This window comes from Eubalaena glacialis, chromosome 3 (genome assembly GCF_028564815.1).
Source record: "Eubalaena glacialis isolate mEubGla1 chromosome 3, mEubGla1.1.hap2.+ XY, whole genome shotgun sequence".
Lineage (NCBI taxonomy): Eukaryota > Metazoa > Chordata > Mammalia > Artiodactyla > Balaenidae > Eubalaena > Eubalaena glacialis.
In genome coordinates, this window is record NC_083718.1 from 167,836,718 (window position 1) to 168,896,722 (window position 1,060,005).

The 1,060,005-nt window shown below is 46.2% G+C and overlaps 8 protein-coding genes and 2 pseudogenes across 19 annotated transcripts; 3 read left to right on the top strand and 7 right to left on the bottom strand.

Moving 5' to 3' along the window:
• Nucleotides 1-57,350: 57,350 nt before the first annotated feature.
• Nucleotides 57,351-93,383, bottom strand: C3H1orf94 (chromosome 3 C1orf94 homolog). Its single transcript, XM_061184518.1, has 7 exons — nt 93,055-93,383; nt 75,634-76,331; nt 72,355-72,615; nt 71,117-71,292; nt 66,630-66,707; nt 62,835-63,031; nt 57,351-57,432 (listed from the first exon to the last, which is right to left on the bottom strand). The coding sequence occupies exons 1-7, from the start codon at nt 93,381-93,383 to the stop codon at nt 57,357-57,359; spliced, it is 1,815 nt and encodes a 604-aa protein (XP_061040501.1). The 3' UTR covers nt 57,351-57,356.
• Nucleotides 93,384-107,257: 13,874 nt separating this feature from the next.
• Nucleotides 107,258-769,067, top strand: CSMD2 (CUB and Sushi multiple domains 2). 6 transcript variants are annotated; one of them, XM_061184511.1, is made up of 71 exons: nt 107,258-107,571; nt 169,271-169,487; nt 224,705-224,817; nt 332,738-332,932; nt 355,071-355,278; nt 422,995-423,107; nt 437,154-437,231; nt 442,399-442,486; nt 443,186-443,310; nt 452,522-452,643; nt 467,612-467,715; nt 470,954-471,066; nt 487,357-487,539; nt 517,276-517,602; nt 521,532-521,726; nt 533,078-533,216; nt 534,130-534,317; nt 535,016-535,204; nt 535,398-535,514; nt 549,905-550,120; nt 551,567-551,755; nt 557,470-557,639; nt 565,503-565,659; nt 567,455-567,646; nt 572,626-572,752; nt 596,426-596,628; nt 601,929-602,120; nt 606,845-606,983; nt 610,705-610,892; nt 621,193-621,387; nt 622,395-622,511; nt 625,372-625,485; nt 633,231-633,326; nt 634,544-634,747; nt 635,150-635,274; nt 636,132-636,228; nt 637,343-637,447; nt 640,371-640,489; nt 640,995-641,064; nt 642,985-643,101; nt 645,977-646,186; nt 652,521-652,709; nt 656,339-656,516; nt 657,542-657,687; nt 667,606-667,686; nt 668,185-668,298; nt 689,623-689,811; nt 692,225-692,371; nt 695,074-695,262; nt 707,484-707,669; nt 708,486-708,680; nt 710,409-710,582; nt 712,196-712,369; nt 718,308-718,481; nt 721,599-721,787; nt 732,426-732,599; nt 736,734-736,916; nt 740,574-740,750; nt 741,963-742,142; nt 742,530-742,703; nt 745,246-745,419; nt 745,748-745,821; nt 748,621-748,732; nt 749,312-749,491; nt 756,683-756,748; nt 758,292-758,453; nt 759,967-760,079; nt 761,930-762,017; nt 763,426-763,564; nt 763,750-763,891; nt 766,876-769,067. In XM_061184511.1, exons 1-71 carry the CDS (start codon nt 107,376-107,378, stop codon nt 767,194-767,196), a joined length of 11,136 nt encoding a protein of 3,711 aa, XP_061040494.1. In that variant the 5' UTR covers nt 107,258-107,375; the 3' UTR covers nt 767,197-769,067. The 6 variants fall into 6 exon arrangements, with proteins under 6 accessions (XP_061040494.1, XP_061040495.1, XP_061040497.1 ...); XM_061184512.1 differs by having other exon boundaries at nt 756,686-756,748; XM_061184514.1 differs by having other exon boundaries at nt 763,750-763,965; nt 766,876-766,963.
• Nucleotides 404,201-404,776, bottom strand: HMGB4 (high mobility group box 4). The gene has a single exon (XM_061186828.1). It carries the CDS (start codon nt 404,774-404,776, stop codon nt 404,201-404,203), a length of 576 nt encoding a protein of 191 aa, XP_061042811.1.
• Nucleotides 430,749-432,348, bottom strand: LOC133089063 (60 kDa heat shock protein, mitochondrial-like; annotated as a pseudogene).
• A 22,895-nt stretch (nt 769,068-791,962) lies between the features above and the next one.
• ZSCAN20 (zinc finger and SCAN domain containing 20) lies at nt 791,963-816,429 on the bottom strand. Of its 2 annotated transcripts, XM_061186831.1 has the most exons (8): nt 816,391-816,429; nt 809,904-810,429; nt 804,573-804,759; nt 804,076-804,152; nt 803,714-803,798; nt 801,601-802,293; nt 793,937-794,365; nt 791,963-793,363 (listed from the first exon to the last, which is right to left on the bottom strand). In XM_061186831.1, exons 2-8 carry the CDS (start codon nt 810,318-810,320, stop codon nt 792,105-792,107), a joined length of 3,147 nt encoding a protein of 1,048 aa, XP_061042814.1. In that variant the 5' UTR covers nt 810,321-810,429; nt 816,391-816,429; the 3' UTR covers nt 791,963-792,104. The 2 variants fall into 2 exon arrangements, with proteins under 2 accessions (XP_061042814.1, XP_061042813.1); XM_061186830.1 differs by lacking the exon at nt 793,937-794,365.
• A 3,909-nt stretch (nt 816,430-820,338) lies between these two features.
• LOC133087222 (toll-like receptor 12) lies at nt 820,339-874,125 on the bottom strand. The gene is given in 11 exon segments (XM_061184027.1): nt 820,339-820,923; nt 821,600-821,816; nt 821,818-822,271; nt 822,274-822,486; nt 822,489-822,590; nt 822,593-822,976; nt 822,979-823,162; nt 823,164-823,531; nt 824,984-825,021; nt 864,994-865,692; nt 874,067-874,125. Coding segments are annotated over 11 exon segments (3,303 nt in total).
• Nucleotides 865,081-966,686, top strand: PHC2 (polyhomeotic homolog 2). Of its 3 annotated transcripts, XM_061184521.1 has the most exons (15): nt 865,081-865,103; nt 917,483-917,689; nt 920,343-920,501; nt 921,598-921,675; nt 922,070-922,234; nt 924,201-924,287; nt 925,409-925,721; nt 938,298-938,716; nt 938,987-939,152; nt 956,554-956,756; nt 958,459-958,588; nt 959,420-959,534; nt 960,608-960,749; nt 961,705-961,981; nt 965,254-966,686. In XM_061184521.1, the coding sequence occupies exons 2-15, from the start codon at nt 917,537-917,539 to the stop codon at nt 965,406-965,408; spliced, it is 2,562 nt and encodes an 853-aa protein (XP_061040504.1). In that variant the 5' UTR covers nt 865,081-865,103; nt 917,483-917,536; the 3' UTR covers nt 965,409-966,686. The 3 variants fall into 3 exon arrangements, with proteins under 3 accessions (XP_061040504.1, XP_061040503.1, XP_061040502.1); XM_061184520.1 differs by lacking the exons at nt 865,081-865,103; nt 917,483-917,689; nt 920,343-920,501; ... (4 more) ...; nt 938,298-938,716; nt 938,987-939,152 and adding an exon at nt 943,344-943,637; XM_061184519.1 differs by lacking the exons at nt 865,081-865,103; nt 917,483-917,689; nt 920,343-920,501; ... (4 more) ...; nt 938,298-938,716; nt 938,987-939,152 and adding an exon at nt 950,407-950,459.
• A 7,294-nt stretch (nt 966,687-973,980) lies between these two features.
• On the top strand, nt 973,981-977,964 carry A3GALT2 (alpha 1,3-galactosyltransferase 2). The gene is made up of 3 exons (XM_061186833.1): nt 973,981-974,048; nt 974,339-974,476; nt 977,334-977,964. Exons 1-3 carry the CDS (start codon nt 973,981-973,983, stop codon nt 977,962-977,964), a joined length of 837 nt encoding a protein of 278 aa, XP_061042816.1.
• Nucleotides 977,965-981,278: 3,314 nt separating this feature from the next.
• LOC133088771 (uncharacterized) lies at nt 981,279-982,110 on the bottom strand (annotated as a pseudogene).
• Nucleotides 982,111-982,742: 632 nt separating this feature from the next.
• Nucleotides 982,743-1,019,911, bottom strand: ZNF362 (zinc finger protein 362). 4 transcript variants are annotated; one of them, XM_061186834.1, is made up of 9 exons: nt 1,018,698-1,018,833; nt 1,005,433-1,005,558; nt 999,923-999,986; nt 999,519-999,765; nt 996,016-996,337; nt 995,072-995,296; nt 986,150-986,228; nt 985,875-986,033; nt 982,743-982,859 (listed from the first exon to the last, which is right to left on the bottom strand). In XM_061186834.1, the coding sequence occupies exons 2-9, from the start codon at nt 1,005,468-1,005,470 to the stop codon at nt 982,743-982,745; spliced, it is 1,251 nt and encodes a 416-aa protein (XP_061042817.1). In that variant the 5' UTR covers nt 1,005,471-1,005,558; nt 1,018,698-1,018,833. The 4 variants fall into 4 exon arrangements, with proteins under 4 accessions (XP_061042817.1, XP_061042818.1, XP_061042819.1 ...); XM_061186835.1 differs by lacking the exon at nt 1,018,698-1,018,833 and adding an exon at nt 1,010,050-1,010,095; XM_061186836.1 differs by lacking the exon at nt 1,018,698-1,018,833 and adding an exon at nt 1,005,703-1,005,741.
• Nucleotides 1,019,912-1,060,005: the final 40,094 nt, after the last annotated feature.

A 1,060,005-nucleotide genomic window follows, 5' to 3' on the forward strand; every position in this document is an offset into this window, starting at 1 on the left:
GACACAAATGAACTTATTTACAAAACAGACTCACAGACAAAGAAAACAAACTTATGCTTACCAAAGGGGAAAGGGAGGAGGGAAAAATTAGGAGTTTGAGATTAGCTGATACACATTATTATATATAAAATAGATAAACAACAAGGTCCTACTATATAGCATAGGGAACTATATTCAATATCTTGTAATAAACTATAATGGAAAAGAAAAAAAAAAGAACAGTAAGGATGTGTGAGGCCGGAGAGCTCAGAGCAGCAGTGGTCCCCATCAGCCTTTTACATCCTTTACTCCAAGGAAATCCCTTGACCGTGAGTTTTGGTGTCCTTGCTCTGAGATGGGATCAGTAATAGCTACCTCAAAGGGGTAGCTATTTATCTCAGGATAAAATGAGAGAACATTCTTGAAGCTAACTTTGTACTGAGAAACTTTAGAATCTTGGAGCAGGGGCAGGGTTTTCAGGTGCTGCCTTGTTGGGCATATTGATCAGCGTCACTTAAAAGGAGAATATTCAAAGGCTTTCTAGAAGAATGCAAGCTCCATGGAGCAGAAACTTTGTTTTATCCTTGCTGTGTGTCCAGTGCCTAGAACAGTGATGGCAAAGAGCAGGCACTCAAGACCCAAGGGAAGTAGTCAGTGAAAGCCACATGTTGTTACTTGTTATTAGTCAAGAATGAGAGAGACAGAAATCAAATGAGTCTGAGTTATTACTGCTGAAATCCTTTGCTCTCAGTTATAACAAAAGGGAAAAAAGGAAAGAAAAAGAAAAAAAGTGTTACTGAGTACAGTCAGGACTGTAATGAAATAGCTTGAACTTGTTTGGAGCTAATACAGGTTTTAGCACTTAGGAACCTTGTTCTTCTGAACTGTTATTTTGCCCCTTTCTCATCTCTCTGCCATTTGGACTCAATATATTTCCCAGCAGCAAGCCTTCCATATTACTTTTCTACCATGCTTCACTTCCCTCAGACAGACTCTGGGATTAACTTGGGCAATCCATTCTGTTCAGATGAGGGAACTCTTCATTTGGGCTGATGAATGTGGAAACACAGGTAAATTATTCACTCAGAATCAGTCACTCTTTGTGACCGTGGTGAGAATGCCGCAGCCCAGGCTCCAGCCTCTCCCCCTCCTTCCCTGGTTCCTGGTGCCTGGTAGTGGGGCTTCTCCAAAACTGTTCGGTCCTGAGAGCTGCCACTTTCCTCCTCAGTCAGTTCCCGAAGTGAAGCAATTCATGATTCATGGTAGTCATTGGGGTGTCTAGACATAACCCCAGGCACAAACCAGGAGCGACTACTGACTTGGGATGTGAGTCTGAGCTTCCTCAACGAGGTTCAGGTATGGATGAAATTGAGGAGGGAGGGAACAGGGTCTCAGAGGCCATCTGATTGCAGCCCCATCCTAAGCAGCCCTCAGTGTGAAAATGTCATGAGCCTCTGCCGCGATGTTTCTTCTGCAAAAAAAACTTCCCCCACCCTCACCCCTTTTTCGAGGCTTATTTCTTTCTCAAGGTTTAGCATGAGTACTGCCAGGAAGTCTTCCATGATCTCACTGAGTCAGAGGTCCTCCTGACTCTTGTGCTGGCCCCTCACACAGCCCTTAACTCACTATCTCTCCCTCTACACTGAGAGCTCCCCCATGGTGGGGACTTGTCTTATTCCTCTTTGATCTCTTGTGTCAAAAATAGGACCTATCACATAAGCATCAGTGAATTTGGGGGTTGAATAAAGGAAGCAACTTTCTGATGATCACACACCTGAGAAGTGGCAAAGCCAGGTATGAGAGTTAACTTGGAATTATAACAAACAATTCCCGATCTCAAGGCTAAAACAACATACATTTACTTTACACTCACATTGCATGTCATTAGCTGCAGGACAACTGTGTAGCTGCTCTATGTATCTTCTCATTCTGGGACCCAGGTGAAAGAAGCATCCCCTGTGTGGGATACACCCATTCTCAGGGCAGAGGGGAAGAGCAAGAAGCTGACACAAAGCACACACTTAGAGCTTTTGCTCAGACATATTATACGTCAAGTTTGCTTACATTACATTGGCCAAAGCAATGGCAAAGCCCAAAGTAGGTGGGCAGAGGAGACATACAGCCTTCCTTCAGGGAATATTTAAGTAGAATGAAACAGTCTACCACACCAGGACTATGTGACTCCAAAGTGGCCTGTCTTTGCTTTGCACCTGCCTTCTAGCTTAGAAGCCCCTCCTGAGGCTTGACCCTCAGGAAATAAGGAAAAGGGAGGGATCCAGATGTAGAGATGCAGGCTGGTCGTGAAGAATCATCATGACACCTTTCTGAAAAAGCTGTGTTTGTCTTCCATCTTTCTGAAAAATTGGCAACATTTACACCATCATAGCACAAGTAGAACCAAGACTTAAGTGTGACAACTTCCATAACTGATTTCATGCATTTTTGGCAATCCTAGCACATTTCATGGAATCATACGTTTTCTTTCTCCTCTGGGAACCATGTCCTTAAAACACAATGCTTATAGAAATAATAGGAAACACACACAACATAAGCTCAATTCTCTTCCCAAGTCTACATTTATGAACACCAAAATATAAAGTGATATAAAGAGCTGTACAGAGTTGATGCCTACAACTCAAGCCAAGATTATGACAATAACCCCCAACTGAGAGGTGACCTGTCTCCTCAGGGATATAGCCCTCACTTTCCTTCTTCCCTCAATGGTCTGCCTGTTTGTGACCCATGTGGTATCTGGGAGCCATTTTGACTCCCTAAGGAGCTGGGAAAAAGAAGAAAGTCAGAGAGGGACTAATGTCTATTTGCAAACTAGACTCTGACTAGTGACAGGCAACATGAAAAAAAATCTGGAGATATCACTCAAAAAATCCAGATTTCTGGACCCTAGAAAAATTGGAAGGTGAAGCAAGGTTAGCCTGCCTTCCCACACGGCAATGGTTGGCTAGTGCTGAGCAATGGTGCAGCTGAGCGATGGCTGCCCCTGTTAACTGGGACATAAGCTCTGGTCTCCAGATGGACAGAACCACACCCCAGTGTCTGAATGTGTAGTTACCTACACATTCTAGCTTGCTTCACTGTGTGAAGGTCACTGTATGACCCTGTGGGTACCTGTCATTTTCAACTCTTTATTTATTAAGTGCCTACTGTGGATGAAGGACTGTCCTAAATGCTATTTATTCTCCTTGTTCATTGACCTTCTCCACAAACAACGCAAAAGACTGACCCTTCTTTCCAAACTTCCCACTCAATTCAGTGCTGAGAGGGTCACATAATGACTTTGGGGCCAGGGTGACTGGTATCCCAAAGGTCCAGTGAATGGTCTTGTTTAGGCCGTTGATATCATTTACCTTTGGAGCATTCCTTATTAACTCATCCATGTTAACCCTCATTGTTCACATTTAGGATGATGTTAAACTTGCAAGAATACGGATTTTGAGTCAAATTAACCTGGACTCAAATTCTAGCTCCAAGTCATAAAATTCTCTGAGCCTGTTTCCTCATTTGTAAAATGGGCATATTAATTTGATCTTGATGGGTTGCTATGAGGATGGAATAAGTGAGATCATGTATGTAAAAAGCAGACCACGCATTATAAAATATTCAATAAGTTTTAGCTCCCTTTCAAAGTCCCATCCACTTTACAGCCTCACAAAATATGAATACCAGGTACAAGCAATAATTATACAGGGAGAACCTCAGCTAACATATATGAGTGGCAGTAGTCTCTCAAAGAGATAATGGAAAACTAGGTAGGTCCCTCTGTTTTAGGGAAGGAACGTGCTGTTGCCCATGGACACCATGCCCTATGACATGGCTTCCTGTGGACAGGCCAGTTCTGTTTGCACTGTGAAGGTGTTTTCTAATTTATTGTTTGTGTTTTTGTTTCTTACCATTGCACTTTGTTTTATGAAGTTGATTGGGCAGATGTTGTCCCATCTTACAGATACAGAAAGGTAAGTCTCAGGTGTTCTGGTTCTAGGTGTTCTAGTTCTAGTTCTAGGATTCTTGGTTGCAAAAGCCAAAAACCACTCAAGTTAGCTCTGGTTGAACAATCTAATGAACATGAGAGGCCTGGGCCCAGAGTACAGCTGAGTCTTGCAGGGACAGAAACTGGCCAATCAAGGACCCAGGCTGTTCTTCCTCTCAGCAGCCTCACAGTCCCTCTCATCTCTTTTTCTCTCTGAGTACTCAGCTTGCAGTCGGCCCAATATGACCACCAGCCTGACTCTACCCCTTGTCCTTTGAACTTATCAGCTTCCCACAGGCCAAGGTTGAGCTCCTCTCCTGGAGTCTGAGGTTCTTTCCCTGCCTCTGGGAATAGGATGCCAGGTAAAAGAAGACCCTGCAATGTATACTGCACCTGTTTTATGGGTTTTTCTGCCCTCTGGCCATTTTTCATAGTAGAATGGAGGAGTGGAAATACTCAAAGTAATAGTAACTTGGGATTTTCCAGAATTGATAAAGGAACATATTAACATGTGGGTAAACCCAGATAAATATTGACTATACAAATAATTATAATAATGTCTAATTTGGGATGTTAAAAAATACTGAACAGTAGTAGCCTTTAGTCAGGAGGAGAATAATTGTAGTAAAGTGAAATGTAGTTAAAATTCTTTGAATTATTTTGGTGGAAAGCATATATTTAATTTATTCCATTAAATATGCGTAATATAATTTCTAACATAACACTACAAGAACAAAAATAATATGTGTAACTTCTATACTATTTGAGGAATAATGAGTAAGTTTAGGGAGAATCAATCTAAAAAAAGGCAAAAAAGTAGAACAAAGTGGGAGAAGATAAAAGGACAAGACCAATGGAAAGCATAAAATAAAATGGAAAAATAAACTCCAACTCTACTGGTGATCCCAATAAAAATAAAATGACTAAATTTTCCAGTTAAAATTAAAAGGTTACCAGAATTTTTTAAATGTTACCAGAATAATAAAAGGTTACCAGAAAAAATAATGTCTTATATACTGTAATTAAGACAGAAAGTATACAGAAGTAAACAGAAAGATTAAAGCATAAAGATGGGGAAAGATACATCATTTAAATACTAAACAAAAGAAAGCTCATGGCTCTATTAGTATTATCTAATTTAAAAGACTTTAAAGTAAAAAGCTTTACTGGAGAGAGTTCCCTGGCAGTCCAGTGGTTAGAACTCTGTGCTCTCACTGCTGAGAGCCCAGGTTCAATCCCTGGTCAGGAACTAAGATCCCATAAGCTGTGTGGCACAGCCAAAAAAGCCCAAAAAACAAACAAACAAACAGAAAGCATTGCTAGAAATAATAGGAGTCACTAGATATTGATAAAAATTCAATTCACTAGGAAGATTTAAAAATTCTAAACTTGCATGTAATGTAGTGATATTATTTCAAAATAAATGAAACAAGAACTGATAGAACCACAAGGAGAGCTGATAAATCTGCCTTCATAATGGGAGATTTTAAAATATTCTCATAGTACAGTAACAAATAGACAAAGAAAGAAAAAATCAGTAGAGATATAGAAGATGTAAATGCAAAATTTAAAAGTTAGATCTAATCGAAATCTATAGTAACTGTTGGAGAATAATAATCTTCCCTCATAAATAAGGAACATTAAACAAAATCTGAATGAATTTCAAACAATTTGTATTGCATAGACTGTGTTTAATGACCATAATGCAATTAAGTTAGATAATAATAACAAATGAATAACTAGGAAAATCCATTTGAATATCAAAAATCACGTGTCTAAATAACTCATATGTCAAAAAGTAGAACACAATGGGAATTAGAAAGTACTTAGAACTAAATAATATTGAAAACACGAAATATAAAAACTTGTGGGATGCAGCTAAAATAGTACTTATAGGAAAATCTGTGTAGCAAAATGCTTATATTCATAAAGATTGAAAATTAATGAACTAAGCTTTTTCCAACTTAGTTAATTAGAAACAGAAAACAATAGAATAAACACAAAGACAGTAAAAGGGAGGAAATAATGAGAAAAACAAAGTTACTAAAATTAGAAATATGTGCAATAGTGATAATCAGCAAAGTCAAAAGTAAATGCTTCAAAAAGACTAAAATGATTATCAAATACCTGCCAGGGTTCTTAGAGAAATTAAAATTATGAGGTATAGAAGATGGCACACAATGCAGATGTAACAGAGAATAAAAAGGTAATAAGAAATTATTATGAACAACTTTATTGTAAACTAGAAAACATAGATAAAATAAGTACCTGGGAAAAATGCCTAAAGTTATTAAAAACAAAGGGATAATATGAAGAGTTCTGTAACAATTGAAGAAACCATCAGTAGTTTAAAATTGTTCTATTGCTGTATAGAAATACAGGGCCCAGAAGGTTGCACCCATAAGTTCTACCAAACATCAAAAAAGAGGTGATTCCAATATCACAGAAATTCTTTCAGAGACTATGAAAAGAGGGAACACTTCCCAACTCATTTTATAAGACTGGTATACTTTGATACCTAAATCTAAAATCTCAGGAGATGAAGAAAAGCATACAGTAAAATTTAACATCCATTGAGTTTTTTTAAAAATACACTATTGCAAGCTACATATAGAAGGAAACTTCCTTAAGCTGACATAAGATATTTACAACAACATTACAGCAAAGAGTATACTGAACAGTTAAAATTTTTAAAAATTCTCTTCAAAATTAAGAACAAGTAGGGTGCTTGCTGTCACTACTTGAATTCTATAAACTAGTTCTAAACAGTTCAGTAATACAAGAAAAAAATGGAAGTCATAAAGATTGGAAAGGAGTAAAGAAAGGTATCATTATTCATAAGTGTTAGATTATTGATGACAAATACCCAAAAGAATATGCAGATTACTCAAATTAAGATAATTTAATAAAGTTGATGGGTAGAAAATCAATATATATAGATGTTGAAATTTTTGTTTCTATACACAATATTAAATTGCAAAAAAAGTAAAATAAATCTAAAAAAATATACAAGACAAAAGTATACAATGTTATTAAAATATATTAAAGAAGATCTAAATTAATGGGTATAAATAATATCTAATTAAGTGGAGAAATATATCTTATTCATGAATAGAAGGAATCAAAATTATAAGAATATCAATGCAATACTATTCCTATTGCAATTCCAATAGGGTTACTTTTTTTTAACATCTTTATTGGAGTATAATTGCTTTACAATGTTGTGTTAGTTGCTGCTGTATAACAAAGTGAATCAGTTATACATATACATATATCCCCATATATCTTCCCTCTTGCGTCTACCTCCCTCCCACCCTCCCTATCCCATCCCTCTAGGTGGTCACAAAGCACCGAGCTGATCTCCCTCTGCTATGAGGCTGCTTCCCACTAGCTATCTATTTTACATTTGGTAGTGTATATATGTCCATGACACTCTCTCACTTTGTCCCAGCTTACCCTTCCCCCTCCCCGTATCCTCAACTCCATTCTCTAGTAGGACTGCATCTTTATTCCCGTCTTGCCCCTAGGTTCTTCATGACCTTTTTTTTTTTTTTAGATTCCATATATATGTGTTAGCATATATCAAATACCTGCCTGTTTTTCTCTTTCTGCCTTACTTCACTCTGTATGACAGACTCTAGGTCCATCCACCTCACTACAAATAACTCAATTTCGTTTCTTTTTATGGCTGAGTAATATTCCATTGTATATATGTGCCACAACTTCTTTATCCATTCATCTGTTGATGGACACTTAGGTTGCTTCCATGTCCTGGCTATTGTAAATAGAGCTGCAATGAACATTGTGGTACATGACTCTTTTTGAATTATGGTTTTCTCAGGGTATACGCCCAGTAGTGGGATTGCTGGGCTGTATGGTAGTTTTATTTTCAGTTTTTTAAGGAACCTCCATACTGCTCTCCATAGTGGCTGTATCAATTTACATTCCCACCAACAGTGCAAGAGGGTTCCCTTTTCTCCACACCCTCTCCAGCATGTATTGTTTCTAGATTTTTTGATGATGGCCATTCTGACCGGTGTGAAGTGATACCTCATTGTAGTTTTGATTTGCATTTCTCTAATGATTACTGATGTTGAACATCCTTTCATGTGTTTGTTGGCAATCTGTATATCTTCTCTGGAGAAATGTCTATTTAGGTCTTCTGCCCATTTTTGGATTGGATTATTTGTTTTTTTGATATTGAGCTGCATGAGCTGCTTGTATATTTTGGAGATTAATCCTTTGTCAGTTGCTTCATTTGCAAATATTTTCTCCCATTCTGAGGGTTGTCTTTTCATCTTGTTTATGTTTTCCTTTGTTGTGCAAAAGCTTTTAAGTTTCATTAGGTCCCATTTGTTTATTTTTGTTTTTATTTCCATTTCTCTAAGAGGTGGGTCAGAAGAGATCTTGCTGTGATTTATGTCATAGAGCATTCTTCCTATGTTTTCCTCTAAGAGTTTGATAGTGTCTGGCCTTACATTTAGGTCTCTAATCCATTTTGAGTTTATTTTTGTGTATGGTGTTAGTGAGTGTTCTAATTTCATTCTTTTACACGTAGCTGTCCAGTTTTCCCAGCACCACTTATTGAAGAGGCTGTCTTTTCTCCATTGTATATTCTTGCCTCCTTTGTCAAATATAAGGTGACCATATGTACGTGGATTTATCTCTGGGATTTTTATCCTGTTCCACTGATCTATATTTCTGTTTTTGTGCCAGTACCATACTGTCTTGACTACTGTAGCTTTGTAGTATAGTCTGAAGTCCGGGAGCCTGATTCCTCCAGCTCCGTTTTTCTTTCTCAAGATTGCTTTGGCTATTTGGGGTCTTTTGTGTTTCCATACAAATTGTGAAATTTTTTGTTCTAGTTCTGTGAAAAATGTCAGTGGTAGTTTGATAGGGATTGCACTGAATCTGTAGATTGCTTTGGGGAGTATAGTCATTTTCACAATGTTGATTCTTCCAATCCAAGAACATGGTATATCTCTCCATCTGTTTGTATCATCTTTAATTTATTTCATCAGTGTCTTATAGTTTTCTGCATACAGGTCTTTTGTCTCCTTAGGTAGGTTTATTCCTAGGTATTTTATTCTTTTTGTTGCAATGGTAAATGGGAGTGTTTCCTTAATTTCTCTTTCAGATTTTTCATCTTTAGTGTATAAGAATGCAAGAGATTTCTGTGCATTAATTTTGTATCCTGCTACTTTACCAGATTCATTGATTAGCTCTAGTAGTTTTATGGTAGCATCTTTAGGAATCTCTATGTATAGTATCATGTCATCTGCAAACAGTGATAGTTTTACTTCTTCTTTTCAGATTTGGATTCCTTTCATTTCTTTTTCTTCTCTGATTGCTCTCACTAATACTTCCAAGACTGTGTTGAATAATAGGGGTGAGAGTGGGCAACCTTGTCTTGCTCCTGATCTTAGTTGAAATGGTCTCAGTTTTTCACCATTGAGAACGATGTGGGCTGTGGGTTTGTCATATATGGCCTTTATTATGTTGTTCCCTCTATGCCTTCTTTCTAGAGGGTTTTTATCATAAATGGGTGTTGAATTTTGTCAAAAGCTTTTTCTGCATCTATCAAGATTATCATATGGTTTTTCTCCTTCAATTTGTTAGTATGGTTTATCACATTGATTGATTTGCATATACTGAAGAATCCTTCCATTCCTGGGATAAATCCCACTTGATCATGGTGTATGATCCTTTTAATGTGTTGTTGGTTTCTGTTTGCTAGTATTTTGTTGAGGATCTTTGCATCTATGTTCATCAGTGATATTGGCCTGAACTTTTTTTGTGACATCTTTTTCTGGTTTTGGTATAGGGTGATGGTGGCCTCGTAGAATGAGTTTGGGAGTGTTCCTCTGTCTGCTACATTTTGGAAGAGTTTGAGAAGGATAGGGTTTAGCTCTTCTCTAAATGTTTGATAGAATTCGCCTGTGAAGCCATCTGGTCCTGGATTTTGTTTGTTGGAAGATTTTTAATCACAGTTTCAATTTCAGTACTTGTGATTGTTCTGTTTATATTTTCTATTTCTTCCTGGTTCAGTGTCAGAAGGTTGTGCTCTTCTAAGAATTTGTCCATTTCTTCCAGGTTGTCCATTTTATTGGCATGGAGTTGCTTACAGTAGTCTCTTAGGATGCTTTGTATTTCTGTGGTGTCTGTTGTAACTTCTCCTTTTTCATTTCTAATTTTAATGATTTGAGTCCTCTCCCTCTTTTTCTTGATGAGTCTGGCTAATGGTTTATCAATTTTGTTTATCTTCTCAAAGAACCAGCGTCTAGTTTTATTGATCTCTGCTATCGTTTCCTTCATTTATTTTTCATTTATTTCTGATTTGGTCTTTATGATTTTTTTCCTTCTGCTAACTTTCGAGCTTTTTTGTTCTTCTTTCTCTAATTTCTTTACGTGTAAGGTTAGGTTGCTTATTTGAGATTTTTCTTGTTTCTTTTGGTACGGTTGTATTGCTATAAACTTCCCTCTTAGAACTGCATTTACTGCATGCCATAGTTTTTGGGTCGTCGTGTTTTCATTGTCATTTGTTTCTAGGTATTTTTTTGATTTCCTCTTTGATTTCTTCAGTGATCTCTTGGTTATTTAGTAGTGTATTGTTTAGCCTCCATGTGTTTGTATTTTTTACCGATTTTTTTCCTGTAATTGATATCTAATCTCATAGTGTTGTGATCGGAAAAGATACTTGATACGATTTCAATTTTCTTAAGTTTACAAAGGTTTGATTTGTCACTCAAGATATGATCTATGCTGGAGACTGTTCCATGAGCACCTGAGAAGAAAGTGTATTCTGTTGTTTTTGGATGGAATGTCCTATAAAAATCAATTAAGTCCATCTTGTTTAATGTATCATTTAAAGCTTGTGTTACCTTATTTATTTTCATTTTGGATGATCTGTCCATTAGTGACAGTGGGCTGTTAAAGTCCCCTGCTATGATTATGTTACTGTTGATTTCCCCTTTTATGGCTTTTAGCATTTGCCTTATGTATTGAGCTGCTCCTATGTTGGGTGCATAAATATTTACAATTGCTATATCTTCTTCTTTGATTGATCCCTTGATCATTATGTAGTGTCCTTCTTTGTCTCTTGTAATAGTCTTTGTTTTAAAGTCTATTTTTTCTTATATGAGAATTGCTACTCCAGCTTTCTTTTGATTTCTATTTGCATAGAATATCTTTTTCCAACCCCTCACTTTCAGTCTGTATGTGTCCCTAGGTCTGAAATGGGTCTCTTGTGGACAGCGTATATAAGGGTCTTGTTTTTGTATCCATTCAACCAATTTATGTCTTTTGGTTGGAGCATTTAATGCATTTACATTTAAGGTAGTTATCAATATGTATGTTCCTATTACCATTTTTTCATTGTTTTGGGTTTGTTATTGTATGTCTTTTCCTTCTCTTGTGTGTCCTGCCTAGACAAGTTCCTTTAGCATTTGTTGTAAAGTTAGTTTGATGGTGCTGAAGTCTCTTAGCTTTTGCTTGTCTGTAAAGGTTTTAATTTCTCCGTTGAATCTGAATGAGATCCTTGCTGGGTAAAGTAATCTTCATTGTAGGTTTTTCCCTTTGATCACTTTAAATATGTCCTGCCACTTTCTTCTGGCTTGCAGAGTTTCTGCTGAAAGATCAGCTGTTAACCTTATGGGGATTCCCTTGTATGTTATTTGTTGCTTTTCCCTTGCTGCTTTCAATATTTTTTCTTTGTATTTAATTTTTGATAGTTTGATTAATATGTGTCTTGGCATGTTTCTCCTTGGATTTATCCTGTATGGGATTCTGTGTGCTTCCTGGACTTGATTGACTATTTCCTTACCCATATTAGGGAAGTTTTCAACTATAATCTCTTCAAATATTTTCTCAGTCCCCCTTTTTTTTTCCTTCTTCTGGGACCCCTATAATTCGAATGTTGGTGTGTTTGATGTTGTCCCAGAGGTCTCTGAGACTGTTCTCAATTCTTTTTATCCTTTTTTCTTTATTCTGGTCTGCAGTAGTTATTTCCACTATTTTATCTTCCAGGTCACTTATCCGTTCTTCTGCCTCAGTTATTCTGCTATTGATTCCTTCTAGAGAATTTTCAATTTCATTTATTGTGTTGTTCATCATTGTTTGTTTGCTCTTTAGTTCTTCTAGGTCCTTGTTAAACGTTTCTTGTTTTTTCTCTATTCTATTTCCAAGAGTTTGGATATCTTTACTATCATTACTCTGAATTCCTTTTCAGGTAGACTGCCTATTTTCTCTTCATTTGTTTGGTCTGGTGGGTTTTTACATTGTTTCTTCATCTTCTTTGTATTTCTCTGTCTTCTCATTTTGCTTAACTTATTCACTTTGGGGTCTCCTTTTCACAGGCTGCAGGTTCGTAGTTCCCATTGTTTTTGGTTTCTGCCCCAAGAGGGTAAGGTTGGTTCAGTGGGTTGTGTAGGCTTCCTGGTGGAGTGGACTGGTGCCTGTGTTCTGGTGGATGAGGCTGGATCTTGTCTTTCTGGTGGGCAGGACCATGTCCAGTGGTGTGTTTTGGGGTGTCTGTGAACTTAGTATGATTTTAAGCAGCCTCTGTGCTAATGGGTGTGGTTTTGTTCCTGTCTTGCTAGTTGTTTGGCATAGAGTGTCCAGCACTGTAGCTTGCTTGTCATTGAGTGGAGCTGGGTCTTAGCATTGAGATAGAGATCTCTGGGAGCGCTTTCACCATTTGATGTTACATGGGTCCGAGGGATCTCTGGTGGACCAATGTCCTGAATTCGGCTCTGCCACCTCAGAGGCTCAGGCCTGGCGCCCAGCCGGAGCACCAAGACCCTGTCTGCCACACAGCCAGGTACGTGGGTTGTTTCTTGCCTTTTGTGAAGTCTGAGGTCTTCTGCCAGTGTTCACCAGTTGTTCTGTAGGAGTTGTTCCGCATGTAGATGTATTTTTGATGTATTTGTGGAGGAAGGTGATCTCCACGTCTTCCTCCCCCACCATCTTGAAGGTCCACCTGAGAAGTGTTTTTAAATGTGTTATTTCTCTTACAAGTTTTTGTGCAAACTTTGTGATTCTTTGCATTCAGGTTCTCCTCCTGCAGCCTGGCGGTCTCGCTCTGTGAATGCCTCCAATAGGGTTTTTCATGGAACTTGACAAGTTGATTCTAAAATTCATGTGAAAAACCAGAAGACAATCTTGTAAAGGAAAATTAGTGTGGCAGGTTTATTGTAACAGATAAAAAATGTGTTTTGAAATTATCATAATTATGTCCTTTTATTACAGGGACAAATAAATTGAACAGGACAATGGAACAAATTGGAGAGCCCAGTAACAGACCCACAAATATTTGGAAACTTGATATGTAAGAACTGGAATTGCAGGTGAGTAGGTAAAGGAAAGTCCTTTCCTTAAATCTTTTTGGGAGAATTATAGTCTTGCAGAAAAATTGTATGCTGAAATCTTGTCCCAAATAACATGCAAAAATCAATTCTAGATATATTACATATTTCGTATGAAAGGAGAAACTATAAAACTTTTAGAAAAATAATAGAAAATAATATCTACAAGACCTTAGAGTTGCAAAATATTTCTAAGACTCCAAAAGCACAAATCATAGAGGAAAATATAGATAAATTCAACTCATTGAAATTAAGTCTTTTTGTTTATTACGAGAGCCCATAAAGAAAAAAAAAATCACCAATTAGGAAAGCCTCAAAGGATTAGTATTCAGCATATATAAAGTAGTTCCATAAATCAATAAGGAATATTTTAAAACAGAAAAACCTCATAGAAAAATAGGCAAAGGCATGAGGAGTTAGTCACTTGACAGATGTGGAAACAAAAATGAACAACAGAGATCGGGTGCAAGATGGTGGAAGAGTAAGACGCGGAGATCACCTTCCTTCCCACAGATACAGTAGAAATACATCTACACGTGGAACTGCTCCTACAGAACACCCACTGAACGCTGGCAGAAGACGTCAGACCTCCCAAAAGGCAAGAAAATCCCCACGTACTTGGGTAGGGCAAAAGAAAAAAGAAAAAACAGAGACAAAAGAATAGGGACAGGACCTGCACCAGTGGGAGGTAGCTGTGAAGGAGAAAAGGTGTCCACACACTAGGAAGCCCCTTCGCGGGCAGAGACTGCGGGTGGCAGAGGGGGGAAGCTTCAGAGCCACGGAGGAGAGCGCAGCCACAGGGGTGCGGAGGGCAAAGCGGAGAGATTCCCTCACAGAGGCTCGGCGCCGAGCAGCACTCACCAGCCCGAGAGGCTTGTCTGCTCAGCCGCCGGGGCGGGCGGGGGCTGGGAGCTGAGGCTCGGGCTTCGGTGCTAGCCGGGAGGGAGTCCGGGAAAAAGACTGCAGCTGCCGAAGAGGCAAGAGACTTTTTCTTGCCTCTTTGTTTCCTGGTGCGCAAGGAGAGGGGATTCAGAGCGCCACTTAAACGAACTCCAGAGACGGGCGCGAGCCGCGGCTATCAGCGCGGACCCCAGAGACGGGCATGAGACGCTAAGGCTGCTGCTGCCGCCACCAAACAGCCTGTGGGCGAGCACAGGTCATTCTCCACGCCGCCTCTCCCGGGAGCCTGTGCAGCCCGCCACGGCCAGGCTCCCGTGATCCGGGGACAACTTCCCCGGGAGAGCGCACGGCGCGCCTCAGGCTGCTGCAACGTCACGCCGGCTTCTGCCGCCGCAGGCTCGCCCCGCCTCCTCCGTACCGCTCCCTCCCCCCGGCCTGACTGAGCCAGAGCCCCCGAATCAGCTGCTCCTTTAACCCCGTTCTGTCTGGGCGGGGAACAGACGCCCTCAGGCGACCTACACGCAGAGGCGGGTCCAAATCCAAAGCTGAACCCCGGGAGCTGTACGAAGAAGAGAAAGGGAAATCTCTCCCAGCAGCCTCAGAAGCAGCGGATTAAAGCTCCACAAACAACTTGATGTGCCTGCATCTGTTGAATACCTGAATAGACAACGAATCATCCCAAATTTAGGAGGTGGACTTTGGGAGCAGGTTATATTAATTTTTCCCCTTTTCCTTTTTTTGTGAGTGTATATGTGTATGCTTCTGGGTGAGATTTTGTCTGTATAGCTTTGCTCTCACCGTTAGTCCTAGGGTTAGGTCCGTCCGTTTTTTTTTTCTTTTTTTTTTTACTTAAAAAAAATTTTTTTTTCCCTAATAAATGTTTTCTTAATAATTTTTTCCTTATTTTCTATTTTTAAAAAATAAAAAAAATTTTTTAATAAGTTTTTTCATAGTTTTTATTTTAAAAAATTAAAAAATTTTTTTCTTAATAAATTTTTTTCTTAATAATTTTTTTCTTATTTTTTATTATAAAAAATTAATAAATCTATTTTTAAAAATTAAAAAATTTTTTTTCTTAATAAATTTATTCTTAATAATTTTTTTTCTTATTTTTTATTATAATAGCTTTATTTTATTTTATTTTATCCTCTTTCTTTCTATTTTTTCTCCCTTTTATTCTGAGCCGTGTGGATGAAAGGCTCTTGGTGCTCCAGCCAGGCATCAGGGCTGTGCCTCTGAGGTGGGAGAGCCAACTTCAGGACACTGGTCCACAAGAGACCTCCCAGCTCCACGTAATACAAAACGGCGAAAATCTCTCAGAGATCTCCATCGCAACATCAAGACCCAGCTTCACTCAACGACCAGCAAGCTACAGTGCTGGACACCCTATGCCAAACAACTAGCAAGACAGGAACACAGCCCCATCCATTAACAGAGAGGCTGCCTAAAATCATAATAAGGCCACAGACACCCCAAAACACACCACCAGACGGGGGCGTGCCCACCAGAAAGACAAGATCCAATCTCATCCACCAGGACACAGGCACTAGTCCCCTCCACCAGGAAGCCTACACAACCCACTGAACCAACCTTAGCCACTGGGGACAGATACCAAAAACAATGGGAACTACGAACCTGCAGCCTGTGAAAAGGAGACCCCAAACACAGTAAGATAAGCAAAATGAGAAGACAAAAAAACACACAGCAGGTGAAGGAGCAGGGTCAAAACACACCAGACCTAACAAATGAAGAGGAAATAGGCAGTCTACCTGAAAAAGAATTCAGAATAATGATAGTAAAGATGATCCAAAATCTTGGGAATAGAATAGACAAAATGCAAGAAACATTTAACAAGGACGTAGAAGAACTAAAGAGGAACCAAGCAACGATGAAAAACATAATAAATGAAATTAAAAATACTCTAGACAGGATCAATAGCAGAATAACTGAGACAGAAGAATGGATAAGTGACCTGGAAGATAAAATAGTGGAAATAACTACTGCAGACCAGAATAAAGAAAAAAGAATGAAAAGAACTGAGGACAGTCTCAGAGACCTCTGGGACAACATTAAACGCACCAACATTCGAATCATAGGGGTCCCAGAAGAAGAAGAGAAAAAGAAAGGGACTGAGAAAATATTTGAAGAGATTATAGTTGAAAACTTCCCTAATATGGGTAAGGAAATAGTTAATAAGTCCTGGAAGCACAGAGAGTCCCATACAGGATAAATCCAAGGAGAAACACACCAAGACACATATTAATCAAACTATCAAAAATTAAATATAAAGAAAACATATTAAAAGCAGCAAGGGAAAAACAACAAATAACACACAAGGGAATCCCCATAAGGTTAACAGCTGATCTTTCAGCAGAAACTCTGCAAGCCAGAAGGGAGTGGCAGGATATACTTAAAGTGATGAAGGAGAAAAACCTACAACCAAGGTTACTCTACCCAGCAAGGCTCTCATTCAGATTTGATGGAGAAATTAAAACCTTTACAGACAAGCAAAAGCTGAGAGAGTTCAGCACCACCAAACCAGCTTTACAACAAATGCTAAAGGAACTTCTCTAGGCAAGAAACACAAGAGAAGGAAAACACCTACAATAACAAACCCAAAACATTTAAGAAAATGGGAATAGGAAAATACATATTGATAATTACCTTAAATGTAAATGGATTAAATGCTCCCACCAAAAGACACAGACTGGCTGAATGGATACAAAAACAAGACCCATATATATGCTGTCTACAAGAGACCCACTTCAGACCTAGAGACACATACAGACTGAAAGTGAGGGGATGGAAAAAGATATTCCATGCAAATGGAAATCAAAAGAAAGCTGGAGTAGCAAGTCTCATATCAGACAAAATAGACTTTAAAATAAAGACTATTACAAGAGACAAAGAAGGACACTATATAATGATCAAGGGATCGATCCAAGAGGAAGGTATAACAATTGTAAATATTTATGCACCCAACATAGGAGCACCTCAATACAAAAGGCAAATACTAACAGCCATAAAAGGGGAAATCGACAGCAACACAATCATAGTAGGGGACTTTAACACCCCACTTTCACCAATGGACAGATCATCCAAAATGAAAATAAATAAGGAAACACAAGCTTTAAATTATAGGACATTCCACCCAAAAACAACAGAATACACATTTTTCTCAAGTGCTCATGGAACATTCTCCAGGATAGATCATATCTTGGGTCAGAAATCAAGCCTTGGTAAATTTTAAAAAATTGAAATCGTATCAAGTATCTTTTCCGACCACAACGCTATGAGACTAGATATCAATTACAGGAAAAGATCTGTAAAAAATACAAACACATGGAGGCTACACAATACACTACTTAATAACGAAGTGATCACTGAAGAAATCAAAGGGGAAATCAAAAAATACCTAGAAACAAATGACAATGGAGACACGACCACCCAAAACCTATGGGATGCAGCAAAAGCAGTTCTAAGTGGGAATTTTATAGCAATACAAGCCTACATCAAGAAACAGGAAACATCTCGAATAAACAACCTAACCTTGCACCTAAAGCAATTAGAGAAAGAAGAGCAAAAAAACCCCAAAGCTAGCAGAAGGAAAGAAATCATAAAGATCAGATCAGAAATAAATGAAAAAGAAATGAAGGACACAATAGCAAAAATCAATGAAACTAAAAGCTGGTTCTTTGAGAAGATAAACAAAATTGATAAACCATTAGCCAGACTCATCAAGAGAAAAAGAGAGAAGACTCAAATCAATAGAATTAGAAATGAAAAAGGAGAAGTAACCACTGACACCGCAGAAATACAAAGGATCATGAGAGATTACTACAAGCAACTCTATGCCAATAAAATGGACAACCTGGAAGAAATGGACAGATTCTTAGAAATGCACAACCTGCCGAGACTGAACCAGGAAGAAATAGAAAATATGAACAGACCAATCACAAGCACTGAAATTGAAACTGTGATTAAAAATCTTCCAACACACAAAAGCCCAGGACCAGATGGCTTCAGAGGCGAATTCTATCAAACATTTAGAGAAGAGCTAACACCTATCCTTCTCAAACTCTTCCAAAATATTGCAGAGGGAGGAACACTCCCAAACTCATTCTACGAGGCCACCATCACCCTGATACCAAAACCAGGCAAAGATGTCACAAAGAAAGAAAACTACAGGCCAATATCACTGATGAACATAGATGCAAAAATCCTCAACAAAATACTAGCTAACAGAATCCAACAGCACATTAAAAGGATTATACACCATGATCAAGTGGGGTTTATTCCAGGAATGCAAGGATTCTTCAATATACGCAAATCAATCAACGTGATACATCATATTAACAAATTGAAGGAGAAAAACCATATGATTATCTCAATAGATGCAGAGAAAGCTTTTGACAAAATTCAACACCCATTTATGATAAAAGCCCTGCAGAAAGTAGGCATAGAGGGAACCTTCCTCAACATAATAAAGGCCATATATGACAAACCCACAACCAACCTTGTCCTCAATGGTGAAAAACTGAAACCATTTCCACTAAGATCAGGAACAAGACAAGGTTGCCCACTCTCACCACTATTATTCAACATAGTTTTGGAAGTGTTAGCCACAGCAATCAGAGAAGAAAAAGAAATAAAAGGAATCCAAATCGGAAAAGAAGAAGTAAAGCTGTCACTGTTTGCAGATGACATGATACTATACATAGAGAATCCTAAAGATGCTACCAGAAAACTACTAGAGCTAATCAATGAATTTGGTAAAGTAGCAGGATACAAAATTAATGCACAGAAATCTCTTGCATTCCTATATACTAATGATGAAAAATCTGAAAGTGAAATTAAGAAAACACTCCCGTTTACCATTGCAACAAAAAGAATAAAATATCTAGGAATAAACCTACCTAAGGAGACAAAAGACCTGTATGCAGAAAATTATAGGACACTGATGAAAGAAATTAAAGATGATACAAATAGATGGAGAGATATACCATGTTCTTGGATTGGAAGAATCAACATTGTGAAAATGACTCTGCTACCCAAAGCAATCTACAGATTCAAAGCAATCCCTATCAAACTACCACTGGCATTTTTCACAGAACTAGAACAAAAAATTTCACAATTTGTATGGAAACACAAAAGACCCCGAATAGCCAAAGCAATCTTGAGAACGAAAAATGGAGCTGGAGGAATCAGGCTCCCTGACTTCAGACTATATTACAAAGCTACAGTAATCACAAAAGTACTGGCACAAAAACAGAAATATCGATCAATGGAACAGGATAGAAAGCCCAGAGATAAGCCCACGCACATATGGTCACCTTATCTTTGATAAAAGAGGCAAGCATATACAGTGGAGAAAAGACCGCCTCTTCAATAAGTGGTGCTGGGAAAATTGGACAGGTACATGTAAAAGTATGAAATTAGAACACTCCCTGACACCATACACAAAAATAAACTCAAAATGGATTAAAGACCTAAGTGTAAGGCCAGACACTATCAAACTCTTAGAGGAAAACCTAGGCAGAACACTCTATGACATAAATCACAGCAAGATCCTTTTTGACCCAGCTCCTAGAGAAATGGAAATAAAAACACAAATAAACAAATAGGACCTAATGAAACTTAAAAGCTTTTGCACAGCAAAGGAAACCATAAACAAGACCAAAAGACAACCCTCAGAATGGGAGAAAATATTTACAAATGAAGCAACTGACAAAGGATTAATCTCCAAGATTTACAAGCAGCTCATGCAGCTCAATAACAAAAAAACAAACAACCCAATCCAAAAATGGGCAGAAGACCTAAATAGACATTTCTCCAAAGAAGATATACAGATTGCCGACAGACACATGAAAGAAGGCTCAGCATCATTAATCATTAGAGAAATGCAAATCAAAACTACAATGAGGTATCATCTCACACCGGTCAGAATGGCCATCATCAAAAAATCTAGAAACAATAAATGCTGGAGAGGGTGTGGAGAAAAGGGAACACTCTTGCACTGTTGGTGGGAATGTAAATTGATACAGCCACTATGGAGAACAGTATGGAGGTTCCTTAAAAAACTAAAAATAGAACTACCATACGACCCAGCAATCCCACTACTGGGCATATACCCTGAGAAAACCATAATTCAGAAAGAGTCATGTACCAAAATATTCATTGCAGCTCTGTTTACAATAGCCAGGACATGGAAGCAACCTAGGTGTCCATCATCGGATGAATGGATAAAGAAGATGTGGCACATATATACAATGGAATATTACTCAGCCATAAAAAGAAATGAAATGGAGGTATTTGTAATGAGGTGGATGGAGTTAGAGTCTGTCATACAGAGTGAAGTAAGTCAGAAAGAGAAAAAGAAATACAGTATGCTAACACATATATATGGAATCTAAGGAAAAAAAAAAAAAAAGGTCATGAAGAACCTAGTGGCAAGACAGGAATAAAGACACAGACTTACTAGAGAATGGACTTGAGGATATGGGGAGGGGGAGGGGTGAGATGTGACAGGGTGAGAGAGTGTCATGGACATATATACACTACCAAATGTAAAATAGAGAGCTAGTGGGAAGCACCCGCATAGCACAGGGAGATCAGCTCGGTGCTTTGTGACCACCTAGTGGGGTGGGATAGGGAGGGTGGGAGGGAGGGAGATGCAAGAGGGAAGAGATATGGGAACATATGTATATGTATAACTGATTCACTTTGTTATAAAGCAGAAACTAACACACCATTGTAAAGCAATTATACTTCAATAAAGATGTTAAAAAAAATGAACAACATGAAAAAGCAGATGCTCAGTTTCATAAGGAATTAGAAAAAAATTCTAATCTTACACCCTTAAGACTTTCAAAAAGTGAAGTTAAGTTCTTTAAAAGATAGTTGACTCTTTAAATTAAAATTAATAACAACATATTACAGGATTTTTAATCCCATAAAAATGAAATGTATGTCATAAGTAACACAAAGAAAGGGAAAGGAAAAATAAAAACATACTGTTTATATTTGTTTCCTGGGGCTGCTATGTGGCTTAAACAATAGAAATGTATTGTCTCACAGTTCTGGAGGCTAGAAGTCCAAGACAAGGTGTCAGAGGATTGGTTCTTTCTGAAGCCTGTGAAGAAGACTCCATTCCATGCTTCCCTCTTGGATTCTGGTTGTTTGCTGGCAATCTTAGGCATTCTTGGCTTGTAGAAGCATTACTTTAATCTATGCTTTCATCTTCACATGTTGTCCTCCCTGTGTTCATAATGACTGTGTCCAAATTTTCCCCACTGGTCATACATACTAGATCAGGGACCCACTCTACTCCAGTATGACCTCTCCTTAACTAATTATACCTGAAACAACCTTATTTCCAAATAAGGTCACATACTGAGGTGGTGGGAGTTAGGAATTCAAGCTATGAATATGGGAGGAGGGCACAATTCAATCCATAACTGCTGCCCTCTGGAGCTCCCCAATTTGTATCTTTCTCACATGCAAAATACATTCACCCCATCCCAACATCTCCAAAAGTCTTAACCCATTCCAGCATCTAAGTCTAAAATCTCATTTAAATATCATCTAAATCAGTTATGGGTGAAATGGGATATGATTCATCCTGGGACAAAATTCTTCTCCATCTGTGAACCTATCATCTGTTTCCAAACTACAATGGAGGCACAGGCACAGGATAGACATTTCCATTCCAAAAGGATGAAATTGGAAGGAAAAAAAATATAGGGTCACGGGTCCCAATGAAGTCCAAACCCTAGCAGGGAAAATTCCATTAAATTTTATGACTTGAGACTAGTCAACACTCCTTTCTGGCCTGATGCTTTGCCCTTCAGACCCACCCTCCATCCTGGGTGGCAGCTTTGCCCCTGCTGTTTGGGCCTTTGGTGGTGGCAGTGGCAGCCTCGCTGGCCTCAGCATTTGTGGCTTTGTCCTTGAAGTAATTCTTCCTTCAGTTCATCCTATCACTGTCTCTTTCAGTCCAGGTCTGCAGTGTTTCTGTTGATAAAAAATTGTTAAAACTCATGTTAGCCTAACATGAAATCTGTGAAAGATCAAGTCATTAGACAAGACAGTCCTCCCATATCCTTCCTGAATAACTACATCTCTATTCCTGGATTCTGCTGAGATGGTTGATTGGATCCATGAGTCCCATGCCTAGTCTCTTTAGTCAATTGTTGTCCAGTCACACCCTTAGCTCCATTTCCAGAGCATCATATCTGGATAGGCTGAGATTCTTCCCAATTGTCAAGTGCTAGTTTGTTGTTGCCTATTAGTTCCTTCAATTTATTTCTCTCCACTCATAGCAAGGAGACAGGCTGCTTCACCTTCAACACTTTGCTTAGAAATTTCCTCACTAAATATCCAAGTTTATTACTTACAAGTGCTTCTCCAATTTTCAATAACATGACCTTCATTACTGTATGAGACCTCACCAAAAGCATCTTTAACATTCATATTTCTAGCAAAATTCTCTTCGTGATGCTATATGTACTCTCTAAGACAATAGAATCTTTCTCTTCAGCTCTCCTCTTTTCTTTCTGACCTCTCAGAATCTCCTTTAATATCCATATATATACTAACAGTCTCCTTAAGGCAATCAACCCACAATGTGGAAAGGTCATGTGTTATATATTACTTGAATCAGATGCAGTAAGTTAAAGAAGTATATTGTAAATCCCAGGGCATCCACTAAAAGATTTAAAAATACATGGAAACATAGTTAATAAGCCAAAGTGGAAATTAAATAGAACATTTTTTTAAAAACTCAATATAAAAGAAGGTAGGAAAAGGAGAAAAAGAAATAAAGAACATATGGGACAAATACAAAACAAATTGCAAGATGGTAAATTTAAACCCAACCATATTGTTAATTACATTAAGTGTGAATATTCTAGGCTCTCCAATTATAAGATAGAGATTGTCAGACTGGATTTAAAAAACAAAGCCTGGAGTGACATCAGCAATATGGAGGAATAGGAGGTTCCAGCCCTTGTCTCTCCACAAAAATGTCAATTTAATAGCCATCCACAGGTTAAAATACTTTATGAGAGCTCTGGAATCCAGGTGAGAGATTACAGCACCCCAGTGAAGCACAGAATGAGAAAAGATGCATTGAAAAGGGTAAGAACAATTTCACTGCACCCACATCACCCCTCCCCCAACTTGGTACAGAGCAGCACCAAGAGAGATCCCTTTGGCTCAAGAATTCTCCCATGAAATAGATAGCAAGTCCACGTGTGGAGCCCTGTGTCAGTCCTGCCCACCTGTAGACCCCATTTATGGTTTTACCTTGCCCATGGGCTCTGTCACCTGGCCCACCCAGAATCTCTGGCTACATTGACTGGTGAAGGGCTTTCCCTGCTGAAGCCATTCTGTAAAGACTGAAAGAAGTTACTCCCTCTTCAAATGTGCAGATACCAACAGAAGGCACCAAAGGGTAAAAATAAAGCATCAGTAATTTACCCTAAAGAAATGGACGTCTATCACTGACTGAGAATGAATTCAAAATAATCATCTTAAAGAAGCTCAATGAGCTACAGAGAACACAGACAACTAAATGAAACCCGGAAAATAATACATGAACAAAACGAGAAGTTCAAAAAGGAGATAGAAACCATTAAAGGAATCAAACAGAAATTTTGGAGCTGAAGAATATAATAACTGAACTGAAGCTCATTCAAGAGCTTCAACAACAGACTTAATCAAGTAGAAGAAAGAATCAGTGAATTCAAAGACAAGTCATTTGAAATTATCCAGTCAGAAGAACAAAACGAAATGAAAAAGAGTGAAGAAAGCCTATAAGAGTTATAGAACACCATCAAGATAACCAATGTATGCATTACGGAAGTCCCAGAAGGAGAAGAGGAAAAGAAAGGGGTAGAAAGCTTATTTAGAGAAACAATGGCTGAAAACTCCCCAAATCTGGGGAGGGAAATGGGCATCCAGGCCCATGAAACCTAAATGACTCCAAATATGTTGAACCTAAAGAAGTCTGCACTAAGATGCATTATAATTAAATTGTCAACAGTCAAAAATAAAGAGAGAAGTTTGAATGCAGCAAGGGAAAAGCAACTCATCACATACAAAGGGCTCCCCTCCATAAGATGATCGGCATATTTCTCAGAAGAAACGTTACAGGTCAGGAAAGAATGGGATACTATATTGTGCTAAAAGAAAAACCTGCAAAACAAGAATGCTAGACCCAGCAAAACTGTCTTTTTAAAATGTAGGAGATATAAAGACTTACCCAGACCAATAAAAACAGGAATTTTGTCACCACTACACCAGTCTTACAAGAAGTGGTAAGAATTCTTCAAGTTGAAATGAAAGGATACTAAACAGTAACATGAAAGTATAAATCTCATCAGTAAAGACAAATATATAGATGAATACAGAATAATGTAATACTGTATTGGTGGTGCACAAATCACTTTGAACTCAAGTATAAAAGATAAAAGACAAAAGTATTAAGAATAACTATAGCCACAACATTTATTAAAGGATACACAATATAAAAATCGTAGATTCTGACATCAATAACATAAAATGTCAGGGGGAGTAGAAGCATAGAGAGTTTTGCACGAATTGCTACAAATTGTTACAACTGAAGAGTTTTGGTATGTAATTGTTACCAGTTTAAAATAGACTGTTATAAGTATAGGAAGTTTCATGAAAACCGCATGGTAATCACAAAGAAAAAAACCTATAGTACATTTAAAAATAATAATAAAGATGAAAGAGCCAAGTATATCACTACAAAAAAAAAATCATATCACAAAGGAAGACAGCAAGAGAAGAGCAAAAGAACTACAAAACAGACAGAAAACAACCAACAAAATGGCAATAGTAAGGCCTAATCTATCAACAATTACTTTAAAAGAAAACGGATTAAACTCAACAATCAAGAAATATAGAGTGGCTGAACTAATTTTAAAAAAAGCAATATCCAACTATATGCTGTCTACAGCAGACTCACTATAGATTTCAGGACACACGTAACTAAAAGTGAAGGGATGGAAAGAGATATTCCATATAAATGACATCCAAAGAGAACAGAAGTGGCTATGTTTATATCAAAGAAAATAGTATTTAAGTCAAAAACTGTCATGAGAGACAAAGAAGGTAATTATCGATACATAGTGATGAAAGAGACAATTCAACAGGCAGGTATAACAATTATAAATATTTTTACACCCAATATCAGAGTGTCTAAATAAATAAAACAAACATTGACAGATCTGAAAGAAGAAAAAAAGTAGCAACACAGTAATAGTAAGAGACTGCAATGCCTCACATTCAATAATGGATAGATCGCCCAGATCAAAAAGCAATAAGGACACAGCAGATTTGTACAACACTATAGACCAAATAGGCCTAACAGACATAAACAGAGCATTCAACCCAACAGCAGCAGAGTACACATTCTTCTCAAGTGCACACAGAACATTCTACAAGATAGATCACATGCTAGGTCACAAAAGAACTCTTAACAAATTTAAGGGGATTGAGAGCATTCCAAATATCTTTCACAACCACAATGGTATAAAACTGGAAATCAATAAAAGAGGAAAATGGAAAAACTCACAAATACATGAAAAGTAAACAACACATTCTTGAGCAACCATTGTGTCAAAGAGAAATCAGAAAGAAAATTAGAAGATATCTTGAGACAAACAAAAATGAAAACACAACATATCAAAACTTGTGGGACAAAAAAAGCAGTGCTAAGAAGATTTATAGCAATAAAAACCTATATTCACAAAGAAGAAAGATCTCAAATCAACAATCTAACTTTACACTGCAAGGAACTAGAAAAATTAAAACAAACTAAGCCCAAAGTTACCACAAGGAAGGAAATAATTAAGATTAGAGCAGAAATAAATGAATAGAAAAAAAATAGAAAAATTGACAAAACTAAGTGTTGTTTTTTTTGAAAAGATAAAATCAACAAACATTAGGCAGACTAAGAAAGAGAGAGTACTCAAGTAAATAAAATCAGAAATAAAAGGAGAACTTAAACTGACACTACAAAATACAAAGGTCTAAGGAGGTAAAGACCTGTACTTGTAAAAGTATAAGACACTGATGAAAGAAATTGAACATGACACAAACATATGGAAAGGTATACTGTGTTCATTGATTAACATGATTAATATTGTTAAAATGACCATACTACCCAAGGCAATCTACAGATTCAATTCAACCCCTGTCAAAATACCAATGGCATTTGTCACAGAACTAGAACAATACTTCTAGAATTTGTATGGAAACACAGAAGACCCCAATAGCCAAAACAATCTTGAGAAAGAAGAACAAAGTTGGAGATATCATGCTCTGTGATTTCAAACTATACTACAAAGCTACAGTAATCAAAACAGTATGGGACTGGCACAAAAACAGACACACAGATCAATGGAACAGAATAGAGAGCCCAGAAGAGAACCCACACTTAGATGGGCAATTGTCTACAACAAAAGAGGCAAGAACATATAATGGGGAAAAGGCAACATCTTCAATAAATGATGTTGGGAGAACTGGATAGCTACAGGCAGTAAAACTGGACTACTCTCTCACACCATGAACAAAAATAAATTCAAAATGGATTAAAGACTTAAATGTTGTAATACCTGAAACCATAAAACTACTATAAGAAAAGAGAGGCAGTAAGCTCTTGACATCAGTCTTAGTATTTTTTTTTAAATATGTTTCCTCAGGCAAGGGAAACAAAAGCAAAAATTAACAAATGAGACTACATCTAACTAAAAACTATTTGCACAGTGAAGAAATCTATCAACAAAACTACTGAATGGAAGAAGATATTTGAAATGATATATCAGGTAAGGGGTTAATATCCAAAATATTAAAAGAGCTCATGCAACTCAATATTTTAAAAAATGCAACCCAATTAAAAAATAGGCAGAGGATCCGAATAGACATTTTTCCAAAGAAGACATACAGGTGGTCAATAAGCATATGAAAAGATGCTCAGCATCACTAATCATCACGGAAAGTCAAGTCAAAACTGCAATGAGATATCAGCTCTCACCTATCAGAATGGCTATTATCAAAAAGACAGCAAATAATGTGTTGGTGAGGATGTGGAAAAAAGGGGAACCCCCCTGCAGTGTTGGTGGGAATGTAAATTGGTGCCACCACTATGAAAAAAAGTATGGAGATGCCTCAAAAAATTAAAAATCAAACTACCACATGATCCAGGAATTCCATCCTGGGTATTTACCCAAAGAAAATAAAAACATTAATTACAAAATATACTTGCATCCCTATGTTCATTGCAGCATATTTATAGTAAGATATGGAAGCAACCTAAATGCCCATCAATAGATGAATGGATAAAGACAATTGAATATTACTCAGCCATAAAAGAGAATGAAATCTTGCCATTTGTGACAACATGGAGAGAACTGGAAGGTATTAAGCTAGTGAAATAAGTCAGACAGAGAAAGACAAATACTGCATGATTTCACTTATATGTGATATTAAAAAAATGAAACAAATGAACAAACATAACAAAACAGAAACAGAGTTATAGACACAGAGGACAAAACATGTCGTTGCCAGTAGGGAGGTATGTGGGGAGAGGAAGGAAATAGATGAGGGAGATTAAGAGGTACGAACTTCCAGTTGCAAAATAAATGAGCCACGGGTGTGAAGTATACAGTGTGGGGAATATAGTCAGTAACTATGTAATATCTTTGTATGGTGACCTGTGGTAACTAGACTTATTGTGGTGATCATTTTGAAATGTATAGAAATATCAAATCACTATGTTGTGCACCAGTAACTAACATATTGTTGTAGGTCAATTATACTTCAAAAACAAACAGACTCATAGAAAAAGGATCAGATTTTTGGTTACTGGAGATGGGGGTTAAGGGGGGTAGAATTGGATAAGGTAGTCAAAAGGTACAAACTTCCAGTTATAAGATAAATAAGTACTAAGGATATAATGTACAACATGATAAATATAGTTAACACTGCTGTATGTTATATATGAAAATCGCAAAGAGAGTAAATCCTAAGAGTTCTCATCACAAGGAAATTTTTTTTCTTCTATTTCTTTAATTTTGGATCTATGTGAGATGATGGATGTTCACTAAACTTATTGTGATGATCATTTCATGATGTATGTAAGTCAAATCATTATGCTATACACCTTAAATTTACACAGTGCTGTATGTCAATTATATCTCAGTAAAACTGGAAGAAATTAATCTTTAAAACACTGATGAAAGAAATTAAAGCAGACACAAATGAATGGAAAGATGTTCCACTATGTTCATGAATTGGGAGAATTAGTACTGTTAAAATATTTGTACTATCTGAAGTTATCAACAGATTCATTGCAATCTCTATCAAAATCCTAATGGCATTTTTTACAGCAATAGAAAAAACAATTCTAAAATTCGTATGGAATCACAAAAGACCCTGAGTAGCCAGAGCAATTTTGAGCAAGAAGAACAAAGTTGGAAGCATCACATTTCTTGATTTCAAAATATATTGCAAACCTACAGTAATCAAAACATTATGGTACTGACAGTAAAAACAGACATGGGGATGAACAAACACAATAGTGAACCCAGAAATAAACCCATACATGTACAAGGGTGCCAAGAATACACAATGGAGAAAGAACAGTCTTTACAAGAAATAGTGTTGGGAAAACTGGATAGCCACATGCAAAAGAATAAAATTCGACCCTCATCTTACACCAAACACAAAAATCAATTCAAAATGGATTAAACACTTAAATGTAAACCTGAAACCATAAGACTTGTAGAAGAAAACATAGCAAAAAGTCTTCTTGACATTGGTTTTGCCAACGATTTCTTGGCTATTACACCAACAGTGTAGGCAACAAAAGCAAAAATAGACAAGTGGGACTATATCAAACTAAAAAACTTCTGTACAGCAATGGAAACAATCGACAAAATGAAAAGGCAAACTGCAGAATGGAGAAAATATTTGCAAACCATATATCTGATAAAGAATTAATATTCAAAATATATAAGGAACTGCTACAACTAAATAGAAAAACCCCAAATAACCCAATTTGAAAATCAGCAAAGGAACTAAAGAGACATTTCTCTAAAGAAGACAGGTACATGTAAAAATGTGCTCAAAATTGCTAATCATCAGGAGAATGCAAATGAAAACTACAATGAGATATCATCTTACACCTGTTACTGTTAGGATGGCTATTATCAAAAATAATAATAATAATAAGTGTTGGTGAGAATGTAGAGTAAAGGGAATGCTTGGACATGGCTGATGGAAACATAAATTGGTGCAGCCACTATGGAAAACAGTATGGAGGCTTCTCAAAAAATTAAACATAGAAGTACCATATGATCTAGCAAGCTCAATTCTGGGTATATATCCAAAGGAATATATATACAATGAAATATTACAGTCATTAAAAAGAATGAAATAATGCCATTTGCAGCAACATGGATGGACCTAGAGATTATCATACTAAGTGAAGTAAGTCAGACAGAGAAAGACAAATATCATATGATATCACTTACATTCGGAATCTAAAAAAAAAAATGATACAAAAGAACTTATTTACAAAACAGACTCACTGACTTAGAGAACAAACTTATGGTTACTGAGGGGGAAGGGTTGGTGGGGAGGGAAAGACTGGGAGTTTGGGATTGACATGTACACACTACTATATTTAAATTAGATAACTAACAAGGACCTACTGTACAGCACAGGGAACTCTGCTCAATACTCTGTAATAACCTAATGGGAAAAGAATTTGAAAAAAGATAATACATGTATATGTATAACTGAATCACTTTGCTGTACGCCTGAAACTAACACAACATTGTTAATCAACTTTGCTTCAATATAAAATAAAAATTAAAAAAAAAAACAAAGGAATTGGAATCAGGATCTCAAAGAGCTATCTCTGCACTCCCATGTTCCTTGCAGCATTATTCACAATAATCAAGATTTGGAAGCAATCTAAATGTTTATTGACAAACAAATGGATAAATAAAATGATATATACATACAATGGAATATTATTCAGCCTTTAAAAAAGAAGAAAATCCTGCCGTTTTCCAACATGGATGGAGGGCATTATGCCAAGTGAAATAAGCCAGATACAGAAGGACAAATACTACATGATGCCACTTATATGAGAACTTTAAAATAGTCAAACTCATAGAAGCCAAAAGCGGAATGGTGGATGGCTTGGCTGGAGAGAAGGGAAACAGGGAGGTATTAGTCAGAGGGTACAGTTTAAGTTATGTAAGATTAATAAGTCCTAGAAATCTACTGTACAACATAGTGCCTATAGTTAACAATAATTATTAATTAATACTTGAAATTTTGCTAAGAGGGTAGATGTGTTCTTATCACAAAAAGAAAATAATAATAAATAGAGAGGAAACTTTTGGAGGTGATGGATATGTTTATGGCATAGATTGTAGTGATGGTTTCACAAATATATACTTATCTCTAAACTCATCAAGTTGTATATATTAAATATGTATGGCATTTTTTTAAAAATTATTTATTTATTTATTTATTTTTGGCTGTGTTAGGTCTTTGTTTCTGTGCGAGGGCTTTCTCTAATTGCGGCGAGCAGGGGCCACTCTTCATTGCAGTGCGCGGGCCTCTCACTATCGTAGCCTCTCCTGTTGCGAAGCACAGGCTCCAGACACGCAGGCTCAGTAGTTGTGGCTCACGGGCCTAGTTGCTTTGTGGCATGTGGGATCTTCCCAGACCATGGCTCGAACCCGTGTCCCCTGCATTGGCAGGCAGATTCTCAACCACTGCGCCACCAGGGAAGCCCGATGTATGGCATTTTTAATGTCAAGCATACATCAACAAATTGGTGTTTAGAAACAAAAAATTTTTAAAAATAAAAAGCAAAGCCCTATTATCTGCTGTCTATAAGAAACACAATTTAAACATAAAAACACAAGTAGGTTAAAAATAAAATGACAGAAAAAGATATACCATGTAAATGCTAAACATGAAACTTGAAGTAACTATACTGATATCAAAGTAGGCACACACAAAAATTATTACAAAATAAAAAGGATCATTTCACAAAGATAAAGGGAACATTAAACAAGGAGCCATAGCAATTTTAAATGTGCATGCACACAGTAACAGAGCTTCAAAATACATGAAACAAAAACTGACAGAACAGAAAGGAGAAATAGACAAATCCACAATTATATTTGGTGATTGAGAAAGTATCAATTATTTTCTCAATAACTGACAGAACAAATAGAAAAGCAGAAGGATATAGAATACTTGAACAATACTATCAAAAACCTGGAGATAATTGACATTTATAGAACATTCTTTCCAACAACAGCAGACCACACATTCTTTCAAGTGTACATGGATCTTTCACCAAGTTTTGACCATGTGCTAGACCATAAAACAAATCCTAACAAATTTAAAAGAATTGAAATCATATAGAGGATGTTCTCTGAATACAGGGAATTAAATGACAAGTTAGTAGTAAAAATATACCTGGAAAATCTGTAGACATTTGAAAATTGAAGCAACATTTCTAAATAATCCATATCAAAGAGGAAATCACAAGAGAAATTAGGAAGTATTTTGAGTTGAATGAAAACAAAAACAAAACATATCAAAATTTGTGAAATGAAGCTAAAAGAGTGCTTCAGGAAAAATGTATAATTTATATGCTTACATTAGAAAAGAAGAAAAGTCTAAAATCAGTTTTCTAAGCTTTCATCTTCAGAAAATAAAAAAGAATAACATATTAAGAACAAAGTAAGTAGAAGGAAAGAAATAATTAAGATAAGAACAGAAATTAATAAAATAGGAAGCAGACTGAAAATTGAGAAAATAGTAAAATCGGCAATATAATTGTTGATAAAACCATAGTGAGATTGATCAAGAAATAAAGAAGAAGGTACAAATTACCAATATCAGGAATGAAAGAGGGACCACCACTACATATCATGTAGGGAATATTGTTACCAACTTTATGCTAACAAATTCAATACTTTAGGTAAAATAGGCTAATTCCTTGAAAGACAAAATATACTATAGCTCACTTAAAAAGAAGCAAGGAATCTGAATAGTCTTATACCTATTAGTGAAATTGAATCCTTAAAGTCTTCCCCCAAAGAAAACACATGGTCCAGATGACTTTGAGTTCTATAAAATATTTAAGGGAAAAATAGTACTAGTTGTACACAAGACCTTTCAGAAAATAGAATAGGAGGAAACACTTTCCAAATAATGTTATGAGTCTGGAATTATCATGAACCAAAGCTAGACAAAGATATTAGAGGAAAAGCAAACTCTAAGCTAATATCCTTTGTGAACATAGACACAAAATCCTTAACAAAACATTAGCAAATTTAATCCTGCAATATATAAAAAGATAATACATCTTGACTAATTGGGGTTCATTCCAGGAAGGCAGTATTGGTTAACATTAAAAAAATCAATCAGTGTAATTCAGCATATTAACAGAATAAAAGAAAACAGAATAAAAGAAAAACCGTACTATCACCTCAATAGATAGAAAAAAGCATTTGAAATCTTCAAGACCTACTCATGATACAATCTCTCAGCAAACTAGGAATAAAAAGGAATTTTCTCAACCTGAAAAAGGACATCTGCAAAAAATACACTACAGAAAAAAAAAAACAAAAAAAACAACCCTAAATCAAACTTAGTAGTTAAAGACTAAATGTTTTACCTCCTAAATTGGGAAAAAGACAAAGAAGTCTATTATCACCATTTCTGTTCAACATTGTACTGGCAGTCCTAGGCAGTAGAAAATGACAGGAAGAGGATTTTAGAAGGCTCTAAGTAGAAAATTCTAAGCAACGTACCCAAAAATGTCACCAGTACTAATAAGCAAGTTTAGCAAGGTCAATATACAAAATATATTGTACTTATATATACTACCAGCTTTCAATTGGAAATTGGAATAAGCAAACCATGCCTTTTACAGTCATATCACAAAACATAAAATACTTAGGGATAAATTTAATAAAATATATTCAGACCTATACACTAAAAACTACAAAACAAAGACAGAAAGTGAAAAAGACTAAACAATGAAAAGATATATCATGTTCATGGATCAGGTCTCAATATTTTTATGATGTTTGTCAGTTTTCCCCAAACTGATCTATAGATTCAATGCAATCCCAATCAAAACGCTTGTAGGCTTTTATACAGAAATTGAAAAGGGGATTCTAAAATTTATATGAAAATGCAAAGGAACTGGAATAACAAAGACTATTTTAAAAAAGAAGAACAAATGGAGGACTTTTACACTGTCTGATTTCAAGATTTGATATAAAGCTGAATATAAAGGTACAGTAAGCAAGACAGGGAAATGTATTGATCAGTGGAATAGTATGGCAATAGATCCACATATATATGGTCAATTGATAGCACTGTATTAATTTTTCATTGCTGCTGTAACAAATTACCACCAACTTGGTGGCTTAAAACAATATGAATTTATTATTTTACAGTTCTGTAAATTAGCAATCTGGCACGGGTCCCACTGGGCTAAAGTCACTGTGTCAGCAAGGCTCTGTTCCTTCTAGAAGATCTAGAGGAGAATGTTTCCTTACCTTTTCCAGCTACTAGAGGCTGCCCTCAATCCTTGGGTTGTGGCCCCTTCCTCCATCTTCAAATTTAGCAATGGTGGGTCAAGTACTTTTCACATTTCATGCCTCTAACTTCTATTCTGCTTCCTTCTTCCATTTTTAAGGACCTCTGTGATTACATTGAGTCAAGCCAAGCAATCTGGGATAATCTCCCTATTTGAAGGTCACTCTATTAGCAACATATTCACCTAACATATTCTTATGTTAGGTTAGGACATGAACTTCTTTTGGGGGGAGGGGCATTATTCTTTCATAGACGCCAAGGTAATTCTATGGTGAAAGGGTAGTCTTTTCAACATATGGTGCTGGTACAATTGGATAGCCATACAGAAAAAAAATGAACCTTGACCATTACCTTACCCCACCCACAAATATTTTCTTGAAAAAGATCATATATCTAAGCATAAAAACTAAAACTATAAAAATTTTAGAGGAAAATCTTTATGATCTAAAGGATGGCAAAGATTTTTTAGGACACAAAAGATTCAAACTATAAAAACAAAATTGGCAAGTGGGTCTGCATAAATATTAAAAATCTCTGATCTTCCAAAGATGTTATTAAAAAGGTAAAAGCAAGTATCAGACTAAAAGAAAATATTCACATGTATGTATCTGACAAAGGGTTTGTATACAGAGTATATAAAGAATTCTTACAACTCAATAATAGAAAGACAAACAATAAAAAATGGGCAAATGATTTGAACAGACACTTCTCCAAAGAAGATATATGAATGAAAAATAAGTACATAAAAAATGCTGAATGTCATTAATCATCAGGAAAATAAAAATGAAAATCACAATGAGATACCTCTAGATATCCATTAGAATGGCTAAAACTAACAAGACTGATAATGCTAAGTGTTGACAAGGAAATGCAACAACAGAACTCTCATAGATTCCTGGTGGGAATGTAAAATGGTACAACCATTTTGGAAAACAGTTTGGAAGATTCTTATAATGTTAAAACTATATTTTCCATAAACTTAGCAATTCCACTTCTACATATTTATCTAAGAGACCTGAATACATTTGCCTGTACAAAGACTGATACTTAAATGTTCATAGTAGCTTTATTCATAATAGCTATTAATTAGGAACATCCCAAAGACCCTTCAGGAAAATTGTAGTATATTCATACATCAGTACAAATGAATAACTATTAAAAGCATCAACATGAATGAATAACATCGATTGAAAAAAAAAGAACAGATTGGAGTCCATATTTAAAGTGCATAAACATATATATCATCTACGTGCTTATGTATGTGGGAGAACTATAAAGAAAAGCAAGAGAATGACAAACATAAAATGCAATAAACTGGTTACCTCTGGGAGAGTTAGGAAGGAATATGGGTTTGCAGTGAGGCATGAAGAAGAAGTTAGAGGTGTTGGCAATACCCTACTTATGCTGAATGATGGTAACATACGTTTTTATTCTTCTTCTTTGGAAACATACATTATAATTATTCTTTTGTATGAATATAATATTTGTGAATATAAAATTTTAAAATCACATAGCATTTCAATGGCAGAACTGGAACTTGAACCCAAACCTCTTGACCCTTGAGACCCCTGAATCTATGGACCCTGAGCAGAATAGATCTTACCATCCTGCTTCCAGGTTGGAGTTGAATTTTGGGGTGGCAGGCAGTGCTGTAGCTGGCTGGGGAAACAGCCTTCACCCTGCCATTTCCATCATCCATGGATATTGTTACTATCATCTGCCTCTTCTCTCCATCAAATATCTCCTCTGAATACTAGGATGTTAGACAATAGATTAGATCCTACACAGGTTAGATCCCTGTCACATGGGGACTTTTCTAGTGGAAGTAATGGACAGTGAAGGTGCTGGCTACCAGCACATGTTCATTTTATCCTGAGGCAGCTGGGATCTCAGGGGCAAATTCTCCATAAGATGAGGAGCAGTCCACTGGGTTCCTTTCTAAAGCCACAATCAGAAAATCACCTCTGATACAAAGGTGCCATGTGCCACCCATCCTCCTGGATGGCATGAGAGACCCAACATCTATTACTCCTCCAGGGCTGTATCAAAATGCACATCCTTTACCTTGGACAGCCTGTTGGCTCTCTCCCATTAGCACATCTGCACCAATGAGATCAAATCTCTTTAGAGACTGTTCCTTCCTCCACTCATTAGTCCAACATTTATCAAGCACCTACCAATTGTAGGAGCTGTGTCAGTGGATGAGGTGCAAAGATGATGAAGCAGGCAAGGTATCTTCCCATAAAAAGTTTATAAAGGGAGAAAAAGATATATCAACATATAATTCCAACACACTAAGCTTGGTGCTAATTGAGTTTTGTGTAGAGGGAAAAGTAGCAAAATGTCAGAGGAGATGACATTTGAGATGGGGTTAAAAGGGGTAGGGATTTGCCAGAGAGAAGGGTGGAGGCAGAGACCCTCTGAGAAGGCGTGGAAGGTTCTGGGGTGCCCTGAAGAAACAAAGAGATTCCCACAACTGGAGCTTGGCTGTACATGGGAAGGCAGTGTGCACAAAAGCCTTTTAGGAGAGCTAGAGGGAACAAGAGTTTAGAGTTTAAGTTCTAGGCCAACTATTTTTATCCTGTGAGCCCCCAGAGAACTTTTGGGAGAATCATAAAGTTATGTGGAAGGAGTTCTCAAATTCTTAGGTGCACCAAATATTGCCTGTTGAATGAATAAAGACTGTAAATACATATGCTACTATTTTTAAATGTAAATAAATATTGCCATGATTTTTATAATTCAGAGGCACTTAATGGTCCTAGTATGTTTGGGCATTATGCATTTTCCCTTTTGACAGTGACCAAAAGTACAATCTCTGTCATGGGCTGAGGTGCAGGGAGGTGTTTAGAAACATTTTCGATGTGAAAGGTGGGGAGCAATGGTCCTCCTCACTGAAATCTGGGCATTCTCTGAGGCAATGAAGGGAAATGAGATAGTTTTAAGTAGGGGAAGGACAGAGTCAGGTTTCTGTTTTGGAAAGGTCACATTGGCCACCACAGAGGCAGTATGGATTACAGAAGGGAAGCCCCATTGGAGACAGAGCCATCAGTCTCTGGGGACTCTTGCAGAGATGGGATGAGAGATACAGGTGGTCTGAGCTAGACAGATGGTGGTGAAGATGGCAGAAAGAGGCATATTCAGGAGGCATTCAAAAGTCAGACTTGGGTTGCAGGAGGGATGAATAAGTGGAGCACCAAGGATTTTTAGGGCAGTAAAAATTCTCTGAATGATACCATAGTGATGGATACATGTCATTCTACATCTGTCCAAGTCCATAGAATGTACAACATCAAGAGTGAACTTTAGGTGATTACAATGTGTCAGTGTAGGTTCATCAATTGTAACAAATGCACCACTCTGGTGGGAGACATTAATAATGAAGAGGAGGTAGAGGGGAAATGAGAACTCTCTGTACTTTCCTCGCAATTTTTCTGCTCTTAAAAATTGTCTTAAAAAATTATAAATGTTTGGGGTTTCCCTGGTGGCGCAGTGGTTGAGAATCTGCCTGCTAATGCAGGGGACACGGGTTCGAGCCCTGGTCTGGGAAGATCCCACATGCCGCGGAGCAACTGGGCCCGTGAGCCACAGCTACTGAGCCTGCGCGTCTGGAGCCTGTGCTCCGCAACAAGAGAGGCCGTGATAGTGAAGAGGCCCGCGCACCGCGATGATGAGTGGCCCCCGCTTGCCGCAACTGGAGAAAGCCCTCGCACAGAAACGAAGACCCAACACAGCCAAAAATAAATATAAAAATAAAAATAAATAAATAAGACCCGGTGCAACCAAATAAATAAATAAATATTTTTAAAAAAATTATAAATGTTTAAAAGTCCAAATTGATGGAACTTAGTGACCAGCTGGATGTCAGAGGTGAAGGAAAGGAAGGAGTCCAGGATGGCTCCCTGTTTGCAGCTCTGATAGTTGCCGAGGCCATTCAACCAGGCTGCCTGCAATATCTCCTGTAATCCTATGATTAACCCCATTCTTGAGATGGCCTGGGCTTTGCATTTGGAAATCACAAAACTCTGCATTTAAAAAAAACAACAAAAAACAAGCATGAAATCTTGACCAAAAGTTTGAGACAGAAGGAGGCCAAAGGAATGAAGTATAAAAGTGTAGCTCCTGGGGCTTCCCTGGTGGTGCAGTGGTTGAGAATCTGCCTGCCAATGCAGGGGACACGGGTTCGAGCCCTGGTCTGGGAAGATCCCACATGCCGCGGAGCAACTGGTTCCGTGAGCCAAAACTACTGAGCCTGCGCGTCTGGAGCCTGTGCTCCGCAACAAGAGAGGCCGCGATAGTGAGAGGCCCGCGCACCGCAATGAAGAGTGGCACCCGCTTGCTGCAACTAGAGAAAGCCCTCGCACAGAAACTAAGACCCAACACAGCTAAAAATAAATAAATAAATAAATTTATTTAAAAAAAAAAAAAAAAAAAAGTGTAGCTCCTGACAAATCCTTCAGGGAGAGAAGAGACTGAATGACACAAGTTACTAAATACAGGTGAGTAGTCATTATCTGGGTCATGGCCCAACCAATAGAAAACATTCTGAGCCTAGAGGACAAGGCTTGTCTGTTAATCACTCCTGTTTGCTCATGGGAATGAATGCGCGGCTGCAGGGGAACAAGGAAGTAAGTGTTGAAGCTGGAACTTAGACTAAATCACGTGCACGAGGTTTCACAGCTGGCACCTGGTAGGGAGAGGATTCAAATAATAGTATCTAACATACACGGAATGCTTACTAGGTGTCCAAAACTGTTCTCAGTTCTTAACGCGTATGAATTCATTTCATAAACCCCTCAGCTCCCAGAAGTAGGTAACATTTTTATCCCCATTTTACAGATGAGAAAACTGAGGCTCACAGATGTGAGATAACCTATCCAAGATAGCACACTGATTTTATTTTTATGGTGGTAAGTGGGGGAAGCTAGGAATTAGACCCCGGCAACCTGGCACCAAAGCTTGCTCTCTTGGCCACTACTCAAAACGCTAGGTCTGTCTGTCCAACGCCAGATACTGTTTGAGACGCTATGCTTAACTACTGAGCCGCACTGCCCTGACACGGGAGAGAGTCCAGGTGTCAGAGGAGATGGTGATGCCAGTCCAAGTTCCAGGCAGTCAGAGGCCAGGAGGGGTGGGGTGGCACACGGGAGGTGCCTTTGCTCAGTGAGGTGGGTCTGGTGGACCTCTGGACCCAGAGGGCCTAGGATGGGGAGGGGGCAGCAGCAGGACTGATGGCCCCAGCCCACCCTGGACAAAGGCAGGTGAGGGATGGAGAGACTGCAAATTTCCACGGAGGCTGGAGCAAAGGCACGGTGGTGGGAGGGGCTAGGAGACCGGAGATGTCTAAGCTTGTTGAGATTCTATGAGGGCACTTCACAAGAATCAGGCTTTCTGGGTCTTGTGAAATTGATTTTATTTTTATGTCTTAAGTTTGTGCCAGGATGTTATTTCTCAGTTGAATTCCTTTGACTACTTCTATCTCCAAATTACACTCTCATCTTCCTCCTGTAGCTGTGCATTCATTTCCACGTGCAGACAGGGATGGCAAGCCGACAAGCCTTGCTTCCTGTAGGCGAAGCATGTTGTCTGCCTTTTGGCCATGACCCAGAAAAGGAGCGCTCCTGAGTCTAGTAACCTGTGTTAAGTCAGACTTCCTCCCTTAACCATCAGTCACCGGTTTTGCTTTTTCTTTCTTTCCTTTTTTTTTAAATTCCTATTTGCCTCATTAACCCTTCACTCCACAGTGCCTCTTTTTTTTTAACCCTCGAAGTTCAGTGACTATGAAAGTTTCAAAGTACACAGAGCACACGCCTTTGCTTCCTGCCTTTGGCCTCAGCTAACAGGCTCCATCTAAACTTCAGTGCCCTTGGGCAAGGCTACATCCCACTTAAGACTCCACTTTCCCTGGAGGCTCCTTCTGATAGAAGCAGCCTCAGGAACAAGCAGAGGGCAAAGGGGGTGGAGATGCACATTTACTGAGCCCCAGTTTTGTACCTGCTACACATACTGGGCATTCTCCAATTTAATACTCACATTTACTAGGTGCTGGACTCCATGCTAAGTGCTATGCAAAAACCACAGTGGTCTTTAAAAACACAAATCTAGGCCTGCCACCCTCCTCCTCAAAATCAGTCAAGGATTTCCCATTGCCCTTCGGATGGAGCTCAAAATGGGGTTCTTACCAAAGTCTACAAGGCATCTGCAGTCTGGTCCCTGAGGACATCTGTAGCCCCCTCCTCCCTCATCTGCTATCTTTAACTCTGCTAGTCATCGTTCAGCTCTCAGCTCAAAAGCCACAGTATATGGGAGAGAGGGGAGTACAGTGGTTTGGGGCATGACCTCTGCAGTGATGGGATGAGAGATACAGGTGGTCTGAGGATGGTCTGATGGCCTGGGCTTTGCATTTGGAAATCACAAAACTCTGCATTAAAAAAACCCAAAAAAACAGGCATGAAATCTTGACCAAAAGTTTGAGACAGAAGGAGACAAAAGGAATGAAGTATAAAAGTGTAGCTCCTGACAAATCCTTCAGGGAGAGAAGAGACTGAATGACACAAGTTACTAAGTACAGATGAGTAGTCATTATCTGGGTCATGGCCCAACCAGTAGGCCAAACTGCCTGGTTTCAAATCCCAGCTCTGGGCCTGATTGGCCCGGTTTGGATCAGGTGTCCATCTATAAGCCAATCACTGGCCAAGGGGATGGAACACCCAGTGCTGTTCCCTGGGACCTAGGAACGAAATCAATTTTCCTGAGAGCATGGTGGTCTGAGAGTAGGGGAGAGATGATTCACCAGAGCAAATCAAGAACTGTTGCCCCAAGAAGGGAAAGCAGATGCAGGAATAGAAATTGTCACTCGGTTGTCATGCTATGTTTTCCAGAATTTGGTCACTGTGTTCCTCCCTGATACTTGCCATATTCCTGTACCACTTGCGCTATTATTTAATTTGCATTATCACCACTCCCTTTTTGTACTCTCGGCCTTATTTTAAAATAAATTTATTTATATCACTGCTGTAAATGAAAAACGAGTATTACTTACCATAAATAGGAGGTAATCTTAAACTTTTTTTTTACAGTGAAAACAAAACAATGTTATTAAATTCCAACGAGAGACTGTGGCCTGCTAAAATGCTTTGAGATTGTGGCCTTGTTCTCTCTTTGTTAAAAAGAGAGATTATCAAGTCTTAGAGAGGTGTAAAGACATACTAACACCAAACTGAGCCTTTCTCCCTGATGTAATCAAAAAGCCTAAGAAAGCATTGAAAAGGAAATTACTTTCTCACTCTGTGATTCAATGTGATGTGATGCCATATCCATATAGCACTGAAAAGTCATTTTCCGTGCCACTTGCAACCATCTGGTAAACCCCTAATGCTCCCTGCCTGACACTTTAAGGAGCACTGTCTTGGAGTGTTTGAACTTGGTCAAAACTGTTGAATGAATGGCCAAAGAGAGTGAGATTGAGGACGAGTTGGCTAGTGGAGGGATTGGGAGGCGAAACAGCACATTTTATTCACAGAAAATTACCTCTTGGTCTGCTTGGTCCTTTCCAATGAGATATGAAAGGAATTAGTTCAAGTCATCTTGTTTCTCTCCTTGCTTCCTGCAGAGCTGCCTCTCCTCTGTGTCAGACACTGTCCTTCTAGGCTGGTGCCTACACCGTCTTTTCTATGAACAACCCCTCTTTTTGCCAGCCTCCATCCTGTACACCTCTTGTTCACTCATCCCCTTCACCGTGACAGTTCCCCCCACATATTCAGTCATTTCCACCTCCTAAATACTTCCTCAAATCTGTCCATTTCCGTTCTTCCCCGCTGCAATCACCACAGTTCAGACCACCATTACCTCCATTCTGGAAGAATACAGTCACCTCCTAACTCTCATTCTGCTTCTCCTTTTGCCCTAATTCCCCAATCCACTTTCCTATCATCCAGAGGGCTCTTTTTAGAAAGTGAATTGGAACGCTCATTCCCCTGCCTTAAGACTTCAATGGCTTATTGAGGTTCGAATAAAAGCTGTAGCAAGGCTTACCTGACTGGCATCTGGACCTGAGTCCACCTCACAGCTCACCTCATTCTCCTCACCTCCTCCATCCCTGCTTTGGAGATTTCTCATTTTTCCTAAGGTCCTGGATAAGAGGTTCCCTCTCCCTGGAGCCCTCTTCCCCACACTCTGCCCCTACTTCTCTCGCTGTTTCCTTTTCATCCTTCAGGAATGCCTTCTCTAGCCCCCAGTACAAACTATATCCCCTCATCATAGGGCTCCATTCTTTGCCCTTAAAGCGCTATTCACCATTTTAACTCTACATATTTGTGTGTGTGTTTGCTTGATGTCATTCTCCTCCATCAGACTAAAAGCTTCATAAGAGGAGGGAGCAGGTCTGTCTTTCTTATTCACGGATACATCCCCAACCATTAGCCCAGAGCCTGGCACTCATTCAAGTTTGTTAAAAAGCATAAATAAATACTTTCCATAAAGCAAATAATGTCCTTAATGTCTAAAATTGGCTAAGAGGGAAATGCATTGCATTAGAAGAAGAGAATTTTTAGGTTAAGCATTAAGTGTATTGAATACATTTAGTAAGAGGTTTGGTAGTGGATAAGGTATAATTATGTGGCTAAATATGCTTAGGGATGATTTGTGTTTTGTGTTTAGCTGGTGGAAAATTTTAAAATCTGTTAAGACAGGGAATTCAAGAAAACATGAAGAGTTCACTAAGGCATTGGACAAAACAGGCAGGTTAATTCAGAGGATGCTGTGTTTACCTCCTTGAGACCACAGGAGTGAAGTGAGCCACAGACATGGCTGGATTCCAAATAAGTAGAAAAGAGGACCTCAAAGCAAAGGCTCAACAATGTGGCCACCACTCCACTTGCTCTGCTCCTCCTGCTAATTACAACAGAAATGGAAAATCCTCCTTCAAATGGGACCGCTACAACAAGATGTCAAGCTAGCTCCGCCCTGAAGAGGAATTGGGTGGAAATAGGAGGGGTTTAGGGAGAGGATGAAACATGACAGCATATGGGGATGACACTGAGGGGTGATTAATAAAAGAATATACTGAGCCTTGAAATTGTCTTGAGGAGGTAATTTCTTGCATGTTTCTCCTGCAAGAATGTGGCAGCCAGTGTTAATATATTAAGGATTTGGGAAGCCACATTTCCTCCTCTGTCCTGCTCACCACTACTGCTGCCTGGAAGGGAACCCCACAGGGAGCCAGGCAAGGAAAAGCCAAGAGTCTCCACCAGTTTAAAACAAAAGTCAGATATCTTCTTCTTATTATGCTGATAAGGCCAACAGGACCGGCAGACATGAAATGGTGACAGGATGGGCGCCTATGTGGTCACTACATTCACACTGTCTGTGTATAGTCAGTGTATGATCCCCAGAACTCAGACATAAGATAACTCTTCATGAGTGCATCTGTTTAAAGTGTTAATTAGAGAGTAAGCTTTACTATCAGCACAGGGCCCTAACTAGGTAAAGCAGAGATGTGCTAGAACCAGCCCATACCAGCTTCCAAAAGTCAACTGTTAAATTTCCTGGAATTTTGTGAACCGGTTGTTAAGCACAGACGTTGTTAAAAATTCAATTCTCTAAACCTACAATTAAATACATTTTATTAAAAACAAAGATAACAAATACTCAGGACTCATATTATATATGGTGGAAATACCATATAAAGGTGTGCGATTACGATCTCTTCCCAATTCAGTGACATCACGTTGATGGCTTGACATCGGCCAAGGTGGGAGTATTTACACCCATGTAAATCAGAAAATGCTACAAATCAGGACTTGAATTATTGTTCTGTTGATTGTCTGGACTTAAGAAAGTGATGAAGAAAATGTCAATAATGCAGATTAAACTTAAAAGCCTGTCATGTCTGTAAATGTTGCATTGTGAATGGCGTAAAAATTGAGGAAATTTTCTTCCAGTATTTGAAAATGATTATCTGGTTCAGCAAAGCAGTTGCTCACATCGTTGATGAACGAATGGCGTTCCAGCATGCCCTTGTGGTTTCACTTTCATCTCACTCGTTAATGTAAAAGAAAATATCAGCCAGTATTCATGTCAGAACTACACCCATTCACCAAAGCTTCCTTAGGTTGGCTATAGATACAAGTGTTCAGCAAAAACGATGAAAGCATTCTATGAGAATCAATTGGCCCTATGGAATTTATGATAACTTGTGTTGTATATTAAATTATTTGCAAATTGTGTGAAACACATCCTTTATAGCAGTAGAATTTTAATAAATGTATGTACATATGTACAGTATATGTGTATCTTTTTGAGAGCTGGTTGTCAAATATTGACCAGTATACCACTTGGTACCTCCCAAATCAAAGCTGGGGACTGAGCATAACAGCACAAGAGGTCCACTGGGTTCTAATCAATGACATTGATAGTATTGCAAGAAATGCCAGTGGAAGGAAGCTGAACTTCACAAAGCCCCGAGAGGATCCAGCAAAGGGGAATTTCACTGTTGATCCTATCTTGTCCAAGCGAGAGGATACAGGCATTAGAATAACAAGCATTAGAGAATTGTTTTCTGCTGGGAAGAGCAAAGGTTTCATCAGATCTCACCGTTGTTTAGATCATGGTTTCTCAGCCTTGGCACTGTTTTGGACCAGATAATTCTTAGTTGTGGAGGGCTGTCCTGTGCATTGCAGGATGTTTAACAGCATCCCTGACCTCTTCCCACTAGGTGCCAGTAGCACCTCCCTAGTTGTGGCAACGAAAAATGTCCCTGGTTGAAAATCACCTGCTGAGATGAAATATCAATTTAATTCCATTCAACTCAACAAAGAGTTATTATCACCGGCTAAGCACAAGGCACTCTTCTAGGCACTGAGTCACCTGAGTGAACAAAATCTCTGTGAGAGATGCCAATCACCATGCCTCTGATGACCCACTGAGTTGATTTCTCCACCAGACTGCGAGCTCCTTGAGAACATCATTGTGTGTTATTTATCTCGGGGTCTCCAGTCTGTCTCAGCACAAGACCTGGCACCAAGGTCCTAAGTAAATGTGGAACTAGAGTGATGTGAACACCTGGGCTGCTTGAACAGACTGCCTACCTCTATAGCCCCACTCCTTTTTCCAGCACTGTGTTTTGGCTGAGCTGAGCTATTTTCTTTCCTCATGGTTCTCATGCCCTCTTTCTCTTCAAGATCTTCCTTAACTTGTTCCCTAGGTGTGTTGGTGTCCTATTGATGCATCACAAATTAATACACACGTAGCAACTTAAGATGGCACTTATTTATCATCTCATGATTTCCGTAGGTCAGAAGTCCAGGCTCTCTGCTCAGGTTCTCGTGAGTCTGAAATCCAAGTGTCAGATGGCTGCATTCTCATCAGACCTCATGGGTCTTCTTCCAAGCTCATTCAGGTGGTTATCAGAGCTCAGTTCCTTGTTGGCTATGCACTCAGGGTGTCACACTCAGCTCCAGGAGGCCTCTCTCCTGTCCCTGTCACATGGGCAACTCCATCTTCAAAGCCAGCCATGGAGAAGTTCTCACACGTCAAACACCTCACATGCTTCGAATCTCTCTGACTTTGATCTCTTTCTTCAAGAAGAGAATTGTCCCTTTGAAGGGCTCATGTGATGAGGTCAGGCTCACTGAGGATAAACTTCCTTTCTCAGTCAACTGTGCCACGTAACATAACCTAATCATGGAAGCAATATCCCATCCTATACACAGGTTCCTCCCACCTCGAGATAGAGGGGATTATACGAGGATGGGGTTCTTTGGGAATCATCTTAGAATTCTGTCCACTGCAGTTGGACTCCCCCAGCTCCCCTTCAACTTTACTACCCCAGCCCTCTTCCCTTTTGGATCTCTTAGCTTAGATGTCACTATTTGATAACAATAGTCATTTCTTTTTATGGAATTATTTCTAAAATCTGTACACCACCCTTTATATATATAGTTTATATATAGTTTTTTATTGAGTTTTCACAACAGCCACATGAAGTACATATTATTTTTATTCTCTGTATTTAGAGTTCCCTCTGCCTCACACTCTTCCAGATAATCTTCATGTTCATTCCTTTACTCCTTTCTGGTTTCCATTCAAACGTCACCTCCTCAGAGATGCCTTCCCTGATGGCTCTACCTAAAAATAGTTCATTGTAGAGTACCAACTAATAAATGCAGAAGGAATGACGGAATGAGAACATCACCATTTGGCAACCATCGTATTAGCTATTGATTCAGGCAAGAATCATCAGTGGAGCTAAAATTAGTGGGTAAAATTTTGTTGAGGAACAGGATAGCTATATAGGCTCAAAGTATCTCCCCACAAAATACTTATTAATTGTAAAGGAAAAATTAGAGCCATTATGATGGAGAAAGCTGGGAAACACCACCTTATCTAAATGATCAGAGTTAATATCACCAGCAATGTAATAATGCTACTGCACATGCCTCCTAACATGATGCACTGAGAGGATATGTTACTTCCGTGGTTTTCCTGTCTTACCAGATAGGCCCCAATGGAGGGATCACTAGCTTGGACTCTTCAAAAATGTCAAGACAAAGAAAAGCTGAGCAACTCTTCCCAATTAAAGGAGGTTAAAGAGACATGACAACTAAATGGAACATGTGACCCTGGATTTGGATCCTGGACCAGAAAAAGCAGCTTTTTTTTTTTTTTTTAGTATAAAGAACATGATTGGTACAACTGTTAAAAACGTAATAAGGTCTGCAAAAAAGATAATAGTATTAATTTCCTGATTTCAATAATTGTCTTGTGTGGCTGTGTAAAGAAAATGTGCTTGCTCTTAGAATATATACATTGAAGTATTTAGGGGTAAAAGGGGCTCCATATCTGCAACTTATTGTCAAATGGTTCTGAAAACAAATAATAAAATAAAATAAAATGGTAAAAGGTTAACAGTTAGGAGTCCTGAGGGAAAGGTATACTGGAGCTTCTTGTCAACTATTCTTGCAACTTCTATATATTTGAAATAATTTTAAAATAAAGTTTACCAAAAGAAAAGAAAATAGGATAAGAATAACTCACTTCCCCACTCTTCAACCCTTACTCTGTTTTACTTTTCTGCATGGCCCTTATCACCGCTGGTTATAACATGTATTTTATTTAATTTGACAACAACCATATGAAGTATGTACTATTACTGTTCCTTGCCTTTATAATTTCTTCTGCCTGGAAAGCTCTGTTCTCCAGGTCTCTGCATCTTACTGCATCTTACTCCCTTGCTGCCCTCCACTCAGATGCCTCTGATAAGAGTAGTAAGGTTCATTCCTTCCCTCACTATGCTGTAAACCCCATCAGAGCAGGGACCTGGTTTTGTTCATTGCTGATCCTCATATCTCTCAACAGGTCTTGGCACATGGTAGGTATTCAATAAACGTATGTTGAATAAAACACGTCCATTTTAGAGAAGAGATTTAGGAAGAGACTGTGAGTTTTGAATCCAGGCTTTGAATTCAAGTCAAGTGATTCTAGAACTGCTACTAAAGACTCTGTTTTCTGACTTCATTGTTCCAGGAAGCTCCCTAGCCTTCGTGTACTCCCCTCCTCTTGAGTGTGGGCTAGACCTTGTAACTCACTTCTAGTGAATAGAATATGACAAAATTACAGGCTGCCACTTCCATGATTAGGTTAGTGGACCCTTGCTGGCACTCTTTCTTGCCTTCTTGCTTGCTTTCTGTCTTTGTGAGATGTTCTATGGAAAGGTCGCTGTGGCAAGAAACCAAGGAAACCCCTGCAAGGAATTGAATCTTGCCAACAAACTCATGAATGCTCACTTTGGGGGTGGATCCTCCCCAGCTGAGCCTTCTGGTGAGATTGCAGCCCCAGCAGACACTTGGACTGTAGCCTGTAAGAGACGCTAAAGCAGAGGACTCAGCTAAGCCATGTCCACGTTCCTGACCCACAGAAACTGAGATAATAAGTGTTGTTGTTTTAAGCCACTACATTTTGGAGTAATTTGTTGCATAGCAATAGGAAATGAATACTTTGATCCTCTGTATCTCCACAACTATGTTCTACTCTTATAAAAAACTTTTTGTGTTATATTTACTTATATCTTCCACACTCCCCATCACCCACACCATAAGCTCTTTCTTCTTGGGCAGGGACTGTAATTAGTTTACCATTTTATCTAGGATTCATAGCATGGTGCCTGTCTCATATCTGGAGCTCAGTAAGTGATTGTCAAAAATTACTGAGGGGTCTCTCATTAGAAATAAATTTTAGTTGGGTTTATACATCAACCTAGGAATTTGGTCAGATCTAAGTGCCCTGATAATGTTCTTGAATTTGCAAAGCTCAGAAACAGAGTCTGAACTGTGGGCTCTTCACCATAGCTGTGTCCCCCATGAGGCCCCATCTGGGTGACCAGCTGGTCCCCTAGATGGCAATTCCATCTCAGCTTCTTTAACATGATAATTCTTGAAACCAGTGTTTGTAACACTAAACCACACTAGAGGACAAAGTGACCTGCCCATCCACCTGTTCTAATGAATATACTTTTAAACCGCTCAAGGAAAACCATTTCTCCTCCTTCCTTTACACCAAACAAAGATTTAGCTATAAAATTTCGGCTTAGAGTAATCACATCCTGAATCAATGGCTTATTTTTTGAGTTAAAAAAAAAAGAAAAAGATCCCTCTAGCATGCTCATTTTAATTTTAAAAATCCTCTTTTAAATGGTAGGGAGCCTTTTAATTCTCCACTCTGGCTTATAAAAAAATAATACATAGACAGAAATGTGTTATTAAAGCTATTTTTCTTGGCGTTCTGGTAATTTAATAAACTGCTGAAGCTAAGCCTTGAGACTTTATGAAGCAGAAAGAAGATGACTTGACTGTTGATTAATAGTTCCTGATCATCTCCCAAACAACCCCCTTGCTTCCTGGGGTGATTCTTGAAGGACAATGGGTGATTTCTGAAGAATGAAGATTTGGAGAAACATTGTGCAAAAATGTCTTGTCCAAGGAAACTTAATCTCTGGGATGACCCTCACATTCTTCTCTAAGACTTGGGGTGCTGGAGAACTGGTTGAGGTGAGTCTCAGAAGATAACTCTTGATGTGGTCACTTCCATATTTGACAACTTCAGAGCATTTCACCAACCTTGAAAAGTTTCCATGTCAAGGTCATTGCAGAATGTCTTAGTCTGCTGGGGTTGCCATAACAAATAATCATAAACTAGGTGGCTTGAACAACAGAAATTTATTTCTCATGGTTCTAGAGTCAGGGACCTCCAAGGTCAAGGTGCCAGCCAAGTAGGTTTCATTCTGAGGCCTATTCTCCTGACTTGTAGGGGGCCACCATCTGGCCATATGACCATGTGACCTCTTCTTTGTGTGCATGTGGAGAGGAAGAGCCAGCTCTCTGATGTCTCTTCTTTTAAGGGCACTAATCCCATCATGAGGGCCCCGCCCTCTTGATTGCATCTAACCCAAATTACCTCCCAAAGGCCTCATCTCCAAATACCTTCACATTGAGGACTAGGGATTCAACATATGGATTTGGTGGTTACACAAACATTCAGTCCATAACAGGAAGTGGGTACCAGTTATTAGGCCTTCATTACTTGGCTTCAAATCTACTCCTAATAATCCTTAAACTCTGCAAGCCACATTTCTGCTTTGCCTGCTGGATCTCTGTTTAGCTCTGTCAAGAAGGGGCACTGGAGGGAGACCCAAGGCTGGAGGAGGAAGAAGGGACTTGCTCATTCCTGTTTGGCTCCTATTCTGATCAGCATCACTGTAGCAATGACAATTTTGTTCAACAGCAGCAATTGCAGTCAGTTTACTATTTTTCCAATACTTGCAGAACCAGTCTCACTGTGCCTTCTTAGAATATCAACACCAGTAGTCTGATGCTTCCTTCTTAAAGGTCTGGCCTCCTACCCCCATGGAGCACCTTTTCTGGGCCCAGAGACACCAACACCAATAAAACAGTTCCTGTTCCCCAGATCCTCATGTCTGAGCTTCAGCTCCTCAAGGCTCCTCCTCCAGGCCTCTACATTTTAATAATTCCACCCTCTTCTCTTTGGATGGTAGCTGCTTTTTGCAGTTGCTACTTCTGTGTTACCCTTGGAACTCTTTTTTTTTTCCCCCCTTTCAGTTTTTCAATATAGATTTAACAATGATTTATTTATATTAAATTATTTCTGTTAAAGTAAGTAATGTGGTTCTGTCTCCTCCTGACTGAGAATGGGAACTTGGCCCCTTTCATTTGACAGAAAGATGCAATCCCCCAAAAGTAGATAGGCCACTCTTGCATTCTCTAGGCCTATTTCTCTCCCTGTAAATTGAAGCGAGTGGTAAATATGTTTCATGGGTGGAACTGACCCCACTAAGCCAATTTTTTCCTTTTCTTTCAGTAGCAGCTGGGCACTATGGTTGTGGAAGGAAGACCTTCCTTGTCGAAAAGCTTTTCTTTATAGGCAGCTCTGTGAGGGCAGAGAATAAGATTGTCCAACTATGTAACTCAGGACTTAATCCAATGCCTGGTGCAAGAGAGGCATTCAGTAAGTGCCTACTAAGTGATGAATAAATGGAAAGATGGATGGGTGAATGGATGAGGAATCATGAATGGATGGATGGATAAATGGATTGGTAGATGGAAGGATGATGTTAGCAAATCTCAAGAACGTCTAGTAGTAGAAAGAAGAAGGTCTTCTTGAAGGAATGGTGTTATTTCATTTTTGAGCATGTCACATAGGATTAGGTTTGGTTATGTGTGAAAGAAACCCAAAATAACAGTAGCTTTTCAAAGACGTTTGCTTTCCTCTCATGTCAACAAAGTCCAGGGACAGGAACTCCGGGGCTGGTCTGCCACCACCATGGTCATCAGAGGCTCAGCTTTCTCTCTTGTTGCTCCACCAACTTCATAATGTAGCTCCGATCTCCAGAAATCACACATAACACTTCTGCCTACATCCCATCTGGCCAGAACTAGGTAGCCTATTCTGGGTGGTCACATGCCAATCTGAAAACGGGAGTTCTATTACAAGGGGGGAAAGGGAAAAATGTATATTTGATGCCAACTGGAAATCCCTGTCATAGTGAGGAATGAACAACACAGAACTGAAGGAGGGAGCCTTGGAGGAGAACTTGAAGTCCGGGAGGAGTTGCTCCAGATGACACCCCTTTTCTGAAGGGCTACTTCCCCTCCTAGTCCTCAGCCCCTGCCTCCCACTTCTTCTTCCACCATGGCTTAATGCTGGAAAATGACCTAGAGGTCTTAGTTGCCTGAAAACTTAATAGTCATTAACCATGTGACGTGTGTTTCAACAAAGTTCATTCACTCTGGGCCGTGTTACTGGAAACAGGGAAGTGGGAGGAAAAAGGGGTAAGAATATTGATTTTGAGTCACTTACCACCTGACCTTAAATAAGTTACTTAATCACTCTGAACCTTAGTTTCTGCACGTGTAATAAATATATATATATCACAGGGTTATTATGAATGTTATTATTTTTTTAACATCTTTATTGGAGTATAATTGCTTTACAATGGTGTGTTAGTTGCTGCTGTATAACAAAGTGAATCAGCTATACATATACATATATCCCCATAACTCCTCCCTCTTGCGTCTCCCTCCCACCCTCCCTATCCCACTCCTCTAAGTGGTCACAAAGCACTGAGCTGATCTCCCTGTGTTATGTGGCTGCTTCCCACTAGCTATCTATTTTACGTTTGGTAGTGTATATATGTCCATGCCACTCTCTCACTTCATCCCAGCTTACCCTTCCCCCTCCCTGTGTCCTCAAGTCCATTCTCTACGTTTGCGTCTTTATTCCTGTCCTGCCCCTACATTAGATAATAAAGGTGATGTTTACAGCACAGTGCATGTTCCAGCATAAGTGCTCAATGACTAGTAGCTGTTTTTATTTTATTAAGTATTTCTGGGACCCAAAATTTTGCTACTCCTCAGTTTTGTCGCTTAAACCACGCATAGACTATCATTAGTTTTAAGATTTGCAAATAAAGTATGTTCTGAGGAAAGAGACTGGGGGTGGGGAGTGGGACTTGAAAACATATCAGATGAGAATTAGCTTCAGAGTCCAGGGAAGTTAAAAGAGCAGACGTCATTCATCTGGCAGTCTGAACTGGGGCGGGTGTCCTGCTCTCATATATCCCCTTAATAGACTCCTCACCTTTCGTAGTAACTATGAGTTAATGTCTCAGCATAAAGTGCAGGCACTATGTCTGTCTTGCTCATTACTGTATTTCTAAGCATAAGGTCCAATGCGAGTGTGCTGAATGGAGGGGAGAGTTGGTTGGAAGGAACACAGAGAAGAGATGGGGATTTTCAATCCCTTCCCAGACTTCGAGATCCCAGTTCTGAGTCCCAGTCCCCACCACTCTCTATCTGTTTCTGGAATTCTCTGAGAGGTGAACAGAGTCAGGAAGTGCAACGTTTTGGAAAGATTTGGGGCTTTAGCTCCAGCCCTCCCTTAAGTTTCCTCCTAAGGAATTTCTTAGGGAAAAAAATCCATAGAGGCTTCTGAGAGTCTGATTCTTAGACATCCCGGGACAGGGGCTTGGGCAGTGAGCTCCAGCTGTGTCCGAATGCAGCTCGGTACAGTTCAACAAACATTTTTGACACCCACTATGTGCCAGGCACCATACTAGATGGTGTTCTGCATGCCCTTTCTCATTTTGAAAATGAATGCTTATTTTTATTAAAGTAATACACACACATTTTAAAAGCCAAATAGTGCTATTCACAATAGCCAAAACATGGAAACAACCTAAATGTCCATCCGCAGGTGAATGGATAAAAAAGATGTGGTACATATATACAATGGAATACTACTCAGCCATAAAAAAGAATGAAATAAAGCCATTTGCAGCAAAATGGATGTAACTAGAGATTATCATACTAAGTGCAGTAAGTCAGAAAGAGAAAGACAAATACCATATGATATCACTCATGTGGAATCTAAAGTATGGCACAAATGAACCTGTCTGCAGAACGGAAACAGACTCACAGACATAGAGATCAGGCTTGTGGTTGCCAAGGGGGAGGCAGGTGGGGGAGGGAAGGACTGGGAGTTTGGGATTAGCAGATGCAATCTTATAAAGGATGGATAAATGACAAGGTCCTACTGTAGAGCACAGGGAACTATATTCAATATCCCGTGATAAACCATAATGAAAAAGAATGTTAAAAAAAAGAATGTCTATATGTGTATAACTGAGTCACTTTGCTGTACAGCAGAGATTGGCACAATATAGTAAATCAACTATACTGCAAAAAAAAAAAAAAGCCAAATAGTGCTAAAAGAGTCATAAACAAGGCAGCGAACCCCACACCTCCATCCCTCACAAACCAATCTTGCTTCTCATAGATAACTCTTTCAACTTTCTTGGCCCTTTAACTCTGGGATTAACCTCCAGAATTCCAGATAATTATGGGAATTCTGCTATCTCTCAAATCATCCATTTGGGATATCACCTACTGACTTTCTATTATGATAAAAGGATTTTAGCTCTATTCATATCCCTTTCTTCACCTCCATCCTCCCACTATAATTATCACACTAATTTTGGTTAAATCCATATTTGGGCATTTTACTATTATGATCACATAAATATTGTTCACTGCCAAGTTAATAACAATTGTTTCATTTCTTATTTGAATTTATAGCTAAATCTTCCCTCCCCCACCAACCATTATAAAACAATTCTCAACACAGTTTTTTCCACACAGTCAACTCTGTCAGAATAATCTGTCATTTTCTTTTTCTTTAGCCACTCCCCGCCCACTGCCCCCAGACACCTCCTATCTGAGGTCTCCAACTTCCTGCTCTATTCTGGACTGGTGGTGGTAGTGGCTTTTCAGGCTTTGCTTCAAGGTTCTTGAGCTAAGATCTTTTTTCATCACCCCAAGAGTTTCCTCGGCCTCCCTCCAACTGATGATACCTATTTTCTATATTCCATGTCTTCTGTCTTGGTTTACCCGCTTGCCTTCATGGGGCACAGAGCTTCCTGACAAAGGTGCAAGAAGGCAAATTTTTTGAGACTCTGCACATCTGAAAACATCTTCATTCTACCTTCACAGATAAGAGTTTAGTTTTCGAATTTTCCATTAAAAGCCATTTCCACTCAAAGCTGTGACAGCTTTGTCCCAGGATCTTCTAGGTTCCAATGTTACTGTTGAGAAATCTAACGCCATTCTCATTCATGAACATTTGTATCTGAGTGGGATTTTCTGAAAACCTTAGAATCTTGCCTTTATCCCTGATATGCTGTAATTTCATAATGATATGCCTTGATGGAGATCTTTTTCATTCATTTCTCTGAGCACGGGTCTGGACCACTCAATCTGGGGAATTTTCTTATGTTTTTCTATTGATACTTCCCTCCCCTCTCTTTTCACTGTTCTGCCTAGAACTCCTATTAGCCAGATATTTGGTCTCCTGGACTGAGCTTCTCATTTTCTTACCTTTTATCTCCTATAATCCATCCCTGTGTCTTTTAAAAATTCTCCTTTCCAGAAGATCTCTTTGATGTTAGCTTCCAACCCTTTCCACTGAAAAAATTAAATCAGCTATCACTGTTTTAATTTCAAAAGCACTTTTCTGTTTTGATTTTTTAAAATAATCATAAGGCATATTGTCTTATTTTTAAAATAGAGTGGCTTCTCTTAGCTCCCTGAGAATGTTATGCTCTCTCTTTTTAGTTCTTTTTTTACCTTTGTTTTCTGTTTTTGTTTTTTGGCCACGCTGCAGGGCTTGCAGGATCTCAGTTCCCTGGCCAGGGACTGAACCCAGGCCACAGCAGTGAAAGCCCAGAATCCTAACCATTAGGCCACCAGCGAACTCCCTTACCTTTGTTTTGATCTGTGTCTTTCTTGTTGGAGATTGTCCATTTACATTAAACATTAAGTCTTTAAAAGTTGATTGGAAGCTCCTTGTGAAAGGGCATAATCGTAGGGTAATTTTCATTGGTACCTCCAAGTGCCTTTGGGGCATTTCATTTTCTTCAGAGAACCCTCCAAATTCCTGCCTCTTGTGTAAAGTTTAGCTGCTGGCCTTGGGTGTGGATGTGTATTTCACTTAATGCCCATTTTCCATCAGTACCCTCATCTCCACAATCCTTATGCATGGTCTGTATGTTTCTCCAGAGAAAGTACCTCCTATCTCCTGTAGAACTGACTGTGGCCCCTGGCTTTGTGGGGCCAGGATAGGAGATACTTCTTATAACAGCCCCTTGCTTTCATCTCTCTTCAGCCCCATCTTCCATCCTCAGCATCCGGCACCCCCTGAGAACTTCAGGCTCTGCAGGGGAAAGTGGTTTGCTTCTTGTTGATTGGCAGGCATTTCAACGTGATCTTCCCCTCCTCTGCTAAGGCATTACCATTCCTCCACCACACTTCTGCCCTTTTATATAGCAGATGAAATTGCTGGCTTCTCCTAATTTCATTGAGAATGGAGTTCGTATAGATGTTTTTACTCTCCTTCTTACTTGGGGGTAAATTTCAAGAGAAAAGGGGCAGAAACATCTTCACCATCTTGAAACCACAAGTGTACATGAAGTATACATTAAGCCTCTATTAAGACTACATTATCCTTTAATCCTCAGAACTATTAACATTACCATTAGTAGAACTGAGGTTCAGAGAGGTTAAATTCTCTGCCCAACATCAGAGTTGGAAAGCGGCTAAGAACCCTTGTCTGGCCAAGGGCAACTCCCTTATTCTCTCCTGCCCCCAAGCACTCTGAGATCCAGAGAGGGTGGTAAACTATGGCCCAACCTGGGTTAATACCTAGAGGTACAACGTGAGGAAGCTCTTTGGGGAACAAAAGAGCTCCTGCATTGGTGAGAACTTCTAACCAGTGTCTCTCAGTCAGTGGAGAGTCTAGACTGTTAACCAAGGATATCAACAAGAAACACGATGTGCTAGAAGTGGGGTGAGCCTTGGGGAAAGGGGCTGAAGAACTCAGGGGGAAATCTTAGACTTAGACCATGGAGAAAGGAGAAGGCATAAGTCCTAAGAGAACTTGGGAGAGAAATTGGTTTCCAGGGACCCAGGAAGAAAGGCCAATTGTGTCACACTGTGAAGGCAAGAGAAATGCTCTTGTGAGCCCAGGACTTAAGCTCATCCCAAGACACTGGTGACTTACAGAGCCCTAGCCTCTCACTGCAATCAAGATTGGGCTCCTAACGTTCCCCAGACCTAGCCCTCACTGGCCTCAGCCAGGGTGGGCCCGAGCTTTCATGTGAGTAACAGGACTGGTAATACAGCAACTTAGAACTGACAATGTTGGTCCATCTGTATGTGCATGGCTCATTTTTTAGACCCAAGAGGAGGTCCTTACATTAAACCTCTGTTTAATTTCATCTTATGGTGGTTTGCCAGAGGATAGCACATGAGTTTCATTTCATAGACTGTCCCTGATCAGTGATGGCTGCCTGGACCACCATAGGGAGAATGATTCTGTGACTTTGTCCAGGCTCAGGGGATCAGCTGCTTAATGATGCCTGCCATGGGTGTCGACTAGGAGAATTACGGTATATGTGTATCACTGACTCAGGCCATCTCCTCTTCCCAGATTTGTGTTCTCCATTAATGTGATCAAGATGCTCTCAATGTCCTCATTAAAGTCATTGATAAAAGCTGACTGACAATGATCCAGGGACAGTGCCATTGGGGGGCAGTTCTGAGATTAACCTCTAGCTTGGCATGGATCTACAATGACTGGCTATAGTCTATCACATTCAGGATTATTTTTAGAATTGATTTTCAGGCCACTTTTTCCCATCTCATGTCCAAGAGAGACTTTTTCTGTAACCACCACCTGGATAGGGCAGAGCAGGATGCACTTCTTTTACATCAATTCCAGAGATGCATAAACTGGGCTATTGAGAAGTGAGTGGATCACAGAAGAGAAGAGGTAAGCCCTCAAGTGTATAATCCCTGGGATCCCTTATTTACAGAGCAGCCCTTGGAGGACCGTAGCCCGTGGTCTCTCTTCATGTCCTCGGTAAACTTTGAGCCTCATGGGGGAAAAAGGAGCAGTGAAGATCATGCAGAACATTACAGAAAGTAACAGGCACACTCCATTTCAAGCAGCTCATACTTTTATCAGAAAATACAAACTTTCTAAATTAAGTGTCTTACGTCTATTTTACCAACAACAACAAAAACAAAAATCACTCATGTTAGCTAAATACAGATGCATATGTGGATGAGCAAGTGAGTATGAATCCGAGGGGGGTGTGTGCAGTCTGTGCTGTGTGTGAGGGCTGGCTGTGTGTGTGTGTGTGTGTGTGTGTGTGTGTGTGTGAGTGTTGGTCCATGGATGCGTCTGGCCTTGCTGTTTTCTGTCTGTGACCCGGTCGGAACCTTGGCTTTCCAAACTTCATACCAAGCTGTTGCAGAATCCAGAATTCCAGAGCCCTTAGCCCTGCTCCAAGGGCTAAGGTAGGAGGAGGGAGATGAGAAGGAGATCTAAAAATTTATGCCATTCCCACTAGAGGAAAAATAGGGGCTGTTCATCAGGGGCCCACCGGATGTCGAGCCGAACCTGGAGGAGAAAGAAAATGACGTTGTGATAGAATTCCTGATGTCGGCAGAGATATTAGGGAAAGTAGTATATTAATTTTGCGGCTGTCAGAGACTGGGAAGATCATGACAGGCTTGGAAGCTGAAAGCTTTAGCAATAATGTAAAAAGTTTTGGCTCTGGGAAAATCAAATATTGAAATGATACAATTGGAAGACAATAAAGAGTTTCTTCTGCCACTTCCTTAGGTCAGGAAGGCCCTGGCAGCCTGTAGGGGCTCTTTCCACCCAGCCTATGCTCTCTCCATATCCAAGACCAAAGACTAGGGAGCCTCTCTGGATCTAAGCACCTTACCTGTGGGCCTGTAGCCCCTCTATCTGCCTTAGAGGACCCTGTGTGTCCCTCAGGAAATTCCACAACATCAGAGAACTCATAGCCACGTCCTAGGGTGAGATCTCAGAGTCCGGACAATCCCAGGGTTCCTGATCCCCTTCTCAGCACCAAGCTAGATCAGACCCTCCATTTCACACCAATCTGGCAAGTAAGCACTGAGGCATCCCTGACTGCCTGGAACTCTGCTAGACCCTCAGGGAAGGAAGTGCCGAGAAGATTTGAGCTTCACCCTCTGAGAGCAGAAAAATACACCCTTCTGCTTTTTCTCCCTGGCACACTGCTAATTCATACTTCAAAAGAGAGTTCAAAAGCCATCTCCTCTGTGAAGCCTTCGCCAACCTCTCCAGATGGAATCATTTACGCGCACTTGGGATTCTACTGCAATTTTCTTTCCCCATCTGCTAGGATACTTTGAATGAATGGAACAGAGCTCAAGACAAATTGCGGCAGAGCCAATGGCTAGATATGGTCTAATCCAGGGATTCTCAGTCACTTTTCAGCTGGGCCGAAGCATATTACAGAAGATGCTCACGTTCATGGCGCCCTCCGATGAATTGATGAAACAAAAAAAGGGGGGAGGGGAAGAAGCGATGGGAACAAACCAGTGCATTAATTTGTAATCCCTCAGCTGGTACGTGTATCTGTTGCTCACGCGAGCAGCCACGGACAAGCGAGGCTTTGGGTTGTTTGATCCCTTCTCACAAAAATAAACTTCATGAGAGCAGGGACACTGTTTGGACTGTTCACCATTTGACACTCAGCACTCAGGCCAGGACCTGGCACCAGGTAGGTGCCCAATAAGCCATTAATGTCAGTGGTAACCCCACCACTTTTTCAAAAATCATATTGGAAAAGAAACGATTAAAAGTGATGTTATTATAAGGACACTCTGAATTATACTCTGATTTATAAAATAAAGGCTGTAACCCATACTCGAGTATTTAATAATTACCGGTAACAAATGACTCATGACACACCTTGTATCTGATTGTCACACCCCACACATCTGAGCCCTTCCTGATGAGAAATTCTGATCAGATCAACTGCCAAGGGCACGGTCTAGTCAGGATGTAAACTAGAGGGCCAGGAAGAGAGGTAACCCATGTGGACTATAGTTATCCAGGAATGCTTCCTGGAGGAAGAGGAGGGGCTTAAACTGCCTCACGAGCATGGTGAACGGTCCTGGTTTGCCTGGGACAGTTTCTACGCTGTCCAGTAATAATTCCAGTGTAATTATCATTTGTGTTCTTTTTAACTCTCAGACTTATTGTTCTTTGGAAGGTACATGGTATTGTTATCCTGCCCTGATGGATGTATGCAAATGGACTTGGCAGAGGGCAGGAAGGGCTCCCCTCCTCCTTCCCTGAGAACACCGGGGCCACCTACTCCTTCCTCTCCCACCTCATACAGTTTAGTCTCTTGGTTCCTGACCCAGAGGAAGCACTGAGGCCCCTGGTCTCCCAGATTAAACTCTCCGCCTACGCCCTTGTATCCCTCCCCGACCCAGGCAGCCTCTCCTGGACCTTGTTGCATCCAGCACAGCTGGTAAACCTCAACACCACCCCTGTGCCCAGTGTTCTCTACATTCCATCCTAGAGTGCCCAGGTTTTCTTGCCATACTGTCATCCCTCCCTCTCTTCTCCTGGCTCCCTGACTCCACACTCTCCTGCTTTTCCTCCCACCCTTTAGATCGTTTGCTGGTGCCTCCCCATCTCCCCAACCCCTCTACATGTTGGAGACCCAGGGCTCAGTCCTTGGGCCTCCTCTCTTCTCTATGTACCTGTGCTCCTGGGCGATCTCATCCCACCCCATGCCTTTAAATATCATCTATATGCTAATGACTCCCAAATTTATATTATCAGCCACCACCTCTCCCCTGAGCCCCAGACTCAGATATCCACCTGCCTATCAACTGCGCCACGCAAGTGTCTAACGGGCATCTCAGATTTCACATATGCAAAACCAAACTCCTGATCAACAGATCCTTGTTCTCATCATCTGGACCCTAGTATTCTGGCATTGCCAATCATCTGGACACTCCAGTCAAAAACCTAGGAATCACGCTTGACTCCCCTCTTTTCCTCATTCCACATCCAACCATCATCAATTCCCATCAATTCTACCAAGAAAACAAATGCTCCACATCTTTTCTCTTACCTCCTTCCCATGGTCACTGCCCTAGTCTACGCCACCAGCACCTCTTGCTTGGATAGCTAAAAAGGCTCCCATCCTGGTCCCCTCCATCAGCTCTTACCCGTCAGCCCACTCTTCATATGTTGGTCAACACCATCTTCCTTACACGGAGAGTTAGAGCATTCATGGCCTCCCGCTGTTCTTCCTTCCCTCGCCTCCCAGGCCCTATCTAGTCCAGCCCTGCCACCTCTCCGATTTCAATTCTGCCCACTCTCTCTCCTCCACTCACTGTGCTCCAGCTACATTTCCCACCGCGGGGCCACTGCACTTTCAATTCTTTCTGCCCAGAGCGCTCATCACCCATATATACACATGGCTCATTCTCTCGTTTTGTTCAGATCTCGGCTCAAGAGAGGTCCCTTATTCCCTCCCCACTTATCCCTTGCACCTGACATGTATGATGTGTATTTACTTCCGTATTGTCTAGTTCTCCTTCTGGAATGACGGGAGTAAACACTTTGTCTTGTTCACTCCAGTAACCAGTGCCTAGAACAGTGCCAGGCACACAGAAGATGCAACAAACATTTTTTTGAATGAACGAATCATCCCTTTGGGGGACACGGGCCTGCACTCCTCGCCTCGTTTTTCCGACCTCGCTTTCCTGGTCTTTCCACCCTCTCAGGCCGCCATTGCACCCATCACTCTCCTCCTTCGCCCACGGTGTCCCCAGCTGGCTGCAAGCTCTCTCTCACTTCTGAGGCTGCTCCTTCCTCAGTCTCCTGCTCACTCCTTTTCCCCTCCTGCCCCTCTGAAGACAGCCGGAGACCAGGTCCCAGCCCTCGGCTCGCACTGCTCCCAATCGGTGCTTCCCCGACCGCTGACTGCTGAGAACTTGGGACCACGCGGCCTCCCAAGGACAGCAGGTTCTGGCTTCTGCAGTAACTCTCTCTTCCCTCGAGCCCAGAGTCACAGCGTGGAAGGGGCACGTCTGCTGGCCTGCAGGTAGGCTGTCTTCCCTCTGCAGTCTCATCTACTTTCACCTCCGGGGAGGTGAGAACCTCCCTTACAGACCCTGCAGTCACCTCCAGACTATGCCCTCTCTTCCCTCCTGTTTCTCTCCCCTCCGGCCCATCAATTCACTCCAACGTTCACAAATCTGCATGGGATCCCCAGGCCTACCAGTCAGAGCCTTTAATAATCCAAGCCCAGCCCCCCTTTTCCTATTTTCCACCTTGTTCAGGGATAAATCTAATACCTCAACCAGACGCCTTTATTCCGCAGGCCTCAAGCCCACCACGCACCTTCCCACCTGAGGGCCCTGTTCCCCCAGTCGCTGCTCGCTGGACCCTCCCCATCCTGCAGCTCTCAGTGTCCACCCAGCAGGGATCCTCCCTCCGTCCTCGGGACACTTGGATGGTCTTCACTTTGTCATGGCATTAACATCGTTGTGTCCCCTCTCATCCACTCTCATCTCTGAAGGGAGGAACCATGTCCTATTCATGGACGGTGCCCCACAGGCTAAATTCACCGTAACTATGTGAACTGACACAGCGCTTTCCAGGCTGCATTGGTGGAACACACCATGATATGCTCTACAAGAAGAGGGAAAAAAGGAGAGGAAGGAGGGAGGGAGGGAGGGAGGAAGGGAGGAAAGAAGGCAAGGAGGAAGGGAGGGGTGGAGGGAGGGAGGGAAGGAAAGAAGGGAGGGAGGGAAGGAAAGAAGAGAGGGAGGGAGGGAAGGAAGGAAGGAAAGAAGGGAGGGAGGGAGGGATGGAGGAAGGGAAAGAAAAAGAGAAAAAAAAGAAATAAGGGGTCATGGGTTTTATATTCAAATGACATTATCGACCAGCTTCTTGAATGTTCTCCATGAATCCTAGTAAATTAAATAATCTGCAAATTCCAACAGTTAAGAAATCTGTTTATCTTTGTTTCTACCTTTCTTTTCTCAAACAGATCTGACTATGGAAACCTCTTTCCAGCATTTATCCCTCGATCAAGGCATTCATGGGAAACACCGATTGAAAGGGTCCGAGTCCAGGACACCTGGCTGACACTACAGTGCGGGGCTGTGATGGGGAGGAAGGGAATCTGTGTCAGGTTGGGGAGTCTGGTCCTAATCCTGTAAAGGGAGGTTCTCAAACTGGAGCATACGTTCCCCGGGATGTGCCTGGGACACCTGGATTCTCAAGACTGACACAGCACCACCAGCCTTGCAGAGCATCAGTAATGAAGGTTTGGTGGGTGGGAATGAGCCGCTGCGTATTGTTACATTGAAACAACAAACACCAATTTCTTGCTGACCGGCATGAAAAGTCTGTATGGAACTGTCAGCTAAAATGTTGAGCTTGTGTTGGCTGTTGGCTGCTAAGCTCCTCTCCTCTGCTGTTTGGGGTATTTTGGGGGAAAAGTGTGAGCAGCCTGATAAGCAGTGAGAAGACCTTCAGCAAGGCAGTTGTGAACTCACTGGGTTGTTGGAGGAATTAGCCTGGCAAGGAGCTCAGGAGGCAGTAAGTGGGGGAAAGAGCTGTAAGAAGATTACCTGGCCGTGGCCTGCTGGAAACCAGGCAAATGGGGAAAGGCATACGCGTCCCACTCCACTACCTGCCACCTGCTATGGGTGGTGCGCTCATCCACTACTGACCATGCAGCTGCATTTCTGCACCAAGCTGAGGACCCCAGCCCCGACTGGGCCTGCCAAAGGCCCCCCCCCCACCAGGCCCAGATCAGGCTCACCTCCACATCCGCTCCACTCGGGACCCACAAGGCACAGGGTCTGCCCTCCCCACAGCCAAGGAATATATGTACCAAGAGAGCAGCAGTGAGGCCCAGCGTGCCCACTTCTCCTCTCTAGCAGCTTTCGGGATACGAGGTGAATTTCCAGTGTGGGCTGAGGACTCACCCATACGCCTGGGGGAAGGGGTACTGCAGCCCATCTCCTGCCATGGCGGAAGGGTCTCGGGGATTTCTGGCCAGCTTCTGAGGTGTCCTCTGAGGGTACGGATAGTTGGACTGGACGAAGGGGATGTAGCTCAGCAGGGGTGTGTAGGAAGAGCGGAAAATCTGCTGTCCCATCTGCTGTGGGTTGTATGGCGTCACCTGCAGGGCAGAGAGGAGACAGGGGCTAGAGGAGAGGACAGAGGTCCAGCAGAGCCCGCTGCCACTAAACTTCACAGTCCCCCAGCCCTGACCCTAACCTGAGCCCCCACCCCTCAGCCCCTGTGCCCCTCAGTCACTGTGGGGTGCATAGAAGGCAATGTGTTGGACGGGGAAGAAGCACAGGGCTCAGCTTCTATATGTGAGACTGGTAAGTTATTTAATTTATCTGAGTCTCAGTTTCCTTATCCATAAAATGGGCAAATGCTATCTCCATTGTATGGGGACTGAGTCAGCTGATATAAGTAGAGAGACTGGCACATAATAAATAGCAAAGGAATATTATTTCCATTCTCTTCTCTGTCCCCTGCCTTACCCTCAGTCCATAACCATCTCAAAAGCCCCTGGTTCATTTTTAAGTCTTTTACAATCTCAGTAAAGGTTGTTGGGATTTATACATCCCTGGCTTCTAGCTCAGGATCTCAGCAGACCCCAAGTCCAAGATAGCTCTGCCCAGTGGAAGTTCCTGTGATGGATGATGGAAATCTTCTGGGTCTGTACCACCCAATATGGTAGCCACCAGACACAAGTGTGGCTATTGAGCACTTGAAATGTGGCTAGTGGGACTGAATTTCAAATTTTACTTAGTTTTGATTTCAATGTAAATAGCCACACGTGGCTGGTGGTTATGGTACCGGGCAGTGTGAGTGAGGAGAAAGGCCAAATGGGGGCACTGGGATTCAGCCCAAACCCTAAGAAAAGTAGGAACTCATGGGGTTTCTGAGACCACCTGGATCAGACCCCCACCAAGAAGCAGGGCTCATACTATCTTGCCCCTGATGAGGCAGGAACCCCACCTGTCTTATTTACTGATTTATCCTTGGCCCTGAGATGGTGCCTGTCACACAATAGCTGCTCGATAAATATATGTTAAATGGATAAGTGCAAGAAAGAGAGAGAGAGGAGGAGGAGGGAGGAAAGAAGAGACTACTAAGTGTCAGCCTGAATATCTAAAATGACAGGGAGCTCATTACATCATGAGCACTGTATTCCACTACTGACAGCTCCAAATGTCTTGTGCGGAGACGACATCCATCCTCCTGTGCGTTTCGGTCAAAACTCGGGAAATTTCTGGATTTCCACTTTAATAGCAAGTCTGTAGTCCAAGCTGCTCAGGGGTTCAGCGTACTGACTTACCTTTCTCACCCTGCACACCCTTATCTAATTTAAAAAGATGACAAAGGCTAGCGCTTATGAAGTGATAACAAGGGTGTGCCAGGCCCTTCATGTGGATTCTCTCATTTAAACGCCAAACAGCCCTGTGAGGTAGGACCATTAGGATCCCCATTCTAGAGACGAGGAAACAGGTTCAGAGAAGTTAAGCAACTTGCTCAGTAAGTTGAGTTTTGTTGGGATCCCCAGTGTGGCAAGCCCAGAGCCCATGGCCCTGGACTGCACCGCTATGCGTGCTCCCTCTGGAAGCCTGAGCCCCTCCCTCCGGGCCCTCCCCATCTTTCCCCCAGTGGACAGGTAAGATCTGGTGACACTGGACACGGGCACCAAACCCCCAAGAGGGTGAGCTGAAGGTCAGAAAGTGCCGAGAGCTCACAGAGAGAACCCAGGAAGGCACCTCCCAAGACAGACACCCGAGGGTCAGCGTGGCAGAAAAAAAAAACCCTGGTTTTCACAGTGAGGGGACAGTCCTGGACCTGGGAGGAAACTGACATGAAAGAGAAGATACGGGTCCTAGAGCTTATACAGGCTTTATGCAAAACTGTATCCTAACTACATGTCACGGATAAAACGCATAAAACAGAGCTGGGTATAGGGCTCTGGAACCATCTCCAAGATATCCTCTTTGCTGACAAAAGCAATGATAGAGCAGTATGCCCTGAATGCCACATCTGTATAAAAATGCTTGTATAAATAGATATCACTGGAAGGATACCTAAGAAACCAATCACAGTGATTGCCTCTAAGACTTTAAAAATTTTGTACCAGGTTTTTCTATTACTGTTTCAAATATATGCATTTACATAACTTTGTCTAAAAGCATTCACTTTGGAGCTAGGTGGATGGAATCACTGCTCGTGGGATGGAGGGGATGAGACTGAGATTCTCTCAGCCTGACTGCCTCATCTCAACTTCATCTCAGGATGCAAAAGCTCCTACTGCTGAAAGCAGTCCTGGCCCACGTAACCTACACTTATGGACCCTTCTTTACCTTCTGGAACATTCTAACATCCTTCAGAGGTCAGAGGTCCAGTTTGCAGAGAAAGGGTAGGGCTCCCCGGGGAGAGAGGAGAGGCGGAGGAGTCTGTGGGTTTGAGTGTGGGTTTGATCTGTCCACCTGATTTTGGGGTTGCAAGGCCAGCCTGAGAATGTAGCCGGTCTTCAGCTCCCTTCCTCACACCCCCATCTCTGCCCCTAGATACTCAGAACCTCTGGAAGTGCTGTTTTGTGTTTTGTGTGTGTGTGCGTGGCATGCATGTCTATAACTGCATCTTTATTTGTGTCTGGGTGTGTGTTTGTATTTTTGTCTCTGCTGCTTTATTTTGATACCGTATTTTTGTGTGTCTGTATACAAGAGGCAGTAAGGCACAGTTATTGGGAACATGGACCCTGAAGCCAGGCGGCTCAAGGTCAAAACCCAATCTGCCATTGTGTTACTGTCAAGTAGATATTGACCACCGACCTATCCATGGGAGTAGAGGGTGCAGATTCAGCTAACAAAAATATATAACACCCAGTTAAATTTGAATTTCAGATAAACAGCAAGTTTTGTTTTGTTTTTTTAGTATAAGTATGGTCCATGTAGTATTTGGGGCATAGCTCTGCTAAAACGTTATTCACCATTTATCTGAAATTTAAATTTAGCTAGGTGTCTGGTATTTTAACTGACAAACTGACATGGAAGGGATATGACTCCCAGACCCACTGATGCTGGGCAGGCCATGTGATTTGCTTTGGCCCGTGGAAGGCAGGTGTACCTTATCACTTCCCAGCTCTGAGCTGAGCCCCTCAGAGACATTGGGTGTTTCTGCTCAGCCCTTCCGCCATCCAGCATGGCAGGAGCAAAAGTGACTGTGTCTTCAGCACAGGCCCAAAAGGGGGACACGTGAAACAAGCTTGAACCCAACCCCAGTCCTGCTCAGCCAACCTGCAGACCCGTGGGTAAAAAAATAAATATTTTATTGCTGAAAGCCTCTGAGACCTTGAGGCCATTTGTTGCCACAGTAAAAGCTAACTTATGTGTTAACTTTATAACTTTGGACAAATTATTTAATCTCTCTCAGTTTCCTCATCTCTAGTCTATAAGGTAGATTATAGGGTAGTTCTGAAGGTTAAATTAATGCGGGTAAGGCCCTTAGAGAAGGGCCTGGCACACAGTAAGGGCTCTGCAAGTGCCAGCTGGTATTATCACCTGGGGACACTGGTTTGGGTCCACACGCATGTTGGCGTTTCTGTCTGTACTCTGGGGTCAAGCACGGGCCGGAAAGTGTGGCTGGTGACCAGCTAGACAAAGACAAGGGAACAGACATCCTTCTGACCTGAAGGCCTTTGCGGAGCTGAGACAGAGGCGAGGAGGTCAGCTACTCACCTGTCGGGAGTAACACCCCAGCTGGGGGTGCAGGGTCTGTTGATAGGGCATCCTGGCCGCCCGCTGTGGGTACAGGCCCTGGGGAGAGAAGGGGGAGGCTCAGTGCTGTGGGGCGGTGGGCTCCCAGCCAGAGGACAGCAGCCACTCAACTCAGCTTCCAGCTCCCTTGCCTGGACCTCCAGACACGGTCAAGTCCGTCCCACCACACTACTGGCCAGACCCACCAGCTGCCTAGTCCAGCTGGAAACAGGTCGAGCCAGCACGCCTCACACCACCCAGGAAGCCCCTGGTTAGCAGGATTCACAGCCTTTTTGGTGAATATTTAAGGCAAGCGCTTTAGGAACCTGCCTGCCTCTTGAATTCCAGATCTGCCCCTTAGTGTCTGTGTGACCTTGGGCAAGTCACTTCACCTCTCGGAGCCCCTTTTCCCTTGTCTCTAAAAGTATGTGTGTTCAAGCCTGCAAAGCCTGTGAAGGTAGCCAGATTATCTTTGTTGCTGTCTATACCCCTTTCCTAAGTGCCTTTCCCCAAACCCCATTCCTGCCCCAAGACGTGAAGTACCCGTGTACGTCTGTGCGCATGTGTGTGCTAGCTTGCCTCCATGTTTATTTAAGCACATCTGCACGTGTGCTTCCATTTGTGTCTGCAGCTGTGTGTTTCTGTGTACAAATGTGCAACTATGAACCTAAGTGTACTAGTTTTGGTCTCTGCTGCTGTGCATCTCTCTGCCCACACATACACCTGTGTCTGTACCTGCTGATGAAGACTGACGTGAAGATAAATGAGTTAATCCATCTAAAGGGCTTAGAACGTGCAGCACGTAGTAAGGATTCTGCCACCGTCTCTCACTGCCACCCCCTGCCCCTGCTGCTCCCACCACTTGAAGAGGCTGCCTGGCAGTTCAGCCCGACGGGAAGTAGAAACTTTACTCACAACTCTGTCCGGGGTGCCCTTAGGTGTCCACGTGTACACACACACACACACACACAGCAGAACCGCCACTGTGGATGGGGTCAGCCCATGACCCCTCCAGTCCCAGGCTGCCTCTATCTGCCAATCCAGAGTTACCCCCTAAGATGCAGGTCAAAATCCAAAGCACCCCTCAGACCGTATATCTTCCCAGAAGATTCCATGCCCCAAGACGCTGCCTCCATCCTGGGCTCAGCTTGTGCCAATCGTCTAAGTGTTGATGGTTGATGCTGCCCTTGACGACTTCCTCAGAGCCCACAGGCTCCTCCTAAAAGGCTCCGAATCCCTGATGTGGGGTCCTGGGGAAGCCCCCCAGCTCTCTCAGCGCCCATCCCCCACGTCCCCGAGAGAGCACATCCTTTCAGGGCCCTCCTTGCTCTCTGCTCCCGTGCCCCTGCACTTGACCGTGGCCGGGCCTTTCCCACATCCACCACCCCCTTCACCTGAAACCAGTGCACCTGCTCGCCTTTCTCCAAGCCCTGCTGCCAGGGCAGCCCCACTCACCACCACGACCAGCCTGTGACCCCAGGCGTGGCCTGAACTGGGACAGAGGTGTCAGCTGGATGGAGCCGCCCTGCCTGTTCCCAGCCCCCAGTGGGCTCCAAGGCCGCGTTCTAAGTGTCCCTCCTCTGCTTCACTCCCTCCCCATCAGCGCTCAGCTCGGCTTTCCACAGCCAACTCCCCCAGGGCGCCGTCCTCCCCACGCCCGCCTAGGTGAGGCTACCCCTAGGATCCGTGACCCGCCTGTCCCTGCTCTGTCCCGGGGCGGATTTGCAGGAGATGATGCCATATTCATCAGTATGAGCCACACTGTATGACTTGAAGGAGATTTCTAGTTGTTCACATTGCAATTCTGTAAAATCACAAGCAAGGGTAAACACACATTCATTCCTCTTTGCTTGAGGCCACGGCCTCTTCCTACGTGCCCTCCCTCCTTAATCGGGAGCAGAGTTCCTTTGTGTCAAGCAGCCCAGGAGCCTCCGGAGTTCCCGGGTGCTGGGGACTTAGGCTTCCACGGCTCTGCGTCCGTCCACAGTGGAGCCCTGAGTAAATTGGATTTGGGACCTCATTTTTATTCCTAACACCGAGCAGGAAAAGAGGCTAGGAGAGACTGTTCCCCATTTCTCCTCTGTGTCTTCTCAAAGTCTGCTGAGCTCCCTGACACTGTTTCCTAGGAAGATCAGGGCTGAAAAGTAATAAAAACCAATATCTGTATCCTACTTGAGATTTTACAAAGCGCTTCCCCATGCATGGACTCCATTAACCTGACAACGGATTCACGTGTTTGCTGCTGCTGCTGTAATTATCATGAGGCCGTTTCATAGGTGAGGAGACCAGGGCTCAGAGCATTTGGCTAACTTGCCCAAGACCACACAGCTCGGAAGCAGCGCAATTCCCTTAAACCCAAGTCTGACGATTCTAAAACCTGCTTTCTTTTTATCATATCAGGCCCCTTGATCAGCCGACTTGAAGCCTGATGGCATTATGAGATCACGAGGAGCTGGGAGAAGGTAAATTACCCTGTCCCTTGTGACCACCTGGGAGTGTCAATGTGTACAGCCAACTTCAGCTGGGCCTATTCAGTGTCTAAACTGCTGCATAGGACCCAGGGGCCCTACCAGCCAGGGCCCTTCTGCCCAGAGGCCCAGGAAGCTCAGAGTCAGCCCTGTGATGCACACATCAGCATCTCTAAAGACAAAGGACTTCATGCTGGAAAAATACGTCCAAATCTCACCCACTCCAAAAGTCAAGTCAGAAGAAGTCAACGTAGCAGAGAGAAACTATCCCCTCTTTACAAAACAGACCATTGCAAATTAGCTTTACATGGTGAGCCCTGTGAGTGCATTTGAGAGTGAATCGGTTTACACCAAATAAAATTATGCAATTGTTTCTCTCTCAGGGGTGGGGGGCACACCATGCTGGCTTTTGATTTGTCCCTGACTTGTACTGGACTCCGAGCTTCCTAGTCATCTTGGAATCACCTCACCTGAGTCAAGGCCTATACTCAGTGTGAAGCAAGGGTTTTTTTTTTTTTTTTTTTTTAAATTACTTAAATGAATGAGAAAATAAATAAATACAGATGAGTGCATCAGGGATTAGGTGATAAACGACTGCACAGCGAGTGAGCAAGGGTGGAGGAACATCAGTGAAGGAGTTGGTGAATCAGTGAGGACGTGAACAGGGCATTTCTCTCGAGCCCTCTGCTAGGACAACATATCATAGACATGGGAGGGACGCACTTGGATTTTCCCGTGGATCATGCTTCCTTATGACGTCTCACCCCAGTGGTGGGATGTGAGGAGAGTGTGGCCACTTGCTCTGTTTAGCAGACAAGAAAAGGCTTGAAAACAAAACTTTGCAGAAGAAGAGAGAGACCATGCTAAACTCCTTTACTTTAGTTCCTGCTTAAGAATCAGGGGCTAAGCCTGGTGGGCCAGCTGAGAGGGGCTTTACGTGGAACAGAGAAGATCCACCGTCTGCGCAGGATGTCTAAGCTGTGAGGCCTGCCGCTCTGTTGTAAAGGAGGAGATGACACGTGGGACCGGAGGGTCAGGGGGAGGGGGAGGGGGAGGGGCACGGAGACAGGATGAGTCGATTTTCAGGTGGATTTCCTTCTCTCTTTGCCCTCTCCGGGCTTGGCCAGGCCAGGCTGGGGTAGCAGGTTGCCAGGAACCTGGCCCTTTCATACACCTGCACACCATTCTGGAAAGGAGCCACGGAGGAGACAGAAGACTGAGAAATCTTAGACACTGAGCACCTTTCCTGGAGGAAATGAGCCCTACCTGAAGGGACTATTTAAGCTCTTGGTTTAGACTATGGTTTAAACCAGAGTGAACATTTATTTGATTTTTTCTTCTATCTACCCAGTGGGTGGCAGCTCTTAAGGGAGATTAAGTTAAATAGACAAACTACAGAAACTACACTTTCCCTGAATAAATAAGTCTGTGAGTAAAATTTCCCACCCTGCAAGTGTCTCTCCAAGCCACTGTGTCTGGCCCCTCTTAGCTATGAGCCCAAGACCAAGAATGTGTGTCAAGCCATCTTAGCTGGTAGAAGCTAAGATTGCTGGGTTGTAGTTGAAATAAAACGGCCACATAATTTGTCATCTGCACCAGGACACTTGAGAGTGAAAGGGGGTGCAATTAATAATTATGCTGGGACAAAAGACCTAAACTGGGACTGTCCCAAGTAACCTAGGACACATGTCATCCAACTGTAAAGGAGGTGGTGGGAGACAAGGACTGTGCTATTATTCTCTCCTGGGAGCCCAAGTACTTCACAGGCCAAAAGTAGCCAAGCTCTGGAAGACACAGCACAGAGTGAACGGAAATTCAGACAAAGGAAAATGAGAAATATACACGCACAGGCATGTGCATGTGTGCACACGTGTACCGGGTCGTTGGTCTGATGTGGCCTCAATGAAAAAATTAACTAATGAGTCTGTGGCTCTTTGTGAATTAGGCTTCCTGCGAGCCAAGGCTCCTCCGTGGACACAGGCCCAGGACCCGCTCACTCACCTGGTACTGGGGGAAGGTGGAGGGATTCGTGAACACGGGCAGAAGTGGATAGTTCAGGTTGACCCAGAGCGGCTGGTTCACGGTCGCTGAGGTCAAGGTGGTGGCAAAGCGTGGGGTGAAGACATTCCCTGTGTACTTGAGGTTGTTCTTGTCAGCCCCCATCACAGGCGGGTTAACTGTAAGTCACAAGAGAGGTAGAGCGTTTCCGTGATTGAGGAAGGGAGAGGCCAGGACGCCCTCGGCCCCATGACTGCCTGAGGGGTTAATGTTCTCAGAGGTTAGGTCTTTTAAAAGCTCCCAGAGGGTTCTTCAACTTTTGGATGAATTTCCAACTCTAGGAAAACATCGTTAGTCCACACCTTGCCAATTCGGAAGGGGTGAAAATCCCAGCATGGTCTGGCATGGAGCATCTCTCTCCGTCATTCACTTCTAAGGAGGCAGTTTAGCAAGAGGATGCAATAAACCAGATTGCTGGGGCTGTATCTCACCGACTTACAAAACTACGTTCTTTCAAGTGCTTTAGAAAAATCCAGTTTGGTATAAACAATTGCTATGCCATTGGAAGTCATTCTTATCAAATTATTAAAGCAGCCCCCTGAGGACATGTACTTGGCAACAGTGAGGACCTGGTGCAGGTTGTTGTATGTACGTTGGAATCATTTTTTTAAAAATACTTTAAAATATTACGTAATTCAGTATGATAGGACCCAAAATTAGTCGGAATGAATGAGATGTGATTGAGTTGTTTTAGGATATGGATCCTGGATTCTTTCCTTCTACAATATGCTCTGTGGGCTTATACAGTCTGAGCTGGGGTGTCAGTTTCCCCTTATTGGCACATTTTTGGGGGGAAAGGCAGTTACACTAAAACAGTTGTAGAAGTATAAGGGAGAGAAAACCGGCACATGAATAATCTCAATGTAGAAATAATCTCAAAGAACGGATTTTTCTTTGGTTTGGGCCACTTGAGGGGATATAAGACATGCTGAGTCAAGGCTATATTCAAACTGACCACCAATAATGCCCATGTGACCCCTGAAAGTCAACTGCATTTCTCTAGCAATAGTATTCCCTGTAGGGGACACAGGAAATCATTTCCCCCATTTTATGGGACTAGGGAAAGACAGTAACTTGCCCATGGATGAGACAGCCCTTTGATGGCAGAGCCACTCCAGGGACATTTGAGGGTTTCTGAAATCCCTTCCTCTACAGATTTCCTCTGGTCAGGGTCAGCTTACGTTTCAGCTCTAGCCCGTCCACCTCCACTTTGCTGCGAAGCTTCAGCTGTCTGCTTGGGTTCTTGGTGGCCCCAAGGAACTCACAGAGCAGGTTCTTCTTGGCCGGCCAGGCAGGCTTCTTGGCTGGCAGGGCCATGGACATAGAGTCCATGGGGTCACTGCCACCCTCCTTATCACAGGTCTCCTTCCGTCTCTGGGACCACTGACTGAGAAAGAGGGTCTCTTGACCCTTGGTCAGCTGCTTGGCGCCAGGGTTCCGTTCTACAGCAGAAGGGAAACTGAGTCAATGACTCTGGAAGGCCAAGTGCTGGATGCGGGGAGCACTGTCTTGTAGACTAAGTGATGGGTCCTCCAGAGCACATCTGAGGCCCCAATCACTCTGGGCTCTATCTCCCAGCCAAGTTCAATCCAAGTTCAATCCCTGAAGGCTTCACTAACCAATGCCCATTATGGTCTCCCCATCCCATGCACACATGCATGCATTCATCCATTCTTATCTTCTTGCCTTCCATCTACCCACTCATCCTCCCTTCCATCCACCCATTCGTCCTTCCTTCCATAATTCCTTTCTTCCTTCCTTCCTTTCAAACTTCCTTCCTTCCAGTTACCTCCTTTTCTTATCTTCTTTTCTTTCTTTTCTTCCTTCCTCCCTCCTTCCCTGACTTCCTCCCTTCCTCCTTCCTTTCCTTCATTTCTACCTTTTTTCTTTCTTTTCTCCCTCTTTTTTCCCTCCCTTCCTTCCAACCCTCCATAGGTTGGAATACAAAGGTCTCAGATACAATGCTGACTTGGACACAGTTCCTGCCTTCAGGGAGCACCTGGCTTAGTGGGGGGACACAGATTCCTACAGAACACACGTCTGGTCCCTCACCATGGACTCTCCTCTTGCTAAATCGTCATGGCGATTTAGCACTCTCGTCAGCGCCAGGCTCTGACCTGAGTCCTGGGGACACTGCGATGAGTCAGAGCCAGACTTGGCCCTGCAGGAGCTCAAAACAAGGAGGAAGAGAGAGACAGACCCAGAAATAGCTCTGGGACAAGGCAGATGGGAACCATGAGGTGACAGAGGGACACCGTGGGAGAAGAAGGTGGCTAAGACAGCTTCTGTCTGAGAGGACCAGAGGGCTTCCAGAAGGAAGAGGGTCTTCAGCAAGGCCTTACACCAGGGGCTATGGGTGACTGTGGGCAAAGGCACAGAAGCATCGGAGAGACACAGTGAGGCAATGGATGTGGTCAGTGCCAGGCTCAGATCTTTCTCCAAACAGACCGAGTGTCCCCCTAGTGCTAGGACACGGTCTGGACCATCGTGGGACCCTCTACAGCACTGGTTTTCACCCATATTTCCTTTTGAGCAATGGAACTCTTTCTTCCAACAAAATTAAGTATGATGGGGGGAAAATACATATATATATATATATGTGTGTGTGTGTGTATATATTTAACTGCACATATATAATATATATACATATATAAATTTTTTAAGGCATTGCTTGGTTGAAGCAGGGAAGAGGGCCTTGTTCTCAACATCTTCACACCTTCCCCAGCCAGGAGGTCCTGGTCTCTATGGAGCTTGGCTGGGAAATGGCACTGGACACACAGCAGGCACCTCGGATCTTTCTGGTAGCGGCAGGACCAGAGGACCTGTGCCCAGTATTACCTGTTGGGAGTGGATGTCATCCCACCCACTCTTGGCCCATTAGCCCACTGGCCTTGGGGCTGAGTCTGGACAGGACAGGGCCTGACCTCTTAGTGCCATCCCAGCAAAGGAAAGAGCTGTTCTAGCCTGAGCCAATTTAGGAGAAAATGACATTTTTATCAAAACATGCCCCTAGAGTCTCTTCCAAGAGTTTGTCTGGTCGCGAGTGTAGCCCCCAGCCCCCTCCCCAGAGGCCCCACACCTGCCATCACACACATACACACCCAGCTGCCTGCAACATGCTTGCTGCTCGCTCATCTCCAAAGCTCCCTCTTCCAACGTCTGTGTACACAGACCCACGCACATTCCTGCCTGTTGTTCCTTTGGCTCACTCACACGCACACACAACTACACACAGAGAATGGACACACACAAACACATACACATGGTCACAATCAGATGCATCCACCCTGCATTTTCTCTAACGAATACACTCACACCCGCAAAGCTCTCCTTGGCACACCTTTGCCCACACACTTGTACACACATACACACACAAATGGTGGGAGGGTGGAGGGGACAGGACGGCCTCCAGCCCAGCACACTCATCCGACAGAGAGGCATCCACGCCTGTCTCCTGCAGAAGGAGGCGGGAGGAACGTCCCCTCCGCCAGGTAGGGCTCCATCCTCGCACGTGTACAGCCCATCGTCCCCAGAGTCCTCGGGCTCCTAGAGGCTGCCCAAGACCCAGAGTCCAGCGTACTGTCCACAGCTCAGAGCCCTTGGCCTTCCTCCAATGCTCCAGAGCACAGAATGTTCTTTAGGGTGACCGTGTTCCCATTTTCTTAGGAAGATGGATCTGGGCCCTCCCAACACAGGCATCTCTCCATTACCCGTCCATGCTCACAGCTTGGGGGGAATTTTTCTTTTGGTTTTCTCCTAGTGACTGTTGACAGCAGGCAAATGCCACTGCCATCAGTCTGCCTTCTTGGAACCATCCAGTCTGAGTGGCTGGATCGGAACAGGCACAAAATGCAGAATCCTGGGAGTGGGGCGGGGGAAACTTGGGAGGTGGCTGGATTTCCTGGGGAGGATGCGAACTCCTCAATTCAGGAGTGGGAATGCACTTTTCTAAAGCCCTGGAGTACCTGGGAACAAATCCCAGCCCCAGCAGTCTGCACTGCACCTGGAGAGTTTACACATTCACCCTCCTGCCCCACAGAGAGGGGACCAAGCCTCACGGTTGGAACAGGAGCTTCCATGAGAAGCCAATCAAATTTCCCTCCTATCCAGCTTAAAGTCTCCACACTGCACTTTCACCCTGGACCCAGCGAGGATAAACGTTTCCTTCAGTGTACTCTGGGTGCCTGTGGATTTAAAAGCCCAGTCACTTACCAAATGGGCCTCTCCCTCTTCCCAAACCACATTGGGTTCAGAGCCACTGTATCTGCTTCCAAGAGCTGTGCCCTGTATACGGGCATCCAGCAGAGGAGGCCTGTGGGGACTGAAAACAGCCCGTACCGGGGGACTGAGGCCACGTCGTCCTACTTTGCACAAAGACGTTGCATGTGCCTGATGCAGCCCGGTAAGTTGTTTCTTCCCCCGCGGGCCCATTCCCTAGCCCTGCTCCCAGCCCCACTCACCCATCAATTTGTGCCCCTCCACGGCAGGGTCAGCCTCGGGCTTGGAGCAGATCTTGGCAAACACTGGGAGCTGCTTCCTCTGAGCAGGGAGTTTGGGGGGCTTGTCGAGCTTGTCGAGAGGCGCTGGAGGAGGCGGGGGAGGCAGCAGCAGGAATGGGCCCAGCTCCGCGGGCTCCCCGGGTCCAGGGCCATTGAACATGCTGTTCTGCAGGAAGTCCTTGATGACCCTGGTCTCCTCCAACACCGTCTTGCTGTCGGGGGCCTTGGACGTTTCCGTGGACTTCAGTGGGAACTGAGCCAGGAGCTTGCTAATCTCCGAGTTGGAGGCCCCCAGGCTGTTGCCCCTGTCCTCTGTCCCCTTGGCACTCTTGACCTTGGCAGTACGCAGGGTGCCCGTGACCGTAGACATGGCAGAATTGCAGTCCTGCCGGCTGCCGATAACGGACACTGCCACCTTTGGCTCCAGAAGCTTGTCACCGGCAATGATGGAGGCTCCTGGGCGTTCACTGCTGCCTGCCACCAGCGAAGGCACAAGAAGGCAGGGAGCCGGCTGCCCGGGCCCCTTGAGGGAGCTGCTGGGCGCCTCCAGCTCCCCTGAGCTCTCTGTGACCAGGATGAGGTGATCTTTGGTGAGGCTCAAGAACTCCTGCTCCACCAGCAAGGAGATCTCATCTTTGCCACTGGTGAGCTCCAGAGGCCTGCAAACAGGTCAGAAAGACAGATGGCTTTAGTGCCAGCTCCCTGAGGGTGGCTGTGCAGCAGGGCACAGGCCCCAAGGAAAGGGGATGGAGGAAACGTGTCTCCAGGTGTGAGAAACCTATTGCTTTTTAAGAGAGAAAATGGGCCATCAGTGGACTCCAAGGGGTTTCTACACCACACCAGTGGGCATAGTACCGAGAGCTTGGTTCTGGGAATCGGGATGCCTGGGTCCTCTCCCAATACTACATCTTGCGGAGTGAGCTGAGCCTTAATTTCTCTCCACCTCTCCCTGTTCAGTCATGCTCAGGACCCGAAGCAATAAAAGATCAGCAGCACAGGGGACAGGACTGAGCCGACAGCTCTGAGCGTGGCGTCCAGAGGGCTGGGGCTGAGTCTTAGGAAGCCCCCAGATGCACTGTAGCATGGCAGAGTGAGAGCAGGGGACCTCAGGGCCTCACAGCCTGGCTCTGTCACTTCCCAGCTATGTGATCCTGGGCCCCTTGCTCAGCATCTTGGTCTCCTCCCTTGGTGAACACGAATATCATAGAGACACTTCAGACCATGTCTGGCACAGTAAGGGCAATACAAGTGTCAGCTAGTATGTCGACACTTCTGTCAGCCTGGCTGGGCCCCTGGTCCTGAAATCTGCACAGTGGTTCCATGGATGCCCGTGTCCACCTTGCCTGGGCATGGCCCTCTGACCAGAGCACAGACTGGGCCCCACTTCCTGGGAGCACCAACAATTTCTTGATCCCTGAACCGATTCACAAGCATCTCCCTGTATCCAAACACAGGCCTCTACCTGCACCTCAGACCCCGGGGGCTCCAGCCTGGACCCTTGATGGCCAGCACCAGCCTGATGGGGCCTGATGGTCCCATGGACTCTAGGCTCCTGATGGCTGGCTCTCTCCAGATGTGGGAGAGGGTAGCAATCCTGCTGGCCTGGTTTGTGGCCCAGCCTGCCACACCAGCATCCTTGGCAAGGGGGAAGCTTCCTCCCTGGCACTCCCAGGAGGACCATGGTCACCCAGCTTAGAACCATCTGCTATCCCTCCTGGATGGGTTCCCGTGAAGGGTGGATGAGGTGGCCTACACAGAGCATTCTGGAAACTGCTCAATGCTCTATCGCTGGTAGAAGGTGGTGAAAATGGCAAAAAAAGAGGCAGAGGGAAAAATTAAAGCTCCCTGTGACTGGAGCTCTGGGGAGGCCCTGCGCACATTCTTGCTCTGACAACCCATTCTGCGGGTTGAGTCAGCCCCGAAAATAATGTCTAGGGAATGCGCCCAGCAGGGACCGTCCTTCCTGGTAATGCTCTGTGTATGGGCACACGCACGTGGACACACACACACACGTGCAGTGCAGGCACAAAATGACTCAGTTATCACACGTAGAACCAGGGGACAGTCTCCACATCTGACGATCAGCCACTGCCTACTGTGCCAGGCATTAACTCCTTAGTTGCTGGGTCCTGATGAAGCCCAGAGGGTCCTGGAAAAGGTTTTGCGTAGCCAGGGCACTTGGGAAGCACAGGGAAGAGTTTAAAACTTGGGAGTTTGTCACTGTTCTAACGACCGAGGCAACCAATGCCTCCTGACCACCAGCCCACCGTGTGGCCTCCCCAGGCCTGGAGCCTGAGAGAGGTGCCAGGAAAAGCAGACTCCGGCCAAACAGACCGAGGTCAGGATCGGGCACCTCTGCGTATTTCACGTCAGATCCTGGAAACTCAGGGACTCCCCTGTGATGAGGGTATGACACCTGTGACATGGGTAGGACACTACAAGTGCCCAGACGCTGGGTGGGATGAGAACTTGGTGCAGTAACCCCTGTGCGGGCTCAGCATGGACACGCACCAAGGAAGCCCTGGGCACACGGTGGCTGTGAGTGGCAGTGGGAGCAGGCTGGCCCTGGAAGCTCCCGGAGGCCATCAAAGCCGTGTATGAGGCAAGGCGGTCCACTCTGTTCTCCCCCACTTTCCCTGCCCTCTCTCCTATTCCCATCCTTTCCTCCTTCTCACTCTAGACTCGGTCTATAAATTGGCCCCCCTCTCCTGCCGTGTCCCTGGGAACACCTGGAATAAAGACACTGCCAATCCATGGCCCCGAGTTATTGATCCCGTCTTCCTCTTCATCATCACCCTCAAAGGGAGCAGGGGAGTCTCGAGTCACAGAAACCAGATACTTGAGGGACCAGTTTTTGTCTCTCCCGTGCCTGCCCCAAAACTTGCAAAGCAAGTTATGTACCAACAGATCTTCTGAATTGGAAAGACTCACCACAATTATGTTATAATTTTTTTTTTTTTTTGGCCATGCTGTGCCAGGCTTGCGGGATCTTAGTTCCCTGACCAGGGATCGAACCCGGGTGCTCGGCAGTGAAAGCGCACAGTCCTAACCGCTGGACAGCCAGGGAATTCCTCAACTATGTTAATTTTTAAAAATTGGGATAATGGGATTGTGGTTATATTTAAACAACAACAAAAAGGGTCCTTTTATAGATACATACTAAAGTATTTACAGATAACATTATGTCTGGGATTGGCTTTAAACTTAATCTAGCAAGGGGAGGGAAAAGATGGGGGTGGGGGAATAGATAAAATAAGATTGCCCCTATGTTGGTCATGGCTAAGGCTGGGTAAGGGGTACATGGGTTCATCACATACTAGTTGTTCTATTTTTGTCTGTGTTTGGTTTCTCGTTTTTTTTTTTTCTAAAATAAAAATGTTCTATAATAGACGTACACACAAAAGTCTCACCACTGAATCCTTTAAAGTATCAGCTCCAAGGAGAAGTCAAAGCAGCTTCTAAAAGACCCACAGGGCCCGAGGTCCCTGTACCAAAAGCCACCCCACAGGCAGTCCCTTCTCAGCACCTGAGAGGATACTCCTCCCCCTCCCCAACACGGGAGCCAGGCTGGCAGAGAGGACCCAGCAGGGACTGAGTGTGAACCCCATTCATATTCCCCGGTCATTCTCCTCTGGACACATCACGGGGGTCACTGGGCCTCTTAGGAAGCTGGCATTCCCAGAAGGGGCAGGGCAGTGTCAAGAACAGAGGGGCCCACCCTGGCTGTGGGTCCCCCACGTGTCCCTGAAAGGCTGGCCCGGAGCACCTGGCCCTCCCCGAGACAGCCCCTACAAACTCCTATTTCCTTTGAATCTGCCATGAATCCACTACAGGCCAGACTGGAAGCCAGGCACCCATATATATGCTTGCATTTAATCCTCTCCACGTCCCTGGGCAATAGACAATATCATTCTCACTTTACAGATGGGAAAAGTGAGCCTGAAAGAGGTGAAGGACCTTGTCGCTGAGAAAGTGAAGAGACTGGTGTGAGGATGCTGCCGGGTCCGGCTGACTTCCTGACCTCCTCCTACCCCAACCCAGCCTCTTTTCCAGGGATAGTTCTCCAGCGAGGTCCACCCGGTCCCTGCTCCGTGGCTGGGCTTTGTTCCCCAACCTGAATGCAATCAGGGATATTGCTAGGATCATCCCATCACTCCAGCCTGTGGAGGATCATCACGGTGAATCCTGAGCCTGTCATCCATGGCATTAGCTGTCCTTGACAGCTCTGTGTCAGCTGCATGTCTGATGAGCATGCCTTCTGGGTCCCCCACCAATTTATGGACAGAAATGTTGAAGGCAAGAGAGTCCAGGGCTGAGTGTTAGGGCCATTGCTAGAAACCCTCCCCCTCCCAGTCTGACAGTAATCCTGGATCAACAGTTTGGGGGAATAAATCAATCCAGTCACTATCATCCCATCTCCGCTTCTCTAAGACAGCCTTTATTAAATACCTTGCTGCAATCAAGATTCAGCACACAATTACAAATCTCTGAGCAAGGGTCTCCCCTACCTGCCCTCTCCACCCCCAAGAAAACAAGATTCGTTTGCTCTTTTCTGTTCTAGAAAACTGCATGCCTGCAGAGCTCAGACATTCTTAGAACTTAGATCAAACCATTCCCCCACTTAAACCCTTATGTGAATTCTCACTACACATAGACTAAAAATCCAAACTCCTTTCTGACCCCCCAGGGCACCCCACAAAGTGGCCCTGTTACCCCCTCCTGCTTTGACTCCTCTTCTTCCAGCCACTCTGGTCTTATAAATATGCCTTGGCATGTCAAGTTCATTCCAACCCCAGGGCCTTTGCACCTCCTTTGGATGCTAGATCATCCCTTGACTGACTCTTACTAGGCACTCTACGCTCCATCAATCTGTTTATTTTCTTCCTAGTGTTTATCATCACCATCATGTAGTATTTTCTTATGTCTTCACTCCCTACAACAACTCATCCTCCCTGAAGGCAGGGACTGTATCTTGTTCACCGTGGAGGCCTCAGGACCTCGAGCAGTGTTGGGCACATACCTCCAGCTCGGTAAGGATTTGTTGAATAAATGAATAAACTGGCTCACGAACTTGTCTTTACCCTTGTGCGTTTCTTGAAACTCTTGAAATCAAGAGCTGTGTTGCCAAAGACTGCCCAGCTCCTTCAATGGTTGCAACCTGCCTGGATTTGATTCTATTTCTGGCCTTCCATCTCATGTCCCACCTTGGGCCTGGCACCCCTGTGAGCTGACCGGATGACACTGACCAGCCTGCTTGGCAAGGTCCTAAGAACTCTCAACCCCTGTAAGTCAGTCCCACGGCAGAACCCACACAGACCCTGCCCAGCTCTTAGCGACCACTTTGGGGCTCACAGATTTTTCCCTCTTCCAACAACTTTGCTGGGTTCCACATCGAGCCTGCCCGCCTGCATTTCCTGGTATCTATCTTTTTTCCTCTCTTCTTAAGAAGTTTTGCCGATGCTGGCACCTCTCCCGTGCTATTTGCTTTCTGCTTTGAGTTGGTAAAAAGCATAAAATCTGCCACAGACTCTATCACAGTGAATCATTCAGGGCCGTTAACCCAACTCCCGGGCGCTGACAAAGGAAGCTAGTCAGCATTTGTGCTGGGGCTCCAGCTGCTGCCACTACCTCTGCTTTGCCCACCTCCAGAAATGATAGGTGTCTGATGGCGACTCTGTACACGGGCACCACACATCATTTCTGCATTTGCAGTGTATAGAGTCGTATAAAAATAAAGGCTATTGACTGGCTGGCACCCCTTCCCAGAATAATGACTAAGCAAGCATGCTGTTAGCTCCCCGACCGCAGTTCTGTGTTCATGATAACACCGAGAAAAGATGAAAACTGCTATTCATCTGAGCCAAACAACAGAAAAATGCAAGCAGAGAATTGTTAGTGCTGGAAGAGGACACCAAAACAACTATTTTCTTCCCACCATGGCATTTCAGATTGATGACAAACACGGTACCCAGGCCCGGTGCCCAGGCAACATGGCTGGTTGAAGATCGAAGCAAGGGAAGGGCTCTGGCTCCATCGGGAGACTGACCTCCTGGCTGGGGGTGAGGCCGACTTCACGTGTCTGCGTGGGTGGGGCAGCAATGCAGAGCCGCTAAAAAGCTCAGCACCTGGAAGGAGGCAGAAACTGGATCCAAATTCCCACTGCTTAGTGGAGGCCAGCCCTCGAGCAAGCTGTCTAATATGTCTAAACCTCAGGTTCTAGTTCACAAAATCAGAAGGATGAGCATTTATGGAGAATGAACTAACCAGCCAGGCACTGTGCTAAATGCTTCCCATGCAAAACTCTCATTTTAATTCCCACAACAGCCCCAATGGGGTGCTGTGAGGACCGATTACGGTTTTGACCCTATGGTAGTTCCCACCCACCTTGGTTCAGTAACAAAGTGGAGATTTGGAAAGTGCTTGAGCATCAGGGCTTAACTTCTTGTTTCTCTTGGGACTCAGCAACCTCCACGTGGATGAACCCAGGAAAGTCTGCTGGAGGATAACACATCCCGTGGAGGAAAACCCCAAGGTCCTCAGCTGACTAGCCAGACCTGGGTGACTACAGACACTGCAGATGTGTGGGTGGGCACGAGGCACGCCCCGCCAAGCCCACCCGAGCCTCTCCCAGAAGAACCACCCAGCGGAACCCAGCCCAGGCTGCTCAACTACGGAAATGGGAGCTAAGTAGGAAGCTGTGGTGCTGAGCTGCTAAACTTTGAGGTGGTTTGTTACACAGTCTGCCCTTTGTATTCACAGGTTCGACACTGGTGGCTTCAACCGACTGTGGATGGAAAATACTGGGGAAAAAACTCCAGAAAGTTCCAGAAAGCAAAACTTGAATTTGCTGCACACTGGCAACTACTTACATAGCATTTACATTGTATTGTACAACTCTTTACATAGCATTTACGTTGTATGAGGTACTATAAGTAATCAGGAGATGATTTAAAGTATACGGGAGGATGTGTGTAGGTTATATGCAAATACGACACCATTTTATGTAAGGGACTTGAGCATCCGCAGATTTTGATATCCATGGACATTCTGAAACCAATCCCCTATAGATACTAAGGGACTATTGTCAGAGAGAGAGATACAGAGAGATACAGTTATCGCAGTTTTTAAATGAAGAAGCTAAAGTCACCATCCCCCGATTGGCCCCCATCCTCACTTGACCAAGGCTGGTGGACATTTCTGGGTCTTCCTGTCTGCATGGGGAACAGGGACCCATCTTCAATGCCCCTGGAGCATATGTCACAGCACCCAGGGTGGCCCCTGCCAAATGTGGAGGGAAGGGACACAGCCACCTCTGTCAAAGCTACCTGGTGTCTTCATCTTTCCTCTCCTCCAGAGCCAGGATTCACTGAACTGCCCTGGGTACACACACCATACAATGCACACACATACGCACCAACTTATGTGTGCACACACAGCAGTCACGTACGTGCACATATCCCAATGTGCACACACACACCCATGCACACACACATACCACAGCTGTGCACACACACAAATGCATATGCATACACACATAAAGCAAGCCATGTACACACACACACCAAGGCACATACACACACCCAGGCACACAGCTGTGCTACAGCCACACACACACACACGCTACAACCATGCCCACACACATACCACAGACGTGCACACACTCACACACGCAAACAACCACAGCATGTACACACACCTCACAACCGTGCACATACACCCAGGCACACACGCCCACACCACCACCGCCATAGCTTTGTAGAAACCCAGCAGGAAGAAAGAAAGGGGGAAGGAGGGCGGATTCCCCTATCTCCCAGCCTGAGGGGCCTGGGCCGACTGTTTTCAGTCTAGGGGGGGAAGGGGGCAGTTGAGAGAAACTGCAGATTCAGTCGCCATCCCAGGGCCCGTGCACCTGCGTCCCAAAGGTACCTGGAAAGCCACTGAGTTCCACCCGCTGGCCCTTCTCTGGGGGGGGGGGTGTGGTGGGCAGCGGGCCTTCAGAAAACCCTGATTCCCACCCCGCCGCTCCTCCGCTCTCCAGGCTGCGTGAGGATTAAGTGAGATGATGAATATAAAAGCGCGCGGTAAACTGTAAGGACGCTGTGCAAATGTTAGCGGCTCTGACGGAGAGATGTGAGGTGCCCAGAGGCCCGCTGACCCTTCGCAGCCCAGGGCCTGGCCGGCTGTGGGTGGGAAGCTGGGAAGTGGCTGAAGCTGCGGTCACCTGCACCGTGGGGATGCTGACATCGCCGGGGGTTAAGGGAGACGACACTGTGAAATCCCTCAGCTGCCCGAATGCCACGCCTGGGCTAGATGTTCATCTCATTTCTTAGCAAAGGCCTTCACACAGAGTAGAGTCCATTTTTACAATGTCCCTGGCATCCTCTTAGAACCCAAAAACGGTCGATCTCCTTCCTTCATGCTTTTTTTGGAACACCTCTTTCTCAAAGCGCTGTCCCTTTGAAGCCTAAGGTTCCATCATCTTTGACCCCCAAAGTATCAGAGAACTTCCTACAGATATGCACAGGAATCCCCTGTGGTGCTTGTTTCAAATGCAGATACCCTGGGCACTCCTGGGGAAATGGCAGTTCAGTTGGTCAAAAATGGGGCCCAGGCATCTACATTCTGAGCCAGGATCCCTCCTCCACCCTCTGCCCCCAGGCCTGCAGTTCTGGTACAAATGATGCACCTGAGGACACACATCCAGGTGTGAATTTCCCTTCAGACACTTCAGCTCCCCTCCCCACCCCTGCCTGTCCCTCAGGGCAGGTGGGACAGTCTTCTAAGACAGATTGGCAGGTGGAAGTGAGACCTTCCACTCTGCCCCCTCCCTGACCCTCTATCTGTCTGGAGGGGAGAGAAAGGAGTACACAGAGGCAGGCAGGGGTTGAGCCTCCGACTGGAAGGGCGGGGGGATGAAGGATTCAGTGAGCTGGGGAATGAGACAAGAAATACTGGGGAATAAATACAGCAATAAAGGAGCTTCAGCTGGGAGCTACAGAGTGATTCTTATTGTTCAAATTATCTTTAAAACTTTTCATTTGAATCTGTTTAATAAGAGGAGGCTTACCCTAAGGAAGAGGTATTTTTTTAAATGTGACTTGGGAGCTGAATTGGAAAGAACGTTGCAACAAAGATATTAAAAAGGGGATTAAACCAAACCACCGGTGGCCCATCTCTGCAGGCTCCTACAGCCTGCGACATGGCTCCCAAAACCATAAAATTAAATTAAAAAGGGGGACACGGGACGTGGGATGTTAATCATGATTCATCTTCCCTTCACCGCTCATGGCTCCCGGTGTTAAGCAGAAGGAGGAAGGGCTATTCTGAATGGCTCCTGGTGTAGGGAAAGAGCTCTGGTCTTAAAGCTTCACCAGGTCCCTATCCTTATTCTGCCCCCTCCAAGCTGGATGACTCTGGGCAAGTTGCCTAACTTCTCTGAGCCCCAGCTTCCTCATCTGTAAAATGGGAATAATATTGACCATCAACTGGGAAGGGTTGCTAAGACAATGTGATAAACAGAAAATTGAAATACAGAGCCTGGCACATATTAGGTGCTCAAGAAAATGTTAGTTCCCTTCTTAAGCTCAAGGCAGAAGGAGGAAAAGACCTTGCAATGTCTTGGCTTCCTGATATCCCGTCCCTACGTCACTCAATGCTTCCTCTGATGATTGTGACCTCTGGTTTGGATCCTGGCAACCTCTGGGCCTCACTCTCCTTGCAGTGGCATTTTTATGGTTCATCCATCATTCACTTACTCATTCATTCATACACACTGCATTGCCACTGAGTGCCAGGAACTCGGCTGGGCGCTGGGGAGACAATGATGAGTAAGACATGGCCCTTGCCCTTAAGAAGCCGTGGTCAGGTGGGGGAAGAAAGACTGTTGCCACCAGCAGCGTACAATACATGCCAGATGACCACCTCATCAGAAACCCTATGCCAGAATGGCGTTGACACATCCCACTGGGACTTTGTGTCCTCTCCTCTGGCCAACGGTCAACACAAGAGCTGGTTATAAACTGACTCTTCCATTCTATTACCTGCATATAAAGACCCCTACCATTGGGTCCTCAGAGCTAAGGAAGGATTTATCTCTCCTGATGATCTCTCCTGCTTTCTCTTCTTAGATGATATGAGTTATAGAAACTAACTGGTATATTCCCACTTTTTGCCCCAGCTGCCAAGAGTCTCAAAGCAACATGCTGGCCTCCACTGAATACTTTTCCTTAGCTTAGCTTTTCTGGTATATAAGTCTCCTCTCCCCATACCATTCTTGATTACTTAACTCTTGTCATTTTGTCCTTGATAGTAATGATAATAGGGTGATGATGAAGATGATGAACTTGAAGTCCTTATTTTCTGCCAGGTGCTGTATGAACTTTGCACACATTCTTTCATTAACCTCCACAACAGTCCTTTAGGGTGGTCACTATGACTTTTTCCATCTTTCAGATGAGGAGAATGGGGCACAGAAAGTTTGAGCAACTTGGTGACAGCTAGGAAGTATACTGGGATACTCTTTATTTTATTGTTATCTGAGCCACCTTTAAACTCTTAGGAAAGAGACGGGATATAATTGTTTATTTAAATTTTAAAAAAGGAACGTGGAAGAGGGAGGAAGGAGAAATGTTCAATGGGGTGAGCAGTGAAAATTTTACAGAATGATACACTAATTCCAGGTCTTTAAGGATGGGTAAGATTTCAGTAGACGGAGAGAGATGGAAGAAAGGCATTCCTGGTAGTGAAATAACCTGAGCAAAGGTAAGGGAATGTGAGCCTGCTTGTGGCGCATCCTGGTTTACAGAGAGTCTGGAGAAGAGCAGCCAGGTGTGCACCTAGAGATGTGGGTAGGGCCAACTACAGAGACTCTTTTCAAGACCAGGTCAGGGGGTTCAGAAGACAATGAGGAAGCCGTGGAAGATGCCTGAGCAGTGCTGTTGATGTGCTTCAGGAAGACGAAGCTGGTAAAGGGCGAAGGACATCCAAGAGGGAAAGGAACCAGGCACAGTAAGATGAGCCGATCTGAAAATGGCAGAAGAGAGACCTGCAGGGAAGCAAGGAATCAAAAACCATCATGAAGGCAACTGACAGATGTGTAAGGAGACTGGCGGAGAGAAGGGTCAAGGGCCTTGAACCTCTATCTGCAGCACTATTTGTGCACTAATTCACTTGACAACCGGGATGGAGGATGTATTGATGTCAACGTGATTGGGGTCATAGTAGTGGCTGAGACCCAGCCCTGGGAAGCTTAAGGGAAGGGGACACTTAAGTGTCCATGAGAAAAGGATTCCAACCTGGGCCCTGGGGTTTTCTGACATTCTAAAATGTCAAGGGATGTGAGGATGTGTTTCAGGCCAAAGGGTGTATGGCAGCTTCCCTCAGATTCTCAGAGAGGTTTGACCCCTCCAAGGGGAGAAAATGCTAGCCTGGAGTAAGCATTAGACTCCAAGGGTCTCCAGAACTGGCTTCTGCTCTAGGGCATCAGTTCGAGTTTCCACGTGTGAGTCTTGTCCTCATCACTCCCAACACTAGGTTTCAAGCTTTAAAAAAAATAAATTTTTTAATAAATAAAAGTGGGGATGTAGTCCAAGCAACTTTTCCAGAAAAGCAGGATTCATCCCATTTTTCCTGAGCTGGGTCTTGAGAAGAAAGCCTCCAGAAAGAGTCCTGTAAGCGCAGGGAAGGACGGGAAGCTCCCTGGGGTGATGGGAAATCGCGTGGGGGTGGATGAGAGCGGAAAGGTGGCTCTCTTACTGTTTTAATAACTGTAGCAACAAAGGACTGGTTTGTTGGGAGAACAGTTCAAACAAGGCAACACGTTGGGTTCCAAGTCCCAGTGGCTCTCCTGCCTGGGGGACTGGCCGATGGGTGCAAACAGTGAAAATTTAGTGGAGCAAGTGCAAAACAGCCCTCGTCCTTCATGCGACAGATAATACCTCAGAAGGCTGCCAGTCAGGAAATCATTTCTGTTTTTTAAATGCTTAAATGGATTTCCTTTCTTTCTGTAGACTTATCCTCCTACTTGGGTCTGGCTCAGGATGACCTTCCAGCTCGCCTCCCCCAGCCTCCTCCAGAAAGCCTTCCCTGAGCTCCAAGCCCAGGTCACATGTCCCCTCGGTGTGCTCCCACAGCACTGGCACTTCATCCGGACATTTATCCTAATATGTTGTGATCTGCCCTCCTCAAGACACTGAAGGTCCAGGTAGGAGCTCAGAGACTGTCCCCATCTTTTTCACCACTGTATTGCTTTCACACTTTGCCAGGCATGCACAATAAATATTTGTTGAACATCATTGCTGTCACATGGATCTGTGTCCGTCCCACCCACTAAACTGGTAGCTCTCAGAGAGATGGGCTTCTGTCCTACTTATCTCTGTATCCCTGGGACCCAGCACAGGGCCTGCCACCCAGAAGGCAACTGTGAATGTCTGTTGAATGAATCCATAAATGAGGGAATGAACAAATGCCATTTCACAGTCAGGGCAATGGAGTCAACAGCAAATCCAAAACCCCCATTCTAAGGCTGTGAAGTTTTAGCAACAGGGGGATTGAATGAATAGGTAATCCTAGAATATGAGTCAGTAAGTGGCTTTCCACAATTCTCTCAGCCCAAATTTAAGACTAATTAAAAGATAACTGAACAAGATTCTGGAGTTTAATTGACACTAGACAGAACTACTGATTTCTCCCCCATAGCCCATTTCTCCCCATTTCTTCCCCACCTCAACAAATGCACCACCGTCCAACCAGCGCTCAAGCCAAAAACCTCAATTCAGCTTTGATGTCTCTATCTGTGTGCCCCAAACCATCTGCAGGCTCTTTTGACTCCTCTCAAAATAGACGCCGAATCCCCCACTTTTTCCATTTTCACTGCAATCACTCTGGTCTAGCCACCATCACCATCGTGCTCATCTGGACTATTGTAGCATCCTCCCAGAGGTCTCCCAACTTGCTCTCTCACCTGTCTAACAAACCATCTCCACATAGCAGCTGGAGACATCTTTAAAAACTAGTGAATGGGGCTTCCCTGGTGGTGCAGTGGTTGAGAGTCTGCCTGTCAATGCAGGGGACACAGGTTCAAGCCCTGGTCTGGGAAGATCCCACATGCCACGGAGCAACTAGGCCCGTGAGCCACAACTACTGAGCCTGCGCGTCTGGAGCTTGTGCTCCACAACAAGAGAGGCCGCGATAGTGAGAGGCCCACGCACCGCGATGAAGGGTGGCCCCCCACTTGCCACAACTAGAGAAAGCCCTCGCACAGAAACGAAGACCCAACACAGCCAAAAATAAATAAATTTAAAAAATAATAATAATAATAAAAATAAAGGAATTCCTTTAAAAACAAAAAACAAAAACAAAACAAAACAAAAAAAAACTAGTGAATGTGATCGTGTTACACCCCCTTCCTAAAAACCTCCAAAGGTCTCCCATAACATGGAGAATCAAATGTGAACTCCCTACTGTGGTCCTCTAGGCCTTCTGAGACCTTGCCTGACTGTGTCTGGTATCACCCTGTGCCACGTCGCATCACTCACAACACCCCAGCCGCGTTGTCCCTCTCCAAACCCACTCACATCTCAGAGTCTCTGTGGTTTCTCTCCTTTCTGCCTGGACATCCTTCCTTAGATCTTCACCTGACTGGCTCCTTCTTGGCGTCCAGGTCTCAGCTCAAATGACCGCCTCTACTCAGAGAGTCCTTCCCTGACCACCCCGTCTAAAGGAGGTCCCCCTAGTACTTTAGTCAGTTTTATTTCCATCAGAGCACTCTCTGCTAGCTGAAATTATTTGGTTTATTTTTATGTGTTTATTATTGGTTTCTTCCAACTAGAATACCAGTTCTTTTCCCATTCTAAAGTTATCATACTCTTCTATTTACTTATTTTCTGTTTCTCTCCCCTACTTGAATGTAAGCTCTAGGAAGGCAGGACCTCATCTGGTTTACAGCTCTATTCCACTAGCTCTTAGCACAGAGCCAGGCACATAGTAGATGCTTAATAAATACTTGTTGAATGAATAAATGAATGAATGAATGAATGAATGAACTCAAAATGTGTCCATAGGCTGAAGTTGCCTTGTGGAGAAAAGTGAATGTGGTGTTAATTGCCATTAACAGGAATACAGAATATAGATGGGGAGAATCCAATCTGCTTGGATTGGATCACACCTGGATTATTGTACTTGGTTCTTGTTGCTGCACTGCCCCAGGGACCAGCAGTGTGGGCAAGAAACTGACCAAGGTGGTACATGAAGGGAAACTTAGAAAAACAGAGATACTCAGCTTGTGAAAACAAGAAATCCTAGGAGGAGTGTTGTTGCCATCTTTTAATATCTAAAGGGTTATTAAGAGGAAGGCGGGGATAGATTTGGTTTGGAGCCCTAAGGGCAGAATCCAGATCAATGGGTATTAGTTTGATAGAGACAGATTTCAGCACAGGAAGAAAATGGTTTTTTGACAGTCAGGGTTCATAGCAAAGGAAGGAGCTACCTTAGGAAGTGGTGAGCTCTGCATCTAAGAAAGTGTACAAGTGGATAACCACTTGGCAAGGATGTCGAGGAAGGGATTCAAGCAGCAGAAGATAGCCTTCAAGATCCCTTTCAAACTTGAAATGTCTGGGTTTCTATGATATATGGGGACAAAGCAAAAAAAAAAATCTGGCTAACAAGAGTTCTAGAGCTTACTTATCTACCTGCCCTGATAGCAGTTAGCATCTCCAAAACCCAAACTGGGTTTACAAAATTAAACAGTAGGCAGATTAGCTGAGAGGTTATCTTGTGGGCCTGAAGCCATCCCACAAATACGCTGGACAGCTCCCTGGATTTGAAATCTGTTATCTATGTGTTATCACTCAGAACTTGGGACTGCCGAATATTTTGACTCTCCAAAAAGATGCCTTAATTTCTAGGAGAAGGCAGCCAACTCTATCACGTAGTGGCTAAGATGGTCCTGGGTTTGTTTCCTGAAACTCCACCACTTCCTAACTGTAGGACCTCGGACAAAGAAATGAACCCCACCAAACCTGTTACCTCATCTGTAAAAAGGATCTGATTGAAAAATAGGGGAGGGAGGAATTGAAACAAGAATGGCCCAAAGTTAATAATTAATGAAGCTGATTGACAGACATTCATTATACTATTTTATGTGTTTGAACATTTGCATAACAAACAGTAAAAAGAGGGGGAGTTTAAAATAGTACCCACTTCATGTAATAATTGTAGGGCTTAAGGAAATCATCATCATCATTATTACAAGGAATTTTTACAAATCCTAGTTATTACCGGGAATGTTTAAATATCCCATTTAATCATCCCAACAACCCGATGAAATGCGTAGTAATCATCTCCACTTGGCAGATGAGGAAACTGAAGCTCACATAAATTAAACAAATCCCACAGCTGGCACAGGGCTGAAATGCGATCTGAAACCAGAGTTATCTGATTCCACTACTGCAGCTGCCTTTATTTCAAGAACAGCTCACTGTGTTCTACTTGGTTGATATCTGCACGATTATGATATCATTTATTCATCTAAGGCAATGGTTTCCTAGCTCTTTTCTCATAGCAGAACCCTTTTTTCAAATGCAGCCTTTACTCAGAACTTCAGTAAGTAAAAACCCATAAAAGCTGAACAGCTCTGGCTGATGTGGGGATCGGGACCCAGCAACAAGGACACTTGACCCCAGGGTTGCCCCTGAAGCACCCTAAGGTCTATGAGCATCATGTGAAAACCCCAGATTGAAGGCAACAAAAACAACAACCAAAACCCCTGAACCCTGAGAACTGCATTTAGGGACAGCCTCACTGGAATAATGTAGCTTTCAGTTTCCTGTCCCCATTACATTTGATCCTCATTATCAACTCTGAGATGGACAAGGCAGGGCATATCATTCTCCATTTGCAGATGAGAAAATTAAGGCCAAATGGAGTTAAGCGACTGGCCAAAGGTGTGCCAGTTCAGTTTTCGGCCAAGTGCAGACTGGAAGTAGAGTCTGTTTCCATTAACTCCGTGTGACCTGGCAGAGAGGGTGCAATCTACTGGAAATTGCCACTGACCCTTGGTCCACAAAGTGGCCAATCAGCTCCTTGGCCATTGAGAGCTGAGCAGAGCCCCACAGGCCCCCTCCAAGGCCCTGTCCCAGAGCAGATGGCAGTGGGCAGGGGAGAGGGTCTCAGTGCCACCGGAGGGCAGGACAGCAGGATTTTGGCTGTAGACGGGCCATTCCCATCCCAGCCGTGTACTGCTGAGCAGGGGGCAGGGTAGGCAATAACAGCCAAAGTGCCTTTCGCCTTCATGTATAGCAAGTAAATAAGCCCAAAAAGGGTCAGCATGGAGTGCAGAACTGGGGAGCAGTTACGCTTTGCCTTTCTTAGCTCTTGCGTAGAAATCCCTGAAACCAGACTCAGCTCATAATTGCCTGAAGGGTTCCCCCACTCCAGAGCATCTCTGAGCTGAGCTGGAGCATGTGTTGGAAGAGGCAACACTTAATTATCACTTAGTCTTTAATTAGCACTTAATTATTAACACTTAATCCATCTGTAAAATGGGGACGCGAATACCTGCCTCATAGGGACTCTGGGAGGATTAATTAATGTTTGCAGCCCACTTTGAAGATGCAAAGCAGTAAACAAGTGTTCAATGGTGGCATTAATAACTCGCCGGATTTACTCGCTTTTCCTAACAAGGTTCTTTCTTCTTCTCTGTTCCTCCCTCTCCTTTCTAATATTCGTCCCCAACAACATCTACCCAACTTTGCCCTGGTGGAGAAACTTTTAGCTCTGTGTTTCCCAGACACAGGATATCCCATCCAGGAAATGGGCTATTTACAGCCATCTTCCTGCACTTTAATTTTCTATTATGTCCTCTGAATATGTCAGTGCCTTCCCAGTAAATATTTTGATGTGCGCTCTCGCAGCGGCTTCTGTGGAGGCTGAATGGGACAGCTGCTCCCTGTATTAGGGAATTCCAGATGTGGTTTAAAACCATCAGACTCATCTGTGCCAATGCCTAGCCTTTGAGGGCGGCAGGGGAGAAGGATCTTCTAGTTGCCTCTGGGGAAAGCCACGGACTTCTAGCCTTCAGCCCTGGCTAGGGTGGTTTTTCAAGGTCCTCAGATCTACATTGGAGTTGCCAATGCCTTTAGACAAGAAATGTCCCCTGAGTGGGCTGGTACAGAGGCAGTAGAAATACAGCCTGGTCTGGCCCTTCACTCAGGTAACTTCAGGATCCCAATCAACGCTCCTACTGGACAGAGGACCATGGTGGGTGAAGGAAAAGTACACAGCCTTTAGGGTTTAGCCAGACTGAACAACAGGTCAAAACACTCCCCCAGAGGGTTAGACCTCATCTCCTCCCCCCTCCCTTGGGTCACGTAAGGGGACACTCACTCTTCTTGAAAGCTGAGGCCATTGTCTCTTGGGGTGCCAGCCATGGGGGCAGAGAGCTGCTCCTTGGAGGTCCTGGGCTGCAAGGCCTCGGGCAGGCCCTGAACTCTCTTCCAGATTTCATGGCAAGTCTTGTCTAAGCTGTCTTGGGGTGTGTCCTGGTGGATCCAGATGTACCTGGGGAATGGGCCCAGGGCGGAGGGGCGCTTGGCCACCAGGGCTGAGGACAAAGCCAGCCCATTCCCACTGGCCATCCTCTTCCTCTCTTTCCGGAAGCCCCTTTGTCCACCCAGGGCTCGAAGACAGGGGGACCGTCCACCACCACCCCTCATTCACCAGAAAGGGAGATGAGGATGGGGCAGAAGGAGGTCAGTTCTGTCTAGCTGTTGGTCCAGCAAGGTGACTATGTTCAGAGGCCTTCGATTTGTGCGTAAGTGATGGATGGAGGACAGCTTTCTTTTGGGGAGGGGGTACTTATTTTGATTTGTTTTTATTTGCTCTTTCTTGACTTTTGCCCCCCTCCCCTTCTCCCTTAGAAGAAAATATTTAAAAGTCAACAAAAACCAGTAGCTTAGTAACCGTAGAATCCCCCTGAGCTCAGGAACCAGGCACCTGGGGGGGCAGAATGACATCTGGGAACAGCTGCAAGGGGAGGGCTGGCTCTCCCCCCAGTCCCTGGCACTCTCCCGTTGCCACCGGCCCCTGACTCCTGGCAGCGCCCGGGGCTCAGCCCATCATCGCTCGCTAAGCCTGGGGGATGACCTGGTGAGGGCCTGGCACACTGCTAGGCACCGGGCTCCGGGATCCTGCCATCGGTTTCTCACTGGGCCTTCCCAGGGACCCCGCGCCCACCGAGAGCCAAGGGCCCCCGCCCGGCCGAGCCCCGCCTTGCTCGCCCCAACTCCCCCTCCAGTCCCCCTCTCCTGGCCGCTCCACCGCCCACAGGAACGGTCCCGAGTGCCCAGCGCCCGCCCCGGCGCCCCCAGCAGACACCTGCCACGGTCCCCTCCCTGGGCTGCGGGGTGGACCGGGGAAGGGTCCCAACGCCTTAAAAGGGCGCTGTCTCCGCGGGGGGCTGGGGCCGATTTGCAGGGCCGGTGGCTCCCACCCGCTTCCCGTCCAGCGCTGGAATTCCTCGCTGGGTTTCAAACGCAACGGCTCGGTGCGCGCGGCGCCCTGCGTTCGGTCTGTGCCCCAGGCCCTCCGGTGGGGTGGGGGCGGGGGCCAGAGGACCCCAGAGCGCTTTCCCCCATTAGAGGTCAAGGGCACCGTGCCCCGGCTCGCCCCGCCGCCGCGGGCTCCTCCGTACCCACCTGGATGCCTGCCGGTCCCTGCCCGGGGATCACTGATTTCACCCCTAACTGCCCTTTGACCAGGGCGCTTACCATGTGCCAAGCGCTCGGCTTTGAAGTTAGTACCGTTATGTATTATTGTTCTACATTTGAGGAAACCGAGTCTCAAAGTCCTAAAGGGGTGTGTCCAAGGCCCACTAGGAAGCGGGGAGCTGGGCTCCAAACCCAGGCACCCCAGGCTACCGATACAGACTGGTTTCTCCAGCTCTGGGCTCAGCGGTCCCCAGGGTGGGCGGAGGTGCCGAGAGAAGGTCTAAGCTAACTGCTTGCTGCTCAGTGGGCTCCGCCCCACACTGGAGGGGCTTCCTTAAACTCGGAACCAACATGGGACCTCCGTCTGCCCGGGACTCTCTGGCCCCAGGAGTCAATGGTTGTTCCTCCAGTGTTTCCCCAGTAAAGGATGATCAAGAGGACGGACGGGAAAGAAGAAAGAAGCCTGGACGCGAATAGACGAGATGGCAGCCTGTTCATGTAGGGTTGAACCCTGACACTGCCCCTTACTAGCTGTGTGACCCTAACAACTGTCTTCACTTCTCCCATCCTTCATTCATTCCCCAGATACTGATGAGCCCTCCTCTGTGCCGGTGAGTTGCGGGACAGTGAGAAAGCATGAAGGTGAGCGAAACTGGCATGGTCCCTGCTCTCATGGACCCTATATTCTCTCGTGGAGGGAGATAGATCGCCAAGTAGCAGAGCAAGTAAATAAGTAATAATTACAGATGAAATAAGGGCTCTGATGGAAACTAGCCAACAAAGTGAGGCAATGGGGAGAGAAGAGGTGGCAGCATCAGATGACCATGCAGGCAGCCCACTTAGAGTAGGTAAGGTAACATTGGAGATGAAGCAGAAGGATGAGAGGGATGCTTTTTTGTAAAATGGTGTTAAAAATTCTTAGGAAGGGGCTTCCCTGGTGGCGCAGTGGTTGAGAATCTGCCTGCCAATGCAGGGGACACGGGTTCGAGCCCTGGTCTGGGAAGATCCCACATGCCGCGGAGCAACTGGGCCCATGAGCCACAATTACTGAGCCTGCGTGTCTGGAGCCTGTGCTCCGCAACAAGAGAGGCCGCGACAGTGAGAGGCCCGCGCACCGCGATGAAGAGTGGCCCCTGCTTGCCGCAACTAGAGAAAAGCCCTCGCACAGAAACGAAGACCCAACACAGCCAAAAATAAATAAACAAATAAATAAAAAATTTAAAAAAAAATTATTAGGAAGATCACGTTTCCGGTACATAGTAGGCACTTCATAAATCTGTGTTGGATGAATTCATGGCATACTGTATGGAGTGCCTGGCATACCATAGGTGCCCAATACACAACCTTGCTCTTTACAGAGGGCCTGAGTTCCTGGAAATGTTGACTCTAAATTTTGAAATCCGAGCTGGATTCCCCTTTGATTTTCATTATAAAATTGAAGATGTGTTCCTTTGGGGAAAATTCTGAGGACCTAGACTGAATAAAATTATAGTTAAGAATGTAGAAAACCTTTTAAGATAGTGCATTTAAAAGGAAAAGTGATCACTTCTGATGAAATATTAATAGTTCTGAAAATGTCACTCAGTGTTTGTGCTGCTTGGCATTTGGTTGGCTAACACCTATGCTTAGAGCAGAACACCGACGACCCTGTACTGCCCAGGCCACAGGATTCTGGAAAGTTAGCCAGCTCACTCATTCCTTCTGTTCTTTCTTCCCTTCGGCAGGAGACTAGGCAACAGGGGCCAAGGACTGCAAAACAAAACAAAACAAAACACGAAATACACCAGGGATAGAGAACAAAGATAGGGGTGTGTTTCTTGGAACACAGAGCTGAGGTATCTAGAAGAGTCTGCAAAAAACTTAAGTGGCAAAAAGTATAGAGGTGTTTCAGAAAACTAAAAATAGAACTACCATATGACCCAGCAATTCCACTCCTGGATATATATCCAAAAAAACAAAAACACTAATTCAAAAAGATACATGCACCCTAATGTTCATAGCAGTATTATTTACAATTGCCAAGATATGGAAGCATCCTAGGTGTCCATCAACAGATGAATGGATAAAGAAGATATATATATATATATATATATATAATGGAATACTACTCAGCCATAAAAAAGAATGAAATTTTGCCATTTGCAGTAACATGGATGGACTTGGAAGGCATTTTGCTAAGTGAAATAAGTCAGAGGAAGAAAAATACTGTATGATATCTCTTATATGTGGAATCCAGAAAGCACAAATACAATGAACTAGTGAATATAACAAAAAAAGAAGCAAACTCAAAGATATAGAGAACAAACTAGTGGTTACCAGTGGGGAGATGGAAGGGGGGAGGGGCATTATAGGGGTAGAGGATTAAGAGATACAAACTATTAGGTATAAAATAAGCTATAATGGTCTATTATACAACACAGTGAATATAGCAAATACTTTATAATAACTATAAATGGAGTATAACTTTTAAAAATTGTGAATCACTATATTGTACTCCTGTAACTTATATAATATTATACATCAACTATGCTTTAATGAAAAATATGTAAGTGGAGTACTTAGAGCCAGTATAAACAAACCACATCTAATCTGGTAGCCACTAGCCACATGTGGCTATTTTAATTTTAATGTAAGTTATATTAAAATTTCAGTTCCTTAGTTACATTAGCCACATTTCAAGAACCACGTGTGGCTTGTGGCTACCATTTTGGACAGCACAGAGGACACTTTCATTATTGAAAAACACATAGACTCTAGAACCAGACTACCTGAGTTCAAATTCTGAGTTCATGTTTCCTGGCAATGTATCCTTATGCAAGTTGCTCTATGCCTTGGTGTATTAGCTTTCTAGAGCTGCCACAACCAAGTACCACAGACTGGGTGGCTTACTCAACAGAAATTTATTTCCTCACAGTTCTGGAGGCTAGAAGTCCAAGATCAAGGTGTTGGCAGGGTTGGTTCCTCCTGAGGTTCTCTCATCGGCTTATATACAGCTATCTTCTCCCTGTGTCTTCATACGGTCTTTGCTCTGTGCATATCTATGTCCTGATCTCCTCTTCTTATAAGAACACCAGTCATGTTGGGTTAGGACTCACCCTAAAGACCCGATTTTTACCTTAACCACTCTTTAAATGTCCTATCTCCAAATAGTACCTCACATTCTGAGGCACTAGGGGTTAAGACTTCAACATCTGAATTTGGAGGGACACCATGCAGCTCATAACACTTGGTCTCCTCCTCTGTAAAATGGGATGACAATAAAGAATATCTATTTTGTAGAATTATTGTAAATGTCCTATTACTACATAATTATTTAACAAATGGAAAGTCCCTAAAACAACACCTGGCACACAAGAGACACCTAAAAGTTCTGTATATTAGTTTCCTTGTTGATTACATTGAAGTGCATGCCACTGGAGTTTCTCAATAACAGCTTCTGTGCTACGTGTAGGGAGGGAGAACTTTAGCTGTACCGGGGAAATTTGCTTTGTGATGGAGGAATGGACTCGAATCATCAACTAAGCCTTTCTAGGCTTTGTCCGTTTTTTAGCACCAACCATGGCCAAAATTGTGCAAGGCACAGGGCTAGGAGATGAATAACACCTCTAGCCTACGCATTGTCACAGGAAGGGAGCAAAGCATTCCAGAAGTGCCTGCTACACAGCAGGTGTGGGAAAAACTGATATATTCTGTGCCCAGCACGTGAAATGGTGTCCAGGACCATTGGCTGCTTTGCTTCAAGCTCTAAAATAGGCAGGCACCGGGTTTCACTATTCTATCTTCAGCACCTGAACAGTGGGTTCAATTTGTGAACCCCTATTACCCTGAGCAGGTTGTTTCACCTCTTTATGCCTCAGTTTGCTCATCTGTGAAATAGGGATAATAAAATACTGACCTCATAGAATTGTTTTGTGGCAACTGAGATAATACACGAGCTGTGCTTTAGAATAGTGAGTCTGGCACATGCATCGTACCCAATGAATGTTAGCTATCATTATTTACGATTCTGGGATTCTTGCTTTTCTATTTGAAACCAGGAAAGCCTCAGGAGGAGACAACTCTCCCTACCTATTCTCCAGCCGAAGCCTCTCCTCACGTGGCTTCCATCACAGACACAAACACGGCTAGGATGGAGAACTCAGAAAGGTGGGCACGGCCTACGTTCTCTGGTGATTCACAGCTTACTCGTGGAGGCCCTGTCCATCCTCTAACATAGTTTCAACACCCAGCTCTCACCATAAATATCTCTTTTTGGCTGTAAAAGAAAATTGAAAGGTTTTTTTTGCCATTTTGCTTTTGCAAATTTTTGGTCATGAATAATTTATTTAATTTATGGTCAGCTATGATTTCTCACCAATCTTGGTGCCTACCTGGGAAATCTTGTGCGGTGAGAAAACTCCAACCTACCAATTGTTATCAGATGTAATGAAATTTTTATGACTACTAAATTCAACAGTTAATGAAGTTGACATAATGGCACATTTAGCATTTAATTAAATAGTTACTGATTTCAATGTTGCAGTTTTCTTCTTTGTATTGTGGAGCTAATAATAATAACACTTTCAGGCTTCAGACTTTTTGCAGGACCCTGAAAAGTACAGTGACATGATGCCTAAAGCGACATGTTGCCTAGAGTGGATTATGCCTAAAGGGTCAAACCGCCCAGAGGGAGCCCCATGCATAGGGAGACTGCAGGCAGGCTTCTTAAGGGACAAACCCCAGAACAGGAGGAAGAGAGGAGGGTGCAGCCATCTGTCACGTGAATGGGCCTCCCCTGGACGTTGTCCCAGGAACTGAACCTGACTTCAGAGCAGCCAGCCCTGGGAATTCCCTGGTGGTCCAGTGGTTAGGATTCTGGGCTTTCAGTGCCGGGGGCCTGGGTTCGATACCTGGTTGGGGAACTAAGATCCTGGAAGCCAAGCATCGAGGCCAAAAAAGAAAAAACAAAACAAAAACTAGAGTAGCCAGCCCTTTCCAGGACTTTGGAAAGGACACCAGAGGATTCTAGAAGCAAAGCTGTGGCTCTGGGATTCCTCTTTCCTGGCAGCACCATCAGCGATCCCTACCATTTCCACAGGGGATTTCATCCCTTATTATTGCCTCCAATCCTTGCCCATTTGTGAGGAGATTGTTAAGACCTTGGGCGGTGGCAGCAGACACACTTGAATTTGAATTCCTGCTCTGCTACTTACTGAAGGGTGGCTTTGCACATGCTCAGCTTCTCTGGCATTCCATCATCGGCAAAGGGATGGGAACACTAGACAGGTATGGAGGGGGAGAGTTTCAAAGGGGGACATCTATGGACGTTCTCAGCACAGTGCCTGGTGCACGGTGTGCCCTCCATAAAAGATACCGATTATTGTTGTTGTTATTAGCTATTAATGTAAAAACGGGGGCTGATGAGATCTCCATTTAAAGTTAGGGGAAAGGAAAGCCATAGTTGGCGGAGGAAAAGAATATGACTTGTCAGTGGTGGCCCAGTAAGGTGGCACCAGAGTTGGAATGCAATTGGTCTTCCGCTTCTGCCTTGGCCTTCCTGCCAGACCCCTGTCATGATAGGAGCCCCAAGAATCCCTGGAGAGGCTCTGTACGGGGTCCCTCTCAACTAGAAGCTTGGTGTTCTGCCCTTCCTTCCCTAACTTCCAGGCCTGGACGTTGGCCACCAGTATGCATTCATTTAAGATTTATACTAGAGATGATTTGAGGCAGCTTTCAGATTAAAAAGTAAAAATTACAGCATCGAAGGATAAAGCAAGAACTGACTCCATCTAAAGAAAGCAGAAAGAGTTGCTGCTTTCAGGTCCCTGAATTGGTCAGGAGGCATGGAGGTAATAAGGTAATAAAACTGGGTATCCCTGTTTGTCAGTTAAAGCAAAAACGGAAACATGTCGGAAGGCAGAGTTTTTATTTTCTGACAGCAGAGAATACACATCTTCATCTGCAGAGACAAGATGCTTCCTGGAAATAACCCCACGCATGAATTTATCATGAGTCCTTATATAATGGACACTGAGTGACATAGTGGGCAATATATTCAATTCTGTTTTCATAAAGACAGAAATGCCATTAAGCTGGTAGTTTCTCACATCAGGTTTCTCTGAAGACAGAGAACATAACATTAAATCATAACCCAGAGAAGGCATTTCTTTAAGGAATTCAGATAATGGAGTCTAGGAGAGACACCTTTGGGTCCATTCCACAAACATTACCGAGCACCTACTCAACCATCCATCTATCCATCCATCCATTCATCCAGCAAACATCTACTGAAGGCCCACCATGTACCAGGCACTCTGAATGGCACTGGTGAAGATTGCTTGTAAGAGCTGACGCCTGGACTGAGTTTTGAAGGACAAATAGGAGAAAACCAGACACAGAAGGAGGGGAGAGCGTTCCAGGCTGAGGGAGCAGCGTGCACAGAGGCCCAGGGGGAAGGGAGAGAGAAAGCACGGCTCATTTCAGGAGTGCAGGGGCCTCAGAATGGCTGGAGCGAGCGTGGTGGGTGGACAGTAGGGAGACAGGGGGCACAGGAGAGAGGGGCAGCCAGGGGCAGGAAGGGAGGGTCTAGCAGAGAACTTGGATTTCACTCTGTAGGCCATGGAGAAACATCCGGGGAAGGCAGGGAAGCTGTGAAATCAGGTTAGTGTTTTAAAAGAAAAGCGGCAAAAAGGAAGACATGTTGGATGGGACAAGAGCGGAGTTGGGGGCACCTGTTATGCGGCTGCTGTCAGAAACCCAGAAGAGAGATGTGGGGACCTGGCTAGGACCTGAGAGATGCGAAGGAGGCAGAATTTAGAGGACTTGGGAGCTGCCTGGATGTGGGGGCTGAGTGAGAGGGGAGGCCAGAATGATCCCCCAGGTTTCTGGCTCAGGAACTGGGTGGACGTGGAAACTGGTTCCTGAGATGGGGGACCGAGCAGAGGGGCAGGTTTTGGTGCCGGATCAGAAGTAGGTGAGTTCAGTTGTGAGCAGGCTGGGGCAGAGCATCCTGCAGGACATCTAAAAGCAGAGAATGCCAGACACCACACAGGCACTAGGGACTCAGGAGACCTCCAGGAGAAGATCTCTGCCGTAGGGAACTCCCCAGTCCACTGCGGGGGGAGCAAAAGAGAAAGCTGTCAATTACAGAGAGACTGGGGAATCGCAGAGCAGAGGTATGGTGCCCCTCCTGCCTGCCCTCCAGCACCCTGGACCGCTGGGAGCACTGCAGATTCTTCTTGCTGGGTCTACCTCCCTGCATTTGCCCACACTGCTTTCTTCCTGGAAGGTGCCACTTCTTACCTGCCCCTCTCCCCAGGCTGAGCTAGAAGCCCTTCTCATTTCCATAACATCCCGTAATTCTCCCAGAGTCATTATGCTTTGCTGTTTAACTCTTTTCTCAATAAACTATCCATAGCCTGAAGGCAAGGACCAACGGTCATGTCTTATTCTTCTTTATATTTGTTTCCTCAGCATAGCACAGAGCCTGGTGTGCAGATTAATGGGTTCAATACCATTGATTGTGGCTGCATTGTGGCTGCACAAATAAAAGAATGAGTGAGGAGTAAGCAAATGATACTGAAGAAAAAGCATGGAGGGGTGTACGAGGGTGTTGCTAGCTGCTGTAACACACCTCAATATTTTGGTGTCTTTTTGCTGTTAAAGGTTGTTTTTCACCTAACAGTCCAATTCAGGTGTCCCAAACTGGTGGGTGACTTTTCTCTACAGGGTGATTTGGGATCCAGGCTTCTTCCATCTCATGGCTCTGTCATCCCCTAGGGACCCCAAATGCTCTGTATCCAGCCAGCAAATGGAGGAATAAGGGTGGGAGGATTTTATGGGGTAAGCCTTGAAGTGACACACACACCACTTCGGCTTACATTCCTTGGGCTAGAACCCTTGTCTTATGGCTGCACCCAACTGCAAAGGGGGCTGGAAAGTGTAGTCCTGGCTAGGCAGCCACTTCTCAGTGATAAATCGGCACTATTGACATTTTTGGCCAAATAAACCTTTAGGGTGGAGGGGGGCTTCCCTGGGCATGTAAGGTGTTTAGCACCATCTCTACCCCCTAGATGCCAATAGCACCCTCCAGTGGTGACAACCAAAAATGTCTGTGGACACTGCCCAATGGCCCCTGGGGGCCAAATCACCCCTGGTGGAGAACCATTGCTCGATACAATGGAAGGGGAGGCGTACCGTTCTGATGTCCAGCTAGCTGGCCATGCTGCAAAGGGCATCTAACTAAGCAGAGGGTGTGTGTTGCGGGTGCTGGTTAGGAGAAGCTACCTGAAGGAGGTGACACTTGAACTGAGTGATTAGGAATCATCTCCTCTGCACAGTGAGAGAAGGAATGGTATTGCACTCAGAGGAAGCAGCGTGAGTGAAGGCGTAGGGGCTACGATAGCATAGCTGACTGGAGGAACTTCAAGTAGAGATGAGAGCCTAGCATAGCCCCTCTCCTGTGGATTATGGCCTCTGACAAGCAGACGAAACATTTGACCTCTTTTGCCACTGACTCGAGTTCTGTCCCTTTCTTTGTTTCACAAACACAGGATTTTCTGCAGGAAATGCTAGAATTCGATGGTCCCAGCATTTGGTAGCACTGGAGGAATGGTCCAGACTGTGGGCCCTTCTCACATCCCCCTCCTGGTTGTGGGGCTCCCACAGCCTCCCCCCAAGTTTGTCCTGGGCTTTTTCTTCCTGAACCGTTTCTGTCACCTTTCCTTGGGAAGCAGATCACTGTCATCTCTACGGTGACAGCCTTGCTCTTGGGAAATACTAGCTTCTGTCCCATCGCGTTCATCATTTTAAAATCCCCACCCTCCACTCAGACCCCAGGCTTTTCCTCTGGGCCCTCGCCTTTGCTCTGTAGCCCTTCTCTGCCGTCCTACTCAGCCCTCAGCCTCCATTTCTGCCCTCGTTACTAGAGCATCCATTTGCCGGCTCAGTTTCTCTCTCTCGGCTTCAGCAGGTTCTTTTATTTTCTTCTTAGGTCAGAATGAAACTTTCAGGGCATCAGGAGTGCAGCCCCTACTTGAATCAGGCCAAGTTCTCCAGAGCACCAGGCCTTGTTTTCTTTCTAAAACCAACTCTGATCTTATCTGGGTATTAGGCTTATCTTGGCGAGTCACCACACCACACTGGGCTTTTTGCAATGTGATACTGTGGAGAGACCTTGACCCATGGCTGCCTCTTGCTCCTGGGGAGACAGGAGTGGGTAGGCAGGGAGCCAGCTCTGGGGGCTGGGCTGAGAGTCACACTCTCCTAGGCTAGAGAGGGGAGGGCTATTATTATCTCTTGGACCCCTGCCTCTCCCTTGGCCTGCAAATGTTCAGGGTCCCCATCTCTGGTCTTCAGAGCCGTGCACCTTTTCAGACTACTTCTTGATAAAGCACTCACACTCCACGCAGCCTGATGGACATCTCTTTAGATCTATTTTCTGACTGTCATGCATTTCTTCTCTCTCTTCCCTCCATCTGTAAAGACCTCTCCTCCTGTTATGTGCTGAATTCTGTCCCTCCCTATGTCGAAGTCCTAACCTCTAGGACCTCAGAATGTGACTATATTTGGAGACAGGGCTATAAAGAGGTAATTAAGTTAAAACTAAATCTGTAAGGTGAGGCCTAACCCAGTATGACTGGTGTCCTTATAAGAAGAGGAAATTTGGACACAGACATGTACAGGGGGAAGACAATGTAAAGATGTAGGGAAAAGACATGCCGTCTACGAGTCAAGGAGAGCAAACTCAGAAGGAGCCAACCTTGTAGACACCTTGATCTTGGACTTCTAACTTCCAGAACCTTGAGACAATACATTTCTGTTGTTTCAGCCACACAGGTATGTGGTACTTTGTTATTTGTTATGGCGGCAGCCCTAGCAAATGAATACACCTTGTACTTCCCCCTTTTTAAGACTAAAATCCAATCTCCTCATCAGCCCCTAAAAGACCCTGCATGGTCTGGCTCTGGTCCCATCCCCTCCCTCATCTCTTAGGGGTCCCCTCTTATTCACCTTGACCCACACCCAGCCGCCTATCCCAGACCCCCTCCCTTTTCAGGGCCTTGCCCTTCCTTTTCCCAACTCTTTGCATGGCTGTTTAGCTTAATTTTCAATCCCACCTTCAAGGTCACCACGTCAGAGAGGCCTTCCCAGACCACCTATTTAAGGTATGCCCCGTGTGGCCCTTCTCACAGCAACTATGAACGTTTTCTTTATAGCATCTTTAATTAGTTACTTTATATATAATTGTTTATTTATCACCTGCCTTCATCAAGCCAGGGACAGTTCACTCAAGCGTATATATCTAGCACAGTGGCTGGCATGTAATGATGCTCAATTACTATTTGTTGAGTAAATCAATCTTCACCTCGTCAAAGTATCCAGGCTTCAGGGTCCAGCCCAAATCTTACTTCCCTCCTTAAATTGCCCTTATGATCCCCCAAGTCCAAGAAAAGCTTCCTGTCTTGATATGCCTTTGTTACTGTCTGTAACATGCCTTTTCCGTCCTGGCGATCAGCACTGCCTGGGCTGTGGGGGGGTTTCCATCTGTGCCCCGCATCCTCCCATGCAGGGCCGCACACTGTGCATCTCTGCATTGCCCACAGCACAGGCTGGCACAGGGCCCAGAACTCAGGAGGCCTCGGTAAGTATATGTGGACACAGACAGATCAGAGAGAGGGAGGAATGGTGGAGGAAGTGAGTAGCTGGGCCAGTGTCAGTTATTAAAAGGGTGTCCCTGCCCTCCACGGCCCCCAGGGAGAAGGATGACAAATGTCCCATTGCCGGGGAGGGTTCTGGGTAAACATCAGCTGTGGGTTGCAGCCACAGAGCAAAGTGCTGGGGCTGAGGAGGGAGTGGGGGAAGCCCACTGGCCTGGAGCCCCAGAATTACAGAGCAGCCCAGACTCCCTCCTGCCCAGCTGTGGGCTGCAGGGGAGGGCTCTGCCCGCTGGAGCTCGAGGACCCCTCTGGCAGGAGAGGGGAGAGGCCCAAGCTCATGAGCCAGGGCTTTCCCCCAGGGAAGATCCCACCAGCAGCACCCCCAAGGCTGCCACCCACCAATGGCCCAGCCAGCCCCTCCCTTCTCTCCAGCGCTGGCGGGAAGGCCAAGGCTTGGCTGGCTGAGCCCTCTCTTTTGGGGGCTGGGCCTGGACAATGGGAAGCGACAAGCCCCCTCCTCGCTGCTCCGGGGACATAAAGCAGGCCTTTCACTGTGGAGTTCTGGCCGTTTCGGTCGGTTCTTGGCACCCAGCGAGGCGGCGTCGGGAGGGGCGAGAAAGCCAGCCTGTTGGGGGTGGGGAAGGGGCCCGGCGATTCTGAGGACGCTCACCGGCCCGGGGCTACCGGGCTGGCTCCCCAGCTGCGGGATGAGCTCATACTGGGAAACCGGAACAACTTGAGGTGGAGGAGGGAGCCGGGCATCAAGGGAGCTGGGAGATCGGGAGATCGCGGCTCCGCACAGCAAGTTTTTCTTGGTGGGCAAGGACAAGCATCCACTCCTCCGGCCCTGTCCGCCGCCTTCCCCACTCCGGTCGTCAGCCCCATAGCCCTTTCCACGCTCTTTCCCGGAAATTCCCACCAACCGCGGGCCATTGCCCCCTGGGCTCGCAGACACTAGAGCTCCGGTTTGCCAACCCCCCTAAGCCCCTAGCGCAGCCTCTCCCGGGTGCCTCGGGCAAAGGGGAAGGGTGTTCACCCGCTAGTGCCTTTCCACCCCGCGTGCCGGGGGGACCTCCTCCCCAGGCCCTGCCCCTCCTGGTCCCCCCTTCCCCGCCCCGTAGCGTCTGTTCCCTCTCGCGGAGAGTTTGGCGTAGACAGCTAAGGAGCCATCGTGACTGACGGAGGAGCCTAGGAGAGACGAGACAGAGACGGCGACCGAGTGGGGGGTGGGAGATCGGGTGGGGACCGGCGCTGAGCCCTTGGGGCCTGGCGGCAGCGGCGGCGGGAAAGAAGTGGGAAGGGGCTCACGCCATTGGGAGAAACTCGTCTGGTTTGGGGCCAGGGCTGGGAGGAGGAGGGTAAGGATGAGAAGAAGCCGGGTCCGGTTATTTAATTTTGAGGATAAATTGCACAAGTAACTCTTGCACCGTTCCTCTACCAACCTCACTTCCCCTCCCCCACCGCAACGGACACAAGCACGCCTCCCTCCATCCCGAGATTTTGCCTTAGGGTAGGGGAAGGACAGAACGGAGCCAAACCCGCGGGTTCCCCCACCCCCGCCCCTCCCTCCCTCCCTCCAATTCTTAATCCTGGGTCTACGCACACACACCCTTCTCCTGGGATGGGGTAGGAGGCTGCTGCCACTGGGGCTGGTAAGCATCGCCCCACGCCCCAGATTGCAAGTTCAAAGCCACCACCCAAGATCAGCTCGTAAGAGCCGTGACTTGGGGAACCGCGTCCTTCTTTGGTTACCTTTTCCCAGACAGTATTCTAATTTCCAAACGTGGAAGAGGCGTGTGTGTACGTGTGTGTGTGTGCGCGCCTGTGAGTGTCTGTGTGTCAGTATCACTGTGTGTGTGTGCGCGTGTGTGTAAGGGGGAGGGTGTATTAATGGGTGATCTTATAAATGGAAACGAGAGAACTGAACTTAAAAGAAACTGGTCAATTGTAAAACAAACAGGAATAAACAACCCTTTAGATGTAATCTGTGGTTTGTCTGGAGGTGGAGGTGGCGCTGAAGAGGAACACCCGCCCCCTCCCAATATTTTCTCCTTTGCTGCGCCTCCACCCCCAGCATTTGGAGCAGCGGAGAAGCGGCTCCGGAGTGATTAATCCGGGGATAATTCACCCCCCCTCCGCCCCCCGGCGCGAACCCCCCGAAGCGGGATTGGAGCGAGTCATTTCCGAGAGCGCAGCGCGCCTCTCCCCGGCCGGGCGGACACTTGGTTCATTCCAGCCGCAGAAGCTCAGAGCTCCCGCGTACCGGGATTTTTTCCGAGCAGAAAAAAGCTCCAGAGCTCTCCTGACCTCCTTTCTCCTCCACTGCGAGGGAAGCCTCTCCCTCGGCGCTGCCGGCCGCGCCATGCCGCGCTCGCGGGGACGGAAGCAGGGGCGCTGCGGCTGCCCCGCGGGGAGGGCTCGCGCCGAAGCCGGGATTTCGGCGCTTGTGCCGGGCGCCGGGAGCCGCTGGGGCCGTCCGCCTCCGCCGCCGCCGACGCCGCCGCCGCCGCTGCTGCTGCTGCTGGGCTGGGGGCTGCTCAGCGCCTCAGCCGCCGCGGGTAAGTCCGGCCGCGCCGGGGAACCGGCGGCCGCCGCGCGCCCCACCCGAGTCCCGAGCCCACCCATCCACGACCCGGTCCCTGTCCCTTCCCCCCGCCCTCCGCCTTAACCTCCCGCCCTCCCAAACGCCCACCCTCCTGCTCAGCCTCGCCTCTGCCCCCTCTTTCCCCCCCACCCTCACCCGTCCTCCCCGCCACCCTCACCCTCACTGCTACCCACACCCCCAGCCGCAACTTGGCCGGATCCGGCCAGGGGGCCTGGGAGACAGACCATCCCCGCCCGGGGTTGCGGGGCTCCCGGACCGTGGCTTCAGTTTCTTCAGCCTCCCAGCCCCCAAGGTGCCAGGCTTTTCCCAGATAAACTTTCCTGGAGCCCTCCCCGCCTCCCGATCCTGGTTGGCACGCCCGTCCTGGGGGCTGGAGCGGAACGGCGCGCCCCCTCCCCATTTCCGCGTCTGCAGGGTCTGCCCTTCCCTGCCCCCGCCCATTTTTCTCGCAACTGAAGCCCGCGCCCCCGCCGGAGCCGCCCGGAGACTGCGGCCGCCATCCCCCTCCGCAAGTGTCCCCCTCCCTGGGCGCTCTGGGCTGGGAGGGGGGTCAGCTGGGCGGGGGTCCAGAGCACGCCGAGCTGGAGGACTCAGCTAGGGGCTGGAGGGTGCTGAGCGACGGGCAGGCGGGGGCGGGGGTTGCGCCCGGGGGCGGGGGAGGGAGTGTCGCCGCCAGGCCCCGCGCCGCCACATTGCCCTCGGTTTCCACTCCGCGCCAAAGTGCCCTTTCCCGCGCCCTGCTGCAGCCGAGCGCCGGGTCTGCGGCAGCGGCGGCGCGGGCGGCGGGACCTGCTCCCGGCGACCGAGTCGGGGAGGGGGACAGACCTGGAGGGTGTGGCGAGTCCCGGAACTTCGCCGATGTGTGGCTGCAGCTTGCGGACCGGGAAGGCACGCGGAGCTTGGAGAAAACCCAGTCCCCACTGGGAACCACTGGCCTCGACTGCTGCCCTCCCGCTTTACCCCCTGCACCCCTCCGAGGCTCAGCTCTAGCCACAGCCTAGAAAGTTCTGTGTCCCCGGGTGGGGACGGGTCCGACGGGCGATGCCTGGGGCCGCATTTTTATTTAGCCTGAAAGCTGACACCCACGGGGGGAGAAAACCCGTAACACCTGCTGCCCAGGTTTTGACTGAGAGCACCTCCGGCCTGGAGCTGTGTTGGGTTTTTTATTTACTTATTTATTTTGTTTTTTTTAAACCACCGATTGAACCGTTGAAGGCTTGGCCTCAGCCATCCGAGCGTCTAGGTGGTCCCTTTTTGGAAACTGCGACCCTTCCCTGGCGAGCTCTTCTGTCCACTCTGGGCTCCAGCATCTTGTGAGCCGGTCCCCGCAGACCGTGTCGCCAGCTCCTTAGCCGGGAATGTTAGGGCTGCTGGTCGGGAAGGGCTCCCTGAGCCAGCCCTAGCTCTCCCATCCCTACTTGACCGGACTTTCTCAGGTTCCCCTAAGAGTCATAGCGGCCGACACCCAGAGAGGGGCGCCCGCGGTGCGCGCGCCTAGGAGCTCAGGCCTCGCGCACACCCACACCCACCGGGTGGCTGCACGGTTCACAACAACGCCGCTGGTCACCAGACTTGCCACATGAGAGGTGGGGGTACCGCTGGTACCGGCTGTCAGGCCTCTCAGACGTGTGTCCAGGAGCGGCCCCTGCTCCGGCTTAGCAGACCTGAGATTGCCCCTAATATGATCCAGCTGGTTTTCTGGCTCGATTTGTCCCTGCCCCTTGGGCATGTCATGCCCCCAGGGAAAGAAGAAGGCCGACTACCGGAGCTTGCACACTGCTGGGCTGTGCTGGAATCCTGCCTTGGAGAGATCGGTTGGCTTGCAGCTCTTTGGTTGGCAGAGAAGTTGGGGGTGGGAGTGCTGAACGGCTTGGGGGAGGGGGTGCTTGCTCTCCGGTGGGCGTGCTCTGGCTTCCCATCCCGCATTTACATGTGGTGTTTGACCTTGCCAGCAGCAGAGATTTGGAAGTGGACTTGGTGACAGATGATGGCAGGATTTGGCACATTAGAGGGGGAAGCACATTTATTTTGTGTTCTCTTCACGCCGTTGACTTTAAAAGATGCTCAGGACTGCGCTGTCTCCCTTCCTTGGCCCAGTGATGACTGGATAAAATGAATATAGGATTTGAAAGGAGAAGCCTCCTTACCTGCCTTCAACTTGGACCCTCACCCCTTCCATCTGTGCCCTCACACTCCCCCCACCCCCAGCCTCCCTAGAGACCTTCCAGCAGTTACCTCTTCCCCCTAGATGATAGATCCATCACTCTCCTGTCTTTTGTTTTCCCTAAACAACTTAATCTCTAACATAAAACAAGCCAACCAGACTTCTTGGCCCTATTGACCTTTTAGCTCCCATCCCATCTTTCTTTCTCGTTTACAGGTTAACTCTCTTCAGACGAGTCTTGAACTCACCTTCTCTGCGACCATTCACTCCCTGCCGGCTGGCTTCTGTCCCCAGGACTGGAACTCTCTAGGAAAGATCACTGATGACCACCTTAATCGCCAAACCCATCTGCTTCCTCTTTCTTTCTCTTCCTTTACCTCTCTGAACTGTGAACACTTTGGATTACTTCTTTTAAAATTTCTCTTCCTTGGGCTTCCGGCACACTGTGCTTGGCTGATTTTTCTCCTACCTCTTGGCTGTTCCTTCCCAGTTTCTAATAGTAGCACTTATTCCCCTCTTGAAAGTCTGGCTTCCTGCAGTGTTCCATTCCTTATGCTTTTCCTCATTTCCTTTCACTCCTCCCTGGGTGAGCTCATCCAGGCCCATTTCTTCCACTACCACACTCTGAAGCTTCCAGACAGATCTCTCCTGCCAAGATGCTTCTCCCGATATATGTCTATTGGCTTCCTAGCCCACGGAAGCTCTGGATCTAGACAGCCCGTATAACAGGCTGACTCTTGGACATCTTCACATAGATGTTTCCCTTCCAAAGCAAACTCATTAGCTCTGCACCTAACCTCCAGTATCCTCCATGCAGGCTGGTGGTACTGGCAGCCTCCCAGTTACCTAGCTGGGAACCTTAGGATCATCCTCAACTCCTTCCTTATCAGGTGGCCATCAAGTTCTGTCAGGTTCATTCTCTCAAATGTTCTCAAACCTGGCTACTTTTCTCCGAATTAAGCAGCTCTGAGCATTGAAAAGACAGTTACGCTTCCCATTTCCTTAATAAGTAATTTAAAATAAAGGCAATATTAAACTGTAAGTATAAGGATTTTTATACTTACAGTTTAAAGTTCTGATTTTTCCCATGCTAACCACTTCATTGCTTTAAAAGAAATCAAATATCAAATTATTTTTAAAAAATTTCTCCCTGCTTTGCTTGTTTTCTGAGGCCTCTTAAAAACTGGAGCACTGACCATACCCAGTGTTTGATGACAGTACTAACTGAATTGTATTCAAAGTAGTTATTTATCTGCCTCATGTATTGAACTGTGAGCTTCCTGAGGGCAGGGACACTGCTTTATTTCTCTTGGCATCCCCAGCACCCAGCTCAGGACCTGGCATAGAATTGGTGGCTGATAGATGGTTGTTAAATCAGCAGATGATTTTTTTTTTTAATGAGCTCCTGACTGATTTATTTATTTTTTTACTTCATTTATTTATTTTTTGGCTGTGTTGGGTCTTCGTTTCTATGCGAGGACTTCCTCTAGTTGTGGCAAGCGGGGGCCACTCTTCATCGCGGTGCGCGGGCCTTTCACTGTTGCGGCCTCTCTTGTTGCGGGGCACAGGCTCCAGACGCGCAGGCTCAGTAGTTGTGGCTCACGGGCCTAGTTGCTCCGCAGCATGTGGGATCTTCCCAGACCAGGGCTCGAACCCGTGTCCCCTGCATTGGCAGGCAGATTCTCAACCACTGCACCACCAGGGAAGCCCCAGATGATTTTTTAAAATATTTTTTTCTTGGACAGTTTTCTAGAGGCTGATAAGCCTAGAACAAGAGTTTTAGGGATCGAAGAAGCCAGTTGGTTTGCAAAGGTAATGCGACAACAAAGCCACATGATCCCCAGTTGCTTTCCCTCCAGAACCAAATGTCACAGATTGGTAAGATAGCTCCTTAAGTTCTAGAACCAATGCAAGAACAAGCCCTAAGCATTACCCACCCCACACCCCACCCCCAGGAAATGCACCAATGTATGGATTTGAATTTCCATTTGCAATTGAGCTGTGGGTTTGTGGTTTTAAAAAAGAAACTGACCACAGCAGAGAGTGTTGACCATATCTTGGACTGGTGACAGGGTAGCTTTGTCGAAGGTGAGGCTAGAATGATGTGGAAAGGCACTGGAGAACCAGATTGCCAGGGCTCGGGCACTGCAAGGTTTGGGTGTGTACAGAAGAGTCCAGCAGGTGGCTTCAGCGACACCACCTTGCCTCATGTGTCTCATCTGCCTCTGTTTCATCATCATTGTCACGCCAGCAGGATTTAGGAACTCTGATGGCTCAGCAGAGCCAGATATTCCTTGTTGGAGAACTAGCTGATCTTCAGACCTCCCCAAGGCTCAGGCTGCCTTTCTGCAAAAGGGACAAGGCATCCCTGTGTTTTGGAAGGGATTAGAAATCAGAGATGCAACAGGCCCAGCACATACTATTGATTGTGCCCATTGAATGGAAGATGGGGTTGGAACAGGAACACTGAGGACAGAGGACTTGGCCAGGAAGTCTGTGTACCCTCCCAATATCTTCCTCCACTGCTCAGAAAGCTGTCTGGGTACCCAGGGGAGTGACACTAACAGCTGATGTCTGTTGAGTCCTCACCATGTGCTGACAGCAACCCAAGCACTTGCATGTATTAACTCGACCCTCACAGCAACCCAGTGAGGCCAGTAATATTATTCTCCCCATTTTATCCACAAAGAAATAGGGTCAGAGAGGACACATAACTTAGCCACACCACTAGTCAGCCAGAGATTGAACCCAGGCCTGCCTGACTCCAAATCCTTTACTGGTACCCACCCTGTTATCTGATTTCTAAGGAGACCCAGCTGGTGCTACCCCTGGAATCCTTCCACACAGGCTGCCTATCTCTGTCCTGCTTTTCCCACTGGGCTGTGCCCATCAGTTATGCTGTGATGCTTTTAGCACTTGAGCCTGGATCTCAACCTTCCAACTCCTCAAGCAGCCATGGTCCATCCATCTCCACCACAGCTCCTGGAGGGTGAATACAAAGCCGTCCTTGATTTGCTTCTAGTCTCAGGCACCAGTCTCGACTGAACTCTGCTGTGAACTCTCACAACCTGGGTTGTCAAACTCCTCGTATTGTAAAACTCTTCAGGACATATCGGGATTTCCTGTTTAATGAGACAATGTCTGCCTTTACTCCCTGAGGCTCTATGAACTTAGGCGAGCATTGTAGCCCAGATCACAGCACATAGCAGACACTCAATAAACACCCGTTGAAAGGATCAGAGGCAGGTTCTCTGGAGCCCAAGGTTCCCTTTCTCTATGACTGCCCTTTTGGACATTCCCAAGGCAAGGGGCTTGGAGGAGTGGGATGCGATGAAGGGGCATCCCCAGGTGGGAGGCGGCCCTATGTCCTTCTACATATTACTAACGATAGCTCTCCTTTACTGAGTGCTGGCCTAGTGCTTTATAGACATTCCTATTCAATTCTCACAACAATTCAGTTACTATAATATCACATTGGAAGAGACTGAGACTCAGAAATTAAACAATTTGGCCAAGATTATAGAGCAGATAGGAGAGGAGACAGGATTGAACCTCAGGGCTTCCTGACTCTAGGGCCTATCCTTTTAATTCGTGGAAAGCATCTGTCACAGTGCCGGACCTGTCGTTAGCATTCAGTGTATGTTAAACGCTGCCACTACCTCTACTGCTACTACTATTGTCCACTCGCTTTCTGCACCAGCCTCTTAGAATTGTAAGAGAAACAGTTCTCATCCTATGCCACTGTAAGATGCCACCAGATGCATCAGCAGGAGTCTTTCCTCTGCTCCTCCCACTGAAAGCACACTCCTTAGAACCCGGCGGACTCACCCACCTATCAGCCCATGTTAGTACACCTCTTCCTAGAGGGGTGAAGAGGGCGGACCCTCTAGCTCCCCCTAGAGGTTGGAGAGTGTCACTGACACTGCCTTCCTTGGGTTTCACTCTGAGTGGGATATGGCCTCCCAATCCCTCCTCTCTGTCTGCTACGGAGATTTTCCACCACAACAGGGGAACATCTGGGTGAACCTGAAAATGGAGGGTTACCTCAGAGTTTTCCACCTCACAGAGACAGTGTCTCAGGATTCATTGGCTTTGAATAGAATTCGGCTTCCCGTTGGGCCCACAGAAAGCAAAGGGTAGGCTATGCAATGTGGGTTTCTCAACTTGAAAATAGTGGTGTGGTTCTTAGAGCTCTTTCCTGGTTCTTGTAAGTTAAGAGAAACATGAAACTCATATTTATTTTCTTTCTGGATGTGGGAGCTCAACCCCCTGGGCTATCTTTTCATACCCCACCTTTAAAGATGAGATTCTTTTTTGGGGGGCCTGTACAAATTCAAGACATAATAAGAATTACATACTCTTTTTAGAGCATGCTTTTGATTCCCTATCAATAGATTAAGCATTTTGGAAGTTGTTTGAAAAAAAATAAAGATGAGATTCTGTATCTTTTTTTCCCTCCTCTTCCACCCCAATACACACTTAACTCTTAGATCTCTGGGGTCCTTTGGCTTTCTCATGTAGTTTCACATGACATGAAGAATGGTCGTGCCCTGTATACATTAAAAAATGAGAACTCTGGCCAAGCAGGAGATGGGAGGGGAGCGGGCAGGAGATGGGATGGGAGCGGATGGAATGGAATATGATGGGGTGGGATTGGAGAAACAGGATAATTTGAGATGGACTGAGGTGAAGTAGGAAGGAGTGAGTCGGTGTAGGATCAAGCATGGGTTGGGATGTATATTGGGATGGAACAGATGGAATGAATTGGGATGGACTGAGATGGGTGGTGGAATGAAATGGAATAGGATTGAGTAAAATATGATGGTTTGAGGTGGAATTGGGAGATATAGAGTGTTCGGGGGATTGACTGGGATAGGACGGAGTGAAGTGGGATAGGATTGGGTCAGAATGGATTGGGATGGGATGGGATGGGATGGGATAAGATGGGATGGGTGGAGTTGGGTTGGGGTAGAGTGGGACAATGGGGATATGGTAGAGTGGAGTGAATGAGTTGTGTTGGGATGGGGTGAGATGGGGGTGACTTAGGATGTATTGGGGTGGCTTAGGTTGGGTGAATTGGGAGGGGATACTGGGAGATGTAGTGGGATTATATAACCAATTGAGTGGGCACTGTGAGGAAATGGGAAATTAAGGAGGGTACCAGAAACAACCTAACCTGCTTCACCTTATTGTAGCATCTTCGTCTTCCTCCCCAGAACTCCTCAGTTCCTCATTTGCCTGAACTGTGAAATTTCTAGCAGATAGAAAGTCCCCATCAGCCGTTGGTTCCACACTGGTGTAGATTCTAAAATGCTGGTGGCTCCACTCTCTGCTATTAGGGGTCATTCTTCAGGGAGAAATTGGGAGTCCTGTGTGGCCACCACCATGAACCCTAGCAGAGAAATATGCCAGGCACAAGGCAGGAGCCCCAGTGCAGACCTTGTCAAGCCCAACATCAGAGAAGGGCACTGTGCCCACCCTGTAGCTAGCGGGGTGGCTGTACCCACAGAAAGCAAAGTTCTGGGTAGTGTAGGGGTTCACCTCTGTGGTCCCCTCTTTCGAGGAGTTTCCCCACTGGAAACTGCCTTTCACTTTCTACCTATTTGTTTCTTATTGTTGGAAAATTTTAAACTGAATTGAGCTCTAAGGAGATGTCAATTCTGCCCTTGAAAATCATCGTTATAAGGAACTCTTGTGATGCTAAAAGTAATGTCTGTGTAGTTAAATTACCGACAGCACCAAGATAACTCTTAGAAACTTATTTGAGAATCTCCCATGTGGTCTGGAGCAGAAAATAAGGGCTTATATTGCGGCACAAATAGCCTTCCTCCCTGCCCATGTCTCATTTATACTCAAGTGCAATTATAATCCAGAAACCTCAAAAAATTGTGCCCATCTTCTTGGTTTTCAAATAGGCAATAGAGTAAGGTCCATTATTAAGTAGCTACATCTATTTATTGATTGCAAGTAAGCAGGTGTGACAGTTGTAACTTGAAAGGGAGAAAGCAGAAACTTTGAAACAGACCATTTGAGATACAAGCGAATTATCAGAGAATGCGTAGGCATTTTGTGCAGAGTGATTGATAACCCTTTCTGAGATGAGCAAGTGTGGTAGAGTCGACTCAGGCCCCGGGAGGTTTGTCTGCGGTTGCTGCCTAACTCCCCACCCCAGCCTGAGTCTTACCACCTCCTGCCCTCATAACTCCTCCATCGCCATGTCAGGGGTAGGAGTCAAAGGTGGAGAGAGGCTCAGAGACTGGGTGAGGCTTGGTGATGGTGCATGGGGCTTCTGGCACATTACTTGGCAACAAAAAGGAGGTGAAAGTTTAATGATTTATTTTCAGTCCATGACCAACAAGGACCTACTGTATAGCACAAGGAACTGTGCTCAATATTCTATAATAACCTAAATGGGAAAAGAACTTGAAAGAGAATAGATACATGTATATGTATAACTGAGTCACTTTGCTGTACACCTGAAACTAACACAACATTGTTAATCAACTATACTCCAATATAAAATAAAAATTAAAAAATAAAATAAAATAAAATGTTCCTAGCATGAAAACTGCCCCTTCAAGGATGGCATCCCTCCCCCCAGGGACCTGTGTTGCCCTGCTCTCCTGGCCTTTGTCATTTGTGCAGTCCTAGAAGGGCTGAGCCATGGCAGATTCATAGCTGGAAGGAACACGTTCTGATATATTTGATATGTTCCTTAAAATTTGGCCTGAGAGTCAGGAAACTAGTCTTCCAGCCTTGGTCATGCCGCTACATCTCATTTCTTCTTCCTGGGCCTGACTTCCTTGCCTGTAAAGTGGAGATAATAATACCCACCTTGTCTATGTAATGCTGAACTTGGCATTATTTAATCAACGAAACAAAAAGGATCCAGAGATTTTAGAGTAGGTCACCAGTGTAAGCCCCATCCAATGGGAGATCCTGCCCAGTGGCCAGGCTGGCTTGGCATGCCAGGGATGCGAATCTCACTACCTTTGCAGACAGCCTGCCTGGCTATGCTTCAGGGCGCAGGGGTAGTGGATGAAGGAGGGTGAACTCACTCAGCTTCCTGGCCCTTATCCATTCTTACCCTCCAAGTGGCTGATCCTGAGAAACTGAAAGGGAGGACACGGACAATTCCCATCCACCGCCCATCAGACATCTGCTGTAGCCTCCTGCCTTCCCACCCACCCACCTACCCCGGGGCAGCATCACTGAGCTCAGGCTGGGGGAGGAGATTGCTAGGGCTTCATACTCACTAACACATCCATCCGGGGGACAAGAGTTGCCCCGAGGCCTTTTTAACTCTAGCAAGATGGAAATTCCCTGTGTTTGAGGACCACTGGGACTCACATCTCCTGTGACATTTTGTTCCAAGAAACATGGAAAGAGGAAAATGTAACAAGGATAGTTTTCCTGGTCATGTGGAAGGCACTGCTGGGTGTTTTTCTGGTTTCTGCTTTTTTCTTTTTTTTTCTTTGAGCATGACATGGAATTAACCTACCCTCAGATCATGACACTTTATGATCATCTATCTATGAAAGGCTCCTTTCTTGTTTTATTTTAAAAAATTTCCTTCCTTTATCCCCAATCCCAAGGCAATTGTTGCCTTCTCCCATCAGTACCCACTCTAATATATTTTATATATATCTTGAAATATGCATGGATCCTTATAAAATATGTAAGGTTGTTTTGTGTGCATATGTAAATTTACATAAATGATAGTGAACTATAAATTTCATCAAGTGTCTTTTTATTTACTTAGCACTATAGTTTATAGATCTAGCCCTGCTCCTTGTATGTGTCTAGTCCTTCACTGCATTATGAGTTGTGCATCCATCCCATTGTATATATCCACTGCCCCTGGGAATAAACCCCTGGCTTGTCTGTAACTCCTCCTGACTACACATGAAGTTCTGAAGAACATCCTTGTACATTCTCTCTTGGGACCCCGTGTAAGAATAACTCTGGGCTATACAGAGTGGAAGATGGGGATCCCTGAGTTAACATGTTGATTTTCTGTGATATGCCATAATATTTTCCAGAACAGCTGAGCTAGGGCTCATTTCCACCAAGAGTGCACCAGAGTTTCTGTCTCCCCATGTCATTACCAATACCTAATATTGTCCACCTTTCTAATTTTTGCCATTCTGATGAGTTTAAAGCGCCATCTCGTTGTTTTGTTTTATTTTGCATTTCTCTGATGACTACTAAGTTTGAGTATCTCTTATATGCTTGTTAGCTATTTGAGCTTCTCTTTTTGTGAATTGCCTAGTCATAGTCTTTTCCTATTTTTAAATTGGATTTCCTGTTTTAATTTAGAAAAATCTGGGTTTGATTTTCAGGAGTTCCTTTTATATTCCAGATATTGCCCTCTGTCAGTTTTAGAGATTACAGATAACTTCTCCCAATCTTTCGTCTGTCTGTTTTGTTTATGATGTCTTTCTTTGGACAGAGATGCTTCATTTTGAGGTAGTCAGATTCATCAATGTTTTGTGGAAGGCAGAAGTTGAGATATACGGGTGCCCTGATGAGCTAAGGGGCAGGGTGGGCTCCCAGGCCCACCTGAGCCCATCCTTCTCCAGGGCTGGCTCTCTGTATGGAGGGCTTTGAGCAGTCCCAAAGCCTTCCTGTCCATACTGGGACCCCAGTTCCTATAGGAGGTCTTTCTTCTGGCTCAAGGCACTGTGTTTTAGAAGGTGCCAGTTAAACTACAAATAAATTACTGGATGGGTGCCACACTTACAGAATGTGAGGGTTTACTTAGCCCTTCAGCAGGCGTTTATAGAGGGCCTGTGCTGGGCCAGAGCTCTCAGATGCATTGGGGACCATAGATGAGTTTCAAAGATAAGGGTACGTAAGAGAGACAACTGCCCACATATTCATAGCAGCATTAGTCATGATATCCAAAAGGCGCAAATAACCCAAGTGTCTATTGATGGATAAATGGATAAACAAAATGTGGCATCTACATACAGTGGAATATTATTCCACCTTAAAAAGGAAGGAGATTCTACATTCTACAACTTGGATAAGCCTTGAAGACATTATGTTAAGTGAAATAAGCCAGTCACAAAAGAACAAATACTGTATGGTTCCAGTTATATGAAGTACCCAGAGTAGTCAGATCCACGGAGACAGAAAGTGGAATGGTGGTCGCTGCGGCTGGGGGTTGGGGGATTGAAGGGAACGGGGGGTTGTTTTTTTAATGAATAGAGTTTCAGTTTTGCAAGATGAAAAGAGTTCTGGAGATGGATGGTGGTCATGGTTGCACAACAGTGTGAAGTACCTTAACGCCATTGAACTGTACACTGAAAAATGGTTAACGTGGTCACTTTTAGGTTATATATATTTTGCCACAGTTAGAAAAAAAGAGGGGTAACTATCCAGACTCCAGGGGTCAGGGAAGTCTCCTAGAGCAAGTGATGTTTAGGCTGAGACTCGCAGGATAGATAACAGAGAGCAGATGAAGAGAGGCAGCAGGGGGAAGGATTCCAACAATGGAAACATACCTGTATAGGCTCATGGTTGGGTGGAAGTGAGGCATGTTCAAGGTCTGGAAGTAGCTCAGTGTGACGAGTAAGGGCAATGAAGAGTCTAGAGGGTTTGGAGCAGGGGTGTGGCCCCATCAGCTTGGTTGGCTGGTGCAGGTCTTCAAGGAATGCGGTGATGATGAGGGCAGGGTGTGGACCAGGGCACTGCTGGGGAAGGCAGGTCTTGGTGCCCCTCGGGGAGAGGTCAGCAAGGAGGGGATGAGGGCGTCCTCTTCCTTCCTCATTTTTTTTACCCTGTTCCCCACCTTCCCAGAGAGGGTAAAACATCCACAGAACTGTCAAAAGTCCATGAAACCCATGTAATAACTTGTGGATTGTAAATCACAGTTTTGTTAATCCTGCCTCGGTAAGAACATCCCACAACTTTCTGCAAGAAAGAAAGTTCAAATAGTTAATCTACCTGCTCGGGGATGACTCCACAGGCCGTTTCAGCATCCCATCTCCTGGGGAGACCTGCTGTACTCTATCTTGTCCAGGTCGTGTGCGCCCCTCCACATTTGGTCATTCTGCGTCCCCTGGTCCACCTCCTCTCCTCTTCTGACCTGTCCAGTTATCTCCTGCCCCTTTCCTTTCCTGCTCCCTCCTTTCCCCAGTCCTGTTATTTTCCTGACACCAAGACTCTTCATTCTCATTGTAGAGTCATCCTTCCCCCACCCCCAGCCTTACCATCAGTTTAAGCCTCCTCCTGACCTTTGACCTTGTTGCCTCCACCCCCTCCTCACCTAGGACCTGCCCCCTCCATGGCCTTTCCTTTAGCCAGGCTTCAGCCCACCAGCTCTGTCAGCAAGGAGGATTTTCAAGGCTTTTAGCTGCTCCCATCTGCTTAGGACCAGTGGGGCTGGGTCCTTTGAACATTCACTGAGCACTCAGTGCAGTGGCCCTGGCCTGGGGGTCAGGGATACAAATACCATCTAAAACCAAGTGCCTTCCTCAAGGACAGTTACAGGCTCCTAAAGGCCCAGGGAACTCTGAGAATAGAGGAGGGGGAGGGGCAGCAGGGCAAGCTTCACCTAGGGGTGTAAGCAGGCTCTCCAAGAGTGAGCAGGCATCCTTTGGAGGAGGATAATATGGGGGTAGGAGGTCCTAGGTAGAGGGAGTGGCCTGGACAAAGGCTTGAGGCAGGAAGCTGTGTCGGGGGATGTCAAGTTTGCATGCCCCTCCATCAGCATCATTATCATGGAAGCTGGAATCGGTCCTTTAGGGAACACTCGGGAGATGCTGAGAGCTGTACTTTCCCCTCCCTAAACCTTGTGGCACTCCTAAGAAGGTGATGATTTTGCAGTTGAGGAAACAGATTTAGGGAGATTAAGTTACTCACCCAAGACTAGACAACAGGGAGGGAGAGAGCCTGGATTTAAACCTGGTCTGATTCTGGCACCCACAGGCTTAACAACCACTGTTGTACCCAGGTTTCTCAGTTACAAATGTAGATTCCCAGGCCCTCCCTGGATCTTCTGAATGGGAGTATCTCGGAGCAGGGTGTGGAAACTACATCCCTAATAAGTTCCTGTTATTATTATGCACATTAAGTCTGTCTAGGAACCTCTTAGGCAAACAGCTCCCCACGCCTGAAGGTGGAGCCCAGAGGAGATGGGCCTTCAGCCATCCACTCCTCTGCAATGACCGTGGCCTTGACCTCACCCAGGAGTCGACAGAGGAAGGGCTTCCTGCTCCCCCTCCCCACTCCTTTCCTCTCAGCTCTGCCCTGGTGGAGCTGGGACCCCGGAGGTGACCAGATTAGTGCTGCTGAGATTCAGTGGCCCCCAAGAAGAGGCTGGGGAAGCATACTAGCCCCACAGGCCTGCATCCCATACCTGAACTGCTCAGCACACCTAACAAAAGGCCTGTTGGTCAGGGTGGGCCTGACAGCTCTGAGCTCCTGATTTACCACGTCCTTCCACCAGGCCCTGATTTGTTAGGTGAGAAAGCAGGGCACTCAGGGGAGTCTTATCCTCAACTTCCTTGTGTACTAACTCCTATTATTCCAGATTTAATACTTGAAGAGCGGACGCAAAGCACTGAAGTGCCATTTTCCTGGGGCCTGTTGATGGGAGCCAGCTGTATTTTAGGACAGAGGCGAAGCAGGCAGGCTAAGGCGGGGTGGCCAGTCGTGGTCAGGGTCAGGGCAGACGGGGAGGGCTCCCAAGGGTGAGGCCAAGGCGTCCAGGTTTGTTCCTGGCTGGAGGAGGACTCAGCGGCCAGGGGAGGGGCTCTAGCCTAGTGGATGGACATTTAGGGAGTCTGTGGTCCCTGTGAGGAGCCAGGGACTCTGCAGAGAAACCGAGGCAAAGGGCCAGTTATGCAAATAAGGATGCTAAGACAGGAAGTACAGAAGTACAGAGACTCTGGGAGGCCAGAGGGTCGGGGGGAAGGGGGTGGAGGGGGTGATTCATTCATTCATTCATTTGGCCAAGTGTTTCTTGGGTTTCAGGAAATCGGGTAGGGACTATTAAATGAGTGCCCTGAGAGAGAAAGATTTCATGATCAGATGAATTTGGGAATCACTAGACCTCTGGTTTCCACAGTGTGGTCCAAGGCTTTGCCAGGAAGCTTCATAGAATTGCAGCTTCACTGTCCTGCCTGTAAAGGTCTATGTTTGCCTGGCTCTCAGCATGCAGCTCTCCTACCCCTTGTCCACATAAATCTGTGCCCCACTGACAAGCGTTTGGGTTCTTTTATTCACCGCTGTGTCCCCAGCACCTAGGACCATGCCTGGAGCATGGTAGACGCTCAGTCAGTATTGATTGAATGCATGAATGCTCACCAGGTGGTTGTCAGGTCCAACTGAACACCCTGGAAGCTGCTTTCTGAGCAGCAGAGACAATGCAGATTTCCTTTCTGTTTTCTGTTGCTGTATCAGATATAGCTGATGTTCTAAGGTGATGAATTGCTGAGAGGCTTGGGCAAGGGAGTGGTGGAAATTTTTGATGCAGAGCAATGGGATAGCTGCTTTGTGCCAGCCTGTGTTTCAGGAGGATCCTGATGTTGCTGGAATCTTTGAGTTGGAAGCCATTGTTAAAAGTCAGTTTTTTGAGAAGTGTTAGCTATTAACACCTTAGTAAAAAAAAATGAACTGATCAGTCTGGAGCGATTAGGGTCAGATAAGGTGGTAAAGGGTAAATTTGTGTGTATCTGGACCCACCCAATGTCCCCAGGCCTCAGATTTTGAACCTAGAAGTTAATCTGACCCGACCTTGTTCCTCTCTTTTCTCTTGATCCGGCTCTTGTTGGCCTCTCCCACTCAGCTCAGTCCTGGTGTGTCCTTCCTCTGGCTCTGTGCCACCCTGAACTACAGGCTCCATCTGGGACTGTTCTCATCTCTGGGGCAGCCTCACCCACTCATCCTCCCGAACAACCTTGTTTCCTACATCACAGAAAAATTGACACTGAAGGAAACAACTGCATGAACCTTGCCGCTGAATTTGGGTAGGAAAGCCCCAAGGATGCTGTGCCCTGCGCTACCCAGGAACGTTGCTGCTGTAATTGGCTAATTGGCGTCCCTGCTTCCCATTTCTCTAACCCCTCCCTCCTCTGTTTCCTTTCCATTAGCCCAGAAACACACTTTGTTTTCATCTTAAAAACACACTAAACACCACCCCTTCCTTGACTCTGCACCTGCTTTTGACTGTCACCCCGTCTCTCTCCTTCCTTTCCTGGTCTGGCTTCCTGAGAGAGTGTCTGCCAAGGTACTTCTCAACCCCTGTCATCTGGCTTCCACACACCCCACTCCGGCGGAAGTGCTCCAGCCCAGGGCACCACATGACTTCCTATTTTCCAAATCCAAGCCTCTCTCTCCGCTTCTAAACCTTTCTCGGTCTTTCCACAGCCTGCCTCTTGCCCTTCCATCTGCCTTCTCCCCTCTTCAGCATCTGACACTGCTCATCATTTCCTCCCATTAAAAATTTGCTGTCATATTGGTGTTCCCAAGCCTTAGCTGACCTCTCTTTTTATTCTACATTCATTTCTTCCCTTAGCTTTACGCCACTGTCCAAATGCTGATAATCTCCACATCCCACATTTAGGTGAAGACCTTGCCTCTGAACTCCAGAGCCACATACCACCCGGCCGATCCATGGCCCCGCACTCAGCATGCCATCTACTGAATTCTTCCTTTCTTTTGTCACCTGTGTCACGCCTCTTACCCCCAGCAGTCTCACCATCCCATATTCTTTTGTGTCTCACCTCCATGCATCTTCCTAAACCAGAAGCCTGGGCATCATCCTTGAATTCCACCCCTACCCATTCCCTTTCACTAATCAAATCTTGTGGATTCTACCTCCCAAATAGCTCTCCAGCCTCCCCACAGTCTCACTAGTGCTGCTGAGGCTCAGGCCTCAATCTTTGGTCCTGGACACTTGGGACCCAGCATTCTGGCCTTGACAGTGGCAACAGTTTTGTCTCCCACAGCCATTCTTGTCTTCCTCCAGTTGATGGTGCACGGTTCGGTAAGAGAGACACAGGAGAGCGGCTTTACTCTCTGGATGGAAGGGGAAGGATAAAACAAAGATCAGTGAGAAGTTGGCGTGCCTTGAAGAAGTAGCAAAGACTCTGAAGCTCTTGGGATAAGAGTGAGTCTTGGGAGGAGTTTAAGCTGATATGCCATGGACAGCTGTTCCTATCACCCCCTCCCTTCCAGGGTTCTGACTGATGGGTTGTAAGGACAAAGAATGTCAGTTGAGAGGAAGGGAAAGTACTGATTCATTTATTAATAGCTGGGCATGTGCCTGACACCCCTCGAGGCACTGGCCTTTGGTCCATCATGTTGGAGAGCATGGCTCAGGCCTGAGCCCAGTGGTGCCTTTCACGTCCCACTGTGAGGGTAAATCTTGGGAACTGAGCACTCAGGATCCTTGGCAGAATCAGGACTGGGAAAGGGTCTACAGCGTACACTCAACGCCCCCTTTCCCAGCCACCTCTCAGCATGAGAATGACGGGCTTGCTCTACGCACGGGTTTTAGGTAGGACAGGGGGCATCTGGTGGACATGCTTTGCCTTTTAGTCCAGTGCCCCTGCCCCCTGGTGGAAAGCGAGATCTCCCCTCCTCTGTGGGCTGAGACTGCGTGGTGAGAGGCAGGGGACCAGGCTCCTAAATGTCTCCCTCTCCCAACACAGCCCAACTTTGTTATGACTGGGGACAAGCTCCTGTTCTCCGAGTTCCTCCCAAGAAACTTGTATATCAAGGCACTGTTTCCACCAGTCTGCATTTATCGAAAGGGGCATGGATTCTTTTCCCCATTTTTATTCCTAAAAGAAATATGTAACTGCCAGTTGTTTCGGGTCTGTTGGCCCTGATCGGCTCTCTCCCCACATCCCACCCACCTCGAAGCAGTTACAGGGAAACTGTGCCACGGGGTCAGAACTAGTGCAGGAGACCCAGGCTTCCTTCCACTCTGCCCTCACACGGAGGCGGGCAAAGCCACATCCAACCTGTGGAAAGCCCCTCCTTCCTACCTTTCAGCTCTCTGTTCCAGAGCCCCAGGCCCCTTCCCACCTTCTCGTGGCCTCAGCCTTCCTTCGTTTCTCACACGTTGTCTGAGTTGACGCCCTGATTTCTTTTTTTTTTTTTAACATCTTTATTGGAGTATAATTGCTTTACAATGGTGTGTTAGTTTCTGCTTTATAACAAAGTGAATCATTTATACATATACATATATCCCCATATCTCCTCCCTCTTGCGCCTCCCTCCCTCCCACCCTATCCCACCCCTCTAGGTGGTCACAAAGCACCGAGCTGATCTCCCTGTGCTATGTGGCTGCTTCCCACTAGCTAGCTATTTTACGTTTGGTAGTGTATATATGTCCATGCCACTCTCTCACTTTGTCACAGCTTACCCTTCCCCCTCCCCATATCCTCAAGTCCATTCTCTAGTAGGTCTGTGTCTTTATTCCCGTCTTGCCCCTAGGTTCTTCATGACCCTTTTTTTTTCTTTTTTTCCTTAGATTCCATATATATGCGTTAGCATACTGTATTTGTTTTTCTCTTTCTGACTTACTTCACTCTGTATGACAATCTCTAGGTCCATCCACCTCACTACAAATAACTCAATTTCGTTTCTTTTTATGGCTGAGTAATATTCCATTGTATATGTGTGCCACATCTTCTTTATCCATTCATCCGATGATGGACACTTAGGTTGCTTCCATGTCCTGGCTATTGTAAATAGAGCTGCAATGAACATTTTGGTACATGACTCTTTTTGAATTATGGTTTTCTCCGGGTATGTGCCCAGTAGTGGGATTGCTGGGTTGTATGGTAGTTCTATTTTTAGTTTTTTAAGGGACCTCCATACTGTTCTCCATAGTGGCTGTATCAATTTACATTCCCACCAACAGTGCAAGAGTGTTCCCTTTTCTCCACACCCTCTCCAGCATTTGTTTCTAGATTTTTTGATGATGGCCATTCTGACTCCTGTGAGATGATATCTCATTGTAGTTTTGATTTGCATTTCTCTAATGATTAACATGGGTGGTTCTGATCTTCCGCCCTGGGAAAAGGCATCTTCTTGGGAACTCACTCTTACTCCCTTTACCTATGGTTGAGACACTCCCATTCATTCCCAAATGCACCTCATTGCATTTCTCCTTTCAAAGCAGCAGACAGTCCTGCCAAGGGACTAAGGTTTCTCAGGAGGCCATAGGCAGAGGGGCTGGGGAAAACAATATCCCTTAATTGTCAAGCCTGTGGGGCCCCCAGAGGGCCCCGGCTCCATCCCACCAATCAGAATGGACAAAGGGCAGCGTGACCTCACTGACTGGGACGAGTTCCAGCCCGAAGCAGACACTTGGCATTTATTTGCCTGGGCATTTTGATGGTGGATAAATGCAGTTTCTGTTAGGCTCTTTGAAGTATTGAAAGTAGCTCACAAACTCTCATTACTGCCTTTGAAGACCCTTAGGGGTCTGGGAACCCCAGGCAGGGCCCTGATCTTGTCCAGTGCCTCCTCTGCACCCTCCCTGCCACGCCTTTCTTCCCCTCTCAAATTTGGAACCAGACAGAGTGAAAAACAACAAGAGGAGTCAAATGGAGAGATCAAAATGTCAGCTCATTACTGATGGAGCTGGTTGGAGAATGTGGCTTTGGATATGCGGCCAAGGTGGCTTGTTAATACATCACTCTTGAATGGGAGAAACTTACCCACCCATTCAGGGGCAAAAGGGGACAACCTGGGGCCTCCCTCACAGGGGCCAAGCCTGCTGGACTAAGTTTAGGGAGGTGCGAGGTGGGTGGGGCTGAGCTGAGCTCGCCAAGTTCTCCCCCCCAACTCACTATTTAGACAAGTCACTCCCCTCCTGCAGGGGGCGAGAGTGAGGGGTCAGGGAGACCAGAGAAATATGTGTCTGCGGTACTTTGTCCTCTGGGGCATGGAGTGGGAATGTTCTCCCCTCTATGGAGTTGGGGCTTGGGCGAGCACGTGCTCTCCTACCTGGCCGTGTTGGATCTGGGCCAGCGCAGGTCAGCATCGCCTGCAGCTGAGGGGGGCAGGCATGCCTGTCCCATCCACCACCCTCCCACCCTGGAGGGATGGTTGGAGCCCCATCCACTTTGGGCGCAGCTATGGATGCCAGCCAGCCTTGGAGATTTCTCAAAGCCCTTACCTAGACCTAGACTAAGACATTGATCGTCTGGCCCGCTTATCTCTGTGACATATTTAAATAAGAAAATAAATCGTTCATTTTTCTTTTCCTTTCGTCGTCTCCTGGAACAGTAGATGGAGAATGTGCTTCATCCAGGTGAATTTTAGGAAATGGGACTGCTGTTTAAAATGCCTCTGCTCTGGAGTCAGACCTGATTCTCCTTGGTTAACTCCTTGATAGAAACTGATGTCAGATTAGGGCCAGGCACCATACATTTGCTTTGCAGATGAAGGACCAAAATTGAGTGGAATAATAGGTCCAAGGCAAGAGGAGCAGTTGGGGTATGATGGGGAAAGTTACTAGCCTAACAGTAGAAATACCACGACTTTTTCCTTTTCTCATCCTCCCTTCCCTTCCCCTCCCCTGCCCTTCCCTTCCGTCTTTTTTCCTTCCTTCCATGAATGCAGCCATCTGTGCATCCATTCAACCATGTTGTGTTGAGCTCCCACACTGTTCTGGACTCTGTGTGGGGTTCTGGTACCTAGAGGTGATGACATGTATAGTTTCTGTCCCCCCAGCCCCACCCCCTAAGCTTTCATTCTTTCTAATGTATCACCACTGGGGTGGACAGATAACTAAGCATAACTTAAATGTGATATGATGAGTACCACAATAGAGTTTAGCATGGGACTGGGATGGGGGTAATGGGAGGACAGAGGAAGGGCAGGAATCCAACCAGGGACCACTAGAGATAACTTCCTGGATAGATTTGAAGGTAGAGCTGACAGAGTCCAGTGGGAGTTGGTCTAGGGAAGACAGAGAAGAGTAACCTGTGGCTTCTTGACCTGGTAGCGATGTTGGTAATGGGCCGGAGGCCACTTCTTGGGGGTGATAGTGTGTCGCCTGGGTGGGATGTCTGTGTGATTCTGATTCTGTGTTGGGCATATCGCTGTACACAGTCACTGGGCAGCAAGACCCCACTGAGCTAGGTCGTAGAGTTATTCCCATTTTATAGAAATAGAAACTGAGGTTTGGAGGAATGAAATTACTTGTCCAAAGATCACATAGCGGGTAGAGGATGGAGCTGCGACCATTGCTACCACATAGCGCCACCCATGCGGAGTCTCTTGACAGTGTTTCTACAGCTGTTTCCGCCACAGCACACAACCCAGGATCCCTGGAGAGAGTCCAGCACTGGCACGATCACAAACTGTTTTTATAATAATAGTGGTGATAACATTATCTTCATGTCTGCAGTTCCTACTATGAGCCACTGTGCCAAGCATTTTATATACACTATCTAATATACATCTAACAACAGGCTTGTAAGATAAATGACATTATTACCCCCATTTTGCAGATGGGCAAACTGAGGCTCGGTGATGTTACTGATGGCTCAAGGTGATACACGGTAAATGTTGTAGCTAAATGAGAACCCAGAACTGTAGGACCCCAGAGCTCATGGTGTCGAGCAGCACATTATTCACTTCCCCCTCTGCAATTTCACACAAGAATGGAGGGAAGGGGCCGTTCTTGTCTTATTTCACTCCCTGCACATGTTCCTGCCACTTTCCAAGCCTCAGTTTCTTCATCTGTATTAAGGGGACAGTCATTCCTGCCTGCCTTGAACAGAGACGGTGGCAGGCTCACCAGGGCCTTGTAAAGGCCTATTTCATTGGACCTGTAAGACACTTGTAGCTGAAGGGCTCTCATCTCCTGAGGGCTGGGTGTCTGTCTGGGGAGAGACTGAGGGGGTGGAGAGGAGCCACTTGTGGGCCTCGGCTCCAAGGGTGAGTTCTCTGATCTGATCTGTCTGATATGATTGTTCAGATCCATCGTTTCTTGGATGTGGACACCAGATGTGGAAGGATAAGAACATCTTTGGCGGCAGATGGGACAGGTGGGACAGGATGACCCCTGTCTCTTCCCCAAAGGCCACGGCAGCACAAGGAAGGTGCAGAGAGGCTGCTCGGGGACACTTCAGGGCTCACACTAATGGGCCTGGCTCCGTGCACTGTTGCCGAGGTGGTCGGGTGCCATTCCTGCCTTGAGGAGCTCACATTGCTGTGGGGAGGCACGCGTGTAGCACGCAGTGCAGCGTGATGCCCGGAAACCCGGCAGGCATCCTCCACGCTTCCCTTTCTTGTTTCCTTCCCCCCACAGTCAAGCCATGAACCAACCCTGCTGGCTGCACCTTCAGAATACATCCAGGATCCACCCTCTCCTACCATTTCCATCCCAGCCCGGAGTCCGAGCTGGCATCTCCTTTGCCTGAACTCCTGCAGGCGCCCCCTCTGCGGGTTCCCTCCGTCCACTCTTGCCAGCCCAACAGCTGGAATGCTTTGAGCAGTGTCATCAGATCATTCATTCCTCTGTGCGGAACCCTCCAGTGGCTCCCATCACGGTCAGATATAAGTCAAAGTCCTTCCCACATTCTTGCCCCGGCTTCCTCCCTGACCTCATCTCCCCTGAGACTCTGCTCTGGCCAGTGGCTCCCCTGCTGTTTGTTAGACAAACTGGCCGTGGTTCAGTGGTCTTGGGCTCCCCAGATAGCCACAGGGCTCAGTCCATCGCTTTCATCAACTCCTGCTCAGATGTCACCTCCTTGGAGAGGCCTCCCTGATTCCCTTATCCTTTACTTATACGCTGCCTTAGGAGTCTTCATAGTCCTTTTAATTGCCTGACATATTGTATATGCATTTCCCCCCCATTTAGTGTGTCTCCGCAAGTAAGTTCCATGAGATCAAGGAGCTTGTCGGTTTTGTCCAACTCTAGAATAGTGTCTTAAACATAGTCGGGGCTCAGTGACTATTGGGTATTGAATGAATGAATATATAGAGAGAGAATCAAGGCTGACAGAAGCCCAGAAGATGGAGCAAACAACTCCATGTGTGGGTGGGTTGGTGGGGGGGGGTCACTGGGTGAGTGGATGGGGGTCACTGGGTGAGGTGACATGGGAGGTGGGACGTATAGGAGGTGCAGGCAATCTTCAGGGGAAGAAAGAGGGGATGCGATCCCAGGAAAAGCCCCCAGACCTCAAGGGGCTGGCTGTTGACAGGAGCGGAGGAGAAGTTCCCGTGGAGGGAGGACGCTTTGTGCTGTGGCTGAGGCCACGCATCCGGCTGGGAGCCGGGAGCGGGGCAGGTGGCAGAGGAGGGGAGAGTGGAGCCGCTCCCTGTGAAGTGATTATGAGCCCGGACTCTGGAGCCAGTCTGGCTGGATTCACATCCCAGCCCTGCAGGGAAATCTCTTAAGTCACCATTTGAGGTGCTATTAAATCATCTCACAGCATCTCAGAGCACAGCGCTGGGGTGTTCTCAGAAGCACAAGTTAGAGCCTCAGAGAGACCGAGGCTTCCGTCCTGGCCCTGCCTGGTCCTAGCCTGCATAAGAGACTGAATAACCTCTTTCGGCCTCAGTTCCCATCTCTAAAATGAGAACAATAGTCCCGAATTCACAAAACCTTTGTAACGATGCGGTGAGATGATGTACGTGAAGCACTTACCTAGGCCTGGCCTGGTACTTGGTGGTGGTTGCCAAGGCAACGAGCCTGCTGAATCCAGTGGGATCAGGAGCATTGGGAGAAAACTTGCTCCTTAAGTTCTTCGTGGGCCTCAGGTGTGCTCCAGATATTTGCTGGCCTGCGAGGGCCCACGCCTTCGCTCAGAGACCCTGCCTTCCAGCCCGCTCCTTCCTTCAGGTCCTTAGAGGACCATGCCCCCTCCTGCCTTTGGGCCTTTGCACGTACTGACTCCTCTGTCTGGACTCTTCCTGCCCCCTTTCACCTCATTAACCGAGGCTCATCTTGGCTCAAGGTTCACTTCCTCCTCTTGGACCCTCCATCTAGCTCATTTTCATAGAAGTGTGTCCCTTGCCCTTGGATAGCTTATCTTACGTAATGATTATACATTGATCATAGTCATTAATTTACTATTATCGCTCTCCTCATAGACCGTAGGCTTCAGGAGGGCAGGGACTGTGTCTGGCTTATCTCTGGACTATAGACAGTCCCTAGCAAATAGTAGGTTCTCAGTTCAGATGAGGAATGACTCAGGGAAGGTGGAAGGGAGACGCACAACTATAGCGACCTTGTCTTATTCTTATCCTGTTCTTCCCCAAACAAGACTGGGAAGACTGAGGGAGGCACCTTAGCCGTGAACCTCGCAGCATTAGGAGGGATCCCAGTTCTTTTAAAATTTACAACAACAACAATAATAAATAACACATACTCAGCGCTCTAGTCGCTATGCTAAGTACTCTGTAGACATTACTTCATTTAATTGAAACGTCATTATTATTGAGTGAGACAAGCAAGATGCCGAGAAGTGTGTATAATGTGATCCAATTTAAAAAAGATAAACAATGTCAATCCCCCACTCTATATGTAAATGTGTATACGGGAGTATGTAATTTTATGTTTGCATATGGTTTTACGAACAAGAGTAAAAATATGGAAAAATGCAAACTGGATTGTTAATATGCGTTACCTAGGGGTGTGTGTTGGCTAGTGGGTAGTTTGAGTGGGTGAGGTGGGGGAATGAGGGAGAAAAAGCCAAGGGAAAAAAGGGAAAGTAAAAAGTAAAATTGCACTTAAAAACTCAGTATGCATAATAAGATCATACTTAGGTATTCATGCAAGATTGTATATGAATGTGTATGTAAAAAGAAATAGAAAAATTGTTCCAGAAAGAAAAAAGTACTAGATGCCGGCAAGGGTGCAGTGTGGTGGGCACTTTCATAAACTGCTGGTGGGAGTGTAAATTGTTACAAACTTTCTGGAAAGCAACTCGGCAGTATATTACCAACAGCCTTAAAAATATATATATGTTTGGACTCAGTATTTCACTTCGAAGAATTTACCCTGAAGAAATAATCAGAGTTGCAGTCAACCATTTATGTGTAAAATGCATAGCATTCTTGGTATGAGAGGGAAAAATAGGAATGAACTAAATAGCCAACAATACGAGAAAGGTGAAACGAAATGTTATGTCAAAAGCTAAATTACAGTCTTATGACAGTCCTGTAGACAGGACGACTCTTAGCATCTCCATTTTACAGATGGAGGAAACAGAGGCTCAAGAAGGGGAAGCAAGTTGGCCTTAGTCACCGGCCAGTAAGTAGGTGGTGCAGCAAGATTCGAACCCCTATGCATTTGCAAAAACGTGAGAATTCCTGCCGTATGGGTAGGCTTGCCAACAAGGTGCATATCTGCTGTTCAAGTCCCTCCCCTGGAGGAAATTGTACAGTTCATTGCTCCAAACGCTTGACATCTTGAGCTGGGACCTGTTCAACCATAGCGTGTAGAGGGACCCCCAGAAGGATCATCAAAGTGACTTCACTTTCTTTTTTATTTATTTATTATTTATTTTTGGCCGCGTTGGGTCTTCGTCGCTGCGAGCAGGTTTCTCTATTTGCGGTGAGCGGGGGCTACTCTTCGCTGCGGTGCGCGGGCTTCTCATTGTGGTGGCTTCTCTGTGTTGCGGAGCACGGGCTCTAGGCGCACAGGCTTTTTAGTAGTTGTGGCACGCGGGCTCAGTAGTTGTGGCGCACCGGCTTAGTTGCTCCGTGGCACATGGGATCTTCCTGGACCAGGGCTCGAACCCGTGTCCCCTGCATTGGCAGGCGGATTCTTAACCACTGCACCACCAGGGAAGTCCTTCACTTTCTTTTTAACGAGATAATATACAGAAAGCCTTTAGTCAGCACCTGACGCAGAATTAGCACTCATTATAAACTCTAACTTGTAATTCACATCATCATTTTTCCTTGGTTAGAGAGGCAGTTAGGAAACTAGGTCTTTTTCTTCCTTGTCATTCTAATTTCTTCTCTCTGGGTTAGCTTGGAAATTGTCCTCTTAGTGGCAGCCCGTGGGAGCGTAAATAGTCAAAGCTTTGGAGTCAGATCTGGGTCTGAATTCTCGTATTGCCTCTCAGCAGCTGTGTGATTCCAGACAAATTATTTAACCTCTCTGAGCCTCAGTTTCTCCTCTGATCCTCTTTGCCTGACTCAGAGAATTGCAGTGAAGATGAAATTAGATGTCAAATAGCAAGTGCCTAACACAGTTCCTGCCTTGTAGAGGATGTTTATTAAATGTTAGGATGCTTGCCTTTCCAATTGGAAGGTATGTTCTTCAGCTGAAACCTTGCTGAGTGGCACTGCTTTGTGAATGGTTTTAGGCCAGGTTGGACCAGGCCAGAGCAAGATGTAAGCTGGGCCAGGGTTACAAACATTATGGCTGGAGCTTTAGAACCCCAGGCTAGAGTTCAAAGCGACGTGCAGGGTAGCAGGGAAAGGAACATGTGTTTACCTGGGCTCAGGATGGGCACTGGAGGTTGCAGGCAGGTTCTGAGTCTGACATTTTTGCTCTTGTTGGTACCTAGAGGTCACAGCTGATAAAAGTCCAGTGAGAGAGTCTGGCATGAAAGAAAGAGGAGGGATGTGACATTTGGATAAAGACTTGCTGTTGAGAGTGCTCGGATATGTCCTGGGTGAAAAGAACTTGTCAGGCCTTGAGGAAAGTAGCATGGTTTCAATCACTTTTTTTTCTTGTAAAGTCATTTGACTTTGGTTGACCCATTCTCTACACCTCCAGAGGCATAACAAGGTCCAGGCTATGGAGTGGAATGAAGAGATGCAGTTGATGAATGGATGAGTGGATGGACGAATGGATGGATGAATAGGATAGTAGGTGATGGTAGGTGGATGGGTGGATGAGATGGATAGCTAGATGGGATGGATGGGCATTTGGGATGGATGAATAGAGAGATGGGCTATTATATGGGGGTGGTGGATGAATGCATAGATGGCTAGGATGGAAAGATGAGGATTGACTGATAGGCTGGTAAAGTGGAAGGTGGAAGGATAGATGGGATAGATGGGCTGGGTGAATGGATTGGATGAATAAATGGAAAGATGAATGACTAAATGGAAGGATTGACTTGATAGATTATACAGATGAAATGTGATGGTTGAATGAAAAGATTGAGGGAATGGATGATGAATAGATTCATGGGATGGGTAGATTTAAGAGTGTTTGGATAGATGAATGGATAAAAGAAAGGACCCAAGGATGTGTGGATGGAAGGATGATTGGATAATGGTTGGATCAGGGTTTTTGTAATTTATTGTTCAAGCAAACCCATTTGGGGACTGTCTGGTTGAAGGTGGAGATACAGGCTGATGGGAGAATAAAATATCTTGGCTTCTTAGAGGGTCTGCCTGGGGATAGGAATCTGGACTCCTCTGCATCATTCTCTTATCAATTCCCATGACGTCCTTAGTGAAAACTCTGTATCGGGCCTAGAACACCAACACAGGCTATGTTCACATACCTCTGTGTCTCTTCTAATGCACACACAGAGTTTTATTGACTCTGACATGCAAGTACGAGATATGTCCACACTGGCGTTTACACTCATATGTAATTTGTAATGGAGATGGTCTGTTTGTTCTCTGCTGGAAACCAAATGGGATTCAATGGCTAACAGTCCACAGCACACCCAGTTGGGTGGGATGGGCCAACAAGAAGGAAAATCAAGTGGCCCAGGGGCCCTTGCCTTGTTCAATGGATGTGGGGTTTTATTCTTTGTTAAACGAGTAATTTATTTTGAAGGCCACCAGTTCAGCACAACAGAGTTTTTAGTTGTTCTTTATCAAAGCAAGCCGGGTGGCTAAAGATAAAACACAGAAGAGATCTCCCAGGTTCTCGGTTGGGGGTCTGAATAGTCTCTAGGATACAGTTACCCAAATAATCTACTTTTCCTCTTCTCCCAGCCATGCTGCTTACTTGCTCTTTCTCTTTGTTGTAATTTAATTAGTTATAACTACTTTTCAATCACTATAAAAGTAGTGTATGCTCAGGGCAAAAATTCAAACAGCATAGAAGGGCATTTGGTGAAAAAGGTCTTCTCCCCACCACAGGTCCCCTAGTCCCACTTATTCTAGAGATTTTCAAATTTATAAGTAGAAATATGACACAAACTCTTTGTATTGCACACAAATGGGATCATTCTAGGTATATCAAATATACTATCCTGTAGCATGCTTTTTCTCTTGACAATGTCTCTCATACATCTTTCTGGGTAGGCATATATTAATTCATCTCATTCTTATTAATGATTGCACAGTATTTCACAAATTACCATAAATGACTCAATCAGTCCCTTATTATTTAGGCTTTTTCTAGTTTTTGGCTCCCCCAAATAACACCACAATAAAATAGTTGTGTGTGTGTGTGAGAGAGTGAGAGAGAGAGTGATTTCAACATGAATGAACTAGTCTATAGAATGGATTTAGTGCCTCAATAGATATATGAATTTATGCTGATAAAACTGCTAAATTACATTAATTTAAATACTACAAATAGTATTGGAGAGTTCTTGGTTTCTCTACATCTTAGAGTGCATCAGAATCAGCTAGAGGGCTTGTAAAAGTACAGATTTCTGGGCCCAAGAGTTTTCTGATTCAGTAGATCTGAGATGGAGTATGTCTGGTGCAGTACTGAGAATTTGCATTTCCAACAAGTTCCCAGGTGATGCTAATGTGCTGGTCCAGGAACTACTGCTCTGTACCTTTCCAACAACTTTTAAAAACTTGCCAATCTGATATATATCAGATATCTGATTATTACATTTCTTTAATTATAAATGAAATTGATCATCTTTTCATGTTTCTAAGTTACTTTATCTCTTTTTGTGCAAATTGTCTGTTCATGGACTTTGCTCATCTTGCTAGTTTTCTATGGCATTGTTCATATTTTTTCTTATTGATTTATAAGAACTTTTTGCATATGAAGGACATTGGCTCTTTATCTGTAACAGTGTGGCAAGTCTTTTCCCCAGTTTGGAGTTTGTTTTTAGGTTCTGTGATTCCTTCCTTCCTTCCTTCCTTTCTTCCTTCCCTCCCTTCTTCCTTTCTTCCTTCCTCTCTTTCTCTTTTTTCTTTCTTTCCTTGTACATATAGAGGTTCTACATTTTTATGCAATCAGATTTGTCAATGTTCTGGCTTTCTACTTTTGTGTTATACTTAGAGAAAAGTCTTTCTCACTTAAAGATTATATAAAAGTTAACAATGAATATGTGTTAATGCTTGTTTTCTTACTTCTAATCTAAAATAGGGCAGCAAGTGTTACTATGGCAGTGTAGTAATTACTTAATTGAAAATGAAAATGTGAAGTCTTCACATTTCTGAATTAACCTGAAGGGATCTTTTCAGCCTCTTCATCCCTTGGGTCTGTAAGAGAGAAAAGAAACTCCCATTTGATGATTTCCTCCTCTTTTGGCTATTGCTGTGATGAGATGAGATTTAAAAAAAAAAAAAAGAGTTTGAAGTTTGAGGGCAAAGTGTGTAGGCTGTTTTCAGACAAACAGATGTTTCTAAAGTGATGGAGGCGCAGAGAAAACCATGGGGGCCACAAGCATGAGGTAGCAGAGCAAACAAAATCTCCCTCCCCTTCTGACAGTCTGGCTGCTTTCCTGTGAATCACTCCTGTCCCCGGGCATGCCTTCCTCCACTGAGCTGCAAGACTTCCCACTGGAAAAGAGGATCGGGAATGAGGGATTGTGAAACAGCCTTTTATACAATCTGTAATAATGTATGCATCGATAATCGTGGGCTGACTGAATTAATGGAACCATCATGATTTGGAAAGGATTGCCTTTTCTATTATTCACACAACTTCACATGCAGGGTTTTGGAACAAGGTTCTGGATGCTGAGACAACATCCTTAGCCAGCCACTGTACCAGCTTCAGAGGAACTGGCAGCCTAGTGGACAGCGAGACATGGTCACAAGTGATACTTGTAAAAAGGGAGAGAGGTGCTATTGGAAGGTGCTAGCTTGTACAAAGGCAGGAACCACGTCTTATCTATCATTCTGTCCCGGGACCTAGCACAGCACCTGACACGTAGGGGCTCAACCAATGTTTGATGACTGAATGAATAAGTTTGGGGGCAGAGAGGAGTGAGCAAAGAACTCTGCCCGGGGAGGTAACAAAGGAGGAGATATTTGAGTCTTAACAGGAGGAAGTGTTACAGAAAGAAGTGGGTAATAAGCAAGGTGGGTCTCTGTGGGTGCCACCCCCTGCTCAGCAGGGCTCGGGGTGAACTCTATAATGTCACGTGGCAGGGGTGAAGGCATAGACTTTATTGGGGAAAGGGAATGTTGACAGAGTCAGGGGGCCACAGTGCTGTGCCTGACATCAGTGGGGGTCTGTGTTCCAGAGGAGGGGGCCACCCTTGTCTGTTGCCCTTCCTCCTTACAGGCCAAGCACGTGAGCCACCTTATCAGTGAAGGGACAGGCTGCTTGGGAGTGGGCTGTTTATAAGATTTGTCCAGGAAGGCCGGCTGCCCTGCACCTGGGGAATTTGCAGCCTGTGGGAAGTTGGAGTCCCCCTTGTCCCTTGGGAAGCTGAGCTTGGATGCTCCTGGTCCCAGCTAGCTCATGGTTCAGGGGACCCCGAGTGAGCACCCAGAGATGCTGTCAGAAAATCCTGATGCTTGTGTCACATTGGGGAAGGGTATTCTGGGCTGAGAGGTGAGCTTGTGCAGAGACTGAGAGGTGCACCCTGGCCCATCTGAAAATCAGGACGGTTTAGGCCTGAAAGGGAATGAGCAGCTTGGTGATGGTGGGCTTCCTGGACCCACTTTTCCCTGTGCTGTGCTCGCTCACAGGGAGGCCCGGGCCGGGCAGCTATGGGTGGGGGCAGAGTGAGTCTGTGATTTCGCCTGCTCTTCACTTTCTGCCGTTCCTGGTGGTGGGCAGCCCCCTCCAAGCTGGGTGCTGGAGGAGGAGTGGTGGGAGAAGGTTCAGGATGCTGAGGCCAAGCCTAGTCTAGGCGCAGTCCTGGAGAGGGCAGGATGGAGACAGCCCCAGGCCAGGCCGGCCTGTGTAAATAACTTGCAAGATATAGTCACCCATTTGTTTATTTAAAAAAATTTAAGACATGACCTCCACCATCCCCCCGTCCCCCCCCACTGCCCCAATGGAGCAGGCAGAACTTTGATTCTGGGTCAAGTACTGCCACTACCACACAGCTGGCTGTGTCACCCAGGGCAAATTATTTCCTCTTTCTGCACCTCAGTTTCCTCATCTGTAAAGTGGGGTTATAATAGCCCCTGTCTCATAGGATGGTTGGGAAGGTGAAAGGGGAACGTGAGCTTGGAAAGACTCAGCACATGCAAGTGCTTACAGTGTTTGTTAACAAAAGCGGAGCATCCACTGGTGAGGTCAGAGGTAGGGGGACACTGGGGGAGGGGTGCAAAACTCTGGGCAGAAAAGGACAGGTGCCATATTGCAGATATGCATCTATTGAGCACCTACTATGTGCTGTATCTAGTGGGTAGGTACATAAAGGAGAATCAAACCACGCCTGTTCTTGGGTCCGAGGTAGGATGACATTTGTTTGTCTTTTACACCAGGAACCAAGCGCTGTGGATATGCAGAGGTGGGGCCCAGGGTGGGTCTCCTGGGGAGGTGGCCTTTGAAAACATTGCTTACTAAGAGTTGGAATGTGGCCTCTGTAGCCTGGAGTCATCAGAGAAGGCCTCTTGATAGAGGATCCTGTGAATGGATGGGAGGGTAGGAGATAGTCCAGAGGCAGGGAGGGCCTTGGGGGTAGAGGTGGGGCAGCGTGAGTCCTTAAAACCCTTTCTGTCTCTCCCCAGGGAAAATAGCTCCCTGGCTGCTCTGCCTGCTTCCCCACTGTGCCCATCTGTGTTCGTTCTTCACACAGCAGCCAGAGACAGATCCCAAAACATGCAGATCAGACTAGGTCACCCCCCCCCCCCGCCACGTGCACATAGTTAAAACCATCCTGAGTTGATCTGGCCTTGATCTACCCCATCTCATCTCCCACCACTCCTGCTGCCTTCTCTCCACCCAGGAGTGCTGTTACCTTGAAAACAGCAAGCTTGTTCCTGTCTTCAGGCATTTCTGCCTGCTCTTCCCTCTGCCTGGAATGCTCTCTCCCCAGATCTGCCATGGCTCACTCTTACTCCGCCTTCGGGTCTCTGCTCCCTGAGTGATGCCCTCAGAGGTGGACCACTGCAGATGAAGCTCCGCCCCACCACCTTCTTCATAGCGCTGATCATGCTCACTCTATCATTTGCTTACTGTTTACTTGCTTCCATCCGTCGTCTCCGCACTAGAAAACAAGCTGTGTGAGGATGCGCATGGGGAATTTGCACCGCCAGTGCCTACAGCGGGCTTGACACACAGCGCTCAATAAATACTTATCAATTGCATGAATGAAAGGCACAAGGGTGGGTGGAAGGGAAAAAGTGAGTGGTAATTAATGTTTATTGAGTTCCCAGTGCCTGGTGTTTCACATCCATAATCTCATTTAATCTTCCCAGCAGGCCCGTGAGGGAGCTATTATTATCCTTCCCTTACAGATGAAGGAGCTGAGGCTCAGAGAGGTTGAGCAGGGTGCCCAGTGTCACACAGCCAGCAAGTGGTAGAGTGGGGCTGTGAATTCAGGTCTGTCTGATCCCATAGGCTGAGCTCATCCTCACTGCTGTGTTGCGGGATGCTTGGTGTGTGCGTGCTGGGAGCGGGGAGTGGGCTCGAGTGGCCTTGGAAAGTGTGTGTGTCTGCGATAGTGGGGGGGCAGTGCAGATTAAATTGTAACTGTCATGGGCTCTTTTAAATTCCCCCATCCATGTATTCTCATCTATGTGTGTAAACACAATTTCACCAGACACACACAGCCCTCTGCCACTCACCAACACTGCACCAGATGGAAGAGACACACGGATTCTTCCAGAAGGCTACGGGGGTTCTGGTGGAGGGAGGGGGCCCACTGAGCCCTCCATCTGAGATGGTGGATAGACAGCCTGAGGGTGTGGGGTGTGCACCTGTATACCGAAGAGCCGTGTGCACGTGGTAGCAACATGTGAGCTCCGAGTCCAAAGACAACGTGGGAGAAAGGATATCCACACCCTGGCCTGAAGCAGAAGTGGGACCAGGGAGCGGCTGAGGTCGGCTGCTGAGAAGGTGATAAAACACTCCGCTTCCCCAGAGGGACGAACCAAGAGCCGCAGCCAAGGGCAAACTGAGGTAACGGCCGGCCAGCCAGGGCTGGGCAGAGGAGAGCCTGGGACCCAGAAGGCCCAGGAGGTGGGTGGAACGATGGCAACGCTCAGCCGTGCGAGGTCTCTTTAGAAGCTGGAGACCTCCCGCCCTGCAGCAGCCCCTTTCATTCCACGTCCACCCCTTGAACGACGGTCCCCCGAGACCCTCAACCTTTACTCCTCTGCTGCCCGTGCTCCGCACACTCGGCCCGGGCTGAGTTGCACACTTCAGTTCTCGGACTGTAAATCCTGCTGCTACTGCGTCTGAGCCCTGAGCCCAGCCCGGCTTAGCCCTCCTTCTTTCGGCTGCCCTATCAGCTCCTGACTTGGTCCCGAGAGTGGATGTTCCAAGACACAAATTCCCGGGTCCATCACAAGATGACCCGGCCAGTACCCTGCTGAGAACATACAGACCATCAAGAATGGGCTTCTCCCAAGTGCTGCCACCCTTCCTGCCTGTCCCCTGCACCTGCGGCCACTCCTCCCCTCCCCTCACTCCCTGGGGAAGAGGGGGGTCGCTCCTGCTGTCTCCACTTCCCAGACCTCTGATTCCACCCTTCTGTGTCTCTCACCTCTGGGAGTCGGCTCTTCTCTCCCCTCCACCGCTCCCATTTTATTTTTCTTCTCCACTGACTTTACTCTTTAAAATATGTTCAGAATAAAAAGGGGGCTGTCTTTGGGCCCTGAACTCCTCTGGCTACTGCCCTCTCCTTCTCCCATTTAAGGCCAAGCTGCTCCCAATGGCCACACTCAGTCTCCTGTTCTTCCCAATTAACTCGCGCAGGCCCTGTGTGTTCGGTGACGCTGACAGCCTTTGTCACGAGGCTGGGGACCCGTGGCTCCTCTTGGTTCCCAGTCCACATCCCTCTCTTTATTGTTGCCTTTTCTGCCCCTGATTTGGTCTCCCTGTGCGTTGTCTGTCTCTGTCACTTCCATCCTTTTTTGTCTTTTTCTCTCCTCTTCTTTCTCGCGCTCCCTCGCTGGGTCTGCCTTTGCGTCTTTTTTTCCATCTGCCCGTCTCTTTTCTGCCCGTTTTCCCTTTGAGTCTCTGGTTTTCTCTGTCATTGTCTTTCTGTCTTTCTACCTTTCACTGCGGTGTCGGGCCACAGATGGTGTCGGGCCATAGATGAAGGGGGTCCCAGTGGGTCCTGAGATGCCCTTTCAAGAGCCTCTCCTGGGGCCTGGACAGGAGCAACATAGGTCTGGCTGTTCTGGGGCCTGACACGGTGGCCCTCCTGGAGGCAGTGCCCTCCAGGCAGCAGTGGGGCGAGGAGAGAGTCCATCTCTGTGTGGCTCTGTGGAGGTGTGCACACGGCGGGGGCCTGGAGCGCTTCCATTTAGCGTAATTACATTCCTCCTGCTGACAGCTCCCACCATGGTCTCAATTGGACGTGACATTCTTATTAAATAACTTCACCAGTAACCAGTAATAATAACACAGTCCTTACTTGCTGACCTAAATTGCCCGATGCTATTTTGGTAAGCAGCAACGGTGCTGCAGGGCTTCTGCAGAATGGCCCGCCAGATCGCCACCAGCACCTACACACACATGCACACACATGTGTGCATGACTGGGGCTGGTGGGAAGTGTGCGTGCACCGCCTGGGCACAGCCTACATGCATGTGCCCGGGGGTGCCTGGGAGGGCTGCACCCCCTCTCCAAACCAGGGAGTCCTGGATGCCTGATGGCCCAACATCCCTGGCAAGGATGACTCTTCCTAGCCTGGTTGCCACAGAGTAGAGATTCAGCTTCCAAAGGATCTCCTGATTCTCTGTCCCTTTCCCTACCCTGCTCCAGCCTCTGTGCATTCATATCTTCCTTCCCCTGCCTCTGGATTCTTCTTCCCTCCCTTTTCCTCCAGGTGAAATTGTATTCATCCCTTAAGGCCCAGTGCTGATGTTACCTCTTCCGAGAAGCCATCTCTGATTCCACCATAGTGGCATTAATCACCCCCTGAGCTGTTCTCCTGCTTTACTGTGTCTGGTCTGGCACTATATTCAAGTTTGTTAGCTGAAGATAGAATTGTCCTTTGAGCAACAGACCATAATTTATTTAAAGGCCGGGATTGGGTCATAACCATCTCTGATGATGTACCCACCCACTCCCATAGCAGGGCTCCCTGAGTGTTTACTGAATGGAAGTGAATTCAGGTTTATGAGGAGAGGGGTACAGCTGGAAACGGAGAGGTAGTAGTGGTGGGTTTTTCCACAAAGATGAAACACTTGCAAGGCTCCTAGTCTTTGTTTTTATTTTCCATCCTGACAAAAAAAAAATGTGAGGTGTTCACTCTCGCAGAACAAATAGAACTGTGACTTCGGTTTCACAATTTACGGGGCTGATTTTGTCTGCTTTTGACAGTTCTGTCATGTTCCTGACAGTTACAATTTGGTTTCTCTCTGGGACCTCAGGATGATCAGTTGGGATGCCAAGCCTGCATTGATCCATTGAGGGAGCATATAGCCCCTTTGGGTTTCTCCCCATTCTGTGCTTATGAATTTGGAGTTCTGAGCAAGCCAGGGGAGGATGGATGGGGAGGACATAAGGCCATGTGAATGTGTGTGGGTGACTGTATGCTGGGGGAGGGGTGTCACACAGATCGTCTGACGCAGGTGGCATCGGAGGACGTGAGCAGTGCCCACCTGGACTTCCCCAGACCTCCTCCGCACAGCTGCTTAGTCTCCCAGAGGACTCCCCTGCCCTCCTGTGCCCTCTTCTTCCTCCCCAATCCACCCACGAGTCTGCAGTGTGTCTTCCAAACTTGACATGAGCTTTCAAACAGAGGGCTCATGGCTGATTTTTCTCTGGATCCTTGACATGCAACATGTGACCACAAAAAGCATCAATACATGTGCACTGAGTGCATGATGAATGGATGGATGGGTGAATGGATGGACGGGTGAATGGGTGAATGAATGAATGAGTGGTTCTGTCTTCTATAGCATGTTGTTTCCTTCCCTGACCTGAGCACGGAATGTTGATTCTGTCTTAGATTTGAATCCTAGGTCCCCTGCACACTAGCTGAGTGATTTTGGAAGGTTCTTTTGCCTTTGAGAAGCTGGTTTCCATCTATAATATCAATAACAGAATCCAAGCTTGCCTGGGTTGTTGTTGAGATGAAATGCACGAGGGGCCATATAGTGTGTAGAGGTTAAACTCATAGGCTCTGGACGCAAACTGCCTGGGCTCACATCCTCACTCAGCTACTTCCTGGCTGTGTGACCTCGGGCGGCTTAGCTTGTGCGCCTCAGCCTGCTCATCTGTGTACATGGGGTAACAGTGGTACCTACTTCTCAGGGACGTTGGGAAGATTATATGAGGCAAAGCATTCAAAGCAGGGCCCGGCATATAGCAAGTGCCCAGGACATGTGTGACAGAGCATCTTGGCTGAGTCACAGCTGAGATTCAGATATAAAAGCATTTAGGAATCAGGCTATACCCTTTCTAGTGGGACTCTCTGTCCCCTGCTCAGATGTCTCCTTACATCTCATGGAGCTTTTAGGGTGACTGGCCACACTGGTTTGTGTGGGGTTTAGGAATTTCATGAGAAAGAACTGGAATGCTGAGCACAGATGGGGTTTAGAGATATGTAGACCCCAGTGCAGTGGGAAGTGGGGAGCTCCATGAATATTAAAATGCTGGGTTAGATAAAGTGGCACCAGAGAGAACACTCACTGTGAATGAGTAAGGGACCAGACAGGGACCCGTAGCTTGAGGGTCAAGAGAAGGCAGGGGTTCTGGATCAAGGACAATCAAATACGTCTCCAGACGTTGCGGAATGTCCCCTGGGAGGCAAAATCACAAGCATCTGAGAACCACTGTTTTACTAGACCTTTAGAGGATGACAGCTCCCTCCCAGTTGGAAAGAGAAGTGAGGAGGGGAAGTCAGGAGGTGGGAAAAATAGAAAGGTTCCTTCCAGCTGCCTACGAGTGTTCACGCTCTTGCATATCCCAGAGCAGGGTGGGCCAGTGTCAACACATGGTTCTCAGCAGACCCTCAGCAGCAGTACTGAAGTTTCAGTGGCCCCCAAGGCAGTCAAGGGAGGGCACAGCAGCTAGGTGAGGACTGCAGGGTCCAGAGCAGTGGCTCTGCTTCCATGTGAGTTAGTGCCCTTGGAGAGTCCTTGAGCTCTGGTTCTCAGCCTTGGCTGCACATTGCTGGGGTCCCACTTGCAGATGTTCTAATTTGCATGGTCTGGGTGGGGGGCCTGGGCATTGATTAGGAGTCTACAAAGCTTCTCAAGTGCCACAGGGTTGAGAACCAGCCACTGTAAGCTAGGCTTTGCATCAGAATCACCTGGAAGCTTGTTAGAAATGCAGATTCTCAGGCCCCACCCAGCCCTATTGATTGCCCGAGTGGTTCGTACACACAAGAAAATTTGAGAAGCACCGACCTGGGGTATGAAAAGTGGGAGAACTGAGGACATTTCAGCCTGGCAAGTGGAGTCTATTGATTCAGCACCTTTAAGGAAAAGCAGTTACATCAAACTGGCAAGAGCTAGTGGGCGTAGTCTCCTTTCTTTTGCTGAACCAGAAGGGACCAGGGGCAGCAGACCCTTTAGTGGATGGGTCTTCCCCATCTCTCATACACTGGAAGCTGGTCTGGCTGCCTCCACAAGCCCAACCAAAAGAATTCCGCTCATCCCAGTCTGTTCTTGTCTTCCTTCTCCTTTTCTCTCTTTACCAAGAAGATTGATGGGTGCAGAACAGATGCCCCATCTCGCTGTCCCCATCTCCACATTCTTTCATTCATTCATCCATCAAATATTCATTGTGCATCTCCCATAAACCACATACTCTTCTAGACTCTGAGGATTCAGTGATAAACAAGAAAGAAAGAAAAAAAATTCCTGCCCACAGGGAGCTTGCCTGTCTGGTTATTTGCAGGCAATAAACAGATAAGTAAGTAAATATATAACATTAGGTTGAGTGGGGATAAGCTCTCTGAAGAAAAATAAAGCAGGGGAAGGGTGGTTGGAAAGGCCTCTCTGAGCATATGGAAGGGGGGGGGGCATTGCCTTTTTTTCTCTAGTTGGAAGGGGTGAAATTAGTCACCGATTGATGGCTGTCCTGCCTTCCTCGCTGTCCGTATAAATCTTACCCAAACTCCCAAGCCCCCCACCTTTTCTATATTATGGTAAAAAACATATAGCATAAAATTTACCATCTTAACCATTTGGAAAGTGTTCAGTACAGTAGTGTTAACCACCTTGTTATGCAGCAGATCTCTGAACTTGTTCATCTTGCAAAGTGAAGCTCTGTACCCATTGAACAGCAACTCCATTTTCCCCCCTTCCCCCAGCCCCTGGCAACCACCATTTTTAAGAGTTTGACTAATTTAGATACCTCATATAAGTGAAGTCTTGCAATATTTGTCTTTTTGTGGCTGGCTTATTTCACTTAGTATAATGTTCTCAAGGTTCATTCATATTGTAGCATATTACAGGAATTCCTTTTTAAGGCTGCATAATATTTCATTACATGTATATACCACATTTTATTTATCCATTCATCTCTTGCTGGACATTTAGGTTGATTACATTTCTTGGCTATTGTGAATAATGCTCCAATGAACATAGGTATGCAAATATCTCTTTGAGATTCTGATTTCAGTTCTTACCCAAAAGTAGGATTGCCAGATCTTATGGTAGTTCTATTTTTAATTTTTTGAGGAACCTCCATACTGTTTTCCATAGCAGCTGCACCACTTTGTGTTCTTACCAAGATTGCACAAGAGTTCCAATTTCTCCATACCATCACCAACACTTATTATCTTTTTTTTTTTTTTTTCCTAGTGGCCATGATGATGGTGTGAGGTGCTATCTTATTGTGGTATTGATTTGTACTTCCCTGATGATAAGTGATGTTGAGCATCTTTTCATATGTTTATTGGTAATTTGTATATCTTTGGAGAAATGGCTATTCCAGTCTTTTGCTCATTTTTTAAATGAGATTATTTGGTTTTAGGTTGCTGAGTTGTAGGAGTTCTTTATATATTGTGGATATTCATCCCTTGTCAAATACATGGTTTGCAGGTATTTTCTCCCATTCTGTAGGTTGCCATTTCACTCTGTTGGTTGTTTCCCTTGGTGTTCAGAAGTTTTAACATTTGATGTTGTCCCATTTGTCTATTTTTGCTTTTGTTATGTCCAGTAAATCACAGCCAAATCCAGTGTCATAAAGCTTTTTCCCTGCGTTTTCTTCTGGGAGTTTTATAGTTTCAGGTCTTACATTATATCTTTAATTCATATTGAGTTAATTTTTGTATATGGTATAAGGTTAGGGTCCAAAATCATCTTTTACATGAGGATATCCAGTTTTCCCAGCACCCTTTTGTCGAAGAGACTATCCTTTCCCCATTGTGTATCCTTGGCACCCCGGTTGAAAATCATTTGACTATATATGTGAGGGTTGAGTTTTGGGCTCCCTATTCTATTCCATTGGTCTATATGTCTGCCTTTATGCTAGTACCATACTGATTTGATTACTGTAACTTTGAAATGGGTTTGAAATCAGGATATGTGAAACTTCCAGTTTTATTTTTACATCTCACAATTTTGGGGGCGGGTATTTGGAGTCCTTTGAAATACTATATGTTTAAGGATATTTTCCCCTATTTTTGGCAAAAAAAAAAAAATACCACTGGGATTTTGATAGACATTGAATTGAATCTGTGGATTGCTTTGAGTAGTGTGGCCATTTTCACAATATTAAGTCTTCTAATTCATGAACATAGGATGTCTTTCTGTTTATTGTGTTTTCTTTAATTTCTTTCAGCAATGTTTTATAATTTTCAATGTGTAAGTCTTTTGCCTCTTTGGTTAAGTGTATTCCTAAGTACTTTATTTTTTGGAGTTATTGTAAATGAAATTATTTTCTTAATTTCCTTTTTGAATTATTTTTAATGTATAGAAACACAATTAATTTTCGTGTGTTGATTTTGTATACTGCAACTTTGCTGAATTTGTTTATTAGTTCTAACTGGTGTGTGTGTGTGTGTTTGAAGTCTTTAGGCTTTAGGCTTATGGTACATATGAGATTATGTCATCTGTGAACAGAGATAACTTTACTTCTTCCTTTCCAATTTGGATGCCTTTTATTTCATTTTCTTGCCTAATTGCTCTGGCTAGGATTTCCAGTACTATGTTGAATAGAAATGGTAAGAGAGGGTACCTTGCCTTGTTCCTGATCTTGGAGGGAAAGCTTTCAGTTTTTCTCCATTGAGTACGATGTTAGCTGTGGGTTTTTCATATATGCCTTTTATTGTGTTGATGTAGTCCTAGTTATGTGTGTGTTTTTATTATGAAATATTGAATTTTGTCAGTGCTTTTTCTGCATTAATTGAGATGATCGGGTTTTTTTTTTACCTTTGTTCTCTTAATGTGGTGTATTACCTTGATCAATTTTTGCATGTTCAACCATCCTTGTTTTCCAGAAATAAATCCCACTTGGTCATGGTATATAAACCTTTTAATGTGTTGTTGAATCCAGCTTGCTAGTATTTTGTTGAGCATTTTTGCATCAATATTTAGCAAGAATATAGGTCTGTAGTTTTCCTGTAGTATATTTGTCTGATTTTTATATCAGATCAAAATCATAATAGGGCCTCATAAAATGAGTTTGGAAGTATTCCCTCTTCTTTTTGGAAGAATTTGAGGAGGATTGGTGTTAATTCTTATTTGGTAGATAAGAGTGTTTGGTAGAATTCTCCAGTGAAGCCACTGGGTCTTGGGCTTTTCTTTGTTGAGAGGTTTGTTGATTACTGATTCAATCTCCTTACTAGTTATAGGTCTGTTTAGACTTTTTACTTCTTTATGATTCAGTCTTGGTAGCTGTTTGTTTCTAGAAATTTATTCCTTTTTTTCTAGGTTACCCAGTTTGCTGACATATAATTGTTAATAGAAGTTTCTTATGATCCTTTTTATCTCTGTGGCATCAGTTGTAATGTCTACTCTTTCATTTCTGATTTTTATTGAGTCTTCTCCCTTTTTTCTTAGTCTAGCTAAAGGTTTGACAATTTTGTTGACCTTTTCAAAAAAAAACCTCTTAGTTTTGTCAATTTTTTCTATTGTTTTTCTATTCCCTATTTTGTTTAATTATGTTTTAATCTTTATTATTTCCTCCTTCTGCTAACCTTGGGTTTAACTTGTTATTCTTTTTCTATTGCCTTGGGATATAAGTTATTTTGTTGATTTGACATCTTCTTTTTTAACGTAGGCATTTATTCCTAAAAACTTCCCTCTCATCAATACTGCTTTTGCTGCATCCCATAGTTTTGGTGTGTTGTGTTTTCATTCTCATTTGTTTCAAGATGCTTTCTAATTTCCCTTGTGATTCTTCTTTGACCCATTGGTTGTTCAGTGGTGTGTTGTTTAATTTCCATACGTTTGTGAATTTTCCAATTTTCCTCTTGCTGTTGATTTCTAGTTTCATTTCACTGTGGTCAGAAAAGGTACTCAGTATGATTTCAGTTTTCTTAAATTTGTTAAGACTTGTTTTGTGCCTAACATCTGATCTATCCTGGAGAATGTTCTGTGTGTGCTTGCAAAGAATATTTATTTTGCTGTTGTTGGGTGTGGTGTTCAGTATATGTTTGTTAGGCTTAATTGGTCTATAGTGTTGTAATTAAACACTTTCCTTGTTGAACTTCTTTCTGGTTGATCTATCCTTTATTGAAAGTGAGATATTGAAATCTCCTACTATTATTGTATTATTGTCTATTTCTCCCTTCAATTCTTTCAATGTTTGTTTCATGTATTTGGGTGCTCTGCTGGTAGGTGCATATATATTTATAATTATTATATCTTCCTGGTGAATTGACCCTTTTAATATTATATAATATCCTTTTTTGTGTGTCTTGTGACAGTCTTTCACTTAAAGGTTATTTTGTCTGATATAAGTATGGTCATTTCTGCTCTTTTTGGTTACCATTTGCATAGAATATCTTTTTCCATAGTTTCATTTTCAGCATATGTGTGTCCTTATATCTGAAGTGAGTCTCCTAGACAGCATATAGTTGGGTCTTGTTGTTTTCCACTCAGCCACTCTATATCTTTTGACTGGGGAGTTTAATCCATTTACATTTAAAGTAATTGCTGATAGAGAAGGACTTACTATTACCATTTTGTTAATTGTTTTCTGTATGTCCTGCAGTTATTTTGTCCCTCTTTTCCTCTCTCACTGCCTTCCTTTTGTTTCATTAATTCATTTGCAGTGATATGCTTTCATTCCTTTCTCATTTTCTTTTGTGGATCTTTTATAGGTAGTTACCATGGGGATAACATAAAATATCTTATAGTTAATACAATTTATTTTAAACTGATAACAACTTAACTTCAGTCACATACAAAAACTCTACTGCTTTACATCTCTGTCTTCAACTTTATGTTATCAATGTCACAAGTTATATTTATTTACATTTTGTATCCATTAACTTAGTTTTATAGTTTTATTTTTATGTTTATCTTTTAAATTCTATACCAGAATTTAACATGATTTTTTGTACCACCGCTACAGTATTACAGGATTCTTTATTTTCTATATATTTACCTTTGCCTGGAGCTTTATAATTTTGCACTGCTGTGTAGTGTTACTTTGTAGTGTCCTTTTTGTGTGTGTATTTACTGTGTAGTGTCCTTCCATTTCAACCTGAAGTACTCCCTTTAGCAATTCTTGTAAGGCAGTGGTGATGATCGCCTTCAGCTTTTTTTTTTAAATCTGGGAAGGTTCTTATTTCTTCTTCATTTTTGAAAGACAGTTCTGTCAGATATAGTATTCTTAGTTGGCAGGTTTTTTTTTTTTTCTTTCAGCACTTCGATTATACCTTCCCACTCCTTTCTGGCCTGCAAAGTTTCTGCTGATAAATCCACTGATAATCTTAGGAGCGCTGATAATCTTATGAGCTCCATTGTATGTGACAAGTTGATTTTTGTCTTGTTGCTTTCAAGATTGTCTCTTTCTTTGTCTTTGACTTTTGACAATTTGATTATAATCTTTCTCAGTGTGAGCCTTTTTGGGTTCATTCTAGTTGGAGTCTTTTGAGCTTCTTGAATTTGGATGTCCATCTCCTTCCTCAGAGTTGGGAATTTGTAGCCATTATTTCTTCAAATAAGCTGCCTGCCCCCTTTCTCTCTTCTCCTTCTAGGACTCCTATAATGCATATATTGGTCCAGTTGATGATGTCCCCTAAGTCCCTTCAGCCTTCTTCACTTTATTTTTTTCTTTTTTGTTCCTCTGACTTGATAATTTCAAATGACCTGTCTTTGAGTTCACTGATTATTTCTTCTACTTGACCAAGTCTGTTGTTGAAACCCTCTAGTAAATTTTTCAATTCAGTTATTGTGTTCTTTAGCTTCTTACTACAGAAATTTTGGTTCTTTTTTTAAAAAATACTTTCTGTCTCTTTGCTGATATTATTTTATTCATGCATCATTTTCCTGAGTTCGTTTAGTTGCCTATCTGTGTTCTCTTGTAGTGCATTGGACTTCTTTAAGATGATTATTCTGAATTCTTTGTCAGTAGTACATGGATCTCCATTTCTTCAAGTTCAGTTTCTGGAGATTTATTTTGTTCCTTTGACTGAGCCATGTTTCTCTGTTTCTCCATGTGCCTGTTTATTTTTTGCTGTGATTTGTGCATTTGAAAAAATAGTCACCTATCCTCATCTTTATGGACTGGCTTCATACAGGGGAAGACCTCCAACTAGCCTGGCTAGAGCCTCTGGAGGCAACTCAAACCTTCTCCAGGGATGTGTCTTCTCTGGGCTTGTGCCTGTAGTTTCTCAGAGAGGCTTGCTATTTTCTTTTGCAAGAGTTTGTAATTTCTTGCTCCCACTGGTATCTGTCTGTGTCTGCAGTTTCTCTGGTGCTGCAACAAGCACCAAGCTCTCTTGTTCTCTGTGGCTCCCAGGCATCTAAAGTATGCTAATTCCCTGTTTGCACTCCAGGTCAGACAAGACAGAAACCAGTTCCTTGGGCAGTTCTCTGAAAGTCTGGAGCATTGGACTTATGTTCCCTTCTTCTCTTTCCTCCCAAGCGAAAAGCTGCTGGTTGGGCTATTCTTCTTAGTCTTGCTGAGCTATGCTGGCTTGGGGCTGTTGTGGTTGGTGTGAAATGGCTTTTCTCACCTGTTTCAATGTGACTGTTCTTGAGTTTGAACTTGCCTGGGGTACTGTGACTTCTTAACAGGTTCCTGGAATTCTCATAAAGAGTTTTTGGGTCACATGCTGTTAAGTTGGCATCTCTGTGGGGAAGTGAAGTCCAGAGCTTCTTATTTTGCCATCTGGCTGATGTCATTCCTTAAGCCTCTTTTTAATGGCACCTCTTCCAGGCACCCTTCCCCACTGCCCACAGCAGAGGCCACAGGACTGTAAGGGGTGTGGGGGTACCAGGACCTTTCTCCTGTAAAGGCCATACTGTGCCACAGTAAATGCTCTCCCACCCAACAGTTGATCACGGAGCATATGATGGTTGAATATACGTGTGTTTCTGCTTTTCCTGACCAAGTGCAGTGTGCATGGTCTTCATACTGCAGGTGAACACGTGCTCTTAGCTTTTTCAGGGACAGATGTGTCTTGAGAGGATGTTGTATCGGTGGGATCTGTCAGGAGTCAGAGGTCCTGGGTCTCAGCTCCACCACCCCCAATCGATGTGACACTTCTGGTTTCTTTCTAGTCATGCATGATCAGAGTCACACGTCCCTCTTGGGGGGCACAAGGAGATGGGTACTTCTAGATCCTAAGAATCCACAGGGAAAGTGTCACCAGGAGGGTACAGGAAACAGGGGCAGAACAGGTTCTCCATCCTATGCTAAGAGACTGGAGCGAAGGGGTGACCCCGCCAGAGCAGAGCTTAGCTCACAGCAGTAAGGATGAAGCTGGCTTCCACCTCTACCTCCAGGTCCCTCTCTTTCTCCTTGCTATAAATTCTCTGTCCTTCCTTGTTACACATCTGCTTGCCAGCTGCCACTCAAGCAAGAGCATTGTCAGGGAAGGGTCAGGCTGTCTTGGAGAAGGCGCTAGTAAATATCCACTGAATTGGCTTGACTTCTGTTCTTCACATAGGCCCATGCTACTCCTCAAGCCAGTGTGTTTCCTGCCACAGATCCGCAGCACTGGGACCAAGTAGATTCTAGAGGCCCCGACCTACAGATAAGGGCCTCTAGAATCTCCTAGGGGCCTTACAGATTCTCCTATTAGAAGGCCGATCCATTCATTCAACATATACTTTTGATTTTTATCAAGGCCACACAGCCGATGGCCCTGGGAATTCCTGATACCATTTTAGTGTGCCCACAGGAGAAGGGATACAGCACTGGCAGGATTCTGGCAGCCCTAAAGTGTCTCCAGGACTCTCATCCACAGAACTCTGCAGAGCAGTCCTCTGGGACACCCTTTGAGTGACCTCAGGTGCTGAGTGTCTGTGGATGGGGCTTTCACTGGAGCATGGATGCTACTGGGACAGCAGGCAAATATATAGGCCGGGGCTGGGGCTGACCAGGTTGGAGGAGGCCCCGGGTGAATGAAGACCTCTAAGGCCAGCACTGGGCATCTGGGGAAACAGCCATAGCGATGTCTTTTTTTTTTTTAAACTTTGGGTTTATTTATTTATTTATTTATTTATTTATTTATTTATTTATTTATTTATGGCTGTGTTGGGTCTTCGTTTCTGTGCAAGGGCTTTCTCTAGTTGCGGCAAGTGGGGGCCACTCTTCATCGCGGTGCGCGGGCCTCTCACTATCGCGGCCTCTCTTGTTGCAGAGCACAGGCTCCAGACGCGCAGGGTCAGTAATTGTGGCTCACGGGCCCAGTTGCTTCGCGGCATGTGGGATCTTCCCAGACCAGGGCTCGAACCCGTGTCCCCTGCATTGGCAGGCAGATTCTCAACCACTGCGCCACCAGGGAAGCCCCATAGCGATGTCTTCTAAGCAGAAGTCTGAGGTCACTGGGGTGGGTTCTGAATCAGATGCTTCCACGTGACCAGCCTCATCATCCTGTTCACCTTGGTTTGCATGCGTATGGGTGAAGAGCAACAGTGGAGCTGTGATTTCCTTTTATAGAGATTTTAAGAGGAAATACATTTCTCTATTACTCCCTGACACAATTTTTACATTATCTGTCTCCCACTCAGATGTATTTTTCCCTCAGTTTATTCAAGCTCAGAGAAACAGAGAGAGAGAAGATATAAAAGAATTAATTAAAATAAAGTCTTCTAGGACAAGGTGTGTCATCCCTGTACTTCCTCTGGGGTGGGGGTGGGGTACAGGGCTGTAATAAAGTCGTGTCCAGCCAAGAGGAAAACTCCTTAGCTCTGGTCAGCTCTTTTAGACTTCCATGATACAGATGGCATATGGCCTGCCCCACCATCTTTCCCTCTTCTTTCCTTCCTCCTTCCATCCCCCTCTCCCATCCTCATTCTCTCTCTCTCTCCCGCTTTCCCTCTCTTTCATCCCAGTGCAGTGGTAGAGCATATACTTTCAGATCTCAACCTCAGGAGTCAGACAAACCTGTGTTTGAAAACCCGCTTAGTCATCTATTACTGTATATGTGAACTTGGGTGAGTTACTTAACCTAAACCTCATTTGCTAAACAAGGTAAAAAATAATACCCACCTCTTTGGTATGTGGTGAGGTTTGAAAGAAATAATGTGAGTAAGGAGCTCAGCATTGTGTGGGGCACATAGTCAGTGCTTGATAAATGATGGCTGAAATTCCTTCAGCCTTGTGCTTACTGACATTTGCTTCCTTTGGCAGCCCCGGGCTGGGCCCTCAAGAATGTGTTGGTGAAAAAGGCAGACTATGCTCTCTGCCCTCAAGGAGCTCAGTCTGGTGGGGAGGTGACCATAGGAGCAGTGGGCAGTGGCCCCTGGGAGGCCAATGGCATCCCATCGCCAGCTCTAATTCCACTGTGGGCTGGATCTGTGGGCTCTTCCACCCCAAACTGCTTTCAGACAGAGCTACTCCAGCTGGTTTGGCTTCCTGAGGCTTTAAGGAGTTGGGTTTATATGAGCTGTACATTTGTGAGTGCACTGGATTGTAGTTCATTCATCATTGAACATTCATTGCCTTACTCTGTGCCAGGCACTGTTCTAGGCACTTAGGGTGCATCAGTGAATAAAACAGGGACTTTGCTCTTGTGAAGTGAATGTTCTAGCAAGAGGAAATAGACAATAAACAATACACACAATATATAAGTAAACTAGTAGGATGCTATAGAGTGATACATGCTATGGGAGAAAGATTATATGAACAGGTGAGGGAGCTTGGAGGTGCTAGGGATGGAGGTGGGGAAGTGGGATATGATTTTCTAAAGAGTAGTCAGGGTAAACTCGTTGAGAAGGGAATGTTGAGCAAAGACTTAAAGGAAGAGAAGGGGTTTGCCTTATCTGGGGTAAAGAACTTTGCAAGAAGAAGGAAAAGCAAATGCATGGCAGCTTGTGGGAGGAACAGGAGGGAAGCAAGCATGGTTGGGGAGGGGTGAGTAAGACAGGGAATCTCTATGAGAACAGAGATTGTGTCCCCCTGTGCCTGGCAGGTGGTAGAAGTACAGTGAGTATTGGTTGAATGAATGAATTTTTACTGGCATCTAGGCTGGTCCAAGCTGCGCCAGGCCAGAACTAACCCATCATTAATTTTCTTGAACAGAGAGGGCTGACTTAAGCTCTCGGGTAGGAACAATTTTCAAATTACCAAAAAGAGCTCATATAAAATTCAAATGTGCAGTTGGGGGCATCAAAACACAAAGGCCTTTCCTTAGCATGTACAAAGAACAGCACATTGCTGAAGAGTGGAAAAAAACAAAATGAAATTACAGATGACCTTTGAATGCCTAATTTAAAGGAAAGTCTGCTGCGAAAGTCTCCATGAGTGAGCCTTTTGGATTCCCAGCAGATGTCCAGTCTGAAGCTGCCGGAGGAATGAGGGGGGTAGGTCATCTACAGAGGAAGAAGAGGCTGTACCCAACTGTTGGTGACCACATGTCACATCTTCCCTTCCTCTGGCTTTTAGGATGTCTGATTTTGTTTCTTACTCTGTAGCTCAAGTCTCCCCACCCTTCATCTCCAGAGAGGTAGTCTCCCACCTGTCCTACTTATTGGTTGCTGAGGATTCAGTGCTAGGAACATCTCAGGAATACACTCCTAAGGGACCACCCCCCTTTCCCTCACCCCAGCCCTCCTGTGGCAGACCACCTCTAGTGTGGCCTCTGGCTCTGTCTGGTCTAAGGCTGGAGGATGTTGTGTCAGGCATTCAGGACCTGAGTGGAGCTCCAGTGCTCTCTGCCCTCACCTCTGCCCCGTCAGCCCCTTACCCCAGCTCTCCCTCTCTCCCTCTGCTTCTTCATCTCACCAACTCCTTTCTTCCTTTCTCATCTTGGGCAGAAATCCTGGGAGAGGTTGGACAGGCATCTCAGTGGCCCAGGGTCAGGAGAAACAACAGTCCCTGAGGACATTAATGGTTCAGGACCATGGATAGGGCTCTTCTGCTCCAGGCAGCACCAACCGTTCACTTGGGTCAGCTGACTCAGGGCATCTATGTGAAGGTGACCTTGAGACCCCCTTTATAAGACGGAGGGGTGAGGGCCTTAGTGACTAAGGGACTTGACCATATTCCTTGCTATGAAGTGGCAAAGCAGAATTAAGAACCCAGGTTTTCAGATTCTTCCCATTTCACCATGTTAGGTTACCCCCCGCATTTTTTAATTAATTTTCACATCTGGGTCACATGAGACCAAAGGGCTTGAAGTTACCTCTGTCCCTTAGAGATGAGGCCAGTTCCACCATGGGTGTGTGTATTAGAAAATATAGCAGCCATGAGCTTTTGACGGATAAAGAAACAAATGAAAAGCAAAACAAAACAAAAGAAGCACAGATGACAACTGGACAAGCTAATCTATTTACTCATCAGATATTAACTGAGTGTCTATGAAATGCCAGATTCTGTGCTGGAGATTTAATAGTGAATCAGATGTGGTCCTTGCCATGATGAGGTGCTCTGGTGGTAGAGACAGAGACATAAGCTTGGTTTCTCAATTTCGCAATGCAAGCTTGGTTTTGACAATTCACTCCCATTTCCCAAGTTATTTTTTTTTCCTTCTGGGAAGTCCAATGTGTACAGAATTTCCCATGTGTCCTCTCTTCTGATGCCACACTGAGCCTCACCATAGTGGGCTGAACCCCAAAAAGGCAGGCAATAGGGCAGAAGCCTAGGAGTTTGAGCTGAGATGATTGACACTTAAGAAAAGGGCTCCCCAAGGCAACATTCTTTGTCTATCAGAGTGGTCTAGAAAGAGATAGGCATCTAGCCACTCCCCTCACCCCCCAAATCAATTATCACATTGGCCAAAATAGGCATCTAGCCACTCCCCTCACCCCCCAAATCAATCCACCCATCCATGGAGTAGTGGTTAAGGAGACAGGATATGACACAAGATTGCCTGGGGTTGAATCCTGTTTCCACCATTTATCAGCTGTCTGACCTTGGGCAGGTTACTTAACCTTCCTGGGCCTCAGTTTTCTTGCCTGTGATATGGGAATCATGATAGTACCTATCTAATACAGTTGTGGGGATGGAATGAGTTATTAGATGTAAAGTACATTAAGACAGCCCTTGGCACAGGAAAAAATGTTTAATGATCTATTATTATTAGACTAAGTCCATAAGGGCAGGGATAGTGCCTGGGACATAGTGAGTGCTCAATACTGATTTTTAAATGAATAAATGAATGAATTTGCTAAGACCTGAACTTCTGTGTGTCATTCCCTGTACTCAGCCCCATCCCTTGAACCAAAACCACAGCTCAAGTGTCTTCTCAGCTGAGGAGAACTCAGTGATATCTCCCTATGTTTGCTCTGAAAGACCCAGCCAGGAGCAGGACCAGCCCGGCAGAGGCACCTGTTCCCAGACACACCTGGCCTCTTCTCTTGGTGCTGATCCAGGGATGTAGCCCAACCCAAAGAGTGAGAAGCTCTGCCATCAGCAATGCAGAGATACCTCTGCTGGTCCAGGATTCCCTGTCAACATGATAAACAACCCCTGGCTGGTATGGGCTCAAAATGATGACAAAAGAGCTGCATCTGTATCGCCAGGCAGGGAAAATCATATTTGGTCCACTGTGGTGGCTTCTGTGTTCAGCATGTCCTGGAGAATCAGAGAGCCTGGAGTTAGAATTAGGAAGCTGAACAGCACGGGATTATTCCCACAGAGCAATTGGACGTGGCACAGGGACAGGCTTGCTGCCTTACCCCGTCTGCCATGCATTGTTTTGTGCCTTTGCTGCATGCATCCCCGGCTTGAGAGGAAGAAGGAGACCCTGCTTTGTTTCCTTGTCCCTGCGGCACAGCAACTGTGCTAAGCTCTTTTCAACAAATCCCAGGCTTTGCCGCTAGAGCTGGGTGCAGAGTGGAAACAGCACCGTAGCTTTGGAAGTGTGTCCCCAGGTGGTGTGTGAATCTTGTAGCCTGGCAGAGGGAGGGGCCTGAGCTTTGCTTTCACACAGATCTGTATTTGAATCCCAGCTCTTCCGCTGCTACCTGTTTGACCTTGAGCACGTTCTTAAGCCTTGAGGAGCTTTGGTTCTTCACCTGTAAAGCGGTGGAGGTGGGGGCATGACAGCCATTTCAAAGGGTCATTGCTAAATTCAGGGGGATGATGTTAGGGAAGCACGTGAATAAATGTTGGTCCCCTTCTTAGACCTGCCCAAAAACACCCGTCTTTCTGGCTGTGTTTGTATGTGCTCTCCGCTGTGCCCCTGGGATCCAACAGTGAGGTGTCCTCAAACCACTCAGCAAGTGGAGACACGGTTAGTAAGATGGGCCACGTCTGTCTGTCTTCTATACTCCATTGTGAACTCCTTGAGGGCATGGAGCATATTATACACAATCCGCCCCTCCCATTTCCCAACCCCCAATCCCACCCCCTGAGACCCGCACACACCCATGCCCACATACATAGAGCCTGGAACTAAGCAGCCCTCCCCAGACTTGCTGAATGAAAGCTTGAATTTGGCTTGGACCTCTGAGGTTCTGGGTAGAATCCAGGGCATCTCTAACTTGGATGGAGAAAGTTGCATCTTTATTTTCACTAATCTTCTACTGAAACCTAGCATTTCTTTGAATCATGAACATAAGCAACAAAGTATAGCAGTACTAGCAGTACCTGTGAATTTGTCACTGATAAGATCACAGGTATTTTCATAGAACATTACAGTAGTTGCAGCTATCTAGAAAGAACATTTGTGCTTTGAACTACAGTATTTTTCAGGCCCACTGCTAGATCTTGTTCATGATGCATTAATAAAGGAGCACCTATAATACTATATGACAAATTTTTGAAATATTTTGAAACCTATATTTCAGTATAATTGGTTTCCTTTGTAATTCTATGTATTTTGTTGTATGCATTTAAAAAGATCATTTGAGACGGCGTCACCAGGCTGCCAAAGGGGGCCATGGCACAACAAAGGTGAAGAACCCCTGGTCTAGGAGGTCTACGGGTGGGCTGCTTTGGCCTGCAAGTCCCCTAAAATAAATGAAAAAAGGTGGGAGGCTAGGTTCTTATGTATATGTGACTTTCCTTCTTAGTGGACATTTGGCAATGTCTGAAGACATTTTTGGTTGTCACAACTGGGAGGTGCTCCTTGGCACCCAGGGGTAGAGACCTGGGATGCTGCTAAACATCCTGATGCACAGGACAGCCCTCCCAACAAAGAATTGTCCTGCCCCAAATGTCAATAATGCTGAGTTGAGAAACCCTGGACACATTAATGGAAATTTCTCGGATTGTTAAGACTTCTAGGGAAAAAAAAATCAATGCACGTTTTCATTAGAAATACCTGTGATAATTCTCTCATCCAACACTGAATGCACATCTACAACATATACCAGGCATTGAGCACTAAGGTTACAGGGAGGAGTACGACCCTGGAGGAGCTCTGGGTCTGCAGTTCAGTAGGATGTGTGACCCAGTAGAGTTGCGTGCAAGGTGCAGCCATTATGCAGATCTCTACAGGGCACCTGTTGTCCCAGCAACATGCTGGGGCTGCGGATCAGCGTGAATGTGACAGAATCCACATGTCCCAGGGAACACAGACAATAAGTGATGCCATGATGTGTGCTGTGAGTGATGACAGAGGTGCAGGGCTCTGTGGGGACACACAGTGGGGTGTGTGTTTGGGTGTGTGTTGGGGTGAGGGGAGTACACCTTAGTGCAGTGGTCAGTAAGGTCTCCTGGGGGTGCTGAAGTTTCAGTTGAGACCTAAGAGATGAATAGGAGTTGGCCAGATCAGAGGATGAAGAAAGGATGCTTCAGTCAGAGGGAGCAGCAAGTTTGAAGACAGAGGGAGCAAGAGAGCACAGAGCATCAAAGGAACCAAACAGAGAGAGCCTGGCTTGGGCTGGAGTGTCACTTATGGGAAAGAGTGGCAAGAAGCAAAGCCTGGGAGAGGAGCAGTGGGTGGCTCAAGGGGGCGTCTTGTGTGCCATGTTTAGGACTGTGGGCTTTTCCCAGAGGAGCCATTGAAGGATTTTTAAGCAAGAGTGGCAGGCCAATTTTTGTTTGTTTGTTTGTTTTTTTGAGAGGGATAGATTGGGAGGGAAGAGGCATGGAATTTGGTGGATGGCTGTTGCAGTGACAGAGAGAGAGAGGGAGAAAGAGAGAGAGAAAACTTAGTAACTGCCCAGGAAACGAGGGGAGGCTCCTCAGAGGAGGTGCTGTATGAACTGAATCTGGAACAGTGAGTAAGCCTTCCTAGGTCGAGAAGGTAGGGGAAAGGCATTCCAGGCAATGGGCCAAGCATTGTACGGCCTGAAGGATCGTGGGGTGTTTGTAGGTTTGTAGATGATGAGCTCTTTGGTGTGACAAGCATAATGTGCAGGGGAGAGGGGCTAAGATGAGGCCCAGTGCCAGCATCTCTATGACCCTGGCTTCTGGTTCACAACTAAAGGGTGATTGCAGAGGCCAAAGATACTGTTTGGCCCCTGCTTCTCCCATCTGTCCAGACAAGGTGCCCCCGCAGAAGGCAGGCATAGAGATAAGCCACAATCCCATTGTAGAAGTGAGATGTACAGCGGGCTGCCTGTGTGCAGGTGAGATGTCTTTAGTGGGCGTGACTTACCCGGCATCTGCCACACTCCTCTGTGTTTCCTCTTAGGGCAGTCTCATTAATTGCATGCTTTCCACAAATCCATCTCTCCAACCCAGATTGCACTCCCACATTCCAGTCTACGGCCCTAATTGCTTTCTGGCCATCTCTGTCTGGATGTCCCACTGGCTTCTCCAACTAAATTTGTCCCAAACTGACCTTATCAGTCAATAAATATTTGCAGAATTGAATTGAATTTTCCTGCCAAACTTCTCAAAAGAGTTATCTCCTCAAAATTATCATTATTTGTAGACAACATGATTGTATACCTAAAACACCCAAGGGAATCAACTGAGAAATCTTTAGAATTAATAAGAGTTCAGAGACCCTGTTGGATGCCAGATGTATGTATAAAAATCAATAGGTTTTCTGTATATCAGTAATAACCAGCTAGAAAAAAAATAATGGGAAAAAATGTCATTCACTAGAGCAAGAAAAAGGGCATAAAATGTCTAGGAATAACCTTAACAAGATGTGACTGAGACCTATATAAAGAAAAGTACAAACCTTTACTGAAAGATTAGCTGGTATTTATTGATTACTTATAGTGTGTCAGGTACTATACTGAGTATTTAGCAATTTAGCAGATATTATCACATTAATCTGTACAACCATCCTAGAAGTGGTTGTTAATTTTAAAGATGTTGAAATGAGAGTTTGAAGAGTTTACGTAAATTGCCCACAAAGTATTAAGTGGCAGAACTGAAATTTGAACCGAAGCCTTTTTGTTTCCAAAACCCAAGCTTTTAACCTTTTCACGAAGCCACCTTCAGAATACGCCATACATACACAAATGGTAGGTTGGTAGGTGTCTTCTGGGTATTATAAAAAGATTAATTCGTTTCACTCATCCATTCATTCCAAAAATATCTATGGAGTGACTACTATGGGCAAGTATTGAGCTAGGTGCTAGAGATAAAACTATGAATGAAATCTCAAGGAGCCTATGGCTGGAGAAACCACATAAACATATCATTATGTCACCATTGGTGAAAGCAGTGATATTCACTGGTTCACTAAGTCATTCACTAAGGATGAGCAAACAAAGGAAGAAAACTTGCCATTATCTCGAGGGTTCCAAGAGGGCTCCCTGGAGGAGGCAACGAGTCTTAGTGTGCCTTGAGTCAGCTGGGTGAGGGAACTAGAGAGAGAGCATTCCAAGCACAGAGAGCTGGGTAGGCAATGAATATGCATGAATCATTCATTCAACCAACAACTCTTCTGGGAGCGTCTGCTGTGTGCCAGGTACAGGTCTGGGAGCTGGAGAGAGAGTAGAAACAAAATAGCTCCCCTGCTCTTATGGAGATAGCATTCTATCGGGGTAGGGGGGCACTGAAAATCAACAAGAAAATGGATGTCAGAGGATGCTCAGTGCTGTGGAAAAAATAAAGCAGGAACCTGGAGGGCTGGCGTGAGAGGAGGGAGGCTTGGATTTCATTTAGGGTGGGCTGTGAGGTGGTGTTACTTGACTCAGGCAGAAGGAAGTGAGGGAGTGGGTCACACAGCTCTTGGGGAAGAGCTTTCTGGGCTTGAGGTCGAGCAAGTGCAGGGTCCCAAGGCGGGCATGGGATGGGCTTAGGTATCATGACCCATCACAGGTATGAAGGGATGAGCGACAGGAGAGAAGGTCAGGGGCAGCGAGGTGTCCGTTCAGGTAGGGCTTCTGAGATGTGGCAAGGACTTCGGCTGCTGTGTTGAGTAGGATGAGAAGCCAGAAAGAAATCTTTCTAAACGTCAATGAAGGAAAAAAAATATTACCAAGAAAAAGACAGGTAAAGATGGCTGCCTGTAAAAACCAAACATTTCATTCTACATGAAAAATCTAAATGAAACAAAAGGCACACAACAGGTGAAAAACAACATTTTCAGCAAATATGACAAAAGAGTGAAATCCTGATTCTCTAAAGAGTTAGCACAAATTATTAAGAAAAATAGTAAGAACTCATGGCATATTTAAGAACATAAAATTTAGATACCTTTGTATGTCATCATAAAATTAAAAGGCCAAAACGACTACAAATGTATATGTAGCACATGTGATGCATAGAAGATATAAATATGTGACTCAGTGAGAAAAGATAAACACCACAGTGGAAAATGAGCCCAAAATTTCATCAGATAGTTCCTCAAGGGAGGAATTAAAGTTATTGAGGGCATCTTCTTTATCCATTCATCTGTCGATGGGCATTTAGGTTGCTTCCATGTCCTGGCTATTGTAAATAGTGCTGCAATGAACATTGGGGTGCATGTGTCTTTTTGAATTATGGTTTTCTCCGGGTATATGCCCAGTAGTGGGATTGCTGGGTCATATGGTAGTTTTATTTTTAGTTTTTTAAGGAACCTCCATACTGGATTATAACTTTCTCAACTCACTAACCAACATTTGATTCCCGGGAGACTTCCAAATGAGTCCGGGTTTCAACCCTGTCTAACCATCTCCAACAGCGCCTGCCACAGAGATCAGCCAGCCTCCTATGGACAGTACACCCCCCAGAAACCAAAGCTGGATGCAGTTACCACTTAAGTGAACACTCGGTCTGGGACTCTGGCCATGGAAAAGCATTTTCCACCACCCTGACCAGCATGCTGTCACCAGACCTTACTAAGAGGCCAGGTCTTACTTATAACAGAAAAAAATATCCAGAAACAATTTAAATGCTTGACAGTAGGAGAATGGTTGAGTAAATTCTAGTATAACCATATACTAGAATGTGGCGCGTCCATTTAAAATGCTGTTTATGAATTCAGTATCTTGGGGCGGGAGAGCTTATGTTGTCATGTTTACTGAATTGTTGCAACAGAAAACCGAGAAATGACCTGAACGGCCATCAGCAGGGGAGTGGTTGAATACATTGAGATATATCCAGGCTGTGGAATTTTACACATTTATATAAAAAAATCAGTTAGATATGGCTCTGCTGACCTGGAAGGTGTCCCCGATGTATTGTTAAATGAGAAAGCAGGTTGCAGAGAAATGAGTGCAACTAAAATTTCATTTTTTTAAAAAAATAATAAAAATTCTCCCGGAATGTGTCTTTGTTTGCATGAGAGATGAGAAGGTTGGAGAGGAGAGAGTTACCTGCCGGTTAACTTTGGTAGCTTTGGAGTGGGTAGAAGGGAGAGAGATTGGGGACCCGTTTGTCCTTATACATCTTTGTGTTGCATGTATGCATAGCCATGTATATTACAAGTAACATTGCCTTTTACAACTTAAAACTGAAGAATAATTTATTGAAAAAAGAGCCCACAAAATTATATATATAATATTATCTCAACGATGTGAAATATGCATGGAAAAATCTAGAAAAAAAAGAAAATATTAACATCGGTTGCCTCTGAGAGGAAGGCGAGATTGTAGTGTTTCCTCTTTTTTTAATTCTTGCCTGTATTTTCCAAATTTTCTGCAAGGAGGAAGATATATACATTACTGTTTAAAATATAATGGCCTCTACCTTCTCACCAGCCAATCTTGCCTTTACTTATTTACAGTCTGGGCTCTGTCCCCCGTGTCACATGCCACCTGTCTTTGCTGAAGTTCGTGTATCCATTCTGCAAATACTTATTGAATTCTCGGCACTGGGGATGCAACAGGAACCAGGACAGAGCTCCCACTCTCAGCATCCTTACTTCCAGAGGGACCATTTAGACATCAAACCGAGTGACCTCATCCCAGACCCTCACCTTAGCCTCCCTGTGGTGCTCATTGCACTGAGTCCCCTTCTCCTGTATGGAACTGCACTCTGGTTCTCCTCCCACCATTATGCCTGCCTTCCTGCCTCCTACTCTGTCACCTTTCTTGTCCCTGTACACGGAAAGTGTTCCCAGGGTCTCTGTTTAGAGCCCCCCTGATTTCTTTCCCCGCAGTACGAGATGCTGTTCATACCCAGGTTCTGAATCAGAAACTGCAAACCCACACAGCAGTTGGGATGCTGGGGGATGGTGGTGAATGTTGGGATCAGTGGTTGACCAGGACACGAATGAGGGTGGTCCTCAAGGCGTGACCCCTGTTGGGTCTATACTCCAGGATTGTTCTGTGCAGCCCTGTAGCACAGTATTGCCACGTGGAAGTATTTGCTTATGTCTGGGTCTATGATCCAGGCCCCAAGGCCCATCACAGGGTCTAACCTAGAGGAATGAATGAATGAATGAGTGAATGACATGGTGCAATGACATCACCAGACAGATTTCAGAGACATGAGTTGAGTAGATCTGGTGCCAGTGCCAGTGAGGTGAAGTTCAGGAACATGAACCAGGGGGCTCCTTTAAAAGTTGTGGAGATAGGAGCTTTATTTCCTTATTACTGTAGTTGAATATTTTTTCTGGGTTCTGAGCCACTTATGTCTTCCTTTATGAACTAACTTATTCAAGACCCTGTCCAGCTTTTTAATTATAGTGCTTGTTGTTTTCCTGCTGGTTAGTAATAGTTCTTTCTGTATTAACTGTTTTATTGATACTTTTCTACCTAACCTTTTTGTGTGCCTTTTGATTTTGTTTCTATTTTTGACCTACACATACTTTCTGTATAAACTATCAATCTTGTAGTATCTTCCACAGCTTTTACATTCAGAAAATCACAGTCAGATAATTATTTGTGTATATATTCTTCTAATTATTTTTTGACTTTTTAAAGAACTTAGTTTAGTATATGGTGTGAATTGACAAGATAACTTAATTCTTTTCTCAAGCAGTTAATTAGTTGACCTTGCAAAATGTTTTTCTTTTCTCACTGATTTTTAATGCTTGTATGTATTTTAATTTTTACGTCTATTTAAAGCTATTGCTATAATACTGTGTCATTTTCTACCTGTCCAGCCTTGGGCCACCTCCACACTATTTTCAAAGCATCATTCGGTGATTCTGTTTAGTATCTTGTAGAATGAGAATACTACAGTTTCTACCTTTTCAAAAAATATCCATTGTCTGCCACTGTCTGTTTCTTCCAGTTAAACTTAGGTACCCTTTTACTAAATTTAAAACAGGCTATTGGGCTTTTGATCAGAATTGCATTAAGCTTATAAATTAACTTTTCAAAAGGTTAATATTCCAAATTAACCTTTCAGAAGTTAGTCTTCCACTCAAGATTACATGTCTCTCCAATCATTCAAATTTTTTATCCCTCTCTAAATGTCATTTTTATACAGTGACTGCCCATTTCTTATTAAGTTTATTTCCATTTATTATACTCATTTTGTAGTTATCATAAATAAGACCTTTTTTCTTTATATTTTTATCTGTCACTTGCATATGGAAATGTCATTGATTTTGTATACTTATTTTGTGTTTGGCTGCTTTACTGAAATTTCTTATTAGTTCTAATAGCTTCCTAATTGATTCTCCTGGGTTTTCTGGGTATATTAATGTATCATCTGCAAACCATAATTTTGCTTGCTCCTTTCTCATTTCTTTTCTTGCATCGCATGGATTAGCTCTTCCAATAAAGCGGGAAATCTCAGAGGTGATAGTAGCATTTCTATCTCACTCCTGATCTTAATCAGGCATTTCACCGTAAGTGGGATGTAGGTTATTGTTTTAAAATAGATGCTCTATCATGCTAAGGAAATATTCTTTCTCCTACTTCCAAATGCTTATTTTAATCAGGGTTACATGTCTAATTTTATTAAATGCCCATTTAGCATTTATTCATAAGACCTTAGTTTTTTTTTTTTCTTCTTTAAATGCGATACTTTGTGTTATCCCTCTTTTCTGTTAAAAGAGATTTTTCAATATTAAAGTCATTTTAGAGATTAAGTGTCCTTTGTCAGTTAATCCCTAAAGTGGGCTTTAAAAAAATTAGTGTTGAGTCAATTTATCAGCATCATAGTTAAGGTGGATCTGAAGTGGACTGCTTACTTTTGAATCCCATCTCTGAGTAACGGGGTGACTTGGACCCTTTCCTTAATTTCTCTTTGCCTTAGTTCTTCATCTGTAAAAATGGAGGTGATATGAATAGTATGCACCTTCTAGGGCTGTTGTGAGGATTAAACAAGTTAATATATGTAAAGTTCTCAGAGGAGTGTCTAGCCAAACACTCACTAAATACAAGCACTATATTAAATTAATGAGAACTTACCATGTGTCTGGTACTGAGCTTGGGCTATGGATTTAAAGATGGGAAAACTCAAGTATGGTCTGTCTTCTCACAGAGCTTACAGCCTGGCAAGAAAACAGATACTTATGAATTAATCACATGGAAGCATGGACATTTGCTTCTATGATAAGTGCTACCAAGGAGAGGTGATGGTATCATGAGAGCATATAATAGGGGGTTTGAACTAGTCAAGGAGAGACAGTTGACTAGACATCTGAAAGAAAAATATGCCAAGGAGGGAGGGAAGAGTATTCTAGGAAGAGAGAACAGCATACCCAAAGGCCCTGTGGCTGTGCAGTGAGAGTGTGGCCAGTACAAAGGACTGAGAAGGGCGGGGTGTTTTTTTCTGACAGATATACATCTGTGGCACATATCACCGTGTAAATTTAAGACATACAGCATGATGGTTTGATTTATGTATATTGTGAAATGATTGCCACAATAGGCTCAGCTAACAACCATTATCTCATATAAAAACAATAAAAAGAAAAGAAGAAAGGAAGAAATGTTCTCTTTGTGATGAGAACTCTTAGGATCTACTCTCCGAACAACTTACCTGTATATCACACAGCAGTGTTAGCGATAGTCATCGTGTTGCGTGTTACATCACTAGTACTTATTTGTTTTACAAGTGGAAGTTTGTACCTTTTGACCACCTTCCTCCAATTCCCCTTCCCCACCCCCTGTCTCTGATAACCACAAGTCTGATCTGTTTTTCTTTGAGTTTGTTTTTGGGGTTTTTTTTGTTTGTTCAGGTTCCATGTATAAGTGATATCATACAGTATTTATCTTTTTTTCTCTGACTTATTTCACTTAGCATAATGCCTTCGAGGTCCATTCATGCTGTTGCAAATGGTAGGATTTCCTTGTTTTTTATGGCTGAATAATATTTGTGTGTGTGTGTGTGTGTATGTATCTCACAACTAATTTATCCATTCATCTATCGATGGACACTTAGGTTGTTTCCATGTCTTGTTTATTGTAAATAATGCTTCTATGAACATGGAGGTGCAGATATCTTTTCGAGTTAGTGTTTTTGTTACATTTGGATATATTCCCAGAAGTGGAATTGCTGGATCATGTGATAGTTCTATTCTTAATTTTTTGAGGATCCTCCATACTGTTTTCAACAGTGGCTGCACCAATTTACAATCCCACCAACAGTGCACAAGAGTTCCATTTTCTCTGCATCCCTGCCAGCATTTGTTATCTCTTGTCTTTTTGATGATGGCCATTCTAACAGGTATGAGGTTATATCTCATTGTGGTTTTAATTTGCATTTCCTTAATGACTAGCGATGTTGAGCATCTTTTCATGTACCTGTTGGCCTTTTATATATGTTCTTTGGAAAAATGTCTGTTCAAGTCCTTTAGAAGGGTGGGGTTTGGCTGGAAAGCTAGTGGACACAAGGGTAAGAGGTCACCAAGGGCCAAACCATGCAGAGACCCTCATAGGTCTACAAGTGATTTTTCCTTACTGAAGAGCAATGACAAGCTATGGGAGGTTTGATGTCAGTGGAGGAAAGGGGAGGCGACCTGATCAGATTGCTGTTTTGAAAAGACACCCCCAGCTGTAGTGTTGGCAAGGACCAGGGTAAACACAGTTGACCAGTTAGGAGGTAGTTTTTATGGCAGTCTGGGGGAGAGATGCTGTGGGGTCGAGGGAAGTAGAGACAGAGACAGGATGATCGGTTGTCCATGGGGCTGTGAAGGAGAGGAAAGTGTCAGGAAAGGGTGGGTGGAGGACATCACGAGCCTGAACGTCCCAAAGGAGGTGTCAGGTCTGGAGCTCAGAGAGAGGTCTGGCCCGAACTGTGAAGTTGTGAGTCATCAGTGCACAAGTGGGGAGGTCCTCTAGACCAGACAGAGAGGAGGAGAGGCCCCAACACTGAGCCTGGAAAGGAGCCAGAGAAAGCCATGGGAGGAAAGATGGAGAGTGAGCGGTATGGGAGGAAGCCGGGGACCAGGCTGCTCAAAGCATCATTGCATCTGCAGGGCACCAGGTAAACGAGCAGGCTCTCTGGCCCCTCCCAGGTGCTGTCCATCAGAATCTAAATGTCAGCCAGGTCCCCAGGCGCTGCTCATGTGCAGTGTAGTCTGAGATGCTCTGGCCTGGGAGGGGTGATTCCAGAAAGGAGGCAACAGTGTCAGAGGCAGCTGAGAGAGAGGTCTGTTAAAATGAGGACTGAACAATATCCGCTGGACCCATCGGTGACCTTAGACCTGTTTGGGTGGATTGACAGGACCAGAAGGCAGAACTGACGGGCTGGGAGTAAGGAAATAGAGACAGAAAGGACAGACAGATTGTGTTTTCTAAAACTTTGGCTGAGAAGGGGAAGAGAGAGACAAGGCCGGAGCGAGAAGAGAAGTGGAATGGGGAGTTGGTTTTTTAAGGAGAGTCTTGAGCACATTTAAAATGGGAAAGTTCCAGTGAAGAGGAAATGATTGAACACTTGGAACATACATAAGAGAGAAACGTATATAAGGTTCTTGAAGATTAGGGAGGGATGGGATCCAAAGGGCACATGGAGGGGATATGTTTAGATTGCAGGAGGGCTAGTTGGTCTGCAGGAGGAAGGAAGACCGTGTGGGGCAGGCTAGACGGATTTGGCATTGGGAAGACAACGGAATCCCCACTGATGGCTTTTATTCTCTATGGAGATGGGAAGAGGGGGCTGGGGCTGAGAAGAGGAGCCTGGAGGGTCAGGAGGCCGTGGAAAATGGAGAAAATTTGAAATCACCAGTCTGGCATTTAATGTTGTAAAGAGGAAGTTCCACCTGGTCTGCTGGCCTTTTAGTTCAAACTCGGAGCATTGTTTCCTACCTCACAGGGTTGTTCTAAGGCTTGAGTACAACGATGCCCATTTTATCACCTGGACAGCTCACGGCACAAGCAAGCTGGCACTCAGTGTGTCAGTCGCCCACCTTCCTTCCCTCTGCACCGAGCATGGGCTGGTCCAGAGGAAACACTTGGAAAAGGGGGTTCATGATCCTCTAACACACTGCTCCCATCTCTCTGGGAGATTCTCAGAGTTCTTCTGGCCGTACTGAACAGCTCCCTTTCTCTCTCCCAGGCCAGAACTGCACGTTCCAACTGCAGGGTCCCAATGGCACCGTGGAGAGCCCGGGGTTCCCGTATGGCTACCCCAATTACGCCAACTGCACGTGGACCATCACCGCGGAGGACCAGCACCGGATCCAGCTTGTGTTCCAGTCCTTCGCCCTGGAGGAGGACTTTGACGTCCTGTCGGTGTTTGATGGGCCACCCCAGCCAGAGAACCTGCGAACCAGGTATCACTCCCTCCTCCCCGTGGCCAGCAGCTGGGCCTGAGCCAAGCTTGCTGAGAGGAAGAACCAGGCAGGGTGCATTGTCATCAACACAGACCTCTGTTTTTATGAGGCCTGCCCTGAACTCCTCTGCTTTCTTTACCTTTCCCAGTTCCTTTCTCCTGCTTAGAAGTTCCCAGTAGGCAGGAGTTTTGGTAGGACATTTGGGAAGACTAGATAGAAAACATACAGAGCAATTCACGTCTTTCTATTACAACTGATTTCGCATGCATATGTGTGTATGTGTGCATATCTGTTGGTGTATATTCTTTGCACGCACAGAAATATATCCCTTGGACCCAGCAGATATGAACTGAAGGCTAGTAGCAACTATGTCTTGCATCCCCGACTTGAAAACCGTCAATACTTTGTTGGATTTTGCCTTGCATTTGCATGGCTTTGGCTGTGGGTACAGAATTGAGAATTTAGGGAAGTTTCTACTTTTTAAACCGCAGCACACTTGATAGAAGAGGAAACAATGGAGAGGACGAGGTTGCTTTCCCATGCTCCTGAGCTGCCTCCCAAGGGGAGAGTTCACATCAAGGAGGGAGACAGGGAGGAAGGCTCCCACCTCTGCAGGAAGAGCAGACTTTGGGGGGGGGGGCAAAGATCAAGGCCCCAGAGTCATAGCTCTCCAGGTTTTGTTGACCTGGTGGCCTGCCGTGCCTCCCTTGCAAGACTCGTCCTGGTCCTGCAAGATACGCTTTGGGCTCCCAGGGAGACAAAGGGTTAATGGCTTACCAGCCAAGCCCTGGGGACCCCGGGGTCCTCAAGGCTTTGTTTAAGATGCTCTTGGAGCAGAGTCACAGACAACATTCCCAGGACTGAGCCAGCCCTCTTCTTGCTTGCTCCCTGCCCTCTCAGGGCAGTGCAGAGGTGAGCTGCCATGTGTGCAGCTGGGATGGGCATCTGGGGCTCCCCTGACTAAGTGGTTCCTCTTAGACAAGACCAGGCTTGTCCGTCTGCCCTGGACATTCCACAGGGATTGGCACACAGTAGGTGTTCAGTGAAACTTGGGCGGAGGGACTGTAGTGCTCTTCACTTATTCATTCCGCAAATATTTCATGAGCACCTACTATGTTCCAGACACTGGCCTGCGTGCTGGGGATGCAGCAGTGAGCAAAACAAAGCTACTATCTTCAAGGAGGTGACATGCTAATTGGGAAGGGGGCAGGCCTCGACTTGAATATGTGAGTTTAGAGTTCAAGGACATCGGGGCTAGAGATATAAAGTTGGGAGCCTGGGACTGGTTAGTGCTTAAAACCAGGAGACTGGATGAGGTCACCATCAGATGTCGAGCTCCGGTGACCCCATCGGTGGGGCACCGGCGCAGACCCTTGAGGGATGTTGAAAGACAGAAAGTCAGATCAGGCCAGTGGGGCGGCTAGTTGGGGTGCAGATGACTGGAGGCCTATTCTGCGTCCTGAAGTTCTTCCAGCTCTCTTTTCTCTTCAGGCAGGGTCCACGCACGTGTGGTCAAAGCTCTATCTTCTGACGTTTGGGTTCTCTGGCTCTGAGAGTGAAGTGTGGAAGACCCCCAGAGGTGGGATGGCTCTGGCTGGGAAGGGTGGGGGTTCTGGGACCTAAGGAGGTGGTCCTGGCAGGGGGTCCCTGGATGTATTCCCAGCCAGGGCACAGCCCACTCTGGCCAACCAGCCGTGTCTGAGGAGAAGGCTCCTGGGATTTGTACCTCCGCAAGGTCATCCCTGCTCGGGCTCCTCATCCCTGTCATCTGCCTGATGTGCTCATTTTGGTTCATTTCAGAATTATATAGTTTTCCCATACAGCATTTCCACCTCCACGCTATCTGGGATCACGTCCACTTTCTTGTATCTGCTCCCGCGCATTTGCATTTTCTTTCTTTTTACTTATTTAGTCTTGCCAGAAGTTTGCCTATTTTATTGGTCTTTTAAAAGTCCCAACTCTAGGGCTATCAGTTTTATTCTTTTCCTGTTACCTGACTTGTTGACTTCTGCTTTTATCTTTATTCATTCTTCCCTCCCACTTACCTTGGGCTGGCGTTGCTCTTCTGCTGTTTCCATGAATTGAATTAGTTTCATTACCTCTTGTTTGATATTAAAATCATTGAGGCATTTTTCCCTAAGTACAACGTTGACCATATGCCATAAATTTTGATGGATAGTTGTTATTTTTAGAATAAATAATTCTAATTGCAGGCTCTAACTGCAGTTTTGTTCCTTCCTTGACTCTAGGGTTTTTTCCCTCAAAATTTCCAAGTAATATTTTTTTATACTTAAGAAGTTATTATCTAGTTGTACTGCACTATGTTCAGATTATGATTTCTATTTTGGAGAATTTGTTGCCTTTTTTTCTCAGTATAAGATCATTTTTGGTAAACGTTCTGAGTATTTGAAAAGAACATGTATTCTGTGGTGGAAGGGTGAACAAGGTCATGTTATTAGTATTGTTTAATTTTTCTAATTTCTTATTAATTGTCTAAGTGATTTTTGTCAAGGATGAGCAACTTACTGTTTTCACATTTTCACTATTATTTTTATCATTTTCTCCCTTTATTTCTAAGTTTTTACTTTATATATGTTGATGTTATTCTCTTCAGTATGTCAGTATTTGTAAACATCAGATCTTCAGAGTGAATTATAATTCTGCCAGTATAAAAGTTATATGTATCCCCCTTTTTTTGCCTTAAATTCTACTTTGATACTAGTTTTACCACTTTTATTATCTTTTAGGTTTGCATTTATCACCCATCTTTGCTAATTTCTCTATTTTTAATATTTCTATGTCATTGTTCTATATGTATAGTTTAGAGTTTTGTTTTTAAATCTTTCATGAGTTTTTATTCTTTAACAGAAAGGTTTAATTCACTCACAATTTTTGGTGATAACTGATGTATTTGTCCTTGTATAATATTTAATACTTTCTGTTTTTAAGCTTCCTTATATGATTTCCATTTCTCCATCTTTAAGCACAAGTGTTCTTTGCCTCGTCTCTGATTTTTATTCCACTAGTGGTTAAAGTTACTTCTTGAGAACACATTTTAGGCTATATTTCTCTGTCAGCATCCTGTCTAGTGAGCCTTTTTCTTAGTCAGGTCTCACCAGCACTGCATCTCGTAGAAATTCCTTAGTGTTTGTAGCATGTAGGTGTCTGTCTCTTTTTCCTAGTTTCCCACATGGACATATATAGTCTCTCTTTTTATATACCTCAGACTATTTCCATGACAGCTTGGGAGGTCAGGTTGAAGGTGCGTTTAACATGTTGCCTTGGCTCTCCATCTTGAACTGGAAATCTCTCTTAAGATTTTTATTCTTTTTTGATTTGCTGTCATGAATAGAATTATTTTTCATTATATTTTATTTTTGGATGATTCACTGCTAATATGTAGAAATACAATTGATGTTTGTATATTGATCTTGTATCCCGTGACCTGGCTGAGCTTCTTATTAATAGTTCTGATAGTTTTTAAAAAATATATGTGAATAAAAACAGTTTTTGTTCTTTTTCAATCTTGATGCCATTTATTTGTTTATGCTTAATTGCAGCGGATAGAATATTGACTATACTCAATATTCAATATAATATTGAATAGAAGTGGTGAGAGTGGACATCCTTACCTCTTTCTTGATCTTAAAATACTCAGTCTTTCACCATTAAGTGTGATGTTGGCTGTAGGTGTTTGGTAGATGTCCTTCTAATGAAGACGTTTAAGCAGAGGATTTTGGCGTGGTCTGGCTGCAGTGTGGAGAATGCGTTAGGGTAGGGGGCCAGACTGGTGACTGCCAGGCCAGGCAAGAGACGGAGGTAACCTGAGCTAGAATAATGAAGAGAGAAGATGGCGTGGGTTTGTATGATGTTATGGGACAGTGTGGTGCTTGGAATTAAGGGTGGGTTTATAGGGATTGTAGAGTGGGAGTATGAAAAAGGAAGGTGTGGAGGATGGCTCCGCATTGTCTGGCTTGGAAGCAGGAAACAAGCTAGGTCAGGCTGACGTGAATTGCAGTCTCCAGGAAAATGTGTTCTCATGGCATCCCAGGGTATTTTGTGCACTGATGTTTTTCTTCATTCATCTAGCAGAACAGGTAGGTCACCTCCTCTCACAGTGTTTTCCCGTGAGACAGGAGGGTACGGTGGTGACAGGCCAAGATTTATACCCAGCTGGCTTCTACATTTATTTGCGCCATGACCTGTGCAAGATTTGGCTTCTCTGAGACTCATCTATAAAACGGAGGTGACACTGACCCACCTCACAGGGCTGTGTGTATGAGCCGCCTCCTAGGATCCCCTGCTGCTCCATAAACATTATTTGCATCTTTGCTGGCCTTTTGCTCTTAGGAACTCAGACCGCTCTGGAGCGCTTTTATGCCTGTCTTGACGCTTCCTCTGTGGCCTGCCCATTAGACTCTTTAGATCTGGGAGCTGCAGATGTGGGGGACGGACATCCGAGAAGAGACTGGGCTCAGGGGAAGTCATTCGTTGTGGGTGGCATTGCTCATCCCACGGTAGCCCAGCAGTGGGGCCGGACTGACAAGAAGCCTGCAGTGGGGTTCTCTCTGCATCACTTGGGGCTTTCGTCTCAGACTTGACAGGCGTAAGTTTTGTAATTCTGCTCTTTGAGCATTTTAATGCATTTCTCTTTTCTTCCTTTACCTTCAGTCCTTTTCAATTTATTTATGGATACATTCCAGCAAAAGGCTGGAGTCACCTCCCCACCCCGATCCTCAGCCCTCTTTAAACTCATCTTTCTCCAGCTGCTAGCTCATGGGTGGTGGTGTGAGCAACAAGCTTCCCTCTTGGTTAGATTCTAAGCTCCTGGAGGCTGGGAGTCAAGCCTTCTACCACGTGTGGCTGTGGCTGAGCCATGCGGTGAAATATACATCTTGCACCTGCAAGGCATGAGTTCCAGCTCCTCGCTAGCTGCTTGGCGTAGACAGGTCACTTTGACTCTTATCCTCAGTATCTTCATCCATGAAGTGGATGTATCAGTATCTACCCCATAGGTTGGTTGGTAAGGATTACATTAAATAGTGTGTGTAAACTGCTTTGAACTGTAATGAGATATAAACAAAAAAAATACTTGTATGTTGGTAGAAAAAAAATTAGAAAACACAATTAAGCAAAAAGACACACACACACACACACACACACACACACACACAAACCCAATACATTTATATGACATGAGGTAGAGCAGTGGTTTTCAAATGAAGGTGATTTTGACCCCAAGGGGACATTTGGCAATGTCTGGAGACATTTTTGGTTGTCACAACTGGAGAGGGGCCCTGGCATCTAGTGGATCAAGGCCAGGGATGCTGCTAAGTGTCCTACCATGCACAAGACAGCTGCAACAAATGCCAATGGTGCTGAGGTTGAGAAATCCCGAGGTAGGTGATTAAGGGGGAGTTAAGGCCTTCAGCATCAGACATACCTGTGTGCTAATCCTACTTCTGTGTCAGTGACCTTGGACAAGTGAGTCAACCCATCTGAGCTTCAGTTTCCTCCTGTGCAAAATGGGGAGCTCTCAGTGATGCTATGTACTGACAGCTGCACCTGGCATCGTTAAAGAAGAGGTGCCAGTAGGCACACTGCACACGGCTTGTTCTATATGCAGATGCCATTCATCTCCCAACAACTCCCTTTCTCCACCAGGAGTTCACAGCCACCTTCTTGAGAGCATCTCGCATTTCATCTAGAGCTATTCATAAGCAGCAACATCCCAGGGTGCCAGAAGGCAGCGTTTGGCTGCTTGAAATTAAATTTACAATAGAAGCTGATCAGATTCTTCTCATAATGGATCAGGGTGGGAAATGGGAGTAGGAGCTGGTCCTGAAGGCTGGGGAGCCTGTAGGAGTTTGGAAATTAGCAAGAAAAGAACAAAGAGCCCCCCAGATAATGCAGTGTCAGCCCTGCCTGGATGAATTACTGAAACAATCCCCACATCTCTGCTTTTGCACAATTAGGTGGCCTTTCCGTGCTGGCAAACATCCTATTGCATTGCAGTTTAATGTGGGATGAAGCTTTCTAATGGAACGCGAGCAAACATAATCTATGGCGATGCTGCTAATAAACGACATCACTGTGTATTGGAGGGTTTATAGGGCACTGGTGATAACCGCACCAGTTAAGCACAGCTAAGCATCCCTTAATTGAGACATTTGGGCTCAAGTTATGGGAAACACTGCGACTGGTTCCCTCCATTGCTGGCAATACACATTTATCAGCCTAAGGTGGAATGCAGTTTTAGTCATTTGGGGCTGGTTGCAGATTTCACTCAACTGGCATTAGACACCTGTTTGGAAGTTGTAAAAAACCTACAAATTTGTCAGATTTACTGTCTTCTTATGACTGTGTATTGCAGCAGGGGCCCCTAAAGGACCTGCTTGTTGGATTCCTTAAAAAGTGTGCCTTACACCTCAATAGGATTGTCCTTGGAGGATCCTTTCCCCAGAGTGCCTTGAGAATGTGCTCTTGTGGTCAGGAGGTGGCTGGAAGGACCCATGGGGATGAGGGAGCATTCCTGTTTAGGATTGAAACAGAGGGAGGATACTAGAAAGGAAAAAGAAGTGATGACACCAAGCACCTCTTGTGGGCCAGCCACCGTGCTAGACATATTCATTCATTCATTCATTCATTCACTCATTGTCATGTATTCAACATTTATTGAATGCCTAGTGTTGGGGATACAACAGTTAACAAGACAGCCTCTGTTTTCAAGGAACTTATAGTCTTTTTAGGGAAACATAAATAAGCAGGTGAAGGTAGTCCAGGAGGCATGACTGAGGAACCTGACCTAGTCTTGGGGAGATATTTGTAGATGTTGATCTGTGGGCCTGGGATGCTGTCCCTCCATCTGCCCCTTTGCTTAGTTACCGCTCCCTCATTTTTTATATGTCAACTCACTTGCACTTTCTCACCCGGGGAATCCTCTGAGACACCCCTACTTCTCAACCTGGTCACACCCTCCTGTGATACCCCTGAGATTACTGTGCATCTGTCCTTCGTGGCTTTACGTGTGCGTGTGTGTGATTCTTGGATTTCTGCCCATCTCCCTCACAAGACTGTAGGCTCCTTGACTGTTTTATTCTCCACTGCATCTTCAGGGCCTGGCCCATAGGAGGCGCTCAACAAAATATTTATGGAATGAATGAATGAATGCTCTCTGGAGGAAGGGATCCCTGATAGGGCGTGGAAGGAGGGGCTGGGAGAGTGTTTCAAGCCAAGAGAATAGTGTGTGCGCAGGTCAGGGCAAAAGCGAGAGAAAGGCGAGGTGCAGGGGGCCCTGTATGCCATGCTGGGGAGCTCGCACGTATCTTAAGGGAAGTGCGGACACACCAAAAGGTCCTAAACAGGCATTAACACGTGTTATGTCATAATTCAACAACAGCCCCATGAGATGGGTAGTATTAATTTTCTTTGCAGAGGTTGAGTAAGCGGCTGAGGTCTCTTAGATACTAAGTGACTAGTGGAGGAGAAGACCATGGGTCTCCTAGAACCAGAAACCAGGCTTCCTTCTCCGGTCCAAAATGCCTTCTGACTGCTTGGGACTCATTTGCATTCACTCCATTTCGCTTTTAAAAAATTCATGCCATTTTCCTTTTCAAGCTGTTTCTTTAAAATGGTAAAAGTAATGGGAACTCAGTATTTTTTTAAAAAGTCAAGCAGTGCAGCAATGTATAGAGTGAAAAAACACAAGTTCCTCCTTCCCAGGCCCTTGTTCCAATTCGGCTCCCTGGAGGTAACCACTGTTAACAGTTTGGTGTGTGTCCAATTTCTTTTTAAATAAAGATTCATTAAACTGCCCATGAGGCTTATTGGGACATCCATCAGCCCTTTAAAAATTGTTCTGATGAATTAAGTGTAAACTAATTAGAAACATGGATTCAATTACCCTCGAAACACACAAGGGTTTAATAATTAATAGGAAGAGGGCTTGAGGCCAGAGGCATTATGGATTTTATTAAACCGCTAACATCTGAAAAGTAAATATGTTTGATTCATCCTAAATGCAGGCAAATTTGCCATCTGGAGGCAAACCTGTTGGTAGGAGCTTCGTATGTAATCGGGAAATTTATCTCTGATTAATAAGGAGTCAGCTGAAGTGTGCAGAGGCCAAGGCCTGCGGATGTAGCCGGACGGGGCTGCAGGGTCAGGGCAGCAGCCTGTCTTTCTGGGTTGCCGTAGTCGGCTTTGTTCATGACCTTTCCCCAGGCAAGCTTTGGGAGACCTGCAGAGATCCCCAGTGAGATCACTGACCCCTACTGTGGGCCCAGAGCATCTGGGGACAATACTGGGCCCAGAAACACTGTAGGACATTTGGGGGAACCATTCTGTTTATCCCCTGAACGATGAGTTCTGATGACTTAAATGGACATAGAGGAGGGTCAGGGGGTTGGAATAAATATTTACCTGTTGTGTGCCAAGAGCTTGATGTCCCACATCTCATTCAATCTTCACAGTTTTCCCAGACATAAGAATTATCACCTCCATCTTTATCGCGAGAAAATACTGAGTCTCCAAGAGGCTGCGTGCCTTGGGCGAGCTGTATTCAAACGCCCATTTTGACACAGGTCGGCCCAACCACACCAGGTCTGAAGGGGGCTGCAGAAGGGAGGGAGCAGGGTCTGCCCAGCTTGGGGCTCGGGAAGCCAACTGCAGTGACCCACGGGCGGCCATGTGCTCCATCATCTAATGCCAAAGAGTGGGTTTGGGCAGACGTGGTGGGGCAGGGGTTGGCAGCCGGTGATATACAAAGCCAGGTGGGCAGCAGTGTCGGGGTCCTGAGCGATCTCTCCCTTCACAGTGGGACCCTGTGGTTCAAGGTCAAAGTCAATTTTTGTGACAAAGCCTCACGTTGCTCATTCGCCAAGTCTGCCATTTAATAGCGGCCAAAATGTAAGGCCCCACGGAGCCTGAGTCTTGGGCCAAAAGGCTGTGTTGCCTACATCCCTCCCCATGATCGGTCCTGCCCACCGTGTCACCAGGTGTTGTCAAAGGTGCGACATTACCCCAGAATGGAGTTGGCTTCCCCTTGACTCTCATCTGCCCCTTTCTTGCAAGTGATGGCCGACAGGTGTGTTGCTGAGATAGGAGTGTATCCCTTTCTTTATCCTCGACTCATTCCCTGAACCTTTGGGGCAGCAGAAATCAAGGCGCAAGGGACCCTGGTAACCCAGGGATGTTGTCCTCAGGGTAGAGGCAGGTTTGGAACCTGTAATTTTAGCATTTATTCCAGTTGTCAGCAGAAATGGTACCCGAATAAACACCTCCCAAGTACTGAGCTCCTCGTTCCCTTAGAGTTTAAGTAAGTATAAAAGAAAACCAATATTCAGCTTTTAAGTGAACAGAGAGCCAAGTTACTGCTTCCTTGGGTGGGTCTGAGCTGCCACCAGCTGTGGTGCCAGGAAACAGGACTGGGGCAAGGAGACCTGGGTTCTGGCCCAGGTGTGGCCACTGGTGTACTTGTGACTGTCACCAAATCCCATCCCTTCTCAGGGCCAGCTGAATTTTCCTGATTTATAAACTGAGCACTTACATCTAGGAGAACTCCAAAGCTTCTTCCAGCTCTGAAATTGTGTGATTAAGTGTTGCTGGAGGTGTATGTAGAAGGGCTATAAAATACTCCTGATCTTCTTGGACTGTTTCTGCCATATTCAGGAACCGCTCTTGGCTTTTTCAACAATTTCCCCATTTGTCTTTGGCATAAGGGTTTATTTCCCAGTGGCCTGTTAAGCAGTGTGTCAGAGAAGGCTAACTGTCCACCATCATTCTTGCTTCTCTTCCGCAGGGCAGCGTTGTCTGTGGGAAGCAGCTGCCCAGCCTGGGTCAATATTTCTCAGCCTCCTTTGCATCGAGGTGGAGCTGTGTGACTTAGTGGTCAGTATAAAGTGAATGAAGTAATGTACACCCCTCCCAGGCATGGCCCAGAAAAGCTCCCTTGCAACCTGCGCCATCTCTTTCCCTGGAAACAGGAGATATAAGAAGCCTGGATGCCTGGTTGGCCATATGAAGTAGAAGCCACCCCCTCCCCCGACTGCTGCAGATTGACTGGATTTTACATAAGTGAGACACGAACTTGTATACACACTTGGACCTCTGAGAGTCCAGGGTTTGTCTATCACTGTAGCTAGTGCTTCCTTGGTTATTGCAAACTCCGAGTCTTGGCATTTAGGACCTAGATGTAGGTGAGGATTCTAGATAGCAGAGTCCATTAGCTTTCCAGACTTGACGCTTGTTTTTGTTTGCTTTTGGGGAGGTGAAGCTCCTGGACAGTCTGGCCCTGGTGCCTAAAAATTAGGCCATTGACCCATAAAGTACAATATTTTTTAAAGCAACTTTTTGTGTGTGTGTGTGTGCTCCTGACTTCTGGTGGATTCTTCTTGGCAACAAAACGTGGTTCTCATTATAATCCTTCTCTCTCACATCTCCTGCTGCCCCGGCTGAGCACACATGTGGGGTGGTGGTTAAGAGAGGGGCTTTGGAGCCAGCCTGCCTCTGCTTCTTACTTGCTGTGTGATGCTGAGGGAGTCACTTGTCTCTGAGAATCAGTTTCTATGTCAACAAAGTTGGGATTAGAGTAGTACCTACCCTGTAGGGAAGTTGTGAAGATTCAACTACCCTACAAGGCATAAAGTGTGTAGAAGATGTTAGACACACAGTAAGCACCGGGTAAATGTTAGTCATCTTGTCATTGCTTCCTCTCCAAAGCTCATCCCTTCCAAATCCCTCCACTGCCACCACTGTGGTCCAGGCTACCATCATCTTTTGCCTTGATTATCACAGCAGCCTCCTTCTTGGTTTCCCTGCTCTGGCCTTTGTCACCTTCAGTCTGTCCTTCATACCAGAGCTAGAGGGATCTTCTCTTTTTTTGTTTTTTAAAGAATAATCTTTTAAAATAAATAGAACTCGTTTGAGATTTATAGAGAAGTTATGAAGATGGGACAGAGAATTCCTATATAATACCCCTCACCGAGATTCCCCTATTCTTAACATCTTACATTGTATGGTACTTTTGTCACAATTAATGAACGACTATTGATTTATTATTATTAACTAAAGTCCATATTTTATTCAGATTTCCTCATTAATTAGTTATCGGTTTTTACCTAACATTCTTGTTCTGTTCTAGGATCGCATCCAGGAAACCACATAATGTTTAGTCCTTCTGCCTCCTTAGGCTCTTTTGACTGTGACAGTTTTGCAGGCTTCCCTTGTTTTTGATGATTGACAGTTTTGAGGAGTACTGGTCAGGTGTTGTGTTGAATGTCCTTCAGTTGGGATTTGTCTGATGTTCTTCTCATGATTAGACTGGAGTAATGTGTTTTCGAAGGAAGGTCACATTTTCATCACATCATCTCAAGGTTACATACCATCAACATGACTTGTCTCTGTTGATGTTGGCTTTGATCACCTGATTGAGTTCATGTATGTCAGGCTTCTCCACTGTAAAGTTACTGCCCACTCCATACTGTCCTCTTTGGAAGGAAGTCCCTATGTGTAGCTCACACCTACAGAGTAGAGAGTCATGCTTCATCTTGAGGGCAGAGTAGCTACATAAATTATTTGGAATTCTTCTGTAGGAGAGATCTATTTTCCTCTGCTTACTAATTTATTTATATCAGTGGATTCATGGATATTTATTTTATACTTTGGGTTAAAATTCAATACTAGTTTGTTTATTTTGTTGCTCAAACTGGAAAGCTTTGGCCACTGGGGACTCTTTTAGTTGGCTTCTCCTGTTTTCTTTGACAGTTCCCTAGCATTGTGAGCTTTTGTCATTGATGTTATTGTTGTGACTGTTATTGTTTCACCAGAGCTCTTTGGAGAAATGAGCTTTACATCCTTTAATTGGGAAATGGTGTTAGAAACCAAGATCTGGCCCTGGGTGTGCTCATTACTATTGAGGTATCATTGCTTCTAGGCCCTCTCAGCTGACAGAGCAAGGAAATATGTGTATGTATACTAACTCATGTGTATACACATATCTATAAATATTTTTATATGTATCATGTGTATCTGTGTTCAGCTAAACACGAGTTCATATTGAAGTCTCCAACTCTAATCCAGTACCACGTGGAACATTCTAGCCTCCTCCCCGTACTTAGCTGGAAACTTCCACTCCAACAGTGAGACACCTGGCTCCCACCATCTGCCATCCATTGACTGAATTGTTCAATTCCAGGATGTAGAGTGGTATCAGAATTGTTAACCCGTACCCCTTGGAAAATAACTTTTCAACTAGAGTACAGTGATCATGTGCAGTTGTTTTTGCCTTTAGCCTTACAGTTTCCACTCATCTGGAAAGTTACTTAGATAAGCACTATGAAGAACATACACATCAGGGAAAGAATGAAGTGCAAGGGGTGAGATTTCAATAGGATGGCCAAGGAAACTGTCACTAAGAAAGTGACTTTGGAGTAAAAAACCTGAAACAAGGTGAGTTTGGTGTCTCCACCTATCTTTAGTTGGCTTTATGACACCTGTTGTGTTGGGTTGTGTGTCTTACATGTGTTTCCTTTCTCAGGGCCCAGCAGGCTTTATTATGGAGATTTAAGGGAGTGGAAACATATATTCATTGGTAGCTTCAGATGACATGATAGACACCCAGGCACACATTATGGTATCTGTCTCCCAGAGCTGCACTGACTCAGGCCCCCAGGGTAATGTGATGAAGGCAGTGAAGACAGTGTAGACTGGTCTGGCTGGTGATGTCATAGCACCTCACATTGCCCTTGAGCATCATGGAGGCTGGCAGGGCAGTGTCTTCAATCCCACCCAAAGGTTTATATCAGCAGGCTCCTCTGCGCCTTGGAAGGTCTTCCCTGTCCCCTCCTGATTTGGTCTTCCCCATGACCATGGCCACTCATCCCTTAAGTAGTGGTGGTCTTATCAAGCAGCCTTATCAAGGAAGGAAGTGTATACCTTTGGCTCCACCTTTCCAATTTGATTATTTCATCCCAAAGGGCTCTCAACGAGTGATCCGGGGGCTTTGTGATCCCCTGGCCAATCGGTAGAGGCACATTCAACTTCTCTCGTCTTCAAAGTCCTGCAGCCACACCTCACAGACAAGGTGGATCTTAGGCTTATGTAACCCCTACACAGCAAAGGGGAAAGGTGACAGATTCTGGCTCCAAGAGTCCAACTGTATTTCAATCATAGCAGGAATACATCCCTGTCCACAGATAAATGCAGAAAGCCAGAAGGCTGTCAAGGCCCTGAGTAGGTGGAGGAATGAAGACCAGAGGAGTTCTTGCAAACCAAGGCAGGTTTGGAATCATCCACCTTTGAGTGCCTAGTAATGCTTCTCCCAACTCTGGTTGTTTAAGCTTCCCAGACACATTGTGTTATTTACTTCTCTCAACAATCCCCAAAGTGTCTTTTTTGGCCCCATTTTGCAGAGGAGAAAGCTGAGCTTCCGAATGGCAAATAAGTGCCATGTTAACAAGAAGTGGCCGAGTTCTCAGCTTTTTATCCCTGCTCTTTGTGAGTGTCCTCCAGCCATCTAGACCGCGATGCAGTGGGGAATGGGAGAAAGGCAGCCTGAACACAGAGCCATCCATCCTCAAGGGCCTCGGTGGAAGAGAGGGAAACTACCACAGATGTGATTCCTCTTCCACGGCTCCCTGCCCCCCACCGATATTGGAATTTACCTGAACTGGGGTAAAAAGGACAGAAGAATGGAATGACTGTCTTCTCTCTGCTGTGCTTCTCTCTCCAACATAAGCTAGGTGAAGACCTCGACATGACTAATTATTTGTAGAACCCCAAAGGAGCGGGTTCCTTCTATTTTGGAGTCTGTAGAAGTGTAAAGATTTTCTTTAATTAGATAGTGCCAGATAGATTTAATTAAAGCTTCAAACCTGCAATTTTCTTTGTTTGATTGGTCAGTTGGTGCTGATTGCCTGCAGTGATTATGAAGGGGGAAGTGGAGTTTTCAGTCTGGTGGCGATAAGAAGCAGACCGAGTCGACCCCTGGATACTTGGTTGTCAGAGTGGATTCTGAAAAGGTTTAAATTGCACAAATGTTTGCTAGCCAGTCGGATAAAAAATAAGGTCTCTAAATTCCATTTTTGTCTAAATCGTGCTCCTGGCTGATGTGCTTCTGTAGAAAAGTTCCCTTTCCCCTCCTTTCTCCGAACGTAATCACGCCCCTGAGATCAGGCAATAGTCTGTTATTTTTGTCTTTCTTTTATTTATTTATTTTACTTACTTAATTTATTTATTTATTTTTGGCTGTGTTGGGTCTTCGTTTCTGTGCGAGGGCTTTCTCTAGTTGCGGCGAGCGGGGGCCACTCTTCATCGCGGTGCGCGGGCCTCTCACTATCGCGGCCTCTCTTGTTGCGGAGCACAGGCTCCAGACGCGCAGGCTCAGTAGTTGTGGCTCACGGGCCCAGTTGCTCCGAGGCATGTGGGATCTTCCCAGACCAGGGCTCGAACCCGTGTCCCCTGCATTGGCAGACGGATTCTCAACCACTGCGCCACCAGGGAAGCCCCTTTGTCTTTCTTTTGTGAAATAATTGAAGCACACATTTGGGAGTGGCTCATAATGGCCTTTTGAGATTGCGGGAGCCCATGGAGGGTTGGGAGAGAAAGACAGTCTCTCATAATCTCAGTGTGAATTTAGGGAACTCAGAAGGGGTTTTGAAGTCAGACAGTCCCTGGGTTTGAATCTAGCCTGTGACCTTGGGTAAGTACCTTTTCTTTTTCCTCATCTGCAAAATGGGAGAGTTGTTGAGAAGAACAGATGAGCTGATGCATGCATATCTAGGCCCTGGCCTGCAATGGGCTCTCACTGAATGTCAGACCCTTCCCCTTCCTGTGCTCTGTCACCTCTTTGAAGTACCACCACAGAAGCTCCATGAGCTCAGGAGACCAGAGCCATCTTGCTCACCATTGCAAAATAGCCCCTGGTGCATTGTTTGTATATGGAGGGTCTCAACAAATATCTGTCCAGTGGACAAATGAATGAATGAATACCCTGTGTATTTAAGTCCCCCCCCCAAATAGGTGACACCAGTACAGGGTAGAAGAGGGGGCACCATTCATGAAACGCTGAGGAGACTTGGTCCCCATTGGACACAGTATGAAGAGTGAGGTGGGAGCTGCCTTTGGAGAGCATCAGTGGGAGAAACTGTTCTCTTTTCTTCTGAACTGGCCAAACCAGGCTGGGAGACTGAGTTTACTTCTCCTTTACACACTGGGAGGGGATGCTAAGGATGATTGTCACGACTGTTGCAGCATAAAAAATAGTTGGAGTTAAAAAAGCGAAACATGCTCTAGACTTGCTTGTGCATTATATATATCACTATGTAAGAACATATACACAGGTGAAAACGATTGGAGGGAAACACAACAGCATGCTAATAATATAGGTATTAGGATGCTTGATTATAGATTATTTTGTAATCTTTATTTAATTTTTTTTGGTAACATAGTGGTGTTATTTTTATAGTAAGAATGCATTTTCAATTAATACAAAGTTCAATGTAGAAGAAAAGGAAACAATTCTATTACTCTCCATGCATACCCACAGAGGGATATTGACAAACCAAAGTAGGTCCAAAGGAGAATGACCAAGGATAAAGAGGGATGTCATTTATATTGCAAGATGGAAGCTGAAGGACTCCAAGGTGTTTACTTGGAGGAAGAAGCTTAGGGAAATGATGGCTGTTGTCAAAGGCCTGGGGAAAGGACTCAAAAGCTGACACCAGATGGTGGCACTCAGGCTGTGACATGCAAGGGACAGGGGGAGCAAACTTCAGGTCACTTGGAACGCTGGTATCTATCTAGAAGTGGGGCTCCCTGCCTCAAGAGGCACTGAACTTCCAGCTTCTGCAAGAATCAGTGCAGAAGCTGAGGCTTCTAGGGCTGCCTCTCTCTGGGCCACAGATGCCTCACCTGTACAGTGGGGGCCATTGCTCTGTAGATCAGTGATGCTCTACCTGGGGACATGCCTCTCCCCAACCCAGACCCTTAGAGTGGGGGCAATGGTGTTGCATCTAATATTCTAGAAAGGAGCCGGAGGGGAGGTATACATGCAGTTTAAAAAGCATCTTCAGAATAACCATTCCTTTGATTTGTTTGTATTCACTTTATTTTGAAATTTTAAAGCACATTAAAGAAGGAAGTGATCATTTTATGTGGATCACAAGGGGTCCCAGAGTTTTCAAAGACTGACACACAGTGGTTTAGATGGGTGCTTCACAAACTTTAATGTGCATGCAAGTCGCCTGGGGTTTGGGGGAAAGTGCCAGTTCAGATTCTGCAGGTCTGGGGGGCGGGGAAGGGCAAGATTCTGCATCTCCCAGTGAGGATCCTGGTGATGCCAATGCTCCCGGCTCGTGGCCTGTTCAAGAGGGTCTCTGAGCCCTTCCCAGCAGCTCCTGGGGCCCTGGCTCCCTGGAACGGCAGAATATTGGTTGCTTACATACGAGTCCTTGGCCCATCCCTTACAGAGTCTGTTAAATGGAGAGGAACCAAATAAGAATGAAGACCCAGGCAGGAATGAATCCAGGCGGGACGTGAGAACTGTGTTTTAGTAGCGATAGAACTAGGCATTCATTGCTCAGATTTACATCTTTGGCACATGTTTTTGTCTGTGCCGATGGCTGCTGAATGTTTGCCAATAATGCTCTGTTGTCTTAATCCTGCCTTTATGGCTAAGGATGTGTGTTTCATTCTGATCGAGTGTAGAATTTGAGTAAACATGTATTTCTCAATATCTTCCCCTCTAATTGCAGGATTGTTTCTGGAGCCCGTGCCCTCACGCCAGCCTTCCCTGGCTGCCCGCCGTGCGCCCGGTGGGGGTGGGCCTGCTAATCCTCCAAAGTGCCTTCATTGCTGGCAGACGGAGCCAGCATGACTTTCTCCATGAATCTCCCTGGGCCTGATGGGCCTGCCAGTACCACTGATCACTGGTCCCTCAGAGCAGAGTCGTTTCACTCTGTTTCCAGGAATTTGTGACGTTCGTAACGTGATCTGGGGACCCAGGCACTCCGGTACCTCCTGTGCTGCTGTGCACCAGGCCCCCTGGCTAGTCCATGCCTGCTGGGCCCCAGCCTGCCTGAGCCCTAGCTCCCTACGCCGGGGCTGGACTCCACTTGGCTCTCACTAGCCCGCTTGTCCCAGTAGCTGGACTCTGCTCCGGACTCCTGACTCCACGTCAGACGGGGTCCCCAGGGCCCTGCCAGCCCCCAGGTCTCGAGCCTTCAGCCTCACTGCGCTTCCCCCTCCACCAGGCTGGTTGCTGAACCCCAAGCTTTGATTCTCCCTCACTCCCTGCCATCCTCTGTCCCTACCCTCTACTGATTTAGGGCGTATTTTATGATGCCAACAAGAAGGGAATGCGGAGGGAGAGGCAATTCCAAGGCAGAGAGTGGGAAGCAGGAGGGAACAAGCAAGGAAGAGAGTAGGAAAATCAAAAGCAGGCTTTGGGACAGTGGTTCCTGGTAGTAAAAAATAACAGTAAAATTATATCTGTATAATTTTGTATAAAACACACACATATCATGGACATAATGTGCCTGGCATTCTTCTAAGCCTGACAAGCAGCATGTCATTTCGTGCTCTCAACAGCCCCGTGAGGGCGGTATTATTATTATCCCTGTATTATGGATGGAGATTGGAGTAGTGGAGTAGGTCACGTAGCTAGTAAGCGACAGAGCTAGGATTTGGACCCAGATGGTCAGACTTCAGAGCTCATAGTCTTTTTTTTTTTTTTTTAATTTATTTATTTATTTATTTTTGGCTGTGTTGGGTCTTCGTTTCTGTGCGAGGGCTTTCTCTAGTTGAGGCAAGCGGGGGCCACTCTTCATCGCGGTGCGCGGGCCTCTCACTATCGCGGCCTCTCTTGTCGTGGAGCACAGGCTCAAGACGCACAGGCTCAATAGTTGTGGCTCACGGGCCTAGTCGCTCCGCAGCATGTGGGATCCTCCCAGACCAGGGCTCGAACCCGTGTCCCCTGCATTGGCAGGCAGACTCTCAACCACTGCGCCACCAGGGAAGCCCCAGAGCTCATAGTCTTAACCACTATGCAATATTGTCCCAAGTTCCTACTTTGGCAGGGTGGGGGTCATGGACCCCTCTGAACTCCTAGTGATAGTAATGGATTCTCCTCTCCCCCCGGGTACATACACACTCATTTAACAATGTGCATTTAATTTAATGGATGGACACATAAACCCCTTGGGGCCCACCTTTGAGCCCCAGGTTCAGAACTCCTGCTTTAGAGGCTGTGCACATGAATGTCAGTAATAATAACAGAAATTGATACTTTGTGAACATTTACTATGTTTTGGGCACAGTGCTAAAGGCTTTCTGGGAATTATCTCCTTTACTCTCCATAATAATTCCAGGAAGAATTTTCACCCCCATTATGCAGTAAAGAAAACTGAGATTTAGAGAGGCCGAGTCACCATCCCAGGCTCCAGCAGCTGGTAAGCCCCAGAGATGGACTTCAACCCAAGTCTGCTGACTCCAAAGCCAGTGCCCTGTACGCCCTGCAGCCGCCCTGCAGAGGGCTGGGCAGTGCCCTTGTACCCAGGCTGACCTAGACCCGCAGGAGAGAAATGGAGATTTTGGGGGATGGTTTCTAACAGGTGCTTCTTGGAGATTTTGACCCCAGCACAGGCCTGATGGCTTCTGTGCACATCCTGCAGAGTGCCCCCATCTTTGAGCGCAGGAAGACGGTGGGAGGAAAAGAAGGAAAGAGTTGGGGGACCCCAAGGCAGAACTGGGCACGGGAGAGAGGAGGGAGGTTTGTTCCGGGAAATCGAGAAGACACTCTCAGAGGGAAGAACATCAGGAGGGAGGAGAGAGGGAGGTCACGGGAAAGGGGAGGGTTTCGGGGAACGTCGTCTCGCAGAGCAGGGCTGGGGAATTGGTTTCTGCAGCCAATTTTTTTGCTTTGCTTTTCCACTGGCTGTCAGTTGTGGAGTCAGAGAAGGGGCTTAAAAACCAGCAGAAGCAAGGGTGGGACTGGGGGCCGTCAAGCAGGACAGGCCGCAGGTTCAAAAGCAGAGATTTAGAGGTTGCCCTTGGCTGCCCTCCCTTGCCCACTGCCCCACCCTCTGGGATGGGTCCTGATTCTCTGTTCTCATGCTCATGGTCATGCCGCCACCGTCCCTCCCTCTGCCCTCTCCTCCACCTTCCCTGTGCTCTGTGTCCCCTGTCTTCCGCATGGCTAGCTCAGGCCAGCTCAAACATATATCCTGAAGCACGGCCCCAGCAGGACTTCCTGGCTTCGACATTTTGAAGCATCCACATTAAGGTGACAGTGTCAGATGTACAGGCCACTCTTTTGTTACCAGGCTTGTGTGCCACAGACACCCTTGGTAGATGCCAATGACAGGTATTCCTTGGTAATAAAAATAGCTGAAGGGTTTAGGGTGTATTTTTAGGCTGGGTCCAAATGTCGCTGGCTGAAAATGCCATTGCAGAACCTCGGAGGGCCTGGTGGATGCTTTCTGGGTCAAGTCCCGAGCTACGGCCAGCTCCTGGGTCCCGGTGAGGTCAAAGGGCATGCTAGAAGGTGCTCTGGTTGATTTCAGATTCATCAAGGTCAGGCGTCGAGGGTCCTAAGAGGTACATCTGTGCTGCTTGAGTCCACACTGGAAGGGAGGCCAGCAAATTCTCCAGAAGGGGGTTTTGTCTGATCCTGGCCCCTGCTGTGGGGATCCTACACCCAGATATGGAGAGGCTTAGAGCAAGTCCCCTCACCCAGCTGAGCCAACAATCTCCTGTTGGGAAAATGGGGGTAATACTTGGGCTATGCATATGCATGGCAATCATAGTAACAGGTTGTAAGGCCTCCAAGAGGTCTGTGGGAACCAGAGCCGGAGTGTGTGTTCCTGTGCGTGTGATGGGGGCGCTCTGTGGCTGTGGTGAGTTATGGTGCCCAGGGATCAGTTTCACTCACCTGAGTTACACCCAAGGCTGCTCTTTCCTGAGCACTTGCTGGGTGCCAGGCAATGCTGTAAGCACTCTGCTTGTGTTAACTCTACATCTTACAATAACCCTAGGAAGCAGGTGTCCCCATTTTATAGATGAGGAAGCTGGGGCACAGGGACAGTAAGTGACTCATAAATGCTGGTGCTGGGAGTTGAACTCAGGCGGCCCCTGAGCCCCACTCTTAACAGTGAGATGGCACAGAATCTGTGAGTGGTGACCCTCAGTGCCCAGGAGAGCCCAGGGCCTTGTCTTCCTCTGTGAGAGCCTTGATGAGTGTCTGGATAACCCAAGGATGGGGCAGAGATGGAGGCCGCCTCGCTGCCACAGTGTCACCACTGATGTTTGGGGCTGGGTAACTCTTCATTGCGGGGGGTTGTCCTCCATGTGTTAGGGTATTTAACAGCACCCCTCTCCTGCTAGGAGCACCCCTCCCCCATTAGAGAAGCCAAAAAATGTCTTCAGACATTGCCAGATGTCCCTGGAGGGGACAAAATTGTCCCTGGCTGAGGCCCACTGCTCTAGGGGTCAGAGAAAGTGAGCTCTCTCTCTGTCCCAAGGTCTCTTCCATACCTGTAGGTTATGGTCTCTCGTGCAATTAGCTGCCTGCAGTCGTGGCCAAAAGCCGCTTTTCGGGCCCCTGGGGATGCAGGTGGGTGGGGTCTCTGTGCATCTCAGCTTCGAGGCGGAAGCCGGGGGTGGGGACACGAAGGTGAGGCCTGGCTGAGATGCGGGCCGGACAGTGACTGCTTCCCAAGCCTTCCTGGCCTTCTTTTCCTGTCCCATTAGCCAGATGCATGGCACTTCTGTTACTCCATTTCTGCAAAGAATCAATTGAAAAGATAAAAAATATGGCATCTGGAGAGTTTAAAATTAGCTTCTTACAAAATACAAAGTGGAAGAGAGAGGAACAAAATAGAAACAGGGAGCCCTGTGACTTGCACAAATCCTACATTTGTTGCCTGGGAGCTGAGCAGCGTGTCTTCCCATGAGAAGGAATTCTGGGACACGCAGGGGCGGGGTCCGTCCGCCGGGGAGCAGGGTCAGGAGCCACCCTTCGGAGCTCCCTCCAGGCCTCCCTCGCCTCCCCTCCTCCAGGGCCTCCCCATCCTCCGCCTCCAAGTCCTTCTCCTTCCCTTCCTTTGATACATAGGCTTTCATTACATAAATATATTCTAATTATAGAAAACTTGGAAAATGCAGACTATGATAAAGGAGAATTTTTAAAAAAATCAGCTGTCACGTTGCCACCCCAAAAAGAACCACTGATAACACCCCCATACGCTTAGACATTGAGCTGACCAAAATTAGATCATACTGTATATCCTATTTTATAACTGCTTTCATTTCTCCCCATTTAATTTGTCCTAGACCAATGGGAGGAATCCAGCCTCTCTGGGGTCCCCCTGCCCTCATCCTATCAGCGATGAGCTCCACGGCGCTCAGTGCTGCAGGGGCAGACGGGGATGAGAACGCCCCAGACACCCCCGGCCTCACCCCAACTCCCCCTGAGCCCTCCCAGGCTGGAAAGGGGCACAGGACCACTGATGGCCTGAGCATTGTCACTAGGCAGTGTCTTATCTTTGAAGACTTCCTGGAGGGACCCAAGCTGGGCTTCGAAGAATCAACTGGGAGGACGGGACAAGGCGGGGCATGCCAGGGAGAGGGAACAGCGTGAGCAGTGGCTGGGGGGAGGGACCAGCCCAGTCAGGTTTGCACGGATCTTGAGAAGTGAGGTTCAGAACTTACATGAAATAAGCGCTCTGTCCTGCCGAGCGCGTGGAGGATGAACAGTTCCTGGGTAACTCCCACCATCTGCTTCCAGGGTCCTTGGCGCATCAGTGTCTGGTCACCTCCATTTCTGTTTGCAGTGGCTACCTGGGTCCTCCCTGTGGTCTAGACGGCCTCGGTTATCTCCATCCTGCATCCGGGATCACACGTCTTTGCTGGCCTCTCCCAACCTCCTCTGGTCTCTTGACATCCTCCACCCTTGTCATCTTGGTGCACAGCCAGCGCCCACTTCATGGCGTGTGACCTGGGCTTGGAAAGGGCCCGCAATTGGTTTAACCTTCTGTTGTCACTGTTTTGAAACTCCTAATCATTTTTGAACCAGGGCCTGCATTTTTATTTTGCTTGGGGCCCCACGTGTTACGTGACTGGTCCTGCACTCAGTAGAAGGCGTCACTTCTCATTTTACTGAGGTCCTCTTAGAGGCCCCTCTGCCTCAGAGACCTGCCAGGTCCCTCTTCCTCTGAGGCCACCCTTCTCCCTGGCTCTCAGGGCCAGTCCCACTTGGACTGTTCCCCACTGATTGTCTCTCTGCACTCTCATTCGCCCCCTTCGTGGTCCTTCACTTCAGCCTGCACAGAGGCTGGGTTATTACCATTCTTCAAAAGCAAATTAAAAAATCCATCTTTTGCACACCTGCCTGCCCCTTCCTTCCCAAATGTCCTCATTCTCTCCTCCTTCCACTTCTAAACAGCCCCCTAAGAAATCTCTGTTCCCTTTGTCCATGTCTGTGTCATCTCCTGAAGTCTTGTTTCTGAGCCCCGCACCCCGTCACCTGCACAGCCTCTTTGCAGATATTCAAGCACCTGACCCAGGGGTCTTAGCTCACAGTGCCTGCCCTCTGAGGTATCACGTCTGTTGGGCCTGCCTGTCTGGTCCTCACCCTCAGCTCCTGGCACTCTGCGCTCTCCTGCCTTTCTTCTTTCCCTCTCTTCTCCATCTCATAGAGGTGGTGAGACCCAAGGGGTCCATTCCAGCCATGCCTGTAGCTTCTGGCAGCCCAGAGGTGAAGATGTGAAGATGCCCAATGGCCCGCCATGGTGGAGGGATGGAAGGGTGGGCGTGTGAACTAACACAGATGAGGTGGGACCAGCCAGGTGAGAGTCCAAAGGATGGTGGCTGATGAGGGTCCAGACCATAGGGCCATGGGACAGGGGGATTAGGAAAGCAAGAGACACCCCCCAGCCCTGGGTGTGTTGTGGTAACCACGGTAGTGGCTTCCACTGCCCCCACTGCCTGCCTTCACTCATTCCTTCATTCATTCCCCAAATAGTCACTGAGCACCTATTGGGGCCAGGCACCGAGGGCGCCGAGTAATGTGTTAATTATAATGGGCCATGTGGTCACCCCGCAGGGGTGAACAAGGCATTGGGAAAACAGTGGGGGAACAAAGCACACAGATTCCCATCTTGCCCAAATTTAGCCTGTAGTAGGAGAGATTATTAAGTAAACAAAGAAACAGACAAAGGGATTACAGCTTTCAGTAAGCTCTCTGATGGAAATAAATAGGATGCTAGCAGAGAGAGAGTGTGCCTGGGTGGGGGAGGGGCAGCACTGGTGTGAGTTTTCACAGAAGGACCCCCAGGGATCCGAAGGGTAGGGCGGGCAGAGCAGAAGGGAGAGGGTGCCAGGCAGAGGCACACATGGCAAAAGGCCCTGAAAGGCCCACTTGCCCATCCCAGCCACCGGGGCATAGCCATCGCTGGTCGTGGGAAGCACCTTGACTCCTGGTGATACTGACAGCTTCGTCCTTTTTCATGTGTAGCAGCGACCTGATGGCCACAATGTCACCAAGTACTTGAGCCCTCATGACTCAAGCAGGGCCCAGTCAGGCACATTACTCTGGCTGTCGCTCATTTCTTTGTGTCGTGCCTGACCTTCATGCTTCCGTTCCATGGGACGTAGCCAGGAGCCCAGTCTCCAGATTTGCAGGAACCTCAAATATGGGATGGGGTGGAAGTGGGGGTGGGGAGCTGGGTTTCATCGCTTGGGATGTTCACTGACCAGTGCCCAAGAGGCAGAAGGCTCTAAAGCTGGTCCAGGCTGGGGTTCCCCTCCCAAGGTTCAAAACAAGTCAAGATCTAAGGATGTAGCATCCAGTTTGTAAGACGCTTCCCGTCTGGCAGGGGGTGAAGTAAGAATGCAGTTCAGGGCTGGGGTGTGGGGAGCAGGGTCCTGTCTTCCGGGGGAGGGGGCTGACCAGAGCTTAGTAAGGCAGGATGAGTAGGGCTGAAGGCCAGTTGTGTGCCTTGGGAACCAGGGCGGAGTGGCCCTGCGGGCACGTGTGGCCCCCCAGGGCTGACACCCACCCCGATGCCTGCCGGCCTTCAGTTATAGCCCTAAACCCGGCCTCTCCCTGCCCCCTCGGCGGCCTCGGTGGGTACGGAGTCCCTCTGCTGCTGCGGGCCCTTTACATCTTTCCATCCTGATCCAGACTGGGGCCTGACAGCTAAATCCTTCTCTTTCCTGAGAGCACATCTTGGTTTATTTTTCTTCATAAATTCTGTTTGATGGCTGTAGGAATGTAGAGGATTTGTTTTTATATCATTATCATCATCATATTGACCCCTTCCTCTATGCCAGCATCCTGCTAAGTGCCTTCCCTATATTAACTCACTGAGTCATCACAAAGGTCTTCTGAGGGAGGTGCCATCATTCTCTCCATTTCTCAGGTGAGGAAATGAGGATTAGAGAAGGGATGTGACCTGCCTAGGGTCACACAGTGAGTAGATGACAGAGCCAGGGTCTGATTCAAGTGTGCGGGTGCTCTGCTTGGACCAGCTCCTATGTGATGGAGGACCCTGGGGAGGGGGCCTTTCTGCCCTCAGCACAAAGGCCATCCTTTGCCAAGGGGCACCTTGGAGTTCTCACTTCCCACTACAGCTGTGCCCACCTCTGCCCCTGATCAGGTGGCTATGCCTGGCTTCCCCTTCTCCCCCTCCTCCCACCTCTACACTGGGTCCCCCTCTGCTTTCAGGCCAGGAGAAGCCAAGCCTGCCGGACAGTCTGGGTTAAAGGAGGAAGTCAGAGGCCTCTCTGGCCAATGTCACTGCCAATCTAGAGCACGGCTCACCTCCTTGCCCAGCGCCCAGCTTGCCTGCCAGTGTTCAGATGTGTGGTGCTATAAAAAGCCAGGTAGTAATACGCAAATTGCCCTGATTATTTATGGCAAAGTTAGTAAATAAGCCTGAGAGACAAGGTGAGTTGTTGTTTTTACGATCTCTGCAGTCCTAGCAGGAAAATCTACGGTAAACAGAGCTCGGGTGAGCAGAGCCAGAGCCCATGGTTTAATAAACACAGCCTAATTACCAGGCACCAGGGACAAACAAGCGAGGGGGTTATGGAAGGGAGTCATGAGAAGCTGGCAGCCAGGGAGGAGGAGGTGGAGGGGGCGGAGGGCAGGAGTGGGCAGCTGGATCCTCTCTCAGGCCCAGCCTCTGAGCCACCTGCTGGGAGAGGGCGGGGACCTGGCCACAAATCACCATAATGGGCCGTTCGTGTTGCTATGGGTCCTGCCACAATGCCAGGAGCTGCTACTAAAGCTGCAGAAAAAATTGTCAGAATGAGACTGATGAGGGAGGCCCAGGGATGAGGGGTCCATGAGAGGGAGAAGGGATGCTTTCTGCTAGTCATCAGCCTGGTGCTGAGGATGGCATGGCTCGCTGGCCCATTACCCTGATCAGTTTTCAGCGCTGTTGCCTCTCTGTGGTGCCAGCCCTTGGGAAGCTGTGATCAGGATGGAGTCAGGGGGAGAGACGGGGCAGGGGGCCAGCAGCACTCAACAGACCTGAGCAGAGCAGGGAGGCAGGCAGCCAGGGGCACAATCAGAAGTCCTTTTTTGGACTTCCCTGGTAGCGCAGTGGTTAAGAATCCGCCTGCCAATGCAGGGGACACGGGTTCGAGCCCTGGTCCAGGAAGATCCCACATGCCGCGGAGCAACTAAGCCCGTGAGCCACAACTACTGAGCCTGAGCTCTAGAGCCCGCGAGCCACAACTACTGAGCCCACGTGCCACAACTACTGAAGCCCGCACGCCTAGAGCCTGTGCTCCGCAACGAAGAGTAGCCCCCGCTCACGGCAACTAGAGAAAGCCCGTGCGCAGCAGTGAAGACCCAACTCAGCCAAAAATAAATAAATAAATTAATTAAAAAAAAAAAAAAAAAAAGAAGTCCTTTTTGAGCATTTGCCCCCCACCCTCCCCATAGATCATGTGCTTAAGTATCCAGTGGGAGTGGAGGGAGACGCAGCAGAGCCAGTAGAGACCCCGACCATAGCTCAGTGGTTGGAGCTAAAGTCTCCAGGAGCAACCAACAAAGGAAGGCAGTTGGTGGATCAATACCCCAGCTTCCTCTCCCTTCAGGTATGACTACTGAGTTGCCTGTTCTACACCTACTCCCAGCATCCCGCAGTGGGACTCGCAATGACACCTTGTGTGACTAGCACCCCTTTATGGGATGCATTTCCTTTCCAACTCACTTCCCCTCTCCTTCACGGTGCTTCCTGGAATCAACTCACAAATAAACTCACTGGCACACGAATCCTTAAGCTAGCTCTTGCTTTTGTGGAAACCCGATCCAGGTGACTATAGCTACCAGGTGCTAAAAACTTTGATAGAAATAATTATAATAATAGCTATTGAGCACTTACAGTGTGCCAAGCACTATTCTAAACATTTTACCTATATTAACTCATTGAATCATCTGAACACTCTGTGAGAGAGATACCATTATTAATCCCCATTTGGCAAAGGGGAAAATGAGGCACAGAGATGTGAAGGCACCTGACCATGATCACACAGCTAGTTAGTAGCAGAGCCAGGATGCAAACCCAAGCACTGCTAGCTTTAGAGATTATTTTCTTAATCATCACACTAAACTGCAAGCCTCTCAAATATTCCCCAAGCACCTCTTTATTCCAGGCCTTAGGCTTGGATGTTGCAATCTAGAGATGAACCGGACACGGGTCCTGACCTTGGAGAGCTCAAAGCAGAAACATAAAGGAAATAGACAAGTCAGTGCAGTTTGGAGAGATGTGTCCAGAGCAAGGAGAGTTTAGAGGCAGAGCACCTGGAGGGATCAGGAAGGCACGACTAAGGAGGTGCCACTTGAGCCAAGTCTTAAAGAAGAAATTGGAATTGGAAAATGGCAGGGGATGAATGTGCAGGAAGAGTCCAGGCAGAGAGGATAGCAGGTATAAAGGGGCCAGCGTGTATACACCATGGCTATATTTGAGGAATCACTCGACCTTCTGTATGGCTGGAGTGCTGGGGGTGAGTTGGTTTTTTGCGTATTTGTTTATTGTTATTGTTGTTTGCGGTGGGGGCCGATGACTGATGGGAAAAGAGGCAGAAGCCAGATTGTGGAGGGTCCTGTCACCATGCCAGGGGGAGGGAGAGCTCCCCAGGGCTACGACTGTGTTTACAATGCTGCTTTTCCTTAGTGGGTGTTGAACACACAGTTGCTTATTATATTCTTCTCTGGACTTTCTTGTGTTTCTGAAAGATTCTTACTTTTAAATACGATTTAGAAAAATAAACGCAGTTAGGAGGTAAACAAACCCACATGGATAGACCAGAATCGGCGCCCTCTCCCTTCGGACACTCTAGCCCTGGGAAGGTATCCCAAGGTCTCATAAGCTTTCTTAGCACCAGAGCACACAATCAGAGTCAGCTTCGAGCTCCAGGAATGTTTGGCAACTACTTTTACAGTTTGGGTCTAGGGGTCAAGGACAAAAATTTACCCTTATCTGTCTTCAATGCAAGTCCTCTATATTAAGCCTCAGGGGACCTTTTGGATTTGGGTCTCCATCATACCAGTCATAAGTTGACCAGGGTGCCAGCTGTGTTCCCGTCCAAGACGTTAAAAATGATGGTGCTAAATTCAGTGTAGTACCCTGGATTGGATCTTGGAACAGAAGAAGTGGAAACACTGGTGAAATCCAAATAAAGGCTGTAGTTTATTCCTAGTAAAATGCCATTGTTCATCTCTTCATTTTGGCCAGTTCCATCGTTATGGAAGATGTTAACTTTAGGAGAAAGTGGATAAAAGGTATACGGGAACTCTCTGTACTATCTTTGCAACTTTTCTATTAACCTCAAATTACTCAAGTATCAGGACTTTATTTAAAAATTATGGTGGGGCTTCCCTGGTGGCGCAGTGGTTGAGAATCTGCCTGCCAATGCAGGGGACACGGGTTCGAGCCCTGGTCTGGGAAGATCCCACATGCCGCGGAGCAACTAGGCCCGTGAGCCACAACTACTGAGCCTGCGCGTCTGGAGCCTGTGCTCCGCCACAAGAGAGGCCGCGATAGTGAGAGGCCCGCGCACCGCGATGAAGAGTGGCCCCCGCTTGCCGCAACTAAAGAAAGCCCTAGCACAGAAACAAAGCCCCAACACAGCCAAAAATAAAAATAAATTAATTAATTAAAAAAAAAAAATTATGGTGGACAGGGCAGGACCAAGGGCTGGACTCCATTACAAAGCCCTGTTCCCAGTTGACATCTGGGCATGGTGGTTGAGCAGGTAAAGGATCTGTATTATTGTGGTGACGTCTAGCCCACCTTGCCTCTTCTTGTGCGTTTATGCCTTATTGAAAGCCAGGTACTCCATACCTGTCACATTTTCCTGAGTTTCCCACCTGGTAATTCTTTTCCAAAGGGAATGAAAGTGATGAGGTTGCGCTTGGAGAGAGCATGCCACTCGATCAAAAGGTTCATCCAAGGTTGCCTTGAAATGGCATGCTTTCTTGCCACGCTTTAAGAAGTTCATCTACTAAAGCTATATTTTCATCTGCCTTTTCAGAAATCTCTAGAGCAAGGCAGACCTTTCTTCCCCAAGGAAGAAAGATAGGAAGAGGACTTCAAGGGTGGCAGAGCCCAGCAATGAAAATGGACCCGTTGTGACCCTACGTGTACCACTACATTTTAACCTTCCTTGGAGATTTCTTGTCTCTGCTTTGCTCAAAGGGACCCAGGAAGGTGGACTAATGAGGAGTTAGTTACCCATGGAAGTGTCCCATTCTGACCTAGAGATAGTGGGGACCTTTCCGTCTTTCCTAGACAGGCGACATGGCAAATCATCCTCCCCTTATATTGTTCTAATTGTCCCTGCTGATTAATGAGGTCACTTAAGGTATCAATTATTATCCTGCCAAGAGAATGACTATTAGACTGAAACGAAGGCCCATGAACTTGCTTATTCTATTAAAAAATAAAGTAATGAAAGATGATTAATGGTGTGTGCCCAGAGAGGAGCCACAGGAAGGGGTGGGCAGGAGAGGAAGGTGGAAATGAACATTTTCTGATTAGGGGGCAAAAAAGGCTTTTGTTTAAAACTAGCTTCTGATTGACCCTCTTCCTTTCAACCCCACTGCTTGAGAGAGCCGTCTAGACTCAGTGTCCCCACTTCCTCCCTTCCTAGGCGTGGCTTCCCCACAGTAACCCAGTTGCAGTCTGACTGCTCCACCACACTGCTCTGGGAAAACTCACCACTGCCCTAATTGCCACATCCATCGACCCTCTGATCCTCCCTCATCAGACCCCTCAAAAGTGTTCGCTGCCTGTTGACCTTGTTCTTCTTGGAACACTTTCTTTTTCTAGCTTCTCTGACACCACCAACTCCTCACCCATTTATTCCATTTCACGTGGATTTACTGAGCATCTACTCTGAGCCAGGAACTGTGCTGGGCCCTGAACACATAAAGTTAACCAAGATGGACAAAGTCCTTGCTCTAAATGAAACTTACATTCAAGCCAAAGAAGATAGGCAATTAACAAATAAATACATATCAAGAAGCCATTCAGGGTTATGAGGAAATAGATGGAGTGACTGACGGAGGATGATGACAGGGTATGATCACATGGGAGGCGAGGCCAGTGGGAGCCTCTCTGTGGACAAGGTACCGCCATCACTTTCGCACATCAGTCCCTTAAATCCTGCCGCTGTCTCCAGGCTCCCATGGCTTCTTGTGTATCATCTCACTCTCCGTAGACTTGGGCGGAATCTTGGGGATTAAGGGATTGCTCTGGATCAGTCTCTGCTTTGCAAAGTGTGACACCAAAGATGACCAAAATGATGGCATCCAGTGGGTAAAACCCATTTCCAAATTTAAGCTGCCAGTTGACTTAAGTCTGAGCCTCCAGGCAAAGAGACAGAATTCAGGGATAAGGCAGCAGTTCCGAATCCAGGGCCATAGACTGTGATATGAATGGCACCCCTTGGAGTTGTTCTCCATGGTGGCCCTGGAAGCCACATGGAGTTAGAGAACCATACAGACACTGGCAGATAGAGCCTGAGAGATTCCCTGAACCCCCCGCAAAAGAATCCCAGGTAACCAAGCTGTCTCACTGCCCCTGTGGCTTCTTCCTCTCAGGTCTCTGGGTAAGGGCACAGGGAAGGGCTCTTTACTATCAACTACACACCTCTCTTGTTCGGATATGATAAGTCAGGTTGACCCCCCGCTGTTCACCACCGCCATCACCCATCACCTATGACCTGGCCTTCGGCGCTGTGCTTCATGCTGCACAGCTGTGGGTCCTGCTTGCCCTGTTTCCACATTCTAGCCTGGCCTGCGAACCCAGACTGAGCAGAGCCCCAGTCAGTCCCCTTGCTTGGAAGGGAATCTGCACAGTGCCTCCTGAAGGCCATGGTTCTGGAGGCTTCTGTGCATCCTGGTTCCCCGGAGCATGGGAAAACAGTGGACTTGGTACCCTGTGTGGCCTGGGCCTGGGCCTGGCCCTGCCCTCAACCATGTCCAAGGGGCATTACTGCCCAGGTCACAGGGATGGTGCCTGAGCTCTCGGCTTCCTATCCAGCAGCTGCTGGAGGAGGGTTTGCAGCAGGTGGTGACGATGATTGTTGTCATTCCTGGGTACAGATGCTGCACACTGGAAGTTCGGTCTCTAATATGGAGACCCTGACTCTTCATACCAGGTACCCTGCTCAGAACAGGCTCTGGTGGCCGAGAGGAAGGGCACGGTGGTGCAGGGCCAGGTCAGGTGGGCCACCCCGTTCTCTCAGTACAGCCTCCTTGCCCTCTTGCAGATATTTTCAGCATCTTGAGCCACCCAGATCTCACAGAGACCCCACCTGCTGTCGTCCCAGAGTGGCCTCAGCAGCTGCTAGAGGCTAGGTGGGCACAAGTCCTTAGGATGGAGAATCTCCAGGGAGAGACACTGCTGGCCACTCACTTATATTTGGACAGCCATTGTTTGTATCTCCCTGGTATGTGAGGAACAGGAAATGCAAAGCTCTTCCAGGTAATGCCAATCCTAGGATGGCACCGTCTCAGGGCCTAGGTAGGTCCCAGCTGTTCCATGGAGCCCCTTGAGGGGGTTCAGACTTTAAGGGCAACCTGGACGGAGAGAGAACAGCCTCCCTCCCCAAATGGGGGATGTCACTGGCCCGATTTGGGAGGGGGGTAGCTACAGAAGCAGCAGTCTTCTGGAACACGGTGGCCCCTCTTCCTCAAAGGCCCCCTTCCCCACTGCCATCCCACCACGCCCTCCTGACCCATGGTGCGGGGCGCTTCAGCCTCTGTCATGGAAGACCAAGCTGGGTTAGGGTTTTCCAGGATCCTGTAGGAGCAAATAAAGTCTGCACCTGAGCAGCCTCCAGAAAAATCCCCTCTCTCAGGGAGACTGGTAATTAAGTAGTCATGGCAAACATGTGAAGGAGGAACAGCTGGTGGTCTCCATTTGTTCTCCTGGCACTGGTTGGAGAATAATTTCCTAAATTACTCGTAAAGTTGGGTGTTGTCTTTCCTCCGCTCATGCCATCCCCTTTGCTTCAAATGACCTCCCTGTCCTCCCACTACCCTCCGTGTCCTTTGGATGATTGGCTAATAATTTATCTTTTCCATCAGCTCAGGCTGGTGGTGTTGAAATCCCCGGGCACATCTCTATCACTGCACTTACTGTGTTGCATTATCATTGTGTCTTCAGCGATAATAAAATTAGTTATTAACTCCTATTGTGCAGCTGGCACTGTTCTCTAATGCGAGCATAGTCCCAGGGAATCAAATGAATAAAATTCCCTGCTGTCATGGAGTTCACATGCTGGTGGGGAAAGGTGGACTTAATAATTAAGGCTTCATTAACTATATAATACGTCAGATGGTGATTTGTGTTATGGAGAAAATACTGGACAAAGATCAAAAGCCATGAAGTGGTGGTGGGGAGGGTTGCAATTTTAGATGGAGTGTTCACGGAAAGTCTCAGTGTAGAAGAGCGCAAAAACCTGAAGAAGATGAGGGAACCAGCCATGGACATGTCGGGGAAGAGATGGGGTAGTTGGGGAAAGCTGAGGGAACAGTAAGCGCAAAGGCCCTGAGGCAGAAACTTGCCAGATGTGTTCAAGGAACAGCAAGAGGCCATGATGGCTGGAGCGAGTGAGCAGGGGGAGACAAGTTCGTAATACAGAAAGAGGCAATGGAGTGGGAGTGGGTAGTGGTGTCAGAGGATTGCCCAAGGCCTTTAACTTGTTGTGAAATCAACTAGGGCACTTTTAGAAGAGTTCTAAGCAGAGAAGTGACACGATGGGACTTAAAATAATCATGCCACTGCCTTGTTGAGAATGATCTGTAGGAGGACAAGGGGGAAATGGGGAGACCAGTTGGAAGGTTATTGCAATAACTAGGGCAAGAGATGGATGTGCCCTAATCAAGGATGGATGGCAGTAATGAAGGTGATGAGAAGTGGCTGAAGTTTCAGATAAATTAATGTGAATGCCTCCTTTTGAGGGTGAACTCCTTGAAGGCCAGGTCCATGTCTTATAAATTTTTATCCTTAGAGCCAAGCATAGTACATGATGTATAATAGGGCACACAATTAATATTTGTTAAATGGATGATTGAGGAGAAATAATTTTTAAATGTTAATTGTGGGAATAAGTAAGACTCTGGTCTCTTTTTTGAACCTGTCAGATCATAGAGCAAATCCTGGGTAACATCCACCTAGATTTCCTGAGGTGATGTTGTAAAGAAGGCTGTTCATGGGTGTGCTGAACCAAGAAGTGTAAGGCTCAAACTCTGTCTATCTTTCTTGCTGAAGGATTTCTCAGAGCCTTTAATACAGTAATACTCAGGATCCCAACATTTCTTAGTTTGAGGTACCATTAAGTGCTTCAGTAATATTTCCACCGCGCTCCATGGGTAAAAGAAATACCTATCAGCTCCATTTATTAAGTAGTAAGGGCTGACTAGCTGAATAAGTACTTATATCCTAACAACTTTGTAGCTCTTTGAAAAAATAATCAATATAAATTGAAAGAAAAAAATCATATTTTTATTTCATCCTTAACTAATCACAAATACTTACTAATGGAATATGTGTACTTGTTGGGCTCTGCACAGCTTCTCAAACCTTGGAATCCGATTGGACACTACTACCCTCACATCCTGTTCTGTACTGATTGTCACACAACACCTACTTTATTTCACACCAACCACCAAACACCCAGGTCTGAAAAGAAATGATGTCATTTAATGGAATGTAGCTTCAAGTTGAAACTGGAGCTACTTCTAGCTAATACTCTGTGTGTCCAGTAGATATTGAATATCACAGTTTCCCTTGAAAATTTAACATATCCCTCAGTGCTCTTGTAAATTCCCTGCAGCGCCACAGGGTACCTCAGCACACAGTTTGGGAACAATGGTGCTACTTTGAGTGTAGCATTTTCCAAAATTATTTACGCATGTTCTTAGGCAAACCTATTAACATAACACTGGATAGTATTCCATGGATTGTGTTTTGGGAACTGTTGGCAGAGAGCAAAAAGAGGGAATACCCAGAACTCCCTGCTGCAGAACCAGAAGCTACAGTCCTATGGGAAATGCTCCTGGGTGTTGACAGTGTGTTGAGAGGATTTGCATTTCGAACATACAGTGCTACTCCCTTATTTTTAGACCTCAGCAGGTGGGCCTGCCATGACACCACACCTTGCTTCTAAAGCCTGCATGCATTCTAGAAAGTATATATGGTGATTTGGAGGCCTAGCATTGCTCCCATCCAACCAGATACTTAGGACAGATATCCTGGCCTCCGAAAAATAAATGGACATGGGCAGCTGAAAGCGGAGGTTTGTACAGCCAGTGAATGTTCTCTGGATAGAATGGAACATTTGAGAGAAGATCCTTTGGACTTAAGCTGGGGTTTTCCAGCAGATATCTGGCTAATGCCAGGTCACTCTCAGAAATGGGGGTTTATTACAAAGATCCCCAGATCTTGGGGCAGCACAAGAACCATCGCTACAGATTTTTGGTTATTGTGGGTTTCAGGGCTTCTGAGACCAGGAGTGTCAGTGCTCTTTTTTTTTTTTTAATTAATTAATTAATTTATTTTTGGTTAGGTTGGGTTTTTGTTGCTGCGCGCGGGCTTTCTCTAGTTGCGGTGCGCGGGCCTCTCGTTGCGGTGGCTTCTCTTGCTGCAGAGCACGGCCTCTAGGCGCACGGGCTTCAGAGGTTGTGGCTCGCGGGCTCAGTAGTTGTGGCTTGCGGGCTCTAGAGCTCAGGCTCAGTAGCTGTGGCGCACGGGCTTAGTTGCTCCGCAGCATGTGGGATCTTCCCAGACCGGGGCTTGAACCCGTGTCCCCTGCATTGGCAGGCGGATTCTTAACCACTGCACCACCAGGGAAGTCCCTGTCAGTGCTCTTATATCCAGTGTAGCAGCAGCATGATCTTCATGAGCTGCCTGCCATGGGCGTTTCATTTCCCAGAGTGTTTCATGGAATCCCAGCCCACAGGATGCTCTGAGAAAGAAAGGGTTTATGATATATATATATACTTAAAAGCACAGAAGGCCCGATTTTTCCAAGTTTCCTAGTTTTAAGAAGCTCTTGATTAAATGCAAATGGGAATTACCAGAGAGAACGTGTGTCTGTAGGGGTGTCTGTGTGTGTCTGTGTATTGTGTGTGATTATGACTAATGTCCATCAATTACCTGAAAATTACTAGATGATGCCTGTAGTGATAGTTCTGTTTTTAGCTTAATGGTTTATATATCTAACTAGTGGCTGCTGTCTGGAGTACGGCTGCTGGCAAATCAAAACACTATTTGCCAAGCCTGTCAGTGTGACAAATGTTGCTTACATTTACTCTTTTATTCCCAAGGTCAATTGACATGTCTTTTTTAAATATCACTGTTTGAAGTGCTAAGAGCCTTAAATGAGAGCCACTCAATAAAGGCCCAATTTGCTATATTACTGTTTATTCCTGGATAATTCTATACTCGTTGGGCTTTTTAAGATCGCAAGGAAGAGACATGCATGCATCACCCTCAGAAATGGGGATTTCTTACAAGGATCTCTAGATCTTGGGGCACTCTTCAGCCTTTTGGTGTCACTATGGGTTTCAGGGCTTCTGACACCCAGATCATCAGCAGCCTCCTGGCCAATGTAGCAATAGCCCAAGCTGTGACCTGCCTTCTCTGGGCATATCATTTCCTAGAGAGGGTTCCACACAACCCCGGCCCATATGCTGCTTTAAGACTAAAAGGGTTTATGATCAGATGTGTTGGGGAACTGTTATATAATCTATTCCTGCCTTGGAAGTTTGCTGTTAGCTTATTAAAAGCTCCCATAAGCACCTTGTTTTTTGTTTATTTTCGAAAAATCCTTGCTTCACTTTGTTTAACCCAGCATTTCCCATTTCTGTTTAACCACTGAACACCTAGAATATCCTTCGGAGAATAATCTAGTATTTGTACCTTGCAGAAGAATCTGGTTGTGTTTATTTGTCACCCTCTGTGTTGGATGTCCCCAAGATCACTCTTAGCTTAGGTTCAATGATTGACTGGAAGACTCACAGGATTCAGCATATAGTTGCACTCCTGGCTATGATTTATTAAAATGAAAGGATACAGAGCAAAACAACAAAGGAAAATTGTGTATGGGATGAAGTCCGGGGGGAGAAACCAGTCACAAGCTTCCAAGAGTCCTCTCCCAGTAGAGTCACACAGAATGTGCTTACTCCCCCCAGCAGTGAACTGTGACAAGTGAAATGTTACCACCCAAGGGAGCTCATTGGAGACTCAGTGCCCAGAGTTTTTCTTGGTGGCAGATTGCATGGGTACCCTCTGCCTGGCATGTACTAAAGTTCCAGATTCAGAGGGAAAGCAGGTGTTCAGTATAAACCATAGTGTTTGTACAAATATTTTAGGATACTCTTATCAGTTCCGGGAATGGTGGGGACCCTCCTGAAATCCATGATCCCAGATTCCAGCCAAGGGCCAACCTGGTAAATTGGCCTTGCAAACGACAACAGTCAAGGCTTTTTCTGTCTTTTGGAAGCTTGTGACTGCTTTCTCCCCCTGGACTTCATCCCATGCACAAGTTTTCTGTCGACTCTCTAATGGTTGAATATTCATTCATTCATTCTCTACATATTTGTCTTAATCAGCTCAGACTGCTATAACAAAAATTCCATAGACTGGGTGGCTTATAAACAACAGAGATTTATTTCCCATGTTTGGGTGCTGAAAGTCTAAGATCAGGGTGCCAGCACGGTGAGGATCTGGTGAGAGCTGTCTTCCGGGTCCCACACAGACTGCCACCTTCTCATCGTATCCTCATATGGTGGATGGAGAGCAGAGAGAGGAAGCAAGCTTTCTCATGACTCTCGTAAGGGCACTAATCCCATTCAACAGGGGTCCACCCTCCTGACCTCTTTGATTCCTAATTACCTCCCAAAGGCCCCACTTCCTAGTACCATTAACTCTGGGGAGAGTTGGATTTCAACATAGGAATTTTGGGGGGACATATGCAGTCCATAACAATATTCCATCGTATATGTGCTAGTGATGCAGAGAAGAAGTTAAACGTCCTTACCTTTGAGGGACTTACCATCAAGAAGGAAAGACAGATACATCACAAGTAATTCAATAAGAAAATCAATTCATTATGATTGGAATGCATATTATAAAGGAGAAATACTCTGTTATTGGAGGACGTTTATCAGGGATTTCCAAACTCTTTCCCAGAGGAAGTAACATTCAAACTGAGACCCCAGAAGCTAGTGGGAGATGGATAGGTGAGGTGGTGGCAGCCTGGGTGGCCAAGGGAGGGAGCAGTGCACACAGCCCTGGGGGCAGCGTATGCAAAGGCCCTGGGGTGGGAAGAAACATGGCACATTCAAGGGAAGTGTAAAGGCCCATGTGGGTGCAGGGAAGAGAGCAAAGGGGAGAGAGATGTGAGCGGAGGCAGAAAGGCAGGCCAAGTACTGCAAAGGCAAAGCCTTGAGCCACATCACCCAAGGGGTGGTCTGTCTCTGTCGTTCCCAGTCATCACGCCCTTAGAGCTGACCAGATCTCTGGTTTCACTTGAGGCCTAGAGCACCAGCCACAGCAGTACTCACGCAGGGACGACTCATTGTTCTGTCCCTATCTCAGAAGGCCACCATGTGCCTGGAAGATGCTCGAATAAAGCCTTACTCTTCCATCTGTCCTATCCTCCTGTTCCTCTAGACATCAGGAATCAGGATTTACACACACTCCAGTAATGGAGTCACTTCACTGTACTAATGGACTCCAAGGCTCCAGATCAGAGTTCGTGGAGATAAGAGTTTCATTCTGGTCTTTCCCATGGGTCCTCTGTCTAGTGGAAACAAAGCCATGTCCCAGTGAGCTCTGCCCACGGCTGTGACCTGTCTCTGAGGTTCAGCATCTGACACCCATTGGCACTCAATAAGTAACTGAGGAATTAAAATTGGATTGACCTTGAGAGGCAGCCTATTCCCTCCCCAAGCAGGTGTGACTGCCCACGTTCTTCTGTCTGTGGATGGACCCAAGTAGCTTCCCCGGAACCTCCGTCCTTGCGGTCCTGGTTCTCGCTCATCATTTCATGAGGACGTTGGTGTGTCAGGCATGGACTGTCAGGGATTTGAAGATGGTTCTCTCCTGACCAATTCTCTTTTACTTTCCATGCCCACTTCCTTCAACTGTTCCTCACCTGACAGAGTTCCTTCAAGGTCTCACCCCAACCCTTGTGCCTCAGAGCCCAGAGGCCCCAGCTTGGGAAGTTGGTAGTCAGTCAACTGAGAGCCTTGGAATTCTCAGACATGGGTACTATCTCCTGGAGTCAGAAGACTACCTTTTATTTTTACAGGTAGGAATATGCAAATGCTTCTCTTGGGTGGAAAAAGTGTCATATCATTGCATTTAAGAAAAATTTTGACCTAGAGCCCCCACTCATGAAGGTGAGAAATCCCATTTCAGCCGTTGTTGCAGTTCCCCCAAGCAAGTCTTTCACAGACTTCAGCATTTCAGGAGGGTCCCCCCGGTCTTCAGGCCACACTGGCCACTGCTGATATGCTCAAGGCCTCAGTGCTTCTTGCAGGTGGGCAGCACCAACTCAGCTGCATCTGGGCCAAACTTGGGTGGGGATGTACCATCCCTTTTGTGGACAGTCCAGCCTTGCCGGGTGCCCCATGGAGCAATTCCCCTCTAAGGGTCTCTCCCTTCCTCGGTCTCCACAAAGCAGGGAGGGTGCAGTTCTGAGCCTGGGGCAGTCTCACCTTCCCACCTGGGCTCACTGCTTCCTCTCCACCCTCCCTCCACTTCCCTCTGTCCCTTCTTCCTGATAGCCCCATTAAAAACCCCTCTTCTTCCTGGAGATGTTCAGAACAGGCTGCTTTTTCCTTGTATCTCACCCCGTTTCGTGGGTGTAGGGAGATGGCCAGAGTCAGTAAGTGTTACTTATACCATGTCCAGCTGTCTCCCCCTCCTGTTGTCTATCCTGGCAGCATCACGATGAACTGTGACACTGTGTGTCTGCCCCTGGAAATGACAGATAACCCTCCATTCATTCATTCAAAAATAAATACAAGTCTCCTACATACGAACATTCAAGTTGTGAACTTTCAAAGATGCGAATGTGCATTCGCATGTCCAGTAACGTAAGTTAGTTCGTGTGTCTGGTATACATTGTCACGTGCGTGCATCCTCTACAAGTGGTTGCGCTTTTGTGTACTTTACTGTACAGTACTGTATAGAGTACAGTAGTACAGTCTTTATTTCAAGCCCGGGATGTCTGGAAGCAAGCATAAAAGCAATGGTGATGTAGCTGGTACTGCTAAGAAGCGCCAGGAATTGGAGGCCCAGAGAAAGGACGAAGACAGACAAGAGGAAGAACTAACTGAAGAACCGAAGGGATTCATGATGCAGGAAATGGCAAGGGGATTTTCTTTATTTGAGGAGGCACTGTTAGTTTTTGAGCACAGCACCTGAACGTAGAACAGTACACGAAGGTTGCAGCAGCCGTTCAGAATGCAATCCAGTGCTACCGTGTCATCTATGACGAGAAAAAAAGGGCTACTACCCAGACATCACTGGATCATTTTTTCAAGAGGGTAGATAGAATTGAATCCAGAACCTGTGCCTTCAACGTCAGGCATGAGTGAAATTGCAGCTTGCCCTCCGTCTCCTATTGCTGACGATCCTTCAGCTCTACCATCTCCCACCTCCTCTCCCTCCTCCAGTCAGTAACTTCTTGCCTGTTCACTCGATGCCAGCCCCTGTATGCCAGCTGTTATACTGTACTACTGTACTTTTCAAGATACTGTACTGTAAGATTTAAAATGTTTGCTTTATTTTTTGTGTTTGTTTTTTATGTATTATTTGTGTGAAAAGTATTATAAATGTATTACAGTACAATACTATATAGCTGATTGTGTTAGTTGGGTACCTAGGCTAACTTTGTTGGACTTATGTACAAACTGGACTTACGAAAGCACTCCCCGAACGGAACTTGTTCATATGGAACTTAGTGTATGCAATGAATTGGACAAGGATGGGGAAAGCAAACATATCCACTGCTTTCATGGAGACCTGAACAAAATATTCACAAAAATAATAAAAATATTTACCCCAAAAAACATCTTATTAGGAAATGTGCTAAATACTAGCAATGAAAAAAAAAAGGATAATTGTCAGGATGGGCCATGTATGGCTGTGTGTATTAATCGCACAAATAATACAAATATTTTCTGATGCTTTGACATCTTGGGACTTTGCTGACCCAGGAGAGGCTGCCCCTCTCAGGGTTAGCAATTCTAAGACACAGCAAACTACTCTTCTGGGAGTGAGCCTTTTATATGCAAACCAACGAATTCAGAGCCCACCCACCTCCTTTACTGAGCTGTTACCTGTTAAGCCACCGTCCCCCTGCCCTAAGCACCCCAGGGTCAGATGTCAGACAACTACGGGGCAGTCGCCTGCTTACCCTGCCTCACCCATTCCTTCCCCTACTGCAACCCCAATTAAGGCTCTTGCTCACATTTTCCTCCTATGCCTTCTACATCCTGAGCAACCCTGGTGCTTCCCCGTGTGGCCCTGTGTGGCATGGTACGCTCCCTCCCCCACCTTTGGGAACTGTAACAAACTGTCTTTTCAATGGCAATTGCCTCCTCATCTGTTGCCCTCACCATTCCTGTATAGTAATAAAAATATACACTTTGGAACATTGTGGTAACAAACAACCCTCAAATCTCCAAGGCTTAACTCACTAAAAGTTTCTTTCTTGCCATACTACATGTTCAAAGGTGGTGTGCAGGGGTTGTCTGCTTAGTGGAATCACTCAGACACCCCGGCTGAGAGAGACCCAGAGTCACTGCAGGAGGGAAAAGGGAAGAGGGGAATTTGGCGAAAGGAACCCAGGCTCCTCGAGGCTCCCTCCTTGAAACAGCACACTTCGCTGCTACCCATTCATCCTTGGCAAAGCCAGTGCCATGGCCAGGCATGAGCTCAGCAAAGGTGGGGAGGGACTGTTCCACCAGTGTCTGAAAGGAAAGCTGGAGATACGTGAAGAGTAGCAGTGACCTGCACGGGGACCTTCGAGAATGCAAAATAGACAGACTAGTCTGGGAGGTCAGGAATGTACATTTCTGAAAATAATGTTGACATTTGTGAGGAGACTTGAATGATGAGAAGGGGTTAATCAAAGAGGTGGAGGGGATGTGAGAAAATGTTCTGAAGAGGAAACAGCATGTGCAAAGGCCCTGAGGGTGGGGGCTTGGCCAATTGAAGGAACTGAAACAGCAGTGTATCAAGGAGGAGGGTGGGAGAGAGGCGGGGAAGAGGATTTTATCGCTGACACTGTTTGGGGTGCAGACTCATGGTGATAATAAGTAGACTTTTCAAGTCTGCTTTATTATAGTTTTCAAGTTCTCCACAGGAAATACACCCCTTATTGCCTGCACTCTGGGCTGACTGCTGCCCCCACCCTTGACCAAAGAAGACTGGAGGGGCTGGAGCCAGGCAGGCTTTGTGGGCCTCCTTAGGGATTTTGGTTTTAATCGTAAGGACAGTTGGAAGCCATTGATGGATTCTGAACTGGGACAGTGAGAAATTTGGGGTCATGAGCATCACCAGTTTCCAAGACTCTGGGCTCCTCTGGGCAGGGAGACAAGCCAAAAAAAGGCTCTTGAAGAAGTGGAAAATCCAAGAAGCCTTGATAAAGCGAAAGAAGAGTATTAGCTTACATCTATGGCCATGCCATCTGTTTGCAAAAGCTGTTCTGCACACATTTTAGAGTCAACAAGAAGATAACCAACAGCAATAGGAACCTCTTGCCTTTCCTGCCATCATTTTACCCCATTTCTCTAATAAGTCTGGATTGCACTATTGAACAATACCTCACTCCTTTCAATATAGTATTTAGACTTGTCAGATAAAAGATGTGAAAATCTGAAAGTTTTATTCACTTATTCCGACATGCAACGTGATATCTCCTCCTGGCTTGTGGGGTCATCAACTTGTCTGAAATCAATTCAACAATAAGGAGTGGGTGAGGGAAGAGCAGGCCGCAGGGCAGAGGAATGATGCAAGTATCCAGATGGGGAGACTCAAGCTTGCCCACCCCCTCCAGCTTTAGCACCTTTGAGGAACCCTCCATGTTAGAATTTATCTCCCAAGCCTGGGAAAGAGCAGAGCAGTGGTAAATATCTGATTAGAGAAAATGCCTAGTAAGCTGCAATTCCATATATTGCAAGTGATAAAACTGTAATTGTTTGTTGACAGTGTACATTAGCTCTTTGCAGCTTGTGTCAATATAGTACCAAGAAACTAGGGTCTAGGAAGCTTTAATGGCAGCTCAAAAATATCGTGGAACTAGCTAGGGGAATAAAATCAACAAATTTTACTCATTGGGAAGAATGTCATTTCCAGAGACGACTTCAGGGGAGAAGTGGTCATGCCTTGGTGAGGTGTGAGATTTCTGCATGGATCTGTATGTTGTTGAGTGTCTGGGAAGGGCACCAAGGCATAATGCTGGTGCACATGGGTGAGAGGCAAGTTGCAGCTGCTGTGAACTGGGCCCGCTTGGGGGTAGAGACAAAAAGGGGATGGGGCCTGAAGTTCAGATCCAGATAGAGGTCTGAGCCCTTTGGGGATAATTTGGTATTTTGATATCAGGGTCCACTGGGATCCGCAGTCTGGCATTATCATACATGACTATCTGGGGGTGGAGAAGGATGTCTGGTGCATGGGCAAGTTGGTGGGAAACCAGTGAACAAGAGAGTGGTGGGCTGGGGGCCAGGGTTGTGGTTCTGGTGGTCAGCCATTTCCAGCAAGGACCCAGCCAAGGATGCACGTGTGTGTGTTTGGTGGTGGGTGGGGACATTGTTGGGGTTGAAATGAACAGGAGGCAGCTGAACGGAGGGACCCACCAAGAACCAAGTAGCAGCTCAAGGCTCAATCTAGGTAGACGGAGTTTATGTCAGATTTAATGGAGGACCGAGGTGCTGTCCAATAAAAATATAATGTGAGCCACATATATGATTTCTCAAAACTTTTAATTTTGAAATAATTATAGATCCACAGGAAGTTGTAAAGATAGTACAGAGATGTTCCATGTACCCTTCTCCCAGATTCCCCCAATGGGTACATCTAATGTAAGTACAGTACAACATCAAAACCAGGAAATAGACATTGGTGCAATGTGTGTGCGTACATCTATGTCATTTTATCATGTGTGGATTCAGGTCACCACCAGTGCAATCAAGACGCGGAATTGTTCCATCACCACAAAGATCTCCCTTGTGCTACTCCTTTATAATCACCCCAATCCCCTTCCTCTCACGAGACCTAACCCCTGGCAACCGCTCATCTGTTTTCCATCTCTTTAATATTGTCATTTCCAGAATGTTATATAAATGGAATCATCTGCTACGTTATCTTTTGAGATAAGCTTTTTTTTTTCACTAAGCGTAATAACCTAGAGATCCATCCCAGTTGTTATATGTATCAATAGCCCATTCGTTTTTTTTTTTTTTCGTTGTCATCATTGTTATATTTATTATTATTATTTTTTAAACATCTTTATTGAAGTATAATTGCTTTACAATGGTGTGTTAGTTTCTGCTTTATAACAAAGTGAATCAGTTATACATATACATATGTTCCCATATCTCTTCCCTCTTGCATCTCCCTCCCTCCCACCCTCCCTATCCCACCCCTCTAGGTGGTCACAAAGCACCGAGCTGATCTCCCTGTGCTATGCGGCTGCTTCCCACTAGCTATCTATTTTACATTTGGTAGTGTATATATGTCCATGACACTCTCTCACCCTGTCACATCTCACCCCTCCCCCTCCCCATATCCTCAAGTCCATTCTCTGGTAGGTCTGTGTCTTTATTCCCGTCTTGCCACTAGGTTCTTCATGACCTTTTTTTTTTTTTCCCTTAGATTCCATATATATGTGTTAGCATACTGTATTTCTTTTTCTCTTTCTGACTTACTTCACTCTGTATGACAGACTCTAACTCCATCCACCTCATTACAAATACCTCCATTTCATTTCTTTTTATGGCTGAGTAATATTCCATTGTATATATGTGCCACATCTTCTTTATCCATTCATCCGATGATGGACACCTAGGTTGCTTCCATGTCCTGGCTATTGTAAACAGAGCTGCAATGAATATTTTGGTACATGACTCTTTCTGAATTATGGTTTTCTCAGGGTATATGCCCAGTAGTGGGATTGCTGGGTCGTATGGTAGTTCTATTTTTAGTTTTTTAAGGAACCTCCGTACTGTTCTCCATAGTGGCTGTATCAATTTACATTCCCACCAACAGTGCAAGAGGGTTCCCTTTTCTCCACACCCTCTCCAGCATTTATTGTTTCTAGATTTTTTGATGATGGCCATTCTGACCGGTGTGAGATGATATCTCATTGTAGTTTTGATTTGCATTTCTCTAATGATTAATGATGTTGAGCATTCTTTCATGTGTCTGTTGGCAATCTGTATATCTTCTTTGGAGAAATGTCTGTTTAGGTCTTCTGCCCATTTTTGGATTGGGTTGTTTGTTTTTTTGTTATTGAGCTGCATGAGCTGCTTGTAAATCTTGGAGATTAATCCTTTGTCAGTTGCTTCATTTGCAAATATTTTCTCCCATTCTGAGGGTTGTCTTTTGGTCTTGTTTATGGTTTCCTTTGCTGTGCAAAAGCTTTTAAGTTTCATTAGGTCCCATTTGTTTATTTGTGTTTTTATTTCCATTTCTCTAGGAGGTGGGTCAAAAAGGATCTTGCTGTGATTTATGTCATAGAGTGTTCTGCCTATGTTTTCCTCTAAGAGTTTGATAGTGTCTGGCCTTACACTTAGGTCTTTAATCCATTTTGAGTTTATTTTTGTGTATGGTGTCAGGGAGTGTTCTAATTTCATACATTTACATGTACCTGTCCAATTTTCCCAGCACCACTTATTGAAGAGGCTGTCTTTTCTCCACTGTATATGCTTGCCTCCTTTATCAAAGATAAGGAGACCATATGTGCGTGGGCTTATCTCTGGGCTTTCTATCCTGTTCCATTGATCTATATTTCTGTTTTTGTGCCAGTACCAAACTGTCTTGATTACTGTAGCTTTGTAATATAGTCTGAAGTCAGGGAGCCTGATTCCTCCAGCTCCATTTTTCGTTCTCAAGATTGCTTTGGCTATTCGGGGTCTTTTGTGTTTCCATACAAATTGTGAAATTTTTGTTCTAGTTCTGTGAAAAATGCCAGTGGTAATTTGATAGGGATTGCATTGAATCTGTAGATTGCTTTGGGTAGTAGAGTCATTTTCACAATATTGATTCTTCCAATCCAAGAACATGGTATATGTCTCCATCTATTTGTATCATCTTTTATTTCTTTCATCAGTGTCCTATAATTTTCTGCATACAGGTCTTTTTTCTCCTTAGGTAGGTTTATTCCTAGATATTTTATTCTTTTTGTTGCAATGGTAAACGGGAGTGTTTTCTTAATTTCACTTTCAGATTTTTCATCATTAGTGTATAGGAATGCAAGAGATTTCTGTGCATTAATTCTGTATCCTGCTACTTTACCAAATTCATTGATTAGCTCTAGTAGTTTTCTGGTAGCATCTTTAGGATTCTCTATGTATAGTATCATGTCATCTGCAAACAGTGACAGCTTTACTTCTTCTTTTCCAATTTGGATTCATTTTATTTCTTTTTCTTCTCTGATTGCTGTGGCTAACACTTCCAAAACTATGTTGAATAATAGTGGTGAGAGTGGGCAACCTTGTCTTGTTCCTGATCCTAGTGGAAATGGTTTCAGTTTTTCACCATTGAGGACAATGTTGGCTGTGGGTTTGTCATATATAGCCTTTATTATGTTGAGGAAAGTTCCCTCTATGCCTACTTTCTGCAGGGCTTTTATCATAAATGGGTGATGAATTTTGTTGAAAGCTTTCTCTGCATCTATTGAGATGATCATATGGTTTTTCTCCTTCAATTTGTTAATATGATGTATCACGTTGATTGATTTGCGTATATTGAAGAATCCTTGCATTCCTGGAATAAACCCCACTTGATCATGGTGTATAATCCTTTTAATGTGCTGTTGGATTCTGTTTGCTAGTATTTTGTTGAGGATTTTTGCATCTATGTTCATCAGTGATATTGGCCTGTAGTTTTCTTTCTTTGTGACATCTTTGTCTGGTTTTGGTATCAGGGTGATGGTGGCCTCGTAGAATGAGTTGGGGAGTGTTCCTCTGCAATATTTTGGAAGAGTTTGAGAAGGACAGGTGTTAGCTCTTCTCTAAATGTTTGATAGAATTCGCCTGTGAAGCCATCTGGTCCTGGTCTTTTGTGTGTTGGAAGATTTTTAATCACAGTTTCAATTTCAGTGCTTGTGATTGGTCTGTTCATATTTTCTATTTCTTCCTGGTTCAGTCTCGGCAGGTTGTGCATTTCTAAGAATCTGTCCATTGCTTCCAGGTTGTCCATTTTATTGGCATAGAGTTGCATGTAGTAATCTCTCATGATCGTTTGTATTTCTGCAGTGTCAGTGGTTACTTCTCCTTTTTGATTTCTAATTCTATTGATTTGAGTCTTCTCCCTTTTTCTCTTGATGAGTCTGGCTAATGGTCTTTTTGTTTCTCTTCTCAAGAACCAGCTTTTAGTTTTATTGATCTTTGCTATCATTTCCTTCATTTCTTTTTCATTTATTTCTGATTTGATCTTTATGATTTCTGATCTTCTGCTAGCTTTGGGGTTTTTTTGTTCTTCTTTCTCTAATTGCTTTAGGTGCAAGGTTAGGTTGTTTACTCGAGATGTTTCCTGTTTCTTGATGTAGGCTTGTATTGCTATAAACTTCCCTCTTAGCACTGCTTTTGCTGCATCCCATAGGTTTTGGGTCGTCGTGTCTCCATTGTCATTTGTTTCTAGGTATTTTTTGATTTCCCCTTTGATTTCTTCAGTGATCACTTCGTTATTAAGTAGTGTATTGTGTAGCCTCCATGTGTTTGTATTTTTTACAGATCTTTTCCTGTAATTGATATCTAGTCTCATAGCGTTGTGGTCGGAAAAGATACTTGATACGATTTCAATTTTTTAAAATTTACCAAGGCTTGATTTCTGACCCAAGATATGATCTATCCTGGAGAATGTTCCATGAGCACTTGAGAAAAATGTGTATTCTGTTGTTTTTGGGTGGAATGTCCTATGAATATCAATTAAGTCCATCTTGTTTAATGTATCATTTAAAGCTTGTGTTTCCTTATTTATTTTCATTTTGGATGATCTGTCCATTGGTGAAAGTGGGGTGTTAAAGTCCCCTACTATGATTGTGTTGCTGTCGATTTCCCCTTTTATGGCTGTTAGTATTTGCCTTATGTATTGAGGTGCTCCTATGTTGGGTGCATAAATATTTACAATTGTTATACCTTCCTCTTGGATCGATCCCTTGATCATTATATAGTGTCCTTCTTTGTCTCTTGTAATAGTCTTTATTTTAAAGTCTATTTTGTCTGATATGAGAATTGCTACTCCAGCTTTCTTTTGATTTCCATTTGCATGGAATATCTTTTTCCATCCCCTCACTTTCAGTCTGTATGTGTCTCTAGGTCTGAAGTGGGTCTCTTGTAGACAGCATATATATGGGTCTTGTTTTTGTATCCATTCAGCCAGTCTGTGTCTTTTGGTGGGAGCATTTAATCCATTTACATTTAAGGTAATTATCGATATGTATGTTCCTATTCCCATTTTCTTAAATGTTTTGGGTTTGTTATTGTAGGTGTTTTCCTTCTCTTGTGTTTCTTGCCTAGAGAAGTTCCTTTAGCATTTGTTGTAAAGCTGGTTTGGTGGTGCTGAACTCTCTCAGCTTTTGCTTGTCTGTAAAGGTTTTAATTTCTCCATCAAATCTGAATGAGAGCCTTGCTGGGTAGAGTAACCTTGGTTGTAGGTTTTTCTCCTTCATCACTTTAAGTATATCCTGCCACTCCCTTCTGGCTTGCAGAGTTTCTGCTGAAAGATCAGCTGTTAACCTTATGGGGATTCCCTTGTGTGTTATTTGTTGTTTTTCCCTTGCTGCTTTTAATATGTTTTCTTTATATTTAATTTTTGATAGTTTGATTAATATGTGTCTTGGTGTGTTTCTCCTTGGATTTATCCTGTATGGGACTCTCTGTGCTTCCAGGACTTATTAACTATTTCCTTTCCCATATTAGGGAAGTTTTCAACTATAATCTCTTCAAATATTTTCTCAGTCCCTTTCTTTTTCTCTTCTTCTTCTGGGACCCCTATGATTCGAATGTTGGTGCGTTTAATGTTGTCCCAGAGGTCTCTGAGACTGTCCTCAGTTCTTTTCATTCTTTTTTCTTTATTCTGGTCTGCAGTAGTTATTTCCACTATTTTATCTTCCAGGTCACTTATCCGTTCTTCTGCCTCAGTTATTCTGCTATTGATCCCGTCTAGAGTATTTTTAATTTCATTTATTGTGTTTTTCATCGTTGCTTGGTTCCTCTTTAGTTCTTCTACGTCCTTGTTAAATGTTTCTTGCATTTTGTCTATTCTATTTCCAAGATTTTGGATCATCTTTACTATCATTATTCTGAATTCTTTTTCAGGTAGACTGCCTATTTCCTCTTCATTTGTTAGGTCTGGTGTGTTTTGACCCTGCTCCTTCACCTGCTGTGTGTTTTTTTGTCTTCTCATTTTGCTTATCTTACTGTGTTTGGGGTCTCCTTTTCACAGGCTGCAGGTTCGTAGTTCCCATTGTTTTTGGTATCTGTCCCCAGTGACTAAGGTTGGTTCAGTGGGTTGTGTAGGCTTCCTGGTGGAGGGGACTAGTGCCTGTGTTCTGGTGGATGAGGTTGGATCTTGTCTTTCTGGTGGGCACGTCCACGTCAGGTGGTGTGTTTTGGGGTGTCTGTGGCCTTATTATGATTTTAGGCAGCCTCTCTGTTAATGGATGGGGCTGTGTTCCTGTCTTGCTAGTTGTTTGGCATAGGGTGTCCAGCACTGTAGCTTGCTGGTCGTTGAGTGAAGCTGGGTCTTGATGTTGAGATGGAGATCTCTGAGAGATGTTCGCCATTTGGTATTACATGGAGCTGGGAGGTCTCTTGTGGACCAGTGTCCTGAAGTTGGCTCTCGCACCTCAGAGGCACAGCCCTGATGCCTGGCTGGAGCATCAAGAGCCTTTCATCCACACGGCTCAGAATAAAAGGGAGAAAAAATAGAAAGAAAGAAAGAAAGAGGATAAAATAAAATAAAATAAAGCTATTATAATAAAAAATAAGAAAAAAAATTATTAAGAATAAATTTATTAAGAAAAAAATTTTTTTCAATTTTTAAAAATAGATTTATTAATTTTTTATAATTAAAAATAAGAAAAAAAATTATTAAGAAAAAAATTTATTAAGAAAAAAAATTTTTTTAATAAAAAATATGAAAAAACTTATTAAAAAATTTTTTTAAATTTTTTAAAAATAGAAAATAAGGAAAAAATTATTAAGAAAACATTTATTAGGGGAAAAAAAAAAAAAAAAAAACGGCCAGACCTAACCCTAGGACTAACGGTGAGAGCAAAGCTATACAGACAAAATCTCACCCAGAAGCATACACATATACACTCACAAAAAAAGGAAAAGGGGAAAAATTAATATATCCTGCTCCCAAAGTCCACCTCCTAAATTTGGGATGATTCGTTGTCTATTCAGGTATTCAACAGATGCAGGCACATCAAGTTGTTTGTGGAGCTTTAATCCGCTGCTTCTGAGGCTGCTGGGAGAGATTTCCCTTTCTCTTCTTTGTTCGTACAGCTCCCGGGGTTCATCTTTGGATTTGGACCCGCCTCTGCATGTAGGTCCCCTGAGGGCGTCTGTTCCCCGCCCAGACAGAACGGGGTTAAAGGAGCAGCTGATTCGGGGGCTCTGGCTCAGTCAGGCCGGGGGTGCGGGGGGGGGGGGGGTGGGGGTGGGGAGGGAGCGGTACGGAGGAGGCGGGGCGAGCCTGCGGCGGCAGAAGTCGGCATGACGTTGCAGCAGCCTGAGGCGCGCCGTGCGCTCTCCCGGGGAAGTCCCCGGATCACGGGAGCCTGGCCGTGGCGGGCTGCACTGGCTCCCAGGAGGGGCGGTGTGGAGAGTGACCTGTGCTCGCACACAGGCTTTTTGGTGGCGGCAGCAGCAGCCTTAGCGTCTCATGCCCGTCTCTGGGGTCCGCGCTGATAGCCGCGGCTCGCGCCCGTCTCTGGAGTTCGTTTAAGCGGCGCTCTGAATCCCCTCTCCTTGCGCGCCGCAAAACAAAGAGGCAAGAAAAAGTCTCTTGCCTCTTCGGCAGCTGCAGACTTTTTCTCGGGCTCCCTCCCGGCTAGCTGTGGTGCGCTAGCCCCTTCAGGCTGTGTTCACGCCGCCAACCCCAGTCCTCTCCCTGGGATCCGACCGAAGCCCGCGCCTCAGCTCCCAGCCCCCGCCCGCCCTGGCGGGTGAGCAGACAAGCCTCTCGGGCTGGTGAGTGCTGCTCGGCGCCGAGCCTCTGTGCGGGAATCTCTCCACTTTGCCCTCCGCACCCCTGTGGCTGCGCTCTCCTCCGTGGCTCTGAAGCTTCCCCCCTCTGCCACCCGCAGTCTCTGCCCGCGAAGGGGCTTCCTAGTGTGTGGAAACCTTTCCTCCTTCACAGCTCCCTCCCACTGGTGCTGGTCCTGTCCCTATTCTTTTGTCTCTGTTATTTCTTTTTTCTTTTGCCCTACCCAAGTACGTGGGGATTTTCTTGCCTTTTGGGAGGTCTGACGTCTTCTGCCAGCGTTCAGTGGGTGTTCTGTAGGAGCAGTTCCACGTGTAGATGTATTTCTACTGTATCCGTGAGAAGGAAGGTGATCTCTGCGTCTTACTCTTCCGCCATCTTGCCTACCTGTTGCTATATTTATTAGTCCATTCGTTTTTATTAGTGAGTAGTATTCCATGGCATGGAGGTACTGCAGTTGGTTTAATTATTCACCTGTTTTAGGACATTTTTGTTGTTTTCAATTTGGGGCTATTCCACAAACAAACAAACAAGCAACGCTGCTCTGAACAATCATGTGCAGATTTTTGTGTGGACACCAGTTTTCATTTCTCTGGGACAAATGCCCAGGAGTGTGATTGCTGAGTTGTATGAGTAGTGTATGTGTAGTATTTTTTAAAAAGAAATTGTCCATTTTCCAGAATGTCTGTACCATTTTACACTCTACCAGCAACGTATGAAAGATCCAGTTGCTGTGCATCGTTGTCAGTCTTCGGTGTTGTCACTATTTTTATTTTTATCTGTTCTAATGGTGTGTAGTAATATCTCATAATGGTCTTAATTTCCCTTTCCCTAATGGCTAATGATGTTGAACATTTTTCTTGTGCTTATTTGCCATCCACATTATCCCCTTAGTGAAATGTCTTTTCATGTCTTTTGCCGATTTTCCAATTGGATTGTTAGCTCCTTGCCTTGTTCTCAGTCTTAGGAGAAAAGCATTCAGTCTTGCGCCATTAAGTGTGAGGTTAGCTATAGGATTTTTGTAGATGCTCTTTATCAAGTCAGGAAGTTTCCTTCTATTCTTAGTTTTATGAAAGTTTTATTTTTATTTTTGATTTTATATTGGAGTATGGTTGATTCACAATGTTGTGTTAGTTTCAGGTGTACAGAAAGGGATTTAGTTATACATATTCATATATTTATTCATTTTCAGATTCTTTTCCCATATAGGTTATTACAGAGTGTTGAGTACAGTTCCCTGTGCTATACAGTAGGTCCTTGTTAATTACCTATTTTACATATAGTAGTGTGTATATGCCAATCCCAACCTCCCAATTCATCCCTCCCCCTCACCTTTCCCCCTTGGCAACCACAAGCCCACCCTCTAAGTCTGTGAGTCTGTGAAAGTTTTTTGTTTAAATCAGGGATGAGTGTTGAATTTTGTCAAGTGCTTTTTCTGCATCAATTGATATGGTCATGTGATTTTTCTACTTTTGGCCTGTCAATATAGTGACAGGCCAATATAGTGGATTAGGATCTCCACAATATATCATCAGGGCTCTGTCTGTCTTCTCCCTGTTCAGCTTTGTCTATATCTATATGAGATATCATTTTCTCTAAAGCAGATGGATTTTCAAATATTGAACCAACCTTGCATCCTTTGAATTAGACCCCACTTGGTTATGGTGTATAATTATTTTTGTGTATTGCTGAATTCTCTTTGCTAATATTTTGTTAAGGCATTTTGTATTTATATTCTGTGGGATATTGGTCTTTAGTCTTCTTTATTTGTACTGTCTTTGGTTTTGGTATCAGGGTAATACCTCATAAAGTGAGTTTGGAAGTGCTCCTTCTTTCTCTGTTTTCTGGAAGAGATTGTAAAGAATTGGTGTAAATTCTTTATACACTTGGTAGAATTCTCTATTGAAACCTTCTGGGCCTGGGTATTTCTTTTGGGGGAGTTTTTTAATTACAAATTCAATTTCCTTAATAGCCATAGGGCTATTCAAATGATTTATTTCATAATGGGAAATTTATGGTAGTTTGTGTTTTTCAAGGAACTGGTCCATTTCATCTAATTTGTCAAATGTATGTGTGTAATTTGTGACATTTCCTTATTATCATTCTGATAACTACGGGCTTCATTTTCCCTAACCTTTGCCAACTCTGGATATTTGCCAATCTGAAAGATGAAAAATGAGTCCCGTGGGTTGAGTTTTCATTTTTTTTTTTTTTTGATATTAACTAGGTGGAGCATCTTTCTGTTTCTGTTCGTATGTATCCTTTGCTCTTTTCCTCCTTCCCTGTTTACCTTTTTCATATTAATTTTAAGTGTTCTTTATAGATTATGAATACTAACCCTCTTCCTGTCATATATAATACATAATCTTCCCAGTTTTCACTTTTTTCTTTATCTTTTTTACAGTTTTTTTTTTTTTGCTTTTAATTTTCATGTAATTAAATCAATCAATATTTTCCTTTAAGACATGTGGGGTTTCATGCTGCATCTGTCAGTACTCAATCAATTTCAAGAGATAGAACCCAAATCAAACTAGTTTAAGCAAAAAAAAAAAAAAAAAAGAAAAGAAAAGAAAAAAGGAAAAAGAAAAGAAAGAAGGAAGGAAGGAAGTGAAGAATGTTGGCTCATGTAACTGGATGCTACAGGGGTAGCTCTTTCTGCATGGCTGGATTAGGATCTCCACAATATATCATCAGGGCTCTGTCTCTCTTCTCACTGTTCAGCTTTGTCTATATCTATATGAGATATCATTTTCTCTAAAGCAGATAATCTCTGTGTAATGATAAAAAGAACTGCTGGCAGTTCTGAGCTTACATTCTAATGATTTAGAATCCCCAAATAAAGGACTCTCGAAGTCTGTATATCATATCCCATGGAAGGACTCAGAATGACTCTGCTTGGGTTATATGTCCTCCTCCCCCTTCTCCCTGCCTTGAACCAGTCCATAAAGATGAGAGATGTGCCATGATTGGTCATTTGCCCAGTTCTGTGGCTAGCGAGCAGGTGGGGTATCTGTCACAACCCCATACAACGATGGGCAGGTAGAAGCCAAAGGGGTTCTTTAAACATGTCACACTTAGAAAGACCTTTACCAGCGTAAGAGGATTTAAAATAGTTTGTTTCCTTCTAATATGTATGGTTTCAATATTTGACATATAAATTTTTTGCTCATGTGAGAAAGTGAGGGACATAGAGACAGAAAGACAGACACAAGGGTGGGAAGAGAAGATGGGGTGATGTAGGGATCCTTTGCTGGGTGTTTTGATACCTGAAGAGAAGATGGCCTTGAAACTTATTTGTTCCCCCCTTTTACAGTTTGATTACTTTTCCTTCTCTTTTCCTTCAGTTTATTCTGAGTTAACATAAATACTATAAGATTAGGATGGTGGGAAGGGCAAGGGCTTCACCTAGCACAGGGCTTTTCATGGTGGGCATTAGCAAATATCTGATTTAATTTGTTTGAACCCAGTACTCATGCCCTCCAGGGGATATCTGGGCATCCAGATATTATATAGCAATGGGAGGTACAGAGATGGATCCAGGAACACCACAGATATCCCAAACTACTTAAAAATGGAGGTAAAGGTACACTTTGAATTCCTCCCTGAGCCCTGCCGGGGGTGGGGGACGGTAGATAAGCCTCAGATAGCGGACAAAGGACAAAGGTGGACAGGAGCCTGGCCACCCCACCACCACCTTTGTGCACAATCACGTCACCTGTGGGGGCCACCATGTGTGGACACCCAGCAGAGGACAACTCCTTTCCTAAAATATGTTCCCAAGTGTTCAGTGAAAACTTCATTATTTTATCCTTTTAATATTAGAAGAATCTTTTAAAAATGACTCTCTTGTGCTAAAAACATATTATTTCAGGTTCAACAATTCCTTTTGTTTCACCCCTGTTTCTTTTTCTTTACTTAACTCACAGGGAAAAAACGTAAGCATTTTAATTTTAAAAGCACATACAATATGATCCCATTTGTATGACATTATTTCACTGAATATGATCTGAACTACTCATCCTTCCATCTCTTTGTACGTCAACTGTCAAGAACAATTATTTCTAGATTGTATTGGGTTTTTATTTTTTGGTTTCATCTTTTAAAAATAATAAGCACTTATCATTTCTATAAAAACAGTAGACCTGTTCCTTTTAGAGAATAAAGTCTATGATAAGAAGCATCCACATTCTGCTACTTAGAGTTGGATATATTTTCCTCTGTATGTGAATGAATATTGTCTATTGGTGATTATTCATTGTAAATTTGTGGCAAAGTCTACCCAGAGCCTCAAAGGACCTTAGCCAGAAAGGGAAGAGTCAGTGTTACTGAACCAAATGTGGGTCTGCTTGTCCACACGCAATAAAGGCAATCTACTGACAACAGGTTGTGGTTTATTGCAGGGTGCCAAGCAAGGAGTCCAGGTAGCTAGTGCTTAGAATGCCAAACTCCCTGAAGGCTTTCAGGGAAAGGTTTGTAAAGACAGGGTGAGGGAGGGGGGTTGTGGGGTAAGTGATCAGCTTGTGGACATTCTTCTGATTGTTTGGTGGTGAGGTAATCGGGAGTCAACATCATCAACCTTCTGGTTCCAACCGGTCTGGGGATCTATGTGCTGTGGGCAGCATCCAGTTAACTTCTTCCACCTGATGGGATTTTCAGCATCTGCAAAACAGCTCAAAGGACATGGCTCAGAATATTATCTGTAGCCCCTGAGGAGGAACTAAAGGTCCTTGACTTTGTTTAATGGCTAAGCTATTATTATTTTGTCTAGCTTGACTGTTTTCCTTTCTTTCTTCATTTTCTCACTTCTCTGATTAAATTTACTCTTTGGAACTCAGAGAAGGCCTAGGAGGCTACAGTTTTTCTATGGACAAGAGACAGGTGGAGGACATGGGGTGGGGGGAGTCTGTTCGGGGAAGGCCCCGTAGGGTCCTGCTTGGATACATCAGGAGAAGAAACTGGAGGAGGAGAAAGAGAAGAGCCATAAATGAGCAAGCCTCCAGGTCAGGGGTAGCCCATGGCTTCGGGGGAGTAGCCCCCCATATTTCTGTTATTGGTCTCCATCACCTTTGCTGGAAATTACTTTAACTTTGAACAGCTTGTATATGCCTGGCGTTTGACTTCTTTCATATCCTTCCCTGTGCCTAGATCAGCACCTTGCATCCAGCAGGTGCTCAATAAATGCTTAAGGCATGTTCAGTTCCCAAGGGGGTCATCCTCCCTCCATCTCACCTCTTTGTCTTTCAGGCTCACAGGCTTTCAGCTGCCGGCCACCGTCGTCAGCGCAGCCACCACCCTCTCTCTGCGCCTCATCAGTGACTACGCAGTCAGCGCACAGGGCTTCCATGCCAGCTACGAAGGTAGGTGCCTCGGCCCGGCCTCAGGAGCCTTATGTGTGAGGTTGTAATAGCTGCAGGCAGGGCTACGCTGCTCTTAGCTGCCGGGAAGGGCTTCTTCAGATTCAGAGCTTGTGCCTGTCCTAACAAGGCTGGTTACTAACCAGTAACTCAGTTACTTAAATTGCCCCTACTGCGTTGTTTCCAGGAAACTGAGACTTGAAATCGGAGCTGAGCTGCTGTCGTTTATGTTGAGGGCCTGGTAACATCTCCTTCTCTCCCCTTAACTGGGTTTTGTTGTGTTTTTATTTTTTAAATTCTGTTTTCTCTTGGGCTTCACTGTATTATAAGGTACCTTCGCTTGGTTTTGGAAATAAGGCAGATAGAAACCCTAAGTAAAAGACATAAAATAAGTAGCTGAAAAAATTTTTTGCTCACTATAGTGACTGCAAAGAGTCAGCTTTATATCATTCAGAGAAGAACAATCAATTTTTCCTTGATAGCACAGATTAGGGTTTCTTGGTTTGAGTTATGCAAATAATTTCCGCTTCTCTCAGCCTGTTTAAATATGGTGTTAGCATTCAAATTAACACTAATATCTTCAGATTATACACTATTATTATTATTAACTTTATTATGTTAGTTCAGAAGGTGGTACGTCTAGATCACTGTCATTTCCCTGGGAAATTTACATCTCATTAATAGGTAATTATGCTGCTCTTGGCTAAGACCCACACTGCTATTTTGTGTTGAGATCATTCATAGGCATATTTTAAGACTGTTAATGATAATTAATAACAATAATGACATAACACCCTAGTAAAGCATGCCAGTTATTTGAAAGCTTTCTTCCTCTTGCCTCTAAGAACGTAAAGAATAAGTGGTGCTTTCTTGAATGGAGCTATAGCAATATACAAATAGATACCACCTTTGTCTTGGCTAGGAGTATACCACAGAAAGAGGGCAAATCCTAACTCCCTCGGCAAAATTCACACCTGTTGGTAAGGGGTGTTTGGTGCTTTAACCTAAGCGATTGAGAGTTCCTGAGAAGGTCTCAGTTATTTTTAACTAAAGGTACTAAGAAGGCTCCAGAGAAAGTTTCACATGCCTTTAACTGGGGGCTTCTGACATAACTCCAGATTGCTTTAACTGAGGGCTTCTGAAAAGACCTACTTGTCTTTAAAGTGAAGTCTCCTGGGATAACCCAATTTCTTTGGAAAAAACAATCAGTTCCTCCCAAAAGCAAGCCTGTGATCTTGGTCATCCTGGTTCTGTCCTCAGCCTGGACCTTTGGCTCTGAACCCAAACTAAGTCTCTTTGAGTCTGAGCTACAACCTCTTGATTAAGTAAGAGAGGCCTCTTCAGAAGCTTCTTCCACAATATGTGGGCCTTGTGGGGACTGGCTGTGTTTGGGGATGGTGGGGGGAATGAGTCATTGACACTAGAGTTGGTGGCTGCAGAGATCCCAGGAGGGGCTGACACACAGCGGGACCCAGCTGGGCCCTAAAGCTGTCCTCATTTAGCAGACTTTGTGGATATTTGTCTGAGGCCTGGACTTTCATGAGGTTTTAGGAAAAATGTGTCCTGTTGATCCCTGACCACGTTGCCTGCTCTGGGAAACAATGCCAAGTGCTTCTCCATCAGGCAGAGCAGAGCTGAAGGTACATTCATAGAGCCTTGTAAAATCAGAGGTTCTAGCCTGGAATTCATGGGGAGGTCTACAGTAGGGCATCAAAGGTCTGCAAACCCCTTGTAATTAGAAACCACATTCTGAATGTATAAGGGTATATGTATTTTTTTCTTGAAAGGGTCTAGATCAGGGATCAATAAACTATGGCCCACCTGGCCAAATCCAGTTCCTGGCTTGTTTTCATAAATAAAGTTTTATTAGAACACAGCCAAGCCCATTTGCTGACATTGTCTATGACTGTTTACATGCACTACAAATTCAGAGTTGAGTTATTGCCACAGAGGCCACATGGCCTGCAAAATCGAAAATATTTACTATCTGGCCTTTTACAGAATAAGTTTGATGACCCCCGGTCTAGAGCTGTGCTATCCAATAACAGTAGCCTTTAACCACATGCCACTATTTATATTTACATTAATAAAAACTCAATCAAATTTAAAATTTCATTTCTCACTTGCACCAGCCTCTATCAAGTGTTCGGTAGCCACCTGTGGCTTGTGGCTACCATATTGGGCAGCACAGACAGAGAACATTTCATCATTGCAGAAAATCCTCCTAGACAGGGCTGAGCTCGGGCTTCCATCAGATTCACGAAGGGTCTGCGATTCACATGAGGTCATGAATCATTAAGATAAAGTGGAGGCCAGTGGGTCCCTCCTCCCTGCTGCCTGGCCCGGGGGTGGCAGCCCCGACAGGAGAAGGACCAATGGTACAGAAGGAAGGGCCCGCCCTCCATCAGCCACTTAATGGTGTCAGGTCTCTAAGTCATTGGCACTAAGAAGGGAAAGGCTCCAGGCAAGGCCCAGGCAAGCCCTGCATGGTGCAAACAGGTTGCTATAGCTGAATGACTCTCTCTGTAGTCACCTGGGCAGGGTTTCCGCCAGCACTGTGGTCTTCGTGGCTCTTGTGCTGCCTGGCAGAACGGCTCACAGGAGAGGCAGGTGCGGGGAAGCCAAGGCTGGGGCTATCACCAAACCCTGCCGATCTGACTCAGGACTGGACCACGGGGCAATTTGTGCATCTGGAAAAGTGTGAGTCGCACTGACTTTTGGGACACCCCCAGTGGAGGGGCCAGGAGGGGAGGTGGGAGGAATCAGCAGGGGCAGCCACTGCTGCGATGAACCATGTGATAGACTACATCCACAGCGGTCCTGGGCCCTCTTTCTCACTGGACTTCTCAACAAGACACAGGATGATCCCACATTTAGGGATATACTGATAAATTCTAGCTTCTTGGGCCTATAACTGAGTAGCTGGGTGACCTTGGGCAGATTTTTTCAAACTCTCTGGGCCCTGTTGGGGGGAAGGGGCGATCCAATGGTCAAAAAGACGATAAAGATTTGGCTCTCAGGGAAAGAAGTCAGCCCCTCCCTCCATTGCAGAGCCCACCTTAGTCACTAGGGCTGGACAGCAAGCAGACAGACAGACAGGCTCTGGAGAACTCCCCTCCCCCCAGCCCCGCAGCAGCCCGGGCTGACCCCGGTCAGGACAGCCCCCTCACATCCAGTCTTCTGGGTGTCACAGGACCTGTTTCTAAATGCCATCAGGGCCCCGCTCTTGCTAGCTCCCCTTGGCTGATGTCCCTGAAAGTCTGCTATCAAAGGGAGTCTCATCCTCCTCCACACTCCTTGGGAGAGTGAAAAGTGCAGATAAGGAACTGAACTGCTGCTCGGGATTTTGGAGAAAGGTGAAGTCAGATGAAGGGTGTCAGCTCAGAGCTGCTGCCGCTTCAAGGAAAAGATCAAAAAGGCCAATCGTCAAAGCCCGAGATGACAGGAGATGCTTGATTTGTAATCCCCGGAGGCAGGAGTGTGGGCTGCGGCCGTGGACAGGAGAGAAGGGGATCAACTTGTATTAAGCACTGACTGTATGCCAGGCACTTTACATACATTATCTCATTTAATCCCCGAGACAGCCCGGTGGACAGACGTTGCTATCTCCATCTTACAGATGCTGGAGCTGGAACTCAGGAGTTTTGTGTTCAGCTTTAAGGCTACTTGATGGCCAGGAGTTTTAACGTGACTTTTCTGGCTCTAAAGACTGTACTCTTCTCCTGCACTGCACACCCTGCAAAACTCCTGGAGGAAGGCAGAGACTGGTGACTCCCTCTCATGGGCAGGTAGATTGGAACTAAGTCAGAGGCAGGGTGGACACAAGAAGCCTGCCTTGGCTTCAGCGCCCCTCCCGGATGACTTGGGTCATCTCAGGGAATCAATAAGAGATATGTCCAGAGCCTCTCAGCTAGGGTTGCCAGATAAAATCTAGGATGCCCAGTTAATTTGATTTTTAAATTATTCCAGTTTTTTAAAATTTGAAAAAAACTTTAGTGTAAGTATACCCCAAATATTTCATGGGACATACTTTTACTAAAAAAAATTACCCGTTGTTTGTCTGAAATTCAAATTTAATGGAGTGTCCTGTACTTTTATTTGCTGCATCTGGCATCCTCATTCCCAGCACTGAATCCCCAGGAGCTCTGACCCCACTCATCTCCTCCTCCTCCTCTTCCTGACGCCCAGATCCGCCCCTGTCCTGCTCTGCCCAGCTCGGGCTGCCCACGCACTACAGAGGATCTAGGCTCACCTCTGCCCTTCCAGTGAGTGTCCATTTGACAGCTCTCTGAACGCCCACACACATGCAGAGAGACGCAGATCCATGTGCACTTGGGGTTACACTGTGTGTGTAGTTCTGTAGTCTGTAGTCTGTATTAATAAAAGCAGCCCTTCTTTGTTCTTCCTAATGAATATCAGTGAGGGAGCCATTGTGGTTTGCCTATACCACAATTATTTAACCAATCATGGGGACATTTGAGTGAAGGACATCTCTGTACATACAACTTTAACCCTCATCTAATTATCTTAGAATAAATTCTTGGAAGTGCAATTGCTGGGTCAAAGAGTGTGTCGATTTTTCATTTTATTACATAATTCCACGGTGTCTTTAGGAAGATTCTACTGGGGCACACCTCTACCAGCAGGGTGTAAGAGGGCCCATTCCCCCCCTTTACCTACATTGCGCACTGGGGAGTCTTAAGTCAGTTTCATTGATTAAAATGGGTGAGATGAAATCTCATTTGTGGTTATAATTTGCATCTCTCTGATGATCGGGAAGGTTGAGGACATGTCACCACTTTCTGGCCTTTAGTAGATCATTTTGTAAATTGCCTGTCCCTGTCTCTGCCTACTTTTCTTTTGGGGTGTTAGTATTTTTTTCTTATCCCTTTTGTAAGTGATTTTGCATATTAAGGCTATGAATATTACGAGTTTCCTTTTGATGTGCAGCAATTTTAATTTTTATGTCACAAATTTTTTAATATTAATTTTTCTTTGATAATCTACCTTTGATGTTATGCTTAGAAAGCCCTTTTCCATGCCAAGATCAGCTGGTCATTTAGATATTCCTCTCATTCTTTTAGCATTTTATTTTTCCATTTCACTTTTAAATCCCTCTGGAATTCAGCTATGTTTGTCTTGGTTTCGGTGACCCTGTCTCTGATTCTCCAACGTTCGCTGTGTCCTTCTGTCTGTCTTTCAACGTGTGGAAGCCTGTTACTTCCCCGGCCCCTGCACCGTGTCTCTCCCTGATGTTTCTAGTCTTGCTGCGTTTAGATGTTGTTTCTCCCACCCAAGCCCTTGGGCTTCATACCTTCTCCACACACGACTCTCAGAGATTGTATGGGATTGTTTCTGTCTCTGACAGGCTGATCAGCAGGTAAACAACAGTTGTAAGCAGATCAGAAATGTCAATTAGAGAAGAGTCTCTGCAGGTTTTAATGCCTAATCCTGGTTGCACCTTTTGCATTTTAGCAGCGTCAATCCTGAGCAGTCACTCTGACACTTTCGTGCAAGAGAGCCCATCTCTGACTGCTGGGTCTCAGTCTATTAGATCTATTTAATCATCTACATCTAAGAACAGGTATTTCTGTTTAGTTAAATCTAACTGTCATCTTGAGTTCTCACTCTCAAAAATATAAGAGGCTTCCTTAAAAATCAAAATCACTTATGATCCCCACATGGAATTTATTTTATTTATTTATTATTTTTTTAAGGGTTATTAATCTTTTTTTTTTAACGTCTTTATTGGAGTATAATTGCTTTACAATGGTGTGTTAGTTTCTGCTTTATAACAAAGTGAATCAGTTATACATATACATACGTTCCCATATCTCTTCCCTCTTTTTTTTTTTCTTTAATTGGACTTTATTTATTTTTTTAACATCTTTATTGGAGTATAATTGCTTTACAATGGTGTGTTAGTTTCTGCTTTATAACTAAGTGAATCAGTTATACATATACATATGTTCCCATATCTCTTCCCTCTTGCATCTCCCTCCCTCCCACCCTCCCTGTACCACCCCTCTAGGTGGTCACAAAGCACAGAGCTGATCTCCCTGTGCTATGTGGCTGCTTCCCACTAGCTATCTATTTTACGTTTGATCCCACATGGAATTTAGAAACATGAGGAACGCTTATTTTTGCAAACTCCCTCATCACCACAAGGGGAGAGGCTGCACAGTACAATGATTAAGACCTCAGGTTCTGGGTTCCAACGGATCTGGAATCAAATCCCATCTTTGCCACTCACTTGCTGTGTGACCTTGGGCAAGTTACTTCATTTCTCTGAGCTCTGGCCTTTGCATCTGTAAAATCAGGGTAAGAATAGTACTTCATAGAGTTGTGAAGGTTAAGGAGAGAACACACAAGTCACATGATGTGCTCAGCACAGAGACTGGCAGATTGTCAGTGCTTGATAAATGTCAGCTAATGAATGAAGTCACCCTCCTCCTAACCTCATCAGACTGGGATTATTTCAGGAGATGGAAGAATAGATATGTCTACTCCATAGGTCACAATCCCAGCCCCACCCCAGCCCGCTGGCTCCTGAGTTTGCTTAAAATTCTCAACCCAGTTGTTCGTGGTATGTCTGGGCTTACAAACAGACCATAACATCTGTGGGGAAGGAGCAGAGGAGACTCCATATTCGTGAGCTCCAGCACTGCCGGGGAGACTGCCCACCACATGGGGATGAGGTCGTGGGCCCTGTCCCCTGGTGGGCTGGAGCTGATGAGGCCCATGCCGGGAATTTAGTCTTTTCATGTCCTCTTCTCTTTGTATCAGAGATGTTGGCTTTAGGGCTAATGGTGCTAGTGACACGTCCAGCAGACCTTAGACTTTGGGGGTCATGGACTTGAAAGCTGTGACTGTCTCCAGACAGACATACACACACACACACACACACACAAACACTTTTCCATGTTATTTTTCATATAATTCAGATGCCCTGAAGCCCACCCATGAACCACTAGTCCACCTGAAAAACTGAGCCCAGAGAGGCAGGGATCACACATTAAGTGGGTGGTAGAGATTCTTTCACTCATTGAGCTGATATATATCGAGAGCCTACTGGGTGCAGTGCCTGATGTTTCAACCAAGTCCCATCCTCACCATCATGATTTCCTCCTCTACCCCTACCCACCTGCCCTCCCAAAGGGAACAGAACCGGGGAGGAAGAGCTCAGTTCAGTGCCGCATCTTGGTGAGTTTTTGCTCCCAGTGCAAGGTCAGTAATGTCACCTCCGCCTCTGGACCAGAGCATGGTGGGACAGCGTCAGACAGACACATCTGCGAGGGACAGATGGACAGAGGTGGAGCTCCCTGTTGTCATTCTATCAGGAGAGGCAGGCTTGGGACAGAGTGTGCTTTCCTGGCTTTTGGAGGGGGAAGTAGGGTAGAGGTGATCATGTCATGCAGGAAAATGGAGGTCCAGAAATGGACCCCCTCCTGGTTTTATTCCCTCCTGTAATTAGACCTGCTGATTTCCCTCTCCCGGCCTCTCAGACAATTTCCTCAATTTGAAAGAGTTCCCCAATTCAGGGACATTCTGCAGACATCTCAAAACTGGGCTAATGGAAGCTATTTGACCATATACATATATACACTGAATATGCAATTTGCACCATTCAGGCCACTCAGGCCAGAATGGCAGGCCTGGCGAGGCCTCCTTTGGGGGAGGGGGGAGGTGATGGATGTCCATTTCCTCTGCCTGGGAAGGGATGGTGTGTGCTTCCTGAATCAACCTGCTCCATTTCCGAGGGCTCTGCCTTGGGAGTTGGAGAACATTCCTTGTAATCAGTACGGTGGAGTAGCAAATTAATACACAGAGATGTGACATTTGAGACAAATTGGGCAGCACTTCTCCATAAGTGGGGAATCAGGATGAATTTCATATCACGTCCTCAATAATCCCACAAACAGTTCATCATGCATAGTGATATTTTCCCCCTTTGGGGAAGAATATTAACATAGCTTGAAGATGATATCATAGCAAATTCTAGTGCCCTGACCCTCGTCACCTCAGGGTGTCAGAAGACAGGGTGATGAAGGCAAAGGAGCATTTTCACGTGGCTGGATGACCTGTGGGTAAGGGGTACATCTGCTTTACTTCTCTGGCCCTGTTCATTCATTCATTCACTCATTCGCTCAACAAATATTTACTGCACACCTGCTCTACTCCAGGTCCCTAGGTAGACTTTGAGGAATATGAATGAATAAGAAGTGGCCTCCAGCTTCAAGGAGCTCTTAGACCTAAAATTGTTGGAGAGGAGCGCGTAGGAGCAGAGGAATGGGGTCCAGGAAGAGGTAGGTTCAACCCTGGCTAGCTATGACACCTTTCGCATCTCCCGACATCCCCGAGCTGATTTTGTGCAAAAGAGGAACTGCAGCACCCACCTCAATGGTTTTTAATGAGGGCTAGAGAGTTAATGGCTGGGAAGTGCCTGGTACAGAGTCTCTGTTCAAGAAACACCCATTCCTCGACCACATGGAGAAAATTACTCTCATGCCTGGTTGGGTGTCTGGAGATCAAGTCTGAGCCCTGCCATGTCCCCACTGTGTGACCTTGGAGAAGGCACTGAGCCTCTCAGCTCCCTCCTATGGGACATGGGATAATCATCTCTTCCTTTCAAGGGGGGAGTGAGCATTAGTGGTAAGGTACAGAAAGCACCTAGCATGACATTTGACACATAGTAGGCACTCAGTCAAAGGAAGCTCTTATAATAGGTGTGTTTTGTAGGAATGAAAAAAAAAAAATTCTTTCCTATGACAAAATCTTTGGTCAAGCCTTGTGGGTCTCCAAGAGCAAGGAATGTCACCTATTTTTTGTTTCTTCTGTCACTGCGGTACCTTAGTCCAGGGCTTGGTACACAGTAGGGACACTGCAATACTAGCCAGTGCTTGCCTCTCCTGACCTGGATCTTTGCTAGTCCATATAGGGCTTTTGTGCAAATTAGCACAAGTGGCCACCCTGAGGGGACACAGCCCTGTGAGCGTTCGGCTTAGTGCATGGAGTAGAGGCTGGGTTTTAACCACAGTCACCCACTGTCCAACGATAGAGTCAAAGAGTCATTAGAGGCAGGGTGCAAGGATCTTGGGGTGTTTTCACTTAAAACCCTCTAATTGGGGCTTCCCTGGTGGCACAGTGGTTAAGAATCGCCTGCCAATGCAGGGGACATGGGTTCAAGCCCTGGTCTGGGAAGATCCCCACATGCCTCAGAGCAACTAAGCCTGTGCGCTACAACTACTGAGCCTGTGCTCTAGAGCCCGCGAGCCACAACTACTGAGCCCACGCGCCTAGAGCCTGTGCTCCGCAACAAGAGAAGCCACCGCAATGAGAAGCCCACTCACTGCAACGAAGAGCAGCCCCCACTTGCTGCAACTAGAGAAAGCCCGCGTGCAGCAACGAAGACCCAACGCAGCCAAAAATAAATACATAAATAAATTTATAAAAAAAAACAAACCCTCTAATTACTTCCCAGATGGAGTACAAACTCCTTACCTGGCCATCAAAACTGGGCATCAGCCTCACCTCCACCCGCTTCCTCCTCCAGCCACACTGGCCTTTGTCTGGTCTTCAGGTACGCCACACTCTGTCTCTCCACCCATCCTTCAGACACGCTGAGTCCCTTCTTCTGAACCTTCCTCCCCCACCTGACCACTCTTCTCTGCCTCTTTGTTTCCTTCCAATCTCTGCTTAAACCAAATGAAGAGGCTGCCCCTGGTGCCCGATACTCCCTTTACTTTCCCTCTTAGTTCCCTGTGCATCTCCTCCAATTACATGCGTCCCTCGTGTATTTCCTGTTCCTTGTTTGCCTTCTCTCCTCCGGTATGTGCTCCCAGACAGTGGAGAGAACCAAGAGGAAAGCTCAGGGTCTGGAGGAAAAATCGACTCTCAGCTCAACCAGTTAGTAGCCAGTGTGGGACTTTGAGCAGGTCACTTAACCTCCTCTGACCTCCGCTGTCACAGGGACAATAATAATAATAATCCCTATTCTGTGGGATTATCACCGGGAACAAATGAGGTAACATGTGTCACGGGTTCCTAACGGTGCCTAGTGTGGAATAAACACTCAGAAAGCAGACGCATGGGCTCTTATGATCACTCTTCACAGCTGCGCCTAGCCCAGGAGCTGACGCATGGTAGATGCTCAGTAAATAATGATTGAATAAGTGAGTGGATAAGGGATCATTTCACCCAGTGTAATGGAAAGAGATTTGCTCAAGGTACCTGGGACCATATTCCATTGAATCCAAGATGTCCTCAGTTAAAAGATGCAGCTTTATTGGATGTACCACTAAGAAAAAAAAAAATGCTGCCGATTAAAGTATGACATGCCGTCGATTTTAAGATACATCCCAATTTCAAAGATATTAAAATATGGAAAAATGTGCTCCCTAGAACTGACGAAGTGTGGTGACTGCTTAATTGCTTCTGACTGCCCCTCACCTCGTTTGGGGTGGGCTCATCGCTCTGACCTCTTCTCCAACCCAGGGCTCCCTGGCCGTCAGGGCTCCTCTTTTTCATCATTCACGTGGTGGCTCTCACTGGATGTGTGATCACCTCTTAATTCGTTCTCTCGGCTCCAAGTCTCATTACTTTTCAATTTTCTGCATTGAACTCTATTTAACACCTATTAGCACAGGTCTTCAGCTGATAAACGACCTTCTCGGGGGAGGCAGCAAGATGCCCCAGTTTTGATCCTGTCTCTCGTATCTGTGCCCAAGGCAGGGGAGCCCATAGAACCCAAATAGGGGTCCCTCAGGACCCCTGCCAGCCCACGGCCAGCCCCTCCTATAATAGCTCCCAAGGCACTAGGAATACCACTGGATGGGGACCTGAATGTGATTTCTCCCACTTGGATGGGAGATGAGAGAGTCAGCCTTCGGCCACTGCTCTGGTCATGACTGTAGCTGGACACACTCACCTGTCTCCTTCCTGTGGACCTGGGTCAGGTGACCCCATCAGAGCTTCGTCCACTGACCCCCACCCTGGAGGTTCAGGGGACACACGTCCTTCTACCGTCTCTTCCTTGGGGGAAGTTATCTCCCAACCCATGAGCCGAGCATCAGTGGGGAGAGAAAGCTTCCAAGTAGAAGTATCAGATTGAATATTCCCATCCCACCTCTTCCCATTAATTGATAATTTGGGTGTGATTAGCCACTGTTTTGGATTATTCTTTCCAGCCCTTTCCTTCATTAGTGTGGATAATTTAGGGTTGAACCCATTGCCATTTCATTGGAACAGCAGGAGAGAAAAGCATTTAGGACGTTGGTGGGTTCTGATTTGGAGATTTGGTGGTGGACAGATCACCTCTACCCTTCCCCTTTCCACTCTGTTGAATGATGGGCACTGTTTCCCAGTTCTGTATCCTCATTCATGCCCTGGATCCCTGAGCCCAGGGCCTAAGAGATGAAGGAAACAAAGGGACCAGCTCACTGCATGACGTGTCCAGCAATGCAGTGGGAGCTTTGCAGACACTGACACACCCCCTGGTGAGCAAGGCCTCAAGAATCCCTGCTGTACAGAGAAGGAAGTGGAGACCCAGAGAGGTTAGTTACCTTGCCTGAGGTTACACAGCACCTAAGCGTCGTGCACAGTTTGAAAATCGGTTTGGTTCCAAAGCCCACCTCTTTCCACTAGGTGCTGCCTCCCCACATAAGTTACATATAGTTCTCCAAGCCTGCCCCTCCCACATCTCCCAACCCCACAGAAAGGAGGGGCCGTGGAGAGGCGGGGGGCCAGCCCTTGACGCTGGAGCACCTCCCAGGTCTGGCCATCCCCAGCCTGGCCTTGCTGAGGACCTTGTTGCTGCCCAAGACCCTGTCTTGTGGGTGATGGCTTTCCTTCCCTGCTTTTCAACCTTCCTTCCAGCTCTTCATGTCCTGCCCCTCCCTCAAGACCTTTATCCAGCAACAGTTTAGGAGTAATGCAGATTGGCCTTGGTAATGCATTAAATTACCAGGAGTTAGTCTTGTGAAGTGGAGGGGGGCAGAGGAATGGGCAAACCAAGCACGTTCCAGCCTCAGGGCCTCCGTACATTCTGTTCCCTTTGCCTGTACTGCTCTGCCCTGGTGGCCGCATAGCTGTCTCCGTCATGTTGTTCAGTTCTCTGCTTAAACGTTCCATATCAAAGAGGCCTTTCCTGATGACACTGTATAACACAGCCTCCCCACCCATCACTCCCTGTTACCCCCACCCCGACATATAATACAATTATTTGTCTATTTGCTTATTGTCTGTCTCCGCTGTCAGAATGTGAGTTTCCTGGGATCAGGGCCTTTGTCTCTTTTGCATTGTTATTGTTGTTCTCTGCTGAATCTTCAGTTCCTAGAACAGGATCTGACCCATATTAGGTGCTTGATAAATATTTGGTGAACGAATGAATGAATGAAATCAAAGGCCAGAAGAAAGAAAGAATGTATGTATTTGAGCACCTTCAAGAAATCCCAAGGGATGGAAATGTAAAGTACGAGAAGTGGGGGCAGCTGGAACAGCTGGAGCTGAGCTGGATGTGGATCGGGGGTCAGCTCATGCGGGGCCTGGGAGACCCTGGAAGGCATCTGGGCTTTATTCACAGAACCCGCCCATCACCAAAGGGTCTTAGGCAGGGAGGTGATGCAGTGAGATTTCTGCTTTAGAGATGGTGAGGAGGGCAGGGGGGGAGACTGGAAGCAAGGGAGCCAGTCACAGGCGGGGACCGTTGTCCAGCACAGAACGTGCTTGGACCTTTGTCAGCACCGGGGAGGGTGCCAGGACAAGGGGAGAGCTAGCCCAGGCTCACACCACACTGCACACATTCCCTGTGGATGGGTATCTAAGCTGCTGGGACAGAAGGAATGCCCCACACGTGGAGCAGCTTGGCTTGCCCAGTGGCTTAAACAAAAATATTTATGATATTCTTGTCTGTTCTATGGACATTTGTGATGTGACTGTAACCCACTGAACAAGCTCACCTTAAGAGTCCCAATGAATAGATGAATGTTCGAGTGCTGGGGTCTCTGGTGCTAAGTGATGTGGATGAAGCCCTTGAGATCACACTTGGAAATTTTGCAGAGGATTCAGAGCAGGGAGGAAGGGCAAATGCATTGGACAATGGGGACGGTAAGGAAGACAATGAAAGCTAACATCACTTCAGCTCTTACCAGGGGCCACGTACTCTTATAAGTGCCTTGCATTTTTTAAAAAAATTTATTTATTTTACTTATTTATTTTTGGCTGCATTGGGTCTTCGTTGCTGCGCTCAGGCTTTCTCTAGTTGCGGCTAGCGGGGGCTACTCTTCGTTGTGGTGCATGGGCTTCTCATTGCGGTGGCTTCTCTTGTTGCGGAGCATGGGCTCTAGGCACGCGGGCTTCAGTAGTTGTGGCTAGCGGGCTCTAGAGCGCAGGTTCAGTAGTCGTGGCGCATGGGCTTAGTTGCTCCGCAGCATGTGGGATCTTCCCGGACGAGGGCTCAAACCCGTGTCCCCTGCATTGGCAGGCAGATTCTTAACCACTGTGCCACCAGGGAAGCCCCAAGTGCCTTGCATTTTAACATTTAATCCTCACAACAATCCTGTGAGGTAGGCAATATTATTATCCCCATTTTGCTGATGAGGCACAGAGAGGTTAAGTAACTTGCTTGAGATCACACAACTAGTTAAGAGGTAGAATGTGGGTTTGAAACCAGGCATTTCAATTTCAGCCTGAAAAAAAGAATAAAATAGTTTCACACAGCTGGGACTACTGGATCAAAATAAAATATTCCACTACAGTAGAGAGCAATGCCAAGGTTTGTACTTTAAAGGATCTAACAAAAGGAAACGATGTGCTAATCTGACTATATTCAAATGTAAAAGTTCTGTACAATAAAAAACATCTAAAAATGGAAAGAAACACAATTGACTGTTGTATAATTTTATGCCAAATATGGCAGGAAGGGGTTAATCTCGATATTATGTAACCAGCCCATCTGAAGTGGTAAGAAAGCTATCTGGAGTTCACATCAGAGGAAATCGAGTCAGCAAGTAAATACACAGGAAAGCTATTCATAGAGTCAGCAAGTAAATACACAGGAAAGCTATTCGGTCTTGCTAGTAATGAAAGTAATGTCAATTAAAACAATGAAACTACACTTCATCCCTTGTCAGTTAGCTCTAAAAGCCTTGTGAGGACACGATACAGTGCTGGTGTGTTTGCAGAGAAACGGGCATGCTCACACGTTGCTGGTGGCGATGGAAGTTAGTCCTTTGGGAATCCAATTTGGCAACACGTGTCAAGAGTCATAAAGTACTCATGTCGTTTGACCCAGGGATTCCCCTCCTGGGATTATATCCTATGGAAATAATTCAACAGAAGAAGAAAGTTATATGCATGAAAGTGTTGATTTCAGCATTATTTATAATGATGAAAAATTGGAAACTGTAAAAATGTCCAACAATAGGGGAATGACTAGGAAAATTATGGTATATCTACCTAATGGATTTATGCAGCCATTTACAATTATAATAGCATTATTTAGCAATATGGAAAGATGTTTATGATATTATTTTTCAGTGAAAAAAGCAGAATGCAAAATTGTTTCCCCATATTTATTACAACCATGGAAACTAGGTCTTATGCAGACAGGGACTAGATGGAAATAAAAAAGGAAACAATTGATATGGGAGGGCAGTGAGATTGTGGGTGATTTTTTTAAAAAGTTCCTCCTTATGGCTGCTCTAGTGTTGATTGTGTGATAAAGAGCAAATAGGAGAAAATCCAAAATCAAAGAGTAAACCAAAATCAACAGCAGTGAAGTCCTGGCTTATGTGAAAACTACATAGAGGTTTCATCTGGCTGTGAGTGAGCTGAGCCCAATACCACATGGCTGGATGAAGAGAAATATGGATTCCCCGCATAATAAGGCAACGATCAAAGCAAGGTGTTTTTGAGGAGCAGGGACTGTATCTCCCATAAGACCCAGCACAGAGTAGGTGTTTGGGAGGAATGAATGAGAGAAGTAGTGATGATCCCACAAAGAAAAATTAAAGAGAAGACCTGGATGTGACTTGAGAATTTGCCACAGAAAAGACAAATAAATGTTTTTTTCTGGATTGCTCCAAAGAGCCGAGCAATGTCCAATGCCTAGATGTTAGAGGTAGGTGAATTTCAGCCAATAATCAAGAAGAAATTTGATGTAGCCTTAATTATCATTAAGTTGGAGTAGGCTGCCTTGTGAGGAAATGAGTTCCCCATCTCTGGAGGTGATCAAGCAAGGGTTTGATTGATCAAGGTCTGCCAGAGATGCCGTTAGCATACTTCTCAAACTAGTGTATGTACTGGATTTCATCAATTTAATAGTCCATCAATGGTAAGATGCACAGGAAACTTCAGAGACAGGTCCTGATGGTGGCCTGCACACTAGCTTGAGTCCCTAGTCCCCAGATGCATGCACACATGTTCTTTTCCTGATGAGGATTTTTTTGGTGTGAGCAGCCTGGCTAAATTGGATAGGTTGTTTTCCTAGATGCCTTCTAAAATTCTTGACAAATCTAAGAGTCACTAATTCAATGGCTCCGCGATTCTGTAACTCACTACTTGAAATCAACAACTCCCCTTCCATTAATTCGATTGACTTTGATTCCAAAGCATTTTCTAATCTCTCATTTTGTTCTTGGCCCTGCCAATCAAGTCCCATTGACGCTGAGACTGCAGTGATACAGGCGCTTGGCCAGCACCCCCCATCCCACAACCCTCTCCTAACCCACATTCCAGCACCTGTGGAACTGCGGCAGCCCTGTTTGATCCCAGAGCTGTGGGGGGCTTGAGAAGGCAGGAAACTTCCTGAGGCACAGGTAAGCCTAGACCCAGTGCCCATGGTGTCCGCTCATGCCTTTCACCTAGCTAATCCACCTGCTTCTGGAGGCAGGGGGAAAGCAGGAAGCAGCCAGGACAGTAGAATGAGCTTGCATCTTGGAACCAAATAATTCTTGGGTTAATCTACCATACACTGTGTTACCTGGGGAGTGCTTTACAATATCTCAGAGCCTCAATTGCCTCATCTGTAAAATGGAATGCATACGTGAGCACAGTGAGATAACAGCCATGCTCATCCGTAGCCAAGTCTGAAGGGGGTAGAGTTTGCTTCCTCCTCCAAGGCCCTTTCTTGTTCTGGGACCACATGTGACTCTTCTAAGGCTTCCCTGTCCATCTCAAATGGAGGGTGAGATGTGAGGAGATTTCTTTCCTGTCTTGGGAAATATGTCTGGGAGGCTGTGGTTTCAGTGACTCCACCCTTCACGAGCCGGGGAGAGTATTCTCTTTTCTGTGCTGCATACTCAGCTGTCTTGGACAACAGCACGGACTCTGCTGCGAGGCAGCACGTGGACTTGTTGGCTTCTGCCTGAGGCTTCTTGGGACACAGAGTATATTTCTTGGTTTCTCACTGTCTAATCAAGCACAAACAGGAGAAAATGTCCCAAACAGTGCAAAGGGAGAAAATGTCCCCAGTAGTGTAAAGGTTATGGAAAACCTAGCTTTTTGGTTCATCTATGTATCCATCCGTCCATCTATCCATAGATGGATGGAGTAGGTATCCATGCCTTGAATACATACTCTGAATGGGGCTTGGGAAGATACAGATGGGCAAGACCCAGTCCTTGACCTTGGACAATCATGATCTAGTTGGGGGAGACAGATAAGAAATCAAACGGCTGTGATGCGGTGTGATCACTGCCTGAGATGAGGGCCCGGGGCACGGTGGTTGCTTGCCTAGGCTCAAGGTGGGTTGCATACCACCACCTGCTGGCAAATCTCCAGGCTGAGTCAGCAGCACCCTCCATCCCCACACCCCAAGGTGAGAGTTTGCCTGGTGCATCTGAAGAACAGAGATGCTGGCCGTGTGGCCAGAGTAGAGCGAGTGGTGGGGAGAGGTAAGAGTTACTAAAGTCAGAGAGAAGAAGGGACCGGGTCAGGCACAGCTTCTACATGATGGGAAGGACTCAGCTTTTACCCTGAGCATGATGCAGCTCGCTGGCAGGCTCTGAGCAGAGGCTGGTCTGATCTGACCTACAAAGGAGGGCAAGGGTGGGGGCAGGGAAACTGGCAGGAGTCCGCTGCAGCGACGCAGGTGACAAACGAGGGGCCCTAGACAAGCGCAGTAGCAGTGGAGGGCATGAAAAGTGGGCCAGTTCCAGGTAGATTTTGCAGGTGGAGGCAACAGAGTCTGTTGACAGATTGGGTGTGGGGTGTTAGGGAGACAGCGTGGCTCTAGGGTTTTGGCCGGAGCCGCTGGCAGAGTGGAGCTGCCCTTAACCGAGACAGAGAAGCCCATGGGTGGACAGGCTTGGAGGGGCAGAGGTGGCGAGCTCTGTTGGGACTGTTAGGTGGGAGATGCCTGCCTGGCACCTGGAGGACCTGGTGGGTAGGCAGCTGGATGGAGAGAGCCTGTCTGCAGGTGTAAGTTGGAGCCTCCCCAGCATGTAGACAGTATTTAAAGCCATGAGGTTAGATGAGATGACTTTGAGAAGGAGTGGAGATAGAAAAGGGAGATTCTTTTTACTCCCCAAAACCGTATTTGCCCGTGATATTCAGAGAAGGCCCGTCACCCCTTTTTCCCAGGTGTGCCTCTGAGAACCAGTTATGTCTGTTTCCCGGTTCTTCCAGCGGCTGTAGCTTCAGTTCCTTCCAGAGGTCTAGGAGGGGGCAGGCCAGCTTGCAGAGCGCCGAGGACCGAGGACAGTATTGGCCTTGGCAAAGGACAGCTGGTCCCCGCCCTGAGGGATTTACTGGCACGCTCTGTATCTTCCAGAAGCAGGTGCCCAGCACCCAGCAGGAGCTCAGGAACTGTTGGCTGAGCAGAGAACGCAGGGTCTCGGGAGAGTGGGAGAGCTCGTGGGCTCTACCCTGAGGTCCAGGGAGAAACAAGAGGAGACCTGTGGTGCTGAGAAGACACCCCTCTGAGCATCAAGGCAGGCTGTGTGCGCGCCTGGGTGCTGGGGGGCTGGGGACAAAACAGACAGAGGATCGCCTGCAGCACGGGGAGAAGAAACTCATCTCTGCCTGGCGGGCACCTGCTGCCTGGGGAACTTTGGATTGAAAAATCTATAACGAGCATGACAGTGAATGATAATACTTGAAAGGAAGTCTGTGGCGTCTGCTTTCGAAGCCACGTTCCCCGGAATGCCGATCTGAGTTAGGCTGCTGAAGCTGTGCCTTTGGAGATGTCCCTGAATGCTCAGCCAGCTTGCTGGTGTGAGCCCGCCGAGAATAAGTAGTGAAGCTGTGGCTTGGGCTTGGTGTTGGGCTTTTTTTCTAAAGGCTAAACATTGGTTTACAGAAGTGAGGCATTTGGGACACATCACAGGTCGGGGCCCCAGGAAAGCAATGGCCATTCCTGGCTACAATGAAATGTACACAAGCTCAAGAGAGGCAGACGTGTCACCTTTATTCCCAAGCCCTGACAGCTATAATGAAAGAGCTGTTTGGGATTTGGCAATGGTTCACTGGCTTCGTTGATGGGGATTGTGCATTTTTGATGGAGAATCATGTATTCATTCAACAAATATGTATTGAGCACCGACTACGTGCTAGGCACAATTTGAAATTTTGGGCTTAAAGCAGTGAACAAAAGAAGTGCCCTTATGGAGCTTACATTCTAGAATATGGGGCAGATAATGGAGAAACTAAATGAGTAAAATATATAGTATATAGACGTTAATGAGTGCAAAGCAAACTAAAAAGAGAAAGGAGATAGGACAGGTCCAGGGTGGGGAGGTTATAATTTTAGACTGGGTAACCCAGGAAGCCTCCTTGAGAAGATGATAATTGTGTGAAAATCTGAAAGAGGGGAAGGAGTGAGCCAGAGGGATGTCTGGGGAGAGTGTTCCAGGCAGCGGGAAAGCAAGTGCAAAGGCCCTGGGGTAGGCCTGACATGTTCAGGGAACAGCAAGGAGTCAAGGGTGGCTGGAGGGGATGAGTGGGCATGAGATGAATAGGAGGAAGAATCAGAGAGGCCACAGATGCCATAGTCCCTGATAAATTGTTTTACAACTAGAAGAAAACTTTGAGCCTTGCCGCCTAAATTCCCAATTTTTCGGATGAGGAAACTGACCCCAGCCAGGCAAAGTGGTTTGTCCATTGTCTTTTTGTCAGGAGCTGACCTGATTCTCACACGCAGGTCCCCTGACATCCAGATTATTCCTTTTCATTCAACTCATTTCATCATTCAGAAAACGTTTATAGACATTTCATTCACAAGTAGAAATGAACAATACACAAAACTGGTGGAGTGGCCCCGAGAACTAGGATGGGGGAAGGATGGACTCTCACGAGAAGATGCTCATCAACTCTGTTTATATTTCCCATCCTGATGAAAGCATTAAAAAACATCACCCCAGAGCAGACGCCCAGCTTCCCAGGCTGATTTCTGGACTTTTGGAGTTTTGACTTTAGTTCACCTCTACCCACCTTTACATCTCAAAGTTATTAGGTGGAGTTATTAGACTAGGGCTCAGCCTCCAGTGGGAAAAGAAGTAAAGCCTGTAGTAATTTGATCAGGAATTACTGGCATAGTGCAAGGCGGTGGGAATTCACTGGCCATCCAAAGCAGCCTTCACCTGAGCCTCACGGAGCTCCCAGCTCAGTTGGGGGACAGGCCAGTAGTCACGCACAGTGACCAGCGCTGTGAGGGGGTTGATAGGGAGCTGTGGAGTTGTAGAGGATGGGTGTTGAGCCGGATTTAAGGTGGGTGGGTTAGAGAAGATCTCCTAGAGAAAGAAGAAACCCAAAGGACGAGGAGATGCCAGGCCTTCCCAGGGCAGAGGGAGACTTGTAAACAAATCAACGAGAGTCATGTGGCAGGCTCTGGCGGTTATCAGCCCGGATTCAGGTCCAGCTCCATTGCTTATGACCTTTGTGACCTTGGGGAAGTCATTGAACCTCTCTAAGCCTCACTTTCCTCATTTATAGAATGAGAATAACAATAGAACTTACCTTATGGACTTATTATGAGGATATAATAGGAGAACGCAGGAAAATGCTTATGTTACGTTACAAATGCTCAGTATATGGTATATATCATCATTATAATCCAGTATGGTAGGGTGGACCACAACTCCCTGCCTGGCCTCTGCTTCCTGGAGGTGGTGTCATCATAGCTGAGTCTTAAGAGAGAGAGCCAGTGAGTGGGGGAGGGGTGAAGGCATGGAGAGGAAGGCATTCCAGGCAGAAGGGGCAGCCTGAGCCAAGACTTGGAGGCCAAGGCCAGCACGGTGAGTGTGACTAAGTCCATGTGGTAAAATAATGAATTAATAATAATTAGAAGGGAAGGAAGGAGGTAAGATGATGCTGTAAAAAAGAGACAGGGTCGGGAGCATAGAGGCCTGTCTGAATGTTAGGGATCTGAATGTTGTCCTGTAGACAATGGCGAGCCATTGAAGAGCCCTTAGAAGGGAGGAAGAGGCATGATCAGATCACACGGGGCGGGTTGCAAGGGTTCAAAACAGGAAGTGGGGGGGTCCATCTAGGAAAACAATGCATTGGTCCAGGTGCGAGATGATGTGACCTGAGCTGGGATAATGGCAGTGGGGATAGGGATGGAGAGGAGGGATGGGAGTTGAGTCACATAGGAGTGAAATCAGCGGGACTTTATGTTTATTAAGTTTGGTGGGGGGGGGGGGGCGGGGAGACAATGAAAGAAAAGGAAGATCCAGAATATTCCAGGAGGTCGAGCAGTTTTAGGAAAGACACTCCGGATGGATTTAGGAGTTAACGAGTTTATATGTGTGTATTAGTCAGGGTTTTCCAGAGATGCCAAACCAATAGGAGACAGATGTATATTTCTTATGAGAAACTGGCTCACGTGATTATGGAAGCTGAGAAGTCCCAGGATCTGCCATCTGCAAGCTGGAGACCCAGGAAAGATGGTGTTGTGATTCAGTTTGAGTCCTAAGGCCTGAGAACCAGGGGAGCCGATGGTATAAATCCCAGTCTGAGATGTGATGTTCCAGCTCCAATAGTGAGGCAGGAAAGAAAGCTCATTCCTCCTTCCTCCACCTTTTTGGTGTATTCAGGCCCTCTGTGATTGGATGATGCCCACCCACAGTGGGAGGGCAATCTACCTTACTGAGTCCACTAATTCAAACGCTCATCCAGAAACACCCTCACAGACAAACCCAGAGATAATGTTTAATCTGGGCACCCCCATGACCAGTCAAGTTGACCCATAAAGTTAACCGTCACAGTGTGGTAGTCAGCACCGTGAAAGAGCACGAGGTCACCTGGGGGAGGCAGTCACAGTGGGGAGAGCAGGGGGCAGAGCTGGGAGCCCTGGGAGATACCCAGGGTAGGCAGAGGAAGAGGCTTACATGGAGGGACCATCGCTGAGGCCCTGGGAGAGCTGGGAGTCAGGTGCACGGATCCCAAGGGGTCAGGGCATTCGGGAGAAGGGAGAGCAGTAGTGGTCAATGCAGCTGAGTGTCCAGGAAGATCAAGACTGCACAATGTCTGCTGGACCTGGCTCTCGGGACATGGCTCCAGGGTGAGTGGGGTTAGCCATACAGGGCTCCCCCACCCCCAATGCAGGGAGCTGAAGCATGAAGGGGAGGTGAGGAAGGAGAGACGAGAGCGTCTTGGCACCTCTTTAGAGACGTTTGAATGATCAGGGGAGATGTCAAGCCAAGCCAGGTTCTGAGTCTGTTTGTCTCTGTTTTTACTATAGGAGAGACAAGAGTGGGCTTGAAAACTGAGAAGGAGCTTGCTGGAAGGGAGAGAAAGGGATGCTGAATGAAATCCTGTGTGGTTAGTTGAGAAAGATTTTTTTTTTGGTACCTAAACCTGTTGTTCTGCTTAGTTCTCCTGTTGAACAGGCCAGGGCGATGATCGAGCCCTGTGGCAGACCACTAGAGACTGCCTTCAGATGGATAAAAGTCACCTGACCAAATCTAGGTCATTTTCCTAGTACTGGCATTTCTCCATCTTGACTCACGGAGACTTCTGCCCATCCACCGTGCTCCAGCTGACAAAAGGCAGCACGAGTATAGGAGCTGGAGTCGTCCGGAAACCTGGATTACAGCCCCAGCCTGGCTCCTCACTAGAGCGACATGTTTGAATGAAACAGTTAACCTTTCAGGACCCGCATTCCCTCCTCTATGAACATGGGGTTAGTAGTAATACCTGCCATGCCTTTTTCACACGGTGCTTGGGAAAGTTAAACAGGGATCCTGTGGACAGACGCCTGGTAAAACGTCAAGTGCTGAGCACAGCTGTGGTTTTTATTTCTCACCTGTGCCCACTTGGAGTCTGAGCCACTGACTGGTAAGTGCAGAGAAGTGACAGCACAATTCAGAACCCTGATTTGGTTCTGCATGCTTTATAAAGCATAATCATTTGTTAGTTTAAGTGAGATCTCTAGGCTTTTTTAGAGTCAAACAATTTATATTCAAACTGCAGCTTGACAGCCAGACTTGGAGATGCTAGTCTTTTTATCAAGAGCACGTGTCTTGCTTTTACAGATTATAAAAGTATCACATGTTCATGGGAGAAAATGGGGGAATGCACAAAAGCACAAAGAAAATTACAAGTAACTATGATCTGACCCTCTAGATAGGACCACAATAAATATGTTGGTATTTATTCTTCCAGGCATTGTGTGTATATGTGAGCATAAAATTAGCATTTTTAATATATATAATATAGCTATATTGGTATAATTATTTAACCAATCCCTTGTGTTTAAATTGTTTCCACTTTTCCCCTCTGATAGATATTGCCGCAGTGAAAAATTTTTATACATAAATCATTGGGTGAATCCGATTATCTCCTTAGAATAAATCCATAAGGCCATGGCCATTTCAGAGACTTTTGGTAGACGGTTTCAAATTGCTTTCCGGAAAGATTTATGTTCTTGCCAGCAATGTATACCCAAGTCCTCACACCCTTCCCGACACTGAGTATTAACATGTTTAAACAGTGGTTCACCAGTTTGACAGGTAAAACATGGTTCACCAACAGGGGTTAGAGGAGGCCAGTCCTGAGGGGTCACCTGTATCCCAACAGCTGGAGGAATCGCAGCAGAGCTCCTGTTTTTTCAGGAGCTTGTTGTTTCATGGCCACTGCCTGGGCCTCTGGGCCTGCCACCCATTCACTGAGGACCGAGCCAGTGCATCTGTGCATTTGCCGCAGAGTGGGGCACTCCCAGGAGGCTGAGGTCAGACCTGATGGGGTAATAATGCTCAGGGGCATCTGAGTCCTGGAGAGAGAGAGAAGGCATTTCAGGTGGGGGACGGCCAGTCCCACGCATATCATCTTGGATGTACTTCCACATGGGCTCAGATGGTATGATGCTCTTTGGGGCTCCACCCATACTCCAGAATGCTCTGTTGTTCACGGAGCCTGGCATTTTCCGGACTAGAAGCAGACCTTCTGGGGGCAGTGGGCGTGCAGAGCGTTCAGAGTGCCCGTGCAGGAGGGAGGCTGGCCAGCTGGTTCCCTGGAGGGCGCTCACCCTCCTCCTCCTCCTCAGTGCTTCCTTGTTATCCCCTGGGGGCTTCCACTCTCCCACAGCTGGGGCAGTGCCCTGCTCCACCTATGAATGGTCACGTGTCCACCCTGGATGTGGCCGGAGGCCCAGGGGAGAAGAGGAGGCAAAGAGTAGAAACTTCCCGAGTTGGTACCCAAGAATGAACTGGGGCACATTCATCTATCCATCCCTCGAGCTGATAGTAGGAGAAAAATGAAAATGAACAGGACCGGGTCCTTTGGTGCCTCTAGGAACTCACAACCAAGTAAGATAGACAAGCTCGTAACAAGCACTCACAAACATGGGCATGAGTGGTGAGCCCAGAGCAGCTGGGCCTGAGGCTCTGGAGGCTCAGGCTGCTCACCGATCTTCTTCATCCATTATTTGCAATTTAGAAAACAATTCCTCTGGAAGCCAGTGTCGGATGGTGAACCAGAGTCAGGTAATAAGGACTGGGGTGGGATATGAGCAGCTGACCTATTGGCAGCCCTTGGCTGAAGCTCCTGGAATAATAAGAGCAGGTGTGAGTAGGGTCTGGCAGCCACAGAATTCCCCAGGTGCAGTGTAAAGGGTTTCCCTCCTAGGAGACAGGATATTAGGGAATCAGGTACAGGTGGCCTGGGAGGACTGCCCCAAAGTTGTCTGCTTTGGCTGGGAATCAGGATGGGCTCAGTGATGGACCAAGATGGGTTGGAGCCTAAAAGACAAAGAGCCACGTATGGGCTGACAGAAGGGTCTGGCAGAGAGGGCAGATGGATCGCACCTTGAATGCCAGTATCAGTCAATTCATGGTAGCTGCCAAGGACCATGTATGGAGGCCACATCTGGATTCACTGAGAAGAGTGCGGAGATCAGTTAGTGATGTCTGCATGGGAGTGGATGAGAGGAATGGTGACATGTATACTATTTTCGTCATACCTGATTTCAGGCATCACAGAAGATATTTCTGGATGCCAGAGAGGACAGTGTCATGATTTATGTTTGTCCCTGGGAAGAGGGGTGCATAGGCCCCACAGAAGTACAAATTCCAGGTGGCAGAGGAGCAGGAGCCATCCATGGAAGAAAGATTGTCTGAGCTTAGCATAGCATCAGGGTCCCAGCCTTGGTGACCAGATTCAAATAAGATTCCAGTCTTAGGGGAGCTGAAGCACCAGTCAGGGAAACTGAGGCAGGAGCCCAGTCATAACCAGGCCAGCCTGCTGAGGGCAAGGAAAGCTCCAGCTCAGTGGGCTCCCCTGGGCTTATGATATTGGGCCTGTGACCATATATGTAATTTGGACTCTACCTTCTAATGACCTCCCTGCTCTATTCAGGACTAAATCAGGACTTGGGCAAGATTGAGCCTGCAGGGGCTGCATGGGTTACATCTGATCACAAACATGTCATGAATCAGCCATATAGAGGGGAATTAGGGGGAGTCCTGGCAAGTGAGGTTTTAGGAGCATTGAAAAGCCTCCTTTTCTTCCCCAATGAAATCCTCTCCTGTGTCCTAAGCACTGTCTACATTTTCGCCATCGGAGGTGGTCCCATAAAATGTCCACTCTGGAAATGATCACATGACCCATCACTGTTCAGGAAGTGGATCCCTTACCTTCCCTCTGCCTCTTGGCCAAGGCAGAGAGGGCACCCCTAGCTGAAAGTGCTTCTGTCTGGACATGTTGTATTTTTCTGGGAAGATTTCTCCATCTCAGCTCTGATTAGTTTCCCTATTGAGAGATCGTTTTTCCCTAAACGGGGACTCGGCTCCTGTGTTGCCCATGTCAGTGGGAAAAGCCATTGATGGAAAGTGGTAGGAGATGGTGCTCCCTCGGCAGCCTCACCGTGTGCCCTGTCTTCGGTGGTAACTGGCAAATGACCAATAGCAGCAGGACCTGGGCTGCCCAGCCCAGCCCAGAAAGGATGGAGGCAGAAGTGTTTGCAGTAGAAGAGGAAGGGAGAGTGAGGATTGGCGAGTCGAGTCCAGAGCCAGACAGGAAACCCCACCTCAGAACAACACCATGCTCCCAGGTGCAGGAGAGAGTTGGAAATAACAGAATCGAATGGAATTAAGATGGTATTTGCCTAGGCCACAGGACTGCCTGGAACCTACCTTAGACCATCCCTTCCTGAAAAATCCTCTAGGGAAGCTCTATCCTTGATTCTAAGATATTGCCTTTCTACATTCCACCCAAAAGTTTAACCCTTCTGAAATCAAAACAAACCTTAAAACAATCAACCCATGCAATTCATGCTGTATTTTTCTTTTTTCTTTTTCCAAAAAAAAGCTCTAATTAAATTGACAGCTCATGTCATTACTGATGGCATGCTTGAATCAAGGAATTATGGTATATATGCAAAGAATGAAGCTGGCAAAGGAACCCTTGATTACTAGATAAAGCTGTGGTTCCAAATGCTCTTGTAAGCTGGCTGGATTCCAGTGAAACTGTCTTTAACCAGCTTAATTGCATGATTCTTTCAGTGGTCCATGAGAGAAAGCCAAGTCAAAGAAACTTGAACACGAAAGGGAATCTATTGGCTTAGGTTCCAAGGAAGTCCAAAAGATGGATGGCTTCAGGAATAGCTGGATCCAGTGATACTGGGACCCTCTTCATCTTTCAGCTCTGCTTTATATCTTTTATGTGGTGACAAAATGGCCCTGGGAGCTTTGGGCTTACACGATCCTGGAGAAACAGAGAGATCCTATTTCTCCCAACATCCATATGGAATCTATATGGAAAAACTGTTGTTGGCCATGCTTGGGTCATGTACCACCTCCAAGAGAAATCACAGTGGGCTGGGGATGAGATGCCATACTGGGGAGCCATATGTGGCTAGAAGACAGGCAGGGTGTTGTGATTTGATTGACAGTCTGCACAGAGCCACCTGGGATGGAAGCAGGGCAGTTCCTCAGTGGGAAGAGAGAAATGCTGGTCAGGTAAAAGCTGTAGCTGTCTACTCTTGGGTCAGCCTGAGGGCCTAGCACCAGAGCTCTGCCCCGCAAGTTTCATCTGAGACTTGCCTCTTAGCGCCTCTGTTTGAGAAAAGGCCAGTCTGGAATAGCCCATCAGAGTGACAGAGGACATGAAGAGGAAGAGGCAGAGGGTGGCATTGCTTTAGTGTCCTCCCAGGTCAGGGCTGCCACTGGGCGCATCCCCACAGAGGGGTCGTGAGTGTCTATACAGAAACAAAATAGCTGAAGAGGGTTAGGGCAGCCTAAGCCGAGCCGACAGGAAGGAAGAGGTAGAGGGGAGATTGCATCTTCCGTGAAGGTAATGCATGAGAATGCTTAGCCGGGTGCCTGGCACCCAGCACTCAATCAATAAATGGTAGCTATTATTATTACCCATTAGAGATCATCCCTCAGTGCCTGCAGTCTGGGCATGATGGATGCAGGCTGTGTTTGTGTAATGGGGATTATTTATTAGTCACCTTGTAAAAAGCAATGACAGAAAGGCACAAAACTATGTTACCACAGAGGGATCTTATCTCATGGAAATCAAAAGCTTCTGTTTTTTCCACTAGGAAACAAGAGCATTTGTTCTCAGAGATTAAATCCAATTCTTCCGTTGAGATGTCCAGGAGAAGGAGGGGATGTAATTCCCATAGATCTCAGCATTGCTTGTAGGATAATTCTCCTCCAGCCCCTAAGTACCTGGGAGGCTGTGTGTGTGTGTCTGGGGGGTTGGGGGCTGCGGGTTGGAGGGAATGGGAGTTGGAGAAGGGCGGGGACGTTGGTGTGCGGGGGCAGCAGTGTCCCTTGGAGACCACTTAGGCCTTGGCTCCAATTTTTCTACCTTTACAGGCTCAGGGCAAAGACCAGAGATGATGTTTACGGGACTCCGTTTCTTTTGGTTGGGGAGTCTGTGCCACCCTGCCCACTCCCCTTCCCTTTCACCCCCTCCCCAGCCACACCTGCCTTCAGCTGCCTCACTTTGGCCACTGCTAACCCTGGACCTATCTGACAAAATTGTGGCCCATTACCCATTGCCATCTAGTGACGTAGACAGTTTTAAAACTACTTAAACCAATTTTTAAATGGTTATATTTTCAGTGTACAGAGTTATTAGCAAGAGCGTATTTATGTGGCAATACCCATATAGCAATTCAGAGTGGCTACAAAGTCCCCATGCGTGAGATTAGGTCCTTTGCTAATTATTTGTTTGATAACAGCTCTGCCTAACAACAATTGAAGACCTAAAGACAGCCACTGTTCCCCAAAGAACATGGGGACATTTTAAATTTATGTGGCGAATAGAAGGAAGCATACAAATCACCTCTTATTAGCATGCAGGGAGACTCTGAGGCTGCTCTGAATAGAACATTTATTAAGCACTTACATTGCCTGGCACTTTTTGATCATTATCTTACTTCCCTCTCCAAACTCTCCTCTGTGGTATGTGCTATAGACTGTTGTTACCCCATTTTACTGATGAAGAAATTGAGGCACCAAGAGATTAATAGACTGGCAGAGTGTTGAAACCAGACAGTCTGACTTCAGAGTTGGTGCCCGCCACTGCCCTAAGACAGGGCCAGGTACGGAGGCACCTCATGGTTCATGTCTATTATCAACATCAAGGAGATATAGCAACATTATGAATACATATCAATTGTGCATTTTGTAATCGCACAAAGTTCCAACAATCTGAAACTAAAGCATTGTTAACATTTTGAGAGCATCATCCTGGACATCCAGCTACCTGGGGAGAAAACCAGCTAATGAGATGGCTGGAAAGAAAGAATTTTAGAAAAAAAAAAAAAAAACGAAATTGCTGTATTCTCTCCATTTTATTTTTATTTTTTGAAAATTTTACTTGAATTCAACAGATGGGAAAAATTAAAGAAAAATGGAAAGAATTGTTAAATTTCAAATAAATAGACATTAGTTCCTAAAATATTACCCCTAAAGAGAAGAACAGAGATTAAAGAACACGTTGAGATGTGACAGTCATTTTTACTATTATTTTTATTATTATTCTTTTTGCAATATTTGTTAACCCCCTGCCTTGAACAATGAGGAGGTTAGTGCATTTATACTTGTTCTCGTTTCTTCAACTTCCTGGGTCAGTTTTCTTAAAAAGTTATTTTACCTGGCAAAGTCTATAACATTTATATTCTGTTCTGTACAATCACTCTCACAAGTGTGTGATTTTACACAAAACCTTTATAAAAACTCCATATTTATAAAAGGGTTTAACACTCATCACCCATCTTCTGACCACCTATTTTATATTCCAGAGTTCTGTATTCTGATTGGTCTCTTGGTTTGCTGAAGTTCACTGTCAAGTACCTTTTCCAAGAAGGGCTCATGGGTGGCTGTAGTCTCTGAGTTCCTACATGCTCAAGAATGTCTGCTCGTTGTCTAAATACTTAGGTGATAAGTTCACTGGGTATACGATTCTTAAGCCATCATTCTCCTCAGAGCTCAATTAGATTGCTCTAAGGTTAACCAGACTTACTTCTCTATCGTTTGGCTTGGTTTTTCTGCCTGGATGCCTGTATGATTCATCATTTCTCCTTGAAATTGAGTAACTTCACCAGGTGATTACTATATATAAAAGTTTTGGACACGTCATGTGCCCTTTTGATCTTCAAATTCAGCTCTTTCTATTTCAGGATGGTTTTACTGATTATATCTTTGGATATTTTCCTCTATGGATATGTTGGATCACTTTTGCCTTTATTTCATATCTATGATCTTCTTTATAATCATATTAATATATTTGATGTTTTCCATTTATTTATTTTTTTAATTGACATATAGTTGAATTACAATGTTGTGTTAATTTCTGCTGTACAACAAAGTGATGCCGTTATACATATATATACACATTCTTTTTTATATTCTTTCCCATTATGGTTTATCTCAGGATATTGAATATAGTTCCCTGTGCTATGCAGTAGGGCCTTGTTGTTTATCCACTCTATATGTAATACTTTGCATCTGCTAACCCCAAACTCCCAGGCCACCCCTCCCCCACTTCCCCCTTGGCAACCACAAGTCTGTTCTCTGTGTCTGTGAATCTGATGTTTCTGTTTCACAGATAGGTTCACTTGTGTCATATTTTAGATTTCATATATAAGTGATATCATATGGTATTTGTCTTTCTCTTTCTGGCTTACTTCACTTAGTATGATAATCTCTAGTTCCGTCCATGTTGCTGCAAATGGCATTATTTTGTTCTTTTTTATGGCTGAGTAGTATTGCATTGTATATATGTACCACATATTCTTTATCCATTTATCTGTTGATGGACATTTAGGTTGTTTCCATGTATTGACTATTGTGAATAGTGCTGCTATGAACATAAGGATGCATGTATCTTTTCAAATTAGAGTTTTCTCTAGATATATGCCCAGGAGTGGGATTGCAGGATCATATGGCAATTCTATTTTTAGTTTTTTGAGGAACCTCCATACTATTTTCCATAGTGGCTGGTCCCATGTACATTCCCACCAACAGTGTAGGAGGGTTCCCTTTTCTCCACATCCTCTCCAGCATTTGTTATTTGTAGACTTTTTAATGATGACCATTCTGACTGGTGTAAGGTGGTACCTCATCGAAGCTTTGATTTGCATTTCTCTAATAATTAGTGATGTTGAGCATCTTTTCATGTGCCTGTTGGCCATCTGTATGTCTTCTTTGGAGAAGTGTCTATTTAGGTCTTCTGCCCATTTTTAGGTTGGGTTGTTTGTTTGTTTTTTTGTTGTTGAGATGTATGAGCTGTTTGTATATTTTGGAAATTAATCCCTTGTTGGTCACATCATTTGCAAATATTTTCTCCCATTCCATAGGTTGTCTTTTTGTTTTGTTTATGGTTTCCTTTGCTGCCATTTATTTATTTAATTTTCTCAAACTTGCCTGCCAAGTTCCTGGTTTGGGTTTTCAAACATGCTTGATTCATTCTTCCCCCTCCCCTTCCCCCTCCTTCCTCCCCTTCTCCCCCTTCCCCGTCCCCCTCTCCTTCCCCTTCCCACTCCTTCTTCTTCAATTGCTTTCATTACAATCTTTCTTTTTCTTTACCCTGCTCTGCAGGCTCACTTTCCATGTCTTTTGCTTATCTTACAATTTCCCTTTTAGATCCTTGAAACTCTTCATTGAATTCCTTCTTTAAAAAAATCTATAATTCTTTAAGACTAGAGAACCCTGCTTTTCTGAGCTCATATTGTTTCTTTTGATAATTCCTTCTGAGGTATATGTTTTCCATAGCCTTTCACTTCATTAACTCTTTCCCTTCTTGTTTATTTGGTGATTCCTACTTGTACTTCTCTGGATGGTTCCCTACTAATTATCTCTGTTTTTTGAATAGGACCAAATATTTGCTGAAGAAGAGTGTGCAGAACTCTTGGGCCTGGGAAGTGAGGGATTATGAACTGATCAGTTCTGCACTGCAGGTCAGGTTTTGTGGCTCAGATATCCTCTCAGTAAAGCCAGTATTTCTATTGACTCTGGGCCAAAAGTTCTCCGTGTGGTGGTCTAGTCTGGGGTTGGATTCCTCGCTCATTCTCTGCCTCGTTCTGCAGCCTCCCTAGGACAGGGGTGGGGCCATAGGTCATTAAGCAGAAAGGCAACAGAGTCTCTTCTTCAGCTCCTTCACCTCCTTTCCTGCCTCTAGTGCTGATGGGGTTCTCTACAGGACACTCCCAGTTCTCTCCTGGCTGGTCCATATTCAGACATCTTGCCACTCTCATCAAAATTTCATTGAAAAAGACTATTACAAGAGACAAAGAAGGACACTACATAATGATCAAGGGATCGATCCAAGAAGAAGATATAACAATTGTAAATATTTATGCACCCAACATAGGAGGACCTCATTACATAAGGCAAATACTAACAGCCATAAAAGGGGAAATCGACAGTAACACAATCATAGTAGGGGACTTTAACACCCCACTTTCACCAATGGACAGATCATCCAAAATGAAAATAAATAAGGAAACACAAGCTTTAAATGATACATTAAACAAGATGGACTTAATTGATATTCATAGGACATTCCATCCAAAAACAACAGAATACACATTCTTCTCAAGTGCTCATGGAACATTCTCCAGGATAGATCATATCTTGGGTCACAAATCAAGCCTTGGTAAATTTAAGAAAATTGAAATTGTATCAAGTATCTTTTCTGACCACAACGCTATGAGACTAGATATCAATTACAGGAAAAAATCGGTAAAAAATACAAACACATGGAGGCTACACAATACACTACTTAATAACCAAGAGATCACTGAAGAAATCAAAGGGGAAATCAAAAAATACCTAGAAACAAATGACAATGAAAACACGATGACCCAAAACCTATGGGATGCAGCAAAAACAGTTCTAAGGGGGAAGTTTATAGCAATACAATCCTACCTTAAGAAACAAGAAACATCTCAAATAAACAACCTAACCTTAGAGCTAAAGCAATTAGAGAAAGAAGAACAAAAAAACCCCAAAGTTAGCAGAAGGAAAGAAATCATAAAGATCAGATCAGAAATAAATGAAAAAGAAATGAAGGAAATGATAGCAAAGATCAATAAAACTAAAAGCTGCTTCTTTGAGAAGAGAAACAAAATTGATAAACCATTAGCCAGACTCATCAAGAAAAAAAGGGAGAAGACTCAACTCAATAGAATTAGAAATGAGAAAGGAGAAGTAACAACTGACACTGCAGAAATACAAAGGATCATGAGAGATTACTACAAGCAACTCTATGCCAATAAAATGGACAACCTGGAAGAAATGGACAAATTCTTAGAAATGCACAACCTGCCGAGACTGAACCAGGAAGAAATAGAAAATATAACAGACCAATCACAAGCACTGAAATTGAAACTGTGATTAAAAATCTTCCAACAAACAAAAGCGCAGGACCAGATGGCTTCACTGGCGAATTCTATCAAACATTTAGAGAAGAGCTAACACCTATCCTTCTCAAACTCTCCCAAAATATAGCAGAGGGAGGATCACTCCCAAACTCATTCTACGAGGCCACCATCACCCTGATACCAAAACCAGACAAAGATGTCACAAAGAAAGAAAACTACAGGCCAATATCACTGATGAACATAGATGCAAAAATCCTCAACAAAATACTAGCAAACAGAATCCAACAGCACATTAAAAGGATCATACACCATGATCAAGTGAGGTTTATCCCAGGAATGCAAGGATTCTTCAATATACACAAATCAATCAATGTGATACACCATATTAACAAATTGAAGGAGAACAACCATATGATCATCTCAATAGATGCAGAGCAAACTTTTGACAAAATTCAACACCCATTTATGATAAAAACCCTCCAGAAAGTAGGCATAGAGGGAACTTTCCTCAACATAATAAAGGCCATATGTGACAAACCCACAGCCAACATCATCCTCAATGGTGAAAAACTGAAACCATTTCCACTAAGATCAGGAACAAGACAAGGTTGCCCACTCTCACCACTATTATTCAACATACTTTTGGAAGTTTTAGCCACAGCAATCAGAGAAGAAAAAGAAATAAAAGGAATCCAAATTGGAAAAGAAGAAGTAAAGCTGTCACTGTTTGCAGATGACATGATACTATATGTAGAGAATCCTAAAGATGCTACCAGAAAACTACTAGAGCTAATCAATGAATTTGGAAAAGTAGCAGGATACAAAATTAATGCATAGAAATCTCTAGCATTCCTATACACTAATGATGAAAAATCTGAAAGTGAAATTAAGAAAACACTTCCATTTACCACTGCAACAAAAAGAATAAAATATCTAGGAATAAACCTACCTAAGGAGACAAAAGACCTGTATGCAGAAAATTATAAGACACTGATGAAAGAAATAAAAGATGATACAAACAGATGGAGAGATATAGCATGTTCTTGGATTGGAAGAATCAACATTGTGAAAATGACTCTACTACCCAAAGCAATCTACAGATTTAATGCAATCCCTATCAAACTACCACTGGCATTTTTCACAGAACTAGAACAAAAAATTCCACAATTTGTATGGAAACACAAAAGACCCCGAATAGCCAAAGCAATCTTGAGAAAGAAAAACGGAGCTGGAGGAATCAGGCTCCCTGACTTCAGACTATACTACAAAGCTACAGTAATCAGGACAGCATGGTACTGGCACAAAAACAGAAATATATATCTATGGAACAGGATAGAAAGCCCAGAGATAAACCCACGCACATATGGTCACCTTATCTTTGATAAAGGAGGCAAGAATATACAGTGGAGAAAAGACAGCCTCTTCAATAAGTGGTGCTGGGAAAACTAGACAGGTACATGTGAAAGTATGAAATCAGAACACTCCCTAACACCATACACAAAAATAAACTCAAAATGGATTAAAGACCTAAATGTAAGGCCAGACACTATCAAACTCTTAGAGGAAACCATAGGCAGAACACTCAGTGACATAAATCACAGCAAGATCCTTTTTGACCCACCTCCTAGAGAAATGAAAATAAAAACACAAATAAACAAATGGGACCTAATGAAACTTAAAAGCTTTTGCACAGCAAAGGAAACCATAAACAAGATGAAAAGACAACCCTCAGAATGGGAGAAAATATTTGCAAACGAAGCAACTGACAAAGGATTAATCTCCAAAATTTACAAGCAGCTCATGCAGCTCAATATCAAAAAAACAACCCAATCCAAAAATGGGCATTAGACCTAAATAGACATTTCTCCAAAGAAGATATACAGATTGCCAACAAACACATGAAAGAATGCTCAACATCATTAATCATAAGAGAAATGCAAATCAAAACTACAATGAGATATCATCTCACACCAGTCAGAATGACCATCATCAAAAAATCTAGAAACAATAAATGCTGAGAGGGTGTGGAGAAAAGGGAACCCTCTTGCACTGTTGGTGGGAATGTAAATTGATACAGCCACTATGGAGAACAGTATGGAGGTTCCTTAAAAAACTAAAAATAGAACTACCATACGACCCAGCAATCCCACTACTGGGCATATACCCTGAGAAAACCATAATTCAAAAAGAGTCATGTACCACAATGTTCATTGCAGCTCTATTTACAATAGCCAGGACATGGAAGCAACCTAAGTGTCCATCGACAGATGAATGGATAAAGAAGATGTGGCACATATATACAATGGAATATTACTCAGCCATAAAAAGAAACGAAATTGAGTTATTTGTAGTGGGGTGGATGGACCTAGAGTCTGTCATACAGAGTGAAGTAGGTCAGAAAGAGAAAAACAAATACCGTATGCTAACACATATATATGGAATCTAAGAAGAAACAAAAAAAAAGGTCATGAAGAACCTAGGGGTAAGACGGGAATAAAGACCCAGACCTACTAGAGAATGGACTTGAGGATATGGGGAGGGGGAAGTGTAAGCTGTGACAAAGTGAGAGAGTGGCATGGACATATATACACTACCAAACATAAAATAGATAGCTAGTGGGAAGCAGCCGCATAGCACAGGGAGATCAGCTCGGTGCTTTGTGTCTACCTAGAGGGGTGGGATAGGGAGGGTGGGAGGGAGGGAGATACAAGAGGGAGGAGATATGGGAACATATGTATATGTATAACTGATTCACTTTGTTATAAAGCAGAAACTAACACACCATTGTAGAGCAATTATACTGCAATAAAGATGTTAAAAAAAAAAAGTTCATTGAAGCCTTTCGGGGGCTGAGGTACGTGATTTTAGGGAAATCTGCATTTGGCTGAAGGTCTGAGGATGCTGTCAACATTCCCCCTCATTTATGTCAATATTCTGCAGTATGTGGCCAATATGCTTAATGGCGTGTGCTGGGGACCATTTCCTTGCCAAAGATGCAGCTTTTACTCCCCTATATTTTCGTCCTTTCTGTTGTCGTTATCAGTGGATTTCAGGAGAAATAAATGGCTTTCCTTGACATCTTTAAAAAGCAATCTTCTGTGGCATCATCGTTGAATGGTTGCACAGAATTCCACTCCGCCAATTAGCAACATTAAATTTACTACAATTCTCTGTTGAAGGACATTTATGTTTCCTTTTCTTCTTTATTTTTTCTTTGAATATAAACAATGCCATGATGCATATCCTTGGATATCTGTCCATTTGCCCTCATCCCACTGTAAAGAACTGGGAGAAAGCCTCAGAGAGGGTAAAGGGTTTGCCCAAGATCAAAAATCTAGTTAGTAGTGGACCTGCGAATGTAAGCCTAGCTGGGAGACCCCCATTTGAAGCTGTCCACCTGTCACAAGTCCGTGTCTCCTTTCATCCAGGAAAGACCCTTCCCACTGCCTGCCCTCTCACATTTCACTGTCTCCTCCAGCTCCACATTCTTGTAGATTTAACCCCTGTTCTCAGAGGGATTAACTGTAAGAAGATTTCTGTGCAGCTTTTCTCCTGGATTCACACAAAAGGACTTAGATAAGTCTTGGCTTATGGGGCCTTAATGGGGCATTAGGGGAGACTGGAGCATCTGGGGCCAGCTCTAACCAGAAGGAAGGATCAGGGAGGCTGGGGCATGCCTGGGGAGGGCCTTCCAAAGCCTCTTCTTCAGTGTCCTATTTAACGGCAGATTCTGGGAGTCTGGGCTGTTTATGTGATCCTGATATTTGGACTTTCTTAAATTGAGGATCGACTCTTTGGGGGCATTCACATGCAAATGACAAATAGTTGAGTACCTAACAGGTACCCAGGGCCAGCTTCATAGGCATGCCACCTGTCCATTGCAGGGGGCACAGCCCTTAGAAGGGTCTGAGTCTGGTTGAATACTCTGCTGTTGCCCTCTTGAAATTCTTAATCATGTTTGAACAAGGGACCCTACATTTTCACTTTGCACTGGACACTGATTATGTAGCTGGTCCTGCATGTGCCAGATACAGTACCAAGCTCTTGCATCTGGGTAGGCTGTCGTAGGAAGCAGCAGAGACCTGGATCTGAGAGCTGTTGGGTTGAGAGTCTTCAAATCCTGCAGGTTGAGAGCAGTAACGAGGCTAATGCAGCTGTGCAGATGGAGGAACACCTGGGCAAGGTGACAGTCCTCGAGCCCTGTAGCCGCAACTGGTCATATCGCAAAGAGCACCACTGGGTGGGTCTCAGGGCTGCACCAGCAGGGCAGATGAGATGCCTATTCTGCCTTCCCAGACCACAGCCTGCTGAAGGAGGCTGCTAGCACAGAAGTTGTTCATTAGGTTTTCACTCCATTTTTCTCCCATCACCAGTAGCAGCACCAAAGTGAAGGAGCCAGTTTTAATAATCGTGCAGACAAATCCCATTATTCCTACCTAACAGTGGCTGGAAGACAGTCTCCCTCTCGCTCCCCATCCAAGTCTCTCCCTTTCTCTATTTTCTTTCTTCTGTTTTATTAGCTGCACAAACAAAAAAAAAAGATTTTTATTACTCAAATGAGCTCTCAGCATGTCTGCTAATACACTCCTAATGGGTTTTAAGACTTAAAAGCAACAGCATGGATCACCATTTGCCTGCTCAGCAAGAATTTGCCGGTGGGAGGGCAGGATGAGGGAGGGGAGGAAGGCAGGGAACAGGAGATACCTCTGCTGGCCAGACCCACCATGCAAATGAGCTGGGACTCGGTCCCAACATATTAAATGGATCAGAGCAGTTTCTCGTTCACATGTGCAAATTAGATTAATCAGACTGGACTCCGAAAGAGGAGAATAATAATGCCGTTACTAAGGACACATGGGCACCCTCAGGGATGCATGGGAACTGGACTTGTACTGGAAGTCATCTTTGGGTGATGCGTCATGACCCAGCCATTCAGCTGGGTCCAAATCCATCATCTGATCCCCGCCTTGCCTTCCCACTGGGTCTGGCCTGCTCAGGCAGCTTCCAAGCCACCGATGAGCAGGAAATCCAACTCCAATTTCTTCACTGCCCGCTTGATGCCTAGGGCTGAGTGCTGCCCACAGGCCAGGCTTCAGAGATGCAGTGTGGTCTGAGGGTTCAGAGCATAAGACCCAGGGTCAGATGAGCTGGCACTGTCACTGGCCCACTGCATGACCTTGGGAGAGTGACTTGATCGCTCTGACTTCAGTTTCTGCAGGCGTTAAGGATAACTTCTTCCAAGCGTTGTTCTGTGAATTAAATGAGATAATATGTGCAAAGCACAGTGTCAGATGCAATAAATATTAGCTATGCTTTCCTTCCTCCCTCCCTCCCTCTCTCGCTTCCTTTTTCTTTTCTGATTCATGGAATCGGTTCCAGTTTTCTAAGTTGATTCATAAAACCGACTCCACGATTTCTCTAATTCAATCGTCCAGGGGAGGCTCACAAACCCTCCCACTCAGAGAGGGCACCTTTTGGAAACTGCCTGCCTGGAGCAGCCCCTAGGGTGGGTACCCCCTTTTCTAACAGTCTTTGCAAGCTTCTCTGTCCCCCTTCTCAGGGAGGGGAGGTGTGCTGGGCTCAGCCCTCTTGTCTGCCCAGCTCTCAGTTGCTGCGGGACGATTAGGAGCCACTGCCAATACATTCTGTGTGCTCACCGCCTGTTGTGCACAGACAGCTGATATGTACAGAATCCTCACATCTGTGCCAGGATCTGTGGGCAAAGAGATTTTTGTGGAAAAGCCACCAGCTAGGAGAGAGGAACTCAAAGCTTGACAGAATGTGGCTTCTTATCATCCGTCGACATTTTTTCATCCCTCTGTGCTGAATTTCATTTTGGTGGGCAGAGTGTGTCTGGATGGGGGCGGGAGGGAAGGGTGGCCACCTAGCCGGAGGGTGTGGTCCTTACACACTGCTCTGATGATCACTGGGCCCGAGCATCTGTCTGTGTTTATGGGCCATTTGTAATTCCTTTCCTGTGAATTTTCTGTGCGTTTCCTTTGCCTGTTTTCTTGGGTCATTTGGATTTCTTTTCCTTTTTCGTAATTTGCAGGAGCTCCCAATAATATTCAGGCATTCATTCTTTGTTTGTTATGTACATCATGCATATTTTCTTCCAGTTGACTGCTCGTCCGAACTTGGTCAGTTGTGTTTTTCACCATGCACATCACTCCGGTGACCTCAGCGAGGCGTGCACCGGCCCCAGGGTGGGCACAGTTGCAGATGGTTGGGTTCACACATGGGAATAAGAACTGTCGGGTGTACATCAACAGAAGAATCTAGATGGAGTGCTGCTCCAGGTGACTGGATTGTAACACAACTGGACTTTGGAATTTTTAAAGCACTGCTTTTCCTATTTGGAAAAAAGTCAGTTCCTTTCCCAGGTGACAAGGGAGCAGAGACAGAGTGAACTCTCACTGTCCTGCTGTACCTGGGAACCAAGTGAGAGCAAAATGATTAGCGAATAATCCAGGAGTGGGCGCTGGTGAGACAGCTGCCACATTTTCCTATTTCCTGAGAGCTAAGCTTCACCTCAGGGTTCTGGGGGACACAAAAGTTCTACATGGGCCTGAGATCAGGAGGCCAATTACAGAAGCAAAATCCCACAACATGAGGTGGGCAGTGGCTCTTGGTCCTAGATTGCCGGACTAGTAAGAAGTGACATCCAAAAGGACCAGGGCTCATGTCCTGGAGCCCAGTCCTGAAGCCACCAGCTCTGCCTGAATCAGCCACTTGGCAGCTGATGGTGACCACACAGCAGTCCTGCAGATGTGGGTTTAAAATGGACGATTCCAGCCTTGGTAACGCCAAAGCCACCCCCCACCCACCGCCATATGTATACAGCTTGGGGTGCTTATTCTGTGAGAAGCCAGGACAGCACAGAGGAGTCCGAGTATGAATTTTGAAGAAGTCCACCTGGATCCACGATGAGAACTTGCCATATTAGAGAATTTTTTTTCTCTTTCTCTTCGTCATCGGGAAACACATTTACCAGGCACCTATCGCGTTCAGGACCGATGGGAGCTCTTGGAAGTATCTCTTAAGTGCGTAAACCAGCCAGTTGATGTATCCAGTCCGTGAGGTGAGATTCCTGGGTGCATCAGTGTATGAGAAGTGGAAGTGGCTTTGGGGAAGAGGTTTCACGGTGAAGGGAGTTTGAATGAACCATGAACTAAATTCCTTTCTTCTGGTGACTATTTATAGAATATCCACCATGTGTTGGTTACTGGGTTGGGCTCTGGAGATATAATAAAAGAGAAAAACAGGTGCAATCCTTCTCTGGGTGGATCTTAAAGCAGACATTAATCAAAGAACTCATAAATACATGTACACGACAACTGTGGGAAGGACCACCGAGGCACAGCCCCGGTGCTGCGAGCAGGAGGCCAAGAGAACTGGCCTGGCGGGAGGTGGAGATGGCTGAGCCCAGAGCTGGAGGGAGATGGGGTTCAGCCGGGGCAGGGCGGGCGTTCCCAGCTCCGTGATGACACCCTCCCATCACTCATTCTCCCCTTCCTCCCGCTCACCTCCCCGCTTCCTTAACCCAAAGCACACCTACTGTATCCAGTTGGTCACACATCCTAATTATTCTGCCTCCCAACCATCCCTCGAACCTAACCCCCTTTTCATCTGCTCCCGCACTTTATATTCATCTTAATATCTCTCCCCCGATTTCCTCTAAGGATCTGCTCCCTGATGTACTGTCCTCCAGCATCTCCCTTCAGTTATTCACACATCCTGGAGGCAGGGATTTACCTCCATCCATTGGCAAAAGCCTTCTTCACGGAACATGTGTGTTATTCAGTTAATCGTTGCAAGTTGGTTATGCGCTAGACACTGAGAAGGCCATGGGACTTACTAGGAAGAAGGGGGTGGGTTTCCTGATATAAGGGGCTGGTGGAGGAGGCCTTTGCAAAGAGCGATGTTAAATGTTGCCGGTGCGGGCGGGGGTGGTGGTCCAGGGGCATGAGGGTCGAGAGAAGGCAACTTAGAGGAACGTCCAGGGCAGTGTTTCCTTATTTGTCAGGAATAAGAGCTAGATAACATGGGATTGTGAGGCAAGGGGAGGGAGTCCTCTTTCAAGAGGTTTGGTCTGTAAGAGGAGCAAGTGAGATGGCAGCTGGAGGAAGCAGAAGTAGTGAAGGAAAGAAGTGGTGGTGGGGACGCTGAGGATGCAAGAGTGTCTGGCTGGTAGGGAAGGGCCCAGAAGAAGCAGGATGGACAGAGGTGGCCGAGATGGGGTGGAGGGCCCAGGTCCAGGGGTTCAGCATGGACCGGGACAGGGAGGATTTTTCCGAGACAGGAGGCTAGCCGAAGTCAGCCATGTATGGGCCACTGTGATGGACAGAAGCAGAGTGAGGGAGGGAGAATCCCCCCGCCCAATTCTGCAAACCAAGTTTTGTTTTTTTTTTTTTTTTTAACATCTTTATTGGAGTATAATTGCTTTACAATGGTGTGTTAGTTTCTGCTTTATAACAAAGTGAATCAGTTATACATATACATATACATATGTTCCCATCTCTCTTCCCTCTTGCATCTCCCTCCCTCCCACCCTCCCTATCCCACCCCTCTAGGTGGTCACAAAGCACAGAGCTGATCTCCCTGTGCTATGCGGTTGCTTCCCACTGGCTATCTATTTTACGTTTGGTAGTGTATATATGTCCATGCCACTCTCTCACTTTATCACATCTTACCAAGTTCTTAAATGATAAAAGTAAATAGGTGGATATAATATTTTGCTGCGAATTTTTCAAGCAGTGCAGAAGTCTCCAAGGGAGAAAGAGTATCCCCCTTCACTAGCCCTCTCCCCCATTTGCCTCTCAGCGATTTTGCAGTTTGGTCTGTCATCTTCTAGATTCTTTTCTAAACACTTATGCCATTGTACATATAGCTAGATAGAGAGCTATACATCTACATAGGCACAGATGTACAGACACAGATATAGTTGTACTTTTTTATATAAATGGGACAGTACAAAATGTACTATGATGAAACTTTGCTCTTTTTTTCAGATGACATATGTCTTTAGAGCTCTTTCTACATTCATATTCATTCTTCTTGGCGGCTGTCAGGATTTCTGTGCCATGAGTTATGTATTTTACTGATGGACATTGAAGTTGCTTCAGTGACCTCTGTGAAAAGCAATGTTGCAGGGAGGGCTATTGTCCACGCGTGTTTTTGTGCATATGTAAGAATATCTATCGGATACAAAGCTAGAAGTGGAATTGCCCGGTCAAAGAGTCAGCAGGCTATCATTTTTATATCTTTAATTGTCTTCCCCAAAGCCATTCTAATTTACATTCCCACCAGCGACCTAAGTTGATTTCCCTACCTTCTCCCCACACCAGATTTTATCAGTCTTTTTCATTCTGCCCATCTGATTGTCAAATAGTGCTGTCTCATGGTGGTTTTGGTTTGCATTTTCCTGGTTATTAATCAGGTGCCTCTCTTCATATGCTTATCCTCCATTTGTATTTTTTTCCCCAGTGAGTTACCTGCTTGTATCTCCCGCCCATTTTTTTTTTCACATTGGGACTTTTACCTTTTTCTTATTTTGTGGAGATTTTAATATATTCTGGGCAAAACTCTTTTGTCCATTATACATGTTGTGACTCTTTTCTCCTATTTTTCTGTAACTTGTATTTTAACTTTTTTTGAGGCCCATTTTAGAGATGAAGAAACTGAATCAGAGAGATTTTAAATGACTTGCCCAGAGCTGTTTTCTGATTCCCAGTGTTCCTTCCACCAGGTCCAGAATTCCTCTGCAGAACAGCAAGGCTGTGTCCTCCTGGCTCCCATTCAGGAGGATTTGTAAAGTTGAACCCATAAAGTTTTATCAAGCTGCAGAGCTGGATGAGGGAGGGAGACCCATGGTGGTGGTCCTTGCTCAGGTCCACTCCACCTCCTTCATCTCCCTTCTATATTCCAATGGAAGAATTTCAGAGATTTACCAGCCCACAGCTCATAGTGGCTTAGGAACTGCTGGAGCCCAACAGGTTCTAGGTTAGTGTATCAAGGCCACCTGGAATAGGGCTGCCAGATTTTACAAATAAAAATAACAGGACACCCAATTAAGTTTGAATTGCAGATAAACAGCATGCTTTATTATGGCCCATGTGATATCCTAGTATATGTATGCCCCATACAATATTTACTTATACCAAAAATCCATTCACCTTTTATCTGAAGTCACACTTACCTGGGACATGTGTTTTATGTGGCAGCCTCACCTGGACGAGGTGGGAAAGGTCAGGGCACCTGAGGAGGCTCAGGATCCCTTCCCTATCCGCTAGCCTCAACCAAAGGGTGACACTTTTTTTTCTTTTTCATATTTTTTCCGTTACGTTTTATTACAGGATATTGAATAAAGTTCCCTGTGCTATACAGTAGAACCTTGTTGTTTATCCATTCGATATATAACAGTTTGCACTTGCTAGCTCCAAACTCCTAATCCTTCCCTCCCTCACCCCGCCCTTACCTTTGGCAACCACAAGTCTGTTCTCTATGTCTGTGAGTCTGTTTCTATTTTGTAGATAAGTTCATTTGTGCTATGATATCGTATGGTATTTGTCTTTCTCTTTCTGACTTACTTCGCTTAGTATGATAATCTCCAGGTCCATCCATGTAGCTGCAAATGGCATTATTTCATTCTTTTTATGGATGAGTAATATTCTAATATACCACATCTTTATCCATTCATCTGTCGATGGACATTTAGGTTGCTTCTATGTCTTGGCTATTGTAAATAGTGCTGCTGCTATGAACATGGGGTGCATGTATCTTTTCGAATTATAGTTTTCTCCGGATATATGTCTACGAGTGGGATGGCTGGATCATATGGCAACTCTGTTTTTAGTTTTTTAAGGAACCTCCATACTATTCTCCATAGTGGCTGCACCAATTTACATTCCCACCAACAGTGTGGGAGGGTTCCCTTTTCTCCACACCCTCTCCAGCATTTGTTATTTGTAAACTTTTTAACGATGACCATTCTGACCAGTGTGAGGTGGTACCTCATTGTAGTTTTGATTTGCATTTCTCTAATAAGTAACGATGTGGAGCATATTTTCATGTGCCTATTGGCTATCTGTATGTCTTCTTTGGAGAAATGTCTATTTAGGCCTTCTGCCCATTTTTTTTATTGCATTGTTTGTTTTTTGTTATTGAGTTGTATGAACTGTTTGTATATTTTGGAAATTAATCCCTCGTTGGTCACATCATTTGTAAATATTTTCTCCCATTCCGTAGGTCGTCTTTTCATTTCGTTTATGGTTTCCTTTGCTGTGCAAAAGCTTACAAGTTTGATTAGGTCCCACTTGTTTATTTTTGCTTTTATTTCTATTGCCTCGGAGACTGACCTAAGAAAACATTGGTACAATTTATGTCAGAGAATGTTTTGCAAAAGGCAACACTTTAATGTTTTTGACTTTTAGATTTAGAAATTTAAGGTACAAAGGGATCAGGTGACTTGGCAGAGCTGGGATTTGGATCAGACATTTCTGAGCGAAGAGCCCAGGACTTTTCCCACGTGCCCTGAATTTGGGGAGGCCAAGCCTCCTCTTTATGGCCTGTGACCATGAAGGGCAACAGAAGGTCCAGGAGCAGCAAAAGGTGTGAAGAGACAGACCAATTATAATATGGAGGGAACTGATGGAGAGAGAGTAATGTGTGTTTTCTACAAGACTCTCATTACCTTAAATGGAGTGAATCCACATTAATTCAAATTAAATAAGTATTTAATTGGCTCTGACTCCATTTCCAGAAGTGAGTTCACAGCCCATGTATGCATCTCTGGGCCTCTGATTTTTACATATTTTACACTTTTTTTTTATATAGCTTTTCTAAATTTCTTTAAAAATTACCTTTATTGAGATATAATTAACCTACAGTGAAATGCACTAATCTTAAGTGTACAACTGGATGAGTTTTGACAAGTTTGTGCACCTGTCTCACTAACCACCACAATCAGGACACAGATGTTTCCATCACCAGGAAAAGTTCCTCTATGTCTCTTCTTTAGTCATTCTCCTCCCTCCCCCAACCCCAGCTAACTGATCTGCTTTCTGCCACTTCAGATTAGATTTGTCTTTCCCGGAGTTTCATGTAAGAGAATGAGACAGTATAAGCACACAACATACATAGACTTTTTTGTCTGGCTTCTTTCAGTGTAATGATTTTGAGATTAATCTGTGTTGTTACCTGTATCGGTAGTTCATTCATTTTTACTGTTGAATAATAAACAGTTGTATTATTATACTGTAATTTGTTTATCCATTCACCTGTTGATGGCAATTTGGTTTGAGTTTTGAGCCATTATAAATAACTATGAGTGAATATTTGTATAGAAATCTTTGCATGTTTTCATTTCTCTTGGGTAAATACCTAGGAATGAAATTGCTAGGTCACTTGGAAGGAGTATGTTTAGCTTCATAAAGAATTGCTCAGCGGTTTCCCAAAGTAGTTGTACTGTTTTATATTCTCATCAGCCACATGTGATGGACATGACCTTGCTAAAAGTTGTTATTCTCAGTCTTTGAATTTTAACCATTCTAATAAGTGTGTAGTAGTATCTCACTGAGGCTTTAATTTGCACTTCCCCAATGGCCAGTGATGATAAACATCTTCTCTCATGTGTTTATTGGCCATTTGGATATTGTCTCTTCAAGGCTTCTGCTCATGTTTTAATTGAGTTGTTGAGTTGTTCATCTTAGGAGTGAGTCATAAGGCTTTATGTAGATATTCATAACACATATACATACATATAAAAATATACATATGTGTCTACATATAAATATATAATAAATATACAGAATGTATAATAAATATATCTAGAGAGTTGTCCACCACCATTGGTTGAAAAGACTATTAGATCATTTTTTAATTAAGATGCAACGTGATTAATTCCATACCAGCCCTTTAATTTTTTCACCCTTTTTTTTTTCAATCAACAAACATCTGTTGAGTTTCTTGCATTGTTTTAAGTGCCGAGCATCAGCAGTGAACAAGGTAGAACAAGACCCTGCTCTCATGGAGGTCCTGGTCTGGCGGAAGGAGACAGTCCACAATTTAACCAAAAATAATAATAGGGAACCAGGTACTAGAAAGAAAAAGAAAATAGGGTTTGGAAACAGAGAGCCGCAGGGCGTGCTGGAGTGAGACGGAGGCCCAAAGGATGGAGGGAACAGGGCCTAAGACCTCTGCAGGTGGGCATTTAAGAGAAAAGCCTCATTTCCAACACCCCTCCCCTCCATTGCCCCCTCAGCTTCTCAGAAGCCCCCTTAGGTCCCTCTGCAGAGTCCTGTGTCCCGTCAGAAGCTACATCAGGCCTCTTCCATGCCCCAGCTGCTCCAGCCACCGCTCACAAAGCTGCATCTTAAAGCAGTGATTTTGCTGCCCAGTCTGCTGGGAATGACCTTAGCAGATTTCACTCCTTCATCCATTTCTGTAACCCAAGGCCATGTATGAAGTACACTAAGTGAGCTTGGTACTGTGCTTAACCCTGGGGAGACAGAGATGAACGAATAAAGAGGAGAAGGTTGGAGAGTAGGCCCAAGTCACGGCTTCAGCAGGAGCCAGTTGAAGAAGAGTCTTAAATGCACGGAGAGCACTAGGTCTGTCCTCTGGAGCCAGGGGAGCTCCGTGAAACGGCTGAGGCAATGACTGCTCTTGCTGCTGTGCAGGTACCAGATTTGGGGTTTTGGAGGTGGAGGAAAATGGAGGCCTAGTAGGATTGAGCCTGGGAGGTGTTGCAATAGGCCAGGCAGGCCATGCTGCGGGTATGAATTAAAGCAGTGGAGATGGGGACGGGGAGAAAGACCCTAGGGTGACTCCGGGTCTCTGACTTGAACAGAGGGGGCTGGTGGTGCCATTGATTGTCTGAGGGGACACAGGAGGAAGATCGGGTTTGGAATGGGTGGCTGGGGTGATGAGGAGCTCATTCGGGGCCTGCTGGGAGTGAGGCACACCTGGTAGAAATGTCTAGAGCTTCATTGCACTTGAAGGTCTAAAGCTCAAGAAGGAGGTCTAGGCTGGAGGTCAAGCCTTGGGAGTCATCCACACAGAGATCATGGTTGATGCCAGAGGTGGATGAGATATTCCCAGGAGGCATCTAAATAATTACTTGCTCTGTGACAGCCTTTGCACCCATCACATTGCTAAATGCATAGTACAGAGGTTAAAACATTGGGTTCTGACACTCAACTCCTTTCATTCAAACCTCATTCCCACTTACCACCAACTCACTTCCTGTCTCTATACCTCCACTTCTTTGTCTACAAAAGGGTGGTAATAATAAATTCACCCTGTGGGGGTATTACATGGATGAAATTATTTAGAATGTGTATAGCACTTAGAATAGTGGTTTACTTTGTGATCAATAAATGTTAGTTAATTATAATGCCCTTTAATTCTCACAGGACACCTATAAAATAGGGATTATCATTCCCTATTTTACAGATAGGGGGATCCAGGGTCTGACAGGTTTATGCCCAAGGTCATGGAATCAGGAAGTGGAAGAACCAGGATTTGAACCCAGGTCTGCATAGTCCCAGAGTCTACCATGCAAGCCTGTCTCCCACGGTGGACAAAGACCTGGGCATTCTTTGGCTTCTTGAATAACTCAGCTCCTCTGGGCCTAGGAGTTCCGACACTTGGCTGAGTACTCATCACTGCTGTGCCATCAGCCATTGCCAGCTTCTTCTCGACCCCAGCCTGGGGCCGACAACCCAGCAGACCAGCCTGCAGGCCTTATGCATGCATGAGTAGGACACTGCCTTTCTTACCTCCTCCAGCTGCCCTCACTCTTTAGAATGCAGATCCCTCCCTCCTCTCCCAGGAAGCCTTCCCTGACCACTCCAGTTCCCAGGAGCCCTCCTCCTCTGAGCACCCTTAGCTCTGACAGCCCTGCCCATTCACTTGGGACTTGCACACACATGGTGCTGGACAACCTTTGGCATTTTGTGGCATGATGTTCCTCTTGTACCTATGATGCTGTGTCTGAGTCAGATGTTGTGTGTCCCCTACCTCAGCCTCAGAACAGAGGGAGAGAGGCGCCTTTGAGTTCGTGCTGCCGGAAGTCTGTTCTCCATGCCCAGTGGCCTGCGTTATGCTCCAGGTGCCCATTTGGAGAAGAGAGCTCATCAGGGGCCCTGGCTGAGAGAGCCTGGTGGCCTGTGGTTGCAGCCAAGAGAGCAGACTTGGAAGGACTTGAGGCTATTAGCAAATAAAGCACAGATAGAGGCCAGGAGTTCTGATAGGAGCCACAGGGTTAAGGAGCCGCCTGAGTCATGGTCCAGTGGGGAAGCAGGAAGGCAGCCAGCCCCGGGGAGGACCCTGAGAGCCAGCAGACCTGGGCTGGAAGCCTGGCTCTACTTACGTGCTCTATCACAAGACGCCCGACCTCCCTGAGCCTCAGTTTCCTCAACTGTAGAATGGGTATGACATTGATACAGCCCTTCCAGGGTTGCTGTGAGAACTCTGTGCAGTGCCATGGGGGTTACTTGTAGGTTTCCCTTCCCTTGCCCTGCCTCCCCAGGGAGGGGAGACGTCCTACAGAAGACAAACCTTTAGCAGTATTTGGGAGACAAGGAAGGAGGTGGATTGGGAGAGCAGAGGGAGGAGAGTATTGCTCAAGGGTATGAGCCTTGCAGGCCTGGAATTAGCTGTGTGGAGGGCGCTATGATTGGAGGGGTTAATAGGCATCCATACATAAAGAGGGAAGGAACTGGCTACTGTCAGTCTATAAATCCTCACTGGTGCCAGCTCTGGACTTGGCCTTGGGCTGGACTTGGGTGGTGCCAGGGTGAATGGGGTGCCACCTCTGCCCTCAAGGAGCTCCCTGGTGATGGGACAGTCAGGCTAAGTAATGGGGCATCTCCATTCAAGGTGTTAGGTGATGATCAGGGGGTGGGCCAAGACCACAGAGCTCAGGTGAAAGCGTGATTGCTTCTGCCTGGGCTTCTGTCAGCATTGATTGCTATGGCCTGGCAGCCTGTGGGTAGACTGAAACCCCAGTGTTCCCCTAAGGGTGCAGGTTGCGGTCAGAGAGACTGTATAAACTGGATGCTGAAAAGGCAGCATGGGTTTGTACCAGCAGGACTGAGCTGGGCAGTGCCCTGAGAACCTTGACCTCCAGCTGGGGAAACACAAGAGCACAAGATCTACGGGGAGCAGAGACTTTCACAAACATTATCCCACTCTACCACCCCTTAATGTACAGAGGATCCCTAATGTATCCCTCTTTTATCTGACGCCCAAAGAGGTCAAACTTACCTAGAGCTACACAGGGAACCAGTGGCACAACCAAGGTTCCCACTGGGGTCCTTCCGGCTCCACCAGCCTGATCTTTCCCACATGTCCCCTCCTGCCAGCCTCGTGCCTTCCCAACAGATGAGCCACTCCCACGCTTCTGCGAAGTCCTGCAGATGCAGCCACGTCCTGCCTTCTTCCAGAAGAGCCGGGGCAGCCATGGGACCTGGCCCATCCCAGTCCTTCCTGCCCTCCCCAGCTGCCAAATTAGTGGGCCTGGCATCGTGGACTCCAGTGCACGCTAGCGACTGCTCTCGCAGCTTCCTTCCCATCACACGTCCCCTAGAAAGCCTGGCCACCTCAGGCTATATTTAGCAGCAACTGTTTGGCAGGGAGGGATGGGGTGGATAGAGAGGGGAAGGAAAGCGAAGTCCGCAGCCTTGATCCCCACACTGAGAAGGGGGTGTCAGGCCAGCCTCTCCTCCATCACCTGCAGGTGCAGCCTCAATGCTGTAGCACTGGGGCTGCTGCACGTATTTGGCTCAAATATGATGGATGATGAGGTCCATGTAAAATAGCAGTTGAAATCTTCAACTTCAGACTTCTGTGTTCATCAAAACTGCCTTGTTTCATTGACAGGTTTTGTAATAAGTAAGCATCACACATTTGTATGTGTACGATAGTTTTATATTAATGTCATCTTTTTCATACACTGAGGTACTGTGCAAGGTTTCTTTTGAGAGGGGATTTGTTCCCTGAAAAAAAAGTTGGGACATCAGAAGCTTCACCCTTTAGTGCCTTGCTGCTCGGGGTGTGGTCCGTGGACCAGGAGCATGGGCCTCACTTGGGAGCTTGTTAAAATGCAGGATCTCGGGCCCCATCCCAGACTAAGTGGATTAGAACCTGCGCTTTAGAGGATCCACAGGCAAGTCCTCTGCTGTTTGAGAAGCACTGCCTTAGCATAAATCGGACTCACTGGGGGAGTTTGTGAAATGCAGACTCCCTGGCCTGGCTTCACGAGATTCTGATTCAGAACCAGGGCAGGGCCCAAGCAGTCTACCTGTTTCAGAGCATCCTGACCATGGTGCAAGCCCTCGATCTGCCCCCAGAGATGCTAATGTTCATGCTCTGCTAATAGCATCAGGAAGGCAGGCTGGCGAGCAAATACACAGAAACAAGCTTTCCTATGAAACTCCTTTCTTTCCTCCCAGGGACATTCTCCCTTGAGGTCCCTGACCCCAGGGGCAGTGGGATGGGTGACAGCCTCTACAAGCTCAGCCTGGGGGAAGACACACCTGTGACCCACAGCTTCACTCATTCTCACTTTGGCCTTGACCATGGAGACATTCTTCAGCTGCAGGGAGAGAAGGACTGAGACAGTGGACACTCTGGGGACCAGGCCTGTCCCCAAAAGGAGCAGCCATGGTCTTAGACCAGATCTGCAGACTCTTCCTAATCATATTCTACAGAACCACTCACCAGGGTGTTGATGCTGGTTCTTTCTTTCCTGCCTTTCCTGCCCTTCCTGCCCTGGCCTGACCTTCCTGCAGGGAAAAGTCTTCCCTGGGAGAGAGATATGTCCCAAGGTGAGTGGAAGGGAGGGGAGAGACAGGTGATCAGACAAACTGGATTATCCATATCCTGGAGGATGAAGCCCTAACAACTTCTTGGTACCTGCTAAGTGCATAAAAACACTGAATTTAAAAAAAAAAAAAAAAAAAAAAAAGGACCATCCCTCACCTGGATTGCTGTAGAAGGCTTCTAATGAGCCCTCAGCCCCCCGTCTCCCCTGCTTTAATTCATCCTTCTTAGGGCTCCCAGGCCCTGCCATTCCTTGCTCTGAGTCCTCTGTGGCTCCCTGGGACTCTCAGGGTCTGGTCCAAACGCCTCTGCAGGACTTACAGGGCCTTGTGACCTAGGCCCTGCCTGCTTCCCCAGCCTGAGCCTTTGCCTGACCCTCCACGTGTCCTATGCTCCACTTAGAATACTTTATGTCTGGTGTCTTGAGTGCACCATGCCCTCCGCGTCTCTCTGCCTGTGCACCGGCTGTTCCCTCTGCCAGGGACACCCTTTCCCCACCCACTAGCAAGTCTCCTACAACTCACCCCAGGAGCCATCTCATTGGTCCATCATTCATTCAGTTATTCAACAACAATTCAGTGAGTTCCTACCACGTGCCGTGCACCAAGCTACGGTCTGGGGTATAAACGACAACTAATTTAAAGTACTCACAGACCAATAGGCTTCGGGATAATCTCTCCTCACCCCCTACATGTTACTGATGAGGAAGTCGAGGCACAGACTGGTTCAAGAACCTGCTCAGGAGAAACAACTGGGAGGAAGGCTAGGGTTTGAACACAGAGTCTGTCTCAGAGCCCGAGGCTTGGGCACCCACCGTTGGGCAGCCCTGTTGCAAAGGCCTCTTCCCAATGTCACCCAGCTCCTCATCCCTCGTCATCCTGCTACCCCTTCCTCTGCCCTGGTCCTCCTCCCTGCTCCCAGCTCAGAGGATGGAACCACTGGTCATCCAGTAGCCCAGATCAGAAACCTGGAAGCCACCTTGGCCTCTGCCCTCCCCATCACCCGGTCCTGTCTGTCTGCCTCCTAAAATCTCTCTCTAGTGCCTGCCACCTCCTAGTCCAAGGTTCCCTCGTCTCTCACCTGGATGGTCGGTGCTTTCACTCTTGTACCCCTACAAGTCATTCTTTACAGAGAGCAACAGTTTCACAGCCAATCTGACCAGGTCACTCAACGTGGATCCCCATCTGCCTGGAGGCTCTTCTCATCCCTCACCCCACCCCCACCTCAGCCATGTCTAATTGTACTGATTCTTCAGCTCCCAACTCAAGAGTCATCGCCCCAGGGGGACCTATTCTGATCACCCATTCAGCTCAAGTACCTCTGCTTTCTGGATGGAACTGCCTCGCTTTATGATCACACACTTACGGGTGTCATTACTTTATTAACACCTGTCTCCTTCATGAGACCAAAAGCTCCAGGAGGACAGTCACCATGCTAGTTCTGGTCTTCACTCTGTACACAGCACCTGGCAGAGCCTGATGTTTAGTAGACATGCCAGAAATAGTTCATGAACAAATGATGGGGTTGCTGTAAGATCAGACCAGAGAGTGCATGTAAAAGCACGTGGTACAGTCCCTCGCATAAAACAGGCACTCAGTTATTAGCTAATACTAACTGCTGTTGTTGTTAGAACTAATCTTGAGCAAGCCTTACCTGATGCCCAAAGCAGGTGCAAATTGCAAATCACAGGGACGGTGGCTGCAAACAGCTGGAGAGGGATGATTAAGAGCCGAGGGTGGCAAAGAGCTGGAGTGTTGAACTGCAAACACCTGGGAGGAAGAGCTGCAAACAGCTGGAGGGGAGGCTGCAAATAACTGGGAAGCAGAACAGCATGGGGACAGGCACGCATGCGTGTGGGTGCGGCCCGCTCTCCCACACCTGCCGTCTGCCATTAGTACCCCGGCCCCTACACACACATCCGCCTCTCTCCTAAGAGAGGGGGCCGAGCCTCCATGGGGGTCTCTTATGAGCCTGCAAACAACTCCGGTGCACTGTCTGTGTCTGATCACCTGGGTGACTTCTTTCTTCCACTCCTGTGCCCGCCCCAGGCATGCCGCCCTCTCAGATACTTTGCAGGTGCCAGTTCCTCCCCTGAGCGGCCCTCACCCTATCCTTCAGATCCGAGTTCCAACATCACTTTATCGGAAGGACTGGATTGGGCTCTCCTTCTGCACCTTCCTCATTTCTTCTTCCTCAGTGAGAGCAGTGATTACTCTTCCTTCGTTTGCATATACCTGTGGGGTGCTCTGATTAAAGCGCATCTCCCCTACTAGGGCATAAGCTTCTAGAGAGCAGACGCCACGACTGTACTCACCACCTAGCCCCAAGCCTGGCACACAGTAGGTGCTCTTAACTCTGAGATGGGTGCAGGGATGGGTAGAGGGACTCAAGTGGTGGCTGAGAGGCGCCGGAGAGATCCTTGAAGGCAGGGCCAAAAAAAAAAAGCTATTTATTGAGTGCCTACGGTATACTTAGCCCTGGGATAAGTTGTCCCCTTCTCGTTAGGGCTGGGGATGCTTGTGTGTTTCTCCAGGGTGGCAGAAGCCCTCAATTCCCACCTCGTCTTGGCCACTGCTTCACTGAGGACCTGGCCTGATAGGAAATCTGTTGGGAAAGAACAAAATAGGCCCATGACTCTCTGCACTGACAGCCACCCTCCCTGCTTCAGACACAGCAAGGAAGGAACCAAGGACCCTAGGCCTCAGTTTCCCCATCTTTAAGAGAGGGATTTGGGCTCCTAGGTGATCCCTGAGGACTGTGCCAGGTGTGATAGTGTGAGTTGGGGACTGATTTCTCCGGGAGCTCCCTATATGTTCATCGTAGAACGAGCCAGGCCTTCCCAAGAGTCTCAGCCCCCAGACTCCAGACATGAAAGAGTCTGGCCACCAATGTCCACGGCCTCGGCCAGGAAAGGATCCACAGTGAAAGCTGTTCTGGCTCCAGGCCACATGTTCTATCCACTGAGTTGCCTACAAGAATCTCACAGATCCATAAAGCAGGCACAGAGCCCAGACTCAAGCAGGCACATAAACCCACTAAGAGACCCTAAGTAATAACCATACTCAACCATTAAAGCACTAGCTAGACGCTCTAAGCTGAAGCTCAGAGAGGCTAAGGAACTTGCTCAGTATCACACAGAGAGTAAGTCACAGGGCTGGGCTTTGGGCTGAGGCAGGTAAGCTCCAGAGCCCCTGCTCTTGACACCTGCACCGTAGTCTGAGACACCTAGACACACCCACTGCCAGACACACCAGCTCACAAAAGTACACACACATGTGAAACGCACACAGGCTTTTCCAGAGAAGCCAACAAAATGGCTCCCGCCTTCTTCCTCTTTCCTCTCCTGAAGCACACTGGGGCTCCGCTGGCTAGAAGCTCTGCACAAAGCCGGAAAGGGGCTCTCATTACCGGTAGGTTCCTCTCTCAGGTGGTTTGGCTTCCCCGGTCTCTCTGCCAGCCAGGTTGCAAATGAGGCTCGGGAAGCACTGAGCCTGCAGTTCCCTTGGATACAGGTACCCACAGTAGTGGGGGAAGGGGTAGGGCTATTTCTCAGCGGGTCCCTGGCCTGGCTTGACAGCTGCTTTGGATAGCAAGCGAAATACCTCCTTTATCTCTGCGCCATTAATTCAAAGATGCCTAGGGAACCTGTTAGGAAAAGAACAAAATCGGTCTGCTGACCCTCTGCACCGCCCTTCGCCCTTTCCTCCACCCTGCATCGGACACAGCCAGGGAGGGAACCTGGCGGCTGTGAGATGCCCGGGTCCTGCCGGGCACAGAATCTGACCTGCAGGGACCGGGGGTACTGGTGGGCAGGGGGAACCTGAGCAGGACTTAGAGGGGGCAGAGCAAACCAGCGGGAGGGATGGGAGCGTGGCAGACAGGTGCACAGAGCAATGGGCATGTGGGGACGAGGGCTGGGAGCTTCTAAAGCAGGTACGTACATGTCACGAGGGTGCAGCCAGGGAAGACGGGAGGGTGGGAGCAGCTGCTGTGGATCCTGCCTCCACTACTGACGGGCCGCGTGGCTTTGGGCGAGTTACTTACCTCCGTGCTTTAGTTCGCTCTCCTGTAAAATAGAGATGGCAGTGGTACTCACCCCTAAGGGTTGTGGAGAGGATTTAACGAGATAATCTTGCAAAGGGCTTAGGATGGCATGTCCTAAGCATGCAATGGATGTTAGCTCTTATTATGGTAATAAAGAGGGTGATGAGGATGCAGCTGGGAAAGGAGCGAGAGAAGGGACGGTGCCAGGGGCAAGGCTGCCTCTAAGCATCCTTGTATTACTCCAGCCACCCTGAGTTTCTTTAGTTCCTTAGATGACGTGCTGCCCTCTCTTGGCCTTTGCGTATGCTGTTCCCTCCACCTGAGCACTCTTCCCCGGTTCTTCTCTGGATTCGTTCCTACAGTGAGTGCTAAACAAGTATGTTGGAAATGAATGAAAGAACCACTGGTGTCAGATCTTGTCCTATCAAACCTGAGTGACTCTTGAAAACCAAGTTGGCACGTCTCTTAGCAGCTTGAAGACGTACTGAGACACTGAGTGTGATGTGGTCAAGAGCAGAGGCTGTAGACTCTGAATTCTCCTTCCTTAGTAGCTGCGTGACCTTGGGAAAGTCACTTAACCTTTCTCTTCCTGAAGTTCCTTATCCACAAACCGTTAGTAATAAGAGTCGTTGGGAGGACGAACAAGCTAATATACTAAAATTGCTTGGAACAGGGCTGGCCTAGAATGAGCTCTGAGTAAGCCTTGGTCATCTTGGACCAGACGTTCCACCCAACACCCCCTGCGCACATGGGGAATTGTGTCTGCCCCGTGTGGGTCCCTTTCCCTCTTCTGTTGACTGTTTTAGTAGGTTGTGGAAGCTGCTGTGATTTTCCTAATTTAATGTTGATATCCTTCTATGTCCAAACCAAAAACAAACAAAAAATGTATAAGGTTCAAAAAAGAGAAATGAAAGCCATGTTGGTTAGGACAGGGCAGGGTGTCTAATTTAAGCCCTGGTCAGTGGGACAGGGCTTGCCGGGCCCCATCTGGGTGGCTGGGCTTGCTGCTTCTGATGTAGCCCAGTCCTCAGCCCCACCTGGGCCCAGGACAGCCCTGTTCAGGCATCTCAGGCTGGCTGAGAAGGCTCAAAGCCACCAGATCATGGACGGGCTAGGTTGTCCTCGGCTGGATGCCCTGTGAATAAATGCCGATGGGGGGAGGGGGTGATGGGGGAGAGCCATGCCACCCCTCTCCTTGCTTCATGGCCCTCCATCTGACCTCAGTCTTTGTTTCTGGACTTCCTGATTCATCTGGTTTCTGGCTGAGGCTAACTGTCTCCTTCAGCTTGCTTGTCTGGGTCCCAATGTCCTGTAGCTCTCACCAGCCCCTTCCCCAGGGCTGGATTCGTTCTCTAGTCTTTCAGCAGCTAGCTCGGCCTCCTTCACATCTGGCAACTTCTCCACCCCAGATCACCCAAAAATCTGGCATGAATGCCTCCCCAGGTCAGATCTGGAAGCAGCACCAGTTCCCATGAAGGCAGGCATGCCTCTAAGCCACGCCTACAAAAGTTAGGACTCAGAATCAAGACCAAAAGCAAGGCATGGCCGACAAGGTCCGGCAGACAGGGTTGGTGCTCAGCTCTCAGGCCCCGCTCTCACCATGCTCCCTCTGCTGTCTGCATCCTGGCCACACTGGCCTTCCCTAAGTTTCTGGAATGCCCCCTGCTTCCTAGGGCCTTGGTAATGCTGCTTCCTCCACCTGGAGTGCTGTGCCGCTGCCACCCCCTCCTCTGCAGTCTCCTCTCATCCTGCTCCGAGCTCAAAGGTCACACCTCAGAGACACCCTCAAGACCACCACGACTAGGTACAGTCCCCCTGCTGCCCATTCCCATGGTTCCCAGAATCTGTTCTCCATCAACTTCATCATTGCTTATAATTATTAATTAATTAGCATTTTTATTGGATTAGTGTCTGTCTTCCCACTAGACTTCGTGGGAAGCCCCCTGAGGGTAAGGCCGATCTGCTTACTCACCCCAGAGCTTAGCCCGTGCTCGTCATCAACACACTTTCCTTGAGCCCCTGCTGTGCACCACTAGGCGTTGAGCTAGTTGCAGCGGGTACCGTGGTGAGCGAGACATGGGATAAATGGCAGGTGATCGGGGTGCTGGGGAAGCACAGCAGAGGCAACGCAGCAGAGAGGAAGGCCATGGGGAGGAGGGGATGTCTGCATTGAGACTTCCGGTCCACCATAATAGGTTCTGTTTCTTGAGCTCTTCTTCCATAGGGTCAGCCATGCTGGTGGGTTGGGTTGGGGAAGGGTGTTTCAGGCAGAAGAGCCAGCAGGAGCAAAGGCCTGGACGCCGGGAAGCGTGTAAATATGATCCACAGCTCAGTGGTCCTGTTGCTGCCAGGGGAGCAGGGGAAGGGGCTGAGAGGTGGATGGGGACCTGATTGGGGGGATTATGGTGGGTCATGGTGAGGGCAGGGAATCCAGCAGGAAGACAGCAGCATGCCACTGAAGGTTAAGTAGGGCAGACCTGAGTGATCACCCTAATGGAGGGGAGCCATAGAGGAGAGTTTGCTGGGTGATGATGGGGGTGTCTTTGAACAACCCAGTTGAGTCTCCTGCTTCCCCAGTCATCACTCACCACCCCATACTAACTGGGCCTGTTTGCTACTCTGCCCACTCCCTACCCAGCCCTACTACCAGATGGGTACTTCTAAGGGCAGGTCATTCCTGCCTCTTTACCCTCAGCACCCTGGGCGGGGCCTGACCTAGAGGAAGTAGAGGTATTTTCTTTCTTCTTCCTTTCTTTCTTACTAACTTCCTAACTCCTTTCCTCCTAATTCACTTCCTTACCTTCCTTCCTCCCTCTTTACCTCTTTCCTTGAATAATGGCTTGGGCTGTGAACTGATTTCTTTCCTGTTTCCCCTCCCCACCCTCCCCTCATCCCATCATCTGCCACCTCTTTGTTGGAAAAGTTCTGAACTCAGACATACTTGAAGAAGGTAAAGGGAGGGGCTAAAAGAACCAATGTCAATGGCACACCTTTTCTATGCCAAGAACCACACTAGGAACTTTACATGGATTACTTCATTTAATTGTTAAATCAACCCAAGGAGGTAGATATTAGTGTCTCCATCTTATAAATAAGAGTCAAAGCAGTTCAAAGCTGCCCAATGTCTCCTTATGGCAGAGCCAGAGGTTTCATCCAAAGAAAGGGTCTATAGTGATGGAACTTCAGGCTTTATAATGGGACAGTGGGAGAGAGCTTTTGGAGCAGGGAGACCTTCCCAGATCACTCACATCACGCCCCCGCTGTGATGCCTCTCCCTCTGCCTTGGGTCAGAGCAGGCCTGGTCTGAGCCTGGAGTAGACCATCAGCTCCCCTGGGTCAGAGGGTGCCCCAGACAGGACGAGCATCTAACTCAGGCAGAGCTGCAAAGGTGGTGTTGGAGCCAGAGTGGCAATGAGGCCAGAGGCCAGGACCCCAGAGATGCAGCACGGGGCTAAGGCTACACCTTACGCCAGGGATGCTCTGATGGGTCTTGAGACCCCCTTTTAGCATCCCCTCCATTTGGATCCATGTCACCATGTCCTCAGGCATCTCCTGCCCCTGCCCCTGTGCATGTCTCCATGCCCCAGTCACAGCCCTTGGCCAGGATAGATACGCTTTTGTTCTGGGCCTCACCACGGCTGGTGGAAACCCTGAGCCATCCACAGCCTGAGCTTCCTCTGAAAGTTAAATTAATACATTCTACTCAGGTGAGAAAGCGACCCTGGCCCCTTGGCTCGGCATCAAAGGGCCCGGAATTATCAGCAAGTTGCTTTTGAAAGAGTAGAGAAACGAAACATGGGAGGATATAACTTTTAATTTAAAATACCGTGCCCTCTGCATTTGGATGTCAGGAGGGATCTTGAGTGACATTTGCGGAGCTGCTGGGGTGAGCCTGTGAGGTCAAGCGTACTCATTAGCCATGCTTAGAGGCAGCTGCAGAGGGAGTAGAGAGTAAATCGGTTCCACCAGCCGGATTTCTCCCTATCAGGAGGGAAACAAAGCTGAGACTCACTTCAGCATCCCCTAGGCAGGGCCATGGCTAGGCACAGAGAGAGCATCTCCGGGGGCCATGGTGGAGCATCGGAAGGAGATCCAAATGGCTTCACAATCTCCTTGTCCCACTGGGAGGGGAGACCCCCAGATTGCTCCCTTAAAGATGGCACCTGTGTGGCATTGTTTCTGCTTAGAGCAAATCAGATTTTGGCTGCCAGGAATTTTACCAGGGGAGGAACCTGGATGACCAGACATTGTGGGGAATTCCCTAACCCATGACCCTCAGATATTTATGTAGCTGTGTGTGTGTGTGTGTGTGTGTACGTGTGTGTACTGTTGGGGGAGGCAGGATCCATAGATCTATTGAATTTCTTCAGATTCTCAAAGGGGTCCATTCATTTTTTTTTTCAAAACTATTCTTTCTCTTTTAATTGAAGTATATTTTTTTACAATAAAATGAACAAATCTTAAGTGTTCAATTCAATGAGTTTTTGACAATTCTATACACCCTTTTAACGACCACCCCAAACAAGAATTGAACATTTTTATCACCCCCAAAATTACCCTTATGCCCCTTTCTAGTCAATTCTCTTATGGCAGAATTTTTTATTGTGAAAGCCCCCAAACGTTCTTAAGAATGTCTTCTATTTTCTTTAATTGAAGTATAGTTGATTTACAATGTTGTGTTAGTTTCTGGTGTACAGCAAAGTGATTCAGTTTTATATAAATACATATATATATATTTCATATTCTTTTCCTTTATGGTTTATTATAGGATATTGAATATAGTTCCCTGTGCTATACAGTAGGACTTTATTATCTATCTATTTTATACATAGTAGTTTGAATCTGCTAATCCCAAACTCCTAATTTATCCCTCTCCCACCCCCTTTCACCTTCGGTAACCATAAGTTTGTTTTCTATGTTTGTGAGTCTATTTCTGTTTTATAAATAAGTTCATTTATATCATTAAAAATTTTTTTTCAACTGATAATACTACTTTATTTTTTAATTTTTATTTTATATTGGAGTATAGTTGATTAACAATGTTGTGTTAGTTTAGGTGTACAGCAAAGTGATTCAGTTATACATATACATTTATCTATTTTTTTCAAATTCTTTTCCCATTTAGGTTATTACAGAATATTGAGCAGTGTTTCCTGTGCTATACAGTAGGTCCTTGTTGGTGATCTGTTTTAAATATAGCAGTGTGTACATGTCAACCTCAAACTCCCAATCTATCCCTCCCCTACAACCTTACCCTCTGGTAACTATAAATTCGTTCTCTATGAGTCTGTTGCTGTTTTGTAAATAAGTTCATTTGTATCATTTTTTTAGATTCCGCATATAATCATATGATATTTGTCTTTCTCTGTCTGACTTTTTATTTTTAATGGCTGAGTAATATTCCATTGTATACATGCACCACATCTTCTTTATCCATTCATCTGTCAATGGCCATTTAGGTTGCTTCCATGTCTTGGCTATTGTAAACAATGCTGCAATGAACATTGGGGTGCATATTCTTTCAAACAATGTTTTTCTCCAGATATATGCCCAGGAGTGGGGTTGTCAGAACGGCCATCATCAAAAAATCTACAAACAGCAAATGCTGGAGAGGGTGTGGAGGAAAGGGAACCCTCCCAAACTGTTGGTAGGAACGTAAATTGGTATAGTCACTGTGGAGAACAGTATGGCGGTTCCTTAAGAAACTAAAAATAGAGCTACTATATCATTTTTTTTAGATTCTACATATAAGTGAGATACTATGATATTTGTCTTCCCTGAGTTACTTCATTTAGTATGATAATTTCTAGGTCCATCCATGTTGCTGCAAATGGCATTATTTTGTTCTTTTTTATGACTGAGTAGTATTCCATTGTATATATATACCACATCTTCTTTATCCATTAATTTGTCGATGGACATTTAGCTTGCTTCCATTTCTTGGCTATTGTAAATAATGCTGCAGTGAATGTTGAGGTGCATGTATCTTTTCCAATTAGAGTTTTCTCTGGATATATGCCCAGGAGTGGGATTGCTGGATCATATGGCAACCCTATTTTTAGTTTTTTGGGAAACCTCCATACTGTTTTCCATAGTGGCTGCACCAATTTACATTCCCACCAACACTATAGGAGGGTTCCCTTTTCTCCACACCCTCTCCAGCATTTATTATTTGTAGACATCTTAATGATGGCCATTCTGACTGGTGTGAGGTGATAACCTCATTGTAGTTTTGATTTGCATTTCTCTAATAATAAGCAGTGTTGAGCATCTTTTCAAGTGCCTGTTGGTGCTCTGTATGTCTTCTACGGAGAAATGTCTACTTAGATCTTCTGCCCATTTTTTGACTGGGTTTTTTTTGTTGTTGTTGTTATTGAGTTGTATGAGGTATTTGTATATTTTGGAAATTAATTCCTTGTCAGTCACATTATTTACAAATATTTTCTCCCATTCCATAGGTTGTCTTTTCATTTTGTTTATGGTTTCTTTTGCTGTGCAAAAGCTTATAAGTTTGCTTAGGTCCCATTTGTTTATTTTATTTTATTTCATTTTTTTAAACATCTTTATTGGAGTATAATTGCTTTACAATGGTGTGTTAGTTTCTGCTTTATAACAAAGTGAATCAGTTATACATATACATATGTCCCCATATCTCTTCCCTCTTGCATCTCCCTCCCTCCCACCCTCCCTATCCCGCCCCTCTAGGTGGTCACAAAGCACTGAGCTGATCTCCCTGTGCTATGCGGCTACTTCCCACTAGCTATCTATTTTACGTTTGGTAGTGTATTTATGTCCATGCCACTCTCTCACTTTGTCCCAGCTTACCCTTCCCTCTCCCCATATCCTCAAGTCCATCCTCTAGTAGGTCTGCATCTTTATTCCCGTCTCACCCCTATGTTCTTCATGACCTTTTTTTTAAATTTAGATTCCATATACATGGGTTAGCATACATTATTTGTTTTTCTCTTTCTGACTTACTTCACTCTGTATGACAGACTCCAGGTCCATCCACCTCACTACAAATAACTCAATTTCGTTTCTTTTTATGGCTGAGTAATATTCCATTGTACATATGTGCCACATCTTCTTTATCCATTCATCTGTTGATGGACACTTAGGTTGCTTCCATGTCCTGGCTATTGTAAATAGAGCTGCAATGAACATTTTGGTGCATGACTCTTTTTGAATTATGGTGTTCTCAGGGTATATGCCCAGTAGTGGGATTGCTGGGTCGTATGGTAGTTCTATTTTTAGTTTTTTAAGGATCCTCCATACTGTTCTCCATAGTGGCTGTATCAATTTACATTCCCACCAACAGTGCAAGAGGGTTCCCTTTTCTCCACACCCTCTCCAGCATTTATTGTTTGTAGATTTTTTGATGATGGCCATTCTGACCGGTGTGAGATGATATCTCATTGTAGTTTTGATTTGCATTTCTCTAATGATTAATGATGTTGAGCATTCTTTCATGTGTTTGTTGGCAATCTGTATATCTTCTTTGGAGAAATGTCTATTTAGGTCTTCTGCCCACTTTTGGATTGGGTTGTTTGTTTTTTTGATATTGAGCTGCATGATCTGCTTGTAAATTTTGGAGATTAATCCTTTGTCAGTTGCTTCATTTGCAAATATTTTCTCCCATTCTGAAGGTTGTCTTTTCGTCTTGTTTATGGTTTCCTTTGCTGTGCAAAAGCTTTTAAGTTTCATTAGGTCCCATTTGTTTATTTTTGTTTTTATTTCCATTTCTGTAGGAGGTGGGTCAAAAAGGATCTTGCTGTGATTTATGTCATAGAGTGTTCTGCCTATGGTTTCCTCTAAGAGTTTGATAGTGTCTGGCCTTACATTTAGGTCTTTAATCCATTTTGAGTTTCTTTTTGTGTATGGTGTTAGGGAGTGTTCTGATTTCATTCTTTTACATGTAGCTGTCCAGTTTTCCCAGCACCACTTATTGAAGAGGCTGTCTTTTCTCCACTGTATATTCTTTCCTCCTTTATCAAAGATAAGGTGACCATATGTGCATGGGTTTATCTCTGGGCTTTCTATCCTGTTCCATTGATCTATATTTCTGTTTCTGTGCCAGTACCATACTGTCTTGATTACTGTAGCTTTGTAGTTTAGTCTGAAGTTAGGGAGCCTGATTCCTCCAGCTCTGTTTTTCTTTCTCAAGATTGCTTTGGCTATTCGGGGTCTTTTGTGTTTCCATACAAATTGTGAAATTTTTTGTTCTAGTTCTGTGAAAAATGCCAGTGGTAGTTTGATAGGGATTGCATTGAATCTGTAGATTGCTTTGGGTAGTAGAGTCATTTTCACAATGTTGATTCTTCCAATCCAAGAACATGGTATATCTCTCCATCTATTTGTATCATCTTTAATTTCTTTCATCAGTGTCTTATAATTTTCTGCACACAGGTCTTTTGTCTCCTTAGGTAGGTTTATTCCTAGATATTTTATTCTTTTTGTTGCAGTGGTAAATGGGAGTGTTTTCTTAATTTCACTTTCAGATTTTTCATCATTAATATATAGGAATGCAAGAGATTTCTGTGCATTAATTTTTTATCCTGCTGCTTTACCAAATTCATTGATTAGCTCTAGTAGTTTTCTGGTAGCTTCTTTAGGGTTCTCTATGTATAGTATCATGTCATCTGCAAACAGTGACAGCTTTACTTTTTCTTTTGATTTGGATTCCTTTTATTTCTTTTTCTTCTCTGATTGCTGTGGCTAAAACTTCCAAAAGTATGTTGAATAATAGTGGTGAGAGTGGGCAACCTTGTCTTGTTCCTGATCTTAGTGGAAATGGTTTCAGTTTTTCACCATTGAGGACGATGTTGGCTGTGGGTTTGTCATATATGGCCTTTATTATGTTGAGGAAAGTTCCCTCTATGCCTACTTTCTGGAGGGTTTTTATCATAAATGGGTGTTGAATTTTGTTGAAAGCTTTCTCTGCATGTTTTATTTTTTGCTTTTATTTCTATTGCCTTCAGAGACTGACCTAAGAAAACATTACTATGATTTATATCTGAGAATGTTTTGCCTGTGTTCTCTTCCAGGAGTTTTTTGGTGTCATGTCTTCTATTTAAGTGTTTAAGCCATTTTGAGTTTATTTTTGTGTATGATGTGAAGGCATGTTCTAACTTCATTGATTTACATGTGGTTGTCCAGTTTTCCCAGCAACACTTACTGAAGAGACTGTGTTTTCCCCATTGTATATTCTTGCCTCCGTTGTCAAAGATTAATTGACCATAAATGTATGGGTTTATTTCTGGGCTCTCACTTCTGTTCCATTTATCCATATGTTTGATTTTGTGCCATTAGCATGCTGTTTTGATTACTGTAGCTTTGTAGTATTGTCTGAAGTATGGGAGGGTTATGCCTCCAGCTTTGTTCTTTTTCCTCAGGATTGCTTTGGCAATTCTGGGTCTTTTATGGTTTCATATAAATTTTAGAATTATTTGTTCTAGTTCTGTGAAAAGTGTCATAGGTAATTTGATAGGGATCACATTAAATCTGTAGCTTGCTTTGGGTAGTATGGCCATCTTAACAATATTAATTCTTCCAATCCAAGAGCATGAGATATCTTCCATTCCTTGGAATCACCTTCAATTTGCTTTATCAGTGTTTTATAGTTCTCAGCATATAAGTCTTTCACCTCCTTGGTTAGGTTTATTCCTAAGTATTTTATTTTTGTGATGCGATTTTAAAAGTGATTTTTTTTTTTACTTTCCCTTTCTGATATATCATTGTTAGTGTAAAGAAATGCAACAGATTTCTGTATGTTAATCTTGTATCATGCTACCTTGCTGATTTCATTTATCAGTTCTAGTAATTTTGGTGCAGAGTCTTTAGGGTTTTCTATATATAGTATTATGTCATCTGAATTTAATGACAATTTTACCTCTTCCCTTCCAACTTGGATATATTTTACTTCTTTTTCTCATCTGATTGCTGTGGCTAGGACTTCCAATACTATGTTGAATGGAAGTGGTAAGAGTGGGCATCCTTGTCTTGTTCCAGATTTTAGTGGGAAGGCTTTCAGCTTTTCACTGTTGAGTATTATGTTGACTGTGGGTTTGTCATAAATAGCTTTTATTATGTTGAGTTGTGTTCCCTCTATACCCACTTTGGTAAGATTTTTATCATGAGTGGACGTTGAATTTTATCTAATGCTTTTTCTGCATCTATTGAGATGATCATGTGGTTTTTGTCTTGTGTTGATGTCTTGTGTTTTCTTTTGTTGTCATTTATTTATTTTTAAAAAGTTTTATTAAGCAATTAATATGTACCTGGCATTGTTCTAGGCACTTGGGGTATAGCAGTGAACAGTTTGTTGATGTTCTAATCCAGGAGTATAAATTATAAATTACTATAAAATATAAATAGATCCAATAGTATAGAACAAATACATGACAGTACTTTGTTTGATGGGTCTTTGTGTCATGAAGGATAGAGCTTGGTAAGGAAAATGGAGAGGGACAGGCAATAGTCTAGAGACAAAAGCATGACCCTGAAACTATCAGGAGCCCTTGGTGGAGACAGTAAGTAGATTCCAGTCCATGTGAACTGTGTCCCTGGGTACACTGCACCTTACAGAACAGGTCTGGGTGTGAGCTGGTTGCCTCTGGAAGCCAGGTCCTCTGGTCATGAGGATGGACCCCGGAGAGACAGGGACCTCTCCTGAGCCTCCTTCCTGCACCTAGCCCCGTGCCAGGCCCCTGAAGGGAGGGGTAGAGCCTTCCCAGCGAGGGGCAGGCTGAGTGGAGCTCCATGCAGTGGAAAGCACCCAGCTTCAGAGTTCACTTGAGAGGTGAGCTGGGTGGACACATCAAGCACCTGATGTCGTGTGTGGCTCACGGTGGCTGCTTCATCCATAGAATGTCCTCCTCCCTTTGCTTATTAGGGATACTCACAGATAAAAAGCGTGCAAACATCCAAGTGCACTGGTGTGGAAGGGGCCGGGAAACTCTGGTCGTAAGAAGGTCACTCCTTAGAGAAGCTGCCTCTGCTCTCTGGGGTTCGGCGGCTTCACGTGCAATGTAGGAGTTAGGTTCTAAGAAGGGCCTGCGCTCCCTTCTGGCTCTCATGTTCATGCTCATACATTTGCCAGCATTTTCCTGAGAACTCCTTTGTGCTGAGCCCGGTGCCACGATGAACAACACTCAGCCCTGACCTTGGGATGTTCACAGTCCAGTAGATGAAACATGCAAGCCAAGCAGCTCTGCCACTGACCAGCCCCGTAACCTTGGGCAAGTTACTTCAACTGCCCTGGGGCTCAGTTTCCCCATCTGTAAAATGGGGAGTGTCAGAGTACCTTCTGGGGCTTTTGCAAGGATTAAACAAGTTACAACATACAAAGCACTTAGAACAGCATGCGGCAAAACCAGCTCCTCGGGGACAAGCAGACTGACGTGGTGATGTCTGTGTCCCTTGTGCCTGGCCCAGTGCCTGGCCTGGAGAAGCGTTTCCAGAAGAAAGGCAGAATGAACACACGTGGGAGGAATCTCTTCTGTGGGCCGGTTGTCCGTTCCCGGAGCCACGTGAGATTTGTGTGAGCCCATGTGACGCTCAGATAGCTCCTGCAGGCTGCTGTAAAGCTCTCACCAACACCTGTCCCTGCAAGCTTTCACACTGTGTATTTGAGCCTTTGATATACGGGGGATGCTTGCCAGGGGAGAGAAATGTTATTGGACATTTTTTGTGGTCGTAAAGATTACTTCTTGATGAAAACACACACAAAGAAAGACTTACAGGCCTCCCTTAAGGTAGGCAAATGAATGACGTGTGTTTACAGCATCCCAGCCATTGCTCTGGGCTGTCAGCTCCGCAGGGGCGGGGGCAGAGGAAGGGGACCAGAGGCCATGTGCAGGCAGGGGCAGTTCCCGCTAAAACTGCAGCAGCAGCTTTTTCTGAGCCATCCCTTGTCTCTCCTTGCTCCTCTCAGGTGGTCTAAGTTTCTCCTGTGGAAGACCCAGCCTTTTCTTTGAGGTCTGTCCGTGTCACTCCCCCTCCCTGAACTAGAGAGGACCTTGCACTGTGTGCCTCTGTCTGGAACACCCGGCCTGGGCTCTGGTATCCTGGGGGCTCAGACCCTCCCGCCGTGGGAGTCCTGTCTCCCGAGCCAGGTCCTAAGTCCCCGAGGGCAGGGTGCAGAGCCGCTCCTCTAAGGCTTCCTCCGACTCACGGAGCACAGTTCACCACCTGCATCAGGCTGGCTGAGGGCGGAGGGGAATTGCCTTCAGGTGCCTTTCCTCACCTCCTCACTGCACTTCTCCCAGCTGCCTCCTCTTCTGGCTGACCTGGGAGACGCTGGGGGCAGGAAGCTTGTCCCATTCAATCCCCACTCAGGGCCTGGGGCAGTCCGTGGAGTGCAGGAATGCCTGAATGAATGCCTGAATAATGAGGCTCTTCTTCAGCCTCCTTGCTGACCCCATCTCCCCCTTGGCCGGCCCCCCAGTGGGAAGGAATGTTCCCCCTCCTGGCTGGCTGCTCTGCTCCCTTCTCTGGGTCTGCTTCCTGCCTGGCTTGAGAGACCTTCGTGCAGCAGACACAGTGGTGCCCTTGCCTACGAAGATTGGGGCCATGCAAGGGAGCCCGGCAGTAGGCCCGGAGAATCTGGAGGCAGTCAGTGTGGCCAGAGTGGGGCCCGGTGGGGCTGGATTCTGGCTGGGCCTGGCCTGGAGTCTGGTTGAGGAGGGAGTTAGAGGCGGACAGGGCCTGGGTCAGGATGGGTGCCTGGGAGCTGAGACTGGGGATCAGAGGCCAAGATTGACTTAGAGCTGTGTACCCTTGGGTGGATGGCTTACCCTCTCTGTGCTGTGAGACGTATAATGGGGGAACAGTGAGGGCTGGGCCACACTCCCCCACCTTTTCTCAAGGCGAGTCAGTTCTCCCTGCACAGTTTAGCATGCAGAAGTCCCCAGGGAGTCCATTTCTGCAGCCACCCTCCGTCCATCCGCATCCCCTCCACCTTCCCTCCCCACTCCCACCCCCTACCCCCATCCCTGTCCCTGGCTGGGGAAGCCATAAGCGTTGCCAAACCATAAAAGTGGCCCTCAGAAACTTTAAAATGCTTTTACCTCCTAAGCAGCATGTTATTCTATACAGATCAGCTTCCCTAGGGAGTGTCAGTGATATAAACATAAATAGTGTAAATATTCGTCTCCTGGGCTGATGGCAGTATCAAGCTCTGATTTATTTTGTGAATTGTGCTGTCTCTCTCCAACCCACCTGAATCCTCTGAAAAAAAGTCCTTGGCATCTCTGTGAACAGTAGACTGTGCCTCTTTGGAAGTCCTCCAGGAGCAGGTCTTAGCACCAGCCCTCGAAGGCTCCCCGGGGCCCAGGAGGAGCCAGGCAGGAAGGTGAGGGGGGTCAGAGTTGGTCTCCTGGAGACACTCTCCCTCACTCATCCCCCAGCCATCCTGCTGAAGGCACTTGCACATCCCACTTGGCCTTCCCAAAGCTTCCGGAAAAGGCAAAGGAGCAGTCAGCCTCCCTGCCACTGGGTTCCACTGGGAAACCTCAGCTCTGTTCACATTTCACACGATGTGTCTCCCAGAGCTGCTGAAAGCTGGTGGCCCCGCTCTCACTCACGCATACGGTAGAAGGGACATCGGAATATGTCTGGCGTCACCCAAAAGCTGAAGTGATGGGGATCAGGCAAATGACCCAAGACAGGCATGCTGCTTCCAGGGGGCTGCAAAGCTTCCCGTCCGGGGGCTGCAGAGCTTCCCGTCCGGGAGCTGCCCCGTCAGGGCTGGCTGGGCGGCTGCTGCCTCCACGGGGCTGAAGGAAGGTCAGTCGTGAGTGTGCATGAGGCTGCTGACGCCAGCTCACCCACGCTCTCGGGGCCTTGGGAGCTCGGGGAGTCACCACGGACGTGGTCCAGGCAGGGCCTCCAGGGACACAAACGCTGTGCTCATCCACCGCATGTGAATCCTGAGTCACGCTGTCCAGGAAGGCGTCCTTGGGCCACTCCAGAAGCCTCGAAGAGATGCTCTTAACTGCCAGCCACTTCCCCAGAGTCCCTGCAGACACCCCAGGGGCCGCCATAATGATAACGGTGATCCTGATGATGATAACCGCACTCATTTCCAGAGTGTCTGTGCTGTGCCACGCCCGGTGCTAAGCTCCTCACACGCATTATCCCAGTGAATCCTCCCAGCAGCCCAATTATTACCATCCCAATTTTACTGATGAGGAAACTGAGGCTTAGTAAACCATGAATGATGCAGATGGGAAGTTCAGGAGGGAGGCAGCATGGGTTATGGAAAAAAGAACACACCTTTTGGAGTTAAACACATATGGATTAGAATCCAGAGTTTGCCACTTACCAGTTAAGTGGCCTGGCAAGTCACTTCCCGGCTCTGGGTTTCAGGGAGGCAGGAGAAAGCGGGTGGGCACATATGGGTCCGCCTCCCCAGGGTCTCAGCCCTGTACCCACACATGTGAGCTCCATCCCTACAGGCAGGGAAGAGCTTCACAGGAAGCCACCTCCCTCCTGGGAAAGTCCGGGCTGGCAGGAAGGGCTGCTCTGTCCAGTGGACACCTGCTCTTCCCTGCCAGGCAGGGCAGGAACTGGGAGTGTGCCAGGGGGCTTCTATAGAACTGCCCACTCCCAAGTGCCAGGCCTGAGCTCAGTCTCGGATGCCATCAGATGTCGCCTTGCGATTCTGCAAAGCTGGGTTCGCTTGCTGAGAGCAGAGACCAGGGGGAGATCTGGAATGATGGTCAGACGAATGACTGCAGACACAGGGATTCCCAAAGGAGGTTGTGTGGCAGCCTCACACAGGGGAGGTAGGAGGGAGGGAGCCCGGGGCGCCGTCTCTGCAACAAGGCTTGCCTTTGCCTAGAGAGCCTAGTGGCAAGAGCCAATCATTCCACCTTGCATCACCATCAGAAACATACACACGTGCTCATTCATTCACTCCTTCACCCATTCATTCATCTAAGGAGTCAGCAGAGCATAGTGGTTACCAGCAAAGAATTCTGAGTCGACGAGACCTGGCTTTGAATTTCTGCCTCTTGATGAATTCTTCATGCAATCTTGGGAAAGTCACTTAACTTCTCAGAACCTCAACTTTCTCATTTGTAAAACAGAAATGATACAGTATTACATGAGGATCAGATGACATAGTGTCATAAATCATTAGCACAGTGCCTGGCACCAGAAAATAATTCCAAATAATTCCAAAATATCTATCAATCGATTGATCTAATAGAAATAGGATGTAAACCTCAAATGTGAGCCATATATGTAATTTTAAGTTCTTAGTAGCTATCTTAAAACAATAAAAATAAACAAGTGAATTAAATCTAATAACATATTTTACTTAAGCTAACATATCCAAAATATTATTCTTTAAACATGTAATCATTGTAAAACATACTAATGATAATTTTACATTTTCCCTTTCATACTAAGTCTCTGAGATTGGGCATGTATTTTATACTTATAACACATCTTGATTTGGACCAGCTGCCTCGAAATGTGCACATTCCCCAGGGTGTGGTCCTGTTCTGTTCTTTCCTCTCCACATTCTTTCTCACATGACCTCACTGACTCCCACAGTTTCAATTATCACCTCTAAGTGAATGATGATGGGAGAGTCTGACAGGGAACAGACAGGATGTGCACAGAACATGCCAAGAAGGGCATACAACCAACAAGGGTAAGTGTTAGCAGAGGCCTAAGAAAGTAGCCTTAGCATGGTAAAGTCCTAACGGAAAATGGGTGAAATAGTTGTCATCACAAATATCAATGATCACAAGTATAGATTATCCTAATTACAAAACTGTCGTAAACTTAGCAGCCTAAAACAACACACATTCATTAACTCACAATTAATAATACTAACACAGTTATCATATAGGTCAGGAGGCTGGGCATGGGCTAACTGGATCCTCTGCTCAGGGTCTTAGAGGCTGCCCTCAAGTATTAGCTGGGCTGCATTCTCATCTGGAGGCTCGACTGAGGAGGAATTCCCCTCCAAGCTCATTCAGGTTGCTGGAAGACTTTGTTTCCTAGCAGCTCAATTACTGAGGACCCTCAGCTTTCTGCTGGATGCCACCCTCAGGTTCTGGAGGAAGCCCTGGGTCCTAGAGGCCACCTCCATTCCTTGTCACATGCGCTTCTCCAGTGTGGCCTTTTAGTTCATGAAGCTGCAAGGGGAGTCTCTATCTCCAGTCTGCTAATATGGCATAATCATGAGAGTGACATCCTGTCACCTTTTCCATGTTCTATTGTTAGAAGCAAGTCACAGGCTCCACCCACACTTAAGGCGATGGTATTACACAAAGATATGAACATCAGAAGGCAGGGAATTTGGGGGGATCACCTTGGGGTCCATCTGCCACATGGGATTTGTGAAAAACTGTAAAGATGAGTAACAAGAGTTCAAGGGGCTTAAGACACTCCTCTTCCCATTTAAGTTTTAAGTCAAAGAAAGAAGAGATGCAAAGATAACTTGCCAAATAGGAGTCAAGGAACCAGCTTTATTAATTTCTGGACAAGCTCCCCAAAGTGGGGGACTTGAGAGGGCTAGATTGGAGAATAAGGTGGAGTTGCCCATCTTTCTCTCAAAGAAAAGATAGGCAGGCTCAAGGGGCAAGGCTGGCCAGATTTACCCTCCCAGCCACACACAGGAAAGGTGGACCAGAAGGAGAGAATGGTGTGCTTTCCTTTAGAAGGCAGATTAAATCAGAGCAAACACAAGAGTCAGCCCTTTTGCTCTTGAAAATATGGCCTGATAAATACTGGGCTCTCAATAATCATTTGTGCTCCTCCTCTTTTCTTGAGGAGGAAGAAATAAGGGAGTAGGGAAAGAAGCCAGAAATGGCCTCTCCTTTATAGAAGGGAGGTAAGGACCTGCCCTCAATAAACATAAAAGGAATTTACAATTATGTTGAAGCAGGAAGAAGTGCCAGGCCCACAGCTAGGTAATAACTCCTAACATGTGCAGTGGACTTTGTAGTCTCCTGAACACTTTCGTGCTCACTGACCCACTGAATCTTGATAACAACAGTCAAGGCAGGGATTGTCATGCCCATTTTAGAAATGAGGAAGCTGAAAGTCTGAGTGATCACATGACCTCGCTGACCAGTTGCATGGCTGGTCCTTGAAGCCAAATTTTCTGGTTCTCCATCTAGTCCCCCTTCCACTGTCTATTATGCTGGCCACAGGATGAAGACAATGCAGAGCAACTCAACCTCTCTCTCACTTACATCTGCTGTTATTCTTTATATCCACCTAAGAGAAAGTTTAGCAAAGACTTAATTTCATAGCTGGAGAACAGCTAGGTGCCGAACCAGCATGGGTGCCCTCAGAATATGTCCCATCACATTTACCTTGCTTGTTACAGTTGGCCAGGGGTTGAGAAAATAACAGGTGTGCACGGTTCCCGTGCTTTAGCATCTAAGAATGCTCCAACGGGGTGGTCCTTCACCTGTGGTTTTCTGACCTCCTTGCAGAAAACCGTCCAAGGAAGACTTGGTATCCTCCTGAGTTTCTGTTATCCTAGAGGATGGAGCCCTTCAAACCAGCCCTCCTTCCTCTATCTGGAGTGTTTGTCCTGCTGCAAGGCTCTTGTTCACAGACTGGAGGTCTGAAAGTACAACAGGAATGAAGCAGAGTGTGACCTGGGATCTTCTCAGAGACCCATTGCCCCAAATGAGGCATTTTTAGCAGGTTGCTCTAAGCCAGTTGGCCCCAATATCCCTGGGCAGGCCCTATGGGATGTTTCTCCCAACTTGGAAGCCCTGACTTTCAGGTTAGTACCTGTGGCGGGGTGGAGGTTGGGGGGGATCACAAAGAGCTCATGCATTTTCCTCGAGATACCTCTAGAACACCTGTTGAGTGACGTTTATGGACCTTTGGCTAGGATCTGACCTGAGGAGTAGAAAGAGGAGGAAGTGGCATCACCACAGAAAGAAAAAGAAGTCTGTAGAGATAGCTACATGATGTAGGGAAAGGGGGCTGTGCACACCTGAACTTGTGAGTGCAGGTGTGCTGCCTGATTAAGCAAGAGTATACCTGGGTATGTTCACGCTAGGGTGAGTGAGCATCCTTTTGTGTGTAGATCCTTGAAATTCAAGTAGGGTATATTCTGAGAACTTGACATTCCCAAATCCTCAAGTATCTTTATAGGATATTTCCCCCCTTAAATTAGTAGAGTGTGTACTTGAAAAAAAAGTATTTTGATGACCTCTTCACATCTTTAATGATTCCATAACTAAAGACCAGAGCCATTTATAAAATATTAAAATTAATTCTCCACTAAAATAAACTCCCTTCTCCATTGCCTCCTATCATTACTCAACCAGCATTCATGCAGAGTTTAAGCAAAGCTTCTAAGCTGAAAGGAGATCATGATGAATGATAACGCCACGCCCCTATTAACTTTTGTGGCAAAGGGAAAACACTTTGCAGAACGTTTAACCTTTCCTGTGCTTAGAGGTCAGCCCATAGCCACAGGACTGCGTCTGCCACCCAGTGCTTTATGGAAATGTTAATGGGGCTCCCAGCTGTATTCCAAGAGCATTTCCATGGAGAATCCTGGGTTCCCTGGGCAAATTCTCACAATACTCAACTGCCTTTTGAGCAGTCACCAAAGTATTCATTCCCACTCAGTGAGCAATTTTTGCCCTGGCTGAAGCACTTGCTGAAATGATTTCATAAATCTTTTCCTTGTTTTCAAACACTCACAAATCAGAGCCACCATCAAATTCAACATCCACTCCTTAATTCACCCATGGCTTCTATTTTCTAGCTAAAACCCATTACTTCCTTAGACGCCTCACTTACTTTTCACTTCCATTACCACCTTGGGCAGTTGGCTTTATTTTGGGAAATGATTTTTCACAATAAAATAAAGATTTTCATCACTTCACAGGAATCGCTGCATAAACCCAAGAAGAGAACCCCAGAGAACCGGAGATGTCCACTAGTTAGCCAGGTCTGCCCACTAGACAAATGCCTCCCTCCTATGTGATTCAAATCTAAGCCTCAGTATCGTTAGGAATGGTGTCCTGGGTCAAAGTTCTCTTTATGGAGACTGAGTCTTCAAGGATTTGCAGCCCTAAGGCCAGAAAACTTCTATGGCTGTGGTTTAGATGTGCAGGTGGGACCAAGGTTGGCCTGGAGTTGAGGTCTTGAAGGTTTCATGGCTAGTGGGCTAGCTGGAGTCTGGGGTCAAGATGAGCGATCCAAGGTCCAACTCAATGGACCAGGGACTCCCTGGGAGTTCAGGAACCCTCGTAGGTTTCCTGTCCTATAAAACCCAGATCTTGAATCATTTCTTCCTGGAAGCCATCCCTGACCTCCCCCTGGCCTCTGCACAGCAGGATAGCTGCTTTCCTGAAGTTCATGCCGCTACTGCCATGCCTCGGCCATTGGGCCTGTGACTCTGTGCTGGGCTTACCTGCTGGCTTCTCTCTGTGTCCCCCATGAGACTGTGAACCCCTGAAGGCCAGAATTCTCTTCCATCCTCCTCAGCCCAACCTTCATTTTGCTGCTTCTCGGCCCATGGAGAGGATGCGTGCTTTTCATAGCTCCCTGCATTCAGGACCAGCTTCAGGGGTGTAAGGCCTGTGTGGTCACACAGGGCACCAGGGCCCCTTGTGTGGTTTCATGCTCCGCTGCTGCTATCTTGCAATTCATTTTTTTTTGAATTTTATTTTATTTATTTTTTAAACAGCAGGTTCTATTAGTTATCTATTTTATACATATTAGTGTATATATGTCAATCCCAATCTCCTAATTCATCCTCCCCCCCCCCACTTTCCCCCCTTGGTGTCCATGCGTTTGTTCTCTACTTCTGTGTCTCAACTTCTGCCCTGCAAACCAGTTAATCTGTACCATTTTTCTAGATTCCACATACATGCGTTAATATATGATATTTGTTTTTCTCTTTCTGACTTACTTCACTCTGTATGACAGTCTCTAGGTCCATCCACGTCTCCACAAATGACCCAATTTCGTTCCTTTTTATACCTGAGTAATAGTCCATTGTATATATGTACTACATCTTCTTTACCCATTCGTCTGTTGATGGGCATTTAGGTTGTTTCCATGAGCCGGCTATTGTAAATAGTGCTGCAAAGAACATTGTGGTGCATGTGTCTTTTTAAATTATGGTTTTCTCTGGGTATATGCCCAGTAGTGGGATTGCTAGGTCATATGGTAGTTATATTTTTAGTTTTTTAAGGAACCTCCATATTGTTCTCCATAGTGGCTGTATCAATTTACATTCCCATCAACAGTGCAAAAGTTCCCTTTTCTCCACACCCTCTCCAGCATTTGTTGTTTGTAGATTTTCTGATGATGCCCATTCTAACCGGTGTGAGGTGATACCGGTTTGATTTGTATTTCTTTAATAATGAGTGATGTTGAGCATCTTTTCATGTGCCTCTTGGCCATCTGTATGTCTTCTTTAGAGAGATGTCTATTTAGGTCTTCTGCCCAAGTTTTGATTGGATTGTTTTTTAATATTGAGCTGCATGAGCTGTTTATATATTTTGGAGATTAATCCTTTGTCTGTTGATTCGTTTGCAAATATTTTCTCCCATTCTGAGGGTTGTCTTTTCATCTTGTTTATGGTTTCCTTTGCTGTGCAGAAGCTTTTAAGTTTCATTAAGTCCCCTTTGTTTATTTTTGTTTTTATTTCCATTACTCTAGGAGGTGGGTCAAAAAAGATTTTGCTGTGATTTATGTCATAGAGTGTTCTTCCTATGTTTTCCTCTAAGAGTTTTATAGTGTCTGGTCTTATATTTAGATCTTTAATCCATTTTGAGTTTATTTTTGTGTATGGTGTTAGAAAGTGTTCTAATTTCATTCTTTTATATGTAGCTGTCCAGTTTTCCCAGCACCACTTATTGAAGAGACTCTCTTTTCTCCATTGTATATCCTTGCCTCCTTTGTCACAGATTGGTTTACCATAGGTGCGTGGGTTTATCTCTGGCTTTCGGTCCTGTTCCATTGATCTATATTTCTGTTTTTGTGCCAGTACCATATTGTTTTGATTACTGTAGCTTTGTTGTATAGTCTGAAATCAGGGAGTCTGATTCCTCCAGCTCCGTTTTTTTCCCTCAAGATTGCTTTGGCTGTCTCAAAAAATTTTAAGATTTTTTTGTTCTAGTTCTGTGAAAAATGCCATTGGTAATTTGATAGGGTTTGCATTGAATCTGTAGATTGCGTTGGGTAGTATAGTCATTTTCACAATATTGATTCTTCCAATCCAAGAACATGGTATATTTCTCCATCTGTTTGTGTCATCTTTGATTTCTTTCATCAGTGTCTTATAGTTTTCGGAGTACAGGTCTTTTACCTCCTTAGGTAGGTTTATACCTAGGTATTTTATTCTTTTTGTTGCAGTGGTGAATGGGACTGTTACCTTAATTTCTCTTTCTGATCTTGCATTCTTAGTGTATAGGAATGCAAGAGAATTCTGTGTATAACTTTTGTATTCTGCAACTTTAACAAATTCATTGGTGAGCTCTAGTAGTTTTCTGGTGGCATCTTTAGGATTCTCTATGTATAGTTTCATGTCATCTGCAAACAGTGACAGTTTTACTTCTTCTTTTCTAATTTGTATTCCTTTTATTTTTTTTTCTTCTCTCATTGCTGTGGCTAGGACTTCCAAAACTATGTTGAATAATAGTGGCGATAGTGGACATGCTTGTCTTGTTCCTACTCTTAGAGGAAATGCTTTCAGTTTTTCACCATTGACAATGATGTTGGCTGTGGGTTTGTCATATATGGCCTTTATTATGTTGAGGTAGGTTCCCTCTATGCCTACTTTCTGGAGAGTTTTTATCATAAATGGGTGTTGAATTTTGTCAGATTTTTCTGCATCTTTGAGATGATCATATGGTTTTTATTCTTCAATTTGTTAATATGGTGTATCACTTTGATTGATTTGTGTATACTGAAGAATCCTTGCATCCCTGGGATAAATCCCACTTTATCATAGTGTATGGTCCTTTTAATGTGTTGTTGGATTCCGTTTGCTAGTATTTTGTTGAGGATTTTTGCATCTATTTTCATCAGTGCTTTTGGTCTGTAATTTTCTTTTTTTGTAGTATCTCTGTCTGGCTTTGATATCAGGGTGATGGTGGCCTCATAGAATGAGTTTGGGAGTATTCCTTCCTCTGAAATTTTTTGGAAGAGTTTGAGAAGGATGGGTGTTAGCTCTTCTCTAAATGTTTGATAGAATTCACCTGTGAAGCCATCTGGTCCTGGACTTTTGTTTGTTGGAAGGTTTTTAATCACAGGTTCAATTTCATTACTTGTGATTGGTCTGTTCATATTTTCTATTTCTTCCTGGTTCAGTCTTGGAAGGTTATTCCTTTCTAAAAATTTGTCCATTTCTTCCAGGTTGTCCATTTTATTGACATAGAGTTGCTTGTAGCAGTCTCCTAGGATGCTTTGTATTTCTGTGGTGTCTGTTGTAACTTCTCTTTTTTCATTTCTAATTTTATTGATTTGAGTCCTCTCCCTCTTTTTCTTGATGAGTCTGGCTAAAGGTTTATCAATTTTGTTTATCTTCTCAAATAACCAGCTTTTAGTTTTACTGATCTTTGCTATGTTTTCTTAGTTTCTATTTCATTTATTTCTTCTCTGATCTTCATGATTTCTTTCCTTCCACTAACTTTGGGTTTTGTTTGTTCTTCTGTCTCTAGTTCCTTTAGGTGTAAGTTTAGATCGTTTATTTGAGAGTTTTCTTGTTTCTTGAGGTAGGATTATATTGCTATAAACTTCCCTCTCAGAACTGCTTTTGCTGCATCGCATAGGTTTTGGATCGTCGTGTTTTCATTGTCATTTGTCTCTAGGTATTTTTTGATTTCCTCTTTGATTTCTTCAGTGATCTCTTTGTTATTTAGTGATGTATTGTTTAGTCTCCATGTGTTTGTGGTTTTTACATATTTTTCCCTGTAATTGATTTCCAATCTCATAATGTTGTGGTCAGAAAAGATGCTTGATATGATTTCAATTTTCTTAAATTTACCAAGGCTTGATTTGTGACCGAAGATGTGATCTATCCTGGAGAATTTTCCATGTGCACTTGAGAAGAAAGTGTAATCTGCTGTTTTTGGGTGGAACAAAAATATCAATTTTAAATATCAATTAGATCTCTCTGGTCTATTGTGTCATTTAAAGCTTCTGTTTCCTTATTTATTTTCATTTTGGATGATCTGTCCATTGGTGTAAGTGAGGTGTTAAAGTCCTCCACTATTATTGTGTTATGGTTGATTTCCTCTTTTAGAGCTGTTAGCATTTGCCTTATGTATTGAGGTGCTCCTATGTTGGATGCATATACATTTATAATTGTTATATCTTCTTCTTGGCTTGATCTCTTGATCATTATGTAGTGTCCTTCCTTGTCTCTTGTAACATTCTTTATTTTAAAGTCTATTTTATCTGATATGAGTATTGCTACTCCAGCTTTCTTCTGATTTCCATTTGCATGGAATATCTTTTTCCATCCCCTCACTTTCAGTCTGTATGTGTCCCTAGGTCTGAAGTGGGTTTCTTGTAGACAGCATATATATGGGTCTTGTTTTTGTATACATTCAGTGATCCTGTGTCTTTTGGTTGGAGCATTTAATCCATTCACGTTTAAGGTAATTATCAATATGAATGTTCCTATTACCATGTTCTTAATTGTTACGGGTTTGTTTTTGTAGGTGCTTTTCTTCTCTTGTATTTCCCACTTAGACAAGTTCCTTTAGCACTTGTTTTAGAGCTGGTTTGGTGGTGCTGAATTCTCTTAGCTTTTGCTTGTCTGTAAATCTTTTGATTTCTCCATCAAATCTGAATGAGATCCTTGCCAGGTAGAGTAATCTTGGTTGTAGGTTCTTCCCTTTCCTCACTTTAAGTATGTCATGCGACTCCCTTCTGGCTTGTAGAGTTTCTGCTGAGAAATCAGCTGTTAACCTTATGGGAGTTCCTTTGTGTGTTATTTGTCATTTTTCCCTTGTTGCTTTTAATAAATTTTCTTTGTCTTTAATTTTTGTCAATTTGATTACTATGTATCTCGGCATGTTTCTCCTTGGGTTTATCCTGCCTGGGACTTTCTGTGCTTCTTGGACTTTGGTGGCCATTTCCTTTCCCATGTTAGGGAAGTTTTCAACTATAACCTCTTCAAATATTTTCTGGGGTCCTTTCTCTCTCTCTTCTTCTGGGACCCCTATAATGCGAATGTTTGTGCGTTTTATATTGTCCCAGAGGTCTCTTAGGCTGTCTGCATTTCTTTTCATTCTTTTTTCTTTATTCTGTTCTGTGGCAGTGAATTCCACCATTCTGTCTTCCAGATCACTTATCCGTTCTTCTGACTCAGTTATTCTGCTATTGATTCCTTCTAGTGTATTTTTCATTTCAGTTATTGTATTGTTCATCTCTGTTTGTTTGTTCTTTAATTCTTCTAGGTGTTTGTTAAACATTTCTTGCATCTTCTTGATCTTTGCCTTCATTCTTTTTCCAAGGTCCTGGATCATCTTCACTATCATTATTCTGAATTCTTTTTCTGGAAGGTTGCCTACCTCCACTTCATTTAGTTGTTTTTCTGGGGTTTTATCTTGTTCCTTCATCTGGTACATAGTCCACTGCCTTTTCATTTTGTCTGTCTTTCTATGAATGCGGTTTTCGTTCCACAGGCTGCAGAATTGTAGTTCTTCTTGCTTCTGCTGTCTGCCCTCTGGTGGATGAAGCTATCTAAGAGGCTTTTGCAAGCTTCCTGTTGGGAAGGACTGGTGGTGGGTAGAGCTGGGTGTTGCTCTGGTGGGCAGAGCTCAGTAAAACTTTAATCTGACTGCTGATGGATGGGGCTGGGTTCCCTCCCTGTTGGTTGTTTGGCCTGAGGCAACCCAACACTGGAGTCTACCCTGCTCTTTGATGGGGCTAATGGCGGACTCTGGGAGGGCTCACACCAAGGAGTACTTCCCAGAACTTCTGCTGCCAGTGTTCTTGTCCCCACAGTGAGCCACAGCCACCCCCAGCCTCTGCAGGAGACCCTCCAACACTAGCAGGTAGGTCTGGTTCAGTCTCCTGTGGGGTCACTGGTCTTTCCCCTGGATCCTGATGCACACAGTACTCTGTGTGTGCCCTCCAAGAGTGGAGTCTCTGTTTCCCCCACTCCTGTCGAAGTCCTGCAATCAAATCCCAATAGGCTTCAAAGTCTGATTCTCAAGGAATCCCTCCTTCCGTTGCCAGACCCCCAGGTTGGGAAGCCTGACGTGGGGCTCAGAACCTTCAGTCCAGTGGGTGGACTTCTGTGGTATAAGTGTTCTTCAGTTTGTGAGTCCCCCACCCAGTGGTTATGGGATTTGATTTTATTGTGATTGCGCCCCTCCTACCATCTCCTTGCAGCTTCTCCTTTGTCTTTGGATATGGGGTATCTTTTTTGGTGAGTTCCAGTGTCTTCCTGTTGATGATTGTTCAGCAGTTAGTTGTGACTCCAGTGCTCTCGCAAGAGGGAGTGAGCACACATCCTTCTACTCCGCCATCTTGAACCAGTCTTCTATCTTGCAATTCTTAACCATGCTTTGAACGAGGGGCTCTGTATTTTGCACTGGGCTTTGCACATTATGTAGCTGTTTGTGCACGCGTAATACACTGGTGACCAGGCAGTGGTTTTGGAGGGTTGGTATGCCTAGACATTAGATGAGAATCCCTAAGGGCAGGGACCACAGTTATCCAGCACTTTCTGACAGCACCCAGCATCGGCCTAGGCACAGGGGCATCCATACAATGGCCTTTACCCACTGGCCTTGGCTTGGGCAAGTTGAAAATGAGGAGAGGGTTCCCTGCACCCGAGGAGACTCTTTAATGAGAACCCTGGACCTACTCCTGAAGGTCATGTGTTTATGGCACTAAGCATGGAAGGCATTTGTCCTCTGGCATTATTTCAAAGCCAAACGGCAGTAAAGCCAGGGATGCTGGGCTCTGATGAGGCCTCACAGATCAGGTAGGATGCAACACCATATGCCTTTTTATCAGGCCTCGTCCCAAGAGGACTTGTAGGGGAAGCGGGGAGCAGGGGGGCCTGAGCTTCATGGTCAAGGGGCAGAGGATGAGTGGGGAGAAGAATTCTAGTTCCATCCTGGGTGACTTTGATTCAAGCCTATGAGATTTACCAAGCAGTTGCTTGCTAAATAGAGGTGACCAAGGGGGACAGAGGCAGTGCAGGTGCTGAGACCAAGCAGCAATCTGCCTCTACCTCTTGGAGGTTAAAGAATAATAGTTTCCTAAGCACTTTCCACGTGCCACTTGTGAAACTACTGAATGCTTACGTGAAAAAGTACAAGTTCTCATTCAACCCTCCACAATCCTATGAGGGAAGTGTTAGGAGTGTCGCTGTTTTCTAAATGAGGGAACGGATCCCAGAGAGATCTGATGACCTGTTCGTGGTCACCCAGCTTGTTAGGGGCAGAGCAAGGATGTAACCCAGACCTATCTGGTGCCGCAACTCACTGCCCCTCCCCCACCAGGGACTGGGAAGCCCCTGCTCTACATCAGTGGCCTCTGGGGTCCAGAGGAGGGGCTTTCATATGAGGGGAAAGGGTCGTACATCAGTCCCCCTGGGCAGGGCCAGAGGAGAGAGGAGGCTTGGGTCCCCATCCTCAGGAATAGAAACAGAAAAGCAGAAGTCTTGATGGGAGTGGGAGGTGTGAGTCCCAGAATTATCTCAAAAAGCCTCAGCACCTTGAGGATTCTAGAACCTTTGTCACTGCGCCACTCCAGTTGCTTAATTTTCCATCCAGCAGACGTTTCCAGAGAGCCTGACATGTGCCAGGCAAGTTTTACTAGGCACCATAAGTGTAGAAATTAAAAGATAAATTGCAAATATTTATGAGGTGCCGAGCTGCAGATGTGCCATGCAGTGGGAAAACACGCTGAAGTGGACGGTAGGTGTTCCGAGGAGGTGTGCTCAGAGCAGGGCTGCCAGACCCAGCCTGGGCGCAGTCAGGGAAGATGTCTCAGCCAGGTGACAGCTGATCACACACAAGGCAATGGCATTTAGAAGCCTGAACAGGAGTTTTCCAGGGTAAGGACGATGGAGGATGCCAGGGAAGGTGGACCAGGCAAAATGGGCAGCTCCAAGGTCAAAGGCACAGAGGATGGAGAGACCAGCGTCTGAGCGGGAACATCTTTGTGGTCCGTTGCCTACAGCTTGGGGTTGTAAAGCAAAGAGCACAGGAGAGGCCACAGAGGCAGGACACGGGCCCTGCGGAGGAGTTTGGCCTTTATCTTGAAGGTGCCCTTGAGGATAAGGGAAAAGTTCATCAAATGATGACACTACCCTTTCCCAGACGTGGCTCTCCCTCTCCCGGGAAGGCTTGGGTGCAGCACAGATTATTGGGCGAGGGACTCAATAAAGGGCGTTAAGGAAGAGAGTGATGTGGTCAGGGATACATTTGAGAGATCACTCTGGGAGCCACAGCGAGGAAGGCAGGAGGGCGGGATCTGGACTCTCACCCTGTGACAGCAGGATCTGGGCTCTCAGGTGGGTGGTCCCTGCCCTTTCTTCCTTCCTTCACTTATTCATTCATTCAGCGGATATTTACTGAGGGCCAGCTATGTGCCAGGCACTGCTCTAGTGCTAAGAATAGGAAGGAACGAATCAGAAACCTCTTCCCCAAGGAGCTTACATTCTAGAGAATATAAACTATCAAGTTAAATGACTACAGAATGTGTTAGATGGGGAGAGGTGGGGCGTGGTGTGGGGCTTGCGATTTTAAATAGGATGGTCAGGAAAGATCTCAGAGAAGCTGACATTTGAGGAAAGAGCTGTTGGAGGTGAGAGAGTGAACCTTCTGATCTTTGGGAGGAAGATGGTTCCAGGCAGAGGGAACTGCAGGTGCAAAGGCCCTGAGGCAGGAGCGGGGGGTGGGAGTAGAGCAGTAGAGAGGAGGGCAGATGAGGAAGAGTTTGTGTGGGACTTTGCAGGCCTTCCCAAGGACGTCGGCATTTACTCTGAGAGAGGAAGCTGTTGGAGCATTTGAGCAGAGGAGCGGTAATAAATTTATCACTGCAGGGTTGTTTGTAAATCAGATGTTTGTCAAGTGAATCCAGCTTAAAATCCCCTACGAGAACCCAGGCTGACCTAACAGTCCTTGCTTGGAGGCGGCTGGTTCCCACAGAGCAGGTGCATTTGCAGAGTCCTGCTTTTACCAAATTAAATCTTTATGTCCCCGCCCCCCGAACCCTTCTGGGAGAGAGAACCAGACCCTCAAATAGCAACACTGCCCACTTATAACACTCGCTCTTCCCCCCCCCACCCCACCCCCCGGGGACTGCTTCTAGGCAGATCAGCTCACCCTCATTAAAAGTGGATGAAGCCTGCAAGGAGGGGAGGAAACATGCAAAGAAGATGGCAATCACGAGAGTGAGGCTGCTGGGCCCTGCAGTCAGAGCTCCTGAACAAAAGAGCCTGAACGTTCTCTCTCTAGCTGAGCCCGCATGCACTTGCTGAATGCTCCCCATCCCAGCCTACATAGCTACGTACCATTTATTGGGCACTTACTATGTGCCAGGATCTGTGATAAGTACTTTACCTGATCTATCTCATTTAATTCTTTCAACACCCCTGAGTCTTAATAACTCTCATTTCACAGATGAGGCACCTGAGGATGAGAGAGGTGCAATAGATTTCTCAGAGCCACACAGCTCAACTGGAGCCTGGGTCTGTCTGACTCCAGAAGCCTGCTTGGAGCCACTTGTTCCAACTGTCACGGAAACATTGGCGGCCACTGCTTTCCAAACAGGAGAGGGCACACCAGGCCAGGAGACCCGATTCCCAGTGAACACAGCCGTCCAGCCCTCCACAGCATAATGGGACATCGGTGGCAGGCTGTGGGGAAGGGGCAGGGTTGGGGGCCAGGCTGGGCTTGAACCGGGGGAAGGGGCCAAGCTGGTGATCGTAATGAGGGTGCACAGCAACATAACTGCAGAGCCCCAAACGTCCCCTGATCTATCTGCAGGGGTCTGATCCAGTGGGTGGGACCAGGCAGAGGGGCACGCCAAGCCAGAGAGCTCTGGGTACTCTGTCTTTTGAAAGTAGGACTCCAGCTGGCCAGCAAGGGGTTGGCAGACCGTGATGCTCTCTGTCACATTGATGGGCTGGATTTAGTTCAAGGTCCAGTGCTAGCTGGGAATGGGAGAGAAGGACAGGAGATGAAGACAGAAACCCCGACCCAGGCTTGTCTGAGCCAACACAGAGATCAGAGAAAGGATGGGCGACATGGCCCACTCCAGACCCTGTCCCCCGTGGGCATGCGCCCTGGAGCACTGCCTCCCAATATCTTACTAATTCCAGAGTCGCCTTCAAACCAGATTTGTCCCCAATCTGGGGACGACTTCTAAACACCTATGCGTAGATTCTGCAAAACACCAAGAAAGAACTGCAAAACTCTCATTCTCCGGAAAGATCGTTAGCTGGGAGAGGAAGCGTCTGATTCTCGAGCTCAGAACGGTTGGCAGATGAGTTTCCATTTCCATGCAAAGTGATTGTGGCCCCCGGGCTCCCCCAGCACCCGGTGCAGGCTTCTGCTCCAGCCCCCCCCTCTTCTTCCTGTAATTATTTGCTTATACGTCTGTCTCCCCTACAAGGCCACGAGCCCCTGGAAGGCGGGGTCTGAGTCTGATCCATCGCCCTGTCCCTGATGCCTGGCACAGGCTGCTCCATGGAGTTATAAAATAAATTAATGAATAATTAGGAAGAAACGGCTGCCGGAGAGCTCCAAGGTTCCGAGCCAGTGGTCTGATAATGTCTGTGCGAGCGCAACGGGCTCCTGTGCATTTTATGTGTTGAATAATTGAGTGAGGGATGCCAGAGGCAGAGCAGACGTGAGATTTCTCGGACCTGACAAATGAAAGACAGTTTCAGTACACAGGAGGCGGGGGTGAGGTCGAGACCCCTCCTGGGGGTTCATCAGGAGGAAAGGGTAGGGTGAGGGGCACAGCTTCAGATGGAGGAAGTGGGCAGGAGATCCTGGCGCTGGGAGCACCAGGGACCACAGAAGGGGGCAGGGACAGGGCAGGTGGACCCTGAGACCCAGAGGGCTGCCGTCTTATGGTGACCAGTATTTGGAGAGGGGCTGGAAGTCCAGGTAGAAGATAAGACTTCATTAATTCATTCAACTTGTGTCCTCGGCGCTAGGACCCAGCAGTGAAAAGACGGTCGCTGCCCTTATGGAGGTTGACTTCTAGTGTGGATTCAGGTCAACAGGTAAATAATCGAATTTCAGAGTGGGATAAGCAGTGCACAGAAACAGGGCCAGGGAAAGAGAGCGGTGAGTTGAATTATTGTGGACAGACCAGTCCAAGAGGGCTTCTTCGAGGAGCTGACACTTGAGCGGACACCTGAGTGATGCCAATGCACCTGCTTTGGTGGCTCTGAGTTGGGCACGTTTGAGGAGCTGCCAGAAGGCCGCAGTGGCAGGAGACAGGGGCTCGGTGGGGAGGGAGGGGGCAGGTGACCAACTGTGCTGCTGTGTCCTGACCCAGGCTTTCCCGGGACATGGGGCTTTCTGTACTAAACCTGGTCCCAGGCAAACTGGGACTGAGCTGGTCACCTAGAGGTGGGACAGGAAAACAGAGAGGAGGGCGGGGGCCGGAACGTGCAAGGCTGCCGCCTCGGAGGCCGCGCTGAGGGGTTTGGGTTTTATTCTACGTTTGAGGGGAATGGAAGACAGCAGCTCCTTTTTGATGTAACAAGTACCTCTGAGTGCCTCCTCTGCGCCCGGGGCTGCTCTGAACAGTGAGCGGGGGTGCACACAGTCCTGCCTTCACGGATTTGGGGCTTTTGTGGTCTCTCACACCGGCAGTGAAGTCACTGTCGCCACACATTTTCTCTTTGGCATTTTCCAACTAAGCTTGAGATAAACAAAGGAAAACGTCTGTAGCGATCAGAGCAGGTGCTTTCCTTTTCCATCCAGATCACCAGGACACTATTTCCAGACATCATTTCATTGTTACAGAGAAGGAAGAGCATGTCATCTGATCTCACGCTGCAGCGCAGGTCACCTGAAAATCAAATCCAGGCTCACTTTGCACACCTGAGTTGGAAGGGCACAGGGCAGCTGGGAGATGGAGATAAGGGGACAGTTTCAGCACTGCCTGGTGAGGGCCGTGGTGGCTGTATGAGTGGGAAGCTGTCACACCAGCAACAGTGAACGTCTACTAAACACCAACTGTGTCTGCTTCCCATTGCCATGTCACAAACTGCCACAAGCAGAGCCACTTAGAACACATTTATCATCTCACAGTTTCCTGGGTCAGAAGTTTGGGCATGGCTCCACTGGGTTCTCTATTCAGGGTCTCACAAAGCTGGAAGCTAGGTGTCTGCTGAGGCTGGGGTCTTATCAGAGGCTTGGGGTCCTTGCTCCAGCTCACGTGACTGCGGGAAGATTTCATTTCCCTGCAGCTGTAGAGCCATGGATGCTTGCTTCTTTAAAATCAGCAGAAGAATTTCTGCTGCTTCAAGTCTCTGACCACCAAAGCCTCAGGCTCACCTGATTTGGTCAGGCCCACCCAGAAGATTTGTTTTTTTTTTAACTCAAAGTCAGCTGTTTTGGGTTTTAATTACATCTGCAAAAAAATCTTCCTTCACCTTTGCCAAATAACTCTGTCTAATCATGGGCATGACATCCCATCCTATTCGTGGGTTGTACCCACACCAAGGGGAGGGCGTTATGGAGGTGGGACTCAGAATTCTGCTTACCATACTAGCCATGTAAGAAGTGCTTTATACACATCAGTTCGTTTAATTCTCAGAACAATCGTATGAGATGGATACTGCTATTGGCCCCATTTTACAAATTAGTAATGTGAGGCAGAGAGAGGGTAAGTAAGAAGCCTGAGGTCCACAGCTAGGAGAAGCTGGTGCTTTGGCAAAGCACAGTGTCCTGGAGCCCGGATCCCTGTGGCAGTCAGGGAAGGAGGAGGGGAGGGGAGCCCGCCAAAGTTCCCATTGCTGTTTCTAAAACGTTGCCATGGAAACCCTGCATGAAGCATCACTTAAAGAGCTGTTTGATTATTTTTTCAGGGTGGCATCTGCAAGCACATAGCAGCAGCACCAACACACACACACACACTGTGGTTGAGTTCATGGGCCGAGTGGCAGCCACATGGCAGGAGGTCCGGAAGGTCCACTGATAACGGAATATGCTCATTGGCGTGATCAGGGCCTGGTGAGCGTCCCTGTTGCGGGGACCCAGATCTGGGGAACCATTCAGGTCCTGTTAGTTTTCACTGACTGTGTGCCCAGAGGGAGCCGTCTCCCAGTTGCTCCCTTCTCTCCTCCCACCAGGTCTACATTCCTGGCCCCATCCTGGCCACGTCCTTCCTGGGCCTTCTCATAGCAGCAGCCTTTTTTTTTTTTTTAAAGTTTTTTTTTTAACATCTTTATTGGAGTATAATTGCTTTACAACGGTGTGTTAGTTTCTGCTTTATAACAAGGTGAATCCGTTATACATATACATATGTCTCCATATCTCTTCCCTCTTGCGTCTGCCTCCCTCCCACCCTCCCTATCCCACCCCTCTAGGTGATCACCAAGCACCGAGCTGATCTCCCCGTGCCATGCGGCTCATAGCAGCAGTCTTGGTGCCTTGGCCCAACCAGGGAGAGGGTGAGGCCACTGTAGATCTCATGGAAGTCAAGCCCAGACAAGGGACTCAGGAAGGCTCCAAAGCTGCTCACTAAGCCCCTTTGAGGAGTTCAGCTCCCATCATGACACAGAAAGTCCTGGACACTAACTGATCTTGTCTCAAATCTTGAAGTGAGGGCTGGCCCAGCAGACCAAGGAGGCAGGAGGTCCAGCGTAATAATTATGTCGACAACTATGATCATAATGACTGCCAGCTAGTGTGACTTCTGCCAGGCCCCACACAAAGTGCTTTGTATCCATTGTGTCTAATTGCTCATTTGTCAGTTCATTCAACAAATATTTATCGCGCAATGGCTGTGCCAGGCTCTGGGTCTACACGTGTGACACGGTGAGACTTGGAGCTTATGTTCTCGTTCGGGGAGACAGACAATAAACAAAAGGGGAAAAATGACCCATTGCAGTAAGTGCCACAAAAAGGATTAAAATAGAACAGTGTTGGGGATTTCCCTGGCCGTCAAGTGGTTAGGACTCCATGCTTCCACTGCAAGGGGCACGGGTTCGATCCCTGGTCAGGGAACTAAGATCCCGCAGGCCGTGCGGCACGGCCAAAAAAAAAAAATAATAAAATAAATGAAAGGTTAAAGTAAATAAATAAATAGAATAGAATAGAATAGTTGGAGGGATGGCCCGGGGGCTTCTTTGATTTGTGTGGCGAGAGGAGGCCTCTCTGAGGAGGTGAAAGTTAAGCAGACATCAGAATAAAAGGCTGTGCCAGGGAGAAGGTACAGCTGATGCAAAGGCCCTGAGGCAGGAACTGGCTTGGTGAGCCTGAGGAACAGAAGGAAGGGCCGGTGTGTCTGGAACGCGGAGAGTAAGGAATAGAGGGCAGGAGCGGACGTTGGCCAAGGAGACTTTGTAGGTTCAGGTGAGGCGTATGGGTTTTATGTGAAGGGAGATGAAGTGCCTTTGAGGTATTTTCAGCAAGGCAGATGCATGCTCTTACTTGTGTTTTAAGAGATCACTCTGGCTGCTCCTCGAAGAATGGCTGTGTGGGCACAAGAGAGCAGTCAGAGGTCCAGTTAGTAGACGTCTGTGGGGACCGGGGAAAGGATGCTGATGGCTTGGACCATGGAGGCCGCACTGCAGCGGGAGAGAAGGACGTGCATTCCGGTGTGGTCAGCACCGCTAGCTGATGATTTGGATATGGGGGTGGAGAAAAGGATTCTGGACTACTCCTAGGCTTTGGGGGTGAGCAGCAGGGTAGATTCCATCCTCGTGAGAACTCTAAGGTACACTGTTAATCTGCATTTCATAAGTTAAAAAAGCAGGCCCACAATCACCTGACATCTGCCATAACATGGATGACCCTTGAGGACATTACGCTAAGTGATAAGAAGTAGTCAAATTGGGGCTTCCCTGGTGGCGCAGTGGTTAAGAATCCGCCTGCCAACGCAGGGGACACGGGTTCGAGCCCTGGTCCGGGAAGATCCCACATGCCGCGGAGCAACTGGGCCCGTGAGCCACAACTACTGAGCCTGCGCTCTAGAGCCCATGAGCCACAACTACTGAGCCTGCATGCCACAACTACTGAGCCCACGCGCCTAGAGCCCGTGCTCCGCAACGAGAGAAGCACTGCAATGAGAAGCTCGCGCACCACAACCAAGAGTAGCCCCCGCTCGCCGCAACTAGAGAAAGCCCGCGCACAGCAACGAAGACCCAATGTAGCCAAAAATAAATAAATAAATTAAAAAAAAAAAAAAAGAAGTAGTCAAATTCACAGAGGGAGAGAGTGGCAGTTGCCAGGGGCCAGGGGAAGAGGGGGTAGGGTCAGTGTTTAATGGTTATGGAGTTTTCTTTTCTCAAGATGAAGATGCTGTGGATGGACGCTGGTGAGGGCAGCGCAACGAGGTGAATGTACTGAATACCGCTGAGCTGTGCCTTAGAAAGGGTAACGATGGTAAATTTTATATTATGCGTATTTTCCACAATTTCAAAAAAAAGGAAAGCAGGCCCAGGATCACACTGTTAGTAGGAGGTCAAGCCAGGTTTTGAACTGGGCCCAGCAAACTCCACATGTGTTGAACTGCCCCCAGGGAGCACAGGGCCCCAGCCTGTGTGTGAGCTCACCTACCTCCCCAGCGCCAAGGTGAGGGTCACCCCACCGTGTGTGGGCACCAGGCGAGGATGCCAGCGCTACATGTGGCTGGTTGGGTGCCTACTTGTGGATGTCTGAATGGCGAGGGGAACAACAGAAAGCAGACCAAGTCTCAACACTTCATTTTGTCTAATAATCGTGTGTGTGTGTGTGTGTTTGTGTGTGTGTGTGTGTATTTTTTTCCCAAAGCAGCCCTTTAGAAACGATGATACTGATGCTGGTGGTGATGAAGATGACGATGACAATAACAAAATGATGAAAATGTCAGCTCCCACTCATGAACATATGTGTGCCATGCGCTTTCCATATAACGTTTTATCGATCCTCTCCATAACCTATGTGTGCACTTTCATTATCCCATTCTACAGATGAGAAGACTGAGGCTAAACGAGATTAAGAGACTCACCCAAAGCCGCCTGCCAGTCAGTGGGAGTGAAAATTCAAAGCTTGGCCTGTCTGTCTCCAGATGCCTTTCTAGTAAGGGCCCAGGTTAAATGAGGAGGCTAATTAAGAAGGTATAACTGTGCTGCTTCTCAGAGTTCTATTTTTTGGGCCAACCTGAAGGGACACAGATAATTATTTCCTGGAATGAGCATCTTCTGCACAGGCCCCAGGATCCTCCACACTCAGCCTCCTGCGTGGAAGCTGACCCCGCCTTTGCTTGGCGACAAGTCACAACAAGGCTGGGCCCACTCCCGCCCTGCCCCATTCAGACAGCACCTCACAGTGAAACAAGATAAAACAAAATTAAGCTGAGCTCCTAATTCACATTCCATCTCTGGCAGCTCCTTGATGATAAATAGTCTGGAATTGGAAATGAGGCAGGAGGGAGGCGGATGGCGATCTGGGCAGAGCAGCTCGGCAGACCGTTTCCACTTGGGATCACTCTCTCTGCTTCTTGGGGCAGCTAGGGAGGCAGGGTCTACAGCGGGGGTGAGCAGGCACCTTTTCCTCTTCCTTTAAAAAAATTATTATTTTTAATCATGATAAAATAGACATAACGAAGTCCACCATTTTCAAGTGTACATAACAGTGGCATCAAGTATATGCACGTTGTTCTACAACCACCACCAGATTCCATCCCTAGAATATGTTCATTTCCCCAGCTGAAACTGTACCCGTAAAATACTAACCCCCATTCCTCCCTCCCCCAGCCCCTGGCAACCACCCTTCCACCTTCTTTCTCTGTGAATTTGACTACTCTAGGGACCTCATATCAGTAGAATGTGCGCCGTTTGTCTTTTTGTGACTGGCTTGTTTCACTTAGCATGATGTCCTCAAGGTTCATCCATGTTATAGCATGCTACAGAATTTCCTTCCTTTTTAAGGCTGAGAAGTATTCCATTGTATGGATATACCACATTTGGTTTACCCATTCATCCATCGATGGACACTTGAGTTATTTCCACCTTTTGGCCAGTACGGATAATCCTGCTGTGAACATGCCTCCTCCTCTCCCACTCTAGGCTTGACCATAACTGTATAATCAGGGTATTGAGGTGGCCAGGTTAAGTCAGTGTCCCCCACAGGACTGCCACCCTGCACAGTGCCCCCATGTACCCCTCACCTCGCCTCACCAGATCTCACCCCAGGTCTTGCAGGTTTCCATAGCAACCCTATGTCAATCAGCTGTGAAAGGCAGTCAAGTGTAGTGGTTTGAGTCCCGGCTGTGTTACTTACCAGGTTGGTGACGTTGGACAAGTTCTTTTATTGTCTATGGCCTCAGTTTCTTCACCTATAGAGCTGGAATCATAGTAGGACCTACTTCACAGCTAAGAGGAGGGGTTGCAGAAAATGGTACTAGCCCTTATTGTGTGCCAGGCATCGTGCTAGTGCTCTGCATGGATTATCTGACCCCACAACTACCCTACGTGGCAGTTATCCCCTTAATTAAAGTTAGTGTAACTTTATCTATAAAGTTATCTGCTTTCTAGATGAGGAAACTGAGTCTCGGGGAGGTGGAGCCCTCGCCAGTAAGTGGTGATGCTGGGATTCTGAGCACTGGGGCTGCACTCTTGTCTGATAGCTTATCCTGCCTCCTGTGCCTGGAAGGCATCTAGCACAGGGTCTAGTCCACAGGAAGTAGCCAGCAAATGAGGACCAGTGTGATAAATTTTGGACATGGTCATAGCTGGCTCCTGGGTTGATGAAATCAACCTGTCTCCTCCAGGGAGCAGAGTTGGCTTTATCAGGCAAGGCCATTATTTGGCTTGGACATTTTGAACTTGGGGCTGGGCTGTCAGGTCTGCTCTGCTGGGCAAAAGCACTAGAGATCTATACCTGACCTCAGGGACCTGTGAATCCTATGATCCTGGGAAGAGGAGGATCCATGTGTTCCATCATTTCTCAAAAGGTTCCTGACCCCAGAGTGGTGAAGACCCACTTGGGTTCTAAGCCCATGGATCCCAGAAGGGGCCACAGGCTCTAAGGTTTATGAGCAGCAGAGATGATGTTATGCTGAGAGCTCAGAGGAGGCAAGCTCCTGGGTCAGCCAGGCTGCAGTCATCATGGAAACCTGGCAAGGCAGCACAGGCCACGGCTACAGGACAGACAGAACCAGCCAGGACCCAGGTCATGTGGGAGAAGCTGGTCCTGACTTTAAGGATGACCAGGTCAGAGCGCTGAGAATGGTCAGCCAGGCCACGGTAACTAAGAGACAGTCAGATTTCCATGGCCAGCAAATAGAAGCCCGTTTCCTACTCCTGTATCAGTCCTGGGCAGGTGTTCAGTTTGGTGGGGTGCCCTCGTCCACGTGGTAACTCAGGGATGAAGCCTTCTTCCATCTTGGAGCCTCAGCATCCCCTGCGGTCTGGATAACTGCATCCAGCCAATGTGGAAGGGCCTGGCGGAGGCTTTTGTGGGCCAAGCCTGGAAATGTCACCTATCACCTTTGCCCACGTTCTACTGGAAAGAACCCAACCGCAAGGAAGTCTGGAAAGTGTCATCTAGCTGTGCGACCAGAGAAGGGACAATGAATTTTGGTGGACAGCTAGCTTTTTTTGGTCACGTGCAGTCAACTGGATAAACATTTTCTGATGCCCGCTGCCTCAGGAAGTCTTTAAGGAACAGAAGCCCACTGAAGCAAACTCAGTAAAGAGGGGTTCATGATATGGGTACAGCAGACAGTCTCACAGAAAACCAGGTACGTGGAGGTTGCCATCCATCCACTCATTTATTCCTCTGTTCATTCTTAGAGTCATTCATTCAATGCAGAGTTTCTGAGTGTCTGCTCTGTGCTGGTCACTGTGCTATATGCTGGGATACAGAGATGGAAAATGTCAGATAAGGTCCCTGTTCTCACGGAACTTCCATAGGAAGTGGGGAGAAAAAAACAATTAAGAACACATAAAAAGATTACACATTGCAGCCAGTGCTCTGAAAGTCACATAAAGGATGGTGAGACAGAAGATAATTGAGGCTGGGTTAGGGGTCAGGACCTCTCCAAGGAGGTGGCATTTGAGCTGAGTTCTGACCGATGAACATGAATGAGCCATGCAAAGAGCAGAGGTCAGAGCACCTCTGGGCCAGGGAAAGCTGTGCAAAGGCCCTGGGGCAGAAAAGAGCTTGATCTGCTTGAGGATCATCCACCGCCACTCCGATCATGCTTATTCAAACCTCTAACTCTTATGTTCCACTGCTGTTCCTCTGTTTAATGCTTCTATAACTGGACCACCAAATTCAATGACTCAGTTTGTTCTCCTTTTGCCTCGAGCTCTCAGTGGCACTTCATGCTTTACTGGCCATGTTGTCATCTCAAGATCCTCCTGGGCACCATGGCTCCCTTGGCCCACCCATTCCTGTTCATACAGGTTTCTTGTTCTCTCTGCCTTTGCTATCATGGCCTCCCCACCAGCTGCGTGTGCTGCGTGTCTTCACAGAGGCCAGTGCCAAGCATGCAGGACTGTTTGCCTCCACGGAGGAGAAAGGGACGTTTGAGAAGAAGTGACATTTGAACTGAGTCTTAATAAGTGGAGTAGGATGAGATAGGAAGGACAGAAGAACGCTTCAGAGGAGGGGACAGCAAATGCAAAGGCCCTGGTGCATGAAGGGCCCTAAGAGGGAGGTCAGGGAAGGAGAGGTGACAATTCCAAAGGGGTCGGGGTGTGCATGGCTGAGGGGGGTGAGGGATGGAAATTGTGGGAGCAAAGACTGGACAGATTGCTGAGTCCTGACTAGGAAGGGCCCTGAGTGCCTTGCTGAGAAGTCGCCAGTTTGCTCCTCCAGCCTCCAGGAGCCGCAGGAAGCTTAAGGATGGTGACTGGATGTGTTTTCTAGGCAGGTGACAGTGGAAGCAGTGTGGGGGACTGGAGAGGGAGTGGGGGTGGCAGGGGACCTTCAGGGGAGGCTGGGCGGGTCAGCAGGAGAAGGCCTGGAACGAGGTCCATTCTTCCTGGCTGTCGGGCATGTGAAGTACGGCATAGTGCGCTGGCACAGAGCAGGCCCTCAGATGCCGTTGCCTCACCTCCCGATGGGGGCTGCGGTCTGGGGTGGGCTCTGGTAGCTTCTTAAATAAAAGAACATCATCTCCAGAGCGTCAGCATCATGAGGGCTGGGACGGTGCGCTCACTGTGGGACCGCCAGCACGCCACCTGCATGTGAAGACGTTGGTTGAATACATGAACGAATGAATGAATGAGCAGCTCTTACTGTAAGCCAGTGGGCCTTCTGGGCAGAGGACAGTGTGAGTGACAGGCTGCCCTAGTGTTTAGAGATTCTCGTCACTTTGCTCGAGGCTGGGCAGAGGGAACGGAGCCTGCTGCCGGAGCCTCCTCCAGCCCTAACCAATTGGCCGAAGGAAAAGAGGGTGGGAAGGTCAGAGGCAGGCAGGAGCGACTGTGGGTTCAGTTCAGACAGAGGACAAAGGAGTAGGAGAGGTTGGAGTCCTCAGGTGTCTAGAAAGACACTGGAGGCTCTGGGTAAAGCTGTGACCCCAGGCTGTAAGCAGTTGGAGCCAGAATTAAGAGCTTGTCTGTCTTTGGGGAGCAATCCCAGCGACAGAGCCGTCGGGTCCACAGCAGCTCTTGGGAGCCAGAGGGTGTTTCAGGCTCTCGGGGGCCTCTTGCCTCCATCCTTGCCAGAGTGGTGCAAAGGGACCGGGGCATGGCTCCGTCTCCACGCACATGCCCTGCGCCCCAGGGCCGGTCTGGAGGGGGTGCGGCTCTCTTGATTCCACACAGAGAGGGGTGGGGGCGGGCCAGTAGCTCCTGACTCCCGGGCCCTGGTTCCCTGGGGCCGTCAGCAGCCCTGGCTCTGCTGTAAATATCTAGTCTTGCCCAACTGTGCCAAGCATTGGGCCCCATCCCCACCAGGCTCTTCCACATAAGTACACATGACATATAAATACACGTAGATACATGTATATATACACACATGTACACACACGTACACAGGTACACAGGCATGCACATGTAACACCAACACAAAAGCTCGGCTATAGAAACCTGTGCCTCGGTGATACACACACACACACACACACACACACACACACACACCCCCCACAAATAGCGTGCTGGAGGAAATGTAAGTTCAGTGTTGCAGGAACAGCGGGTGTGAGGGGAAACGGTGGGGATAGAGGCAGGGGCCGGGCCAGCTTGTGGAGGACCTTGAGTGACATTCCAGGGATTTGAACCGACTTGTAAGAGACGGGGAGCCACCACAGGGCTTCCAGTGGGAAGCGCTGTGGTCCCAGGGGCTGTTGAGAGAATGCGTTGGACTGGGGCGAGTCTAAAGCGGGAGCAGTGAGGAGGAGGGGACCATCTCCAAGTCCCCAAGAAGGAGAGATGGGGGAGTGGCCCTGGGCGTTAGCAGCGGGACTGGGGGTGGGTCAGATAGGAGGGACGAAAGGAAGCCGACTCGAGAGACTGAGTGGGCTGGACGGACTCCAGGTCAGTGCCAGGATCTGGGAGCCCAGGGCACAGGTGGCTGGCGGCGAGGCCAGGAGTTGAGGTGGGCCGTGTGCAGCTGGAGGCATGTGTCAGGCTTCCGCAGGGAGCCACCCAGAGGTGCTGGGACTTGGGTCTGTGGTCAGCAGGAGGGTCTGGGCTGGGACTCTGAATCAGTCACACAAGGGACAAGAGCCTGAAACACACACGGGGGCTGGGTGCTCCTGCGTGTGTGCCCGCCCCTCTCCCTTCTCTGCCAAGACCACCCAGAACGCCTCTTCCAGGAAATGGCTCTGAGTTAGTCCTTCCCATCGTCCCTGAGGCTGGATGCCTAGGGCAGGTAGGGCGGCACAGGGCAGTGAGGAGAGGGGCAGAGAAGGGGCAGGGTCTTGGGCTGGTACCTGTCACCTCCTGGGCCTCTGTGTCACCTGCCTTTCTCATGTTGCTTTGGGGCTTAGTAGGACCATTTGCGAATTATTCTTATTAAGATCTAGGGGAGGCCTTTCAGACAGGAAGGCGCAGGCCCCTGCTGGCTCGGTAAAAGCCGTGTGGGTCCAAGTGATGCCCCCTGCCTGGGTGGCTTCCCGCGTTCCAGCTCCAGGGGCCCATCTGCTCTCTCCAGCTGCTACCCCGAGCTGCTTCTCTTTCTTACTGCTCCAGCATCTTCTCCCAGGGAGCTCGAGGGACTTATATACAACCATATCCCAAATTTATCGAGCATGTACTATGTGCCAGACACTGAGATAAGCCCTTTGCCTGGTTTATCTTACTTCATCCTCTCAACAGCTCTCTGAGCTGGGTGCAGTTATGACCCCCATTTTACTGGTGAGGAAACTGAGGTGCAGGAGGTGAAGGTAACTTGCTCATGAGGTAACAGAGTTGGGATTTGAACCCGGGCCATCTGTCTCCAGAGCCCCCTTTGCCAACCAGTGCACTCTGCTGCCTCTTCTGTCACAACTGCTAACCCCTGCCTAGGAGTGGCGTGGGCGAATTCAAACCCACGTCTGTGGGATGCCGGAGCCCTTCTCTGACCCGTGATGCTCTGTGCCTCCCGGACCCAGATACGCCTTTTGCCGCCCACCTCATAGACCACGGCTTGAGCCAACAGCTGCGTGGATCCCCTCCGGGGTCAGATCTGCATCCCCACCCCCGCATTTCATACTGTGCCTGGAATGACAAGAACTTAAATGCAGGTGCCAGGCAGGCCCCTGAGTGTAGGGGAGAGTGACACTGGCTTCCAAGAGGTGCTCTGGGTGCAGAAGTGGACTCCGGTGAGAGAGGGTCATCAGCCCAACAGAGGCTCTCCAGAAGGGGATCGTCATTTGGCTACATAAACATGGCTTGTTTACTGGTACATGTGGGCCTAGGTGTCGTGTCTGTTGTCATATGTGTAAATGCAAGAGCTCACACAGATGCATTCTGGAGGTCTGGTTTTACACGTGCATGTTTGTGTATGAGGATGTAAGTGCATGTGTGCACATGCGGGCGTGTGTGTGGGAAGGTGAGTATCAGAATGGATGGATTTGTGCATATTGGCTGTGAAAGTATGTTGTTGTGTGTTTCCATGTGAGAGAGTGTGAGGACCCCCAAGTAAGGAGCCTCCCTGGGCAGAGCCTGTCCTCCCTCCTGCCTCCTGACCCTGGAGGACCCTGGACCAATGGTCCCCGCCTGCACGGGGGCCTCCACGAAGCCTTTGGAGAGGTTGTTGGACTCAGACAGGAGTAAAAATAAACGGCCAAGCAAGAAGCCAGGCCTTTCTGTCTCCCCCCATTCCTGATTCTCAAGCTGCAAAATGTACACCAGGCACCATCTTTGGCCCCATTGGGGGACCTACAGGAAATGGAGCCTCGAAGCCAACTTCTCAGCCTCACCAACCCTTCCTCTGCCTCTTTGCTGGAATGCAGCAGCTAAGAAAGAAGGTGCAAGAGTCAGTCCCACTGGGCGTACCTCCCAGCTCTCCCAGCTCTAGTCATGTGAATGGAGAAGCTCACCGTCTCTGAGCCTCAGTTTCGTTATCTGTAAAATGGGGATAGTACCCACTTCACAGTGTTGTTATGGGGATTAAATGAGATAGGGTTCAACGAGGAGTTAGTCCATACAAGTGGTCAGTAAGTGATGGGGCTGATGCAGAAGAAGGAGGTGAGAACAAGGAGGATTTACAGAGATCCCATGGGGACTCAGATGCACCTTTTACTTAGGGTCTTTTGTAGTAACAGAATCCCCCATCCTTTGCAGAAGGTACGAGAAATAAGTGGATGATGGTGGCTGGAAGCCTCACTTCTCAGCTCCTCTGTAGGCCCCTCTGTCTAGTTTTTCTTAGAGAGCGGGAAGCCGAGGGGTCCGGAGCCTTTGGAATATTGTGCTTCTTCCCATGGGATGCGAGTTAAACTGTCTCTTGCCTTAAGAAGAGAGATGGCTGTGAGGTATGCTGGGGCTTCCTGGTCCTGGACAGGGGGCCACATGGAGGAAACAGGGGCTCTGGGGCTCCATGTCCACAGGGCTGGAGTTGGCAGGTGGGGTATCGCCATGGGCATCGCAAATGGCACACAGAGACAGCACTTCCCAGCTGGCCAGCAGGATGTAGGGGGGCTAACACTCAGCCTTGGGGAGGGAGCTACAGAGTCTGAGGGAAGTTGAGGGGAAAGCAAGCCAGTTACGCAGCGGTGGGGTAGCCCTAGCAAGAGATAGGATGACCTTTCTTATGGGCAGCCTCACCCAGGGTTAGGAGTCCCAGCCTCACGACAGGACCCCCAGCTGACGCAGGTCACTGCCTCCTCTTTGAGCCCCTTTGCTAGGATTGGTTCAGGATTCATGACTTCCTATCTGCAGCTGGGCAGGGCTGAGGACCAAAACTGGCTGGCCCTGGCCACAAGCCTTTGGAATTCCAGGTGCAGCAGGTCAGGGATCATTCTGCCCCAGCCAAGCAGAAACTGTGCCCTGCTATAAAAGTTGTCAGATGAAAAGGAAGAACCTACGCCTTTGCCCTTCTGTAACATAGGCTGCTCTTAACTGGAAGTGATATTGGCTTCTTTGGTAAGAAGTGATCCCAATCCCCAAAGCTACTGACCATCCCAGCCCACAGAAAAACAGATGTGCCAAAGGGAGATCACGTTTGTAAAAACAATGTGTGTTAACCTGGAAAGGTCCGCGTAAATGTCAACTATCATTGCTGTTGTTGTTTTATGATAATAATGATTAATAAGGAAAACAAAGCAACTCAGGTTTATCTTATCTAGAATCTAGCAATTCCCAAAGTGTGTTCCACAGAACAATTCAGAAGCTAATAGGTGTTTCTGAGGAAAAAAAATAAAAAAGGGAGAGGAGAGCTTCTATAGTCAATTTTGTGGAGATTCTGGTTGAAGCAAGGTTTAATAGGTTTCTCTCCTGCAGAACCTCTGAGATAAATTCGTAAGCATTTGTTTCTTCCAGAGAAGAGAATTTCTGCAGCATTTTCCAAAGTTCCTTGACCCACTGAATGCTTTTCTCGTGGAACTTATTTCTCAGCCTGTGTTTTATGGAATGTACTTTGGGAAACATTTCTAGGCGTCATTCTGCAATTAATCAAACTTAGCCCCAAATTGCATGGTTAGCTATTCTAAGCCTAACACTGACAGTATTTTTCTGTGCTGCCCCATAGGGTACCACTGATGCTCCATGCATTGGTCTGTCTCGACAAGGTGGAAAATCCCAGTGCTAGTGTGTGATGGGGGCAGGGAGGGCTGAACAGGGAACAGCGGGGCTCAGGGCTGCAGAGGTCACCAGAGGCTGCATCACAGGGGACCTTGTGCCAGCCTAAAGCTGTTCATCAGAGGGGCTAAGGCATAGCACAGTCTCCTGCAACAGGAGAGGGACAAGGGTGTGCAGGCTAACACCCGGACCTTCCCTTAGAGAGTTGACTGGGGGAAGGAGGAGGCCGCCCAGCTCACTGCTCCCCTGTAATCCTGCTGGACCCTAAACTTCCGCAGGCCCCACCCTGGGGGCTCTGAACTTTCCTCTCTGCAGCCTCTCTTCTGGTTCAGTGTTGAGTTCCTTAAAGCTGGGCTATCTCTCTCCTTGTCCTCTTCCCCTTTTCCCCAGAGAAACCCCCAGTTCCTTAAGAAGCTGAAGTTATTGATGGAGAGAATACTCCCCTCTGGAGCAGAGTTGATAAAATTAGCAAATGAAGATCCAGGATGCCCAGTTAAATTTGAATTTCAAATAACAAATACTTTTTAGTATAGGTATATCCCAAATGTTGCATGGGATATACTTATACTAAAAAAGAATTTGTGTTTCTCTGAAATTCAAATTTAACTGGGTGTCCTGGATTTTAACTGGCAACTCTATTCTGGGGCCTAGGATGTAACCTTTTCGGTTTTGCTTCTAAAGAATCTCAGGTGAGAGAGAGGAGGCCATGGGGCCCTATGGTTATGAAGCATCAAGGAGAATTCCCACTGAAAGCCCCTCTGTGGCCCCTGCTGGTGGGATGATGGATGTCTGTGCAGCCCCAGGTTGTCCAGGTGGGGGGATGGGGCCAACGAGGGGTCTGATTGGGTGTAGGTCAGGCGTGCTGTAGGCCTGGCAAGGAGAGGGACGGTGTGCAAGCCCAGAGCACTGCCTCCATGCTGGGAAACACAGGCCTTGAAGGTCAAGGTTACAGCCTGATAAGGACACAGGCGCTGAAGTCAAACAGCTCAAGTTTCAACACCGGCCCCGATCCCAACCAGCCGTGTGACACTGGGTCAGAGTAGCCTCATTGTTCCTCATTCCCCTGCCCCTGAAAGGGAACAGTCAGAGTACCTCGTGGCAGGGTAAGGTGAGATAGAAGAGTCCAGATAAAGTACTGAGCAGAGTGCCAAGCTCATATTAAACACCCAAAAGGTGACGATTATTATTATTGCAACTAGCTGCGTGACCCTTCAGCTCTCTAAATTCAGCTCTTTGGGGTAAAATGGGGTTCATAAATACCAACCTAAAGAGTAGCTCCGAACACTAGCATAAATTCTATTTTAATGGGAAAGATTGTGGACTGAACCTACGCACACAAGCCCTTCCCTGCAGCCAGCACAATGCCCACTGTCTCCAGGGCCACGTTGAAGGGGAAAGGAAATGTAAGTTTGGTCTCCATCCTCAGGTGCCAACTGCCTGTCTTCTTCCTGCCCGTCACCTGTCCAGGACTCTAACCTGTGCAGCCCACTCCCCTCACAGCCCCTTTCCTTCCTTGACTCCCAGGAAAACTGGTCTTTTCTTAGTTCTTTCTCTACTGTGGGAGATGGCGGGAGGTTCCTGAGAGTGTACACCTGGGATAAGTACGTAACTGAATAAACACGAATTCAGGGGTACCACACCGTGGCCCATGGGCTGGGAACCTGTTTTATAAGTAAAGCTTGGTTGGAACATGTATTGTCTAAGGCTGCTTTTGTAGCACAGCGGAAAAGCTGAATCACTGGGACAGAGACCATTAGGCAAGGCCAGAAGTATTTACTCTCTGGTTCTTTACAGAAAAAGGTTGCCAACCTTGCTTTACTTTGTTGCTCCCTATATATAATGCATATTTTTATATGCACATAGTATAAACTATATGTGTGTGTGTGTATATATGTGTGTATATATATATATGTGTGTGTGTGTGTGTGTATGTGTGTGTGTATATATATATATATATATATATATATATAAAACACATTCCATCAGGGTACTCCCTCCCTGCCAGGCATTAAATCAAACACAAGATAAAAAAAGAATATGTCATTTCTGCCCCTCAGGATAGACACCTAAACAAACAATTACAGGCAGACTTAGCTCCCGTTTGGAAGCTGGGGTATTGTAAATTAATGAACGATTGAATTGTAATGTCATATGATAAATGCAGGAATTGAAGTACAAGTAAAACCCTGACTTAAATCTGCAAGTGGGGTCCAAAAAATCCTGTCATGTAAAATGTGGGCCTGTGAGATTGCAAAATTAACCAAATGACCAGAGCAAGCCTGTGTAGTTAATGGGCTGGGAGTTCCAGGATTCTGGGAGCTGGTTGCCAATGACATTATACCTGAATTTACATTCTATCAGGATGTCTTCTCCTGGGGTTTTCCAGTTTATACAAGACGCTAAGGGTATCAAAGAGGGCTTCACAGAGGAAGTGGTGCAGGGGAAAGATTGGGGGAGCAGGAGATGAGGCAGAAAATGTCAGCAGGGGTCAGATCATAGAAAGATGGGGCTGCATGAACCTAAGACTGGATTAATCCTGACAGCAATAGGAGGGTTCTCATGGTTTTCTTTTTCTTCCCTTTTATTTATTGTGGTTGATCTTTCAAATCATTATTTATTCTTATATTCATCATGCAAAAGACCAGAGGTCTTTTGCCCACGCACCTTGGTGGTAGGGAACCTGCTTTGGCACGTGTGCTCCAGAGGGGGGAAAAGGGCAGGACCGTGGTGAATTTGCCATTGTAGAAAGCTCAGTCCAGCGTCAGTGCAGACAATGCATTGGAGGGCGCAGGGCCAGCGGCAGGGAGATCAGAGTTGGGTGCAGAGGTCCCAGAGAGAGATGATGAGGATCCTCAAATGAGAAGGAAGGAGAGGGCAAGAGTGATTTACGGAGGACAGCAACATCCCAGGGAGAAGCCAGGCTTGCTGCTCCCAGAAGTCAAAGCCCAGTAACAAGAAAGGCACTGGAAATTGAACAGTTCACAGCTCAGAGAGATAAGCCAACGGGGCTAATGGAATAACCTACATGAATAGGTGGTTCTCAGTTTCAGCTCTGCTTACAGTCACCCAGAGGAGCTGAGGCTCTCCCTCTGAAATTCTGATTCAGTAGGTTTGGGGACAGGTCTAGACATTGGTGTTTTTATAAAACTCCCCACATGACCCTGATGCTGAAGGTTGCAAAACTGCCAACGTGAGCCAAGAGAACAGGCTCACAGTGGAGAGCTGATGCCAGATGCTGGGCAGGAGGAGGCTTGGCAGGACAGGGCCCTGTGGACTCGTGGGTGGCATACGCCATCTGAGGTCCTGGCACCCCTGCCTTTGTTTGATTGACAGGTAGCAGGAAATGTACAGGACCAGGCTAAGGGTTGACTTGTCTGGTTGTCACCCCAAGTCATCCCCACAAGGAGAATGAGTGTGAGTCCCCTGTGAGGGTGTTTCAAGGTACACTAGTCACCGTGGACTCTGTGTGGAACGGTCAGTGCAAGCATGGCCTAGCGCAGGTGCAAAGTACATGGGCTCGGTAACCAGGCAGTGCTGTGGACACCCTGCTCTACCCCCAGTGAGCTACGGGGCCTTGGGTAATGCTCCAACGCCTCTGGCAATCACACTCATCTCAACGAGAGATAATAGCCCCTCTCTCAATGGGTTATTGGGAGGATTAAATAAAATCATTAAGTCACACAATAAACTCTTATCAAGGTATTATTATACATCAGGCACTGTTCTAGGCACTGTTCTAGAAACCGGGACACAGAAGGGGACAAAATAGATTAAAAAAAAATGTCTGTCTTCATGGAGCTTATATTGTAGCAGAGTGGGACAAACAATAAACAAATGAATGCATCAACTATATACTATGTCAGATGTAGATGCGAGAGGAAGTGGAGACAACAAGTATAGACAATTCTTTGGGGTGGAAATATATGCAAAGCACCTGACAATGGGGATGACACGTAGTAAGTGTGCAGTAAATTATGTTTACAAGGCCAAACAGCTAAAAGCAAGGGAGTTTTAAGGATTAACTAAGATAATGTGTGATGCAGAAGTGCCTAGCACAGCGTAGGTACTGAAAAAATAATGGATCTTATTCTTCGCTCCCCTGTCCATGCCCACTACCCCTCAAGTCACACACACACACATACACACACACGCCATCTCCCCTTTCCACGTTGAGGGCTGTGGAAGAAGAAATCTTTCTTCCTGCATCCTTTCTCCCAGCCACCCTGCCACTTTGTATCAATCATATGGCCATGGACATGAAACAAGTTACTTGATGGAAGATAAGAAATCAAAACATATGGAGGGTGCTTGTCCAGAGAGCATAAATGACTCTTCATTATAATATGGGAACTAAAGTCTCACATTAAAAATAAAAGAAGGTATTCTGTAGCTTTTGCTGCACTCCAGCCACAAAGGAGATCCATTGTCATACAGTCACTGAGAATATCTTGTTGATTGGCAAGAGCCGGGCTTTGTAGAAGGGACAGAATTCCCCACAGCTAATCTACAATGGAATTGTTCAATGTCAAGCACAGCTTTCATAATATTGTGCTGGGCTGCCTTGGATGTAAATATCCCACTCTTCATTTTGTAAGCAATCAAAGGGAAGTTTTATAGACGGGAGAGCATGAACGGTTATAATGTCTGTGCCAAAAAAAACACACGGGCAGAATCCAAAAATCAAAGAACGCTGTGCCTTAGAAAGTCTGGCTTTTGTGGCTTATCTCTGATTTCTGTCTGTCCAGCAAGTTGTGCATCAGACACATTACAAAAGACCAAACTTTAAATGTTGCCCTTGACACTATTAAAAAGTACAAGATTGGCAAATCAGACTGGAGAAGAAAGGACAGACAATTAAATCTGGACAATCAGGTAATCACCCTTCATTTTGTCTCAGTGTCTAGAATAATGAAGGGAGGAAGGGAACTCTTGGTCATTAAGTACCCACTATGTCCTGGGCACTGTCTCTGTCAGAAGCAGTATTGTATTCCAAAATTAAGAGTGCTGAACGATGGAGCCAGAAAGACCTAGATTCAGAACCTAGCTCTGCCATTTTCTAGCTCTGTGGCCTTAGGGAAGTTGCTTAAGCTCTCTGTGCCTCCATTTTTTTCATGTGTCAAATGAGGATAGTAGGTGTCGCACATGATTGTTTTGAGGATTAAGTAAAATAAATTTGTAGCCCAGGGCCCAAAACATACGAGGAACTCAATGGTGGGTATTATAAACCTAGCTTTATTTAATCTGTACAACAGTCCTGTTATGAGTTGAATTCTGTCCCAAAAAGATATGTTGAAGACCTAACCCCAGTACTTGCGGATATGACCTTATTTGGAGATAGGGCCTTTGAAAATGATGAAGTTAAGATGAGGCCATTAGAGTGTGTCCTAATCCAATATGATTGGTGTCCTTATAAAAAGGTGAAATTTGGACATAGAGACACAGAGGGAGAATGCCAGGTGAAGGTGAAGGATTGGACGGATGCATGGACAAGCCAAGGAACGTCAAAGATTGCTAAAAAAAAACTACCAGAGGCTAGGAAGAGACAAGGAAGGTTTCCCCTACAAGTTTCAGAGGGATCGTGACCCTGCCGACACCTTGATTTTAGACTTCTAGCCTCCACAACTGTGAGACAATAAATATCTGTTGTTTTAAGCCACCCAGTTTGTGGTACTTTGTTACAGCAGCCCTAGGAAACTAATACAATTCACCCTCTAACCCCATAGGAAGAAAAAGAAAGTATCCTCATTTTTAGATGAAGAACTGAAGTCCAGAGAGGTAAAGTTTATGGCTCAAGATCATTCAGCCAGAGGTGGATGAGCTGAGATTTGAATCCAGGCCTCTCTGAGCCCAGCGTCTGCCCTCTTTTCGTTCCCTGTGTGACCTCTCGGGAGCAAAGATAAAAAAGGAGGTGGGGTTGGAACTGAGACTCATCACACCCAGGTCCCAGTGGAGGTGCCAGGTCAGGGTGATCTGATTATGAGCACTCATTAAGTAAAAAGCAGTGAGCGTTTGAGAGTGACTTTTTAAAAAGAATCGGGTTTTATTTATAGTGATGTTCCAATCATTAATTTCAAAGGAAGAAAGCCCAAAGCAGAAACAGGTTCATTAAAAATTTGACATTAGTAATTTAATTAAATTGGGTCTTTGCGTCTCGTTGTGGAAAATGAAACGTTAGTTCTACACCAGTTCTCAGCCCATTTCCCCGGTTGGCTCCCTCCCCTCACCTTAGCTTGCTTTCTTCTCCAAATGTTTACCTGCCCTGCCCCTCCCACCCCCAACACTCACAAACGTACTCACATCGCAGTTTCTGCCTCCACTGTGGCCAGTAGTGCGGGATCGTGGGGAATGCCAAGGAACCCAGCACTGTGGGATCATGGGAAATGCCAAGGAACCCAGCACTGTGGGATCATGGGAAATGCCAAGGAAACCAACAGAGTGGGATCATGGGAAATGCCAAGGAAGCCAGCAGCATGGGATCGTGGGGAACGCCAAGGAAGCCAGCAGAGCGGGATCGTGGGGAATGCCAAGGAAGCCAGCAGCATGGGATCATGGGAAATGCCAAGGAAGCCAGCACTGTGGGATCATGGGAAATGCCGAGGAAGCCAGCAGCATGGGATCATGGGAAATGCCAAGGTATCCAGCAGCCCAAGGACTATTCTAAGCTAGGCTAATAGACAGGGTGATGGAAGTCAATCCTTTCATCTGGGTTATCTCACTTGTCAGAGGTAGAGAACGGGCCTGGAAGAGCTCTTCATCCCTTAAGATAGTTCTCCCACAAAAACATAAGGGCAGGGGCCCTTTTTGTCTAGTTCATTGCTGTATTACCAGCACAGAGTGCAGTAGGCCCACAATATATTTTCATTGTATGAAGGAATTAATGCATCAATGGGTAACCCTTCCAAATGACTAATTGATGAACACTCAAATATGTCCCTACAAGTGTCACACACAGTGTTAGGCTCCCAGGATACACCCAAGGACTGCATGGCCCTACAGTACAGTGGAAGGATACCATCTGCCATTTTTGAGCACCTACTCTGTGCTGGGCACTGTGCCAGCCATGCATCAGTTATTATCATAACCTCATCAACCACTAGATATTACTGTCCTCCTTTCTCAGTTGAGGAAACTAAGGCTCAGAGAGCTTACATGACTCAAGGCCACAGAGTAAGACAGTGACAGCACCTGGCTTCAGACCAGATCAAGCTAGTACCAAAGTCTGCCCTTTCCCTCTACAACAAGCTGTCTCCTCCTGGGAGGAGAGGAGAAGTGGGAGAGAAAGCCTTCTTTCTGAGGGCTCTGAGATCAGCAAGGCTGGCAAAGAGGGTCCTGGAAGACAGCAATATGGGCTGGAAGAGGGTACTGCAAGGGCCTGGGAAGCTCTCTAGAATCCAGGCTGGCCGTCTCCACTTCTTCATCTTTATTCCTCATCACTGCCACCCCTACCCTCTTATTCCAGGCTCTCTGATCTCTTAGGTTATCTCTGGCCTCAGGGCCTTTGCACATGATATTTCCTCTGCCTGGAACACACTTTGACCTAGGTAATTCTTACTAATCTCTCAGGGTTCAGCATAGACATCACCTCTCCCAAGAAGCCGGCTCTGACTACCCCCTGACTGGGTTTGTTCCCCTGCCTGGTCCCTATCTCATCATAACACTTAACATACCTTTAATCGTATGCATCTCCCAATGGACTGGGAACTTAGATTCACTTGTGTGGTACTCACTGTATCCAGGCTTTACATACCTCCACTCAATTCTCACAGTGACCCCAGAGGAAGGTACTACTGTGAACCGCCTCTTACAAAGGAGGAAACTGAGGCACAGAGAGGTTAAGAGACTAGCTCAAGGTCCCACAGGTAGTAAGCCATCAGGCTGGGATGCGAACCCAAGCACTGAGGCTCTCGGGTCTGTACTTTCCACCACCCTGCTCTATGGCCTCTCAGGGTTGGCCTCAATAAACCATCGCCAGATGAATTAATGGAGAGGTACTTGGATGGCAATCTGGACACGGCTGTGACCACTTGTCCTTGCCTTATGGGGAGGTGTGAAATGGTAGGAGGTGGGACCTTCTGGGCACAGGCAGTTCCAACTCTAGGAAGAAAGGCAGAGGGTAGGGGGAGCTGAGTCAGGTTGAACAAGTGACTCAGGCACAGAGGAGCTGCGCCCTCCCTTTCTCCCTCCTGATTGACGGGTCATGATGCTCACGCACCCTCACCAAGGCCATGTCCTCTGGATAATGAGTGCACACTGGCAGCTGGCCGTTATTGCTCTGGCTCAGGTGGCACACTCTACATCTTATTCTCTGGCTCCCCATTTTCCCCTTGAAACGGGTCAGTCTGATCAGAGCTCAGGTTCTTGTCTCCCTACCTCACTGCCTACTCCAGCACTAGTGACCCCTTCAACTCCCCCAAACCTGCTGGGCCAAAGTACAACTCTGGCTGCTGGGGAAGATACACATGAAAGAAAGGACATCGGGTTTAATGAGCACCTACTCCGTGCCACTGTCTGTGTCCCTTCCGTGGTGTTTATTGGGAAGGACTGTGGAGTCTGAGAGCAGAGCAACCAAACCCAAGAGATTAAAGTGATTTCCCTGGGGCATCTCGAGTGATGGGATGGATGTGTTACTGAACCAGGTTCGTTTTGCCCAACGCGCAGCAAGCCAAAGCGCTGAGGCGCCGGGGTTTGCAGCAAAGAGAGTGTTTATTCACAAAGCAGCCAAGCGAGGAGATGGGCGAACAAGTCTCAAATCGGCCTTCCCAAAGGCAAGGGGCTCAGGGTATTTGTGGGATAGAGACTAAAGCAGCAGTGTGGTCTGAGGCGTGGGGAGCTTGGGAAGCATGGGGAAAGGGGATTGGGAAAAGGTGCGGTAATCATCGCTCTGCTCAGGCGGAACTAAGCTGCGGGCCTCCATTTTGGGGGTGGGTGCTTAGCACCACCTGAGGGTGGAGTTTTTGGCCCTCTGACGTCAAAAGTCAACAAGCAGACGCTTGGCGCATGTCCAGTTAGAGCTAGTCTTAACTGGCTTAATTCGAACTAGACACAAGTTCCTGGAAAACAATTCAGGCAAACATCTTATTGTTCAGGCTCCGTGCCACTTGGAGGACATGCAAGTCTTTTGTAGCAACAGTTAAAACGACCTTGATTGGTGAAGGCAGGATACAGGTGAAATGGATTGAACTGACGCTTACCCACAGTTCAGACATACTTCACATCCAGGGCTACACATGAGAAAAAGCAGGAAACCTGGATGTCCAGGTATAAGTTGCGTGTGTGGCTCCTCCTGAACGTGTGACCCCTGCGAGTACTGAGGGGCCAGGCAGCCTTCAGGGGCAGCCCTGTCCTACGGAAGAAAGGAGGTCCGGGGAGGAGGGTCACCCAGGGAGGCGCTGCTCAGAGGCCGGGTGTCAGGGCTGGAGACCCGCTCACGGGCTGCGTGTCTCTCCTTCTCTTTACAGTTCTCCCCAGCCACACGTGTGGGAACCCCGGGCGGCTGCCCAACGGCGTCCAGCAGGGCTCAACCTTCAACCTCGGCGACAAGGTCCGCTACAGCTGCAACCCCGGCTTCTTCCTGGAGGGCCACGCCGTGCTTACCTGCCACGCTGGCTCTGAGAACAGTGCCACGTGGGACTTCCCGCTGCCCTCCTGCAGAGGTAGGTGGCCAGGGAGGGCCTGAGGGGTGGGCAGCACCTGGGAGGGTTGCTGCAGCTTCCAATGGGACCCAGTCTCCATCCACTCCAGCAGGGGGTGGGGTACCCATTATGGGGAGCCCATGTCTGGGGGCCACCAAGGGTCCTCAGGGTCCCCAGGTATTCTAGGGGCTTTTAGGCCTCACTGGACCTCCTAGTCCTCAGGTGTGCACTCCCTCAACCTGCTTCCCCTGCATCAACAAATTTATTTTTAGTTGGTCTGCCCTTCCCTCCTGCCCTCCTATCTCCGAAGATACGTCATTTCTCTTCCTGTTACCTATGTGTCTCCTGTGCACGGCTCTCTCCCAGCTGTTTTCCTATTGATCTCACCCTGGCAGTTATTCTTCTCTCTTTTCTATAAATTCAGCCTCTCTCCCTATATAATGGTGTCCTCCTCCCAGTCTTCAAATATGCTCAAAACCTCTTTACCCTAGCACTGCCCCCCAGGAAACCCCAACTTCCTTCAGTGCTACATCGGTCTCAGCCTCCCAGCTAGGGTAACCAACTTGTCCTGGTTTCCCTGGCACTTTCCCATTTCTTAGCTCCAAAAGTCCCGCATCCTGGAAACCCTCTCAGTCCCAGGCAAACTGAGACAGTTGGTCACCCCCTTCCCAGCCTATTTCTTATTGCCCCCGCATAATAATCAAGCTTATTTCAAAAATAATTTCCCATGCCTCTTATCTGATGATAAAAATAGCACATGATCATTTTAAGTGAGCTTAGAAAATACAGAAGAGAATAAAGAAGAAACAAAATTTACCTATTTTAACCACGATTTTCATATATTCCCTTCCCATCTTCTTCCTCTTTTTTTTAATTGAAGTATAGTTGATTTACAATGCTGTGTTAGTTTCAGGTGTACAGCAACGTGATACAGATATACATATATATATATATATTCTTTTTCAGATTATTTTCCATTATAGGTTATTACAAGATATTGAATATAGCTCTCTGTGCTATACAGTAGAACCTTGTTATTTATCTATTTTATATACAATAGTATATAAAATAGTATATTTTATATATACTATTTATACTATGTATATATATATTTGTATATAAAATAGTATATTTTAAAATATACTATTTTATTTATAATAGTATATATATCTGTTACTCCCAAGCTCCTAATTTATCCTCCCCCTGCCCCTGGCTTCCTCTTTGGTAACCATAAATTTGTTTTCTTTGTCTGTGAATCTGTTTCTGTTTTGTAAATAAGTTCATTTATATCATTTTTTTTAAGATTCTACATGTAAATGATGTATGGTATTTGTCTTCTCTGACTTACTTCACTTAGTGTGATAATCTTTAGGTCCATTCATGTTGCTGCAAATGGCATTATTTCATTCTTTTTGATGGCTCAGTAATATTCCAGTGTGTGTGTGTGTGTGTGTGTGTGTGTGTGTGTGTGTGTGTGTGTATAATATCTTCTTTATCCATTCATTTGTTGATGCACATTTAGGTTGCTTCCATGTCTTGCCTATGGTAAATACTGCTGTTATGAACATTGGGTGCATGTATCTTTTCGAGGTAGAGTTTTCCTCTTTTCTGGATATATGCCCAGGAGCAGGATTGCTGGATCATATGGCAACTCTATTTTTAGTTTTTTAAGGAACCTCCATACTGTTCTCCATAGTGGCTGTACCAATGTACATTCCCACCAACAGTGCAGGAGGGTTCCCTTATCTCCACATTTCCCTCCTCTCCAGCATTTATTATTTGTAGACTTTCTGCTAATGGCCATTCTGATTGGTGTGAGGTGGTACCTCCTTGTAGTTTTGATTTGCAATTCTCTAATAATTAGTGATGTTGAGCATCTTTTCATATGCCTGTTGGCCATCTGTATGTCTTCTTTGGAAAATGCCTATTTAGGTCTTCTGCCCATTTTTTGATTGGGTTGTGTTTTTGATATTGAGCTGTTTGTATATTTTGGAATTTAAGCCCTTGTTGGTCGCATTGTTTGCAAATATTTTCTCCCATTCTGTAGGTTGTCTTTTCATTTTGTTGATGGTTTCCTATAAGTTTGATTAGGTCCCATTTGTTTACTTTTGCTTTTATTTCTTTTGCCTTGGTGGACTGAGTGAAGAAAGCATTGGTACAATATATATCTGAGAATGTTTGCCTATGTTCTCTTCTAGGAGTTTTACAGTGTCATGTCTTCTATTTAAGTCTTTAAGCCGTTTTGAGTTTATTTTTGTGTGTGGTGTGAGGGAGTGTTCTAACTTCATTGATTTACATGTGGCTGTCCAGCTTTCCCAACACCATTTGCTGAAGAGACTGTTCTCCATTGTATGTTCTTGCCTCCTTTGTTGAAGATTAATTGACTGTAGGCATGTGGGTTTATTTCTGGGGTCTCTATTCTGTTCCATTGATCCATACGTCTGTTTTTGTGTGCAATACCATACTGTTTTGATTACTATAGCGTTATAGTATTGTCTGAAGTCTGGGAGGGTTATGCCTCGAGCTTTGTCTAATACATATTGCATACATGCATATATTGTGAATATATATATGATTGAGATTATAATACATGTAGATATTTTAACCACCTTATACAAACTGTGACATCATGAGAAGGGTTTCCTCATGCCACCAACAATGCCCAGCATCTTGAAAGCTCCACCCAGCCTTGTCTATCCTCATCTCCCACTTACTCCCCTGCAAACTGGCCTTTGCAGCAAATATTTTGCATCACGTTGCCAAGTCAGATGGGAATTGTTTTGGCCCTTATATTCCTCGATGTCTCAACAGGCTTTTGCATTCTTGACCACTCTTTCCTTCTTGAAACCCTCATCTTGAAATCCCATGGATCTCCGAACACCCAGGTATAAGTCTAGGAGGATTGTTTCAAGGAGTTGAGAAGTGATTGGAACAAGTAGCTCTCCTTGGGTTCAAGTTTAGAGGAAGGTTTTCTGTAATTACTATCAGAAGACTAGCTCGAGGAGAAGCAGCTCCCTCCTTCCACCATATGCTCACACCCATTTTACTGTCTACACGAGCAATGGAAAATACTTGGCACATAGATCCCTTTCTCTTCTACCATTCCCATGGGAGGCATAATTAATTGATCATAGCACCCTTCCTGCTTGAGTCCGGAGGCAACTGTGAATTCTTTCCAGACAGGTAAGCCACAAACAATCAATCTGAGTTGCCGCTTGATTCCGTGTTTGTTTAGCCCTCCTCACCCAATAGAATTGGCCTCAGCCTTGTTGGTCCTTTTTGATGGAGCCTGGGGAAGCTAGTCTCCTTTCTTGCCTTCCTAAGTCCCCTCCTCTCAGGCCCCCTTTCTAACATGGGATAACTTGGGACATGTCTCTCTTCATATGATTGATACCAGGAATGTCCAAACCAATCAGGTGAGACTTTGGCCCCTACACACAAGTGTGCGGCCCTGAGTGGCCTAACCGTGGTCTGAATCTGCTGTTTCCACTCTTCCTGATAGCACCTCTACCCACTCCCTACCCAGAGGATGTCACGGTTTAACACTCTGATCTTCCAAGGAGAGGCATCAGAGTTGTGACATGGTAATAGAATGTGAAACATGATAGTAAATGAAATTAAGTATTTAAGCTGTGAAACGGAAAACAGTTCTCGTTCTTTTTACAGAACTATAAATATCATACTTTTTTAATCAATATGGAAACTAAAGACAATTGTAGCCCAAATATCAGAGGCAGAGGGACTATCACCCTGTCCTCTGAAGTACAATTCACATCGGTATCCCATCTTTTTTTTTTTTTTTTTTAAACATCTTTATTGAAGTATAATTGCTTTACAATGGTGTGTTACTTTCTGCTTTATAACGAAGTGAATCAGTTATACATATACATATGTTCCCATATCCCTTCCCTCTTGCGTCTCCCTCCCTCCCACCCTCCCTATCCCACCCCTCTAGGTGGTCACAAAGCACCGAGCTGATCTCCCTGTGCTATGCGGCTGCTTCCCACTAGCTATCTATTTTACATTTGGTAGTGTATATATGTCCATGACACTCTCTCACCTTGTCACATCTCACCCCTCCCCCTCCCCATATCCTCAAGTCCATTCTCTAGTAGGTCTGTGTCTTTATTCCCGTCTTGCCACTAGGTTCTTCATGACCTTTTTTTTTTCCCTTAGATTCCATATATATGTGTTAGCATACTGTATTTCTTTTTCTCTTTCTGACTCACTTCACTCTGTATGACAAACTCTAACTCCATCCACCTCATTACAAATACCTCCATTTCATTTCTTTTTATGGCTGAGTAATATTCCATTGTATATATGTGCCACATCTTCTTTATCCATTCATCCGATGATGGACACCTAGGTTGCTTCCATGTCCTGGCTATTGTAAACAGAGCTGCAATGAATATTTTGGTACATGACTCTTTCTGAATTATGGTTTTCTCAGGGTATACGCCCAGTAGTGGGATTGCTGGGTCATATGGTAGTTCTATTTTTAGTTTTTTAAGGAACCTCCATACTGTTCTCCATAGTGGCTGTATCAATTTACATTCCCACCAACAGTGCAAGAGTGTTCCCTTTTCTCCACACCCTCTCCAGCATTTATTGTTTCTAGATTTTTTGATGATGGCCATTCTGACCGGTGTGAGATGATACCTCATTGTAGTTTTGATTTACATTTCTCTAATGATTAGTGATGTTGAGCATTCTTTCATGTGTCTGTTGGCAATCTGTATATCTTCTTTGGAGAAATGTCTATTTAGGTCTTCTGCCCATTTTTGGATTGGGTTGTTTGTTTTTTTGTTATTGAGCTGCATGAGCTGCTTGTAAATCTTGGAGATTAATCCTTTGTCAGTTGCTTCATTTGCAAATATTTTCTCCCATTCTGAGGGTTGTCTTTTGGTCTTGTTTATGGTATCCCATCTTAATGAGGTGGAAATCTACAATCCCTCCAAGTATTTTCAGGAATCTTTGTCAGCTCTAGCTTCCTTTGAACCTTGAACTCACTGCCATGCCTCACCTCCCTTGGTTCTGCTCTGCCAACCTAGGCTGAAAACTTGGCCCATTTTTCCTGACCCCCACCCCAAAACAAAAACAAAACCATTAACAAAGGTGTTTGCATGCAGCACAGCCTTTATTGGAGGTTTGTGGCAATGCAGGGACTTCACATCTCAACAATGCAAGTGGCTTGAAATGAAAATCAGAGCAGTCAGGAACCCCAGAGCCTTTCGGCCCCTCCCCCTAGAAGCTTCTCCCTGGCTTCTGTCTTGGCAAGCCCCCGGCTTCTCTGTGATGTGCGTTGCCCCCTCTCGTCTCACTCCAGCCTCCTCCACTTGGCTGCCTCTCGACCTCGGCCCCGTCTCAGGACTTCTGTCGACTTCTTAGGCACAAGAGCCCGGTTGCCCTTGGCTTTGCCATCTCCTTACAGGCTGATGTCTCCCTCCCCGACCCAAGCTCTTTAGGTATAGGGTGATATTGTCTCTAACATAGAGAGCTTTCACTTGGAAGAAACCCTGGGGCTGGCTGTTAAAATATCTTTTTTTGTTAACCCACTAGTCAAAGAGAAGATGAGGGCTGCCTCATGGAGGGCTTCCTTTGCCAGGTCAGACCATGGCCTCGCAATGCAGGGTCTGCACGTCCCGGCATGGGGGCAGCGAGGGCTGGCCTTTCAGTGGGTGGAGTGGGCTGGGGTGACAGTGCTCCCCCAGTGTTCACATCACAGCAGTAATTCATGGACGTGCAGAGCCTTTGGGGGCCACAGCTCTCTCCCAAGTCGCTCCTGATTCTCTCTCAACCTCTCAGATGACGATGATTCTTTCTTTCCCCACTTCTTCTCCACTGACTTTTCTCCTCCTCTTTCCCCTTAAAGCTAGAGGGCCCAGCATGGCCTCTTCTCTGGGAATTTCTTGCCTCTCTTGGAATTTCTCATCCACTCCGAGGCTTCTACTGTTTCTTGGGGACGACTCTTCAGTCTCTACCTCCAACCCTCCCTCTGTCCTGAGCTTCAGGCCCACAATGATATCAAACTCACCTGAAGCCCTCCCTGGAGGGTGCTTCAAATGCAGCACGCCCAGATCCTAACTCTTTCTGTTTTCCCAAACCTGCTCTTTTTGTTGCCTTCCCCAGCTCGGTGAAGAGTGTCACCATCCAAGGTGGCCAAGCCAGACACCACAGTGACATCTTTACACTCCTCACCCTACTTGCTCCCTGCACCCTTAGTCACCGTGACCTGGCAAATCCGTCTCTGCACTGACACTCCCCTCCACGCCTTTGCCGCTCTTCAGGGGTGATGGTCCCAGGCCCTCTCAGCTCTCGCCTGTCTCACTGCAAAGCGTCTCCAGTCACCCCACCACACACATCGCAATCCATTCTCCACTGCAGGAGTGAACCTCCTAAGACACAGATCTGACAGCATCACACGTTGCTCAGACTCCCGCCGGTGACTCTTTATCACTGACAGGGTCAAGTTCAGATTCCTTAGCATGGAGCACAAGGCCCTTCCGGAAGGAGTCCGAGGCCGACTTTCCTAAGTCCTCTCTAAGTAGCTTGCAATTAGCCACACCAAAAATGCTCCCTTCCAGAATGCACACACCAAGGAAGCCAGCCGAGCACGTGAAATCTTGCTTTCAGAAGGGCTTCGAGCCCCAGAGACTCTCCGGGGCCTGAGGGGCCTGAGACGAAGCTCTGCTCAAAACTGGGAGGGAACAAAATGCTGTCCCGCTCTCCGAGCCCCCAGGGCCCTCCACTCCCTGCGATTCGGGTCCGTTTCTCTGTTCTAATTCACCACATGCTGCAAGAATAGCATGAGAAGCATCCTCAATAATGTCTGTGATTTTCTGAAAGTGATTTTCCAAACTGCCCTTCCTTTGTAGGCTGAGCTGAAAGGAACAGAGAACGGTGCTCCCCGTGTGCCTCATGGTACCAGGAGCTGTGTTCATGCCAGGGTTAATGGGTTCAGACTCAGGGAGGATTAAACCTTTCTTTCTCTCGTGTAGAACTCTCAAGGGCTGGCATCTGTAAGTGGATAAACCGCATCCACTGGGCAGTGGTCCGTAAATCCTGTCCGTAAATACTTGCTGAGTGAACCGATGGCTGGATGGGTCTAATTCACCATCAGGATTATGTAGGCATACGAGCCCGAAAGGGAAATTACTGGCCTGGGTTCGCCAACCTGCCCGGCAGCTCGGAGTGACACGAGCTCTTTGAGTCCAAGGCTTCACAGAGCAGTTTGGAGGGTGGTACCTCTGCCTCAAACGCCACCTGCCTGGCTGAAAGGTGAGCTCAGTCTGGAGACACAGCCCAGACCAAGAGGGAATGGGGGCCATCTAGGGTCTGGGGGCAGAGCAGGTGCAAGTCTCACCTCGAAGGAGGCCCAGCCCAAGGCTACTAGTCTGTCAAGGCTTGGCCCAGGTGGCAGAGGGAAGAAGGCAAGGTCTCCCTTCACTTTGTGTCACTTTCGGCACCTTTTCAAAGGCAGAAGTCCCTGGGAGCCCTGAACCTTGTGGAACCTCTTTGATCCATAAGAAGGGAGACCATGTGGATTTCAGCAACAGGCCCCTGACTTGTGAGGGGCATTGACCCTAGATCAAAGAGGGCCGCATGGGGAAGGCATCGGGTTCAGATGCTCTGAGGGCTGAGAGGCAGGTGGTAGAGAGAAAGCATCCTGAACAAGAAAGACTTGGCCCCTGAGGTCCAAGCCCAACACTGCAGGCTGCCCCCAAACCCAGGGAGACAGGGATTTGGTCTGCAGCAGCTTGGGCGGCCAGTGCCCAGATGCATTGCAGATTTTTTGGCCCCAGGGAGAGGAACCTGTGAAATCTGAGACAGAAGCAGTGTCAGACATGGAAAGAGCATGGATTCAAACAGGCCTACATTCAACCCTAGCCATGCCAGCTCAGAGCTGTGGGTCACCGGCTAAACCCTTCTGAGTTTTAAAGCGGGGACATGAGTAGTGGCCTTAAAGGGTGATTGCTTGTTCATTCACTCAGGATTTAACACCTTTTGGTTGAGTACCTACTATGTGCCAGCCAGTCACTGACTCAGTCCTTATTTATTAACTGCCGTATTTATTAAGCGCCAGACATTGTTCTAGATGCAGAGAATTGCAGTGATGAATAAGTCAGACCAAGTTCCGTGATCTCAGGGCGTTTGCGTTTTAGCATCCTCAGGCAGAAAACAGGCAAAAAATCAAATAAACAAATTTCAGATCATAATAGGAACTATGAGGGAAATCAAGTAACTAATAACAAGGAAGGCTGCTTTAGAGGGAGCCGTCAGGAGGGGACTCTCTGAGGAGGTGGCATTTGAACTGAGTCCTGAATGACAAGGAGCCTGTTATGTGATGACCTGGGGAAGGGCATTCCCAGCAAAAGGAACAGCAGGTGTAAAGGCCCTGAGGTGGGAGAGAGCTTGTTAGAGGAACAGAAAACAGACCCACAGCGGTCAACGTAGAGTTGGGTGGGGCTGCGAGGGGAGTGGGTGGGGCTGTGGTGGAGCAGGACCAGAAGTGTGGGTTTGCTTCTAAATTCAGGAGGGAGCCGGGGAAGGCTTTTCAGCATTTTCTAAAATGATCACCCTGGATGCTAGAAGGGAGAGGGATTGTAGCTGGCAAGAGGCACAACTGGGAGGCCAGTTAGGAGGCAGCTATTGCAGGTGTGCAGGCTGGAGACGATGCATCTCGGTCAAGGGTGGCCGTGGTAGAGGTGGAGGGAAGGGGGTAAACTGGGGCCGTGGTTTAGGGGCACAGCCAACAGCCTTGCTGATGGAAGGCATGTAGGTGCTGATGGAACAAAGGGTCAGGGTTGACTCCTAGGCTCCTTCTGGAGTGCTGGCAGGGTGGGGATGCCAGTGACCAAGATGGGGACGACTGGGACATGGAGTAGGAAGTGTGTGCCCTAAATACAGTCACGAGAGCTCATTTTGTCCAGGTCAAGTTTGAGATGCCTGTGAGATCTCCAAGTAGGGGGTATCAGTTCTGTGGCTGGGGGTGGTTCCAAGCTAGAAAGAGATCAGGAGAGGGGTGAGAGACCCTGCGTGGCAATGGAGATAGCCAGGAGGGTCTGGGGACTGCATGCTGGGCCCCCTTGTGCTGTTCAAATTATACAACATACAGAAAGCACCAAATACCATGTCAGACAGTGTGGACCTTGAGTGATTCTAAGCCCAGGGACTTGGCATGGACCATGGCTCCCAGAGGGCATTCCTAACTACGGGGTCCCTCTACTACCACTGGGGTCACTAGTCCTTCTCCTGTCGCCTTTGCCATCACTGCTGTTACTATTACAGAACCAGAACCACGCAGAACATGGGCTCTGGAGTCCGATCACCTGTATTCAAATCCTGGCCTTGCCACTCACACCCACTAGCTGAGTGACTGTGGGTGTGAGTGCCCTTCTCTGTGCCCTGGTTTTCTCACCTGTGAATTACAATAACAATAGTACTTAACTCAGAAGGTGAAGTGAGGCTCCAGTTAATCAATGCTCCACTCACAGCGGAGGGCCTTGTTCACAGTGATGACTCAATGACAGTTAGCTGTCGTGATTCTCACAGCCACGGCCATCACTGGCCGGCATTTATCAAGCACTTAATGATATGCCCGACCTTGTGTTATCTAATTTAACCCTTACAAAACCCCCAGGAGGTTAAGATCTTACAGTGAGGGAACTGAGACCTGGTGAGGTGAGGTACTTTGCCTGTGGTCGCACAGCTAGAGGGTGATTCTGCCCAAGTCCATGTGCCTACCAGCCACAATCTTGGCCACTCCCGTCTACTGTAGACAAGGACGATGGCCTGTGACCCATGGCAGGAGGCTCATGATGGCACCGTTACTTCCAGAGCTCCTGCAGTTTGGTCCGGGACCCAACAACTTGGTCCCCTCATAGGTACATCCCCTGCACGGGTCCACCAGGCCAGGGACTGCCCCGTCTCCTGCGGTTTCCCTTTGACCCTCCTCTTTAACTTGTACCAGGAGCTCTTTAGGAGAGAAGCCCCAGGGAGAGGGCCTGAGGTGGTTCTGCTGGGCAGATGCCACTTTGGGGTGGAGGCCAGGGTCTGGAGGACCAGGGTCTCTTATGAAGAAACCTGACCCAAGTCTCACCCACCTCTACCTGAGCGTGGGTGGCGGGGTCCTAGGTGTGGAGACTGCACAAAGCCTCTGCCTCAGGCCTCTCAGGCAGAGAAGAGGGGGAGTGGGGGGAGGCTTCTCCCACCTGGAAAACCCCTCTCCAGGATCTGGGGCTTCCAGAAGCCCATGTCAAGACTGGCATTGCAGTGACCAAGGTCTGAGAGGCAGAGAAATAGGTGGATAATGGCATGGGTCTGGAGTCAGAGAGTTATGGATTCGAATCCTGGCTCCAACATTTAGTAGCCAGGTGACCGTGGGCAAGTTTTTAAACCTCTCTGAGCTTCAGTTTCCTCATCTGTAAAATGTGGGTGACATAACACCTATCTCTTTGAGCAGTTTGAGGATTAAATGAGAAAATGCAGGTACAGCATTTAGCACGATGCCTGGCCTGTAATGAAAGTGCAACAAAGAAGAGGTACATAGCCGAATACCATGTCCTGTTTACGTTCCTCCTCTCAGAAGGTCACCTCGGGGGAAGTATCTACGAAGAATTCTGGGGGTGGCGGAAATAGCAGTGCTCTCGGGCAATTGGCAATTTCTTAATTTTAAGAAGGGGTGTCCTTGATAAAGCCAAGGATAAAGGGGCAGAATCCTGGGGCCCCAGAAGAGGGGACTGATGAGGTTGAGCAGGGACACTGAGCTGCACAGTACAAGGAAAGGGGGAACACTGCTGGTGGCTTTGGGGCAGTGATGCCCTGGCTCTCTCAGCCTTGCACTTGAGTTGTAAGATGGTAGCTTCTCCCCAGTGGGGGGCCTATTGGAATTTTCCTTTCCTCAGAGGCTGAGTAGCCCTGGGGAGGGAGGATATGGATAGAACCCCAATGCCAAGGGCCCCAAAGCTTCTAGGCATCCAAGATTGTGCCCTGGAATTGGCCTGAAATGGTTGGGGGGGGGCGGGGAGGAATACAATGTAGGTTCCTCCATTCCTACCTGAAATTGGTGAGTCACTGGAGAGTTAACAGACATCAAAGGGAGCTGAGGGATAGTTCTCTAAAATTATAGTTAATTGAGGAAATTTCAGTGGAACTTAAAGACAATCATAAATAAAGTCATAAACTTGGAAAGGCAACTATCAGCATAACACACCTGCACCCAAGAATATACATGACTTAATAGCAATGGAGAATGCCCATCGCCACAGAAGGAGAAAGTGTAAATTAATATTTTAGGAGTGTGGTGTCAGCTGAAGGTTATATTTTATGACTCTGAAGTTGTAACCATGAAATATGATACCTTGTTTAAAGTGTGAGAAAACCTCCAAACAACTTTTACAGCATCTTCAATCAAAACAGAATGGTGCGGGAACAAGGGTGTCAAGGGAGCCTAAGAGGCAGGGAAGACTCCAACGGCAAAGGTGCCATCTTCAGAGTAGACAGGTGCCTCTGGCTAGGGGGTCTTAAGCTTCGAGTGCTCAGTTCTGGAAGTCATTGACTAAAATTGGGAAGTTTGACTGTCTCAGGATGGCTTACCAAACTGCTATCAAGCACGGAGTGTTACTGAGCCAAACCTGGGTCTGCTCGCCTGACGCACAGCAGAGCCAAACTACTGACACAGGATTGTGGTGAAGGAAAATACAGCGTTTATTGCAAGGCCAAGCAAAGAGAATGGGCAGCTCATGTTTAAAAGACCCGAACTCCCTGATGGCTTTCACGGAAGGGTTTTTAAAAGCAAGGTGAGGGAGAGGGTCACAGGGTGCCTGATCAGCTCGCGGACATTTCTTCTGATTGGTTGGTGGTGAGGTAATTGGGAGTCAACATCATCAACCTTCTGGTTCCAACAGATATGGGGTCTACATGCTGGTGGTCAGCATGCAGTTAACTTCTTTCACCTGGTGAGGGTTTTAGTCTCTGCAAAACAACACAAGGATATGCCTCAGGATATTGTCTATAGCCCTTGAGGAGGAACTAAAGGCCCTTGACTTTGTTTTATGGCCAAACTATTGTTATTTTGTCTTGCTTGACTCTTTTCCTTTGTTTCTGCATTTTTTCACTTTTCTAATTAAATGTACTCTTTGGAATTCGGGGAAGGCCTAGGACACTAAACCTTTTTTTTTTTTTTTAACATCTTTATTGGAGTATAATTGCTTTACAATAGTGTGTTAGTTTCTGCTTTATAACAAAGTGAACCAGCTATACATATACATATATCCCCATATCTCCTCCCTCTTGCATCTCCCTCCCACCCTCCATATCCCACCCCTCTAGGTGGTCACAGAGCACCGAGCTGATCTCCCTGTGCTATGCAGCTGCTTCCCACTAGATATCTATTTTACATTTGGTAGTGTATATATGTCCATGCCACTCTATCACTTCGTCCCAGCTTACCCTTCCCCCCTCCTTGTGTCCTCAAGTCCATTCTCTACATCTGCGTCTTTATTCCTGTCCTGCCCCTAGGTTCTTCAGAACCTTTTTTTTTTTTTAGATTCCATATATATGTGTTAGCATACGGTATTTGTTTTTCTCTTTCTGACTTACTTCACTATGTATGACAGACTCTAGGTCCATCCACCTCACTACAAAAACTCAGTTTCGTTTCTTTTTATGGCTGAGTAATATTCCATTGTACGTATGTGCCACATCTTCTTTATCCATTCATCTGTTAATGGACACTTAGGTTGCTTCCATATCCTGGCTATTGTAAATAGAGCTGCAATGAACATTGTGGTACATGACTCTTTTTTTTTTTTTTTATTGAGATGTAGCATACATTTTACTGAACCATTTTGAACCTTACTAGCTAACTTAGCTCTCAGCTAGATATACTTTTTTTTTTAAACATCTTTATTGGAGTATAACTGCCTTACAATGGTGTGTTAGTTTCTGCTGTATAACAAAGTGAATCAGCTATACATATACATACATCCCCATGTCTCCTCCCTGTTGCGTCTCTCTCCCACCCTCCCTATCCCACCCCTCTAGGTGGACACAAAGCACCAAGCTGATCTCCCTGTGCTATGCGGCTACTTCCCACTAGCTATCTATTTTACATTTGGTAGTGTATATATGTACATGCTGCTCTCTCACTTCGTCCCAGCTTACCCTTCCCCCTCCCTGTGTCCTCAAGTCCATTCTCTATGTCTCTGTCTTTATTCCTGTCCTGCCCGTAGGTTCTTCAAAACCATTTTTTTTGTTTTAGATTCCGTATATATGTGTTAGCATATGGTATTTGTTTTTCTCTCTCTGACTTACTTCACTCTGTATGACAGAGTCTAGGTCCATCCACCTCACTACAAATAACTCAATTTCATTTCTTTTTATGGCGAGTAATATTGCATTGTATATATGTGCCACATCTTCTTTATCCATTCATCTGTCAATGGACACTTAGGTCGCTTCCATGTCCTGGCTATTGTAAATAGAGCTGCAATGAACATTGTGGTACATGACTCTTTTTGAATTATGGTTTTCTCAGGATATATGCCCAGTAGTGGGATTGCTGGGTCATATGGTAGTTCTATTTTTAGTTTTTTGAGGAACCTCCATACTGTTCTCCATAGTGGCTGTATCAATTACATTCCCACCAACAGTGCAAGAGGGTTCACTTTTCTCCACACTCTCTCCAGCATTTATTGTTTGTAGATTTTTTCATGATGGCCATTCAAACTGGTGTGAGGTGATACCTCATTATAGTTTTGATTTGCATTTCTCTAATGATTAGTGATGTTGAGCATCCTTTCCTGTGTTTCTTGGCAATCCTATATCTTCTTTGGAGAAATGTCTATTTAGGTCTTCTGCCCATTTTTGGATTGGGTTGTTTGTTTTTTTTGATATTGATCTGCATGAGCTGCTTTGTAAATTTTGGAGATTACTCCTTTGTCAGTTGCTTCGTTTGCAAATATTTTCTCCCATTCTGAGGGTTGTCTTTTCATCTTGTTTATGGTTTCCTCTGCTGTGCAGAAGCTTTTGTTTCATTAGGTCCCATTTGTTTATTTTTGTTTTTATTTCCATTTCTCTAGGAGGTGGGTCAAAAAGGATCTTGCTCTGATTTATGTCATGGAGTGTTCTGCCTATGTTTTCCTCTAAGAGTTTTATAGTGTCTGGCATTACATTTAGGTCTTTAATCCATTTTGAGTTTATTTTTGTGTATGGTGTTAGGGAGTGTACTAATTTCATTCTTTTACATGTAGCTGTCCAGTTTTCCCAGCACCACTTATTGAAGAGGCTATCTTTTCTCCATTGTATATTCTTGCTTCCTTTATCAAAGATAAGGTGACCATATATGTGCGGGTTTATCTCTGGGCTTTCTATCCTGTTCCATAGATATATATTTCTGTTTTTGTGCCAGTATCATACTGTCTTGATTACTGTAACTTTGTAGTATAGTCTGAAGTCCGGGAGCCTGATTCTTTCAGTTCCGTTTTTCTTTCTCAAGATTGTTTTGGCTATTCGGGGTCTTTTGTGTTTCCATACAAATTGTGAAATTTTTTGTTCTAGTTCTGTGAAAAATGCCATTGGCCGTTTGATAGGGATTGTGTTGAATCTGTAGATTGCTTTGGGTAGTAGAGTCATTTTCACAATGTTGATTCTTCCAATCCAAGAACATGGTATATGTCTCCATCTGTTTGTACCATCTTTAATTTCTTTCATCAGTGTCTTATAGTTTTCTTCATACAGGTCTTTTGTCTCCTTAGGTAGGTTTATTCCTAGGTATTTTATTCTTTTTGTTGCAATGGTAAATGGGAGTGTTTCCTTAATTTCACTTTCAGATTTTTCATCATTAGTGTATAGGAATGCAAGAGATTTCTGTGCATTAATTTTGTATCCTGCTACTTTACCAAATTCATTGATTAGCTCTAGTAGTTTTCTGGTAGCCTCTTTAGGATTCTCTATGTATAGTATCATGTCATCTGCAAACAGTGGCAGTTTTACTTCTTCTTTTCCAATTTGGATTCCTTTTATTTCTTTTTCTTCTCTGATTGCTGTGGCTAAAACTCCCAAAACTATGTTGAATAATAGTGGTGAGAGTGGACAACCTTGTCTTGTTCCTGATCTTCAGGGAAATGGTTTCAGTTTTTCACCATTGAGAATGATGTTGGCTGTGGGTTTGTCATATACGGCCTTTACTATGTTGAGGTAAGTTCCCTCTATGCCTACTTTCTGGAGGGTTTTTATCATAAATGGGTGTTGAATTTTGTCGAAAGCTTTTTCTGCATCTATTGAGATGATCATATGGTTTTTCTCCTTCAATTTGTTAGTATGGTTTATCACATTGATTGATTTGCATATATTGAAGAATCCTTGTATTCCTGGGATAAACCCCACTTGATCATGGTGTATGATCCTTTTAATGTGCTGTTGGATTCTTTTTGCTAGTATTTTGTTGAGAATTTTTGCATCTATGTTCATCAGTGATTTTGACCTGTAGTTTTCTTTCTTTGTGACATCTTTGTCTGGTTTTGGTATCATGGTGGAGACTGATACCAAAGGAGGCTGATGGTGGAGGCTAAAGCTTTTTTAGAAAGAAGAGGTGGGGGATACTGGGGGTGGGAGGGGAAGGGTCTGTCCCTGGGAATATCCAACAGGGTCCTGCTTGGTTTCAAGAAGTGTGATGTAGTTGAGGAGACCACAGTCCTGTCCAGAGAGACTCAGCTGGAATCCTGAGTTGTCCACGTACTGCATCACCTTCTGAAAGCTACCTTCTGAACCTTTCTGAGCTTCAGTTTCCTGTTTCATTTATTTGTTCAACAGATATTTATTGGGTGCCTGCTATACACTAGGAAATGTGGTAACTGCTGGGGACAGAACAGACATGGCCCCTGCCCTCATGGACTTTACTGTCTAGACCTTAAATAAATTACTAAGTTGATCAATTGATTATGGGAAAGTATGTGGTGCTCTAAAAGTATATGATGGGGAGAAGGGGTATTCTGTTTCTGGAACGATCCTTGAGAAGCGACACTTAGACTGGGACCTAAAGGATAAGGAAGGGCCAGCCAGGCCCAAGGAGGTAGGGAAGAAGTTTTCAGAAAGAGAAAGTAGCACTTTCAAAGGTCCTTGGGCAGAGAGATGCTTGGTGCAACAGAAGAGCTGGGAGGAGGCTGGTTTGGTTACAGAAAGTGGGCAGGTAGAGGCTGGTATGAGGCGAGGCCCTATGAGGTCCTTGTCAGCCCCTGGATAGGATATTCTGAGTGACAGTGGAGCTGTCGAAGGTCCCTGCAGAAGGGCGTGGCCTTCATGCCTGTACTGTTTGGGATCACTCAGGCTTCTGTGTGAGGAATGGGTGTGCTGGGGCAGGAGGGATTCTTACACATAGGAGGGAGGCTTCATGGCTGGGCTTGGACCACAATGTGGCTTAGGGTAGAGCAGATGCAGTGAAGACAGGAGACCAAGAGCCGCTTAGAAGGACAGACAGGCTTTGGTCACTGTTGGGTGTGGGGTGCAGGAGGGGTTGAGGATGTCCCCCAGCTCTGGCATGAGGCATGGGGTGAATAGTGCTGACACCCTCCCTCCAAGACAGGAAACTGGAAGAAGGCTGCGTGTCGTGGGAGGAGAGGATGAGGACGGTCTTGGTCAGGGTGTGTTGGGAACGACATAAGATGGATACCTAGAAGGGTTTCTAGGACCAGGAACCAGGCAGGAGGCTGAGGAGTCGTTCTCTCTCCCCCAAGACCTGCTTCCCCTCCAGCCTTCCTTGCTGCTGTGTCATCATCTAGATGCGCAGACCGTGCGGACCGCGGGCCTGTTGGAGACCCCTGCACACATCGTGGCAGCTGGGGCTGGCTCAGGGTCCCTGTTCTCCTGACACTGCCCCCTCGCCTTTCCACTGAGGACTTCCCCTCTGCCCTCTACCCAACTGCCCCTTCTCAGCATCCTTTCAGGAGCCTCTGCTTCTGCCTGCTGCATGTTAAATGTCTTCTGTCCCCGGCCTTCTTCGCTCCCGTGGAGCCAGCTCCCTCTTCATCCTGCGCACTCCTGGCCTCTTGGTTTCTAGGCTCCAGGTCCTCTCTGCTGTGCTCCAGGCCCACCTGCCTATCCCTCTTGCACTCACATTCAGCCTGGGGGCGGGGAAGGGGTCATCACTGTCCCACGTCACTGTCATCATCAGCACTGTTACCCTGTTAGAGACCTCAGCATGCTCTTTCCCTCCTCCCCTTCTTCACAGCCCACTCCTGGGTGGTGGAGGCCACATCCTCTTGCTTCTCCCCCAGCCTCGTTCTTGAATCTCTTCTGTTCCTTCTCTTCCCTCCCACGGCCACGGGTTCAGGCTCTGACCTCGGGTACAGCCTCTTCACCATTCTCCTCACTGCTGTCTCCCCACTGGGCACACTCGCCACCCCCCAAACCACAGCATCCATCCATCACGTGGGGACCAGAGTCATCTTTCTAAAGCAGGCCTGGGCTTTCACTCCCTGCTGACAAACTGGCAAGTCTACCCGACACCTGCAGGGTAGAATCCATCCCTTTAGCAAGACCACCAAGGCCTTTCTGAGCTGACCACTACCTTCCTTTCCATGTCCACCCCACCACACACCTCTGCATCCTGCACCTTCATCTGGAGGAAGGCCGACCACTCCCCAAGCACGCCACACCCATTCGGACCCCCTTACCTCCAGATGCCCTGTTTCCTCTGCTGGGAGCCCCTTATTTTTCTCTCCCTCCAGCACACTCCTACTCCTTTTTCAAGGTCCAGGTTAAGTGTGTCTTCTTTGACCATGATTTTCGTAACCTTCAGTGCAGCCAAGCTGAAGCCACTGTGGCTAGGGGTGTAGACACTTCCACCTGCTGTAGACAGGGCCAACGTGGGACTATTGGGGCCGACAGGCCCAGTGCTCGCTGGGAGCGACATTGACAAATCTCCCGCTTGCTGGCTGGCTCCTGTAGCTTATCTCCCTGGTAATGGTCACGGTGAAGTTATTTACATCAGAAGGAGACAAACCCTTCCTTGAATGTCAAACTGCATAGGCTCCTGCCAGAGAGATACCCAGGGTGGAAATACCATGTGATTTGATACAACAAACAAATAGCACCGGCAAACTAGATTTAAAGCTAGGCAAGGCAATCTGCCTACCTTCCCTCCCTCCCTCCTTCACGGGGCCTGGGCACCTGGATTGGAGGTAGTGAAAGAGAAAGGGAGGAGGAGGAGGAGAATAGAACAGCAGCTCCTTTCCTTGGCATCCGAGGCCCCTCACAGCACAGCCCTTGCCTTCCCGCCCAGCCCAGCTCCACCATTTCTGCCTTGCTCTTTGAGTTCACACAATCCTGACCAAGTCCCTAAATGACGCTCTCACCCCTGCAGCTGCCTTGCTCTTGCCTTTCCTCTGCCCAGGACACCATTTCGCCTGATCCTACCGGGCAGTCAGCCCTCAGTTGAAGTGGATCCTGCCAGCTCAGCATTCAAAATGCAGTCAGTCACTGACTCCCTCTCACTGGTACCACCTGGTCCAGGCTACCATCATCTCTCTCCTGAATCATCACCATAGCCTCTACAAGCTCCTTGCTTCTGCCGTCTTCCTCTTTGGTCTGTTGTCTGCATAGCACCTCAAGGGATCCTGTTAATACACCAATCAGATCTTGTATCTGCTCAGAACCATCCACTGGCTTCTCATCTCACTCAAGTTAAAGCCCAAACCCTAACAGTAGCCTCAAAGGTCCTCCATGGGGCCTTGTCCCTGCCACTCTCCTCCTCACTCCCAGTGCTCCAGGCCCTCGGGTCTCTTGATGCTCTTCAACAGTGCCAGGCCTCTGCACACCATGGCCTTTGCATTTGCTGTTCCACCTGGAATGCAAATGTTCTGCCTGCTGCACATTAAATGTCTGTTGGGTGTGGGGTGCAGGAGGGGTTGAGGATGTCCCCCAGCTCTGGGAAAGTCCAGATAACCATCTGGCTTTCCCTCTCCCTCCTTCAGGTCTTGGCTCAGATGTCAGCTTCTCAGCGAGGCCTTCCCTGACCACCTTTCTGCAATGTCCATACCCCCACTTCCAGTGCAGAATACTCCCCATCCTCCTTCTGCATTTATCACCACCTCACTTACCATAGGGTTTACTTATTTATCTTGGGTATTGTCTGTTTCCCTCTGACTGGAATGTAAGCTCCATGAGGGTAGGGATTTTCTTTTGTTTTATTTGCTGACGAATCCCTAGCACCTAGAAAAGTGCCTGACACATAATAGGCACTCAGTAAACATTTGTTGAATGAATGAATGTTTCAACACAAATGTTGCCTCCTGTGTGAAGCCTTCCCTAAGTCCCATCTGCTCTCACTGTGCCTCGACACCTCGGTTATAACAATTCTGGGGAGCCACTGCGTGTGAGAAACACTTGGGCAGGGATGAAATCAAGCTTTTCATGATGTAGTGCTGGTCCTGGCCCAGTGTCTGGCACACAGTAGGTGCTCACTTAATGAGTGTGGGAGGGAAACGTTCATGAGTACCTACTGAGTGAGGCGCCTTCACTTCTGTGCTCGTACATACCAAGGAGCTGGCATTTAGAAATGGACTCATTCTCTTGAAATAGACCGTGACCCTGTAGAACGACATTCGTAAGAATAGTTCAGGGCCACTGAATAAACTCACTTTTATCTCCATCCCACACTGCTTCTGTTTATCCAACTGTCAGCTCCATCTCTCCACTGGGACATCCCCTGCACACACTCAGCCCTGGTGTCCAAAACTGAACCCTGGTTGCCTTCCACACCACAAGGTGCCCCCCTCCTGGGTTCCCTGCTGCAGGAAGTGGCAGCTTTCATCCATCCAGATGCTCGTAGCTGAAGCCTGGAATCCATCCCTCCAGACCACTAGTCCTGTAGATTCTACTTCCTAACTATCTCTCAAGCAGGTTCTCCCCCCACCCTCCCAGGGCGTTAGCTCAGATCACATCTGGCCTCACCTTGACTTTGGTGACTCTGCACTATCAAGGGCATCCTGCCCGCTCCCCCAGCTCAGACCTCGTCTATGCCACAGCCACAGTGGTCTTTCTAAGGTGCAAACTTAATCCTGTTTCCTCACTGCCTTTGATCCTCAAGATGAAGTGGAAAGAAAAGGAGAACTTGGCATCGGTTGGGCATCTAACACATGCTAGTCTCTGGCTAATGCTCGGTACTGTCACATTAATTATGCCATTCAGTTGTCATAAGAAACCATTCTACAGAGAAGCAGAATGAAGCTTAGAGAAATAAATCACCCAAGGTCCCATGGTTGGCAAACTGTGGAACCTGATTTCAAATCTACACCTTCCTGATCCTAAAATCCATTTTCTTTCCAATATGGTCCGCTGCTTCCAATCTTTTTTGGGCCCAGCACTCTCTGTCATGAGGCTCCTTCTACATTTCCAATACCATCGCCCATCATTCCTCTCTGTTCACTCTGTGTTAGGCCATCTAGAACTACTTATCTTAGATATGCCTTGTGCTTTTGGGCTTCCATGCTTATGACCTTTGGTTCTCTTTTCTCATAAATGCCTTTCCATTTCTTCTCTAATGATCTCCTAGTCATCCTTCAAAACCCAGCTCTAATGACACCTCCTCCATTAAGCTTTCCCAAATTGACTCACCCAAGCAAAGTAATGTACTGCTTTATCTCTGTCCTCAAAGTGTGAATTGTATTCCTGGGAGACAAGAATGTGTTGGTTAAGAGCATAGGCCCTGAAATCAGACTGTTGGGCTTAAAAATCCCAGCTCCTTTAATCACTATAAGCTGTGCCTTTGGCAAATAACTGAAACTCTTTGTGCCTTGGTTTCTTTACCTGTAAAATGGGAATAATACTTCGCAGGGTCATGAAACATGTAGAGTAGTTAGAATAGCACCTGGCACAGTGGAAGTGCTTAATAAGCAGTAGCTTTGATTGTTGTTACTCTACTGCCTCTGATACACATTTGAACCCTGATATTGCATTTTTCCTTTCTTTACAACTTAGTCCACATCTCTAATACAGCATATGCTAAGTGGATTACGATCGCTTACTTGCATACAAGCTCCAGGAGGGCAGGCTTAGGAAATTTGGATAACTTCCACTAAGTCACCCAGCTGGAAGCCATAGAGGAGGGATTCACACTGAGTCTGCAATAATTGAAAAGCCAGTGCTCTTAACTATTTTATGTCAGAGCATGTTCCTTGGATCATTGTTTCCGAATATCAAGTCTCAGCTGGGATTTAGGCTGGAGCAGTGACACTCCACCAGGATGTGCTGCAGGGATGAGTAAGATGTGGTCCCAGCCCTTGGGGATTCCCAGCAAGTTCAGAACCTAGAGTGGCAGACAGACATGTGACAGGTCATTCAAACAGTGCCAAGTACCATGTCTGAAGTTGGACAGTTTGCTCCAGGAGCACAGAGGAGAGATCCGTTACTAAAAGCTTGAGGAAATGAGGCTTTACCGAGAGGTGGCTTTGGAGTTGGGTCTCAAAGCATCAGAAGACTTGCTGTGGACAAGGGGCATCCCAGGCAGAGGGAGCGATGTGAGCAAAGCCTGGGAGGTCTGACCACGCACAGCACTAGAACAGAGCTGGCCTGAGCCCAAGGGGCAGGAGGGAAGATTGCAGAGGTCCGGCCAATCTATGACGGGCCTGGAATGCCCTTTGAGTTTTGCCCAAGGGAACAGTGCTGAGTTTTTGTTTTGTTCCCTCACATCTGAGGTGTACCAAGATCTGGTGGGAAAAAACATCCTGGTCACCACAGTCGTGACCGTGGAAATAACTGTGACAACTGATTTCTCCTTCCTTCCTGGTCGTTGCAGAACAGTGTGGTATAGTAGTTAAAAACGTGCTCCAAAGGGCACAGTTCACCCAACTCGTTAGCCTAGCTTGTTGGCTGTGTGACCTCAGGCAGGTTACATCACCTCCCTGTGCCTTGGTTTCCTCATCTGTTCATTGAGAACAGTAATAACTAAAATTCTCAGAACAGGGTCTGGCACGTGATAAGAGCTTTGGAAGTGCTTAGTATCATCGTTATGAGGCCAATTCAGACTAGGGTCTTGGGGCACCCTCTCTGCACGTCGTGTCCCAGGACCCTCCCTGCCTCTCGTGGGTGAAGCGCAGGGTGAGTACCAGGGCCTGGGAACCTGACCGCCTCACAGTGAGCCTCCTGTCTGTGTCCACAGCGGACGACGCATGCGGCGGAACCCTGCGGGGCCAGAGCGGCATCATCTCCAGCCCGCACTTCCCCTCGGAGTACCACAACAATGCCGACTGCACCTGGACCATCCTGGCCGAGCTGGGGGACACCATCGCCCTGGTCTTTATTGACTTCCAGCTGGAGGACGGTTACGACTTTCTGGAAGTCACGGGGACTGAAGGCTCCTCCCTCTGGTAAGCGTGCCTTTCCGCCCCCTCCCCTGTGCCCTGCAACTGTGGCTTACTGGGATGTGGTCCCCTCAGCGCCTGGACCTGCAGCTGAAGGCCCCTTTGCCACTTCCTCCACTCACTGCTGGAGAGCCTTCCTCTCATCGTAATGAGAAGTCACTGCGTATTTTTAGAGCTGGGGTAAATTTTTACAGTGATTTTGGTATCTGATTTGAAGCATGTCCTTGCTGAAGAATTACAGGATGGGCCTTGGTCGAGTAACTTGCAGTAAGACTAACAGTGTTCTGGTCTCAGGACATGGACAGGGTCTCAGTGAAATGATTTGAAATACTGTTCCATTTCTGGAAGCATCCAACAAAGGGACTAGAACCCTGAGTGGCAGTTGCTTTTCCCATCCCCAGGGCTCTGAGATGGGAGAGGCATTGTGTCTCGATTTCTGCGGGAAGAACTAGCCTGCTCCCTATCATTCTGGCTTTCCCACAAAGCGGGGCTTTTGTGAGGTGTACTCCGCTGCCATGGAGACCCGGTGTTGGCAGGTTCGGGGAGAGAGGGATGATGAGGGCTCACCAGCCTTAGTTGCTTGTGGTCTCCCAGAGACGTGCCCAAACTGAGGTCGGCTTTGGGAGTGTTTAGCTTCCTGTTTGGGTGACAAGCTGCGAGAGTGGTGGTGTGGCGTTGAGAACGTGTTCTTGTATTCTCCTGGTGGCTCTGTTATCAGGACAAGGGCACCACTGGGACCTGGGTCAGCACATCGGGAGCCAAGAGAAGGATGCACTTAGGTGTGCTTCTTTGTAGCCTTCGTTGCTGCGCGGTGCTGGGGAAAGCAGGGCTCGGTGCCTGGGACGGAGGCAGAGGAGGTGTCACCGAGGGCTCTGAGAGAAGCAGAAAGTGGTAGCTGTGAAAGTCAGGGGCAGATAGCGCCTCGGAAAGACAGACACGGTGGTCAGCGGGCTGGGGACGCAGGCGGAGACAGGGAGGAAGGGTGGGAGAGGAAGAAAACAGGTGTCCGCGGATATTGAACACCTCTTTTGTACCAGGTTTCGTGCTATGTTGTAGAACGCTAGTGGAGAAGGACATGGCCCTTTGAGGGTGAGAAAATCAGACAAACCCACAATAAGAGCCAAGTATGACTCTCTGAGAGGGATAAAGCGGTAACAGACTCCTGCCAAATATGGACTTAGAGCTTTGGGAACCGGGAATCTCAAATTTCCTGGTGTAGTGGAAGGCACACTGACCTGGGAGTCAGAAGACCTTGGTGTCATCAGCTCGTCGCGTGAACTTGGCCACGTCAGGTCATTTGCTACCCTGGATGGATGCGTTGAGAGGGACATCAGTGAGCTGATGACTAATTGCTGTGTGGAGGCTGGTCCAGGGCCAGTGGCTAGACATTTGGTGCTCAGAGTCGGGGTGGAACTCTAGATGACTCTTTACTGAACTGCACTCCCAGGGACCTGCCCAGCCTGAAGACCTTCTGTCCCCCTGCCTCTTTTTGTAAAATACCTATTTTTCTGATCATAAATGTAATACATATGCTCCTTATAGAAAACACGGAAAATATTAAAAGGTATAAGGAAATGAATAACAAGTATTAACATCTTGATGTATTCCCCTTTGGCCTTTTTGCTTTGCCTAGATCGAGCTAGCTGGCCATTTATATATATTTTAATATTACAAAATTAAGAACTTAAAATATATCAGTAGTTATGTACTTTTAACTTAACATTATATCATGAAAATTTTTTTCCTGTGTCATTACAGATGTCTCCAATGTATAATAGGTGTGATAATAGTATTTATTTAGTAAATAAACAGTATTTATTGAGCTTTTGTTATCAATATTCGGCAGGCTAATTCTAAACTCTTACAGCTATAATTTCATTTCGTCTTCTATGAAGTAGGTAGCATAATCTTCCTCCTTTTACAGATGAGGAAAACGAGGCCCAGAGAGGTTATGTCACTTGCTTGAAGTCACACAGGTAGTAAGGAGCAGAGCTAAGATTCAAGCCCAGGTTACTTGGACTTGAAAGCCCATCTTCTTAGCCAGTCAGCACAGTAGTCATGCTACGTTTGTGAAGGATTGTCGGCTGTGTGGCATTCCCTCGTGAGACTGACACAATTTACTCAATCAGATCTCTTGATAGATTGTTTCCAAGTTTTCACCTCTATAAACAGATACCAAGATGAATATCCTTGCCGGTTCCCTCTCTTCCAGCCCCAAGTCCTCTTCCACTCACTTGTTTGTCTGCGGGCCAAATGGTCTCCCACAGCTTCTGCCCCCCAGGTGTGGGTCTACATGGTTGTCCAAACTTCTGGAGTGAAGCAAATCTGAAAGATTATTCCTTTTCCTATTAAGTCACTCAGTGGGGAAGGAATTAAGCGGAGGAAATCGTTAAGGGAGTCATTCAGAACTCTTTGCTATAAGATTAAATTATAATTATTTACAGGGTTGATGCATCGCCAGGCAGGATGCATTTGTCGCTCTAATTTATACCTGCATAACAACTACGGATAAGCAAACTTGGAGGCTCAGGACGTATGTGCAAAGAACCTGCTCTTTCCCCAGCCCCTCTCCTTTATGTATCCCTGGATTCCTGTGAAAATGTGATGCTCCTGGTTTATAAGTACACTGCTTTTATCAGCATACGTTACGATTTTAGGCTGTTCTCTTGAGTTCTGCACCAAACATAGAAAGACAGCAAATCTTCTTAGAAAAGATGAATTTGAACAACTGGGCATCCTTTTATCTATTGAGAAAACAGAGACACCTTTGAGAGAAAAAAATCCACTATCTCCCTTATCGGGTAGCAGATTCGTGCTGATTCAGAAGAGGGTGGTGGCATAGACTGTCCCTGACTCAGTTTCCACACTCTCCTCCTACCCCGAAGGGGAATATAAACAGGAGAGTTTAAATTAGGGGTTCCTGTGGTTTGGATTTCATGGACTAGTAAAATTTCCAAACAATCGGGGAAGTATAGGGTTGATAATTTTTTATTTTGCCAAGTAAGGATATTAGAGAAAAACAAAAACAAAACCTGCCAACTCCTCAGAACATTATTTCATAAAACAAAGGACAATTCAAAGCCAAAAATACGGCAGGATATAATCAATTGCACTGACATAATGAAAGACGGGGGTGGGAGGAGTGTACATAATAGCGGCGTTTGCCCGTAACTATAAAGCCCTGTGATGTATATACATCAATCAGCGGATCGCTGCTTCCTGTTGCGCTTGTACATCACTGGCCTCTGGGAATCCGACCATACACGTTTTGAGCAGGAAAAGGTTGTTACTATGGTGAGCACTGAACCCTGTAACTCTGACATGCTGAGAGGGTCTCAAGCATCTTAGACTTACTCTCCCTCAAGTTAATTGCCTTTCTGTGTGTGCGATTGACCAGGAGCAAAAGCTGGGTTTGAACTGACTGAGAGTTACAATCCACATAGTAGATTTGGTATTACTCCCCCACTACACACATACGTACACACACACACCACACACACACACAGCCAAAGGACACACACCCCTCCAAGTCATCACCATGTACACATCACCATATACACATCACACATCACCATATACACATCACCATATACACATCACACATCACCATGTACACATCACCAGGTCAAACCCCCGGACATGTACATACTTCTAGTTCTAGTTCACCGAACTCAATTTAGGGGCCAGAGTTTCTCTCGCTGATCTTTCTCGGGGGTAGGCGGTGGTCTTTGTTCTGCTCTGACCCAGTCTTGGCAATGACCTTCAGGGAGCCCCATTCCTTCCCCTCCAATTCTAGGTAAATACTCTCACCACTGCTGCAGTTCCTCATGAGGTCCCTGGATTTTCAGAGGGCTGGGGCTGGAGGAATGCAGAAGACTCTTAAAACCCGGGGTTCTGGGTCCCTGGAGGGAATCAGGATTGTGTTATCGTAACGAGGAGAAATAATTGCCAGCCCATTACAGAGCCGGCCTCTCCATCAAGGAGAAAATCAGTGAGTTAAAGTCTACCCAGAATCTGTCCCCTTCTCCCTCTGCCTCATGCTGGACTCTCTCCATTGGAGTCTCACCAGACGCTTCCTCTGGGCTACAAGGAAGGAGAGGAAGCCAGACACTCCTCCAAGAACAGGGGTGAGGTCTGTGCAGCGTGTCCAGGATTAGGTGTCAAGCCTGCACCTTGGCATCTAACTGGGGAGATAGCAAGCTCGGGAGTCAGATGGACTTGGGCTCAAAACCCAGATCCACTTCTTAACAGTTGTGTAATCTCAGGATATTTACTAACCTCTCTGAACCTCAGTTTCCACATCTGAAAAATGGGGCTCATTTTACCAACCTACAAAGCATATGGAAAGGGATAAACATGCAAACTGGTGCCTGGTTTATAGTAGGAATAATAGTCCTGGGATGGGGACAAGAGGCAGGGGCTCACTCTTTGAGGGGAAAAGGGTAAGATGAGGCATCTCCAGCCACTCGGAGCCTCCCATGAGGCCATCTCCCAGCCTCCCAGCCCAGTGGCATCTTACCAGGCAGAAAGGCAGACACAGGCTGGTCACTCTGCCTGATCCAGCTCCCAGGGGAATTGCTGGTCACTCTGCCTGATCCAGCTCCCAGGGGAATTGCCTGGAAACCAGGTAAGGTAGACTGGCAGAGAGCCCCTGGGTCAGACTAGAGGATGCCCTTGCAAAGGTCAGAAGGTGGAGGGTGATTTTGTTGAAACCGTCTTCCCAGAGCTGCACTTTGTGAGTACATTGCGGGCAGCATCACCTCTTCTCTGCCTGGACCCAGCCCCAGGCTGGCCAATTAGCTGCTTTTTAGAAAAGCAGAGGAAGGTTCAACTCATTCAGCTACCAATGGCTACTCTGTGCAGGATTGGGAGGAGGGGCACTCCCCCGGAGCCAGGCACAGCCCCTGCCCTCAGGGGCCTGCAGATTTGGAGAGCAGGGGCAGAGAGTATGGAAAGGATATCCAGGAGAGCACTGCAGAGAGAGGGGAGGAACATCTCTGCCTGGGACCCGCTCGCTGTCTCTGACTGATGAGGATGCAGAGTTTGTAGGGCCTTCCTCCCTCCTTTGCTCCTTCTCTTCCGCTGTCTGCCCCCACCCCCTTGGCAATTTCCTCCTATAGCAGGGAGGGCAGGCAGGGCATGCCCTGCACTCAGAATTGAAGCCACCCTTTTCCTGGGGGCCAGCAGAAGTGCCAGCCACCGGCGTGTGTTTGTTGGGGTGTGTGTGGCTCCTTCCCACATCTGAGATTTCTGTGTAGAGCCCAGGACCACTCTCCCATCTTCTGTGGGTCAGTCTCTGCTGTGATTCCCAGCCTCTCTTCCTTGCTCCCTTCAATATACTTCAATTTTCATTCTTTGTTTCACTCCAGTCATTTGGGATCTGCTGCCCATTTTCTATGTGTCCACACCCCCAAGCCAAGACCCCCACAGACCTCTATGTGACAAACTTGCCTCCACCAAATATGTAAAGTAGGAAAAGGAAGGAGAACACACTGCAGGGCTTCAGAGGAGGACACTATCCTGGGGCGGGAGACCAGGGCCTCCAGGCGGGGCCTGCAGTTGAGTTGGGCCTTGAAGGGTGGGTACCATTTTGATATGGGAGATGGAGATGAGGGGGTGGGTGGGCATCATTCTAGGACTGCTGCCTGGGCCTCCTGGCCAATGTAAGAGCTCCCTTCCCTGATCTAGGAAGTGGTCCCAGGGATTCTCTGGTGAAGATTTTCTCCACCGTGCACCCACCCTGGGGCTCTGACATCTACCTCTGAGCCTTGGTGGCCCCTTCCACCTGGAGAAGAATAGAAGAAAGTCGACTCCACTGTCTGGAGTTCCCAGGTCCTGCCCCCAGGGCCACCCAGTAGACTTCAGCTGTTTTTTGAAAAGAGAACTTTCCTGGAAAGCAGGTTCAACCTACTCTCTGAATTCAACTTTGAGGGTGTTTCTTTACCTTGTTTCCCTTCATTTGTTTGCTTTTGTTTTTATAGGTGGGGATACAAAAACTCCCATCTACTTTATAGACACTCAGTTTGAAAATTTTGCTAGTAACATTTTATCCTCTTGGAAGATGAGTTTTAATTGTTAAGCATTTTACCCATGGAATTTGAGCCAACTAGAACCATTGGATCTCAATGACGTTTAACTAGATATTTCATTCAGGAGTCATTAGATTCAGATATAATTAGAATGAGAACAGCATACCAATGGGGATTTGTTAATAATAACTATTCACTTATTTATTCATTCACATATACTTTGTCAAACCATTGGTTTAGATCATTTTTGTTCTTTGTTACTTTTCCCCTATTTATTTTTGGTGATCATTTACTGCCAGCCTTCTATGAACTAGGCTCTGCTAGGTGCTAGGGAGACAAAGACACAGTCCCATCCCCAAGGAGTTATTTATTTACTCCACAAATGTTTATGTAATAGCCATTCACTTTACAGGACCCTGGAGCTCACAGTCAGGGCGAAGAGGCAACATATAATTAAGTGTTTTACAATCTTATGTGTTAGGTACTTTTCTAAGAGGTATACAGAAGTTCCCATAGGGGCTAAAAAAAGAAATGTAGTAGCTAGAATTCTTTTGGTTCAAGATGTAGAAACCCACCTCCAGCTGACTCAAGCTAGAAAGGGAATATGTTGTCTTCTGTAACTGAAAAGTCCAGGGACTGGCTACAAGCACTGCTGCATCAAGGTGTACAGATATCCACAACTGCAGATGTCCACAGTTGCTTCTCCCCCTCCCACAGCTTTGTTCTCCCGTGCGTTGGCTTCAGTCTGAGGCAAGCTTTACCCATGAAGTAGCAGAGGTGACTACCATGAGCTTCCTCCGTCCTCCTGGTTTAGCAATCCTAGCAGAAAGGAAGTGTGTTTTTCCTAATGGTTCCCCAAAAGCCCTCAGATGATTCTTGATTGGACCAGATTGGATCATGTGCTCCACCCTCAATATCAGTATAGCTAGAGAATGTTCTCATTGGCCACTCCCAGGTCACATGACTATCTGTCCTGCCCACACCTCTGACTGGGAGTGGAGAAGAGGTGGGTCACCAAAGGAACACAGGGTCACTGGGAAGATGGAAACAAAGGACGTCCTCTAAAAAAAGGTCTCAGTCTTCCGTCACGATGGAGGGGCTGCTGGGAGGACTCAGATAAATGAGTCCCAGAGGGCATGACTTTTGAGTTGAACTGAGGGGTGAGTAAAAGCTTGCCACTGGCATGGAGCAGGAAAGCCTTGGTGTGTTTGGAGCTTTGCAAGTGGGGGGTACAGGGTGCAAGAAAGCAAGGGCAGGATATGAGGCCTGAGATGAGCACAGGAAGAATATGGGTCATGAAGAACCTTGTCCCCATGTTCATAAGCTGGGAGAGGATTCCATAGACTGCAGAAAGCTATTGAAGTATTTTAAGCAGAGAAGTAACATAATCACACTGAATCTTAATTGGGTTCAACTAGGAGCCTCAGAAACCAGCTATAAAACTCTGTGACCCCTCAGGCAAGAGATCATCCAGCCCTGAATTATGGCAGTTGTAAAGGGATGGAGCAGAGGAGGTGACATCAGAAAACATCTCAGATATAGAATCAACTGCTTTGGGGGCTTCATTGGAAAGGAGGAATGAAGGCAGGGGAGGAGTCTGGAGTGAATCCCAAGTTTCTGGCTAGATGACTGTGGTAGGATCATTTACCAGAGGAACACAGTGGAAGGAGCAGTACTGAGGGACGGTGATGCTCGCTGGCTTCCCCAGCATGAAATGGGCACAGAGAGAGAAGTTAAGGCCATAGCAAGGAAGGAGATACAGGGACCCAGGTGCCCTTGGATACTGATACACAGTCTTTGGGATAACACTAGTGGAGATGGTCATGGGACAATCAATAGCTATGGCTGAAAAGTTTGGTATTTAAATAAATACTCTGGCAGGGCCTTGAGAAGTCATCTTCAGGATCAGCACCAGCATCATCTTCATCAAGAGTGTCTCCTTCAACATCTCCGTCAGCCTTACCATCTCCATCTTTACTGCCATCAGTTTTCCATCATAATTCATTCAAACAAACTACTTAAGCCCTTCTATTGTCTGACATTGAGCTTGGCACTGGGAATACAATGGTGGAGGAGACAGATTAAGCCCCTGTCTTTGTGGGACTTCTGGTCTACTTGGGGGAAACTGACATTAATAAAAGAATCACAAAATAAATGTAAAATACACTTGTGATAAGCACCATGGAGGAAATGAACAGGATGGGGAGTAATAGCAATGGAGACCTTATTAAGATAAAGGGGTCAGGGGAGGCCTCTCTGAGGGGGTAGGATCTAAGATTAAGACCTGACTACTGAGAAGGAGCCACCATGGGAGGAACTCAGGATCAACATTTCAGGCAGAGGGAATTGCACACGTAAAGGCCCATCGTCAGAATGCCCTATTTTCCTTTGAACTTCATACAGGGAAGTGGCGTAGGCCTATGCCTGTCCTCTGGGGTTTCAGACTGTTTGAATGCCAGGAGCAAGGCAGGGTCAAGGTCTCGGGCTGGCAGAGATGCTCAGGAAGCAGCTGAGCTGGCAAGGGGATGGGCCTATGCCAGCCAAGACTCAGAACCTCCTGCCTTCCTGTGGGTCTGTGACACCCTTGCTTCCTTCTCCTCTCCTGCCACATCATAATGCTTTAAGCCAGCCCAAGAAGCTGTTCTCTTCTCATGGAGCCCATGAAATTACATCTGTTGTCTCCATCAGGAGCCAGGCCATAAATAACCAGCCCTTTAAAATCTCATCTCCCGTATCGGAGATGGAAGTAGCATTACTGGCTCCACAGCCGAGCAGTGGGAAAGGATTAGTGCCCCAGCGTGCTGCTGGCAGAACAGGCCTGGAGAGCTGGGGAGCGAGGCTGGGGCTCCTGCACATGCCACAGGGTATCAACGTGACTTCCTTGTTTGCATCACTGAGAACTTGTTCTCAGGAAGAGAACACAAGCCGCAGCTGGAAGGGGCAGGAAGTGAGCCAGGGTTGTTCGCTGTCGGCACAGTGGCTCCTCTAGGGCTGGCGATTTGGCCAAGTTCTGTGTGTGGGAAGCTGAGGTCGGGCAGCTGGCCTGTACCCCGTGGGTCTGACTGCATGTAACAGGTTGGTAGTAAGTACGGCGTCTGCGTGGCGGCCCGTGCCAGGACCGTGAAGGGCACCAGACAGCAAGATGCTCTTGCCGCCCTCTCTTGAGGAGCTGCCAGATGCCTGATGGTGCCGCTAAGTCAGATGGAAGGAGCTGTCCTCTTCCAGAGGCCCATCATTCTGGCATGATCTGCCTTCCAGAATGATGTTAGTTCGTTCACAATATTCAAGGCCCCGGTCCTGGTCTCCTTCTTCGCACTTGGCCACAAATGTTTGTTCTACTCACTTTTGGCATCACCTAGCCCATGTTTCACGCTGGCTTTTGCCTGTCCCTTGCTCTTACAATCTCTTCTGGCTGCCTAAGACTGCCCTACCTCCCTGGTTGTAACCCTGAGCTTATATTTCTTTTAATCCCAGCTTCTCCTCATCCAATGGCTCGTGTGTGACACCCACAGCCTCACCAGGGAAGCAATATTCACAGAAAAAACTAGCATTTGACAATCTGATGAAATGGCAGATGGTCACTGTTAAGCTCAACAGATTCTGTCATTTGGGAAAGGAGAGGGCAGGCTTGGTTTGAAAAAAACGATGAGGCTTCAAGGAATAGTAGAACTCCAGTGTCCCTGAGAACTTCTCATCTACGTTCTTGGAAGAGTCGTCTATCTTGGCTGCCTCTAATTCTTCTGTCGCCAATGATTCCCACCTACTTCACCATGCCTTCTACCCCAAGCCTTGCCCTGAAGCCATTCCTATTAAGATCATCATGAGAGAACCAACCCCCACTCCAAACACTACCACTTCCAATGCCAAAGCCAAAAGATCGTCTTTAGGTCTCATCTTACTGGATACTTCTACATTCCTTTACGTTGTTGGTTATTTCTCCCTTTGGAACTTTCCTTTCTCTTCTTTTTCTTTCTCAAGCTACTGTCTGTGATTCTTCTTGACCTCTCTGACCATTCCTTCTCTGTCTTCTTTGATGACTCCAAGATTCTGCTCTTGCCTTACTGCTCTGTCCATTCCACACATTCTTCCTGGGGAAACTTATCTGCTCCTGTGGCTTCAGATAAACCACCTGTCTCTTTACAACTCTCAAATCTGGCTCCCTAGCCTGGCCTCCCCACTGAGTGTCAGACTGTGGAGCCAACTCTTGTTGGACAGCCCCACCTTGATGTCCCCCCAGTGTCTCCAACTCAACAGGTCCCAACTTCACTCATAATCGACGACTAAAATGGTCAGAGTTTGTCTCCTTTCTTAGTTTATGGCACCACCCTCTACCAAGTCATCCAAAACTCTGGGAGTCATCCCTGTTTAATCCCTCTCTCTCACCAGCCACATTCAATTAATTGCTAAATTCTCCCAATGTACCTCCTATAGCATATTTTGCAGTCTTTACTACCACTTCCCCAGTTCAGCCCATCATCTTTTCTTCTTTGTGGGTTGTAATAGCCTCCTTGCTGATTGCTCAGCTTCTCTGCGCTCTCTAATTCATCTTCCCCGCTGCTACCAGAATGGTTTAATTAAAATGCAGATCTGACATGCTAAGCCCCAGGCAAAAGCTTTCAATCATCTTCCATTGTCTACAGAATAAAATTCCAGCCCTTGATAGGCCCTTCTTGATCCAGCCCTTGCCTCCCACCCCAGCCTTTTCTCTTGCCACTTCCTTCTTTGAACTTCATTAACCCTAACACTCATTGGTATAACACCGCAAAGTTTTATTTCTCGCTCATGCTACACATTTATCATGGGAGTGGCTCTAATCCACATAGTCATGCAGGGGCGGGGGGTGGGGGGGTCGGGGGGCTGGTATCCAGGCTCTAGGATCTTATAGCTCCACCATCAAAGAGAGTAGAGAATCTAGCATGGGCTTTTCACTGTCCCAGCCCGGATATGATACATACCACTCCCACTCACATTTCATTGGCCAAAAGTAGTCACATGGTCCAGCCTAGCCATAAGGGAGACTGGAAACATGATAGCAGATGAATTGGTTGGCGAGCCAGTATCTCTGCCACACCTCACATTTCAGTAGACAAATGCCCTGGCTCCTGTCAAAGAATAGCTCCTCCCTTTATGCTCCAGCTCTCATCTTCTCCAAGGATTCCCTGCTAGAGACATCTCCTCTTTCTTGCACTCATCATTTTTCTCTTCCCTCTTAAACATTGCTTAATGTCAAAGAACATAGAGACATGTTCTAATATCTACCATCTTAAGTCAAAACAAAAACAGCACGCACCAAACTCCCCCATCGCTCAGCCCCATTCAGCTACAGCCTTGGGAAGATTGCCGGTGACCAGTGTCACTCCTCCATCTTCATCTGACTTGGCTTCTTGGGAACACAACCCTGGCCATCTGTCCTTAAACTAGTTCTTTCTCCTAGCTGACTTAAACCACGTAGCTAGCTGTCTATGGCCATTCCTTCTCTGTCTCGTTTGCTGTCTCCTCCACTGTTCAACCTCTGTCCACCCTTTACATGTGGACTGCCCAGGGGGCCCTGGGACCCTCCTCTTCTCCATTTACCCTCCCTCCCAGGTAATCTCAATGAATCACAGGTTGGCTTTCAAAATCATCTATACGCCAATGGCTCTCAATTTCAATGTCCAGCCCTAAGGGACCTTTTGGGCTCCATATGTATGGACAGGAATCTCAAAATCTTAACAGGATCTCAAAATGAACACTTCGAAGCAGACTTTTTTTTTTTTAATTGTGATAAAATAAGCGTAATGTAAAACTGACCATTTTAATCATGTTTCAGTGTACAATTCAGTGTCATTAAGTACATTCACATTGTTGTGCAACCAACACCACTATCCATCTGTAGAACTTTTTTCGCCTTCCCAAAGCAAAACTCAGTACTCATTAAACAATAACTCCCCGTCCACTCCCGTCCTCTGGTAACCACCATTCTACTTTCTATCTCTACGAATTTGACTACAAGTCATACAATACTTGTTCTTTTTGTGGTAGCATAATGTTTTCAAGGTTCATCCATATTACAGCATGTATCAGAATTTCATTCCCTTTTAAGGCTGAATAATATTCCACGGTCTGTATATACCACATTTTGTTTATTCATTCATCTGTCCATGGACATAGGACATGCCCTTCTCCCCCTAATCTCTCCTCTCCCAGCCCTCTCCACCTCTGTCTACTCCCCAGAAGAAGCTGCTCTGCCCATTCTATGCCACCAGCATCTGGCTGCTCAAGGGCCTTGTCTCCCAGCTTCTACCCCTGCTGTAGTCCGTTCTCCATACAGCAACTGGAGTGACTGACATTTACACATCACATCATGTCTCCCCTCTTTAAGGCTTTCCAGTGCCTTCCCATCACACTTAGAATAAAATCCTACAAGACTATGGGGTTACTGCCCACCTCTTTGACTTCCATCCTATCACCCACACCCACTCACTGCGCCCCAGCTCCACTCGCCTCCCTCCTGTCCCGTGGATGGGCTAAGCAGATTCCCTCCTGGGGCCTGCACTAGCTGTTCCCAGGGTTTAAGATCCTCTTCCTTCATAGTTAAAAAACAAACAAACAACAACAACAAAAAAAAAAAACCACAAGAAAAAACACAAAAAAGACCTGGCTGTTTTGAAATGCAGAGTTCCATTTAAATTCCCCTTCCTTAAAAAGGCTTACCCTGTCCATGCAACCTAAAGGAATCCCTCACTATCACAACATCTTGTTTTATTTTAGGTATTTGTCAATCCCTGATGTTTTCTGGCTTATTTATGCATTTGTCTTTTTTCTGTTCCCTCCCTTCCCCCCGCCACTGCCTGCAGAACCCTGAAAAGCTGCAAAGGCAGAGCTTGGCACTTAGTCGGTGTCCAAGACTGGCTTGTTGGGAGGAGAAACTTGCTTCCGCCTCACCAGTAACAGTGTCCTGGGGCTAATTGCAAAGGTTAACATGGAGCCTCTCCACCAAGTATTTTAAGTAATAACCTTCCTGGGGGACATTTGCAAATTAGCCCTGACTCTTGCTGATTACTCATCCTAAACTCAGTCTGATTAATAATTAATCAGCAAACTGCTTGGCCAGAGCAGGCTGATCAGTGCTAGAAAGGATCTTAAATTATGCAAGTCACTTGACCAGTCTTAAAAAAATAAAAAGCTCAGCAGTCGGCAGAACTGGAGAGGTTTGATTGCAACGTGAGCGAGGTTAAGTTTTCTCAGTTGTTTTCCCTTTTTGTCTTTTTTTTTTTTCCTTTTGACTAAGAAATCAATTAGGCTCGAACTTGCCACCTCAGAGAGAGACTGTGTAGCACAGAAATAGAAATGTGTTAAATATCACTCTTTTTTGTTCCTTCCCTTCAAAAGAGTTTGGGTCTGGGAGACAGAGGTTAAAATTAGCCAGTTTGTTAAGCAGATGCCTGTCTGGCACCTGATGTCAATTTCTGCAGCCGCGTCAGTTTCAGCTATCCCTTCACTTCCTCTGAGCGGCAGCACACAGGGCCTGGCAGGAAGGAGGAGAGAGGGTTGATGAGGACTACTCACTCCGCCTGCCCCTCCCTTGGGGCAGAATCAATCTGCCTGCAACCTGTGGCACCAGGAGTCCTTGTAGTGCTCTTTGCCTGCTGCCTACAAACCCCAGGGGGACAGGAAAAAAGGCAATCAGGGTGATGAACAGGCTCCCCACTGCAGGAGTGAGCCCGGTGACCGCCGGGGACCCCTTTTACCATCAGTCTGCAGCCTCCATCCTCCAAGGCTGGTCCTGCATGTCTTGCATGTGGCTTCATCTTTCTCCTCCAGATTCCTCTTCTGGTCACTGGTGCTATGGCCGAGGGGGAGATTCAGAGAAAGCAGAGCGATCCGTTGACGTTGCTCTCTGGGCCAGAGGAAAGCCAGGGATATAGGATTTAGAGCAGTTAGTGCAACCCCGATGCCCATTAGAACCAACACCCAGATCAACTAAGTCAGAATGCCCAGGTGTGGGAGCTGGGCATCAGTATTTGTTAAGCTCCCATGGGATCCCCATGTGCACTGAAGTGGGCGACCACAAACGGGTGGAGGGTAGGAAGCTTTGGGGAAAGAGATTATGAAGGACATCAAAGAATGAAGTAGGAAATGGGCTGATCAGGAGTTGACTGTCTTCCCCAGAAATAGAGGGACATCTGTCTGTCTTGTGATGGGCAGGGTGAGGGGAGAAGAGGTGGCCAGACACAGCAGCTTCCAGGAGCCCCACAGCCCTCAGTTCTACCCCCGATTAAAAAAAAATACCCTCTAGAACGCACCCCTTGTTTCCCAAATTGTGATGCACCAACCAACTCCCTGAATCAAAAAACTTGCCTAGAAGGCATTTGCGAATGCAGATTCCTAAGTCCTACCCCAGACTACTAACTCCAAAATTTCTGAGAATTGGGCCCAAATGCAGTGTTTGTAACTATTCTCTCAGGTGTTCTGAAGTAGATGAAAGTTTGAGGGCCACACTGGGCCTAAACAGAACTCTTGCCAGGGCAATAATAGGGTGGGGGTGGATTTTTGCCCATTAAGAAATGCTCCATCTTCTTATGAATGGCTCCGTTATCGAATTTCTTGGCATGGAAATTCCCAGCTATATATATACACACACCCGGGAATTTCCATATATATATATATTTTTTTTTTATAAATTTATTATTTTATTTATTTATTTTTGGCTGCATTGGGTCTTCACTGCTGCGCACGGACTTTCTCTAGTTGCGGCGAGCGGGGGCTACTCTTCGTTGCGGTGCGTGGGCTTCTCATTGCGGTGGCTTCTCTTGTTGTGGAGCACAGGCTCTAGGTGCGCGGGCTCAGTAGTTGTGGTACGTGTGCTTGGTAGTTGTGGCTCGCGGGCTCTAGAGCGCAGGCTCAGTAGTTGTGGCGCACGGGCTTAGTTGCTCCGCAGCATGTGGGATCTTCCCGGACCAGGGCTCGAGCCCGTGTCCCCTGCGTTGGCAGGCGGATTCTTAACCACTGCGCCACCAGGGAAGCCCCTCCTGGGTGATGTTTGACTTATATGTTTGGTTATGGTTTATGCACAAGGCCAGGTGAGCACATCTATTACCTAAAACAAAGCACACTGACTCTTAACCGACTTTATGAATTTATTTAACAAATGTTTTTGCCTGCCTGTTCTGTGCCGGGTTCTGTGATAAGCCCTGTGGTTACGATGCTGAACTAGAACGTCTCAACTCTCTGGCTTTGAAGTCTAGCCTCATCTTCTTATCTACCTGGTGGAGGCCCACACAAAGACTGTCTCCTTTGTGTGTGAAATCCTGAGATGTGATAGCATCTCTGCCTTCCCTCCCTACCCACCCACCCCTGGACTCCTGCTGTACTGGCACCAGCCACTTCTTCTCTAGCGTCCTTCTCCCAACATGAACTCTTGAAGAGCATGAACTTGCCCCAGCATCCCTGAATCCTCAGTGCTCAGCCGAAGTCCTGGCAACAGGCAGGCATCAAGGTTTGCTGACAGTTTGTTGAATAAATAGAGCCTCTGACATCTTAGAATCTCAGCACCCTCCTCAAAGCCCCATCTCGCCACACCAGAAAGAAAGGCAGGTAGCACTTTGTCCCACCTACCTGGTCTCAGAGTCCTTTGGCAACGGGACAGATATCACGATAAATCCAAAGGCAAATATCTCTTGATCGCCTCAATGAGCCAGTTGGTTCCTGTGCTGAATGACATCACATATATTGTCTCCTTGAATCTTCATCAGCATCTACAAGTTAGGTATCACATCTTGCAGAAGAAGACACTGAGCCTCAGAGGCTCAGCATCCTCTCCCCACATGCTCTCCTCTCCATCTGGGTTCTTCCCTTTCCATTCTCCGTGCACACCACTCTTGGGATAATTCCTTGCCCTTAGAGCAGGCTCTGGTGCTCTCTATCTGGCCCCTTCGAGCCTCTGATTATCTGCTCCCTCTTGCCGTAATATACCTTCAGGGGTATAATGATCTTTAAGAGCTACAGGGTGTCAGGCAGTGTACCAAGGGTTTCACATGCATTATTTCATTCAATCCCTATGAAACTCTTGTAAAGAATGTACCATCGTCCCTATTTTTCAGGTGGAAAAACTAAGACTCCAAGAGGTTAAGACACCTGTCAAAAGTCATACAGCTAGTAAGCACCTGAGCCAGGAGTTGGACGCCGCCCGCGCCAGACTCTAAATTCTGGTCTGCTGCCCGTCTCTTCTGCTCCTTGAGCTCTGATTCATTTCCTGCTCTGATCCCATCATTCAAGTGGCTTTTTGGGTCTCTCTCTTTTTTTTTTTAACATCTTTATTGGAGTATAATTGCTTTACAATGGTGTGTTAGTTTCTGCTTTATAACAAAGTGAATCAGTTATACATATACATATGTTCCCATATCTCTTCCCTCTTGCGTCTCCTTCCCTCCCACCCTCCCTATCCCACCCCTCTAGGTGGTCACAAACCACCGAGCTGATCTCCCTGTGCTATGCGGCTGCTTCCCACTAGCTATCTATTTTACATTTGGTAGTGTATATATGTCCATGCCACTCTCTTTTTGAGTCTTGGGTCCTCTCTTTCCTCCCTCTACAGGCCTGTAGAGTCAGTCCTGGGTCCCAGCCAGCAGAGGGCAGCCCCTACCCACTGTGCACTGCTGACGCCTCCAGGACTGCATCTCCCACTCAGTTCTCCTCATGTCCCAAGATATCCCAGTTGCAGCAAGTCCCTGGCTCTTGAGCTAAGCATTGAGTTTTCCCTAGAATTACACTGGAGTCCTGTTCTGTTCCTATGACAGGCCATTGAGACTTACAGGCTGCTTCCCATGGAGAAGGTGAGGGTAATGCGACTTCTGCCCAGTGCTTCTCCCCTCTCCCAGTTTTCCCTCCTGCATTCTATACTGCCAGCTCCATGAAGGAGATATGAAACCTCCTTGGAGGATGTTTGTGGCAGGTGGCCTGGAGAATGCTTGTCCAAAGGGCGTGTGGGCTGCTAACTTCCAAGCTGGGTGCTGAGTACCCCCAGCCCCATGCTGGGTCCCCAGTAGGCTTGATCCTTCTACTTGGATACCTGTTGCCCTTCCCCCATGATGCCACAGCTCCAGGTGTCCATGGCCCAAGTCAGGAGGTAGCAAGGGCTCAGCCTGTTCTACCTCCAGTTCTGGTCCCCGAGCCCAGATCTGCAGACCTGGCTGAGAGAGAGACCACGTATCAGGGTCTCCCCTTCAGCATCCCGGGAAAGATCCCCAGGACTCCCTGCTCACCCCTGAACCTCAAGAAAGGCAGAGTTGAGCAAGAGAAAGATCAGGGATTTAGGAGTCAATGTTGGGTTCAAATACCAGCTCTGCTGCCAATAAACCACGTGACCTCAGTTAACTTACCCTCTGGGGGCCTTGCATAGAATTACAAGAAACATTTGGCAAGAAAGACTGAACAGGCCCAGCTTCCCAGCCTTTAAATCCTGCTTGTGTCCTTCCTCTGACCTTGCATGGCTGAAGTACCTGGAAGGGCCTCCCTCCCTCTCCCCCACTCCTGGAGCCTCCCAGCAGGTGCTCCAAGCAGACAGCTGCACTGGCTCCCTTCAGAGATTCCAAGGTGTTGTGGGTCTCAGCCTCTGCAGCTGATTGGTCAGGGCGGCAGCTGCAGGCTGGCCCCCAGCGGGAGGCCACAGCAGGAGGTTGTCATGACCCTCTGTGCCAGGCAGCTCTGAGGTCCCAGGGCCATTTGGCAGGACCCTCAATGGCACGCAGAGACAGACAGGAATGAACAATACGGCTTTGACTCTCCCTCTGAGCGGGGTGCTCAGCTTTCTGAACTTCAGCGGCCCCAGTTTTATAAGGCAGGTGGCGGGTCCTCCCCACTCCCCCTTTTCCCCCGAGCCCGCTGGGAACCTGCGGCTTGTGCACAGAAACTTCCTAACTTTTCACGTATAAACGCAGCACCACTGACTCCCCTCCAGCAGGAGCCACCCCCTACAGTGATTTTTCTGGAACTGGGAGGGTTTGAAGAAAAGACAAGTGTTCTTGGTAGAGCGTCAACTACGTTCCAGGCATCTACACTCATTATTTCCTTCGCATTTTCAAGTAACTGTGAGAAACTGAGACTGAGCAAGGTCATGTGGCCAAGGTCACAGAGCTGGCAAGTCGCAGACTGAAGCCAGGGCCCTTTGCCTTCCAGCCTCTTGGTCTTTGTGCCTCTCTGGATTGAGGTGGGAATTCCAGCCGGGAAGAGACTTTGGGTGTCCTGGAAGGATGCCCCCAGGCCTACAGCCTCAGCTCCCACTCCTTCCCCCTGGTGTGGTCCTTGTCTTTTGAGCTGTGCTTGGTAGGAGCTTTGGGCGGGCTTCCCTGCTCACCAAGGCCTCAACTGCCACGTGCGGCCAGCTCCCTAGCGGACGCCCCATGAGCACAGGACAGACTGCCGGCAGCCTTCCCCTGCAGGAGAGCCCTGTCACTGCAGACAAATGGCCGTGTCATTCAGCCATGTCCTCCCCATTGCTGGTCTGTGGCCTGAGTTGTCCAGATAACTCTTTTCATTTGATGTTGTCTTTACGGCTGCCACAAAGGTCCCCGGGCAATGACAGCCTAGCCATTGCCCCAACCGAGAGGAGACGCAGGCAGGCCTGCTTCCTGACTTCTGTGTGCTGCCTGTTAGGCTCTCATAATCATCTGAATCTGTCAAGCTCCATCAAGTGACGTTTTTCACATAAAGGCAACTGTCCCCTAGGCCACGCTCTGAGCTGGGGATGGCATCCCGGATGCTGATGTGGCCTCCATCCTTCCACCAGCGATTTCATTCACAGTTGCCCATCTTCTCCCAACCCTTGTCCCACGATGCCCTTCTAAGCTCCCCTAAATCCCCCCAATCCCTCTGCTTGTAATTATCCTCCCCCAGCCCCTCCCCCGGCTCCCCCCTACCCCCCACCCCATGCCAGTGCCTTGGCAAGTAATTGCTTTCACAGGGAAGTTGACAAGTCTCTGGCGACTCCTAGCCCGGCTGGGAAAGATTCATTATTCTGTATCTGGAAATAACCAGGCCCATCAGCCCAGGGCTGAGATAACACCAGTGTAAAAGTTCTCTGTTCAGGGGAATTAATTAGGATTCCTTATTAAAGATCCAATTAGGCAAAAGGGCATTTTTATCTGTGATAGTCAGCTGCTCCTATTTTTCTAAAGCCATAACTCCAAGTTTAAAAAAAAAAAAAAAAAGGAGAAAACCAGGGGCTGTGTTTTCCTCTAAAACAATTCACTCTTTCAGTGTCAGTTATGTCTTCATCAGGATGTGAAAATAGATTTTCTCATTCAATTTGCAATGCTTTATGTCCTCAGAGTCTAGTAATGACTCCACTATATTCCTTTAGCAAGAACCACGGCCCCAGATGGGTATTTGGGGAGTGGGACATTTGGTTAGGATGGCTGCAAGAGAAACAGCGTTTTTTAGCAACCCAATTCACGGGCTGGCAGGAAATGCCGGCTCTGCCGCATTCTGTCCCTGCGACCTTGGGCCAGGCATTTAACCTCTCTAAGCTTCAGTCTCCTCTCTAAATCTATCTCCCAGGGTCAGGGAGAGGATTAGGAGTAAATTGGTGCAATATAATAAAGTGACTAAGAACCAGCTCTTGACCGGGATGACCTTTCATCACATGTAGAAGCCAGGAGTCCTTGGACCAGTTCACCTCTCTGAGCCTTGGTTTTCTCATCTGCAAAATGGGAGAGAAATCCCTCCTCCAAGGCTCTGGGAGGATTAAATGAGAATAGGTGAAGGCACCCTGCCTATGGAGGGCGCTTAATACATGTTTCTCAAACCTGAATCGACCCATTTTGTATTTCCCTCAAAGAAGCCCAGTGAGGATCCCTGGTAAGAGCTTTTCCTGCTCCCCACCCGGAAGAAATGGAGCTCATTTTGTCTTGGGTGGGGCTTGGGTGTTAAGTTCCCTGGCTGGTTCTAAAGTACACTGGGGCTGACACTTCGTGGCTCCCAGAGGAAGCAGTTCAGACAGGAGAGGGGTCACCTCTTGACCTCAGTGGTCGTCCTGCTTTACTCCCAGCCTGGGACCCAATGCCCAAAGTCCACCTGACCATATGATGTGGACACGCTCTGTGTAAACCCCACAGATATTTTATTTGCATTGTTGAAGAGAGCAGCCACAGCCTGTTTCTCCAGGGAAGAGAAGACTAGGAGGAATAACAGAATCTGAGGCTTCCAGAAAGTTCTGTAGAAAGCATGCTGTTGCCCTCCTGCTTCATTCCACGGATAAGGACACTGAGTCCCAGCATCACTCAGCAAGCACATCCCAGAGCCAGGGTGGAATCCAGGCTCTCCAAGTCTGATCCAGCCCTATTTCTACCACCTTTGGTATTTCCAGGCTCCCTACCACTGGGCCAGCGTTTGCCAGACTTCACACCATGTTCCTCTCCCGTCTGCCTGTCCTGACTCACTGCTGTGCCCCACCCAGTGCCTCAGTTTACCCCATAGAGGAGCCACTTTATCTTCTGTGTCCTCTTCTCACCTTTCCTTCATATTCTTTTGATCTCAACACCCCCTTTTAAAGTCCCTGCACCCTCTGACCCCACTCCTTCCACCATGACCCCTCTGCCCTTACCTCTTCCTACTCTCTTGTCCACTCCGGTAGCCACACTGGCTTCCTTGCTGTTCCCTAGACACCAGACATGCTCTTCCTATCTCAGGGCCTTTGCACATACTGTCCTTTCCACCTGGAACGCTGTTCCTCCCAGACATCACCTCACTTCCTCACCTCTTTCAGGTGTCACCTCTAAGGTCACATTCTCAGCGAGGACTTCCTGACCACCTATTTAAAAATTACAAGTGCCTCTTTCTATTCTTCAGTGTCTGTTTTTTTCTCAGCTGGATCCCCACACCTAAAAGAGGGCTGGCATTTGGGGGTTCCATCCCTGGAAGCTCTGATACTTAATAGGCATCATCCTCATTCTCCAGGTGAGGAAACTGAGGCACAGAGAGGTGGCAGGTGGCTTACTCCAGGTCACCGAGGGAGTTAGTGTCACAGGAGTGACTTGCTGGTTGATCTTAAAGCAACTGTAAAGGTAGTTGTGTTCTCAGGGTTATTTATGTCTGTCTATGTGCTTTGCCCGGGTCCTCAGGGTCTGACATCACTAAGCGATGCCCTTGAGCCTCACTGAGGCCTCCAAGAGGCAGCCCTGTTCAGGACACACATCCTGGAAACAAACCGTCCTGCTGCAGAAATGTGTTGCTAGAAGAGAACACAGCCTGGGCCGAGAATCAAGAAATCCTCTCCCCCTTGGCACTCCCCTCCTCGTTCCCCTATCCCCCCTGCCAATTCCCCCATCAAATAATTCCTGATAATGAAGTTAAGATGATTCATTGGTTTTCTGATGAGCGTGAATTCATCATCAAAATCTACATATTTCAATCCCCTGATATGTGCTCTCAGATTCCTAACCTGATTAATATGTAAAGTGCTTTATCCTGTGACTTAACAAGAGAAAATCCAGCTTGGTTTTAGGGGCCCGCATGGTTCCCAGCCTGTGGGGTTCTGGGGAGTGCCGGAGATGCTGCCGACTCCACCCTGGGGATGGTGCAAGGAGCTTAGCGGGGACTGGGTCAAGGTGCCAGCAGGCATCTCAGCTGAGAGGGTGCTGGTTGCCCAGGTCAGGCCCCGGAATGCAGAGCACTGCAGCCTCAGGCCCAAGGTCTCATCACCCAGAGAGCCCTGGCTGCAAAGTTGTTCAACATTCACGGGCCCACAGATTTGTAGGGGCTGGGAATAGCCCACACCCCATGTCTGGGAACCTGGGGGAGATGCAGCAGCCCCCTTCTGAGCCTTTCTGGAGGGGTAGCCAGTGTGCCCAGCCAACTTTCATCCGAGGCCGTCTAAGCCTGATCACGGTACCATGTCCCCAAGCCTCTCCGGAGGGCAGGCTCAGGCTCAACCAGCAGCCTTGAGCCTCCCTTCCACAGCCCCAGCCCCTGGAGCAGGCCCTGCTGCCGCTCAGTCTTGTCATGTCTGAGATGCCTTCCCTTTAAGATCCGGGTCCCAGCCTCTTTCGCCCTGCCCGCCAGGCATCCCCGCCCCTCCCCCACCAGCTTCTGCTGGGGGCCCAGACTGTACCAATTTCGCTCCTGCTTCCTTGGACTCAGACTGTGCCTCATACCCCCAGGTAGGGCCAGCCTGCCTGTCTCCACCACCCTCATCCCTGACCCACAAACCCATAGGCGCACCCCCACCCCACAGGGTCTCCTGCCAGGTGCTGTGGCCACCCATTTCATGAGATGCTGTTTGCCTAGAGTCAGACATGGATTCACACCTCAGCTCCAGGATTTGGGAAAGGGAGTTCACCTCTCGGAGGCTCTATTTCTTTAATTTTAAAATAAGGCTGTCAGCAGTAATAATTGATGCTGCTTAGCGCCGTTGTGAATTTCATATTAGCACTAAGCAGCATGTCTGGCATGTAGATAGCACTGGATTGAGTAGCAGCTGTCATTGTGATTCGTTTTTATAGCTGCTGACTGAGATGGACAGGTACGCCCACATTTCTGATGTGGAAACCGAAGCTCAGAGATGTTGAGGTCGGGATATGGTTGAGGGGAGCAAGGCAGCACCTCTTCTCCACAGAAGTACCTGGAGCCTTTGGGAGAAAAGGATTTGGGACCCTGCAGAAGATGGGAGTTCCCAAGAGGAGACCTGCCCTGTAAGAGATGGGGACCCAGTCAGTGACCTGGACACCCCAACAAGATGCTGGTCCCAGCAGTGGAAGGCCACTGCTTGGCACATCTGTGTCTGATGCTGGGAATCTTATGCCCCTGGAATCAGGGTATTGACCTAGTTTGGTTTTTCCCAAAAGCAGACCTGAGACAAAGGCTCAAGGGCAAGTAGTTTATTGGGAGGTGCAGATAACACCAGTCGAGGAGGTGGACATGATAGGGGAAGGGACAGTAGCCTATAAAGGATATGTGATCACACCAGGTATCACAGTAGGGGCCTGGGGCATAATCCCACAGGGATACTCTGGGAAACCCAGATCTGCAGAACCCAGGTCTTAGAATTATCCCACCCAAGGAGCCAGGGAGCTGGGGTATTTATACATCAATTCCCAAAAGTCATTGAATGAGGGCTGCTCCTGGGGGTTTAGTAGTGCCTGGTCCTTCCAGCCTACTGTGCACATGGACAAAGTGGCCTTGCATGGGGAAAAATGCCCTTGGGCACAGGGGTAGCTGTGCTGGCAGTTGGCAGTCAGCTGGCCCACTCTGAAAGACCCAGGATTATTGGCCAGACACTAACAGCACCTGCTGTTATTGGCGAGACACTATCAAAGGGCAGGGTAGAGGTGAACTGAAAGAGCTGAAACACTTGGTGCTTAGGCAGCTTTGTGGTGGGACCCAGCTCACTGGGCATGACCTTGGGGAAGGAGCATCTTCCCTTAAGCCTTGAGAAACCACTGAGACTTGGGCAAATCCACAGAAATCTGCAGAGGATACAGAGGCTCCGGTGAGCAGGTACAGGGGACAGCAGGACCCCATTATCCAAGTAGCCCCACTGCTGTGACACTAACCCCCCACCACTGTCAGACAACAGCGCTGGAGACCTCCCAGGACAGGAGGAGGGGGAGACCCCATATCAGGGTGTGTTTGGATCTCCTGCCCTTCCAGCAGGCTGCAGCCAGCAAGTAAGAGGACCCTTTCAGGGACCAGTATCAACCACCCGAGGGTCCTGAGAAAGGCTAGGCTGCCTGCTGGCTTGGCAATTAGCCATTGAGATTTGGAAAATCAGGCACATGAAACCTATTTTGGGGTCACAGAATTGTAAGTTCTGTGAATTTAGGTCACATACACATACACATTTATACAAACCAATTATTCACTGGGATGCAAGAATCTGCTGTCAACATTCAAATATTTTTGGAAAGTTTTGCTTTTTCCTGGCTGCACTTTTTTTTTTGAGTGAAGTCGTGCTTATTCCACAAGTTGGAGGCACCAGGGGTGAAGTCACAAAGAGCTCATGCATAGTTGAGCAGGGACGCCCACTTGGGGGCTTTATTTAGACACGCCCCAGCATTCACTTCATCATTTCTGGAACTACCATGAGAAGTTTCAGAACTCAGCCTGGAGAGCAGGAAAAGGGCTCAGAGTTCAAACACATCCATGACCCATTTAGTCTTCTAAAGTATGTGGGAGAGATCTCCTTCGTGCTTTACTTCCCCATCCTTCCTCCCCTCCCACCCTCTGGCTGGGAGGCTGCTGGACAGAGCCCAGGACTTGGAGTCAGATAAACGGAGTTCTACTGGGCAACCTTGGGCAGGGACTAATCTCTCCACGTTCCCTGCTGCCAAGCGGGTGTAATACTGCCAAAAATGGTGCTCAAGAGACAAGTGGAACATAGTAGATGCTCAGTAAGTGCTACTTTCCACCCCACTTTCTTCCTTATAAGTAATTTTAGTTCTCTCTTTGCTTTAATTCCTGTTCTTCCTGGCTCAGTCATCCAGGTTGTACCAAGCAGAGATGCGACCCAGGTGTTTCTATTGATGTGGGGAGCGGCTGGATGGTTAGTGTGATGATCCACTCAAGTCATAATAATGCATCACCAACTTATTGCACACCTACTGCTATACTAGGAACATTCCATTAATCATTTTTAAGGGATTGACATAAGCCCTCTCACCATCCCATTTGCTCTGATTCCTGTCTGCACTTGGTCATTCACCTCCTACAAATGCTCTGAAGTCTGTGCTTCGGGCCCAGAGATTCCAAATCCCCACTTTCTGCTTCAAAATCACCCAGCCAGCCTCAGCGGAAAAGAGTGAAAGCACAATTATTTTCCTGGTTTCCAGCAAAATAATTAGTTTTCCAGCAAAAACCATTAGTTTTTTTGTTTCCATTATAAACGTAACACATGGTCATTAAAGAAAATTTAGAAAATAGAGAAAATTTGATAAATAAAGAAACTCATGCATGAACATTTTGATGTATTTCCTTCTATTTTTTTTTCTAGTCATGGCTTTGTTTTGTTTTTCATTTAAAGATCTGTGTTCTGGGAGTTTATATATCTATCCTTTTTTGTTATTTACCAAAGCAATTCATGCTCATTGTGGAAAATGCAAAACATACCCAAGGGTACAGAATAAAATATTCGAGTCTTGTTTGTCAACCCCCTACCCGAAGTCTCCTCTCCTCCCCAGAGGCAAACATTATTAACAAATTTGGTATGTAGCTATGTAGACCTGTCTCTATGCATTTACACACACGCACGGGACATGGAGTTAAACATGTTATCCTACAACTTGTTTCTATTCTCTTAAGTGCACATATTAGATATTTTTCCATGTCAGTACCTATATCTACCTCATTATTTTTTAAACAATTGGCTAATAATTACCATTTTTCATCATTCCAAACAGTGCTACAGTTAACACCTTCATGCATATATCTCAGTGCACATCTTGGAGCATTTATAGGATAACTTCCTTAAAGTGGAATTTCTGAGTCAAAGTGTGTGTCTTTTTAATTTAGTTTCTGCCTAAGTATACTCCCCCAAAGCTGTGCCAACTTAATATTTCCATCAACCATGTATGAGACTGGCTATTTCCCTACATCCTTCCCAAATTAAAATTTTGTTATTTTTATCCTTCTTGATGGGTGAAAAATAGCAGTTCATTCTTTTGATTTCCATTCCTTTAATTATTAGTAATTGATCACCTTTTCATTTGTTTATGGTCATTTCTATTTTATTTTCTGAATTACCTCTTTATATTCTTTATCCATTTTTCTATTGGGTTGTATGTGTTTTTCCTATTGATTTTTAGGAGCTCTTTGTATATTTTGAATATTAAAACTATGTCTATATCTTAGTCTGTTCAGGCTGCTATAACAAAAATGCCACAGACTGGTGGCGTATAAACAGAAATTTATTTCTTACAGTTCTGGAGGCTGAGAAGTCCAAGATCAAAGTGCCAGCAGACTTTGTGTCTGGTAAAAGCTTGCTTCCTGGTTCGTAGTTGGCCATCTCCTTGCCGTGTCCTCACATGGTGGAAAGGGCAAGGGAGCTCTCTGTGGCCTCTTTTATAAGAGCACTGATCCCATTTATGAGGGGTCTACCCTCATGACCTTATGAACTATCAAGGACCCCCACCTCCAAATACCATGACATTGGGGGTTAGGTTTCAACATATGAAATTTGGGGGGGACACAGACATTCAGTCTATACCAGTTTGTCCTATATGTTGTAAAATTTTCCTCAGTAAGTAACTTGTCTTTCAGCTTTATTTTATTCTTCCTCATAGCAGACATTTTACATTTTTATCATCAAATCAGTTGTTCTTTTCCTTTGTGACTCCTGAGTTTTGTGTCTGGGCCAGGAATACTTCCCCACTTGGAGATTACAAAAAATAGTCTTCTCTGTTTCTTCTAGAACTCTCAGACTTTTATATTTTGAAGTCAGCTCTTTAATCTGCCTGAATTATATTTTGTGCCAGGTGTGAGATATAGATCTAACTTTTAGTTCCAAAAGAATAATGAATTGTTCCCAAACCTGTCCTTTCTGATTTGAAATGGCCCTTTTATCATAAACTAAGTTCATGTCTATCCATGGTTCTACATCTGGATTTTTTCTTCTATTTCATTTATCTGGTTTTCTACTTATGTGCCAGAATCCCATAGTTTCAATTACCATAGTTATATAGTAATTTTTGTTCTCTAGTAGGAAAAGTTCTCCCTCACTGTTCGTTTTAAAACATTTTATTGGCAATTTTTGTGCATTTACTTTTCCAGATAAATTTTAGAATAAGATTTTCAGATTTCTCGCAAGAAATTCCATTGTGATTTTGGTTAGAATTTCACTGAATTTGTAGGTTAATTTGGAAAGAACTGACATTTCTACAATAGTGAATATTCCTGTACAGGACCATGGTATGTCTCCCATTTTTCAGATCTTTGTTTACATTATTTAATAAAATTTTATAGTTTTCATCATTTAGGCCTAGTAAATTTCTTGTTAGGTTTATTCTTAGGTAGTTTTATAGCTTTTATTGTTATTGTGAAGAGTATCATTTTGCCATTGCATTTTCTAATTGTTTATTGCTTGTAAATAAGAGATCCATTGATTTTTGTACATTTCTTTTGTAATCAACAATCTTGTTGAACTCCCACATTAGCTCTAATAGTTTTAAAGTTGATTATTTCAGATTTTCTAGGTTAGAAAATCATATTAGCTGCAAGTAATGTGATTTTGCTTCTTCCTTTCCGATGTGTATGCTTTTTGTTCCCCTGGCTTCTTACATGGCTAATGCCTCCAGAACTGTATTCAAGAAGAATGGTAGGTTTGGCATCCCCATTATTTCTGCATAGGAGACACTTAAAGGCAAGCATAATTTTTTTCTAAATTCTTTATTACAGATCAACAAAAATAACAAAATTTCTAAAAATGATTATACTCCCACTTTGTATAAGGTTGATCAATCATGCATTATCCATATTAAGTAATGTTATTAATTTTTAAAATCTAGAGTGATTTAGAAGGGGCTGATGGAGATTGGAGGAGAAAGTGCCAAAAAATGGAACCCCACGTGGCTCTCTAGCACCATCGCTAGATGATGCCATATGTAATTTTGCATCCTGATTATGTTCCACTTGTAATGTTGGTATTTTCCTTATTATTATAAACCCTCGGCCCCCAAATATTCCATTAAACAGATATTCACAGCCATTCTTCTTTCTGTGAACATTTAGATCGTCTCCAATTGTTCATGTTATAAATATTGCTGTGAAGAATGTTGTAGTGTGTAAAGCGTTTTTTTTTTTTTTCTGAATTTATGGTGATTTCTTTAGGAGCGATTTCCAGAATGAATATTTTTTCAAGACTCTTGATTCTTATTGCCAAATTGCTTTCTAAAAGCATTCGATCATTTTGCACTGCCAACAGCCTTATGTGAATGTCTGAAGAAATGGGACTTTTAAAATTAAAGATTATGAAATATGTTGTAGAGGAAAGAGAATGTGCTGTGGAGTCAGAGAGCTGGGTTTGAATCCGGTTCCACCATTGACAAACTGGGTTAGATTATTTTTATATTTGCTATCTTTTTTTGTTTTGTTTTGATTTGATTTATTTACATTTTTATTGAAGTATAGTTCATGTACAATATTATGTAAGTTACAAGTATACACTATAGGAAAAGCTCTGTGAGCCTCAGTTTCCCTATCTGTAAAATAGGCAGCTAATCCTTTCTGCAGCCGTGCTGAAGGTTGAATGAGAAGAAATAGGTGATGGTGCTTGGCTCAAAGTAGCTATAAACATGTGAGAGTCCTTTTCCCTTTCTTTGGACTATTTTGAGAGGTTTTTCTTTTCTAACCAGCTTTGGAGGCTTCCCCTGCAAAACAGGCTGCAATTAGAGTGATTTCTGTCCCTTTCCATCTGCCAAGAGGGCAGTCCTTTCCTGCTGCAGGCCACTGGCCCCCACTGGAAGCCCCACCACCTCTTTTGTAAAAGAACTTCCTGTGGGCTGCCCACTGTGCCCCACTCTGTGGATGGACCATTCATGAGCCTCATGAACCTAGGGATGAGAAAGAGCAAAAAGGCCAGCATTCCCAATGGAAACAGTGGCCAGGGCCTTCCGGGGAGGGCATCGCTTCTCCCCTGAGTCCCTAACTGGATCCTCTCTTTCATGGGCATTGAGTCTGCTTGGCAGCAGGGCAGCTGTCATCTGCTGGCATCTCTTGGTTGCCAGGTCCTGCTAGTTCTACCTCCTAAATGTCTTTCCAATTTGTCCCTTTTATCGCAACACCAAGATCCCAACCTCGCTCAGGTGCTCTAACACCTGGAACACTGAGGCAGCCTCCCACTAGGCTCCAATATCTCCCCTCCCATCTGTCCTCTCTTCTGGCCAGTGTGGTCCTCACTGGCCTTGCCATTTCCTTGCTGCAAACCTTCAGTGGTTGCTGTTACCCTACAGAGTATAGTTCAAACTCTGAGCTCTTCATCCAGGGCCCTTCCAGCTGGCCGGCACTCCTGAGATGTGCATTCCACTCGTGCGTTTGTTTATTGAATGGGCTAACACTTTTCACACTCCTTACAGGCCCTTGGTGCTGTGCTAATAAGCACTTTATATGCATAATCTCTTTTAACCCTTTCCGTAACCCTGTGAGACAGGATTACTTTCATTCCCCTTTTACAAATGAGGAAACTGAGGCTCAGAAAGTTAACATAGGCTGCCCAAGGTGCCTCCGCTAGTAAGTAGTAGAGCTAAGTTCTCTGTCACTGGAGCCCCTGCCCCCATATGAAAGAAAGAAAGAAAATCCCAGTTTCTTTCATATGTTTTATACCTGAGACTTCCTATTAGACTAAACTGGTGGTATCTTCTCTATACTCATATTTGATAAGAAATAATTAGCAAAATTACAAAACTTGCCACTGACCAGGGGCTAGCATAAGAACCTGGCAAATTCTTGACCTCCTGAGTGCTCCAGGACTGACCACAACATGCCTACCTGGTTCCAACACCCCAATTCCTGCCTCCTCATGTGGTGTCCCATGCCCTGGCTAGTTACGGCTTCCCAAGAGGGATCTCTGCCTTTCTCTCTGGACCTTCCGTAGCCAGCCCTTACAGGGTGAATAGTGGGCACTCGATAACTGCGCTGAATTAAATTGGATTGAATTGAACCAAACTGAATTCAGAAGCAGATATTCTCCAGCAGTGGCTGGGATTTAAGTTCATTGCTGTCCTAATCATCCTGTGGTAGAGTACCACTGCCTCTTCCATAAGCCAGGCTAAGCACTTGGGTGTTTGAGGATAGTATACCTTAAGGGGTCTCTGTTTGGGCAGGGTAGATTTTTCTGCATAGAAGCCTGGTCTTCAGGGAGACCGGTCAGCCCAGGGGCCCTGGAAGGAGGAGGAGTTCCCAGGTTCCATGCCTGGAAATGTAGCTGAAGGATGTGGGAAAACGGAGAGGGGATGAGCCTAAAGAGGTAGAGGGAGGCCGGATTATTTGTATTTTATTCTGGGGACAATAGGGAGGCACTGAAAGGTTTATAGCAGGCGAATGACATGATCAGCTTTGCCTTTTTGAAAGACCACTCTGGCTGCTGCTGGAGAACAGGATGGAGGGATGGATGCAGGGACGGATCCAGGCTCAGACACAAGCTGCCCATTGTTGCAGTAGCCCAGGTGAGAAATGATGAGGCCTGAATAAACCCAGATGGTAACAGCGGAGACTGTATGGAGGGGTGGATTTAAGAGTCTGGAAGACCATACACACAGCATCACTTGGTTAGTGATCCAGTGAACCTGGGGGACTAATTAGGAGGAGGAAAAAAGGTGGCTCCCACTCTTGGTTTGCGTGGCAGGTGGATGGCAAGAGATGGTGAAGGGAGTGCTGGCGTGTTAAGCATTGGATGCCTACGGGCCGTCTAAGGTAGATGGATGTAAGGATCTGAAACTTGGGGGAGGGGCGTGGGTTGTAAATAGACTTTCGCGAGCCATCAGCACAAAATTGGGTACAAGGAAAGAACTCACACCTGGGAGAACTCACAGCAGGGAAAGAGAGTGGAGCCGAGATGACGAGGGGGCTCATGAGGGTAAGTACGTAAACTGTTCCAAGTGTGAGGACTCACTGGGGGCCCCGCTCCTCCAGAGGGCAGGTCTGGAGTTGGTTGCACAGATATGCAGCGTGTCCAGGAAAGGCCAGGGCGTTCTGTCATCCACTGCTCGACTGTGTTGGCCCTCCAGCTCCCGGCCTGGCCTGGAGTGTGCCCTCAATATCAATCTGCTTGGCTGACCCCTGGGCCCCTGCTTCTCTCCCTCTGAAGGGCTGATCCTCTCCCTTGGGCGATATGAAGATTATCAAAATAGCTTAAGCCCTGATCTACATGGCAGCACCTTTCCCAATCCCCTCCCACTTCCACATTCCAGATCCCAGAATACAGAGGGAAGGCCTCTGAATGAGAAAAGAGCAAGACTCCCTGAAAACAAGGCCTTGCTTCCCAGTTCAGAGGCATGTGTCCTCTGTGGGGCGTCTCACTCAGGGATCAGACAGATCGGCCCTTGAGTGTGGACCCCTGAGCAGCTTTGGAGAGTTCCCAAAGGTCTTAAGGCCTTCCAACTTCTCGGCACGTGGATACTGCCCGAACTAAACAAATAGAAGTTCCCAGATCCCACTCCCACTGAATGTGACTCAGTGGATTAGGGCTATGACCCAGAAATCTGCATTTTAAATACCCACCCTAGGCCATCTCGATGCAACAAGTCAGAGAGTACCTTTGAGAAATACTGACTTAGAAAGAGACAATTGTGAGGGGACCCAGCGTCTATCAACCACCCACCACTTGCCGCACTATTGGCATTTCACTCAGTCCTCACTACTCTCCAGTGAGGTAAATGCATCATTATCTTTGGTCCAGGAAATAACTGGAGATTTGGAGATGTTTAGCAACTTGCCCTAAGAAGCACAGCTGTTTACTAGAGTCAGAAGCGGAACCCCAGGTCTGTATGACTCCAAAGCCTTAGACACTTATGCTGCAGCACCTCCAGCATCCTGAGAGGAAAATGGCACCTATTTTCAGGTAGTTAAGTGTCCATCATAGGGAAGAAAGTTTAGCTAATTGGCAGAAACTGAAACAATGGGTAGTTGCAAGAGTCACACCTTGACTTGGTGCAAGATCTAATAGTTAGAAGAGAACAGCTTTCTGCGGGAGGACTGTTGGAGTTAAGCAGGTGCCGGACAAACACTAGTTGGAGGTGTCATAGTGGGGATTTATGGAGTCAGCTGCAGTGCAACTCTGAATCCCTTTCAAGCCTGTAGTGTCTAAGATACGGTACTTTGATGAGATGACTCCCTTGAGTTTGGTCCTCATGTTCTGCCTAGACTTATATTACTGTGTTTATGGCTGTGAAGGGAAGGAGTGGGAGGGAGGGGAGAAAGAAGTCAGCTAGTAGATCAAGGTATGAGGATTGAAAGAGCTAGGATCCTGAATCTTTTATCCCTCATCAAGTCATTTCTTAGTTAGGAGACAACTGAGAAAACATGCTGTATCCCCAGAGAGATGGGTGCCTGATTTCCTTATGGCTTAAGGAAGGGTATGCCTAGTGTAGACTTGTTCAGGCATGAAGGAGGAATCCTCCTTGAATCACACTTCAGATGACCAGGCAAGTTTTCACACGTGCCATGTGCACTAATGCCAGTCCAAGGCCTGGGTCTACAAAAGAATAACAGTCAAGAGAAAGGGAGATGTGTTTTATTCCTCTTTGGTCTGAACACTCTCAAGTGGGAAGAGTCGTGACATATAGGCAGCTTTATAGAGAGTATGAAATTGCAAGTGTTGTCCGTGGAACAGCCTGTCTTTTGAAGCTGTCTCATTAGACCATCCGTCTTCACCCAAGTCAGTTTCAGTGCTCCAGACTCAATTACCTCTGGCCACCCCATCCTCCATCTCCCCACCAAAGCTCTGCCATAGCCCTGTGGATACCGGTGCCCACATTTGATTTCCAGCCCTCCACTCCCCGGCTGTTTAATCTTAGGCAAGTCATTTAACCTCTTTGAGCCTCGTGCCCTGTTGGTGGTATTATAAATTGGCAGAACGTTTTCTGGGAAGGTAGTTTGACAGTACATAGTGATTAAAATGTAAAAAATGCATGCCACTTTTAGGACTTTATCTTGAGGAAATAGTGAGAGGTCTTTGTAAAATGGATACACAGGATGTTCCTTGCAGTGATGTTTATTATAGTGGGGAAAAGGAAATAGTATATTTCCAGCATTAATAGTTCCATAAACTGTGATACATGTGGCTGATAAAACATGTAGCAATTAATTTCAAAGAATGTTCAAAGAAATTGGAAAATGCTTAATATGATATTAAGTGAAAAAAAATCAACATACGAAACAATGTATATAGTATGAACTAACATTTTTACACACATACATATATAATAGTCACTAAAAAAAGCAGACAAGAAAAATAGTAGCACCATGAGCTCAGAATGGGGTGCTAATGTATTTTTTATGTTCTTTTGTGTTCTCTTAAAGTTTTACAACAAGTCTATGTTACTTTCTGGGTGCAGAAAAATCAGTAAAAGTTAAAATACATTTCGTTAGTTTCTACCACCTGCAGGATGAGGAACAAACTTCTTAGCAGAGGATTTTCATAATCTGACCCCATCCTAAAACAGCAGCTTCATCTTCTGCCACTTCTCCCCATTATCACCAGCTCCGCCCACCATTCCTCTGCCTTGCTTCAGCCACTGTAGCTACTTGCCATTCTGTAAATACATCATGACCGTGCATCCTGTCATGCCTTTATCCTTCCTGCATTCTCCATCTGGAATGACCTTCTCCACATTTTTCCAGAATCAATTCAAGTAATTTCCACCTCTTCCTTGACAGTTAATTATTTCCTGCTCTTTACCCCTGCAGAAATGTGTGTGTGTGTGTGTGTGTGTGTGTGTATAGATATAGATATAGACATAGATATTTTTAATAGTTACTTATTTAGTATCTGTCACCCCCACTTTCCCTTTATTCAAGATTTTGTGGGAACCCCAAGGAGGGAAGGCCAATTCTGTCTTGGACAGTGAGGAAAGCATTCAGAGGAGAAGATGTTTGATTTGGGTTCTTGAAGAATGAATAGGAGTTTGTCAGCTAGACAAAGGATGATAGACATCTCACACAATTCTAGAACCAGCTCCCAGCTGACAAGTTCTTGTACCTATTTCTAGCATAACCCTTATCTCACTACATAGTATGCTGCATAAGGATATGTGTGTCTCCCCAACCAGGCAGTAGGCCCTTGAAGGTAAAAAATGTGCCTTGTTTTCCTTGCAGTGTTCAACAGAGTGCCTGACATGTATTGGGCATCATAAAGACATTTTTTGTCCCAGAGTATGAAGGTCTGAAAGTACCAAACCCGTAATTACCTTTCTCCTTGTGTGAGTGCACATGGGCAAAGATCGTATTCTTGTCTCTTATCACTGGTTTCAAGTATGGACCCAGAGATGCTGAAAATACATACTCTATAAATTGTCTGCTGATTTGAACCAAACTGAAGAAGTTGCTCACTTGGTAGACATTAAGAGGATCTTATGCAACATTTGGACTTCATTTGAGTATAAAAATTTCACCAATATGGGCTTTGATTCCCTTTTAGACAACATGCCATGGTTTCAGAATGATGCCTTTGAAATAAATCCTGTTTGAGTAATGTTTCTCTTGGACTCATAAAATCTTTATGGCAATCTTTTCTCATCTGATAGACTATGAAAAGGAAGAGAGAGCCAGAACCACTGAGTGGGGAATACAGTATTTTCTCATATGTGGGTCACACACTTATTGGAAATAGTTTTAAAATGCAAATAAAATACAATACCAACAGCCATTAGCTATAAAAAAATCCTAGCTCTGTCCAAAGTGCTGAATCTGTGGGTACTCTCTGATTAAAAGTAGGTGGTATGGAAATTATGTATCCATTCAGATAGAAGGTTTGAATGTATTAAAAATCCAGTAATAGCCATACTAAGGATAAGAACACAAATACTGGCAGAAATAAAACACAAATGAACAGCTTAGTATCCCCAGCTGCAAAAAAAAAAAAAAAAAAAAGACAGAGACAGAGAAAAAATCAGTTGATAAAGCTGAGCTCTCAACTCAGTTATGCGAAGGAGCACTGACTTGGGAGGCATGCATTAATTCAACACACATTTTTCAAGTGCCTACTATATATTAGGCATTGTACTAAGACACTGAATGAGATAAATCGTAACCTTTGGTCTCCACGAGGTCACAGTTGGTGCTTGCTCAACCACTACCCAACTGTTGACCTTGGGCAATTTACTTAACCTTTCAAGGCTCAAAGCTCTCATTTAAAAATTTGGGAAAATAGGATCTCACAAGATTACTATGCAAATTAACTAACGTAATGTTTGCAAAGCACTTTGCCCAGAATTTAACATATCAAAGCTCTCAGTGAATGTTACATGTTAATATTATGTGTTACATTATGCTATGTTCTTTCTACCCATTATTTCAGGTATGCTCTCATTTACTGTGTACCAGTCATGTGGGATAGGTTTTAACAACCACTTTACACAGGTGAGGAAAATGAGGCTCAGAAGAATGGAGTTAGAAGAATTAGTCGCCCAAGTTCGTACCGTTGGTCAGTAGTGTGGACAGAATTCAGGGCCAACTCTTTTCACTCTAAAGCCAATACTCATAACTATGATGATGCCGATTAGAGCAGGACTTGAAAACAGACTGACTGTCCATATTAACAACCAAGGAAAAAGGCAAATTCTACCCTCATGTGGGCCTGCATTTTTGAAAGGAAAATTCTGAGAGAGTGGGTGGACACATGGCCTAGGTGCTTGTATGAATTTTAGATCAGGGACACTTGTGGGCTGATGGAGAAGGGAAGGATAAATCCTAGCACTCAGGAGAATGGGGCCAAACCCCAGAAACGCCAGAAGGTTTCACCAGGCTCCTAGCCCATGAGGGAACAGGAGTGGGGACCAGAGACTACAGCAGGCCAGTTAGGCAGACAGGCCACAAGTCAGTGGTATGGTTAACTACAAAGGCTGAATCCCACAGAACCCATGGCATCTTGGATTGGGGTGGGGAGTATGGGGGAGGAGAACAGACTATTTCCAGAATCCACTTGACTCGAGGACAAGGGGGTCATGATGAATTTTCTGCTAGAGACTCACTGGCACTGGGACAGGGTAGGTTGAAACAGAATATGTGGCTAAGCAAAGGCGGGCATCACAGAAGCCACTGTCTCACATACATTATTTGAACCTCCGGCTGAGATAAATCTGTGATTTGCTGCTCCGTGTCCCATGGAGCAGGGGGGCGGGGGATGGGGGAGAATGGGACTTCTGAATTAGTGACAGCACATTGCTTACCTTGGTGGTAACTATGTGCTTTTTTTTTTTTTTAGGCCAAGTACTTATGATTCAGTCCTACAGACTCCACATAAATATATATTCTCTTTGCTTTTCTCCCTGTGGGAGGGCAACATAGGGCTACAAAGCACAACAATACCACCCCCACCTTTCCCACAAAACTGCCCAATAAACAACGAATGCTATTTGGACTCCCTTGATTGAACTGGAAAGGTCACATCTCAGTCGTGTCTTTGGGGCTTGCTTTTCCCATTTGTGACAACGCTGGGCTGTCCTGGGGCCGCCCTAAGGTGCCCTTCCAGCCCTGACCTTCCGTGAGTGTCTTTTAAACACAGAGAGTCTGGCCAGTCCTCAGGCAGGTACATGGATCAATGAGGGCTCTGCATTGGATTGTGCTCCCAGGGCCTCCGTGTCTGCTGCCTTCCACCCCTGCTACCGCTGTCAGATCAATGGGGGGACCAGATGGCTGTGCTGTGTCATAACAATGGCTTCTTCGCAGGGACTTTTCTCAGTCCTTTTCGTTCAAGCTGTGGAGTCCAAGGGCAGCCGTGCCTCACACCCCAGCTCTCTGGGGAGGCCCATGTTGGCTTCTGATAAAGGTCAGCAGGGGTCTCTGGAATGGACCATGGGCGGCTCCCACTCACCTGTGATACCGGCTGTGGTGTCCCCGTTAGAGAGGAAGTGTGGCTGCTTCCATCTCGTGTACCAACGGGACCTGGCCTCATCTTCCACTGAAGCTGAAGGGAAGGCATGGAGTGTCAGAAAACAATGCAGGAGTTTCAGGTTGTTTCCAATGCCTCACTTTCATGCAGTAATGGCCTCATGGGGATGGCTCCTGGCTTAGGAATCCAAAGGGTTTACTGACTAAATACATGGGACAGAAAGTGCTGGAGAGCAACTCTCTCAGCTGTCATGGTCTACTCCCCTTCTCTCTGATTGTTAAGCAGTACACACAGTCCCCGATGGTCACTCCCATCCCTGAGTCTGCCTGACCTTCAGGCTTTAGGGACCAACTGACTGACTCCCAGTTTCCACATCTCTTGCCTTGAATTAGCAAGAGAGAGGATCTGGTTGGCCCAGCTCATGAGTCGAGTGTCAACTTCTTGTCCAATCAGCTGATACCAAGAAGGGGGGGGTGCTCAACTGGAACAGACATAGCCGCGGGAAGGAGCCCACCCCTTCGGCGGTGAGCTGGGGAGGGGGCAGCACGGCAGTCCTGAACAGAGAGCTCGGGCTGGGCACACAACCCAAGGCATATCTTCTACGTGGGTTTCACCGTTCCAGCTTCTCTTCGGTCTCCCTCAGGAGGTAATGGAGAAAACTACTTTTCTCATCTACCTCCTTGAGCAAAACAAAATCAGACCGACTAAGGGCCTGGCACTCTGTGAAGAGAACTTGAGAGCAATTTCACGGGACCCTCGCCACTACAATGTTGTCTATCTGGCTTTCACAGTCTACAAAGGGAAGCTCTGTAAATACCAGAGATTACTGTGATTACTGTGAATCCTCTAAGCAGCTTAATTCCCCCAATTCGCACAGTTGTAATGCCTTGGGATTTAGAGATATAATTAAGAACAGATGAGCCTCAAGAAGGTTGATGACAATGAGGGGGGGTTGCATGAAACAGCGGAGGGAATGTTGATGGGAGTTCCAGGACTTCATCTCCCTCAAGTGGTGGTGGAACGCGGCCTGGAGGGGGTCGGAGGCAGGAAGGACCTTGGTTACCGGCGTCCCTGGGCCCAGGAGTCCTTGCCTCCCAGTCTTCCAGAACTGGGGACACAAACTCCAAACTACTCAACCGCTTAGGACTAACCAGAGCTGATTCAGCCTTGGACTGTGGCGCTGAGGCCACTCTGAACAGCTGCCTGCTGCTGTGGGATGGGAGGGGCCCGACTGGCCACTTCTGACCCCTTTCCTCTCGGGCAGCCTTCTGCCCACACGTCAGCCTTGGCACAGGAGGGCTTTGGCTGCAGCACTGAGTCATTCCCCCCCACCCCTCCCTGGGCCCCTTTTAGTTTTTACTCATTTCTCGGTGTTTTTCTCTCTGACTTTACTACTTACTGAAAGGCACAGGAATACCAATAAGGCAATACTATGTTCTATTTGATCTGTCCACTGTGGCGAGCTGAATCTATAGTATTTGTCATGCCAAGAGTGTTTTGACTTTCCAAAAGGAAACAAGTGCTCTCCGAACCAGAGCCAAGCAAGCAGCTTAGACCCTTCCATGAGCAAAAGTCTGGCACCAGGGGAGTTCCAGGGCAAGCAATCACCATCAAAATGTGACTAGACTCGTTGAGGTTGAAGTCCTTGCAGCAAGGGGAGGGAAGGGGCTGTGATCCAACAGCTACCATGAGGGAGTAGAGTGAGGGTGCTGGAGCCAGCATGCCTGAGTTCTGCTCCTTGATAGCTGTGTGACCTCAGAGAAGTTGCTTAACCTCTCTGTACCTCCATCTTCTCTCCTGCAAACCAGGGACTCTAATAGAACCTGCCTCACGGGGCGGCTGTGTTAGATGAGTCTGTACGTGTGAGATACCCAGAACGGTGGCTGGCACACAGGAAGTGCTCGGAGGGGACTCTTCTGTCCCCCAGTGTTGCATAGGTGCCTTATACTGTGTCTCTTCCATTTTTTTTCTCACGATAACTGTGGGAAACAGATATTTATATTCCCATCATGCGAAAGAAGAAATTGGATCTAAGATGTTCAGAAAATTGCCCAGGGCCGGGTAGCTAGGAAGTGGCAGGGACAGATTTCGAAAGTGGAGATCTCCGGCTCCAAATCCTATGTTCTCTCTATTTCACCATCATAGCCAGTCCCCTTCATGGTCAGCCTGGCTTCCCATAGTCATACCCCTTCCCCTCCTGTCCCCTGCATCCCTCAGCACCCATTGCAGTTTCAGCGATGCTGGAATCACAGCACCACTTCGTAGCTTTGGCAACTCTCTGAGCCTCAATTTCTTTATTTCTGTAAATTGGCACAATAACAGGGCCTGTTGGGAAAGGGAACAGCAGCCCCTGAGGGCCAGAGACTGGCCTGATGCTGGGAGCTGGCCTGTCCCCCACACCTAGACTGCGGCATGTGAGCGCTGCACGACCGTGATGGATTAAGACAAAAACAAGACTACTTCGTAACCACATCTGAACTCAGACACAAGCAAGGACGTTACCGAAAGACAAGTGACCGGACATCCCCTCCCTCTTGGCTAACGTGAGTGACAGCCGCTTCTTTACCAATTCCAACTTTAGTCTTGCTTCATTCCTCCCACCTTCTAGATAAAAGTTATTAAGTACCCAATGGTAGAAGTATATTGACTTCCTGACAGCATCCAATCCAGAGCAAAGCTCCACTTCTTTGAACCTCCCCCAAATCACCAAATCAAACCTAATTCCTACAGTAAGTTCTTTCCAACCTCCTCTTACTGAGATGCCCCACAGTTCCCAGGGCTGTGCATTCTCCCTCATTGCCAAGAGCCAAAAATCCCAACTTTGTTCAACTACAGGTGGATTCCCGGTGGTCTTTGGCTGTGGTTTGTGGTTGGAGGTGGCAGGGGCAGGGGGAATTGACACTGCCTTCTGCTGATGCTTGGCGAGCATTAAATCAGGGCCAGGAACACAGTAAGCGCCCACTACATGCTAGTTATTAGCATGATATGTATTACCAAAAATATCTTCCTCCTTCGGACGGAGCTGGTGTGCACACGTACCTCTCACCAACCAGCACCTTCTTCTCTGAAATCCGTGCAGACACCCCCTTACGTTTGCCCCGGGCATGGCAGCACGCCCCTTTGCATTTTCTCACAGACCTTTACTCCACACTGCAGACCCCAAGCCCGTAAAAACCTTTATCACCCCTGACATCCGGGTGGAGGACATCCTCTCAGGGTGTTTAGACAGCATAAGGGGGGATGGCAGGAGGACCAGGTCGGCAGTGGAGTGACCATCAGGTGTCGGCAGGCCCCCTTCTGCTTCCTGGCAGAGCAGACGCTGTGCGAATGGACGCTCCCTCACCCACTCGCCGGAGCCGCGTGGGCCAGAGGAGCCGGGCTGGATTCTTCAGCGCAAGTGTACTCGCAGCTGCATCCACCAGGGGCAGCCCCAGGGACCGCAGAGTTCTTTCATGCCCACTGCTGCTAATTGCAGATAATGCATTAAAGATACAGAGCCGCATCTGTTCATTTCAACATGAGTATCGAGGAATTTACATGGTTCGTAATGACAGGGTGTGAGGGCGGGGAAACGCTTATTCTGCCTGCGGGCCAGAGGCACAGCTGTGAGCAGAGAGCTGGAGGTGTGATTTCTGGTGCCCAACAAATTCTCTGGGTGACAGCCAAGCCCTTCCTCGGAGGCGCCAAGGGAAAGATCCAGGTATTTCTCCGGAAATGCCAAACACAGAGTGTGTGTCTGGGCGCTCAGGAGGCCTCCTGGCCCAACTCTGCCTGTGTAGAGTTCCCGAGAGAGAGGAGGGAACCGACACTGCCAAGCCCGGGACGGGAGGAGCCTCTCCGGGTTCCATTGCTCATTTTCCAGCACCAAGCGCCTCGCCTAGAGTCTCAGTTCCTCATCTGCAAAATGGGGGTGTTTAAAGTTTCTGCCTCAAACACTACCTCAAACACTACCAGGCATGGCATAGATACATAAATAACAGTTTTCTATTATTATTTTACTGCATGTCAAGCATTGTGTTAGATTTTAAAGGTACCAGGATGAATAAGGCAAGGCACCTGCCCTCCTTCACTAGTCAAGACAAACACTAGTTAAGATGTGATATGAACGAGATGGTGATGTGATATGGGAGCACAGAGGAGGGTGGGAGGGTCCAAGAGGGCTTCCTGGAGGAAGGGAAACTTGACCTGTGTCTTGTCTGAAGGTGGAAGTTTACCAGACCTAAAAGGTAGGATGAGTTCAGCCTGGAGTAGCATGTGCAAAGGCCCTGAGGAGAGTATAGTGTTTCTGGGAGAAATACTGTAGGGCAGGACCTTAGGGTGGGTGTGTTAAGTATCTATTCCTGTGTAACAAATCATCCCAAAACTTATGGTTTGAAGCAACATTTATTATCTCACCTTGTCTGCGTGTTAGGAATCTGGGTGTGGCTTAGCTGGGTTCTCCAGGCTTAGAGTTTCTCACAGGGCTGCCATCAAGGGGTATTCCAGGGCTGTGATCATCTCAAAGCTCAGCTGGGGAAAAGGATTTTCTCCAAGCTTATTCAAAGGGTGTTTTGAAGGATTTTGAGTTCCTCAGTGCTGTTGACCAGAGGCTACCTCCGTTCCTTTCCATAGGGTAGCTTTCAACATGGCTGCTGGCTTCGTCAGAGCAACTCCGAGAGAGAGGAAGACCGGAGTCACAGTCTTTTATAACCTAATCTCAGAAGCGGCAGCCCGTCACTTATGCTGTATTCCCTGTGTTGGAAGTCACTAGGTCCAGCCCACACACCAGGGGAGGGGGCTGTACAAGGGTGTGAGTGCCAGGAGACAAAGAGCGTTTAGCCACTTCTGAAGCTGCCTACCGCCAACTGCCCTCCAGCCCCCAATGATTCATGTCCTTGCCACATGCGACACACAGTTACCCCTTCCCAAGGCCCCAAAAAGCCTCATCCCGTGAAAGCATCAGCTCAAAGTCCAGAATCTCACCATCTAAATCAAGTTCAAGTGTGGTTGAGGCTCTTGGGTGTAGTTCCTTGAGTACAGGTCCTAGAGTACTGTTACTCTGGATCAGTAGCTCTGCAAAACGAAACAGACAAGTTCTCTGTCCCCACACACCTGACATACAGTGGTGGGATAGGTACAGGGTAATGGCTCTAGACATTCTTACTCAAAAGGGGGGACAATGTGAGGCAGAAAAAAGTCCCTGGTCCATAACAGTTCTGAAATCTATCCAGGAATATATTGGAAGATTCTTGATTAGTTTTAAAATCTGGGAATAGTTAACTCCACCTTCTGAGTTCTTGGTTTCTCCCTCTGAGTCTTCCTTTTTTTTTTTTTTTTTTTTTTCCTTCATGAAAGGAAGTGCATGTTTGAAGCTGACTTTTCTTCAGCCTGCTTCCTGCTGAGAATATTGGGAGTCCAGTGACCTCTTTTTGTTTTTTACTGTCTCTGTCCTTTTTAGTCCAAGCTGACAGTGTTTCTTCTGATAATAGTTTTCTCCAAAACTTTGTGGGTCTTCTGTGAATTTCATTGAGAGTCACTCTCTTACACAAAAGCCACAACCACAGATTTCTTTGAACTAAACTTCTCTACCTTGGGCTTCTGCTAAGAAGGCCAAGGGACGATGCTCATATGCTTCCCAGAGGCCCTATTGTTTGATCTTGAGGATCTCTAAGGCCCACCCTAATCTCTTTAAAGGGCCTTTATGTGGTGGAATAATACTACAGTCCTTTGATCTTTCCTAGGTCTTAGCCAAAGGCTGCACAGTCACACCCTCAGCTTTATCTCCAGACCACCTTTTCTCGACACTGCTCAAAGCCATCTCTTAATTTTAGCATCCTTTGCTGTCTTGGGAGGCTGAGAACTTTCCAAACTATGAAGTCTGGCTCCTTTTCAACCACCTTTCCCTCCATTTATCTCTCTTCTCACATAAGCAGCAAGAAGAAACCAGCCAGTACCTTCAACCCTTTGCTTGGACACCTCCTTAGCTAGATCACAAAGTTGATTCGGTGCATGTCCTGCCTTCCACATCCCTGCAGACGACATTGTCGCTAAACTTTCTTCCACTGCATAACAAGGATCCCTTTCCTCCAGTTTCCAGTAACATGTTCTCACTTCCTTTGAGCCTTCACCAGCAACATCCTCAAAGTCCAGGTTTCTCAAACAAGGTCTTCAGAATACTCCCAGCCTCTACCCACTGCTGGTTCCAAAGACATCTCACTTTTTTAGATATTTTTCATGGCACTATCCCCCTCTTGATACCAAAATCTGTATTCATTATCTATTTCAGTTTGCAACAAATTATCCCAAACCTTAGCGCCATGAAACCACATCTATCACCTTAGTTGCTACGGGTCAGGAATCAGGTACGGCTTAGCCGGGCCTGTCATAAAGTTGCAATAAAGGTGTCCACTGGAGCTGGGGGGCGGTCTACTTCCAAGCTTACTCACGGTTGCTGGCAGGATTCAGGTCCTTGCCGGCTGTTTGAGGGCCTCAGTTCCTCGCTGGGCATTGGCCAGAAGCCACCCTCAATTCCTTGCCATGTGGGCCTCTCTACAGGGTGGCTTTCAACATGTCAGTTTGCTTTGAGCAAGCGAGAGAGAGAGAGAGAGAGAGAGAGGCAGAGAGAGTCTTTCATAGCCTAGTCCCTTCCGAAGAAGTGACATCCTATCACTTCGGCCCTATTCTGTGCATCAGAAGGAAGTCATTAGGTCCAGCCCACACTCAAAGGGAGGAATCACACAAGGGTGTGAATACCAGAAGACCTGGTTCACTGGGAGCCATTTCAGAAGCTGAGTGTGGGCGACAGTGCAACTCGCGAGGCAGCAATGGCCCGATTATCCTGTGTCAGACTCCCGTAGTGAGGGGCAACCACTGAAACGTTTCACTGCTGACGGGGAGGAGTCTTCACATATCGCTCAGCCAGCTGGAGCAGAGAAAGGACTGGAAAGGGAGCAAAAAGTAGGGGGAGCTGTTGCGAGGCAACTGTTACGAGGGGATGGCCACCCGGGAACGCTCAGTGCGTCACTGCTCATCCACCCAGAGGTCAAGGCCAGTCTGCAGGGTCACATGACCCCCTTTTGGCCTTTGGCCAAGCTCTTTCTCCTGCTTGAACTGCCTTTGTGTTGTTCTTTCCTTCTTTGCACCATCCCTTAGAGACCAGGGCAGGCACCCCCACCCACTGGGCACTTCTTACACATCAGACTTCATTTACAAGGATGTCCCAGACATTTCGTTTATCCTCCAGCACACCTGGAGGGCAGGTATTGTTTGTGGGCGTGTGATTAGAGGTGCATGACAAGACGCAGAGGTGCCAGGGCTTTGTGACTTCACCCTGATGACCTCACCCTGGCCAGGGGCCTGATCCTCGGTCTTATAGGCCCAGAAACGGAACATTTTTGTCCCCAGACATGCTTTAGTGGAGGCTGAAATCAACTCTAAGATCCCAGTGATGCTGTGTGGCCCAGATGCTAATCGATTGTTTGCAGCTGGGATCGACTTCTCCGTTGAGATTTGAGGGAAGCCCCAAAAATGAATAAACAAACAAACAAACAAATAAATACTTATTCCTTTGTCAAGTTCAGAATCAGTTGGCAGATGAAAGAGAAAGACAGATGAGGATCAGCCTTTCACCTTTATTACTGATGAACTGGTTGGAGAGCAGACCTGAACACACTTTGCAGCTGGGGTTGGCGGGGGAAGAGCAGGTCAGCCCTTCCTCTCTCTCAAAGTCACTAGGCAGATCAGTGATGCCTCCTCTTCAGAGTAAATGCCAGGGCTGCACGAGGAAAAAGAACTCCTCCGTGGTCCTGGGGCCAGCAGCATCAGTACCACCTGGGAACTTTTAGAAATGCAAATTATAGGCCCAACTCCCAGAAGAATTGAATCAAACTCTAGGGGTGGGGCCCAGCATTCTGTATCTTAATAAGGTCTGAGGTGATTCTAATGCAGCCTCAAAGTTGAGAACCACTGGTCTAGTGGGAGCTGCTCCACATGGAAATCTGAGGCCTGGGAAGCAGTGCGCCCCTGGAATATTTTGCCACCCGTGCCTGTCCTTCCCCCCATCTCTGGGAAAACAAATCACAGGGAGAGACGTTTCACAGCTTCCACATTTGATTTTTAGCTTACAGCTGCTCCCAGGAGGACCACGTGGAGGCTCCTGATTATCTCCCCTCCAAAAGGGAAGAAGGTCATGGATTTGGTATTCGCTAGCCTTGCCTCTTTCTCTTGCAGACCTGGGAGGCGCTAGCATCCCCTTCTTGACATTGGTAGTCTTTGAAGACTCTAGAATGACCATTAACCAGAAGTGGAAATGGAAGCACATGAATCCCCCTGCAGAAAAGCCTCTTTGGCTCCCATAGCCCTTAGGTTTCAAAATAAACTCCTTGCCAAGGCCTGTCCCTCTCCAACTGCATCTCAGCCACTCACTCACCCCTCCAGTCATTCTAGCCTCCCTCTGTCTAATATGCCAAGCTCACTCCTGCCTCAGGATCTTTGCACTTGCTGTCCTTCTACTTGAACAACTCTCCCCTAAGACCTTGGCAGGCCTGGCTCCCTCTTGTCCTTTAAATCAAAACCCAAATGTCATCTTCTCTGACCACCCATTTAAAGCGCCCTCAACCCCACTTGTCATTGTTTATCTCATTAGCCCGGTTTATTTTCTTCAGAGCACTTGACACTATCAAAAAATGACCTGGTGTGTTTATTTGTTGACTTGTTTATTTGTAAGAGATCAGGGGCCTCGCTGCCTCCCTGGTACTAGAACAGTTCCTGGTACATTGCAGGCTTAAGATTGACATGAATATTTGCTGAATAAATGAACACAGGAAAAGGCTCTGGGAGAGAAGGGTCAGAGTGGAGTGATTCAGGCATTAAGACAGCCATGGGCCCAAAGACTCAGCCTCCTTCTTCCCGAGGGCAGGGGCCCCTGAGCCCAGCCGAGTGGGTGTGCGTGGAATGCTGGTACCACACCAGGTTTTCTGCCTGCTTTTCCTCTCGCCCATTATCTTAGACCCAGGCTCCCCCTACTTCTCCTCCTCCTCCCCTCCTTCCCCCTTCACTGTCATTACATTACAGTCATTAGAAGCCAGCAGATTCACAACCTCCTGTCGGCTTTTTCATAAAGGACTGTTAATAGAGTTAGTTTTCAGCGGGGGCGCTGCAAACTGTTGTCAAAACTCTGACTTAGCCACCCACATCCACGTAATTAATCACAGAGGAAACCAGAAAAGAGTGGCATGAGGGCTGGGGTCCAGCTGTGTGTGGGCCCTCTTCCCGGAGGGGACTGTCATGTAACACACAGCCGCTGCCCACCAAGAGCCAGGCTGGAAACAAGACAGCCTCACTGGAACCACTGCAGAGTACAAGTCAGGATCTAATTAGCACTGGGGGGCGTCTGCCACCTTCCAGAGGTTGGTAGCAAAGGAAAAGAAATTAAACAGGTGGGGTAGAGGCTGGAGGGAGAAGGAAGGTTAAAGATGGTTTATTTTAAGATGATGAGGAAGCTGGCATTTGTTGAGTACTGTATTAGTTACCTATTGCTGTGTAGCCAATTACCACAAACTTGTTGGCTTAAAACAACACACGTTCGTTATCTCACCATTTCTCTGGGTCAGAATCCGGTAACAGCTTAGCTGGGTCCACCACTTGAGGTCTCACAAGGCTGCAATCAAGGTGTCAACCAGGGCTGAGTTCTCATGTGGAGGCTCAGCTGGGGAAGGACACACTTCCCCGCTTATGTGGTTGCTGCAGCACTTAGTTTCTTGTGTTTGTAGGACTGAGAGCTTCGGTGTTTTCCTGGCTGTTGGTCTGAGGCACCTTCAACTCCTAGAGATTCCCCACAGTTCCTTGCCACGTGGGCCTCCCCAGCTTGGCCACTTACTTCATCAAGCCAGCAGGAAGAATCTCTATAGAGCAAATCCACCAGCAAGATAGAGTTGTATATACCATGGTGTAATCACAGAGGAAATCACGTCCCATCTCCCCTGCCCTATTCTGTTGGTAAAAGGCAAGTCACAGGGGGACTTCTCTGGCGGTCCAGTGGTTAAGACTCCATGCTTCCACTACAGGGGGCGCAGGTTCGACCCCTGGTCGGGGAACTAAGATCCCGCATGCCGCGTGGCACGGCCAAAAAAGGAAAAAAAAAGGGAAGTCACAGATTCTGCCCACATTTAATGGGAGGGGGGTCGTACCAGGGTGTGAACACCAGGAGGGGGAAATCATAGGACAGCCGCCCTAGAGGGTCAACCACAGTACCTTTTATGTGCTAAGGACCGTGCCAAATGTTTTTGTGTGCGTTACATCATTTAATCACTAAAACAACCTGAGGGGCAGGCATCATCCCCTTTGCACAGATGAGAAACCTGAGACAGAGGAGCGAGAACTTACTTGCCCAAGGTCCTGCCAGTGATCAGAACCACTTGTGTCAGGACAGCAAGCTTACAGGCTGGAGAGTCAGCATCTTTACAGTGAGGAGCAAGGGCCCGAGGCCGCTGGGGAAGAGGATAGTGAGAGGGCTCTAGCTATGAGGCGTGAGACCAGGAGGGAAGATGGCTGTGGATTTCACGTTGAGAAAGAAGGAAACCGACAGTGCTTTGTTTGATGATCTCTATATTCTCAATGAAGCAGGAAATGAGGGTGTCTCCTGAGAGACTGGAGGTTGGGCTGGAGGGAAGCAGAGCCAAGTTGGAACAGCACCTGTGGGGAATGGGAGAGGGGGAACAGGAATCTGGCCAGCGTGAGCACAAGGTTGCCGAGGAGGATAAAGCTGCTTCCTCCATGAAGACTTTAGCAGTTGCCTTGGTAGGTGGTACTCGCTCCCACCCCCAGCTCTTTGTGCAGTCTACAGCCTCCTCAGGCCTTGTAGGGCGGTGGTTTATGCCCGTGTCCATCCCTCTCGTCAGGGCAGGAACCTAACGGTAGACTGCGTTGGGCCTCCTGGTACCCAGCACAGGGTCTGGCGCATGGGAGCCCTTCGTAAATGGCCTGATTCCAGACCCTGAATTTCTAAATCACTCCACTCTATTACCTCTCACCCCCTAAAGGCTGACCCAGTTCTAAAAGGCTATTCAAAAATAGGTATTTTTATTTTTGTTCCAAAAGTAAAATTTGAAACAACAGCAGGTTACAGAGATGCAGATCCCTCATGGAATAGGGGTTTAGAGCTGGAATTAAGGAATTCTGTTGCATGCAGAACCTGCTGACAAAAAAAGTAATTTTGCATTTTGGCCCAGGCTCTTTGATATCGAAAGTCAAGAGCCATTTCAAAATATTCCATATCAGTCTAGATTGGTATGAAACGTTGCCCACAGTGTATTATTGCCTGAAAAATACAGTTATAGTAGACGGAACAATCCCATTTGTATCAAATGACAAGTTTTGACTCATTTTAAGTGGCAGAAAACCGAACTCAAACTATCTTAGACAGAATCCAAAATGTGTGGGCTTATCTTCAATGGAAAGTTCAGGATGCCAAAGGGACTAACATTTTGGCCTGAGAATGAGGCAAATGGCTACCAACGGCCCCCGGGGCTGCATCCTCCCCTAGGATTCCTTACACAAGTCCTGAGATCCACTCTGATTGGACCAACTTGGGTCACATGACCGTCACTGAGCCAATCACTGTAGCCAGGGGGATTCCATCTGATCCAGCCTTGGTCAGGATGGAGTCGGTGTGCTGTGATCAGGAGGAAAAGGAGTGGAAGCCGGGGTGGTCAAACAGGCAACAAATGTCCACTCTGTGTGTTGTGCTTACGTCCACAGAAAAATGACCAGGCAGACGCCCACCAAAATGTCGAGAAAAGGGTTCTCTCCAAGTTATAGTACTTGGGGCTGAGTCAGACGCCTGTTTTTGTAAAATCAGCCCCATGCTTCATCCTAGTGACTAGACTAGGGACCACCACTGGAGTCTCATCCTGGCCCACTAATAGTATCTAAGCCTTGCTGGAGGACCAGTTCTGGAATCCCTGGAGACACTGAGTCCCCTAAGGCCCACCTAAACTCCAGTTTCCCAGCCTCTGCTGGGGCCTGAATTGGGAACCTGACCTGGACTCCAGGCCTTTTGCCCTCCTGGCGAGGAGGGTGGCAGGGCTGGCGTTTGCTCATTTCACTCTGAGTAGGGTCCTCCACCCTGGAGAACCACTTGGGACCAGGATGCTCCCACCCCCAGGACTCCTAGCTTCTTTACACCTGGAGATTCCCACCCCACCCTGCCTGCCCAAGCCAAGCCCGGTAAGTACGGACCACACACTCTCCAGACTCTTCTCCCAAAGCCAGCCCCTCCTGGGATCAGTTTCCAAACCCTGATCTCAGCTCCACCATGCCACTCACTTGTTGCCCAAAGTGGCAGCGATGGCCCCTCTAAGGCTACACACGAGACCAGGGACAGGCAGTACCGTTGAACGGCATTTTATTTCTAATTGGATCCATCAGCTGTGTCTGACTCAGTTTGTTTGAACCCTCTGCGCTGGTTCTTAGCCGACCCTTGGAGGCTCTTCTTCCTGGCATTACGGTAGATGCCCAGTTCCTCTTGGTACTTAGCTTTCAGGAGAGCTGCCCTTTGTTCATAGGGCTGCTTGTCGTTGTCTGTCATTGCTGACCACATCTTCCCCGAGGCCTTTGCCACCTGCACTACTGACCAGTTTGGATTCTCCCACTTGAGCTGGGCATAGTGGTCTTGGCAGAAGAGTAGGAAGGATGATGGAGGTCGTCTGGGTGCGTGGGGATCCCGCTTTCTCTTCTTCTTCTTCCTGCCAGAGTAATTCATCATCTCTTCCTGGTATCGGGCTTTGTCGAGCTTAGCCAGGGCTTCATATTTGGCCTTTTCGTGCTTTGAGATAGACCTCCATTTTTCCGAACACTTTCTAGAGAACTCTTTAAAGCCAAGGTAGGTATTTGGCTGCTGCTGCTTGCACTTGTTTCTGTAATTCAGCAAAAAGTGGATGTAAGAAGAGACATTTGCTTTGGGCTTTAGCTGGACTTCTTTTCCCATGTTCATAAGGTCATTTTATTTTCTGGATCTAATAACTCAGACAGCAGAGACTTTTGTCCGCCACACTCCAGGAGCAATTAGAAGGTGCTCTGCTGGCGGTGAATGTTTCTCTCTGTAAGAGCTGCAGGCAGGGGTCCGCCTTTTCAGTGGTGGTGGCATTGTTGGGTCAGAGGGGATTGTGACATCACTCACAAGCTGGCCACTCCAGGCCAGTGCTGGTGGCATTTGCATACAGGTGCTCTTATTGGTTGGCTACTTGGCGGCCAAATTTTGCTTCTCGTGAAAGACAATGGTTCATCCAGAGAAGGCTCTGGAGCAGTACCCCACCCCACCCCCCACCCCCGGAATGTTTTTCCTTGGTTTCCTGGAGGCAGTGGGCTTTGCTCAGTTGGGGAGCTTTCCATCCCTTGGATGTAGTAACAAGCCCCGGGGTCTGCCTTCCCCGCCGTACGGATGTAGTAACAAGCCCCGGGGTCTGCCTTCCCCGCCGTACGATTGTCAAGATGCTGCCTCATCCCTTCCAAAGACAGGTTGGAAATAATGAACACGAGGAGGCGGATGGCTCCAGAGCTGTCATGATAAAACGTGAAGTCTTTCTGTTTGCCTTGAACGGTGGCAGTTCATCCTGTACAAAGAGTTTAGTAGTAACTCTAAAAATAATCAGGTATGACAGCTGTGACTCGGTTCCTGTCAGGACAAAGTTGTCTAATTTAAAACCCAAGCCCTTGGCCTATATGTCTGAACTCTTCATTTCTCTGAGGAAATTGGGGGTGCGGTGGAGGTTAGGGAAGAAGGGAGGAGAACCTTAAGATTTTACTAATTACACCTGAGTCCATGAAAATGAGGCAGAATCCTTGGCCTATCAGGAGGGCCCCCTGCCTTTATCCCAGGGGTCCCCGTTTCTTGGGGCTAGAGCACAAAGCTCTAGCAGCTACACTCAAACTAGTCGGCCTCTGGCTTTTTGAGAAAAAAGTTGCAAATATTCCATCAGTCTTCCAACTGGAGGGAAAAGAAAAGAAAAGTGTCATTTGTTGACCTTTGGACATTGTGAAGTACTTGCTTACCTGGTCATGGAGTTGATACCACTCAGTGGTTAATGACAGAGCCAAGTCTACAGGACTGGAACACTGAGCCTCATTAGCATAAGATTAACCTGTTTAAGGTAAAACAGCCACTAACAGGTTGGATCTGGATTTGAACCGATTTGCCTGACTGGAGCCTCTGCTTCATCCCACCTGCACAGAACTGCTGCCTGGGGGCGCCTAGGATCCGGGTGCATGGCCTCAGCAGCTGAGATGAGCCTGACACTGAAACTTGCCTGAGGCTAGACCACGTTTTGATTTTGGGCCAAGGCCATTTCCAGGGCCCCACAACCGATTTCACCTTCCATCTTACATAAAAGAGAGATGGCTATTGACTAGAGTCTCCAATCCTGAATTCTAGTCCCAGCTCGCCATGAGGCGGCTGGGCTACCCAAGCCAGTCTCTTCCTTCCTGTAAGCCTATGATGTCTCATCTGTGAAATCAGCGATGCAGAATCAGTGTTCCACTGGCCAGGAAAGACCCTCCCGGTGACATGCTGTAGTTCTGTGGCTGGACTGGGGAGCCCGTGAGATACCAGATGCCAACTCAGGGAGTCCGGGCCAGTGGTGGGGGCAGAGAGGTCTGGCCAGTGGGAACAGTTTAATCTGGGGACACTTCTCAGCCTAGGGAGCTTTTTGCCACTCTGGTTCTTTGTCCCACGGTGGCCAGAGGTTGGCTCGTCTGTCCGTTGGACTTGAGCTGGGCTGCCAAGATGAATGAGACACAGCTCCTTCCTGAGGTAGAAGGCTGGGTTGTGAGGAAGAACTTGCCTAACATCCATACGTGATAATCAGCTTCAGCTCAGACTCACAAAACACCCAGCAGCTTATCTGTGCCTCTATTCACAACCTTCTACCCCCTCTCAGGATGATAAGATCCAGGAACATTAACTCCATGATAACCATCTGGAGCCTAGCAGATCGAGGAAGAGAAGACAGTTAAGGTGAAAGCTATGACAGTCCTTTGGTGTTGGGGCCACATTCCCGACTTGGCGGGGTGAAGCAGGGCACCCCTTTGTCTAGTGGAGCTGCGGGAGAAGTAAGTACACCGGACTTTCTAAATCGATGCTGTGTGCGCTGGCATCTGAGGTTTGCTCCTTTCCATCCTTCTCCAGCCTGCTCCCTGTCCTGGGAAGCTGACCCATATGGACCACATCAGTGGCTCCTATGCCCTCTGGCTTCCACTCCAGTTTGACCGATGGGGACCCCAACAGGAGATCAGGGAGGGAGGGAGGTGAGGTCAATGCAGTTACTCTTCTGGCTCCCTCCCCGCGGGGTTGCCTGGAGCTGGCTCCCCATCCCCAGACTGAAAGCCCCGGCTCCTCTTAAGGCATCGTCTGGAAATGACTGTCCTTCCAGGTTCCCTCTCCTTGTTCCCTCCTGCTGAGGGTGGTAAGAGCTCCACCTTTACTAGCCTCTGAGGATTCGGCTCTCCCTTGTGGCTTTCCAACACCTTGCTCATCCCTTTGTAAATAGCCTCTTTGTTAAACACTCCTCAAATTATTCTAATTTGAGTGGCCATCTGTTTCCTGCTGGGACCCTGACCAGTGTGCTGTGTTTCTAACCTTCCACCATGAACAGCGGAGGTGGATAAATAAAGCAAGTGTGGGCATCCATCCAAAGTAGAAGGGTATCGAGCTTCTGGAGGCCTGAGTGCTGGGCAGTCACACAGCCCAGAGGGGCCTGCAGGGGCCAGTGTGCCTGCCGGGCGGTGGCAGGACAAGGCCACGTGGCTTAGGAAGAAGTGTCTAATGTCCTTTGTACCATGAGATGACCTCCAGGGGTGCTGCTCTGGAGGTCCAGGTAGTAAATAGTGCAGGCTTTGTGGGCCATGCATTTTCTGTTACAAGTTCTCAGCTCTGCCATCGTAGCTCAAAACACAACACGTAAACGAAAGAGTGGCTGTACCCCAGTAAAACTTCACAAGCACAGGCGTTGGGTTGGGGCTCGTAAGCCTGCCCACCCCAGTCTAGAGATGTGAGTTCAGTATTTGCAAACTTTTGGATTGTAGTCTACAATAAGAAATGTATTTTACACCGTGACCCATTTATGCACGTGCACACTTCATAATAATAATTTATACAATGCCTAATGTGTGCCTCTCTTCTAAGCACTTCACCCGTATCAGCTCATCTAATCCTCGTGACAACCCTGTGTGGGGGGTGCGAGTTGGGGTGTGCTACTTTTATCCCCATTGTAAAGATAAGGTCTCTGAGCACATAAAGTTTTCAGAAACAAAAGTTTTACGAAACTTACCTACTATGTGTGTGATGTACTCTTTTCTTCTCCATTCTATGCTGTTATAGTCTCCTCTATTTTTTTCTTTAAAATGCACCCCACGGTCTGATCTTATGACCTGCGAATGGGTCACAATCCGTGGGTGGATTTGGAAAACACTGTTTAGGCAGGCTGGGATGGACCCCCCCCACCTCGGAGGTGGTGAGAGCCTCTTTCTCGGCAGCGATAACACCAACTGGACAAGCGACATCCTTATAGTGGAGGAAGGGGGCAGATACCACTGTAACCAAGGAATCAAAGCAAAGACTATCAGTAATAGGCCGTGCTGATATCACACCCCCCCCTTCAATGATGTGATAATAAGAGCATCTCACCCAGTGGTATTCTTCCCCCACATCCATAACCCTGGTCTAATCGTGAGAAAATATTAGACCAACCCAAATTAAAGGTCAGTCTACAAAATACTGACCAGTACAAAAGTCTCAAGGTCTTGAGAAAACAAGGAAAGCCTGAGAAGCCGACAGACTGGAGGAGACTCTGTAGACATGATGCCCCCGTGCAAGAGAAATGCTGGACTGGATCCTGGAGCAAAAAGGGGCCCTAGTGGGAAACCTGGGGAGATGCGATAAAGTCTTCCACTGAGCCAATATTAATGTACCAATGTGGTTTCTTAGTTTTGCTAGATGGATCATGGTTATGTAAGGTGCTAATATTAAGGGAAGCTAGGGGAGGGATATACAGGAAATTTCTATACTGTCTTTGCAATTCTGTGCTCATTTCAAAATAAGTTTTTTTAAATCTCCCCAGCTGATGGGAATGTGTACCCAGGATTGAGGCACCCCACTCTTAATCCTTCTCCAGGAATCCTAGGGCAAATTTTACCCTCAACTGTAGCAGCATATGCTCCTGGCATATCATCTGTCACAGTGTTTCTCAAGTTTGGGGGCAAGCATCAAATTCGGGGAAATTTTAAAAATCCCAGGCCATAACAACAACAACATGGAAAGCAGAAGTACGTGTCAGGGGCGCGTGGTAAATGCTGTGATGCTCTCTCCATCCCCCTGCTGCCCTTTCTCCTTTGGGGTGGGAATCAATGCTGCACTTGCCCTCTGAGTGAGGCCTCTGTGGCAGGTAGAATAATGGCTCCACGCAGATGTCCACATCCTAGGCCCCAAAGCCCATGAATATGTTACCTTACATGACAAAAGGAACTTCGCAGATATGATTATGTTAAGGATTTGGGGATGGGAAGATTATCCTGGACTATCCGAGTGGCGCTGATGTAATCACATGGGTCCATATCAGAGAAAGGCAGGAGTTTCAGAGTTAGAGACGGAGATGTGATGACAGATGCGGAGGGTCAGAGTCAGAGAGAGATTTGAAGATGCTCCACGGTTGGCTTTGAAGATACAGAAAGAGACCACAGGCCGAGAAATGAAGGTAACCACTAGAAGCCGGGAGAGGCAAGCCAACGGATTCACCCCTAGAGCCTCCGGAGAGAGTGCAGCCCCACAGATACCTTGACCTTGGCGCAGTGATACCCATTTTGGACTTCTAACCTCCAGAACTGTCAGATGATTAATCTGTGTTGTTTTACGCCACTAAATTTGCAGTAATTTGTGAAAGCAGCAATAGGAAATGAACACAGTGTCCTTCTCATCCAACTGGTGGTCTGTAACTATTCCTGTGCTGTTCTTAACCCCTGCTTGCGTTAACAAAGATGAGAAATGTATGCCGCCGCTTAATGGATGAGTTGAGGGAGTAGGGAGCATGATCTAGTCAATTTTACACACTTCACTCTCTCGCTGACCCATTAAGTCACTAATTCGCTCACTGGCTTACCAGTTAATTCACTCTTTTATTCTTTCAGTTCATTCACTCACTCACTCATCACTCATGTGCACACATGTGTGCTCGCACACACACACACACACACACACATTTCAACCAGTGGCTGAGTTGCTGGAGCATTGCGGCTGCTGCTTTAATGGCCATCGATAAGCAGTGTTTGAGGGATAGATGTGTCTCAGGATTGGTGGTGGTAGGAGGCATCTGAAATTTCCTGGAAGCCAGACCGGTGGGGAAGTCATGGTCAAAAGCAGAGCTAGGCTCTTTGGCATGGACCTCATGCCAAGAAATGTTACTCAGTCAAATATGACCATGATAGTTTAATAAAAATGATGATAATGCTTTAGGTAGATCACCCCCAGAAGCCTAGAGAGAGAGAGATTAATTTGTCCAGGGCAAATGAGAAATGCTGGATTGGATCCTGGAACAAAAACTGGGGAACGTTAGCAGAAAAACTGGGGAAATGTGAATAAGGTCTTCCATTGAGCTAATAGTACGGTACCAATGTTGATTTCTTAGTTTTGATACATGGACCATGGTCATGTAAGATGCTAATATTAGGGGAAGCTGGGGGAGGGGTATACAGGAAATTTCTGTACTGTCTTTGCAACTCTATTCTCATTTCACAGCAATGAGTGGCAGAGCCAGGCCTCAAACTCAGGTTGGTTTGACTCCAAAGTCTATGTGTTTAACCTCTACTGAGCGTCTAGGAACTCCCTTGGGGCCAAGGAGAAGGGGAAGCTGGCAAGGAACAAGGCCAAATACTGCAGGAGGAGAACAGGTGGAAAGAGAGAAGGTGTCTAAATCTCAACACTTACGGGGTTCTGGGGAGACTTTTCCCATCTGGGTTGATCCTGATTCCAGATGCATCTGGTGAAGTTATCCCCAGGTCATAAGATGCCCCGAATTCAGCATGTAGACTGACCTAGATGGCCCACTGAACCCCTCAGCAGGTACACACGGAGCCTGGGTCCAATCTCTTGGGCAGAGGCTAGCCAAAGCCAAGTACGGGGTCAGCACCTAGCCCAGTGGGCTAGTGAACAGGTGGACAGGAAATGGGACAGATGATCAGGTGTAAGAATAGGGTCAGCATGCGGGGGACCAGGCATACGTGTTTACCTTTGGCAGGTTGTGGCAGAGGGGGAGAGGATGAGAGCTAGAACAAGACCACCTCTGAGGAGATAACCCCCGCAGCCAGCTGTGGGTACCCCTCACGGGCCTTGACAAAGCCCATCCCTGACACCACAGAGTAGGAAGAGTGGCCCCTGATCTTTCTGTCCAAACCCCTGCCTCTTTCAACCACAGTGGACATCTTTTATCTGCCTGGAACCCCTCCCTTCTTTCGAGCCCATTCCTTCTTTGGGAAAACTGTCCCCAAAACCAGTCATGGAGTTCTAGTCAGGGCCCATGCCCTCGGCCCCAGGAGTGGACACAACCCCAGCTAGACTAATCAGAGGTTCCCAGTGAGCTTTTCCTAATTGAACCCAAGGGAAGAGATCTTCGTTTTCTCTCTGGAGGTGAAGCTGGGAGAGTGAATCAGGGAGCTGCTAAGTATGGCCACAGTCTCAGCCTCTAGCAGCACCATCTGCAATAGCGAGGATGAAGCCAGAGACAGAGCACAGCACAGATGGACCCAGAGACAGGGGCCTGTGGCATCTGAGTCCCTGGGTCTAGTCATCCCTGGGGCCAGCTACAGTGTGACTATGGCAGCCAATAATTTCTTCTCTACTCCACGCCGATTTAATCAGGATTTCCGCCACTTGAAACCACGAATATAAAACGTTAACTTAGATGTGCTGGGGGTGAGTGATATAAGACAGGAACTCTCCCCTCCCCCATTTCCAAGCCTTCCTTCCTGTCTCTTTCCTCTCCCCTCTGCTTGTGTTTGCTCCACCATACTAATGGCTGGGTCTCTGGTGTGTTGTTCAGGTGGCGTACAGACAGCACTGGCACGTGGTGGGCCCTCCTTAACAGCGAATGCTTCTTGAGCACCTGCTGTGTGCCAAGCCCTGTACTCAGAGCTTGTAAACCCATTATCTCACGTAAACCTCCTAGAGTTCTATGAGGTGCGTGCTGTTGTTATCCATATTAAATACATGGGGAGACCGAGGCACAAAGCAGGTCAGTTACCTGCCCAAAGTTAGACAGCTGGGAAGTGTAGAGCCGAGACTTGAACCCAGGCAGGTGCCTTCCAGGGCCCATGTGCTTAATCTCTGCCCCAGACTGCTTTGGATTCAGTAAATGTTAGACCCTTTGCCCACGGGTTTCCCTTGCTGCACGGAGCTATGACATGACCAAGAATGATGGCTGCTGTGTCTTGAAGCCTCAGCAGGAGTTTATGAGCATCACTGCGTCACCTTGAATCATCATAGTCACACTATGAGAGGCACACTGGGGAAAGAGAGGCTCAGAGAGGGAAAGCAACCTCCCCAGGTCACACAGCCCATGGTTGTGGAGGGAGGATGGGAATCCGGCTCCATCTGACTCTAGGATAGCTTCCTCACTGACCTTAGCAACCCCGATCCCCGAGACAGTTTAGCCCATCCATTCTCCAGCTGCCTGGGAGGTTCAGTCCCTCAGCCAGGGCTTCAGAGCTACTGAACCGTCAGGCGGGGCTGGCTAGCTGCCTCCTAGAGGGGGAGAGGGAACGTTGAGGATGCTCAAACTCAGAATGGCAGTCGAGTGGCAGGCAAAGGCTGGCGTGGGCGGCTCCTCGATAAGCCATCTGCAAACATTTCCTCTGGATGAGAAGTATTATCCAAATTTAATCCCCAGAGGCCTCTGCAAGGCATACATTGCCACCCTCCCTGGAATGGGGGCAGGTCCCTTCTCCGATTCCTGTTACAGTGATGGGCGGAAGCTGGGCAAGGCTGAGTAAGCACGAGCCAGTGGAGGCCAGGCTGGGGCTGCCTGAGGGCGGGAAGGAAGGTGGCTGCCAAGTGTACTGGCTATGCTGGGTGCCACAGAGTGCCCTGCCCTTTCACCCCTGCACTGTGCTCTCACCAGAGTGGATGCAGGCATCCTTATTTCCCCAGGGAAATGAGGCCACACTATTCTGGGGTCTCCTTAATCCCTGTGTTCTCTGGAGGCTAGGGTTCAAGGCACTGATAAGGTCCCATCTCCTCTCTTTCAGACCTAAGCAAGGGAGTAAAATAGTACACATTTGTGAGATACCTACTGTGTCAGGCACAGTCCTGGATACGTTATATGCAAGAGCACAGAATCCCATTGCACAGACGAAGAAACCGAAGCTCAGAGAATTCATAGCACATGCCCACATTTCACAGCTAGATGACAGTCAAGCCCAGATTCAAATACAGGGCTGTCTGATTTTAGAGACCTGGGCTTCAACCCTGACCTTCTTAAACCTATTGCCTCTGTAGGGGAGCAAGACAGGTGATGACCCTGACAGGTGGTGTCTCCACCTAGACGGAGACCTGAGCCAGTACGGGAAGAGGATCCAGGTAGCGTGTGAGCACACCTTGGTCACGAGGCTCCGAAGGCCAGCACCCTGTTCCTGGGTGAAGCCTGGTGGGGGTAGGCTTTGACATCTTCAGGCATGGGGACCATCAGGTCTGCAGGCTGGATCTCAGGTCTAATCTATGGCAACAGAGACTCGGGCTGAGGGCAGGGAACGGCCAGCTGAGGGCCCAGCAGCTGGTCAGGGCCCAGACTGCTCTTAGATTCTGTCCCAGTCAGACTGGAGCAGGACCTGGAGGAGGACGGATCTTATAAGAGTGATGGGGTGGGGGGCAGGAACAGAGGTGGAAGAGATGATGCTGGGACACCCTTTTCCCAAATCTCCCCTGGGAGGGCTAGGCCTGTGAGGCCTTCTGTCAGTCACTGTACGTGCACGGTCCCGTTAGCTGATTGGCCCAGCTTGGGTCACATGGCCACCCCACTCCATTCAGCTGTGGCTTGGTGTCACGAGGCTGCCCCTTCCCAGAGCTGTGTGTCAAGGGAGGGAGACTGATCTTCAGAGGCTTCTAGCACTCAGAAAAGAGTAGAACTGCCTGATAGTTAGGCCTGGAGACAGAAAAGGAGAGAGTTGGGCATCCCCTGAAAGGCTGTGGGGAAAACACCACAAGCCCCCTTGGCCAGAGCTTGGCCCCCAGCGCCAGTGCCCATCTCCAGACCCAGCCCCATTCACTTTAGCATCATGGGCACGGTCTCTCCACAGAGGCAGGACACCCCTCCCCCAGCAGCCCTGCCCGGTGAGTGGCTGAGCTGGGAATGGAAGGAACCAACACCCCAAGCCACTCCCCAGACCTTCTCACTGTGTTCCCCCCAACTCACAGCCCCAGGACATCGTGATACCACTCTCATCCCGACAGCAAACACAGCCAGGAGCTCTGTCCCTCAGCCCTCCCGGGCTCAGACACACGCTCTCCAGGGAGCAGTGCGTCTGGAGGACAAGCATGTACCTGATGTAGTTTGTGTGGGTTCCCTGGAGCTCACAATTAGCCGAGCAGGGAAGAATGATGATAATTTGTTGAGTCTATTGAGTTGCTTCTGGGACAGAGGGAACATTTGCCCACGTTGATTACCAGACTCCACCGTTGCTGCCCTGGGGCCATGTCACCACGAGAAGAGTTTCCCCAGAAGGTGCCAGCAGCTGCCCAGAGCATGGGGAGCACAGTGAGGGCTGAGGGCCCAAGGGGCTGGGGCAGCACATCTTCACGGGAGACCAAGACAAAACGCTGCGTGGCTTCCGAGCCCCTCCCCGCTGCCCCCAGGCTTCCCTGCTCACCTGCCTTTTCCTCTGCTTTCCCCACATATGCCCTCTGCTTCCTCCCGCAGGACCTCATTCATCCGTTCATTTATTTAAGTGTTCTTTCTTCCCGTGAGCAGTATTTCTCGAGCCTTTCCCATGTGTCAGGCACTCACAAGGTACTGAGGGAAGAACCGAACAAGAGGGGAACAGGTCCTGTCTTCAGGGAGCTCGCGGTTAGGTGGGGAAACAGATCCCTGCGCGATGCGGGATGAGACAAGCACTGGCTTGGACCAAGTGTAAGGACTCTTTGCAAGAGAAAAGGAGGTACCAGGGAGAAGCCCACCTGGCTTCCAGGAGCCAGTGTCTGTAAGACGACACAGGATGGATGAAAAGGAAGTCGCTAGAAGAAGGGTGGGGTGGGTCAAAGTGGACAGGGAGAGTTTGGCTGGGAGGTGAGTTCTTGATCTTTAGAAACATTCAGAACACACCTTGACTGACCATGTGTCCAGAATGCTGGAGCTGGGACTCGTGCATAGCCAGGCAGCAGACCTGGAAAGCCTCTGAAATTCTCAAATATGATGTTAAGACTGGCTGTTTCCCACTCTTCTGATCTCAAAGGGGATAGCATTAGAAAAGATGCCCCACTGTTGAAAGCAAGAGACTGTCATTTGCATGTTCGCTTATTCATTTTTTCATTCATTCATTCATTCACAAAGCGTGTGTCATAAAAGTGCTTTAACCATCTCCCCCCAAGCAGCTCCCTGGAGTGGCTGACACTCCCAGGCTTGATGGATCTTCCTGCCCGAGGCCCCGTGGCACTCAGTGCTGGCTGCCTGCGGGCTGTCTCCCTCCCCCACCCCCAATGCCTGTGCACTCCGTGCTCCCACCAGCTGAGCCTTGCACTTTCTGAGAATCGGATGGGTTCGTTGCCAACTCTCTCGATGCCAGTCATACTTGTTATTATAATTATGTGACTTAAATTAAACATCACATAAACTGATGAAATATGAGTGTGAAAGGAAGTATAGTTGCATCTCTGAAAACTAAATTGAATGCTTTGGCATGGTTCCATGAAGGAGACGCCCTAAAAAGAATTGCTTCCTAAATATTAGGTGTGAGTGAGTGAGAGAATGGCACGCCACTGAGCTGGTTCCATCTGGGAAGGGACGAGGTCTGTCTTGCCCACTGCTGCATCCCCAGTGCCTAGCGCAATGCTCGGTACATCGCAGGTACTCCATAATCATCTGTTGACTGGAGGAGCTGTGGCAGAATTGGAAATGGTGAGCGATGCATTATCGGTGGAGTTTATGCAAGATAGACAATGCAGAGAAGAAACCCACGGTCAAAGGGAAGACCTTGCTCCTGAGTTACATGGACTGGCAAAAAAAAAACATGTCCCTCCAAGTGTTTTTACATTATAATGGAGTGTTTAAGCTATGAGTGTATTCTTTTATCATTCCACACTTAGAAATTATTTTTTACCAACCGACTGCATCATGGGCAAGGCTTCTACGTTTGGCGTCAGTAAACTCTGTAAAGGGCAAGGTCAAGATTTTCAGCTTTGCAGGTTATACTTACTGTCACAACTACTCAGCTCTGCCTTTGTAACCTGAAAGCAGACAATATGTAAATGAGTGAGTACGGTGGTGACCCAGTGAAACTTTACTGACAAAAGAGACAGCACACTGTGGTTTGCCAAGCCCGGTTATATGGAACTGATTTGTTCTGTGTGCCAGTCACTGTGCTGTGTTGCTGGACACACAGAGACAAAGAAAATTCTGTCCCTGCGCTTCTGGAGCTCGCCTTCGAGTCAGGGAGGTGGTCATCAAGTCAAAAGATGATTACAGTTTTCTGTGCTCAGTACAGCAGTGGGGCATGTCCAAGGTGCAAAGCGGACACATGGAGGGCACTGCTCCTCCCACAGGGGCAGGGAGAGGGAGAGGTGGAGGAAAGGAGGCATTTTGTTAGGTTCATGGGATCAGTGATATTTTCCCAGGTAGCCAGGTCGGGCAGCAGGAAAAGGCATTCCAGGCAGAGGGAATAGCCTATGCAAAGGCATGGAGACATGAAAGTGCCTGGAGCTCAAAGTCGGTGTCACTGGAGAGGGAAGACATGAAAAAGCTTAGACTTTATCCTGGAGCCAGTGAACCTTTGCTGCTGGGTTTCCAGCAAGGCAATCACTTGAGCAAATGCCCGCACAGAGTATGGAAGATGGATGGAGGCCGAGGGCAGATCAGAAGGCTGTCTCTGTAGCGCGGGTGAGGAACGATGTGGTCGTGAGGTAAAGACCATGTGGCCACAGTTGGCCACGGGAGCGAAGGAATGGAAGGAGTTAAGGATGATGCCCGGGCGGGGCGGCTGGGAGGAGGGTGCACATCATGGGGAGAGAGAACACTAAGGGGCAGGAATGATGGGCGAGGGGAAGCTTTGGTTTGTTCAGAGCATAGAAAACAACCCCCAAAACATACAGTTAGGTAGCCAGGAGTTGCATCTTTGTAGGGTAGCTCAGGCCTCTCAGAACTGCCTCAGTACCTGGGGTGGGCAGGCACTGCTGGGAACCAGAACCTCGGGAAGCCAAAGGGCCTCTTTCCAAAGATAAGTCTAGAGGCCGGGGGGCTCCAGCAGCCCACAGCCAAAAGGGACTTGCACTCACCCCAGACATTCACCCAGTTCCTGGAAAATATGTAACATCACAGGTTTGTCTTGGGGAAAAGGGTTTTCCTCAATATAACAAGAGTCCTAGGCATTTGGCTAAAGAAAAACTGATATGGAAATCATTTGTGATGACTGGGTGTCAGGGCTGAGTCAATGAAGGCTCACTTCAGGGGTGAGAGGGAGCTTGGGCAGGGGAGCAGGAGTCAGCCTCCAATAAGGGCCTCGGTGTCCTTTGCTGCCACCACCCAGACATTTCCAGAAGGCTTTCCCTGATTGCATCATGGTGTTCTCTCCATTCCCCAGCGGGGAGAGCAGACAGCAGGTGGGAAGGGCAGAGGGCTTGGGAGTGGGGCGGCAAGCACCTCCTGTATGTCACTTTCTCCCCGGCCGGGTGGGTCGGGGGTGGAGGGGTGGTTTATGCTTGGCCCTGGAAGATTCTTCAAGCCTGAATCAGATCCAGGCTGTGCACATAACTTGGTTAAGAGATAAAGCCCACAGAAGGTGTGCTGGGAGCACAGAAGCCAGAGGCTATTGACCGAGGAGCTGCACAGAGAAGGAGACGGTGAAGCCGAACCTTGGAGATGACAGGCTTTGCAGGAACTGTTGTATCTAGGGAACCACAGTGAGAGTGGTACCCACTGGCAGGCACAGTACCTTGTACACAGTATGTGCTTGGTGAGTAAATGAATGAATGAAAGTTCCCCTGAGGATGTCCATTTTCAGGGATGCTGAGATTTAAACCAAGATCTCCTAATATTCCTCCCTCTCAGTTTAAAATTAGGCAGCAGTTCCTTGCAGATCACTATTGTCATCTTGTGGGGCGTGTCTCTCAGCACCCCAACATCCTGACTGTACGAGAAGCTTCTTAAGAAGAAATCCTATCCACACAGTCTGCTCTGAGCGCTCCTATTACTGAAAGCAGAGCTTAGAGCTTTCTGCAGAGGAACTCAAAGCCACTTTTTCCATAATCAACTACATGCATTAAAGGGAGTGATTTTTTTTTTTATTCTCCCCAAGCCAGATTCCATTAAGGAAGCCCCATTTAACGGAAGTCAATTTACTAAAAAGAAAAAAAAATGAGCATAATTGCTTAAATACATTTTATGTTGTACTGCGGCAGCAATTTCCTGGGCGAACTTGGAATTCCCCAGACCCCCCATAGTGAAGTTAATATGGACAGAAAGGTTTGAAGGGGAGAATCTCTCTTTGTGTTTCTCTTCTTTAATTATGATTCTAACAGGGAGCAAAATTAAAGAGGATCCTGGGGGGAGGAGGGAGGGAAAGTAAAGGAACAGGATGGAATTCAGCCTACACTGTTCCACTGCCTTCCCTGAGTACAGAGGCTCTATCTAGCATGAGTGGGATGGTTTGGGTTTGAATCCCACTTCTGCCACTTAATAGCTGTGTGACCTTGTGCAAGTTTCTTAACCTCTCTGTGCAGCCAGGTGGTGCAATGGGAAAAGGCATTATGAGCACGCAAAGGCAGAGAAGCACTAAAAAGCAGTGTGTGTTCCAGTTCACGTAGGTCTTCTGTTTGACTAGAGAATGGGGTGTGTGTGTGTGTGTGTCTGTCTGCAAGTCTGTGTGACGTGCTCAGAGAGGGAAAGCAGGCAAAAGTCAGACCAGGAAGCCTTCACTGGGGAGGTGGCATTTGATCAAAGGCTTTGAGGAAGTGAGAGGGTGAGCCAGGTGGCGGTCTGGGAGAAGACCCAGCCAGCAGGCAGAGAAACTGTCAAGTGCAAAGGCCCTGAGGCAGGAGCGGTCCTGGCCAGTTTTGAATAGCATGGAGACCCATGTGGCTAGAGCGTAAAGCATAAGTAGAGGAGGAGACAGGAGAGGTGAAGACACACTGGCTTTTTTAAGGCCTGTAGACCCTGGTATGGTCTTTGACTCTAAGGATTAGAGCCACTGAAGATTTGTTTTTAATTAACTCTTTAAAGTATAATTTACATAAAATAAAATTACCTATTTTATTTTATTTTTTTCTGCGTTGAGTCTTCGCTGCTGCACACGGGCGAGCGGAGGCTACTCTTCGTTGTGGCATGCGGGCTTCTCATTGTGGTGGCTTCTGTTGTTGCGGAGCACGGGCTCTAGGCGTGCGGGCTTCAGTAGTTGTGGCACACGGGCTCCAGAGCACAGACTCAGTAGTTGTGGCGCACGGGCTTAGTTGCTCCACGGCATGTGGGATCTTCCCAGACCATGGCTCGAACCCGTGTCCCCTGCATTGGCAGGCGGATTCTTAACCACTGCACCACCAGGGAAGTCCCTAAAATTACCCATTTTAAACATACAGTTCTGGGGGCTTTGACAAATGTGTATATGCCATATAACCACCATCTCATTCAAGATATAGAACATTTTCATCACCCCAGAAGGTTCCCCTGTGTTCCTTCCCAGGCAATCCCCACCTGTACCTCTCACCCCCAGCTTTGGCAACCACTGATGTGCTTTCTCTCACTGTAGATTAGTCTTTTCCAGAGTTTCATATAAAGGGATTCACACAGTATATACTCTTTTATCACTCAGCATAATGCTTTTGAGAATCATTCATGTTGTTGTGTGTACCAGTAGTTTGTTCTTTTTATTGGAGAGTTTTGAGTGAGGCATGATACCATCTCAATGGCAGAGTTTAATGTGATGCTTCCAACATTTAAGCCTCCCATTCTCTGATAGATGCCAAGAAAACTCTCAAATGCGCATTTATGTCCAAGGAGGCAGGAGTAGTGCAGAGTAAAGATGCACAGGGCCCTGAGTTTAAGCCTCGGGAATGAACAATCATCGTCAGGATTCCTGGGAGCAGGTGAACGTGTGGGAGAAATGGGAGGCAGAGGATGTCCCTTCGGGCTCCTCCAGCCTGTACCATTGGGGGTTAATGCAGATCCCAGGGCTGGAGAATACTGACTTTCTGACTTCTGGTTACAACCTTGATCATTACTCTCTTCCTGCCCTTGGGACCCCAGCATCCTCCCCTCGTTCCATTTTGCAATGAACAGCCCTTGGTTCTGAATTATTCAGGTAAATTCTCCCTATTTCTACTTCCCTTATGTAAATAGCCTCCAGGCTTTGTTATTGAGATAGAATTGAATTTGGCCTGGGGAAGAAAAAACCCACCATAGTGTTTGTGACTCCTTAGAAAACTTAAATGACTCTGCCTGTAATAAAGTATTTTAAATGGGGTCTGGTGAAATACAGTAATTGGTTTCTGTAATAGCTCTTACCCTAGCAATATGGGTGATATTCCTGGAGGTTGGTGTATATCAGCATTTTCATTATAGTAAAAACTCAGTTTTGCAGGGTGAGAAGCTCCTTGGTTAGTTCCTTTGTCTAATAGGCATTTATGGAGACCCACCATGCTGGATCTCTTCCTTTCACCCCTCCAGATCATCTCCCCTCCCTTGTCTACCCTGTTCCATGCTCAGGAAGACTTACTGGTGAGACTACATCAGTATGCTCCCTTGCCCTCTGGCTTCCAACTGGGCTAGATCCACAGAAGCATCAGCAGTAGATTGGAGGAGGGGAGGGGAGGGGAGGGGAGGGAGGGAGTGTGTCTTGCTCCCTCCTTGTGGGATTTTCACAAACTGGCTGTAGGCTCCACTGACTGAAGATCTGGGTCCTGCGTGGTGGCCCTTTCTATGCAACCCTCTCCTTCAGGGATAGCCATGTCCTCTCCAGGCCTGTGAGTGGAAACCAGACCCCTGTTAACAGCCTCAGGATACTGCCCCATCCCCAGTGGTGAAGAGGCCATTCGTTCAACTGGAATTATTCTCATATGACCGAGCCACCTATTTTCTGCTGGAACCCCGACACACCTGCTTTGTGTCAAGCATTGTGTTAGGTGCTTCGTACAAAGATGAAGAATGAAGATGATGGAGAATAACATAGCAGCTGCCATTTACCAAGAGCTTTCTATTTTCCGGAGACCGTGCTAAAGTCTTTTTTGTGTATTATCTCATTCAATCCCGGCAGCCCTTTGAGAGAGGGATTATTATCTTCATTTTACAGATAAAGTTACAGAGAATTTAAGTAATTTTCATAAGGTAACACAGCCGATCCCTCTAGAGTCCCAGCTTCTCCCCTCCCCAACCCACCCACCAGTCTGCACTGCCCTCTTTGAGGCATTATCCTAGGGAGACACACACCTAGGTAAATGAATTGTAATTTTAATAACATGCTGTGACATCACAGAGGAGGGGAAAGGAAAATTATGTTTATTGAGCTAATATGTGTCAGATACTGGGCTAGGTTCTTTGCCCGTAAGGCCTCTTACGTATTCCCACAGATTCTCCAGGCCGGTGTTGTTCCTCCATTTTCAGAAAGATCAACTAACTGGTCCCAGGTCACACTGGTAGGAAGTGGTGAAGCCTGGATCTGAACCCAAGTCCATGTGGCTTCAGAGCCGAGGAGAATAGGAAAGGCCTTCCTGGGGACATGGTATCTGAGGGCATCCCGAAGTCGTCTCAAGTGATATGGCTGGTGCAGGAGAGAGGGTTACGCGCGGGTACATTCCAGGCAGAAAAGGCAAAGGCACAGAAAAGGAGAAAGCTTGGAATGCTTCGATGTAAGCAGGGTGTCCAGGCGGGGTGGGAGCGGTGGTGCCAAAGGGGATCCATCAGGAGGTTTTGTCCCTGATTCAGACGCAGGGAGGAGGAGCCTAGAGATACTGGGCGTCGGCCCGCTGGAGGCTGTGGGGTTGAGGAGAGAAGGGCGAGGGGCTCCTGGGGTGCAGCACAGCAAGCAGAGCGAGAAGGGGCATCCAGGGCTTAGCCTGGGTGTGGCGGAGGGGCCGGCACTGAGCGGAGGCCCGTTCAAGCAGGGGGCAGTGTGGAAAGTTTGGAAAGCCAGTCTTGCGTGGGCACTGGGGAGCCATGGAAGGTTCTTGAGCTCTGAGCAACTCTAGGAGGAAAGATCTGATTGACCTGAAAGCTGGCTCAGGACACAGCTGGTCAAGAGGCTGGGGCAGTGCCTGGCGACGGTCGGGGATATCCTGGTTTCCCACCCACTGAGCCGGACTGGCTGAAAGCAGACAAGGCTAATCTAAGGGCGGAGAGGTGGCCCAGCAGTGGGGGCTGGCCTCTTGTGGAGGAGCAGAGACAGGGGCAGGGGCCAGAGAAGACCCAGCGCCTAGTTAGTGACCCCAGAACAGGCTCTCACACCTGGGAAGGGCCGTGCTGCCTGTAGGGGCTGCCTGAGCCCTTTCTCCTGACTCCTCAGAGTCCCTGAGGGGCTGGCTCGGGGTCGCTGAACCTCTGCCCGGGAGTGGGGGTGCTGAACCTCTGCTGGAGAGCTGGGCTGGTCCTCTGCTTGGGGGCTGGACCTTTGCGGGGAATCTGGATCTCTGCTGGGGGTGGGTATGTGGACATCTGCTGGGGTGACGGGCCTCTGCTGGGAGGGCTGGACCTCTCTCCTGGGCAGCTAGACCTCTGCTGAAGGTGGGGAAATAGGCCTCTGTTCCAGGCCGGAAGGATCGCCCCCTCCTCTCAGCAACTCAGTGGTGGGAAGAGCCCCCGGGGCAGCCAGCTCAAGCGGCCCAGGCTGCAGGCTACTGGCGGGCGGCCGGGCCAGCAAGACTTTCCCTTCTGCCAGGCCTGGGAGGAGGCCCCAGCCCACATGGGCAGTGGGGAGACTCCGGGTGCCCGGTCTCAGGCAGCTGTGGTCCCTGACCCCGTCTTCCTGTCCCCACAGGTTCACCGGAGCCAGCCTCCCGGCCCCCGTCATCAGCAGCAAAAACTGGCTGCGGCTGCACTTCACGTCGGACGGCAACCACCGGCAGCGCGGCTTCAGCGCCCAGTACCAAGGTAGGCGGGGCCGGGCTGCCCTGCTTCCCCGGGGTGGGGTGGGGTGGGGCGGCAGAGATGATGCCTGGGGCCATCTTGTCCCCGGACTGGGTCCGGTGTGTCTTCAGGGTACACTTGCCTCTGCTGTCCTGCTCTTATTTGCAGACTCAGAGGTCTGCATATCTGCATCTCTACATCTGCCATTGTGGTCTGTTGTCCAAAGGAGGACACTTCTCAAATTGTGTAGAATGGTGTACCCTGAGCTGCCCGTCTTCAGGCCAGGCCAATCATACTAGTTTATACCAAGGGCCTCCTGAGAGCCGGGCACTGTGCTAGGCTCTTGGTCAGCGTCATCTCACTTAATCTTCATCATTACCCTGTGACGTAAATACCATCACCATCCCCATCTGATGGACGAGAGAGCTGAGGCCCAGAGAAATTAAGGCAGTTTCCCAAGACCATCTGAACTCCTGCCTTTTGAATCCAGAGCCCACCGTCTTAACCAGCAGAGTTTAGCCTACCCTGGTATAAAGCGGGAGAGCTGCCCACATTTCAGCTCTCGTTCATTTCACGTAGAGCACAGACGTTTGACAAACGATAGGCAAAACAACTTGAGGGAACTCTCTAGCTTAGGTGCTCAAATCTGTGAAGAGCTGTCTGGGGGCAAGAGATCAGACCAAGAATGGCAGGTGGAAACTGCAGGTAAGCAGGTTTCTGCTCCAATCGTGAAGGATTTCCTAACCCCGCGAGCCGCCCATAAAAATGAGTGGGTTGACCCCGAGGCAGGGAGCTCTCCACGCCTAGAGGAGATCCCAAAATCCAATGGATGGGTGGGAGTAGGTGACAACATTCCTCTTCAACCTTGAGTTTGTTCAAAGTACACAAAATTTATCTACAGAGATAAACACCAAGGGTTGGCTTCAAAGTTGCGCATTAAGCCATTACTATCACCAATTACAAACTGAGGTTGGTTCTAATTGATTCAGTGTGAACTTGTATTGCACACCTATTAAGCAGAAGGCCCTATATAAGACCCTGGGGAAGAGAGTGGGCTGTGCTGTGAGTGAGAGAGTGTGCTATATTGGTATGCGTAGGACACAGGCCTGATGGAAGAGTGAGCTGTGATCACCACCTCACCGCCGAGGGTCAGGAGGGAGCACTGACTCCAGTGGAGGAGATGCTGGCAGCTTGTCCCTCCAAGCCTCACCTCGGAGGCTCTGAGCACACTGCCCCCGGGAGGTGGCCCCGGCAGAGTGGGGCCCCCCCAGGGCCAGGCTTTCAGGCTGGACACTGGGATAAAAGCAGCACTGGGAGTAGAAGCATTACCTGTAAAATCTGAATCTTTTATGAATAGCCTCATTTCCTTAGCCTTGGGTAGCAGGAGTCCCTTGAAATATTTTTAAAAATAAACAGGAAACCAACCTGGTCTGACAAGCCTGGCTCCGAGAACTTTCCTGGATACATTTTTTCCGCCGCTGAGGTTGGGCCTTTGTGGGAGTGAAGCACCTCTCTGGATCTTTCTGTTGTGTTTTCCAAAATAGGAAAGAAGAGGTGAACGTTATTGTTTCACCTGATTAAATAGGTGCCAGGTGTTTCTAATATTTCAAGTTTCTGAGGGCCCATTTGTCATGGTCATAGACTAGGGTTTTCTGCCAGACAACAGGCAATGAGGACCCAGGCCAGGCAGTCTCTAGGTGAGGAGCACACATCCGTTGCACACCTACTGTGCACCAGGCGCTGTACTAGGCAGTGTATGAGTGTTGCCCCATTCGATCCTCTCCACAGTGCAGCGGCGAATATGTTTTTAATTTCCATATTTCAGTTGAGGAAGTTGAGGTTCAGAGAGGTTGTGTAACTTGCCCGACATGCACAGATCACACAGCCTATACATGGTGAAGCTCGAATTCATTCGCAGGCCTATGTGAGTTTTTCTGCAAAATCACAGGGCCTTCTCATATGGTGCTTTGGGTGCCTCACTTTTCCTATTTGACTGGTATCTTTTAAACTTTGTTTTGTTAATCTCACCCCACCATAAAAAATACATTTTCCATCACAACCCAGGACACACATATATATCTGCAGAACTAAAAGGAAAATGTCACCAAGTGGTATTTACCCTTAGTAAGAGTGAGGCACCCTGAAAATTTCTTTTCCAATTTTTAATGTTAGTTGCAACCTCGAAATCAATTTCAAAGTCTGTAGCAGGGAACAACCCACAATCTGAAAAGCTGTTTTAGTTATGAACTTCTCAAAAGCAGGCCCCTTCTCATTCTCTCTCTGACCCCCGCCAAGACAGCCCAGAACAGGATTTGCACATTGGTGTGTGCCAGTGATTCTCTCTGGGTTTCAAGAACTTGGCATTTATTACTTCATTCAGACCTAACAGCAACTGTGTAAAGCAGGTACTACTATTAGCCCTATTTTACAGATGAGGAACGAGAGTTGCAGAGAGGGTAGGTATCTGGCTCAAGGTCTCCTCGATAGAATGTCGGAGTCTGAGTTTGAACCCCAGCCGTGTTCATCTGGATCTGGCGTCCTAATATACTGTGGTGTATACTGATTGTGTTAATACATGATTCTCCCCTGTGAACTTTCTCTCGTGTTTTCCAGACTTAGGGTATATAGTGCAAGGGTCTACAATAATCATTTGGAAACTCAGTTGGTAACTTTATAATGCAGGGTTTCTCAGCTTTCGCACAATTGACATCGTGGCCTGGATGATCCTCTGTTGTGGGAACCTGCCCCGTGCACTGCAGGATGTTTAGCGGCATCCCTGGCCTCTACCCACTAGATGCTAGATGCCAGCAACACGCACACACACACACACACACACACACACACACACACATACGACAACCAAAAAGTCTCCAGACTTTGCCAGATGTCCCCTGAGTGCAAAATCACCCCCGAATGAGAACCATTGCTCTAAAGGAGTGAAAACTTTGGAACCACTAAAGACCGTTCGAAGTTTTGCTGCTTGCAAGTTCAGTCCCAAAGGGTAGCAGAGAGAGGTTTCAGTCAGGGGTCTAGTAGGAGACAGGAGCATACTTATTGCATGGCTTTAACTGAAGAAGGTTTAGTGAAGGGTCCAATTACAGAGGTAAAGGTGAGATTAAAGGAACCCAGAGGGTTTCCTTTTAATGAGATTACCCAGAGAATGAATGACAGAGAGGCCTTTACCACACTAGGGAAAGGGCCAGGGGAGACAGGAGCAAGAGCTAGAGCCATTGAAGAGGGTCTGCCTGGCACAGCTGAGGAGCCTGACCACTGCCAACCTACACTGCAGAAGTGGGACCCAGGAATCTGTCACCAGTGCAGGACGAGGGACCTGGAAATATCACCAGTGCAGAAGGAGGGGGCCTGAGAGTCAGTAACCAGTGCAAGAGGAGGGGGCCTGGGAATCAGTAACCAGTGCAGAAGAGGGGGCCTGGGAATCAGTAACCAGTACAGGAGGGGGGCCCAGGAGTCAGTAACCAGTGCAGGAGAAGGGGGCCCAGGTATCTGTCACCAGTGCAAGAGGAGGGGGCCTGGGAATCAGTAACCAGTGCAGGAGGAGGGGGCCCCAGGAATCTGTAACCAGATCTTGCCCTTCTCCCTCCCTCACATCTGCTGTGCCTCCCATCTGCCAACCCAGTAGGAAACCAGCAACAAGAGGACAGTCTGCCCTATGCCCTGGGAGACTGACCAGTTTGACCAGTGGGCCCCCTTGTTCTGTAGCCGTCCACAGGGGTCCGGCTCTGGGGGCACAGAGCAGGGGGGAGAAGTTTAAAGAATGGACCTGGGGAGTCATCAGCACGGGATCAGCTTCACCCGCGCTCAGCTTTATGGCATTAGAGTCTCAAGGGATGTAGGGCACTTCAGAGCCAACAATTACCAACTCCTGATTATATCGATGGATGTTTTGTCCCAGAGAAACAAAAAATAAAATTAAAATAAATGAAATAAAATAAATCTAACTAACCTACAACACAGCACATTCCATTCCTGTCTCAATCCAGTCAGAATTTAGGGCTGTTCATGGCCAGACACAATTTTAACCAATACCACATGGTATCAGAGGATCTGAGTTCTAGGCTTGCTTTGCCTGGAGCTGGCTGTCGGAAGGTGGGCAATTGTATTTCATTTAACAAGCGTGTCCCATGTGACACTACCACGTGACAGCACAGAAAGATGAACACAACGAGGCCAGTCTCTGCTCTCAAGGAGAGCAGGTTCAAGAGAGGAACAGACATGAATCTACAACTTCTGTGCCGCATGAGAAGAGCTATAGTTGAGGCCTGATGAAGGGTTCTAAGACTGGAGATAAAGAAGCACTTCGTTTTGCTGGACACACTTAAGGAGAGCTGAAAAAGGGCAGTGACTTCGGTGTGAGTCTCAAAAAGATGCCAGACAGACAATGGAACGAAGCATTCCAGGTAGAGCTGAAGCAAGGTAGCGTGAAAGTGCTAAGTCTAAGGAACCACAAATATCTGTGTGTGTCTGGAGCACAGGTCAGCAAACTATAGCCTGCAGGCCAGACCTAGCACTCTGTCTGTTTTCATATGGTTCTTGAGCTAAAAATAGGTTTTACATGTTTAAATAGTTGGAGGAAAAAAATCGAAAGAAGAAGAATATTTCATAGCACATAAAAATTATATGAAATTCAAATTTCAGTGTCCATAAATAAAGGTTTCTTGGAACTCAGTTACACTCATTCATAGACAGATTGTCTACAACTGCTTCAGTGCTACCAGAGTTGGGTAATTCGCAACTGAGAGACGATGGGCCACAGCCGAGTATGTTTACTCACAGACCTTTTACAGAAAACATTTGCCGACCTAGAGCGAAGTCTGCAGTCCAAAGCAGTGAGGGGTAGCGGGTCATGAGGCCAGAAAGAGAGGTGGGGGTCTCGTTGTAAAAAGCTGCAGTAAAGCTGGGCTTGATTCCGTGGTGATGAGAGGTGATCAGAAGTTTTAACAAGAGGGGAGGTGTGATCATGTTTTCATTCTAGAAAAATCTTTGCTCTAGAATGAAACTAGTGGGAGACAGTTAAGAGTTTTGGAGAATGAGAGGATGATGAGGATCCAGAGTTTAGGCAGAGGCAGTGGAGAGGGAGAGGGGGAGACAGACCAGAGGAGACCTTTCCATGGCAAACCACCCTGGACTCAGGACTCGTCAGATTAGGGAGTGAGGGGGGATGGGGAAAGGAGATGAACGAGTCAGGGGTGAATCTTAGGTTTCTAGCTTGAGTGAGTACTATTCACCAAGGTAGTCTCTGGCACAGGGAGATGGGGGATGGATTTTGCTTGAGACACATTGATTCTGGGATATCAGGGATTGAGAGACCATCTAGTAAGTACTTGGCTATTCTGTCCATCTGTAACTCAGAGAAGAAAGGTCTAGTCTAGAGATAAAGACGTAAAAGATTCAAGGCAAAGTGGAGGCTGAGGCCGCCAATCCCCTCTTAGGGCACGAGTCCTCCCCATGTGTGTAATATGGGCCCAAGAGAGTGGGCTTTTAAAGTGGGTTCCTTGGAGGCCAAGGGGTTCTCCCAGCAGCTGTTTTGCTAGGGGCTGAGCAGGTGGGATTTCCACCCCAGCTTCAACCAGAGAATTCTCTCTTTGACCTATTTGTAGCAGGCATTTACCTAAGCAGATTAAAATAGGTTCCTGTACCTGGCAACCCCAGGACTTGAGCTTCTATAAGGTTCCTTCCGGTTTTGGAAGGCCACTGAGGTTGTATAATCCATCCCTCTGTCTCCAGGCGAGGAATATTTCCAGTCCTTCTCAGAGTGTTAATTGCTTTCTTGGTTGTTTTGTTTTTATTTTTTTAAGCCTAAAGGGATGACAGTGAGAAGAGGCTTTTTTTAAATGCCCCCAGTGGCCAGTGATCACAAAGGGGGAGGGGCTTCCCTGGCAGGGAGGATAGCACCCCTCACTATTGCTTTCCTCGTCTGTAGAGGGAATAATATTAACCCCACAGGGCTACTGGAAATTAAAGGAGCTCCTGGTAAAATATCTGATACGTGGCAGTCACTCAAGAAATAGAAACTTGAAGCTTCCTACCCCATCAGTCACCTTGGCCCCCTGTTTGTTATATGGGAAACCCTTGTGCAGTGAGAGCGAGCTGCCTGCTCTGGCTCCTTCTCACACATGTTCCCTTTGCTGCCACTCTGACCTGATGATCATCCTCTAGTGTCCGTCCCTCCCTTCAGCCAGATCCCAGCCTGGCCCCGCTGTGCCTTCTCACTGCCTCTCTTGGCAAGTCAACCCTGGTGACCAGGAGACCGGAAGATATTCTGCTTTCTAGAAGTCCTGTGCTGGGTCTCAATTGTCTGCCAAATAAACTTTTCCATTTGAGAACAATTTGCATTTACTGAGATGCTTGAGGCTTTTTACGGTAACAAGCTGAAGCTTCTGTTGTTCACATGAACATGTTGCATTCTTACTTGTGACTGATCCACAGTCCTGGGCCAGAGCAAAAATGCCTCAGGCATCCCATGGCCCAAGCTCTGACTCATCTGTCCTATTCTTGTTGGCCCTCTGAGCTGCCAGACCCCTTACCAGCCTCATTTCCAGGTTTGGGCCTCTGGGGGCCTCAGCACAAGTCTCAGGGGCCCAGGGCCGGCTCCCTACAAAGCCAAGCTCCTGAATTCAATCAAGAGGGAGCCTGGACTTCCCTGGCAGTCCAGTGGTTAAGACTTCACCTTCCAATGCAGGGGGTGTGGGTTCGATCCCTGGTCAGGGAGCTAAGATCCCACATGCCTCACGGCCAAAAAACCAAAACGTAAAACAGAAGCAATATTGTAACAAATTCAATAAAAACTTTTAAAAAAATGGTACACATCAGAAACAAACAAAAAATCTTAAAAAAAAAAAAAAAAAGAGTGGGCCTGAACTGAAAAGTGAGCGTGAACACATATGTGATGCCCCTCACCTCACCAGGCTTCAAGTGTAACCCCTTCCTTTTGCCAGAAATTAATTCAAAGCACATATTCTCTAACAGTGGGTCATTCATCCACTCAGTCATCAAACTCTTATTGGGAACCTTCTATGTGCCTGGCTCTGTGTCAGTCCCGGGATGCAGACATAGGAGCTCATGAGGCAAATGGCTAGAAGCAGACCTGCTGTTCCCGTGTAATGAGGGCTTCAGCAGAGGTCCGAATGAAGCCTGGAGAGGGCACTGATTACTCCCTGAGACGTAGACAGAGAGGCAGAGAGGAAGTAACCTCTGAGTGAGGCCTTCCAACAAGAGGTAGCCAAGCAGAAAAGAGGAGAAAGGATGTTCCAGGGAGAGAGGAAAAGTGTTGCAAAGGCAACTGAAACCAGTAACTGATGGCCATAGTGATTCCCTTAAACATCCTTCTTCCGGTTGTTTCCTCCAGCTGACTTCTGGGAAGTTGTTCGTGAAGACCGCTGCACAGCCCATTGTTAATAGCAAAGCATGTCCCTATTCTTTCTCAAATTCTTTTCCCATTTAGGTTATTACAGAATGTTGAACAGAGTTCCCTGTGCTATACAGTAGGGTTAGGGTTAGGGTTATAACTGAATCACTGTGCTGTACACCTGAAACTAGCACAACATTGCTAATCAACTATATTCCAATATAAAATAAAAATTTAAAAAAATAGCAAACACGGTCCTAGGAATTAGAACATGAGCCACCCCCGCCGCTGCCCCCCATCTACCATGCCGGGGTCCTTCTCTCCTTTAGCAATTCCAGCGGCACAGCGAGTTTTGCTGTGGTTAACCGAGAAACTGCACCAGCATCTCCCAGCAGAGCACTGCTTACCACCAGTTGGGTTGATGATTCCTTTCGCCACCGTATTTTAAAAATTGCCCAGCATGGTGCATAACCAGCTTCAGAGGAAGTTTGCGAAAATTTCTCAACTATCCGTTATCCTTCAACACCTGCATTCTTAGCAATGGTCATCGCCAGAGTTTTGAGTGTTCTTTTAATGATTTCTGTACCAATTTTTGGCTCTTCATTTAGCTGGATCAGTGAATCCAAGCCTGGAACGCACTGAAGCAAAGCATCCAGGTGACGCTTTTGTCAACAGCAGCTCTTGTAGCATTCAGAGCATCTGGGACTATTTCTTTTCATTCTCTTCCACGTCACTTGTCCTAGCAATCTTCAGCAGAGTTACTCCATCTGAAGTTTTGCCAGATGTTCATTTAGTTTTTCTTTTTCATGGTCACTGACAGTAGCATTCTAACTGCTCAGTGATTTCTTAACTATGTTTCTCAATTTCAGTATTGTCACCTTTTCCTTGCAAGAATGTGGCATCACCTTTGGTCACAATAACCTCTCCAATTTTTTCCTAGGTCATGAAGCAAAACCTCTTAAAGATTGAGGGTCCAACTCACTTTTCCAAATACCACACCATCAGTAGCACCGGCCTTGTTGGGTTCATTCTGTGACACCAAAACCTGGCGCTTGGGCTCTTATAACCCAAAGGCCAATTTTCATCCTATTCCAATTGAGTATACTGAGGGCATTTTCAACAATTATAACCAAAGACTTTCACTGGGCATTGGCAATTTCAAGAGTGGATACCAGAAACCATCAGTGTCCTGGAATCCCCATTTCTGAACTTTTGATGTATTATTCAAGCAGAGAGGTATGTAATCTTAGTCAACTTTTGTGCCTTCAGTTCCTAATTCATCATACAGTGTTTTCCTGTCCTCTATTGTAAGCACACCCTTTGAACCTTTGTGATTGCATCAGAAATGATGTTGCTGATTTCTGTCTCCATTTTTAGACATTGTGGCAAAATGAGCAGTCTCTTCGGGGTTTAGCGCAGGTTCGGGCTGCTTCCTTAGTTCAGCAGTTATAGCGTCAACACGCAGCCTCACACCATTCCTGGTTTCCACCGGATTAGCACCTTTGCTAATCTTCTTGAAGCCTTCCATGGCAATCAAGAGTGCCGGTGCAGTACCAGTGGTGGTGCCACCCCAGCCTCTTCATTTGTGTTGGCAGCATCCCGATCAAGTCTGGTGTGATAGTTTTATATTTATCTTTTAAGTCAGTTGACCTGGCAGCAGATACCTCACCTTTTGTTACTCTGAGGCATCTTCAGCTCTGTTCCGTAATCACTGTTCTTCCCACTGTTCTTCTCCGTAGTAAGGGCTTCCCCATCTGCTAGAAGGTCTGCAGCTTGAAGCATTAGGTCTTAGGCATCTGCACTGAACTTTATATCTTTGGCATGAATCTCAGTGAGATGAGGAGCCAGTGCGCCAGAACCTGGCTTTGTCCAGCAAAAGACAGTGAGTAATAAAAGCATTTCTGCAGGGCTGGTGACCAGGCAGCGAGGCAGGTCCTCAATGACAAGGGAAGGGCAGAGTGCAGGATGCACACCCAAGTTTGCGAAGTGGCAATCAGATTGCCATTTTTAAAAGATCACTGTCTGCAACATTTTTTAAGATGGGCCAGAGACAGTGAATCGGTGAACCAAAACCAAGCAAAAAAAAAAGGATGAGTTTAGGGCAGGGACGGCTTAGAACATTGAAAGAAGGATACACACTGGAGAAATTTTCTGAGGCTGAACGAACTGGATTTTGTGTGGATGTGGATGTGGGAGGACATGAAGGGATGGTCCAGACAGCAGGACAGCCAGGTGGTGGGGAAAGGCGAGTGATCAGGCTGAGTGCAGGGGCTCACTGTTGTGGAGGGAAGTCTGAATCCACTGGGATGAGAAGAGACCGTGGGTTCCATGCACTTCTTGGTTCCTAGAGCCATGGAGGCAGGTTAGGCCTCCCTCTCCTGTCTCCTCCACTAACAGGTCCTTGTCTCCCACTAGCTCAGCCCAATAACTGATGCTGCAGACTAGAGAGGCATTTATAGCGCCAGATTCTTCCAGCTAAATGTGTACCATGTGTTCCGCTAACCTTTACAACAGTGGGGAAATGTCTTGTAATTAACCAGAATATAAAGGATGAATGGAGCAGGCTGGCAGTCTCCTGTAGTCATTATCATTCAGAGGAGGTGAATGTAGCTACTAAGATTTCCGTCAACCAGTTAAAGCCAGCACTTTTCTCTTGGGAGTCCTGACTTTGTTCACATACAGTACAAACACATGTATAAGTGTGAATTATATTTGTATGTAAAGGTTTGTAGCCATGCATACACAGGGGTGTAAATGTATTCTTGTGGGTGCACTGGTTGTGGACACAGATGTGCATGCGTGCATGGATGTGTGGCGTGCATATGTGCGCCGGGGGTGTGCATTCAAGTGTAGCCAGGACCAAGGAGCCAGCCCCAGGCTCCACTTTTTCTCCACTGCGTCATTGGTTACAGAATCCTCTTTAGAGACCAGTGCTTCAGTGTAACACCATAGGTGCTACGCTAGTGGGCGCTCCGTGAATGAATGTTCAAACGAGAACAACTACACCTCAGAAATTCTCCAGGTCCTTGCTGTTTTGCCCTTGCTTTCTGCTTAGTTCTGTTAGCAGTGGGCTGTGGAGACCTAGAGAGAGAAGTGCCCTTGTTCTCTGACCCTTCACACCAGGTCTGCCCTGGTCTGTCCAGCTAGTTCTTCTACGAGCTCATTTCAAGGCTGATTTCCCATGGTGCTCCATCTTCCATGGTCACCCACCACGCACTTGGTCAGACTAAGACAAATTAGCTGTCTGTAATTCAGTGTGCGAGTCCTTCCCTGGGATTGCCAAAATACTGTGACCCCGGTATATGGAGGTGGTTTCTGGACACTAAGATCCCTGGCGATGTGGATATTGCCAAGTGGGTACCCCCCTAGCCAGGTCGCTTTCTGACCCATTCATCAGTTCTGGGGATGGCGTAGGCCAGCTGTAGGCTCCACCTCCCCAGAGCCTGGGCCAGCTGGGCCTGGACATACGTTTCTTGAGAGGTTGTGTTATTAGTGTGAGGAACCCCTGCCCACAGAGCTGTGGCCCCCGCATTTCCCAAGCTAACGTGGGGACCCACCAACAGCGTGGGTGACACAGCCTCTCAGACCTGGCTCAGAGGGGTAAACGGTCCCAAAGTTTGCATACAAGTTAAGGAGCCCCCTCTAGCTTTTCGGGTTCCTTCTCAACCAGTTCTTCTCACCACCTTAACAAACCCCATCCTGTGGTGAGTAGCAAGATGCAGAAGAGGAAGAACGGAATTAGTTCCTGCTGGGAGGCATCATGATGTCATCCAGTGACTATTAAGCACTGATGAGTCAGCTTAGACAGTCCTTCCTGGAGAGGACCGAGTAGACAGGATGGCCATAGACATTGGAAGGATTCCTTCTGGGGCCTGGAGATGGGGGAGGGGCAGGAGCCTCTTTCTCGATGCAACCTTGAGAAGAGAAGAAGAGGGCTTCCTCTTAACCACCCCCTCATATCCACCTGCATCTCACGGTCCCCCTTCAGCAGCTACAAGGAAAACCCAAGCAGTGTGTGCCCCTGGGAATGGCATCCTCGGGGCACTGACCCCCTTCCTCACCCCCTCCTCCAGCGGACACTAGAACCTGAACAAGGGGCTTGGGAAGACTCTGACTCACCTCCTCCTCCTCCGCCGGATGCCCTGAGCCATCTTCCCAGACCTGCCCTCAGATGGGCTGCACTGGGTCCTAGAGACCCCTCTCCTGATCCCTGCCCATTGGTGGGGCATCCGGGAGAAGAGCTGGAATTGTTCTCGCAGTGCTGGGACCATTCCTGTTCTCTTAGGGATGTTGAATCAGAGGACATTTTTCCCCCTGCCTCACCGTTATCAGCTAGGCTTGAATAATGCATGTTTCCCTATGAATACCCTCTGTTTGTTAATGGGCCCACGTTAGTGTTCATTGGAAATTTTCCTGCTGGATACTCATGGAGAGTAATGCACGTTTATAAAAGGGATTTGAATGCACGCTGGGAAGTGGTGACTCCGTGGAAGTAACTGAATTTTGTCAGGCATTCAGCTTAGACAGCAGCTTGCTGGGGGACCAACCTATGGGGAGCTTTTTGATACAGGCAGAGCAGGGATAGACAGGGGGTGGGGGAATACTCGGAGATGGTCCCCTTTGCACACCTGATCTCTGTGGGCTTTAGTTCTGGGGTTGACATGTTATCTCAAGTGCAGAGTGAATATCTGAGTCTCCAGGGGCTGAGCTGGGGAGGGGGCAGATGCTGAAGAAGGTTGACCATGCCCTTGGGATAACTTTGGGGACAGGTCACAAGAGAAGATGCTGAGGTCCCACCAAGAGCACAGCTGCCTCCTGGCTGTGTGACCTACAATAAATCACTTAAACCATTGTGAACCCCAATTTTGTTATCGATCAAGTAGGTATAATAACGACCGGTCAAGGTTGTTGAACATATATAAGGACCAAATGAAATGATTATTGAGGACCCGCTATGAACCAGGCACTATTCTAGGCATTGAGGACACAGCAATGAACAAAACAGACAAAAATTTCTGTCTTCGTGGAGCTTACATTGCAACGTAGGTGACAAAAATCACTAAGAAAATTATATGTATGCTAGAAAGTTAGGGATAAAGTGGGTAGGGGTTAGGGAGAGCTGGGGTTGGAGGTATAGTTTTAAGTGGAGTGGTCAGAGAAGGCCTGCAGTAGGAAGTGGTGTTCTCACAAAGGCTTCAAGGAGAAAAGGGAGCAAGTCATGAAGATAACTGGGAAAGAGCCTTCTAGGGAACTGGCAGGCTGAAGTGGGCATGTATTGTTGGAATATCAGGGGGGCCCATGTGGCTGGAGAAGAGTGACTGAGGTTGAAGATGGGGTCAGAGAGATCGCGGAGAGGGCCAATTGGTCTGGGCAGGCCCTTTTAAAGACTTTGGCTTTTACTATAGGAGAGTTGGGTTGCCCCTGAAGAGTTTTGAGGAGAGATGTAATTTGGTCTGACTTGTGTTTTAACAAGATCCTTCTGGATCTCGTGTTGAGAACAGATTAGATGGGGGCAAGTGTGGAAGATGGAAGGCCATGGCAACAAGGGGAGAAGTCTTGGAGATTTGGACCAGAGATGCAGATGTAGGAACTGCACTGGGGATATATTTGGAAGGGTTTGCTGATAGATCGTGTGTGGGTGTGAGAGAAAGAAAGGGGTCAGTGATGCTGATTTAAGTAAAGAACTTGTAAGGCCCTCAGCCCGGGGCTTGGCACATAGGAAGTGCTGGTCACAGTTGTTACCGCTGCTGGTTCCAGTAAGAGAGGGGCTGAGCCCCCCGGCAGGGGGTTCTGGGGCTGGACAGATAAACCAAGCCATATAACCAGAGACAGGATGAAGCCCTTGGCAACCAGCAGAATGCTTTGCAGCATAGGGTTACTCAGACCCAAAGGAGGTTGATGGATTCAGAGGAATAGCCTTTGGAATCGTGGAGTTCTGGCTCTGGGGCCCTTTGTACGCTATTTGGCCAAGTCCTGATGAGCTATGGACTAGACTTAGCGTTGGGATCAAAACCCAGTTCAGTCCATCAGACCATCCGCCAGTGACCTCCCGGACTCAGCTGCCCCTGCTCACAGTAGGTCAGCGGGTGTGGGCTGGGCTCGGCTAGGATGACGGGCTCTGCTCCTCGTGTTCCCACCCTCCCAGGACCAGCCATGTCTTCTCCCAACGATGGCAGAGATTCAAGTGGGCAAGCCTAATCTGGCAGGCACTTTTCAAATCTTTGGACACGTCAAGGCCTCCATAATGGCCAAACCCAAAGTCAAGGGGTGGAGGAAATATACTCCACCTCTTTAACAGGAAGGATTACAGTCACATTGCAACAGCTGTGGTTACAGCGAGGGTGACACCTTGGGGCCCTAATCCAATGTAACACACCTGGCCAGGGCTGGTTCAGAAATTGGCCAGGACTGGATCGGGAGGGGAGCAGAGCTGCAGAGGGCGGGCTGCGGGGCTTCGCATGTGGACCCTCGCTACCAGTTTGCAGGGAGATCACCCCGGAGAGCCAGCCTTGATAGCAGCTCCTTCTCCGTGTTTGAGACCCTGTTGCACTTGAACGCTACCCTTAGTATATCCCTGCCCAGAGGGGCTTCTGGCTTGGACCCACCATGGAATGTCCCAAGCTCAGAGAGGGATCATTCTGGAGGGACCCATCCCCAGTCCCATATGACAACTAAGCCTGATTTTCCTTTCACCTCTTCTCTAGTCAAGAAGCAAATTGAGTTGAAGTCTCGAGGCGTGAAGCTGATGCCCAGCAAAGATAACAGCCAGAAGACATCTGTGTGTAAGTGTCCGCCCGGCCAGGCCTCTCGCTCTAGGCCAGAACCGCAAGCGCTGTGACCGCGGGGAAGCCTGATGATGCTGCGCTGATGTCCCTTCAGCCCTGCTTCCCTCCGCCCGGGTCTGCGCGTGCGCACACACTAACCTGGTGCCCAGTGAGCAGCCCCGGGGCCTGCCCTTTGTCTTCTCGTGTTCCTCCTCCCGTTCCCCTCCTGCCTCTTCTTTCTCCCTCACTTCCCATTCTAACTGCAATCCAGGGAGTCATTACTGCTACATTTCTTTCTTTATTTTTCCTTTTGAATCACTTCCACCTGCTAAGACAATCCTTTTTCTGGCTCGTCTAGGAGTCAGTAGACTCCAGCTGGGATTTTGGAGGCTTCAAGTCCCTGATTCCAGCTCCGAAGGCAAGATTGGGGGAAGGGGAGAGAGGGGAATGCCTAGAACCTTCCACCAGGGTCCATGGACCTGGCTGGGCAAAAGGTGGACTACAGGTGGGGGTCCTGCTTCTTGAGCTGATGGGGCAGTGCCAGGGGCTCGCTGCTTGGACATGGGGCAGATTCTGTCCATGGAAACGTGTTCCTGCCATTGATGTTTGAAAGATCAAAAGGAGGATGTCCAATGCTGGGCAGTTGTCCGGAATGTCACTCCAGAAGCACCTGATCAGAGCCTGGGCTAAGGGGCTTTTGAGCTAGAGCATAGGAAGGCTTTCCCAAAGGTTCTGGGCCACTCCAGGAGGCTGGACTTGAAAGCAGAGCAGATTTTTCCAAGAAACGCTCCTTTTTCATTCTGGAGGTGGCGGCAGGGAGCCTCCCTTGGTCCCCCAAACACCTGGCCTTCTGGTCTACCTTCTGCCTCCCTTTGCCCTCTGCTTCTCATGCCCTTCTCTCTCTCCTTCCACTCGTCCTCCCTCTTTGCACTTTCCTCTCCTTCCTCCCCCCTCACCCTATCTGCTTCGCCCTCTTTTTCTCTCTGTCTCTGCTCCCTGCTGACCCTCTCCTTTCCTTGTTCACTTCCATGTGCTCCCTTCTCCTGAGGTGCTGGAAGTAATTGCTGGAGAGGGGCAGAGAGAGGCCATGGGTGGGTCCAGAGCTCCGTTCTGTGGGTGGCAGGGAGCAGCGGGGGGAGAGGCAGTTTGGTCCCAAGGCCGTGACGAAACTGAGCCTGGCTGTGGGTTTTCTCTGGTCTTTCAAGTCCTCCAATTGGAGACAGGCACCACTCCTTGCCTCTGGGAACCATTGTCTGGTCACCCTGCCACAAGGGGGCTGAATGGCAGAGGGCAGCCAGAAGGCCCTGCTTCTGTGCTTGACTAGGGAGTCAAAGGAAGGAGCAGAGGGTTAGGTCAGGGGTCTGCAGGGAAGGCTCGAGACATGGCCCGGGCCCTCACAGACTTTCCTTCTGCAGCCACAGGAAACCAGAGGAACCGAGGCAGGCACGATTCAACTTCAGAGTTTGCCCTGGGGCCACAGGCAAACTTTAAGGAAACTGCTCTGATTTGGGAGAGCACGTTTTTATCCCAGTTGTATCCTTAGGTAACTGTGTTACCCCAGGCCCTAACACCTCAGTTTCCCCATCTGTAGAATGGGGATGCAAAACCTTATCCTCCCTTTCTCCTTTGGATCTGAGTTGGGCCTTCTTGACCTAGGACTTCAGGAGGTCCATGAACTTTCTAGAAAATCACATGTGTTGTTGTGGGTGCGTTTTGGGGTGGAAGGGAAGGGTCTATGGTTTTCATTAGTTCTCAGAGGTACCAAAAACTCCCTCAGAAAGATGAAGAAACCGTATTTTAATAAAATTCAAAACCTCTTTGAAAAAATATACATTTCTCTACAACAAGGTACTGGTCTCCTTTCTGAGATTCCTTCAGGGAGGAATGGGTGTGTGACTCAAGCTGCCTCGGAGGCAGGTCACCAAATGTCTGCAGGGGTCTGGCCCATTGTGTTCTGCCCAGATTCCCTGTGGACAGATGTCCTGAACTTCAGGGGAGGAGTGGGCCACACTTACATCTCCTGGATCCTACTTACTGCCTTTACCAGTCTGTGGGCACCATGGGCCCCCGGCCATTGGTTCTGACCACCCATGTGTCTGTGGCTCCCTTCACTTTGGGTAGAAGGCATTGTCTTTCTGGGTGTGTTGCGGCTTCTTCCTCACCATAGGGACTGGGGCGAGGATCACCTTCCGGTGTCTTCGCCCTGCAGCCAAGAGCAAATTCATGCTACAAGCACAAGCGGCTGGTCTTGAATAGGCAGGGGAGGCTGGAACTCAGGAAAGAAAGGGGAAAAGCCTTTTGCCTCTGTAACTCCGACAGTAAACTGTTCACTGGGATTTGAGTTTGCTTGTTTCCGGGGAGCCTTGAAGGCTCATACGGGGATGCCGTCACCTGTTCGGTCCTCCCAGGAAGAGAGGGCACTGGGGGGGTATGAGCTGCTCACCACTGGGCTTGCAACTTCCTGGATGGCACCTGAGCCTCATTTCGGGCTGGCTGATTAAAGGGGACGCAGCAAGGTTTGCCATACACGTCAGGGGCTGCGGTTCGGTGGGTGGGCTTCGCCGTGGCCTCGGCTCTCCCGTCCAGCCACATCCTCATCGGTCAGCCTTCCTCTGTGCTACGCTGAGCAGTGTCAGCTCTGAACGAGAGAGCGAGAGAAGGAGGCAAGAATCTGCTGTGCAGTCTTAACACGCTGCGAGGTGGTGTGTGGTTCCCATGTGGTGGTAAGCGGGGCCTTTGGATGGGGGCGGTCGGGGCACAGGGTTGAGTAGGCAGGGCCTAAAGAAGGTGGGCGCTTAGCTCAGAAATCCTCAGTAGGGATGGATCACGATGAGGCTGGCTTGCCAACAGATGGACCCGCAGGTACAGCTCAGGGGTCCTCTCTCCCTCCTGCCCCTGGGGATCCTGGAAGCCCCAGTTTTCTCCTTCCTCCCGCCTGCTCGCAAAACACTGAGGCCCCAGGAGGCAGGGGCTTGCTCTGCTTTTGGAGATGGCGCTTCCATCTTATTAGCCGAGCCTGAAGGGTCCTGGACTGGGGGAATGTTGACGTAGCTTAGTTGAGGATGTGAAAGTTTCAGAAGTAGAGGTTTGGCAAGGAAGGGGATGGGAGTAGGGGACGAACGTCCAGTGGGAGCGACTGGCTTGAGCCTGGCGCTGTGGAATGTTGGAGAAAAGGAGGCTGCCCAAGAGGCCTTGTACTCGTCACCACACAACCAAGAGGGTAACCGGTCTCTGGCTTGAGCACTCAGTCTGTCCAAATGCCCAGGTTCCGTTGGCCAGCCATACCCGGGGCTCCCTGGAGATTTGGGCAGGTTTCTAACAGTAGAAATGAGCTTCAAACAGTTCTGAAATGAGACTAAATGAGTCAAAAATGGGATTCCCCACTGCTGCACTTCCATCAACTCACTTGCATCCTCACAGGTCGCTGGGCCAGGAAGTCCCCTGCCCCCTCTCCCCATGCCCTACTCTTCCACAAGCCCTGATGACTCTTTCTTTGCCACGTCCATTCCTGTCACTTCATGTCTGTCCACACTACCAGGCTCTTGTTGTCCTTTACCTGAATGAACACAAAACTTTCTAACTCATTTCACAGCAACTGGCCTCCCTCTGGGCAATCCAGATCTTACAGTGCCCTTTCCCACTCAGGACTCTTCCCATCGTCTTTAGGATCAGACTCGAGCCCCTTCAAAGTCTGACCTCTGAAACCTCACCTTCACTCCTCCATGTCACTCATACCCTCCCTCCTGTTCTGGCACACCGAACAACTTACAGTTCTGTTTCCATGTCTCCACCTTGCTCCCCGGGCCCATCTGTCTGCCTGAAATGCCATTTCTCTGTTATCATGTATCTAAATCCTACTATCTCAGTAGCTCCATGTCAAATGCTGCCTCCTCCAGGCAGCCTTCCATGCTTCTCTCAGCAATATGAGATGGGTCCTCTCTCTGAACCTCCCTGTAGCTGTGTCTTTCATCACCTCCCCGTTGTGGTTCTGTAGTTTCTTTCCATAGTTCATGTAACTCCTTGAGGACAGTGGAGTGGTCATATCTTATACCTGACATTGGCACTTCCCACTGTATCCAAATAGGGTCTTGTATACAGTAGGTGTTCAATTAATGCTTGTTATGTACCATGTGCAGGAATGAGTGGGTGAGTGAGTGAGTGATGGAGCACGTTGCTCATATTGTGGGACATTGACTGGGTGAGAGGGAAATGGGCCAACTCAGGGAACGTTGCTCCAGACTCCCCGTCATCCCTCGTCTAGAGGTCGTTGTCGGGATTGTGGGTTGGTGAGGGCTTGAGTGGAACTCTGGCTCCTGGTCATGGCCAAGGCCAGGACTCCAGAGGTGCGAGGGAGTTCTAGCCTCACAGCATCTCAAGAACAATGAACTGCAGGGGCCGGAGGGTTTCCACCTTCTCCACTGGAGACGGGAGAAAACTGACTTTGTGTGTATCCGCCGTCCTTTGACCAAGCTTCTCCTTTAACCTAGAGTACCGTGCACGTGGCTTTTAAAAACAGGACTCTGGTATTGGCGAACGTGAGGGCATCACAGCACCTGCCAGAGCTACCGCAGGGGCTACCTCGGTGCCCTCGGCCAGCGGCACGGGCGGGGGATGCTCTGGTTACCGCTTACTCTGCATTGAGAACTGTCCGGTGGGAAGAGGTTTCTCAGCAGAAATATCCGTGTTTGAGCTCAAGTCCCTGCTTTGAACTTCAGACTGCAGCTTTCTCTTACATTCTTTACCGTTTCTGACCACACATCCACCTTTTATTTAACTTTCTTTGAGTCATTTCTCCATTGGGGGCTGAGGTTGGGGGGCTCATCTCATCTAGAGCCGCCATCAGCAGATTGGAAGGGTGGGGAGGTCACCGGGGGCTGTGGACTGTCCACCTCTGGCCGCTGGTGTGGGATAAGGGAACGGGATGGCTGTCGGCTTGGGGTGCCTCTGAGCCCACATGCTCTTGATGAATTTCACTTGGACTTTGCTCCCAAAGGAATTTGTCAAAAGCAGCTCCCCATCTGCACACTCGGGAAACCCGAGCCCAGTAGACCCCAGCAACCCCACAGGCCCCAGCAGAGCAGGGCCTCTTTCTGTCTCTGCGTCCACCTCCCACCCTGCGACACTGCCCCGGCTGGTTTCTTCCTGTGATTATCCATCTCTGTATGTGCTGTTTTTTGCCTTGTAGTAACTCAGGTTGGTGTGTCCCAAGGGCATAATATGTGTCCAGACCCTGGCATACCTGAAAGGGGCAAAAGACTAGGCTCAGATTTCAGGTAAGATCTGTTTGGGAATGTTCTTATTGCAAGAAGGGTGGGATGGCCTGGTTGGGGGGAAGACAGGGACTGGCCTTCCTGGAGGTAGAGTGGAGAGGACCGTGTGGATACAGGATCACTTCCTGGAGAAGAGCTTTGGCCTTGAACATTCTCTCTTGGTCCAGTCCTGGGACTAGTACCCATACCTTAAGGGGGAAGGGAGGGCTGTAGACTGCCAGTGTCACCCAGCAGACCTATACCCAGGGTACAAAGGGCTGCCATCGTCAGGAATGACGTGCCAGCAGGCAGCTCACACCTCCGATAGTCTAGGACACCCTAGGGCCCCGAGACAGTGCATTTTGTAAAGTTTCTAACTATCAAGGCATCTTCTCATAATCCTTCACTTTCATGAAAGTTTATGGGTATCATCCACCCACTCTTAGCTGTCCTAATTGTCCTAATACTTATCTCAGAAGATTGCTCTTTCGCTCACAAATTCACCTTTTAACTCGATCCTAAAACCATTAAACGGTCCAAAAAAGAAGATGAAGAGCAGGTGTTCCTTCCAATGGAGATTTTAAGTGATAAACGGTGGCGCGGAGATGAAGGGCCAGAGGAGTAATAAAGTTCGGCATGGTGCTTCTTTGTGGACCTAGGAAGGACTCAGGGGGGACCTGGCAGGCCCAGGGGTGGAGCTCACAGATACGCCTTGTCTCCCAGGTTAGGATCCAGCGTCCAGTTCACCTGCAACGAGGGCTATGACCTGCAAGGGTCCAAGCGGATCACCTGTATGAAAGTCAGCGACATGTTTGCAGCCTGGAGTGACCACAGGCCGGTCTGCCGAGGTGAGGGTGCCCCTGGAAAGGGATGCAGGCCAGCAAGCTGGGCTGGGCATGGAGGACGGAGCCCAGCTCCTGAAACCTGAGTCCAGGCTCTCATCCAGACTGGCTCACCTCACTCTCACTGCTCCCCACACCTCAGACTCTGCACCCATTTACTAATGAACCCAACATATTTATTTAGCACCTCCTCTGTATCCAGGCCTATAGAGGAGCAGGAGGTAACAGAGATAACAGATAACAGAGATGGGGAAGAGAGGCACGGTCCCTGCCCTGCCTGCACCTGACAGTCTAGTCAAGGAGTCACACATGAGCAGGTTTCTGGCCCACCGCACCAAGATATCACAGCTGCACCTAGATGGGAAGGGAAGTCACTTTGTATCATGTCACCTTGAATCCTTCCATTACAGCACACAGACATCCCAAACCCTCCATCTCAGTGACCTCGTGTCTTTCCACATACTCAGCAAAAAACAGACCTGTCACTTCTGAAAGAATGCTCTGAGCTATGCAGGAGTAACAGGGACCATGACCTCAAAAGGCCTCTCTGTGGGATTCCTCTAACCTCACACCTGGACATCTTATTCTCGGGGGCCCTGCCATCCCAGGTTTCACAAGAACCAAGGCTGGGCTGGCCAAGTCCCCATCCCCCAAATAATCTTAAAATATGAGACCTGAGTGTATTTTTCCTTTGGGACAGGACAGCAGCTGCTTCTATGGTAGAGAAGCCCCTGGCCTCATGTCGCAGGGCACCACTAGACAGCTTTTCATGTCCTACACTGCATTCATCTCTCTTTTTCCATTGTTTGCACACATGACCAGGACTCAAGAGTTCTTGGTACAAGAGTAAGGAATCACTCTAGAGTTTGTAAACAAAGACAGCAATTGCCCTTTTGAGTGACCCTTTGGAAGAGAAGGTGTGCTGCCCACTAAAGTTACATTGCAGATCCTTCCAGTTTAAGAAGGAGATTCTTTGCCTCTCTCCAGGCACATGCATCAAGATGAAATTCATGCAGAGTAAGATGGGTCCAGGATAAAGAACTTAGATCACTGCTGCACTGAGGAAGGGGCGAGTTGGAGCTGAGACCCACTCCCTTTTTTTACTGTGTTGATAAGCGCTCTGGAAGAGGGTCATGAAAATCTCTCTCAAATAAGCCTTAGATTAATTCATTCTCACTCAACTTTGAGGTGGCCACTGTCCACAATTAATAATGTGCTTTGCATCCCCACTGATTTTAGTTATATTATTTCAAAGATTCCACTTAGCTAATATTTTTCTAAACAATCAAACAAAAGAAGAATTCTTGGGTATTACTCTCAGCTTTGCCACCAGCTGGCCATGGGTAATTGGGCAAAGCCCCTATCTTCCCCGGGCTTATTTTCTTACTGGTAAATGTAGATCATGGCTCCTACCCTACCCATCTTGTGTTAATGTGAGGGTCAAATGGAGTTGTAGATATGGAAACACTTTATGAATTGGGAAGTGCTGGACAAGAAGGCAAACATCCTTGTGCTAGAATATAAGCTCTATAGGGCAAGGACGTCTGTTTTGTTCACTGCCTTGAATAGGGCCAGGCACATAGTAGGTGCTCAATAGCATGTGTTGAATGGATGATTTAATACATGAATAATTGAATAGCACAACACTCCATTTCCGGGGGACCAAGACACCAGCTGAGTAGACAGGCATAGAATTATCAAGTCTGAGGACCAAGGCACCCTTTGCCTGTCTGTCATTTCAAAATTCCTTTTGAGGAGCCAGAACAAGGATGCCTTCAGGAGGTGGTGGGATCTGATCTCTCCCCAAGACCTTTTCATTGGAGGCAGGTTGTTCTCTTAGTAATGGTGGTTGTTTACATGAATAAGCCCAGGGTGGGGAAGGGCTGGTGTTTCAGAAGAAAGTTCGCAGTCAAGTAATGTGCTCGTCTTTTTCTCCAGACATGTTGTGTGCCCCAGTCAAGTCCCTCCAATGATTTTGACCCACTGGACTCTGCATTCTCTGTCACGCTATTGACTAAGCATCGGGCCGAGCTTTTTCACATCCATTTTCATCCCATCCTCTGCCCCTGGGAAGTGGGAGGGAAATCACGGAAAACAGAGCCAGACAGAATTGGGTACAAATCCAACCATCACCACTTTTTAGCTGGGTGTCCTTAGGCCTGTCTTTTCACCTCTGTGAATCTCTTTTCTTTCGATAAAAGGCAGTGATTATAGAACATTGCTTTATGACATTACTGCGAGAACTAGAGGAGACAGTGGACATGAAAGGCCTCATTTAGAAATGACCCCAGCGTATCTGTGAGGCTTGTGTGCAGCGTGTTTAGTTTAAACTGCTGAGCCCTGTCGGGATATAGCTTCCCCACGCCTCAGAGCGCACCCTCAGCCTCTAGTGGCCCCAGATCTTTTAGAAGCCTGTTTCCTCACTGTCCTGTCCAATCCTGTTGCAATCACACACCTTGGGAGGCCCACAGACTTTGATCTAGAGACCAACTCTACCTCCTGCTGGCTTGCTGGCCCTGGGCGGCTTCCTTCCTCTTTTTTAGCCACAGGACCCTCATTTGTGAACTGGGAAAACAAAACCTCCAGTGCCTAGTGATTGCCAAATTGAAACAAGCCATTTTATAGAAAGTGACCAGTGCTAGCTGTGGTTGAGAGGGGGCTCTAGGGCAGGTTCACCTTCCTGCCACTCTCTCCCTCTTTTTCCCTCTCCCAAGGTCATTGTGAGGGAGGAAGAGAAAAGCAAAGGTTGCTGGGTTTGGACTTGGATGATCTGTCCTGGACTTCCCCAAAGGCCAAGGGCTGAGTTAGATATTAAATTCAAGGGGGGTTCTTTAATTTTGGCAGTTTTGAAAGTTTTCCTTTTAAAACCTCTTATTTTTAATTAGTCAGAATTACTATTCTAATTGTGATCACAGTCTGAAAAGGATTCACCGCCACACACAGTGGTATTATTTTTCCTCTAATGCATTTAAAATATGATTTGATTTTAAACATTCATTTTCCACACAATTAATTCTACCAAAACATGGGACACGGCAAATGATAGGTTTTCAACAAATGTTTGAGGACAACCTGAATGAATCAGTGATTGAAATGCATGAACAACTGGGGACCGTGCCCTCATTTTGGAATTTGAAATTCGATATTCACAGGCCTTTTTTTTCTTCCCTTCCCACCAGAAGAAATAAGCTTCTCATTTAACTACTAGAAAATTTTGATCATCCAAAGGAATTGAGGACAGCATGAAACATTGTTATCCTGTTATACTAATTCTATTCAGGCCCAGATACAGGCAGTATAATATAGGGCTTGTCAAACTTACTTCACATAGGGAGCCCAATATTTTTTAAAAAGCTTTTGCAGAGGCCCCATAAATAAACTAGATGCCGTGGAGCGTCTCTCAATGAAGTAGGGGCAGGGGATTTGGAGCTGCCCCCTTCTCACCACTTCCAGCAGCCGCGAAGCCACCTCCAGGGAACCCCTGAGGTTCTGGGGAGCACGGTTTGTAAACCACTGATGGAGTGAAGAGGACCAAATTGACAACCAGGAGATCTGGTTTCTTGTGACCACAAATTGGTGTTGACAGAAGATAGGGATGGAGTACCAGCCCCAGATGAAATACAGTTACTGAGTCACAGAGTAGATCATCAACAGAAAGTCATACATTATTTTTCTTCCTAGAGTAAGAGCTTTTTTGGTAAATAGAACACCAGACTCAGGACTCAGAGACCTAAGTTCAAGTTCCAACCTTGCTAGTAACATACCATATGGCACAGGGCAAATTACTGAAATGCTCTGAATCTTCTCACTCATTCTCCTAAGGTGGGAGTGAAATGTGGGAAATATTGCACAATAAAGTTTAATTTAATGCCGTGAAAATTACAGGTGGCTGTCTTCCGTCTTGGGTCAGCTTCCTGGGCCTCCCCCTTAAACACTAATGTTGTTCAGAGTTTTGTCTTCATGTCCCTCCCCTCCTCTTTTCTCCACCCCCTCACCCCTACCCGCATCCCTCCCCCATGCTACCCCCACCTTCCTCTCCTCTCCTCTGTAGTTATTCTCCCCTGGGTGATGTACTGACTTCACTAGAATACATGCCCCATTGCTCCCTGAGCCCCTTACCTATACGTATGTACTAATGATAAAGTTCCCATTTATTAAGCTATTTATACTTGTATAAAGCAGTACAGTAAACATTTTTCATAATTTCTTTACAAGGAAAGAGGCAATATCCATGTTTTATGTTTACCTCAAGCTTGGAGTGGTCCGCCAACTTGCCCAAAGGCCCAAAGCTAATCTTTTGAACTGGGACTCCACCGCAGTCCAAAGGCTCTATCCTACTTCTACTTGAAAATTGCACCTGGACACCCATTTGGAGTAAATACACTAGATGGAACCACATAGAACAACCTCTCCTCCCCCCTGCCCCCACTTTTTGGTAACATTTATTTTGATCTAATTGTGAACTCACAGAAAATTGGCAGGAACTGTGCAAAGTATTATATGTTCTTTGCCCAGATTTAAACAACTACTTTTAGGGAGTTAATGGATAAGATAGATCAGTCGGAGAGGTAGGAGAAGAGCCAGAGGCATCATGGAAGCCAATGAATGTGAGTTGCACAGAGAGAGAAGGGTCAGCAGGGTCAGACACTTTAGAGAGGTCGAGTACAACAAAGACCGGAAAGCAGCCCCTGGGGTTAAGTGGCTCAGCTAAGTGGTGGATGTTTGAAATTGCCCCTGTAAGGAGCTGTCAAGGAAACGGAACAAAGACAAGAGAGAGGACTGACTTGGGCCAAAGCTTCCATTACAATGGCAAGCCACAAGTCTGTGGTGGTGCCATGGTTCTCCTGGCAGCCCCCGGGCACCCAGGATTAGGAATAGAGATGGTTAATCAAAGGCAGATAGGAGAGTGTTACGGGAGCTGCTGGTGAGGGTCTTGAGGTCCAGACTAGGTAGTGAGAGAAGAAGGGTCAGGAGGGGATGGAGAGATGGGGAGAAATGAGGGAGCCAGGGGTCTGGAGAGGTCTAGGATTTAGGAGAGCAGGTGGTGCATGGAGACCAAAGTCACTCTGCTGGATGCGTAGGCAGCAGGGAAAGGAATGGGGTGATGGAGTTTAAGATCTCACAGATGGACTCTCCTGGGTCCCAGAACAAAAGGCCCTGGGTGTGGCCATGGAGGTGGTTGACCTTGGGCAGGGGCACCTGATCTCAGGATGAGGCACTGACCTCTGAAAGGCGAAGGAGCCATCCCTCTGTTGGAACCGAAAGGAAGAAGATGAGCACATAAGCAGACGGGATTGCAGACTTGGGGGGTGAGAGAGAGGGCACGCCTGCCAAATGTCCTCTGTTCCACCAACAAAGACTGAAGCAAGGTCATCACCTGAGAGTAAGGGGAGGCAAGGGGAAAGGTGAGAGGTCCGAGGGACGTGCAGGAGGCATGAAAGGGTCTTTGAGCAGAGTGGGAGAGTGAGCTTAATAGGGCTAAATGGCAGAGTTGCTGGACAATATCCAGGACTTTTTGAGGTGGGTGATCATGAATTTATAGTGACACCAATCTTCCTACTCATGTGATTTTTCTCCAGCAAAGCTCTACTGCATGGGGGCAGGGCTAGAGAATGTAGGTGGAGAAGTTCATCCACAATGGATGTCTTTTGGGCAATCATTTAAAGGAAAAAGGAGCAAGGGACTTACGTGAATTTGCAAGAAAATGATCATAATGGTGGACCATGGGATGTAAGTTGGGTAAGGATGGAGGAGAAGACAGGGAGCTGATGGTGGGGAGAAAGTTGGTGTCAGTGGAGTGAGATACAGATGAAGGTCAAAGAAGACTTCCTCCAGGGGATTAGCAATTGTTCGTGGAACAAAACACTGGAGGGGAGGAGAAAGCTCTCCACTGCGGAGTGCGGCGGACCCAGGAGGGGGAGATGGGCTTCACTCACGGTAGGAGTTGGAGCAGGCAGTTCTGAAAGACGTTGCAGCTACAAGTCAGAGTTTGTTTGCCTTAGAATTGGTGGTCAGGAGGTGGTTCTAGAGAGAGAACTGTGGAAAGGGAAGGATGAGGAGGGAGGTCAGTAGTAGGAGAAGTGAGGGAAGCCAGCATGGAGCAGGATGGGAATAAGATTTGGGGAGAAGATACGAGCTTCCCTGGTGGCGCAGTGGTTGAGAATCCGCCTGCCAATGCAGGGGACACGGGTTCGAGCCCTGGTCTGGGAAGATCCCACATGCCGCGGAGCAACTAGGCCCGTGAGCCACAATTACTGAGCCTGCGCGTCTGGAGCCTGTGCTTCGCAACAAGAGAGACCGCGATAGTGAGAGGCCCGCGCACCGCGATGAAGAGTGGCCCCCGCTTGCCACAACTAGAGAAAGCTCGCACAGAAACAAAGACCCAACACGGCCATAAATAAATAAATAAAAATTTTTTTTAAAAATTAAAAAAAAAAAGATTTGGGGAGAAGATAGAAGACCAGAGGCACTTGCACCTGGAACAGTTCCCTTTCTGGTACCAAGTCGTTTTGATGCCAGAACTGGCTGTGGGTCTAAACGATGTCTCCCTAAAGTCCCCTGGAATAGTGCCCCTGTTATATGGTGTAATGATGTTCAGAGGAAGAATGGGACTTTGCAGCAGAGCTTGGGCATGGAAGGTCCTGGAAAAGTCTCCTGAAAGTTATCCAGCAAGGCATGTGATGGGAGAAGGCAAATAGAGAAACATAAATATGTGTTTATTCATTTATTCAGTCACTGTCTGAGCATCAACCATCTCCCCAGCCCTTGTGGGCCACAGCGATGATCTATCCATCTGTTGGTGGGATCGCAGCCAGCCGCTGAGAAGTCTGTCTGTCTGCAGACCCCCGACCTTACCCAGACAGCAGAGGAAAAAAGGAGCTGATGCTCCATTCTGAACCTATTTTTAGGTGCTCCATGCTAACTAGCTGCAGATTGTAATATTTTAATTAAACCCCTCTAAGCCCTTAAAGTGGTAAATACCTTTTTGACCTGTTCTCTCTAATTTACCTTCAGCACATTTCAACAAACTGCAAATACCATCTAATTCTAATTTTTGGAAACAAGTGCAGGATAAATTAAGTCTGAAGCCGAGGGCTTTTGGCAGCAAAACCTGAGTCTCCAGAATAGGTGTAAGGTAGTGCTGGTAGAGATTTGTCAGGATTCCCTGCAGGCCTAGCATTCTGAGTCCACAGGTCCTCTTTGCAAAGGTGGGCTGGGATCAGGGTTTTGGTTTTGAGTATCTTATTCTAATTTGTTTAGTGATGTTGTCAGTCTCAAGTGTGGGCATGGGAAAAAAATCCTGTAAAGAAACTTCAGGAAAGGTAGAATAAAGATCCCTGGCCTTGAGAAATCTTGGGGATAGTGAGATGGAATGAATGAGAGTTTGACAGTCCCAGCTCCCCTTTGTTAAATATTGACGATGTCCTGGATCCTTGGTGAGCCTTCATATCCAAAATCTCATAGAATTTCATCCTCGCCATGCCTCAGTGGGGCAATATCCCTAGTCCCATTTTACAGATGAAGTAGAATCAGAGAGGTTTTCTAACTTACCAGACTTAAATAAACAGCAAGTAGACTTAAAACCCAGAATGCCAAGCTGGTAAACCCCACAGCATGCTCTCTCCTCCCCATGCCGTGCTGGCTTCAGGCCCAGTTGTATCAAGTGGAATCAGTGATTGTCAGCGTTTCTCAGCCCAGAATTACAGGAGCAATCAGATGCACAGGAGGGGAGTGGGGGAGAGGGTTCCCCTAGGGCTTTGTTCAAACTTGATTCAACATTTGAGGTCAGGATGAGAAGATCCTTCAGGTGCCGGACTGGGGAGAGCCACCGAAAGGAACTTCCTCGCTGAAGGGGATAAGCCGTAGGAGCAATTCTGACCCCGGGTCTCTTGCACGTAACCCCTGACAACACTCACTCCACTCAGTTGTAACTGTTTTTCACATCTGTTCCCTCCACTTGCTGGTGGCCCTTCAGAGAAGAGGGATTGTGTCTTAGACATTTTTCTCTCCCCACCCTCTGCCTGGCCTGTTACTAGGCACTCAGTATATGTGGGAATGAATGAGCACAAGCATGAGTGTATGAAATGAGAAGAGATTAATTATGTCCAGAGCTGGGGAGCCTGCTTCCCCAGGCTCTCCTAGGAAGGGTTTCCTGGGAAAGGTTTATCACAGCCCTGTCCACACACGGAGAGGAGTTCTAGGATATTTTGCCCCATCAGAGGAAACCAGGTTTGACACCACTTTCATTTTATATACTTAGGCTAGTTGAGTTTGCTTGCTATTTCTTTACCGTTAGGCACTTTGCCTACAATTAAGATAAATTGCCACGTGGGCAGCAACAGAACAGGCTCGTAGAGCTCTTTATTAAAATAGCTGAGCGCTAACATTGACGAATGAAGGGGTTGGAACTAAAGAACATGTTTTTAAAGAAGGCAAACACCTAGATACAATGTAGTACCTTAACTGGTATCAATCACTACTTAATCTAATTAGTTTAGAAGCTATTTTAAAGAGCTTAATTAGATTAAGTTGTGATTGATAACACTTTATATCTACTTGAGGAGAGCACTTCTTCTAATTCACCTTGAATCTTCATGCTTCCAGTCAATAGCCTATTTGAGGCACGTGCTAAGTGTGGGGAAGTACTTTATTGTCCCTGAAATCACTCTGGGTGCCTGACACTGGGCTGAGCCAGGGGCCTCGGCAGAGTCCTTGGGTTCAGACATTCTGATACCTAGTGGGGTGGCCTTGACAAGGACACCATGAGATTCTACTTCAGGAGGCCTGAGAGCAAACGGGGGAATGCAGAAAAGTCAGCAGAGCAGGAGGAGAGCAGTTTAGCAGGCCCATAGGTACGTGGGGTCCACCTAGCTTGAGGTCAAGGTGTGTAGTAGCCCACACCCTCTTGGTAGAGATGTGCTGCTCGGTCACAGTGGAGTCAGGGTAGGGGGCTTGCTTAGCCTGACAGTAGAAGTTCATCGTTGCCTAGAGAGCAGCGGGTCAAGGCATGTGGGGCCTACTCTTCCCCCAGTGCTTGGGGAACTGTGACTTCCTTTGAGCCCGCTAAGAACCATGGGGGAAGGAAACAGGAAGTAGGAAGTTATATCTGGGGTGGGATGTACAGACTTCAGTCTCTTCTGGGCTGGGAGTGGGAGGTGGGGATGGGAACTCATCCTAACCTAAACTAAAATGCTTGCCTTCCATCTCCTGTCTGCAGCCCGTATGTGTGATGCCCACCTTCGAGGCCCCTCGGGCATCATCACCTCCCCTAATTTCCCCATTCAATATGACAACAACGCACACTGTGTGTGGATCATCACAGCACTCAACCCCGCCAAGGTAAGGCTCTTGGGGAGGATGGGGAGTGTCCTATGGGCAGGACTGGATTGGGGACAGTTGTTCTACCAGGGATTTCAAACCCAGAACTTGGTTGTGGTAGATTCTCTGCAGACAATTATTAAAAATTGTTTTTACTAAATACCAAGTAGATAAAAAGCATACTTGTAAAATATAAGATATAAAGAACATCAATACAACAAACACCTGTGTAGCCATCTCCCCACTCAAGAAAAAAAAAAAAAACATACAGATATCTTAGTGATGTGTGTCCCTCACTAACCCCATTCCATTCCCTATCCCTCAGGTCACCATTACCTTGATTGTGTGCTTTATTATTCCTCTGCTTTTCTTTATAGTTAGCACATAAGTGTGTATCCATAAAAATATTTAGTTTTCCAGCATTTGAACTTCATATAAATGTAATCATGTTGTATATAGCGTTAATCAAGTTCACTCAAAATTATGTCCTTAAGATTTATCTATGTTGTCATGTATCGTTTTGCACTGCTATATACATCTTTTCACATCTTTATTTCCCAGTTAGTATTTTTTTTCCTGTGAAGTGCCCTTTGTTCTCTAATAAATTTTATAAGTATCTTGCCAAGATCCACAAAATGACCTGTTGCAATCTTTATTTTAATTATACCAAAACTACAGATAAATTGGAGAACTTATATCTTTATGAGACCAAGTCTTCCAGTCCATTAATATGGTATATCTTTATTTACTTAGGGCTTCTTTAATGGCTTTCAGTAAACTTGTGTAATTTTTCCATTGTAAATCTTGTACAATTCTTAATATATTTATTCCTAGATATATTTGTTCTTGCTTTTATAAATCATATCTTTTAAGATTTTATTTTCTACCTATTTCTTGCATGGTGGTTAGAAATGCAATTCATTTTTATACTTTGATATTTGTATATAGCAACTATTCCATAATAATTTATCTGTGAATTCTTTGGAGTTTTCTACATAAGAGAGTTATCCTCTGCAAAGAATGATGGTTTTGTTTCCTCCTTTTCAATCTTATACCTTTTCTTCAACCTTTTTCTTGCCCCAATATTCTGCCTAGAATCTCCAGTGTAATGTCAAACCATTGTGATGATGGTAGGCACTTTTGCCATTGTTCAGTGTTAAACACAATGTTTTACTTCCTCACCATTAAGTATGATGTTTGCTGAAGTCTTTTTCTTAAATTTATAGTTCCTTTCTAATCCTAGTTTGCTAAGAGCTTTTATTGTGAATGGATGTTGACTTTTATTGAGCATCTTTCTATATCTATTGATATAATCGTATGATTTTCTCCTTTATTCTCCTGTGTGGTGAATTCCACTGGTTGATTTTTCTGATGTTAAACCAACCTTGCATTCCTGAGATAAACTCAACCTGGTCATTTAGTATTATCATTTTTAAACATGCCTTATTTGATTTATTAATATTTTGCATAGTGATTTTGCTTCTATTTTGTTATGTATTATATATATAACAAAATAGAATATATTATACACACACACACACACACATACACACATACATACATGCACATGCATACACACACACCCCTGCCAGATCTCTGTGTCAAAATATTGTTAACCTCATAAAATGATTTGGAGTTTTTCCTCTTTCTATCCTACCCTTGTTTTTGGTGTTCTACAGTTTCACTGTCATATGTCTAGTTGTGGATATTTTGGTCTTCATCCTATTTGATTTCATTAAGCTTCTTGAATCTATGGATTGCATCTTTCATCAGTTTGGGAAAATTTTTAGCCATTGTCATTTCGACTGTTGTCTCTCTTTATTCTCTCTCTTTTCTGCTTCTGGAACTCTGACAAGGCATGTTAATGTTCCTCACTCTATCTCCTTTGATTCTAACGTCTATCATTTTCTCTCATTCTGTTCAATAATTCTCTGTTCAGTTATTTCTAACCTCCGTTGAAGTCATTCACTGGAAATTTATTTTAATTTCAAATATTTTTAGTTTATGAAGTCCTATTTAGTTTTTTTTCAGGTGCTTTTTGAGCTAATTTTATGATCTCTTGCTCCTTACATATATTTAAGTTATTTAAATATGTTAAACACATTTATTTTGTATTCTGTGTCTATGAATCTCAGTATATGAAATCTTCGCAAGTTTCACTCTGTTGCCTGTTGTTTCTCACCTCTTGCCCCCAGAACCATGTTTCTTTCTTTGTTTTGTAACTTTTGACTATGTGGTTAGAATCATAAACTTTGTCTATGGGAATTCCTTGAGACCTGGGTAGAAGCTGGTGTGTTTGCTTCTGCTCGTTGCCTGGGGGCATTACCAGCCAGAAACCTCTTCAGACTAAATTCTCAGTATGAAGGTTTCAAACCACCCAAGTAATCTGAAGGCTGAAAACCCATGTGAAGACAGATTTAGCATGATGGAGTCTCAGGGGAAGTTTTCTGTTTGCTGTTCACTCAGTGTCAAGGTCTGAGATAAACAATAAGCCTCGAGATCTACCCAGAGGGTAGCAGTGCTGTATGAGAAGGAAGGTAGGCTTATTTCTAGTTCATCCTCACACTAAGGGTGCAGCCTTAACTAGCTCAGCTTTGTTCAGGGGTGTCATCTGAGACTCCCCAACTTTGGTGGACCCTGACCTTTGTCTCCTTCTCCCTCTTCTCCACAAGGCCCTGAAAACCAAAGCTCTACTTCACCAGTTTTTAAAAATGCACTCAAAGCCAAAGCCAGCTTCATGCTCTGAATCACATTTTGTATCTCTACATTCACTGGGTTTTAGACTCTAAGAATTCTTACTATACTAGTCTTCTCAGGCTTCCATAACAAAATATAATAGACTGGGTGGCTTTAACAAGAGACAATTATTTTCTCACAGTTCTAGAGGCTAGAAGTCTATGATCAAGGTGCCAGCAAATTTGGTTTCTGGTGAGGACTCTTCCCAGCTCATAGACGGCCTCCTTCTCACTGTGTCCTCACATGACCTTTCCTCTGTGCACATTCAGAGAGAAACTTTCTGGTATCTCCCCGCCTCTTTTGCGGACACCAAACCCATTGGATTAAGGCCCCACCCTTATTACTTCATTTAACCCTAATCACCTTCCTAAAGGCCCCATCTCCAAATACCATCACATTGAGGGTTAGGGTTTCAACATATGAATTTTAGGGGGATATAATTCAGTTCATAACACTTACTAACTTGTAAAAAGCTTTTTTTTTTTTCTTTTTAAATTTTACTCAACATTTTAAAATTGTTTGCTCAAGAGTGCCTAGGACCATAATACTTGGAACACTGGAAACAGATTTCCTCTGCAAGGCCTTTTACAAAGAAAGATTCATATTTTATCAAACCATTTGATGATGAACCTAGTCAATGGAGAAGGATGTTTCAGCCACATGGGGGTGGAAATGGAGGCTAAACCAGAAGGACCTACTACCATGAAGTTACTAAGTTGCTGACTAGAGGACTCTTTCTTGGGCATTGTTAAAAATGCTTATCTCTGTTTGCTTTTGAATCTTAAGGTGGGGTATGGGGGAAGTGTAGGTAAGGCGTGAGAATTTTCTGAGAAACAATTTGATTTGCCCTCAGAAGGCCTAGCCTTGACTGGTGTGTGGAGGTCAATGGCCCCATACTGGTCACTACCCCACATGCCCTGCAGGAGGTCACTCCAACCCGGGTTCCTGAAGCCAGCCCCTCTGAAGGACACTCCCTCAGAGTCAAGTTGTGCAGAAGGGTGATCTTAGCAGCTTCATGGGTTCTTACTGGGCTTCAGGTAGTGCTAGGGGAGCCCAGAAAGGCTGAAGGGAGTTCCTTACTGACACCACCCAGGAGGACAGCCAGGGAGCATACAATGCCGAAAGGAGGGTGTTAGAGTAGAAACTCAAAGTCTTAGACTGAAGACTCGGAGCTGCCTTCCTGCAAATAGCAGGGAAAATGCAGAGTGTGTTCCTACCCCTGTTCACTGGCCCACAGGAGAGATACAAGTGTGTCCAAGGACTGCTTGTCTGGTCACTTTGGGAACATCTCCTTCAGCAAAAATCACAGCCTCTCCAAGTTCACATTATGTTTTATGAGATGAGCATTTATTCGTTCATTGACCATGATATGCTCTCCGCCCTGCACAGGAGCATGCACATAGGAGAGAAGTCACATAAGTAAATGTAAAGCTAGAGTTTGGATAAGTGCTAATGGAGATGAGTCTAGAGTGCGATGGGAAAATCTAGGAAGGAGCCACTACCTGGAAGGTCAGGGAACTTTTCACAGAGGAGGTGACATTTGAACAGGGTCTTGAAGGATGAGTAGGCTTAGAAATCAATATTTCAGAGTGGATACATCTGCAGAGGCACCAAGGTTTGGAACAATCTCTTAGAACTGAAAATAATTCAACATGCCTATATCAAGATGAGGCTGGAAAGGTCAGCAAGATTTAGATCATGGTGAACACACATGCTTGGTAGAGAGGTTTGAGTTTTATCCTGAAACAGATTTTTAAGGGTAGAAGTGTTAGGCTGTTGGTAATAACAATAATAGCTATCTCTTATTGTATGCCTGTCATGTGCCAAGAACTGAGCTAGGCCTTCTGTGTAAATGACTTTCTTTCATTCTCTTCATAGCACAATTAATTAGGTTTTAAAAAGACCCATTTGATGGATGAAAAAACTGAATCGTGGACAGGTTGAAGGTTAAGAAACTTACTCATAGCTCATAACCAGGAAATAAGTGGCAGCCCTGAGATTTAAACCCAGTCTTCCTGGGTCTATTGCCCATGAACTTCAGTAGCTGTGCTGTGCTACTGGATGGAACAAGGTCTCAGAATAGATGGGAGGGGTTGGAAGTGGTAGCCCTGGGATCAGCCTTGGGAAGGATGAAGGCCACTCTTTCTTCTGAACCAGAGCAATAGGAGGAAGGTCTGAATTTTTGAAAGATTACTCTGGCATCAGTAGAGCTATTAGAGAGGGATACTGGGGGGAGTGAGACCAGTTAGGAGGCTGAAGCAGTTACCAAGTAAGAAATCTGGGGTCATCAACCAAGGCTTTGGAAACATGAAGGGGGAGACAGATTTAAGAGGAATTTAGGGAATGGGATGGGACTTGATGTCTGATTGGGTGTGAGATTGAGGGAGAAGGAGAGATCTCATTCAACATTGTGTCCCAAGTGACCACCGTAGTGCCTGGTATATAGTAGGCACTCAGTAAACATTTATTCAATGAACAAAAATAGATGATGACTCAGTGTTTTCTGACGTGGACCAATCGGTGGCTTTAAAAGGAAATACAAGAAGAGGAACAAGCTTGGCAGCAGTCAAGAGGGAAGCATGTGCATTTGAAGTGCCTGCATTTCATCCAATGACATTTGGATACACTGGTTGGAAACTGGATAAATCTGGGTTCAAGAGAGAGATTTGGGGGTCATTTCATCAACACACAGTTGAGAACAGAAGCGTAAGGAATGGATAACCCTTCTTGGAGAGAGCAAAGAGAATGAAAAGATTTAGAATGGATCTGGGAACACAATCCTTACAGATGAAGGAGATCCAGTGAAAGAAACAGAGAAGGAGCAGTCGACGTGGTAGGAGGGAAATCAAGCTGCAAAAGCAGGAAGAGTTTCCAACCAGGATACGTCTAATAATGGCAACACTGAGAAACGTCTCGTTGGAAAAGGACTGGAAAGAGACTGTTGGCTTTGGTCTTGGAAGAAGACCTTTCAGTGGAGCTTTGGGGGGCAGAAACAGCAGTGGGATGGGGGGGGTGAATGGATGGGGGGGGATGCTCAAGAGGCCAGGCATGTAGACAACCTTTTTGACTTCATTGTGAAGTGAGGGAAGGAGAAAGGGCACATGAGGGAGGTCGGGTGGACAGAAAGCTTTGGGCTACTTAGGGTGTTTGTTTAGGATATTGGGATTTTGAGCCCATTTGTAGGCTGTGGGCAAAACAAGCACAGAGAAAGAGAATGAAGATGTAGGAGAAAGAGGATGGTGAGTGAAGGATCTGGAGTGAGTGAGAGGCAAATTGGACTGAGAACGCAGGGGCTCCTTTCACAAAGAGCAGGTGAAGAAAAATGCTGTCATGAGAAGGAGCTGAGGGTTTTGCCCGCAGGAGTGTAGAGTAGGACTCCTTATAATCATGGAATGATTACGCATCCCTAGTACCTGTATGTGTGTGGGCATGAGGACCCTTCCTGCCATTTCATCCCCCTTGTAGGACCTCTCCTGGTTGAGCTTGAGAGGGAGCTGGGAATGTGTCAGTGACTAGGGCCTCCAAGGGCAATTGGAAGGTCCAAACAAGGCCCAAAAATGGTCTGACGTGGGAATGGCCGAGAACCTATGTCAAGATGGCAGCCTTGATTGAGCACCATGGGCTGTGCTGCTCTACACTGTGGGAACAAGAACTGACAGTCTCATTGCAGAGGCAGGTGAAGGGTATGTCTCTCCTCGATAAACTAAGAATAAAACAATTAAAACCACCTTGGTCCATCCTCCCGGAAGCATCCTCCCGGAAGCTGGGCAGATTCAGGGAAAAGAGAAAAGGCGGCTCAGAGCAAGTGATGCTGGCCTACTAGGTACACAGCTCTGCATTCTCCCTCTGATTGGGATGGTCTGGAGAAATGCGAGCCCCGCCTTGGCCAGATGGGCTATCTTAGTTTTTGTAGTCATTCTGCCCACAATAACATTTCCCAAATTTGGTCAATCCTCAGAAATACCTGGAGAAAGTTTAAAGACACAAATTCCAAAGCTCTTTCCTCAAAGATCTGATTCAGTGGGTCTGAGATGGGAACCTGGAACCTATATTTTTAAAGAGCATCCTGGTGGCTCTGACCAACCTGGCGTATGTGACAAATAACAACCCCCTTCCCTCCCAGCAAAGCACACGAGGCCCTCCTGCCCACCTCCCCTCAGGCAGCCCTGGCTTCAGCCACACTGAACTCCTGGTTCAGATACAGCTGGCCCTTTAAGAACTCTGTCCAGCACATCCTATCCCAGTGTGCCTTCCCTTCTCCTCCAGGCAAATCCCTACCCATCTTTGAGACACAGTTCAGATCCCTGCTCTTCAGAGAAGCCTTCCTACCTCCACCAGGTCTTAGTCCTGCCTCTGTTCCTCCAGCACTTCGTCAGCCCCTTCCGTTTGCATGCATGTTACATTGCACTGTGTCGGGAATCTCTTTCCTCCATAGCTCATGAGAGCCCCCAAAGCAGGAGTGGCATTTTGTTTATCTCTCCTGCAGTTAGCACAGTGGCCGGCACAGAGGAGGAGCTCAGCAGAGGTTTGAATACGTTACCAACTGACGGAAGAGACCTGTCTCTGCGTCAGGTAGCTCCTCAGGTATGGCCCCGCCCATTCTGGGCCCCAGAGCATCCTCCTGTTAGGACCGTTCAGCTCAGCCTCAGGAAAGATGTGGCTGATGAAATTTCCGTGGTCAGGACTGAAACCCAGACCTGAGTCGGTGCCCCCTACAGGCGCGCATCTGCCTTTCTTTCACAGCTTCTCAGTATGAACTCAAGACATATGAGTCAATTTGCATATGATCCTCGCTGGATTTGATCAGGACAGTTAATCCACCTGTGCTAGAGAAGAAGTAAAAGGCAGGCAGGAGAGAAAGAGAGATATGGGAGGGAGAGGGATGAGGATGCCAAGGAGAAGGAGGGGGCCTGGAAGGGAGGGGGAGAGGAAAGCACATTTTATGAACTTCAAAGCCAAAGATAACAGCGTTTTGATTATTCACTCCTTGGGGATTATCAGTGTCACTCTTCCCTTTGTAGATCCGAAGAACAGAGAAATAACTCTCCAGCCAGCAATCGCTCTCTCATGCAAATGTCAGGAACCCATGTGTTGGCCCTTTTGTTCACTCATTTATTCATTGAGCAAACATTCACTCTTGCACTCTCTGTGCTGCGCCCCATGCAAGATGCTGGCTGGTGATGAGAGAGGTTTTCCCTAAATGCCCCCACAGCTCATTCCTCACGACTGGGCGGCTCTAGAGGGACTCTTCCATGGCCTCCTCCAAGTCCTAACCCTGATCCCTTTCCTTTTTACAGTTGTTTTCAGTTCCCGGCGTATTTTGGCATTCCTCTTCCCCTAGAGCTAGCCGTGGCCTGTTCCCACACACCCTCCTCTATTCGTGAAGACAAGGCCTGCTCCCTCCTCTAGCCGGGATTTTGTGCCCCTCGCATTTGCCCCATCCCCGTTTTCCTCTGATTTCAGCACTCATCACACTGCGCTGTGTTTCGCATATACCCGTGTGTCTCCCCTTCTAGACTGTGAGGTCTCAGGGCAATGGCCATGTTTGTCTTCCTCTATTGCCTCTCCAAAGCCCAGCACCTGGCAAGGACGTATTAACTGTTGAGTGAATAATTGAATGAATGAATCCATCAACCAATGAGTGAATGAATGGATGAAGGGCTCACTACTCTCAGAGCCAGCAAAATTAAACCTGAGGTAGTGACCAAAGTTCCAGAACCTCTGAAAGTTCTCAATCTCTGCCCCTGGGCTTTCTTTCCCAACCTCCTCAAAAACCTTCCTTAAAGGTGCTGGAGGCCTCTCTGCTTGAACTCCTGAGGGTTCAGAGCAGCCCTTCCACCGGACTCCCCTCCTCCCCACCCCAAGAGCCAGTTCTCCAGCCCTGCCCTGGGTCCTCAGCAAGACCCAGGCAGGAGTCACCATGCAGGCCGTGCCCAGGGAAAGGGAGTTCCCTTCCTTTCATAGAGCTAATAGTCAGGCTGTCCGCAGCATTAGTATCCTGAGGCGGGGGGTTGGGGGAAGCCAAGGTCAGCCCTCAGGAGCTCAGAGAAGTGCTCTGAGGAGGAATAGGGAAGCAAGCCTGGAGCCGAGGGTTGTGGAGGGAGCTCTGACTCACTGGGAAGGGGCAGGGGCAGGCCATGGAAAGCCTAGGGTTTCCATGCCAAGAAGTGGAACTTTCTCCTGAGGCTCAAGAGTTGATAAACTTTTCTGTGGTGATGAAAGCCTTGCTTCAGAACCCATAGTCATTAGGTTCTGATTGGCTGTGAGTTGCAGAAAACTCCTCCACAGAAACTTAAACAAAACACTGATTATTTTCTCCATAACCCAAAGGTCCAGAAGTGAAGACTCCAGGGCTGGTTTAGTAGTTTTCTCAGTGTCTTGAGCACCTCCTATTTTTCCCTCTGCCATGCTTTGCATGTGGCTCTTGTCCTCATGATCACAAGAAGGCTGCTTCACCTCTGTCCTCACATTTGTATTCCAGGAAAGCAAGGAGAAAGGTGGGAAAATGCCCTGAGAACTCCTCAGCTCATGTCTCATTGCCCAGAATCCTGTCACTTCACTATCCTTAGCTCTGAGGTTAGCCAGGTATATTGCTACACTCCAAACAAAGCCAGCATTCTATTAAGAATGGGTAAATGGTGGGAGGAACATTGAGTGAACCACTATGTCTGTCACAGAGTCCCAATCATGAACTAGATCAAAAGGAACTGCTTTGGTTGGAGCAAGGCCCTGCCCACTCGGGCTCTTTTCCCACCTTTGTTTGTGCCCCCTTAGTACCTTTGTAGAACCCCGGGGTGCCTGGGAACTCAATTTGAAAACCATTGCTCTAGGCCAGAGGTCAGCAAACTTTCTGTAAGGAGCCAGATCATAAATATTGTACGCTTTGAGGACCGTGTGAGGTTTCTGTTGCACATTCCTCTTTGTAGTGGTTTATTTATTTTTTAACCCTTTAAAAAAGTAAGAACACTTCTTAACTCAAGGGGCCAAACAAAAAGAGGCCACAGGCCTGATTTGGCCCAAGGACCATAGTTATCCAACCCCAGCTCTAAGGGGTCGTGGGGCACAGAGTTTTTGGTACAGAGTGAAGGATGGGCAGCAGAGGCCAGAGCCCAGCTAGGAGGCAGTTATAGGAATGCGGTCATTGGACAAAACAATCTCAGTCTAGATCTCTTGGGACTCCAGCTTCCCAAAATATGCCTGAGAACTGTCAGATCCTCTGGAGCCTCAGTGAGACCTTGGGCACAGGCTGGCAGGACTGGAATCCCTGTCCTTCGGCTGGTCCTGGATGGTGCTCAGGAAGCAAGGAACGTCCTCTGGGCCCAGGGTGGGCACCCTCCATGGTCCCACTCCCACTGCCCACAATTCTCCGGAAAGGCGGCTGTGTGCTGAGGGGTACAGTCTCCAGGATTCCCTCCCCGACCCGCTCTCTGCAATGAACACAGACTCGGGCTCCCCTAAGCCCTCGTCCCACTCCTGGACCCTGGACCAGCCTCCTGGCAGGTCTCTCTGCCTGCAACCCTCCCTCCATGCCGAGTTATAGCTTCCCCCCATCTTCACCCTCAAATCCAGACTGCTTGCTCTGGCCTGCCAGGCAAAATGCAGACTCAGCCGTGCTGCTCTCCCCTCCCCGCTGACCCCTTGGCTGCCCTCCTTGCTCCTTGTTCCCCTGTTCACCGCTCAGAGCATCTCCGGGACGGAGCCCACACCCGTCTCCATCCTGCAGGTCCCTGCACACCCACCTCCTCCGTGCGGCCGCCTTTCATCTCTCCCTCCTTTGCCATCCTCCAATACTCACCATCTGCACTGTGCACTTGGTGTTTAGCTTCTGCTGTGAATAGTCAGGCAAGTGAGATAACTTATGGGAAGCAGCTAGCTCGGTGCTTGGCACAAGGCAGGTGCTCAGTAATTATGTCCTAGTGCAGGGTTTGTTTATTCATTTACCTAATGGGTGCAAATTGGGTGTCTGAGCTGTATATACACGTGCCTCTTTAATCATGCCTATTTCATGTGCTGCCACTCTCCCGCCTTAGAAAGACACTTTGCCAGCTTGATTTATCTGCATGTTAGTTAATGAATCATTATAGGATCCTGTCTTTAAAGAAAGGCCAAAGAGAAGAGTGAAAAAAAAAATGAAAGCACCAGTATATTGTGCACTGGGGGCCCATCCCAAAGCTTCAACATTGTGTTATGTTGTGCTGTCTGCTTGGTGTCATTAGCTCCCATGTTAGGGTCAGACACTCTAAAATGCAGCTCACATCAGTGGTGCTCTAATCACTGATGTGAATCATTTTATGGCTCTGGGTTCTGGCCTTCAAAGCAATGTTTTCCCATCATAGACATAGTCATCACATGCTCTGTCTTTTGGCGGTGGCTTCGTGAGTGGGGGCTGGCTGGAAGGGGTGACGGTGGTGAGAATGTACAGGCAGGACCCTGACTCCCTGCAGAGGCCCCTCGGTCTGCAGAAGGCACAACTGGCCTTGGAGTATTTTATGAGCAAGTGTTAGCTGAGCCGCTGGGATCCAGAAAAAGAGCTTAGGGAAGACTGAGAGGATAAGTCGTGGTCCCTACCTTGTGGACCGGAGACCTCCCTGGGATGCTATGAGGCAGTCGAGCACAGTGGTAAGGGCCTGGCCTCTGACTGCCTGATGAGTCCCAGTTCTACCACTTAGCTGTGTGATCTTAGGCGAGTCGCCTAATGTCTCTGTGCCTGGGCTTTCCCGTTTGTAAAATGGAGGTATTCATAGTGGCTGTTGTGAGTCTTACATGAGTTGATGTATGTAAAGCGCTCAGAACAGAGTCGAGTACATTATAGGTGTCGGCTCTTGTAGTGACAAAATCTCTCAAGAGAAGGTCAAAGGGAAGATCAAAAACTGTGATTAAGTGTCTCAAACAATCTCCTAGACCAGAGGTCGGCAAACTACCACCTTTGGGCCAAATCCAGTTCATTGTTTGTTTTCGTAAACTAAGCTTTATTGGAACACAGCCATGCCCATTCGTATACATATCAATGTACATGGATTATGGCTACATGGACGTATGAAGCTGTGGCTGCATTCATGCTACAACAGCAAAGGTGGGTCATTGCAACAGACATCATATGGGATGCACAGGGGCAAATATTTACTACCTGGCCCTTTACAGGAATAGTCTGCCGACCTTTGTTCTTGATGATAGCTCCTGTGAGGGGTCCAAGAGCCTGGCGATAAGTCCATGCTGGGGAGTCAGGAAAGGTCTGGAAAGCGTTCTCCCATTCAGCATTGTCTGAGCCCGTGGCATGTGCCTGGCACACCGACAGGCGCTGGTGGTTCAGAGGCCATGAGACCTGGCCCCTGCCCTCCAGGAAGTTCGTGGTGTAGTGGAAGACCAGGTAAACAGATCAGTCGCAGCGCAGCAGGTAAGTCCTGACACAGAGAGGAGAGGAAGGGCAATCAGGGAGCACTTGGACAAGGGCTCAAGGATGCGGAGACGTTGCTAGGGGAACCGGGGGTGGGGGAGGGGACTGTGCAAACCCGGGTCGTGAATGGGCCGATGTGAGGGGAGACCACACAGGCCCTGCGGTGGGAGGGCAGCGGGGAGCAGGTGCCGAGGGCGCCCCCTTGCGTACTGGGCTAGGAAATGGCGACATCGTTCTGTAGGGCAGAACTGGGGAGGGTAAGAGATGGGAAGGCGATTCCAGCCTAAGCAGATGGTGATGATGGGTCCTCAGGGAACATGGAGGCGAGCTTGCCTGCTCGGCGGGAAAACCAGAGGGGCTAAGGCTTCCCCACTCACTGTAGGTTGCTCACTGTAATCTGTGTCTATGTAGCCAACAAGGATTTTTATCAGTAGGGTCTAGTATTTTTGTCGAAACTATCTGAGAGCCCCAAGCAGGAATGCTTTCCTCACTCTACTTGCATACCACTGGCGATGGGCTGCTCACTACCTCTGAATGCAGTCCTTTTCATTGTGGGACAGTTCTGACAGTCACAGAGTGGGTTCTCAGTGCCTTGTCATCTCCACGTTTGCCCCTGGAGCCAGCCAGGGTTACTGCTGCTCCTGCCTCTGCCCCTGAGTCTCTCTTCTCCAAGGTCAGTACCCCCAGCTCCTCCATCCCCTGTTTTCTAATAGGCCCCAACTGCTGCCTGCTAAGGGCCCACATCCTCCCTCACCCACACTGTTGTACAGCCCAGACATCGGGCTGTTTTCCACCAGCCCTCAATGCTATTGCTCCTAAAACAGAAGTCTCATGCCATACATTTACTTACAACTCTTCCATGATTCCCCCTTGTCTTTAGGACAAAGCCTAAATCCTTAGCATGACAGACAGCCCTTCCTAACCTGGCTCCTCCCACTTCGCTGGCATCACCACCCTCTGCTTCCCTCTCAGTCAGACAACTCCAGATCTACTCGCCCCACCGCTCTGCCCCAGCACCTGCTTCTCCCTCTGCCTGGATCACTTTCCGTTCCTTCTCCATTTATCGGACCCCAGTCCATCTCCCAAACTCAGCCTGGGCTTCATTTCCTCCAGGAAGCCTCCTGCAGCCTCCTTCCAGCCAATGGCACCCGTCCTCCCTCCCGTCCACGCTCACGGCTTCTCGCTGTGAGTCCCGTGCCAGGCAGAGGGCACTGCACAGGCGGTACCGGGCTCAGGCACAAGTGCAGCAGCCGTGTCCTTCCGAGGCACCTGAAGGCACCCTGGGTTGAGGCTCTGCTGGGACGTTTGGTTTGGACAGAGGAAGCCTGCACCACTAGGAAAAACCATCCATGGGAATTCTCCACTCCTTGAGTGGCAGAATGGAAAACAAAGAAGCGCTTGCAGCCTCCCTACTGGGAGACTGAAGGTCTTTATCCGATTGAAACCAGCCTGAAACAGACAAAAAGAGGCCCAGATGAGATGTTAGGGGAGGGGACTCTGTGGGTTCTGTCTTCATGAACGGCACTGTCACCCACCACCCAACTGCCCAAGCCGGGAAGCTGCAGGTCTTCCCAGACTCCCTCTCTCCCTCAGTCCCCACATCCATCCAGTCACAAACCCTGAAGACTACAGGACCGTCTCTCTCGTGCGTCTCCACTGTGTGGCCCTCCTGTGTCGCTCACCTAACTGCCACTGAAGCCTCGAATCAGCCCCACCGGCCCTGGCCTCTGTCCTGCCACGTCAGTTTCCACACGAGCAGCCAGACCAATGGTCTTCTCCAACACCTAATTGTCCCCATTACCCACTGTTTAAAACTCTCCTGCCGCTCCTCCCTCAGGATAAAGCCCAGCTCTTTGGGGCAGGGGAGGCTATGAGGCCCTTTGGACCTCGCTCCAGGCAGATGTCTCAAGTTCTGGACCTTCTTGAGCCACTTCCTTGCACAGAAGGCCCATCCACATTGTCTCCCAGAGTGAGGCAGCTGACGGCTATGTTCAGTTTGTGGACCTGCATTGATAGACACTGACCACTCCGGAATGTTCCATCTCTGCCACAGCTTGGGCCTTGTGCGCTAGACCCCTGCCTCTCCCGTCATCCCCTTCTGACCCCGAAAGTCTTCCAGAGCCTTCAGAACTCTCAGACCACCACCCCCCCATCACAGCCTCCCCGCCTCCCCCCACCATAGGCTAGCGTCTGTCACCTGGGGTTGTGGTTATCAGTTTACTGTTCTGTCTCCCCGCTCACCCAGGGCAGGGACCGTGTCATGCTCACCATTGAAACCCTACCTCCTAGGCTGGCATGTGGTGTGAGTGCTTAGTAAATATTTGCAGCAGGCAGGACTAAAACAAGATAAAAGAATCTTGTCGAAAGCCCTTTCCTGGAACATTCATTTATTCAACAAATAAACAAACAAAGTGGATGGAGAAAAGCAGGCAGAGGAGAGGCCGAGGGAAATGTCTGCAGGTCCCTGAGGACCGCATAGCTAAGAGTCCACATGTGGCCTGAAAATCTGCCTCCAGTTCCGTGGGGATTTCTGTGCATTAAAGCATGAAGGAAGAGTCTCATCCTCTCACAGCTGGCCAGATGTGCCTGGTGTTGCCATGACAGCCTCCAGAATTGGCCAGATGTACCATGATCATCTTTGGAAAACATCAGGGGACCCCAGAGACTGTATGGCCCCAGAGAGAAAAAGTTCACACTCAAAAAGGTGGCATGGAAACGCTCAGTTTGGATTGAGGGTTGTGTGGGGTGGTGTCGTGGGCGCTCTGGGCATGGGGACATGAAGATCCTTGCTGTCTTCAAGGCCGTGGGAGTCTCTCCCGGCAGCCCCTGCCCTCTCCCTAACCCCTGCTCCCTCCCTAGGTGATCAAGCTGGCCTTCGAGGAGTTTGACCTGGAGAGGGGTTACGACACCCTGACGGTCGGGGACGGTGGTCAGGATGGGGACCAGAAGACGGTTCTCTACATGTGAGTGAAGTGGAGCACGTGGTGGGCAGGGCAGGAGCACGGGCACCTTGGCTGGGGGCGGGGAGATGGGCTTGTCGAGTCCTGCTTGGTCCCCCTGACCCTACCCCCTGCCACCATGCTATGACAAGGACAGGTGTCCTGCAGCACTGTCTCAGCAACAATCCTTCCGTCTCCCTCTGCTACTACCAAGGGAAACAGAGCACTGGGCCAGAGTCTCGCTAGGAAGTCACAGGGAAGGTGTACAGAAGGGGCAGCCTCTTAGGGAGCAGGGGAAATGGAGGTTTGGTGCGTGCGCCTGGAGCATTCCACTTGACTGTCTGCGTCTATGCAGACCCTGCTTCTGCCCCCAGGAGTTTTTCCTCAAGGCCACGTACACGTGTGGTGGTCTAAATTCAGACAGAGACAATGGAAGTGTTTTGCTAATTTCCCTCCACGCTCATAACTGTCTGGGAAAAGGATGGTTTCAGGGAATTGGGACCACATTTTCTGAGGCCAGAAAGGCTGGTTTGACATGGTCTAGTCACGGGAGAGGATGATGTCGGGCTGCGCTGGGTTCCATTACACTGGGTCTCAGCTCTTGGGGGCCATTTGGCTCCTCCTTCACCCACCATGATTAGCTTGACATGAATGCAGGAGAATGCTCCTGTTCAGGGTGTGTGGCCCAGCGTTAGAGAGATAGACAGGCCTGACCTCATCCACCTCCCCTGCCAAGAAGGAGGGGAGATTTCACATATGTTGGGCACCTACTATGTGCCCAGGCACTGTGATGGGAACGTTCACATCAGTTATCTCATTTAATTCCCACAGCAGCCCTGTGAGGAAGGTGCTATTATACCCATTTAACAGGTGGAGAAACTGAGGCCCAAAGGGTGCGAAGATGGTTGGTGGCAGAACCAGCACTTGAATTCATGTCTTTTGATATCCATCAAGGACAGCATCCCATGCCACACCCCCTCCCAACCACGCTAACACCCTCTGGTCTTAATGCTGAATTAAAAAATGGCCATTCTGTAATAGCTGGCTTGTCCAGGAGCTGTTCTGTTCTGGGTGCTTCTCATACCTCCCTCACATCTACCTGGAATATCCTATTAGGGCAGTTGAATAACATCACCTACCATGTCAGGTGACATGCCTGGGACTTGGGATCTCTCAAGAGAAAGGAGTGGAATGTCAGCCTGAAGGGCATCCTCCCTGCTGCCTACTCTCCACTGTATTAATCAGGGTTCTCCAAAGAAACAACCAATAGGATGTGTATATAAAAAAAGGGATTTATTATAAGGAATCATTTTGTGTGATAATGGGGACTGACAAGTCCCAAGATCCACAGGCTGAGTCAGCAAGCTGGGGACCCAGGAGAGCTGATGATGTAGTTCTAGAGCAAAGGCCAGCAGGCTCAAGACCCAGGAAGAGCTGATGTTCAGTTCAAGTTCAGGGTGGGAAAAAAGCACTGTCCTAGCTGGAAGTCAGGCAGGCAGAAAGAATTCTCTTTTACTTGGGAGAGAGTTAGCCTTTCTGTTCTATTCAGTTCTTCAACTGATTGGATGAGGCCCACCTTCATTGGGAAGGGCAATCTGTTTTACTCAGTCTTCCAATTTAAATGTTAATCTCATCCAGAAACACCCTCACAGAAACACCCAGAATTATGCTCGGTCAGATATCTGGGCACTTTGTGGCCCAATCAGGTTGACACATGAATTACCCATCATCCTCAACCCCTCCCCTCCTCTCTGTGTATCCCCATCACTCACCTGCCCTGGCATGCTGACCTGTGCGGTACATCAGCTCGATGTGTCCAAGAGGCCAGGATCCCACTCTGTCTCCCCCATGACCCCGTTGTGCTTTGTTATAGAGAGAACCGTAGAACAGCAGAGCTGAAACGACTCTGGGGGATCATACATTTCAACCCCTCATTTATATGGAGTGAAAAAGCTCCGAGAGACTCAACCATTTGCTCAAGGTCCCACAGCAAATGAATGGCAGATCCAGGGCTTGTAGCCAGGTCTCTGGACCAGTCTAGTCTGAGTGAGATCCCAACAAGTTCTGTAGCAGCCCAGGGGCTCTGCCACCACCCTCAGATCTCTTTAGGCCAACGTCAATTTCAAAACTTCAGGGAAACACATGCAAAATCGTTGGGTTCCTTAGTTGTCGTAATTGGGTCACACAGAGGAAGAGCAGAGGCCTTGGTCTTCACCCTTGCTCACCACCACCCTGGAGTCCATCCTTACTCATTACAGAACGTCAGAGCCCCCAGCCCAGGGATGTCACACGCACCAGGCTGGTGTATCCCGGGTGGGCTCTCCCCACTCCACCTGCACGGTACTCACAGAGTACCGATCACCTCTCTGCAGCCAACTCAACAGCCCTCCTCAAGCTTTGAGACCCCAGGGTAGAGCAGAGATTAGGGCCCATCAATCCAACCACCCCCTCACAACCCCCCACACCCCATCTGTGCTGGCAGTTTGTCTGGTCTCAGCAGAAAAAGGAAGCCAGGTCTCTTCTAGGAGCCCCAGGCTGTGCCGTGGACTTTGACTCTGCCGCTCCAGCAGGCTGACCTTGGGAAAGCCACTGCCCATTTTGCACCTCTGTCTTCTCATCTGTACAGTGGGCATAACACAACCTCTACCTCACTGGGCTACTGGGGACATTAAATAAGATAATGAAAGGGACATGGTCTGACTTGGGTAGGCGCCTGGTAAATGTGAGTTGAATCAGAATCCTCTCCATGCCTAAACTCTCTTCTTCAGAAAGAGCGTTGCCCAGGGTGGTGGCTGCGCTTTAAGCCTCACTTCTCATGCTGGAGTGGAAAGAGGTGCCTCATTAAAAGGACTGGCTGGGTTCCGACTGGGGAAATGGGTTTCTGTCTGTGTCTTTTCTGCAATACAGTTCACACGAAAGACAGGAGGTTGCAGGGGTGTAGACACCCCCTTGATTAGCTCTGGCTCCGGCCATCCCTCCCCTGTGCGAGTGAGGACACAGATCTCTCTTCCAAGCCCTGGAGTCTGGGCAGGGGAGTCGTGGCTGAGATGCAAGCTCTGCCTGTGGCCGGAGGGGAGTGGTCCTGAGTCTCCCAGCATGTGAGCACGTGCTGCCGGGCTCAGTGCCAGAAACACTGTGGGGCTCAGTGTCTGCCCGAGTGGGCCTGGCACCTAGATATTCCTTTAGATGTCATCAGTCACACCGTCATTCCCTTGGGGTGCCACAGTGGGGTGCACGCCTCTGAATCTCTCTCTCCTGACAGCCTGACAGGTACGTCGGTCCCAGATCTCATTGTCAGCACCAACCATCAAATGTGGCTCCTCTTCCAGACCGACAGCAGTGGCAGCTCCCTGGGCTTCAAGGCTTCTTACGAAGGTAACTGCTGTTGGGGAGCCAGTGAGTCAGACGCTTGGGGTCTGGTTTGGAGTCAACAAGCCCTGGGTTCGAATCCCGGCTCTGCCCTGCACTAGCTTCCTCTCCTTAGGCATGTTATTCAACTTCTCTGAGTCCCAGCCTCCTTCTTTGTCCAGTGGGTCTCCTGGGCTGTTTTGAGGATTTTCTGGGATCAATCACACACATCAGTTCCATCCTGGCTTCATACCTAGCTTGTGTAGACCTTTGAAAAGCCCCATCAACTTTCTGAGCCTTGCTTATTTTATAAGATCTTCAGACTGGAGACAGTAGCTTCCCAAGCTACCCTATTTGGGTGTCATAGTGATGAGTGACTATGTGCACAGGGCTAGGGACAGACACGCACCGTTGGTAACCTGAGGAGGATGCAGACGCGGGTGACCGGCGTCTCTTGGTGGGAACAGGCATTAAGGGAACGGCAAAGTCTGGGGTCCAAGAGATACCTTTACCGTCACCCCTCCATGCACTGCCAAGCCTCCTGATGACTGCTGGTGCAGACCCCACAGAAGGTGGAGAAGAGACCATCCCCCCGAGCATTTGTGAAGGCCCTGTTAGGTATCCGACCCTAGACCAGCACTGGGGGAACAGATGCATCAGGTCTAGACCCTTGCTGCAAGGGGCCTGCGCTAGCATGGTAAGACAGAGGAGAAAACAAACGAGCTATTATTAAAGCAAGATGATTGCAGCAAACAGAACCAACGGGAGCACAGAGAAGGGGCAGCCATCCTTTCTGGGGCATCGGGAAAAGCTTTATCGAGAAAGTGAGCTTTAAGTCTTTAAAATGACTAGAGAGACAGGCGGCAGTGGAGGGGGAGAGAAGGCATCCTTCCCCACCCCATTCGGAGACGTGATCATTCTACACGGGACTATTTAGGGTCCAAAGGACTCTCACTCTGCTCAGTGTGACTCACACCCCCAGTGGACCAAAGGCTCTTCCTGTACCAGGACCTGGATTCTGTCACCAAAGTGGGTACACAGGACATGTATTAGTGTCCTAGGGCTGCCCTAACAAAGCACCACAAACTGGATGGCTTCAACAACGGAAGTTTATTCTCTTACAGTTCTGGAGGCTAGAAGTCTGAACTCAAGGTGTCAGGAGGGCCACGCTCCCTCTGAGACTCTGGATAGACTCCTTCCTTGCTTCTTTCTAGCTCCTGGTGGTGGCCAACAATCCTTAGCTTGTAGCTGCATCATTCTCATCTCTGCCTCTGTGGTCGCACGTCCCCGTGTGTCTCTCTCCTCTTCTCATAGGACACCAGTCATGTTGGATTAAGGGCTCACCATCTTGACTTGATTTCGTCTGCAAAGACCCTATTTCCAAATAAGGTCACATGCACAGGGACCAGGGGTGAGGATTCAGCACATCTTTTTGGAGAATACGATTCAACTCATAACGGGAGGCTAGCCCTTATTTCCTGCAGGAACACTGTCAAACCATGATATGCCCACTGGGGTAAGGATGATGGATGTACTGTTCAAAGAGTAGGAAACATGCATCTAAGTGAGACAGGACAGCAGACAGAGAACACCTATTGGGTGACAACGTGCTGAGTTCAAATCCTGGTTCTGTCACTTTCCAGCTCCATGGTGAGTCAGGGAGCCTGTCTGGGGCTCTGTTTCTTCATCTGTGAAATGGAGATAATAATACACCTTCGGGCACAGGGCTTCTGTGAAGATTAAGTTTAGATAAAGAATGTGAAAATTAAAATGTTGCAAATTACAAGGTGATTAGTGAGTAGTGAGTGAGTACATAGGTAGTTAAATGAATGGGCTCTTCTGGCACATAGTTATATATACGCAGCTGTGAGGCAATGGAAAGAGCCCCAGATGAGAAATCAGGAGACCTTGATTCAGGCCCAAGCCCTGGCCCTCACTACTTTGGAAATGGGAATGGGTTTAGACTCAAAAGTTTCTAAGGTTTCCCCATTTCAGAACTTCTATGGATATTCAGCAGTGAATGTTTCCAGAAGTGGGGAGGAATGATTCTGTGCCATCCACATTCCCTAATCTTTCCATATCTTATTCATGGCTTGGATAAGACAAAAGTCACACGAGCTTGAGAGGGATGATGGTACAGCGGTCAGCAAACAGCGTGCAGAAAGATCTGGATGGAGTGGAGTAATTGGCTAAATTACCAGGATAAGATGAAGTTGGAATAAATATCAAGTCCTGTTTGAAGTTTCAAAAATATTAGCTACTAGAATTTATCCCAGGGAGTGAGTGTGGCTTTATTCTATTCTGATCAGGCATCAGAGAACTGGACATAGACGTGGGGACCTCAGCTTGAGATGGATAAGGAGAGGACTTAAAGTCAAGCGCAGTGAGCAAGGTTAACAGCCCACTAAATGTTTATTCAGGGGAAAGTGGACTCAGGGGAGACTTGAGAGCTGTGTCCAAATATTTGAAGGGCTGTTCTGTGGGAAAGAGGAATTAGGCTTGTTTGGTGTGATTTCATTGGAAAAGAAAGGGACATATCATTTGTTGAGAGCCTATTATGTGCCAGAAGCTGCGTGTTCATTGTCTCAGGGTTTTCAAACAGTGTCACACAAAGACCTGGGGTACCCTCGGGGAACACCAAGGTGGTGGGATAGGGGATGCCCAGCAGGGAGGCCTCTGACCCTGCCTCCATCTCCTCTTCTCCTCCTGTAAACCTTCTTCTAAGAGGGGATTTGTAGCTAAGCACGAGTTTGAAAAGTACCGCTTCATCTCATGCAGTGCTCACAGCTATGTGATGATGGCTGCTCTTCTGTAGAAGAGAAATCAGAGCCTCAGAGGGTAAGTGACCTGCCCAGGGCCACACAGAAATGTGGAACCTGGCAGAGTCAAGATTCGACCCTGGGTCTCTGTAGCTTGAAAGCCCATGATTTTCTCTTATACTGGGAGCCTCCCAAAGTTACAGAATTTCAATTCCTTATAAAATCTTTGTAGAAGCCAAAGCTTTGCCCCAGTCAAATGGGCATGAGCCCAGTCAAATAAGTCATGAGCCTGGGTTCCTTGTTACTAGAGATTGGGATTAGGTCATTTGGCCATTTCACTCAGCCAGTATTGATTAAACTCCTGTTATATGACCAGAACAAGGCTAGGTACTGAGGCGACAACAGAAGACAACATAGACTTGGCCTAAAAACATACGCTGTGTGACTGCTGGTCACAGACTAGGTGTGGGCCAGACTTCTCCTCGGAACCATGACAAAATAGGAAGAGAGAAGAGAGTCTGGACGTTTAGACCCCTCACTAACCCACAGGGGCTACACCGGTTCTGTGCACAGAGGCAGCAGCTTCTGTGAAGATAGAACAGACTCTGGAATTGGACCAGAGCTGATGAATCCCAGCTTGGCCCCAGCTGTGTGACCTTAGGCGAGTTATATGGTCTCTCTGAACCTCAGTTTCCCCACTCATAAAATGGAGGTAATAATGCCGACTATACTGCATTGCTGTGCAGTGTTATGAAATGAGATCATGAAGGCTCCTGGCACAGTGCCTGGCACAGAGGTGCTGTCCCCTGGGGGCTGAGAAAGTTCCGTGATGACCACTGCCCTCCACTCCGGGCTGTGCCCTCCTCTGCGGGCCACGTGGCTCCCTGCCTGTCCCCCAGGTGGCCCGTGGTTGCTCTGATAGCCCCAGTCCTAGGCCCCTGCCTCACCCTCACTCCCCAGACTGGCTGGGAAAGGAGGTGGTTCATGGTGGCCACTGTGTAAAATGTGAAGGCAGACGTGGCAGAAGACAGACCCTGGTCACCAAGGGCCTCAAGGCCTCATAAGGAGTTCACACTTTGTTCAGCGGGAAGAAGAGCCTGGGAAGGGTTAAATGTCAGGATGGGCCTGCCTTTCCCTTCTTGTCCTTCCACCTTTGACCTTTGTTTGAGGGTGACACCCACGGGTCTCACACCTTCATGGCGAGATGCCCTCTTCTGTGGAAGAGGTGGGTGGTCGAGTTCCCTGAGGCCCCGATATGACTGTGTCCTTTCCCATCTGCTCTGGACTTCTCTCCCTGCAGCCTTCTAGGTCCCCTCCACCCTCCTAGCTACTCCCCCTAAGCTCTTGCATGGCTCCCCACTATCCCCTCAGGGCAGGCACTTCTCAGGCTCTCCACTTTCATCCTCTTTTTCTAGAACCTTCCACCGTTGATCACATCTACTCCCATGACTTCAACCTCAGCCTGAACCCTGGTGACTTTCAGATCTACTCCCCACTTGCATGTCAGTCTAGCTGTGACACATCTTACGTAGCTTCCCCCTTGGACATCTCAAGCCCACGCCATCTGTCTTAGGTCTATTCTGGCTGCCATAACAAAATACTGTAGACTGGGACGCCTGAATAACAGGAATTTATTTTCTCGCGATTCTGAAGGTTAGAAGTTCAAGATCAGGGTTCTGGCTGATTCGGTTTCTGGTCCAGGCTGGCTTCAGATGGCTGCCAGATGTCTTTCTGGCTTGCAGATGGCTGTCCTCTCACTGTGTCCTCACGTGACCTTTTCTCGGTGTGTGCACATGGAGGGAGAAGAAGAGTGCGAGTGCGTTGTCTGTTCTTATAAGTACACTAATCCTATCAGATCAGGGCCCCACCCTAGGACTTCGTTTAACCTTTATTACTTCCTTAGAGGCCCCATCTCCAAATACAGCCACACTGGGGGTTAGGACTTCAACATCTGAATCTGGGAGAGACACAGACGTTCAGTGCATTAACACCATCCCAAACCAAGCTCTCCATCTCCAGCCCCACACCCCCTGCTCCCATGTCCCCATCCCAGTGAACAGCACCACCATCCACACCATCACTCGGCCTCATCTCCACCTCCTCCTTCTCCCTGTCCCACCTCTGACTCGGTCCCCAGATTCTGCCAGTTCTCCCTCTGCGGCGCCCCAGCTCCTCTGTCATTGACGTGGCTAGGCCCTCGTCACCTCTCACCTGATGACCACACAGTCCTCCTACCCAGCATCCCTGACTCCAGGCCCCTCCCCCAGCCCCACCCATCTGCCTCTTGCAGCTCAGTGATCTTCCTAGAATCCAAATCTGGCACAGTTCCCTGCTACTTAAAAAAAACAAAAAAAACACAAAACTTTAATGACAACTTCTCACTGCTTTCAGGATAAAACACAGTCATTCATGTGGCATCCAAGGCCCTCAATGATGATAATTCCAAGCCAAATTCTGGCTCCTATGAACCTATTCTAGGCAGATTACAGTTTATTAATCTATCTAGTCCTACAGGGCCTAGCCCAGTGCCTGGCACAATCGGGCACCCTTCCTCTACACCCTCTCAATGCCCTTTTGTCCCGCTTTACCACCTCCCGGCACTCAGGTGCCAAGAGCCCACATTCTTCACTGTCCCCATAGACTCTGGGGTCAGACAAACCCACTTTATAATCGAGTTCTGCCATTGGCTCTGTGTGTGATCTTCAGCCGATCCCTCCGCATCCCTGAGCCTGAGTTTTCTCATCTGTGAAGAAGGGCTGATAAACATTCATCTTACAGGGGTCTTGCGAGGATTCCGTGCAGTGAAGCCTCCAGCATGGGCCCTGGCATTTAGTAAACACTCAGTTTAAAAGCCTGATCCCCTCCCCTGTTCCCTAGTCCTGCAGCTCTTCTAACCTGCACTCATGGCCCAAAGCTTCAGAATTATCTCTACCCCCATCTTAGCCCTTCTTTTATCCCAGCTCCTGGGGAATTCCATGCAGGACAGACATCTTGGCTCAGGGATGGGAGGGTTGCCGGGATGCATGTGTTCCACAGGTGGCATGAGGCATTTGAGGGCAGAAACCCCCAGGCATACCTGGCCCCATCAGCATCAATACCCCCTCTGCCCCTGTTCAGGTAGAGAAAAGCTTCCTTAGGGCAGGCAGGTGACACTGCAGCATCATCACCGCACCCCCCCCGCCCCCCCGCCCATTAAAACTGTGAGCTCCTGAGTGGGAAAAGTTGAGGGATTTATTTCCCAGAAATACTTCTCATTATGCTTGTCACAATCCCAGGTCAGGGTGGGGGAGGGGCCTCCAGCTCTGTCAATATCTGAGTCTTTGGCACCTAGAAACTCAGGCCCCCTCCATGAGGGCAGCCAGCTGTAGGAAAGCATTCATATTTGCAATTGCTCTGCTTCCCAGCAGAATAAGAAATATTTAAGGAACAGGCAATTAGCACTTACCAGAAACATTATAAAATTACATACAACTTGCTAACAAGTTTTAGCATCAGTCTCAGAGTCTCTTCACTTCCTGACTTGGAGCCTGGAATCTGGTAGCCTAATGCTAAATCTCGGAGGCCGGCCTAAGGGAGGAAGGAGCTGGGACCCTCACCCTGGAGATATGGAGAAGCAGGGCAGTAGAGATCATGCAGAAAGGATGCCCAATAGTCCAGGGAACTTGTGTTGGAAATAAGGTCACCTGTGTATTCAACATCATCTAGGCCCCTATTATGTGTTACAGACACTGTTCAGACCACAAGGGGATACAAGGATAACAAGACAATCTGTGCCTTCACCCAAGTCTTAGTCTGTCTTCATTAGAGTCCAGGAAGTATGAGAAAATGGGGAAATATCAAGGAGAGGCAGCTAACCTTACTTGAGGGCATCAGGGAAGGCTCCCTGGAGGAGCTGGTGTCTGAAGCTAAGACTCGCTTATAAGCTGGAAAGGAGTTGGTCAACATCCCAGAGAGAACAGGTTGACTTAGAAAGCCTGATCCCCTAGGGTTGCCTAGGGTTGAAGCTAAAACTTCCACAGAATAAAGTTTGAGAGCAAGTAGGGGGAAGATGGCCAAGTCTAGCCTTCTGCAGGCGGTGCCTGCATCCCCTCTCCAGAACTGAACTCTGGTGGTGGCACCAGGAGGCCTCCTGAAGGAGATGGTGTTGGAGCTGAGCTTGAAAGGAGACCAAGGGCAGCAGCCTGGCATCCTGACTCTGCTCCTTTTTGGACCCTGCCTTTCCTCCAATCAGAGCGTCAAGCACATGGCCATTTTCAGCCTCCAGTCTGCAATTTTCAGGACCTCTGTCTCTTCTTACTTTATCCCCATAAGCTCAGAGGCCCAAACTTTCCAACTTCAACCAGGAATGACACCAGGCATGTTCCTAAGATGCTCACTGAGTTTCCATGATACCCTTAAAGCTTCCTCAGGCACTGGGACCTAGAGGTTTGCTAGATACAGGCAGCAGCTGTCCCTCTCAGGAAGGCCCAGTGGGACGCACGCTACACATGAGTCTTTCTTGGCCCCCGGGAGGCAGGGGTGCTAAGCAGCAAAGGATGCTGCACCTTTAAAATCTGGCAGGAAGTCATCTGTCAATGAGATATACTCTTTAAATACATGGGCTTTTGCAAATGGCAAGCTCCAGTTTGGGGCTGATACAGACAGCTTGGGGGCAACCTGGATGTCCTACATGTTTGTCGTCACCCCGTATTCACCATATTCACCCCTGTTTCCCAATCTCCTTCAGTCTGTGACACACCCATGACAGTGTCGTGGAGGAAAGGGATGGGAGGGAGGAAAGAGATGGGAGGGACAAATGTCACCCACTTCATCCACCCACATCTCCATCCCATTCGTGAAAATTGTGTGTAGAGAACGATGCACAGATTCCCAGAGATACATGTACAGCTGCCCTCTGTCTCTTGCCTGCTTGTGCCCTTCCCATCATCAGTAGAAAAGTGGAGTGGGATGTGGTTCCCAGGAAATCCATGAGATCCAGGCATGCCCAGAGGTTGTCTTAATGCACCAGAGATGTCCTGGTCACTCATTAGGAGTCTGTGCTGGATGAACAATTGGTCTGGAGGGCTCAGGATGCATAAGGCACTGGGCTTGGTTCTGGAGGTAGAAAGAGCAGAAGGGGTGGGACCCCCGGCTGTAAGGAGCTGATCCCGGCCCTTCATGGTCTCCCAGACCATCTCTTCAGCCTCATCTCCTTTCATCATCACATCCCACCACATTGAACTTCTAACTATATTCTCCAGAATTGAAAAAATAAATAAATAATAATTGTCCAAGGGGGCTGGGAGTGAGAGAGAGAGAGAGCTCCTAAGGCTGCCTGGGTGATTCAAGGGTACAGCCCCAAGGAAGCACTTGAGCTGACACCGAGAGATGATTCTTCGTCTAGTGGACAAGTGGGGGGTGTTCATGAGGAAGAGAGGACAGAGGGTACCAAGTTAGAGCCATGTGAGAGCCGGCTGGGCTCCGCCAACAATGGGCCAATAATGACCTTGAGGAAACACCTCCTGGTTACTGGTTACGTGCCACGTGCTGGACATTTTGATAGTTGTCTTATATACATAAACTCATTTAATCCTCAAAACAACCCTGCAAGGTAGCTGTTATTATTTCCATTTGTGTATTACAAGTGACAAAACTAAGACTCAGAGAGGATACGAAAGGTACCCAAGGTCTACTACTTAGTGTCAGAGCCAGGATACAGATCCAGGACTTTCTCAGAGTCTTCACCTTCGCACTGTTTTGCCCCCTGCAGGTGGCTCCGTTTTGTGGTGAATCTCAAGGTCGGAGATGGACAAAGAGGAGGCTGGGGTGGGAGGGGGTAGGCAAAGGTCCTGCCATGCCAAGGAGTTAGGGTTTTCATCTGTGGATTTTTGGGAAGCCATGGAAGAATCAATGATCAGGGCACACTAATGATCAGATGTTTGTTTCTGAGCGATCTCGTGCTGCTTTGCAGAATACGACAGAGTAGAGGGAAGGGGCAGGGGGACAGCTCTTGCCTAACGCCATGCCCAGGTGAGGAATTGAGAGGGGTGGACTTAGGCGGTGAGGGGAAGAATGGAGAGCAGAGGGTGCAGGGATGTCCGGGAGGAGGAGCCGCCAGGAGGTGGTTAGCGAGGGCTGTGATGGGGAGGGGAGGGCAGAATCCAAGCTGATTCCTGTGCCTGCCTGGGCAACCTCCATGAAGCCTTTTGCCTCCCCCAGCCCCAGCCCGAGACCGGAGCTGCTTCCCCTTCGCCCCCAGAGGTTGTGTTGTCAGGTACACACCCCGTCCCGGCCCCCATCAGTTACTCTGTAACTATCTCTAGAGCCACCTGACTGTGAGTTGTCCAAGGGCAGGGGCCCTGGGTCAGGCAGCTCTGTATCATTAGCACTGAGTGTGGCATTTGACACACTCCCCGTGCAACACATATCAGCTGTGCTCACACACCAAGCAGCGTGCTGTCTGTGCTCCAGACGCTGTGCTAAGCGATCAACAACACATAACTGACGCCTGCCTCCATAGGGCTTCCCTTCCAGTGGGTGGGGAGATGAGAAACGAGGAAGCCACCTGGCAGCCAGCGGGGCGCCAGTGGGGGCTGAGATGGTGAACCAGGTGGTCCCTGATGCCCCAACAGGCAGTAGACTCCAGGAGAGCAGAGATTTTTGCCCTTTTTTCCACCGCTATACGTGCAATGTCTAGAACAGGAACTAATGAAATGAGTAGAGGAATACTTACAATCGGTGCTACAAAGAAAAAGACCAGGGTGCCAAGAGAGCAAAGGAAAAGGGAAACATCTAAGAAGAGAGGTCAGGGAAAGCACCTTGAGGAGGTGACGTCTTAAGCTAAAGTCTGTAGCATGAGCAGTCGGCCATGTGACATTGGGGAGGAGAGGAAGCTGCAGCCCGGGGCTGAGGGAACAGTGAATCAGTGAAGGAACAAATGAAGTCACACCCGGTTGGAAAGGCAGCAAATCGTAGCCCATGGTCAGACTCTCCTCTCCCTCTACACGGCGCTGCCCTTCTTGGAGCACATCCAATGGTGAATTTATACAGACACGAGAAGCAGTTCCTTCTCTACAGACATTGTCATAAAAGAGGATTCCAATTTGGTATCACAAATTGAAAAACCTGGGGAGAAGACAGTAAGGTTGATCACAGACGATAGGAATAAAACAGCGGAGAAAGGGGAAAGCAAATATGCAGAGCCCAGTCGTGATGGAATTCTGAGGGTCTTTGAAGCACGCATCTTGTGTTCGCCAGCTTGCTTCTGGTCAGCAGAAGGAGGGAGAGAGAAAGATAAACACTTATAGAAGGGAATTCTATTAGGCCAGAAAACAGGAAGCTGCATGCATGATTTCCTCCAAGTCAGAATTTGGCTTATGGATTTGCAGTTCTGGGCCCTGATGTCAGATTTGGTCGGCACCTGGCCAGGAGGGTCAAGGTCACATGCCTTTTCAGGCAAGGCCATGGAGCCCAGGGAGTCCCCTTGCAGGAGGGCAAGGGGACTTGGTTCCCATGTGTCTCCAGCAGGGGTTGGCGCTGGGCTTGGAGGGAAGATCCAGACCAGGACAAGAGTGTCTGAGGGCCAGCCCCCAGCCCCCCTGCCTTCCTGAAGGGAGCTCTCAAACTCTCGAACCACCCTGCTCTGTTCTTCCTCTCCCCCCACCTGGTCCTGATTCCATGGTCTGCACATGCCCCTCTCCAACGCCTTGGACCTCTTTGCCAAGTGCGCCCTTAAACCTGACTTCCCCGAGGTCACCCCTACCCAGGAGCCCTCTCCAGCACTAGCAGCTCCTGTCTGCAGGCCCCGGGAACTTCACATTTGAGCGGTGGGCTCTCGCTCTCCAGCGCTGTTCCACCTACGTGCAAACCCTTCTCCTTTGACCTAGGCTGTCTCCACCTCTGCCACTCGCTACCCTCCTCAAGGATGTCGCCAGCCTCTTCCTCTCCACTCTGAGTCTCGCCATCACCTTGCCTCTCGTTTCTCAGCCTTCTCCCATCCTGTCAGTGCGGACCTTGCTCTCTGGCACCTCTGAAGCTTTCACTCCACCCACCTGCTCTGGGGCCCCTCGTCCCTTCCGCTCCCCCACCCGTTCCTCCCTCTACTCCATTCACCATCCTTCTCTTGGCCTCTCCATCCCCATCCCCTCCCCCTCCTCCTCTGTTCACTTCCTTCCTCCTTCAGCCTGAGACCCTTGCATCACACATCAGCCATTCCTTGAACAGTATCCTTGACTCCCTGCCCACCGCCCTGCCATTTCTCCACGTGCACGTGAACCAGGTTCTGAGGGATCTGGGACAAGTCACACAGCCCTGCTCGGTGGCAGCACCCCTGTAAATGAGCTGTCTCCACCCTCCGTGGAACCCAGGGTGCATGGCAGTCCTTCCAGCCATGATTCCTCTTCTCCAGGTGACTGTGGCAGACGTTCTTGTCAATGTCGCATCCTTTTCCCCACAACTGGTCCCTCACCTGCAGCAAACATCATGACATGCTCTCCTGCTCCACTAGGAAAGCAGAGCCTGTGTCATCACAAGATCTTCTTCGGCCTCCCGCTGTCCTACCTGAAAGCTCGCTGTGATCACCTCTTCCCTCTTCCCCCCATCACGAGGGAAGGGGAGCTTCCTGGGCTCTAAGGTGAGCCCCCCAGCGTGCGCTGGGCCCCGGCCTCCTGCTTCTCCATAGCCTCGTGCTGTCACTGCCCATTTCAGCTAACCAGTGTCTCTCATTCAGTTATATCCATTCATATTCTCTCTCTGTCTCTCTCTCTGCCCTCCCCTAGCATTTACTTATGGTCAAGTTTCTTCGACCTTAAAAAGCCTCTTCAGCTGCCCCCTCAAGGCCATATTCCTCATAAGTTGCCACCTGAATTCTCCCTATTGCTTCACTTCCAAGAAATGCCTTCTTTACGAGTCATCTACTCTTCCCAGATCGTCTTCCTCTTTTCCCGTCAGTGCCGGGCCGGCCCCATCATCACACTCAGTCTGCTGCCAGTATCCAGTGAGCTCCTTTCACTGACCTGCTTTCCAGTCCTTTCTAAACTTCCCTGCCACATTCGATGCTGTTGGTCTCCTTCCTGAAACTCATTCTCCTCTAAGCTTCTGGGGCTCCGCTCCCCGCAGGATCTTAGACTAGCCTTCTGCTGGTCCCTCCGGTGTCCCTAGCTGTTCTGTCCGGACTGATGTCTCCCCTTGGGTGGTCTCATTCTTCTCATGACCCTCTATGAGCTGAATCCAAATTCTGTATTTCTAGACCAGATTTTTCTCGTGGGCATAAGACCCACGTAGCCCCTTTCTACTAGGTATGTCCCCGTGGAGGTGCCGAGTGACCCTTCAGCCCTGCTTCTCCTCGTGCATCTGGTGAAGATGAAAGCACACCCGGTACCCAGGCCAAGCCCTGCAGTCATCGTAGCCCCTGCCTCCCCTTTATCCCCTGTCTGCTCACTCGCAGTGTGGCCTGTGGCTTCTTCCTGCTTTAGACCTCCCAAGTCCTCTGCCTCTCCCCATCCCCTCTGCCTGTGCTCAGTCCAGGATGCTGTCAAAACAGCTCCCAGATCATTGGGAGCCTCCCTCTAGAACGGAACCTCCATGGCGGCAGGGCCTGTGTCTGCCTTGTTCTCTGTCGCACCCACAGTGCCCAGCACAGTGGCTCATACTAAGGAGACACTCAAATGTTTGTTGAATGAATGAATGATCTCCCTGCCTCCAGAATTGCTGCCCCCAGACCGTTCTCCAGGCAGCAGTCAGGGTGACCTTTTAAAATCCACACTATGAAATGCCAAGTGGAATGAAACCCTTTCCTGAGCCCCCATTGCCTACACTCTGAAGTCCGGTCTCGTTACCAGGTCGAACAGGCCCTTTTGTGGGTTGGCCCTGCCTGCCTCTTCCAGCCTCGTCTCTCATCACCTGGTGGAAAGTACTCATGCTTGTGGAAAGGCAATGTGGCATGGTGGTGAAGAGCCCTGGAACCATACAACCTGGGTTTGGACCTCAGATTCACCATTTCCTGGCTCTGTGACCTTGGATAACTACATCACCTCTCTGTGCCTCAGTTTCCTCACCTTTAAAATGGAGATAATAGTACCTAGGTCACAGTTACTGTAAGGATGAAATGATTCACTATATGTAAAGTTCTCAGAGTGGCTGCCAGCACATAGTCAGTGCTAGAGTCATTAGTTCTATAACTAAAAGTTCGTTATGATCATAACGATTAGCTAGTTATCATCACTACTATCATTGCAGTCCTGCAAACAGCCTCTGAGACTCCGCATGGGCTCCTCCCCCACCTGAAGGATCCTTCCTCTCCTCTCCCTCCCACTGATGCCTTTCTCTTCTTCCCAGCTTTATTGAGATGTAATTAACATATAACATGGTGTAAATTTAAGGTGCACAATGTGTTGATTTGATATATGTATATATTGTGAAATGATGACCACAATAAGGTTAGTTAACGTACCCGTCACCTCACCTTACAGCTTGTGTGTGTGTAGGTGTTGAGAACTTTTAAGACCTACTCTCTTAGCAACTTCCAAATATACAATACACTGTCGGTAACCAGAGTCACCATGCTGTACATCATATACCCCTGACTTATTCATCTTATAACTGGAACTTTTTATCCTTTTACCACCTGCACCTATTTCCCCCACCCCACCCTTGGCAACCACCATTCTACTCTCTGTTTCTCTGAGTTCATTTTTTTTAGATTCCACATATAAGTGAGATCATACGGTATTTGTCTTTCTCTGTACAACTTATTTCACTTAGGATAATGCCCTCAAGTTTCATCCATGTCACAAATGGCAGGATTTCCTTCTTGTTTGTGGCTGAAAAATATTCCATTGTATGTGTGTGCCTCGTTTTCTTTACCTGTCCATCCATCAGTGGACATGTAAGTTGTTTCCATGGCTTGGCTGTTAGTAAATAATGCTGCAGTGAATCCTACATACTCCTTTCACCTGCTGGCTCCTACACAGACTTCAGGCCTCAGCTTAAACATCCTCCAAGAAGGCCTCCTCCAAGAAGCCTTCCCTGATGCCAGGGTTGGGATTGGGCTGAGATGAGAGAGACACTCCCCTTGGGCATAATTTTAAGGGAGGCACCAAAGAACTCAGTAATTAAATAATATTTTAATGTAGTATTGTTTAAAAACCAAGATTAATGCAAAATATCCATGATAAAAAAATAACATTTCAATAATGACAGACTCTGATGGCCAGGACTAGGGTGAGACAAGTGAGGTGAGCTGTGCAAGTGCTGGGTCGGGTCTGGTCTTTTTATTAAGTTCTGGTGTTTTTCTTCATGTTGGGTTTGATTTATATGCATCAATTTTGAGTTTCTAAAAACAAAATATTGCACTAAGATCGTATTTGTCTAGATGGCTGAGTTTTTGGTGCTCCCTAAGATTTTGTGTGCAAGGTTAGTGCCTCACTTCCTGCACCCTGTTTCCAGCCCCACCCTCCAAGTTTGAGTTCTCTTGCTCTTCCTGGGCGCATCCATGGCACAAATCACCCTGTGTCGTAAATACTTGCTTCCTTGTCAGGATTGTTCAGTCCTTGAGACCAGAGCCCACGTCCAGTCTCAAGTGTCTGGCACAGGGACTGGCACACAGTAGGTGCTCGTTATATGCTTCTGATCGCACTGACGGCAGGAGAAATTGGATGGGTGTGGAAACAGCCAGGCCTGCACAGCGGAGAGGGCTGGGCAGCTCCTTCCTCCGGCTCAGGATGCTCGTTCTCTGGAGCCGATCACACCTTCAGAGTGGCTGCTGTGGTCTAGGATGCAGGCAGGTGGACCCCACATTTACATCTTCTACAGCATGCTGGGGCCTCACCAGGACACCGTAAACCTGGCTCCTGTCCCAGGCAGTGAGCCCCAGCTCTGTCTTCAAACACCGGGTACCTCCTTCCAGGTCTCAGGGTGCCTGCAGGGACAGTCCTCGCCAGGGCCTCACGCCCCAGAGAGAACGTGTGTGGGGACACCGGAAGAAAGAGGGCCTTGCTACTCGCATCTGCAGGCTGACTTGTCCCGGGGCCCGTCTTCCGTTCCTCCCGATCCCCTGGGGCTCTGGGACCTGGAGCCAAGGGGCCACCTTCCTGGGAATGCCTCAGTGGCTGCCTTCCCCCAGCCCTGGCAGGAGAAGAGCCAGCTTCAGAGGAGGGTTGAGGTGTGCTTTCAGGCTGTGTGTAGAGGGACAGGCCAGGGGCACGTGTCAGCTGACCCGCCCTTGAGTCCTCAGGCCTGGTGTCTGCTCACACAGACCCCTCTTCTCCCCCGAACCCAAGGACTCTTGCTGTTTGACTTAGATCTCTCTCTGTCTTTCACACACACACACTCCCACAATCCCAGCCAAAGAAAGCCTTGTACTGCCAGTAGTAGGGAACCATGAATGTGACAGTCAGCAGCCCATCCATGTAAGGCGGCGGTACTCGGGGCTCACCTGACCAGCCCACAGGACCCAACAGCTGTGGTAAGAAAACTTTTGCAGAATCACCCATGTCAGGGCCATGCACAGCAACTTCGGGGACTATGGCTCCTGACAGCCCATAATGGTGCCTACGGAAAATGCAGGGTCCCTTTGGCCTGACAGTCCTGGGAAGGTGTCCAGAAACTTCCCCTTACTCCAGCCGCCTCTCTCCCGAATCATAGGACTCCTGCCGTCCTCACCTCACCATCTGTCACATCAGTCATGGCTCGCGTCCTTCCTGCAGGGTGCCTTCCTCTCTGGGAGCAGAGCTCCTCCTCCTCCCCCTCCCTCTCTCCTGCTTCTTCCTCCCCGCCTCCCTGCCCTTCATCTCTCACAGCACCAAGCACGGGGCTGGTGGAAGGGGGGGCAACTCCGGAGGAAACTCCGGGGACTTGGCCAGGACAGACTCCTTTCCTGGAACGTCGGGGTCCTGATTGACTCTGCCACGAGGCAGCCAGCCCATCATGCCCCCTGAGCCCAGACCCCCAGAGCTGTCTCAGGGAAGCCACTCCCTGTCTGATTCACCACTGTTGAATCAAATGAACTTTAAAGGCATACTTAATGAGTCATGTGTTTCATTTTACCTGCTCCTGTCTTAAATTGAATTAAAAATGTATCTTCGTGAAAGTGCTTCCATATCAGAAGGCAGTGAATATTGATTCTCACTTAATCTCTGGCTGGGGGAAAGGCAAGCAGCAAAGCGTCAGCGACCTTCTCATCTTGCGCTCGCCTTGGCTGCTCAGGAAGGGACTGAGCTCAAAATCTATCAAGTGACATGAGTAATCTGAATGCAAGTCAAGTCAGTAAAGATCTCTCCAAACTGTGAGCTTGTGAATTCCTAGGACAGGTGTCTCACAAAGAATGTAGACCCGCCTGCCCGGAATGAAAATATCCAAGCACCTGAAACACTCTGTGTGGACATAGAGTCCAGGCATTTGAGAGCAGGAGGGCCTGATCCTCCCAGGATGCTGTTTTAAACACGACCTTGCAGGGTTTCTCATCAAAAGCCCACCTGGGTCCCTCCGAGCCCAGCCTCGTGGCGGAGGTGCAGCATGGCCTTCAGCTCCGAGAGGCATGGAGTCACCATGTGTCTCTGTTTTCTCTTTTCCTGTCTTGCAGAGATCGAGCAGGGCAGTTGTGGAGATCCTGGCATACCTGCCTACGGCCGGAGGGAAGGCTCCTGGTTTCGCCACGGTGATACCCTCCAGTTTGAGTGCCAGCCGGCCTTTGAGCTGGTGGGGCAGAAGGCAATCACGTGCCAAAAGAATAACCAGTGGTCGGCTAAGAAGCCAGGCTGCGTGTGTAAGTGAGCGGGGAGGGGGCCGCTTCGGGGTCTCCACCGAGAGGCCAGGGGCCCATTTCCTAGGTAATCCGGACCCCATCCTTGGGAACCTCGTAGGTCGTAACCGTAGCTTCACTCTGGTTGGTTTCTTCTCCTTCTCAAAACGTCGCTGGCTGAGTCCTCATTTCTGGCAGTGACGTGGATCGTAGCACTGAGAATGATTGCTCTTGACATTTGGGGGCCTTCTTCAACGCCGTCTTACTCTCCCTGGTGACCCTTGAGAGCAACGTCAGACCCCGACATTTCCTCCTCACCCTTCTTGCTGTCATTGACGCCATATAGTCGAGCCAGGGCAGAAGGTGCTGGCGATTTCGTAAGACTGTAGACTCTGTGCCAGCCTTGGGGTACCATGAGACACCATGGCCTTGCGGGGATATATACAAAGTTTCATCAGATGCTTCCTCTTGCATTGGATTTAGGGAGGGATGGGGATCAAGCTGTCTTTGAATTGTTGATCTTTCAGAGGAAGGGTTGGAGTTGAGTGCTCTGTCCTCCGGAGATAACAAGGAATCCTTTCTTCCTTTCTCTGGGACGGTCTGACCTCACTTTCCGGCGCAAAGAATACTTTAAGTCCTGGCTCCCAGGGAAATTGGCAAGTGTAAGGGGACTGTGTATAGAGGAGCAAGCTTGGTCTTTGTTGAGAAATCAAAGGTTCTACCTCTCGGGGCTGTCACCTCTTCTTCTCCCAGCCCTTGCCACTGCCCCTCTCCGTCTCTTACAATCTGCTTCCCTCAGGGAAGGGCAGACAGACTGACCCTCTGATCTTTCTTGCCATCTCAGTGGGCTTCTCAGGGCCTTGGAGTGCTGCCTCATAGAGAGTGGTTGCCCCTTGGGGCCGGGGAGAGGAATGACATGGGAGACTATAAGGGAGTATCTGTGATGACAGAGAGTTTGGCATGTGAGTTGGTGAGTTGGGTCATACCACGGTAATTCTACTTTTCAAACAAAAAAATCACTTTGTGTAGTTGACAAAGCATTTTTGATGACTTGTGAGCTTATGTAAAAATTCTTGCAGAGGTTTAAAGATCAAATCGTTCTTAGATACACATTAAGCAAACCACCCTTATTGAAAAAAATAAAATTGCATGAAATTGGCTGCCCATCTCTGGCCCAAGGTGGTTAGATATGTGTACCCTGAAAGCCAAGGGGACCAGAGGGGCAAGGGAGGTTAACAGGGGGAAGCTCCAGGCAGGCAGGAACAAAGGGCCTGACAGTCTAGAAATGAGCCCAGGGCAGAGTGGGTGGGTGGAATGGAGTTCTACAGGGTGCTTCGGAGGCAGGGCCTCAGAAGGCAAAGGTCCAGTCTGTGGGAGTCCCAGGTAGTGTGGGTGTTCCATCTCTGAAATCCATCTAGGTGAAACAAGGCAGGGAGAACAGGAAAGGGTCAGGCCTCTGGGGCAGAGAGCTGGCAGGAGGGAAGTGTGTAGCAGAGCCAGCCAGCCACTTGGAACCAGGATGAAGTTCTCTGCCCCACAAGCTGAGAGATGCGGGGAGCGGAACGCTACTGGGGGTGTGGGGGGTCTGTCACTCAAGCCCTCCAGGAATTTACTTGACCCTTTGGCTCTTATAAGTAGTTTCAGGAAATCTTTCTAGAACCTTCTGTAAGTGCTGCTCAGCAGGCCCCTCGTTTCCAGGAGGAAGGCTGACAGGATGCTGGGCACTGCTTACAATCACCTGAGAGGAGATGAGGGCAGAGCAGTCCTGGAAGATACGGGGCGGTGCTCTCTGTGGTTTAAAATAAGGAAGAGGAGCCCCAGGCTTACTGATGAGAACCGTGAAGCAGGCACTCTGGGGGGCTAGGATGGCATTTCTTCTTCTGGATGATTCTGGGAGATGGGGGATGGTATCCCCAAGGTACTCCCATTACTTGGGCTTTTCTGCTCATTTGGGTGTAAGAGACACAGCTTGAGTCTCAGGGGTGCTGGCTTCAGTGGAGGAGGCCAGGGAGAGCCAGCTGGCCCCAGGCCTTTGCACCACAAGCAAGGTCACGAGTGAGTGCCATCTGTCAGCTCTCTACTGAGTACCCAGCCCCTAAGCTGATGCATCCCTAGGTCCTGGGCTTTGCCCTCAGGTGGTGAAAGATGGTACTAAGAAAATCCAGGCGCTCTGAGAGAACTTTGGATTCAACATCTGGGAGACCTGTGTCTTAGTCCCGGCTCAGTTTTGTGACTATGGCCAGGGCAACTTCTCTCTGGAGTTTGGTTTACTAATCTATCCGATGGGGTGGCACTCCCCAAATTCTAAGCCTCTATGATCGTATTTACAGAAAAAGACAACTATGACATGGATAGTCCTCACATTTTCCATAGTGAATACTTGGAAACCACTTTCTAAACTGGGTCATTTACAGAGCAGCTCATGCTTCAAGGGATAAAGTTAAAATTTGGCGATCTGCTTCTGATCCCAGATCAAATATATCATAGTGTGTGATGTGCAGAAAAGGGACAACATCTGTAAGCAGTTATAAAAATATAAAATAGTACAGTCAGCCTCTGTGTTTTATAATGTGGTCATAAATGTACATAGAAAAGCACCTCTAGCAAACGTTAGCTTAAGTGCCCTAAATTTTAGCACACATTAGTCACAATAAATATTAACACAATATTTAGCAAACAGTACTGTTCTTTCCTTCTGAGGGTTTAGAAGAGGATGGGGGGGATGTTTTGATGGCTCAAATTTCTTGGAACAGTTGTCCAAAAAGTGCACAGCAGTGCATTGTTCTTCTCTTGAAACATTTTCTTCAAAACAGTTCCTTACTCGGGAATTGCCTGCCGAGACTACACAAGTACACTGTTGCCTTCATGTTCCAAAACATTTTCTGTAGCAAGCAGGGACTTCAGAATCATTTCGTTGGCTTTCGAGCTGCCCTCACAGCAGTAGATGCTCAATAGATGGTCTTTTTTTCACTCGGTTTTAAAGAAGATGATGTTTCTTGCAGTGAAAAGCATTTTGAAAGACATCCAGTCTTGTGCATTGCAGGAGCCAGCTTCTCTCCTCTTACTCTCTCTTCTTCCTTGGCTAATTCACATCTCCAGGGATCACTGCTCCAAATAAGGTGGCACCAGTGCCACTTTCCATCCATTCAACAGTATTTACTGCATGTCTACCCCGTGCCAAGCGCCAGGCTTTGGAGTCAGAGCTCTTCGGGCTCTGCCTGGGGAACATGCTCAACCTGGGGTCCTGGTGAGAAAGCTCCCCGCAGGTTACACATACTCTTCACCTTCCTCACAGGGACATCGAGAGCCTGTCCACTTATTCCTCCACAACAAGAGATACAAGGGAAGGAAGATACAAATAACTCTGATGGTGGTTTGCACAACACTTGATGCTTTGTTGACAGGCTAGCAGAATACTTCACACTTCATAAGGAAGCCAGGAAACCAATTATCAGTCCATTAACAGCCACTTGCAGAAGAAGTTTCAAAACAGCCTTCACCAGAGAAACGCCAAGACTGCACAAATGCCAGCTTCCCTTCGCCATTTTGTAAACCACCACGAGAAGGTGTGAATCCTAATTGCTCAGTTCCTAATGTATATCGCATAGGTGTGAAATGGGAATATACTGAGATGTATACAGTGCGAGTTACAAATCAGCAGCCGAACCTTGAGAGACCAAGGGAGGGAGAAGTGGGTCCTCTGGGGCTCAAAGAAAATGTCACAGATGATACAGGGCTGGAGCTGGGCCTTGAAAGGTTGGGAGGTAAAGGAGGGTGCTTCACACAGGGATGCTACGGGAAATGGTCCTCTCCTAGCACACTCCTGTCTCTTGCTCCCTGTGTTCCTCCCCCTAACCATCCCTACGCTCTGGACACACACACACACACACACACACACACACAGGTTGCTGGACAGAGAAATGGATTGAGTCCTAGGGTCATCAGGATCCTCAACCTCAGCACTACTGACATTTGGGGCCAGATGATTCTTTTTTGTCGGGGGCAGTCTTGTGCATTGCAGGATGTTTTAGCAGCAGCCTTGTTCTCTACCCTCTAGAAGCCAGTAGCACACATACCCACCTCCCGCTGCCAGTTGTGACAACCAAAAATGTCTCCAGACGTTGCCATACATCCTCTGGGGGAAAAAGCCACCCAGGATGGAGAACCACCAGTCTAGGATAACCTAGTCTTGTCAACTTCTAAACACAATGAAATCTGTATATTTGCATTTTATGTTAGATCGTGATTAAAATCTATAGAATAGTGATAGTGAGGAAGTATGGGGTAAGGGAAGATGCCAGCATTTATTACATGTTTTATGTCATTGGGAAGATAGGCATCTTCCCTACAACGTTATGGAATATTTATTCTCTCATTTTTACAGATGAAAACAAAGCTCAAGGAGACAAGGTACATAGGCTCAGAGGTTATAGAACCATTAAATGATGGGCTGGAATTTGAACTATTAATTGACAGAGCAGGCTCCTACTCCAGATCCTGTACTCTCTCTATTGCACCAGACATCCAGAATCCAAGGGGTCATCTGCAGCAGGAGAAACAGGGAAGTCTTAGAACAACAAAATTCGTCCAGACTACAGAAACAAACTGTTGTCTGTGTTACCCCCATGAAGTAACAGAGATTGACAAGTGTGAAACAAATTCATGAAGGCTAGATCCATGACCCTTGTTGGGACTACATCAGTATTTGCACACCAATATGCAATATACTGGTGTCAAAGGCATTTCCTCATCCTTACTTTTTCTCATTCCTTCTACCCATCCATTTATCCATCCATTTTGATTTATTGAGCACCTGCTATGTACAGAGTCAGCTGCATAAGAGGGTATGGCTTTTTCTGGTAAAATTCTAAACTGGAGGGCCTCTGGGGATGATCGATCCTGCTCAGCTCGAAGTGGTGATCTCTTAGTGCCATGTTCTATATAATGTGCTGTAACTCCTTCAATAAGTATCTGGGGATTAAGGGCCACTACTCAACACAGGCTTTTGGTATATTCTAGTATTTTAAAAGTTTAAATGAATAAGATACTCTTAATTCATTTCCTTAATCATTTTCAAATTTGGCCATTCCTTTTTGATCCTTATGCATGTACACACATATTTCGTATGGTTTTAATCAAAGTGAATATACCGTCTCACATTCTGTCTCTTCAAGTTCACATTATATTGCATATCTTGCCATGCTACTACATGTCTTTTGTAGTTATCATTCTTCATACCTATGGAATATTATGTCTGGTGAGTGGACCATAACTTAGGCTACCAATTATGTTCAATTATTTTTATACAAGGCTATAATGAACATCCTCAAGTGTATGGCCTTTTTTATTTTTCTTCTCTTGAATTATTTTCTTAAGATAAGTTTCCAGGAATGACGTTGTTGGGCCAGAGTAGGAACATTTAAAAATACCTCTTGATGTATACTCCTAGGTTGCTCCCCAAAAATGTTGTGCCAGGTCATAATGTCAACAGCAAAAGCTTTAAGGTTAAAAATAAGATTCGTATAATACATGTCCTTCCCATCCAGAAATATGGCATAGATTTCTCTTGTGTTCATCTACTTCCCCTTTTCTAAATATAACAACTTTGTGGTTTTCTTCATATAGGTCACATATATCTCTTGTAACCTCTACCAGCATCGCCAAACCTCAAGTATTTGTGCGGCCTTTTAAAAATTGCTAGTTTAATAGGTATAAGTTGAATACATCCCTCCAGCACACCCTCGTCAACTTGCGCAAAGTGCCAAATGTTATGATAAGTGCTGCGAATGTAGAGACGAATTGAGCACAGCCCTTGACTTCAAAGAGCTCGGTCTAACATGAAGATAGAGATAATTATGTAAATTAAAGTGGGCTCTTGTGGTTCAAAATTTAGCTTTTCAACTAGAAAGCACTGGTGAATCAGATGCATTTAGAACCTGCCCCATGAAGATTCATTCTTTTATTTAACACATATCCATTGGGGGCCAGCGATGGGGCAGGCATCGTAGTGGGTGTGGAACAGGGAAGCAACAGCCCCTTTGCTCTTAGAGCATAGACTTAGGTCATCGCTATTAGAATAGTTGGGGCTCAAAGAGGGGAGGACAGATTTGAAGCCCTGCTGGGAAGGGAGCTACCCTAGTGGCAGTACTGGGTTCTGAGAAAAGCCAGGGGGTCTGGACCTCTGCAAAAGGAGGATGTTCATTGGATACACTGACACACATACACACACCTACACACACATGTGCACACACACATGCACAGTCTGCATACTTGATTTGCAGTGGTCCCTAAAGGGGTTGGCTGCTGCCGAACGTGGGTGAGTGAAAGAAGAGAGGTGGGGTCCATGGGAGTAGGGTCTGGAGAGACTGGTTGGTGCCCATGGCTGGAAGCATGCCCCTGTTGGAGCAAGAGGTATGCAAGTGGTGTCAGGATTTCCATTACAGGACCCTGGACAGAGACTCCAGTCCTGGCCTTTCTCCAGCTGGCCTGGGTCCAGTCCTGCCCAGCAAGGACATGGGGCATTTGCTATTTGTAACCCCCGTGTAACAACTGTCTGTCCTGACGTGTGGCTGCGAGAGTATCGTGTTGGTATTTTCCTTTCCAATTTGAAGGATCTTTCTATTTGATACACATATCTTCCCAATCTCTAGCTTTCTTTTTTCTTTCTTTTTGTTTTGCTATTTTACATTGTACAGTTCTTTTACATTTTTATATAGACAAATCTCTTGATATTTGTGATTTCTTTTCAAAGCTGACAAAGTTATCATTCTGCCACAGGTCTAAGAAACAGCTTGTTGTATTTTTAGTTATTTGTCAGTAATTTGATTTTTTTTTAAATATAATTTGTTAATCCATCTGGAGTTTATTTAGATGAATGCATGATATTGTCCAAACTATTACACAGTTTTCCAACACGATTTATTAAGTAATTCATTTTCCTTTTGATTTGAGGGAAATGAATTGTTCTATCACATTCTGAATCCTCAAATGTAGTTAAGTCTATTTCTTGACTCACCACTTTGTTCTGCTGCTAATTTCTATCTTAGCACCGGTGTTGAATAATTTTAATTGTTGTTTTATAATATGTTCTAATATCTGGCAGAGCTGGAAACTACTCCTTCCTCCCTTAATTATTTTCTCTTTCGGAATATTCATTGTTATTTTCATCTGTTTGCTCTTCAAGATTAATTTTAGAATCATTTTGTCATAGGAAAAAAAAATCCTGTTGGGATTTTATATGTGTGCTCCTATTAAACTATAAATTAACTTGAGGAAAATAGGCATTTTTATACTACACAGCCTTCCCATCTAGAAACATGGTGTGTCACTCTCTTTGTTCATCTACTTTCATTTTTCTAAATATAACAGCTTTGTGGTTTTCTTCACATAGGTCACATATGTCGCTTGCTAGCTGTATTTTTAAACAGGCAGGTGCTTTTTCACTCCCCTCCCACCTCAACCGCAATGCCCTGTGCACACCTGAAGCACGTCCCGTTTTCCCTCCTCTCTGTGGCTGAATCCTGGCGTTCCCCCTAAATATATAATCACAGATTTTCCAGGACAAGTGCAATTTCAAGCATCCTTTCCTTTATCCCAGAAAATATGATCACAATAGCTAGAGTCCTTGGAAATTGCCTCTTTCAAATGTTCAGAGCCAGAACTGGGATCCGCTGAGGTTTGAAGACGTCAGCCTCGGTGTGAGGGATAATATTCCTGGGAACTGCTTGTGATTGGGGCAGGGGCTGTGATCACAAGCGCGGTGTGAACTTCCTCCGCTGATGTAATGTTCTCCTCATTTCTCTGGGCTGCCTTAAAGGTCCCATGAACACACACGTGGCCCCGGGAGAGAAGCAGGGAACCTGGGGATTGCTTTGGTCCAAGTTTGTCAATTTCAGGTCCATTCCTGGAAATTGAAAGCCAGCGTGTGTAGTTCTGGGCCCCCTTCCTCTGTTACCCAGGCCCCCAGCACCTGGACCCTGAAGACGTGTGGTCTCACTGTGCTAGTGATGAGCAGAGCTGGGGGCGCCTGCTCTGTAGAAGGACCCCAGTAATCCAAAGGGGTCAGTTCCTTGAGCAGAAAGTCCTGATGATGGCACGAGCTGGGAAGCATCTCTATCTGCTCCTGCAGTGGGGAATGGGCACTGCAGTCATGGCTGCGAAGCCTACCAGGACCACAGGGGCGGCCTGGGAAAGGTAACCCAGAGTCGAGGGAGGCCGAGGCTCGGAGAACTAACCCTGAATGAAGGGATGGCTCACAAAGGGGCCTGCCAGCACTTCCAATCAGAATATCCAAGGAAGTAGAGTCAACACTTGTCCTACCAGGCCAGTGTGGGTCCTACATCGCTTGTTACCCTTATTCTTAAATAGGCAGATACTTGATGGGTGAAGGTGGCTTCTGGGTTGAATCAGGTCCTCACCCAGGGGAACAGGGTCTACCTGTGTAGGGTATCCCAGCCCCAGCAAGAGGCTGCAGTTTCATTAAGAGCTTTACTCACAGCAGGGACTGGAGAGGAAACCAGGAACCAGAACAGAAGCCCAGTCCCTGAGCTGGGGCACACGTGGTGGGCAGGGGTGGCAGGTGGGGAGGCTCCTGAAACTCTGTGGGCCTGTGGGTGTGCTGGGCCCCTCGCAAGCCCACCAAATGCTGACTGTATGAAACCAGACTCACATCTCAGCCCACTGGTTTGAGGGGACGGGACTTCCCCATGACTGTCAGGCGTGGCTGGGCTGGGCTCAGGATCTGGCTGTAAGAAGTGAGTCTGTGGAATAAAAGTGTTCAGTGTACCTGGGTAGGGTCTCATCAGGCAAAGACTGGATGTGAAGGGATGGCTCACAAAGGAGGCTACCAGCACATCCAAGGAAGCAGAGTCAACGCTTTTCCTACCACGCCAGTGTGGGTCACAAACAGCTCTTGTTACCTTTATTTTTAAATTGATACATTATGGGGGAAGGAGGTATCTTTGATGGCCCTGCCCAATACAAAATAGACCCAACCCAGCTAATCGTGAGAATCACTCATAGGCTTTTTAAAATACAGAATCGTGGTCTCATCCCCAGAAATTCTGATGCAGCAGGTCTGGGCTGGGGCCCAGGAATGATTGTTCTAAAGCCTTCCTAAGTGATCTAGATCAGATTAGTGAACCCCACTAATAGGGAGTACCTACTGTGTGCCCGTGGCTTGCAGGGGTGTTTGGGATCATTCCTGGGGGGCTTGGTCCCCTGACAAGATGGCAGCCTCTTCAGGCATGGGGCTAGGATGTACATGGTCATATATGTTGTGGTCATATGTTGTTGCTATGAGGCTGGCCAGGCTGAGGCTGCCATAACTCGGGTGGTTACGATGGTGGTGACCTTCTGGGGTCCAAGGAATGTTGACCTCAGTATTGATATCCTAGTGAGGCATGGGATGCAAAGCTCAGTACTGTGACATTACAACTCGATGTTGCGATTGCCTGCCTTTCATTTCTCTGAATGCAGCAAAATGTGGAGGGGAGGGGCTGCTATACACCCGACAGTCGGAAAAGGGAACTGGGAAAGGGATGGGCATAATTTTAACATGGTTCTTGTCTGCCAAGAGCTCATGGTCTAGTGAGTGTGACAAGCACATACTTTTATTATGAAGCAATCTTTGAATTACTGCAATTTATAGATGTGGCCACAGAGTGCTACTAGTAGGTAAGGAAGAAAAATTTATTCCAGTTGGAAGATTCTCAGAAGATTTCTTGGAGGATCATGGGCAAAATTTCAGCCCAGTCCAACCCAGGGATATATCCAGAACCAAACCGCAAAAACAGTCCGAAGGCCATATTCCTGTAGCTAGGAGTCCTGGTCCAAGGTATCTGGGGACCACAGCCACCTGGGTGGCCTGGGGGCTGGAAAGACTGACCAAGCTTTAGGGGTCTTACCCTGGGCTGTGACCTCTGCTTGAGGGCCGCTGGGGAATGGGCATACCTACCATTCTCACTTCAGCTTTCAGCTTTGGAATCAGAGCAAACAGGTTCTTTTCCCTTTATAAAATTTTCAGAGTTATGTGTATGCCAAGTGCATTCCCCATGCAGCAGCACAGACCGTGCCTTCTCCATGGTGCTCTGTGATGTCTGCTAAGAGAGCTATGGGGGAGACACAGCCTCTCTAGTCAGGGTCTGTTTTCACAGCTGCTGGCTCCGGGGCTGGGGCTCAAAGCTCTCGCAGTACCCTCCCCCGTCCTGTGAGCCTCTGGACGAACCTGTCATCTCACGTGGCCAGAAGTATATCCCCATCAGTACTGGGTGTTGTGGGTGTCCTCAGGCTCTGTGGTTCCCGGGGAAGGCACTGCTCGCCTTTTTCTAGGGGTTGGCTTTCAAGGAGAGCCTTGGGCTACCTCTCTTGGGGGAACAAAGACCCTTCCTCCAGTCCTATGTACAAAGGCAATCTGGGGGGTCTCAGGAGATGGGCTGAGTACAGGACTGCTCCCCTCGGCTACCTGGTTAACTCCCATCTTGCTCAGGGAGTCAGGTCAAGCTCCTGGTCTTGAAGGTAGCTCTCTCAGGCTAACTGTAAACTCCCCTGGATCATCGTGGATTCCCCTGGAAGGAAATCCAAACATACTCCCTTACGATCCAGGGGAACAGCCACTAAGTGTTCTTGTCCTGTCTGCAGTGGCTGGTGGTCTGCGGTCATGACTGGGCTTAGGGTGGCCAGGACCATGGATAGCACTAGAATGCCTGAGTGAAGAGGCTCTGCTGAGACAGCCTCAGAGGAGATGGTGGGGCTCTCCGAGGGGTCCCAGAAGCACCTTCTTAGCTTTTGGGAACGTAGTCTACACCCTTTCTTGAATTCCCCTGGCTAATAGGAAGTCTTGGGTTCTTGGGCTACATCATGCCCGCATACTTTTCTCGCCAGCTAATACCTGTGTCTGGCTGATGAAGTTAATTAAGAACAGTTGAAGCTAACCCCAGCCGAGGGCACAGAGGCCCACTGAGGTCTGCCCTGTGGCAAGGAGAGTCCCCATGAGTATCACTCAGAGATCCTGGGGGCTGGGCCCAGGCAGCTGTAGGACCTCACAGCAGTGAGAAGCGCTTTTAAGAAGCCTTTGCTTGGCACATGGAAAGACCGGTCATCAGGGCACCCATTACTCACCCCACAGGGCACAGCTCCTCAGAATTCCAGACAGAACTCAAGTCTGACAGAATAGCCAACACTCAAGTGTCAAGCTGTTCAGCTCCAGGCACCTCCGTGCAGCTGACAGAATACATCTCCTTTCCTAAGTCGGTCTTCCCAGAGAAGATGACACACGGAGTCTTAGCAGCCAAGCATTCATTCCCACAAAGGAGGCGTTTTGTCAGAATCCTCTGGGTTTGGAGTTATCTGCTCATCCACTGAGAAGAGGTACTGAGGACCAGAGTGCAAACCTTTCGATCTGGAGTCTTGCTTGGTTGAGGAATGGGCTACACTGGGGAGGGGTGAGGAGACCCCGCTCTGGCTGCCTCCTCAGGCTGGCTGAGACTCGGAGACATGCCGAGCAGAGGCCTGGGTGGAGACGTGGCCTCCAGCAGCAGCACTGAGACATGCCTCTCATTGCAAGTTCAACAAAGGTTGAATGTATAACGCCCGCGTGCCCAGGCACGGGGCTACACCCCATGCCTTCAGAAGCTTCAGCACAGTGAATCGTCACAACAAAGGTGTGATTTAGAAGTTATCAGTCTAAAGTTTCTGCATGTGGAAGTAGAAAGCAAGGTACAGAATGCTTCCCCCCACCTTCCCGCTCAAAACAGCAGGCAGACCCAAGTTTTCCAGGATTCACATCTGCTCCAGCTTTGGGGTGGCGGCTTGGTTTGGCTACATATACTTTCCAAAGAATTCATAGCCTGTTTTCAAGGTAAAAGCTGAGCCCCAAGAGTGTGGACTCAGTTCTTTCCCAGGAGTGGAGAGCAGGGATTTTTCTTCATGCTTTGTTCCATAAGGGACCAAAACTGTCCTTCGAGCTGGTGGCACGAGATCTTCAGCCAGCAGCTGTGGAGTATGTAAGATCCCAGCTCAGAGCCTGGCCTGGGCAAGGACCTCTGAGGAGGTCTGAAGAGGGTCTAAAGCCTAGGGTAAGCGCCAGGAGTGGTTTGGGTGGGCATTATTCCAGAGGTGTGGCAAAAGTCAATCATGACCTCAGGGTAATTCCAGGCAGCGGGTAATTCTCAGAGGTTGGCCTTTGCTGATAAGCAGTCAGTTTATACCAAGAACCTAGCAAGCCTCTAAGGGGGTACAAGGATCAGGGTCCAATCGCAGGAGACAAGAATTTAGCAATTGTTAGGCCTCTCCCAGTGAGCTTTGATTTAAGATTCCATTCCAGAAGGGGATTGGATTGTGAATGAGGCACTTGAGGCAGAAGCTACTTTCTCAGGATAAAGGATACTTTTGTGGAAGGGAAATAAAAAGACCACACGTGGAGTGACCATACATCCATACTTGCTTGGGACCCTCCCTGTTTACATCTTTTGTCCTAAGGTAATTGTTAGTGGTACCATCTTTCATTCTCAAAAGTGTCCCAATTTGGGCATTATATTATGTGGCCTCCCCAACCATGACCCAACAAACGTTATGCCAAGAAAGGCATTGAGCCACAGTTGAGTGCTTTGGATGCTGAGGGTGATCTCTGAGCCAAAGATCTAAGAGGGGCTGTAATGGACCCCTTCCTCCCTCTCCCCTCATCCCGTGCCCCTCTCCACTTGCTTACTTTTCCCAGACACACTGGCCCTCTTTCAGACCTTCAGACACGCTAAGCTTTCCTACCTCAATGCCTTTGACTTGAGGTTCACCATGTTGGAATGTTCCTCAGGAGGCTGGATCCTTCTCATCACCCCTAAACCTGTCACCTCCCCAGAGAGGCCTTCTCTAACTACCCTATCCAAAAGAGCTATCCTTCACTTTCTGATTTCTCCATATCCCATTTCATAAATATATTAGTCAACTTTTGCTGTGGCATCAACAGTGCAAAAATCTCAATGAATTGCAACAACAAATATTTATTTCTTACTTGCATCGCATGAGGGCTGTAGGTCAGTTGCAGCTCTGCAGGGCTCAGGGGAGCTCTACATAGCCTCTTATTCTAGATGTGCCTGCTTGGGCATGCCTATGCCGTGTCCACTCACCTCCCATGGGGTAAAGCAAGTGACAAGGCCAAGCGCAAAGTCAGTTGGGTGATCAAGAGGGCTCTGCCTAAAAGGAAGCAAGGCAAGGGCAGGGCGGGAAGGAATGATTGTGAATAAATAATACGCTCTAGCACAATAAGCTATGCTTATGTTATTTGTTGATTGTCTGATGCCCTCCTAGACTGTAAATTTCCTGAGGGCAAAACAGTATATGTCTTGTTCACTATTGTATCTATGGTGCCAATCAGATAACAAATTTTTAGTAAGTACTGGTTTCCTATTTTTGTTATAGTTATTACTAATCATATTAGTGTTGGAGTTATTAGGTAGACAAAGCCAACATGGTAGGGATAGGAGAGCCTCTGGTTTGGAAGACACTTGGCAACCCAGAGCCTACTAATGCAACATTTCATTCTTCAGCTCTCAGGCTGGTGGGGTTATAGCCAAGGGTGGCTTGGGTACTGCCTTAGTCCATTCGGGCTACTATAATAAAATACCACAGACTGGGTAGCTTATAAACCACAGAAATGTATTGCTCAGAGTTCTGGAGGCTAGAAGTCTGAGTTCAGGGTGCCAGCCTTGTTGGTAAAGGTCCTCTTCCAGGTCGCAGTCTTCTCCTTGTATCCTCACATGGCAGGAGGGGAGCAGATCTCTCTGGAGGCTCTTTTATAAAGCACTGATCCCATTTGTGAGGGCTCCACCCTCATTATTTAAGTAACTCCCGAAGGCCCCACCTACTAATACCATCACCTTTGAGCATTAGGATTTCAACATGTGAATTTGGGGGAATGCAAACATTCAGACCTCAGCAGGCACTGAGTGGGATGAGCCTGGTGTACAGACTCTATGGCTGCAGCTAGGAAGGATAAATGGAGGGGGGGACACACAGCACTCTACAGAAATGATGCATAACAGTTTTCCAGATGGAAAGGAGAGAACATTCTAGAAAGAAAAAATAGCCAGAGCAAGACCTGGCGTTAGCCTTGCACATTTGTAGGGCTGCAGTAATCTAATATAGCTGGAATGTCAGGGAGAGTTGGGAGGTGGAAAAATGATAAAAGAGTTTGGCAAGGGCCTTCAGTCTTTGCGGGTCTTTTTGTGCCCTTTTGAGAAGTTTAGGCTTTATCTTCTGTGCAACAGGGGGTCTTTATTTAAAGAGTTCCAAGCAAAGATGAAATATCATGAGAATTTGTGATTTACAAAATTCATTCTGGAGCCAATAGGTAGGATGGATTCAAAAGGAATGAGATTTAAAGACAGAAAACCAGATAGGCTATTGCAGTAGGAAGAGGGCCTTCACTTAACAGGGTGTGATGGGGATGTGACAAGTACAAGAGACACTGAAGAGATAGAATCAGCAGAAGTTAGTTACAGACTGGATTTGGGAGCAAGGGAAAAGAAGTTGATATATTTTGCTTAGGCAACTGGATATTGTCATTCATGGAGATAAGGAATGAAGGAGGCTTAGGAAAATAAAGAGATCAATTTTGGACATGCATTCAGGGTGCTGGTGGGATCTCCAGTAGAGATGTACATCAGACAGTTACATACCAAGTCTGAATGTGTGGGAGGGTCTGGGCTACCAGTATCATTTAGGAGGCAAGGGCATAAGGAAGAGTGGTGGGGAGCAGGAAGGGGCCAAGGGAAAGCCCATAACTGGGTGACGGCAGAGCTGATGCCAGGGAATGTTCCAGATGCAAGATTCTAGGAGAACCAGTTTTGGGAAAAAGGACTAGGAGTTCAGTTTTGGCCATATTTCATTTAATTTGCTCTGATAAAATCCAGACTCCTCCTGAGTCTAAAAGATCTTTGCCATCCTCTCCAACTCATGTCATGTTCCTAGCTCCATGGTTCACCTTGCTCCTGCGCTATTGGCCTCCCTTCTGTCCCTCACATACACCAAGCTCGCTCCCACCTCAGGGCCTTTGCACTTGCAGTTCCCTCCACCTGGAGTGATCTTCCCTTAGGACAGCTGGCCACATCTCAGAAGACGCCTCCTCAGATGGGCCATCACTGACCCCCTTATTGAAAGCAAGCACCCCCCCCATTCACTCTTTTCCCTTCACTCTGTCTTATGTTCTTTGCCACCTATTACAATGTAAACTTCATGCCAGCTGAGGACTTGCTGATCTGTCTGGTTGGTTGCCTCCCATATCTAGATTAGTGTTTGTCGCACAGCAGATGCTCCGTTAGTACGCCAGCTAGGTGGAGACATTCCAAGGCCATGCAAATGGGCCTGCACAGGAGACAGAAAGGAAGCATTTCAGGAATGGGGGAGGGCTCAGCTCTGTCGAATGCCCTGCTCACCTAACGCAGGGGGCCTGTGCTTTTGCCTGCCTGCGAGGTGGGGATGGAACAAAACAAAGAAACACAAAAACTTGACACAATTCATGGCTTTTCAATCAAATTACATCAAATATGAATTGAAGAGGACATGTTCCATGCTCAGGAAATATGTGGACAGCGTCATCCGTTTATGCCTGATGCTCCTTTTGGAATGTGTATGAGTTTCTAGAAGGCATCCTCAGTTCTCCTCAGAGAGAACCCAGCATTAACTTAATCTTGTTTATGATAAGGATGAGCCCGGCTGGGTGACCAGTTTCAGCCTCATGCATGTGACTTTGAAAACCTCGCCCAGCTTCCTCAGGCCCAAGGAAGTTAAATAATAACTCTCACCAGCTCCAGTGCCAGAGATGTTGAAATACCTCAGATGAAAACTACTGTACCCTGAGCTTCTGAGCAGAAAGAGGTGAAAGGAATTCATTAGTGGCTTTGTAAAGCCTCTGGCTCCAGCTCAGTTCTAGCATTCATCAGCAGAGCTACCTCAGTTTACTGGTTCAGAGATGCACAGTGAAGCAAGAACAATCTGATTGGGCCTCTCCTGCTTGGGTGAGCACTGCTGGAGAAAATCGCCCAACCAGGCAAATTGGTGCTGCTACAAATTCAAGGTCACCAGTCTCAATCAAGCCTGCCACAGTGCCCAGCATCTATCTGTGTTTCTTAAGTCAGTCTGTTCTCCTCTTCCCCATGGAAGCTATGCCAAGCATTCTCCACTCCCCCACCCCATCCTGGGAACAGCCCCCCTCCTCACCTTACCCTGGAGAATGACCTTGTCTCCCACCTGGCAGACGACGTCCTCAACTTCCAAATTCCAAAGACACCAAGCCTGCAGATCATCACCATCCCCATCCTTCCTCTCACCTTCCCACCTTTAATACCAGAGATGCTCACTCCTCTCTCCCGTCAAAAACCAATCCCCCTGTAGCTTATGCATCCCATTTTGGCTTTAGATCAGGTACCTTCGAACACCTTTAAACTAACAGTAAGAAATGCAGTGCAGCACACACTCACACACACACTCACACATGACTGAAACAGATTCACAAACAGTACTTACCTTTATGCCTATAATGCACTCAGTTATTTCCCATTCTCTTCCCTTTGTTTTTGTTTTTTTTCTTTTATTTTAGCATCCAGCCCATGACCCACCAGGTTGCTTTCGCGAAGAGTCACTGTTTCAAAAATTTTCCTATAGATTCCCCCTCGCCTCCCACCTTCTCAGGAATCTGTGCCTCATGTAATTCATCCTCTTTCTTCTGTCTCAGCCTCTCCCTTCTGCCACGTCCTTCCCATCACCATTTAAATTTCCCCAGGTCCCTCTTCTCTTAAAAGTAAAACTCTTTCTTCACACCTCCCACATCCTTCCCGTTCTTGAATACTCTCCTTCGCATCCAGACTCCTTTGACGGGATGTCTTTCCTTGCTGTGACCACTCCTCACTTCCCAGTCCTTTGTCACCCCATCCGTTCTGACCTCTGTGTCCACCACACCTGGAAACTGCTCTCACCGAGGTCACCAATGAGCCTCCTGTTGCTAAAACCCAATGGGTTTTACCCAGATGCTCCACTCTATTTCCGGACAGATAGCCCTTTCCTCCTTCTGGAAACCACTCTCTTGTTTTTCCTCCTACCTTCATCTGCTTTGTCTCCATCTACCCTGCCAGCTTCTCTCCATCCTCTTGCAAAGTTCCATGCTGTCTGTTTTTTCTTTGCCAACTTGATAGCCCTACTGTTTGAAGTTTTTGTTTTCTTATAATATTGTACATTTCCGCAATCTTTATTGACCAACTTTATTCACTTGTTAGTTGCCTCTTAATTACCTTAGCCCATACTTCTATATTGAGTGTTTATCTTTTTGTGGAATTGTAGTTCATCATATGTTAAACATAGTAAATATTTAATTGTAATATCTTGCAAATATTTCCTTTTCATTTAGTCCTCACTATTTACCTTTTATGGTGATATTTGAAATCCAGAAGTTTTTCATTTCTGTAACTTAAAATACTGTTTCCTTTATGATTCTAACCTTAGTGTAATGCTAAGTCCTTCCCCACCTCTGAGATTATACAAATATTCCTTATATTTTCTTCTAGTACTTCTATGGTATACTGAGTGAAATGTGGATCTAATTTTTTCATTCCGGATCCAAATGGTAGCCATTTGTCCAAGCATCCCTTATTGATCAATCAACCTTTACCCTGCTAATTTAAAAATCCCCCTTCATCATATATTACATTTTTGGATGTCTGTATCCTTTTCTGAACTTTCTTTTTTGGTTCCATTGAACTCGCCTTTGAAGTTGATACATTACAGATTTTATTATTGCAGCTTTATAATATGTTTTAATATCTGAGTTGACAAACCTCCCTGCCACTGGAAGAAAATCAGTATTGTGGTTGAGAGCTTGGGCTTTGGAACCAGCTTGACTGGGTTCATATCCCAGCCCCATCACTTACATGCCTGTGACTGTGGGCGGGTTACTTGAACACCCGGACTCAGCATCTGCATCTGTAAAATGGGGATAATAATAGTATCCACCTCAGAGGGCTGCTGTGAGGGTTGATGGGCTAAGACATATGACGTCTTGCAATGACAGCTAGCACCTCATATGCTGTTTTTCCTTGTCTCTCTCAACAGATCGATCTTATAGTTGTTTTAAGCGCCAGAAAAAAAATTCACTGTGGGCCTTGTCTGGAATTACGTTAAATTTTGCCTGGAATTACGTTAAATTTATACAATGATTTGAAGATAATTGTTATCTAACAATATGAACTCATCATCCAGGAAAAAAGTTTGTCTCTCATTTTTCAATTTTCTTTTCTGCCTATCAATAAAGTTTTGTTGATTTTATTATATAGGTCATGTTTGCTTATTGTTTTAGGGCTGAATTTGATTTGGTAGCACTTTACACATAAGATTTTTTTATACTGTGGATGTATTGATGTGTGAGTAGATGAGTGTGAATATGTGTATCATACATACTATCTTATGGGAATATTTGTATCAAGATTAATTAAATAGCATAGCTACTATAGCTTGCTTAAAATTTAAAAGCTCTGGCCCTAAAAATACCTATTCCCTAAATGTTTTCCAGTCTCCTCAGGTTTTTCTCTTCACACAATTTTTGTAATTTAAAATTTCCTGGGAAATTCTCCGTTTTGTGAATATTTCAATTTTATTAGTATGTTATACATACTATTCTTTTATAATTGGCTTATCTCCTTAATTTTATTATCCTGTCTCTATGTATATATCTTCCCTCTTTACTTCTTGAGTAGACCAATGAGAAGTTTCTCTTTTGCTGGTCTCTTCAGTTAACTTTTTTCTGCTTTTATCTTTATTAAGTTTATTCTCCCTTTTCTCCTTAATTTTCGTTAGTTATTCTCTTTGTCACTTTCTTAGTTTAAATGCTCATTTCACTTATTTCTTTTTTATTTAATAGTGAATAAGGCTATTAATTTTCTCTCAAATACAGCTTTGGCCTAGTATCATCATTGTTATGATAAGTAGTCTGTACTGACAGCCTTTGTTGCCTCTTTGAACTCAAGAACTTATTTAGGAAAGGGTTTTATAACTTTTTGGGTGATTAGGGGTTTTTCTTCATTCTTTTATTATTTTTTTAACATCTTTATTGGAGTATAATTGCTTTACAATGTTATGTTAGTTTCTGCTGTATAACAAGTGAATCAGCTATATGTATACATATATCCCCATACCCCTCCCTCTTGCACCTCCCTCCCACCCTCCCTATGCTGCCCCTCTAGGTGGTCACAAAGCTCCGAGCTGATCTCCCTGTGCTAAGCAGCTGCTTCCCACTAGCTATCTATTTTACATTTGGTAGTGTATATATGTCAATGCACCTCTCTCACTTCGTCCCAGCTTGCCCTTCCCTGTCCCCGTGTCCTCAGGTATATTCTCTACATCTGCGTCTTTATTCCTGTCCTGCCCCTAGGTTCATCAGAACCAATTTCTTTTAGATTCCACATATGTGTGTTAGCATACGGTATTTGTTCTCCTCTTTCTGACTTACTTAACTCTGTATGACAGACTCTAGTTCCATCCACCTCACTACAAATAACTCAATTTCATTGCTTTCTGTGGCTGAGTAATATTCCATTGTATATATGTGCCACATCTTCTTTATCCATTCATCTGTCGATGGACACTTAGGTTGCTTCAATGTCCTGGCCATTGTAAATAGAGCTGCAATGAACATTGTGGTACATGTCTCTTTTTGAATTATGTTTTTCTCAGGGTATATGCCCAGTAGTAGGACTGCTGGGGCATATGGTAGTTCTATTTTTAGTTTTTTAAGGAACCTCCATACTGTTCACCATAGTGATTGTATTAACTTACATTCCCACCAACAGTGCAAGAGGGTTCCCTTTCCTCCACACCCTCTTCAGCATTTATTGTTTGTAGATTTTTTGATGATGGCCATTCTGACTGGTATGAGGTGATACCTCATTGCAGTTCTGATTTGCATTTCTCTAATGATTAGTGATGTTGAACATCCTTTCATGTGTTTGTTGGCAATCTGTATATCTTCTTTGGAGAAATGTCTATCTGGTCTTCTGCCCATTTTTGGATTGGATTGTTTGTTTTCTTGATATTGAGCTGCATGAACTGCTTGTATATTTTGGAGATTAATCCTTTGTCAGTTGCTTCATTTGCAAATATTTTCTCCCATTCTGAGGGTTGTCTTTTCATCTTGTTTATGTTTTCCTTTGCTGTGCAAAAGCTTTTAAGTTTCATTAGGTCCCATTTGTTTATTTTTGTTTTTATTTCCATTTCTATAGGAGGTGGGTCAGAAAGGATCTTGCTGTGATTTATGTCATAGAGTGTTCTGCCTATGTTTTCCCCTAAGAGTTTTATAGTGTCTAACCTTACATTTAGGTCTTTAATCCATTTTGAGTTTATTTTTGTGTATGGTGTTAGGGAGTGTTCCTAATTTCATTCTTTTACATGTAGCTGTCCAGTTTTCCCAGCACCACTTATTGGAGAGGCTGTCTTTTCTCCACTGTATATTCTTGCCTCCTTTATCAAAAATAAGGTGACCATATGTGCGTGGGTTTATCTCTGGGCTTTCTATCCTGTTCCATTGCTCTATATTTCTGTTTTTGTGCCACTACCATACTGTCTTGATTACTGTAGTTTGTAGTATAGTCTGAAGTACAGGAGCCTGATTCCTCCAGTTCCGTTTTTCTTTCTCAAGATTGCTTTGACTATTCGGGGTCTTTTGTGTTTCCATACAAATTGTGAAATTTTTTGTTCTAGTTCTGTGAAAAATGCCATTGGTAGTTTGATAGGAATTGCTTTGAATCTGTAGATTGCTTTGGGTAGTATAGTCATTTTCACAATGTTGATTCTTCTAATCCAAGAACATGGTATATCTCTCCAACTGTTTGTATCATCTTTAATTTCTTTCATCAGTACCTTATAGTTTTCTGCATACAGGTCTTTTGTCTCCTTAGGTAGGTTTACACCTGGGTATTTTATTCTTTTTGTTGCAATGGTAAATGGTAGTGTTTCCTTAATTTCTCTTTCAGATTTTTCATTGTTAGTGTATAGGAATGCAAGAGATTTCTGTGCATTAATTTTGTATCCTGCTACTTTACCAAATTCATTGATTAGCTCTAGTAGTTTTCTGGTAGCTTCTTTAGGATTCTCTATGTATAGTATCATGTCATCTGCAAACAGTGACAGTTTTACTTCTTCTTTTCCAATTTGGATTCCTCTTATTTCTTTTTCTTCTCTGATTGCTGTGGCTATAACTTCCAAAAGTATGTTGAATAATAGTGGTGAGAGTGGGCAACCTTGTCTTGTTCCTGATCTTAGTGGAAATGGTTTCAGTTTTTCACCATTGAGAATGATGTTGGCTGTGGGTTTGTCATATATGGCCTTTATTATGTTGAGGTAAGTTCCCTCTATGCCTACTTTCTTGAGAGTTTTTATCATAAATCGGTGTTGAATTTTGTTGAAAGCTTTTTCTTCATATATTGAGATTATCATATGGTTTTTCTCCTTCAGTTTGTTAATATGGTGTATCACATTGATTGATTTGCATATATTGAAGAATCCTTGTATTTCTGGGATAAACCCCACTTGATCATGGTGTATGATCCATTTAATGTGCTGTTGGATTCTGTTTGCTAGTATTTTGTTGAGGATTTTTGCATCTATGTTCATCAGTCATATTGGTCTGTAGTTTTCTTTCTTTGTGACATCTTTGTCTGGTTTAGGTATCAGGGTGATGGTGGCCTTGTAGAATGAGTTTGGGAGTGTTCCTCCCTCTGCTATATTTTGGAGGAGTTTGAGAAGGATAGGTGTTAGCTCTTCTCTAAATGTTTGGTAGAATTCATCTGTGAAGCCATCTGATCCTGGCCGTTTGTTTGTTGGAAGGTTTTTAATCACAGTTTCAATTTCAGTGCTTGTGATTTGTCTGTTTATATTTTCTGTTTCTTACTGGTTCAGTCTCAGAACGTTGTGCTTTTCTAAGAATTTGTCCATTTCTTCCAGGTTGTCCATTTTATTGGCATATAGTTGCTTGTAGTAATCTCTAATGATCCTTTGTATTTCTGCAGTGTCGGTTGTTACTTCTCCATTTTCATTTCTAATTTTATGGATTTGAATCCTCTCCCTCTTTTTCTTGATGAGTCTGGCTAATGGTTTATCAACTTTGTTTATCTTCTCAAAGAACCAGCTTTTAGTTCCTGATCTTTGCTGTTGTTTCCTTCATTTCTTTTTCATTTATTTCTGATCTGACCTCTATTATTTCTTTCCTTCTGCTAACTTTGGGGTTTTATTGTTCTTTCTCTAATTGCTTTAGGTGTAAGGTTAGGTTGTTTATTTGAGATGTTTCTTTTTTCTTGAGGTAGGATTGTATTGCTATAAACTTCCCTCTTGGAACTGCTTTTGCTGCATCCCATAGGTTTTGGGTCGTCGCGTTTTCATTCTCATTTGTTTCTAGGTATTTTTAAATTTTCTCTTTGATTTCTTCAGTGATCTCTTGGTTATTTAGTAGTGTATTCTTTAGCCTCCATGTGTTTGTATTTCTTACAGTTTTTTTCCTGTAATTGATATCTAGTCTCATAGCATGTGTTCAGAAAAGATACTTGCTACGATTTCAATTTTCTTAAATTTACCAAGACTTGGTTTGTGACCCAAGATATGCTCTATCCTGGAGAATGTTCCATGAGCACTTGAGAAAAAAGTGTATCCTGTTGTTTTTGGATGGAATGTCCTATAAATATCAATTAAGTCCATCTTGTTTAATGTGTCATTTAAAGCTTGTGTTTCCTTATTTATTTTCATTTTGGTTGATCTGTCCATTGGTGAAAGTGGGGTGTTCAAGTCCCCTACTATTATTGTGTTACTGTTGATTTCCCCTTTTATGGCTGTTAGCATTTGCCTTATGTGTTGAGGTACTCCTATGTTGGGGGCATAAATATTTACAATTGCTATATCTTCTTCTTTGATTGATCCCTTGATCATTATGTAGTGTCCTTTGTCTCTTGTAATAGTCTTTATTTTAAAGTCTATTTTGTCTGATATGAGAATTGCTACTCGAGCTTTCTTTTGATTTCCATTTGTATGGAATATCTTTTTCCATCCCTTCATTTTCAGTCTGTATGTGTCCCTAGGTCTGAAGTGGGTCTCTTGTAGACAGCATATATACAGGTCTTGTTTCTGTATCCATTCAGCCAGTCTATGTCTTTTGGTGGGAGCATTTAATCCATTTACATTTAAGGTAATTATTGATATGTATGTTCCTATTACCGTTTTCTTAATTGTTTTGGGTTTGTTATTGTAGGTCGTTTCCTTCTCTTGTGTTTCCTGCCTAGAGAAGTTCCTTTAGCGCTTGTTGTAAAGCTGGTTTGGTGGTGCTGAATTCTCTTAGCTTTTGCTTGCCTGTAAAGGTTTTAATTTCTCTGTCAAATCTAAATGAGATCCTTGCTGGGTAGAGTAATCTTGGTTGTAGGTTTTTCCCTTTCATCACTGTAAATATGTCCTGCCACTCCCTTCTGTCTTGCAGAGTTTCTGTTGAAAGATCAGCTGTTAACCTTATGGGGATTCCCTTGTCTGTTATTTGTTTCTTTTCCCTTACTGCTTTTAGTATTTTTTCTTTGTATTTAATTTTTGATAGTTTGATTAATATGTGTCTTGGTGTGTTTCTCCTTGGATTTATCATGTATGGGACTCTCTGCACTTCCTGGACTTGATTGTCTATTTCCTTTCCCATATTAGGGAAGTTTTCAACTATAATCTCTTCAGATGTTTTCTCAGTCCCTTTTTTTTTTCTCTTCTTCTTCTGGGACCCCTATAATTTGAATGTTGGTGCATTTAATGTTGTCCCAGAGGTCTCTGAGACTGTCCTCAATTCTTTTCATTCTTTTCTCTTTATTGTGCTCTGTGGTAGTTATTTCCACTATTTTATCTTCCAGGTCACTTATCCATTCTTCTTCCTCAGTTATTCTGCTATTGATTCCTTCTAGAGAATTTTTAATTTCATTTATTGTTTTGTTCATCATTGTTTGTTTGCTCTTTAGTTTTTCTAGGTCCTGTTAAATGTTTCTTGTATTTTCTCCATTCTGTTTCCAAGATTTTGGATCATCTTGACTGTCATTACTCTGAAATCTTTTTCAGGTAGACTGGCTATTTCCTCTTCATTTGTTTGGTCTGGTGGGTTTTTACCTCGCTCCTTCGTCTGCTGCATAGTTCTCTGTCTTCTCATTTTGTTTAACTTACTGTGTTTGGGGTCTCCTTTTCGCAGGCTACAGGTTCGTAGTCATTCTTTTATTATTGATTTGTAGTTTATTTGCACTGTGAATAGAAAATGTGTCCCAACAGTTTTTGCTTTGTGGAGGAGTTTATGGAGAATTCTTTGTAGCCCAATATAGGGTCCATTTCTGTAATATTCCAAGGGCACTTGTGAAGAAGGTGGTGTTCCTTGTTTGAAGGTTACAGAGTTTCATATAACATATACACACTCACAGTATTTTACAGATCCACTTTATTTACTTTTGACTTCAGATTAGTATATTTTTCTCCAACTCTTACGTTTTTTTGGGTTTCTTAAATTTTATTTATTTATTTTTGGCTGCATTGGGTCTTCGTTGTTGCACATGGGCTTTCTTTAGTTGCGGCGAGCTGGGGCTACTCTTCGTTGCAGTGCACGGACTTCTCATTGTGGTGGTTTCTCTTGTTGCGGAGCATGGGCTCTAGGTGCACGGGCTTCAGTAGTTGTGGCTCACGGGCTCTAGAGCACAAGCTTAGTAGTTGTGGTGCATGGGCTTAGTTGCCCCGCGGGCATGTGGGATCTTCCTGGACCAGGGCTCAAACCCATGTCCCCTGCATTGGCAGGCGAATTCTTAACCACTGTGCTAAAATTAGTTTATTTTGTCTGTTTCAGCACTTTGGGGCCAAATGCTTCATAACTGTCATATCTTCATTTTGGAATGTGCACGTCATCCATTTTTTAAATGTCATCTTTGGATTTGAGATTTTGTTTTGTCTCATTGGGTCCCTAGTAACTGAATTACCATTTTGAAAGCACTGAAACTAGCAGTGACAACACCTGAGGAAAAGATAGTAAAAGAGGGTTTTTCAACAAAACTTTTATTTCTTACTCAAGGTCCTATTGAATAATAATCCAATATTATACACAGTAATGATACATCCATTTGGTAATGAGGTTTCCACCTTTATTATTTTTCAAAAGTCTGAACCATTTAAAGGCTTATCCAAGGTCAAAATCCATGAGCACAACGTGGTAACTGCTTCCAAAGGGAGAGCGTACCTCATCTTTCTCTTTTACCTGGGTGATTGATAGTGATGAGATCCAATCACAATACGTTTTGTTATCCTCATTTGGGACACCGAGAAGCAAATTCTATTCTCCAACAGAAACATTCTACTGTAATATGTAAACCTAATTTTCCAGAGTGAGAGAGATTAGACCTTTGTTGGACAATGCACACTCCCTTTTCCTGCCCTCATTGTAACAAGTCTGAATTATACATTGGGATAGAAAACTGAGCTTTACAGGGCCACATTTCTGTTCTATTAGTGTCAGTTTATCAGCTCCATCTCTTTCCAGGTGCAAGAAGAAATGTCTCTTGGTAGAAGTCCAGAGGACTCTTGGACTGAAAAAAAAGAATCATCAAGAGTCTGGTGTGATATTATAACATCCAAGGGTCTGATATTAGTATTAAAACTCCTTTTTTTGTGGCTTGCATTTGCCTTCACCAGTAGTTCTCAAACCCCGGCTGCACATCAGGATCACCCGGAAGCTTTTAGAACCTCTGATGCCCTGGGTGCACTCCACCAAATAAACAGGAATCTTTGGGGCGTGGGCATTGGTAAATTGTAACACTCTTCTAATCTGAAGTCTGAGCTATCTTGGCCCATTTCCTTATTCTTGACTATTCTGAGTCACTTTAAGTTGTGTGTCTTTTCCCAAAATGAGGGTTATATTTTTCTAAGACAGATAAACCTGTATACATTTACTATCATAAATGATGTTTTGTCTTTTTCCCCCTTTTTCAGCATCTTACTTTACATTTCCCCTCTTTATGATTCCTTGTTGTTTCCTTTGAATTCCATGTTTTTGCTAAATTGACTGCTTTGCTTTTTCCCCTTTGGTAATTTTGAAGATAAGCTACTTTATAGTCTATTACTAATTACACTTAACATCTTTAAAGACACACCCTAACCTATATTTCTCTAATTAACCACAGGAACTATATAACAGAATTTCTTACAAAATGAGGAAATTAGCATATCTCCTTGCTTCAACTTTATACTTTACATCAGAATAATCTGCAATATTTTACCCTGGGGTTTGGGCAGGAGTGATATCTTTTATTTTCTCTTCCAACAAATACTTGTTACACTTGCAGTCTGTTTTCTAACTATGTTTATAGCAATTATTTAGATTCTTTACTATATTGTTTATTTGCTTATCACCAATCTTTTTTCATTTTTTATTAAGCATAACTTTCTCATACTTGAGTTCTGCATTTTGATTCAACTCTTGGTTGGGTTGAAAACATCTTCACGTATTTCTTTAGTGTTGTATGGATAATATACTTTTTGAGGTCTTTGATACTGGAAGCGGTTTCTGTTGTCTTTGCTCTTTAACAATTTGGCTGGGTCATACTCTTTTCTACTCTAAATTATTTAGGGACAGATCTGTACTGTGTCTAAGAGACATACATTGAGGATCACAACATAGTATTTTTTCCATGTTCCCAGAGCTAACACAGGTATCCACCTATTTTTACAGACTTCGGTCAGTTCTTTTGGTTGGGACTTGGAACGGGATGGGGATGTGAGGCACGCGTAGCCATGTCACCATGTCTTCAGATGGTATCAACCATTAAATGCTCATTGATTCATTCAGCAAATATTGATTGAGCACCAACAATGTACCAGGCATTGTGGGAGCCATAGGGATTCAGAGAAATCAAACAGACAAGATTTCTGCCCTTGTGGAGTACATGTGTGTGTGCTGGGGAGAGGGAGGGACAGACCATAAACAAACCAGTGAACAAGGTAATTTTAGAGAGTGATAGGTAGAGCAGCCATATATAGCTGCTCAAAATGGTGCCCCTGGAGCTTTACAACATGGCAACTCTGGATAAAGGGTATAAAGAAAAAAATGTGACAGAGTGATGGAGTCGGGGTGGGGACTCAGGTGATGTCAATTAAATTCTCTGCAGCAAATCCGTTTGTTCTCATGCTTTCAGTGCCTTTGAAATCGTAGAGCTTTTCTTTGTCTTTGGTCCGCCTTGATGTTGTTCTGCTGGTAGACAGGCCATGTGGTTTTTCCCCTTCTGTCTTCAAGGTAGTGCTCTTTGTTGGTTTCAGATTCCTCATTATTTGTATTATGCTTCCAGCTGGACTACCACAAAGCCATAGATGGGATAGCTGTGTGGGGGCATCTGTGTCCAGCCTAGAACCTCCAGTTCAGGGCTGATATAATGCTTGGGGTTAACAGATGAATCTTTAACAGATTCTAGGAACACCCCCAAGAACTCCACTATTAGACTTAGTGAGCAGTACTGTTCTCATACTGGCAGACGGTGTTGCTGGGTGGCTAAGGGCTTGGCCCGTGGAGTCAGGTGGATTTGAATTTGCATGGACTTGCGTGGATTTGAACTCGCTGCTACCATCTACTGGCCGCGCAGCTCTGGCAAGCTACTTAATCTCTGTGTGCCGCAGTGTCTTCATTTTCAAATGGGGTTAATAACAGTACCTACCTCATGCCGTTATTGTGACAGTTAAATTGAGTAATTGATGAAAGTACTTAGAACAGTGCCTGTACTTAGTAAACGCCCAATAATATACAATGGTAATTACTATTATCTATACCTTGTGTTGCCTAAAAGCTTTTTCATGTCCTTCTCTCCCCTTGACTCAAACTTCCAATACTTATAAAATACAGAGATTATAGGGATGAGACTGAATGTGTCCTCGAGACCAGGTTCACTTTGCTGAATTTGATGGGAGGGCTTTGAGTAGCAGGTTGAAAAAGCAATACCTAATGCAGAAAAGGGGAAGGTGCGTAGTCAGGCAGAGGAGACGCTCAACGGAAGGAATCACCAATCCCTTTGTTTTGTGTTTTTTTTTTCTTTTGCAAACATGATTTTATTATTATTTTTCACCTTAGCTTCATTATAATTAATAAGTCAAATATTATACTTACTTTAATTTCAATATAATTAATACCAAACATCACTATAAATGTTATAAAGGCACTTAAATGTTTGTCCATATTCGTTTTTACCTTCTTTACAGTTTTATATATTAAAAAATGTTTCAATGAGCCTATATCATTTTTGCAGTCAGAAAAATTAAATATTGCTTTCATTTTGAAAAAATATCACCCCCAAACCTTTTACTCTAATACAATTTTTATTTGGGGGCTCATGTCCAGTCTTTACCCATATATAAGTAAATATTTAATAGCTATAATCCAAAGCATGCGTATAATTTTATGATGTACTGTTTTACTTTAAAATGTTTAACATTCTTCTTTCTACAGGGTCATATTTATCACTTTAATGATTGTGTTCAAACTGCACCACATTAAAGACTATAATTTACCTCGCATTATTGGGCTGACATGTAGGTTGTTCACATTTTTTCCTCTGTAATAAAATTATGTCACTATAAACATCTTCGTCCATGTGGCTCTTTTACTTTTTAATTAATTCCTAGAGATTACTGAGTCAGAATATTTGAATAGTGTTGTGGCTGCTGATAAGAATGCATACACTCCCTTCCAAAAGGATTGTATCAACTTTACTGTGCAACTGGCAATAAATACGTATGAGTTTTCATGAAGCCGCAACAGTATGGGTTGTTTATTTTTATTTTTTTTCTAGTGAAATGGACTGTGTTTTCATATTAATCCTATTTTCTCTCATATGAATCCTCTGAGCACACTCTTTGGTCATCTTGGTGATGTTCTTATACAATTATAAAAGCTCTAATTCAATATTGATAGTTGCCCTTTGGCATATTTGTTGCAATTTTTTTTCATTCTGTTATTTTTCTTTTTAATTTTGGTTTAGTGTTTGTTTGTTTGTTTTTCCATTTATAGCACTTTGCTTTGCCTCAGCCTTGTTCCAGGGTCTGTTAGTTACTGGCATGGAAAGGGTTTAAAATAAAGATTTTCAGAAGAGTCGATCCTTGGAATGCGTGCAGGGCCTCAAGATAAGGCGCTGTCACCTCTCTCCCCCAGTTTCTTCCAAAGCTTTGGGCTCTGAAAGATGGTGCCTACCTAGCACCTCCTTAGCATAGTTTTGTAGCTTCGAGGCTGGTAGAATCCCCAGGGGCACACCTATCATTTCCCCACTAAAAATGTTTAAAAGATAACAATGGACTTGGAATCTCTCCACCCTGGTTACCACCCAGGGGATCACCACCAGCTAAAAGGAGCCAGGCACTGGGACTACATTTAAGCTTGAATGGTGGTTTTTCTCCCCAACGCAAGGGACCGAGAAGCATGCAGACCCTGCCTGGGGTGGGCTCACCGAAACGGAGACAGGTCCAGGAGAGGACCAGCTCCACCTTGTCTGTGGCTTGCCAGAGGGACCCTTCCCAACACCACGTGTGGCATGGAACCCAGCATGTCTCCCACCTAGAGCTCAGAGCCCAGCCGGTCCAGCCCAGCCCTCATGTCACCCTTTCTCTCTGTTGCTCTTACACTAAGAAATGCCCCCCCGCCAGCCCTCAGGGGCCCAGGCACAATACCAGGGATGCTCACTGACCTCCCTGGCTCTTCTCTTGCAGTTTCCTGCTTCTTCAACTTCACCAGCCCCTCTGGGGTCGTCCTGTCACCTAACTACCCGGAGGACTACGGCAACCACCTTCACTGCGTCTGGCTTATCCTCGCGCGGCCCGAGAGCCGCATCCACCTGGCCTTCAATGACATTGATGTGGAGCCTCAGTTTGACTTCCTGGTCATCAAGGATGGGGCCACGGCTGAGGCCCCAGTCTTGGGCACCTTCTCGGGAAACCAACTCCCCTCCTCCATCACAAGCAGCGGCCACGTGGCCCGTCTTGAGTTCCAGACCGACCACTCCACGGGGAAGAGGGGCTTCAACATCACCTTTACTAGTGAGTCCAGCCTGTGTCCTCAGCTGACCATCCCTCTGGGGATGTCCAGTGGAGGGGGCGCCAGCAGAGGAGTGTTGATGTGGGTGGGCCAGTTCCAAAAGCCTTGCAGGGCTGCGGAGCCAGGCATGGGGCTCCAGCATGAAGGGAAAAGCAGAAAGCGTTCGTTTCTGTGGCATCGCTCGCTTTTGAGCATTTATTTCCTATGGATGTGCCATATAATGTGAAAGGAGCCTGGGACCTCATTTCTCCCTCCCACCCTCCCCCTCCTAGAAGGCCCAGTTAGAACCAGGAAGGGCCCAAGGGAGAGCAAGCCCTCCCCGTCCTCTTCTAGCTACTGACGCCTCTCTGATGTGCTCCCCCAAGTCCTTGGATGCCTACTCACTGCCGACTTCATGTATCCCCCGTGGGGCTGCTCACACTTTGCTTTGCCAGTTCCCATTCCCATAGTCAAATCAGAAACAGAAGTCTAGAGCAGTGTTTCTGTTTGGCTCTGAGACTCATTAGAGCCAACTCTCGGGGCATTTCCTCATGGCCCCTCTCAGCGCCACAGTCCCAAAGTTGTCACCTCCAGTTTTAACCCTTGGCCCCTTCTCTAGAAGCAAACTGAAGCTCAGCAGTGATTATTGTCGTTTCTGTGTCTCGGGGGTTGGGCGGGGCAGAAGCTTGGAGAGTAGAAACAGCAAGCAGCAAAGGTAGCAAGAGGTGCTGTTCGGGGCAGAACCAGCTACAGACCCGGTGAACTTGGCCAATGGCAGATCTTCAGAGCGGGCTGAGGCTGGGTCCGTCTGAGCAGATTAACTAGATCCTTTCCCAGAGGCCGCTTGTGAAATGCAAGTCCCCAGTTCAAGCTCCGCCCCACGCACCCAGCACACACGCAGCGCTTGTCCCTCTGGCACTTTCGGATAGAACTGATCTCCGCCCAGCCCCCCTCCCACCCTTGGCAGAGAGGTCTTGCTTCCTTGTTCCATCTATCCCCAGGGTCTAGTTGAGCTGAAGACAATAAGTGCCAAACAGGGGTCATTGGGGACCCCAGATTCCAAGCTAAAGCCCTTCCCTGATATTTCCCTCAACACCTTCTTCAGGATGCTGGACTTGATAGAAACAATCCATCTTCCCAGGGATGCCTCCTCCAGGGCACTCGTCTTCCCATCATCTGTGGGCAGGAGGAAGCAGAGCCCAGTTCTGTCTTCCCTAATCTTCCCAGTCTAGCACTGCAGCACTGGCTTTTAGTTTATCTGTCCTCATCCCTAATTTCCCATGATGTCATGAGCTCTGGAAAGATGGGGGTATGTATTAGTTATCTTTCTATGCCCTCTGCCCAGTGCAGGGTCTGGTGCATGGTGAGGATCAGTAAATGTTTATTGAATGGAAAGATCCATGAATGGCTAAATGCTCTTTCTTCCCTCCTGGGAAGTGGGAGTGGGAAAAAGAAGGGTAAGAGCTGTCCCAGGGAAGCCCATTTATCCAGGATGGGGAGGGCCGAAGACTCTACAGGTTCAAAGCAGGTGTGGATACACCGATGGAGGACCTGGGTCAAAAACAAATACTCATAGTCTCCAAGGAAAACCATATCCCAGTAGGTCCCCACTTTCCAGGACAGGAGCAAATGCCAAATCCTCAGGAGGAAGAGGCAGAAAGCAGCAAACCCGACCTGATGATCAAGCTCTTACCCAGCATTCCTCTCGAAGGTTCCTCCACCATTGTAAAAATGATACACATCTAATACATCAGTAGTCAAAAAACAGGGGCAGGTCAAGGAAGAAATGCTGACTACCACCCTAGATCCCCCCACCCAGAGATGATTCTTGCCAATATTTGGTGAACACTATTACAGACATTACAGATAATTTTCTGTGCATTTGTACAGATAGAGTGGGTTGGATAGGTAGCAATAACTTTTAAAAATCTGAGCCCCATCATAGACCTGATGAATCAAAATCTCTAAGGAGTGAGGCCCTAGAATCTACATTTTTTACAGGCTTCTGGGGTGATTCTGATGTAGCTAGTGAAACCACAGTCCATGGGCAAGTGTTTGGGAACTAGTGTAGTCTCCCCCGCAGGACGTGCATCTCCTCAGTCACGTCCCAACTGACGATCGTCTGGGAAGAGCTGGAATTTACCCAATGTCAGGGAGCTCACATCCCCCACAAAACAGCTCTCTCCACAGTTAGAGAGCACTCGGGGCTTCCCCTCATGATGACCTGAAATCTGTGTCCCTGTAACAAGGCTCAGGGATCCCGTTTCCACCCCCAGAGCTCCTTAGAGGAAACCTAGTCCTTCTTCCATGTGAGTATTTTGTTCAAAGATGAGAGTAGCTGCTCTTTACTGAGCACCTACTGTGGGAGCATCCTGCGGGCATCACTGCCAACCCCACAACAGAAACTTCCTAAGCTAAGATCTGTCCCTTTTCACCTGCCAGGAAACAGATTGAAAAGGTACATGGGTAGAACTGGGCAGTATTTAAATCCTTGACTTAGAGCATTTGCTTCAAGGTATTGGAAATAGCTCCATATCCCTGCTCAGTGTGTACACGTGTGTGTGTGTGTCTGTGTCTGTGTCTGTGTATCTGTGTGTCTGTGTGACTGATAGGGTTTTGAATAGACAAATGCCTGGACTTCTGGGCCCCAAGTGCCACTTTTCTTCCCACCCCATGTTTCTAAACGTGAGGGCAAGCTCATGGTCATAAGTTCCTAATGAGGAAAGGTTGGGAGACTGATGTCTGGGCTGACTTAAGCTTGCATTTCAGAGGGAAGGGGGTCGGGGCTCAGCTGGGATCATCCAGATCATCTCTGTGTCAGATGCTCCCTCAGCCCAGCTTCAGTAGGAAGGATCGCCAGGTTTGCTTCCAGCAAGATGATCTGACAGCCTCCAGGGCTGCTTCTGTTTCTGACTGTGCAAGTGTTTCAATCACTAGGGAATCTCAGAGGCCTCTAAAGTGGCCCACGCCCTTGCAGCCGTGGAGCCTGGTCTCCACTGGGAAGCCACCGTCCTTAAAACAGCAGGGATGCAAATAGGGCGTGGCCTCGGACTCGAGTGTGAGAACTGGGCACCGCTGTTGGAGGAAGGTTGGGAACAGGAAGAAGGAAGGGAACACAGACTTAAGGGGTACTGACCACCTGTCAGGTGTTTACCAAGCATTCGCCACTTGCAAATTCAAATCAACTTTCATGTTATTCCTATCTCAGAATGGCCCATTTTATAGGTTAGGAAACAGAGGCTCAGCAAGATTACATAAGTTGCCCAGAACCATGTAACTAATAAGAGGCAGAGCTTGATTAAACCCACAGGTGTTCTGACTCTTTCCTCCCGCCCCCCCGCCCCCCCGCCCCCCACCCCCCGCCATGGTATTATCAATTGCCTGGACAGAGTGAGAGGCAGCCTGACAAGGGGCAAGGAAATGAAGGGAATGGCTTCAGACAGGGTTAATTCCAGGGCACCTACTTTATGGTGCTTGGTATCTGTTAGTGTCACAGGATTTAGAGCCCTGTTCACCTGCAACATAAATGATCCCATAGCTGTCTGAAGGTAGGGACGCATGGAATGGATTTGACATTGAGGACACAGATCTGCTCCTTAACCATGTTGAGCGTCAGTTTCCTTATTTGTAAACTGGGGTAATAATACCTACGTCACAAAATCATTATTTGGTGTAAATGAGCCAACAGGAGAAACAGCCCCCTGCCTGATCTATAAATGTGCTTTAGAATGAAGTTGGATTAGGTGCTCAGGAAGGCAGGAGATCAAGTTTAACAAGTACCTGCTTTATGCCCAGTGTGGTTCTAGGGTATGTAGCTCTCCCCCCAGCATGCCAGGCTCTTGGGGAAGTGGGGGAGGTCTAGGATTGACCATGATAATGAAGCTTATTTTCTTTGGGGGTCTATCTGCACGCCAGCTCTGTCTAATCCCATCCCTGACCCTTATCCACACAGCTTTTCGACACAATGAGTGTCCAGATCCGGGCGTTCCAGTAAACGGCAAACGGTTTGGTGACAGCCTCCAGCTGGGAAGCTCCATCTCCTTCCTCTGCGATGAAGGCTTCCTCGGGACTCAGGGTTCAGAGACCATCACCTGCATCCTGAAGGAGGGCAGCGTGGTCTGGAACAGTGCCGTGCTGCGGTGTGAAGGTGCGTGCCTGCCGGGCCGGGGACCGGGGCTGTCAGCCAGAGAGGCTGAGGAGGGGGACCGAGTGGCCCAAACCCCAGTCGTCCTCTTCTCCCAGGACATGGGACCACCCTCTCGCCCTCACGCCGGAATGGCCGGGGCTTTACAGAACCACAGTGCACAGAAATTTGAATTATAACCAGAGATTAAACAGGAGAAACGCTGGTTCTAGACTGACAGGCATCGAAAACACCTCTTCTTTCAACTGGGAATGCTCTCAATATCACAGCCATTAGGAGCCCTGCTCGCAGCTCCTGCACAGGGGCTCCATCAGCCTGAAGCAGTGTTGGCAGAGCTGTGAGTTTGCATGTCTTTCAAGCTGCCTGCCACTCTTTCCTTCTCCACGTGCTAATATCCCCCAATTCCCTGGGACGTCTCCCAGGCTTGGCCTTGGTGTCCCTGTTAAATGCTGCCTTGATATCCTTGCAGTGAATCTCCAGGAGACTAGGGGCAGACCAGCCAGAAAAAAGACACAGCTTGAAGCAAGCACAGGGGTTGTTATGGTGTCTCCTCGGTCCTGCCTTGCCACGCAGACAGGTTTTAACTCAGTTTCAGAGACTAGCCATCTGGTCCCCCCAACTGCAGGCATGGAAAACACAAATTAAGCTTCTTAAGGGCAGGAATGATGTAAAACTTGTGCACCAAGCACAATGCCTGGCACAGAATAGGCCCTCGATAAATACTTGTGAATAATGGGTGGAAAGTGAGTCTCCCACAGACCCCTTGAAGGCAGTGACAGGGAGGCAAGGGCTGCAGTTCCCTGCTTCTGGGACCCAGAAAGCGCCTTCCTCTTACCTCACGTGATGGACAGAGGGTAGCGACCTAAGGGACCTCTCCATGCGCAGTCCCCAGACCCAAATCCGAGCACCCCGGCCAGCAAGGGGGAAGGACGGGAGAGCAGAGCAACGAGGGGGCGTGCCTCAGGGCGACCGCCGCCCCAGAGCTGACAGGCAGGGGGAGCGGGGAGGAGAGACCACCAAGGGCACAGGGCCCGAGGCAGAGAGGGTGGCGTCAAGGTGGGCCGTCAGTCAGAGGGACCTGGGCTGGAATCCTGGTGAGTCGCCTTTTTCTCTCCGAGCCTCTGGTTTGTTTGGGTTTTTTTCAGCTAAAAAAAAGTGGGGAGATGATAATAATATACACGTGTAAAGGGCACTTCCTGGCAGAGAGTGAGTTCCTAGCGTAAGTGTTAGCCATGCTCTTGCTGGTGTGTAAGCTCTGTGAGGTTAGGGAATCTTCCTTGGCCTCGTATCCCCACAGCTGGCATATTGTTTGATGCCTGCTAGATGCTCAGTCAATACTGGTTGATCAATCACTGAATGAATGAATGAATGAATGACCTTTTAACTAGGTTAGAGCCTCCTTCATGGCCACCAGAGCCCTGACTCTCACCAGACTGCCTTTTGTCTCCTCCCTGAAACTTACCCGCTGAGTCGCCGGGGCCAAGTGACTTGACTTCTCTGTGCCTCAGCTGCCCCATCTGTAAAGTGCAGTTCATAATGGGAGCCCCCTCACAGGGTGGTCGTGAGCAAGCACCACTCCTGGAGCAGTGCCTGGCAGAGAGGCAGTGCTCAGTCAGTGTTGGCTGTGAGCATGATATTCACCTGATTTTAACCATTCCTGACACCATCAGATGCATGTTGGTCCACTTCGGGGGATCATGGGGTGGGTTCATCCTTCCAGGTGGCTGCTCCAGTCGTGACACAAGCAGGCGTCTCCCTGCCCTCTACGGTCACCCAACCACGTCCACACAACTTCCTCTGCTGTTTTTACCCAGTAGAGCGAGCACTTTTGGAAACAGCATAAGCTTTGGTGTCAGGGAACCGTGAAACTCCTATCTTTGCCCCCTCCCAGTTGTGGACCCGATGGGTTGGGTAGCTCCCTCGGTGGCAGCAGGGGCGTAACCACGCGTGTCTGATGGGGTTGTTTGGGGGTGAGGCAGAGCCCAGGGTCTGGGGGCTTGTCGGTCAGTGGTCTCACCTTTCCTTCAAGCTGGGCCCCTCACTCTCCCTCATGCTCGTCAACCTCCTCTGACTTCTTTGTTTTTCCTCGTGGTCCATCTCATCCAGGACATCTTCCCTGCTGTCTCCCACTCACCTGATCTCTCCTTCCTCCTGGTTCCCTTGCTCTATGGGCCACCGCCGGACCACTCTATCAGATACTTGGTCTCACCATGACTACATTTTTCTTTACCAGTTCCACGAGTCTTGGCCCTATCTCCCAACCAAGACTATAGGACTTCTGGGGCAGAAGCCCAGGCCATGGTGCCCCTGAGCCTGCGGGGGCTCAGTCCCAGTGGAGTTGACCCCCCTCAGAGGGATCAGGACTTGGTAACTACAGAATCCTCCTCCCCACCCTCCACTTTCCTGAATCAGGTGCTCCTAGACCGTAGTTCTGCCGGTGGAGTGAGTGCATGTGCAAGAGAACTCGACCTTCATTAAAGGACCTTAAAGCGGTTCACTGTTTCATAGGCTGAGTCTTAATTTTGAAATTAGAGCTGTCTCATTCATTCTGTCCCTGGAGGGGAAAATGCTTAGGTTGGGGGACAGTGGACAACCAGAAATAAGGGGGCAGCCTGTTGGAGAGATGCTGACTTGGCACAAGGGGACACTGCTCAGTTTTCCTAGAATGATGGGCATTTGATACCAACCTGGTTTCCGGAGACCTGGGGAGCAGCAGATTAGAGGGCCAGAGTGAGAGCCGGACAGCACCTAGGGTGGCCAATTCTGGACTTGAAACCGTAGAGCAGACAGGGTAAGAAGCTCCTGGAATCTGGCCCCTCCTTGGCCCCTTTCCCTCCTGTGTTGAGCCTTGGAAGAACCCTGCTTTGTAATCAGCATCTTTGTCTTTCCATTTTTTCTAGTTTTGTTTTTGATTAAGTATCCCCACCTTGTGGACAATTAAATGTGGAAGCTAATGATCTTTTAAAAAATCTTTTAATATATGCTAAGAGCCTCTTAGCTTTTGAGAGGCTATAAAAGGACAAGGGAGAAAATGGCTTTTTCTCCTAAATTTAGAAAGAAGGATGATCATCTGGCTGATCTAAAGCAGAAGTCGGCAAACTTTTTCTTAAAGGGCTAGCTAGGAAGTGTTTTCAGCTTTGAGGGCCCTAAGATCTCCCCTCAACTCTGCCATCGTTATGCAAAAACAGCTTTGACAAAACAGAAATGAATGGGTCGGATTTGGCCCCTGGGCTGTAGTTTTCTGACCCCTGATCTACAGAACAGAGGACATAAGGGATCCATATGTTTAAAATCAGAAATTTCCTAAGAAAGACTTCCAAGTAGTGAAACAGCTACAAAGGAACGCACGGTTCTCACTCCGGCATTCATCTCTTCCTTGTCTCTTTTAAGGAAGAACGAACTAATTAGACATCACTATGGTAGGTGGTTTACAGGTGTCACCTCATTTCAGCCAGGTACCAGTCTAGGTAGCAGGTGTTGTTATTGTCCCATTAAAGCACAGAGAAGCTAAGTCACTTGCCCACGGTCCTCCCAGCTTGTAAGTGACAGAACCAGAATCCAAACCCAGGCTCTTGGCTACTCCGTTACTGCATTTTTCTTGAATTATATCACTAGAGAGAATATAATTTCAAACATATTTGTAAAAGACTTAAAAGCATCCACAAATAGGATGAAAAGCAGGTTTTCTACTTTCCATATCCCAGTAGAAAAGTAAAACAAAAGGAAACATATTGCCTATCACAAAAGACAAAGGAAATAGGACACCATGTGGAAGCATCAGAAATTGACAGCATAAAACAAAATGACAGCAGCAAGACAAACATATCAGTTATGATAATAAAGTAATTAAACTCCCTATTAGAAGACAAAGACTCTCAAACTGGGTTTAAAAAAATATGCTGTTTAAAAGAAATACATGGGAAAAAAGGAGATAAATTATCTACAGTGAGTATGTATTTTTATTTTTAAAGTAATACTTGGTAGTTGTAAAAAATGTAAACAATACACAAGTGCAATAAAGTTAAAGTGGAAATATTCATTTCCTAATCCCACTCCCCAGAGAAAAATGGCATAACACTTTGGTGTAAACACGTCCACATTTTTTTCTCTCTGTATGTAAAATAAATGTGTTATTTTTATAATTTTTAAAAAAAGTCTTCTAAAAAAGAAAGGTCAGTTCTCCCCACTCCCACAAGAGGAGTCTAAGTGATGGTGGTAGTTCATTTAGGCCTCTGAGGAAGAAGGGTAGTTACTGCGTTTCTAACATTATTTCATTTAATCTTCTTGTCACTCTTGTGAGAAAGATTATTATGCTCTATGCATGAGAAATCTGCAAACCAGCAAGGTGAATTGACTTGCCTGCGATTACCCAGCTAGTAATAATTGAGCACTTACTATGTGCTAAATACTAGGCCAAGTGCTTTACATACATTGTTCTATTACATCTTCATGACGACCCTACAGGGGAGGTACTCTTATGATCCTCACTTCACAGATAAGGAAACTGAAGCACAGAGTGGCTAAGTAACTTGACCAAGATCACCCAGCTAAGTGAACGGGAGAGTCAGGATTCAAATCCAGATATTTTGATACCAAATGATCACTTTGAACCACCAAATGCAGTCTGACTCCGAAGTTCATTCTCCTTTTGTTCTACCACAGTATGGTGGAGGGTAGGTGGTGAGAGGTATGGGGGGGGGGGTAGTGGGGAGGCAGCGCTGGAGGGAGTCAAGGAAAAAGCTTCCACTGCTTCTAGATATTCACACTGAGACCCCTCTGAGGGCAGTAGTTGGGGGGTGGGGGGGGCATTCCCGCGTCCACCCGTAGTGGTTAGAAATGGAGGCTCTGGAGCCAGATTGCCTGGGTTTAAATCCTGGCTCTGCTGCTTCCCTGCTGTGTGTTTCTGGACCAGTTACCTAAGCCCTCTGTACCTGTTTCCTCAACTAGAAAGTGAGGCTAACACCAGTACCCACCTTAAAGTTTGCTGTGAGGGTGAACATACAGGAAAAGCAGCAGCACACATCAATTAGCATGTGGCTTGTGAAGGCTCAGAGAGCACGAGTTCCCGGCATCACTCTATTCCATCACCACCCCCAACTGCCCTTCGCCTCGTACAACTATAGCATCCAAGGTCAGGAGAGGTGGATCCTCCCTCACAGGGGACACCAGCCCCTCATCAGAAGCCCAGCGCATTAGCCATCTCGTGCTGCCGTTAACAGCATACCACAAACTGGGTGACATAAACAGCAGAAATGTGTTTTCTCATGGTTCTGGATGCTGGAGGTCCAAGATCAAGGAGCCAGCAGGGTTGCTTTCTCCCGACACCTCTCTCCTTAGCTAGCAGATGGCCATCTTCTTGCTGTGTCCTCACATGGCCTTTTTCTCTGTGTACGTGCACTCCTGATGTTTCTCCTTCTTGTAAGGACACCGGTCCTTTTGGATTAAGTCCCACCCTTATGCCCTCATTTCACTGTCGTTATGTCCTTAAAGGCCCATCTCCAAAGCCAGTCACATGGGAGTTAAGGTTTCAACCTATGAATTTGAGGAGGCACACAATGCAGTATTTCGTTCCTTCCACAAACTATTTATTGAGCACCTACTCTGTGCCAGGCACTGGGATAAGGCACTGGGTACCTCTTTTGTCTTATTGCTGAAATCTTCTCCCTGTTCAAGGCAGGACCCTCTCCTCTTTTTTTGTCTTTTCCGTGTGTGTGTGTGTGTGTGTGTGTGTGTGTGTATCTATGTGTATATCCTTCTTTTCACCCTAACAATTTTAATGGAAAATTTCAAACAGAGAGAATAGTATAGCGAACCCCACGTACCCATCACCTGGCTTCAACAATTATAAACTCATGGCCTATTTCATTTCATTCATACCCTCTGCGTTACCAGTATCTCCCACCATTACCCTGCTCTGGGATTATTGTGAAGCAAATTTCAGGCATAATATTTCATGCACAACATTTTAGTGTATATTTCTAATGGATGAAAAGAACTCCTTAAAACAGAACCACCATGCTATTATCTTAAAATTATGAAAATAATTACTTAATACAATCAAGTTTCCATGATTATCTATCTAACCCTTTCTTTCATAGTATTTTTTAAAAAGTCAGAGCCCTAGGGAAGCTGATATGTCTCAACTCCTTTTTAATCTGTAGGTGTCTGCCCACCCTCTTGCGATATTTTTGTTGAGGAAGCCAGGTTGTTTATCCTGAGGAGTCTCCTGCAGTCTGAATTTTGGCGATTACGTCCCTAGGACGTTGTTCAACGTGATCCTCTCTCTCTTATATTTCCTTTAATTGGCAGTAAGGTCTAGAAGCCTAATCAGATTCAGGTTCTGGTGTTTGGCCAGAATATTTTATAGGCAGGGCTCTGTGCCTCTATCAGATGCATGTAATGTCTAGTTGTTTCTCTTTGGGTGATGTTAGGAGCCATCAGTTTTCATAGCCTAGAGATTACAAAATGGTAACATTCTATCTCTTCTTTTATAAGCTGGAATACGTACGGAAAACTTGCCCTGATCAACTATTTGGTTACCCTGAGGTATAGTTCATACAGGAAAGACAGGAGAAATACTTAATTATTTTCCTTTATTTACCAGTTTTCGTATTAATGGGTTGACTCTAACGTCTTCCAAAGTTGAACATTTTTTTAATATCATTACAATCCAAAGGATTGAAACATATTTTATGCATTTAAATCCATTGCAGTTATTACTGTAGTCAACGCTCAAATTGTCCCATTGGCCGGCGGGAGCCTTTTGAAATTGGCCCAACCTCATCTTGTACATTTTCTGTCCCTGACCTAAAATCAGCTGTTTCTCCAAGGAGTCCTGGTTCCTTTTAGTGAGAAATGATTTTCAGAATCTGGGCACTGGCTCTGCTTATTACTATTGAGTAGGTCCTTATTTCTAAGCCTTTTCAATGAACAGAGCTAAGAAATATTTTTTGAAAGATAAAATGCATCATGGGTTCATTTCATTTCAAATGTAAGAACATTTTTTCTTTTTCACTGAACTTCCTTGATGTCATACCTTTATCTTCTTTCACTCTTGCTGGTAATCCCAGTTCTCAACACCAACATAATTTCCCATTCCTTAATATACACCCAGGAGTCTCAAATTGTAATACCAGTACTACCAACAGCAATACGATTACTGAAAATCGTTTTTGTGTTTTTCCTTTCAATTCTTCTTGTCTGTACATCCTACTAGGGATGGACTATCAAATTACTGTGTTTTAAAATCTCTTTAACTGGTTTCTTCATGTATGATTATGCTACCAGCTGATACAGTATTATATTCATTTATTTTACACTGCTTTTTAGTTTTGAGAAATTGCTTATCAAATTTAAATCTTTTTTCATTAGGTAAAATATTTACATAGTTCCAAAGCTAAACCTCTAAAAGAAGGTATATTCTGAGAAAGTCTAACTTCTACCTCTATCCTCTCTACCCTGGCCCCTCCCTCCATCCATAGGTAATCTTTTGCATTTTGAGTTTGCCCTTTCATTGATTGTTAATATGAGAAAATATGTGTGTGTCTCCCACCCTTTTCTTAGATAAATGGAATCATTACCCTTGCTTTTACTGCTGTATCTTGCTTTTATTCACTTAATAAAATATTCTGGGGACCACTCCATGACATTATATAGAATATTCCTTATTCTTGTTTTATAGCTGCATAAATAGTCCATGTTGTTGATTGCCCCAATTCATTTAGTCAGCTCCCTATTGCTCAGCATTCTGGCTGTTTCCATTCTTTGGCTGTTATAAATAGTACTGCGTTATGTAGCCTGGTACATATATATGTCTTTGCATATTTTTGCCAGTGTATCTTTAGGATAGAGTTCTAGAAGTAGAGTTGCTGGGTGAGAGAATAAATGCCTATGAATTTTGCTGGATGCTACCAAATTTCCCTGCGTAGGGTTTGTGCTCTTTTGCATGTCCAGCAGGAGAGTACTAGAATTCCTGCTTTCCCTCGGCTTCACGAGTCATCAGACTTTTTGCATTTTCCCTACCTGATGGATGAGAAATAATTTCTCAGTATAGTTTTGATTTGTATTTATTTTCTCAGTAAGAGGGAGGTTGAGCATCGTCTCAAACGTTAAAGAGACACTGCACTTAGGAATCCTCCCCTCCTTCTCCCTGCCTGGCAACCACCACCCTGGGATATGAAGATTAACTAGAGAGAGTGAAGGACTGAATAAATGGAGAGGTTGTTTGCCAATCACCTGAGCAGAGAAGAGAGGAGCTAGCCAAAGTGATAAAACGACACAGCAGAGAAAGAAAACAAATGGTGGCCACCAAAGGAAAGATTTGAGTTTCCTTCTCTGGAAAGTTTAGATAGGGCTTTGTTGATGTATATGACTGAATAGAGAGTAGCCTTGTCAGGCAACGGTGACTCTGTGATCTATGGCTTCCTGCAAAGTGAGTGACAGCATCGGAGTCCAGCAACCAAAGAGGCTGGGCCTGTGCTGAATGGGAGCCAAGAAAGGATCCCCACTCTCTTCTGAGGCTCTGTGCCTGCCTGGGGACCCAGGCACATCGCAGCAGGCATGCCCCTCCCCACCTACAAGGTCTGGAAGAGTAGAGCAAAGTATTAGCAGTTTCAGTGCCATGGATGGATGGGTTTTGAAAACAGGTTACTCAGGAAATAACAATACCTGGAGGCAATTTATGCTTTCAATGTTTGATAGAGGTGCTATGTAATTTCTCAGTTTCTCCAAGCCTCAACTTACTGAAAATGGGATAATAATCCCCGCCTATAAAATCAGGATAATAATGGTTATATACCTTTTAATGTTGCAATTGTCACAAGGATAATCCACGTTAAGCCCAACACATAGTAAACTCGATAGCAGTGAGCTCATACCTATCAGCTGTGGTTGTCGTGCTATGATGTGCTGCAGGGGGATTTGGAGACAGAGGTCTTGAGGTTAAATCTCTGCTCTAACTTTATTAGCTCTTGATCTAGTCTATCAGCCTACTTAGCCTCAGTCTTCTCCTCTGTAAAATGGGGATAACTTCATAAATGCTGTGCACATTTAAAGGAGATAACACGTGGGATGGATTGGGTGGGATGGACTGGGAGATTGGGATTGACGTACGTACACTACTATGTATGAAGTAGATGGCTGGTGAGGGCCTAGTGTGTAGCACAGGGGGAAAAAAAAGAAGGTACAGTCTGTTTGCAGGACATATATTAAGTTAACCTTAAAAATGCATTCCAACATACATTAGGTGCAGACAAATACTGTTTGATTCCACTTATACGAAGTACCTAGAATAGTCAAAGTCATAGAGACAGAAAATACCTTCCTTAGTAGATGCCAGGGGTGGGAGGGTGGGGGGTGTGGGGAGGAGGCATGGGGGGTTAGTGTTTAATGGGGATAGAGTTTCAGTTTAGGAAGGTGAAAAATCCAGGAGATGGATGATGGTGAGAGTTGCACAACAGTGTGAATATACTTAGTGCCACTGAACTGAACAGTTAAATATGGTTAAAATAGTATGGTTTATATTGTGTGACTTTTACCACAATAAAAAAAATTGTTTTTAAATGATATAACACGTGTAAAGCAGGTAGCATCGTAAGTCATCAGTATGAGTTGTCTACTATTAACATCATTATTATTCTTTTGTCTTCTTTGTTAGTTAAACTTTCTAATATAATTTACTATTAAGAATGCTTGACAATTCTTTTAGATATTTTCAGGAAGGTTACAGAATTGAGAGAGGAAAGGTGTGGTACATTTGGCTATGTTTTATGAGACTGATTACTTGGGGAAATTTGCAAAAATTTGCAGAGATAGGAATGTTGGTAGTTCCTTATCCCCTTTCCTTTCCAGTCTTGTTCAGCGCATTTTGGGCATCTGGTAGCACCGCAGTAAGGGGATCCCAAGGAAGCAGAGTTTCTTTTAAAACGGGGATGCTGCTTAGAGGATGATCTCTGATTTTATGCTATCTTCCTAGGTCTGAATCCAAGTTCTACCACTTGCTAACCCTAGTTAGCAAGGGCTCGTTACTTAATCTCCATAAGGCTCCACTTTCTTAGCTGTAAAATGGAGTAAATAATAGCACTCGCCTCACAGGGTTTGTGTTTTGTGAAGATCAAACCTGATAGACATGTGAAGCTCAGCGTGTGACAGGGGCGGGCTCTCAGTCCATGGCCGTGGTGGTGACAGTGGCAGCTGCTTTGGTGCTGGTGGTGATTAATGGCCTCGTTATCAGTCTCGGGGAGGGAGGTGCCTAATCAGGGTGGGCGAGGTTAGACTGTACTAACAAACAACCCCAGAATCTCAGTGGCTTAAAAACAGGAGTTTCGCTCTCACACAGACTACTCAGGCTACATGTGTGACCTGGGGCACGGGGCTCTGCTCCTCAGGGTCACTTAGACGCCCAGGCTGATGGTACTTCCTTCTAGACTTTCACAGTCACAAGCTGCAGATCACACGCTGGCTCTTCATGTCCCCATGTGGACGTGACATGCATCACTTCCACCCTCGATTGATTGGTCAAGGCAGTCATGTGGCCTTGCCTACACGGACACAAAAGGGTGGACAATGAAATCCAACCATGTGGCCTGAAGGCAGAACACTGGAGCAGCTCTAATGACCACCACAGGGCCAAGGGTCTGGTTGCAGGAAGAGGCAGGAGTGATGGGAAAGATGGGAGAGAATGGAATGGGAAACTGAGGGATGGGAACATGGGCAGAGAGAGACCAGAAGACTGAGATAACAGGGTTTGCAAGCTCAGAGCCAGCGTGAGGGGTGCCTGAACCCTGGGGGTCTTGTGGCTTTACCTGCCGTGACTACGCTCATCCTTCCATCCACTCATTTATTCATTCAAGCAATGGTCACTGAGGGACACCCGTGTGCCAAGCACTAGGCTAAGGGCTGGGGGTTCCGGGTTGCATAAGACAAATTATACGGCCTCTGCCCTCAGGGAGCTCGCAGTGGAGCGGGCTGTGCGCTCCTGGGCCAGAGCACCGGGTGCCAGCTGTGCCAGGGTGGGCCGGGCTTATGCCTCTGCCAGAGGCCTGATGATTGAGTCAGGAACAAAGAGAGAACCAGTGTGACCCAAATATTAGTTGTACTTCAACACTTCTAGAATGGCAAAGGACTTTGTTTAAAGGATTCTTTTCATTCCTCCCCTCTGGCCCTTCATAAAACTCCAAGTGATATAACTGGACCGTAAAGGACCCAAAGGACAGAACTCACAGTTTATACAGTTGATGTAATTCTCCATAAAAACAAAAACAATACTTGCTGGCAGACACGTTTTATAGAGAGATTTTTTTGTTTATTTATTTGTCCCCCCAAGAAACCTGCTTCTCTCCCTTCTGTCCCCCCAGCTCCCTGCGGTGGTCATCTGACTTCGCCCAGTGGCACCATCCTGTCTCCGGGCTGGCCTGGCTTCTACAAGGATGCCCTGAGCTGTGCCTGGGTGATTGAAGCCCAGCCAGGCTACCCCATCAAAATCACCTTCGACAGGTACTTGTAACCACAACCCGGGGGTGGGGATGAGGAGTGATATCTCTGCAGTGGTGTGGGAGGGAAGCTGGGGTGGGTGATGGACCAGCACCGATGCTGGAATGTCAACAAGGTCAGAGGACACTCGAGTGGCTGCCCTGGGTGGGGTGGGGGCAGGCTGCACTGGCTTTGCCCTTGGCCTTGGTTCCATCTCAGTAGTGGGGTCTGTGATGTTTAGGAGACTATTAGTATCTGAGGAGCATAGCCCTGACATTTCCAGTGTGGGAAGGCGGTCTTCCTCACCTCTGACACAAATCCTGCTCGTATGCCCCACTTCTAACTCCCACCCTGGCTGTGCCCCTCGGGTGGGGGAAGTAGCCACCCAAGTATGAACACAAACTTCTTGTAGACAAAGCGTTTGTGGCCTAGAATAGCCGTTGCAAACTTTTCTGTGAAGGACCAGGTAGTAAATACTTTAGGTTTCATGGGACACTTGCTGATATCTGTCGCATAGTCTTTGCTTTTAAAAAAAAATACTGCTTTATAAATGTAAAAACCATTCTTAGCCCTTAGGCCATACAAGAACAGACTCTAGACCAGAATTGGCCCTGGGGCTGTAGTTTACTGACCCCTGGCCTAGAACATTCTGACTCCCATGAGGCTAGTCCCTGTGCCTCTAGGTCTGAAGATGGGTCACAGCCCAGGCCACAGAGAGGACTGGGAGAGCCGCATCCAACCACAGGAGGAGGAGGAGGAGGAGGGTTCAACACAGTAGGGAAGGTCCTCCCGCATCTCCAGTAAATGTGTGCAGATTATCCTAAAGTATCCCAGCCTGCCAAAATCCAGTCGTTCTGAAGCCCAGGTCAGGCAGGGCTTTTTGTCATTTGCAAATTAATGAAGTTTCTCAAGACGTCTTCATTTCCATCTTTGGCAGATTTAAAACTGAGGTCAACTATGACACTCTGGAAGTGCGAGATGGACGGACATACTCGGCGCCCTTGATCGGAGTTTACCATGGGACCCAGGTCCCCCAGTTCCTCATCAGCACCAGCAACTACCTCTACCTCCTCTTCTCTACCGACAAGAGTCACTCGGACATTGGCTTCCAGCTCCGCTATGAGAGTGAGTGTCGGGGCGTCAGTGACAGGGTCGGCCACATGGGGAAAGGACCAAGGGCTGAGCTCCTCCAGGAGGCCCCGCTCGGCTGCGTCCCCGTGGCGTTCTCAGTTAGGCTGTGCTCCTTGGGAGGTGCTTCATGTTCTCAACATCTCTCAGAGCTCAACTTTAGAAAGAATGGAAGGTCCCCCTCTGTGTGCAGATGACTGGGCGCCGCCATGCTGGGCACTCTGGGGACAGAGTGCTTGACAGATGGTGACGTTGAAGTGAGATGTCATCTCCTGCTCCCTCACCCTCTCTCATCACCTGCATTCATTGCTGGTGCCTCGATTGAAAGAGCTTGTTGATTCAATTCTTTGCAGACCACTCTAGTAACTTAGGGCCGAGAGCACCATGAGGAAGAGGGTCGTTTTCTTACCCGTGTTCGTATCCATAACCCTTAGCATGACGTCTAAGCCATAGGGCACACTTCACTGATGGTTACTGAATGAATGATGAACGCACAAATGATGAAGACAGCTTGTTCTCCCTGACAGATGGGTCTTCAGATACCCTCAGCAGATACTGACAGCCACATTTGAGGAGGGGGCAGATGACAACTCCAGCCTTCTCTCACTCAGGGCTCTCTCCCCCCTCCCTTTGTGAGTCAGCTGGGGTCCCTCTACGCTCACAGTGAGCTTCCAGCTGTGGGCTCTCTATTCCAGCTATAACACTGCAGTCAGACCACTGTCTGGATCCAGGGATCCCCGTCAATGGGCAGCGTCATGGGAATGACTTCTACGTGGGCGCCCTGGTGACCTTCAGCTGTGACTCGGGCTACACACTAAGCGACGGGGAGCCCCTGGAGTGTGAGCCCAACTTCCAGTGGAGCCGGGCCCTGCCCAGCTGTGAAGGTGAGACATACCAGCAGGGGGCGCTAAAGTAGAGGACTCCTTTCCTGCCCTGAAAACACAGGCACTGACCCCCTTGACCCTGTCAGTGAGGGTTGGAGGTTTGGACAAGATGGGGGCTGGGATCCCAGGGGGACTGTGGGGGAAGCTCCCTGCGCCGCTCCAGTCTTTCAGTGCCCACCTCCCTCCTCTCCAGCTCTCTGTGGTGGCTTCATTCAAGGCTCCAGTGGAACCATCTTGTCACCGGGGTTCCCTGATTTCTACCCCAACAACTTGAACTGCACCTGGATTATCGAAACATCGCATGGCAAGGGTAAGTGTTTAGGCCCATGGCAGGTATTGGGATGCAACATGGTCAGGGCCCCAAGGTCCCCAGGTCAAGATGACCTCAGTGGGGATCTCCCTCTCTAGTGACCTCTGGGCTTAGTCTGAATTTTTCTCACCAATCAGAAAGCTCCCAGAACCTTCCTATCTCTTTGAATCACAGAACTCATTCAACAAATATTTTTCAAACCTAAAATCTCCATTCTGGAAGAGATCTTAGAGATTACCAGCTCTCAAACCTACTTAATTCGGTCGGGAATCTTCTCCAAATCACTCCGCACAAGATGGCAACACACCTTCTGTCTAAACACCCCCCGTGGTGGAGAGGTGACCAACCCACTCAACAAAGGGGCACCTATTCTCATTTTCTGCTAGATCTGACCCCTCCTAATAACCTGAGACTGCGTTCCTTGTACTGAGCCCAGCCCTGGAGGAACATAGGCTGCCTCTGCTCCCTGTTCCTCACATCCAGCCTTCAGGTATTGTACGTGGCAATCCTCTTCTCACAGAACTCACACGGTTCCTCAGAGGAGTGTTTTCATATTCCTCACCAGGCTGGCCTCTTGTCCTACCTTCCCTGGCGTAAATGACCTTTGGGAGTCCCAAGTTCAAAGTAAGGGTGCTGACTACAAATAAACATTAACTAATATACTCTTTCACTCCACAAATATTGATTGAACTCCACCTATGCGGCAGACCCTGGGGCTGGGAATACACAGTAACCAGGCAGAGGTGGCTTCTACCCTCAGAAGCTTGCTCCGAAGTTCATCTAGAGTCAAGGTTCTTCTTTTTTTGTGTGTTTTTTTTTTAACATCTTTATTGGAGTATAATTGCTTTACAATGGTGTGTTAGTTTCTGCTTTATAACAAAGTGAATCAGTTATACATATACATATGTCCCCATATCTCTTCCCTCTTGCGTCTCCCTCCCTCCCACCCTCCCTATCCCACCACTCTAGGTGGTCACAAAGCACCAAGCTGATCTCCCTGTGCTATGCAGCTGCTTCCCACTAGCTATCTATTTTACGTTTGGTAGTGTATACATGTCCATGCCACTCTCTCACTTTGTCACAGCTTACCCTTCCCCCTCCCCATATCCTCAAGTCCATTCTCTAGTAGGTCTGTGTCTTTATTCCCATCTTGCCCCTAGGTTCTTCATGACCTTTTTTTTTTTTCTTAGATTCCATATATATGTGTCAGCATATGGTATTTATTTTTCTCTTTCTGACTTACTTCACTCTGGAGAGGGTGTGGAGAAGAGGGAACCCTCTTGTACTGTTGGTGGGAATGTAAATTGATACAGCCACTATGGAGAACAGTATGGAGGTTCCTTAAAAAACTAAAAATAGAACTACCATACGACCCAGCAATCCCACTACTGGGCATATACCCTGAGAAAACCATAATTCAAAAAGAGTCATGTACCAAAATGTTCATTGCAGCTCTATTTACAATAGCCAGGACATGGAAGCAACCTAAGTGTCCATCAACAGATGAATGGATAAAGAAAATGTGGCACATATATACAATGGAATATTACTCAGCCATAAAAAGAAACAAAATTGAGTTATTTGTAGTGAGGTGGATGGACCTAGAGTCAAGGTTCTTAACGCAGTTTGGCAAATACTCTAATGTTAGACCCCTACACTAGAGGTTTAGATTTTCTATGTTGGAGGTGGAAACCAGGCAACTATCTTTTTAGAACACTTCACTAGTAACTGTGATGCGTGCCTTTAAATAAGAACCTCTGATCTAGAAGAATTAACGTGTAGAAAAGCCAAGAAAATCTTTAAAGGAAAGAGTAACCCTTCCAGATATTAAAATGTTATTATGGGATAAAATAATTTTAATGATGTGGTATGAGTATAGGAGTGGACACACAAATCAGTGGGGGAGAATAACGATCCAGAAATAGATTCCCCTGTGTGTGTGTGTGTGTGTGTGTGTGTGTGTGTATGTGTGTGCGAGAGAGAGACAGTCTTTAGTATATGATTAAAGTGTCATTTACAATCCATTAAAGAGAGGATGGATTATTTAATAAATGGTTTTAAAACAGTGGGCTTAACCATTTGGGAAAAAGAAAAAGCCAAATCATACCTCACGCATTTATCCACAAATTCTAGTGTTAGAAGGATATGAAAGTCTAACCTCAGGTGGGACTTACTTAAAGAGTAGATTCTACCAAAAGTAGAATCCATGAAGGCAAAGACTGTTAGATTTGATTAAATAATACTTTGAATGGATTTATGGTTTTCTTAAATAAATATATAAATATTCAAAATATTCATGTAAAATATTCAAATAGTTAATGGACAAAAATATTTACAACCTATGTAATCATCTAAGGACCACAAACCTGATGCGTAAAGAGCTCTTAAAATTTTTTTAGAAAAATATGCCTGGTCTACAGGGCTATAAAATAAGCAAAGCTATAAACACTTCGTAATAGAGGAAATACAAATGAAAAGACCTCGACCGCCCCTAACAATTTTAAAAATGCATATTCACCCAGTAAATGAAATGCTATTTCCCTTTTCAAGTCAGCAGAGAACATCGCAACAGTGTAACAGTGTGGGGGACAGTGTAGAGACACGAATACTATTCGTCGGTGCTGCCATCGTGCGAAACTGCTCAAACTTTCCAGAGGATGATTCAGCAATGAATCAAAAGCCTTAAGAATATACGTGCCCCCGGTACTTCCCTGGTGGCTCAGTGGTTAAGAATCCGCCTGCTAATGCAGGGGACACGGGTTCAAGCCCTGGTCCGGGAAGATCCCACATGGCACGGAGCAACTAAGCCCGTGCGCCACAACTACTGAGCCTGCGTTCTAGAGCCCGCGAGCCACAACTACTGAAGCCCGTGCGCCTAGAGCCCGTGCTCCACAACAAGAGAAGCCACCACAATGAGAAGCCCGCGCACCGCAACGAAGAGTAGCCTCTGCTCGCCACAACTAGAGAAAGCCCGCGCGCAGCAACGAAGACCCAACACAGCCAAAAATAAACTAATTAATTAATTTTTTTAAAAAAAAAGAATATATGTGCCTCTGGACCCAGCAGTTCTAGTACTTGGAATTTATCTGAAGAAAATAAATAAACTGTACATCAAGATTTAGCTACAAGGTTGTCCCCTAAAACACTTTATTAATTGAAAAACTAGTAACTATTCCAATGTCCATCAATCAGGAAATGTTAACTAAACGTATAGTATAGCCAAATAATGAAATATTCAATATTACCATGCAGCTACCGAAAGGAATAATGTGAAAGAATATTTAAAGCCCTACACAGATGGTTGCAATACACTGTTGACTAAAAAAGAAGTTTGCCAAAGTAATATATTCAGTTTATAAAAATTAAGCAAGGAGGGCTGGCTTCCCTGGTGGCGCAGTGGTTAAGAATCCGCCTGCCAGTGCAGGGGACACAGGTTCAAGCCCTGGTCGAGGAAGATCCCACATGCCGTGGAGCAACTAAGCCCGTGTGCCACAACTACTGAACCTGCGCTCTAGAGCTCGCGAGCCACAACTGCTGAGCCCGTGTGCCACAACCACTGAAGCCTGCGCGCCTAGAGCCTGTGCTGAGCAACAAGAGAAGCCACCGCAATGAGAAGCCCGCACACCGCAACGAAGAGTAGCACCCGCTCGCCACGACTAGAGAAAGCCCGTGCACAGCAACGAAGACCCAGTGCAGCCATTAATTAATTAATTAATTAATTTTATTAAAAAATAAAAAAATTAAGCAAGGATATGTGCATAGAAAACAGTCTGAAGAGCTATGCCCCCAAAGGTTAATACTAGTTGTCTCTTATTTTCATCTTTTGACTTTTTCCTAATTTTGAGCACTAAATATGTATTCCATGTAAAGTATACTATTTGTATAAAAAAAGAAAATTTGAAAGAAAAGTCACTTATAATCCCACCTCATGTATTTAAGCACTGTCACTGTTGCCTTTAATAGGCCTGGTATTTAGCCGGGATTAGGACAGCCTGGAGCTTCTTGGGCAAGACAGGACTCTCCGGCAGTCAGGGCAATGCGGGGCTGGCCCCTTTTTCCCACAGTATTGTTCCCGAGGCGAGGAGGGATGGAGGCAGCGTCCCTGTTCGTCCTGCAGAGCTGTTTCCACCAAGCCTGGTCCAGAGTTGGCCATTGCCAGAGACAGAAGCTACTCTGTGGCATCAAGAGGGAAAGAAAGGCAGCCCCCTGTGATCCCTAGAGTAACGACCCCCTATAGTCATGATTCTCTCTGCGTCTGACGTCTGTAATTATAGGGGTGTATGTTCCTCTTTGCCTTTCTACCTGTGTCTTTCCTTAGAAGTCAATGCAGTTCAACAAATTTTTAACAAATGCTTATTTGACACTTGCACTTGCTGTAGGTGCTAGGCAAACACAGGGGAACAAACCCTCTGGCGCTGCCTGCCTTGTAGTCTAGTGGTAGAGATCCAGCCTAAAGAGACCTCTCAATGTACCATGGTCAATTCTGGGATAGAGCAGACACAGGTGGGGCGTTGAGACTTAGGCCAGTCTTCAAGGATGAACAGGAGTTAGCCAGGATGAGAGGTGTTCCAGGCAGAGAATCAACAAGAGGTCACTGATTTATAACCAGGTCACTTCTTCCTTAGAACCATTTAAAGGCTTCACCCGACCCTAAGCATTGAGCCCCAAATTGTAAAATAGCTAGCATGGCCTTACAGCCCTGACTTACCTTTCTCAGCCTCCTTCTGAGCCCTCTAAACCCTAAGTTCTAGCTACACTGAACTTCTTTCAGTTCCTAGAACTTCTTAGGCTTTCGTTGTCCTCTAGAGCTTTGCACAATGGGACAACTTTCTTCTCCTGGAACACTTCCGGTCCCCGCATCATCTCCACCATTCCCCTTGCCTGGCCAGCTCCCCATCCTTCTGAACTCACTTCCTCTACTGGACCTTCCCGACCCCCTGCCCCCAGCGCTGGGTCTGGGTGGGGCTCCCCTCCACAGGCTCCTATGTGACCCTGTACCTTCCCAATCCCAGACTTCTCCCCACTGTATGGAATTTGGCATCCTCGTCATCTGTCCCCCGGACCAACTCCAAGCTCTTTCAGAGAAATGTCTGCCTTGCTTCCTGCAATTTCCCCAGCTGCTGGCTTCATGCCTGGCGCATAAGAAACTCCAGAAATATCTATATGAATTGAATTAAAGTGAACTCAGACCCTTCTCCAGAGGGCACCCCTCAGGCTCTGCTTGTAACAGTATCTCGGGCTAACAGACCTATGGAGGCTGCTGACTCTGATTGCTCCCTACCAGGTAGAAGTCCAGGTGGGGAAACTGAAAACTCTGTGAAATTCAGAATTGTTCAACTTACCACATGCCCAGCCCAAGGGAACAGCCAGTTCAGGAGTCCAGATAACGTGCCCTTGCTAAGACCCCAGGCCTGACATCTTTTAACCCACAAGGCTGTCTCGGAGTTAGATGAACTGAGTACTAAGAACGCCTACTGTGTGCCAGGCACTGTGCCGTGGGCTTTGCATGTGCTGCCCCAGGTGTTCCTCTCTCCAAGGATTAAATGTCACCTAAAGGCGCAGAGCAACTTTGGCCCAGACACTTTCGCTGGTAGACGGGCTTTTGACCCAGGTCTGCCTCCCTCCAAATCCCCTCCTTTCCCACGGCCCTGCCCTTTCTGCTCCAGTGTGGTGTTAATGTCCTTTGCACGATTCTGCATGGTTCCCTCCAGTGGAGTCTTCGTTTGTGTGTGCATTTGTCACGCCAAATCTGGATTCAAACTCCAACACAGGGCCTCTCTATTTCTGTGACCATGTCTTCATTTTCACACAATGGCCAAAAGAGCCCCAAGCAATCAGCATAGCTGGGAAACCCAGGAGTTTCATCTCAGTTGTTTACTCATCCTTAGAATCCCTGCCAAACGTTTACTCCTTTGGAGGGGCTGTATTTGCATGCTGGAAAAACAGGGTAAAGGCACAGTGCTTAATTCACCTTCGTTTCCGCCTGTTACTGTGTCTGACTCATCCTCCACCCACCCCTGTGTTCCAGCTAGGAGGGAAAGACATCTATTCCACCAAGCCCCTTCCCAAGCTCTGCAGACTGAGAACAGTTTTCTCATTTGCACACGTGTTTATGTGTCGGCAGTACAGGATATGTACGGGCATACATACCCGTGGGGTTCCAAGCATGCTTACACCCCTCGTGTCACAGACTGTGACCCCTGTGAAGCCTTCCCAACCCCGGAGGCATAGTTGCCCACTCTCCCTCTGTGCCTGTCTCCTCCTCTAGACTGGGAGATCTTTCTCAGTGTTTAGCACAGGCCTGGCACTTAGTAGGCGCTCAGGGTCTATTTCTTTGAGTAAATAGATAAATGGATGCATGTCAGCTGCCTGGGCACAAGGCATTCCCAAGCTGCTTCCCTGGTCCCACCTCTACTGGGTTCTGTTCCCCCAACCCCCACCTGTAGAATCCCAAATACTCCAGATCACCAGTTTCTATCAACAGAGAGGCAAAAATACGAAAACATCTCAAATGCTTAAGCATTAAGACCTTGGATCTAATCATCGTTTATCAAAAATGTGTCAGTAATTAGAGAAGTATTCCTCACACTTCTATGTGCCTACAAATCTCTTGGGGGATCTTGTTAGCATGCAGATTCTGGTTCAGGAGGTCTGTGGTGGAGGCCAAGATTCTGCATTTCCAACAAGCTTCCAGACAATGCCCCAGATGCTGAGGTCCGTGGACTTTGAACAGCACTTGGGTGCAACATTCCTCGCCTACCCGAGTTCCTGCCCTGGTACATCCATGGCATGTATTCCCATGGGCACACTCAGCCGTGGGTGGACGTGCATTACACATCTGCCCACCCAAGCACAACTGCCATCTGGACAAGTTCGAGAGTTGCTCTGGGTGTTAAGATCCCGCTGCTCCATAACCTTGCTCACCCCTGACCCCTGCCGCCACCTGGCCCCTTCTACCGCGGGCTCTCTTGCCATAGCGGGAGAAGCTGCCTCATGGGGTGGTTTATTGCACAGCCTCTGCCACCAGATTGTCTCAGTTCAGATCTCAGCTCTCCCACCTACTAGCTGGGCGACCTTGGACAAATGACTTCATCGCTTTGTGCCTTGGTTTCCTCAGGTGTAACATGGAATGAGAATAATCATACCCATGCTGGAGGGTTCTTAGCAGGGTGAAATGTTTCCGTATCTTCCCTTCTGATTGATAGGGGCCAACTAAAGAGCAACTCAGGACAGGGACACACATACTTAGTGCTGAATGTTATTGTCTTTATTGAGTGCTCTTAGCCCCTCCCCCTCAGTGGAAGTCCCCTCCCTTTTTCCCATCTCAGATGGGATGGCTGCCTGTCCCCTCCCCCACCAATCCCCCTCCTCCCTGTCTTCACTTTGATGCCCCTCCTCCCCCAGACTTCCAATCTGCCCCTCCTCTGATGGCCGCCCTTCCCTGCTCTGGTCCTCTTCATGCTTGTGGATTCAGGTAGCAGCTGTCCAAGATCTACTGCTGTAGTCTGACCTTAGTCCTGAACTCTAAGTCTGTACTTCCAGTTCCCACTAGTTCATGCTGCTTGAATGCCAAACATGCAGGGTGTTCAAAGCCAAGGCCATTACCCTTCTACCACCTGCTCCTCTTCTTCCTATGCATCCGACCCGGGTCACAAAAGACATCACTGTCCTTCAGGTCAAGATCTTCCCCGTCACCCAGGAAGACCTTCAAGATGGCGGAGGAGTAAGACGTGGAGATCACCTTCCTCCCCAGAAATACATCAGACATACATCTACATGTGGAACAACTCCTACAGAACACCTACTGGATGCTGGCAGAAGACCTCAGACTTCCCAAAAGGCAAGAAACTCCTCACGTACCTGGCCGTGTGGCTGACAGGGCCTTGGTGCTCCAACTGGGTGTCAGGCCTGTGCCTCTGAGATGGGAGAGCCGAGTTCAGGACATTGGTCCACCAGAGACCTCCTGGCTCCACGTAATATCAAACAGCGAAAGCTCTCCCAGAGATCTCCATTTCAATGCTAAGGCCCAGCTCCATTCAACAACCAGCAAGCTACAGTGCTGGACACCCTATGCCAAACAACTGGCAAGACAGGAACACAACCCCACTCATTAGCAGAGAGGCTACCTAAAATCAAAATAAGGTCACAGACACCCCAAAACACACCACCGGATGCGGTCCTACCCACCAGAAAGACAAGATCCAGCCTCAACCACCAGAACACAGGCACTAGTCCCTTACACGAGGAAACCTACACAACCCTCTGAACCAACCTTAGCCACTGGGGGCAGACACCAAAAAAAAACAGGAACTACGAACCTGCAGCCCGCGAAAAGGAGACCCCAAACACAGTAAGATAAACAAAATGAGAAGACAGAGAAACACACAGCAGATGAAGGAGCAACGTAAAAACCCACCAGACCAAACAAATGAAGAGAAAATAGGCAGTCTACCTGAAAAAGAATTCAGAGTAATGATAGTAAAGATGATCCAAATTCTTAGAAATAGAATGGAGAAAATACAAGAAACGTTTAACAAGGACCTAGAAGAACTAAAGAGCAAACAAACAGAGATGAACAACACAACAAATGAAATTAAAAATTCTCTAGAAGGAATCAATAGCAGAATAACTCAGGAAGAAGAACAGATAAGTGACCTGGAAGATAAAATAGTGGAAATAGCTACTGCAGAGCACAATAAAGAAAAAAGAATGAAAAGAATTGAGGACAGTCTTGGAGACCTCTGGAACAACATTAAATGCACCAACATTCTAATTATAGGGGTCCCAGAAGAAGAAGAGAAAAAGGAAGGGACTGAGAAAATATTTGAAGAGATTATAGTTGAAAACTTCCCTAATATGGGAAAGGAAATAGTCAAGTCTAGGAAGCACAAAGAGTCCCATACAGGATAAATCCAAGGAGAAACATGCCAAGACACATATTAATCAAACTATCAAAAATTAAATACAAAGAAAAAATATTAAAAGCAGTAAGGGAAAAGAAACAAATAACATACAAGGGAATCACCATAAGGTTAACAGCTGATCTTTCAGCAGAAACTCTGCAAGACAGAAGGGAGTGGCAGGACATATTTACAGTGATGAAAGGGAAAAACCTACAACCAAAATTACTCCACCCAGCAAGGATCTCATTTAGATTTGACAGAGAAATTAAAACCTTTACAGGCAAGCAAAAGCTAAGAGAATTCAGCACCACCAAACCAGCTTTACAACAAATGCTAAAGGAACTTCTCTAGGCAGGAAACACAAGAGAAGGAAAAGACCTACAATAACAAACCCAAAACAATTAAGAAAATGGTAATAAGAACATACATATCGATAATTACCTTAAATGTAAATGGGTTAAATGCTCCCACCAAAAGACATAGACTGGCTGAATGGATACAAAAACAAGACCTGTCTTGTCTACAAGAGACCCACTTCAGACCTAAGGACACATACAGACTGAAAGTGAGGGGATGGAAAAAGATATTCCATGCAAAGGGAAATCAAAAGAAAGATGGAGTAACAATTCTCATATCAGACAAAATAGACTTTAAAATAAAGACTCTTACAAGAGGCAAAGAAGGACACTACATAATGATCAAGGTATCAATCCAAGAAGAAGATATAACAATTGTAAATATTTATGCACCCAACATAGGAGTATCTCAATACATAAGGCAAATGCTAACAGCCATAAAAGGGAAAATCGACAGTAACACAATCATAGTAGGGGACTTTAACACCCCACTTTCACCAATGGACAGATCATCCAACATGAAAATAAATAAGGAAACACAAGCTTTAAATGATACATTAAACAAGATGGACTTAATTGATATTTATAGGACATGCCATCCAAAAACAACAGAATACGCTTTCTTCTCAAGTGCTCATGGAACATTCTCCAGGATAGATCATATCTTGGGTCACAAATCAAGCCTTGGTAAATTTAAGAAAATTGAAATCATATCAAGTATCTTTTCCAACCACAATGCTATGAGACTAGATATCAATTACAGGAAAAAATCTGTAAAAAATACAAACACATGGAGGCTAAAAAATACACTACTTAATAATCAAGAGATCAGTGAAGAAATCAAAGAGGAAATCAAGAAATACCTAGAAACAAATGACAATGAAAACACGACGACCCAAAACCTATGGGATGCAGCAAAAGCAGTTCCAAGAGGGAAGTTTATAGCAATACAATCCTACCTCAAGAAAAAAGAAACATCTCAAATAAACAACCTAACCTTACACCTAAAGCAATTAGAGAAAGAAGAACAAAAAGACCCCTAAGTTAGCAGAAGGAAAGAAATCATAGAGATCAGATCAGAAGTAAATGAAAAAGAAATGAAGGAAACAATAACTGAGATCAATAAAACTAAAAGCTGGTTCTTTGAGAAGATAAACCATTAGCCAGACTCATCAAGAAAAAAAGGGAGAAGACTCAAATCAACAGAATTAGAAATGCAAAAGGAGAAGTAACAACTGACACTGCAGAAATACAAAGGATCATGAGAGATTACTACAAGCAACTATATGACAATAAAATGGACAACCTGAAAGAAATGGACAAAGTGTTAGAAAAGCACAACCATCCGAGACTGAACCAGGAAGAAATAGAAAATATAAACAGACCAGTCACAAGCACTGAAATTGAGACTGTGATTAAAAATCTTCCAACGAAAAAAAGCCCAGAACCAGATGGCTTCAGAGGCGAATTCTATCAGACATTTAGAGAAAGCTAACACCTATCCTTCTCAAACTCTTCCAAAATATAGCAGAGGAAGGAACACTCCCAAACTCATTCTACGAGGCCACCATCACCCTGATACCAAAACCAGACAAAGATGTCACAAAGAAAGAAAACTATAGGCCAATATCACTGATGAACATAGATGCAAAAATCCTCAACGAAATACTAGCAAAGAGAATCCAACACCACATTAAAAGGATCATATACCATGATCAAGTGGGGTTTATCCCAGGAATGCAAGGATTCTTCAATATATGAAAATCAATCAATGTGATAAACCATATTAACAAACTGAAGAAGAAAAACCATATGATCATCTCAATAGATGCAGAGAAAGCTTTCAACAAAATTCAACACCCATTTATGATAAAAACCCTCCAGAAAGTAGGCATAGAGGGAACTTACCTCAACATAATAAAGACCATATATGACAAACCCACAGCCAACATCATTCTCAATGGTGAAAAACTGAAACCATTTCCACTAATATCAGGAAAAAGACAAGATTGCCCACTCTCACCACTATTATTCAACATAGTTTTGGAAGTTTTAGCCACAGCAATCAGAGAAGGAAAAGAAATAAAAGGGATCCAAATTGGAAAAGAAGACGTAATGCTGTCACTGTTTGCAGATTTCATGATACTACGCATAGAGAATCCTAAAGAGGCTACCAGAAAACTACTAGAGCTAATCAATGAATTTGGTAAAGTAGCAAGATACAAAATTAATGCACAGAAATCTGTTGCATTCCTGTACACTAATGATGAAAAATCTGAAAGAGAAATTAAGGAAACACTCCCATTTACCACTGCAACAAAAAGAATAAAATACCTAGGAGTAAACCTACCTAAGGAGACAAAAGACCTGTATGCAGAAAACTATAAGACACTGATGAAAGAAATTAAAGATGATACAAACAGATGGAGAGATATACCATGTTCTTGGATTAGAAGAATCAACATTGTGAAAATGACTCTACTATCCAAAGCAATCTACAGATTCAAAGCAATCCCTATCAAACTACCAATGGCATTTTTCACAGAACTAGAACAAAAAATTTCACAGTATGTATGGAAACACAAAAGACCCCAAATAACCAAAGCAATCTTGAGAAAGAAAAACGGAGCTGGAGGAATCAGGCTCCCGGACTTCAGACTATACTACAAAGCTCAGTAATCAAGACAGTATGGTACTGGCACAAAAACAGAAATATAGATCAATGGAACAGGGTAGAAAGCCCAGAGATAAACCCACGCACATATGGTCACCTTACTGTTGATAAAGGAGGCAAGAATATACAATGGAGAAAAGACAGCCTCTTCAATAAGTGGTGCCAGAAAAACTGGACTACATGTAAAAGAATGAAATTAGAATACTCCCTAACACCATACACAGAAATAAACTCAAAATGGATTAAAGACCTAAATGTAAGGCCAGATACTATAAAACTCTTAGAGGAAAACATAGGAAGAACACTCTATGACATAAATCAGAGCAAGATCCTTTTTGACCCACCTCCTAGAGAAATGGAAATAAAAACAAAAATAAACAAATAGGACCTAATGAAACTTAAAAGCTTTTGCACAGCAAAGAAAACCATAAAGAAGAAGAAAAGACAACCCTCAGAATGGGAGAAAATATTTGCAAATGAAGCAACTGACAAAGGATTAATCTCCAAAATTTACAAGCAAGTCATGCAGCTCAATATCAAAAAAACAAACAACCCAATTTAAAAATGGGCAGAAGACCTAAATAGACATTTCTCCAAAGAAGATATACAGATTTCCAACAAACACATGAAAGGATGCTCAACATCACTAATCATTAGAGAAATGCAAATCAGAACTACAATGAGGTATCACCTCACACCAGTCAGAATGGCCATCATCAAAAAATCTACAAACAATAAATGCTGGAGAGGGTGTGGAGAAAAGGGAACCCTCTTGCACTGTTGGTGGGAATGTAAGTTAATACAATCACTATGGAGAACAGTATGGAGGTTCCTTAAAAAACTAAAAATAGAACTACCATATGACCCAGCAATCCCACTACTGGGCATATACCCTGAGAAAACCATAATTCAAAAAGAGTCATGTACCACAATGTTCATTGCAGCTCTATTTACAATAGCCAGGACATGGAAGCAACCTAAGTGTCCATCGACAGATGAATGGATAAAGAAGATGTGGCACATATATACAATGGAATATTACTCAGCCATAAAAAGAAACAAAATTCAGTTATTTGTAGTGAGGTGGATGGACATAGACTGTGTCATACAGAGTGAAGTAAGTCAGAAATAGAAAAATAAATACCATATGCTAACACATATGTATGGAATCTAAAAAAAAAAAAAAAGGTTCTGAAGAACCTAGGGGCAGGACAGGAATAAAGAAGCAGACATAGAGAATGGACTTGAGGACACGGGGAGGGGGAAGGGTAAGCTGGGACGAAGTGAGAGAGTAGCACTGACATATATACGCTACCAAATGTAAAATAGATAGCTAGTGGGAAGCAGCCGCATAGCACACGGAGATCAGCTCCGTGCTTTGTGACCACCTAGAGGGGTGGGATAGGGAGGGTGGGAGGGAGACGCAAGAGGGAGGAGATATGGGGATATATGTATATGTATAACTGATTCACTTTGTTATACAGCAGAAATTAACACACCATTGTAAAGCAATTATACTCCAATAAAGATGTTTAAAAAAAATGTTAAAAAAAAACCTTCCCCGTCGTCCCTTAGCTCCTCCTTTGCCTCTGTTCCTCTGATCCCTGTCTACTTCACCTCCTGAGTCTCGTGACCCTTTCCTGCTCTCACCCCCTCTGCCAGCCCCCATCCACTTTCCCCCAGTGCATGGCTGACCTCCTTCTGACTGTTCTCTCTCCCTCCACTTCGTCCTCCTCACAGCCACCAACATCTTGCTAATCTGAAATCGGATCCACTCTGGATAGGATGGCTTCTCAATGCGTCCCGAAAAGTATCCAGTCCAGCCCCAGCCTACATTTCCAGCCTCTCTTCCAGATGTTTCCTGCTTAGTGTGTCCAGCCGCACCATGCAGCTCACAGAGCCCTGGAATCCACAGCGGCTCTGTCTCCGGTGCCCTGCCTGGGGTGCCCTTTCCCCTCTTACCCGGTTAATTCCTAAGCTCCTTTTAAGACCCCAATCAAATGCTCACTCTTTAGTGAGGGCATCCTACCCTCCCCTCTTTCCCTTCTGCCCCCCAGCGCAGTCTGATCTACATTGGTTCCAGCGTTTGCCACTCTGTACTGTAGCTATATCCCCTTGCACCCACCTAGCCCTGGATCCTGGCCCATAGGAGGTACCCAATAAATGTACAAATACTTGTTGACTGGATGAATGACCTAGCCATAAATCTCCCTTTCAAACTGGGACAACCAGAAAGCAGCATCCTTCTCCCTGACTGGACCTCAGGGCAGGGGCGTGTGCGGTTCACCTGGGTCCCTTCACGCAGGTTGGCTGGTGTGTGTTGACCTTGCTGAAGCTTGAGGTTCCGCACACCGATAGACGTTTGCAAACGGGGAATGTCTGTGCAGACCCCGTCGTGCAGCTGAGCCCCTTCAGCCCTCTCACTGTCACCACCCTGACCCTCTGGTCTCCTGGCAGGTGTGTTCTTCACTTTCCACACCTTCCACCTGGAGAGCAGCCACGACTACCTCCTCATCACGGAGAACGGCAGTTTCACCCAGCCCCTGAGGCAGCTGACCGGTTCCCGGTTGCCAGCCCCCATCAGCGCTGGACTCTACGGCAACTTCACTGCCCAGGTCCGCTTCATTTCCGATTTCTCCATGTCCTACGAAGGCTTCAACATCACCTTCTCAGGTAAAGCACGTGAGGGTCCCTTGGGGTACGTGATGGCTGAGCACTCTGTCCCTCCCCCCACCCCTGCCGCCGGCCTCTGGTCTCCCCAGCAGATGGCTCTTGGTCCCCTCCCCAGCCTCTGGGAGGGGGACCTCACTGCTGCAGCAGAAGATAGTCGGGTTAGACACGAGGACGAACTTCCTCATAGTGGGCTTGGAAGGAATTAGCAGGTCTGTTGGGGAATCTCCTTCTGTGAAGGTATTTAGGCTTCACTCTGAACATGACCAACCCAACTGATTGAACTAGAGGACCTCAGGAGTCCCATCTTGCCCTAGTAATTCCAGATTCTTCGTCTGATTCCACTTCCACTACTTCACAACCACAGCAATTTCTAAAAAAAAAAAAGAAAAGAAAAAGAAGGGAGACTGAAATTCACATTTTGGAGTGTTTTGGTCTCATTTGGGGGCTGCTTCACCAATGCTAATTTAGTAGCGATGGATATTTATCTTTGTGTTTAGGAATCCTGCAAAGAAAGCTCTTTACTATGCATTCAGGGAGAAAAGAGGACCCTTCACTCCTCTAGTACCAAGTCCTCCTGCTGCTCTCATCCTATCGCTCCCAGACCACCCCCCTCCCACCACCAGCCAGGAGTAGAGCCAGCAGGTGGATTCCCCCGGGATGGGTGAGAGATACCTGACCTCTAGGAAATGGGACATGGCAGAGCTCAGCCCCACAGTGTCCCTCCAGCAGATGCCACCTGCCATGTCCTGGCTGATGGGACATATCCAGCCAGTCTGCCTCATCCAGCCTCTTTCTCCCCACCACACAGAGCCCCGGGGTACTGTGTCCCAGAAGGGAGATGCCCTTGGGGATGAGGGAAAAGGTACTTCTATATCATCACTAGAGGTATAAAAGTCACTAGAGGCAGGTCCCTGCTGCATAAATGCCACTCCGTCACACATGCCATCTGCCTCAAGTGCCAGCGTTACCAAGACACAGCTTCAGCTGAAGCACTTGGATTCTTTTTCCCAATGTAAGTTGCCCTAGGCTGGGTCATGCATTCTGAACCTCTAGAACCAGGCTGATTGAATTGATCTGGCTTGGTGCCCAGGGAGAAAGAGGCAGGAGAGTCCACAAGCCTGAGGCTGGGGTTCATGTGGAGATGAAGGGACAGAGGAGGGAAGGGTCAGCCTCAGAAATACTCCCGGGAAGCATGTTTCCAGAAAGGTGGTGCTCTCTCCCACTGCCTGTGGTCTGGAGGCACTCAGACCACCCAGAACACACCTGCCTGTTCTCGCCCGTCTGTGTCCCTCTTGGGCTCTCTCTCTTTCTCTCCTTACTTTTCGTGCATCGGTGTGTATCCTGTACCTCTGTCTGTCTTCCTCTCTCGTCCTCTTCTCCCTGGTGTCTTTGTCTGTGTGTTCCCATCCTCTGTGTCTGACCCGAGCTCTCCTGCTCCCTTTCCAGAGTATGACTTGGAGCCCTGTGAGGAGCCTGAGGTCCCAGCCTACAGCATCCGGAAGGGCTTGCAGTTTGGTGTAGGCGACACCTTGACCTTCTCCTGCTTCCCCGGGTACCGTCTGGAGGGCACGGCCCGCATCACGTGCCTGGGGGGCAGACGGCGCCTGTGGAGCTCGCCTCTGCCAAGGTGTGTTGGTAGGTGGTCACGTGCTTTCATTTTGCTTCACTAATGGGGTTGGCGGACTTTAGTCAATTGCTGGGAGGTGGTGGAACGCACCTGGGCCAAGAGGCCAACAGGACTGGGTTTAAGAACTGTCTTAGCACATGGTTACCTGCAGTGGGACCTTGGGTGGGTGGCCTACCCTCCTTCCACGCCAACCTCCTTAGCAGTACAGGAGAGATGGCGATGCCTGCTTCGTGAGCTGTTCTGTAGCCTCAACTGACCTTTACAAAGCGGGTCCACAGTAGGCACTCGGATGAAATCAGTTTCTATGCTGTTCCCTCCCACCCTTAACACACATTCCCATGGCTAATTGATGCCTCTTGCGGAGAAATCTGGGTGGGGTGTGTGGGTGCACCTATAGGAAGGAGGTATGACCTTTGCCCATGGAGAATCCCCATCTGGTGGAGGAGAGGGCTGATTTTACTTGTCCAATGAGGGTGCTAGCTTTTGAGAATCTCTAGAAAGACTTCCTCCATTCCTCTGGGGAAGAGAGAGAGAAGCAGGAGTTGGGTTCATTTATAGAGCACCCATTGCAGGTCAGGCATGCTTCTGGATGCTGAGAATACAAAGGTGAACAACACAGAGAAGGTCTCTCCACTCCTGGTCTCACATTCTGGTGGGGGGAGATAGGCTGTAAACGCATGGATGTGTAGTGTGTCGGGCAGTGTTGAGGGTTACAGAGAAAGATGGTCAGCTTAGAAAGTGCTGGAGGTTTTTATAACAAGTAGTCAGGAAAGGCTTCTCTGATGAGCTGACATTTTAGTAGAGATCTGAAGGGATTCAAGGAGCTAATTCATGGGAGAAGAGGGAGAAGAGTACCAAGGCCCCAAGCCACGAGGACGCTCGGTGTTTGAGGAATAGCTTGGAGGCCAGTCTGGAGCGAGCGAGGGGGAGAACAGTGGATGGTGAGGTTAAAGAGGCAGCTGATGGAGTTGGGACCAGGAGCCCTGTGACCCAAGGTCCTGCCGGCCTCCTTGCCAGCATGCTAGAGCAGGCTGTTCAGAGCTCCAGGCCCAGAGGGTGGAGAAAAGTGGGGTGATATCCCAGGGACTGGGGACAGTTGCTGGCTGTCCCTCGTTTATAAGGTTCATGGCTCTGCTTGCTCGATGCTCACACCATGGGGCTAGATGGAACACAGGCTGGATCGGTGGAGTACCTTCCATGCTCACTGCTATCCGCTAGTGCTAAACATTACAGAAAACCCCAATATACCAAACAGATCAAAGCAGCACTGCACTGACTGAAACGGGTGCCGGCGTCTTGAGAGCCCTTGAGGTCAGCCTTGCCCGAGACAACCGCACGGAGCCCTGGGGCTCTACAGAGGACAGTGGTAAATAGGATGGCAAGATGGGCTGGGCTCAGGCTGTGGGGTCACCTGGGTCCAAGGGTGAGTCTCTGCTCTGCCACTTACCAGCTGTTAGATCTTGGGCAAGCCACCAGACCCCAGCAGCTCCAGCTTCCTCGCTTATAAAACAGAGATAACAATATCCAATTCACAGGCTTTATTCCAGATTAGATGACATAATTTACATAAACCAATGGGGTGCCAGATAATTATCATCATTTTGCCAATAACCTTTTTATCATTATTTATTGATGACATGACCAACAACCAATAACCCTTTACGATCTCAGAGGGGAAACATTAAGACAAATAGATGCAGAATTCCATTTTTGATCAATTAACTAATCTCAAAGTTTATCCTTTTTCCTGCAACCATCCCACAGAGCATCCACCCACCCTGACCTGGACGCACATTCAGACACACATGTAACTCCCACTGTGTAGGTTCAGTTTCGATGTGGCTGCTAGCAGCTCTTTTCTGCTCTGGAGAAATGTCTTCAGCTAAGTGGCTCTGAGGGGAATTTTTCCTGAATGGGATTATCCAGGACCACAGATACGCACACGCCCTAAGCTCTCGCCTCATTGATCTCATTACATAAACTCATTCTTTAACTTATTATTCCAATTACTGTTTGTTCATGGCGCCTCACAATATTTTCATTATTACATTTGTCTTCTGTTCTGTATGTATTCATAACGCATAGCAATTATAATCACCTCTAATTACCACCAGCCCGCAATAGAACCTCAGGTTGGAGGTATCATGGGAATGCCCGCCCGGGAGATGCTCCCAGTTGCCATACGCACTGGAGGTGTAAATTGAATAACTTACCAGGAACATTCCCTGCTGAGAAGGAGATGAACAGTCCTGGGCTCTAATTCATTGTGTGACAGGGCGACACTGCCCCTGACCTCAGGGTCCCCTGAGCTGGATGTGGAAGAGACAGCCCTGATCCCAGAGGACCCCATTCTGCAGCAAGAGACATGGCCCTGCCCTTGGGAGGGAGGATGATGGAGCAGACCTAACTCTCTGCCTCGGGAGCCCCAGACTGATGGACAAGACACAGCCCCTGCCCTTAACGAGACCTCTTCTGTTGGGGATGAGAGAAGTCGTAGATGCCCGAATTAGCCGCAGCACTTTCCGGTGCAGATGACTGTTTCTCTGGAACATTTATTTGTTTCCATTTATGCTTGTGTTTGGCTTTTCAGTGCATCTGCTCACCTCCCCTGATACTTTGGAAACTCTCCCAAAAGCAAGTGCCAGGTCCCGCTACCTCCTGTACACTCCCCGGTGCCCTGGAAAAAGGCCTCAGTAGGGACCAAAGACTGGCCCCATCTGAAGTTGTCAGCCCCCTTCCCCTCCCCATAAAGGTGTCGGGCATGTGGCAAAGAGGAGAGGGTCATGCTGGGGCAGAGATGGCATATAGCTATTGTGCAGCAAGCCGGGGCAGGAAGGAGGTGCAAAAATATGTCAAAGCCCACGTTTAAGGAAAACCAACTTTTAGGAACTAGGCAGAGAGCAAGAGGTATCAGGAACAGTGAGGGTGCTGTGAATGTCAGGCAGCTAACACATGCTTCCCGAGAAACTTCTTGGGCTTTCTGCCATTCCCGGAGCCTGGGCAGTTAGGGCTCCAAATAGAAGCAGATAAGCTGCGTAGATTCATCGGGTTAGATGGGGAGAGAAAGGAATAACGCTTGTTGAGGGCCTACTAGGTGCTAACCACTCCCTATATGTTCACCTCTTTCATCATAAAATTTCATATATGTATTCTCTCTAGTTTTATGTGGATGCTGTTATTATCCAGATGGAGGCAGATGAAGAGACCGAGGTTCAGAGAGTTGATATAACTGGTCTGAGTCTAAAATTCATGCTCATCCCACTGCACCACATGTCGTTCCCTAGGTGGAAGAGAATACTGTGTGATGCCCAGAGATGATGGCGAGCTGCTTCAGAGGGCTGCCCACGTGATGTGACTGAGTAATAAATGTCTAAATATGCACAGCCCTCAGCACCCCCTCCCCAAATGCCCACCTTCATCAGAGGGCACCCAGAATACTTACACACTTTAGAAACATATCTACCTAAAGTATCAGCAGCCACCAGGGTGCCCGTCCACCACCCGCCCTTTAGTTTTATGCCCCAGCTCTGCACATTCATTACGCACGTTCGGACACTCTGCAAACAGGCTGAGTTTAAAGTACTGCAAAGCGAGATTTCTCCTCCAAGACAAATGACGGCTGTCCTGTTCAGTTTGAGCTGCTATAAGAAAATACCATAAAGTGGGTGGCTTCAACAACAAACATTTATTTCTCACAGTTCCGGAGGCTGGCAAGTCCAAGATCAAGGTGCCAGTGGATTCAGTGTCTGGTAAAGGCCCTGTCCCTGGTTTCCAGATGGCAGCCTTCTTGCTGTACCATCACACAGCAGACAGATTGCAGGCTCTGGTCAATTCCTCTGCTGATAAGGGCACTAATCCCATCATGGGGGCTCTCCCCTCATGACCTCATCTAGACCTAATTACCTCCCAAAGGCCCCACCTCCAAATAGCATCACACTGGGGAATTCTTATGCTTCAGCATAAGAATTTGTCAGAGGGACACAAACATGCTGTCCATAGTAATGGCTTATGTGACGTCTTAGGAACCTGAAGCTGGTCCTGAACTGGAAAGGGCCCAGGGAGGAGGGCTTGTCCCACCAATCAGAGGACTGATTGGCGGGACATGGTCACTATCTTCAAAGTTCTAAGGAGCAGCCTTTGGGACAAGAGAACACACAAAGGTACAACTAAGCCCACTAGAGGCTCAGCTCTGAATGTTCCTGTATCACATGCTCCCTCCACACTGCTGTGGCCTAGGACACTCCAGGCTCAGGGCAATTAAAATTGAATATGTGGTGACCTCAGGGTCATTCCAGCCAATGACTGTGCCTAGAATAGGGACACTGAGGAATGGTTCGGGGAAAGCAGATGTGCTACCACCAACCTCAGAGATTCAACATATGCTCCAAACTCCCCATATGTCCAGACAAATAATGGGCCTGCCATCTGGACTTGTATTTATATCCTTCCAGAACCTAATCATTTTTAGAGCTGTCCATCCTCTGAGGTCAGTGTCCTCCATATTTATTCATTCATTCATTTGGCAAATATTTATTTTACAGACAATCTGGGCTAAGCCTTGGAAATTCATGGATTCATTAAGCATGACCCTTACCTTCAAGTAACGCACAGTTTGGGTAGGGGGTACAGACAAGAAACTAGCCATCAGGGTGCGATCTGGTAGACGCTTTGCCACAGGGAAGCCCAGGAAGAGGCTTCACATTATCAAAGACCCTAGAGAGCCAACTGCAGGGTCCTTCAGCACATGCCCTGCACTGAGCTACCCCTTTCATCGCTGCTGCTGTCCTGCCCAGGCATGGAGCAGAGCGAGTGGGTGCTGGAGATACAGAAATATGACCAAGCCCCAAAGCATCCACAGGGCAGTGGAGGAGATAGAAATGTTAACAAATAAGTCAAGTAAAATGTGATAACCGCTATAAATAGAGGTATAGGAACAATGGGGAAAGAATGACTAATTCTGGAGGAGCAGAAACAGATTTTGAGAGGAAGGTGTGAATTCATTAGCTGTTGAGTTAAACAGGGTTTCCATGGGTCTGTGCCAAAACTTTCTTCAGAGCCTCAGAGGCCCTAAATTCCAGAACCAAGAGGGCTGAGTTGCAGCCCCCTCCTCTTCTTGAATTGAGAGACTTGATCTAAATTGCTAAGTACCAGGGTCTTTATCTTGAAAACAGGGATGATAATTGTGCCTGCCTCATGGGGATCGGTTGCTGTGACTAATGGCTGAAATGATCCTTGTAAAGCTTGGAAGATGCTAGCAATTATTATTCAATCTTGTCCCCTCTTTGTCTGTATCCTCTGATACTGAAAGGCTTCATCCCTCCTCACTTGGCTGCCCCCATCGTCCCCTGATGCCCTCCTTGGTCATTTCTGTTGCTATGATACTATATGAACAGGTGGGAGGGAGAATGGCTGCTTCATAACACTGTGAAAGTAAAGGGTTCCTGGTGGGTTTATTTCTATTTCTGCAGAAGAAAAACAGACAAACTGAAGGAGAGAAATAAAGGAATGTAGCAGAACTACAGGTGGGCAGATGTTAAAAAAAAAAAAAAAACTTTGATACGCATTCCTATAGACAGGCAGACAAATGGACAGATAAACAGGCACTCTGGCAGGTAGAGAGGCAAGCAACTTGTCATCTTTGTAAGGTACTCCAGCGCTGTGAGTTGTTTTCCGGATGTAGCTGATGGGTGTTAATCTGTGATTATTGTGATTCTCTTTCCAGCTGAGTGTGGGAATTCAGTCACGGGCACTCAGGGCACTCTGCTGTCCCCCAACTTTCCTGTGAACTACAATAACAACCACGAATGCATCTACTCCATCCAGACCCAGCCGGGGAAGGGGATTCAGCTCAAAGCCAGGGCATTTGAACTCTCTGAAGGAGATGTCCTCAAGGTAACACTGATAGATTTCATAGAGTATGTATGCTACGGGATGCAAAAGTACGGTCACCACACTCATTTATCTCTGTGTGAATGACCCAACCTTTCTTCTTCCCTCCTGAGTCCCAAGATGTTGTCCTCACTCATCTGGGAGAAGTGAGAATCTAAGAGAGAAGGGTAGGCGAGTGTATTCTAAAGAATGTGGCTTTAGAGTTTGCTTAGGAGCTGACTGCTCTCAAATATGTATGTGATTGAGTAGGGGTTGTCTGGACAGTAAATCACCATAATAAACTCAGTTGGAGTGGCCAGTGGATCAGGTTTTCCATTGCGAACTCTGACCATCAACCTAGATACGGAAGAGTTCATAGAATATGTGCATTTGTGTAGATATGTGTGGATATAGATATGTTTATATGTACATTTCCACATGTGTGTGCATGTGTCTGTGTCTGTATTTTGGTTTGGGTGATCTGTGTCTGTACATACTTGTGTCCTGTGTGTGTGCATTTGTGTATGTTTTGAGTTTATGTTTCAGTGACCGGAGGGCTATTTCTGTAGCTTCAGTGTGCCATGGTGATGGCCTGCATGTAGCAGTGGGGTTGAAGAAAGTGAATTCAAGATCTACATAAGAGAAAGAAGTGAAAGGACTTGGACTAAAGAAAGGGTTATAGAGAGGGACTTGTTGAGACATTGAACACACTTATGACTGTGTTTCTTTGTGTGTGTGATTTGTACCTCCAATAACACATCGTGTGTGTGTATGTGTGTAATCAAAGAGTTGACTCTGGAGAACTTATCAAAGAGCTGCCTTATTTAAAAAGATTATAAGGAAAATCTCATACTGAGTAGGTCCATTTTCATCCTAGGCCAAGAAACTTTTTTATCTTATTCTAATATAGTTTTATTCCCTGTAGCCAGAGAAGTCTAGACATTAGAAACAACCAAAGGTCACCACTCTAGGAAATCCAAAGAGAAACCATTAAATAATCCCCATCCGTTAGGACTCTCTGTAGATATGATGAGTACACTGTGCTTTTTATGCAAAGATGATACTCTTGACCCACCCTCTTGGGGGGGGGTGTGTGTGTGTGTTTGTGTGTGTGTGTGTGTGTTTGGAAGGCATTTCTCACTCTTACCTAATTACTCTTGAACCCAAGAGGAAGTACCATGAGATGACCAGTTGGGACCAGATATGCCTGAAACAGAACAGAATATGGCAAAGTGGCCCAGGAGGGAGTGGGTTCCTATCATTGGCTCCTTAAGCTCTACTTTTCAACCTCTAAGCTCCCCAGACAGAGAAATGCAGTGTGCATCTCCCTATAAGTGAACAACAGACAGGACTTTATACTTTCCAAGGGCCATGTCTTCAGGCGTCTCCCTTGACCTCAGTTCTCTCCATCCATTTGTTCATCATCAACAACAGAGTCTCAGAGGACACTCCCAGGGCCAACAAGGCCAGAGGGACTTCCGTGCTCTAGTGCTGCAGGTGGAATTGAGGAAAGCTGGACGATGCAGAGACCTTCTTGGAGGAAGGTTGCTGTTAACCCTGCAGAAAAAGGCATTTTGGAGACTTACAGTTCTCAGGTTTTGAGGGGAGTGTGCGCAGCAGTTCTGTGCGTGTGGCCTGACGGGACCAGCAGAAGGCCTCCTTCCTTGGTTGCTAGAGGTCACATGGAGCATGGCTGGTGCCCCAGCGTCCTCTCTAGGGTGGTCTGGACTCAGAGTAGCACCTAAGACACAGTCAGCAGGTGTGCATACCTCACTGCACTATCAAGGTTCTGCCTCAGGGTTGAGTGAGCAACTTAACAGACAGAAGAGAGACTTTTGGAGGCACTCAGGGTAAGAAGGGAGGGACCTGGGGCATCATCCCCAGGTCAGAGGTCAGGGAGGGCTCAGGCAGGGATCAGGACCTCAGGTGGCCCTGCAGGGCTGTGGGGAGAGGGGGATGATTTCCTGTGTTTCTTAGAGAGATCTTCCCGGACTTCAGACTTGGTCTCTGCAGCCGCCTGCCCGGCTGGCCCTGCCACCAGCCTTCTAACACTGGGCTCCACCTTCTTGCTGAAAAGCCTCTTCCTCCCTTTCTAGGCCTCTGTAGTGTCCCCCTCAGAAGGTTGGGCTGTGGTGCTGACCTGACCGAAAGGCCATCCACATGATCCTGTAACCACCAGAGAGAGCTTCCATAGTAGGGGGTCTGGGGAAGGGAGGACAAGGCATCCAGGGAGATCACGTAGTTTCCTGTTCTAACTCTTCCCCTCAGGACCCTTGCCCTCCCGAGGGAGAACCTGGGACACTAATTATTTTGGAATGAAAAGAAATGCACGGTTATAGTTTCCACCCTGCAACCACTGTCAGCTGCAGGGGCAATGCTCTTTACACCTGTCGCTCCGATCTACCTCGACACAAAGAAGGTGGCACCCAGAGTCACCTCCAGGAGCACCCTGCCCTTGCCCTGGTGTAACTGGCCCATCTGCCAGAACACTGGTGTATTTCCAATCCTGAGGATGTACCTGTCCCTCCCAAGAACCCCAGTGCATACCTGGACTCCTTCCTGCCCAGCGAGACCCGCCACTTCCTCCACACTTGCGTCTGACCAACCCTCCAAACCTTCCATACACTCTTGGATTTCTGACCCATGAAATGACTGTTTTCTTGCATTTGTGACCCTCAATCTTTTCCTTACCTTTAATAACTGAAAATTTCTTAGACCTCACCCCTACACATACTCCAGCTTGTCTCCTAGAACTACCTGATTTCTTCTGTTTTGGCCTCCACCAAAATTTTGACCTCTGTCATCTGCAAGACAGAAGGTCCTCTAAATGCAATAGTGTGGAAAGACAACAGCTCCCAGCTCAAGATGGCACACGAAGCCCATGTATATAACTACATCCTCTACAGTTCCCACGGAAATGACTAAAGGGACATGAAAACGGGAAATTAGGCAAGGGTGCCTTTCACATACAACTTAAAGGAATTTTTGCCAAATGGAATACCCCCCAAAAGGGGTCCATTTTGAGAAAGAGCCTAATCAAAGTGTAATTCACATAAGTGAATTGAAATCCTGCCTGTGGATTCAGTGCTAGAAACCTCAAGGAAAGAATGCATCTAAGACCACCTAGCTCAGGGCAGCAGAGCCTGGGGCCAAGGACACACAGTGGGGCTGTTGGCAGGGGCCAGATCTCAATCCAACTAGCTCTTCTGGAAGCGTACAGGGTCTGAGAAACCACAGAGAGCCACAGTTCCCTCTCAACATGACTTTCTGGATTCTATTTGGCTGTTGTTGGCAAGCTGGATAAAGCAGAGCAATGCCATGGCTGGCGCCTAACAAGAGTGGGCAAGCTCATTAGAGAAGAGGCTGCCACAATCATACACACACACACACGCACATGTACACACACATACACATGTACGCACTCTCCCTCACACACACATGCTTTAGTACCAGGAGCAAGAGAAGCTCCTCCTATGGCCTCTTCTGGCTTAACTCTTCTGCTCCGCCTTAAAGACTACTGGGTCTTTCCATTATCCATTTTTATTTTCCCTCTGTCATGGTGTGCCAACCGGAAAATGAACTGGATATGTGTGAATATTCAGTAGATCAGAAGAAGGGGACCTGTCTGAGGAGTCAGAGTTAATTGCCCCTCTGCAAGCAACAAAGAAAAAAAAAATACTTTAAAAACTTCTAATTTGTATTCTTAACAGGATTTGAGAGAATATTATATTTATGACACAAAAATAGGAAATAATGAAAACAGAGCAATCTGAGATGAGGAAAGATTGAATAGAGATGAAAAACATGATCACCCAATTAAAAAATGGAATGGAGGCAATGAACAGAAGATGGTAAACCACAGAAAAATGAAATCACTTTATTATAAAATAAATTTGAGAACTTCTCTCACATCTCATAATGAAATGAAAAAGAGAATTCTTTTATATTAATAAAATGCACCATCAATTCACAGTAAAACTTTATGTGCCAAATAACATAGCATGAATAAATTAAATAAAAATGACTAGAAATGTAAAAAATTTTAATAAAGTCACAGTCATTGTGGAAGATTTAATATACCTCTATTAGTCTCTGATGTATCATCTAGGTTAAAAATAAATAAGGATTTAGGTAGCTTGAATAATATAACAGAATAAATCCAAAGAAAGTAGAAGAAATACTTTTAAAGATAAAAGCAAAAGTGACTGAAAAAAGAAAAATTTTAAAAATAGCAATTATCAACAAAACCAACTGGTTCTTTGAAAAATAATAAAATAGACAAAATTTACAGGACTCATCAAGGAATAAAGAAGGCACAAATATATAATTTTAAGAATGAAAAAGGAACATAGTCATAGATAAGGTAGAGATTATGAAAACAATAAGAAAATGTTTAGGAAAAAGCATAAGACAAAAAATCTGAAAGCTTAAATGAAATGGAAATTTTTATAGATAATAAGTACTAATATCAAGAAAAAATACAAATCTGAATAAACCAATAACCATTTAAAACATTGGAATTCTCCCGTATTCTCTCTCAAAGTCCCCAGACCTAGACTATTTTACAGGTAAAATCCGCCTGCCAATGCAGGGGACACGGGTTCGATCCCTGGTCCGGGAGGATCCCACATGCCACGGAGCAACTAAGCCCGTGCGCCTCAACTACTGAGCCTGCGCTCTAGAGCCCATGAGCCACAACTACTGAGCCTGTGTGCCACAACTACTGAAACCTGCGTGCCTGGAGCCTGTGCTCCACAACAGGAGAGGCCACTGCAGTGAGAAGCCTGTGCACCGCAACGAAGAGTAGGTCCCGCATGCCACAACTACAGAAAGCCCGTGCGCAGCAATGGAGACCCAACTCAACCAAAAATAAATAAATAAATAAATAAAATTGATTTGTACACCTTAAATATATGCAATTTTTATTCGTCTGTTACACTTCAATAAAGCTGAAAAAAGTGGAAACATATAATAGAGAAAAAGAAAGAAAGAAGGTTAGATGTAATAGGTGTGTATAGATTCTCTTGGATTTGTCAGGGATAAATCCATCACCTGTATATAATGATGAACTGGACCATCAAAGCAATTTTCTTATAGACAAGCAATATTCTGTTGGGAAATAAATGTATACAAGGGCCCAATTACCAATATCAATAAAAAATATAAAAATGCCCAGGAATAAATACAGAATTTTACTGAGAGATATAAAAGACAACTTGATTAAATGGAGCCAGATGTCATGTATATGGATAGGAAGATTTAATATCATATAGATATGTTTTCTCTCTTATCAATCCAGGCATTTAATATTAATCAGTCAGAATTATACAAGTTGTTTTGGGTCTTTTGGAGAGATTGGGGGGAGTTGCTTCTCTTAATTTGAGAAAAGTCTTCTTGAGTTTATCTAAAAGAATAAACATGGGAAAACAATTTTTTAAATTAAAAGAAGACAAATGTGAGGGGACTCGCCCTACCAAATATTTAAATATATTAGAAAGCTACAATAACTAAAACAGTTTAGATCATGCACAGGAATAGGCAAATAGATAACTGCAGTAGAATAGAAAGTTGAGCAAAAAAAATTTATATAACTATGTATGTGATAAAGTTGGATTTAAAGTTGGTGATGGGTGGAATATTTACAAACAGGGTTTTGTTAAAAATGGCTAATCAACCAGGAAGAAAATGTATCTTATACCATATGCCAAAATTCCAGGTGGATTTACGAACAAAATTACTGAAAGAAAATATTGGTTTATTTATTTATCATACATTTGTTAAGTGCGTCTTATGTGCCAGGGCACATATTCCACATATTCTGGACAATGATATGCGAATGATTATATTGTGGGTTGGGTTAATTTTATGATGGAAATTTCTGCAGCTGTTTAAGTGCTGTTGTGGAAAAAATATTTAATGATTTGAAAAATATACACATTATATTAAGTGAAAGAGCAGGTTACCATATAGTATCTATAGTTTGATCTTGCTTTTATAAAAAAATTAATTTAAAAACTATATAAGGAAAGATATGCATAGAACGAAGCCTAGAAAGATAGTCACCAAAATGTTATGAGTGCTGAAAGTTGCTTTCAGTTTCTTCGTGCTTTTCTGTGTTATAAGTTTCCTGCAATGAATATTTTATCATAATGACATATTAAGAACAAAAATATTCTTAATGAATTAAGATGAATTATGCTTTGAAATTAAGGAAAAAATCCTATTCCCATTATACTTTTATTAATAAACAACAATTTCTTAATACCATAATATATCCAGTGAGTGTTCTAATTTCCAATTATCTCATAAATGTAATATTTTTTAAATTTACAGTTTATTTGAATCAGGATCCAAATAAGTTGTACATATTGGATTAGTTGCCTCAAGTATTTTTTTAGTCTTTAGGTTTTACCTCCATCTCTTCTTTTCTACTCCCTTGTAATTTATTTGTAACTTGTTTATTTGTAATGTATTCATTTCATATGTTCCTCTGTCCTCCATATCTCCTATAAGTTGGAAATTGGATCCAGTGGCTTGATCTGATTCAGGTTTGATGTTTTTTTGGCAAAATGACACCATAGGTATTGGTGTGTCTTCCATTAACAAGCACATGATGTCTGGTTGTCTCTCTTATTGTGATGTTAGCAAGTGTAGATGATTAATGCCTTGATCAGTTAATTAGAAAATATATGTTTTAATGGGTAAAAGTATTTTTATAACAATCTGGATGCAGCGGTGGGCTGAACTCTTTGAACTGGTGTCATGTCTATGTCTGCTGGCACTCTGGAATTCTCCCAGTCTATCAGTGATATAAAACAATTGCACATAGGATCTGGAAACAGACTTTTGAAGCTCCCAGGGGCCTAAACAAATCTCTAATATACAGCACTGTTAGCTTGAAGGATAACTTCTTTTAGAAAGTTTTGCTTCATAAATAGTAGAATGGAAATATTGTTCCAATTTGCTGGCAGCTGGCACCACATCCTGTGCCATGCACAAATATTCATCACCCACCCATAGATCCCATCTTTGATATTTACCAAAGCAACAGGGGGTCCTTCACTCAATCACAAATTCTGTTGTTATTTGCACAATTATCTGGAAAGGAGCAGCAACCTCGGAACCTGGGGAGCCAGTTCATTATTCTGATGATTCTTGTCTTTGCTGGTGCTCAGTAGTTCAGGGGACAGACGGGAGTCAGGGAAGCCAGATGCCTGCACAATTCCACCCCTGGCAAGCCTGCAGGCCCTCGCTGGAGCCCTCATTTTAGGAGGGAAGGGGCAGAGACTGAGCTTGGGGAAGGGAAAGATACCATGACACTTGACACGCTGGACATTTTAACTCCATCCTACTGGATCCTAGGGGTCATGTCCAGCAGAGTGTGAGACTGAGGCCACTGCCACAGTGGAGTAGGATTAGGGAGGAGGACGATTGTCTCATCTCCTGGAAGGGCAGGATGGAGTGTTTAGCAATGCAGAAAAGTCGAATGCTTGCGGCCTGCCTGTCTGCAGAAACAGATGTTTTGGGCACTCAGGCAGCCCCAACCTGGTCTCCGCAAGCTGCTGAGGAGTAAGCTGGTGCCATCTGGGGGTTGGGGAGCTAAGACCAGATCTCCTCTGAGAAGGTTAGAACAGCATCCAGTTCCTAGAGATCCGATTCACACCGAGATGGGCTGGGCACAGGACTGGTACCCAGTAGGCTAGCGGGGCTGATAACTTGCCCGGTGGCAGCTCCACTCTGCCGTCTTCCTTGCATCTGATGACTGACTGTCCCTCTAACAGTTGTTATCAGTGCTAAACTCTGGGAATGTGGGCTGTGGGGTGGGAAGCCCTTGTTCAAGATAAGGCCATGCTGATGATGTGGGGTTGGGGTCTCTCCCGTGTCCAGGTCTACGATGGCAACAACAACTCCGCCCGTTTGCTGGGGGTGTTCAGCCGCTCTGAGATGCTGGGGGTGACATTGAACAGCACGTCCAGCAGTCTGTGGCTTGATTTCATCTCTGATGCTGAGAACACCAGCAAGGGCTTTGAGCTGCAGTTTTCCAGTAAGTCTTTTTCTCATCTGAGTGGACAGTGAAATCGGGCTTTCCCCGGTTCCACACACAGGGAGGCTGGGCTCTGGGACATCACCCATCAGTTAGTGGGTTTGATTTTCTTTAACTGGTGTGTGCTTAGCAGACTGTTTCCCCTAAGACATTGTGCCCGTGATTTGGATAAGCTGCCACTTGGCGTACAGCTCCATGGTTACACCTGTGAGTAACTTAGCTAAGAGTCACAGCACACCTTTGACTCACTAATCACCTTTTACTCACTAAAAATAATAAGCGCTGAGCCTTTGAATTAAAGCAACCAAAGATAGCCTTTCCTAATGGTGACATTTACAAACTAATGTTCAGCTACAGTCAGGTGTAAAAAATGCAAGCACTAATGTATAATTATGTTCTTTTTTACTACTCCCTAAAGAGTCGAGGCTTGATTCTTTCCTTTTTTTCCTGATTTTAACTTTCTCCTTTACTCCTGAGATTTCAAAAACAGAAAGCACCGAGGTTCGTACACAGCCCCAGAGTACCTGGGATGACATCTCCATACTTCGGCTTCACAGCTATTTTAATCATTTATTTGAGCTTCTACTTGCCCAGTAGCTACAAAGAAATGTGCTTTTGTAGACTATTTTAAAAGCCAGTGAATATGCATCAACTGATAAATGGATATGTCCCTCCATACAATGGGGTATTATTTGGCCATAGAAAAGGATCCAGTTCTGATCCATGCTACAATGTGGGTGACCCTTGGACACATGATGCGAAGTGAAAGAAGCCTGTCACAGTACATGTAGACACATGTATTGCATGAACCATTTATATGAACTGTCCAGAATAGGCAAATCCATAGAGACAGAAGGAAAATTGTTAGTTGCCTGGGGATGAGGGAGTTGGGGGGAAATCACCGTCTCTTTGAGGTGATGAAAATGTCCTTAAGTCGATTGCAATGTTAGTTGCACAACTCTGTGAATAAACTAAAAGACACTGAATTATACACTTTAGTTGGGGGAGTGTTTAGTATGTAAGTTATGTCTCAATAAAGCTGTTACAATAAAAAAACCAATGAGTCTACTCAAGATTCCTCTTGCCTGGGTGTGTAGGGTCTGTGCCTGTTACAGCAGGCACAGAAGTGGAAGAGGATTCAATAGAGTCATATTCAAATTCCGTTTCTATCATCTGAGATTGTGTGACTGGAACAATTTGTGTGACCTTCCCGAGTCAACATTCTCAGCTGTGCAATGCACAGTTACCCCTCCTGGTAAGACTCCTGTGAATAACAAGTGAGCACTAACACAGGTGGCCACCGTGCCCTAAGAGCTCTGTGTGAGCTCACAGAGGTCTCCTTCTCCAGGCTCGTTCAGTAGAGTGTATTTAAGCAGGACAAAATTGAGCTTTGAAACATACATTTAAAGTGACTTTTCCATATTACGCTCTCCCATCAGACTGTCTCAGTTAACAAAATGGGAAGGGCAGCTCCCGCTACCAAAATGCTATGGGGTCAAACCAACAAAAAAAATAGGAAATCCGGACCCTATACCTGCAAACTAATTAAAAGCTGTCCTGGGAGAAATAACTGAAGTCATTTACATATAGCAACAGGGAGAACAAACACTCCGTAACAGACCCTCACCTGAGCACAGCCACATGACACGCCGAGGGGCGCCTCCATCAGGACCCAGGGGCATGTGCCGGGTGGCTTCCTTAAGGATGTGCGCTCTTGGTGGGGGGGTGGGGAGGGCGGGGTGTGGTTTGTGCCATGACACGTCTTGATCACCCTTATCTCTTCTCTCGTCCCCAGGTTTTGAACTCATCAAATGTGAAGACCCAGGAACCCCCCAGTTTGGCTACAAGGTTCGCGATGGAGGCCATTTCGCAGGGAGCTCTGTGTCCTTCGACTGTGACCCTGGGTACAGCCTGCGGGGCAGCGAGGAGCTGCTGTGTCTGAGCGGGGAGCGCAGGACCTGGGACCGGCCGCTCCCCACTTGTGTCGGTAGGAGGCCTCTTGCTCTTCAGGTGACCCCCCTCAGGTGTCCCCTAATCCCGAGTTCCCAGCTCTGGTCTCATTAAGGGTCTCCCGTTGGCCCTCACACTCCAGGGCCTTGGGGCCATCTGAACTGTCCTGTTCACGGGAGTCATGGCTGGCCCTGCCCACCCTTCCCCATGTCCTCACTCTCACACCTTATTACACCCGCACGGCAGCGAGGCCAGGCGGTGGCTTGCCACTGTCATACATTTAGCGAGCGGGATCAGAGCCAGGTCATGCCCTCAGAATCGTAATCCTCTCCTGGCGGAGAAGTGGGAGGGTCAGTTAGAAGGAAGAGGTGGACTTTTTGCCTGGTTCCAGGGGTTCCTGCAACACCAAGTCTCAGATGAGTCTCCAGCTCACTCTGGCCTCAGTTTCCCCATAGGCAAAATGGGGCTCATGCTCCCTTTTCCGGAATGTTGAAAGAAAGAGGTCATGAACTAACATCTATCTTGCTCTTGAGAAAGAGTCAGATCATGAGCTAGCATCTATCTCACACTTAGGAAAGAATAAGATAATGAACTAGCACCTTCTCAAGCCTGTGGTGCTTCCAGAATGTCAGCACAGGCTCTCTGGAAGCTTCATCCATGTGTCACAGGACAAGAGAAGCCTGGTCCAAGGCAGAAGTGGGAAATAGGCAACACCCGTCCTTCTGTCTGTGTGGCCTTTCCACCTCTCACCCCCCGCCTCACTGCGCGTGTGACCCTCCCTGCTGACCAGGATTCCACCACGCTGCTTTGTCCTGTATCCCCAGCCCCGAACACCAGGCCTTTCCCTCTCTCCATCCCCTGCCCCATGGCTCACGACCTCAGCGTGGCTGTGCAGCTCTGGTTAATCTTATAAGGACAAAACATCCACCGGGAGAACGTTTAGGTGCCTACTAAGCGCCACCTGCCAGAATCCTTGCAGGTGCATGTTTGGGTATGTGCAGAGGCAGAGAAATAAAAAAGGCAAGAATAAAGCATTCTTCCTGCCCTTGGGGAGTCCATACCCTGGCAAGGAGAAGAGACACATAAACAGGTCATTATGATACAAGATAAGCACTGTAAAAAGAGTAAGTGCCAAAGTGTTGAGGGAATACGAGAAAGTTGTGCCTAGGAGGTGATATTTCAATTGAGACTTGAAAGGATGGGTAAACATCACCCACAGGAGGGGAGGTAAGGGCGATATTCTTTTCCCCCAGGCGACTACATGTGAACAGGACCTTCGACATTGTTACCCAACAGAGGGTCTAAAGGTGAGGATTTCAAACCTGACTGTGGATAGATCAGGATAGTGGCCTCTAGAATCTTCCTCTGTCTGCTCAAGTCGACCTCATCCACAGGCATGCCCCGTCCCTTTCTCCCTGCTTCCCTGTTTTTATCCCCTTGTTTCATTCATGTGCCAGGCCCTCTGCCAGGCACTGGGAATACAGGGAAAAGCAGATTCCAGGCCAGTGAGGGAGACACAGGCATAAACAGACAACAGTATGATGCCATAGGCAAGCCAAAGCAAATGAAATGTGAAGGAGGTGATGAGTCACACTGCAAGACAATTATTTGCTTTGCAAAAAAGCTCCACTGTAAGGTTCTTCTGAGTATCTAATCTGCCAGTTGGACCAAACTTAGAGAATCCACTCAAGCAGGGCTAGTGAGAGTACTTATACTTTGAACCTCGGAGGGCTTCCCCACCGAGACTCCCTCAGGCCCTACGCAGGGGAGGAAGGCTGTGTATTTGGGATTATGTGTGTATAGTTTTACACATGTCATGTTGTGATGGACTGGATCGTGGTCTGCCAGAAATGACTACTATACCTGAAACATACAGCTGTTTTCTTTGTGGATGAGTGGATGCTACAGCCCAAACGAAGCAGCCAGGGCTGTAGGATGGGGATAAGGGAGAAGACCAGAAAGACGAGAGTCTTAGGATCTTGTTGGTAAATCTGCTGCATGCCAGCCACCTGGCTCCCCCTGCCCCCTGTCTGTCCCCAGATAAAGTGAGCCCTGAGGAAAGAGCAGTCGTGTCCCCGAGGAAGTGCTCCTGGTGCCCCTGCCTCCAAACACTCGCTTCTGGGAAGCAGGAGGGGCTCTTCCATCAGGAATACGGAAGGAAGCTCCAGCCCAGGGCAGGGATAATGTCCTGCCCCGTTTCCAGCTGCCTCTGCTATTTGTGGGGCCAGATAGGCTTCCTCCCCACAACTTACAGCTCATCCTCCCACCCACACCCTGCTGCCTGCCGCCGGCCCATCCAGCCCGACATCTCTCATTCAGGTTGGCATCTCCCACCCCAACGTCAACACAGGGGTAGTTACGCAGGAAGAAAGGGCCCGGTCTCGTGCGCAGGCTTCCTGCAGAGGGCCCCTCCCCCGCCCTGCCTTAGTGGGCCCGGGTCAAGCCATGGGGCCCAAGAGACTCTTGATGGGTCCTTTGTAGCAACAGATGAAGGTCAGTCTCCCATGTGTGACTTTGATCCCCTCATCTCCTACTTCTAAGATCTTGCTTAATCAGATCTTTCCTAAAAAGCTTTGCAACAAACCTCTTCATTTTCTCTCATGCTCCCTTGATTCAGACCCTTCATAGTAATTCGCCTGGGAAGCAGTAAGCTTCTCTCGCCCATCTGATCATCCACCCACCTATTCATTCAGTAAACACTTGTTAAAGCATCTGTGATGTGCCAAACACCATGCTAGGCACTTGATGTACAAATGTAAGTAAGACAAGGTTCCTGCTGCTGAGGAGTGAAGGAGATAGATTTTAATAACCTGTTACACGTCTATGATAAAAACCGGTCCATGTTATAATGGAGACACAAAAGAGGATAGTGTCAACTCGATGTGAGGAGGGGAGGGTGTCACAAAAGGTCTCATGGGGAAGATGATGGCCGACTTGTCAGTCCCAGGAAAGGCCTGAAGAGGCCCAGTATGCCTGGGCTTGTGGAGTTTATCACACTTGGCTGGACCAAGGGGTGCCAGGACGGGACCAGAAAAGGCCAAAGGGAGCCTCTCTGGGGGACTTGATGGGCTCTCCTAAGGCGCTTGGACTTCACTCTGGGAAGGAGGGTTTAAAGCAAGCAGTGATGTGGCCAGTTTGTATTTTAGAAAGATCCTTCTGGTGGCACTGCCGAGGGGGACGCAACTCTGCCACCCTAGAGATGGTAAGGGCCTGAGCCACGACTCTAACAATGGGGGCAGAGCGGGGGCAGGTATGAAAAGCATCCCAGAGGTTCAGGCCCTGGGGCTCAGAGGCAGATTAGACAAGGGGAGGAAGAAGGCCAGGAGGATCACCAGCTTCTGACCTGGAGGGCTGCTCTGATGGGGAGATGGACCTCTTCACTGGCGCCCTGCCTCTAGGTCCACCCCTCTGCGCCCCTTCACACTGCTACAGGAGCATTCTCTCTAATGTGTAAACGGCACTAGTGTGTAAAGTGATCAATTTACTCTCGTGCATAAACACTGCGGTTCTGTGCAGTGCCCTTCGATGAACGATGCTCACCCAGCTTTCCAGCCCTGCCTCCCTCCAGGCCCCATCTCATACCCCGTCCCCCAAGCTGCCATGCTGTTTCCCACCCCCAGGAAGTTCGCAGTACTCTTCCCTGTCGGCCTCCCCAGCCCACGCCTCCCACCCACCCGCCCGCCTCTCCCTGCCCTGCGCTGGAGGAAACTGATCACCTCCTCCTCTGTGCTGCCACTTGCCATGAACGTGCGTCTGTCAGGGCGCAGGGCACACACTGTGGCCACCTCTTCCTCCAGGTCTCCGGAGGAAGGACGCCATGCCTCGTGCTCCTGGCACGTGACACAGGCCCAGTTCCTGTCAGTGACCAGGTTCAAGTGTCTACACATTCTCAGGAGACCTCAAAGAGTCTGGTCACAGAGTGGGCCATCAGCCCTACCCCCAGGGACCTTTTTTTTAATAGCTTTAATGAGATAGACTTCACATACCATACAGTTGGCCCATTTAAAGTGTACAACTCAGTGCTTTTTAGTGTATTCACAGGGCTGTACAACCATCACCACAATCTAATTTTTGAACATCTTGTCGCCCCAGAAGGAACCCTATACCCATTAGCAATCCCTCCCACTGCCACTCCTCTTCAGGCCTTGGCAACTACAAATGTACTTTCTGTCTTTGTAGATTTGTCTGTTCTAGATATTTTATATAAATAGAAACACACAATATGTGGCTTTTTGCGCCTGGCTTCTCTAACACAGCATAATGTTTTCAACATTATGTTCATCCACGTTGTATCGTGTGTCAGTACCTCATTCTTTTTTATGATCAAGTAATATTCCATTGTAATGGTATACCACATTTGTTAATCTAATTCAACAGCTGATGGACATTTGGGTCATTTCCCTTTTTTGGATATTATGAATGATGCTGCAATGGTCATTCGTGTACAAGTTTTCATCTGAACATACGTTTTCGTTTCTCTTGAGTATATATCCAAGAGCAAAATTGCTGGGGTCATAGGGCAACATTTTGAGGACCTATATAGGAAACTGTTTTCCGAAGCAGCTGCACCATTTTGCACTCCCACCAGCAATGTCTGAGGGTTCCAGTTTCTCCACATCCTCACCTACACTGTTAGTTAGTCTGTCTTTTTGATTATAACCATCCTAGAGGTTATGAAGTGGGATCTCATTGTGGTCTTGATTTACATTTCCCTAATGACTAATGATGTTACACATCTTTTCCTGTGCTTATTGGCCATTTGTATACTTTCTTTGCAGAAATGTCTATTCAAAGGCTTTGCCAATTTTTTAACTGAACTCTGTCTTTTCATTGTTGAGTTGTAGGGGCTTTTGTAGATCCTGGATACAAGTCTCATCCAAGGGCCTTTCTCTATGCTGCGCTCAGCCACCTGGAATGAACGAGAGGGACCCTGGCACACAGGCCGGAGGAGCCAGTGGGTGGCTGCTGTGAGCACAGGTCACCCCCTGAAGCTCACTCTTCCGGGATTTCTTTCAGCCGAGTGTGGCGGGACGGTGAAAGGAGAGATGTCGGGGCAGGTGCTGTCACCCGGGTATCCAGCTCCCTATGAACACAACCTCAACTGCATCTGGACCATCGAGGCCAATGCCGGCTGCACCATCGGGTAGGTGCCAGGGCCAGCAGAGGAACCATTGCCAGCTGTTCAGGGGAGTCATCACCAGTCCACCAGCCAGTGGCTGGCCCTGCCCACCTCACCTGGAGGCCCTGGTGAGCAGCAGTGGTTGCTCTGACCCCAGGCTCAGGCCGGGGCCCATGGAAAACCTGAAAAGGCCAGCCTCGGCCTCACAGGGCTGCAATCCAAGTTCAGACAATCCACTGGCCTAGGCGGTACGGAGTCCGCACAGTAGCTGAGGGCATAGGCGTGAATCCCAGCCCAGCCATTTGCCATTTGTAGGACTTTGGGTAAGTTTCTTCTCCTCTCCTTCTGTGGCGTATGGGTTATAATATTGGCTTCTCGGGATAAAGCTTCTCACTGAGACACTGCAGGTAATGTACTCAGCACAGTGCTTGAAACATAGTAAGTATTTATTCATGGTTCGGTGGTTATTTCTCTGATGGTAGTAAAGGTCAACTTAGAACCGTATGAGCCCACATTGCTTCCCTTTCTCAATCGGAGTTTCTGCATCTGTAAAATGAGAACAAAAATGCTTGTGATTTAGAGTTGTGGAAGGAATAGTTAGAAAAGCCCAGCATACTGTCAGGTACTGTGTACGAATTCCCTCAAAATGTAACTTCCTTTCCATGTACGTGCTTGACTAACAGGAATTACTTTTTGGAGTTCCAAAGAGTCAGAGAAGAAAGGAGCTTTACCATTTATTGAGCACAGGGCCTGGCACACGTAATGTCTTATTAACTCTTCACAGTAGCCCTGGTAATACGAATAGTAAGCCCTAAAAATAAATAGACATTCTTATTACTCCCATTTTATAGATGAGAGAACTGAGATTCCAGGAGAATGCATAGTGTGTCTAAGCTCACACAGTGAGTCAGAAAGCTGGGGCGTGGATCCAGGTCTTTCTGAATCTTCACACCAGATAATGCTGCTGGCAAACTGGGTTCAGAGGAGCTGTGAGGAAAAGAGGAGGTTGGCGTGGCAGGATGGATGAGGTATGGAAAGAGAATTGAACCAGGCAGTTGGAGAGGGAACGGTCTGGCTGGAGTGGGGAATGCATGTGGAAAGGAATGGGAGACTGAGTGGGTTAGGGAGCAGCCTGCTTACTGAGGATTTTATTTATTTATTTATTTATTATTTATTTATTTATTTATTTATTTATTTATTTATTTATTTTTGGCTGTGTTGGGTCTTCGTTTCTGTGCGAGGGCTTTCTCTAGTTGCGGCGAGCGGGGGCCACTCTTCATCGCGGTGCGCCGGCCTCTCACTGTCGCGGCCTCTCTTGTTGCGGAGCACAGGCTCCAGACGCGCAGGCTCAGTAGTTGTGGCTCACGGGCCCAGCTGTTCCGCAGCATGTGGGATCTTCCCAGACCAGGGCTTGAACCCGTGTGCCCTGCATTGGCAGGCGGATTCTCAGGCACTGCGCCACCAGGGAAGCCCCGGAGGATTCTAAATGCCAGTAAACAAGAGGGAGCCATGGAAGGTTCCTAAGCAGCGTTATTTACAGTGGAGAGAGCTCACAGGAGGAAAACCAGTCAAAAGTCTGTCGCAATAATCCAGGGATGAACTGTTGAGACTTTGGAATAGTGGGGAGTCAAGACAAGAGGCAGAAGTGTGGCCAGGAGAGGTTCCATGCCCTGGCAAGGTCTCCGTGAAGGGGAACTGGCTGAACGGGTGTGTTGCTGCCAGAGATACAGCTGTTTGCACATTCGCTGATGTACACATGGTCTCAGACCCAGTCCAATTAAAGAAATGTATGAAGTGTTTGCCACGTGCAAGTTTTTGAGCTCAGCCCTGTGCAAAATGAGGTCAGCAGAGCTCTTAGGGGTTTTGTGTTAAATACAAAAGTTCATCCCACACTGCTGCTGGAATCCCTTTCTGGAAGCACGCCTGATCAACTCACACTCTAACTAGAACGCTTGCGTGGCACCCGTGCTCACAGGAGCTGAACATCTTATCCTGGTTTTCAAGGCTGTCATGACTTCAACCCACCTCCCAACCTTATTTCCCACCACTTCTCTTCAATGACAAAGCTGAATTGCTAGTGGCCCCCGTACATGTACTCATGGCCGTGCTCGGTGCCTTGGTTTCCACTCTGCCCTCCCCGGAATGCCCCCCTCCCTCCAAAGGCTTATGTCTACAACTCTCGCTCCCTCAAAGTCAAGTGCACATGTCAGCTCACCCGGGAAGTCTCCCCCAGTCCACTCTCAGGAGACTCCTAGGAGTCCTTTCTCCGCTTCTGCGTTCCCAGTGCCCATGGCCTGTCTTTCCCTGGACACTGACCAGTCTTCTCCTCTCTTTATGCTTCTGCTTTACCTCCCTAGCCAGAGCCATGCTCTCTGCCCAGTTCATCTTCACAAGTCTCCTGGCTCTCAGCACAGTGGCAGAGGCTTAACAAGTGTCAAGCATTGAATGAATGAATGAATGCAGCAAGCAGGACCCAGATATGAAGGTAGTTTTATGACTAGCAGATCCATGACGGTCCCTCAGTAAATAGTAGATGAACAATGAATTCATCACAGGTGTCTCCATATGCAAATGAGGAGGTTTTCCCACGTTCCCACCTTGCACGTTACTCATTCATTCATTCGTTCCTCCATGTAATAGCTGTCTGCTGAATACATGGCAGTGCCTGTGGGAGACACTGGCGTCGCCCAGATGAATAAGACCACGGCCGCTGTTGGCAAAGAGGACATGTGCGTGTACACAGAGCGAGGTGGTGGAAGGAGGGGGTGGGGGACTTAGCAGCAGTACAGGAGACCAGAGAGGCTATCCTGGAAATGAAGACACCAGAGTAAGTCGTGTAGGATGGAGAGGAGTTGCCAGGTACCAAGGAAGAAGGTTGGCAGGACAGAAGGGCCTACGAGGCAGAAGAGGTGACGCAGGGTGTGCGGGCTCAAGGAGCTGGTCCCCATGGCTGGAGCGTCACCTGAGATTTGGTGGAGGGGTGGGCCACGGAGGGGGAAGAAGCTGGTGGAGCGGGCTGCATGCGGGCAGAGCTCAGAGGACCGTGGCGGCCGTGATGCTGAGTTTGGCCCTGTCCTGGCAGCCTTGTGGAGAAGGGGACAGACGGGGTCTGGGACTCCAGTGAGGAAGAGGCTATCTCCGGAGCGTCGTCGGGATGAGGAGACCTGAACCCTGCCAGTGGCGATGGGATGGAGAAGCAGGATGGAGAAGAAGGGACGAGTTCAGGAGACATTTAAGGAGTCACACCAGCTGGTCTCACTAGCCTCAAAAAATGTGGAAACTGAGATTTCTTCTGTTTCCCTATTTTTTGTTGTGCAACATACAATATGTAAAATAGAAAAGTCGAACAGTATGCCGAGCACCTGCTTACCTACCACCTAGACTCAACTACTGTGAATATTTGCCCTCTTTCTTTTTTTTCTCTCTGTCCCTTTTTGTTTTTTCTTTTTTGGCTGAATCACACAAAGGTAACTGTAGACATCCTGATACTTCTTGCCTAAGTACTTGGGCGTGCATCTCCTCCATGACCTAGTAACCTTAGCACACCCATGACATGCGACATCAGTCCCCGGGAATTCAGGTTTAGGAGAAGGGTGGGAGGAGAGACATGAGATCTCCGAGCGAGCGGCTGACAGGGAGAGCACAAGAATTCAGTGATGGCATTTCTGGGCAGACGTGAAGACTGTTATCAATTACAGGAATGATGGGTGTGGGGTGGGCTGGAGGGGAGAGCAGAGCATCCCTTCCTAGCCCTCAGGAAGAGAGGGTCGAGACAAATAGAGGAAATATTCTCTCCAGAGATAGAAAGAACTATAGAGGGGGCCTGCTGGGTGTGTGTGTGTGGGAGGACCCCGAGGTGGGGAATGGCGTGGAGAGGATGAAAGTAACCTCAGCCCTCGATTGGGAAGGCTTCTTGGAGCCACACAACCTCAAAGGAGCTGATGCCACATGAGCAGAGGCTGCACGGAGAGTGGCCAAAAGATGGGGATGGAGTGATGGGACACTTTCGCCTTCCTCCTGCGATCCCTGCACCCCAGGCTGCCGTGCCAGCCAGCGTCTGCCCCGTCCACATGCACATCCGTGCTCTAGCGTGTTCTCTCCCTCTCCTCCTCTCTCTCCCTCATCGCCGCCCATACCCCGCCACCCCTCCCCGGAATCACCAGACACAAAGTTAAGGGAATTTGTAATCAGATAGAATTCAGACAAACACAAAAAGCCCCTTTTGTGTTTGTGCCCTTATTCAGAGTAAGACTTAGTTATTATTTTTTAAGTGAGAATTTCTTTATGGAATTTTTCTTTATAAGAAAGAGATACTCATTTTTAAAAATTCAAAGTACAAACCATAAAGAAGTTTATAAAGTAGAAATCAAAAGTCCCCATCGTCTTACTCTGTTCTCTGCACACCCTACATAAGATAGCCATTGATATCCATTTGTTCAACTTCCTCTTTTAGGTATTTTGTATGCCAGCGTATACAGAAAGCAAATGCAATAAGCATGCTTGCTAAAACAAGATCAGCTCCTTGAGTGGCTCAGTAACTTGCTTTTTGTTTTAACCTCTACTCATATATCATATTCTTATCCTCTCAGTCTATATAGATCAGCCTCATCCTGGTTGATGGTTACAGGGAATTCTGTTGTCTGTACAACCATAATTTATTTAACTATTTCCCTATTGATAAAGTGAATATTTTCAGTTTTTCGCCCCAGTAAACATCCTTACACATGAATCTTTGAACAGTGGTCCAATTCGTTCCTTAGGATATGTTCTTAGAAGGCAAATTTTGATACATGACCTCAAATTTCCCTCTAGCTATTGCAGCAATTTACACATCTACCAAGAGCCTGCTTCCCTACCCAGCATCACTCTATGTTGTCAATCCTGGCAGTGTTTGATGGGCAAGATGGTATTTAATTGCCTTTGCTGCTTCAAGCTCTTTGTATATTTTTCCATGGACGAGTTTATTTTTTCTCATATAGACTGTTCAGCTGGGTTTATTTCTAGTCTATAATTTTAGGTTAGATTTCTTTTCAACCTGAGTATTTAAGAATGTCTTACAAGTTACTAAGTTATATATTTTGTATGATTTTTAAATCAGTTCCACTTTTACTGCATTGTGCCCTTGTTACTTTTTGAATTTTTTCTTACTTGTGTTCTATGTATATTTGAAGGAAGGGAAAAGAGTTCAGGGATTTATACATTTTTTTTACATCCAATGTATTATGCTTTCTTTCAAACAAAATATATTATGCTTTTTATTGCTTTTTTTTATTTTTAACTCTTCCTATTTTTAGTTGATTTGATTTAATTTGCTCTGTTTCTCCTCTGGTGATTTGAAAGATCTATATCCCATTTTCATTCTGCCAGTGGTCTTGTGTTTTCATTAATTCTGTTTTCAACAGTATTTATTCTGTTATTCCTCCCTCTTTATTTTGGAAATCTTGTTTTGGATTTCGTTTGTATTTCAAGAAAACTGCACTTTTTGTTTTCAGATTGCTCTTGACAGCTTACTTTTGTTTTTATCAATGCATTACCATCTTGCATCTCTCTGAGGACAGTATTTATGTTTTGTTTTACAACAGCTCCTGTTTCCCCCCCACCCCCGCCCCCGCATCGACTGCGTCCTGCATTTGGGCCATTCGGGCTGATCATTCAGCTGGATTCCTTTGAAGAGCTGATTATCTTTATGTCCCAGTTGTCCTCCCAGTTGTCATTCATTCAGTATCAAGTTGCAGCTGAGAGCCAGACTCAACCACCACACTACCTACCACTCTTATTCTCTCTGTAGCTTGGGAAGCTCTTCAAGCAGGTACCCTGCGCCTCAGTTCTCTTCTCTGTAACACGGTGATTAAAATAGTACCTACCACTTGAGGCTACTGTGAGGATGAAGTGAGCTAACACATCTGAACACTTAGAACAGTGCCTGGGACGTAATTCCCAAATGTGGAGAACCCCCTCCACGAGCTGCAGGTGGTTGTTCATTTGACCCAGATGGGCATCCCGGAGCACAGCAGGTGATAGATCACCCCTTAGATCACAGATGGTGGGTGCCATGCTGTTGGCGGGGGCAGGTGTCAAGCAGGTCTTTCCCTTGGGTGTGCCAGCTGGGAGGGGATGTGCGACAGCCCACAGGCCAGTCCATGAGACTGTCCCCGGGGGCACAGACAGAAGGCTTGCAGGTGCCTCCCAGCACCCTGTTCAGCCTCGACCAAGCATTGGAGGCAACGGGAGGGATCCGTGGTTGCCTCACCCCAGCAAGCTGGGCAAAGAGAGTCCCTTTCCAGGAGTGCCTGGGGGGACAGTGGGTGGCTGCAGGGATTCACGTTCAGGCTGACCCCTGGGTGGGGCCCAAGCAGGAAAGCGGGCCCTTCCTGGGTGTGCACAACAAGGGTGGGCTGGCTGTGAGACCCTGCCCTAGAACTTGGGCAGGGTGGGGGGGTGGGCAGCCTACAGCATTTGGCAAATGTTTCTCCCTGAGGGCCAAGAATAGGACAGGCTGACTGATGAACTCTGTCCAGGCCTGGCAGCTAACAGCAGGAGAACAGACCAGGGAACTGCGCCCTTCATGTCACCCCTAACTATGTTGTCAGTTCATAGAACATGGAAGTTTCAGCCCACATGGGTGGGACCTCTTCTCAGTTTCCGATGTTGGGTCTGAGTTTTCCTTTTAGTAATCAGTGGACCAGCTCAGATGACAACTGGGGAAGAGCGGGAGGCAAAGCCTTTTGCTCTTGGGCCTCCCCTCTACTTAGTGTTTATCCAGTCTCTACAGCATACCAGGTTCTAGATCAGTTATTATTGTCCCCATTTTATAGATGGGATCATTGAGGCCCAGAAAGGATGAATGTCTCACAATTACCCAGTGATACAGATTTCAAGCCCATTCTGTCTGGCCCCAGTCTACCCTTCTGACCCTGGTTAAGTTCCATTTAACAAACCAGGACATTGAACACCTTCTCTGTGCCAGAGACTGTGTGATGCTGTGTGGTGGGAAACACAAAGATCAGACCACAGCCAGTCCTTGTCTGCCAGGGGCTCATATTCTAGTGGGAAATAGGCAAATAAACAGGTACCCCCAAGACAGTAAGTGCAAGCCAAGTTCAGTAATGGGGAAGAGAAAGACAAGTTCTACCTGGAGGTGTAGAGGGGAAGCATGCCAATTGAGGGGAAGGAGAGTGAAGGCATGAACCTTGGGGAAAGTATAGGGTCTGTCCACAAAGGAGGAACAAGCAGTCACTTGATGTGGCTGGATGTGGGGGGACAAGGTTGCATGGGTCGAGACGGGTCTCTGCGGGACCCTGAATGCCAAGATGAGAACTCTACATGGATTTCTCAGTATAACGAGCAGCCACTGGAATAATTTGAAGACAGTAACGACATTCAGTTCATTTTAAAACTTGGAGCACTTAGTGCCAGGCATTCTGCCAGGCACTGAGGGCATAAATGTAAATAAGAAACAGTCTTTTCCCTTGAAGGTCTCAGTCTTACAGATAGAAATTTTATCCATTAGGAATGAAAATAGAAAAACTGACTAAAGCCAGCTTCAGTAGATGGGGGTTCACTTTTTCTCCTGGAAAAAGAATCTGAAGATCCCATCCAGACCTGGTGCAGCTGCTCAGGACGCCATTGCTTTTCTTCTTGTTCTGCCATCCTTAGGCTTTCGTCCTCATAGTTACCTAGTCAGCTGCTGCAGCTCCAGGCATTGTGTCTGTGTTCCAGTCTCAAAGAAGAGGGAAGAGGAAAGGGAGCAGAGCTTTCTTCTAGTGAGGGTTTACATATTTATTGAGGAAGAACCACCATCCTCACAGACATCTTCCTACATTCCATTAGTCTGAACTTGCCATGACTGGCTGAGGGAAAGTGAGAGATCGGTTTTGTTTTGCTTTTACAGTTTCAATAGTAGAGACAGATGAGAGGTTTGGAAATGGAGTACAGATAAGCCTACCTATGGTGCCTACTTAGATTCTTATATAACGAAATAAATGCTATAGTAGAAGTATGTACAAAACACAATAGAAAGCATTTGCAAGGCCAGTTCATAATTTTAGGTGGCAGCTGAGGGGCAGGGTGTTACAGACAGGAAGTGCTAGTCTAGCTACGCTTTACCGAACAGTAGTAGTTCACCATGCAGAGTGGAGGTAGAGACCTTCCAGGCATGTAAAAGAGAAGAAGGGGTGGGTAGCTGCTTCTGAAAGAGCTCATTATCTGGTATGTCGTGATGATATCTCCACTTCAGGAAGTTCAGTGGCAGCAATGCAGAGGATAAATTGACTGGGAAGCCAAGGAAGAATTGAGTATAACTGTTTGAGGGGTCCTGGTTACACTCAGAAGAACTGAGTACAAATTAGGTTGAGGTTGAGAGCTCTATGTGGCTGGCTATAAAGAAGGGAAGGGGGAAAGGGATAAGACACAGTGCTTTGCTGGTAGGCTTTCCATGAAGGGATCTGGGGCACTTGGAGAATGGAGAACTTATTGTTCCTGGAAGCTCTGATTTCTGCTCCTAATGCCCATTTAGTTATAAAGTTCATGTTTGGCTAATAGTCCTAGTTTGTTTATTTTTAACTGTGGAGATGCTTCTTAATGATTAACATGAGGGCAACCTGGGAACTCTGTTCTTGGCTGTTGGTTAAGATGCAGTAGGATTGCTGAGAGAGGGGGCCATGGTTTTGATTAACCAGAACCCCTGCCCAGTGGAACTTGTCTTCCTGGGAGGATGCCGGACTAGACAAAACATCTGGCTGTGCCTGAAGCCCAGATGGCCCCGCTGCAGTTTCATATCAATCAGAGGGCAGCAATTCCCCACTGAGGTCAGTGTGGCTTCCCTTTACCCAGCAAGCAGGCAGCTGGCCCAGAGGAGGCACCAGAAGTAAAGCTTCTGTTCATAGCTCTTGCCAGGAATTGTGGCTGCAGGTTTAGCAGCTTCCAGAAGGTTTATTTTCTTGCAGTGACAGCAAGTCAGACCTTAAACAGAGAAGGTCCATGTACTCATACCACAAGAACTGAGCTCCTGAAGGAACTGAACAGATAAGCACGAACACGATGGGGTATGGCTTTGTCAGATTTACAGTTTCAACAAGCCAACAAAAAGGAGCTCAAAAGTGTTTGAAGAAGAGGATGTAGGTAACCTGGTAGGTATAAATGTAGCTTTAAGAGTGGTGGTGCTCTCTGGCACTTTAGCTTTTCATAGGTTACCTCTAGAAAAAGAAACACAAACTACTTCAAATTATCCAAGAATAATAATCCAGCTGAGCTACACCAGATAGTTGAATTGGCCAGAAAACATCAATTTGACTGCCAGTTTACAATCCCAGAAATGAATTCCAACATCTCTTAGGAAGAAAATAAACAGTTCAACCAAAGAAATGCAAACCTTGTTGGTTGGCCACATCGGACCAGTGTAAATCTCTCCCTTTCAAAAAATAAGTAAGTAAATAAGCAAAAATTAAACTAAATTAAATGAAAAGCTTGTGATGCTACTTAAAACATACCATTCTTAAAAAAAGAGAACCATTTTCCTAAAGAAATAGAAACATATTTCCTGAAAAGATTTTACCATGGTAGGCAGAGGAAATTTTAAATGGGTATATAGATAATATTCTCATTTAAATATAAGAAATAGGGATGAGAAATAGCAGAAAATGGATGGTGAAATGGAGGAAGAGAGCTCCTGAGTTAGAAACACAGTGACAGAGACAAGTGAAGAATGAAAAGAAACTAAATACAGAATAAAAATTTACAATCGCAGTATTTGTCTTGTAAGAAATAAAAACATTGAAATAGGAGACAAGCTGGAGAATCTCTCCAAGACCGAAGAGAAAAGGTGTGAAGGTGGGGAAGTAACGAAAGAAAAGTTGCCAAATGTGGAAGACAGAGCACCGATCCAGGCGGCATAAATGAAGAAGAACAATTAACAAATGGAACAATTAACAAAAGGTACAATAAAACACATGATGGCAAACTCTTCTTATCCTTGGTGAATTGAAAGGACTCACTGAGTTCCAGGCAAAATGAATAAGATACAACTTGATGAAAAATGAAACAGTTCCATGGAGAACAAAAAAATCCCTACAAGCATTTGACAAAACACACACAGGTAAGCACACAATCAGCCCTCAGCAAATAAAACAGCCATTTACGATAAACAATCACAACTAATCCAACCCTCCTGAAGTTTCTTCTCTGTAACATCAAAGACCAAAGCCTTTGGAGAATCATTGATTCAGCCAGGATATAATGTGCACAAGAGCCACAGAAAATTGCCCACCCGGGCTTGTTGAAGAACTTGCAAAGACAGGGTAGCAGGCCCCCAAAGTTATCAGGTCCTAAAGCCTGGAATCTGTAAACATTACCTCATTTGGTAAAAGGATCTTTGCAGATGTGGTCAAACCAAGGATTTTGAGATGAGGAGATTATCGTGCATTATCTGGATGGGCTCTAAATGCAATCATATATATCCTTATAAGAAGGAAGCAGAGGGAGATTTTACATACACAGAGGAAAAGGTGATGTGAAGACAGACACCGAGATTGGAATGATGAGACCTCAAGCCAAAGAATGCCAACAGTCACCAGAAACTGGAAGAGGCAAAGAACAGATTCTCCCCTAGGGGCTCTGGAGGGAGTGCAGCCCTGCTGACACCTTGATTTCCACATAGCAATACTGATTTCAGGCTTCCGGCCTCCAGAACTTCAAAAGAATAAATTTCTGTTGTTTTAAGTCACCACATTTGTGGTACTTTGTCACAGCAGCCACAGGAAACTAAAACAGACATAATTTTTAGCCTACTGAGATGTTTAGGAAAAAACTATACAAAGAATTGATGACCATGAAAGACGATATTTAATTTGTCTATACTCCCTGCTTGTATTGTCAGTGTTTTGATAGTTGGCGGAAGGCAGAGGGGAAAGTAAAATCTTTTTAGCTTTTCTGTCTTACATAAAGGAGAGTGAAATGGTATATTATTTTTCTTTTTCTTTTTTTTTTTTTAACATCTTTATTGGAGTATAATTGCTTTACAATGGTGTGTTAGTTTCTGCTTTATAACAAAGTGAATCAGCTATACATATACATATATCCCCATATCTCCTCCCTCTTGCATCTCCTTCCCACCCTCCCTATCCCACCCATCTAGGTGGTCACAAAGCACTGAGCTGATCTCCCTGTGCTTATTATTTTTCTTAAAATTGATGATAGAGAAAATGCCCATTTAGGAATATTTTTGAAAATGTTTAAAAATGCCTAAAGTAGAATTAAAAACAAAATGTATACTTTGCAAATCACTGAAGGAAATGTGAAAACTAAAACATGTTACAAAGAAAAAGGAAATAGCAAGAAAACATAATAAACAAAAAGCATAAAACAGGTTGATGGAGATAAGCTTCTATTAGTCTCCCTATATTAGGCTCCTTTCACGTGAGACCCTCACAGTCCTCCAGTGTGTCCTCAAATTTGGCCAGCTGAGGAGGAAAAGAGAAGGCATCAGAGAGTAGAACAAAACTTGTTTTAAGAGTCAGGTCTTCCTCCTCATCCCACTGACCAGAACACATTTCCCAGCTCACCTAATTATAAGGGAGGTTGCGCCTAGGTGGAAGAAGAAACAAGAGTTCGTGAACACATAACATCATCACTGCTTCAAGAACAAATGTATCAGTTCTGAAATGAGTATAAATTCACTTTTGTCTGGCCACTCCACAGTGCGAGGTAGAAGAAAATAAGAGGAGAAGAGGTGGTCCCTGGAGCAGGCCAGGGTTGCAGGAGCTCAGGATGGCTGGGGCAGGATTGAAGGATCAGCCAAGAACTAAGGTCAAGTGGGAGAGCAGAGTGCAAGACTAAAATGCTGAGCTAAGAGTCTGCAAAAGGAGTGGGCAGAATGATGTGTGAGCGTCCAAGAGGGAGGCCCCGAGATGAGGGCACACAGGAAAAGGAAGCCTCTACTGTTACATGTGGAGCTTTCACTGACCAACCTGTGGGCAGGGAGGGAGCTGTAAGGAGCCTTGAGCTGGTGCCCACAAGTTAAATTTCCATATTGCAAGAAAAAGATTCTCAAGTTAGGTAAAGAAAAAAAAATGCTGCTAAACAGAAGAACAATAAAATATTTAAAAGTTGAGACAAAGGAATAGCATGAGAACATACATAAATAAAAACAGGGGTCACAATATTGCTTTTCTAAATAAAGGTAAAATTCAAGGTTAAAAATATATATACATATTAAAAGGGACAGAGGGAATTATTTCACGTGATAAAATGCTTAGTCCACAAGTGTGTCAACAGTCATGAATCTTTATGCACCAAATAACCTAACAAGAAAACTAAAAGCAAAATCTGTCAGAAAAACAAGAAGAAATTGACAGCCATAGGAGACTTTAACATATGTCTCTTAATGGAGTAAAACAAATACAGTAAGACTTCTACATATAAACAAGTTCCGTTCTCAGAGCGCATTCGTAATTCCCATTGTTCGTAAGTCCAGCAAAGTTAGCCTAGGTACCCAACTAACACAATCGGCTATAGAGTACTGTACTGTAGTAGGTTTATAATACTTTTCACACAAATAATACATAAAAAACAAACACAAAAAATAAAGACAACATTTTTAATCTTACAGTACAGTACCTTGAAAAGTACAGTAGTACAGTACAACAGCTGGCATACAGGGGCTGGCATCGAGTAAACAGGCAAGAAGAGTTACTGACCAGAGGAGGGAGAGGAGGTGGGAGATGGTACTGTACTACTGTACTCTATACAGTACTGTACAGTAAAGTACACAAAAGCACGACCACTTGTAGAGGATGCACGCACGTGACAATGTACACCAGACACGTGAACTAACTTATGTGATTGGACACGCAAACGCACAGTCACATCTTTGAAAGTTCACAACTTGAAGGTGCATATGTAGGGGACTTACTATAAAAAAACAGAACTAAACTGGAATTTGTTTTAGGTGATTTTACCATCTTTTGATTTGATATTATGTATCAGGCTCAGTGCTAGGTACTTAAAGATATGTGATTTCATTTACAATAATCCTCTTGGCAACACTGCTGGATAGATGATGTTACTGCCATTCTACAGAGGAATAAACTGAGGCTCTGTCAGGTCACTCAATTAGCTATCAAGAATGAGTATTTGAACCCAAGTCTTTGACCCCATAGCCATTTTGTTAAATAGCCTCTTTGGGAGGCAGAGCTTCATTTCATGGAAAACATTTCTTCCAAAAAGGATAAAGGCACCTCTGCCCCTCACAGAGTCCCTGACACCTCCAGGGCAGGTTCTGGTGAACAATAGGCAGTCACAGAGCCTTCATTTACAGGGCGATGATAATGAGAAAACAAGTGGTGCAAGGTTACTCAGCAAGGAAGAGTGAAACACAGGGCAGTAGCTTCAGTGCTGCATCTGTACACTGCCCAGCCTCCCAGAACATCAGTCACTGCAGCTTCTTCAGTGACTGAAGCCCAGGTTTATTCTTTCACTTAGGAAAATAACGCAAGAAGAATCTTTCTGTCTTCCCAATACCAGCTGGCACCAGGAAAGGACAGCCTCTAATTTTGCTCTAGACACCAATGCTTGCTTTGAGCTTTGGTCTGTCTTCTCAGTTTTTGCTCTTTGGATGGCACAATGCTTTAATTATTATTGTCTGCTATTATAATCATGGTTTAATTGTTGGTTTGCTGCACTGTGGCTCAGAGGGGGGCATTTTGTGAAACAAGTATTATTTTCTTATTGTCATTTCCAAAGTCACTGAGGATAATTTAAGCTGCGTTCTCATTTGGGGACAGGAGTGATTTCTGACCCCTCCCCCCGCTGCAGCAGCTGTTCGTTCACATGCCATTTTCCCCTGATGTAAAGATCCGCTGTTACGACTCTTCTTCCCGGTGCAACATCCATTGTGTTCACGCAGTGGTGACAGTTGCTTGGAAGCACCCAAAGCCTTTTCATATTCTGGGGCCCAGTCAGAAGGCAAGTGAAATCAACATATAAAGATGCTGTGATTTTTTTCCTTTCTAGTTTTTGCATTTTTCTAATGTGCGATGGATACAGATGAACCACCTCTAAGTGTGGAGGTGGGCGGTACCCGAGAAATGCCCAATGTGTTAAAGTTTCCTTCAGACTGAGAGCTGAAAACCATAATCCCAGACTCGAGTTTGTCTGTGGACAGCATTTAAGGGGTGCAGCCCCCTACGATGACAATTTGATGCTCTCCTAGCTTTTTAGATGAAAGTTCTGGCAGTAAATCTCTTCCTGTGGTTGAAGCTGAGTGTCATGAGCCTCACCCGCAAAGCCTAGGGGGACTCTTAGTGGTGGGCTGGTGGGCAGAGGTAAGGGAGTGAGGGCCAGGTAGGGGCTGCCTTACCTGGGGAGCTGCTGTTGGGACATTGTGGTGGAAGGTGGGACTCTGCGGAAACACCATGATGAAAAGGTGTACAGAGATCCTGGAACAGGGATGGCCCCACGGTCGGGGTGCCCTGCAGTTAAAGGGAATGACAGCCAATCTGACATGAAGACCCAGCTCCAGAGAGAGCAAGCAGAGGTTCCGGGCAGCCCCCAGGGGAATGGGAAAGAGGACCAGAGACCAGCGGGGCTCATTAGCTGAGCTGGCATACTTGTCAGTAGTGAAAGCCCAGGCTGTACCCCAGGCAGATTTAGGACGCTGAGACCAACTCAAGGCCCCTCCTTTTTGGAAACGGGGCTCCCCCCCTCTCTGCCCCCAGCCCTGACCCAGCACCATAGAAAGGATCGAAGAGGCCATGCCTGCCTTGCCTTCTTCCACAGTTGGACATCATTGCCCTGCCCTGAGTCACTCTTCTCTCTCTTTTTTACTTATTTATTTTTGGCTGCGTTGGGTCTTTGTTGCTGCACGAGGGCTTTCTCTCTAGTTGCAGCGAGCAGGGGCTACTCTTCGTTGCAGTGCGCGGGCTTCTCATTGCGGTGGCTTCTCTTGTTGTGGAGCATGGGCTCTAGGCACATGGGCTTCAGTAGTTGTGGCACGCGGGCTCAGTGGTTGTGGCGCACGGGCTTAACTGCTCCACGGCATGTGGGATCTTCCAGGACCAGGGCTCAAACCCATCTCCCCTGCCTTAGCAGGCAGACTCTTAACCACTGTGCCACCAGGGAAGCCCCTCTCCTCTCTTGACTCCTTGGGCTGCACCTTTTTCTGGTTTACCTTCTACCTCCTCCACTCATTCTTAGTCTCCTTCCCCTGCTCATCCTTAATGCCATGGATCCCCAGGACACCCTTCTCTGTGTGCTGCCCACACTGATACTCGTTGGGTGGGCTTGTCCAAACCCATGGCTTCAGGTCTCACCCACCTGCACCCATGCTCTCGTCCTCCTGAAGAACCTGTACTGTCCTAGGGGTCCCCATCTCTCCATCCCATGAGTGTCTTTGCGCAACCTCTTTTCTCTGCCCGGCATTCCCCTTCCTTCTCACACTCCTCGCCACCCCCTTCATCTGGAAAATCCTGTTCATCTCTCAAGATTCAGCTTAGTTGTTCCCTCCTCCGGGGACCTTGCCTCACCCCTTGGCCTGAGGTGGGACCTTCTCTGTGCGGACCTGTACCATAGTACTTATCACACCACAGCTAGGGGCAGAAACAAGCCATGTTCCTGTCTGTATCACCTGTGCCTGGTGTGGTATCTGTACCCATTGCCTACTATTCATTGATTTGATTGGATGTGTGAATATTGGTCAGAAGACTTGTAGAGCTGTATTTGGAGAGTGCGAGACCAGGGCTGCAGCATCCCCCTGTCTCCTGGCTTTAAACTAGGCAGCCATCTCTGGCCCAGGGTCTGTGCAGCTAGGTCCTATCTCTATGGTGGTGATAGGATGCCAAAGACATAGATTCAAGGGGCGGGATGTGGGCAGTAAAGAGAGATGTCAGAACCTCCAGTGAAATAGGAAGTATCTTCCTTAGCACATAGGATTTAAGTTGCCCATCACCAAGTGGCACACAGAGCACGGACAGTGGGTGAGTTTGGCTGAACTATGGGCGTCCCCAAAAGCTGATGAGCCATTCACTTATTTATCAGCTCACCCAAACCGGGAGCTTAGTGTGGGTCAGGGCTGGTGCTGGGTACCAAAGATACAAACACAAAGGAGACACAAACACAACAGTTAAGGAACTCAGTAAGACAGGTTATTCAATGGATGACTCTGATACACAGGAGCACACAGAAGGAGCATCTCACGAGATTGGGGCCATGGGGAGGGCATGGAAAAGCCCATGGAAAAGCTTACCAACTGGAGGTGGGGATCTACTGGGACATGTTATTCAGGTGGTATATTAGTTTACTAGGGCTGCTGTAACAAACCGAATGACTTAACAGAAATTTATTTTCTCACACTTCTAGAGCCTAGAAGTCCAAAATCAAGGAGCGAGTAGGGTCACGCTCCCTCTGAAGGCTTTAGGGAAGAATCAGTTTCATTTCCCAGCTTCTGGGAGTTGCCAGCACTCCTTGGCCTTCCTTGGCTTGTGGATGCGTCACCACAGTCTCTGCCTCCATCTTCACCTGGTCCTCTTCCCTGCGTCTCCTCGGTGCCTCTGTATCCAAATCTCCCTTTCCTTTCTCTTAGAAAGACATCAGTCATTGGACTCAGGACCCACCCTACTCCAGTATGACCTCATCTTAACTTGATGACATCTAAAAAGACCCTATTTCCAAGTAAGGTTACATTCACAGGGACCGAGGGTTAGGACTTGAACATATCTTTTGGCAGGAGACCATTCAAGCCACTACAGGTGGTGTGAGGGCACGTGTAGGGGTTGGAAACGTCCAGACAGAGGGAAGTCCCTGAAGCCAGAGAAAGAGAAGAAAATGGGTAAAGAGTGAGAGGAAGAAGAGGAGGCAATTGGGGCTATTCATGGAGGGCTTGGAGCATCCCCTAGGAAGCCTGACTTTATTCTGTAGGGAAAGGGGAATGACTGGTCAGATACGTGGTTCAGAAAGGTCAGCTGGCCCTGGTGGAAAAGGTGGATTGAAAGGGTGAGGGGGAGTTTGGGTGCATACTCTGTGTGCCTCTGTAATGCTGTTCTCTCTCTTGCAGTCATCTTCCTCTCTCACTTTCCTTGTGCTTTGCTTTTATTTCTCCAAAACTGCTTCAAAGACATCTCCTCCTTGAAGTTTTCTTGCCTCTCTCAATTAGAAGAAGATGACGATGTAAAAGAAAGGCCTTTGGTCCCAGACAGACGTGGTTTGAATACACCCTCTGACCCTTACAAGCTGTTTGACACCCCCCTCACCCTCAGCAAGTCTCCCCAATTAACCCCCGGGACTTCAGTTCCCACATCAGCAAGATGGCAAAAGTAGGCTCCAACTTACAGGCTTGTTATGAGGATATTAGACAATATACATAAAGTACCTGGCACGTAGATTTCCAACAAATGATTAGTTCTCTTCTTCGTCCAGTTATTTCGATAGCACTTTATTTATCCCACGCTTTCAGCACCTCCTGCACGTATTACTGTGTTGTGTGTGTCTCTTTCAATAAACAGCAGCAGCCTCCAGGGCAAAGACACAGCCTTCCATGTTTCGACAGCTCTCAGCACAGAGCGTGATGCACATCAGGCCCCCTCCCTCTTCCGTGGCTGGTGTTGTGTCTGTGGCCCAAAGAAACAAGAGCGCAAACGGGTGAGGCGTCAAGATGAAGGATCGCCTTCTCACGGGATGGTGGACGCAGGATCCTCAAATGGTTTTCAGTCTTTCAAAAGCCAGAAGGAGACCGGATGGTCACCTGCAGGGGAGCTGCTCAGGCAAACCCAAATGTCTGCTTGGGCCCAGAACTATCCCTATCAATGAGAACCTCTAATTAGCATTTTATAGACTTTGATTTCTATGGGATGAAAAACGTCTTCAGTAAGAGTCTTAATCCATGTGGTCGGATTGGCAAAGTTTCACTGGCTAGCATCAAGGATTTATCATGAAAGAGGTCACTAGCACCTGTAGTAGCCCCCTAGCTAATTTCCCTGCATCCGACATTGCCCTTGCCAGGCTGTTCTTATCCGGGCAGCAGGAGTGATCTTCAAATGAAAATTGGATCTGGTAAGGCCTCAGCTTAAAATACTTCAGTGACGTCCCTTAGCCCATAGAATAAAATCCAAAATTTTCCCCGACCCACCGGGCCCCACGAGACCCGGCCTCTGCCTACCCCTCTTGGCCCAGGGACAGCCTCAGTGGCCTTTCTGTTGCTCTGATGCTCTGAGCTGCTTCCCTTTCGGGGCCTTTGCTCATGCTGCCCCTTATCCACAGAAAGCGTCCTCCCACCTCTTGCCCTGCCCTGCTCTTCACGTGACTGGCTCCCTTTAAGCCTCTCCTCTTCCTTAGATGTCACCTCCGTGCAGAGATCTTCCTAGCCAGTCTTTCTAACTCGGTGGCTCCATCTCAGCGCTCCGCTGTTTCCTTCATCGCATTTGCCCACAGCTGATGGTCTTCTGATGGGGTTGTGTGTGCAGGAGGATTGCCCATCTCCAGAAACAACTGGAAAATAACACCCTGTCTGTCATCTTTGCCATTATCTCCCAGCACCTGGCACACGGAAGGCATTTACATAAACGAAGGCAGTAAGAGGTCCAGAACTTCAGCTTCTCTCCTTTTCATGGCCAAGCTGCCTGGTTTCTGCCTGCAAAGGACCTCAGGCTCCCTCCTCTGGCGACCTCATCAACGCCAAGCCTTTGACTTTGTCTGATTAACAGATCAGTTAAGCTGAAGGCAGTGAATTGGCACTTTTAATTCCGGGTCTTAAATCTCAACCCTTTAACCTTGTGTATGATTCACATGTAAACTATTGATTACTGATGGGGCCTCTCTGGAGCAGCCCTGGCTCTCGGCCACAGCCTCTTCCTTCTGGAGGTGCAGGCAGCGTTGTCAGGGGAAAGAGAGGAAGCGCCAAAGTCTGACCTGGACTGTAATTATATAAAGTAGTTCTGTGTCGCTCTCTGACCGGCCCTTGACCTTGAGCAAGTTCTTTAACCTCTCTGAGCTTCAGTATTCTCATTTTTAAAGAGGGGAATGGTGCTACCTGCAAAATAAAGATGCTTGTGAGGACTAAATGGGATAAGGTGAAATTGCCTTGAACACAGAGGTTGTATAAATATGTTTTCTTTCATTTCTACCTAGTGTACATATTCTCTCTTTTCAAACTTCCCATCGGTCTGGTCCTTCTGGGATTTCATTTGTTCATTCTTCAATTCACTCACTCATCCATTCCATTATTCACCCTCAGGGACCTCAGTCGGTCTCTAACCAGAAGAGGATAAAACCCCAACTCTGCTAGCTAATACTGATGTCCCTCTCTCAATCCAGCTATGTCCCCATGGCATCCTCATGCCACCCGAACTCCAGTGTGGGCGTCACCTGTCTTCCCAGGTACCTTAACCTCCCCCCTGCCTCTGGGTCTTGTCTTGTGTTATTACATCCAAAGAAAACACCCTCCCTTTCACGCCGCCCAAACTTCTAGCCTCGTCTCCTTCCTTCCGTGACAAGCCTGGCCCACGAGAACCTCTCTTCCCTGAGAGCACGTCTGGCAGCACCACACAGCTACCACTTGGTCTGCGCCTGCAGGCGGCTGCCGATTTCCCAGTGCATCACGGACCATGGAGGAAGCAGAGAAGCCAGGGGTGGCTTAGCACAGCAGGGAGGATGCTTGTTTGCCCTGCTACCTGGGGAGCTCCTTCTCCCCTTCCAACCAAGTGTAGGGCCCCAGTCTGCCAGTCTGTTCCCTCCTAAACGCCTTGAAGAGAAGCCTATCTGTTTTCACTTGTCAGAAGTCCTTGGAGGAGAGGCCTGCCAGGGGGATGAGAATACAACCATTGAGGAAACCCACACAGCTCTGGTACTGAGGAAGCTCCACCTGTATCTATAAAAGGGTCTACCTAGGAAATCCAAGAGCTTAGCTTGAAGCCTATTAGAACTTAACTAGTGACTGAAAATAAGAAATACACGCACACACACATATACATATATATATCCAACAATAAATATGTAACTAATAATTAAATCCCACTCACAATGGAGCTGAAAGCCAAAAATTGAACTTAAGAGGAAGAATGCAAAGAGGAAAACCATAAAACTTTACCAAAGCACCTAAACTAACCCCTAAATAAGTTACAACATCTACAGTGTTCCTGGCTGGGGAAAATAAGTAACGTAAAGATATCAATTTGCCCCAGTCAATCAGTAAATGTGTGCAGGGCTTCCCTGGTGGTGCAGTGGTTAAGAATCCGCCTGCCAATGCAGGGGACACGAGTTCGAGCCCTAGTCCAGGAAGATCCCACATGCTGCGGAGCCACTAAGCCTGTGCACCACAACTACTGAGCCTGCGCTCTAGAGCCCGCGTGCCACAACTACTGAAGCCCGCACGCCTAGAGCCCGTGCTCTGCAACAAGAGAAGCCACTGCAATGAAAAGCCCACGCACCGCAACGAAGAGTAGCCCCCGCTCACCGCAGCTAGAGAAAGCCCGCACAAAGCAAAGAAGACCCAATGCAGCCAAAAATAAATAAATAAATAAAATAAATTTTTTTAAAAAATAAATAAGTGTGTGCAATTTCAGTCATAGTATCCACGGGATTTGGAGGAATTTGAAAGGATAAATTTGGAAAATTAGCTAAGAAATTTTGGGGAAAAATACATAAAACTATGTAAAATATAGTCCCATTTGGTGGGGGCGGGGGGGAATGTATGTGTGCACATTGAAAAAATGTGGAAGTATTTGCACCAAACCTAATATCAAGTGGAAAGTTCTAGAGAACAGATTGGTTTGTGTGAGAGAGACTTCTTAAAACTTCAGGACATCTGTATATTGTTAGCCTTTTTCTGCCTTGAGCATATCTTATTTTATAAATTTAAAAGACATTTTTAAAAGGATATAGTGATGAATGGATTGGATCCTGGAACAGAAAAAGGGCATCAGTGGAAACACTGGTGAAATCCAAATCAAATCAAGTAGGGAGTTGAGTTCATAGTAATGTACCGTGTTGGTTTCTTAGTTGTGACAAATGTACCAGGGAAATGGAAGGCGTTGACAAGGACAGAAGTGGTAGGGAGTCTATAAGAATTCTCTGTATTATCTTTGCAACGTTTCTGTAAGCCTAAAATTAATCTGAAATAAAAAATTGATTAGGAGAGAGAGAGACAGAGAGACAGGCTGGTATCCAAGTTCTGCTCTGGGAAGCGGAGGTGTGGGTTCACCCTTGCCCCCACTGCAGCTGGACCAGCTTCTCGAAGATCCTGCCATAACCCCCGACCTTTATTTCCCCCACACACACCTTTTTTAAGACTTAGATTTTTAGAGCAGACTTACGTTCACAGCAAAGCTGAAAGTACAGAGATTTCCCATTCACTCCCTGCCCCACACCTGCACAGCTTCCCCCATTATCAGCATCCCCCATCAGAGTGGTACATTTGTTACAACTGATGAACCTACATTCATTGACACATCATTATCACCAAAAATCCATAGTTTAATTAGGGTTTGCTTTTCGTGCCCCACACCTGCACAGCTTCCCCCATTATCAGCATCCCCCATCAGAGTGGTACATTTGTTACAACTGATGAACCTACATTCATTGACACATCATTATCACCAAAAATCCATAGTTTAATTAGGGTTTGCTCTTCGTGCCCATATTCTATAGGTTTGAACAAATGTGTAATGACATGTATCCACTATTACAGTATCATAAGAGTATTTCCACTCCCCTAAAAATCCTCTGTGCTCTACCAGTTTACCCCTCTCCCTGACCTAGCCTCTGGCAATCACTGACCTTTTTACTATTTCCATAGTTTTGCCTTTTTCAGAATGTTATGTACTTGGAATCATACAGTATGTAGCCTTTTCAGAATGGCTTCTTTCACTTAGTAATATGGATTTAAGGTTCCTCTATGTCTTTTCAAGGCTTGATAGTTCATATCTTTTTAGCACTGAATAATATTCCATTGTCTGGATATACCATAGTTTATTTATCCATTCATCTACTGAAGGACATCCTGGTTGCTTCCAAGTTTTGGCAATTATGAATAAAGCTGCTGTAAACATCTGTGTGCAGGGTTTTGCCTGGAAATCAGTTTTCAACTCCTTTGGGTAAATACCGACGAGCACAATTTCTGGATCGTATGGTAAGAGTGTGTTTAGTTTTGTAAGAAACTGCCAAACTGTCTTCGCAAGTGGCTGTACCATTTTGCATTCCCACCAGCAATGACGAGAGTCCCTGTTGCCCCACATCCTCATCAGCATTTGGTGCTGTCAGTGTTCTGAATTCTAGCCATTCTAATAGGTGTATAGTGGTATCTTATTGCTTTTTTCATTTGCATTTCCTCGATGACATATGATGTGGAACATCTTTTCACATGCTTATGTGTCATTTGTATATCTTCTTTAGTGAGGTATCTGGTAAACTGTAGCCCATTTTTTAATCATGTTATTTGTTTTCTTACTGTTGAGTTTTAAGAATTCTTTGTATAGGATTGGCTCTCCATATCTTCATGTTCAGGATCCACAGATTCAACCTATCTCAGATGGAAAATATTTGAAAAAAATCCACAAAGTTCCAAAAAGCAAACTTGAATTGGCCATGCACAGGCAACTATTTACATGGCATTTACATGATATTTACAACTATTTACATAGCATTAATGTTGTATTAAGTATTATAAGTAATCTAAAAATTATTTAAAGTATACAGGAAGGTGTTCTATGCAAATACTAGGCCATTCTGTATAAGGAATTTGAGCACCCTCAGATTTTGGTATCTTGTTATCTTTTGCAGAGCAGCAATGTTTAATTTTAATGAAGTCCAGCTTATCACTTGTTTTCTTCATGCACTGTGCCTTTGGTATTGTATCTAATAAGTTATCACTATACCCAAGGGCATCTGAGTTTTCCCTTATGTGATCTTCTAGGAGTTTTATAGTTTTACGTTTACATGTAGGTCTGCGATCTGTTTCGAGTTAATTTTTGTGAAGGGTATAAAGTCTGTGTCTAGATTCATTTTTGCATGTGGATGTCCAGTAGTTTCAGCACCATTTGTTGAAAAGACTATCTTTGCTCCATTGTATTGCCTTTGCTCCTTTGTTAAAGATCAATTGACTATATTAATATGAGTCTATTTCTGGACTTTTGATTTATTTGTTATTTCACGGATATCACACTCTCTTGATTACTGTAGATTTATAGTAAGTCTTGACATTAGGTAGTGTCAGTTCTCCAAATGTGTTCTTCAGTGTTGTTCTGGCTCTTCTGGATCTTTTGCCTCTCCATATAAACTTTAGAGTCAATTTGTCAATATCCACAAAATAACTTGCTGGGCTTTTGACTGAGTATTTGTTTTTTACCTCTATCCTTTATCCCCAGATCCTGCCTTCTCAGCATCCCCTTCCAATTAGAATGATATGGATAGGGGCTCAGGAGTGAGGCCTGGGGACTGCTGTGTAGGGTTGAGGAGATGGGTGGGGTTTTACAGTGGCAACAGGAAGCTCCATAATAATAAACAGGATGCACAAAATCTATCCTCCCTCACCCTTGTTCCCATTTTCTAGTGACCTCCAATGGGTGGAGCAGGCTGGATGGAAATTGAGAGGATAATTCTCTCTAATCCTCTTCCTTCCTGCAAGTCTTTCTTAGATGTATGACTTTGCCTGAATGGAAGCCCCTGGGAAGAAGGGGCTGAGCCCCGAGTGACCACTTGCTTCTTCTCTCCGTTCAGACTCCACTTCCTGGTCTTTGACACGGAGGAGCTCCATGACGTGTTGCGCATCTGGGATGGGCCCGTGGAGAGTGGGGTTCTGCTGAAGGAGCTCAGTGGCCCGGCCCTGCCCAAGGACCTGCACAGCACCTTCAGCTTGGTCGTTCTGCAGTTCAGCACCGACTTCTTCACCAGCAAGCAGGGTTTTGCCATTCAGTTCTCAGGTCTGTGCCCACCTTCCGCCAGCCTCCATCCATCAGTCCTGCCGTAACCCCCCTTCCTCCTCCCTCAAGTCCCTTCTTTCCTCCATCTCTGCACTCGGGTAAAGATATTTATTGAGCATTTGCTCTGTGCCTGGTCCATGGGTAGTGCTTCTTCTGATATCTGTGCCGAGCTTGCTCTGAGGGGAGGGGAGACAAGTAGGTGAATAGACACTGACATACAAATCAACAAGTATCTGGAGGGAGAAATGTGAGCTATAATGGTCACCTTGGAGCATCAAGGAAGATGTTCCAGGAAAGGTGATGCCCAAGCTCCAAGCGGAAGGATGAGTAGAAGTTACAGAAGAAAAGACAGTATTTCAAGGAGGGCATAGTCAACTGTGACGTGGATTTAGAGTTGCCATGGAGCTGGACTTGGAGGATTCGTGGGTCCTTATTAGATGAGAAAGAGAGAAAAGGGCGTCCTGGGTGCAAAGAGCGTGTGAATGTGTGAGAGGCAGGATAACGGGCTCTGGAAGTGGAGAGTGGTCCACTGTGGCTGAAACGTGGAGAGTGGGGAGGGAGGCAGGGGAGGGACAGCTGACACTGGTTTGGAGCACAGTCACAGAAGAGCTGAGCTGACGTGTCACACACTCTTGTTCTTAGTTTGGTGCACGTCTCAGTAAGGACTGGAAGCCAAATATGAGCAATCTAAATTCAATTAATTATGTACTGCGGTAGCCAGTTATGGCAGAGCATGACAGAGAGCTACCGAAAACGGGCAATGCTCAAACATCCAAGTCCCAATACTGGCTCATTTCTATGATTGGTCCTGCCTCTCCCTGCGATGCATCATCTCATCTCCTCTGAAGTGCCTCTTCCATCACTCATCTCCCTGCACGAGTGACTCTGCCTCGGTCTATGCTTATGTTTATTATACAGCAGCTGTCTTCATTACCATCTCCTTACTCCACTGCGTGTATGTGAGAGGGGGGTTTCCATGGTGATGCCAGAGCGAGGCTGTGTGGCACCTGGGCCATGGCTTTGCCTCCACACTCTTACCTGGTAGGTGTATCAGCTAAGGGTGGTTGGGTATAGCTCTAGCACCAGTAAGGCTGTAATGGCATTACAGAGCCTACTTCTAGCTCTTTCCTGCCTCTGTCTTCCCCATGGAGACGAGCATTTAGCAGCGTGTGTGGCAAATGAGGGTCTCCAGGATCATGTTCCTGAGTACTCATTAACTTGCCCGCTTAACACTCATGCAGGCTGCCAGCCTCTCGAGGAATAGCTCCTTGTGGAGTTCATTGGGAGTCTTCTGACTGGAAATCCCCACACCCATTCACCCATGGAGAGGGTCCCCGGGAACCAATGAGTAACACTGAACTCACCTAAGGTTAGGGTCCCACTGTGGGGCGACAAGAGGGTCATTTTAGATAAGCATTTCCCAACATCTGTTCCCAGGAGTTCCATGGACGATTAATTGGTATTTAAAGGAAAAGGAAGTCTGTGTGATCAAGTCATGTCAGGAAGGTGCTTAGGTTGAGGCAGACCTAAAGAGGTTATCTGTAATTCGGAGCCTCCGAGAACATTTGTTCTGCTAATGCAGATGCATTAGGAAGGTGTCTGGTAGGTCACAATTCTCAAACACATTTCAGCATGGATGACTTTTTTCTAGGCCACCTCAAGAGACTAGCATTTCATGAAACGAACTTTGGAGACTGCTGGGATAAGCAATAGAAGGGTCTCCCAACAGTAAGGAGAGTAGAATGCTAACGAGACGGCTCAGTCCACTCGCTGCGGGGAGGAGAATGGGGAATAATTAAGCCAGACATGTATTTTCTCTGTGCTCAAGCTGATGGGTATGGCTTTAAAAAAGGAAAAAAAAAAGAGCCCATCATTGTACCGGTAAATTCCCCCGCGGATTTGCATTATCTGACCTCCAATGTGTCCTTGCAGTTGCCACGTGGGACAGAGTCCCTGGGCGCTGTGGTGAGCCGTGCCTTCGCCCAGCAGCTTCAGCTGCTTTCTCATGCATTGCCCAACTCGTAGAAGCCCTATCGTCCTTCAAGGTTCATCTCAGATGCCACTTCTTCCTAAGCTCCCCATTCACAACAAATTGCTGTCGCCGATGGCACCCCCAGCACTCAACTTCTATTTCTTCAGCACGTTGCCGATTCCAGGCACCTGGCCTTGCCTGGGAGCTGGCCACCTATTTGCCAGCTCACAGAAAGCTCTTAGGGGGTAGGGGCCACCTCATGCCCATCAGACTCCCGCACAGCGTGTGTATGCAGCAGGAGGTCACTCACCACTTACTGGACCATTGGGCACAGGAAGACTTGAACAAATGAAAGGATGTTTTTCTCTAACACAAGAGTTTCTTTGGGCAAGCCACCCTGAACATCACTTAGGCCCACAGAGAGGGGAGTGGGCAAAACTACCTGGCCTGGTGTGCTGGTGTACCCGAGGTTCGGAAAAGGTCACCTTCCCTGTTGCTGTCATCGCTTAGCAAATACCAGCACTACCCTAGGGAAGAGAGACCGGCTCACCCCATGTTAACGTTATAGTGTGTGTTTGACGGGGGATTGTACAGAAATGCCAGGGACGATTAGTGCAGGCTTGGCTTTATTGAGTAAACATGACTGTGTAACATCTAACATCCTGTGTGTACTACGTGGATCCAGCCTCTCCCTGGAGGCTTTGCCAAGCAGCTCACATTCAGGAGCATTAAAGGGAGAAAGTGAGAACGAAAAAAGGTGAGAGGGAGCACAGAAGGAGAGGAAAGCATAATCACTGCCATCTATAGAGCCGGCACCACCCTAAACTCTCTACTACATTATCTCTTATAATTTTCACAAAAACCATAAAGTACAGGCATCATCATTAATCCATGTTGCAGATGTGGGCTCTGAGGAACAGAGAGGTTTCTCATTCAAGGTCATCTAGTTAATAAGTAGCAGAGCCTGGGTCAAAACGCCTGTGTCTGATTCCCAAACCTAGGCCCTTAATCATCGCACCCCATTGCCTCCCCTATAAATAATCTTTCTGAGTATGGTCACAACAGTGAGTTATTTTTCTTCCAGGGAATCATTTACACGTGTACGCTGTAAAGCTAGAGATGAAAGCTAAGTCTGTTTTTAATTGGGTAGGAAGAAGATGGGTTCTTGTTTGACTTTATAAATAAATTCAGTAAGTATCTGACGGTGATAGTTTGTTCATTTATTTATTCACCCAAGAAATATTTACTGAACACCACTGTGTGCCAGGTACCACTCTAGGCCCTGGAGATACAGTTGAGATCAAAACAGCCAAGGTCTCTATTCCTGTAGAGATGCACAAGTGATCTACAATAAAGAGGCAAACACATGATCTAGCAAGATGATTACAGATGGTGTTATGAAGAGAACAAAACAGGATAATGTGACAAATTTGTTGGAAGGGGGTTAAGGGATGAGCCCAGAAGGTGATCAAAGAGGGCTGTCTGAGAAGAGGATATTGGAGCTGAAAACTGAATGACAGGATGGAGCTGGCCTGGGAAGATGTATGGCAAGAGCATTCCAGGCAGAAGGGCCAGCAGGTGCAAAGGCCCCTGGGGGCAGGGATAGGGGGAAGATGGAGGGGGCTAAGCTGGCTGTATTGGAAGGAGATTTTACCAATGTGCCTGGAGCATAGTGATAGCAGATCATTGAGGGTGTTAATGATTTAAAGCTGGATCAAAGCAAAGGGTAGGTTTAAAATGTGATCTCAAAAGAGGAGAGTGTAAGGGACCATAAACCGGGAGTCAGTAAGCTTTTTCTGTGAAAGGACAGGTGGTAAATCTTTTTCTGTGAAAGTCCAGGCTTTGTGGACCACATGATCTCTGTCATAACAACTCCACTCTGCTGTCAGAGCACGAAAGCAGCTGTAGACAATATGTAAACAAGTGAGCATGCCTGTGTTCCAATGAAACTTTATTTGTAAGAACAGGCATAGAGCCAGATTTGGCTGTGGGCCTCAGTTTGTTGCATACTGTCTTAGCCGTTACTGGGTGTAAGGTATTAGATACTCCAACTCCAGACTCATCCATGCAATCCTAGATGGTATAATTAGTGCTATTAGTGTATACAGCTGCCCTGGGCTTTTCCACCGAAGTCATCCTAATAGCAGAGGAGAGTAAATGTATATCCCCAGGAGATCTGAGGGATGCAGGAAGCATAAAATCTCTTTGAGGCTTCCTGGTTTGCTTAAGAACTAATGTGAATCTTACATTCTACTCCATAATAAATTCATTTGTCTTAGTGTAAAAGTTATTTTTCCCAGAATTTCTGAGAAAAACTGACCCTCCAAGCCAATGAACATTATGGATCCTGTGTCCTCCAGAACCTGCTGTCCCTGGGGCCTGCCGACCACAGCCTGTGAATGATGACACAGGCGGGGACCGCGGAGGCAGCCAAGGTTGATACAGCTGCCTCAGAATCTTTTCTCTGGAGTTCCTGTTGTACCATTTCCTTTGGTGTGCTTTCTCATGCTGCATTTTGTCCATTTGTTCCCTCAGTTGTGCTTTTATTATTTATTCCTCCCTTTCATCATTCATTTGATGTTTGCTTTTAAAACACCTTCTCTGAATTATGCTGTCTGGTATTAGACTACAAACATCTCCCAAATTCCTGAGTTTTTAGAATTTTTAATACATCCCAACTACTTATACTTATTTTGGACTCTACTTCGCCACTTGCTACAAACACCAGAATCCTCTCGGGTTTCAGTCTGGTGAGTTGTTGGTTGTTTGCCATACGAGGGAGAACATGACCTTCACCGGACCTTAGTAACTCCAAGCATCTTCTCAACCACTGCTCAGCATTCAGGCAGGCCAACTCCCAAACTCCTTTGCAGACCTTTCTGGTTGAATATTGGCGTTTATGCTTAATTACCTTGTCACTCCCGCATACGGATCATGTTAGCTACATTTTGCAAAATTGCAAAGCTGATCTATGTAATAAGGCTTGTATCGTTAAACCAACTTGAACTCAGTCCTACAGTCATAGCGGTGCAGTCATGCTTAACTCATAGTATAGTATCCCAGGACAGGTGGATGATGGTGATGGTGAGGGTACCAGTAGAATAAGTGATGGTCACAAGTAGTGGTGGAGGTGGTGACAGTAATGGGCGTGAGAACGGAGATGGTGGCGCTGTTGCTGCAGCTGATTACACCGGCGGGAGGTGATGGAGATTGCAGCAGTGGCCCTGGTGATGGACGTGGTGATGTCAGTGAGGGTGGTGAGCCAGGAGCCTCACTGTCTGGCAGACACCTAGGCAACCCCACTTTCTCCTCTGTTTTCTTATCCCAGTGTCCACAGCAACATCCTGCAATGACCCTGGGGTCCCCCAGAATGGGAGCCGGAGTGGCGACAGTTGGGAAGCCGGTGACTCCACGGTGTTCCAGTGTGACCCCGGCTATGCGCTGCAGGGAAGTGCAGAGATCAGCTGTGTGAAGATTGAGAACAGATTCTTCTGGCAGCCCAGCCCACCAACGTGCATCGGTACAAAGCACCTGTAGTGTGAACCCTCCCCTCTGGTCCCACCACTTGTGTGCTCCAGACCTCCTACCCCCTTAAGTGGCAGCTCCATCTTGAGCCTGGCCAGGAGAGTCAGAAGAGCTGAAAGTTGCAGAAAACTCAAAGTCTACTCTGCTTTGCATGTCTACGTATACACACACTCACTCGCATTCACACACCCACACTCTACACACTATGAATTCTTCACTCTCCAAAATGGCCCCAAAGATTTTTAAGCCAGGTGTGCCTGTCCCTCTTCTCCTGACCCAGACCATATAGATTGGAAGGAGGACTGTGGGTCACCTCGGGTAGCAAGGGTCTTCAGGTTCTGAAATGATCCTTCTATTACCTGGAGCGCTAGAAGGGCACCCACAGACCTGGAGGTAAAGGAAATACCTTTGCTCTTCCTCTTGGTAAGGAAATTATTGGTTGCCTGGCTTTTGGTTCTCCAGATCTGTCCTTAGTCCTTAAATCTCCCCATTTGCCAGATGAAGCAGTGGAGGCTCTGTGATGTGTCCAAGGTCATGTAGCTCATAAGGGTTGGTGCCTGAGGAATCGATCCTGCTCCGCAGTTCCTTAAGGCTGGGAGGAGGAAGGAACTTGAAGGGAGAGGAGGACAGGAAAGAAAGAGAAATTGATGGAAACAAACATTCCGGAGGCTCACGTCCACATGGCTCTTTTCCTCAGGCAAAATACTGAGTGCAGTTCTCTCCTGTATCAGCGATGGCTGTTAGAAGAGACCAGTAAGTCGTGGAGTCCTTACTGTGTGCAACTGGACATTTACTTACACAACCTCACTTAACTTTCCCTGCAGCTCTCTGTAATGAGTACCATTCCCTCATTTTACAGTAGAGGAGACCGAAGCTTGGGCGACTTTGAGTATCTTGCCTCAAATCACAGAGCCAGGATATGGCAGAGCCAAGAGTCACACCCACATCAGTCTGAATGCAAAGCTTTTCATTTTCCTACCTCCCACACTGATTCCCACCCCAGAGATGGGCACAGGGGACTTCCTGAGATGCACCCCAGCATTGCCCACCCCGGCGACGCCCTGCACCTCTTTGCACACAGACTCAGGGGAGGCGCTGTCCAGGCATCTGAGGACTGGCCTTTACTGGGCATGCTCTGAGGCCTGGTGTTGACGCTAAGTCCTGTCCCTCGGTGGCAATGAGGAGTCACATGGGTATGTGTGGTTGGATCTCCGTGAATGTACTGCAGACAGGAAGGTGAGACCTGGGTTCCAGAGCAAGCTCAGCCCTCAACTATGTGTTGTGATACGTTGAGAGTGTATAGGATATTGAAGAAGACAGATCCAGGTTTAGTTCCTGGCTCTTCCATTTACTAGTTCAGTAGCCTTGGGGAAATTGCTTCAACTCTCTGACCCAGTAAACGTGCAGCCAGCAGAGCAGAGAGGTTAATTCAGCTTTCGTTACCCACTCTTCTGCGCTCGGCGTGGGGAAATGTTCCTCGCAACTAAGTGAACATCTGCCTGTCCTCTCAAACAGTCTGGAAATCCCAGTGACAAGCCCCTCATTTCCAGCTCCCTTGGCAGTCTGCCAGGACGGGTCTGGCTGGTCTTCATCCCCCTTCATTATAGGGAGGAAGCAAAGGGAGATAACAAACGTTTATTGAGCGTCATCCCCATGATAGGTGCTGGGCTAGACGGTGTACCTACGTATTCACAAATGAAATCACCGTGCGGTAAGTTTAGAGCTCGGGTTCTGGATTCCAACTGCCTGGGTTCGAGTCTCGCTTCACCATGACAAACTGTGTAGCCTTAGACAAATCACTTCATCTCCCTGTGCCTCATTTTCCTGCCCTGTAAAACAGGGAAGATAATAGTACCTACCTCATGGGGTTGTTTTGAGAATTGAATAAGATAATGCTGTAAAGCACTTAGAACCATGCCTGGTTCATAGTAAACACTGTGTATGTTAGAGGCCATTATCGTCATTATGCTTTCTCTTTTTTTTTTATTTTATAGATTAGATAACAGAGGCTCAGAGAGGTGGGATAGTCTTGCACAAACTCACAGCTAGGAGGTAGCCGGGTCAAAATTGGAACACAGCCTGCCCGCTTTTTAGCCGCCTGGAATGATCACCTGTTCCCATTCCAATCTGGGCAATGTGGTTTGTAAGGTCAAGCCTGGGCCTGAGGATGGAGCCTGCCTTCTCTTTCTAACTCAGTGAGGAGCAGACAGGGCCTGACGGTGGGGCGAGGGGGCGCCAGTGCCCAGGATTGGAAGGGAGACCTGGCTTCTGGTCCAGCTTGGTTCCCAGCCCCAGCCCTGAGTACCCGCTGAAAGGATGGGGTGCCACTGGGATGTCACCAAGGCCTCATTTAGCCTCCTACAGCTCAGTTGTCCTGCTGGCCAGCGCCTGGGCCTAGAAGGGGAAGGGGGACTTGGTGCCCCTCAACCAACCCCACCCAAGCAGCGGGACCTGTCTGTCCTGTGGGTGAAGCAGCCCAGGAGTCCAGCCAGGGCCTTGAGGACAACTGACAGAGGGCAGTGAGGCCCACGCCGGGGTCCTGAGTGGGAAGCAGATGCCTGACTGTCCGATACTGGGGAGCCATCTGGCAGGGAGCTGGGCCAGGGCGGGGGCCACGAACCCAAACACACTGAGAGCACTTTGGGGGTTGGCGGAAGAATAACGGGAGCAGTTCTGAAACACCCAGATTCACCCCACCTGTGGCAGCTTAAGGGAAGGAACCCCTGGGCTGTAAATGTAGGTCGTGCCTAGCAGCCCTTTCCCGAATGGAGGCATCATTGGGAAGATGCCCCGGTAGCTGGGACTGCTGCCATGACTGGGCTTCCAACTCTCACTGGCTGCGTCACTGTGTTTCTAGCCCAGACTGGGTAGGGCCACTCTCTGGACTGCGCTGTGTGGTCTTGCTTTGTTAAGTCCAAGGTTTTATCCTTATCAGGCAGGCCTCTAGTCTGTCCCATCCATCTAACCATCTTGTCTAGAGAGGGTTCAGTGGAGAAGAAGGGAGTGAGATACAAGGCAGACCAGACTCGAGGGGCCATCCTCGCTCCTAGAATCTCTTTGCCTGGAGCCCCTCCCCTGCCAGCTTGCAGGGAGGGACAGCCCTCTCCACTCCCACTGCGGCCAACGATTCTGAGGCAGTGCAGAAGAATGGGGAAATGACGGACTTTGGGACCAGACAGATGTGGGTCTGAGTCTCAGAGTGACTCTGGGCAAGTTCCTTAACCTCTCTGAGCCTCAGTTTCCTCCTTTCTGAGTCAGGAAGAGTAATCCATAGCTCAGCAAGTTGTTACGAGACAGAAATGAGATAATGGATCTAAAATGCTGTACGTTGTGTCTGACATTTAATAGGTGCCCACTTGAGTGTTTCTGGTACTCAAGTTGGGACTTGAGATATATTTTCCACAGAAAAAAACCCACACTACTCATGACCCCTCAGGTTTTGTGTTCAGCCACATTAGGGCTTTAATGGCCTGGTCTGAAGACCTACCATTTTGTAAAGAGACCCTGCTGGGGATTGATCCAGACCTTTAACCTCACCCCGAGTAAAAGCTACACTGAGGCAATAAAGCTCCGCTCTGGGACAAGCAAATGGCCACTCTAAAGTTCAGTCCTGGATGTACCCTTGGCTCCCACCTCCATGTCCATTCCTGTGGGCCCACTATTTGCCTAAAGTACTGCCAACCTCCAGTGCTGCCCTGAGGTTTTCAGACCAAGCCATGTTTAGAGTCTCAGCCATCTTTCCCTGTTAGCGGCCCCATACACCCCCAGCCTCTACTTTATCAGACCCTCATGCTATGGTGCAATAACCCAGCCATTTGGGGGAGAACCTGATTCAGGATCTGAGAAGTGCCCCCAGAGGGCTCTGGATGAATCGCTTGCTGTATCCCTGGCCACCTCCCCACTCCCTGCCCCTGGGAAGGCCCGTCATCTCAGGGGAGGGGGACCACTGTGGACTAATTGGGGTTTTGTAATATCTCTGTACAACGGAGGAACACATGATCTCCTGGACAAAGGCCTTTGAGAAAATTGGAAGGTATCTGCAGCCCTAAGCAGCTGCCAAGAACACTGGCAGTGTAGGAGGCCAGGCACACTTGGCAGGTACACACGATTGCTTTCCGCTCCTCCTGACATCAAGTGCACTGGGACTCCTGGTAAATACCCACAAAGCTCGCCCAGAGACAGGATGTGAGGCCCTGAAAGGAGACCGTGTATTTCATATCTAAAAGCCTAGTGATGGCTCTATATATTGACTACGTACGGTATGCCAAGTGCTTTAACAGACATCTCTAAAATCTTCACAACTACCCCATGAAAGAGGTATTATCTGTGCAGTAGAGGAAGGACACTGAGGTCCAGGGAGGTTAGGTAAATTCCCTAAGGTCACACAGCCAGGAAGCGGCAGAGCCAGGTACTTTGGGTTTTTTTTTTTAATAACAGCGTGGTGAAATTCCCATATCATAAAATCAACCATTGAAAAATGAACAGTTCAGTGACATTTAGTACATTGACAATGTTGTACAAGCACCTCCACTATCCTGTTCCAAACATCTCCATCACTTGAAGGTGAAACCTCATGCCCACTGCAATCCACCCTCCCCTGGGCCCCTGGAGCCAAGTTCTAATTTAGGTGTATCAGACTCAGTCCCTCCTCTACCAATACCCGCTGAAAGGTGACCGGGTGAAGGGGACAGTCTCACCCTCATCTTCCTCTCTCCTCAGCTCCCTGCGGGGGAGACCTGACGGGACCTTCGGGAGTCATCCTGTCACCAAATTACCCAGAACCCTACCCGCCAGGCAAGGAGTGCGACTGGAAGGTGACCGTCTCTCCAGACTACGTCATCGCCCTGGTATTTAACATGTATGTACCTTTCCCCCCGGTGGGAGATGGAGGGTTCAGAGCAGCGAGGGGTGCAAACCCGGGTCTCTGGGTGAGTATACATAGGTCTGCTGTGAGCGGGGTTTCATTCCAGGGGGGTGAAGGAGTCCAGAAAAGGAAAGAAACCAGCATTTATTGAACATCTCCTGTGTGCCCAGCACTGTGCTCCATGGCTTCACACATATTATTGTCTTATTTAATCCTTAGGATAATTTATGAAGTAGCTATTACTATTTTTTTCTTTCTTTTTTTTTTTTTTTAATCTGATGATGCTAAGATGCTAAGATGCAGAAAGTAGGGCACTGCTGGGTCCTTTCTCCCCTGCCCTTCTGAATTCTCCTCCTCTGTTCTCACCGGATCCTCCCATCCGCCTCCCCAGTGTAGGAACAGCCCAGGTGTCTCTCAGCTGCTCCCCCTTCAAGCTCCGGCACGATCTCCTTGGTTTCTTTTAAAAGCAAACTCTTCAAAAGAATTGTCTCTGCTTTTCTCTCCTTCCTCGCCTCTTGTTCAGTTTCACATCACTGACATCTGATTTCTTCCTCCACGGTTCCACTGGAAACTCCTCTGAAACTCCCACGCACTCCTGGCTGCCAAACCAAATAGCACTTTCCATGCTTTATCCTTTGCATCACTCCCTCCATCCTTCCCCTGCTTCTCCCCTTGGTTCTGTGGACTTACTCCCCCCTGGCCCTCCAGCACCTTCTGGGACTTTGTGGCTTCTTTTTCGTGCCCTTTGCCAGGCTCTGTCACAGATTCCTTGTCTTCTCGCCACACCTCCTTCCTGGACAAGCTCATCCTCTCCGATGCTTCACTCTCCTCCTGTAAACTGGAGACTCCCCTCTACCACCCGCCCAAACTCTCTTGTGGGCTGCAGGCTCCATAGCCAACTGCTGGATGGTCTCTGTCTGATGCCTGCAGGCTCCTCAATTAGAACACATACAAAACTAAGCCTCCTGCTTCTCCCCACAGATGAGCTCTATTCTGAAAATGGGGGAGCGGCCCCATCATCCACCTTCACTGCTCCTTCTGTTAGTGGCCGAGGCATGGAGCCTCTGCTGCCTTAACCTCAGATTTTCCCTTCTTCTCCATTCTCCCGGCTGCTGGCTTGGTTGAAGCCCTTATTGTTTTCTGTCTGAATTACTGCCATAGGCTCCTAACTGGTTCCTCCCTATCTTTGCCTTCTGTGCCAGTCTCGTCTTTAGCTAGCTGTCAGTGTGATGTTGACACTGGAAAACACTGAAATATGCACCTCATTTTCCATTTGAACGTACGGTAATATACTACTCAACAATAAAAAGAAATGAACTACTGACACATGCAACCACGTGGATGAATCTCAAAATCTCCCACTGACTGAAAGAAGACACACAAGAGTACATAATGTATGATTCCACTAATGTGAAATTTTAGGATCACCAAACTGATCGAGGTGATAAAAATCAGTTCAGTGGTATCTTCTGGGGGTGGGGAAGATTGACTGGGAAGGGGCACCTGGGAAATTTGGGGGATGGTGGAAACCTTTTGGATCTTGATATACATGTGTCAAAACTGAGAGTGATTTACTTTAGAGCTGATTATTTCATGGTGCATAAATTATACCTCCGTTCAAAAACAAAGAAACAAACGTGTCCTTTATTTTTGAATCCTATAATGGCTCCCTCTTCTCTATAAATTAAGGTTCCAAACCTTTTGTTTGTTTTGTTTTGGGCTATTTTTTTGGTCCAGTCTTTTGAGTTTCATTCCAAGCCAGCTGGCCCCTGCCTACCTCTCCCCTCAGTTCCGCCACCCAGTCCTAACCCCACCCCATCTAACCCCTGAGCTTCAGCCAGACTGAACTACTCACAGTCTCCAAAACTATTTCATGCCTTCGTGACTTTGCTTCTGCTTCTTCCTTCATAGCGACTTCCTTTTCCCTCCTTGTCCAACTGCTGAGGGTCTTTTAATGCCCAAGACAAACTTCATTCCCATCCTCCCCCGCAAACTTGGTGCTGTGTTCCCACATGCCTGTACAGACTTTAGACTTTGTTGTCTTCACGTCTGTCATTTCCTTCAGATCCGTCTCCGTCTTGAAGAAGGGGTGATGTCTGACACATCCCTGCATCCTGGGCACCTTGCACAGTGCCCAGCATACTGAGGGTGCTCAGATAAAACCTGATGATTGATGGAAGGCAGGGGCAGATGGAAGGCATTTTGGAAGTGATGGAGCCATAATTTGTGACCCAAATTGACCCACTCCCAAACCCTTCCCTGGTGCCCTTTGAAAGAGTCAATGAAGAAGCTGAACTATGGGAGCAAGAAGACCATACCACCCAGCAATGGTGGGGTGACCCTGCAGCTGACACCAGTGTGAGAGGGTGCTGTGTAGGAGGGAGGCCAGTGCACACCTGGCTCCACCTCCAGTCCTCCCAGATCCCCGTCCTGTCTCTCTGCAACCCTACCCCTTTTGTCCTAGATATTTCATGGCCTCATCTCTTGCCATGTCTTAGCTAAAGGGTAGAACCGCCATTTTGTTCTCAGTCCTGCCAAGTGGAGTGTCTGAGTATCCTAGCCCTTGGTTGGGCTATGAACCAGTTTGCATCAGAACTCTATTCTCTGCAAACTCATTTATTTCTGTTGTTTCCATCTTTACACCCTTGATTGGCACCAATTGCCTTTGTTGGATGTACACCCAAGAGTGGCACTGCTGCATCATAGGGCACGCATATGTTCAGGTCTAGTAGATACTGCAAAACAGTTTTCCCAAGTGGTTGAACCAATTTACACTCCCACCAGTAGGGTATGAGCGTTCCAGTGGCTCCACGTTCTTGCCAGTCCTCGGTATTTTCCATCATTTTCATGCTAACCATTCCAGTAGGGTAAATTACACTCAAAAACTCTAATATTCATTCTGCTAAGCTAAGACAGTTTGTAAAATGAGTTTTTTCCTAGACTAGGGTCAGGATTGCCGAGAAAGAGGCACACCTGTGAGAGCCAGGAGTGGGATGGGAGCAGATCCTGAGGAGAGCTGAGAACCAGCCCCAGGGTAAAGGAATAAAGTGAGGGTCCTTCATCAGAATAGGCCCCTTCCTGCCTGGGAATGGCTCGTGGGGTGGCTCTTTCCTCTCAGAAAAAGGGGTGCAGCATAGACAGTATAAAGACATTAGAGGCAGGTAGGAGACCTGGGTTCTGACCACTCTGTCTGTAGAGCTGGTAACTGATTTTCCCTTCTGTGCACAGTGTAGTAAATATAGACAACAATATTGTGTTATCATCATCAAACTTGCTAATAGGCTAGATCTTAATTATTCCAACCACTAAAAAGAAACGATAATTATGGGATGTGTCAGAGGTGCTAATTATTGCTGCAATGGCAATCATATAACAATGGACAAATGTATCCGATCAACATGTTGTATGCCTCAAATTTACATGCCATGTCAAGTATATTTCAATTTTTTAAAATATTTTAGCTCCAGCTAAAATAGGTTTTCAACTCCAGCTTTCTGGACACCGATACTAGAATCTGGTTCCTCTGCCCGAGCCTGCCTTATCCATCTTCTCTCCCTATTGGGAGGTCACGGGGGCTTCACCCTCCCCCTCCCCACCAGTAGGTCTTGGGTTGGGCGCTGGTGGGATGGAGGCCCCGTCCTTCGGTCGAACCCGAGGCCAGTGCCGTCTTTATTTGACCTTAGTGGGATGGGGGCGGGATGTTTTTGTTCCCCAGCTTTAACTTGGAGCCTGGCTATGACTTCCTCCATATCTACGACGGACGGGACTCGCTCAGCCCCCTCATAGGAAGCTTCTACGGCTCCCAGCTCCCGGGCCGCATCGAGAGTAGCAGCAATAGCCTCTTCCTCGCCTTCCGCAGTGACGCGTCGGTGAGCAACGCCGGCTTCGTCATCGACTACACAGGTGAGGGCCCTGGGAGCAGAGGTGACCGAGAGCAGGGCTGGCCACACCTGGCCAGGGATGGGGAAGGTGTAGTGTGGCGAGGAGAGCGCTGGACGGGATCACGGGGAGCCCTCTGCCACCTGCAGAGCCCCCGCCTCTCTGTGGCCCTCTGGGTGGCTTAGTCCCTCACACCCAGGTGCCCCAGGCCTGGGAGCAAAGGAGCCTCACGTTCCTCTTGCACCTCATTTCTGTTTCCACGTCACTACTCCCCTTCGCTCCTTGTTCTATGAGGATCATGCCTAGGTCTTCTTGAGTCTCATAACCTCAGCCCATGCCATCAGCTGACATCTTCGTTGCCACGCCCCTGCATTTGCTGCGGGGTCTGAGATGAGGCTCAGTCCTCCTCTCTACCCCAAAGCGTCCCACCCTCCTGGATAACTTCAGCACCCATGTGGACAGCCCGTCCAGCTCCTGGGGTCACAGTGCCTGGACCTTTGTCCCAAGGCCATTCCTCGGCTATCCTCTAGCTCCTTGTCATAGACTGGACGCTTTCTGAGACTTCCTGATCACATCTTCTCATCCCTCCAGCTATCCCATCCTTTTATTCTCATTCCACTTTTAGATTAATGAAGGCAAGCTGAAGAGTGTGAGGGTCAAGAGCCGGGGGTGGCAGATTTTTTCTTAAAGGGCCAGACAGTAAATAGTTCAGGCTTCCGAGCCACGCAATCTATCTCGGTTACTCAGCACTGCCCTTGTAGCGTGAAAGCAGCCAAAGACTGAACAGAAAGCAATGGGCATGGCTGTGTTCTAATAAAAATTTGCTTACAAAAACAGGTCTTGGTCCCTACCCAGTCAAGAGTATTGACAGATCAACTGGGTGCACGGCTCATGTTTGCTGTGTGGCCTTGAGCAAGTTATTTAACCTCTCCGGAACTCCATCTCTTCATCTGTAAAATAATGGTCGAATAATTCCTACAGCACAGAAGCATAATTGATGAGTCCATGCATTAAAGCCCTTGGTCTGGGCTCTGGCACCTTCCAAACATTTTGTATGTTCACGTGGTAGCAGGAGGAGTATTCCAGGCTCTCGAGCTCTCCACTTTCTTCTACTCTGCTATTCTCTTTTTGACCTTTTCTTCTTCTCTAACAAGCCCAGGCCCCGTTATCCAAATCCTAGCTCCATTTTTTTGCTTGATCTGTGAGCTCGGCAAATTATTATCTCTTGGAACCCATTTCTCCATCTATAAAACGGTGGTAATAATAGTTATATTGCAGAAGATATTTTATACGTATAAATGAAATGTGTGAGGATAATGCCCGATATGGACTAAACACTCTGTAGATCCTGTTGAGATGATCGATTTTATCATTGCTCCTGTAACCCAAGTTCACCCAGGCCTCATCAGCCTGTGTGTACAGATGGGGTCACAGTACCAGTTAAAATTAAAAAGCTCCCGGCTCATGTCCCCCACTTGCATAATGTGGGACCTCAGCAACCTTTTAAAGTGTCCCTTAATTAAGTATTTGTGGCAACTCCTGGGAATGTCTCACACGAGCTCACAAACAATCCCAATCATAATGGCAGTTAACTTAGCGCCTGCCAACTGCCAGCACTGTCCTGAGAAGTTCACATCCATCAACTCACCGAAATCCTCATAACTCTCCGTCGCTTGCTGTGTGTCAGATACAGTTCTAGAAGATGCTTGGTGTGCAAGTTAGAGAATGTTTTGCCTGTGGTCATCTTTTCTCATGGGGCTGGCCTGGGAAGTGGATACTTTGCCATCCTCTCTTCCTCCAGACACCTGCCATTCGATAAACCTCCTGTACTCAATCTCCACACGCTGATGTCAGAACAAACACAGTCACAAGTTGTGGAATTCTAACCGAAGGCATGACTTAGACTCAGCCTGGGAGCCCCATGGCTCCGCCCACCACCATCCCCACTGCCGTATCATCATCATCATTTTATTATTATTCGTCTCTTTAATCACACTCTCATCAGTCCCCTCAATTTTCCTGCCCCCCGATCCTTCCAATGCGTAAACCTTGCACAACTGCATCTTTTAGTAAATGCACACTGAAGTGGCTGAGCACAGCCAGAAGTCACACAAACATGGCACTTGGAGCCAACACAAGTGATATCCTTTAACCCCAGCCAGGCCTTAGCAATGACCAGAGCCACACCTGACTCGTCCCACCTGGGTCTTCTACATCACAGAGCTTCTAAAATTTTACCCCAGATGTCACCACTTCCAGCCTCTTACAAGAGGACTGCATTTCATCATCCCTGGTTACAGTGGCCACTGGGCAGAAACTCCCTCAGCTTCCTCCCTGCTCACCTTGTTCCTGGCAAACTGGCTGTGGCCACCTCTACCCCAAGTCTTCTCCATGAATCCATGTGCTAGAGCCATACTTCTAGGTCCTCCTTCCCAAGGAAGCCCCTTCCACATTCAGCTGTTGGCCCAAGACCATATCTAGAGGGGTCCTCAGATCCAACACACAGCTCCAGAGAATAAAGCCTTCCGGGCTGCCATCTGAACCAGGCAAGCAGCTGAAGGAGGCCAATTACTGGGGAGAGGGGAGGGGGGAGGCACAACCCATCCACGCACCCTCTACCACCTTATGAGGATCTGTGGCACAAGTGCCAAATAAATGTGTCTGCTTGGGGTGGGAGGTACCTGGTGAGAACTGGAGCTGCCCTCCTTCCTTCCTTCTCAGATTACACGCCTCCTAACATGGGTGATCCCTCTACTATGTCCCTAGCCTCTGGTCAGGTAGCCCATTTGATGGAGCCCAGGGACACCCTGTCTTACCCCATGGTCTCCTTCTCCATATCCCAGGATCCCTGGATCCCTGGAATGGGTCTACTCTGCTACTGGATCCCAAGAACTAGATGATATTCCCCCATGTTCAATATCTGTATAGGGGAAACTGCCATCACTTATCACCTATATGGCCTTAAGCAAGTTACTTAACTTCTCTGACATCACTTCCTTGTCTGTCAAAGAGGGATGGTGACACCATATTGAAGGGGTTGTTGTGAGGGCTGATCAATAGGCACAGCACCTAGCAGTGTGCCCCATACCAGTAGGTAGTTGTCATATACTTTGATCCAACTTCTTCCATTCCATGGCCTTTTTTTCCTGGGTGATGGATATTTCATTTGTTCTGCCCTTGTTTGGAAGGGAAAACCTCTCTTCATGGGGCTAGCCCAGTAGAATGAAGTACATTTTCTTTTCTGTTTATTGAAGATATAAAGTATGAATATGATGTTTTGTACACATATATATGGGAGTGTGGGTTTATATATATACGTGTATATATATATATATATATATGAGTGTGGGAAATATATGAATATTCGTGATGTGTGTGTATGTGTGTCCTGTATACTTCTCCAATCCATGGCAAAGAATTTAGACACTCTACTCCCTGCGAGTCCATAGAACACCCTGGATTGAGATGGTAGCCCACGGAGGACTTGCTCACTGAGGCAGGTGTGGATTCTTAGGAAAAGAAGAATTGACCTCCTCTATCTAGAAGCCATCTTCTGTCCAAAGGCAGAGAGATCCAGGGCTCCACTAATGCTGAGGATCTGGTCTCCTAGGAGCTGTGGCTTCAAGGGTTCTGCTCTGGGAGGTGTTTGAGGACCCACTGGAGAGGTGTTGCCAGACTCAGCTGGGCTTAGCCCAGTGAAAACCACTCTCTGACCCAGGTCAACTCCTCCTTTGACCCAAGGTGAACAGACCAGGAGCCTTTCCCCATTTCCCACCAGCTTCCCAAGGGGGAAGCAGAAACAGTTTCATCCCATCTTAGTGAGGGATCATTTAGTTCATATCAAGAAACTCACTCAGACCAACTTAAGCAGAAAAAGGAGTAATTTATTATAAAAAAATGTGAAAAACAGAAACACTTAAACCAACTTGAGACAAAAAGAAGACTTTATTATGAGAAAACAACTAACAGCCAAACTGATTTAAGCTAAAGAGCATTCTGTATTTTAACAATACAGATGATAAATACTCACTCTCACTTAACACGGAAAGGGAATACATTTTTAGAATACAAGAGCCCAAGGACAGGAAGCATGACCTCCCAAGGGGATTACAATCAGGATGGGAAAATCGGAGGTTGAAATCACCCTCCTCCATCTCCAGGGCCACTCCGTCTCCTCCCTGCTCCTTTCTGAGTACATGCTACATTCGCCTTTCTCTGCAGGTCAATTTTCATTGCTTCTCCATTCTCCTAGGACAGTAGGGCTGCCTCACGCTTGGCTTTGAATCACTTCCCAGTTTGTAGCCCAACTCCAAATCCCAAAGGACCATCAGATTGACAAGCTTAAGTCAGGTATCCACTGAGTGGTGTCATTAGGTGGATTAGGTGGTGGATTAGGCTTTTGCGTAAGGGGCAAAGGCAGATCAGGCATTTTGATTCATTTGTTCACTCAATAATATTTATTGAGCACCTACTATGTGCCAGCCACTCTTATAGGGGCTAAGAACAGAGCAGGGAACAAAACAAAGTCCTGGTCTCCATGGAGTTCACATCCTAGGCTGACAGGCATTTCTACTACAAATGGGATATTGGAAGCCCACCTGATTATAAGGCAAAGATGGGTGGGTGGGATGGATTTGTAGATGTCTCTGTTCCGTTGCTCCTGGAAGGTGGCTGTGCTTTGTTAGTCATCTCTGGGCAGGGCTTCTAAGAGATGATTCTGAATGCAGTCATGTCAACTGTGGATTTCTATTACACCATGCTCTGGCACACTTCTCATCTGAATGCAGCCTCCTGGGTAGTTTTACCCTCTGCTAGAAGGATGCAAAGGGAAGGAGGAGGATCCTGTCTTTTGAACACAGTTATTAAAAATGAGTCCCAGGGAGGTTTAGTGTCTCTTTTCAGGCCAGAGAAACCAATAGGATGGGTGGGAGGGACCTTTATTCTTATCTTGCAGCAGGTGTGGTAGCCTCCTCTTGGGGAGGGAGGGACAGGCTAGGACATCCATACACGTGTCTAGTAACCATTCCTTCATTCAACAAATGCTTATTAAGCTCCTACTTCATGCCATGCCCGGTGCTGGATGCAGAGGACACAGCGGTGAACAAAAGTGTCAGGGTCCCCACCCGAGGGGAATGTAAAGGTGAGTGAGGGAAACAGACAGTAAATAAGGAGACGAACAAGAAGCGAGAAGCATAAGTTAGGAAAGAACAAACTATCCTAAGAAAGAGAAATGGAGAGCCCACTTCAGAATGGCGAAGGCCTCGCCAAGCAGGTAACACGTGAACAGAGACCTAAAGGTTGAGAAGAAGCCCCCCGTGTAAGAGCAAGAGTGGGGAGGGTTTCAGACAGAGGGATGAAGAGTTCAAAGCAAGTGTTAGAGAATCTGAAATAACTCAGGAAAGGCCAAGATGAGTCAACTTTTACTGAAAGGTACTAAAAAGTACCTATTTTCTCTTTCAAGCCCTTGGAAGTAACACTGTAGGCCTAGGAATTACCACCGGCTTTCCACATCTGCCCCTGCCATGACTACTCCCACCACCCAGCTCTCCCATGGTCTGTCTTTCTAAATTCAAGATCTCTTCATTTATGCTTATTTCAAAGTAACACATGTTTGTTGGAAAAATTCAAATAATACAGAAGCATATAAGATGTGCTCTAAAAACTTAACATCTCCCCATACTACCATCCCCTGAAGTACCAGTATTAATGGTTTGTTATCTCATTCCAGATGTTTTATATACATATAAATAACGTACATTCTATACCAGAGGTTGGCAAACTTTTTCTGTAAAGGGCCAGAGAGTAAATATTTTTGGCTTAGCAGACCAGATGGTCTGTGTTGCCATCAATTCTGCTGTTGTAATGCTAAAACAGCCATGGACGATATGTAAACACACGGGTATGGTTGTGTTCCAGTAACACTTTATTTACAAAAACAGGCAGTGAGTCAGTGGACTGTAGTTTGCAGATCCCTGTTCTATATGAATGGGGATCACACCATATATACTAATCTGTAACACGGGTTGGCTTTTTTTTTTTTTTTGCTTTGTTTTGGGTTTTGCCCAGCAATAGATCTTGGGCATCTTTCCATATTAGTAGTCAAAGACGTTTGCTATTCTTTTCAAAGGTTGCTTATATTTCAGTGGATGGCTTTAATCCAACATTTTTAACAAGTTCCTTACTGTCTGGGTTGTTATTTTCAGTATTTTGCTGTTATGGTGTTTGGAAATGGGCCTTATCTATTAGGACAAAAAGAATCTGGTTCTTTTTATTTTCCCATTTTGGAGGGCTTGGGGTTTATTTATTATTATCATCATGCTGTTTTAGTCATTTAGTTTTATCATTCACAGCTGAGCTCTGGTTTGGCAGCCTGAAGACCTGATTTTGGTTTTAATTCTACCTCTTAATAGTTGAATGGCTTGGAAAACTCATTTAGCCTCTCTGATCACCACATTCCTCATCTATAACCGGAACAGAAGCGTACCTGGCCCTGCCTGCTTCAAAGGCTATTGTGAGACACAAATAAGAGAACAGATTGGAAAGTGCTTTGAAAATTACGAAGTGATATTCCTGTGTAAGGGGCTATCATCATTATCATTAGCCTTGTCGTTATTATTAATGTGATGATGCTTGGAATGATGAGCTCTTCTTGCTCTGACATGTGAGCAAGGGTAGAATAGAATCTGTAGTTGGATCACTGATGTGGTTGTTGATTTTCTAAGCCCAGAGTTGTTCAGCCAATCAACTCAGCATCCATTTATTAAGCCCCTATTATGTGCCAGATAGAGCCCTAGTGCCAAGTTCTGTGCTAGTTGCCAGGGTTATGAGAAGAATAGATGATTGATTTCTGTCCTCTAGGAGTTCAGAACCCACTAGAAAGAAATACCCTTAGACAACCTACCAAGATAATCAAAAAAAGAGAAATGGAATTCTGCCAGAGAGAAGGCAACGTTCAGGACACTTGCTCAGGAGAGGGTGGCGCTGAAAAGTGTAGGAGTTTGCCACACAGAGAAGGGAGGAAAGGACTTTCTGACACAGTGTAAAGTTCGGGACAGTCATACCCAGCTGGGTACACTAGTGTGCCAGGTACCCAAAAGCACGGTTGCTTATATGAGGTAGAAGTCTATTCTTCTTCCTGTAAAAGAAATCTGGATATTGCCATCCAGGGCTGTTGAGGTGGCTCCACCTAGGCTCCTCTTGTCTTTCTGATCTACCCTGCTGCGTGGTTCCTATCCCCAGGGTTATCTCAGCATCCAAGGTGGTGACTGGAGGTCCAGCCATCATGTCTGAGTTCCAAACTGTGGGAAGGAGGAAGGGAGGAAAGAAGGAAGGGTCATTGAGCATTCTCTCACCTGAGTCACCTTCCCTTAAGCAGCCTTTCTAGAAGTCCCACACGTATCCATTTAAGAAATATTTATTGAGTGCCAATCATATGCCAGGCACCGGACCACAGCAATGAACAAAACTGGAAAACTGCCTTCGTGGAACCTACATTCTAGTGGAGGGAGATAGAGAAAATAAGGTAACTATATGGTGCATGAGATAAAATTGACCTCAGTGCAGAGAAATAAAACAGAGAAGGGTGATGGGGAGTGTTGGGGAGAGGAACATCACAGTTTTAAAGAGCTGATCAGGGAAGTGTCATTGAGCTAAGTCCTAAAAGAGGTAACAGGGGAGCCATGCGGATGGGGAAATGTTCTGTACGCAGAGGTCAATGTGATTGGAGCAAAGTTAGCAAAGGGACAATAGGAATCAAGGTCATAGAGGGGAGGACTGGGGCAGAAGGTACAGGGCCTTGTAGACTTGTAAGGATTTTGGCTTTTACTCTAAGTGAGACGGAAGGCAATGACCTGACCTGACTGTGTTTACTTCTCTTTGGCCAGATCTAGCTGCCTGGGAGGCTGGAAGGTATATATCTTTGCTGGTGCCTTGATACTCTGGATAAAACCTGGGTTCCATTATAAGGATGAAGTGGGGGGATGGATATTGAGTGCCACAGCTTGTTCTGCCTCTTATGAGCTATGTGAACTTGGTTCCAAGTTACTTAATTTTTCTGAACTTCAAATAAGGTTTGACCCACTCTGAATTTATAAAAAAGACAGATGAAATAGAAGACCTGGTGACAGTTCCCTGTATCTCTGCAATTCACAAATGGGCCACCCAATGGTCAGTTGCATTCTGGCCAGAGCCACTAAGCTTTGGGGGAGGACAGATTTGACGTGGGGGACAAGGTGACACATCACAGGGCACATGAGGAAACCACTGAGGGGTCCTCTGTTAGGTGAGGAGCCATTTTCTGGATCCCACTTGAGTTTAAATTTAGTAATGTATCCAGGACTGCTCCATCCTAAATAAGCTCTAGGCAAAGACAACGAGCAGGGCCATCCCACCATCAGGGCACAGATGCAAGTGTCTAGACTTGACTGAATCACAGACTCAGAGTCCCATCCCATCAGTCAACGGGCTGATCGGCAGCTGAGCAACACCCTCAAGGCTATGACTGCCTCTTATACACGCAGCTTAAAGGTACCCAGGTGACAAGGACAGACCTCAGCAAAATTCCTCCTGACCTATTCACCTCTGAACTCTGATCCCTTCTGTTCTGGGTCTTTCCTCCTTAAATCTGCTCTTTGAATTTCTGGTTCCTTCTGCAAGGGCTGTCGGCACCTCTTTGTGAATCCCCATCTCTAGACCCTTCCGCCGTGTAGCCTCCAGGGTTTCGATGGTACCCTGATACTCTGTTGCATTCTCCTGACACTGCCCAGCCCTGACGACAGGCCTCTTGACCATCAGTGGTTCGGGAACAAGGAGGATGAGGAAAGGCAGCAGTGGATGGATGTGAACATTGGCTCCCAAGAGCTGTTCGGGATTTCCAGCTGCTGGGGAGGGAGGCTGTGCAATGAGTGTCCTTCTCCAGAGACTTGGAGCCCCAGCTAATACTCTCAGTGGCTCAGGCAGCATCAAGTTCACTGTTGTCCAGTGTCCAGGGACAGAGTGGATGCAGCGTAGGTGCAGCCATGGTATGCCTGATTGGGAAGACATATAAGCATCAGTAGTCAAACGGAAAAATACTGCTGTTTTAATAAGCTGGCAAACACTCAGTACCCCAATGCAAAGCCCTGGAAAACTGCATTGGAGATCTGGACTCATCCCAGAGGCTAAAATGGGGTTTCCTACTTTCTTCCTAAATCTAAATATCAGTACCCATACACTCAGAAGTGCCTGCAAGGTATGGATATAACAGCCTGCAAAGCTGGTATCAGCTTCACCTACCTACCCAGCCAGCAACACAGCTGTCAGCAAAAGAAAGAGAAGAGAAAGCATCTCCAAAAGCGGCCCTGCTTCCCACACAGACAGAAAACCAGGAGGCCGCCATGTTGAGTGTGCAGGGTCAAAGCTGAGCAAAGGTGGGCTGTGCCTAAGCCCTGACCTTCACCACAGTGACCCGGTCATGACTGAGACACGATCCTAGGACTGTCAGCTCCCACCAGCCAGAGCAGCGCGTGCCTCCCCGGCGGGAGGAGCGAATCAGGGGTGAGAGATGGCCTCAGAGGTGTAGCCGCAACTCCCTCCTTTGTGGGTCAGGGCAAGAATGCGAGGAGAAGAAGGGGGACTTCACTCTCCAAAATGACTTCCAGCCCTAGTTTCTTTCTTTTTTTAATGTTTAATTTAATTTTTATTTTGTATTGGAGTAGAGTTGATCTACAATGTTGTGTTAGCTTCGGATGTACAGCAAAGTGATTCAGTTATACATATACATATATCCATTCTTTTTCAGATTCTTTTCCCATATAGATTATTACAGAGTATTGAGTAGAGTTCCCTGTGCTATACAGTAGGTCCTTGTAGATGATCTATTTTACATGTAATAGTGTGTATCTGTTAATTCCAAACTCCTAATATATGCCCCCCACCGAACCTTTCCCGTTTGGTAACCATAAGTTTGTTTTCAAAGTCTGTGAGTCTGTTTCTGTTTTGTAAATAAGCTCATTTGTATCATTTTTAAGATCCCACATGTAAGTGATGTCATACGATATTTGTCTTTCTCTGTCTGACTTACTTCACTTAGTATGAAAATCTCTAAGTCCACCCATGTTGCTGCAAATGGCATTATTTCATTCTCCAGCCCTAGTCTGTAACCAAATTTAGAGAAGTTTCCAGACCTAAAGAGAATACACCCATCGGCTCCAAATCCCCATGCGCTCTGTGGCTAATCAGAGTCAGGGTCTCCCCATAGGTGCTGTGCCCTGGAATTAGGCCACTTATGAGCTCTCTGTGTATATGTGTCTGTGTGTGTATATATGTGTTTATTTTTTTTTTCCAGAAAACCCACGGGAGTCATGTTTCGATCCTGGTTCCATCAAGAACGGCACGCGAGTGGGGTCCGACCTGAAGCTGGGCTCTTCCATCACCTACTACTGCCATGGGGGCTATGAGGTGGAGGGCTCCTCCACCCTGAGCTGCATCCTGGGGCCTGACGGGAAGCCTGTGTGGAATCATCCCCAGCCAGTGTGCACAGGTGGTGGAGCCCAGGGCTGGGGTGGAGGGAATTAGGGCATGCCAGAGGCAGAAGGGGCTGGAGGCTAGGGGAAGGGGCAGGCAGGACATGGGCCTCACAGGAGGGCTCCTTGGGTTCGCCATGAATGAGGAGGGCTGGAAATTCCCCAGGTGTACCAGTCCCCGTCTATGTGTCATCTCTCTCAGATCACATAGTGTCCTCACCCCCACTCCAACAGATGTCCTCAGCGGTGGCCCGAGACATGCCAGCAGCCCACACCGGGGAGAGGGGAATCTAAAAGTGACCCTGAGATTGTTCCCTGTCCTAGGGGAAATCACTGAGAGTTCAGATGTGTAAAACTAAGACCAGCAGGGTGGGCTAACTCCAAGGGCAGCTGGGTTAGCCATGGGGTCTTGACAAAAGGGATCGGATGGAGTGCCGGAACTTCAGGAGCATGGCGGCCACCTAAGTTGAAAAGTAAGGAGGCCCCTTTGCCCAGGTGGGAGAGGCTGGCTCTGAGGTCCACCCCTCGTGGGACTGGGGCCATGGCTGGGTCGCGTGAGCTGTCTGCTCCCAGCGGGCTGTTCTGGGGAAACCTCTGCTCCTTAGTCGTGCAGACACTAAGTGCCCAGGTGCAGACATCAGCCGTGGGGTGGCAGACCATCTCCGAGTCCCACCTGTAGGCAGGAGAGGTTCCTAAAGTGCTCCCCAAGGCTGGGCCTCCAGGGACCAACGCCAGTGTCACTAGTTAGAGGGCAAGGACTGGCTGGCACCCAGGAGGGCCCTTGATAGCATCGGGGGCGGGTGGGGGTTCAGGCCACATGCCAGGCCAGGGATGGATGTCCTTGGGCAGGGCGGGGCAGGGCAGGGCATGTCCCCAGAATTCCCCTCCTCCACATTAATGGCTTCAGACCTCAGAGCAGCCCCACCAGGGCCAGAAGGTCAGGCTGAGAGTGAGAAGACGGAGGGTGGACAGCTGATGAGAGGCCCATGAGGTCACCTGACCCTCTACCTGATTTCTTTTTCAGCCCCCTGTGGGGGACAGTATGTGGGTTCAGATGGAGTGGTCTTGTCCCCTAACTACCCGCAGAACTACACCAGTGGACAGATCTGCCTGTATTTTGTCACCGTGCCCAAGGACTACGGTATGGATTTTTTGTATATTTGTTTATGTTTTCCAACGCCTTGCAATTCCACTCCAAATTGTATCCACTCCTATTGTGCAAATGGGCCGAGCAGTCTCCCTCAGAGGACAGCTGCGTGCCGTTGCTCTGCAGTGGGCTGTAGAGTACACTCCTGATACACAAGGGAGGAAGGGACCAGTGAGACCTGCTGGAACCAAGGGTGGGGTGGTTAGGGAGGAACCAGCCAGGACAGAGGGAAGGCAGGGTGCACCGGGGGCTCCCTAGCCCAGCCCGGGTCTGAATAGAGGTGCTGCAGACCCAGGCCGCTTGGGAACCCAGGGGAGGGTGGCGGAGGGGCAGGAAGAAGGGAAGGAGTGGGACTGAGCTGGACTTGAACGTACAGGTGAGGGAGCTGGGCGCCCCATCATTCCACTGTTCCGTCTGTGAGCGGGAGCCTGGTCCAGCAGCAATTGGTAGGATAAGCAAGACAAAAAGAGAGGAGCAGGTGAGTGCCCTGGAAAGGCAGAGAAACCTCCAGATTCCAAGAGACCCCGGCAAAAAAGAAGCCAGCCTTGTCACCTGGTTAGCAGTGGGACGGTTAAGAGTCCTGGCAGCTCTGGAGGATTCAGGAAGTTTCCGAGGGGCACAGGCTGATTGTACCCGGGCAATCAGTGACTGGCCGGGCTGCTTTCTCCCTGGATCTCCTCTTTGTAGGAAGAGGAACAACTATTTCTAAACAGAGTTGGTGTTAGTGGGGTAAAGGTCATCTATATATCCTGACCATCTGAGATGGGGCAGCCTGCAGAGAACTGGCTGCTTTTTCCCAAGAGATAAGATGGACTGAGCATGGGGCAAGGCCTGATCATTCACCAAACATTTATCAAGCACCTCCTAGGGACCTCGCACTCTGCTGGGAACCAGAGCTGCAGAGATGAGAGAGACGTGTTTTCTGCCCTCTGTAAATTCCCAGCCTCATCTTTACCCACAGCTCTTGCCATCGGGCACCACTCCCACACCAGCACCTGCACACTCGTGTGTGTGGGCACACGCTCCCCAGCACATTCATGTGGCAGGAGCTTTTGACCTGTAGGATCACAGTTAGAAAAGTACTGAAAGGTTGTCCAATCCCACCTGCCACCCAGAGCTGAATCCTTGATAGCTGGGCTGCATATTGTACTTAATTCCTCCAGTAATAAAGAGCTCACGCCTTTGCAGGCAGCCAGCCCCAAGGCTGGGCAATTTCACTGAGCTGGAACCTGTATGCGGAGAGCTGATTCTAGGAGGGGTCGTGATCTGTCCCAAGCATCTTCTCTTTTTTACTGATGCTAAGCCCAGGGATTTAGGTGCAGATTTTTGCCTCAGGTCGGAAATACTTGTCCCCAGCCTGTGTCTCAGCCTTAACACCCTCTCCTTATAGATCTTTCTTTGATCCCCTATCTGAAGTGGACTGCCTTGCCTTATCACTTTTCTCCCACTCCCTCTAAAATTTAACACTATCTGAAATTATCTTGTTTATCTATTTGCTTAAGTGTTGTTTTTTTTTTTTCACTTTTGACTGTCTCTTCCTACTAGAATGCACACTGTGTGAAATCAGGAACCTTGCCCATGTGTTCACCTCTGTAGGGGAGAGTGTGGAAATATCCCTGCCACCACCCCTCACTCAGTGCCCATTTTCAGGGCACCAAAACAGGCTCTCCCTCCTTCTCCTCTGCCCGTGAGTTGAGAGCTAAAAATCTCTCACTCCACTCACTACTATACTCATCGTTGCAAATGCTTTCTTTCCTCAGGCAGTCAACTCCATGGCCTAAGTCCCTCCCAGCCTCAACACACACACACACACACACACACAAACACACACACACACGCACACACATGCACATGCATGCACATCCGACTTCCTACATGCTCAAGGCTTAAGCCAAAATAGAGAAGGGCTTACCCTGGCACTTGCTTTCAGATGCACCCAGCCAAATGGGAGACCAGTGCAGGCAGAACGTACCAGGGTCTGAAATGGAGCTGTGCCCCCCATGGCCCAGCAGGGTCAGTAACCCCAGCCCCTCCAGCAGTGACTGGCAGAGATGGGACAGCTGAGGAAAGACCCTGTGATAGCCATCAAATGGCAGGGCCCTCAGGTCTTGTCTGAAAGGGGACTCCTCAAGGTCGTGGTCCACCAGTTTTTCAGCCCCCTCCCATGAGCTAGGTGAGTGGCCTTGGGGAACTCAACCTCTGAGCTTCAGTTTCTTTGTCTATAAAATCAGATATCTGGAAGAATCAGGGTTGAAGAAGATGACGTGCATGGCAAGCATGGTACCCAGCACAGAGTAGGTGCCCAATACATGTCATTTTGCCTCTTTCCTTGGATTTGCCAGAGGGAAATGAGGTAGAGATGTTTGCCTCTTCCACGGACAGTCGCTCCTTCCTCAGGAGAAGGCTGCTACTCAGCACCCTCATTCCTCTTAAATGTGTGGGATCTTGTATCCAGGGGATGCCCTCATTGGCTGGATCTTTGAAGAAAAAGTGAAGGAAAATACAGGGTCCTGAGATCAACATGGAACACGGGGGAAGTTATGGAAAGCTCTTCCTTTTCCTAGAGTAGCTGCTGCCACTGCAACTTGAGAAAGGACTAGGGTTAGCCTGTCTGCTCGTGCAGTCCACAGTGTCATATTGACCTGTGTGGAGAATGCCAGCCCGACCCTTCCCAGGTCCCCTCATCCCTGTGCCTGGTGTCTAATCAGCCAGTGGAAGGGCTCAGCAAGCAGTTAGCCCCATGAACCGACAACCTCCTCTGAGGTTGCCCTGCTCCTCCAGCTCTCCAGGGCTTCCCCCCAGCATGGCCGCCCGGTCTTTCCCCTGAGCTCTCTGCACCGTGTCTCCTCCACAGTGGTGTTCGGACAGTTTGCCTTCTTCTACACGGCCCTCAATGATGTGGTGGAGGTGCATGACGGCCACGACCAGCACTCCCGGCTCCTCAGCTCCCTCTCGGGCTCCCACACAGGTACCCAGGGCTGGGCCAGCACGGTGAGGGTGGTGGGCAGGGGCGTCGAGGGGAAGGAGGAAGGAGGCCCTGTGAGCAGGGCGTGGCCACAGGTGGAACCACACCTCTGTGTTTGTCGTATGCTGGTGCTGTCAGCTCCTGATCACACCACATAGAAGGAAGCTTCAGAGGCTACCCTCACCCCAAGCTGTGTCTACACCCCCCCAAGTGGTATAGCATTCCCCTGTGGGTTGATATTGAGACCCAACCTGTTTTTCTAATGATAAACATGTTGCACTTTCATTGTAGAAAATTTAGCGGCAAGACAAATTAATTGTATAGAGAATTAAAATAAAAACCACCCCAAAAGAACCACTGAAAAGGTGGAGTGTATTTCCTTCCAGTCTTTATATCTACTTGGACTTAATCTTTTACATTTTTTATTGAACACAACAATATACATATTTTTATTAAAATGTTCATTGTGAGCATTTCTCTTTTTATTTTCCTCTGTAATAGGATTTTTAAATGCTGCATAAAAGTCTATCATATAGTTATTTAAAATTTATGTAATGAATTCTCTATTGTTGAACATTTAGATTGTTTTCTTATTTTTCACTCTCATGAATAGTAATTCAATATAGTATACGTATATCTTTGTATACATCTCTATTACGTTAGAGTATCTAGAAGTAGAATTGCTAAGTTAAAGGAAATGTGTGATCTCTAAGGCTTTTTATAAAGATTGTCAAATATCGCTCCAGAAAGTTCTTGCCACTTTGTTCACCAACAAATAAGAGGGCATGTTTTTGCAGCTCAATAACAAAAGAACAAACAACCCAATCCAAAAATGGGCAGAAGACCTAAACAGACATTTCTCCAAAGTAGACATACAGATTGCCAGCAAACACATGAAAAGATGCTCAACATCACTAATCATTAGGGAAATGCAAATCAAAACTACAATGAGGTATCACCTCACACCAGTCAGAATGGCCATCATCAAAAAATCTACAAACAACAAATGCTGGAGAGGGTGTGGAGAAAAGGGAACCCTCTTGCACTGTTGGTGGGAATGTAAATTGATACAGCCACTATGGAGAACAGTATGGAGGTTCCTTAAAAAACTAAAAATAAAACTACCATATGACCCAGCAATCCCACTACTGGGCATGTACCCTGAGAAAACCATAATTCAAAAAGAGTCATGTACCACAATGTTCATTGCAGCACTATTTACAATAGCCAGGACATGGAAGCAACCTAAGTGTCCATCATCGGATGAATGCATAAAGAAGATGTGGCACATATATACAATGGAATATTACTCGGCCATAAAAAGGAACGAAACTGAGTTACTTGTAATGAGGTGGATGGACCTAGAGTCTGTCATGCAAAGTGAAGTAAGTCAGAAAGAGAAAAACAAGTACCTTATGCTAACGCACATATATGGAATCTAAAAAAACCATACTGATGAACCTAGTGGCAGGACAGGAATAAAGACGCAGACACAGAGAACAGACTTGAGGACACAGTGGGGGAAGGGGAAGCTGGGATGAAGTGAGAGAGTGGCATGGACATATATACACTACCAAATGTAAAATGGATGTGTAGTGGGAAGCTGCTGTATAGCACAGGGAGATCAGCTCGATGCTTTGTGAACACCTAGAGGGGTGGGATAGGGAGGGTGGGAGGGAGGCTCAGGAGGGAGGGGATATGGGGGTATATGTATACATATAGCTGATTCACTTTGTTGTGTACAGCAGAAACTAACACAATATTGTAAAGCAATTATACTCCAATAAAGATATTTTTTTTTAAAAAAAAGAGGGCATGTTTTATTCTCACAAAAACTAGGTAATTAAGAAAACAAAAACATCGTCAGTTTGAAAAGTGAAAATGGTATCTCATTTTTTAATTTGCCTTTTTTTATTACTACTTAGGTTAACCTTGTATAATGTAACTATTGGCCCATGAATTTTTTATTTGTGAATTTACTTGTAAATTAGTGTTGATTTTCTATTAGCATTTATTTTTGTATGTATTTAGTAGAGCTCCGTATTATTAGAAGCTATATATATTACATGCCATAAAAACCTCTTATCTATAGTATATGCTATGAAAAACCTTCCCCTGTAGTTCATCATTTGCCATTTAATTTTCTTCAGGGTATGTTTTAATGTCAGAAAATCTAAATTTCCCATGATATTAAATCTGTCAATGTTTTCTGTTATAGTTTTCTCCCCTACTTTTCTGCTGACTAAGTAAATATTCCTCTGGGTTTTCCTTTACTTCTTTTTTAGTTTCATTTTTTCTTTTAATACCTTTGGAATTTATTTTGATGTATTATTTGAACTAGGGAACACCTAACTAACATCTTGCAAATTTAGTTAATCAGTTGTTCTAATGGAATTTTCAAAATGCCAGATTCACATATATTAAATTTTTATAAAGTTAAAGGTATGTTTCTAGACTTCTTATATATTTCCTCTAAGTGTCTGTTTATTCTTGTATCAGTATCAAAAAGCTTTAGTTAGTGTAACATTATAATAATGCTTAACACTGTAATAATTTTAAACATATGGTACTGTAAGTCCCCATTGTCATTCCTGATTTTGAATTTTTTATTGATTATTCTTGCTTAATTTTGCTTCCAAATAACTTTTAGAAATATTATATCAAGTTAAAAAAATTACCTTGGGATTTTCATTGGAATTCCATTAAACTTACAGATTAATTGGGGGAGAACTCACATGTTTATAATAGTAACTCTATTTCCCATTAGGAATATGGTATGTCTATTATCTTTTGAAAGAAACAAACAAAAAAAACCTTTGGAAAGGTGCTATAATTTTCATTTAGGCAGTATCCATTTTCTGTTAATTTTATTTCTAGATATTTTGTGGAATTTTTGTTGCTGCTACTGTAAATGAGTCTCCCCCCGGCATCACCTGCCGGCCCCACCATCATATTTTCTAAGTGGTCTTTGCTAGTATATTAGAAGACTGATATTTGGGGTATATTCATCTTGTAAAGTCATTGAACCCTCCATAATAATGCTAACACTGCCAACTGATTCTCCTGGGTCCTCTAGGCAAGAAACAATATCGTCTGAAAATAAATCTGTCTCATTATTTTATCTCTTTTCAGTAGTTTTTCTTTTATTTTCTTCCATGGTTATTGGTCTAGTCAGGTATATTACCTTAACATCAATGTTAATATTTTATATGTTAGTAAAAAAATCTATTTTGTGATTATTTTAAATGTAACACCATCGCTTACATAATATCCTGTGATGATGTTTAATCTCTTTTGTATTAGTGGTTATACACAAGAAAAACAAAATAATCTGAAGAAAAATAGGAGGAGAGATGTCATGAAACAAAAGCAGGGGTTAATTAATTAGAAAATAATAACAAGCTCCACAGACTGAATGGTATATTCATAGTTGCCCTTTTTTCTCAGCTGGACCAGAGGTTTTATATTGTTTAGTTTGTTTCGTTTTGTTGGCTTCGTTCTGTTTTATATTGCTTCAACTTATCAATTCTTCTGTAGACTTTGTTATTGTTTTCTAATTAATTGAACCCCGCTTTTGTTTCATAAGTCTCCCCTTTTTTTCTTCAGATTATTTTATTCTTCTTGTTGTAACTTTTCGAATTGAGAGTTTTGTTTATTTTCTCTGTGTAATAAAGAAGCATGTTTACAGCATATATATATTCACCTCTAAGCATAGTTTTGGCTTCATGCCATAAATTTTGATATGTACTATTTTCATCATCCTTACTTTCTAAATAATCTATGATCATGATTTACTCTTTCTCCCCACGAGTTGTTTAAGGATGTCTCTTCTTTTTCCCCAAGAACCTGGATTTTGTTCCCGTTACATTTAACGGGAATGGTACATGCGGCCTGTACCATTTCTACTTTGGGGATTCAATGAGGTCCTCTCAGTAGCCAAGGACATTTTTTTTAATTCCTTAATTATCTGAGAAGAATGTGTGTTCTCTGTTGCGTAGAGAGTCCACGTAGAGAGAAGGGGCAAGCTCAGGCCCTGTGGCCACACTGCCTGGTCTCTAATCTCAGCTCTCCAACTTGCATGCTAGGCGCTTGCAGTCACAATCCTTGGCCACTCTGAGCTTCAGTTTCCTCATGTGCAAAGTGCAAAAAGTAAAACTTCTACCTCCTAGATTTACTGTTAGGATTCAGTAAGCTTTGTAATAGCCATTAGATAAGGCTTACTCATTTTTATTATTCAAACCCATTATATCAGTGGTTCTCAATGAAATGGAACACCCCACACACACACACTCATCCAAGAGTGTAAATCAGGATTTTGGAGGGTAAGATGCTTTTTCAAAATCTCTTGATAGATAGATAGATATAAGTATATCCATTGATATAGAAGTATAGGGGCTTCCCTGGTGGCGCAGTGGTTGAGAATCTGCCTGCCAATGCAGGGGACATGGGTTCGAGCCCTGGTCTGGGAAGATCCCACATGCCCCAGAGCAACTAGGCCCGTGAGCCACAATTACTGAGCCTGCGCGTCTGGAGCCTGTGCTCCGCAACAAGAGAGGCCGCGATAATGAGAGGCCCGCGCACCGCGATGAAGAATGGCCCCCACTTGCCGCAACTAGAGAAAGCCCTCGCACAGAAACGAAGACCCAACACAACCATAAATAAATAAATAAATAAAAATTTAAAAAAAAAAGTACAAGCATAGGTACAGGTAGAGAGATAGGTATACACTTAGGACCTGTAGTTATAAATATGGATATAGGTATAGGGATAGATAGAAATGTAAACGACCAATAGGAACAGAAAGAAATAGGGATAGAGATAGATGACTGATAGGTGGATGGATGGATAGATAGATGGATAGATAGATACATAGATAGATAGAAGTATAGGACCTATATACATTAATATCAATATCCTCAGATCATCTCTTATTCCTCATATAGAGAAACACTGATGATGAGCCTTTGGTGCTGATGGGAGTGAACTGTGTCCCTGTCCCTGAGGCTGGGCTGGGGGAGAAAAAGAAAAGCTTGAAGACCACAACTCAACAGTCTTCATTTTGTTTTTCTATTTATATATCAATGAGAATGTTGTGTGAAAGTATCTGCCAGCACAACTGTGATATTTTGTTGTCTTCCTGTGTTTCTAACAATTTTTTATCTGTGTTTGCCTGATTTATCTTTTCTCATTTTCTTTGAGAGTCTTTTTCTTTTAAGAGGAAGTTTACTTATAAGTGAAACATGTGGCCTGCTATCTGTCGCCTTGTTTTGTTCGTTCTGGGGTTTTGTTTTTGTTTTGTTTTGCTTTTGCTTCTTCACGTTTCCATTCATACCTGACCCATCTCTAATTTCCAAGCTTTGCTGATACATTTGGACTTTATCAATGTTATTAGTAATTATTTTATAATTATGGACTTCTTCCCCAAGAACAACTTTTTCCATTTGCATTTAGTTTTGTTACCTCTTTAACAATAATTAATTGGGTTTAACTCTATTTTCCTAGTTGTCTTTATCCCTGATAGTTTTTGATTTCCCTACTTTTGTTCAGTTTTTAAAAGTAGGGCTCCTCCCTGCAGTACTTTCTGTCACCTTGCATGTATGAGAATGCCTTTCCTTCGATGTATCATATAAATGACAACCTGATTATAAATCAAATTACGGGTCACAAACATTTCAAAGCTGCAGTGGTTACTTTATTCCAATAGTTAATATTATAGATGAGTTGAAATTCAACCTGATTCTTGGTCCTTGCAGGCAACCCATGCTTTTCTCTTTTAAAAACCTTTCACATTTTTTTCTTTATTTTTAAAATTGAAAAGCCCATTAGGATGTGTTGTGGTGGAAATCGCTTTTCATTAATTAGATCTGGTACTTTGTGAACAATCTCATTCAGAAACCTCAAGTCTTTCTCAAGCTTAGAAAGTTGTCTTCCTCCTTAAGTTATTTTTTCTCGTTCAATTTCTCTTGTCTTCTCTCTCTAGAATTCTTGATGTATGCATATTGGATTTTTTTCCTGCCTGTCTTCCATGTCACTTGTCATTTCTCTCATTAGTTTAATCTCTTTATCCTTTTTCTGTGGATTCTGGAAGAATTTCCCCAATTTAATCTCCACTTTGCTGTTCAATTTCTGCAGAATCCAGCTCCATGTGCCAGAGTTTCTCATCTCTTTGTAGCTTTTATTGATCTCAGATCTGTTCTTTGACACATCTTCCTCCTCTAATCTCAGAGAGGCAATGCTAAATTTAATCTTGTGACAACCGCTATTAAAAATCTTCTGAGATTTTTACCTGTTCTTTGTTGTAGTTCATATAAAGATACTTGCTTTGACTTCTGAGAGGTCTCCTCCCTTAAAACTTTGGAATCTTTTCTTATGTCCAGTGATTTTTACTGTGTGTTTATTCCTGGAGAGGGAGAGCTGCATATGTCCAGCAGTGGAAGTTGAAATGGGTGCTGTGAGAGATTACGGGGGGTCCTACTCCGCATATATCCGGCCAGATGATGGGAAAAATGGAAAAGTTGAGTTTGTTCTGCTCACATTTATTGAGAGGAGGAACTAGAGATGGTGGTGAAAATCAAGAAAAGCTTTTCTTCATGAGTTTCTTTTTGCTTTGGCAGCCAGAATTTAGCTGGGCAGTGACTCCTAGGCTCAGCCACCTGGGATCTATGTAAATCTAAGTGTGTTGTGAAAAAGGCTCCTAATCCCCATGACCAGTAGCATCACATGGGCTTTCTGGAAGCACTGGTGGACCCCAGATGTGCCTCCCAGTGGCTCCTTGGGTGGTTCCAACTCCAAGCCTCCCTGAAGCGGAGATGTAGCCTGGCTTTCTGTAACACCTACTTCCCTTCTGATGGTGGGGTCGGCAGAATTCCCAGGGGTCCCTAAGGCTATGGAGGGGCAGCATGCAGAGTGGCCATGCCACTGCCCATCACCCCACATTCTCCCTCAGCTTCCACAGGAAGGCGATGGTGAGCAGGACTCCACCTCACGGCTGCAGGTCCGTCTGCACCACGTCAAGCAGAAGATATATCTTTATCTTCTGATATAGAAGCTGTTGGGCTTCCTTAGCTTCCTGTGCCTGTGCGGACTTTCCCCACTTTATTGTGTTATTGGTTGGTTGACAGTACACCCTGCTTTGCCTGGGATAGTCCCAGCTTTCACTTGGTTGTCCCAGCATAATTATTAATAGCATGCCCTTTGACTCTCGGAAGTGTCCTAGTATGAGCAATAAATTATATGATCACTTTGGTTGTCAATCATTTCACAGGGCATCTGGGAAAAGCCAGTTACTCTCCAGTGATTACGTCACCCTCCTTTCCAGAACTTGGTGCCTTTTTTGTTTGTTTGTTTTTATCAGATTGATATCAGTTTTCCAAGTAAACCACCAATCAGTTTGGTAATGGCCATTCTCCCCCATCCATGTGGGTCAACACATGTTTAGAAGCTTTCTCCTTTCCAAGCAGGTCATTTGATCTGAACCTATCTTTCTTGATCTACAAACTGCAGGTACTGAATGCCAACCTCACACTGACATGGGTCAACGTTAAGACCACGGATGTGAAAGCTTTCTGTAAACTTTAAACTGTAACTTGCAGTAAAAATGTGAGGTTTCATTTTAGGAAGACCTGGGAGGTGGAAGGGGCTGCTGTGTGGGGTGTGGGCAGCCCCTCCATCCTGGCCAGGATTTTACCTGCCAGGCTCGACTGCTGGACTCACAGTCTTCCTCTCCTCCTTGCCCCTTATCTCTGCAGGAGAATCGCTGCCCTTGGCCACCTCCAATCAAGTCCTCATTAAGTTCAGTGCCAAAGGCCAAGTTCCAGCCAGAGGCTTCCACTTTGTCTACCAAGGTATGCAGGACGTGGACGTGGGAGGTATGAAGGCAGTCTCAGTTCTGCAGAGAGAACAGGGACCTTTGATCCCCTAGTCTGAGCCTCATTCTTAGGGTGTTTGGGGGCAGTTACTGGTTTGTGGGGCAGTTCCCTGAAATTCAGTTGAATTTTATACATTCATGTACCCAATAGACAATTCTTGGACCAAACTCCATGCTGGATAAGGGAAGAAATCATAGAAGGGAAGCTAATTTGCACACACACCCCCACTGCCCATTGTCTGGCACAGTCCTGATGGCATTGGGAAGACCAGCCCAGGCCTCTTACCCAGACCCTCTTCTGTGGAGCTTGGTTTTTTCTGCAAGACCCAGTAAAGGTGCGGGGAAAACACAGGCTTTGGAGTGAGTTGGACATGGATTTGGATCCCAGCTCTGTCACTTTCTAACTGGGCACCAGCTACTCCTCCTCTTGGAGCCGCAGTTTGTTCACCTGTAAAATGAGGGTGATCATATTACCTCACCGATGGCATTAAAAGAGTTCACAGAGTAGCTGGCATGAAGCAGATAATCAGTGTCTGTCCCCTTCCTTACGAGCCCGGAAAGGCCAAGTCCTGGAGCACCCTGGCCTCCACCTGGAGGCCCCAGCTTCTCTCTGTCCAGGAGAACGTCCACTCTTCTAGGGCTCAGGTTCCAAGAATGGTCCTGTTCATTCCACTGCCCAGGATGAGATGTATTGCCCTGTGCAAGGGTAATCCTGCCCCTGGGACACCCTCCCTGGGGCCTGGGTTCAAAGGTCCTATTAGCCCCTGTACGTAGGAGGAAGGGAGATTCAGGTCATGAGAGCAGAGCCCTGGGCAGGGTCTTCAGGCACATGGGGTGAAAGGGCAAAGGCAGGGTCAGGGGAGAAGGAAGGGCCATTCTCCCTGTTAGGGGACATGGGACCCTACTGGGCAAGGGGCTTCATTGGGGAGGCGGAGAGCACACCTGGGCCTAAAGTCTGGGCCCAGGGGGCTCACAGTGCCTCCCGTGGTTTCCAGAAGCTGTGCTACAACATTGTGTGTCCAGCTATGTTTCAGTAAGATGGGCCTCATCCTAGGAAGCCCCCTACCCTTGCTCTGAGGGAAAGCGCCCAGAGCCTCTCAGGGTCCCACCCAGCTCCAGCCCCCCGGTGTGCGCATCCCCGGGCCAGTCCCTAGAGGGCTGCGGCCTGCCCCTCAGCACCCTCGTCCCCTGCAGCGGTGCCCCGGACCAGCGCCACGCAGTGCAGCTCCGTGCCGGAACCCCGCTACGGCAGGAGGCTGGGCAGTGACTTCTCGGTGGGCGCCGCCGTCCGCTTCGAATGCAACTCCGGCTACGCCCTGCAGGGCTCCCCAGAAATCGAGTGCCTCCCTGTTCCCGGGGCCCTGGCCCAGTGGAATGTCTCAGCACCAACGTGTGTGGGTGAGTCCTGGACAACCGGGACTTGGGGGCGAGGGTGGCCGGCCAACACCCAGCAAGACGCACAGCAGCCCCGCAGGCCAGAGTGACTTCAGAGGGGGACCCCTTCCAGCCAAGCCCTCGTCCTGTGGGTCGGCGTGAAGACAGGGAGGAGGAGCGGCGGGGGCCGCTGGGGGAGGGACTTGGGGGCGGGGGAGCGGGATCCAGGTCCCTCAGGAGGGTCGTACGTAAGGGGAGGAGCCACGGGAGGGGGCGGGGCTAAGGCCCAGGCGGGGAAGCCAGCCGGGGGTGGAGTCACAGCGAGGCCCGGGGCGGGGGGGCGGGGGGGCGGGGGGGGGGCCTGGCGGGGTCTACCGGGGAGGCTCCCCTGGGGACCCACAGAGAGCAGAGCGGCCTCCTTCCCAGTGCCCTGTGGCGGCAACCTCACGGAGCGCAGGGGCACCATCCTGTCCCCCGGCTTCCCCGAGCCGTACCTCAACAGCCTCAACTGCGTGTGGAAGATCATGGTCCCCGAAGGCGCTGGCATCCAGGTAAGGGCCAAGGGGGTGCCGGGGGCAGACACAGCAGCCTGTCCCTGCCCCTCAGGCCAGGTGTGCGGGGGAGGCCCCCAAACAGAAAAACGCAACAGCTCCCGGCTCAGGAAGGCCGAGGGGTGGGCGCTGGCTCGGCCATCAGGGAAGCCAGAAGAAGGAGGTGGGCCCGGAGCTGGAGTGTGAAGGCTGGGGAGGAATCGTAGGAGGTGTTTCTCAAACGGCTTGAAGGGTTCTGTTCTTCAGAGTGCGGGGGGGATGGAAGAGGAGGCATTGCAGGTGAGGGGAGGGAGCAAACCGGCAAGCACAGATGAAGCAGGGACCGGCACCCGGCGCACACCTGCGGCCTGAGGCCGCAGTGGAATCGCGACCATACTGGTGCCCGGGGGTGACAGCCAGCTGGAGGAGGCCCAGGACAGCTGCAGCGGCCGGGAGGAGGGCCCGGGGCGGGCAAGGCCAACAGAGGGGAGCCGCAGGGACTCAAGGTGGACAGGTCCAGCCAGGCGTGGGTTACTGGCTCACAGCTGCAGGATGTCTGGTGCGGTCGAGACAGGAAAGTGAGGAAACCCAAGGAGTGTTGGAGAAGTGAGGAGGAGGCCGGCTGGACCGAAGTAGCCTGGGCTTTCCTTTCCCCGTTCTCTGCCTGACCGAGTACCCCCCCTGCCGTGCAATCATCTCACACCTCTCTCCGCCACTGGACAATGCGCTGCCTGGGAACAGGGACTGCATCTTACTTTTCTCAGAGCTCCTAGCACAGTGTCGGGTCCAGACTAGGTGCTCCTCCCTTCACGTAGATGGGAAGGGAGGAAAAGAGGGAGGGCTGCCTAACCAACGATTCAATCCCCCTGCCTTTCCAGATTCAAGTAGTCAGTTTTGTCACCGAGCAGAACTGGGACTCCCTGGAAGTGTTTGACGGTGCGGACAACACTGCAGCCATGCTGGGGAGCTTCTCAGGTGAGGCGGGGCCTCTAGGGACCTGGACTCCGAGGGCAGTCGTGGACTTTTATTATTATTATTGAAATGTAATTCACATGCCATAAAATTTACCATTTTAAAGCGTACAATTTAGTGGTTTTTAGTATATTCACAAGCTTCTACAACCATCACCGCTATCCAATCCCAGATCGTCTTCATCACCCCCAAAAAGAAACCAGGTACCCATCTGTACACACTCCCCGTTGTCCCGCCCACCCGCACCCCCTGGCAACCACTAAGCTACTTTCCATCTCTATGGATTTGCTCGTTCCAGACATTTCATATAAATGGAGTCCTACAACATACGGCCTTCTGGGTCTGGCTTCTTTCACTCAGTGTAACGTTTTCAAGGGTCACCATGTACAGCACACATCAGCACTTCACCGTGTGGACAGACCACATTTCATTCATCCATTCATCAGTTGATGGACATTTGGTTGTTTCCAACTTGTTGGCTAATTATGAATAATGTTGCTATGGACATGCACGTACAGGTTTCCATGGGAACATGTTTCCAAGTCTCTTTCGTATACACCTAGGAGTGGAATTCCTGGGTCATGTGTGATTCTGTATTTAACTTTTTTGAGGGACTGCCAGGAGAGTGGCCACACCACTTTCCATTCCAGCAGTGGACTTCTAAGGGTGGTGTATGATTTTGCCCAAAGGTCAGGGCAATTATCTGGGTCTTGTAGACCCCAGAACTTCATGCTGCCAAGACCTAAGAGGAGTCATGTGCCCCAGATAAACTGTCTACACTGCCTGAATGGCCTAGAGAATTATCCACGTCAGAGTCACTTTGAAGACGCCTGGAAGGGGACCAAACTCATAGGCCACCTGAGGGAAGTCACCCTGCTGCTGGCATGTGGCTCTGCCACTGCTATTTTGCAGGAAGTTGTTTGGAGTCTCTCCTCCCTCAGCCATTGGAGACCCAGCACACTAAGGCGAGCTAATTTGTCATTCAGTGAGTTTGATAACTGGGGACATCTGGGGGCCTTGGGAGCAGAACGTCAGCAGGTAGCAACAGCTGGCAAAATGGGCAGGCGCCCAGGGGTGAGGAGAGGCTAAGTCTGATTGGTCCCCATTTCCTCGCCAGGTACGACCGTGCCTGCCCTGCTGAACAGCACCTCCAACCAGCTCTACCTGCATTTCTACTCAGACATCAGCGTATCTGCAGCCGGCTTCCACTTGGAGTACAAAAGTGAGAATCCAGAGTGTCAGCTGCTTGCAGGGTTCAGGGTGGGAACTGACAGGGCCCAAGTTCCCACGAGGAGCGGGGATTATCCTGGGGCTATATATTCTCCACCCCACTGAAGCCTTACGCCAAACTAGATGAGGATGCTCAAGCTCAGAGAAGGTCCGAAACCTCCTCAAGACACACAGCCAGGAAGTGGTGGAGCCAGGGTTCTTACCCAAGGGTCCGTTCCTCAAAAACCTGTGTACTTCCTCTGTGTCCACACAGGAGTGGGAGGGGGGCCTGGTCACCGGCTTGGGCCCAGTAAACTATTTGGGGTGTGAGACGATGGAGGTGCTCTCCTCCTCCAGTCCTGAAAACTGGCTTCTCCAACCCCTGGTCAATGATGCAACTGTCCTTGAAGTTCTTCTCCTCATTGCAAACTTCACTCCTCTCCCACCCTCAAAACCTTACATCCTGGCTTCCAGCATCCCTAAGTGGTCACAACTAAAAACTCTTAAAGAAAAAGGGTTGCAGGGGGAGGGGGAGGTACAAACTATTGGGCATAAGATAGGCTCAAGGATGTATTGTACAACACAGGGAATATAGCCAATATTTTATAATAACTGTAAGTGGAAAGTAACCTTTAAAAATTGTATTGAATTTTTTTTTAATTTTTAAAAAAAGAAAAGGAAAAGGGCTGCAGATGTGCCTTGTGGGGCGACAAAGACAGAGGTTGCTGGGGTAGCTGCTTTCATCCTGAGACGGCCTGCCCATCCCCATCCCCACTGGGTACAGGAAAAAATATGTTGGCAGCAGTGTTTGCCACGCATTCATTCAACAATTACTTATAGGGTATTTACAACGTGCCAGGTGCGATGCTGGGATTGAGTAAGATCAAGATGGTGAGTCCCCTCTGAGTCCATGGGAGAGAGGCAGACACGTGGACAGAGCAGGACATGACAGCATTGCAGGTGCTCACAGGGGTGTCGCCAGGAGGTACAGCGGTGGTTCAAAGGATAGAACGGTCACTTCTCCCAGAGGCTGGTGGAGAAGTGAATGTCATGAAGAAACACTGGACACCTGCAATGTGGCACGCCCTGTGCTAAGTGCCCACGGAACAAAGATGAATAAGGCACAAAGCACAAAGTCTAGGGGGAGAGATGGACATGGAAACAGTAATTGTAGTACAACCTGGTATGCTAAGGGTGTACAGAAGAGGGGAGCTAACCCTGGCCACGTGAGACTTTACAGAAGGGGTACCTGAGTTAGATTTGGAATGAGAACTAAGAAATGGGGGAAGGTGTGGTTGGCTGGACCATCTTGGACAGGATGGGCAGATGGAAGCCCCACTTGCTGCTAGAGGCCTGATAGGGTCAGCATTGCCCAGCTGGTCTCAAAATGAACGAGCTTTGTCCAGGTAGTTGGGAAAGGATTAGCTGGATCCCAGGATGTTCATCGCCTGGAAGAGCTGAAATGTGCCGCTGGTCAGAAAGCCCTGGGGCAGCTGGAAGCCAAGACCCTGCAGGGTGGAGGATAGGACAGGGACCTCCAAGACCTTCCTCCCACAGACCTCTCGGGCCTCACTCACCCAGCAGGGTGAAGTATCCTGGGCTCTTGAATAATTCATACTTTTCCTTTCACCCTCTCTTCTCTGTTCCCTCCAGTTTTGTTTCCTTATCCAATATTTAAATTTGAGTTCTTAAATGTTTCCTAGAATCTTCTCTTTTCTTACATGTTCCAAAGATAGAACTTTCCTAAATCTCTTTGCCATTCTACTGCCTCATTCCCAGGAAAAATTCACCTTTCTGAATTTTTTTTTGCTGTTGCTGTTGTTCAAAAGAATGGGTAGTTTTCTCAGCTGGTGTTTATCATGCACTGTCCTCTCACAGTGGAAAGAACTAGGGGAAAACAGAGGTCTCCATTAGTATTTGGAGACTGAAATGCCTAGGAGCCAGTACCCTGTAGTTGTATGTTTGTTTTGTAGATAATCTACAAAGAGGGTACAGAAGGGGAGAATTAACTGCTATTGTAGAGGCAAATGGTTTTGAAGGGTACTGAAAAGTCTTGTCTACTGCTGTGACTCATATTTAATATTTATTTAATTGAAATGGAAATGAAACAATATGCTTTCAGAAGTAATAAATTGCATATGATTTTTTTTAAGTCTTCCTTTGTTGTAAGCATGGCTTAAATAAAATCAAGCTATGCAATGTAAAGAAATTAGAATGGACTTTTCTCTGTGTCCTTCTGTCTTCCTCTCTCTGTCCTCACCTCTCTCCCCATTCCGTTCTTCTCCCACCACACTCTTCTGCTCTTGCTTTCTCTTTCTCTCTGCCCCTCCTCCTCCTTCTGTCTACCACTGCCATTCCAGTAAGCAGGTGTCAGGTTACTAAGTTGTGATCACCCCACTAAATACTGAGTTGCCTTCTACTTGGACTGCAGGGAAGAGTGGGGCAAAAAGAGACAAGATGACAGTTGAGATGAAGTACTTTCAATTCAGTTTGATGATTGTCCTTGGAGTCTTTTGGCCCAGATGCTGGGATTTGTGGATTTAGGCCCAAACAGCTTTCATTTCCAAGCACCACATTCACTTCTTAAAAGCACATGTAGAACAAAAGTTGCTTGGGAAGAGCATGATGGAACTTCTTGGGGTATAGTTTTGAGCCCGAGGGCCTGTGGCCAGCCAGAGTCCCCAGATGATACCCACCTGCCCCAGGAGGCTTCGGTCTGTTGAGCCTCTGTGCCGTATAAACATTCTGATTTTCTCACGTGCTGGGAGGTGAAAGCCTTAGGAAACCCTGGCCTAGAGGCTGGGAGGAGAGAAAGCAGAGAAGACACAGCTTGGAGGCAGCTTCTTCTCCCTGCTGCCAGCCATGCCCTCGGCCTGCTCTTATATCCACCTGATGGGCTTGTCCATTCTCCTGTTGTCTGTCTCTGTCTGCTCTAGCGGTGGGCCTGAGCAGTTGTCCAGAACCTGCTGTGCCCAGTAACGGGCTGAAGACTGGCGAGCGCTACTTGGTGAACGATGTGGTCTCTTTCCAGTGTGAACCGGGATATGCCCTCCAGGTACCTCCCGTTGACCCCCAGGGCCGGAAAAGGTGTCCCCTGAGCTGGGGTCAGCCGGCCTTCCCCCAGCAGAGCTGCAGTCACCAAAGAACAGAGAGAAGCCCCCCAGATCCCTCAGGCACCGTCATCCCCTCCTGAAGCTGTTCATGCAAAAGACAAAGTGCTGACTTTAGCCATTTGGCACAAGCCAGCCTAGAATGTGTTCCTGCAAAGTTTCGGTTTGATTAGACTTTAGGAAAATTTGGTTTTCCTTTGAAGGCAGTGAGGGACTCTAGTAATTAAAGGAGTCTCACAAGGAACTTTTAGTAATGAGAATTCTTTAGCGATAGTCGCTAATAAGCATCCTTCCCCAGATCTCTCTCCCTCTGCCTCACTCCCCATTCCACAGTGGATCCATGTGTCTCGTTCCTTGACCCAAGGCCCCAGAACAAGCCCCCTGCTCCAGGTTGTACCTGCAATTGTGCCCGTGGGGGCAGCTAGCCCACCCTCTTCTTGATTCCTCCAGGGCCACGCCCACATCTCCTGCATGCCCGGGACCGTGCGGCGCTGGAACTACCCTCCTCCGCTCTGTATCGGTAAGAGAGTCCCCGCTTTTCCAGTTCATTCAAATCCATTTCTACCAGGGCTTTGAGTTCAGTGACATATCACTGGGATCAAGTTCAACTCCAAAGGAAGTTTGGTATTCCGGGTCTGCTCACAGGCAGTATTTTAGACTGATGTTTTTGTAAGCTTTAACTCTCAAGATTTTCCTGACTTTTGGATACCTTCACCCGCCAAATGAAACATGACAGGAGGCTTGCCCATTCGAAAACCTCACGATGACCATTCTGATTCCAGATAATCGACCAAACCCCAAATGGAACCTCTGGGCACTTTGGGCTTTCCCCTGTGACTTCTCGTGGGACAGACAGATGGAATCCACTGATAGAGGAAGGCTGAGGGTTCCCTGTGAAACGAGGACTTGGTTTGGTTTCTGTGCCGAGCAGTGATGAAGAGATCATTGGATACAAGAAAAGACAGGATCTCCACCCTCAGAAGCTTCTAGTCAGCTTGGGGCAGGGGGAACATCCCTTTATTGAAGGTCTGCCACATGCCGGGCACGGAGCTATGTGTCTCCTCACCGCAGCTCTTCGGGGCAGCTGTCATCACCCTCATTTTTGCAAATAGGAAAACTAAGGCTTTTAGGATTCAGAAGAAAGTGGCAAAGTTGGGAATGGAAACCTAGGTTTCCCTGATGCCCCGCCAACTGTCAAGTGCAAATCTAGGCTAACCTTCAGGTAGGAAGCAAGGTGAGCCAAGGGCGTGGCACTGGAGCATATGACATTTCCCTTCAGTGGTCTCACCAGGATACAGACCTGGTCGTCTGCAGAGCAGTCAGAAATGGGACTGGTCAGCCCAGGGCCCTTTCCCCATCCTGTATCACAAAGGCCTTGCCCGGGGAACTGCTCATAGAACAGCAGATGCCGTGGCTGAGGGTGTACTGTGTGTGCCAGTCGCTGTTCCAAGTCAAGCGAAGTCCTTTCTGTTGTAACCTCATAACCGCCCTGTGACACAAGTGCTGGGTGGGGGACACTGAGGTTTGGGGGTTTGGGGTGGAGGGAGTTAGAGCTGGCCCAAAGTCACTCAGGAAGTGGGAGCATTGGGATTGTGACCCCAGGGGTCAATGCCCAAGTCCCCGCTTTGCACCCGGGCACTGATCCCTTCGGGTCTGTGTGCTCGAGTAGTCCTCTCCCCAGAAGGCGTTTGTGTAGACACGGCATATGGCCTCCCCTCCGCTCCTTTCTGTGGCCTCCCATGACAAGCTAACCCCTTTCTGCTCACACAGCCTTTTCCTAATAAGATGTAAAAGGAAAGAATCGACATCAACTGACCAGGCTGCAGTCGTGCCCCAGCCCTGCGTCTTCAGGTGACTGTGACTGAAGTCACCTCGATTAGACATTCAGATGCCCCAACCCCTCCTGGGCTGAAATAATCACAGTCACTTTGGCTCAGGGCGTGTGTCCACGCTCTGAGGGTGGGCTCGTGGTGGGGCTCCTCTGTTGACCACGCAGTCCCATGGAATATGTATTTGTAAAGAGCCTGGCCGCGTGCCAATTCATCCCCGTCCCCTTCTTTCCTATTTTTTCAGTCCTGGAAGAGTTGACTGGACAGTGAGGAGAGGGAGATTTGGGGGATAGTGTAGGAGATGGTCACACTTCTCTTGGGGCAGACCACTTTTGCTGCATGACCTCACTAAGGAAACTGACTTTGAAGGGCATGCTCAAGGTCAAGCATCCGTAACTTGGGTTTGTGGACGGCTGGGCAGACCTAGGATATGCTTCCCTTCCTGGATTTACATACTCAGTTTGGCCCTTGTCTGCAGTTTTTTTAGGGAGATGAATTATAGGTTCCTTTGGGTTCTCAAAGGGAAATTGACTTGGGAAAGTCCAAGTGCTGCATGGCCCCGTACTCACCTCACCGCAGTCCTAACGCTCTGTCTGGTCTCACGGTCACAGCGCAGTGCGGAGGAGCAGTGGAAGACATGGACGGGGTGATCCTGAGCCCCGGCTTCCCGGGCAGCTACCCCAGCAACACGGACTGCTCCTGGCAAATAGCACTGCCCGTGGGCTTTGGTAAGTCTTCACGCCCAGGCCTCTGGGCTTAAAGCAGCTGTCTGCGGTTGTCACTCAGCATAACCTCGGCTGAGTCCATTTAGCTCTCTGCCTCTCTGCTTCCTCAGCTGTCGACCTCTTGTGCAAGCGTGAGGATCAATTAGGAATGGTAGAGATGAACAGGCTTTGGGGACGTAAAATAGGGAAAAAACTTTAGGGATTGCCATTATTATTTTTATCATTTGAGCAGTGAGCTAATATGTGGAATGAGAAATTACTCAGGGCTGGTTAAAAAAGAAAAAAACAATCTATTTTACTGAGACTGGACTTCAGCCTGTTCTTTTAATTCCAGTATCTAATTTCTCATCCTAATTAAATTGAGCCAAGGTCAACGTGAAATTGAGTTTGCATTCTTTATACTCACCTTCTAGCTGGCCTTAGAGGTTGGGAGATGTCTTTGTGTGTGTGTGTGTGTGTGTGTGTGTAGACACAGGGGTTGGTGTGGCGTAGAGGAAATTGATCTGGGTACAAAATTAAATTAGTGGAGATTCATGTGTTGTGCACTGGGAATGTAATCTAACCCCCAGTATTTCTGTTGAAGAGATAAAGGATTTATGCTGAATGGAATTTATAGGCTGTACACATAGGTCATCCTGCCCAAGTCATTTCTCTGCTCCTACAAATGAAATGTCCCGAGGAGATCACTACTGCACAGGCCTGTGAACCCCCAGTCTGTGACCTCAGGAGTGAAGACCACCTCTTTTGTCCTTTATTTTTCATCCTAGAGTGGGTCTTCCGATGGAGAAGAGGCTTTTAAGAGAAAGTGATCTAACTAAAGATCTAAATCTTACCTGAGGGGAGGAGAGAGGTTGTGACCCTCAGAAAATGGAGTCATATTAAGTACCATCTTCTGAAGGAAACTGGGGATGGATGATCAGGGTGCAAAATGATGATGACTTTGGCAGCCTTGGGAAACTCCAGATTTTGAGACACTGAGGGAAAGAGGAGCTGGGAGACCCTATAGCTCTGCATCCAGGCATGAGTCAGAAGAAGCTCAGATGATAAAGGGCTGGAGGAAGGGCTCTACATCCAGAGGAAAACAGAAGTTTAAGTGGGAGGTGCATCACTTTCTTTGTATGTCTTGATGTTCAGCCACCAGAGACCTCTATCTTTAAGTCCTCCAGGAAGTCATCCTCTTGCAGGGACCAGTCACAGAAGACCAGATCCCTTGCTTTCAAGTTAGTGTTGGACTCCAAACAGGCCCTAATGGCGCCTGCTTTGTGTTTAAAAGCCGCTGCATTTATAAACTTCTGCCACTAGATGGCGGCAGTCAGGCAGCTCAATTCAGAAATTCTGCAATCCTTGAAGAGCCCCTTTCACGGACGTGCAGCCCCGGGGTTGGGATGACGCATGGGCGGTGGGCTGAAAAGCATAGGTTCCGCAGATAAGTACAAAGGTGCTCAATGTAAAATTATCTATAATTTGGAAACAATATACATGTTAAATAATAGGAGAGTGAATAGTGTGGCTGGATAATTCATCAAATGGAATTAATTAATATGTAGTTAAAATCAATGAACTGTATCTTTACATATCAACAAGGACAGACCTTGAAAAACACATGCTAAATTTAAAAGTTTACAAAACTCTACATACAGTATAATAAGATTCATGCAAATGTTTAAAACAAACCAGATATATATTTAAGAATCTAAAAACATGAACTGGAAGGCTCTCTTCCAAATTCATGGGAGTGACTGCCTCTGTGGAGAGGACAACGGGAGAGGGCAGGAGACATGAAGGGTCTTCAACAGTATATGCCAAGTCTTTATTTTATTTAAATAATCAGATGCAAAAAATTCACGCCTATGTGCTCATGCTAAGCAAATTATAAAGTACAGATGAGCAAATTATAAAAATTCCGATTTATCTGTAATCCCACCATGCAGAAATAATCACTCACAGCTTAGTCCTTACCATCAAAATGTGACCTTCATGAAGACAAGGGCCTTGTAGATCTTGTTCCTCCCCGTGCAGTGCCCACCTAGCACAGCCCTGATGCATGGCAAGAGCTCAATAAATGTTGTTAGTGAATCAATGAATAGTCCTCCAGTTTTTTAATACAAAAATTAGAATTGTATGCTACATACTACTTTGCAGTCAGATTTTCATAGTTAACATTGCAGACTTCTTTCTATGCTTAGAAATATATTTCTTCAATAATAGTAATCTAATTTTGAGAATTCTTATCAATAAATAAATATCAGTAGTCCCACCTTTATTCTTCAAAGAATATATTAATATGTAAGTTAAGATGTTAATGAGATCCATTTAACCTGTTGGGTTGCTAGGAGATCTTGATTAATCCAATAAGATCCCAAAGTATAAACTTCACTTGGCATCTTAATAGAATCAATAGGACGATGTATTCTTCTAATTTCTGAATTATCATAAGTGTTCTGGAAAATACCAGTATTGAAGTTCATGTCTTTTGATTGGGTATAGTTATGTTTAAGTGGTGGTATTTTTAAGTAAAAAGTTTATTTTAACAAAGCTATCTTTATACTGATACTACACATATGAATCCTAAATTTAATCAGGTGTTAACCCTGAACTTCGTTTTCCATAAAATAAAACAGACTCAAGATGGCACTCTGAAATGACTGATGCCTTTCATTTCGAATGAATAATATAAATACTTTTAAGTTCAGTCCTGCCTGAAGACGAGAGACTGGGCTGGACTGGTGACTCCCCACATGTGGTCTGGGAACCCTAACTGGGTGGGCAGTCTGTAGTGGGGACCCGTGGGCTCTGGCAGGTGATGCTTTCATGAGGCGGCACGTGGGATGCGGGACTGTATTGCTTTGGGCACTGTCTGCCTCTGTCTTGCTCCCAGGAGCTCACATCCAGTTCCTGAACTTCTCCACCGAGCCCAACCATGACTTCATAGAAATCCGGAATGGCCCCTATGAGACCAGCCGCATGATGGGCAGATTCAGTGGAAGTGAGCTTCCCAGCGCCCTGCTCTCCACATCCCACGAGACCACCGTGTATTTCCACAGCGACCACTCACAGAACCGGCCGGGATTCAAGCTGGAGTATCAGGGTGAGGACAGGGAGGGCCCGTCCATCCCCACCTCTTACTCACAACCACCCGTCTTCCCAGCCTTCTGCGTAGGGGAGGAGGGAACCCAGGAAGGGCGGGGAGGTGGGGGGCAGCCCCGACCACCGTGACATGTCTCTCTGGCCCACAGAGGCTGTTGAACCCCTTCGACAAGCCCTTCCCAGGGCGGCAGCCCCAAAGCGCCTTCTCAGGCTCCATCCCCATCCCGGCCCAACAGCCAGCAGCTTCCCCTGAGCAAGTGACCCATCAGTCCCGCTCAGGCATCCCTGAGTGTCCAACCAGCCACTGCCCCTTGGCCTTGAGAGGCTCGCTTCCTCCTCTGGGTCCTCCCCTGTGTGTCAGTTATGCTCGGCAAAGCTCCTCCTCTGACATGTTGGAGGATTCCAGTAACAATTCTTGTAACAAGCCCAGAAGGGCCCACTGAGCCTTAGCGATGAGACAGGTGCGTTTACTCCCGCTGAGGGTTTCCCTGTGTGAGGCCGGACCACGCTCACCGCAGCTCCCCCGTCCTGAGCTGGAGTCCTGTGACCGGCCCTCTCCTCCTGGAAAAGCTCCATCCACTCCAGCTCAGGCTTCCCCTATGGAGGGGCCATTACCCGTGCCCGTGCAGCTGTGCCCACCTATGCAGCGGTACACAGGCCCTGATCAGACCCGACGTCTCCCTCGGGGGCTGTCCTAGTGTGACTGACTGAACCGTTTGTTCTAACCTCTTTGCCCAGATTCTTCCACTGAATTTTTCTTCATGTGTTTAGACTTTTTTCCAAGGCTAGTACATGCTTGTCAAAAAACTAAAACATCACAGAAGTTTTTGTGAGCGCATCACAGAAAGTCAAAATTCTCCCATAACCCTGCCTTATGCAGAGATATCAACTTGTAACAGTTTGCTTTTCCCATTTTTTCTGTACATATACTGATGTAACTATATTTTTAACCAAAATTGGATCACTATAGATACTGTTTTGCAATCTGCTTTTTTTAAGTTAGTTTTTAATTACACAGACAGTCTACAAACACACCTACCGTGTTAAAAAAGAAAGGGGGAGGGAGAAAGAGGAAAGGAAAGAAGGAGGGAGGGAAGGAGGGAAGGGAGGGGAGGGAGGGAGGGAGGATGGAAAGAAGGGAGGAAGGAAAGAAAGGAGGAGGGAAGGAAGGAAGGAAGGAAGGGAGGGAGGAAGGGAGGAATTAAGAAATTAAAACATTACAGGTAAGGCCAAGCTTTCTTTGTCTACAGCCTCCAAACCCAGAATTATTCCCCAGAAATAACCACTATTGTTTTGATGTGATCTTTCCAGATCTTTTCCCATACTTTGCCACACCTAGTTACATGTTTCTTGTGAAGAATATGTAATACGTCATGATTTTTTTGGTTGTGTTTTCTATGGTAATATAGAATTTCTATATGCATACCATTCTGACATTTGGCTTTTTTATTGCTTGTCAGAGATGAATACTGACCACGGATTTGGACTTGTCACTGCGGGGAAGCCTTAAAGGGTACCCCACCGTTGGGCCAGTTATACAGGTGCTGCCCCCTCTGGGGACCGTCCCTGAGTATGGCTAGGGTTGTTACCACCTGGGGAGCCTCAGGAGGAGGAGCTGGGACCCTCACACCAAGGCAGCAGCAGGGAGAAGCCGAGCCTCTTTCCCAGAAAGTGCCACTTCGTTGGTGGTAACGCAGCTGCCCACCCAGAGGGGCTGTATGTGGGCTCATCGCAGAGGCCAACCTTAACTCAAGGAGCCTGTGCCTGTGAAGTGTACACAGCCTCGGTGGGCAGTGAGGCCTGTCCAATGGGTCATGATGCATCCCGCGGCCACAGGAGAGACTGTCTGTCCCAGGAGAGACTCAGGCCCAAATTCAAGGTCAGGGTGCCTCTCTGGGACAGACGCATGCCTCTCTCAGGCTTCCTAGGTATTAGTCTCCTAGGGCTGCTCTATCAAAGTACCGCAGACTGGGTGGCTTAAACAACAGAGTTAATCTCTCACAGTCTTGGAGCCTGGAAGTCCCAAGATCAAGGTGTGGACAGGGTTGGTTCCTTCTGGGAGCTGTGAGGAGGAATATACTCCATGCCTCTCTTCTGGCTTCTGGTGGGTTACTGGCCATCTGGCATTCCTTGGCTTGTGGAAGCATCACCCCCATCTCTGGCTTCATCTTCACATGTTGTTTTCCCTGTCTGTCTGCCTCCAAATTTCCCCTTTTTATAAGGACACCAGTCATATTGGAATAGAGCCCACCCTAACGGGCTCATTTTAATTTACGTAAAGGCAGGCGAAGACCCTGTCTCCAAATAAGGTCACGTTCTGAGATACAGGGGTGGGTTAGGACTTCAACATGTGAATTTAAGGAGGACCCAGTTCAACTTGTAACATCCTCTTTCAGACCCAAGGGCTCTCTCTGAGGCTCCTCCTCTTGGATAAATGCAAGGTCTGATTACGCCACCATTGTGACAGGGACAGCCACTCTGGGGCCCACCCGTGCCCTGTGCCTTCACCCCTGTGACGGGCACAGCCCTGCCCACCAAGCTTGTGTGGTGGGACTAGACACTCTCGCTGCATTCCCCACGTGCTAAAAGTCCGCTTTGTCCTTTTCAAAGCTGCCCTCTGAGTCCTGCAGTCTCCATGGACTCCCTCCCTGTAGAAGAGACCTAACTACCCCCACGGAGCCCTGGTCTCAGCCCCTCCCATGCTCGCCAAGCCCTCACCTCTGAGGAGCTTCACCTGAGGCTCCTCTGCACACAGACCCTGCACTAAGGCTTCCAGACATGGGCCGGCACTCTGGGTTAGCGCCACACGCACCGAGGCTCCACATGTTCAGAGGAAGCCAGTTTCTTGAAGATGCTCCCTGTGTGTGTGGCGGGGGGCAGGGGTGGAAGCAGGGAGGAGGGGTGGTAGGTTTGCCTTCAGAGGACCAGCGCCTTCACCTGCGTTGGCCCAACTGTGTGAGAGGCCCAGCGACGTCCACTGGGGTTTCCACTCTGTGGTAGCCCAGCTCCCCTCACTCACATTTTACCCCAGCACTCGCCTGGATGTTCCCTTGGGTCACAGGCCCAGCTCTTTCCTCAGCACCTGCCCACTGCCCCAGTCCTGACGGCCCCTGCAGAGCCACTCTTGGTGTCAGGGCAGCTGCCCCCCTCAGACTTGACCTCAGCTTCCGTTAAGCCTTCTCGTTTATGATGACCCCAACCTCCCGACTAGGTTGTCTCTAGTGCCAGAGGCCCAGGCGCTCCCACCAAGGCCTCCCAATGTGCCAGGCCCAAATAATTCTCCCTGCCCCATAGACCCACATTCTTTAGCCTGACCACTCGCCCCAGGTTTTTCCTTTATGAAAAGACCTGCTTCATGAAAGAGCCACCTGTCACCACTGCCGCCACGTCTATAGAGCAGGCCTAGCTCTCTGTGGTCCCTTGACTTTCTTTGGAAGAAGTCCAACTCCTTACTTTTCCTCAAAATCCCTCCTGTTAGACACTCTGAACTTCCTTGGCTGGGGTTCTCCTTTCCCTTCTTCAGGTAAATATTCCCATAAAGTTTTCAGTAACAGCATAAGCTACTCCTACCCAGGTCTCCTAGTCTGACAGGCTTAACTTATTCCATTAAAATTTCTCAGGAGATTGTAAAAACACAAGAACTTAGCAAAATGATGACATTGTTCCAAAATGTTAGGCATCATCATTATTAGTATTTTTAATATGGCGCTTTGTTTGAAATTGTATCTGTTCCCACTAGAGCATCTACTACTAGTCTCCCTAAGGAGCCCTTTCCTGGGAAAGTTAATGAGTCCACCTCTTAGGGGTCATGTCTGCCCTCTAGGCCCAGCCTCTCCCTTTTTTTTTTTTTTTCATCTTTTAATTAATTTTTATTGGAGTATAGTTACTTTACAGTGTGTTGTGTTAGTTTCTACTGTACAGCAAAGTGAATCAGCTATACATATATATATATATCCCCTCTTTTTTGGATTTCCTTCCCATTTAGGTCACCACAGAGCATTGAGTAGAGGTCCCTGTGCTATACAGCAGGTTCTCATTAGTTATCTATTTTATACATAGTAGTGTGTCTATGTCAATCCCAATCTCCCAATTCATCCCACTCCCCCTTTCCCCCCTTGGTATCAATACATTTGTTCTCTACATCTGTGTCTCTATTTCTGCTTTGCAAATAAGTTCATCTGTATCACTTTTCTAGATTTCAGATATAAGTGATATTATACGCTATTTGTTTTTCTCTTTCTGACTTACTTCACTCTGTATGACAGTCTCTAGTTCCATCAACCTCTCCCTTTGAAGCTTCCTCTGGTGGAATGGGCTCTGAGACTTCTCTCCATGTGAAATCAGTCCTGGTACCCTCACTTCAGGGTCTCTCTTTGTGAAAAGCCCAGCTCCTTCCACTGGAGACAATTCCTGTAAGAGAGACCCAGCTTCTCTCCTCCAGGCTGCTTCTGGCTTCTCATGAGGCCTCGGTCTTCAGGGTCCTCCCCATCATTGGGTCCCCCTGTTCCCACTGAGGCTTCTCTTTAAAAGCCCAGCTCGGACTTCCCTGGTGGCGCAGTGGTTAAGAATCCGCCTGCCAATGCAGGGGACATGGGTTCGAGCCCTGGTCCAGGAAGATCCCACATGCCGCGGAGCAACTAAGCCCGTGCACCACAACTACTGAGCCTGCGCTCTAGAGCCCGCAAGCCACAACTACTGGAGCACGTGTGCCACAACTACTGAGCCCACGTGCCGCAACTATTGAAGCCCATGCACCTAGAGCCCATGCTCCGCAACAAGAGAAGCCACCGCAATGAGAAGCCCACTCACCGCAACAAAGAGTAGCCCCTGCTCTCCTCAGCTAGAAAAAGCCTGCACGCAGCAACGAAGACCCAGTGCAGCCATAAATAAATAAATAAATAAATAAATGAAATATTTTACAAAAATAAAAAAAGCCCAATTCATCCATTCAGTCACCTCCCTGAGCTACAGGCTCCCTGCTTCTACTAAGACTTTATTTGCCAAATCGCCCAAACCCTCTGCTGCCAACAGAGCCATGTTCCCTTTGGCTGACCAGCCCACCCCCTCTCTCTAGAACTGCTCGATTTTTCAACACAGCCAACTACCTTGATGATATCCAGTGAAACCTGCCCAGTTCTTCCCACAGAGACCTCCCTGCACGATACTGAAAGGAAATACATAATAGCCACCATCACAGAGGGAGAACTTCGGTAATGGCACTCTCATGATGACTGTTATTTATGTTGTTATTGCACGTGATGATGCACCGGCTTGCATGGAGCACTCACTGGGTCTCAGCTCCTCCCCCTGAGAGTTTCCACCATTGGAATGCTCCCTCTACTCCCGTGGCTGACTTTCCGTCTGGTGGGCCCAGTTACTGTCCAATTAAGTGAAGGCTTTGCTCTGTGACATGCTCAGCAAATCCCTCAACGACTTCTCCCGGTGGGCCAGGACTCAGCCACTCCCATTAAGGAGTGTGAGGCAGGCACACTCATACTCAGGGAAGCAACTTCCTTGTTCTTTGGAGGGACTTTTACCCCAGCTATTCTGTCCTTTGCCGCAGGTTTGGCTTCCTCCCACCCCATTTCTTCCTTCCTGATGGGCTCTCATTTCTCAGAGTTAGAAGGGCCCCACTCATGTCCTCACCTGACCACTTCCCGTGTTTTTGACCTTGGTGGTTGAATGAGGTCAGCAACAGGAAAGAGCGGAGGTCAATGCTGAGCCCCAAAGAGGTGCTCAAAGAATAATGTTCACAAATGTGAAACAGATAGCTAGTAGGAAGCAGCTGCATCGCACGGGGAGATCAACTCGGTGCTTTGTGACCACCTAGAGGGGTGGGATAGGGAGGGTGGGAGGGAGACGCAAGAGGGAGGGGATGTGGGGATATATGTATACGAATAGCTGATTCACTTTGCTATACAACAGAAACTAACACCACATTGTAAAGCAGTTATACTCCAGTAAAGATGTTAAAAAAAAAAAAAAAAGAATAATGGTTCAATCTAGCCTTGTCTTCCTTGGGTCCCCTACTCCCATGGAAACAATGATAACAGATAGCATTGATTACGTTCTCACCATGTGCCAGGACTGTGCAAAGAGCTGTGTATATTTGATCTTACTGGATTCTCACAATAACCATTTTCTAAATAAGAAAACAAAGGCATAGAGACCTTAAATCATTTGCCCAAAGCCAATAGCTAGAAAATGAGGAAGGCCCATCTGAGTCCATGTCTTGGTTCTCCACCACTATGCTAACTCCCTGGTACGCCTATATTCTGGTCAGGGAGAAAATGCCCAGAGAGAAGAAAGTAAACTTCTCTCGTGATCTTTTCCAGCCTATGAACTTCAAGAGTGCCCAGACCCAGAGCCCTTTGCGAACGGCATTGTGCGGGGAGCTGGCTACAACGTTGGGCAGTCGGTGACCTTCGAGTGCCTCCCAGGGTATCAGCTGATGGGCCACCCTGTCCTCACGTGTCAACACGGCACCAACCGGAACTGGGACCACCCCCTGCCCAGGTGTGAAGGTATGTCCCTCCCTCATCCCTGGTGATTCTTTTTAGGGACACTGATCCAGGGCAGTCCCAGCCTCCACGTGCCTGCTCCGTGGGATCACCCATGCTGGGAGGTCCTGGCAAACTTTGTCCATCCTGTTTCCATAGAGATGAGACCAAGCCTATCCAGGAAGAAGGGTCCTGGGGACAGAGTTCTGGGCCAGCACTAGGGAGGACCTGGAGGAGATGTGGGTCACAGCCAAAGGAATCCATACTCAGCCCTTGGGAATAGCCAACCTCATGGGTTAGATGTCCCCAGTCAGAAGGGAAGACACTGATGTGCTGAGGGGTAGAGAGAGGTAATCATGGCACTTTCCTAAAGGGAGAAGAGAACAAGGAAATTCTTGTTCCTCTCTTCACAGCTCCCAGCTTATTCTCCCTCTCCTACATGAGCCTAGAGAGATCTGAGTTGATGATATCAGGGAGCTAGAGGTGGCACTTCCCTGGGTCTTCATTAACCAGAACCAGGATGGAGGAGGACCAAGAGGTCATGCTGTCCCTACCCCTGTCTGCACACCTCAGTTCCATTTTCCTTCCTTTTCCTGGAGGAGAAGCTGGGATTTGTCTTGAAAGGGAAAATATGGCAGGAGGACAGTATAGTCCAGGAGAAAGCACCCCAGTTCCAGAATCAGACCGCCCTGGGCTTCGTCTCTGAACCACTTCACCTCTCTGACCTCCAGTTTCTTCCTTAGTGCAATGGAGCTTCTCACCTCTGCTTCGTAAGAGCTGAGAGGGTTGCAAGATGGCTCATGTAAAGCGCCCAGCACAGTATCTGGCCCAAAAACGATGAGCCGGAAGTATTAACTCTCCATAGATAAAGAGACCTTGTTTGCACAACTGAGCTGTTCTGGTGTTGGAATATAAGATCATAATCTCTAAAACTATTCAACTTCCAGTTCGTTTTTCAGATTTTCAAAACCATCCTCATGTATAACCAGTCCATCATTCTGGAATTGTTGGCTGGTCACCTGCTATATGACAAGCTTCATTGTGGACTTTTGTTCCCTTTTTACTCCTTTTTATGGCATCACAGGCGAGAGGAACAAGCAGTGCTTCCTCCATCAGACATCTTGAGCCACAATCCCTTCTCCCTCCTAAGAAAGTTCTTCCCTTAGCTTCTTTTACTTACTTACTTACTTACTTACTTATTTATTTATTTATTTATTTATTTATTTATTTATGGCTGCATTGGGTCTTCGTTGCTGTGCACGGGCTTTCTCTAGTTGCGGTGAGCGGGGGCTACTCTTTGTTGCGGTGCGTGGGCTTCTCGTTAGGGTGGCTTCTCTTGCTGTGGAGCACAGGGCTCACAGGGCTCTAGGGCGTGGGCTTCAGTAGTTGTGGCATGCAGGCTGTAGAGCACAGGCTCAGCAGCTGTAGTGCACGGGCTTAGTTGCTCCGCGGCATGTGGGATCTTCCCGGACCAGGGCTCAAACCGTGTCCCCTGCATTGGCAGGGGGATTCTTAATCACTGCGCCACCAAGGAAGCCCTCTTCCCTTAGCTTCTTAGACGCCATCTTCTCTTGCTTTTCCAATTACCTTTCTGCCTGTGACAACTTTTTGGTCATCTATTTCTTTGTCCCTTAAGTGTTGCTGTCCTTTGAATTTTTTTCCCAGACTGTCTTCTTTCCCTCACATCTCCAAATGCCACCTGTATCTGCAACCTTTATCTCTTTCCTGAGTTCTTCACCTGTACATCCAATTCCTTACTGAATATCTTCTCCTGTCCAGAGGCATCTAAATCACAGCGTGTTCAAAAGGGAAGTCATCGTCCTTCTGCCTTTACATTGAGATCCTCATCTAGTGAAGGGTGCCTGTAGTCCCCTGGTTATTCAGCCTTCAATTTGGGCAGCCTCCTCTCCCTTATCCGACCTAGTCACCAAGTCTTGCTAATTCCACATCCTAATTGCCCTTCAAATGCATCCACTTCTCTCTGTGTGCTGCCTCCACCTTAATCCAGGCCACTTAGATGAGGTTCGTCACTGCGCTCCCAGCCTTCAGTCTGTGTTCCTCAATCCACTTTTCACAGTGTAGTGAGGGTGAGCCTTCGAAACCATTCATGTACGCCAGACACTGCCCTGCTCAGAAGCTAGCAAGGCGTCCCCATCTCGCTTGGGGTAACGTCCAACCCCCTTGGGGTAGCACATGGTGTGCCTCAGGGCCTGGTCCCCACTTACCTCCCCCTGTTCTCCACTCTCTCAGACTTTACGCTCCAGCTCAGCTGAAATACTTTCCATTTTCACCATGTGCCGTCCTCTCTTCTTATAGAACATTGCTCTTCTCTCCTGCCTTACCTGTTTAGCCCTTGTCATCCCTCAGGTCTGAGTCTAAATGTGAATTCTGCCAGGACTCCCTCACCCCCTCACAGGACCAGATGAGGGGCTCCCCCAAATGTTCTGTGGCATTCCATGTTGATGGCGTGCTCCACCCTGGGCTGGAGATGCCGGTACACTTAGCTGTGTCCCAGGGCACTCACAGTCCCCTGGGACACACTCACAGATCAGAATCATGTGCCGTGGTATCCTTGCTGTCCTTTGCCTCCCCTGGCCATGCCTGGCACCGAATGGAGGTTCAGTACATGGAGGAGGGATGGCATGCCCATGTGCACCAGCTTCAGGATGCGTTCACATTCGCAGGAAGCCTGGCCGCTGCTTGGAGGCATTGGGACTCTCTTCTCAGCCTGGTCCGGCCCCATCCATATCTCTGCGTGATGACCCATGCCAACCAATACACTCATTATTCTGGACCAGGGTTCTTTTTGTTTTTGGGGGTTTTTTTGCCCAGAACCTCTTTTTATTCTCCTCCCTGGTGATTAAATCCAAATACCGTGGAGACTTCCAGGACTCTTTATACCCCTGCCTAAAGCCTAGATCAGAGTGAGTCTAAGTGTAAGTTTGCTCTGGGGAGACAGAAGATAGGGAGAGAGGATCATGGCTATGGAGCACATGCCTCCTCCGTGAGCTAGCGCTGGCTGAGCATTTTACACGGAGCAGTTCATCTGATTGCCACCACGATCCTATGAGGAGGGAAGTCTTAGTCCCATTTTATAGGTGAAGAAAAAGAGGCTACACTTATCTAGTCAATTATCTAGTCAATTAATGGTTTAGCCATAATTTGAACCCAACCATAGCCTCACCGCAAGAATCCGCAACTCTTAAGTCAAGACCAAAAGTACCACTCCAAGAATCTCAGAATAAAAAGAGAAAGAAAGAGATACTATCATAATTTCTTACCTCTTCCCAGCAACAGTACTGAAGCCCTGACTCTAGTATTCCTAGGAAAGGAGAGGAGGTAGCTTTGGTGTGTCCTTCCTTCCGGACAGGTCTCTTCCACAAGAAAGAGAAAGAGGGGGGCCAGGGGCTGAGGCAGGCCCACAGAGGACCTGCACTGAAGATGGAGGGCCACTCGGGCTGTGGTGTGTTGGGAACAGCAGGGAAAGCCAGGCCTGGCCCTCCCTCAGCCCCATCTCCTCTCCCCATCCCGCCCAGCCTCCTGGAGCAGGATGATTCGTGCTGGGGGCTGGGACTGCATCAGGATGTCATCTGAATTCTCAGGGGGGAGGTGATCTCCAGCACTCATCTGTGTTTGTGTCCTCTCCCTGGCAGTGCCCTGTGGTGGGAACGTCACCTCTTTCAATGGCACTGTGTACTCCCCGGGCTTTCCCAGTCCCTACTCCAGCTCCCAGGACTGTGTCTGGCTGATCACCGTACCCATTGGTCACGGCATCCGCCTCAACATCAGCCTGCTACAGATGGAGCCCTCTGGAGACTTCATCACCATCTGGTAGGACCAGCTGCCATGTCAGCAGCCAATGAGAAAGGGGCACTAACTGGTCTCTAAACCGGGTCACCCATCTATTTGTCCAGAATACCACGAGCAGAATGGTTTTAAATGGCTGTCAGCCTCTTGGGTCTCAGATAAACATAGTGGAATGAGGACTCAGCTTCAATTAGCCTTTTTGACTCCTTGGAGGGAAAGGAATGGCAAGACAATGGTTCCCAACCTGGAGTCCTGCTGGGGGTCAGTCAAAGTACCAACGGGTGTGGGAATGGGAAAGGGCGTAGACGGGCAGACTTTTCTCAGTATTTCCAGAGTCCAAACCAAAATTCTACATTTACCTAAGATAAGCTACCTGAACTAATGAAAGAGCTTTGGAGTGGGATTTTGTGAAATCCCACTGGTCATCTCATGCTGAGCCAGTGCTGACCACAGAACTGTCCGCAGTGAGAGAAATATTCCATATCTGTGAGGTCCAATATGGCAGCCACTCTACATGTGGCCATTGAGCACTTGAATGTGACTAGAGTGACTGAGGAGCTGATTTTTAAACTTTATTAAAGTTTAAATAATTTAAAAGTAAATAGTCCCATGTAGCCTAGTGGTTACCAAACTGGCCAGCTCAGCTCTGAGTTATATAGTTAGCGTATCTTGAGTTAATTTTAAAATGGGAATGTGAATTATTAGTTGATAAGTGCAGTTTCCTAGACAGCTTTTTTTCCAAACCACTGAATCTTTGGACAAAGATATAATTTAAACATTTCTTTGTTTGGAGGTTCTGGGAATCAGCAGAAGATAGTGGGATTCTCTTCTCAAAATTTCCAGGGCTGGATAACTGTCACCTGACTGCCCTGGATTGATTTCTCACTTAGTTTCCAGACAATGGCTAAGAACAAATGGGAGGGACTGGATAAGGTTCCAGGGAAGGCAACACAGGGATGTCTCTCTGCTCACTGAAGGCCGCTGACACACCAGGTGGAACAGGTAAGCATGGTGACCCGTGACGTGCAGGACCTTCTTTCCTGTTGCAGGGATGGGCCGCAGCAGACAGCCCCACAGCTCGGAGCCTTCAGCCACAGCTTGGCCAAGAAGACACTGCACAGCTTATCCAACCAGGTCCTGCTCAAGTTCCACCGTGATGCGGCTGCGGGTGGGATCTTCGCCATAGGTTTCTCTGGTCAGTATGGAAGCCTGTGGGGGGGACGGGGGGGTGTGGGCAGACTCTCAAGTCCTGGGCTTGACTCCTGGCTCCCGCGTTTGCCAGCTGTGGGACTTGGAAGAGTAGCATCGCTTCTCTGCTTCAGTGTCCTCAGGGTTATGAGAATTCAATGTGTAGGGTATGTGAGAGCTCCCAGCACAGGGCTCCATAAATGTGAGTCTTCCTTCCCCTCCACACTAGTAGGGTGGAGAGACCCATGACGCTGATCCTTGGCACCAAGTTCAAGTTCAGAGGCAGCAGGGTGAGGCTTCTTTCTTATGCATCATTCACACCAGCTCCCTGGCTGCGCTATCCCTTTACCTGTGCCCCACCCTGTCCCTCAGCACATTCTACAGGGTTGTCCCACTCCAGAGGAATCCAGGGCCTCTGTCAACCCCACAGGAACTACTGTGCACAGACAGAATGAGGGAGAATTCAAGTAGAGGAGCATGAACAATGCAGGGTGCATCTGTCCTTATCGACAGCCTACTTTCTTCTAAAAGTCCAAGGTTATGGACCCAGGTATTTCCTCATTTTTGTTAGAGTGGACACAGCATAGAAAAACTTATAAAAAGTTCTCCGTGGGCTTGTGCCCAGCCATGAAATAACCCCCCTTGTTTACAAGTTGCAGAACATTGCATCTATTTGGACTGGAAATCAGGAAGGCTTGACTTTATTCCTGGCTCCACCTCAAGTCAATGTCTGACCTTGTGTAGGTCTCTCCCCAGCTTGAGAGCTCAGTTTCTTCACCTGCGGAATGAGGGGCTTGGAGTTTGTGACCTCTAAGAATTCTGTGAGGTAGTTAAGCAGCTGTTATTACCCCCAATTTACAAATGAGGAAATGAGGGCCAAGGAAGGCAGGAGGGCCTGCCCAAAATTGCATGGCTATAATTGGGAGGAGAACCCAGTCCTTGTAGCTCTGCACTGACTGCTCCAGTGGGACCGCACGGTGTTACTGCTTCACACGTGCATTTATAGAAACATGAATGCATTCAGCCCTAAGCCCTTGGGAGAGTTAGTGATATCGAGACAGAAAGACAGAAACATTGTTGAGAGCATCGGAAGCTCCAGCCGCTGTCCCCAAGGAGCTTGGGCCCAGGTGAGCATGATATGGAGATGAGAAACCCACCATCTCAATCTGCCTTGGTACCCACACCCCTCTTGTTGGGCACACTTCTCACCCCATTAATGGGACCCAGGTCTTGAAGGCTATGTCATTCTGACTCCATGTGACTTGCCCATAGAGTGATAGAGTGTGGACTCCAGAGTCACACAGACTTGGGTTCAAATCTCTGCCACATATTAGCTATGTGACTGTGGGTCTGTTGTTTACCTTTCTGAGCCTCGATTTCATTATCCACAAAATGGGAATCATATCAGTACCTAACCTCACAGAGTTAAATGAAATCATGCATGGGAATGCCTAGCTCTAGGCACAGAGTATAAAAGATACTCAATAAATGGCAGTGTTAATAATCATCATCATCATTATCATGATCATCATTATTATTATATTTAGAGATTAACAGGATCCATATGAAATCACCTCAGTCCTAGGCCAGATCTCCGGTCCCTGCTCTTGAGCGTTCACCTGTGCCAGGACCAGGTGAAGGAGGCCCAGCCCTGCCCTGGGGCGTCCTTTTTCCCGAGTTCTCCTGAGTAAGTCTGCCCAGGAGAGCACTTGCTTCTGTGTGTGTCCTGGCCACTGTGCCCCTGATGCCCTCAGATGAGACATGAGACCCTTAGGTGGTTGCTCAGACCATGGTCCAAGGCCTCATTGACTAGAGAGCAGACAAGGGCCTGGGCGAGAGGATCTACTGCTAGGCCCAGGCCAATGGGCTCGGGTGGGACAGGCTCTTTGCCAGGGGCCGAGTGAGCAAGAAGGCACCTTCCACCCACTCATAGGGCTTTTGATAAATTGTGGAATATAGCAATGTGTAAAAATTGTGTGTAACATACATGTGCCATTTAAAGAAGAAGAATAAGATGAACACCCATCACTGAGCCTAAGAAAAAGAACACCAGTGCCTTTGAAGCCCCTGTGCACGACCTCGAAGACGTTCCCCTGCCCGACCCCCAGAGTTAACCACGGTCCTGAATTTTCTGTTAACCATTCATTGCTTTGCATTATAATTTTACTCCATAGGTGTATGTCTTCAAAAATATATACTGTTTCATTTCACATGTTATTTCTGTTATGTAAATAGAATTGTTCAATAAGTGTTCTTCTGTGACCTGCTTTTTTCACTCAAAATTAAGCTTTTGAAATTCATGCGGATGCATGTGACTAGATTTAGTTCATTTTTCAAAGCCGTCTAGTATTCCATTGTGTGAAAATAGTGATTTATCTAGTCTACTGTTAATAGGCATTCAAGTTATTTTATTTCAAACAATATGAGCATTGTTGTACATTCCTTCTTGTGGACAAGAGTTTCTCTAGGGTACATGCCTGTGTGGAATTGTGAGGTTGTAAGTATTCACTTATTCAGTTTTACTAAGTAATGCCAAATTGATCGCACAAAGTACTTATAACAATTTACACTCTTCCTAGCAACAGAGGTAGAGCTTCTGTTGCACTACATCCTTGCAAACACTGGGCTTTACTGGACTTCTAAATTTTTGCCAACCTGGTGGATAGCATTTCACTTTTATGTTGAAGATGAGGATGAGCATCCTTTCATATCTTCATTGTCTATTCATGCTTCCTGCTCTGTGAAATGCCTGCTCCCCATACAGCTTTCTTCCCCCAAGAAGAGATAACAAACAAGTAAGTAGACAAATAAAATCTTTGCAATTTGTAATATGTGCTATGAAAGAAACAAGTAAGATAGCAAATGAAAAGGTAGAGAATCTACTTCATGTAGAATAATTGGGGAAAATGTGTCTTAAGAGTTGGTATTTGAGACTAGAACTAAAGAAAAAGAAGGAGGCTGACTTGCAAATAGGGATTGGGAATGGGATGGGGGAAAGAATGTTTGCCTTTTTTTTTTTTTAATAAATTTATTTATTTATTTATTTTATTTTTGGCTGTGTTGGGTTTTCGTTTCTGTGCGTGGGTTTTCTCTAGTTGTGGCGAGTGGGGGTTACTCTTCATCGCGTTGTGCGGGCTTCTCATTGTCGTGGCTTCTCTTGTTGCGGAGCACTGGCTCTAGACGCGCAGGCTCAGTAGTTGTGCCTCACGGGCTTAGTTGCTCCGCGGCATGTGGGATCTTCCCAGACCAGGGCTCGAACCCGTGTCCCCTGCATTGGCAGGCAGATTCTTAACCACTGCGCCACCAGGGAAGCCCTGTTTGCCTTTTTATAGCCAAACATTAGCCCTAAATAAATTTCCTTTCATATAAGAACCAAAAAGAAGAAAAATACCTTAAGGAGACTTATGGCAATATTCTACAGGATTTTTTTTTTAATGACAAAATAGGATTAGAATTGCAGAGAAAAATGCCCTTGGAAACATATAGTTTAGGAAAGAGAAGTAAATTTTGGAAAGTATCTGCTTCCAGCATAAGAATCTAGGTAACATGGACTCCAAATAAGAGCTATCTGGCTGAGAGGTTAATAAAAGGGGAAATCATACCCCACCTGATAGGATGCAGTGAGAAGGACCCAGCATCACTTTTGTAATCATCCCATCAAAGATGTTCAACCTGAATCTAATCATGAGGAATCAGACAAACCTAAATTGAGGGTAATGTATGTAATACAGTGTTACATACTAGAAATTAACTGGCATATAATTTTCAAAAGTGTAAAAGTCAGGAAGGTCAAGGAAAGACTTTAGAACTGTTGCAGACTAAAGGAGACTAAGAAACATGACAACGAAATGCAACGTATGGTTCTGAACTGGATGCGTTTGCTATTAAAGACTTTATTGAGACAAGTGGTAAAACTTGGATGGAATGTAAGGATTAGGTGGCAGTAACATAGTGTTAATTTCCTCCTTTGGTGCTTATATTGTGGTTATGTGGGAGAATGTGCTTGTTTATAAGAAATGCATGCTAAAACATTCTGTGGTTATAGGGTATCATGTTGGCAACTTAATTTTCAACTGGTTCATGAGAAAAGTTTTGTGTACTATACTTCCAACTTTTCCTACACCCGTGTGATTGTTTTAAATTAAAAATTTTATTTACGAGGGGAGCTAGCTATAAAAAAGAAGGTTTAAAAGAAATGCAATTGCACAGTTTAAATTGGCATACGAACCAGCAAAGAGCAGAACTGACGCCGTAGAAAAACTATTCAGAGATGTGGAGGACAAATCAGAAAAGCTCCACATGAAGAGGAAAAAGGACAAGGACTTGAAAATGATAAAGAAGATGGTAAATAAAGAGATCCAGTGACCAAAGAACCAACGTACTGATAAGAAGTATTTATGAGTAAAAGAACCTGATGGATAGAATAGAAATAATAAAACTCTTCTGAGATGAAGGAAAATCTGTGCATATAGGATAAAAGAGCTCACTGTATACCAGGAGAAATCAAAAACAGCCTGGCAAGTTTTCCAAATTATAAGGATGAAGGGTGTAGGAGAGCTACTAGAATCCAGGCTGAGAAAATCAACTACAAGGAGCCAAAATCAACAATTCTCAGATAATTATATTTGGCATTTAATTCCAGAAAATAAAGGAGGCATTTGTAGAGATGTTCAAGAAAAAATAAATTGTTGGGCAAGAGACAGTCATTTGCAGATATCCAAGAGCTTAAAATTAGTGTCAACCAAAGTCTTAATTTGAATTGTTACTCAAGGATGTAGCCATCCAACAAAGGATGAACCAGTAACTCAATATAGGGAAGTTGTATAAAAGAAAAGATAAAAATGGGAAGCATTGATTAATCTTCCATGGAGGTGGAATCAATAGATATTATTCAATTATTGATTTTATAATTAGGAAAAGAAGGGTTCCAACTATACATTTTAGTCATTAATAAATTAAAAATCAACTGTAGTACTTCCAAATTGCTAAAAGAAAAAAATGAAGCAAAATACAATTCACATATAAAAGGAAGGAAAACTGTAGAAACAGAGATACAGAAACACAGAATAAGCACAAAATAAAATAGTTCAATTATTATGACAAATACAAATTTATTAAAGCCCAATTCCCTATTAAAAATACAGACCCTTAAATTAGATTAAACACAATATAACTAGATTTTCCATACCAGGAATACAACTAAGACAATATGACAGCTTTAAAATAAAAGGCTGGGTGGTGACATTTGGCAAACACAACAGAAACAAGAAAATGTAGAATTCAAAGCAAAAAGCATGCAATGGAAAAAATGGATTCTTTCATATTAGAGAATAATCTGTAATGAGAATTTTTAAATGATAAGCCTATTGGGAAGGTTGCAGGGAGCAGTCCACTTAGTGGTGGGCAGGCTGAGAATATGTATCAAAAGGTTAACACAGTGTGATTAACTGCAGTGGAACTATTTTCAGGTGTGTGCCCAGCTCATAATGCTGTCCTTAACAGCCCCTCTCATGTGGGCACCTGTCAGCTATGTTTGCACATCGTGACTCCCCTCCACGTACACCCCCAACCCCAGAAATAGTAGCTGGAAATAAAGGTGGGCACCTGACCTGACTCCAGCAGAGATAATCAGATGCTCTCTTTTGGGAACTTGAAATTGAACCTGAGAGATTCTGCTTCTGCCTGGACTCGTCTCCTGAAGAGAGAAGATGCAAATCCAGGAGCAATGGATTGCCTGTCTTCTACCGTCCAAGGAGACTGAGAAATAGAAAAGCCCTGTGTGCAGAAAGAGAATCACTGAGACACATGGGAAAGTTCCCTGGGTTCCTGGTGGCCCTTCAGTTCCTTGTCCTCTACCTTTATGAAGTCTGGCTACAAATCCACCCTTGGGTTCACTCTTCTCGAAGAGGCTTCTTTTGCTTCTTCTACCCTGAGTTGATTTATGTTACTTACACCCAGGTTTCCTAATTAACAATGATCTAGGACCCACCAATCCTACTTCTGGAAATTGTTCAAAAATATGTGTATAAAGATATTCCTCGAAGTGCTATTTATAACAGGTAAATTAGAAACAATCCAAACATAAAATAATAGGAGATTAGGTGTGCAAATTGTGACACACACACACACAAATGGAGGAAAATATAGTCATTAAAAATCATTCATGTAGAATACAATTCATTGATTAAGGCAAATGTTTATTTTATATTGTTTATATTGTTAAACTGATATTGTTTATATTGTTAAACTGATATTTTGGGGCTCAGATAACTAAAGGATGCTGTGATTATGGACCCCTAACCTAGACCACAGCCACCCCTCCTTGTGAGGTTCTTGAGAAAGAGATATATACAAGGAATAATGGCAAAGGAAGGCATTTTAATATTAGCTGGGCTTGAACCCTAAATCCAAATGCAGAGCCTAGAGTCATCGGGTAAACTGAACTGAACCAAGTGAACTACATTTTTCCCTAAGCTAATTTGGCTTTTTTTTTTTTTTAACATCTTTATTGGAGTATAATTGCTTTACAATGGTGTGTTAGTTTCTGCTTTATAACAAAGTGAATCAGTTATACATATACATGTTCCCATATCTCTTCCCTCTTGCGTCTCCTTCCCTCCCACCCTCCCTATCCCGTCCCTCTAGGTGGTCACAAAGCACCGAGCTTATCTCCCTGTGCTGTGCGGCTGCTACCAAACGTAAAATAGATAGCTAGTGGGAAGCAGCTAATTTGGCTTTAAAAGCTTTAGAGATAAGGCCAATTCAACACACCCATCAGCATGAGGAGGAACTATCCAGAGTGTCAGTGGGAAAGAATTCCATGTGCAATGAATGACCCACAATGACTACTGCTGAGCTGATGGCTGCATGACATAAGCAAATGAGCCCTGCCCACTAGTTAGCATGTTAACACATAATGGAGTCTAAGCTGTATCAGTGCCTCACCCCCCAGGGGAACAAGGGGATGGAGACAAAAGGAAACAGGAGTCTTGAATGGCTCCCTGCCCTAGAGTTCTGCAGCAATAACATGGTAGATGCAGTGTGTGTGCGGGGGTGGGAAAGGGAGGGGAGTTATCTGTAAAATATCAAAAGTCATAGGTGGTGGGACTTGGGGAATTTTTGTTTTATTGCTTTTCAGTATTCCACCAGCTTTCTGCATTGAGCAGAAATTTGTAATTTTTTAAAAGTTAATTTTAAAAATGTAATGGGAAATCACCCGATCAAACTAATAACCACAAACTATAAAATATCCACACTGTGTTTAGGTGGAGATTTCTTTTATTGATTTTTTTTTCTGGGAAAGTTAAGTGTGTCCTAGAAGGTTTTAGAAGGTATGTTTTAAAGGTAAGCACGAGGCTGAGAATGGAAGGAATCAAATTTTTTTAAGCTCTATAAAGGAAAACATTGAGAATTGGCTAAATAAACACTTAATGCTTGTACAAGTCAAAAGAGTGCAGTAAATAGATGGGAACAAATGATAAATTGGGAAATAATAGGCAAAGATCAATCTTAAATATATTGTACATAGAGTTTTTCAAATTTATAGGAAAAATAGAGACAAAGGACATGAATAAAGAGTTAAAAAGAAAAATGCAAAGAGTCCATTAACATATGAAAAAAATATTTAGCCTAACTGGTTGTCAAATGCCAATAAAAGAAAAGAAGTGGTACTCTGCTGTCTATCAAGTTGACAAAGATTAAAATTGATGACTATTCCCCCCAATGGCTCTAAGTTCTGTGAGGCAAGGACTGTGTCTCTTTACTCTTGCATCATCCACACCTAACACAGTGCCTGACCCAGGGCAAACCCTCAATAGATAATCATTAGATGGACCAGATGGAAGAAGAATGACAGCACCCAGGGTTGGAGAAACTGTCGTTCTGTGGACGGTATCTGTTGGAGCAATTTTCCTGGAAAGAAAAATGGAAATATGTATCAAACATAGGACTGGTCCTCCCTGATTTATGTTAAATCAAGATTAAACCTGTCTGGTAACCCCAAGAGGGCTTCATAAAGCTTTGTGTCACTCAATATGACGTGTTTCAGTGGACACATCTGTAGAAAAAATTAAAGTTAAATCCTCAAAACATAATACAACATTTTAAATAAAACTACATGCAGGAGAAGTCTTAAGTTACATTCCAGATACGATTGGTAAAATGTCAGAATGCCACATGAACATTTGGAACAGGTGTTTCAGGTGCCACTGGCTCTGAGGTTATCACGGAGTGATGTTCACTGTGAAGGGTCCACTACCCAGTGCTGTCCCAAACGCGTTCTCACCGTGCCTTTCGTATTTAACCTTTGTTTCTGCCTAAGGTTTCTGTCTCAAGCTGAAAAGCCTGCAATGTTCATGGTGCAATATGCAATGCATAGAACTGCTGTTTTGTTACAAATGTACTAATCATTGGGTGATCATGAAGTGATGCTTTAAGTATTTACCTTCTAGCATAGTGGTTTGTTGCATATATATAGGTATTTTGTAGTTTTCAGTACTTTTTGGGTCTTGGGTTATGCATTATAATTTTTTCCCATTTAAGGTAATGGGAAGTAGGCTCCTAGTAGCATCTTGACACAGAATGTCTGATTTCCAGGAATGGATTATTGATGTTCAGTGGGAGATGCCTGTACTTTCAAAAAAGTCATACACTCTAATCATTCCTAGTTTTATAAAAAGAAAAAGCTTCATAAAAGATGCATATATAGAAGGATGTTCATCACAGTTTCATTTTAAATTGCAAAACTTTGGAAATCTAAATGGTTAACAATAGAGTATCTGTTAAATAAATTTTAGTAGATTATATGATTAAATCCTATGAAGTCATTTCAATCATACTTTTGAAGGAATGTGATGACATGGGGAAATTCTTGCAATATAATAGTAAGTGCACAAGGACCAACTCAAAGTATGTAACATGGTGCAAATTTTGTAAAAGAAAAATCTATGTGCAGAAAACATATACCCTAAGAATTTACAGTAAAGGGTTAACAGTGGTTATCTCTGAGAAGGCAATGGATGAGTTTAATTTTCCTCTTACTCTTCTCATAGAAAATCTATTTTCTTTCATGATAATGTGTTACATTTGTAAATTTAAAAAAAAATGCTATTTCAAAAAACACAGCAAGGGTTGAAGTGACTTTGGAAATAATAACAGCAACAGCATTGGCAACAGCAGCTAACACATCCAGCACTCAACCACATACCAGATAATGAAAGAAAGCCAAGTTATGAGCCCACCCTAAACTTTGCCTCGGTAACACCCTCCCGACACAGGCCAGTCTCTGCCCAGAGGGATGGCTTCTGGTTTAGAAAATCCACTGAAGCCAGAGTGTTTAGCCAAAGGTCAGAAGAGAAACAAGCTGTCTTTGCTGGTCCCCCACGTAAGCCACACACAGCATTTAGATGCTGAGTAGTGGAAAGAATATGGGATTTGAGAGCAGCCAGACCTGGATTCAAATCCTGTCTGTGCCACTTACTTCCTGTGTGACCTTAGAGAAGTAACTGAAGCTTTCTGAATCTCAGCTTCCTCATAAGTAGAGTGAGAACATCTCGCAGGGGGATCAGCTATTGTGAGAATTCAAGGTGACAGCGGGTGAAAATGCTTGACATATAGTAGGTGTTCAGTAAATGCTCTCTCCCCTCCCTTCAGCGCTAGGCACCGTCACTGCCTTCTTAGATCCTCTCCTTTATTGTTAGTCTTGATATATGGTTCCTGGTTTTTGCATCAAAAGCAAATAAAAACAGATGGCAGCAGATAAGCAAAATAGTGCTTGGCTAATCTTGCCCGGTGTACAGACAAGTACTCGTTAATATCTGCTGTGTGGATGGATGAAGAGTGAGAACGTGAAGCACTGAACAAATGAATGACCACGTGCCCCAAGAATGATGCTCTTACACCGACTTGTCTGCTTTTGTCTTTTCAGCTTATCCGCTCACCAAATGCCCTCCTCCCACCATCCTCCCCAATGCTGAAGTCGTCACAGAGAATGAAGAATTTAACATAGGTAAGACCTCCCAAACCAGCAAGGATGGGGCTGGCGAGAGGGGCCGGGGAGGGGTGGGGGCTGGCCAGTGGGGCTCATCTCCCCCTCCTGTCCGTGGAGAGAAACAATAGGCCCAGCGCAAGAGGGTTGGTATTCTTTCAACTGAGTTTCACCCAAAATACAATCACTCTTCTTTTTAGCTATACGTAGCCAGAGGAGCTAGGAAAGCAGTTTTCTTCCATGATTCAAGTCAGGATGTTTTGAGAAGTAAGTCCATGCAAGACACTATAAAAAGTTCCTAGAATGTGGAACACTGTTAGGCTCAGGAGGCTGAGCTGTGAGAGGGGAGCCACAGTCATCTGGGTCATTTGACTGGAGTTGAGCTAGTAATTTAGTCTGAACAAAACACAACCCGCCACTGATCGTCTTGCCTGAAAGTGGATTCAAGCTACTAAGGGGTGCCAATCAGCACTGCCCAGACTTCTCCAGGGAATCCCCATATTGGTCTCTCCTTGACAGGTGACATCGTACGCTACAGGTGCCTCCCTGGCTTTACCTTAGTGGGGAATGAAATCCTGACCTGCAAGCTTGGAACTTACCTGCAGTTTGAAGGGCCGCCCCCAATATGTGAAGGTAATCACACTGAGCCATGCCTTGGAGTTCCTCCAAAACATCTCCCCTGTTTTCCTTCTCTCTATATTCCCAGTCCCTGCCCATGAAGCAAGAGGTCACTTGGTAAATGTTTGAATGAGTGAGTGAACAAGTGCTCTAGATAGGTTCTCTGCCCTGCTCCTAGGTCCGGGGCTGTGATTTGGCTGTAGTGGCCGCATTTATTTCTGTCTCCCTTTTTTCTAACTGACATTCCCTGGAAATGGCAGGAGGTTGTGGGACCTTGGTGGGAGTTGGGACTCACACACCAACCTTGCCTTACTGGAGTGCAGGTGTGTCCAAAACCCTATGTGCTGAACTAGGCATCCGAGAAACCACAGTTGTCTTCAATCCAGTGTGATGCCTTGATGAAAATGAATGTGCTTCACCAAGTTATCCCAACTAAGACCAAAAACAATTCTTTCCACTCATGAGGCATCTGACCTGAGGCAAGATACCTAACTGCACTGTGCCTCCGTTTTCTCATCTGTAAAATAAGGATAATGATATTACTAATGCCATGGGCTTGTTATGAGGAATTAAATGGGTCAGTAATGTAAAGCACTTTGGAAAACTATGCCTGGCACATAGTAACTGTTCAATGTGGGCAATTATTATTGTTATTAGTTTTACTACTGCTTCTAGTGCTGTTGCTACCAACAGATATTTGGTAGCCTATGGAGAAACAGGTCAGCTTCTCCTCCATCTCTAGGAAATCAAGAGTAGGGAGAATCTGCAATATGCATTATTAACGAGGAAGAGAGGGGCTACAAGCCCCAGAATTAGGCTGCTGATACACTGAGAAATTCAGTATTTATTTCAGTTGAGCTGACCCACCCACATACCAAATGACCAGTCCCCAATAAAAGTGAACTTTCACCTTCATCTGCTCCAGCATCTCCTTAATTTGCTCCAGCCCAAGTTTCTCATCATCTCTGGCTCCGTTTCTATGTCTACATGGCTCCAGTCTTCCTGGCTTCACTCCCCATTCTCAGCCTGTGCTTTCCTCTGGGACTTGGTGTCATACTTGGGCTTCCCAAAGTGTGACCCTTCATAGTCTTTTTTATAATAGCAGCTTGATCGGGATATAATTCATATACCATGCAACTCATCCGCTTGAAGTGTATACTTCAATGGTTTTTAGTATATTCAGAGTTTTGCAACCATTATCACAATCAATTTTAAAACATTTTAATCACCCCCAAAAGAAATCTTGTATCCTTTAGCGGTCAGTTCCCATTTCCTTCCAGCCCCTTCAGTTCTAGGCAACCACCAAACTACTTTCTGTCTCTATGAATTTGCCTATCCTGGGTATTTCATATAAATAGAATCCTATGATGTGTGGTTTTTTGTGACTTCTTTCACGTAGCATAATGTTTTATAGGTTCATTCATGTTGTAGCATGTATCAACACTTCATTCCTTTTTGTTGAAAATAATATTCCATTGTACCTATACCACATTTTCTTTATCCACTTATCATTGATGGACACTTGAGTTGTTTCCACTTCTAGCTATTATGAATAATGCTGCTATGAGTATTCATGTACAAGTTATTGGGTGAAACAAATGTTTTCATTTCTCTTAGGTATGTATCTAAGAGTGGAATTGCTGGGCCATATGGTAACTCTATATTTAAACTTTTGAGGAACTGCCAGAGTATTCTCCACAACAGCTGAACCATTTTCTATTCCCACCAGCAGTGTATGAGGGTTTCAATCTTTCCACATCCTCTCTGTTATTATTAACTGTCTTTTTAATTATAGCCATCCTAGTGTGTATAATGGGTATCTCATTGTTGTTTTGATTTGTATCTTCCTGATGGCTAAGATGTTGAGCACTTTTTCATGTGCTTATTGTTCATTTGCATGAAGAAATGTCTATTTGGATCCTTTGCCCATCTTTAAGTTATTTATCTGTTTAATTATTGAGTTGTAGGAGTTTTTTATATATATTCTAGATACAAGTCCTTTATCAGATGTGTGATTTTCAAAAAATTTTCGCATTTTATGGGTTGTCTTTTCACTTTCTTGATGGTGTTCTCAGAAGCACAAAAGTTTTTAATTTTGATGATGTCCAATTTATATATATATTTTTTTGGTGCTTGTGCTTTTGGTGTCATATCTGAGAAACTATTGCCTAATCCAAGGTCAAGAAGATTTACATCTATGTTTTCCTCTAAGAGTTTATAATTTTAGCTCTTACATTTAGGACTGTATCTATTTTGAGTTAATTTTTATATATAGTGTGAGGTAGGGGTCCAACTTCATTATTTTGCATATGGATATCCAGTGGTCCTGGCATCACTTACTGGAAAGACTATTCTTTCCCCATTGAATTGTTTTGGTACCCTGTTGAAATCTATTGACTATAAATTTGGGGTTTTATTTCTTGATCCTCAATTCTATTTTCTTGATCTATAAGTCTATCCTTAGCCAGTACCACACTATCTTGATTACTGTAGCTTGGTCATATGTTTTGAAATCAGGAAGTGTGAGTCCTCCAGCTTTGTTCTTCTTTTTCAAGATTATTTTGGATTTGCTGGATCTGCTGAATTTCCATATGAATTTTAGGATCAACTTAGGATCAACATATGAATTTTAGGATCAACTTATCAATATCTACAAAGAAACCAGCTGGGATTTTTGTAGAGATTGAGTTGAATCCATAGACCAGTCTGAGTCTCACTGCCATCTTAACAATATTAGGTCTTCCAATCCATGAATATAGGATGTTTTTCCATGCATAACCTCTTCAGTGTACAACTTTCTTTTACGTTTTGGCTTTTTCTTCTCTTTTCTGCCTCAGCTAATGCTTTGTCCAATGATGTCCTAGTCTCCTATGACAAAGATCAGACATTTTTCTATCAGCTCAGAAGCTTGCTATAGCAACACAGAAAATTTGGTGAAATTCAAACCTAAAAACATCACAGTGCAATTATAGAACATCAAGGATAAAGATAAAATGTTAAAACCATCATGGAGAAAAGATAAATCAGACTCATAGCATTATTGCATCAACAATAATACCTACCAAAAGATAAAATGCAGCAGGAAAAGTAATTGTAAACTGAACTTCTAAACCCAGCCAAATTATCAATTAAGAGTGAGAATGAATTAATGAAATCTTCAGACACACAAGGACTAAGTTACTACCTTACTAGAAGCATAATTAAAGGATACACTTCAGTGCATTAGTCAGGATAGGATAGGCATATGCTGCAATAACAAGCAATCCCCACATCTCAGTGGCTTAACACAACAAAAGTTTATATCTTCTTCAGGCAAAATTTTCTGTAGTCCAGGTAACTCTATAGAGCTGATAACTCAGTGATCCAGGCTGCTTCAATCTTGTGTTGCCATCTGAAAACTAGGCCCCTGCCTCCATCCTCCATTGCAGCAGAGGAAGAAAGAGAATGGACATTCACATAAGGGCTTTTCACTTCCTTAGCCCCAAAGTGACACACATAATTCTACTCACATCTAACTGGCCAGAAATAGGCATATGGATGGAAAGTGAAGTTTTTTATATGCTCAGGAAATAAAAGAAAGTCTGATACTGGTAAACACCAGAAATATCTACCACATTCAGCAAGAAAACGACGAATACAGGTAGAATGATTCAGATGCAAAAATTAACAATAAGCTAAGAAATCAGTAAAATATGGTAGTAAATCTAAAATATATTGACTGTAGAAAATAAAAAATCTGAAGACAACTGGAGAAATAAATGACATTGGAGAACTTATTTTAAAGAAAGAAAAAGTGAGCTGAGGACCCTTTCCTGCTGAGGAAAGCCATAGATATTGATTAACCATGTACATTATTAAAAATATATACATTTAAATACAATGTTTAAATTTATGCATAGTTTTCTTAAATTATGTGTGTCCATAGTATGTGTAAGTTCTAAATTCATAACCAAAAATAAAGAGAATAAAGTAAATTTGATTAATCAAATAGGAAACATTAAAGGAGAAAAAATTTTTTTAACTCATGGTAAACAGAAAATACAAAATGAGGTAACAAAACTAAGTGCAAGGGCTTCCCTGGTGGCACAGTGGTTAAGAATCTGCCCGCCAATGCCGGAGACACGGGTTCGAGCCCTAGGTCCAGGAAGATCCCACATGCCGCGGAGCAAGTAAGCCCGTGCGCCACAGCTACTGAGCCTGTGCTCTAGAGCCTACGAGCCACAACTACTGAAGCCACGTGCCACAACTACTGAAGCCCGCGTGCCTAAAGCCCGTGCTCCGCAACAAGAGAAGCCACTGCAATGAGAAGCCCGCGCACCGCAACAAAGAGTAGCCCCCGCTCGCCACAACTAGAGAAAGCCCGTGCACAGCAACGATGACAACGTTTGATAAATTTATTTATTTAAAAAAAAAAACGATGTGCAAATATATGTGCAACCGTGATAAATATAATTGAATCAAACTGCTAATTAAAGGTCAGAGATTTTCAGACTGGTTAAATTTTAAAAGTCTAATTATAAGCTTTCCATGAACTTAGAATTGAATATATTCATTTGCCTCTCTAAGGTCATAGCTAGAAAGGTGTCACTCATCCCTGGTATGAAGCAAAATGTTAAAAAAAAAATAGATAGCAAGTACTAACCTCTAAAATCTGGTGTAGCAAAGCTAATAACAGACAAAATAGAATTTAAGGCAGAAAGCATTAAAAGACATAAAGAGGGATATTTCATGCTGGTAAACATAATCTACCAAGAATATATAATAGTCATAAACTTCTGTGCACCTAAGAATAGTATTGAAATGTATAAAGGGAAAATTCATAGAATTACAGGGAGAAAGGGACAAATTCACAATTACAGTGGTAGATTTCAACACATCTCTTTCAATAACAGACCAAGAATAAGTAGTTAACATAAAATATTTGCAAAATATAGTTATATTGATGAACTTTTGTTGCAAAAATCCATGCCAAAATTTAGAGGCTTTAAACAGTAATTATTTATTTTCTACAAAAGTTGTACTTTAAATATAAGTACCAGATAGATTGCAAGGGAAAGAAGAGAAAAAGATATGCCATACAAATGGTAAACATAAGAAACATAAAGAAATTTCAAATAATACTGCAATCAAGGAGTATTACCAAAAATAGAGATATTTAGAAATGACAAATAGGCTAACTACATTTAAAAAGATATACAAGTGTAGGGGGAGGGGCAAGATGGTGGAAGAGTAAGACGCGGAGATCACCTTCCTCCCCACAGATACATGAGAAATACATCTACACGTGGAACTGCTCCTACAGAACACCCACTGAACGCTGGCAGAAGACGTCAGACCTCCCAAAAGGCAAGAAAATCCCCACGTACTTGGCCATGTGGATGAAAGGCTCTTGGTGCTCCAGCCAGGCATCAGGGCTGTGCCTCTGAGGTGGGAGAGCCAACTTCAGGACACTGGTCCACAAGAGACCTCCCAGCTCCACGTAATACCAAACGGTGAAAATCTCTCAGAGATCTCCATCTCAACATCAAGACCCAGCTTCACTCAACGACCAGCAAGCTACAGTGCTGGACACCCTATGCCAAACAACTAGCAAGACAGGAACACAGCCCCATCCATTAGCAGAGAGGCTGCCTAAAATCATAATAAGGCCACAGACACCCCAAAACACACCACCAGACGTGGACGAGCCCACCAGAAAGACAACATCCAGCCTCATCCACCAGAACACAGGCACTAGTCCTCTCCACCAGGAAGCCTACACAACCCACTGAACCAACCTTAGCCACTGGGGACAGATACCAAAAACAACGGGAACTACGAACCTGCAGCCTGTGAAAAGGAGACCCCAAACACAGTAAGATAAGCAAAATGAGAAGACAGAAAAACACACAGCAGATGAAGGAGCAGGGTCAAAACACACCAGACCTAACAAATGAAGAGGAAATAGGCAGTCTACCTGAAAAAGAATTCAGAATAATGATAGTAAGGATGATCCAAAATCTTGGAAATAGAATAGAAAAAATGCAAGAAACATTTAACAAGGACGTAGAAGAACTAAAGAGGAACCAAGCAACGATGAAAAGCACAATAAATGAAATTAAAAATACTCTAGATGGGATCAATAGCAGAATAACTGAGGCAGAAGAACGGATACGTGACCTGGAAGATAAAATAGTGGAAATAACTACTGCAGAGCAGAATAAAGAAAAAAGAATGAAAAGAACTGAGGACAGTCTCAGAGACCTCTGGGACAACATTAAACGCACCAACATTCGAATTATAGGGGTCCCAGAAGAAGAAGAGAAAAAGAAAGGGACTGAGAAAATATTTGAAGAGATTATAGTTGAAAACTTCCCTAATATGAGAAAGGAAATAGTTAATCAAGTCCTGGAAGCACAGAGAGTCCCATACAGGATAAATCCAAGGAGAAACACACGAAGACACATATTAATCAAACTATCAAAAATTAAATATAAAGAAAACATATTAAAAGCAGCAAGGGAAAAACAACAAATAACACACAAGGGCATCCCCATAAGGTTAACAGCTGATCTTTCAGCAGAAACTCTGCAAGCCAGAAGGGAGTGGCAGGATATACTTAAAGTGATGAAGGAGAAAAACCTACAACCAAGATTACTCTACCCAGCAAGGATCTCATTCAGATTTGATGGAGAAATTAAAACCTTTACAGACAAGCAAAAGCTGAGAGAGTTCAGCACCACCAAACCAGCTTTACAACAAATGCTAAAGGAACTTCTCTAGGCAAGAAACACAAGAGAAGGAAAACACCTACAATAACAAACCCAAAACATTTAAGAAAATGGGAATAGGAACATACATATCAATAATTACCTTAAATGTAAATGGATTAAATGCTCCCACCAAAAGACACAGACTGGCTGAATGGATACAAAAACAAGACCCATATATATGCTGTCTACAAGAGACCCACTTCAGACCTAGAGACACATACAGACTGAAAGTGAGGGGATGGAAAAAGATATTCCATGCAAATGGAAATCAAAAGAAAGCTGGAGTAGCAATTCTCATATCAGACAAAATAGACTTTAAAATAAAGACTATTACAAGAGACAAAGAAGGACACTATATAATGATCAAGGGATCGATCCAAGAGGAAGGTATAACAATTGTAAATATTTATGCACCCAACATAGGAGCACCTCAATACATAAGGCAAATACTAACAGCCATAAAAGGGGAAATCGACAGTAACACAATCATAGTAGGGGACTTTAACACCCCACTTTCACCAATGGACAGATCATCCAAGATGAAAATAAATAAGGAAACACAAGCTTTAAATGATACATTAAACAAGATGGACTTAATTGATATTTATAGGACATTCCACCCAAAAACAACAGAATACACATTTTTCTCAAGTGCTCATGGAACATTCTCCAGGATAGATCATATCTTGGGTCACAAATCAAGCCTTGGTAAATTTAAGAAAATTGAAATCGTATCAAGTATCTTTTCCGACCACAACGCTATGAGACTAGATATCAATTACAGGAAAAGATCTGTAAAAAATACAAACACATGGAGGCTACACAATACACTACTTAATAACGAAGTGATCACTGAAGAAATCAAAGGGGAAATCAAAAAATACCTAGAAACAAATGACAATGGAGACACGACCACCCAAAACCTATGGGATGCAGCAAAAGCAGTTCTAAGAGGGAAGTTTATAGCAATACAAGCCTACATCAAGAAACAGGAAACATCTCGAATAAACAACCTAACCTTGCACCTAAAGCAATTAGAGAAAGAAGAACAAAAAAACCCCAAAGCTAGCAGAAGGAAAGAAATCATAAAAATCAGATCAGAAATAAATGAAAAAGAAATGAAGGAAACAATAGCAAAAATCAATGAAACTAAAAGCTGGTTCTTTGAGAAGATAAACAAAATTGATAAACCATTAGCCAGACTCATCAAGAGAAAAAGGGAGAAGACTCAAATTAATAGAATTAGAAATGAAAAAGGAGAAGTAACCACTGACACTGCAGAAATACAAACGATCATGAGAGATTACTACAAGCAACTCTATGCCAATAAAATGGACAACCTGGAAGAAATGGACAGATTCTTAGAAATGCACAACCTGCCAAGACTGAACCAGGAAGAAATAGAAAATATGAACAGACCAATCACAAGCACTGAAATTGAAACTGTGATTAAAAATCTTCCAACACACAAAAGCCCAGGACCAGGTGGCTTCACAGGCGAATTCTATCAAACATTTAGAGAAGAGCTAACACCTATCCTTCTCAAACTCTTCCAAAATATTGCAGAGGGAGGAACACTCCCCAACTCATTCTACGAGGCCACCATCACCCTGATACCAAAACCAGACAAAGATGTCACAAAGAAAGAAAACTACAGGTCAATATCACTGATGAACATAGATGCAAAAATCCTCAACAAAATACTAGCAAACAGAATCCAACAGCACATTAAAAGGATTATACACCATGATCAAGTGGGGTTTATTCCAGGAATGCAAGGATTCTTCAATATACGCAAATCAATCAACGTGATACATCATATTAACAAATTGAAGGAGAAAAACCATATGATCATCTCAATAGATGCAGAGAAAGCTTTCGACAAAATTCAACACCCATTTATGATAAAAGTCCTGCAGAAAGTAGGCATAGAGGGAACTTTCCTCAACATAATAAAGGCCATATATGACAAACCCACAGCCAACATTGTCCTCAATGGTGAAAAACTGAAACCATTTCCACTAAGATCAGGAACAAGACAAGGTTGCCCACTCTCACCACTATTATTCAACATAGTTTTGGAAGTGTTAGCCACAGCAATCAGAGAAGAAAAAGAAATAAAAGGAATCCAAATCGGAAAAGAAGAAGTAAAGCTGTCACTGTTTGCAGATGACATGATACTATACATAGAGAATCCAAAAGATGCTACCAGAAAACTACTAGAGCTAATCAATGAATTTGGTAAAGTAGCAGGATACAAAATTAATGCACAGAAATCTCTTGCATTCCTGTATACTAATGATGAAAAATCTGAAAGTGAAATTAAGAAAACACTCCCGTTTACCATTGCAACAAAAAGAATAAAATATCTAGGAATAAACCTACCTAAGGAGACAAAAGACCTGTATGCAGAAAATTATAGGACACTGATGAAAGAAATTAAAGATGATACAAATAGATGGAGAGATATACCATATTCTTGGATTGGAAGAATCAACATTGTGAAAATGACTCTGCTACCCAAAGCAATCTGCAGATTCAATGCAATCCCTATCAAACTACCACTGGCATTTTTCACAGAACTAGAACAAAAAATTTCACAATTTGTATGGAAACACAAAAGACCCCGAATAGCCAAAGCAATCTTGAGAATGAAAAATGGAGCTGGAGGAATCAGGCTCCCTGACTTCAGACTATATTACAAAGCTACAGTAATCAAGACAGTTTGGTACTGGCACAAAAACAGAAATATCGATCAATGGAACAGGATAGAAAGCCCAGAGATAAGCCCACGCACATATGGTCACCTTATCTTTGATAAAGGAGGCAAGCATATACAGTGGAGAAAAGACAGCCTCTTCAATAAGTGGTGCTGGGAAAATTGGACAGGTACATGTAAAAGTATGAAATTAGAACACTCCCTGACACCATACACAAAAATAAACTCAAAATGGATTAAAGACCTAAGTGTAAGGCCAGACACTATCAAACTCTTAGAGGAAAACATAGGCAGAACACTCTATGACATAAATCACAGCAAGATCCTTTTTGACCCAGGTCCTAGAGAAATGGAAATAAAAACACAAATAAACAAATGGGACCTAATGAAACTTAAAAGCTTTTGCACAGCAAAGGAAACCATAAACAAGACGAAAAGACAACCCTCAGAATGGGAGAAAATATTTGCAAATGAAGCAACTGACAAAGGATTAATCTCCAAGATTTACAAGCAGCTCATGCAGCTCAATAACAAAAAAACAAACAACCCAATCCAAAAATGGGCAGAAGACCTAAATAGACATTTCTCCAAAGAAGATATACAGATTGCCAACAGACACATGAAAGAATGCTCAACATCATTAATCATTAGAGAAATGCAAATCAAAACTACAATGAGGTATCATCTCACACCGGTCAGAATGGCCATCATCAAAAAATCTAGAAACAATAAATGCTGGAGAGGGTGTGGAGAAAAGGGAACACTCTTGCACTGTAGGTGGGAATGTAAATTGATACAGCCACTATGGAGAACAGTATGGAGGTTCCTTAAAAAACTACAAATAGAACTACCATACGACCCAGCAATCCCACTACTGGGCATATACCCTGAGAAAACCATAATTCAGAAAGAGTCATGTACCAAAATATTCATTGCAGCTCTGTTTACAATAGCCAGGACATGGAAGCAACCTAGGTGTCCATCATCGGATGAATGGATAAAGAAGATGTGGCACATATATACAATGGAATATTACTCAGCCATAAAAAGAAATGAAATGGAAGTATTTGTAATGAGGTGGATGGAGTTAGAGTCTGTCATACAGAGTGAAGTAAGTCAGAAAGAGAAAAAGAAATACAGTATGCTAACACATATATATGGAATCTAAGGGAAAAAAAAGGTCATGAAGAACCTAGTGGCAAGATGGGAATAAAGACACAGACCTACTAGAGAATGGACTTGAGGATATGGGGAGGGGGAGGGGTGAGATGTGACAGGGTGAGAGAGTGTCCTGGACATATATACACTACCAAATGTAAAATAGATAGCTAGTGGGAAGCAGCCACATAGTACAGGGAGATCAGCTCGGTGCTTTGTGACCACCTAGAGGGGTGGGATAGGGAGGGTGGGAGGGAGGGAGATGCAAGAAGGAAGAGATATGGGAACATATGTATATGTATAACTGATTCACTTTGTTGTAGGGCAGAAGCTGACACACCATTGTAAAGCAATTATACTTCAATAAAGATGTTTAAAAAAAAAAAGATATACAAGTGTATATGCAGATGATAAAAGAGATTCAAAACACATGAAGGAAAAATCAACAGAACTGAATGTAAAAAGTAAAGACAAACTACAGAATAAGAGAAGATATTCAGAGTATGTGTACTTTTTAAAAAGCCCTGTACCTAGACTATGTAAAGAACTTTTACAACTCAGTAATAAAATAATCCAATGAAAATATGTACAAGAGACTTGAACAGACACTTTGTAAAATAAGGTGTGAATGGCCAATAAGTATATGAAAACATGCTCAACATCATTAGTCATAAGGTAAATGCAAATTAAACCATAATGAAATATTACTATGCACCCCCTAGAATAGCTTAAATTTAAGACTAACAATACAAAGTGTTAAAAAGGATGTGGAACAATTAGAATTCTCATATATTGCTGGTTGGGATGTAAAATCATACAATCACTTGGGAAAACCGATTGGAAGTTTCTTTTAAAGATAAATTCACCTACACTATCACCTGGCAATTCTACTCCTAGTTATTTATCAAAGAGAAATGAAAACCCATATCAATAAAAAGACTTTTATATGAATTTCATAATAATCCAAAACTGGCAACAACCCAAATGTTCATCAGTAGGAGAATAAATAAGCAAATTGTCCTATGATTGCTACAGAACAATAAAAACAAAGGAAATAGTGATACATAAAACAGCATGAGTTGACTCTTACAAAAATTATGTTTAGCAAAAGAAACCAGACACAAAAATAATGCATATATGATTCCAATTGCATGAAGCTCTGGTACGCAAAACTAATGCTTATAGAAATAGCATCATTGATTTCCTGGAGCATTGGGGCAGGTCATACTGATTGCAAAGGGGCATAAGAGAACTTTCTGGGGCAACAGAAATAATCTATATCCTGACTGTAGTAGTGGTCACACAGATATATACATTAGCCAAAACTCATTAAATTGTGTACCTAAAATCTGTGCATTTTATTGTACATAAATTATATCTCTAAGTTTTTGAATTTTAAAAAGAAATTCATGAGTTATAAGCAGAAAAACAGGCTTACTGGTAAAGTAAAAAGAAGTACCTGAAATAAAGAGTAGCAAAATAATCAAACCATTAGGTAAGTTAAACAAAGGGAAAAAGCAGGAGTTTACAAAAATAAAAAAGGAAGAGTGGAATATAGCCATTGAACCAAGGAAATTTTTTAATTATGAGACTATTTTGTACATATCTATGCCAAAAAATCAGTGATATGAATGAATTTCTAGGAAGCTATAATTTAATAAAATTGACCTGAGTAGAGAGAGAAAGTTTATACTTTCAATATTCTCTTAAAAAAGGTGGGGAGAATGTTTTCAGAGGAAGTCCCACCAAAAACATCAAGACTAGATGGTTTCACGGAAGAATACTACTAAATCTTCAAAGGCCAGATATCTCAAGCATAGGAAAAACAAAAAACAAAAAAACTTGTAAACACGAATGCCTAAATCTGATAACGTTGCACACAAAAAGGCAAACCTATGGACCCATCTCATTTGAGAGAGCATGCCTGTTTCCCCCTGATGGAGGCAGATTCAAGTAGAAGGTAAAAAGCTTGAAAGAGACATGCTACTGGAAGGAGCAGACCATAAGGCCTGGGGAACTTAATTATCACCACACCTCAGTGACCTGTGCTGGTTATCAGGTTAGTGAAATCTGGAACATTTCAAAAGCCAGGCTGGTTTCCTCCTTAGAAGCCATTCTTATATAATTCCAATGTTGCTTCTACATTTCTTCTAAGTCCCACACTGACCATCTTCCTTAGGGTGATATGTTTATCTTTAGATATCTTTTTTTTTAATCAAATTATAATTGACTTACAATATTACATTAGTTTCAGGTACACAGCATAGTGGTTTGATCTTTTAATAGATTATGCACCATACAGTTATTATAATATTATTGACTATATTCCCCATGCTGTATATCACATCCCTGGGCCTTCTCTATTTTCTAACTGGCAGTTTGTACCTCTTAATCACCTTCAGCTGTTTTCCCAACTCCCCATCCCTCTGTTCTCTGGCAACCACCACTTTGTTCTCTGTATTTGTAAGTCTGTTTCTGTTTTGTTATATTTGTTAGTTTGTTTTGCTTTTCAGATTTCATGTGTAAGTGAAATCATACAGTATTTGTCTTTAACTGTCTGATTTATTTCACTTAGCATAATACCCTCCAGGTCCATCCATGTTGTTGCAATTGGCAAGATTTCATTCTTTTTTATGGCTGAGTAATATTCCATTGTGTATATATACCACATCTTCTTTATCCATTCACCTATCGATGGACACTTAGGTTGCTTCTATATCTTGGTTATTGTAAATAATGCTGCAATGAACATTGGGATGCATATGTCTTTTTGAATTAGTGTTTTCATTTTCTTCAGATAAATACCCAGGAGTGGAAATGCTGGATCATATGGTAGTTCTATTTTTAATTTTTTGAGGAAATTCCATGCTGTTTTCCATAGTGGCTGCACCAATTTACATTCTCACCAACAGTGCACAAGGGTTCCCTTTTCTTCACATCCTCACCAACACTTGTGATTTTTTGTCTTTTTGATGATTGCCATCCTGACAAGTGTGAGGTGATATCTCACTGTGGTTTTGATTTGCATTTCTCTAATAATTAGTGATGTTGAGCATCTTTTCATGTGCCTATTGGCCATATGTACGTCTTCTTTGGAAAAATGTCTGTTCAGGTCCTCTGCCCATTTTTAATCAGACTGTTTGTTTTCTCTGATATTAAGTTGTATGAGTTCTTTATATATTTTAGATATTAACCCCTTATCAGGCATATCATTTGTAAATATCTTTACCCATTCAGTAGGTTGCCGTTTCATTTTTTTTTAACATCTTTATTGGATTATAATTGCTTTACAATGTTGTGTTAGTTTCTGCTGTACAACAAACGGAATCAGCTATACATATACATACATCCCCATATCCCATCCCTCTTGCATCCCCCTCCCACCCTCCCTATCCCACGCCTCTAAGTGGTCACAAAGCACCAAGCTGATCTCCCTGTGCAATGCAGCTGCTTCCCACTAGCTATCTATTTTACATTTGGTAGTGTATATATGTCAATGCTACTATCTCAGTTCATCCCAGCTTACCATCCCCCTTCCACTTGTCCTCAAGTCCATTCTCTATGTCTGCGTCTTTATTCCTGTCCTGCTGCTAGGTTTGTCAGAACCATTTTTTTTTTAGATTCCATATATATGTATTAGCATACAGTATTTGTTTTCTCTTTCTGACTTACTTCACTCTGTATAACAAGACTCTAGGTCCATCCACCTCACTACAAATAACTCCATTTCATTTCTTTTTATGGCTGAGTAATATTCCATTGTGTATATGTGCCACATCTTCTTTATCCATTCATCTCTCGAGGGACACTTAGGTTGCTTCCATGTTCTGGCTATTTTAAGTGCTGCAATGAACATTGGGGTACATGACTCTTTTTGAATTATGGTTTTCTCAGGGTATATGCCCAACAGTGGGATTGCTGGGTCATATGGTAGTTCTATTTTTAGTTTTTTAAGGAACCTCCATACTGTCCTCCATAGTGGCTGTATCAATTTACATTCCCACCAGCAGTGCAAGAGGGTTCCCGTTTCTCCACACTCTCTCCAGCATTTATTGTTTGTAGATTTTTTGATGATGGCCATTCTGACCGGTGTGAGGTGATACCTCACTGTAGTTTTTTGTTTGTTTGTTTGTTTGTTTTAAAGTATTTATTTATTTATTTATGGCTGTTTTGGGACTTCGTTTCTGTGTGAGGGCTTTCTCTAGTTGTGGCAAGCGGGGGCCACTCTTCATCGCGGTGCGCAGGCCTCTCACTATCGCGGCCTCTCTTGTTGCAGAGCACAGGCTCCAGACGTGCAGGCTCAGTAATTGTGGCTCACGGGCCCAGCTGCTCCGCAGCACGTGGGATCTTCCCAGACCAGGGCTCGAACCCGTGTCCCCTGCATTGGCAGGCAGATTCTCAACCACTGCGCCACCAGGGAAGCCCCTCACTGTAGTTTTGATTTGCATTTCTCTGATGATTAGTGATGCTGAGCATATTTCACGTGTTTGTTTGCAATCTGTATATCATCTTTGGAGAAATGTCTGTTTAGGGCTTCTGCCCATTTTTGGACTGGGTTGTTTGTTTTTTTGATATTGAGCTGCATGAGCTGCTTGTATATTTTGGAGATTAATCCTTTGTCAGTTGCTTTGTTTGCAAATATTTTCTCCCATTCTGAGGGTTGTCTTTTCGTCTTCTTTATGGGTTCCTTTGCTGTGCAAAAGCTTTTAAGTTTCATTAGGTCCCATTTGTTTATTTTTGTTTTTATTTCCATTTCTCTAGGAGGTAGGTCAAAAAGGATCTTGCTGTGATTTATGTCATAGAGTGTTCTGCCTATGTTTTCCTCTAAGAGTTTTATAGTATCTGGCCTTACATTTAGGTCTTTAATCCATTTTGAGTTTATTTTTGTGTATGGTGTTAGGGAGTGTTCTAATTTCATTCTTTTACATGTAGCTGTCCAGTTTTCCCAGCACCACTTATTGAAGAGGCTGTCTTTTCTCCATTGTATATTCTTGCCTCCTTTATCAAAAATAAGGTGACCATATGTGCATGGGTTTAACTCTGGACTCTCTATCCTGTTCCATTGATCTATATTTCTGTTTTTGTGCCAGTACTGTACTGTCTTGATTACTGTAGCTTTGTAGTATAGTCTGAAGTCAGGGAGTCTGATTCCTCCAGCTCTGTTTTTCTTTCTCAAGATTGCTTTGGCTATTTGGGGTCTTTTGTGTTTCCATACAAATTGTGAAATTTTTTGTTCTAGTTCTGTGAAAAATGCCATTGGTAGTTTGACAGAGATTGCATTGAATCTGTAGATTGCTTTGGGTAGTACAGTCATTTTCACAATATTGATTCTTCCAATCCAAGAACATGGTATATCTCTCCATCTGTTGGTGTCAACTTTTAATTTCTTTCAAGAGTGTCTTATAGTTTTCTGCATACAGGTCTTTTGTCTCCTTAGGTAGGTTTATTCCTAGGTATTTTATTCTTTTTGTTGCAGTGGTAAATGGGAGTGTTTCTTTAATTTCTCTTTCAGATTTTTCATCGTTAGTGTATGCAAGAGATTTCTGTGCATTAATTTTGTATCCTGCTACTTTACCAAATTCATTGATTAGCTCTAGTAGTTTTCTGGTAGCATCTTTAGGATTCTCTATATATCGTATCATGTAATCTGCAAACACTGACAGTTTTATGTCTTCTTTTCCAATTTGGATTCCTTTTATTTCTTTTTCCTTGCTGACTGCTGTGGCTAAAAAACTTCCAAAACGATATTGAATAATAGCGGTGACAGTGGGCAACATTGTCTTGTTCCTGATCTTAGAAAAAACGGTTTCAGTTTTTCACCATTGAGAACAATGTTGGCTGTGGGTTTGTCATATATGGCCTTTATTATGTTGAGGTAGGTTCTCTCTATGCCTGCTTTCTGGAGAGTTTTTATCATAAATGGGTGTTGAATTTTGTTGAAAGCTTTTTCTGCATCTATTGAGATGATCATATGGTTTTTAACCTTCAATTTGTTAATATGGTGTATCACATTGATTGATTTGCATATATTGAAGAATGCTTGCATTCCTGGGGTAAACCCCACTTGGTCATGGTGTATGTGCTGTTGGATTCTGTTTGCTAGTATTTTGTTGAGGATTTTTGCATGTATGTTCATCAGTGATATTGGCCTGTAGTTTTCTTTTTTTGTGACATCTCTGTCTGGTTTTGGTATCAGGGTGATGGTGGCCTCGTAGAATGAGTTTGGGAGTGTTCCTCCCTCTGCTATATTTTGGAAGACTTTGAGAAGATAGGTGTTAGCTCTTCTCTAAATGTTTGATAGAATTCGCCTGTGAAGCCATCTGGTTCTGGGCTTTTGTTCGTTGGAAGATTTTTAATCACAGTCTCAATTTCAGTGCTTGTGATTGGTCTGTTTATATTTTCTATTTCTTCCTGGTTCAGTCTCGGATGGTTGTGCTTTTCTAAGACATTGTCCATTTCTTCCAGGTTGTCCATTTTATTATCATATAGTTGCTTGTAGTAATCTCTCATGATCCTTTGTATTTCTGCAGTGTCAGTTGTTACTTCTCCTTTTGCATTTCTAATTCTGTTGGTTTGAGTCTTCTTCCTTTTTTTCTTGATGAGTCTGGCTAGTGGTCTATCAATTTTGTTTATCTTCTCAAAGAACCAGCGTTTAATTTTATTGATCTTTGCTGTCATTTCCTTCATTTCTTTTTCATTTATTTCTGATCTGATCTTTATGATTTCTTTCCTTCTGCTAACTTTGGGGGATTTTTGTTCTTCTTTCTCTAATTGCTTTAGGTGTAAGGTTAGGTTGTTTATTTGAGATTTTTCTTGTTTCTTGCGGTAGGATTGTATTGCTAAAAACTTTCCTCTTAGAACTGCTTTTGCTGCATTCCATAAGTTTTTGGTCATCATGTTTTCATTGTCATTTGTTTCTAGGTATTTTTTGATTTCCTCCTTGATTTCTTCAGTGATCTCTTGGTTATTTAGTAGCATATTGTTTAGTCTCCATGAGTTTGTATTTTTTACATTTTTTTCCTGTAATTGATATCTAATCTCATAGATTTGTGGTCGGAAAAGATACTTGATACGATTTCAATTTTCTTAAATTTGCCAAGGCTTGATTTGTGACTCAAGATATGATCTATCCTGGAGAATGTTCCATGAGCACTTGAGAAGAAAGTTTATTCTGTTGTTTTTGGATGGAATGTCCTATAAATATCAATTAAGTCCATCTTGTTTAACGTGTCATTTAAAGCTGGTGTTTCCTTATTTATTTTCATGTTGGATGATCTGTCCATTGGTGAAAGTGGGATGTTAAAGTCCCCTACTATTATTGTGTTACTGTCGATTTCCCCTTTTATGGCTGGTAGCATTTTCCTTATGTATTGAGGTGCTCCTACGTTGGGTCCATAAATATTTACAATCGTTGTATCTTCTTCTTGGATTGATCCCTTGATCATTATGTAGTGTCCTTCTTTGTCTCTTGTAATAATCTTTATTTTAAAGTCTATTTTGTATGATATGAGAATTGCTACTCCAACTTTCTTTTGATTTCTGTATGCTGAATATCTTTTTCCATCCCCTCACTTTTAGTTTGTATGTGTCCCTAGGTCTGAAGTGGGTCTCTTGTAGACAGCATATATATGGGTCTTGTTTTTGTATCCATTCAGCCAGTCTGTGTCTTTTGGTTGGATCACTTAATACATTTACATTTAAGGTAATTATCAATATGTATGTTCCTATTACCATTTTCTTAATTGTTTTGGGTTTGTGTTTGTAGGTCTTTTTCTTCCTTGTGTTTCCTGCCTAGAGAAGTTCCTTTAGCATTTGTTGTAAAGCTGGTTTTGTGGTGCTGAATTCTCTTAACTTTTGCTTGTCTGTAAGGGTTTTAATTTCTCCATCGAATCTGAATGAGATCCTTGCTGGGTAGAGTAATCTTGGTTGTAGGTATTTCCCTTTCATCACTGTAAATATGTCCTGCCACTCCCTTCTGGCTTGCAGAGTTTCTGCTGAAAGATCAGCTGTTAACCTTATGGGGATTCCCTTGTCCGTTATTTGTTGATTTTCCCTTGCTGCTTTTAATATTTTTTCCTTGTATTTAATTTTTGATAGTTTGATTAATATGTGTCTTGGCGTGTTTCTCCTTGGATTTAACTTGTATGGGACTCTCTGTGCTTCCTAGACTTGATTGACTATTTCCTTTCCCATATTAGGGAAGTTTTCAACTATAATCTCTTCAAATATTTTCTCAGACCCTTTCTTTATCTCTTCTTCTTCTGTGACCCCCATAATTCGAATGTTGGTGCATTTAATGTTGTCCCAGAGGTCTCTGAGACTGTCCTCGGTTCTTTTCATTCTTTTTTCTTTATTCTGGTCTGCGGCAGTTATTTCCACTATTTTATCTCCCAGGTCACTTATCCGTTCTTCTGCCTCAGTTATTCTGCTATTGATTCCTTCTAGAGAATTTTTAAGTTCATTTATTGTGTTGTTCATCATTGTTTGTTTGCTCTTTAGTTCTTCTAGGTCCTTGTTAAACGTTTCTTGTATTTTCTCCATTCTATTTCCAAGATTTTCGATCATCTTTACTATCATTACTCTGAATTCTTTCTCAGGCAGAATGCCCATTTCCTCTTCATTTGTTTGGTCTGGTGGGTTTTTACCTTGCTCCTTCATCTGCTGCATATTTCTCTGTCTTCTCATTTTGTTTCACTTACTGTGTTTGGGGTCTCCTTTTTGCAGGCTGCAGGTTCGTAGTTCCTGTTGTTTTTGGTGTCTGCCCCCAGTGGGTGAGTTTGGTTCAGTGGCTCGTGTAGGCTTCCTGGTGGAGGGGACTGCTGCCTGTTTTCTGGTGGGTGGGGTTGGATCTTTTCTTTCTCATGGGCAGGGCCGCGTCTGGTGGTGTGTTTTGGCATGTCTGTGAACTTAGTATGACTTTAGGCAGCCTGTGTGCTAATGGGTGGGTTTATGTTCCTGTCTTGTTAGTTGTTTGGCATGGGGCATCCAACGCTGGAGCTTGCTGGCTGTTGGGGGGATCTGGGTCTTAGCATTGAGATGGAGATCTCTGGGAGAGCTCTCGCTGATTGATATTACGTGGGGCTGGGACGTCTCTGGTGGTCCAATGTCCTGAACTCGGCTCTCCCACCTCAGAGGATCAGGCCTGACACTCAGTCAGAGCACCAAGACCCTGTCAGCCACACGGCTCTGGGAATTCAGGCAAAGTCGCCAGGAATCATCTCCAAATGTTAAGACTTTCAGCTTACTAACCAAGAGGAAATGCCTGCCTTTTCATTTTTTTTGGTGGTTTCCTTTGCTGTGCCAAAACTTTTTAGTTTGATGTGGTCCCATTTGCTTATTTTTGCTTTTGTTGCCCTTGCCTGAGGAGACAGATCCAAAAAAATATTGCTAAGACTGATTTCAAAGAGTATACTACCTATGTTTTCTTCTAGGAGTTTTATGGTTTCATGTCTTAGATTTAAGTCTTTAATCCAGTTTGAGTTTATTTTTGTATATGATGTGAGAAAATGGTCTAGTTTTATTCTTTTACATGTAACTGTCCAGTTTTCCCAACACCACTTCTTGAAGAGACTGTCTTTTCCCCATTGTATATTCTTGCCTCTTTTATGATAGATTAATTGCCCATATGTGTGTGGACTTATTTCTCTCTATTGTGTTCCATTGATCTATGTGTCACTTTTTGTGCCAGTACTATACTGTTTTGATTACTGTAGCTTTGTAGTATAGTTTGAAGTCAGGAAGCATGATAACTCCAGCTTTGTTGTTCTTTCTCAAGATTGCTTTGGCTATTCAGGGTCTTTTGTGCTTCCATACAAATTTTGAAGTTATTTGTTCTACTTCTGTGAAAAATACCATGGGTATTTTTATAAGGATTGCATTGAATCTGTAGATTGCTTTAGGTAGTATGGACATTTTAATAATAGTAATTCTTCCAACCCATGAACACAGAATATCTTTCCATTTATTTGTTTCATCTTCAATTTCTTTCTAGATATCTTAGTACTACTAATCAGGTCACAGCCACGCTCTGCTCTTTCCTTCTGTTCCTGGTGTAATTATCATCATCATCTCTATAATTTATGGAGGCATGCCATACATATATTATTTAGTATAATACAGTAATATATTATAATATATAATCTTAATATATAATTATATAAAATAATATATAATTATATAACATTTTGTGTAATACAACAGCCCTGTAAGGTAGGTGTTATCTTTTGGGGTTGGAGATGGTGAAGCTATTGCACAGAAAGGAAATAATTTGTTCAAGACCACACAGGCAGTAAGTGACAGAGGTGGACTATAAATCCAGCTGTGTTTGACTCAAAATCCCATGGGCTTACCTCTGCCCTATGCTCTCCTTGTACAAATCAAACTCATTTAGCTCTTGGATTTGAGGATGCCTTACAGTTATCTGTATGTACGCATCATCCCCACCTGCTCCAAAGCCCATATCTGAGCTGAGAAGTGATTCCAACCATCTGACCAAGCCTGAGTCTCAGCAATATAGTAACATTGACACAGAATCTGAGACCAACTCATGCCATGAGGCAGTAAAATGATGGGTATTGGAGTCTTGCTTGAATGTGCTCAAATACTGTCTGGTTTTCCAATGGTTGTCTTCTTCACCAGGGAAAAGCCAATGTGTTGGCACTCGTTCCATCTCCATCCCATGTACCTGGTATTTCTCTTTCTTTCTCCAAGTGCACTGCCCAACGAATGAGCTTCTGACAGACTCCACAGGTGTGATCCTGAGTCAGAGCTACCCGGGAAGCTATCCCCAGTTCCAGACCTGCTCTTGGCTGGTGAGAGTGGAGCCCGAATATAACATCACCCTCACAGTGGAGTACTTTCTCAGTGAGAAGCAGTATGATGAGTTTGAGATCTTTGATGGTAAGTAAATCAAATTGTTCCCTGCTACAGATAGCACAGACTGGCTTCAAAACCCCTGGAGTCTATGATGCAACCTCCCAATTAGGACTTTCCAGATGCTCCACACAAGGTCTTTCCTTACCACAGAAACTCCAGTACCATGGAAGCTGATGAGTTGTATGAGCAGGGCTGCTCATGTTACAGCCTAGATCTGCTACAGCACCCTTTCTTTAATCTAGCCACCACTCAAAGCTAGCCCCTTGAATGTCAACCAATAAATGGGTCATAGCAGTACTCCCAAGTGAAGAGTATGCTGCTTCCAAAACCCAAAGAGGTCTACCAAACACTGTGCTTCTTTCTTGGTGGTAGGAGGGGAAAGGTGCAATAACCTGCTCTTTAATTTGGAGGATATGTCTCAGCATACCCCAGACCACAGGACCCTAAAAAATTCACCTGACTCTTTGTAGGGTTCCTCTCTTACCCTTTGGAGCATGTGTCTTGCAAAGGCATCTACACTAATTGTCCCTTCTGGCACATCAGATCCAATTAATACAATGTCATCGATATAGTAAATCAATACGCTGTATTCTGCAGGATGTCCAGATGGTCCACATCTCTTCATACTACATTATGACAGAGCAGGAGAATTAACATAGCTCTGAAACAAGACCATGGATGTATACTGTTGTCTCTCTCATGTAAATGCAAATTGCTTACAATCCTTCTTTCTGGTGGGTATAGAAAAGAATGCATTGCTAGATCAATAACTGCATTTCATATAACCAAAGCTATGATAATCTGCTCTAATGAATATACTACATCTGGCATAGCTACTGCAGTTGAGGCTACTACTGGGTTAAGTTTTGGGGACAAGACTCCATTTCTTACCAATCCCATCCCTCATATAACCCTGTTGTAACAAAGGAGCCATGATAGTGCTTTGGGTCCCAGGTATCAGCATTAATTCACACACTCTGTATACAAAAGTCTTCCAAATATCCAGACATCCCCTTTTCCCCAATATTCAGTTACCTGAATTAATAGTGGTGGGTCTTTTGGGATAAAGACTCGGGAATCAATACCATATACAACTGGTGTTATTTTGCAGGGTCCTTTTTCATAAGGACCCAGCCCCTCCTTCAGCCAAAGTATTCTGGAGTAAGAAACGAAACCTGGCTCAAGTCTCCAAATTACTCCAGGGATTGGAACGTTCTACACCCTTTTGGTTATATATTCATGATCTGTTTTGTTCATATGTTCATTTTTTTTGGCCGCCCATCTATCTTGCCCTTAGGAATATCATGTTATGTCAGCCATCTCCATAGATCCTGCAGGTCAGGCCCTCCTGGCTGCCATCCCAACCTTGCTGCCCATTTTAGTAATTATGCCAACCAGTGCTTTTGCCTGGCCTCTGTATTTAGGCTCCTTTCCTCCCCATCAATACTAGGAAGCCCAGCTTGGTGACAGCCTCTCCTCCCATCAGTTTCCGCCTACAGAGGACAGCCAATTCTCAGGTTGTTGATGATGTTCACCCTCACTCCCTCAGCAGCGCATTCCTTATTGCTTTAGGAACTGGTGTGTCCCCCAGATCCTCCCGAAGGACACGGTCAGCTGGTGGGTGTTCTGGTCTAATACAGCAGACCTATCCCAGCATGCCATTCCTCTGAGCCATTTGACCCCTTCCTTCATAGTTTGTCACAGCAGTTCTGATGGCTCGCCTTTGTTTAATGTGGTCTATTACTTTTGCCAAGCTCCCAAGAGCTGTCTCGGCAGCATATGAGAACCATCCCTCAGGGCTCTTTCCAGGATAATAAATCCTGTGTTTTGGATTATCTAGGTTTGTACTCTGCCTCCCTTGAATCAGCACCCTTGGGATGCACTTCCAGGCATCTAAGGAGGAGAGAAAGAAGAGGGAGGCCTTTCTGGAAGAGCCTTGGAAGGGACCATTGGGGACCTATGTTATTTATGACATTGAGACATGATGATGTTTTCCTCTCGCTTTATTGCTATCTACTCATTCATAAATATTTTTTCTATGTGGCAGGGACTGAACTGTTTTTAGTATGCACAAGTAGGATGGTGAGATAGAAAATGTTCCCAGGTTGAAAACCAGCTCTTCTTTTAACCTGCTGCTTGACTGTGGGCAAGTCCCAGGATGGCAAATAGATGTCATCTCACCTGCCAACTGCTATGTGCTGTCAGGGACTTCTTGGATCCCTGCTTTAGGGCTCAGGAGGGGAGAGCACCTAGAGCAAAGCCTGTGGATACTGAGAGAGGAGCAGATGGGCCAGTGATGGTGCTGAGTTACCATCCCAAATCTTCACGTCTTCACTTGAGGAGGGGAAAATCGGAGGTGGTTACATTGAAGGTATCACATCTAGTATCTCTGATAGCTGTGATAGTCTGTAATCCTGTGTCCACACTCTCCTCCCAGGTCCCTCAGGACAAAGTCCTCTGCTGAAAGCCCTCAGTGGGAATTACTCAGCTCCCCTGATTGTCACCAGCTCAAGCAACTCTGTGTACCTGCGCTGGTCGTCTGACCATGCCTACAATCGGAAGGGCTTTAAGATTCGGTATGCAGGTGAGTAAAACATAAAGACTCATGAGAAGGGCCACAACCCCTGAGCCCCTTACGTTTCTCACCCAAAACAATAAGCCATGGGCCATATCCTCGTGCCTGGCTGAGCTCCTCCACAGGCCTGGGGACTGGCTGCCTTTGTCCTCCTCCTAGCCACTCTCACCTATAGCTGCACAGTGTCCTTGACATTTTCCCGCCTCCCCTTTTTCTATACCTCTCCCCACTTTTAAGCTCTTCCCTCTTTCTGCTCCTACTGCCAGCCTGTGTCTTTTGGGTAAGTTTATTGTATATGACCTGATAAGGCCTATAGGTGGTCCTGTCCCTAACACTGTTGAAATGTCAATAAAAGGTCCTTTAAGCCAAAAAATCCTAAGATGTGGGTCCCCCACTGGCAAATATTAGACAAGCAGCAAACGATGGGTTATATTCCAAGTCCAGGAGCCTCTCTTCTGCTCTGCAAGCCATATCTCATAGGCAGAGTCAGATCGAGGGCCAATCCAACCGGATAGCTGACCAGCCAGCCATCTACAAGGAGCACAGAAATATCCTTGGAAATAAAATGAGATGGAGAAAATCAAAGTGATCTGCACTCCCATCACGGGGATTACTGTCTGTCGCTGGAAAGAAAATTTGAAAAGCTGCTTGCTGCCCATTTTGCAGGGCAGTGGGTCCATTGAACTGCTGGCTGGCTCTGTGAGCTTGGGAGCAGAAATGAATTACTTAAGACCATGGCGAGTTCCACCAGGCATCAGTCCCCCTGCGGCACTCTTTCCCCTGGCTGCATTTAGCCTGAGTTCCAAACAAACACTGGACAAATTTTCAAAGAATATTGGTTAGAAGGGATGTCAGATATATATATTATAGCCTGAGTTGCCCCTTTTCTCAGTCCATCTCTTCTCATGGGCTGCCCACTTGGAAGACCAACCCAAACTTAGCGGGCTCTCGAAGTCTTAAGAAACTCTTAGGTGTGGCTTTGGGGGTGGGGGGGACCAACCAGATGAAGCTGAGGGGAGCCTGGGAGGAGAAGGAGCTTTACTCTCTCAGCGTCCATTTCCTCTGCAAAGTGGACCCCAAATTCCTTTCCCCCACGCACACAAGAAGGAGGGTACCTTCACGCCCCCCAGGGTCGGCAGTTGGCTCTGTCACTCAACCTCTTCAGGCCTCGGTTTCCTCATGATGGAAAAGAAACCTTAAGCCATCTGTCAGGGAGGTTCAGGCTGAGTTCCTAGAAGCTACTAACACAAAAGAGAAATAAAGCAATTTAGCAGCATTTCACTATGCTAGTTGCTAAACTCTGAACTAAAAGCCGTTAAGGAGTTGTGCTTCCCTTGATGTTTTTAAAGATTAATCACATGTTTGTGGGTAATGAGTCAGTTATAATTACAGTACATACGCCACATAGAAAGTGAATTAATTACATGGTGAAACAATGAGTCCTTAATGGAAATACAGTAGAGTCGTGTACTTTGCACATGCCTCTATCACTGTGACTAAGTATATTTTATAACTGAGATTCTTGTTCTTGACCGAGGTAGACTTGTAGATACCACATAAACAGGACACAGGTGGCAAAGCAGAAGCAAGGAAGCATTTCTGGCTTGGAAAGGAGGTATTTAAAACATCAATTTCACCAGCAGAGGGATGTGATCACGTAAGAGGCCAGAGGACCATACTGTGGGGAGGATGCAGGAAGGGTCCTGTCATCTTCATCCTACCTTGATCCCATGCCAGGGACTCTTAGAGCAGATGAACGGGCTTTCTCTCTGTGCTCCTTTGGTCATCCCTCTTTCCCGGCCTCACAGAACTTCCCCCGAGCGTCCCTGGCAGAGGTTTTTATTGCCAAGTTCTCTAAGGCTGGGGTTTTTGTCTGTTCTCTTCACTGTTGTATTCCCAGCACTTAGCACCTGGCATATAATAGACACTCAATATCTGTCTGTTGAATAAATGAATGAAATAAGTTGAAGCCAGATGTCGAGGGGGAATTAGGACTGTGGATTTGATGCCCTGGGTTGCCACAGCTCTCTCTCCCCCCATCCTCCACACACAGCAGAAAGCAGGACAGGGACCATTTACTGAGCACTGAGTGCCCTGCCCTGGGCTGGGGGCTTTACAGACACGATCCCATTTAAATTGTCCCAAAACCTATGAGGGAGGCATTGCCAATCGCAACACACAAGTGAGGAAAGTGGAGCTGAAAGCGCCTCAGTGATTTGTCCCAAGTCACAGAACTGTGGAAAGGTGGGAAATGGGACTTGAGCACAGCCCTGGCTCCAGAGGCCTTGCCCCTGCGGTCACACCCTTCTGGAACCAACCCCATTGGGTTCTATTTTCTGTGTCCCTTTGGGATATGGTGGGATTCGAGAGCCTGAACTCAGCTGCACAACTAATGCTGCCTCCAGGTGCAAAGAGGACCCAGTGCTTCATGGAGCTGTTTTTTTCTTCTGTTTTCTTCTCTTTCCTTTCCTTTTTTTCCTTTCTTATCCTTCCCTTCTCTTTTCCTTTCCTTTCCTTTCTTTTCCTTTCTTTTCTTTTCTTTGGCTTTCCTAAACTGGCTGCTTTTCAGTATCAACTTCCTCACTAGCAGTGGACCTGGCAGTGGTGAAGATAGGGAAAGAGAGGGAGAAGCAAGGGGGTGGGGCCTGCGTGAAGGACCACCTCTGTCTTCCCACTGTGTGTGGTCCCCTGACCCTCATCTTGTTGTCCAGCTCCCTACTGCAGCCTGCCCAGGGCTCCACTCCACGGCTTCCTTCTGGGCCAGACCAGCACCCAGCCTGGAGGCTCCATCCACTTTGGCTGCAACGCCGGCTACCGGTTGGTGGGACACAGCATGGCCATTTGCACCCGGCACCCCCAGGGCTACCACCTGTGGAGCGAGGCCATTCCTCTCTGTCAAGGTGAGAAGCAGGTGGGAAAGAGGTGACAGGTGGCTTGGGTCCTATCCGCAACTTGGGCTTGTCCCAGGACCAATCACTTCCAAATGTAGGCTTCCTCATAGATAATTAATTCATTCTTTCAGCAAACATGTACTGAGGATCCATAATATCTGAAGCCCTGGGGATATACAGATGTGTAAAACATAGCGTCAGTGTTTTCAGAGCAGAGAGGGAGATGGATATGTAGCCACAAAAATGCCAAATGCCAGAGGAAGGAAGTGCTATATCAGGAGCGCAAACAGTACTGTGGGAGCCCAAGGTTAAGAGGGGACCTACCTGCTCCTGTACAGCTAGGGGGCTTCCAGAAGAGGGGTTGCTTGGGCTCATAGAACAGGAAAGTTGAGGGCCAGGCATTGGCAAGGAAAACATTTTAGGCAACAGCAAAACCGTTTGCAAAACCACAGACTCTGAGAGAGATCACGAAATATGCAAAGCAATTGGGACTGGCTGAAGTGCCAGGTCAGGTGGGAGGAGGCGAGGGGCGGAGGGAAGCAGGGTGACCAGTGACCATCACCTACTCAGTCATCAGCAATCAAGCATGTGATATATACCAGGAAGTTTGCATGCATTGCTTTTGATCATTTATGGGATTTTTTTTCCTTAAAGTAATATACATTCAGACTAGAAATCTGAAGAAGAAAAAAGAAAGTATAGATAATGCCAAAGAAAAAGTGAAAATGACCTATAACCCCATCACCTGAAATCACTGCTGTTAACATTTCCTTTTGTCTTTCATATATTGTTTATAAAAATGGCATTATTGGTGTACAAAGCTCTTCATATTTTGTTAGCATCTATCATATGACGACTTCATCGTCAATATTTGCAATGGTTGTGTAGCATTATAGAAAAACTGTCATTTATTCAAGTATCATCCTATTGTTGGTCATTTGACTTCCTGTATTTTTTGCTACTATAAACAATGCTGCTGTTAAAATCCTTATAATTCCGTCTTTGGGACCATCCATATTTATTTCCTTAAAATAAATTCCCAGAAATGAGATTATTGAATCATACCTATACAAAGTCTACAGCTTTTGATACTCATTGCCATCCAGAAAGTTTGTCTTCACTTATACCTCCACCAGCAGCTTGTTGTCTTTCCTCCCAGATTCTCAACACTATATACTGCATTTTAAAAAAGAAAGAAAAAATTTACCAATTATATAGACAAAAACAAGAAATCACTTAAGGTTGAGGTTCTTGTGTTTTGGTTCCCAGCATGGTGACGTACTTTTTTAATGACATCTGTCTTCTCTGACCCTCACAACCTTCTCGGGCCTGTGCCTGAGCTTTCTCAAAGAACAGAAGCAGGGCATCATTGATATTCTCTTTGATGCTTTAAGCAAAGTTCGCAGAGGACTGATTGTCCGCAAACGGCAAACGTCTTTTGGCTTCAGTTTCCATTTCTCTAACTGCATCCACACAGACAAGTCTTTTTCCCAAAGTTCTAGTAGGAAGCAACCAGGCCTCTCGCCTCTATCTTTTGTCACTTCCCAAAACCAAGCTCTTCCCACTCATCCTCACACTGCTCTGTACTGCTTCTCCCCATCCCCATCCCCAGCCCAAGTTCCTCTCCGATGCCCTCCCTCTCTGCCATTCCCTCCGTGCTCTCTGGAATCCTGGTTCCATGGCCAACAAGTGTACACCCTCAGTCACCGCCCAGAAGGCTCTCTTCACTTCCTTCCTCCGTGGAGACTGTGGCTCTCCTCTGAGAACACAGATGCTGGGGCCCTTTCAGGGGAGGGTGCTTATCCCCTATGTCCCACAGAACCCAGGGCGAAAGGCCTGGCATGCTTCCCTTTCCCTGCTGCTGCTTTCCAAACCATGACTTCTCCACTGACAAACACAGCACAGTGGAGTCTATGCATCCTAATTCTTTCTCTCTCCTTCCCCTGCCCGTTCTCTCACTACGCATTCTCTCCCTCAGAGGCCTCATTCCACCACAGGCTTTCAGGTACTTTGTGATTCTCCCCCCTCCTCTCCTACCCACCGGAGGTGTCCCTTTGGGTTTGGCGCACTGTGGTGTGTGATGGAGATCACTAGACAGCCTGGTAGTCTCTCAGGCTAAGAGGTTACCTTCTGTCCTCTCAGTTATCCAAGAGAGAAGGGCCAGGGAGGGGCAGTGAGGTGAGCTGCCTGTGGCACCTTTCAATCTGAACACTGTCTCTCTCCAGCTCTGGGAAACTTCCATCTATGATCACTCCATCCCCTCCACTTTCTCTGTTCTCTTTTCCTGCAGCCCAGACCTGCTGGACCTCCTGGGCTGATTCTCTGTATTTCCAGTCCTTTTCTCTCTCATTTGCAGTCTCTGTCTTTTTGGTCTATATTCTGGGAAATTTCATTTACTTTTCATTTTGTCGACTGAAAAAATATGCACAGCCTAAAAGTTGAGAATTATGTTTTATTTGGCAGAATTAAGCCCGGAAGATAGCCTCTCAGTTATTCTAATGTTTTTATTAGCATCTGTTAGACCCACTGAGGGGACTCAGAGACCAGAAATAAGGCTTCCCAGACCAGTTTTTGTTTGTCTGTTTTAAATTAAAGGAGTTCTTAGGTTAACCATTATATATCTTTTTCCACCTTCTAATTTGTTTCCCCCACCCCCAAAGGTACCAATAAAACAGCTCTTTATAATGAAAGTTCTCTAAAAATTGATCAATTTAGAAGTTCCTCCAATTTAAAGGATACATCATCTGGCCATTAATGAGATATATGTAAATAGTGGACTCAAAACCAATAAGACGCAAGAGCCATCCCCATAAGAAAGTGTGAAGGCTGTAGCCTTCACAAGATCTAGAAAGTTTACTCCCAAAAACAGTCTGAGAAAGTAAAGGTCTTCACTGTACAGGCTGATGCTACAAAGGTTAAGATGGCAAAAGCCCCTGAGAGTTGGCACAGTCAGACAAAACACTGCTCAGAATCCCAGTCTATTTGATTGCCAGATGTGTATCATATGTGCACCTTCCAGATGGCAGAGACCAATTTTTGAAAACACACACACACACACAAAACACCTAAGAAGATCAGGTAGAAGATTTACACCTCAAAGATACAGGAAGAGAAATGCAAGTTCCCCCTAGAAGAGCTTTTGTTTTTTTAAGGTCAGAATTCTGAAAAGATGTTTTATCAAGCCGGCTTTTTTTTTTAACGTAACTGCATAAGCAATAAAAGAGCCCCATATTGGCCATTTTAGGTTGAGATCTCCTTTAATATAATTTTCCCGATTAATTAGGTACTAGCAAGTATAAGACATGAATCTGGCTGGGGTGTTAGCTGGAGTTTGGCTTTCTGATGCCCCTCGTTTTTCTGTTTGAGAGACTCTATTTCCCACTTTAAAGCTGAATTTGTTGAGGATAAAAGTTACTAGTGAAATTGTGTGGTGGGCCAATGTGCTGCTTATGAGCTTAATTCCTCTAGGTTTCTACCCTAGAGTTGTTTCAGCTCCTCTTCATGTCTCGGGTTCTCCCTCCCGAGCACTGCTCCCTACCGAGCTCAGATCACAGAATGGCCGGTTCTTATTGGTGCAAAGAAAGTTGTTTAATTAAAATGAGTTGGTTTCCCTGTTACCAAGTCCAAGCTCGCTCTGCTCGCCGCACGACAGGCCAATAAATCAGGAGACGAGGTGCTGAGGCAACAATACGACTTTATTCGGAAAGTTGGCAGACTGAGATGATGGTGGACCAGGGTCTCCAAAAAACCATCTTAAGGGGTCTGGATGCCAGTTCCTTTTATAGAATCAGAGAGGGAAGTAAAGTAAAAAGGGCCATCAGTCTTGCAAAACATCTCCTGGAATGGCCAGCCTCGGGGAGGGGAAGTGTTAATTTCTTCTTTCTTGCAGCCATTCACAGGTGGGCAGGGTTCCCTGAGGCAGGCCATGATGTATGATTATAATAACAAAAGCAACAAAAAGCAAAGGCTAAAGTCAAAGAAACAGATCCAACATGGAGTCAAAATTGGCTCTTCCCTGTAACAGTTCCCCACTGTGAGTGTGCATTCCACAGTCTTGTGGAAAAAGGGGTGACAACCATTCTAACTGCTCTCTCAGGTGGATCTTTCTGGGAGTGTCCGCCATTGGTGCCAGTGTTCCAAACGATGAGATTTGTCTTCTTTTGTTCCTCTTTGGAAGTGTCTGCTTTACACCTGTAGACTTAAAAAATATTCACAATCTAAAAAGTTGAGAGTTATCGGGAATTTTGAGGGCTTCAAGCCCGGGAGGCCACATCTCAAGTTAAAAAATTTAGCGTTTTTCTATGTATGGGAAGATGCAAGTGTCTGGGCTCACTGAGATCATTCCTTTGATACGTACCACAGCTATCTGGGGTCTGTATCCTGTATTTTCACATTCTGAGTTTCTTCATGGCTCACCATAGGAAATGGCTGCAATCTGATGCCTGCTAGATGGCAGGTATTCTTCTCCTTCCTGAGTTTCCTCAGGGTTCACTGGCTGACGTTGGAGGGCTGCAGTCTCTGGTGACTGATCCTCTCCTCTTGGTCAGGAATTTGACCAATATTTGGGAGACATGTCTTGATCAAATTTTGTCCCACAGTGCTGGGAGGCTCATCCCAGGTCAGGCGAAAGTTGTTGATATGCCACTCCAGGTGCTAATTTTCGGATTAGGCCCTATTGATAATTAAAGATTCTCTGGATCCTCTGTCTAATTATGATCAGGAGACATTTTCCCTTGTTGCTTCTTCCCATACGTAGAATCACACTATTACAATTATTTTATGTTATAAATGTGAGAAGTTTTGTTGGGGGCCTGGTTACACACTAGGCACTGTAACAGACAACAATCTTATGAAATAGACAGGATATAAGTAATGCAGCTAGTAACACTGACAAAGACATAGTGCAGCAGGGACACACAAAGCACAAACAATTTGGAAACAAAGAACAAATTAAAATGATTAGTATAACTAGTTGTCATTCCAATTCCAATAACGAGTGACCAAAGGAACCATAACTGATTTAATGAGCCATCCACATTTTCACTGTACTGGCCATGCATACTTAGACATGCATGGCTTAATCTTTGAGACAAGCATATGCTACTGGCAGGATCAACCAGGTAAAGAGAAAAAGATAAATGTTTCATCTTTGTTTACAAAGGCATACTTTATCAACTTGTTGTAGGTCATAGCATAAGAGAAAAGGTTTTTTTCTGAAAAACAAAGATTAAAGCCAGTATATTTCCCAAAGTCATAAAGTTATAAATCATATTTACCAGTTCATTCAGTCCCATATTTACCAGTTCATTGATTAATTCCTGTTGATCCGGTTGAAGTTATCAGGTTTTCCATTAGTTTTGTCATTTGTCACCCAATCCAGTGATATTATCTGAAGGCTATCAGAAACTTATATTTGTCAAAAAGTTCCTTTTTATGAGTCTTCTTGAAAATCTTCATTTTGTTAAAGCATCAGGACAAAACTTAAAATAGCATGGTTAAAGATTTGAGTACAATGCAAATAGCAGGAAACGGAATTTCTGTGACATATAACATTTTAGAATAACTAGAATTATGATTGATAACATATCAGGACATCATATCAGATGTTAGGGATTCCATATAAATTTTGGAATATCTATATTAAATATTCTATAACCTAAGGTTCATCTCCAATCACTTGACAATGTTTTTGAAGTAATTTAACATACCAAATAAACTTAGTTTGACATTCCTCTCTGAGATGCTGTTTCAAAGTATCCCAGAGTCAGCTGGAGGCTAAAAAGCTTCAGTCAGATTTTGATATTTGGGAAGTTTGTTAAAAATATCAAAAATATTTTAAAACACAACAGGATCATAGGTCACTGTGAAACAATACTTATTCATTTAACCAAAGTCACAAAACGATTAAAAGAAAACAAATACGGATCACCTAAGGGCACAGAGACTCATACAATCTGTTATCAAAAAGGAGCACTTCTAACAGAGAGAGAGATCAAATTCGTCTTGTATTAGCTTACTTAACAGAATCCATTTACTTAGTTAACTTCAATCTAAATTTAGTTAATCCTGACCTTGTATAAAACTTTCTCAGTAAAATGTAATTCCATTCCTCATAACTTCTTAACTGAAAGCACACGTTCTACCATACTGAAATGTTTTATTATTTTCAGTAGCTTTAATTATATATTTAAATTAGAATCCCCAACTCTTAAAAACTTAATTTCTAGTGAAAACCAAGAGATAAGTAATAGTTACCAAAATCTGGAGAAACTATTTTAGATGATTTTTAGAACATAATTATTCTTATAGAGTTTACCTAAAAGCTCTTATCTCATTTCCATTTACTTTAAAGTTTCATCATATCAAGTTATTTCTCTTGCTGACAAATTTGCAACAGGTATAACAAGATTTTATTTAACTTCTATTAAACCTAGGTGCGGCGAAAGTATTATACTTAATGTTGATGGCTCTAAAGACATGTCTATATTAATTAGATCAACAAACAAACATTAATATCAGGTATTAATTTAATACTAAATATTTCCCAGTTCATGTGAACCTGGAAACTCATTTATCTTAATTTCTCTTGTATGCAGAATTGTTTGGTTTGTAAGCACTTACTTTTCTTTAAGCCAATTAAATAGAGATCATTTACAGATTAACCTCAGCCATGTTATCCAAAGACAAAGACACATACAAACACACAAACAAACAGAGAGACATCATAGCTCTCATTTCAAAATTTCAGCCCTGAGTCGGGTACAGCAATGTAAAACCCATCAATTTACAAAAGAGGTTGGATTAAAATTGGGTTTCTGACAGATGGAACAAATCAAGCTCACTTGTCTAGATGGCTAAACCCTTTTTACTAATATTTATGGAAAACAAGTTCTAAATTACTTTACTCTCTTTTTCAAAATTTGCATTTTAAAAAGATGGCAGAGTTAAGGGTTCCTGAGAAGACCAGATAGGACATTTGCATCTCAAAGATACAGGCAAGTTTCTCTTAGGATGACTTTGTTTCCCCTTTGTTGGTCTCTGAGCAGACAAAGCCATTACAATCTTTCGGGCCTTTTTCATATTTCTCTGGGTACATTCAGCCTTTTCGGCCGTATCCCTATTATTGAAAACCGAATAAGCCAATTGGAACAAATCGTTCATTGGAGTCTGAGGACCAGCAGTTGCTTTCTGAATTTTGCTCCTGATGTCTGGGGCAGACTGGGCCATGAAATGCATAGCCAAAAGGTCCTGTACCTTGGGGGAGGAGGGATCCACATCTGTTCGGGATCCAAGGCCCTGTAGGGTGAGGTCCCCTAGTTGGCATTCTGAGGTTGTAAGAACGAACGGTTTTGTACTTCTCCAGAAACTCCCTTGACTGGGATAGAGAAGTTTTCTGTGCCACCTTGGTGTTTACCACAGAATATGTGGCACCCATATCTATTAGAAAGTCAATCAACTTGTTCCCCACTGTCAAAGTTACCCGGGGCTCCTGAGGGGAAATTAGAATTGGACGCCTCAAGTCTAAGGGAGTCCCCTGGCCTCTTACAGGATTTCGGCGCAAGGGAAATTGCCCTGCTGCAGAAGTGGCTCCCGGTCCAAATTGGGTGCCCTGTCGGGTCTTAGATGGTGATACTAAACCAGGTTCCTGCGCTCCAGGGGTTACTATAGAAACTGCTATTTGATCCCCATGGGTAGGGGAACCAGGAGGTGGTGAATATGTTGTCAGCATGGGGGTGGGGGGGTGCAGGTGGAACAACTGCCGGTGCAGCCTGCTCAGCCACTGGGGGAGCTGGATAGGCTGGGGGGGGGGGTTAAGTTTTGAAATAACATGTCCCCACTCTCATTTTCTCCCTCTTCCCCCTGTAGAATAGGTTCCTTCTTAGGTTTTCTTTCAGATCGCTGCACCATAAGGTGGCAGCCCTCTGACTCCTTTTCCTCCTGATGCAATAACATAAATGCTTCTACATACGGAATCTCATCTCTTTTCCCTGCTCTTTTGCAAAACACTTCTAACTGCGAGATCGTATAATTGAGTGAGCCATTCAGGGGCCATCGTTCTTCTGATCCTAACATATATTGGGTCCACACCCTATTACAAGAGTATATCGGGGCTTCCCTGGTGGCGCAGTGGTTGAGAATCTGCCTGCTAATGCAGGGGACACGGGTTCGAGCCCTGGTCTGGGAAGATCCCACATGCTGCGGGGCAACTAGGCCCGTGAGCCACAATTGCTGAGCCTGCGCGTCTGGAACCTGTGCTCCGCAACAAGAGAGGCCGCGATAGTGAGAGGCCCGCGCACCGTGATGAAGAGTGGCCCCCGCTTGCCACAACTAGAGAAAACCCTCGCACGGAAACGAAGACCCAACACAGCCAAAAATAAATTAATTAATTTAAAAAAAAAATGAGTAAAATTGAAAATCTCTTTAAAAAAAAAAAGAGTATATCATGTCTTTCTTAGTCACAGGCTCACGGCTATGTTTTGCCCATTTATCTAATATACACCTCAAAGGGCTCTCTCTCAGGATAGATGGAGTATTTCCCATTTTTATAAGTTTGATAACATCAAAACATAAAAGATGCAGACAAATTCCAACACAAAAGGCACAAACAAATTCTAGCATCGACGCACACAAAACCAAAACAAAACCAACGAACTAGTTCCCAAATCAGGTAGGCTTACCCTACAAAACCAACGAACTAGTTCCCAACGAACCAGTTCCCAAAATCAGGTAGAGTCCAACAACAATTCCCCTCTCCAACAGGGTACCCCAACCAAATTGGCTTGTCCCATGAAGGAAAAGCCCAAACAGAGGGGGGAATATAATCCCTGTGTGCACGCCAGAGCGACTTACCCTCCAAAATCGAGTCCGTTGACTCGTAGAAGTTTGTCGGTTCCTTGCTTCAACTGCCAAGTGCTGGGGTAGCTGGTGCTGCTTCAGGGAACTTTGAAGGGAAGATCCTCAGGACAAATGATCCTGGCAGCTGCTAGGGCCTCGCGCCGATATTCCCCGACGGGGACCTGCTAGCCACGAGCAGCAAGGCTCCCAGCTGGCTCAGCCAAAACTGTTACCGAGTCCAAACTCACTCTGCTTGCCACACAACTGGCCAATAAATCCGGAGGCGAGGTGCTGAGGCAAGGAATACGACTTTATTCGGAAAGTTGGCAGACCGAGAAGATGGCGGACTAGGGTCCCCAAAAAACCATCTTATCAGGGTCTGGAAGCCAATTTCTTTTATAGAATCAGAGAGGGAAGTAAAGTAAAAAGGCAGAATAGAGAGGGAGAGGCGGGGAGGAAGTAAAGTAAGAAGGGCCATCAGTCTTGCAAAACATCTCCTGAAATGGCCAGCCTTGGGGAGGGGAAGTGTGAATTTCTTCTTTCTTGCAGCCATTCACAGGTGGGCAGGGTTCCCTGAGAGAGGCCATGATGTATGATTATAATAACGAAAGCAACGAAAAGCAGAGGCTAAAGTCAAAGAAACAGATCCAACATGGAGTCAAAATTGGCTCTTCCCTGTTGCATCCCCGTGGGACCACTGCACAGTGTGAGGACTTGCCTCCACCACTCCCGCAAGTTTCTCAGTTGCCTGAGAAAGCCCTTCTCTGCCAGGAGGAGATGTCCCTTCTTCGGAGCTAAAAGCTCTCATGTAATATTTTCACTTTTATCCCAACAAATTCTCGTATAGGTAGCTGATTTGAGGAAACACGTCAGGTCAGCCTCCTCCCTAACCAGTCAGCCCAGACCGCTCGGTATCTTTCGACTGAGCAAATCCCAGTGTCTTTCAACTGGGCTCTCCTAGTATCTTTCAAATGGGGAGCCAGGTACCTGTCAGACACCACCAGATAAAACTCAGGATCTTCAACCAATAATCAGGAGCTCCAAGAACCAGGAGAGATTCACCCGAATTTGTCTGGATTCTCCGAGGAGGCGGATGGGCACCAGAGGCCTCTGCTGGCCCAGAATCCAGATCCTCGTAGAGTTCAGGTGAAGGAGAGAAGTCTGCTCTAGGTCCCTTCGTCAGTCACCAAAACTGTCGACTGAAAAAAAATGCACAACCTTGTCGACAAAAATTAATCAATAGTCAATCTATGAAAGAAGTGGAAAATTTTATTCGAGCCAAATTTGAGGATTATAACCCAGAAACAGCATCTCAGAAAGCTCTGAGAACTGTTCCACCCATTAGACGTCAGAGTTATATAAGTTTTTTGAAGCAGAGGGCTCTACGTTAAATGACGTATTATTGACAGTTTACACAGTCCAGACCTAAATGTCATCGTGGCCCCTTACAAGATCAAGAGGAATGTTATTTTTTTTTTTTTTAAATAACTTTTATCTTTAATTAATTAATTTATTTTTGGCTGTGTTGGGTCTCAGTTTCTGTGCGAGGGCTTTCTCCAGTTGCGGCGAGCAGGGGCCACGCTTCATCGCGGTGCGCGGGCCTCTCACTGTCGCGGCCTCTCTTGTTGCGGAGCACGGGCTCCAGACGCGCAGGCTCAGTAGTTGTGGCTCAGGGGCCCAATTGCTCCGCGGCATGTGGGATCTTCCCAGACCAGGGCTTGAACCCGCGTCCCCTGCATCGGCAGGCAGACTCTCAACCACTGTGCCACCAGGGAAGCCCCAAGAATGTTATCTTTTAAGGGGTTGCCTTGTTGATGGTAGGAGAATGTTGCTCTTTATGGTTGAGCAGGTATGTCTGGCAATGGGGGAGGTTTGGTCGAGACATAAGGCAGATACACCGTGCACACTAGGCAGGGAGAGGAGGCCAAAGGGCAGAGAAAATTTTTTGTTTAAGTTTTTCTTGTCTTGCATAAAATATGAATTTTATTTCACAGCCTAAAAGTTGAGAATTACGTTTTTATTCAACAGACTTAAGCCCAGAAGACAGCCTCTCAGCTAGCTCTGAGGGACCGCTCCGAAGTGGCAAGGGAAGAGCCAGGATGTATAGGAGTTTTTGCAACAAAAACCAGGTGGTCAGAACATCAAAAGATTACTGTTAATTAAAGAAAACCAGACATCTCAGGTTAATGAGTTTAGCGCTTTTCTCTGTACAAGATGCCAGAGTCAGGGCTGGTTGAAATCATTCCTTTGAAATGCACCTTAGCTATCTAGGGCCAGCATCCTGTGCTTTCCATTCCTGAATCCCCTCAGGGTGCACTGTCGTGGGCAGCTGCTGTGGCTGAGGGGGCAGCCTATTTGTCTCCATCCTGAGCTCCCTTAGCGCTCACCGTTGGGGGTGGCTGTAGGGCTGAGATGGCTGCAATATCCTTTGTTTGCTGAAATGGCAGGCAGCCATATCTTTGTCTACAATTTCCACCCCTTCTATTTAATGCTTATTTTGGTGATCCTATTTTTAACTTAACAGAGCCCTTCCTTGTTCACTTTTTGTTGTTCTCTTTTCAAAGCCCTCTCTTCTCATTTTATTATACGTCACCTTGACTTTCTCAAGATCAGAAGTTTAAAGTTATATGTCTTCTGTTACCTGAGTTAGTTCTGTTTCCTAAAGGAGACTTTTCTTTCTATTTTTAATCTTATCTTGTTTATCACTTTCATGCTACTGGCTTTCTTCATTTGTATAGTGATCTTTAATTGTTCATATTTCAAAGTAAAGGCTAGGTTGATTTTTCCAGGTAACAGATGTGGGTTACCTTTGTTATTATTATATGCAGCTATCATTGCCCACTAGGTGTCTCCCATGAATAAGAAGTTGAGTTGATTATGTGGCAGAGATAAGCAAATGGAGGAGCAGGCTTTAGGCTGAGAGCCTTTATATTTAAGGATTAAAAGAGCTTTATTCCAGGATGCCTACTTCTACCATAGCATCCCTAATTCTCTCAAGGGAGTTCTTTTCTTTTTTCTTTTTTTCCCTTCAGTGGGTAAGAAAACCCTCTCTGTTTAGTTTGGAGAATGGCTGCCTGAATGTCTCTACACTGTGTTTGTGGGAAGGGATGGAGAACTGGTCTCACCCCATAGCTCCCTCCTGTATATTTTGTGCTGCAGCTTCTCAACTCCATTTAATCCAACAACACACTTCTATCTGCATTTCATCTTCCAAAACTATTTTTTTTCATCTCCTCTACTGATCTTCCCATTTTCTTTTTTGTTATGAGGCTTTTCCCTCTTATTGGTCTTTACTGTCATTTTATTAGGGCCGCAAGGGAGAGGAAAGATAAAAATATGTTCTCAGAACACCATCTTGAAGCAGACATGCTCATAACATTTTTTTCCTCCGCTAGCTCTTTCCTGTGGGCTTCCTGAGGCCCCCAAGAACGGAATGGTGTTTGGCAAAGAGTACACGGTGGGGACCAAGGCTGTGTACAGCTGCAGCGAAGGCTACCACCTCCAGGCAGGTGCCGAGGCCACAGCAGAATGTCTGGAGACAGGCCTATGGAGCAACCGCAATGTCCCCGCACAGTGTGTCCGTGAGTCCTTGGGTAGGGGACGGGGGTGTGTCAAAGGGCTGGGGAAGCAGCTGAAAAGATTCCTGCAAGGAGCGAGCTAAAAATCCAGTAATGGGAAAAGACATGCCCATGGAAGCTGGGGACTCAGAGAGCTGAGACAAGTGGGTACTGCCATCTACCAACTTGGGTTCCCATTTGAAACTGCTTCAAAACATTGATAGACCATTGCTCCCTGAGATGTTTCCATAAACCATCACAGAATGTAGGAATGACTGGTCCACTTCCTTTTAGATGGAAAAACTGTCAGAAAGTTGGCATTAATGGCCTTTGATCACAAAACTCTAAAATAACAGAGATATACTTCAGTTTTAAGGCCAAAGTCACACACTGGCAGCCTAATGGGCTATATCTAGTCTGAAGATACAAGGTTTTGTGTTTTTGTTTTTGTTTTGTTTTGGTTCTTTGGCCTATGCAGTGCTTTATTAAAAATTTTTGAATTTCTTCCCAACATTTTAAAATCAGAAAATTTTACATAAAAATTCATATTTTTAGCTTCTGTTGAAAAAGGCAGATCTGACCAATTGGAATTTGCAGTCTCACATCCACAGTTCAACGCTGAGTGCCACCTCCCTTTCTTTTTAAATTGGGCAGATCTGCCCACCCCAGGTTGCTAATTCCCCACCCAGCTCACTTCACTCATTGACCACACCTGCCTGGGGACTAACGGCTCTTGGATTCATCATTACTGCGTTACGGTCTCCCAGTCCCCAGCTCTGGGTTGTCAGTGTCTTCCATAATTAATTTATTAATCCTCCTCTCTGCTTTTTACCTCCCCAGCCGTGACCTGTCCCGACGTCAGCAGCATCAGTGTGGAACACGGCCGATGGAGGCTAATCTTTGAGACGCAGTACCAGTTCCAGGCCCAGCTGATGCTCATCTGTGACCCTGGCTACTACTACACTGGCCAAAGGGTCATCCGCTGTCAGGCCAATGGCAAGTGGAGCCTCGGCAACTCTATGCCCACCTGCCAAAGTAAGCCCAGGAGGGCAGGGTGGGCAAGTTTGGCACAGTGCCTACACCCTGAGCCGTCTCATACCTGGGCTGAATTGGGGAGGGGGAGACGAGGAGTATAGCCAGGGATTGCAGTGAACCTCCTTCTGAACACTCATCTAGAACCAGGAGCTGGGGAGAGGCCTATTCCTTTAAGGAAGCACTTCTCAGCATCTTGTCCTCTTATTAAAAAGCTGCCTCTGTCCAGGTGAGCATCCGCGAATTCATTTATTCCACATTCATACCAGGTATTGTAGAGGTATGAGGAGAGAAGGTTGTGGTTCCTGCCTACAAGGAGCTGAGAGTCTACTGGAGAGGCAGACAAATAAAGAAGCAAGGATAACAAAGTGTGATAAGACCTATAATGGGAGTGTGTATAGGGGGAATGAATATAGCGCAAGGGACCAGGCCACCTAAGTGTGCCTGCGTCTCCTCCATTGTAAGTTGTTTTTCTTTGGTTCTTTAAGATAGTTTCAAAGGTCAGGGTCCCTGGGAAGCACCTCTGAGATGGAGGTTTGTTAGGGAATGCCCTTGGGATCACCACCTGGGGAAGGGAAGGGGAGGGGAGGAGGAGGGGGAAAGGGGAAAGGGAGGGGAGAGGATGGGGATGGAGAGGGAGGGGAGGCAAGAGGAGGAGAAGAAGTAGGAGTGGGAAGATGGAGAAGGTGATCTCTGATGCAGTATCAGAGAAGGCCTCAGCTGACCCTGCAAAGAGCTCTGAATCTTGGTGGCCCTTCAGAATTGTCACAAGTTAGGGCAGGAGGCCTTTATACTTCCACACTGACCAAACACTGGGTGCAGGCTGCCCCAGGAAGAGAGCATGACCTTAGGTGGGAGGACTCTTTAATCAAGGCAGTCTGAAGAGGGCTCGCAGCAAGGGGTTGTTTGCCAGCGGCTGGGGAAAGAAGTCCTTCAGTCCTAAAAGGGGGTCTGAGTGGGTCAGCACAGCATCCACCAGTAGGGATATTCTGATGCTATTTACTCAATCAGTAAAGATGTGATAGAGGAAGGAAGTGTTTGTGAAGGGACAGAAGGAGATCACTTATCAGGGCGCAGGGGGACATTTGAGACTGGGTAGGAGGAGTGGTATCTTCCCAACACCTATGACCCAAGACACTGTTACCTTTGTTCATCCAAGTCCAGACTCCGAAGTGGAACCATGTATGTGACAGAGTAGGAGTCACGAGCGTGGAACAGCTTCCTTACAACGAAGGCGCTCACGTCTCAGTGCAGCCAGTGGCGTCTGCAGCGCTCTGTGGAGAAGGAGTTGAGGCTGCTGCCGGGCTCGGCAGAGAGCACAAGGAGAGTGCCTGCCAGTGTCTGCCCTGGACGCCGAGGAGCGCACCACAGAGTTGCCATCTCTCTGGCGCTGTGGTTCCTAACAAGGGTGCACATCCAAAACCCCTGAGGAGTTTTGGTTTTCTTTAATACACATGCTTGGGCCATATCTCCAGAGATTGTGAATCGTGGGTCCAGAGTGCAGCCTGGACATTTTTAAAGCTGCTCGGGTGCTTCTGGCGACACCTCCAGTTGAGAATCACGGGCCCAGCGTAACAGCACAGCCGTCACGGTGGCGACCCGTATTCTGGTCATGGGTCCCATTAGAGTAGGTTAAACAGATCTTATTTTTGTCATTATTCTTGCTAATCAGAAGCAGCACGTGTCCCGTCTCTCGGGGCTGGCTTCCTGAGCATTTTGTGGTCTTTGTAGTCATCTCCTGTGGAGAGCTCCCCATCCCGCCCAATGGGCACCGCATCGGAACCCTGTCCGTCTACGGGGCGACGGCCATCTTCTCCTGCAACTCCGGGTACACGCTGGTGGGCTCCAGGGTGCGAGAGTGCATGGCCAACGGGCTCTGGAGTGGCTCCGAAGTCCGCTGCCTCGGTAAGTGACCTCTCTGGACCTCTCCTGTCCCTTTTCCCCTCCTCAGGACAGGTTAGATCTTTCCAAAGCTGCATTCCAATCTTTGAACAGTACTGTTTTACCTACTGTCATAAAATGCTTAATCCAAACAGCTATTGGCATCTACCATAACCAAAACCCTGAACTAGCTTCCCTTGGAGCACCCAAAAGAATGCAAAGAACTTCAAGTCTGAGGAGACAAACCTTTGAGGGGCTCTCATTCTGATCAAAAAGACACCCCCTTCTTATTGGCCCTTGTATGATGGGTGAAACCCCAGTCCCACCTCCAGGGACACTTTACAGACACATTCTTGCAACACACCTAAAATACCATTTATATTATTGGTTTTTGCATAAGATCTTAGGGGAAAATCCAGACGATCTTTTTGACCAACCCAATATGTATTAGCAAATTTTACACACATATGTATACAAAAATACAATATTATATGTACTATATTATATAATAAATAAATATTTTTGTCATTAGCTTGTTTTATGACAAAAACATGTCAATGTATGACAAAAGCATAAAAACCAACCTGGCTTACAAAGGACAGAGTTATCATTTCCCCCATAGTTAATCCAGTCCCTGCCTAAACATTAGATACTAAAGTTCTCTCTTCTCTCACACCTTTCTTGGACCCCTCAACTCCAAAAGAGGGTCCCAGCTACACAGACCCAACAGCATAGATTGGACGGTCTGTTCCAGAGTGTACAGTGCTGCCCTCCCCCTGTCTCAGGCCTCTATTAGAGACACAGTCATGAGTCATTTCCACACAGAGCCAAAAAATGCTAGTGGAAACACTAGAAATACACTCTACCTAAACCCCATTTTAAAAAAAAAACTCACCTAGGTTTATATTATCTGTGTTCCTTGCCACTCAAGAAAGAAGGATGAATTTAGCTGAGCCACCTGGTCTTACATGGTTACTTTCAACACGACCAGACTTTTTTTTATTCTTTTTCAAATTCTTTTCCCATTTAGGTTGTTACATAATATTGAGCAGAGTTCCCTGTGCTATACAGTAGGTCCTCGTTGGTTATCCATTTAGAATATAGCAGTGTGTACACATCAATCCCAAACTCCCTAACTATCCCCCCCCCCACCGCCCCGTTCCCCGCTGGTAACCATAAGTTCGTTCTGTCAGTCTGTAAGTCTGTTTCTGTTTTGTAAATAAGTTCATTCACAACTAGGCTTTGACTGCCTTAATGAGACCACGGTGCCCTCCATGCAGTCGATGCTCTGGAAATGCTGGCTGATGAGAAAAAGAGGGGGACGATCCCAGAGGCAGGACAGTAACAGTGATCATTTCTCACCCATGTACAGACACAGAAACTAAAGCTCAGAGATGGGTAGCCATTTGGAAAGCAACCTTGGGATTTGGGGTTGCCAAGTCTTCAACACCACTTCTATCACATCTAGGATTCCTGAAATCAGTCCTGGATGCTGCAGTCAGGGGGAGGTGGGAAAAACGATGGGTGGTCCTTTTCCCCACCGTCCATGTCTCCCCCTCCCCTCATTTGACCAAGTCCCACCTTATTTTCTATAAGCTCCTCTTCAATTTACTCTCTTTTCCCACATCCCACCAAAGCTGGACACTGCGGGACCCCTGAGCCCATCGTCAACGGGCAAATCAATGGGGAGAACTACAACTACCGGGGCAGCGTGGTGTACCAGTGCAACGCCGGCTTCCGCCTGATCGGCATGTCTGTGCGCATCTGCCAGCAGGATCATCACTGGTCAGGCAAGACCCCTTTCTGTGTGCGTAAGTATGGTACCCACTCTCCCTAGTCACGGGCTCAGGTGCAACATGGACTTTCTCTTGTGTTGTCTTCATTAGGTTAGCTAGAGGTTTTTGTATGTTTTGTTAATGTTTTTCAAAGACAATAATTACATCTGTTGTTTTCAGTTTTCTGCATCATTAATTATTGCTTCCACCTTTATTATTTTCTTCCTTGTGATTAACTTCTTTGTTCATTTTCTCGCTTTTGAATTAGGAATTTAGTTCATTTATTTTCAGTCTTTCGTTTTTATTGATTATTATGGATATAAGTATTTAAGGCTATAAAATTTCTTCTGATCACTGCTCTAATTATATCCCACAGATTATAAAAATTAGTGTTTTATTATTTCTCAGAAATTCTGTAATTTTGATATTAATTCCCCCTTTCACCTAGAAGTTTTTTTTAATAAAAGAGTGTGTGGTTTTTATTTCCAGATGGAAGGACCTTTTTGATTTTTACATTGATATTCATTTCTAATTTATTGCACTGTATATAATATTTCTACTTCATGGAATTTACTGAGGCTTCCTTTGCGGCCTGATATTTGATCAGTTGTTATGAATGTTCCATGTGCATTTGAGAAGAAAGCGTATTAGTGTCTTAAGTTCTATATATAATCATAAGACGTGCCTTATTGATTTTGTTGTTTATGTCTTCTGTATGCTTACTTATTTTTTTGTCCACCTGACCTGTTTTGTTCTGAAATTTGTGTTTCAAAGTTTTCTTTTATTAGTGTTCTTCTATTTTTCCTTGCATTTCCCATAGTTTCTGTTATGTAACAGTAATTGCTTTATTTGGTACATAGATATTCATAACTATTATATCTACATTGAAAATTGTCATTTTAGCCTTTAAAAATATCTTCATTATCACTTTTAGTATTTTCTAGTTTGAACTGTACTGTGTCTAATACTATTAGGCTTATGCCTCCTACTTTCATCCTTTGCCCATTTGCCTGGTATACCTTTAACCACCCTTTATTTTAGACTTTCTGAATCACTTAAATTAGTTGTGTCTGTTATATACATCATAGAGTTGGGCCTTGCCTTCTGAGCCAGTTTGAAAATCTTTTTCTTTTAATAGGTTAGTCAAATTCATTCACGTATATTGTTATAACTTATATGTTTGGTTTTAATTGTCATGTTTAATTATTATGTGTAAAATATAATACACATATTTATTTCTTTCTCTGTATGATGTGTTCTCTTTGCTTTCTTTGCTTTGCTTTTTTTTTTTCATTTGATATTTAGGAAAGGTTGTTAACTTGTATGTCCCTTTCCTGTAGTCAGTGCATTGACATACCAGGATCCTTTTTCAATATGTTCACATTTAAGATGGACTTTCTCTTTCTAGCAGCGACTTTAGATCAATATTCCCCTGCTCCTCTCCTCTCCTCTCCTCTCCGTACAGCCTTGCTCTCTACAAAGGCTTGCGACAGAAGCATGAGAAATAGTTCTGCCTGGGTTTAGTGTTTATTTTTCTACTTACACGTAACTTAAAGTTTACAACATTGTCTGTCTTCTAGTTATGCTGCAGGCCTGGGCTTTCTACAGTTTTATTTCTTCTTCTTGTTAGTCTGCATTTTTGGGATTTCGATGGCCACTGTTTATTCTCAGTTGCCTGGAAGTAATTTGGAAAAATTTTCACTTTCTAAAGTTCCATAAAGTGAGCCTTTATATAAAGTGCAGGTTTTGTTCTTAATTTTGTAAGGCAGGTTTTTGTTTTTAATTCTTTTTCATTTGGTTTTTCATATATGAGATGGAACAATGAAATAATGAGCCTTACTCAGCAAGCAATGCATGAAAATTAGTCTTAATAGTTTCTTAAGTATTAGGTTTACAGAAGGGAAGACCTATCTATATTCAGTCAGCCTTCTAGATGTGTCTAAACGAAACATGTTTGGTTTAATCCAGGAAATGCAAATTCAAATGCCTTTAAGAAATTGACACAGAATATGTGCGAAAAGATTTGGGTTATAAATAATAGGGAATGTTGGTTGGAGTCTGAATAAATGGAGGATGTCTGCCTAACCTAAGATACTTAATTTTGCACCTGGTCCTTACTGAAAGGCAGTATAGTAAAGCATTTGGACACTTGGACCCTGGACTTAGATTGCCTGGGTTCAAGTTCCAGATCTACCACTACATAGCATGTGGCTTTAAGCAAGTTAGCTTATCTCACTAGGTCTCTTTCCTCATCTATGAAAAGCAGGTACCTCAGAGACTATTGTGAGTATTAAATAAATCAATACCTGTGAAACGGTCAGATGCTGCTGTTGCTGTTGTGATGATAGTGTGGTGGTGGTGGTGGTGATGCCACTGCCCTATCACATCACAGAGTCCAGGATCTCTTGTACCAAGCTCCATTCTCTCCTGGAGCACAGAGTTTTAGGAAGTATCTGGAGTAGGACGGCAAGAGTAATAGAACAAGTATTTAAAAGTGATTGCTCTGTGGCAGGTACTGTGTTAGCTGCCATCACCTATGGACTCAAGGTTTATGATATCAACCAGACTCTCAGAACTTTCCAGCTGCCCATCTACATTTCCTCAGTCAGCTCCCTTGTCCATTCCGCACAATTTCACAGCTAATTCACAATTTCACATCCTTTCTGAACACCCGTATTCTATTTGTCAGCAAATAGCAAATAGTGAAGAAGGCCTGAAAGCAGAGAAGCTAGGTTTAGAACTCAGACGAGCTACTTAGAAACTGTGCCCCTTGAACAAGTCCCCAGACTCCTCTGAAACTCTCTTTTCCTATGAGGATAACGATGGTGCCTACCTCACGGGGTTGTGGGGATTAAATGACATAATGCATATAGACCCCAATAATTATTAGCTAATCATATAATCTCACTTTCTACTGTGCAGAGAAAATAGAAGCCATCAGATAATAACCGCTTCCACTTCCTGCTTCCCTGGCTCGCACGTCTGTCCTTGTCTGCCTTCATCCTTGTCCCTTCCCTCCCATCTAGAAGGAGGCCCAAGGCTAATCCCTCCATGGGTCTCTGGACCTCCTTCCCTTCTGCCTTCCTATTAAGCTTAGTCTGTTTTCACTTCTCTCCTCTGAACTGTGGACCTTCCATTTCTATCAATTTCCCTCAGCCTGTAAGACCGAATTCAAGAAATCTTTCCTTAGTACCTACTTTGTGCCAGGTGCTGTGTTAGGTGTTGTGGGGAAAGATGAATTGAATGTGCCATAGTCTCGGCCCTCAGGAAATCTGGGTCCAGTGGTGCACGTGCTCGAGGTCCAGTTAAGAGCCCCCGCCCAGCAGAACTCCTCTTTCCCTTCCCAGTGGTGTGTGCTCCTTCTCCCTTTGCGCCTGTATTCCTCAGGGCTCTCCAGAGAGACAGAGCCCTCTGGGCCATCTGACGAGTCTTGAACTGTCCCCATGGGTCTGTGACACTCCCACCTCCTGTGAGCTTGGTTTACTGCTTTGCTGACCACCCCTCCGGGTCCTTTGTGGGCATTTCGGTCAATCTGCAGCTCAGAAGCTGGTCCTCCTCCCAAAGGTTTTACTCCTGAGTCCTCCTCTCTCGCTCTATACAAGTGGTAATTTTAGCCTTTGGGGTCATGACCCTTTGTGAGTCTGGTGAGAGCAATGGATCCTCTCCCAAGCTGATCGCAAACACCCAATATTTTGCATGTAATTTCAGGGGAGTCACAGACCCTATGAAGCTTACCTCCATTCTCCCACCACTTCACTAACCTGGCAAAGTCCTGCTCAGCCTTGAGACCCAGCTCAGAGGGCATGCCATGCCCTCTGTGGACCCTCCTTAACCACTCCCTCCCTAGCAGAGGGTAGGTGCCCCTCCTGGGCACCGGCCTGTCTCGGCACCAGCCATGGTGACAGCCTGCATCCCTGCCTGCTCTCCTACTAGGCTGAGAAGTGAGCCCCCTGAGCTCCTTGCATATCATCGGTATGTAGCTGAGTGTCTCGCACTTAGTGCGCGGAAAACATTTAATGAAGAGCAAATGTATGAATCTGTTTTTAAAGCAACCCTGTTAATGCATATTGAGATCCTTACTTTACAGATATAGGAGCTGAGGTGTAGAGTGAGTTGTCCAAAGGAAGGAAAGGACAGAGCTGAGCTATAAACCCTGGTCTGCTGGCCTCCTAGCCCATTCTTGTCCCACCACGCCAGGCAGTCTTGAACCCCTGTACCCCGTTATAACAGCACGCCTCTGCCCAGCTCTCTCTGCTAGAGTCAGGGATGCTACTGTTGGGATTTACATAAGAGAACGGGCCCAGAAAGACAGCAGATGTGGCCACAGCAAAAAGTGGGTCCTACTTGGCCTTGTTCCCCGACCTCCGTCCATACCATTTGGGTTTGGGGTGGGGTCCTCATAAATCCAAGTAGTGGGATACGAAAGCATTCCTCATGGCTCCTCAACGTCTCACAGCTAAAAATCCAGAACCAAGGGAGAGGCCTCAAAACCATCAAGTGGGAGTTCAGCCCAAAGAGACTAGGTACCAGGCAGGTACTAAACAGAACGAGGGACTAGGGGGCAGAGCCGAAGCCAGACATCCACCATTCATGACTCACTCATTTGTTCGTTCACTCAGCAAACATTTATCAAGCTCTTCGTGTATGTCAGACACTGGTACAGACATGAAAGATAGAGCAAGGAACGAAACAGAGCCCCGGTCCCAGGGAGCTTCCATTCAGGTAGAGGGAGACAGGCGATGAACAAGTGAAGAAGTACGTGCGGAGTGTTCCCATTGCTATGGAGAAAGGCAGGGCAGGGCGAGGGGGCTGGGCGGTACTGGGGAGGTTGTTTATCTGGTCGGAAGGGAAGGCCTCTCTGCTAGTGACATTTGAGGGGGCACCTGAGGATATGAGTGCGGGAGCCAAGGGATGTTCCAGCCAAGAGGAAAGCAAGTACAAAGCCTCTGGGGCAGGAACTTGCTTGTTCAAGAAAACTCGAAGAGACCAGTGCCACCGGGTGGAGTGAACTCCACTACTGGGAGGAAGGGGGGAAAGCCTGAGCCCTACAAGCACCAGAGCACTCTTCCTTCCCTGCCCAGGGCTGAACAAATTACAAAATGAAACAGAGTCATGGGTGGAAGCCAAAATATCACTTTTATTCCTGATAAAGACTAAGTTGGAACCCATAGCTTAATGTGAGAGCCAAGTGGAATCTGCTGAATAAACCCCAGAACGGGGTGGATTCACACACAGTCAGAGGCAGCACTGCACTGGGGCGGGCATCGCTCCATTGCTGGGGAGAGCCTGTCTCTGGAGGAGTGGGGCAGAGCATCGCTGCCCACAGGCCGCCGGGTCCCAAGAGGAGGAATGCAGGGCTGAGCCTTTATTCTTCCCAAATTGCACAGATGGGCCGCTCCACGTTACCCGGGGCAGAGTAAGGAAAAGAGCACGGAGAAAGGCCAGGAATTACATGAATTGAAGTCCCTTCACGTGGAAGGAGTGGGGGAAGGGTTGTGCCCCCCCTAAGACCTCTGGTTCCCACTGGTCTGTCAGAGTGACCAGTCCCTCCACGCAGGCGTGGTTAGTATTGACTCTGGCTCCGTCCAGATTGGCCCAGGAACTAGGCTGGGTCTGCATCACATGAGGGGTAGTCACCAGTGTATCTGGCAAAGAAGAGTGGAGTTGGTGAGCCAGGGGATAAGGGAGAGGAAACAAGGCGGGAGGGACAGAGAACGACGCTGTGATCCTAACACCCTGTGGAAGTCCAAGAATGACTTCTCTCAAGTTGTCCAAGCGGTGGACATGCCTTCAAAGAAAAGGGAATGTCCACATGCTGATTTCAGGGAAGCAGAATTTTGCAGCAAAAGAGACTAAAGTTAGACCTAAGGCTGAACTTCACTGATGGGTATGAGGAACGCCAAGTGAGGAGAGGATGGACTTTGGGGGATATGGAATAGCGGGAGGGCTTACCTCTCTTCTGTTCTGGTTACAGCAATTACCTGTGGACACCCAGGCAACCCAATCAACGGCCTCACCCAGGGCAACCAGTTCAACCTCAACGATGTGGTCAAGTTTGTTTGCAACCCTGGGTATGTGGCTGAGGGGGCTGCTCGGTCCCAGTGCCTGGCCAGCGGGCAGTGGAGCGACGTGCTGCCCACCTGCCAAAGTGAGTCACCCTTCTTCTCCCCTCCCCCACCCCCAGTAGCTCTGCCATCTGTGGTCTGTGACCCACAAGCAGAAGCCAGTGGATTCCATTGTGGTGCTCCTTTGACCAAATGGGGAAGACTTGGGACAGAAAAGAACCATAAATGGGGGCTTTCTCAACCCCTAGATACAGCCACGTCAAATTTCTTCACTGGTTATATAAAGAAAGCAAAGGACGTTCATCTTTCAAAATAGAAATGGAAAACCATCTTCTATTTACATTACATTACTTCTGTAGACCCAATAATTCACCATTATCATATAGAGCCCCATTCTTGATGAAAGAAAAAAAACCACAAGGGTTCAAATGAAAAATAAAAAGCAAACAGTCTAGGGGTTGGGATGAAGGGGGAGGGAAGAAAAGAAACCACGGACTCAAGAGGCAGACTGCGTAGAGGATATTCCAGCCCCATTCGGTCTATTTAGGAAATAGCTTCTAAAGCTTTTAAAGGCTGCTCACAGCAATGAAGGGCAATGGAGCTGTCTGCCTCCACCCAAGAGTGGCCTGGCAGGCTAGCTGAGGTTTGAATGGAGAGTCAGACAGAGGGAACAGTGAGCGAGGCCAGCCCTGGTCTGGAGGTTGATCAAGTCTTCACAGCTGTAAGGTGTGAGGGCTGAGACTCCCTCGGATGACGGCTCCCCCTCGCAGTGTTTGGGGGTGCACGGCGATTGGCTGTGCAGTGTGTCACAAGTCATTTGTAACTGATATTAAAGGACCAAATTTTTCAAATGATGTTTTAAAATCATGAAAGATACATTCACAGCTAACCTTAAAATAACATTCCTCTCAACATTTCAAGGTGCCATTTCGAGTGAGAGAAGGTTCTAGGGAACACAGGGGAAATTGTCGTGACCTTGAGTTGACCTTCCTTCCATCACCTATCCAGGCAGGAAGGAGTTGAGAACTGATGCTTTGGGGTGTTGTTATTCCATGCCCCCTTCTCCTCAAGAACTGTGCTCTGTCTCCCCAACACAAGGTCCTGTCCTGTAACTTCAGCTCCCCCTGTCCCAGCCCCTTCCCGGGGTGCTGTACTCAAGAGCCGATCTTGGAAACAGACGTCTCGGGTAAAATCCTTAGAAATCATGGCCTCTGGTCCTTCTCCCCACCAGCCCATTCTCTACTCTGACAGAGTGACCTGCCTAAAATGCAAATCTGATCAAGTCACTCCATGTTTAAAACACCTCCCGAGACTTCCCACTGCCCTTAAGATAATAATAGTCTCCTCTGCTGGTTTACGGGGCCCACAGACCTGGCCCAGCCTCCTGTCCAGCCCACTCTTCTCCACTTCGTCCACTCCCAGCCTCCGCTCTGCATTGGGTCCCAGCCACACTGACCCCCTTCCGGAGTCCTCACACGGTGCCCTGTGCCCATAAACCCCCCAGGGCACCAGACACAGTTTCCTCCAATGCATTCTTCTCTGTCCCCTCCCACCCTCTCTTGGTCTGGGTGATTTCTACCCAGTCATCGAGAGCCAGCCTAAATGCTGCTCCTTCTGGGAAGCCTTTCCTGCTCCACCCCCTGCACTGGGCTAGATGCTCTGCTTTGTGCTTCCAGAACATTCTCTGCTGTCCCTATCAGAACACTTATCAAACAGGATAATTGTTCATTTGTCCCTTTCTCTCTAGACCAGTAGTTCTCAACTGGGGATGATTTTACCTGCTCCCCTGTCCCAATAGGGGACAGATGTCAGAAGACATTTTTGGTTGTCACAACTGGAGGGTTTCTATTGGCATCTAGTGGACAGAGGCCAGGGATGCTGTTAAACAGAGGCCAGGGATGCTGTTAAACATCCTACAATGCACAGGACTGCCCCCACAATAAATAATTATCAGCCCAAAATATCCTTCGTACCAAGGTAGAGAAACCCTACTCCAGATTGTAAATTCTGTCATATCCTTACTGCCCAGCACAATGCTTGGCACTCAGTATATCACGATAAACAACATGAATGAATAAAGGCTACTTACCTGTTTTGTGACTCCAGCCTCTCTGAGCCTCAGAGAGGCTCATCAGAAGTTAAAACAGCTCACACCTGAAAAGCTAATCAAAGATTTTTAAGTCCTGGCCCTGCCCCCCTTATGATGCATATGAGGTTCAGGTAAAATAATGGATGTGAAAGTGTTTTGAAAGCAAAAGTATACATCATCGGGCTTCCCTGGTGGCACAGTGGTTAAGAGTCCGCCTGCCAATGCAGGAGACACGGGTTCGAGCCCTGATCCGGGAGGATCCCACATGCCGCAGAGCAGCTGGACCCGTGCACCACAACTACTGAGCCCGCGCACCTAGAGCCCGTGCTCCGCAACAAGAGAAGCCACCGCAACAAGAGAAGCCACCGCGACGAGAAGCCTGCGCACCGCAACAAAGAGTGGCCCCCGCCCGCCGCAACTAGAGAAAGCCCATGTGCAGCAACAAAAACCCAACGCAGCCAAAAATAAATAAATAAAATAAATAAATTTATTTTTTAAAAAAATACACATCATGGGTTATGAATAATATGGTCATTATTCTCAAATCTCACTCTGATTTTGAGTTAAGCTGCTTTGGAAACACTTCAGGATTTAAAAGTCAAATTTACCCCCCCAGGATTAATCTCCCCCTGAAATACTCGTAAAAGTGGTTAAAACAGTTTCCAGAAGAGCCCACCCCCCTTCCACAGCTTTGCTGAGGGAGACATTGTATCAGGGATCTGCTCACAGAGAGGAGGCATCCCTGCCCTCAAGGGATTCGTGTATTCAAACAAATCACAGTCGAGCAATCCCGGTTTGTACCAGGAGCACTGAGGAGGGAGAGGTTAACCAGTCTGGGAGGAGGTGGGAAGGCTTCTGCAGGGAGGTGATGTCTAGCTGGACATGGAAGAATGAATCCCTTAACCAGGTGATCAAGGTGAGGGGAGAAGTACAGCAACCTCAGGACAAGCTCACCTTCCCAGGCAGGATCGCCTTTGTGTAGCCTGTCTTGGTCTGGAAATTTTGCTGTACTGGAAATACGTGCCTGTTTGGACTTCTGAATTCTCATTTAAAAGAGTAGGAAAATCCTCACATCCAGGTCTCTACATCTAATGATCCCGTTCCATTGCAGTCATCAACTGTACAGATCCTGGGCACCAAGAAAACAGCGTTCGTCAAATCCACGCCAGCGGCCCGCACAGGTTCAGCTACGGCAGCACTGTGTCTTACCAGTGCAACCACGGCTTCTACCTCCTGGGCACCCCGGTGCTCAGTTGCCAGGGAGATGGCACATGGGACCGTCCCCGCCCCCAGTGTCTCTGTAAGTCGATGTTATCTACTCACAATGATCACCCGTGCCTTCTGACAGGATGGTCCATATCAAAGAACAGTCCTCCTCTGTGTGTGTGTGTGTGTGTGTGTGTGTGTGTGTGTGTGTGTGTGTGTGTTCACGATGACAGTCACTCTGGCTGCTCTATGGATGTCAGAGAGCATCTTGGGCCCTGTTGGGTTAGTTGCCACGCTAATTCTCACACTTTCTTTGTTCCTGGCTACAGGCTTATTCTCTTTCCTCTCTAGTGCTGCCACCAACCTCTTCAGCCTCCAGGGTTCACTTCCTTCAGGGGTCCTGGCTGCCTAGCGGGACACTGTCTCCCATTTTACCCCCTCCTTGCTTTTCCAGAAAGACAACACATGAACCCCTTTCTCTTGAAAGACTGAAGCAGAAATGCCACCGACCCTGGAGGCAGACCGACCTGGATTTGAATTCTGGCTCTGCCACTAAACATGCTGTGTGGTTTGAAGGAAGTCCATTAACCTCTCAGATCCTCCATTTCTTCATCTGTAACAATGATGCTAATGCCTCTTCCATAGGGTTATTAGAGGATTAAATGAGAACATCCATTAAAAGTGCCTAGGACAATATGTCTGGTATATAGTAGCTACTCAATAAACAATAACTGCTTTAACTGTAATTAGGAAAAAATATGAGGACAACATGTGGGGAAAAAAAGGATGGGAGAGGCACTCAGAATCCTGACATCTGGTTGCTAGCCTCAAACATCCTGAAGAGAAAATCAGTTCCTTGGGCTCCTGATCTCTTCTCTTGTTGCTAATGATGAACCCTGTGGGTTACTCTCTCCCCGCTCTTCCCAGTAGTAGAGGTGAAGATGCAGTCCCGAGGGACTGATGGGCATTGAGCTGGTGCCATTCAGTAGTCCTCTTATCTGTGGTGGGTCATACATATTTTGTAGGCCCCCCAGTCTGGATGACTCCATCTCTTTATGCCCTTGTGCCTCTAGATATGATAGGAGGCTGGTACAGCTACTCACCTGCCCATATTTCGCTTGCTTGAGGACCCCAACCTGGCCATCCAGCCCCATTTATGACTGACAAATCATCTGGGGTTGGAAATGGACAGCCACCTGAGTACAGTGGTGACAGCTGAGATTCAGAGTGCATGGTGGTTTCAAATTGCTGTATCTTCTGGTAAAATGAGGCTTTTATCATAATAAAGTGACCCTATCTACGTTAATTTTTTGCCCCAAAGCTTATTTTATCTGATGTTAATATTGATATTGATATAATTAATATATCATTACATCAATATTATCTATAATCATTTCCTTAGGAGGATTTAATCCACTTCCATTTTTCTTCCTTTTTTTTGTAGAGAAATATAATTCACATACCAGAAAATTCACTTTTAGAGTATATAATTCGATGATTTTAATATATTCACAAAATTGTGCAACCATCACCACTATCTAATTCCAGAGCGTTTTCATCACCCCAGGAGGACACCCTTTAGCAGTCACTTCCCATTGCCCACCACCACTCTATCCCCCGGTAACCATACTTTCCATCTGTGAATTTGCCTATTCTGGACATTTCATATAAATGAAATTATGTATGTGGCCTTTTGTGTCTGACTTCTTCCACTTAGCATAAGGTTTTCAAAGTTCATCCATGTTGTAGCATGTATCGTTTACTTCATTCCTTTTTATGGCCAAATATTATTCCATTGTATGGATATACCACATTTTGTTCATCCATTCATCAGTTGATGTACATCCGGGTTGTTTCCACTTTTTGGATATTATGAACAATGCTGCTGTGAACATTTATGTACAAGTTTTTGTGTGACCATATGTTGTCAGTTCTCTTGAATATACACCTAGGATGAAATTGCTGGGTCATATGGTAACTCTGTGTTTAATTTTTTAAGGTTCACTGCTTTCTAAAGTGGCTGCACCATTTTACATTCCCATGGGCACTGTATGAAGGTTCCAGTTTCTCCATATCCTCATGTACACTTGTTATTTTCCATCTTTTTTATTACAGCCATTCTAGCAGGTGTGAAGTGGTGTCTCATTGTGGTTTTGATTTGCATGTCCCTAATGACTAATGATGTTGAACATCCTTTTATGTGCTTATTGGCCATTTGCATCTCTTCTTTAGAGAAATGTCTATTCAAGTTCTTTGCCCATTTTTTAATTGGGTTGTTTGTCTTCATATCGTTTGTTTTAACTGTTCTTCATATATTCTGAATACTACACCTCTATCAGACATACAATTTGCAAACTTTTCTCCCAAAGATAATTCTGGATGATGTCCTTTGATGCGTGAAAGTATTGAATTTTAATGAAGTCTGAGTTATCTATTTTCTCTTCTGTTGCTTGTGCTTTTGAAGGAATATTTAAGAAACCACTGCCTAATCCAATGTCATATCATAATCCAATATCATGTCATCTGTGAAAAAACATAATTTTACTTCTTTCTTTCCAACCTGATGCCTTTTATTTCTTTTTCTTACATAATTGCCCAGCTAGAACCTTCAGTACAATGTTGAATAGAAGTGATAAAACAGACATTCTTGTCTTGTTTCTAGTCTTTGGAGTAAAGTCTTCAGTCTTTCACCATTAAGTATGATGTTAGCTGTGGGATTTTTGCAAATTCCCTTTATCAGATTAAGGAAGTTCTCTTCTACTCCTAGTTTGTTGAAGATTTTTACCACGAAAGGGTATTGGATTTTTTCAAATGATTTTTCTGCATCTATTGAGATGATCATGTGGGGCTTTTTTTTCCTCATTCTATTAATATGGTGTATTACATTGATTTTCATACGTTGAACAACTCTTGTGTTCTTGGAACAAATCATTCTTGGTCACGGTAAAATTCATTTTAATATGCTATGGGATTTGGTTTGCTAGTATTTTGTTGAGGATTTTTGCAACTGCATTCATAAGGAATATTGGTCTGTGGTTTTCTTTCCTTACGATATCTTTTGCTTTAGTATCAGGACAATGCTGGCCTCATAGAATGAGTTGGCAATTGTCCCTCTTCTTCTATTTTTAGGAATAGTTTGAGAAAGACTGGTATTATTTCTTCTTTAAAATTTTGGTAGAATTCATCTGGTTCTGGGCTTTTCTTTGTTAAAATTTTTTGATTATTGATTGTTTCTACTTATTTGTTATGATTCTCTTCAGATATTTCATTTCTTCTTGAGTCATTTTTGGTAGTTTGTGTGTTTCTAGTAATTTTTCCATTTCATCTAGGTTATCTAATTTATTGGTATACAACTGTTCATGTTCATAGTATTCTATAATCCTTTTTACTTCTGTAAACTCAGTTGGTAGTAATGTCTCCACTTTCATTCCTGATTTTAGAATTTGAATCCTCTCTCTCCCCCCGTATCTATCTCTCTCTCCCTCCCTCTCTCTCTGGCTCTCTCTCTCTCTCATCAGACTAGAACATTTGTCAATTTTCTGACCTTTTCAAAGGACCAACTTTTGATTTTGTTTATTTTCTCTATTGTTTTTCTATTTCATTTATCTCTGCTCTAACCTTTTTTATTTCTTTTCTTCCATTTGCTTTGCTCTTCTTTTTCCTAGTTTATTAGAGGGGAAGGTTAGGTTGTTGGTTTGAGACCTTTCCTCTTTTTAATGTAGGCAATTACAGTTATAAATTTCCCTCTGAGCACTGCTTTCACTGTATCTCATAAGTTTTGGTATGCTATGTTTTCATTTTTGTTCACCTCAAGTATTTTCTAATCACTCTCCTGATTTCTTCTTTGACCTACTGATTATTTAGGAGAGTGTTGTTTAATTTCCATATATTTGTGGATTTTCCAAATTTCCTGCTGTTACTGGTTTCTAGTTTCATTGCATTTTGGTTGGAGAACATACTTTGTATGATTTTAGTCTTTTAAAATTTATGGAGATTTATTTTTTTAGCTAGATAATTATTGAATGTTTTACCATTCAATAATTATCTTTTTAGTTAAGCTGAGGTTTAACTGTTCATTGAGTTCCTATTTCCAATTATTTATTTTGCATTTGAGAAATGAATGCAATATTTGTTTTCCAAATTTGCTTAATTATTTCCATAGTGTATTGTTCCTATGTAAACTTGTTCTTTTTTTATACTTAACATATTAAATATACTTATTATGTATTCCATATCTGATACTTCCAATATCAGTGTCTTTTCAAGTCTAGTTCTGCTATTGTCATTTCTGCTGATTCTCACTCTTGGTGACTTGTTTCTCATTGTTTTATTATGTTTACATTATGATCTTTTGTTTGACTGATCTTAATCTGTGGGAATCAGGAACCAAGCTCTCAGTCTGGTAGAAGCCAATGTCTAAAAACAGGCTAGGCATTCTCTCTCTCAAAAAAAAAAAAAAAAAATGGCTAATGCTCAACAATTGCTGATATTTTTTACTACAGAAAGCCAGTGGTCACTTCTTTTTCTCATTGGGATTTACAAGGTGCCAAACTCTACTTACAGTAATTACTGACACCACCACATTATGTTTTTATTAGAGACACAGAAACCAAAGGACCGACCAGTTCTTTTTGGAGTAGATTTTCCCAAAGCAGACCCCATTCAAAGACAGCAATGTTTATTACTTCCTCTAAATATGAACTTCAGCAAGATTCCCATAAAAGAGATATACTAGCATCAGAATCCAATTAGCCTATTCACTTGTTGAAGGGGGAAGACATAGAAGTTTTCCCTGAGATTTGGTGAGACTATTTCAAAATCACCAGCCCTGAGGAACTTCCACTGGCTGTAAGGCTCTAGATCCCAGGTGACTCCCAGTAAAATAATTTCACTGATGTTTCATGGTTATCATGACATTATTTTAGTGGACTAATTGCATTTCTACTCCTAGAAGATCCAATTACCTGTGAATAGGATTGTGACAAATTGTAGACGACTATACATATCCCCTAGTCAACAGTGTCAATCAGCTGTTCCTTCCAGGTGAAGGCAAACTGCTTTAATTAGTGTGGACATGCAGGGACCAAGGAAAATGCATGATCCGTATCTATGTTATATGCCGTTTCCCTGCTAAAGTGCTTTAAAAAACAATGGAAGCTCTGGAGGTGGCTGGCCATTAGTCCAACTCTCATACTTATGTATGGTTTAGGAACCAGGGTGGGCGGCCTTTTCATTCTGCCATCGGACTCAGCATAGTCCACACCCAATCATGAATTGCTGATTTATATTATTGTTTTTTGCTTAATTACAATTTTATACTTTCTCAATCCCCTGTTATATGTGTATCCTGTGTAATGCAAGAAAATCTGCTACTATTAGGAGTGCTAAATACCTATCTTGCTGATTTTTTTTTTAAAGGTTTGCTTTTTTTTTTTAAATTTATTTATTTATGGCTGTGTTGGATCTTCGTTTCTGTGCGAGGGCTTTCTCTAGTTGTGGCAAGCGGGGGCCACTCTTCATCGCGGTGCGCGGGCCTCTCACTATCGCAGCCTCTCTTGCTGCGGAGCACAGGCTCCAGACGCGCAGGCTCAGTAGTTGTGGCTCAGGGGCCCAGTTGCTCCGCGGCATGTGGGATCTTCCCAGACCAGGGCTCGAACCCGTGTCTCCTGCATTGGCAGGCAGACTCTCAACCACTGCGCTACCAGGGAAGCCCTATCTTGCTGATTTTTATGTACACATTTAAGCTTAATATGTAGTTAGCAGCTAGAGAGCCACTGCAGAAACTGGAATGATCCAAAGAGATCCCATTTGGACATGGGCATGAACATTAAAAACATTAATTTTTTATATCAACAAATTGAGAAATGCAGCACCAGCTATTCACCTTGTCTTTGTTCTTCACCTCCTAGATTTTTATGCAAATATGCAATGAATGCAAGTTGTTTCTCTTTATTGTTATCATATGTCCTTTTCTTGTTTCTCCTTATCCATAGCAGGCAAATTGTATTGTCATTAATTTTTCTTTTGTCACAAGCATTATTATTGTTGACTTTTTCCTCCTTTAAAAGAACAAACCACAGGAAGGGAATAAAACAATAGAGTATACTGTAGTTGCTAATTTACAGACACCCAAGTAGCCTAGATCAAGCCAGTAATGAAAAAAATAATTTCAGGCATTGCATATACATTTTTAGAGATTATTAGATATTACCATAATTGAACACTATCCTCAAATTCCCCAAAGAAACATTTTAAAGCCAAATAAGAACATCAGAAAAAACAACCAGCTGCTGTCACAGAAATCATTATGGGTAACCAACATAAATGTGTACATATGTACACTAATAGACATGAACAGAAATGTTCTTATCAGCAGTATTCATGAGTCCAAAACCAGAAACAACCCAAACATCCATCAATAGGAAATGGGTGATAAATGTGGTACATTCCCACAGTGGTGTGACAGTCAACCTATTCATACCTTTATGTAGCATACTCCTACATTGTACCAGGGTTGGTCTGTGTAAAGTGATGTGACTTGCAAAGCTAGGTTATAAAAGATATCCCACCTCCACCTGGCTTTCTTGGATCAGTCACTGTGGGCGAAGCCAGTCAAGCCTTCAGATGAATGCAGCCACAGTCAACGTCCTGGCTGCAACTTATGAGGGATTCTGAGTCAGAGCCACCTGCCAAACCACTCCCAAATTCCTGACCCACAGAAACCATGATCAATAATGCATTTATTGTTGTCTAAGCTTTGGGGCAATTTGTCACACAGGAAGAGATAACTAACACAAATGGTAAACTATATAGCAGAAGTCAGCAAACTTTGGCTCCTGGGCCAAATCTAGCCTATGGCCTGTTTCTGTATGGCCCTTGAGCTTAGAAGAGTTTTTATTTTTAATACTTTTAAAATATTGTACAAATAAAAAGAAACAGAAGAATATGCAACACAGACTGTATGTAGCCTCAAAACCTAAAATAATTACTGTCTGGACAGTAATTAAAGAAAATGTTTGCTGACCCTGGTATACAGCAATGATAATGACCTACTGTTATTTACAGCATAGACGAATGTCACAGATATAATGTTGAGTGAAAGAAGCCAAAACAAAAGAATATGTACTATATGGTTCCATTTAAATAAAATTCAAGAACAGGCAAACTAATGGTGTATGAAGTCAAGATAGTAGTTTAATTTGAGGAGGGAAGAAGAGAGGTAGTGATACAGAGGGCATGAGGGGGCTTCTGAGGCACTGGTGATATGCTTTTCTTGATCTGGGTCATGTATTCACTTTGTGACAATTCATTAAGCTCTGTTTTTATGGTTATTGTGTTTTTCTATATGTATGTTGCATTTTCATTAAAAAAGAATTTTTTTGAAAAATCATTTCAGAGTTAAAATTGGACAATTTCTGGAAGTCCAGAAATTTCTAGTGAACAGTCATAGAATCATTTAAATTATAATTGGGGGCTCCATTCCTTCCAGAAGGAGAGAATTCATCAGCAGTATTAAAGCAGTACTGCAGAAGGGAGTCAGTTACAATGCTTGAGAGTGTGCCCTCTGGAGTCCATCTGCCAGGTTTCAAGAACTGATTCTACTGCTGAACAGGCCTGTGACCTTGCGGAAGTTACTCTGCCTCACCATGCCTCATTTTCTTCATCAGGAAGGTGGAGATAAGAACGGTGCCTACCTCATAGGGTTGTCTTAAGGAATAGACAGTGTAATCCTTGGAACTCACTGTATCAGTTACCTATTGCTGTGTAGTAAGCCATCTCAAAACTTAAAATAGCATCTATTTTTGTTTTCTCACAATTCTAAGGGTCAGGAATTTAGGTGAAGCTTAGCAGATATATTAATCTGGGTTCTCCAGAGAAACAGAACCAAAACCCAATAGGATATATATATATATTTTTTTTACATATATTTTATAGATAGATAGAATATATAGTATATTAGATATGTAATAAGATCTATATCTATATAGATTTAGATATATGATTTATACCTATATATCTGTACCTATAGAAACCATGAGCCATCTATATATCTGCTTCTAAATATAATATATATACTATATATTAAAATCATGTGAGCCAATTCCTGATAGGTAGAAATAGAGATACAAATATAGATATATAGATAGATAATAAGGAATTGGCTCATACAGTTTTGGAGGCTGAAAAGTGTCCAGATCTGTAGTGCACAAGCTGGAGACCCAGGAGAGCGGATGGCATAGTTCCAGTCTGAGTCTGAAGGCCTGAGAACTAGGTAGAGCCAACGGTATAAATTCCAGTCCAAGTCTGAGTCCAAAGGCAGGAGAATATTGATGTCCCAGCTCAAAGACAGGCAGAGAGAATTCTCTCTTACCCCACGTTTTTGTTCTATTCAGGCCTTCAAGAGATTGGATGAGGCCCACCCACACTGGGGAGGGCAATCTTCTTTATTCAGTCTAGTGTACCAATTCGAATGTTAATCTCATTCAGAAACCCTCACAGATACACACAGAATAATGTTGGACCAAATATCTGGGCATCCTGTGGCCTAGTCAAGTTGATACATAAAATGAACCATCCCAGCAGGGCTGGCTCATCTGCACCCAGTGTGGTTCAGCTAGGACTGGAGGATCCAAAATGGATCCAAAATGACCCCACCTACATGTTTGAGGACTTGCAGCTGGCTGTTCTCCGCGTGGCCACTCTCTCCAGCAGGATGACATGGTCTTCTTTACTTGGAGGCTGGGTTCCTAGAGAAAAAGAGGAAGTTAAAGGATCTCTTAAGCCAGAGCTCAGAATTCCTAAAACCCCATTCCACGACATTGTGTTGATCAAAGCAAGTCCCAGGCCAACCCAGGTTCAAGGAGGGAGGAAATAAGAGACTCTATATCTGGGAGTGGGAAGAGTGGTAGGCCTGTGCCAGGATGGGGAGAGTTGTGGCCGTCTTCGCAGACAGCCAGCCCTTTGGCCACCAGAGTATATATCCTTCCCAGTTGCATGCCAGACCCCAAGGTTTAGTCTGTCCAAATCACTATCATCTCTTCTTGAACTACTGCATCAGCCCCCTCTTATCTTGCCCCGCCCTAGAATGTTCTCCACACAGTAGCCAGAATGATCTTGTTAAAATGTATATCAGATCATATCACTCCAGTGGGGTCCCATCATGCTTGTAATAAAGTCCAAATTCTATGCCATAATCTGGCTGCCAGTAACCTCTCCACCCATGTGTCCTTCAGTTCTTTCCTTGTCCGTTCTATTCCAGCAACCCTGGCTTTCTTGCTGTTTTGCAAACACCCCAGGCTCATTCCGGCCTCTGGGCTTTTCCACTAGATGTCCCTTCCCTCAGAATGCTCTTCCCCCAGATCTCACATGGCTGGCCTTTTCACATCACTCAGATCACTGCTCAAATGTTGCCTCAGAGAGATCTTCCCTGACCGTCACCATCCTACTCAAAAGCAGCACCTTCATCCCACCCCGAGCACCCTTTTCCTGATGCAGCTTTATTTTCCTTCATAGCAACCCCTAGCATTACCTGTTTTCTTATTCATGGTCTCTCATCCTCACTAGAACATAACCTCCACGAGAGCATGGCCTTGTTCTCCCAAACACATATAACAGTGCCTCGCACTCAATACATATGTGTTGAGTAAATGAAGGAGCCTGGGATCAACCATGGCAAGAACAACGGCAAGGCAAGCCCAGCGACGTCGACAGCACCGTCCTGCCCTGGCCCGTACACCTCAACTCTGCACTCTAACCCCATCACTGGTTTCCACAGTTACACTTTGGTGTCTCAGGAAAGGGAACTTGCAACAGAAGAGGACAAGTTGGAGACAAGTGATGTGGGCAGCTGTGAGATGCATTTGGAGAAGACTCTAACTGGCCCTCATTCTGGATCCTGTGGCCAATGCCGACAGTCTCAGGATGACAGATCACCCATTTGTCCTTTTTTAAATTAATTTTTTATTGAAGTATAGTTGATTTACGATGTTGTGTTAGTTTCAGGTGTACAGCAAAGTGAATCACCCATACATATACATATATCCACTCTCTTCTAGACTCCATCCCACATAGGTCATTACAGAGCACCGAATAGAGTTCCCTGTGCTATACAGTAGGTTCTTATTAGTTATCGATTTTATATAGAGTAGTGTGTATATATCAGTCCCAGTCTCCCAGTTTATCCCCTCCTTTCCCCCTTGGTAACCATAAGTTTGTTTTCTACATCTGTGACTCAATTTCTGTTTTGTAAATAGGTTCATTTGTACCATTTTTTAAGATTCCACATATAAGCGGTATCATATGATATTTGTCTTTCTCTGTCTGACTTATATGTAGTTATATGTATACTATATGTACCACCTTTCTGCCAGAGACCTCTTGGTATGTCCTATGGCAGTGAGGAAATAGGGAGAGGTGAGCACAAGAGGCAAGAAGGAGAAGAAATGGATATTATTGTGTCCCTACTACGTGCTGAGCAGTTTCACATGTATTATCTCATTCAGCTCTTAAAACAACAGATATCGCTCTGCAGTTCACAGATACAGAAACTGGACAGTGAGGTGGGTAGGCATTGTCTGCTGATGCCGAGTGGGTGTGCCAGCAGGAAGTTTGCTTCAGTAGATACCCCAGCTTCTCTTCTTCTCTGCCTGTTGCCATGAAAAGCCTAGCATGTGTCCTGTGATGATGATCCATCCTGGTGCAGAGTTGCTGAGATGTTTGCCCTTCCCCACAGTGGTGTCCTGTGGCCATCCGGGGTCCCCGCCCCATTCCCAGATGTCTGGGGACAACTATACCGCGGGGGCGGTCGTGCGTTACAGCTGCACCAGCAAGCGGACTCTAGTGGGAAATGCCACCCGAATGTGTGGGCTGGACGGACACTGGACTGGCTCCCTCCCCCACTGCTCAGGTATGGGCTCTGGTGTGGGAGAAGGGGGTCCAATGGAACACCTGGCTGGGAGGCGAGCGAGCTCCCGAGGGAGTGAGTGTGACAGATGGACGGGAGGGAGGGTGTGAGTGTGACAGATGGACGGGAGGGAAGCAGACCTTTTGAACCCTCATCGCATCCCTCCCAGGCAGAGAGCACGGCTATCAGAGGTCCCAACTGGACTTCAGCCCTTGGTGGTCTGAGCCCAGCTTCATGCCCTTAGTCAGCGCTGGCCAAGCCCATAAAGCCAAGAGATTGCAAAACTAGTGAAGACGCAGTTTGTGAGGTCACCCTATGGCCAGAGTCCTGTCCAGACGCTTATTACCATGAGGTCCCAGGAATAGTCCAAGCCTTCCTGTTGTTCGGCGCAGGTCCAAACCCCCTCCTGTGTTCTCTTCTTCCCTGTTTGGGACTCCTGGGCCCCAGCCTGCTTCCCTTTCTGTATCACCGCCTCTCCCGTTTGTCCTGTGTCCTGACTGCCCAGTGAATACAGTTCTTCCCTTTAGCACTAACACACCAGCCCCCAGATGTTTCCCATGAATGAGTTTGTTTTCCTTTTAATCTCTATGGGGACACAGAGAGATGTTATCGACACAGCCAATGTAGGGAACTGCCAAAGCTCCCATGTCCATATTTCCAGATATTCATCTGTAATGTCATAAAAGAACAAAATATTTGAAACTGAATTGTCCCACCAATGAAGAAACCTTTAAGCAAAAAAGTTAGCACCCCACAGCTTTCTTTTCTTTGGGGTGAGCCTGCCTGGCCCCAAGAAGGGATGCCCCATGGGATGTTGCCCACAAGAGGGCAGCTGTTCATGTAGCTTGATGTTCCTCAGGGGACCTACCGTGGCACTGAAATTAACCCCTATGCCTTCCCATGCCAGATGCCCTCTAGAGGGAAGGATCCTGACCTCCTCCTAATATAGAAGCCTTCTCCTCAAAGTGGGACCTCACCCACAAGATGTGCAGCTGCTCTGGCAGTTTGAAGTTCCCAGATAAGCCTGTCTTCCAAAATTTAGGGCACTGCCAGAATACCCACCAGATATTAGTTAGGGCTCCTAAGAAAGGAGAAATTCCCGAAGCACTGGCCACTGTTTCAAAGGGCTGTGGGCTGCCCAGGACGATCCCAGACACATCACTCTGTTAACACCCAAGACTTTGGCCTCTCACCCTTATTAATCTCATTAATCACCCAGTTCAAGAACTGGCAGGACTATGTATGAGCCACTGGGACTCCTTTAGCCTGTTAGCTGGGCCCCAGACTCCTGTCTGTTTGGACTTTTATTGGAAGTGTCTTGGGGAGGCTGGCATGGGGACGACAAGGATCATGTATATTGAGGCCTCCAGAGTTGTCCACAGAGTAAGTTCCAGGAGGAAGAAGTATTCCACAGAAGAAAGGCATGCATTTCGCATCCAAATGCCCATCCAAGCATGCATTTGCCCCAGTGTCTTTGGTGAACGGTCCCTTTTGCATAAAGTCCTCCCTCTAGACGTTTCTCTAGGACATGGGACTAATGGTGTTCTTAAGGTCTGTTTTATGTATTTGGGGATCTTTGTTCTCCGTGGGAAAAGGAAGTACAAGGTAGGGGAGGAAGAAATCAGAAAGAAAGGCTTCAGCATCTCCTACCCATTAGCATATGTAACCCAACCACACAGTGAGTCTCCTGGCCCAAAAGCACAGAATCCAAAGTCTTTTCTCCCAAACTGTAATTTTCCTTCTCTGAAGTTGTTTTTGCAAAGGCTGGGAAATGACATACTGGAAATATTACAGAAACAATTCTTATAGATAACGAAGCTAGAAAACCTCTAAAACCTTTTCAACCCTGAGATTTCATAATTTTGTGACTACCTAAGTCCTGGTTCTGCCTGTGGAAGAAGGGACTCTTCCTTGGCCACATCAAAGGTCAAGGGGAGACTAGAAACAAGCTGACACCTTGGGAACATGAAAAAGTAAGAAGCAGAAAAGAACCTTCAGAAGACATGGACCTCACTCATTAGGGGATGTGTTGCGTTAAGCTGTTTGATCCCCAATCCTGAATATTCTGAAGAATAGTTTGCAATCTTACTTCTCCCGTGTCTTGCTCAAGGATGACAGACACTTAGGAGAACAGTATCATGGGCAGAGCTTTCCTGGAGACCTCTGAGGACAGGAGTAGAAGGGATTCCATAAATACTAAGGCTGAGGAATGAATGAATCTTAAATACCTTAGATAAGAAAGTGAAGGTGGAAAAAATAGGTGATTAGGAAGTAACACTACATCTGTACTAGTGAGTGGAATATAATTCCACCGGTGATACAGATATCATCTTTTGCAACATCATCTCCTGTCAGTCTTAAAAGATACACGTTCAGGAGTTCCAGGGTCAGATTTTCAAACTTCATTCTGTACAGTCAGTGCACCCAGGTGGTGCATAACAGAAGTCATGAGTCCCTGGGCCATAAAGGACATGCAGAGATTTCCGGCATTTGAGACACACTTCAGGAAGTTCATTGCCTACCTCTGCAGTGTCATCATCTTGCTGATGTACCTCTTCAGTAAAGAGTCAACAGTTGCCACCTGCCCCCATGGTACAGTATTCTGTCCCAGACTTCCTTATATCGTTGAAACAGAGGCCAAACACTGCAGTGGGGACTGTTCTGTCCGATAATGCCCAGGACCCGGGAGTCCACCCTCAGGCCTGTTGTGTAATAGTGCTGGCTTCAGCTGAGGCCAGCTAGCCAGTGAGGGAGAGAGAGCGACTCACCATCAGGGCTGCCTTCAAGGGGACCCTGTACTGCCTGTTGCATGAGCTACATCCTGGAAAACGTCAAAAGATAAGAAAACCTGGCCAAATGTGATAGGCTTTCTTTTTTCAAGTGTTTGAGTTGAAGGCTGAACGAATCCCCCTTCCACGGTAAGGAGCAGAGTGGGGAACATGGGGTTATATAGTATTCTCATATTCTGAGACTAGACTGGAAAAGGAAATAATCCCAAAACTGAGAGGAAGATACATTAACAGTGGATGGTGGGGTACACACGGCTTAAGCCACTTGTGGTCAAGACGTTACTATCGATGCCTACACACGTGCATTCACAAGGAGGTGCATTCCACATCAGTGGGGCACTTTATCTTCTCATGGAGTTGCCATTTATTCCTTCATTTTCTTCCTCCTTCCTCAAGCTTACCATGGCCTAGGCTGATCCAGTGGCGTCTCCCGTGCATCTCCGTATTCTGAGATGCGCTGGTTCCCACAGGCACTAGATCATGTAGATTTGTCTCCTGTTCTCCACCCTCCCCCACCTCTTGGGTCCTTAAAACTCTCCTGGGTTGGGTTTGCACGATAAGCCAGATAAATGCAGAAATGTGGCAGGAGGCATGGGGCAAAGAAAGGATGAAATGAGGGATCTAAGATTTCTAATCTAGAGCTCACCTGTATTGCATAATTTGTGAATAGGAAATCCTCAATTAAAGGCCCAGGATCAAGATTCAAGCTGGACTGTTGGGCAGAAACTCTGCTAAAAAGTTTGAACTTTTTTCTCTCAGCAGTGGGAAGCCAGTGGAGATAATTCAGCAGGAAAGAACCAAAATCAGATGGTTGTGGTTGTTCATTGCTAAGATTTAAGGATAAAGTGAAGATAGACTAGAGGGAGAGTTTGAGAGGAAGGGACATTAGTTAGGAGGCTCCTGCAATGTAGTTCAGGAGAGAGACGTTGAGCATCTGAGCTAAGACAGTGGAACTGGGAATGGAGAGGGTACCAGATCAGCAGATGGTGGAGAAGAGGTGAAAGGGAGAAGGCCAGCTTGGACCACGGGCATCCCACGCTGGCACAAGCCAAAGAACAAAGACATGACTTCCTCCACAAAGCTTTCCCTCTGCCTTCTTTCTTCCCTTGCCTCGTGGTCCCCGGGGACCCACACATGACCTCAGACCTCTGTGTCCTTTGACCACTGAGCACTAAGGCAGGAGCCTGTCCTGGTGACTCAGGCTAGACACACGGTCAGTTTCACTGCCCTCATTCTTAGGGCCCACTGCCCTTCCTTAGCATCAGCCCAGCATCTTTCTCTCTCCAAGTCCTCCACTCCCTTCCCTGCCATGCTAAAAACAATGGGGTTTTTTGGTTCTGGTCCATAGGAACCAGCATGGGAATCTGTGGTGACCCTGGCATCCCAGCCCATGGCATCCGTTTGGGAGATAGCTTTGCCCCGGGCAGCCTGATGCGCTTCAGCTGTGAAGCTGGCCACGCGCTCCGGGGATCGTCAGAGCGAACTTGTCAAGCCAACGGCTCATGGAGTGGCACACAGCCTGAGTGTGGAGGTAATGTATGTGACCGTTCTGCTTCTCCCTGCTGCCGGCCCCAGGGTCTTCCCCCGTTTTCCTACTCCCTAGCGCCTGCCCTCACATGCACAGATAAAATCCAGGGCCGCATTTGAACCCTTGGCATGGTGAATAGTGGGCATCAACAGAGAGTTCATGTTCATCTCATTAGTAATCCAAAGGCAAACATATTCCCCACTTACCTAAGAAGGGAAGACACCAGGATAAACTAAGTTAAGCACATTTGTGCATTTATTTCCATACAGTTTCATTCAACAACTGTGTGCCAAATACTGTAGTATATGCTAGAGACACAATGGTGATGGAGACAGACCCACCTTGCCCTCTTGGAGTTTACAGTTTAAGGGAAAACACTGTGTTTAAATAGCATCCAAAGTACCAAAAGAAATACAGATCCAGCTTTTAAAAATCCTTTAAAAGTAATATAAGCTCTTAATGATGGTTCCTGAGGTAGGCCCAGTAGGGGAAATTCTATTTCTCCACGCACTCCTAAATTTCTGGGAAAAAAAACAAAACTCTTTTTTAAAACCTCTCTCCCTAAAGTCCAACTTTTTGTACCTGCTCCCCAAATTTATCCCTCCCTCTCTCTGTCTCTCTCTCTCTCTCTGTCTCTCCCTCTCTCTCCCCCCCTCTCTAAAATACAACCTGCATAGCACTCTCCTAGTTAGGAAGCAGTTTAACAGTAAGAGTAAGATTGACTGAGGTGTTGGAAGAGGAAGGACACAATATGAAATCATCATCTAGCAAGGGAGGAGTGGGAATGGAATAGGGAAATATATAATTGCCAGGCAGCACCGAGGGCTCATTAAGGTAAGAGCCATTAACGTAAAGTGACAGTAGCCAGCATTGGTCTGGGTTTTTGTTCAAACACATTTAGCTACATAGTTTCAGGCACAGGGTAGGTGAAGCATTAGGTGTAGGGTTGGGGTTTTATTAGGCAACTAAGACACTGAAAGAAAGTGGCAAGGAAGATGAGGGTATACACAAAGCAGAGATTATGATGAATCTTAGCATCTAAGCTGGGTAAGGAGGGGATGGGTTTATGAGTGGAGTAAGAGGCTGTGAAAAGGTGGTAGGAGCAGTGGATTATAGGTCCCAATCACCAGAGAACGAATTCCAGAGGGAGCGAGCTAAAGAAATAAAAGGCAGTGGTTAGAGAATGGGCTGCATGAAATTGAGATTGTGGCATAGTCCTGAAGAGCAAGGGGAGATGCTCTGGCCCATGATCAGGGGACACCAATGATAGAAATGGAGTCAGTGCCTTCGCCCACCTGTCTGTCCAAAGTCCTGCCTTTCTGGGGGTGCAAAGTTAGTTTTTATAGGATTTCCTAGGCATAGTAAGAGAGGTTTGTGGTACTGAGAGAGTGTTTTGGCAAGGGGAGAATTTAGTATATTCTCAAATATCCACTGTGACCCAGGTTCCCTTTCTTGCCACTCAGGTCCCAGGATGGAGTCAGCCATCAATGTCAGGAGTGTTCAGGGAACAGAAAGTGGGCAGCTGAGAGTTTGGACCTGGAAGCAAATATTTGTTGAGTGAGTGTATGTGTAACATGTACACAGCTCTTTGTGACTTCCCTTGACAAGCTCCCACTTATCTTTCAAGGCTCTACTCAAATTCTTATCTCCAGCCCCAAAAAACTGCTCTTTTTTTAGTGCTTTTTTTCCTTCAAGTGTAGCACTTATTACATCATATTTTAATTCATCTGTTTATAGGTAGGTTCTTAAGATAGACTGGGCTCCTCAAGGGCAGGGGACATGGCTTGGTCACCACTGCATATCCAGCACCTAAGCAACACAAATACTTGTTGAATGGATGGATGTTAGGGTCTGTTGTGCTAATTACATAGGAATCATTTTGTAGATCTGACTCTGGGACTATGTAAATGTTGTACATACTTACAAAATAAAATTAAATGAAAGATTAGAAACAAGTACTCTCCAAATATCAAATCAAAATGGAAACAAATGAACTTAACTATGTATCAAGTTGGTGATTTCATAACCCAGAGAATTATTTCAGTTGACTTGAAAAAATGAAATCTGACTATGGTACATATATCCTAAGGACAAAGAACTACAATGAAATCTTAAACTGTTTTTCGCAATCATATTGCTAGTAATAAAACTGGTATTACTATTCTGAAACTGTTATGTATATAATACCATAATATATATGGATAAATCAAGTTAAAATTATTTATTGTCATTAAGAACCAAGATTTTCAACATAAAAGGGATATCATATAAAAATCAAAAATCTAAGGAAAACTCAATTCTAAACTTGGCTTGGTAATATCAGCATAAAGTCATGATGTATTTTCAATTTGAAAAGTTATTTTCCCAGTCTAAAAGTCTAGAATCAATGACCAGCTCAGTAGCAATGAGTACCCTTAATGCCCAGATTGTAGTTTTTAAATCCATTGCCCATTCAAAGGAACCAGAGCTCTTTAGAGAAATGGCTGATTCCAGGACTGGGGCAGGATATATGCAAGATGAACATGGAAAATCTTGTCATTACAACAAGGAATCTACCAAACACAAGTGGGTCATGTCAAAGGAACTCAGGAGCCAGCTTGAAGGGGCTCCCACTAGTCAAAGATGGGATAATTTGAGCTTCAATAAGAATAAAAGTGGCAACAGATGGAAACATAGCAAATAAATTCAAATCTGTGAATTCAAATATTGTCCTTTGGAGCTTGCTAGGGAACCAACTCATTGTTCTCACGTCTGATTTAAAAAAAAAGAAATCAAGCATTAATCCAGCCGTCCTATATGAACTCTATTTCTGGGTAAGCAAATACTTGATGATGGACAAGTTCTTAAACACTAGCTAAAGCAGAAAGAATTATAGAATTAGAATGTCACCATTTCTTTCCCCTAATGAAATAACGAATCTGGTCAACAATATTTAATTTCTGGTAAAACCATTAAGTGACAACTAATAGGAACTTTATAATGCCAGATGAGGCAGGCAGACCCGACCCACTGGTCAGCCTCAACATCACTAACAAGGAAACAACCAGACATTCTCTGCCTCCTGATGTGATGTGATAAGAAAAACACAAAACCTTTGCAAAGTACCTTTGCCAAAAAGTAGAACTTGACTACAGTAACTACAGGGGACAGAGGAATATGCTGAACAATGCCTCATTGGTGCAGTTAGTAAAATCCAGAAAGTGGGAGATTCTACCGGATAAATGCCCTGCTTTGTGTAACAGATAAATTGTAGGAGAGGGTAATCCAGTAATCTCTGGATTCAGAGTCTTAGAGACATGCCAACCAAATGTCATGTGTGGACTTTATTTGGATCGTGATTCAAACAAATCAACTGTAAAAAAGAGATAGACAGAAACACTAAGCACTGATTGGATATTTGGTGATATTAAGGAATTGTTTAAAATTTTAGGTGTGATAATAAAACAGATATAGTCTTTAATTTTTAGAAATCATAAACAATCCCTACAGGTCTCTCTTCCCCTTCTAAGGGGGAGATGATCCAACATGAAAGCATCCCAAGAGGCATTTCAATCCACAGGGTCCTTACATAGCACGAGATCTCCACTCTGGGCAGGGCCCAGCCCCCCAGGGGATGCCTGCTCTTGTTCTGATGAATAATGTGTCCTTTCGGCTTCCTAGTGATCTCTTGTGGGAACCCCGGGACTCCAAGCAATGCTCGAGTCATGTTCAGCGATGGCCTGGTTTTCTCCAGCTCCATCGTCTATGAGTGTCGGGAAGGCTACTACGCCACAGGCCTGCTCAGCCGGCACTGCTCGGTCAATGGCACCTGGACAGGCAGTGACCCGGAGTGCATAGGTGAGAACCTCTGGGCTCCATGGCAAATGGTGGCCAAGGCAATCGGGCTCCTCCGTGCCAAAGAAGAAGGCTGTCTGGAGGAGACTGAGAAGACTGGCTGACATGGTGGGACTTGACCCTGAATGAGAATCATACAAATAGCCTCCACTTACTGGGCACATAGTATGTGACAGCCACTGAGCTAAGTGCTTTGTTTCACATGCATCACATCTTTTGATTCTCACCACAACCCCATGAAGTAGATACTATTAGCTCTACTTTATGTATGAGACAACTGAAGCTCAGAGAGGTTGAGAATATAAAATTATTTGCTATTTTTCAGACTCTAGCCAGTTCCTTGGGCTTTCTTTTTCTCTTTTAGGGCAAACCCCCAGTGCTCAGCCTGATTCTCTTTCCACCTTAAAGCTGCTGCCTTAAAGCATCTTTGTTAGTTCCTTCTCTCCCTTGGACCCATCCCCACCCCAGCCTGGCTCCCCTTTCTTGCTTCTCTTAAGGGCAGCTCCAGACCCTTTTCCTTGAGAAGCAAATCACTGTGGGGCCCGATGGAAGGAAGTGATAAGATAAGGGAATCTGACAACATTCTCCCTTTCAAAATCCTAGCTGTGATTTCAGGCTCCATTTGAAATCCCCTGTCAAGTTCACTTTTGTTCTGAGGCCAGAGCTCACCAACCCCCCCCCCACCCCCGCCACTTGATACCGTAACATCGGTATGACCACTGCATCGGTCACAAGACCCTGCTCCTAGGCCACTGGACCCACAGAGGTCTCCTGCACAGAAGAGCAGGCAGTAAGATGCCCTTTCCGGCGACAAATTGTCTTATGTGGTCCGTCAACACATCTTAACTCTTCAACCTGGAAACGTCCCTCTCCTTGGACCCCAGCCTCATTTATGAAGCGAGCCCTCTGGATACTTCCTCTTAGAGGTGTGGGCTTTAAATGAAAAAGATGGGTTTCCCAGCCCAAGTTGCTGGGGTGCGTAAGGATGGTGCGGGCAAGGATGGGGGATGTAGGACAGCCTTTGCAAGCAGACTTGGCTGTGGGGACTTAGAATGGATGGTGCCCAACTAGGAACCGGGGAGGGGACAGGACATCCCTACTCTGACAGCTTTCCTTCCCAAACACGTGCAGGGCGTGATAGGGATGGCGTTGGGGTGCTGGGAGGAGCGGGAGGTCTGTGCTCACAGTGACCAATGCTCTATCTCCTCATCCTAGTCATCAACTGTGGCGACCCTGGGATTCCAGCCAATGGCCTCCGGCTGGGCAGTGACTTCAGGTACAACAAAACTGTGACCTACCAGTGCATCCCTGGCTACACGATGGAGTCACATAGGGTGTCCGTGCTGAGCTGCACCAAGGACCGGACGTGGAACGGCACCAAGCCGGTCTGCAAAGGTGTGTCTGGGGGCTTCAGATGTGGACACAGGGACAAAGAAGGTACAAAAGTCTTGAACATCTAGAAGGGAGGGTGTGATGAGGCAGAGCCCTAACATCTTATCGGGGGGTGTGCAAGGTGAGGAGTGGTCCCTGAACATCTGCAGGGAGGGAGTGGGAAGGTCCTGGGCCTTGAACATTGAGGACAGGGCCATGCAGAGAGGAGTGGGTTGTCGTAAGGTGCAAAAAGAACAAGCTCCCAAAGGAAGAGGGGGCGTTCCTGCTTCCTGCCGCTTAGCCCAGACTCCCGGCAGGCACAGGGAGCCAGTGACGTCAGTGCCGGCGGTCACCAGGGCCTGGTTTCCCCCGGGGCAGCCCCAGCACTCAGCCTGCTTTGGTCTCCCCCAGCTATCACGTGCAAACCACCTCAGCTCATACCCAACGGCAAAGTGGTGGGGTCCGACTTCATGTGGGGCTCAAGCGTGACGTATGCCTGCCTGGAGGGGTACCAGCTCTCCCTGCCTGCGGTGCTCACCTGCGAGGGAAACGGGTCCTGGACTGGAGAGCTACCTCAGTGTTTCCGTAAGTCGCTCACGGGGGCCTCCGGGGCATCCCATCTGCTGGCTCCATCCCCTTTCCTCCTCTGCTGCTCTGCTTCCAGAGCTCTGCTGCTAGGAGGCCTAGAATGCGGGTCCCCGGCCCAAAATCAGGGAGGAGCTTTGTCCAAGACACTATTAAAGAAGGAAGGGATTTGAAAGGAAGAATATGAGACTATCTTAATTGAGCCCTGGCTCCGCTCGCTGTGTGGAGTCACAGTGGAAGGAAATTAAGCCAGAGATAAGGGAGGTGTTTCTGAACCTGAAAGGTTGTTAACTGGATGCACTAAAACCTAAAGCTGGGGTGATAGACAGGCAAGCGGGGCAGTGCTAGAAACATGCCTGTCTTCAAGGAAAATACCCTGCCCAGAAGAGACGCTGGGGCCCTTGTGATTTTCTGGTCAGAGAGTTATTTCTGACCTACCTGGCCCGATTGTGTCTCAAAGAGCCTCAAGTCCATTCCGGGGCTCATTTCTTACCGAGTCCCCCAGAGAAGCAGGTTCCAGGTCACTTATTCTTGCCTTACCCCATAATCTGGCTCTGGAACGTGGACAAACAGTAGGACCTATTTTTTCTGTCTACTTGGCATTTATCTAATGCTGCAGAAAACTATCAACTACACATGACGCTGTTTGGGGACCTCTGAAAATTTACTTCAGTTTGGGGAATTTCAGCAGAGATAAGGGCCAGTAAAAGTGGACACAGGAAAGGCAGCATGTGTTGTGTGGTTAACCCCTTAGACCTTCGTATTCCTCCAGGGAAACATTAGGAAGGGAGCCAGACTCCAGGTTGAGTCTGGACTCAGAAACCTTGCTTTTTGTCTTGAGAAATAGCTGAATTGCTTTTTAACAATGAATTATGGTTATTGTTTAAAAAAAACCCAAAACTGTACTATATCCAAAAAATGCAAAGAAGAATGAAATAATCATCTGAACCCTCACTTCCCAAAGATAGCCATAGTTAGGCTTGTCATACTTCCACACAATCACTATGCATTTTTGCATGTGTAGCAGTATGTATGCAATTTTCTATAAATGGTACTGAATCATGCTCTTCACAACTTGTATTCATTCACAGGCCATCAGCCCCTTGCTCTATCAATACATACTAATCTATACACCATCATTTTTAATGGCTTTAAAGAATTCCCTTGTTATATATGCCACAACTGGTTTAATCTCCTACTGGTGATGAAGTTGGATTTCTACAATTTAATCATGTTAGAAGCAGTTCTGCAATATATAGCCTCGAAAGTAGCATTTCTTTATGCCTGTGTTGAAGTCCTAGGAGTGAGGATGCTGGGCCACCTGGTGTGCACGCTATACATTTTGACGCATGTTGCCAAACTGTCTTCTAGAAACGGTGTCCCAGTTTACACTCCCACCAACAGTTGATGAGAAGGTTTCTTGACTCACACCCTCATTAACAGTTGATTTTGCCAATATTCTTAATACTTACCAGCCTGAGGAGTTTAAAAAGATATCTCATTATTTTAATTGGCATCACGTTGCTTCTTAGCCAAACCAAGCTGCTCTCTGTCATCCACTCGTATTTCTTATTCTTTGAGTTGCCTCTTCCTGGATGTGGTGACTTCCAACTGGCTCAGCCTTTAACTGACTTCTGATTGCTCCGTCCAGACTCCACAGCTTCCAGGGCCAGGCTTCCATTTGATTTCGCACCTGATTGTGAACCTCATGACTCTATGTAAACACACACACACACACCATAGCATAAAGAAGGTTCCTCATGCTTGAAGTGATGTCTTGGGGAACTTGGCCTTCCACAGTCAATTTTTAAAGATACTCTCTGCTGATGTGAATGAAATGGGCACACTCAGATACTCCTCACTGCAGGGTAAATGCACAGTCTATGGAAAGACATTTGGCAATACGCATCAAGAGCTGCGAACACACTCAAACCCTTAAGGATAGTAAGTTCACTTCTAGAGAATTCCCCTAAGAAAATAATACGAGTTAAAGAAAATCCATAAGTAACTTTATAATAATAGAAAATGCCTAATGTGAGGGTTATGATAATCATGCTACACCATCTCATTGCAAATTTACGTAGCCAATAAGTGATAATGATGTCATAAACACGGGAAATGTGTACAGAATATCAAGTGAACAAAGCAAGGGTGACAGCACCTGGACATCAGGTTTGCAGCCACACACAAGTTTCCATACAACTGAACAAACACTAGAAGGGAATGAGCACAAAAATGCAAAAAATGTTTTGGGTAGTATGATGATAGTTTATTCTTTCTCCACGTTCTAGACTTCCTGTAATGTTACTCTGTTACATGGATATGATTATTAATAAGCATTTGAATGTGGAAAGGAGAGGAAACACACAGCAGCACTGAGGCAGGTGTAATCATTGACCCAGGGCTGCCCCACAGCCAGAGTTCAAGTGGAACCAAGAGGAAAGCAGTACAAGGACCAAAGGCTGGGTGGGGGTTAAGGGGGGGCGAACAGACTGAGTTCTAGAAAGCAACTTGGACCTGCCCTTCTCCCTCGTCTTCCCAGCTGTGTTCTGCGGAGATCCTGGCGTCCCGGCCCGCGGCAGGAGAGAGGACCGAGGCTTCTCCTACAGGTCTTCTGTCTCCTTCTCCTGCCAGCCCCCTCTGGTGCTGGTGGGCTCTCCACGGAGGTTCTGCCAGTCAGATGGGACGTGGAGTGGCACCCAGCCCAGCTGCATAGGTGAGAGGTGACCGGGAGCAGAGTTTCCCAGCTGGTGGGCATCCTTCTTTGGGGCCCGAGATGATGAATTTTCTTCCCTGTCTTCATCGGTCTCATCTGCAAAAAGGGGCACGCACTCCTCTAAGCTACTTAGAACAGGAGGTGAAGTAGCCAGAGCTCATGTGCTGCCGGGAATCATCGTCAGCCGGGGCATGACTCGGGCGGAGATTCCCAAGGGCAGGGAAGTCAGGGCGTGACTCCATCCTCTATCCCACATCTGTTTCTCAGAGTGAGCAGGGGCGATGAAAGCTTCCCTGACCATCGTCTGTTTCTTTGTTTTGAAATCCAGACCCCACGCTGACCACGTGTGCGGACCCTGGCGTGCCACAGTTTGGGATACAGAACAATTCCCAGGGCTACCAGGTAACGAGGTCAACCGAGATCGGGCCTTTCTGCCTTCTGTCCCTTCTTGTCACTGTCATCAGTCTCAGAGGACCCAGGGACCTTCCTCAGGACAGCACTAGGGGGCATGAGACCTTGGAAGCTGGAGAGAGAAAGCAGCCTGCTTCTTCAAGCCAGGCTGCACAGCATGCCCCCTCAGAAACAGGCAGGCGTTTACACCAACCCGAGAAGCTGATGTGGAAGAACTGACTCGCGTGTAGCTCCACAGACACTTACCAGCAGCCCCTCGTGATTGGGGCAGGGACAGAAATGAGAGAGACAGATGGACCTTCTGTCCCCAGGGCACCCATACCCTACGGGGCTCAGACAGGGTGGCGGGAGCCAGCAAGTGCCACATGGGAGACAGTCTCCTGCCCAGTGGGCCCGTCCCAGCAGGATACAGGCTCCAGGGACGCATCTCAGAATACGCTTCAAAAGGAAAGGATGTGGACAGCCTGGATGGGACCCTCTGAGCAGAAGGGAGCAGGAAAGTACGGGTGTGTTCAAGGCAGGCAATGAACTGGAGCCCCCAATGTGCCCAGGGGATATCAGGGACTAAGCCGGAAATGGCGGGTTGGGATCTAACCTAGCAATGGGATTTATCAAATATTTACTGCCGTGAACTATCCTAGGTGCTAGGAATACAGTGGGAACAAGACAGGCCAAGTGCCTGCTCTATGGGAGTTCCCTGGCTGGTGACAATAAATAAACAAGATCACTTCTGTGAGCGATAGGCACTACACATGGCATAATATAAAAGGGTGTGACGGGGAGTTGCTGTTTTAGGAAGCGGAGTGAGGGAAGAGGCCTCCTAAACTTGAACTGTGGCGCCCATGGTGGGAAGGGCCAGCCCTGTGCAGAGCTGGGGGGGCGTTCCCAGCAGAGGTAACGGCCAGGGCAGAGGAGCCTCAGGCAGGGAACTTGGCAGGTTGCAGGACCAGAAAGCTGGCCAGCCAGCGGGTCGGGAACATAAAGAGAGAGGAGAAGGACATGAAGCCGAAGTGCTAGGCTGGGTTTGAAAACCACCTGGCACTGTCTTGTGAAGTTAAATATTCACACATCCTATGACCCAGAGTAAGCAACCCCAGCGACGCTCTCGTACACGTTATCAAGAAATGAGAAAAATCCCAGTGTAGTCACAGGATGGTTCATCACGCAGCAGTGAAAATTAAGGAACTATAGCTCCACACAACATGGATGACTTAGAAACATAGTATTGAACGTCAAAAGTGGTAGGATACTATTTCTAGAAAGATTAAAACCAAGAAAAATTTATATTGTTTGGAGATATATGTAGGCATATGTGATAGAATTATTTTTTAACTAAGCAAGGAAATGAAAAACACAAAATTCAAGAGACTGGTTTTCACCGAGGGGAGCTGAGGAACAGGGCAGGGAAGGAGCACGCAGATGACAAACATGTCAATGAGGTTCTAACCCTTAGGTTGAGTGGTGGGCTCCACTTAAGGTGTCCATTTTATTATGATGATTCACGTCTGTATATGTGCCATATATTCTTTTCTATGCACCAAATATCACATAATAAATTTTGAAAAGAGAAGGGCATGGACCAGGCCATATAGGGCCTTGAGACCATGATAAGCATTTTGGATTTTATTCTAAATGTCATAGGAAACCATTTGAAGGTGACTTAATCTGATCCATCATTTGAACTATCACTCAGGACCCTGAGGAGAGGATGAACAATAGGGGTTAAGAATGGAAGCGCTTAGACAAATAGGACATTATTGCAGCATCTTGAGAGAAAGGTGAGGGTGGGACTGAGCCGGGGTAGCGACAGTGGACATAGAGAGATGTGAAGGGGTCGGCAGGTATTTTGTCGGTAGAACCAAGAAGACTTCTTGAAGGGTTGAATGGAGGGGTTGAAGGAAAGGGAGGAATCAAGGATGACTTGAAGTTTTTGACTTGCACAACTGGGTGGATAGGGGTACCATTTGCTGAACGAGGTGATGGGCGTGGAGGAATGGAGCAGAAATTAGGTTTCACCTTGAGTTTCAGTTTGCTCCCAGAGGTAATAGAGACACGTGAGTGTTTTCAGCTGGGAAATAGTGTGATCCGAGTTGCAGTTTAGGAAGCTGATCTGGCAGCATCGTGCCGCATGGATTAGAGATGGAGAGATGGAGCTGGTGGCTGCAGGGAATGTCAAGTCAGATGGTGAGGGGCTAGTGGAGCGGAGGGAGGGATGCAGGGAGGGCAGCAATTCTGCTCAAGAGACTTTTTACAAAGCATAGCTCCAGATTCTATAGGGGACATGTCCTAAAAGAATTTATAGATTCATGGAGGGAAGAGACACACACAGTAATATTCTACTTTGCACAGTTCTTCACATTTTATAAAATGCTTTCCAATCTACCCTCACATTTGAGTGTCACAACATTCCAGTGTAGTGTGGCAGGGCTGCTCATCCCAACTCTACACGGGAAGGCTAAGGGGTAGAGAGTTTCGTGCATCCTGGCATCCAGTGAGTAAATGTAGATGCCAGAACTCAAACCCAGGGTCTTCTGATTCTGGGTCAGGCACTCAGCCCCCCACAGCAGAATATGATATATCCCACGAGAGTGTTGATCTGGCCCAGGGAATTGGGGGAGGCCTTGTGGAAGAGGCATAATGTAAGCTGCCTCAAGGGATAAATAAGATTTAATCAGGCAGAGAAACAGAAGGGTGGGTAGGAGTAACGTCGTGGGAAAGTAAGCAGTCAGGTGACAGGTATGAAGCGTCGCTGGATGGAAGGTGATTGTGGGAACTTCGTCCTGGCCACAGGTTGGACGCACCGTGCTCTTCCGTTGTCAGAAAGGTTACCTGCTCCAGGGCTCCACCACCAGGACCTGTCTCCCCAACCTGACCTGGAGCGGAACCCCGCCCGACTGTGTCTGTGAGTGCAAGCTTCACCTGCAGCCCAGACAACTCCTCCTGGCAACTCATAGTCTCCCCCAGCTGGGCATCTAGGAGATGCTTGAATGCCCTGAATGACAGAGAGCTCACAACTCCTCACTGGGACCAGTATTGGTCTCTGTACTCCTTACCCCTTGGAGCCCCACAGAAGATATTTACACACAGAAGCCTTTCTGATATTTGAAGGCGATTCCTATTTCTTTGCCTTCGCAAAGAAAAAGAAAGAACTTTCCCATGGCAGCAAATACTAACAACTACAAGGCCTGCCCTCAGGATGGAAGATTTCAGGCTTTTGACCATAATTACTCCTTTTCCATCAGGAAAATTGCTGCAGGTTTAGGTTCCCCCAGGGTTGACTGAGCCAATATCCACATGATCTCCATCTTGGCCACTCGTATAGACATCAAGGCTGGGGTGGGGCTGGGGCTGGGGAGGGGATGCTGGACCTGAAAGGGGCCCATAAGGGAAAGGAGGGGTGTGGTCCATCAAGGAACAGGGGAGTGGTGGAGAGGCCTCCTGGAGACCCTCGTCTCCCAGCAGCGTCTTCCCTGTCACCCAGCCCACCACTGCAAGCAACCGGAGACGCCGACGCATGCCAACGTTGGGGCCCTGGACTTGCCCTCCATGGGCTACACGCTCATCTATTCCTGCCAGGAGGGCTTCTCCCTCAAGGGTGGTTCCGAGCACCGCACATGCAAAGCAGATGGCAGCTGGACAGGCAAACCGCCCGTCTGCCTGGGTGAGTGTGCCCCCTCGGTGAGCTTCTCCAGGGTGGGGGGCCAGAGGGAACAGCTGAACTTGAGTGAAAGAGGGCCAAAGAGAAGAGAGAAATGTGGTTTCCGGAAGCTGGAGCCTGCTTCTGATTTTCTGAGGTGTTGAGTCTAGGAGATGAAACCAGAGTAGTCTAAAGAGGCACAGAGTGAAGCCATCCCAAGTTTTACCTTGCTACCTTCTGCTTGAGCTTAAACACTCTGCCCAGTGTTAAGTATACAGTAGTCTAAGGATGATACTTAATCATCAGACAGAGAAAAGCTCTGTGTTCCACTAAACTGGAATAACACGTTACGCATATATGCATATCATAACCTTGATAAAACAGTACCCACTCACAGATCCCTCAGGGTTACCGCGATGTCTCAGACCTCCCTCCCCCTCTTCTTCATTCATTTGTTCTCTATTTATTGAACATTATCACTCTGCGTGGCTGTACTGGGCATGGGGGATGGGGAGGTGAAAGACACAAACCCTGCCCTAAATGAGCTCACATTCAGCTGTGGAAGACACACACATTATCAGATATAACAGTACCTTCAGGAACATAGAGATGCACTGAATGCTCTGGGGATGATGGGAAGGGCACTAATTCAGCCTAAGGGGGAGGGGAGAATCAGGGAAGGCTTCCTGGAGAAGGTAATCTGAGTCCAGTCTTAAGTAAAGAATCCAACAAGGATAAAGGATGGGTTTGGTGCTAGGATGGCATTCAGTAAGATGTCTCTTACAGGTGCTGACCTCACCTCACCACATTCCAGGCATTGTTCTAAGTACTTCATGTACTAACTCAATCCTTGCAGTCATCCTGTGAGGCAGGTGTTACTCATATCCTCATTTAATATATGAGGAAACTGAGGCACAGAGAGGTTAAGTAACGTGCCCCAGGGTCACCAGCTGGTAAAGGGAGAGAGCTGAGATTCAAACCCTGCAGGTCTAACTTAAGAATCCATGCTCTTAAGTACTCTGCTGTCCTGCCCCTCAGAGAGAGAAGGCTTCAGGTTCAGAGCCTTTATCAGAGCTAGAATTTAATAATGTATTTTCATTGTATGAATTGTTGTAAATTTCTTTTATTTAGGGAAAGTAACATTTGTGTTCCACAAATGGTAGTGGTATAATTTTTCCTTTTTAGAGTACATTTAACTTTTAATTGTGGTAAAATATACAAAACATAATATTTACTATTTTAACCATTTTACAGTGTACAATTCAATGGCATTAAGTACGTTCACAATATTGTGCAACCATCACCACTGTCCATTTTCAGAATCTTTTCATCCTCCCAAACAAGAACTTTGTGCCCATTAAACAATAACTTTCCATTCCCCTTTCTCTCCAGCCCCTCATAACCTCTATTGTATTTCCTATATCTATGAATTTGCTGATTCTAGGTACCTCATGTTAGTGGAATCATATGATATCTGTCCTTTCGTGTCTGGATCATTTCACAAAAATCATTTCATAATTTTTTCAAGGTTCATCCATGTTGTAACGTGTTATTACTTCATTCTTTCTTAGGCCTGAATAATATTCTATTGATGGATATACCACCTTTTGTTTATCCATTTGTCCATTGATGAACATTTCAGTTGTTTCCACTTTGGGGCCATTATGAATAATGCTACTTTGAACATAAATGTACATGTTCTGTTTGTATATATGTTTTCAGTTCTCTTGGGTATATATCCAGGAATAGAATAACTCAATGTTTAACAGTGTAAGGAACTGTCCAACCGTTTTGCAAAGTGCCTTTACATTTACTTTACATCCCCACCAGCAATGCACCAGGGGTCTAATTTCTCTACATCATCCTTGCCAGTACCCATTATTGTCCAGCTTTTTGAGTATAGCCATCCTAAGTGGGTATAAAGTAGTATTACATTGTGGTTTTCATTTACATTTCCCTAATGACCAATAATGTTGAGCATCTTTTCATTTGTTTATTGGCCATTTGTGTATCTTCCTTGGGGAAAAGTCTATTCAAATCCTTTGCCCATTTTTTAATTGGGCTATTTGTCTTTTTATTGTTGAGTTGTAAGAACTCCTTTGTGTCCTGTTGATTTCTTTTTTCCAGCTTTATTGAGGTATAATTGGCAAACAAATTGAAATATATTTAAAGTATACAACATGATAATTTGACATACATTGTGAAAGGATTCCCACTGTCAAGTTAACACATCCATCACCTCACATATTTATCTTTTTTTTTTTTTTGGTGAGAGCACAGGAGTTCTACTCTCTTAGCAAATTTCAATTATACAATGCAGTATTATCTACTATAGTTACCATGTTATACATATACATCTTATAACTGAAAGCTTGTATCCTTTTACCAGCCTCTCCCTATTTCCCCCTCCCCCCAGCGCCTGACAACCACTATTCTACTCTCTTTTATAAATTTGACTTTTTAGATTCCACATGTAAGTAGTAGCATGCAATATTTGTCTTTCTCTGTCTGGCTTATTTCACTTGGCATAATGTCCTCCAAATTCATCCATGTTATCACAAATGGCAGGATTTCCTTCTTTTTAAGACTGAATAATATTCCATTGTATATATACACCACATTTTCTTTATCCACTCATCCATCAATGGACACTTAGTTTGTTTCCATAGTTTGGCTATTGTGAATAATGCTGCAGTGAACATCTCTTCAAGACAGAGATTTCATTTCCTTTGGATATATAGAAATGGAATTGCTGGATCATACGGTATTTCTATTTTTAATTCTTTTTTTTATAGAATAAAAATCTCTATCCTTGTATTGGTTTACATTATTATTTTCTTCATTACAGAGAATATCTACTATTCATGTCCGCTCCTATAACAGCAACCCAGCTTTTAAAATTTTCGTATTATTCCTTTACATAATTATACATTAGATTTGACTATTGATGCTTTACATTTATGATTACACATTATCTATTTTTAATTCTTGAAGGAACCTCCACACTGTTACATTCCTACCAACAGTGCACAAGTATCACATTTATCGGTTTGTGTATATTGAACCATCCTTTCATCCCAGGAATAAATCCCACTTGATCATGGTGTATGATCCTCTTAATGTACCGTTCATTTGGTTTGCTAATATTTTCTTGAGGATGTTTGCGTGTATGTTCATCAGGGATACAGGCTTGGAATTTCCTTTTCTTGAAGCGTCCTTGTCTGGCTTTGGTACAAGGGCAATGTTTTGATTCCTTACACTTTATATTTTGTATATCTACTGTAGGTTACGCTTTGTGTTTATCACGAAGGTTACATAACACATATTTACAACAGTCTTTTTTTAAGCTGATAACAACCTAACTTGGAATGCATACAAAAGCTCTACGTTTTTACACTCCCCCACATTTTATGTTTTTGATGTCACAATTTACATCTTTTATATTGTATATCCATTAAAAATTATTGTAGTTATAGTTATTGTTACCATTTTTGTCTTTTAACCTTTATACTAGAGTTACAAGTGATTTACCCACTAACATTACAATATTAGAGTATTCTGAATTTAATCATATATTTATTTTTACCAGTGAGTTTTATACTTTCGTGTGTTTTTATGTTAGATTTTCACTTCCACTTAAACCCCTGCTGTTTAACCCCTCTATTGAATTTTCCAGGTCAGTTATTACATTTTCAGCTCTATGGTTTCCATTTGGTACTTTTAAAATATTTTCTCTTTGTTGAAATTCTTGCTTTGTGCATTGCTTTCCTGACCTCAGTGAGCATCTTTATGACCATTACTTTGAACTCTCTATTGGGCAAATCACTTATCACTGTTTCATTAGGATCCGTTTCTGGAGATTTATCTTATTATTTGGTTTGGAACATTTTCCCTTGTTGAGTCACTTTCCCTGATTCTCTACTGTTGATTTCTACTCATTAGATAAAACAGGCAGCTCTCCCAGTCTTCACGGACCGGTCTCGTTTAGGCAATGAACCTCATCAGTCAGTGCAGCCCAATCTCCTGGTGCCTCCCAAACCTTTGTGATTGTCCAAGCTGTCGTCTTTATTCCTAGCGGCTCTCAGTAGTTGAGGGTGTACCAAGACCCATCAGTGTCCCACAGAGGTCAGCACCTAGATGCAGGCTGATTAGAAGTAGACTCTCAGGCAACAGTTGGAAAAGTATGCAGTCAGACCCCTTCCAGGGAGAAACTGGGAGATGTGCGTTTTTACCTGCTCCCTCAGTGTGAGACCAGGTATATAGCCACAGGGGTTTCTACTGTGTCTATTTAAAAATGGCTTCCTTGTTTGCTGTAGTCCTGTGGAACTCATGAACACAAGCCCCAAGCCCCGTTGGCCTTCAGAGCTAGGTGATTTGGGCACCCATCCCTCAGGTGGCAGCCTTAAAAGTCAGGGTGCTAGATGTGTGGTACAAACTCAACACTCTCAGGGAAAAGCTGGGAGTTGCGAGTCCCTCCTGATTGTATGGTGCCGTGCCAGGGGTGGGGTTTATTTCAAGAATGTGTCTCAGCCTTTCCTTCCTGTTTTGATGTGGGTATTTTCTCAGTCACCCAATGTGTAGGTGTCACTCAGCTAGTTTCTGGATTTCTCTCAGAGAGAATTGATCTGTTTTCTTCTGCACATTCAGTGTATCTGTGGGAGGAGGGGAATTCAGGAGCCTCCTATGTTGCCATCTTGGTCCAGAGTCCCTTCAAGAGTTCTTTATATACCTAGAATATAAGACCCTTATCAGATGCATGATTTGCAAATATTACCCCCATTTTGTGGGTTGTCTTTTCACTTCCTTTTTTTTTTTTTAATTTACAGTACTTTCTTTTTTATTTCATTCATCACCTAAAATTTAAACTCCATTTTATCCTGTGTTAATTTTTTTCTTTTTTTTTTTTTCTGGTGTGGATTTTTTTACAGCCTTATTGAGATATAATTGATATACAAAAACTGCACATATTTAATATATGCGATTTGATGAGTTTGGATCTTTTCACTCTCCTATTGGTGTCCTTTTAAACACAGAAGCTTTTAATTTTGATGAACTCCAATTTATCTATATTTTATAGGTTTACTTGTGCTTTTACTATCATATTTAAGAAACCATTGCCTAATCCAAGGTCACAAAGATTTGTACCTGTGTTTTCTTCTAAGAGTTTTGGGGTCCAAATTCATGCTATTGCATGCGGATATCCAATTGTCCCAGCACCATTTGTTGAAAAGACTATTCTTCCCTCATTGGATTGTCTTGGCACCCTTTTCAAAGACCATTTGACCACAAATGTGTGAGCTTATATTAGGTCCTCAGTTTTATTCCATTGATCTGTATAACTGTCCTTATACCATTACCGCCCAGCCCTGATTGCTATAGCTTTGCAGTAAGTTTTGAAGTTGGGAAGTGTAAGTCCTCCTTTTTGCTCTTCTTTTTCAAGATTGTTTTGGCTATTCTGGGCCCCTTTTATTTCTATATGAATTTTAGGAATGGATTGTCAGTTTCTGCAAACAGACAGCTGGGATTTTGATAAGGATGGTGTTGAATCTGTAGATCAATTTGGGGAGTATTGCCATTCGAACAATATTAAGTCTTCCAAGCCATGAGCATGGGATATCTTTCCATTTATTTAGATCTTTAATTTCTTTCAATGATGGTTTGTAATTTTCAATGTACAAGTCTTGCACTTCCTTGGTTACATTTATTCTTAAGTATTTTTTTAATGCTATAATAGGTACTTGCATTTAAAAATACAAAATGCTTTAGATGCAGTTGAATCTCAACTCAACCCCTTACTATAAGACCCTGGGTAAGTCCCTTCACCTCTCTGCCTCTAACAAGTTTCTCTTCTATTAAATGAAGACAATAACGTCTACCTCACAGTTCTGAGAGAAGGAGTAAATGAAATAACATGAATAAAGTGCCTAGCACAGTGTCTGGCACATAAAATGCTTTCTCCCTCTTTGCTCCCTTCATCTTATAAAACCTAAGACAATAAAGGCATTTTGTTCAGAGGTGTGCCTTCATGGAGTCACTGTGGAAAATATGTCCACAGCCTTCTGTACACCCGAACATAAGCTGACCTCAGAGTTGGAGACAGTAGGGGGAGTCCCCCCCTTTACTTGGCAACAAGACAGATATTTCTGTTGTTTCTCTGCAAAAGAAGAAAAGACACTAATATTTATTGACTGTGACTTTCACGTTCATAACCACATTTATTCAGCGTAAACCTGTGAGATATTTTTCAGTATTTTCCTATGTTTCAGATGAGGAGACAAGACTCTGAGTGGTGACGTGACTAGCTGAGGTCACACAATCACTGAGTAGCACTGCTGGGACCGGAACCTAGGCTGTCGGGCTCAGGCCCAAAGCCTTCTCCTTTGCCTTTGCCTGTGAGGGCTTCTCTGTCTTAATATCGTGACTCCAAGGGAAGGAAGCACTCCACTGAAACCCTTACCAGGACTTAGGCACTTCACTCTTGATTGGCGGAAGCCCGTCCTTTGTGCCAGACCTCTGGGAGGAAAGCAGAGGCCCTTCAACCAAGGGTCCTCAGTAGCGGCATTCAGCAGATCTGTGTGCTAGGATGGGAAATAGACATCTTTATTTTCCTTTACCTCTTACTGAAATTTAGCATTTCTTTAATTTAAGATATAGACAAAACCTTGTAGTAGTGTTAGCAATACCTATAAATTTGTCACCAGTAGAAACTGCAGAGATTTCCACATTACACTACAATAGTTATGGATATCACGGAATGTTGTTGGGAATTCCCTGGCGGTACAGTAGTTAGGACTCCGCGCTTCCACTGCAGGGGACACAGCTTCAATCCCTGATCAGGGAACTAAGATCCTGCATGCCATGTGGCATGGACAAAAAAAGAAAGAAATGTTGTTTATGTTCCTGACTACTTCAAGATTAGAATAGTTACTGGACCTACTACTAGATCCTGTTATTTAATGCAGTAATAAAAAATCACATATATAGCTATATTCTAATTTTTTGCTTAATATTTCAATGACTATAATTGGTAAATGGATTTCCTTTTAACTCTTTATATCTCACCAGACAAAGTAGTCCACCTCCTGGTCTAAGAGGATAAGTCCAAAGCAAGATCTCAAAGAACCCATTGACCTAATGTCAGAGAGCTGGCCATTATTTTTCCAATAGAACATAGACCAGAGGGTGAACCTGTTTTCTTCCATTCTCTTTCCCCAGCAGAGGTCCGGCCCAGTGGGAGACCCATCAACACTGCCCGGGAACCTCCGCTCACTCAAGCTTCAGGTAGGTATGGTCTAGATCTTTGGCGCAAGAAACTGGTATTTCTTCCGTCACCTACTTACCCAGAAACTTGCACATGAGCTTCTGTGTACCCAATAGGAGGGTGTGAAAACAGTCTATAGAGCCGAACAGATTTCCTCACCCACCTCCCAACCCCAGGCAGATCTCAAGAGGAAGTGAGCTTGAAGGAAGCAGGAACTGCATCCAGAATTGAGAACCAAAGCCTTCTAGAAACATGTCCAGAACTTCATGCTCTGGAGCCAACCCCTTCTGGCACAGGGCTGGCCAGTGTGTGGTCAGACACATACACCCAGGTCCTGCCTAGGGAGCTTGCTGGACATGGTTACATTTTTAAGACAGGTATTGTGTCTTTCAAAGTGTGATGTCCAGAACTGGGCACAGAACTGCAGGTATGGCCTGACCAATGCAAAATTATTCTAGGCTATCATATCCTTTTTTGAACCTTATACTTTTATTTACCATATTAGCATGTGTGTTATACAAGAAAGAAAACTACATTTGGCATCAAACTCAATTACAGTTCCATTTTGGTCACTGACCAGCTGTGTCCTTGGACAAAGAAACTTCGCTTCTTTTTTTTTTTTTTTAAATTTTATTTATTTATTTATTGATGGCTGTGTTGGGTCTTCGTTTCTGTGCGAGGGCTTTCTCTCGTTGCGGCAAGCGGGGGCCACTCTTCATCGCGGTGCGCGGGCCTCTCACTATCGTGGCCTGTCTCGTTGCGGAGCACAGGCTCCAGACGCGCAGGCTCAGCAGGTGTGGCTCACGGGCCTAGTCGCTCCGCGGCATGTGGGATCTTCCCAGACCAGGGCTCGAACCTGTGTCCCCTGCATTGGCAGGCAGATTCTCAACCACTGCGCCACCAGGGAAGCCCCGAAACTTCGCTTCTTGAGCTTCAGTTTACCTTTTGTTAAAATAAGGCTCATAATACTCTCCTTAGAAAATTATTATAAGGATAAATAACAATTTTGGTTGCTATCATTCATTATATGCTTTTATGTGCCCAACATCATGTGACATACAGTCATTTAGCCCCTGACGAGATAAGCAGGACAGCCCCATTTACAGAACTACAGATGTGGCCTACACAGGTGAGGAAGTGGAAACTCTTGTATGTAATCAAACAACTGATAATTGACAGCCAAGGTGAGACTCCAGATCTGCCTGACTCCATTAGTCCATGTTCCTATCTTATGACATTGGTTTTATCTCCTCTCTTTTTCTCTTTCTCCATCTTTTCAACCCCTTCCCTCCTTTTATTTTCTTCTTTCTTCTAGTTCGTTTCCCCATCCCCTCATGTTCTCTTTTTTCTTTATCCACTTTCTTTCTCTCTCTCTCTTTCCTTCCACCCATCCACTCTGAGACGCAGAGCATCACAAGGAGGCCAGAACACCCCACCACCTCCTGCGTGTTAGATGTTGGGGAAAACAATCTCAGGGAGTGAACTGGGGTCAATCATCAGGTGGCCTCAATTCTACCAGCACACGTGAAAGCCCCTCTCACATCTGTTTCTCAATTCCTCTAGTTCCTGGGGATGTCTTTGCCAAGAATTCCCTATGGAAAGGGGCCTATGAGTACCAGGGGAAGAAGCAGCCAGCCATGCTCAGAGTGACTGGTTTCCAGGTCATCAACAGCAAGGTCAACGCCACCATGATTGACCACAGCGGCGTGGAGCTGCACTTGGCTGGTAAGGGGCAGGCCACCTCCGGGAAAGCCTGCGGCTGGTATGGGTGATGGGCACATGCTCTTCACAAGAACGAGTCTACTGTCACTTCCTTGTACTATCTTGCAGGGCTAGTCTGGTAGGCAGGGGAAGAGGAAGTGTCTATTCATCTTTGTTTACATGATAAAAGCACCACAGACTAAAGGGAAATGGTTAGATGACAAACATTAATAAATTGAACATACAAAGAACTCTTACAAATAAAGAAAAAAGAGACGGATATCCCTAAAAACTGAACCAAAAATAGGGGCAGAGAACTCCCAGAAGCCAAAGTACAGACAGTTAATAAACAAATGGAAAAATATTTTTCGCAATAATCAAACAGAAGTAAGCATAAAATGTCACTTTCCACTTATCCCACTAAGATTTTTTTAAGCAATAAACTCTGGTGCTAGTCCAGTGAAGGTATTAATGCAGTGCTGGTCAAAGTATAAAATAGTATAGTTCTAGAAAATAATTTGGCAACTTGTATCAAGAGCCATGAAAATGACTGGCCCCATTAATTACACTTCTACGAAGTTTTATCGTAAGAAATAGTTATAGAGGGAATCAAACATTTACCAATAAAGAATGTTCACATTACAGGGCTATTTCCATAACATAAAACCTGGGAATAGAAAATTGTCTCAAAAGAAATGGATATATTAATTATAGTATGTCTGCTGGATAAAATATTATGCCAGTTTGGGAGGAAATACACCTACTACAATGCATTTAAAATGGGAGTCCAGTTTTTGAAGGAAAAAATTATATTCATAAGAAAGAAAATTGGAAGTAATTACACCAAAATATTAACAGTGGTTATTTCTCAGAAGTGAGATCAGGAGTGAATTTTTTTTCTTCATGCATCTCTGCAGTTTCCAAAATTTCCCCAATTTTCAAATTTTCTATAATCAGAAAAACTGAATATCTTAGAAAGCAAGTGTTTATTCGAATAGATGGGTAGAATGATGGATGCATGAGTGAATGACTGTACACATGAATACACAACCCCACATGCAGTCACCGCCACTCATTCATGCATACACACACAAACACAACTAACGTTCATATTCACTCAGTTGCTCTAAGCCATAGTGCTAAACACATTCACACACTCCCATATACATGCCCTCATGCATTCCTGTACCCACTGAATTGTAAGCACACCCATGCATTAACTGACCCCGTAACATATACAAAATCCAATTCCCTTTATTCTCACACATGCCTGTGTAAATAGGAGCACAACCACAGGTCAGTAATCCAGTTGATTATTATTAACACACATATGCACATTCTTGTGTATCCTCACATTCAGCCTGTACAAACTCACAGGCCACACTACACTTACCTAACTCCAGTTATACATGGGATGTATATACCAACATGTACACGTGAAATCCCACCCAGACACTCACACCCACATACCCACAGACTTGGGTTTTGAAATTTTCCTGGATCTTTCAAGTGTACCCTCTGAACTTTCTTTTCCCAGGAATTTACAAGAAAGAAGATTTCCATCTCCTTCTCCAAGTTTACCAGGTTACAGGGCCTGTGGAGGTCTTTGTGAATAAGTTCAAAGATGATCACTGGGCCTTAGATGGGCATGTAAGTTCAGCAAAAACTCACTCAGTCCTTGCCCTCCCTGTGCCCTTGCCCCATCCCTGATTCCCAGATCACTGGTAGGGAGGAGGAGGGGAGAAGTTGGTGGAAACTCTTAGGATCAACATGGAAACTTGGGAGGAGGGTTTCTTTGGGGCCAGCACTGAGAACAAGGGAGTCCTCATCTGCTAGTGAAGTGAGCAAAGGGAAACATAGCAAGGGCCAGGAGGCTGAGAGTCTAAAGGTCAGTGCATCTGAGCGAGATGAAGTAGGTTCTGATGTGTGAGCAGAAAGCGAGAGATTGGAGGCTGGCAGTACATGAGTAAATTCAAGCAAGTTGAAGGTCACGATGAGGTGGTGGGAGCTGGGAGGAGGTGGTGAGGCCCAGATGCACACTGAGCGTCTTCTCACGTCTGAGGATGCCTGTTGTGGGTGATCGAGCACAGCTTGAGACACCAGGAGCTGGGGGAAAGGAGACAACTCTCTTGCATTCCCTTGTGGGAAAGACTTGTTCCATGCAAAGGCATTCTTCGGGTGGAAGTTCTGCAGTGATACTCCTCTGCCCATACCTTCCAGTCTCACAGGCAGGGGAGTGGAGCAGTCATCTGTCACATCCTCAGCTTCCCTGTCTTGGATGATTGAAGCTAGAAGCGGAGGGGTGGGAAGGAGGAAGAGGTCATGGGGCCAGAGGAGCAGAGAGCTGAGGCGTCAAGGTGGATCCTCACGGACAAGACTAGCTGGTAGAGGGCTGTGGGTTGAGTGACTTTGCTGATAATCACATGAGAAGCAAGTGGCTTCTCCAGGGGCTGGTACATGGGGTTAGTTCCTTGGGATTCTTGAGAGTATTCTATGGATCCCCTTGGGTATCCTGGTCCTGGTTGGCGTCAATAGTAGTAGTCCAAAAGCTGTGCCAGGACAGCAGACTCCATTGTGCTGGGAGGATGGCCAGAGGGGAGAGAACAAGGGTAAAGTTGGGAGCTGGAGCTGGAGTGCGGGCCAAGGGCTACGTGTAAATGGCGCTCTGGAGGGCCAGGAACAGCCGGAAGGGCTGCCTGGGACTACAGCCAACAATCGGGCCCACTTCTCTATCACCCAGGGTGTGTTTGGGGGGACAGGAGCGGGGGTCAGCCTAAAGCACAACAGACAGAGGGCTGCACCTGGGGATGGAGCATGAGTCAGAAGGAACCCCCGTAGCACAAGCAACCTCAAAGCAAGCACGCCCTCGGCCGAGCAGTCCCCAGCCCACAAGTTTGCGTGTCTGTGTCTGGTACACGAGCATCACAGAGGCAAGTACAGACAGAGCGAGGAGGAGTTATGTCCCCAGCTACCCGCCCCCAAATTAATAGCTATTGGAACTGGGATGAACTTTCCAAAGTACGTTCAATCTGCTAGATACATTTTAATCATGGTTTGGTTTGCTCCGCGGTGCTCTAAAACTCAGTTTTTCATCACAATAATAATAGCTAACATTTACTCAGGGCCTATTAAGTGTTCTAAGTGCTTTACCTACATTAGCTCATGTAAATCTTCAGAGCAACCCTATGACATAAGTACTGTCGTTGTTCCCATTTTAAAATGAGGAACTGAGGCACCGACAGATTAAGTGATTCGACCAGTAGAAATAAAAATGTCTCCCTCCCTCCTACGAGCATTGGAGGCCCTGCCCTATCCCCAGCACCTCGCCATTGCCTGGGGGTGGGCAGAGAGCCGATGTCAGTGGAGGTGACAGGCAGGCGGGTGACCCCAGCTGTTGGCACCGTGTACCTGTGGGCGTGTCTCCAGCCTGGCTGGCCGGACCTCTAGCTCCTTCCGGCGGCGTGCCTCCCATCTTACTCTGTCTGCTCCCGCCCTCACAGGTCTCCTCAGAGTCCTCCGGAGGCACCTTCATTTACCAAGGCGCTGTCAAGGGCCAAGGCTTTGGGCAGTTCGGCTTTCAAAGACTTGGTAACTAGCGTTTGTCCCTGGAGTGTAAGCTTGAGCGGGTGGCGGAGGAACTTGTATGTTGGCATGGAGGGCAGGGGTTTGGTGAAGTTCAACAGTCCAAGAGGGGCTCTTAGCCTCTTTTGGATCAGGGACGCCTTTGAGATTTTGATAAAAGCTGTGTAATATCTCCCCAGAAAGAAGCGCAATACATAATACCCTCAACTTTTGCCAAACAGCTTCATGCTCAGCCCTGGAGTTGAGAGCCCCCAGCTTAAGGGACATTGGGTCTCAGATGTGTCCCACAACACTATCTGGCCAGCCCTCGGGCATCCCCGGGACCCCCCGAGCATTACGACGTGGGGCTCTCAGGGCAGTCTCAGTCCCAGAAGGGTGGTATTGCTGTCCTCATTTTACAGATGGGAAAACTAAGCGTCAAGGAGGCTTCCTTCCCTAGTTCCTCTCCGGCATCTTTACCCTGGACCAAGCATCCTCAGTGTCAGGCATCCTCACTCCAGAGACTGGCCTTGACTCAGAGCCTCTAATGTGGGTAGGGGTCCTGGCTTCTGGGAAGCAGTTCAGGGGGAGACAGGAGGCAGGCCCGGGTGCTTGATGGGCAGATCTATACACCCCGGGTGCTGACTGCCCTGTGCCCCGGGACCCCCCGTCTACCGAGGCAGCGCACTGCATTTTCTCCCAGCTCTGACCTTCAGAAAGCTCCTCCCTGTCCTAAGCGGAAACCTGCTTCCCTGTGCTTCCCACTCCACCCTGCTCCTCCCCTGGAGTTATTCTTAGCTCTATCCTCTTAGCTGCCTGGAGTAAAAGCACTCCCTCTTCCACACAGCAGCCCTCAAAGACTTGAAGGCAGTTCCCTGGCCCCTTACACACCACAGAGACCTCAGGAAACTGACTTCTTCTGGCTTCGCGGCTGACTGCCAGTGTGCCGGGCAGAGCCGTCCCCTCTTGGACGGAGCCTCAGCCCCCTCGGTTCGCTGACAGGGGCAGAGGTTCTCACCGTGGTCTTCTGAGCGCTCCCAGTCTGGGGAGAGGGGCGGGGAGGAGGAGGGGAGACCCTAGGAGGCAGGAGCTTCAGCACCGCTGCCACGCCCTCCAGAGCAGGTCCACCTTCATGTGCTTTATATTTTGGCTTCCTTGTAAGGTTTCATGTGATAAAATTGCTATGGCCGAAAGAAGTTTGGAAGTTTCTAAAGGGCTGCTCTCTTTTAAGGTTTTATTCTGGGACATGGTTTCAGGTTCTCCCGCAGACTGGCTTGCCCAGGCCTGACCAGCTCGTGTGGACTGACCACCCTTCTCCAGGGAGGATGGCCCAGTGCATGGGGGAGGCAGGTGGGGGGCCCCAGCCAGCACCCCAAGCCCCACCACAGTGGCCGCTGTGTCTGTGACCTGAGGTTTCTGCTCTGGAACTTTGCAGACCTCAGGCTGCTGGAATCAGACCCCGAGTCCATCGGCCGCCACTTTGCTTCCAACAGCAGCTCGGTGGCGGCCGCGATCCTGGTGCCGTTCATCGCGCTCATCATCGCGGGCTTTGTGCTCTATCTCTACAAGCACAGGTACGGGGAAGGGACAGGAGGGTCGCACGACGGATGCCAGGCCCTCTCCCTTTCCCTGACCCACCTAGAGCCCTCCTGGCTCAGGCGAGCTGTGACCTTCTGAAGGGAACACAGAGCCTCCCTCTCTTCTTAGGGCCCCGAGTCTCCTCTCTTGACGTCTTGGTCACGCTCTCTCTCATTCCCAGGAGAAGACCCAAAGTTCCATTCAACGGCTACGCTGGCCACGAGAACACCAATGTGCGGGCCACGTTTGAGAACCCGATGTACGACCGCAACATCCAGCCCACAGACATCATGGCCACCGAGGCGGAGCTCACAGTCAGCACGGTGTGTACAGCGGTATAGCCTCCAGGCCAGGCTGCCTTCGTCACCGCCACTGAGAGCCCCACCTCCAGCAGCTGGTGAGACACACACCCCTACAGACACGTCCAGTGTGAGAGGGACTGAGTGCCCAGTGCTGCCCTGTGCTGGCCACTGAGGCAGACACCTCCATTCACCTGGGTCGGAGACTGTTGTCACCCTTTTTACAGATGGGAAAACTGAGGCACAGAGAAAGGAATTAACTTGGCCAAGATCACACAGCTAATAAGAAGCAGGATCAGAATCCAATCCCAAGCAGGCAGCTCCAGAGACTGTGCTCTTAGCCACTAGGCTCAGCAAAATATCCAAGTAGGTGTATTAGTCAGAACTCTCCAGAGAGAGAGAGAGAGAGAGAGAGATACATATATATACACAATATATGCATACATATATATATATGTACATATATATATATAAACTCTCTAGAGAGAGATATATGTACATATTGTGTGTATGTTTGTATTGTATATATAGGTATAGAGAAAGAGAGATTTATTTTAAGGAATTAGCTCACAGGATTGTGAGGCTAGCAAGTCTGGAGTCCACAGGGCAGGCTGGAAATTCCATCAGGAGCTGAGGTTGTAATCTTGAGCCCAAAGGCTGTCTGGAGGTGAATTCCTTCCTCTCAAGGGGGACCTCATTCCTTTCTCTTAAGGCCTTCAACTAATTGGTGAGGCCCACCTACATTATGGAGGGTAATCTGCTTTATTCAGAGTCTACTGATTTAAATGTTAATCACATCTAAAAAATTCCTTCACTGCAACATCTAGACTGGTGTGTGACCAAACAACTGGGCACCAGAGCCTAGGCAGTTGACATATAAAACTATCCATCACCTAGAGCGTAATAGATGGGCAGTTGCAACCCCTGGCATTGGGCAAGACAGGGCCCCCCATTACACAGAGGGGCAGACACACACACGGAGGCTCCCATGGGTCCACTGGACACCCTCTCACACACACACACACACACACACACACACAGGCCTGCCAGGAGGAGCTGACAAGTCTAGAAGGCACGGCCACTCCCCGCTGTGTCCTTCCTCACCGACAGCCCTCCTTCTGGGGCCTGGGAACCTGCAGGAACTGCCCCCACAAGGTGTGCAAGCCACACCCTTCTGAGAACCGTGTCGTCTCCTGCAGACCCCACTTTCTGGGGAAGGCAGTGCCCTCTCTCAGGTGCCTCCCCGACCTTAGTGAGCCCAGCTCTGGGGAGAAGCATCCCAGTGCCCAGAGAGGTGGGGTTCCAACAGGGCAAAGGGGTCATCAGCCAGACCCTAAGCAGGGCAGCTCTCCTTCCATGCTCCTGTCTGTGGCAGTGCATGCGATGGGCAGTCCCGGCCCAACACGCATGCAGCTCCTGGAGGGAGCAGGCTGTGTGAGGGGTGGGCTGGCGGGAAATGCGGGACCGGTAAATGCCAGGAGAGAGAAAGGGATTGTAAAACCACTAACCAGCACTGACTGCCCTGTCCCTGACGTGCATTGCTTCCTTTCATCCTCACATCAACTCCAGGAGGATTTTCACCACTTCAGCCTGAGTCTCAGACCATACGCCCAGTCAGTGCTGCAGCCCTCAAACATCCCAGCTTTAAGCACTCTGCCAGGCTGCCCCCCATCCTCCCCTCCCCTCCCCTCTTTGGGTCCAATTTTTTTCTCTAGATCATCTCTCTTGCATAAGTCTAAGCTTAAAATGGTAGGTACCAAGATAATTTATACATAAAGAAATAAAAATTATCTTCAGAATATATAAAGGCAACCATTGAATACAAATAAGTAATTGATTGAGTTTTTCTGCACCAAAACAAATATTTAAAGAAGGAGGAGAAATTCTTTCAGTGGGATCATTTTAACATGTCCAAATTAGTTCTGTTTCACCTTTCTGCTCCATCTTTACTTTTTCGTACTCATACAAATAGAAAGCAAAAGCGAAAAAAGAAGAATCCCCTCTGATGACATAAATCAGGCCTTACAGGTGATCTGTAGTGACTCTAAACTTTGAGTTGCAGAATTATTGAACAGTAGAGGAAAGAAACAAGAATGTCCCAAGACCTGCACACACACCCTCACCGCCACTCCACATCTGGGGCTCCGCTGGGTCCCAGGTGCCTGTGTGCACGAGGTTTCACCTCTGGGTCACCTGGGGTTGGTTGCTCCAGGTCTAGGCAGCCCTCGCACTGCCCCTCGCCAGCATCCAAGGCCTTGGAGCATCCCGCCCAGCACGCAGCTCTCTCCGTGAAGGCCCCTGCTCGCTTCCGGCCCTCCCGGAGCTGGAGCAGAGAAGGTGTTGCTTGGCTTAGGAAGGCGATGCATGAAAAACCACACTGAATAGACACACATACATTTAAAATGAGTGACAAGGTGATAAATTCAAATGATGCCTAACAAGAATGGCTGAAATTAAAATAAACCCCACACAGGGAAGTCATCGAGGCCTGCAGGGTCAGCAAGTAGAGGGCAAGGGGCAGGGCTATGTTATGACTTTCATGGCCCCTTTCCTCTGTTTAAAATTAAAAATGGTACTTTACAACTATGTTGTTATAAAGATGAATATAATCCAGGCTGGATTCATTATTACATGGCCATTATTATTATATTCACTTTTTTCTTTCTGATTTTGAAAGAAACTAGAAACACTTTCCTGGGCCCCTAAAAGTGTAGCAGCCCCTAGGCGCTGGGGCTCCTGTGGCTGACAGGTAAGTTGGCCCTGCCTGGGGGAAGAAAATGACATTAGGAAAATATATATTCTTCTGTGTATATTTCCTACCTACACCTCCACCCTTAGTTCGGGAAGGTTAAAACTCAAAGGTAAAGATCAAGGCAACTGATTTTCTTTCATTCTTTCCCCTTATTCCTTCTTTGCTTTGCCTCTTTCCTCTTGCCTTCTTCTGCTCCCACCCCTCACCCACTGCCCCTATTGTTTTACAAACTCTGGTGTGATCGGTTTGTTCCCAGTTCTCCAGGGGACAGGAAGTAAGCTCCCCTGGCAGTGCCCAGTGCCCATCTTCGTCTGTCTCTCCGCCCGTGTCTGCTACTGCTGGGACTTGGGCCCTTGCCCTGCCACCATCCGCCCCCATAACCCTGGAGAGGACGCCCACTCCGCCCCGACTTGGGGCCCTAAAGGAAGAGGGGCTGGCTGCCGTCAGAGGAAGAACGTTATGGATTGAAAACAGCAAAGGATTTTGTGGGTGTGCACGTGTGTGTATGGGCCTGAACACACACAAACACACACCTCTCCTTCAGTTGAGTCCTACGGAAGAGACCACAGAAGCTTAAAAAAGCGAAATGTGTGTGAAAGATGCCCCATGCCCTGCTCCCCACAAACACAGAGAAGAGGTAAAGAAGACGCAGTGGATGTGCTAGCAGATGCATCCGGTCGGTACGCAGAGACCAGCCATCTGCAAGTGGACGGTCCCAGCCGCAGAACGACAGCAAGGATAACCCCAAGGGCCGAAAACAATCTTAAGAAATCGTTTGGAAAGCAGTTTCTATTTTTTCTAACATAATTTTACTGAGCTCTAAACCCAATGAATTAAAAAAGTCCTCCTAGGTTGAAAGCAACACTGAAGAAGCAGGGCACGTCAGGGGAGGTAAGGGCAGGAGGCTGGCCAAGAGCCCAAGGTCAAGTCTGGCTGTTAACTGACAAAGAGAAGAGAAACAGGTGTGTGGCCCAGACAGGGACACCAAGTCTGCAGGCATCAGAGAGGTGCTGGAAGGGACAGGACAGCAAGACAACCCCAGGGTCCAAAAATAATGGCTACCGTGGACTGAGTTTCTCCTCTGTGCCTGACACTTTAGGTGGTTCATTTCTAGACCTTACAGCAACCCCAGAACATAGGAAATAGTATTCCAGATGGATGAGAAGGCAGAAAGGTGAAGAGATGCAAGCCACACAGTAAGTGTGGGTCTGACTCCAAAGTCCACTACACCAGCTGCAGAAATCTGGGTCTAGAAGGGGGAGGAGTAGGTGAATCTCTAAGGAGGACTGTGGCCAAGGCTGGTGGGCCAGGCAGGGGACCCATGTATCCTATCTGGGTTCTGTTCTCTCCACCTTGGCAGCATCAGGGCAAGGACCCGGTACCCAGGCTTCCTGGAGCTGGTGCTGGTCCCTCGGCTCCCAGCAGCCCCTCGCCATAGCAGACAGAGGCCCTAGGAACTTCTGAATCAAAAGAATGGAGTGAATAAGGCATATGCTCTCCAGCTCCTTGCAAGTAGGTTTGATTAATTTTGAGTTTCATCATGCTTGGGTCATTGATGAATTCCATTTAAGTATTGTTGAGAAGCTAATGAGTTTGGGAATCAAACTGTGGCATTTAGAGCCCCTTTCTCTGTCCTCGGGAAGGTCCCCGTGGGCTTAAGCCCCTGTGCATGTGTGACATGCTGGCCTCAGATGTTCAGATCACGTTTTGGAATGACAAATAGAAACATACAGGAGTGGAATGGCAGGGACACCTGGTTTGTAAGCAGATTCTGAGTTGAAACCATGAGATCTGACTCATGTGAAGATGGACTGAAGTGAGAGTGTCAATTTCCAGCAGATGCAACTGGCAATGGCAGGAGCCCAGCTGCCCACACCTGCTCTGGGTCACAGCATCCCTGGGCTTGGCAGGGGAGGACCAGTCCAGACAAACCCACTCACATGCTCATCTCTCTCTTTCTCTGGAAGCAAATGCAGGAAGCTCTTTGGCTGCTCCTTTCCCCACTTCTTACACTCCTCTGAGACCAACCAGTGGACTCCTCCTCCAGCCCTGCCTCCACCCCTCCCCTTGTGAAGTCCCAGGAGATGCCCAAGGAGCACATGCTGGTGCGGCGCCCAGCCCTCTGCTGTGCATTACCCTTTCCCACCTCTGGCATTTTCTCTCCACCTCCAGAGGCTTGGAAGCAAACAGGGCAGACTAGGCCCTTCACCCACCATTCACACCATATACCCACTGCCATCCCATGAGGCTAAAAAAAACAAAACAAACAAACAAAAAAAAACAACAAAAAAATCTTTTGTACAGAGATATATTTTTATTATACAAAGTTTGTACAGTACCAAAAAAGAAAGGAAAAAAAGGTGTAAATTTTTTTTCATTATTGTAGGTAAATGGTAGTGGAAGCCTTTTTTGTAAATGTAATAAAATGTATAAATATGGTTTTCAGAAAACATCAAGTGCTGTAAATATGTAATCTACACACCTTCTTGGCTTGTCTGCAGTATATACATTTAATTTATCTGTCTCTGTATATGAGGCTTCCCCCTGGGGTCCTGCATTATGGTACGTTCCTGAATTTGAAAGCAATTTTAAAATTTTTGAATTCAAATAAAATATAAATTTTGCATTGGTTTTCTTACCTTTTTTATGGCCTTTTTCATGGCTAGGGGCAAGTGTTTGTTGGGGGAGGGGAGGAAAGACATTTGGGACTAAAAGTCAAGTGGAAATGTGGAAATCTCTTTCTTAAATGGCTTTGTGTTGCCTCCAGTACATGTTGGGAACTCCCAGCAAAAGTGATAGTGGAGGCACCATATGCAAAAATTAACTCAAAATGGATCAAATACCTAAACAAAAGACCTAAAACTATAAAATGTTTACAAGAAAACATGGGAAAGCTTTGTAACTTTAGACTTGGCAATGATTTCATAAAATAGATGAATTGGGCTTCATAAAAATTTAAAACTTCTGTACATTAAAGGACACAACAGAGTGAAAAGGCAGCCTATGGAGCAGGAGAAAATATTTGCAAATCATATATCTGATAAGGGATTAATAGCCAGAATATATAAAGAGTTCCTACTACTCAACAATGAAAACAACCTGATTTAAAAATGGGCAAGTGACTTGAACAGACATTTCTCCAAAGAAGATATAAAATGGCCGACAAGCACCTGAGAAGATGCTCAACATCACTAATCACTAGGGAAATGCAAATCAAAACCTCAGTGAGAGCCATCTAACATCCATTAGGATAACTACTATAAAAAACATGAAAAAAACAAAACAAAAAACAGAAAATAACAGGTGTTGGTAAGGATGTAGGGAAATTGGAATCTTTGTGCACTGTTGCTGGGAATGTAAAATGATGCAGCCACTATGGAAAACAGTGTGGAGGTTCCTCAAAAAATTGAAAATAGAACCACCATATGATCCAGCAATTCCACTTCTGTATATCCAAAGAAAATGAAATCACTATCTCAAAGAGATATCTGTACTCCCCTGTTCATTGCAGCATTATTCACAATAACCAAGGTATGGAAATAACTTGCGTCCGTCAATGGATGAATGGATAAAGAAAATGTGTATGTGTATATATACATGTATATATAATGTATGTGTGTGTATATATACACACAATGGCATAAATAATAATAAATAATTTTTTAATTATAGTGATGCCCAGGTCAGCTCAGGACAGAATTCTGGGGACAAAGAAGCTGCTCCCCTTCAGGATGGGGTCTGGCCTGAACTGAGGAGGTCAGGGTCTAAGGACTGCAGTCTAAAGGGCAGGTGGCTTAAGCAGAAGGAATCTATAGCAGAGAAAGGCCAAATCAGGAGGGTCATCCAGGAGAAAAGACCGCTAAAGGAGAGGTGAGGAAGGAAAGGAAAAACTGGCAAGAACTAGCAGTCTCCTTCTCTAAATGCATATATATATTAGAAGTCATCATTTCTGGAAATGATGGAAATTTCATCCAGACTACCTTCAGGTTCCCAACTCCCACTATCCTTCATTTTGCACTGCATCTTGGATCCCATTGTCCCCCAGTCACCTCAGTAACCTGATTTATATGAACTTTCCCAGTTTTAAAAATCGCATTTCATCTGGGACATAATGTCTTGTATTTATCTCCTGGCCACAGAGAACCAGCTGGGTAGACCCAGCCCTCCCATCAGGGATGTCAGTACCTTGGCTGGGATTCAGGGTCAGGAATTGGACTGTTGTAAGACACAGGCAACTGGTGAATTAGGAGCTGGGAGGGCAAAGTAGCAAGTATTAAATCTAAGTTCCAAATATAAATTCACCCAACATAGAAATTGCATACAATCTCTAGACACCCCTTAGAGTGAGGAACACTCCCAAACATTATGCTAGGACAGGCTTTCAGAAGCCTAAGGACATAGAGGGACAGTGCCTGTGAGACAGTGCCTGTAAGATCACCCAACACCAAAAGAAGAGCGTGTCTTTGAACTAAGAAATCAAATAAGAACCCAAATTACTCCATCCCTCACTCCAATAGGATCACCTGTTATTCGTGGTCTAGGAAAATCCTATACATTTATTTTATCATGGACAGAAAAGGGGTACTCAACATACCTACAATGTTTCTATAAGAATAAAACAGAAAATAAGTAGTAAAACATTTTAGCTAATGAAAATACTCCCTTAAGAAATAAAGGATAAGAAACATTTTTAAAAGCATTCCAACATTAATTAAATATAATTAAACAGGCAATTGCAAATATTACAGTGCAACACAAATAACTTAAAAAACTCAAAATACAAATGGACATATAACAGGAAGAAGTAAAATGAGAGCTTACCAAAAAAAGCAATAGCTTAGAAATTAAGACCAACCTGCAAAGTGTCCTAGAGATAATAGGCACAGAAAGAAAGTATAATAAAGACATATAGAAAGAAAATTAAAGCACTTAAGAAAAGAAAAATCAAATAAAGAAGTAAAAAGGATGAGGGATAAATTAGGAGTTTGGGATTAACATATACACACCACTATATATAAAATAGATAATCAACAAGGACCTACTGTATAGCACAGGGAACTCTACTCAATATTCTGTAATAACCTATATGGGAAAAGAATCTGAAAAGGAATGGATATATGTATGTGGATAACTGAATCACTTTGCTGTACACTTGAAACTAACACAACATTGGAAATCAACTATACTCCAATATAAAATAAAAATTAGATTTAAAAAAAAAAATAAAAGGATAAGCATGGAAGACAAACAAAGATAAACTAATTTATGTGCAATAGGAGTCCCTGAAGAAGGAGATATAAATAAATGGAACAGAATTGATATTTATAGCACTCTAAGAAAAACTTCTAGAACTAAAAATCTTTAACCTATATATTGAAAGTCCCACCATGTTCCAGGAGAAATTATCCTGGAATAGCCAACTCTGAGACATATCCCAGTAAAACTCTATTTTAAAGAAAAAGAAAACATTCTCTGGGCCTCCAGGTTAAAAATTAAGTCAGTTGCAAGGAAAGAAAATCAAGTTGTCATCAGATTTCTTAATAGCAACACACAAAGTGAAACGAGTAAAGCAACATTTTCAACAAACTGAAGGAAAGAAAGTATAAGCCAAGGGTTGTATATACAGCGATTATTAAGCATCAAGACTGTGAAAACACAGTATTAACAATTCAAGAACTAAGGAATATTTTACTCAAGAGCCCTTCTCAAAAATCTAATGGGAGGACGAGTTGCATCCAACCAAGTGATAATTGGGAAACTTCAGCAAAAGGACTGGTATGACTGGGACTGAGAATTGTTTATATCAAAATCTAAAATGAAGATGGAGATAAAGAATAGTATGTAAATACCATATTTCTGACAAAGTGGAAATAACATTGTTAATGGGAAGAGAAGGGAGAGAAAGGGGGAAAGTAAAATGACTCATTGATTGTGACATAGGTAATAGGTGGGTGTCAAATGAAGGTATAAAGAGGGATCTCTCAAACTTGGAAATATTGAAATTTTGGGCCGAATGCTTTTTTGTTGCTGGTCTTGGCTGTCCTCTGCATTATAGGATGTGTAGTAGCATCCCTGGTCTCTACCCACTAGATGCTTGTACCTCTCCTCCCCAAGCTGTGAAACAACCTAAAATGTTTCCAGACATTGCCAGATATCTTCTGGGGAGCAAAACTGACACTCACGCAGACACACACACACACACACACACACACACACACACGCACACGCACACACACGCACACACCCTCTCTCCATTGAGAACCACTGATACAAAGCTAATAAAATAGCAAGGACATAAGCAGAGAAAAAGAGGACTAAGGGCACTACATAAGTATATTAGTATAAATGAAATTGCTAAAATAAAAATATTTATATTGTTAAATATTAATACATGTATTTTTAATGTACCCAAAATATCACATTGTGAAAGAACCAGTAAATATGACAAATACACAAAGTAAATACAACAGAAAATAATATGACAGATCTGAAAACAAACATAGTCCTTATATCATGAAATGTAATTAGGTTTAATTCACCTAATAAAAGAAACAGATTTTCAGATTAGCTCACAAAGTAAAGCTCAACTCTATACTGTCACAAGAGGCAGACCTAAAATAAAGTGACTCAAAATAGCTAAAAACAAATGAAGAGACACACCGTCTGCGTGGTCCAAGACATTTACACATTCTGGAAACCTAAACTTTTAGTGGGGGAGGGGTGGGGAGGGAGGAGCTCTCACATCCACACTTTGGGGCCAGATAGGGGCACCCTGAGAACTAGAGCCAAGTGGACACATCCTTACCTGAGGCATGGCTTGGTGCTAAAGTAAGGAAACTTAGCTGCTACAGTTATTACTGTTAGTCTTTCAAAGGGGAGAATCATCATCAATAACAACCACAAAGCAATGGGCAAAGGGACAGCAAGCATGTGCAAACAAGAAACCAGGGATCACCATCTTGGTATCAGAAAAGTGAATTCAGGCCCAAAGGCATTAAACAAGACAAAGAATGACACTAAAGGACACAATTCACAATGAATACATAACTACCCACCAAATCAGAAGCAGCCACTGTGTTTTTTCCCCACAAAGCAGAATCTAGGAAATGCAAAGAGAAATAGAAACACACCAATAAAAGGAGCTTTATTTAACTCATCACTCGGAACACAATAGATCAAGGTAACAACAAAAAAGACTAATGTTGTTGAAGACCGAAACAAAATAATCATAAGGAAGTTTTTGTGAATATGAAATAGGTTGGGACCTGGGACCCTTTACTGGAGGGCTTGCCCCTAGACAAAGTCCCCTTGAGCAACAGAATACAAAGAAACCACAAGAGACTAAAAATAACTGCACGCATGCTCAGTTGGGGCAATTATGAACAATAAGATAGAAAAAGGCCACAAACCAACGGCCACTTCTGAGTGCTGGGAGCAAAAGCAGAGTACCGTGCATGATCCCTGCACACAGCACCACCAAGGGGATGGGAAGACCACCTAAGCCCCACTCTGGTCTGACCCACTGATCTGCCCCTACCCTCACCCCATTTAAGGAACCAGCTGGCCCTCCTTAGAGAGCAAACAAGGGAGCCTATTACTTGTTTTCACTCCCTCCTGCTGCATCATGAGTCCCAGTAAAGCCTCACCTGAATTCCTAGTCTCGCCTCTTATCAAGTTCTATTGATTAAAGTGTCCAAGGGCTTGAGTTTGTAACAAATGTGTGTCCAACTCTGCAACCCAATATTAGAGAATATATTTCTTTTTAAAGTAGGTGTGACACATTCATGCAAATAGCCCTCATAATTGAGAAAAAAAGACTAAAGGTACTACCATGGGCAAATAGTCAAAAACAATGAAAAGAAAGATAAGCAAAGACCCTTAAATATATGAAAAGATGCTCAGTTTCACTTCTCAGAGATACCATTTCTCACCTATTAGATCAGCAAAGATCCAAAAGCTGGACAACAGGCTCTGCTGACAGAGATGTGGGGAAAAACACACTCTCAGGCTCTGCTGGTCCAACTCTCACAAAGGAGAATTTGACAATGTATAATGAAATTCATAATTATTTACCCTTTGACACAGCAATCCCACTTGTAGGAATTTTTCTGAAGATATACCTCCCCAAATATGAAATAACATATATACAAGGTTACAGCAGCATTATGTATAAAAGCAAAAGACTAGAAACAACCTCAATGTATATTAGTAGGAGATCTGTGCATAAACCAGGGTACATCCATGTAATGAAGTATTACACAACTGTTAAAAACAATGAGGAAGCTGGTCAAGAACTAATATGGAATGATTCTCAAGATATAATATTACATTAAAAAGACTAAGGGCAGAAGAGTGTATATTTTGGTACTCTTGTATGATAAAGAAGGGGAGTAAATTTACAAATTGAAAACAAAATGAAATAAACACACGTTCTTATGGAGTTGGAATGATCACAAGAAAGGCACTATTTCAAATGATTTTATAAATACAGTAAATTAACTGTACATCCTTAGCAGGATAGAACTAAAGACAAAATGAACTGCAAAAAATTAACTGTTTTCGCCATTTCATCTAAAATCAGGAACAAGACAAGGATGCCCACTCTCACCACTATTATTCAACATAGTTTTGGAAGTTTTAGCCACAGCAATCAGAGAAGAAAAAGAAATAAAAGGAATCCAAATTGGAAAAGAAGAAATAAAGCTGTCACTGTTTGCAGATGACATGATACTATACATATAGAATCCAAAAGATGCTACCAGAAAACTACTAGAGCTAATCAATGAATTTGGTAAATAGCAGGTTACAAAATTAATGCACAGAAATCTCTTGCATTCCTATATACTAATAATGAAAAATCTGAAAGAGTAATTAAGGAAACACTCCCATTTACCATTGCAACAAAAAGAATAAAATACCCAAGAATAAACCTACCTAAGGAGACAAAAGACGTGTATGCAGAAAACTATAAGACACTGATGAAAGAAATTAAAGATGATACAAACAGATGGAGAGATATATCATGTTCTTGGATTGGATGAATCAACATTGTGAAAATGACTATACTACCCAAAGCAATCTACAGATTCAACGCAATCCCTATCAAACTACCGACGGCATTTTTCACAGAACTAGAACCAAAAATTTCACAATTTGTACGGAAACACAAAAAACCCCGAATAGCCAAAGCAATGTTGAGAAAGAAAAACGGAGCTAGAGGAATCAGGCTCCCTGACTTCAAACTATACCACAAAGCTACAGTAATCAAGACAGTATGGTACTGGCACAAAAACAGAAATATAGATCAATGGAATGGGATAGAAAGCCCAGAGATAAACCCACACACATATGGTCATCTTATCTTTGATAAAGGAGGCAAGAATATACAATGGAGAAAAGACAACCTCTTCGATAAGTGGTGCTGGGAAAACTGGACAGCTACATGTAAAAGAATGAAATTAGAACACTTCTTAACACCATACACAAAAATAAACTCAAAATGGATTAAAGACCTAAATGTAAGTCCAGGCACTATAAAACTCTTAGAGGAAAACATAGGAAGAACACTCTTTGACATAAATCACAGCAAGATCCTTTTTGACCCACTTCCTAGAAAAATGGAAATAAAAACAAAAATAAACAAATGGGACCTAATGAAACTTAAAAGCTTTTGCACAGCAAAGGAAACCATAAACAAGACGAAAAGACAACCCTCAGAATGGGAGAAAATATTTGCAAATGAAGCAACTGACAAAGGATGAATCTCCAAAATATACAAGCAGCTCATGCAGCTCAATATCAGAAAAACAAACAACCCAGTCCAAAAATGGGCAGAAGCCCTAAACAGACATCTCTCCAAAGAAGATATACAGATTGCAAACAAACACATGAAGGGATGCTCAACATCACTAATCATCAGAGAAATGCAAATCAAAACTACAGTGAGGTATCACCTCACACCGGTCAGAATGGCCATCATCAAAAAATCAACAAACAATAAATGCTGGAGAGGGTGTGGAGAAAAGGGAACCCTCTTGCACTGTTGGTGGAAATGTAAATTGATACAGCCACTATGGAGAACAGTAAGGAGGTTCCTTAAAAAACTAAAAATAGAACTACCATATGACCCAGTAATCCCACTACTGGGCATATACCCTGAGAACACCATAATTCAAAACGAGTCATGCACCAAAATGTTCATTGCAGCACTATTTACAATAGCCAGGACATGGAAGCAACCTAAGTGTCCATTGACAGATGAATGGATAAAGAAGATGTGGCACATATATACAATGGAATATTACTCAGCCATAAAAAGAAACGAAATTGAGTTATTTGTAGTGAGGTGGATGGACGTAGAGTCTGTCATACAGAGTGAAGTAAGTGAGAAAGAGAAAAACAAATACCTATAGTAACACATATATGTGGAATTAGAAAAAAAAAAAAAAAGGTTCTGATGAACCTAGGGGCAGGACAGGAATAAAGACGCAGATGTAGAGAATGGACTTGAGGACACAGGGAGGGGGAAGGGTAAGCTGGGACAAAGTGAGAGAGTAGCATTGACATATATACACTACCAAATGTAAAATAGATAGCTAGTGGGAAGCAGCTGCATCTCATGGGGAGATCAGCTCAATGCTTTGTGACCACCCAGAGGGGTGGGATAGGGAGGGTGGGAGGGAGATGCAAGAGGGAGGGGATATGGGGATATATGTATATGTATAACTGATTCACTTTGTTATACAGCAGAAACTAGCACAACATCGTAAAGCAATTATACTCCAATAAAGATATTTAAAAAATTAACTGTTTTCAGAAATAATATTGATGTTAGTAGTGTCAGTATTTTATTTTGGTATTGTTCTGTGTATTATGGGAGAAAGCATATGAATAATTTGTTAGTGTTGTCGGGAACTGGGATTTTTCTCAGGGAAGAAAGGAGATTCATGTTTAAGAAAGATGAGGTTAAGTAAAACATTTTAGTCCTGAATTTGAACTGGAAATATCACTATTATCTCATGATGTATTTTATCTTTAAAAAGATAAACAGGATAGAAAGCCCAGAGATAAACCCACACACATATGGTCACCTTATCTTTGATAAAGGAGGCAAGAATATACAATGGAGAAAAGACAGCCTCTTCGATAAGTGGTGCTGGGAAAACTGGACAGCTACATGTAAAAGAATGAAATTAGAACACTTCTTAACACCATACACAAAAATAAACTCAAAATGGATTAAAGACCTAAATGTAAGTCCAGGCACTATAAAACTCTTAGAGGAAAACATAGGAAGAACACTCTTTGACATAAATCACAGCAAGATCCTTTTTGACCCACTTCCTAGAAAAATGGAAATAAAAACAAAAATAAACAAATGGGACCTAATGAAACTTAAAAGCTTTTGCACAGCAAAGGAAACCATAAACAAGACGAAAAGACAACCCTCAGAATGGGAGAAAATATTTGCAAATGAAGCAACTGACAAAGGATGAATCTCCAAAATATACAAGCAGCTCATGCAGCTCAATATCAGAAAAACAAACAACCCAGTCCAAAAATGGGCAGAAGCCCTAAACAGACATTTCTCCAAAGAAGATATACAGATTGCAAACAAACATATGAAAGGATGCTCAACATCACTAATCATCAGAGAAATGCAAATCAAAACTACAGTGATGTATCACCTCACACTGGTCAGATACATACATATGTATGTATGTATGTATGTGTTCCTAGCTCTATCTACTGAAAAGGCCTAGAAACAATGAACAATCCAGTTGTAATGAACATGTTTAACCTCCAGATTGTGGTCTCTAAATATTATATTCCAGTAAAAGGAATCAAGGCTCTTTGGAGAAATAGCTGATTCCAGGTCCTGGGCAGGAAATGTACAAAATGAACATGGAAAATCTTGTCATCCCCAAAACAAGAAAGCTACCAAAGACTACTTGTGTCACGTCAGAAGAATTCAAGAGCCAACTTCAAAAGCCTCCCACTGGACAAATCTGGGACAATTTTAACATCAATAATAATAACAATAATAATAGAACCATAAAGGCAATGGATGCAAATATAGTAAATGTGTTTGAATCCATGAATTTATTAATAACATTCTTTAAAAAACTCGTTGGTCACCTATGGAAAATGCTAAGGAGCCAACTCATTATTCTGATAACCAGTAAAGGCAAGGGGGAAAAAAGCAAGCATTTATCCTGCTTTTCTTGTATAAAATGTATTTTCGGGCAGCAATCCCCAACCTTTTTGGCACTAGGGACCGGTTTCGTGGAAGACAATTTTTCCACGGACCGGGGCTGGGGGGGGTGGGTTGTGGTGTCAGGTGGTAATGCAAGCAATGGGGGGCGATGGGGAGCAGCAGATGAGGCTTCGATCACTCGCCCGCCACTCACCTCCTGCTGTTCCTAAAAGACCGTGGTCCAAGAAATGGGAGTTGGGGACCCCTGTTTGAGGGTAACCAAATAGTTAAGGAGGGGAAGGTTCTCTTTATAATAAATGAATTAGAATAGAATTCAAGTATCACCATTTTGAAACCCCTCTTAAAATAAACCCTGGCAATGATCATCAATAACTGCTAATACCACAAAAAGAAAGGCAACCAGACATTATTATGTGCCTTCTGATGGAAGTACTCAACTCCACTTGAGAAGTATTCTTGCCAAAAAAACACAAAAGTTAAATCCGAATCTGATCAAATCTCCGGATCTAAACACCGGTTTACAGATGATACAGATGACAGAGAAACAAGTTCATTGATACGGTAAGGATGCAACTAACAGTATACAGAGTCTGGAAAATTCCTCAGAAGAAATGACCTAATCCTAAGCCTAGTTGCAATGTATTGACCTTACCTGAATCCTGATTCAAACATTATTCTTAAAATTTTTGAGACAACCCATGAAATGTGAACACTAACTGAATATTTTTATTATATTAATAAATAATTTTTAAATGATAGGTGTGATGAGGGTATTGTGGATATGTTTATTGTCAAAGGCAGTATTATCTTTTGGAGCTATATACTGAAATATTTACGGATGAAATGATATGACATTTGGAATTTGCTTCCAAGTGATCTTTGGAGGGAGTGGGTGACAATGTACATAAAGCAAGAATAGTCATGAGTTGATAATTATTGAAGCTGAACATTCACTATACTTTCTACTTTTGTATATATTTAAATTTTTTCCATAGTAAAAAGCTTTTTATATAAGAGAAAGGAGGACAAATGATAATTTTTACACACATTTGCTTTTCTTGCCAAAAAAGGCAAGAAGGATTAACCCTCATTACCTATGGAAGATGGTGGGAATGGGAGCAGAAACCTTCAGTTCATCTCTCTTTGTAAAGTTTTAAACTTTTATACCAAGTAAATTTACATATTCAAATATTTAAAATTTTAAAAGTTTTTAAAATCTTTAAATTGAATACAAACAGCAACAAATGACCTAAAAATTTATCAAACTGACAACACAGCCTCATAGAGAAAAAATAACTATCTTAAAGTCACTTTTGAACACAGAACTCTGATTTAGTGATATCTATTCTAAGGATAAGAAGAACTGCAAATGAATCTTAAATGTTATTTTGTTTATTGTTAATAGTATTATCAGTATTGGAATTTTGAGATAATTTTATGTATTTTATATGGCAAAGCAAATAATATGCTAATGTTAATTAGTACCAATATGTTATCTGCAAAATAGATATAATTCTAGCACCTGGATATTACCATGGTAATGTGGTAACGTGGTCAGAGTGCTTTTGGGCCCACACTTTTGTAATATTACTCTTGTGGGTTAAAAATTTGTTGTGGGAATTTTTATATTCATTGTGTATATGTATTTTTTTCACATTGTAAATGGCTGCTTGGTTTTCTGTTGCCTGCTCGTACTGTAATTTGTATCACATTCCCCTTTATTGGATGTTTTGATTATAAAATGTTTTATCATCATACTGCTGCCACTGACAACCTCATAGCATGATTGTTGAACATTGTTTAGGACCTAATCGACCATGAATTTATTATGGTACCAATTGTTCTGATAATGGGTTTTTTTTCCAGCGAAAGTCAATAGCATGAACGCAGCTAATAGAGAGGTGGCATTACCGGATTCTTAGATGACTGAGATGATGTCAGGCAGATGTAACAAAAGACAGAGGGAAGAACTGCAAGACTATGGGTAAGAATAGTTGAAATTCTAAACTATGGCGCTTAAGCTGGGTAGAAAGGGATATGAAAACAGGAAGGAGGTGATGGATCGAGTAAAGAACGTACTAGAGACCAAAGGTCCTTAGGTGTATTTCTCTCAGCTGCAAGGAAGAGGAAACCCCACTCAAACTAACTTAACAAGAAGTTGTGCTGGCTCACATCACAGAGTCTGGGGGCTGAGTGGGCGTTGGCTCAGCCAGCACCTCCAGCTCCATTTCTCTTGCTGGATTCCTTCAGCTAGGCTCTGTGTACGGTTGGGGCTCCAGGCGGCCTGGTCCCAAGGTAGTGAAGTTCAGAAACCAATTTTCTAGTCCCACCCCCAGCAACCTTCTGGTTCATCTCGTTGCCACAAATTGGGTCATCCATTTCTGATCATCCATTCATTCCCTGTCATCAAGGGAATGGCATCACTGATGGATTCATTGTGTTCCTAGATGGAGAACGGGGCAAGGAGGATGGGATTACCTTCGGATAGAGCAGGCTTGAGTCTGGAAGTGGGAGCAGGGGAAGCCCTGAGGCATGTGGGCTTCATGGGAGGAACTAGTTACCTAAACAAAAATTGCAGTACTCTTAGGAAGGGGAGGCAACCAGAAGTAAACATGTAATAAGACTGGGATGAGGGTCATGAGGAAAAGTGGGGTAAGAGTTAGGGACTGCCTTTCTGTGACTTTTTTTTTTTTTTTTAAGTGGGTGTTAGAATTCACGTGATGAATGCAAGGAAAAGCAATCCAAAAAGTGGGGACAGCATGTGCAGAGGTTGGAAAGGGCTCGTCTGTTGCAGAAATGGAGAGGAGGCCAAAGTGGCTGAAGTATGAGAAAGCAGGGGAAATAGTGTGGGAGAGAAAGCAAGTGCAAATCATGCACCTCTAATGGGAAGCAGGGTCACGTGACCTGATTTACAATGTAAGGAAAAAACATGCAGCTTCTGGAGCTTGGGTTGAAGAGGGCCAAGAGCAGAAGTAGGAGTGCAGGTTAGAAGACAGCAGGTGAGCAGTCAACCAGGCGGGGGTGATGGTAGCCAGGACGAAGGCAGTAGCAATGGGAGTGGAGAGAAATGGGTGAATTCAAGATATCTTTTGGAGATTTATTCACATGACTCAATGATTGGTTATAGAGGCAAAGGAGAGAGAAGATTCAAGGGTGACTCTCAGATGTCTGGCCTGAGCAGCTTGATGGATGATGATACTCTTTCCTGGGATGAAAAAGAAAGGGGTGGAGGCTGGGGAGCAAACTTGGGGGAATCGGCCCAGAGCAGAGGCCAAGCAATGAGGTATGCACACCTGGAGCTCAGGAGAGAGCTTAGTGTCCCGATAAGTCAGATTGATGACATCAGAGGTGGTGGGTTCAAGGACAAATGTGGCTGAGCTGGCGTGGCAGAGGCGGCCGTGAAGTCAAAGCCTGCGTGGCCCTCCTGGGGATGTTTGAGTCACCCAGGGCGATGGCAAGAGTTAGGGTGCAGAGGAAGAAGCCAGGCAGAGGAGGGAGTCTTCAGTGAGTGTGGGAGCATGTCCGGGGGTGGGGCTGGCACAGGCAGGGAGAGGCTACCAGGTGATCCAGGCGAACAGGATTCACATCAAAGGAGCAAGCTTCAAAGGACCTCAAGGTTAAGAGTGCAGGCCTTGGAGCCAAACTACTGGATTTGGACTCTGGACTTTCCCATTTAACTAGTTGTGTGTGTGACCCAAGGCAAGTTACGAATTTGCCTTTGGCCCCCAAACAGGCAGGATAACATGATCTCCCGGAGTTGTGATGAAGCTGAAATTACATCACCCACGGTCCTTAGCCTGGCTCTTGGGTACTGGACAAATGTGAGCCTTTAGAGCTATTCATTCTCAGTGATTGGTCACATGCATAAGGGAGAAACAGAAGTGATGATCTGAAGGCAGCAACAAGGAATGAGGAGGACAGCAGCCCTACCTCCCCAGCAAGAGGAACTCCGCGAGCAGACAAGCAGCCTGCCTAAGGGGGCTGAGGGGGCAGCGTCCTCTGAGAACGGCGGGCTTCCACAAGGCCGGCGGTGCAGCAAGGGCTAGGTGAAGAGGAGGTGGAGGCCCTAGGGCTTGGTCAGTGCGGAGCAGGATTTCTAAAGCGCTGGATGGACAGGTCGGGAGAGAGCAAATGTCTGAAGAGGTTGGCTCAAGGAAGCAGCAGCCGCCCAGGGCGTAGAGAGGTTGATCAGTAAAATCAGCGATGTGAGGCCTGGCAGAGGTGGCCCTGACCCTGGGCACTTTAGCCACAGAGAATTCAGCTGTGGTTATTTCTATTCTGTGGGCAGCGAGAGAAGGTCCAGGAGAGGCTGTGGGGCAGTAGCCGCCTCAGAAGCACACACAGCAGAGGGCAAGGAACAGGAGAACTGAGTCGGGTCAGCCGGCACTCTGGGATGGGCAGCATTGGGTCGACTTTGGCCTTGTGTATGTGGAGCAGCCAGTGAAATCCCCTCCCACATCCCAGAATCCCACAGAGACCAAGAGTGAATCAGCATTGGAAAGTCCCTGCTGGAAATACCCAAGAGTCTTTATCTTCACTGGGGCCAAGGGAGTGGGAAAGGCGCCCACCAGCGGCCAGTGGCCTTCCTTTTAATGCCCTGTATCCTAGCCACCTGGCTTTTGGCTATTAAGTAGAGAGAGCACTGAAGCAACATGAGGAAGCCTGCTTGAAAGGCATCTGCTATTCTACCTCTTTGTTCATTGGATCGGAGACTTCTGGACAAGTTTCTGTTCTGAGCCTCAGGTTCCTTACCTGGAAAATGAGCATAACATCTTCCCTTGAAATCTTCACATGAGTAGATTTCAATGGGATAAACGCCGAAAAGATTTTGAAACCTGAGTTGTGACATAGAGGCTGAAACTGTGACTTTGACTTCTCTCCTTCAACCTATTCCAGCTTCAGAAGCTTCTTCCCGGTTCCCAGCATCCAGACTCAGCTTTGCTCAGTTACAGCCCACTGAGGAGGTCAGGTGTGCTACTGCTTTCATCTGGGGCACACGGCCCATCATTCAGTGGCCTTCCTGACAAGAGCAATAATGGGGCCATTTAAGGCCCTGGGCTTGCAAAAGAGGTAGATATAGGGGCAACAGGTATGCCTTTCATGCTTCTCACGCAATACCTGGGGGGTGACCTCATGCCTGTGCACAAGCCTGGCCGTGCCTAACCAGCTTGACCTTATGGAGAAGACCCTGCACCGATGGGGATCAACAAACCTGGATCCTAGTCCAAGTGCTGCTACATTTGCCTGGTGACCGTGTACAAGCCTCTGGGATCTGATTTCCTCACCTATAAAATGAGGCTTTCAGGGGTCTTTTCTAGTTCAAATGCCCTAGAACCATGCTGTGTAATAGAAATATAGCGCAAGCCACAAATGCAAGCTGCACGAGCACTTTGAATTTTTCTAGTAGCCATATATAAAAGCAAAAGGAAACAGGTGAAATTAATTTTAATAATATATTTTATTTAACCCAATATATCCTAAATATCATTTCAAGATATAACCAAAATAAAAAATATTGAGAGAGTCTGCATTTTTTCACATAAGTACTCAAAATCTGGTGTATATATTACACATCTCAACACATCTCAGTTCAGACTAGCCACATTTGGAGGGCTCAACAGCATGTGTAGCTGGTGGCTACCATACAGGACAGCGCAGCCGAGAATGCCTGATCTCGGTTACTATGGACTCTGGATCACAGGAGGATGGAACAGCGGAAGGATAGAGCTTATTGACCCAAGCAGCCCAGCCCTCCATTTCTAACTTGGGAACCATGAAGAAGCTGCCCCCCGTTTCCCTGCTTCCCTCCCCCTCACCTGCTGCAATGCCTGCTCCTCCCCGTTCAGTTCTGCCTGCCCATCCCCCACCTCACTCACTGGACACCCAGGATAGCCCACCCCCGTTTCTACCTCTTACCCTTCCTCTCTCCCAGTCTTGGTTGCCTCCTCCCCTGCCTGCCCCTTTGCTCCTCTTCCCTTTCTGTTTCTCTGCCCTCCCCATGCACCCACCATCCTTTCCGACTTGCTCCCTCCACCCTCAGTCCTTCCTTTGACCTTGACCTGGCTCCTTCCTCAAGCTGCTTGAGCCTTGTAACCATCGGATCCCACACGCCTCCTCTTCAGACCTCAACCGCAAGGATGCCCGGACCTCACCTCGTGATTCCCACTGCTTAGCTGGGGACAAGGTGCCCTGCCAGTCAGATTCCTGGTTCAGCCTAGAACTTCTGGCAACAAGAGCACCCAGCAGCCTGTGGACGTGGTGCCAACAGAGAGCCGGCCCAGCCCACAGGCATCCCCTCAGGCAGGGTTTCCCTCCTAATAGTACATTCCCAGTCGTGCCGGCCCTGGCCAGCTCTCTGTCAAGATCGATAAAAGAGTTCCTGTCCCAGCCCCGGTGGGCTGGTCAACCTTAGTGGACACCAACGTTTGTAACTGACCTCTGGGCCCTGCTAACAGCAAGAGAATGACAATGAGTTATCTATGGCCTCTGTCCTGTCTCCAGGAAGGCGAGCCCTGTGGCTCTGGTCACTGTTGGAGCAACTGCTGAAAAGAAGTTCCATGAAAACCTGTAAACAAGAGCTAGAACTTCTCCTCCAGGGAGACCAAGACTTATTTTCTCCCAGGTCTCATCTTTGTCCCAAGATGTACAGAACATCAATGCATTCCAACCATTACTCAACCTACACTTGACATTCTGACTCCTACAGGAAGAAACAGTTTCCTGTGGATTCTGATCAAAGTCACATCAAACTCTGAAATATCACTCTCTTTCTCTAATTCACGATCAGAATTCAAGGATAACAGAGTCTAAAAGGCAAAGGATTGCCTATACCCCGTTCAACCAGGATGAAAGAGTAAGAGTTTACAAAGGAAACCTCAACCTTAAACTACAATGTCTTCTGGACATTACCAGAAGTGGAATGGGTGGAGGAAGGAGGGGAAAGAACCCCCCTAAAGAACCTCCAGCTCTTCCCTCTTTCTAAAGTATGAAGTGTGTCAGCTCTGTTCCTGAACAAGGAAGCAAATTGGGAGTCAGATAAGATTCAGCCCTCTGGGAATGCCTTCCTTTCTTTTCATCCATCATCACCCTTATGTTATTTAGGTCCCAGACACCTCAGATTCCCCAGCACAGAGACCCTGGGGCACACAGCAAAGCAGATGTGTGAAGAAGGCCAGCAGACCAAGGAGCCATCTGTTATGGACAAAAAGCAGACTCCTGCATTGCATACATCCACTCATGGCTGAAGAGCCACAGAAAACAGTGAAAGATGGCAGTCCACCACAAGGGGCGTGAGATCTTGGGCCCCAATCCTCCCTGACGGTCTCATTGTGTCCCCCTGATTTCCCCCCTCCTCCTTTGCTCCATGCTTTTAGTGTAACCAGCAAGATGCCAGAAGAACCCAAGACAAGTTCTTTTTTATGGTTTGCAGTTCAATTAATATAATTTATTAATTTATCAGGTCATTTCATCCCAAAATAGGATTTGACTCGTTTTAAGAGATGTACATCATATCACAGGAAGAAGAAAATAATAAAGGATCGGGAAGTGAAAACAAAGCCAAATAAAATGAAGGCAGGGGTTGATGCACAAATGGAAAATCAAGAGCCTGTTCTGTTTTCAGACTTGGACCTTAAATCTCTGAGCCTCCTAGTGGCCAAAATTTAATCCATTTTTAATGCCATAGTCACTAACAGGGAACGAAAATCAATCACAAATGTCTAAGAAATTAGTTGCTCAAGAAAGGTACCTGAGATAACACCAGTGTTTTCTCTTCCTCCAACCAGGACACGCCGGATGGGTTTAGTGTGACCTTCAGCCCAGGTAGCCTCACCTCCTCCATCTATTTCTGGGCAACTTCAAGGAGTGGGGTTGGGTTAGGGACTTCCTATGTGATCCTGAACAAGCCCTTACCGGGTGCTGTCCATAGAGGGTGCTCCTGGCCTGGCACCCTGGGGGCAGTCTGCATGCAGAGCTCCTCACCACCGCCTCCAGAGCAGCCCCTCGACCCACCTCCTGCTGGTCTCTACCGCCTCTAACTACACAGAAGCGACTCTGTGGTCTATGAATTCCCCAAAGCACTAAAGCCAAGCTGTGTTCTGTGCAGAAGGAGGGAGAAGAGCCCTTTCCCCTCTGTGTCACACTGGTCGTCTGGCACCAAAGTAGGGCTCCCTGACCCCCAGTGACTCTCAAGAGATTCCAGTGACCACAGCTCCATCAACCCCTGCCCGCGGCTCCTCTCCTGCTTGAGCTCAGATGGACCCATAAAGCTGATCCGGAAGCAGCCTTAGCAGTAGACCTGTTTTCTTCATCTTCCCTCCCATGGCCCTCACCCTCTGGATGGCAAGATGATGGGGTATTTTCCTACAATGAAAATGTGAAAAATAAACGTGACTATAGAAAGAAGCACAATGTAACGGTAGACCAGATCAGAATCATCTTCACATGCAAAGAGAATCACTAGCCATGCCCTGACTAGAAAATCGATCCCTAGTGAGTTTCGGCAAAATGGTCTCATTGGATTCTGGCCTTGACTTAACCTAGTGGCTCCCAGGACAAAGCAGCTCTCTGCCTTGAGAAGTGGGAGAACTGACTGCACGCTGAGAAGAAGAGGGGCTCTTGAGCTCTCTGCCTTCCCTCCCAGCAGCATAGGCTGGGGTCACTGGGGTTCATGACAAGGACCAGGGGAGCGAGGCCCCAGAGGGAGATGAGGTTATCTTTCTGCCACAGGGTTGGCTGGGGGAAGTCACAGTGAGGTGAGAAACTCGACACCCCCAAAAACTGAATTTGGAAGTAATTCCAGATTTGCCTAAAACCAGAGTGAGGGGGGAAGTGGTGCTAAAGATAAGGTGGTGGTAATACTGATGTTGGGAGTGTGCAGAGAGAACCAGCCACGGGCGGGGGGAGAAGACAAACGTCTGTCACCCTCGACCCCAAAGCCCAGCCTGAACCCCACCTCGCCAGCAAAGCCTTCCTGACCTCCCACTACAGGCAGAACTAACCTCTTGTAGGGGCTTAAGATGGGCGTTTGCTGCTAAGAGGCGGAGGCTAAGGGACATCCAAAGGAAGGGTGGGATCAAAATTGAGGTCAGGTGATGTTTCACTTGATTAATTCCGAGTCTGTTCAGAAAAAGACTTCCTAGGCCGCTGGGCCACCACAGCCCAACTGGAAAATGCCCTTAGAAGGGACAGCGTGTGTCTGGGGGGCCACGTCTGGATGTGCACGTCTTGCTGGGGGTGCGCGGAGGCGGCTTTCTGTGAGCCCAAGTGTGCACGTGAACACCCGTGCTGAGCGGTGGACCAAGAGGCCGGAGACAGCAGCGGGTGGACGCGGGGCTGGAGGGCCCTGGAGGGACCAGAGTAGGGCTGGCCGTCAGGCCACCTGGAAGTTATCAGCATCTACACAGCGGTAAACATGCAAACGGAACGGAGTGAACGGAGCGAATGGAGAAGCAGGCCTGGGCCCCAAGGCTGGGCTACAGAGACCCAGGGTGGCCTGGGGGACGAGACCGCCCACCACCCACATGCACCCCAGACGTCACTGCATTCATACTTCAAAGCCTCCGCACTCCCGGCCCCAAAGGGTGTCACTCTTCTCCACAGACTGACTAAAGGGAGTCTTTTCTGCACCCCGAACGTGGAGGGCCATCCCCACTGCGGGCCCCAGACAGGATGAGGCAGGGAGAACCCAGGGGACCCGGCTGCTACATTTTCCAGCATGGGAGGACCGAGTTGCCTGACACTCCTTCAGGCTGGGGGCTGGGGGACACGTTAAAGCTGAGGCAGCCAGAACCGTGCCTTCACCTGCTGGGGCCAAGGCCTAAGAACAGAAACGGGTATCTAAAGCAGCCTGGTCCCGCCTTTCCCTGCCGCTACCTTAGGGTCTGCTGCCTGCTGCGGAGTCTGTGGAATGAGAGTCTTCGTGGCGCCCTTTAGTCACCTCCAAGGAGCCAACGCCCTTCCTGGGGTGGAGGGTACAGAAATCAAGGAAGGAGATGCAGCTCACACAAAACACCTTCCCAGGGAGGCAGGTACCGCTTCTGTCTCCCATGACCAGGGTCTGACCTGTGGCCACGCAGGCTGAGAAACCGCCCATTCTGCAGAGTGAATCTACTTCCCAAGAGCAGACTGACGGTAACAAGGCTCGGGGTGTGTCAAACCAGATGTCGGTTTATTTGAGCAGCAAAGACCTGTTGGAGGATGTCTGGGTGCCCTGGCAGAGTGATGGGTCGGGCCCCAAACATGGAAGCCACCTGAAAGGGAACTTCTTCCAAAGGAAGAGTCAGGTACACAAGGAGAGAAGGTCCTCCTGGGCCACTTTCTCTCCTGGCCCACACTGCCCTCGATTTCATGGCTGAACCTGAGTTACGAGAAAGGACCAATAGGTAATAAACATCAAAACTGTTCACTTGAGAACATGAGACACCAGCATACTTCCAAGAGCAGGAGAACGGGTGATGCTTGGGAGGGGAGAGGGCCATTATCTCACTTCTACACAGAGCTCAGCTTGGCTACTACAGGGAAGGTTCCAAGAAATTCAGAACTACATTGAGAATTCCGGTGTCAGCAGCGATTGAGGCAGTGTCCGAAAGTTGGCTGGAGTGCGCGGGAGGTGGTGGGACTGGGGGGTAGTCTAGATCTCCTCTGAGGGGCGTCTTCCTCTACACGTGGTGCTTCTCCAGTTCTGTCCCAGGCCCAGCCTTTCTATGACTTGAACATGAAGGTAACTCCCAAACATACAGATAACTCTCTAGTCCTAACCTCCCCCCAGCTTCAGGCCCCGATATCCAAATGCCTGCTGCGTATCGTATCACCTCTTGGATGTCCCTAACCAAAATGCCCCAAATTAAACTTCTGATCTTCTGCCCTCCTGCCCTATCTGTACCTCCTCCTGTGATCCCAGTTCAGAATGACGGCAGGCTCCACCAGCCACCCAGGCATCCTGGCTTTCCTCTGCTGCCCTCAATTCTGCCGGTGGAACCTCTCAAGTCATCCCCTCCTCTTCAACGTTACCCCTGCTCTAGTTTGGACCCTCACGTTTAACTGGAATATTGCAACAGTGTCCCAACAGGCTGTCCTAACTGCAGCATAGCCAGGTTCCGTTCAGCTATTAGGTTTCAACAACGCGCATCTGACCATGTCCCCCTCAGCAGCCACGAGGTCCTCCATGACCCACCCCCGCACCCTTCCAACCTGAGCTCCTAACACTCTTCACCTCCCATTTACACCCCAATAGAGCTAAGAAGTTATGGTCCCAGCCCCACCCTGAAGCCATGCAATTTCACACCACTTGGTCTTTCCCTGGACCTCCCTTGCCTTCCTCCAGGATCCTTCCTCTTGGCTCAGGTGGTTCCCTACCCACCATCCTACTGTTGCAGTTACTGACACCTGGTGGTTCAAAGCCAGGGCTCACTCACGGGCCCTGCTCCTCAGAGATAAGGTGAGCCAGGAGAGGTAAACCGGGAAGGGGGTGACAGGCAGTGATCCGAGGTAAGCAGGTTCTTGGGAAGCCGAGGAAGGGACTAAGGAGTGATATGCATCAGTGGGGGTGCCAATCTCCCCACTGACTGCTTCACATGCAGAGAGCTCCACTCTTCAAGGTTCCCTCACATCTACTATCTAATAGTACTTCCCAAGTTGATGAACGAGCCAGGGTATGAACGGCATTCCCAGTATCATAGGCGGATGTCAGGAGAGGGATGCTCCTTTAAAATCCTTTGGAAACCATAGTCCTTGGCCAACATTGTTTAACCCTCCTGAGGAGAAATCCTGGAGGCCAAAGCGCTGCGAACTAGGAAACCATCCTGTGTGAACCTTTCTGATTGAGCCTGTCAGAGCTGGAGGCAGGTCTTTACAGCCAACATTTAGACAGCACTGGGTAGGCCTGGGCCGAGATGGCTCAGAGTAAGAGTGCACCATGAACCTGGACTAAGCAATAGCCTTCAAAGCCCCCTCCGCGGCACTCCACACACACCGCTCCTTCCAACCCCCTTCTGCCTCAGCCTTGGCGCAAAGCTTCTGCTGCGCCTGGAGGGAAAGGGCCAGGGGGCCAACACACCGGGATGAGTGAGCACTGGCCAGCGAGCCCAGGTTTCTTAAGGTTCAACCTACGATCCAGCCAAGTCTAACAAGAAGCAGGGATGACCCCTTGAGAAAAAGGGAAATTCTTAAAAACCCCATTTCCTTAGCCAAAACTGTATCTCATTGGAAGAAACATCACTTTGGCTACATTATTGTTCCCAATCTCAACTCACCTCTGTCTGTCACCCATATTATTGTGAAGATGGAAATTCACATCAAGTGCTTTGATGAGAGCTCAGCCTCGCTCAAAGCACATTGCCAACTGTGAACATCCTCAGTCCTTCAATCTTTTGGGATTCTCAATGTCCATATTTGTTAAAAACAAAATTCATAGGGAATTTTAACAGAAAATGTGGTCTACAAAGTGCTTTGGCACCTGAGTTACCTGCCCCAATGTGAAAGGGGATTCAGTGAAGCGGTGAGAGCACCTCAGGCCCTAGAGACAGAGCTGGTTGAATCCTGCCTCTGCCATTTTCAGATGTGTGACCCAAGCAAGTCACTTCTCTCTTCTGGGAAATGGGGAAAATATTAATACCTCCTGGGGCTGCTGTGAGGAGTAAATGAGATGATGTATACGAAGTGCTTAGCACAGAGCCTGCTGAAGAGCTCGATAGATGCTGGCTACTTTTGCTATTATTAATAATGATTTAGTAATGATGTCACTGTTGTTTCTACCCTTTGATAAGCTCATGGTAGCCTGCTCTAGGCCACTGATTCTCAATTATGCCCCCATCACTGGAGAGTCTCAAAGTTCTCCCAGGAGGTTACGCCCCAACGGAAAACGGCCACGTATGAGAATTTGCCAACGTACACTGATGGGGCACGTGTACATGTGGATGGTGTGAAGGCACAGCAAGGTCTAGAATCACAGCTCAGGACCACTGATTTACCTCTAATCCCCTCAGTTACCAGTCTGGCTCAAACACTGATAAAGCTCTTACACGACAGCAAATATAAAGGCAGCCTGAGGATTGTGTGTGGTTTTTCTGCAGGAGAAAAAACACATTACACTTAAGAAAAGTGCCTTCAAATCTGGATCCTTAGCATTTGTAATTCACTTCCGAATTACTTGGATTGTACCAAGGTAAGTTCCCCGGGCACACACTAAGCTTAAAAATTGGGACAGCTTCTTTCTAGCATACGTCTTAGGATCTTGGGAGATTTAAATATATGTTTCTCTCTTTTGTCTCCTATGATGCCTTCCCTCCTGCATGGGTTCTCCTGTGGGCACTGAAGTGGGAGCTGTTGTTGAAATCTTTGCCGCACTCCGTACACTTGTAGGGTTTCTCCCCAGTGTGGATTCTCTGGTGAATAATAAGACTGGAGCTCTGGTTAAAGCATTTCCCACACTCTCTGCACTTATAAGGCTTCTCTCCTGTGTGGATTCTCTGGTGGGTAATGAGGTTGGAACGGTCACGGAAGAACTTCCCACACTCCAGGCATCTGTAGGGCTTCTCTCCTGTGTGCACCCTCTGGTGTGTGATGAGCTTGGAACGCTCCCCGAAGCATTTCCCACAGTCTGTGCACTCATACGGCTTCTCCCCAGTGTGGGTTCGCTGGTGGTTGGCCAGCGTGGAGCTCTTACTGAAGCTTTTCCCACATTCAGCACATCCATATGGTTTCTCTCCCGTGTGGATTCTTTGGTGACTGATGAGGGCAGAACTCTTGGAGAAGCTTCTTCCACATTCAGAACACTGATAAAGTTTATCCCCTGAGTTGGTGCTTTGTGGTCCAGGAGAATTCAAGTTCTTACTGGCACTCTGAGTTTGTTCTGGAGATGTCTCCTCTGTTGAGTTCCTCCAGAGAGCACTAAAGGATGGGCTCTGGCCAGAGTTTTTCCCAGGCTCACCACAGTGATCAGGATTTCCTCCCAAGTGGATTCTCTGATGTTTCAGAAGGTTTGAGCTTTGGGCGAAGCTTTCCCAACACTCCCCACATTTATAGGGCTTTACCCTCGTGTGCGTTCTCTGGTGGGCGATGAGATTGGAGTGGTCACTAAAGCTTTTCCCACATTCAAGGCATTTGTAGGGCTTCTCTCCAGTGTGGATTCTCTGATGGGTATTGAAGTTGGACCGGTCACTAAAGCTTTTCCCACATTCAAGGCATTTGTAGGGCCTCTCACCTGTGTGTATCCGCTGGTGGGCGATTAACTGCGAATTCCGGCTGAACCGTTTCACGCACGTGTCACACTTGTAGGGTTTCTCTGCAAGGTACAGGCCTTGATGATCGATGAGTTTTTCTAAGTCCTCTTCAGAAGAACATTCTTCCCACTGATCCTGGGATGGATTTCCCCACTGCCCTTTACCTTCGTTTTCATTTTCACTGTCTTCCCCCCAATCATGAGGGTAGCAATCATCCTCTGCAGTACACTTTGATAAGGCTGCAGGCAAATCTTCAAAAATGTCCTGCTCTGAAATCTGGTCTTCATCCTCATGCCTCATCTCAAAACCTGAAAGAATGGACAGAAATGCATTCATTAGTTAGTGTCTATTTATACATCGGATCTTGTGTCTTGTGAATTTGGCTAACATGAATTTGTACTTATATTTTATATCTCACAGCTTATAAATGCGACTAACATGAAATTGATCAAGTTTCAGCGCACACATGCATTTCTGACCTGTAAAGCTTAGGAACAGAGTTTGGGACATGGTAACTCCACCAAGGGAGCCGTGAGCCCCAGCCCAGGCAGCCAGTTGTCAGTCTCCCTGGCCAGCTACCCTATCCCACTACTGAACAATGAACACTTTCTTCTCCTGGTACATTCAGTATGGCCTATGTCATACGAGATTGAATAAACTCTATAACTGCCCAGATGAATCCAAGTAAAATCTAGACTGACCGCTTTTCTTATTTAGGGGATTACACTAAGCTAGAGACTGGATAATCTCAGCGAAGCACAAATCCTTAACTTATTCAATTTCATTCTCTCTTTTAGTTCAGAGAAAAGAAATGAGACTGGCTTCCACACTCTCTCTGCATGCTTGCAGATTTTGTGGACATCTAATTACTCCAAGCTTACCAGTGTCTGGGGTTTTAGGACCTGGGGTTGGAGGTCTGACGGCATCTTCACCTGCCATTTCATCCCAGGCCTCCTGGTTGACAACCTGGGTACCACTCTCCCCAGAAGTAGGAAGACCCACTGCCTCCTTGCTGGTCCCCATGTCTCTAACCGCAGTCCGAGCCCTCATCAGCGAGTCCAGCTCCTCATAGAAGGGGCAGGTCCCAGGTGGGTGGCTGCTCTTGGCTTTTCGGTAGCTTCGAAGGAGGTTTTTGAATCTGTAGCGACACTGCTCCAGGGTCCGCAGGAAGCCCTGTGCACACAGCCGCTCTGCAATGGCCCGGTATACCTGGCTGTTCTGGTGACAAGTGTGAAGCTTCTCAGAGAATGGGGACTCACTGAGAATGGTCAGGAAGGCCTTGGTCTCCTCGTAGCCCCAGTGCACACCTGCTGTCAGGAGTGAAGAGTTCAGAATTGAGAGACTTGATGAGATTTGCCTAGGTCATAAGGGATTGGGGTCACCTGCCCTGCTAAACACCTAGGCACTTTGGAAATCGTCCACATGCCTGGCACACCAGCAAAGAATATATCCTTGTTTCTCAAGGCTGTGCCAGGGCTTCCCATCCCCACCCACTTCTAAGAGATTCTATTAACATTTAAGAGTCTTGGCTGAAGGGGAGGATTTAAGTGGCCATATTATACCAGGTGACCCATGTCCCTGGCTTCAGCTGATTGGTTCAAGGAAAGGCCTGTAACTGAGATACAAGACACTGTCTCTATACCCATTCAATACATGTGCTCTACTTACTTAATTTATTTATTTATTGGGGGTTTTATTGGTTTTTTTAAATTTTATTTATTTTTTTATACAGCACGTTCTTATTAGTTATCCATTTTATACATATTAGTGTATATATGTCAATCCCAATCTCCCAATTCATCCCACCGCCACCACCCCCCCTGCCACTTTCCCCCCTTGGTGTCCATACGTTTGTTCTCTGCATCTGTGTCTCAATTTCTGCCCTGCAAAACGGTTCATCTGTACCATTTTTCTAGGTTCCACATACACACATTAATATACCATATTTGTTTTCCTCTTTCTGACTTACTTCACTCTGTATGACAGTCTCTAGATTCATCCACATCTCTACAAATGACCCAATTTCATTCCTTTTTATGGTTGAGTAATATTCCATTGTATATATGTACCACATCTTCTTTAACCATTCGTCTGTCAATGGGCATTTGGGTTGCTTCCATGTCCTGGCTATTGTAAATAGTGTTGCAATGAACACTGGGGTGCGTGTGTCTTTTTGAATTATGGTTTTCTCTGGGTATATGCCCAGTAGTGGGATTGCTGGGTCATAGGGTAATTCCATTTTTAGTTTTTTAAGGAACCTCCATACTGTTCTCCATAGTGGCTGTATCAATTTATATTCCCACCAACAGGGCAAGAGGGTTCCCTTTTCTCACACCCTCTCCAGCATTTGTTGTTTGTAGATTTTCTGATGATGCCCATTCTAACTGGTGTGAGGTGATACCTCATTGTAGTTTTGATTTGCATTTCCCTAATAATTAGTGATGTTGAGCAGCTTTTCATGTGCTTCTTGGCCATCTGTATGTCTTCTTTGGGGAAATGTCTATTTAGGTCTTCTGCCCATTTTTGGATTGGGTTGTTTGTTTTTTTAATATTGAGCTGCATGAGCTGTTTATATATTTTGGAGATTAATCCTTTGTCCATTGATTCATTTGCAAATATTTTCTCCCATTCTGAGGGTTGTCTTTTCATCTTGTCTGTAGTTTCCTTTGCTTTGCAAAAACTTGTAAGTTTCATTAGGTGGCATTTGTTTATTTTTGTTTTCATTTCCATTACTCTAGGAGGTGGATCAAAAAAGATCGTGCTGTGATTTATGTCAAAGCATGTTCTTCCTACATTTTCCTCTAAGAGGTTTATAGTGTCCGGTCTTACATTTAGCTCTCTAATCCATTTTGAGTTTATTTTTGTGTATGGTGTTAGGGAGTGTTCTAATTTCATTCTTTTACATGTAGTTGTACAGTTTTCCCAGCATCACTTATTGAAGAGGCTGTCTTTTTGCCATTATACATCCTTGCCTCCTTTGTCATAGATTAGTTGACCCTAGGTGTGTGGGTTTATCTCTGGGCTTTCTATCCTGTTCCATTGATTTATATTTCTGTTTTTGTGCCAGTACCATATTGTCTTGATTACTGTAGCTTTGTAGTATAGTCTGAAGTCCAAGAGCCTGATTCCTCCAGCTCCGTTTTTTTCCTTCAAGACCGCTTTGGCTATTTGGGGTCTTTTGTGTCTCCATACAAATTTTAAGATTTTTTTGTTCTAGTTCTGTAAAAAATGCCCTTGGTAATCTGATAGGGATTGCATTGAATCTGTAGATTGATTTGAATAGTATAGTCATTTTCACAATATTGATTCTTCCAATCCAAGAACATGGTATATCTCTCTATTTGTATCATCTTTAATTTTTTTCAAGAGTGTCTTATAGTTTTCTGCATACAGGTCTTTTGTCTCCCTAGGTAGGTTTATTCCTAGGTATTTTATTCTTTTTGTTGCAATTGTAAATGGGAGTGCTTCCTTAATTTCTCTTTCACATTTTTCATCATTAGTGTATAGGAATGGAAGAGATTTTTGTGCATTAATTTTGTATCCTGCGACTTTACCAAATTCATTGATTAGCTCTAGTAGTTTTCTGGCGGCATCTTTAGGATTCTCTATGTATAGTATCATGTCATCGGCAAACGGTGACAGTTTTACTTCTCTTTTCCAATTTGTATTCCTTTTATTTCTTTTTCTTCTCTGATTGCCATGGCTAGGACTTCCAAAACTATGTTGAATAATAGTGGTGACAGTGGACATCCTTGTCTTGTTCCTGGTCTTAGAGAAAATGCTTTCAGTTTTTCACCATTGAGAATGATGTTTGCTGTGGGTTTGTCGTATATGGCCTTTATTATGTTGAGGTAGGTTCCCTCTATGCCCACTTTCTGGAGAGTTTTTATCATAAATGGGTGTTGAATTTTGTCAAAAGCTTTTTCTGCATCTATTGAGATGATCATATGGTTTTTCTTTTTCAATTTGTTAATATGGTGTATCACATTGATTGATTTGCATATATTGAAGAATCCTTGCATCCCTGGGATAAATCCCACTTGATCATGGTGTATGATCCTTTTAATGTGTTGTTGGATTCTGCTTGCTAGTATTTTGTTGAGGATTTTTGCATCTATATTCATCAGTGATATTAGTCTGTAATTTTCTTTATTTGTGATATCTTTTTCTGGTTTTGGTATCAGGGTGATGGTGGCCTCATAGAATGAGTTTAGGAGTGTTCCTTCCTCTGCAATTTTATTGAAGAGTTTGAGTAGGATGGGTGTTAGCTCTTCTCTAAATGTTTCATAGAATTCACCTATGAACTCATCTGGTCCTGGACTTTTGTTTGTTGGAAGATTTTTAATCACAGGTTCAATTTCATTACTTGTGATTGGTCTGTTCATATTTTCTATTTCTTCCTGGTTCAGTCTTGGAAGGTTATACCTTTCTAAGAATTTTGTCCATTTCTTCCAGGTTGTCCATTATATTGGCAAAGAGTTGCTTGTAGTAATCTCTTAGGATGCTTTGTATTTCTGGGGTCTGTTGTAACTTCTCCTTTTTCATTTCTAATTTTAATGATTTGAGTCCTCTCCCTCTTTTTCTTGATGAGTCTGACTAATGGTTTATCAATTTTGTTTATCTTCTCAAAGAACTAGCTTTTAGTTTTATTGATCTTTATTACTGTTTTCTTTGTTTCTATTTCATTTATTTCTGCTCTGATCTTTATGATTTCTTTCCGTCTGCTAACTTTGGGTTTTGTTTGTTCTTCTTTCTCTAGTTCTTTTAGGTGTAAGGTTAGATTGTTTATTTGAGATGTTTGCTGTCTCTTCAGGTAGGATTGTATTGCTATAAACTTCTCTCTTAGAACTGCTTTTGCTGCATCCCATAGGTTTTGGATCGTCGTGTTTTCATTGTCATTTGTTTCTAGGTATTTTTTGATTTCCTCTTTGATTTCTTCAGTGATCTCTTGGTTATTTAGTAACATACTGTTTAACCTCCATCTGTTTGTGTTTTTTATGTTTTTTTCCCTTAATTGATTTCTTATCTCATAGTGTTGTGGTCAGAAAAGATGCTTGATATGGTTTCAATTTTTTTAAATTTACTGAGGCTTGATTTGTGACCCAAGATGTGATCAATCCTGGAGAATGTTCCATGCGCACTTGAGAAGAAAGTGTAATCTGCTGTTTTGGGATGGAATGTCCTATAAATTATCAATTAAATCTATCTGGTCTATTGTGTCATTTAAAGTTCTTGTTTCCTTATTAATTTTCTGTTTGGATGATCTGTCCATTGGTGTAAGTGAGGTGTTAAAGTCCCCCACTATTATTGTGTTACTGTCAATTTCCTCTTTTATAGCTGTTAGCAGTTGCCTTCTGTATTGAGGTGCTCCTATGCTGGGTGCATATATATTTATAATTGTTATATCTTCTTCTTGGATTGATCCCTTGATCATTACGTAGTGTCCTTCCTTGTCTCTCGTAACATTCTTTATTTTAAAGTCTATTTTATCTGATACGAGTATTGATACTCCAGCTTTCTTTTGATTCCCATTTGCATGGAGTATCTTTTTCCATCCCATCAATTTCAGTCTGTATGTGTCCCTAGGTCTGAAGTGGGTCTCTTGAAGACAGCATGTATATGGGTCTTGTTTTTGTATCCATTCAGCGAGCCTGTGTCTTTTGGTTGGAGCATTTAATCCATTCTCGCTTAAGGTAATTATCGATATGTATGTTCCTATTACCATTTTCTTAATTGTTTTGGGTTTGTTTTTATAGGTCCTTTTCTTCTCTTGTGTTTACCACTTAGAGAAGTTCCTTTAGCATTTGTTGGAGAGCTGGTTTGGTGATGCTGAATTCTCTTAGCTTTTGCTTGCCTGTAAAGCTTTTGATTTCTCCATCGAATCTGAATTGGATCCTTGCCAGGTAGAGTAATCTTGGTTGTAGGTTCTTCCCTTTCATCACTTTAAGTATGTCATGCCACTCCCTTCTGGCTTGTAGAGTTTCTGCTGAGAAATCAGCTGTTAACTTTATGGGAGTTCCCTTGTATGTTATTTGTCGTTTTTCCCTTGCTGCTTTCAATTATTTCTGTCTTTAATTTTTACCAATTTGATTACTATGTGTCTCGGCGTGTGTCTCCTTGGGTTTATCCTGTATGGGACTCTCTGCGCTTCCTGGACTTGGGTGGCTATTTCCTTTCCCATGTTAGGGAAGTTTTTGACTATAATCTCCTCAAATATTTTCTTGGGTACTTTCTCTCTCTCTTCTCCTTCTGGGACCCCTATAATGCGAATGTTGTTGCATTTAATGTTGTCCCAGAGGTCTCTTAGGCTGTCTTCATTTCTTTTCATTCTTTTTTCTTTATTCTGTTACACAGCAGTGAATTCCACCACTCTGTCTTCCAGGTCACTTATCCGTTCCTCTGCCTCAGTTATTCTGCTATTGATTCCTTCTAGTGTATTTTTCATTTCAGTTTTTGTATTGTTCATCTCTGTTTGTTTGTTCTTTAATTCTTCTAGGTCTTTGTTAAACATTTCTTGCATCTTCTCGATCTTTGCCTCCGTTCTTTTTCTGAGGTCCTGGATCATCTTCACTATCATTATTCTGAATTCTTTTTCTGGAAGGTTGCCTACCTCCACTTCATTTAGTCGTTTTTCTGGGGTTTTATCTTGTTCCTTCATCTGGTACATAACCCTCTGCCTTTTCATCTTGTCTATCTTTCTGTGAATGTGGTCTTTGTTCCACAGGCTGCAGGATTGTAGTTCTTCTTGCTTCTGTTGTCTGCCTGCTGGTGGATTAGGCTATCTAAGAGGCTTGTACAAGTTTCCTCTCTACTTACTTTATGAATTGCCTTTTTAACAAACATGGGAACTGAGAATCCCTAAAGACATAAGTGGACTTCAGATAATCTTGCAATAGAGTCCAACTGAGGATCCCTTTCCTCTTTTGTGGAAGAAGGAAAAGGAGGTGGTCTATTTTCATTTCCTCTGCAGCTAAATGATGCAGCCAGGGAGGCAGCATGGTGGAGGAAAAACGAAATAAAATTGGAGGTGGGTTCCCTGGGCTCTGGTCTTGACACTTCACAGCTTGGGCTTCTGTGTTTCCACTTTTACAGGGACTGGGTGTTTCCCTAGCATCAGTTGTTCAAGTATATACTGTCATGATTTCTGCTATATCTATTAAATATTTCAATCAACATCTTTCTTTACCTAAATTTACTATTTGTGAAGTCACCTGTTGATGTGCTCATACACATTAAAATTAAAAGTTCACTCAGGTAACACTTATGATCATCCCCATACTACCAGTGACACACTCTGGGAAATACTGAATTAGTTCTTTAAGGTCGCTTAAGGTTTTAAAAGTGTTTGCTTCTTTTTGCACAGCAAAGGAAACCACCAACCAAAGGAAAAGACAAACTACTGAATGCAAGAAAATATTTGCAAATGATATGACCGATAAGGGATTAATATCCAACATATATTAAAAAGCATACATCAAAATAGCAAATAATTTTAAAAATGCGTAGAAGAACTGAATAGACATTTTTCCAGAGAAGAAGTGCAGGTGGCCAACATGCACATGAAAAGATGCTCAATATCGCTAATCATCAGGGAAATGGAAATCAAAGCTATAATGAGATATCACCTCACACCTGTCAGAATGGCTAGTAACAAATAGTCTACAAATAACAAATGTTGGCGAGGATGTGGAAAAAAGGGAACCCTAGTGTATACTGTTGGTGGGAATGTAAATTGGTGCAGCCACTGTGGAAAACAGTATGGAGGTGTCTCAAAAAAACTAAAAATAGAACTACCATGTGACCCAGCAATTCCACTCCTGGGTATATATCCAAAAAAACAAAGAAACTAATTTGAAAAGACACATGCACCCCAATACTCATAGCAGAACTATTTATAATTGCAAAGACATGGAAATGACCTAAGTGTCTGTCAACAGATGAATGGGTAAAGAAGATGTGGAATATATATATACAATGGAATACTACTCAGCCATAAAAAAGAACAAAATTTTGCCATTTGCAGCAACGTGAATGGACTTGGAGAGCATTATGCTAAGTGAAATAAGTCAGACAGAGAAAGATAAATACTGTATGTTATCACTTATATGTGGAATCTAAAAAATACAACAAACTAGTGAATATAACAAAAAAGAAGCAGACTCACAGATATAAGAGAGCAAACTAGTAGTTACCAGTGGGGAGGGGCAAATATAGGGGTGGGGAATGGGAGGTACAAACTATTAGGCATAAGATAAGCTCAAGGATGTATTGCACAACACGGGGAATATAGCCAAAAATTTTGTAATAACTGTAAATGGAAAGTAACCTTTAAAAATTGTACAAAAATTAAAAAAAAAAATTTAAGTGTTTGCTTCTATAACTAAGAAAACTCAAACAAGCAGAACTGATCATAGGAGAGAGAAGAGGAGCCTGAGGATGACCTACTCTAGCAGCATCACTCCAGACTGTGCCCTGAACTAGAGAGCAGAGGTTTGCTTGGTGAGAGGGTTGGAATCTGGATCCGATTAAGCCCCAATGTTCTTACCAATACGACTCTGGAGCAGAGCTGGGCCCCCTGGAATCCTGGGTCCGTGGACGAACTCTTCAGTGGCCAAGTGACTGTCATCACCATTACAGTCGTCCGTTGTTTCCTCAGGCTCCCAGCCCCCTTCCTCCTGCTCATCCACCTCCATGTCACTGTCCCCCAGCCTGGGGAGAGCCACAGCCTCTCCTGGGCCATCTGAGGCTCTGATGGCCGTCCGAGCCCTCACCAGGGCCTCCAGCTCCTCATAGAAGGGGCAGGTCCCCGGCGGGTGGCTGCTCTTGGCTTTCCGGTAATTCCGTAGGAGGTTTTTGACTCTGTAGCGACACTGCTCCAGTGTCCGCAGGAAGCCCTGTGCCCTCAGCCGCTCTGCAATGGCCCGGTACACCTGGCGGTTCTGGTGACAAGTCCGGAGTTTTTCAGAAAAAGGAGACTCACTCAAAATTGCCAGGAAAGTCTTAGTCTCCTCATAGCTCCAGTGCACACCTGATACTTTCACATCCTCCACGTCCCACTGATATCGTTCTTCCCAGGCCCTGGAATCCCTCCAGGCCAATGCCTGAGCTGGTTTTGTTTGCTCAGTATCCCAGCTGTAATCTGCAGGGTTCTTTTGTCCAGAATTTACAAGTCTTGGACCCCAAAATTCTGGTCCTTGCTCTTGCTGGGAGATGATGGTTGGTTTTGAAACTGGAACTCCTATACAAAAGGAAGAAGAGACATGATTAAGTGGAAATGATCTGTTGAGCAAAGCGTTTGTCTAAGAAGTCCTTGAAACATTTGCCTGCAAGAAACTAAAGAGAAATTCCCAAGCTAATCCCTTAAGAGGTCTGGAAGGAAAGGGAGAGGTAACTAGAGGTAACCTCATCAGAAATATATTGACCTGTATGCTTTGTTCATTTGCTTTTTGGTTGGCGTTATGAAATCCATCATGCAAAAGAGTGACTGTTACTGGTTCACAGATGGGCACATGCCCTAAATTAGCCAAATCAGAATAAATTTAACAGTTGGAGGAAAGGTTGTGTGTGGTGTGAGTCTCTCTTGCTAGGAACTTGAGGTCTCAAATGCCATTGGCATCTACCTTTTGCCTATGACAAAAAATAGCTTTAATATGAAGCTGACACAAAGAATGGCAGAGCAGAGAGAAGCAAAGAACCCAGGTCCGCTGTGAAGTTGCCGAGCCAATTTGTACTGTGGTTGGAGCACACCCTCCTCTGGACTTCCAATACTGTGAGAAAATAAATTTCCATATTTCTCAAAACACTTAGCTGTGTTTAAAGGACAGATGTCCCAATAGCTCCCAACCCCAGCAAATAGGAAAGCTTTAATTAAAATAAATATTTGAAGAAAACTAGATGAAAGAGTTTAGAGCTAAAAGAGGCTTAAGGATTCTCTAGTTCAGCATTTCCCAAAGGTTGTTCCTTTGAACACTATTTTCCCCAGATATCATGTGTAAAAAGGGCACACTTTTCATCATGTGTGAAAAGGATACACTGCCCAACAAGTAGCCAACAGCTCCTAGTGTCTTACTTTACTGCCGTGAGTCAGACCTGCCACTGTCTCTCTACCTTATCCCACTCTCACGTCTAACTCTCCTCTTACTGATCCCAGGCTCCACGGGGAAATGTTCATTATTGTTTGACTTCCTGTGAAAATGTGCCTAAAGAGAAAGGGGTCTGTGCTGGTCATATGGGCTTCAAGTATTTTGAGCCCTGTGATATTTATTTCTCATTGTGGTTTAAACACGTCAGTCTCCTGGGCTTAGTTCACTTGACTCTGCCCCGAGAGATGGACCTTGTTTGATGCTGAAAAGACTGGGTTTCTGGGCCAGCAGGCTGGGCGCAGCCCTGGGACGGTGGTGAATGTACTGAGGAAATAAAAGATAATGAGTGCTGAGGGGACAGGCTCTTGGCAGCCAGCCTGCCGGCCCAGAAATCCACTCCCCACACCCCCTCCCTGCTGCCACAGTGCTGGCCACAAAGAGCACATCTTCTCCCTAGGTCTGAAATTCCAGAGACTTCACAGAGCCATGAGTCTTAGGGAGTGATGAAACACTCCTTGGGAACTGAGTGTACCGGAAACCCAACCATATCTTATCCAGAGGGCACTGTTTCCTTACCCAGGGGCAGGCCGTTCCCACAGCTGTCTCCTGGGGGGTCCTTGCAGAATTCCTTCTCAGCGTGTCTGCCGGGACCCAGGGCTTCCTGCGGGATGTACAACAGAAGGACCTCAAATGTCACTGACCCTTCAAAACAGCTTGGGAGTCCCACCATGCCCCAGGAAATATAATGGACACAGCGATACCATGTGTGAGGCTAGAATCCTAAGGAGCAGCTTGACCCAGGAGAGACCCAGCAGACGGGGGATGAGGGGCAGAGGCTCGCACCCTGCACCCGACAGCAGGGCAGAGAGAGAAGAGAGGAGCAGGGCAAGGGCACAGGAGAAGTAATGACAGGAAAGGAGGAACAAACAGCAGCTTACCTGGGACTCCACTGTCACCTCCCAATCTCCAACGCTCCCCATCTTTGGTAGAGTAGGGACTCGGGGAGTGAGGACAGCTGAGGAGGAGAAAATATCTCTGAAACCCAAGCTCTGGTTCCCAAAAAACTACCTCCCTCTCAGGTCCAGCTTTCCTAAAGCCTTGCTTGGATCAAACTGAGACTAATCCTGTAGCCAGTGCAGACTTCCACTTTCTTTCCTTCTAGAGTATCTAGCTCCTAAGTTGCCATGTGTGAGATGTCAGCCCCGAACTCCTACGATCACCAGCCTGCCCCAGGCCCAGACTGAACCTGCTACATGATTCAGCTACAGTGGGGTATGCTAATATCATTGGGAGCTTCATCTTCTTACTTCTCAGGGTGTCCATCAGACACTATTGTAGCCCTTGCCTTGAATTCTGCATATCCCTCCTCAGGCACCCTTCCTCACCCCCACCCTTTGCCCCTCTTCCCTGATGGTCCCTGACTCTTGGTACTCACCACTCTCTTTCAAGGGCTGTGGTGCCATCTTGGTGTCTAGATGCTTGGGAAGGTCAGGACATGGATTCTTCACCCACTGCTTCTGGGACTGTCCCTCGGGCCAGTGATCTGCTGGCCACAGCTGGAAGCTCTGAGATTCCTTCATTGTCTTTAAGGACCTGGTCTCTTCTGCATACAATTCCAGTTCCTACACACAGACAGCCAAAATTCCCAACCGTAAGTTCAATAACTGGTAGGGCAGGGCATGTTCTTTTGAGTACAGCTGTGGTTCAGAGGTTAACAGGTTCTTTTTAAAAACCAAAGATGGCTTAACGTTTGACGACAAAGCCATCAGACTAACTTCAATAAACATACCAGCATTTATACCACCAAATGAGTACTTTCTATTCAACACAGAAAGGCTATACAAGTGTCTAAATGAGGCCACTACTACTCAAAACATTGTTGAATCATAACAAGATAAATTATGTAAAATTTTTGTGACATTAAAAAAAAAGATAAAAGTTAACCAGGTATATGTTAAAAGGCAAAAGGAAGCATAAAAGCAGATACAACTATAACTCTAAATGTAATTGCTCTAAATATTCCTGCTGAAAGGCAAAGACAATTTTAAAATGAAATGAAAGAATGTGCTGTTTCAGAAAGGCACATCCGATCTCAAAACAGAAAGATACACAGAGATAAGGCACTGTAACGCAAAAAGAAAACAGAAGTGGCAATTTTAATCTCAATGTAGAAGTTTAGGCAAAAAAGTACTCAGATATGGAGAATATACATACAATAAAAGGAAATAATCAATTAAGAGATAACATTACCCAATTCAGCTCTAGCAATCATAAAGCTAATTTCTTAACTCTCTCTCAATTGGTTCCAGATTCAGAGGTAGTGGTTGAGATGTTATTTCCTGGCCCTAAAACCCCAACAATATAACAATCTCATTGTGTCATAGAAACACCTAACTTTAAAAAAAGTATTACAGTTTTTTCAATAGGCATTTTCAATACTCACATGGTTCAAAAATAGAAAATATACACAAGGATATAATCAGTGAAAATATCCCATCCCCACCTGTCTCCATTCCACCTGCCCAGTATCTTCCTGGACTCCTCACCACAGGTAAACACGGTTCTTCTGCATCCTTTCAAGTTTCTTTATATACAAGCAACTGTAAATATATATTCTTATTTTTCCCCATTTTTATACAAAAGATAGCAACTATATATATACATTGCCCTGAACCTTATTTTTTTTTACCCAAAATAATATCCATCTTCATCAAACTTTATTATTGAGTTTGCCAAACTTCACTCCAAAAATCTTTTGGCCAATCTGAAAACTCAAATCCGCTCTCACAGAGAGGAATTTTATCTTTGAGAAGATATATAAGAATGGGCCATGATCATCAAAAGCCATTCCCAATGAGGGGACCCACCAATGTCCTGTGTGGTTCACAGAGAGAAAACACCTGTTTATCAACATTTTAAGAAAATAATAACTTTGTGTTCAAGATAAAAATAACTTTGTTATAGTTACAATCTTATAACCCACAGAAGTACTGTGGACTAGACCCAACAATAATCCTCAATCCCAGCCCTAGCTCCTCCAACTATTGCTACACCTAAGCAAAGATTCTTATTCCATGGATGGTCATTGTAGACACAGAAAGAAGTAGATTCAAGTGACAATCAGGAGGCAAAAATTCAGTAGGATATTGGTTGGGGTAAGGTGAATTAAGAATCCATCAAATGTGGTACATATATACACTGGAATACTACTCAGCCATAAAAAAGAATGAAATAATGCCATCTGCAGCAACATGGATGCCACTAGAGATTATCATACTAAGTGAAGTAAGTCAGAAAGAGAAAGACAAATACCATACAATATTACTTATATGTGGAATCTAAAATATGACATAAATGAACCTATCTACGAAACAGAAACAGACTCACAGACATAAAGAACAGACTTGTGGTTGCCAAAGGGAGGGGGGTTGCGGGAGAGATGGATTGGGAGTTTGGGGTCAGCAGATGTAAACTATTATATATAGAATGGATAAACAACAAGGTCCTATGGTATAGCACAGGGAACTATATTCAGTATCCTTTGATAAACCATAATGGAAAATAATATAAAAAAGAATGTATGTGTATATATATATATATATATATATATATATATATATATATATATATATATATATATGAGTCACTTTGCTGTAGAGCAGAAATTAACACATTGTAAATCAACTGTACTTCAATTTTAAAAAATTCATCAAAAATGCCTGTGCACCACACTAACACCTGCACATGGATGTGTATAGCCACTTTATTCATAATTGCCAAAACTTGGAAGCAACCAAGAGGTCCTTGAGTAGGTGAATAGACAAATAAACCATGGTACATCCAGACAATGGAATATTATTCAGCACTGAGAAGAAATGAGCTATCAAGCCATGAAAAGGCATGGAGGAACCTTAACGCACATTACAAATTGAAAAAAGCCAATCTGAAAAGGCTATATACTGTATGATTCCAACTATATGATTGATATTCTGGAAAAGGCAAAACTATGAAGATAGTAAAAAGATCTGTGGCTTTGTGGTTGCCAGAAATTAGGAGGAAAGGAGGGATGAATAGGTGGAGCACAGACGATTTTTAGGGCAGTGAAACTATTCTGTACAATATTATAATGGTGGACACATGCCGTTATACATTTGTCCACATCCATAGAATGCACAGCACTCAGAGTGAACCCTAATGTAAACATGGACTGTGGGTGATGACAATGCTCAGGGACTGTAGCAAATGTACCACCGTGGTAGGGGACGCTGACAGTGGGAGAGGCTGTGCATCTGTGGGGCAGGGGGTGAGTAAGAACTCTGTACTTTTTTTTTTAATAAATTTATTTATTTGCTTTTATTTTTGGCTGTGTTGGGTCTTCGTTGCTGTGCGCGGGCTTTGTCTAGTTGCGGCGAGCAGGGGCTACTCTTCGCTGCAGTGTGCGGGCTTCTAATTGTGGTGGCTTCTCTTGTGGAGCACGGGCTCTAGGCACATGGGCTTCGGTAGTTGTGGCACATGGGCTCAGTAGTTGTGGCTCGCGGGCTCTAGAGCGCAGGCTCAGTAGTTGTGGCGCACGGGCTTAGTTGCTCCGCGGCACGTGGGATCTTCCCGGGCCAGGGCTCGAACCCATGTCCCTAGCATTGGCAGGCGGATTCTTAACAACTGTGCCACCAGGGACGCCCAGAACTCTGTACTTTCTGTTCAGTTGTGCCACAAAACTAAAATTGCTCTAAAAATTAGCCTTTTTTCTTTTTTTTTTTTAACCTGATGGGGAGAGGGGCTGTGCAAGAGGGTGATGACAGAATAAACAAGCTCAAAATCACAAAATAGCAAAGCTGAAAGATTTTTTTAAGGAAACTATTTTAGAGGCCATTTAGACAGCAACCCTTTTCAGGTAGTGGTTCTCTTTGAGGAACATAGTTAATGTATTTTATTCCATTACTAAGACTTGGGAAAATTTTACCTGCAGAGACTGTAACCAACCTTACAATGTAAGATCACAAGCTACAGCATATGTGCCTAGGGGGAAAAAACAAGCTTCTCTGCTACTTATCCATTTGTTTTGACATTTGTGAGTACTCAGGAGCAGGTAGAAAAGTTAAAAAATGAAAATAAAAGTCACAGAAGAAAAAAACACATTATAGAGAAGATTCCGTTACCCCCCCTTTTTTTTTTTTTCAATTTTAGAAACAGTTCAACCTTTGCTCAGTTCACAGGGGTATAATTTGAGAACTTCTAGTCTAGTCCAACCCTCTCATTGTACAGATGAAGAATTATAAAGACCTTGATTTAAGTCAATTCTCATCTCCGGGTTTCAAGTTCTTCATCTTCTAGCTCTGAAGCCCTAAGATGTCCATATGTTTCTTCACTGCCACTTAAAACAAACAGCTGGTTTCTTTAAAAGAAATAATCTGGGAGGGTGCAGTAATATATTAAAATAAGGTATACTCTCTCATATTTAGGTCTCTAACTTTAAATATTATGCTTTCTGTACCTTCAATCAGTTTGTAAAGGAATCCAAAAAGCGAAGCCACAGACCTTAAATCTTTCTGGCCCCTAGTCTCACATCTGTATAGAGCTTTACTTTTTACAACGTACAGAAAACCCCTACTGTGCACAGGGGTATGTCCTCAAACCTATGATTTCCCCCAAAGAAATGTGATTAAGTAAAATATCGCAAGAATTACTGACTGTATAAGAAGTGGAAGCACCAAGGGTATGTTGAGATCAAGGCTCTGTGTGGCTGGCTCAGCCCACAGCCGGCTGAAGGGCTTGTTCTACAAGTATCAGCTTTGAAGCAGGATTCAAAATTTGTGTTGTAGCAAAATTATAAATTATTACCATGGGCTTTCAGGGTCTCTTGCAAATTGTTTAAACTGTGAATGTTAAATCCACAATACTTTCCCTTATCTCAGCTCTACAACTTCTATACATTTGGACAGGTTACTTACCTGGATCTGCTGAACCATTTGAAAAAATGGCCATGATAACAGCACCTACCTTACTGGGTTGCTGGGTTGATTAGACAGATGAGCAATACATACAGAAAGCTTAGAACAGTGTCTGACGCACAGTGAGTGCTCAATAAATGTCAGTTAATATCTCATTTGAGCCTCATGACTCAGAGATATTTCAATTCCCATGGTTTGCAGATAAGGCATCTCTCATGTAGTAGAAAGAACAATGAACTTGGAACGTAAGGATCTGGGTTTAGGCTCTGGTTCATACTGATGGAGCCTTGTGAGCCACCTGACTTTGGGGGCCTTAGTTTAATCTATAAGATGAGGACAATAATGATATTTCTATCTACCTACATTACTGCTGTAGGCATCCAAAGAGATCACATATGTCAAAAGATTCTGCTAAGTATAAAAAACACAATACAAATTAAATGTACTGTGAATATGGTACTGAGAGGCAGCTTAGAGCAGTGGTTACAAATCCTGGCTTCAGAATCAGACTGCCTGAATTCAAATCCTGCCTCTACCATCTAGTAGCCAGTGACCTTGAGCCAACTACCTTGCTCTCCCTTGCTTCAGTTTCCTTATGGGTAAAATTAGGCTAATGGTATCTATCTCATTTAACTGGTGACAGGATTAAATGAGTTAATACATGGAAAGCACTTAGAATAGTGCCTGGTACATGGTAGTGTTCAATAAATGTCAGATGCTTGATAATATTATTATTGTGGTTTTGGCAATTATCAACCTAGCTGCAGCCCCACTACCTTGCCTGACCTGTTCCTTGGAGAACAGACTATTTGCCTCACCCGCTGTCCCGCGGCCCGCGCCTCTCGGTGCCAATCCTCCACCAGGGCCACCGCCTCCTCGCCGCTCTCAGGGTGGTGCGCCTGTACCCAGGCCTGGACCTCCCTGGGTAAGATAGTCAGGAACTGCTCCAGCACCAGCAACTCCAGTATCTGCTCTTTGAGGCGGATCTCCGGCCTCAGCCAGTGACAGCAGAGTGCCCAGAGCTGGCTGAAGGCCTCGTGGGGTCCCGCCGCATCCCTGTACTGGAACTGCCTGAAGCGCTGGCGGGAGGCCTCAGGGCCCTGGACAGGGTCATGGTCCTTCTCCCGGGGTTGGGAGTCTGGTCTCCACGAGTCCTCCTCCAGCTTGACAATCAGGAGTTCTTCAGGCTCTGGTAGCGGGGAGGCCTGGGCCCCAGCTTCCAGGGCTACAGCCATGGTCTCTCCTGGACACCTCCCTTCACCTGGGCCGTCCTTGTCCAGCGTCTTCCTGCATCTGTAGTGTGTCCTCAAGGGGCTCCTGGGAGAGGAAACGCTCCCCCAGGCTCTGAAGGCAGAAAGACAAGGGACAGTGTGAGCAAGAGGACCAGGAGCCTCCCCTTCCCCACTCCCCACACACCTTCCACTGCTTTGCATGGGGTGGGACTGCTAAGAAACGCCCTTTCCCATAAGCAGGAAGTTAGTCCACAATCTGCCACCAAACCAGCAGCCAGCACACCTTGGAGGAAGACAGCACAGTATTAAATCCTCTGGGACACCCTAAACGCCTTAGCTGGGCATCAAGGCTGCCATGATTGGTCCCAGCCCAGCCTTCCTCTCTCTACATGTGTCCCAAGTCTGACCTTCCCTCAAGTTGGGTTCCAAATGTCACCCCCTCCATAAGGTCTTTCTTCCTGGCCCTTAAGCTTTCCTCTAAGGGTGCTCTCCTTGCAAAATCCCTCACTCTACACTCTCCCTCGGTCATCCCACCCATTTGCCATTTTTCACCATCTCCAAACTGAGGACTCCCAAAACTCTAGCCGAGACCTGTCTCCAGACTCCAAAGTCCAACCACCTACAAGGCATTTCCACTTGACTCTTTCTTAGGCACCTCCAACTCAATGGGTCAAAAACTGAATTCATCATTTTCTCTTGAAAACCTTTCCCTCTTCTGGAGCTCTCCATCCAGTGAAGGCACCACCTTCCATCAAGGTACCCATGCCAGAAATGTGGTGATCATATTTTTCCAAGATTCCCCACATCCATTCATCACCAAGCTGGGTCTTCTTGGCCTTCTCAGCATCTCCATCCCCAGCCTGTGTCACCTCCTTGTCCAAAATAACATCATGCTTTCACTTGATCAGCCCCCTAACTCATGTCCCTGCCTTCACTCCCCTCACCCCAACCCCTAGTCCATTCTTCACACAACCAGATGAGATCAAAATCTGACCATGTCACTTCCCTGCTAAACACCCTCCACTGACCTCCCATTGCCCTCAGGATAAAGGGCAAGCCTTGCCCAAGTCTCCACCTCATCTCTTGACCACGCTCCCCCTTAGCAGGGTGTTTCAGGCACGGCTCGTGGCTCCTGCATCGGGCTGCCCTCTGAACCCTCCCACACGCGACCATCTCCTTTGGGAACAGTCTCGTCCCTTTCTTCACGTAGCTGTCAGCTGAAATTGTACTTTTTCCAAGCAGCCCTCCCTGTGCCCTGAAACAAGATTCAATCCTCAGCCACACGCTCCCATGCCACCTTAGGTGTTCTCTACCATTACCCTCATCATACTTTATCGTAATTATCTTACCCACTAGATCATACGCTTCCTAAGGGACCTAGCACAGCACTCAGCACACAGAGGAAGCACTCAATAAACAGTGAAATAATGGTCAACTGATAACGGCGATGGGTCATGAAGCAAGGATTATAATTAATCACTTTCTAGATTAAAAAACAGAGAATGACCTTCTTGCTGATGTCAAAAGGAATTCTTTTCTCCTCTTTATTTCCATCTCTGTGACACTTCCCATGTTCTACATTGTACTAGAGGGCTGTGTGTACACATGTGTGTCCCCAGAAAGATTACAGCCTCACTGAGGGCAAGGAATATAGCTCACTTTTTTTTTCACACGCCTCCCCTCCGCCACCCCACAGTAAGCAAGGTGCACTAAACACAGGAGGCTCTCAGTAAATGCTTATTGAGTGAACGCCTGGGGGTTGCTTCTTTTACACAATGAAGACTCTGACCGACACTCATGCTGGGTTATCTGGAAAAATGAGCTCTCTGTGTCACTCCCAACAGATATAGATAACATTAAAAACGCCCACTCACAGGAGGCTATTAGCTGCTTCCAAGTGGGAATGACACAGCTGAATTGAGAATGGAGGGAGGGTGATATTTCGATTTTAGGCCATCTGACTGGACTGTCTGGAAACAGGCAAGGGTGATGAAAAACAAAGGCTTGTCCTAAGGACCTCCACACACATAGGGAGAGGCTAGGAACACAACTCATGACCACCTGGCAACTTCCTGCTTGTCCTTCAGCTACCAGCTCAATGTCACCTCACCTGTTAAGAGTTTCTTGACATGCCCTTGTCATGCCCAGCTCCCATCCCCACTCTCCAAAAATCACCTCCCCTCATCCTGTGTGCCCAAAGCACTTGGCACGTACCTCTAACATAGGTGTTACCTGACACTATTGTAGTTACCTGTTCTTACATCTGACAGTCCCATTAGATTGTACTGCTAGAGCCACTACTGTATCTTACCCATTTCTGTATCCACAGTGCCCAACCCAGTGTCCGATAAATAGCAGGGCCATCGGAAATTTTGCCTTTTATTAAAATGGTAAATCGGGTACATCAAAAGCCTAATGGGCTATGGAAGGTCCATAACTTACATTGAGCTAAAGAATTAACCTTTCATGAAATTTCTTTTTTAACCACACCTTAATCATGCACTAGTCCAAACACATTTGCATCACTGTCTCACGTGAAGACTAATTCGCCAGTCATCTGCAGAGTCCCACTGTGGACCCTGCACTGCACTGGGAGCTAAAGCGCCAACAGTGAGTAAGACAAACAGTCTCCACCTTCATCAAAGTTACAGTCTAATGAGAGAGACAGTCAATAAAGCAAGCAAAGAAGTGTATGCTCCTGCACAGAGTGAACACGAACAAAAACAGGCAATTAGTAGCCCCACCAGGCCCAAAGATTCTCAGATAATAGGTATTTTCTTCTGGGAATACTTGAAAGTTGCAAAGGTTAGTTTCAAATACAATCTGAAAGATTTTTCTGCTACTCTCTTAGACAAATATGAATAGCAGTCTAGCCACAGAGGGAGGTCAACATAGTCAGCAAAGCAGACTTCACACAGAGCTGACAGAGGAAAAATGGACAACGGCATTCCTCAGTCCTGAGACTACCAGAAATATGGGGGCTCACAAGGATCAGCAACCTCAAAGAGTATCCATTTATTCAGTGCCCACGGGGTGCCAGGCTTGGTGCTAAGTGTTCTACACTCACGATCTCACTGAATCTTCCAGGCAAGCAGCTGAAGAGTCATTAGTGTTGAGTTGACTTACACTGATCTGTAACTTACACACACTAAATTACATACAAACACCAGAAAGAGAAGGAAAGGACATAATTTAAATAGTGCAGCCAGCTCCATTCACGATGTGTCTATTCCAGAGCACGTGGTGATGATACCCATGACTCTGCTGGTCCCCAGATTGACTGAGCTCCCCCCAGCCTCTTTCCACTGAGAGTGAGCAGGGTGCCTCTCATACACTGTGGTCACTAAACACAAGCCAACTCTTTCATCTAACGTTCAACCAATAAACCCCAGCTGTGCTATTAGCTTATTAAAAGACAGCATGTTGGTTTCTAAATGGATCCTAGCCAAAGGATTTTCAAGCTGACTGTGATTTTTGGCTAAATGTGATTTTCACCTTCTGTGCTGACGTTAGAATATGATTAGCCCGTAAGGTATGACTTCACTATGTCCCCAATTCACATATCGGGGACTGAGCTTCTATGAAGAAGATTCATGTGAGGTTCCACAACCAGCAAGTGGTAGAGATGGGATCTAAGCCCAGTTTTCTCCAGTCATTTTTCTTAACCATCACACAGAGCCTCCTCTAGGTTGGCCAGTATTCCAAACCCCTGAGAAGATGGTATGCAGAGTGCAAAGAACATGAAGGCCGGAGTGAGCAGATCAGGGTTCCAGTTCCACTCCTGCCTTTCACCAGCTGTGTGACTTTGTACAGGTCATGTAGCCTCGGCAGCTGCCTATCTAGACTGCAGCTTACAGCCAGACTCTACTCAGCAGCTGCCCCAGGCTCCCCAATTAGTAAGATGGGAGCACAGCAAAGAAACAGGGAGACTAGAATCAATGGTTACAAATTTAAATGGCTATGGGTCAGGCAATGTAAATGAGTACACGAGTGGAGTGGGGACTGCGGCCAACTACAGAGCACCAGGACGCACATTGGCCCAGTGTTCCCAGGCCTTCCAACTCTTCCCAGAGAAGCTAGAACTCTGCAATTCTAAATGTTGGCAACCAACTCAAAATTGTTTCAAACACCATAAGGATTAAATAGAGGATGATGGTAGGCTTCATTCAGCATGGGCTGTCACTTTGCCACCTTTCAGCTAAATGATCTCAAAGGTCTCTTCCAATAGCCAGGAAGACCTAGAAAGGGTACAGATTCCTCTCAGCAATGAGGGATCTGCCATCAAAGCCAGGATCCCTTCATAAACCCAGGGAAGCTGAGGGGCATCCTGGCTCCTGTGGATGTGGACATGGTTAGTGGGGTGCCAGCGAACAGTGGGCTGGAAGAGAAGCTCTGCCCCAGTCCCATGGGAAAGGTCAAGACTAGTCTGTGACCTCCAAAAAGAAAGAAACTGGGAGTTCCCGAAGGCTATCAAGCTCACTTGGCTGACGGTCCAGGCTACTGCTTAAAGCAGCCTGACCTTACACTTAAGGGCTTAAACCAGGGAGAGCAAATAGGATTCATTTAAGGCACCAACTTCAGTCAACTGTGCTAAGGACTCTGAATCCCATGTGAGTATGTGTTGTGACCAATGAGTTGTGACTTCCAGACACAAGAGGGGGAGTAGCAGCACACATTCTGTGTATTTGTCACCCCTGCTTAAACTCCCATAGGCACTGAATCAGCTTCCAGCAAAGACGGCCCTGACAGGCAGGAGAAGACTAAAGCTCACACCCCTGGAAATCCACTGGATGAAGCAGTTTTCAAGCCTGGTATAGCAAAGCTCACCCTGGATGGTCTTTATTCACATATTCATCAAGCATTTACTGACTTACTTGATTTACATCAAGTACTTACTACTCTGGGCTGGGCAGTGGGGAAATGGAGGTGATGCAGAAACTGTTCCTGTCCTGGAGATGCACACAGTATAGTGGAAGAGACAAAAAAGGAAAAAAAAATCACAGATAATTATGATCAAATGTGGTTAAATGCAATAAAAGAGGTCTGTGGGAGCTGGGGTGGGGGGTGACTTGAACAAAGTAACCTTGAGTAACCTAGAACAAAGAATGGTTCTCTCAGCAGAGAATGGGGGGTGGGGGAGTGTATTCTCAGCAGACAGAACAGCATGTATAATGGTGGAAAACCAAACAGCCTCCCCGAGATATGGGGATAACCTTGACAACACGAAGATTAGGCTGGAAAGGGAGTTCATGAAGGGTCTTGAACGTCAGGCTAAGGTGTTCAGACTTAATTCCATAGGTGATGGGAGTTAATGAAGCTTTTTAAGGAGAAGGCCAAATCTGATCTGGGTTCAATAGATCACGGTAGCTACAATGTGTTTGTCCAAACTGGGGAGGTGAAAAGGTGTAGGCTTCAGCAAAAACCCTGACAAAGAAATGTCTCAAGATACATTAAGGAAATTGAAAGATTTGAATATTCCTGGATGTGGAAGAATGCAAGAGGAATCACAGGGCTCCTGGTAAAGTGGATGTTGGTACCATTCACTTCCATCAGGCAGAAGGAAAGAGGTGCAGGTTTGGGGAGGAACACAACAGCCAGTCCCACCCACTGGGTTCCAGAGGTCAAGACCATTAGAGAAAGTGTACGGGGGTATCAACCCAGATGTTTGTTTTAGATGAGCAGGTAGAGGCTGGAACACTATTTTTAAGGTCCGGCTTCATGCTCAGGCCCACTCACCTTCACTTCTTGTAGGGCCCCAGAATCCTGTATCCTTCCCTATAAGGTCTTCAGACCCTTCCTTCCACCTTCAGAACCTCTCCCGGTCCCCTCACCTACACACCTTTCTAAGAACCTCCACTCCCAGGGCCTTCCATCTCCCTCCTCATCCCCGACCCCTCTATGACCCTTTCCATCTCCGGACGCTTCATCCTCTGACCGCCCCTCACCCCCACCCCAAATAAAAGCTTCTTTCTCCCCTCTCACCTTCCCCGGCCCCCCATGACACCACCACCTCCTAAGTCTCCAGCCTAGAGCCTTGAGTCTCAGCTGCCCCCGCCCCGCCACCCGGACTCACCCACCGAGACACCCACTTCACAACAGGGCGGAAGTGTTCCAGGGCTCGCGCAGGGAATACTGGGACGCGGAGTCCGAACGGCGCCACCCCGGGAATGGAGCGTCTGGGACTACAACTCCCAGAAGGAACCGCGGGAGCGCCGGTGGGCGGCACCCACCGCTTGCCGCCTTTCAGATGCCGTCAGCCAATAGATGCGTCGTCTCCTCCGGGTCCCCGGCACCGGAACAAATCGGAACAGAGTCTAAGCGTGAGGGCGGGGCCTGTTGTGATCCCGGTCCTTTCCACAAGCTCCGGGGTAACGTCACCGCCCAGTGGGCGGGCATTCAAGGAGAAGGGGCGGGGTGTATTGAAGGGGCGAAGGGAGAACCCGAGGCCCTGGAGAGATCAAAGCAGAAACAGTAAGAAATAAGGGAGAGAGGGTGACTAGAGGTGACCAGACTGGTGGGCGGGAGAGAGTTGAACAATTGTAGGTTCAATTTCCAGCTCACAGTTAAGCTGCGTAACTTTGGATCAATTGAGAACCTCGCTTTCTTCACCTGGGAAGTGAGGATAATAATAGCATCCATGTCGCTGGGTTTTTGTGAGGCTTACTGGGATAATACACCTAAAACATTAGCTCAGAACTTGGGTCCTAATAGCGAATATTAGCTATTATTATGTAAATCAGTTAGTATGGAACTTGGCACTTCCTGGGTGTTGGAAGAATGTTAATCGTTATTAGAATAATAATAATCACAACAATTTTAATATAAATGCAGTTGCTTTGTTCCGTTGTGAATACTTTGGAGTATGAGCAATCTAATAATGGGTTTGAGAATGTGGGTTTTGTAGTCAGAAACGGATTCAAATCCCAGCCCAACGACTTAATAGCTGTGTGTCCTTGAACGAATTATTGCGTCTCTTTTGTCTTCAGTTTTTTCGTTGGTAAAATGCAGGTGATATAACAGAACCTACATTGCAGGGTATTGTGAAGATTAGATGAGATAATGCAGGTAAAGCATGGTCTCTGAAGTCAAGGTGCTTGTGTTTGAAACATCTTACTTTCAAATGCAGGATGTAGGCCTTTCCACTCACTAGTTGTGAAACCTTGGGCAAATTACTTAACCTCTTTATGCCTTAGTTTTCTTATCTATAAAATGGGAATTATAATAATGGCATCTACCTGCTAGGGTTTGTGAGAGGAATAAATGGGGAAAAATAGGTAAAGAGCTTGGTACGTGTCTGGCAGAAGGAGTTTAATAATCATTAGCTATTATTATTTTTACTAATAGTTATGAGATTCGGGGGAAATTGACAGTACCTAGCATATGGCAAGTGCTCAACACATGTTAGCCATTGTTAAAATTAAGGGAATTCTATATTTTAATTTTAAAGACCCAATTCAAAGTGCTTGTCCTCTATGAAATATGTTCTAACTCATTGGTAGTAATAACTCTTGTGATTTTACTCAATGAATGTAACAGCAACCTACAAGCACTCATTGTTGTTGAAACCTCACAACAACCCTATTAGGTGGGTATTATTATCTCCCATTTAAAAGGGGGAAATGAGGGCTTAGACAGGTGAAGTAACCTGCTTGAGATCAAATAGCTAATATGAGCCAGGGCTGGGATTTGAACTTCAGGGCATATAACTCCAAAGGTTTCTTCTCGGCCCCATACCTGCATAAGGAAAAGATCACGGGTGGAGCGGGGTGCTGAGTGGGGAGAGAGATGGTGCAGCGGTGTGAGGCGCTAGGAGAACTGGAGACATTTAAGACTCAGAGCGTCAGGCTCTGAAGCTGGAAAGGCAGCTTTGCAGGGTCAGGAAAGAACGTCCTCTTCAGGTTCACCTGCCCTGAAGAGGAGGAATGGAGGTGAGGATGCACAGGGAGAGGACACCATTAGGACACAAGAGGGCGCCCCTCACCCTAAATCCAGCCTGGAATTTTTCCACGCTTTCCCTTAGCCTCTGTCTAATTGATGCCTGGCATTTTACAGGAGAGGAAAAATAAGGCCCCAAGAGGCCAAGCGCCCTGCCCAGTGTCATATAGAAATAAACAACAGAGCCTGAACTAGATCCCAGTTCTCTGCTCCAGCATCCACCAACATTTTTTTCCGTCCACAGTTGTCTATCAAGACCCTCTCTGCACTGGGCTAACATTAGGCTCTAAGGATGCAGAGGTGAATCAAACCTGGTCCCTATCCTCAGAGCCTGATCTCTAAACTTGCCCAGTCGAGTTTCCTGTTAGTAAATTAGCAATGTTCCCTATTAGCAAAAACATTTTTGAGCACACACGCCCAATATATGTGTATTTATCTACTTGTAAATGATATACATGTACGTATATAATTACATGAAAAGCTAACTTTTATTGAACATTTACAATGCATTATTAGGTCCTGCTCTCAGTACTTTATACGTATTAAGTCATTTAGCCTCTCAAAGTCCTTTGAGAGAGGGTCTGATACTATTCCATATTACTAAAGCCATATGGCTAAGAAGCAGGCAGTCTAGCTTCAGAATAAAGTGAGATTAGAAACAAAATAGAAATAGAAGTTTTAACACTTTCTTCCTAAACTCCAGTGGCTCATCTTGTGCACCCCCCCCCTTTGAAAACCACTGCTCAGGAGTCTCCCAGGGGCTTTCCTGGTAGCACAGTGGTTTAAAATCCGCCTGCCAGTGCAGGGGACACAGGTTCATGCCCTGGTCTGGGAAGATCCCACATGCTGCGGAGCAACTAAGCCCATGCACCACAACTACTGAGCCTGCGCTCTAGAGCCCACAAGCCACAACTACTGAGCCCACGTGCCACAACTACCGAAGCCCATGTGCCTAGAGCCCGTGCTCCACAAGAGAAGCCACCACAATGAGAAGCCTGCACACTGCAGCGAAGAGTAGCCCCTGCTCGCCGCAACTAGACAAAGCCCGCGCACAGCAACGAAGACCCAACACAGCCAAAAATAAAAGCAAATAAATAAATAAATTTATTAAAAAAAAAAAAAAAAGAGTCTTCCAGACCTGTGAAGGCCAGTACAGTGTGATCAGTACTTTGAGAAAGGGAAGTGCAGGAAATTGTGGGAACCCAGAGGCAGCAGCTTACCCAGGTTGGGAGATCAGGATGGCTTCCGGTCTTGGCTGAGCTGAATCTTAAAGGATACTTAAAGGATACTTTTCTCCCCAGAGGAAAGAAATTGGGGGAAAGGGTGTTCTTGGGTGAAGGAGCAGCACGTGCAAAGGCCCAGAGGCAATAGCGCATGGTGTTCTGGGAGTGCAAGTAGTTTAGCACGGCTAGAGCACAGAGTGTCAAGGGGGCGGGTTCCCCTCGCAGTGCTGCTATGAGGCTCAAACAAGATGATAGAAATGACCAGGCCTTTGTGTTCTTATTGCGGGAACAGGTAATCAATCTGCTGCCTCCTGGGCAGTATCCCAGCTTTTTGGTCCTCAGCTGCCAATTCCTCTATAAGCCAAGGGGCCCCTTTGCCCCTTGAAGATCTAGTTGAACTTGGCCTGGACCCCATTCCACAGCTTAAGAGTGCTCAGAGCCCTCCTTCCTTCCTCATACTCTCCATCAATTCCCAACTTTATTTCCTCTGGGCTACAGTTTCCATGACCCCAAGCCCTTTGCCCTCTGCCTCATGTGGGTTTCCATCAAAAACAGAAAGTCCAATTAAGCCAAGAACTTCATGGATTTAGTAGGTTTACTGAGGATTTGGAGATTTTGAGATCCCATCACATACTGCACTGCCACTTGCCATCTCCCAAATTTTCTCATTCATTTGGAAAGCCTCCAGAGCCTTTCCAAAGCCTGTGTCCCCAAAGCCACCAGTTGATCCTCCCTACACACACAGCACCCTGACCTCCTGCCAGAAGCCGAGGCAGGCTCACGCACCCACACGTACCCACTCCCTCCCTGCTAGGCTGGCTTGCTTTTCCTCTCCCCCCACCTCCAACACACATGCACCCACTCTAGGCCAACCCAGGCTGCCCCAACCTACTCCCCAGCCAAGCCCAGAACTCGTCCTTTCTTTCATCTTCCTTGGGCCGCATGCAGTAGTCTCCTCTGCAGAGCAGCCAGGACAGCCTAGAGCAACAAGGGAGCTGGTGGTGGGAGACCAGCTCCAGGAAGACCAGCAGCAGCCCTGGGGGGTGGGGGGCAGCCAGCAGGAGGAAGGCAGCCAGGCAGAGGTCCAGGCAGCAGCGTGGGATGTGCAGGGCCTGGCGACTCAGCACACAGAGCGTGACCCAGCTCCCTGCCATGCCATCTCCCACCTTGTCATCCACGTCCTTGCCTGGCTCAAAATCCCACTCAAGGAGACAGAAGTGCAGCCCCCGGCCCATCGGAGGGCGGCCCTCCAGAGTAGGCAGCAGCTCCCCAGTCACCCAGCTCTGGTCTTGCCTTCAGTGGGACACAAACACATCATAAAGGAACCTCCTGCCCTCACCCCTCTGACTCCTCAGACCCTGAAGCCAAGCCCTGAACAAGGCCTGGAGATGGAGGATCCAGGAGTTCCTGGCTTCCTATAGGATGGGCAAGGAGATCAGCAGAAGCAGCTGTGCAACACGGGGAGCTTACTAATGCAGACGTGATGGAATTGGAGGCCTGGAGAAAGGACGAAGAGACACAAGAGGAAGAAGAAGTAACTGAAGAACCGAAGAGATTCACGACGCAGGAAATGGCAAGGGGATTTTCTTTATTTGAGGAGGCACTGTTAGTTTTTGAGGCAGAGCACCTGAACGTAGGACGGTACACGAAGGTTGCAGCATCCGTTCAGAATGCAATCCAGTGCTACCGTGTCATCTATGATGAGAAAAAAAAAGCTACTACCCAGACATCACTGGATCATTTTTTCAAGAGAGTAGATAGAATTGAATCTAGCAAGGAACCAGAACCTGTGCCATCAACGTCAGGCGTGAGTGAAATTGCAGCTTGCCCTCCATCTCCTATTGCTGACGATCCTTCAGCTCTACCATCTCCCACCTCCTCTCCCTCCTCCAGTCAGTAACTCTTCTTGCCTGTTCACTCGATGCCAGCCCCTGTATGCCAGCTGTTGTACTGTACTACTGTACTTTTCAAGGTACTGTACTGTAAGATTAAAAATGTTTATTTTTTGTGTTTGTTTGTTTTTTATGTATTACTTGTGTGAAAAGCATTATAAACCTATTACAGTACAGTACTATGTAGCCAGTTGTGTTAGTTGGGTATCTAGTCTAACTTTGTTGGACTTACGAACAAATTGGACTTACAAACACGCTCTCGGGACAGAACTTGTTTGTATGTATGGGACTTACTGTATTGGGGCATCTGGGGACTTTGCTCCTGCAGGCTGCCATCTAGCATGAGGCCTGTCTCCCCGTCTAGCACTAAGACCTGGAGACTTCCCAAGCCCTGGAGAGCAGCAGCAGACAGTGTCTCTAACCCCACTTTGACCAGATGCAGCACCTCCCCTGGGCAGCTCACCCACCAGCTCCTCAAGCAGCACTGAGCAGGGCCGGGCGTGGGACTGCAGTGCCTGCGGCTTCCGCTCCCATAGGCTGGGCAGCCCCGTGATGCAGCAGGGCTTGGGGCTGTGCCCGTCCGCCCTTACCCTCTGATACCAGAGCCTGGAGAGCTGCCAGAGGAAAAGGTTGGAGGTGTCCTGGGAGCAGAGGGCCTGCAAGCTATCACCAAACAGGGAGAGTTGGCAAAGGGCAGGGAAGATCTTGGTGACATTCCAGGTCCCCAGCTGCAATCCCCAGCCTTTTAGACTCAAGGTCTGCAAGACTGGAAAGACATTAGAAGCCAGCATCCCAGGCTTCCTGCCTGAGACCGCATGAAGCTCCAAGCTGGTCAAGCTCATGGGCAGGGATAACACTACCCCGGAAGGGCCAGAGGGGAGCTGCAGGTTCAAGGTATGCAGACGCCCTGGAAGCCCAAGGCTGAGCTCAGCACCATGCGGGTATCCAGCAGGCTTAGGGCGGTTACTGCAGGCAGCGGAGCCAACCAGCCCTTGCCCAGGTCTACCAGTGGATTCTTGGCCAAGTCCAACTTCCCCAGCCTCCTTAAGCCCTGGAATGCCTGGCCCTGCAGACAAATCAGCTGGTTTCCCTGAAGTAGCAGTTCCCGCAGCTGGGGCAACATGAGAAGGTGACTGGGGACAGGGTGTGCAGCCCATTGTTGGACAGATCCAGGGCCCGCAGTCTTGACACAGCCCCTGTCTCGTTTGTGCCCAGCATGGCACTTGCAATTGGTTCCTACTCAAGTTCGGTTTCTGAAGGCTGGGCATGGCCGCCAGGAAACCTGGTGGGAGGTTAGTCATCAGGCCACTGCTCTTAAGACCCAAGCTCTTCAGGCTGTGGCAGGAAGCCAGGGCCTCCAGAGCTATGTGCCCTACAAGAGTGGATGCCAAATTCAGCTCCTGCAGCTCAAAGTGTGCAACTGCCCCAGCAGGCAGTTTGGCCGTGTCGGCATTGATCACAGACAGGGTGTCCAGGCTCTGCAGCCCCAGTCCCACCACTGCAGCTGCCTTCATCTTTGTGTGGTCCGGACACAGAGTCCCCAGCTTGAGCCCCTGGAGGGCCCCGGGACTGGCCATCTTCAGCTGATTGTTGAATGACAGGTCCAAATCTCCAGAAACCAGGCATCGCCAAAGGAGGGGCCATGCACCGGGTCTGGGAAGATGTCCGCCAGCTCCCCCACATTCTGAAGGCAACTATACTTGACACTGACCCACCGTAGGCTGGGAGAAAACCGCACACCCGTGTTCCCATCCAGGCAGGGGCCCAAGAAAGCGAGGCCTGGAGGGAGCTTAGGTTGCCATCAGGGGTAGGAAGAGGTAAACTGTGTAGGGGCCTGTGAAGAAGAGCTGCCGCAGCTGTCCCAACCTGCCAAGAGCTCCTGGCAGGAGCTGGGTGAGATGCAGACTCAGCCCCAGGACCTTGAGCCCAGGGAAGTGGGAGAAGGCGTCCAGGCACAGAACGGAAGTGGAACCAGAGAGACAGAGGCCCTCCTCACTCTGGGGCACAGCCTCCAGGGTCTGTGTCAGGTTGGTCACTGAGGAGCATGCCACAAGGAGGGGCAGGCTGGAGTCCAAAGGGCAGATCAGGAAGAAGAGGGAGACCAGAGGCAGCCGGGACCCTTCAGTCACCAGGCAGTTGGAAGCTGTCCAGCCTGCGGTCACAGAAGAGACGGGAGCAGACCAGGCAACAGCAATTGCCCCTCCCATCTCAGCACCAAGCCTGGTCCACAAAGAAAACAGAATCAGAACCCCCCTCTCTGCTCCCATCCCTTTTCCGGAGAGGAACCCAGACCCTATCCTCCCCCTGCACACATATATACACAATACTCATAACGCTGACAGGATGCACAGACCCCCAGGAGGGTCTGGAAGCAGGGTCGGAGGGCCACAATACTTCCAAACTGAAGAACTGCTGGGAGGGTGGGGCTAGACTCAGAGATGCTTAGAGCTGAGGATCCAAGGGTCAGGGAAAGACAGAAGTACACTCGTGGGAGGTGAGACCAACGTCTCACTTCCCTGTTGTGAGGAAGCAAGCAGTGTTTGTGAGCACAAGGTATGGCATCAGAGGTCCGGGATCTCACTCTGCCATTGTCCTGAGCAGTGCATGTCCCCTCTCTGGGCTTCAGTTTCCTCACCTGTAAGCCAAGCATACAGATACCTACTTCATAAGATTGCTGCAATATACATACGGTTTCTCTCCTCAACACTCTCTTTACTAATTCCTCTCCTAACTCCAACAGAAAGGAGGTCTTGAATAAATCAGGATTTTTTTTAAAGCAGTTGTTTTGTAAGCAAAATAATACATCAAAATGATGCCTTCATGGGCATCTTGTAATGCTCCACACGGAAGATTCCAAGAAGCCCAAAATTTACCCAAGAGGACCCATAGGGCTCCATTCCTGCCCTTCCAGGCTGGAGCTAGGAAGAATAGTCTCTGAGTCCTTGACCTTGATGTGCCACTACCAGAATGGAGGCAAGACCCCAAGGGAGAGCAGAACAAGAAAAAGAAAGGAGCTTTACGATTATTTCAAACAATGCCGTAAACCATTCAATACAATTCAATACGTGATCATGACTTTTTAAAATAATAAATTCAAAGAGAAGAAAAATTCCTTGACTTATAAAAGGGTATCTACTCCAGATCTATAATAAGTATAATTATTAATGGTGAACCATCACCTGCATCACATTACAGGAATGAGACTACTATAGTTACTTCTGTTTAACATGATAATGGAGGCTTTAGCCAGGAAAATAAGAAAGAAAAAGAACAGAAAATAAAATTATAAAATCATAAGTATTTTAAAAAACAAAAGGGTCACCATTTAGAAGATGCTATTATTGTCTACATAGGAAATTCAAGAATTTCTAGAAACAAACTATTAAAACTAAAGTATGTTTAGCAAAGATACTGGAAACTAGATACTTTAAAAACTTTCTAACACACCAGTGCATTAGTCAGGGTCTCAACAGGAAACAGCACCTTAAATGAGGATTTTTCTAAGATGTTTGTATGCAAAGAGGCTAATCACAAGGTGTTAGCAGTGCTTAGGAATACTACAAGGGGTAGTGTAGGAACCCAGGGCTAGCAATCGTAGAAGCTATCAACACTACTAGAACTGAAGGGATAAGGACTGGGAGAAGTTACCAGAACCTGGAAGGAGAGAGAGTCTTATAGGATCAGCTGCCTTGAGAGAAACAATGACATTCAGTCAAGTCAAATATCAACATGAGAGGACCTCACAGGAAGGAAGGAAGTTCTGGAACTGAAAAATTCAAAATCTGTAATGAAAAGTCCATGGGATAGGATTAATAGCATATTCCACACCAAGAAGAAAATAATCAGTGAACTTGAAGACCTAGAAATAGAAACTATCCTAAGTGAAATACAGAAAGATAAAGTCAGGAGAAAAGGAACAAAACCTCAATGACCTGTAGGAAAATACCAAACAGTCTAACATATGTGTAATTGGAGTCCCAGGGGGAAAAAGGGGAGGGGGAGTGTGAAGAAATAACCAAAATTTTTCCAAATTTAACAAAAACTATAAACCCATTATGCCATGAATTTCAAGAAAACCTAAAGATAATGAACACAAAGAAAACCACAATAAGAATGTCATACTCAAAATGTTGAAAATAATTGATAAAGAGAAAATCTTATGGGTAGCTAAAGGAAAATTACATAAAGTGACCCATTACAAAAGCAGGAAAAAAAGACAAGAATTGCCATTACGGTAACCCTATGTTGGTAGAGCCACCAATGACTCAAATTCCTCAAGAATGAAGATTTTGGTTACCCCACTGGATAAAACAAACAAGCAGACAAACAAACAACAACAGTTGAGGTGCTGGATTAAGCTAAATAGAACATGAAAGGGTTAATGGAGAACAGAAGTAAAATATACCGCCAGAAAAGAAAGAACTATAACTACAGATCTGTATTTTCTTCCTTGTAGTGTCATGTGTGCTTTACATTAACTATTGTATTTCATCAATTCTAAGATGCTCATTTTTTTCACGTTTTCAACACCTTTGAAATAAGGCTGCATCCTAAAATTGATTACCTCGCTATTGCTGGTAACCAGGCAACATTCATGGTATAGTTACTATATGCACATATGCTTACTTGGTCATAGTAGTTCACATTATTATAACTGCATTTGAGTTATGGATATTGTTGATAATACTCATTTTAGTTTAATTGTCCTTTAAAATGCCTTCTAAAATATTACAGTACAATTCCACATTGAAATGAAAAGTTATTCTATGTTCAGAAAAAAGCATAGAAAGAGAGCAGTAGGGCAAATAATCTTTGTTGGAGAAATAATGTGGGAGGAATTCAGGATAGGACTATAAATATGAAAAAGTCTGAGGAATACCGTAATCAATATATTCTTCTTCTATTTTAATTTTTTGTATGCATAAAGTTATATAAGATAAAAATCTATATCTACATTAAATAATTATAAAATAGCTCTAAATTATAAGTGATGAGAAAGTATTATGTCATCATTTAATGGATCATTTTCCTTAATGGTACATAAAATAAGGGTTTATTTTACAAATGATTCTTAGATTCAATAAAATGCAGCAATTTATCTATTTTAAAATAATTTTTCTCTTCTTTCCTTCATTATTAATAGTGCATTGGTGGTGGTTAATTTTACAATTTATTGCTCAGATTATAGAATTTTTAGACAAAATAGCGGTTATCAGAGGGGTGACCATCACCCACAGACTGTAGACATGCAGTTACTGGTGAGATTTAGGTTGAATCTTTTGAAGATAATTGGAATGCATTACTGGGTTTTGTTTTGTTTTTTAATGGTTGGTTGTGTTATAGTTGGTGGAAGCTTTATTTTGAAGTGTAAGTATTAGGAAAAGGAGTTATGTCGATGGACAGGCAAAGAGGTAGATAGTAGTGGGCATTTATTATTCATCTAGCATCTGAATTTCTTTCTTGTGCCTATTTGGTAACCATGTCCACCTTGCCTTTAGTGCTACTGCTTGGAGTCTGCCACCCTAGGATCCTGGTAGCCCTATTGAAATCAGGGAGCCCATTTCAACTGCAGTGTCCTATGACAATCCTAGGCCTAAACAGAGAATAGCCATGATAGTATTGTTCAAAGATGACAGTGTTTCCCTCACTAATGTATTTCTCAACACTTTCAATAAAGGACTGTCTTCTGGAACCATTCTAGAAACTCAGTTAGTGGGTGGAGAAAACATTGAACATGGAAATGTCCTCAATATTCCAATCTCCCCTCTCTATCCCTTCTCCAAACTCTATTTTATACCAAGGAATTTATGACACTTTAACTTTGTTTAGTAGACCACTGTTTAGTCCAAGATTCAGCCAACCAAACAAAAAAATAATTGGAACTCTTCTGGCTACTCAAGCTAACCTATTGAAATAAGGATCTCTGGTAAAGGATCCATACAAATAAATTCAGTATAATCTAAAATTACTTTGCTCCCTCCTTGGTCTAGCAAGCACTCTCAGGGTCTATTTCCACATGTATGCTTTAGATTTTGCCAATACAAATCAACAAATTTTTACCCTTATTTGGCTCTCCTAGTGGGTTTGACTTTGTAATTGCCTTCTAGGTACACTGGAATCTGACAGTAGTTATATATCTCTAGACTGTGGAAAAGATGACCTTCCATTTGTATCATGTCTGAATCTGTTTCTCAGGTTCATTCCTCTCCTTCCCCTCCTCTGTTCCATATCACAGGTAAACTGATATAAGTAAGTTATGTTTTCTGACTTCTGTGTGAGTAAGAGTTTGGAGAGCAGGAGAAAGGGAGAAGCCGGGATATTTTTCCCCCTCCTTCTCTGCTTTGGTAGAACCACCACCACCAGCTACAACACTTCTATGATTCCAACTCCAGTAGAGCAGACCTGCTATAGTTCTGGCTTCCCACTGATTGACCTGGTTGGCCCCAGTAATACACCTCTTCCCCCTGTTCCTGCCTCTGCAAGAAATGTGAGATTCTTCCATCACAGTCATAAAAAGTCCTTAGTTTTTAGGTGGACACTTGAGCTGAGTAATTAGTATATGAGCTTGAAGTCTATGTGCCCCTCATATTGTTCTATAGAATAGTCACTCAGCCTCTTAGAGCCTTGCTTTCAATGGGCACTTCATTTTATGTGACTGGAAGTTTTCATTTAACTGACTCTTTCACCATTGTATGTCTGATCTGTCAGAGTTGCATTGTTTAAAGCTGGATTTTCACTGCCCTTGATCCCAACAGGACCAATAACCAATCTTCAGATTCTTCTTCTTTTCCTGAGGGTCTGTTGTTTACACCCACTCCCTGTATACACCACTGCATCAGTCAGGGTTTAGTTATATGCAACAGAAACTGACTTCAGTTGATCAAAGCAGAAAAGAAGCTTATGGAAAGGATTTGGGGTAGCTCATTGACTCTTTGGGGGGGTTGAGAACCAGACTTATGGCCACCCCATTACCAAAAAGGGATTCTGTTCAGTCCCTACATTTTTTTTTGAATTTTATTTTATTTATTTTTTTATAGAGCAGGTTCTTACTAGTCATACATTTTATACACATCAGTGTATACATGTCAATCCCAATCTCCCAATTCATCACACCACCACCCCCACCTGCCACTGCTTTCCCCCTTGGTGTCCATACGTTTGTTCTCTACATGTGTGTCTCAATTTCTGCCCTGCAAACTGGTTCATCAGTACCATTTTTCTAGGTTCCACATATATGCGTTAATATGTGATATTTGTTTTTCTCTTTCTGACTTACTTCACTCTGTATGACAGTCTCTAGATTCATCCACGTCTCTACAAATGACCCAATTTCGTTCCTTTTTATGGCTGAGTAATATTCCATTGTACATATGTACCATATCTTCTTTATCCATTCATCTGTCGATGGGCATTTAGGTTGCTTCCATGACCTGGCTATTGTAAATAGTGTTGCAATGAACATTGGGGTGCATGTGTCTTTTTGAATTATGGTTTTCTCTGGGTATATTCCCAGTAGTGGGATTACTGGGTCATATGGTAATTCCATTTTTAGTTTTTTAAGGAACCTCCATACTGTTCTCCATAGTAGCTGTATCAATTTACCTTCCCACCAACAGGGCAAGAGGGTTCCCTTTTCTCCACACCCTCTCCAGCATTTGTTGTTTGTAGATTTTCTGATGATGCCCATTCTAACCAGTGTGAGGTGATACCTCATTGTAGTTTTGATTTGCATTTCCCTAATAATTAGTGATGTTGAGCAGCTTTTCATGTGCTTCTTGGCCATCTGTATGTCTTCTTTGGAGAAATGTCTATTTAGGTCTTCTGCCCATTTTTGGATTGGGTTGTTTGTTTTTTGAATATCGAGCTGCATGAGCTGTTTATATATTTTGGAGATTAATCCTTTGTCCGTTGATTCATTTGCAAATATTTTCTCCCATTCTGAGGGTTGTCTTTTCGTCTTGTTTGTAGTTTCCTTTGCTTTGCAAAAGCTTTTAAGTTTCATTAGGTGGCATTTGTTTATTTTTGTTTTTATTTCCATTACCCTAAGAGGTGGATCAAAAAAGATCTTGCTGTGATTTATGTCAAAGGGTGTTCTTCCTATGTTTTCCTCTAAGAGTTTTATATTGTCCGGTCTTACATTTAGGTCTCTAATCCATTTTGAGTTTATTTTTGTGTATGGTGTTAGGGAGTGTTCTAATTTCATTCTTTACATGTAGCTGTCCAGTTTTCCTGGCACCACTTATTGAAGAGACTGTCTGTTCTCCATTGTATATCCTTGCCACCTTTGTCATAGATCAGTTGACCATAGGTGCGTGGGTTTATCTCTGGGCTGTCTATGCTGTTCCATTGATCTATATTTCTGTTTTGTGCCAGTACCATATTGTCTTGATTACTGTAGCTTTGTAGTATAGTCTGAAGTCAGGGAGTCTGATTCCCCCAGCTCCGTTTATTTCCCTCAAGACTGCTTGGCTATTCGGGGTCTTTTGTGTCTCCATACAAATTTTAAGATTTTTTGTTCTAGTTCTGTAAAAAATGCCATTGGTAATTTGATAGGGATTGCATTGAATCTGTAGATTGCTTTGGGTGGTATAGTCATTTTCACAATATTGATTCTTCCAATCCAAGAACATGGTATATCTCTCCATCTGTTGGTATCATCTTTAATTTTTTTCAAGAGTGTCTTATAGTTTTCTGCATACAGGTCTTTTGTCTCCCTAGGTAGGTTTATTCCTAGCTATTTTATTCTTTTTGTTGCAATGGTAAATGGGAGTGTTTCCTTAATTTCTCTTTCAGAATTTTCATCATTAGTGTATAGGAATGCAAGAGATTTCTGTGCATTAATTTTGTATCCTGCAACTTTACCAAATTCATTGATTAGCTCTGGTAGTTTTCTGGTGGTATCTTTAGGATTCTCTAGGTATAGTATCACATCATCTGCAAACAGTGACAGTTTTACTTCTTCTTTTCCAATTTGTATTCCTTATATTTCTTTTTCTTCTCTGATTTCCATGGCTAAGACTTCCAAAACTATGGTGAATAATAGTGGCGAGAGTGGACATCCTTGTCTTATTCCTGATCTTAGTGGAAATGCTTTCAGTTTTTCACCATTGAGAATGATGTTTGCTGTGGGTTTGTCATATATGGCCTTTATTATGTTGAGGTAGGTTCCCTCTATGCCCACTGTCTGGAGAGATTTTTATCATAAATCGGTTTTGAATTTTGTCAAAAGCTTTTTCTGCATCTATTAAGATGATCATATGGTTTTTATTCTTCAATTTGTTAATATGGTATATCACATTGATTGATTTGCATATATTGAAGAATCCTTGCATCCCTGGGATAAATCCCACTTGATCATGGTGTGTGATCCTTTTAATGTGTTGTTGGATTCTGCTTGCTAGTATTTTGTTGAGAATTTTTGCATCTATATTCATCAGTGATACTGGTCTGTAATTTTCTTTATTTGTGATATCTTCTTCTGGTTTTGGTGTCTGGGTGATGGTGGCCTCATAGAATGAGTTTGGGAGTGTTCCTTCCTCTGCAATTTTATTGAAGAGTTTGAGAAGGATGGGTGTTAGCTCTTCTCTAAATGTTTGATAGAATTCACCTGTGAAGCCATCTGGTCCTGGACTTTTGTTTGTTGGAAGATTTTTAATCACAGGTTCAATTTCATTACTCGTGATTGGTCTGTTCATATTTTCTATTTCTTCCTGGTTCAGTCTTGGAAGGTTATACCTTTCTAAGAATTTGTCCATTTCTTCCAGGTTGTCCATTTTTTTGCTTATCTCTTTTAAATTTTATTTATTTATTTATTTATGGCTGTGTTGGGTCTTCATTTCTGTGCGAGGGCTTTCTCCAGTTGTGGCAAGTGGGGGCCACTCTTCATCGCAGTGCACGGGCCTCTCACTATCGCGGCCTCTCTTGTTGCAGAGCACAGGCTCCAGACGCGCAGGCTCAGTAATTGTGGCTCACGGGCCCAGCTGCTCTGCAGCATGTGGGGTCTTCCGGGACCAGGGCTCGAACCCGTGTCCCCTGCATTGGCAGGCAGATTCTTAACCACTGCGCCACCAGGGAAGCCCCCAGGTTGTCCATTTTATTGACATAGAGCTGCTTGTAGTAGTCTCTTAAGATGCTTTGTATTTCTGCGGTGTCTGTTGTAACTTTTTCATTTCTAATTTTATTGATTTGAGTCCTTTCCCTCTTTTTCTTGATGAGTCTGGCTAATGGTTTGTCAATTTTGTGTATCTTCTCAAAGAACCGGCTTTTAGTTTTATTGATCTTTGCTATTGTTTTCTTTGTTTTTATTTCATTTATTTCTGCTCTGATCTTTATGATTTCTTTCCTTCTGCTAACTTTGGGTTTTGTTTGTTCTTCTTTCTCTAGTTCCTTTAGGTGTAAGGTTAGATTATCTGAGATTTTTCTTGTTTCTTGAGGTAGGCTTGTATAGCTATAAACTTCCCTCTTAGAACTGCTTTTGCTGCATCCCATAGGTTTTGGGTCGTCGTGTTTCCATTGTCATTTGTCTCTAGGTATTTTTTGATTTCCTCTTTGATTTCTTCAGTGATCTCTTGGTTATTTAGTAGCGTATTGTTTAGCCTCCATGTGTTTGTGTTTTTTACGTTTTTTTCCCTGTAATTCATTTCTAATCTCATAGCATTGTGGTCAGAAAAGATGCTTGATATGATTTCAATTTTCTTAAATTTACTGAGGCTTGATTTGTGACCCAAGATGTGATCAATCCTGGAGAATGTTCCATGCGCACTTGAGAAGAAAGTGTAATCTGCTGTTTTGGGATGGAATGTCCTATAAATATCAATTAAATCTATCTGGTCTATTGTGTCATTTAAAGTTCTTGTTTCCTTATTAATTTTCTGTTTGGATGATCTGTCCATTGGTGTAAGTGAGGTGTTAAAGTCCCCCACTATTATTGTGTTACTGTCGATTTCCTCTTTTATAGCTGTTAGCAGTTGCCTTATGTATTGAGGTGCTCCCATGTTTGGTGCATATATATTTATAATTGTTATATCTTCTTCTTGGATTGATCCCTTGATCATTATGTGGTGTCCTTCTTTGTCTCTTGTAACGTTCTTTATTTTACAGTGTATTTTATTTGATATGAGTATTGCTACTCCAGCTTTCTTTTGATTTCCATTTGCATGGAATATCTTTTTTCATCCCCTCACTTTCAGTCTGAATGTGTCCCTAGGTCTGAAGTGGGTCTCTTGTAGACAGCATGTATATGGGTCTTGTTTTTGTATCCATTCAGCGAGCCTGTGTCTTTTGGTTGGAGCATTTAATCCATTCTCGCTTAAGGTAATTATCGATATGTATGTTCCTATTACCATTTTCTTAATTGTTTTGGGTTTGTTTTTGTAGGTCCTTTTCTTCTCTTGTGTTTTCCACTTAGAGAAGTTCATTTAGCATTTGTTGTAGACCTGGTTTGGTGGTGCTGAATTCTCTTAGCTTTTGCTTGTCTGTAAAGCTTTTGATTTCTCCATCAAATCTGAATGAGATCCTTGCCAGGTAGAGTAATCTTGGTTGTAGGTTCTTCCCTTTCATCACTTTAAGTATATCATGCCACTCCCTTCTGGCTTGTAGAGTTTCTGCTGAGAAATCAGCTGTTAACCTTATGGGAGTTCCTTTGTATGTTATTTGTCGTTTTTCCCTTGCTGCTTTCAATAATTTTTCTTTGTCTTTAATTTTTGCCAATTTGATTACTATGTGTCTCAGCGTGTTTCTCCTTGGGTTTATCCTGTATGGGACTCTCTGTGCTTCCTAGACGTGGGTGGCTATTTCCTTTCCCATGTTAGGGAAGTTTTCAACTATAATCTCTTCAAATAGTTTCTCGGGTCCTTTCTCTCTCTCTTCTCCTTCTGGGACCCCTATAATGCGAATGTTGTTGCATTTAATATTGTACCAGAGGTCTCTTAGGCTGTCTTCATTTCTTTTCATTCTTTTTTCTTTATTCTGTTCCACAGCAGTGAATTCCACCATTCTGTCTTCCAGGTCACTTATCCATTCTTCTGCCTCAGTCATTCTGCTATGGATGCCTTCTAGTGTATTTTTCATTTCAGTTTTTGTATTGTTCATCTCTGTTTGTTTGTTCTTTAATTCTTCTAGGTCTTTGTTAAACATTTCTTGCATCTTCTCGATCTTTGCCTCTATTCTTTTTCCGAGGTGCTGGATCATCTTCACTATCATTATTCTGAATTCTTTTTCTGGAAGGTTGCCTATCTCCCTTAACTTAGTTGTTTTTCTGTGGTTTTATCTTGTTCCTTCATCTGGTACATAACCCTCTGCCTTTTCATCTTGTCTATCTTTCTGTGAATGTGGTTTTTGTTCCACAGGCTTCAGGATTGTAGCTCTTCTTGCTTCTGCTGTCTGCCCTCTGGTGGATGAGGCTACCTAAGAGGCTTGTGCAAGTTTCCTGATGGGAGGGACTGGTGGTGGGTGAGCTGACTGTTGCTCTGGTGGGCAGAGCTCAGTAAAACTTTAATCCACTTGTCTGCTGATGGGTGGGGCTGGGTTCCCTCTCTGTTGGTTGTTTGGCCTGAGGCGACCCAACACTGGAGCCTACCCGAGCTCTTTGGTGGGGCTAATGGCAGACTCTGGGAGGGCTCAAGCCAAGGAGTACTTACCAGAACTTCTGCTGCCAGTGTCCTTGTCCTCACGGTAAGACACAGCCAGCCTCCGCCTCTTCAGGAGACCCTCCATCACTAGCAGGTAGGTCTGGTTCAGTCTCCTATGGGGTCACTGCTCCTTCCCCTGGGTCCCGATGCACACACTACTTTGTGTGTGCCCTCCGAAAGTGCAGTCTCTGTTTCCCCCAGTACTGTCAAAGTCCTGCAATCAAATCCCACTAGCCTTCAAAGTCTGATTTTCTAGGAATTCCTCCTCCCATTGCCAGACCCCCAGGGTGAGAAGCCTGACGTGGGGCTCAGAACCTTCACTCCAGTGGGTGGGCTTCAGTGGTATAAGTGTTCTCCAGTTTGTGAGTCACCCACCCAGCAGTTAATGGGATTTAATTTTATTGTGATTGTGCCCCTCCTACCGTCTCATTGTGGCTTCTCCTTTGTCTTTGGATGTGGGGTATCTTTTTTGGTGAGTTCCAGTGTCTTCCTGTCAATGATTGTTCAGCAGTTAGTTGTGATTCTGGTGTTCTTGCAAGAGGGAGTGATAGCACGTCCTTCTACTCTGCCATCTTGAACCAATCTCTCTACTTTTTAATGTCACTTATCTTACGATTTAAAATCAGTTTTATCTGATCGGTAAATACTAGTCCATGAGTCTACACTACAGTTCAAGGGAGGTTGAGATGCAAGCCTCTGGTATTTTTTATCTTCTCTAATGAGAAGCAGGCTCTACCTCTCTGTGGTTGGATGAACTTTCTCCCCTAAAAAGAAACATAGAAAGAGGCTTGGATACTGGACAGCCAAAAAGATGATAAACATCCACTGCCCTATGTGAACATACTGAGTTCATGATACATGCCTAGAACGGAGTGCTTAGGGGAGAGTGCTTCTTACCCACTCCTTCTTCCTTGTAAAGAAACCCATTAGTATAACCCTCCTGGGTCTTCCCCCCTTCACACCTCCTGGAGGAAGAAATACGACTTACATTATTGATGAGTTTGGGAGAGAACATGAGTGTGTGGAGCTCTGTGCCTTCCTCTTTCCTTTCCCTTTGGGAGTACACATTCACATCTGCTTTGTGCACCAAGTTTTATAAGAACAGACGTCACATGGGGAGGTGTGCATATTCCTTGCAATGTCTATAAATGGATGGATAAAACTAGTGTTCACTATTATGTCTGCAGCTCTAAGACATAGTCTCCAATAACAGCTCTACAGTAGGAAAGATGAAAGTTTATTCTTTGGCATACTTCTCAACTGGTTCATGAGTCAGGGATGAAAAGGAGGCCCCTCAACCCACTATTATTTTTTACTGTTTTGCAGCTAAATGTGACCTAGCCTCTGCCCCTGGAGGGGTCTCACTCTAGTGGGAGAGGGATACATAGCAGATCATAATACACCATGACCCCTGGGGCAACGTTTGACTGTGTCACTCCTTAGGACGGTCATACTCCAGAGCCTTTAGAATGCAAAACTATAGACTGTACCCTTTAGGTGATTGTCCACCTGGCTTTTTCCTATTTAAAAGTGAGAAGAGGGCTTCCCTGGTGGCACAGTGGTTGAGAATCTGCCTGCCAATGCAGGGGGCACGGGTTCGAGCCCTGGTCTGGGAAGATCCCACATACCGCAGAGCAACTGGGCCCGTGAGCCACAACTACTGAGCCTGCGCGTCTGGAGCCTGTGCTCCACAACAAGAGAGGCCGCGATAGTGAGAAGCCCGCGCACTGCGATGAAGAGTGGCCCCCGCTCGCCGCCACTAGAGAAAGCCCTTGCACGAAACGAAGACCCAACACAGCCAAAAATAAATAAATAAATAAATAAAGTTTAAAAAATTTAAAAAATAAATAAAAGTGAGAAGAGTAAAATTTGCAGTCAGGTAAAAAGGAACTATTAGAATGGGACTGCTTCAGTTTCCCTTTGTTACAGTAACCAGATTAACTTGCTTTACCCTAATTCCCCAAGTGGGGGTTGGAGGGCCAGCATCTGATCAGAAGCTCTGGGATTCCTGCCCCTGTCTCTTTCCTTTCCCTAGTCATTCGAGCACCTCAGAGATTTACAGACTGAGCTGGAGAGGCCCTCTGAGTTCATTCAGTCCAACACCTCCCTTTTCAGATGGGGAAACTGAGACCCAGAAAGAAGAAGGGGATTTTCCAGGGCCAAAGAGAGGGCAGATGGCAGAGCTGGGATCAGCACCCAGGGTCATGGTCGAGCCAGGTGGGGATGGAGTGTTAGTGACAACAAGCAGCCTTCACTCCCGACCATGGGAAGTGAAATGAAGCTCTTGGAGTCCAGAAGACCCCTCCTGCCATCCTCCTGGCCCACTGTACTCCACACATATTTAGGACAGGGATCTCAGCTTCCCTTCCCTGGGCTGGGATGTGAGGAGTTTATGGAAGGAGCCTGAAGTCAGACCTCAGTTCTCATGCTGTGGTCTGGCTAGTGCTGCCCAGAGAAGTGCTCTGGGAATAAAGAGAGCTGAGAAACCAGCTTTGCAAGTAAATAAATGAAATGAAATAATGTGACATGGCGTAAAATAAAATAGATGCCTTTGCCCTCATCAGGGGGCCACTTTCTGGAGGTGCTTTCTCCTTTCTCTCTCCATTCACCCATCTCTCCTGCCTCCAAGCTCAGCAGACCCTTACTCCCCATACTTTCCCTCGATCGCATCTCCACCACCTCCTTTTCCTCCCCACCCCTGCCTAGGCACTCCTGTCCTCCTGCAGGATGGAATTCTGACAAACCCAAGTGATTGCCTTCTCTGTGGGTTGTTAACTGGTCAGCAAATACAATCTTTAATCAAACAAATTTTCAGCGATTTTATCGCATAACCACATTCAGGTAACATCACTAGAATTCTAAACAAAAAGAAGAAAGAGTTGACCCCCAGCTCCACCACCACCAAATCAAACGGCTTTGGCTCGCCTGAGTTTGATTCGGTTCTTGTCCTGACATTAAACAGATAGCTATCATTTTTACACCTTCCTATATGCCAGGCATACTGAGAAGCATTTCAAGCAATATAAACCTGGAAGTATTTTATTTCCCAGAATCCCCTTTTTTTGCCCATCCAGAATCCCTTTTAATAAGAAGAAGAATTAACATTTGTTGAGAACATACTATGTGCCAGACACTATGCTCTCTTTTCATCCTCAGGACACAGTTTGTGTGTGCTTTCCCAACCCCACCAACGTTCTCCAGATGGAGAACTGTGGCCCAAGGAAGTTCAGTGGCCCGTCCAAGGTCCCCAGGGTAGTTAGTTTCTTCCTCTGTCAAAGGTGAGAATGTCCTAGTTATTACTTCCCCATTTGGGTTTCCAGGGGACAGTTGGGGTTTGGCTGTGAGTTCCTTTGTTGTAACTGCCTTTGTGGCTTTGGTGTTTTCAGGTGTAATTCCCAGACAGCCTTGAGTGAAGGATGCCCTTGTTTCCTGTTTTTCCAAACATCACAAGGACAGACAGTGGAGTCTAAACAAGGGTTACAGGATGAGGAGATATTTTCACTGATACACAGAACAAATGGGAATCCAGCCAGGGGCAGCTGGACAGAACTTTCAGAGAAGAGTTCCCTGTAGTCCTGCCGCAGCACCAGCCCTTCTGGGAAAGTGAAAGAGGCCAGGCCAAGAGTGGCCTGGGCTACTCTGTTGTCTTGGTGGAGGTTCTGTTTGTGTTCAGGAACAAAAATCATCTCAGACTACCCCAGGCACAATTTGTTGGGAGGATGTAAGGGTATCTCATTGAACCCTAAATCAGCTGGGCCTGGGGAAAGCCTGAAGTCAGGAAGTAGAGCCATCAGAGAACTTCCAGAAGTTTCTCTCTCATTTCTACTTCAACTTTCCTCTTCCTCCTAAACAGATATCTCTGCTTCTATGCTCTCATGGCTGACGAGGCCACCCCATCCCAAGGGAACTCCCGGCTGAACTAAACCAAAGGTCAGCTTTGGAGGGGGCAGAAGCTCCACCCTCCCTGCTCTAGTTTACCCCATCCCACCACTCCCACCACCAACCACATCTGCTCAAGGTCCCTTCCCACTACTGGTTTTGATGCTCCGCCTCCCACCCACCCCTGCCCATCCACCAGGATCCACTGAGGGAGCTCAGAGGGAGGAGGAACCACCATCTTCCTTCCTTGGGGACTTCTGAGAAACCCTGCTCCATATGTTCCCTGTCTATGTTGTGAGCCTGCAGGATGCTCTGCTTGGGGATGGATGGGTTTCTCCACCGTTCTGGAAAGGGAAGCAAATATTCTCTTGCTCGGGAGGAGCAGCAAAGCGTGCCACTGTTTCATGGCCGAAGAGGGCTTGCAGACTGGGCTGTAAGGAGCCATTGGTCCTGGTTTCTCAGTGTCCCCTTTCCTGTTGGCTTGCAGATCTCATTATTTAGACAGTCTCCTTTTTAGACAATTTGTACAAGGCCTGTTAGACATTCATTCTATTCCCTCATTCAAGCCGCAGCTATTCTGAGCAGGGCACAGGGTACAGAGGCAAAGGAGTCAGGGCACCTGCCCTTGGGAGGCTCATGGTAGGTGGGAGTGACAAGCCCATGAAAAGAGGAGTGATCCAGACGTCCTCTTGTTTCTCCTGCTAGCAGGTCACACTTCCTTTTAATGCATAAGCAGCAATAAACTGAACCCTCAGTCTGCAAGACTTCAGGAAATCCGGTCTCTTACAGAGTTCCCTTTCCCAAGGATCTCTGAGAATTCTTACATATTCCACCAATTCATATGGTTGTCACTTATCACCTTTGTCTGCTCCACTGGACCCCCGATCTGGAGCCCCAGCCCTGGGAGACCTGCTCTCCCCAGGCTCCTGTTTGTCTAACGAGGGCTTGTTCCCAAGGACTCCCAAGCTCCCTTCTCTCCTCTGTACTCTCTCCCTACATGACTTCATCCAGTCTCACGGTTTTTAAATATCATCTATTTGTCGATGAGTTTACAAATCTCTATCACCACCGCTGACTTCTCTCCCCAGCTCCAGACTCTTGTATCCAATTGCCTATTTGTCATCTTCACTTGGAGGTCAAACAAGCAATTGAAACAACTTAGCCAAAACAAACTCTTGATTTCCTGCCCTGCTCTGCCTGCCCCAAAACCAGCTCCCCTCCAAGTATCTCCATTTCAGGCGATGTTTCACTACATAGCAGGACACCATCCACTTAGTTGCTCAATCTACAAACCTGAAAGTCATTCCTGATTCTTCTCTTTGCTCCCCCACCGCCCCCCACAGCTAGCCCTGTGGAAGCCACATCAGAACCCATCCTGAATCTGCCCGCTTCTCTCCATCTCCATCGCTAGGCTCCTAGATCACGTGGCCATTGTCTCCCACCTAGATGATGGCAATGGCATCCTGACTTGCCTCTCTGCTTTCACTCCTGCCCCCTGCAACCTATTTTCCACACAGAATCCAGAGTGAGCTTTTAAAAATACAAACCCGTCACATCACTCTCCTGCTTAAGCCCTTCCATGGCTTCCCATCACATTTAGAATAAAAATTTAATGTCTTACTCTGACCTACAATGTCCTCCCTGAGCTGGCCCTGCATGCCTCACCGCCATCCTCAGGTATCGCACACACGACTGTCTTTCTTCCTCTTTCTCTCTCTCCCTCTTCCAGCCACACTTGGCCTTCTCACTGTTCATCAGAAGGGCCAGGCCCACCTCCACCCAAGGGCTTTTGCAATAACTGTTCCCTTTGCCTAGTAAGCTCTACCCCACCTTGGAAGGTGTGTGTGTGTGTGTGTGTGTGTGTGTGTGTGTGTGTGTATTTTTACTAATCATAAGTTAATGCTACAATACTAATCACTTTGCATATGAGTCACCACCGTAGGAACTTTTTGCCTAAGACAAAACAATTTTCCTAGGCCACCTAGAAGCTCTGTTCTCCCATCCTATTTTCTTAGCAGATAATATGCCTTGCAACCTGAAACACTTCGAAGTCTTTCCAACAATGGGGGGAGAAAAAGACCATAACTTGGTAAGAAGAAGAACAAAAAGGAGGTGGGAGAGGAGGAGAAAACAAAATAGCAATTAAGACCAAATTATTAAGTGACATTAAACAAGATCATGTTGAAACAATAAAAGCTACATTACTAGAGCAACGAAACACACCAAACATGGCTTTTACAAAGATAAAGAGAAGTTGCCAGAAGCACAATGGTAGTTTTCATTTATTCATCCAACAAGTGATAGCCTACTCTGTGCTAAACTGTTAGGGAATAAGTGTTAGGGAATAAGAATAAGGCTGTTAGGGAATAAGAATAATCATTCTAAGTGTTAGGGAATAAGCAGTGAACAAAACATAAAACCCCTGAGCTGTGGAGAGAAAAGACACTTTTTAAAGTAAATATATAGTATGTATTATAATAATGAGTTCTAGGGAGAAAAATAAAGCAATAAAGGAGATTAGAGAGAAGCAGGGGTGGGGAGGAAGCTGCAATTTTAAATAGGGTGGACCAGGAAGACCTCTCCAAGGAGGTGACATTTGAGCACATTTGCACATGCAGCTCCCTGGAGAAGGGCACTCTAGGCAGAAGGAAGAGCAAGTGCAAAGGCCCTGGAGTGGGACCTTGCCTGGCCTGTTAGAAGAAAAGCAGGAAGCCAAGGAGACTGAGGGGGGAAAAGCCAGGAGAGTTTGTAGAAGATGAGGTCAGAGAGGTTGTTGTAAGGACTTTGGCTACTCTGAGTGAGATGCAGGGTCATTACAGGGTTTTCATAAGAAGAGTGACATAATCTGACTTATACTATTAAAGAATCATTGAGGCGGCTATGTTGAGACCAGAATGGCTAGGGCTCTCAGTGGGTGAGACCAGAGCATAAAAACAAGCAAGGAGATATTGCAGTAACTCAGGTGAGAGGTCATGTTGGCTTGGACCACCATGGGGAAAAACATGGGTAGATTCTGGATGTATTTTGAAGACAGAACTTAAAACATTAACTGATGGGTTTCACGTGGGATGTGGGAGAAAGAGAAATCAAGGATGATGCCGAGACTGTGGGAGAATGGGTTTAAGAAAATTAGGAATTTGACTTTGGAAATGTTAAGTTTAAAATAACTATTATAGGGGCAGAGTCAAGATGGTGGTGTGGGAAGACGCAAAGTTCACGTCTCCCCACAACTAGGGCACCCATGGGACGCTGGTGGGGGACTTCAATGCCCAAGGTGATGGGAGGAACTCCCAAGTGAACTGGTAGGACGTGGGGGGACTGAGGGGGAGGAGAAGTAGAGGCCAGACAGGACTGGTGCCCCTGAGGGGCAGCTGAGAGGTGGGAGGTGTTCCCACACCTGGACGGACACTTGGGGGCTCAGATTGGGGGGAGCACACCCAGCGTATCCCCTACCCAATCAGCAGAGAAGTCTGCCCAGGTCTCGGGCCAGGTCCTATGCCTTCAGAGGCCCCCTCTGGGCTGCGTGGGTCCTGGGGCCATAGGAGGGAGGCGGGGTGGGAGAGAATAGGAGGGGCCCTCCAGGACTGGAGAAGCAGGCAGGAGAGGAGTGGAGGGCATTGGCCCTGCCTACTCGAGCCCAGGAAACCTACTGAGCTCCCAGGTGGGGTCCCCTGCCCTCTGAGACCAGAGGTGGGAGGCATGCCTGGGCCCCTTCTGTTCCATTGAGCCTAAACCCCACCCTCCACACCCCCCAGGGCCTTTTCCAGCCCTGTGGGTCCTAAACATAGGCCCCGCCCACCACCCAACCCCCACTCCTGCTTAGGCCCCGCCCTCCATAGCCAAGGCCTTTTCCACCATTTTTTTTTTTTTCTCCTCCTCTTTTTTACTATTGTGGTTCTGTTTTACCTTCTGGCTGTTGTTTCATCTATATTTTTATTTTTATATTCTTTCTAACATATCTGTTAGTTTCCTAGTCTAATTTTATTTTTTACTTTGTTATTGTTCTCCCCTTTTTTCTTCCTGCTGCTCCACGCAGCTTGCAGGATCTTGGTTCATGAGCTGGGGGTCGGGCCAAAGCTCCTGCAGTGGGAGCTCTGAGTCCAAACCACTGGACTAACAGAGAACCTCAGACCCCAGGGAATATTCATCGGAATGAGGTCTCCCGGAGGTCCTCATCTCAGCACCAAGACCCAGCTCTACCCAACAGCCTACAAACTCCAGTGTTGGAAGCCTCAGGCCAAACAACCAGTAAGACGGACACAATCCCACTCATTTAAAAAAAAAAAAGAGAGACAGCAAAAGAATATGTCACAGATGAAGGAGCAAGGTAAAAACCTACAAGACCAAACAAATGAAGAGGAAATAGGCAATCTACCTGAAAAAGAATTCATAATAATGATAGTAAAGATGATCCAGAATCTCGGAAATAGAATGTAGGCACGGATTGAGAAAATACAAGAAATGTTTAGCAAAGATCTAGAAGAACTAAAGAACAAACAGAGATGAACAACACAATAACTGAAATGAAAAATACATTAAAATATTTGATTCCTTCTAATAAAATATTAGAAGGAATCAAAAACAGAATAACTGAGGCAGAAGAACGAATAAGTGAGCTGGATAACAGAATGGTGGAAATAACTGCTGAGGAGCAGAATAAAGAAAAAAGAATGAAAAGAATTGAAGACGATCTCAGAGACCTCTGGGACAACACTAAACGCACCAACATTCGAATTATAGGTGTCCCAGAAGAAGAAGAGAAAAAGAAAGGGTCTGAGAAAATATTTGAAGAGATTATAGTGGAAAACTTCCCTAACATGGGAAAGGAAATAGTACCCAAGTCCAGGAAGCACAGAGAGTCCCATCCAGGATAAACACCAGGAGAAACACACCAAGACATGTATTAATCAAACTAACCAAAATTAAATTCAAAGAAAAAACATTAAAAGCAGCAAGGGAAAAACAAAAAATAATATACAAAGGAAACCCCATAAGGTTATCAGCTGACTTTTCAGCAGAAACGCTGCAGGCCATAAGGGAGTGGCAGGATATACTTAAAGCGATGAAAGAGAAAAACCTACAACCAAGATTACTCTACCCAGCAAGGATCTCATTCAGATTTGACGGAGAAATCAAAAGCTTTTCAGGGGCTTCCCTGGTGGCGCAGTGGTTGAGAATCTGCCTGCCAATGCAGGGGATATGGGTTCAAGCCCTGGTCTGGGAAGATCCCACATGCCGCAGAGCAACTAGGCCTGTGAGCCACAACTACTGAGCCTGCGCATCTGGAGCTTGTGCTCCGCAACAAGGGAGGCCGCGACAGTGAGAGGCTCACGCACCGCGATGAAGAGTGGCCCCTGCTCGCTGCAACTAGAGAAAGCCCTTGCACAGAAACGAAGACCCAACACAGCCAAAAATAAACTAATTAATTAATTAATTAATTTAAAAACAAAAAAGCTTTTCAGACAAGCAAAAGCTAAGAGAATTCAGCACCACCAAACCAGCTCTACAACAAATGCTAAAGAAACTTCTCTAGGTGGGAAACACAAGAAAAGAAAAAGACCAACAAAAACAAACCCAAAACAATTAAGAAAATAGTAATAGGAACATACATATCTATAATAACCTTGAACGTAAATGGATTAAATGCCCCAACCAAAAGACACAGACTGGCTAAATGGATACAAAAACAAGACCTAGATATATGCTGTCTACAAGAGACCCACTTCAGATCTAGGGACACATACAGGCTGAAAGTGAAGGAATGGAAAAAGATATTCTGTGCAAATGGAAATCAAAAGAAAGCTGGAGTAGCAATACTTGTATCAGATAAAATAGACTTTAAAATAAAGACTGTTACAAGAGATAAGGAAGGACACTACATAATGATCAAGGAATCAATCCAAGAAGAAGATATAACAATTATAAATGTTTATGCACCCAACATAGGAGCACCTCAATACATAAGGCAAATGCTAACAACCATGAAAGGGGAAATCGACAGTAACACAATAATAGTAGGGGACTTTAACACCCCACTTACACCAATGGACAGATCATCTAAACAGAAAATAAATAAGGAAACACAAGCTTTAAATGACACAGTAGACCAGATAGCTTTAATTGATATTTATAGAGCATTCCACCCAGAAGTGGCAGAATACACTTTCTCTCAAGTGCACACGGAACATTCTCCAGGATAGATGACATCTTGGGTCACAAATCAAGCCTTGGAAAATATAAGAAAACTGAAATAGTATCAAGCATATTTTCTGACCACAACACTATGAGACTGGAAATCAATTACAGGAAAAAAAGCTGTAAAAATCATAAATACGTGGAGGCTAAACAGTGCACTACTAAATAACCAAGAGATCACTGAAGAAATCGAAGAAGAAATTTTAAAACTACGTAGAAACAAATGACAATGAAAACATGACAACCCCAAACCTATGGAATGCAGCAAAAGCAGTTCTGAGAGGGAAGTTTATAGCAATTCGATCTCACCTCAAGAAACAAGAAAAACTCAAATAAACAATCTAACCCTACATCTAAAGCAACTAGAGAAAGAACAAAGAAAACCCAAAGTCAGTAAAAGGAAAGAAATAATAAAGACCAGAGCAGAAATAAATGAAATAGAAATAAAGAAAACAGTAGCAAAGATCAATAAAACTAAAAGCTGTTCTTTAAGAAGATAAACAAAATTGATAAACCCTTAGCCAGGCTCATCAAGAAAAAAAGGGAGAGGACTCAAATCAATAAAATTAGAAATGAAAAAGGAGAAATCACAACTGACATCACAGAAATATAAAGGATTATAAGAGACTACTACAAACAACTATATGCCAATAAAATGGACAACCACAAAGAAATAGACAAATTCTTGGAAAGGTACAATTTTCCAAGACTGAACCAGGAAGAATTAGAAAATATAAACAGACCTATTACAGTAATGAAATTGAAGCTGTAATTAAAAATCTTCCAACAAACAAAAGTCCAGGACCAGATGCCTTCACACACGAATTCTATCAAATATTTAGAGAAGAGGTAACACCCATCCTTCTCAAACTCTTCCAAAAAATTGCAGAGGGAGGAACACTTCCAAATTCATTCTACGAAGCCACCATCACCCTGATACCAAAACCAGAAAAAGATATCACAGAAGAAGAAAATTATAGACCAATATCACTGATGAACATACACAAAAATCCTGAACAAAATACTAGCAAACAGAATCCAACAATATATTAAAAGGATCATACACCATGATCAAGTGGGATTTATCCCAGGGATGCAAGAGTTCTTCAACATATGTAAATCAATCAATGTGATACACCATATTAACAAATTAAAGGGAAAAAACCATATGATCATCTCAATAGATGCAGAAACAGCTTTTGACAAAATTCAACACCATTTATCATAAAAACTCTCCAGAAAATGGGCATAGAGGGAACCTACCTCAACATAATAAAGGCCACATATGACAAACCCACAGCAAACATCATACTCAATGGTGAAAAACTGAAAACATTTCCACTAAGATCAGGAACAAGACAAGGATGTCCACTCTTGCCATTCTTATTCAACATAGTTTTGGAAATCCTAGCCACAGCAATCAGAGAAGAAAAAGAAATAAAAGGAATACAAATTGGAAAAGAAGAAGTAAAACTGTGATTGTTTGCAGATGACATGATACTATACATAGGAAATCCTAAAGATGCCACCAGAAAACTACTAGAACTAATCAATGAATTTGGTAAGGTTGCAGGGTACAAAATTAATGCACAGGAATCTCTGGCATTCCTATACACTAACAATGAAAAATCAGAAAGAGAAATTAAGGAAACAATCCCATTTACCATCACAACAAAAAGAATAAAATACCTAGGAATAAACCTACCTAAGGAGGCAAAAGAATTGTGCTCAGAAAACTATAAAACACTGATGAAAGAAATCAAAGATGACATAAACAGATGCAGAAATATACCATGTTCTTGGATTGGAAGAATCAATATTGTAAAAATGACTATACTACCCAAAGCAATCTACAGATTCAGTTCAATCCCTATCAAATTACCAATGGCATTCTTCACAGAATTAGAACAAAAAAATTTTACAATTCGTATGGAAACACAAAAGACCCCGAATAGCCAAAGCAATCTTGAGAAAGAAAAACAGAGCTGGAGGAATCAGGCTCCCTGACTTCAAACTATACTACTAAGCTACAGTAATCAAGACAGTATGGTACTGGCACAAAAACAGAAATATAGATCAATGGAACAGGATAGAAAGCCCAGAGATAAACCCACGCACATATGGGCACCTAATTTACGACAAAGGAGGCAAGAACATACAATGGAGAAAGGACAGCCTCTTCAATAAGTGGTGCTAGGAAAACTGGACAGCTACATGTAAAAGAATGAAATTAGAACACTCCCTAACACCATACACAAAAATAAACTCCAAATGGATTAAAGACCTAAATGTAAGACCAGACACTATAAAACTCTTAGAGGAAAACATAGGAAAAACACTCTTTGACATAAACCACAACAAGATCTTTTTTGACCCACCTCCTAGAGTAATGAAAATAAAAACAAAAATAAGCAAATGGGACCTAATGAAACTTAAAAGCTTTTGCACAGCAAAGGAAACCATAAACAAGACGAAAAGACAACCCTCAGAATGGGAGAAAATGTTTGCAAATGAAACAATGGACAAAGGATTAATCTCCAAAATATACAAACAGCTCATGGAGCTCAATATCGAAAAAACGAACAATCCAATTAAAAAGAGGGCAGAAGACCTAAATAGACATTTCACCAAAGAAGACATACAGATGGCCACGAGGCACATGAAAAGATGCTCAATATCACTAATTATTAGAGAAATGCAAATCAAAACTACAATGAGGTATCACCTCAAACCAGTCAGAATGGCCATCTAGAAAAAATCTAGAAACAATAAATGCTGGAAAGGGTGTGGTGAATAGGCAACCCTCCTGCACTGTCGGTGGGAATGTAAGTTGATACAACCACTATGGAGAACAGTATGAAGGTTCCTTAAAAAACCAAAAAACTAAAAAATGACCCAGCAATCCCACTACTGGGCATATACCCTGAGAAAACCATAATTCAAAAAGAGACATGTACCACAATGTTCACTGCAGCACTATTTACGATAGCCAGGACATGGAAGCAACCTAAGTGTCCACTGACAGATGAATGGATAAAGAAGACATGGCACATATATACAATGGAATATTACTCAGCCATAAAAAGAAATGAAATTGAGTTATTTGCAGTGAGGTGGATGGACCTAGAGTCTGTCACACAGAGTGAAGTAAGTCAGAAAGAGAAAAATACCGTATGCATATATATGGAATCTAAAAAAAAAAAAAAAATGGTACTAATGAACCTGGTGGCAGGGCAGGAATAAAGACGTAGACATAGAGAATGGACTTGAGGACATGTGGGTGGGGGGAGGGGGAAGCTGGGGCAAAGTAAGAGTAGCATCGACATATACACACTATCAAACGTAAAATAGATAGCTAGTGGGAAGCAGCAGCATAGCACAGGGAGATCAGGTCGGTGCTTTGCGACAACCTAGAGGGGTGGGATAGGGAGGGTGGGAGGGAGGCTCAAGAGGGAGGGGACATGGGGATGTATGTATGCATATGGCTGATTCATTTTGTTGTGCAACAGAGGCTAGTGCAGTATTGTGAAGCAGTTATACTTCAATAAAGATCTGTTTTTAAAAATGACTATTATATATCCTAGTGACGATGTCAAGTGATGTAAAGTGCTAGGTGTAGAAGGCACTCGATTTATGTGTGTAAGTATGACACGGTTAAACCTGGTTCTGTCTCTTGGTGGCTGTGTGGTCTTGGCAAGTCACCCACAGTTTAGACCTAATGTAGACCTAATGTAGAACCTGGAATGTAGACCTAATCAGACCTACTTCCAGGGTGTGGTATTGGGTTGGCCGAAATGTTCGTTCGAGTTTTTGCATAAGATATTACAGGAAAACCCAAAAGAAATTTTTGGCCAAACCAATATTTTTAAAACATGTCCACAATTTTTTGACACTCCTCCTAACCAAAGGTGGAGTCTCATTCCTCTCCCTTTGCAGTTGGGCAGACCTTAGTACCCAGTTGCTAACAAGTAGAGTGCAAAAGAAGTACTGGAATCTGACTCCCAAGGCGAAGTTAGCAAAGCTTCTGCTTGACTCTGAGGACACTCACCCTTTGAACCCAGACATGATGTTGTGAAAACTCCCAGGCCACAAGGCGAGTTCACAGAGAAGTTCCAACTCACAGTCTCCACTGAGGTCCCAGCATCCACTGCCAGAGACGTGAGTGACAGAGCCTTCAGAGGATCCCAGGTGACCCAGCTGATGCCAAGTGGAGCAGAGAGAGCTGGTCCTGCCGAGCCCTGCCCAAACTGCATGTCTGTGAACGAAACCAATGGTGCTATTTGGGGTTGGTATGTTTTGCAGCAGTAGACAGTTACAACTCTAGGAAATCGTGCAAGCATTGTGTATGCTGGAAAGCCATCTACAGAAGTGGATCATTAGTCAGTAGACATCCCAAGCTACTACACATCTCATGACTCCAGTGACAAGTCCTTCTGAGGTGGGTGTCATCTCAGGCCAGGCTCTGACTCCTTCCAGCATCAGACAGCCTCACACGTGACACCTTGCAGCATAATCTGGTCCCTGGCCTCCTCTCCAGCCCCATCCTCCACCAGGTGCCTCTTTTGCTACCACCCCATGGAACTCCTTCAACGTGCTATCTCCAACCACGCCTTGTGCTCTTTCTCATACTGTTCCTCTGTCTGAACTACCTTTTTCTGTCTGGATCCCAGGAACCTTGACTCCCAGATGCCTCCTTCCCTCTTTAAGGGGCTTACTTCACCCGATCTTATCCAAGGCAGGATCCAAAACCTTCCTGTGGGGAAGAGCTTCTTCCCACTTCCCTGTTGAGATGTGGAGGTCACTTCCTAGAAATATGTAGGACCCACTCCCTTGGGCAATGAAGTCCCAGAAGATGGAAGAGTGAGGTGGAAGGATGCCTCTACCGGCTGCTGGAACCCAGCTGCCGACGGAGGGGAAGAGAGGCGAGGGTCCGTGTGCATTTGTGCAGGTGGTTTTGAGTGATCAGAATACCTCCAGATCCCTGCAAAGCATCCCCGCCAAGTTCTACTGGTTCCCAGGACACACCTCACTTATGTTCAGGAATGAGTATTCCCATGGGAGCCCTGCAATCTTGCTGACTTCGGCCCTTGCCACACTCCTCTGCCGAGCTGACCTATCCTTCCGATCCGGATTTACACAGCTGCTCCTGCCAGATCCAGCTGTTGTCTGTGATGCCTGCAGCCATGCTGCCTGGGGCCTGAGGAATGCCACTGCCCCCTGCTTGATTGCTGGCCACGGCATGCACAGCAGGCTGTCATTCGCTGGGTGAATAAATGAAAGCAGTTGGGCTTTTGTCTACTTCTTATGTTTTGATCTGGTGCCTGGACCTTCCTGTGACCCCTCAAATCCAGCCGTTCCCTGAGCTCCCTAGATGATATGCAGTGATGGGAAGCAGAACAGGGGAGAATGGTCTCTTCCCTTTGTGTTATAAGCATATCCTGGACACCCAAGGGCCTCACCAGCTTACAAGGACGAAGGAGGACACAATGTCATTTGGACACACGTTTTGCTAGCTCAGTACTGCGCCATCCCTAACCTGGACGACTGCCAGGCTCAGAATCATCACAAGATTACTTTGCCCTTGGCGTCACTGAGAGTCCCAGCATTGTCTCAGGCATGCTTCTGCATTGGTCAAGGCCGCCACTCAGGCTGCCTCCTCTGCTCTGCCCTGGACATCACTTAGGCAGATGCTCGCATTGCAGGGCCTGCCTCTGACCACCCCTTAATGATCTGCTGGACTGCTGGTCAATGCCTGGGCCTCTCACACTGAGCCTTGCCTTTTCACACTTAAAAGGAGAGAGACACTGATCCCCTCCATGGTGCTCTGCTCCCTTAGAGGGGAAATCACAGCAGGACTTCTGGAGTCCTGAGGTGGCCCATTAGAGAGACTGTTGTTTTGTTTCCAACACCTCCTCTGCCCCAGGAACACCTTCCCCTTGGTTTACTGAGAAAATGGAGCCGGGGGGGCGGAGCTGTGGGACGCTACCCCCGCCCCATATCCCCCAGTATAACCACTTCACCATTCATCCTCACCACCTTCTGCTCATCTCAGAAGAAACGTTTCTCTTTCTGCTCAAGGCTCATCTCTGCAACTTTGCTCTCGGTCCCAGCCCCTCCTGTCTGCTCTGAGAGCTGCCTCTTGCCTAATACAGGGTGCTAACTCCTCTTTCCCACATCTTCAAAGTCTCCTCTACTATTTAAAATATTTTCTGCTTGTAAATATTATCAAAGTTCTCCCAACTTAAAAACAAACAAACAAACAAACAAACAGTTCTTTGTTTTAGATTTGGCTACAGTCATCCCTTGATATCCAAAGGGGATTGGTTTCAGGACCCTCCCCCAACCCGCAGATACCAAACTGCGGGGATGCTCAAGTTCTTTATGTTAAATGGTGTGATTCAGTTGTTCCTCTGTATCTGCGGATGCAGAACTAGGGGATATGGAGGGCCGGATGTGTTTCTGCCTCTCTTTTCTTTCCTTCTCCTCCAAGTTATTCAAAAGAGTTGTCTTATACTTCTAACTCCATAACCTCACTTCTCATTCTCAACCCTGCCCTTCTGGGACCATACAAAGTTCTCAAATGCCAAATCCAGTGTGTATCTTCTGTCCTCATCTTACTGGCCTTCCCTACTGCGTTTAACTATTTAGTACCATTTGAGGCCTCCATTTCCTCCCTCAAGGGCAGGGTACCTGAAGCAGAGACTCTGAGTTGCCCCAGTGAGCTCCTTTCCTTCTTTCTTTTTTTTTTAACACCCCACAGAGTTGTAACAGAGAGCAAGGCTGCCCCGCTGGACTCTCCATTCCCCAGCAGCCCCCTCACCCCACGGCTAGGGGTCGCATTATGAGTTCTTGTCACCAGGATGTGAGCAGAAGTGATGTAACAACTTCTTGGTCTTATCCTTGGTGCTGTGGACCCAGAAATGGGAGCCTCATTTTAAAGATAGTAGCATCCACCCGCCAACCTCGGTCCCAGATGACTCCTTGGGACAGATCTGGTCCTACCAGCCATGGACTACTCAGATCTGGGCTTTTCATGTAAGTAAAAATAAACTTACATCTCATTTAAGCTGTTGTATTTTGGAAGTTTTTGTTACAGCAGCTTAGCCTGTACTCGAAGTAATATAGCATTGACTCAAGAGCAGGCAATCCACGGACCTCCTAAAACCTACCTCACCCCCAATCTAATTTAAGTCTCTCTTATAGCACCCTGTCCTTCTCCTTCAAAGCACTTATCACGACTTGTGGTTAAATCATTGTTTGTGTAATGTGGGGGTCATTACTGACTGCCTTTCCAGCAACTATCTCCCTTCCCTTCTTTTTATCTCACAGAATCCTGATTTTATTCAGGTATTCACACTTCCCTCATTCGGACTCATGCTGCATGAAAAGATGAGCTTAGACCAATCAGATTCTCTCTCTTAGCTTTTGAACTAAGAAACAAATCATGAGCCACTTATTAAAAGGATCTAAGATGGAAAGTTCACAGTGTAGAGGGAACCAGTGAGGCTACAATGGACCATGTGCCAAAACTCAGAATGAGAGGTGCCAGCAGATAGGAAAGAAGCAGGTATGTGAGGTGCAGGCAGATTACACTGGTGAGGAACTCTTCTTCCTGTCTGCTGAGGACACACAGCCACCTGGATCCAGGATTATCTTCCCATTCCAGTCTCTGCTCTTGGCTTTCCATAGACAGCATCTACAACTATCCCTAAAATACATCGTCTTTCCCAGGGCTAGCAAGAGTGCACACCTCTTTCTCATATTCAAGCAGGCCTGGATAAAATAGTAACTTTGAGTAAGCTTATTCTACAAATTTTTAAAATTTATTTCATTGAAGTATAGTTGATTTACAACCTTGTGTTAGTTTCTGGTATACAGCAAAGTGATTCACATATATATATATATATATATATATATATATATATATATATATATATATATATATATATATATAATAGTTTGCATCTGCTAATCCCAAACTCCCAATCCATCCCTCCCCGACCCCACTTTCCCCTTGGCAACCACAAGTCTGCTCTCTATTCAACAAATATTTTTGAATACCTACTATGTCCTAGGCACTGTTGTAGGCACTGGGGTACTAGGGAGAATAAATTATCTCCCTAAAGACAGCCTAAAGCATCTCTCTGAGAAACAAAATCAGCTATGCCACTCCTCTACCTGCCTATAATTCTTCAGTGGCTCCTAACTGACCTCAGAATAAAGCCCTAAATTCTTATTATGGTTTCAAAGGCAACCTTGCATGATCCAGCCTCTATCTACATTTTGAACCTCCATTATCAGTTCCTTCACTCCTCCCTTCACTTTCAGCCATATCAGATCACTTTCAGGTCTCTAAGTGTGCTGCTTGTCTCATGCCTGCAGGCCTCTGCGCACACTCTTCCGTCTACCTGAATGTGGTGAGCAAAGGTAAAAGGCAAGGATGAGGATGATGATGACGATGAGAACAACACTACCGCTTATAACACTTTTGTATATACTTTACATATGTAATTCTCAATCTCCATAACAATGTCACAAGGTAGGTTCTATTTCCCTGTTTTACAGATGAGGAAACCCAGGCTACAGAAGTTTAGTAACTTGCTTCATATCACACAGTTAAGACATGGCAGAGCCAAAATTTGAATCCAACCCTATTTGACTTCAAAAGACAGGCTGTCTAGGCCTGCTGTCTCTGCCATTCTTTAGAACTCATATTCTGGAGGCAGACAGACTTGGGTTTAAAGTTGGGGCTCCACCACCTCCTAAGTGGAAGCCAAGCCTTCAATCTTACTGATCAAGTCATTCAATCACTGAGCCTCAGTTTCCTCATCTGTAAAATAAAGTCAGCAACAGAACCTACCTCAGAAGGTTATTGCGAGGTTAAAATGACAGAATGCATACAAAATGCCTGGCATAGTGCATGGCATGCACTGAAGCTGGAGATTGTTGTTCTGTTCTCATCACTGTTACCTTCTTCACTTAGGCAAATAGCTCTCTGTCCTGGGCCCTGTCCAGGTCAGAGCTCTGTGTCTTATCACGGACACAACCTAAGAGCTGTGTCCCGCAGGGCCTCCTTGGCCAGGCCTGCACGGGTCTGTGAACGTGAGCTCGGGCAGGCAGAGGAATGGTCTGTAATTGATCCCAGTTAGAGATCGGCAGGCTCCGTCTTCAGGCTGGGGCCTCAGGAAGCAGGGTGCTGCCTGATTTATGTCCCTGCTGCACCGAGGATGACCTGGTGCCCCCTCTACGTGTTCCGGCATCAGACAAGGCCATAAAACAGAATTGGCGCTGCACGTTTGTTGCTATCAGGACCGACTTGTACAGTTGCACCCAGCTTAGGTCAAACCCCTGCAGGACCCTCCCCAGGAAATGTTGGTGTGTGCGGCCACCCTGTGAGGTCAGGCCACCGGGAGTTCAGGGACTGTGTACAAAAGGAAGATCATGATCTCATATGGCTTCAGTGACCAGCTACTTGTGAATGACTCCCCCGCCAGCCTCATCCTGACCCTACAGCTCCTCCAGCCTCGGACTCAGCTATCCGATGGCCTGTTGGACGCCCCTTCCCACATGTCCCACAGGCCCCCATCTGAATGCATCACGTTCACCTCTCTGCTGCTCTTCTCCGCCCATGTGGGCACCACACCTAGGCTGAGGAAGCCCCTTCCTCCCTGGCCTGGTGCAGCGGCTTTGTACACCTCCTTTACACCTCTGACCACCCTGTTTTGTAATAAGGACCACTTGATGCAGGTTTTACCCTTATCTGTATCTCCATCTGTCTCCTCTAATAGACTGTGAACTCCCAGAGACAAAAGACTAGATCTGATTCATCTTTGCACCTCCACAGCATAGAGCAGAGCCTGGCACAGAGGATATGCCCTAAACCTTTGATGAATGAATGAGTGAATGAATGGACGGATGGATGAATAAATGAATGAAATAGATGAGAATCTTCCAAGGTCGTTTCTAAATAAAGATCAGGGCTTCTTAAGAGGGACCACTGAAGTTCTACTGGGAATAGTGGAATTAGATATTAGCATCTGAGAGTTAGATTAACCTTATTAATTGCACACTCCGAGCTCTTCCGTGTACAGATGACTGAGACCCAGAGAGATTAAATAACTTTCTGGAGTTGAACAGTGATTTAGTAGCAGAGCCCTGGACTAGCCCCCAAATCTCCTAACTTTATAATCCGCAGCCTTTTCTTCTCTTTCTACATGCTGAGCTTGAGAGAGCTCTTCACAGACTCCTAAGCTTGGCTTCTCAAAATAGACTATAGAAGGCAGAGGATATGCTAGACTATCTACCAGGTTTTATTAACAACAATGTGACCCATAGAAGAAAAACTGAGATGAGCTTCTCAGAAATTTCTAGTTCTAAGAGCAAGTGTAAGACTATATGACTGTGTGGCCCCTATCCTCTCTAAGCCTCGGTTTTCTCATCTGCAAAATGGGAGCAATGACAGCACCTGCCCTGACATAAATGCATGTTTTTCACTTTAGGCTCTTGTGATAAGTTGTATTACTATTCCCAGTTATTTGCTGGATTCTCAGTAAGAGGATTATCCGTGTCTGCCCATTGCAATGAGACTTGCAATGCCTCTCTGGGAGGGGGGTGGGCGGAGGATACCTCACCGTCCCCTTGGTGTCAGCCTGGGCCATTGGCTTCCTTTGGCCAATGGAACATGAGTAGAAGTGATGTATGCCACATCCCAGCAGAAGCTTTAAGAGCCTTGCAATGGCTTCAACTGTAGCATTTTTTCCTTCTGTCTCTAGACTACTATAGGAGCTGCTCCTTCAGTTTGAGACACAGAATGTGAAGACACATAGAACAGAACCTCAACTGCTCTGCAGCTGTCATGTAACATGAGAAGTCAACCTTTGCTCTTGTCAGCCATTGAGATTATGGGGTGGTTTCTGCTGCATAGCCCAGCCAATGCCAACTAATAATCTTTTGCTTATAATATAGATAGACTCATTGGGACATCTTGTTTTAATTAACTAATTTATTTTTTATTAAAGTATAACTGATTTACAATGTTGTGTTAGTTTCAGGTATACAGCACAGAGATTCAGATATAGATATATGAGTGTGTGTGTGTGTGTGTGTGTGTGTGTGTGTGTGTGTATTCTTTTTCAGATTCTTTTCCCAAATAGGTTACTACAAAATGTTGAGTATAGTTCCTTGTGCTATGCAGTAGGTCTTTGTTGTTTATCTATTTTATATATAGTAATGTGTCTATGTTACTCCCAAATTCCTAATTTATCCCTCCCTTCCCCTTTGGTAACCATAAGTTTGTTTTCTGTGTCTGTGAGTCTGTTTCTGTATTGTAAATAAGTTCATTTGTATCACTTTTTTTTAGATTCCACATGTTAGCGATATCATATGATATTTATCTTTCTCTGTCTGACTTACTTCATTTAGTATGATAATCTCTAGGTCCATCCATGTTGCTGCAAATGGCATTATTTTATTCTTTTTATGGCTGAGTAGTACTCCATTATATTCCATTTTATATATATATATACATATATCTCATATCTTCTTTATCCATCCATCTGTTGATGGACATTTAGGTTGTTCCCACGTCTTGGCTATTGTAAATAGTGTCACTGGGGACATCTTAAAAGGGAGGATGTGGTAAAGATAACCACAAAATGAATCAAATCCCAGGTAGTCCTAGGGCTAAGTATTAATTAGTGATCAGGGTAAGCTGCCATAATAAAGAGACTCCAAAATACAAGTCTTGAATCAGATACACATTGACACTGACCTCTCTCATAAAACAGTGCAGAGGTAAGTGGCTGACCCAGGATTGTTGGGCAGTTCTGCTCCATGAACTTGCCCAGAGGTCCAGGTTCCTTCCAACTCACTGCTCCTGCTATTGTGTTATCCTCATCTGCCCCATGACCACATTCCAGCCTGCAGGAAGGAGGAAAGAGAGAGCAAGGATGATCTGTATTCATTTATAGGATGTACTGCTCACAGCCTGTTAATCAGATCTTACTTACCTGGCCATAGCCAGTATAAGAAGCCTGCGAAAGTAGTTTCTAACCACATGGCCTTATGCTCTGATGAAATGCAAATGGGGCTTCCTATTAGTAAAGGGAAGAAGGGGATAGTTCGGTGGTATTCTGGAGCTGGCTCACAGAGGCTCATGAGAGCCAGCTGCATGTAATTTTCCCCCAATTCCGTATTCATTGACATGATTTGAAACCGCCTTAGTGGGAGTACTGACACCACAGAAACTGGCAAACACTACAAATCTGTATACCCCCCCACCCTGCCATCCCAATCTGCCAGGAGAGCCCGTTATTAAACATTTGCCAGCACTGGGAGTAATGGATACTGGGAGGCAATCAGCAGACTCTGCCACAGTCGGGTCACGGTTTCTTGGTGTCTCTGCTGCCTTTTCCTCTCACTCCTCAGCAACTTCCTCACCTTCAGCTCTATAAGAAGTCCTCCTTGCTTCAAATTCATGAGGGCAGCTCACATGTTCTTGCCCCTTCCTCACTCTAGATTGCCTGCCCTGGGGCCAGGTGCCCACTCTTGGGTTACTCAGCTGTGCCCAGGGGTAGAAGAGCTGGATGGGAATCAGGCACAGAGCTGCCTTCAGAGGCACCGGAGGCAGACACCGCGTGCAGCTGAGTGAAAGCCTTTCCCCACCCCTACCACTGAGTTTAGCCTGTAGGAGGCTCCCCTTATGCCGTTTTTCTAATATTCCTTTTTTAAAAAATATTCTTATTGGGGTAAAATACACATAACATAAAATGTATCATCTTAACCATTTTTAAGTGTACCGTGCAATGGCATTAATGGCATTAAGTGTACCGTGCAATGGCATTAATGGCATTCCTAATGCTGTGCCACCATCACCACCATCCATGTCTACATCTCTGATACTCCTTCTGTACCTCTTATGATGAGATGACCCAGTTTGGTGAAAGATACACTTACTGGGGGACCAGAGGTCCCTGGCTGAGGCTGTGCCCTGTATGACAAGGGCATCATTTTGTGCGCTAGACATCAGTGGTTTACGGGAGACCCAAGGTTCACACCTAAGGACCTAGGAAATGTGGCTGGATGAACAAGGGCAAGACAATCCAGGAGAAAAGAAAGAACATAGGCTTCAGAGTCTGACAGAACCCAGAACCCAGCCCTGTCCCTTCTCAGCTGAGTGACCTTGACCTGACGCCAAGTTCACCTAATGCCACATTCTTCATTCACACTGTGCCTTCTGTGCCCGAACAGTTCCCTCTTTTGGTTAATGCCTGAAATCCTTCAGAGGCCTCCCAGCTAAAAGTGGGTCTCTGCGTGATTCTCCCCCACAGCACCCTAATCTTTCTTTTTACAGCACTAGTCAGGCTTTTATTATATGCTTATCCACTTCCCTCCTAATTTTTCATCTGTCTCTGCACTAACCTGGACACTCCATGTTAGTTTTGTTCAGCACTGTATCTTCAGCACTGAGCCCAGGCCTGGCATAAAGCTACCATTCAATAAACATGTGTTCAATGAATGGATAAATGAGTAAAAGAATGAGTTACATTAGTTAACGTCTCTAAACTTCACTATGAACAAGGAGGGTATTTAGAATATCTAACGAGTAAGGTGGGGGGCAGGAACATATAAGAAAGCATGCCAAACAACAAAGTCCTACTGTATAGCACAGGGAACTATATTCAGTATCCTGTGATAAACCATAATGGAAAAGAATATGAAAAAGAATATATATATATATATAACTGAATCACTTTGCTGTATGGAAGAAATTAACACAACATTGTAAATCAACTATACTTCAATAAAATAAAATTTTAAAAAATAAAATAAAAATACAGATATATTTTGAAACAGGAAAAAAAAAGAAAGCATGCCAAGTGTTCAAGCCAAAGTTCTAGAGCAGTGAGTATGTCAGAGGTCCCTGTTGTGTCAGGTATTAACCTTTCAGTTGCTGGATGGTGCAGACGTCTGGGGGGTCCAAGGGGAGAAAGTGGGGTGATGGGAAGCTGGAGGGGCACTTAGACGACTTGGAGCAGCAATCGATAAAAACATTTCACTAAATTAGCAAGCATTTGAGGCTGCACTGGTACAAACCAGCTAAATGTTACCCCTGTCTGTGAAATGGAAGAACTGCTACCCAGCTGATCAAAGGGGTGCCGGGAGAGGTAACATCCATTAGCTCTGTGACATGCTAGGAGAGGCAGGCCTGAGGCAAAGAGAACACCAGAAGCTTAGGAAACACTAGGACGGAAACGGCTGCCTTCACCTTCCTGCTCCCCACCCCAACCTCCAGCCCCAAGAGACAGACAAATCCTAATAACCAATGCCAAGTGTTGGGGGGAATCCAGCTCCATTTGCAAATGGTGCCAATGTCTGAGGAATAGCAAATATGAAAGAACAGAACAGGACTAGGTGGCAGGAGAGACTGTGGCTCTCCAGGAGTTTCCTCCTTAACTAAGGAAAGTTTGAAATCAGGTCTCTCCGTGAAAGGCCTGGCCAGGCCCCCACTAGTGTTCTGGACCCTAGGCCCTTTCCTCCTCTCTGTGCTTCTAAAGTTCTCTGACCCAAAAGCTCATTCAAAGTAGAGGCAGAGGCTCCAGAGCTGAGCTAGGAGGTCTTGGTCTCATCCAGGCCAGGACCCTTGAACTTGCTTCTCTCTTTTGAGCAGCCCTTGGGAAACGGACTTCTTGAGCATGGGAGACCAGCTGCTGGGGATAGAGCCTGCCTTCCAGGTGAAAACAAGAGATGCCCTACATCTGACCTCAACATAAAGAGGAATTTTCAGGATAGAGGTTGTGTTGCAGAATCCAAAGCTGGGGACTGCGGTAGGGATGCAATCAGGAACTTCAGCGCCCTAAGAAATCCAAGCACTGGCTTTGCTTTTCTTTCCAACGGCAGACTGACTGCCCCTTTTTCCTGGTATGCATGGTGAAAAATGCCCACCGCCAACAGCTCCTTCGTTTACAACACCTTCATTCATGAGAGCAGCCAGCTTCAGGCAAGGCAGCACGGCTTCGGTGCCATTCCAGGGTTCTGGAGATGGGATGTGATTGGCTCAGTTTGGGTCAGGTGCCTGCCCTGACCAATCATTGGTGGCTTGGGTGAGGGGCGGAATCACAGGTATGTTTGGCTGTTCTCCCCGCCCTGTGGACACAGAAGGGGCGGGGCCATTGCTAGAACGGGGATACTGGGCAGAGAGTAGACAGAAGGTACCCTCTACATATGATTTATCCAATGTCACTTAGCTAGAAAACGGCACACTGGGTTCAAAGACTCCTGTGTTCCTTCCATTCTGCTCCATTTTAGGGTTATGAAATGAAGGTCATTGTGCCCCAGGGTGGGGGGACACCAGAGGTGAAGCCCAGAGCCTCAGACTCCAATAAGGGTTCAGAGAGCTGAAGTCAGTGAGTAGAACAGTGCTTCCCAATCCTGGATTCCCTTCTAGACTATAAACTAGGGAGGATTGTGTGTGTCTAGCATGAGTCCTGGCAGGTAGGAGTCCTTGGTAATTATTTACGGAAAGAAGGAAGGAAGGAAGGAAGGGAGGGAGGAAGGGACTGTGCTTCTAAATCACTTCTAGAGCTTGGTGCAAAGAAAGATAACAATCATAAGTAATATGTATTGATCACTTAGTATTCTAAGATTTGCTTGTATTAAATCATTAATCTTCACATCCAATCAAGTAGCTGAATATTATTATTCTCTTTTATTCTACTCCCTTTTATAGGTAAGATACTGAAGCTCAGAAAGGTGAAGACGTTCACCCATGTTCACTGGGTTAGTGGCAGAACCATTGCAAATCTAAGCAGGCAGGCTCCAGAGCCTCCGCGCTCAACCACAGCACCACACAGCCTCTCAAGGTGTCAGCAGCCCACCCAGACTTAGAGAATCAGAATCTCTGGGGGGTGGGACCTGGGGATCTGTATTTGAACAGGTTTTACAGCTGATTCTGATGCACAGCCAGAATTAGACCTAAAACTGTAAATCTAAAAATTAGCAGTAAGCCTGGGGCCATGTGACTGAAACAAATAAGGCTGCCGCCAGGCATTTAAAGTTTATCTGATCATATGGGCATGAGGCTTGCCAAATAATGTTGACTGATAGTATCCCCTTTGTGAGGAGGGAACCCAAACCCAGATCAATTACAAAGAACCCTCCAGGGACCTGAGAGCAGAAGGCCAGCTCAGGGGACCTGCCTATGAGTCATTTTCCAGAGGGGGTCCAGCCACAGGCCACCATCCTCGGGAGAGCTGGGATTGACTGTGTACCTGCCTAGTTCCTGGACTTTGATCTCCCATCTGACCTCCTTCTCACCCCTGCTCTGATCTGACAACTCCTGCTGGGTTGACCCCGTCTCTGACCCTAGCCTGCCCCAGTTTTCAGCCTCACTGCTCCAGGCTGCGAGCTCACATGACGACAGCTCGAGGCAGGACAGTATTCATATCAGCCATCAATAATGGGAGCAAGCTACCATCTCTTCTAATAATGTAGTGACAAATGGAATATTCATGTCAAAAGTACTGTGACTTTCAGGGTGGAATTCAGGTATCTCAAACCAAATCTGCAACTGTCACTGAGCATGAGATGTAGAAAAAATAAGAAATAAACAGCCCTTGCTACTAACTGGCACAATGTTTTTTCATTCATTAAACAAATGGTTATTGAAAGCCGATTCCATGATGGTTTCTGTGTTAACACTGGGGGCAAAAAGGTTGAGCAAGACATTGTGTCTGCCCACAGGGAGTTCCCTTATGCTCAGTTCTGCTGTGGGATTCAGAGAAGATGGTGCTTCCAAGATTAGCCAATGAACTGGGCTGAAGAAAAGAAAGGCTGCAGGATTGCAGTTCAGAGAGGGGATGGTTCTAGATTTTGTCTAAGGTTCCAAAATACCTCAAATACTGGACCAGCTTATGGAAGCTTGGAAGAGCTGGTAGTGAGCCTCGGAACACAGACACCTTTTTAAAACCTAGGGTCTTTGTAGGTATAATCAAGTTAAGGTGAGGTCATACTGGATTAGAGTGGCCCCTACTCGGAAAGGATTAGTGTCCTTATAAGAAGAGGGAAATTTGGACACAGACACACGGGGAGAATGCCATCTGATGACAGAGGCAGAGACTGGAGTGATGCACTCCCAAGCCAAGGATTGCTGGCAACCGCCAGAAGCTAGGAGAGAGGCACTGAGTAGATTTTCCCTCTGAGCCCACAGGAAGGAACACATCCTGCTGACACCTCAGTTTTAGACTTCTGGCTTCCTGAATTGTGAGAGTAAATTTGTGTTGTTTTAAGCCACCTGGTTTGTGATGTTTTGTTACAGCAGCCCTTGGAAACTAATATGGCCATTATTTGGAAATCATCCCACAGATGGATGTTAACAGAGCCCTAAAAGGCACCAGTGGCCCTGACATCTCTCCAAATGTTCACTAAAGATGAGTCATCATTTTGTCTCTTGTGGATCTCTGAAAAAAAAAAAAAAACAGCATCAGCCTGACTCCCCCATGAGGGAAGGAAGAAGGCCTTCCACACGATTATTTAGCAGGAAGAGGATGCTAGGGTGTGGGGAGGAGGGTTGACAGCTGCTTTTCTTCCCCACTGGGGACAGCCCAAGAAAAAAGGGGGCTTTCATCACTATAAGAGGATGTCAAGTCATTTACTTTCACTCATTCAGTAAACACACGTGGAGCACTTACTGTGCTGGGCACTGCTGGGCACCAGTGGAGAGTATGTGTGTATGGATGGGGGAGGAACGCTAAAGAAATAGAACACTCATTCCCTGAGTTCTCTGAGCCAAGCTGGAGTGGGAGACCTGGGGCATAGTGGGTAATTAGCATGGACTTGGGAATCAGACGGTCCAGGCTTGAATCCTGGTTCCACCACTGACTTCCATTGTGATCTTGGACAAGCTACTTAATCCCTCTGGGTCTTCATTTTACTGTATTAAGTTAGATGATGTATATATAGCACAAGGCCAGAGTAAGTGCTCAATACATATTAGTTCTTTTCATTGTTGGAGAGTAAAGATGTTCACCAGAAATAGCTCAGTAAAAGAGTAAAGTGCTTATGATCAAGCAGGACCTCTGTCCAGTTCAGACCCATATCACCTCTTACCAGATACTATCTGATTGAATGCTCAGAACAACTCCAGGAGGAAGTTAGTCTCGTTTTACAAATAATGTAACTCTGGTTTGGGAATGTAAAATAACTTGGCAAAGTTCACAGAACAGGGAATGTGGCAGAATCCACATTCAAACTAGAGGTCCCAAGCACTTATTCTTCCTATTGCAAATCAGAGGGGGTAAGGGGCAGCATATAGTTGGGAGAGGACCCAAAGCACTTCACTTAAGGCTATGGTTGCCTCTATAGAAAGTATATTGTTTATATTGGGCTTATATGTTTATTTTGTTTAATTAGCAAATATATCTCTAGGGCTTCCTATTGGGTGTTCTAAGCACCTTATGTTAGTAGCTCATTTATCTTCACAAGAGCCTATAAGGGGGGCACTGTATTATTCCCATTTTACAGATGTGGAAATTGAGACACAGTGAGGTTAGGCAAGTTTCCCAAGGTCACACAGATAGAGAATAGTGGAAGCAGTGTTCACACTTGCTTCTTCGGCTCCAGAGACAATGCTTTTAACCACTGTCTACACTGCCCTTTCAGGGTGGTGGTAGAATGGCTGTTGAAGTGTGTGGATGGGAGAAATGGGAGAGGATTAACACCCGCCCCCACATGCCACCCTTTGGTGCTATTGCTGCAATAAGCCCTGAGTAATTTGACAATATAAGGTGAATGGCAGGATGGTGCTGTTTAGCCCTGGGATTCTCTGAGTCAACAGCTTCTCATCTCTGGCCCACTTCCTGAAAACTCTTTGCGTCTCAGCTTTGGAAACCCTTTGAGCACAAAGAGCTCATTTCCTGTGGCCAGGAAGGACGGGACGAGTTCCTGATGACACTCATCTCCTTCATTAAGGCGCTCATAAAAGTGTTTCAAGAAGCCTGACTTATGGCTCCGCTGTTTGTCAAGATCCCCTTCTGCAAGGAGCCACTCCGGTAATTTGGTGCTAGGAGATGTGCAGGAGAAACCAGCTCCTTTGAGTCAAGGAATTATTTATGATCCTAAGAAGAGAGGATGTCATTTGGAGAGATAACAAGCCTTCACCAGCACAACAGGCTGTTTAATATGCCACAAGGGATGAGAGACAGCTCCAGAATTCCAAAGCCAGCTAGGAAACCTTGAGAAATTCTGTACATGGGTTGTCTGTTCCTATGAAAGCTCCTGTGTCAATAACAGCTAACAATTATGGAGGTTTTACCTCTGAGCCAGGGCTTGTGCTAAGTAATTTTTACATACTAATCCATTTAATTCTCACACCATTCGTATCCTATTTTACAAATGAGGACATTGAGTCACAGAGACGTAACCTGCCCAAGTTCACACAGTTAGTGAGTAACCAAGTCAGGTTTTTAACCTATTTAGGTCTGCCTCCAAGTTTGGGCTCTTGAACACCCAACAACACAACTTAGAAGGAAATTGGGTTTTAAGTCAGCCCAGTAAGGTGAAATGTACATATATGCAAAAATTACATTTGTTAATCCCTTAAAATGCCTATAAAGTTTAGTATATTTGGTTTGAGGCATTATTATTTTGTCCAATAATTAGAGAACCACTGAGCTAAACTAAAGGAAGGAGCAGAAGGAAAGTCTAAATGCAGATGCCTCTGCTTTTAAACAATTCAGTCTTAGGCGAACTATCAAATCCCTAGGGGTAAAATGAAGAGCTGAGAATTATAGTGTCCTTAACCCACTTGCGGGGGTGACTCTATTTTCTTTTAATATTTAGCCTCTGTGACCCTAACACATATCACCTGTCATGTGATATTTTGCAGGATTAAGAGAGAACATGGTCACATCTTAAGAGGAGAGGAGAGAAAGTTCTGTTAGAGAAGGGGTTCTAAAGTCCAAGTCTAAATTAAATGAACCTGGTACAATGAGACTCGACGAGACTAGCTTTGGAGCCAGATAAACCTGGATTTGAACCCTCATCTTCTACTTCTTAGCTGTGTAGACTTGGGCAATTTGCTTAACTTCCCAAAGCCTCAGTTTCTCAATGTGTAAAATGGTCATAGCAATACCATCATGTTGAGAAGATTGAATTTAAACGTTTATAAAGTAGCAAGCTTGAGTGTAAATCATAGTAATTAAGCACTAGTTCTTAATAGCTGTTTGACCAAAGACAGGTCACCATCACCTCTCTGGGCCTCATTTCTCCTTATCTGCTATTTAGCCGTAATTGTTCTGCCTACTAACCTCAAAGGTCATTGTAAGGAAACACTAAAACACTGTACAAAGTTTCTATAAGGATGTTCTCAGCTACTTGGTACACCTGGAATTGTGAGGAGGTGCTGGGAGACCCCTGGTGGAGAAAATAACTCAGGAGAGTCCGGGGGCCTGAAGTCAGAAATGGGCTCAGATCTCCAGTGTGGCTGTGTGACTTTGGGTGAGTGACCTACCGTCCCTGAGCCTCCTCTTTCCCTTCTATCAAGTGGGGTTAATAGTACCGACATCACAGGGTTATCCCGAGAATCATATTCTGCAGAAAAGTGTTAGGCACGTGGTAAATGCACGATAAATGTCTGCTGAATCTGAATCCTTCTGAGATGAGCCAAATTCAGCCCCTCTCCTTCCGCGGGGTGGGAAACGTGCGGATGCCTCCACAAGGAGCTCAGGTAGGGGAGATGCTCTGTGCCTCCCCACTCCCCCCGCCCTCCCAGCCGTTGCCGTGGCCACCGGTTCAGGCCCGGAGCAGCACCTGGGCGTGTTCAGCCCAATCCCCGCCTTTCCAGAGTGACCATTGGCTGGAGACGCCACGTGATGCACGCTGGTATGCTAATATATGGTAATCGCCCCCACGCCCCTCCTTCCCGGGCCTTGGCCGAGTAGCCAGCAGGGTGCGCGGCGCCGAGCCGAGGGGGCGGGCTGAGGGGCGGCCCCCGGGAGAGAGCGGCCAGGTGGAGGAGGAGCGCGAACGCGACCGCAGGTAACGGGCGGGCGCGTGCGCGCTGGGGCCGGCTCGCGGCGGACTGGCAGCGCGCGGGGCACTTGGGCCGCCGCTCTGCCGGCTTAACCCTTTGGGCACCCAGCTGTCACGGCCGGGCCGGGCCGCGCGGGGCGGGGCATTGCCGTGGGCACCGGCCGGCAGGCGGCGGCGGCCCGACCCGGGATCCGCGGTGGAGGCCGAGCAGCCCAGACCGGCGGATCGACCGGCCGCAGCGCGCCCGGGGGCCGGGACGCAGCCGCGGCTAGGGCTGCGGGGCAGCTCCGAGGCCAGGGCTTGCGGGAGGCTGCGGGGTAGCTGCTGAAGTACCGGCACTCGCGCTGTTTCTCGGGTCGCCGAGCCCCTCCCGCGCAGAGGCCCGAGCCTCAGCAGCCCGTGGCCTTGCGCGGCCTGCGTCTCCTCCGCGCATCCCGCAGAGTGCGAGGAGACCCAGGGGTCGGGCCTGACCTCGGCGCCCCCTCCCCAGCTGCGACCTGACAGCCCAGTCGCCGGCACTTTTGACCCGGAGTCAAGCTGGGGCCCCGGTGGGACGAAGGCAAGAGTGGTGCTTGGGGGCCACCAGCCAAGGGACCTGGGGATTGTCGGTGCAGGGAGGAGCGGACAATCCCCTAAAGGAAAGGCAGGCCCCAAGATTTGCCAGGTTTCTGAAGGAGGGATGCCCAAGAAAGGCACTGGCCCCTTGTTTTCTGTGCTGGGTGATGACCTGACACTCATGGGAAAAGGTCACTGCTGGACACCTGGATCGGGTCTGTCATGTCCAGAGGAAGCGGCTGTTTTGCGTGAGTTTCTAACAAATTTTTTATAAGGCCAGGATTAAATTCATCTTTCTCCCTCATCCTCCTCCGAGGTCTGCTACAGAAGTGTGTTCTTTTAATTACCCACCCCCCTCACCACCAATTCACTAAGATTGGTGGCAGCTTTAGGCTTACAGTGTAATTTAGCTTTCACTACAATAGAAATGGTAGGATGGGCCATGTACCACTAATATTAAGCTTGCCCTGGGAGCTTCTCGGAAGTGTGTGTGTGGGGGGGGGAATGTTTCTATCACCAGTGCAGATGAAAAACTGGCTAATGTGCCAGTGATATCAGTAGAATTTCCTTTATGAGTCTAAAGTCCTTTCTTCTAAATCAAGGAAGAATGTGGTTACACATGCAAAGTACCAGGAACCAATTTGATTTTTGCAAGTGAAGTGCAAATTTCACTTTCATGTTGCTCTTGATGTCTTTTATCACACAACAACAAACTCTTGCTGTTTGCCAGGCACTCTGCAATGTCTTGGGGATGCAAAGATGAATAAGATAATTAGTCCTTGTCCTCAAAGAAGTAGTGGGAGAGACAGAAATAAAATTGCCAGTAAAAGTGATAACAGCATAATAGATGTGTACATAAAGAAGCACAGAGGAAAGAACAATTAGCTGTCTGAGAGGATCCAGGAAGGCTTTCCAGAGAAGAGTTTGCCTTGCAGAGAATATTGGGAAGAACAGGAAGGGCAGCCAAAGCAGAGGAAACTGTGAATACAGACAGTTAAGGAGCATGGTATCTCTAGGCAATGGCTTTATAGTGCAGCCATGGCCTTTTTCCTTTCTCGATAAAGTAACCTAGACTTTCTAATTCCCACCACATTTTCCAGTGAAAATGCGGCTGTAGCTCCAAGGTAGAGGGGTGGAAAACTGGGCATAGGTGTGGCGCTAGAGGCATCATCCCAGGAGGGCAAGTCTGAACCATACAATAAGGGAGCAATATGGGTCATACCCAGGGAAGCCGTGCTGAATGTCAAATCTGTGAGGTCCAGTTTGTGAGACCTTGGGAAATGAGTAATGAGATCAGAAGCTGGAAGGATCTGGATTGTGGTATGGGTCAGGACAAGCAGTTTGGGACTGAGACCATGAATCATGCAGAGATGATAGAACTTGCTGTTAGTGGTGCCAGCCCTGGAGGACGGGCTTGGATCTGACAGCTTAAAGCAACTGCAGAAAAGGACAGCACCATCTCTTCAATAGAATATTTCCAGTACTTCCTTCTTTCTGTTCTCTTTCCCTCCTTACTATTACCGTCTTTTGATCCAGTTTCCACTCATGATTCACTTTTACTAGGCTTCTTTTACTGAGGTCTTAGCTACCAGAGCAAAGAAAATCCTGTTCTGCTGCCTTAGCCTCCACTTCTAGAACTATAAATAGTCCATTTTACCTCATAAGCCATCAATTTAGCCAGCCTATTTTTACTTCCTGACCATTTGGAAACAGAGCAAGGATGGGCCCAGAGGTGGTAAAGTAGACCTCGTCCCCAAAACTCACCTAATGTTTGATTCAGATAACAGCCTTTTAGCTTTGCTTAAACCAAAATTTATTTTTAGAATGGATCATGGTGAATTTTTGGCAAATACCCCATCTTGAACTCAAGCCTCATAAAGAACGTGACACTGGGGGGATATGCCTAACGTGCTCTGCTGAGATTGACAATTCCGTAAGTGCTGGAGAATCACGGGTGCTATTTAAGCAGTCTTCTCAACCGGCATGTTTACTGAGCACCTGCTTGTGTGTAAATACTGTGCTGTATTTGTGCTTTGGAAGAGACAGGAAAATGAGAGAGGTAGTGTAGTCCGGGGATTATTCTTAGCTAAACAAGGATTCAGATCCCAGTTCTATCAGTTACTTGCTGTGTGACTTGGGCATGTTATTTGACTTTGTTTCTTCATCGGTAATAATGCCACCTACTTCACATACTTGTGAGGATTCAACGTAAAGCAGTTCTTCCGTAAATTTTCAAAGTGCTAAACGTATGATATTATAGGAGTTGAAAAAAGAGAAAGATCATTGTGGACTATGATCAAGGAAGGCTTTTTTCAGAGACATGGTGGATTTTGTTACATAGAGAAGGAAAGTGGGAGGGATTTCTAGATGGGAAAAAAAAATGTTCATCAAACACAGGACCGGAATATGGAAGAAAGTTTTCAGGGGTCAGTTGATAAAACTGACAAGATCAGAAGGTTTAACTAAAGAAGTTGTAAGATTGGAAGGGTTGGTTGAAGCCAGATTTTAACAGGCATCAAATGCTGAACTAAGGAGTTAGGACTTTATCCCGTATGATGGAAAGTCTGAAGATGTTTGGTTAGGGAAGTGTGCGCTTATAAAAGTAGTATTTTATGAAGATTCTCAACAACAATGTGGAGAATAAACTTTAGTAGGGATAGAAAGAGAACTGTACAACCAATTAGCAGGTTATTTGAATAGTTTAGATATGAGGGGATAAGCGGTTGAATTCGGGTGATGGCAGTGAAAATAGAAAGAGATAGGTTCAATGAGTATTACAAAGGAAACATGAACAGGACTCTGACTGATAGATATGGAGGACAAGAAATAAGGAAGAATCAAATATAGCCTTGAACATATGTGACAAGATCAACAGAAATAGGACAGACAGAAAGAAAAACCAGTTCGGGAGAGAAGAGGAAAAGCCAAGTGCTAGATCTCTTGAGGTGATACTGGAATTTATAAGTGGATGGAGCCCCAAAATATTTCGAACTGGTGGGGGGGCCTAGTGTTCAAAAGAGAGAAGTCAGGGAGTCTTATAAGTAGGTGATAATTGAAGCCATGAGATTAGCTTAGTTTCCACTTAGTTGTTAGTGGTATAACAGCATAGAAATAGAGGTGTAGAGGACCAAGGCTGGAAAGTGGAGATTGTCCATATGCAGGGAGGTAGGAAGTAGAAATGGGGTCAGTATGGTGAAAAATAAGGAATATCAGAGAAGCAGAAGAACCATCTAATTTATTCACCCAACGAATGCATTCTCTTCACGACCATTTATTTATGTACCTGATAGATGCAAGGCCTATTAGACATGCTCTTAGCCATGAGGGTATGGTATCGCAGAAGTGAAGCGAAGAGAGGGTTTCAAGCTGGAGGGATTGGTCAGCAGTATGAAATGTTACAGAAAAAAGTGGGAAATGTCCATTATATTTAGTAAACAGGGATCATTGGTGACTTTTTGAAAATAATAGCTTCAATTCCGTGGGGGATGGCCATAGGGATATTAAATGCCAGATTAAAGAGGATGGGGGCATGAGATGTGGGTAAGAAATGGAGACAGCATGTAGATCACCCTTTGTATGTTTGGCAGTAAAAGGAAAAGAGAGAAATAAGGAAGAGGTTAGAGAAGGCGGAACAGTCAAGCAAAAGATTTGCTGTTCCCTATCTGCTTCATTAATTTAGTTGCCCTAAAATATCATTCTCATTCTTTCATATCCTTGATAACAGTTCAGCAATTCATTCCTTAAACTTACTGCTTTGAGATTTACCCGCACATTTCATTTAACAATAATAAGATAGCTACCATTTATGGAGTGCTTACTGTGTGTTAAGCACTTTGTATACATTCTATTCATTATCCCATTTAATCCTCACAGTACTGGATTACAGCCATACAACCTCTTGGAAGCATGGAGAGGCTAAATAAACTGCCTATGATTGCATAATTTTTTTTTTAATTCAATTTCAATTTTTTTTTTTTTTTTTTTTTTTGGCTGTATTAGGTCTTCGTTTCTGTGCGAGGGCTTTCTCTAGTTGCGGCAAGCGGGGGCCACTCTTCATCGCGGTGCGCGGGCCTCTCACCATCGCGGCCTCTCTTGTTGCGGAGCACAGGCTCCAGACGCGCAGGCTCAGTAGTTGTGGCTCACGGGCCTAGTTGCTCCGCGGCATGTGGGATCTTCCCAGACCAGGGCTCGAACCCGTGTCCCCTGCATTAGCAGGCAGATTCTCAACCACTGCGCCACCAGGGAAGCCCCATAATTTTTTTAATAAATTTATTTTTTTTATTTATTTATTTTTGGCTGCATTGGGTCTTCATTGCTGTGCACGGGCTTTCTCTAGTTGCAGCGAGTGGGGACTACTCTTCGTTGTGGTGTGCGGGCTTCCCATTGCGGTGGCTTCTCTTGTTGCGGAGCACAGGCTCTAGGCACGCGGTCTTCAGTAGTTGTGGCTCGTGGGCTCTAGAGCGCAGGCTCAGTAGTTGTGGCACATGGGCTTAGTTGCTCCGCGTCATGTGGGATCTTCCCAGACTAGGGATCAAACCTGTGTCCCCTGCATTGACAGGCAGATTCTTAACCAGTGCACCACCAGGGAAGTCCCTGCTCACATAATTAATGAGGGGCAAAGATGGAATTTGGACCCAGCTCTGACTCTCAAGCTCTATGAAAGGACCATACTATACTGTCCCTGAAGACAGGGCCAACTTCATGGGTATGTGACCTGTGTAGTCTCCCAGGGCCCTGCATTTATAAGGGCTCCACACTCAGTTTAATGCTGTGTTGTTGCTGTCTTGAAATTCTTAATAATTTTTTAACAAGGGGACCTGCTGTTTCATTTTGCACTGGGCCCCACAAATTATGGAACCAGTTCTACCCGAAGGTACCAATATTCCCTCCTAAAGCTGGGAAAACATTTTGTGCTGTATAATTCCTTTTGGTTGCATAGCCTAAAGTCCTTGCTGTGTCATAGCACATGATCACATTTTCCTGTCTTCTCATTTTGGACTCCTGGTATAAAGGGCAAAAGGGGGATATTTGGAATTTCAAGTATAGAGCCAGTATGAAAAGAATAGAGAATAAAGAGGCAAGGCATTATTTACCCAGAACGGCTTCTGGAAACTCACCCATCATATGATAGAGTTACTGTCCTGATTGTGTTGTTACTCCCAATTTAAATAAGAAATGGTTAATTTCTATTTCTTGTGTAGTCAGATGTTCCCAATTGGTAGGAAGCTAAGAAGACCATTTCTCAACCTACTGAAACAGAAATTGGGGTTGAACAGGTATAATACAAATTGCCCTGATCTGATGCCTTTTTAGCCAGACTGGTGCCCATACCAGGGGCTGTCCAGCAGGTTTGAACCATGTGGCCCTGTTCACCACATTTGTCTTGAATGTTCATGTCCCACTCTTCCCTTTTTTGCCCATTCTATTCCTTCATCTACCTGTATGGATCATGAAAACAAGAAGCACTTAATTCTCGATATTGTCTCTCACTTTTGCTTTATAATCACTACTTGGAACTGACAACAAACTAAGTTTTTCTGGTTTTCATGGTTATTGCTCTCTCAAAAATAGCATTTACTCATCCCCAGGCTCCTCCCACTCCGGGTCTCTCTGAGTAATCATTTGACCAGGTGCTGACCAAGTCCTGACACCGCTTGATACTAGCTGACCACATGACCAAGTCCTAACACCAGCCAACCTAGATTCCTTTGCAAAGGTTATCAGGCAAGACTGAGTTTGTGTTGCCATCACCAACGTCATTCCCATCCCAGAATAAGAGTGCTTACTCTCACTTTCTGCCCCCATCATGGATCAGGTGAGCCTAAGAATACGTGAGATTAAAAATATGAAGAGATTTAGAGTATGCCCTCTGGTGTACATCATGAAAGCGTCTAAACAACCAAGTGTTCTCCGTGGTCTTCTATTTGTGCTGCTGGCAGAGCCTCCATAAGGCACTGTAGTAGTTATTGCTATGGAACAAATTATCAAATTTATCAGCTTAAAACAACAAACCTCTGTGTCTTTGAAGATTCAAGTATTACGGGGCTTCCCTGGTGGCGCAGTGGTTGAGAGTCCGCCTGTCAATGCAGGGGACACGGGTTTGACCTCTGGTCTGGGAAGATCCCACATGCCGCGGAGCAACTAAGCCCGTGCGCCACAACTACTGAGCCTGTGCTCCAGAGCCTGTGAGCCACAACTACTGAGCCCACGTGCCACAACTACTGAAGCCCGGTGCCTAGAGCCCGTGCTCTGCAACAAGAGAAGCCACCGCGATGAGAAGCCCGTGCACCGCAACAAAGACCCAACGCAGCCAAAAATAAAATAAAATAAAAAGATAAATAGATTAAAAAAGAAAAGATTCAAGTGGTACATCTCAGAAGCATTTCAAACTCACTTTTAATGAATTAGTATCCTTCCTTTCTGATCTTCCGCTACGCTTTAACATCTCATTATAACACTTACCACATTGTTGTAATTGCTAAGGACTCTGTCTTTTCCTATCCATAACTTCAATTCCTAAAACCGTTCCTTGAACATAGTAGATACTCAATAAATGGTTGTTGAATATACTTAAGAATGGCTTGTACCTTTATATACTTTTTACTCTATTCTTTAGAAAATATACATATACTGTGAAGTAACTGGCTTTGTGCCCTACGATAAATACACCCTTCATCTCCCTATCTAGAAGCTCATGTATCATGGTTGTTGAAGGTGTAAAGAAAACATCGTAGAAGTCAAAGACTTCTTGACTTGCCAGCTTACCTTCTCCAAGGAGGACTTCTTGAGCTTGTTTCTGTCTGTAAGTCCCTGCTCCATCCATACTCTGAAACCAATTCTGACCCTTCTAGGAAATTATATAATGAGCCCCTAGCCCAAAGATACTTGATTCAATAACAAAGCCAACATTGGTTCACTAGCTAAATATCTTTATGTAAGCAGGATCTGGGTCTGACTTATCCACTGCTATATTCCCAGCACCAAGCACTGTTAGATGCTTAATAAATACTTGGCAAATGAATTAATGACACTCCATTCTCGATATTCATATCCCATTCCTTTACCCAGGTCCTGAGCTCTGATCACCCAGAATCTTAGGCCTGAGTTCATCATTTCACAGGGCCCAGACTTTCTTTGTTGGTCCTTGACTCATCTCTTCCTGCACCTTATCACAGCTGATCTTGCTTAACTCAGAACTAAGTAAGGTACCTCTTCCTCTCTTGATCTTCCTAACTAATAATATTGGCCAGATGCCCTTTAGGAGAATCTTCTTTTCCTTACCTATAGCCAGAAATATCCAGCATACATATTTGATGTGTTTTAAAATTTTTGAACTGAAGAGAATTACATTCAGTTTTGGCCAAAAGCCAAGTTCCAAGATTTTGTAAGTCTGTTCAACTGATTAACTTGTAAGCTTCAGCAATTCAATGCAAATTAGTTTTTATACCAACCGGCGAATCAAGGGAGGGGAGGGAATTAAGTGAGTGTGTAAATATGGTTACCAGGGCAACTTTTCCTGACAGAAGAGGGAACCTCACAGGAATTTGTACAGGCCCAAGAAACCAATGTAACCTGACCTTTCTGTGTTCTCACTCTGATGGGGGAAGAGAAGGACATAGAAACCATGGGTACAGATAAAGGTGGCTTTAGGCTTTTCTAGAGACTTGAGGGGTTAAGTTCTCCCTCTTGAAGCAGGACTGAATATTTTCTCTAGGGGAAAGATGACTATTATAAGGCACCCGTTCCTTCTGAGGAAACATCTGGAAATGCGGAGCTTCTCTGAAGCTGTCTGTGCAATAGTTTTCATTCGTTCAACAAATATTTATCCAGCAGGGAATATGCTTATAAGAGATGGAGAACAATATGAAGATATTGTACTGCACCTAGTGGATGTTCCTTGAATTTTGTCTAAATTAATTTTTTGAGTGGAGGGTGATATGGACTTAAATATTCAATGCTTTTTGAAAGAATAAAATTCTGTAGAAAAAGCATAAACACAATTGTATCTTCTGCCGCATCTCTATTCCCAGATGATCGCTCCTGAGAAACACCTAACTCATTGATCCATAAAGCCACACCCCAAGGTGGATGTCATCTAGTGACAGTGTCCTCTAAATTGTAGGTGTCGTACAGTGAAGGACAGATCCATCTCCACAAATCCATCTCCTTGATGGCCCAGATCATGATTTTAGCTAAAAATGGTGGGTGGTTTAGGGTCTATTCTTGGCTGTAAAATGCACTTGGATTGAAATGTGCAACACTGTCCCATACCCGAGGCCTACTGTTCAGTGTCTCCTTTTATACTTGAATATACTGGAGTTTTGTACTGTACACGGTGCCTTTCACTGGGCTGCAGAGAAGCAGTAGAGGGTCATGGTTAACAGCACAGACAGGAGAGCCCGCCCTGCCTTTACCCCTCATTAGCTGTGATCTTCACAGCCCTCTTCAAGTCTGCACCCTCTTTGTGCTCCATCTTCTTGTGTGTATGGAGATAATAATAGTACCTGCCTGGAAGGGTTGTAGAATTAAACAGGTTAATACGTGTGAGGTGCATAGTAAGTACCTTTTACTATTTCCTGTGACCTCCTGGATATAGGGTCGATTGCATTTCAAGCAGGAGACTGTTGAGATATAGAGAGGTGTGATAACTTCCCTAAAGTTGTACACTAAGTTTGGGCTCAGATTATTTTCATCCTTAATTTAGCACTGAAAATTCCCATTCTACTTAGTAAGAGACAGAGAAAATGAGAATTAGAGTATGAGAGAGGAACTTGGCTTTTGGAGCATTTTGAAATAGGGGTTACTTCGCAGAAGATGGTGACACTAAAGTGTATGAAGACGCAATTGCTTTCTCAAAGGCACAATGAGTGTGAGAAATGGTTGGGAATAATATAAGATAGGGAATATCTTACTGGGTCAGGCCTGTAGTATATCCAGCCTCAAAATCTGTCTCTGATCATGGTAACAAGGGACAATTAGAAGGGAGTATTGTAGCTGCCATCAAGACAAAAGCTTCTAATTATAGGGATGGACCTGCCCATCCCTAAGTGTCTTTTAGTATCCTGCCATGTCTTGTTCACCCAAGTATTTAAGCTTTATTTCTACTTTCGGTCTTTAAAATCTGTTCATTTTTTCCACACACACTTTTAAAGCTTCTGTACCCACATACTAATAGCTAGGGATGTGAAGAAGACTCGAACCCAATCCTGGCAGCCCAGAAGTTTATGAAGGAAGACAGACATGGAAATATCGATTCTGGTATTGTACTTAGTGCCATTATAGAAGTATAAACAAGGTGTTTTGAAAGCTTAGAGGGGGGATCACTTAGCTCTGCTTAGAAGTGTCACCTTCTGGAGAAAGATACATTCGAGATGAGGAGTCCCTCAGGCAGGCAGAGCACCTCAGAGAGGAGGGGCAGCATGTGCAAAGGTGGGGCGTGTGTGTGAGAGCATAGTACACATGGGGGATTCCAGTAACCCCACATGACGGGAGCATGACGTATGACTCGGGCAGGGGCAGAAACAGGCTGAAAAGTAGGTCAGCGTCAAACACAGAAGGCTGGTTTCCAGGCTAAGGAATTTGGACTTCATGTCAGAGGCCATGGGGAGCTGTTGAAGCATTTCAGGAGAAACGTGATCAGATTCTTTTCAGAGGCTCACATCCCCAGTGTGGAGGCTGGTTTGGACAGGAGTGAGACAGGAGACAGAACCCTGGGATGAGAAGGGAACCTCTAGCTCAGCTTCTCCTCTACTGCCAGTATTTTTACTATTGCATATGTACATTTACATTTGTTCCTTCAACCCAGATTTATTGATGACATGCAGGGTACTGGGCTAACTGCTAGGGGTGTAAGATCAACAACCATCCGTATCTTGGAATTGCTTGCAGTGTTTTCTTTGTCCTGAACCAAAGCTTTTTTGAGTTTTGAGCTTTCCTGGTCTATCTTCTACTTCATCTCAGTCCCAGTGCTGGTGTCTGGGGTGTAAAAAGGAGTTGGTGTGTGTTTATCTTGTCTGTACTCTTCATCATTTACTGTCCCCATCATACCTCCTTCCTCTCAATCCTCTCATCTCTCCAGAGCGCAAAATTCCAATCATTGAATGAATTCCTGTAGAAAATGAATCTATTACATACCTTTTTTAGACTTCGCTATTTAAATTCTTAACTTTCTCTTGTTTCCCCCAAACCTCAAGTGCTGTATGTTAGCACTCTTGGTCACACATTAAACTCTTTGGGCCCTACTTCCTGTCCTTTACTGGCTTATAAAATCCTTACTTTCTTCATTCTTCTTTTCTTGTTTCCTCAAAGATGTACATACCAGAATTGCAGATTGCATTATTGACTTTGCTTTTTCTTTGTGGTGTTAGGGCCTTTCACCCATGAGATCACCGTCCCTAAAGGGAAAACTCCTCTACCCCTGAAAATTAATAAATTGAAGATGAGACGATATTTCTATTTGTAATAGAATAGAAGATAGAGTTTTATGAGAAATAGTAGTATTTATTACATAATAATAAATTACGATTATAATTTACTGAGTACTTATTACATATGCTAATTTCCATGCTAGGACATTATGTGAGTTCTTTTTTTTTTTTTTTTTTTTTTTTATATTTTCTTAACCATATTTGCTTATTTATTTATTTATTTTTATTTTATGGCTGTGTTGGGTCTTCGTTTCTGTGCGAGGGCTTTCTCTAGTTGCGGCAAGCGGGGGCCACTCTTCATCGCGGTGCGCGGGCCTCTCACCATCGCGGCCTCTCTTGTTGCAGAGCACAGGCTCCAGACGCGCAGGCTCAGTAGTTGTGGCTCACGGGCCTAGTTGCTCCGCGGCATGTGGGATCTTCCCAGACCAGGGCTCGAACCCGTGTCCCCTGCATTAGCAGGCGGATTCTCAACCACTGCGCCACCAGGGAAGCCCCCGTGAGTTCTTATTTAATCCTCACAGCAACTGTAGGAGGCAGGTCTTATTACTCCCACTTTACAGGTGAAGAAACTGGCTCCAAGGGGTGAAATGATTCGTCCACCGTCATATCACTAATACAGAATAGAGGCAGGTCTCGAACTCAGGCCTGTCTGATTCCAGAAGCGAAGTTCTTCACTACTGTGTAGTGTAAGGTAAACGTGCAGGGTCTGAGAGGGGGTACCCACGGTCATTAAGAGTGAGCCAATTATTTTCAACCTTCCTTTAGTCATAACTATCATCATCAAATCTAGTTTCTCCCAATTTTCTTGATTTTTAATAGTCATTTTAATAAGCTATTTTATTTGGATCACAAAACAGCACAATAAGTTTCTAGTAACATCCCCTCTCCCCCCCCCCGCAAAAAGTCTGTAATGTTTATCATAATTTTAAAGGTTTGAGTTTGCATGTTATGTTATAGAGGTGTTATAGTTCACTGTGGATGCTATGCTGACAGTTTTGGGACCTACCTCCAGGTGGATAGATTGTGCCTTAGAATATAGTTGCATATCCTAACAGGTTTGTTGTAGAGAAAACTAAATGTCCTTTCTAAAAATTTTTTTTTTAATTTTTATTGTAGTATAGTTGATTAACAATGTTGTTAAAAATGTTGTATTTCCACACAAGATCCATCTACCCCTGGTGATGAGTGTAGCAGGCTGAATGATGGCTACCCAAAGATAATTAGGTCCTAATCCCTGGAACCTATAAACAATACTTGTAAGGAAAAAGGGTCTTTGCAAGTGTGATTAAGTTAATGATCTTGACATGGACGGATTATTCTGGATATCTGAATGGTCCCTAAATGCAATCACACATGTCCTTATAAGAGAGAAGCAGAGGGAGAGTTGACACACACAGGAGATAACATAACCACAGAAGCAGAGATTAGAGGGATGCGACCACAAGCAAAGGAAAGCTGGCAGCCACTAGAAAGTGGAAGCGTCCAGGAATGGATTCTCCCTGAGAATTTCCAGTGGTGTGGCCTTGCCAACCCCTTGATTTTATCCCAGTAAAACTGATATTGAACTTATGGCTTCCAGGACTATGAGACAATAAATTTCTGTTGTTTTAAGCCACAGAGTGGTAATTTGTTATGCCAGCCACAGGGAATTAATATGAGGGGAATAGTTACCTCTTGTACTGCTTAGTTCATTTTGAGGGCAAATATCATGACTTAATAAAGGTGACAACCAACTAATATAACGTGTATGATAATAATAATTTCAGCAAACACTTGTGTAGTGCTTACTATGTGTGAGGCACTATTATAAGCATTTGAAATATATTTACTCATTCAGTCTTCATAACAACCACATGAGGGGGTTTCTATCATTATCTCCATTTATAAATGGGAGCTTTGCAGCACAGAAAAGTTAGGTAACTTGACCAAAGTTATATAACTAGTAAGCAGTGGGTCTAGGACCTGAACCCAGGCAGTCTAGCTCCAAAAGTCCACTTTGCACTTGGGAGGCATTCAACAAAGGACACTGGGACAATGTCTAAAGCCTTTTCAAGCCCCTGGCCACTTCCTCTCCATGTTTTCTGCTGTGTTCACTGCATTTGTCTTCCTCCATGTGTTGTCCTTTATCTTTAATATCTTTTCTTTTTTAAAAAAGAAAAGATATTAAAGATATCTTTATATCTCTGTGGTTTTGGTATTAGAGTACTTCTGGTCTCATAAAAGAGTAGGTAAGAGTTTCCTTTTTCTATTTTCTGGAAGAGTTTATATAGAATTAGTATTATTTATTTCTTGAATCTCTAGTAGAATTCACCAATAAAACCATCTGGGCCTGGAGTTTGCTTTGTTGAAAGGTTTTAAACCAAGGATTCAGGCTCTTTGCTAAATAAAGGGCTGTTTAGGTTATCTATTTTTTCTTGAATGAGCTCTAATAGCTTGTGTCTTTCAAGTTATTTGTCCATTTCCCCTAAGTTGTTTACTTTATTGTCACAAAGTTGTTCATAATATTACCTTATTATCCTTTTAATGTCTGCAGAATCTCTTTCATTCCTATTATTGATAATGTGCCTTCTCTCTTCTATTTTTCTCATCAGTCTGACTAGAGGTTTATCCATTTTATTGATCTTTTCAAAGAACAAGCTTTTCATTTTGTTGATTTTTTCTCTATAGTTTTTCTGCTTTCTATTTCATTGATTTCCACTCTAGTTAAGGTAGAAGCTGAAATTAATAATTTGAGATCCTTCTTCTTTTCTGATATAGATATTTAATGCTCTAAAATTTCCTCCAAGTAATGCTTCAGCTATATCCTATAAATTTTGATATGAAATGTTTTTCATTTCATTTGGTTCAAAATATTTTCTAATTTCCCTTGTGATTTCTTCTTTGACCCATGGATTACTTTGAAATGTGTTGTTTTGTTTCCAAATAATAAGATTTTCTCAATAGCTTTCCATTATTGATTTCAAGTATAATTCTGTTATGCTCAGACAATATACTTTGTGTGATTTTGATTCTTTGAGATTTACTGAGACTTATTTTATTGTCCAGAATGTGTATTCTGTTGTCATTGGGTGGAGTGTTCTATCTATCTAAATTAAGCTAGTAGTGTTGTTCAAGACTTCTATACCTTTATTAATTTTTCTGACTACTTGTTTTACCAAGTACTAGGACAGGAGAATTGAAATTTCTAAAACTGTAAATTTTTCTTTTTAGTTCTATCAGTTTTAGCATTATGTGTTTGGAAATTCTGACACTGAGTGTATACACATTTAGGATCGTAGGTCCTCTTGATGAAATCACTTTAAAATAATCTTTTTCCCTGGTAATATTCTTTGTTCTGAAGTCTGCATTGCCCAATATTGATTTGGTCACTGCAGCTTTCCTATGGTTTTTGTTTACATGATATATCTTTTCCATCCTTTTACTTTTAACCTATATATATGTGTGTGTGTGTGTGTGTGTGTGTGTGTGTGTAAATATATATATAAGTATATATATATATATCTTTTTTTTTTAATTAGGGTATAGTTGTTTTACAATGTTGTGTTAGTTTCTACTGTACAGTGAAGTGGAATTCCCTGTGTTATACAGCAGATTCTCATTAGTTATCTATTTCATACATATTAGTTAGTGTATGTATGTCAATCCTAATCTCCTAATTCATCCAACCCCCTCCTTTCCCCCCTTGGTGTCCATACATTTGTTCTCTACGTCTGTGTCTCTATTTCTGCCTTGCAAACGGGTTCATCTGTACCATTTTTCTAGATTCCACATTTATGCGTTAATATACGATATTTGTTTTTCTCTTTCTGACTTACTTCACTCTGTATGACAGTCTCTAGGTCCATCCACGTCGCTACAAATGGCCCAATTTCGTTCCTTTTTATGGCTGAGTAATATTCTGTTGTATATATATATGTACCACAGCTTCTTTATCCATTCGTCTGTCGAATGGCCATCATCAAAAAATCTACAAACAATAAATGCTGGAGAGGGTGTGGAGGAAAGAGAACCCTCTTGCACTGTTGGTGGGAATGTAAATTGATACAGCCACTATGGAGAACAGTATAGAGGTTCCTTAAAAAACTAAAAATAGAATTACCATATGACCCAGCAATCCCACTACTGGGCATATACCCAGAGAAAACCATAACTCAAAAAGACACATGCACCCCAGTGTTCATTGCAGCACTATTTACAATAACCAGGTCATGGAAGCAACCTATATCTCTTTATTTTTAAAGTGGGTTTCCTTTAGAAAGCATTTAGTTGAGTCTTCCTTTCTAATCCAGTATGAAAATTTCTGCCTTTTAATTGGGATGTTTAAACAATTTACATTTATTATAATTATTGATATGTTTGGGTTTAAATTGACCATCTTGCTGTTTGTTTTCTATTTATTTCATCTGTTCTTTGTTCCTTTTTTCTGTTTTTTGCCCAAGTTTGGATTATTCACATTTCTTATTTATGACTTCATTGTATCTTTATGATTGGTTTATTGCCTATGTCTTTGTTTTATCTTTTTTTAGTAGTTGCTCTCATGTTTATGATATACATCTTTAACTGATCCTTGTTTATCCTCAAATAATATTATATCACTTTATGTATAGGGTAGAACTTTAAAATTATATACTTCCATTTCTCTCCTCCTGTCATTTGCACTATTATCATATATTTTATTTAATATGTTATTTTTGTGTTAAATAATCAGTTAACTTTTCAAAATAAGAAAACATGACTTTTGTATTTATCCACTTATTTATTGTTTGGACACCCTTTTTTTTTCCTTTGTGTTTCCATCTTTTATCAATTTCCTTTAGCCTAAAGAACTTCTTTTAATATATTTGGTAGTGCAGGTATGCCAGAATTAATTCTTTCAGTGTTTTTCTGTTTTAAAAGTTCTATTTTACCTTCATTTTGAGAGAGATTTTTGCTGAGTAAAGAATTCTCAGTTGACGGGTTTTTTACCTCTAGGGCTTTAAAGATGTCTATTCATTGCCCACTGGCTTGAATACTTTATGATAAGAAATATGCTGTAATTCTTATCTTTGGTCCTCTGTAATGTGTCTTTTTTCTCTGGCTGCTTTTATGATTTTCTTTTTATCATTTCGGCAATTTGATTATGATGTTCCTTGGAATTGTTTTCTTCATATTTATTCTGCTTGGACTTGAGCTCCTTGGATCTGTGGGTTTATAATTTTCATCAAATTTGGAAAAATTGTAGCCATTATTTCTTCAAAATATTTTCTGTCCCCTTCCTCCCCAGATTTTTTTCTGTCCCCTTCCTCCCCTTCCTTCCTCTTTTCCTTCAAAAACTCCAAATTCATGAATGTTATATTGCTTGATATTGTCCCACAGACCACTGATGCTTTGTTCATTTTTATTCTGTCTAATGTCTGTGCTTCATTTTGGATAGTTTCTAATATGGTGTCTTTAAGTTTACTGATCTTTTCTTCTGAAGTTCCTATTCTATTGTTAATCTAATTCAGTGTATTTGTAATTTCAGGTGTTATAGTTTAGTCTCGAGATGTTTCAGTTTTTTTACATTTCCTTTCTCTTGTCCTCGTTTGTTTTCCTCTACTTTGTGTGGAACATATTTATTAAAGGTGTTTTAATATCCCTGTCTGCTAGTTCTTCCATCCTTGTCATTTCTGGGTATGTTTTTACTTATATTGTTTTCTCCTGGTTAATGAGTTTCTTTTCCTGCCTGGTAATTTTTTATTGGATACTGGACATTGTTAATTTTATATTCTTGGTTGCTATATTTTGCTTTGGAACGTAGTTAAGTTACTTGGAATCAGCTGGATCCTTTCAGGGATTGCTTTTAAGCTTTGTTATGGTGGGTCCAAAGCAGTCTTTATTCTAGGACTAATATAGCTCCCACTGCTATGACAATACCCTTCTGAAGATTCTATCTAATTCCTTAAATATTACAAGGTCTTTCTACTCTGACTGATGTGAACACAAACTATTTCTAGCCCTGTGTGAACTCTGGGAATTGTTCTCCTAACTCCTTTATAGTAGTGTTGAGTAGTTTCCTCTCATATGTGTGCAAATCTGTACTTGGCCAGAGACTCCAAGGAGGCCTGTCTATAAATAGAACTGCGGAGTGTGTGCCTCTCTCTCTCTTTCTCCTTCTCTCTGTTCAGCACCCTTCTCTGTGGTTCTCTGTTTCACAAATTCTAGCCATTTTGACCTCCTGGATCTCTCATCTCAGTCTCTTCAGCCCAGTGAGACCACTGAGCTCTGTTTGGGTTCCCTGTCCCTGCGATGCATCCTGGAAACTCCTCCAGGCAATAAGCTGACACAATCTCAGGGCTCACTTTGTTTCTTTTTTCTTAGATCACAGGCCTGTATCGTCTGTCAACCAGTGTCCGAAAGACATTGCTTTATGTATTTTGTCCAGTTTTTTAGTTTTTTGAGGCAGGAGGGTCCCTGTTTCTCCAGTTTTTAAGTGAAAGTCTCTAACATCTTTTCTAGGGACTTTACATATTGATTGTAGGTTCCTTTCTTTAAAGAAACTCTGTCACTTCAGACATGGTTTTTGGATAGTTAAAAAGCAGATCTGTATTTAAAGTAACAAAGTCATACATCTAGATAAATCAAAATAGTGTTTAGGGGATTTAGAGACTAATTCATTGTTATTAGTATGGCAGGGAGTCAAAAAGGAATTTCAAAATAGGGCTGAGGCTGCCCAGATGGTGATTTACTGAGGTTCCATGGTTGTACAGAGCTGTAACCAGCTCAGTCTTGGCTTTAATAAGCCCTTTAACTGCCCTACTATCTGTTTAAATTCCTTCTTTATCGATGGTCTTCAGTGTTTAAATGTTCAGTTTCATGCCTCATCCCAATATTCAAACAAGGAGTGAAACAGTCAGAACCATTGAGGTAAAGATCAAAACTACAGTGAGAAGGTCAGACAAAGAAAACGCTAATAGTGTTTAAACTGTGGAACCCTCCACCAGCTACTGACCCAGAATTAATATTTTTCTCGAAGTCCTTGCTGGCCACACTGAAAATAAGTGAAGCCAATTACAACAGTCCATCCTTGAGCCAAGTTATGGGCAATAAATCAAGCTCAACTATTAACCTTTCGTGTGTGTGTGTGTGTGAGAGAGAGAGAAAGAGAGCACGCTAGCGAGCATGGCGGCAGGGGCGGGGGTAATACATGTGCAAGTATACATGCTCACATATTTATTTAGCATCTTACATGTGCCAGGCATCTCATTTAATCTTCATAATAACCCTATAAATTTGGGTTTTAGGTATTACATATTAGGTATTCAGTGAAAAAGCTGAGATCCAGAGATACCAAATGACTTGTTCAAGTTTTTCCACCACACCATGCTACCTCTCACAGTGCCATACTGTGTTCCCCTCAGTAGCACCATAATTCTGTTGTCAGTAGGCCATAAACACAGCCTTGGGCCATTCATGTTGCAATCATGTACTCTGGGCCACAAGAGGCACTGTAAGACAGAGTTGGATAGATAATCAGTATCTTTCATTAGAAAAAGAATTTAAAGTTCATAATTTACATAGAGTAGAACAAAACAACAATAAGGCAATAAGGACAGTATATTATTTTCCATATAGGCCAATTTAACTGAAAAAGCGTGATACATTCGTAATACCATACCACCTGTCACTCAAAGGCAAAACTTTTAGTGTGAGGTTCTGGTCACTATTAGCAAAGCCTAACAGTGTTTGCAGCTCTGTCTTTTAAACTTATGATCTTCATAAAGAGCCTTCATATTTAAGATTGCTATCATGGAGTGGTTTTTCTGTGGTTGTTTTCCAGCTACACCAAGTTCATATAATTTTATCTGCTTTGCTGGCAGTTTCCTTGATTTAGCTCATGACGAAGCTACCTCAGTCTCCTGCTGTAGTTTTCTCTGCCTATGCCCTCTCCAGTGTTGGTAGACTGGCTGTATTTCAAGACTTCAGTATTTGATAGTAGGTTCAATAAATACTTGTAATTTAGCAATGCTAGTTATCCTATTATTCATGCTATTTCTGGTACAACTTTGATTATAACTACTTAAAAATCCATATGTAAAGTCCCTGATGATAACCCAAGCTGCTTCTTTAAAGACATAAATGCTACCAGTCTTTACTTTGTCTTATGGATATCGGTGCCTTACTTTTGAAGTCTACACCAGTTTTTAAAATTCTGTTTTTGAATTTTTCAGTGAACATGCTGTCCTTCACATACAAGAATGATGGTCCTGATGCATCATAGTACTCTTTCAAGTTTTGTTTTCTACTATTAGAGATAAGCTGCACTGAACTTGAGCATGTGCAACTTATCTGGGTAGGGGCTGGGTAGGGTACATATATCTGGGCTGTATTAGTGAGGTTCTTTCCAGTGTGAAATGCACTAGCCTGTATAAGGATTAGATCTACAGCTTTGATTTTATTAGACAATCAACATTCATGCTTTTTATATAGAGAGTGAGGACTCAGGATTCACATCTTATTTTTTTCTACCCCTTCACGAAAATTTAGGGTGAAGCTACTGGTAATCGAATAGAAGAAGAGAAATGACGTTAGTGTTTGGGTATCTGTGTATAGTAACACCTTGATTATTAAGTGACCATATAAGTAATAGTTTAGAGGAACGCTCCAGGGCCAGACTACCTGGGTTTGAATTCTGGCTCCTCTATTACCATTTGAGTCGCTTTGGTCAAGTTACTTTACCTCGTTCTGTCGTTGTATCCTGTGACTTTGATAAATTCACTTTAGTTCTAATAGGGTTTTTTTGGTAGATTCCTTAGGACTTTCTACAAATACAATCATGTTGTCTTCAAATAAATACAATATTACTTCTTCCTTTCCAATCTCTATGCCTTTTTTCCTGATTTATCTAGAACCTCCAGTATAACATTGAATAGACAATTGAATTGTCGTTTCCAGTCTTAGGGAGAACACATTTGGTCTTTCACTAAATAAATATGATGTTAGCTGTAGGTTTTTGTTACGTGTCCTTTATCAAATTGAGGAAGTTTTCTTCTATTCCTGGTTTGCTTAGAGTTGTCGCGATTGGGTATTGAATTTTGTCAAATGCTTTATCTTCATCTATAGGGATCATCATATGATCATCTTTATTGTATTAATCTGGTGATTTTCACTGATTGATTTTTGAATGTTCAATTTTTTCTTAATGTAAAAACAAGGAAATAGAGATATTCCATACATATTTCTGTGCATTTTTTTGGAAACTGGCAATATCTTAAGGTAATTTAAAATCTCTAGGCTTATTCCCTAGTTGTCTCTCAATTATAAAGCTATATGTTAAAGACATAATAATCAACAGTAATACACCTTTCGAGGGGTAAACAAATGATTATATTGAGTCTTCCTGATTGATGATTTAAATATATTTTAGTGAAATCTGAATCAGTGTAAGGATAATATAGTATTTACGCTGACTTCCTGATCATTAACTTCTCCCATAATCCACAGAAAAATAATCTTAACTCTTTTGAGATCTTATTTTTTAAAGAAATGAATATACTAGATAATGAAGCTAGCTGGGTAATACATAATTGTTGAGAAGTAGTTCACTACATATTTAGAAATTATTTTGGAGTAGTAATCATAATAAACAGAAGTTTCCAAGTAAAGAAAGTCTTGGTTCTTCATCAGGTGATAAAGAAAAAGAGGACCCCCATAGTTGGTGCCTTGATTTAGCATGCTTGCTTTTTAACCATGACCATAATATCATGTTCATTCTCTTTATAGGAAGGTATTTTTATTGTTTGTTACTAGGTATTTCTGGGGCTGCTTTATTATAGTGCCTGCTATTTTTGTAAAGAAGCCATTCAAATATAGTAAGAGTGATTCATCCCCTCCTACTGCCAGCTCCGGTCCCACAAATGGAAAAGCACTGAGGGGGACCTCGGCTGATTTAATCTTCCATTAAGGTTCTATTTGCATAGCCCATGGTCTCTAAAGGCTTAGTCTGCCGTTGCCTCAACCGACCTTTTGTACAAATAAAATTGAATGAAACAGATGAGTGGATAAGTGTGTCTGGAGAGCAGCCCCGGAGTCTCACTGCCCCCGGCTCACGTGCAGAGCAGTGTTTCCCAGCCCTCTCTGCATACACAGGGCCCGTGGGGTGAAACCCGATGAGGTGCTCTCATCGACTCCTTTACAGGATTGGCCTTTTCAGCCTCAAGAAGCAGCATGACCCGTTCCATTCAGCTGCTGCTCTCAGCCCATTCTTCAGCTTCTCCTCTCACGTTCCCATGGAGGGAGGCTCTGGGCTCCTCCTGCACATGCTCCCTGAGCGAGTCATTCACAAAGGCAATCTGCTCTCCAAGGCAAAGCTGCAGAGTCAGTGAGGCAGCAGACAAGGAGCCATGCCAGCCAGAGGGGGAAAGGAAGACACATTGAAGATGGCATCAGTGCAGTCATCCCACAGGGGCTTGAGCTGAGCTTGGATGTTTTTCCTGGAAATTCCAGCTTGTTCCAGGCATTTGTTTTCTCTGTAAAGGAACGGGGGCAGGTATGATTCCCTCCAGGCAGGAGAGGCAAGTAAGCCTTATTGAGCAGCACTGCACAGAATTACTAAGTATAGAACAGACCAGCCTTCCAGGAATAATACATGAAGTCATCGTAACAGTAACTTTCCCCTTGGGTATTCTCACAAAATATTTTTATTTAGTTTGGGTATAAGAGATAATATAATGCCGTAAGGATAGTTTAAAATGCAGATTATTTGGTAGAAAATAATCACATTTGAAATATGTGATATTTTGTTACCGTTATGTGGGTAAATTTCTGGCTTTTAGCAATCTGTTTTCAGTTCAACAAATATATGTATTATGAGCCACCTACCCACTGCTGATGGCTAAATGTTACTCTTTATGCTGGGTGGCCCGAAAAGCTGAGAAAAGCTGTGTATGGACTAAGCATGACAAAAAGATGGAATTAGGAGACTGTAGACTTCTCTGCTAATTAGATGGACTGGACCTAGAAATGGCTGGTATGAGGTGGTGGATTAGACGTATCCATAAGGGAAAGGAACTCTATTTTATATCAATCAATTTATATTTTTTCTTATTATAAAAAGAATATATTTTCATTCTAGGAGATTGGTGCCGGGGTAGGGGGTGGTGTGGATAAGCAAAGCCAAGGGAAAAACGCCTGCTATCCCACCACCCCAAAGTGATGCCGTTAACATTTTATTTTAGATCCTTCAGTGAGTATATGAGGGAAGTCTGACTTGTAAGCTGGACATCACTGAACAGTATCAAACTCCATATTTGTATTTACCTACTCGTGCATCCTTGAACTCTGATTAAATCCTCAAACTTGATGTAAAGTCGTTTTCATTACACACATCCCTGTAAAGCAGACATTGTGCAAATACCAAATTCACACAATTCAAACTGTTATTTTCTTTTTTGGTTAATGTTTTAAATATGTTATCCCTTCAGCTTATAAACAGAGTCTGACAGAATGTGACCAAAATAAACTAGTTGATTACCTTCCTCCTCTGTTTAAAAGTCCTCTGTTGGCTTCTCATCCCTCTTAATCTAGGAATTTTCATTTCTGGTAGTGGCGGGCTAGGTAGTTAGAACCACTGAGGACAACTCTAAAGGTTGAGAGAAATAGTCTTTTTAATTTTCTTAAATGTATTGAAGAGCTAACAAAATAGCAAGATTTGTAGACCTGAGTCAAAATCTAGGGTAAAGCAAGGACCCAGAGATGTAAGCTGAGCACTCAAAGCCTCCTTTTCTCTAAAGACATTTGCTAATCTGGAAGAAATATCTGTGAAATCAAACTGGGTTGTTGGTAGCCTTACAGGGCAAGAATCAAAACCTAGGTAAGAAATCTAATAAGCCCTCCCCTTTGTAAGCTGGGACCATGAAGAGCTATACCTTCAGAGTAAAAGTAAAGTGAAAGTAAACCAGCCCTGGAGCAGTTCAGACTTGTTGACACAGGTGGTCCAGAGAACCTCAAAATTTTATTAACTTAGACCAGAATGAATACTAGTCATGTTCCCTGGTGCCTGGCAGAAGCAAAGGAAAATCCTTTCTGGAGGATTGTGCCATTATCCTAAGGACTCAATCTCAAAAATGGTTTTTTTCCAAGTATAATGACCAGTAGCTTGAAAATATCTGCAGGAACAGGAATCTATAAAAAATGTTGTAACAGATTGGAAAAAGAACTAAATAGAACTTCCAAAACTGAAAAATACAATAACCAAAATTAAGAACTCAGTGAACATATTAATCAACAGATTATACACAGCTGAGGAGAGAACTGAACAATGGATCTAAAGGACGTAACCAGAATGCAAGAGAGGAGATAAAATGATAGAACATATACAAGATAGGATAAGAGACATAAAGGATAGAATAAGCCCTAACATGCTTTTAATGAGAGTCCCAGGTGGTGAGGAGAAGCAGTTTGGGTCAGAGGCATATTTGAAGAGATGATGGCTGAGAATTTTCTCAAACTGATATAAAACACTAATCCATAGATTCAAGAAGCCTAATGAGTCTCAAGCTAGCAAATGAAAAGAAATACACACTTAAAATACATCATAGTAAACCTGCAGATAACCAAAGACAAATCTGTGATAAATAAATAGATTATCATCAAAGAAGTAGCAGTTAGGCTGATGGCTAATTTCTCAGTATCAACAATGGAAGCCAGAAGACCAAGGCTTCCATAATTCTTTCTGCAGATTGTTTGCTTTGCAAGGACCTCCTGCCAACAAGTTAGTGGAGGCAAAAATCTAGTCCTCATTCCAGTCGCCAGAACCTGTGCCTCGCTCTGAGCTGCTTCTGCCCAGAGAAAGGGGTGCATTTTTCTAATTCTCACAAAGATATCTTCCACTTGCCAAGCCATGTGCCAGTGGGGCAGCATCTACCCACAGGAGGTACCCTGTTTTAACTTGTGTAAATCACCAGATGAGCTAGCAGGGGTTCTGCAGAAGAAAGTAAAATAACTTCATGTGCCTCTTCTAGTTTTGAAGCTACACATTCTTTCTGTTCTTCCTTTAAGTGGACCCAGGCAGAGGAAAACAGCTCTGGAAAATTAAAGGTATTTTGAGGCAAACAAAAACTGAGAGTTTACTACTATTACATTAAATGTGAATAGACTAAATGTTCCCATTAAAAGACAAAGATTGTCACACTGGATTATCATTCAGTTGTCTACTATTTACAGAAGACTACCTAAAATATCAGACAGTATTTCTCAACTGAGGGTGATTTTGTCCCCAAAGAGACATTTGACAGTGTCTGGAGACTTTTTTTGTTGTCATAACTGGCAGGAGAGGGTGTACTATTGACAAGCAGTAGCCTGGGATGCTGCTAAACTACAGTGCACAGGACTACCCCCTTACAACAAAGAATTATCTGGCCCAGAGGGTCAACAGTGCCAAGGTTGAGAAACTCTGATATAAATAAGCAGCAAATTTGAAGAATTAAAAAATGGAAAAAAGATAAACCATGAAAATATACAACAAAAGGAAGCCGATAACAGCTATATTAATGATAGGCAAAACTATCTTAAGTCAGAAAACATTTCTAGAGATAAAAGGTATTACTTCAAAAGAATAAAATTTCCATTTATCAGAAAGATATAAGAATTTTAAGTTTATAATTACCCAATAAAATGGCCTCAAAATGCATAAAGCAAGAATTTGCAAGACGAAAACAAATTCACAATCGAGGTGTTTTATGTTTACATTTCTCTCATGGTATTTGATATAACAAGCAGTCAAAAAAACAGGGTATGTAAGATTTGAATAACAGATAATTTCACTGATGGGCATTTATAGAATCCTGTACTTAACAACTATAGAATACATATTCTCTTCAAGAGCACACATGGAACATTTATAAAAGTTGACCATATATATACTGGGCATACAGCTAGTTCAACACATTCCAAAAGATTAAAATGACACATAACTATGCTCTCTGACGTTGGTATCATTAATCACAATAAGAAAAAGGTGACTGGAAACACACACTCTGCCCCAAATATTTCAAAATTAAGCAGTACACTTCTATATAACCCATGGGTCAAAGAACAAATCACAGTAGAAATTAGAAGTAACTGAATGATAATGAAAAATATAGTATATAAAAAAACTCCTGGGGTGTAAATAAAGCTGAGTTAAAGGGAATTTTATAGCTTTAAACTCACCCATCCCAAGAAGTTAGGGGAAAAAAACAGCAAATTAAAACCAAAAAAAGTAGAAGGAAGGAAATAAGACAAGAACAGAAATTAATGAAAGAGAAAACATTCATAGAGAGGATCAGCAAAACCAAAAATTGGTTCTTTGTAAAGACTAATAAGATTCAAAATCCTTATAAAGACTGGTGAAGAAAAAAAATACAAAGATTATCAATTTCAAGAATGAGGGACTTCCCTGGCGGTCCAGTGGTTAAGACTCTGTGCTTCTACTTCAGAGGGCGCGGATTCGATCCCTGGTCAGGGAACTAAGATCCCGCATACCACGTGGCACGGCCAAAAAAAAAAAAAAAAAGAATGAAAACGAGAACATCCCTATAGAACCTACAGGCATAAAAATAGTATATTTCTAAAAGAGTGAACTCCAGCTTCTTACCCTGGGTGTACACAGCCCTGTGTGATCTGATCATTTAGATTAGCTCCTCTCATTTTATATCACTGGCCCTCAAGTCTACTGTGCAGCCATCAATCATGCTAAGTCTGTTTCTATCTTAGGGACTTTGCTCTAACTCGTCACTTTTTCTGGGACACAGTGCCTATCTCCTTGTAGTTTGATCTCAGTTTTAACCATAATCTCCTCAGCAAGGCCTTTCCTGACCACCAGCCTAATGTACCCACTAGTCATTCCCCATTACATGACCCAATTTTAATTCCCTAATTAGCACATATTATTATCTGACTTCTTAATTATTTCCTCCCTGCCCCAGATATAAAACACATGAGAGTAGGAATCTTATCTTGCTCACCAGAGTGCACACAGTAGGTGCTCAATAGATGTATGTTGATTGAGATACCATCTTCTCATTCAGTCAGGGAGAGGTAGGCTAGGGGAAATAGGAAAAAAGTAGAAACAGAAAATGAAGAAAAAACTCAAACTATTTAAGAACCTATTGTATACAAAACTATAGCGTTTTTTAAAAAGAGAAAGAAGAGACAAGAAAATGTGCACAATGGGTTGAAAGGAGGAGGGGGGAAAACACTTTAATCATATAGTAGTACTGTTGTGTTTCAGAAAAGCTCTTCTAATTAGAGGGAAAGGAAGTAACTTTGTTGAGCTCCCTCTGTAGAGGAAGCCAAATTTGCCAGATGGTGTTTTTTGAAAGGTTTCATTTCTATTTAGAGCTGTAACCAAAATAATTTTCTTTGTTTTCAACTCTTTCCTAGGAAGAAAAGAGCAAGTTCTTCCATCTTATAGGAGGAAAAACAAAAGGTTCTTTGCCTTCACGGTGTAATATTTGTCCAGGATTACTGGTAGTGCCATTCACTGAGAGAGAATACAAGAAAACTCATTTTGGAGGGAAATCATAAGTTTCATTTTGAACAGGTTAAGATTTAGAGGCTTTTGAAACATCCAAGTAGAGAGAGATGTTGACTAGATAATGGGATACATCAGCCTGGGTCTCAGGGGAGAGGTCTGAGCTGGAGCTCTAACTCTTTGATGTACACAAGGTAATTGAAGCCATGGGCGTGGATGTGAATGTCTTGAGAGAGAGAGAATAAAGTACGAAAAAAACGAGGTTCCAGGGCTGAACCTTGAGCAACTCCAACATGTAATGATTAGGCAGTGGGAGACCAGCCTCTGCAGGAGATTGAGAGGAATGGCTAGGAGAATGTGGTTTCATGAAAGCCAAAGTTAGACACCTTTCCAAGGAGAGAGGAGGGTCAGCAGTGTTGAATGCTGCTGAGACATCAAGGAGGACAAGGAATGAAAATGATTATTAGATTTAGTGACATGAAAGCCCGTGACCTCAGTGAAAGTCGTTTTAGCAGAGCAGTGTAGAATCTGAGTCAGTCTTAGCTTTGCACCCCCAGTGCCTTTGCATAGGGTAGACACTGGATATATTTGTTCATTTTACTGTGAAATGTTTAATAATGCAGGAATATGTATAATATGTATATGCAGAATTTAAAGAATAATTATAAAGCGAACAACATTTACTGATCACCCAAGTTGAGAGAACCTTAGAAGACACCTGTCTGCCCCTCCCTGCTAGCATCTTCTTCTCCGCCCAGAGATACCACTCTGCCAGTACTTAAGGGATAAGTATCCCCTTGCTTTTCTTTATAGTTTTACCACATATGAATGGTTCCCTAAACAATACACTGTTTTTTTTACAATATACTTTTTAGTTTTGACTGTTTTGAGTTCTGTGTAAATGGAATCATACTGTATCCACTCTTTTGGGTCTTGCTTCTGTTGCCCAACATTATGTTTTTCTGATCTGTCTGGGGTGATGTTGAGACTGTATGTCGTTTGTTTTCACTGTTATATATAGTATTCTGTTGAATAAATATACCACCATTTACTTTGACATTCTGCTTTTGATGGACATTTGGGTCACTTCCCATTTTTGCTGTAACCAGCAACACCATCATGAATATCACCATATGTGCTGCCTTATGAACTTGTGTAAGAGTGTTTCTAGGATGGGTGTATACATAGGAATGGAATTGCTGGGTCATATGGATATGTTCAGCTGTTCCCTAAAGTGGTGTGTCAATTTACATTCCTACCCTCTCTGTGTGAGAGTAACCACTGCCCTAGATCCTCCCCAGTGTTTGACATTGTCAAACTCTAAAATTGCTGCCTGTCTGATGGCTATGGAATTTTATCTCATTGTGGTTTTAATTTGCATTTTTCTCATTATTAATAAGGCAAACTTTTTTTAATTGAAGTATAGTTGATTTACAATGTTGTGTTAATTACTGCTGTATAGCAAAGTGACTCAGTTATACACATATATATTCTTTTTCATATTCTTTTCCATAAGGGTTTATCCCAGGATATTGAATATAGCTCCTTGTGCTATATAGCAGGACCTTGTTGTTTATCCGTTCTATATATACCAGTTTCCATCTGCTAATCCCAAACTCCCAGTCCATCCCTCTCCCACCCCCTTCCCCCTTGGCAACCATTAGTCTATTCTCTATGTCCCTGATTCTGTTTCTGTTTCATAGGTAGGTTCATTTGTGTCATATTTTAGATTTCACATATAAGTGATATCATATGGGATTTTTCTTTCTCTTTCTGACTTACTTCACTTAGTATGATAATCTCTAGTTGCATCCATGTTGCTGCAAATGACATTATTTCATTCTTTTTTATGGCTGAGTAGTATTCCATTGTATATATGTACCACATCTTATTTATCCATTCATCTGTCAATGGACATTTGGGTTGTTTCCATGCCTTAGCTATTGTGAATAGTACTGCTATGAACATTGGGGTGCATGTATCTTTTTGAGTTATAGTTTTGTCTGGATATATGCCCAGGAGTGGGATTGCTGGATCATATGGTAAGTCTATTTTTAGTTTTCTGAGGAACCACCATACTGTTCTCCACAGTGGCTGCACCAACTTACATTCCCACCAACAGTGTAGGAGGGTTCCCTTTTCTCTACACCCTCTCCAGCATTTGTTATTTGTAAACTTTTTAATGATGGCCTTTCTGACCTGTGAATGTTTTTTGTATGCTTATTGGCCATGTAGTATTTCACAAAAGAGAAAATCCAATCAAGTCTATTGTCTGTTTTTCTGTTGTACCTTTTTCTCATTGGTTCATAGGTATTCTTTAATATTTTGGATGCAAATTCTTTTTTGATGATGTGTGTCGAAAATATTTTTATCAGTGTAAGGTTTGAATTTCACTTTCTTTATGATGCCTTTTAATAAATAGAAGTTTTTAATTTTAATATAGTCAAATTTATCAATCTTTTCTTGTTTAAAAAACCCTTTCCTACACTGAAATCATGATGATTTTCTTCTAAAAGTCTTATATTTCTGTATTTTCCACTTAAAAATTAATTTGGTGTGAAATGGGATATCAGTTTCATTTTTTTCCATGTAGATACCTGATTTTCCCAGCACTGTTTAAAGAAATATCCATCCCTTCTCTACTGATCTGACATACCCATCTGTCAGATAACAGGTGTTCATAAATGTGTGGATTTGTTCTGGGAATCCCTCTTTGGTTTCATTCAGTGATGTGCTGATAAATGTTTAGCAACCAGCTCCTCTCTCTCCTCTCCTGATTCAAAAAAGTCCTGATTTGTAGCATTTGCTGATTTCTGGTGGGGTGTAAATACTCCCACCATGACCAGTTTCAAGCTACCAACATGATGTCACAGAATGCAGAGTTCAGAAGAGATGCCAACAGTGGGCTCTCAAGAGCAGGGTTTATTCCAGTGCTACATCAAAAAAGTATCTGGCCCAATCCTCTTACTGATTTCTATGAGCCCCCAGGGCCTTGTAAATACAAATATTAACACATCAATTTTCAGAAACATAGTTACTGGGAAAATTAGGCATAATTATGAATTAGTTCCATCCACTTAGTATTATCTTATAAATATTTTAAAGCTACCCTCTTCCGCACCTCCCCTCCCCCACACATATCCTGATCATTCCCACCTAAAAGTTCTTGGGGTCAGGGTTGTGACTTCTATTCCTTTATTCTCTCCTGTCCCCATTCCCCAGTAGCACCAGCTTCTTTGCCAAATTCAATGACTGGTAGAGGAGGCTTGCTACAGAAATTTCAAAAACGTGGACTAAGTCACAACTCTAGGATGTAAACCACTCACTGGGTCATGTACGGCCTGGGAAACAGAAGGTTGTCCAGAGGCGAAGCAGACTCTTTACATATCTCCAAGGGCAATGTTCAAGTCTATTACAGCAAATAAAAAGACTGGCCTGTTTGTGTGGCATCAGCCAGGAAACCTTGGCACCAGTGACTGAGCTTTTTGGTATCCGTTCACCTATAATTGTATGACTTCATAGAACTTTTTCTAAATGGGGACCGTGGTGATGATAACGTTCTGTAATGTGGCCCTCATGGCCCTGGTCAGCTTATCGTCCAAAGTAATAACAACTGCAGTAGCTTCTGTGAGCGCCTACTGTGTGTGAGTGCTGTTCTAGAAGTTTTACAGGGATCCTGTCTGCCCCTCACAGTGTCCCTTCAAGGGTGGTTATTCCATTTTACAGATGAGGAAATAATGACTCAGTGAGGTACGGCACCTTGTCCTTGGTCACACTGGTAGTAGGTGACAGGTGTATCCCATCCCAGGCCTGGGTAACCCCAAAGCCACTACCCCACACTGCTTTGTTCCACTCTTTGTATGTCCATGGTAGGATTCTCCACTTTGTGCCTTGTGTTGTAGTTCCCTGTATATTTCTATTGTCCTTACAATATTGTCAAAGTCCTTACAGGCAGAAACTGTCTTTTCCACCTACTGTCCAAGCAGCACTAAGTTAGGCTGACGAGGTGAACTGGATTGAGTGACCTGCCCAGGAACACTTCAGGGTCAGTGTCTGGGTCAGGAGTTGCACTCTCTGCTGGGAGACGATCCCAGGAGTCCACTACCTCCCATCTTCGTGTGCTTCCTAGCTCTGACACCCACCCAACAGCCCCTGGGTCCACTGGAATGTGTACTTAGGAATCGAGGACTACCCCCAGCCCTGGTCAGCAGGTGTCTGCACCTACTGCACCGCCAGCTTCTGAATGACCAGGACTTGTTCAGATGGAGAATGAACATCCTTTCCCTGACATTTTCATTTTTCACTTACGTTTTGTGTTAAGAATATTGTGGTGTTTAAGCCCAGTTACTTGTAAAAATATAGGCAATTTGGAAAATAAATAAAGGCACAAATAAGAAGATGAGAATCAGCAGTAACCATACCACCCCAAGCAACTGCTATTAACATTTTGGTACATGTCCTCCCAGCTAGCTATACATTCAGTAACGTGGAATTCACAAAAATGAATTATATTATGCATGTTATGTTTGTAACCTGCTTCATCCCCTTCCATTTTTACTGGTTATTCCAAATCTAGAGGAAGCCCTGTTAGAGAAAAGTCCTCTCCTCCCTCTCACTGTGATTTAGTGGGTGAGATGGGGTTAGATCATAATTACACTTACTTAATGCCATTTAAAAGTTTGTAAAGCATTTCACATCCTGATGAGGAAAAAACTTAGTCTGACTCATAGGGCAGAGGCAAGATCAGTGTTTATATCTTTATGCCAGCCTCAGAATCGTCCCACCACTATTTATTCCATCTTTCCACAAATGCTTTAAAGTTTCAGGTTTCAGGAGGAGAGAGAGAAAAAGTATAATTGTAAGTAGGGCTAGATGATCAAATGTCAGGGCCAGATGGGATATTGTTTTTAACTGCATATCTATCTGAGGCGTTCTTTTTAAAATTATTATTGACTAACTTCTGAATATGTTTTACATGCATAGGGGAAAAAATTTTAAAGCTATAAAGGGTATACAGTGAAAAGAGCCCCCCACCCTATGTCTCATCCCCCGCGTTCCTCTGCCACTCAGTCACCTTCTCCGGAGCCTCCCTGTTAGCAGTTCTCGTGTGTCCTCACCTGAAGCATTCTGAGTTCAAAGGGCAGGGGCGTGCAGAGGTGATCAAGGGTGGGAAGAATGCGCTTCTGTATTTTCCTCTGTCATATCTGTATCCTCCGCTGAGGTCATCCAAGTAACTGGGATGCAAAGCCCCCGACAATATTCCAAGTGAAACAGAATCTCCCTCTTCCAAAGTCCCCTGTGGCTGTATCTCGAGGCAGGGTCAAAACTGCCACCTTCTGTGCCACTGGAGGCACCACTGACCCCGGACCAGTCTCAGCGTCAGAAGACTGAAAGCCTCGTCTGGGCTCTGCCCTGGACTGGCTCTAGGCAAGTTACCTCGCCTTTCTGAGATGCCCGTTTTAACTAGGTAATCTCCAAGTCCCTTTCTTCTCTAACCATGGAAGATTAATTAAGAGGATGTCTTAGCTTGGGCTGCTATAACAAAATACCATAAACTGGTGACTTATAAACAGCAGACATGTATTTCTCACGGCGTTGGAGGCTGGAAGTCCAAAATCAGGGTGCCAGCATCATAGGCTTCTGATGAGAGCCCTCTTTTGGGTTGCAGACGGCTGACTTCTTATATCCTCACATGGCAGAGAGCAGAGCAGAGGAAGCAAGCTCTCTGGTAGCTCTTATAAGGGCACTAATCCCATTCGTGAGGGCTCCACCCTCATGACCTCATCTAATCCTAATTACCTCCCAAAGGCCTCACCTCCTAATGCCATCATACTGAGGGAGTAGGGATTCAATGTACGTATTTTGGGGAGACATAAACATTCAGTCCATAACAGGGGATAACTTAAAACAGTACTTCTCAAGTTTTAATATGCATGTGAATCACCCAGAAATCTTGTTACAATGCAGATTCTGATTCAGCTGATCTAGGATGGGGCCTAAGAGTCTTCGTTTTAAGACTGCTCCCAGGTGATGTCATCTGCTGGTCTGAGGCTCAGGTCTTGAGTAGCAAGAACCAAGCTGGCCTGACTAATGGCCCATGACCTGTTCTAGGGATTAAGCACCTGGGAGTTTGGAGTAACATTTCCTTTGAAGCGGAGAGCTCCCTCTGGAGAACCCTGGCACCTGGTTTCCTAAGATTCTTCTCTGCTGAAGAACGCTGACGTTCTGTGAGCTCTGCTGGGTGCCGGGCTCTGTGCTGAGTGCTCCAAATACATTCTCTCTCTTAATCCTCACAGCTACCCAATGAAGGCAGTGCTGTGATTGTCCCCATTTTACAGATGAGGACAGTGCAAGCCTTCGAGAGGATAAAGTGCTCAAGATTACATAGCTGGTAAGGGGCAGAGCAGGCATTCCAACCCAGATTATCTGATTCCAGAGGCTTCATCTTACTGCTGAACCAAAGAGCAGAATGGCGTTCTCGGTTCCAGCCTTGGAAGTAAACACCACTGCATTATGTGTATGTGGGAGCGGACACTGTTGTCCATCAGCGCAGAGTATCTCCTCTAAGGGAACATGTCTCTGCTTGCAGATCTACCCTCTGCATCAAATTTTCTTGATACCTCTGAAGGGGTTCTGACGGCAGCAGTATCATCCAATGGGTAGGGTAGGAAGGCTGCTCCCATGGACCTTCTCTCGCCCCAAGGAAAGGGTTCCTTGGCTGTGAACAGCACTTAGATCGTGTCACGGGAAGGCCATGGGCCTTAACAGGCCCCATCCATTTTCATTTACCTTCTGAAAGAAGATTAAGGAGAAAATTCAATTTTGCCTAATGCCTCCCCCAAATGGCTAATTTATATGCTAATTAGCAAGATAAGAATCGATGAAACTGGTAATCAATATGATATCCAAGGCACCAGTAATGAAATTCATTTTGAGATGCACCGCCGGTGGAAATGAAGCAATTACACAGAATAAATGGGGCAGCTCAGGGAATAGGGGCTCCATATTGCACTTGACTGCATTATTTCCCCCATTACTCCTCCCCTCACTCTCTCCCCACCCCGTTGAAATCAACTGTCCATGCCGATCCTTTGGAGCACCACACACCAGCTTCTCCCTCTCTAATGCCCGACCCTGCAGGATCCCTATGGATTTGTGGTCCAACCGGGAGAAAATGGAGGAGGGAAAATTACAGTCTGAGAAGCCTAGACGTACAAGCCCTGGAAGAGAATCAGGGGCTAAATAGGAGCTTTTAAGCCAAATGCTGAGTAGTGAATAGCACTTCACTCTCATACTTGCTGAGCATGGTTTAAGGGTTTCCAGTTCTAGAGCTTAAGTATAGCCACCGTATTGGCTTGATTTTCCAGAGCTGTCCTCATTTCAAACATTTTGTCTCATCAGACCATATGTCAAATGATGTGTCCTATTTAAGTCCAGTGTGAAGTAGGCCATAGTGTCCTCATAAGATTTAGCCTGACTCTAGGAAGTCTTATTTCAACTTGACCATTTATTCATTTATTCCAGGGTTTCAGATTTTTTTTTCTTTTCTGTGTGTGTGTGTGTGTGTGTGTGTGTGTGTGTGTGTATGTGTTGAGGGGGTGATTGCAATCATCTCTGGAGATTAGGGACACAGAATTATTCATTTCGTACTTTTCAACTAAGACAATTAAAATGTGTCTTTTATCCCAATGTCTGCTCACTGGTATCACCTGGGGAGCTTTTTCCCCAAATATTTATTTATTTATGAAAATTCTTAGCATATGAAAAAGTTGAAAGAATTATACAGTGAATATTATATACATATAGTTTTCTAGATTCTACAGTTAGCATTTTACCATACTTGCCCTATCACATATCTATCCAACTATCCATCCCTCTATCCATTCATGAGTCTAGCTTCTTCTTCATGCAGTTTCAAAGTAAGTTGCAGGCATCAGAATGCTTTACCCCTAAACACTTCAGCATGCATATCATTAACTGGAGTTCAATATTTGTTTCTTTTTTCTTTTGAGGTAAAATTTATGTACAATGAAATGTACAGATCTGAAGTACACCATTCTGTAAGTTTTGACAGATTATATACGTATAATATACATTAATGTAATACCAACCCCTATCACCATATAGAACATTGCCATCACCCCGGAAGTCTCTGCTTCCAGTTATCCCCCATCCCCCCACTTCCAGAGGTAATCACCACTCTGATATTTCCCACCCTAGATTAACTTTTCCTCTTCCTACAACTTCACGTAAGTGGAACCATACAGTTTTCAGTCTTGTGTAAGGTTTCCTTCATCCAGCATAGCATTTTTGAGATACATCCATGGTGTTGCCTGTATGGATGGATAGTTTGTTCCTTTCTGTTGCTGACTAGTATTCCACTGTATGGATGTACCACAGTTTTTTAGCTAATATGAATCAGGCTGCCAGGAACATGTTTGTATTAGACTTTTTATGGACAGATGTTTTCATTTTCCTTGAATAAATTCCTAAGAATGGAATTTCTGAGTAATAGGGTAGGTATATGTTTATTTTTATAAGAAACTGCCAGACCATTTTCCAAAGCAGTTGTGCTTGAGAAGCTTTTAAAATACAATGCCTCCCCCTTATCCCCAGAAATTCTTAAATAATTAATTAATTATTTTGGATTGTGGCCCAGGTGTAATTGTTTCTGACATAATCATCCGGTGTTCTAATGTGCAACCAGAGGTAAGAATCACTGAAGATATATTTCAATATATTAAATGCAAAAAGTTTAGTGTTTTTTTGTTTTTTTACTTTGAAAAGTGGCTTTCTGTTGCTGTTCCCTTTTTTCCTTTATTTTTACTGCTGTAAAGACTTGGGTATGGTCTAGGATGATCTGGATGTCACAATGCAGACTTCAGAGTAAAAAGACCAGCTTTCTGATCCCAGTTTTCTACCTTGTATCACTTGACCAAGTTACTCATCAGTTTCCTCTTCTATAAAATGGGGCTGATTGTATGATTTCCAAGGTTATGAGGATAAATGTGCCTGACTCAAAGAATTTTCTGAAATTCACCATAGGACTGGGGTGGGAAGAGAGTTTCCAACCCCCCAGATGAGTGGGATTCCTTAACTCTGCCTTTCTGAACAAGGGCAGATTGACAGTTCTTTTCTTTGGTTCCTTAATATGGCTCTGGATGGCAAGGCTGTGAATGTCAGAGGTTGAAGAGCTGTCACCACCTCCCTATAATGATTGAAGTGTAATTATCTCTTGTCTTACAAATATGTAAAAGGCACAAGTGAGTAGGGTAAGGATTTTGAGTTGGTTTTCCATCCCAGTGGTAACTTGGGCTGCTCTAGCTATTCACCATGTAACCAACAACACACCTTTGCAAGACTGCTGGCTAGAGGCGGTGTTAAGACAACAGGGAGGAGCTATCCAGCAGCTGATTACTGAGCATTGAGTCAACAACTACAACAAAACAAACCACTGAAATCTGATCCCTACCATCTGAAGCCTGGCCCACTCCCCTAGGGGAGACAGACCTGGACACTCTGTCTTCTGAGTTCACCTTTTATGACACCAGTTCAGATCTGAGTGAACTGGCCCCTAGACCTTACAGATAGCTGGTTTGTGTGACTCCTGACAACGTTTTATATCAAATGCTCAATCCTTGTTGGGAAAACAACAACGAAAACCTCTTTAAGGGGTCTTCTGAGTGATGTGGCTTCTCTCATTGTTCAACCATTGGAGTAAGGATTTGCCAGTGGGCACCAGGAAGAATGCAATTGTGAGTAATAGGTTTTCCCATGTGAGACAGCCCAGAGTGGGCATAGATGAGGATCTTAAATCAGGCTAGAAGTGCCACGTTTTAGCTCCTTTCTGAACAGGAGGGCTGTGGAGCCTCCTCCTTCATGTCCTCCACAGACAACTACTGAGAATGCAGTGTTCTTGCCTTCCCGGGGAAGTAGGGTTTCCAGAGTATCAGAGGTTGCTCTGGGCTCCAGTTATCAGAACAGAGATCCGGGGTAAAGGATGGCTGCTAATGAGCCCCTCTTTTCAACTTTTTGGCCTCCCTGAGTGTCTGTGGGACCCGTGTTCTTTTGTCAGGGGGTGCAGGGCAGAGGGGGTGAGGAAAAGAGATCAGATGGCCTGCTACCTGAGGCATGTGCCTGGCTTCAGTAGTCCCCTTTTGGGTTGGTTTTATTCTGTAATACGTCCCCTGAGAAGACAGACTAAGCAGCCTGGATTACCCTGCAATTTCTCCAAACTATTTGCATGAAATACTGCAGGCAAAAAGCCCAGCCCCCGATTGGCTGTTGCTAGGTAACAACATAATCATCAGGAAATTAGGCTGTCTTTTTTTTTTCCCAACCCGGAGTGTGTGGTTGCAGCATTGTGCGGGAAGAGAGAGGGAGTGGAACAAAGAGAGATGAATGGGATGGTCTTGAAGGCGGGGACACCACGGCCACAAACCTGCATCCCACGGTAGGACAATCTGCTTTGGGTTGGGCTCTTTACTCAGTCAAGCCAATACTGGTACATTTTCCTTTCTTATAAGAATGACAAAGCTAGCAGTTCCTACAGACAGCAGGAACAGGAGCTATGGAAGCAACTCTGACATTTGAAGTGATTTTTAGAAGCAGGAGGTAGTGCTTAATATATGAGAGTGACTCCAAGTGACGATGAATAAATGAATGTGTCTGGAGAGTGTGTGTAGGCAGATAGGACCCCATTCGCATGGCTTCAGAATGCCTGCAAAGAACAGACCTGAGAATGTGCATGTGAATGAGGCGTGTGACAGAGGAAATCCAAGGATGCTTTCAAATGTGGAAGGAAGCCCCATAAACTGAAGTTTGGGATCGTGTCTGTTATGACCCCACCGGTGTTTAGGCATGTGGTCCTACTGTTTTTCAGCCAGGCAGTCCTCAGCCTACCCTTCTGCCTGGTTGGACTTGGCAGGTGAATGAAGAGTAACACGAAGAGAGCATTTGTGTGTGTGTGTGCGAGCGAGTGTGTGTGTGTACACATGCGCAAGTGCGCACATGTGCAGACGCATGCACTTTGGAGCACTTAGATCATTTTCAAGACTGTATACTCGAATAGCAGCATGGCAAGCCCTGACAAGTGTACAGTTACACCTGGACACTTCCATGGGGTAATGAATATCCATAGAGACCATGAGTACTTTCCTTTCCCTTCCTGCTAGTCCCAGATGGCTTTCCCACCTCCAGCCTCCCTTATCTTGTCCTCCTTTTGAGTTCCCTAGCAATGACCCTGCCCTTACACTAGACCCTCCATTGCCGTGCTGCATACTTCATTGGCTGGCTACAACCCCAGGCAAGCTAATTGCCTTGTACCATTCAATGCCTGCCAGATTAATGACCCTTCCTGTGTCTGGTTGCCCACAGCCTCCTCTGAGATTCCTCTGTGTCCTCTCTCTGGCTTGTCTTTCCCTTCTACCAGCCTCCTCAGCTCAGTCTCTCTGAGCTTGACATCTGAGTTTTTAGAAGTCATTTAATTTAAATGCAAAAATAGAAGCACTGTCATTTTTTTTTTTTTTTTTTTGGCCTGATCAGTGGAGGTAGTCCCCTGCGCAATGGGAGGGGCCATTTTGTAACAGCGATACAAATATACAAATGTATCAGGAGCAAGACAGAATGTGTGCCAATAAGCAAGCACAGAAGGGAACAGGCTCCCAAGCAGACAGCCCTCCACAGTGACTAACTACTGCCAGTGGGCGAGCCTAACAAGATTCAAAGCCCCTGCCCCAGAGGAAAAAGTCATCCTGAACTTACAGTGGCTCAAAGCCCCTTTCTGAGTACGTGCACTAAATGGCACGAACCTGGTGCAGGGCAGCGTCAACACCCTATGTACAGATGTGACAGATGCTCTCCAAGACTGTGGTCCCTGGACCAGCAGTATCACAGATCTGCAGGTGGGGCCTGTAGTCTGTTTTGACAAACTCTCCAGGTGGAATCTCAGGTATGCTAAAGTTTGGGAACCACTGTGGGCCTGAAATTTTGCATTTTTAATAAGTTCCCAGATGATACTGACCACTCTTTGAAAACCTCTGCTGTAAGAATAGAAAATAGAGGACAGCGTGTAATGGGAAGGATCTCCTTCCACCTAGAATGCCCCCTCCTCACTTCCAAAGTCCCAATCAAACCCATCTTTGCAGACCCACCCCAAATGAAACTTCTAGCTAATTCAAAAGGTAATAAGGTTATCACTTTACACCTTATTACATTTCAGGGATCAGCAAACTAGGAATGGTTGGGGGACAGGGGTCAAATAAGAGTATGCAACAGAGACCGTATGTGGTCCTCAAAGCCTGAACTATTTACTAACTGGCCCGTTACAGAAAAAGTTTGCCAGTTCCTGTTATATTTATTTATGTACTTTTCTTATTCCTCCTCATAAACTTTAACTCCAGAGTCAATATCTGAATCATTTTTGTATTTCATTCAGTACCAAGCACATAATAATTGTTCAACAAACATGGGAAGGATGCATGTTGGTTGGGTGAGCTAGTTTTGTGTTTAACCAGTGTTCTGAAAGTCCAAAAGAAATGATCAGCTTCTCTACTTAGCCACTTTGTGGCTGTCCCATCCATGAAATAAGAACAATAGTTTCTCATTTGAGTAGATGATGAGAATCAGGAAGTTCACACTAATGGAGTTTATTCTTTTTGTTGGTAACTAGAATGATGAAAACCAGTGAGGAGCTGACCTGCCTCTTGAAAAATAAGACTAGCATTTAGAACATTCATAAATGGAAGTACTGTAAAAATAAGCAAAAACTTACATTTTCACTTGGATTTCTGGTGTCCAGTAAAATATTTTCACAGTTATACACTACCAGAGTTAAAAGAGACCCTAGAGGCAAACGCTGCACAGATCACACCTGCCATGACTCACCCTCTGCTTGACTGCCTCCGCCGACTGGAAACTCACTTCTTCACAAACCAGCCCACTCGACTTTTAGCAACTCCAACCGTCAGTAAGCATTTTTTTCTGTTGAGTTGAAATCTATCTCCTTACAATTTCCACTCTGCAGTCCTATTCTAGCTATCAAAATTAGCTACCTAAGTTTTATAAATATGAGGAATAAAGTAGGGTAAACGTATACTTGACTGGAAAGAGTAGGAGATTGCGGGGGACCTACCCCATTTAGATAGTTTTCTTCTACAAACAGTAGTGAGATGGTTTAGAAATACAAGAAGCTAAAAGCCAGCAGGTATGCCAAGAGAAGAAAAGCAAACGCATGGGTATAAAATGGGATAGAACATAACATTCCAAGTACAATAGGAAACAAAAGACTGGTGGTGACAGTAGATCACAGGCTGACCACAGACATGCCTTATGTGTGTGCTAGAGAGGAATGTTAATAGCAATTAGAGGCTATTATTTGGGACAAAGGAGGGAAAGGAGGCCCGGAGCTGGGCCGGGGGTGGGGGGGGGTCAGTTTTGGGGTTGGTGCGGGGGGGACTGTGCAATTGCTTTGTGATCCCAAAGCTATGAAACAGCTGCCAGGACAAGTTGCTGGGGCAGAAGCACAGCAACAGAAAGGCTCTTAGGAATGGCCAAGTCCTTTAACTGGTGGGCTGGGCTGAAGCAGTGAGGGCCTAAGGAGGCGACCGTCCCAAAGAAGATGGGAAGAGAGGCGTGGAGAAAGGAGGCTAAAATCTCAAGTTGTACACCTGTTTACAATGTAATGTAGGCTTAGTACTAGTCCAGACACCTTGCAAACTGACAAACCAATCACTGCATGAAAAGTAGCTCCAAGAACAGTGTTTATTGATCACTTACTCTCTGGATTTCTGAAGCACTCTTACCGCACAGAGCTTGGAGCTGTGTGAGGCACTTAAGCTAGAAATAGCAGACGCTAATAAGCTTCTAGTCTCTCGCTTTCCCCCTTCCTTCCCAGCACACGTGTGCATGAGTGCATATGCGTGAACACGCCCCTCTCATACACACACCACGCACACCGTGGTTAAGTCTACCTGGTTACCACTTCTTCCAGTTTCACCTGTAGGTGGGGTGGGGTTTTTTTTCCTTCCCCCCCCCCGCCCCGCCTTTTCTTAGGAAGGAAATTCCTAAAGTTTGAGAATGGGGATTTTTGGACTCTGGGGAAGAACTTATAATCAAGCCTGGAATAAGAGTATGTTCAATAATTGTAAAGGATTAAAAGCCCAAATTTTCGAGCATTTTCCCTTCTCCACGTTCAAGGCACCTCCCATATTTACAGTTCGGACTTGAGTTCTATTCTCAGACTGTTCTGGTTTATGACACTTAATAGCTTTGTGATCTTGGGCAAGTCACTTGACCACTCAGCACCTGCTTCCTCAGCAGTAATTACTACTCCAAAACAATGCTAGAAAGAGTAAGCAGGCAGAGGGAGGCTAATAATTATTAAATGCCTCTTCTGTGCCACTCACTGTGCTAGGTGTTTTGCTTGCATTTTATTATTCGCTTTTCCCAATAACTCTTGAAAATCTGTATCATTAGCACTGTTTACAGATGAGGAAACTGAGGCTTGTGTATGTTAAGTAACCTGTCTAAGGTTTCCTAGCTAGAGCAGAGGCAGGAATCAAAGCAGCTTTCTCTGAATATGGAACCCCCCCTTTTTTATTCTAAATTGAGCTGCCTCCCTGAGCCTGTGCCTGGCACGTAGTGGGCTTTCGGGAAAGGTAGTTTTCCTTCATCCCTACTCCCCAAAGGACTGTGGGGCAGTTGTTTTTGTTTTGTATTACTTTTCAATTAGATTGTGCAAATGATTTTGTAAACACCGCCAACAGGGCCAGGCTTATATCTAAGTAAGATAATATATCTGAAAATAGGAACAGGAAAGACCTACAAATGTTAAACACGCCCCAGTTATCACTCCAGGTGTGATTTCTGGAGTACGAGGCAAGCCCTGGAAGAGTTACAGTTGACAGGCCCGCCATGGACTGACCCCTGCTTGAGATAACGCCTGTGAGACAGTCTATCAGGAAGGCAACAGGAGCCAAATTAAATTGGTGAGAACTCACTGGCCCAGAGAGGCCTAGACTGGAGTGAGCACAAGTCATTCTGCCTCTTGTGTGTGGACTTGCAACCCTGGTTTCAGATCCTGCGCCCGCCATTTGCAAGCTGCATGGCCTCACATAAGTTATTGGACCTCTCTGAACCGCAGTTTTCTTATGGGAAAAATGAAGACATAATCCCTGTGTCATAGGTTTGTTGTGAGGAATAAATGAAATCATGCATATCAAGCTCCTGTCCCTGAGCAAGGACCCCCAAAATGGCAAGAATTATCAGTTACCAGCACCAGGCCTAAAGCCACTGGCCTCCTAGTGGATAAAAGATCATTCACATACAGACCAAGAGTCTTCGTGACAGGAGGTACCACTACTATCCCAGGGAACCTATCTCTCTATAATCTGTCAAAGCCCCATTTCCTAATCTCCTCATAGGGGATGTAAAAGGAAACTCTAAAGGAGGAAGGCTACACTCTTGGAGTAAGCTCTGGGGGGAGCGTGCTCAGGTGGCAGCACCCCAGTATAGCCCCCGCTTCTCCAAGGTACTCTTGACCCTCGTGTTCACAGAGTGAGCTAACTTCTTAACCTCAAGTGCTACAAAGAGTGAAGAGATACCTGTAGAACCACTGGGTAGGTCTGAGGTATATCCAGTTTGGAGGGTAGGACAAGAAGAGAAAAAAAGGCTGGTGAAGACTTTATAGATAAATTTCCATGCCCTTGAACAATTACTTTGAAAGCCTGGCTGTTTCCCGCCATCCCTGTCCTGGCTTAGTTATGCTTGTCAAGAAGTAGCAGTGGCAGAAAGACTAGCCTACCGTGGTTTAACCCAGCATCGGGCCAGTTCAAGGCTGAGATGGAGTAGCAGAAAATGGTATGCTCTGGAAATGGGGGAGGGAGGTGTGCATGTGTGCTCTGTGGAGGAACTTAGTACGGAGAGGCTTTTTATAGAGGTCTTTTTATAGCCTTGACTCCTGAGATTTCTCTCTATAAATCCCAGGAATGCAGAGCTCTACTAAAACTAAACAAGGAAAAATTGACTAAAACCATAGCATGAAGAATTTACTTTGTCACCAGACATACAAAAGAAGGTTTTTCTAAGTTTGAGGCTATTGATGGAAATTAAAGTATCTTCCTCTCAAGAAATAGTCTTCTTTTACCCTACCCCAACCTACTCTCTTTCTGTGCCATAATCTAGGTGGCTTCAAACAACAGAAATGCACTGTCCCATAGTTCTGGAGATTAGAAGTCCAATATCAAGGTTTTAATCCAGGTCAGTAGGGCCATGCTCCCTCTGACATACTTCCTTGTCTCTTCCCAGCTTCTGGTGGCCCTGGGTATCCCTTGGCTTATGAAAACACAACTCCAATCTCTGCCTCCATCTTCACATGGCTGTTTTCTCCTTGTGTATGTCTGCCTCTTCACATTGCATTCTTTTATAAGGACACCAGTCAGATTGGATTAGGGGCCTACCCTATGCCAGTATGACCTCATCTTAACCAATTACATCTACAATGACCCTGTTTCCAAATGAGGCCACATTATGACATATTGGGGGTTAGGAACTGAACATCTTTTTGAGGGCACACAGTTCAGCCCATAACAGGCAATAGTTGAAGTGAGAGAAAAAAGACATGGATACAGTATATGATGGCTAGCTGGGAAATTAAAGAGATGGATGTCCTAACGTTAGGCACCAACTTAACATAATGATTGGATCCAAGTTTGTCTTCTGGGAAACCAGTAGAATAGCATCCCTCTTTAAACCCTGGAGTTAAGACTGAAGAACCTTTAATAATGTCAATAATAGTAATAATTAATAATATCATGACAACAGCAGCTAACATTTTTTAAGTGTCTACTAAGTGCCCGTTACAGTTCTAACTGCTGTCTATGTGTTAACCTATCTAATACTCCAAATAACCCTACAAGGTGGTATTGTTGTCCCAGTATTACAGGTAAGGAGACTGAAACCTAGAGCGGCTTTCTAATTTGCTCAGAGTCAAACTGGGAAGCTGAAGGTTGAGCCCAGGCAGGCCGACTCTAGAGCACGCATTCTTGCTCAATATAGAGATGGGCTGTCTTTAAATCTTATGTTCCTAAAGAGCCTTCTGGAAAAGTGCCCTTTAAAAAAGAGGCAAACATTTAAACAGGTAAAACACACCATGGTTTTTTATGAAGAGACTTTTGAGCGTGACTGTGACCGATGATAAAAATAACTTATGGGATCCTGACTATTTAACATGCTTAAAGTGATCATTTTCCAAATCCCAAATCAGGCTCGCAGCCTTGCCATTCATCACATGCTTACTGTTTGCTAAGTATGGTCCTCAGTGCTTTACAGACATCGCATTTAACCAGCCCATGAGGGAAATGGGGTCTCATTTCACTGCTGAAGACATTGAGGCCCAAAAGGTGACTTAACTTGCTCAAGGACACACGGCTAATGTGTGGCCTGGTTAGAATTTGAAGCCAGGTCTTTCTAACACCAAAGCCCATGCTGTTAGGCAACCTGCTGCAGGTACACGGTCAGCCATGTGGGTGTGGACAGATCAGGGGCCCTGGAAACTACAGCCCGCAGGCCAAACCCGGCCCACCTCCCTTTGTGTAACTAATATTGTATTGGAACACAGCCCCACTCCACTTAGGACTTGTCTGTGGCTGCTTTTGCCCAGCAGAGTTGCGTGGTCACGGCAGAGCCTAAAATATTTGCTCTCAGGCCCGTTACAGAAGTGCCAGTCCCTGCCATAGACGATGCAGGCTGTATGGCTGCCCCGTCTTAGAGCAGTGAGACTAAAGTGCCTCCACCGCAAAACACTCAGTGTTTACATAACGTGGCATTAACTGTATGTTCCGTCCACAAGAGATCAAATCCTTCTTGTTCCTCTTTACATTCTTCAGCCAACCAGCACCAGCTTGTTATGGAAACACTTGCTAAATTACAAAGAAAACAATGAGCTTTCAGAAAAAGTTTGTTCATTTAAATTTATGAGGTTCTGACCTTAACCAGGTAACTGTGGTTAACATCACCAATGATAGACCTATCAATAACATGTATCCCTTGAGATGAGGCGCTGGGAAGAACACGACATCACTTCTGTGGTATTTTTGCCCAAAAAAGGCTAACCTTGTTCTAATCATGAGAAAAAAAAAAAAAAAAAAAAAATACACCAAACAAACTCAAATTGAGGGGCAGTCTAGAGAATAATTGACCAGTACTCGTCAAAAATGTCAATGGCATGAAAGACAGGACAAGACTAAACTGGCACAGATTGGAGGAGACTAAGGAGGCATGACAACCAAATGCTATGTGATATCCTGGACCAGAAGAAGGACCAAATAAGGTCTGTAATTTGTTTAATAATAGCGTATCTATGTGACATTCCTGGTTTTAATCATTATACTGTGGTTCATAAGAGTATATAGGAACTCTTGGCTATTTTCCCAACTTTTCTGTAAGTCTAAAATTATTTCAAAGTACAAAGTAAAATAAATAAATGCATCCCAGGGCTTTCTTAAAAATTTTTTAAATTTATTTGTTGGGTTCTGTTTCACGATGAAATTGTTCGATTTTGATGGCTAGGACTGTGTGGTCAGTTTTAACTTCTCATCCTTCATTTCTGCTTTGTGAGCCCTCATTTATTTGCTTGGGTTTCTAGAGACATTAAAGGAGACAACATGCAGAGGACTGGGGAGAGAGAGGGAACTTTCTGCGGTGGTTTGAGCTGAATCCATTTGGACTGCTTCCAATGTATCAGTAACCTCAGACAGCTGCCAGAGGCATAATCAGATCAGTGCAAATCAGGACACTTAGGTTGATTCAGTAACTAGGGAGGCATAAGGAGGCCTCCCCTAGGGCGCCTGAGTCTAGAGAGCCTGAACACTTTGCTAATATTGACTTATTCCTGGACAGAGAGGCAGCCAGAGGAGAGGCAGAGCCATAGCAAAGAACAGTGTTGCCTGCCTCTTCAAACTCTGTCCCCCGAGCCACTGCAGCGGTGATAACAGCAGCAGCCTCTGTGGGGGGGGAGGGGAACTAGACCTCTCATCGCCCATCAGTCTCCGCTTCCATAAGAGAAGCCCACCCCACTCTGCCCCAGGGCTTTAAGCTCCATTTGGAGGGATCCGTTTTCAGTTTCTTTCCCCTCTACTTCCCTGGAACCTCTGTCACAGCTGTAATCCGCAGCAAATGGATTTCCCTGACCCTCGGGACAAAGGCCTAGTGTTCTCCAGACTTGGTGGCTCCTGGGAGGGCAGGACCATCAGCACTTCTCCAGCTGCCGGTCTCAGGCCCTCTGGGCAGCAGAGGCCTGTAATCAGATCCCTGTCTGGAGCTGGTTACAGTCAGCACATCACTCAAAGTGGTCCCTCGCGGTTGGGAGGGGAAAACTGACTAAAGTACGTAGGAATCGCAGCCTTCCGAGCTCCGGCTCGCACAAAACCACACAGTGAGTTGGAACCCAGAGAAAAACAGACTCTCAGTTCTAGACGTTATAGCCATTAATCAGATTTGGCTTGGGTTCATAGTGGGAGTCCACAGGGATGGGTGGCCCTGGGGGGAGAAGTAAGGAACTAGTTAGAAGGAGGAATAAGGGTAGGAATTAAAAGGAAATTCAATAGGGGTGTGTAAAATGCTTAAAGCCTAGCGAGTTTAAGTGTTCAGATTTTCTAACGTGGGGCCCCAGTTCGGGGTGTTAGGAGACTCCACATGTGCCTCGGTGGCCCTCACTGAGCCTTCAGAGCTTTGAGGCCACAGAGCAGAGCTTTGAGGCAGAAGGCCTCGAAAGCTTGGGTTCAAAGAGGGGAACTATAGTAGAAAAAGTTTGAAAGCTGCTGTATTGTTCCACGCTTCCTAATTAATTCTGTTTCTTTGCAACACAAGTTCCCTTCCACCAGGAGACCAGTGAGAAAGTGACATATGGCAGGACCCTAGCTTCAGATTTCCCCTTAGGGCAAACTCCAGCCCTCTGGTTGAGCAAATCCCCACCATAAGTCCAGCCGGTTTTCTGGGGGTGCCTCCGTGTTCATGCTGCTGCAGGACAGTCAGCGGAGCCCTATCTCCTTGAGTGACTCACTTCCCCAAAAACTAGGGTTCTTTTGCATAGGAAAAACAAGGGAGATTGTGGTAATGTTTGGTTTCTTAAATTGACTGGTGGGTACACTTGTGTATTATCCTTTGTATATTATATATAGAGAGAGGTTATTTTGTAAGTATACAATATTTAATAGACATTAATTAATAATTAGGGATTAAATTCAGCAATCGCAATTCCTTAACTCCTCTGAAAATCTAGTATGCTCCAATATAGACTTTGGCCAATGTCATTGAAATAATTGCTCAAGGTGAGATCATGGGTGAGGTCTCAGAGGGTGTAGTGTGGGAAGAGCTCTGGCTTTGGCGTCAGACTTGGTTTTGCATCCTAGTTCTGTGATGACCTTAGATAAATTACTTCGATAAGTTCTTCATTGACAAAATTGGCATAATACCTACCCCATAAGGGAGGTCATGTGTATATATAAAGCATTTACTATAGTGCTTGACACATAATAGGTGCTCAATAAATAATCAATATTATTAGTGTAGATACTGTTGATGGAAGGTACTGAAATTAAACCACCAGCGCTATATGTTTTCAAGTAGTTGACAAGAATTCTGAAGATGAGGTAGAAATTAAGCAGAGCTTTCCAGTGAGAAGTAGGATGGAGTACGGTGCGTTTCAAGCAATTTTGTTCAACAAACATTTATGGAATGAAACACTAGGTATATACGGGAAAACAGGATACGATCCCTATTCTCCAGGAGTTCAGAGTCTAGTGGGGAAGACAGACACATAAGTAAATCACTTTCTTGTGATGACAAGTGCTAGGAGAGAGGTAAGCACAAAGTGTCTTGGGGTAAGTCAACCAACTGGATGGCTTTAAGAAAGAAATTAGGACCCAGTGTGAAGCAAGAGAAGTGTTAGAGGACGCTGCATTCAGTGAAGGTTTCACAGAAGAGACACAAGTTGTTCTGATGATCTAAGGAGCTGGTTAAGTGAAAAATGGAAGGCAGGCATTTCAGGGGAAGGGAACAACATGAGTAAAACCACAGAGGTAGGAAATAGCCAGTTTGGTGGTTCCTCAAAAAGCTAAACATTGAACTCCCTTATGGTCCAGCACTTCCACTCTTAAGTATATACCCAAAAGAACTGAAAGCAAGGACTCAAACAGATACTTGTATACCAATGCTCATGGTAGTGTTATTCACAATGGCCAGAATATGGAAACAACTCAAGTGTGCATCAGCGGATGAATGGATAAACAAAGTGTGATATATACATACAATGGAACATTATTCAGCCATAAAGAGGAATGAAATTCTGATACATGCTACAACATGGATGAACCTTGAAAACATTATGCTAAATGAAATAAGCCAGACACAAAAGGACAAATATTACATGATTCCACTTATATGAGATTTCTAGCATAGACATTCATGGAGACAGAAAGTAGATGAGAATTTACCAGGGGCTGGGCAGGGGGGGAGAGAGGAATGGGGAGTTATTGCTGAATGATGACAGAGTTTCTCTTTGGGGTGGTGAAAATTCTGGAAATAGATAGTGGTAATGGTTTCACAACATTATGAATGGGCAAGTTTTATGTTATATATGTTTTACCAGGATAAAAAAGTTAAGAAATAATGAAGGTATACCTCTACCTCACACCATATACAATAATTAATTCAAAATGGATCAAAGACCTACATGTAAAAATTAAAACTATAAAACTCTTTGAGAAGAACCTAGGTGTAAACCTTCAAAACATTGGATTAGGCAATGGCCTCTTAGATATGACAGCAACCATAAAGAAAAAGTTAAATTGGACTTCATCAAAATTAAAGAGCAGAGGAGGTAATCATGAGCACGTGGGTGTGTGGTCTTTGGGAGAAAAAAAGCAGATCTACCAAACCAGAGCAGTGGACTCACATTGTAGAATATAAGGTTAGAAAAGTGGGATGAAGCTAAGAGATTAATCCTAACCCACATATACCACCCCCCAAATAGGTATTCTTATTACCCAGTTTTGCAGACTAGGAAACTAAAACTAAGAGAGGTAAACTGCATTGCCCAAGGCCATACAACTAGTCACAGTAGAGCTAGCATTCCCAGAGCTAGGATTGCCTGACTCCTAAGTCCATGCTCTGTCTCCTTCAGCACTTTGCCTCTCCTGGGAAGATTGAGAGACCAGAGAATGGGCAGAGGGAAGGGCTGGCCATCTGTTTCCCGACAGCAGTAACTACCCAGCAGAAGTGTCAATCTCGGCACTCACAAAGCCTAGAGTAACCTCCTCCACTTTCCCTCTGTCACACGGCACTCGCTCCTCAACACACCGCTCTTGTGAACGCCAGCAGGTGTGGTCTCATTGCTCATTTGGCATAGGGTCAGCAATATTCTTTGTATCTTTAAATTTGTACTTCGTGCCCAGTCCCTACCAACTAAGAAACAGAGTCCAGAGTTAAGGAACAGGCTTCAAAGGATTCATGAACCTCTACAATTGTAAGTACATTTTTTTTATACATCTGTGCATTTTTTCCCGGGCAAGAGGCCTTAGGTTTTACCGTTTCTAATATGCCTTCAAAAGTTATGAACCCGAAAAGGAGGATCCATGTCATCTACCTCTTTTCAATTCCCAGTACTTAGCAAACATACCCCACATGCGGTAGATGTTCAGATTGCGGGAAAACTAGGAGCGTGTTTATTCGGAACGTTCTAGAAGTGGTTGACAAGGAGTGGAAGGTGGGACTGGGCAGCTTTATGCTGTGAAAGCAGAGAAAGCGTGGGTTCAGGTAGCTCAAATGTTACCTCTCCTTTGAAGTGGTCCCTAGTCTTTTAGGCAGAGTCTGTCCTTCCCTCCTGTGTGCTTTGCAGGAGAGACTGAGAGGGAGCCAGAGAGAGAGAGTGCGTGTGCACTGGAGAGACAGCTGTAGCCATCAAAAGTGGGAGCTGGAACCGAGAGAACCGGCCAGCCAGCGAGAAGGGGAGGGAGAGGGAGCATGCGCTGTCCGGAGAGTAAGGGCATGTGCATGGGAATGAAAGAGAGGACGTGCCTCATCAGGCCTGGGGGAGTGAGATGGCCAGGCAGGGGGACCACGAGAGAGGGGAGGGAGCTGGAGCCAGGGAATGGGGCCCAGAGTGAGCCGGCTGCAGCTGAGAGAGGGTCTGGGAGAGAGAAAAGAGGGCAGGAGTGGGGAGAGAGCTCATCTGAGTAACCAGAGCAGCCCGCCAGGGTCAATGGAATGAGGGCTAGAGGGCGGGGGGGATATGCACGTGTCCAAGAGAATCAGACAGAGAGGTGAGTGTGAGCACACAGGAGGGTGGGGAAAGGGAGGGCGGGCGTGAGCACAGGGGTGAGAGAGGAGAGGGCTGAGGAGGCAGCAGCAAGAATGGGAAAACCAGGGGCTGGGGGCAGAAATTAACAAGACAGAAGAGGGGGAAAGCGGAAGAGGGGGCCCAGAAGCCAAGAATGAGGTGATGAGAGAGGAGGGAAAGGCATGCTTGTTAGCAGAAGGAAGGGGGCAGGCAGGCAAGAGACCTCAGGAAACATATTGTGTCCCCACGTTACTAAGGTCAGTCAGTCTGTCTGTCTGTCTCTCTCTCTGGGAGCAGTTGCTGTCTTGCCTGTGCAGTTTTTCCATAAACAAATGCCATACTTTCTTTAGAACATTGTCTTGTTTTATTTCTCATCAAGGATTGAGTATACACTGTGCCCAAGGTCTGCCCTAGCTGCTGCAAAAGAAAAAAAAAAATAGAGCTGAGACTTGATCATCCGGGATGTAGACTCCCTCTCCTTAATTTGCTGTGGCTGCTGCCTTGTTTTATTTTATTTGTTTATGGTTATAAGGATTAATACTTCCATTGAGATTTCCTAGGGTGGGATGCAAAGCAAGAACTGAAACCCAATTCTGATCAACAGTTTGGGAAAGGGAGGTGGGGCATTGAACTAAGAAGAGACTTTGGGATTCTGTGGGATATTCCAAGTTTGAATAGCACTCCCATTTACTGATTTGTTGCTTGGTGAGCCTCAAAATTCCAACGGAGCCTCATCTCTACAGCTAGGTAGTCAGTTTCTACAAGATCAGAATTATGCCTTCTACTGCTTTCTATCCAGCCAATGCTTCCTTCCATGGAGCATAAGATAAGGTAGATTCCAACTGAGCAGGGCACAGGAAATACTTGTAGACTTTGCTGTTTCATCAACCTGTACCACCATCATCATCATAAGCATCCTTAACGAGTGAGTAGCCAAAATGAGGCCCAGAGCTGAGTGCAGTTCAGGACAAAGAGAATTCATGGAGGATGGCCTTGCCCTGTGGCAGTCAAAGCAGACATATAAAAATTAGGGGAAATCACTGCTTAAGGACCCAGGTCATGAGTGCTGTTTGCTTTGCCTTGGAAGCCATAGGCCTCTGAACTTCAACTTGCTGCCTGCCCACTGGGAGTAACCTGGATTCCTCACCCCCAACATTCCTGTCTTTGAACCTTCATCTACACTTTTTGCAGCCCATGGTAAAAACCCACCAAGGCTGAGGAAGGCATCCTGAGGAATGCTGACAACCTCCAAACTGAGCGCATTGGGAAGAAGATGGCAGGACGTTAAGGACTATTTTAGTTCTTTGCACTAATGTTCTCAATACTGTGAAAAAATCATATTATTTTCTTCATTTATTAAGTTGGTATAATCTTCTGCAAGCAGAGAACTGAATGTCTATGATGGGATGACAAAGAAGTGTTGTTTTTAGGTGTAAGAAGGAATGGGTAGAAGGAAAAGCATATATACATATATATATAGATATAGATATAGATAGATATATAAATTAGGATTTTAGGAATAGCATGAAAGAAGAAAAAGAGAGGAACTTGACCTAGGACATGGGCATGACCTTCCCACCACTCCTTCCTTTTCTCCCAGCCCTTCTCCACTCCTTGCCTCAAGGGGATGCGCAGTTTCCAGTTCTGAATCCCAATCATAGGCTGGTCCCTGAAGGAATTTCTGGCACTTCTACCCTTAGTGACTGGGATAGAAGTTCCAGGAGGCTCTGCCAGTTCCACCTGGGAAGAGGATTGATCTACTGGAACCGGACAGTGGGAAACAGGCTGGGGACAGTTTTCATAACCACAACAACAGCCAGTGCATAAGGAACACTCAATATATGCTCGACACCCCACTAAGCGCTTTGTATTGTTAATTTACTTTATCCTCCCAACAATCCATACACTCTTGTGTCTGCCAGATTAAGACAGAAGGTTAGAGAAGTGTGACTTGCCAAGGTTTCCCAGCTGGTAAGTGGCAGAGCCAGGACTCAAACCTAAGTCTTTCTGACTCCAAAACCTGTGATTTTCACCAAATTGCTCCACGTGGTGCCCTGCTCAGCATTAGATCGGAGAGCACTCAGTGAGCACTTCAGGAAGGAAACAGACTCCAAACATACTCGAAGCTCTTCTGGTTGGAAAACAAAACAAAATAAACACTGCAGTTTATTTTATTGCCTCTTTCTCTCATTCTGTTCTCTCTAGATTTTGGATCCCATTTCTTTCAAGAACTGCCTATATAAATATGGACAAATAATAATTTCTTGGATGTCCAGTTTCTCTACCCCAGTGATGAAAAGTTTGATGGTGTGAGGAACAGTCCCTAAGATCACTGCTAGGAAGCCCATCGCAGGGGATCCTCCCTGGCTGTTTTTCATCTCCTCTAGCAGAATAACAGTCGTAAAATTTAGATTCAGGCTGACCTGATTTCACACCTCGCCTAGTGAGCCAAGCCTAGCCCTGTCCTGATGGCAGGGGTGGCTCAAGACCTCAGTTCAGAAGTAGTTCCACACAGGCTGGTAGAGAGCGGATGCCTATGTGTGTATTCTCTAGAACGCGTTTGTTAAGCATTTCCCTTCTGCTTCTTCCCTCCCAGCACCTGCCTGCTCATCTGCCACCTGAGCACCCTGACTGTGCCCTCCCGTAGGCCATGGAGAACGAGCTGCCAGGCCCCCATACGTCTAGCAGCGCGAGTGTCGCCAGCAGTACCAGCGGCGTCAGTAGCAGCAGCGGCGGCAGTGGCCGCCCCACGGGGCCCCAGATTTCTGTGTACAGTGGCATTCCTGACCGGCAGACTGTGCAGGTAAGATGCCACCTGATTAATCATCTCAGGGCTAGCCAGGAGGACGTGTTGGCATGGTCTGGTAGGACAGCCGGGGTGCTAAATCTAGAATGGGCATAAGGGCGTATGTCAGTGGGTAAATAATTGTGCATCATTAGAGGAGTAGTGATACTAGATGGATTCAGTCAGGGAAGGTTGGGGAGAGTGGGAGTACTTAGCAGATCCGAAAATTCCTTTCTTATCTGGTGACTCAGATCCCACAGTGCCGTTTGGGGAGGATAAACATGTGAAATCATAAAGGACACACAAGTGAAAATAGCAAAGAGAAAAAATGACTAGATTCTGCTCAGCCACAACCTAGATCCCCTACCCAAGTGACCACTGCCTTGTACCAAATCTAAGTTTCTTACATATGGAGGACCAAAATAGAACCCCAAACAATCCTTTGTCTTTACAGCTTTTTGCCTGCTTCCCCAAAGCAGCGGTTTGCAAAGTGTCATCTATGAGGCCTTCCGGGTGACTACACTCTCTTCCAAAATGCAGTCATGACCATGTTTTGCCGTCTGCCATGTGTCCCACACTGTCTGAAGCATTTTGCTTATTTATCTTCTTCTCCAGCTGTGAGGATGGTTATTATTAGGCACAATTCTGTAGTTGAGAAAACTGAGGCTCAGGGAAGGTAGTGACTTATCCAGGGTCACCAGGTAAAGACAAAAAAGCTGAACCTGATTCCCCCCAAACCTGTGTTCTTATTCACTACGATGTCTGATTGAGGCTCCTGGATAAACTAGGCAGAAAAGAGAGACCACCGCCGAGAAACGTTTATTCTAATAGCTTTGCTATTGCAGTTTGGATGTACTAGATGAGTGAGCGCATCCTGCTCTGGCCCTAGGCCCGGATTAGGGGATGGAGGAGAAGCCACAGCAGATGGTGAGAGAGCCTGAAAAGTCTAGTTAAAGGAGACCCCGTCAGTGACTCTGGAGTCTTCCCTCGCCCAGCTCTCTCTGCCTCACACTTAATAAAACCGTGCTTCCATCCTTGCGCCCCACCCAGCCTCCTCCTCTGGCCCCTCTGCACATGAGTATTTTAGCACCAATTTCTAGCAGCTGATGTTAGGATGTGCCCTCCTGCCCTGCACCACAGTTCTAGGCAAAAGGGGTTTGAGGTTTCTGCTCTGGCAAATGGAGTGACCCAAAGTTGTGTTCCGCACCCAAGCAGAACCATTGGGGTGCCTCCTATTTCTGTTCCTTGACATCCTCCAGTGAGAAAAAGTCCATCTCTACTACTTCTGTCTGGATGCTTGGGGGTGCTTTTAGGGGTCTAAGGAAAATAAAGAGGCCTAGATAAAGGGAATAAGAAGAAAGAATTCCGGGGAGAACAAGGAATAAAAAGAACTGAGCTCATGTAAACCAGGACCCTCAGAGGGGAAAGTACACTGAAGGAAGTGGGTGGAGCAGTTGGGATGGGGGGAGGGTATCTGGGGAGACCCCAGAGCCCATGGAGAATCTGTGGTATCAGCCTGTTTTTACAGAACCCCAAATCTGAGCCCAGAGGTGGTTTTGTCCGAGAGCCGCCAGCCCCTAGAAGTCACGTTAAGCTGGAGAGAGCTAGACTAGAGGCTCACTTGCCTGGGGCAGAACCCAGGGCAGGAGCAGCCCTGGAGCCAGGGCAGCAGAGCTAAGGGTGTGAAGTGGGCCAGAGCCTAGCGAGGGCCCATGTAGGGCACCCCATGGGAAGACAGCAGGAGGGTGAACAGGTGAGAAGGGAGGAGAAATGTACGGGGCTAAGGAGAAGAAGGTAGAGGGTCTCAGGGCTGGAGGAAAGGCATTTGCTTTTCCTTGTTCCTGGGGGTGGAGGAGAGGCTTTGAGGGATGGGAGGGTGGGAGGGGATCAAAGAGCAGCCTTTTGTCGTTTCCCAGAGACTGTGGCTCAGCCAGTCCCATCGGGAAAGAGGGAATAGCAGTAAGGCCAGGGAATGGGAGATGGTGGCTCAGAAGAGAGAGTGATAGAGAGGAGGGAAAGAGTAAAAGAGGAAGGCAGCGTCCTTGTAGCTGCAGCATCCCTGTAGCTGCAGCGTCCCTGCCGTGCAAGGCCAGGGGGACCGTCTCCTGAGGGACCGATAGGACGTCCCAAGCAGCTGGGGACAGCCCCTGCCGGAAGGGTGTTGCCCTTGAGCAGGTTTTAGTTTGGCTGGCTGTGTGTTCAAAGCTAGAATAGGCCCCACTGTGGACTTGTCTCTTTCTTCCCACCCCTTTCCTCCTCTCGGCCTTGTTGAACTTCGGTTCCCTCTGTCATCATCATCCCTGCAGTCCAGTTAGACTCATCTGAGGCTGCAAAACGGCGGGGAAGGGGGTACCTAACAAGCCTGGCGTGGGACCCAGTGCCACTGGAGGCTTGAAGGACTCCCGTCTCCTGAGCTCCCACTGCCTCGAGAGTTGGTGGTAGCGGCATGTGTAGCCCATATCGGGGAGGAGCAGGGAGCACGTGTGCTGAGGAGAGCCTCTAGATAGGCAAGGCAGGAACGTGTGGAGCTTTACACGCAGTCATCTCCCCGGCTCCCTGGCGAGTGGGGATCGCAGGCCTGGTCCTTATCTGAGCAGCTGGGGAGAGAGGGGGTTGAGCAGGCTTGGCCGCAGCGCGGGCTCTTCCCTACCCCCCACCCCGCCCTCCGCAGGTGATCCAGCAAGCCCTGCACCGGCAGCCCAGCACGGCGGCCCAGTACCTGCAGCAGATGTACGCGGCCCAGCAGCAGCACCTCATGCTGCAGACGGCGGCCCTACAGCAGCAGCACCTCAGCAGCGCCCAGCTCCAGAGCCTCGCGGCCGTGCAGCAGGTAAGACGACGTCGCAGGAGCGCCGCAGATGCCCCCGAAGGAAGGTGCAGGAAAAGCAAGCACTGCACGCGTGTGCCCATGCGTCCTCACAGAACCACTGCAAAGTGGGTGTGATCGTCATCCCGAGTCCTCTGACAGACCAGGAGAGAGGTTCTGAGAGGCTAAGCGCCTCACCCGAGGCCACACAGCTCTCAAGCGGGGCGGCTGGACCTCTCCGCCCACCTCGCCTGAGGAGGGACTGGCGGGGGCCTGCCTCCCCGCCTCACCACACTGCAGGGAGGGGGCCGAGGGTGCGAGGAGGTGTCCACAGGAGAAGGCCATTGCCCATTCAGCTTGCCTGGCTGCCCTCAGTGGCCGAGAAGAGCCCAGTCATGCATTTGACAGAATCTTTATGCACCTGCTGCATGCCAGAGTTCATGTCGGGCACCGAGCACGCCGTGGACCCTGTCCTCCTGCAACCTGTAGTGGGGAGACAGCAAGTAGTCAGAAACACAGATAGACGAGGAGACAAAGTAGCTCACTACCAGGGTGCTGATAAGGTCTGCAGAAGAGAAGAGCAGCCTGCTGTGGCTGAGTAACAAGGAGGCCCACCTTACGCTGGGTGCAGCTGCTGGGGAGGGGGGAGCCTCAGCTGGTGGGGAGGGGGGAGCCTGTCTGCTGGAGGAACAGTGAAGCTGACACTACGGGCTGAGAAGAAGCTGGCCACGGGGAGGACGCAGGCTGGACATTCCAGACAGTATGTGCCCGGTGCTCCACGTGGGGGCCGGTGAGCCGGGTATGATAGAGTGGGTACGGTGGGGCGGGAGCTGAAGAGAGCTGGAAACATTGGTAACAGTCAGAGCTGACGGTTCGAGCGCTTATACGTAAATGCTCCGCCTTGTGTAATCCTTTCAGCAATCCTACAAGGTAGATACTGTGGTTATCCCCACCTTATACAAGAGGAAACTGAGGCACTTGCTTGAGGTCACGTGGATGAGCCAGAGTAAGGGTTTGACTCCGCACCACTGCCCTATAGTGCACCCTGCGGCAGGTGAGAGCCGGGGGGCATGACTGGAGGAGGTCTGGTCCTCTAGTGATGAGAATTCTCCTTTCCTAGGCAAGCCTGGTGGCCAGCAGACAAGGGAGCACTTCAGGCAGCAGTGTGTCTGCACAGACCCCCGCCCAGTCCTCCTCGGTGAGTAGGATGGGGAGCAGCAGGCAGAGCCCACAGCTCCAGGACCGGCTCCTTCCTCTTTGCCCAAAGTTCTCTTGGGCTTCCAGACCCAACTGTGGTGAATCCTTAGCCGTGCAGAACCATGGCTGGAACCTGTTACTCTTGCCAGAAAGAAAAAGTGCATGCCGCTTTCTAACTTCTTTTAATAACTCCCCGTCATCTTTCCAATGTCAAGGCTCTCTGTTCATAGCTCAGTCCTCTCCCCACAGATCCAGGGCCCACAGATCAGAACTGGTCCTAAAGAAGGCTGAATCCACCAAGGGACAGAAGAGGCAGAGAGAAAGAAATGGATGAAGGGGTGCAGAGTTAACCCACAGAACCTCCTGTTTCCTACTTCGCGTGTCTCTCTCCTCAGATCAATCTGGCAGCCTCCCCAGCAGCAGCCCAGCTCATCAACCGGGCTCAGAGTGTCAACTCAGCAGCAGCCTCAGGCATCGCCCAGCAGGCTGTGCTCTTGGGCAACACGTCTTCTCCAGCCCTGACTGCAAGCCAAGCACAGATGTATCTGCGGGCACAGATGGTGAGTCCCTAGCCTGGGCCACGGCTCAGGTGGGCTGGGAGGACGGAGACAGAGAAGTTGGGAGCTGGGCAGTTAGAGAAGCATGGGGATTAGAGAAGGGTGGGGAAGAAGCACTAGGGGGACAGTTGGCAGGAAAGAAGGGGTGGCATCAAGAAGGCAGCCTGGAAGGCTGAGCGGGAGCTTTGGTACAAGGAAAGGTGGGGTTCCAGGCCGAAATAAAGTTACCCATGATGCCTCCTTTCCCTCCCCTCCTAGAGTGAAACAGAACTATCCTCTTCTTATCAGAAACCACTCCCTAAAATCAATTAGGGTAGAGAATGCAGGGATCTGTGCCCAGGTGGTCTGTACACTCAGACACATAAGATAAGCAAGCGCACAAACATCCAAGTACCCTACAGAAGTGGGGTCTTACCCCACTGGGACAGTGTTTGCAGGGACTGGCCACCAGTAGTTCAGGGTCAAAAGTGTGTTCCAGCCCAGGTGGTGAAGGTGGCAGCCAGCTCCAAGACATGCGGCTGCTCCACTGCCTTCCCAGCTGGGCCCCCATTCCCATCAGGGTCACCCTGTCAACCATTCATCAGGCGGGCTTGCTTGGGCCAAATGGACTCAGGACGGCATCAGCCCTGGACACGCATACCTAGAGTCCCCCCTTTACACCTGTCCCTAAGGTGCAAAGGCCCATAGGAAGCTGAGAGGTTCCTAAGATTTAGCAGAATTTCCCATTTGAAAGCAGCAGCATTCGCCCTAGGAGGCAGGAACATCTAGCTCTACGCGGGACTCAGATCACTGAGTGATCTGTGAGGCCAGCCTCCCAGCCCCCATTCTGAAGAGTTCTCCCTCCAGCTCCTCGACACACTATCCTAAAGACTGTACAGTCCCACCCCTCCCTCGGCTCCTACAGCCAGGACTTGACACTGGGAGCTTTTCTGGGTCCTGCTCCAGCACTTCCGTTCTTGACTCTGAGCTCATTGAGGTGCAGCTCCACTCCCGGGGAACAGCCCGTTAGACACACGTGTGGACTAGACTTCCACTTCTCCAGGAGGCCGGGCAGCCCATGTGACACCGCCCAAACCTGCTCTGTCTTCAGTTTACCCTGACCCTTGTCCTACCTAACTGCCCCCACTGGAGCGCTGCAGCCTGGCCATGTCCCTGCCCAAAGTGGGGTACTCGCGCTCAGAGGAGCAGACACACTGTCAGACGCCGCATGTCCCCTCGGACACCGAGCTAGACTCGCAGGGGCGGGGGTGTCACGCAGAGACCCTCAGTCCCTGCGCTCCACGGAAGGAGATGCAGACACGAGTACGGCTCTGGGTGCTCTGGTTCCTCTACCGCTGTTGTCTCTGCACACGCACGTACACACACACACACACATACACAAACACATAAATACACACACAAACACACACACATACACAAACACACACACACACAGCCTAATCTGAATTTGACTAAAAAATGGCCAAAAGAATGCATCTAATTTGATCTCTTCTGGTGGAGAGTCCTGTTCTGACCCAGACCTGGAGTCCAGAGCAGGTTAGATTTAGAACATGGTCCCTAGGGCATCTGTCTCAGCACAGGGGCCCTGCTCCCCGGGATGCTGCAGAGAGGGACTTGAGGGTGTCCTGCGATTGTTGGTCCCTCTGGGGTGAGCTCTTCGCAGATCCTTCTGAAGGAAACTTGACTTGGGTGCAGCCCCAGAATGGCCCCCCACCCCTGGCCCTTCACTGCCCGGCCTGGGTCAGACCACGCCGAGCCTCTTGAGATATTCGGGAGATCCCCCTGGACTCTTTCCCTTTCGTGCCTCCCTGCTTCCCCAGTCCACTCCCTGGCTAAACTGTTGTGTCCTGTGGCTGAGCCCACATTGGGCAGGTAAAAGGCGGCTCGTTTCCTGTGATTCCAGGCCCAGCCAGGTAACCTGGTGCAGGTAGCTAGGAGCCTAGGCGGCACTGTTCCTTTGTCCCCTCAGCTCATCTTCACGCCCACGGCCACCGTCGCTACTGTGCAGCCTGAGCTCGGCACTGGCTCCCCCGCCCGGCCCCCCACCCCCGCCCAGGTGAGGATTCCATGCTTGTGGGAGGGCAGGGGGGTGGGCACCCCCGTAGAGGGGCACTGATAATGGGTGTGGGCCCGAGCCCTGGAGGAGCTTTGAATGTCTGGAAAGTTTGGGATGTTCTGGGAAAGCAGGTGGGAGACAGGGCGTCCCAATGCTCCTAGACTTGCTCCTTAATTCACCGCTGAGAAGGTTTCGGCCACTCTTGACTCTGCTTTGAGCCCCGAACACAGAGCAGGAGTCAGCAGCACGCCATGAGTGCCAACAACGGTGGTCATCTCTACCTTTTTACCTTACACCCTCCCCTGGATAACCTCTGTTGTTGTTGCCTCTTAAGAGGAAAATTCCACTCTGGTTACACATGCTAGCACCTCTAGGAATCAGCAAAAATTGCATGGAAGAGGGAGCAAAGATGAGTCCTGGGTCCCTTCCTTCTGCTGGGAGTACCCAGACACTGCAGTGGCTGTAAAGATTCTGTGGGCTGCAGGGGAGAGGAACCATCCCCAGCTACAGAACGGGAGGACCCACCTGGTAGCAAGATTATCAGATTTGTCAGATGTGAGTCTGGCACAGCCTCCGTGTGTCCAGCAGAGGGCACCAGGGACCAGGTTGAGTAAGCATGCCCATCCTGGCGTAAACCTGATCCTGAGGACAGGATAATCCTTGGCCTGGGGGACCTTACTGGTCGATTAACTTTCACTTTTCCCCTGGCCTTTTCCAGTGTGGGAAGCCCCGTGCCCCGCTGTATCTGGGAATTCTTTCTAAGTGGTGTGCAGCCCATCCTGATAGTTTGGGGGAGGAGGGGAGGTAACAGAAGGGAGAGACAGCCCAGCCTCCCTGCCTGGGCCTGCCCCAGGAGGGGCAGACATCCCTGCTCAGAATTTAGCTTCTTCTGCTGATGAATCCAATCACTAGCACTCTTTCTGTCCCCTTTAGAAACTCTGCTCCTGGTTCCTCTTTCAGCCCCTGTCTCATTCTCTCTCTCTCTTTCTTTCTGATTTTAACAACCCACTCTCCTGTTCAGCCATTCGTGGAGCCATCCCTAACTCCTTCCCTGTATGAACTGTGTGTCGGCTTTGCTCCTACCCACGTTCTCTGGACTCCTACAGACCCCTCTTTTCCAGGTACAGAACTTGACCCTCCGAACACAGCAGACACCAACTGCAGCAGCCTCGGGCCCTACCCCAACTCAGCCTGTCCTGCCCAGCTTGGCCCTGAAGCCCACGCCGGGTGGTAGCCAGCCTCTGCCTACCCCATCACAAGGCAGAAACACTGCTCAGGGTTCCCCTGCAGGTGCCAAGCCTGGCATAACTGACAGTGTGACGGAGCCACTCAAGAAAGGAGATGGCAACAGCAGTGTGCCAGGGAGCTTGGAGGGTCGGGCTGGGCTCAGCCGAATGGTACCTGCTGTGGCAACCCACCCCCTCATTGCACCAGGTAAGGGCTCCAGGAAGAAGGATCCTATCCCAGAAAACTCAGAAGGACTATGGGTCAGGGGGAAACTTTCAAACTTTCCTTTTTCCCATGGACATGCTAAGATGTCAGCCATGTGTCTCTCTTTCCCCTCCTACAGTCTTGAGATGTTCATCAGCTCCAGATTCTGTTTTAGGCTTCTAGCCTAGCTTTAAAGAAGGAAGCCACATCAGTGCGAATAAACGAGACCTTCTTCACAATGGGCATCATGGTGATTCTCAGGGTACACAATCATAGCTCTTCACTTTGAGAGTGGAGGTTTGGCAGTTAGACTATTTTGAAATTCTCTAAGGGTCAGCCAAAAGGACAGGGGCTAGCCAAAGGCATGTAAGAATCCCACAGGGAGATGAAGAAAAGTGGGAATCTTATTTTCTCATCATTCAACAGACATTTGTTGACTAATATTCGCCAGTTATGTTGCCAGTTCTGGGTGTGCAGAGATAAATAAGGTGTGGGCCCTGCCCTCCCAGGAGGGCACAGTCTGGAGAGACAGACAAGTACAATGCAATATAGGGTGATAAGTACTGTAATAGATGTGATCACAGAGGCACTATATAGCCTGGCGGAGAGGAGCCGAGAAAGGCTTGCTGGTGACGGTGACACTTGAGAATAAATCTTGCAGATTAAAAAAGTAATAATCCAGCAGATTACTTGTGAGGCAGATTCTGTGAAGGGGATGAATCAGTATTCCCTGGGGCTAGACTCTTTCCCTGCCTGCTAACATTCTCCCAGTGCTGCCTATTGTAGGCAATCTTTAATGAGAAAATCTGCCAAGAGCCCCAGAAGCCAGACTTATCAGTCTCGGGAACAAGACCAAGCTGTTACAGCACAGAAATGTAGTGGTGGACCACGTGGCTTTGCATTAAAGAGAGACTCACCCTGGTCACATCCCTGAAATAACCACTAACCCTCTGTCCTCATCCAGACTATTTTACCATCCAATCTAACCTGCATTTTTTTTTCTTGAGAGCCTACTTTATGCTTGTTACTAGACTAACCAAGATGGTCAAAATGTGATTTCTTACCTAAAGGAGTGTGCAGTCAAAAGGAGGGAGCCAGATATATAAGCAAATCCATTCGATTTCATAAATACCATTGTAGGAGTAAGTATGAGGTAAGTGTGGGCCCAGGTGGGCACCTCAGTGCCAGACAGGAGGGGTCAGAGATGCTGTCCCTCCAAGGAAATGGCACTGAATATTGAAGCAGGAGTCATTTCCCCAACAGACAGAGGAGGGGAAGGTATTCTAGATAGACAGTGGGAGGCGAGCTGGGGAGAATCTGAATTCAAGTCCTTTATTCACCCTTTTGAGGCTTCAAGGACAGGTGTGGTCTCAGCCTCCAGTGGTCACTCCGAGCTGAGGCAGGCACCTCCCTGCAGAGGCCTGCCTGCCCTGTGGCTCCAGGCGTTTCTCCCTGTTCGGCATTGCTTTCTCCAGAGACTAGTCTAGCCTCTTCCTTTTATGAAGAAAGAAACTGAGGCTCAGAGGGTAAAGTCTGGAGGGTCTTACCCTGAGCTGATAGCAGCTGAGACTAGAGCAAGGAGCCCAAATTAACATTTCTTCTACCTTCCCATGCAACCTACAAACCCTAGAGCAACATCTGGGCTTCAGGACTTCCTGAGAACCCCATTTCTGCCCAGGCCAAAATGTAACCTCTCCCTAGATCTAAGCCAGCCCCCCAGATTCTAAGGACCCTTCAAAGGAAAGACCAGTCCTTAGGGTTCTTCCTAAGGCTCCTAGGCAACCCTGGGGCCTCAAGAAAACTGGACAGAAAGGGGACCAGCCCTGATAAAAACCTCTGATGTAGACTAGATAATATGCTGGGCTTTTTTATGTACCTCACCTCTTTTGACCTTCAAAAGAACCCTGTAAGGTAGATGCTTTTATCCATTTAACAGATGAGAAAACTGAAGCTCAAAGCGGTTACCCAAGAACTTACTATAAGTGTCACTCAAGGTCACATCAGTATTACATGGCAGAACTGGAAACCAATTCCTTGTCTGGCTGAGTCAGATCCTGTGTTCTTAATCATCAAGCCACATTTGCCTCTCTCAGTTCTTACAGTGGGGCTTCCTAGGCCTTTCTTTTTCCTGACCCAGAGCTCCAAGAGCCTGACCGTTCTAAGACTGTTCTGGGTTTTACAGAGTCTAGTGGAGGGCTCTCTTCTCTTGAGCCTGGTAAAGGGGAAGGCCTGTGAGTTACAGACTGAGGTCCAGGGCCCCAGGTGTGGCCTGAGACTTAACAGCATGTGGCTATAGGCAGTACAGAGACCAGTGGTTCCCCAGAACTTTCTACGGAGCAGCTGTGAGTTGCAGACCACAAAGACCGTCTCCCCAGTGAGACAAATCAGTAGGCTTTGCATTGTTCCTCTCTCCCACCATCCCCTCCTGTTCTTCCCTTCCTCTCCCACCCCTTCCTCTCCATGAGTCCACTCCTCACCCCCACCGCCCAAACGGAAGGCAGCAGGGACGTTTAAGATGCGGCAGACCCTCTCAGGGCCTCTAGAACAAAAAAAAGACTGAAATAATCCTCCTGACCTGATGGGGGGCGGCCTGGAGCAGCACCTGCCTTGGGTGCCACAGTTCCCCAGCAAGGAGGTAACTTCTGGCCTCCTGCCCAGCCAACGGACTGCGAATGAACGGAGGGATCAGAGTGTGTGCGCATGCGTGTGTGTGCGTGTGTGTGTGTGTGTGTGTGTGTGTGTGTGTGTGTGTGCGTGCGCGTGTGCGTGTGTGTGTGTGTGTGATTGAGAGAGAGAGGGAGAGAGAGAGGGATGGGGAGCAGAGTGGCAGGTTTTTGCTATTGGAGCCTTTTTTGAGCTGGCTGGCTGGCTGCCCCCAGGGAAAGTAACCAGTGGAGACTTGTGGCGGAGGCAGTGCGGGGAGGAGGGCAGACAGGACTGCGTTCTCCTGGGGGCTCTTTGCTCCCAGAGCAGGCAAACGCTCTAGTCCCAGCTGGGACGGCTTCCACTGACAGCTGTTTGGGGGCAAAGCCCCTCCCCCATGGCAAGCTCCCTGCTGTTCCTGCTCCTGTCACCTTGGCAACGGCCTTCTTTAGGCTCCGCAAATAGAAAAGGTCCCTTATGCCCTGAAAAGGCGTGGGTTGGTGGGTGGGGGAGGGGAGTAGGAGGCGGAGAGCAGAGCAGAGAGGTTGGGCTTCTTGGTGATCTGAGGTCCCAACCAGGAGGACAGAAGAGGCGCAGGCTGCAAGGTCCCATGGGCCTGGCTTCCAGAGGCGCCAAGACCTGTGAGAGCTGGGCTACAGCTCCTGATAGGAGGCTTGGTTCTTGGAGTCCTCATTCTAGTGGCTAAACTCAAGACCTTGGATGCACATGCAGGCTCAAAGGTGAGGAGAAAGTGGCTGACCAGGAGGGAGATGCTGTGATAAAAGAGAACTGAAAAGCCTGGGCCCTTTTCACACAATTGTGCTCCAGATGCCAGGTCTTTGTTGTGTCTCTTCGTCCCTCCTCAGGTCTCTGGAAGGAGAGAGAGAATTCACTGTTGGGAAGGCCTGCCACACAGCGGCTTTGTTTTATCACAGAGAGGGTTTTGTGTCAGGGAGTGGTGATTCTGTCTGTGATAGGCGGGACAATGTGATGTGTGCTGATTCCAGGACTCTTGGGTACCATATTTCCCTCCCAAAGCCGCTGCCAAACTGTAGGGTAGATGCACTTTTACTTAGAGAATCCAGCAGAAACCAAAACACCCATGTGGGCCTGTTATCTAGCTGGAATCAGATCCCCTACAATTTTGATGTTAAAATCATGCAGCCAGCCATGAAAGTCATTTCGTTTATCCACTGTAGGATCAGATTTAGATTACTAACCATCTCCTCCTTATACTAGGGGGGGAAAGCCAGCAGATATCAGAGGAGGAGTTTTATATTTTGCTGAACATTTCTCACCATGGGGGTGTGTGTGTGTGTGTGTGTGTGTGTGTGAGGAGAGAGAGAGAGAGAGAAGCAGACTGTGTTCCTTGGAACTGTTGAGCATTCCTTCTTTCCTGAAATCCTTCACCCTAAGCTCCTATTATGTTACTTCCATGGTTGCTGCCAGTAATAATAATTATTACCAGTTAATGAACAACCATGTTCCAGGCACTGTACTAAATGCCTAACCTACATACTTCATTTAATCCTAGCAATAATTATTCATCTCACAAATTAAGAAGATACGGCTCAGAAGAAAATAATTAACTACCATCTCCATATAGCTTTTCTCTCCTTAATTGTTCAATTCAGCTCAACAAATATTCATTTAGCACCTATTAGGTGCCAAACGTGATGCCAACCATATGGGTGTTAGAGTTGAACAAGTGTATAGTCTAAGAGGGGTTGTGGAAATTTGAGTCGTGCCTTGAAAAATGAGTACGTTTCCAGAACAGAACTGAAGGGGGATTATCTCAGCTGTCACTGGGAGGCACTATGCCCAGAGCGGCCACGTGTGCCTGTGACCATCTGTGTGTGTAGGTGGCCCTGCTGCCCCTTGCTTTTCCCTGGCCCCACTGCCATTAGCTGTGGGACTCCCAGAACACTCTGTCCATCCCCCTTGTGTTTGACTTCAACACCTACGTTTTCAGACACCTGCCACCTGTCCACAGATGACTTCTCAATGCGTGTCCGTCCCTGTCCTCCTCCCCTCTCCCCAGAGATTTCCAACTGTCTATAGGATACGCCCACGTGGATATCACCCCACCGGCATACAGATTTTTAAAATTTGGAGATTCATAAATAAAACAAAAACCAAAACCCGGAAGTCTTCCTCTTCAGAAAGGTCCCCCTTTCCCGGCTCCTGGCTGCTGTCCACAATCATCAGGTATTCCTAGACTCAGACTTACAATCTCAAGGTTGTTTTGACTTCATTTTCCTTCATCGGAGAGGCAGGGTGTTATCATGGGAAAAGCAGAGACTTCGAAGTTAGATGTGGTTTCAGACCCCAGCTTCATCACTTACTAGTTTTATGACCGTCATCAAGTTACTTAATCTCTGTAAATCTCGATTTCTTCATCTGTAAAACAAAGATGGTTATATTTACAACAGACTGTAAAAATGGATGAGATGGCCTGCAGAAGTGATCAGATATCTACCGAGTAGGCTCACAGTAGATATCCGTTCCCTTTCCCTCCTTATTCCCACCCTCCATCACCGCCCAGTTTATCACCAGGTTCTGACCACATTTCCTACGTGTCGGCTCCCGGCTTTGCTTAAGGCCTGCTGACCATACGAGGCTTAACTGACCACCAGAACATCCTGCTCATAGCTGCCAGAATCGCCTTCCTCAGAGACTCCTTTCTTGTTTAGAAACCTTCACTGGGTCTTTATTTCCTACTCTGTCAGTCACAGGAGGGATTCAATAATCAGCACATTAATGACCTCTGACCGACTGACTCTGACTCTGGGGTGGGAGCCTTCAAGACCCCCCAACTGCCCCTTGAACCACTCTCATCACTCCCAGCTCCCTCGCATAGATCCTCTGCCTCGCCTTCCCCACTTCCCCCCGCCCACCTTTGTAACTTACTTGACCCGCACAGACCTTCTACCTCCCCACCTTCTGGCATAACACTCCCCCTTCGTTGTCCACCCCTCCAAGATTACCTCCAAAGTTCTCAACAGCCCCCAACTAACACTTGAAGGCCTGCCGTTTCAACTTGAGCTCGCTGACTGCGCCATTCACTCGCCCGTCAGCATTTTTTGAGCATTTGTGAGATACAAGGCACCATGCCTCATCTGTCAGGTGAAGCCAACTTCCCCGGAACTTGCTGCACTGTGGAAGTCTCTCGGAAACAACTCTCTCTCCTTGCTTGTAAAGTGGGAATACCGCCCATTTGCCTCAGAGGCTGATTGTAAGGAATAAATGAGACTCAAATTATGAGAATGCTTTGAGAAGTTCAAAACAATATACAAATAGCAGGTAGTATTTTAAGAATAGCTACCATTTATTGTGCATCTTCTCAGCATGAACAAAGGCAGGGAACCTCTCCTCTTTGTGGTTGAAGCATAATATTCCATTTGATACTAACGACTACTCTATGAAGTGTATATCACCATTTGCAGAACAGGAAGTCAAGATTCAGAGAGGTTAAACAATTTGTCTTAAGTTGCACAGCCTGTAGGTGGCAGAACCAAGATTCAAACCAGATCTGTCTGACTCTAAAACCGACACCTTTAGCCACTTATGCTGTATTCTCATCCCTCTACCAAGGGTGGGTAGTTTCTTTTCTAATGCTGCAAGCTGCCTTATAAGGAATCCTGCTCACAGAGGATATGTGGTGGTTTTGCCAGGTAGTTGCAGAGCAGGTCTAAAGATATTAAGGCATAGACAGCCCACCATAGAGTGCCCCTGAGGTCAGCAACCCTGTTTTTATAAACTTGTTTCCTCTTATGGGGAAATTCCCTTAGCTCCATTTCCCCTCTCCTATTCCTCCTACCCCTCAGCCTGGAAGGACTGCATCCAGGAAAATTCACGTGGCTACTGCTTTCGATTTTCCTAAAAGGAGCTTTCTTGTCTAGTTATGTGTATGTGGTACTCTGACCTCTAGAGTCAACCTCAATCTCAGTCACTCCCCGAGGCCTGATCACATGAGACATCTTTGGAGATGAGCAGCCTCTGGAGAGTGCTGGCATCATTTAGACCCACCCATCATTTTGCCTCTTCTCTGGCTGCTCCTGCATAGTCGTCCTGGGTTCAGCTGTACAGGATGCCCTTTGGGTCCTTGAAAGCACCGGGGTATACAATGCCTCCAAGTCTTCCCACATGCTCTTCCTTTCAGCATCTTCTGAACTCTGAGTCATGCTAAACACTTACTTCCTCTGGGAAGCCTTCTCCACTTTCCTTCCCAAGCTGAATCCCCTTTTCTGTGTTCTCAGTAGTCTGTGCTTATCTCCTGTCATAACATTTACCAAGTTATACCGAGAGTGTCTGTTTTCCAGCTATCTCTTTGACCAAACTGTAACCTATTCTAGGGACCATGTTTTAGCCGGCACCAAACATGGTACTTGGTCTATAGTAGGTGCTTAGTAATGTTTGTTGAGTGAATGAATGGTTGAAAGTATCTCTTCACTTAACTCTCTAAACCTTGAAGAGTAGTGGGTTGTAAAAAGTTATGCCATTCCTCTCTCACAGGCACCCTCCTCTCACCCAGGGTCCAGGTAACTCCAAACTCTAGTCAAGTATTACCGATCAAAGAAAAATAAGTGTTTGAGCAAACCTCCAGCCTACAACTGGGATGCTTGCAGCTCCCATGTACTTTGAGACAAGAGTCCCAGCATTTCTGGACAGTGAGCTGTTTCCTGCATCTGTGAAGACTTGGGATCAATCGAGATCCATTACTGATCACAAGTTCTGGCAGTGGATGCAGCGAAGGGGGCGTGCCAGTAAGCTGTCACAGCCAACCCTCCTGCATGGGGGCCTTAATCCTCTTGTTGCTAACAACCAACTGTTTGGGGAACAGTGAATTGGTCTCTTCAGATTCTAAGGAGGCCGTCAAGGTTAGAGCACCGGATGGGAAGGTGAGCATTGGCTGGAGTCTCTCCTTTTAACTGGGCCCTAATTTGTTGAGGCCCTAGGCCTGCCCCTCCTCTGCTCCCTGACAGAAAGGGCTGATGAGGCCTTCCAAAGCCGTGGCTGAGGTCCCATGGAACCAACCTTTTGTTCCTTAGAAGCAGTGAGCTTTCCAGCTGCAGGGGATGGGGCAGCCAAAATAGGTACAAGCGAGAAATGAAGGTACTGGACTGTAGGAAAAAATAAAGGTCCAGAGTGATTTCTGTGCATTCATATTTCATAAACCGATATGCCCCATCCTAGCTGTAGTGAAGAGGGATGAGGCCTCCTCTGGTATTGTGGCTTCAGTGGGAAGTGCCCACCTTCACCACCCCACGCTGAGCCGGGAGGGCGTGGGAGAGGGAGGAGAATCCATCAATCTGACCAGGATCAGCAGCAGACAGTTGCTAAGCTTCCACAGACGTAGATTATTATGTTGGACAATGTGGAAGGGAAAAGAAACATTAAAAACCTAGTTCAATTAAAGCACATCTTTTAAGTTTAAAAAAAAAACATAAAACAAGTCTTTAACTCAAAAAGCATATAGTCTGGTCGGATAGATAGGAAATAAACACATAAAAGCATAAAAGTATTCCAGTTTAAGACACCACTGATTATAAGACACACCATTATTTTTTTTTTAATTTATTTATTTTATTCATTTATTTTTGGCTGTGTTGGGTCTTCGTTTCTGTGCAAGGGCTTTCTCTAGTTGTGGCGAGCGGGGACCACTCTTCATCGCGGTGCGCGGGCCTCTCACTGTCGCGGCCTCTCTTGTTGCGGAGCACAAGCTCCAGACGCGCAGGCTCAGTAGTTGTGGCTCACGGGCCTAGTTGCTCCGCGGCATGTGGGATCTTCCCAGACCAGGGCTCGAACCCATGTCGCCTGCATTGGCAGGCAGATTCTCAACCACTGCGCCACCAGGGAAGCCCCCATTATTTTTTTAACTCTAAGAAAAGCACTACCAATTAAACCAACATCATCAACTGTAATATGCATCCCAATTCAAAAGATGTTGAAGTGGAGGTGGGGGGGGTAAGAATCGATTTTTAAGAATCGATGAAATACATATACAAGATAGCACATGTTAAATCATAAATGAATCAAAGAAACAAACAATAAAGTGTTCAGGACTTCTGAGGGAAAACCCATAATTGAGGGTTAAGGCAAAGAGAGAAAACACGAGCTGAGCCTGGGCCAAAGAAGCTTATGCTTTACTGAGATCACTGAAGTGGAAGGAGGGCATTCCAGAAAATGGAAGCATTGAAATCAAAGCCAGAAAGGCACGGGGGAAGTGATGTTGTACAGACAATGAGCAGAGAAGTTAGGGTGGGTGAAGGTGAGGGCAGGAAGGTGGTGAGCAGAGATTGGACAGGAGGAGAGGCTTCAATAAACAAGAGTGCTAATAAAACCAAAATGGCCTGTGGGGTTACCCCCATTTCATCCATATTCTGACTCTGAAGAGGAAAAGTTCTGCGGGACAAACAAGCTGGAGTCCCACCGTGTTGTCATTCATGCATTCATTCATTCATTCAGCAATACTGATTGAGCATCTGCTAAATTCCAGGTACTTTGGAGGAAACAAATCCTAAATTCTGCCTGTCAAGGGGAGATAAGTCATTTACTGAGATAACTATGAGGTATAGGTATCATCGTTACTCCCACTTTAAAGATGATGGCACAGAGGTCCAGGGAGGCCCAGTGACTTGCCCAGCCTCCCATCCTCCCAGGGATGATGAGAATTTGATTTATGGCACTCTAGACAGTATGAGACAAGGCACAAACTTCCGTACAGGGGACAGTGGACAGAAAAGATTGCTTAGATCAAAGAAATAATAAAATTGAAAGGTTAGTTTATGTTGTAAGAAGATCTTGAATGTCAGGATCTTTAGACAACCTCAGACAAAGGAGAGTCCCTGATGGCTTTTAATCAGGGATCAGATCTGTGCACTAGGAAGATTAATTTGTGATCTATCTACAAGGCGGATTATAGAGAGAAGAAACTGGAATCAGACCAATTAGAAAGCTATTACAACCCTTTAAATGAAAGGAATTTGACCCAGGATAATGCTTGAGTTAAATCACGGTCTTGGCTTTTTATTAACCTTGAAAGGTTAAGGATGTACACTCCCCTCAAAATACCCTGGGGTCTTTGATCTATGAACTTATCTAAGCCATCATGAACTTTGTTTCCAACTTTGTCATATACTAGCATCATTTGTTCTAAAACAATGGCCTTAGGGTTTCCACAAGCAGCACAGGGTCGGGGAGAGAGTAGGACAGAGAGGAGGCCCCGGGATCGAGGGCCGCAAAGCCAACAGTTGCCTCTCCCAATCTTGGTAAACAAAGGTGTACTGCACCTAACTACACTCTTTATACTCTACAGATCTAGACCCTTCTTCTCTAACCTTCCCTTTTCCACCTTGTAAATCCTGAATTTTAAACTCTTTTCCTATGATAGCCACCCCCATCAGATTGTATGATCGCTAGTCCAAACCTCTTGTCTCACAGTTAAAACCCCGAAGCCCTGGGAAGGAAAAGGATCTGTCTCAGGCCACACAGCCAGTGGGTAGCGGGACAAGCCTCTGACCCTCCTAGCCTCTCTGAGCTGCACCATCTCCAGCTCTCAGCTCAGACCGGCAGCCCCCAGAGGGACTCTGTCCCCCGGCAGGAATTCATGGTTTTGTAATAAGGGAGAACAAGTTTTACGTGTGTCTTCAGTGACGCTGCCCATCATTCTGCAGATCTTTTTAACCTCTAGAGACTAGCCAGGCACTTCATGGCCCCTGCGGTATCTGTCCAGTGTCTTAACAATGGTCATCTTAAAAATCCCTGATTTTTTTTTTTTAATTTTATTTATTTATTTATTTATTTATGGCTGAGTTGGGTCGTCTTTCTGCACGAGGGCTTTCTCTAGTTGCGGCAAGCGGGGACCACTCTTCATCGCGGTGCGCGGGCCTCTCACTGTCGCGGCCTCTCTTGTTGCGGAGCACAGGCTCCAGACGCGCAGGCTCAGTAGTTGTGGCTCACGGGCCCAGTTGCTCCGCGGCATGTGGGATCTTCCCAGACCAGGGCTCGAACCCGTGTCCCCTGCATTAGCAGGCAGATTATCAACCACTGCGCCACCAGGGAAGCCCCAAAAATCCCTGATTATTAAGTTTGCCTGACTAACAATCTTGGCCTGACTGTTAAGTTTGAGCTATTCAAGGTGAAATTAGGAGACAAGGCTCAGGGTGAGGTCAGGGGCAATTCATAATCACCAAATGCCTGCTGGCAATTTCCATTTGGACATTCTACCATCACCTCAAGCCCCTCACATTTCTCTCAAAACCTCATGGCCGTCCGTGTTTCCCCCTCCCATCTTTCCCTGTCATCCAGGTTACAGCCCGTGGGCCAACCATACTCCCTCCTCTGCCTACAGCAGTCGGTCACCAAGGAGCATTTTGTTTCTCCTTACCGCCTCGTTTCTGTCCTCTCCTTTCCATTCTTATTGGCATTCTGCTTGGAACTCTGTGTTGGGTTGTGATGAGATAGTTGGAAACTTGCTTGTAAATGGACAGAATTCAAGAAAAAAGGTACCTCCCCTAACTCTGTTTGAAATCTGCTTACTTTGCACCTGTGTCACAGGATCCTTTTTAAATGTTAGCTCAGGACCCAGAATTTGCATTCCCCTCATTGGCTGGGAGCCTTTGGTTGTAAAAATCCATTTGTGAGCTTCCAGCTGTGGCCCTCTGTGCTTTTGCAGGGCACAACGTCTCTCTGCCGGCCCTCCAGCTGTGGGAGTCCCTGCAGAGGACAGCTTTTAGGCAGGACAGATTCAGCTGAGCAGCCCTCATGCTAAGCTGGCCTGGATGCCACTAGACAAGAGAGTGAGCGGCTTGAGGACAATCAGTCTCTGAGCTGAATTTCCTGAACCCCTTCTGTCTGTAAGGCATGAGCTGGACACAGGAGGGATAACTAAAAAGTATAAGAATCCTCACCTCACAGAGCTAGCCTGGTTAAAATGGAAGAAGAAAGGAGAAGCAGCAAATGGCAACACATGAATTCCAGTTCAGGACAATAGGTTTGTTTATTTATTTAGCCCCCATCTAATATTAGGCATCATACAAGGTTCTGGATAAAGAGATACGTGATAGTTTCTGATCACGAGGGGTTCATGATCTGGAAGGGAAGACAGCTAAGAAACAATTATAATCCATTGCGAGACACGTCATTATGGTAGAGGTGAGCCCAGGATACTCAGAACCTAAGCCAAGACTGAAATAATAACTGTAATTATCTGATTGAATATATGAATTAAATGATTGATGATGACCATGTGCCAGGCACTGCGCTGTGCACATAATGTCATTTTTCTCTCATTTTATTCGCACAGCATTTTTCTTCTTTCATCCTTACAACTTTCTGGGCAAGAACTATTTTTGTTTCTGGTTCTCAGACAAGGCAGCTGAGGCCTAGACAGGTTAAGCAGCTAGCCCAAGGTCCCCCACTGGGTAACAGAAGGAACCAGTGGTCCATCCCAGGCTGCCTCCCCCCAGAGCCTGAGGACCATGTGTGCAACTGGCACTCCCTGGAGGGGGCCCAGCCTGAGCAGAGCCAGTAGGGTGAATAAGATCCAGCCTTACAGAGCTGGGCTGGGCGATGGGAGCCTGCACCTGTTGCAGGCACAGAGAAAAGCGAGTGAAGGGCATGGAGGAGAGAGAACATAGCACACTGCAGAATCCAGTGTTTCTCTCAGCCGCTGGAATGATCAAAGAAGGCTTCGCAGAGGAGGTGTCCCTTTGAGGGACAGCCAAGGGCCCAATGTTTCGGCATGGGAAGAAAGCAAGAAAACAGAGAGAAGGCCAGGCCGTGGCAATGGTCAGGCCAGGCTCTAGGTGAAAGAGGAAAGAGATGAAAGCAAGAACACCGAGTTTGGAAAGCCTTCTTTATGTGGATGTGGGAGGGGGCACAGCAGAAGGTGAGACCGAGCCATGCCACCTAACCTGGCCTCCCCCTCTTCAGCCTATGCTCAGCTGCAGCCACACCAGCTCCTCTCCCAGCCGTCCTCAAAGCACCTGCAGCCCCAGTTTGGGATCCAGCAGCAGCAACAGCAAGCATCACAACAGCCGCCGCCGCCCCAGCCATCACGGCCAGGGCTCCAAGCCCCGTCCCTCCCCCAGCTGGCCGCGGTCCCTCCAAGCCTGGCCCTGCAGCCCGGCCCCGAAGCCCATGCCATGCCGCTAGGCCCAGTCCCATCCACTCTGCCTCTCCAGTGTCCCGCTGCCAACCTGCACAAGCCTGGCAGCGCTCAGCAGTGTCACCCTCCCATGCCAGATGTCGGGCCTCACAATGGATACCCTGAGGGCCTGTCTCACACCCCTCAACACAGGTTCCAGCATGCCTCGGCTGTCATCTTACAACTGCAGCCTGCTTCACCAGTGGTGAGTAAGCCGATCCCAAGGTCCAGGGAACAAAGGGGGAGGACACAGCTCAGGCAATCCCGTGGCCCCCATTTGGATGTGTGTCTGGGTGGGCTGAGTGTTGAAGTCCTCTCTGAGTATTCCAGGAAAGAAAAGGGGCCTCTCCCTAATTTGGGGCTGGCTGAATCTTAATGTCCTTGCCTTCTACCCAAGCTCCATGGAAACGGGGGACGTGTCCAGGAATGTAGAGGCAATTCACGAGAAGATCATCTCTGTCCTGTCCTTTAACAGCCCCAGCAGTGCACCCCCGATGACTGGAAGGAAGTGGTACCTGGAGAGAAGAGTGGGCCTGAGACTCGGTCTGGCCCATCACCGCATCAGCAAGCCATCGTCACTGCCATGCCAGGTGGCCTGCCTGTACCCAAGAGCCCGAACATCCAGCAGTCCCCAGCTCATGGTATGAAGTGTAGTGGGGCCCTCGGGGGAGGGGAGAGCATTGGCCTTCCTTGCCACCCCCTGGCACATCTCATTTGGGCATCTAGAATGGGAGGGAAACTACTCCAAGCCCCAAGAAGCAAGAAAGAAGCTGAGTAGGTGGAAACAGAGAGAGGATTGAGAAGATGAAGCAAGGATAAAGAAAGGGGACCCAGAAGGCATAAAGGAGAAAGAAAAGGAGAATTGAAAGTTCTAGATAAGGCTTGCCTGTCATTGCTGTCAGATGTATCTGCATATCCGTATGCCGGGTTGAGAGTTCACCCAGGGATCCAGTTGTCCCAATCCTCTGCTCTGCTTGGTATGAGAGGGCGTTCTTGAAGTTGGCAATATGACAAGGTGGCTGTGTAGTGCAGAGATGAGGGAAATGCCTAGGGGGAGCTAGGAGGGGATTCAGGGTGGGTTCAGCTCGTGGAAAGCATCTTTGAAGGAACGGTGCTCAGCTCTGGGATCCCCACCTTCTGTCTGTGAGTGCTCAGTGACAGGCGGGCTTCTTCAAGACCTGGGTTTTAGGAGACTCTGCTGATCCCCCTACCCTGACGAGAGAGTCACAGCAGTACCTCTGCCTTCACAGTGATCCCTTCGCTTTCCTTTCCTTCTCTGCCAGTGTGCACAGCAATCTTGGCCCAGATCTCAGAGACATTCTGGGCCATGGGCTGCCTACAACTCAGGGAGGCAGTTCCATCATCGGACTAAATGTGTGCTGGGAGTGGGGTGGGGAGAGCCAAGAGAAAAGGGGTTTGGAAACGGAAGAAGGAGAAATCAGAAGAAAAGTACTTTGGGACAAAGTAGTTATAAATGTCCTATAAGGAATGGAGGGTAGAATCAAGGAAAAGGAAAGCAAAGGAATATGAAGAAAAAAAACATTAGAAAAATTAAAAGACAGCAAGGAGGTCAGCATTCTCTTGGCAAACTTGCAATGATAAGGAGCTCACCATTTTGAAAAGCAGCCCATTCCACTGTAGGATTGCTCTAATTATCAGAAAGTTGCTCTTCAAATTAAGCCAAAATCTGCTCTCCTGGAACTCCCACCACTGGCTGTGATTCTGTCTTGTGGATTGTCCATCTCCTACCGTGTGTATAGACAGTTATCATGTCTCTTTCCTCTCCCCCATTAAAAAAAGAGAAAATCTTCAGGCTAAATATCTGAGATTTATTTCATTTTCTACCTATCACACATCCAGACCTCCCATTCCCACCATGCTGATCATTCTTGTCTAGCTACATTCCACCTCTCCACTAATTCCCTTAAAGTGTGATCCCCAAAATGAAGCACATTAATTCCAAACACAAAAAGCCGCTAGTCACCCTAGGTTGGCACCTAGACTTAGCTTTATAAGCCCTTCAGGGGACAGAGATCTGCATGGTTTAGTAGAGAGGAACTAAAATTCTTTGAACACCTATGTGCCAAGTTCTGCTCTAAGTTTTCCTTTACTCACTCATGATAACCCTGAGAGATAAATATTATTGTCCCCATTATTTAGAGGAGGAAACAAAAGCTTGAAGAGGCTCCAGGTCACACAGCTATGAAAGAGCAGCGCCATGATTCTGGCTCCAGGGGTAATTCCTTCACCTGCCTTCAGCAGGACATTGCACCTATGGCCCCACGTTAACTCCCCTGACCCAGAGGAATGATACCCTTAGTTCACTGAGCACTGTGTCACCTGAATTCCAGAGGGGTTGGGTTTGGTTTTTGTTTCTGTCTTTGTTTTTGTGGTTTCTTTTTACATGGACTGCTATCACTTCAGGTCTCCTCCATCTCAAACTTGTACAATTTATATTGTGAGCCAAAACATGATTAATTATATCTGTTAAACGTTATCTTGTGAATTTAGCCCACAGTTCCAGGCTAGCCAGAAAATGGTAATAGTTAACAGCTAACATTTAATGAGTCCTCTCTGCCAGCTTTACATGCATTTCCTCATTTAATCCTGACAGTAACCCTCTGAAGCAGGAACTTTTATCATGCCCATTTTAAAGATAAGAAAACTGAGGCACAGCAAGAATAAGTGGTGGGGCAGGAATGTTTTTATATCTGAATTTTGTCACTCATTATACTAACTCCTCTGCTTAACTTTGCCATCTGTAAATTATATAGCGTGTTTTCTTTGTCTTTAACCAATTTGCTGATAGAAATATTGAATAGGACCTGACTGAAGACACATCCCCTGTCTGCAGGTTGGTGATAATCAACAGCCTTTGTTCAAGTATTTGTTATCCAACAACCTCTGAATGAACTGACATTTGCCTCCCTTTCTTCATCTTGTCTAGAAAGCTCTCAAAAATCTCTTTCTGAAATCTAATCTAGATGATACACACATAACAAAGCATCTTGCTCCTGAGGTTCTATCTCATGAGAAAAGTAAGTTTTGCACAGTGGAAACAATTGTCAACCACCCAAGATTTAAATATTCATTCTGTGTATGTTTGAATGCCTGCTCTGCGCAAAGCACTGTGGGGTGGGAGGTAATAAATACATAGAGAAATAAGGTCTGTACCCTACCTTCAAGGAGCTTAAAGTCCTCTGGGAAAGATGAGAAATGCATAGGAAAAAAATACAGTAAAAACCAAGATATAATAAATGGCATAGAAAGATTATGGGTAAATGCTTTAAAAGGTAAGAGAGAGAAGTTACTGCCAAGTAGAGATTATCAGGATAGATTGTAGGGAGGAAGTGGCATTATTCTAGAGCGAGGGTTGGCAAACTACATCCCGAGGGCCAAATTCATCACATCACCAGTTTCTGTACAGCCCACAAGCTAATAATGGTTTTTACATTTAAAATATTTTTTAAGACTCAAAAAAAGATGAATATTTTGTGATACATGAAAATTATACGAAATCCGAATTTCTGTGTCCATAAATAAAGTTTTATTGGCACACAGCCACATTCATTCATGTAGTGTTGTCTGTGGCTGCTTTCCTGCTGCAACAGCAGAGTTGAGTAGTTGCAACAGAGACCACATGGCCTGCCAAGTCTAAAATATTTACTATCTGGTCCCTTACAGAAAAAGTTTGCCAGCCACTGTTCTTGAGTCTAGACCTTGAAGGATAGGTAGGACCTGGACATGTGGCATTGGGGAGAAGGGACTAGTGAAGTAAAGGAAGGGAGGCGGGAGTGTGGGCATGTTTGGGGGACAGAGAGGACGAGCATTCATAGAACAAAATGTTAAGTGTAAGAAATGCAAAGGCAGAAAGGGGGAGGAAATGTGAATATTATTGAAAGAAGGCTTTGAAAATTTGAAAAATGGCGGGGGGGGGGGAACGAGGGAAAGAGAAAGGGAGCAAAGTAAACGATCAGGGAATATAAAATAAATGTAAAATGTGGAAACAAAGGAAAAGGGATGAGGCCTGAGGGGAAAGGGTTGGGGATATGAATGCTCAGAAAGATAAGAATATGAGAAAATGTTGGAAATAGAAGTCAAGCATGGAGAGAGAAATTCGGGGCAAGTATTCAGCATAAAGCTGGGGGATGGGGGTGCAGTGAGCCTTGTGAGTCTCACAAGCTCTAGTATATCTACTGAATGAAGGTGCTTTCCCGACAATTCAGTTTAATCCATCGTGGTTTAGGAAGAGAAGTAACATTTATTGGGCTCCACCTGTGTGCCAGGCACTGCAGGCAATTTGTATAAATGACCTCAGTTAGCCTGCAAAGTAAGCCTAAAGAGGAGGCATTAGCCCCGTTTATGGAGGTGTAACTGGGTCACTTTGGTCATTACTTAACCTCTCTGATCCTCAGTTCCCAGTGGGGAGGATAACGACTACTTGTGGGGTTATTGTGAACACTAAGTGAGAGGAAGTGCGTGCATGTAAGGCTTGACACATATTAAGCACTCAATTACTGCTAGTCGTTATTCTTCCCGCCTCCGACTTGGCCAGGCGGGAGTCCACCACCGCACGGTGGACTTCTGACCGTGCGAGAGCGGACATTGGCGTGGCGCGACACCCGCCTCCCTAAACCGAGCCCTGACGTTCCTAACCGGCCGCCAGCCCCCCTGCGCCTTCCGGAGGGCGCGGGGCGGGGTCGGCGCGGCCGCACAAAGGAAGCGCGCGGCCCGGCTTCCGCGCCGGCGCCCCGCCTCCTTGAGGCCCCGCCCCGCGCGCCCATGCCCCGCCCCCGCTTCTCCCCGCCCCCGGCGGAGGCGGCCGCGAGAGCCCTGCCGGGACGCGCCGCATTGTCTCCGCGGCGGCTGCAGCCTTCGAGCGCCCGCCGCGCGCGCGCAATTCGCCGCCGCCCGCGCCCCCGTTCCGGCCTCGCGCCCCCGCCGCCCTTTGTGGACGCCGGCCCGGCCGGTACGGTCGGATGCGCCGCGGCAGCCCCGGGCCCCGGCTCGGAGGCTCCCGGCGGAGAGGAGGCGGCCCGCCCGGGCCCGGGACCCCGCGCGAGGCGGCGCCCGGCCGAGGGGTTGCGTAGGCCCCGCCCGGCCAGGCCCAGCCGGGCCCTGGACAGGTCAGTGCCCGTGGCGGGGGAGGGGTTCTCGCCAGGAGGGGTACCGCGGCCCGCTCTCGTCGCAATGGACACCGGGCACCGCCCTCCGGTGCCACTCCCGGCCCGGGCCTACTCGGCTGCCAGGCCGTGCCAGCCCGCGATTCTTGCCCTCCCGGCGCCGGGGAGGTGTCCTGCGCCTCCCCCCTCGTCGGGGACCCTGCCTGTCCCGCACTTCCCCGGCAGCCGCTGTGTCACCTTCGGCGTGCCAGACGCTTCCGTGTGTCCCCGCACACCCCCACCCCGGCCTCGGTCCTCCGGGGCGGCGCTTTACCGGAGATGGACGGTCCGCTTAGGGACAGGGCTGCTGGCATCCGCTGTACTCTCTGGGTAGGGGACTGCCTATCTTGGAGGCCTGCGGCTTCGCTGGAGAGTTTTGTTTTTAATCTAGTTCAGTCTCACGAAGCTTTTAATTGGATGGAAAGGGACAAGCTGTTCTGTGTCTGTCCTCTCTTCCATTTTTAGAAGAGCGTTTTCTCTCCTTCCCGTGCCAAATGAAGGCATATTGTATTGTTGATTCTTTACATTAAAATCGGAACTTGTGAGATTCTTTATTTAAATTGAAGTCCACAGAGAGGGAAATAATTTGCCCAAGATCAGGTTGCAAACTAATGGTGAACCTACAGTGTGAACTCCTAGTCCCCGGCTCCTGTATTGTTGGATACCAGTTTGTGCCAGTGATACCCCCGCCATCCCAATCTTCACCATCCCTCCCCCAAGCCTGCCTTTTAGACCTGAACAGATTTCACTGACATACTTTCAGCTCTGATCAACTTTCCTTTTCTTCCTGCTCCATACCTAGAATGTTGACTTTCTTCCCATGCTGCCTACAGAGACACGCTCTTTTATTCTTTTTCCTGCTAAACAACTTAGTGACAGCTCTCCCCTTAGATATCTACCATCGTAGATCTTTAATCCCCTTCCATTAGCATATTGGACCCAGAGGATCCCTTGTTGTGAAATAAACTACCGACCTAAATCCACCATATGTCCCCGATTTTTCTAGGACAACCCCAATTTAAAATATTCTATCACATTGTCTATCAACCAAGTGTCTCGATTTTTGGTTTAGAAAATAATGTCATTTTAACCATATCAGGCCCTGCTGTCCTGGCCTTTTCCAGCCATTTGGCTCTGGGGCATAACTGGGTAATCCAATTATCATTCACCTGGGATTTTTCATCCCCCCCCCACCCCCAAGTCAACCCAAATGTTGGAACTGCTAGGATTTCTAGATGAGTCTGAAAATTGCAGGCTAATGAGGCAAGGAAATTCCTTCTTGCTCCTGTATGTCTGCCCCCGCTGCCCTCCCCATTTTTTATTCCGCTAGAGGGCCTCAGACCTGTGGCAGCGTCTATTGATAAGGGCTTAAGTTGAGGTCACATGGAATGCAGGGCTTCATATCATGTTGACTCCAGAATAGAAAGAAAGAAACTTACTGTGTTTGTTACAGGGCAGGAGATTCTGTCTTGGATCTTAAGATACCTGCACAGCTAAGTAGTTTTGGTTCCACTCAGATTTCACACACCTTCATTAGGCTCCTGCCTCATGTAAAGCATTATCCTAGGCACTGTGGAGAATATAGAAGTGATTTTCTCACTTAGCCCCCAACATCTGGATCTATATCTGGAAATAGCTACATTTTTGAATCAGCTGATACAGTGTTTCCCACTGTTTCTTTACCTAAGTTCCAGTCCCTGCAAGGCGGGAACCAGAGCTTCTGGCTTGGCTCCTTCTCAAGGGCTGGCTTCTTTCAGAGGGCCCAGCAGATGGGTAGTGGTGCTCGTGTGGCACCTGCCCTTTCCAGGCACTCTTATCACGTGAGCTCTGCCTCTCAGCCCACCCAAGATCTGTTTCCAGGCTTGTCCATACACATCGGGAAGAATAGATGCCTTTTTTCTCCAGCATTAATCTTGCCACTTTTCTGTTGTTCTTGAGTTGGTTTCTCAGTTGTCCAACTGCATTTTTGTGAGAGGTAGCTCCTGTTTTCATTGCCTTCTCCTCCCCCCCCACCCCCTTTAAGCTGTTGTTTTATTAATAGGTGGCACATAGGTACGTAATGAATGTTGGTATTTTATCATGCACTCACCTCCCAGCCCTGTCCACTCTTCTTCCAGATCCTGGCTTAATTTCTAATTTACCTTTGTCAGATGCACTCAACATATATTATTTCCACTTCCTCAAAGTAAGGGGGAAACTCCAGCTCTTCTTCCTTCTGTCCCAGTAATGATTCTCCTGGCTGTAGGTCTCTTCAGCCATTGTTCCTCTGCATTTCAATGGAGGATAACCTTTTAGGAAGGTGTTGTTATGCTTGCTTCTCCAGACATACCTCCTCTGTCACTGACTTTCTAGTCTAAGCTGAGTGACCCTGAGACTTCTCTTCCTGCTACCAAGGCCCCTTCCCCCATCTGTGACCCTGTGCCGGTGACTTGCTCTGGCTCAGCCCCAGAATCCACTCTTTTTCAGACCACATCCTTTTTCCTGCCTTACTCATTTCCTGTCTCAGATACTTTGGATCCCTTGGATCTTGCAGTGGGAAAGAGAAAAAGAGGAATAGATAGACGATTTTATAAAATTGAACTGTTCTTGCCTCTGGTCTTGCATGCTCTAACTTAGGCCATCCCCTCCCTAGGTTTTCTTGTTTTAGGGGGGAAAAAAATGACTGCTATCTCAGAGTTAAGAACCTTTACCTGAGGTTTTGAGTGTCTTTTTATCTCTGTTTTTTTCCTGTTGTGAATGTGTGAAGAGGGTGACTCGACTGCCTTAGACGCTTCCTCTAAGTCTCTGCCCTCCTTTGGGCTTTAGGCCTCACACTAGGCATTCGGTAACTATTTGCTGAATTAAGTTCACCGCCTTCCTATCAAAGTCCTTCACTTTCAGCTAGCATGGATCAGTAAACCAACATGAAACTTAAATTGAAAACACTAGGGAGTAGGATGGTGGCTCCAGTTCTGGTAACGCTGCTCCGTGTTAGTGTGACATTCACCGAGGGTTTTTTCTTCCTCTTGGTCAGTCCAAGTTTATATTAAAGTTCTCCCAGCTGTGCAGTGCCGTTTACTCTCCAGACATATTTGGTCCCATCCTGAAAAAGATTCTCTCCTGAAAAGATACATCTACTAGAGTTGAGAGTAGGGAAATGAGACACCTTCATAGAAGCATAGTTTCTCTTTTATTCCCTTTCTTTTGTGCCATTTTGCAACTGGAAGATGAAGATGATGATTTTCTGTGGTCAGGAGGAATCTCACAAAAGTGGTTGTAGAGATTCTTTTGTGTTTTCCACCCCCGTGGAAAAGCAGGGTGAGGACTGGCTGCCTTATGCAATCTACTCTCATGAGGCCTTTGTACCAGTAACAGAAATGACTCTCTGCAGTGACTTAGCACCTTGTCTGGTGGAAATCAAAGCTGGGACTACCCCTCAAGGTAGAGGTATGAACATATACAGATTTATGTTTTCAGTGTTTTTATGGCATGCTTTAAACTACAGTGTGAGTCACCAGTTAAAAAGACTCTGTTTGAGTATGTGTTCTGTTCAGAATGTTTAAAGTAGGCCTGTTTAAGATAACTTGAATTACTTATTCACAATTCAAATAGATGCAGGTTTCATTTTAAGCATTGACTTTTTAAAAAATTTCAGTTTTAATTTAGCTACATCAGCACACTGATTTGATGCTTGCAAAGAAACTCCGAAACAAACCATCTTTAATTCAACTTTATGACATTTTGGAATTGTTAGGAAAATAATCAACCATTTATTTATCCAAGACAACAGTCTTACAGATTCAGGGCTTTTTTCCCCTATCAGTAACAAAAGTAGAATATAATTGCCATGGTCAAGAAATGGTTGTTTTTTTTTCCGGCCCCGCCCCACGACATGCGGGATCTTAGTTCCCCAACCAGGAATCTTACGTGCACCCCCTGCATTGGAAGCTCGGCATCTCCACCAGTGGGCTGCCAGGGAAGTCCCGAGATGGGCTCTTTTATAGTTAATCGAGTTATACAGTTAAGAATGATTAGTTTTTGAAGGTATAAAATATAGTAAGAAACATATAGCATATAATTTAAATAATAAATTGTTGCTATGTGATTCATTGTAAGACCATCTAGGCCAGCATAATAAACTTAATGGTTTGTTGTTCTTTTTCCTTCCCCTTCCAAATTTATTTATAGTTAGTGAAAAGGGATGTGCTTTCCTATACTTGAAATTTCCAAATGCTTTTTTTAGTTAAATCCAAAAGAGAACATTCTTTCTACATCTGCCAAAGAGATGATTGCTATTAAATAGGGATTTCCAGTGTTCTAAGATGAATCCAGATGTTGAAGAGTGTCCCAGTTTGCTGTTAGACTCTCTTGAAAGCAAAAACCTGTTTCTTGGATGATTTTCTTCTTAGCAGTGAAATTTGTCATAGCTTCTCTTAAGAAAAGATGACTGTTAGCTGCCGTGTCGTAACCAACTCTTCTCCAGTAGATTAGGAGAAGCAGGCCTGATGCTGAATATTGAGACTGTTGGCAAGAAAATGAGAGTTCATGACTGCTGGGAGTTATTTTTAAAGCTCTAGTTGCATGGCTATTATGTCTCAAATACTGTATAATTATCCCTAGTTACTGATATCTTTAGCCTATTTGAAACCATCCATATGTGGCCTAAATCCACACAGCTATATTAAGACATTTTTAAACAATCAAAGCAAATGACACTAAATTAAAACAAAATTAATGTGAATCAACTACCATTTTTTTAAAAATTGGTTAAGTCCACATTTCCAGGCCTCCAGTAATCAGTATTAATCTCTTCTGTCAGCTGATTGGTAGCAAAGTAGCGTGATTAAAAACTTAGACAGTGGTTATTAAAGGAAGGGGGCAGTGTTTTCTAAGAGCAGAAATGATCAAGAAGATTGATTTGCAAGATAAGTATTATCTATCCCATTATATAGACAAGGACAACTGAGGTTTGGCTTTCTCTAGCACGTGCGTGTGCGCTCTCTCTCTCTCTCTCTCTCTCTCCCTCTCCCATTTCTCTAAGAATATTAGTGCTTCTGCAGTTGGTAAATAAATAAGGCATTATATCAGGCAACATGGTGGCCTTTCCTTGCTGTCAACCTGAAAATAATTAGAGAATTTTCTAAACATTTCTAGTTGTTTTTTTAACTGTTATAAATCCATCTTCCATGATTTTCTCTTCAGCCTTTTAAAGTAATTTCTTTTCACAGGCTAAACCGCCTCCTGGCATTATAAGAACCACTAGGAAAAGTGGTTCTTTATTTGTTCCTGAGTTCTTTCTTTTCTGGTTCCTGGGGTTCTTTTGTGTAATAGCCTGGGACTGTTTATGAAAGAAATGCATAGGAAGGGAGGGAATCTGGCAGTTGTCATGTCCTTTGGATTAACGACTGTTGAAGGTGAATTGGGACGTGTGGTCTGCCCCAAAGGGCAGGTGCATTTCCCTTGTGTTGCAGTCATTGTCAAAGTGGAAGTAAGATTTCTTCCCGAAGCCTTACTTCAGGAGTGCAAGGACAGGACACTGAGTAGGCCAGAGCACCTGAGGAACATGAATGATACCTGAGTTTGGACCAGTGAAAGAACAGCTCTGCTCTGGGGCTGCAAGAGGCCAGGCTCAGTGCGAGTGAGACTGGGGCAGTTTCCTAATCTCTCGAGTCTCAGTGATGGGAGCCCTCCAATGGCCATGTCAGGCCTCTTCCACTGTGTCGTAACTGCAGTGTCTTATTTAATCCTTACCACAGCCATATGGGACAGAGAGTACCTTCCCCATTTTACAGATGAGGAAACTGAGGCCTAGAGTAACTTGCCTGGGATTACAGAGTAGGATTTAAGCTTAGGGTCTTTCTGATCCCAGTCTTAACTGCTGGGTAGCACAGCCTCTAAATGTAATCAGTGCCAGGCATTTTACATATATAAACTCTAACATTCCCTGTAACCCTGCAAGGTAAGCAGCATGATTGTCATTTTTATAGATGGAGAAACTAAGGCGCAGAGCAGGTACCAAGTGCTTGAAGCTAGCTACACAGGTAATCAAAGATGGAACCAGAGTATGAACCCAGGTCTGCCCCAGTGCTGGTGGCCTTTCCACTCTGCCATTTTTCCTCTTGTCTCCTGTGATCCTGATGTCTCTAGCGGGGAGCCTCTCCTGTTGGTTCCAGACCTTTTGCCTTGTGAAATCACAGCGTCTGCTAGAGAACTGTGATGTTAGGATATCTGGGAGCCCTCAACCGCAGCCCTGGAGACCGTAGGGCTGCAGAGCTTTTTTTGAACGCTGTCCCTGGCTCCCTGCAGCCAGTGAGCCATCGCACGTTGACCAGCCGCAGGTGCTGCTGCTGAGTGGGACCTGGTCTTCAGCCTGGGCCGGGCAGCAGTGCTGCAGCTGTTTGGAAATCCCCCCTGGCTCCGGGTCCCGAGCCACGCGGGGGCGGCTGGCTGTCGCTCCATTGATTTTTGCCTCCAGAGCCGGGGGTGGCCGCTTGGAAAACGTTCAGCTGTTTACAATTCAGCTTATGTACACTTTAGCTGGGGAGTGTGGGTGAGTCAGAAGGCCCGCTCCCTCTGCCTGTGTCCTAAGAGACAGCCTGAGAGTCAGCTGTATGGTAATGGCCGCCAGGGAGGAGGAGGAGCCCTCCCTGCCAGAGCCAGATGCTTAAGACCCAGGAAGCCTGTCTGCTCTCCAGTCCTCTTAACCCAGAGTCAACAAGGTCACTCTGCAGTGACACCGAGGCGCGTCTGAGGCAACCTGGCCCAGCTTCCCTTTCATTGGGCCGCCACCTCCCCGGCAGGCACCAGGTATGGAGCCAGGCCCTTGCCCTCCCGTGACTCGGCAAAGCGCCCCAAAGGGATCCTCCTGTCGCAGCCCTTTCTTCCCTCTCGGGAGAGGCCCCTAAGAGCAGAGGTGCTCCGAGGGGCAGGGTGATGAGGGCACCTGTGTGAGGCAGCCACGGCCTGCTGTGCGTCCGGGAGCCAGGGGCTTTTCGTGGGTCTGACAGTAACTCGGTCCTTGGCAGAATTGCAAAAGCTACAAACATCTGGCACTGGTACGTCCAGCCTTCCGGTTCTCAGGAGGGACCCTCGGTGGGAAGGGGCCTACAATTTTCCCACCTCTCTAAGGGCTCCTTTTGTGCTTGTTTTAGAAGGCACTCTCTTCCAAATTAGGTGGTACCCACTCTTGCCTTGATTCTGAAATGCACACTTTTAACTGTGCACCCTTTTCCTCCTCTGGGAAATTAAGATGTTAGACCCAGGGCCCTTCTAACTCCAGTCCTCTGTGATCTAGTGCCCCTGATCCAAAATGTCCACTCTTCATGCCCCAATCCTCCCACCAAACCTTATCCCTAAATTGGGAGGAAAGCTATCTGCTTCTCTAAGTGATTCACAGCCAGGTGTGAATGGCCACAGGTGTATATTTGCATTTTAAAGCAGGTTGTTAACCAAATGAATCTCTTTAATGGAATACTCTGTCAGGGTCCCAGGATAGAGCCGCCATTCCTCCTTCCCTCTCTCTTCCCTCTCTCTCCCTCTCTCAACAAATTGGTGCTTAATGAGATATCTTACCTCCCTCACTTTCAGAGCAGCACTGATTTCTTTAGGGGCCCAAATATAACTAATGAGATTGTAAAGGGAGGCCGCAGCCTTTCCAGAGGGCTCAGCCCTCAGCTTGCCGTGCTGTTAGCACCAGGGGCATCTGGTCTGTGTCAGCTGCTCCCCGTCTGGGATGTGGCTTCCCTGGGCGTCACTTTGCAGGTGCTCCCCTCAGGGTCTCTCTAGAGCAAGCAGTTGTTTAGGAATCCTGCTGTCACCCCTCCTGGCCACGTGACTGGCCTGCTAAGCTCAGGCACAGTGAGCCGGACTTCAGAGCCAGGGGCCTGGAGAGAACGCTCTGTGTTGTATAAGCGACCTTGTTTTGCCATTTGTCGAGCAGAATTTGTTGCAGGCAAATGATCCATGTTATCACCTACTCTGCTTCCTTGAATCCTTTATGAACTTCATTAGCTTTGTCTTTCTCCTGCTGCTGCCAAGCAAGGGTAGTTAGAAGTCTTGTAAATTAAAATACCCCTTTCTCCTCATGTCTGGAGAAAGTGGAAATAGCCACTGGCCACGTTGAAGGGTAGAAGGAGAGGCTCTGCTTGCCCTTCATTTCCTCTGAAGTCAGGTCTTCAAGGCGACTTATTTTAGGGGCAAATAGAATGAGTGGCCAGGTCATCTGAAATACCCACAATAAATGTTAGTACTGAACGATATTTCAGCATAACTGATGATTTTTGCCTTACCTGTGCTTCTAAAGAGCACCGTAACTGGTTCCGAAGTGGCCCAGGTGGTGCGTAGCTGGGGCCAGCCTGACCTCTGTCCTCAGTGGGCAGGAAAGCTCGGCCTCTCTGGGCACCTACCTCCTGGCCCCGGGGGTGGGGCCGTTTTTATAGGCGCCTCCGGCCTCTGCCTCTAGAGGTCCTCACGCCTTTCCATATGCCTGGAGCCAGCATCAGTGTTTCAAAGGGACCAGGGAACCCAGAGCTGCAGCCTTTGGGGCCAATTTAATGCTGTATCTCCCTTCTGCTGAGGAAATCCTCACTCTAACAGGAAGAACTGGGCTAAGGAATAGCTCTCATTCTTCTTTATAGCCAGGTACCCAGAAATGCCACCCCCGTAGGCAGGCACCAGCCCAGCTGCTCCCTCTCATTATCACCTCAGAAGGTGATGTGCCAGTCTCAGCTGGTGGCCGGTTGCTGCCGGAAGAGTAGGGAGATCTGTACGCTGGTCAAGAGTGAAGACGGGGACCACGGGTTCCCCATGCTCCAGCTCAGCAGCCGTTAAATGGTTGTCATATATTGGACACTGGGTTAGCCCTGGAGATACAGATGAGACCCAGACGGCCCCCACCTAACGGCACCTGCTTTGCCTAGCAGAGGAGACCGGCCCTGTAGCAGATAATTTCACAGACTGGGCCACTGGGGGGTCCTTCCTATTTTAATCCAGTCCCTATAAGGGCTGTTTCTGCCAGCGCCTGTGAGACCAGATTGAGAAGCAACCTACAAGGTTCAGGCCTATGTTATGTAACAACTCCCCCAGAACACATTGTTTTGTTCATTCTGATCCAAATACTTGGCCCTTTGTGGTCAGCTTCAGTTGAAGGCTAGATTCTACTTACCCCTTCCACCACCACCACTGAAGCTTGGCTTTATTTCCCTCCTGCAGCCTCTCCTACTCAGGGTGTCCTGGCCTCCACCTTTCAGATCCAGGTAGCTAACTCTGTATGAAGGCATTTGAGACCTGTGGGAATCCCGGCAGCACATATAGCTTTGGGACTGGTCAAGGGAATTGAGTAAGGAAGAATTCCAAAGATAGAGAATTTCTTTGTCTCTGTCTTTCATCTGGCCTCAGGGCCAACAGGGCAGGTTTCTGCAAGTTTAAGCTGCTTTCCCCTAAGCAGGCTGCAAAGCAGTCTGGGAGAAAGGGAAGCAGATTAAATTAATCTCAGTGTGCTGAGCTTGGCAGGGGGTGAGATTGTGTATGGTCATTCCAGAAATAGCCCAAACTCCTTTGTGACTAAAGCACATGATAAGGTATTGCCTACAAGATGACTGCAAAGCAAAATAGCTGCAAACCTTTGTACAGTCATGAAACGCTCTCCCTTCCGTCCCTTGGATTCTGTGTCTCCTGTAAGCTGCCCCAGAGGTATAATGGAGAGTGACAGTTTCTAATGTTGTGGTGAAGGGGTTTATTAGTTTGTTCTCTTGCTTAATAAGATCCTTTTTTAAAAACTTAGATTCCCAAAAAGTCTTTTTCCTCCCAGAGTTAAGTATTGGCTCTGTAGTCTCTGAGCTGGTGAATGTCTCTGTTTGCTACTGTATTTGGCGTGAGGAAGGACTCTGCCCTCAGGAGCTCCCCCCTCGTCTTGCAGTGTACGTTAGTAGGCACAGATCTGAGAGACAGGAGGGAAGTGGGTAGAGGGGGCAAGGAGACGAGTCGAACAAGATTGGAGAGATCCCATAAAAGGAGACAGGGTATCAGCAGCTGTTTGGTGATAAATATCAGTGAAAAGAGGGAGGTGGGCGTGATCCCAGAATTCAGAGGAGAATGGATTAACTCCATAGAAGTATTATAAACTAAAACAAGGGAGTCACTCATTGCCCTCCATCTGTGCTCTCAGCTAGGAACGAGATTGTGTTCAAAAGAAACAAAACAAAACTCTTACCAACAGGATCTCTTGGATCAATACACTTGATATATTATGTTAGTATTGACTGAGTACCTGACTTTAAAAGATGCTGGCAAAGAAGACCTAGGGTGATGATGAATTTGCAACCTTTTATATAAGAAATAGTCAAAGGAGCAGAGGGAGTGTGGCCTGGGGGAGAGAACATAAACTGGGCTCATAGGTGACATCCTTCAGGACACCAAGAGCATTTCTGGAGTGTTTCCCAGTGTGCTAGCACTGCACTGCTATTCATGTTCTCACTTAGTCCTCGTAGCAACACTAAAGGGTAGGTCTTATTATTGTATGTATTTTATAGCTGGAGAAACCAAGGCTCAGAGACAGAAGAGGACTTGTCCCTAATCCACTTGAGTGATAGAGATCAGTCTCTAAGCCAGGTCTAAGTCTGTATTTTTGCCTATTATACAAATAAGATTAGCCTTGTTCTGCGTGGTCCTAAGGAATAGAACCAGGGTAAGTGGACAGAAATTAACAGAAGATAGATTTTTGGCTCATTGTAAGGAAGAACTTATTAATTGAACTGCCCAAGTTGGGAACAAACTACTTCAGAGGTAGTGAGTCCCTTTGTCATTAGAGGTATTCAAACAAATGCCAGAAAATCACTGGGGGTGGGGCTATTATAGGGAAGGGTCAAGCACTGGTAAGGGGTTGAACCAGACTTTCTAATCTTCTGATTCCATAATCTGTACAGTAGCTCATTAGCGAAGCCAGGGAATATTTTACTAGGCTCTAATTAGAAGGGAATAGCCATCATCTAAAAATAGGATTTTAACTTACATAGTAACCTTTCTATTTTAACAACATTTATTCATTATTTTAAATAAAATACAGATTTGTTTCTTTGCGTATTTAAAATATTTTAAAATATAAACGCAGCAAAAATGTAATTATGTAAATACAGACTTAAATATTTAAAATTTAAAAGCAAAGAAACTTAACTTGATTGATTGTATAATTAACTCAGTCCTCCTAGTTATTCATGGATTGTTAAGGAAAGATTTTTTTTTTCTAGTTCCCAAACACCTTTACAATTTTAGAAAGACTGATTCTAAAGGAGAAATTTTCCATCCCTATAGAAAGGTCAAAAGTGTCAAAAAATTTTTTTCAAAGGACTGTAAACACGTAAAGGAATTTTTCTAACTTGCTGGTATGACTGTGTCTCCAAAAAAATTAATTTTTAAAAAATCTCATTAATCACATCTCTTAGGTAACTCCTGCTCAGCTCTGAAATTTATTATAGTTGAATTATAGAGGTCTGAGTACTGAGGGCATGTGTCATGGCCAACTCTTTTTTTTTAACAAAAAAGATTTATCCCCGTTTATTGCACATTAGGACTACTAGTAAGAAAATGAGCCGGTTATAAACCTTTTCTAAAATGAGTTTATTTTGATTTCTCCATGCCACATAATTAGGCATTGTGAATTCCTGTTCTGTGGTGGAATTTTTAGATCTTTAACATGAAATAAGAGCATCTTCGTATAAATTTTGTGCAAAAATTACTTAGCTAATAAATATACTGAAATTGTTTTTAAAGTGTGTAATACATACATTCACACTGGGTTATGCTTACTGTCAGTGAGCTTGTTGCAATAAAGAAATGGCTTTTTCTTTTTTTTCTTCTTTCTTTCTTTTTTTTCTTTTTTAGGAAGTTCCAGGTTAAAGGCAACCTCAGCTTCACACAGTTGGTGGTGGTAGAGAATGGCCCTGGGAAGGGGGGTGGGGGGGTGGGGAAAGAGTTTAAAAAGTGAAGAGAGAAAAGTTGCTTCTAAAACAGTGAAGCAACTCAGGAGAGGTACGTTTGGAGTGGAGAAAAGGGGGTCCCTTGTGGTGTGGTTCTGTAAAGGCACCTCATCATACTTACTGGAGCTCTGTCAGGCTCTTCAGAGAAAGGCTGGCAGGCCCGTGGAGAGGAAAACTTAAGCAAGGCTCTCCGTGGAGGGAAGGAGTCTGGGGTTGGCTGAGAATCAGATTGGATGTGGAGCTGAGAACTGGACAAGAGGCTTGATTGGGAGCAGGAGACCTGCAGGAACAGCATAGAAAACCTCAGCTCTGCCCAGGGGCTTCCTCGGTGGAGAAACAGAATACACGCACATCTTAATGCAGTGATCCCAAATAACCAGTCTCCGATGAGGCAGACCTGTGTTAAAATGTTTACTTGGGGTTCAGTACTTTGACATTTCACAGCACGCTTAAAATCTAACCCTTTCCTGAGGAACCTCGTAGAAGGTTCATTTATCCTCTCTCCCCCAAACCCCGTCATGCCCCAAGCCCTATACTAGTTCAGCTTTTCATCTTGGTTTTAGATGTCACCTTGAATACATTTTCTCCCTTGAGCAGAGCAGAATGTAAACTCGTTTGTCCACATCAATATTGACCAAGGTCTTAACTCCTCCAAGGCAGAATTCTTGCCTGTGTAACCTGGTTGGACTATTCTTAGCACAGTTGGGAAATTCAGAAACATTGCTGGCGGATGAGCTGCATGGTTGCAGAGCAGACTGTAGTCTCACTTGGTGGTGGGTCCATTGAGACTGTACCACTTTTGAATGGGTCACTGAGGGAGGGGGCTGCTTGGTTTGCATTGTCGGGCAGTGTTGAGTCCCTGCTCTGCTACTGGCCTAGACCTGGTTCTGACCCCCCCTGCTTGTGTTTTCCTGCTTTCCCTTGTACAGAGACAGGGCAGGGCATTGTTCATGCACTGACCGACTTCAGCAGCCCCGGCATGACCTCAGGGAACGGAAACTCTGCCTCCAGCATCACCGGCACTGCCCCCCAGAATGGTGAGAATAAACCACCACAGGCCATTGTGAAACCCCAAATCCTGACGCATGTTATCGAAGGGTTTGTGATCCAGGAGGGGGCGGAGCCTTTCCCGGTACGGACTACTTCTTTTCCCCTTTTTTTTTTTTTTTTTTTTAATAAGTATACTTTGGATGTGTATTAGAATAGCTTTACATTTCCATGTAAAATTTCTGAAAATGTGAAAAATTTGCTCTTTCCTTGCTAATTTTCCCCCAAAGGAATGTCATAGCCATTTTCTTTCTAGGATTGAGTGTCTTCCTAAGGTCCAGAAGGGGTCAGTGATTAAGAATAATTGGCAAGACCCCTTGGTTAGAAGTTTCCACACAGACTCAGCTGTGTCCCTGCCTGGTGAAGTGCGAACCCCTTGGTTAGAAGGGAGTTCACATTGGGGTATTTGGTGCAGGATGATGGACTTTGGCATTCAGGTTTGAATGCCAAAACCCCCAAATGGCAACACTTTGGCTGGTTAGAGAGCAAAAGGAACCTGTGTGGAAGAGAATTCTCAAGATCTATCTGAATGGAAGACAGGCGAACAGAGTTACAGCCTGAAGCTTCTTTTCTGGGGACAGAGCCTTGAAAGGGGAGTGAATGAGGGGCACTTCAGAAAGGGGCACTTCATCAAGTGTCTCCAATTAAAGCATAAGACCAAGGGGAAACACAGAAGAATCAAGAAAATGGCTCATTAGAACAGCACCCAGAGCCAGTAGTGCACAGTGTGAATTGGTGAGACAGGTGGCCTGCTGTCTAGGTGGGAGGAGCCCAGAGCCAGGTGCACTCCAGCCTCTCTCGTGATGAACTTAACTGGCTGTTAGAGACACAACATCTTCATGGGAGGCCATCTGTCTTCTGCACATTCTTTGGATCCACGAGTGGTTTGAATAGTCAGCCGAAGCCTCTGAGCTTGATTAACTGAGATGGGTGGACTGCCCTTCTAAAATGCCAAAAGACAAAAATGCCAAGACAGGTTCTTGTCCTCTTTCCCTCTGGAGGTCGGTCAAGGCTGGTGGCACCTTAGCTATAAGTAGCTCTAGCCCTGTCACATCCCTTCCCTCATTTGACTAGGTCTTCCCTTTGGCCCCCTGGAGAAGCTCCAGAACCCAGCTGATCTCACAGGGTCGATGCAGATTGGATAGCAGCCCCAGCATTGCCCTAGAGATCTGGCAACCAGGCTGCCTGCACAAAAGACAACAAAGGGAGTGCACCAAAGAGTGAATCAGCTAGTCTGGGATCCTGGCACCACCGAGGGCCTTTGCTTTCCGGTGTGGCCCAGTGTCCACGTTTTCCTCTTCTCCTCCGTGGCTGCCTGTCCCTCTGGCTCGGGTAGGGCAGTGGTAAGGGAGAGAACAGTAAGGCATCCAGGAATGGCGGCTGGGTCTCTGTGTCACACATAACAGTCACACACAGCCTCAGCTGTGTTCCTGCCCCGTGACATGTGAGTGCTGGGGCCTGGCCCTTGTCCTGGTGCTGCGGGAAACCTGATCCCTGCCTCCATCTCTGCCCGCTAGATGCTTGGAAGAGTAGATATTCTCCTGACCTCCTAAGCCATCCACTGGTCCTGGGTTGAAGCCATTTCCATCCCCGTGCTTTGGTGGTCATCGGCATCTTGCCTCTTGAGCTAAACAGCAAAACAGGCCTTGAGCAGGGTGTACCTGGATGGTGATACAGGGGCGGCCATCTGTGCCTGGGTGCTTTATACATGTAATTTTGATGAGGCTGGATAGCAAGGAAGCGTGCCCACCTGACCCTCATGGCCTCCATGTTGCCTTGTCCCCTAGGTGGGACGCTCATCCCTGCTGGTGGGGAATCTCAAGAAGAAGTATGCACAGGGGTTCTTGCCTGAGAAACTTCCGCAGCAGGACCATACCACCACCACTGACTCAGAGATGGAGGAGCCCTATCTGCAAGGTAGCGTCTCAGACCCTGGATGCTGGGGCTTCTGACGGGGCTGAACAGGACTCAGCAAGGCTGGAAGGTCCTTTCCTGGTATCCACGGAGGGGCTCTGAGCCGGGGAGCGTGTGAACATGTCAGCTGACGTTTCCCCCAGTGCCTGCTCAGCCCTGTCCCTAGAAAACGGACGGCAGTTCCTGCCCCTGGGGAACTGAGTGTGCCCTGCCTGTCTCCAGCCCCACTCCTGCCAGCCCCAGGATTCCAAGAGCGGCTTTTCCCGCGTGAGTCACTCGCCAGTTGTAGGCCTGCAGGAGCAGCCCCAGGTGGCTTGTGCCCTTCCTCTACCGCCCCAGGAGCCTGCACTCAGGACGGGGGCCAGCGACGGCTGCACTTGCCACACAAGCCACTGACTAAGTGGAGGCGGGACGGGACGCCCACGTAGGCTGCAGAACTCCTGGGCTCTGTTACCCAGGCCGGCAGCCAACTGGACACCTCACGGGAAGGGCGGGGTCATTCCAGATCAGTGGTGACAGCACTGAAGCTTTCCCTCTGAGCCGCCCGCTCTCTTCCAGGGTCATAAAGAGGGGCGCTGGTTCTTCCCCACCCGTGCTTTGTCTCATAGCCCTTAGCAGAAGAAACTGCCGGGTGTCCAGGGGCCATCTTTGGACACCTTTGGATACTTCCCAGGGGTGAAACCACAGCCCTTCCAAAAATAGCGACAAAAGCAGTTTGGCGCTCTCCAAGCCGCTGCTGCAGGCAGGACAGAGCAGAGAGGCCCCGGGGTGGGGCTGTGGGCAGTCCTGTGGGGACTACTCCTTGTCCGCGCTTACCGATTTTCTGCTTTTCAGAATCCAAAGAGGAGGGTACTCCCCTTAAACTCAAGTGTGAGCTCTGTGGCCGGGTGGACTTTGCCTACAAGTTCAAGCGTTCCAAGCGCTTCTGCTCCATGGCTTGTGCAAAAAGGTAAGAGCCTCAGCCCCTTCCCTTTTCTTGGGATTGCGCCTTGGTACCCAGCTCCTTATTTCCGTGACCTGCCTGGAAGCAGCATCCTGTCACTCGTTCACCGAAGAACTCCCATGAGCAGAGCAGGGCAAGCGGCAACGGTCCAAGGGAAGGAAGCAGCATTTAGCTTGTCTGGCCCTCCTGGGTCCCACTGGCACCCGCCCTTGGCAGCTCCCATCTCCTTAGGGTTTACCGAAGCCTCCACTGGAAGCTTTGCCCAGAGCCACTGCGCTGGCTACAGATGTTTCCTCTGTGAGCGTTCACCCAGCTTAGAAGACAGATGATCACAGCAAACACCAACGTTGTTTACTGTGGGCTGGCTGTGTGTGAGTCTCTGTGCTGGGTGTTAATATGCATTATGTCATCTAATCTTCAAAGTAATACTGTGGGGCAGGTATTGCTATTGTGCCCTTTATACATGTTAGGAAACTGAGGCACCAAGGAGAAGTAATATCGCCTAAAGCCTTCGAGCTGGGGATCTAGACTTGTCTGACTCTAAGCCCGGAGTGCTCCTTGTGCCAAGAGGGAAGAGGCCTGAGCTCCCAGAAGAGAGGAACTCTCTAGGCCCCAGGCAGAGATGCCCTGCACACCAGCTGGAGTAGGGCTGTCCGCAGCCCTCGCTCCCCACAGGCTGCGCTGGAGGGCCTCCCGCACCTTTGTGACGCTCTGCCAAGCTGTCCTCCATCAGGACAGAGGACGCTAGTTCCCTGGCCCCGGTGATACGTGGAGTGGAATGTGGCAGCCCTGAGTTTTTACCATGATCCAAGTTGTTGTGTCAGGCACTTGGCACACATTAGCTTATGTTATTGCCAGACCGGTTACAGAAAGTGAGTGGTCTCCTCCCCAACTCTACATAAGGAAACTGAGGGGCTAAGTGACTTGCCCAAATCCACCCAGCTGTACTAAGTGATGGACTTAGGACTGGAACGAGTAGGCAGACTCCGATTCTGCCAGGTATCCTGGCTGCTCTTACTCCTCCTGGGCCATTCGCCCTGCGACTGCCCTGACCACCCTTGTTCCCCTGGCTCTGGCAGGTACAATGTGGGATGCACCAAACGAGTGGGCCTTTTCCACTCGGACCGGAGCAAGCTGCAGAAGGCGGGAGCCACAACCCACAACCGCCGTCGGGCCAGCAAAGCCAGTCTCCCAACACTTACCAAGGATACCAAGAAGCAGGTGAGAGGCTGGCGGAGCCTGAAGCTCGTGCTCTTGCGTCCCCACCAACTTCCCTTCCTAACACGACCCGGAACGCCCGCCGTCCTTTTCCGCTGCTGGCGTCAGTGCTCCATCATGTTCTCATCGCTCATGATCTGTCAGGTCAAGCCATCCCCATGTCCCTTCATAGGTCCCTTCATTTAGACCCATGGATGCTTCAAGTTTCCCTCCTCCGTGACCTTGCCCCGACTTCACCCCTTTCTTCCAGTTTGCCTCCATCCTTGACTTCCCGGGCTCCCCTGCCTGAAGAGACAGGCTGCTGTCCCAGGTAGCACCTGCCTTCGGAGGAGGGCTAGGTGAGAGGCAGCCGACACCCTTTACTTCCCCTCCTTGTTGCCTCTCTGACCATCAGAGCACTGAGTCCTTGAAGGTCTCTACCAGGAACATGGGTATTTGTTCATGAAATATGTTTTAGCACTGGCTGTACATCAGGAGCTGTTAGGCACTAAATCTCTTAAGTTTTGCTACAGGAACTCACAGCCTAGTATGATGCTTCAGACCTTATGTGTATTTTGCTGTTTATTGTTATTGTTTTGGCCATAAACCTCTTTAAGAATCTGATGAAAGCTACAGTCCAACATGGACATACACAAGAAAATTTACATGCTATTTCAGGTGGTTTACAGACCATCCCCCTAAACCCACAGAGCCCTGGTTAAAAACCCCACGTCTAGAAGAAAGAATAGATGTAGAATCAGATTATTGCAGTGTAGTGTGGTACATGCTCCAGTACTGGGACTAACTCTGCTTAGGATCAGAGAGGGGACATTGCAAAAGATGCTTTTTGATCTCAAATTCAAAGATACATAGTAGCAGACCACATAGAAAAGGGAGAATATACCTGCCTTTGCCCAGCACTCTGTTAGAGGTCGTTTATGCCCCCATCCTGAAGAAAACTGTTTCTCTCTGCTCCCAGCCAACAGGCACTGTACCCCTTTCAGTTACTGCCGCATTGCAGCTAACACACAGCCAGGAAGACTCCAGCCGTTGCTCCGATAACTCAAGCTACGAGGAACCCTTATCACCCATCTCAGCCAGCTCATCCACCTCCCGCCGGCGACAAGGCCAGCGGGACCTGGAGCTCCCTGACATGCACATGCGGGACCTGGTGGGCATGGGACACCACTTCCTGCCAAGCGAGCCCACCAAATGGAATGTGGAAGATGTCTACGAATTCATCCGCTCTCTGCCAGGTAAGGTCCTTGGAAGTTCCACACCTGCCTGGAGTAGCAAGGAAAGAGAGGGTGTGAGAAACCTCACCTGCCACCACCAGGAGAGACAAGGCAGTTCAGGGAGAGACTCGGGTTCAGGAACAGGGGGGCAGAGGTGAGTATGAGGAGGTGCCTGCCAGTAAGAGCTTACATTCTAGCATGGAGCGCCGACTGTCATGTTCTGTGGCTATAACCTGCCGTATCTGGGGGTTCGGCGAGGGGCCTGTGTGAAGGTGATGACGTGACCAACCCTGTGTGTCTCCGGGGCGAGTTGGGGAGGGGCGTCAAGTGGGAGTGGAGGAAATCGGTCAAGGAGAAGGTTAAAACGAAGAACGTTCACACTGAGTGACAGTGGACAAGCAGGCCTGTGCCAGATGGAGAGACTGCATCAGGGAGCAGCCTAAGCACAAAGCCACGCAAGCACGTACAGGAGCTGGTAGCCGCACGTGACCCTGGGTGCGCAGTGCCGGTGGTCTCGAGGGTAGGATCTAGAAACGAACCTTGAAAGACCTCCCATCTGCATGGCTGCGCTCGTCGAGACCAGAGCTTCTCCGCTGTTTCTTGTGCCAGCCTCACCCAGCCACCGACCAGGTCAGGCAGTGGTGACCATGAGCCCGCTCACTCAGAGACCAAAGTGGGACATAGTGGTTAAGAGCAGGCTTCGGAGTTAAACAGAACTGGGCTCAAATCCTGGCTCTGCCACTTAACCCAGTGTATTAGTTACCTATTGCTGCATCCCCCAAATTTGTTATCGCACAGGTAATGTGGATAAGGAATTCAGGAGTGGTTTAGGTGGGCAGTTCTGCCACAGGGATTCTTAGGAGGTTGCGATGAGGATGTCGGCCAAGGCCAGCTGAGGCCATCTGAAGGGTCACCTGGGGCTGTCAGATCTTCTGCCAGGGTGCCGGTGCCTCACTCACATGCTTCTCAGGGAGCATGTGGCTGCTGGCAGGAGGCCTCAGTCACTCTCCCACGGGTCTCTTCAGAATGCTCACGCTTGAGTGTTCTCGTGACGTGGCAGCCAGTTGTCCCCCCAAGGGGTGATCCGAGAGAACAAAGTGGAAGCCACTCACCATGCCCTTTATGATCTAGCCTCCGAAATCACATTCTGTCACTTCAACAATATCTTGCTGACCACACAGGTCAACCCATTCACTGTGAGGGACTCATGAAGGCATGAAAGGGAAGCAAGGATTATTGGGAGCTACTTGGAGGCCGGCTACTACCATAGTTCCCCCCAGTGATTCATGTTCCTCCCTCATGCAAAATACCCTCACCCCTACCCGAGGCCCCACAAGTCTCATCCCATTACAGTGGAGGTTCGAGGTCCAGGATCTCAGCATCTAACTCAGGTCCAGGCACGGATGAGGCTCACTGGGTCCAGCTCCTCAAGGATGATTCCTCTCAATCTGCAGACCTGAGAACGAGGAACAGGTTATCCACTTCCCTCCACAAACCTAGAATATGGTGGGATGGGCATCGGGTAACCACGGTAGACGTGCCCATTCAGGATGCCCCGTTCAAGAAGGGAGAACAGAGGAGGCTACAGGAGTCGCCAGTCCATACCAGGGCATGTGTTGGCATTTCCTTGATTAGGACTCAAAGCCCGGAGTGATTCTCTTTCGCTCTTGGTTCCACCCTGAGTCATCCTTCCTTTCCCATGAAAGGTAGCCTGCAGAGTTGTTTTCTCAGCCTACTTCCTGCTGCTTTTATTTCATATTACTAATCTCTGACCCTTTCCGTCCATGTGAGCAGTGTTTCTGCCAGATGATTCTCTTACTCTTTGTGGGCTTTTTATGAATGTTATCCAACAGTGTCTCCAAGACAAGCCTTACTCCACGTTAGGTTTCTTCTGAAGCTGAGGGACAGTGCCCTTAACAGTCTGAGGAGCTGGGCTGTTGAATGGAGAGGCTCTGTGAGGCACGCCCATAAAATTCTGAGAGAGCGTTTGATCCAACAGGTCTCTGAGGCGGCACCTTAGAGCTTTCTGCGGTCTTAACAAAAGATTTAAGTCACCCCCGCAGTTTCATCTTTAGACTGTGTCTTTTTGACTGTGTCCTGGATTTGGTCTTTGCCTAGAAACCATTTCTTAATTTCAGCATCATTTGCCATCTGGAGAGGCTGAGGAGTTTCAAAATCAGCAAATCCAGGCTCCTTCCTGTTCTCGTTTTCCTCAACCTCGTCCCTCCTCACATTTCCCGCGGCCACGGTGGGAAGCCAGGTGGCACTGCAGCGGTCTGCCTGAGGTCTCCTGAGCCCAGGCAACGTTCAGTAGGCGTGTCACACCCACCGGGTTACCACCAGCAACAGTGTTGCTAAATTTTCTACTATTTCATAACAAGGATCCCTTTTCTTCCAATTTCCAGTAAGTTTCCTCACGTTCCTTTAAGCCTCCCCAGCAGTTTCCTCAAAGGCCATCAGGCTTCTTACTCCGTCTCTCAGGAAACCTTAGACCTTCACTGCTGCTCTCCTCAAAGTCCCTCCAGCTCCTACCCACTGCCAAGTCCAAGGCCACGCCCACATGGTGAAGGTGTGGTGATGGCAGCACCCATCTTCCAAGTACCCAGATCTGCGTTAGTTACCTACTGCTGTGAAACAGATTACTCCAAGCCTAATGACTTAAAACAGTAATCACTTCTTATCTCAAGGGTTCTGTGGAGTGGCTTAGCTGGGCACTTCTGGCACGGAGTATCTTTCAAAGGCTCAGTCACGATAGCAGCCAGAGCTGCAGTTTCTGAGGGCTTGGAGCTGGAGGACCCCCTTCCAAGGTGCCACGCTCACATGGCAACGGGGGGCTGGCTCTGGGCAAGAGGCCTCAGTTCCTCTCCAAGTGGGCTTCTCCAGAGGGCTGCTTGAGTGTCCTCACGACACGGTGGTTGGCATATTCCAAAATAAATTATCCAAAAGACCAAGGTGAAGCTGCTGCGCCCTTTATGATCCAGCCTTGGAAATCCCATGCTGTCACTTCCACAACACCGTACTGATCTCCGGGGCCAGCCCAGTTCACTGGGGGGGGGGGGGGGGGGGGGCTGGTGAACAAGGAGGTGTCGGGTCACAGGACCACCGTAGAGTCTGGCTACCTCGGGTAAGTCACTCGGCCTCTCTCAAGCTGTAAAATAAGAAGAGCAACACCTTCCTCGAGGTGTGGTCATGAGGATCAAGTGAGATGATGCATCTGAAGGGCAGTGACTGCCAAGCATGACCGCTGGTAGCTCTAACTGATATTGATACTGTGTTTGGTCATGTCCCCTCAGGCTGCCAGGAGATAGCAGAGGAATTCCGTGCCCAGGAAATCGACGGGCAAGCTCTGCTGCTGCTCAAGGAGGACCACCTCATGAGTGCCATGAACATCAAGCTGGGGCCCGCCCTCAAGATCTACGCGCGCATCAGCATGCTCAAGGACTCCTAGGGCTGGCCGGGCACCGGGGTTCCGGCCCCGGGCTCCTCCTCCCGACTGAGCAGAGCCAGCGGACACTCCTGGGGGCCCAGAAATGGGGCCAGTTGAGGGAAGGGGCCTTCCCTGTGGGGCATGGCTGGGGAGGAGGTCCCGGCACCTCCTCAATGGCTCTCAGGGGCCTTTCTTTCTGTGGGAGGGGCGGAGAGGTAGGTGGCGCAGAAGATGGGGCTTTATGCTTGTACATATTGATAGCACTGGCTTCCTCCAAAGTCCCACTACTCTAGCCCCGCTCTCTTCCCCTCCCTCTGTCCCCCATTTTCCAGGGGGTATACGGTCAGGGCTCCCAACCTGAGTTGGGTCACTTCCAAGGGCAGCCATCAGGCCTGCCTAGAGGCCTCGGAAGCCCTTGCCTGCCTTCCTCCACTTCTTTCTCTGGGCCCAGCTAATTCTTCCCGCTGCCAGCTTCTCCCACTGCAGCCTGTTTCTGAAGCAGCCAGAAGGGTTCTCCCCCTTCACCCTCTACAGGTGGAGGGAGAGAAGCTGGGCCCAGTTTGGCCACACCTGCTGGCACAGACGCCTTAACGCTGTGTGTGTGACTGTGTGACTGTGTGGGAGCCTGGACTGACAGGCCGAGAGCCACCCTCTGGCATCTCCAGGTGTTTTGTAGCAAACAGCCACTTAGTGCTTTGTCCTGGACTCCACTCAGCCTCAGGATGGGGAATAGGAAAGAAGGGCCGCCTCAGTGCGGAGAGGCACGATCAGAAAGCGATGAAGATTAGTAGGAGATTTTCCTTTCCAGATGCCGAGGTGTCTCCGCAGCCCCTTCCCGCACTGTGACGTCCCCCTGACTGCCCTGCTGTGTCACAGGCGGCACTGAGGAAGCTGCTGGTGGGCTAGGCCGGGCCGCGCCTCCCCGTCTGCCTGCCCGCCCGCCCTGGGAGCCCAGCGGTGGGGCCCAGGGAACGTCCAAGGGCAGAAGAGCTAGAGTGACCACCACTGAGGTGAAGAAGGCAGCCTTCGGCTTCGGGTCCCACACTTCTCTGCCTCTGGAACTTGCTGGTGGCGGTCTGAGCTGCCCATGGAGGAGGCGGGGCAGGAAGGGCGAGGGCCTGCCTCTGACTTGCCCGGTCCTCTGCAGACTCCTGGGGAGAGTGGGACTCTCCCTGGGGGGAGGGTGGGTGCCCTTCTCAGCTTGTTCTATTCCCCACTCACACCCCCAGGCAGGGTTGGAAATGAAGGACTTTTTTAACCTTTTGTTTTTGTTTTTTAAAAATAAATCCGTAAAATCTGTTCCTTCTGTGCCTTTCTCCCCTGGGGATGTCTTTCTGTGGTCCTGAATGGCTACTTTTCATCTGTCAGGAGAGGGGTGGGTCCCTGGGTTGGGGGAGGGATGACCACCTTAACTGGATAGCATATCCTCCACGCTTCGCTGGGGCTGGGTCCTTTGAGGGTGCCCTTGGCCCCAGTCCACATGAGAAAAGCAGATCCCACCTCTGTTCTTCACACGGGTGTCCCCTGCAGTGTGAGGTCCAGGGCCCCTTCAACTCTGAGCCCCCCTACCCAGCACTGCCACCAGGGAGACACGATGCTGTTGGGCCAGGGATATCTGGCACACCTGAGGCGGAGCCCAGACCCTTCCCTCCGCCGCAGACACCTGTGGTGGTTGCAGCTCCGCGTCCAGAACTGCCCTTGGGGTGGCTTTGGCTCACTTGACACCTGAGCATTTTCTGGATGCTGCAATAGCAAACTATTAGGAGAGTCTCTGCCTCAAGGAGGTGACACCTAAGCCTCGAATAAAGGAGAAGGGCCTTCCAGGCGCAGACTGCTCGCCGTGCATTCAGTCTGTAACAGCGGGGCTCGGGGAGATAAGCAGGGACCTTTTAAGAGCCAGTACCCATATCTGGACGAGAACTCTCTGCAAGGCCTTTTAAAATATGGCCACTACCCGGAGGAAGAGGAGAAACAAACTGGTTACTGGACGAGCCAGAGGGTGGAGCCAGGACTGGAAAGTCTGGTGGTCCAGGAGGTCGGGAAAGGCGACGAGGCCAGGGCAGGACGCTGGGCCGAGGGGGAGTGGCAGGGGGCAAGGACCTCAGAACCTCGGGGAAAGTGCCTGGTGGAGAGGGCGCCTCGGGAGCCCCCTGCGCTGCCCTCCCCACTCCAGGCCAGGCGGGCTGGCCCACCGTGGCCCGTGCAGCTGGGCGAGTCTACACTGGACCTCCACTTCCCCTTTCTGGAGGACAACGCCGGGCCCACACTGAGTTTGTCCTTATGTGTGTGGTGGAGAAGGGAACTAAAACTCCTGAAAGAGGATATGGTGGATTTGCAGGACTGACTGACACAGGTAAATATCAGTGCTGTTTCTTCACTCTGGGTGAAAGGCCCCAGTTTGAAGGGTGCCTCCTTCAACATACATTTGCTCCTGATGTTTACACCTTACACAGAATTTTGCAAAACTTTTTTGATCATGACCAACAGTTTAAAAAAAGTTTCCCACCCTCGTATATGTACTTGAATATATATAACTGAAACAAAACAATCACAAAACAATACCTACCCTGACGTACGATACATTCTGATATTTTCAATTCCCTTCCCGTTCATACTTTTAAAATCTGTCATGATCCGTAAGGTTGACTTCATGGCCCTCTGATGGATCATAACCTGCACTTTAAAAAAACCCTGCCTAGTGCAAACCTTCCAGAACTTTTCCATGTAACTACCTTGTGTGGCTCTCACCCTGTCCTGGTGGCTGGTGTACATACCTGTTTTATTGAAGAGATCACGGGCTCCTCAAGGTGAACTGTCCAAGGTCACAATCAGGTGACCGGTGCCCTTGAGATCCGGCTGAAGCTCTGCGCAGAACAAGGTTCTCCCCGGGTGGCAAACACCACAGTCTGGCCCGAGGACCACGACACTGAAGAGGGGCACAAGGAGCCCTGGGGAGGAAGAGGAGTCAGTACAAAATGTCTCAGCGCCTCTGGCCAACCAGAGCCGGCCTTCCATCCACCCTCTCCCAGGTGATTGGCCCCAGGGGGCTCCTCTCTGGGTAGTTCATCCCTGCTTGCTCCTGTGGGTGTGGTTTCCGGCAGATGGCCTGAAACTGCTTTGTCCCAGTCACCAAGAATGGGTCATTTCTTCCCTGGCTCTGAGCTGAGAAGGTTCTTGGCAGGCTGTCCCACCAGCTTCCTGTCATGGCTCTCAGGCGAGGACTCAGGTGAGGGGGGACACTGCCAGTGTCAGGGGGAAGATGGGGCGGGACAGCTGTCCTGAGAGGAGTCCAGCCTGGTGGCCAGAACAGTCAAGGAGGAGGCACCAAGGCTGGCCTGCTGAGAACCAGCTGAGCCATAGAGGTCCTGGGAGAAGGCGACTGGAGGACATCACCCAAGGGGTAGAGACGGTCCAAGGAATGGATGGTGGGGTGGGGGAAGGCTGCATCCTGGCAGATCTCGTAGCCTGTGAAGAGCTCAGCGACTCCTCCTGCTGCCCTAAACTCTGAGCCCCCTTGGTGAGCAGAGAACAGACTTCGGGGTGCACCTTCCACTGTAACTGTGAGCCCTCTGTTCCAACTGGGAGTGACTGTCCAGGACTGCAAACTTGTTCCCACTTAGGAACTAATGACTGATCTTTAACCTCTTCCTGAAAGCAAGGAGAGTACAGGAGCAGGGCATGAGGCCACCTTGCGGGACCACCTTCTGCAGGTGGAAGCGGGGTGGAGGGGCGGGGATCCTTTTGAAAATATCGGAGCAAGGAACTGGGAGGAATGGGTCAGGCAGGCGCCTCTGTGGACTAGGGGCTCCCAGGCTGGGCCATGGGAGGGGGCGGCAGGAGCCTGTTGCAGGCCTGGGTGTCAGCACCCTCCCAGGACTGACAGCTGGAGCCCACCTGGACCACTTGGGGACAACTCTGCCTGGCTGCCCTAGTTGGGAAGGGCCGGCTAAGAGGGTCAGACGGCAGTGAGGGCAGAGACAGCTCCGCTGCAGCCTTCTCCTGCCCCTGGCACCTCCCATGCCGTCCCTCCGGGGGGGCAGTCTCGCTTCCAGGAGCGACTGTAAAATATCTCAATAATTTTTATATCGATTACATACTGAAATGATATTTTGGGTTACATATTGAAATGATATATTAGGTTAAATTAAAATACTAAAATTAATTTCGGTTGTTTCTTTTCACTTTTTTAACATGGCTACTAGAAATTTTTAATTTACGTTCCTGGCTCACGTTATATTTCTATTGCGCAATGCTGTTCCAGATTTTTTCCTACGTTTTTATAAAACGACATAGAAACACATGTCTGTAAATGCACAGGTACACAGGTATAGGGGCTTCCCCCCTCACAGACGTGCAGCCAGCCTCTATGTACAGTTGTTACTTCCTCTTCCACTTGATTCTTTAGGCCCTCTTTTCCCGAGAGCACATATAAATCTACCTCATCCTTTTCAGTGGCCACGTTGCTTTCCATTGTATAGAAATGCACAATTCATTCATCCAACTCCCTAAGGACGAATAGTGGGGTTGTTTATCTCCATTTGCTTTTTCCAGCAGTGCTAGGAGAGCATCCTTGGCCTGCCCGCTGTGAAGTCTCCGTTTCTAGAGGTGGGAAAGTTGGGTCTGGTGTGAGTGCTTGAAATGATTTTGCAGGCTCCTCAGGCAGGGCTAAGAGAGGTGGACTTCACCTTGCAGTCACTAGAAAGGCTTAAAAACACTTGTTTTTCCTAAATGGCTAACTCTGTACTTTTCCTTCATTAAAAAAGCAATAAAAGCACATTACGGACAACTGGGGGTAAAAATAAAGGGAAAAAACCCTCCCATAACTTATTACACAGACACTTAAGTTTTTCCTTTCAGCCATATTTGCTGGGGCATGTTTTCATTGCCAGATTGTAACCACAGTGCCCATCAATTTTAGATCCTGCTTTTTTCATTCACGGTTCTTGTGCAAGTTTTTTCTATGTGACTGCAGACTCTTCATAAAAAGTTTATTTAGCCAGTCCCTTTGCCTGGATGCTGGGGCCTTTTTCAGTTGTATCTGAGAGGCCTGCACAATGCCTTCTCCACTGGTGCTCTCCAGCCCACGTTCAACCAAGCTCAAGTCTCCCTGCCTGAAAGAAACACACGCACCTCCATCAATCCCAAGCCCTCAGCCCCTCCAGTTACCATCCTCTCCCTTTCCTTTTACAGCCAAACTTCCGGAAAGAGCCGCTTCCACCACCACCACCCCAGCCTCCACTTCCTCCTCTGCTCACTCAGTCCCCTGCCCATCCCCAACCGTGTCCTCGGTGCCTGGGCCCTGGCTCTCCTTCCTCTGCTCTCCCCCTCTCCCACAGCGTCCCTGCCCTCCTGGTGAATCCCAGAACTCTCTCCCGAGCCTGCCTGCCTGCCTGCCTGCCTTCTGGGCTCCAGCTTCTTACCCCCAACCAGATTATCAGCCACCATCTCCTTTCCTGGTCCCCCAGCCCTGTCCCTCTCATCAGTGACCAAGTCCTGCCCATCAACCTCCTTGACAGCCATTCATCACCTACTCCTCCCCAACCCACTGCCAACACTCACCTGTCTTCCCACCTCCACATGCTCCCTGGTCCCTGCCCCACGTCCAGGCTCAACAGTTCAGCTGGAGTATCTTCCAAGTAAAAATGTGACAGCATCACTCCCTGAAGGAAAGAGCTTTCAGGGCTCCCCATGGCCTTCAAGATGAAGTCCAAACCCCTTATCCTGGAATGTGGGCCCTGGGTGACCTGGCTCAGGCTTATCTCCAGCCTCAACTCTCATCACTTCCTATCCACACCCTATACCCCGCCCCTGCGGCAGGCCTGCAGTTCCCCGTACTTTCCAAGCACTCTCACCTCGTCACTTTTACACAGTGCTGTTTCTTTTTCATGGACCTCCCTTTCCCCTCCACTGCCTTCTTTGTGTGGATAACTTTTAGTTCTTCAGGTCCTAGCTTTAGGGTCACCTCCTCCAGGAAGCCTCCCTGACTTCTCCCCAATGGTATCTTATCATTTGCAAGATAATGGTATCTTGTATTTACACTAATCACAGCCTTCGCTGTGCTGTGTTCCATTCATCTGTTTGCAGTCTGTCATGTGACCCCATTCCCCTCCCTTCCTGGCCATCCACATCTTCCTGACCCTGCTCCCTTAAAGACAAGGTCTGTGTCTCGCTCACCTCTGAATCCTTGACCTAGCACAGTGCTTGACTCTGAGCTTGTGACAAGTATAGGCTGAACGCATGAATGAGCAGAAGCTAGTGAACATCTTGATGCATAAACTTTTCCCATGCTGAAGATGATCTCCTTTGAACAGATTCCCAGAAGTTGCAGTGATTGGATTAAAGGGGATGACTAATGAAAGCTTCAATTCCCACAGCTAAGTAGCTTTCCAAAAAAGCTGTAGCAATTTACATCCCACCAGCAGGTGTAAGAGTACCTGTCTCGCTGTATTCTCCCAGTGTGGCTATTTTCATTTCTTTCTTTTTAAAAAGTGCTCATTTTATAGGCAAAACATCCCACTGAGTTCTAATCTGTAAGTCTTTGATTACTAGTGAGGGTGAACATTTTTCCATATGTTTGCCTACTAAATGCATTTCCCCTTCGAGGATTTCCCTGTTCATGTGACATGGACAGTTAAGGCAGGTGGTGTTTTATGAGCTGACTCTGGGGGCTGTGTCAGGAGTGACTGGGAGCAGGGAGGTCGCTGCTGCAATGGTCCTGGTGGGGGACGAGCAGGCAGGGTCACTGGGGGGGCCGGAGAAATAGGAGGCCAAGCCAACCACCCACCCCTGGGGACTGACAGAGGGCGAGGCAGAGGGAGGGGTCAGTGCACCCAGGTTTCACCAGCTGAACAGAAGGGGTGTCTGCCCTGAGATGCACAGGCAGATACGTACACACACAACCGCAAGGGGCCTCTCTGAGCTATTTACTGGATACACCTGCTGAGGTACGGTGAGGTGGGGTAGCAGAAAAGGCAGGGGCGGGAGGGTCTGATCAGGCAGGCTTCTTGAAAGAGACCAGAGGAGGCAGATTTTGGAAGGACTCATACAGCAGGGAGGGGAGCTGGGAGGTTGTGCAGAGAATCCTGAGGGCTTGTTTAGGAATAATACTACTAATGATAATCAACAATAGCTAAAGCTTACTGGGCTTTTACTGTGTGCAAGGCCTTGTTCTAATCACTTAGCAGGTATTAACTCAATATCCATCGCAGCCCTCTAAGGTATGTATTCTTATTATCTGCATTTCTAGACAAGGAGACTAAAGTGCAGAGGCCCAGAACCTTGCCCAAGGTCAGACAGCTAAGAAGTGGTGGCCTGGGATTCGAACCTGGGGGTCTGGCCCCAGTGGCCAGGCTTCTCACCATATGGGTCTTGTCTGTCTAGAGACACCAGAACCCAGAAGGGCTGAGGAGAGTTGGAGGAGACCCCCCCAGAGGAGCTTATTAAAATTCTCAACTTTTAGGGCCCTTCTGGAAAACAAGCAACCATGGACAAATCCCAAAGTCCACCTCCTCTGAGCCAGCAGTGGGGTCGCTGAGCTCTGCTGGAGGGACCCGGCCCCGTGACTGGAGCTGCCATACACACGTGGTCCCTGACCGCAGCTGGCCCTCCGGGCAGCCCAGCAACTCAACCCTAAGCCCCAGACGCTCTCAAATCCCAGCCACCAAGCCACAAACCTCCCTGCATCCCCTCCCAGACTCTCCCCTGTCCGAGGTCAATCCTACCCAGGCTAAGCACCCCAACCCCTAACATTACTGTCCTCCAAGTTTGCTGCCAGGAAAAGCAAAAAATTATATATCTAAATGCTCATCACAAGGGACCTGGTCAGGTAAATGATGCCACCTCCAGTCAATGGCATATTAGGCAGGTGGAAAAAAGGGTGAGGAAGTGCTTCAAGTACTGAGGTGGAATAACCTCAAGGACATAATGGTCAGTGGAAAATCCAAGGTGGAGAACAGCATATCACTGTGCTACCATTTGTGGGGGAAAAATAGAGGAAGGGACAGAGGGAAGGGAGAGAGAATTTGCTACCATATTTATATTTGCCTGTATGTGCATAAACTATCCCCTTGCAGGGGAACCGGGTGGCCGTGGCTGGGAACAGGAAGGACTGCACTGTCTATACTCTTTTGTACCTTTGAATGTCTGTGCCAAGTGAACAGAATAATACATTCATATTAAAACGAACAAATAAATGAAACATTGAATTACCTCATTTTTCATATATATGTGTGTGTGTATAAAAATATATGCAGAAATGAGTTGACGACCCCCCCTCCCCACCCCCCAGGGCCTGGAAGAGAATCTTCTGATCCTATTTGCACTTGGCGTCTTAGAGCTGCTCCTGCACGGGCTCCCTGTAGTCAGGTACAACCCCCTTCGCCCAGCACTCGCGATGGGACCAGCGGGGCAGGATTAAAGTGGCTCTTTCCAAGTGCCTCCTTGAGGGATGGAGAGTGGCACCTGTCATGGCCCGCACAAGCGTCCTTGTGGGCTCTCCCTCCTTATAAGGAGCAAAGCGAGAGGGCTCCTGAGCAGGCCAGCATGCCCCTCACTGCTGCTCCCACCCCACAGGCACCTGGAAGTCCTCACCCCCATGGGTGTCTGCCCTTTGGCCAGAATGTCCCTGCTGAGAGACAACTTCACAGGTCCCCTGCATCCTCAGTAAGGAGCTGCCATCTCTCCCATTCCGAGGACACCCACACACCCTACAGAGCCCAGAGTTCCTGCCCTCCTCACATCCCCCACCCTGGCAGGGCTAGGCACTCTACCCAGGGGCCCCATCAGGTAACACATCCCCAATACTCCGCTGGATCTGGGAAGAGATTTCTAGGGGCAGGGCCTGGGTGTGACCCATCAGTGGGTCCCTAGGGCCCAGGACTGGGGAGGTGGCAGTGACCATGCATCAAGCAGGCAGATGAATGGACCTGTCTCTCCATCCCTGCCCTGGCCAGGGCCCAGCCTGAAGTCCTGACCTGTACCTGCTGGAGGGCCCCCATTATTTGGGATGGCACCTTCGACCCAGATGTGGCCCAGCAAGAGGCTGTACAGCAGAACCTCACCATTGGTCTGACTGTCTTTGCTGTAGGCAGGTAAGGCCCAGGGAGGGGAGCGGTGCTATCCAAGCAGGGAGTGGGAGGGGGTGTGCACATGATGTAGGGGTGGAGCACCCCATTCTCCTGGGCTGTAGGATCCCAAGATAAAGCGAGAAGCAAAGACAGCACCCCTTGTCCCAGACTCCCAGCATGAGGGCAGAACCATCCTTTCCCTTCCCCTCCTCCCTGGAGTCCACCCAGCCCAGGCAGCCAACGGCTCAGCATCACAACCTAGAAGGAACCTGCCCAGGGCCTGGGGCTGATCATCTGGAGGCCTTGGGTTTGCGGTGAGAAAATGATGGAGTCTTTCAGGTGAGAGGAGGTGAGAACTGGGTAAACAGAGGGGATGGCCCGGCTGCAGAAGCGTCCGTGGAGGTCAGCGGCTCAGGTGCAGGCACACAGAAAGGGCCGGGCGGGGGGAGGTTCGCCAAGAAAGTCTGAAGGCGGAAGAGGGGCTGGGGAGCTGAGGGCTTTTGCAAGGGAGTGAATCTGGGCTGGATAAAGAGGGATGTGAAGAAAGGAGGATGCTGAGAGTGGTAGGGTCAGCAGACCAGAGGAGTCAGTGAGGAAGGACTGTTGGGGGTGATATCACAGGAAAGTGGGCTGGAAGGACAGGGGGGTCAGAGAGTGGGACGGGTGAAGCTGCAACTTGGGGTGGGGGGCAGACTGATGATGACCAAGTCGAGGGAGAGGCCATGGGGGCAAGTGACTGAGGAGCGGGGAGGACAGACAGGAGAGGAGGCCAATCAAAGAACTAAGGGGCCCCCAGGCATGGAGAAGGAACCCAGAGTGGGAGGTGGAGAAGAAACCTCAGGGGGCTGACCTGCCCATCTCCCCATTATGGATGTCAGGGTGTCCAAGCTGGTATTCACTTTCCAGTAGTGATGCAAATGGGACTCCTGGCTTAGAGTGGCAATCAGATCCTACAGTCCTAAGGTGCAGAGAGGTAGAGTTCAAGGCAACTTAAGGAAGAGTTTCTAATAATGGAACAGGCTGCTTTGGGAAGGCACTGAGAGCTTTGCATCCAGGAAAAGATATCCAAATGCCTGGGGAAGGAATTCTGTCTTCAGAGACCCCAGACCAGCGGTCCCCAACCTTTTTGGCACCAGGGACCAGCTTCATGGAAGACAATTTTTCCACGGACCAGGGGGTGGGGGAGGAGGGAGGGGGATGGTTCAGGCGGTAATGCAAGCGATGGGGGCAGATGAAGCTTCGCTCACTCACCTGACGCTCACCTCCTGCTGTGCGGCCTGGTTCCTAACAGGCCGCGGACCGTTAGCGGTCCGCGGCCTGGGGGTGTTGGGGACCCGTGCCCCAGACAACTGCTCAGGGCTCCTCCAACTCCGCCCCTCACACTCTAGAAGGGAGAGAAAGCCAGGAGGGCCCCTGAGAGGCCTGGGGCAAACAGGACTGCTGGCCTCTCCAGAGCCTTGGTGCCCCCACTTCTGTTCTGGATGCTGAGCAGGGTGTTCCTGCACCAGCCCTAGGGGTCAGAGTCTCTGAGTCCAGAAATTCCAGGCTCCTGAGGTCCTGAGTTCCAAGGATCTATGAGTCCAGCACCCTGGGATGCTGAGGCTTCCAAGGTCTCTGATTCCAGTTTCTCACAGTTCCACCCGGAATAGAGGAAGTGCAGGTAAGGGTACAGGCTCCAGTGCCAAGCTGGGTTCAAATCCTGGCTTTCACTTATCAACTATTGCGTATGCTTGCTTGCACAAGTTACTGAAGCTCTTTGAGATTCAGTTTCCTCACCTGAGAGATGGAGATAATAATGGTGAGGATTAAATGAGATAATGCACATTACTTTGAACACTATCTGCAACATGACAAATGTTCCAAAAGATCAGGCATTAGTATGATTATTTTAGAACCCTGGGATCCCAAAGCCTGTTCATACAAAGTTTCCAGTATTCTGAACGTCCCGGTTACCTATGTAAGGAATCACCACAAACTCAGTGACTGAAAACAGTTCATTATTACCATAGCTCATGATTTTGTGGCTCAGGAATTCTGACAGGGCTCAGCAGCAGGGGGGGCCCCTCCCTGCTCCCAAACGTCCTGCGGATGACTGGCGGGCGCCTCTCTCCATGGCTAGCCTGGGCTCCCTCACTTCGTGGCAGCATCTGAGTTCTGACACTTCTTTTTTTTTTTAATTTATTTATTTTTATTTTTATTTTTATTTATTTTTGGGTGCGTTGGGTGTTCGTTGCTGCCCACAGGCTTTCTCTAGTTGCCGCGATTCGTTGCAGTGTGCGGGTTTCTCACTGCGGTGGCTTCTCTTATTGCAGAGCACAGGCTCTAGGCGCATGGGGTTCAGTAGTTGCGGCACTCGGGCTCAGTAGTTGTGGCTCGTGGGCTCTAGAGCGCAGGCTCAGTAGTTGTGGCGCACGGCCTTAGTCGCTCCGGGGCATGTGGTATCTTCCCGGACCAAGGCTCGAACCTGTGTGCCCTGCATTGGCAGGCGGACTCCTAACCACTGTGCCACCAGGGAAGCCCTGAGCTCTGGGACTTCTTAAGGGAAGGGTCAGAGCTCTAAAGAGACAAAGGCTAACGAGCCGGTCCTCCCAAGGGCCAGCACAGCATCCCTTCCTCGGGACTCTATTGACCGAAGCCGTCAGGGAGAGCCACGTTCAAGCGGGGAACACAGGGCCTCTCGGGGCAGGGGTGTCAAACAATGGGTAATTATTTTTAATCCACCTCGGATGATTCCGGGGCTGGACAGTTCTGGAGTTCCAGGGACTGGAGTTGCAGGGTCACAAGGACGGGCGAGGGGAGGGCTGAGAAGCCCGACGTCTCCGCGGATGGCAGAGTGCGCCGAGGCCCGGCTGACTCAAGACGGCCCCGCCCCGCCCGGCAGATACCTGGAGAAGTACCTGGCGCGCTTCCTGGAGACGGCCGAGCAGCACTTCATGGTGGACCAGCGCGTGGTGTACTATGTGTTCACCGAGGGCCCGGTCGCCGTGCCCCGCGTGCGGCTGGGCCCGGGCCGCCGGCTGCGCGTGGAGCGCGTGGCGCGCGAGCGGCGCTGGCAGGACGTGGCCATGGCGCCCATGCGCGCGCTGCACGCAGCGGTGGGCGGGCGGCTGGGCCATAAGGCACGCTTTGTGCTTTCCATGGACGTAGACCAGCGCTTCAGCGGGACTTTCGGGCCCGAGGCGCTGGCCGGGTCGGTGGCGCAGCTGCACGCCTGGCACTACCGTTGGCGGAGGCTCCTGCTGCCCTTCGAGCGGGACGCGCGCTCGGCCGCCGCGCTGGGCCCGGGCGAGGGCGACTTCTACTACCACGCGGCCATGTTCGGGGGCAGCGTGGCGGCTCTGCGGCAGCTGACGGCCTACTGTGTGCGGGGCCTGGAGGTGCGCTGGCACGACGAGAGCCACCTCAACAAGTTCTTCTGGCTGCACAAGCCCGCCAAGCTGCTGTCACCCGAGTTCTGCTGGAGCCCCGACATCAGCCGCCGGGCCGAGATCCGCCGCCCCCAACTGATCTGAGCGCTCAAGGAGTACGCCCTGCTGCGCGGCTAGCGGCGCCCTCGGCCCGGAGGCCCGAACGCCGGCGGGGCCCTTCTGGAAGCAGCGTGGCGCTGGTGGGGGAGGGGGAGGGCAGGGAGACTGCGTGAATACCGCCCCCGCGCAGGGTGGCAGGAGGAGGCCTGGCCTTTGGGGAGCGCCTCCCCGAGGCGGGCTATCCATCCTTTCCCTGGCTTTCCACGGTGACCCAGATACCGCCAGCTGCCTGGAAACCTGTCACCTCTGACCTTACTGAGTTCAGTGGAGGCCCCCGAAGAGACGCTTTAGCCCCTTCCCCATATCCCCCCACTTTTTTTAATGGGACTGAGGCACAAAAAGGGAACAAAACTACGTAAGGACCCAGAGAATCTGTGAGTCAGTCTGTGAGGTCAGCAGCTGGAAAGCCAGGACTGGTCCTCAGGTCAAATAGAGCTGCCACTGGGCAGGAGCCCCAGATAGAGAAACACAGTGGCATCCGGTTCACCTCCGCCGCCCTCGGCAAAGTTTGTACATATTTAAGTAATATGATAATAAAATACATTATTCCGAAGTGTCCTATGGCCCTTTCTCCTAGAGACTCCAAGTCCATAAAAATGACATTTCCTCGCCATGGGACCCATATGGCTGTTTGGCCACAGTGTCTGGGAGATAAATTTCCTCATCCATGGCTGCTGTCCAGACTCTTCATCCTCAATAGGGAAAGACACATGTCCCGAACAGAAGCGTGAAGTCATCAGGCTCTCCAGGAAAGGTGGTTCCCTCCGGGAAATAGCTGTGGGGATGGGGAAGTTATCTGCTGGAAGTCCCTGAGGTATTGTCTGACAGTTGAAAAACGGAGGCCCGGAGAGGGTGGGACTTCCCTCCAGGTCTTCTGACCCGTTTGTGTAGTGTTCTCATAGACCTTGCATTTTTAACAGGCTCCACTATTTTCAGGTAGGACAGCAATTCTGGGTCTAAGCCAACTCTGATGGTTTTCACATAGTAACAGTTTTTACAAACACTTCCAGTTGTTGATGATGTAAGAGATATCTCCCTTCTCCCAAGCAGTTCCAAGGTCCCAGTGTCTCCTGCCTCAACTAGATTAGCAGAACCCAGAAGACCTTTTGGACTCTGGGTTAGAGCTAAGAACAGGCTAGGTGTGCCTAAGAACAGGTTATTGCTTGATGGCTATAGGCTGACATCCCTTCCTCCGGTGGGAGACTGTCCTCCACCTTACACTGCCTTCATCATTCACCAAGGGCCACACACACTGAGCCCTGGGCCAGCAGAGACCTGAGCTCAGGCCAGTAAGATCTGGATGGAAATCTGCTCCTCTTCTGACTCTGTGCGTGGCTGTGGACTAGTTCCTTACCCATGCTGAGTCTCAGTTTTCTCATATGTAAAGCGGGGATGCCAATCACCCTCCTTGCAGGGGTTGTGATGCTGCAGAAAATAACTTGCCTTCTCCCTCTCCTTGCCTGCCCCTTCTCCAGCAAGTTCGTGGAGTGCAAAGGAGTCGCCGAAGGACAGCCATTTCCTGTTTTAAAGAGGAAGTGATGCCACGAGTCAGGGGTTTGCAGGTGCTGGGCTGGGGGAGCCTCATGCTGTGGGTCAAGACCTTCCTGAGGAGGGGGAGTGGTAAAAGAAGCTGCAGCGGAACAGAGTGGAGGACCTCCTTTGTCTTCCCCAGAGGCCCAAGGTGCGGGTGGGGCAGGCTCAGGTGTAGAGAGGCTCAGGGCAGCAGCAGGGATAACAGGGGATAAGCTCCTTCTGCCGCTGCTTCCATCAGTGTCCCTGTTAATCAACACTATCCTCAGCACCCACGCTGGGACCCTCAGGGACCGCGTAAGCTCCTGAGAGCTTCCAGGTGAGCCGGTGAAAATCAGACTCCCATTCCCCCGAGTGTCACTGCTACATGCAAAATCTTCACCTGTCCAGCCATCCCACCTGCCATGCCAGCTCGGATGTCGCCCCCCAAAATTCCCAAACATCACCAGCTGTCTAGTCAGGGTTCCTTGATCAGAAAGGACATAAAGCCATCAGGGCTACATCAAATAATAACAATTACATTTATTGGGTACTTACTATGCACCAGGCACAGCTCTAAGCCTTAGATATCTATTGGTTCATTTCATCCTCATATCCACCCTATAAACTGGTTACTATTATTTCCCTCATTTTACGTATGAGAAAATCGGGCACAGAGAGGTTAATTAACTTACCTGATGTCACACGGTAACTTACAAATTCACTGATGTGAGAACAAGCAGGAAATTAGAGCGGGCCAGAAGATGGAGACAAAGTCAGGAGCTAAGGTTGCCACTGGCTGGCCCTCAGTCTCCTCTGTCCGTCTCCGCTTCTTTCTGCCTCCTTTGTCCTTCTGCTTGTGTCTGGCCCAACACAGCACCCCATCCCCACCCACCCACCCCCACCCCCCACCCCCCACACAGGATTTTCCCATTCAGGTGCCCACCATCGCCTAACTTGTTCCTAACTCACTGAATGAAGAATCTGATTGCAGAGTCAGCCAGTGGTGGTGTGGAAAACGTTTAGCAACTGACTCTTTGAGGAAAACGAAAGATCAACCCTAACGAGGATTTACTGGCTTACGTAACAGGACAGTGCTGGGGTCGGGACAGCTTCCAGGCTCGATGATGTGTCTCCGGCTCTCCAGTTGGCTTTGTTGGGAGTCAGCTTCATCCTCGGGCTCCTGCAGCAGCAGCAGCTCCAGCCTCACAACCTCCAGCTAGTTCAGTGATCGAGGGGACCAAGAAGTCCCCTGCACACACATCTTCCCCATGGGGGTCACTGTTTTGATTGCCTAGGAGGGAGATGCAGGAACTCCCCCAGAGTTTATCAAGGCTGGCCCTGTGCTAGCCGCCTCGTGGGAGAGACAGAAAGTGACTCAGCCATGAGCCACCATCAGGAACTCCCTCCTCTGAGCCCTCATGGTCCTTGGCTGCGAGTGATGGACACAGGAAGGGCCATTTCCCTTCTTACCCGAGTCTGGGGGTGGGGGGCGGGGGAGGGGAGAGGAGCAGTGGAAAGGTGCCCCCCAGCCCCACCCTCGCACAGAGCACGCCACACACCGCCGCCACCTGGCTGCAGGTACAGTTTATTCTTCACAACAGAGAAATACAAAGAGCAGAGGGTTTGGAATTCCTTTGTTTCTTGCCCCCTTTAGTGTCTTCCCCCACGTTTGACTCTTTTTGCTCCCCACCCCTTTCCTTCAATATAACGCAAACTTCGTTCCTGAAGCCTTGAGGGGCACCTGCCCTCACCTCCCTGCCACCACGATGCAGACTGAGAAGCCAACAGACTGTTTTCTCTTTTTTAATAAGGTAACTAGTTCTAAATATGGTGGCCTGGAGGTCCCATAGAAAAAAGCAAAGGGGTGTTAACAGTATGTATAACAGCGTATTTACAGGGTAGTAACATGCGGACAAAAAGCTACAATACTGAGTATCAGACGACGCCAGTCAAACAAAGGGTTGGGGGTGGGGCAGAGAACCCCGTGGGAAAAGAAACCCCAGGAGACGTTAAACTGGTAAATCAATGGCGAGTTAAGGCTTAAAAAGTGTATAAAAATAACACAGTTAATATTCAAAACGGGACTCCAGATACAGAATATATAGATGAGTTTCTGTCTAGTTTTTTTTTTTTCCCCCAGGGGATGTAGGGGGGGCTTCTCCGGGTTCTGTACATGGTTCCTATATACACGGACACGCATGGCTTTCAGATTGGGGTGTGTCTGTGGGAGCTGAGGGCAGGGTCTGCTCCCGGGACCCTCCTCCCCGAGGATCCCTTCCCTGCCGAGGGGCCTAGGGCCTGGGCTGGGGATTCCCCTCCATGGCAGGGAAGACAAGTAACCCCTCCTTGGGCACTGCCCCATGTGGAGGAAATTCTGGAGAGGGGGGTCCTTGCCCCAGGCCCACTCCCTCCCCCTGCCCACAGTCTGGAATGGTGGGAGAGGTAGCCAATAGGTTTCTTGGCCAGCACCGAGGTAGACTGGGGTGGTCTTCAGGGCAGCAGGGGTGCCAGGTCTTACCCAGCCCACCCCACCCCATTTCCCTGGGCCTGTACCCAGCCCAGCCGACACTGCACCCTTTGGTCCTGTGGACCTCCCGGCGCCTCTCATTTCGTCTCCTGAAGACTGGGTAGCCCTGGTAGCTGCCACATCCCTCTGCTCAGTGATGCCCAGGGCGCAGCTCTGGAGGCTCGAGCTGGCACCCAGGGGCAAGTGGCTCACTCCAGCTGCCTCCTGCCCCTCCCACCTGGGGGCCCCCTTTGCAGTCCAGAAACCCAGGCTTGAGCCTTTCCCTCAAGACCTGAGGCCGTGGCAAGATAAGGTCCCACGCTGCCCTCTGGTTCTCTGTGTCCATCTGTCCGGTTCTTTTAATTTCTCGGTCTTAGCAGCACCAACTTCTTGGCCAATAAATATCTTTTTTGTTATTTCCAAAACAAACTTAAAAAAAAAAAAAAAAAAAAAGAACAGTGAAGCAAGTGAAGGGTGGGGAACAAAAGGAAAACCCAGCAGAGAGGTTCAAAGTGCTCTGAGATCGTCTTTGGATGCCACCAAAACAGTCCAGAATCTTGCAGTTGGCCTGGCCGCCCCTGGAGCTGGACCGGGCAGGGCTTCTGCGGCCCAGGCTTTCTGGAAGGTCAGGAAGGTCATGAGAGAGCTCAGCTGTTCCCGGAGGGCCCCTGGAGGGAGTCGGGGCCTGGTGCTGCCTGGGTCTGTGTCTGCCAGTGGGCAGGGCGGGGCGGCGCCTTGGGTTGGCTCAGATGAGGGAAATTCGCACCGGGATGCCGGGGGACTCCGTCCTCTGGGGCGAGTGATGGCTCACCAGGTGCTCCACCACCGTGTGTTTGGACATGTGCTTCATCAGGTAGGTCTCCTGTGGGCGGGGTGAGATTCAGAACTTACAACCAACTGCTGGCAAGGGGTGCAGGGGGAGCTGCAGTTCCCACAAGCAGCCACTGGAGGGCTCCTTGGTAGGTGGGCTGGCTAGTGATGGACAGCCACAGCTTTGCGGGGGTCAGATGGGCATCAGCATTGGTTCTAGGGATGCTGCATCTCTGCCAGCAGTGGGGGCTGGCTTATTTACCAGAGTCCGAGCCCACAGTGTGCTGACTAGAGAGCTGGCAGGCACCAGGCTCACCCCGCAGCAGTGCCCACCTAAAACTCCCTAGGGCCAGGCCAGCTGCCGTCTACCAACTGGCTGCAGTGGAGTCCTGTCCGATTGAGCATAGCTGCCCCCATGTGGCTGGTTCTCCCAGTGGGGGCGAAGCGGTAGGCCTCAGGTGACCCTGGCTCTGCCATTTCTCAGCAATGGAATGTTGGACAAGTCATCTTATCCCTCCAAGCCTCAGTTTCCTCCTCTGCAGGCAGAGATGGGGGAAAGGGTTGCTATGGTGATGTGGGTAAAACTCTTAGCATGCAGTAGGGTTGAGGGGACCACTGCTTCCCTAGTCTCTACATTTCGTTCTAGGTGGTGATGGGAGCCCCGGCCTCTGCACCCCCATGCTCCATCCTCCTTTGGGAAGTGGGGCCTGATCTGATTGGTGACTTTGGGAAGCTTAAACTGGGCATGCTCACCTAATCCCCTGAGCACTGCCACAGACTCTGCTAAGTCTGACCTGAGGCACCCAAGACTGGGTGGGCGAGGTGACCCAAGGCTCACCTGCAGGCCCACAGGCTTTCACACTAAGGTGGTGCTCTGGTTCCCACCTGCCACTCCTTGGCCTCATACCTCAGCTTGCTCAGAATCCGGCAGAGGAAGCCCTCAAATGTGGTGGCAAAGCGCTATCAAACAACACCGAAGGGAAGCAATCAGCAAAATCCAAACTAGGAAACTATTCTTCAATGAGTAAATTGCAAAGAAAAAAAAGGCAGTGGTGTTGAGGTGGGGTGGAGGACCAATAGTTTAAAAGATATATTGACCCAGTGCAATGTAAGAATTTTATTTGGATCTTGATTAAAACATAAAATTCGTAAGTAAATAAAATTATAAATTATGGCATCCATGAGACAAATGAAAATGTGAATACCAACTGGGTATTTGACGATATTAAGGACTACGGTGAATCATTTTAAGGTATTATAAAGGTATTGTGGATAAGTTCAAAAAAGCAGTCTTTATGTTTAAAGACACAAAGTGAAAATTTTCAGATGGAACAATGTGATGTCAGTTTTACTTCAAAAAACAGGGATATGGATGAGGCAGCATAGACCGATGCCAGGTTCTGGGGTCTGATGGGAACACGAGGGTTCACTATTCTAAAATGTTTCTTTTATGTATTAAAGTAGTTTAAAAGTCAATCCATTAATATGTTTTTTTTAAAAAGGTAATTATTCTTTTCTGTGGAGCCCAGTCAGGCCCAGTTCAGGGTGGGGCCTCAGGCCAGGTGAGATGTGACAGCCCCTTCCCCCCAGAGTTCAGATCTCCTCTAAGAACAAAGGCTGTGACCCGCTGGTGGCCCCTCCTCTAAGAGGGGACGCGTATAGGAAGGTGCAATCCATGCGCCCCTCTCCAAAGTGAACTTTCAAAACTACCCTCCTGGACAGTCCCCTCCCCATGGGTCCTCACTCCACCAGGAAAAACATCCAGACTCCCTAACAGGGACCGACAGCTTCGTGTGACCTAATTTTCCTTCAGTTCCTGGAACATACCGCGACTGTTCCACGTTGGGGGTGTTTGCATTCCCTGTTCTCCTGCATGGAAAGTCCTTCCCGCTCCACTCCTCCTCACCTGGCCAATTACCTTCAAGGCTTCCTAAATGTTACTTCCTCATACACCTATCCCAACCCATCTCCCTTCCCCAACTCCATTTTGTCCTCCCTGCAGCTGCCTTTCAAAACATGTTTCCTTTTTTTCCTTTACAGCAGTGGTTCTCAATCAGAGGCAATTTCCCCCGCCCCCAGGGACATTTGGCAAAGTCTGGAGGCATTTTCAGGGAGGGGTTGCTAGTGGGTAGAGGCCAAGGATGCTGCTAAACATCCTATAACGCACAGGACAGCACCCCTCGGCAAAGATGTCAACATGGGCCGAAGTTGACAAAGCCTGCTTGGGGCAGTTACCACGATTTGTGATTACATATCCGCTTGTGTGGTTACTTGTTTAATGTCTGTCTCCAGCAGTGCACTCTAACCTGCCTGGGGGCAAAGAATATGCCTGTTTGATTCATCCTGAGTCCCAAGTGCCTGGCACAAGTGTTCAGCAAACACTGGGTGAATAAATCATTGTCTTAGCTAAGGTCTGTCAGGCGCTGACTCTGCCAGCCAACAGCCCTAGAAGTTAAGAACTATTACCTCTTCCATTTTACAGATGAGGAAACTGAGGCTTGGTGATCAGTCTGGGTACACGTGGGGGTCTGTTAACCAGAATATTTGGACACACATAGCCAGAAGGACACACAAAAGTGACTCACTTGGACTCCCTCTCCTGGGTCTGAAAGGCCCTTGTTTAGGGAAATTCCCATCCAGGGATGGAGGACCGGCACCTTGCTGGCCCTGTTTGGGCCTTTCCTGGGAGATGAGGGTGGCTCTGGGCCAGGTCACTGTGCCACCTTGTGGGCATGATGGGGGTTGCAGCTTCCCCAGTGGAGAAAGGTCCTTCTCCCTCCCTGGCTCTGGGGAGCAGGTTGCCAGCGCCTCCCCGCCCACCACCCCACACTGCCTGGAAGAAACCACGTCTCCAGAACCCAGGCGAAAGGCTGCCTGGGGAGAGCTCGGCCTGAGGCAGCCGAAAACTGAACTGGAAAGCAGAAGCCCTGGCTCTGCCACTCACTGTGATCTTGGGAAGTCACTGCCCTTCTCTCGGCCTCAGTTTCCTCATCTGGAAAATGGGAGCATCAGTACAGGTCTGAGGAGGCCGGGGAGAGGAAGAGGCTCCCGGGGGCCCCGCACTCACCGAGGTGTAGGCCCGCCCGCACATGCTGCAGCAGTAGGCCTTGGCATGCTTGATGGCATGGGCCGAGAGGTGGATCTGCAGGGAGGCGGAGTCCGAGTAGGCCCGGTAGCAGTTGGGACACTTGTAGGGCTTGTCCTTGTTGTGCTGGCGCTGGTGAGACTGTGGGGAGCACAGCAGGGGTCGGGAGCTGGTTGGACTCCCCCAGCCCCACCCCCTCCTTACGCTCCCCTGGGGAGGAGGAGCTGTGCACCTGGCGGAGGCGGGAGGGCACTCACCTGGAGGTTGGAGAGCTGAGTGAAAGCCTTTTCGCAGCCAGGATGTGGGCACTTGTAGGGTCTGTCGCCTGTGTGGATTCTGCAACAGGCAGCCCAGTGAGGTGGCGTCCCTGACAGGTCCCCCAGGCCAGCTCCAGCCCCCAAGCCCTCGGCTAGCCTGCACACCCCTCTGGCCCCCAAGCCTCCCAGGCTCCCCGCTCCACACACTCTTCCCAGAGTGAGTCCCAGGCAAGAGCTGGGACTTCAAAGGCTACCCGTGTCTTTTCTTCTCTGGCCTCCCACAGCCATTCTGTGACCAGAGCCTCCACGCTCCCCACAGGGCCCCGCTGAACCCGGCCCTCCACCAGCACCCACTCAGAGAGCCCGCCCAGGCCCCCGGCTAATCATGGCAGTCTTGCTTTGACGGCATTCTGCCCCTCTTCTAAAAAAGCCACCTGCAGACCACCCACTGAAAAGGGCAGATTCACTGCTTTGCCAGGACCTTCCCTGCCCACCCTGCCTCTTTCTCTCAGGAGACATCACCCTCTAATTGGCCCCCAATTTCTATTTCCTGCCTCTTCCCCACATGGCTACCTGGTCACCCTAGCTACTGAGAGAATGCAGGACAGGGTGGCCCTGAATGTCAGCCTCTGTGTCCTTCCTGTGAGCCCCTTTTTGTCCTCATGCTGGCTCCACCACTTACTAGCTGAGTGACCTTGGTCAAATCACTGAGCCTCGGTTTCCTCATCTGCAAAATGGGTATAAAAATACAGTCCCTACTTCACTGGGCTTTGTGAAGATTCCATTAGATAATATGTGGAAGGGGCTTAGCCAAGTACTGGCACAGAGTCAGGGCTCCATCACCACTTGCCAGTATTACTATTATTCATTCATTTAATAATTATTATATCAGGCACCCGTGTGCCAGGCACCACCCTGGGTGCCTGGAACATATCCGTGAACAAAACAAAAAAACCCACTGCCTCGTGGAAACAATGATTATGAAATAAGTAAGTAAAGTGCGTGTAGAAAGTAATAAGTGCTGCGAGAAGAAACAGAGCAGGTGAGGGGGGTCGTGAGTGCATGGGGAGGGTGCAATGTTAAATAGGGTGGTCGGGGTCCTCACTGAGGAGGAGACTTGGGAGCAGTGACTTGCAGGCTGATGGCCGGGCTTTCTGTTGGCTGCTGCCGCTTGTGCTGGTCCAGTAGCCAGGTGAGGATGGAGGAGGACCGGGACGGGGTGTGGAAACAGGGCTCGGGAGCGAGGCGCACACACCGGGACGGGAGGCCCTCCCTGCTCTCCTCGGTTTGTCTTCAGTCACCTGCTCTGGCAAATCCTGTGCCAAGCAGGTAGGTAATGAAATGCAGACTGGACCTGAACCTCTTCTGCCTAAGTTGCCGATGAGCATTAGGTGGAGGGAGAATCCAGCTCTGACCACCCGGTATTGGCTCCTTCCCTAAAGCCACAGCTCACCCTGGGTTTGCTCCGCCCATCAACAGACTCATCAGACAAACTAAGGTCCCCCAGGCCAGGCCCCGTGCTGGCCAGGCTGGAATAAAGAACACTCCCTGCCGTCGGTAAGCCCACGACCTTGACTGCCCACTATGAACAGTGACAGTCCGAATTCCCTAGTGTGCCATTCGAGGCCCTTCACGTGTGGTTCGGCCTCACCTCCCTGCTCCTGCACCCTGTGTCCTGGTCAGAGGACCATTTCTCATCTGGCAACCACGGCTGATTGATGCTTCTGCCCTCCACCCCTGTGCCCTGGCTGCATCCTCAGCAGCGAGGCCACCTCTCCTCTGTCTCCGCTACTACACGGGGAACCCCAAGGGCAGGGATGGCTCGTCTCAGGCTGCATGGAGACAGGCCAGGTGGAAATGGGCTGGCTCAGTTCTGAGGACCCCTATTCTACCTGCACATTTGGGGGTGTCACATGTTTGGGGACATCATTCCAGGCTACTGCACCCCGTCTCTACAATAGAAGGACCTTAAGGGTCATCTGGACCGGCTCCGCCTGCCGCCAGAATCCCTCCATTTCATCCCATCCTCGCTCCCCTCCAGGGCTGTGGAACTCGGTGGCAGAGGGGACCGAGGGACCCCAGGACATGTGCTGATTTTGTTTTAAATTCTGCAACGCCCACCCCAGAATCCTCGCCTCCCACTGCTGCCCAAGTCATGTCTCTTCCCTGCCCCGAGGCTCCAGGCCCACCACCTCCCTCCGCGCCCCCCGCCCCAGCATTCCAAGTCCCTTCCTACCTTCCATCTGGTATCCAGGCTGATCCTCTTCCAGGCACACTTTTCCCCCAGCTAATGCCTGGCTAAAACCCAGACTCCTGTTCTCAGTGTAAAAGCCCCTTGATCGTGGCAGCCTTTCCTGACCCCCCAGACTAGACCTGGCCCCTGCAGCCCACCCCTGAGCAGAAGTCTGTGTGTGGGCACGTATTTTGTCAATGTCTAGTCACTGTTTTCTAAGCTGTCTCCCTCCTTGAGAGCAAGAATGCCCTTGGTCTCGTTCGCCACCGTCATCCCAGGGCCTGGCACAGGCTCAGCAGAGAGGACTCGGTATATAGGAAGGTGAGTTCTTTCCTCCTGAAGTCAGTTACTGACAATAGTAATATGTTCCACATAATCAACAACGCCCATTCCTCAAGGGTATTTCACAAGTGTTTGTTGACTGACCGATGGATGGTTCTCCAGGGACATTAGGCCCTACCTCAGGACCTTGCTCCTCTGGCCTCCTCCCCAAGTGCCACAGCTGCCCAGCCTCCTTCCTGGACTCCCGGCCTCAGCCTCTCCCCTCCACCACAGCAGCAGCGCAGGGACCTGACCTTGTCATGGTCTCCCCCACTGGCTCCCCCTTTTCCAGGACAGAATCCAAATCCACACCCCCCAGCAAGTCTCTGAGCCTTTGCTCGTGCCGTTCCTCCTGCTGGGAACACCATTCCCATCTCTCACGAGAGAGGGCTATGGACCCTTCAACACTCGACTCCGATGATCCTCCCCAACCTCCATTACATACTTCCCCCTTTCATGGAAGTTTACACATCCACAGCCTCCCAGTGCATGGTGGGAGTTCCTTTGGCCCAGAGCCAGCCTCTGACCACTGATCTGTCATTATGCATGGCAGCCAGCACTGGGCCTCAGAAGGGCTTCAGGGAGCAAAGGTTCCCCCTGATAACTGGCCCCTGAGCTCTTCACCCCTGAATTTCAAGTCAAGGCCAAGCCCTCAATCCCAACATCAGAGTCCTCCCTTTGCAGGGCATCTCCCCACTAGGGGGGCACCCAGGCCTGACTCCCACATCTGTAGTGATGGGGAGCTCACCACCAACTCCAGGCGCAGGGAAGCTGAGCTGAAATCGGGGCCCCTGAGCTGCTCCTTCACCCCCACTGTCCCAGCCCCACCCCGGGGCCCCGAAGACTAGCCCTGCTCTCCTGCCTGGACCTCGCGCCCACCTGAGTTTCTTCTGCAGCCAACATCCCCAGCCCCTTCCCTCCTCCAAGGCGGGGCTGCTCCTCGGCGCTCTGGCTCACATCTCACTTCTGCCTCCTCTTAGTGGTGTGGCCTTGGCCAAGCGACTGTGCCTCCCGAGCCCCAGTTTCCTCACCTCTAAAACGGGGATAATAATAAGGGCTGTAAGGGCTGTAACTTACTGAAAGGGCGTTCCTAAGACAGTTTCACAGTGTTAGTTTTGTTTTGGTTTGGGTTTTTTTTTGTCCGCACCGCACGGCTCGCGGGATCTTAATTTCCCGACCAGGGATTGAACCCGCACCCTCGGTAATGAAAGCGCGGAGTCCTAACCACTGGACCGCCAGGGAAGTCCCCCCAGTGTTAGTTTTTAATACACTCATGTCTCTTTAAGACAAACAATTTATGAAAAACAACAAAGGGGGAATTTATTCAATGTTTAAATAAAATTATCGAGGATTCATTAGTTATCATTGATCCTTTATTTTCCAGGTAATAAGCGGCACGTTATATTGAATGGCTTCAGTCCCACTGTGCTTTGTAACTAAAACAATGGTAGATACGGTGACAGTGGACCTTCCTCGAGATGGTTGCGTCTCCGTGGCACTTTTCAGATTTGTTATTTCAGATTTGTAAGGACTTTATGGACACCTCATATGTAAACACCTTATGCAGGGCCGGGCACTTAGGAGCTCTCTGACAGGGAACAGTTGTTGCTAGGATGTTATCACCATCACTATCATCACACTTGAGAAAACCTACCCCTGCCACAATTATCACCACACATGTACACAACATCGCACAGCCAGGAGAAGGAAAACACGGGCAAAAACCACTCTGCAGCCTGAATAAACAAACAAATCCAGGGTCACTTTGTCTAGCATACGTTCCCCAAACAGGTAAAACGTTGAGCCCTTTCTTATACCTTACTAACTCCTTCATAAAACAGGGTTACCCCCTGACTTCTGCCTCGTGATATCTACAGATGTGTGATCTTATCCAGATGCTAACTGCACGAGACTACTGCTGTATCTCTACCGTGAACAGACTCCCTACAAATTCCTGTTAATTTTCCCCTTAAATACATGTACTTATAATTTACAGGGCCGATCCTTCTGAAATCTGGATTTCTGCAAACACTTTGCAAGTCACCTGCTTTTCTTGTCTTGTTGCCTTCCGTTCATAGACAGAGGTCCCACCAAGATGCTCCAGAACCGCCAGCGCCGTTCAATTACATGAACCGCCACATGCTCCCAGGCACATCTGTCTCAACTCCCAGGGGGATCCTGCTCAACCTGCTTCTAGCTCTATTTTTATTACTTGACCGGGGCTGGTTCTGTTTTGACATGACCTTCTTTTACCCCCTTTATTATCAGCATAACGTTGAGAAGATGGATTTGATATATGCCCTGTGTGGTTCTCTATCAAGGGGCAAAGAACAGGAGTCTCTGTGGAATGGGAGAAAAGCAACCTGGAATCTGGTTGCTTCTTTCTGTTTGGCTTTTTTTGGTTTGTTTGTCTTAAGGATTCTGGGACTTGCGGGCACTAGGGACACCAGCCTCTTTGTCACTGGGTTAGGACACATTGGTTTAATTATATACGCCACTGCATAATGGCTAATAATTTGTCTCTAAATGTTGATAGGACCCTCTTACGTTGCTTGTTCGGTTTCCAACCGCTATGAACTCAAATCACTCATAAGAAAAAAATAGAGGGAGAAAAAAATTGTGCCCTCAGGAACAGAGAGCAATCCCTGAACAAGGAACATTCTGACGAAACGCTCTCCCCTTGGGCTTCCCTGGTGGCACAGTGGTTAAGAATCCGCCTGCCAATGCAGGGGACACGGGTTCGAGCCCTGGTCCGGGAAGATCCCACATGCCTCGCAGCAACTAAGCCTGTGCGCCACAACTACTGAGCACGCGTGCCACAACTACTGAAGCCTGCACGCTTAGACCCCATGCTCCGCAACAAGAGAAGCCCCGCTTGCTGCAACTAGAGAAAGCCCACGCACAGCAACGAAGATCCAACACAGCCAAAAATAATACATAAATTAAATAAATAAATTTAAAAACACTCTCCCCTCAAGGGCCTGTTAATTTTTTGTTGCTTGTTTGGTCATGGTCTTAAATAATATTTTCAAACAAACGTCTACTTCTGAAAACACTAGGATTCTTACTAATTATTACTTGCTACTGTGTTTACTTCCTACCAGACTGATGCTCCTGTTCTGCCTACTCTACCAACTTTGTGCTGTAGCCTTTCTCAAACCCAGGCCCCACATTCAGAATAATAAAATATCAAGGTAACTTTTACACCCGGATGTGCTTGGAGTTTCCAGCTGGCCACTGGGCAACACCAAAGATTTGCTCCCCCGCTTTATAAAAGCTCCCAGTGAGGGCATGTTTTGTATTCTCCACATTTGAATTAGCCAAACACTAGAATGAGAGCCAGCCTATGAAGTGTCTAGCGTAAGAAAGATGGCAGATCAAAAGAAAAGAAGCTCAATCTCCCTGAGTTAATTTTATGTGTGTGTATATATGTAATTATATATAATTCACATAAATATAATATATAGTAATATCATATATAATTGCATATAATATATATATGTGTACTTTTTAAGATGGAGGGAAAAAACCTAACAACTTGTTTTCATGTACAGAGACTAGTACCATTAGTATCCACAGAGAAATATCTTTAAAAAGATTTCTTTTCTAGATTTAACTATGCTTTTTAGTGCCAATCATAACACATGCTTTATGAGATCAATTAAAAGACCGTGACAATGGGTCAACACCCCTGCTGCCTATAATATGCTCTGAATCTGAACAACTGATCATACATTATATCTTAATAGAGGCCTCCATTCTCCTCCATTCTGATATTGTTGGTTATATAATAAATGGACCAGAGTCATTTAGTCTTATCAACAGGTCTGGTTCCCTCCCTCACACTTGCCTCAAGGCCTGTGCTTCAGGTCAGAGATTGAGTCTTCTGAAAGAAACATCAAGAGCTGATGGCCTCAGTAGAGGACAGTACCAGTGCACTTGGCTCTTTACACTTTGGGAGGAGACATGGGGCACAGGCTTCCAAGGTGACCCACCACCATGACCAGACACTGCGCAAGGCCAAAGCAGGAACCAAGCCTTTAGTCCAGAAGCAGGCAACTTTGCACAGCAGACTAACTCCCCAAGACTGGGGAACAGGAATTATGACCTAGGACTGGATGAAAGTGATTTAATTGTGGTTAATGTTCCATTCTCTAACGGGCATATGAGAAAACCCCCCTTTTTTTTTTCTTTGATCTATCCCTAATCTTCAATTTAGGAGGCTATATTTGAACAAATTGGAATAGGATATTCCTTAAATGGTGCCTTGCTCCAGCTAACCCTTTAGAATTTGGGGGGGGAGGGACGGCAGGAGGACTATACAAATTTAACATAGATATAAACTAATGAATTAGCAAGGAAATTTTAAAATAATGGTCCTATTGAAAAAACACTATTGGCCTTGTCTACAAAACTACTCAGAACAATTGCTAAAAAATATTCAAAGTGCCTTTACTGAGACCTTTTCCTTTTTATGACCATTAGTTTCTATAAATAGGTTCACTAAGAATCTGTCCTCCTTCCTAACAGGATATAATTGGGTAAATCAAATTTGTAACCATGACCATGCCAGAAATGTCACATTTAAAGACAAATTTGATTTAATTAGGCATGACAAGCCTGATAGTAAGAAACAAGGCCTGTAACTTTGTAAGTGGGAATGTAGCCTCCCCAGGCTTCCAGGAAACTGAACTGAATCTACTCCATGGCTTGTGGAATCATTGCCTTTAAGGTTATGAGAAAAGTCATTCCTGCTAGCCCAGAAACACTGACAAACTTGGGATTCTCCAAAAAGACGGTACCCTTCCCGTTACAGGTTGTATAGGCACAACCTGACAAGAGGTGAATTGGATGGATCTTAGATAGGAACGTAGATAGATCTTAGATTAGATAATATGATAAGAAAAAATTTTTTCACACATACACAGATTAAAATTATGACCTGGGGGCTCTACAAAATCTCCTGACAGAAGTTAACTCTCAAACCTTGGGGTCGCATGCTCTAATTTTAGTAACCATACAACCAGGGGAACTCTGTTTATTGATCAGCGCCTCATTACACACACCTATGTCCATAAAACTAGCCAAACTTCAAAAAATAAATTCATGACAAAATCAGAAAGTTTGTGAAACAAATCTACGTGGTCAAATCCATGCCTCAGGAGGCATGGGGACGAGAAAAGCAGACTGATGCCACCCTGCCACTATCCTGTCATTTGTTCCTTACTATCAAACCTACTGATCATGCCCCAAAGTCAGAGAAACAGACAAAACATCTTGCCCCCTTGGATAAAGCAAACAAAGACAATGGAGAGAAATGAATAAATAACAACATCACAAAACAAAACCTAAGGTCCCTGTGTCTAGCCTTAGTGTCCAAGATAAAGAAAACCTTGAGCGCTTTCTGTGAGTTACAGACTCCACAGCAAAAACAATTTTATCCCTGCCAATGCTGATACGGGCAGACACACAGCCGTGCTTATAGATACGAGAACCATCATGTGAGAAAACTGCTGTGTTTCTTCCCCTCTGAAGAGACGAACTGTAATTTGGTAACCTTTAGTTTATTTATTTAAATACCTATGGTATTTTTATTTGGCGAGCCAGTCTTTCTGATGTCTGTACTCCCCTGCAAAAACCTCTTTCCTTAAAGCAGGTCTATCTCCGAATCCCACTTTCATGCTTTCGACTAGACTGTACACCCTAAGAGGGCAGGAATCTGTGTCTGCTTTGTTCAGTGCTGTATCCCCAGCACCTAGGGGCATGTCTGGCATACATATTTACAATTCACCTCTTGTACATATTTGTTAAATGGATGAATCATATGCCCTGTAAAAGCCAGTTCTATTTATTCCACCAATATTAAACATATGCCTCAATGTTTATTATGTGCCACCCACTGGGGATGTGGAAACGGAGACCAAGCCCTCGCCTTCAAGAACCCTCAATATATTGGGGGTGGTGGGCAAATACCAGGCAAGTAGAAGACAGTCTACCCTGCTGGGATGGGGAAGCCCAGGGCCTGTGGAACCAGCTCAGGGGGGCCAGGGAGGACTTCCTGGAGGAAGCTTTACTGAGAGATGGATAGGAGAGGGCCAGAAAAACAGGATAAAGGAGGGGGAGGGTGTTTCAGGTAAAGGACACAGCACGTGCAAAGACCTTACAGATGAGCAACAGTGGGAAGTGACGTCCACAAAGGCCATATCATAAAAGGCCTCGAATGACAAGCGAAACAGTTTGGTCTTGACCCTGAGGGCAACGGGCACCTAGAGAAGGTCCTTGTCCCTCCTTGCACCAGGTCCATGCACCAGGTGCAGGTGCTGAGCTGAAACTGGCTGCATCGGGGCAGCACCAGGTCGGCCACTCACCTGGTATGCTGTTGGAGGTGGGAGAGCTGTCGGAAGGACTTATCACAGTAGGAGCAGTGGTAGGGCTTGACGCCCAGGTGGATGCGCAGGTGCTGGGCCAGGTAGGAGGCGTTGGCAAAGGATTTGGAGCAGTGCGGGCACTTGTGGGGCTTGGCCTCTGTGTGCGACTTGGAGTGGATCTGCATCTCAGACTTGGTGAAAAAGGTCAGCGGGCATACCTTACACCTGTGGGCAAGAGGCAGGTTCATACCGGGAAGATTCCCGCCCCCGCCCCGTGCCTGGACATCTCAGGGGAGACCTTCTACGTCAGAGAGACCTTGCACCAGGGACAGAGCTCTCCTGGGAGGATCCAGGGGGCACGGGCAGGCCCCCAGCCTGGACACCCTCCAATCTGGAGGCCAAAGCTCTTCCCCCTGGAGACAGATTTACAGCAGGCTGGGGAGCAGGCTTACATCTCACAGGGAAGAGCGGCTGGTGACTCATGGTTCTGCGGGAGGGGCTCCAGCACTCCTGGTGAGAGGTTCTCCACCCTGGGGGTACTTTAGAATCGTCTGGGGAGCTTTCAAGAAAGCCTGACCTGGGGCCCTCCGCATGTCTCCCCCCAGCAAGTTAAATCGGAACTTCTGGGGGTGCGCCCCGGCACTGGCATTTTTGGAAAGCTCTCCAGATGATTCTAACGTTGAGGGTTCAGAACACTGCTTGAAAAGTGGAGGAAACAGACTCTCTGACATCCCAGGCTGTGGTGAGGGCGGCCCCAGCCAGAGACTACCTCTGAAGGGTTGTGGGCGGGGCGAGCCAGGAACCCCGCCCCTCTGGACCGTAGCCCTCACCCTCCGCCTCTGGGGCCTCTCTTTGCAGTGCCCCACTGCTGGGCCCCTGCTGCAGCCTGAGGCACTGGCCTCTAACCCAAGCCCACCTGGACCCCCTCCCACCGAGACCCCCACCTGTATGTCTTGCCCTCCTTGGCAGTCTCGCCCGAGGCCAGGATGGGGTAGGGGACTACGAGGACAGGCGGCCCCCCTGGATTCTCCGCCTTGATCTTTTTTCGGCCGCGCTCGGACTTGGGGGGGCCAAGCAGGCCGTGGCCCTGGATTGTCTTGATGGAGTCCAGGAGGGGGGGGCTGGTGATCCCTGAGATGAGGGTGGGGGACGAGGCGATGAGGCGGCTCTGGCTGGTGGTGGTGGGTGTGGATGGGGTGCTGGTACCCGTGCCCGCACTCGACTCAGACGTGCTCACAGCCGGGGTCCGGGAGGACAGCCCCAGACCTGCGAAGACACGGGGGTGGGGGCAGGGGTGAGGGGCAGCTGCAGAGGCCGGCTCAGTCCCCACCACCCAGCTGTGTGACTCTGGCAGGTCACCAGCCTTTCTGAGCCTCCCCTTCCCTTTGGAAATTATTACTCAGGGGTACAAATGAGAACTGTGTATGTGTAAGATTCCTTAGATACCTAAGGACTAAACTGAGTCCTATTATCTGTAACGGGGGCACTTTGGAAATCATTCCAACAAAAAACAAACAAAAAAAGACTGAGGCACAAAGATGTCCACTACTGTGTTATTTATAATAGCGAAAATTAGAGGCAACTGAAGTATGCAATATTAGGGAAGGGCTCAATAAATTTTGATCAATCTCCTCTACTGAACATTAACTGCCCATTAAAAAGGAGATTATGTTTGTAAAAAAAAGAAAATTTTAAGGCACAGAAAAAGTTAAGTAGGAGATGGAGATGCACCAAAATGTGATATGGATGGTAGAATTAGGATTAATTTTAAAACAATTTTTTTGGTTTAACTGTACTTTCTGATTCTTTGACAATGAACTTTTTCCTTTTTTTAAAATTTCTGTAATAAAAGTTATTCATTTAAAAACGAGGGGACTAGAAACATTTACAACATAGGTAAAGTACACAAAAAGATGAAAATGGTATCTATCACATGGTTAAAACTATGCTTTTTTAAAAAAAGAAACCCAAAATTTGTGCACTGAAAAAGATAATATCCAGAGTTGGCATCAGTATTTTGTGTGTGTGTCATACATGCTGGGAGTGTACATTTATCAACCTTAATGGAGGATGGTTTGGCAATAGTTTATTAAAATTTCAAATGTACAAAACTTTTGACGAAGCAATTCTAATTCTAGTAATCACCCATGGATATTTATTTGCACATGAGCACAAAGATCTGCGTACTTGGACCTTCCATACAAAACTGTGACCAGACAAAACTGGACACAACCTGCTATTCTCAGCAGGGACTATGTAAAGAGATGTGGTCCATCCTCAATATGGAGAACAGGGAAGCCATGAAAACAAGATAGATGTGAAGTGACGCAGAGAGAATGCCAAAACATGCTGCCAGGTGAAAAAGTAATAAACTGCACACAGTATGAACCCACCTATTTAAAAAAACACGCATCCAAACTACATATGTATATACAGATAATGTAAGTGTGTGTGAAAGCACAGGAATAGATCAGAGAAGAGACACACCAAAGTAAACTGTGTATAAATTGTGGTTCTCTGTAGGGAGGGAGAAGAATTTGTTGGTAAAAGGAGATATTCATACTTTATCTGCTTCCATATTATTTGAATTTTTTACCTGGTGAATTCATCCATTTTTTACATCTGTGATTAAAGGATAAAATAAAATAAATTATAGAGAAAACATATGAAAATGCTAACAACAGTAGGACGAGGGTTAATTTTTTTTCTCCTTTTAGCTTGTCTGCAATTTCTAAATTTTCTATAATGACTATGAGTTACCTTTATAATAAAAAATGCACTAAATATGTTTACGATAGAATGGTGAGTAGGAAAAGAAAGTTAAAGTCATGGGTACAGCCCTACCACAAGCTCATCAAAACACGCCCGCATATTAAAAAACAAAACAAAAAGATGGAAAAGGAAGGAAACGGACTAAAAGGCTCTCTAAGCTGCTGGGTTATGAGCTGGGGATTATGAGTGATTTTCTTTTTTCTTAGTTTCTCTTTTTTCCAAATTTCCCTTAATATGCTTATATTACTTTTTTAATATTACTTTTATAATGAAAAAATAAATTTAATAAGGTCATAATAAGGAGGGAATGTGCAGAGGGTGGCTGGGGCCTGGGGGGGAGGCTCACGGGGCCCCATGACTCTTGGGCATCTCTGAGAGGCAGGAGGGAGAGGGGGAGAGAGGCACAGGCATCTGGCTGGCGGCGGGGCCAGCTAGAGGAGGAACAACAGCCCAGATACAGTGGCCACTGGAGAAAGCCTGTCCACCAGGCTCTGAAGTGGGCACCAGGCAGCCCAGCCTCATGACACTGCCTAGGATGTCCCCCCAGGCCCCAGCCTCAATCGATCCAAGACTGGGCTCACATCTTTCCCCCACCCCGCTCCCCCTCCTACGACTCCATCTCACTGGCAGTGCCTGGGACTCTCCCTTGCCTCCTCCCACTCCTCACCCCTACAACCAGCCCAGCACCAAGCCCTGTCCGCTCTCCCTCCTCAACATATCTCACATCTGTCCCCTTCTCTTCATCCCTCTGCGGCTGCCTTGTCCAGGCCACCACCCTCTCCTGCAGCTCTCCCTGCCACCAAGCCAGTCTCCACCTTATAGCCAGACCCAGCTTTCTCACCCAAATCTGAGCATTTCCCTTGCCTACTTAAAAACCCTCCACGCTCCCACTGCCCGAGGGTGAAATCCAAGCTGCACAGGTGGCCCCCAGGGCCCTTCACAGTCTGGTGCCTGCTTCCTTTCCAGCCTCAGCAGAACCGGTAGAGCAAAAGGGTTCACACATGGGCTCTGGAACCACACTGCCTGCCTCTGCCTCTTACTGGCTGTGAAACTGGGCCTCAGTTTGCTCATCTGTTCAATGGAAACGTTAGGGTGAACCACACGCAACTGCTGTTTCTTTAAGTCAACCTAACAGCCACCTCACAGAACGGCTGGGAGTAATAACATGAATACTGGTGAACATATACAGGTGCCCACCTGGAGTTAGCTACCATAATAGGATTATTATCATCATCTTTTGATCTTCCCTACGCGGACACTGTCCTAGTCTTGCTTTCTACACACATCCTCGCTCTGCACATGTTATTTCCTCCTGCTGCTCCATTTCCCTAGTCAACCACCAATCCTTCCTTGCATAGGGACTCCTCCAAGAAAGTCTTCCCTCACCCCTCACCCCACAAGTCTGGTTAGGGCTCTCCTCTGGATTCCTGAAATAGCTACGTGGATTTGGCTTCCTTGGTGATCCCCCGACGGGCAGTGACCCAACCTCGTCCCATCCAGGTGGCTTAGCGGGGCGCTTCGTCAGGGTACAGGACGGAAGGAAGTCCGGAAGCTCCACCCCCCGCCCCAGGCCCTGCCTGCCCGCCCCGCCCCGCCGCAGGGTATACTGGCCACGCCCCTCCCAGGTAGTCTCCGCCCAGTCCTAACCAGCACCCCCAACCCGGCCCCGCGGTACCTGTGACCGTGCTGGTGGCCGGCCGCGCGTGCAGCGCCACGTCAGGCTGCGGCACGGCCTGCGGGTGCAGCCCCGGCACCTGCTGCAGCTTGGGCAGCGACATGACGGCCTGGCTGCTGTCGGCCGGCGCCGGCGGCACGAGGAGCGGCTGCTGCGACGAGGCCGACGTGGGCGGCAGGTGAGGCGGCCGGATCTTCTCCGCCATCAGCTGCTCCTTGATCTTGTTAATCAGGACCAGGTTGTCCAGCTGCGGGCGGGAGAGGAGAGGTACTGAGGAGGCTTGGGCCGCCGGGCCACCCGCGAACCCCTCGACCCTCGCCCCGCAGGCCGCAGCCAAAGCCCGGGGCAAAGCAAAGCAGCTCCGAGAGGGGGAGGGTGGCGGGAGGGGCGACGCTCCGTCTTACCTGGCTGGGCATGGTTGGAGGAGGGGGCCAGAAGTAGGGGTTGTTAAATCGAGGCTCGGCCATCCTGCGGGGAGAGAGCGACTGTCACAGGGAAGAGGGCCCTCCCCACCGGCCAGGGGCGAGACCCCATCAGCTACACCCCCTCAAGTCTGGGCCAGTGTCTGGGATCCCTGCCCCCGTGGGACCCTCACCCCGCAGCGGAGCAGGCCTCCTGCCAGGCCCAGAGAACCACATCTCCAGGCTGAAAAATCTGGAATTCAGGTGTCCCACGGTGGGCCCCAGAGAGCAAAGATCATATCCAAAACAGAGTACTCCCAGCTCCCCCCCCCCCGCCCCCCACCCCGCTCCCATGATGCCCGCAGACCAATCCCTATTACCCCGCCCCCCAAGGGCCCTGGGCTGCAGAGCCAACCCTATGGATTCCACACAGAAGCCTGCTGTCCAGAGACAAACTGAGAGGTCCTGGGCCAACTTTGTAAATAGCCACAGAGCAGAGGCAACTGCCCCTCCCTGATCCCTGCTCTCTGACCCCTGGCCCCATTAAAACACAGGGGGCAACTTGGGTCATCAGATACAGCCTTTCTGAAGGGCAATTTGGCAGGATGATTTACGGGGACCCAAATGATTACAGTATTGCCTTTTGACCAAAGAAACCGTACCTCTGGAAAGTTATCCTCAAGAAACAAGCATGGCCAGAAACATTTTCCCTACAAGGATGTGTCGGAACACTGTGCTTAAGGAGGGGGTTGAGGAGGCCTGAGGCTAGGGCAGTTTGGGGCTCTTCAGTAGAAGTATGTGAAAACCCGTCTGGTGGCCCTCACCTCTGGCAAGTTCCTGTGCAGTTAAAAGGGCTTTTCAACCAGGGCAGTATGAAGGGTGGGCCTTCAAAGCTATCTTTGTCTTCCATAGGGTTCAAGTCTTCCTGTGACCCTAGAGTAAGTCAAGAAGTGACTTATAGGGACCATGCTGGACAGAGGCATTCCATTAAGTCTTGCTCCCTATCAAATTTCTCTTATTTATCTCTCTCTTACAGAAATTACTAACTAAATACCTACTGGTATTGGTTGCTTAAATGGAACTGTTTCTTATGATAGGCAAGGCTGAAATGAAGTGCCTTTAACCTTTTTTCCTGGCCCTACAAGTGGGAGAAGCCCCTACTGGAAACGCAGGCAGAGGATTTCAGGAAAAAGCCCTCAATAAGGATACAACCTAATCAGAACACTTTAAGAAAGATCTTTTATATAAATTATCTCTTGTGATCTTTACTTGAGAAGTAGGCACAGGAGGTATTATCCCGTTTTATAGGTGAAGAAACTGAGGCTTGGAGAGAAGGAAAAAGACCTGTCCAAGACCATAGGGCTAGGGTGCCAGAGTCAAGACTAGAAATCAGATTTGCTCAAGCCAGTTCCTCTGGGGAACTTGCTTTGCAAACCCCAGTCCTTGGTGGAACAAATCCACATGCAGACGACTCAATACCTGTATGCAAAGGTCCTTGCCTCTCACTCCCAGCCTGGGGGCCCGCTTGGGGTCCAAGCCTGGCCAGGCTGGGACTCAAGAGTATCCTCCTCTGGGTGGCTGGGGCAGCTCTAAAAGCCCTCCTGCTCCCGCCACCCACAGAGACCAAGCTGCCCTTCTCTCCACCCATCCAACCCTGCCCATCCTTCACAACCCAATACCAGAAGCACTTCCTGCCTGGAGTTCTCCCTGACTGCTCCAGATCCCTGGAACTTCTCCTTTCAAAGAAAGACCTCAACACAATAAAAATAATGAGAAGGCTGCCATTTACTAAGTACCCACCTTGTGCCAGGCATACTGACACCAAGAGGCAGGTACTCTTATCATCCCCATTTTACTACTACGGAAACTGAAGTTCAGAGAGGTGGAGTGACTTGGTCAAGGTCACACAGCAAGTAAGCAGAGAGCTGAGATTCCCACTCTAATCTGCCTGACTCCAAAGTCCAGCTCACCAGTCCCTTAGCTGTTCAGGGGGAAGGACAAAGCATGCTGACTGTAGGATTGTGAATATGTCCTGTCTTAGGATGGCATAGCACCCACTACCCATCCACCCACCAGCCTCAGACCTGTCCCTCCCTTGCTGTTGTCCACTGGGGAAACCGTGAAGGGGTCTGAGCTGTAAAGCCAGGGTGAGGAGGCTCCAGGGCTGAGGGGAAGAGGAGCTGGGGAGCTGCCTCAGAGAGGCCTGGGAATTGGATACATCTGTCTCGTTCAGCTTGGCATCCCCGGCACCCAGGCCCAGAAGGTGATCAACAACATGAGTTGTGTGACAGAATGAATAAATGAAGAAATAATCAGAATTATTTTAAAGACAGTCCCACACAGTTATCTAGCACTGCTGACAGTGTACAAAGCCCTCTGTATCCAGCAGCATTCTCACCAGAGCCCCAGGAAGCAGGGAAAATCTTCACCCCCATTTCACAGAGGAAGAAGGCAGGGCACCAGGAGGGAAGCACTTGCTCCTGGCCACACGGATGGGGAAACAGGAGGGAGCGCTGCGCTGCAGTGTTGGGCATCGCCTCTCTGAGCCTCAGTTTTCCTCATCTGTAAAATGGGATTGAAACAGGCCACTCTGCTTCATTCCTGCCCTGGCCCAGGATTCTGCCCACTGTACTTGACTGTTCCTCAGACAGTTCTGGGGGAGCTGTCCTCTCCTCCTCTTCAGTTCAATGCCAAATCCAGGCTTCCCCAAACTCCACCCTGGTCAGGGAGGTACGGGGTCCCATAGCCGAGATAGAGCATCCTGTCTGCCACTTACCAGGCCCCTGGTCAGCCAGGGACCACCCCTAACCCTGGTTGGGGAAGCAGACACACAGAGGGGAAGGGTCTGCCCTGGGTCACGTAATCTAATCCGCACAGCCTCTGCTTCATTTCTCTGTGTCCTTCTCTGGCTGGGCTTCAGTAACTTAATGATTTGGTCAGTGACCCAGGTACTTGTGTACATCTACCGTGTGTCAGTGCAGGGAAGGCAGGCGGGGGCGGGGGGGAGCGTCTGCTGAGCCCTTACTGAGTGTCAGGCACATTGCCAGGTGTACATCAAGAGCATCTCATGTGAGCCCCCCAACAAGCCTTCTCGGTGGGTGTGCACCTGTGCAGCCCTGGGGCCTGCGTGACAGGGTGGCCGGGGCCGGGCTAAGCCACGCAGACCTTGTGTTGAGGGAGAGATTTTAAGCAGGAGAGAGACTGGTCAGATGTCTGTTTAGGACAGATGGACAAGGCAGAAGGGCATCCAGGCAGAGGCAACAGTGTAAGCAGACACGGAGGTATGAAAGTACAAGGCAGGTTTGGGACAGGGAGCAGCCACCCACTGACACCAAAGGGAGCTGGAGAGTGGGGAGAGACTGAGGCCAGCCAGCAGGGCCTTGAGTGCTGCTGGTGAGGAGGCATCAGGCAGTGTGCTAAGCCGGGGAGCCTGAAGCTCGGAGGACCCAGGTCAGCGGGAGGAGCCTGAGGACAGTGCCTGGGGCAGAGGAGCCTGGGGCAGAGGAGCCAGGCCAGCTAGGGCTGAGTGGCCACGCCGGACAGGCAGAGGAGACATGCTGGAGGTTGGGGAGGACATGCAGACTGGGCTTCATGCCCCAGACAGAAGCCAAAGACTGTGCTTTGAGCCTCGAGACTCACAGCCCTGATCCTTGCAGTAGGGCAAGCAAGCTGTCATTCTGTTTTTCTTGCTCTAAAAGGTGAAAAAAGTTGGATGGGTCAATGAATGAAACACCTCCTAGAGCCGCCCACCCACCCATCCGCCCATCCATTCCTTCTGGATACATCCTCTGGGCCAAACTGGGGACCGGTGCTGGGGAACCGTAGGCAAAGAGAAGAGCCCTGCCCTCTGGGAGCCCTGAGCTAAGTGGAGGAAGCAGACACGTGACCCACAAGCTTCTGCAAGAAAAAGAACTTTTGCCTGTGAGGCCTGCCACATGCCACCAGGGACCTCCATGCAGTCAAAGCCGAAGGGCTACCTTCCAGTCCTGTCCTTCATGGCCTCCCGGCCACCTGGGCCCTTTGAGAAGATCTGTGTGCCGCGAGCCCTGGGTTCCTCATCTTCTCAGTCTCTTTCCCAGCTCCCACCCCGCACAGCCTGGGCTCCTCAGGGTGGGCGGAAGCCTCCTCTCTTCCACTGGCCTCAGTCCCTGGGTGGCCCATCCACTCTAGGACTTTAAATACCAGTCAACCCCCAGGTCTCCACCCCCAGACCAGGCTGCCCCCTGGAGCTCCAGGCCCACCTTCCAGTTACCTCCCTGACCACTCATGGGCTGCTCAGACTCAGCAGGCCTGAGCTGGACTTGGTCTTCCCCTAGGATATGTACTCCCCTAGCGATCCCCTCTGAGCGGGGCATCGCCATCTGCCCAGATGCTCCTGCCACAGACACTCATCCACAGCACGTCCCCTCCCTCCCCTCCCAGCTCAGATACACCAGCAGCCACGTCTTCAGGATTCCATTTCCAAACTCTCTCTCAAATCCACTCCATCCTCTTCACAAGTCCTAGCTACTATCCCCTCACCTGGACCATGGAACAACCTGCTTTATTTGGAGCCCAGTGCACCCAGGTTCAAATCTTGGCTCCAAAACACCAGCTGTGTGATCTTGGGCAAGTCACTTGCTCTTGCCCCCCAAATCAGGGATGAGCAGCCCAGAGCACAGGATGGAAAGAAAGGATCAGGGAGGACTTCCCAGCGGAGGTGATACGTGCTTTGGGTCTTAAAGGATGAGTGGGAGTTAGCCGGGCAAAGAAGGAGTGGGGAGCATTCCTGGCAAAAGCAGCAGCCTGAGCAAAGGCCCAGGGGTGAGAAGCAACACAGTGCATGAGGCGAGCTAAAGTGATCAGTGTAGACTGGGAGACAGGACATGAGGCTAGAGCCAACGGCCAGGGTCAGACCTAGAAAGGCAGTTCCAGAATCTGAGGCCTGGAGTCTGGACTTGAAGCAGTAGGTGACGGGACAGAATCTGTGGTTTAGAAAGGCCCCTCTGACTGCTGAGTGTAGGCGGGCCTGGAGAAGCCAGGAGAGGAGGCAGTGAGAGGAAACTGGTCGAAGGCCCCCAGGGAATGGAACGGAGGTGAGAGGCGGGGGCTACCCGGGGCCAGGGAAAAGGGTGACCAAGGAGGCCTGGCTATTTGGTTAGAGCTGGAGGCCAAGGAAGCATGCAGGTTGCCCTCCAAGGTGTGGCCCAGGAGGTCCTCTGGACACCGACGCAGACAGACAGAGTCACAGGAACATGCAGACAGACAGCACCAAACTCCGACAGGCCAGATCTGTGGTCCCAAACATGGACAGATGGGGACATGGCAACTCCCATGGGCAGGACCCCACAGCCACCGGGACAGAGTCACAGGTGGATGCTATTACAGGAGGGTGAGCGCACATAGGCCCCAGGCAGACCCAGAAGGAGGCAGTGAGGGGCACTCAGGGAAGTTGGGATGAACACAATTGCCTTATTCCCCAAAGAACAAACCCCTCATTGACAGATTTCAACCTGGAATCACAGGCTCCTTACCTAGAGTGTCCTTTCCCACTTGGTGAACTTCTACTCATCCTTCAAGACCCAGCTCAAGTGTTCCCTCTTCTACGGAGCTTTCCCTGAACCCCCAGTCAGTCACTTCCTCTGTGTTCCCAACAGCACCTTGTATATGGGAATAACAATAACAATAATAATAATAAATGGCAGCTACCATTGGTTTCAACACCTACTACTTGCCAGGCACTGTGCTGAGTATGTTACACGCATCATGTCACTGAATTTTCCCAGTGGCCCTGTGAGATGTACCTTTAACAGAAGAGGAAACTGCAGCTCAGAGAGGTTGACCAACTTGCCCAAAGTCACACAGCTAGCAAGTGATGAAGTTAGGATGCCACCCAGATCTGGTGAAGCACTACAGGTCTGATCACACCCTGGTGCAGTCATGTTTCCCTGGGTGACTTCCCCACCAGACTGTGAGCTCTTCACAGGTAGAAGTAGTGCTCATTCACCTCTGCCATTCCAGCATCTAGTCCAAGGGGGTCTCAGAAACTCTTTGTAGAATGAAAAAGCACAATAATACCAACTACCTTTTCCCGAACACTTAAAATAGGCCAGGAATGGTAGCAGGGCATTTTACAGCCATTATTTTATTGTTGCAATAGACCCATTATACACATGAGGAAACTGAGGTCCAGAGAGGTTAAGTAACTTGCCTGAGGTCACAGAACTGAGTCTGGATTGGAAACCAGGTCTGTCCATCACCCTTTCCTAGGACGGTGGCCTCTGAGGCCAGCCTAGCAAGCTCCACAAAGGGGCAGTAGGGGCAGGGGCACTGAGGAAGGGGCACACCAGGTGCCAGGCCCTGCCACCTGGAGAGGTTCAGGCCGAGACAAACAGACACAAAAGAAAATGGACAGCCCAAGGGGGAATGTGATTAGCCTTGCCCGCTGCAGGACAGCAACTTTTGTCCCACCTACCCCATCCCCAGACCAGCCCAGAGACATTAAAAAATGAGATCTGCCCAGACCCCATGGCCACAGGGAAACTAGCTCCCAACAAAGCAAATGGGAGAGAGCAAGACCCAAAACTGTCCGGATACTATGATTACAAGGAGGCAAAAATAAAAACCTGCGTCAGAAAAAGCTGCAGGGAACCACGCCCAGAGGGAGGCTGGGAGTGCTGGGGGAGGCGGCTGGAGCTGATCTGGTTTTTTGTCTTTGTTTCTCTAATTTCCAGATACTCTGCAATGTTGTTGTTGCTTTTATAATGAAAACAATAAATTTATTCTTAAAAAAAGAGAAAGAAAAGTGGTTGGTAGCCAAGGGGGTGGGGGGAACAGATGGAGGGTCTGGAGGCAGGGAGGAGCAAGGGGGATCAGGGTCAGGGATGGTAGGCACTCAACTGACCATCGCATGCCAGGCCCTGCACAGGCCCCATCCTCCAGGTGCATATGGCCTGGTGGGTCATGGCAGATGTTGGCAAGGGCTGCCTGGCAGAGGTGACATTCAATTGGCACTTTGAAGCTCGTCAGGGTTCCACAGGGATTATCTCCACACCTTCCCTGCCCTGGTCCGGACCCCTTTCTGCTCTGGCCTCAGCTATCGCCTCCTCCCAGGGTCCCTCACCTCTACCCACACGACCCATTCCATTCTCCTACTGCAGTCACTGTGATATTTCTAAAATACAAATCAGATCACAACATTCCCCTACTGAAAACCTTTGATGGCTCCCTCCTTCCCTCCAGACAAGGTCTGGATTCCTTAGGCCTTCCATGCCTGGCCCTTGCTGACCTCTTTGGCCTCAGTGGTTATTTCTGCCTTCCACTCTGCGCAGCCAGACCGAGCGCTCCCCCAGTGCTCCACTTCCCTTCTCACTTCCTCACCTCTCCCTGGAACCCTCTGCCCTCCTCATTTCACTGGTTAACTACAACTTATTCCTCAGGCCCCAGTTTACAGGCCACTTCCTCCTGGAAGCCTTCCAGGACTGCTAGGCTATGTTGGGTGCCTCTCCTCTCTGCTCCCTTTGTGCCCTGCATGTTCATCATCAGACCCTTGGCAGTCCATTTTCTGCCCGTTTTCTCGTCCATCTCTGCTGTTGGACATGCTCTCTGTCAGGCCACAATCAAGGCTGAGTCATTTACCTTTAAGCCAAAAAGTACCTGATAAATGTTTGAATGAATGAATAGTCTAGGTAGAGGGAACTGAAAGTGTCATGGCCTAGATAGAGGAAAGTCCCCTCCCCCTCCTGAGTCCCCTCCCGCCACTCTGGCACTATGTTGTCCCCTGTGTTATATTCTTCCCTATTTTCTGTATCTAAGCCCTATCTTCTTAATTGATCTGAGAAGAGGCTGAGAGACTAGCAGACCAAAAAAGTTGTTAACAGCTAATAAACACAGAAAATGGTTCTGCTTCCCTAGCAGTGAAAATTAAATGAGCTTCACATGTTAAAATAGCAAAAAGCAATAAGAAAATGATAATACTCAGTGCTGGTGAGGGTATGGTGAAATGGCACTCCCATGCATTATTTCTGGGAGTGTAAACTGGAACAAACATTTCCGAAAACAATCTGGCAGTAACGTGCCATGAGCTCTATAAAAATTTTCAGACTTCCTGGCCTAGCAATCCTATTCTTGGTCATCTGTCCCTAGGAAATACCCCAAATATAGACAAAGTTTTATGCACAAGGCTGTTTGCTTCAATGGTTTTTTTACAGTAGCAAAAACCTGGAACAGCCAAAATTTTAAATAGGGGGGTGGCTCTGTAAATCATGTTACACAGTGATACTCTACAGTCGTTGATAATAGCCAATGTTTACTGGCATTGCAATGACTCATTTAACATTCATATCAACCTTACAAGGAACTGAGGCACAGAGAAATTAGGTAACTTGCCCAAAGTCAAGCAGTGTGTATACGATTTGAACTCAGAAAGTCGGGCTCCAGAGCCCATGTTTTCCACCCTGACACCACATCCATTAAAAAGAGGGATTAAAACCACCCTGCAGTCATTTAGGAAATACTCATGATACAACATGAGTTGTGGGGGAAGGGAAGAGTTTAAAATTATTTGTATAGGTAGAGCAATGACATCTATATAAAAACCGGGTGCTGAGGGAAAAGATAGGAAGGAAACACCAAAATGCTAGCAGTGGTGTGTTTCAGGCTTGGGGTGGGGACAGAAACAGGGGTGGGTTTTGGTATATTTCATTTCCCTATTGTCCGACTTTTCTGAAACGTGGCTACATGACTTTTTAAGGAATATTTTTAATAAAACTAAAGGTTCAGGCAGCTTTGGCCAAGAGAGACACCCCAGCCTCTGCCTATGGCCCCACTAGGATCCTGGCCTCAGGCCCTGCAGGTTTACCCAGGAGGAGAGAGGGGCTCAGAGAGAGTCAGGGGCTTGCTCAAAGTCCCACAGTGAGCCTCAAGCCCTACCCCAGACCCCGGCCAGGAGCGCAGTCAGAGACGGACTCCCCTGCCTATCTGGGGACTTTGGGAGCCAAAGCCAAACAAAGGAAAGCCTGCCCACTCACTCACTCTCCTGCTTAAAATCCCTATTGGGTTGCCATAACTTTTGGGGTATAGTTCAAACTCCCCAGGGTGGCCCAGGGCCTTTGCTAAGGAGGCCTTGCTGGCCACATGCATCCCTCCCTCCAGCCTCACTAAACTACCTGCAGGTTCCCAAAACAAGTTGCTCTCATGCCACCATGCCTTTTTCTGCACAGGCTATGCCCTTCCACGTGGGGGGCCATCATCCAGTTGGAACCTTGTCAGATGCCCATCAGCCATCAGAAGTCAGCTGAGGTGTCACTGCCTAGAGGAAACCTTCCTGATCGCCAGCCCCATCCTAAGCTACATTTGCAGCCTCTCCCCTGAGCTCACACAGCCTCCTGGGCTCCCCTTACCTAAGCACGTATCCCCCTACCCTAGAATTGCCTGATAACTTATCTGTCCAATCCCCCAGGTGTCAGTGAGATCAGGGCTTGGGTCTGATTCTTGGTTACAACCCTATATCCAGACTCAGTGGCACAGCTCACCCAGCTCTTCCTTCAGGTCTCAGCTGAAGGTCACTCTCTGACCCTCTCCTGTTACACACGCCTGTGGCCCCCTGCATTCCCCCTACCCCACCTCTGTATCACGCCTCTAAACACTGCCTCCAGCCATGACCCTCAAGGACAGGGCCACTGCTGCAGCCCCAGAGCCTAGCACCGGCCACATAGTAGGTGCTCAAGTGCCTAGTTCACCCTAGCTGCTCGATAATGTTCACTGAGGGAAGCCATGGGAGGAGGGGGTCTGTCCATGCGGGTCTTGAAGATGGGGAAGTCTGCCAGGAGAGCAAGAGGGTAGAGAGAGAGCAGAGGGGCATGTGTGCAAAGACATGGAAAGCTGCTAGCTTCCTAGGACAGAAAAGCTTTCTCAAAAATGCCCCCTGGCCCAGGGAGGGGCAACAAGGTACTGCTGGGGTATGGCTGAGCTAGGGGCAGGGGTGCTCCTGGGAAGACGAGCTCATCCCATTGAGGGATAAACAAAGACTGCATGAAGGTGGGACTTACTGATAGCAGGAAGGGGAGATGTCAAGAGAGAGATGCCAGGGAAGGGCAAGCCGAGTGGGAAGAAATGCATGTGCAAAGGCCCCGAGGCAGGAAAGCACGTACCCTCGTGTTTGGTCTGGTGTGGGCCCAGTGCAGGAATTCACAGGGGAAGGAGGGAAAAGTTGCCAGGGCAGTTCATAAAGGGCCAGAGTTCCAGGATAAAGCGCTTGGATGAAAGGCCATGCAGGGCCATGTTCAGGGGTCCCTGAGCCAGGAAAGGCCATGGTCAAGGTTTTCAACAGACAGGTCATCATGGGGCCAGAAGGATGGCCTGGAAGGAACAAGCAGGAGATGGTCTACGAGAGGGAAGCTGAGGTTTCCCACCTTCCCAGTGCTTTGAGACCCCATGTGCTCAGTTTTCCTCCCATGACCCCTCTGCCCTCCATGTGCCCCCAACTCCACACAGCCAGAGTCCTGAGTCCCAGCTGCTGCCCCCCACGCCACCCCCAGTACCCAGGCCAGCCTCGGAAACTTGTTCCTGGGAACTTCCTGTGAGGAACTAGGCCTCTGAGGGTCCTGGATCCAATTAGGCTGGGTTTCCACAGCCCTGCAGGGCTGCGAAGGGCCGTTTTCATTGTGCTGATGGGGCTGATCAGAGTGGGAGGGGGCTGCTGTGTGCACCCTGGTCAATGGAAGCTGGGATGTGGTCCCTTCCCCTCCCTGTCCCTCCCCTCTCCTACCAGCCACTCACAGACACCCAGGGAGGTGACCCTCTCTGGAAGCCCCAGTGCCCTCACCAGGGAATGGGCCATGACCGCCTTCTCAGGGCTGAGCGGACATTCTGCAGGCTTTGAACACATGCCCTTCTCTGCTTCCATTTCCCCTTGGGTCCCCAGCTCCCATCCCCACAGGGAACTCCTTCTGCCAGGGTGAAATGACAATAATAATAAATCACTGAGCACTTCTTCCATATCAGGCACTATTAGGTGCTTTACAAGTATTTCTCACTCAGGCTCCTAACGACCCTGTGAGGTGGATGCTGTGAACATTTCGAAATGTAACACACATTCAGAAAGATGCCTGGAACAAAAATGAGCAGCTCAACGACTTATTACCAAGCACACATCCAGAGGGCCCAAAAGCCCCCACCCGTGTCCCTTCTCGATTGCAGTCCTCGCATCCCCCAAAGGTCCCACCCTGCTGGCTTCCAGGGCAATCTCTCCCTTGCTTGGGGTCAGGAATGAGGCGCAGAGAAGATGTAACCTGCCCAAGGTCGTGCAGCTGGTGAGGGCAGAGGGAGTTGGACGCCTCTGCCATCTGCTTGCTGTGTGACCTTTAGCAAGTCCATTTCCTCTCTGGGCCTTTGTTCCTTCCTCTATAAAACAAAGAGATTCAACTAAATCACAGCCTGGATTCTTGGACCCTCTGAGGGGCGATGTGGCCACTGACGGGTTAAAAGTAAAGATTCAGGAACAAGACAACCTGGGTCAAAGCCCCAGAGACTGTTACCAAACTGGAATGATAAAGGTATGGCCTCAGTGTCTTTGTGAGGATTCGATGACTGAATACGTAACAAGTCTTTAGAACAGTGCCTGGTACACAGTAAGGATTCAGTGTTGGTCGTTGCGGTTTTGTCATTAGGTTCTCCGAGGCATTCGGGAGACTTTCCCAACATTTCAAAGACCCACATGGAAATGTGACCAACCAGAGACATCACCTGGGCTGGGGGGCGGTGGATGCGGCAGCTCGGGGAGCCTTTCAGGCCCCACAAGGGCTGCTTGGCAGACCAGTGGAGAGCCAAGTCTGGGATTACGCAAAGCAAGAGAGCCAGCTGCTGAACCCCAGCTGTGGCCTGGCCCCCAGGAGCTTTCTAGACAGGTCCTAGGGGTCCCAGGTCGGGAACCCCCAGCAGGTGGTCAGAGCCTGTCCTCATGCTGTATCTCAGGACCCCTGGGGTGGGCAGCGGGTGGGGCAGGACAGACAGGGCTCAGGCCCGGGGTGGAGGCCACCAGGTAGAGTGGGCCCTGAGCAGGGCAAGGCAGCAAAGGGAAGGTTGGGCTGGTCAGAGAGAGGGATGGAGAGGGCCTGAGGTGGACATGTGGGTCGGGGTCGAGGCCAGGGAAGACCTACTACAGGCCCTGGCAGGCCAGGCCCACCTCCCCCAGGTCTCAGGGCTACCGCCTTCTCCATGTTCCTTGGTTTCCCACCTCAGGGCCTTTGCTCCAGCTGTTCCCTCTGCCTGGAATGCCCTCACCTGGAAAACTTCAAGCCAGTTCAGCTATCACTTCCTCCCAGAAGCCCCTCTCCCCTACACACACGATTATCGTCACTGGTTATAGTAACTCTAAAAGCACCACTTTCCTCATCGTAGGAAAGTGGTTCCTTTCCAGCAGTGACCAGAGTCTGTAATCACATCATCATTTGTGTTTGTCTAATGTCTCCCCGACCAGGGCAGAAACGATATCAGTTTTCCCCACCTCTGTCCCCAGCATGGAGCGTGGGCCCTGGTATATAGTAAATGCTCAAGAAGTCCTGCTGAGTGAAGGTGGGAGGTCCAGGCAGGCTGCAAGCAGATCCGGGCAGGGTGTGGGCACACACAGGTGCACGGGTGTGCAGGAGGCACTGTGTGCAAGGCCAGAACGTGAGGCTGGTATAAGAGGCACCTACGTGTAAAACACATGTGCGCATGAGTATGCCTGCGTGCAGGTGATAAACATGGCGTGTACAAGAGTGTGGAAGTACACGAGGAGGGGCAGGCAGGCAGCTGTGTGTTGTTTCCTGGCAGGTGCACACGGGCATATGAACATGTAAGCTGTGGGTGGCAGGAATGCATACACGTGCTTCTGTGTGATGTGTGTGCATCACGTGTGTGGACTTGTCTCCTGAACTCCTGGCTCCTATAGGCCCAGTTTGGGGCACCTCTGGTGGTGTTTCTGAAATAGCAGGGGAGCACCTCAAATTGGCAAAAGTGGGGCAGGGGGAGCAGGGTCAAAGGTGGAAGCAGAATGGCTGATAGTATGAATATGTGCAAGTGTGTGTATTTGAGTGTGTCTGGGGGGGGTGTGCCCATCCCAGCCAGGTGTCCTCCCATTGAACCCCAGAACCTGAAATGGCTAAGCTGTCCCCTCAAGGAACATGAAGCCTTTGCCCAAAGCTCAGAGGAGGACTCAAATGGTAGGGACCGCCCCCCAAGGATATTCTGCCACACGGATGAGGCAGGGACAAGGGAGGACGCTTTGGGCCCCAGAGCCAAATCCCTTGGCCTTCCCCACACACCTTATCCATTCAACACACCACTCCGCCCCGTCCCCGAATCCTACCAGCCTCCAAAGCCCGGCGCCAGCCCTGGTTCCACAAAGCCAAACCCACAGCCCCCAACCCACTTCCACTCCACCCACCCAAGTCCAGGTGGGGCGCTGGGCCCTCTGCAGCCCTGCACCTCGAGGAGTGTTACCCCCATTGTGAAGACGAGGAAGCCGATGCAACAGAGGGAGCAGCTCCCCAACCACGGCTGTCGTTGCCTTTGAACCCCAAGGCACATATTGTGGCAGCCTGTCGGCACCCGAGGAGAGGAAAGTCCACCAGGCAAAGCGTCGGGAGGTGTGGACAAGGCCTACTCCTCTCCTTTGCCGCTGTAGTTTCCCCAATGGACAGACTGAGGTTTGGCTGGATAATCTGTGAGGTCCACCTCTCCTCAATTAGTGTGTGACTTTAGATCTCAAATGGTTCTCCACGAATTGGGTATACATGCGGCTACATGGAAAGATAACTGTCCTCTTTCCCCCAGTACACCAAGCCTTTCCAATACCCTGGACAAGGGCCTAGCATGGTGCTACAGAGACAGGAGGAGCTTGGGATGCATGTACGCTCGGTGCCCGGTCATACAGTCAACACCGGGCACCGAGGAGGCCTGCCCTCAGGGAGCTCACAACCCAGTAGGGAGAAAGAAGCTACTGAAGTCATGAAACTATAAGGTCAAAAGCACTGGGAAACTGTATCACTAACATCACTTCCCAAGTGCTATTCACAGGGGGAGGTGCAGCACTTCACACTGTGTAAAGAAGACCTTTCCAGCAATGACAATTGTCTGACAAAGGGAGGCTAGGGGGCCTGGTGAGGAGGGAAATCCCTGCCACTCTAGCGGAGATCAGAGGCCCTCTTGTCAAGGATGTGGGTAGGGGGTTCCCGCTCTGTGCAGGGGTCAGGTGAGGCTGGGCTTCCCCTCACCAGCTGTGGGATTCTAAGGCAGAGTCCCAGAGTGCTGGATTCAAATTGCACAATGTGCCTGTTGAGCTCTGTGACCTTGGGCAAGTTACCTAATCTCTCTGTGCCTCCATTTCCTTGGCTGTAAAATGGGGGTAATAACAATGAGGATTAAATATGTCAACATTTACAAAGCCTTTTGGAACACGGCCTGGCACAATGTAAGCACTCTGGGCCACTAAATAAGTAAGGCAGTGAGAGCTCTTTGTAAAGGGTCTAAGTCCCAGATTGGATCAAGTGCAAACTCCAGTGTCAAAGGTTCTGAGGCGGAAATCTTCTTAGATGCTAAGGTTCTGAGACTGAAAGAGACTAGGATTCTTAGATCCCATGATTTAATCATCTCATTATTTCCTGACAACAGCCCGGAGCCTCCCAGGGGAGGAGAGGGCAGAGCTTGGTGTCACTTCATCTCCCAGGGGCTGCCCCACAGCCAGGGCTGCCACCACACCTGGGCTCCCCGGCATCTCCTCATGTCCACCAAAGCCACAGCCACCCCGTGCTGGACCCACCTGCCCACTCGCCTGCATGGGGTTTAAGCATGTGCCAGCTGTGCAGACAGGCAAGAAGTGCAAATAAACAAATACATGAGGAAGTTTCGGATACTGATAAGAGCTGCAAGGGCTGATGTGACCGAGAGTGACAGTGGGAAGCTATCACAGAGCAGGTGGCCAGGGAAGCCCCAACTGAGTCGAAACCTGTAAAACAAGAAGGCGCCAGCCGTGCAAGCATTCCAGGTTGGGGGTGAATGTGCAAAGGCCCTGACAACAGGCTTTGTAAATTCGAGGTGCAGAAAGAAGCTGGTGTGGCTGGAAGTGGTGAGACTGGGGGGTAGAGGGGGAGCTGAGGTCGAGGGATGGGCAGGCCCGGACCATAAAGGGCCTTGTAGGCCTCTAAAGGACTTTGGATTTTTGTTCTTCAAAATGCCTAGGAAATATTAAAAGAGTTTCAGCAGGGGAATGACAAGGCTAAACAAGGCTTTCAGGGTCCCCAGATCATTGGGCTCTTTCTGAAACCAGCACAATGGTTTTCAAAATCGAGGTAGGGCCTGAGTTGGTAATCAATAATCCTTCTAATTCAGTTAGTGTACACTGAGCTCCTACTACATGCCTGGCCACGGCGGGGAGACATCACCGACACTCTTGTGTTCGTTCCCAACAAGCCATGAGAGAGTCACAGAAATTACCCCATTTTAAAGATCAAGAAATCGAGGCTCAGAGAGGGGAAGAATGTGCCCAAAGTCACACGAGCCATACACCACACTGTACAAACTGTAAAGACAAATGGATCTTGGTCCCAGGACCCAGATTCACCATCATGGTAGTGGTATTTTCAAGCCCCTGCTTCTCCAACAGACCTTCCCTGGGGACTCATGTAGGCACCCATGGATACTGCCCTAGCTAGTGCTCTCTGCACCCTGTTAGCTTTGGAGCCCTGAAGGACTGTCCTTGTATTTCACATGGCTGTCCAACCTGGGCTAGGTAAGCTAGGGATTGGCTGGCTGGACAGATGAACGGATGGATGGATGGATGGATGGATGGATGGATGGATGGATGGGAGGGCAGATGGATGACTACTGAAATGACTAACCAATAAACTAATGAATGTACAATGAAAGAATAAAAGAATAATCTAGCAAACTAATGAATGAACTAATGGATGGAGATGAATGAATGAATAAATGGAGGAAGGAAGGAAGAAAGGACTCTCACTTTACAGAGAGGCAGGGAAGTGTCTGCCCAGGGAAGGGCTGGAGCCAGGCTAGCTTCAGACCCAGTCCACACCTCACCCACACACCAGGGGCCATCTTGCCCCCATCCCCCAGACTACAGACAGCCTACTCCTCAGCCTCCGGGACAAAGCCATGCCTCTGCCAGGTGCTGGCCATTATAGTGCCCGTGGCCCCATCACCATAACCACCAGCAAGCAGTGGAATCTGGCGGGAGGTAGAGTGCTTCACTCTCCCTCTGAGTGTCTCACAGACAAAAGGAGACAGGAGACAGGCTCTGCTCCTAGCTGGGACTCAAACTGCTGGGTGACTTCAAGCCCGTGGCTGCCCCTCTCTGAGCCGAGATGACCTCTCAGGGCCTTTTCAGCTCTGACACTCTTTAAGGGGTGGGCTTCTAGATTTTTTACACAGTCACTGGGGTCAGCAGAAGAATTTGAAAGATCAAAAACTAGAAGTTGGGAAAGACACCTGTCCACAAGTACCAAAGTCCACCCAGGAAAAGACTCCCTGGACAAGGAGTCTGGAAGCCCTCCTCTACCACTGCTCAACCTCTCCAAGCCTCAGTTTCCTAAATTTTAAAATGGGGTTAAGTATCCCCCACCTTGACAATTTCACCTGAGTTTCTGGGAGAACCTGATGTGATAACAATCACGCACTACACGGTGCAAATTGTAAAGTTCCCTTCACCCAGGCAGGATTATGATGGTGGTGGGCAGGGGTAGGAGTGAAGGTGGACATGCTGTCCCATTCCAGTCCAGTTCTGTCCAAAATGACTCTTCCAGGGGTCAGACCCCCAACAGAGAACAGTGGAGAGAGCCCAGATGTGAAAACCTGAAATCTGAGTCCCTGTCTCAGCTCTCCATCTAACTGGCAGTGTGACTTTGGGAAAATCACTTCCCCTCTCTGGACTTCAGTTTCTCCATCAGAAAAATGCCTGGCTTGGTACCCTCTGGCTCAGACATGCCAAGTTCTGCAGCCCTGAATCCCTAAGCCCCAGGCTTCAACCCCTGGCTCTGCCCAAAGTGAGCTCACCCTGCCCTGTGGAGCCAGGACACAGACCAGGAGTGACTGGAGGGGTCTCCCCTCCAGGAGACCTTGGGGCAGGGGTTAGACAGGCTTAGTGTCCTCCCAGGACAGACAAACTTTCCCAAAAGGGAAAGACCACACCCAACCAAGGCTGCCCAGGTGCCTTGGACAGCGCCAGCCACCCCAGACCTCGTGGGCCTGGCCTTCAGAATACTTCTGTAGCCTGAAAGCCAGCAAGCCCTGACCTGTCCAGAGAGATACTTCAGGAACTTCACCCAAGTCCAAACTGCCTCCAACAGGGAGCCTCCAGGGCAGGGCAGGGGCGGCAGAGGGGGTAAGAGCACACCCCAGGAAAGAGGCTCAGACGACCACCACCGGACCTCTCCTGGCCCCTCCCCTCAGACAGGTCCCACTGGGGCTGCCGGCCTGCACCCAGCCAAGAGCCAACCACCTGGGGGCATTCACCACCAGAAGCCACCTACCAGGGCCAGGAGGCCCACCAGGTCGGGGAAGGGGCTCTCCAACTGCCAAGCACACTTGCCCAAGGGCTCAGGGAGCCACCCCAGCACCCAGGGCAGGATTTCCGCCTACAATGGGGCCCTGGCCACCCATGAAGGAGACAGGCCCACCCCACCCCCAGCTCAGAGCTCTGAGGGTTCCACACTGCTCCAGGACAGGGTGGGGGAGAGCACGATTACTTCCTCATGCCGAGGGTCTTAGTTGGAAACCCAGGGCCCACTCAGAGCCCCTATTGCCAACCCTCTCCTCCAAATCTGAGAATATAGTTCCTTACAATGCCGTTTTACGCGGCCTCTTCCAAAAGACATTTCCTGGTCCCCCGAAACCCCCGTCCCCAATCCTCCACATCCCCCCCGCAGCTCTGGGGAAATCGGCAGTTAACTTTTTCCCAAAAATCCCGCAGAGGCAGCTGGCTGGGGGGAGAAATGCGCCCCGAGATCCTTTCGCGGCATTTCACCGCCTTCCAAAAGAAAAAAAAAAAAAACTAAAAAAAAAAAGGAAAACTTTCGGAGTTAACTTTAAATTCCCAACCCTCCCCCCAAAATCGCCCAGCGGCTTCCTTTTTTTTCTCTCTCTCTCTTTAAAGTGCAATTGCATTGTGTCTCACCTCCCCGAAAGGCTCGCGGCTCTCGCCAAAGAAAAGGAAAAAAGCCAACCCTTCGGGTGCCCCCTCTGCTTCCAGCCGCCTCTCCCACATTCTCAGACAGTTTTATTAAAATTTTCAGACAAAAGAAAAACAAAAATGGCAGCCTGGCTTATTTTTAAAACAGGACAGGGACGCCATATTCTGCAGATCTGCAAAAAAAGGGAGAAATCCGGCACTGGCCGCTCCACCCGGCCGGCTGCAAAGTGCGCGAACCGCGTCGTTTGCAATCCGTTTATTTGCATTAAGCCCCATGAATCATTGTTTACCGGAGAATTGCAGCAGGTTTGAATAGCCCGGCTTAAGAAAACACACACACGCGCGCGCACACACACACACACACACAGGCACACGCACACTCGGAGAGCAGACCAGACACACCGCCGGAGACACTTCCTACCCCGCGCGCCGCTACTGCCGCCACTCCGGGCCGGGCCCGAGGTGCAGGCGGCCCCGGGTCCTCTGAGCGCCCCGGCCCGCGCTGACAGCGCCCGCGCTCCGGCCGGCCCCCCGCCCGCAACTCGGCGCAACTTTCCCGCGGGCGGGCGCCCGCCGCCGCCGGGCCCGCTCCCCGCGCTCCGGGCCCGCACGGACCTGGCTGTGCTGGCGGCGGCTCCGGGACGCGGCCGCAGCCCCGCGCCCGGCGGCCCGAGTAGGGCCGGGCTGGGGCTCCGGCTCCGGGCTCCGGCTCCGGCTCGGTGCGGAGCCGCGCGCAAACCTTCCGGGTCGCCTGCTGTTCACTTCTGGGTTCTGCAAGCGCTGAGGCGGCGGCGGCGGCGGCGGCGGCGGGAGGCTGGGTCTGCAGCGCCGCGCGGCCCCCCGTGCGCTCGGCGAGCCCCCGCGCCAGGCGCCCGGCTCCGGGGGGGCCGCGTCGGGCCCCCGCCTCTCCGGCTGCGCAGCCCGTCCGGCCCCGGGGGCTCCCGCGAGTGGGCAGCGCCGGGCGCGGGCGACGGCGCGGGAGGGGAGGGGGCCGGGCGGGGGGCGGGGGCGGGCCGCGCGCTGGGGGCCCCGCTTGGGCCCCGGGGCCTCGTCTCGCGCTCGCCGCCGCCGCCGCTGCCGCCTCGCAAAGTTGCGCGGCGCCCCCCGCCCGCGCCGCGCCGGAGGCAGAGCCACAAAGGAACTCCTCGCCCCCCTCCGCCCGCCCGAGCCGCGCGGGGAGGGCACCGGCGCCCGGCCCTAGGCCAGCCCCTTCCCCAGCACGGGGGCTCCCGGGGCCCCGGCTGCCGCGGCCATTGTCCCGCCCAGGCCCCCTCCCCGGCGACGGCGGACTGGGGACCTGGGCCTGGCGGGCCGCGGCCCCGACCAGGCCGAGCCCGCGCGGGGCCAGGCCGCGCCTGGGGGTCTCCCTCGCAGACGGCAGGCAGGAGGGGACCCCCAGGATGGGCTCCCACACCTGATAACCAACGATCGCGCTCAAAATCCAGGCTGAGATTTTTGTTTTTAAGTCGAGGACACGGGGATGGGGGGAGGGGGAGAAGTTTGTACAGGCCAGGCCACCCCCTCCCTCAGTAAGCTCCGGCGCTCCCTGGCCCTAGGCCCGAGCCCCCAAAGGGTGGGGCCGCCGGAGGTTGTCAGTGGCTGTCCTCGCCGAGTCTCTCAGAGGTGGCACCGGCTGTCCCCCAGCTCCAGACCTCAGAGCCATCTGTGTGTGACTCCTCCTCCCGCTTCACCCTCCCCAGCCAATCAGTCACCAAGTCCTCCCGATTCGGCCTCCCGGGCTGTGTCAGCTTCCAAACTTCACTTCTACCTGAGGCGGCGGCCAGTCCCTGGGTCCTTTCACCGGGCTCAGACCTCCTGTGACACTCACTCACTGCCAGCCGGCCTCTAGGCCACGATGAATCAAGGCTGGCCCTGCCCTCAGGGAGCACCCAGTCCCCTGGGGAAGGACACACACATAAACAATCACCTGCCAGTGTTTGCCTTCCTCCGGGAAGCATTTCCCAATTCGTTAAATAGTGATTAAGGACCTCCTATCAGACGCTGTGCTGGTTGGCTGGAAACACAGCTATGAGCAAGTTGGACAAAATCCCTGCCCTCCTGGAGATTCCAGTCTAGCACAGGATGTCAAGGCTGTGAGCAACTGGAGGACAGCGCCCACGTGGACCATTTGTGTTAAAGCCCTAAGCACAGTGCCTGGCACCGAGCAGAGCACAATACATATGTGTAGTGGGAATTAGGTGGAATTATAAAGGGGAAGAGGATGTAGATGACACAGAGGAGGCCATTTTTTTTTTCCCTCAGGGAAGTGGAGAAGCTCTTCAGAAATTAGTTCTGGGGTGAGCTGGGTTGGGAAGAAGGGAGGGTTTTCCAGTTTCCAGGAAAATGGGGGTGGTAAATAGCAACCCATTGTTGAGAAGTTCAGTGAAATGATAAATTAATAAATGGGAGAGGAGACAAATCTCTCATGCAGAAGAATTTGAAATAATTTCTGCAGATAGCCAAGGAGGTGGGCTGCATAGAGTGACTTCCTTCCAAAGTGTGCAGTATGAAAAAGGAGGGGAAGAGGAGTAACTTCACAGCAGAGAAACCTGACACCAGCTACCTCAGCCGGGTGATCAACGCCAACATCAACAGTCACAAGTCACATTGACAGTATGTATGTTTGACAGTATGTGATGAAAATGACACTTTACCTCTCTGGTCTTCCTCCCAATAACCTGTAATTTCAGTCTTGTCATGAGAAAAACATCAGGCCAAATAGAACATTAGGGCATCCGAAAAAAATACCTAACTAGTACTCCTCAAAACTGTCACGGTCATCAAAAACAATGAAAGTCTGAGAAACTGTCATAGCCCAGAGAAGCTTAAAGAGATGTAACAACTAAATGTAATGTGGTATCCTAGACAGGATCCCGGAACAGAAAAAAGATGTTAGGCTAAAAACTAAGGAAATCTTAATAAACAATGGACTTTAGTTAACAGTAATAAATCAATAAAAGTTTTCATCAATAATTGCAACAAATTAAAAAAATATAACATACTAACATGTTACTAATAGGGAAAACTGAGTGGGAGGGTGGGGGAACATATGGGAACTCTGTAATATCTTCTCAATTTTTTTATAAACCTAAAACTGTTCTGAAAAATAAAGTCTAGGGACTTCCCTAGTGGTCCAGTGGTTAAGAATCCATCTTGCAATGCAGGGGACGCCAGTTCGATCCCTGGTTGGGGAAATAAGATCCCACAGGCCGCGAGGCAACTAAGCCTGTGCCACAACTAGAGAGAAGCCCGCGATGCAACGAAAGATCCCTCGTGCTGCAACTAAGACCTGATGCAGCCAATAAATAAATAAATACTTTTAAAAAGATAAATATTTAAAAAATAAAATAAATAAAAAATAAAGTCTAATAGGAAAAAAAAATTCACCAACCCATGTGATTGTTAATATCATTGTTGTTCAATGAAGTAGTGCTTGACATAGCACCTAACACATTCTAAGGGCCCAACGAGTGTTATTATGTTATTATTATCATCATCATTGCAATTCTAAGTACTTAGAATAGCACATGCAAAGGCACTGGAGTTTAGGGTGGAGAGGGAGATGGGAGACAGAATCCTGAAGGCTTTGACTGCTGCTGAGCTGGAATCTTTATAAGGGATTTATGGGGGAGGGTAACATGATCTGTCCCTGCCTCACCAGCCTCCTGTCTAACCACCTGGAAAGCTATGCTTCAGTCAGACTAAGTGAGCTGCTGTCTCAGGCCTGGCTCTTTACCTTCCAAGGCACACGCTGTTCCCTCTGCCTGGAATACCCTTCCTTGTCCTTTCATCCCACCTTTCCTGGTCACTTTTAACTCATCCTTCAGGTCTTAACTTAGCTGTTCTCTAAAAAGTCTTTTGGGAGCATCCAAGAGGCTTTTAATATGGTCTGAATGGAATTGGTGTGGGCTGAGATGCAAGAAGCCAGAGGTGAAGAAATTGAACTCATCTCTTTGCCACTGCCACCCAGACCTCTCTACCCCAAATCCAAGCACGCTGGACATTGCCCCTTCCCTGAACACACTGTGCACCTTCATGCCTCCAGGCCTCTGCTCATGCTGTTCCCTCTGCCTGGGATCCTCAGTTCTTTTCCACCCATCTTTTATCTCTCTAGTGAACACCTCCTTATCAAAGTTCAGCTCATACATCACCTCCTCTGTGAGGCTATTCAAGGTCCTCTGTGTGGGGAGAGGCACTTTCCTCTGGTTTCCAAGAGCACCATAGTCCTCTGGCCACAATGCTGGCAAAGCACTTATCATGGTGCATTAGAATAAATGTTTGCTGAATGGATGGACAAATGATCGGGTGAACAGCAACCCACTCTTACCCTCTCCAGTTCTTCAAATCCTCCTTATTCTCCTCCAGGAAGCCCTCCATGACCACTCCAACCCACTGACCTCCCTCCTTCTTCTTCTCCCTCCTTCTTCTTTAATTTTTACAATTTAGCCCCTGATTATATTCTAACTGTTGTGTATATAAGTATCTGTCTCTTGGGTTAGAGTAAATGCTTTGAGGAAGAAACCATGTCTTACATGTTCTACTTTTTCACTCATTCAACAAGTATTTACAAAGCACCTACTTCTATGTTGCCGCTAGGGTCCAGACTCTGGAGAGGCAGTGAACAAGACCCAGGCCCTGCTCTGTTAGAGCATTAGTTAGGATAAGCCAGACTATGCTGCAGTAACAAAGAACTCCAGTGACATATCACAAAACCTCAGTGACATAACACGAGTTGTTTATTTCTCCCATGTGCCACATGCTCATCCTGGGTCCTCTGCTCTAGTCACTTGGAGACCAAGGCTGAGGAGTCCCTACCATCTTGAAGCTGCACCCACTGGAACATGTGGCTTTCTCAGTTACCATGGCAGGAGAAGAGAGGCTAGAGAATCTTCTCCATCCATTGGCCAACACTAGTCACATGGTCCTGCCCAACTGCAAGGGAGGCTGGGAAGCAGTGTTCCTCTGGAAGGCAAAGAGAAGTGGACCTTAGTGAGCTCTCCCACCGTCTGTTCCAGGAGACAGAATTTAACAGATAACCAAGCAAATAAGTAATTCATCTCATAAGAGCTTCAAAGGGGAGATTGGAGGTGTCGGGGAGGAGGTAAGAGAAAATCAAGGAGAACTTCCCAGAGGAAGGGCCACATAAGCCGAGACCAGAGAAGAGATGAGAGAAGAGCATTTCTGGCAAAGAGAACAGTACGTGAGGTTCTGAGGCAAAGAGGAGCTTGCTGTATTGCAAGGCCAAAAAGACAGTGGAGCTCAAATGGAATGAGGGGGGTTGCAAAGTGATGCTGAGGGCCAGAAGTCCCAGGCAGGCTCTGGCAAGGATTTAGGATTTTAGCTTAAGAGCAATAGGAAGTCATGGAGAGGCAGGCATTAAGCAGAGAAGTGGTCAGATTTCTTTTCAAAAGGTCCCTGTGACGGCTGGGAGAAGAATGGACTGGAATGGGGTGAAGCAGGAAAGCAGGGAGGACAGGAGGGAGATTTTCAAAGTCTGCCAGGTGAACAATGGTGATGGATTGGACCAGGGTGGCACTAGCAGAAGTGGAAAGAACTGGACAAATGTGTGACATATTAAGGACTCCGTGTCACCAGGACTTGGTGACAAATGGATGTAGGTAGTGAAGAAACAAGAGGTGTCCAGGCGATTCCCAGCTGCCGCAGCCCCATCATGGCAAGCACAGGCTGGCTTCATAGCCTTGCATCCGCAGCCTGTTCACAGTGGGATCTTGATGCCAAGAGATTTCCATCTTCCTCTCTTTGCCCTCAGCTGAAGCTAGCTGCCTCTTCATCCCACAGACTGGGGTGTACCTCCCATCAGAACTAAAAACAACCTCGAGCATCAACACATGTACTTTCTAATTGCACCCCGACAGGATTCCTGGGAGGACGGATGGCAGGGATGTTATACCCCACTTCACAGGTGGGAAAACTGAAGCCCAAAGAAGGAAAATGGTTGGCTAAGTTTGGAGCCAGGTTTTCAGCTGAGGTCCTCCAACTCCTGGTCCAGAGCTCTGTTTGCTGCAGGGCCTGGTGGGTGCTATGTGGTGTTAGCTGAGTCAGTGAATGAATGAATGAATGAGCATGTGAGTTCTCTGCCCATTCACTCTCTTTACCTTTGCCTATTTTATTTCTCTCAAGACGGCTGTAGAGTTTAGAGTTAACAGATTAGGTTTAAGAGTTCAACAGAGCTAGGTTTGAACCTCAACTTTGTCTCTTATAGGCTGGTGGTTTTAGGCAAGTTTTTTTGTTTGTTTTTTATTTAATTTATTTATTTTTGGCTGCGTTGGGTCTTTGTTGCTGCGTGCAGGCTTTCTCTAGTTGCGGTGAGCAGGGGCTACTCTTCGCTGCGGTGGCTTCTCTTGTTGTGGAGCACAGGATCTAGGCACGTGGGCTCAGTAGTTGTGGCTCGTGGGCTCTAGAGCGCAGGCTCAGTAGTTGTGGCTCACGGGCTTAGTTGCTCCGCGGCATGTGGGATCTTCCTGGACCAGGGCTTGAACCCGTGTCCCCTGCACTGGGAGGCGGATTCTTAACCACTGCGGCACCAGGGAAGACCTAGGCAAGTTTTTGGGGTTTTTTGTTCTCTCTCTGGGCCTCAGTTTTCTCATTTGCAAATAGAGCATGGCAATACCTACTTCACAGGGGAAGTACAAAATGAGATCATGCGTGGGTTAGGCCATTGCAATGTTGGCTTGCCTGTACTTCAGGGACCCACTCTCACCTTATCTCCTCTGGAAAAATCTTCCCTGAGAACACCCACCCCTACTAGGAACTTCTGTTATCTTCAGGATGATCTCATAACTCCATGGACCTCTACTTTTTTGCGCACTTATCCCAGCTGTAATTCTGCATTCAGATTGCTAATCCTTTCATTGGACACCAGATGATAAATTGGATACTCAATACATATTTTTTCATTCATTCATTCAATTTAAAATGATGGGAGTTGAGGGCTTCCCTGATGGCGCAGTGGTTAAAAATCCGCCTGCCAATTCAGGTGGACGCGGGTTCGAGCCCTGGCCTGGGAAGATCCCACATGCTGCAGAGCAACTAAGCCCGTGTGCCACAGCTACTGAGCCTGCGCTCTAGAGCCCGCGAGCCACGACTACTGAGCCTGCGTGCCACAACTACTGAAGTCCGCGCGCGCTACAGCCCGTGCTCCTCAACAAGAGAAGCCACCGCAATGAGAAGCCCACTCACTGTCATGAAGAGTAGCCCCCGCTTGCCGCAACTAGAGAAAGCCCAGGTGCAGCAACGTAGACCCAACGCAGCCAAAAATAAATAAATAAATTTATTTTAAAAATCATATTTAAAAAAAAATGATGGGGGTTGAATTTTTGAAGGCGAGGGGGTTCAGAAAATGAAATATATGAGCATTGTCTTGAAATGTGAGGATGATCAGAAAAATGCAAGAGCTTGAGGAGAGAGGTGACCAGTGAACAGGGGGCTGCAGGACTTGTAAAAGCAGTGATAGCTATTATTCAACTTTCTGCTCTTTGCATCTCTATGATAACAACCCCCATTCTCTTTCCTTAAGCCTTTAGTAAGATGAGATGCATACTGAATGGTAGGTTGGCTCTGGGTTACCTGGATTGGCACAGAGCAGAGAGGAAAGGCAGGCAGAGGAGAGAGCTTGAAGGTGCACTGGGAGGAGAAAGTCGGAGCTGGAAATGACCAGGACTCTGTAAGTCACTGGAATGCAAAGAAACCTTGGGGACATCATTGGATTTCCACCAAGTGTGAGGTAGGAAATTCCAGTCGATTTTTATTTAAATCTCAAAGGATTAGGAATCTGGCCTCTAAACAGGAAGAATGTTGTGACTTGTTAGTAACGACTGTCATGGGCAGGGCCAGCCTTATTCAGGAGTTTCCAGGTCCGCAATTGAGTTTAGTGCTCGCTTAGCCAGAGGTCAAGACTGTGACTTAGTCGTCTATGTGTCTCTACCATCAGTAGTGAGCTGGGGCTTGTGGGATAGAGGGAGGTGGCAGAAGGAAAAGTGGGGGTGGGGGTGCGGGGAGAGCAGAGCCAGAAGCAAGTCAGAGCCCCAACCAGGCAGGGCAGGACATGTGGATCCTCGTCCTGACTCTGTTACTAACCTCAGTGAGCTTGGGTAAGCCACATGGCAGCTCTGGGCCTCAATTTCTTCAACTGTGAAATGGGTCAACAGTGCCTGGGGCAAGTTGTAAGTGAAAAGCATGAGTGCTTTGAGATCAGACACACAAGGTTCAAATACTGGCTCCCACGAGCTTTAGGACCTGAGGGCATCTCAGCCTGCTCCTTTATCAAAGGAGGATAATAATCCTTATTTCGCAGGGCAGTGTGTCAGCATTAGAAATTGTATACACCACCATTTACCGAGCATTACTATAAGTGAGGCATCTTGCTGGGTTTTTTTATAGGCATGATCTCACATGGAGAAGGTAGGGCATGCAGCACAGTGTCCAGGACCTGGCAGGGGCTCAGGGAGTGTTAATTCCCCCATCCCTACAGGATCTAAGGAGTTCATGGATATGGAAGGGCCTTATCATTCACAAATCACCTTCAGAAAGTGATGGCAGTTACTATTTTCAGCCCTTCCTCCTAACTGGTCTCCACAAACCTCCAGAGATGGGCTGTCACAGCAGATCTGGACACAGCTCTTTTTTATGACTGACCCAGGGGCTGCCAGGGGGGAAAGGGCAGAAGTGCCATAATGGAAGGGCAGAGAATTACCTTCCCTTATAATTACCATTTGCAGTAAATTAAATAATAATAGTCTTTTGCAGGCCCTGAGAACACAAAGCAGCCCACATGGATAACATCTGATTCCCTTCTCTTCTGCCAGGAATTGTGTGCCCACAGGGATGGGATGGGGAAATTGAGGCAAAGAAAGGAATAAGGCCAGCCACTCTAAGCCACACACAAATCAGGGTGCCAGAGTCATGGAAAAATCCTTAAAGAAGTGACTCAGAGTGGCAGACAACTGGGGGCTTGTATTTGAGGTCCTGGCGCCACTGCTCACGTGCTTTGTTCCTGTGGGGAGCTAACTTCCCTCTCTGGGCTTCAGTTGTCCCATAGGTAAAATGAGACAGAGTCAACACGTGACCTGATGTGAGTCTATTGTTCTAGGCTTTATTCTGTTCATATATAATATTGAACGCTTATTTTTGCACACTTCGGGTAGCAAGAAAGAGAACTCCACCTCAGGCTAGCAAATAAGCAGGAAAAGGGGGTTACTGTCTCACAGAATCCAAGACAAGTTTGAACAGCCAAGCTGTACAAGAAGCAGAGGTCTCAGGAACAATCAAACCAGGGGCTAGAATACCTCAGGCCTCCCTCCTTTCTGCTTCCCTCAAATAAGCGTTAATCTTTCTCCAGAGTGCAAGGGCACCAGCAGCTACCCCAACCTGCACATCAGAGCTTCATCCTCCTAAGGGAGTCTGCTGTCATTGGCCTTGCTTGAGTCAGGTGGCCACCTTTGGACCAATCAACTGCAGCCAGTAAGGCGGCATCTATAACATCCCAGGGGAGCGTTAGAGAGCCAGTAAGAAAGGGGCAAGTTGCCCTGGGGAGAAGTAGGGGGCACTAGGCAGGCAAAATCATGGTCATTCACTAAAAACAAAAATCCCTGCACATGGCCTGTAGAAGAGTGAAAGGGGAGGAATATCATTAAACCAAAGCAGTGGTATAAATCCCCAGGAATGCAGAAATACTAGAGGCTCACCTGGGGCGGGGTGGGGAGACCTTACAGGCTTGACTTCAGACCCCAGCCCGCTGAGCTGGGTACCCAGTCCTATCTGGACACTTCACCCACCTGGGGAGAAGCAGCTTCCAGGCTTCTCAATGGCCTGGATGAAATACCTGTGCGTGGACATCAATTCATGCTTCCTGCTAGGCCTTTACCTTCTACAGGCGGCAACAGCTTCCTTCTTTGGGGGAATTGCTGTGCCTCTTATTCCAACCAGGTGGTCCCAGTGGGGACCGGAGGGTCACATAACCCAAACCAGGCCAGTCAGAAGCCTTCTCCTGGGCTATCCTTGGGCACCTAAAGCCATGGCCCCAGAAGAAGCCATCTGAGAGAATAGAAATCCCATGCTGAGAGGGGCAGAGTGCAGAGAAGAAGGTGCTGGCAGCACCCTCATGCCTCCACCAAGCCATCCCAAAGTTTGGCCTAACTGCAAGCCCCTCCCTTGGTTTGGCTACAATGAGCCAAATTCCCCTTGGGCAGGTGTATTCGTTATGTAGAGCTGTTGTAAAAAATGATCACAAACTTGGTGGCTTAAACAGGAATTTATCCTCTCACTGTTCTGGAGGCCAGAAGTCTCAAATCAAGATGTGGGGAGGGCCACACTCCCTCCTCAGGTTCTAGGGAAGAACTCTTCCTGGCCTCCTCCACCTTCCCATGGCTCCAGGCATCCCTTGGCTTGTGGCTACAGATGTCCAATCTTTGCCTTTGTCTTCACATGACCTTCCTTCCCTTCTGTCTCTCATAGGGACACTTGTCATTGGATTTAGGGCCCTTCCAGGTACTCCAGAATGATCTTATCTCAAATTCTTAAATTTATTACATCTGCAATGACCCTTTTTCCAAATGATGGCACATTCACAGGTTCTGGGGGTTCAGACAGGGACCTATCTTTTGGGCCTGCTACCATTTAACCCATTACAGCAGGCCTATGTCCTTGTAACCAAAAGAACCCTCACTCATACGTGCCTCGGGTCAGCCATGGATCAGTCCTCCTCCCTTTGTTCTGGTCCTGGACTCTGAACAACACTTTAAAAACTAATTCCAAGGCCTTTGAGGAGTGTGATCCCTCTCGGAGCCTCAGTGTTTGTTTTCTGCTTGTAAACCTGAGGCCGTCTATCTGTCCACAGGGAGGCTGAGCAGATTGAAGTGACCCAGGCAAGACCCGGCCCCACAGTTAACACTCCACATGAGCTTGTCTCCTCAGGCCTGATGGTGGACAGGGTACGCAGGTCCCCACAAAGGAGGAGGCACTTGACACCTGGTTTATTTTATTTATTTATATATTTATTTTGGGCTGTGTTGGGTCTTCGTTGCTGTGTGCAGGCTTTCTCTAGTTGCGGCGAGCACAGGCTACTCTTTGTTGCGGTGCACGGGCTTCTCATTGCAGTGGCTTCTCTTGTTGCAGAGCACGGGCTCTAGGTGCGCGGGCTCAGTAGTTGTGGCATGTGGGCTCAGTAGTTGTGGCGCAGGGGCTTAGTTGCTCCGCGGCATGTGGGATCTTCCCGGACCAGGGCTCAAACCCGTATCCCCTGCACTGGCAGGCGGATTCTTAACCACTGCGCCACCAGGAAAGCCCAACACCTGGTTTATTCATCGGGGTCCCAAGAGTATGACCCCCGGGACCTGACAAAATCAAATCTCTGCTCCTGCAGAGCTGAGGGCTAGAGCCTCTTGCCAAGCCCATGAGCCTTGTAGAGGGACAGGAATCCAAAGGCTGATTAAATGAGGTTTGCATCCACAGGGGGAGGTCCCAGAGATAAGGAAAACACAACATTGGTAGCTGTTCCCTACTGAGTGCCTCCTCCGAGCCAGGCTCCATACTCAGGCCATTGACTCCCACCCCCACCCCTTTTAATCTTCACCATAATCCCATGAGGCAGCTTTCGTGATCCCCATTTTAGGAACAAAGTTGCTGAGGCTCAGAGAGATGAAGTCAGCGGCCAAGACCACACAGCAAGTGAATGGTGGGGCCTGGTCTGACTCCATTCGCTCTGCCTATCTCCTCCCACCACACACAATGGCATGGGGTGCTTAGAAGCAGGGCGGGATAGCATTCTGAAGCATTAACTGAGGGGTTTTCCCGCACCAAAATGCCCTTGTGCCCTCCGTCCTTCCTCCATCAGATTTTGATTCACAGTTGTATGCCTGGTGCCTAAAACAGTGCCTGGCACATAGCTGGCACTTGATAAATATTTGTCGCGCTTAATAATTCAGTTAGCTAGGGCACTCCTGTGGTTAGTGCCTCCGGGAAGGGATGACGTGATAACAGGGATAACAAGGGCTTAAGTTCTGGACTTTTGTGTCAAAACCCTAGGCCCAGACCTAAGACCAAAGATTTAAGAGAACATGTGATAATCCCTGAGACTAGAAAAGACACCCCCTCTACACCCACCACCCCGGGAATGAGGGGAGGGAGAGGAGACGGAGAGGGGCAGCAAAAACAAAGCTTAGAATGCTAAAGGGCCCCCGAGAAGGGAACCCCAGAGAGCTCTTGGGATCTGAGAACTGAGGCACGTGTGCAACTCCCATGTTCCTGGTGCCCTGCATGGTGCAGGTGGGGACGAAATAGAGCCTCAGGGCTGCCACTGCACAACCCGGGAATAGAGCAGGGCTGGGAGGGGCTGGGAAGATTGGGGGGCTGGGAAGGTGCTGGGATGCAGGCCTTACTGAGGCTCAGAGCATCCAGGGAGTGCAGAGGAGCTATGGAGCCACACTCTCTGAGCCCAAATCCTCGTTCTGTGTGACCTTGGGCGAGTTCCCTAACCTCTCTGTGCCACGCTTTCCTCATCCACAACGTGAAGATGACTTAATAATTTGTCCCACTTCATAGGACTTGTGTGAGGATGAGCTGAGTACCAGGCACTTTTGCCACTTTAGTGGTTATTGTTATCAATACGTGAGCTGGGCCAGCACCCACTGCAGACCCCAAGGGAGGTCTCCCATGTGCGGCAGTGATGGAGTTGACCCGGGTCGCAGCCAGCCAGCACAGTCTACAAAATGAGATAATGTTTGTAAAAACACTTTGCAAAACAGAAAGTGCTCTAGAAATGTCAGCGATTACTCACAGGAACTGCACTTCTGCTTCCCCCATCCTATCCCTTGACTAACAATTCTTTCACCAATCTCCAAATTCATAGACACTTTTAAACTTCCTTCTCCTTTTAAAAATTTATGCTTATTTCATTCCATTATAAAAGCAATGCATGCTTATGATAGAAACATTTGAATCTACATAAAAGTCGAAGGAAGAGGGTAAAAATCTCCTTTGATAACTAATATTTTGATGTATGCTCCTCCAATCTTTTTTTGCCCAGGCATTTTCACAAAGGCGTTTTACCAAACTTACATATAATTATTTTTAATATCTCTCTTTTCTTATTATAATACATGATTAAAATTAGCACATAAAGCAAAAGAGAAAGAAAAAAAGTATTAACCAGAATCCCCCAATTCAAGATACAATGCACTCCCAGGTCCCTCCCTCCACTTCCTACTTGGTCATTTTCTAGGACTTGCAGTTTTTGTATGGATTTGTTTTAAAGGACTGATTTTGAGGAGGGGAGACGGCACTCTGCCTCCCCCAAAAGCAGCATTCATGACTTAGAAACACAGCTGCCCCTTTTTTCTTGTTGTGACATACCTTAAGTGTCTGACCCAGGGACAGAGAGGGAAGGATATTTACAGTTTACCCTTTCTTATCAAATATCACTTGTGGCTTGCGAATCCCACTTCTTAATCCACCTCCGTCACTTTCTTTTTTTTTAATAAATTTATTTATTTTATTTATTTATTTTTGGCTGCGTTGGGTCTTTGTTGCTGCACACGGGCTTTCTCTAGTTGCAGCAAGCCGGGGCTACTCTTCATTGCAGTGTGCGGGCTTCTCATTGCGGTGGCTTCTCTTATTGCGGAGCGCGGGCTCTAGGCGTGCAGGCTTCAGTAGTTGTGGCTCGCGGACTCAGTAGTTGTGGCTCACGGGCTCTAGAGCACAGGCTCAGTAGTTGTGGCCCACAGGCTTAGTTGCTCCGCAGCACGTGGGCTCTTCCCAGACCAGGGATCGAACCCCTGTCCGCTGCATCGGCAGGTAGATTCTTAACCACTGCGCCACCAGGGAAGCCCACCTCCGTCACTTTCTAATAAGTAGGAAGTCTTGATTCCAATCATGGCTTGATTTCCAACCCTGGTTTTTGATGTCTTAATGAATTTTTATCCTTTCCTGAGTTTTCATAGGTATGCTCGTGAGTGTATCGGTAACTGCTTGCTGGAATCCACTATAAAAGTCTGTCCTTATCCTGTTTGACTTTTCATGACATTTGTCCCCAGTGACCGCTTTCTCCTGCTTGACATTCTCACCTCCCTTGACTTCTGTGACATCTCTGCCATTTAACTCTCCCTTTACCTCTCTGATTACTCCTTTCCTATTTATTTTGCTGACCTCTCTTCCTCTGCCAGCTCTTAAATCTTGGTCTCCTTAGGGTTCGTCCCCAGTTCTCTCTTCTCCGTGTAATTTTTTCCATCTTCCCAGGACTTGCACAAGGTTACTTCTTCCACCCTGATAGGTCCCTCCAGCACCAGGACCACATATCCAGCAGCTTGCTCTGTCCTTCCCTGATTATCCTTCAGGAGTCTGAGATTCCACTGGTCCACAGCCTCCTCATCACCTTCCCCCAATTCTTCTTGCTGAATTGATATATTCCACCCCCTGTCTTTCTCTCTCTCCCATTTTCTATTCACCCATAATAGGTGGCTCAGTGGCATCGGCTTTTCTTTACGCCACATACCACTGAGTCCAGCTCAACCTGTTTAGGCTTTATTGGTTTTGCGTGGGGGGTAAATTTTAATTTTCAAATAATTTCAAATTTACAAAAAAGTTACAACAATAGTACAAGAAACTCCCAAATATCCTTTAGCCAGGTTCACCAGTTGTTTACATTTTGCCTCATTCACTCTGTTTTTCTATCTCTTTCTATATCTATCTCTCTGTACATATATCTACACACACACACACACACACACACACACACACACAATCACTCATATAGTGACATCCTGCCCCCTTTCCACTAAATATTTCAGAGTATATTTCCGAAGAACAAAAATAGTCTCTTAAAGAACAATAATACAATCATCAAAACCAGGAAATTGAGTACTGATACAATTCTGTTGTCTAGTCCATGGTCCATGTTCAAATTTTGTCAGCTATTCCATTAATGTCCTTTATAACTATTCTTTCCTAGTCCAAGATCCAGTCCACAGTGGCACATTGCATTTAACTGTCATATCTCTTAAGTCTCTTTCACTCTGAAATAATTCCTGAGCCTTTCTTTGTTTTTCTTGAGCTTGACATTTTTAAAGATTCCATGGACCAGTTATTTTGTAAAATGGCTTCAATTTTGGTTTGTCTGATGTTTCCTCACGATCAGAATCAGATGATACATTTTGGGCAGGAATACTACTGAAGGTTGCATCCTTCTCAGTGTCCTACTTAGGGCATCCAATACCCTGAACAGACTCTCCTCCTGTATATGATACCATTCTTTTCAGAAATACTCATGAAATGGTATGAATGATAATAACGGCCCAGAAAAGAAACTTAGAAATGCCAGTGAAAATATGAGGAAATAAAAATATTAAAAAATATTCTAGGACAAAAGAAAAAGTTAATGGATTAATGATTTTTAATTACACTGGTATAGTTTTTAGAAGAAAGGAGTAAAACCTATACCTACATATTGGTCTGTCACTGAAATGCATAATAACTTTATGTTTTTGTGTCTCAACTGCTGTAAATTTCTCATGTCTTCATCAGAATTGATCTTATTCATATTTTCATGCTTAATGGAAAGCATAACTAGATTTATAAATCCGTCCTTATAGTTGATCCAAGAATCGTTTTTATTAACTTTAATTTAGAAAAGTTTCTTTCATATGAATCAACAGATAAACAGTTAGAAAAACGGGGGTGCGAGGGGGGCCGGGGGGGGGGTACTTCCCTGGTGGTCCAGTGGTAGAGAATCCGCCTTCCAGTGCAAGGGACTCAGGCTTGATCCCTGGTGGGGGAACTAAGATCCCACATGCCGCGGGGCAACTAAGCCCGCACGCCACAACTATTGAGCTCGCGCGCATCAACGAGACAGCCCGCGTGCCGCAAACTACAGAGCCCACGCACCCAGGAGCCCGCGCGCCACAACTAGATAGAAGCCGGAGCGGTACAACAAAGAGACCGCACGCCTCAAGGAAGATCCTGTGTGCTGCAACTAAGACCCGACGCTGCCAAAAAATAAGGTAAATAAACAAACAAACAAATAAATAAATAAATAGAAAAACGGGGAAGTTTTGAAGACAAATAAAAATCCCCTTTCACAATAAATCCAAGAAATTTCACTGCTGCTTGTGGCTTTGTTTCTTTCAGATTGATACTGATTCTAAAAGTTCCACAATCAAAAAATTTCCACTAAAATATATTCACCAGAAAATTCATCAAATATTTCTATTATACTTGGTTAAAAAACAACTTCCAAAGTTTTCCTTCTTTCGTAAAAACAGACAAAATGGCTGAAAATTGACATTATATGATACATTGTTTTTCAAAACTATCCAATTCTTGGTGAAAACAATTGCGGCATTCAAACATTTCCCTTTTATAACTTCTGGTAGGGTAAGAAGATCTTCTGTTGTTTCTCCCGCTCTCTTTTTAGAAATCTGATGATACCTTCTATGTAAATGTTCACTTCCTTACATTTGTTGTTACATAGTTAATGAGTTTCTCCACAATTTCTGTCCACCAACCTTCAAGAAGCAATTTTAAAGCTTGATGTTTTATTATACAGGGATGAAAGCTGATTCCAGCTGATTAAAATATTTTTGTGTCTGATGGACCTCATCGAAAACTTCACATTGATCAAAGATAACTCAGGGGAAAATTGTCACATATAGCAGAGAGCAAAATCTGAACTGGTTCTCCTTTGGATCGCGCAGTTCTTCAAAGGGTGAGGTTAACTTTTCCATCGTTGTTTCTACTGCATGCACAGCTTCATGCAGAGCAATCGTTTTTGTCTGGGAAAGCCTTTTCACTGTTCCTCATTCTGCAGCGTTTTCCATCAATGAAGTGAGCCTGAAAAGGATGACTACATTTTTTTCTAAAGTTCAAAAAAAATGTCACACATGGGGGAAAAACTCCAGGTAGTCACATAGAATGTCAGAATTAAACTAACTCAGGATCACTTTCTTTGCCATCACTCTGTTATTGCTTATTCTGAGTCTACTATTTAAATACAGGGAAATATAGAGGTTGGAGGCACAAACTGCTCCAAAGTTAGCTTGAATGGTTAAGAACTGAAATTGACTTACTCTTAAAAAAAAAAAAAAGTGGAAAAAACCCCACATTTTTCAGAGGCCACATATGCCAGGATCAACTGTATAACCGGAAATTCTCCAAATACGCTTCTGCTTTGAACCCAACATTTATTAAAAGATTAGTAATTAAAATATGCTCACATGAAACCCGTGTGTGTGTGTGTGTGTGTGTGTGTGTGTGTGTGTGTGTGTACTAAATATATAATTAAAACTCAAAAGTAATGGCAGCAATAGCTTAGGTATTTTCAGGTGTTTCATCACCAAATTGCTGGCACGTGGTCATCACAAAGAGCGAATCAATTTTAATCAGTTTTCCTATTTTTAAATTCTTTAGAAATACAGTTCATTCCTTTATTGCCTGCACCCTGGGCAGTTGACTCTCCACCACACAGCCCCACCCTTGGTATACAACTGATCCAGGGCATCATATCAGAAAGCATACCATGTCATCTTACCCCAATATTGGTGAAGTTTACCTCAATCACTAGGTGAAGATAGAGGCCACCATAAAGTAACCGTAAGGTTACCATGTTTCCTTTTGTAACTAATAAATAACATGGGGGAAATACTCCGAGACCCCATTAGTTTCCTGTTCCTCATCAGGCTTTCACCCGCTAGTTCTACCATCCCTTGATGATTTTCTAACTCTCATTCTTTCTATATTTAGTAGTTGACATTCTGGATAAGAAAAAAAATTTCCTTCCCATTCATTCATTCATCCATTCATTCATTTATATCAATAGAGACTCATAGATTACTATTTTATTCGATGATGTATAATCCATTACTATCATTTGTTATTTTGATTTTCAGATTGGCCCTGATTTGGCCAGTGGGAACCTCTTCAAGTTAGCTCCTGTGTCCTTTTTGATATGTCTCCTCATTCTTTGTAGCACTTCCTTACTTTCTGTGTAACAATATGTATAATGCATACCAGTATGTGTATGTATACCATTATGTGTCTATGTACCAATATGTGTATGAGTACTAGGAAAATGACCTAAGGGGCTCCGGAGAGAATGTTGGGGACCCCTACTGGAGCCCATGTGTTGGGTCTTGCCAAGGATATTGGAGCAGGAGAGAGCAAGTCTGAGATCTCCTTTCAATTTTTTTCTGCAAGTCCCCACCAGAGTGAGTTTGCTGCCATTGTTCTGCCCAGTGGTATAATTATCCACCATTTATAATACTCTATTGTTAATAGTATTTGATAATAATGCAACAGATACAGACTGGGGGATGGGGTGGGTGTTACTTGGCTCACAATGGTTCTCCCAGTGCTAATTCACCATGTTTGTGTTCCCAAGCCCCCAACCAACACACACCATTTGGAAAACCACTCCTCCTGTATTTGTCTACTCAGACTACCACAGCAAAACAACAAAAAAGACTGGGTGGCTTAAACAGCAGAAATTTATTTTCTCCTGCTTCAGGAGGCTAGATGGAAGTCCAAGATCAAGGTGCCAGAAGGGTTGCCTTCTGGTGAGACCTCTCTCCTCAGTTTGCAGACAGCACCTTCTCACTGTGACTTCATATGGAAAGAGAGAGTGAGTTCTATTGTCTCTTCCTCTTGTAAGGATACCAGTTCTATGGAATTAGGGCCCCACCCATATGTCCTTACTTAACCTTAATTACCTCGTTAAAGGCTCTATCTCCAAAAGCAGTCACATAGGGGGTTAGAATTTCAACATGTGAATTTTAGGGGGACACATTTCAGTCCATAACACCTCCTTTTGCTCTGGCTATATAACTTTTTATACAACCCTGCCTTCCTGGCTGCATCAGTTGGCTGAGGGGCAAGCACCTGATCCAAGCTTGGCCAATCACAGTGCCTTGTTCTCCTCAGCTATGATGATTGGTCCATCCATAGGCACATGACTCAAACTGGCTTTCCAAGGGAATTTATTTTACAATTTGGATCTGGGATCCCGATTTTTAAATAAAAGGCTAGATAGTAAATATTTTCAGCTTTGGGGGAAAGGGAGATATGGTCGCTTTCAGAACTATTAAATCTGTGCTAAACCCTGTCCTTGCAGGTGAAAGCAGCCAAAGACAATATGTAAAGGAACAGTCCTGGCTGGATTTGGCCCATGGTGGGCTGGAGTTTGCTGACTTCTGATCTACAGCATAGAATGATGGATAAAATGTGGGCTCATGTTGTGGTTTCCCCGTTCAAATCCTGACTTCATCATCTGCTATCTTTGCAAAAATATATATATTATTTATCATCTTGGTGTATCAGTTTCCTCATCTGTAAAATATGGACCAAAAAAACACAATTTTGTATTAATCAGACTGGGCAATGCCAGCTGCTGTAATAAACAACCCCAGTATCTCAGTGGTTTAGCACAACAAAACAGTTATTTCTTTTTTTTAAAAATTATTTATTTATTTATTTATTTATTTATGGCTGTGTTGGGTTTTCATTTCTGTGCGAGGGCTTTCTCTGGTTGTGGCAAGCGGGGGCCACTCTTCATCACGGTGTGCGGGCCTCTTACTATCGCGGCCTCTCTTGTTGCGGAGCACAGGCTCCAGACGTGCAGGCTCAGTAGTTGTGGCTCCCGGGCCTAGTTGCTCCGCGGCATGTGGGATCTTCCCAGACCAGAGCTCGAACCCGTGTCCCCTGCATTGGCAGGCAGACTCTCAACCACTGCGCCACCAGGGAAGCCCAGAAGTTATTTCTTAAGCTGTTCATAGTCCACTGCTGATGGTCAGAGACGGGTGGCACAGTGAGTATCAGCTCTGCTCTGTGAAGTCATTCGGAGACCCACACTCATTCTACCATGTGGTCCCACCATCTTTAACATGGCTTCAACGCTGCCCTGTCTTCAGTCAGCTGGCAGACTAAAGGAAGAGAGAGCACAGAAGAGTATTCACTCTTAACTGCCTTGGACCACAGGTCACTTCTACTAATATTCCATTGGCAAGAACTAGTCACGTGGCCCCACCTAGATGCAGGGGCTCTGGGAAATGTAGTTCACTTGTGGGTCAAGGAAGAGAAACTGGATCTGATGAGTATCCAGCCAATCTCTGCTCTGGACTCCAGGTTATGATAAGGACTGAGTTAGAGAAAACCTTAAAGACTTAGAACAGTGTCTGACTCTCAAAAGCACTCAATAAATGTCAGCTATGATTACTTGTAGTAAAGCCACACTGATGTCATCTTAGAGCAGCTGCAGCCATGGCCCCTACTGAATGGGAAAGCCAGAGTGAGGAAGAGATGCCGACACACAGAAAGAGAAGCCAAGGTGAGAGACAGAGGCCAGAGAGGGAACCCTGATTGTACTAAAGTGCTGCTGCAGTCAAACCTGTCCTTCTCCAGTCTTGCTCGTCTGCAATGAATATCAACAATAATAGGAAGCTAACATTTATTGAGGCCTTATTATGTGCCAGATGTTTTGCGAAGTTCTTAATAGATGTTAATAATTTTCAAACTCAAACCACAACCCATGGCAAGGGGAGGGGTCATGAAATCATTTTAAGGAGTTGGTACCAATATTTTTTCAATAAACAAAACAGACTAGACTAAACTAGAACTGGAACTAGACTAAATTACAACAGAAAATATTATTTTACAGACTTGTTTCATAGTATGTGTATACTGGGTCATGATATAAAATATCTTTCTTACTGTGGGTTGCAGTCTAATTACTCCTCTAATTCATTGACCCTTCCCAACAACCCATTGAAGGAGGTATTATTATAAACTCCATCCTATAGATGGGGAAACTGAAGCACCAAGAAGTAACCTCACTTACTGTAGGCTGCATTGTTAGGAAGTGGCATAGTCAATATTTGTACCCCCGCAGTTTGGCTCCTGGTCTCACTCTAAAATGTACCTTAATATCCTTCTTTTTTTTTAATTTTTATTTTATTTTTTGGCCGCACCACATGGCATGCGGGATCCTAGTTCCCCAACCAGGGATCGAGCCCATGCCCCCTGCAGCGGAAGCATGGGTCCCTAACTACTAGCCGGCCAGGGAATTCCCCTAATATCCTTCTGATAAGCTGATGACTTCCCTTTTGGCTTAAGCTTCTTCAAGTTGGATTTCGGTGCTATGCAAAGCCAAGAGCCCTGACCAATGGAAGCAGAGAGGAGAGAGCATGGACAGAGCACTGGATGTGGAGAAAGGAGGTGGGGTTCTAGACTGGGCTCAGCCTGGAGCTGCCCAGAGACCTTCAGCAGGGCATTTCACCTTCCCGAGTCTCTGTTGCATCCTACTGGAAAACAAAGATAGCAATAATGTCTCCCTCAGAGGCTTTTGCCAGGAAGAAATGAGGTGACCTAGGAAAGCACCAATCCTGTGCTTAGCTGTGAGTACCTGGGGAGGGAGGTATGGGGTGGTGCAGGGCAGGGACAGCATCTGTAAAGGTACAGAGGTGACACTGAGCAGAGTAAGGTGAAATCAACCAGCCGGAACCAGAGGATGGGAGGCCAGGCCTCAAAGGCCAGATGAGGGGTGTGGATGGGACCAGTTACCCATGCAGAGTCTTGGGAGGTTCTGAAAGGGTGAAGTGGGAAGTTCCCCAGTGTCCTAAGGAACAGACAGACATTTCCTATGAATTATACTTGAAGAATACACAGCATGATGCCTCCATCACAGGTGGCTAACAGAGGAAAATGGAGTCAAGTATCTCAAACCCATGACTCAAGACTGGAGGTGGGAGGGGGGTGAGGAAGCCCAATGTTCGGGCGGAGGCCTCCGCAGTTCCCAGGGCTGCACTGCAGGCTCCGTGCAGAGCAGGAAGCCAGGAGCTGCTCCAGAGGGCAAGCAGCTGGGAGGCCTCCTCTGGAGAGCCACCCTTTGATCTCCCTGGCAGCCGAGGGGTCCCACTTCCTGCGTCCCAGAATGCCTGCTCTGGAAGGGACCTCAGAGGTCACGGAGCCCAACCCCATTGGACAGATGGGTCCAGTGGAGCCCTGAGAGGTGCAGGCCCTGGTCAAGGTCACACAGTGCTCACCCAGGGCGGCCTCAGCTCCTCAAAGCTCCTCCTGCTTCCTCTAACCCAGCGGGAAGCAAGCAGGGAGGGCCTGCTCTTTCCAGTCTCTGCTGTGGGCGTCCATTTCCCGTCAAAGCTGAGGAAGTTCAAAGGCTCCTGGAATGGTGCTGGGGGGGCCTGGACAGCACAGGGTGGGGAGTGGGTCTTTAAGTCACAAAGACTACTGTATCCTCTGAGATTTTGAGTGGCCCGGAGCCAACTTCCTAACATCCTTTCTTCTGATGTGGCCCTTGGCAAAAGTTATGACATGGGGTGGAGGCAAGGAAACTTCAGGTATTTGAGCCACCACTATATTCTGGGCTCTGTGCCAGGCAAATCTTTCATAGACATAACAGCCTTTCAAGGTAGGGATTGATTTCCTCATTTTACAGATGAGGACATGGAGCCCAGAGAGGTGAAGTAACTTGCTTGAGGTCACACAGCTAGGATTGGAGCCCAAGTGCGTCTGATGCAAGAGCCTTAGCAGTGTTTAACTTCAGGCCACATCAGTGCCCAAAGAGTTGTGTTCTGGGTATCCGGCGTTTCACCTCTGTATTAGGGTTCTCTAGAGGAACAGAACTGGTAGATAGACAGATAGATAGATAGTAGATAGACGATATTTATTATAAGGAGTTGGCTCATTATGGGATTATGGAGGCTGAGAAGTTCCCCAGTAGGCTGAAGACCCAGGAAAGCTGATGGTGCATTTCCAGTCCAAGCACAAAGGTCCAAGATCCAGGAGAGCCAATCACATCAGTCCTAGCCTGAGTGCAGGAGAAGACCGCAGTTCCAGCTCAAGCATTCAGGCTGAGAGCAAATTTGCTTCTTCCTCTGCCTTTCTTTTTTTTTTTTCAGGTCCTGCTCAGATTTGGTGATGCCCACCCACATTGGGGAGGGTAATCTGCTTTACTCAGTCTACTGATTCAAATGCTAATCTCTTCTGGAAACACCCTCACAGACACACTCAGAAATATTGTCTAAATATATACCTGGGCATCCCTAGTCAAGCTGACACAAAACACCATCACAACTGCTCCATTCGTTCATTTAACAAATACTCGCTGAATGTCTGGTAGGTGCCAAGTGCTTTGACAACAGAGGTAATGAAAATAGACAAGATTTACTGGGAACTTGCTATGTGCCAGGCACTGCTCTAAGTATTTTATGTGAATGAACTCATTTAATCCTCACAATTGTGCAAGGTAGAATCTATTAAATATTCCCATCTTATGGGGAGTGAAATTAAGGCACAGAGAGATGAAGGGATGTACCATAGTCCCATAACTAGGAAGTGATGGAGCTGGCAGTCAAACTCGGGTGCCAAAGTCAGTGCTCATGAAAATTGCACAGCACTGCCCTATTAGGCCTTTAGAAGCTCACAGTCTCATGGGAAGACAAACATGACTCCAGACAATTCTATAAAGTGTGAGGAGAGGTGGGTGAGGGCATTGCAGGCATGCAGAGAAAGGGCAGGCCAAAGCCAGTTCAGGTGGTCAAGAAAGGCTTCTGACGGCAAAACTAATGCCCAAAGAGTAAAGAATCATGCAGAAAGGAAATAGATTATCCTGAGCAGATGAAGCAACATGGCCAAAGGGCACACCAGGGAAACTAAAGGACGTTCAGCTTGCTAGAGTTTGGAGTGAGGTGGGGAGTGCAGAATAGTGAGACTTGAAGCTGAAGAGGGTGGAGGGACCAGGGATCCTGACGGGCACTGAATGCCAGGGTAAGAAGTTTGCGTTTTATCCCATGGGCAGTAGGGAGCCAGGCTGTGTGGTCCTGGACAAGTCATTTTACCAGACAGCAGTTCAGTTTCCTTATCAGTAAGTTAGAAGTAAAAGAATCTACTTTGCAATGGAATAAATGAGACAATGCGTTTGTAGTAGGAACCTCACAAATGTTAGTTTCCGCCCCCTAAAGGAAGACTCAATGTGCAGACATGCAGCTGAACAACTAGGCAAATGCCACAGGAGCCAGAGGCTCCCTGAGTGCCAATCAGGAGGCTTTGAACAGCAAGGAACAGAAACTCCAACTAAATATGATTTAAGCCATAGGAGTTCATTTTCTTACATAACAAGGGAGAGACATTCTAGAGTTTGGAAATTCAGTGGCTCAGTGATGCCTTCAAAGATGCATCAGCCTCCTTCCCCTGTTGGCAATGGCTTGCCTCATGGTTGCAAAATGGATGCAGCAGTGCCTGTCATCACCTGCAGACATGACAGTGTTAGATGAACAAGGTGTTTCCTCCTATGCATTTTTAAAAGAAAACCTCTATTTGAAGCCCCCCATTAGACTTCCCCTCAGTTCCCATTGGCCAGGATTAGATCACATAATTTTCATTAAGCCAATACTGGCAAAGGGAATATAATCACCACGACTGGCTTAGGCCAATCGTGATTCATGCCCCAGGGCTGAGGAGGGGCCTGTCTCCTGAGTGCTTGGCCTCGAGAGGGTGGCACCCAAACAAAACAGGCCTTTCCAGCAAGAAAGAAGTAGGGATGGTTTTGGCTAGGCCATGAGCATTAACATGACTCTAAGGATCTGGGTCAAAGCTCTGGGCCAGAAAGGTAATTCCAGGCCACACTTGCTGGTGGGCTCAGGTGCCGAGATCATTTTATGACTCCTGAAGTCAGGACAGGCTGAGCCCAATGCCCTGAGTCTTAGAAACAGCCTCAGTGGGTCTGTGCCCCCTGCATCCAGCTCAGTGCCTCTTCCAGAATCCATCACTCATTCATTCAATACACAAATATTAATTGGGCACCTACTTTGTGGTGGGACAAATAATGAGCAAAACTCAATACAGACCCTGCCCTTGCAGAGCTTACCCTCTAGATGGGGGGACAATCAAATAACCACACAGGTGTGTGTAAAATGACAACCATGATCCAGTTGTGAGCTGTTTCAGGCACATGATGCTAGAGAGGAAATAGCAGGAGGACCTGACCCAGGCAGGGAGGTCAAGGGCTTTGGATTCAGCTGGTGTCATTTTGAGCCCAGGCTCAGCCACTTACTGGCAGTGTGACTTTCAAAGGCAATTTGCTTGACATCCCTAGGCCTTGGTCTTCATTGGGAAACAGCAGAAATAATGGTAACCATCCCCTGGGATGAGTAGGAAAACTAAATGGGATGCTGTGGCCTCTTTCGACCATCAAGCAATAATGCAGAAACCTCATGCTATCAACTATCCGGCAGTACAGCAGTGGCTGAGGCTTCCAGCTCAATTCAGACCGCACGCGTTTGAAACCCGGCTCTGCCTCCTTCTTCTAGTCGTGTGACATTGAGCAACTGCCACATCTCTCTGTGCCTCAGTTTCCCCATCTGGAAAATAGCAATAACAAATAGAGTTGTTGTAAAGATTAAATAGATCATGCATATAAAGCTCTTAGCACAGGGCCTGGCACATAGTAAGCTCAAGAAATGTTGATGAAGGTTATTATTATCATTATTATTATTGTGTTGTTGTTTTGAAATTAATCATAAAAACGAATGTGAAAACATGGACGGATTAGAGATTTTCAGTCTAACAATGCAAAGTCATTTTTCTTACTGATATTTTAATGATAAAGGTGTTTGTCCTAGCAGTATGTGTACGGCTATGAATGTTAAACATCGCTGAGCATCTGTGGGTTTGATTACATCTCGATATTCCTCCTGAGTACTGGCCTTCCTATTTCTGTCACCTCCAGCACCATCAGTAACACACCTTGAGAAGCAACCATTGTTAGTATAAACAAAGCAAGACCCAGCCAGCAGCCAGACGCAGCTGCAGCTTCCGGGCTGCTTCCGGCTTGCAGTGGTGTATAACCAATCACAAGCCGCGGGATGCAAATTGTGTTCCCTAATTGATCCACCAAGCTACGCGCAGCTCAGGTTATGAAAACCAGCGCTGTGGAGGAATGCTTGCTCATGCAAACACTTAGCACTGGGCCCAGTGGACGTTAACTGTTCAGGGAACGCCAGCTATTGTTTTTGATATTACATACCCTCCAGATGGTGGGAGCATCAGACTTTCCTGTAAGCTGGAGAGAACCCTCACCAGCTTTGCTTTCCCTTCCCTTTGTGAAGCCACTGAAGCCTCTTTAGTTAATTGTGTTATGTTAACCACACCTACTTCATAGGGTGAGAGTAAGGATTATATGAGTTTGTGCCTGCAGCATGTTTGGAAAGATGCCTGGTCCAGCATAAGCACTCAGAAACAACAACAATAATAATAGCTAGTGCTTACTGAGCACTTACCAGTTTCACTTTCCAGATTTAATCCTCACAACCCACCAAGAAGGTAGGTATTAATATCATTCCCATTTTACAGGTGAGGAAACTGAGGCATAGAAAGGTGAAATAACATGCTTAAAGTTACACAATAAATTTAAGTTAGCTGCCATGATGATAGGTTTTTTCAAAGTAGAGCATTAATCTGAAGAATCAGCAGAAGCACAGCTATATGTACAAAATGTAATTGCTTGTGCACACAAAAAAAGACTGGCAGGAAAACACTTCAAAATGTAAATAGTGCTTATCTCTAAATGGTAGGGATATGGGTGGGTTTTTTCCCCTCTTTTTTCATCGATCTGTGTCTTCTAAGTTTTCCATTGGCAACATGTATTATTTTTATATTGGGGGAAAATAATCAAAATTAATGTTTTAAGCGGCTGCAGCAAGAGCCTAAATGGATGGGGAGCAGAGGGAGGGACACTGGTTAATAGACAGTTGCAATAGTTGACGGGGGAGAACCAGGGCGTTGACTCGGGAGTGTGAAGGAAATGGTGGGTCCAGGAGAATAGAAACGACTTTGTGGCTGACTGGATATGGGTGAGGGAGCTGGTGGGATCATTCCTTCATTCCACAAATGACTATTAAGGCGCCTACTAGTGATCTAGGAGCTGTTCTAGGAACCAGTTTGCACAGGACAGAAAAAACCCTAAGCTCATGGAGCTTCCGTCCAACTGTGAGAAGGAAGGTAATAAACAAGCAGGGCCTGAGAAGTCAGGTGTTAAGTGTTATGGAGAAAAGCAAAGCCAGGCAAGGGGGACAGAGAGTGCCAAGGTGGGGTGCGGGGCAGCTAGGGAAGGATTCTCTTTTAGAAAGAGTTGAGCAGAAATGAAAGAAAAACGAGAGAAGAAGCCTTACACGTATCTTGAGGAAACCCATTCTTGCACAGGGAGCAGCAGTCACAAAGACTTGGTGACAGGAGCGTCTTGGGTGTCACGGAAAAGTAAGGAGGCCAGGGTGGCTGGAAAGAGGGAGGAAAACAGCAGTAGGCGATGGGTGGGAGGAATAAGGGGCCCAAATGATGTCAGCCATCGTCAGGACTTGGACTCCTATTCTGAGTGAGATGGGAAGCCAGTGGAGGTTTCCAGCAGAGGAGTGACAGGCTTGACCTTCATCAGAAGGATTATGAGGCGGCCATGTGGGAAATGGATGTCGGCAAAGTTGGAAGCAGGGGACCTGTTAGGACGCCTTTGCAATAATCCAGAGGAGAGATGACATTGGCTTCTAGGGTGGTAGAGCCACACCGAGCAGTGTTGGATTCTGAATATACTTTGATTAGAGCCAACAGCATTTCCTGACTTACTGGATGTGCGGTGCAGAAGAGGAGTCAAGGGTAAGTCCAAATTTGTGGCCCATGCAATTGGGAGAATGGAGTTGACATTGCCAGAGAACCCGATTTGTGGAAGGCAAACCAGGAGCAGCTGTTGGACACATTAAGTTTGTGATACCTTTCAGACATCCATGTGGAGATGTCAAGGAGACAGGTGAACATGCTGGAAAGAAGTTCAGAGGAGAGGTCAGGGCTGGAGGCAAAAATTTAGGGGTTGTCAATGTGCAGGTGATGTTTAAAGCCCAAGTACTGGATGAGAAGGTCCAAGAGTGAGTATAGAGAAGATGATTACTGGGTTTCAGGCTTGGGTTGCTGGATGGATGGTTTTCCTTTTTCAGAGATGGAGAGCACGGGAGGAGGAACAGATTTTGAAGGGAAGATGATGTGTTCTCTATGGACACACTGAGTCCGAGGGGCTCTAGGACATCACGAGGAATGGGGAGTGGCCTGGCAGGCAGTCGGGTCTTGAGGTCATGAGCTCAGGAGAGAGGTCTGGGTAAGAGACAGAGACAGAGGGTAACTGAAGCCCAGCAAATTTACATTAAAATAATGCAAATCTATACAAACCTGAGCCCTTTTCCCAATTCCCAGAGCCAGGGCAAACAGGTGTCAATGCAGGTGTTCCGGGGATTAAAACAGGAATTTGAACCCACAGGTGAAGCCGTCAACCATATATAATGTGAGGGAAACGCTCTCAGAAGAGAACTGGGTGCGGGGAAAAGAAGGACCCTTGCCCTCCCTAGTTCTGAGCACCATCTGCTTCTCCAGGACACCTGAATGAGGGACTCTTGAGGGACCTAGAAGGAATCAGATGGGACAGAGATGGGGCTTGTAGAGTTGGGAGGAGGAAGGTGGCTCTCTGGTTTTCTATTGCTGCATAATAAACCACCCCAACTTGGTAGGATAAAACCACATGTTTATTACGCTAATGGATTCCGGGGGCAGGAATTTGGACAGAGCAAGTGGGAAGGGTTTGTCCCTGCTCCAGGATGTCTGAGGCCTCAACTGGGGAGACTCAGTGGCTGGGGACTGGAATCATTTGGAGGCTCCTCCACTCACATGTCTGGCTCCTGGCCTTGGATGGCTGAAGGCTGGGCTTAACTGGGAATGCCACCTGGAGGGCTGATATGTGGCCTCTCAATGTGACTTGGGCTTCTCACAGCATGGCAGTTGGGTTCTGAGAGGGAACATCTCAAGAACCAGAGTCTAGAGAGAGCCAGGTGGAAACTGCTACAAGGTGGACCCTCAGAAGTCATGTGTTGTCATTTCCCTCATACTCTATCGGTCAAAGCAGTCACAAGGGTAGGTGACATAGACCTCACCTTTCCATAGGAGGATTTTTCAAACAATTTGCAGCCAATTTCTGTAGCAACAGTTTGAGATAAAATTCACATGTCATACAATTCACTCATTTAAAGTATAAAATTCATTGGCTTTGAGTATATGTTCAACCCATCACCACAACCAATTTTAGAACATTTTAATCACTGCAAAAATAAACCCTATATCCTTCAGTTTTCACTTTACCCAATATTCCCACCCATCTACCCAGCCCCTGGCAACCACTAATCTACTTCCTGTCTCAGTGGATTTGCTTTTTCTGGACATTTCACATAAGTGGAATTACATACATTGTGTTTTGTGACTTACCTCTTTTACTTAGCATAATTGTTTTCAAGGTTCATCTGTGTTGAAGCATGTATCAGAACTTCATTTCTTTTTATGACCAAATGATATTTCATTATATGTATATACCATATTTTGTTTATCCATTTATCAGCCGATGGACATTTAGGTCGTTTCTACCTTTGACTCTTATGCATAATACTGCCATGAACATTCACTTATGAGTTTTGTGGCCAATTTTTAAAACCATCACAGACCTACAGACAGGACATCCATGGGCGGACCTCAAACAGGATCTTGACATGTCTTAGCTTTATGATCTTCAGCAAGTCATGCAACACCTCTGACCTTCATCTGCAAAATACAATGATAAAATACCCCTGGACCGGTGAGGATGAGTGAGCACAAGGATGAAAAGTGACTATTAAAATGATAATCTGAGAGATGCTATGTAAGGAATCCTATGGGTTGCCCTCCAACTGCACTCCCTTTCTTGGTGACAGAACCTTGATTTTCGTCAGGTATCAAAGCAGCCATCTGCCTCATGAGTCTGGACCCCTCCTACCATAGCAGACGAATCATGATCAGTCTAAGCGAATCACAATAATTCATTGTCCTTCCCTGTAAATGGTTTTGGAACGGCCTAGTGATGCAGTCCTGGTCAATGAAACAGGAAAGAGGCCTGCTGAGAGCCCTGCACAAGATGAGTTTCTTAGCCCTTAAAAAGAGATGGAGAAGAAGAAACTATCCCTCTTTAGCAAGATATTTTCATGTCTTCTTGTGAAACTGTAGCAACCAGCCTGCTGAGTGTGATCAAATGTGAAAATGGAAAGCAAATTGATGTCAGTCTTGAACTAACACAGGAGAAAGCTTGCCTCTGGATGACTTCTTCTGTAAGATAATAAATATCCTTTTTCTTTAAGGTCACTTTAGCTAGGTTTCCTGTAACATGCAACTGAAAAAATCCATACTTAAACACCTATCAGTTTCTATCCATCTGTCTATCTATCTCTCCCATCTACTTCCAGAGAGGATTAGTCTTATCTTACAATAAAAGACACATGGAAAAATCAGAACAAGGGTAAACAAGCAATGAAGGGAGACTTCTGTTTCTGACATCATGGCATACTAAATATCCTTAATGACCCTCCTGATTTTAAAAAAAGCTAGAGTTATTTTAAATATATTTTTAAACCAATCAATTACATTTGTCAGCTTATATTTAAGTCAAGGGAGACAAAAAATCATAAAGTATATAATCTATCAGAAGGTAATAATATATAGAGAAAATAATTCAGGGAAGAAAGATCAGGAATAAGTGGATTACAGTTTTAAGTAGGGTGTTCAAGGTAGGCCTCATTGAAATGATGATATTTGAGAAAAGACTTGAAAGTGATAAGGGCAATAGCCATATGAATATCTAATGGAAGAATGACTCAAGTAGAGGAAACAGCCAATGCAAAGAATCTATGGTGTGAACATGTCTGGAATATACAAGGAATAACAAAGAAGCCAGTATGACTGGAACTAAATAAGTACAGGGGAGAGTAGAAGATGAGGTCATAGTAGTAATGGATATAGAATTCTAGATTGGCAGTTTTTTCCTTCAGCAATTTGAGATTCTCATTCATTTCACTGTCTTCCAGCTTCCATAGTTTCTGTGTAGATGTCTGCTACAAGTCTTATTGCATATTCTTTGAAGATAAAATATTTTTTCCTCTGGCTGTTTTTAACATTCTCTCTTTGTCTTTAGTTTTCAGAAGTTTTGCTATTATGTGTCTGAATTCAGTTTTCTTTGTATTAATTCGTCTAGAGTTCATAGTGCTTCATGCAACCTATGACTTGATGTCTTTCTTTGGTTTTGGAAATTCTCAACCATCATTTCTTTGAAAATTGCATCTGACCTATTTTCTCTTTCCTTTCATGAGATTTTAATTACACATAACTCAGACATTTCCACTGTGTTTCATATGTCTCTTACATTCTTTTCTGTATTTTTTCATCCTTTAGTCTCTCCTTACTTTAGTCTCGATGTTTTCTTTTTGCCTATTTCTAGCCCACTAATTCTCACTTCAGTTGTGTCTAATCTGCTATCAAACCCATCTGTTGAGTTCTCAATTTCAATTTTTATATTTTTAAGTTATAGAATTTATTTTTAATAATTTTCCACTTCTCTACTGAATATCTCTATCTTTTCGTTTAATTTGTTGATCATATTAATCACTGTTATTGAAAAGTCTGATAATGCTAATAACTGGGTCTCCTGTGGGTCTCTTTCTAATATACATTTTTTTCTCTTGATTTTGTTGGTCAATTCATATCTCTTTGTATGTTTGGAAACTTTTTATTAAAATTTGACATCATGTATAAAAAATGTAGAGATAATTTGAAGCTCTGGCTCATGTTGCCTTTCTCAAGAAAGAATATACTTTCAATTTTGACAAGTAGTAGAGGCAGATCACCTTAATGCAATCAGGGATTGAGCTTACCCAAAGCTGGTCCACAGTGCTTATGATGGCTAGTCTATTTCTGATTCACTCAAAATTACATGAAAAATGCCATGAAGGAGGTAAACTGAATGATAGAGAGCAATTTGGGATTGGAGTGAGAGGTAGATGTTTCCTTAGCTAGGGTACTCAAGGAAGGCCTCTGTGAGAGGTGATATTGAGGCCCAACCTGAATGATGAGAAGGAAACAGCCATGTGAAGACGTAGGTCCTTCCAGATGGAGTGAGAAGCAAATGCAAGTTCCCTGAGATAGAAATGAACTTGGCAGCTTTGTGAAATAGAAAGAAGGCAGGATGACATTACAAGGTAGATAAGTGTCAGATATTAGCAGCCCTGGCAAAGAGCGTGGATTTCATTCCAACTGCAATGGGAAATTATTGAAGAGTTTTACACAAGGGAGTGACATGATCACTCATGTCTTTGAAAGATTACCCTGGCTGCTATTTATGAGGGAACAAGAACTGAAGCAGAGAGACCATTGATCAGACTGTTTGCAGTGATCCAAGTGACAGATGATGGTGGCCTGGACTAGGGTGGCAGTGCAAATAAAGAGAAATAGATGGACCTGAGATATATGTTGGAGGTAGGATTGACAGGGCTTGCTGCTGGGTTAGGTATGGGGTGGGAGGACAAGGGCTTGGGTGGATGGTGGTGCCATATACCAAGATGGGGAAGTACAGGAAAGGCATAGGTTTGGGGGATAAAAGTCAAGAGTTCCATTTTGAAGCCATTTACATGCTATACAAGTGGCATTAAGTTGATGTCTTTTGGTTGCAAGTATCAAACTGGCTTAAGCAAAAATAGGAAATCGTTGGCTGACCCTCTTGGGAAATATACCCTCATGAACAGCTGGATCCAGACACTCTGTCATCACTACACACACACACTTTCTATCTTTCTATTACCTCCTCCTCCTCCTCCTTCTCCTTTCCCTCTTCCTCCCCCTGCTTTTGAGGGATGATTTAAGCTTTGAGTGACTGCAGCCATGCCCCTCTCACTGAGGAAACTGTCTATAGCAGGAGAAAATGCAGCCATCACACCGCCTGTGCTCCTATCACTGTATTCTACTGCCCGATCACTCACACTGTGTGAGATTACTTACCTACCTGTTTATCCCTCTAGGAACAAACTAACACCCCTCAAGGGTAAGGACCACATCTTATTCCCTCTGAACCCCTAGCTTAGTAAAATGAAAAGTGAATCGGCTTTGGAGTCAGACACCTGGACTCCACAAGGCTCTGAAATTTAGTAGCTGTATGGCCTTGGACAAGTCACTTAACCTCTCTGAGGCTTATTTTTCCTCATCTAATGATTAAAAATGTATAATTGGATAGGTTATGAGGATTAAATAAGATCTTGAAGAGAAATGCCTGGTACAGTTCAGGTACTCTGTGCTTTGATAAATGAGGACATAACAAAGGCTGTAGCACCCACCCTGGGTTTGTTGTTAGAGAAATGGGTGGGGAGATGTGAAGCTGGAGTGGAGCCTGGCAGCAGGGGAGGGAAGCCAGCTAGGGGCAGCAGGCAGGGATGCCTGATGCTCACCGCGCAGTTTCCTTGGTCAGCCCCACCCCAAACCTGGCCTCAGGCCAAGCCTGCCTGGTGGGGACACGCTCCAGGGTCCCCACCCTAAGCCAGGACAGGCCCTGGCTTGTACCCCACTCCTCTGCCTGTGGCTGGGGTTTGCTAAAGCCACATGCATTCCTGAGGCATTGATAGGATTCTGGAAGCCACGCCCACCACCCACTGCCTACCTCAGGCTGGATAGGAGAGGGGCACAGGCCTTCCCCCTCCACATGGCAGGGGCTGCCGGCCAGGACCCCCATCCACATGCACACGCCCCTGCCTCTTCCTCCCAGAACCACAGACAGTGCAGCTTTAAGGAGCCCCAAGGAGCCCCCAGCACCCTTCTTCAGATGACCCTGGCGCTGCCAATCTGGTGGAGGGGCCTCACCACATTCCCCAGGTAGCTCCAACCAGCTTCATCCTTCCTTTCCTCCGCGCCAAGTCCACATATTTTAAAAACATGCTCAGAATCCTTTGGCTTTAGGGAAACTGTGCCTAGGGTGACCTAATGGTGGACAAATGTACCCATCACCCTCTGGGCATCTTCACCTTGATGATAGCTCCGAGGACTCTGCGTGCCCGGGACCCAGGTGGGAACCCACTGATCTTGATGGGTGCAGGACACAGTCCAACCATGACTGTGGAGGGTGGTGGGGAAAGAGGAGAGGAGTTCTTTGCCTCTGGGGTCAAACAGAGGGCTGTGCCCTAACTCCCTGACTCTGCACTTGTCACCTGGGGCAAATGGTTTAACCTCTCTGAGCTCCGGTGACCTCATCTGTAAAATGGAGATTGACAATGAGGTAAGCAAGGATTAAATAAAGTAACGTTTGTAAAGAGTTTAAGGAGGCTGGGCACATAGTAAGCAATCTATAAATGATGTTATTGCCATCATCATTAATAGAAACAAAGGAATAAGAGTCTATAATTCCTGTCTCAGCCGTGGGACCAGGTTGGAGATTGAAGAGACCCCCTCCAACCCTGCCGCTTTTGTAGAGTCCCAGGACCTCATTGCCTCTTACCTGCCCACCTCTCTTCCCCCAAAAGCCTGCAGCTTAGGGGTCTGTGTCCAGCCCTCTCCTCCAGCTCACTGCCTTCTCTGCCTAATGACTCTGATGATTCATCCCAGCTCCAGGCCATAGTTGTTCCCATCAGAAACCCATTTTTCCGGTTTCCCCTCCTGAGTCGGGGGCCCCTTGGGCCCTGCCTTGCTCCTAGCATAAGGGAGTGGTAGGGGACCCTGAGTCAAATAAAGGTCTCCCTCTTGTTCCTCTCCCCAGACCTGGGACCTAGAGAGAGTTGGGAGAGCAAGGGGAGGGGAGAGATGGGAAAGGAAGCAAGGAAGGAAATGATCCCCTCCCTTGGCCTGATTAGATCTAGAACAGGGATGAACCCAGATTTTGCAGGCATGAGGGGTCGGGAGGTAAGGCAGGGAGGAGGGGAGAGGCTAGAGCCATGATGTCCCACTGCTTGGGGTGGTGGTCCTGGAAGTCTCTCTAGCACCTCAAACTCAGCACAATGCAAGCAGAACTCTTCTCCTCTGTGACCAAACTGCACCTTCCCCAGCCGTCGCTGCAGTCCCTCAGGTAGAACACCTGGGAGCCGCCACCCCGCCCCTCCTCTGGCCAGCGCATCTCACGGGTTGCCAGGTGCTGACCTTTTCTGCCTCTCTCTCACTGGTCCCTCCTGCCCACAAGTCTTTCCCCACTGCCCTGGGGTGGGTTCTCATTAGTTCTCCCCCTCCTCACTGATCCCCTCTCCTGCAGTCTCTCTCCACACAGCCAGCCCACGGGGGATCTTCCTTAGACACAGAACTGATCAAACATGGGGCAGGCTTGGGAAGAAGCAAACCCAGCCGTGACAGCAGGAGGCAGTGATTCCCTTTGTTCAGCCAGAGAGTGAATGGGCCTGGCGTGTGGGTGGGGGGAGTGGGGGGAGTGGGCTGGGTGGGCTGGGCTGTAATCTCCCAGCACCTACGCGTGCCAGACTACAACATTCCTCTGTTCACTGTTCCTTCATCACACCCTGGGAAGGTGGGTATCACTGAACCCATTTTACAGGTGAGGAAACCGAGGTAGGGAGGTCGCAAAGGTTGCACACAACCTACAGCTGGGAGGTGACAGAGGTGGATTTGGAACTCAGTCTTTAGAGCCTGATTCTCTTCAGTGTTCACAGCTGTCTCCAGAGACTGAGGGAAAATAATCTGTGTTGGGGGGCCCTTAAGAGTCAGTGGACCAAGAAGCTCTCTGGAAGGGTCTTCTGGTGTGTGAGAGTGTGTGTGTGTATGTGTGTGTCCAGCCTGGAAGTGAATTTGCCCACTGCTGCCCTCCGCTGACCAGAGGCAGAATTGCTCCAGTCTCTTGGGAATCTGACTGCAGGGGACCATGTTGCCGAACTCTAGGGACCCTGAAAAACCAGGTGGTCTGAGGTTAAATCCCTAATATGTAAAGAGCTCTTAAAAAGCAATAAGAGACAAACCCAACAGAAAAATGGATAAAGGACATAAACAGGCCATTTCACAAAAGAAACCATCCAAATAGTTAATAAGCAGATGATCAACTTCACTAATAACCCAAGACATGAAAATAAAAACAATGAAGTGACATGTTCACCTATTAGATTAGAAATGGATAATGCCTTCTGTTAAAAAAGGGTTTTGACCAAGGCAAACCTCGTATGTAAGTTCCATTGCTTACGAAAACTGCCACCTACCAAAAAAAAATGGGTGTTGAGAAATGGGCACTCATATTGTTGGTAGAAGTGAGAACTGGTACTAATTTTCAGAGGATAGATGAGCAATATACGTAAAAAACTTTAATGTTCACATTTTGGACCCAACAATTCCACATCTGAATATTTCTCCTAAAAATGCAAAAGGACATATGTTTAAAGATATTCATTGTAGTAGTGTTCATGGTCCATTCGTTGACAGAGAAAAATAGGGAGCCACAAAAAATAAAGAGGTGACTAGGGTTTGCCCATGTTCGGGCTGATCACATTTATGCATTTGCATAAATATAATGGTATATTTGTATGTGAGTATGTAATCAACATTTTTAAAAACTTTAATAACAAAATATTTTTTACATAGATTCCATGACATATTATTAAGTGAAAACAATTAGATTTTTTAGATTAGATTGCAACATAGTTAAAATATCAATACTATGATCTCATTTACACATAGTTATGTGTGTGGGTGTTTAAAGTATGTGTGTGTGTGTGTGTGTGTGTGAACAGAGGGAATTGTCTGTAAGATCGCTGTCAAAATCTTAATGGTGACTACCTTTGTATAATAGAATTGCACTTGAATTTTACTTTCTCCTTTACACTTCTCTTGTGGCTTAAATTTTTAACAATGAACCCATGTTATTGTTATAATGAAAAGAGTAATACTATTTTCATTTTAGGAAAGGAAGAAATCAGAGGGTCTTGCTTCTCCAAGAGGTGGAGCCCAGTGGTAGGGCTGGGGGTGACCCTAATAGGAGGGCATGCTACTGGGTTGGGACATTAAGGAGAGACAGAACCGGGGCCAGATCTGCTGGCCCACTGTGAAGGTCAAAGGAGGGCCTGCTGGTCTAACACCCTCACTTTGAGGCAGGAGTTGATCGATTAGGTGGTGTTCAGAGAGGGCAAGGGACTTGGCCGAGGTTAGACAGTGAGCCAGTGCTGACTCAGACACCAGAATGCAGGCCTTCAGACTCAACGCCAGGGCTCTTTGCTGGCTGTGCTCACTTCATAAGGCAGATCTGGAGGTCAGAAGTTAGGTCACCTTTTTTTTTCTGGCCACACCACGTGGCTTGTGGGATCTTAGTTCCCTGACAAGAGATTGAACCCAGGCCACAGCAGTGAAAGCGCTGAGTCCTAACCACTGGACCGCCAGGGAACTCCCAGAAGTTAGGTCACTTTTAAACAGCATGTTTCCACAGATATGGTGCTGCCACTGATTTGCTGGGAGAACAATCCTCTCCAACTTAGTCTCATCTGTGAGCCTGGAAGTCACAGCTCCCTGGGGACATCTTTGTACCGAAAGGCCTGTCACTGATGGTGACCAGGAAGCTGAGTTGTAGGGGAATAAGAAATGGCCTCTTCCCTCTGTCCCCATGGCCTCCCCTCAACCGTCCTCACCGCCCTCCCTGCCTCCAGTACTGCCGCGATAGTTCATTTTCTATACCACCCTCAAGGGATACATCAAAAACACCCCTCCAACCAGAGTCACCTCTGATTGGAAAATCTTTCTGTGGTTCCCCACTGCCCTCATTCAAGGCCTTCAGTGAGTGGCCCCAAACCATGTTTGCAGCCTCCTGCCCATCCCCTCCAGACCTCCCCTGGGGTCACAGCCTATGTGCTGACTCTAGAATTTTTTTTTTTTTTTTTAGTCCCTCTAGCATGTCTTTTTACCTCCCCGTGCATTTGCTATGCAACCCCCTCTATGTATTATAATATTTCTGCTCATTCTTTAAAACACCATCTTAAATAAATGTTCCCCTTTCCAGGAAGCCTTCCTGGACTCCCACAAGAATTTTTAAGGAAGTGCGTTAAACTATTCCTACCTCCTTTCCTGTGACTTCAGTTACTTCCTGCTTTTTCTTTACTTCATTTTTCTTATTTCACATGTTCTTTTGAATTGATTTTTCAAAAATCCCCTTTCTTTGTTCTCTCAGCTAGCATGGAAGTGAAGCATACATAATGCACACTTAAAATTGAGAGTTGAGTAAAAATCCCTTGCCTTACTTCCACCAACCAATTCAAAATCAGATGTTTTCAATCCATTTTATAATTATTATCATTATTGCTTATTTAGATTCACTAACACGTTTGCCAGTTTCTTTGTTCATCATTACCTCTTGCTTCCCACACTTTCCTTCTGGGATTTTTTTTAACAGCTTTATCGAAGTATAATTGGCATGTAATAAACCGCTCATATTTAAAGTGAGCAATTTTGGGCTTCCCTGGTGACGCAGTGGTTAAGAATCCGCCTGCCATTGCAGGGGACATGGGCTCGAGCCCTGGTCCCGGAAGATCCTACGTGCTGCGGAGCAACTAAGCCTGTGGACCACAACTACTGAGCCTGCGCTCTAGAGCCCATGTGCCACAACTACTGAAGTCCGCGCGCCTAGAGCCCGAGCTCCGCCACAAGAGAAGCCACCACAGTGAGAAGCCCACGCACCACAACGAAGAGTAGCCCCCGCTCGTCGCAACTAGAGAAAGCTCGCGCACAGCAACGAAGACCCAATACAGCCAAAAATAAATAAATTTATATTAAAAAAAATTAAAGTGAGCAATTTTGATAAGTTTTGACATATATATACACCTGTGAAATCATCACCACTGTCAAGATAATGAACATCACCCCAAAAGTTTCCCTGTGCCTCTTTGTAATTTCTCCCTCCTTCCCTCCACTCCCTGCCCCACCCCATCCTCAGGAAAGCACTGATCTGCTTTCTGTCACTATAGATTAGTTTCATTTTCTAGAATTTTATTTGAGTGGAATCATAACAGTAAGTACTCTTTTTTTGTCTATCTTCTTTCACTCAGCATAATTATTTTGAGATTCAGCTATGTTGCTGCATATATAAATAGCTTATTCTTTTTATTGCTGTGTAGTATTCCATTGTAGAGATATACTACATTTTGTTTATCCATTTACCTGTTGATTTGGGACCTTTGAGTTATTTCCAATTTGGGCTATTATAAATAAAGCAGCAATGAACATGTGTGTACAAATCTTTATGCAACGATGGTTTTATTTCTCTTAAGTACCTTGGAGTGGAATGGCTGAGTTATGTGGTAGGTGTATGTTTAACTTTTTAAGAAACTGCTAAACTGTTTTCCAAAATAGTTGTACATTTGGCAATTTCCCCAGCAACATAAGAAAGGTTTATTTGCTCCACATCCTCACCAGCACTTTGAATGGCCTTAGATGTTACAATAGGTGCACTATAGTATCTTACTGTGGTTTTAATTTGCATTTTAATGACGACTAACGATGTCGAACATCTTTTTACATGCTTGTTGGCCATCCACATGTATTCTTTGGTGAAGTGTCTGTGCAAATCTTTTACCCATTTGGTGGGGAGCTATGTTGTTTTTATCATTGAGTTTTCAGAGTTCTTTATATTCTGGATAAAAGTCCTTTATTAGATATGTGATTTGCAGATACTTTCTCCCAGTCTATGGCTTGTCTTTTCATTATTGTAACAGTGTCTTTCAAAGAATAGATTTTTCTTAATTTTGATGAAATCCAATTTATCAATTTTTTCTTGTGTGTTGTATCCAATTTTTAAAAATTTCGGTATTGTATGCAGGAAATCATTGCCTAATCCAAGACACACAAAATATTTCTTCTATGTTTTCTTCTAGAAGTTTTATAGTTCTATGTCTTACATTTAAGTCTGTGATTCATTTTGAGTCTTATTTTTGTTCTTGTTTTTTGCCTATGGACATCCAGTTGTTCTAGTACTATTTCTTGAAAAGATAATCATTTCTCAACTGAATTGCCTTCATATCTTTTCAAAAACCAATTGGCTAAGTGTGGCTCTATTTCTGGAATCTCTGTTCTGTCCCACTGACCTATTTGTCTCTCTTGAAACCAATACCACACTGTCTAGTTTACTGTAGCTTTATAGTAAGTCCTCCAACATTCCTCTTCTTTTTCAAAGTTGTTTTGCTATTTTATGTCCTCTGTATTTTTATATAAACTTCAGAATTAGCTTGTCAATTTCTACCCACACACACAACCTGCTAGGGTTTTCATTAGGATTGTGTTGAGTCTATAGATGACTTTTGGGTGAATTGACATTTAACAATATTGAGTCCTGTAATCTAAGACCATGGCATAGCTTCCCATTTATTTAGGTCTTCTTTAATTCCTCTTAGCAATGCATTGCAGCATTTAGTGTATAGGTCTTACACATCTTTTGTCAGATTCATCTCCAAGTATTTCATATATTTTATTATATTGTAAATAATGTTTTAAGTTTTAATTTCTGATTATTTGTTGCTCATAAACAGAAATAAAATGGATTCTTTCATATTAACCTTGTGTCAAACCTTACTAAACTCAGTTGTTTTTTCCAGTAGCACTGGCAAGAATCTCTAGTATAATGTTCAATAAAAGTGATGCATGCTAACATCTCTACTTTGATTCTGATCTTAGGGGAAAGCATTCAATCTTTTACCGTGAAGTATGATAGAAATTGTAGGTTTTTCATAAATGCCCTTTATCAAGTTGAGGAACTACCCTACTATTTCTAGAGCATTGAGAGTTTTAATCAAGAATGGATGTTGGATTTGGAAAATGTTTTTTTTTCTGCATATTAAGATGATCACACGGCTTTTCTTTCTCAGTCTGTTAATATGATGAATTATATTGATTACATTCCTGGGATGTATTGTTCTTTTGACCATCATGTAGTATCCTGTTTATATATTGTTGAATTCAATTTGCTGGCCTCATAAAATCAATCGGGAAGTCTTCCCTCCTCTTCAATATTATGGAAGATTTTGTGTAGAATTTGTATTATTTCTTCTTCATATGTTTGGAAGAATCCCTCAATGAAGCCATTTGGATCTGGAGTTTTCTTTGTGGAAAGGTTTTTAACTACAAATTCCATTTATTTAAAACTTGTAGAGTTGTTCAGGTTATCTATTACTTCTTGAGTGGACTTTGGTAGTTTATATCTTTCAAGGAATTTGTCCATTTTATCTAAGTTATCAAACTTAGATTGGCAGAGTTTTCTTTCAGTACCTTAAATATCTTTGAAGATCCATTGTCTTTTAGTTTGCATTGTTGCCAAATACAAAACTGACTGTCATTATTCTTTTTCCTCTGCATGCAGTGCGTCTTCTTACTCTGGCTGCTATTAAGATTTTCTCTTTATCACTTGTCTTAAGCAGTTTGATATGATGTGTCGTGGTGTATTTTTCTTTATGTTTCTTATGTTTGTGTTTTATTGAGTTTCTTGGATCTGTGAGTTTATAGTTTTCATCAGATTTGGAAAATTTTCAGACATTTCTTCAAATTGTTTTCTGTCCCATCTCCCCTCTTTTCCCTCCTAATATACATACCTTAGGCTGCTTTAAAGTTATCCCACAGCTTATTTATGCTCATTTCATTTGTTACAGTCCTTTTTTTTCTTTCTATGTTTTATTTTGGTTAGTTTCTATAGCTATGTCTTTAAGTTCACAAATCTTTTCTTCTGCAACATCAAAACTGTCATTAATCCCGTTCAGTGTATTTTTCATCTTAAACATTGTAATTTTCATCTCTAGAAACTTTTTTTTCTTCCAGTTTTATCGAGATATAATTGACATATAGTACTCATCTCTAGAAATTTGATTTGGGTATTTTTTATATCTTCCATGACTCTACTTAACATGCTTAATCTTTCTTCTAGCTTCTTGAACATATGGGATTCAGTTATAGTAGGTGTTTTAATGTCTTTGTCTCTTACTTCTATCATGTGTCGTTTCTGGGTGGTTTTGTTTTTGTTTTTTTTGGCCTCACCACATGGCTTGTGGGATCTTAGTTCCCCAACCAGAGATCAAACCTGCAACCCCTGCATTGAAAG

Bases quoted from the DNA above. Each gene is read 5' to 3' on its own strand.
- CSMD2 (XM_061184511.1), top strand. From the start codon at position 107,376: ATGCCGCGCTCGCGGGGACGGAAGCAGGGGCGCTGCGGCTGCCCCGCG. The intron at 610,893-621,192 runs GTGAGGGCCCTG...TTTTTTTTCCAG, and splicing joins CTTCGTCATCGACTACACAG to AAAACCCACGGGAGTCATGT. The intron at 763,892-766,875 runs GTGTGTACAGCG...GTTTGTTCCCAG, and splicing joins CGGAGCTCACAGTCAGCACG to TTCTCCAGGGGACAGGAAGT.
- C3H1orf94 (XM_061184518.1), bottom strand. From the start codon at position 93,383: ATGAGGGGTGGTGGTGGACGGTCCCCCTGTCTTCGAGCCCTGGGTGGA. The intron at 72,616-75,633 runs GTGAGTGGGGCT...CTTCTGCTGTAG, and splicing joins GGAGGGGCACAAATTGATGG to AACGGAACCCTGGCGCCAAG. The intron at 57,433-62,834 runs GTGAGTCCTCAG...TTTCTCCTCCAG, and splicing joins CCCTTCCCCCAGGCGTATGG to GTTCGGCTCGACATCCGGTG.
- HMGB4 (XM_061186828.1), bottom strand. From the start codon at position 404,776: ATGGGAAAAGAAGTCCAGCTAAAGCCCAAAGCAAATGTCTCTTCTTAC.
- PHC2 (XM_061184521.1), top strand. From the start codon at position 917,537: ATGGAGAACGAGCTGCCAGGCCCCCATACGTCTAGCAGCGCGAGTGTC. The intron at 924,288-925,408 runs GTGAGGATTCCA...CCTCTTTTCCAG, and splicing joins GGCCCCCCACCCCCGCCCAG to GTACAGAACTTGACCCTCCG. The intron at 938,717-938,986 runs GTGAGTAAGCCG...GTCCTTTAACAG, and splicing joins TGCAGCCTGCTTCACCAGTG to CCCCAGCAGTGCACCCCCGA.
- ZNF362 (XM_061186834.1), bottom strand. From the start codon at position 1,005,470: ATGAGTAGAAGTTCACCAAGTGGGAAAGGACACTCTAG. The intron at 996,338-999,518 runs GTACCGCGGGGC...GTGTCTTCGCAG, and splicing joins GGCCACCAGCACGGTCACAG to GTCTGGGGCTGTCCTCCCGG. The intron at 982,860-985,874 runs GTGAGTGCGGGG...CCCCGCCCACAG, and splicing joins GCGGGCGGGCCTACACCTCG to GAGACCTACCTGATGAAGCA.
- ZSCAN20 (XM_061186831.1), bottom strand. From the start codon at position 810,320: ATGGCTGTAGCCCTGGAAGCTGGGGCCCAGGCCTCCCCGCTACCAGAG. The intron at 804,153-804,572 runs GTGAGTACCAAG...TCTCCTCCTCAG, and splicing joins ACAGCCCTTGAAAGAGAGTG to CTGTCCTCACTCCCCGAGTC. The intron at 803,799-804,075 runs GTAAGCTGCTGT...TACATCCCGCAG, and splicing joins AGGTGACAGTGGAGTCCCAG to GAAGCCCTGGGTCCCGGCAG.
- A3GALT2 (XM_061186833.1), top strand. From the start codon at position 973,981: ATGGGTGTCTGCCCTTTGGCCAGAATGTCCCTGCTGAGAGACAACTTC. The intron at 974,049-974,338 runs GTAAGGAGCTGC...TGCCCTGGCCAG, and splicing joins ACAGGTCCCCTGCATCCTCA to GGCCCAGCCTGAAGTCCTGA. The intron at 974,477-977,333 runs GTAAGGCCCAGG...CCCGCCCGGCAG, and splicing joins ACTGTCTTTGCTGTAGGCAG to ATACCTGGAGAAGTACCTGG.